The 1,148,985-nt window shown below is 40.8% G+C and overlaps 15 protein-coding genes, 4 long non-coding RNA genes, 1 other non-coding gene and 4 pseudogenes across 138 annotated transcripts; 12 read left to right on the top strand and 12 right to left on the bottom strand.

Moving 5' to 3' along the window:
- Positions 1–1,353: 1,353 nt before the first annotated feature.
- Positions 1,354–135,267, bottom strand: LOC146396946 (uncharacterized). 2 transcript variants are annotated; one of them, XR_014827561.1, is made up of 3 exons: positions 135,008–135,267; positions 29,798–30,005; positions 3,181–5,244 (listed from the first exon to the last, which is right to left on the bottom strand). It is a non-coding gene; the product is annotated as an uncharacterized LOC146396946 (long non-coding RNA). The 2 variants fall into 2 exon arrangements; XR_014827560.1 differs by lacking the exon at positions 135,008–135,267 and having other exon boundaries at positions 1,354–5,244; positions 29,798–31,329.
- An 80,227-nt stretch (positions 135,268–215,494) lies between these two features.
- On the top strand, positions 215,495–236,751 carry TMEM72 (transmembrane protein 72). Of its 3 annotated transcripts, XM_021072811.2 has the most exons (6): positions 215,666–215,876; positions 228,671–228,737; positions 230,650–230,786; positions 231,336–231,407; positions 232,930–233,069; positions 234,503–236,751. In XM_021072811.2, the coding sequence occupies exons 5-6, from the start codon at positions 233,009–233,011 to the stop codon at positions 234,979–234,981; spliced, it is 540 nt and encodes a 179-aa protein (XP_020928470.1). In that variant the 5' UTR covers positions 215,666–215,876; positions 228,671–228,737; positions 230,650–230,786; positions 231,336–231,407; positions 232,930–233,008; the 3' UTR covers positions 234,982–236,751. The 3 variants fall into 3 exon arrangements, with proteins under 3 accessions (XP_013838943.2, XP_020928469.1, XP_020928470.1); XM_013983489.3 differs by lacking the exon at positions 230,650–230,786 and having other exon boundaries at positions 215,495–215,876; XM_021072810.2 differs by lacking the exons at positions 230,650–230,786; positions 231,336–231,407 and having other exon boundaries at positions 215,495–215,876.
- A 10,254-nt stretch (positions 236,752–247,005) lies between these two features.
- Positions 247,006–282,052, top strand: RASSF4 (Ras association domain family member 4). 18 transcript variants are annotated; one of them, XM_084992584.1, is made up of 12 exons: positions 247,051–247,130; positions 256,523–256,616; positions 258,883–258,958; positions 260,195–260,294; positions 270,535–270,677; positions 272,073–272,164; positions 272,796–272,953; positions 277,149–277,220; positions 277,524–277,575; positions 278,217–278,338; positions 279,173–279,270; positions 280,540–282,051. In XM_084992584.1, the coding sequence occupies exons 4-12, from the start codon at positions 260,202–260,204 to the stop codon at positions 280,598–280,600; spliced, it is 891 nt and encodes a 296-aa protein (XP_084848710.1). In that variant the 5' UTR covers positions 247,051–247,130; positions 256,523–256,616; positions 258,883–258,958; positions 260,195–260,201; the 3' UTR covers positions 280,601–282,051.
- On the bottom strand, positions 265,311–266,788 carry DEPP1 (DEPP autophagy regulator 1). Its single transcript, XM_003359280.5, has 2 exons — positions 266,573–266,788; positions 265,311–265,996 (listed from the first exon to the last, which is right to left on the bottom strand). Exon 2 carries the CDS (start codon positions 265,967–265,969, stop codon positions 265,343–265,345), a length of 627 nt encoding a protein of 208 aa, XP_003359328.1. The 5' UTR covers positions 265,970–265,996; positions 266,573–266,788; the 3' UTR covers positions 265,311–265,342.
- Positions 282,053–288,733: 6,681 nt separating the features above from the next.
- On the top strand, positions 288,734–293,142 carry ZNF22 (zinc finger protein 22). Its single transcript, XM_003483520.5, has 2 exons — positions 288,734–288,780; positions 291,175–293,142. Exon 2 carries the CDS (start codon positions 291,264–291,266, stop codon positions 291,939–291,941), a length of 678 nt encoding a protein of 225 aa, XP_003483568.2. The 5' UTR covers positions 288,734–288,780; positions 291,175–291,263; the 3' UTR covers positions 291,942–293,142.
- Positions 293,143–293,307: 165 nt separating this feature from the next.
- Positions 293,308–336,170, top strand: LOC146396945 (olfactory receptor 6C75-like; annotated as a pseudogene). Its single transcript, XR_014827517.1, has 3 exons — positions 293,308–293,425; positions 294,996–295,088; positions 335,071–336,170. The product of XR_014827517.1 is annotated as an olfactory receptor 6C75-like (transcript).
- LOC100738962 (olfactory receptor 6S1-like) lies at positions 328,356–328,945 on the top strand (annotated as a pseudogene).
- A 14,266-nt stretch (positions 336,171–350,436) lies between the features above and the next one.
- LOC100152956 (olfactory receptor 6C74) lies at positions 350,437–426,944 on the bottom strand. 2 transcript variants are annotated; one of them, XM_021073091.2, is made up of 5 exons: positions 426,918–426,939; positions 390,868–390,963; positions 353,394–353,489; positions 352,861–352,939; positions 350,437–351,505 (listed from the first exon to the last, which is right to left on the bottom strand). In XM_021073091.2, the coding sequence occupies exon 5, from the start codon at positions 351,491–351,493 to the stop codon at positions 350,525–350,527; it is 969 nt and encodes a 322-aa protein (XP_020928750.2). In that variant the 5' UTR covers positions 351,494–351,505; positions 352,861–352,939; positions 353,394–353,489; positions 390,868–390,963; positions 426,918–426,939; the 3' UTR covers positions 350,437–350,524. The 2 variants fall into 2 exon arrangements, with proteins under 2 accessions (XP_020928750.2, XP_013838926.2); XM_013983472.3 differs by lacking the exon at positions 353,394–353,489 and having other exon boundaries at positions 426,918–426,944.
- On the top strand, positions 368,550–369,485 carry LOC110256707 (olfactory receptor 2AP1-like; annotated as a pseudogene).
- LOC110256706 (olfactory receptor 6C74-like) lies at positions 379,532–380,473 on the bottom strand (annotated as a pseudogene).
- OR13A1 (olfactory receptor family 13 subfamily A member 1) lies at positions 385,243–426,982 on the bottom strand. Its single transcript, XM_084996638.1, has 3 exons — positions 426,918–426,982; positions 390,868–390,963; positions 385,243–387,984 (listed from the first exon to the last, which is right to left on the bottom strand). Exon 3 carries the CDS (start codon positions 387,909–387,911, stop codon positions 386,985–386,987), a length of 927 nt encoding a protein of 308 aa, XP_084852764.1. The 5' UTR covers positions 387,912–387,984; positions 390,868–390,963; positions 426,918–426,982; the 3' UTR covers positions 385,243–386,984.
- Positions 426,983–427,069: 87 nt separating this feature from the next.
- On the top strand, positions 427,070–475,023 carry ALOX5 (arachidonate 5-lipoxygenase). The gene is made up of 14 exons (XM_021072736.2): positions 427,070–427,321; positions 434,334–434,532; positions 439,416–439,497; positions 452,222–452,344; positions 462,243–462,349; positions 464,317–464,489; positions 466,302–466,448; positions 469,013–469,216; positions 469,976–470,062; positions 471,972–472,150; positions 472,458–472,579; positions 472,858–472,958; positions 473,255–473,425; positions 474,386–475,023. The coding sequence occupies exons 1-14, from the start codon at positions 427,172–427,174 to the stop codon at positions 474,563–474,565; spliced, it is 2,025 nt and encodes a 674-aa protein (XP_020928395.2). The 5' UTR covers positions 427,070–427,171; the 3' UTR covers positions 474,566–475,023.
- Positions 467,543–609,681, bottom strand: MARCHF8 (membrane associated ring-CH-type finger 8). Of its 50 annotated transcripts, XM_084996537.1 has the most exons (12): positions 590,333–590,473; positions 573,158–573,339; positions 572,562–572,629; positions 570,888–570,973; positions 549,792–549,971; positions 503,699–503,749; positions 489,333–489,415; positions 488,768–489,105; positions 488,260–488,668; positions 486,645–486,825; positions 483,667–483,814; positions 479,443–483,080 (listed from the first exon to the last, which is right to left on the bottom strand). In XM_084996537.1, the coding sequence occupies exons 5-12, from the start codon at positions 549,891–549,893 to the stop codon at positions 482,776–482,778; spliced, it is 1,617 nt and encodes a 538-aa protein (XP_084852663.1). In that variant the 5' UTR covers positions 549,894–549,971; positions 570,888–570,973; positions 572,562–572,629; positions 573,158–573,339; positions 590,333–590,473; the 3' UTR covers positions 479,443–482,775. The 50 variants fall into 50 exon arrangements, 49 of the variants coding, with proteins under 49 accessions (XP_084852663.1, XP_020929468.2, XP_084852666.1 ...); XM_021073809.2 differs by lacking the exon at positions 570,888–570,973 and adding an exon at positions 487,474–487,614 and having other exon boundaries at positions 488,260–489,105; XM_084996540.1 differs by lacking the exon at positions 570,888–570,973.
- LOC146396944 (uncharacterized) lies at positions 499,545–504,265 on the top strand. The gene is made up of 2 exons (XR_014827566.1): positions 499,545–502,062; positions 503,644–504,265. It is a non-coding gene; the product is annotated as an uncharacterized LOC146396944 (long non-coding RNA).
- Positions 609,682–621,325: 11,644 nt separating the features above from the next.
- On the bottom strand, positions 621,326–691,789 carry ZFAND4 (zinc finger AN1-type containing 4). Of its 14 annotated transcripts, XR_014825495.1 has the most exons (12): positions 691,381–691,764; positions 681,982–682,282; positions 656,854–656,929; positions 655,892–655,959; positions 651,500–651,686; positions 645,128–645,275; positions 643,900–643,964; positions 634,204–634,758; positions 633,583–633,889; positions 632,489–632,543; positions 626,724–626,841; positions 625,389–625,743 (listed from the first exon to the last, which is right to left on the bottom strand). XR_014825495.1 is itself a non-coding variant. In XM_084992577.1 (11 exons), exons 2-11 carry the CDS (start codon positions 682,241–682,243, stop codon positions 625,608–625,610), a joined length of 2,274 nt encoding a protein of 757 aa, XP_084848703.1. In that variant the 5' UTR covers positions 682,244–682,282; positions 691,381–691,445; the 3' UTR covers positions 624,774–625,607. The 14 variants fall into 14 exon arrangements, 10 of the variants coding, with proteins under 10 accessions (XP_084848702.1, XP_084848697.1, XP_013838893.1 ...); XR_014825493.1 differs by lacking the exon at positions 643,900–643,964 and having other exon boundaries at positions 624,766–625,743; positions 691,658–691,764; XM_084992577.1 differs by having other exon boundaries at positions 624,774–625,743; positions 633,583–634,758; positions 643,917–643,964; positions 691,381–691,445.
- Positions 691,790–694,851: 3,062 nt separating this feature from the next.
- On the bottom strand, positions 694,852–753,548 carry LOC100522401 (WASH complex subunit 2A). 13 transcript variants are annotated; one of them, XM_084996503.1, is made up of 31 exons: positions 753,460–753,548; positions 753,249–753,371; positions 752,160–752,324; positions 743,699–743,761; positions 741,408–741,581; positions 739,534–739,627; positions 737,711–737,772; positions 736,439–736,486; positions 733,721–733,831; positions 733,074–733,161; positions 732,090–732,161; positions 730,988–731,106; positions 730,490–730,550; positions 729,391–729,450; positions 728,810–728,980; positions 726,899–727,026; positions 725,501–725,587; positions 721,560–721,661; positions 719,336–719,467; positions 717,351–717,517; positions 712,004–712,106; positions 707,934–708,089; positions 705,328–705,510; positions 703,120–703,248; positions 702,911–702,991; positions 702,219–702,341; positions 701,187–701,249; positions 700,618–700,830; positions 697,953–698,570; positions 696,981–697,158; positions 694,852–695,191 (listed from the first exon to the last, which is right to left on the bottom strand). In XM_084996503.1, exons 1-31 carry the CDS (start codon positions 753,460–753,462, stop codon positions 695,052–695,054), a joined length of 4,017 nt encoding a protein of 1,338 aa, XP_084852629.1. In that variant the 5' UTR covers positions 753,463–753,548; the 3' UTR covers positions 694,852–695,051. The 13 variants fall into 13 exon arrangements, 12 of the variants coding, with proteins under 12 accessions (XP_084852629.1, XP_003133159.3, XP_084852630.1 ...); XM_003133111.7 differs by having other exon boundaries at positions 730,490–730,547; XM_084996504.1 differs by having other exon boundaries at positions 737,711–737,769.
- Positions 753,549–756,946: 3,398 nt separating this feature from the next.
- LOC146396943 (uncharacterized) lies at positions 756,947–763,827 on the bottom strand. Its single transcript, XR_014827565.1, has 2 exons — positions 763,046–763,827; positions 756,947–762,093 (listed from the first exon to the last, which is right to left on the bottom strand). It is a non-coding gene; the product is annotated as an uncharacterized LOC146396943 (long non-coding RNA).
- Positions 763,828–795,506: 31,679 nt separating this feature from the next.
- Positions 795,507–804,736, top strand: MSMB (microseminoprotein beta; the record flags this gene model as incomplete). The annotated part of the gene is given in 4 exon segments (NM_213852.1): positions 795,507–795,544; positions 800,068–800,164; positions 801,807–801,912; positions 804,466–804,736. Coding segments are annotated over 4 exon segments (336 nt in total). The 3' UTR covers positions 804,596–804,736.
- A 1,918-nt stretch (positions 804,737–806,654) lies between these two features.
- NCOA4 (nuclear receptor coactivator 4) lies at positions 806,655–832,269 on the top strand. Of its 8 annotated transcripts, XM_084992921.1 has the most exons (11): positions 814,482–814,552; positions 814,713–814,923; positions 822,326–822,480; positions 823,978–824,118; positions 824,330–824,418; positions 825,134–825,242; positions 826,020–826,109; positions 826,915–827,058; positions 828,752–829,753; positions 830,248–830,388; positions 830,727–832,269. In XM_084992921.1, the coding sequence occupies exons 3-11, from the start codon at positions 822,340–822,342 to the stop codon at positions 830,730–830,732; spliced, it is 1,863 nt and encodes a 620-aa protein (XP_084849047.1). In that variant the 5' UTR covers positions 814,482–814,552; positions 814,713–814,923; positions 822,326–822,339; the 3' UTR covers positions 830,733–832,269.
- A 1,210-nt stretch (positions 832,270–833,479) lies between these two features.
- On the bottom strand, positions 833,480–856,848 carry LOC100157391 (mitochondrial import inner membrane translocase subunit Tim23). Of its 5 annotated transcripts, XM_005671220.4 has the most exons (8): positions 856,589–856,848; positions 854,294–854,352; positions 848,256–848,349; positions 847,970–848,054; positions 844,127–844,185; positions 842,303–842,413; positions 836,561–836,601; positions 833,480–833,992 (listed from the first exon to the last, which is right to left on the bottom strand). In XM_005671220.4, exons 1-8 carry the CDS (start codon positions 856,692–856,694, stop codon positions 833,975–833,977), a joined length of 573 nt encoding a protein of 190 aa, XP_005671277.1. In that variant the 5' UTR covers positions 856,695–856,848; the 3' UTR covers positions 833,480–833,974. The 5 variants fall into 5 exon arrangements, 3 of the variants coding, with proteins under 3 accessions (XP_005671277.1, XP_001926590.3, XP_084852777.1); XR_014827557.1 differs by lacking the exon at positions 836,561–836,601 and having other exon boundaries at positions 833,480–835,370; positions 840,111–842,413; XR_014827558.1 differs by lacking the exon at positions 836,561–836,601 and having other exon boundaries at positions 833,480–835,370; positions 842,078–842,413.
- On the bottom strand, positions 844,936–845,138 carry LOC146396942 (small nucleolar RNA SNORA74). Its single transcript, XR_014828599.1, has one exon. It is a non-coding gene; the product is annotated as a small nucleolar RNA SNORA74 (small nucleolar RNA).
- Positions 856,849–856,898: 50 nt separating the features above from the next.
- PARG (poly(ADP-ribose) glycohydrolase) lies at positions 856,899–999,430 on the top strand. 8 transcript variants are annotated; one of them, XM_005671222.4, is made up of 18 exons: positions 856,899–856,963; positions 863,036–863,102; positions 863,718–864,701; positions 865,605–865,788; positions 871,336–871,458; positions 871,591–871,674; positions 876,503–876,577; positions 917,351–917,443; positions 921,713–921,870; positions 932,180–932,259; positions 936,224–936,284; positions 941,854–941,929; positions 951,135–951,282; positions 969,973–970,051; positions 971,639–971,747; positions 981,837–981,942; positions 996,770–996,898; positions 998,372–999,430. In XM_005671222.4, the coding sequence occupies exons 2-18, from the start codon at positions 863,065–863,067 to the stop codon at positions 998,524–998,526; spliced, it is 2,682 nt and encodes an 893-aa protein (XP_005671279.3). In that variant the 5' UTR covers positions 856,899–856,963; positions 863,036–863,064; the 3' UTR covers positions 998,527–999,430. The 8 variants fall into 8 exon arrangements, 3 of the variants coding, with proteins under 3 accessions (XP_005671279.3, XP_005671278.3, XP_013838905.3); XM_005671221.4 differs by having other exon boundaries at positions 856,899–857,112; XM_013983451.3 differs by having other exon boundaries at positions 856,899–857,392.
- Positions 999,431–1,052,330: 52,900 nt separating this feature from the next.
- LOC146396941 (uncharacterized) lies at positions 1,052,331–1,094,116 on the bottom strand. Its single transcript, XR_014827563.1, has 3 exons — positions 1,093,907–1,094,116; positions 1,055,295–1,055,561; positions 1,052,331–1,053,887 (listed from the first exon to the last, which is right to left on the bottom strand). It is a non-coding gene; the product is annotated as an uncharacterized LOC146396941 (long non-coding RNA).
- A 6,796-nt stretch (positions 1,094,117–1,100,912) lies between these two features.
- OGDHL (oxoglutarate dehydrogenase L) lies at positions 1,100,913–1,129,101 on the top strand. 5 transcript variants are annotated; one of them, XM_084994611.1, is made up of 24 exons: positions 1,100,913–1,100,944; positions 1,104,760–1,104,964; positions 1,106,786–1,106,956; positions 1,111,061–1,111,163; positions 1,111,549–1,111,664; positions 1,111,810–1,111,964; positions 1,112,717–1,112,863; positions 1,114,551–1,114,641; positions 1,117,157–1,117,336; positions 1,117,463–1,117,591; positions 1,118,365–1,118,544; positions 1,118,815–1,118,967; positions 1,119,540–1,119,642; positions 1,120,186–1,120,314; positions 1,121,357–1,121,507; positions 1,122,598–1,122,725; positions 1,123,599–1,123,777; positions 1,125,579–1,125,650; positions 1,125,754–1,125,879; positions 1,125,990–1,126,062; positions 1,127,391–1,127,554; positions 1,127,729–1,127,883; positions 1,128,338–1,128,447; positions 1,128,656–1,129,101. In XM_084994611.1, the coding sequence occupies exons 2-24, from the start codon at positions 1,104,761–1,104,763 to the stop codon at positions 1,128,688–1,128,690; spliced, it is 3,054 nt and encodes a 1,017-aa protein (XP_084850737.1). In that variant the 5' UTR covers positions 1,100,913–1,100,944; position 1,104,760; the 3' UTR covers positions 1,128,691–1,129,101. The 5 variants fall into 5 exon arrangements, with proteins under 5 accessions (XP_084850737.1, XP_084850741.1, XP_084850736.1 ...); XM_084994615.1 differs by having other exon boundaries at positions 1,128,338–1,128,485; XM_084994610.1 differs by having other exon boundaries at positions 1,100,934–1,101,036.
- Positions 1,129,102–1,148,985: the final 19,884 nt, after the last annotated feature.

Genomic DNA, 1,148,985 nt, shown 5'->3' with positions numbered 1-1,148,985 from the left:
AGTGGCTTAGCAGACATATTTCTCTGTGAATTAGATTTTTTAAATTTAGATGTTTTTGTACTTATTGGCATACACATATGCCTGTTTTAATTAAAATTTAAATTAAATTAAATATTCATTTGCTTAGTCACACTTAATAGCCACATGTGATTAGTGGCTACCATATTGGAGAGAGTAGATATCAACTGTTTCCATCATCATAAGTTCTGTTGAGCAGCACTGGTAGAATATTCTTCCCTCAGATATTTTCACAGCTGGCCTTTTTTATCTCATTACATCTTAGCATACGTCTCCACCAGTAAAGGACTTTAATGACTCAGTTTGATACAGGCCCCCACACACCCACAATGTCATCGTTCTGTTTTCTTTTTTTATAATCCCATCACTTTCTGAAGGAATCTTATTTCTCTGCCTCCCTTTATTGTTGACTTATACCATCCACAGGAACAGAAACTTCTCTGATTTTTTACCACTGAATATTCAGAGTACAGAAAAGTGCCTCGGAGAGAGGAAGTGTTCAAAAGTTATAAATTAAGTGAAGTAGATTGAGGGCTAGGGGAACTCCATTAACAGCAAATTAAGATTTTACATTAAAAAGACATAAATTTGTACATAATAGTATCTTATCTTTTCAATCTCTAACATCTCTCTTTTTACTTGAAATAGTTTTCATTTGTGCCTTTTCATTCTCACTTACGTCTTATTAATCAGTCACACTAGAGGTTTGCTTATTTCGTTGGTTTCTTTCAAGAAAAAACAAATTTGACCTCATTGATGATCTCTATTGTATATTTGCTTTCTCTGTCATTAATGTCTGTTCTTACTTTATTTTTTCCTTTCTTCTGCCATCTTTGGGTTTACTCTGTTAATCTTATGCTAACTTTTTTCTTTTTTCTTTTAACTTAGCTCAATAATGTAAGCTTTTCTCCTTTCCAATATAAATAAAAATATTTAAATCTCATTTGATGTAATGTTTTAATTAAACTCTCTAAGTTTAGTTATGTTCTATTTTCAACTTTACTAAATTTTAAGTATTTTTTAAATAAATTTCCCTGTCTCCTTTGGTGCATGAGCTAGTTAGAGGAATATTTTGTTTATTTGTTTTTTTGTTTGTTTGTTTTGAATGGTTTCTTTATTATTGTTATTACAAAATATATGAGGCTGTTTTTAGTTACCTTACATCACGATGAACAAATTTTTTCTGCATGTTACAGTTTCTTTGGAATTTGTTGGGACCTGCTTTAAAGCTTGATACATGGTATATGTGTGTGTTTATATATACACATGCATATACATACTGTGTGTTCTGGAGCAGAATATTTGTTGTATAATTATTAGGTACAGGGTTCCATATGTGTTCATTAAATTTTTAATTTGGGATGTATTGTTGCTCTTCACCAGAAATGAGGTTGGTTCCTTTCCCTCATAGGAAAGGAAAAACACAAGGAAAAAGTTCTTTCTCTTCTAGCCTTGGGGTCTTCTTCTAGCTCCATCTGGTGGCAGAGTTTAATAGGGATTGGCTGGCAAAAAAGAAATGGATTCATCACAAAGCCGTGTATAGGAAGATAGGCTCTGAGCAGAGACAATGTCTTAATAACTGGCATACATACTACAGAATTAAGATTATGATTAACTTATTTATGTATAGTTGGTGTTCCAAAGCATTGCTGTAAATAGCGTCAAACCAGGAGTAATCCACAGTGGTGAGTAAAATCTCTAATCTGAATTTGTAAGAACAGAACCAGAGGGAAATGAAGGAGCAGTGATTCAATAATTCTTTTGAAAAGTTTAGTATTTCCCATGTCTTACCTTTTCAAATACTTCCGCCAGCCTATTTACATTTGAAAATTACTTATTATTCAGTGGTAAATGACCTTGGTTCAATGAAATTAATAGGATTTCCATGAGATGGAAGAGCCTCCAACACAGTTTGATTTATTCCTATGGTCCATTCCACTGTATCCTCACAATAATGCTTTTCAAACTTTATTGATGTCATTGATCATAGTTGTTTAAAGCCTAATGGAAAGGGACATGACCACACTTTGTAAACTATAACAAGGCTTGGTTCATTTACACTCTGGTGCGCCATGCTAACCATGTGGGGACTGCACAGAAGAAACAGAACCTGCCTTCAGGGGACTTATAATTTGACAAAAGAGGAAAGACAGGCAATGTTGACTGTAATAGAATTATTCCATCGCTTTTCAATGTACCATCACATTTCCACATTGCTTCAGCCCAAGATTTCAGAGTTTTCCAACTCTCCCCCTGGCTCACAGCCAGTCATCAGATAAAGCCTACTTTCACTACAGTGTCTTCAAGAATCCCCAGTCCTTTTCTCCAACACCCTTTATTGAACCTTATCAACCCAAGCTCCCCTCATTCCCCTGTCTGGCTTTCCTTTTCAGGTGTATCTCTCATGCTTTCCCACCCACACCCCCATGCTACCCATAGGCATTCCCTTGACCCTGTATCCTCCCCCTCTCCCCTCTACTAGTATGACCAGAGGAGGAAAAGATGATTATTCCTTTAGACGTCTTTTGGAAAAAAATATTTTTAGGAAAATAGTTCCATGGGCTCCTCCATTCCAAAGGGAGTTATCCTGATTACCTTATCCAGTATTAAAAGTTGGATGTCTAAAATGATTAAAATTATTTGAAAAAGTTCATTTTTTCATTCTCTGGGAAAAAATACTTAGTCTTTATCGCTCACAATTCATGAAGTAAATACCCATATATTTCACAAATGCTTCCTTGGAAACTTTGTATCATTTCCAAGAACACTTACATAATTTGAAGTGTCTAGTGCAAAATAAAAATGCAAGGCCATTTCTTTAAAAAGTTATTAAAAACTTCAAGATGGCAACAGCAGAGCATTCTGATTCCTAAGATCAAGGCACAGGTTATGTGCCCAAGAACCCAGCCCTGATCCTTCCTTTATGTTTGACTTTATTCCATGGGAATTCTAAGAAATATGAGCTAAGTGTAATGCTTAAACACATAAACTATATTACCTGAGGCCCTCGACATCTCTGACAGAGGCAGACAACCATCCTGATTAAGAGCATAGCACCAGGAAAAAGATTGTGTGCATCTGATCCTAATACCACCATTTCCTAGCTGGTTCAGATTCCTCTTCCGTAAATTTGGAATAACAATAGCCCACACTATGGGGTTCTTATAAGGATTTAATGATTAATACAGGTAACATGCTTAGGACCATTCCTAGGATATGGAATGCTCTAGAGAGGTTTAGGGCATTAAAATGAACTCTATCTTTAAAATGGTTTCTGATTTTACTTTTCGTCTGTAGTTAACTATTTTCAGTATGTAGCAACATTTTATTACAAAGCTTGGAAGTGTCAATTAGAAAGAAAAACATAGAAAATTGCAAAAGTAACACAAATTCCACATAAGATAATGGGATGAGGGCATAAATGACAAGAGACAAGCAAACCTTGATGCCAAGCCTAAAATAATTAGTTAACTGGTTGGTTGATTTCACTCTTAACTTTTTTAAAAAGCATTCACTTTTACCTACTGACTTCCAAGGAGCTGAAAAGGCATGATCAAGAGAACATTGTTCCAACTATTGCAGTAGGTTGTAATGCAACATCACAAGAAAAAGTAAGCAAATGCCACTTGGGATGTTCAAGGAAAATATCCCGATTCAGTCCTAGGTGAGAGTATGATGAAGAGAGTTGTGAAAGCAGAGAAGATGATGGTTAAGCCATCTTTAAAAAGATGAATTTATGTCTCCCAGGCAGATTCATTCAGGGTAAAGAGCATGTTCAAAAGATTGATGATTCCAAAGAATAAGACAGAGCCAGGATTCACCAGGAAGTTTGGTGTAGTAGGAGCTTAAGGTGTAGTTTAGGGGTGGACAGTGAGACATAGTAGATGCCTAACAAAGTGACTGCTTAAAAGGCAAAGAATTCTCCATGTATGAACATCATCATGACACACTGGGACCTTGTCCAGTTAATGTGATCCTGCTCTCCTCCTCTGCTCAACTGACCCAGGGACAGACACCATGTTGTTTGATTGATTTGATTTGATTTTTGCAATAGAGGAGAACCTTTTTGTGATGGACCCAGTACCAAAGATAATTTAGAATTGAAAGGCTGTTTTAATAACGTTTACTTTACTATGGCAACTAAATTCAGGAATCTATCCCTTGGTAGACTGTATATGATACTTTCAAAAATACCATACAGCTTAAACAAAAGTTTGGGTGTAGAATGGTAAGAAAGGGTCATTGTTTGGTATGTATTTACATTAGAGAAAGGTAAGTTTTTTTTTTTTTTCCATCAGCCATCAACTATTTGACTCTAAGTCTACAATGAGCATTCCACTTCAAAAAAAGTAAATCTATTTTAAAAAAGAAAAAGAAAAAGAAAAAAGAATGCATGGAAGAGATCCAATCTTCTTGCAAATGATGAATGATTTCTTGTATTGATTTCTACCCTTGTTCTCAACTCCCTGAGAGCTTCCACGCTGGATTCAGCACAGCACCACCCCGCCTTGGCCCCGCCAACTCAGTTTTCAGTGGACAATTTGATAAAAGCCTGCATTTTGAGTTTTGGCATGGTTTCCAGTCTACTTTGTGGTGATCTCTGTTGGTGGAATTTTGTCAGATACTGCTTTCAGAATCAAGCAGAACACCAGGCATCAGGGAAGAGAGGAAGTCATAGGGGATGTAGGTCCATGTAACATAGGTCATTTTGCATATCAATATCTGAGAGCATATGTCTTGGGTGAATTACGGGTGTCAAGTTCTTTTCAGTTTGGTCACCAAAGCCCTGTGGCAAAGTCAGTAATGCCAAGCCCTTACTGATGTCAGGTTTTATACTCCCTGGAAGCCACAGATTAGTTGGCAATTGCTGTTTCCTATCAGATCAATTCGGAGATTAGTTGGGAAAAGTCCACTTTGGGGTGACCTCATACCGGCCATGCCAAATACCTATGAGGTTAAATAGCTGTACAGATATCTGTCTTTATATACACAAGAGATAAGGATCCTATATATATAAATACAAATCCAGTTTTCAATTATCTTTGACAGAGTCATGGCATGGTTAGTAAATGTTACTTATGTTTGCATTTGGACTGTATTAGGTAGACTTCTGCATTTATGGGGCGGCAAAAGCCTGCATATGGTAGCCGACACTCACATCTGATCACTTGCTTTAGCACTTCTCAGGTCTGCAATCTAAAATTCTCTGTATTTCAATGTCTTCATCTGTAAAAAAAAAAAAAAGAGATACAACATTTATCCTCTATTTTATATGATATTTTGAAGGTTAAAGTCATTGAATGGAAAATTTAAATTTTAATGAAACCCTAATTATTTATTTTTTGTTTTCTTTTTTTAAAGTTTGTACTTTTATGTTCTATCTAAGGAATCTTTGCCTAACCCAAAAACAAAGATTTTTTTTTTCCTAGCTTTATTTCTAGAATTTTGCAGTTTTAGGTTTCATCTTTAGATCTATGGTCCATTTCAAATTGAATTCTGCAAGTGGTGCAAGAGAAGAATTAAAGTTTTTGTTTTGTTTCATTTGTTTTTTTCATAAGGTTGGTTACTTATAATAGCATCATTTGTTAAGAAATACTATTCTTTCTCAATTAATTACTTTGAATTTTTTGGTTGAAAATCAGTTGATGCTCTGTTCTGTTTTTATCAACCTACTTGTTCCGCTTATACCAATTCCACATTGTCTAGATTAGTTTATCTTTACAATAAGTCTTGAAATTAGGTAGTGTGTCCTCCAACTTGGCTCATTAAGACATTGTTAAGAAAATGAAAAGATAAGTCAAAGACTAGGAGAAAATATTTGCAAAGCAAACATGATAAAGTACTAGCTAGATCAGACAAACCCCCCCCCAAAACAAAAAAGCCCAAAAAAACAAAAAATCTCTTAAAACCCAGTAAGAAGACAAACAACTCAATTTGAAAAATGGAGAAGAGGAGTTCGTTTTGTGGCTCAGTGGTTAACGAACCTGACTAGTATCCATGAGGACTCGGAATCCATCCCTGGCATTGCTCAGTGGGTTAAGGATCCAGTGTTGCCTTGAGCTGTGGTGTAGGTCACAGACGTGGCTTGGATCTGGTGTTGCTGTGGCTGTGGCCTCCAGCCACAGCTCCAATTGGACCCCTAGCCTGGGAACCTCCATATGCCATGGGTGCAGCCTTAAAAAGACAAAATAAATAAATAAATAAATAATGGAGAAGAGATTTATACAGACACTTGGTGAAGTCTCCAGAGACACAAATGGCAGATAAGCATCTTATGAGATGTTATTATGAGACACTAGGGAACTGCAGTTTGAAGCCATAATAAGATACCTCTACATAGCTACCTGAATAGCTAAAATCAGAAATTCTGACAATACTAAGTGCTGTAAAGATACAGAGCAACTGGAACATTTATGTATTTTAGGTAGAATGAAAAATTATAAGGTATATTAGAAAACAATTTGGAAGTTTCTTATAAAGTTAAATACATACTTACTGTATAATCCACCAGTTCCACTCTTTGATATTTACCCAAGATAAATGAAAACAAATCTTACTCAAAGAACTGTATGCCAACATTCACAGCAACTTAATTCACAACCACCAAAAACTGTCAACATCACCATGTCTTACTACTGGTGAATGAAAAAGTGAATTGTGGTAGATTCATACCCAGAATAGTCCTCAGCAATAAAAAGGAATGGATTACTGATGCATGCAACAACATGGATGTGTCTCAAAAGCACTGGAAGAAGCTAGATGCAAAGTCCTCATACTGCATGATTTCTTTTTATCTTTAAAAATTTTTCTCATGGCTGCATTTATAGCATGTGAAAGTTCCTAGGCTAGGGGTCCAATTGTAGCTGCAGCTACTGGCCTATGCCACAGCCACAGCCACAGCAACGCCAGATCCTTAGCCCACTGAAAGAGGCCAGGAATCTAATCCATATCCTCATGAATACTAATCGGATTTCTAACCTGCTGAGCTACACAGGAACTCCCTGCATGATTTCTTCATGACTTTTTGGAAAAATTAAAACTACAGGGATTACAACTAGATTAATGGTGGCCAGGGGCTATGGGTGGGTGGGTAGGGATCAATTGCAAAAAGGCACAAGGGAGCTTTTGGAAACTATTCAATACTTCGATGATGGTAGTGATTACACAAAACTGTAAATACTGTCAAAACTTGTAGAACTATACCTAAAAAAGATTGATTTTCAGTATAAGTAAATTATACCTCAATAAATCTGATTTGAAAGAAATCATTAAGCAGTTGACCTGAATGCCCTACCACATGAAAGCACCTGTTCCAGTTTCAGACTTTCCACTCTCTCTTTGGAGAATGAAGGGCCTATGTGGCAAGTGTGACAGTGATCCTAGGCGAGGTTATATGCTCTCTACTCTCTGTGTTTTAAAGCTTTTGTTTTTACCTTACTAATAATATTTAGAGCACTTGCAAATATTACCTGTCTTATCTATCTATCCATTACCCATGGAATCATGATGGCTTGTAAATGGGGGAAACCACTTTGGAAAACAGTTTTTCATTAACCAATAAAGTTGAGTATTCTTTTACTTTCTAACCACAATTTGACTTGTTTACATATTCTTAAACATAACTTTCACACGAGATCTTCATAGCAGAGTCTTCCTCACAGAATTTCTGAAAACAATCCAAATGCTTATCAGCCGTAGAGTACATGAATAAACCCTGGTGTGTTTACATAATGAAATGTAAACAAATCTGAGAGATATGCTACAATATGAATAAACTTTGGCTATCAGCGATTAAAAATGAAAATAATCCTAGGAGGTTATGTACAGCATCATGCATTTTAATAAAGTGAAATGAAATGAAAAACAAAACATAATGTTAAGGAATGCTCAGGGATGGAATAAAGCTATAGACAAAGGAAATCACAGAAATGATGCACCAGCAGTGGCAGCAGCAGCAAGAGCCAGGGGGTGTGGACGCCTGCCTCCTGCTTTTCCTGATTCCCACCGCAGTGACACCAGCAGCACAGCCACTCCAGGCTCTGTCCTTTTTGCATTTGCTTCTCCAGCTTCATGATTAGAAATAGCCTCATGCAGTGTCTAATAACTACTTAACTCACTTTTCTCCTTGGATTACTCTATTTCTTCCACCATATTTGCAGCTTGTTTTCCCTATTAAAATTATATCCTCAGAAGCACCTAAGTAAATGTTTACCTTCTCAATTAGACATCCATTTTCTGGACTCCTCACAACAGATGTAAAAGATCTGTCAGGAAAATTCTGACTTAAAAAAAAAAAAAGCCACTGCAGAAAAGTGGGCTTTAAGTGATAAATAATTATTAGGCATCCAGAGAGTCGCAACACAGTGATAAACTATTCAAGAGTCAAGATGACATGAGAATTTTAAAGCATGTCTACACCAAGTAAAATACTCTCAGAATATGCAAAGCCAGTTTGGTAGAACTCCAGGGAGATTTGAAAATCATCAATATATTCAAAAGTATTTAAAATACTTTTCTCAGTTATAGATTTGTCAGGAATACAAAAATTAACAAGGATATTGAAAATTTAAACAACTCAAATTTGTATCCAACACTTAGAGAATATAGATTATTCTCAAGCAGACAAAGAACATTACAAAGTTTTATCAGGCTCTAGGTCATAAGGAAAGTTTAAATGGAAGTTCCCAATGTGGCTCAGCAGTAATGAACCTGAATAGTATCCATGAGGACTCAGGTTTGATTCCTTGCCTCTCTCAGTGGGTTTAGGATCCGGTGTTGCCCTGAGTTGTGGTATAGGTCACAGACGCAACTCGGATCCTGTGTTGCTGTGGCTGTTGCATAGGCTGCCAGCTACAGCTCTGATTCAACCCCTAGCCTGGAAACTTCCATATACCACAGGTGCAGCCCTAAAAAGAAAAAAAAAAGAAAACAATAAAATTCAGAACTTGTGTTATACAGTTCATATTTGTTCATTGTAATGACTAAGTTTGGCTTAAAACAAATATTTGAACTTAAAACCTTGTATATTTGGAAATTAAAAAACACTGCTAATATTTATGACTTAAGTAATAAGTCGTAAGGGAATAATAAGGGAAACTTAAAATCCCAAGGATTAGACAATAATATCAAAAACACTTTGACTAAAGCTATGAGGGAATTTTTTACCCACAAGTACTTACAAAAGAAAAAGAGAAAGGCTTAAAATTGAAAGCTGAAAATTACAAAATTAGGGAAAAGAAAACAGAGAGGTCCTCAAAAAAATATTATAGAGAAGATGATTATGGCCAAGTGTTGTGTTTCATAGATAAAACCAAACAAACAAACAAAAAAACTAAAAAACATACAAATATCTCCACTGAGACTGAAGGGAAAAAGAAAACTAAACCAAATAATATTTCAAATGTAAAATAAGACACTAATTACCTTAAACAGAGATTTAAAATACATGTCAACAATTTTAAAAAGAGAAAAATGAAAAAAATCATAAAAATATCTTACCAAAACTGACACTATAAGAAATAAAGGATAATAAAATTGAAGCAATAGTTATAACTTTTGATGAAGAAGAAAAAAAAATCTGTAGGCTTAAATAGTTTTACTAGTAAGTTCTACCAAGTTTTTCAGGTGCAAATTATCTCAATCTTTTATTCCAATAAAGGAAAAGAAAAAAAAAATTATCCTTAGCTATTTTAAAACCACAACCCTGACACTTTTAGGAAGTAAAGTTGTAGCATTGCTTCTTTACACATTAGTATAGATGAAAGAAGATTAAATAGAATATTAGAAAATTGAATCACACCATATAAAAAGGCAACCAACCAAGGTAAACCGGGCTTTATACTACTTGTGTGTAAACCACCTAATTTACCACATTAATAGATTTAAAAGTATATAGTCATTTCAGTAGATTAAGAAAAACCCTAAGATTTAATATATGTTCATGATTGTAAACTTTTAGCAAACTGCCAGTATAAAGGTACTTTTATAATCTAATAAAGGGTATCTGTAAAAATACTATGGCAAATGCTATACTGAATGAGGAAATACTGGAAATCTCATTATTCCTACTTCTCAGCATTCAAGTTGAATTTCTATAACAGTGTAACAGGGGCAGAATAATCAATTAAGTGCAGATGCATTACCAAGAAGAAAAAAACTAGTCATCAATTCCAGATGTGATCTTTATATGAATAAATCTAAAGAATATACAGATAAATTACTAGAAAAGATACACAAGCTTTATGTATTCATTTATGTTACTTATTATCTTGTATTTAAATTTTAAAATATCTATTGACCATCAAAAAATAATAGAGTCCAAACTTAAAAGACAATAACATTTAAAATGGTAAATTAGGGAACTTAATAATGATGCTACCAAGAGGCACGCAAGCTTCTACAGGAAGATTCAAGTGGCATGAAGAGATGTTAAAGACGGCCCAAATAAATGGAAAAATATACTCTGATCATAGATATAAAACAAATCATTATGATGTCAATTGTCTTTTAAGCCTATCTGTTGATTTCATGTAATTCAAACCCAAGTTCCAACAGGGTTTTTCTTAAAACCTGGTAAGTTTAACCTGAAGTGTATTTGGAAGAATGAAATTCCAAGAATAACCAGGATAGTTCAAAAGGAGAGCTGAGAGAGGAAACATCTAACCCACTATTAATCCTGTAATCATTAAGACAGTGTGGTACTGGCCCCAAAGTATATTATCAAAGAGAAAAAAGAAAGTGCTCAGAGAGCGATCAGCGTAAAGAACTTAGGTGTGTGGGTGATATAGTGTACCAGCTCAGTGGTGAAAAGAAAGGAATATTCAAAATGGTTATCCAACAAGTCCTAGCTATTGTCAGCTGGGCCTTTTATTTAATGGGGGTGGATTTTTTTCAAAGGTAATATTCATGATTAATTAGTTGAAACATATATGTTGTTTCTGAACAAATTCAAGTGTCAGCTTTGCAATTTGGTCACAGATAGACACAGAAAATATCTCTAAGGGATGACAAGGGAGCTGCAGCTGTTCAGGAGTTTTTGTTGCCAAACCCTTCCTTTTTTCCATTGTTAGGATTAATTTATGATTTTTTACTTTTTTATTGAAGTATAGTTGATTTGCAATGTTGTGTTAGTTTCTGGTGTGTACGTAGCAAAGCAATTCACTATATGTATACATGCACATGTATATACACACATATATTCTTTTCCAGATTATTTTCCCTTATAGGTTATTTCAAAGCATTTTATGGCAGGGTCCCGGGGGTGGGGCCACCCATTTCCATTTGTAGGAAAACATGCTCCTCCATGTAGCCCTTTCCAGGAAGCTATTTCTCTGGACAGAAAGTCCCCATCAAGTTTCCCAGGTGGGTCCTGCCTGCAGCATATCCTGTCCCTCCCCTACCAGCCCTATCCTGCTGTGGCATCAATTGGAAGGAGAAGCACCATGACTGCTGGCATGGAAGTTCACTTCTAACTTCTAGCTGAGCTCACCTTGCAAAAGATTCTGAAGTGATTGCCCTCCTCCTTGGGGACCAGAGAGGTTTACAACCACAACTGATGTCACAGAGCAGGAAGCATAATGGCACCCAGGTGCCCCTGCATTTAGTTCACTCTGTCAGTCATTCGATAAGTGTTCATTGAGTGTCACCACATTCTGTGCTCCAAATCTGGCAAATGGAGGGGTTAGGACATAAAACAGAACTTCACCAGCTCTCATTCATCAAACCGAGAAATGAAAAACCTATAGAATTTTTCATGGAAGCCACTGAAGGCACTGGGATTCTCCTTTTGCTAAACTCTCCTAACTCATGTAATCAGAGTGACCAGGGAGGGATGGGTGATGTGGGGCAGGAATACCACCGCCAAGAACACAAGTTCCATAGCCCTGAGTTACTACCTTCCACCAACCAGGGAAAGTCTAATCACTTTCCTCCTCCTTTTCCCTCAACTAGGATACACGAAGGGGCAGGAAGTACCAAGCCAAACTATCTTTTGATGCTCAGAAAAATTCTTTTCAGAGCTATTTATATGCATGTGTGCCTGTAGGTCTGGCTTTAATAAAAGCCTGTACAATAGCCAAACTATCAAAATGTTTTAAAACCCACAAGTATGTGGCTTACCTCCTAGAGTTTTTCATGTCACCAGTGATTGAGATGTTAGAATCACCCAGCTAATGTGAGAGACAGCCATGGTATGGCAGGGCAGGCCCTTGTCTTGGCATCAGAACACTGGGTGTTACTGAGCTTCCCAAATTCAGTGGTCCCATTATGGGCCCCCCAAACCCTGTGGTCACAAAAGCTCCCCCAAAAGGGCATTCCAGGGTGCTGAGCAGTCCACTCTATCCAGTACCATGTTCTTCAAAATGTAAATGCGCTTACCGATAGGGTAACACTCCCATCCACTGATTGGAATAAATTTAAGATACGGAAGTAGGTGGGAGAGGAACCCTCCTTTCTCACTCCCTCCCATGCATCTCCCTAGATGACTTTATGTCTTCTCGGCCACATCCACAGTCATCCTTTCTGTCTTACCCATCTCAGCTCATTGGTCTCAGTTCAGAACTAAAAGTCCCCTCCTCCCTCTCTCCCCCACCCTCTCCCTCCCTCCCTCCCTCCCTCCCTTCCTTCCTTCCTTCACAGTTCCATCTAGGATAACTAGTGTTTTTGCATTCTTAATAGCCAAGTAGCTGGGAGTAGTAATTGGAAGTGCTATAAGTGAGATTCCTTCTAACACATGTCCCAAGCTCTTGGAAGACCAGGCACTATAAAACCATTATTTCAAGTGGTAGCTCTGCCACTTGATTTCTCTGTACTTTTGGACAAATCATTCAGCTTTTCTAGGCCTCAGTTCCTTAATTTGTTAAGTGAGGTACTGTAATAATGGTCCATTGTCTTGTCATTGAAAGGGTTGAATAATAAAATAGATGTGTGTTTTTTTAAATCACAAAGTGATTGCATCTTAATTGAGTCTTATATTTCATTTCAATACCTTTTCTTGAATCTTCTAGTTTAAATTTGCAGAACACATATTTGCAAAAGGCCAGTGACTGCAATCTTTCATTCCAGCTTGAATGAATCTATGTCTACACATCAGCCCTGGGCCTCCCAGCTCAGCCTTGGCCTCCGCAGTGCTGGTGTGTCACTGGTGTGTCACAGTGATCAATGGATGGAGGAGACTGCACTGATCCTGGTGTGGAGGCAGGGAGCTCCGCCAAAGCCATCTGCTAGGAGAAGTCAGAGGCCACAGACAAGAAATGTGGTTTTAATTTTTTAAGCTAAGAAGTTTTATAAAGTAATTTTCCCCATTTTTTGATGTGATGCCTGAAGGAAAATAATAATAAAACAAAACTGGAGGAGGGAAGGTTATTCGCCAAATGACATTTCTCCTATTCTTTCTGCTTCTATTCCTCGAAAAAAGAAATTGAAACCTGCAGGGAAAGTGTTGGCAGGATACCAGACTTTCTTGTTTTACTCCTAATCACTGTGACAAGCAAATTTGTTTTTTGGAATATGAGAGGCTATGCCCACAACTGCACTGCTGTCTTAAGATAATGATGGTGACATTTATTAGGTGCTTACAGCATGCAGGCACCATGCAAAACACCTTGCCAGGATGATCGTGATTAATCTTTGTAACAATATTACGGGACTGGCACAAAATAAGGACACCCAGGCCCAGTGTGTAAGTGCTAGAGCCAAGGATGTGAACTTAGTCTCTCTCATTCCTGGATACATGTTCTAAAGCATGATGCTATCTTTCTGATTTGGAAATTTGGAAAAACAAGTTTACATCCTCAGATTAGAAGTTTGAAGTGCTCATCCCAGAACCACAGATACATGGAATTGGAAGCCTGCTTCCATTGCCCCAGTTCTTTTAAGATCATGATATTTGAAAATGGAAACCAAGGCAATGAAAACCCCCATGAATATTTTGTTTCAAAGAAGAAAAATAAGGTTTTTCTAAAGATCCAGTTGTAGCCCTTTCTTTGATGTTATCTTATTACTCGTCCTGATTTCTGAAGGAATGAACTAAGAATGAAAGTGTTTTGCTGAGGAGAGCATGTGTTAATGGTCTGAAATGTTGAAAGTCCAGGGAGGACCAGAAGTCCTTTTGCAAAAGAGTGACCTGGTGCTAAGCTGCCAGGTGCTAAGCTGCCATTCCACCTGGCCTGCCAATTCCTCGAGTCAACTTACAAAAAGGGGTGGCCCACAGCTGCCTGGCAAGGGATGTCCCAGTAAAGCATTTTCCTGGAAGCTCTCTCCACTGGTCTCCATTTAACCAACTTACAGATGGACAGTTTCCCTTCTCTGCATAGTAAATCCTGGCTGATGCCCACAGCAGATAAGTACTGTCCGACAGCAGCCTCTTTGCTCCCTCTTTATTCCTTGTCTCTGTTCCAGCCACAAATTCTGTGTGTGTTTTCCAAGAATCACTGTCTTTACTGCCACACTTCTTCCTCTTCTTCTTTTTTTTTTTTTGCCATTTTAGGGCCACACCTGTGGCATATGGAGGTTGGGGTGCAATTGGAGCTGTAGCCACTGGCCTACACCACAGCTAATGGCAACACAAGATCCTTAAACCACTGAGCGAGGCCAGGGATTGAACCTGCATGTTCATGGATACTAGTTGGGTTCATTAACTGCTGAGCCACAAAGGGAACTCCTGCCACACTTATTTACGCCAGTTGTACTTGTTATTTTAATTATTGACTTTAACATTTTATATATTGATGAAATATGTGAGTGATAAAGCACCTGTATGAAAATAATTATTTTTGTGAAAATTATCATATTTATCAAATCTAATACATTGTTGACTTTAAGGCAAATTACATTGTATGTATGCATGTATGTGTGTATGTATTTGTTTTTGGTTGTGACCACTGCATGTGAAAGTTTCTAGGCCAAAGATCAAACCCTCACCACAGCAAGGATCCAAGCAGCTGCAGTGACACTGTGCCACAAGGGAACACCCTATGTATAATTTAGAAAGAAAAAAATTAATAACAGTTAAACCATGCTCTACCATTGATTTTACACCCTTCCTATTTCAGAGAATTTCAAATGTGGGGGGAAATAACATGTTAGAATTATAAAATATGGTAACTCAAGGAAATTTGGAATAACTCTAGGAATAACAGACAATTGTGACCAAATGTACAGATGGCTATTCACAAACACTGTGACCCAGCAAAACTGGTAGGCATAAATCCAAGAGAAATTTTTATATTTATATATCAATGGTATAAGAATTTATTATAGAATTGGAACCAATATAATGTTCATAAGTATAAAAGAGGATGAACACAATTTGGAATAGTCACATAATGGAATATTACATAGGAGTCGAAATTGATAAACAACAACTAACACAAACCTTTGGAAGAAGCTAAAGATATAATATTAATGATCTACAAAATTAATCAGAGCATGATATTCTTCTTATGAAGTTAAAATTCATTCAAACAAAATAAACACATGTTTTGGCATATGTATTGATGTAACAAAACCAAATAAACAGGAAGTTAGACAAGAAGGACAGGATTTCAGAATGATGGTTGACTTGGTTAAAAAATAGAATCAGGAGTTCCCGTCATGGCTCAATGGTTAACGAATCTGACTGGGAACCATGAGGTTGCAGGTTCAATCCCTGGCCTCACTCAGTGGGTTAAGGATCCGGCATTGCCATGAGCTATGGTGTAGGTCACAGACGTGAATCGGATCCCACCTTGCTGTGGGTGTGGCATAGGCCAGTGGCTACAGCTCCAATTAGACCCCTAGCCTGGGAACCTCCATGTGCCACAGGTGCAGCCCTAGAAAGTAAAAAAGACAAAAAAAAAAAAAAAATAGAATCAATATACAAGCCAAGTGGATTTCTAAGCACCAGTATTTGATAATTATAATAAAAATATATGTTGTTTGTTATTAAGTTGTAGAATTTTTAAAAAAATATATTTTGTATGCAGTTCCTTGTTGGATATATGTGTTGCAAATATCTCCTCCTACTGTGAAAATTAATTTTAATAAACAAAATTTCATAAAGTTTAATAAAGACTGATTTATTTATTTATTTTTTTTGTCCATAGCATGCAGCAACTTCATGCAGGATTTCAGTTCCCAGACCAGAGGTTGATTCTGGGCCATAGAGGTGAAAAGGCCCACTCCTAACCACTAGGCCACCAGGGAAATTCTGATTTATTGTTTCTTTTCTTTTGTGGTCAGTGGTGTTTGTGTCATTTTTTAGGAAAAAACAAACAACAACAACAAAAAAATGCCAAGTTCTCAAACACATATTATTATGTTCTACTCAAATAGCTTTATTGTTTTATACTTCATATTTAGATCCAAAATCTATCAAAATTTATATGTGTGTTTGGTGAAAGAGTGGTCTAGTTTCATTATTTGTTTGCATATAGAGAGCCTATTGATCCAGCACCTTTTAATAAAAAGGCCATTGTTTTCTCCAACTAATTGCACTATCACTTTTTTCATAAATATATGCATTTGATTTTGCACTCTATTACACTTAACTAGGTTTGTCTTTCTTTGCACCAATAATGGATTTGCAATATCTCATGATATCTGATAGTGTAAGTTCTCCAATTTTACTTCTCTTCTTCAGGATCATTGTGTGTACTCCAGATTCTTGGCATTTTTGTATGAATTTTAGAATATAATGTTTGTGTGTATATATATGTACATTATATATTTTAGAGTTGTACATGTATACAGTTATAGAAAATATACATAATTTTTCAATTGTATATACACACATAATTTTTGAGGGAACTAACATCTTGAAATATTGACTCAACAATATATGATATATCCTTTTTTTTTCATTTAGGTAACTTCTGTTTCTTTAGTAAAATTTTAGTTTCAGTGTAGAAGTCCTCTTCAGTTTTTATTAGATTCATTCCTATTTACGTGATATTTTTGATGCTAATGTAATTTTTACATTTAATTTTTTACTTTTTTGTTGTTGGAATATGAAAAGGCAGTTGCTTTCTGTACATTAACCTTATCTCTAAAGAGCTTACTAAATTCACTTACTAATGCTGACAGTTTTTCTCTAAATTCTCTTGAAATTTCTAAGTAAACAAGATCATATTGTCTGATAATAATACAAGTTTTTTTTCTCCCTTTCCTATTCTTACAATTTTTATTTCTTTTCCTTGTTTCATTAACTGGTTAAGTATGATATTGAATAAGAGCAGGGTAGCAGACACTCCTGTCTTCTTCCTAATTGCAAGAATAAATGTCTCAGTATTTTATTATGAGTAAATCAGCTGAAGGTCTTTATCCGATTAAGCAAATTCAGAGTTCCAATTGTGGCTCAGTAGTAACGAATCTGTCTAGTATCCATGAGGATGAGGCTTTGATCCTTGGACTTGTTCAGTGGGTTAAAGATCCAGCATTGCTGTGAGCTGGAGTATAGGTCACAGACTTGGCTCAGATCTGGCGTTGCTGTAGCTGTGGTGTAGGCCAGCAGACACAGCTCCCCTAACCTGGAAACTTCCATATACTGTGGGTGTGGCCCTAAAAATACAGGACAATAAAAAAAGATCAAGCAAATTCTCATCTGTCTTTAACTTGGTAGGAGTTTTTATCATTAATTGATACTGAATTTTGACAAATGCCTTTTCTGCAACCATCAAGATGATCACATAATTTTTCTATTCTTCTGTTGAAGTCATAGATTATGTGGATAGATTTTATAATGAGAAACCAAGCTTGCATACTCAGAATACTTCACTTAGTTATAATGTACTATTATTTTTAGGTATTGTAGGATTTGATTTGCTAATATTTAATTAAGGACTTTTAAATCTATGCTTATGAAGTGATTGGTCTCTAGTTTTCCTATCTTATAATGTCCTTTCAGAATCAATATTATATTGACCTCATAAAAAGAATTAGGAAGAGTTCCTATCTGTTCCCTTCCTCCTCTATCCTATGGAAAAGTTTTGGGCAAGATGGTGATATATCTTCCTTCAGTACCTGAAGAATTTGTAGTTGAAGTTATCTGTTGCCAGTTTTCTTTGTGAAAATAAGGATTCAATTTTACATATATTGAAATATTCAGATTATATCTACAGGATCTGTAATAATGTACCATTTGTATTTTTTACATTGGTAACTCGGGTTTCTCTATATATGTATCAGATGTGCAAACTTTAACCTGTTTTATTAATCTTATATAGCTTTAATTTTGTTCACGGTTTTCGACAGTATGTTTGCTTTCAATTTTATTGACGTCTGCTCTTATATGTCTTACAGGCGTATCTTGTTTATCATGCTTTGCTTTATCGTGCTTCACCAATACTGTGTTTTTTACAAATTGAAGGTTTGTGGCAACTATGCCCTGAGCAAATCTAACGGCACCGTTTTTTCAACAGCATTTGCTCACTTTGTCTTTCTGTCACCTTTTGGTAATTCTTGCAATATTTCAAACTGTTCAGATTTGTCATGGTGATCTGTTCAGTGATCTTTGATGTTACTATTGTAATTGATGGGGATGCCACGAACTGGGCACAAGTAATAAATGTGCGAGTTCTGACTGCTCCACTGACCAGCTATCCCCCATTTCTCTCCTCCTTGGGCCTCCATATAACCCTGAGGCACAATAATATTGAAATTAAGTCAATCAATAACCTCACGATGGCTAAAAAGGCAAAAAAAAAAAAAAAGAGTTCCCATTGTGGCTCGCTTAGTATCCATGAGAATTCAGGTTCGATCCCTGGCCTTGTCCAGTGGGTTAAGGATCCAGCATTGCCATGAGCTGTGGTGTGGGTCACAGACTGGCTTGAATTCTGCATTTCTGTGTCTGTGGTATAGGCGCAAAGCTGCAGCTCCAACTTGACCCCTAGCCTGGGAACTTCCATATGCCACAGGTGTGCCCCTTAAAAAAAAAGCAAACAAATGAACAAAAAAACCTTAAGTATTCATGTGAAAGGAAGAGTCAGTTGATATAGCAAATTTCTTTTTCTTTTTCTTTTTGTCCTTTTTTTCTTTTCTGGGCTGCACCCGTGGCATATGGAGGTTTCCCAGGCTAGGGGTCTAACTGTCTAATTGGAGCTGTAGCCACTAACCTATGCCACAGTCACAGCAACGCCAGATCCGAGCCACATCTTCGACCTACACCACAGTTCATGGCAACACCGGATCCTTAACCCACTGAGCAAGGCCAGGATTGAATCCCCAACCTCATGGTTCCTAGTAGTATTCATTAACCACTGAGCCACGACAGAAAATCTGCATGTAGCAAATTTCACTGTTGTCTTATTTTAATAAACTGCCTCAGGATTTCCCTTTGTGGCTCAGCAGAAACGAATCTGACTGCTATCCTTGAGGACGCAGGTTTGATCCCTGGCCTCACTCGGTGGGTTAAGGATCTGACATTGCCATGAGCTGTGGTGTAGGTCACAGATGTGGCTCAGATCCCATGTTGCTGTGGCTGTGGCATAGGCCAGTGGCTACAGCTCCAATTGGACCCCTAGCTTGGGAACTTCCATATGCCATAGGTGCAGCCCTAAAAAAAGACAAAAAAGAAAGAAAGAAAGAAAAAAAAAAAAAAGAAAAAGAAAAGAAACTGCCTCAGTCATCTTAACCTTCATCAACCATTACCCTATCAGTCAGCAGCCATCAACACCAAGCACCAAGGCAATATCCTCCACCAACAAAAGCATTATGACTATCTGAATGCTCTGATGATGGTTAGCATTTTTTAGCAAAAAAATTTTTAAATTAAGGTATATACATTGTTTTTTTAAAAAAAAAAAAAACATAATGCTGTTGCACACTTAGTAGACTACCCCACTGTGTAAACATAACTTTTATAGGCACTGGGAAACCAAAAAATCTGTGTGATTCACTTTATTGCAATACCTACTTTTTTCGGTGCCTGGAACCAAACCTAAAATATCTCTACGGTATGCCTATATTTCTTTCCTCTTTATTTCCTGGAGCTTTCCTTGATGTGCTTACTTGCTTTGGGAAATAAAATCTTAAACACAGGAAAAGAAAAATCTTTTCCTCAACTGTTGCATAAACTCACAAAGAACACCAGGCTGTTTTTCTCTCCATGGTCTCCCAGTTAGACTTTACTTCTGTTTCTCTCTGTCTCTGTCTCTCTCTCCCTCCCTTCCTCCAACTCACATCAGGACTACAGATCATGGTTACACTGAAAATCCATGAGGGCCATAGCTATCCTTGTGTCCCCAATAATTAGCATGAATCTGGACATGTTATAAACTCTCAACAAGTATTTATTGAAAGATAAATACAGTTTCACAACTGTTTGCCAAAACCACCATGATTGCTGAGAAAAACAAGAGAAGAAATATATCAAAAGCAAACCAAAAAAAAGTATGATACAGATTCGTAAACCGCTGAGCCACATGGGAACTCCCCTCAAATTTTCAGTTTTAAATTCAGTCTCTTATTAACCACTCATTCTCAAGCAATCTTATTTATTCATCATTTTATTGATGAATGCAACATACCAAGTGTCAGAAACTCTGTTTGACACTGGTAGCCCAGTGGTGAGCCAAAGAAGACATGGTGACAGCTCTCATGGAACTTATAGTTTAATGGAGGATACAAACTTTAATCAAGTAATTAAGTGGAAATTACAGTTTGGATAAGTTCTCTGAAGGAGAAGGACTTAAGTGCTATAATACCCATAATAAAGCAAGTTGACCTAGATAAGAGCATTTGAGAAAGCTTCCTGCAGAATACCCAGCTCCAGTGGGTATGTTGGAATTAAGTAGAGGGAGGCAGGTGAGTGGTGGACAGAATTCTGCCTGTGTGTGGTACCACTTCCAAATCCCTAGTGGCTTTCTTCCATGTCTTGTACCTACACAGATTAAAATATTCAGTTGGAGGATGCCAGTGCTTTGTCCGCTCCAGCATCTCAATCCCTCATTTTCCTGGTCTCTCCATTAGTCTCTCATGACCTTGTTGAAAAGAGTCTGTACTAAGAAAGAGGCTTCTTCTCTAAGCCACCCTGCTGGTCTCCCTGACTTCACCACCCCTTTGCCTCAAGACATCTATTATATTAACTAAACACATTTGACTTTATACCTCTTTGGGTCTTAGTTTTCCTACTTATCACATGTGAGGTTTGTGTTCAGGGCACTGTATGGCTATTTTCTGTCCCAGCATCTCCTGAAAGGAGTTCCCTCAGTGGCTAGAAGGCAGTGCCATGTACACAGCAGCTTGCAGAGAAGGGAAGCATCACTGGCTCGATGCAGACCTACCATCCAAGCCCCTTGCCCTGTGTTGTTGGGGCTCCTCTGTGTCTACATTCCCACAGCCCCTGGTGGCAGCTCCTTCTTTTCTAGAGGTACAGGATGAATCAGGTGTCGACAGAAGTCTGCCAAGTATTTGCCCTTTTGGACAGTGGGAAATGAAAGGAGGCCCCTAGATGAAACCTACTAAACCAGGGGACAGACTGGAGCCAGGCTGAAGGAGTCAAACAAGGGAAGGGGTCAAAAGACCCTCCCCCTGGGGGGCCTAGGAAAGCACATCCAGGGCTGGTCTTGTCTCTCAGTTTCCAGGGTTTTCACCATCAATCCCTTGGTTAAAACACCACAGTACATGCGAAAACAAACAACACTGTTACTAGGTATCATTAGCCTACAACAAAAGCAAAGCAGCTACTGCTCTGTGTTAATTGATTCCAGAAGTCAAGCATGGCATGCCCTTATCCTAAGTATTTAGGCCTGAGGTCATAGGCAACTGGGAACACATTTTCTTCTTTTTGGAACAGTGGGATTTAGCCTAGGGGAAATGTTCCTAATTCCAGAAGGCACAAGGTCCTTCTCTCCCAGGTCCCTTTATATATCATCACCTCCCCCGCCCCATGGACATAGGGGCATGGTGCCCATTCCACTTCCCTTCCCCATGCTGATCTGCACTCCTTACCTTGCTCCTTTCCCTCTTTCTCTGTCCCTTTCCCTCTTCCTCTCTCTCAGCCACCCTCTTTATATATCTCTCCCTAATCCCGCCCATGCTTCCCACCATTTCTCAGACCTCATCTCTACAAGTCACCTCTACCTCACTTTCATTCCCATCCCATTTTGCTCATTATGCACGGATAAGTCTCAGTATATTATTGAGTGGTTTACGGTTTATGCATCTGTCTGCCTCACCAGACTTTGAGCTTCCCAAGGGCAGGAATCACACTGTATCTTTTTCAACAGCATATAGTGCAAGACCCAAAATGTAGTGGTCATCGATGAATATTTGTTGAGTTAAATCATTCTTACTCAACCCTTCAGTCTGGGAAATAGTTCAGGAGCAGCTGCTCTCTTATTATATAGATGATGTTTTGGAAAAGATTAGCCAACAGCCCTGTTCCTCTGTGTCTGGCTATAGGCTTTTTTTGATGCCCTGTCCCAACTATGGATGCAGAGCCTGAAGCTCGGGCCCAGCTCTGGCTTGGGTTAGAGCTTAGCTCCTTGAATGAGGCCCCTCTGAGGCTACCAGGCTCCCTCCCATGGCCTCTCCTCTTAAAGAGCATCTCGACAATGCTTCCAATGGGGTCACCCCAAACGTGACTCTGCAGATGGAATAGCCAGATCAGGAATTGAAGAGGGTCTGGGCTCCAGAGGAAATAGAGGAAATTGTTCTCCCAGGCTCTACAGGGAACCTTAGCTAAGGAGGAAAGAGCCCAAGTTCCATCTGTGCTCAAGCACCACAAGGCTGGAGTTTGGGGCTTGACAAGGGTGGGTGCAAAGATGGGATTATGGGAAGGGCCCTCAGGCAAGTTGTTGGTCCCCACTGGACTCCAGGGTCACCATATGCAAAAGAACAACCTTGCAACCTGAAATTCTAAGATTTTTAACCCAAGCAGTTTTATATCCAAATGTGGAGCTGAGATCATTTTTATCCTGACCTACTTATTCCAAGATGCTTTTTTTTTTAATGGACAGGAAGGCAAATCCAAAACAAATTCCCTCTGGGGCCAGTAGTCCGTGTTAGCAGAAGTGGGTGGGGGAGGTCTCTTTCTCTCTCCAACGTGTGGAAACCACAGAGTCTCTTGGTTTTTAGTCATGTTAAAATTCTTAGGGCTTGGAGTTCCCATTGTGGCGCAGTGGAAACGAATCCGACTAGGAACAATGAGGTTGTGGGTTCTCTCCCTGGCTTTGCTTAGTGTGTTAAGGATCCGGTGTTGCTGTGAGCTGTGGTGTAGGTCGCAGACATGGCTCAGATCCAGCGTTGATGTAGCTGTGGCGTAGGCCAGCAGCTGTAGCTCTGATTAGACCCCTAGCCTAGGAACCGCCACATGCCTCAAGTGTGGCCCTAAAAAAAAACAAAAACAAAACAACAACAACAACAACAACAACAAATAAACCAAAAAACTTTAGGGCTTAAGCCCATTTAGTTGTATTTGTGTTTTTTAAAAGTGGACACTTCCTGTTCTTTTGAAGGTTTATTTCCAAACATCCTGGATTTCTGATAGGCTCCCATAAAATATTGTGGAAAAGATTTATTAAAGCTCACAGAATTGATTTTCCAATGGTCATGCACATCTTGGCTTAAACTTCAAGGTGAGCAGGGTAGAAAGGAAAGTGTAATTAGAACCCACCTAAGCAAAAAAAATTTTTTTGGCCACCCTGAACTAAATGGAGTTCCCAAGCCAGAGATCATATCTGAGCCACAGTGGTGACCTAAACCACAGCTGCAGTAACATTGGATCTTTAACCTCCTGGCCTGGATTGAACCTGCAGTCCAGCACTCCCAAGACACCGCTGATCCCATTGTGCCAGAGCGGGAACTCCTAAGCAAAACTTTTAAGACCCTTATTTAAAAGATTTATTGTCTCCATAGCCATAAACATATTGACCCTGATGCATTCTTTACTTGTCTTTTTTCTGAAAACAAAAAGTTTAGAGAGCTTGTTCCCCATTCCAACCTTAACTGTTATGTAAGTTTTCAACCAATATTTACCAAGCACTTTCCCTGGGTGAGGTCTTCTGCCAGGTTCTAGGGATATAGAAATACTTAAGACATTTACAGAAAGGAGAGGAACAAAGCAGGAAGTTTTAAGAGGAAGGTTGAGACTGCAAGTTTTTCTGGGGGCGGGAGCCAGCATACAAGTCATAAGTCTTCCAAAGAGAACTCACGATGGCTCTTAAAACACAAAGGCAAAGGAGTAGGAGGTTGTCAGGTAGAAAAAGGAGTCAGCATCTGAAAAAAGGTACAGACCAGTGTCTTTGAGAATCCGAAATTGCCAGTATCTTGAGATAAGATTGAGCAGGTGGAGACAAGTGAGTGACAGGATGGGTAAGAAGAGAGTCAAAACATGACACCAAAAGAGTCAAACTAGGAAGTAATAAAAATTCCAGACTAAGTCATTAGTAACTGATCCTCTGGGCAATAGGGAGAAAAAACAGGTTTTTAAACAAATGACATGTTCCGACTTCACGGTAGAAAGATCTCTCCACAGCCGTGCAGGTGACAAGTGGGTAGATCAAACATTAGTCACAGAAGATCAGGTAGGAAGCAGTTGCAATCATGTGGGTTGGAGACAGTGAAGGTGGTGGCAATGGATAGGGAGAAAGAAACGTTTATGAATAAAGGTGCCCTGTTCCGGAAGGATGGAGAGTGAGGAGTGGAGACGACTCAACAATCACTCAAAGGCTTCCTCCAGATGATGACGTTTATGACTGTGATGATATCATGATGATAATGGCCAATGCTTATAGCATTTATTATGCACAAATAACAATTTTAAGCACATTATATCTGTGAATTCATTTGAGCCTCCCTAACCTGGTAAGTAGGTACTGTGCTCATCGTTCTTGTACAAATGAGGAAACTGAGACAGAGAGAGATTAAGTTGCCTAAGCTCACACAGGAATTGGTGGACCCAGAATTCAAACCCATGTAGTCTGGTTTCAGAAGCTACATCTTAGCCATTCACCAGACATTTGACTAAAGATGTACGTTACAACCTGAGGAGAAGAATATGAGTTCATCTTTGGACAGGTGAGGTCAAGGTGATTGTTCACACGGGAGGACATATGTAAGAGCTACTGGGAATTTTTTGGAGCCTCTGTGTTTGCAGAGCTGCCTTTGCACAGAAGCCCGGGATCCCCCAGAGAGGGAGCACAGTGTAGCTAAACCAGCCAGATTGCCACTCAGGCTTTGCCAGTGATGGTCAAACCACTTCATCTTTGACGTGACCATAATAGTACTAGTTTATGATACCATACAGAATAAATAAGACAACTCGTACATAGGCCCAAGGGTAGATGTGGCTTAATGAATATCTAAATCCTCTCCCAGGGATGTGGCACTTCACAAGAAGTTATCTACTATTTATGACTGCTCTGTAGTAAAGAGATGGATGGCCAGAATTCTCCTTAAGTCAGGAGAATACAGGAAGATGGTTTAGGGATTAAAAAAAAAGAAGAAATCTCAATTAAATAGAGTCAAGAGACAAGAAGAGGGAGCTCTCATGCCCTATAGAATAGCAGAGCCCATCGGAAGTAGACTCTTTTCCTGGCAAGGACTCAGCCAATGAAAAGCCATGGACTCTGTTTCCTACAATCCTCCCAGTTTCCTTTCCCCTCTGTAAAAGTGTTCTCCTTCCTTTGCCACTGGGGACTGGCATGTGGCTCACTATGTTGCAGACCCCACACTGCAGTTCTCTGGGGATCCCAAATAAACCCATCGCTGCTGGAGAAATAGCTGGCAGTCTATTTTGGGTCAACAGGAGCAACTTAAACCTTGCACTTCCTGTTCCATGGCAGCAGTACAGTGTCGGGGGTGGCCTGCTCTGTGACCAACCCATTTCCTGGCACCTACAGGTCACCTGCTTCTGCTTGCTTTCACCACTGGGCTCCAGGAACATAAAGACCACTCTGGAAAGGGAAAGGCCATTTCCACCAAGGAAGGAGAAAGGACAGAAAATATCCCAGGAAGAGCTGTTCATCAAATTTGGGTCAAGCAACCTGATGTCCTTCCTTGTTGATGTGGGCCATGAAGAAAGAAAAACCAAGTCAACTTCTATTAGCATAATGGGTGATTTTTAGATGAAACATAGCCTGACAGTGCAAATAAAGTGCTATCTCTTAAAATGCTGCAGATTTTGTTTTCAGAAATAGCCTTAGTTCTTATATCTAGGAGTCACACACTCAAGGATTTAGAGAATTGCAACTGAATGGAGGAAACAGCATTCCAAAATTGAGATGGAATGTCCGGTTCAAAGGGCTGGCCACTTAATTTAAAAGTAGCATTATTCAAGGTTGTTAAAGTGGAAGTTAAGGGGAGTTGAGCAGAGGATCCCCCCATCTGGGTAAGAGTCAGTCTGGGTAATGGCAGAGTTTCTGGGACTTGACCCCAGTGCATCAATTCCTGTTCTAAGTGCTCTGGCAGTCTCTGTCTTGACTGTGGTCCCTGGGACACAGTGTGACAGAGGTCTTTGTGAGTATTTCAGGGAATGGTCAGGCGAGGCTGCCTCCACTGATGCCTCCTCTTGGCTGGAGGCCAGCTGTAGAGGAAGGTGTGACTGTCTTCCTTGGAATTGCCTTCCAGGTGCTCTTGGGAGGAAACAAGAAACACTTACTCCTTTCCCTTTCTTCTCTAATCTTCTGGGATACACTTGGTGAGGCTCTAATTTTCATTCCTAGGAAGCAACATTGTATGCCCTTTTGGAATACATACAGGAGAGTTAAATGACTCCTTTAAAGTGTGTATTATTAATAATTACATGGTTAGAGCAATTCTAGTGTATTACTTTGCTAACATAATTTTAACAACACAGCAAGTATGTTTTCTTACAATGATGCTATCTTTTCATTAAGTTTTAGTATTCATTCCTGGCAATATTCAATTTATCTGTCAAAACTCATAACGCCCTCACCATCTCTAGGAAATCCCCCTGAGGTTGTTATCTAGGACACGTGGCCTTCTCCTCTTTGTTCTGACCACTTCATAGGCCTGATATCTGTGATGACTCTTGGTTTAAATGACGTTTTTCCTAGGCCACGAGCCCACTGAGAATGAGCAGAGCTTTAATCATCATAGCCTCGGGGCTGCCACAGTCATTAGCCCTCATTCTCTTTTCATTCTACCAGAACCGAGGGTTTAATCAAGTCCTGCAACTGGGTGCACTGTTGATGTTATCACAATAACCTTGGAGGCTGGTTCCTCAAACCCCCAATTCAATATCTGATTTTTTTTTAATTTAAGGTCTTTCATTTACGGGAAAATGAAGATTTTCCAACTTAAACAAATGTGTGGAGACCAGTGTCCAAGAAAATAGTTTATATTAAAAGCCTGGAAACGCTGGGCTGGCAAGACATACCAAGTGCAGCATTTGGAATGTGCTCCTGCTTCTAAAAGAGAAACCCTCCACATGCATGGGTGGTCCCTTCCACATGTAACAACTTAGGCTTTAAGATCTCCTGCAACATTTGGAGCCCTCTTTTAAAGGCACCGTAAAATGAATGCTTGGCCGGTACATTTCACGGGCCACTTGGGCAAGAGCCAATTGTCTGCCGTAAATGGATCCTGTTATTCCAGTGCATGTTGAGGGTCAACTGTCCCCCTAAGAACCCGCTCCAATCCCTGGCTAATGACTTCCCATCAAGCGGGTGGTAGGAAGAGATTTCTTTGGGAAGGTCCATCTTCCTAATTCTCAAGAAAGCCTGTATTCAGGAAGTCGTTACTTATCCCCAAAACATTTGTACTGGAATGCAATTACACTTAGCTCACTTGGCAGTAAATTTGATTTTGGCCAGAAAAGATGGGTTTCTATGGAGTTTCACTACTAATATTAGTACTGTTACTGCAACTCTAAGAAGAGTAATAATATGAATTACCCTGATAGGATGGCATACTGTGTGCCAGGCTCTGTGTATCTTAATAAGTAGGAGGAAGGTGTTTTTAATCACTTGGAGTTTATAGAGTGGGAAACTCAAGTTTAAAGATGTTAAGCATCTTAACAAGAGTCATGCAACTCGCAAGGGTGAGGTCTAGTGTTTGAGTCAGAACTATTTACTATGAATATCATACTTCTGTCTGTTATGCCACACTCCTTCCAAATACAGGGGACTTAGACATAGTCTGAGGGGTCCAGTGCTGCAAAGGTGTGAGTTCTAAACATCAGGGACTAAAACATCACATTCTGCCCCAGAGTTCTCACCTATGCCATCTGCCACTCATTAAACACATGATACTGTTCGTCATAAGAGAAATCGGACACAGAAGCACTCAACAAACATACTACTGGAAAAACAGCTTTTCTGACAGTGTGGAGGAATGTTATCTTTGTAGACAAAGGCTAAAATCATTTGAAAGGTAAAATGGTAATTTATCCCTTTTCCCACTGCTTTACAATTTATTACACACATTCATATCTGTAGGTAATATGGTAATATGAACCCCGATATCTAAATCCACCATATTCAGATTTCCGTAGAAAAGATTAGCAGGATATAAACATAGAAGTCTCCACCATTGGCAATAAAATGGTGTACTATCCACGTGTGGAAAACTTTCCTAGAAATAGAACGGATGTGTCTGGGTTGAAAAAGGCAGAGGACTGACTCCCATTTTCCACCTCTAAAAGAAGGTATCAGGGAATTACTAAAAAGAAAAAGGAATTGAGAGCAGCAAGAGGAGAAGGAGTAGACAAAAAAAAAAATGAAGAGCATTCTATTGGAACAAAAATTTATGCTGGTCAAAATTCTTGCAAATATAATGAGACATTGAAAAGAGTCTAGTTTTAACGGGAAAAAGTTCCCCAAGAGTTAGGAGAATCTATGCCTAGATAAATTGTCTACTTAAGTTGTGCAAGATAAATTGTCTACTATAAATTGTGCAAGAAATTTACATTTGTGAAAAAAACCTAAATTGCGAAAATAATGGAAGCAGGACACACTAGCTAACTGGAACGTGAATCCACATATACTGGAATTTGCACAGGAATTTCACAATAAATATTGGTAAAAAAGCATGAAGCTCATTTTTTTATTAACCGGAGCTCAATTTAAATAATTATATTTTGAAAGTTTATTAAATAGTTTTTAATTATTAAAAACAATATTCAGGCGTTCCCATTGTGGCTCAGCGGTAACAAACCCATCTAGTATCCATGAGGATGTGGGTTTGATTCCGGGCCCAGTTCAGTGGGTTAAGGATCCAGCATTGCTGCAAGCTGTGATGTAGGTCACAGATGCATTTCTGATCCCGCATTGCTGTGGCTGTGGTGTGGGCCATCAGCTACAGCTCCCATTTGACCCCTAGCCTGGGAACATCTATATGCCATGAGTGTGGCACTAAAAAAAAGAAAAAATAATAATAATAATAATAATAAATTATTATGTTAGCTATGTATAATGATAAATTTGAATTGTAATCTCTAGCTGGATATAAAGCTCTAACAGAAAAATACTAAAAGGGAAAAAAGAGCTCCAAAACAAATAATTTAGATATTTTATACAGTGTTTCAGAGCATAGAAAAGTAAATTGGGAGAAGGGTATACACTGCAAATCATATATACCAACAAAATCTTACAAAGATATCACAGACATCTAGAAAAAAACTAGGCAATCCTGTTTTTGAATCAATATGCAATATTCTTACTAGAACACTAGACCCAGAATCCGGCAGATAATTCAAAGAGGAATGAGTACTATGAAAGTCGTGCACGAGACCACATCATGCATTTGCCAAACCCCATTTCATTTTCACCTGTGACCCCAGTTACACTCCATTTCCCAGCCTCCCTTTCATCTTAGATGGAATCATGTGACCATTTCTTACCAATGGAATATGAGTGTGGTAGGGGGGTGTCACCAACCATAGGAGTGAGTGTCTTGTCCTTCAGGCTCTTTCCTCCCTGCCATTAGTCAGAGTCAGGGGATCCAGAAAAGACTTGAGGTCTCCACAGAAGATGGTGGCACCATTAACCAGGGAGCTTGGGCTCTTGGGTGACTGAGGGAAGCAGAGCCCTTCATCAACCAGCATTGGACTCATGCAAGAGAAGGAAATAAGACTTTATTGCATTAAACCACTCAGAATATGGAATTTTTATTACAGAAAGTAATTTACACTGACTAATAAGCATTTACCCCCACATTTTAAGGATGGCTTAATATAAAATTAATATTTTACAAACAGGAAGTTAAAAAGACAAATTCTATAATAGGTTTGAAGAATGTCAATAAGTTTGAAGAATTTTTTAAGATTTAATACCCATAACATTTAAAATTATTTTTAAAAATTTTAGAGAAACTATGAATAAATGGACACATTCCTTAATTTGGTAGCAAAAACTCACTTGAAAGCCATATTCAAACCAATTGTGCAACACAGTGGTATGATTTTAGAGATATTTCAATTAAAAACAATTTAACAGTGACTTAAATAATGTTCTAGCATTTCATATGGCAGGAAGCTTAAAGATTGTAATCATTGGAAAGGAGATGAATACGTCAATCACACATGCTGTAAACCTATAATAATTAACTTATGTATTTGAATTAATAATAAAATTCAGCCTGGCGGCTAAATACAAAACAAACATACAAAATTCCCCAGGGTTTTAATGCATCGTAAATAATAAGAAAAACCCTACAAAGAAAATCTACTGTAAAATACAAAAGAGAAGGAATGAAGAAGAGAGAAAGGACTTGGAATGAATATAAAGACATCTATATTTGAAATTTTAAAAACATTATTGAGTGACACAAAAGAAAAATAGACTCTGTTGAAAACTGTGACATGAATTACAGTTAAGAAAATGAAATATTAACATAATTTCTAAATCTTCTCAAAGAATATCCATAATTCTGCATCCTAAAAGCTTTTTCCTGAATATTAGAATTATTGCTGATTATAATTTCTTCTAAAGCTTTTTATATATCTTTTCCAAATGTTTCTTTACTGATGATGTCTTTTTATCAGAAAAATTATACTGAAAAAATAAAGCATTTAGAAAGAAAACTCATTCCAAGTAGATACAAAACTTTGGCAGGGGGGAAATACTATTCCTGACCCGGTCAAGTTAAGGGCTTCTGTTCTGATCTTACCACAGCCAAGCGACATTGTCCCAATGTTTCAGAAACCTCTCCTAGGCATGAGGGTGTTCCCCTCTTGGCTCCGGCCCAGGGATTTTGCTATTGATTTGTAGCCTTCAGGGGATGTTCACTTCTCTCTCTGATGGGAGGAGGTTCACTGCTCTGCTCTCTAAGAACACTGTGGATTCCAATATGTCCTTTTTTCTATGTGCATGGCTCCATCACACCCAGTCGTATTGCATCAGGCCAGGCTGTCTGCTGTTCTAGGAGATTCTCTTCACTTCATTAGAAGCAGAAGGGTTAAAAGGAGAGAAAAAGAAGCAGTTGGAACAGGGATTCTCTGCTTCTGCCTGAATCTCAGGACAATTTCACATTTGGCGGCAGAAGGATTCTGACTGCACTCTTTGGCCTAAATCAGCGTTTACTCTGAACACCCTAAATTTCTTTCAGAGGAGTGTTCCAAGATGAAGTATTCTGATTTCCGGGAAGAATCCTCCATGACCCTTAAACACACTTACCTTGCCATCAAGATTGGTATGTATTGGCCCTGAGAAGCATCCCAACAATAAGCAATGATTTCATTACGGGTTGAACACAGCCATGGTTTCAATTCTCAGCTACATTTCACCAAGTGAATTGCCTGGAATACTTTTAGTGCTCTGCTGAGATGAGATGACCCAAAACCAACTGGATTAGACATCAGAATAAATTCCATTGTGACTTACTATTATATTGTAATTAAGTTTTACTTGAATGTATGTCTTTGGCATGCTTATATACTTGTGTGGTGCTTTCATAGAATTAGAGGTCATTTTAGGAAGGCAGAGGGAATACAACTTCTGGTCCATCCTCCTCATTTTCCAAATGAGTTGACTGTGGCTTAGAGAGGTTAAGTAATTCTCCTAGAGTCACAGAGTGAATGACAAGCCCAACTCTATGACATCAAATTTCTGTCCCATTAGTGAGGAGGGGTGTTTGTAAGCCATGGGCAGCAGAAACATCATGGCCTACAGAGTCCTGAGGTTGTCGTAGACCCAGCCCCAAAGCAGGTTGTATATTCTCATCTTTGCTTGGCCTGAATGTAACCCTAGATGTGTTGCTCCCATTTTCCCGTGGATGTGACCAATCCAGGATCGTGTAGTTTCCCAGGCATGTGACCAGTGTCTTGAAGCCCTGGTCTCAGCTCTTCTTGTCCCTTTCAGCATGGTGCTTGCTTTAGTCTCTAATCTCTGTAAGCTACCCATTCAGCTTGGCTTGGACCCTCCTCTCTTTAGCTCCAGACTTGGGGGCTGGGCTCTAACTTGCTGCTAAATTTCAGGGGTAAGATTAAACCCCAGGCCTCCTAATTTTCCGAGCACAGTTACCTGCTTACACCGCACTCTTATCTTCAAAGACACTGGTTATAGAATTGAACCTCAGGCATGCGGATTTCCAGAGGCCAGTGCTTCATCAGTTAGAAAGAATTTTAAAACAGTCTCTTCCGATTGTTAATCTAGGGATTTATCTCCTCTTGCAGCTGAAAGTACAATTAAAGTAAAACATAGACTACTAGGTTAAGTTTCTTTGGATTCACAAAGAGGAAGACTGACAGAGCCTCACCAAGCAGCTTCTCAGGAAGGATCGGAACCCTGCAATACCAGGGACTCCAAGCTCCAGGACTGGGAGATGGACTTGGGGTCAATTTCAATCCCTGTACAGTCAGTCACAAAGCAGGATGAGGGTGGGCCCATCATAACAGCATCATCATTCCAGAGAACAGAGCCCACATAGTCCAGGTCTTGGGCTGGTAGAATTGGGGGTGCTCTAAGATGCCCTGCTCACCCTGCCCATGCACACACAGAGGAATTGGGAGCTGTCCGTGAAGACCTGGGAGGACCACCTCAGTGGGGAGCATCCAGCTGAGCAGGACTGGAAGGAGAGCTGGAGACCATTTAGGCCCCCATGACTCATCCCATGAACCTGAAATGTTCACCCACTGCTCACAGACACATTTCAGCGCCCTGCAGGGACTTGGAACTTTCTGCTTGAGTGCTCCTGACTCTGCTCTTCACTGGCTGTGCGATCCACCCCAGCCAGTCTTCTCGCTGGCCTCGGCACCTTTCAGTTCTTGCGCTGTTGCCTGAAATAACAACCTTAGGGCCTCCAGAGCCCTTTATTCAAATGCAAACAGCATAAGGAGGGTTATAATGTACCAAGACTTTGGCTGGAATCTTAAGTTGGAGTTACTTAAGACCATAAGGGTTTTGTGAAATGTATGGTGTGAGGAGAGGGTGCTGATGGAAAGCCCGGAAGATACACCTGGCAATTTTTCGGTGTGCTGGAGGGGAGGGAACATTGACACCAGGCTGATCACATTTGCAGATGCGTCAAAGTAGGGAGAGGAGGAGAAAGCAGTGGATAACAGAGCAGGATACATTGTAGGGTCCAAGGCTTGAATAGAGACTTTAAATATAAGATGATGAAACCCCAGCTGTTAGAAGGACCCCCCCCAACACAGAGATGTATGTCAAATATTATGGATGAGGCCTATACTGAGGACAAGGCCGATAAAACAACAAATTTCCACCTGTACTGGTCAGTCCTAGGTTTAGACTGATGTTAACCTCTACCCCTACCCCACCAAAAAAAAATCCAAACCCCCCAAACTGAGAGGTGCACAGAAAGGGGTCATGAAAAAAATGTATATGTTTAATGTTAAAAAAAAATATTCAGAAAACATTAACCAGATCACTGAACTATTGCTTCATGAAAGAATGGTTAGACCATAATTAGCCAGTGAACAACTAGTTTGTGTGCCACCCCTCCCCTACCCTGGTAGCCAGAAGTGGCTGAGGGACCCTGTTTCTCTCTCCCTTGGAGCCTTGGGATAGCTGTCTTGCCTCCAGACCATTGCTACCAAATCCGAAACCGAGATAGACCTCATCTGTCCTTATCTTTGAAGTAAGAAGAAAGAGCTAGGATCCAAGGAGAGATTCTTGGAGGGACAGATTTTGCTCAACACAAAGAGTAACGTTAAAAATAAAAGAACAATCAGAATTGCCCAACTACGGAATGAGTTTACTTTGTGAAATGGGAACCTTCTATCACTTTAATTTTCCAAGGAGAGGCTATTTAATCATTTGTTGGAGTGAATATGGTGTAGGTGGGACATTGAAATATGACCATTAAGGCTCCTTCCAGACTACAACACCTGTGATGAAAAAAAAAAAGAAAAGAAAATACAATCTGTACAATCTGCTGTAGTCCCTCCCACTCAGAGGGTCAGGTCTCTGGACCTCAGACAGGGAAGGACTCCAGATGTGTGGAGCTTATAGAAACAAGACTGTGGTCTCATCCAAAAAGACAACATAGTTGAACAAGTATCCCTGATGGACCCCATGCCCCTTACCCCATGCACCTTAAAGAAGATAAAGTCAAAATAAGGAAAGGAAGGTGACTCAGTATGTTCAGGATTCTTCTGAACAGTGAGGGTAATAATGCCATTAAATGAGAAGAAACTTGATTAAGATTAGCTGATGTTTGCATGTTTTTTCATTTACCAGAAGTTGGCTGAGCATTTAATCCTTGCAAGAAGCCTTAATGCAGATACCAATGGTGTCATAATTTGTAAATATCCAGAGTCAGTTGCTGGACACAGATCTGACTGATACTAGGGCACCTTCTAGTGGTAGGACCAGAGAGAGAAACACTGCAAAATCCTGATTCTAGAAGGAGCTGAAAATAATAGATAACTCAGCAGATGCCACATTTAGAAGAGTGGATTTGAAAGGTTGCCATGCCTGCCTCTTTCTGTCCTATAACCTACATTATTTGTTCAATCCCAACAACCTGAGGCAGCCTTGTGGGATTCACATCCCTGTCCTCAGTAAGCACTGAGGATCCATAGCAAGTGTGAGAAGTCAAAAGGATAGGTGGGGGAGGGGGGGAAGAGTTCCCGTTGTGGCACAGCAGAAACTAATCCAACTAGGAACCATGAGGTTGAAGGTTCGACCCCTGGCTTTGCTCAGTGGGTTAAGGATCCAGCGTTGCCTTGAGCAGTGGTGTAAGTCGCAGATGTGGCTCAGATCTGGCTTTGCTGTGGCTGTGGCATAGGCCAGCAGCTACAACTCCAATTTAACCCTTAGCCTGGGAACCTCTACATGCCGTAGGTGTGACCCTAAGAAGACAAAAAAAAAAAAAAAAAAAAGGACAGGTCAGGGAGTTCTTGTTATATCTCAGCAGGTTGAGAACCTGACATTGTATCCATGAGGATGTGGGTTTGATCCCTGGCCTCATTCAGTGGGTTAAGGATCCGGCATTGCTGCAAGTTACAGTGCAGGTCGAAGATGCTGCTTGGATCTGACATTGCTGTTGCATAGGCCTGTAGCTGCTGCTCTGAATTGACCCCTAGCCCAAGAACTTCCATATTCTGTGGGTTGAGCCCTAAAAAGAAAAGTAGAAAAAAAAGAGCAGGGGGGCATCTGGCCTGGTGATTATCCACACTGGCTACATGTGAACTTGACAGGGGTGAACTTTTGCAGCTATCCAGGTCAGGGCCTGGCCTACAGGGTGGTGTATTTTTTTTTTTGTCACTTTCCAGATATTTCTAAAGCACAGAACCACCACACACAAGCCCAGCCAGACCATGGAGGGCTTACTCCTTAGCTCCAGAGCCCTTTTCCTCACCTAAATCTCTAGAAGCTTCTAAATTTACATACAAAAGAGGAAGGAAGACGGCACCAACTGAGCAAATGAAATAAGGAAAGCCATATGATTTTAACATGTATTTTTAGCACTGTCTATTGCATCTTAAAAACCCAGGAAGACCCTTGTGCTTTACTGTTGGGGCCATTGTTCACTCACAGTCCTCTGATTAACAGAGTCTGTCTGGCTTGGGACCCTGAACTGGTCAGCAGAATTTAATTTCCTGTTGGTAAGATTAAAAAAAGTATTAAAAAGAAATAAAATGTCATGTTCTTTTTAATAATCTCACTGGATCTTCAAGGCCTCTGCATGTCCAATGCCTATTGCAAACTGATACTCTTATCACTTTGGAGAAACAAAGTTCCCCTAAAGGAATAAATTTTGGCAGGTTTGACCTTATTCTATTTTTCTACAAAATACAAGCTAAGAGGAAAATAAGTAGAAATGCCTGCAACAAGTTCAGAAGCCTAGACTCTGGTTTCCTAGGACTACATTCTGGTCATTTCTCTAGGAACTTACCCAAACCACAGGATCCCTTTGGACTCTCATCCTCTATAAAAGGAGGGGCAGCTGGAAAGAGATGCTGTCTGGACCTTCCAGCTTTGCCATCATCAGATCATGAATCATGGTGAGGAAGTTAGAGGAGTGAACAGGCACAATTCATAAGGCATGTTGCAAATGGGGGAAAACGCCACTGGACTTGGAGTCAAAATCATTTGTTCCTTACTGCTATGGCTCAGAAGTAAGGAACCCAACTGGTATCCATGAGGATGAGGGTTCAATCCCTGGCCTTGCTCAGTGGGTTAAGGATCTGACATTGCCATGAGCTGTGGTATAGGTTGCAGATGCAGCTTGGATTCCGTGTTGCTGTTGCTGTGGCGTTTGCTGGTGACTACAGCTCTGATTTGACCCCTAGCCTGGGAACTTCCATATGCCAAGGGTGCAGCCCTAAAAAGAAGAAAAAAAAAAATCGCTTGTTTCTGGCCCAGGCTAGATGACCTTGAGCAAATTTGGTTCTATTTTTGCATTAATTCAATCAGGTCCATAGCATTATGTGAAGATGTGACATGAACTACAAGATCTTTTGAAACGTGAATGAGGAGAGACTTGAAATTCCTTTAAGAAGTCCAAATTGCTTCCTGTGCCCCTGTGAGACTTTTTCTAGACTCATTGAATGTGAAGTTTGAGACAATGTCCTAGGCAGGTTTCTGTTCTAAGAGTAGACCTGGTGCTGCATTTCTGAAGACCTTCTATTTTGGGGGGGGGGGGACTTTTTTTCTACTATTCTCGATAATGCAAAATTTCACTTATCTGCTTCTTGAGAGTAGGCATGTGTGTGTGTCTGTGCATGCACACTTGAATGATCATGTGCTTATGTTCACACAGTCATCCCCAGAAAATCTGGGAAAGCGGACCACACCATAGGATGTGCAGGCCTGGGAATTTCATTTGCTCCAGCTCAAGGTCAGACCCAAGTCAAATTCACCCAATGTGCTGTACCATCCTCAAACTGGACTAGCATCAGTTTCCAGGTAAAGGTACTTAAAACTGAGTAATTCCCAATATGCTGCTTTTGGACCATCATGTTCTTAGTATAATGTAGGCAAGACCACATTCCTGTCACCAAGGGAGCAAGTTTCTCTTCCAAAGCATAGATATTCCCAGTGCCAATCCCTTTTGCTAATCTGGGCTCCTTTGATAAGTGCAAGGGAGTCACTTGTTTAATGAAGGTCACTTTAGACCAAGAGGCCAGGAGGAAGGTGCTTGAAAAGGGGCAGCAGAGCAACAAAAGTCAGCTGTTACCAAAGCAACCAAGAACTGAGCTCAGCCTGTAACTACACCTTGTAGCAACATCAGAGGACTTTACTGGCAATTAAGATGTTGCTAGAGAAACTTGTTTTCTCCCAACTTCTGTATATCCATGTGGCACTAATAGCCCCAAATGGTGGCTTGTCCAATGGAGGCCCTTCATCGCTGGTCCTAGAAAACTCAGGTCTTTATAGATTTATGAATCATGAAAATAGGGGCTAGAGTTTGTTCACAGGTTTCATTTTAATGTGTCTTTCCCTGAAACTGCCCACCATCAAGTTTCCTAGTTTTCCCTGTGTGAAAGAAGGTGCTACAGCTCAGGAGACTCTGGCACGAAGTGTGGGACCCATCTCTGCTTCCTCTATATCAGGAGATGGACTGTGCTATGCTCAGGTCCCCTGAGGCTACTGGATTGGGCGCTGTAGGGATTCTGCTGGGAAGCTCACCTTCTGAAGCCAATTTTCTTTCCAGAGTACACTGCTTGGGAAACAGCATAATTTGAAAAATGTGATCACTTTTAAACCTACTTGGGTTATCTTAGCCTTAACATAAAGATGATTTGTAAAACATCTGTGCTTCATATGGACAAAGCCAGGAAAAATAATCAGCTAGGAGCTATGTTCGTTTCACATCTGCAGCTAAAATGCTCTACTCTTATGGTCTCTCTTGGGAAGAATCCATCCACATGGCCACATGGGAGAGCTGAGTAAAATATGTTGCACCTTCTTTTCTATTATGCACTTTATTTTCACTAAGGTCCCATATACCTCATGGTTTATTGAATGTCCTCCGTATTTCCCCAAAGCAGGCAGCACTGTGGTATATTTTTTCTCTCCACAAAATAGATAAGGAAGCCGAGACACACAGACAGACAATTACCTTTCTCAACATGATTCAAGTGATCTGAGTTAAAAATCCCTATAGGCTCTCACTCTCAGAACAGTTGCTCCACTCACTTCAATGTTGAATATAATTATATCTCCATAATATCAAATGGTAGGAAACACGGATTCATATTATGTAATAAATCTATAGGTTTCCTAGCGAGGTAATGGCTCAGTAGTTATGAGTTAATGAGACTTTTCTTAAATTAATTCATGCAGAATCAACTTGATTACATGTATTAACCCTTGCAGTAAATATATAGGAAATGATTCTTTTTTCTTTTTTTTCTCTCTCATAGGGATGCATCCACACCAGATGGAAGTTCCCAGGCTAGGGCTCGAATCGGAGCTGTAGCGCCCAGGCTATGCCACAGCCATAGCAACACGGGATCTGAGCTGCATCTGCAACCTATACCACAGCTTGCAAAAACAAGGAATCCTTAGCCCACTGAGCGAGGTCAGGGATCAAACCCGCATCTTCATGGATACTAGTCAGTTTGTTACTGCTGAGCCATGTCAGGAACTCCAAATATTTTTTCAAAATAATTACAAAGTGCAGAATCAAGTTGTTTACCTGTTAGTTGTCTAGATGACAAAGTTCTAAGATACAGCCCTCGGGCCTTCACACACAATCAATTACCTATAATCTAAAGAACTTATTCTCATGTGGTAATACCCTTCCAAAAATTTTATTTACTTTTTTTCCTTCACGGAAAACTTTGAAGAATAAACGTTATCAATATCCAAATTGGCATTGAGCAACCATGAATATTTATTGAGCACTTCCTGTGCGCAGGATACTCTGCCCAATACTTTGTATTCATAACTTCCCTTCTTTCTCACGATAATCATATAGGTGAGGTGGAGAGAGTAGGGTTGCATTCAGGGAATAATTTTCATGAGATCTTAGAGCTACAAGAACCAGGGTTTGCCTCTAGATGCATACAATTTACCTTAATCTTTAGACCTGCACTTCCAATGTGATAGCTATGCCCCATGTCGCTATTTACATTCACTTTAAAAATTCAGTTCCTCAGTCACACTACCACATTTCAAGTGCTCAAAAACTACCCAAAGCCAATGGTGACTGTGTTAACAGTGCGGGTATAGACCTTCTCCAGCATTGCTGGCAGCTCTACCAGAAAGCCCTGAACTACAGTATACTCCCTTCCTTAGAGGCTACTGCAGTTTAAATAGAGACATCATCTGTCACCAAATTTCCTCACTTATACTTGGGGCGGGGGAGGGATTAGGAAGGGAGCTTTATTGTGTAAACTTTATAGAAATAAATACATTGGCCAAGTCCAATCTTCCCTAGTCTCTAAGACTAAAAACCACTCAACTGTTATATCCTCTATGATATTTTTCGAAATTCCCTTCACTCCCCAGAGGAGAGAAGAGGTGGGGGATGTGAACTCAAATGTACTGAGCTCCAGTATGGGCACACATGATCTCCTTTAATCTCTTCAATGGTATATATGAGAGTGTGTTATTATCCCCAATTTCCCCTTAGGAAAAGAATTCGAATTACTCACACACATTTCCAAATACAGCCTGAGCTTATAGCATATAAAGCATTAGCACTGCAAAGCCAAGGATTCTGAATCCTTTCCCTCTCTTCAGTGCACTCGCAGGTAATGTACAGTATATGAGACCTGCTCCCAGCTTTGCTAGTTAGAATTATGGGGAATAACTTCACTTTTTTCCCCCCTACCACGCAGGAAAGTATATTGAAACACTTATGAGCAGAAATAGCATTACTATAGGGCTAAATGTTCTAATAAATTGAAAAGGTGAATAATTTGTGAACTTTTGCATTTTCTGTGTAGTCTGGACTAGAAGCTTCAAACTTGAGTGCCAAGAGAGATTGTGAAGAAAAAGTAGATGAATAGAACAGACGGTTGTGGACCATTGGTTATAAGGACCAGCAGGGATAGCATCACCTGGGAACTTATCAGAAATGCAAATTATCAGGCTCTTTCCCTGGACTGTTGAATCAAAACTCTGGGGTGGATCCAGCAATCTATGTTTTAAAAAGCCCTGCAGGTAATTCTGATTCAAGCTATATTTTGAGTACCCTTGTTTTAAGCAGTAGGAGCTGGTAGTGTGATGAACAGAAAATGCACACCCCCTCTACTCCGCTCCAAGTGCTTCTATTGCTTTCATTGGAATGAAGGTCCAGTGTGGCCAGACCTTCCTGTGACTTGAATGTCACTGATGGGAGTGGAAGGGAGAGAAAGGCTACATGAATTAAAATGCTTATTGCAACCTGGAGGCTAATGTTACTGTGCTTTCTACTTTGGTACAATATTTTTAGTCAACTAAATGACATACAGATTAAATACTAAATTTTTACTTTCTCATTACCGCTAATATTTTGATGCATGCTGTCTTAATAGTATCACAGTAATTCTTGGTCTCCTTTAAAATTACTATACCTTAGCTTCTGTTTCAAAGTTACTTATTCTTAGTATGTTGTTTTCAGAACTCCAGTAGCACCCATCAGTTAATGAAATTGCAAATGGTATTGTTATAAGGTATAAAAATAGATCATATACTAACAACACTAAATATTTAATAAAATTATCAGTATTACTAGAATTTCTCACAGAAGTTCTGTGAGGTGCTGTCCTGAAAGAAAATGGTGGGACTTTCTGTTTATCAGCTAAAGTAGTACTGCATGAAAGGATAAAGTAAAACAGTTTGCTGTGTGTTTGGCGCCCCCTAGATTAGAAATTACTTAATTTTCTACTTTCATTAAAACTGGGTTTCTCAATGCCTTCAATTTTATACATAAATGATACTTTATTAATATTTTAAGTATTCAATGCCTTCAATTTTATACATAAATGATACTTTATTAATATTTTAAGTAGCTCTGTTTCAAATTGGCCTAATGTAATTGGACTACATAAGAGTTTTTCCTTTATAGAAATTGTATAAAGCTTTTCCAGTCTACAAAAAATAAAAAATAATAAAATAAATATTTACGTATTAACCACTCAGATTAATAAAACAAATGAACATATCATTGAAGCTTTTTGTGTACCCATCCTTGTTCTCATTTCTTCCCTTCTCCCAGAGGTAACCACTCTTCCAAATATGTAACTTATTTCTATTCTTCTTTCATGTTTTACCACATATATGTGTATATCTCCATAATGTATTGTCCTGTTTGGCATGTTCTAAAATATTTTGCTAGTGGAACTATTCTGTAGGTACATTTCTGAAACCTGCAATTTGACTCACTATTATGTTGGTGAGCACTATGGTTGTTGATAATTACATATCTAATTAATTTGTTTTCATTGTTGGAAAATGTTATATGAGAAAGAGTCCATACCAATTTAATTATAATTTTTTTGGCTGATGGGAATTATATCTGGCTCCATATTTGGGCTCTCAGAAATGTTGTGTTTTTATTGAGCATGTGTAAAGGTGTTTTTCCAAGTTACATAACCAGGAAAGGAATTGCTAAATTATAGGGAGCTGTAGATGATTCCTCTTGCTAATTAGATATTGTCGTATTATTTTTCAAGTGGTTATAACAATTTACATTCCTGCAGTAGGGCATGAGTTCCCCCTTTCCAATATTCATTTTCCAATATTCGGCATTGGCAAACTTTAAAATATTTTTGTTGATCTTGTAAATGTATAATGGTGGGCTTTTCTGAAACATGTTTATTATTTACATTTAATTGAGATATCTGGGAGCTAAACACAAATTTAGCCTCAGAAAAACTTTGTAATAAAATTACTTTGTTGCTTCTTTACTTAACATGATGGGAAAAACCTTATTCTCTATTTTTTAAAAACATGAATTCCTAGTTATAATACTGTTTGCACATTAATTCAAAATCTCCTACACAAAATAAACATTATCCATTTTATACTGAGTAAAGTAAATTGAATATATTTTATTTTTTAAATTATTTATTTATTTATTTTGCTTTTTAGAGCCACACGCTAGGGCATGGATGTTCCCAGGCTAGGGTTCCAATCAGAGCTACAGCTGCCAGCCTACACCACAGCCACAGTGACGCAGGATCTGAGCCACATCTATAACCTACTCCACTAGCTCATGGCAACGCTGGATCCTTAACGCACTGACCGAGGCCAGGGATCAAACTCACATCCTCATGGATCCTAGTCAGGTTCGTTAACCACTGAGCCATGAAGGGAACTCCTGAATATATTGTAAAATAGTTTAATTCTATAAATAGTTTCTTCTCTCCAGGTGATTTAAAAACTTACAAAGTCAAACACTGTAGTAAAGCAGAAAAGCTACATTCCTTTTAGGAAAGAAAGAGAAAAAACAGTTTATGCTCCCCTTATATAGCCCTTCCCAACCACTGTGATTTCAAAAGTTAGATAACCTTTTGGTAAATAGCCCCTTTTGCCTACTCCCTTTTCTTGAGGCACCAGAAAGGAAACTAGACATACTCTTAGCATATTCATCAGCAATTGCATGCCTCAGTATTTACACAAAGTATCCATACAAAAACTTGTGCATGAATGTTTACTTATAGCAGCTTTGTTCATAATTGCTGGAACCACAAAAATCACTTCATTAGGTTAATGGATAAGGTGTGGTACATCCAGAAAATGTACTATTATTCAGGACAAAAAAGAAATGATCTACCGAGCCATGAAAAAAGCATGGAATAAACTTAAATGCGTATTGCTAAGTGAATGAAGTCTACATACTGTATGATTATGACTATATGACACTCTGGAAAAGGTAAAACTATGCAGACAGTGAAAAAAAATTACTCATTGACGGGGGTTAGGGAAAGAAAAATTGGTGATGCACAGAGTTTTAAGGACAGTGAAAATACAATTTTTCATACTATAATGATGGATACATTTAATTATACGTTTGTCCAAATCCATTGAATGTACAACATCAAGAGTAAACTGAAATGTAAACTATAGACTTTGGGTGATTATGATGTGTCAGTGTACATCAGTTGTAACAAATATACCACTCTGTGGGGGATGTTTGTCATGTGAGAGGCTGTGCATGTGTGAGAGCAGAAAATCTATGTGAAATCTGTATACTGGCAAAAAACCTCTCATTTTTGCTGTGAAACTAAAATTTCTCTGAAATTAAAATTTTTTGATAAAAGAGACAAAATGAGGCACAAGCAATGTAAATGTGTTCAGATGAGAACAGAATGTATCAAGTGACATATGTTGAGAATTTTTATACAATAATTATTTAAATAGAAGAATAAATAAATAATGCACCACTGAAACAGTTTGTTAATTTTTAAAATTTTCTTAAAAAAATAACCACAGAAAGGTGAAGGAATTGCAGTAGAACTCATCTGGGAATCACTGGCCATGCCCAATAAGTGGCCTCTGACATAGGCAGAGAGCCACATTTTTCTGGGTGTTGAGAAGGGTCTTACAGATTCCCAGGAGTGGATCATGTTTTCCCACAGGTCTCTGAGGGTCTTTCCATTTTTTATCAATATTTTTATTTATTTTTCGTATCAGGTGAGTTCATCAAATCAGTCAATAATTCACTAATTATTCTATTTCAAATATTATTTTAAATAAATTTAATTTTTTCATGTCAGCTATTAAAATTTCCTTTAGCTTATTTTCTATAATTAATATTTCTTTATACATATCTTATTTATGGAGTTACTGTCATTATCTTTTCCTTTAATTCTTTAAACATCATTTTCCTTTATCTTTTAACATATGAGAACTGGAAGGCTTTGCCTGCCCAAAGCAACATCTGAGACCACACAGAATCAGTTTCTACTAATTGCTTTTCTTCCCCTTGAGTATGAGTCACACTTTCCTGTTTCTTTGTGTGTCACAGTTTTTTGCAGTTTTAGAAAAATAGAGAGTTGAGAAAATATATTGTCGCAAGTCTGGATTCTGAAATTCTTTGTCTTGAGAGGGTTTTGTTTGTTTGCTTTTTGTTAATTTGCCTAGACTTACCTCTGCGTCCCTGACTGTATGTGGCCACTGCTGGCTTCCTATGAGCTACACTAGCGTCTGAATAGCTCAGGGAATCTGCCAACAATGGAGAGGACTGTGTGTTCAAATGTAAGTCTATGCTCAAAATGTAAGGCTTCTACTCTCTGTCATGGATCTTCTCAGAGTGGTGGCGGGTGGCACATTCAAATTTCAGGCCATTCTCATGTCTGCTCTGGCTTTGGTTTTTCCCTGGGAACTTTCAGAGTTTCCAGGATGTGCATGGATGGTTCTCCTATCTTCCAATGATGAAAATGTATTTAATCCTTCTATGCCTCTCTAAGTTTCAAAGTATTACCCTTAAATTTCTAGCTGATCCACTCAGTATAAACAGACTAGAAACCTTTGGCTAGCAGAGCTATAGGGTTTCCCCAATTTTTTTTTTCCTACTTAGTTTTTTACTTTTACTGATACCATATAAGCCATGAGTTTTCACCCTCCACTCCAAATCATTAGCCACTCTTTGCGGCAAATTTACTAGTTTTCACGGCCAGTCCTGCCCAAGTGAAACTACTATAACTGCACTGGTGGTAGGAAGAATAGAAGAAGAGTCAGGCAAGTAGCCTCAGACTCCCCTAGTTTTTACCCAGTTTCAGCAGCTCTTCATGATTAAATACTCAATTTTTCTATTTGCTATTTGCTTTTGGTCAACCTGAAATACTTGTTTTTGATAATTTTGTTTAGTTTTAAATTTGGTTTTGTGGGGGAGAATGCTTGACATCCTCTTTACCATGAAGCTCCATCTGTTTACAGTTATCATATTGATAAATTTACTAAATTTTCTTAATGGTTTGTAATTTTGTGGATTTTTCAAAAAGAAATCCAGTCCTCTGTCACTTAGGTATTAAATATGACCTCTTGTATTTCTTCTAGTTTTTACATATTTTACTTTAATAATTTAAGTTTTAATTCATTTGGAATTGACTATTGTGCACTACATGGTATAGGTTTTAATTTATTTTTTCTTTATGGAGGAGTTGTTGTATGTTGGTGTTATCTCTGGGCCAAATCAACATGGTATCTATTTCACTAAAGTCTTTAGAAGCCTCTATAGCTGGTAGAATTCATTCTCTACCCTCTTTTCTTCTCTTTGGCTATTTTTGGCTATACACTCTTGCACATACACTTCAGAAGGAGTTTGTAAAATCTGTAATAAATCTTGTTGAGCTTGAGCTTTCTGATGAAATTGCATTATCTGTAGATTAATCTTAGGAGAATTTATGTTTTCATAATAAATATGTAGCTTTTTTTTTTTTTTTTTTTTTTTTTTTTTTTTTTTTTTTTTTTTTAGGGCCACTCCTTTAGCACATAGAAGTTCCTGGGCTAGAGGTCAAATCAGAGCTGCAGCTGCTGGCCTATGTTACAGCCATAACTACTGGATCTGAGCCACATCTGCAATCTACACCACAGCTTGTGGCCATGCCGGATCCTTAACCACTGAGCAAGGCCAAGGATCAAACCCACATCCTCATGGATATTATGCCAGGTTCTTAACATGTTAAACAAGGGAAACTCATTTAAATTTTGTATCAAATAAATACAGTGATCTCTAGATAGCTGGCACGTGTATAGCAAGATGCCGATAATAATGGCCATACACTTGTAATAACAATGTCCCTATATAGAATTTGGCTGACACATTTAAATATTTTTTTTATTTTTAAGTTTGTTTTCATCTTATTTTTATAGTGAGTAGGTGTCAAATTTAAAAGATAAGATAGTTATTTTTAAAAATGTGTTAGGGGATTTCCCATCGTGGCGCAGCAGAAACGAATCCGAGTAGGAACCATGAGGTTGAAGGTTCAATCCTTGGCCTCGCTCAGTGGGTTAAGGATCCAGCATTGCCATGAGCCATAGTGTAGGTCACAGATGTGGCTCAGATCCCACGTTGCTGTGGCTCTGGCATAGGCCAGCAGCTACAGCTCCAATTTGACCCCTAGCCTGGGAACCTCCATATGCCGCGAGTGAGGCCCTAAAAAGACAAAAAGCCAAAAAAAAAAAAAAAAAAAAGTGTTAGGAGTTCCCTTAGTGGCTCAGAGGTTAACGAACACTACTAGAATCCATGAGGATGCAGGTTCGATCTCTGGCCTCACTCAGTGGGTTAAGAATCCTGTGTTGCGGAGTTTCCGTCGTGGCGCAGTGGTTAACAAATCCGACTAGGAACCATGAGGTCGCGGGTTCGGTCCCTGCCCTTGCTCAGTGGGTTAACGATCCGGCGTTGCCGTGAGCTGTGGTGTAGGTTGCAGACTCGGCTCGGATCCCTCGTTGCTGTGGCTCTGGCGTAGGCCGGTGGCTACAGCTCCGATTGGACCCCTAGCCTGGGAATCTCCATATGCCGCAGGAGCGGCCCAAGAAATAGCAACAACAACAACAACAAAAAAGACAAAAGACAAAAAAAAAAAAAAAGAATCCTGTGTTGCCATGAGCTGTGGTATAGGTCACAAATGAGGCTCAGATCCTGGGTTGCTATGGCTGTGGCATAGGCTGGCAGCTGTGGCTCCAACTGGACTCCCAGTCTGGGAATTTCCATATGCCGTGGGTGCAGCCCTAAAAAGCAAAATAATAATAATAATAATAAATAAATAAATTTTTAAAATGTGTCAAGGAGAAAACAGCTTAGGAGGTAGGCTAAATCAGGATCGTTGACCTCTGTGTTGGGCGTAGAACATGTACGAGTGGTAAGTTCTTCTGCAAAGTGGCAATGTTCCCAGGCCAATAGGGTAGGCAGTTCAGTGGTCCTAATAAGTCAGTATTTTCTAATTAAAAAGAATTGGCTTCAAATGCTGATTCCCCCACTGATTTTTTTCCCTTTTTTCTTTTATTCTTCAATTTCCCAATAACCCGAGGTCAATAATCTCCAACCCTGGGATTTTTTGGTCAGTTTTAATGCAATGAAATAATGTAAATAAAAGTTAGTTTGCTTTTACTTAAACCCCCAATTCCATGCCCTTGGAAGCTAAATCTATCCCCACAATTTCTGCTGATGCCTTTAATTTAAACTTGTATGGTTCCCCTATGTTTTATTCCCATTGTGTTTTCTCTGTTTTGTCATCACATAAACCCAATTGCAACTTTTTGCAATTTTTTATGAATTTCCATGCAATTGAGTCATGATTAATTTTATAAAAATTTAGAAGGGGGTCAGAGTGCATTGTCTGCTGCCATTTCTGTTGATTCTCTAGTGTTTAAACTCTGCTCCAAACTCCAAACCACTGGGATTGGCCCAGAAACTCAATAGAACATGGTTGTCAACTAAACCAAACAAAACCAAAAAACAAGAAAAAAAAAAAAGGGGATTTCTCAGCAGAAACAAATCCGACAAGTATCCATGTGGATGCAGGTTCGATCCCTGGTCTGTCCCAGTGGGTGGGGGCTCCAGCATTGCCATGAGCTGTGGTGTAGTTCACAGACACAGCTTGGATCCAGTTTTGCTATGGCTGTGATGTAGGCTGGCAGCTGCAGCTCTGATTCGACCCCTAACTGGGAACTTCCATATGCCATGGGTGCAGTCCTAAAAAGCAAAAAAAAAAAAAAAAAAAAAAAAGAGGAAATCACCTTGGAAGGTGGCTGTCATTATGAAATGCCATATGTATACATTATGTGTGTGTGCCAATGTCTAGCAGTCAATGTCTAGACTCTAGTTCAGTAAAAGTTCGCTTTTTTCTTTCTTGTTGGGTCATCACCTTACAGCAATATGAGAATCAATTTTAAGAACACATCCTCGGGAGTTCCCATAATGGCTCAGTGGTTAACGAACACAACTATTATCCATGACAACACAGGTTTGATCCCTGGCCTTGCTCAGTGGGTTAAGGATCTGGTGTTGCTGTGAGCTGTGGTGTAGGTCACAGACACGGCTTGGATCCAGTGTTGCTGTGGCTGTGGCATTAGGCAGATGGCTACAGCTCCGATTTGACCCCTAGCCTGGGAACTTCTATAGGCCATGGGTTCGGTCCTAAAAAGACAAAAGAAGCAAAACAAACAAACAAAATCCTGGAGTTCCCTGATGACTTATTGGGTTAAGGATCTGGCATTGTCACTGCTGTGGCTCAGGTTCAATCCCTGGCCCAGAGAACTTCTGCTGCATGCGGTGGGTGCAGCCAAAAGAAAAAAAAAAAAAAGGAATCCATTTCCTTGTAAATGCCTCTTAGATAAGTTTCAAGGATCATGCTCTGGCCCCCTTTCTCTTTTCATACACCTCATTTTCATCCTTGTAGGGGCAGCTAATGGTAATATCTTAGTGTTGCAAAAGCATAAACACCTTCTCTGGCCATGCTTCGTTTCCCATTAGCCATCTTTCTCAGTCTCAGCTAGCATATACAGGAACTGAAAAGTGGAAACAGGATTTGGGGTTTACAGAACATAACTACATAGGATTGTATAGTCTTTGCCTCGCCAGCCCATCTGTTTACCATTAGCATCCTTTCAAATGAAGTTGTCTTGTTTTGTTCATAATGAACCTCTGTGGTTGGAACAAAGGTTTTTGTCTGTCATCATTCTAAAGAGTTTGCTCACCACGAGGACATCCCTCAGCATGTGTCAATGTTAACAGCCCTCGGGCTCACTTAGAACCCTTTCTGTGGTCTGATGGAGACCCAGGGCCTTGCATGCATCCATAGGCTTCTCTTGTTCAACTAGACTTAATGGCCAAGCCCTGACATCATCCATCTGAGAGTGGAGAGCTTCCCCTCCTTCCAGGACAAATGAAATCAGAAAATTATTCAAAGTTGCCAGACAACTACTTACTATGTTTATCTGCTTATCTACTGTGTCCCCATTTCTATGCAGTCATTGTTTATCATTTTTACAACAGATTTGTGAGATTGGTCTTAGTAGATGTCATTTACATAAGGCTGAAGAGATGGATGATTTGAGAGTTGGAAAAACTTGCTCAAAAATACACAGCTAATAAGTGATGGACTAATATTGAACCCCACTAGAGCTTGTTCTCTTTCACTCACCATGCTCCCAACTATGCAAATACTGTAAACAAGTGAGCATCTTCCACTATTTTCAGTGGAAGACTGAGGAAGGGAGAACACTCAAGCTCACAGAGCAAATCAGTGGGCATCCTGAGACGCAAGCCTGCAGGCTTATAGCAAGAGACTGTTATTTTCTGTATTGGTCAAGGAGGTTGGGAAAGGGTTTGAATTTTGATTCAAACCTCAGCATTTACAAGATGTTTGATTTGGGGCAAGTCATTTTGTTTGAGTGTCAAAATTCTTTCTTGAAAAATGAAAATAAAAATGAGAATTCCACATATGGACATGACTATCATCAGGCTCTAACTCTTTCCCCTTTATCAGAAGACAGATACTCATGGATTGTGAAAATGCCAACTGGCCCACATTGGACCTTGCTCACAGGGCAGAAATTCATCATTTAGTCGTTGGCAATGCAAATTCTCTTCAACCCCTTGGAAACCAGTGAGTAGAAACACATTGGATGCCTCATTAGTAGTGACTATGGAACTAGTAAATTGGGGTAGTTGGAAAAGGCCTGTAAGACAGAGAAGTTTCATCTTTCCTGCCAGCTTCTTTCAACTGCTGGTGGATGACTTTACTAAGGACTCCTCAGTCCTAGTAAGGGATCAGAAAGGGGAAAATGCAGTGACTGATTCATGACAATAGCCTCAGACATGGGAGTAGTAAAGGTGGTATTTGTCCTCCTTATTTGTTTTATTGATTTTAAACAATCTTGTTGCCATCTGGAGATTAGGAGGGTAAAATGACCTGCCCAAGATTCACACAGCTGCTAATAGGTGGCAGACCCACAGGGGCTTGACCACAAGGTATCTCTTCCAGGGATTCTTACAGAATCCTTGACAGGGGGTCAGGACTTCTTGGGATATGCCAAGATTCAACCCCAAACATCCACAGAGAGGTGGAGCCCACAAAACCTTGCAGGCTGTGTGGATGAGTCACGTTAGGTCAAGGCAGGTAGCAATCAAGGTGAGACTCCTGCACCCCACCTGTAACTCCCCCACTAGCTCTTTCCAAAAAAGTTTCAAAACTGTCAGTTCAGGTGTTCCAGTTGTGGCTCAGGGGAAACAAATCCAACTAGTATGCATGAGGATGTGAGTTTGATCCCTGGCCTCTCCCTGTGGGTTAAGGATCCAGCATTGCCATGAGCAGTGGTGTAGGTTACAGACATGGCTCAGATCCCGAGTTGCTGTGGCTATGGTGTAGGTGGGCAGCCGTAGCTCTGATTCAACCCCTAGTCTGGCAACTTCTGTATGCCATGGATGTGGCCCTAAAAGCAAAAAAGGAAAAGAAAGAAAAAAAAAAAAAAACCTATCAGTTTATCTGAATTAGTTTCTTCAAAAATGATAATTACTGCAGCCACTTTAAGCTTCACTGTTTGCTACTTTGTGTGGGTCATGCCAGGAGGAATGGACTGTTGTCTTGGGCTTCACCTCATGAGTTTTCTTTAAGCTCTCTGGCTTGATAAGTTTCCCCTTTAATCCTCTGACTGCTAAAAAGCCACCAGTTTCAACCATTGCTCTTTTATTGCTTTAACTGTATCATCCAGCAACTTATTTGGCATTAATATCTGCATCAGCTTGGATGTTTTTATAGTTCACTGGAAAAAAAGAAATAAGAAGAGAGCAAAGGAGAAAATAATTATGATGATGGTGATATTAATGGCTGCTGTTCATTATTCCAAGTCACTGAAATGCTCATTTTCTCATTTGTAAAATGATTGAAGTACTAGTGTATACTGCTCATAATGTTATCAGGACTAAATAAGACAGCATAAATAAAGCATAAGCACCTATGACTGATATATGGCAAGATCCCTCAAGTATTAAATAGCATAACTTTGTAGGCATCTTGACTAATAGTAATAAGATGATTCCTATGACATTCTCTTTAACACCCTCATTTCTATGCTGTGCTTGGTAACCCTACCTATGAGGCAGAGGGAGACAACCATAAGCACAATCCTTGGATGTGGAGGATGGGATAAGATGTATACATGCTGTTTTGTCCATTTTACATAGAAGGAAGCTGAGGCACTGATGGATGAGCTAAGGGGACAATGAGGCAACTGAGAATGCATCCTTGTACCACATGAAGAGACTTTCTTGCTGTGACCATGGTGGGAGAAGACTTGTGTCATCACTGGCTCTGGTCCTGAGGGAGTCTGGACCCATCTGAGGTCTCCCCTCATTGCATGCCTCCAGGCTGGGCACTGGCTGGCAGGACCGTGAAGCTCTGAGCACTCATTCTCCCCTCTGCTGTGCTAAATCCAGCCTCGCTTTTCGGAAACTCTCCTGCTGCTTCCTGAACAGATTCTTCTACCTGCTTCTAAATCCTACTTTTTAGCCCTATTGTCTAACAGTTTATAGGACCGGGGAAACACTGCTTCTAGGACCCGGTGGAAAGGCATGAGGGTGCAAGGAAAGATGCCAGAGAGGGGAGGGGCTAGGGTGAGTGCCTGCAGTCCAGAGAAGTGGACATTGCCTGACAACAGGGCCCCAAGCTGCAATGAGCCCCTGAGGTAAGCAGGGCCCTCTGTCGTCCCAACATCTGAGATGCCAGGTGCAGTGGCTTGACCTCCAGAGGGGAGAGCATCAGTGGGGGGGTGGGAGTGACATTTGATGAGCCCCCATATTAGGAATGACAGCAGAGAATAAGTGTGAGGGAAGCTCCAGAGTCACCTCTGAAGGACATTAGGAGCCTTCAGCCTGTGCTCAGGCCTGTTATTTTTTGCTGTTTCTATTAATGCCATTTAATAGTAAACCACTCAAGAATGAAAGTGCTATGAGAATATTTTCAGAAAAGGAAGGAAAATACAGCACAGGAGCCTCTACACACACACACACACACACACACACACACACACACACACACACACACACACACACACACACACACTTGCTGCTCCATCTGGACATACTTACCCAGCCTTTTGATTTAGTAGACTCTATAACTAAGAAAATGACCTTGATTCCAACTGCTGCAGGAAGGAAGGAAAGCTACTCAGGATGAAGGAAGTTACCTATTATCTCTTGCCTCTTGGCTCTTTGAGTGTCACTATGCCAACCCAAGTTGTGACAACAACTGCTTTGACATCCTGGCTGGCAGCCCCCGGTAACACAGCTGACTAGTGACACAGAGCCAGGACTGAGACAAGGGTCTGGAAGCATCCCTTCCCTTGAGACTGCAGTTAGCTGGGGTGTTTGCTAGGTTGAGTTCCAGAGCAACGTGAGTGGCAGGTTGGGTGCCATCCATCCAAGGAGCAGGAGGATCAGCCTGAGCCTAAATGGGGCCTGTAGAACTGGAGAACCCCCTTTTTGTTCTCTAATAAGGACTAACAAATATATTTATGGCTGGGACTGTGCTGGGGCTCATAATACGGTCAGTGGGCATAGGCAGAAACACCCCAGCTCTAGCCTACACCTGGAGTAGTCAAGCCTCCCAGGTTTGTTTCAGGTAGGTCTGCCTCTTTCAAGGAATTCAAGCTGCTTTACTCCAACCCTCACTGTTATGTTCCTCAATGGCCCCATATCCATAATACCCAATGTCCAAGTAGGAGACAAGCTTTTGAAAAAGAGCAGAAGAAATAGAAATAGGAGAAACATCAAGAAAGTGTGGGTCATCCTTTGTGGAAAAGAGGGCCGAAGTCCTCCGTGGAGGGAAGGAGGGGGACTTTGACTTTGACTGGAAAGTTATTGTGCGCCTGATACTTTCTGCTAGTTACATACTGATATCTGAGCAGCCCGACAGCCCACGGGGTGGGGGAGGGTGGCACTGCAAAGGTAGGAAAACCCTTCATGAAAACCCTGAGAAAGGAAAGCTTTAAGACATATGCAGGGATGCATGAGTCATCATAGTTGGCTGAAATTAATGAGGATGGGGCTAGACACGTAATTAATACCTTTACTGTCCAAGCAGAAAAGGAAATAACCTCCCATGACATCAACCTCAAGCCCCTACGCTAGACTGCCTGCTTTCGACAGGCTGTTGTTTCCTCCATCCTGTATCCCGGCAGCTCCAGTCCTCAGGAAGCACCCGGGCCAAAGCTGGGCTCTCTGGGAACCCTCATTTAAGGTCCTCTTTCTAATCCTCAGCCCCGCCACTAGACTCTGACAAGCACAAACACAAAGCAAATTTGAGACGTGTTTATCCTAGGTTTGGGGAGCCATATTCCCATCATAGCTCTCACTTCCTTGCCGTATCAGAGAGATTGTACTTTTACAGCCTGGCAGGTATTTATGGCACCTCTGTGCATTGATTAGGCTCAGATGGTTCTATTTTACCTTTCAAAAGATACATGAAGCCTTTGGTGTTTTTTTTTTTTTTTTTAATCCTTTAACCAGGAGACAAAGCAAACTGGAGAAAAAAAATGTGGTCCTGGAAAAAATCAAAGGATGTTCTCCAGCGTTGGGAAATGCCTTTCCTTTTGTGATTCAGTGAGCCCTGGGGGATGTCTCTTTATGGCAGCTCACTTCCAAAGAGTAAGGAAGGGGCTACAGGAGGAAACATGGATGAAGGACTTGACTTGTACCCAAGCCCATAAAAAGGCTGAAGGAAAAAGCTTACACCAGAAACATATAGATGGTGCTGCCCCGCCCTGCAGTGGAGAGCTTGGAAAGTCTACATCAAAGCCTGGCTCTCCAGTTCCCTGATTTATCCAGGGGGGATTGGCGGGATTAGTGGTCTGATCTGGGAAAGCTCACCTCTTTAAGGGTGCTGTAGAAACACAGTGGAAGACGTTTTGAGGATTATTGAGTCAAGGAAGAATAATAGTAATAATAGGGTAGTGGCAAGTATAGTAATAACTGTAAGTAATTGTTATTTGTTCTGCACCTGGCACTCTGATAAGCCTTTTAATCATGATCTATGTAAGCCACAATGATATTATGACTAGGTTAACATTACATTTACTGACTGGGCAGGAAAACTGAGAATTTGAGAAACCAGGGAGCTTGCTTAAAACATGAGTGATTTCAGCACCCACCTCAAGCCCAAAGCCCAAGATTCCCTACGTAACTGTGCTGTCAATCAGTGAAGAGCCACACTCCCTGCCTTTTCTTTTTTTTTTTTTCTTTTTTCTTTTTTTTTTTTTTGCAACTAGCAAAGCCAGAAGTGGAAACCAAGCCAGGTAAGTTCAGAGTTAGAGGCCTCAAGAACCAAACTGTACTGCTGCTGGTTAATTAATGCTGCTCATGAGGAGATAGGCAAAGCCTACTGTAAAGCTCTCACCAGGCCAGGATGTTGGTGGTGCTGCTGTGATGTGTATTGATGCCTGCTTGCCGACGGCACGCTGAACTCCTCTGGCTGTGCTTATGGCTAAACATTCTAGGAAGAGCTGCTCTGTCCTCTGGCCTCTGAAACTGTTCCAGGTCCTGCTTCTCACCCTTCACTTTGAACTCACTTTCTCCCCAGCCCCCATCCTGCTGCATCTGAGGCCAGACTCTCTCTCTATCTGGCCTCCTTCTGATGGCTGTCCTTCAACAGATTCTCTTTGGCTCTATCTGGAGGCAGTGTTCTCAGGATGGCATCTCTGCTGGAGGCTATAGCCCATCTCCTGCCTGAGGCTTCAAAACTCTCTGACCTTGCTTCACGGCATGGTTTCCAAGCACATCCTCCATGTACCTCATTGTGTCATGGCCCCTTGGTCTGCACCTTTGCACAGGGTCCCTTCTCCTCATGAAATGCTCTCTCTGGAAGAGTCTACCTTCTCTTGACTTAGTTTAAATTTGTTTTTGGTCTCGGCATCTGAACCTATGAACTGGCTTGCTATCCCTCCATGATTTCTCTCAGTGCCCTGCATTCACTCACACTGTCCATTTGTCAGATTCCACAGGTCACAGCATGACAATAAAGGAGTGGTTGGAGCCCTATGTGCAGAGTCCAGGTTTTAGTGACCCAAATCTTAGCATAGGCCTGGCACACAGTGGGTACTCAATTGATTGTTTCATGAATGAACAAATGATAAAAAAGGAGTGATTTTCACACTCTACCTAAGGCCTGAACCCCAAGATTCCCTTCTTAACTTTTCTGTCAATTAGAGCCACACTCCCTTTATCTGCAATCCTCACCTGAGTGAGTGTAAGGTGAGGCACAAAGATACGGCAGCCCCTGCCAGCAGACAGCCTGCTGCAGTCTGAAAAACAAGGAGTCCATGTGCATTGTCTGGAACCAGAGGCTTTTTAAAAAAGTTTTATTGAAATACTGTTGATTTATAATGTTGTGATAATTTCTGCAGTACGACAGAGTGATTCATTTACACATATATACATATCCATTCTTTTTCAGGTTCTCTTCACATAGAGGTTATCACAGAATGTTGAGTAGATATCCCTGTGCTCTACAGCAGGTCCCTGTTGACCATCCATTCCATATACAATAGCGTTCATAAGTAGAGGCTTTTTCTTTAACCTTTTATTTTGAAATAATTATAATATTACAGGAAGTTGCTAAGAATGTATAAGAAAATCCTGCATGCCCTTCACCTAGTTCTTCCAATAGCAGCATCCTGCATAATTACAGTACAATATCAAAGCCAGGAAATGAACATTGTAGAGACCATTAACCTTATTCAGGTTTTGGGTTTTTTTTTTTGTCTTTTTGTGTTTTTACGGCCTTACCCGCAGCTTATGGAGGTTCCCAGGCTAGGGGTCTAATTGGAGCTGTAGCTGCCAGCCTACGCCAGAGGCACAGCAACGCCAGATCCGAGCCATGTCTGTGACCTACACCACAGCTCATGGCAACGCCAGATCCTTAATCCACTGAGTGAGGCCAGGGATTGAACCCGCAACCTCATGGTTCCTAGTTGGATTCATTTCCACTGAGCCATGATGGGAACTCCCTTATTCAGATTTTTATCTGTTCTGCATGCTTTCATTTGTGTGTGTGCCTGAGTATTCTGTGCAATTTTACCACCTGTGCAGGTTAGCGTAACCACCACCCCCATTCAGAAGGGTTCCATCACCACAGTGCTTTTCTGTGTATCATTTCACTGTAGCCACTTTCATCCATCACTCCTGGCAACTAATTTATTCTCCATCTCTATAATTTTATTTTGAGAATGTTATATAAATGGAACCATGTAACATGTAAGCAATTGAAACTGGCTTTTATCATTTATCATTATTCCCTTGAGATCATCCAGGTCATTGCGTGTATCAATAGTGTTCTCGTTTTTATTGCTGAGTGGTACTCCACAGTGTGGATGGACCAAACTTTGTTTAACCTTTCACCCCACAAAGTGCATCTGGGTTGTTTCATTTTGGGGATAACAATAAAGCAGCTATAAACACACATGTACAGGTTCTTGTGTGACCATAAGAATTCTTTTCTTTGGGACTAAAAAAACCCAGGAGTACAATTTCTGGATCTTATGATAATTGCATGTTGACTGTTTTAAGAAACTGCCAAATGTTTTTCCGAGTGACTGCTCCAATTTTTTTTTTTAATTTTTCTAATTTTTTTGCTTTTTAAAGCTGTACCCACAGCAAATGGAGGTTCCCAGACTAGAGATCAAATTGGAGCTTCAGTTGCCAGCCTAGGCCACAGGCACAGCAACAGCAACATGGGATCCAATCCACCACAGCTCACGGCAATGCCAGATCCTTAACCCACTGGGCAAGGCCAGGGATCGAACCCACAACCTCATGGTTCCTAGTCGGATTTGTTTCCGCTGAGCCACTATGGGAACTCCATGACTGCACCATTTTACATTCCAACAAACACAGTGCACGTGATCCAGTATCTTCTCATCCTCTTAGCATTTGGCTATTGTCACTATGTATTATTTCAGCCATTCTGATAGGAGTGTAGTGATATCTAACTATGTTTTTAATTTATATTTTCCTAATGTCTAATGTTGCTGAACATAACTTCATGTACTTATTTGGTATCTGTATATCCTCTTCAGTGCAATGTCCATCCAAGTCTTTTGCCGATTTTCTAACTGGGTTTTATGTTTTTTGTTTTTGTTTTTGTTTTTTACATTGAATGTTGAGATTTCTTTATATTTTCTAAAAACTATATTTGGTCATATATGTTGCTGGCAAATATTTTCTCCCAGTCTTTTTTTTTTCATCCATATTCACAGGGTCTTTCATTGAACAAATTTTTTAGTTTTTTGATGATGTATGGTTTATCAATTTTTCCTTTTATGGGCCCTGCTTTTAATACCAAGTCTAAAAATTCTTCACCTGGCCTTACATCCAGAAGACTTTCTCCTAATTTTCTTTCCTAAAAGTTTAATAAGTTTACCTTCTACATTTAAGTCTACAATCTGCTTTGGGTTAATTTATGTAAAGGTTATGAGGTTTAGACTGAGATTCATTTTTTTGGTGATGGATGTACAGTTACACTAGCACCAATTATGGAAAAGGCTGTCTTTCCACCACTGAATTGCTTTGATATCTTTGTTAAAAATCAGTTGAGCTTATTTGTGTGGTTATTCCTAATCCTATCCTGTCCCTATGATCTCTTGTCTATCCCTCCACCAATATTGCATTATCTTGATTACTGTGTTGTTGTTGCTATTCTTCTTCTTCTTCTCCTTCCTCTTCCTCTTCCTCTTCTTCTTCTTCTTTTTATGGCTGCACCTGGGGCATAGGGGTCCGAGCCATATCTGTGACCTATTCTGCAGCTTGTAGCAACGCTGGATCCTTAACCCACTGAGCAAGGCCAGGGATTGAACAGGTATCCTCACAGACACTATGTTGGGTTCTTAACCCACTGAGCCACAAAGGGAACTCTAAGATAGTCTCCCACTAAAAGTTTTTTTTTCAAGAACATTGATGTTATTATGGGGCTTGTACCTTTCCATGTAAATTTTAGAATAAGATTCTCTACGTCTACAAGAAATATTCCTGAGACTCTGTTAGGAATTACATTAAACTTATACCTCAGTTTGATGTAGGGTTTTATTTTGTTGCATTTCCCTCCAGGATGATCTGCTACTACTTCATTCTGAGCTGGGGGTGAGCTGACCGTAGTGGCCCTGGATCCTGAAGGCAGCAGCCACACTTCCTTGTAACCCACCCACAGCATCTCTGGCCTGGCTAGAGTCTGCCCATGACCTGCATTTGGAGTGGTATTGCCTTATCTCTGCCTTATCACTCATAATCCTAGGCGAGGTGGGGTCTAAGCCTCCGTTTGTTTCTAGCTCCCCTTGGCAAGAATAAAACTTCTAACCCCTAAATATGGTGTGGAATCAACAAAGGCACCTGCTTTAAATGGGTCACTAGAACTCAGTGAGCAAGCAAATCAGTGCCACCATGACACAGTGACATTGAAAGAGCCCTTCTCTCCTTTATCTTGTCATGATTTAAGTCTTTCCCAGCCCTGTGTAAGCCTAGAGAACAAAATTATTCAGGTAATGCTGAGCTGTGAGATGATAACAAATTAACTCCTAACAGTCCCTGGCTTAATTTATTTCTTTGTTACTTCTAGAAAATTGCATGTGCATCTGGTGACCTCCTTTTCTATGGAGTGAAACCATCTGGAAATGTGATTGTGAAGCTTGCTGAGCAGGAAAGAGAGAGCTGGAAAGTGAAGCCCAGGCTTTATACTACCTCAGCTCTGAAACAGTATGCATCACTCTTGCTGTGGTTCATTGGCCGGATCTAGTCAAATGGCCCCAAACTAACTTCAAGAGTCAGGGAAATGCAATTGCTATGAACACTACACATCTCTGCCAATAACAACAAAGATTGAAATTCCTTTCACCTGGAGGTAAAATTGAGTTCGATGTAAAAGAAATGAAGTCAGGAGTTCCCAATTGTGATGCAGTGGAAATGAATCTGACTAGTATCCGTGAGAATGTGGGTTCCATCCCTGGCCTTGCTCAGTGGGTCATGGATCCAGTGTTGCAACAAGCTGTGGTGTAGGTCGCAGACCTGGTCGCAAATCCTGTGCTGCTGTGGCTGTGGCGTAGGCCATCAGCTTCAGCCCTGATTCACCCTGATTCAAGCTTGGGAACTTCCATATGCCCTAGGTGCTGCCCTAAAAAGAAAAAAAAAAGAAAGAAAATTTAAAAAATGAAGTAATCTGACAATTTCTATGTACTTTTTTTTTTGGTTTTCTGGAGTGATTTTTTTTTTTTAACCTATGTCAAATGTTGCAGACCGACCTGCTTTAAGCTGAAGCATGTGGATCATGCATCCTGAGTTTGTTTAATGCACATATCACACACAACATTCATTTCTCTGAGTCATGCTAACATTATTGCTTTGTCTTCTCTAAAATACTTCAAAGAGGGAGCAAGAGCCAAAAGAAGGATTAGCTCCACATAAAAGTCAGGTTTCAAGTGCTGACTGTCCTCAAGGAGGTGTAAATATCATACTGCAGGACAGCCAGCCTGCTGTCTGCTCTACTTCATTACCAATTGCGACTGATATCCAAGGATCAAAATCTGAACTGCTGTACATTAAATTCAGTCACTGGATTATGGCACAATAAATTAATACTTCTTCAAAAGCCTTAATGTATTCATTGAAGGGCAGGCCTGTGTCTTTAAAGAGCTGGGTAGAAACACAACAGTCAGCAATCTCAGGCAATTATTTCAGCAATGCTGTTGTTTTCATTATCACTGGAGTTGCCCTTACCTCAATTTACTGGGGATGCTTGTTTGGGCAAACAGGAAAAGACTGAGAGGAGAAATGAAACTTGCAAGATGATGTCCCCCTTGGCTAGAACTCAGAGGATGATAATCTGCACAACTACAGTGCCCATTATCTGGGCTGAGATATTCCAGAAGCAGAGATGGGTAAGTAGACAAACTCTAAGTTATTTCCAAATATCATGTCTAGTTTTTCTTAAATACCACTTGTTTGGAACATATCTGCTTTTCTTCCTTTCCTTGAACTTACTGTTTAGTATTAATATCTCTCAATGTCCAACCCAAAGTTTCTGACTTTGGCACTTGTCACTTTAACAGCTGAGGCAGGAGGGAAGCCCTTCTTGGCAATCCCACCCCTCCCTGTTATGGCAGCCTCTCCTTGGATGGGTTTACTTGAAGGTACATTGTGGGAGTGGCCGTAAGTTACCTGTCTTAAACAAACATGTATTTAATAATGAAGCGTGAGTGTCAGTTCTACACCCAACATGGGGTTTGCCTGGCACCCCTCAAACCTCCAGGGACATATAGGCAGGGAAGTGCCAGTGCCCTCTAGGCAGGAGGAAGCATCCTTTCTGGCACATTATAAACTCAACATGACAAATGACTGTGCCACAGGCCAGCTCTGAAGCTCAGTGTCTGGGTCTCAAAACCAGGTGATTGCATCATGAGAAACTGGAGTTTATGAACTTTTCAGCCAGGTTTCATCATGAATCTGCCATTGCTAGTTTATGTACAGGAGTTCTGAAATAGGTGGTATGTGTGTGTGTGCATGTGTGTACATGTGCATATACAGACATACATGTATGTGTGTGTTTATGCACATGCACATGTGCATCTTTCATGTGTGTGCATATGTGCACGCACATGCATCTGCATGTGCGTGCACATATATAAATGTTTATATGCACATGTGTGCATGCATGTATATGTACATATACATATAGCTTGTGTGTATTTGACACAAATCAAATGCTCTTTTGGTATATTTATGTATTTCCTTTATATTTAAAGGCCGGAAAGAGTATGTTTCCATCTTCTGTGCAGAAGGACTCCGTGGAACTTAGGAACATGTAACTCTGAAGCAAGCGAGTCTGATTGAGAAAGCATATTGCCCTCTTGTGATCAGTGCATTTTGACCTCAAGGGTACCACGTTCCACCAGTGATATATAAACTCCATGGGGCTCTGTCACATCCTTGGAGGCAATGCCCACATCCCCACTCTGGGGAAGGAGGCCACCCAGTGCAACAGGGATAGGGATGCCTTTTTTGGAGATCTGGAAATTGTTACTACATTTACATTGATTCTGTCCTCCTCTACAACTAACACATCGGAAGGAAAGCCATAAAAGGTAATCTCTGGATGCTTTCTCTTTGGAGTCCAAGACCCAGCTAGGGTCTGGGGTGGGATGGGAATAATCACGCCCAACTGTAGGATGAAGCAGTCCTAGAAGTAATTGGGCTCTGGGACTATATGGGAGTGAAGGGGTAGATAAATCTCACAGCACTCTTCCAATCTTAGGTTTCTGGAGACCAAAATATTCTTTTTCTTTGAATTACCTTGGCATAGTTGGTCTTTGCCATGGCAAACATCTGAGCCCCATTGTTTGTGCAATTTGGCCTGAAAATAGAGACCTCAGCACTTCTCAGCTCAGCTGTGTGTGAGTGCTGCTGCCCTGCATACCTCATTTCTTACTGGTCTTCATAAATTCTGCTGCTGTCAGCTCAGGTTTTGTTTGTGGGAGCTAACACTGCCAGTGGTCAGGAAGAACAGCGTGAGCCAAATTGTCCATCCGAATGTATTTAGCATCTAATGCTGAGATGTAAAGAAACCAAGAGAAAGGGGGGAAGGAAAATGAGATGCCCTGGTGGAAACCTGCTAAACATGGAGAACATTTGGCAGGAGAACCACAAATAAATCACCAGTGGTCTGCACCTCACAAGGAGATGCTTTGGTCCCTGGAAACCTTAGTGGGGGGTGAGTTACAGGGTGGAGAAGCCAGTCAGTTCTCAGGGAACGTGGTGAAAACACAGGCCTCCCCAGCGCCCTTACACAAACCTCCATTCTCTGCACCACTCACGTCAGCAATCCACAAATCTCTCATCCGCAAACTTGCTCCTGCACTGGAGAGTTAGAGGGGGGCACACAGGATTCCATGGACCCGGTCAGATGCTCCACAATTCTTCTGCTTGCCATGCTGCCTCCAGGACTGGCCAGTTCTAGAACACTTCTCCCTGAGTGCAGCGCATGCCACTGAGTCCAGAAACATATCATCTGTACTAGTAGGTTAGATGATTTCCACTTCTCCGGAAACACAGATAATCATTCTGCCTTGCATTTAATATAGAGATTGTAGCATTAATAATATTAGCTAATATTGATTCAGTTCTATAATGCTCACCCCATGTAACTGAATATAAATTGCTTTATTAAAAACTCTGACTTTTCTAGAACCTGTCTTTGAGGTTCTAAACAGACTGAGAAGTCTTAAATCTCCAGTGTGTAGCAGAGTTGATCTTGCATTAGGGTTGTTTCATGAGAACGTGAACAAAAGCTAGTGCTCTCCCAAAAAAATAACAGGACACCATATTTACCAGTAGCAATATTTAAAAAGTAAAAAATAAACAAGTGAGGAGTTCCCCTCATGGTTCCGTGGAAACAAATCTGACTAGTATCCATGAGGATGCAGGTGCGATCCCTGGCCTCACTCAGTGGGTTAAAGATCTAGCTTTGCTGTGAGCTGTGGTATAGGTCACAGATGCAGCTCAGATCTGGCATGGCTGTGGCTGCGGTGTAGGCTGGTGGCTATAGCTCCAATTCGAGCCCTAGCCTGGGAACCTCCGTATGCTGTGAGTGTGGCCCTAAAAAAACAAACAAATAAATACATAAATAAACAAATGAAATTAATGTGAATGTATTTTATTTGGCCCCAAATCTAAAATCTTATCATTTCAACACCAACTGATATAGAACTATCAACAGATATTTTACATTATTTTTTCTGTACTTTACACACTGTTTTTTGTTTTGTTCCCCTCTCCCTCAGGCATATGGAAGTTCCTGGACTAGGGATCAAATCCGAGTTTGAGCTGCAACCTATGGCACAGCTGCACCAATGCTGGATCCTTAACCCACAGCACCAGGCCAGAGATTAAACTGGCACCTCCACAGAGCCAAGCCACATTAACCCACTGAGTCACAGCAGGAACTCCTGCACTGTATTTTTTACACTTTGACTCAACTAGATTTAGACTGGTCACATTTCAAGGGTGGATAACATTTTACAATTTATGAAGATAACTACACTGGATATAGTATTCTAGATGGACAGTTTTATTTTTTCTTTCACTACACACAAAACAATGCTTCATTTTATTTTGACTTGTATGGTTTCTAACAAGAAATCTGCTGTTTTGTCTGTCCTACGGATATAATGTTTTCCTTCCATCAGGTTACTTTTAGGAAGTTGTCTTTAAACCTGGTTAAAACAATCTGGTTATAAAAGCTGTGATTTGATTATCGTGTGTCTTTTATGTGATTTTTCTTGTGTTTCTCTTGCTTAGTTGGGGTTCATTGACTTTATTGGACCTCTGGATTTAGAGTTTTCATCAAATCTGTAAAATGTTCTGTCATTTATATTTTCAAACATTTTTTTGTTTCTCCCTCTAAATCTTTCCCTTCTGGGATTCAAATTACACATGTTAGACCATTTTGTATTGACCATGGCTCATTCAATCTCTTTTATTATCAGTCTTTATATCCTCTGTGTGCTTACGTTTGTATTTTTTATTATTACTCTGTCTTCAGATCTACTTCTCTTTTATTGTGCAGTGTCAAATATGCAACTATTTCTACCCAGTGAAATTTTCATTTCAAGCATTGCATTTTTCATGCCTAGAATTTCCAGTTGGCTCTTTTTTCTGCCTCCCAAATGTCACATCATGAGCACGTTTTCTTTAAACCCTTGAGCATACTGAGCCTTTTTGTAATGCTTGCTTTATGTCTTTGCCTGCTAATTCCATTATCTCTGTTATCCTTTCTCAGTGAGGATAAATATTGATTATTTTTTCTTCTAATTATGAGTCACAGTTTTCTGTTCATACCCATGTATAGCAATTTTTTATTTGTTGTCAGACATTGTGAATTGTGTACCTTAGTTCTCCAGATTTTTTTGTATTTCTTTAATGACTGTCAATTTTTCCTGTAAGGCAGTTAAACTACTTATAGGGTAGCTTAATCCATTAAAGTCTTATTTTTTAGGCTTTCCTAGGACAGGGCTTGAGGAACTTAGTTTACTCAAGGAACAATTTAGTCCCATTACTAGGTGTTGATACTTCTGAGCTCTCTATTAAATAACCCATCTGTTCCACAAGATCTTTCCACTCTGGGTAGTGAAAAAATGGGGTGACTTCCAAGCTTTGTTCAAAATGTAGGAATTGTTTATCTTACAAGATCCCTATAATTATTCTTTTCTGGCAGTTGTTTTTCGCCTGGCCTCATAAAGTTTTGCCGTATACACGCTTAGATTGGTATTCAGCCAAAGATTCAACCCAGCTTTCTAGAGTTCTTTTGCTGTGTAACTCTTTCCTTTATGGTGTTTTGTTCAACAGCTTCTAGCTGATAGTCTTCCTGAACCATGACCTATGATTCATAAACTCAAGAGACCACTAGGCTCTGTTTGAGTTTCTCCTTCCTGTGCTGTGGTCTAGAACTTACTTCTAGGCAGAAGGCCAAGGTGATCATCAGGCTTACCTCCTTCATTTCTCTTTTCTCAGATGTCATAGTCTGGCACTGCCTACTGTTCAGTATCAAAAAGCAGATATCTCATATATTTTGCCCAGTTGTCCAGTTTTTCTTAAATGGCATAATTAATAAAAATCACTTCTTCATGGAGGAATGCAGAAGAATTTTTCTTTAACTCAAACCCCCTTTTAAATTTATTCTAGCAATATCAGTTAAATTATTACTTTGATAATATAATTAAAATATTATGCACATTAAAATAAATATACATATTAAAATAATATCATAATAATTTTTTTAAAGTGTGAATTTGAATACCAATTGCAATCATCTTGAGGCTCACTAGGGATGTAAATACCATACTTTGGGAAGCTCCATATGAAAAGTTTTTATAAGTTCTGAAGTTCCCATTATGGTGCAGCTGAAACAAATCCAGCTAGTATCCATGAGGATGTGTGTTCGATCCCTGGCCTTGCTCAGTGGGTTGGGGATCTGGCATTGATGTGAGCCTTGGTGTAGGTCACAGATGCAGCCTGGATCCCAAGTTGTTGTGGCTGTGGCATAGGCCAGCAGCTATAGGTCTGATTTGATCCCTAGCCTGGGAACTTCCATATGCCATGGGTGCAGCCCTAAAAAAAAAACCTTTTTAAGTTCTTAGAAAAAGTCAGCCTTTTACATAATAGGAGGTCCTAAATCAAAAGATGAGATAATCCCTGGATCATTTACTTGAGGGAAATAAGTTTAAGACCAAGAACCAAGAGAAGTGGGAGATGGGATCTGGCCTTTTTTATTTTCATCAAGGTGAAGATTAAGGTCTTTCTGAATCTGTTCCCTATTTTTATTATATCACTTAGGCCAGGTGATAGGGCATAAATCAAGACATGGGAGTTTCTATTCCAGTCATTTGGGATTAGCAGGTAGACCTGTCCTGTGATAGCAAGTGGCATGAACATAAATAGGATATGGTAGAACAATCCAAAAGGAAATTCTGTATTCCTCATGTGATCCAAATGTATCCCTTGGGTTTGTCCTTAGTGCTTTGGAAAGATTTTTGAATAAACCAACCTACCTTAGCTATTTTTAGAGGATCTGAAGTCTGAGCTTGTTCATGAGTGAAAAGACAGTGAGCTAGTTTCATGAATAAGAAAGGACCCCAATGATCAGGTGAGGCCAAGAGCTATAATTGGGGCTATGCAGTCACTTGTCCCTCCCCACTGGGATACTCCTTGTCCAACAAGACTTGAAACTTCTGAGTTAAATTATTAAGTAAGGCTTTCCTGTTATTAACAGTGCATTTGTGTTCTTACAGTGACTTGAGTCTCTTGATATAAGCATTTGTAAATATAGCATCAGCATGTGGGGGTGGAGTGAGAGAAAGTTAGCTTTGGACATTGAGGTTAAATGTAATGATTTAGAGGAAAAAAAAAAAAAAAAAAACAACGAACACCTAGCTCCCCAATGAGAAAAAAAGAAAAGAAAAGAAAAGAAAGGGTTTCAGAGGTGGGAGAAACATGTGAGTTCAAGTTAATCTTCACAAAAAACCCTCCCTAAATATTTTAAGCATAGGGGAGGTAGAATGATCAGCTAGTCAAGGTGTTGTGTAATTTACCTATATTCCTCCCCAAACCTGTTACTCGTTCATAAAATGGAAATAATGCATAGTTCCTTTGAGTTTACAAGGAGAAAATAAAATTGTGTGTGGGTTATAGAAAGTATCCAAAATGCTAATTTCCTTCATTTTTCCTGTCCAATGACAGGAAACTCTCAGCTCTCTGAGGGAACAGCTTTTATTTTAGGATATGGCATTAGTCTCTTCTTGCTGCCATAACAAATTACCACAAATCGAGGGACTTAGACAACAAAAATTTGTTATTTTATAGTTCTGTCGATCAGAGTCCTGTATGGTTCACACCTAACTATAATCAGAGGATGAGCGGGCTGCATTCTTTTCTGGAAGGAGAGTCACTTTTCTGCTTGTTCGGATTGTTGGAAGCATTCAGTCCTCATTCACGACTGAGGTCTCTATTTTCTTGCCTGGCTACAAGCTAAGAGCCATCCCTAACTTCTAGAAGTTGCTGTATTCCTTGGCTTGTGGTCACTTCCCTCCATCTTCAAAACCAAGAAGGCTATTGGGCTCAGTTCCTCCCATGGCCTCTCTGTGACCCACTCTTCTGCCTCTCTCCTCCACTTTTAAGGACTCGTTTGATTAAATTGAGCCCAGCCAGACAATGCAGAATAATCTTTCTTCCCATCTCCAGGTCCATAATCTTAATCACATCATCCAAGCCCCTGTTTCCTTGTAAGGTAAAATACCCAGGTTCCAGGGATTAGGCGTGAACACTCTTGGGAGGGACCTTATTCTTCTGACCCTAGACACTTCTCTTGAGAGTTTCTTCTACTGCTATGACTTGGATTTCTCGCAGTTCCTTTTGTTGCAAAGCAATGTTTTAAAAGCAAGAGAATGTCCAACACCATCTATTTTGTAACCTGTTGGCTCGTCTCTACATTATCAATATCCTTCTTGAAGCAATAAGTTTTATTTTCGGAAATGGGATATGTAATGGTGAGGAAGAGGATATTTATTGTGTTTTTTATTATGTCATGCATAATAACAAGCATCATGTGTGTTCATACATAACATACATAATCTAATTCAATCCTCATGACATCCCCATGAGACAAGGTCTAAATGTTCTTTTATGGAGGAGGAAACACCTTAAATATTTACTAAATGATAGTAGCTATTATGATGATGTTACATGAACTCTTAGAAAACAAGTAATTTTTAGAAACAATAAATTCTGAACAGCACCATTGATTTAGTTTTGTATCCCTAGCTGTATTTAAAAAAAGTTAGTCACAAAAGCCCTCAAATCTTCCAACAAATAGGAAATTTCTCAAGATTATACTGGCTTGCACTCTTTATCTGGCAGACATTAGAGCCTTTAGTCTGTTTCTTGTTCAGGGTTCTAACTCCTTCTGTCTTGTACTCTACTTCTTGGACCATTTCCTTTACTTTGAGATTTCTTTTTTTCTTTCTTTTTTTTTTTTTTTTTTTTGTCTTTTGTCTTTTTAGGGCCGCACCAGCAGCATATGGGGGTTCCCAGGCTAGGGGTCTAATCGGAGCTGTTGCTGCTGGCCTACATCAGAGCCACAGCAATGCCAGATCTGAGCTGTGTCTGCAACCTACACTACAGCTCACGGCAATGCTGGATCCTTAACCCACTGAGCAAGGCCAGGGATTGAACCCGAAACCTCATGGTTCCTAGTCAGATTCGTTTCCGCTGCACCACAATGGGAACTCCTACTTTGAGATTTCTAAGTTTGGGTTCATCTCTCAAGCTGCCTCTTTTGCTCCAGTAACCTCACCCAAATACTCTTTAGTTGTAAGTATTACAGAATTCTCTCTCTTCTCCTCTAACAGGAAATAATCATTAGCTTTTTGTTGCTTGAAAATCACCCTCTACTTAGATAATGCTGGACTTTCCTTCAAATCTCATACAATAATACATCCCAGATCTGCCTGCCATTTCATTTTACATCTTAGTGACAGCTTTTTTTTTGGCTTTTGGAGACCTTGGCTTGCAGCTTAAGGAGTGGAGTTTTGTTGGGTTTTTTTTGTTTTGTTTTGTTTAATTTAAATAATGTTTTCCCACCACTTGGGACAGCATTATTCAAAATAAAGATGTGCTGTAGAAATGAATTTTGTTATTACAGTGTAAGAGTAGTTGACATATCAAAGATGCTCCAAATCCACAGACAATTAGAAAATTCTAGAACCACTGGAGCAAAAACTTCCACATCTTCCACAGCCCAGTTGGTCTAGTGAAGGGTGTCAGAAGGTGCAGCCCAGAGCCAGTTTACTCATTTCTCTTTCCCCTGAAGCTTTCACCAGATACCTCATCTATTGCAAACTGAACTCTCCAAGCCAGAAATCACAGTCACCAGTCACCATGTCCTCCTTTAAAAGAGCTTATGGCTCCATAGCTGCCAAACTTAGTTCTTGGGCTGGAAGTGTTCTCATAAAGCCCTAGGGTGGTGGGTGGGGTGGGAAATGACAAATAGAGACAGTCTGATGGAAGTTATTGAGCTATTTGTGTGGTTCCTAAGGTACTACAATTGTCTAAGAATAGTTCAGCTTTAACTTTTATAAATTTTAAAAAATAGACAAAATATGATTTGAGCCATCCTAGGAATGGCCACAGCGACTCCCAGATTTGGTGCCTTAATTACTGTGATCTTTCCTCTCAGCCTGGACAGCTGAGGACCCCACATTGCATTGGAGAGATACAGTCATTTTCACCTATTTTTGAGCCACATCTACAGATGGCTTACATTGTGGTAATATTTGGACAATGACACTGTTCAAGATCTGAGTTTTGTGTATGAGATGGAAGATTAACTTATCCTTATATAATAGGAAAATTTTGCAACAGAGTATGTGAGGAACAGAAGTATGTTTTTTTCAAACATTAAAAGGAACAAAAGGTCTGCCCCAGGCAACAATTCATAGGAAGTCCACTGGTACAGAAGGAAAGATGTAAGAAACCACTATACCTGAGATTGCTGGCCATCCCATCAGAGGCAGAGAATGTCGCTGACTGTGGGAGAAGAGTCTGGGCCCAAGGAAGCCACAATCTCACTTACCTCTTCTTCTTCTTCTTCTTTTTCTTTTTCTTTCTTTTTTTTTTTTTTTTGTTGTTGTTATTGTTGTCTTTTTTTTTAGGGCCGCACTTGTGGCATATGGAGGTTCCCAGGCTAAAGTTCTCATCAGAGCTGTTCCTGCTGGCCTACACCAGAGCCACAGCAATGCCAGATCTGAGCTGTGTCTGTGACCTACACCACAGCTCACAGCAATGCTGGATCCTTAACCCACTGAGCAAGGCCAGGGATTGAACCCGCAACCTCATGGTTCCTAGTTGGATTCGTTTCCGCTGCACCACGATGGGAACTCTTCACTCACTTCTTAGTGGAAAGTCTGGGAGATGGAGGGATTCCTGAAGCACCAGGCTGAAGAAGGCAAGGGTCTTGTTGTCCTCACGTAGGAAAGCTCTCTGGCTCACCCAGACTGTCTAGACCAGGGGATTTCCTCTTGAATTTATTTGCCCAGATCCCTTTGACTCTTTCTTCTAACAAACAAATATAAAGATATATTCTTTGTTTTTATTGCCTGGAAAATGAAAAATCAAACAGGCAGTAGCTTAAAAATGCAGAGTGAATATCAAACCTGACGTAATTCTGTTCTTTTCAAATACGATTCTCTGGGACCTCAAAGAGTCTCCTGAGCCATTTTCCCACCATTAAGTGTAACCCATCTGATCTTGTTCACTGGTCTCTCCCAAGTTGGAACACAGTACTTAGCTACATGGTGGGCGCATGCTAAATATGAGAAGATCCAAGGGATTTATGGGAGTATTATTATTTTATGTAGTTAGGAAGATGGAACTGTGACTTAATGGTATGTTTAGAATGTATTGGCTTTTTTTTTTTTTTGTCTCTTTGTCTTTTTAGGGCCACACATGCAGCATATGGAGGTTCCCAGGCTAGGGGTCCAATCAGAGCCTAGCTGCCGGCCTATGCCAGGGCTACAGGAACATGGGATTCAAGCCATGTCTGTGACCTACACCACAGCTCACAGCAACGCTGGATCCTTAACCCACTGAGCAAGGCCAGGGATCAAACCCGCGTCCTCATGGATGCTAGTCAGGTTCATTGACCACTGAGCCATGATGGGAACTACTGGCTTTTTGGGGGGGGGGGGAGCGCACCTGCAGCATATATAAGTTCCCAGGCTAGGGATAGAATCAGAGCTACAGCTGCTGGCCTATGCCACAACCACGGCAATGTGGGATCCAAGCCTCTTCTGTGATCTCACTCCAATGCTAGATCCTTAACCCACTGAGTGTGGCCAGAGATCGAACCCACATCCTCATAAATACTAGTTAAGTTCATTACCGCTGAGCCACAGGAACTCCTAGCATTTACTGTTATTGAAAATAACTTGCATTCTAATGTTTCATTGGACATAGTAATAACAACTACTATTTAGTAAAAATTTAACATGTGCCATATATCTATATGTGTATGTATATGTGTGTGTGTGTGTGTGTGTGTGTGTGTGTATATCTTTGAACTTGACAATAATTCAGCAAAGTATGCCTTATTATCCTTATTTTACAAATGAGTAAGGAGTTTCTCAGGGAAGTCAGAGAATTGCCATGCAGAGGTGAAGCTAGATCTGTCAGTCTGGTCTGTGATTCTAAATGTGGTCACTTCTTTACCACACAGACATGGGGCACTACCGTAGGTTGGGGAACTCTCAAATCAAGTCCTTAGCTTGTGGCCTGAACATGTGAGTTAATTAGAGTTACTCCATCAGGGTACTCAGGGTTCTGATTCAGGAAACCAGTACTCTAAACCAAGCTCAGATAAGGTTGACTTCTCAAGATACCAGTTTATAATTTATGGAGGTGTTTCTAGGGATGTTTCTTAATAGAGGACCTCAAACACAAATATATAAATTTGAAAGAATTTTGAGCAATATTTCACATAGGTCTTAGTGAGGTCCAATCAAAGACCTATTAATTTCCGTCCTAGATAAGCAAGTATGTATGACTCGTGACTGAATCATTTCTCTTGAGTGTATGTTTCCCTGGAAAAGCGCAGCAGTTTTAAAACACACTAAAAATTATTTCTAAAATTGCCTCCAACAAGACCTTTGTCCTGTCTCCTTGACTCTGTTTGAGCTTATGACTGCTTCAAACAATAGGAATTGGAAGAAACACATTACATACCTTCTGTAGCTAGGGTATTCTGGGAACATTCAGTCTTGTAACCCTAAGCTGATGTGTAAGATGTCTGACCACCCTGAAACTACACACAGAGGAAGCCCAAATCACATGGAAAGGCCACATGAGGCCCACTCATCAATAGTCCCAGCTATTTCAAATCATCCCAGAGCTAGAACCAGAAAGGTCAGTGAAGAAACTTCGAGATAATTACAGCCGTCACTGCTAGCTTTTTTGTGGGCGGCGGGGTGGGGGGGGACTTCCCTTTACCTGTGGCTTGCAGAAATTCTTGGGCCAGGTATTGAACTGTGACCACAGCTGTATCCAGAGCCACAGAGCAGCAACACCAGATCCTTAAGTTGCTAAGCCATGAGGGAACTCTACCTACAGTCTTTTGAACCTACCCAACTGAAGTCCTAGACATGGTGGAACAGAGACAAGCCATTTCCACTATCCCCTGTCTGAATTCCTCTGATTGAACCAGATAAGTGCCTCTGGCCTTCTGCTTTCCCTGGTCTTTCCTAGTCAGGCACACAGCCTTAGATATATGCATAGTCTTCTATATCCCCAGGAATATGTTGGACCTTTTCAAAGTTCCATATGGTTGTCTTGTGCTCTAGCATTACCTCTTAAATTCCCAGCCTGGATCTAGTTTACCCCAATCCTATCACAGCCTTAGGCAGTTGCAATGTTGTAAGCAATTTGCTATTGTTTAACTATGGGGGTAGGTACCCTTCATTTCATTTCATCAAGCTCCGAGTTAAATTGCCTAACCCCACATTCTGAAAATTAAGATTTCCAATGGAACTGCAAACCATTCTCTGTGGATGGTACATTTAATGGACCTCCAGAAGCTGTCAGATCTCTCCATTGTTGGCAAAGCTACCAGCTTTGGTTCTTGTATCACTGAGCAGGGTAGGAAAGGGGATGGAAATAATTAAAATTAAAATGCCACAGACCTTGGAGTTCCCATTGTGGCGCAGCAGAAACAACTCCAACTAGGAACCATGAGGTTGCGAGTTCGATCCCTGGCCTCCCTCAGTGGGTTAAGGATCCAGCATTGTTGTGAGCTGTAGTGTAGGCCGGCAGCTACAGCTCTGATTCGACCCCTAGCCTGGGAACCTCTATATGCCATGGGTGTGGCCCTAAAAAGACAAAAAAAAAAAAAGTCACAGATCTTGCCACTTTACCCAGATTTGGTCATGACCCCATTGTCTTACCAAGGTGATGCTGGAAAGATGTTACCAGAATCTGGTTTCTTATTCACACAGCCAAAGAATGAACTTCACAAACACACAGGCAGAAAGCAAGCAAAGTCTTTATTACAGGAAAGCAAATAGCTCCCAGGGCTGCTGGGAGGGTGGAGAAGAGCTCCCTCTCTCTATTGTTCTGTAAGGGTTTTTAATCCATTAAAGATGGGGGGAACCAACATGGGGTCCAGAAAGATGTGATTTTCTCCCATGGGCCTTGCGCAATTATCTTTATCAGTCCTTGTCCAATAGGGGCCTCAGGGGTGGAAATGTCCCATAAGTTTCATGGTTTCTTTGCCTTTCTCTTCCCTTAGACTGAGTCACCATTCCTCTCATTCTTTTTCTATCAGTTGAGGGGTGGGTTAGAGATTAAGGTCCATGTGGGCGTAGATACACTTCCTATAATAAACAAGGCCTGTGGGGAAGGTACACTTCCTATAGTAAACAAGGCCAGTGGGGATATTCCTCTCTGGAGCCCTTAAACCACAAATGTTAATCAATGGCCATATCAAAGAATGCATGGAAGCCTATGCTCCTACACTGACTACCTGAGTTGTTATTCTGCCGAAAAGGTGCAGTAGTTTCCATTGGAAATGCAATTTTGAGCTCCATCTCTGGTTTTGGTTAACTGCCAGAGCTCTGAATTGGTTTGTTTTAGTTGTTTTACCCATATTTTCACTATTTTAGAGAGAATGATTTCACCTAGGCCCTCACTTCACCATTTAGGAAGCTGAGACCTCAATCACTTTTTAAAAGAAAGACATTTTTGGCCTATAATAGAAGTTCAATTTTTTAAATTAATTAATTTATTGACATCATAAAATTTTTCTATTATTTAAATAAAAATTTTAGGATGTGAAATCCATGTCATTACCAAGGAGAGAAAATAATACTATCAACAAACCTAGGTTAAAGGAAGGAGGTTTTTCCAAAATGATATTTTGAACTTCAGGAAAATTGGCTTTTTGCTAGGCTACTGAATGTCATCCATATTTGAATGATATGTAGTTTGAAAGAATAAGACACCATGGAGAACAGAGTTTAAATGACAAAGACCATCTCCTTGACTAAACTGGAGTCATGTTCCTCTGAGCCTTCTTCTGATTAGGCCTTTCCCTTGGGCCCACTTCCTCCAATGTAAGCAAGAACCCTGCTTAATCAGTTTGGTGAAACTCCTTCACCCTTGATATCACATCACCCTGGCTTGCCTAAAATCCTGTCAGGTCAGTTTAGCACAGAATTCCCTACCCTGCAGTAACTCCATCTCCTGACTCCCACCCCCACCCTGCTCCTTATTGTATTCATAGTTGAGTCTGATCTCTTTCCCTCTTACAACACTCCATTATTGTAGTCCCCCTCCTTAGGTAAAGTCTTTCTTGTCATCTTTAACAAGTGTCATGACACATTTTTTTCTTTGATAGGAATAGTCTGAAGAGTTATATACATCAGGCAATAGCTATACTTCACTGCTTTCTAGCTATTTCTGCGAAGAAAATTTGTTCTTTCTCCTGCCCACCTCTTATTCTGTCAATGCCTCATAAAATATGGATGTGAAACATAAATCTCCCCAGCCATTATGTGGTGATTCAGCAGAATAGGGAATATACTTAAACTGCAATTGGCCATCTCTGCCTTGACTCCAACAGTGGTTCACAGGCCTGGCACCACAAGCCATTTTCCCTTCTTAAATCCCTCTGGACAACCAATGGCAATGACAGTGTACAGTGCAAAAGATATTATGCAAAACAGATTAACTTCAAATTAGGCATTGGTGTGCCCATAGGTAGTATGAAAAGGAAATTATCCAGAAAGCAATTTGTATCTTTAATGAACTCCAGAATGTGTAATAAAGTCTGTGCATTAGCAAACTTCAATGCAAGGTTTTTGGAAAGAGTATATTCAGGAACATCAAAACAACTGGGCAGCTGGCTGAGAGTTCTTGAGGACTGCTTTAATGATTAAACAAGCACTCCCCATTCCTGCAGACAAGTTAACATACAACTGAACTCTATGTGTGAAAATCCTTCCCTCTTCCCTCCAGCCAAATCCATCTGAAGGACTATGGAAATATCCCCCAGAATATCTCCTTAGGGACAAAGGAAAAACATTTGTAAATGTTTTTCCACCACCCAAGTCATCTGAGACTCTCACTGGGGCTGCTTATAAGGGAAAAGAGAAGAGAACAATTATTCTCTCCAAGGCTAAGGAAAGAACATATCACAATGGGTGCCTTCTCTCCAATTCACTCCTGGAAATGTTAACTTTATGAAAAATGCTGCCAGATATCAACTCCTTTAAGAAAACATGGATGAGGCAGTGTTGCCATAAATTGTTCCACCAGCCTCCTTCCTTAATACGCACATACTCACATGCATACATACCCATGTGCGTGCATGTACACACATACACGCACATGGCAGACTAAACATGATGAAATGTATTGGTTAGTTTTCCCCAAAACTGTGATGTGATGTGGGGATTGGAAAGATGGTGTGGCTATCTCTTATTAAATATTAAAATATAAAAGAGAAACTATGGAATATCCTTGGACAAGAAAATAAAAGATCTTTGTTCAACATTTAGAGTGTCCAGTATGTAACTGGCAATGTGAAATTACAAAGGTAGGAGTTCCCATAGTGGCTCAGTGGGTTACCAACCCAACTAGTATCCATGAGGATGTGGGTTTGGTCCCTGGACTCAGTTAGTGGGTTAAAGACCCAGAATTTCCCTGAGCTGTGGTGTAGGTTGCAGATGTGGCTTGGATCTGGTGTTGCTGTGGCTGTGGTGTAGGCAGGCAGCTGCAGCTCCAATTCAACCCCTAGCTTGGGAACCTCCATTTGCCGCAGGTGCTGCCCTAAAAAGCCAAAAAAAAAAAAAAAAAAAAAAAAAGTGCTGCACTTTTAGGAATTTGTTATTTTAGTTGGGATAGAGGGACAAAGAAGGAAAATCTGTTAAACATCCAACTGATTGGAATACAAAAGCCAACAATCTCAAGGCCATAAAATGCTGCAAAACATGAAAACGTTTGGCAGACGTTCCATTCCTCTTCTTTTCATAATCAGTTCTGAACCTGGTACTAGCATCCTCCTACTGGCCACCTTCCCTGACCACTGGACTTTACCAGTAGGGCAAGGCTGTCAACCTCCTGTTTCATCTCTGTGTAAATAAGGACCGATATTTTGAGTTGTCTCTTTGTACTTAGATGAAGCTATGTGTCTGGCCAGAGAAGCAAATATTTTCTATTTATCAGTCTCATTGCATGAGGATCAAATAATTTAGACAGCATTGCTCTAGACAAAAAGCCCTAGTTTGGCAGTTCTAAAATAGTGAGAAAGAGCTGAGGTTTAACAACAGGGACCACAGACTTGCTCTGAGACTTTAGTTTTGGTCCACCAAGATCTTGTATGAGAAACTTCCTCTGTCTGCTTTGAATAAAGTCAACTCAAAGTACATCTACTCCAGAAAGCCTTGGCTTACCCTCACAGGAAGAATTAATAACCCCTTGAGGCCCCATCATAACCACTATGAAATACTATCATAACATACTATTACATACATCACCTTACATAATTTGTTATCCACAAATTTTAAAGCCCACAAAAGTAGGAATTTTTGTTTTACTCAGATCGGCATGATAATAAAAATAATGATAAAAACTTGTTTTTATTGAGTTCGTACTGTGTAGCTGCACAGTGAATTACCCGCATTTTCTGTGGCATATTTTATTTTCCAAAGATGGTCATGATGTGGTCCCTCATCCTACACATACTTTTGCAGTGTGCTATAGCCATGACCCCATTGAGAGGTGAGACCTAACTAACCTCCTCTTCTATCTAAACTGGTCTTAGGGACTCACTTGAAACCAGCCTATCGAGGCAGAATGGATGCCACACATCCCCTTAGCTGGCTCTGAAGACTTACAACTTCAGTCTTGGTCTCTTTAAATATTCCTATCAGGACACCCTCTCTTGGAATCTAACTTGCATTTGGTGAGAAGCCCAAGCCACATGGAGATTCCAAATGCAGGCATGTTAGTAGATAGTTGCACATTCTTTGAGTGATCCAAGTGTAGGTGCCAGAATGGAAAGCAAAGACACCTTCAGACTTTTCCAGCCCCAGGAGTTTAAGTCTCCCCTAAACATTGCCTACTGTGCCTTTTCTGAATTCCTAACCCACATTTCCCAAGAGCATAATAAATGATATTCATTTTATGCTGATATGTTTAGAGTGGATTTGTTACAAAGTAATAGATGACAAAACCCTTCACAGTGCTAGAAGGTAGGCACTATATGTCCCTCACATAGACATAAGTAAATTGAAGCTTTTAAAGGTTGATGAAAATAAGAATGACCAAAGATATTTTTTGAACCCTTCCATGTGTCAGGAACTTGATGTAGATCTCATTTAATGCACGTAAAGCTCTATGAAGTAGGTGATTTTTTTTAAATCTTACTTTAAATATGAGGGAATTGATCCTGAAAGAGACTAAATAACTGCTCCCAGAATACACAGTGGTTTATGAGAAGATCAGGATTTGAACCCAAAGAGATCTTTCCAGAGCTTGAGGTCTAAAACCATTATACCAAAAATGTATGCTACAATTAATTAGACAAATAAAAGTTGATGAGTAGTGGAGTTCCTGGCGTGGCACAGTGGAAACAAATCTGACTAGGAAACATAAAGTTGTGGGTGTGATCCCTGTCTCGATCATTGGGTTAAGGACCCGGCATTGCTGTGAGCCGTGGTGTAGGTCACAGATGTGGCTCGGATCTGGCATTGCTGTGGCTCTGGCATAGGCTGGCAGCAACAGCTCCGATTAGACCCCTAGCCTGGGAACCTCCATATGCCGCGGGTGTGGCCCTAAAAGGACAAAAGACAAAAAAAGAAAATGTTGATGAGTAGTATAGCATAGACAACAGCTTAGACCTCTCTGACTCTGTTAGCCATATGAGGCATGGTGATTGACACTTAAGAGAAAGGCGTTAATAAATCTGGACCTCGACATTGTAAAAAAAACTGAGAAACAAAAAGCTGATGACTGCAATTGTGATATTAGACGACAAATCTAATTAAAAAATGGTATTCTTGGAGTTTCTGTCATGGCTCAGCAGAAATGACTCCTATTAGGAACCATGAGGTGGTGGGTTTGATCCCTGGCCTTGCTCAGTGGGCTAAGGATCCGGCATTGCTGTGAACTGTGTTGTAGGTCACAGATGTGGCTCGGATCTGGTGTTGCTGTGGCTCGGGCATAGGCCGGCAGCAACAGCTCTGATTAGACCCCTAGCCTGAGAATCTCCATATGCGGCAGGTGCAGCCCTCAAAAGACAAAACACAAAAAAAATAAATAAATAAATAAATTTTTTTAATGGTTTTCTTGAGGACGAAAACAAATGAACAACAAAAACCAAATAACAAAAAAGAACAAAATGGCACAATTGTATATGCAAAAAGAAAGTCAAAAACAAAATCACCATTATTTTTTAACTGAAAAATAGAATTATCTCTTAAGCACAATTGAATTGACAAAAAGCAAAATTTTGCATATAAGATTAAATTAAAAAATCTCACTTGCATCCAGGAATTAAAATAGGTTACCACAGAGATGGTGATAACAACGAAAGCCACAGAATCCTTAAACCCTCCAATGAAAAAGCACGTTGCAGAAAACAATAGTTGTAAATACTCTGCTTTGAGGAGGAAATATCTTAACTAATCATATGGAATATACAGCCAAGCTTCTATTTTTATACATAAATTACCTAAAGATTTTATTTTATTTTATTTATTTTTTTTATTTGCTTTTTAGGCTGCACTTGCAGCATAGGGAAGTTCCCAGGCTAGGGGCCAAATTGGAGCTGCAGCTGCCAGCCTAAGCCATAGCCACAGCAATGCCAGATCAGAGCAACATCTGCAACATCAGAGCTTGATGTTTGATCCCTGGCCTCGCTCAGAGGGTTAAGGATCCGGCGTTGCCGTGAGCTGTGGTGTAGGTTGCAGACGCGGCTCAGATCTGGCGTTGTTGTGGCACTGGCGTAGGCTGGCGGCAGCAGCTCTGATTAGACTCCTAGACTGGGAACTTCCAAATGCTGTGGGTGCGGCCCCAAAAAGACAAAAAAAATTAAAAAAGTTAAAAATTAAAAAAAAAACTTTCTATTAAAACTCATGTTTGAAAAGTATCTTGCGATTTTATGGATATTGCATGGTTTCATCCAGATTTGCTTTAACTCCCATTGCGAAGTTTACTGGAGAATTGTTTGTAATTCTCAAGTTCTGTAAGCATAAAGTATATTTTTATTTTCATCTAGATTTTCTCTAAAGCCTCTATGAAAACTTACATTTGAGATGTATCTGACTTTTTATCCATGGATACTGTTTGGATGCATCTAGGTTTTCCCTAGCTCTGTGAAAACGACATGGAGAAGTAGGTCCATATATTTTGTTTATGGCTATGCCTTGACTACCCTCAGACTTTCTGTAGCTCTCTATAAAAATATACTTAGAAATATCTCATGGATACTGCTGTACTCATCTGGATACACTCTTACTCTCACTAGAAGTTAGAGAATCACATGTGAGTTTGCCTTACATAAACCCCTTTTCAATCTAGATTTTTAACTTTGCAAAAAAAAATGCATGAGAAATATCTGAGTTTTATTAATGGATATAGCTTTATTCTGTCTAGATTTGCACAGAGTCAGAGAAATTGAAATTCAAACCTGGAATTTCTGGTCCTTAAGAGAGTTTGTTTGTTGAAACACAAGATTAGAATATATTTAGTAGTTTATTAGCTTGAGATAGCATCTAAAGATTTAGACTTATGGTAGGTGAACCTCCATTTGTATGCTTGCTTTGGACTCCACAAATATTAAAGTGGGGCAAAGAAGCTAAGAAGAGAGGTAGAGGAACGTGGAGGGACTCTAATGCTCTTATTTTAGAGAGTGAGGAGTCACAAAATACTCTCCATTTTTAATGAGAAAAATTATGGATTTTTATATTTAAACCATTTGTTATAATAAAAATGATTAGCATTGGAACTGATCTTGCTATTATTAGTAGATTTGAAGGAGGAAGTTTGAGTAGTTGGATATGGTTCAAATAAGCAAATCCCGTATTTATAATAGCAGGAAATTAATTAATGTTGTAAAATTGACTAAATCAAGACAAAATGGTAGGAAGCATATTATTTAGAGAAATAGAAGAAAAGTTTAGAATATCTAAAAATAAATGCTTAAACGTTGTCTTTTATGAGTGGTATCAAGGGTGGAGAGGAGTGAAATAGAGACCTGTTGCTTTTCATTAAAATATAGTATATTTGATTTTTTAAAATCCACCAAAATAGCCTTTCAGGTTGATTTAGGTATTAAAATTAATGCATTAAATCCTGGAAGAATATGTTGAATATTGTTCTTATTTCAGAATGGGAAAGACTCTCTAAACATTAAATCAAAAATCACAGGTGGGAAATAAAGATGGGATTGGACCAAAAAACTGAAAATGCAAACGATACCTCAAGAAACAGTGATGATACATAAAGTATTATTAACATAGAATGATATTGTAAAATTCAATAAAATTATAGAATCTCAGAAGATAAATAAGTAAAGAACACGAACAATGTAATTAACAAAAATAAAAAATATTGTAAACCAAGAAGTGGAAATTAAAACTGCAGTATAATATTTCCTCATATCAAATTATCTGAGCTTTTATACAAAAAGATTGAAAATTTAAATTAATATGAATTTTTTGTAATGTGAATTGTAATTGTATGGTATGGTTTTAAAATGTCCACCTAACTCAACAGTATTTTTAGAAATTTTTCATAAGAAAGATCATTACTGAACACAGATATTTATATATGAGCTTTCTTTCCCATATGGTTTACAATAGTGAAATAGTATCAATTAAATTTTGTTTTTATTTATTTTATTGAAATATAGTTGATTTATAATGTTGTGTTAATTTCTACTATACAACAAAGTGATTCAGTTAGAAATATATATTTTTTTAAATTAGAGTATGATTGATTTACGTTTCTTCAATTTCTGTTGTACAGCAGAGAGACCCAATAACACACAATTCCCTGTGCTATGCAATAGGAGCCCATTGCCCATCCATTCCGAATGTTATGGTTTGTATCCACCAACCCCAAATTTGCCATCCATCCCACTCCCCTCCCCTCCTCCTGGCAATCACAAGTCTGCTCTCCATGTCCATGACCTGTTTCTGCTTTGTAGATTGTATCATCTGTGCCATATTTTAGATTCCACGTATAAGTGATATCACATGGTATTTGCTTTTCTCTTTCTGACTTACTTCACTTTGTATGAGACTATCTAGTTCCAGCCATATTGCCACAAATGACATTATTTTGTTCTTTTATATGGCTAAGTAGTAGTCCAGTGTGTATATGTACCACATCTTCTTCATCCATTCATCTGTTGCTGGACATTTAGGTTGTTTCCAGGCCTTGGCTATTGTGAATAGCACTGTGATGAACATAGGGGTCCATGTACTTTTTGAATGAACGTTTTATTCAGATATATGTCCTGGACTGGGATTGCTATACCCTATCGTAGTTCTCTATTTAGTTTTCTGAGGTACCTCCATACTGTTTTCCATAGTGGTTGTACCAATTTACATTCCCACCATCAGTGAAGGAGGATAACTTTTTCTCTATACCATCTCCAGCACTTGTTATTTGTTGGCTTATTGATGATGGCCATTCTGACCAGTGTGAGGTGTTACGTCGTAGTAGTTAAGACTGATTATTGTTCAGCCCATTGTAGGGAATGACATACCATACATATACATTCTTTTTCACACTCTTTTCCATTATGGGTTATTACAGGATACTGAACATAGTTCCCTGTGCTATACATTTAGGATCTTGATATTTATCCATTCTGTGTATAATAGTTCACATCTGCTAATCCCAATCTCCCAGTCCTTCCCTCCCTCCCCATCCCTTCTTCTTTGCTAACCACAAGTCTGTTCTCTATATTTGTGAGTCTGTTTCTATTTCATAGATATATTCATTTGTGTTGTATTTTAGATTCCACACATCAACAATGCTATATGAGATGTTGTCATGGATAATGTTTTTTAAATCTCTTGGCTGTATTTGTAGAAGTGGAATTTCTGTGTGTGATATTATGATGTATAAGAAATATGGATTTGCTCATCCAGAGGAGTAATACACAACTACCATGCACAACATATTGGGCATAATTGGTGTCATGGCCTTGCCTTGATGCAAAAGGTCTGAAGGGAACACATGGCTATGTGTGAGAAGGTATTAAAAGAGTGAGGAAAGTCATTTTATTGGAATGATCTTCATTGTACATAAGGAACAAAGTGCAAAATATTATGTATAATATCTATTTTGTTGTGAAAAAAATACACCTGAAAATCATGTGAAAGGTACTTATTTCAATTACCATACAATGAAATACATATAATAACAAAAGACAATATGAATCTAGTGTAAGTTATTTACTTTCCCTAAAACATTAACAAATCACATAATTAGGAAGACCCTCAGGTAGCATCTGAATATGTCTTTTCCTAAGTTCACCTCCCATGGCATGCCATTTCTCTTTCTGATTATAATCCATCCTGGTGCATTATGAAGCATAAAAAAAAAAAAAACCTGGTCTCTTCTTTAAATAAGAACTATAAAACCAGTTAAGAAAGCTTCAGATTGCCATTGTGCAGACCTACAATTTTCAAAATAAATACACTACATTCCTCAACCACAAATATATACAGGAAGAAATGTTATCTTTTAATGACCAAAAGAAGACTTTTCCCAGGGACAGAGTATATTACTTAAGAATACATTTTGGTGGATATATTTGATTATGAAAATGAGTCACTGGTCAGGTATTCATTTGTTTTCTATGCTGGAGATTGAGCAAGTTTCTGGTTATAAAACAGCAAACAAAAACGATGCAAGCTCTGTTTTAATGAAGAGTCTACTTTGAGAAATAAACATTAAGAAACAAACTATAATTGTCTATTGTGGGGAATCCCGTGAAGTCCCTGGATGGCTTTATTTGAATATGGTTCCAGGCAGAGAGTTTAGACTGATTATTGTTCTTTGTAATGAAAATATCTCTTTGGAGTCAAAGACAACCAAACTATGGACACAGAGATGGAAGTCTTAGGTCAGGCATGGTGCTTATAGTCATCAACATGGTGGGAGGCAAGGCCCAAAGGAAATAGATAACTGCTGAAAATTTCTCAGGAATATAAATGTCTGCAGGACTTTTAAGAACAAGCAGGTCTACTATTCAAGTCTGAGTTGATTAGTATACTTTTCTCAGTTATAACCCTTCACATACAATCTTCAGGTGTCAGCACTTTGGAGAATAACATGAGGTTGCTTCATCAGAATAACATCGTATGAAGCAACCTCATGTGAAAAGAGAACAGAAGTTGGAACTAAGGACCAGTTGTGAGAGGGAAAGTTGAGCAGCCCTGAGTACTCAGCCTAGAGAAGTTGGAAGAGACACCATAATGGTGTGTATGCTGGGGTTGTGGGGGAAGGGTGTTGATTTTGACCAGAGTCAGTAGGACACACAGAAAGACTAAGGCACCCATGAAATGTCCAAGCATGCTTATACAAAGCTAGAGGCCCTCTCCTTTTACTTTCAGCCAGGGTCTTCCTCACTGCCTCCCCTGGCGTGGTCTTACACTACTACTCACTCTTGGCATTTCAATTCCTTCCTATGTCATGGTAACAAGTGGGCTTATGTGTGCACTTTCCAGGCTATTTTGTGGCAACAGTTGGAGTTAGACTAATCCTTCTGTGTTTCGCTTGCTCTGCTCAGTAGAAGAGGCCCCATGATTTATCTTTCACATGTGTCTACTTGTTTCTAAAATACTGTGTGAAGTGAGACCGCCTGCATTATTAATAGTAATTTAATGTTAATTAATATTAATATTTCTCTGTATGCATCCATCGTTAATTCAATTTAACATTTTAATGCTTTTAGTTTCTTGTAAAGGTAATACGTTTTGGATTGTTTAATATTCTTCTCATGTTACAACTCTGCTTGTTTTCTTGAAATTGCTTCCCTCCTTGTCCCTTTGACTTCTCTTCTTCTATTTGTGTGTTTTCTGCATGAGATGGAGGAAGAGGGAGCTTTCAGATCACTTTCCAATTTCCCAAATATCTTACAGTTTCCTCTTTCTAATTTAGTCTGTTATTCCACAAGGTACACTATTTTAGTTTACTGTCTTTCTACATCCGCCCCTTACCAAGCAACCTAATGCGTTCCCCTCTTGTAAGACAACTGATTTTCCTGTTGCACAATACTCTCCAACACACAATAATGAACACTCTCAATTCCTCTCAACATTGTCTATTTAACATTCTTCCTCCATCACTTGCTATGATTTCTCAGCTTTTACTACATCTTCATAACTTTTAATTTATCTTTCTAACTTAATTAAAAAAAAAAAAAAAACAGCAACTCTGAGGTCCACACCCACTTCCAAACAAGATGGAGTAGGAAGAACTGGATTTATCCTCCACATAAAAGGAATTTTTTAAAAACAGAAAAATTATGGGAATTGGTCGTGTTTAGACACTGGACAACAGGCATCCTAGGGCAAAGGCTCTAAGTCTATAATTGCTGCAGATTGCCAAAAGGTTTAGATGCTAGAGGTTTTGAGCTGCAAAGGGGGAAGGAAAACCTCCAAAGAGCATGGCAGTCTCTGTAAGCCTAGGAGACCAAGCTGGGAGCTCTGGCTGACCAAGGTAGCTAGAGTCTGCAGGGAAGATGCTTCATAGAGAAGGCCCCAGAGATCCACAGAGGAACACTTGAGTCTTCAGCTAGAAATGATCAGATGACCCCATATGTATGAAAATGACTAGAGACCGGGGAGGTAAAACAATCCAGAGGAGCAGATAGAAAAACCTCTAGAACTCACACAGGACCCAGAATAATCCATGGTTCCCATCAGTCAAAGTAGAAAAACCTTGTAACAGATGAGGCAGTAAGTAAAATACTTCAAAGTAACAAGGCTAAATTAGCTCTAAACTAGAGACAAAACTAGGAAAACTTAAAGAAAATCTCTAAAGGATAAAACTGTTTCCATAGAACTTCAGTGCATTCTGGAACAAAGCTCAAGAATAGTTTTAATGAATTTCTTATTCTAAAAGAATTATAGATTCACCTGCATTTGTGAAAAAATAAGACAGAGAGAGCCCATGTACCCTTTATCCAATTCCACCTGATGGTGACATGTGGCAAAATTCTAGCACAATATGACAACCAGAATATTGACCTTGATAAAATCTACCAATCCTATACAGGTTTCCCCAGTATTACCTGTACTCATTCTTTCCATTTGTGTGTGTACTGAGTTCTGTGCAATTTTATCATTAAACATATGTTTGTGTACCCACAACAGTTTACATATAAAATAGTTACATCTCCACAAGGACCCCCTTGTGCCCCTTTTTATAAGCAAATCATTCTCCCTTCTGCAGTCCCTCTTCCCATCCCTAACTTCTGACAACCACAAATTTGTTCTCCATTTCTACAGTCTTATCATTTCAAATCATTATATAAATAGATTCTTACAATGTTTAACCAGTGGGATTGGCTTTTCTATTCAGCATAATTTCCTAGAGCTTCATCCAACTTGTAGCATGTATCCGCAGCCTGTGTGCGTCTGGGGGTGTGTGTGTGTGTGTGTGTGTGTCTGTGTGTGTACCTGCATGTTTGGGTCTTTTCCTTTAACTGATAAGCCCTGTTGAATGGTGCTGGACCACTGCTTTTCCTCTTGTGAATCAACTCATAGTTCAGCTGCTGTGTATATTTTCTATGTGTGTATTCTCTAATTTTTATTAATTCTAAGTTTTCATTAAATAAATTTGACTTTCTTTTCTGAAATTCAGGTTTTTCCTCACTTTGGGGGTAACTTTTTAAAGTTAGTATCATTTACTATGCATACCTGCTTATGGTCAAGTTTATAATATGCATTTAATACATATTTTCTTTTTCCCCATTTAGCGGTTCATCATACATATTTTAAATCAAGTTATTTTGTGAAGATATGAGTTCCAGAAAGGAAAGCTAACCTCAGAATAATTATCTGAACCTATTTAAAGCAGCCATAAAATAGTTTCCTTTTCTCATTCTCTCTCATTTTTGCTCCAACCTTTTTCTTTGAAAGTTAGGGATTACTAATTTTTTTAAATACTTAAAAAAAAGGTTATTTTTTCAAATATCTTAAATCCCATATATTTAAGATGTGTTCTTATATCAGTTTTGCAAAAGAAGTCATCATCTTACACAGTATTTGTTTTGTTTTGTTTTGTTTGCTGTTTAGGGCCACACCCACAGCATATGGAATTTCCCAGGCTAGGGGTCGAATTGGAGCTACAGCTGTGCCACAGCCATGGCAACATCAAATCCTTAACCCACGGATCGAGGCTAGGGATCGAACCCTTAACCTCATGGTTCCTAGTTGGATTTGTTTCCACTGTGGCATGATGGGAACATCACACAGTATTTTTAATCAAAAGCCAATCATTTCTTTTTAAAGGAAGATTGCAAAAACTTGTTTTGAGTCCTTTGCAGTTCTCATTGCTCTTTCTTTTTTTCTTTTCTTTTTCTTTTTTCTTTTTGCTATTTCTTGGGCCGCTCCAGAGGCATATGGAGGTTCCCAGGCTAGGGGTCCAATCAGAGCTGTAGCCACCGGCCTACACCAGAGCCACAGCAATGTGGGGTCCGAGCCGCGTCTGCAACCTACACCACAGCTCACGGCAACGCTGGATCGTTAACCCACTGAGCAAGGGCAGGGACTGAACCCGCAACCTCATGGTTCCTAGTCGGATTCGTCAACCACTGTGCCACGACTGGAACTCCTCATTGCTCTTTCTTATTGTTGAGTAGTAGTCTATGGTATGGATGTACCAATATATTTAAGCACTCCCCCACTGTAAGACATCTGTCTTGTTTCCAGTTTTGAGCTATTATGACTGAAGCTGCTATAAACATTCCTATAGAGATTTTTTGTGAGAACGTAAATTTTTCTTTCCCTGGGATAAAAGCCTAAGAGACAATTGCTGCTGAATTATATGATGACTGCACATTAATTTTATAAGAAACTGGCAAACTGGAGTTCCCGTCATGGCTCAGTGGTTAAAGAAACCAACTAGGATACATGAGGATGCAGGTTCGATCCCTGGCTTTGCTCAGTGGATTAAGGATCCAGCGTTGTGTGAGCTGTGATGTAGGTCGCAGATGCAGCTTGGATCCTGCTTGCTGTGGCTGTGGCGTAGGCTGGCAGCTATAGCTCTGATTGGACCCCTAGCCTGGGACCTTCCATATGCCACGGGTGAGGCCCTAAAAAGACAAAAGACAAAAAAAAAAAAAAAAAAGAGAGAAGAGAAAGAAGAGAAGAGAAAAGAGAAAAGAAATGAAATGAAAAGAAAAAACCTGACAAACCATTTTCCAAAACCACTTCACATCCCTCCAGCAATGAGTGGTGCAGATGCTCCTTATCCTTGTCAGCTTTTGGTGTGGTCACCACTTTTATTTTAGCCATTCTATATGTGATATCTCTCTGTGATTAATTGGCATATCCTTTATGGACAAATATGTTGAACCGCTTTTCATATGTTTTATATATGAATCTGCATATATAAGATTATTGAGTGAAATCCATTGTTCCGATCAGATTTATTGATTTATTTTAGTTTAATTTGAAAGTTCTTTATATATTCTAGATAATAGCCTTTTGTTGGATATGTGGTTAGGAAGTATTTTCTCCCATTCTATAGCTTGCCTTTTCATCTTAATATCAGGTTTTTGCAGAGCACAAGTCTTTGATGTTGATAACATCCTATTTTCATTTTTTTCTTTCATGGGTTGCACTTCTGATGTCAAGTCTAGTAACTCTTTCCCATCCCCAAATCCCAAAGATGTTCTCCTATAATTAACTCTAATTTAATAGATTCACCTTTTATATTTCATAGTTTCATCTTTTACATTTAAGTTTGTGATCTGAGTTAATTTTTATAAAAACATGAAGTTTAGGTCAACATTCATTTTCTTTTCCTGTGAATATTCAATTATGTCAGCAGCCTTTATTGAAAAGTTCATCCTTCCTGCATTGAACTGCTTTTTAATCTATCAAAAGTCAGTTGGGCACGTTTATGTGGGCCTTTTCTGAGTATCTGTATTCTGTTCTGTTGATCTATGTGTCTATCCCTCTGCTGATATTGTTGTCTTGATTACTAAAGCTACACAGGAAACCTTAATACCATGTTGACTAATTTCTCCACTTTATCATTATTTTTCAAAAGTATTTTTGCTTGGGGAGTTCCCGTCGTGGCTCAGTAGTTAACGAATCTGACTAGGAACCATGAGATTGCAGGTTTGATCCCTGGCCTTGCTCAGTGGGTTAAGGATCCGGCATTGATGTGAGCTGTGGTGTAGGTCTCAGGTGCGGCTCGGATCCCGTGTTGCTGTGGCTCTGGCGTAGGACCATTGGACCACTAGCCTAGGAACCTCCATGTGCTGCAGGAGCAGCCCTAGAAAAGGCAAAAAGACAAAAAAAAAAAAAAGTATTTTTGCTTAGAAGCACCTCTGCCTTAGCACATAAATTTTAGGATCAGTTTATCAATATCTACAGAATAGCTTGCTGTATTTTGATTAGGATTGCATTGACTCTTGATCTAAAAATCAACTGGAGAAGGAGTGATATCATAACGATATTTCATTTTCCAGTTCATGAACATGGAATAGTTTTCCCTTTATCTAGATTTTTAAAAAAATTTTTTAGTGTTTTATAGTCTTCTGCATACAGATTCTGTTCACTTTTTTTTAGAGGTACACTTCAGTCCTACATTTTTGTGCTATTGCATTGATTTTTTAAAATTCAAATTTAAATTCTTTGTTCTAGTAGACATAATTGAGTGTGAGATATTGTTTAATGCTTTTTCTGAGTTAATTAACATTATAATTGAGTGTGAGATATTGTTTAATGCTTTTTCTGAGTTAATTAACATTATGATTTTTTCTCTTAGGCTGGTGATACAGAGAATTATAGTGAATGAATTTGAGAGTTGAACCAGCTTTGTATACCTAGAATAAATTCCACTTGTTTGTGGTATTTACAGTTTTTATGTGGTATTTACAGTTTTTATGCATTGTTGTTATCTCATATGTTGAGAGATTTTTGTGTTCATGTTCATGAGACATATTTCCCTATAACTTCATATTTTGCAAAATCCTAACTTCTTTTAGGATTATGGTAATGCTCCTAAAATTAATTAGTAAAGGCTCATTCTTGATTATATTTTCTGAAAGAAATTATGAAGAATTGGAAACCATCAGGGACTGGTGATTTTGGGGGAAAATTTTTAGAAGTAATATGATTTATTTAATGGATTTAGGAATATTTGAGTTACCTACTTCCCCTTAAGTGAATTTTAGTAGTTAGTGAATTTTTAAGGAATCAGTCCACTTGATCTAAGTTTTGAAATTTGGGGGCATAGAATTGTTTTATAGTATTACTCTATTATTCTTTTATTGTCTATGGGATCTGGGGTGATGACCACTTTTCATTTCTAACTCTGGGCATTTATAACTTCTCTCATTTATTGTTGTTAGCCTGCCTAGAGCTCTTTCTATTTTTCTGATCATCTGAGAGACAGCATTTGTTTTTGTAATTGTCTCTATTGTTTTTCTGTTTTTAATTTCATTGATTTCTGCTCTAAATTTTCTTTTCTTCCTTCTACTTCTTTTAAACTTAAAAGCTTATTTTTTCTAAGTTCCTGAATTGGAAGATTAGTTTATTGATTTTAGATTTTTTTCCTCTTTTCTAACATATGCTTTTATTTATTTATTTATTTATTTGTCTTTTCTTTAGGATGGCATCTGTGGCATATGGAATTTCGCAGGCTAAGGGTCAAATCAGAACTGCAGCTGCTGGCCTACACCACAGCCACAGCAACACAGGATCTGAGCCACATCTTCAACCTAGACCACAGCTCATGGCAACATTGGACCCTTAACCCACTGAGCAAGGCCAGGAATCGAACCCACATCTTCTTGGGTACTAGTCAGATTTGTAACTGGCCGAGCCACAATGGGAACTCCCTGCTTTTAATACTATAAACTTCCCCTAAGAATTGCTTTAGCTGTATTCTATGAATTTTGATAAGCTGTGTTTCGTTTTTATTTAGCTCAAAATATGTTTAAATTTCTCTTAATACTTTTTCTTTTACCCATGAATTATTTAGAAAGATACTCTTTACTTTCTAAATATTTGGGGATTTTCTAGCTATCTTTCTTTTTTTTTTTTTTCAGAGTACTTCTTTTTTTTATAATTTTTTTTTATTTTCCCACTGTACAGCAAGGGGGTCAGGTTATCCTTACATGTATACATTACAATTACATTTTTCCCCCACCCTTTCTTCTGTTGCAACATGAGTATCTAGACATAATTCTCAATGCTACTCAGCAGGATCTCCTTGTAAATCTATTCTAAGTTGTGTCTGATAAGCCCAAGCTCCCGATCCCTCCCACTCCCTCCCCCTCCCATCAGGCAGCCACAAGTCTCTTCTCCAAGTCCATGAGAGACATGTGCACCCGCATGTTCATTGCAGCACTATTCACAATAGCCAGGACATGGAAACAACCCAAATGTCCATCGACAGATGATTGGATTCGGAAGATGTGGTATATATACACAATGGAATACTACTCAGCCATAAAAAAGAATGACACAATGCCATTTGCAGCAACATGGATGGAACTAGAGAATCTCATCCTGAGTGAAATGAGCCAGAAAGACAAATACAAATACCATATGATATCACTTATAACTGGAATCTAATATCCAGCACAAATGAAGATCTCCTCAGAAAAGAAAATCATGGACTATCTTTCTGTTTTTGATTTCTGGTTTAATACCATTGTGGCCTGAGTATATCCTTTGTATCATTTCTATTTTTTAAACATTTTAAGGTGTATTTTATGGCCCAGAATGTGATATGTTTTGGTGAATATCCTATGTGAGCTCAAGAAGATTATGTATTGTGCCATTGCTGGATGGATTCTATAATGACAAGATCAAGGTAATTGATAGTGCTTTTGAGGTCAACAATATCCTTACTGACCTTCTGCCTACTTGATATATCACTACTGAAAGGAGTATTGTTAGTCTCCAAATATGCAATAGATTTGTCTACTTTTCTGTCTGTATTTGCCTCATGTTCTGGCATTCTGCTGAGAGATATGCATACGCATTAAGGACTGTAACATCTTCTTAGAGATTTGGCTCCTTCATTATGTAATGCCCTTCTTTATCTTCCATAATTTGCCTTTTCTGGAAGACTGCTTTATCTGAAATTAATATAGATATTCTGTAATTCCACTGATCAGTTTTACCATGGTATATTTTCCTCTATCCCTTTACTTTCAACCTGTCTCTTCATACTGAAAGTGGGTTTCCCATAGCAATAAATATTTGGGTCTTATTTTTTCATCCACTCTGAAATCGCTCTCTTTTTTAAAAGATTTTTCCACTTAGACCATGTATTTTTAATGTGATATTAACTTTGGATTAATAGCAACAAATTGTATAATTGTTTTCTGCTCTTATTATTTGTTTTTCTAGCTCTTTTTCCCCATTTTTTTATCCTACTCTGGCTTTAATTGCACATTTTATGTGATTTTATTTTATCTCCACTCAACTATGAATTATACACTTCTATTTTTTTTTTCACAATTACCATGGAGTATCCCATATTCATTGTTAACTAATTTAAGTTTACCTTCAAATTACACTTTCTGTTTCATGTGCAGAAAATGCAGGTGATTCAGACTATTTCCAATTTTTCTCTCCTACATTATGACATTGCTATCATTCATTATTCATTGTTAGGGGCTAGGGGAAAAAGTGGGCATGAGGAGTGACTGTTAATGGATTTGGAGTATTTAAATATTTCTAATTAGATAGGAATGGTGGTTGCACAAACTTGTAAATATATTAAAACCACTGAATTGTACATTTTAAAAGGTTAAATAACATATTGCATTTTTAATATCTAAATTTTATTTCAGTAAACTGTTGTTAAAAATTTACATATTGTGTAATTCCATTTATGTAATATTTTGAAATGGAGAACAAATTAATGGTTGCAAGTTATTATGGGTAGGGAAAGAACAGAGGGGCATCTGACAGATGTGGTTATAAAAAGCCACAAGAAGGGTTCTTGTGGATTTCCTGTTGTGCTTCAGCAGAAACGAATCTGACTAGTATTCATGAGGATTCGAGTTCAATCCCTGGCCTCCCTCAGTGGGCCAGGTATCCAGTTTTGCCGATGAGCTGTGGTGTAGGCCACAGATGCAGCTCAGATCCTGCGTTGCTGTGACTGTGGCATAGGTTGGCAGCTGTAACTCTGATTAGACCCCTAGCCTGGGAACTTCCATATGTCGCAGGTGTTGCCCTAAAAAAAGAAAAAAAGAAGAAGTGTTCTTGTGATGATGGAACTGTCCAGAATCTTGACTGTGATACATAAAATTACACACCTGATAAAATTTCATACAACTAAATGTTATATAACACATGTACATACAAGCTGGAGAAATTCAAATAAGATCCGTGGGTTGTATCAATGTCAATAACCTAGTCGTTATATTGTACTATAATTTTGCAAGTCGTTTCCATTGGGGAAATAGTTTAAAGTTTACATGAAATCTCTATTATTTCTAATGACTGCATTTGAATTTACAGTTATCTCAAAAAACAACTTTAATTACAAAATCTATAGAGCAACCAAAATACCCTTTTAGATGAATAGATAAAATGTGGCACATCCAGAATATGGGATGTTACTTAGCACTAAAAACAACTGAGCTATAATGCCATAAATAGAAATGGAGGAATCTTAAAGGCATATTCCCAAGTAAAAGAAGCCAATCTGAAAAGCCGGCAGAGTGTACAATTCCAAATATATGACACTGTAAAAAAGGTAGAACTATGAAGGCAGTGAAAAGAAATTAGTGCTTGCCAGAGGCTAAGTGGAGAGAGAAAGATCAAATACATAGAGGATAGACGATTTTTAGGGCAGTGAAACTATTCTGTATGATCCTAGAAGGGTGGAAACATATCTTTGTACACTTGTCAAAACCCATAGAATGTAAAACACCAAGAGCAAACTCTAATGTAAACTATGGATTTTGGTTAATGATGTGTAAATGTTGGTCCATCAGTTATAATAAATGTATCACTTGGGTGCAGGGTATTGATGGTAAAAAAGACTGTTGTGTGTGTGTTGAGGGAGGGGGGAACTATGTGAGAACTCTCTGGACTTAATTCTCAATTTTACTATGAGCTTAAAACTGCTTTAAAACACAGAATCTATTAATGTTTTTAAAGAATAGAGAGAGCAAGGCTTTCTCTCACTCTCTCTCTCTCTCTTTTTTTAAGAGATACAACATAAGCTACCTTACTCAACCTTAATTCAATTTGCTGAATTAACCAATACTTCTCATTCTCTTTTTAAACACATTGATATATATTAATGTGTGTATGTGTGTGTAGAAAGCTTGGGACTAGTAAAATTTTCTTTAGCATAAATACGTATGTCTGCACTTTTTTTTTTTTTTTTTTTTTTGGCTTTTTAGTGCCACACCTGTGGCATATGGAGGTTCCCAGGTTAGGGGTCTAATTGAAGCTATGGCTATGCCTACGCCAGAGCCACAGCAATGCCAGCATCAAGCCACGTCTGTGACCTACATACACCACAGCTCATGGCAACGCTGGATCCTTAACCCACTGAGCGAGGTCAGGGATTGAACCTACAACCTCGTGGTTCCTAGTCAGATTCTTTTCTGCTGCGCCGCAATGGGAACTCCATGTTATGTCTGCACTTTTAAAAATTCTTTATATCACTTACATCTGTTATCATACTAAGATTGAATATAATGAAAATTATATATCATTATGAACAGAAAGTGCTGAATATAATGAATGTAATAAAGATAAGCTAGATATTTTATAAGAACCCCATAATTTAAAAACTGTTCTCAAATTGAGAATGAAAGAAAAGATTATGAAGTACTGGCATTTTTTTCATTTAAAAAAGTCTAACAAAATTCTGCACTTGGATTGTTTGGCAAAAGTTCTACTTTAGGAGTTCCTGTTGAGGCGCAACTGGATCGGTGGCTTCTTGGGAGTGCTGGGGCTCAGGTTTGATCCCCAGTCCAGGAAAGTGGGTTAAGGATCCAGCATTGCCACACTGGCAGCTTGGGTCGTGACTGTGGCTCAGATCTGATTTCTTGCCTGGGAACTCCATATGCCACATGGAAGCCAAAAACTGAAGAAAAAAAGTTCTATTTTCAATAACTGCAAATAATTATAGATATGATTTGTGTAAGAAAGGTAAAACACAACCTGGCCACTTCACACAATTGAAGTTGAAGTAGATGTCTTCTACTAACCAGTCCCAGTCATGCTAACTATGCACTTGATAACTCTTCTCGCAATTCAGCTACACGGAAAATGTAATTGTGCTGAAATGTAGATGTGCCATATCCACAGAGGGTGCATTTAGAAATCTGTCAAACTTACATAGAGCCATTGCTGAGAGAATCTAAAAAATGTCATATAAACTTTGGGTGATTTACAGTCTATAAATTATAGACCATTTTAGTATAGGGATCCCAAAAGAAAAAGGGACATCAAGCAGGGCATAAAATAATCATGGGACAAATCCTATGGGATTTGACCCCATCTCCAGCACACAATTTAAAGAGTTAGCAGACAAATATGTGTTGCTAACTCTGTGCTACAGCGCTGACAAATATTTTTCTATGCTTCAGTGCTGACATATATCTATTAGACATTTAGTCAGTGCCAAAAATTCCTTGAAATTTGGTCCTGTCCAAAACGTCCATGTGACATCTGGTCAAATTTCAAGAAGCTTTTGGTGTTGACCAAATGTCTCCATGGACATTTAGACAGGACCAAATTGTCCTGTAAATCTCAAGAACTTCTTGGCATGGACCAACTGTCTTACAGACATTTGGATAGGACCAAACTGTCCTGTAAGTATCAAGAAATTTTGGCATGAACCAAATGACTTATGGACATTTTGGATGGGACAAAATGGTCCTGCAAATATCAAAGATGTTTGGGCACAAACCAAATGTCTTAGGGACATTCTGGGCAAGACCAAATGTCCTGCAAGGAATTTGAAGATGAAATGTCATGTGCCTGTGTGTGCATACATATGGATGGGGCAAGCCATATGGAGGGGAGGAGAAAGTTTGATTTCATGGCTTTGTAACACTAAGCTATTTTAACAAAATCCATCTACATGTTACAGAGCCACAGAAAAATGATCCATTGTTCTTTTCAATGTGCTTTCCAAGGACAATTGGCGCTTCATCCACAACAGTAGGGCATGTTTTTAATGGGCTGGTAGAAAACAGCACTCATAGCCAAACATAGGGCCAATAGTATATTTGTCATGCAACTTGGCCTTGCAGTTGGAGTTGAAAGCTGCTGCTGTCAAAGGAAATGTTTAGATGACTCAGCCAAGAAGGTGGTTTATTGGTTTTGGCAGCAGACAACAGGTGAATATTTCATGGAGGAGAGAGGTTTTATACAATCTGAGAGAGATTGTTTATACAATCTGCCCAGCCATGGCCATGGTTATTTAGATTGATGAATTAGACAATATTTCATTTCTCATGAGCCTGACGACTTCTGTTGACGGGTTGATGTTGCCACTATTTGCTTAACATGATTGCAGTAAAGTTCTCACTTCACCAATATACACTCCAGCTCCCCTGAGGAGCAACATCTAGGGTTTAGGGCATCTGTATTAGACTAGCATCTCTAGTTATGTGCCAATTTGGCAGGAGTCTGCAAAAAATTCCTGCTGTACCTTTTTAATGAGCTTGGAAATCTAAATGGCTGCAGCAACTCTAGCTATAAAGAGAATTTTATCACAAGGGCTGGCCAGTGTGTGTGAGTGTATTATAGCATGGTGAATACCCACTCTCCAGGGATGCTGGACATATTGTATATGCCTGATAAGGAGGCCCTCGTCCACTCTGGTGGGAGAGACAGGTGGACCTATGTGACATGTTTACACTTATGGCAGGAAAAACATACACACAAACACAAAAACACATTAATGAGTCTGTCCAAGAAGCCATGTGGTACATTAAAAGGTATTTCCATAAAACATGGACCATCTGGACCCTGTTCTCACTATTTACTAGTGTTGTGACTTTGAATGTCTCTCCTTAGGAAATCCTGTTTTCAGCCTGCTATGGTAAGGGCTTTGGAGAGTTGGCCAAATTTGAAGCAAATTGCTTTCATCATAGAAAAGCATAATATCATCAGAAGAAAAACAGGTTTTTATTGGAGAAGGATTTAGTGAAATATCAGGTGACAGGAGGTATTTTTAAGTTGCAGAATGAAGGTAAGACTGAGGATGAGAATTACTCCTTTCTTTACTGGCTTTTAGCCAAGGGCACATCACTGAAACTTGCACATCACAGGCTCAGTCAGTGTCTGCATCAGGGAAACTGGAGCCACAGACTGCCTCCCCTTGACATGAGGGGCTAGCAGAGATCAACGAGTAAGGACACATTAAGATAAAGAGAAAATACTGAGCATGTACTATTTGTAGCATCAGAAGAATTTGTTCAGTTCAGCCCTTGGCAATTCCACATATCAATTTCCCTCTTTACTGGGACCGTCATATGGAAAAATGGTCATTCTAATAATATCAGTACTTCTAACAGCTCTACTTATTGTCTGCCAAGTGCTAAGCACAATGCCAAGCATCTAAATGCATTATCTCATTTAATTCTCACAACTCAGCAAAGACTGTGTCATCAACCACATTTTACCTTTTTTGAGGTAACTTAGGTTTAAGGCAGGAAAATAATGTGTAAGATCCCACAACTGACTTGGGTCAGAGCCTTAACTCCAGAACAGCTCTTTAAGAAGTGATAAAGCTGATCATAATATTTGTATTGAAAAAAAATTACCCCAAAGTAAGAAAAGTTTCCAAACTCTTGAATCAAACATTTTGATAGCTTCTAATATTCCATAACATGTCCCATTATCCCCACAGCTATCTCCCAGATGCCCCTGGGCAATGACCTGTGTCGTGTGGGATGAGGAGAGGTGGCACAGGCCAGGGGAGCATAGACTTATCTTACTCATTTTTTCTGTAAAGCATGGGTCTCTTGTGACATAAAAGGGGTACAATTTCTAATCCTAGTTTTAGAGGTTAAAAAGCTCAGGCTCAGAAAATTTTCTTTCAATATCACATCACTCCTTCTTTCCTAAACAGAGTCATCTGCCAATTTCTGTTCTCTGTGAAATAGTTTTATTTTGAGGGTTTAGAATAATACTGAGTCATCTAAAGGACCCCTGTTGACTCTTCTGCCCCACTGATCTGTTATCATTTTCGATGACACTTTCAAAGGATAACGTGCATTTTTAAGTGAACCAGATTAGTTTACTTACATTATTCATTTCCAGATTAGCTTAGTAATTTCTGTTATTTATTTTCAAACCGCTCTACTGCTCTATACTTTTTTCCTGAACTTTTGCTGTAAATGTCACCTCTTGGGACAGTTTTCTCATTGTTCAAGTTGTAAGGATGAAACTTCTTCTCTTTCTCAGACACTGGTCAGCCCCAGTCCCTCTCCCTGCCTGCTGAGGGTCATCTAGCCCTGCTCTTGCCGGTCCAGGTGACTCAGCCTAGATGTGAAAGCCTCCCCACCATGTGCTCTGTATGGTGATTGATACCATATACCATGCTCTATATGTGAGGCTACTATATCCTATATACATGCACATGTGGAAGACTGTTACCATGAAATGACCAATATTTACAGTCATAAATACAGTGTTTTGTGCACATGTGCATGTGTCATATCATGGCCATGGCTATCTTGCATGTACACACATGGGCCGTGCATACAGGTAAGGCTTGAACCACGGATCTAGGTCTTGGCTGAGTGTCTGTGACTGTCCCAGGACAGAAGAACATAGGAGGTCTAGGAAGAACCCCTGGGAGGCCATCTTCCTCCCTGCCTTCCTAGTGAGGCTGTCATGAGATTGTTTCTCAGCTCCTCCCAAGTTCTGATGAAGTGAGAAGCCTCCAATCTCCCTGCTCAAGGTAGAGCAGAATTTAAAGCCCCGCAACAAGGGGGTCCTAGCACTCAAGCTGCGGTCATATGGCCTTCTGTCGGGGTGTCACCCTGGGTAAGGGCCACAGGGAGCTGGCTCTTTTGGCTACTCTTCCTTCTGCTGTTTGTATGAGTAACAAACCACCTTTATCTAAAAATGTTTCATTGTTCCTTCACCAGTTGAACCTGTCAGGCCTTAGCCTTTGTCTTATGCTTGACTGTGTGTGTGTGTTTTGTGTGTGCATGTATGTGTGTTTTAAATAAAAAAGAGACACTGTCACACCTCATCCCTCTCCATGTTCAGTCCTTGTTCCTAAGGCTAATCTCTTTCATCTTTTCTGATTTTAATTTACCTCTTCATAAATTTAAAAACATGAAAATATTTCCATTTCTTGTTTCTCAGTGCTAGGCTAGTGTTCACAAGGAATGAGATGACTCAGCTCTCCTAATACGCCCTCTCTCCTTGCTCCAATGAGCCTTCTCCAAACTTCATTGCTTATTTATCAAATACTTACATAGCCCTTCCTATCGCCAGCCACTAAGTGCTTTATAAATATTAACTTACTCCATCTTTGTAACAGCCTTGAAGTAGACACTACTGCTAATTATATTTTACAGAGGAGAAAGGAAAGGTGCAAAGAGTTTAACCCATTTACTCAAGATAATAAATCATCAGTGCCAAAGCTGAGATTTGAACTTGACTAGCTGGCACCAGAATGTGGGCATGAGAAGTTCCCATCATGGCTCAGCGGAAATGAATCTGATTAGCATCCATGAGGACAAGGACATAGGTTCAATTCCTGGCCTTGCTCAGTGGATTAAGAATCCGGCATTGCCATGAGCTGTGGTGTAGGTTGCAGATGGGAATCTGGCATTGCTGTGGCTGTGGCTGGGAGCTACAGCTCCAATTCGTCCCCTAGCCTGGGAACCTCCTTTTGCCACAGGTGCAGCCCTAAAAAGACAAAAAAAAAAAAAAAAAAGAATGTGAGCTCGGAACCACTAGTCTATATTGCCTTTCTTTGTTGGTCTATCAGGTTGTTAATTTAAATGACTTATATGTATTTCTATTGCATGTTCTGGGTTTCCCTCACGAAAGATGAAAATATGTCCCTCTCTTTCTTCCTCTCTCATTTCTACTTTCTAACTTCTGCCAGTTTTATTTTTATATAGTCAGAGTTTTAATGGACTTGATCTGTTTTGTAATCATAATTGTGTTTTCCATACTTTGTGGTTGAATTCAAAAGTTTAAAAGTTAAGTAATGATATTTACATTGTTATAATGAAATATATTGTTCATTTCATGGTAAAGTGGCCTGCTAGAATTGTATCTCTGTATGGTCTCATGATATGATCCCTGGATAGAACATTTTCATAGCATTGAGATAAAATATATTTGGTTTTCTTATTCTGCATCAATTGCTTAAAATATGGCACGCTTGACTTTGTTTCTCATTTGGGCCACAGTTTTCAAGCTCTCTGTTTTTCTTGGAGTTTCCAGTTATCTATCTTGTTTTTCCCTTGTAAGAAGAATAATATATTCTTCAACATATCTTCAAGTTCATCCAAATCCTCAATTATATTTTCTATGGCAGGAAATACTCTATTTTTCCCCCAGAGAGGTCCTTTCTGGAGTTTTCTGATTTGCCGTTACAGTCTCAAAAGTTATTCTCTGCATAAGCGGCAGAGCTGTCATCCGAAGAATTTTATTTACTACATCTCTGGGTCTCCAGCCCATTTTCAAGATTCCATTTCTGTTTTTGCTTCTTTGTTTCTGGTGACCTATTTTGTTGGAATATATTCTCAAGCAGCACTAGCCACCAACTGTTTCCTCACTTCTTTCTGTGTGTGACTGCTGTTTGGATGTTTTCTCTCATGTTATCTGTCTTCTTGTCTTTTTTGTCCTACATCTTGAAGTTTAATTGACTTTGTCTTCCTTTTTTGGCATTTAAAAATTTTTTTTTGGTTTGAGATCATTGTAGATCCACACGCAGCTGTGAGTAACAATAGAGATCCTGTGTATGTATACTTTACCAAGTTTCTCCCAATGATGATAACTTGCATAATTATAGGACAATAGCCTAATCAGAAAATTGACATTAATAGAATCTGTCAACCTTACATACATTTCACCAGCTTGATACGTAGTCATTTGTTTATGTGTGTGTGCTAGTTCTACGCAGTTTTACTACATGTGCTGATTATATGACCATGACCACAGCTGACAAAGAACATTCCATCACAAGGTCCTTGGTACTATCATTTACAGCCACAGGCAGCTTCTTCTTCCTCCCCACTCAGTACTTAGCAACCACTAATCTCCTCTCCATCACTATACTTTTCAATATGTCATTTCAATAAATAATACAGTACTTAAAATGCTATGTAAATAGGACTATGTAGTGTGTAACCCATAATGCCCTTTTTTCGCTTAAGACCTAACCAAAGTATATGGATCAATAGTTCTTTTTTATTACTTTTTATTCCATGGTATGGATATACCTTTTTTAAAAAAACCATTCATTGAAGGGCATTTGATTATTTCCAATTTGGGATATTACTAACAAAATTTTTAAGGATATTTGAGGGCAGATTTTTGTATGTTTCCATTTCTTTGGGATAAATGCCTAAAAGGAAATTGCTAGGTCACATGGTAAGTGCATTTTTTACTTTCGTTAGAAACTTCCATATTCTTCTCTAGAGTGACCATAGCACTTTATAGCCCCACCAGCAACATATGAATGATCTGTTTTTTCCACATTTTTGTCAGCATTTGGTGTTGGTAATTTTTTTTTATTTTTTACTTTTATTTTTTACTTTTATTTATTTATTTATTTATTTATTTATTTATTTATTAGGGCTGCAACTGCTGCATATGTAAGTTCCCAGGCTAGGGTCAAATTGGAGCTGCAGCTTCCAGTCTATGCCACAGCCACAGCAATGCCAGATCCCAGCTGCATTTGTGACCTATACAACAGCTCATGGCAATGCTGTATCTTTAACTCACTGAGCAAAAATCATTTCATGCTCTTATTTTCCATCTGTATATTCTTTGCAGTAAGATATTAATTTTTATCTTTTCCCCATTTTCTAATTTGATTTTTTTTTCATTTTTACTAGTGAATTTTTGAGTTCTTAATGTATTCTAGATACAGGTCTGTTGGATATGTGGTTTGCAAATACTTTCTCCCAATTTTCAGCTTGTCTTTTCATTCTCTTAACAGAATCACAGAACAAAATATTTCAGTTTTGATGAGATCTAGTTTATCAATTTTTCCTTTTATGGATCATGCCTAATTTAAAAATTCTTCAGCCAGCCCTGTGACCACTCACCTGATGAAGGAGGCACATTTAGTGCTACTACTAATAAAGCATTATTAAAACATTTTACATATAAACCTGGGATGAATTTTAAGTTGATTTTGCATAAGACATGACGTTTGGGTCAAGGTAAATTTTATTTCATTTTTTTGCCCATAGATCCCTACTTGCTACTGCACCATTTATTCATTTATTGAAAAGATTTTCCTCCATTAAATTGCCTTTTCACATTGGTCAGAACTCAGGAATATTTATGTGGATCAATTTTGGGTTTTCTATTTGATTCTATTGATCTGTTTCACAGTGTGTCTTCAATCATGATTTTTGCTAGCCATTCATATCAGGTAGGTGTTATGGTTTCAAAGTCACTGACGTCACTGAGGCTCAGGGGGTTTCAGTTATGCGCCCTTGCCATTTGGCCAGTAATGAAGGGATATTCTGTCCTTATGTTTATCCCATGCTCATATTGCAGCCCACAAATGCCTATTGACCCCTGCAATTTCATGAAGGCCTCCCTTTAATAATGAGACAACACTTCCAAACTCATTTCACAAGCCCAGCATTACCGTGATACCAAAACCAGATAAGGACACTACAAGGAAAGAAAATTAGAGGCCAGTATCTCTTTGTGTACATAGATACAAAAATCCTCAGCAAAATACTAGCAGACTGAATTCAATAGCACATTGAAAAGATAACACACCATGGTGCAAGTATGGCTCAATGTACTATAAATCAGTAAATAGGATACATCACATTAACAAAATGCAGGATGAAAACCATGTGATCATCTTAATAGAGTCAGGAAAAAAAATGACGAAATTCAATATCCTTTCACAATAAAAACCCTCAGCCAATTAGGGATAGAAAAAAATTGTACTTCAACATTCTAAAGGCCACATAGGACAAACCCACAGCTAACATCATACTCAATGATAAAAAGTTTTTCCTCTGAGATCAGAAACAGGACAAGGATGCCCACTCTCATACTACATGGTCTGACATATGAGGAATCTAAAAAAGTCAAACTCATAAAACCAGAGCAGAGCGGGGGTGGGGGGCATCAGGGAAGGGAAGATGATGGTCAAAGGCTAGAAACTTCCATTTATAAGATGAATAATTTCTGGGGATCTATTGTAGCACATGGTGATTACAGGTAATAATGCTGGACCGTATACTTAAAATTTGTTTAAGAGATCTTTTTTTTAAATTGTTATGAAAGTACAGTTGATTTACAATGTTCCTTCAATTTTTGCTGTACAGCAAGATCATAAGTGTTCTCACCACACAAAAAAGTAATTATGTGTTAACTAGATGGTAATTATTTCGTAGTGTATATGTATATCCAATCATCACACTATACATCCTTAAAAAAAACACATTGTATAACCTAAATGTATACAATTACGTTTGTCAACAAAGCCGAGGAAAAATAAAGCTGGGGGAAAAATAATGAACTCACGACATGAAAATTGAACAGAAGAAACCAACAAGGAGACAAGGATAAGATCCCACAGTCAACTTTGAACACGAAACCACATAGGATTTCATGCGTTTGCACAGCTAGAGTTTGAACAGCTGCAGACACAGTTTTCTCAGTCTACTGCTGGTTATTCTTTGTTCTCAAAACCTATTCAGATATTTTGACTGAATCAGGATCTCAGCATTGCCATTTTAATGAATCTGATATCCAGGCTGCTGTTATAAACAAATGCCTGTCAGTAAGCACTTTAGAGGGGACAAGGCACAGTGTGTTCAGCCCAAGACCTTTTCTTAAGTTCCTGTGGAGAAGCTCTGGAATCAAGGAAACTGCTTCTGTGAGCTCGGGGTGCTATGTGGATAAGTCATCATGAACCACAATTACTTTAGTGATGATCAGTACTGACTATGCAGGCAGCTGGAAGGAAGAGATCCTCAGGCTGTGATTTATTTTCTGCAACATCTCTCTTGGTAAATTCTAAAAACAAAACATCAGCATTTTCACTGTAGGGAAGAACAGTGAACACATGAGAGCATTTTCTATTTCATTGCTCAATTCCAGTGGCAGTTGTTTTAAATCTTACTTTTCCACTGATTAATGTTATTTTCCATTTGGAAGTATTGGCTTAAATTTGTTCTCTTGATTAAACAGAAGACATGAAACCTGAACAATTTCTAAATTTCAAGCTTCAAAATTATTTTGTTACTAGACACAGAATCTAAAACCAAGAAACTTACTGTCAAGAAATGAAACCCTGTGTTTTACCTGAATTATAAATGGAAAAACTCCTACTGACTTACAGATTGTTTTAATCTAGACATTAGCCAGCGTTCTCTGGTTTATCTACACTTTTAAGTTTCTTGAAGCAGGACATATAAAATGAATGCTAGACATATATTATGCATTCTAACCTTGGAATGTTTGTAAATTTGTGCAAAATGAAAGCTTTACATGTTTTCTTTTGCAATCGGAAAAGGGCTAATATATGAACTGTTTAATGCTAGTTTAGTTAAGAATGATGTGGATATTACAATTCAGAAATTCCTGCAAGATTTTTTTCTTGAGTTGCCCGTTTCTGACTCACATCATGGGACCAGATGATTTCAAGCTGGGCAGGATGGTGAACCCACCCCCCACCACTATCATAAACAGCCAAACCATGAAGTGTAGCTCCGTATGACTTCTCAACCCTAGACAGGGATTTCACATGCCACTTTGAAATTTTCTGCAACTTTGATTTTACGATGAGAGATATATTCCAGATTTTAGGTTCAGAAGTAAACTTCCTTATAGATTTACAAAGAACATTGCCAAGAAACTGAGCTCTAATGAAATGTCCTCCTTAGGGGCCAGTCTTGCTTTGGGAAATGTCCACTGAAAGGATGCGCTCAGAGGAATTCAGACATCATTCTATCTCTGGATCCCATCCAACTTGTGTGCAGGCCCCTTTGGCACCAGTTGTATCCCGGCTTTCCCACAAGGCTCTGGAAGGGCTCCAGGAGCTCATTTAGGCTCTGCCTCTTCATATGGATTCAAGCACCAGAAAGGAATCATGGAGGAAACTGGTCTTGGGCACTAGAGTCACAGGAGAGCCTGGAGGAGGTATAAAACCACGTGCATTTGCTGTGGTTGAAGTAGCGATCTTGAAACCAGACCTGAGACAGAGACCTCACTCTGGATCCCAAGGAGGAAAGAGCCAGACTGTCAGCAGACTCTCAGGTGCTGGTATTCAGGGAACCCAAACTGCCAGTGTGCTCCACAAACTGAATGTCATTGCCAGGGAAAATGAGAAATAGAATATGTGCATCTTGTACACATAATATAAAAGAGACTTATGGAAAGATGGTATGATTGTTCTTCAAGAACCAGTGAGATGACATATGGAAGGCTACCTGAGTTCTAATTCCCCAACACCAGTCCATGGTAAAGACCCATAACAAGCCTCATATATCCGTGCCTCGTTTTTCCCATCTGTGCAAAGAAGACACTAGATAAAACAGTCCCTTATGTAACCTCTAATTCTTTCATTTATGTGGACTTGAGAACACTGGGAGAGAGTCACACTTCCAATACCCATTCTAATTACAAATCCTCAGCAATCCATAGATCACCCATAAATAGAAATGATGTAAGTGGTACAGAGGTATGACCAAAACATATATTCACTGTCCTTTCAAGGAAGGTAAATTGTAGCCCTTAAGCCTTTTCTGTCTTTGGCACATAAGCCTGATTTCACAAAATTAGCAATTACAAAACATAGGTTAAAATATGAGAACATAATAAAATGCAGTTAATAATTGGAAAACATGCAGTTACTACCCAATCAATAAAAAAGTTGAATACCCCAGAACGTGAGTAAAAGATTTGAACAAGAAAGTTAGCAAAGATGCAAATAGTCAATTAACAACTAAGTATTTAATTTTAATAGCTGTCACATAAATGCTAATTCTTTTTTTTTTTTTATTTTCCCACTGTACAGCAAGGGGGTCAGGTTATCCTTACATGTATACATTACAATTACATTTTTCCCCCACCCTTTCTTCTGTTGCAACATGAGTATCTAGAAGTTCTCAATGCTATTCAGCAGGATCTCCTTGTAAATCTATTCTAGGTTGTGTCTAATAAGCCCAAGCTCCCGATCCCTCCCACTCCCTCCCCCTCCCATCAGGCAGCCACAAGTCTTTTCTCCAAGTCCATGATTTTCTTTTCTGAGATGTTCATTTGTGCTGGATATTAGATTCCAGTTATAAGTGATATCATATGGTATTTGTCTTTGTCTTTCTGGCTCATTTCACTCAATATGAGGGTCTCTAGTTCCATCCATGTTGCTGCAAATGGCATGATGTCATTCTTTTTTATGGCTGAGTAGTATTCCATTGTGTACCACATCTTCCGAATCCAATCATCTGTCGATGGACATTTGGGTTGTTTCCATGTCCTGGCTATTGTGAATAGTGCTGCAATGAACATGCGGGTGCATGTGTCTCTTAAAATAGTATGTTCTTATGTTGCCCGTGAAATGAATCAGCCAAATACAGGTAGAACTTTAAATGAGTTCTGTTTTCAATTGCCAGAGAGAAATTAGGCAATATAAAGCAAGAACTTTAAATGTAGTTAGGTCTTTTGATTCAGAAATTCTGTTCCTCAAAATGTATTCTGAAGAAATAAGCGGAAGTATCCATAAAATTTATGTAGTAATGTTCATTGAAGAACCGTTTACAACAATAAAATGTTAAAAACAATTTAAATCATTAAATTTATTTTGACATATCCAAATGCTGTCATTAAACTTTTGATTTGAAGGTACTTGATAATATTGAAAATGCTGCAATGTAAAATGAAAACAGAAGGATATATATATAACATGATTCCAATTCTGTAATTATAGCCGGCCCTCCATAACCATAGGGGATTGGTTCCAGGACCCCTGCAGACACCAAAAACCACAGATGCTCACGTCCTTTATAGTATAAAGTGGCATGAAACAGTCAGCCTTCCCTATTCATGGGTTTCAGACTTACGAAGAGCCAACTGTATAAAAATAAAAGCTAATATGCAGTTTTATTTTGTTTTACTTTATTCTGTTTTTCCAAATTCTCAGCCATGAATATGAATTGCTTTTATCATCATAAAAATAAGCATGGCTTTAAAATGACTCAACAGTGAAAAATCCTTTGGTAATATCTACTTCATCTTTACATGCTCCAATTCTATGATTGAGCAATTCCACTCTTAGGCATATATGCTCAACAAAAATGTATCAAATGTTCACCAACTTTATATCCTAAAACATTTATAGCAGCACTATTTATAATATCCCAAAGCTGGAAACGGTCCCAATGGCCATTAGTGATAGAACAAATTGATAAATGGTGGTTTATTCCCATAACAGAGTACCATAAACAATAAGAATGAGTGATAGATGCACAGCTACACATGATGATGCAGAAGAGCCTCACCAATACTGTTAAATGAAATGAAAGGAACCAGACATTAAAAGCACATACTTTATAATTCCATGTAAAGTACGAAAACCAGCCTAATTAACTAAGTTGTTGGTTACTCTAGGGATGGGTTTGGGGAAGAGAATGCAAAGGGCTTCTGGGGCTGTCACTTTCAGTGTCTCGATCTGGGCGGGGGTTGGGGGGTATAATTTCTGAATATTCACCCAGATGTACATCTCTGTGCCCTTTCTGTATGTCTATTGCATTTCAATAAGGGGTTTAGGTATAGATCAATAAAATATTCAGCCAATACAATGGGAGAAGTGAGAAAGCTGGGAGGGAGAAGAAAGGAGCAAGATGAGAGCAGGCATGGGTGCCTGAGAGAATAATACTTTTACCAAGTGAAGGGGGGGTGGGGTAGGATGTAGGGTTGGGAAGTGGGGGGACCTGAACCCTCGTTACCCTGCACTTTGCACAAAAGCCTTGGCTAATGGCCCTGACCTCTCTGCTACGCTTCTCCTATAACTCACACCACTTTGTCGACACTCGTTTTACCCTTGCCGTTCCATTGACTGGCAAGACTTGTTTTCCCGACTCTGTACTTGACTCACTCCATTCAAGTCTTTGTTCAAGTATCACCTTCTCACTAACCACTTATTTAAAATAAATAACCTCTCTCCAACTTCACTCTCATCCACCAGTCCCTAATCTTGCTTTATTTGACCTCATAAGACTCATTGCTATTTGTAATCAAATTGTATACACAAAGAAGAAATAAAGATAGATACCGATATATAGGTTTAGATATAGATTTTTTTTTTTTTGCTCCACTAACATGTAAGATTCACAGTGACAGACACACTTTTTCTTATTCCTTTTTCTCTCCCTAATGCTTTCAATAGTTTCCAAAATATCAAAGTGCTCAGTAAATATATGTTAAAGGTATATTATTCCTTTGGGCCTCATTTCTCATACAATGTGGCCACACTTGCAAAGGTACTGATGTCATATAGATGAAAATACCCCTTCTTGGTGACTGCACTCTGTGCCTTGCTCTCCATGGCAGCCCAAAAGAATTCCAAGCAAAGAGTGAGGCCATGGTTGCAACTTCCCAAGATAATTGGAACCAGACTCAGCAAATGCACACACTAAAGTTAGGAAAGTAGTTGTTTGGAAAATGGTAGAGCCCTAAGTGCCTTGGTATTTTTGTTGAGCAATCTGAGCTGCTGGGTACATTTCATGCGAAGGGTCAGCATCATACTTTTCGAGAACTCCACTTGAGAAATAGTAGACGAACAGAGGTCAAGATAATTTGAGTCCATAAAGACCTCTCTAGTATGAGGGACTGGTGTAAAATGTTATGAAGTGTTCTCACAGGCTGGTGTGTAGTCAAGATTCAAAAATTCCCAGGGTGTCTGTTTCACATGTGATTTCCTTACTTCCATATTGAATTACAGCAGCTCAAAGGCAGCAGTCTGAGGTTGTCATTGCTGCCGAGGGAGCTCAACAGGTCTGTCCCAGTTCTGAGAGATTATGTATTTAACATTATCCTATATGTCAACTTGTGGCTCAAGTAACTACCTCGTTTAACCTGTATCACAATCTATCACAATTCACTGACTTAGGGCAGATTTTATGTGTTCCCTTTTGCAGATGTGGGAGCTGATGTTCACAAGTAGTGGATGTCCCTTGTTCATTTGCTACTGTCATCCCTATTAAGACAGTTGCCCCATGTGGCCAGATGCAATTTTGGGTCATCACCTGTTGAAATCAGAGGACTAGTAAATGATGCCATTGGACATCAAATCTTTTCATTTTAAGAAAACAATAAAATCTTTTATATTTAGCATGTTTTTCCTTTTCCTCTCCACTTGTTACTTCTACTTCATATCTGTTCCCTAGACTTTGTATATTTATATTTGGAGAATTCCTAGAGTTCCCCTGAGTCTGAATCATTTTTTTGTTTGTTTGTTTGTTTTTTAGGGCTGCACTCTTGGCGTATGGAAGTTCCCAGGCTCAGGGTCAAATCTGAGCTACAGCCAGCGGCCTACACCACAGCCATAGCAATTCAGGATCTGAGCTGCATCTACGACCTACACCACAGCTCATGGCAATGCTGGATTTCCAACCCACTGAGCAAGGCTAGGGATTGAACCCACATCCTCACGGATAGTAGTCGGTCTCATTACCACTGAGCCACAACGGGAACTTCCGAGTCTGGATCATTTTAAAACAAGACAAAACAGGACTGTGAAAGCAGATTTCACTTTTTAGTAAAATTTCAGCTTTATTCTTAGTAACTGTATCTGCATGCCATTTATTTTCATGGCTTTGCCAAAAAGCTGTGTGGCTAATAGCCTAGAGCTACCAAAGTTTCCCAAAATTGCCTAGAAGTTTCACCAGGTCCATGAATTTGGATAGTGTTTGATTTCATTGTGCTCCTCGACTGTGTCTATAGAGACTCATAATTTCCTTAAATGGTCAGTTCTTTCTTTTTGTCTTCTTTAACCCATAAATATCCCAACTGTGCAAAAAGGCTGAATTATCTAGCTATTCCTGATAAGAGGGCACTATAAGTCTCTCTTAGTTCATCCCATACCCTCTGTTATTCTTTGACTGCTTCAGACCTGCTGAGCTCTGGGCTGATATGATCTGTAGCTTATTTGTGGACCCATCAAGCTCTGAGATTACAAAACTCCCCATGAGTTGGTAGTCTCCGGAATACCAGCAGGAAGCCGTTGAATTTCGTCCTGCTGTCTGTCCTGAGCCCTATATCTGCTGCCCTACAAGAGCCTCTGCTTCCACGTTGTACAGACTTCACCTAACCTGTCTCCCCAGCTCTGATGCTTTGGTTTCCAGATTGGAATCATATTTCCCACTGATATTAGAATACACTCTTTACTTAGGAGATTATTTTACATGGTCTCCAATGTTGGCCTTCTCTGTATCGTGGACAAGTTCCCTCCGTGGTAGGTGAGATTATGGAAATATAACATTACCAGTCCATGGCCTATGTCCAGAGATTCCTGCTGCTGTAGCCTCGTTGTTTAGGACTCCTGAAACAGCAACATCACTCTGAACCATCATGCCCTCTTCAAAATTTTGATATGGGTAGAAGACAGACCTGCAGCCAGAAATGTTCTCTCAACCCCAGATGTGTTTACTCCAGTTTACCTCTCGAGCCCAGCAGGCCTCATGGATGGCCCTATATCTGTCATAGCAACTGCATCTTCCCCACTCTTCTGCTGCCTGTGGACACCCTATCTATCACAAAGCCCCATGCCAAACTCACCTCTTCTGGGATGCTGCTGGATCCTTGGCTGTTCTGACATTTTATAGTCTTTGAGCTGCAACTTTCTTATCCTTATATAGGGAATATTCTCTGTATGTGTGAATGTTCTCCTCATTCATACGCTTTGCATGATCATCCTACCTAAGAATAAGGACTCATTTTTATCCAGTGATGCTCTATGTTTGCCTCATCTTGGTTATTCCTGACTAATGCATTGAAGCTGCCTGCCTCATCTTCCAGTGGAAAGCAGTTAGAGAACATGGGATTAGTATAGAAAAGTCCTCACCCTGATTTAAAGTGGTGGTTTGAGGAGTTCCTGTCATGGTGCAGTGGAAACAAATCTGACTAGGAACCATGAGGTTGCGGGTTCAATCCCTGGCCTCACTTAGTGGGTTAAAGATCTGGCATTGCTGTGAGCTGTGGTGTAGGTCACAGACATGGCTCAGATCCCATGCTGCTGTGGCTGTGGTGTAGGCCATCAGCTGTAGCTCTGATTAGACCCCTAGCCTGGGAACTTCCATATGCCATGGGTGCAGCCCTAAAAAAACAATAAATATATAAATAAATAAAGTGGTGGTTTGAAAGTTTCAGGATGTTTTAGTGCAACCTTTGTAACAAATACCATGGATTGGATGGCTTAAACAACAAAGATTTACATCTCAGAGTTCTGGAGCCTAGGAAGTCCAAGATCAAAGCACTGACATATCTGGAATCTAGTGAGAACTGCTTCCTGGTTTGTAGATGGCCATCGTCTCCTTGTATCCTCACATGGTAGATAGGAGAGAGAGAGAGAGGTCCCATGTAGCCTCCTCTTTTGATAATGGCACTAATCCCATTCATGAGGACTACACCCTTATGTCTTCCAAAGGCCTGACTCCAATACCTTCACTTTGGTGATTGGGCTTCAACATATGAATCTGGGGGGAGATGGGAGTGAAGACATCCAGTCCCTGGCATATGACTTCTAAGCACTTGGATGTACTTCTGGGATATCACTATGCCCTAGCAAACCACATGGGGAGAAGACTGCCCATCAAGCCATGCAGTCAGGGTGTCTTGGGTGATGGTGCAGGAAGCATTTGACATATACTTTACTCTGCTTTCTATGACTCACTGGGTCCTGCAAATGCATAAATGTATTGTGTGTGGTCTCACAGCTACTATAGGACCCATAAGTAACTCTCACTATGATACTGTATGTGCAAAAATAGAGAAACTGGGGATATATTGGGGGCAGAGAGAGAAAAGGAACATTTATTCCAACTTGGAAGTTTGTGAATACTTTCTGGAAGAAATGACATTAGAAGTGAGGTTTCCCAGGATAATTACAAGTTAAACAGACAGAGAAAAGTGAGAGGGGCACTGTGAAAAGAAAAGTTTCCAGCTTTTTATGGGTTGAATTGTGTTGCCCAAAAAAAGATATGTTGGAGTCTTAACCTAGTACTCAGAATGACTGTATTTGGAGATAAGATCTTTACAGAAGTAATCAAGTTAAAATGAAGTCATAAGGAGGTTGGGATTAACATACACACACTGCTGTATATAAAATAGTTAACTAACAAGGACCTGTACCTGTGTGTATGGCACAAGACAATCTACTCAATACTCCATAATAACCTATATGGGGAAATAATCTGAAAAAGAATGGATATATGTATATGTATAGCTGATTCACTTTGCTATACACCTGAAACTAACACAACATTGTAAGTCAACTATACGCCAATAAAATTTTAAATAAATTCATAAATAAATAAAAATAAGGAGTTCCCGTCGTGGCGCAGTGGTTAACGAATCCGACTACGAACCATGAGGTCGCGGGTTTGATCCCTGGCTTTGCTCAGTGGGTTAACGATCCGGCGTTGCCGTGAGCTGTGGTGTAGGTTGCAGATGCGGCTCGGATCCCGCGTTGCTGTGGCTCTGGCGTAGGCCGGTGGCTACAGCTCCGATTCGTTGCTGTGGCTCTGGCGTAGGCCGGTGGCTACAGCTCCGATTCAACCCCTAGCGTGGGAACCTCCATATGCTGCGGGAGCGGCCCAAGAAATAGCAACAACAACAACAAAAAAAAAGACAAAAAAAAATAAAATTAAATTAAAAAATAAAATGAAGTCATTAGAGTGGGCTCTAAGCAGATATAGCTAGTGTCCTTATAAGAAGAGGAAATTGGACATAAAGAGCCATATAGGGAGAATCCACATGAACATGAAAATGGCCCTCTACCAGCCAAGGAGAGGGGCCTGAAACAGATTTCCACACAGCCCTTAGAAGGGAGCCACCCTGCCAGCACTTTGATTTCAGCACTCCAGCCTCTAGAAGTATGACACTACATTTCGGATTTTTAAGCCATTCAGTATGTGGTACCCTGCAAAATAATTTGCAGTGTGAGCCATTTGGAATGACTATCAAAAGTCAGGCACTGAATCCTAGATCCATCAGATTGACCAGGTCTTGTTTGTCCATCTTGTGCCTGTCAGCTTGTTCCCTGGACAGGCTCTGCTGCTCACCTACGCCACCTCAACCCACCTCACTTTGTCTGAGCCTCCTCTCATGGCTCTGCACTCCTGAGGCTGTGTCAGTCTTGCTTCAGGTGGCCTGTGCTCCCCACTGCCTGCCTGACTTGGCTTAGTTTTTATATCCCTACATGGACCCTATTTTGCCTCAGGCCCCTCCTTGGCTTGCTTGCTTGCTTGCTTGCTTGCTTGCTTGCTTTCTTTCTTTCTTTCTTTCTTTCTTTCCTTCTCTTTCTTGGGCCACACCTGCAGCATTTGGAGGTTCCCAGGCTAGGGGTCAAATCAGAGCTATAGCTTCCAGGCTACACCACAGCCACAGCAATGCCAGATCCAGCCATGTCTGCGACCTACACCACAGCTCACAGCAATGCCAGATCCTTAACCCACTGAGGGAGGCCAGGGATCAAACCAGCATCTTCATGGATACTAGTCAGGTTCATTACCTCTAAGCCACAGCAGAAACTCCCCCTTTTTTGTTGCCCCATGTTTTTTTCACTGCAGCTTCATATCTTTTTCCAGCACCCTCAAGCACACTGCATGGGATGGTGCAGACTGAGTACATGGGGAGAAGCCACTGACTAGAGCTGAAGAATTGGGGGACACTATCACTTACCACAGTCAGCATTCAATCATTACTAATCAGAGTTCTTTCCTCATTACCGTCATTGCTCCCTACTCCCATATACAGCAGCAGTGCTATGAAAAGCACTTTGCACCTTGTCCACAATATTCTGATGAAGAATCTTCAGTTTTTAAGCTTATGCCACGTGGCCAGATCTTGTTCTTGAAAAAGATGAGACATTCAGGATGCTGTTATCTGCATGGATTTTGGCCCATTAATCTGATATTTTTTATTATCTTTAGAAAGCTAGAAATGAATAAACAAACACATCTATTCCTACTTAGAGCTGGATGGTTGCTCTCTGTAAAAACAGCCCATCAGCAATCCTTCTTTTACTTTGAGGTACTTAGGAAGCAGCGAAGCATTTCTCCATCATTAAGTCAAACCACCTGATTCTCCCTGCTGGGTCTGAAGCCCAAGACAATAGGGGCTCCGAAGGGGAACTGCTCTTTTGCCCTAATGCTATGCTGGATCCTTCTCCACTGTGCACATCAACAATCCATCAACAGGGGACATAGTCAGTTGATGAAAAGAGTGGACTGAATGGATGCTACCCATTTAACTAAGTACAATGGTGGGAGTGTCCTTTGTGACTATGCGTGCTTCAATGAGATGGCCCATCCTCAAACTGAGATGCCTGTGGGCTTTCGTGACAAGAGGATACCTCTGACAGGCAACGTGTCCTTTGTTCTCCCTACCCCCTTCACTGACTCACCCAGGCTGTTATTCAAGTTCCTGACCCTAACACTTCTTACCCTTCTGTTTTCAGTCCTAGCCCCACTGGGTTTTTTGGCTGCTGATGTAGGTCTTCCAGGTTAGCCCCAAACCTCAGAAGTCTCTGGCCTTCCTGCTCTGCCACTAAGAATGGGACCCCAGCTGAGATGGCCTCTTTGGCCATGCCTGTCTCTAGGTGGAAGCTGACCAGTTGGCCACTTCCCTATGTTTCCCATTACTAAGGAAATGGGATTTGATTCCATGTGGGGTTTTTTTTTTTTTTTTGGCAACAGATTTTTGTACATCTTTTGAAAAGCTGTTTCTTTTATTTTTTATTTTTTTATAATTTTTATTTTTTCCATTATAGCTGATTTACAGTGTTCTGTCTATTTTCTACTGCACACAAGGTGACCCAGTCACACATACATGTATACATTATTTTTTCTCACATTATCATGCTCTACCACAATTGGCCAGACATAGTTCCCAGTGCTATACAGCAAGATCTCATTGCTTATCCATTCCAAAGGCAATAGTTTGCATCTATTAACCCCAAATTCCCAGTCCCTCCCACTCCCCCCTCCCTCTTGAAAACTTTGCTCTTTACACATTACATTTCCAATGAGACAAGTGATATAAGAATATACTTATGTGATACATCTCCACACCTAAACACAAACCCCCATCGGTGATTTAGTATGCATTTGTGTGAATTTTCATCTATGTTGTCCATTAGTCACATACAGCCCTTTAAATGTAAATGATTTTAAATTAAATGAAATTTCAAATTTAGCTCCTCAATGACAATTGTCACATGTCATGTGCTCAAAGCCACATGAGGCTACTGGCTGCCATATGAGACAGATTATAGGACATTTCCATCACCAGAACGCTCAATCAGATAGCACTGATCTATGGAAGTGTATGGCTCTGTGTTTATGTGATGTGTGCCTGTTTTTGTTCCACGTGAATTTACTGCACCATACATATTGTGTTGTAACATTTTTGTTACTAAATAATGTATCCTGCAGATCTTTTAATGCCACTACATGTACAGCTCCCACATCCTTTCAGCACTTGCCATTTCTATACTGATGGAGTTTAAATGGTTCCTTTTTGATTTTATTTTATGTTCACAATTACAAATGATGTTACAGTTAACATCCTTGTATACCCCTGTACCTGCCTTTTCATGAATCTAAGTGATTATTTTTCTAGGAGAGTTAACAAGAAGTAGAATTTCTAAGTCAAGGTGTATGTCCTTTTTTAGTTATTACAGTCTAAAAATTGCCCTTTAAAGCAGCTCTATCAATGTTCAATTACACTAAAACTATTCCCCTGTTATCACAAACTTTATCTAACTTTGGCAATTCAGCTATGCTCCTGGTTTTAAATGATACCATTATTCTTTTAAATGGACACTTCCATGTAGGAAAATGACTATCGGTCAATACAAATTGCTGGCAATTTGGATTTCCTTTACTGTAATAGCCACTTCAAATATCTTGATGGTTTTTGATTTGTATTTGGCTTTTACTGAATAAAAGAGGTCTTCATATATTTAATATTGGTCTTAAATATACTACATGTGTTATTAATATTTACTTATAATTTTTTTACCTTTGTAACATCTATTTTTTTAATTTTGCAATGTTTATACTTTTTTAATCTCTTAAAAATGTTTTTGATTTTACAGTTTTAAATGTTGGTGTCATTATATTTGTCAATCTTTATGGGTTTAGTATGCATTTTTATTTTAGGCCTTTCCTACTCCTAAGTCATAAACATCCTCTCCTCTAAAATTTTTTAGCTTTTAAAATTACTTTTGTTTTTTAATTCCATAACCCATCTGGAACTTATTTTTATGACTGGTATGTGAGGTAGTGCTCTAATTTTTTTCCCCACTTTCATAGCTAAAAGTTCCCACACAATTATATTAGATAGCCCATTTCTCTCTGTTGTTTTTATTTTTATTATCCTATATCAACTACCCACATATATGTGAAAATGCTTAGACTTTCTATTCTTGGTGTGTCTATTCTTGTGCATTGTTTTACATTCCTTGCTTTATATTAAATTATGAGAAGCAACAAGGAAAATGGTTGGTTATTTTCCTTTTTCAAATTGTCTTGGACATAGGAATCAGGATAAGAATTTCACATTCCATGAAAAATATGATAAAATTCTAATGGGTAGTGAATTGAAATGATAGATTTCTCCAAAAGGTATTGATGTATTTATAGTATTAAATTTTTCCATCAGTTAAAATGGTTTATCTCTTCATACATTTAGCTTTATTCATGAGCAACTATACTTTTATTTACAAAGAATTTTATTCATAAAGTTCTGGTTTTCCTTGCTAGAGCTATTCCTAGCCATTTTATGGGTTTTGTTGTCAATTGGAAACTAATTAAATTTATATGGTCTATTTCTTCATTGGTTACTACAGACATATTGAAATACTAATGTATTTTTTTCCTATTATATAGTGACCACAAGTGGGTCATTAGGACTAATGGCAAGTGTAGTCCCCACAGATTTTACCCATTGGTTCTAAACCATTGCATTCTAACTTGGGGCATGGTACCATAACGTGGTCATTGATTTACGGTAAATATTACACTTTGAAAGTGCCCCACTCTCACACTGAATTGTGTCCAAACTTATATCTCAGCTATGTTTCTAAGTGTTCTTTCTCTGCGTGCCGTGGAAGTGATTTCTGGAGAATGTAGTATGTGAAAGGACCCACTTAACCTTCAAGTAAGTGGCTTGCTTACCTGAAGTGATGTTGTTTGGAATCCCATGTAGGTGGGTCTAACACCCTAAGCCTCATATAGTCATGATGACCAAGACCTTGAAGGCAGAAAAGACAAACCAATACCCAGAATACATGTGAATCATGGTCAGGATGATGCTTTGTCCCTTCCAGGGTAGGGAGGCCTATATAATCAACTTACCACCTTGTGACTGCATAGTCTTCTCAATGGAAGGTGCTGGTGCCATATTGTGGGTTCAGTGTTAGTCTGTTACTGGCAGTTTGGCATTAGCTAGGTCAACCCTAGAAAATATGAGCCCATGCTTTGGGGCCAAATCCTCCAGCAACTCCATCCTTGCTACCATAGCAACTCTGCTCATGTGCCCATTGTGCCAGCGCTAGGGTTTCCAAAGGTGTAAACTGTCTGATCTCAGCTGGTTGAGTTATTCTCACCACTTGTCTATTTGTGCCTTATCTATTATGAGAGCTCTCGAGGGACATTAACATGTGATACAGAAGTCTTCACACTTTTCAACACCTGCAACAATGACATGGCCCTGGTGGGTTGATTACTGAAAATTCTGAAAATTTACTTTAACTCCTCTTCAAATGTTCCCACAGCATTAAACATTGTAAATAACCACCCCAATCTCAAGTGGAAAAATGCCCTATCTGGAGTTCTTCTACATCTCACCTAAAAACTCTGCAGTTATCTGTGCTTATGAAGAAGTAGAGGTGTCTTGAGAAGGCTCATTGAGTACTTTGGGCAATTTTAGAAGTACCAGACAGCATAAGATCCTGGACCAGAGAAGAAGCTAGAAGAGGTAAAGGATGGGAAGGCTTATGGGTTTCAGGACAAGCTTGTTCTAGGGTCCAGGGCTCTCAAGGATCTGAAGTAACAACTTCCCTGAAGTACTCTAAGATGAGGGTAATTTGACATGTCCATTGTAAACAGAACATTGTTTTCTGTTAAACTCTTTTCTACAAGCTGTTCTCCCAATAAAAGAAGAATTTGGGGCTAACCTGAGGTGTCGTTTGGCCAGAGATATGTTTTCTGGGTGGGAGTCAAGGGTGTTGAGAACATGCCAACCCTTGCTGCTTGGTTGAGCAGTTTCTTGTTTATGATGCCCAGTTGGCTGCTGAGATTAAAGCCAGGAAACATTTTTCCTATAGGCAAGGCTGGAAAACTCCCAAATAGATACTACTCAACTGAGCTGAACCACAGAAAGTGTGATTCTGTGATTGACACCTCCTACTAAAACCTCTTCCAAGGAGTGGATTAGGTTTTGAGAGTCTGCTAGTCTGAGGCTGGTGTTTCTGGGTCTTTGGGTAATCCTTTCCATGCCCACACCTGATTAATCTGACACAGTGGTTAACATGGCGGGAGGCTTGCTACAAGGAGGCAAAGAGGTCAGATCATGAAGATGGGCAAGTGAGATGAGGATCAGGGAAGAGAGCCCAGACCACCCACAGATAGTGTTCTCAGAGCCCTGGCCTCCGCATAGGTGAGAGATGCAGGGAAATTATGAACAAAAGAGCCTCAAATCACAGGTAAGGCACCAGAGTGGGATAAAGGGAGTGTATTAGAGTGAAACAGTTGTCTGGGAAGGTTGCGGACGGACCCACTATTCTGGCCCATCTCTGCCAAATTCCATTAGTGCCTTGGGCAGATGAACAGAAGGAGAAGAATTGGAACCACTAGAGGGCGAGGCAGTAGCTTGGAGGGGAAATATCATGGGCTGGGAATCAGAAGTTGGGGCAATCTGGGTCCCTCCCACCTCTGGCCAAGGGCTTTGGGTACAGGCCATTGACTCTTCTAAACTCTTACTTTAGAAGAATACCACTTGTCTGCCTACCCCATGAGCATGCTGTAAGCATCAATCAGCTCCCTGGGACTATAAGGGCCATACTGCAAATCTAATACATACATATAATGGAAAGCAGCTCCAGGGAGATCAGGAAACATCCCAAAGTTCTTTATTGGCCTTATCCTCTTCTGTCCCTCTGTTCCAAGTATTCATATGCACCCACACACACCCACACATACATACCACCTGTACACAATTTACCTGTGTTCCCTTTCAGTATGCACTAAATTTGACTATTTCAACGGATTCGTGTAAAAGTAAAAAACGCAAACGTTATGTCTCGTTGTGATTGCAAAATCAGTATGTGTAAATGTAGACATAAAGATAAGAGAGATGTTTTACAAAGTAAGAATGTAGTCAGAAGTAAACACTTAGGGCATGCAAAATTAAGAGAAATAATAGTGCCAAAAATGCATCCTAATTGAATACATGCAGCTCATTTCCAATTGGCAAAAGATGCCACAAATAAAAAGATGAGAGATAAAGCATGATTCTTCATTGAAATTGGATGTCACCCACAAAATCTGTTTCTCATATACTTACAAGCTATGATATGTTAATTTCTTGACATTCAGAAATTAATTGTCTACACATATGAAGACAATATGAGATGCTTATCATTTGAATCAATAATATTTTTCCTTTACTTCCTCCACTGTTCCTTCATGTCAGGCTTTGGACCGAAAGTTTCCTCTTAGTGCCAATTAAGACCAAAGAGAATATTTTCAAGAGCTAAATTAACAAAAATTTAAATGAAAATAGTTCTAAAGATAAGATAATCCTAAACCTTGCTAGCTGTAGTATAAATTGGCATAATCTTTCTGAAAAGTAATCTGAAATATCCAAGATCCTTAAACTCTCCGTTTCTTTTTAACATATTAATTCTACTTTTAGGAACCTAGAAGCTTAGACATGTAAACACTTTACATATCCACATGATTCAACATTCAGCAACACACTTAAACAATGAATTAGGTCTATATTTATTCAAAGAGAATGATGCCTGTGATCTTTTGATACGAGATAAAAGATATTTTTAAAAACCTGCAAATATTGAACTCCTTATACTATGTGTATATGTGTGGGTTTATGTTTGTAAGTACATTTCATTCCTGTGTATAAGCACAATGAAAGCAAGCTGGAAACATAAACAAAATCCCATTAACAAGGTGCTGAAATTGTAGATTATTCTGAAATTGTAGAATATTCCCTTATTTTGAAGGTTTCAATTTCTTGAGATCTCAGAATATTTATTATATTAATAATTGGAAATAATAAAGCTATTTTCATTTTGAAAGCACTTATTATTGAAAATTCAGAAAATAAATAAAAAGCACCATTCTAGAACTAAAATAGGGGTAACATCTATGTGTACGCTCTGTTTTTCACTCCCAATTTAGGTGGATTACAAATAAATGTGAATATACTGCAGATAGAAAGACAGACGCAGATACATATATGGGAATATATGATACTTGAATTTGAATTTTTTTTTAATTGGTACATAATAGTTCATCCAACTGATGTGACTGCCATTATTCATGCAAAGATTCTCTTATTATTAAATATTTAACTTGATTACTAATATTTTTGCTGCTATGCTAACACAATGATAGAGGCTTTGCCCATGGCTCCTTGCACTTTCTGGTTCATCCTTTTTTTTTTTTTTTTTTTTGTCTTTTTGCCTTTTCTAGGGCCGCTCCTGCAGCACATGGAGGTTCCCAGGCTAAGGGTCTAATCAGAGCTGTAGCCACTGGCCTATACCAGAGCCGTAGCCACTGGCCTATACCAGAGCCACAGCAACTCAGGATCTGAGCAGCGTCTGCGATCTACACCACAGCTCACAGCAACGCTGGATCCTTAACCCACTGAGCAAGGCCAGGGATCAAACCCGCAAGCTCATGGTTCCTAGTCAGACTCGTTAACCACTGAGCCACGACGGGAACTCCCCTGCTTAATCCTTTTGGATAAAATAATAGCAAAAAATTGATGAGCTGAAGTGCATGTACATTAAATTACATATTTACACTTACATACATTTGTACCTATAACATATAATCATATATAAATAAATAATTGATGAACTGAAGTGCATGCACATTTAAATATACGTATAAAACCATCAGTTATTTTACAGAACATGTGTGTCAGTTTATGGCCCCCGGTAGAACATGTTGAGAATAACAACAATAATAAGTGTAGTAAGATCAGTTAATGCTATATAGCATTTACTATGTGCCAGGGATTCTTCTAAGCATTTTGCATGCTGACTCTTTAATTCTGCCAAGAATACATTGAAGCTTTTATTAATCCCATTATACAGATGATAATACTGAGGCACAGAGAAGGTAAGTGACAGCCAACAACTAGATTTCAAACCCAGATGGCTCTGCTTGTATCAGCGCTCTGACCACTCTGCTCTAAGGCCTGTCACAGTGCAGACGCTGCCATTTCTGTTCCTTCTGTCCTCACTGTTGTTAACAATCTGTGTCGTCTTTTCTGACTTGACAAGTAAACAATATTTCATTATTTTCATTTATAATTTTTATTATAAAATAGGATAAATGCATTTTTATATCTCCACTGGTCACTTATACATGTCCTTTGCACATTATTTTTCCTATTAGAATCAAATAGATCCTATTTTTCCTATTAAAGTAGCATCACTTTCTATAAAACTCTTAGAGGAAAACATAGGCCAAACACTCTCCGAATTAAACCACAGCAATATCTTCTCAGATCCACCTCCTAGAGTAATGATGGTAAAAAAAAAATAAACAAGTGGGGAGTTCCCGTCGTGGTGCAGTGGAAACAAATCTGACTCGGAATCATGAGGTTGTGGGTTCAATCCGTGGCCTCGCTCAGTGGGTTAAGGATCTGGCGTTGCTGGGAGCTGTGGTGTAGGCTGGCAGCTACAGCTCTGATTAGACCCCTAGCCTGGGAACCTCCATATGCTGTGGGTATGGCCAAAAAAGACAAAAGACAAAATAAATAAATAAAATAAACAAATGAGACTTAATTAAACTTAAAAGTTTCCACACAGCAAAGGAAACCCTAAACAAAATGAAAAGACAACCCACTGAATGGGAGAAAATCTTTGCAAATGATGCGGCTGACAAGGGATTAATCTCCAAAATTTATAAACACTTTCTACAGCTCAATACCAAAAAAACAAACCCATCCAAAAATGCGTGGAAGATCTAAACAGATAATTCTCCAAAGAAGATATACAGATGGCCAAAAAACACATGAAAAGATGTTCAACATCACTAATTGTTAGAGAAATGTAAATCAAAACCACTATGAGGTACCACTGGCCAGAATGGATATCATCAAAAGTCTACAAACAATAAGTGCTACAGAGGGTGTGGAGAAAAGGGAACCCTATTACACTCTTGGTGGGAATGTAAATTGTTGCAACCTCTGTGGAAAACAGTATAGGGATTCCTCAGAAAACTAAAAATAGAATTACCTTTTGATCTAGCAATCCCACTCCTGGGCATCTATCCAGAGAAAACCATGATCTGAAAAGATACATGTAGTCCAATGTTCATTGTAGCACTATATACAATAGCCAAAACATGGAAACAACCTAAATGTCCATGGAGTGGATAAAGAAGATCTAGTACATATACACAATGGACTATCACTCAGCCATTAAAAGGAAAGAAATAACAGCATTTGCATCAACATGGATGGACCTAGAAATTATCATGCTAAGTGAAATCAGTATACAGTGAGACACCAACATCATATGCTATCACTTACATGTGGAATCTAAAAAAAAGGATGCAATGAACTTCTTTGCAGAGTGGATACTGACTTACAGGCTTTGAAAAACATGGTTTCCAAATGATACAGGTTAGGGGGTGGGGGATGCGCTGGAAGTTTGGGATGGAAATGCTATAATTTGGTTGTGATGATTGTTGTACAACTATAAATGTCATAAAAGTCATTGAGTAATAAAAAAATTAAGAAATGAAAAAATAAAGTAGTGTCACTGTAGATTAGAAGCAATAATACACTGTGTTTCTTGTATGCTGTATTTTTTGTCTCTTGGCTTGTTCTTTTAACACAGCATATACATACAGTGTATGTATGTATACATACATTCTATAGGAGACATACAGAATGTCTGTCTATTTCTATGTCTCCTATAGAAATTTCACTTTTTCATGTAGTCAAAGCTATCATTCTTTTCATTTATGATTTCTACTCAAATAATAGTCTATATTTTATTCTATACACATTTGATTCTAACATGTTTTAGAAATAGATTATTTTAATCTACCTGAAATATAGAGTGTGAGGCAGATCCTATTTTTCCCCAAGGGGCAAATTAGCTATCCCAAATATCATTTTATAAATTGAAGAAGTAAATTTTCCTGTAAACTGATTAAAAAGTAGCCAGAGGGTATGAGAATCCAACAAAAGGTAGAAATTGTACGGATGTGACCTCTTCTTTAAAATCTAGAAGTGAAAAGAAAAAACAAAGGAGTTCCCTTCGTGGCTCATCAGTTAACAAACCCGACTAGGATCCACAAGGATTCAGTTTTGAATCCTGGCCTTGCTCAGTGGGTTAAGGAGCCAGCATTGCCGTGAGCTGTGGTGTAGGTTGCAAATGCAGCTCAGATCCCACGATGCTGTTGCTGTGGTATAGGCTGGAAGCTGTAACTGCGATTTGACCCCCTAGCCTGGGAACTTCCATATGCCACGGGTGCAGCCCTAAAAAGCGGAAATAAATAAATAAATAAAATGAAATCTAGGAGCGGTGTAGCTGATTAAGAATCCAACTGCAGCAGCTCAGGTTGCTGAAGAGGTACGGGTTTGATCCCCAGCCCAGGGCCATGAGTTAAATTATCCAGCATTGCCACAGCTACAGAATAGACTGCAGTTTTGGAGTAAGTTGCATCTGTGGCTCGGATTTAATCCCTGGCCTGGCAACTTCCACATGCCACGGGGACAGCCATAAAATAAAATAAAATCTAAACCCCATCCTCCTAACAGTTCAAGGAAGACACGATCCAAAATAAGAAGTCTTGTAAATGACCCTGATCAGAAACTCCCCCTCCATGCCCTGAATCTTTCTTCTCCTTGGAACTTCGTCTAACTCCTGATACAACCCCCAGCCACTAGCACTCGCACATTCCCTCTACACTGCGCCTGGGACAACCCTTTAATTTTTTTGTCAACAGTCCCTTTCCTTTGTTCAGTTTGTATAGCATTTTATTTGAGAACCTATTAAAGATCAGAAAAGAATTTGTGGGCAGCATGAAATAGCATCCTTCTATGAGATGGGCCTCTCCTCAGATCTTGCCCATTCCTGTGTGGAGGCCTGGCACCCTGGTAGGTGGCCCTCTATCCTAAGGAACTAGTGTCATAGCCATGGTTTGGGCCTTGGCCATAGGGCCCAGTCCCTGAGGCAGCTTTCCTGTCCCCCTCCTTTGGCCTCACTGTAGGTATTCAAAAGACCAAGATGTGGGTCTCGTGTGTGAGGCTCTGCTTGGCAGAGGCTGGAGAACCTGCTGGGCTCCACATGGAGGAGATGCCACACTTCCCATAGGTGGAAGCCAGCCAGCAGGGGCCCTGGGTGACTTCCCAGACCCTCCTTGGTGGCATCACTTTCCACATTTATTTCCAACTTGATCTTCTATTCATTTCCCACATTCTTTACACATTTCTTTCATATTATTTTCCCCATTTTTGACCCATTTCTTTTTTTTTTTTCGACCCATTTCAATTCAAAATTTACAGCCCATTTGGTCTTATACCAGTATGTTTAGTCTGTCTGGACTCTTTATCATAGTTTGTGGGTGCCCAGGAACACCCTCACTAAGTGATCTGGAAGGTACAGGTGTTTTGGGGGGTTCCCGTTGTGGCTCAGTGGAAATAAATCTGACTAGCATCCATGAGGACGCAGGTTCGATCCCTGGCCTCTCTCAGCAGGTTAAGGATCCCATGGCTGTGAGATGTGGTGTAGGTTGCAGATGAGGCTCGGGTCCTGCATTGCTGTGGCTGTGATGTAGGTCAGCGGGTACAGCTCCGATTCAGCCCCTAGCCTGGGAACCTCCATATGTGGTGGGTGTAGTCCTAAAAAAAAGTACAGGTGTTTTTTAGAGCTAAGCCCCAGCATCCTAAGAAAAACCTTTCTCTTAAGAAAGGAATGAGACGAGCACAAGTGGCTTAATTAAATGTACTTTGTATACCAGGCATTTTAATATTTCATTTCATGATCATACTATTTATCTGAGGTAGATATTATCCCCACTTCACAGATAATGAAGACTGTGTCCAGAGAGGTTAGGTAACTTGTCTGTGATTATTCAACCTGAGTAGTGGAACAGGAATACAAACCATATGACCTTCTCTAAAGCCATTGTTCTTTCCATTATTCCACCTTGTCTCCTGAGTCTCAGCTGTAGGAACTTGTCTAGATTGCATTTGTGATGAAGAAGGGAATGGGGTTGATAAACACTAGCAGTTATTTCAAGGTAGCATGAAGCCTCATCTCTTTTTCCTTAATGAACAAGTTATTCTTTCAATTTTATTGGGCCATATATGGTTGTTTCATGTCTTTAGAGCTTTAGTGAGGGATTTAAGTCACCTCAATTTGAATTTTAAATGCAGGACTGTGCTTAAGTCCAATCCCCTTAAGGGAGATTGACAAGTAGGGAAGACTGATCCCTGCCCCAGGGAGCAGTAGAAGCAGTAGAAGGGCCCCTTCCTCCAGGGGGGCCAGAGTGAATTCAATTGGACATCAAAGGACCAACTCCATCCAGTCCAGGCTCTGCTACAAGAAGCCCTTCTAAATCCCAGGCTCTCTGAGCCTCAATATCCCTCTCAGTAAAATGGAGAGGGTTTGTCCATGTAGAGGACGACAAGAAGGTTTTCATTCCTGTGCCACTTCGGTGCACGTGGCCACAGCTCCCTAGAATGCTGTGTTGGGAAAAACTCTAAGGCTCCAAGGGAAGGGTTCTATAATAATGACAGAAGTCCACATGGTTTGGGCACAGAAGGTCAGAGTGCACGCATCTTCCGTTTCCTAGATCAGGACACAATTAAGATCCCTTTAGTTACAACATTTGTGGCCACATGTCTGCCCCTTGGGCCTTGTCTAACTTCAACAGACTCATAAATATTAAATCCACCTGGACCATGATGGATGCAGGAGATCATGGGACACGAACATAGGGAGACTGATGAGGTGGTCTTCGCTGAGGGGTGCAGGAAATTTAAAGGGAGAAATGCTTTCTGACCCCCTTCTCACCCTAAAGCCAAGTTGTAAGAACACATGTGTCTCAGGAAAGTCAAGTTTCTTCAGTGGCAAAAAAAAAAAAAAAAAAAAAATTGTAAAGCCTTGAGCTTTTACATTAAAACAGATCTTACAGAATAGAATAGAACATATTTACCTGTTTCTTTATGTCTTTTTTTTTTATGGCCACACCTGCAGCATATGGAATTCCCAGGCTAGGGGTGGAATTGGAGCTGTAGCTGCTGGCCTACACCACAACCACAGCAATGCAGGATCCAAGCTGTATCTGTGACCTACACCACAGCTCATGGCAGCGCCAGATCCTTGACCCACTGAGCAAGGCCAGGGATTGAACCCTCATGGATCCCAGTTGGGTTGGTTACCACTGAGCCATGTCGGGAACTCCTACATGATTTTTTTTTTTTTAAATAGGGCAGTATACTTCAGGGAAATTTAGTGCTTGCTCAATGTGCTCTGCTCCCAAAAGCCTACATGATCTCACTTCTCTTTTGCTATTTGTTTTCCATCAAAAACTTGGAAAGCACCTATAGGAAGAGTACCAGGAAAATGATGACCAAATAGTTCAATCAGGAAAAGAAAAACCAGTGGAGGACCCAGGAGCTTGTCTCAACTGGGGAAAAGCAAGACTTGGCACAAGAGCCAAGCTGTGACCTCAGAGAAAAGCCTGGGCCAGTGGGGCCTGTGGGACTTAGTAGCATGAACTCCATTGAGCAGCCTCCCTGAAATGGAGCCATTCTGTTGATGGGGGTGGCGGGGAAGAAACCTCTTTTTTCTTCCTCCTGCCTAAACTCATTGTTATTCATTAGCTATAATCCCATCTTCCAAATGGCCTTCAGGTCAATATATCCATTTGACAAGTATTTATTGAGTATCTACTCTGTACCAAACATGATGTAAATTCAGTAATCCATTTAATATCCATTTTGTCCACGACTGCCTCGATCCTGGCCTTCCTCTGTACATCCATCTTAGTAAATGTCACCATCAACACCCTGTGATCCAAGCCTGGGCATCATTCTCTTTCCCCATCTCAATCACTCTTTATCACCTAGTAAATCTCTAAGTCCTTCTATTTCAGGACCAACTCAGAATATAGCCAGAAAAAGCACTTGAGTTGTCTTTTCTCTGTGCTCTTGGAGCTAAACTCAGCCAGTCACAGCATCTGCTTCCTATTCTTAAAGTAGAAATCTGTGATACTTCCCCATGGGCTTGGCAAACATGCCATCCTTTTCCCAACTTTCTCCAGTGCCAAAAAGGCTGAGTTCCTGGGGGCAGGAGCAGTGGAGTGCAGCCCCTGTGAGCATGGCCAGCATTGCTGAGGCTACAGGGCAGGTGAAGACTAGGAGAAGCAGGTATGTCCATAGGGGTCACACCAGACCAGCTCTGGGTGTGATTCTGGCAGTTGTCTGGCTTAGCTTCCCGGATGCCTGCTCATTGCCTAAACACTGTTACGTGATCTTGCCAGGGATTCTCCAAATTATCCAGCAGTCTTTCCACAAATCCCTTTCCTTGATATGATCACCCAGGTCAGTTTCTGTTGCATACAAACAAGGATTTTTGTCTAAATGAGTACCAGCGTTCTGGGTATCATTTCCTTGGTAAAGAGAAAGAAGGGGACAGAACCACAGGTGATGCCTGGGGGTGTGGTCTTAGTGACAAGGACTGAAACAAACAAGGCACAGGCCAGGACTATGCAGCAGCAGGTGGAGCTAGACAGGGAAATGTGAAATCTGGACAAATGCTTAGGCTGAGCCAGAGAGCAAGGGTCTGACCCGAGGTGAGTCTCTAGAAGTCTTGTGGAATTGGGATGAGTAATGAGTGACCAGAGCAGTGGGTAGGTAGGCAGAAGCACTGAACCGAGGCACTGAGAGCAGAGTTAGGGCAGCCCAAGCATCCTATAGATGCTTCTGGGTCAAAATCATGGGATCAGAATCCAGTGGAGCTCCAATCACATCTTTCATTCCCTGTGACTTCCTTTGGTTCCTCTATGTCTGGACTCACCCTCCTTTGCTTCTCAGTCCTCAAGCTTCTGAATCTTCCACATACAAATTTAATCTCTCCCTGACCTGGTACAGTTATGCCAGTTTATGTGTCTTTTCAGTTGTCAGTCTCTGCCACTGGACTCCAAGTTGCAAGAGGAAAGAAGCCACATCTGGTTTGACTCACCACCACATCCCCAAGGCAAGCAAAAGTAGGCTACTTGTTAAATTATTATCTAAGAGAGGAAAACTCAGCAGTTACAATAATAATTAATAATCTAATTACAAATAATAATAACATAATAATAATTAATGTAGTCTTAACATTCTGTCCTCACAAGTCAATGACATAGTCATTATTGCTCCTATCTCACAGTTGAGAAATCTCATGCAGATAAGGTAATGCCATTGGCCCAAGGTCATATGACCTTGACCTAGGTCTATCCTCACTCGTGTTCTACAGTCTACTTCTTTGACTTTTGGGGAAGTCACTCTCCCTCTCATGTTCTAATCCATGGCCAAGGAAGTTAGGTTGAAACAGTAGGTAAGTCTGGTGTCAGGTGTTGCCCAAGGGCTTCTTTTGTTTGGCCAGCACATTGTTTTAGTCGAATTTGAATGCCTTTGGGCAAGCAAGAGCTCAACAATTTTCAAGCTGTTCACCCTACTCAACTCCATTTTTAATTGTCAGGGCTCAGTTCCAGCCTTAATATCATCATCATTGGAGTCTGTAAGATTATGAGCCTTGAATTCCTGGACCAACTGCCTCTGTACCCTAATTACATATGATTCCATGGACATTCTTGTCCCTCTTCCCCCCATTTCTTGATGAACCCAGGCTCTGCTAGGAGCCTGGCCCCAGATCCAAGAAGACAATGTCATAGTACTACTGGCTTCTCATCGTATCGGTATATCTAGGGGTTATATTGAGTAGTTTTAGGGTAAGCAAATAAAGATGTGAGACCTTCAGGAAAAAAAGACCCCTACAAAAATACCTCATATTATTCAGAGGAATTCAAACCATATGTTTCTGCTTCTTTTACTGATTCTTTTTACAAGTAAACCATTAAAATGCACTCCTCTAAGAGCTGTTTGATGTCCCAAGAGCTCCCAAACATTTTACAAGCTGTTTTCCTTAGAACCAAAGGATATGTTCAACTTACCCAAAAGATGTGGAAGGCACCCAAATCTGAAGGATTCTTTCCCAACCTTTGAATTAGATGCAATAAATTGCCTGCTTCTAACTCTCCATGATGGTTGAAATTTGTAACTGTCCTTGTGAAACCACTCTGACTTGGTTTCTGGGAGCATTAGAAAGAGTGTCCATGGAAGGAACTGAGAGTTTAGGAATATTGTGGTGTTTGTAAATGCGGCCTTTTCTGCTGCTCGATCCCTTTTTCTGAGCAGGAAGTTGCCTTGAAACAGGCAGAAAACAATTACAGCCCAACATTCATAACCTGCTCATCTCAAGGATCCCTCTCTCATATTTTCTTTTTCTGTTCTAACCAGCAGATAATAATCATCTTGCCTCACACAAGAGATTTAAGTTGGGCAGATAAAAAAGACCCATTCCATCTTCATCAGCCTGCCCTATCTTGTTGAAACTCAACTCATGACTTCAACTTGCTTGTGCAAAAAAGCTTATTTTTATCCCATCTCCACCTTCTGGGGCTTTTAACAGACATCTTTCCCTCTAGAGGTATTACTTTTTATTCTCAAAAAAAAAAAAAATTCAATAGCAGCTTCAACATCTCACTTTGTCTAGAGGTTTAGCCTTTGAAAATTCCCCATGAATTCTCTTTTTTATGTATTTTATTGAGTCATAATTGACATCTAACATTATATTAGTTTCAGGTGCACAACATAATGATTCCATATTTGTATATATTATGAAAGGATCGCCGTAAGTCTAGTTAACATCCGTCCACCACACACGATTACAAAATTTTTTTCTTGTGATGAGAACTTCTAAGGCCTACTCTCTTAGCAACTTTTAAATATGCAATATAGTATTATTAAATGTCATCACCATGCTATACATGACATCACCATGACATTTCTTTTATAAGAGGAACCCATGAATTCTCTTACTTAAGTCTTCCAATTTATTCTTACAATAGTCCTGGGCAACCTTCTCAGCATCCTACCATCCAGTGAAGATAAATGATGCTCCAGAGAAAAGTAAGGAAAAAACTGAAGCCTAGGTTCCTTGATTTAAAAATGACTGTATTAGGGAGTTCCCATCGTGGTGCTGTGGAAATGAATCCAACTAGTAACCATGAAGGTGCAGGTTTGATCCCCGGCCTCGCTCAGTGGGTTAAGGATCTGGCATTGCCCTGAGCTATGGTTTAGATTGCAGAGGCAGCTCGGCTCCCAAGTTGCTGTGGTTGTGATGTAGACGGGCAGCTATAGCTCTGATGTGACCCTTAGCCTGGGTCCACATGCCACGGGTGCAGCCCTAAAAAGCAAAATAAATAAATAAATAAATAAGACAGTATCTTCTATTTGGGGACTTTTCAAGCAGAAAATACTTAATAGAGCTCCACAACAAATCTACACCCATGACTCAAATCCACCCCCATGAATACCTGTGATTGATTCAGTTAATGAATGAGTGAATGTTTAGCCCCCTGGGGTGGGGGCTACCTGAGAGGTAGGAAGCCAGATAACTTATTTTAAGGTTGGCTCAATGGGAGAACTAGCCTTTCCAGTGAGTGTGTGAGAAACTCTAAGTCTGAAGGGAGAATACAAGTAAGGCTGAGCAGGTTCATTTTACTTTAAGAAAAAACAAATGAGTCAAATTAAGAAACTTCTAGAACTGCCTAATTATGTACAGCAAAAAAAAATACCCTTGGGCACCTGGTTCTTTTCACAGTGGAAGAGCTGTTTAGAGAAAAGTCAGTGCTTTGCACTAATTACTGGTTATCCAATCCTTTGCAAAATGCTCAATGTTTGCAGTGTCGGAGTGATTCAATGTGAAATATAGCTTCGGCCATGCTTTGGTACAGATGACAAAGAGCACGGGTGTTCTTTCTGGCTCCAGTGATAGTCCCACCCTCCTCTGCATCCATATCACAGGAAGAAAGTGACTTAGTGAACAAGTAAGCTTCAGGACCTTGCAGATCCAGGACTGGGTCCTTCTGAGCCCAGTAACGAGCAGTCAAGAGAATAGCACTGAGTCCTTTTACAAAAATTCCACCAGCTTCAGCTTAATATCCATTCATCCAGTCTAATGTCTCTTGACAAAGAAGGAGAAGTTTTACCGCAGGTGAGGAGTTCTGCTTTCTGTCTGTCATCCATCAAAATCGCCCTCTTAATCTTCAAGCATAGGCTCATACTTGGTCAGTTGTTCTCAAAGTTAGCAGAGAGAAGAATTACGGAGGTCTTGTTAAAGCACTGAGTGTTGGGTTTCTGACCCTGCAGAGTTTCTGACCCATCAGGGCTAGAGTGAGCCTGAGAACATGCATTACTAACAAGTTCCCAGTGATCCTGATGCTGCTTATCCAGGGACCACACTTTGAAAAGCTTCGATGTGGGCTTACCCTTTCACCTGTGTTCTTATTCCCATTCCTTTTGGCCTCCTTTGAGGAGAACATTGACCTTATCCTTACTTCCTCCCTGACTCAGCTTTGAGCACAAATGGGCATCTTCTATGTAAGGACCATCATTTATGTCCTTGACATTGACAAAAATATATGTAATAGGGCCCACATGGAGGTTGCTTGGTTCTCAAGCTTTTACCAACTGACAAAAAAGATTTGCCACATAGGTACTTTCCAAACCCCACTGTTACAGCCTCACTACCTTTCAGAATCGGTCAAAACACAGTTAAGCAAAGTCGATGGAGAAGTAAGAGACCCTTGTCCATCTATCTCTCCAGATACCACAAAAGATTAATTCCTGGCTTAAGCCAAACCAGCTGAGAGGCTCCACCTAACCCCACCTGGCCCCATGATATGCCCTCCTCCATGCAAGGCTCTGAGACACAGGTTTAGTGACCTGAGCATTGGGCTGGGCCATCGTGCTTACCTGGGGCCCTGTAGGAAACTGCCTCTAATAACACACCTGTGCACTGCAGGATATGGCCCATTACAATGCTGCAGTCTCATCACTGTACCACGAGGAATGTCTCGCATGATCTTTACCCAGAACAGCATCATGCTTTCCCTGGGCAAATGGCCCAATTCTGCCTCATGGACACTGCATCTCATAACTGGCTGTGACTGTCTCTTCTCTTTGGCCACTAGGTTCCTAGGTACCAGCTTTTTGGCCTTCTCTCAGGGGGAAGGCCCACAGAAGTAAACAAAAACACAAACCATGGCTCCTGTGTGGATAGAGGCTGCAAGGCCCACAGGAAGGTCAGGGAAAATGAATGCCTGATGTGCCAGAATCTCCAAGTGTCCATGGGTCAATTTCAACATGCCAGCTGTCCGTCTGAAGATTTTATTGTCATAGACCGTAACCTCAAAGATCACTTGGCCCTGTCCTCTAGGCTGTTGTCTAGACATTTGCTGGCTGGACTCTTCCATCCAACACAGAAACCAGCCCAAGGTTGCAGCTGAATGACATTTGAAAGTTGGGCACAACTTGTCTCAACCTGGGTGGCTTTGATTTTCAAAACTTTTGGAAGATAAATATGAATAAAAAGCATCATCTGTGTGATAGTCACCGAGAGGCTTTCAAGAGCCATGTCAGCCTTCAGAGTCACATCCAGGGAGGAAGGCAGTGGGCTGGGGCCTCTTCTTTCCTTCTCAACTCTCCTTCTGTAAAGGATACTTTGAGATCAACTGATCCTGGGAAGATTGCTCACTGCAAGGACACAGTCAGCTTTGGTTTCCCATGACATTCATGGACTCCTCTCTTCAAATATTTTTTCTTCTACTTCTCACCAGTGCCAAAACCTCTGATATATTCTATATTTTGATTTCTTTTTTCTGTTTTTTGTTTTTTTACATTGTACCCATGGCATGCAGAAGTTCCTGGGCCAGGGATCAAGCACGTGCCACATCAATGACCCAAGCGAAAGCAGTGACAATACTGGCTCCTTAACCCGTTGAGCCACCAGGGAACTCCTGATATATCCTTTTTTTAAAGGGAAGCTCTCTGCTCTGTGGAAAACTGGAGGTTGCAAATTGGTGTTCCTGAACCATCCTGAGTAGGCTGCCAAATCTCCTAGGCCTAGCAAAATTCATCAATGTCAGGCAAATCAGAGAGCCAGGATTCCCAATTAAGACTCCACATCTGAGAGCATCAAGGACTTTGGGAGCTCTCAGAAGCTCAAGCCAAAGATGAACCCCTAGCAATGGTCAAATTTTCCAAGGGGAACCCCATCTCCTGAAATGAGAGAAGAGTTAGAAGCTCAGTCAGTCAGCACAGAATTCATACTGACCTTGAGAAGGAATGGTGAGAATATATCCACCATGACTTTCTTAGCCACGTCCAGGCTCTGAGAGCCTATTTCATGCACTGTTTATTCAAGTCCTTTGCAACCAGAGGTTTATACTCCAAGTTAGGGCTTTTGAAAGCAAAATAACACAAGCTTTGGCCATCTCTTTCTCATCCCGTCTGTGCTCCTCTGAGCCTCATCCCCTGAAGTCATGTATCAGCAACCCATATTGATGCTAAAGTGGTTAATACTTAAACCAAGTCGAAAGATGGATACTGTCTCTGGTTTTAAAGACCTGCAGGATTCAGCCTTACATCCTGCCTGCCTGTCCCTAGGTCCCTAATCCCCAACCAAACCATGCAGCTCTTAATGAAATCTCTGGGCAGGGAAACACCATGTTTTAACTCTGAATTTTCTTGAGGGAAAGTGCCTTTCCCTATCGTCCCCTGTGAAGTCACCCAAACTTTCTTGCTTTTTTCCTAAGTTCCATCTTTCCAGCCTCTTAATTATCTCTGGGATCAGTCCCAAGAAGGTCTCTGGCTTCTCTAAATCTCTCCTAAAAGCCTTCCTTTTGTAATAAATGCAAGCGAGTTGACACATTCCTTGGACCAAGAAGTCTCTAGCTTTGCATGGCCTGCAATTTTTCAAAAATTAAAAAAAAAAATTAAAAAAAAAAAACAAACACGTCTTTGAGGAGTGAGTCAGAGGCATTAGAGTAACTCCCTGTGTAGTGGATTCTCTTCACAGGCTTGATACCTTGGCCCTGCTCTAGATATTTCTCATCCTGGGGAAAGGTCTGAAATGTTAATGCCTTGGGACCCTGCCACAGTTTACAAAAAGCACCTTTGCCTTCAAAAGCTTCTGTGTTAACCAAAGGTGATTAAAACCAGGTCCTTGCCAAGGGCATTCTTTCACAGTTCTGAACAAGTAAGGAAAAGCAGAGATGATTATCTGGCGAGCTCAGCCGAGATTTGCTCCTTTCTATAAAAATATACATGCTGACAAAACAACAGCTGTAGATTTACAATTTGTCTGATTTGATCACCTTTCAGCACAGGAAACTGGCTTGTATACTCCATTAGAGGGGCTGCTGTAGGGACTGTCATGGGAGACAAAGCCCAGGCTGGGACAAAACCAGAGATCAAGCTCTGATATCACCTGGACCATCACCTTCAAGATGCCGCTGGAATGTCCCATCCCCGCAGGCAGAAAGTTCCTGCAACCCTGTGGCTGACTCTTTCGCAGCACATTACAGGGTGTGCTGTGATGTGTGTCTGCTCACCTCACCCAGTAGTTGATGAGTTCCTTGTATTTCAGCAGGGAGTCCTTTAAAACCCTCCTGAATTGCTAAGAGCTTTTCCCTGGAAAACCAGGAGCACTTCCCTTCCTTTTAGAAACATCCAGACACAGCAGTGCTCATCCAGGCTAAACAATCACAGGCATAACTCCGAGATGTGACAGGTTCATTTCCAGAAAACAACGATAAAGCAAATATCACAGCAAAACAAGTCATACGAATTTTTCAGCCCCTCAGTAGCATAAATTGTATTTATACGATACTGTAATCTATTAAATGTGTAATAGCATGATGTCTAAAAAAAAGCATCCATACCTCAGTTAAAATATATTTTATCATTAAAAAATAAATGCTAACAAACATCTGAGCCCTTGGCAAGTCTTAATCTTTTTGCAATAGTAAAATCAAAGATCTCGGATCACAGATCACTACAGCAAATAAAAGTCAAAGTCATTACAGTCTCTTACAGCATAGTTAATGTACAATATTATGTTACAAGTATACAATACAGTGATTCATAATTTCTAAAGATTATATTCTAAAATATTGGCTACATTCTCCGTGTTGTACAATATATCCTCTTACCTCATTACAGTTTCTGATGAGGACTTCGTGACCAGCTGGCCCTTGCGCTCCACCTCAAGCCCTCATCCCGTTATCTCTCTTTATCACTTCCTACCGCTCTGCTGTTGCACACTTTGCACTAATCACCATGGTTTCCTGACCTCCCAGGAAGCTCCCAGCTCAGGGAGTTGGTGCTTGCTGTGTCCCCTACCAGGGACACTCTCTGCCCATCTCTCCGTAGGACTTCCTCCTCACCTCCTTCATTTCTTTGTTTAAATGCCACCTTCTCCAGGAGGACGTCTCAGAGCAAACTGTTTAAAGATTCAGCTCACTCTTGACATCTCCTTTCCCTGACTTAATTTTCTGCATAACTCAGATCACCCCTTGACATAATTTATATTTTCCTTATTAATTCTTTGTACTATATGTCCTCAAAGGAACATGCCGGACTGCATAAGAAAAGGAGTTTTGTCTGTGTGTTCACTGCTGTATTTTCACCCCACAGGATACACATTAACTCCTGTGGGCTAAAGATATATATAGAGAGATATATATACACATATATACATGTATACATATACATGGAAGGAAGGGAGGAAGGAGAATCAATGAGCAAATTTTCTTTCTTTCTTTCTTTTTGTCTTTTTAGGGCCATACCTGTGGCATATGGAGCTTCCAAGGCTAGGGATCAAATCAGAACTGTAGCCACTGACCTACACCATAGCCACAGCAAAGCAGAATCCGAGCCACCTCTGTGACCTACCCATAGCTCATGGCAATGCCGGATCCTTAACCCACTGAGAAAGGCCAGGGATCGACCTGCATGGTCATGGTTGCTAGTCAGATTTGTTAACTGCTGAGCCACAATGGGAACACCTGTCTTTTTAACGGCTGAGTAATATTCCTTCATATTCTTAATCCATTCATCTGTCGATGAACATCTAGGTTGTTTCCATGTCTTGGCTGTTGTGAATAGTGCTGCTATGAATATAGGGGTGCATGTATCTTTTTCAATGAAAGTTTTGTCTGAATATATGCCCATCAGTGGAATTGCTGGATCATATGGTAGCTCTATACTTAGTTTCCTGTGGTGGCCCCATTCTGTTTTCCATAGTGGTTGTACCAATTTACATTCCCACCAACAGTGGAGGAGGGTACCTTTTTCTCTACACTCTCTCCAGCATTTGTTATTTGTTGACTTGTTAATGATGGGCATTCTGACTGGTGTGACGTGGTACCTCATTGTAGTTTTGATTTGCATTTCTCTAATAATTAGTGATATTGAGCATTTTTTCATATGCCTGTTGTCCATCCATATGCCTTCTTTGGAGAAATATCTATTTAGTGTCTTCTGCCCATTTTTCAATTGAGTTGTTTGTTTTTTTGTTGTTGAATTACATAAGTTGTTTGCATATTTTGGAGATTAGGCCCTTGTCTGTCGCATCATTGGCAAAGATATTCTCCCATTCTGGGATACTTTTCTTAGTTAATCTAGGATTGCTGACAACAAATTCTCAAGAAGGGCATTGGGTGCAAAAAGGCTAAGCATGTGTTCAGAGTTAGATGGAATACACACCCAGCTAATGTTCAGACCCCTGCATCCTGACCTTACTTGAGTGAGTATTGGTCCTGGGAGGCATAGGTTTTCTGGGGGAGGTCATGCTGTTTAAGAAAAAAAATTTAAAAGTGCTACAAGTCTTTGCTTTTCTTCACCAACTGTGGCCAAAATCCAAGGGCCCTTTAGACAGGCAGCAGGAATGACAGACAAGTGCCAGGTGGAAACAATTAACCCAATGTCCTATCAGGCCAGGTGGCTCCAGGCCCAGACACTCCATCTCCATCCACCAAACATTATGATGGATAAAGAAGGCCAGTCCCCAAAAGACAGATATTTGAGAGTCTTTGAGATTCTAGGTCATGCCCTCATGTCACCTTTTAAAAAGAACCAGCTTGAGGCCAGAGGGCCTTCTTTGAAATTGTGTTCCCTGCTCAAAATGGACTCTCCAGGCTCCTATTGGGATGAGACCAGTGGGTTCATTTAGTATGGAGCAGAAGCAGGTGTTGATGGTGTGAGGTTTTAGTGCTGCCACTGCCTTAAATGATAGGAATTGTCATCACACCCAGAGAAGAGAGCTGTATTCAGATATCCCTAGCATCAATGTGAGCCGCTTCCTCTGCTTCCAGCCTCCACAACTTAGCTTTCCAATGCTCTTTGAGAGAGGCATAAGAATGGGACCTGCCCCAAAGAACTCATGGAGAAGCCACAGATGCTGTGCTTCTAGATGAAAACTGCCCCATGAACTCAAAATACTCACAGAGGATCAATAGAACTCAGCGCTTATTCGCTGTGGAACCCTCAAGATGAGAAGCCATTCCGAGTACAATGCCTAATAGAATATCCAAGTTAGAGAAACCAGGGAAGAGGAAGAGAAATAAAATTTTAGATCTAGATTCAACAAACTAAGGAAAGAAAACAATCACGACTAAGAACAAAAGTAGTAACACAATGGGAGAAATGAAATGCTCAGTATCTGTATTTGGAATCAAGGTGAACAGGCTGAATTTCCTTATCCAAATGTAGAGACATTCAGAGAGTATAACATTAAAATTGAGCAGTAAGTAAATCATCTAGAAAAAACCCAAACATTAAAAACAAAATAATGGAGGACTTCGACTTCCACAGTGACACAGTAAATATAATTTGTATTCCTCCTGCTGTGGATAGCTAAAATTCTGAACATTATAAGACAACTATAAGAAGATTGAAAAGTATAGTGTTCCTACTGTAGCACAGTGGGTAGAGCATCTGACTGCAGTGGCTCGGGTCGCTGTGGAGCTGCAAGTTCGATCCCTGGCCTTGTGCACTGGGTTAAAGGAAACAGCACAGCTGCTGTGGTCATGTAGGTCCCTGCTGCAGCTTGGATTCAGTCCCTGGCCCAAGAACTTCCATAGGCTGCGGATGCAGCCATTAAAATAAAGGAAGGGAGGAAGGAATGAAGGAAGGAAGAAGGAAGGAAGGAAGGAAGGAAAGATAGGAAGAGAGGAAGGAGGGAAGGAAATCTGAAAAGCAGAGAGAAAAGGCGGACTGGCTAAGTAACTCAGAAGCCAAATCATGATATGGTGGTGAGTTCCTTGGGTTTTCTTTCAGCTTTACATATGCCAGACTGGGTGCTAGAAAAGACAGCAAACTGAAAATACCAATAGGTACAGAAAACAAGGGCCTGCCTTTTTTATAGTCAGAGGGCCAGAATTGAGGGAGCACCACAAGACAGAAAAGTTTTTTCCAAAACCATTTTTCAAACACCAGAGAAAAAACTGCAGCCCACCTTCAACCCCACCTGCACAGGCTAAGTGGAGAGCCAGCACTTCCACTCTCACTGGGCCATAATAAGCACCCCCTCCGTCAGCCCTCCTCAAGATGGCAGCAAAGTAAATTAAGTAGGGAGCCTGGAATTTCATCCTGGATGAGCAATAATGAGTTCCTTCCCACTCCCCAGAGTCAGTGGACACCAACTCAGAGCCTGAAATTTAACACCCCCCACCAGCAGCAGGAATGAAGCACGCTTCCCACTCATGGCTAGGATGGTGTCAGAGGATGCATACAAAAACACAAGTTTCTTTTTCCTTATTCTTTCTTTCTTTTCTTTTTTCTTTCTTTTTTTTTTTTTTTTAGGGCCATACCTGCAGCACATGGAAGTTCCCAGGCTAGGGGTTGAATCAGAGTTGCAGCTGCCAGCCTATGCCACAGTCACAGCAACTCAGGATCTGAGCTGCATCTGCAACCTACACTACAGCTCAGGGCAATGCTGGATCCTTCACCCACTGAGCAAGGCCAGGGATCTAGCCCACATCCTCATGGCTACTAGTCAGGTTCGTTACCGCTGAGCCACTAGGGGAACGCCCAACACAAGATTAAATGAATATCCAGAGTCTCATAACATAATAGCTCAAGTGTCCAGGATTCAATTAAATAAATGATTAAATACTCAATTAAATATATATTCATAGACCTATATAGATATGTTTAAAAATATATTTGAAATGTTGGTTCTAGAATATTAATTGTATCAGGATGGCACGAATTCAGGTGACATTTCATTATAGAAAACAGAATAGAATCACTTTCTAGTTGTCCCTGTGCCCTCTGAGCAGTAGTTCCTGCGAAGTGACACTAGAGTTTTCCTACATGGACTTGGGAATGGAGAGATGTCCTAGGAAGAAGTGAGCACACCTTTCTACTGGGGCCAGTTGAGTGACACTGAACTTGACACTGAGAATTGCCTGTAAGTCATGACAGATTTTATTTTCCTGTATCTGGGGCCATGTCAGAGGCATACATGCTATACTTTAAATACCTCGAGGGCAGGCCAGGGGTGCATCCAAGCAGACAAATGGCTGGCTGGGTGCCCGTCTCCCCAAGGGGATTATTGGAACCTCTGGCTGAGTCCTCAGAGCCCGGTATCCCCTGAAGCCTAGAATCAGGCAGGGAAGGCCACCTTCCCAATCCCTGTATCAGTATAGGTTAGAGGTGATACAGAAACCAGAGACCAGAAGAAAGAAGCAGTTAAGATTGGCTCCTTTTTAATTATAAGTGAAAATCCGAGCATCTTTCCACAGACCCCTAAGAAGTAGGAAAACCCCCAGAAGCCTCCACTGACATAATTAATACTTTACTTAAAAGTTAATTGTCAATCAAAAGTTTTTATATCAAACCAAGTTCAATGAAAGGCAAATATCCTACAAAGAATCTATTGGGGTATTTTTTTGTTGTTTGTTTGTTAGTTTTGAGAGACTATAGTTAACCTAGAAAGCAGATGGCTGCCGAGCAAGAATGGAACCACCCTGGAGGGGGAAATGGGATATGAAATGTACTGCCAGAGGACTGGGAGTTTGTTTTCTAGAGCATAAACCACCAAGGCAATCAGAATCAGCCAGCCCCTCAGGAATCAGGAACTGGAGCATCTCATGGGACAAAAAGTAAGACAGCACCAGTAGAAGAATGTCCACTTAAAAGTCTGAATCCTCTATTTGTGTGATTATTCTTCAAGGGGTGTGTGTGTGTGTGTGCACGCGCATGTGCATGCGCACTGTATATATACACATATAATTTTGTGATTCATAGTTTTTTGATTTAATAGATTTTGACCATCCTCTCTTACGCACAGATAGCGATTAACTCATCCTGCCTCAACTGCAAGGAGAAATTAGGAGTTCACTGTTGGATCTAGTTGTTGGGTTGGTATTTCCTGGCTTATGGTATAGGTTAGAATCAGCTGAGTTTCTCTGCCCCCCTGCTCTCTGGGGCTCAGAGCCTACAGACACATCTTCCTCCTCCTCTACACATGAGCTGAGCAAAAGGGAGCTCCGTAGTCCATTAGTGGGGTCCCCAGCGCCCTCCCCTTCAGCCCTGATTTCTGCATGATCTGCACACTTCTAGCTCAACTGCTCTAAGTTGAGTGGTTTGCAGGCTCCCTTGGGATGCACACTCGGTACTGACACCCTCTCAGTATTGAGTCCTGGAAATCTAGAAATCACTGGCTCCAGTGTCATCAACCTCCTATCGTCCAAAACTTCCTTGATGTCTCAGGATTATTTATGGCATCATTTTCAGTCTTCCAACTGCTTCAAAGACTTTTTTCAACTTCTTCACTTGAAACATAAACACATGGACCCAACTGGCCATTGTAAGCCCAGAAAACATGCATTCTTAAAGCACCAGGAAAGACAGAAGAGCTTGTTCAAAGACTCAGACCCATGGAAGAGCACAATGTAGCTAGACGAACTTAAGAAGATGGGAATTCCAAAGAGCAGAGGATAATGGGTACATTTATTCAGTAAGTATTTCCAGAGTGCCTTCTGGATTCCAGGTTTATGCTAAATAGCAGAGGACAAAGTAAAAGGGACAGCCAGGTGCCAGAAGGTATAAGACTTTGGGAGACCAACATGACATTTATTCTATGGTGTTAGAATCTTCTGACGTGGCCCTTGTCACATAATGATTGATGTCCCTGACCAGACTCTGTAAGCACCACTGGGAGCCAGTGCCATGTTGGTCCAGTTTCACAGAGCAAGAGGGGCAAGCGCAGAGATGAAGCCCTTGGCCAGAATAAAGAGCTCAAATGAATGAGAAATTCCAGTAAAATTCTTTAAATTTTAATTTTTTTTTTTAATAGAATGTTGTCTTCCAGGAGTTCCCATCGTGGTTCAGCAGAAACGAATCCGACTAGCATCCACAAGGACGCAGGTTCAATCCCTGGCCTTGCTCAGTGGGTTAAGTATCTGGCATTGCTGTGGCTGTGGTGTAGGCTGGCAGCTACAAGCTCTGATTAGACCCCTAGCCTGGGAACCTCCATATGCTACAGGTGTGGCCCTAAAAGGACAAAAAAAAATAGTTGTCTTCCAATTTTTTTGAGATATTATTGACATAGAGCACTGTATAGGTGTAAGGTATATAGCACAATGACTTACATCATAAAATGATTACCACACTAAGTTTAGTGAACATCCATCGCCTCATACAGATACAAAATAAAAGGGAAAAAAATACGTTCCTTGTGATGAGAACTCAATTACTTTCAATAACTTTCAAGTATAATTTCAGCAGCATTTATTATATTAATTCTGCTGTACATTACATCCCTGGAATTTATTTATCTTAAAACTGGAAATTGGTGCACTTTGACCACCTTTGTCATCATACAAAGATATTACATTATTATTGAATATACTCCCCACTCTGAATATTTCATCCCTGTGATTCATCAGTAAAACTCAATTTTAAAATAAAGTTATCAGATCAGAAATCCAAACAGTGAGCACTTAAGAGCAAGGAGGTATATAAAATAAGAAAGTGCTGCACTCAGCACTTTTTTGGATGGGTGAGAGTTATGGCATTGTGCTTTTAGTGCCTGGGAAGGGTTATAAATAGCCAAGGGAAAGGGGTTTTCCCATACGCTCTTTTAAACACACACACACACACACACACACACACACACACACACACACACACACACTTTAGTACTCTTGATTTTTCAAATTTAAGAGGTCCAGTTCCAAAATTTAAACCAAATGTGTTACTCGGATGGAGACGTGGAGTTTGCCAAGTTTTCACCAGCGATGAGTTATACCCAAGGAGCCAAAAGTGTGAACATGCAGCTTCGGGACAGAAACCAGGAGTCTGAACTTTGATGGAGAGAGCGGGTCCCCCTCAGAGCCAAGCGCTGGAAGGACAGGCATGTGAGGAACGGTCCCCATGGAGGAGCCTTGCTTCACTAATTGGACAGAACATAGACATGGGATTATGAATAGCCTCCCTTCCTTGTGCGCCCAGGTAGCTCCTTCCATGGATGGGTCCAAGTTCCCTGCTGTGGGGAGAGGGAAAGTCAGGAGAGCCTTCTCGTTTCCCATCCAGCTGGTCTCTGGGACCTCAGAGGTGGGAGTTGGATCTGGAAGGACTTTACTTTACTTCTCCAAAGGAGGGTGCAGATGGCTAGGGTTGGAGACCGAGGTCCCTGGAAGAGAACAAGTAGTCAGCCATGGAAGCAAGGGGACTTGTCATAGTAGCCACCAAGACCCGCCTCCAGATTGGCCTTTTGTTCTCTTCCTATTGCCACTTGCCTTCCATGGCTGACCACTTGACAAGCTTCCAGGTGACTCCAGGCTGGCCTGAGACCCACTGATTCACAGAGCTCCCCAGTTGGAGAAAACATATAGGAGTAGGAGACCTAGTCAGAGGGAAGACCAGGTCAGGAATTTTCTTTCATTTTAGCCTAAAGCATAGGCAAGTAAAATCAGAATGTTCATTCAGGGTCCCCACCCAGGGGGTCCTCCTTTCCAATAAAAAATGTTCAAGCTGGGAGATGGTTCAGGATTCCACAGTCATGATATCTTTTACCTACACATGATTCATTCTTTTCCTGGAAATGATCGAAGGAAACATGCTTATAAAAATTGCTGCCACATGAACAAAACCAGGAGGAAGATTGGTGAAGAGATGTTCATTTCCTGCGCTCAGGTGCGGCTTTGTGTTGCTTAGAGGGTATTTTCAGCAAGATGAACAATAGAAATATAGATTTATCAATTCATTCATATATTTATTCTTCAATCAAATGCTATTTACTGAACATGTTGGACACTGAGGGCAAGGGAAGAGACAAAAATTAATGTAACAAATATATAATGAGTGCCTATTATGGGCCAGGCTCTGTGTTAGATGCTGAGGATCAGTGGTGAATAAGACTAACAAACTTCCTTCTCTCACAAAGCCTGCATTCTGTTGGGGAAGACAGACTGTGGACAAATGAATGCATAATCAAGCAAGATAATACAGTGACAGGGCAATGAGTGGATTACCTGGGAGAGGCTACTTTGGAAAGGATGAAATTTCCACTAACATCGGAAGATTAAGAAGGATGTAGTTACTGTGCACATGCCAGTCCCAAACCCCCAGTCCATATGGAATGATTGGCCAGCAGGGACCTGCTATACAGCACAGAGAACCCTACCCAGCACCCTGTGATGATCCATGTGGGAAAAGATTCTGAAACAGAATGGATATGTATATATGTATGATAGGGCTACTTTGTGTTACAGCAGAAATTATCACAACTTAGTAAATTAACTCTACTTCAAGTAAACTTAAAAAAAGAAGGGAGTCATCACATAAAGAGCCAGGATGAGTATTCACGCCTAGGGAAATCTCAATTGTGGGAAAGGCCAGAGTGTGCTCAGAGCACTGGTGGGAGCTGGCTGGGTCTCAAGCAAGGGAGAAGGATGCTGGGCTTGAGACTGGAAAGCAAGGAAGTGACAGGCATGTGGATCTATTGTAAGTGTGACAGGCAGTGTTCTAGAACTTTAAACAACGAAGAGATGGGATTGGATTGTTGTTGGCAAGGTCACTCTGCTGTTGAACTGTGAGTGGTGAAAGGAGGGAAATGAGAGAGAGAAGCTTAGGGGCCATTGTGGAGAAGGGGAGAAAAGGTGATGCTTTTCATTGGAGGGTCATGGTCAAAGTGGAGACACAAACGGGCATGAGGCATATATGGAACTGACCGTGGATTCTTTGTGGAAAGGGAGGTGAAAGAAGACCATTGAGCCAAACTCCTATGCCTTTGGATGGAGGAAATAATGATTGTAGTGACCCTTCCTGAGATGAGGATGCCAGCAGAAGGCTCAGGCTGGAAGGTTGGGAAGGAGGAATGCCAGTCCTGGCCCTGAAGGAGCTGAAACACTTTGGTGACAGGCATCCTTCATGGGTAGGTGTGAATGTGATATGTGTTCCATGTATGGAGGGGCTGTTGCTCATTGGTCTATACGTTTTAATTCCTTACTCCCACTCTGGTTCATCTGGGCTCCCACTAAAGGCTAGTGGTGCTTTATGCAGCCTAAGCAGTGACAGAGAGTACCAGATAGGGCTCTAAGATTCTGCTGTTCAGAGATCATGCTGTTCATCCTGGACTCATGAACATGGTCAAAGGGAACCTGGAGGAACAAAGTTTGCACTCGCTGGGAATTATGTATTTTCCCTTAATTTTCAGCAGTGAAGAAAGGACGCACATACTGCCTTCTTTAAGTTAGGTAACTTTTCTGAGAGAAGATGGTTCCATCCATGCCTCTTCTGGAAGATTAGGGTAGGAATTAAGAGGTGATGTTTCTGAGGCCCCACAGTCAATATGTGAACCTATCCAAAGTGCCAGGACTCTGTGGTGACTAGGCACCATATTTTACACAAAGCACAGTGTTTATAAGAGATTGTCAGGAAAAATTGCAAAGTTTACACATTTAATAAGGGTGGGATCTTGTTTGCTGATGCAAAGGGAAAAAGTAATAAATATTGTCAATATAACTAACATAGGATCACTACACTCCTTTTACACCCAAAGGCAGTTTGACTTAACGTATCCAAAATAATAAATAAATAAATAACAGTTCTGGCAACATAGAAGCCTTGCAGTCCTTCCTTCTCCATAGGTGCACTCCTGGGAGAACCAACACACAACTCCATAATGTGAAAATTGGGACATACTTGAAGGCTTTCATCCATAAAAAAATGTAAAATTGATTTCATCGTAGCCAGATGATGAAACTACTTGCACTTGAAATATTAATAATAAAGTTCACTTTAATAATAATTTTGAGTTTCCTGGTGGTGCAGCAGGTTAAGGATCCAGCATCATCTCTATAGCAGCACAAGTTTGATACTTGATTCAGGAACTTCTGAATGCTGTAGGGCTCAGCCAAAAAAAAATTTAATAAATAAATAAATTAAAATTATTTTAATAAAAATTGCAAGTATTGCAAGTATTGTAATTTGTATTTCCAAAAGTTAATTATTGTGTGTCATCACTTGAACTCCAGTCACACAAGGGGACTGCCTATGTTCCAGATAGTAAAGGTGAACCTGTATTTGTTACCTTACATCTGTACCCCAACTTTGGTGGACCTCTTGCAGGTTTAGCCAATAGCCATGCCTCTAAGGTTGATAAGGTTATGATGCTGTGGAGTAAAAAAGTATTGCAATAGCTAGAACAGATTTGGCAAAACAGGAACTTCCTGCTACAGGGATCAAACACTGTGTTAACTTGCACCAAATGGGGAAAATGCTATAATCTGTTCAATTACTGAAGCATAGCCCCACTCACGATGTAGTTTGGAATTCTAGGTCTACTGAGTTTTATGTTATTTATGGATTTATTCCTGCCAAAGAGACAATTTTCGACTTGAAATGTGATCCAGTGTTTGACTTTGGAACCAGTGCTCTAACGCAGCTTATTTCGTCCTCATGGCTATGCTATTAATGCTAGCTAGATTTAGGAATCTGAGGGACAAATGCAATCATGGGATGTTTAAAAAATGCAACTCTATTTCAAAACCAGTAGCCACTGATTCTCCATATTTTGCTTGGTGCCCAGATGGGGAGCACATGTTTACTGCCATGCAAGCTCCCAGGTTGCATGTTAATATGGGCACAAGCTTTGGTATTATGCCAGCCCTATCCTGGCAACCATTATTGGATGGATTATTTCCAGCAAAAACAATAGCTTCCCAAGTACTTCAAGTAAAGTACCCAATTAGGAACATAAATTTGCAATGGTTGATAGATTCTCAGCTTTTACGAAATAAACTAATCACCAATTCCAAGCTGCCTGAGAGGAAATCACCCCAGAATAATAAATCACAATCAGGAAATGATAAGCCATTATCAAGAGCAGTCCTTAAAAAGCATAGGAAATATGAGGCTAAAAAAGCTGCAAAACAGGAAGCAGGAAGTGACACGAACCAAGATTTGGCACCTACCCCTGCCCCACAGAGTACCCTGTGGAACACTTCATCTCAGTTAACATCTGAAGACCATGAGACAAATGAAAAATTCCAGATCCTAAAGAAGACCCAAAAGCAGTTAAACCTTGAAAAAACAAGCAGCAAATGAAACATGGCGAGAAAAATAATGACAGAGAAAATTTAAAAAGATACCACACTTCTCCAGGAGCTGGAAGATTTGGAATTGGTTACATTAAAAATTCGCCAAGGGTGAGTTGTTAGCATAAATCAGAGGGAACGCATCCTATGTGTTAAACCCTATAGTGCACTGAATGTTGTCTGGCCACTACATACCCACATGTACTGCTCAACTATAACACAACCAGTTATCCAAACTTCAGCAAATATGTGAAATTTATTCATAATGTCCACTAACTCAATACATTTCAAAACCTGGTATAGAAAAGAGATATGCGAATTGCTTAGTTAAGCTCAAGACAATGAAAGTCCAATCTGATCTTATTCAGTATGATTTGCCATATATGAATAAAGTCATTTTAAATTTAAATCAGCATAACCCATTAGATTGGTTAAAAGTAGTGCAAAACAGGCAAGGTGAACAAAAGTTTGTTTCTCTAACATTGGAATGAATATTAGTTTTCTCCTGAACTTGTCCTAACTCACTAAGTTGATCAGAATAAATTCAATAGAGTAAATTTGCAGAAAACTGAATTGCTTTAGAGTCCACTTCCTCTGGAAACCTTTAAAGATTTCATTTTTAAACCAAAACTTAGGCTTTACTTTACCCGATGAGGAACTACAGAAGAGCCTGAATATATGCATAGCTGTCACATCGCCTCACAAAAAGGAATTTAGGCAGTCTCTTTGGTGGCTGGGAATGGTCAGAGATGGAGCTGCACACAGAATTCTGATGTGAAGAGCCCCCCATTTATTTGTGCATATGTATTTCATGCCTCCCATGAGTTAAGGTTTGTCTAAACATGGTCAAGATATAATAAAAAGTTCCATGTGGAATCTGTCAGGAAGAACATTAATAATATAGGTTAAAGTTCCTAGCAGGTAAAAAAGAACTTAAAGAACTAAGAAACCAAGGCAAAAATGGAATCCAATTAAAGTAGTAGAACACAAGAGAATAAATGTGCCAAGAAAGGGACCCCAGAGAAACTGCTTTGAGAAACCAGTAGGAGGGGCTCCGCTCAGTTCCTGAGGGGTGGTGACACCTTCAGAGCGAGCCCTGGAAGCAGCGTTTTTTCCATCTAGGATTTCCTCGTGGTTTGGACACAGAGATGCGCTATAGAAGCAGGTTTCTGTGAAGCGTCCAGCCAGCAGAGGCAGAGAATGGCTGAAGTTTGTGGGGAGGGTACCACCGTCTGCCCAGTAGAATACTGGGTCTTCCCTGGTCTTTCTCCATCTTCAGTTTTGATCTTGAATACAAATTTGAGCTGTCTCCACAGTCGTCAGACACAGGATTTCTTTTGCAGACTTTATGTAGCTGAGAGCAATGCTTCTTCCCCCTGTGGGCGCAGGATGCTATCCTCAAACTTTATAACACAGGAAACAGGCTGTGCCGTGGAGAGCATGTTCCTGCTGCCATGCTCTTTATTGCTGCATTGATGATGACCAGGCAAACAGAATGCCACAAGGACAACTTCAGGCTGAGGTCACTGGGAAATAAAGGGTTACTCTGAACAGCAGCTCCTCGGTGCTGCTCTGCTCTGCTTGGAGAGGTGGGAATCCCTCCCAAAGGGAAAAGGTGATTCTCATGGATGAAATAAAGGCTCTAAAGGTGAAATCTCTTGCTGTTGCCCAAGGAGGGATAATAGAAATAAAAGGCTTAATTTTCTTCCTCTGTATCCTAGAATAACTCAGTCAAGCCAGCAATGGCACTGGTTTCCCGGCACAGAGCCTCTGATGAGGCGAGCCAGGCACCACGTGGAAAGCAAAGGGCAGCGTCTACTGAAGGGAAACAGGCCTTCCCTAGAGTCCTGGAGAAAGTGCTGGAATTCTTCCTTGTGCTGCTGTAGCCCTATGACCCACATCCTTTTCTTAATTCCTTGGCTGAAGAAACTGCGGGAAAAGCCTTCACTACCTTTAGCTCCTGGAAAACCATTTGAAGTCTGGTTCCTGTCATCTCTGCAGCTGTGGTCTTTCTCTGGGAGAACTTGATTGAACAGCATGACCAAGAGATTTATTCTCAGGAGGCCTGAAACCAGAGATAAAGGAAGGGCCTGGGAATGCAAAGGAGAATAAGAATCACATTGAACTCAAAAGTCACATTGAACTTATAGGTTCCATTTGTGGGAGGGGGAAAGAGGGAGGAGAGAGGAAAAAGAAGGTTGCTTCTGCCTTTGCTTCTGCTCCACTCCCGCTACCTAAGAAACCATACAGTGGTCCATTCTGCCAGACTGTTCATGGCCCAGGATATTGGTGGTGGTGTGGTAACCCAGGTATTGTCACTCATACTCTCTTAGAATCAACATCATACAATCCCAGGGCCTCGCTGGAATCTGCTCTCTATCCATTCTGTAATCAGCTGTCATTTTTATCACATACAGTTTACAAAGCCCTTTCACACTTGTTCACTCAAATCAGTTTACTGAGAGACAATCTGGGGAACCATGGAAGACCCTGGAGCTCTTACAGTGAACAAGACAGGGATGGTTTGAGTCCTCAGGGAGTTCCCAGCCTAGGGCAGAGACAGGCATGAAAAAAGTTTCTAAGTCAGTGATAGTGAAGTAATTATATGTTGTGATACATGTGATGAAAATAAAGAGAAACTGAGATGCAATATATGTTAATAATTACATAAGTGCAAATGGATGCAATTCTCAAATTAGAAGCAGAAGGGGAAATGAAAGTTAGTGCATTAAGCCCTGGATACAGTGTTTTCTTGGGAGAGGAAGAAATGTTTTGGAACAAGCCCTCTGTGCTGGTTGCACGTATTGAATAGGCTCACTTTAGGTTGACGGGATGGCCCACCACAACAGTGACATTAGTGACCTTCAGATGTCAGGATGTTTAGTCCCTTGTTCCAGGAAAAGACCCTACAGTCTCCACGCTGGCAGTGGAAGTCTAGGGATGGCTCTAAATCAATTAGCAACTAACTTAATTCTCCTTTTGCTGGCCCAGTTTTCTTGTGCCTGATGTTTCCAAATAGAAACAGAACCTCTTCCAATTTCTTTAGCAAAAGAAACCTCAAGTATCCTCTGTGTGGCAGAGGTGGCTATATAAATTGTGGCACCAAGTGCAAAATGAAAATGTGAGTCCCCTTCTTGAAAAAGCTGGAGAAATTTATTGTTAAATGTTCTTAAACATAAAGCTTTTCCTTTGTTCTATGATCTGAATTATTGCGAAATCATTTAAGATTATGGACTTAAGATTTTTAAACTGCTATTAATTGCTTTAAAAATCATTACCTATTTAGAATTAATAACTATGTCTTTATCCCAAGTCTTCCTTGGTCTAATTATCAATATATTTGCTTTATTTTGTTGGAATAGTTTTTCTGAAATTTCTAATAGGGCTTCTAGTTGGAAAATTTTCTGAGCTCTTAGAGGGCTTTAAAAAGCTATTTTTTACCTAGTATTTTTTTATTTTGCTTGGAATAGAATTCCAGTTCAGAATCACATGGCAACGATTTTGAAGATATTGCTCCACTGCTTTTAGAAATCCTCTCTTGCTTTTGAGAAATATGATTCTTTTTCCTTTGTGGAAAAAACTACATTCTCCTTTGTTTTCCTTTATTAGCCTTTAGGACCCTTTTTTTCTGAAATGTCACCATGTCTGTAACACTCGTCCTATCTATCACAGTGTCCTGTTTGGATGTGAGGACTCGTGTCTGCATTTCTGAAACTTCTGTCTTCTGTTATATTCCTCCCTTCAATTCTCTGTGTTGATTTTTTTCCCTCTTGCAAATTGAATTAGGCAGAATTTGGAACAATATGATAAACCTTCTCTGTCTCACAATGCTCCTTTAATACTTTCCATTTCTCTGTCTTTGGGGGTTATATTTTGGAAGAATTCTTTGTTGACATCTTCCAGTTTACAAATTCAATTTTCAGCTACATTTATTCTCCTCTTTAACCCACTTTTAAATTTCATTGATCTTATTTTCTGTCTTCCTAGATCTCTAGGAGTTTTGTATTAATTTATATAGAAAATACTTTCAGATTTCCCGTTGTGGCTCAGTGGGTTAAGAGCACAACAAAGCATCCATGAGGATGTGGGTTCAATCCCTGGCCTCAATTAGTGTGTTAAGGATCCAGTATTGCCACAAGCAGCGTCATAGGTCGCACATGTGGCTCGAATCCAGTGTTGCTGTGGCTGTGGTGTAAGCCAGCAGCTGCAGCTATGAAGCGACCCCTAGCCTGGGAATTTCCATATGTCTCAGATGCAGCCTTAAAAAGAAAAAATAATAAAAAAAAAGAAAGAAAATACTCATCCATTTTTGGAATATTATACATTATTGCTTAATTAATTATGCATATTCTAAAGAATGTCTTCCTTGATGCCTTAAACTTTGTTTCCTTATGCATTATTTTCTTCATGTAATTTGTAATTTCAATGTAATTTCAAAGTAATTTGACATGTTTCACAATGATGATTTTCTTCCATTGGTGTGTTTGGAGGTTCTTGGTCATCTGGCTTTTTTGCATTTGTTACCTGGCCAGTTGAATAGATAAACATATATTTCTTCTGCATTAGGTGTACCAGATAGATATAGATACATAGATGCAGACATAGATATAGATCAATAGATAATGAATGGCATCAGTCTTCCCAGAAAGACAGTCTATTCTGGTATTTAAGCATTTCATGTATTTTGGGTAGTAGACTAAGCAGCAATGCCACTTACTAACTCTCTAATTTTGAGTAAATTATTTGACTTCTCCAAGCCTCAACTTTTTAATCAGTCAAATGGGTATAGCACAAGAATAAGATGAGGATTAATTGTGACCTTGCAAATCCATATGCTAATGCCTGATACATAGTGAACAATAACACAAATATTAACTGCTGTTTTTGTTGGTTCAGATCAGGACCTGAGAGTGGAGAAATTGACTCCCAAAGAAATGAATTAGTTATGGTAGCCTTGGTAATGGGATGATGGTTCAGATATTATAAGGAAGAGGAAATGCTCAGTGTCCCATCATAGAAACCTGACACTCTGCCTCTGTCTCTTATCCTGAAAGGCCATCTGGGAGTAGCCCTGAGGATCCAGCAGCCCCACAGTATGGAGGAGAGCACACCAGGCTGGGCCTGGCAGGAGGAGGATCTGTAACCATTGGGTGTTGAGCTTTCCGCCGAGGATGGGAACCCACAGCACCCCTCGGGGTTTCCATCCTCCAGACCCATCTGTTCTGTGTTTTTATTTTGATTTCCACTGGTAGCTTTTGAGCACAGCTGAGCATCTTCTTTCCTCCCAAGAACCAAGCAAGGCAAACCGTAGCCAAAATCAGCAGCTGTCGGTTTGCTTAATAGGAAAAATATCTCCCAGAGCTGCCAAGGATACATGATAGAAGGGGATTGAAAAGGGCTGAGGTTCTTTTCCCAAGACATAAAGAAAATTTTAGTATAAAAAAGTCCCATGGCTCACTTCCACGTGGGAGACCCCTATGTCTTTTTCAAAGTCACTCTGCAGCCATTTGTGGTGGGCTGTGTTGGTCCATAAATATACCTGCAGTTGTTTCTGCCTGTCTGCGCTCTTTCCACAAGGCCCCAGAGCTCCTTGGAGCTTGATTCTCAGCATATCCTGATGGCAGGAGACCCCCTGCACCTAGCCAGGAGGACATCCCTTCCTAGACTATGAGTACAGACTTGGTGCTTGTCTGTGGGCATTGGATTTGCCCAAAGTGTGGAGGAGACAGTGTGAGAAGATGGACAGGGGACCTTGGAGTTTCATTTAACATTACCTGATAGCTGCCAATGGCTCAGTTACAGTCCTGGCAAATGAGAACCCAGGGCAGGGTAAGTCATTCCCCTTCCCACCCCATCCTCACATTCCAGCCCTGCCCTCTCCCCTGTTTTTAGCACCCCCACCCTGGACGATTTCATCAAGCCAATTGCCCCCACTGCCACCACTACCCACCCCACCCCCAACCCCTCACCCTCACTGCCTGGACCTTCCCTTCCCACTGAGCTGCCAAGAGGCTGACTGACTGTGAGTTGGGAGCAGACTTCCGTCTCTCCGTGTGCTGGTGTGCTGGAATAAGAGGATGAGTCCAGCTGAGACCTCCTTTTCTTAAGTATTTCCAGCCCAGCTGGTCTGGACAGAGCAGGTCTGCTTATAGGAGTGAATACCGCTAAGAAGGGAAGAGACAGCCTCTATCAACATCAACAAACCCCCTGGAGCTGAAACGTTGCCCTTCTAAGACCAGCTTTTACCCAAGACTAGCCTGGCCATGGGTCCAGAAAAGATCCTGAATCAGGGCTGAGAACGGAGCAACAGGTCTGAGCTATGTACCAGATCAGGCCAGCCTGAAAGATCATGGCCCTGCCTGGACGCTGCTTGCCAGAGGCCAGCCTGTTCCCAGCACAGTGCCGTGGGACTGTCCTCAGGGAATTAGGCTTTATCCAGGTCACTCTCCTCTTAGGGATGGGCTTTTCCTGAAGATGGTCAGTTTTGCATGGTGCCAGTGACTACTTAGGATTGTAGCTATCAGCTTCCCCTTGTTCCTCTGTCCAGGCATCTCCCCCCACTACGCCCCTGCTGCTTGCCATACCTGGACAGTTTTGTCAGTTGTCCAGACTGAACCTGAGTTTCCACTTGCTCTCAAGAGGCATAGAGCAGAGGGAAGACTGTTAGGGTCAGCTTTCTGTCCAAGCCCTGGCTTTGCACTTACCTTCTATGACCTTGGGCAAATCACCCAACCTCTCAGAGAACTGCCTTCCTCAGCAGTGAAACTGAAGAATGGAATGGAAACCCTCATGATGGACCATCTCCCTTGCCCCTCTCATTCCTTCTCTGGTGGGTTAGAGGAAAGGTGGCCCCTGAACCACTCGCTGGCAGTTTTCCAAGTCCTGGTATCCCAGCCAGGTGCCTGTTCTGGCCTGGCCCTCTGCTCCATCTGCTCTCAGCAGATAGCCCCTCAGTGTCAGGGCAGCTCCCCTCCTCTAAGGTACCTTCCTGATCCCATCTCCACAAGATCCAATTCGTCCAGCCTCTCCTGGTCTCCCAGCTGCAAAGAATCTCAACAGAACTTGCTGTCCAGGCTTGGACCTTCTTGTACCACCTCTGTTATGGTGTCCGCCCAACACTGGGGTGATTCCTGGCTGTGGGCTCTGCAAGGGCAGGGGCCTGGGAACACAGTCTTCTTCTCAGGAATGTCCATCTGTGTGTTTCACACCTAGTGGGTTGCTGGACAGAAAAGAGTTGGGAGACACACCATAAAGTCAGTAGCTTCATACTCCAACTTTCTACAAATTACCCAAACATTGCAGCAGAAAAACATCCTCAAAGCCACTCCTCCCGTTGCGTCTTCTAACTTGGAGAATGGCATCAATTTCTGCACAGCACCAAAGCTGGAAGCCCAGGCTTCATCACCCATCATCGCCTCTCCCTCACCCTCTCCATCCAATCAATCTCTACTCCTGCTACCTCTGATTCCTCCATGTCTCAGGTTTGTTATCGACTATCTCACCGCAGTCCCACGTTGGTTCAGGTTGATATCATCTCTTGTAGTCTTTTTAAAACACAAACCTGATCCTCACATTCCTGTACAAAATATCTTTCAATGTGTCTCCATTGCTCCCTGGTTGACAGCAAGCCCTTAATATGACTTCCAAGCCTTTGCACAATATGGCCATTCCTTGCCTCTCCAGCGTCATGCACACCTCTTCCCATTCTCCACCTCATGCCCAGACCCTAGAAAGCATTTTAGTCCAGTGATCAGAGCAGGTGTATCGCCCCACTGGGCCTTCACTAATGCTTTTGCCACAGTGTGTACCATCTCAAGCCAGCAGCGTCCTTCTCCCAATGTGAACAACTCCCCACCCCATGGGCCTCACCTCCAATATCACCTCTTCCAAGAATCCTTTCCTTCCTCTTCCCAACTTGGTTTATGTGTTTGCCCTCCCAACCTGTGGACTCCCATCCCTTGCTCTTGCAGTAATTGTGTTCCTGTGCAGAAACTGCTAGCGTTCTTGTCTGAAGAGCAAGAGCCATCAGATGACAGGGATGCTGTCAGTCCTTGTTAATGAAACCTTCCCTCACTGCTAGCCCACACATCACAGGACAAGTAGATAGTTGGAAACATCCTCTTTCTCTAGAACTTGTAAGAAAGGTGATTCCAGATTAAAGGAGAGCTAAATTCAACATCTGAACCTGGACCAGAAAAAGGGAACTGTGAGACAATTGGTGTAATCTGCACTAGGACTATAGATCAGAGCAGTGCCAGTTAACTTCCTGATTTTGATCATTGTGCTTGTGTTACATTAGACACTAGAATCTGGGAAATTTGGGCAAAAGGTACACAGCAATTCTTTGTACAATTTTTGCACACTTTTTGGTAAGTATAAAATTATATTAAAATGTAAGTTTACAAATGTAAAGCAAAGATTAACTGGAAAGAATGAGATCCAACATCAGGATTCTCCTGGAACTTGATTTTCTTAGTAAATTCAACATCAGTTTGGGGGGGTTGTTTTTTGTTTGTTTGCTTGCTTGTTTGCTTCTGCTTTTCTTTTTTGTATAACAAATAGAATTTACATGTTAAGGCATGGAGGATTCTTATTCCTGAGTATCCACATGAAAAGGCCGTAGATACTCATAATGCTGTGGTCTGAGTGTCAGGCCCAAAGAGGTTCAGCGACAGCAAACTAGTCTGTCAGTTACTGATGGCAAGCACCAACTCTAGTCCACTGGTCCAAGCACCCTTTGACTGGATGAAGGCAGGGCCAGTGATTCCACTGGCCTTGAGTGAACACTGGAGCTGCTTCCTATGGAGCCAGCCTAACTTTACATTGCCTGAGATGTTCATGGGAATGGGTTTCACACACAGGAAGGAAGACCAGGAAAGAGAAAGCCCCACACAGCATGTCTACGACCCAGCTCCCAACCCACTGTTCCAGCCCCTGCCTTTCATCCTCTGGCCAACCCAACGTGGGTCACCCTCGCCTTTGTCTTCAGGGCATGGATGAGACTGTCTGAGTCCACAGTGGAGCCTTCCCTTCAGATGTTAGGAGTGCAGAAAGGGCTGCAGGTGAAACTCCAGGCCTGGTTCTTCAGCTTGAGACTTAAAGCTGAGCAAACATCCCCTGCAGGCCATGGCCAGGCTCAGTCCCTCCATGAGCACAGCATGGCTCTGCCGCTCTCCTTCTGCGCTTCGAAGCCGTTGGAGATGTGCCATAGCCTCATGCTCCACAACTTTAGACTCACCCATGCTCGGAGGCGAGAGACCCAGCGTACCCACCCAAGCTCCTGAAGAAAGGGAGCCAGCCTCGGCTCGGGCACTCAGGGTGACAGGGTGACTGCTTTCTCCCATGACCCACCCCTGGGGTTGCTAAAATAGAATGCAATGAAATCTGTCCCCTGCAACTTCTACATACAGATCAAAGTTCTACCCTATGGTGACTACACAGAATTGGTTTGTTTTTTCTACCACATTGTAGCTCTTTAAACATCTGGAGACAGCAATTGTTGTTCCCCCAAGGCTTTTTTTTTTTTTTTTTTTTTTAGATTAGATAGCCCTTTTGGATTACAGTCTTTTAACTTGTCTCCATAAGACATGGTTTCTAGATTCCTCACAATGGTGATCACTGCCCCCTCCATTCATTCTCAAAGTTCTCCCTGTAATGCAACAGGCAGTGAAAACACAAGGTCCCAGACATGGTAGCCAGCACAGAGGACAGTGGGTTATCTATTCCATTGATCCACACTCCATTGCTCTCCTCATGCAATCCCAGTTTGCCTTTTTAGCCGTGTATGCGGATGCAGGCTCCCATTGAAGTTGTAAGACACCTAAACTCTTATGATGGAGCATGATAATGTGAGAAAATAGGATGTATACATGTATGTGTAACTGCGTCACTATGCTGTACCGTAGAAAAAAAATCATACTGGGGAAATAACAATTAAAAATAAATAAATAATTAATTAAAAAACAAAAAACGAAAAACAAGACACCCAAACTCCGAAACATTCACTACCTGATATTTATACAATTGATTTCTGAATGAAAACTATTTTATGTTATCACAATTAATTTTACCTCTGCAATGAACACAAATTTAACTTCTTCCCTTGGGCTTCCCCAAGGCCCCCCTAAAGAGAAGCGTTATGATAAGTCCAGGCACCCAGGCACGTTTGTCTGAGATGGGAGAACATACAAGAAGGCAAGGCATCAGCATGGCCCTGCTCACTGGATAAGTCCTCACCTATTCCTAGGTAAAACAAAGCAGAGAGGACCTCAAAGCACTGCAATGTGGAGATGAGGCCATAAGAAGCCAGAGAGGATGGGAGAGGACATAAGAGGCTCTGGAGGCAAGGGGCCACCCTGGATGCCAGAGCACATGGAAGCCAAGTGGGAGCCAGCAACCTGTGGGCCCAGAGGGGGCCCTGGGTGACAGGCCTCCTTCTCCACCTCCATTCACAGGAGCCAAGACAAAGGCTTCACACTGACTTGGCCCCTTCTAGAAGAAAGTGGAATAGAGAGATTGAATGTACACTTCACAGAGGATCTGACTTACTGCTCCTGAGAGAAATGCCGAACCTTTTCATCTTGATCCTATCCAGACTCCCAAAGGGGCATGCATTCATTTCAACGAAAGACAATAGCATCATCTCTGCTGTAGAACGGCCAGCCACAGCCTGCAGGAAGCAACTCCACTTAGGAAAGTGGCACCAAGAAAATACTTCCTGCAAAGACTAAGTTGATCCCTGACAAACACATCTCAGTGGCATAGCTCTGCTGCAGTGAACTGTCAAAAAGAAAGGCGATGTGTTGGATTTTCTTTCATCATTTAAAGGAAGTCCATAAAGTGGAGCAGTGGGATTTTACTAGCCAGTGCATCAGCAGCAAGGAACACAAGGTAACCTTGACCTCCTACAAGAGCCTGCAAATTTCAAAATGTCTGTGCAGATGAGGGGGGTCAGCTGTGGTCAAGCAGTTCCATAGTTAAACCATCCATGGATAAGATTGTTGCTAATCTAAGGTTCATGATAGGCAACTTCTGGGTGGTAATAACAATTGGGAGCCCTGTGGTCCCAGGAGGTATGTGCAGGCTCTTGACATGGCAGTCTTCATATCGGGTTGGCACAAAGCCATGAGATTTTTGACAGATATTTTACCCCACTGCTGGGTTGGAAGTTGTAGCAAATTGTTTCATTAAATTTGTTCATTTTCCCTCCTTCATCTTTTTAGATTTTGTTGTCATTTTGTACTATCCAAAGCATCTTAAACCATAAGCCTCAGTGTCCTGAGATTAATTATTACTTCACTAACAGGAAAATTCACAGTAAATTTAATATAAAACAGATGTATACTAATTAAAAATAAGCAGCTGTAGTAAAAGGTAGAACTTCCAAATCATTCTGAGAGGGAGAAAAAAAAACAGCCAAAATTTAAGAAATGATGCAAAATTAGAGAAGAGAATAAAGCAACAATAATAGTTAAGGAAGGATTTACTCTATGCCAACTGCTATTCTAAACACTATATGAGTTTTCTAGTGGCTCAAGGGGTTAAGGATCCAGTGTTGTCACTGCTCTGGCTCGGATCACTGCTGTGGTGCAGGTTTGATCCCTGGCCCAGGGAACTTACCTAGTCAAAAAAAAAAGGCATGTTAATATGAGAAAAACGAATGTGTACATGTATGTGTAACTGGGTCACCATGCTGTACAGTAGAAAAAAAATTGTACTGGGTAAATAACAATTTTTTAAAAATTTTTAAAAAGAAAACGAACAAAAAACCCAAAAACTTAAACGCTTTATAAATATTAAATCATTTGAATTTTCACAACTGCATGCGTAATGAATTTTAAAGAAGAAAAAACTTGGACTTAGAAAGAGTAAGTGACTCTCTCATGGCTTTAATAGACAGAATTTGAACCCAGACCCCACACCCTTTACTGCTGTACTTTGCTGCTTTGCCCTTGAAGCAGTCGATTAAATATAAGTAATAAAATTAGATTGCATACATAAGACCAAACATAACTGGTTATAATGACTATTATTAGGTAGATTTTCTCCCTCAGCTCAGGTCAGGGACGGCCACCCCCTGGCTGAGCTACTAACAGAAAAGTCCCCGCATCTGCCTCTTCTAGAGGAAGCATCTGTGCTGAGCGCTGAGTTCAAGGAGAACATCTGGCCTCCTTCCCTGAGAGAAGAAGGGTGGGGATGCATAACAATGGACCTGGTCCTGCATCTCCAGGAGACCAGGTCCTCAGAGGAAAGAGGAAACTGGCCATACTTTAATCATTAGGGAAAAGGGGGGGAGGACTTCCTCTATTGGAATATCCAAAGTTTTTTCTTCAATGTTAATTTAAAAGAGAGAGAGAGAGAGCCTCAATTAACCTACCTCCCCCGCCAAGGCAGCAAAAATGTAAATAGAAATGTTGACTGCTGTGACTGCTGTATAGCAAATTTAAAACTGAATATATCACAGAATGTCAGAGGCCAAAAAAAAAAAAAAAAAAAAAAAAAAAAAAGAATGGTACAGACCATCAGGTGCACCCACTCGTCTGACACCAGAAGCCTGAGTGGGAGAGAAGTTGTGACCCACAGTGATGCCATGAAGGTGAGCAGCAAGCCCAACTTGGCACCCAGCGAGGCTGGTGCTAACACAGCACCCTCTCCTTTCCGGGCAGAGCCATGTCTGCCACTGCGTGTGCAAAAGCAGAGCCCCCCAGGTCTGTGTGGAAGTTCCTTCCAGGGTCTGTGCTCTGAGAAAGCAATACTCCCAGAGTCAGACAGGCCCTGGCTCTCTGGCCAGAGGCCCATAGACCCAGGGAAAGCTGCCCAGGAGGCAGCACAGGAAGAAATGAAGAAAATAGGAAACCGGAGGGAGCCCCATCCTGATGCAACGGTGTCAGCTCAGGCCTGGGGGATCTTCTGGGCTTCAGGAGCAGAAGAGCAGGCCACCCCCAATGGAGCACAGGCTCTCTCCCTGCTGCCTGGCCCAGGAGCAGCCACTCTGTCGCTGGTCTAATGATCCTTTTACAAAATGAGTAGAATCTTCTAGGTGTAGTCAAATGAATTTCCCATCCCATCACTTACCAGTCTGGGCAAATAGCTTCATTCACGTGAACTTCCATTTCTCACCTCAGTCAACAAATGAGATTATTATTCAAGGAACAGTTATTTGAAGGCAGGTGTACAATTACTTGTACATCTGATTGTACAACATGAGACAGGTAGTGTTCCTTTACTACTGCAGTTCGTCTTACATGTATATAAAATGCATCTTGATTAAAGGGTAAGAGCCAAAGGTCTGGAAATACACCCACTCTAAGTTGTTGACATAGAGTCTGGGGAGGGAAGTCAGGTTAGAAGGATGGATGGAAATCAGAGCTTGGGTTCCATAATCAGACCAACAAAGGCCACTGTCTCTCCGGAAGAAGAAAGAGCTGACTGCTGTGACCTTGGGGCTTCAGGTGCCATGATTCCAGGTGAGTCTGAGATTCCTGTCTATAACCCTTTAGCTCCCCATGCTGCTCCACAGCCTTGCCGACAACACCAAGGGGAGTTTGAGCCTCAGGGAATATCTGTTCTTTCCCTGCACCTTGTCTTCACGGGAAAGATGGAGCTACTTTTAGCTGGGAAGGCCTTTTCCTCCGTGAGCTGAATACTAAGAGATGGGAGTCCAGCTAGATAAATAAACCACGTCCCTCAGCAGAGACCCTTGCTGTCTTCCATAGCCAAGAGAAGTTTCCCATCAACGGACAGCCGCGCTGGGCAGCTGAAAGGCCTCCTCATGTTTCAGGGTTTGGGGGAGGAGAACTATGGGGGACAAAGGATGCTCAGCCCTGGAACAATCCCAAACCCCCATTCCTCGCTGTGCTAAAACCATGTGAGGCCTGGGGATTCTTTTCTGCAGAGGAGAAGCATTTGTTCAGGGCCGGCTGCATCCTGGGAAACAATGGAGGGGGAGGCAAACGACCCATGTGGAAAACCTAAAAGGCTCTCAGGAGAGGCCACAGGGAGGCCAAGGCCTGGCCCTCTTACTAATGTGCGCCTGAGCCATGGGGGCCCGACGAACCTGGCTCAGAGGACAGCCATGGCTCCAGAGATGAGGCAATACAGCGTTTCTCTCACCCAGCTCTCTGCTGAAGGATAGGAGCTGTGAAGGGAGGGGTCAAGGGGATGCTCTGAAGTAGAGGGATGGCCAGATGCCTTTGCCACACGCCTATGGCATTGTCTCCTAAGACATTTGTACTATGCAGACGGGTGGCAGGACAGCCATTTAATGAGTCACCACCCAGGTTCTTGCAGTGATCTGCAAAGGCAACATGTCCCTGTCCAGGGCCAGGCAGGATGGTGCTGAGCCAGAGCCAGGAAGGAAGAAATTTCCAGGTTTTGTGAGGATTCAGAAGCCAAAACATCAGACATGCTGCCCCCAGAACTCTGATTGGTATTACTCATTTGGCAATATTAGGAAGAAGGGGCAGAAGTGAAATGGGAACCTTGGAATCATCAGAGAAAGGAAGGATGTATGACCAGAGCAAGGAGAGCCACCTACGCTCCTCTCTCATGTGTTTCAGGGTAGCTATGGGTCACCTTTCCCTCCTGGCTCAGCATACTCCAGCTGCAGAGGTTGTCTTTCAAAATTTCTGGTGAGTCAACCTCCTGCCTTGACCATCTTCAGGCCAGGCCAGCTCCATGTCCCCTGCTGCGGTGCAGTCTGTACTTCCCACTCCTGCAGGTGTCACACCCATCCCTCCCATCAGCTCTTTTATGCATGAAGACAGAGGGATTCATGCAGTCTTCACTAGGACAATGCCTGAGTCATGGGAGTCCCAGGAAATACCGGCTGAGTGGATTCATCTAAGCAAAAATCTAGGATAAGAATAACATTCTCATTTTTGCATAAATAAACTGAGGATCTGATTTTTTTTTCCCCTAATCCTAAGTGTAAGAATTAAAAGTTGGTCCCAGAGCTACTAAGTATCTTTAGTGTGCTGTATTCTCCTAAGTTAAGTAAAATCCAAAATTGGGAAGGTCTGCCTGGGCCATTTATTTTTAATTTTAAAAAAATATTTCTTACTGTAGTACAGATGCTGAACAATATTATATAAGTTATAGTTTTACAACATAGTGATTCACAAGTTTTATGTATGTGTTTATTTATTTATTTATTTTAATAGTGATTTTGATTTTTTTTCCCTTATAGCTGGTTTATAGTGTTCTGTCAATTTTCTACTATACAGCAAGGTGACCAGTTCACACATACATATATATACATTCTTTTTATCTCAATTTTTAAAGAGTATACTCCATTTGCAGTTATTCTGAAATATTGGCTATATTCTCTGTGTTGTACAATATCTCCTTGTAGCTTATTAATTTTATACATAACAGCTTGCACATCTTAATCCCCAACCTCTTCCCTCTTCCAGCTCCTGCCTCTCCCCCCTTCCAGCTCCCTGCTGGTAACCACTAGCTTGTTCCTGTACCTGTGAGTCTGTTTCCTTTTTGTTATATTCAATAGTTTGTTTTGTGTTTTAGATTCCACATATAAGTGATATCATCCAGTATTTTTGTTTCTCTGTCTGACTTGTTGCACTGAGCATAATGTCCTCCAAGTCCATCCGTGTTACTGCAAATGGAAAAAAATTTTTTTTTGCTGGAGCCATGGAAAGACAGACTGGAACAGGAAACATCTATCAGCCCAGATGTTTTTGGAAGGACACATGAAAAACTGGCATTCAGATGATGTCTAGGTAGGCAAAGAGGCCCTGGCAGACAGTGAAGAAAGGCAGGGGCATTTCAGACACAAGCAATGTGTCATCACTCAGTACAGTTTACTCTAGGAACAATGAGGTCCAAGGAAGCCACGACAGTCAGGTGGAAAAGGAGACTGATGCCAGGCTCTGCAGGGCCTCAAACGCATGCCAAAAAATGTGGACTTTGTATGGAAAATAGGACATGTTGTCTTTGCATTTGTATTTACCTTTGGGGGACTGCATTCCGTGTTTCAAGCTACCTGATAATCGGTGCATATTAAATGATAATTGATACGGACAATTTTGGACAAGATTACTCCACCTCCCCACTGATTTTCAGCTGGGTTCAGGTGGGTAGCAGATAATAGAATGTAGAAATATGGCAGAGATAATGGCCAAGATGTAGAGAGACTCTAACCCATGGAAGGGCTACTGATCAATTCATTGGAAGTCAATTTGCCAAAAACCAGTTTATAATATGTCAGATGAATATCTTAAATATAGTGAAATGTTCTGTTTCCCACAAAAAGGCCCTAAGAGAGATCTACGCCCTTGGCCACCAGAGTCTCCAGTCTTGTCACCCAACCAGATGTAAGAAATTTGAAGAAAAAACTGAAGTTACTCAATTCTCCATGGTCCTCTCTTTGCTCACCTTACAGCTCAGCCTCTCTGAACAGAAGGCTGACGTCATTCCTGTGGTATGTGCGTTTCAATCCTTTTTCCTGTCCTTTTCCATCTTCACTAAAACATCCTTCCCTTGGGTTTCTTTCTTTCTCATTCTCTTGCTCTCATTCTCAGTCTCCTGTTCACTCTTGCTCTTTCTTCCTATAAACAACAATATAAATGACCACTTAGCTGTAGCTGCATAGCGTATTCTTGGTCTTTATGGGGACAGCATGCTCCATAATGGATCGCCTTTGTGGAAAAGTGCAATCCCTGTAATTAGGAGCACTTTGACAGAGAACCCAGGCTCTATAACTCAGGGAATCACAAGCGTTTCTGCTCTGGCAAAGTTCAGTTTAATGCAAAAGAAACATGTGTTTCCTGTCCCTTATTCTAAATCGATTGAGCCATTCGTCTAATTTAAACACTCTGTAAATTACATACATCTTCCAAAGATAGGAGTGAGGTCGACATACTTGATATATGCTTTTTCATATGGCTTGAATCCATCACTGCCTTCCACAAGGCCCCTTAGCTTTATCCTGAGTGGATGGAGGCCCCATAATTCTCTGATCTACTCCATTTTCTCTGACACCCCTTAGGATCCTTGTTCAGACAATTTGGCCAAAGAATCACGGCTGACTTTCAGAAGGCATGGATTGAAGGCTAACCCGGCCCAGCATCCCTTCCTATCTTATATTTTATTAGCACAACAATCAAACCCTCTTCAATTTGTCTTCTCATTCTGTCCATTATTATAAGAGACTTGATGAGGGAAAAGTCAAGGAAAGTAGATTGGATATGGATGTTCTGACATGCAGTTATGCACCGTTTAGCACAACTGAATTTTAGAAGAAAAAAAAAAAAACCTCTTCTTTCAATTATTCAGTTTCACTGGCATCTGAGCCTTCAAGAAGAGTTAAGACTCTTCTAAATTCTCTTTGGATTTTAGCATCTCCAGCTGCAGGTTCCCTCGACTTCTCAGTTCTTGTTAAGGAAACTGTGGTCTAGCTATCACTGAGACTCCCTCCCATTATAAATCAGCGAAAATTCATTTCATTTTAGTTTTTTGTTTTCAGAGCTGATCTTTGTTCTCATGCCCATCCATTACACAATATATTAAAAGGATATACAAACTGGAAGAGAAATAAGAGCTCAGAGAATTCAAGCCCCTTATTTTATAAATACACTGAAAACAGGCAACTGATGTATAGATAGAACTAAAATTCTTGAATATTTGTTCCTTTTCTAGGTGTTAGAAAATATAATAAAATCACAAATAAGACAAGCCTATAATCACCACTACTATGTGGCACTGCACAGAGGTTTCAGCTAATGCAATAAGTCAAGAAAAATTAAAATGCAATTTTGAACTCAAGAGAGAAAACTTTATATTTGCATATTGAAAGGAATATATACCAAAAATACCAAGAAAAATAACTAAATGTTAAAATCATAATAGAATTCAATAAGGTGGATGATTCATAAGAATATCACACAGAAATCAAATTTTCAATTTAAAAAAATAGGAAAAAATATTTTTCAAAAATTCACAAGCCCAAAAGATCCCTAAATGTTACTATTAGAAATATATGTAGCACATATGGATAAAAATCATATATTACTAAATGACATAAAATACTGGATCCATGAAAGACAAATCATGTTCGTTTCTAGATGAGCATGCTGCACACTGTAAAATCATCAGTTCTACCAAATTCATTAGTAGGATTCAAAACACTCAAATCAAGATTTCCACAGAACATTTTATGAAACTTGACGAGCTGATTCCAAAGTTCCCCTAGAAGTTCCCATTGTGGCTCAATGGGTTAAGAATCCAATATTGTCACAAGCTGTGGTGTAGGTCGCAGATGCAGCTCAAATCCAGTGTTGCTGTGGCTGTGGCATACGCTTCAGCTTCAGCTGTGATTCGACTCCTGGCCATATGACACAGATGCAGCCACCAAAAAAAATAATAATAATAATTAAAAATTTAAAAATAAAATTACTTTAGAATAGAAAACATATAAGTAAAAACAATAAAATTTTGAGAAAGAACAGCTGTGAAGAAAGGCTTTTTGTTCCAGGTTTCAAAATATATTTTCAGGAGTTCCCGTCGTGGTGCAGTGGCTAACAAATCCGACTAGGAACCGTGAGGTTGCGGGTTCCATCCCTGCCCTTGCTCAGTGGGTTAAGGATCCGGTGTTGCCATGAGCTGTGGTGTAGGTCGCAGATGCAGCTCGGATCCCACATTGCTGTGGCTCTGGCATAGGCCGGTGCCTACAGCTCTGATTAGACCCCTGGCCTGGGAACCTCCATATGCCACAGGAGTGGCCCTAGAAAAGGCAAAAAGAAAAAAAAAAAAAGTATTTTCAAACAATGTTGATGAAGAAATTGTTAATTAACCAATAGAGCATAGAAACACTAGAAATGGATACATATATAGCGTATTATAAAAATAGTATATCAAACAGTGAGGGAAAGAATACCTTGCAATAAATTAAAAAAAAAACTTCTATACAAAGAATAATCAATTTGAAGAAAAAAATAAAGTGAATTCCCTCTGAATACTACATGCAAATGTGAATTCTAGTTTCAATAAGGGATAAACATAAAACTGTCAATGTGATAAAAACGTACTTATAAAAGATTATTTTTTATAAATTTTAATGGGAAGATCTTTCTTAACAAGGCACATACTCAAGGCATCATAAAGAAAAAGAATGAAATAATTTTGTTTCATAAAGTTTTAAAGTTCTGTATGACAAAATATCTTAAACAAAGATACCATAAACAAAAGGCAAGTGACAGAGTATCAGGCAGGGAAAAGTATTTGCAACATTATTATCAAATAATGTCTCCTAGTTAATTCCAGAATATACATAGAACTTCTGTGTTAATCAAGGATATACTTGGACTCTCCATTTATTCAGGTATTACCATATTCTTCAGTAAATGTAATTGCTACACTTATATGGATACATTTTTGTTAAATTTATTTTATTTTTAACTCCCTTTCAAAGTTTTCTCATTTCCAGGTCACTACCCTGATCTTGAAACTTCTATTGCCCCCGTAATCACGCTTTCTGTTATTATATCACATTAAATAAGGAATAAAGAACTCTAGTATAGGTTCAAGCAACATTCTCTTAGAATGGTGGGGGGAAGGACATAAAAACCATGTCGAAGGGAGTATTGAAATTGGTCATAAAAGAGCAGGACAGTTTTTGACCAGACGTATAAGAAAATGTGGAGATGGGAGAGAAGGAAGGTGATGATGATTGACACATGAAGGGACCAGCTTGGGTCCTGGTGCAGAAGGTACTGAGATGTGCAGAGCAGAACATAGTGGTGCCCTCACCCCAGGTGAAGGAACATTCAGGGATGGACCAGAGCTAAGAGTGCTTTCAGCACACACGACCTCTCTCCTTCTTTTCAGTTTCCTACATCCTAAGCCATAGAGTTTCTTTTTCACACACTCTTCCTCCCTCCAGGTTGACAACTCAGATCTCTGGGTGACTTGAGTAGATTAAAAAGTCTTGAACCAAACTTTCCTGTGCAGGAAGGCGCATTTCTGCTTTGTCTGTCCTCAGGTCTCATTGGCTTTACCTGGATGTGTGTGGGGGCTCTGCCTTTGTTTGATGTTTATTCTCCTGGACCAAAACATCTCTTGTCACTGCATATTAGGAATTAAGTTCTGTTTCCTCCATTTCACACTGATATGGCCTTGGACTCCACCAGCTGATTCTCCAGCCTTCCCATGGTCTCCTAGCTATCACATCTAGCACTGCTTTAGATATCTTCTCCTGGCCTTTCCAGTTGTGAGAACAGATGCTGCCTCTACAGGTGCATATTAACACTGCTCTCTCCAGAAACACAGGGTTGGACCTTCAAGTCCAGGTACATCAGCTCTTTTTAAACCTATTTTTAGCTCCATGAAGCCAAACTCCCTCAGAGCCCAGCACTAAATGTGACGTGTGGATGCTTCCCGTGCTTCTTCTCCTTTCTCCCAGAGAAAAGTGCTCTTAACAAATTGAGAATTCAAAGAAAGCTAACCAATCCATGTCCACAGACACTTAACACTGGCTTAATACTGGCTTATCCAGTAGCAAAGTGACCACTTTATATGGATAAAGAAACCACCTGCAGAGTTCCCATTGTGGCTCAGTGGTAACAAACCTGACTAGTATCCATGAGGATGTGAGTTCGATCCCTGGCCTTGCTCAGTGGGTTAAGTATCCAGCATTACTGTAATCTGTAGTATAGGTTGCAGATGCATCTTGGATCCCAAGTTGCTATGACTGTGACATAAGTCAGCAGTTGCAGCTTCAATTTGACCCCTAGCCTGGAAACTCCATATGCCGCAGGTGCTGCCCTAAAAAGCAAAAAAAAAAATAAAAAATAAAATAAAATAAAATAAAAAGGAAGGAAAGAAAGAAGAAGCAAGAAGAAGGAGAAGAAGGAGAAGGAGGAGGAGGAGGAGGATAAGGAGAAGAAGAAGAAGAAAAGAAAAAGAAAGAAGGAAGGAAGGAAGGAAGGAAGGAAGGAAGGAAGGAAAGAAAGAAAGGAAGGAAGAAAGAAAGGAAGAAGGAGAGAAAAAGAAAGAAAGAATCCACCCTCAGGAAAGCCACCTTTAAATAAAGAAGCTCATCTTGAACTCGCCACACCCTTCTGATTCCCAAGAAGTAGGAATGAATAGCATATGAGAATAGGAATAGCAGCCCCAGGAATTGGGGCAATCCAGGAGTCCCTCATTGGAAGATGGGACATTTCTGAGAAATGAGTAGACATCCTACTCAGCTTCTGTTTCAACTCCTCATGTATCTGGAAAACAGAATTTGAAAAATTAAAAGCAGCTTTCTTCAAACCTCTAACAGGTAGGGGTCTGGAAGATTCAGTTTCTGCCAATTAGATGGGCTTTCACCACACTTTAATTTGGAATAGAATTAGGTTAATTCTATAAATGAACTAAATACACCAATTAAAAAACTGAGACTGGCAGAGTTCATTAAAACACATGAATCAAGTATACAATGTCTACAAAAAACTCTCTTCAAATATAACAGTATAGACAGATTGAAAGCAGGATAATGGAAAAAGTTGTACCACACAAGCATTAATAGAAAAAGTCAGGAGCAACTATATTAATATCATATAAAGTAGATTTCTGAGCAAAAATAGTTGCCAGAAACAGAGAGACATTTTTTTTAATGATAAAAGAGTTGATCTACTAATAAAACAAAGTAATGCTAAGTGTTTATGCACCAAAAAACAGAGCTGCAAAATACGTAAACTAAAAAATGATAGAAAGGAATTATAACTGGAAACTCCAAAATCCCTTTTAAAATTGCTAAAATAACAAGATATAAAATGGCCAAGGACTCCATCAACCAATAGGAAATAATTGACATTCATAGAACACTTCGCTTAATCTTTTCAAGTGCTCACAGAACATATGCTAAGGTAGATACTACCTTAGGCTTTAAAAATGGCCTCAACAAATTTAAAAGAATTGAATAACAGAGAGTGTATTCTCTAACCACAATAAAATCAAACTAGAAAGCAATGACAGAAGGTTACCAAGAAAATCTCCAAATACTCAGAAACTAAACAGCACACTTCTAAATAATCATTTGAGTCAAAGAGCACATCTCAATGGAGATCAAAAATACACTGAACTAAAGGAAAACAAACATATGACATCAAAATCTGCATGACACAGCTAAAAGCAATGCTGAGAGGAAAACAGAGCACTAATGCATACATTAGAAAAGAGGAAAACTCTCAGTAATTTATGCTCCCTCGCCCCCTTAAGAACCTGGAAAAAGAAGAGCAAAATAAATCCAAAGAAATTTTTTGGAAATAATAAAGATCAGAAGTCAGCAAAACTGAAAACAGGAAACCAATGGGGAAATCAATGCTATAAAGAGCTTTGGGAAGATTGTGAAATTGACAAACCTGTAGCAAGATGGACAAATTAGAAGTTCCCATTATCATTCAATGAAGATGGACAAATTAGGAGTTCCCGTTGTCGTTCAATGGTAACAAATCCCACTAGTATCCATGAGAACGTGGGTTCAATCCCTGGACTCACTCAGTGGGTTAAAGATAGTGTTGCAGTGAGCTGTGGTGTAGCTCACAGATGTGGCTTGGATCTGTCATTGCTGTGACTGTGGCATAGGCCAGCAGCAGTAGCTTGGATACAACCCCTCGCCTGGGAATCTTTTTAGGGTGCGGCCCTAAAAAGAAAAAAGAAAAGAAGATAGACAAATTAGAGAGAAGACACAAATTTTTAATATCAGGATATTACTATAGACTCTTCAGACATTGAAAGGATAATTAAGACATGCTATGAACAACTCACACATAAATCTGAAAACTTAGATTAAATGGACCAATTCCATTAAAAGGACAAATTATCACAGCTTAGCCAATACAAATAAACAGTTTGAAGAGCCCATAAGTATAAAGGGAATTTAATTTATAATTTAAAAATCCCCCAAAAGAAATCATCAGGTCCACATGGTATCACAGGAGAATTTTGCCAAATGTTTAAGTAGCACTATTTCTATATATCTTTTCCAGAAAATAGAAGAGGAGGGAACACTTCACCAAAGTTAAAAACTTTTAAGAGAATGATAAGACAAATTACAGAGTGTGGGAATATATTCACAAACCATGTATTTAACAAAGGACTAATATTTGCAACATGTAAAGAAGCCTCAAAATGCAAGAGAAAAAATAAATTAATAATGATAATAATAATGTTTGAATTAGGAAACACACAAGAGACAAAGAGACATATTAATAAAGAGGATGTTCAGATAGTATATAAGTGGGTGAAATGATACTCAACATCATTAGCTTTTAGGGAAATGCAAGTTAAAAATACAATGAGATATCGCTATACACCTATTAGAATGGCTCAAAGAAAAAGCAGAATTACCACCAAATGCTGGCATGGATGCAGAGAAACTGGATCACTTGTACATTGTGGGTTGGAATGTAAAATAATACAGCCACTCTGGAGAAGGAGTTGGCAATTTCTTAAAAAACTAAATATGCAGCTACAATGTGACCCAATAATTATGGAGTTGAATTCATCTATTAAGGGCTGAAACCTGGAGCAATGAAGACTTCTGTTCACATAAAAACTTGTTCACAAATATTTACAGCAGCTTTATTTATTTACAGTTAAAAACTGGAAACAACCCAAATGTCCTTCAGCAGGTAAATGGCTAAATAAATTAGGTACATCTATACCATGGAGTACTACTCATTAATAAAAGAAACTAGCAATATATGCAACAAACTGGATGACTCTCCAAAGAATTATGAGGAGTGAAAAAATGCCAATCCAAAAAAGATAACATACATTTTTATTCCATTTATATAACAGTCTCATAACGAAAATACTATAGAGAATAGAATAATGGTTTCCAGGGCTAAAGGTGGGGGAAGAGGGAGTGGGCATGGCTATTAAAGAGCAACATAAGTCATCCATGTGCTGATGGAAATGCTATGTCTGGACTATATCAATCTTAGTATCCTGGGTGTGATATTGTACTATAGATTTATGGTATGGATGTACCACAGTTTGTTTCTCTACAGAAAAAAAACTGAGTAATATACACACTGTGTATTATTCCTTACAATTTCATGTGAACCTACAATTATCTCAGATTAAAAAATTTAATTAAAAAAAGAAAAATATTGCCTGTAGGCAAATGGAAACAGAACAGAATGAATTAATGAATAAAAATTCTGTTAATTCTTTCCACTACAAGTTTTCTTTCATGAACTCCTCAAAGTCTCTCCTGAATAGAGACTTTTAACTCTAACCAAATAATCTACTCCTTATCCTAAAGACGGAATAAAGATGGAGTTATCACCATCCAACTCAGTAAACTGCACAATCCATCCAATTCACCTCTTCCTTTGCCAAGGTTCAATCAATTTGTTACCTCATTTATTCTACACCAGCTTAAGACCTGAAGCAAGGAGGCTTTAGACATAATTATTTCACTGTTGATCACTCAAATAATCAAATTCAACTCCACAAAAACCTAACTGGAAACAAGACTGATCGTTTGGCAATGTTTTTTTGAAAACCTCTACCACAATATTGCCAAAATGAAAGCAGGAAGGAACAGACTCAACAGCTCAGTTTCCAAACTTAAACTCAATAAGTGTCCCTTTTGCTTTCACTTCTAATAGCTTGATCCAGGTTTTAGACAAACCGTAGATGTGGTAGATGTGCGCATAGGCACAGCCAACAGGAAAATGAGCTCCCTCCATCATCCTTCCCTAATGACAAGATTTACCATTGTGAGTCAGGAGTGGCCTTCAGAAACAGCTGCCCTGCAGGCTAATTATGCTTAGAAAGAGGAGTAAAACACTAACTAGTCTGAGAGTCACTGCTGCTCTGGGCAGACATTCCACACCCCTCTATTCAATGATTCGATAGACCCCACTACCTCTGCTTAAGGTACATTCTGTAGCCCATCTATCTTGTCAATCTCAGACAGATGCATAATGAGAAATCCTACTCAGGCTAGCCTGCTGATAAACCTATGCTTAAAACCCCAGACTGACACCATAACTTCCATACTCTATAGAGCTAAAGCCTTGATCCCCAACAAAATACTTTGCCAGACATTTGATTTAACTTTCTTTCCCTGGGAACCAACTTTAATCCACCCAGTGGCCCCCTAATGGCCAGTTTCCATCCAGAGGTAAGACAGTTCTCTATTTGTAAATGAATCCATCAAACTTTATAATTTCTGTAATTGAAAATTAGACCAGGCTGAGCCCACCATGTACTGAGTCACTGAGAAATAGGCATAGCAGGTACTAGAGTGCCATCCCTGCCAGGTCATAGGGTGTTTCCTGTCTTAGCACCACATGCTCCATTTGGTACCCCACCCAGCCACTGCTCTTCTCTGGGTTTCTGTTCTCTCTCTAATTTTGTATTTTAGTTTCCATTTGGCTGTGGCCCAAAATTTTCTGGCTGTCCAGGCCTCCTTTTCCTCATGAGCTGAAACCTGACTCCTTTACCTCCCAGCTACTGACAACTCAAGATGGTATCACTCACCTGACTTCGAGTTTTGCCAGTTCTCAAAGATCCAAGCTCATATTTCCAGAATGCCATGAAACAGAAGTAATTAATTTTTTCTGCAGTCACATAACCAGATCCATCCTCAAAAGGAGAGAGTAATCCCAATTCAGACTCATCTTGGACAATTCTGGACAACTGGGATATGCAATTCAATTTAATTCAATGACAATGTCTCGAGTTGTCATGTGTGTCTGGCCCTTTTCCAGTTTGGGAATTATAAAGATTAACATAACATAGTTCCTGCCCTCGCAAAACTTATTGCTAATTGGGAAAACACACACATAAACACAGATCTTGAGTCTCATACAGTAAATAATTTGACAAGCTGTGAATTTGTGGCCCATTTAGAGTAAAGCATGGATCCTCCCAGAGGAAGAACAGAGAAGGTGTGTATTGGGGGGAAGGGGCCTAGCAAGGGTGAGAGGGAGAAGGAGAGTCCCCAACACTAGAAAGGGCACATCAGGCAGAATTATGTAGCAACAGACCTCCGCTCACCCACTTGAAGCACCCCAGGAAGGAGGGGGTCTTCGCAGGGCACTGCCTGTGTGGCAGCCTCAGGGAGACTGGCTTCTCAGCCTCAGGAAAGAGCCCCGCACCCAAGCCTGGTATCAATGCCCAGTACTGTCTGCCCACAGGGAGGCAGATAAGAGCCCATGAGGTCATGGACAAGGAATCAAAGGCAGATCATTCACATGACAAACAAGAGCCCTCCCAGATGCCCCTTTGGAAATCAAGACCCCCATAAGCCTCCATAGAATTTGAGGGTGAGTGGAATAAACCCCAGCTGTGGAGATATGGGGTTTTCTACCAGCCCTAGCAGACACGGGGCTCAAAGCTGATTATAACTGACTTTGTAAAAATAAAGGACTATGACCATTGAGGGAGAGAGAGAGAATGTGTGTGTGTGTGTGTGTGTGTGTGTGTGTGTATGCACGCACAATGAGCAGTTTCTACAGTAATGAGCACAGAGTCCAGGAAAAATGTAGAGGCCAGCACATGACAGATGTGGAGTCTAGTGAAGTCTTCATGGAGAAACTGATGGGTAAACTGAGTCTTGAAGAATGGGTTGAAGGTTATCAGGTAAAGAGGGGACACAAAGGTGAACCCTGTGGAGGGTAGGAACTGGAGAAAAAGCTCGGCAGAGAGGCACCAGCAGATTCGCTGGTTTCTGTTTGCAAATAACCCATGATATCTGGCATATATTTGTGGGACCCATTCTGGCCCTCTGTTTCCTCTTCAGGAACTACTCCAGAACCGCAGCCAAGAGAGCATTTCTTTCTTTGTCATAACGTCAGCACTTCTAGTCTTTCATCACAGGACAGATGATATAACATTCAAACTGAAGGTGGCTTAGCAATAACTCAGTCCGAAGTTGTCCTTGTGCAGATGGGGAGACTGAAGGCCAGAGAAGGGAAATGACCTACCATTTGTCACACATCTAAATAGGAGTGGAGCTGAAATCGGAATCCAGGTCCCTTAATGGCCAATCCTGGCCTCACCGCTTAGCAGCTGCTTTGCATGATTTTTTGCCTTGCTCTATGTTAATGGGTCCCCAGGGGCCCCTCAGCATTATGTGGCGGGATCATTGCAAGAATATCACCCAAAGGGCTACAGACACCAGACATGGGCTTACAGCAGCTTCTTTCAGGTATCCGTGCCTGCCATGTTTGGAGTTCACACTGATGCAGAGAAATAGCTGGAAGTGAAACCAGAGCTCTCCTACTTCAGAGGATACAGGTGCCCGTATTCAGGGAAAGAGAAGCGTGCCTTCTTCAGCAACAGAAATCAGAACATGAAAGGCTCAGATTCTTAGAAGGTAATGAAAACCTTCTTGATAGAGAAGCTGGTAAAAGGGAGAAGAGGGACACATGAGCCCCATGGAGGTGTCCAGTTCCAGGGCCCAGATCAGGCAGAAGCTCTCAGTCAAGGGTAACTGCTGGCAGAGCTGGGAAAGACAGCTGGAGGACAGCTGAGGGAGGTTCCTTGCAGTTGGCCAGAGCCACTCTGGGAAGTCTTCGAAGAAAAGTGAGAAGTGGCTAGCTGGCATGTTGCCCACCAGAGAGTTTCAGCGATGGACCTTTCAGATACTCCCCAGCTCAGATCTTTCCTCACTGAACTAGCTTCCCAAACAGAGATGCTAGGCTGTGCTGCCATTTCTAGATGGTTACGATTTCCTGTTCTGCCCAGTGTGTAGATTCACTTGGAAGAGAGAGTGAAGTTTAGGAAGCAGGACTGGCAGCGCAGAGCTATAGGGGGAAGCCTGGCCCTCAGGTGCTGTCACACACCATGCCACGCCCATGACCTCTTCAGAGGTGGAAAGGGCTTGGAAAGTGAGATGGTATTGAACTATGTCCACAAATCCACAAACTCTTGACTCTTCTTGTCAAAAAGTGGAGTCTATTCTCCTTCCTCTTGGATGTGAGCCAGTCTTAGGACTGACTCCTAACAAATAGAAAACACCATACACCAGAAGTTACTTGAGAGACTAAATCCAAAAAGATGATGATATATCTTCTACTTGACTCCCTCCTGGTCTCTTCTTTCTCCCTCTCTCCCTCTCTTTTTCTCTCTCTCCCTCCTGGCTCTCCACCCCCTCTCTCCCCCTCTCTCTAAGGATGCTGGCACTAACAGTCAGCCACCATCTTTTTAGGAGGCCAGGCAGCCACATGCAAAAGCGACATGTGTCTGTGAGGGGGTGAGCCCTCCCACAGCGGCAGGCCTGGGCAGGTCCCCAGGTGGTGCTCAGTGGAGCTGAACTCACAGACTCAGGCCCCAATTGCAGATTCATGAGCAAATAAAATGTTGAATTAAGCTCCTAAGTTTGGGGGCTGCGTTATTAAATATCAACAGAGAACAAGACCAGAAAACATCCTGTTTGAACTTCTCATTTCAATATTTGGAAACTGAAGCCCCAGGGGTTAAGGCTTGGTCAAGTTTGCTCTGAGATGAGGTAGAGTTGCTATTCACACTCCAGTTTTTGGCTTCCCTGGCTAGTGCCACCCCCTCTGCCCCTCATGAGAATACGGGATGCGGGGGGGACGTCTGCATTTGCTGGCTGAGTCCTCCCAGGAGAAGTGGGAGACAGGGGAGGAGAAGCATCTCAGTCCCGGCAAGCCACCTCCCCCGAACAGCCTGTGCTCCTGGTACAGATGAGAGACAGTGGGCTGGGCCTGGCTCCCTGCCACCCAGCTTCTGGGACTTCCTTGTACAATATCTGGTTTGTGTAAAGGGCCCTAGATCCCCAGCAGGGGCTGGGGAGACAGAGGTGGCACCTCTTACCAGGTCTCTGTACACTGGGAGGCCGCCTCACACAGAGGTGGGGAGGGGAAAACTGTCCCCCAGCCCTGGAGTGCCTGCCCACATTGGGAGGAACCAAGCGGCAGGGGCTCTGCACTGGAGCCCAGAGCCAGGAGTTCATGGGGGTGGGGGGGGAAACAGCCATACAGCCTCATTCACATCCTCTGTCCAGGCGTTAAAGCAGCAGCCAGTTCCCTGCATAAAAAAAAATAAATGCCATCTTATAGGAGTTCCCTTCGTGGCTCAGCAGTTAACAAACCTGACTAGGATCCATGAGGATCCTTGGCCTTGCTCAGTGGGTTAAAGATCCGGCACTGCTGAGAGCTATGGTCACTAATACGGCTCGGATCCCACGTTGCCATGGCTGTGGCTGTGGCCAGCAGCTACAGCTCCGATTTGATCCCTAGCCTGGGAACCTCCAGATGCCACAGGTGCAGTACTAAAAAGGCAAAAAAAAAAAAAAAAAAAAAAAGGCATCTTATAGAAAGCTTGTCATGGGAAGGAAACAGTTCTGCGCTCCTAGCTGGATGCAGTGGGAACTCACTGGCTGCCAGGGATGGGGTGGAGTCCTTGAGGTAGCAGTCTCACAAAGCAGCAAAGAAGCTGGCCCTCTAGGAGCCAGAGGAAAGTCCCCCAGACCAGGCGGCCACTGTCTGTTTTTTATGCATCAACTATTATTTTCATCTTGCTGGTTGGCCTTCTGGCCTCAACCAGTCATTCAGCAAAAATGTGCTGAATAATTACTGTGAGCCCAGAACACCCCTGGGCACCAGTACCAGGAGGGTGAGGTTCCTTGAGGGGTGCTACCCTGTCCTTTCAGGACCCCCTAAGGAAAGTTGAAGGCACACACAGCCTGCTGAGCACCGAGCAATTCACCCTCTGATGCATGGCAGTTGCTTAAGCATCCAGCTCATGGTGCCACCACCCTGCTTCTGTGTGTCCACACAGGGTTATTAAGTACACATTCAGCCTCGTTACTCCAGGTCTGTACCTGTATCAGCACATCCCCGACCACCCATGGCTCCTCCCCAAATGCCAATTGCATATGAACGTTGGGCACTTGGGCATTGGTTGCCCACCTTTACACAGAGCTCATAAAGATCCAGGACAGAGGGGCAGGAGGGCCTACTCTAGGCTCTTCTTTGGCAGAACAAAGGGCTTCTGAAGGGCTCCATCAGAGGATGGACCAGGATGAGGCAGTGTCACACTTCTCCCGTTCCTTCCTCAGCTGTGCTTCTCAATTCATAGGACCGGACAGATTTGCTGCCTCCCCATGGCTCCAGTAGGCCCCCAAGGCCAGGGATGCTGGGGGTCAGTGTGGCCTCAGGGCATTATGTGCTGTTCACAGAGAGCAGGGCCTGCCCCAACCACAGGGAGTGAGGGTACCACTTGGTCTTCCAGGGAGCTAGCATCCCTAATGCTTCTGGTTGATAATTAAGTCAAGATGGTACCTTTCTAGGGAGCTGTCTTCCCGTAAGAAAGTATACTGTCATCAAATGGTGAGGGACAGCCTCCCTGGCTGGAGGTGGTGGGGAGGGAGTCCAAGAGCTGGATTTAGCCAATGCAGGCTCCTAATCTAAGCCTTCCCCAAGCCCAACAGGAGGAGCTGGGGCCAGGGGTGGGGGGGCAGTTGAGAGGTGGGGGTGGAGCCCAGCTTTCCTTAGAGTGAACTGCAGCCTGGAGCTCTGGATTCCTCAGTGAGGCCCCCAAACATGCTCTCCATGCTCACTGGCTCCCAGAGTTTGCCAGCAGCTTAGGGCGAGAGATAATAAGCAAACCCTCTTTCCAGCATGTTGAGACTTGCCATGGTTTAGCGTGTCTGGGAGACCAGTGGGTAGGGCTTACAGGCTGCCAGGGTGTGGGGCAACCTCCCCCATCCACCTCAAAAGCCCGGTTCATGAAATCATCAATTTTCTTTTATTCTGCTTTGTCACTTATCACATGAGCTTAAACTTATGGGACTATCATGGCAGTAAAGGAATTCAAGGCAGAGAGAATTGTACTAGCTGTTTCCTGTGTGGTCCCTGTCATTCACTCCAGAATTTTTTCCCAGGTGTCCCGGAATCCCACCACTCACAAAGGCAGGCTTTGAGGTGTGAGGCCCTGCTACCATATAAGGAAATCAAGGCCCCCCAAAAAAGCAGATAAGTCCCATATCAAAGTGAATGGCTTATCCATTCAAACCAATGACTCCAAAGTTATATTTTACCAGGACAGTATAGCCCACTTGGAGAATTAAAGGAAAAAAACATGGTTTTCTCTCACTCTCTCTCTCTCTCCACCTCTATCTTAGATTCCAAAAGCAGTAGCCAAAAGCACCGCACTCTTCTTCAGGGTCTGTCATCTTCCCTCAGATGTGTATTCTGGGGAAAAAAAAAAAAGCCAAGATCTGCACAGGCAAGAAGCTTCTAGAAAGGGGGAGAAGGTGGATCCTAGTGGCCCCATGGGTTTATCTACTGGGGGATAGTTTTCCTGCCTTGCTCACAGCATCCCAGAAAAGACAGGAGAGGGAATAGGTCACTTGCAGCCCCCTTCCCTGAATTGTAGTCCAAAAACCCTGCAATCAGCCCTGAGAGTAGAGAACATGGGAAGAAGCTGGCCAGCTCTCCACCCATGGGGCCAAACTTCTCCTGGGGGCCTGCAGGAAGGGAAGAGGAGGGAGAGAGGACACAGACAGCAGCTGCTGACACAATGGAGCCATTGAAGCTGATGGGGCAAAAGATGGTAGGGGCTGGGAAGAAGAGCATAGAGGGCAGGGCTGCCAAGAGAGCCTCCAGAGAGGGTCTGGGGTCCAAGGGGCCAGAAGGAAGGAGTTACACTCTGGGGGAGCAGGCCTCCTGACCTTTAAGTCTGCCCTCAGTGCCATGAAGTGGGGCAGGCTGGATAGCAAACAGCCCCCTGGGCTCAGGCTCAGGCCTGCATTTTATTATCTGCCCTGCCCCCAGAGGCATCAAATGCCCATTGTTCTCAGATCCCCCATGCTTGGCTGAAACATGTGCAGTAGCCACAGGGACAGTGCCAAAGGGACTGAGTGAAGACCTCTACTCCCTGTCCCCCTCCCCTACTCCTCCTTCCCTTCCCAGACCCCTTCTTCATTAGAACCTCAGATCATCAAGGCCCCCAGGAGCTGGAAACATCCCTCTCCTCTCCTCCCTGGAGCAAGCCTGCAGCCCTGAGAAAGAGCCTGGTCCACAGATGGGCATTGCTGCGAGGTCACCATGTGGTTCCCAAGAGTTCACCTCAGGCTTAGCATCTAATTTGCTGTGTGCCTCAGGTAAGCCCTGCTGTCTTCAGACCTGCAGGTCTGTCTCCTGTGGACTGAGGAGGCTGGAATGGATGAGCCCAGGACCAGCATTCACTCCTTCTAGCTGATTACTAGCAGTTGGTTGAACAGATCCTCTGGTGGAAGCAGGCTTGTGTTTTAACCTCCTAAACATCCTTCAAATCTGTACACTCCCTTCTTTACCCTCGCCCCCCAACCCCCGAACCCCAGCTGCCCTCCTCCCTGCCTGCCTGGACCACAGCAATATTCTCCAGACCTCCCATCCTAATCCTCTCCAATTTATTCACTTTAAAAAATTAAATTAAAAAAAAAAAACCTGATCGTATCACTCACCCCCTTAAAATCCCCTTTTAAAATTTCCCATTATTTTAAAGTAAAGACCCAAATCCTTCCCAGGGCCCCAGAGGCCTTACAAGGTTTAGTACCACCTCTCAAGCTTCTATTACCGTCTTCACTTTCCTTTTTTTTTTTTTCGCTTTTTTAGAGCCGCATCTGCAGTATATGGAGGTTCCCAGGCTAGGGGTTGAATCGGAGCTATAGCTGCCAGCCTACACCACAGCCACAGCAATGCCAGATCCAGCCATGTCTGTGACCTACACCACAGCTCACGGCAACACCAGATCCTTAACCCACTGAGCAAGGCCAGGGATCGAACCTTCATCTGCCTGGATCCTAGTCGGGTTCTTTAACTGACAAGCCACAAAGGGAACTCCATCCTTCTTCACTTTCTTTCCTCCCTTCACCCAATAAAGTCCCCAGGGTGAGGGGCCATGCTGGGTTTTGCACTTTAAACTATTTCCGGCTTGTGACTTCATCTTGAGTTCAACCAATAATATTACGTGAGTGAGTGGAAGAATGAATGAACGAATGAATGAATGAATGAGTACACACTCAAAGGAGGTAATTGTCTCTCTGGGAGGTAAAGAGGATGTTCCCCTTGCCCAAAGCACACCCTGTTAGTCTGATGCCTGAAGTTCCATTAAAAGCTGGAGTAGACACTTCCAACTCTAGAGGCTTTGTTTCAAGAGATCTGACATGTGTTTATAAGACATACATGGACCGGCTCATGCTGGAATGGCTTCCTTTCTTTGAGCAGCTGAAATGTGAAAAGCCTCTTATGTTTGGGGCTAACCCCCTAGAAGAGTCTGTGCTGTAGTTGAGGTGTGTGTGGAAACGCCCCTGCTCAGTCATTGACATGATCTGCACGGAACCAGGATCCTCCTAGAAACATTGGAGCTATTTGTCTGTCAATCTTTAGGTAACTACGTTACAAGGGAACAGAGTTCCCCTGGGGAAAGACAGTCGAAGGAGTTGCTGGAGCCAAGAAGACAGCAGCCCAGACGTCCTGGAGGGCTCACTGATGCTCCCTAGAGAGTAGAGGCCAGCCATCTACAGAGTGGGGTCTTCAAGAAGCCTCCTTCCCTGAGCATCACCAGGCAGCCACAGTCCTTTCCTGGCTCTATGGGAAAGCAGTTCTGTGGCCAAACTTTCAGGGACATTGTCAGATTGGTCAAGGCCAATGGGGGCTCTGCCAGTACCAGCTCTGGGCTGAAGATTCAAAGCCAGAATCCCAAGAACCCACTCTCCAAGGAAGAAAGAACAGTGGAGTCAGGAGAGGTGAGAACACGTTTGCTAAGCACCTCAAATGTGGGAGGAGGTATCTTTACATAGAGGAATCCATCTCCTCCTCTTCCCACCCACAGAGCAGGTGTGATTCTCCCACTTTGAGGACAGGAGGCCCAGATCCACAGACAGTCACTGAAGCCAAGTATCCTCTCACTGCTGCTTCCTGGTCCTTGGTAAACATCCGCCCAAAGGAAAAAATCCATGAGCCGGCAGATCTGGTCTCGTCTTGAAGCTAATGGTGTGGTCTCGGGGAATCACCTCCCCCATCTGAGATCCATCTCCTCCTCCATGAGAAGGGCAGTGCTTCCCCTCCCTGGGGCTGCTTTGGAGATCAAGTAAGCCCCATGCAAGGCTTACACACAGCAGGTACCAAGACACCAGGACAGGTCCATTATCCTCCACTACCTTCCTTTCTGGGCACCATTTAGCCCTTTACAAACAGATCTGTTAGACTAGATGCTCTGCTGGTCCCTTTTGATTCTGCTGTTCACGTGTCTGAAGAAAGACCCTGGGTCTGGCCAGGACTGCTTGTGGAAAGGTTGCCTGACAGCAGTCCTTGTGGACAAAGAAGAATCTTTATTCTGACGGACTCTTGATCCCTCACTCTGACTAAGCCCCTTGGTGCATGGGGAGCGGGGAGGTTGATAAAAAGAAAGGTCTTAAGGAATGCTGAGGATGGAAGAGAAGCCAAGTGTCTGGATTGTGTGACCCCAGGCTGCAGCGCTAGAATGACTCTCAAAACATTCTCCTTTATGAGGAAGTTGGAATGTGAGTCACACTCCGCGCGCTCCCCCAAGGGTTTCTTTGCAGGCAGGACTGCAGATTGTTCAGCTAATTAGCTAGCATTCTGAACTCAGCTTCAGTCCAGAGTAAGCCCTGGGCACAGGGCCCCCCAGGATGGATCCAAGGGGGCTACTGCCCCCTCTGGTCAAGACAGCAAGCTATGTAAGAGGGGAGGGAGGCGCCCAGGGTAAGGAAGGGAGCCTCCCAGTCCTTCAGGAGATCATGAATAAAAGGGCAAGTGGCCCAGCATTGTTCAGTTTACAAAGAAACTTCCATCTACAATGGTTGGCTTCTTAAAACAATCCTGTGAATCCAGCAGACCAAGACTGTGCTATCATTGCTTTACATATAAAGACACTGAGGCTCGGAGTTCCCGTCGTGGCTCAGTGGTTAACAAATCCGACTAGGAACCATGAGGTTTCAGGTTCGATCCCTGGCCTTGTTCAGTGGGTTAAGGATCCGGCATTGCTGTGAGCTGTGGTGTAGGTTGCAGATGCAGCTCAGATCCCGTGTTGCTGTGGCTCTGGCGTAGGCTGGTGGCTACAGCTCCGATTCAACCCCTGGCCTGGGAACCTCCATATGCCGCAGGAGTGGCCCAAGAAATGGTAAAAAGACAAAAAATAAAAATAAAAAAATAAAGACACTGAGGCTCAAGCAGTGCATGCAAATAATTTGCAGGGCAGCAGAGTAGGGGTGGGGAGGAGCTGAGACAGGCTGGCAGCTCCCCAGGCTGGTGCCATCCCCACTCTACCACATTGCTTTCTAGGGACATCATTAACTGTGCATTAGAGGTTATGGGTAGATCGTGGGGATTCTTCATGAGGTTTTTATAAAGTTACCATGGCTCCATTTGGCTTATAAACATCCCTGGAAACAATGGAGAGAGCCAAATGAGCTAGGAGGTAGAGATAATTGCACTGAGCTCACACCATGGTCTGCCGGGAGATGGCTGCAAACCCACTTCCCACAGGGGTTGACCAGCCAGCTAATAGACACTGAATGCAGCATGCATGCTATTAAGGTTTCTAGTGACTTCTGCTCCCTTTGTCCCTCTAGGGTCTGTATTTATGCCTGGAGAAAAGGCAGTGACATGAAAGAGCCCACTCCCAGATGTCAGAAAGGCTTTCTCTGCACTCAGCAGATGGCTTATTTAAGTTCCAGAACTTTCAACAAGAGGAACCAAGTGATATCAGTTCCTTAAACTGTCTACATAAAGCATGAGTTTATGGCACTTAACCATTTATATATATATCATCAAGGTCTAGAAAAACAATTTTTTTTTTTTTAATAAGCACAGTAACTGTCCCACCTTGTCATCACCGTGAATGTGGAGAGGGGAGAGCCAGACAACTACTGGTCGACCAAGCCCACTTGAAGCTGTAACCAGACCCTAGCCTGAGAAATTCTGTAAACATGTTTTTAAGCTCCATCGCACTTTGTATAAGTTACGCTGGAGAGTGAAAGGAAACCCATGTTTTCCACAGCTCGTGTCGTCTCTGGTGGGCCTGGCGCAGCTGCCTCTCAGCTCAGCCCCTCTTGCCCAAGGGCTCTGTCACCTACTGCCCTTGTCGGAGTGGTTCTGGGGCTGCGTCTCAAGCCACCATCCAAGAAGCAGAGTGGTGGGGCACCAGAGATTAAAACTGAGAAAGCACCAGGAGTGGGCACAAAAGCAGGAACAGGACAGGAGCCAAGAACAAGACCAGGGGAAAGAGCCACTGTGTTTCCGCAATAATACTGGACCTCTGCTGCCCCCTAGCAGACGCTGACGGTAGCACACCCTCTGCTGCAGGAGGCTGGAAGCCAAGAACTCCCTGAACAAAATGGGGCTCCTCTCAGACTCCGCCACTTTCTAGGGGATGGCCTTGGGAAGTTATTTAAAACAGCCCTGCAGAAGTTTCCTCATCTATCAAGTGGGGGTATATAGTCCTTACCTGTAAGATTAAGAGGCTTAAAATCCCAAGGTGGGGTAACTATAATGGAGCAGGACCCTCTGGGGCCTTCCCAGGACAGACCCTTTCCCCCACATCCTCTGCTCTAGCTCCTCTCTGAAGGACCTATGCTAGTACCTGATGCACCTTTCCTGAGTGGTTCTAGAGGTGCTAAATCCCCTGACAAATGGAAGAAATTGACTACTTGATGACCATGAGCACATAGCCCCCAGACCTACTGGAGCCTAAGGATTGATAGTGTCAACCCCTGTGACACTGCCCTGTCCCCTCAGTATCAACAATCAGAGAGTTGTGCACCAGCTCATCACATACCCTGGCCCTTCCCTCACCTTGCCTTTAAAAACGGTTTCCCGGAACCCATCAGGGAGTTCTGGTGTTTTGAGCACTAGCTGCCGTGGCCTCCGTGCTTGGTGCCCTGCAGTAAGTGCTGCACTTTCGTTCACAAGCTAGTGTCAGTAAATTGACTTTACTGCATGTGGGAGAAAGGGACCCAAGTTTGGTCCGTTAACAAGAGGGACCAGATATATACTCTACCTGAAAGAAGTGTGTGTGTGTTGGGGGGGGGAGTCTGAGAGAATATCTGAAATAACAGTTTTAAGACACAGCACATAGACATGAAGGACGGGGATTCTTGAGAGCAGATGATCCCTATCATTTCCCACCTCCGGGCCCAGAGAGTTTCCAGGCCACAGCAGAGAGGGAACCCTGGACAGTTCACAGACTCCATGAGTTGAGGAGCCAAAGCTGAGAGCCCAGAGAAACCAAGGCAGATGCAGAGTGCCTGAGGGAAAAGGGAGCTGCACAGAGAGAGGACCCCAGAACACTGCAAAGTGTCCACAGAGTACTGGTCCGCACAGGTGTGTGAGGAACTTAGCAAAGCCTGGGAAAGAGCCCCCTGACAACATCCCAGGGAAGCATCCCGGCATCCACACCGAAGCACAATAGTGTCTCTGCCCACCAGCCAGGCTGAGAATGTCACAAACCATGAGGCACCAGGTAAAGTCTTTCTTAAGGAGTTGGGGAATGACTACCCCTAGAATAAATGTAGCTCCAGTTCTCCCAAAAAAGGTTAAAGCACGTCTGAAAAGATCAAACTGTTTTTTTTTTCTTTTTTTTCTTTCTTTCTTTTTTTTTTTTTTTTTTTTGCTTTTTCAGAGCCGCACTCACAGCATATGGAAGTTCCCAGGCTAGGGGTCAAATCAAAGCTGCAGCTGCCAGCCTACACCATAGCCACAGCAACGCCAAATCCAAGCCACATCTGTGACCTACACCACAGCTCAGGGCAATGCTAATTCCTGAGCAAGGCCAGGATTCAAACCCACATCCTCATAGATCCTAGTTGGGTTTGTTAACTGCAGAGCCATGAAGGGAACTCTGGATCAAACTGTTTCTAAGTAGCTTAACTGTTTGTCCCAGAAAAGCTTAAAAATTTGTACAGGAAAACAAAAATATCCAGCACACACACAAAAAAGTGACAGAATATGGAATCTAATCTAAAAATGACCATATATGCACAGAGGCAGGGGAAAAAGACCCATTGTGGGAAGAAAACTGTCAGTGAACTGAGTGACAAAACCTGACATATCAAATTCAACAGGTTATGGACAAAGTAATACTTGGAGGGAAATTTATACCACTAAACTAGTTTAGAGGAGTCCCCTGGTGGCTCAGGGGGTTAAGGATCCAGGACTCTCACTGCTGTGCTGAGGGTTACTGCTCTGGCAAAGGTTCAATCCCTGGCACAGGGAACTTCCACATGCTGCTAGTGTGGCAAAAAGAAAGGAAGGAAGGAAGAAAGCAAGCAAGCAAATCAAACTCCAAGTAAGTAGATGAAAGGAAGTAATAAACACTAGTAAATCATTGGAATTAAAAAAAAAAATAGAAAAGAGAAACGTCAGGAGTTCCTGTTGTGGCTCAGCAGTAACGAACCCAAATAGTATCCATGAACATGATGTTTCGATCCCTGGCCCTGCTCAGTGGGTTTAGGATCTGGCATTGCTGTGAGCTCTGGTGTAGGTCTCAGGGATCCTGCATTGCTGTGGCTGTGGCATAGGCCAGCAGCTGTAGCTCCACTTCGACCCCTAGCCTGGGAACTTCCAAATGCAGTAGGTGTGACCCTGAAAAGCAAAAAAAAAAAAAAAAAAAAGGAGAGAGAGAAACATCAACGAAATTAAAACCTGTAGGGTTTTTTGGGAGGGGTGGGGGCAGGAGTAGAAACCAATAAAATTGAAAACCTCTAGTCAGACTGATCGCAAAAAAGAGAGAAGATTCAAATTACTAGTATCAGGAATGAGAGTTTTGACCTAATTGTAGACTTGACAGATGTTAAAAATAAAATAAGAAAATACTGTGAAAAATCCCAAGGCCAATATGTTCAAGTTAGATAAAATGGACAAATTCCTTGAAAGACAGTATTGATGCTTATATCATCAAGTGTAAACAGATGAAGTGAAAGAGCCTTGTGTCTATTTTTCTAAATGAATTTTTACTTCAAAGTCTTCTCACAAAGAAAATTGCAGGTCCAGATCGTTTTTTTACTTAATATTTAAAGAAAAACTAATACCAACTTTATATAAACTCTCCCAGAAAATTGTAAAGGAGGAAATAGTTCTCAACTCATTCTAAGAAGCCAGCATTATCCTGATAATAAAACCTGACAGAGATGTCACAAGAAAAGAAACCTACAGAGCAATGATATCCTAATGAATATGAAGGCAAAAAAAGAAAAAAAAGGAAAAGAAAAAAGAATTTGTAAGCTAAACAAAATTTTAGCAAATCATATCTAACAACATAAAAGCATAATCCATCATGACCTCCAGGAATGTAAGGTTAGTTTATGATTTGAAAAATTACTCAATGCCATTCACCATATTTGTAAATTTAATAAAGAAATACCATATAAGCATCTCAACAGACATAGAAAAAACATTTTCAAAAATCCAACTTCCATTCCTCATAATAACTCTAAGAAAGCCAGAAATTATAGGAATTTCCTTAATCCCATAAAGGATCTCTACGATAAATGTAGAGATATTACATGTATATTACGTTTAGTGGTAGAAGGCTAAATGCTTTCCCCCTAAGATCAACATCAAGACAAGTGTGTCCATTCTTACCACTTCCACTCAATGTTTTTCTGGAGGATCTGGTAAATGCAATAAGTCAAGAGAAAGAAATAAAAGGCATAAAAGGCATTGCATTACAATAATTCCAGGATTAACCAGAGCACAGTTACCTAGAACTCCCAGATGATAGAAATACTTTCTAGTATACCTCAACCGTTAGAAGTATCAAGCTGAAATAATAACAGCTCCCATTCATTGAATGCCTACCATAAACCTGACATAAACTGACACTTTGGATATGCTACCTAGAAACTTTATTAAAGCCATAAAAGGAAAAAAAAATCTTAGTACCCTTGTTTCACCAATGACGAAAATGTGACTCACAGGTGTTAAGTGACTTGCCCGGGGTCATTTAATAGGTCCTAATAGTGAGGATTCCAACTCATACCCATCTGGTTTTAAACTGTTCACTGAAAGCTAGAATTGTTTCAATAAAAGTGTTTCCATGGAATGACGTCAAATCAAATATGGTTTCTGCCAAATCTACCTGCAATATTTTAAGCTCCTAGTTAATATTTTAAGTCCTGGATTGCTATTAAGTTTCCTGCCTGTCCTAACTCCTCCTGAATAAAAGCAGCTGTCTGGAGTCTTGTATTGAGAAAGATTGTGCAACTGAGTTTGAGCTACATGAGAAAGATTGCAAACTGGATTCTAATGCTATTTGTTTTTCTTTTTTTTTTTTTTCCAGGTTATTATCTCGTTTTATTATTTTTTTATTTCATGATTTTTATTTTTTCCATTACAGTTGATTTACAGTGTTCTGTCAATTTCTACTGTACAGCAAAGTGACCTATATATATATATACATATATTCATTTTCTCACATTATCCTCCATTATGTTCCATTACAAGGGACTAGATATAGTTCCCCAGGCTATACAGCAGGATCTCATTGCTTATCCACTCCAAATGCAATTGTTTGCATCTATTAACCCAAGACTCCCACTTCATCCCACTCTCTCCCCCTTCCCTTGGCAACCACAAGTCTGTTCTCCAAGTCCATGAGTTTCTTTTCTGTGAAAAATTTCATTTGTGCCTTATATTAGATTCCAGATAAAAGAGATATCATATGGTATTTGTCTTTCTCTTCCTGATTTACTTCACTTACTATGAGAGTCTCTAGTTCCATCCATGTTGCTGCAAATAGCATTATTTTGTTCTTTTTTATGGCTGAGTAGTATTTCATTGTGTATATATACCACATCTTCTTAATCCATTCATCTGTCTATAGACATTTAGGTTGTTTCCATGTCTGGGCTATTGTGAATAGTGCTGCCATGGACATATGGGTGCATGTATCTTTTTCAATGAAAGTTTCTAATGCCTTTTGTATTTGTTGGGATTCTCCAGAGAAACAGAGATAATAGGATGAACAGATAAACAGGGAGAAAAAGAGATAGGAACATAAAAAAGAAGGGGAGGGGAAAGGGAGGGGAGGGGACAGGAGAAAGGAGAAGAGATTTTTAAAGAATTAGTTCCCATGATTATGGGCACTGACAAGTTCAAAATTTACAGGCAAGGTGGCAGACTGGGAATTCTGGCAGGAGTTGATGTTGCAGTCTTGTGTTCCAGGGCAGTTCAGAGGCAGGAGTCCATCCTCCCTAGGGGACCTCGGTCTTTCCTCTAAGTCTTTCAAGTGACTGGATGAGACTCACACACATTATGAAGAGTAATCTGATTCACCCAAAATCTACTGATTTAAGGAGTTCCCTGGTAGCTCAACAGGTAAAGGATCTGTTTTGTCACTGCTGCGGCTCAGGTCGCTGCATTGGTGCAGTTTCGACTTTGACCCAGGAATTTCTTCATGCCACAGGTGCAGCCAAAAAAGGAAAAAAGACAAAGGCTACTGATTTAAATCTTAAAATGACCTTCACAGCAACATCTAGACTAAGTTTTTGACCAAACAATTAAGCACCTTGGCTTATCCAAGTTGACACATAAAATTAACCATCTGATCTTTTTAAATATCAGAAAGACAGTGTTGTGTAGAGCAGTGGGTCTCAAACTTTAGCATATTTTGGAAACTCCTGGAGAGCTTGTGAAAACAGAGACTTAATCACTCTTCCACCCAAGTATTACATATTTTTACTCAGTTGGAGACAGACATTCAGACAGTCAGTGCTGTTGGAAGGGAAAAGGGCTGCTCTATAAGGTAGGAAGTTGCCTGTGAGTTGGGGGAGTCCAAGCTGGAGGGCACTTGGTGGGAATTTCCTAGAGAGGTTTCAGAGAGCAGATGGGGCACCTCCTCCCCTCTCACACTATGAAATTCTTCAAATCTCTAAATTCCAGCCTAGACTCCTGGCATGAAGCTTAAAAGAAAGAAAGAAACTTTAAAGAACTAGGAGAAGGTGCCATTGTTATTACAATTATTATGGATATCCATTGTTAAAAATAATAGCAACCATGCTCAGGCATCTTCCCTGCAGAAATCCAAAACCATGTCCTTAAAGCCATTTCAGGGTGTCAGTAAGTAAGTGAATGAACGAAGGAATGAACAAATAAATAAAAATCTACACTGTCAGCAAAACTATTCCAAGTTGGATTAATCTGGAACTGAATGTCACATTTAATTCTGCCAAGGCTTGGCAGGGCCCCAGGCATAGAGTGGTTTGCATTCCATCAAGCAAAGCAGCTTTGGGTGCTAAGGAACCAATAATCTCAGGGGCCCTACTAGGGTGGGCTAGAAGGTACTGTTCCTCTGGCTTGAGTGAGATAAGGGTCACTGGCCTGAGTCCCAAAGATAGCTAGCTCCCCACCCCCACTCTCAAACTGTCCCTGCTCATCCCATAGCCAACGTTACTACTAGAAACACCACCAGCTTCAGCAGCTAAACAAAACTACATTTATTCCCTGAGCAGCTGTGATTACCACTGTGCTATGCATGACCCAAAGATCAACCCTAACACTCAGTTCCTGCTTTCTGAGAACTAGCAGACATGGCCTTAACCTTGGAGCTAGAGGACCTGAGTTTAAGGCCAGGCTCTGCCCTCGGAGAGCTCTGTGATTTGGACAAGGCAACTCACTTCTCTGAACCTTTGTTTCCTCATGGGTAAATAAGGCTAAAATTCTTGGTGAGAGCCCTAGCCAGGAGTTATTATATGCAACTTCTCACACTGTTTGATACCCATGGGACATGCGGGCCAAAGAAAGCTTTGGACCCAGCTTGCATGGGTTTTATAATCTCTGTCACAAGGTAAAAAATACAGCATAAAGTGTTCATAATCTTTCCACTATCTCACCTTCAGCGGCTGAGGGGAAGCACAACCCTGAATCATTTGTGTTCCGCCGGGGACCAACACACTAGCTGTAAAAGGAGGAAAGCAGTCGTGAAAGGGGGACTGGCCAGAACTTTTAGGAGAGACTAGAGAAGGCTTGAGGCTTGAGAGAGGGGGTGCAGTGAAGGCTGTGTGACAAGGACTGCGACGAAATACTCCTGACGATTTTGTGAGACATTTTGCTGTGTTTTGCATTCCCCATCCATGAGCCCTCCAAAAGGCTTAAAGTCTCCTATTTCTTTAAAAGGCTTTTGGAGTTGAATCTGCACTTCTTTTGATTCATCACAGTGCTAAGACTAGACCTTCAGGCCAAGGCAAGCAGGCCCAGATAATTTTTGGTTGTATGGACTTCAGAGAAAGCTGAAAGCTGGGGTCGCTATGTACATCACATGTAGGCATAATAATAATTAAAACAATTTCTGACATTTCTACATATTCTATCATTTCCAAAATATTTTCGCATATTGGATGCAATTCCTCCTATGTGTTCAGCAGAGCAGAGACCTTGTTCTCTCCTCAGAGCTGGATATTGTACACAGAGATCACTTTTCCTAAATGGAGTAACTCTTAAGAGTTCCATGTTCAGGGAGTTCCCGTTGTGGCACAGTGGTTAACAAATCCGCCTAGGAACCATGAGGTTGCGGGTTCGATCCCTGGCCTTGCTCAGTGGGTTGAGGATCCGGCGTTGCCGTGAGCGTTGCCGTGAGCTGTGGTGTAGGTCGCAGACAAGGCTCGGATCCCGCGTTGCTGTGGCTCTGGCGTAGGCCAGTGGCTACAGCTCCAATTAGACCTTAGCCTGGGAACCTCCATATGCCGTGAGATCAGCCCAAGAAATGCCAAAATGACAAAAAAAAAAAAAAAAAAAAAAGTTCCATGTCCATTTAGAGGAGATAAGGGAAGCTAGGAGATGTTTTATTGATGGGAACATGGGAGAAAAGAATGAACTCTAACTTCAGGGCTGGCACCAAGTTCATGTTTGTGCAGTGACCATATGGACACAAATATTTATCTGTCTATACAGATTTATACACATGTATTTCAATTAACCAGATCCAGCCCGTCTTGCTAGCAGAGAGTGGTTTTGCCTCCTACAAGCTCTGCTCTTTCAGCAGCCAGGGATGATGGGTAAACATCGATGAATAAAAAGGATGGCACTAAGAAGAATGGTGGGCTTCACTATGTTCCTAGACACTAAGATGAAAAAAAAGCCATAATCAGAGTAGCCATATCTTCACAATGAGGTGAATGAGTTTGAGAAGAGGAGCATTTTGAATAACCAGGGTTTTTTTGCCACTTTAGAGAAAAGGCTTGGCCCCACCCCTGGTCCCCTGCCATGTTTGAGCCTCTGTAACTGGGACTTGTCACCATCTCCCTCCCAGCTCTCCAGGAAATGAAGTTCCTCTCATTACCTAAAGAAACTTTTTCCTTCTCCCACACATGTGTATGTATGTTGCATCCATATTTCAGCTCCAGGCCTGGCTCCATCCACAGCTGCCCAGTTTGTCTACAGTTGGCCCTTTGGTTTCTCAATGTACCCTGAGTGAGCACAATACCCAGGGCCAGTGTTTGTAAAAGCACTATGGTTATATAAGGGGAGAGAGGGAAAGATTTGGGACTATGAAACAGGATTGAAAATCAGCAGCATGGGCTGCAGGGTGTGGGCCCTTAAAATGTGGAGGAGAGTCTGGGTCTGCACCAATGGGCAGGAAGAGGAAGACAGGGCAGTGGGTCATGAGCCAAGGCCCTGGCCTAGAAATGAAACCTAAAACTGTACCTGTAGGAAGGTGGCCTCTCCTCCCAGCCAAGATGAGGCCTGAAAAACACACCCACTGTTGGTGGCCAGGTCTTATCGCTCCGTTAAATAAAGTAGAAGTAAAACAAGAGCAAAAGAATGAACCAGGCAGAACTTACTCCACACACTGGATGGACCCATGGACAGTGGGTGAGATAAAATACAAGCAATGACCTCCACGACCTCTGTGTCTGTGGAGATGCTGCCACAGTATGGGCTGGAGGAACACACAGCTCTGCTAGGTGATGGGCAACCCCCAGCTTCCCACGCCTGCAAAGTCCCTCTGTGTCCCCCACCCACCGATCGCTAGGGCCCCATGTCCACCCACTGCAGTTCATGGACATCTTCTGAGTGGAAAGGCTTTGCTCCTACTTGCTACCATCAGTGAGTAGATGACCATGAAGATCCTTGCTCTTCACTCCAGTCCCTAGAGCTGCGACTGTCCTGCATGGAGCAGAGACCTGGGGAGAAATGTCCCCATCAGCAGTGGGAGATGATGTTCTGTGTCACCAAGACCAGCTTCATTTTTATATTCAAAGGCACATGGAAAGCTAGTCCTTGGAAAGGATATTTCCAAAAGGAAGAAAAGCATGCAATTTTCTGATTAATCAGAGTAGTGGTCAAATCTGAGGATTCACTGACACCACACTAAGGCCTGAATTAGTGAGAGACAGGTCTTCTATTAGACTATGTCAAATAAAGTAACTAGGTCACTTTCAAATGTTTCTTTATTTGTAGAGCTGGGCCAAGAACTGGAAAATATCTAAAGGAAAAGTCAGATTCATCTGAACTTGCCATTTTCAAATGATCTAATGGCTCATTTATATTCAGCCTATGTTATAGGCTGCTGGCTTCTGATTAGGAGACGCGCAGAGAATTCCAAAGAACAAGGTCCCTTGTCTTTCCAAATGGTTATAGGATTTCCAGATGGCATAGCGAAGGGTATGACAAATGGAGGCTGGCCTGGGGGTGGAATAAAACAAGGGCACTTGAAAGCCAAAATGAGATGCCACACAGCAAGGTTTGAGTTAATAGTGGCAGAGGAAAACAAAACAACCCCTTGTGACCGTGCTGGGTTGAGAAAACAGCCAGGTCACAGGACCCATTCCTGCAGGCCCTAGAGCAATCAACAGCTGGGAAATGTGCTGAAACCTGGGAGGGAGCAGTCTGGTGACATTGAAAGGCCAGCTTGGGGGTGATAGGGACGCCCTCACCACTTTCTGTGGTGCAGCTGTGCCTACCCATGCAGAGAAGGGAGGTCTGGGAGGGAACCCAGGTGCACCTGAGTCCAGGGACAGTCACCTCCAGGCAGTCCCCTTGCCCAGCACAAACGCCCCCATGCCCAAGAAGCTGAGCTCTCTGCCTCCCACAGCCTCTTGGAATCTGTGCTCAGAGAGGCTGTGGGTGCAGGGCTATGGAGGAAAGCACATGTGCTGTGGGAGCAAACAGCCCTGCAACCAGGTCCCAGAGGTGCCACTGTCCAGCTGCATGCGTGTTGAGGAAGATCTCGATCTCTCTGAGTCTGATCATCCTCATCTGTGAGGAAGCACAGAGACACCCACTTTGCAGAGGACCTAGGACAGCCTAGTATTCAGTTGACTTGGCCATTTGCATCCTCTCCTATCCTTGGCTGCTCTTGAATCTCTGGCAGGTCTTGGGGCCCCTGCCACGCTGCAGCACTGATGACAGGTCTGTGGCTTGCTCCTCTTCACCTTGTGCCCACTGAAGCTCCAGGAGGGTGTCCTTTGAGAATCTCTTCCTATCTACACCTGAGGCCTCAAAGCCCCCACCTAAGAGGCCCCTCCCTGCAGCTCAAGGAATTTCCCCAAAAGCCACTTCCCACCTCCCTTCAAACCTCCTGCCACCTAGCTGGGTCTCCTGGGTTCTAGCCACTGTCTCCCACATCATAATTCTTCTCTTCTCTACTCTACTCCCTTCTTTCCTTCCTTTTGCATTTATCTCTTTGCCTTCTCTGTCTCCTCCCTCCCCTCCCTTCCTACTCCTCTTCCTTCCTCCCTCCTTCTCCCTCCCAGCCTCACTTCTTTCAGTTAATGACTGGTTGCATGGCTCTCCAGACCTCTGATTTCATTTCACTCCCAAAGACACTGCCCATCAGCTCATTCTCTTACTCCCAAATCCTTCACTCAGGGACCTGGAAATTCAGGCTTTCAGCCTTTTCTCCCTTCCCCCTGGACACTATCTGAAAATTGGCAACTATAGAGGACATTTGATTTCATTTGCAAAAGTCAACTGGGGAAGATGGGTTTATTCTCTTGAGTGAGACCCCAGACATCTGCCTGCTCCATGCCTGGCTCACCAGCGCTCCCTTCTGTCCCTGAGCAAACTCACATTCCTCCAACACATCCCCTTCTGTTTCAATTACTTCCTGTCCACACCTGAGACCTCAAAGCTTGCACCTAAAGAATAGGTCCCTGTAGCTTGTAAGCAAAGAACTCTCCCTGCATGAGCAAGATAAGGCAAGACACTAAGAAAAACGGGGAGCAAGGGACATGGGACATGGGGAGCCCTATCTGAGGCTATTCCAGCCATCATGATGAGAAATGATTAGTGCCTAAGCTGAAGCAGGAGCAGTGAGTGTGCCAAGAAGGGGATGGATGCAAGAGCATTTAAGAAGGCAGGGACTCTAGAACTGGGTGTAGAAGATGACCCCATCCCTGGGCTCCTGGTCAGGGTGTTAGATGGGAGGGGAGACGCCCTGACCTGTTTCGGGCACAGAAGAACAAATATATGGTGGTACACCTGCCGAGGACATCCAGGAAGCAGTGGATTGTATAGTTCTGGAAATCAACCCAAGAACGGATTGTTTCCCAAGGATGTTAAGGATGCTTGGTCTCCTGGAGAGAAGACACCTTCAGAGCTGAGGATGGAGGAGGGGCCAGAGTGAGTGCAGAAACCCAACCCGAGAGCAAAAGTCTGAAGGCCTGGCCTCCATCAGGCTCCTTGCTCCTCCCTGTCCTCAAAGGCAAGCCAGTGACAGCTCTGAGTGTCAGTCTCATTTTCTAATGGGTGGTGAAAAGAGATGATGTAAAGGGCCACTTCTTGCAAAAAATCCATGGAATTCAAAGTTCAACTTTGCCTGGTTTTCCATGTTAAGTGTTTATGCAGCTGTGCAGCCTCAATGCACCAGGAGCTCCTAGCTGCCCTCATGGACAGATAACAGGAAAGGTTGCCTTCACAGCTTAGTGCTGATACCCAGAAATCCTCGTGACAAAGTCAGCTTCAGTCTAAACTGCAGTGTACTCCAGGCTCAACAACTCAGGATGAGAGAAGAAATCTTAGACATTCTGGGAAGGCATCTCTTCTGAAAAAGATAAACCCAGCAAATAGTCTCAACAATGTTAATGGGTATTTTTATTGTGTATAAATGATAATGAGGCAAAAATCGTTTCTTTTCCAATTATTAGTATTTTAAAATGCACAAAACATCATGAAGCTCATAAAATGTCCCTAAGTACCACTCCATTGCCACTTAGTCCTGTTCATTGACGACACTTTTATTTCCATTAAAGTATTCTTCTAAGACTCCGTCTCCATGTTGTCTCCCTCAACTCGCAATTGGCAGTTTACATTGTTTGCTTCCCCTCCTTAGCTCTGTGACACATTCTAGAATTCAGTCTTTTTAAGGCCTGGCCTGAGAAGCTTGATGTATAGTATCTGGCCAATCCCTGGAGACGTCTGCTCACATCATGATTCTGCTGTTTTAGTACAAGGAGCAGCACACTCACATGGCTTTGTCACTTTTCAGTCCTAACTGACAGGTCCCTCTGTTTAAAGGATAACCTAGTTTGATGTGCCCACAGTAAACAGAGGGGCAGTGGCGGGTGGGTGGGGGGTCGCTAAGAGTCAGCCGGTGTGGTTTTTACTGAGGTCACATACATCCACTCCAGCATCAGATCTCTGATTCACTGACATCAAGAGGAGGTCCAACAATTCAAATCAATTCTGACACTGACTCCCCGGAACTAATGCAGATCCCAGGGGTTAAGGGCTCAGTCCCCTAAGATTGTCGCCACTTTAGATGCCAACTGCAAATGAAGTCCACAAACATGCCCTTCCACCTGACCAACTACAAATTCAGGGTTTCCATGACCCACCTTGGGTTTATAATTTGCTAGAAAGATACTCAAAACTGAGGAAAGCAACTCTACTTACAAGTAAAAGTTTATCCTAAAAGAGGCAAATGAACAGCCAAATGGAAGAGACACATAGGCAAGTTTGGGCTGGGGGATGGGCCTTGTTCCCAGTCCCTCTCTGGATGTGCCCCCCTCCCTGTACCTGGATGTGTTCACCAACTCAGAAACTCTGAGCCTCTTCATTTCAGAGTTTTATCCAAGTTATTTTTTTAATGTGGACACAATTGATTAAATCATGGCCATTGATGACTAAAGTGAATCTCCAAGCCCTTTTCTAGTCAAAGGTCAGAAGGCAAGGCTGAAATTTCTTATCCTCTATTCACATGGTTAGTTCTTTTGGCCACCAGCCCCCATCCTGAAGCTCCCTCTAAGAGCTGGCCAAGAATCAACTCCTTAGCATAAACTTGGGTGTGGTCAAAAGAGACTCATTAGGAATAATAAAAGACAATCCTATCACTCAGGAAATTCCAAGGGAATTTCAAGGAGCCTTGTTCCAGGAACCAGAGATAAGGATCTAAAGTCTATTTTTTATTATACCTCATAGCCTGAGCAGGGCTAGAATGCTGGCGGTGTCAGGTATCACCTGGCTGACAAAGCAAAGGCACTCACTCTGCGTGAGCATTGGGTTCCTGGTCTGTAAACAGCCCCAAGACATCTTCAAACCTAAAAGCAGGCTGTGAGCGTCTAGGAGGGTAGTGTCAAAATGCTAAACGAGTGTGAGTTAAAATTCTCCACTATGAGATTCTAGTTCACACCCACCAGTGTGGCTAAAATCAGAACAAGCCCACCAGCCCAAGCTCTCCTCCACAGCCAATGGAAGTATAGATTGCCTTATCCACTAAAGAGAACTGTTTCTATAAATACACATCCTACCCTCTGACTCAGCACTCAAATCCAGAAATGTGTTAGCCGATGGTTCAAAGGGGACCAAGATGTATTAAATGTGGTCCTGCCTCCCAGGAACTCAGAGAACAAAGGCTAGGGGCACATGGACACGAATGCAACACAAACTTCTGAGCCCTGTGTTGCAGTTACCCAGCAGCCCTGCACCGCAGCGTATCAGCTCTGGCGACAACACTGTGGCTGTATCGTACCAGCTCCAGCAGCTCTGTGGCTGCAGTGTATCAGCTCTTTTACCCGGCGAGAAACCAAGTGAGCACTAGAGAGTTGGAGAACTCAGGTTTATGACGTCGGCAGGCTCAGGGGAGGTCGATCTCCAGAGTCTGAGCCCTGAAGAAGGGTTTCACAAGGCTTTTATGGGCTACCTCTTCTGGGTCCATGCTTGGCTAGTTGGACCGGAGAGATGTCAGGCAAGGTAGTAGATGCAGAAACAAACTTACAGAAGCAGATGTGTGGGGGAGGGGTGGTTGGGGCAGTTGGCTAGACTTTGCTTAGTCATCATAGCTGGGGCCTCTCCTTTCTACATTTTTATTGGGACATTTTCTCCTACACCTGTGCTTAGCACTGATACCAGAAAGATGATACCAGAATCAGGGTTCTTGTTCACGGCAGTCAAAGAATGAATTCCAGGAACACGCAAGCAGCCAGCAAGCTAAGTCTTCATTAAAGAAAAGCAAATAGCTCCCAGGGCTGCTGGGAGGGGGGAGAAGAGCCCCCTTCTCTATTGTCCTATAGGGATTTTTATCTCTTAAATGTGCAGAGGGTACCAAGGGGGGATGTCCAGAAAGATATGGTTTTTCTCCCATTGGCCTTGCTCAATTACCTATATCAGTCTTTGTCCAATAGGGTTTTAGGGGTAGAAATGTCCTGTAAGTCTCATAGTTTCTTTGCCCTTTTCTTCCCATAAACTGAGTCACAGGGGATTAGGGATTAATATCTATCTGGGCATAGGTACTCCCCCTATGGTAAACAAGGCCCTTGAGGATGTTACTCCCTGAAGCCCTTAAGCCACAAATGTTAATCAATGAATGGGCCATATCGAAGAATGCATCGAAGTCCATTCTCCTACACTGACTACTTGAGATAATATTCTGCCTCAAAGGGACTCTATGGACCCCTGAGGATGGGACAACAACCCAAGGATCAGGCCAGTTCACACTTGAGCTAGCACAAGGAAAGTCACATTGTACCTCCCCCACCTCCCCCCAAGAGGAGGCTCTTTCCCATTTCAACTCCTTGCATTTGAAGTGAGTATCAGAGATGAAGGATGACTTTCCAAAGCCATCTGCACTGTGTTTTTCATAAATGAAAAGGATGCGTGGATTGAAGATTGAATATTAAAGATGTGAAGCTTTGAGTCTAACAGATTTTCCCATCCAGACTTTTCAGGGTGGTCTCCCCTACAGGTTCTCAGACTCTGAATATGCCTCTAGCACTCACTTCCAGCTGGATCCACATCACAGTATAGCTTTCCCAAGTGTGCACCAGCTCCATCTCATGAGATGAAGTGACTTCTATTCAGAGGATCTATTCAAGGTGAGCTCCTGGGCAGGTATGAAGGTCGCTGGCTTATTCTGACTCTATAGACAGCACAGCAATCCTCCAACACACTGAATTCCTAAGAGGATGTGGGGACGAGGGACAGACCTCTCCCTCCCTTGACCTTTCCTTCAATTCATTAACCTCCTTGGCCTCTTCCAACTTCCTGCACTCCCGGAAAACAGTGTACCCTGATGTGTACATCAATCACTTTGATGTGCTCAGGGCTTCTTTTGTTTGTTTGCTTTTTGTTTTTATTTTTAAGTGTTTCCAGTTACATGTCAGAGTCAACTCACGTAATCTTATGAGAGCCAATTATTAAAAGTTCAGGTATTTTAAGAGCTGGTTGTTAAAAAAAAAAAAAGCCATCATTTAAAATTAAATTATTTTCCAGTAATTATATAGTAAAATGTAAATATTCAAAACTCATCATGGTCTAATTAATTACATTTTACTCTTACTTCTACTTTTTTTTTTTTTTTAGGACTGAACCTGCTGCCTATGGGACTTCCCAGGCTAGGGGTCAAATTGGAGCCGTAGCCACTGGTCTACACCACAGCCACACCAATGCCGGATCTTAATCCGCTGAGCGGGGCCAGGGATTGAACCAGCATCCTCATGGATACTCGCCAGGTTCATTACCACTAAGCCACATTGGGAACTCCTCTTATCTCTACTTTTGAAGTCGTTTAGTGCCCATTGTATTTGCATGGAGGAAATACCCCATATCTCTCTTCCCAGCTCTGCAATTTAGTAACATAAAGTTAGTTGCTTGAAATCAGCAATGGTGGGGATATTTACACCGCAAATGCTACAAATAAGGGCTCTTGTCTTGGAAGGAGGTTGTTAAATATTTACTAGCCATCAAGCTATTGTCCCAGAGCCCCGTGTACTTGGCAGGAACGGATATTTACACTGAAGAGTGGTATGGTTCATTCTGTTTCTTAGAACAACCCCTGGCTTTAGTGTGGCATCTGGAATGGCAGCAGGAGGTGTTAAGAGGCAGGGAGATCATCTGGGAGTCAATGGCACACCTCAGAGGGTAAACAGGCAGCCCTGGAGTCAACACAGCCACAGTGGTTAAGAAGGAGGCAGACGAAAACAATGCCGGAAAGTAGGAACAGCAGGGTTTTATGCTGACCCAAGAAGGGCCGAAGGAAAACTTGAAGCAAAGTCGCGTCTGAGGTTTTGAGCCTAAATGATGGGTAGAATCTGATGTCATCAGCCAAGTTAGACGAATCAGAGGAAGGGCAAAAAAAAAAAATTTTTAAAGGAGTTCCCATTGTGGGAGTTGCCGTCATGGCACAGTGGTTAACGAATCCGCCTAGGAACCATGAGGTTGCGGGTTCAATCCCTGACCTTGCTCAGTGGGTTAAGGATCTGGCATTGCTGTGAGCTGTGGTGTAGGTTGCAGACACGGCTCGGATCCCTCGTTGCTGTGGCTCTGGCGTAGGCCAGTGGCTACAGCTCCGATTCGACCCCTAGCCTGGGAACCTCCATATGCCGCGGGAGCGGCCCAAAGAAATAGCAAAAAGACAAAAAAAAAAAAAAAAAAAAAATGAGTTCCCATTGTGGCTCAGCAGGTGACAATTCGATGTTACCATGAGCTGTGGCATAGGTCACAGATGTGGCTTGGATATGGCATTGCTGTGGCTGTGGCATAGGCCAGGAGCTACAGCTCCAATTCGACCCCTAGCCTGGGAACTTCCATATGCCACAGGTGCGTCCCTAAAAAGAAAAAAAAGAAGAGGAAGGAGATTAAACTGGGGACCAGGATGGTGAAAAGATGAGTTCCTTTGAGGTATTTTAAAACAGAAGTAAAAAAATAAATAAAAATAAAACAGAAGTAATGGGTGGTGCCCTTGACCGTGAACTCAGGGTGTCAACCAGGCAGAGAAAGGAGAAAAGATGTCCGTCTCGCTTGCTAGCAGATCGTCGGCCCTGCTAAGCATGTTTTCATCTTGCTTTACAATCTGGGTGTCAGAGCTGGAGGAATGTTTGTGAGTTTCAGGCCCTCTTACCTCATGGGACAGATGCGATCATAAAGAGGTAAACAGGCCTCAAAGCTGTCGCTCCCTGGCCAGCCCCACCACCGGACACATCCCAAAACAAAGGTGGGACAGGGGTCTGTTAGGGGGAGCTCTTACCTGTTCAGCAGGGGTGACCTGATTGCCATCAACCTTGGCAAGACAGGCCCTTGGGCTGGAGACAGGGCCGAAAGTGAATATAAAATGTCAGCCCCACGGAGCACCAGGTGGGGAGGAAGCCACTGCAGGGGCCTGAAGGTCGGCCTGGAGCCAGCCTTCACCTCCTTCCCCAGTGTGTCTGGGCCCTGGCTCTCCGCCACCCTAGGGGGACAGGGCGAGCTTCCACTCCAGCCCAGGCCTGGAAGGCAGAGCAGCCTGGGTCCAGCAGGAGCAGAGGAAGAGAAGAGGACACACCTGTCCAGGTACTGGGGTGTACCAGCAGGGTCCAAGGAGGGTGGGGAGGGAGACTCAGGAGAATTCCAGCCAGGGAAATGGGGGACTCCAGGGGGAGTGCTGCTGCTCAAAGAATGGTTCTCCTGCAGCCTTTTTTTTTTTTTTTTTTGTCTTTTCTAGGGCCACTCCTGCAGCATATGAAAGTTCCCAGACTAGGGGTCTAATCGGAGCTGTAACCACTGGCCTACGCCAGAGCCACAGCAACTCGGGATCCGAGCCGCATCTGTGACCTGCACCACAGCTCACGGCAACGCCGGATCCTTAACCCACTGAGCAAGGTCAGGGATCGAACTCACAACCTCATAGTTCCTAGTTGGATTTGTTAACCACTGCGCCACGATGGGAACTCCCTCCTGCAGCCTTTTATCTTGCTTTAGAGTGTGACATTTATGGGGTCCCTACTCGCCCATCTGAGACGAACACAGGGAGGCAGAGCCTGAAGGAGGCACGCATTCTGTGTCTGCTCCCTGCCAGCTCCAAGAGTGTCATCTGCGTCCTCATTTGGTATGTCTATTGCGTACCAGGCACCATTGTGGGCGCTGGGAATACTGGGGTGAGTGGCCCCACAAAGCCCCTGCCCTGAGGAACACACCTCCCAGGGGAGGGGAGCCGAGTAAGAAGGCATACAAAGAACTGAGGATTCGAAGATATGTTCCAGGAAAAAACAAGGAGAATAACACACCCTGAATGAGTTCCTCGAGCCTCGTTTACTAACCTATAAAATGGGAGTGGTGCCCCCCCCAGCAGGATCAGGGTGAAGCACAGGTAGGAGGGGTTGACGTCCACCACGGCCCTGGAGCAGAGTAATTGAGCCGAATTTGACCACTGGTGCTTTTGCTTTTTTTTTTAATTGTGTTAAAACTCGGACCTCTTAAAAGTAGAGTCTTAAGAATTTTTATCCTTTCATGTATAACATTTCACTTAGCTTCACCTAGAAGAGGAATCACTGGATCACGCAGTGTTTCTGTGTTTAGCTTTTTGAGGGACTACTCTTTTCCAAAGTGACTGCACCATTTTCCATCCCCACCAACAGTGCCCAAGGCTTCCAATTTCCCCACAGCCTGGCCAACACCCCTTAGTTTCTAATGTTTTAGTGATAGCCACTTGAATGGGTGTGAAGTGGTCCTTTGCTCTTTTATGTAATCACAATAAGCATTGTCAAAGTGCATCCTGCATCATGTTACTGACATGCCTACATTGTTCTGCACATCATTCATTTAGAAGACACATTGTTGCACTGGGTTGTATACACCGGCCTCTGCACTCTATATCTTAGAGGCAACTTATGGCATCATCAAAGATAATTCCAAATACTGAATCGTCTCTGCGTTTCTTTCCATAGAAAGAGAGGTGACAGGGACTGGCAGCCTGTCTGGGAAGTTTGGTCTTATGTCACAGTCAGATCCAGGATGTCTAAGAGCCAGCCCCAGCTCTCTCTCAGCACCCCTCACCCTGCCACTCCTGTGCATGCTAAACCCAGTGCCCAGGAGGACGGCAAGGCCAAGGGCAACTCACCCAGGCTTCACACTCATGTTTATGGGCCAATTGCTCTTTTTCAAAATAACTGGAACCAATGTGAGTGGATAAAGAACAGAGGAAATAAAAAGACTTTAAAACTGTCCCTGGCCAGACTGGCCTAGTCTATGATCCTCAAGCTCAAACAATAAATAACACATGTCCTGGAGCAGGACAGGCTCACAAGTGTAATTTATATCTCGAAATCCAAGCAAGCCCCAAACAGCAGCCAATCCTACAGATATAAATCGAGCTTGTTCATATGCTGACATTCTATGGTCTGGGGGGGGAGGGAAACGATGAGCAAGAATGTGCTTTCCTGGGTAAGAGTTACACACGGCCAGGTCTTGAACTCCCAGGGAGGAGCACTTCCAGGGGTTTTAGCAAGAGCTAAGCAGAGAAAGGGAGGGAAGATGTCCATGTCCCCGGCTACACATCATCTTCCCATTCAGCAAGTTTTCACCTGGTTTCACCAGCTCAGGATGTCCGAGCCAGGGGATGTTGATGGTCTTCAGACCCTCTCACCTCATCATACAGATGAGATCATTGAGGCCCAGGGTTCCTACGAGGTAAGCAGGGCCCAGCCCATCACCCCCAGGCCAGCCCCTGTGCCCTGACACACCCACTAAGATCTTTTAAGGGCTGCATCTGCCCTTCCTCAAATGGGCAACTTTGAGATCATTGTTGACAAATATTTTTTTTTTTTTTTTTTTGGCTGTGGCATGCAGCAGCTTAATGTGGGATCTCAGTTCTGAGACCAGGGATTGAACCCAGGCTGCAGCAGTGGAAGTGCTGTATCCTAACCACTGGTCCACCAGGGAATTCCTGACAAATCTGTTTAAAAACAAACTGACACTTGAGTCTCAGCCAGTTCTTTCAGCAAGAACAAAACATTTTCCATGACAATAGGTAGGCTCAAGAGCCCCTTAAGTGGAAGTATGAAATACATCATTATGCCCTTCTGGCCCCCTAAGGAGAAAAGTCAAATGCTGCTCATAAAGCAACCAGAAACTGAACTCCCCCTTTGAGGCATAATAAATTTCCTTGGAAAAAGGCAAGGCCAGCTCCCTAAAAGCACAGGCACACCCCAAGCTCCTGGGACCAGAGAAGTGGAGCAACCACCATGCCGAGGCCCTCTGCCACCCTGAGCATCACCTCTGCTCTGTGAGTCTCCTGTGTTTGGGGATCTCTTCCGGGTCTCCTATTGGGAGGCCCAACCCTTTCTTCTGTTGCAGGCTTCCTAGCTAGACAAAAACAAAAGTCAGTTTAACAGAGGACAAAGAAACATTCACCGAGCAATGACGGGTGCCAGGCTGGACTGGGGGCTTCGTGCCTAGAAATGAAAAGGTGAGGTCCCTTTCCACAGGTAGAAGTCCCTTTCCACAGGTAAAGGCCGGACTGAACCTGGAGACCACACACAGCTGGCAGAAACAGCTCCAGCCCCATAGCTCCAGGCCTCCAAGCCTGGCTTCCCTTAGTGGGATCGCCTGGGGAGTTCTGACATGTGCAAGGCCCAAGGTGGTCTCCTCGGGAGCTGGTCTAGAGCATAGAGGCGGTTTGCTCATCTTTCTGGTCACTTTGTTTCCCAGTTGATTTTAATGTGCAGTCAGAATTGAGAGCCACTGTTAGACCAGGGGTTCTCAACATTACCTGCCCATTAAAGGTACCTGAGGAAGGAGTTCCCCTGTGGCTCAGCAGGTTAAGGATCTGGCATTGTCACTGCAATGGCCTGGGTCACTGCTGTGGCTTGGGTTCTGTCCCTGGCCCAGGAGCTTATACATGCCATGGGCACAGCCAGAAATAAATAAATAAATAAATAAATAAATAAATAAATAAATATAAAAAGGAGCTTTAAAAAGGTATTGAGCCTGAGTCTCCCATTCCCATCTTCCCTGGTGTTCTGATTGGATTGGTCTGAGGTACAACCTGGGCATCAGGATTTGTAAAAGCTCCCAAGGTGATTCTTCTGTGCAGTCAAGTATTAAGACCCAATGTCTTAGGTGACTCCTAGGGAAAGAGAGTCTGTGTTACTCAGAAAAGTCCAAGGAACCCATCACCTGGGTGCTTAACCCAATAGGGTTGCACCCACCCCATTCTCCAGGGCCAAAATCTCTGATTTCACCAGCTTCTCAAACACCCTCCCACACAGAGATCCCTGCAGCCAGCACTGCAGAACTCAGGCTGGACTGTGTCCTGCATCAGAACTGCCTCTGAGGCTCTTTCCTGCATCCTGACTTCCTGAATCCCTATCTGAGCCATGAGCCCAGCTGACTTCCCAGAAGACCCTGCCGGAGGCTTTTCAGTTCCTTCCAGTCAATTTTCTGGGTTGTGTTTACCTTTGTAAGACATTAGCAGCCTGACTTCTGAGGCAGTCAAGTTTCCAGTCCTCCAGGGAGGCCCCAGAGTGACTGGGAAGCACTGGCAGCCTAAGAAACCCTTGCTGACCAAGCACAACACAGAGACAGTCCAGCCCAGGAGCACAGCAAAGCAGGAAAGGATGGCTGATCTAGAGTCAGGGATCTCATGAGAGTCACCCACAGGGCTTGTTAAACCCCAGATTGCTGAGCTCCACCCCCAGGGTTTCTAATTCAGCAGGTCTACAAGAGCAGGGGGTGGCAGGGTTGGGGGTGGGAGGGTAAGCATCTAACAGGTGCTGCTGATGCTGCTGGTCCAGAGAGCATCCTTTGAGAGCCACTAACCTGAAGGCTGCTGCCTTCTCCCTTTTTCACAATTGCAGGTCTTCCTCTAAGGATTCACTGAAAGGCTAAATAAAATACCCTAACGTATTGTTCCCAGTCTTCCGCAGAAAGTAAAATATGCAGGGGAAGCATCGACAGTGTAGCAGGCAGAATAATGGCCCATTGGGATGTGAATGACCAGTTGGGTGTTATTGGGTGAATGAACAGAAACAAAGGAGTAAAATATGATTTAGCACTTGTTGACTTAGGAAAAAAATTCACTGGCAGGATCCTCATTTTTCCTGATACAGCCTTGGTCATCTTTGTATAATTTAAACAAAAACAAACAAACAAAACAACTAAAATGTTCAGAGACACTATCACTAAAAGCACTGACCCAGAACATTAATCATAGTTTCTCCCTCTTCATTTCACCACAGCCCTGACATTTCAGGGCGAGTATAGTTTTCTGGAAAAGCATGGCCAGGACCCTTATGAAGGAGCCTGTGTTCTTTCTCCTGAGCCCCCCTTGGGGCTCTGATTGATGAGGAAAGCCCTTCCTCACAGCAACAGCCGGAGGAGACCCTGTCTATACTGACTCTATGCCTTTGACTAAAATATTGTTTCCTGTGCATGTTGGAGTCCACTCCTGGCAGCATTGTGGATTTAACCCCCTAAATGCTGCAAACCTGGATAGGTATTTCGCCTCACTGTATCCCCTGGGAGGACTGATGTCAGAGACCAGTTTCCAGAATCTGTGGTCTTCAAGAAGGCCAAGCCCACGGAATGCCTGAAAACTCCCACGGCCACACATCATAAATCTGTGTCTTGACAGATGGTCCCAGGAGCCCATGCTGCAGCGGCAGGGCCATCTGACCGTGAACGATGAGACTCGCTCAGCGAAGCAGGTGGTCCCCATGTCAGACCCCCACCAGGAATGGCAATCCCTCACTCTGTCAGTCCACTCTTTCAAGATGGATTAATTGAAATGAAGTTCAGGCTCTGAAGACCTCAGCCAGTGAGTCAGAAGGATCTGGAGTCCAATTGCCTCATTATAAACAGAAAAAAATAATGCCCAAGACACATGACCTGACCAAGCTCACACTGATCTTTAGAGGCAAGCCGGAATTTGCCCCCAGCGAACCTGGCCTGAAGACCAAGCTACCATCACCCTACCAGAACCAGGATGTCAAAATGACAGCTGCCAAAGTCGTTATGTGAGCTGCAGCGGGGACAGATCCAGGCAGCAGATCGCCCCCCTCTCTCCCATTTCAGAGCAGATATCTCACCCCACCCTTCACAGACCAATGCCTGGTGGACCCTGGGCACCTCTACCTCCCTGTGAGCTCAAGACTTGCAGGGAAATTGTTAACACAACCCCGTACACAGGCCATGTGCAGATTCCGAGTGCCCTCTGCTCTGTGAGGAAGCAAACACTGATTGCACTAAACTCAGAGAAGGAGGGAGAGATGAGGGGTATGGTCAGGCTATTCAAGATGGCTGTTCTCTTGCTCTCTCTACCAGTTCCTTCTTCACTTACACGTCTATGCCATCCCCTTAAATTATAGGGCTTAATTAGTAACTGCCTTTGAGCTTGTCCCCTGCCCCTGCAGCTGGTTTCCCTGATGAGCCAACCAGACATCAATTCCCCCTATAAATTGTAGCCTTCAACTCCCTCAGCTAGCAAAAATTGCTGCCATCTGCTATAGATGGTGGGAGTTGCTCCAGGACCTTTTGTTTAAGCCCCCCTTTCAAATAAACCATGATGTCTCTGTCACTGTTTCTGGTCTCTTTCTTTAGTCTCAAGGATTGGCAACCACAAGGCTTGCAGGCCTATAGGGTGCAGCCCAGCAAGGGGCAAAGATGAGGTTACCCGAAAATCTATCCACCTCTTTAGACTCGGGTATGTGGCTTTGCCTACTCCCTGTGCTTTGGCTAAATTGATCCTAAAGAACTGAAACATAAATAAAGGATCACCTTGAACAAGCCTCCTTCATTCATTTAAGCATCTACTATTCCTGTGTCCATAAATCTCTTTGGCTGGTGGGAGAGGCCAGCACTAATTTAAGGAATTCAAATACAATGTGACCAGTCCTGGGGGCCTGGGAGGAGAAGCAATTGACTGTGGAGGTCAAAAACAATTCCTCCCTCAAGGAGGTGCTAGTCCCTTGGGCTTTCATTGATGAGCTTAACGGTGATGAGGAGGAGGATAGATGATTGCGGAAGGAAATAAGATATTACAGAGAGAACAACATGAGGAAAGATAGTACGAATGTGTGTGTCTGATGGGCTGAGACTGAGACCCCAGACAGTGGAGAAAGAGAAGAAGGAAGGGCATAGACTAGAAACTGGAGAGAACACATGGGGCAACTTACAGAAGGTCTGGGATTCTAGGCTAAGGAATTCAGACTTTATTCTCTAGGCAGTGGAAAATCTTTGAAGGTATTAAGCAAGGTTGTAACTTGTGAAGATCTACAATCTCCACCAACAGGTCAAGCACAGGGCAGAGGGTTCGTTCAAGAAGGGTAAATTGGAGGCTGAAGACCAGGCTGTGGCAATTATCTGAGCAAGAAATAATGAGGGCTAAGCTCAAAGAGGGCTATGAGCAGCTGATAAGAGGAGGCACATGAGAAGCAAATATAATGTACAATTGGAAAAACTAGAGAAAGAGGGAGAGGGGTTATCAAAACGGATGTTGATGTTTCTAGTTTTGGTGACTAGCATAATAATGAGGCTAGTAGCCAGGATGTAAAGCTCAGGAAAAAAAAAAAAAAAAAGAACTGAGTGGAAATATTAAGTCAACTTGGGACAGAGTGAGTTAAACAACTAATAGACAGGTGGAAATTTAGCTCCTTAGCCAAGGAAAGGAGGTTCGGACCAGAGAGCCTCCCTGAGAATTGTTCTCTTACTAGTAACACTCAAGCCATGAACCTAGATAATATCCATAGATAGACTAGAGAGTGAATGAAATTTCTTTCAAGGGTTTTAAGTTCCCGTCGTGGCTCAGCAGAAACAAACCCGACTAGTAACCATGAGGACGAAGGTTCCATCCCTGGCCTTGCTCAGTGGGTTAAGGATCTGGCATTGCCGTAAGCTGTGGTATATGTCTCAGATGCAGCTTGGATTCCATAGTTACTGTGGATGTGGTGTAGGCTGGCAGCTGCAGCTCAGATTCGATCCCTAGCCTGGGAACTTCCATATGCCTCGAGTGCAGCCCCAAAAAAGGGTGGAGGGGGGTTCAAAGAATGTATTAGTTAACTCTTGCTGAGGAAAGTTTACTCTAAAACCTAGCAATTTGAAACAATAAAACACTCACGTGGTTGCTGTTGGCAGAAGCCTCAATATGTGGCTTCTCAGTTGGGTTCCTCAAGGCTTGGCAACTGACTTCCCCTGAGATAGAGAAAGTGACCAAGATAGTGTCTCTTATAACCTAACATCAGGCTGACACACTACCACTTCTGCCACATTCGGTCACACAGGCCAACCCTGGTCCAAAGTGGGAGGACACCACATGAAGCTGTGAAGACCAGCAGGGGAGATCATTGGAATCAACTGGAGGCTGCCAGCCACGGATCACCAAGGGCAACAGCACAGAAAGATGACTCAGTGAAGGACACATAGGAAACAGAAAGAACGTAAGCCCTAATTCAGGTAGGATGATTGCCAAGGGATAATGTCACAGGGAGATTTTCCAGAAGAAGTGAAAATTTAAAAATGTGTCAAATGCTAAAATATCCAAGAGATAGAGCTGAATGAGCACAGCAATTTGGCCATTGATCTGGTCATCAGTGGCATGTACCCACATAGAAGCCACATTTTAGCAGGCAAACAAGTGAATAGGAAACAAAGAAACAATGGGAGGGAGTGCTAAATTTAGACCACTTTCAAAAGTGGAGATAGTGAAGAAAGAAAAGATAGTATGTGGTTTGCAGAGGAAAGCATCATCTTGCAGGATAGCTTTGCTCTTGGCTGTGGATGAATAGATGAGAAAAATGGAGGGAAAAGTGGAAGACATGAGTTCAGGGTCCTGGGGGACATACAAGGACAGCGATTGAAAGCACAAGTGTGAGATTCTCCTACACTGTTGGTAAGAATGTAAGTTAGGGCAACCACTATGGAAAACAGTATAGCAGTTCTTCAAAAAACTAAAAATAAAATTGCCATATGATCCAGCAATCCTGCTCCTGGGCATGTTTTCAGACAAAACAGTGATTCAAAGGAATACAGGCATCCCAATATTCATTGCAGCATAATTCATGATAGCCAAGATACGGAAACAATCTAAATGTCCATTGACAAATGAATGGATTAAGAAGATATGGTACATATATACAATGGAATACTACTCAGCCATAAAATAGAACGGAATAATGTCATTTGCAGCAACATGGATGCAACTAGAGATGATCATACTAAGTGAAGTAAGTTAGAAAGAGAAAGACTAACATCATATGTATAATATCATAGAATATCACTTATATGTGGAATCTAAAATGAATCACAAATGAACCTATCTACAAACCGAAACAGACTCACAGACATGGAGAACAGACTTGTGGTTGCCAAGAAGGAGTGGGGGAGGGAATCTGATAGACTGGAAGTCTGGGGTTACTAGATGCAAACTATTACATTTAGAATGAATGGACAATAAGGTCCTACTGTATAACTATCCAGTTTCCTGGGATAAATCATAACAGAAAGAATTTGGGGCGGGGGGCTTTTGAGGGCTGCACCCGCGGCATATAGAGGTTCCCAGGCTAGAGGTCTGATTGGAGCTACAGCCGCCGGCCTATACCACAGCCACAGCAACACAGGATCTGAGCCACATCTGCGACCTACACCACAGCTCACGCAACACCAGATCCTTAACCCATTGGGAAAGGCCAGGGATTGAACCTGCAACCTCATGGTTCCTAGTCGGATTCATTTCCACTTCGCCACGACTCGAACTCCAATAATAGAAAGAAATTTTAAAGAGAATATGAGTGTGTGTGTATGTATAACTAAATCACTTTGCAGTACAGCAGAAATTATCACAGCCCTGTAAATTAACTACTTCAATAAAACATTTTAAAAAAGAAAAGAAAAGAAAAGAAAAGCACACGTGCCAGGATGAACCCCTATTCCTCCACTGGAGGGAAATGACAGGTGCAGCTAGGAGGAATGCAAGGTTTGAGGGGTGCAGATCTGAGGGTCTATTTCTTCTGCAGATACTGAAACGAGGGTTGGTGACAGGGCATCTGAAGAGGTCAAAGGCTTAGACCAGCTCCAGGGATTTGTCTTCTGGGCCAGGCACTTGCTTTGAGTTATGCCCGTGAACTTCCTAACTTTTTGCTGAAGCTTCCTCACCCCCGACAGATGAAGATTTGCATACACCCACATTTCATCTTTTCCTGACCTCTCATGCTCCCCAGGGCCATCCCAAGCATCTGGAATTTTTGTGCTGCTATTAATGGTGCACAATTTATGACTATTCTATATGCCGGGGAGTATCTGTGAAGCATCCATTTGTAGCAAAACACAGAAGCTCTAGACAAGACCCAGGGAGAGCTGTGGGCTGCCACTGGAGGTGTTTGTTCCCATGGACCGCTACCGGGAGGACAAGGCGGAGCTTCACCAAACCCACCACTGCCTCCCGGGATCCAGGAGCAGTGAGAAAACCAACACCCAGATTCCACCCAGTGCCCTCCTGGAAGATCTACCCCAGGGCTCCTGTGATGGTCTCCTCTCAAGGGGCAGTTTTGTGACAGAGTCACCTGTAAAAGCAGGGGTGGGGGCTGGGGGTAGGAGAGGGGGCTAAGCTGAGACCGCTGGACTCAAAGTCCCCTGATTTATGTTCTGTGTGAGCTTGAGCAAATACACTTAACTGAACCTGACTCTGCCGCCTCGTCTGTAAAATGTGAATAGTACTAATAATATATAGCACTTAGCGCAGCTCCTGGAATGCAGTTAATGTTGAGCAAATACTAGCTATGGTCATTGTCACCGATATCATCACTAGTTTTCATGGTGCTGTAGGCAGGGCTTAGGTTATTGTAAGTGTCTTGAGTCACCTGCCTCCCTATGCTCTGCAGCACACGGGGGCTCTGCTTGATGTCCCACCAAACAAAATAACATAGTAAGTAAAGCTCTGGATGAACCTGTCTTCTCAAAGAACAGCTACTCCTTTAACTTTGTTGTCCGTGATATCGGGGCCAGGCTCTGCCCATCGTGTGGGGTATTATGGGTTCAGTGGGTGAAATCCTGTGTTAACAAAACCTGCATAGGCTGGGCCACCATGCAGTTTACTTTGTTTACTGATAATATTAGCTCCCATTTCCTGACAGCTGCTCTAGACAGGTACTTTTGACATGGTAACTCTAACCCAGGAAGACGGCTCTTAAACCCATTTTACAGATAAGGAAGTTGAAAGAAGTTATGGAATGCCCCAGGCCACACAGTTGCTAAAGGCAGAGGTGAGCCTGGAGCCCATTCCCAACAACGCCCCTCACTGCTTCTCTTCTGGCCGGGTATCCAGGGCCCCAGGGCAGGTGGGTGGGAGAGGAACCAGGCAAGGTAGGAAACCCCAGCTCTCTTCCTTTGAATTCTAGGTGGTGTCCCCTGCCACTTCTCATAGCGCTTGTCTTGATTCTTTCAGGACGCATAGCCATCTAGAGGCACAGATACCAAGTCTGAATCATCCAGTTGGTGCTTATGAACTGCCCACAGTGTCACCTCCCCCTGCCCAGCATTCACGGGGACTCCAGGGAGCTCATTACCTCCCATGACCAACCATCCACCTATCAACCGGGGGGAAAGGTAGTTACCACACCTTCCCCTACTTGGAGCTTAAAGCTTCTCCCCATAACTTCCAGCCACTAGTGAAAGTTTAGACTCCAAGAATGCAATAGAAATTGAAACTCTGCTTTTTCTGCATGAGATCCAGGTTACCCCACTGTCTCGAGCAGTGGGGTCCCTAGCACTCTACTTCTTAGGCCTCAGTAATCTGAGACTCTCTTTTTGTTGTTCGGAGTACTTTTCCACATACTTTGTGCAGGTTCCTCAGCCCTCCCCAGTGCTCTGTCCTTCCTCCTGCCTTTCCCACTTCTCGGCCTTTCACAATCTCCCTGGGCAGTCCCCCAGTTTCCCCAGGAAATGCCCCCTTTCTTTTTCCTCTGGGCCCATTAGGACTGCATCAGATGATATACAGCAAAGTCAGCTGCAGTTATCCAAAAAGAATCAAGTCATGCTGTGGGACCAGCAGAGCTTCCCAAGATGCTCAGGGACTGCTGACCCCAGCCCCCAGCATCTCCACCTGTGGAATCAGTGTGAACCACAGAGACCCAAGTACCAGCACTGGGGGAGGAGCTGGACTAGTGTCAAGACCTGTCAAAACTGGTAAGTTTGGAAGTGAATGAACGCAGTCTTGCTGTTAAACACTCAGCGAACTTACAAAATAAATAATATGTCAGTTTTTCACAGAACTAGAACAAACAATCCAAAAATTTATATGGAACAACAAAAGACTCAGAATCGACAGAGCAATCCTGAGGAACAAAAACCAAGCAAGAGGCATAACTCTCCCAGACTTCAAGAAATGTTACAAAGCCACAGTCATCAAAACAGTGTGGTACTGGTATCAAAACAGACAGACAGACCAATGGAACAGAACAGAGAACCCAGAAATAAACCCTGACACATATGGTCAATTAATCTTTGACAAGGGAGGCAAGAACATAAAATGGGACAAAGAAAGTCTATTCAGCAAGCATTGCTGGGAAACCTGGACAGCTGCATGCAAAGCAATGAAACTAGAACACACCCTCACACCATGCACAAAAATAAACTCAAAATGGCTGAAAGACTTAAATATACAACAGGACACCATCAAACTCCTAGAAAAAAACATAGGCCAAACACTCTCTGACATCAACCTCATGAATATTTTCTCAGGTCAGTCTCCCAAAGCAATAGAAATTAGAGCAAAAATAAACCCATGGGACCTCATCAAACTGAAAAGCTTTTGCACAGCAAAGGAAACCCAAAAGAAAACAAAAAGACAACTTACAGAATGGGAGAAAATAGTTTCAAATGATGCAACTGACAAGGGCTTAATCTCTAGAATATATAAACAACTTATACAACCCAACAGCAAAAAAACCAATCAACCAATGGAAAAATGGGCAAAAGACCTGAATAGACTATTCTCCAAGGAAGATATACATGAAAAAATGCCCAACACCGCTGATTATAAGAGAAATGCAAATCAAAACTACCATGAGATACCACCTCACACCAGTCAGAATGCCCATCATTAATAAGTCCTCAAATAACAAGTGCTGGAGGGGCTGTGGAGAAAAGGGAACCCTCCTCCACTGTTGGTGGGAATGTAAACTGGTACAGCCACTATGGAGAACAGTCTGGAGATACTTTAGAAATCTATACATAGAACTTCCATATGACCCTGCAATCCCACTCTTGGGCATCTATCCAGACAAAACTCTACTTAAAAGAGACACATGCACCCGCATGTTCATTGCAGCCCTATTCACAATAGCCAGGACATGGAAACAACCCAAATGTCCATCAACAGAGGATTGGATTCGGAAGATGTGGTATATATACACAATGGAATACTACTCAGCCATAAAAAAGAATGACATCATGGAGTTCCCGTCGTGGCGCAGTGGTTAACGAATCCGACTAGGAACCATGAGGTTGCGGGTTCGGTCCCTGCCCTTGCTCAGTGGGTTAACGATCCGGCGTTGCCGTGAGCTGTGGTGTAGGTTGCAGACGCGGCTCAGATCCTGCGTTGCTGTGGCTCTGGCGTAGGCTGGCGGTCACAGCTCTGATTAGACCCCTAGCCTGGGAACCTCCATATGCTGCAGGAACAGCCCAAGAAATAGCAAAAAGACAAAAAAAAAAAAAAAAAAGAATGACATCATGCCATTTGCAGCAACATGGATGGAACTAGAGAATCTCATACTGAGTGAAATGAGTCAGAAAGACAAAGACAAATACCATATGATATCACTTATAACTGGAATCTAATATCCAGCACAAATGAACATCTCCACAGAAAAGAAAATCATGGACTTGGAGAATAGTCTTGTGGCTGCCTGACGGGAGAGGGTGGGAGCGGGAGGGATCGGGAGCTTGGGGTTATCAGATACAATTTAGAATAGATTTACAAGGAGATCCTGCTGAGTAGCATTGAGAACTATGTCTAGATACTCACATTGCAACAGAACAAAGGGTGGGGGAAAAAATGTATACATGTAAGAGTAACTTGATCCCCATGCTATAGAGCAGGAAAAAAATTAAAAATAAATAAAAATAAAAAATAAATAAAATAAAATAAACTTTACTCAAAAAAAAAAAAAAAACAGAAAGAAAGAAAGAAAGAAATAATATGTCAGGGAGGTCCCACTGCGGCACAGCAAAAACTAATCTGACTAGTATCCATGAGGATGCGTGTTTGATTCCTGGCCTCGCTCAGTGGGTCGGGACTCCAGCATTGCCCTGGCTGTGGTATAAGCTGGCAGCTGCAGCTTCAATTCAATCTCTGGCCTGGGAACTTCCATATGCCGCATGTGTGGTCGTAAGAAAGAAAAAAAAAAAGAAAAAATAAATAAATAAAATCAACAAACAAATAAATAAATAATACATCAAATCATACATTTTTAAACTTGACCTTTTTTATTTTTTATTTTTTTGTCTTTTCTAGGGCCGCACCCATGGCATATGGAGGTTCCCAGGCTAGGGGTCTAATCGGAGCTGTAGCTGCGGGCCTATGCCAGAGCCACAGCAACACGGGATCTGAGTCGCGTCTGTGACCTACACCATAGCTCACGATGACGCCAGATCCTCATGGCTACTGAGCGAGGCCAGGGATCGAACCCACAACCTCATGGTTCCTAGTCGGATTTGTTAACCTCTGAGCCACAAAGGGAATTGATCTTAAAAATCTTTAAGCCATTTATCTTAAAGATCATGTGAACACAGAGGCTCTTAAACTCATTCAAAGCAGGAAAGGGTGTGAAAAAATTAGTCTTTACGGAATGTTACAGAATCTTTATCAAGTTAATCAAATTAAAACAATTTAATAGAGAGAATATTTATTATATGAGGGTGTATGCACCTTCAACAAAGTAAAAAGCAAAACCGACTCTGCCTGTGTTCTCTATTATTTTATTTTATTTTTTTATGGCCACACATGGAGCATATGGAAGTTCCCAGCTGTGGGCCTATGCCACAGCCACAGCAACACTGGATCCAAGCCACATCTTTGAGCTACACCATGCTAATGCTGGATCCTTAATCCACTGAGAGGCCAGGGATTGAACCTGCATCCTCATGTACACTACATTGGGTTCTTAGCCCGCTGACCAAGACAGGAATTCCTGAGTTTTCTACTACCATTAGAATTTGGTTTGTTGTTTTTTTCCCCTACCTGGGTTGTTTTGTTGCCTATCCCATATGCGCAGAGGCATAAAAAAAATTTCAAAAAAATGCCTTGGAGGAAAACTGAAACTTGCTATACTTCATTCCCTTACATCAATCAGTAAGTTAATAATTAGTCAAAGCCCACCATTGTCCAATTTCAGAGGATGGACTTCTTGGAGCAGCTCTCAGAACTTGCTTTGAGAACCACCAATTCAGCCAAACACTCTCATTTGTTTTCTGCAAAAGTTACCAAGGCTCACACATGTCTTTGGGCTTCCCCAAGGTCACCCTGTTAATTATTGACATAGCAACTCCCCTCCCAAAGAATCATAGTCATTTCCCACATCACATGATAAGGATGAATGTCGTGGATAAAAAAAAGGTGTGTGGCACGGGCCTGAGCTAAGGATGTTTGGTCAGAGTCCAAATCTGCCACGGACTTGAAAGCTTTCTAATCCATCTATACACAGAAGAATAGACGCTTGGAACTTATTTCAAAAGTTGTTTCTGCTGGTGATTTAAAGACACAGCTCTCTCTCTCTCCCATAGACACACACAAACACACAAACATGCATGTACATGTCACCTCCAGATACTGACTCCCAGATCTTGAATGCCTGAGGTCATGGTGCCACTTTTTCTGGGCCTTTTTCTTGCCCAGTAAGGAAGGGCCTGGGCTGGTCCTTTGGCTGGCTCCCTCCTCCCAGCCAGAAACAGTTAATTGCCAGCTCTAGGCTGCCTCCAGCCCAGCCCTAATCGGCCTCATCTCAGGCGGTCGAGCTGAGGCCACAGCAGCTCCAGACCAGGCCCCGACTGCGCACAGCAGTGGGGGCGTTCTTCCAAGGTAATGATTAAGCTGAGCGCCTGGCAAGCCGGGAAGGTGAGCCCTATTCACACCTCGGCCAGGCTGAGGTGGCCTGGACTGGTTTGGGAAGGCAGGGCCCCAGGGCACCAGAGCCCGGTAGCCTCAGCCTCCCGCTGCACACGGGCGACCTGGAGCGTCTCAGGCCAGAGTTGCTGCTGCCTACCCCACTGGGACCCTGCCCTCGCGCCCAGCACTATGAAGCTGCAGGGATTCTGGGCTGGGCTGGAGTATACCTGTCGGCTCCTGGGTATCACCACTGCTGCAGGTAAGACCCCACCTCCCCTGTACACTGGATCCCACAGATAGGGCTCCCTAAGGGGTGGGAGCCAGCCAGCAAGGGATGGGAAGAAACTCCTGGCCACATCTTCCTTTCTTTCCCCAAACCCCATAGACATCACTCTTCAAGGCAGCAGCAGGTGCAATGGGAGTGAGCCTGGGGCAGGGATCCAGGGGCCTGGGGCTGAATCTCTTGGCAACCCAGCATCCATGTGGCCTCAGGAACCCTCAGCATCCTCATTGTGAAATGAGTTGAGGGTGTCTGATCCACCTTCTTGGGGGGTGTCGTGAGGTGGAGGTGGGAGCTGAAGATGAAAGTAACGTGAGAGTCAGATGCCTCACTGTGCAGTCACGGAAATTGTCAGTGGAGCACATCTTATTTTAATAAAACCACAGCCTCATTTCATGGCGAGAGAATTCCCAGCACACAGGGCAAGCTGAGCTAGAGGGCTGGCCAGGCTTCCCTTGAAGCAACCTAGGTCTGGGGGAAGAAACGGTTCCCTGTGCCAGTCTGTTCTTCCTCACCCAGCCTGATCCAGGGGCTGCTTGCTTGCCAGGAAGACAGATGGTTAGAGCAGAACCTTTGCACGTGTGACCCTGAGCTCTGCCTGCTCACTTCCCCAACTCAGACCTGACCCTTAGCCCCAGGAACCCCCTGTGGCCAGGATCTGTGCTGAGAAAGTGAACAGGCAGCATTCTGAGCCCTTAGCTCTGGGTTCCACTGTCACCTGGGGACAAGGAATAGAAACCCACTCTTACCAAGCCCTTGCCCCCCACTACACACAATCTTATGCATGGTTGTTGATGAATGGGAAATGGCCCCCAGCTCAGACTCAAACAGTGCTGGTCCCCACCCCACTATGTGACCTTGGGAAAGCCACCTGAGCCCTCTTGGGGCTGTGCTTTCTGATCTGTATGATAGAGATAATTGGACCAGCAGGTCAGGTGTTTTGGAAGCTTGAGGATGCATGAACTGAGCATGGCTAAGTGGAACTGAGGATGTGAACCTCTTAGGGGAAGCCCCCAGGACATGGTTCAGAACTCAGTGGGGATCTGTGTCTTTCCCAGGGTGCAGGGCCAGCCCCACTGCTGTGCTGCCAGTGGGCTCTTCTAGCACTGAGCCCTGAGTTGGCACAGGGAGGGCTGTTGTAGATGATCTAATCTCACCCCCTCCTGTTATGCGTCGGAGCATCTAAGTTCAAACAGAGACCATGACCTTGCCCAAGTTCATTCTATAGGTCAGAGGGACAGCTGGCTTGGAACTCTGGTCCCTCAAATTTTGAAAAGGCCAGGATTCTGGCCAAAGAGCTCCCTCTTCCCAGGATAGGAAGCCCCACCCAGTATGTACCAGGAAGGGTCTGGAATTGCTCTGCAAAGGACCCTGAGTTAACAAACGCATGGGAGAGCCAACACCAGCCTCTGTCAGAACCACCTTGTCACCTATACCTATTGGAATGAGCTCCAAATCCCCTAATCACCCATCCTGGGGATAGAGGGAAAGTTAACCCTAAGCAGGGTCTCTGTGCGTTGTGTTTGAGTCCTGTCTACCACTGTTGATCTTGACTCCACCCTGCCCTCCTCTAAACCTCGGTTTCCAAACATGTAAAACACACCCCTTACAGCTCTCGGAAATCACAGTGACACTTCCCCTCTCCTCACTCTGCCCAGAGGGCAGGCCTGGCTCCTGTCAGGAAGCTGTTTTAAGAGGTACATACACTTCTAATGGATTAGCTACAGACAGTTTAAAAGTCTGATTTATCTCAGCCAGTGGAGGGGTCTGCAGCCACACACACATACACACACACACCAGGCATGTTTGTACCACTCCTTTGAGCCACAACCCTTATTTCAGTGCAGAGGGCCACTGTTAATGCAGAGGTCTCTGGCTTGGTTTTGATATAGGATCCAGACTAAATATAGGCCATGAGTTGCCTTCTAATGGCCAGGATTTCCAATAATCATTTTTGGGCTTTCTAGAGTACAGGAGCGGGTGGGGAAGTTAAAAAGAGGGGCTTTAGTGATCTTGGGAAAATCTCGAGTTTCTTTCAGCATCACTGAACTTGCTGGCCTATTTCCAATGTGTAAGATTTGCAAATTCCTCATTCCCTTAAGCCTCTTTTTTTGTTGTTGTTGAAATCCTCCCGTTGAGAATTCCAGGCCTCATTTCCAGGGGTACTGCTGCTAGAGAGACTTGAGACAGAAGCTGTCACTTTACAGATGCCCCTGTGGGGAGGAGTGTGGGTTTTCTAGAAACTAGGAAAAGCAGGTGACCCAAGGTCACCCAGACTGTCACTTGCAGGGACCAGGCAGCTCTCGATCCAGCAACCCCTCCCTGGATCCCTTTCCCCTGATGGATCTAAGGCTGTGAACAGCTCTGAAGGCCCCCGGCCCCAGGGACATGCACCAGGATGGCAAGGCCCCATGGCTGTGGCCGAGGCCTACCCTACACATGTGTGGTTGGCTGAGCTCAACTCTTCCTCCCTATTCAGCCCCTTTAAATGAGAAGCAAGGAGGCAAGATTCCAACTGATGAAGGTCTAGTCCTGAGACCCTACTCTTAATCAACATGCCTTCCACCTAAATCAGGCCATGTCTTGGTGACCACAGGATTCAAAAAGCAAAACACAAAGAGGGTACCAAGGAGGCTGATTGAGGCGACCCTATCCAGTCGAGTGCCCCTCCCATTAGTCAGTCCTGACCATACAGAGCCTCAGGCAGGTGCGGTCATGGTGAGAGTGGACACGGTTAGACTGAAGGAAAGGGAGGATGACTAAACACTTCCTGCTTCTAAAGATACTGATGTTTTTTTGTCTGCACTATTATGGTTTTTCTTAACTGAATGAATGATTCTTTAAATTCTTTAGTACTTGACAAGTTTCAAAAGTCTCACACACATGATTTCTTAGAATCCCCCACGTAAGCTTTTTTTGTCTTTTCCCCTACTCCTATATTGCCCCCTTCCACCTTCCCTCTCCCCACTGGTAACAACTAGTTTGTTCTCTAAATTTATAAAGACACTGATACTTGATCCAACTCTCCCTTCTCCGTCTCTGAATGCCAAGCATGCTTTGACTGACACCATGATGACCATTTCCAGTCAAACCCCCTCCTGGACCTCATCTGGGGACAGACAAATCTACACACATTCCCAAAGGGAATTATCATGGAAGGACCTTCCATGGATTGGTCCAGAGGTACATGACTGACAACAGGCTGTAGAGTCATTATCTATAAAGTCATTATCTTGCTACAGCCCTGCCAGTATCTATGAGGGCCAAATGCTGAGTTAATCCTATTTTATAAATGAGAAAACTGAGTCTCAGAATGTTTAGGTAGCTTGGTAGAGGTTACACAGCCAGTAAACAGCATGTCTGCTTTTGGAGCTCCAGTTTGCCCACTCACAGGGTGGTGATGCAGTGAAACATCTAAGGGCTGTTGGCCCACAATTCTAAAGAGAAGGGATTCACAGCCAATGAGGAAATAAGCTAGGCTGGAGACAAAGCCATTTGAACCAAGTCCTGCTTGTCAAGCTAACATGTTCCTTCTTACAAATCAACTACTTTGGGTCAACCTGGGATCATTCAGGAGTTTTGTTCTAGGCTTTTGACCTATTAACATCCTCTGTACATAAAGGACAGAGCCGCATTCCTGATAGCCCCACTCCTTGCCACACTCCATTCAAATGGAGACTTGGTTTATTAATATTGACCAGGATAAAAGAAGCATTTAAACCCAGATGTTCTCATTATTTTTTAAAGAGTAGAGCAAATGCAAACTTTGATTTTAGCCTTATTCAAAGCCTTGAAAAAAAAAAAAAAAAAAAACAGCTAATGCTTCTGAGGTGATCATCTTGGGCTCTCTATGCTAATTTCCACCCTTCTTAAATGTATATCCCTGTGACCACCTCCTACAGTCTAAGGAAGCTTCATGTGCTCCAACATGAACAGGTGAGTTTATTACCCAAGCAAGACCACATTGTTTTCAGATCCTCTAAATGGATGGTGACTGTTTTCCAATATGATTGTCCCAACCAGCAAATGAAAAAATCCCCACCTCTGTTCCACCCTCCTACCACTGGAACATAATATAATTTGGTTTGTGCCTGTGTCCTCCTTCTTTGGTTTAAGACAAGAAATCTAGATAGATAATATACATAGCCAACTGCAGTTTATCCCAGAAACATAAGGTTGCTTTAATATTTGAAATTCAGTTTATGTAATTTACCATATTAACAAACTAAAAGAGAAAAAATATATATTATTATCTAAATGAATACAGAGAAATCACTTGACAAAATTCAACATTCTATAATGATAAAAATGATCATCAAACTGTTAACAGAAGGAAAGTTTCTCAACTTAACAGGACCACAAAAAACCTACAGCTAATTAAAAGTAAAAGACTGAATGCTTTTCTTCTAAAGTTAGTGACAAGACAAGAACGTCCACTCCCACTATTTCTACTCAACATTGTACTAGAGGTTCTAGCCAGTGCAACAAGGCAAGAAAAAGAAATAAAGTGCATACAGGTTGACAAGGAAGAAAAAAATGCTGTTCACAGATGGCATGGTCATCTGTGGAAAATCTGATGGGATCTGCCAGAAAAGCTACTAGAACTAATATAGAGTTTAGCAAGGATGCAAGACACCTATAAATAAGGTCACTATACCACAGTCAACTGTGTTTCTGTATGCTAGCAACAAATATTTAGAAGATGAAAAAAATTTTTTGTCTTTTCTAGGGCCACACCCATGGCATACGGAGGTTCCCAGGCTAGGGATCAAATCATAACTATAGCCGCTGGCCTACACCACAGCCACAGCAACATGGAATCCAAGCCACATCTGTGACCTACACCACAGTTCATGGCAACATGGGATCCCCAACCCACTGAGCAAGGCCAAGGATCAAACCCACAACCTCATGGTTCCTAGTCAGATTCGTTAACCACTGAGCCACGACAGGAATGCCAGAAGATGAAAAAATTTAAATACAATTCATAACAGCATCAAAAATTTGAAGTTCTAAGGGAAAATCTGGACCAAAAAATGTATTTTTTTAAAAAAAACCTGTACACTGGAAACTAAAATATACTGCCGACAGATAGTAAAGAAGACATAAGTAAACAGGGAAGTGCTTTTTATTCATAAGTCAGAAGACCCAATATTGTTAAGATGTCTATTCTCACCAAAATTTCTCTACAGTTTGAATGCAATCCCAAGTCCCTACAGGGTCTTTTCCTGAAATTGACAGGTTGACCATAAATTCCACCACCTGGAAATGCAAAGGTCTTAATATAACCAAAAAATAACTTTATAAGCAGAGAACAAAATTAGATTAACACTGTCTGACTTTAAGACATATTAAAAGCTATAGAAATCAAGACAATACAGTATTGATATAAGATAGATTAATAAAACAGAATAGGGTCTAACAATAGACCTAGATAGACATATACAAACAACGTTTGGCACAAGTACAAAGGTAATTTAGTGAGGAAAGGAGAATTTTTTCCAACACATGGTACTGAACAATGGAATATCCATTTACCAAAAAAATGAACTTCTGTCTATACTTTGTTTCATATATAAGAAAATGACTCAAAATGGTTAGACCTAAATATAAAACCTAAAACTATAAAACTTCTAGACAATAGGATAAGACCTTAGTGTTATGTTAGGCAAAGATGTTTTTAGATAGAATACCAAAAGTTCAATCCATAGAAGAACAAATTGATAAATTGCACACAATCAAAATTTTAAGTATCACTTTTCACAATATATTAAAAGAGTGAAAAAAACAGGTCAACAAAGAGACATGATGACAAATAAGCACGTGAAAAGATGTTTCACATCAATAGTCATTAGAGAAAAGAAATACAAGTCAAAACCGCAATGAGATATTACTACACATCTATTAAAATCACTACAATTAAAAAGACTCACCCTACCAAATGTTGAAGTGTTGGCAAGGATGTGGAATTCTCATACACTGCTGATGGGATGTGAGATGGTACATTCACTTTGGAAATAGTTTGGCAATTTCTTAAAAAATTACTATGCACCTACCACATGAGCCAGCCATTTTACTCCCAGGTATTCACCCAAGAGAAAAGAAAGCCTACATCTGTACAGAGATTGCACATGAATGTTCATAGCAACTTTATTTGTAACAGGCAAAACTAGAAACAACCCAGGTGCCAATCCACAGATAGATTATAAACTAACCAAGGTATATATATGTACACTACTCAGCAATAGAAAAGCATGAACTATTTATTGATACATGCTACAACCTGAGTAAATATAATAATTATGATAAATGAAAGTAGACAGCAAAAATAAAAAAGGAGTATGTATTGTATGATTCTACTTGTATAAATATGAAAATGCAAACTAACCTCTGGTGACAGAGAACAGGTGAGTGATTCCTTGGAACTAGATGGAAAGGTGGGAGAATAGTATTATTACAATTCTACAAGGATTACAAGGAATCGAGGAAACTTTCAGGGTAAAAAATTTGTTCATTATCTTTATCAGAGTGATGATTTCCCTGGTATGTGCCTATGTCAGTACTTAACCAAATTGCACACCTTAAAGATGTGCAAATTTTTGCATGTCAATTATACCTTGATAAAGCTATTTTCAATAGTGGATGTGTCAGTTATCTATTGCCAAAATAATGCTGTGTAACAACTGTAAAACCTTGGTGGCATACAACAGTAAGATTTTATTGTTCACACATCTGGGTGAGTTAGGCATCTCTGAAAATATTGGCTGGGTATACTCACCTCTCTGAGGGTCAGATAGATGTTGGTTTGTCTAGATTGGCCTTGGCTGGGATGATGAGATCCCTCATGCTCTAGCAGGCTGGCTTGGACGTGTGCCCATAATAATGGCAGAGGCACAAGAGAGCAGGCCAGTTCACAATCCCATTTTACATCCTTGCTGGCCTGGTACCTGACAACATCCTATAGCCCAAAGCAAGTCACATTGCTGAGCCTGGATTCAAGGGGTGGGGAAACAGACTTCTCCCTCTTTTTTTTTTTTTTAAGTTTTGTGGGTTTTTTTTTATGGTTTTTTTTACATATACCTTTTTTAAAAGTATAGTTTAAAAAAAACTATACTTTAGTGTAGTAGTTTCTTGAAGTATGGTTGATTAACAATGTTGTATTAGTTTAAGGTATAAAGCAAAGTGATTCAGTTTTATAAATATGAAATATGTGTGTGTGTGTGTGTGTATGTGTGTGTGTGTGTGTGTGTATGCCATGTCTGCAGCATGTGGAAGTTCCTAGGCCAGGGATTGAACATGCATCACAGCAGCAACCCAGGCCACTGCAGTGACAACACCGGATCCTTAACCTGCTGTGCCACAAGGGAACTCATATATATATATATATATATATACATACGTGTATATACACACACACACACACACATACACACGCATACATGTATATATATTTCAGATTCTTTTCCCTTATAGGTTATTACAAAATACTGAGTATAGTTCCCTGTGCTATACAGTAGGACCTTGTTAGTTATCTATTTTATACACACACACACATATATAGTGATATATAGTGGTGTGTTATATGACTCCCACACTCCTAATTTATCCCTCTCTCCTTTTCACTTTGGTAACCATAGGTTTATTTGTTTGACTTCTCTTTAGTGCAAGGGACTGCAAAGTCATATAACAAAAGGATACCAAGGGGATGAAGGTTTGGGGGCATCTCTGCAACCTACCACAGGGATTTCTACAAGCCAAGCTAAAATAGACCTCTTGGATGGTCCACTGTAGTCTATGGTAGAGGATGCAGTAGACAATGAGGACTCTCTCGCCTTCAGGAAATGCCCCCTAAACAGGCTTGTGGGGTGTTGGCGGGCACTGAGTGTCACGCTATAATCTAAAATCTGTTCTAGTTGAATATCTAGAATTTTCTTCTATAAAATCTTGGCCTTTTCTCATGGTGTCTCCAAACCCTGGCTCATGGGTATCAGCTGAATGGCTCTCAACACCCAGGTAACTTCCCTGCCATGCATAGTATCTGCCACAACTGCTCCTTAATTAAGGCTACAGCTACTAGCATATTGTCGCATTGGATTCTTAGCCACTGGTTCCAATATCTCTGTGTTCTTAGAAATGCTACAAATCTAGCTTTCATGTCTACAGTCGGCTGTGACCCCTTCTGCACCTAAACCATCCACAGACGTTGTCACCATCCCTCCTGAGATGTTCCTAGAGACACTAAGACCAGTAGGAGATATGCCATAGCTGAGGACGAAGAAGACCAATAAGTGCAATGTGAGGAGTTATGAGGTGCCCTCAGCAGCAGGGAGTACGACATTCTTACCCATCACCTCAGACATCCAGGGCCAAAACCACTGCCTGGCATGGAAAGCCACTTAGCGTGGCCTCTAGTGCCCTTTATGAAGTGTCCTAGGTTGCCACCAGCACACAACACTGAATGCAAGACAGGTGTCAAAACGCAACCTAGTGATGGAGTCAGAGCAGATAAACTACAGCCCACTGTGACATCATCCCTGAGGCAAAAGCAGCCCAGGCCAGAAACCAGGGGATATCCCTTTAGCCATTAGCATCGCAGACCGGCCCCATCCTCAGGAGCACACGGCCCCTCGCAGGCTGCATAAAGGGCCTCACATATGAGATGCTGAGGCAGATGGGGCTTTGGACAACTTACATCGCAAATGGGCCTGCAGGAGAGACCTGAGGCAGGTAAATCAATGAGCAATATCGGTACACAGCGAAGTGCTCTTCAGCAGCAATAAAATTTTTTTTAAAGAATGTATTAATGGAAGGAAAGGACAAGAATAAACCCTCCCCTTCCCCTGAGACTACTGATGGGAACGACCTGCCTCTCCTAATAATTCTATTAGCCGTCATCTACATTTGCACAGCACTCTATAATTTACCAAGACTGAGGCTCAGAGCCAGTTATACATGTTTTATGATCCCCATTTTCTGGAAGAGGAAGCAGGCAAGGGAGTTATCGTTTGTTTGAGAAGCCAGGACTCTGCTTTTCTGATCAAGGCTCACATTCTCTCTGCTGCAATGCCCATAGCTTTCGTCTGGGACACACTCTGGGACCAGAGCTTCAGGATGTTCAGAAAGATGCTTCAGGGTGTGTCTGGCCCAGGCCTGCATCACAAGTCCAGAACCTCTGATCCCTGCTAAGGCTGAGCTAGAACAAACAGCTCAGGAAGGCAACACAGAAGAAAGCCCCAGGCTCTGGGAGAAGAAAATACTGTGCTGTGGTTGGACGCAGCCCAAACAAGAGAGACAGAAATGAGAGGCGAGGGGATGAATGAAGAGGTCAGGCTTGTCCACAAGTGCTGGTTCTAACCAGACGCCAGAAAAAAAATGGTTCCCAGGAGCCTGTGAGGGGAAGTGAGAAGGAGAGGTGGGGCGGCTGGACTAGGGTGGGCCTGTGATACGGTTCTGATGGGCTGAGACAAGATGCAACGGGACCCTAAGGGTCAGATTAACAGGGAGGGTTGGAAGGACTCCAAGGCCACTTGAAGGGGTGTAAAAGTAGCACAGGCAGCTCTGCCCAGCGCCCCCAACCAGCTGCAGTGCAGAGAACAACGCTGCCAGGGTCAAGGCTGTTCATGGGGGCAATTCCTTCTTACAGAGAAGTTGTTATAATGAAGCCTTGATTCTGTGGCCATATATGGCATGACCCTCTGTGCTGCATTGTCAAACTGTCAGGTCCTCTGTCTCCGTGCCAGGGCTGCAGTGATATTTGCTGCGGTGAGTGGCAGATGTAGATTGGCCCATTTTGCTCAGCACTAGAGCCCTGTGAAACCACAGAAGGTGAGATGGAAGCACCGTCTAGGAATAGCTGCCAGGAGACACCATGGAGCCTGGGCAGGTGGCTGAGAGGCAGAAGCAGGCCTGTGGGTCCAGGCCAGAGGCAGATAAACAGATGCCCCGTGCAGACCTCCAGAAGCCAGCCTCAGCCTCGCATGGTCTGGCTCTGAGAATATGAGCCCCAGAGCTTGGAGGATCAAGCAGGTAACTACTTGGCCCCCATGTCGAAGGGCCTTCTGGCCTCCCATGAGAACCCTCTTACAGATCTCTGGGCCCAAAATTCACACTCCTTACTAAACCCTGGCTCTCCTCCTCCCACCCAAGGGCATCCTTCCATCCTTGGGCTTGCAGAATCCAGCATGTTTATTGCTGGCTGAGAGTTTTTGGGAGGGTGACCTCAATTCTCACGGAGCAAAATGAGCTAACTGGGGGCTGGGAAGATGCCCAGACCAGAGTTAGAGGAAGGAATTTGTATGTATGGGGGCCCTGACATCTGCCAGGCAAAAAGCCCTGTGTTTCAGACTCATTTTCTCCAAGACAAGCAACAATTCTAGGAGATATAAATAACTCTCCCCATTCCACAGATGGTAAACCCAACTCAGAAGTTAAGCATTTACCCACCATGACCCAGGTAATGACACGCAAAACTGGGATTCCAACCCTCTCTTTTTCCCTATTGATACTTTCATTTTTTTTTGAGTGCAAATCAGCAACACCTCTAGAATGTTTCCTGAAATGTCTCCATTTCAGTCAAAAGACATCAAAATACTTATCCAATTGCTAAAGGGGTACAACTCAGGCAAAAGGGCTGAGTTCCCAAGTCCCTTTCCTGCCACCTGCTGGCCATCCTCCCAGAAGCCCATGCAGATCTACAAAGACCACGGAGGTAAATGAAGCCTCTGCCTCACCCCAGAAGCAAATAATCAGAACCATCAGCCTTGAGCAGAAGACCCCTCCCCTAGGCTCTGGGTGGGAAGACATTTACCCTGGGCTGACACTTCACCGGGCTGGGCTGGTTTCTTGTACCAAAAATTGGTGATTTCATCAAACACTTGTGATGTATTTGACATTAATTAACTTACTGAATCCTCAGAGAGATTGACATAGCTATTAACTGGCCAATGTGAGCCTGAAAAGCAGGATAGTTTTGTTTTCCTTACACGTTCTGTGCCTCGGTTTCCCCTTCTGTAAAATGAGGGTAACGTAGTGCTTTCACTTAGGACTGTTATGATGATTAAGTAAGTTAATAAATGCTAAGTGCTGAGTACAGGACAGGACACACTGTGAAAACTAAATACATGAATATTTGCCTGCATAACACACACACACACACACACACAGGTAGACAGTGAAAACCAGGGAATGGCCCATGCCTGGAGCCAGAAGTCTCAAGTTGGTCTATAGGTCCTTTGCTTTCTAGCGTGTGTCCTTGGGAGGACGAGCCTCATTTTCATCCCTGTAAAACAGGGAGCATAGAACTCCTCTCCCTGTGTTGTGAGGCTGCTATGAGGAACCAGGATGGGGGAAACTATTGTGGGTGGGTAGACATGGGTGACCTTATATAGCCATTAAGTGCTCTACAGATTATGTTCACACTGCAGAGGGGCGTGAGGCTGTATAGCCCCCCTGACCCCTCACTTGGGACATGCCAACCGGCAGACAGAACCTGGAGGGAACAGAGGAACGGTGCCCTCCACCTGTACCACCCCCCCCAAGCACAGGCGGCACTGGAACCCCCATCCCTAAGAATACACAGCTCCCTTCCTTCCTAGACTGAAGAGCTCTGTCCTTCAGCATTTCTTCCTGAAGTGCATATACACCACCCCACGAAGTGAGGGTGGAGGTGCCAGAGCCTAAGTGAGGAAAACATTGTTTCCACAGCCAATAAAGGGCTCGGGTCTCCCGCACATGGGTGCTTACGCAGGGTCTCTGCCAGGGAAGGGACGAGGCATCAGACCCGGGGAAGTAACCCCCTGCAAGGCAGAGATGAAGGGCCACATGGGTCCAGCCCTACCATGGTCTTTGACTCTCAGGGAGGGAGACGAGATGAAGTCACAATTCAGCAGAAACCAGCGTGGGTCATCAGGGTGCAGAGAGAGGAATGGAGGGTGTGGGGGCTGTATTCAGTTAGGGCCAGAAAGAGGTCTGATTAATGGGTCACCGCAGTGGGAGGAGCATCTCGGGACACCTGCCTGCTGTCTATGGATATTCCCATCGACTGGTGGATGGGTGAGTGATGCTGTGCAAGGGAGGAAACAGCCAGGACCCAGCAGGTCTGCAAAGGCAGGGCCAAGATGGATTCACCTCAGACAAATGGAAGGTCAGGTATTTGAGCGCAAATGCCAACTGCCAAGAAAAGACAGGAGGAGAGATGAGGCTGAGCTGCATCATGTGTCCAAGAAAACCCCAGGGGCTTACTCAGCACCAGGTCCAAAGCGATGAGCCGAGAGTGTGTGATGTAGCTGCCAAGCCAGCAAATGAAAGAGAGGTCATGGAAAGAGCAAGGGAGCAGGCAGGGCAGCAGGTCCCACCCACAGCTGAGCCCAGACACACAGCACACCTGAGCCTATAGGACAGGGAGGGCCCTTGAAACCACCACACATGGAGGACAGCTGTGGAGCCCAGGGGTTGGTGACCTGTCCATATGGATGGTTTTGGGGGGCTCTTAGGGGTGGCAGCATGACCAGTATGAACAGAGAAGGATGGGCATCTGCTTCTGGGGAGGCTGAGGTTCTGCATGAAACCCCTCTGATTTCTAGACACCAATCCAGAAGGCTCCCTGCTCTCTTGCACCTTCTCAGGCACAGCTCCCTATGCCACGTGGAGAAGAGGCTACTCTGGCTCCTGGTCCCCAGGAGAGGGCTCTCTCCATGAACAAGGAGCCCTCCACAAGGCAGTGCCATGACTGGAGCACCTGGGCCCATTCTCCCCTCTGCTTCCTCCCTCTGCAGTGTTGATCGGCGTGGGCACTGAGACCTTCTTCCAGGGACAGTTCAAAAGCCTGGCTTTCTATCTGCTGTGAGTACGTGTGTATGTACCCTCCCTGCCTGCATGTTCTGCTCCAGTTCACCCCAAGTCCATCTGCTGAGACCCACCTGCAGCACCCCCGATCCCACATGAGCTCCATTTTATCCCAAAGGTATAAGGAATAGAGGGGGCTTCTGTAATATCCCCTTGTTTGGAAAGGACTGTAGTCAGACTATCCCATAAATCAATCAATTAGCATTCCATCCATCCACCTACCCATTCACTCATCCACCCACCTACCCACCCACCCATCCATCCACCAACCCACCCATCCATCCATTCACTCATCCATTTATCCATCCATCCATCCATCCATCCATCCACCCATCCACCCATCCATCCATCTATTTATCTCTCCAGTAATTTGTTTATTCAATAAACATTAAGCGAATTCTTGTTTTAGAGAGAAGGGAATCAGTTCAAAGGACTATATATTTGAGCTCCTCTACATGTTATGCACAGATAAATGTTTTATTTAAATTATGTCCTTTAACTTTGACAGCATTACAGGAAAAGTGCACATAGTGTTTTGCAGATAAAAAAAAAATTCAGAAAGAGTAAGCAGTTCAGCCCCCATCACCAAGTCCTTGAGCAGCAGGGATTCAGCCTTGAGATTCAGCCACCTAGGTCCCTTCAGTTTCTCTGCCACTGTCCTTTCATCTCTGCCTGCTGCCTCTGCAAATGCCCCCTAGTGGTGAAAGGATCACTGTTCAGTGGTATCCTGGAAGGGTAACCACCCAGCTTCTCAGCATCCTCACCCTGAGAGAGCCCCCGGGTCTGCCTGCAGGGTCACTGGGCTGTAGCCTCTCCCACACGTTCTCCTTTCTACATCCACTCTCATCACGGTGGCTTGGTCTATGTCCTACAGAGCCCTCTGCCTCAGGAAGCCTCCTCTGTTTGCTCCAGGGCTCACACTCACCATCTCCCAACCCTGCTTCGCCCTTCGGGTCCACCTCCACACCACTCCAACTTAACCCCTAGCCTGGGCGCAGCCCTAAAAAAAAAAGGAAAAGAAAAGAAAAAGGCAATGCCACTTGCTTATCAAAGCACACAGGCTCTGAGTCTGAGTGATGGTTCCAATCTTGCCACACTACAGATGAGCTGAGTGTCCATAAGCAAGGGGCTTGACCTCCCATGGCCGTTTCCTCAGCTGCAAGCTGAGGGTAATCATAGTGATTCAACAATGAAATTGTTATAAGGACTAAATGAATTCATAGTTACAAAGCCCTTAACATGTTTGGCACATATTCATCATATAAATGTTAGTGATTACCACTTAAAAGCTTAGGAGTCAGAGTTAAGCAGACCCTGAGAGGCAGAGAGAAAGTAGGAGACAGTAGAGATTAAGTACTAAATGGTCAGAGGGAGAAAGAGAGAAGTAACTAACATTGTCACACAGATAAGAGAGGGAGACCTCTGACAGGGCCCAGCCATGTGGCACCTAATAGCTTCATGGAGGGCTTTAAAAGGCATGCTAAAGGAGTTCCCACCGTGGTGCAGTGGAAACGAATCTGACTAGGAACCATGAGGTGGTGGGTTCGATTCCTGACCTCGCTCAGCGGGTTAAGGATCCGGCATTGCCGTGAGCTGTGGTGTAGGTCGCAGACATGGCTCGGATCTGGCCTTGCTGTAGCTGTGGCATAGGCCAGTGGCTACAGATCCAATTAGACCCCTAGCCTGGGAACCTCCATATGCTACGGTATAGCCCTAAAAAGACAAAAGACAAAAAAAAAAAAAAAAAAAAGAAAGAAAGAAAGAAAAAAAAGCATGCTAAGAAATTGTACAGGCCAATTCTATAGCCCAGTGAGGTCTGCCAATGAAAGATCCAGGTTCCAATCCCAAATATTCTGATACATCCAGTCTGCAGCTGGCCCAGGAATCTCTGCTTTTCCATATTCCCCAGGGGATTCTGATTGGAGGGTCCCTAGACCCTTGGAGCATGAGGAGACTGAAGCAGTCTGGATGGGGAGGACTCTGATCAGATTCAGAAGGAGCCTCGGGCAGCCTGGTGGTGACAGTGGAGGAGCAGGAGGCGAGGAGGTGAGGGCCAGGGAGTCAGGGAAGCCCGAACGGGAAGCTGGTGTAAGGGTTCAGGGGGCAGGCCCTGAGCTGAGCAATACAAGTGAGACCAGAAAGAATGGGAGTGATTCTAAGGCTATCGAAGGAACACAGTCAACCCTTCCTGGTGACTGTTGGGATGACAAGAAGGAAGGGGGTCAGGAATGGCTCCAGCTTTAAGGCTCAGACAACCAGGCAGTAAGTAGAAGGATGTGGCTGCCAGTGTCCATGCAGGGGTGCTAGGATCAAGGCAGTCTCCTCTGCTGGTCTGCAGCTCCCTTGCCCACCTCTGGGCCCCGGCCACCACCCCTATCCTCACTACCGAGTCCTGGCCCCACCCAGTGCAGGCCCTGGAATCCAGGCAGCTCTTGGAGGATGTTGGACAAGAGACAGGATTAGATAAAGAAACTCCTGGTCTGTAGTTCGGCTATGCACAGATGCCCAGGAGGCCAAGGTGCTGTGAGAAGACACTCAAAGGAAAGCAAAGGGAGGGTCAGTGGGTGTCACCTCCCTCACCTGTCTCCACCATAGGTTTATAGGAGCCGCCGTCTCTGTGATCGAAGGGGCCTACTTTGTGGCTCAGCTGCTGGCCATCTGCTTCCAGTAAGTAGCCTCCAGAGTGATCCCACCACTACCCCCAGCTCCAAGCACTCCCAGATGCCTCCACTCTGAGGCCACAGCCGAGGAGATGTTCTGTTCCCAAAGCAGCCATGAGCCTGTGTAGAGCCCCAGCCTGGATGTGGGCTCAGGCCTGTGGGGCTCAATGTCCCCAGTTCCCTTCTCCAAACCAGGGAGAGGATGAACACATCCATTTAGGACCTGACCCCACCCAGAATCCCCCTGCAGTGCCCATCCCCACCTTCCATAAACAGCCAGTCACTCAACCAGCCATCTGAGTCATCCACCAGGAGGTGGGGACCCAGCGGGAGGCCAGCTTGAAGCACACAGAGCTGGCCTTGAGAACTGATTCTGCCTTCTGCTGGGACCCAGGGACAAGCCAGGGTCACAGCTCCCACCCCACTCCACCCCTGCCCATTTTTGGGGCAGGAGGGCAGAGCTTGCAGAGTCTTGGGAGGCTACATGGGCCCTGAGGCCTCTACCTCTACCCAGTCATGCTCAATTCATGGAAGCTATCATCAAGGTGGCCGAAGGCTGGCCCTGGACCACAGTTCTCAGGACCTGGATGGTTGAGTCTCACATGGTCAGCAAAAGAGGCAAGCTTTAAACCCAGCTGTCCTAGCATCTTGCAAGGCCACTGGCTGCCTCCAAGGGCTACCAACCCTGAGGCAGAAGGCTTCCACCAGACTCTAGCAACCTCTCAGGAGCAGAGGAAGGAGGAGCCCTAGGGCCTACATGGGCTTTTTACCCTCTCCCTCCACTCCCAGCCAGGGGCTTGTCACAAAATAATGACCACTGGGGGGCAGCAATGAGCCACAGCAGCTGAACACTGGAGGAGGGCTATGCTACTGCAAAGCCAGCCTGGGGAAGGATGCAGTATGCAGAACCCCATTCTAGGCCACTTCAGAGGATGAAGGAGATGAATCTAAAGGCAAACACTTTCCTCCTCTGCATCCTGGAGGCAGCTCCCTGAGGAAACCAGCTCAGTATCAAGCCTCTGTCAGGCCCATGTGTGGTCCCTGTGTCCGGTTAACAGAGAAGCCCCTCTGGGCAGATGCCACCTTATGCCTAAGCAAGGCACCTTTGATCAGAGTGCAGCTGGATTCAAGACCTCTCAACCATGTGGTCAGGTCCTTTTTGCAGTGTACAACCCTCACAACTATCCCAGCCTTCTCTACTGCCCTGTGGACTTCCCAGTGTACCCTGAGTGTCCTAGTCTCCTTCCCACTGCCTCTGCAGTGACTTAAGAGCATTTACCTCCCTCTGCTCTAGACCAGAAAGACAGAGCTGAGCAGCCTTTCAGAAAATGTACAGGAGACCCTCAGGAGAGGCCTCAGGCAAGGCCCTTAACTGTGGAACCCATAGTAAGGACTTTAGCCCCTAGGGGCAGGGGGGAGAGACTATGGCCCCAATAAACCCAATCCCAGACTCCAATAGTTTTATAGATTGCTGGGACTTATCCAAATTGTTCGCTACTTCCTGCCAATCCTGGACTTCCTCTCCTCAGGTGTCAGCCAGGGTCCTTGGCCTACAGAGCAAAGGAGAAGGCTCACTGGCTGGGCTGCTTCCAGAGGTTTCTGGCCTACATGCTGCTGTCTGTGGCCTGCTTTCTCCACCCTGTCCTGGTCTGGCACGTGACCATCCCAGGTAAGAGTTCCAGGAGGTATGGGGTGGGGGCAAGCAGCACCCCCTGCAGGTAAGCTCTGAGCAGGGGGGGCTGAATCCCCCTCTCATGAGTCTGCAGTGACACTGGCTCCAGGGCAGCACTGGTCCCACTGCCTTCTCTGGCGTTGACCGTAGCGATGAAGAACTCATCATGTGGCAGGAAAGTCCCCCAAAACACGTCTTTCACATAGGTGTCCAGAGGCTGTACCCACAAAAGGAAAATGACTTTTTCTCCAATGCTTGCATGTGGGCTGAGCTTTTAGAGGGGCTGAGATGGTCACTTCTCCATCCAGACCCTTTTGTGCCTCCTCAGCTCCTACCCATTCAGGTCCAAACTCCTCAGCCTGGTGTGAATGGCACACCAAGATGGGCTCCCTGGCAACCCCACCCTCCTCTCTCACTCCACTGACCCTGCCAGTCAGCCCAGATTCTGATCTCAGAAGCCAGAACTTGATGCTTCCACCTCCTGAGTTTTAACAATGACCTTTGCCAGTGGGACCCTTCTCTTCCTCCTGCCCCCCCCAGCTGTGAAAACTGCACCCCTCCCCACGACCCATGTAAAAGGCCAGGAAGCCTACTGCCCATGGAGATGAGGTTGAAAGGCAGAGCCTCCTCTTCCTTCTAGCCATTTCTCTTAAGGTACCCCTCCCAGCCCTTCAGGACCATTCTGTGCAGCTGCCAGTGGACTCCTGAGCAGGACTCAGCACTGCCAAGGCCAGTGTGAGCCACCACCTCCCACTCTATATACAGCGTGAGATGTGTTAGGAGTCGCTGGCCCTGGCGGGCAGGACAGCTAAGTTCACCCCTTTCCTTGCACAGAGAGGGGCTCCCTGAAGGAGACAGAGGAGCCTCTGACCTGGAGGCTGCTTCGTGAGGGTCCAGGAGGGGAGCCAACACTGTGCCCAAAGAGATTTGCCACTTCTTCCATGTTTATTGGGCAGGGCGCAATAAAGGAGGATTCCCCCACTCCTGGGACTGGAAGGAAGCCCAGTTCAGCAGTTGGGGCCCGATATCCAACACAGCCTCCAGATCTGTTGAAGGCATTGCCGGTCCAGCCCCAACAAGCCACCCCTGAGAGGGAGTCTGGGCGTGGTGATGGGAGGACAAGCTGGCAGCACCTGGATTGGCTGTCACAAGAAGGGGGCCTAGGGCACAGGGTCTTCTGGCCAAAGGTCAGAATGAGGGCCCCAACACAGCATTGGCCCCATTGTCACCCCTTGGCCAGGTGTCAGCCCTGCCACATGAGCTTGATATGAGTGTGTGAGGACAAGTTAAGTGTGAGGGCTGGCACCCCGGGGGCCTGAATATGGTCACACAGGCATGCCACCCGTGGCCCTCTGGAACCATGGGTATGGATAGCCTCTGGTTTTTCTCCAGGACATGTCCAGGATCCTGACCTCCCAGATCTCTTCCAGGCTCTATGCTCATCATCACTGGCCTGGCCTACTTCCTGCTGAGCAAGCGGAAAAAGAGCAAAGCTGCCTCAGAGGTGCTGGCCCCGCCGGAGCTGTACACTGACCCCTCCAGCAGCGCCGTGAGCACCACTGGCTCTGGGGACACCGAGCAAACCTATACCTTCCACGGGGCCCTCAAAGAGGGGCCTGGCTCCCTCTTCATCCACATGAAGAGCATCCTGAAGGGGACCAGGAGGCCCAATGCCCTCCAGCACCCAGAGGCCCTGACAGAGCTGACGCTGGAGCCAGCTGACTCGCTGGCCAAGAAGAAGCAGGTACACTTTGAGGACAGCGTGGTCAGAATCATTCCAGCCCTGGCTGAAGGCCTGGAGGATGGGGACAGCGAGCCTGAGGAGACCACCTCTGACACCACCCCCATCATCCCTCCCCCCGAGGCCCCACCCTTCCTATCTTCCCTCTCGGGTGACAGCCTCTTCTGAGTTGCTCATTCCAGGCTAGGGATGCTCAGCCAGGGATCTGCATAGGTAGCCAGCCCTGCCTGGAATGTCCTGGTGTTCAGGGCCCTCCGGGGAGCTCAGGGTCTTCACAGGTCAGCTCTTCAAGGGGTGACCAGACACCCCAGAGGCAGCTGGGCTTCTGGGGCCATGGAGCGGCAGGGCGGTTCCTACAGAGTCCTTGAGGGTGGCACAAGTGGAGCTCATGCTGCCTTGAGCCCTCATGGGTTCCTCCCACACATGGAAAGGAGAAATCCTCGTGCTTTCCCGGAAAGAGACCATCACTCCCACTTCATACAAGGCTGCCTGAGCCCAGAATCTCCAGAGCTCCTCCTGCTCCTGACACAGGGCGCAGCACTCAGCAAGAACTCATGGCCCATCTCATCTCCATTGTAACATTTCAGCTCTGAAGGCCCAAGGATGCATGGCAACTCACGCATCTCAAAGGCAGGTGTTGACGATGGCCATAGGCCCCAAACTGGGACCAGGGAGGAGGGCTGGGAGCGAGGAGGAAAGGCAAGGCTGTGAGCCCTCAGAGTGGGAGCAGTGCCCAAGCAGTGGGCCACATTCTCTGCATGCTCTGGCACTGGCTCCAGGCAGCAGGAGTCACAGGGCCACTGGGGAAACAATGCAGCTCTGTGCTCACTGCAGGAAGAGCCAAGCCAGATGAGTGGTACTCATTCCAGAAGCATCGCTGAGAGTTCCCAGCATCCCTACCACAAGGGCTGTCGAGATTCCAAGTAGATGATGTAAACTAAAGATACTGAAAGCCAATAACAGTCTTCAGCTGGGAATGCCAACATCCAGGACAAGGCGCCTGCTGTATGCAGGGACCACAGAGGCGGTGCCATGGAGATTCAGACAGCACAGAGAAGTGGTTCTGCCATGCTGAGGGGATGGGTAGCAGAATAGGTGCTAAATATATGTTTGTTCAAAAGGGAAGGGAAGGAAGGAAGGAGGGGAAAGAGGGCAGATAGAAAAATGGGCAGATGACAGGCTAGCTCTGTCACAGGGCCACAGAAGTGACAGCCCAGAAATAACAAAGAAAGTTGAATCCGACATTCTTTAGTTAAAGGATTTGCAATATAGATTTCTTTAAAAAGTGAGTTTTGGTCCATGGGATAGTTGTAAGGCAGAGTAGACATTTTATTCTTTAGAGGCAATCTTAATGAATGAGCAATCTGCAAAACACTGTTACCTTGCTTTCCCGTTCATGTGTGTGAGCAACTCCGGGGTTCTGAAAAGCCTGTCTTAGACTACATGCCCAGGGAAAATCCAGTACTGAGTCTAAAGGTAGGCTGTATTGTTTTTTATTTCAGCATGAGCTTCTGGTAATTTTGTATTATAGTCTCTTAGGATAGTGATCTAGACAGTTGGGACCATCGGAACTGCAGAAGTACACTGACCTCTGCTGGGGCAGGTGCAAGAGCCCATGCAATGAAATGTTTATCACCTAATGGATATCGAAAGCCTTTGTGAGTCTTGAATCAAATTTCTCTTTCAAGAGAAGATGACAAGTAAATGGCCAAGGCCAGTGATGATTCATTTGTCCCTAAACAGCTGCTTCTGCCTGAGGCTGCACCTGATCCCGAGCGGGGGATGAGGGGCTACGAACCCACTATCACTTCAGTTTCCAGGAAACTTGGTGAGATATTTGCAGGTCCCAAGTCTCAGTTTCCTCTTTCTAAAATGGAACGAAATTTTTTTTTTCCTTTTCAACCAACAGTACCAGTAAACTTGGAGAAGAGGTCTCTAGGGGCAAGAGTGTTTTGTTTTTTTGTTTTTTTTTTTTTTTGCTATTTTTAGGGCTGCACTTGCAATATATGGAAGTTCCCAGGCTAAGGGTCAAATCAGAGCTGTAGCTGCCGGCCAATGCCACAGCCACATCAGATCCGAGCCACATCTGCGACCCACGCCACAGCTCACAGTAACACTGGATCCTTAACCCACTGATCGAGGCCAGGGATAAAACCCACAACCTCATGGTTCCTAGTTGGATTCATTTCTGCTGCACCACGACAGGAACTTCGGGGCAAGATTCCATTTAATTCAACAACTATTAACTATTCATTAATTATCACCTGGTGGGCCAAGCACCATGGAAGGTGCTGGGCTGACGGGGTGAGTCAGCCTTACTCTCCATAGATGGACCATATGTGTGGTTCCCATGAGGCAGATATAAGCCTTACAATGAAATTGCAAACAATGTGCCATGAGAGATGAATTCCAAGGGAACTCTAAGAAGGTAGATTTGTGTTGAGTTTCAAAAGAAAGGCTAGCATATTAGCAGGTACCTAATTGTCTATCCTGGGACAAGGGGAGCCATGGAAAAATCCATCCAAATATGATGTTTTCCATACACAACAGAGAAGATTTTTGTGCAGTAGAAAGGGCACAAAACAGAGTCCCATCAACGACAATGACAATAACAGTAGATAAAACTGAGCCCTGAGAAGAAGACAGGGGCATTCAGTGTTTTGCAGCTTCCATCTCCTCTAATGCTCACAGCCTTGGAGGCACAGTCTTTTTCAGCACATGCTACAAAATGGGAAATCACAGCGTGCAGAATGTAGTAACTTGCACATTGGCACGCAGCTAAAAGGTGGGAGAGCCAGTATTCATTCCAGGCTCCAGAGCCAAGATTCTTAATGCCACCAGGGGATCAAAGTCTTAGATCAGCCACAGACCTCATCAGCCTGCGGCCTTGACCACACCTCTTCCCCTGGGCCCTTCTTCCCCAGTGCTTTGAACGAGTAGAGTGTTGACCAGATGACCCTAAGATCCCTTCCATCTAAGTCATCTGAGACTAGTTTTTCTCAGGGGTACATGGAGAGGAAGAAAGGAAGAGAGAGGGGAGGTAGCTTAGGTGGGAGGAAGCAGACCAGCTCCCCACTGAGGTTTGTGTTTACCTCCTTTTTTACCCTTGTGTTTGCATGTCCAGGGCCAGTTTCTGCTATGAGCACCAAACCCTCCCACCCCAACACACAAAGAACCTGACCAGTGCCTGACAGCCAGTGCCAGGGGCCTGGGGCCTTTGGGATTTTCCCTAGTGGCTCATGCGCCTCAGCTCAGCATGGGACTTGTGCCAAGCCTCCCACCTAGCCTACCTCCAGGCCCAGGACAGAAACCCCTACCCCATGCAGGCAGGAAGTGGTCTCTTTGATACTTAGGAAGACAACATCAACACCCAGGCTCCTCTCTGCTTTCCTCCTGGAGGCCCAGGTCTCCTGCTGCACTGCTGCTCGCTGAACTCCAGACCCTGGGGCTTATATAAAGGGTTAGCAGAGACCAGCCAACACAACCTCCCAAAGGCTTCTTGCTTCCTTGGGCCCAGAGGCCCCTGGCAGCTAGCGGAGGCCTCTCTGGCCCCAGGCCCTCATGGGTCCTCTTTATTTTTCCATGGGCATTTTCAGTTCCCATTTCTCTGGCTTGGGCAGCTCCCTGTGCTCACAGCCAGTCCTCTTTTCTCCAGCCAGGGTCCTCTTCCCATTACCCAGAGCCTCCTGCATAGCATACATGGGGCTCAACAGAGGATACTGCTCCCCTGAACTTCGCTCCACCCGTTGCCCTGCCCCTCCCCCTTCAGACTCAGCTCACCAATCACAAGGCAGTGACTTTGCCCCATGGGATGGCTCAGCCTTGTCTTCTGGGATTCTGAAGTTAGAACAGATATTGCCAGGCTTCTTCCCAGGGGCACCATTGACCCCTTGCTTTCTAGCAGAGCCTGAATTTTCACAGCTGATCTACCTCCCTCCCCCCATCCCCACCTCCAGCCAGCCACGCACTTCACACCCTCAGGTACAGTGGGTTCAACCTCTGCAGCCCACCCATACCCTCCTTCTGGCCAACAAGAAGTGAAGGGAGATGGCCCAGCGCCTTCTGGGAAAGGTTTCCTTGCTATTAAAATGAGCCTCACTGGATCTCAGCCTTCCTTTGCTTCCACAGAATGTGGTCATGTCTGCTGAGAAATCTAGGAACCATTTGCAAATATTAGGGGGAACTGAACCATTGTGTTAAGATGAGGGCAGAGAGGGAAAGAACCCAAGTCCCCAGCAATGTCTTTGAGACACTGACTTAACCAACCATGAAATTACCCATTCCTGGGGCTTTTTTTTTTTTTTTTTTTTTTTTACAGTATGAGATAATAAAATCCCCTTTGCTTAGTTTTTTTTGTTCCTCACAAATGAAACATCCCATACCAGAGTGTAAGTAAGTTACCCACCCCATTTATCAGGTTTGCATAAAGAAAAGGTCAAATATCAACCCCAATTCTCATTTTACTCATGGACCAAATCAGGCCCTCTGTCTGTTTTGGTGAGTAAAGTTTGTGGGTTTTTTTTTTAATTTTTTATTATTTTTTTTTTCTTTTTATGGCCTCAACCATGGTATATGTAAGTTCCCAGGCTTGGGATTGAATCTGAGCCACAGCTATGACTTACAGGTGCAGCAACACCAGATACTTTAATCCACTGTGCCAGGCTGGGGATCGAACCCACACCTGTGCAGAGACTCAAGCCACTGCAGCCAGATTCTTAACCCACTGCACCACAGCAGGAACTCCAGTAAATAAAGTTTTATTGGAATACAGCCATGACATTCATTTACAGATGGTCTATGGCATTGTCCGGCTTGAGTAGTGCCAAGAGAGATGGTATGGTCTACAAGTAAGAAAATGTTTACTATCTGGCCAACTCCTAATTTAGATTCAGTAGGTCAATAGAGAAGCAAAAGTTCCTCCAAAATTGCCGCAGATTTTATTGGTACAATAAAACATGAAATCCCTGGGAAAGAAGGCCCTCTCACATCCTGAAGTGTCTTGAAATGCTGAGTACCAGGCCACACCTTGCCACAGAGTCTGTCCTAAGAGAGACAAGTGGGGGTCCAATTTGTTGGTCAAACTCACTAATTGTAATGGTTAATTTCATGTGTTAACTTGGCTAAGCTATGGTGCCCAGCTGTTTGGTCAAACACAGGCCTAGAATGTCGCTGTGAAGGTATTTTTTAAGATGTGATTAATATTTATTATCAGTAGATTTCAAGTAAAGCACATAACCTTCCATAATGTGGGTGGCTCTTGTGTAATCAGTTGGGGGCCATAAGAGCAAAGACTGAGATTTCTTAAAGAAGGAGCAATTCTGCTTCAAGATTGCAAAACAGAAACCCAGCCTGAGTTTCCACCCTGCTGGTCTGCAGATTTAAGACTCAAGCCTACTGCATTCACTCTTACTTGAATCTCCAGCCTGCTGGCCTGCCCAAAATATTTTGGGCCTATTGACCCACACAATCACATGAGCCACTGTCTTTAAAAAAACAAATAAAGGAGTTCCCGTCGTGGCGCAGTGGTTAACAAACCCGACTAGGAACCATGAGGTTGCGGATTCGATCCTTGCCCTTGCTCAGTGGGTTAACGATCTGGCGTTGCCATGAGCTGTGTTGTAGGTTGCAGACGCGGCTCGGATCCAGCGTTGCTGTGGCTCTGGCATAGGCCAGTGGCTACAGCTCCGATTCAACCACTAGCCTGGGAACCTCCATATGCCGTGAGAGCGGCCCAAGAAAATGGCAGAAAGACCAAAAAAAAAAAAAAAAAACAAATAAATATCTTTATCTACCCTTCTAATCTCAATAGGATTTATATGTATATATAATATGATATAATATAGCATGTATTTCCTATTGGTCTGTTTCTCTTGAGAACCCTGTTATACTAGTCATTCTAATTCTGTTCTAGTTGTAAGGTCAAAATCTTAATTGTTACAATGAGAGTTTTCAAAGGGAAAAGCCAGAAATGATTCCCAAATGGACACAATTTAGGAAGTTTGGCAATTCTATGGCATTATCCCTTCTTAAACACCCAGGTCCTTAATTCATAGTTACAAAGCTTAGGAAGGAAACTTGGGGATGGGTAGCCTTTGTCACACCAGGAGCTAAACAGAGGTGGCTTTGATGGCAGGTTCAGAGGTAAGGTCAACTCAGCTGAAATAGCTTTTTAAACCCAGGGTTAGCAGGTCAAGTCTGGCCTGCTTTTCCCTTCCCCACTGGGGATGTTTTACATTCCTCGGGAAGCTGCAGGCTTAGAAGAGGTAGAGGAGGCCTCTCTTCCCTCTAAGACACAGCAACAGCCACATTCTCTAGCTGGTGAGTCTCCCCAAAGTGCCTGAGGATGATCATTTTGAAATTAGCAGCCCAGGAACTGGACAAACAGCCCTTGTTTGTCAAACGCTCTGTGCTCTCTCAAGATTCCTTTCTTTTCCATCTGGAAGGTCTCCACTTCCTTTGGCTGCTTAATATCCTGTCTTGAGGGAAGGTCTCAATCACTTATTAGTTCTCAGCTTGAGTATCCATCAATATCTTGCTGTTCATGCAAATTCTGGCTCCTCAGGAACACCAGGCTCTGGAGGGAAATCCACATTTAAGACATTCTCCTTTAGGAAGCATTGTCCTATAAATCCTCCTGCCCTGGTACTGTTTCATGCCCAGCTACTATGTCCGATAAACACCCTTACTATTTGCTAATGAATCAAAATATTGAACAACATAAAATCATTTTCTATTATTAAAATTATAGTTACAATGAAAATGCAGTGTTTTCAGAAACCTCACATTGCCAGAGTTATTTTTGTCTTATTTTAAAGATGTTATCAACTCACAGCCATTACAATATCCATTCATAATAATTGACTTTCTAGCAACCCCACATTGTCAGCATCCTAAAAGGGTATGGCCATGTAGAACGTGGAAGGATATATGAAATGTGTCTAGGAATGGCTTGGAAAGGCAAAGAAAACCCAAGGAGTGGAAATTTGTCCCTTCCTTAGCATTCTGACTTGCACTATTGGGTAACCAACCATAAATCAAAAAGCGTATATGTCCAGTGTCAGGAAGATAGTGATGAGAGAGTGAAGAGAAAGATCTTCGACTCATCAACAAACCAGACCTGTTCATGTTCTCTGCCTGTAGTTGTTCATGCCACCCTTTTCCTCACATATTTTTGAAGCAGATCTGGGAATAACTGCATCCTTTTCTCACGACTAAGAAGAGGAAGGGTTTGAGATATGCAGTTACCTTTCCTCATAAGGAAGTAACAGCAGCAATCTTTAACTATATCACCTTTTAGAGCACGCTCTCACGACCTCTGAGAAAACTCTATGCCTAAACACATACTCGTTCTGCAACATGCAGAACAAAAGCTTTTCCAAAGCTGAATCTAAAGGACAAATAATGTGGTGTGTGCGTGTGCGAGTGCGTGTGTGTGCACGTGCACCCCCCCCCCCGCCTTTAGCAAGAAGGCACTTATGTGGCATACATCATTAAAATTAACATCCATTTGGAAACTAAATTCTTATTCCCAGCCTGCCTGTGGAATGGGCCTGTAGAACGGGCTGAAGTTATTATTTACATATTAACAAATGGAGTTAATGAAAACCATTTCACATAGGAAAGAAAAGTGGATCGTATGCAGATTGTTTGAGAAATCATCTGACAGCTTATGGCAAGTCCTGTTGCATATTAAGATCATGCAATGAGATGACCTCACTACTCAAGGATTCCACCAAAGTGAATAGTGCAAGAAGCATTCTCTAAGTGGCCTCTTCCTGCTGGTAGGCTTAATAATACGGAGCCAATTAAAAGCAAAGAAAAGCCATTTAGTTTGAACTGGATCTTATAGATTTCAATCAAGTGCAATCACCCAACTCTTTTCTAAGGAACATACATTTGGAATCTGCAGGCTTTTTGAAAAATCACCTTAAAAAATCGCTTATTCAGAATCTTATGTCAGAGAGAGTAAAGGGGGAAAATCATACAAAGCTATCCATAAAAGACCTTACAAAACTAACCATTAATTTTAATTCAAACTCTCCTTTACCATTCTAAAGGAATGGTTTTAAAAATAATCTTCATTATTAATATTACCTATGTTAAAACATATAAGCCTATTTTTCCTTTAAGACTCAGAGAAGTCTAAATTGCATCTCAACAGCATGTGATTATACCCAGGCATTTTCACGACTTGCCTCTTGAAGCACCTGAGGGAAGAAGGTAATTTCTCAGGCTTTTTAGAAAGGTGCCCAAAGCTTCAAGCAAAAGCCTAGCAGAGCCTGCCCCAGGGACACCCTTACCTGACGCAAGAAGTCACATGTGTTTGATCAGACTCAGGCTCCTTTACATTTCTGCACTTACAAATCAGATATAAATTTATTTTCTGTAGTTTTTCCTTGGCTAAAAATGTTGGATCATGGAGTTCCTGTCATGACGCAGTGGTTAACGAATCCGACTGGGAACCATGAGGTTGCGGGTTCGATCCCTGCCCTTGCTCAGTGGGTTAAGGATCTGGCATTGCTGTGAGCTGTAGTGTGGGTAGCAGACGTGACTCGGATCCCGCGTTGCTGTGGCTCTGGCATAGGCTGGTGGCTACAGCTCCGATTCGACCCCTGGCCTGGGAACTTTCATATGCCACGGGAGCGGCCCAGGAAAAGGCAGAAAGACAAAAATTAATTAATTAATTAATTAAGTAAAATTAATAAATAAAAATGTTGGATCATGAGTGCTTCCACTTGGCTTTTTATGGATCTTACAAGTCAGTCTGGACTATTTACAAAATAATGATTTTTCTAAAGATTTTCTGAGGCAGGAATGCTATAAAAAGTGAGACTGCAGAAAGATAACAGAATAATGCTCTGTGCCCTTAATGAATTCCCAAAGGCCTCCTACTGGGGTGATGCCCTGGGGAAAGAAGTCATGCAGAAACTTCTGAGTGGCCCTAGCTTCCCCGAGGCCTGTTTTTCTAATTTTTACACTCATTTCCTGGTGGCACAAACATGACCAGCAGAGCCACCAAGGGGCAAACCCAGATTCTGACTTTACTCCCTTTGTCCCTTTGGATGGGATAATAAACCTCCCTGTTTTCTTACCTAAATCTTGCAAAAAGGAAAAAAATCAATCTTACACCAAAAATTGATTAAACACCTGACTTTCCACACAGGGTCAATATCTGAGGAAGCAGATACAGTTTCCCTCCCTTAAGGAGCTCCTGATCAAGAAGTAAGAGACACAGCATGCCACAGAGTAGTATTTGTGGGCCAGTGACTGGCATTTTAGATAGTGGGCCAGGGAAGACCTCAAAGAAAAGGCAATTTATGAGTTAAACCTGAACCAGATGGAGTGAGTCCTGCAAACATTTGGAGGAAGAACATTCCAGACTGAGAGAACAGCATGTGCAAAGGCCCAGAGGTGGGAGTGGGCCTCGTATGTGGGGTAAAGAGTGGGATCAGAACAGAGACAAGAAGGGGAAGCAGGAGGAGATGCGGTCAGAGGAGCCGTTAAAATGGCAAGATCATCTAGAGAAAAAGCAAGCGAACCACAGCCCATGGACCACATGTGGTTTGCCATCTATTTGCTAATAGTTCTATTGGAACCTCAGCCATGCCCTTTGATTCACATGTTTTCTATGGATGCTTTCAATCTGCAACAGTAGAGCTAAGAAGCTGCAACACAGACCACTTAGCCCACAAAGCCTAAAATCCTTGATACCTGGCCCTTTATGGAAAAGACTTTCCAACCTCTGATTTAAACAAATAGGTTTTTTTTTTTCTCCATGGCAGGAAGTCTAGAGTAGGGTGGTGAAGCTTATGCAGCAGCTTCATAACATTAATGAAGACCCAGACTCCTTTTATCTTTGTGTTCCACCAGCTTTAGTATGTGGACATGTTGTGTTATAACCTTAAAATTGTTGCCAATGCTCTAGACATTACACATTACATCCACATTTGAGACAGACAGGCAGGGCAAAGTGGTATTCATTAGTTTCTTCTTTCGGGAGAGCAAAAGTTGTCTTCACTCTCCCTCAAATCTCCCCACCTCCAGCACACCTTTCCTCTCTTTGCTCAGAAGTAGGTCGTGTGACCCTTTCTAGTTTCAGAGGAAGCTGGAAAAGCCATGAAAAGGATTGTCATGATTGACTCAGATGCTTAGATGATGACTTTCAACCTTTTTTGATTGTGCCCCACAGTGGGAGATGCTTTTTATATCACAACCTAATATACATAACTGAAATATAATGCAAACAAAAGTTTCATGAGATACAACTTACACTTACTATGTGTTCTATATACTGATGTTTTCTATTTTAAAAAATACTAGTCAATTCACGCTCTAACTTAATTTCATGAAGTATAGTATGAAAAATACAAATTGTCGTGATTCATCACTAGGGGCTGGCACATTGCTGCTCCAAACAACTTGCCCACTCTTGCTCTCTCCCTCTCTGTCTCTCTCTCAACTTTACCTTTTCTTTTCCTTTCCTTCCTTCTTCTTTTTCTTTCTTGCAAAGAAGGGAATGGGTACTGGATTGGCAACTAATGGTATACACAAGACCCACTGTAAGTGAGCTCCAGGCCAAACATAGTTTCATTGAATACTGAAGGAAAAGGTGATTCTCTAGAGGTACGTGATGTTGGACACTTATGTTCCATGTAAAATGGGGGTAGTAATACCTACTCCCCAGGAATGTTGAAGGCATTGTGTGGGATCCCTGTCGTAAAGCACCTAGCAGAGTGCCTGACACACCACGAGAGTGCAGGATACATCAGACTTCCCAGAAGCCAATCATCATTCCAGGCTAGTTCTCACCCTGGAGATGGTATCAGTTAGATCAGCATTCTTGAGGGCTGGAGGACCCGGACCACAGGGGTGCCCTGAGCTGGCAGAGGATGATTCATTCTTCACAATTTCCTGCAAAGCCAGAGCTGAACGATCCATGGCCTGGTCACCTTTAGCTCCCTCATTTTTACAGGTGGGAAAACTGAGACCCAGAGCAACTGCGACATGAAAAGATCGTGCAGGAAGTAGATGGCAGAGCCCAATCTCTTTACTCCAAATCCAGCAGCGCTAACAATGATAAGCACAGCCTCTCTCAAGTGGGCTCCAAGGGCCCATAGACAAATCTAGGGCTAATTTTTGCCTATGTAGGCAGCTGCATTTTTCTAGAAGGTCCATATCAGACTCTAAAATGTCCACATGACTCAAAGGATTAGGAACTACATGAGTTCCCATTGTGGTGCAGCAGAAATAAATCTGACAAGTATTCATGAGGACTTTGTTTTGGTCCCTGGCCTTCCTCAGTGGGTTGGGGATCCAGCGTTGCCTTGAGCTGTGGTGTAGGTCTAAGACAGCCATACGCCACAGGTGTGGCCCTATAACAGCAAAAAAAAAAAAAAAAAAAAAAAAAAAAGGAACTACAGATTGAATGAAAAGTAAAATTATGAAAAATAAAATTATTTATGGGGGAAGGGAGGGGAAATCTGAGGTCAGTACTGGAAATAGTGATATAAAACAGAAATTGCAAATGTTTCCATCAGCCTCTTCCCCTTCCCTGTCGCCCCCACACCCCAGAATCACTGACCTATTCTGAGTTCCCCAAAAGGCCTGTGGTCTTCTGTCCTCTTTGCAAGCAAATCCTCCAGCAGGCCTTAACTGGGAGGTTATCTCCTTTCAACCATCATAGAATCTGATTTCTTAAAAGCGGTGGAGCTTCGAGAGGCCACGTCAAGCAAACAGTAGGATTGCACGCAGGTGGCCCTTGAGCAAAAACTAACATTGCTCCAGACGGATAACCTCCTCTCTCAAGACACACACTAGTAATTGCGAGGCCTGCACGACCTTTGTTGGAAATCCAAGGGTGTCATTTCCCCCAGGGTCCCTGGCCTTGGCCCGCCTATCAGACCCTCCCGACCGATCCGAGCTGCTTCCTCAGTGGGTCTCCGGGAATTCCCGGAGTGTACGCCCGAGGGGACACCCTGCAAAGCCTACACGCCCCAAACCTTCTGCCCGGCTCCTGAGGCACCGCCCGGAGCCCGCCCTCCTCTGTGTACCCTGAGCTGGGCGGGCTGGACAAGGAGACTTTACGCAATTGGCCTGCGCTGGGAGAGAGGCGGAGCGGGGCGGGAAGAGCCGGGGAGGGGCGGGACGGAAAGGAAACAATAGGGCAGCTCTATTGGCCGGCGCTGGCGAGGGGCGGGGAGGGGCGGGCCCGACTCCCCAAGCTGGAGAGAACAGGGCAGTAGGCGCTGCGGAGGCACCTCGGGTGACTGCGAGGCAAGGCACTGGCAGCGGCTTCTGGACAGCGCAATGAGTGGACGGTGAGTGATGCATGGGCAAGAGAGTTCGGGGCGTCCACAGAGCACCAACTTCCCCCCACCGCCTGAGCCCAGGACTTTCCCCAGCCAGGAGCTCTTAAGTCTGGGCACTTGTGCGCCTTGCCTGCCGCGTGCAAAATCCCCTCCTTCTGCCAGCCTGGAGCATTCCGGGCCACGGGCCCAATGCTGAGAGTGGGCACTGTGCCATGCACCTCCTCCAAGGAGAGGGCACGTTAGGAGCTAAATCCTGCGCAGTCTACATCTTTGCTCACCTTGCCTCTCATCTTAGCCAGTATCCTAGAAGCGTTGATCTGAGAATTAGGGGGAAAGACTCAGCGTCTCTGGCACAACTCAGATTTCATGGATGGAAGACCATGAACACCCAGATAATAGCAGAAAGAAGGCTTCAGTGTCGCTATTTATAGAACATTTGATTTATTCCCAGACCTGTGCTAAGAGCTTTAGCACAATATCACACCTACTTCTCATAGCCTTGATTATCCCTATTTTCAGATGAGAAAACCTGAGGCTTAAAATGTTACGGAATTGTCCACTTTTACCCAGATGAGTCAGCCTTGTAACCCAGGGCTTGTTGTGCCAGGTCTCATTCATTTTACCCACTGACTTCAGAGCTCACCCTGCCAGCCACCCTGCTCACCCCTGTGCTCCTGACTCTCAGTCCTGACTTCCCACTCAGAAGAAATGCTTCTGTTTTTATTAATCCGGCACAACCCTGGGGGAGGGAGGGCCTTCTCTCACTTGAGGATCAATGCCAGGACAGAGCCAGGGTTTCCTTAAAACACTATCTAGAGAGCTTTAGTAGTCCCACTTCGCAGAGGAATTAAATATGATCACAATAAATAAGGGATTCTGGAATTTGAGCCCAAGCAGATTGGACTCCAAATCCATGTACTTGCACTTGCAGAAAGGCCCTCATTGTCAGTGTCTGTAGTTGAACTGCTCATGGCAAGATCGAGATTTGTTTCCAGACGCCATGAGTATACAATAAAGACAACTACTAAATTGCTGACCTGCCTGCCTCCTGCTCCCCAGAGTAATTCCTTAGCCACTGCCATTTGGTGGGCATTGTTAGGGTGAAGGAGGGAAGAAGGAAGGCTTGGAAAAGGAGAGGAGAAAAAGGGAAGGAGAGAAGGGGAAGGGAGAGAAGAGAAGAAGAATGTCTTAAACTTAGGTCAAAAAAAAAAATGCTGGCTGGAAGTTGTAGTGAGTGTATTTCAAGTGTCAGAACATTTTCATTAGTTTTTGTCATTATCCTCTCTGTGTGTGGTGCCGGTGGTTCAAGACTTTACAGGAAAAGTGAGATTGAGGCCACGGATTAAAGTGTTGGTGTGAAAGTTGGGACGTGGAGCCATGTGAGACTCTAGTGAGTGGTCTGGAGGTTGACAACAGAGTGAAGGTCCTGGGTCCCCCTGGGTCAGGGTCAACTAGACAATGACCTATAACAATAGAACATGAACAGAACTCCAGCATGTGCTATAATTCAGATCCTGTAAATGCAAAGGCTCAAAGAGGAGACTCTGACTATAGGGTCTACCAGAAAGCACCCTGGTTTTGAGAATGAATTCAGCTAGATGCCCTGGCTCACGCATTCTCCTGCCAAGAACCATCATCCTCTCTGATTCCTACATTGTCATCTCCAGAGCCTCGCAGTCTCTCTGGAGCCCCTGACTCCCACCATGACAACTATTGGGAACTTCCGTTTACTGTGGGTGAATCCCATGTGAGTCCCATCTTACCTGTTTCCTCATTCACCTTTACAGCAATGATTCAAATCATGAGGAACCTGAGTTTCAGAGAGGAAAGGGACTTGCCTAAAGTCACATAGCTAAAGAATTCCAGAGCAGAGTTTTAAACTCAGATTCTTACAAAGCCCAGTGGTTATCCTATCACAGAATCCACTGAAGAAAATGTTGTCGAGTTGTTTTAAAGTAAATTAAATTCAAATGGGAAGTGGCTGCACTTCCCAAAGCTTCTGCACATTTTTCACTCTCGTTAAAGGGGAATTTGCAGTTTGCTCAGTCTCCTTTTCTGAGTGTCTGACCTCCTGTCCCAGATGCATTGCTGAGAGAGATTTGAAACGCCTTCTCCTTGTCCTGCCTGAACTTGAGGGGGAAGCATGATGAGGCTGTCATACAGCCCCATAGCTGCAGAGCTTGATGAGACCTGAAGAAACTCTAAACTGGCTGCCAGTACAATCCTGGGTAAACCGAGGCCCGAGAAAAGGCACAACGTGCTGGCATCACATGCAAAGTTGATACCCCAGAAAAGTTCACATCCAGACTTCTGTCTAGGATGCCCTTTGCCTCATCTCTCTTGCTGTGACACATTTCAGCAGTTCTTAACCTGGAACCTGGTGATCCAGGGGCACAGGAGCTGGGGCTTCCTGATCCCCCTGCAATGGTATGCAAATTCAGTGTGTGCACATGTGCACACTCACCCACACTCAGGCACTTTTTGGGGGCTGTATATGTTAAGCTTGCAAGAGACTCCAAAGGGCTCTGTGACCCAGAATATTGAGAGTGAACTGTGTCTCCCAGGAACTACCTCCAGCAGCTTCATGGGCACACAGGTCTGATGCAGTGTGTAGCACTGGCTGGGAGATAGGGAGAAGTGGGAGAGGGGGAGGGGCAGCCTTAGAGAGCACTAGTGCAGCCTGCAGCGGCTAGCACCTAGCATTCAGAGGGCCTTCCCCTCCAGCCCCTGGCGGTCAGAATATGGGCCAGTGGATATGGGCCAGTGGTCACTCTGAGTTCCTGTTTGGCTCAGGTACTCAGTATGGCTGAGAGGATTCCTGTTTCCCTAGATCCCCTCTTCCATAGGCAACATGCGAGCCCAGTCAGGAGGGAGACTCCCATGGGGCCACGGAGTGTGTGTGTGTGTGTGTGTGTGTGTGTGTGTGTGCACTTTCGCACGCAAGGGGAAGCAGGTGGATTGATAAGGCTTTCTTGCCCCAGGTTGCCAGGCCTTGAAAGCAAGGGCATAAACCAGAGATCTGGCTGCAGGGGTCTGAGCACAGCACTGGGTCTAGCTGGGGGCTCTCAGAAAGCTCGTGAGGAGGGCCAGCCTGCCTTGTGCAGAGGGCCAGGCTCTTCAGAGGAAGGGCGATGGTGTTAGGGAGGCCTGGGTGCTGGAATGGGCTCAGGCAGACGTTGATGGAAGCCCAGGACCTCAAGGGGTGGGGAAGATATATTAAAGGTCAGCTGCGGTCAGAGGGTGGACCTGGGGGAGGCAGTGAATGGAGGTGCCTAGTGGCTCTGCAGCAGCTTCTCCTGCTCTCCCTGGGCCACCATTACCTCCAACTAGGCTGTGTACAACGACTCCCTGGGCTTCCTGGCCACTCGGGCTGGGGTGTGGAGGGTGTGGCCAAGCCAGAGTAGCAATGGTGGAGGAGGGAGGACAGGCAAGGACAGCTTTGTGGAGGAGGGTGGGCATTGTGGTTGCTGGGTCACCACCCGCCACCCACATCCCAGCAGCTGGCTTTCTCGGCAGAAATGTGATGCTGAGGGGTGGCCTGTGTCCGACCAGATCCTCTCTCAGAAGCAGCTGATACTAGAAGGCTCTACAGCTTCTTCCCTGGCCGGGCTCCTGCCATTTGCCAGCTAACAGGTGCTAGGGAGGGCTTGTTCAAAGGTTCATTGTTTTCAGCGCCAACTTCCTGCTGGGCCTGGCTGGCATTTGAAAGTTGTAGCCAGGGGCAGCAGAGCAGGGAACTCTGGCTTCCCAGGAATGCATGGCAGTGTGGCCAGCACCTGCCCTCTCAAGTACCTCCTTCTAGTCAGAGCAGCCTGACCTGAGAGGCCCCCAGCTGTGCCCCACGCGCCCTGTCCTTTCTTTGGCTCCCCGTGTCACTTTCTTTACATATTGGACTTTAATCATGCCCAAATAAGAATATCAGAGTCATAATTTTCTAAGGTATTAAAACAGAGGCTACCATGCACTCAGATTTCATCATCCTGGGAACATTTTAATTGAGACATTGATACAGTTTACAATTTGCCAAGGGAGAACAGCGACCATACCATTTGCTGTTGCCATTATTTTATGAAAGAGAGGGCATTGCAGGGCTCAAAAGTAAGCAACACATCATCAAAAAAAAAGGCTTTCAAATGCAGATGATTTAGCTTGATGAAAACGTCACTTCATTGGCCCTCTTTTTCTGTTTTTGCTCTTAGCCGGTAGGAATTAGGCTATAGTAACAGCCTGAAGATCCACAGAGCTGTTTCTCCTGTGATAACCAGCTCCACTGGAAAGATGGGCCAAGCCTGGCAGTTATAAAGGCTTCATTGTTCTTTGTCCCAAATCAAAGGCCAGGGACAATGGCAAGGGCAGGCATCAGGACCACTGTCCTTATCAGAACCCTCCTCACTGCTGGCAGCACAGCTGCTGAAGTGAAAAGTGAAAACAATTCACTGCCTGATCACTGGGACAGGTAACCATGGCTGGCTTGCTGCCCTGGGGCCGCTCCTCTGGGGAACAAGGAGCCCTGGCTGCAGCCCCAGTCCTTTGGTTGGGGACAGAGCCTCCTCCAGCCAGGGAAGTAAGTGTGGAGGCCCGAGCTGTGTGCCCCAGGGCCTGGGGGAGGGGAGCAGACCCGGACAAAGAAGGCTGGACTCCACAGAGCCACAGGGCTTGGCCTGCCCAGCTGCATCTGTCACTGTGTGTTTGTAGACGGCGCCTGGGTGGCAGGCCAGCCCATCCTCTCCCCCACTCCCACTTCAACCAAAGCAGCCTCCCTTTAATCCATTTCTGTATTAAGCTTCTCCCTAGGGTTTTATTTAAAGAAAAGATGGTGCTTTTGACAGAAGGTAGAAAAACACTCCATTGGAGACTCATTAAGGGCCTGCCCAGTGCATGAGGAGAGTCCGTGTTTAAGGGGCAGTTTCCAGAACACGCTCCAAATGGAGAAAAATCTCCCTTGGCTTTTTTCCTGGAGTGTGTGGCTCCCTCTCTCCTTCAGATCACTCCTGCAAATTATCTCTAGGATGCCTTTTAGGTACACTGGCAGTTCACTTTGGATCTGGACGAGACACTGGCGTATCCAAATGAATGAAAACTGCCTCAACCTCCAGTCTAACAAAGGAGACACAAATGTAGGGTTGGCATTTGGAATGAGATTCTGTGAGGGACCCCAGAGCTGAGGTCTGGAACACAAGGAGATGGAGGTGTTGCCTACTTGGGGTAGGGGGATGAGGCATGTGAGAGCCAGAGACTGCCTGACTTGCTTCAGGCCACATGTATGATAGATATCAGAGGACACAGAACTGTGTGGTTCTCTTGGAAAAGAGACTGGCTTTTTATGGGGCAAAGGTTCTCACCCCAGGAGGCTCAGACCCAGCCCAGCAAATTAGAAGAGCCCCCTGTTTGTTGCCTCCCGCCTCTGTTGCTCAGTGACCTCCTTCCCTCATCCAGGACAGTGTACCCCATTTTCCGTCCCCACATTGCAAGCTGTTCGCCCTAGGGAGCCACCTTCTTCTCTCTCCTTTCACTTTGCTCTCTTCTCTGCAATCCGGGACACTCCTACAATGTCTCCCTCATTCTCTCCTCTGCACTGCCTCCCCCAGCTGATGTCACCCAACTCCAGCTGGAGACACTCAGCATGTCATGTCCTTCAAATGAGCAGTCTCTCTCAAGGGTAAAGTACTCCAGCAGGCTGGTATATTGAGCATCTCCCGTGTCACCCAGCATAGTGCTTTGCAAACAGTATTATCCAGAGCGTTAGGCAAAGCTGTGAATGGGACTCCTCCTGGCCACCCACCTCACCTTCAACTAAAGCAGCCTCCTTTAACCTGATTTGCATAAATAGTCCTTTGAAAAAAAGAGTTCTAAGGTTGAAACCTTTCTTAACCCATTGGAGATCAATATTCTCATTGTACAGATGAAAAAAAAGCAAGACTCAGAGGAATAGTCTTGCAACTGAAGCTATATGGGTCTTTAACAGCTCCCAGCCAAAAACAATATAAGAAGCAGTTTCTGTTATAACTAATCACTGCTCAATTATAGAGAATTCCACTTACAAGTGTCCCTGCCAAATAGAACAAAATGGGCATATTCCTCACAGACTGTGGGCAAATGAAAGTATTGTAAATTGAGTTACGTTATGAATCAGCAATGACATGTATGTATATATAAATATATATTTTATAATATGATGTGTGCATATCATATATAAATATATAGATGTGCATATTAATTGAATTATTGACTGCATTAGTCAGGATAGTCTAGGTTATGCTGTAGTGACAAATCCCTGAAACACAGCAGAGGTTTATTTCTCTTTCCCAGTCCATATCAGTTGTGGATTGGCAGAGGGCTATAGCGGGCAGAGGCACTCTGGGACTCAGGATAACCATCAAGAAGCTGTACTAACTGGGACATGTGGCTTTCTGGGTCACCACAGTAGAGAGCAGGTTAGCTGCAGGATCACGCACTGGCTCAAATGCGCTGCCTTGGGAGTGACACACAACACTGCTGTTTGTGGAGCTGGTCACAAGGCCCCAACACTGCAGGGGGCTGGGGAACGAGCTACCACGTGGTCATTCCAGGGGCAATAATTGTCTCCACCACAGTCATCCAAATTTAAACTGTGAAATATAGCCCATAAAAATCCCAATTTCTGTCTTCTCATGAAACACTGGAAGAGCTGCCCACCCAGAAAAGGAATGTGTTCCCAATTCCCTGTAGATGCCACTGGCCAGTGTCCCTCAGCTGAGTCACTTCCCTGGCCCCTGGAGACTTTTACATGATTTATCCCAGCTGTATAGACACAAATCTGGGAAAGCTGACTTTGGGGGACCTCATGAGGCTTCCTGTACTCATCCAATAACTTAACAGCCGTTTATGGACCTCCTGCAGTGTGCCAGGCATCCATGCTACAAACAAATGGTGAGGCAGCATAGCAACACCCCTGCCACACCATGCTCCTCTCCTCCTTGGAGAATCAGGAGGAGGGGGCTGCCCTGGCACATCGGGATATAGGACGAGGACAGGGCTATGTCCCGAGAGGGGCATGGTTGTAAGAGCTCAAAGGGAAGAAAAAACATAGACCCCACTAGAGGAATTGTGAGCAGCTCAAGAAGGCTGGATGGAGCTCAGAGCAGGAAGTGGGGAGGAGTGGGAGAGAAGCTGGCTACAGAGGAAGGCAAGAGAGAAAAACCACCCCCTGTTATTTCTGGGTAAATCCAGCCCTTCCCATAATGAGCTTGCTTCAAGCAAGACATACTTGAGTCATGGACCCACAGAAACAACCTTGACCGAGAAACCCAGCCTTGCCCTGGGCCAGAGCCAGCTTCTGCAACAGAAGCATTTGAGGAACTACCCAGGGAGGGAGCCTGGCAGATCTCTTTTTTTCCACAGGAGACCTGAGGTGCTGAGGAACTGAAACCCTATTTTGAAATAGGCCAAGAAAAAATGCAGCTGGAGGTCCCAGCCCCAGACCTCCATGGTGCCAGCACTCTGTGCCTTAAGGAGGTAGGGCTGGCTGCTGGCACAGTTGGGGGTCTGCCCTCTCTGCAGGCCACAGTTTGCCCCCCTCCAGATCAAGGCAGAAGGGAGGAAATTACAGTATGAATCTGATGTCACCAGGAAGCCCACCTCCCTCAAATCATTCCCCCCTTTCCACGCCAACCACGCTTCCACTGCCTCCAGCATCAAATGCTCATTCAGGGCTGATGATGAAGACAAAGGCTGGCTCATCTTGTCGAGTGGGTGGATCAAGCCAGCAGGGAGAGAGTGTGCTGGGCTAGTCAGAGTCAGCACCCAAGGTGCTCTGCAGTGACAGACTCTGCTCTGAGGTTATCGATTTGTCACCAGTAGGAGCTGACCTCACCCCCTCACCCCAACCCCAGTAGCACTGGCAGATACAAGTCAGGAAGATGTGATTGAGCCAGGTTTGTGTGAACAGATGTTGGGGTTTTGTGAAAGAGCCAAGTGAGCTCCATAGTGTGAAAGACATGCTGTGTGCCTGGTCTGTGCCACCTCTCCGTCTAACTTAACCTCTCTGATTCCTAGTTGCAGCTCAGGATAAGGAGGCAAGAGAAAGAGTAAGGGTCAAGTCTAGACTGTGTGTGTGTGTGTGTGTGTGTGTGGGTGAAGCTGTGGCTCAGTGCCTGATACACAGGATTTTTAAAAATTTTTTTTTATTATTCAATGAGTTTATTACATCTATAGTTGTACAATGATCATCACAATCCAATTTTATAGGATTTCTATCCCACAACCCCAGCGTGTCCCCCCACCCCCCGAACTGTCTCTTTTGGAAACCATAAGTTTTTCAAAGTTTGTGAGTCAGTATCTGTTCTGCAAAGAAGTTCATTGCTGGTACAGAGGAGTCTTGATGAAAGAGTGCTTGGCCAGAGTAGTGTGGAGAGAGGGGTAAGAGGCTTACTAAAGGTGCTAAGGGAGAGAAAAGTTCTAGGGGATTTACCCTCCATGAAAAAAACCCAGGAGCACTGAGAAGCTCCACAAAGCTATCAATGTTGTGAATGAGAATTGATAGAAATAGTTTCATGTGCGAATCCACAAAGAACCTTAGAAGATGGAGGTGACTCCATTATACAGGTAAGAAAATGAAGGGTCCGGGGGTTTAAGTCACTGTCCAAGATCAGTTTAGAGAAAAGGTTAAGAGAGCAGAATCTAGGGTCTAGATGCCTGTGTTCAAACAGTGACTGTGCTATTTACTCACTGGGAATCTTGGGCAAAATACTTTTGCCCCTGTTTCTCAAGTGTGAAGCAAGGATAGGATGATACTCATCTCCTAACCTTACTGTAAGGAATAAATAAGATAATTCATAGAATATGCTCAACAGTCTCCAGCATGAGTGAACTTGGTACCAATTAGCTCATCACTCGGGAAGCTGGCCCAGACATGCTCACTCTGAAGGTGGTGATGGGGTGGCCACCTCGGACTCAGTAGGAGTGGAGGAGAAGGGCCTGGGATGATTTGGGGGTCTAGGGGAGCAATCAAGGCAGAAACCTTGATTGTACCCAGAAAGTACATCATTCAAGGTGTACCTTCAAGGAAAGAGAGCATTTAAGCTGAAACAATCAGAAGATTGATCCAATTCCTAGGGATCATGAAGAGATTTTGCAAGGGGGGTTGATAGAGCAGTTCTGACCTTGCAGTCAGTGCTGACGCATGTGAATGTGGGATCCCATTAAGTCCTCTGGGACTGACCCTTATATCTCAGCCACCCTGAGCTTGTGGCCAGAGGAGGATTGAGGTAAAGGTTGGGGATAGAGCAATAGGGACTTGAGAGGCTGAGGAGGTGGGAGGCGAGGCTGAGACCTCTGGCCTCTGTACCAGTGCTCTAGGGCTGCACTGGCTGTCCCTCCTCCAGGCTTACCTGTCTGTGGGCCCTTCCTTGTCAACCCAGCAGGTGACTTCCAGGTCTGCAGACGAGAAGAGAAGATGAAGGAAGATTGTCCACCCAGTTCTCACGTGCCCATCAGCGACAGCAAGTCCATTCTGAAGTAAGCCATTGTGTGCAGAGAGGGGGTTCCGTGACCACGGCCCTGCTGTGGGCAGCCTTTATGGGAAGGGATTCTGGGCAGTTTTCATGGATAGGATGATGTGCCTGACCCAGGACAGTGATGGAGGCTCTTCTTTTTGAAAGCTTTCTCCTTGGAGATCAAAGATCAAGGTATAGGTTTGACTCCCGCCTCCTTGGGCCCCCAAAAGCAAGAAAGTGGGATATCCCCTGCTGTGAGATGGCGTTTAATTTATTTAAAAACTAGAGCAATACTAACACTCTTATTGCATTAAACAGATGGGGGGAGTGGACCCTCAAAACTGGTTTTGAGTTTTTATTGAAAAAGTATATTTTATTGACAATGATCATTGTGTTTATTTTTATTTATTCCCTGTCTCATCATAAACAAAAAAAGTTTGGAAAAATTTCCCAAATTCAATTCTGAACTAAAGGAAAGTCTCTTTTTCACCTTATATTGCTTTTTGAGTCTTGAGTCCAAATATTTTCTAAATTTGAGAGGCTTCTCTCTGCCATCCTGAAGACAAAGCAGCCTTCTTGAAATGGACTAGCTTTTTCTGAGGACCTGCCCCCTGGGGTTCTCCTACTAGAAATCTTGAGAAAACACAGTGCTCTCCACACCATCGTTTTTCTTATTTAAATTTGATAATAAGAACAATGTAACAATATTAAATGTCATTTTTAAAAATGCATAGTAACCATATGATTATATATCTAATCATATTATGATTATATTATCCATCCTGACAATTTTATATTCAGTGTTTACACATTTATAATCACGGTGAACATGCAATATTGAATCTTGCATTGTTAATGCCATTAAGTTGTAAATGGCTTCCCCTGTTGGTTATCATCATTCCACATCACACAGGGCTCACACCAGAGCACCAGAGCATGTTTTTCTCACCAAGGCCCTGGGTTGCTCAAGTGTGGGTGAAAGCGCTGCCTGAAATGTTTCTAGAGCAGCTCTGTCCAGTAGGGAAGCCTCCAACCCTGTGTGGCTGATGAACACATGACCTGTGGCTGGAGAGTTGTAGTGAATATGAAAGATGCTCCAGGTGGCAAACACTTCTTACAAAATAAAATAACGAATAAGATCTCATTAATAATTTTTACATAGATTACATGTTGACATGATAAGATTTTATTTGGGGGGGGCTCTATTATAGTTGATTTACATTGTTCTGTCAATTTCTGCTGTACAGCAAAGTGACCCAGTCATACACACACACACACACACACACACACACACACACATGCGCGCACGCACCCACACACACACACACATTCTTTATCTCACATTATCCTCCATCATGTTCCATCACAAGTGACTGGATATAGTTCCCTGCACTATACAGCAGGCTCGCATTGCTTATCCACTCCATATGCAATAGTTTGCATCTACTAATCCTGAAAAGATTTTAGGTATATGGGGTCAATAAAATGTGTTATTGGCACTAATTCTCCCTGTTTTGTTTTCCTTTGTAATATGGCTACTAGAAGATTTAAAATGGTGTGTGATGCTTGCATTTCATATCTCTTGGACGGCACTGCCCTACAGAGCCCAACTTGGGTGCAGGAAACTGTCCTCATCTTCTCTCTGCTCCACCTCAGCCAAGGCACAAGCTGTGGCTTTTCCTTTATTCTGGAGTCCCCTCCCTAGGGCCTTCCAGATCTTACTCGCAGGGCTGTCCCCTCCCTAGGGCCTTCCAGATCTTACTCACAGGGCTGTCGCCTTCATCCCTTGGTTACACGTCCAGAAATTCAGAATAGGGAAGAGGCAGGCACATCATGTGGTACTCCCACAACAGCCACCCCAGGAAGCAATGGGGGGAGAGGAAGCAAGAGTCATTAAAATGCCACTTACCCCAGCCCAAGTTATTTCCTCTGAGGAGGTTACTCATAAGTAAAGGACAAGGAGATTGTCAGGAACTCATATCTGTCATAGTGAATATGTGCGAACACTCTAGATGTGTAACGGTGTGACACAGTCCCTCTATGACTTTCACTGCCCTCTCGGTTCCACCCCGAGGCATTCCAGGAGTGCCTACCTGAGAAACTCCCTAGAAGACAAAAGGGCATGTGTCTAATGGCAAAGTCTAGTCTCTCAACTGATTCTGTGTGGGTGGCAGGATGTGTACATTATGCCCACTTTACAAATGAGAAAACTGAGGCCTGCAAGGCCAAATTCCTTCTCCGAGGCCCCGCCACAATCCAAGAGGACATGTGTGTCTTTACCTTTTTAGGTCGGAGCTCTTAAGCCTGCTGAAAACCTACAACTGCTACCATGAGGGCAGAAGCTTTCAGCTGAGACACAGAGAGGTAAGGCCCATGTCTCCTCAGCTTGTAGGGTCACTGTTTATCCTGGTTTGCTGAAGATACTCCTTGTTTATGCCTGTTAATCAAGGGTAATTCTTTTTTTTTTTTTTTTTTTTTTTTTTGATTTTTAGAGCTGCACCTGAGGCATTATGGAGGTTCCCAGACTAGGGGTCAAATTGGAGCTACAGCTGCTGGCCTACACCACAGCTACAGCAACACCAGTTCCAAGCCACGTTTGCAACCTGAACCACAGCTCGTGGCAACGCCGGATCCTTAACCCACTGAGTGATGCCAGGGATCAAACCTGCAACCTCATGGTTCCTAGTTGGATTCATTTCCGCTGCCCCACAATGGGAACTCCTCAAGAATAATTCTTAGAACCACCGCCTTTCCTCTCAGCAATGTCCCCATTTGGATAATGAATTGTAAATTCACCCATCCCCTGCCTTGGGGACCAGGTAACTAGTAGCTAGGATTTTTTTTTGAGGCACCTGCAAGGGGTGCTGAGCACCCCTGTGAGATCACAGAGCAGATGGAAATCACCTTGTGAGCCTTCTCCTTCCACCTGGGACTTTACCTGGGTAAAGGCTGGGACAATGGCATTTGAAACCTTTGAGACTACACGGCCCCGTCTTTCCTCTGCTGGTCCCACAGAAGCACAAATAAGGAACTCAGCCCAAGTTCATGGGGCAATCCAGGAGGGTTCATCAGCCAAGAGAAAAGCCTTGCAGTAGAGGAGAGCTCCCCAGAAGCTGCTCACAGGGCCAGGCAGGTCTGAATGTGAGAGGCAGGCTGGGCATGGAGCATGGAGAACATCAGAGAGCACAGGTCCCATTTGCAGGCCGCTGCTGCCTGTCAATCAAACCCAGGGCAGCTGTGCAGAAATGAGGCCTCCGTACACCTGGACCCTTTCTGATTTTTCAAAAGAAGCTAGATAACTGGAATTTCCCGTACCTCAAAACAGTATGTGGGCTAAACAAAACACATCTGTAAGCCAAACACAGCCCATGGGCTGGATTTCAGGGAGTGGCCAACAGGGCACAGGCTAGGGGAGCTGCTTACCAGGCAGATCTAGTGGAAGCTTGGTCTGGCCACCATCCAGAATTTCCAGACCTTTCACAGGAGACCCTGGTTGGGGCATTCAGGCATTTGAAAAGCCTAATGGGAAGTCTTATCATGATCAGGTTTTATTTGGGGGTTTCCATGTTGAGATCAGCTTGGTTCTTGGATTTTCTACAGCCCATCAATGTCTGACAAGAGCCAGCAGCCTTTGAGTTCCCCTTCTGCTATTGAACATGAGAATGGACAGTCCCTGGCAGCCCACAGAGACCTCATCCAGGTAGAGGCCACTCTGCTCACTAATCTCCCCTCCATTAGTTATTCAAACAGCCACCCATCCTTCTGTAATTACCAAACCAGAGGATGAGCACCCATGCTCTGGGGAGCAGGGGGCGTTTCCAGTCAGTGGCAGGAAGGTGGCCTCCATCAGCCCAGGCAGACCAGTGTCTGATAATCCAAGAGTCTGGATGGGAGGGAGGCTGCTGGTTCCTGGCCCAGGAAGTGCTGGGCTGCCTGAAAGACATGCAAAGGCACAAAAATATGCCTCCCCTTGACCTGCCCACCCAGCATGGAGCCTGACAGTTCGTTCCCCAGCCCCTCTGAATTTCTGCATGTTTTTTGCTCATGTTCTCCCCTCTGCAGAGCAGCTGAGACCTGTCTTATCCTTCCAGCTGACAGTAGGGCTCTGATCCTAGGCATCCTGTCTCTTTTCTTGAGTGATAAGCTGCTAGAACCAGACTGAGTGCCATTCTGGTTCCACATCCCTTGGCCAGTGCTGTGCAATACCAGTGCCTGAGTGTTGGATAACTATCCAGCAGGTGCAGGCCCCGGGGTCAGTTGGGAGGAGTCCTATGTGCTGGGCAGTTTTTATCTGTGCTGCTAAGTGGGGAGTTCAGCTCATTTCAGTTCCTATGTTGAAGGCACGGGCTGGGGTCTTCTGTTCCTCAGCTCTGGGCTTTTCAGGGATTGCTCTAAGACCATGTTGGTTCTCTACATCTGGTCCCCACATCAGCTGCTTCAGCATCACCTGCAAACTGGTTAGAACTGCAAATTCTTATCACCCTCCTTCTCCTAATCCTACTGAATCAGAAATTCCTCACCCTCCCAGCTGTGTTTTAACCAGTCCTCCAGGGGATTCTGATGAAGGCCAAGTATGAGAACAGCTAGTCTAAGAGCTTGACCTTGACACTTGGGATTCCCCAAAACAATTCCCTCTGTAAGAACAGCTAAGTGGGGAGAGGGACTGGGAAGTCCCAAACCTTCTGTGTGTGATGGGCCTGTCCACAAGGAGGAGTGGAGGACCAACAGGGAAGGGGTGTTCCTGACGGCCCCCCGTAGCAGGGAGTTAACATCCCACAGATAGGGATTTTCATCTTCCTAGCCCTAACAAAGGTGTGAGTGTCTGACTTGACCTCCTTGAAGCCAGAAAGTCACTTTCAGAAAAATTCTGTAGCTTTAACAGCCAAACTGTGTCAGCCTGAGGGAGCCTGTGTCTCTGGGAGGCTAGCCACCAGCCTGGGAGTCAGGGAGTTCCAATGCCAAAATGCATGAGTGGCTCCCAGGACATGGCGTCTCTGGACAACCCACCCACCACCCACCACCACCCAGCATCCGGGCCTCTGCAGTTCCTCAGATCTCTGACTTGTGGCCTTTGGGCCTGGGAGATGCAGTTCCTGGAATTTGCTGCGGGGCACCCCTGACAGGCCTCTCCCCAGCAAGGCAGGTCCTGAAGGCGGAGCAGACAGGAGGAATTTTGCCTCTGTTTTATTTGTTGCAGTACGAGAGCTTTGTGAGGGAGGGGAAACCATTTTCCAAACAAAGAAACTGAGACTCTTAAAAAGTCTCTGGTCCAAGAAGGCATGGCAGTTCATGAAAGTTGCTGGCCTGACTCCAAGGCCAGAGCAGAGATGTGGAGAATACAGTCAGATCCTCGCCAGCCTTACGCTCTGGAGGTCTGTGCAGGTCTCAACTGGGTATGACCACGAGCCTCAGGGACTCAGAGAGCTGTTTGTCACCCTTGATCCCCAAGCTAAGCATGGGGAGCTCAGCATCAAGGAGAGTATGCCCTCCCAGAACCACATGGGGCCCTGAAAGAGACCCCCCATTGTTGCTGGGCCTGCCGCGGAGCAACTTCAGCCTGACTGCTACACTTGGGGGCACCTTCTCATCCACAATCTCATCTAGGCTCCATAGAACTTGGAGAGATGATGTGTCAATGGCAGGGGCCACACCCCGAGGCAAGCGTTTCCCTGTGAACTTTCCCCCAGCTTCTAAAAGGCTGGGTGCAAGGGATTGCATTCAGGAGGCCAGAGCACTAGCTTCCTCCATTGGAAACTAGGCCTATGGGGTAATTTTGCTTGTTTTACAATGAGAAGTGTGAGCAACTGGGGGCCATCCATGTGTTTTAAAGATAGGGAAGCATTGGAGTTCCCGTCGTGGCGCAGTGGTTAACCTATACAACTAGGAACCATGAGGTTGCGGGTTCGATCCCTGGCCTTGCTCAGTGGGTTAAGGATCTGGCATTGCCGTGAGCTGTGGTGTAGGTTGCAGATGCAGCTCAGATCCCGCGTTGCTGTGGCTCTGACGTAGGCTGGTGGCTACAGCTCCAATTCGACCCCTAGCCTGGGAACCTCCATATGCCGCGAGAGTGGCCCTAGAAAACGCAAAAAAAAAAAAAAAAAAAAGATAGGGAAGCATTTTAACCGGGCAGGTGGATGACTCTAGAATAATGGACTACTCAGAAATGCTGGTGGGTGACTTTATCACTGTTGACTGAGCTAGAGGCAGTAGGACCCTGGTGTCCTGCTGTGTGGTTGTGGCCCCTCCTAAAGCCAAGCTCCCATCCCCCACACATGTTTGTGCTCAGCTCTTGGGGGGGGAGCAAATATCCCCCAGAGCCCGGCATGTACCACACCCAGTACCAGACCTCAGCCCCAGGCCCCCTGAGCTTCCCTCCGCCAAAGTCTCTGTCTCTCTGGGTGGAAAGTCAGGATCCGCTTCCTTCTTATAGTGACTTCCCTTTTTCTAAGGCCAGAAGGCAAGAATGACGGGGTTGACAGACCACTGACCCCGGGTGAGTGCTAGGCCTATGGATATGTTCCTCCCAGCCTGCCCTTGGGGGTGGGGGTGGGGAGTTGTGTCCCTTCCCAGTCTCAGAGGTGGCAGCAGAGAGTGAGACTGCTCCATAGGACCCCACCACAAGGACATTCTGCTGGCTGTTCTATCCTCGGGAGCTTGGGACACTGCCTGAAGCCCCCTTCCCCAAGCCCTTTACTTTTTTTTTTTTTTTTTTTTTTTAATTTGGCAACTTCTGAATGTGCCATTAGCTTCTTTCACAAGGGGGAGCCCAGGGACTGCATTGGCCCTGTCTGATCTCCCCAAATGCAGTAGCAGTGGGATTTCTGAGCCCAGGAGCCAACGGCATTCTAGTTTCGTGCTACTTTGCTGTGAAGCTGGCCCAATAAGCCCCGCACATCCAGTCATCAGCCAGGCACTCGATCAGGGGGTCAGCCCTCCTCGCCACCTCTTGATTGCTGTCTGGACACAGCCCACCCCGTACATATTTGCCAGAGTAGGTCAGGGACCCAGGGGTTTGAGCCATTCAGAGGCACAGCAGTTTATGACAGTTGGAAAATTTGTTTGCACTGCTTATAATTCCATCTCCAAGTTCATTTGTCCAGTTTCCCCACAACCACGGCAGGGAAGGAAGAACAGGCAGTACAGTCCTCATTTTACAGAGCAGGAAACTGAGTAAAGTGCTAGTCTGAAACTTTTTCTTTGAAATGTATGGTTTACATTCTGCCTGCCCACAAAACACACATAAAAGAGGACAGGTAACTGTGTGACTGTCCAAACTGATTTTTAAAATATTTTAAAATGAGAAAGAGAGAGAGAGGAAGTAAGAAAGGAAGAGAGAGAGGGAGGAAGGGAGGGGGAGAAGGTGGGAGGGAGGGAAGGACAAGTAGTTTGCTAGTCCACAGAGCAGGGAGGTGGCGGGAACCAGCCAGCTGTGAGCTTGGCCCCACCTCTGTTCTTCTCTCCTCTGTGGCTCCCCCCCAACTGGGGCAGCCCTGGAGACCAAGGCAACGCTTCTCAGGCCTGGTTCTTTCCAGAGTTCCCTGATGCCTCCCCTGCCTCCCTGAGGAAAGCGGTCTGCCTCTCCCCTATTGTTCACTCTCACCTCCGTGCTTGCCAGATGCCTCTGGGAACCGGAGTTGCCTGGATGTGGGGACCCAGGGCTGTGGGGCCCCTATGGGCACATGGAGTGAGGTCCTGGCCCCTGAACTTGCCCAAGATCATGGCACCCAGACACCACCCTGCACTTCACCCCACAGCTGAGATTCCCCTGGGTGGAGGCAGGTAAGAGTGGGAATGTGGGGACAGTGCCACCTCATCCAATCGTTTCGTCTTTTTTTTTTTTTTTTTTAGGGCCACACCCATGGCATATGGAAGTTCCCAGGCTAGGGGTTCAGCCGGAGCTGTAGATGCTGGCCTACACTAGAGCCACAGCAATGTGGGATCCGAGCCAAATCTGTGACCTACACCACAGCTCGCAGCAATGCCGGATCCTTAACCCATTGAGCAAGGCCAGGGATCAAACATGTATCCTCATGGATGCCAGTCGAGATCGTTAACCACTGAGCAACGATGGGAACTTCATGGTCCAATCATTTTGTACCCTGCAGCCTGAGCTGATGCAGGCTCTGTCTTGGCACTCAGTGGGGGGGAAGATGTTCCCAATGACACAACAGGACATGGGAGCTGGAGCCACTGAGTTACCTGCAGCTGCCCAAGTGACACGTGCCCTTGAAATGCAGCAGGCACGTTTGCTGAGACACCAGGTTTTCTCATGGGCCTCATGAGGACAGGAGTGCCCAGGGCCTCACTCAAAAACCACTGGGGGCTGAGGCCTTGGTTTCTCTCCCCCCATCTACCTCGTTCCCCCCTGCCCATGAAACAACCTCAGAGACAACAGCTACTCCCCACATGGGCTCATATCAGGCACGCCATGAGGTGTGTTTTAGCCCGTTTACTTGTCAGCAGAGCCTAGGAGGCAAATCCCATTAATTGTCCCCATTTTTACCCATGAGAAAACCCAGGAACAGAGATGTTAAGTCACTTGCCCAAGGTGATCAGCCAGCCGGCAAGGGACAGTGCAAATCACGCGAGCTAGGCTCTTATTCAGAGTAGGGATCTTACTAAGAGTTGCCAAAGCAGAGGGGCAGTTTCCTCCCAGAGACCTGCCAGGGGTAGTGCCCCACTCGGAGGGAAGGTGGGGAGGTGACCCAGACCTGTGTACTATTTACAGAAGCCTTTATTGGGGAGAGGTCAGAGTTCATGGATCACAGGGAGGTGCAAATAAAGAGTTCTGAGGATGCTGCTGCGGCGGGGACTTGTGGAGGAGGCTGCATCCCTGCCAGGTTGCACGGAAGCTGGGGAGCACTGGTGCCAGTTCCTCAGTGGTCTCTCCAGAGAGTGCTCTGGGGCCCTGGCCTCACACAGCCTCCCTTTGGGGCCCCCCTGGGCCTTGCCGCTGTTGGTTTCTTTACGCAGAGCCTGGGGGTCCGCAGGGAGTCCAGTCCTCCTTGGCAGGTCCCTTCTACTTGGCCGCTTTTCCTGAGACTCCCCAAAGAGCCAGTCCAGGGGGTCAGCTGGGCCGGCCCTGGGCAGCACAGGCTGCTGGCCGCTGAAGTGGGTGGTGATGTCCTGAAGGGACCCATCAGAGCGGCTCTTCTCGCAGGAACGGCCTGGTCGGTGGGGTCTACGAGGCCGGGCCCAGGCTGCAGCCTCGTCCAGCACTGAGGTGGGCTGTGCCAGCTGACAAATGGACCTCACGTAGTCATCCAGGCTGGGGGAGGCAGGGGGTTCCTCTCCGGGCCCCACAGGCAGCATCTCCTCTGAGGTCTCCCGAATTGTGGGCAGATGGGGCACAGAAAGCAAGAGCCGGGACCTCATGGCTCCTTGCCACGGGGAAACTGCAAACTGTTGGTTGACAGAGGAAAGGGGATGAGACACTGCCAATACCCTGACACCCCTCCTGGGTCCCCTCCCCCATCTGAGGCTCCCTGTGTGAATTGTATGCCTGAGAGCAGTTTCAAGTCTACAGATACAAGAAGAGGCTTGAACTCCTGGACTTTTCCTTCCCCCTGATATTACTTCAGGCTCTATCCTTACTGTTGGGTAAGAACCTGTACAAATAAGAGAACCAAGCCTAAGAGACTGGAGTCAGAGAAAACTTGGGTTTCAAACCAAGCTCTGTACTTTCTGACCTGGGGTCCTTCGGCCAAGTCAGCTCTCCAAGCCTCCACTCATCTGAAAAACAGGGTTATAAATACCCACTCTCCAGGGCGCTGGGAGGAACATACGGAAGGACACCTCATGTGAAATCCGTTTATGAATATAACACTCCTTTATGAATATAATTGTCATAGCCACTAGCTGCGTCCTGTTCTCTAACCTGCAGTGAGGCTGTGCACGTCCCAGGCTGAGAACAGCCCTTGAAGCCCCACAAAGCCTCTCTGTTTTACCTCAAACCGGAGGGCAGTAGCTCTCTCTTACCTGTAGCTGAGGGGGCCTGGGGGTAGCAGGGATGCTGGATGGGCAAAGGAGTCCGAGGAAAGGTCCCAGGAAGCTTGGGGCAAAGAGATCGGGGTCCAGCGGTTGGACCCTGTGTCCCTTGTCAGATCGCTGGCCGGAGGAAAACGAGGATGATGTACCACGGCCTCTGTCCCATGTACTGCTGTCCAGAGCGGAGTCCCTCCCAAGCTGTCTGGCGAACTTTGAGGCCTGGCAGTTGCTTTTATACCTTTCCACCAGCAATCAATTACTGTCACGAGGGCCAAAAATAGCAGGGCTCAGGAAGGCTCTCAGAGGAAAACAGCTTGGCAGGCGGGGCCTGGCCCAGCTGCCAGCTTGGAGCAAGTGTTTACGCCTGTGGGAGGTTCTGGGAATGTTTACTCTGCAGGGCCGGGGTGGGGCGGCCACAAGTCCTGGCCACTTCAGGCCACTGGGAGAGGCAGGGACTCCACTGGGCTCCCACAAGCAGCCCTAGGACCTGCCACCGCTGCCTAGAAATGTTTCCATTATATCTTCCACCAGCATCCTGCAACCCCAGGACACTGGCCCTGTGCTAGCTTAGATAGAGACCTGGGCCTGCACCTGCTAGAGGGCTTGCCAGACAGGGCAGTGCAAGGAGGTAGCCAAGGCCAGGCTTCCTGGGCCTTCTAGGAGTCAAGATGTGCCCACCTTCGTCTGGAACTAAGGACAGCCTGTGGAGTCCTGGTCTTGCCACTTCCCAGGGGTGGTGCTTTCAAATGAGAACTGGCAGCTTATTTGTTCCCCAGGTATCTAACTAGTATTCCTGTGTACCAGCGACTGTTCTATACGTAGCAGTGAACAAGTCATTGTGTCCCAGAGCTTAATTTTTAGTGCAGGAGAGCAGTAAGTACTTGGTGAATAGGTGCTGTAATGTTGGGCGTTGATTATGGCTGCAAAGAAAAGTCCAGCTGCACTGTGGTAGAGAGGTCAGGAGTGTGTTCGCTGAAAGGGGACATTGAGCAGAGAGCTGAGCAAATGAAGGCCGTGCCTTCCCAGCCAAGGGGGCAGCATGTGCAGAGCCACTGTGGAGAGTCTGCTGGGCATGCTCAGGGGACAGCCAGGGGCCACATGGTTGGCCCATGGTGGGGTGGGGTAGGCCAGTGGGTCTTGGCATGGACATTGGTTTTCTCTCTGAAGGTAATAGTAGGACTGCAGTGTTCCATTGAGGGTGCAAGAGTCTGGCTTCTGCTTCAAAGGATTGACTTAGCCGCTGCTCATGGGCTTTCAAGGGACAGCTAACAGGGAGACTGGGGAGCACCCAGGCCACTGCCAATGACTAGGGATGAGTGTGTCAGCACAGGAGGCTGCTGAGGATGAGGTGGGAAACCCTGGGGAAGCTCTTGTAAAGAGCCAGTACCAGTACTTCTCAGACAGGCCTCAGGCCATACTCCCATCATGGGCCCTCCTGGAAGACACCTGTCTTGTATCCACAGGCAGAGGACAGAAAGCAGTCATTGATACAACAGCCCAAGCCTGAGGTCTGATTGATGGATCCCAGGTGCTGAGCAAACAGGAGGACCTGACAGTCCCAAGTTCATGTATTCTGGATAGGGTATTCCTGATGGACTGAGGCATGGGGCCAGCCAGCTGGGAGATCAGGATTTCTGTTAAACGTGGCAGTTCCCACCTTCATGGCTCTTCTATCTGGAGGCTTCTGTAGAGCCTCTCTGGCTCTCTTAGGTTTTGTTAGCAATTAGCAAATTAGCCAGTAGGCTGAATTGAGGAGGGAAGTGTTGACGAGTGTATTAGAGCCCACAGTGATTTCCCAGCTTGTAGAAATCCCAGGTCTTGGGACCTGTGTTCTAGTCCTGCCTCTGCTGCCACATCCTTCCCCACCTGCCTGGGAAGGCTTCCCAGGGGCCTAGAGGTCCCTCTCCTCTATGCTGGGCTTCCTCTGATTTGATCCAAGAAGCTTCAGGCTGAGAGGACCTCCCCTCCATTCCAATGGGGTCAGACTGAAGGCTAACGGAGAGGTGGCGGGGGGGGGCTCGGACTGGGGGCACCTATGCTGCCTATGCAGGGGCACCAGCCTTGAGCCACTTCAGTCAAGCAAACCCCAGCACAGCTGAGCCCTGACCTCAGAGGCAGGAGCACAGCCTCAGCCCTTTGCTTCCTAGAGCAAGGCCCCTGTCTCCCTCTTCATGGCAAAGTCCCTAGAGCCTTCATTCTGCATCTTTGAAGGCCTGGCCTCAACATGTCCAGCCTTGCTGCTTCCACCCCAGCAGTGCCCCCTTCTCCTCCTCATGGACCCTGGTCTGCAGCTGTGTCTGCTTCATCTTCCTCCACAGAGAGTCCATTGTGGGGCTCATGTCCACGAATGAACATGCTAAGATGTTCCTGGTGGGAGAGAGGTTCTCTCCAGTAACATGTGGACATCTGACAAAGGCATCATCCAAAGTCAAGGCTAAAAATGAAGAACTGAATCCTGCTCTGGGTTTTCTTACCATCCCCACGGGACCTTTAACTCCAGTGGATCAGTCTCGTCTTTCCTTTCCAGGGAGGGTTAGTTACATATCTGTGCCTGTGTAGCATCTGTGGTTATCAAAAATAGCTCTGGGTTTTCTGTTGTTGTTTGTTTTTTTCTTTTAGCAAACAGTACAAGGCTATTCTAGGAACTTCGTGTATTTTTGATAACCTTGAGCAGAGGAGAGCTATTTTCTCTGTGGATAACAGCATGTTTTAGACTATTACAAACTAACCATGAAATCAGCACTGCAGGGGACCTCTGTGAGCACTGCCAGGGATATGAAGAAATTTTCCAGAAGGTCCCGATTCTTACGGGGTTTTCAGTGCCAGCAAGGAAAAAGAAATGGAATTGTGAATCTCAATTGCTGCTTGAGATAGCATAGGGAGAATAATGTTTTAAGTTCATTGCCTAAAGACTAGTATCAAAGATTAGGTGCTCACAGCTGGGAAGTCCTAAGCTCTGGGGAAGAGTGAGGCTGAGAGGGTTTCTGGCCACTGCTCTGAGGGTGCAGGCAAAGCTGCCTGGCCAGGCACACACATGGCAGTGACTAGGCTGGGCTCAGAGAGCCCAGAGTGTGTCCTGTGCAGAGGGGACCCTGAAATAAGTCAGAGAAACAGAAATCAAGGCCCTGAGGGGAACAAGTGGAAGCTGGCCAAGGGTGCCTCTGAAGGACACTGTCCCTTAGGACCTCAGGATTTGGCGGCAGGGGAATAGCTGTGCTATTTGCAGACCTGGGGAAATTAAGGCTGGTTTGGGACACAGGGTGGGAACAGTAGTAGATAGTCTAAGTGTGCCTACCAGTAGTGGGATGTGAGACTGGCCATGCCCCAGCTAGTGAGAAAAGCATGACTGGCCCTCAGGAAATAAGCCAGCTTGAAACTTTGGGGGTGGGTTCAGTCCACTAGTGGGAACAGTGTTGGGAAAGGGGTTAAGTTGAGACCCAGCCTTGAGGAGCAGCCTCCTCTGCTGTAGTGGGTGTGGCATCCAGTGCCCTTGAGATATTCCAGTAGAAGCCAGGGACCATGGCACCCCTGCCTGGGCACACTGATAGGTGGAGAGCGCCCCGTATTGCACTGGTGTCAGCATGGCTGTGCTTCCCCAGAATGTGTTTCTTTGCCGCTGTGTGGACGTGCCTGCCAGACATCAGCTGCGTTCCTGTGGGACACCTGACTCAGCTGCCTTGTCCCTGACCGTGCGGCCGAGCGGTGGAAGGGCACGCCTCAGGCTTCCTCTCGGCCTGTGGCCTCATGCCCTGGAGCACATAAAAGTTTGCAGGCCTTCCCCCAGAGGAGGACAGGACCCCAGGGTGTGTGTGGGTGGGGTGGCAGAGGGCACAAGGAGTCCCATGGAGGGGGGCTGAGTCCCCCCCACTGAGGGGGTTTTGGGGGAGGGTAGGCAGTGACCCCTGAGGGCGGCTCCTCTCAGGGAAAAGGCTGACCAGTGTGGGTCCCCACAGGAAGAAGGGGCTCTGATCATCGAGGGGCTCCTCAACATCTCCTGGGGACTGAGGCGGCCCATCCGGCTCCAGATACAGGATGACAGGGAGCGCGTGCATCTCTCCTCAGCCTCCTGGACACCCGGACGGTCCAGCTTCCACCCGTGAGTGCCAGGCTGGGGGGGGTGGAGCCAGGTGGTCTCCATGGCACCTGTCCAGCCCAAAAGTTCTGTTTGGAGTGTCAGGGGTAGGAGTTAACCTCCACTTCAGGGTGAAAGCTCAGTTCCCTTCGAAGACACTGGCATGGGTGTATAACCCAGCATCATTCCTGTCACCCCATGACTGCCTCAGCCCAGGGCCTCACCTGTCAACCCACAGCCTCACCCCCCGGGGTGGTCCTTCTCCAAGACGACCATGTCACCTCCCTCCTGGAGAACGTTGCATGTTCCCGTCACCTCCAGTTGTACTTCTCAAACATTCCTTGTCTGTAAGGGTTGGAGGGGGAGGGGGGAGGGTGTGTGTGTGGGGTCCCAACCTCCTCTGCGAGCTGAGCATCTCAGCATCCCCCCTTCCATCTTTAAAATACACACAAATTCAGCCTTCTACTGCTCTTCTTTTATTTCAATATCAGAATTTATTTTTATAAATTTATCAGAATTTAATATCAGGTTTATTTGAATATAAGAAGAATGGTTCCATCAGAATGAAATGATTTTCCATCTGTCTTATCATTAATGGACATCTGCCTCTTCCCACCCGCCAAAGAAGGACAGTTTTCTGCTGAGTTTTGCTTATACCTACACGTAATAAACCTTTCTAAGGGTCAGAAATTCGAAACGTGTTCCCTTTAACAAATTCAAGTAAAGTTGCTGCTCTGAGGGCCCTTAGCACGCTGATGCCTGGGAACATCCCCTGGTGTCCCTAAGGAATTTTGAGCTACGCAGACTTAGAGTATAGAGTTCAGTTGGGTTCTTTAGAGAGGCTGCCAGGGTGACACGTGTTACCCGCATCCCTGGTAAAAGTGGTCACACGAGCATTCATGGACCCTCGGCAGCCTCTCGGCATTGGCCCAGCTGCTCCACCTGCTCCTCCCAGGCTCCCAATCTGTGCAGCTTGTTCCCATCACATGTGTTCCTTCTCAGGCCCTGCACTGGCTCCCCTGGCTTGGAGTCCATGCTGCTCAGACGCCTGGAGATCGACCCCCTCAATGTTTCTGCCACCTGACTCCCCCAGGCCTGGGGGCATCCCGGAGAGGCTCCTCTGCACGTGGCCACAGATGCCAGCTGCCTCAGCCCAGTGCCTAGAAGCACACAGGCACTGTGTGTATTTCTGCATCCACACAGCAGAACCCAGCACGGGCCACTCAGGTCTGCAGGACAGACTCTCTCTCCTTCCAGCAGAAACTGTGACACTCCTCGGCTTTTCTTTTAATCTTTTACATTGACTTGGTGTGAAATCAGCCTCAACCCAGCCTGCCTGTGTCCTTCCAGAGGCAGCTGGCCTCTTGGCTACTTTTCCCCACTGACAGCCCTCTGAGCTCCCCAACTGTCTCATTTCAGAAAGGAGCCACCTCTTCAGGATGGCAAAGTCACTGCCCAGGAACCAAGTACCCAGGCTGAGCACACGGAGGAGAGTTCCAAAGACGGCTCAGGTCAGTGGGGCCCAGAGCCGCCCAGGACCCTGTCCTGCTGATCTGGGGCGGGAGAGAAGAGGTTGGCTCATGACCACTGACTCTGAAGATCAGCTTCATGGAGTAGCAAAGAGTGGCTTAACTTGCCTTCAGGAGCAGCCCTTGCCAAATCTCTCCCCAGCTCCTCACTCAGGGAAAAGGAAGTAGAGGCTTGCCAACATGCCGTAGCTTGCCTGAGTCCCTGCACTGTGCTGGGTTATAGGAAGGAGAAAGCGTCAGCTGAGGGCCACTAGGACCCCTTCCTCACACACTGGGATCCATAGCTGTGTGTCTGTCCTCTCAGCTCTTCCCTTACATTCAGTGAAGGGCTTGTCCCAGAGGGCAGGGCTGGGGCTGTCCACGTCCTGCCCTGGGTCCCCAGAGACAGAGGCCCAGAGGCTTATGGCCATGTGGCATGGTGACACAGGTTATCCTGTGCAGGATAACCATCTGCAAGGTGGGCACCCCTCCGGCTGGACCCCAGGCTCCATCACAGGGACAGCGTTCTCATTACCATCTGCTGCAGGCCAGTGCCCCCCACACGACACAACCACACGTGTCTGTCACCATTGCTCAACCCGGGCCTGACTCTCTCATCCATATCTCGCCACAGAGCCCCTGGAGGAGGATGAGGAGACCCCACAGCTGATGCGGACTAAGAGCGATGCAGCCTGTGTGATCCAGAGGAGGCCCAGGTGCCGCGCACCTGGTGAAGCCCAGAGGATCCGGAGACATCGGTTCTCCATCAATGGGCACTTTTACAACCACAAGGTGACGCCTCAGCTGGGCCTGTCTCCCGGGGGCCCTGAAGCCACAGCAACAGGGAACCAGCACCTAACACAGGTGCAGCTGCTGGGCCCTCAGCAGGTTGGGCCCCATGGTCAGGCCAGAAAACACAGTCATGCCCAAGTCCTGATGGATAAGTTGGCTCAGGAGAAGTGTCTTGCCCAAAGTCACACTGGAATGTTCCAGTTCATAACAAGTTCATGGCTTGTATTTTTCCCACCACACACTCATTGTCAATTCATTCTTCCAAGTTGCATGGATATTTGGAAAGTGATGCCAGATTCATCTTTAATAAGGCAGTTTTCGATGAGGTTTCCACCCAGCTTGGTTGACAGGTTCATGGGAACATCATGTCCCCTACTGTCATTTTCACTTGGGATATTAAGCCAACTAGGCTGAGGTGTGCCCAGGAGCATGTGTGTGCAGAGAACCCGCACAGCTCTGGATTCCCAGCACTTAGCCTTTTGTCCAAGTATGTACTGTACCGACCTCGTTTTCACTTGGGATGTTAAGCCCACTAGGCTGAGGTGTGCCCAGGAGCATGTGTCCCAGAGAACCCGCACAGCTCTGGATTCCCAGCACTTAGCCTTTTGTCCAAGTATGTATTGTACCGACCTCAGGAAAAAGATCTCCTTCCCCAGATGACATCATTCCATAAACAAACCAAACTGGAAAAGGAGAAGTTAATTGTTGCTATAAAAGGCACAAGTGGCAGTTTGGGCGAGGCCCTGGATGGAGTGTCCTATAACGGGGTCATATCCTGCAGCGCTGGGAAGTTGGAAGCCAAGGTTTCCAGGTTAGGCAGCTGCCCTTCATGATAGGTGATGACTCATGGGTGGGGGCGGGGGTGGTGGTGCTGGGCATAGGGAGGTCTCAGGGTCAGATCTGAAGAATAGCCACATAGGTTAGGTCTGCTGGGCACCATTCAAGCCTCTTTTGGGGTCCCCACACTCGCAGATGAAGAATTCAGCAAAGCAAGTAGAGGGACCCTGCTTTATTCTCAGGACTTACCTCCACTCCCTGCTAAGTTTGCAGTGGTGGTAATGAGTGCCAATAGGTTGTCCTTGCTGAGTCCAGGAAAATCCAGAACGATTTGAGAGGCGTTTCCTCAGGAGGGAGGGGGAGGCAGGGCTGAAGTTAAACAGAGATGAGAATGTCTAGATTAGCTAAAGGAGCCACCATCTGACTGGGGTGGTCTTTAAATCTTGTTCCAAGGGAGTTTAGTCTGTAAAGTGTTTTAAGTAAGCACTGCTTGCTGGTATTTGAATATATATTGATATGCTATTTTAAGGGATTATTCAAAAATTTAGAAGATTAGTTGCATGGGTTTAGGCTCTTTCGAGTTCTACATTCCTAAAAAAGGAGACGTTTGCACCATGACTGAAGATACTGAATAGTGGGGCTTATCATCAGTGCATTCACCCCTCCTCTAAGAGGGTCATTCATCTCTAAGAGATATGTTTGGCCCATTAAACCTTATGTTGGTCATTGCCAGTGCCAAGGGGACGTGGAGATATCTGAGCACTCTCTAGCCTTTGAAATGAACAATGAGGGTTTCATCACAGCCTTCAGATCCATTGGAGCCATTCTGCCAAGAATGGCCTCTTAGCCAGCCAGCTCAACACACTAGCCTATACCCTGGTCAGGGAAGCTTTTCCCCCAATCACAGATTTACCTGTTAAAAATGGATCCAGTCTTCCAGGCAAACTGAGTACCTTCCAGGATATGAACTAGAGTCTTAGGCATGTTGGACAGTTGATTCATGTCTCCTGGATGAGTAAGCGGCTCCCTCTTTTTCAATTTGCCCTACATCTATTCAGAATCAGTGTCCTTAGGCATTCCCATGTGGCTCAGCTGTAATGAATCCAACTAGTATCCATGAGGACGCAGGTTCAATTCCTGGCCTTACTCAATGGGTTAAGGGTCTGGCGTTGCCATGAGCTGTGGTGTAGGTGGCAGATGCAGCTCGGATCTGGCATTGCTGTGGCTGTGGTGTAGGCTGGCAGCTACAGCTTCCATTTGACCCCTAGCCTGGGAACTTCCATAAGCCACAGGTGTGGCCCTAAAATAAAAAAATTTTTAAAAAGACAAAAAAAAAAAAAAAAAAAGGAACAAGTATCCTTAGAAATCAGGTAACAAAGTCTTGAGACCCAAGCAACAATTAAAAAAAAAAAGAAATTCCTCGAATTGACTTCCTGGGATTGTTATTCTAGGTCTTATTTATTAGAACAGTGTGCTATTGCTTCACTCAATTATTTGCCAAAATTGTTCTTATTCACGGTAATGTTGGCTTGATTTCCAGACTGGGTGAAACTTGGTATCTGCTTTTACTGGTCTTCCCCAGCCTGTTGGATGCAAATGTGTTATTCGAGAGAGAAACTATAGTGGTTAGAGATGGGAAAACAGCCACAAGAACTTTGTTTCTACTTGGAGCTTGTTGGTAGCATCTTGAGAAAAGACTTCAGGCAAAAGAAACACTAATGATATCTTGTTGACATGACCTTTCTCCTAGAAATAGCCTGACTCCTCTATTCTGTATTTACTGGAAATTGAAAGCCCATTCTGACTTTCTGTATTGCCTACAGTCATTCTGCTTCTCAGCTGTGGAGAGGGCAGGTCTGGGTTGGAGTCTGACTCCGAAACTCCTGGGACAGCTGGGGACACTGAGTAAGCCCTTCATACACCCAAAGTTCCAGTTACATCCTGGGAAAATCAGAGCCAGGACCATACAGGAGGAATGTATGAATTGGAATTTGGTTTCAGAAAGCAAGGAGGAGCTTACCCACAGGGAAGTCAGACATGCAGGGAGGTCCCTGTGACACAGCAGTTAGGCATGGGGTTTGGAGAGGCTCTGCCCTTTCTAGATGGGTGATGCTGACAAGCTACTAAACCTCTCCAAGCCTTCATGTCCCTCCTAAGAAAAGGGGACTAGTGACGGGTACATTTCTAAGGGCTGTTGTGCAGATTAAATCAAATGTTATGCAGAGTTCCCATTGTGGCTCAGCGGATTAAGAACCTGATGTAGTCTCTGTGAGGATGCGGGTTCAATCCCTGACCTCACTCAGTGGATTAAGAATCTGGCGTTGCCATGAGCTGTGGTGTAGGTCACAGATGCAGCTCGGATCCCGCGTTGCTGTGGCTGTGGTGTAGGCTGGCAGCTACAGCTCTGATTCGACCCCTAGCCTGGGAACCTCCATGTGCTCTGGGTGCGGCCCTAAAAAGACAAAAAGAAAATAGGTTATATGTAAAGTGCTTAGCAGGTTTACTACTGGCTAGTGTTCATTGAGGACTCATTAAGCCTGAGGCAATGCCCTGGTTGAGTTCATGTACAATTTCACATAAACAAAGGCAAGATACCCACAAGAATGTCCTGGGCCCCCAAAACTGTGCGGAAGCCCTATGGCTGGATCCCAGGGTACTCGGGAGGGAACCATGCATCACATGGCCAGAACATAAGAGGAGCCACAGCCTAACCATGGCTGTGGGACATGCTGTAAGACAGTCCCTCTCAAAGGTCATTGTACAGAGAGCAAAGCAAGGCAATTTCCCTAAATCCAGATTTGAATCGAGGAGTCTGGCCTGGGGGGCCTGACACTACATGCCGTTGCACCTGGTCCTTTGCACTTTGAGTTGCACAATTTTTGAAAAGTTCCTCCTTCAGGCAGCAGTGTGGGAAATGGATTGAAAGGGCTTTGACAGGAAGGAAGAAAGTTGAGAAGCTGACTCAGTATAAATGGAGAGCCTCTGCTCAGGCACTGCTGGGAGAATGAAGAGGAGTGGACAGATTTGAGGGTTTTCAGCCTTCAAATCAGCTGACACTTGGTGATTTGATCAATTGAAAGAGTGAAGGAAATACTGGTTCCCCTGACTCCTTGTGAGTTACTTCCACAACTTTGGTTCCTAGAATCCAGAGAGCTGGCCCTTACAGCTTTGCAGGCACTTTTCTTAGCATCCTCTGTAAGGTGTGAGCTCTCACCCTTCCTTGTGGGTACCCAGATCTGGGCACACATTGTGTGTGGATCTGGACAAATGGATAAATGCAGGTGTTCCCAGAGCCCAGGTTCATCTGCTGCTCCAGCTCGCTCAGCACCCTCTGGTCGACAATGTACCCAAACCCTCAGGATGTTAGCCTCGTGGCCCCTCTGGCCTTACCCTGAACCTCCTCCCCGTTCTTGTACAGACCTCCGTGTTTACTCCAGCCTATGGGTCCATGACCAACGTGAGAGTCAACAGCACCATGACGACCTTGCAGGTGCTCACATTGCTGCTGAACAAGTTCCGAGTAAGCCTGGCCGCAAGCTCACGGCCTTGCCCCAGATGCTGGTGGTTTCCTGTTTTGTAGGGGAGGGGGCTGGCAAAAACCACGGATCCTGAACAAAGGACGAACAAGCTTTCCTCTGCTGAGCTGGTGTCTCTAGGAATTTAAGCAGAGAGAGGGGCATATCCCTGGGGATTTGTGTGTGTGGCACTGGTGGTGTGCTTACTGCCAGGGGTCCCTTTCCGGCTATTCTGTCTGGAAAAGCCATGGTCTGACTTCCTGTCACTGCCTGTGCAGGTGGAAAATGGCCCCAGTGAGTTCGCACTCTACATTGTTCACGAGTCTGGGGGTAAGTATTTGCCTTTGCTTCCCGATCATAAACACAGAGGTCTGTGTCCATTTAGCAAGCTTACTGACTGTGCTCCAGGGACGGGGGGGCAAGAGTGGGGTGCGCAGCTGGGTTGTGCAGCCTGCACAGGACCGGTGCCCTTCCCAGCCTTGGGACACAGTGTCCACATCACGAGTGCCCCTCCCAGATTCAAGTCCAAGCACATTCATCACCCCTTTCTGAATCCCACCAGAATCATCTCCAATGGGAAGCTGCCATCTCCAGTGGGTTTGGTCGGGAGAAGTGAGCATCCAGGTCTTCAAGGTGGATCTGAAGCCCCTTCCCCAGTGAGAACTGCTGCTGCAGAGCCTGTACCGTGTGTCCCTCTGTGCAGTGCTGGCATGGCTCAGATCTGATAACTGGGCAGTCTTGGACTCCCCAAGTCCGCTTCCCCATCCCCCACTCCTTTGGTCCCTGTTCCTCTCTGAACTGGACCTTCACTGAATGGCATGACCACACATCATCAGGGCCATGTTGATCACACAACATCTGGAAGTGTTGCTGGGCCCCCTGAACATCTTTCTTCTGTCATATTCCTGTCCTGGGACGAAGAGATGCAGTCCTGATACCCCATCAATTTTATCTACCATCTTTTTTTGCAGAGCGGACAAAATTAAAAGACAGTGAGTACCCTCTGATTTCCAGAATCCTGCATGGGCCATGTGAGAAGATTGCCAGGATATTCCTGATGGAAGCCGACTTGGGCGAGGAAGTCCCCCACGATGTGAGTGGGGGCTGAGGCTCAGGGAGGCCAACTCCTGAGAGAGGGGTTGAGGGACAGTATGGCAGACTCCTGGGGGTTCTTGAGGTGACCTGGGGCAGAGCCCTCATGGGCGATGCTTTCAGGCCCCCTGCAGCCATCCCGAAGGGCCAGGACAGTGTTGGTTCCAGCCCTTCTTTCTGTCAGCCATCACCAGATCCAATGGCTGGCTCAGAGGGAAAAAGAAGTTGGGTCTTAGAAAACCATGGCCTGGGCTTTTCCCCTGAGACAGGTAGAATCTGTTCCTTTCTTGGAGTGTGATTTGTTGTCATTACATTAAGGACACACAAGGGCTCCTTAATGAGGGCCTAACCAGGGCTGATGGAAGGGACCCGGTGGATGTCTGTCTCTGGACAGCCTGAGCCCTGGCTGGGCGATGAGTGCATTTCCAAATTCCCCTGGAAGAAAAGGCCTCTAGGGTGTGGACCTCAAGGAGCAGGCCATGACCCTGTATCCCTGGGGCCATTCACAGACCAGTGTAGTTTCATTCCATTGTTAGAAACAATAGCATTCCCACCATCTCCACCCCTGCCCCAGAGAACACCCAGTGTGACCAGCTCACTATTGAATGCTTTTCCTAAAATTCAGCTTAATCTTTCCTCCCAGGGAGCGTAGCTCCCTTTGAGGTAAGAATGGACCCCATCCTCAGAGCAGTGTTGGGGGTGGGAGGAGAGAGAGGCAACCGTTTCCTTGGATCTGAGACCTTGCTGAATCGGCCGCCATGGAAGCCACGAGGCAAAGGATACACATTTTAGGCTTCTAATTTAAAGCACGTTGAAATGTTCTTGGATTTTCTAGGTCGCTCAGTACATTAAGTTTGAAATGCCGGTGCTGGACAGTTTTGTTGAAAAATTAAAAGAAGAGGAGGAAAGAGAAATAATCAAACTGACCATGAAGTAAGCAGCACTGAAAGAGCCAGTTGTGGGTCTGAATGTCAGGGCGAGTCCATAGGGCAGAGCACCCAGGCCCGGGGCTGGGAGAGCCCCCTCTTCCAGGTGGGCCAGGTGCCCTTGCACAGCTCAGGGAGGCCTGCTAACCCTGGCTCCCCAGCACCACCCCCTGGCCCCTTGCTCCATACTGACACTGGGGCGACAGCCTGTTCAAGTGACGGGATGCAACCCAGACCACCCATCTAGCCTCAGCAACCTCACCAGCAAGGGATGGGCATAGGTTGCTGAAAACCAGGCAGGGGAGTCAGGCAGGAGCACGGGTGGGACCTGAACCAGGGTTGTGTGTTCGGCTGGTGACACTGTTTTGGAGGAACAACCAAAGAGGGGGCCTGCTTGGCACATACGTTTGGCCTGATCTGGGCCTTTCACACTAGCGAGAATTAGTTATGAGAACTACCTACACCAGCTGAGGTTTTCAGGTGCAGGGGACCAGTTCAATGGAAAGGTGAGCAGGTGTCACCTGCTGGCTCCTGGGGAGCCAGGGCCCAGCTGTGTGAGGTTAACCAGATTGCACATCCAGATAATCTGTCTCTCCCTCTGCAGATATCAGGGTCCCTCTTAGGAAGGGAAGGAGAGAGGCCTCTCACTGTGAGGGCCTGTGGTCGGGGGACTGGTTCACATTCTGGCTTCTGGCTGCAGGATTCTTAGAAAGCCACAGGCCCCCCAGGCTTCTGTCTGGGCAGTCAAGCCCCCTTCCGGCAGTCAACGGAGACCTCGATCAGAGGAAACAGTCCATGTGCAGTCAGCAGCATCACTGTAGCTGGAAAGATCCTGGGCGTCACCTGATCAGTCTATTCAGAGTACAGAGAGGAAATAGTGGCCCAAGATGAGCAAGGAGGCCACATCACATGATTGCAGAGCTAGGGCTTAAATACAGGCTTCCTGATCCCTGTGCTGCCATCCTGACTTCTCCAGCATACCCCTGTCCACTCCGGCATGGCCCTGTTCATACTGGAGAATCTTTGGAATAGAAATGGTGGCATTCTGCTTTGAAGCTTAACAGAGTCTGCTGCTGACTGTTCCTCAAAGCCAGTGGGCCTGCCAGATATGGGCCTGCCTCTTCCCTATCCTTGGCAGGGGAGAGATGGTGGCTGCTAATCAGCCAGTCAGGAGCAGTGGGTCCAGGGCCCAGCATCTGTGTGCTCCCTTGCTCTGTTCCCCGCTCCCTGTCCCTGCCAGCTATCAGTGAGTCCTCTTGTCTGTGTCTTCCTCCAGGTTCCAAGCCCTGCGTCTGACCATGCTCCAGCGCCTGGAGCAGCTGGTAGAAGCCAAGTAGCCCACCAGCGCCAGCCTCTCCCAGGAGCCAGTGCACCCTAAGTGCTGATGGCTGGGCCCTGATTGGTCACACCAGCTGAGGAGCGCAGCACCAGTGCTTCTACCTGTCCACCTGCCTGGGTACTGTGGGGCCCATGTTCCTGGCTCTTGGCCCCAAGGTGAACACTCACAGGGCCCAGACTCAAGCCTGAGGAGCCAGGAACTTGCTGGGTGGGGTCTGCATGTGAGACTACCCTGAGCTGTGAGCAGCCCTGAAGCTGTGACATGGGCCATTATGTAGTTGGATGGCCTGGCCAGTCCTGTTCACGCCACACCTCTCCTGTTTAGGAGAACAGAATGTGACATAGCTTCTGGGGATGGAGCTTCTGGGCACCATCTACTTTCTCAGTGCCCAGCCCAGGGCTTCTGAAGAACTGCCAGCCCTAATCCTCACCAAGCATGTGAACCACTGGACCCCTGTTTGCCCTCACCTCATGCTGCCACTCAGAAACTCTGCTGGGAAAAGAGAGGGCTGCCAGCAGGTGTGGTGTGCAATGCTCCCAACCATCACTTCACCAGGAATACCTGGCCCTCAAGCCTCCAGTGTCACTCCATGAGCCTCACATAGCCCAGCACCCTGGAGGCAGAGGTCAGACCAGGAATAAGGCCACCAGAAGCCCATCTTCTGTCTGCAGCACTCACTCAGAACTTCCTCAGCTAGACCTGAAGAAATTCTTGTGAGGAGCTAGCTGCAAGAAATGTGACAATTTGAACACATGGAGGAGGTGACTCCTATGGCACTGAAAGGCTGCTGCCCAGGTAGCTGAGAGTCCAGGAACTGTCCAGGAACTCTTGGGCAGTGGCTTGGGGAAGCCATGTTCGGCCCCATCGCTGATCTCCCTTAGACACCTGTGTGCCTCTTGTCCTCTCTGAGTGTGAATTGTCCCCTCTCAATACTCCCATCAAAGAGGTGCCTCAAGGAAAAATGTCTGTTCAAGGAGAAAGGGCTTTGAAATCCCTGGGGCCAGATACTGAACAATTTGGCTTTGCCAGCTGATGGAGAATTTCTGGAATGAATGATTTGGTCTTTGCAAAATTATGCAACAGTTTATATCAGTCATGTGAAGTGTTTATCCAAAACAGAGCAAGCTGGAGACCAAATTCTCCCACTGGGACCTGTGAATAGTGAATTTAAAGGGGAAAACTGTAAGGTCCCCAATATAGGGGAGATTCCATCCCAGCCTCCTGGGACATCTCCTCACCAGCACCCTCAGAGAGCAGAGCTTGGGAGCAGCTGTGCCATTTGAACCCACAGTTCAGGGTGAATTTCACACCATGACTGTCCCAACTGTCTTCACAGAGGCATGTGCAGAGATGGCCAGGGGAGGCCCCCCACAGTTTCTGTCTTCTCTGCTCTCCTTTGGAGGCATAGTTTCTTAGGTACTCAATAAAATTGTGCTGTATTGAACTGAAGGAATTAGGTTCAAGCTATTTTTTTTTAATTATGTGTGTCTACCCTGTCCCTCTGCTCTAACCTGTGCAACTCTTAACCTAGAGTATATGCAGCCATGTTTAGCAGAAGAGCCAAAGCTGAGGCACAGCCCTCTGCTCTTGACACTGACGTGACTCCTTATTTTCTATATACATCCTTGGGATTGGTGGGTGCATGTGAGCAGCCTGGACCATAGGCAGTAGAGTCACCCCGAATCCAGTGCAGAATCTCAGCATCAGGAGGACCTCAGAATCTTCCAGAGGAGCTCGCTTGGGATGGTGGCAGAGTCTAGGAAATGATAGAAAATGATGCAAACAGCCCTCTCTGGTAAAATAGTAAATAATTCCCCAGATGATATTTACAACCTCAGGTCAAAGATAACTGCTGTCCTTTGTTCAGGAGTAATTGAGCGACTGCCTTGTACCAGACCTGTGCTCAGACCCAGAGGGACGAAGACAGAGCCAAGGTGCACCCTAATTAGGAGAAGCAGACCACACATCCTGGAGGGTCAGGGGACCAGCACAGGGCAGAGAGGTGGTAAAGGACTTTGGAAAGAGGCCCAAGGCTGACCCTGACTTGGCTAAGATAGTGTGTGTGACATTCCAGCCTGAAGATGACTGCTAGCCCTGGAACACAACAGGGCCTGGCATGTAGGAAGCCATCAGATAAGGAAACCCTCTCTAAAAATTCCCCAGTTTGGGGTTTTTTGGTTGGGCTTTTTTTTTTTTTCTAGATATTACAATGTTACCTCATTTAAGGCCTGTCTTGATAAATGTCACTTGTGAAACAGAATTAGCAAAACTAACTTCTGAATAACATAGCTAAGAAATAACTAACAGGTTGTACAAAAAGGGGAAAATGTACAGGCATATCTCAGAGATATTGCAGGTTTGATTCCAGACCACTGTAGTAAAGCAAATAACACCATAAAGCAAGTCACACAAATTATGTGGTTTCCCAGTCACACAAATTATGAAGCTGGCATAGAAAAGTTAAGTTTATGCCATATTGTAGTCTAAGTATACAACAGCATTATGTCTCAAAAAAACAATTACATACCTTAATTTAAAAATACTTTATTCAGGGAGTTTCTATATGGCTCAGCAGGTTAAGGATTGTCATTGTCATTGTCACTGCAGTGGCTGGGGTTGCTGCTATGATATGCAGCCAAGGAATTTTTGTATGCCACAGGTGCAGCCAAAAAATATATAGTTTATTGATAAAAAATGCTAACCCACATCTGAGTCTTTAGCAAGTCTAACATCAATGATTATTGATCATAGATCACCACAATAATGTAATAATAATGAAATAATCATTATGTAATAATAATAATGTAGTAATAATGAAAGTCTTAAAATTGTGATGTTGACTGAGAAAAAACACAAAACCTAAAAGTTGCAAGTTATGTTTTATTCAGGAAACTTACTGAGGACTATCAGCTGAGAGATAGCCTCTTCTGTAGCTCTGAGGAACTGTTCCAAAGAGGTAAGGGAGGAGCCAAGATATATTGGAGTTATTGCTAAAAAACAAAGCAAAGCAAAAAATGTAGTTAAAGATTAAAAGATTACTGCAAATCACAAAAAAACCCCAGACATCTTACAGATTGTAGTGCTTTTTTATATATGGGAAGATGCAAGAGTCTGGCCTCATTGAAATTATTCCTTAAATATGCATCTTAACTATCTGGGGCCGGTATCTTGTTTTTCTCCCTCCTGAATTCTCCTCAAGGGTGCACTATCAGGTGGAGGAGGCTGCAGTGGCAGTGGTTGAGAGTGGATGACATTGTTTACTTAAATGTCAGGCAACATTTTTTTGCCCCCAATGAGAATTGCCAAAATGTGACACAGAGTCACAAAGTGAGCAAAGGTTCTTGCCCCATCCTTGCTTGATGCAGGGTTGCCACAAATCTTCGATTAAAAGCAGTAATAATAATGATGCAATGTCTTCATGTTGTGGCTCAGCGGAAACAATCCAACCAGGGACCATGAGGTTGAGGGTTCAATCCCTGGCCTCGCTCAGTGGGTAAAGGATCTGGTGTTGCCGTGAGCCGTGGTGTAGGTCACAGATGCAGCTCGGATCTGGCGTTGCTCTGGCTGTGGTGTAGGCCAGCGGCTACAGCTCTGATTCGACCCCTAGCCTTGGAACCTCCATGTGCTGTGGGTGCAGCCCTAAAAAGACAAAAAAAAAAAAAAAAAAATTTGTGAAGCACAATAAAGCAAAGCTCGACAAAATGAGGTGTATGCCTGTACACTTTTACAATCATCTTGGGAGTTACAAAATGTTTTTATCAACACCATCTGCTTTTCAGAAGCAATTTGAAAGGCTGCTAATTCAGTTCACCACGACACCACAATTTCAGTTTTTCTGTTCAGCTCTGTGGTTTCCTGCCAGTTTACATGGGAGTTCCAGGTTCCTCTCTCCACAGAGCTTAAGAGTATTTGTCATATATGCCTTCCCTCACTAGTATCTCAGGTAGTAAATGAATCCAAAGGTAAAATGAAGATTCTTGGGATAGAATGTTGTCTTCTAAGACAGGACTGCCTTCCAAGGTCAGGCCTCAGGAACCAGAGAAAATAATAAACACAGGATAAAAATCAACATGATTGCAATAGAAGAGCTGGACTCAGGAAAAAGAGTCATTTGTCCAGTGCAAATTACCAAAAGGAATTTAAAAAAAAAAAAAAAAAAAAGCTTGTTTTTCCCGTGGTGATAACCATATGCTACCTGCTTGGAATGTTTACTAAAAAATGGATGAAAGACCTTCCCACTATTAAAATAAAACCGTTCATTCACCCAGGATACATCTGGCCCCTTAGTGGTAGGGAAACAAAGCACAAGGCTTATCCTGTCAGATCAGGAGATTTGTGGAGAAGCTGGCAATACACCGGGTGCTCATGTGGGTGGGACACAAGTCCCCCACAGCTGCAAAGCAGCAGTGGAATATCCTGGTCAGATGGCCTGCTGGGCAGCAGCTGCCCTGCCCTTCAGTCCCTCAGCCATGATCAGGCAGGAAAGGCAGTCAGACTCAAGCCTTTCAGAAAGAAAAAGTGGCAAAAGCACGTGCTGTATTTAGGCCCCAGGAGCTGTGATTGTCTGGAAGAAAGCCAGCTGTTGACCGGCCCCTGGACTCCCAGCTTGAGGGTGGAGCTCTGCTCCCTCCTGGTTGGGCTTTTCACAGAGATGTTTTCTGCAAAGTCAGGAATGGGAATTCCCAGAGTTTCCTTTCCCAGAGATCCCAAAGGAAACAGAAAGCAAAGTCTCAGTCTTGGTGGACAGAACCATTGTTCAGGATCCCTTCCTGGGAAATAGACCACTCTTATTACTACACTTGGGTCACACTCCTTTTGCATTGTTGCCAAATGCAGACCCTGTTGAGACAGTGCCTTTTGGTGCGTGTGTCTGTTTGCAAGGGACTAGGGGTGCAAGGGACAAAGCCATATTAAAAGGAAGCTGTCTTGCCAAGGCTTTTCTCAGTCCAGAAGCCTCTTCTTCCTAAAACAAGGGCTTCAAATACAGGGATACACTGGTTCCGGGATGCACTGGCCCCTGCTGCGTACAGTTTCCCAGAAGAGCCCCAGCCATTGATGGACCTGGCCTCTCTTGACCCAGTTTTCCTAGAAAGATGTGCTGTTAGGAGAACATAGTGAATCTTCGCTGTCCTCACTGTCCATCCCTCCTACCCTCCTTTCTACTTTGTTTTGTAAATATCAAGTGTGACCAATTTCAATAATTTCATTTGCTTAAAAATAACCTGGAATTCCATTTGAGGATACTGCTAGATAGAAGTTAACAGCATTGGCTCTGGAGCCAAATTATTTGGCTTCAAATCCTGGCTCTGCCAGTTATGATGTGTGGCTTTATGCAAGTTATGTGCCTCCATTCTCTCATCTATATAATGAGGATTATAACAATTTCTATCTTTTCAGGTTGTGAAAGGGATATTAGTCAGCTTCGCTGTAGTAACAAATGACAACAAAAATAGTGGCTACAACGAGAATGTTTATTTCTCTGGCATGTTACATGTGATTACATGTGGCTGCAATGGGGCTTATGTGGCTTTGCTCCTCATGGCTTCTCATCCTGCACTGATGGCTGAAGGAGCAGCCTCTACTTGGAACACATGATTCTCGAGGCAGAAGGAAAGAACAGAATGGTGGCAGAAACACAGTAACCCAAAGATTCTTCTGGGATGTGCTGCACTTTGCATCCACACACTTGAAGTTGACCAATGCTGGTCACATGTAAAATCAACGTGAGTGGGATGAGCTATTGTTCATTAGGAGACAATGAAAGTCACAGGGCATTAAGCAGGGATATAAAATCCAAAAGGGTGGAGCAAATGCCCAGGAACAATTGTACCATAGGAATATTGACTGAGGTACCACCAGTGCTTCAAACAATGCCTGGGACATAATAAGCACTCAGTAAGTGTTGGCTATTATTATACTAACAAATAAATCGAGGGCCTAAAACCCTGCAAGTTTTCTCTCCCTCTCTTTTTTCCTGTTTCCTTTTATTCTTCCTCCTTCCCTCCACCGCATATCCTTTTCTATCTCTTGCCTCTCTCCATCCTTACCCCCAATTCTGCCAACTCTTGGCTACCTACAGCCCTTTATTTCCCAACTTTTATTTCTTCCTTTTTAAAGTTCACCTTACTTTATCCAATTCTGCACCTCTCTAATCTACACATCTCTGGGCCTTCTGCAGCTGGCCCAGTCGTTTTCAGGTGCAGGTAGAAAGGATAATCCACCTTTATGGGGAACATGAAGTTAGATTTAATTAGTGACTCTCTTACTAATAAAATAAATAAATTTTATAAACTAGTAAAATAAGTTTTTCTTATTACTTTAATGTACATAGAGTGAACAGTCCCAGCAGGTAATTTTTGTTTTAGAAACTCTTCCTAAACTGTCTTTGGCCATTCTCCCCTACACTCCCTCCTCCAGCCACCAGCATCAACCACTCGTAATAATAATTTAATAATAAAATAACAATGCCTCTTATTTCTTATATGTTAGGCATTGTGTGAAGTGCCTGGCATTATCTATTTTAATTTTTACAACAGTCCAGCTATCATCTAGATTATTGAATTGACATGCCTTGTCTGGGCCTTAGTCAGTTTCATGCTTTGCCATCTGCAGAGCAGAAAGCTCTAGCTGAGAGCTGAACCTCTAATCTAGTCCGACCTCTGCCATCAACTCTCTGTGTTACTTCAGGCAAGTTTCCCTCAGCCTCATTTTACTGTAAGGCAGATATGAAGGTCCTCCGTGCTTCATGAAACTCTAGTAAAGATGAATGACCAGAAAATAGATGTAAAAGCACTTCCTAAATAATGAGCATCTTACAAATTCATTCATTCAACAGATACTTGCTGAGAGCCTGCTACCTTCTGAGCACTGATACAACAAGGAACAAGAGATGGCTTTGTGTACCACTGTGAGGGCATGGGCTTTGCTCTAATACCATGGGAAGCCTTTGGTAGATTTTGAACAAAATGAATGACAAGATTTGACTTGAGTTTTAGGAGGATCACTCTGGGGCTGTGAGTAGACATAGAGAGACCAGTGAGAAAGCCAATGCAACAATCCAGACAGGTCATAACAGGAGCTTGGTGGAGGTTATAGCAGTGGAGATGCTGAAAGTGGCTCTATTCTGGATATATTTGGAAGACAGTACCAACAGAATTACAGATGGCTTGGATTTGGATTTGGGGTGAAAAGAGAAACAATGACATCAATATTTTTGACTTGAGTAACTGAAAAGATGGAGTCACCATCAACTGCTGGGTTGAAAACTGTTGAATGAACAGGTTAGGTGAATATCAGAAGTTCATCTGGGGCTTTGTTAGGTTTGGATGTTCATCACACATGCAAAAGACACCGAGTAATCAACTCGATATATAAGTCTAGAGTTCAACAGTATTTGCATCCCAAGGTTTGACTGGAGTTACCAGTTTGGGAGTCTTCAGCATATACAGATGGTATCTGAAGCCATTAGATTTGGAGTTCTGCAGGTGGAAGGAGGACACAGATCAGGTGAACTTGCACAGGTTGGTAGAGGTGGTTGGCTGTAACAGAACAGAATCAGGAGAGATCATTACTAAAGAGAAACAAGGCAGTGTGTTGAAAATCATGAGACTCTGGAGCCAAAAAGACGGGTACAGATCTTTGGCCATCAACTTACATAGTGTGAACGTGAGGCGATTTCTACTCTAAGCCTTGGCCTCCCTAACTGTAAGATGAGTACTCTCGTTCCTATCTTGTAGGGGTTTTTTTTGGTAAGAATTAAATAATTTGGCTCATGAAAAATATCAGAAATAGTTTAGGCTCTCCAAAAGTACCTCTATGTAATTAATAAGTGCTCCACATTTGTCGAAAGAATGGAGCCTCGGGGTCAGACCGGCTGGTGTTGCCTTTCAAAACCTTGACCACACGGGCTGCCACTCCCCCACCCTGTGGGTCGCTCCTCCATCACAAAGGGAGAAGACCACAAGTCTTGCGGTCCTGAGGGCCACAGGACGCCTTCCGAGGGGAAAACGAAATGGCAAAAAGAAAAGGGTTTCTTTTTTCCGGTGGGCCAGGCACCATAGAGGGTCGATCCGCCAAGTTCCTAGAGCGACCGCGAGGCACAGACAAACGGCGCGCTCGCACTTCCGGTGGCGCGAGGGACGCCGGGCGGGCGAGCGAGGGCCGCGGACGGCAGGCGCGGTGAGTGGCCCTGGGGTGCGCGGGCAGGTGCTCCGAGGCACCAGAGGCGCAAGCTGGGCGCGGCAGGGCGGCGCTCACCCGCCAACGGTGTGGCGAGCGCGGCTTTGGCCTCCGCTCCCGGGATGCCGCAAGGGCTCCGCGCGGCCCGCGGGGCGGAGGGAGTGGGGCGGGCCCGGCCTTGGAGAGGCGGTAGTTGGAGGCCTTAACTGTAGCCCCGGCGATTGGCGGGAGGAGGACAGGCCCGGGCTCCTGGCCGTAGTCCTTACGCCATCCATCAGGCGCCTGTCAGGATTAAACTTTGAACAAACGCTTGGGTAGCACAAGGCTTTTGTGAGAGCCTTGCAGATATTGACTCACTTAAACTTACAACGCCCTGATAATGTAGGGGTTTTATGGTCATCCCCATTTTATGTACTAGAAAGCAAGCACATTGCAGTTAGGCGTGTTCGCTTGGCTAACTGCCCCGTGTACTGATATTCACCGTAATACCCGCATCTACTATGGAATTACACTGAAGACCGGTCAGAGGGCTGGACTTCACGTTGGGAATTAAGACTGCAGGTCATTCTGCTGCTAAAAGTACAAGCTCTGGGCTCAAGCTGCTAGGGTGTGGGAACCTGGCCAGAGTATGCCTGCCTTTCCTTAGCAGTACAACGAAGATAATACCATAAACCTACTCCGTGAATTAAGTAAGATGGCATAGGGAATTCCCTGGTGGCTTAGCGATTACGGTTTCGGCTTTGTCACCGCTGTGGCTAGGTTTGATTCCTGGCCCAGGAACTTCCGCATGGCCGGGGCCAGGCCAGAAAAAAAAGATAATAGTGACTGGCACACAGCTATCTGTTAGTGTGATTTCCTCATCTGCAGTGTTCCAGATGTGTTAGTCTCTGAGTTTCCGACCGGAACTGATTTATATAGTATTTAAAAATCAATGTGTTTTTTTCAGTATGTACTTATCATTATAGCTGTTTTCGAATACCAATATCATGTACCTAACAGATATCTCTTTGTCATAGATGTCCTATAAATATTTACTAAAGTTAAGAAATGAGTACTGTTCTCTCTGTATTTTTGTGTAGTAGGCAGTTTGTTCTAATACCTGCCTTAATTACTGCAGATATAATTGTTAAATATCCAGTTAAAGTCTTAGCGCTGTCAGGCCTGGAGTCTCAATTTTACAGTAAGGTGAAGGAAAGGCAATAACAGTGATGTAATTTTTGTTTTCAATTATTTGCTTTATAAGCTTGTATGCAGAGACCCTGGGTAATTATTCCCATTTTACAGTCTACTTTCTGGCACAAAATGTGGAAAGTAATTCCAATAATTGTATTACCTTTGCAGTCCTAGGTTCTCCTACATTGTCACCTGTTTGGAGTTTGTGTTTGTTTTGTTTATGGCCATTATTTTAAATAACCTTATGTTAGTAAATGAAATTAATTATTTGAAATTTTAAATTTTTTGCAGCATTTGGGAATTTTTTAAATCCCATCCTAGTTTTACATATAAACTTATTTCTTCTCCTTTTCTTGTGTTCTGCATATCACCTTTTATTCTGTCCTCATAATACTATCAAGGTAAAAGTTTTTTTGAAATTTTTCTTTCTCCAGGAAAAAAAAATTCTTTGGTTCACATTTTCAAAGAACTGTCCTCTTTCTTGGATCATTGTAATCTAGAAGAAATAATAATGAAACATCTCTTCACTAATGTTTTCCTCATCCAGTATATATTAAATATATATATGTTTTCTCATCCATTCTTTATAGAATAGTTCCTACATTCAGGACAGTTTATGCTGCAGAGTTAGGACTAAGTTGTTTCTCTATAGTGAAAGTAGAATGGCTAAACAAATAAGAATAAAGAGAAATATTTAACAAAGCATGATTTGTCATTTCTTTCTACTTTGGACACCTTAATTAGTCACTAGTAAGTGAGTATAAGTCTAACATGGGAGTAAATATTAAAACATAATGATAATCTATTACCCAAATTTTGGTTGGCCTTCTTTTATTTATTTATTTGGCTTCATTAATTTTATTTCATTTGGTTGGCTCTATTTTATTTCATTAAGATATTGTCTCTACTTTTTAATGCTAGAGAATTATATACTCATTTTTTATTGCCCAATAAAAATTTTTATTTTGTAGTATCACTTTATTTTTATTCTGTCCCAACAGACAAAAACTCCAAAGGTAAATTTGGTGATATTTATTAAGTTTAAACTCTAAAATTATTAGAATTATTTTGTAAATATTTTTCCCCAGAATTGTCTTTGTTTTCATATGTATGAAATACATTTTAACTTAAAAATGGATGAAATTTTGATACGTTAGATGTATTAAAGTTGAATAATTAACAAATCATCTGCAATTTGTTTTTATTTTTTCTTTTACACAGACAGTTCTGAGCTGTGTAGCTCTAGGAAGTGAAACATTTGTTCAGAAGAAGAGAGTTGACTTTCCTAAGAATACATTTGGCTTTTCACCATGCGGTTTGGAAAACCTAAGGGAGGTATTTCTCGGAGCTCAAGCCAAGGAAAAGCCTATGAGAACCAGCACAAAACAGGCCAGCAGCGACAGAAATGGGGAGTGACTGTTCGGTTTGACTCTGGCTTGAGTAGACTGAGAAGAAGCTTGGACGAGAAGCCTTATAAATGTACTGAATGTGAAAAGAGTTTCAGTCAGAGCTCAACTCTTTTTCAACACCAGAAGATCCATACTGGAAAGAAATCCCATAAATGTGCAGATTGTGGAAAAAGTTTCTTTCAGAGTTCAAATCTGATTCAGCATCGACGGATCCATACTGGGGAAAAGCCCTATAAATGTGATGAGTGTGGAGAAAGGTTTAAACAGAGCTCAAATCTTATTCAGCACCAGAGAATCCATACTGGAGAAAAGCCCTATCAGTGTGATGAGTGTGGCCGATGTTTCAGCCAGAGTTCCCACCTCATTCAACATCAGAGAACCCACACAGGGGAGAAACCCTACCAGTGCGGTGAATGCGGCAAATGCTTCAGCCAGAGCTCTCATCTTAGGCAGCACATGAAGGTGCACAAAGAAGAGAAGCCACGTAAAACCCGGGGCAAAAATATTAGGGCGAAAGCTCACTTAGTATCATCTTGGAAAGCTGGTAAAGGAAGGAAGTCAGTGGCTCGTCTCCGCTAAGTAAAAAGGGCACTGCATCAACCCTCTTTTAAAAAAAATAAGAAGCATTTCTTTTAGAACTGGAGTATTTTATAATAGTGCACTTAAATACTATATCCTTTCCTAGCATGGGGACATTGGGGGGTTTAATGACATTGGGCTGAGAGAAATTACATTGCCTTCCTCATTTTTTATATAACCTGGAGTACAGAAAAACTGAAACTGTTTTGGGAGAATATAAGCTCCTTTATCTCATTTGAAATCACTTCCTGCATCATTTTGACAAAAACAGTGATGTTTTGGTAACACATGTAAAAGTGTAGGAATTCCAATGACTACTCAGTTCTAGGACTTTCCATGGAAAGAATAATTAAAAGGGAGAAGAAATTCCATTAGTTTTGGAGTTCTGCAGTAGATGAGATTTTGTTTGTCAAGTTTTGTAGCATATTAACCATTGGCTTGTAAGTATGACTCAAGATTCAACATATTAAAATGAATTCATGTTCACAAATCTTTAATCAACAAGGTCCGTTACTCTGTTAGCTTGCTTTTGTTTCTTCTGCTTATGGAGAGCTGTTAGAGGAGCAGAATGTCTCTGTTTTTCACTAAATTCTTAGTAAGAGATACTCTAGAAGCCAAAAGGAATTGAATTAGACCACAAGATTCCTAATACTCCTCTTTGTGATGGTATTACACTGTCACTTGTTTTCCAGAAGCTGGAATGGATTTTTTGTTAGTCCATCCCCATGCCTTTAACTTCTTTTGGCATTCTCTTGTGCTTTGACAGACTGATCTAGCCTTTTATATCTACAGGAATAAATAATTAAACCAAAATTATTTTTCCAAAACCACCTCAACATGCAAATTAAAAATCTACAATTTACATGCCTCCTTGCCTTCCCCTTTGAGAGCTTCAGATAGGCTTAATTATCTTAAATGTTTGCCAGTGACAAAAATGAAGTTTTTGAAGTGTCAATGCATTGAAATCTAAGTTTAACTTTTTCAGAGTTGTATCAATTATTTACAAAACCAAGCAAACAAGTTTCTTTCATCAGAACAGTGCCAAGTATCAAACATTCTGATTAGCCTTCAGCTCATGTTTTAATTTCTATTGAATGCTAACATTCTTCTGATTTTTTTTATATCTTTTATAATCATATCAATTCTTGCTGTATTAATGACAGTTATCCATAAAAATAAAAAAAGATTATTTTGCATACTACTATCTTCTGTTTTTTTTGTTTTTGTTTTTTTTCCCTGGGAAATTGTTTTAATGATGTAAGCAACATCTAAAGTCACAGTCTTTGGAAGAATCACTTGTTTTCCCTGTCTTTGATTGCCTCAAGCTTGAACTTTGCCTCCCTTATGGCATTGTATCTGAATGCAGAGTCATAGAAGATGGCCCTTTGACAGCCGTTTCATCCAATAGGATATCCACAGGCATGCCTTGGAGATAGTGTGCATTTGGTTCCAGACTTCTACAATAAAGCAAATATCACGATAAAGTGAGTCACACAAGTTTTTTGGTTTCACGGTGCATACATAGAAGTTATGTTTACACTATACTGTAGTTTGTTAACTGTAGTAGCATTATGTCTAAAAACAATACAATACCTTAATTTAAAATGCTTTATTGCTAAAGAATGCTAACCATATGAACCTTCGGTAAGTCATAGCAGTAAAAATCAAAGGTCAGTGATCACAGATCACTGTAACAAAATAATGAAAAAGTTTGAAATATTTCAAGAATTGCCAACATATGACACAGAGACATGAAGTGAACACATGTTATTGGAAAAAAGGCACCAAAGACTTGCTGGATGCAGGGTTGCCACAAACCTTCAATTTGTTGAAAAATTTAAAGGTTAGTTCAATTTTATTTTGACTGAGTCAATATTCTTGAGAGAAAAGGGTACCTATAAAGGGTGAGAACCATCAATTAAGTTTCTAGGGAAAATTTAAGTATTCGTATGAATATTTTGACAGGTAGTTGAAGTACCTCTTTAAAATAGAAATATATGACCACAAACAGTATTACTTTCCCATGTTAGGGAAAAGAAGCAAAGTATTCTTATTCTGTTGAGAAAATATACATTGGTTGAACATTGGCCATCTGTAAACTACTGGTAGAAAAGGTACAATTTTTAAAATACTAAAACATTGTATACTATGATTGCCATTCAAATTGGGAAAATTTAGCATCTGGTACAGGGAAGAAGGAAGAGATACGGAAAGGCATGACATTTGCACAAGGTTAGGGAGTAGAAACCCAAAAGTGTGTAGAGGCCAGGCAGCTAAAGTAAATTAAAAGAGGTGAGTGCTATCAAATGAAGTGTACATGCCCATCTAAAAGGGTAACCCTGACTCGATTTCAGCCAGTTATTGCCATACAGAGAGCCAGGCCAACATATGCGAGCTCTTGGTTTTTCAAGAGAAACTAGAAACCCAGATTTTAAAATTCATAACGCATCTTACCAGTTTGCCACACCTGAACTATTTCGAAGGCTCTGTGTGGGACTTTCTGTGTTGGAGGAGGAGGTGGCGGGGGGAGAATGAGGCTGGTATGGTGAGAGGCAGAGGTAGATGATGGAGCAGACAGAATAATCCGCTCAGGGAACAGCAGCAAGTGGCTGCTTTATTGAAAGTCCAGTTTTATCTACGTTGTGAGAGAGAAGGCTGGAATGGGCTTCCAGAAGAGCCTTAAATATCAACCTTAAGAGTGAAACAGTTTGATAAGATGGGATGCATGAAGGTTTTTAGAACATGGGTTAGAAGGTGGTGGAAGATCAATGAGAAATAATGACCAGCCCGAAGAAAAATCTCCCAGAAGGGACCCACTTAGCTAATTGAATCTAGAAACCTCCACTTCCTGCCTTGTGCCTCAAGTCTTACATCCTTTCATGCCTTGCCCCACATTTAATGACAGCAACTCCAGACTTCTATCTTTGCTTATTCTGCTTTGACCATTATCTATTCTGAAAGTTAGTCCTCCAGAAACTTTCCTTAGATGTTTGTCCTTTAAACTGAGTTGTAATGATCATGTTTCAATCTCTCATTCTCCCTCTCACCTACTAGGTAGTGAACTCCTGGCTTATAATAGTCCTTCAGTAGAAAGTTTTAATGAAGAAAGGCCAAGAAGGAAGTACAGAAGGAAGGTTAGAGAAAGAGGTAAGTTAGTTCTGGAAAGTTTCCAACCTTCTATAGCTGCCATGCCAACCTAGCTGGAGAGTCCCACCTAGAAGTTCTCTTCTTCCCTGCGTACCATCCCGATTTTGTTTTGTTTTTGTTTTTTTTTGTTTCTTTTTTTTGTTTTTGTTTGTTTGTTTGTTTTTTCCCTGTTATAACCAGATCTAGATCATTTTTAGGGCTTGGTGGACTTGAAAACACTTTGAAAAAAAAAAAATCAATTTTGTGACCAGGAAATTCCAGGTTCTCCAAAGGTCAGGTTTTGGGAACGATGTTAAGTTGGTAAGTTGGAGAGGCTTTTTCTCTGTGATTTGAAAGGGTCAAGGAGACCACTTGGTGTCACTGAGAGTCAAGAGAACTTTTATAATAGTCCAAGTAGGAAGAAATGTTTATAGTAGGACTTGGAGTGGGGAGGAAAAGGAGAAGCAGAAGTAAGAAATACTTTGTTAACTGTGTACAGACCTGGAGACACATCTAATTTGAAGTGGTAGCAAGATGATGGAGGTTTCCGGCCTAGGTGACTAGGAGGTTTGGAGAAGAAGATAATTAATTTGCTTTGGGAAATGCTGATCTTAAGACACTTGTGGGAGTATCTGGGTGAAAAAAGTATAACAGGAAATTGAATATCTGTGTCTGAATTGTAGAAGATGTTGAAGGAAATTAATATTTGCACATTTTGTGTCAGTGCTTTATATACATTAGATACTGTATCAGTCTGCTTGGGCTACCATAACAAGCTATCACAGACTTGGTGGCTTAAACAGCAGACATTTCTTTTCGCACACTTCTGGGGTCAGAAGTGCAAGGTCATGGTCCCAGCAGGGTTGATTTCCAGTGAGGAATCTCTTCCTAGCTTCCGGGCATCAGTCTTCTCACTGTGTCCTCACTTGGCCTTTCTCCTTGCACAGGGTGTGAAGGAGGGGAATAAATATCATTCATTGTCTGGTGTCTCTTCTTATAAGGACTTCTAAGTCCCATTGGATTAGGACTCCACTGTTGTGAACTCCTATAACTTTAATTCCCTCCTTAAAGGCACTGTCTATCATTATGGTAACATTGGGGGTTAGAGCTTCACCATATGAATTTTGGGAGGAAACAGTTCCATCCACAACAGGTATTATTCCCTTTGTCCAGATAAGGGGACAAACTCAAAGAATTCGAGTATTATTCAAGGTTAAATAAACAGGACCAAAAGGTCCATGATCTTTTGGATTCTTTTTTTTTTTTAATCTTGTTACCATATACTAAACTTTTTATAGCTATCAGAAACAAAGGTAATGACTCCATCCATCTTTGACTTCAAAGAGAGAGGAAACTTGCAGAAACTTGCAGAAACTTGCAGACAACAAGAATGAGTGTTGACTCTGCAGAGGTTTTGCTGGTTCGATCCTTGGCCTTGCTGAGTGGGTTAAGGATCTGGTGTTGCCATGTGCTGTGGTGTAGGCCACAGGTGTGGCTTGGATCTGGTGTGGCTGTGCTGTAGGCTGGCAGCTACAACTCCGATTCGACCCCTAGCTTGGGAACCTCCATATGCTGCAGGTGTGGCCCTAAAAAAACAAACAAAAAAACCCCCCAAAAAACAACTTTCATGATTCTTTTATGAGATGGTAATTTACATTTTTCTCCTTTGACCAATGTACTTGGTAATTTGTTGGAATAATTTCTGGACTAGATACCTACTTAGTAATGCCTTTATTATTATTGCTATTTGTTATCAGCATTATAATATCTGATAGTGCTTTATTCTGGGTTTTTACATCAATATATAGGAATTAGCTTTGCTGTAAGTTTTTTTATTATGTATAATCATTGTCATAAAATATGTTGCTATTGACTACTCCACATACTATTTTTCAGAAACGACCAAGATTGTAGTGGCTTGTGCAATGTGCCCCTCTGCCTTCTAATTTTTCAACAGACCTTTCAGGCACAGATTTTTAAAAATTCAGAAATATGAAATGTACACATTGATTTAAATGAAGCTTCTGAGAAGACTATCCTCCTCAGATCCTAGAGAACCGCCCAGTTGTATCTTTCTGTTCAAGGCAACCTGATTGGGTTTCCTGGCATATAAGAAGCCTCTCTATTCAGTGCAATTAAAAGGCTAAATATCCAAATCTGAGCAGATGAGGCAGAGAGGGGGCAATATGATGATTCAGGGACAGTCATGGAGAGAAGTCAGGGTTTAGTTAGAAGACCAAAACCATTCTATATATTCCAAATACGAAGAGTTTTAATATAGCCAATTTAACTTTGTCTCCCTTTGTTTTTTCATGTTTCCTTTTGTTTTTTTTTTTAGTCCACCAATTTCTAACCTTTTACAATATTTAGTTTTCTCTAGTAAAATAATCAGTTTAATTATCTTTTCCTCACTGGATACCTATGATACCTAGCATATTGGTATCATCCAAAAGCGTAAACCCTACTCTGTGGGTGAAGATGTGGAGAACCAGCCAAACTTATGCTTTATTGGTGGGGATGGAAAATGTTGGAACCCCTACAGAGGAGAACTTGGCAATATCCAGCATGTTTACCTATGCATTTGCTCTTTGGCCTGGAAATTATGCTTAGAGGAATTGATCCCCAAAATACAAAAAGTATAAAATAATGTACACATCACAGCACATTTTTATAGAAAATAACTTATTTCTTACTGTAAAATATAGAGCTTAAATGTAAACATACATATATCTGTTCAGTGATGAGTTTTATTTTTCGCCGCATAGCTATTTGTTTGAGCTGTAGTTGGACCACACTTGTCATTTGCAGGAGTCTGTTGGCCTCACAGCTATTTGTTTGAGCTGTAGTTGGACCACACTTGTCATTTGCAGGAGTCTGCTGGCCTCACTTTGTAGAGGACCTAGAAACATGTTTAGTAACTGCCCTTGAGGACATTAAGTATCACCACTTATGCAGATCAGATCCATAGGCTCAATCAGAAACATTGCAGCCTGATGAGGGTACTGTGTTGGCAAAGGAAATTTGATGTAGTTAGTCACCCAAGTCTTATTCAGGGATTCTGGGCTTTTTTATGTTTCTTTATGCTACCTAGGACTGTCACTAGATGGCAGCAAAGGAAATATAATGGAAACCAGCCTGTAGTTTATCTGTATTCAACTTGTCCTTTGAAAATACCACACTCAAAATGTTGAAAAATTTGAGCCTCTCTTTATAGTCAGCTGGGATTTAGTAAAATGTCTTTGAGGATGTAAGCATAATTTTTTAAATTGAGCACATTTTAGTCAGATTACCTGAAATGTCATGTCCATTTACCCTGTAACTTAGATATTAAATAATTTATAAGCCATAGGAATGTAAGTAAATCCCTTTCTTATCCTGGTAGAGCAATAAAAGAAATCATCTAAAGTGTGTGTTAAACAAATCATAGCTATTTTCTGTGCCCCACTCTTCCTTTTCTCTCCTCTACAGCCAACTCCTTGAAAGATTTGTCTATATCTCCCCCTTTCCTTACCTGGCATTCTTTCCTCAGTCCATTCCTTGATGAAAGGCCATCAGGCTTTCATCACCCTTCTGCTCAGAAACACTCTTTCCAAGGATTCTCCATGGAAATTTGTTCAGAACAAATGGCACAGGCCATTGAGAGGAAGGTTTGAAGGTAAGGCTATAACCCTTGGGGGATGGAACTCGAAGGCAGTTGAAGAGACTAATGCCAGAGCATTAGAGTTGGGAGAACAGTTTTCTTCCATTAGTTTGAACTTGTGATCTGTGCAACTGTTTGAATTTTTTAATCATGTGTGGGCATTATATTTACAATTAAAATATAAATGTAAAGCCAATTACATTCCTATAACAGGCAGAGATTGCTTTATCACCTTTGCCTGGTGGGTAAGAAGTCCTAAGTACATTGTATTTTATAAATTTACCATCTCATCTGGAACTTAATTTATCTAATCTTTTCTCGGTGCTTTTATTTTCCCCCCACTTCTAAAAAGCTGAATTATAATTACAAAGCTTTGTATGGGAACATCTTTGTTCAGTGGTTGGGTACATCTGAGGTGGGGAAAGGCTAGGGGTATTTAGAAAGAGGCCATGTGATGTAAAAGAAATACCTCTGAAGTGGAGTGATTAGTCCCTAGACCCAGTTCCACTATGTTATATCCATGTGGCCTCAGGCAATTCATTTTTCCTCTCTGGTCCTAAGTTTGTTCATTTATCAAATGGAGTCAGATTTTGATAATTAATCCAGTTGTTTCAATTATGATTCTATGCCTGCAAACTTCTGAAACCAGTTTTGGCCAACTAAAAAAAGAGAATTAAAGAAAGCTGGTTAGAGAAAGAGTTGAACTACTGGGCTTTAGGAAGGATGGTTAGCCAGGGAAGCCCCAGGAAGCTCAGGTTCATAGCTGGATCTTTAGGAGGCAGCCAGTGGAATTCTCAGCATTAGCCACCATCTTCCTGGTAGCCATGATGACAGGGCTCCTTCCTGTCTTTAATGTGTGTTTTGCAAGGAGGAGTAATGCCATTTCCAACAAGGAAAAGAGGAAGGGTAGGAAGAAGAGAAGAAAGGAGAGAAAAGGCATAAGAAAAGAAAAAAGAGTAGGAGTTCCCCCCATGGTATTGAGTTAAGAATCCAACTGCAGTGGCTGGGGTCACTGTGAAGGCATGGGTTCGATCCCTTGCCTGGTGCAGTGGGTTAAAGGATCTGGCATTGCTGAAGAAAGAGAGAAAGAAAGAGAAGGAAGGAAGGAGGAAAGAAGGAAAGAAAGAAAAAGGGAAAAGAGGGGGAGTTCCCATTGTGGCTCAGGAGGTTACAAACCTGGCTACTATCCATGAGGATGTGGGTTTGATGGCTTCTTTGCTCAGGGGGTTGAGGATCCAGCATTGCTGTGAGTTGAGGTGTAGGTTGCAGATGCAGCTCAAATCCCACATTGTGTGGTTGTGGCATAGGCCAGCAGCTGCAGCTCAAATTCAACCCCTAGCCTGGGAACTTCCATATGCTGCAGGTGCGGCTCTTAAAAAAAAAATAGGAAAAAAGAATAAAAGAATAGGACATATTCTTAAAACCTATAAATTATATCTGGAGACAGTTTCCAAATTTCCAAATTAATGACCTAACAGTAATTGAGGTAATAGAAACTGCAATGAACAGGTAACTTTTTTTTTCTTGTATCTCTTTGATTATTGTTTCCTGTCCAGTGTTCCTCTTTTCTTTGAAAACATCCTTGGTATTCTTTTTTTTTTTTTTTTTTTTTTTTGTCTTTTTAGCGCCACACCTGCAGCATATGGAAGTTCCTGTGGCATATGGAGGTTCCCAGGCTATGGGTCAAATCGGAGTTGTAGCTGCCAGCCTACACCACAGCCACAGCAACGTGGGATCCAAGCCATGTCTGCAACCTACACCACAGCTCATGGCAACGTCGGATCCTTAACCCACTGAGTGAGGCCAGGAATCGAACCTGTGTCCTCCTGGTTGCTAGTCAGTTTCGTTTCCACTGAGCCATGATGTGAACTCCCAGAACAAGCAACTTTCTGTTACTACTTTAAAAGAAACAATAATTTATCCTTGTGTATATATTTTTGTATTACATTTGTATCCATTCTTAAAAATACTACTAAATTTTCACATTTCACATAGGGTCTTCAAAGGGCTTCTGGTAAGTAAATCCTATCTACATAGAGGTAATAAAACTAAATTTATTTAAATTGTTTCTTCACACTTAATTGAGAAAAGTTCCTCATAGGCAGTTTTCCCTTAAAAGCTAATTTAAGTACTAGTTTTAAACTTATTCTTTGTGGCAAAATTAAAATATATTTTTCCAATTTTACCTTTCAGAATGCATATTTTTACTGTGAACGGTTTTGTTTTTTCTTTCCTATTTACTCCGATAATACATATGTATGTGTATATATGTGTGTTTGTGTGTGTGCTAAGCCTTTTTACTAACATATACTTAGGAAGTTTTCCCTTATATTAATATTCTGGTACTTATTGAAATAAACACAAATTTATTTCAATCCTATTATACTTATCTTTTTTGATACTGCAACTGCTGTTTTACCACATAATATTAACTCTTTTCTTTTAAATATTTTATAAACTCATAGCCCTTCACTGGCTTAACTTGTTCTAATTAAACATTATAATTCTGGTTTGTTTGTTTTTTAATCCTCCCTAGGGGAGCCCCTTCCCCTGACATCTTGAAAGCATCCTCCCTCTTTGTTATCCTAAGTCCAGACCAGACCCACTGTTTTGTTTTTTGTTTTGTTTTGTTTTGTTTTCCTAAGCTATGGGATCAATTGTCTTCCAAGAGGTCCTGGGTCGTTTTTGCTGTGAAGTCATTTTGGTGATACAAATCTAGTTACTCTGGTGCACATAAGAGTCACGAAGCTGGAAAAGGCATGCTTTTTAAGGTTATGTGGTCACACTGGTTGTCTTTTCTCTTGCAATTTCCTTTTTTTTTTTTTTTTTAAATGGCTGCACCTGTGGCATATGGAAGTTCCCGGGCTAGGGGTCCAATCAGAGCTGCAGCTGCCAGCCTACACCACAGCCTTAGCAATGCTGGTTCCAAGCCATATCTGCAACCCACACCACAGTTCACAGCAACACCGGATCCTTTAACTCACTGAACGAGGCCAGGGATCACACCCACATCCTCATGGATACTAGTCAGATTTTTAACCCTCTGAGCCACAGTGGGAATCTGCCTCTTTTGCAATTTAAAAAGGTACACAGCCAGAGCCTTCTCAACATAGGAGGTTTTATCCACTTCTGTGACTTTGTACTGTGTAGATACCATGCTGCTGCTCGCTTCAATGCAACTCTAAATATGTAGTCATTGCTCCAATTTGTATCATTTAATCAGTCAACACTGGTGATCACTGTACCAGTAGTGCCAGTATGGTGTTCACTGGGCCATAGGCCCTCCCTAGGAGCTCTCTCCAGAGTAGAAAAGTCAGCCATGAAACAAATTATTGCATAAGATAAGGATGTGTGCAAAATAGAGACCTTCACAGGCCATATCAGTGCACTAAGTGTGGAGAGGACCACCTCAGGTTGGTGAGCTAATGAAAGATTTGTCAGTACAGTTGGGGGAAAGGGAGGAGCAGAAGGCATGCCATTGTAGAAACGTGTACAAAGGCATAGAGGTGTAAAGGGGTAAAGGAGCATGAAGTATTTAGGTCAGTGAGGCTATTACTTGGTATATGCTAGGGAATGAAGGAGATGAGGATAAGGAGGTAGGGAAAGGAAAGCTCATGGAGAGACTTACGCTTGATGTCCTGAAGACAGTGTGGTACCATCAGAGGAGATAAGTAGGGGCAAAGCAGGACCAGATTTGCGTTTTTTTGATGGACTTTTCCTGGCAGCCATGTAGAAGAATGCCTCATGGATGTAACCTATAGAATGTTTCAAAGAGTCTTTTCAGTTTTTTTTTTCTTTTTCCACTTTCTGATCCTGAAGGTATGTTATTCCAAATGATACCACCTGATTCATAAATTTTGTATTCCCTTTCTGATATTGCAGGGGAAACCCTGGTTTATGCCTTTCCTTTTTGGAGTGGACCTTTTAAATATCCAAAGCCCCATAGCCAAGGCAAATCTTACATAGTGGATTAAAGGACTCTCTGACCTTCTAGCAGTATTTATTATCTTGATAATTAATTAATACTTACCTCACCTGGTTCCAGAATAAATTTATGGTAAGTTTCAAAAGTATACAAGAACAACAAGAGCAATAGAATGGTTGTGCTACATAGTAGTTGCTAGTAGTTTTGCCTAACCTCCCACAGTTAAGGATAAAAACCCACAATCTCACTAAAGCCTCGGAGTGATATAAATAATATTAGCAAATAAGGCTGAAATAAGGAAAATACAGCCCAGGCTTTACTTCATGGAATGCTCAGGCTTTAACTAATGGAACAAAGATTGGAGGCAAGCAAAACAGCAGAGTAGGAGGGTACAGAACTCACATCTCCCTAAAAACATAATCAAAAAATACATCTACATGTGGGATAATTCTCACGGATGGGATAATTCTCACTGAAAACTAAACCAGAAAATGACAAAAGACTCCTGTACAACCAATGCTGTAAGAAAGATCCTCATGGAATCATGTAGGAAGGGAAGAGAAGCAATCAGGTTGGGACAAGTGCCTCCTAGGAGGGGACTCGGAAAGGGAGATTACACAGGTGAAATCTTCCTTGGGGAATAAGTGGTTTGAGCCACAATGGGGCACCTCAGCCCTGAGATTCAACAGAGGGAAGACAAACTCACTTGGCTGGTTGGAGGGTCAGCGAAACTAGCAGGACTGTGAGAAGCCTGCCCTCTGCCCATGAGATATGTGTTCATACTTACTTGCTTCCAAAACAGGAAAAGAGGGTAGATTGAAAACTGCACCAGTAATTGACTAGTTTCCCGTGACCACCTGACATGTACACCAGCCTGAGCCAAGTGCATGTACCAGCCTCACCTGCTTCATGATACAGCTTCATACGAGGGTGAGGGTTCAGCTGCAAGACAGAGGTAGCTCAAACCTAAAGCAGTTAGTGAATTAGAAGCAACACTGACCATAGGCCCCAGCCAGACCACCACAGCCCACATCAGCCCCTCTTGCTGTAGCACAGCTCCCCTCAGATGTGAGGATGCTGGTGCTGGTAGGAGGGAATGGTGCTGGCTAGGATATGGCCCTCAGGGCTTTATCTCCAGGAATATGGGACCTGTCCCTACCTCCAGTAGGGTTGTTATATGTTACCAAATTAGACAAATTTCTAGAAACATACAATCTTCCAAAACTAAATCAGGAAGAAATAGACAATACGAACAAAGCAACCACTAGTAGTGAAAATGAATTTGTAATAAAAATTAAATTTTTAAATGTAATTTAAAAAAAACTCCCTTCACAGGGGAATTCTACCAAACATATAAAGAAGAACTAATACCTATACTCAAACTATTCCAAAACATTGAAAATGGAACACTCCAATTTATTATATGGGGCCACCACTATCCTGATACCAAAATCAGACAGACACTTCAAAAAAAATTACAGACCAACACCTCTGATGAATATAGATGCAAAAATCCTCAACGAAAAAATAGCAAATAGAATTAAACAATATATAAAAAGAATCACACACCATGATCAAGTGGGATTTATTCCAGGGATGCAAGGATGTTTTAATATTCTCAAATCAATCAGTGTAATATACCATATTAACCCACAGAAGGGTAAAAATCACATAACCTCAATAGACACAAAAATCATTTGACAAAATTCAACATCCATACATCATAAAAACTGTCATCAGAGTTGGTATAGAGTACGCATATCCCAACATAGTAAAGCCATGTATGATAAACCTAGAGCTAACATCATACTCATGGTGAAAAGCTGAAAGTTTATTCTCACCAATTCTATTTAACATAGTATTAGGAAGTCCCAGCTATAGCAATCAGACAAGAAAAAGGAATAAAAGGCATAGAAATTAAAAGGGAAGAAGAAAATTTATTATTTGCAGATGACATCATACTATATACAGAAAGTCTTAAATTCTCCAACAAAAAACTACAAGAACTAGTAAATTCAGTAAATCTTCAGGATACAAGATTAATATACAGAAATCTGTTTCTTTTCTATATACTAATGAACTATCGAAGAGAAATTAAGGGGAAAATCCCATGTAATCACATCAAAAAGAATAAAATACTTGTTAATAAACTCAACAAAAGAGGTTAAAGATCTATGCTCTTAAAAATATAAAACACTGATGAAGGAATATGAAAATGATACAAGGAAATTAAAAGAATTTGAAGAATTGATATTGTTAAAATGTCCATACTACCCAAAGCAATCAACACATTTAATGCAATCCCTATTAAAATACCCATGTTTTTTACAGAGCTAAAACAAATTACCCCTAAACCACAAAAGACCCTGAATTTCTAGAGCAATTTTGAGAAAAAAAAGAGAAGAACAAAGCTGGTTGTATCATGATCCCTGATTTCAGATTATACTACAAATCTGCGGTTATCAAAATAGCATGACACTGGTGCAAAATTACATGTGGATCTATGAAACACAATCCCAAGGCCAGAAATAAACCCAAGCATTAATGATCAATTAATCTACAGCAAAAAGGTAAGATTGTACAATGGAGAAAAGAGAGTCTCTTACATAAGTGGTGCTGGAAAAACTGGAACATTGACATGTAAAGGAATGAAATTAGAACACTGCCTTACACCATGTACAAAATATAAACTCAAAATGAATCAAAAACCATAAAACTCCTAGAAGAGAACATATGCAGAACACTCTGACATAGATTGTGGCAATATTTTTGGGGATCTGTTTCCTAAGGCAAAAGAAATAAAAGCAAATATAAACAAATGGGACCTAATTAAGCTTAAAGGCTTAAAGGAAAACTGAACAAAAAGACAACCTACTGAATGAGAGAAAATATTTACAAATGATATGATGAATGAGGGGTTAATATCTATATATATAAACAGTTCATACAACTCAGCATCGCAAAAACAAATAACCCCCTTAAAATGAGCAGAACATCTGAATAGACATTTTTCCAAAGAAGAAATGCAGGTGGCCAACAGTTACATGAAAAGATGCTCGGCATCACTAATCACCTTTCAGAATGACTATCACCAAAAAGACCACAAATAACAAATGCTGGAGAGGATGTGAAGAAAAGGAAACTCATGTACACTGTTGGTGAGAATGTGAACTGGTGAAGCCACTATGGTAAACAGTATAAAAGTTCCTCAAAAAACTAAAAATAGAACTACTATATGGTCTAGCAGTTGCACTCCCAGGTATATATACAAAGAAAGGAAAACTTCTAATTAAAAAGCTGCATGCACCCCAATGTTTATAGAAGCATTCTTTACAGAAGCTAAGATATGGAATCAAGCCAAACACCCATGATGAATGGATAAAGAAGATGTGGGTGTATTGGAATATTACTCAGCTATAAAAATTAATGAAATTTTGCCATTTGCAGCAATGTGAATGGACCTAGAGGGTATTGTGCTTAGTGAAATAAGTCATACAGAGAAAGACAAATACATATGTTATCACTTATATGTGCATTTAAAAAATAAAACAAATGTATATAACAAAACAAATAGACTTAGAAATATAGAGAAAAAACTAATGGTCACCAGGGGGGTGAGGGAAGAGGGTTTGGGCAAGGCTGGGTATGAGATTAAGAGATATAAACAACAAAGTTATATTGATCAGCACAGGGAAATATAGATTTAAGCTGCAAAATATTGAATCACTACGTTGTACACCCAAAGCTATTATTGTAAATCAACTATACTTCAATTTTAAGAAATATAACAAAGATCACCTAACAAAGGCATGAAAAAAGGCACCTAAAAAAGTTCTGTATTAGCTTTTTAGAGTTGCCATAATAAAGTACCACCAACTAGGTGACTATACTACACAAATATATTTTTTTCATATTTCTGGAGGCTAGATGTCTGAAATTAAGGTGTACACATGGCTATGTTCTCACTCTGAGAGCTCTGGGGGAGAATCTATTGCATGTCTTTCTTTTAGGTTCTGGTGTTGCTAGTAATCATTCATTGGTCTTCCTTGGCTTGAAGACATGTCACTCCAAACTTTGCATCCATCTTCACATGGACTTCTGCCTGTGTGTGTCTGTATCTGTATCTCTTCTCCTTTCATAAGGACACCAGTCATAATGGTTCAGGGGTCCACTTTGCTTCAACATGACCTCATCTTAACTAATTATACCTGCAATGACCCTATCTCCAAAGAAGGTCACATTCTGAGACTCTGAGAAGGACATGAACTTTTGAGGGAAACTAAATGAGTACAGGTTCTACCTCTCCATCCTGCTCCTTGACTCAAGATCACTGAGAAAACCAAGTACTAAAAATTTTTGTGACTTAAAGCAACATAGTTCTGTTGGTCAGAAGTCTGTATGGGCTCAACTGGGAGTTTTCTGCTTAGGGTCTCTTAAGACCAAAATCAAGTTATCATCCAGTCTGAGCTATTATATGGAGGATATGGAAAAGAATTTACTTCTAAGTCATTCAGGTTGTTGGCAAATAATGGAAAGGAAATTCTCTCCTGGAATTAAAAAGAAAAAACAAACTTACATTGGCTTGGGATACCATCAAAAGCAGAGCCTGAGTAAGAACAGGTAACTTACTGGAAGAAAATCCAGATGGTGGAAGGAAGGCCCCTGGGAGAATTGCTATGGAATGAATTTTTGCGTCCCCCCCGCCAATACATATAATAAAGCCTAATCTTCAATGTGGTGGTATTTGGAGGAAGAGCCTTAAGTCATAGTGTAGAGCCTTCGTGAATGAGATTAGTACTCTCATTAAAGAAACCTAAGATAGCTCTCTGGTCTTTTCCACCATGTTAGGATACAGAGAAATGACCATCTATGAACCAGGAAGTGGGTCCTCACCAAACACCAAATCTTTCAGAACATTGATTTTTAAATTCCCACTCCAGAACTGTGAGAAATAAATGTTTAAGCCACCCAGACTATGATGGTTTCTTATAGCAGCTCAATTAAACTGAAGATAAGACTGATGGAAGGAAGAAAGACTAAGGGAAACTAGAACTGGATCCCATGGGAACATTCAAAGAAGTGTGGAGTGTCTTTTCCAGTTGTCTGTCTGAGAGCAACCAGGAGAGGTCTTTCTCCATTGAAAGAGCTGCTGTCCAGGGAATTAAATCTACACACCACCACTTACAGATTGTGATGGGTGCCTGTGTGCTTGATAGTGGGCTTCAAAAATCCTTGATATCAGTCTTTCTTTGTGACCTATTTTTGCATCTATCTTTTCTTTCTAGCAATCAATGCTGCTAGAAATATATCAGTTTTATTAGTCTATCAAAAAGTTAACTTTGGCTTTGTTAAATTTTTCTATTTGCATTTTTTAAATTAAGACTTTCAGGTTCACACAGCAAAATTGAAGGGAATTTACAGATTGCCCATATATCCCCACATATGCACAGCCTCTTCTATTATCAACATCTCCCACCAGTGATAACAATGGTACATTTCTTACCACTGGTGCACCTACAATGACACATTAAAATCACCCAAAGTTCATAGTTATCATTACGGTTTACCCTTGGTGTTGTATATTCTATGACTTGGCACAAATGAATAAGAAAATGTATCATACAGATTATTTTCACTGCCCTAAGAATCCTCTGTGCTCCACCTATTTTTCCCTCCCTACTGTCAACCCCTGGAAATCACTGATCTTTTTACTGTCTCCATAATGTAGCCTTTTCCAGAACGTTATATAGTTGGAATCATGGGGTACATAGCCTTTTCAGATTGGCTTCTTTCTGAAATACTTAGTAATATTCATTTAAGGTTCTTCCTTGGCTTAGAGACTCATTTCATTTCTTTTTTCCTTTTTTTTCTTTTTCTTTTTTTGGCTGTACCTGCAGTACGTGGAAATTCCCAGGCCAGGAATTGAGCCTGCAGCACAGTAGTGACCCAGGCCACTGCAGGGACAACACTGGATCTTTAACTTGCTGTGCCACAAGTGAAATCTCACAACTCATTTTCAGTGCTGAATAATATTCCATCGTATGGATATACCACAATTTATTATCCATTCACCTATGAAAGGACATCTTGTTGCTTCCAAGTTTAGGCAGTTATGAATAAAGGTGCTATAAATACCTGCATGTAGGTTTTTGTGTAGACATGCTTTCAGTTTCTTTGGTAAATACTCAGGAGTATGATTGCTGAATTGTATAAGAGTGTTTAGTTTTGTAAGAAACTGTCTGACTGTCTTCAAGTGGCTGTGCCATTTGCACTCCCACTAACAATGTGTGAAAGCTTCTGTCACTCTACATCCTTGTCAGCATTTAATATTGTCAGTGTTCCCAGATTTTGGCCATCTAATAGGTGTTTAGTATATCTCATTGATGTTTTAATTTGCTTTTCTGTAATGATATATGATATAGAGCATCTTTTCATATACTTATTTGACATCAGTATATTTCCTTTAGTGAGCTAATATATTCAGGTCTTTGGCTCATTTTAAAACTGGATTGTTTTTGTATTGTTGAATTTTAAGAGCTCTTTGTATATTTTGTATATTTAGGTAGAAATCCTTTATCTGATGTGTCTTATACAAATATTTTCTCCCACTGTCTTCTCATTCTCTTACCTTTTCTATTGCAGGACATAAGTTTTTAATTTTAATGAAGTTCAGCTCATCAGTTACTTCTTTCATAGATTGTGCCTTTGGTGGTATATCTAAAAAGTCATCACCATACACAAAATGCATATTATTGTTTTCTCCTATGTTATCTTTTAGAAGTTTTATAGTTTGACATTCTACATTTAGTTCTATGGTCCATTTTGGGTTAATATTTGTGAAAGATGCTAAGTCTGTGTCTAGAGTCAGTTTCTTCAGTGTAGCTGTCTAGTTGTTTCAGCACTATTTGTTAAAAGACTGTCTTTGCTCCATTATATTGCCTTTGTTCTTTGTCAAGAGATTTGTTGACTATATTTATGTGGGTCTATTTATGACATTTTTATTCTTTTTCATACATCTATTTGTCTACTTTTTATCAATATTACCTGTCTTGATTGCTGTAACTTTACAGTAAGTCATGAAATTGCATAGTATTAGTCCTCCAACTTTAGTTTTCTCCTTTAATATTGTGCTGGCTTTTCTGGGCCCTTTATCTCTCCATGTAAACTTTAGAAGTAGTTTGTCAATATCTACAAAATGACCTGCTGGGATTTTGATTGAGATTGCATTTAATCTATAAATCAAATTGGGAATAACTGACATATTGACATTATTGAGTCTTTCATCCATGAACATGGAATATCTCTCCATTTATTTGTGTTTGATTGGAGTTTTGTAATTTTCCTCATAAAGATTTTGTACATATTTTGTTAGATTTATACATAAATTATCTTATTTGGGGAGGTGCTAATGTTAATGGTATTGCATTTTTAATTTCAAATTTCACTTGTTTATTGCTGGTATATAGTAAAGCAATTGACTTTTGTATGTTAACCTTGTATCCTGCAACCTTGCTGTAATTGCTTATTAGTTCCATAAGTTTTTTAGTTCATTTTTTTGGAACTTCTACATAGATGATAGTGTCATCTGTGAATAAAGAACATTTTATTTCTTTATTCCTAATCTGTATACCTTTAATTTCCTTTTCTTATTGCATTAGCTAGAACTTTCAGTACAATGTTGAAAGCAGTGGTAAGAAAAGACCTCCTCACCTTGTTCCTAATCTTAGTGGGAAAACTTAAAGTTTCTCATCATTAAGTATGACATCAGATATAGGGTTTTTTTTTGTAGGTATTCTTTTCCTAATTAAGGATGTCCCTCTCTAGTCCTGAATTACTAAGAGATTTCATCATGAATAAGTGTTGTATTTTGTTATATTTTCTCTGTATCTCTTGATATAATCATGTGGTTTTTGTTTTTTAGCCTGTTACAATGGATTACATTAATTTATTTCCAAATATATCTTATCTGGCTTTTCAAGTTGGCTTCATCAAGTTCTTTTAAATTATTTTTTCTACCACAGGCTGCAGCATCATACATGGAAGCAAAAGTTTCTAGGTGTTTTTTTAAATATTGAAATTAAAAATGAGTTCATTTCTTTCTAGTTGCAGAAACATTAGATACTATATTTGAGTGCTATCAGTGGCCATGTTTAACACTGCTCAGAGTAATTTCACAATAGGAAACAATGAAGCTAATACACAAATAGATATATGTATGAGATAGGGAGAAAATGTCCTGATTGCATTTGAGGTCTTTATTTCAATTTTTCCTGGGACCTGTTCTTCCCCTTTTTACATTTGGATATTAATTTATTTCTTGTATTTGTGAATTAATAATTTTTTTCTCATAAGCTATCTTTTGGTTGAGTGTGTGTCATTTTAAAATCAATCACCCTGATTAATACAAAGTTCTTCAGTTGTAACACATTTGCTTCCTTCCAACCTCATTCACTCCTTTCCCACAGAGGTGTGGGCTGGGGATGACCTATGTTATTGGTGAATTTTGAAGGAAAAACTGAGCAAGTGTGTCCCAATCCCCTTCTTTCCCCTTCTTAGAAGCGAGGTGCGCCACAGTTCTCTATTTCTCTAGCAGCAAGTTGTGTCCCCAACTTCAAAGCAGTGCATTAGAGAGCCCATTTGTCTGCACCCTGACCAGTACTGAATAATAATGCACGACTGAGACTTTGCCATTGCATAGAAAACATCTGGATCTTGCTCTTTATTTTTTAATTTTTAAAAAATTTTTAATCATTTTTATATTTTTTTTCTACTATACATCATGGTGACCAGTTACACATACATGTATACATTCTTTTTTCTCATATTACGTGTTCTATCATAAGTGACTAGACATAGTTCCCAGTGCTACACAGCAGGATACCATTGCTGATCCATACCAAAGGCAACATTCTGCATCTATTTACCCAAGCTCCCAGTCCCTCCTACTCCCTCCCCTTCCTCCTTGGCAACCACAAGTCTGTTCTCCAAGTCCATGATTTTCTTTTCTGAGGAAAGCTTCCTTTGTGCCATATATTAGATTCTAGACATAAGTAATATCATATGGTATTTGTCTTTCTTGTTCTGACTTACTTCACTCAGGATGAGAGTCTCTAGTTCCATCCATGTGGCTGCAAATGGCATTATTTTGTTCTTTTTTTATGGCCGAGTAGTATTCCATTGTGTATATATACCACATCTTCCTAATCCATTCATCTATTGATGTACATTTAGGTTTTTTCCATGTCTTGGCTATTGTGAACAGTGCTGCAATGCTCTTTTAAATGATTTAGAATGAGTTGGATTTTTCACATGTATATTATCACTTGAAATTCTTCCTTTGTTATCTTTGACCATATTTTTTTTTTACTACTTATATTCTACTTATGGACTTGGATGATCTTTTTATATGTTAATAATATTAATTCTTTCATATTAGTCTTTATATAGTCTCACATAGTTTTCATATACAGAGGTTAAAATTTTTGTATAGTTAAACCTATTATCTCACTATTTACTTCTCCTTCTTCACTTTGTGCTTAAGTTATTTGCCATGAAGAGATAAGTTACTGTGTAATAACCTATATGGAAAAATAATCTGAAAAGGAATGGATGTATGTATAGGTACAACTGGTTTGCTTTATTGTACATCTGAAACTGACACAACTTTGTAAGTCAACTACACTCTAATAAAATTTATTTTTTTTAAGAAGAGATAAGTTAAATAGTCACATTTTTCTTTGGTTTCATTGTTCATATTTATCTCTTTAATTCAACTAGAATTTATTTTGTGCTGTGTTGTGAACTGAGTAACCATTTTTGTAAATACGTCAAACACTAACACTTTTTGTCAAGCTATATTTACTATAAATTCACTAAATATCTAGAGTTTGTTTGGAGTCTACTTTTCTGTTCTATTAAACTATAAAAATTTTATTTGGAAACCTTAGCCAGATGATAAAGCCCATACCAGCTTTCAAAAGCACAGCCTTTATTTCAAAGATAAAGGGAATAAATATATGTTGGGCTTCTCTGTGGTTTCAAGCCACTTCACACGAGAGAGTTTTAGAAGCTAAGTCACTTGTGATACACACATGACAAGTGGTAGAGAGGTGTCCTTGTTGTCCTAATCCACATTCACTGCATCTTTCTCTATACAGACATAGGATCTCATAAAATTAACTTCAGTTGAGTTCTATTTACCTCACCTCATCACACTAACGTCAGGACATTTTCTCTATCTTTTATTCTTTTTAAAGGGTCATGACTTCTTAGTAGCCAGAGAGGTGGTGGAGAGAGATGGGAAGTGGGCTAAGAGAAATAAATGTTAGGTGAGGGTTGAAGAGGAAATCCCTTTAAGCACCACTCATCTCCAGTTAATCAACAATGAGAATTCTAATCCTGTGGACCAGGCTTTTGCATCATTAGTACAAAGGCATATGAGTCCCCAAGCAAGCAGTCTCCTGGGGCCTCCAATTCTCCTTGCATGCACTCACTCCAGCCTGTAGACTTTTCTCTTAGTTATAATAATTCCCTTGGAACTCATCTGTCTCTGATCTACTAGGGAACGTTTAACAAAGTCTCCTAGAGTTATCTATGGCCAGAAGTGGCCCCTGAAAACTTGCCCAGAGCCTCAAAGCTCCCTGGAAGCACTCACTCGGAGACCTGCTTCTGTGAGATAACAAAGTCCGCAGAGACAGGCAAATAATGACCAGACCCCAGGATCCCTGAAGACATGGCCAGGGTTCAGTCTCTGCCTCCAACATCCAGAGCTTCTTTTTGCCCTTACCCACACTTTCTAAAAGTAATTAATACTCAAGAGAAACGTCAACAGACTACTGAGCCAGAGTTCCAGGAGGTAGTCCTCAGGGTGTCTCTATTCTGGTCTGAGGAAGCACAGGCTTCTCTCCTAGACTATCGTATTTGTCTCTGCTATTTCCCTTGCTGCTTCTGCTGAGTGCTGTGCTGTGAGAAACAGCAAGTGCAAAGGATGATGTGTGAGGAATTGGAGTAGGAAAGCTGAGGTCCTGTTTTGGAAATCTCACAGTGTTTCTGCATTGCTATGTGTTTTAATATTCATAACTAATTTAAAAAATACATTTCCTATTTCTATAAGCTTTCATCCCTACAATGGCCGCAAGAAGTACACATCATGATCAACAACTTACTAGTGTGGAGTCTGTCCAGGATACAAATCTTTGCATGTAGGTTCTCATGCACTGGGCTTTAAGTTCTGTACAATGATATCCTAGGTGTGATTGTTGCATCATGTTCTAAATGTCACTGGGTACTGTCAGGTTCCATTCCATGAAATCCGTTAAGGTTGTAGCAATTCACACACCCACAGCTGAGGAGTGGGGCCTTTTCCTAATAACCTTTGCTTGAGCTTACTGTTTAATTCTCTTAAGTGTTCACCAATATAATAAAATATTATTTCACTATTATTTATTATTTTACTTTACATTTTTTTTTGATCACCAGTGTACTTCACATGCACATTCCCTCTTCTGAGAACTACCCCTTTATATTTTTTGTTGATTTTTCTGTTGGATTGTCTTTCTCTTAGGAGTGATCTGCATACTAAGGATACTAACCTTTATCTCTTAAGTATGATATAAATATTTTCTTCCAGTCTCCCAATCTATCATTGTATATATGTAATACTTTCAAAATTGTTAACCCTTCCTCTGTGGGAAATAACTTTATCAACTAGAGTATACCACTGTGTAGTTTCTTTAGCTTTTAGTATCACATATTTCATTCATATCAAAATTTCTTAGGTCAGCAACTTTTTCCCTTCAGTGAAGTTTCTACATACATTTGTATATAGTTAGTTCTTTAGTCGTATTCTCCATCCTATTCTGGGATACCCTGACCTCCTAGTGATTTTTAACTTGCCTATATCAACATTTATTCTTTATGCTGTAAAGTTCTATTGGATTTGACATATGCATGTCATGTACCTGCCCTTACCATATCATACAAAATGGTTTTTCCATGCTAAGAAATCCTCTGAGCTTTACTTAGTAAACTAATTCCTCCCATTTGTCCCCTGAACTCCTTGCAATCACTGATCTATTTATAATATTTATAGCTTTGTCTTATTTAGAATGGCATAAATTAGGAATCATACAATATGTAGCCTTTTCAGATGAGTTTCTTTAACTAAGTAATATGCACTTAAGATTTATCCATGTATTTTCATGGCTTGATAGCTCACTTTTTTATTCTTGAGTAGTGCACTGAATGGCTGTACCACAGTTTGTTTATACATTCGTGTATGTGAGGACATCTTGGTTGCTTTTATTTTTGGCAATATTGAATAAAGCTGCTATAAACAGCTTTATGTGCTGGCTTGTGTGTGGTTATAGATTTCAAATCATTAAACACTCAGGAATGCATGGAGTTCCCGTTGTGGCGCAGCAGAAACGAATCTGACTAGGAACCATGAGGTTGCGGGTTCAATCCCTGGCCCCGCTTAGTGGGTTAAGGATCTGGCGTTCGGTGAACTGTGGTGTAGATCACAGAAACGGCTCAGATCTGGCATGGCTGTGGCTGTGGCATAGGTCGGCAGCTGTAGCTCTGATTCGACCCCTAGCCTGGGAAGCTCCACATGCCCCAGGTGAGGCCCTGAAAAGCAAAAAAATAAATAAATCATTAAACACCCAGGAGTGCAATTGTTGAATTTTATGGTAATACTGTGAACTTTATAAAACACTGCCAAATTGTCTTCCAAAGGGCTCTATCCTTTTCCGTTCCCTGCATGATAGTTCCTGTTATTCTGCATCCTCACCAGTGATTAGTACTGTCAATTTATGGTTTAGTCCTTTTAAAAGATATATTGAGATAACTCATTGTTTTGTTAATTTTCATTCAGTAATAGCAAATAGTGTTGAACATCTTTTCACATTCCTATTTGCTGTCTGAAGATCTTCAGTGTGGTATTTTCAGATCTCTTGTCCATTTTTAATCAGGTTGTTTTCTTATTGTTGAGTTTTAAGAGTTCTTTGTATATTTTGGAAACTATATATAATGTATATTCTGCTGGTGTTCAGTAAAGCATTCTGTAATTGTCAATTTATCTATTTTGTTAATAGTGATATTCACTTCTTCCACATACTTGCTGACTTTCTCCTGGCGAAATCCATTACTGATAGAAGAGTGTTGAAATCAATTATACTTGTGGATTTGTTTATTTCTCCTTAATGCCATCCTTTTTATTCTATGCATTTTGAAACCTTCGTTAGGTATGCATACATACCTAAGAAATTTTGCATCTTCTTGGTGAACTAATAAGTTTATCATTATGTAATATTCCTCTTTATTCTTGGTAATTTTCTTTGCTTTGAGGTATAGTTCTTCTGATGTTAGTATATCTATTCCAGTATTATTTTGACTAGTGTTTTCATGCTATATAATTTTATATTCTTTTGCTTATAACCACCAAAATATTTGAAATTATTTTCCTGTAAACTACATATGGTTTGATCATATTTGTATGTTTTTTTAAAAAAATATAACAATCTCAGTCTTTTTCATTGTAGTAAAAAACAAAATTTACCATCTTAACCTTTTTAAGTGTACAGAAGTGTTGACTATACATACATTGATGTGTAAAAGATTTCTAGAATTTTTTCATCTTATAAATCCCAAACTCTATATCCATTAAAAAAAAAAATCCCCTTCCCTTCAGCTCCTGGCAACCATCATTCTACTTTCTCTTTCTAAGAAATCAACTACTCTAGATGCCTCATATAAGTGGACTCTTACAGTATTTGTCATGACAATGTCTTTTAATTGGTGAGTATTGGTCATTTCAACTTCAGGTAATTATCGATATACTTGGATTTGGGCCTACTATTTTATTATGTGATATGTGTTTTCTGTTTTTCCTTTGTTTACCCAAATCTGGTCTTCATTTGAATTATTTTAACATTTTTATTGCTCTAATTGACCAAATGTGGTTTTTAGTATATTCTCTTTGTATAGATTTTTGGGTGATTACTTTGAAAATTACAATTTGCACATTTAACTTTTCACAGTCTAGTTGAAATTAATACTCTAGCAGTTAGGTGGAAATTTGTCTTAAACCATATGTATCCCTTTACCCCCTTTATGTTATAGTTGTCTTACATATTACATCTATATACATTTTTTAAAAAACCTAGCATATGGTGTTATTTTTTGCTGTCAACCATCAAATATATTTTAAAGAACTCAAGGAGAATGGCCTACTCTATGTACCATAATATTTACCACTCCTCTCACTTACTATCCTGATGTTCTGTTTTCTTCTGGTTTCATTTCTCTTCTATCTGAAGAACTTCCCTTAACAATTCCTTTACAGTAGCTCTTCTGGCAACAAATTCTCTTAGTTTTCCTTCATCTAAAAACAGCTTCATTTCACCTGCCTTCTTAAGGTCCTTCTTATTAAATATTAAATTTCAAGCTGACAATTCTTATCTTTCAGGAATTGAAAAATATCACGCCATTTCCTTCTATAGTTTCTGGTTAGAAATTCAGTCAGACTGTGCATACCTTACAGGTACTGTGCCATTTTTTTCTGGTTGATTTCAAGATTTTTCTGTCTTTATTTTCAACAGTTTATTATAATTTGCCTGAGCATGGAATTTATTTGGGGTTATGCTGTTTAGGGTTCATTCAGGGTCTTTTATATTTTTATAAAAGTATAGTTGATTTACAATATTAGTCAATTTCTGTTGTATAGAAATGTGACTCAGTCATACATACATACATATATATATATACACACACATTCTTTTTTATATTATGTTCAGCTTCTTGAATCTATAGATTTCTGTGGTTTGCTAAACTTAAGAAAGTATTCAGACATTATATTTTGAACTATATTTTTCAGCACTGAACTCTTTATGATGTTTTTCTGGAACTCTAATGAAAAGAATGTTATGCCTTTTGTTAGTTTACCACAGGTTCTTGTGGCTCTGTTAATTTGTTTTAAATATTTTTACTCTTTATTTTCCAGGTTGGATAATTTATATTGATATATATATTTTTTCTTCTTTTGTAATGATTTTTATTTTTTTCCATTATAGCTCGTTTACACTGTTCTGTCAATTTTCTACTGTACAGTATGGTGACCCAGTTACACATACATGTATACATTCTTTTTCTCACATTATCATGCTCCATCATAAGTAAGTAGACATAGTTCTCAGTGCTACACAGCAGGATCTCATTGCTAATCCATTCCAAAGGCAATAGTCTGCATCTATTAATCCCAAACTCCCAATCCATCCTACTCCCTCCCCCTCCCCCTTGGCAACCATAAGTCTATTTTCCAAGTCTGTGATTTTCTTTTTCTGTGGAAAGGTTCATTTGTGCTGTATATTACATTCCAGATGTAAGTGATATCATATAGTATTTGTCTTTCTCTTTCTGACTTACTTCATTCAGTATGAGAGTCTCTAGTTCCATCCATGTTGCTGCAAATGGCATTATTTTGTTCTTTTTATGGCTGAGTAGTATTCCATTGTGTATATATATACCACTTCTTCCTAATGCAATCATCTGTTGATGGACATTTGGGTTGATTCCATGTCTTGGCTATTGTGAATAGTGCTGCAATGTGGGTGCATGTGTATTTTTCAAGGACAATTTTGTCCAGATATATGCCCAAGAGGGGGATTGCTGGGTCATATGGTAGTTCTATGTATAGTTTTCTAAGGTACCTCCATAGTGTTCTCTATAGTGGTTGTACCAGCTTACAGTCCCACCAACAGTGCAGGAGAGTTCCCTTTTCTCCACACCCTCTCCAGCATTTGTTATTTGTGGACTTATGAATGATGGCCATTCTGACTGGTGTGAGGTGGTGTCTCATGGTAGTTTTGATTTGCATTTCTCTAATAATCAGTGATGTTGAGCATTTTTTCATGTGTTTGCTGGCCATCTGTATATCTTCTTTGGAGAAATGTCTATTCAGGTCTTTTGCCCATTTTTCAGTTGGGTTGTTGGCTTTTTTTGCTGTTCAGTTGTATAAGTTGTTTGTATATTTTAGAGATTAAACCCTTGTCAGTTGCATCATTTGAAACTATTTTCTCCCATTCTGTAAGCTGTCTTTTTGTTCTCTTTTTGGTTTCCTTTGCTGTGCAAAATTTTGTCAGTTTGATTAGGTCCCTTTGGTTTATTTTTGCTTTTATTTCTGGTGCTTTGGGAGACTGACCTGAGAAAACATTTGTAAGGTTGATGTCAAAGAATGTTTTGCCTATGTTCTCTTCCAGGAGTTTGATGGTGTCTTGTCTTATATTTAAGTCTTTTGAGTTTATTTTTGTGCATGGTGTAAGGGTATGTTCCAGTTTCATTGATTTATATGTGGCTGTCCAGTTTTCCCAGCAATATTTGCTGAAAAGACTGTCTTTTTCCCATTTTATATTCTTGCCTCCTTTGTCAAAGATTAATTGACCACAGATGTCAGGGTTTATTTCTGCATTCTCTATTCTGTTCCATTGGTGTGTATGTCTGTTTTGGTACCAGTACCACACTGTCTTGATGACTGTGGCTTTGTAATATTGCCTGAAATCTGGGAGAGTTATACCTCCTGCTTGGTTTTTGTTCTTCAGAATTGTGTTGGCAATTGTGGGTCTTTTGTGGTTCCATATAAATTTTTGGATTGTTTGTTCTAGTTCTGTGAAAAATGTCATGGGTAATTTGATAGGAATTGCATTGAGTCTGTAGATTGCCTTGGGTGGTATGGCCATTTTTACAGTATTAATTTTTCCAACCCAGGAACATGGAATATCTTTCTGTTTCCTTACATCTTCTTTAATTTCCTTGATTAATGTTTTATAGTTCCCATCATGTAAGTCTTTCACCTCCTTGGTCAGGTGTATTCCCAGGTATTTGATTTTTGGGGGGTGCAATTTTAAAAGGTATTGTATTTTGGTATTCCTTTTCTAAGGTTACATTGTTAGTATACAGAAATGCGACTGATTTCTGAATGTGAATCTTACATCCTGCTATTTTACTGAATTTGTTGATCAGTTCAAGTAGTTTTGGGATTGAGTCCTTAGGGTTTTCTCTGTATAGTATCATGTCATCTGCATACAGTGACAGTTTTACCTTTTCTCTTCCTATTTGTATTATAGGTATTCCTATTATGTATACCTTTTATTTTTTTGTTTGTTTGTTTGTCTGCTGTGGCTAGGACTTCCAATACTATGTTGAATAGTATAGTCTTATGAGGTTTCCCTTATAATTAATGCTTTTCTTTTCTCTTGATGCCTTTAGAATCCTCTCTTTATCTTTAACTTTTGCCATTTTTATTATAATATGTCTTGGTGTGGGCCTGTTTGGGTTCAACTTGTTTGGGGTCCTCTGTGCTTCCTGTATCTTGATATCGGTATCCTTTAGATTTGGAAAGTTTTCAGACATAATTTCTTCAGATATATTTTCAATCCCCTTTTTCTTTTTCTTCTTCTGGAATTCCTATTATATGTAGATTGCCCAGCTTTATATTATCCCATAGGTCTCTTATATTGCTTTCATGTTTTTTCATTTGGTTTTCTGTCTGCTGTCCTGATTGGGTGATTTCCATTATTCTATCTTCCACATCATTAATTTGTTCCTCTGCCTTATTCATTCTGCTCTTTATTGCCTTTAGTTCAATTTGCATCTCTGCAAATGAATTTTCTAGTTTTTCTTGGTTCCTCCTTATATTTTCTAGTTCCTTTCTAAAGGAATCTGCATTACTGTTCATATCCTCTCTTAATTCCTTGATAGTCAGCCTTAATTCCTTCGGTATTTTCATTATCTCCCTTTTGAACTCAAAGTCTGTCAGACTACAGAGGTCTGTTTCATTGTTTGCTGCTTCAAATGAATTCTTCTGTTCTTTTAAATGAAAATGGTTCCTGAGCTTCTTTATCTTGCTTATATTTTCCTTTTTCTGTGAGTTTAGGGAAGCCAAACTGTAGTCTTGGAGGGCTATTTTTATGTAAGAGCACCCCTTTGTATTTTTTTGGGGAGGTACTATTTATTTTTGGTGTGGGAAGTTTGAATATTTGCTGTCTCTTTCTTTGGTCTGAGTAGGCTGTCATCTCCAGGATGCTCAGTGTGTTTTCAGAGAGAAAGAGGCAATGGGTAGGGCTAACAGTCAGTGCCTAGTCGTTGGGCTCTCAACAGCAGCAAGAACCTGCAGGAAGGTGGCACAGGCTACTCCTAGTTGCAGGGCCCTGGAAAGTGGTAATGAGCTCTAGGCAGATCTACAAGGTGACCAGAGCATTTGGCAGTAGCAGAAGCAGGATGCATGAGTTCCCAGGGGAGTGAGAGCAACAACAGCTTCTGTTTGATTGCAGTGCCCTCCTCTGAGATGATTGGAACCACAGGTGGTGCCTGTTCAGGGACCCCTAGTGACAGCGGGCCATGACCATCTCTAGAGTCAGTGATAACCATGGTGGTTTGCCCTTGCCACCTGTAGACCTTGCATGAAGCAACCTGTCTCACTTTGCCCACATAGGAAGTGCTGTACAGGCTGCTCCTAGTTGCAGAATCATGAGAAGTGACAGAGATCAGGCATGTGGATATTGCCTGGAGCATTTGGCAGTGGCAGCAGCAGGACAGATGTGTTCCCAGGGGTGTGAGAGCACCAACAGGTGGTGTTTGGTCAAAATGCCCTCCTCTGTGGTGCCCTTGAGGTGAATGGGGCTGCAAGTGTTGTCTGTTCATGGACCCCTAGTGGTGGCAAGCCACTCCCACCTCTGGAGCCAAAGATAACTGTGGTGGTTTGTTCCTGCCTCCTGTAGACCGTGCAAAAAGCACCTCCTCCTGCTTAAACTGCACAGGAGTTTCTGCAGAAGCTGCTCCTAGTTCCAGGTTCCCAGGAAGGGACAGTGATCAAGCGTCTGGGCACTGCTTTGGCAATGGCAGCAGCAGGACGGGTGTGCTCCCAGAGTGAGAGCAACAACAGGTGCTGTTCTGTTGCAATTTCTTTCTCTGTGGTGCCCTCTGAGGTGGTTGGGACTGCAGGTGATTTTTTTTTTCAGGTATCTCCAGTGGTGGTGGGCCACGCCCACCTCTGGAGTCAGAGATAATTGTGTTGGTTTGCCCCCGCCACCTGCAGACCACGCAAGAAGCACCCTGTTCCACTTAGCCCACGCGGGAGGTGATGCACCAGCTGATCCTAGTTGTAGGGTCTTGGGAAGGGACGGTGTCCAAGTGTCTAGGCATCTCCCAGAGCGTTTGGCAGTGGCAGCTGAGGGCAGGTGTGTTCCCAGGGGAGTGAGAGCAACAGTGTATGGTGCTTGGTTGCAGTACCCTCTTTTTTTCTTTTTTGCCAACCCCTGAGGTGACTGGGGTCACAGATGGAGCCCACTCACAGGCCCCAAGTGGTGGCAAGCCACACCTCCCTTTGGCCTCTGAGATGACCACCACAGTCTGTCCCTGTCACCTGTAGATCATGCAAGAGGCACCACATTGCACTTAGCCCCCTGATGCCTTAGCCCACACAAGAGGTGCCTGGCCACCGGCAGCCTGCACGAGAAGCAGCCAGTCTCCCCTAAATGAGCAAGAGGCTTCTCGCTACCTGTATTCTGCACCAGAGCCACCCTGTCCTCTGAGAGCCCATGGGCGTGCTCATGAACACTCTGATGCAGGGAGTTTCCTATGGCGGTCTGCCTCTCCTCCTCTCATGCTCCCCAACAATGATGCCTTGCCTCTCCTGTGGGCCAGACCTTCTCCCGGGTTCCCTCTGCTGTGGTGTTCCACTCCCCAGCCCCTAGTGTACAGCTCCCCTGCCTGTGGCGCACTGCTCCTTAGCCCCGTAGGCTGTCCCCACACAGCCAGCCCCAGACCTCTCCTCAGGACTGACCACCAGAGCCTAAGTCTCAGTGCCCAGTCCCTGCCTGAGCATCTCAGGCTGTGGTGTTTGGGCCAGTGGTTCAGATGATCTGTGTGGCTGTCACTCTGCTTTGCTGTTCTCAGCTGGAGCTGCTGCACTTTTCTCGGTGACTTTGAGGTCCCTCTGACTCAGCTGATCTTTCCACCAGTTAGGTGGCTACCCAGGAGGTGGGTTCATTTTCTCCTTCACAGCTCCCTTTCAGGAATGCTAGTCCCATCCTGATTCCTTTTCTCTCTCTTTTTTTCTTTTGTTCTACCCAGTTATGTCAAGAGTTTCTTGCCCTTTTTGGAGGTTTAAGTTCTTCTGCCAGCATTCAGTTGATGTTCTGTGCGAGTCATTTTACGTGTAGATGTGTTTTTTTGATGTGTTTGTGGGAGAAGGTATGCACGACCTCTTACTCCTCTGCCATCCTGCTCTGCCCCCAAATACCTATTGATATATTTTCAATTTCACTGACATTTTCAAATTCAGTTTTCAAAGTATTATGCTGATTAGGATCAGATCTAGTCATGAACAGTTTGGAAATAAATCTTGGAATTATTCATCAATTTAATGCAGCTTCTTTTCTGAGATTCCCTCTCATCATAATCTCCCCAGTATATTTCATTTCCCTGAAGTGCCTTTTTTAGGTTCCATATCCAGAAACATGGAACCTTAGTTACTCTTCTCTGCTACTAACTTTTGTGACTTCACCAATGTCTTGGACCAATAGGCAAGAGGACTAGAGGATAAAACACAGGGTAAATTTACCACTGATTTGGTGTTACTTTAAATTCTGGTCTTCTTTTAATCTTCCTGTTACTATCCACATTGCAAAGTCCTCTAATAGCTGTTCCGTCCATCCTGTTTCAGAGCTGCATTCAGTGGTAGAGACAGGGTGGAACATGTGTTCTCCAACTTATCTGTAACTGGTTCCTACAATTATTTACTTACTTTTTATTTCTTCATATCACTCACACCCAATCCTGACCTGCTAGTTTCTGAATACTTTTGGTCTTGACTCACTTTCCTTCTTCCCCAGTGCCTAGTACTCAGTCACTATGACATTAAATATCATTAATGCCCTTTATGCTGTAACTGCTTTGTCTAGCTTCACTTTGAGTTCAAAGGGCAGACTCACTGAGTTTTGGGACAGAAATGCCTGATAACTACTTTCCTGTATTAATTAATTAAAACAGCAGTGAGATAATGAAAGCAATATTTTATGATTGCCATAGGCATATATAAGTTTCACAGAAAACGCTTTTAAGTTGAACTAAACAATGGAAAGAGTACTCCCTAATGAATTAACTGCCTGCAAATTTATCCCCACTGGAATGACAGGCAAGCTAGGAAATAAATTTCTTCAATCTTTTTTTTTTTTTGTATTTTAGCCACCCCACAGTGTATGGAGTTCCTGGGCCACTGGGTCAGGGATCATATCTGAGCCACATTTGCAACCTACAACACAGCTGCAGCAGTGCCAGATCCTGTAACCCACTACGCCAGGCCGGGGACCTAACTTGTGTCCTGGTGCTTCAGAGATGCCACTGATCCTGTTGTTCCACAGTGGGAACTCCTATTGCTTTCTGTCTTAAGCTCAAGTAGACAGAGAATTTATTTTATTTTATTTTATTTTATTTTATTTTATTTTATTTTATTTTGTCTTTTCTAGGGCTGCACCCATGGTGTATGGAAGTTCCCAGGCTAGGGGCCTAATCAGAGCTGTAGCCACTGGCCTATGCCAGAGCCACAGCAATGTGGGCTCCAAGCCATGTCTGTAACCTACACCACAGTTCACAGCAACACCAGATCCTTAACCCACTGAGTGAGGCCAGGGATCGAATCCGCAACCTCATGGTGTCTAGTCAGATTCGTTAACCACTGAGCCATGATGGGAACTCCAGCCAGAGAATTTCTGTTTCTATTCTGGTGTTCAAGGATGACAAGCATCCCATGTAGCCCTGGAGAATTCCCTGAAAATCTTCTACCACAGTTACCACTAACTAGTTGTGCTCATGGCTCTCAAAGCCAGTTGGCGCACAAAGTAAGCAAATATAAATAAATAGGCTTCCCCTTTCCCATCTCTTGTGCCTCTTCATTCTTTCTATCCCCACTTCCTACAAACAGCTCAATTCTAATCAGCCCTCATTTAAGGCCTATTTCCCACTGTATTAATTTGCTCATACTCCACTTTGTTCCTAGATATAAAATAGCTTATAATTGCCTCAGCTTCATTTCTCCCACTGGTAATCTGGCCTATGCTACAACCACAGCAATGCCAGATCTGACCACATGGCAACGCCGGACCTTTATTTTTAAAGCTGCACCCACAGCATATGGAGGTTCCCAGGCTAGGGGTCTAATCAGAGCTGTAGCTGTTGGCCTATGCCAGAGCCAAGCAACACCACATCTGAGCCGTGACTGCGACCTATACCACAGCTCATGACAATGCTGGATCCTTAACCCACTGAGTGAGGCCAGGGATCAAACCCGCAACCTCATGGTTCCTAGTCGGATTTGTTTCCTCTGCACCACAATGGGAACTCCAACACTGGACCTTTAATCCACTGAGTGAGGCCAGGGACCCAACCTACATCCTGATGGATACTAGCTGGGTTCGTTACTGCTGAGCCACAATGGGAACTCCGACAAACATATTTTTAATGACCATAATTCACAAATATGGCATTATCCTCCTTTCCATGTATTACTTCAAAAACCCACTGAGACTTCCTGGCTGGTTTTTACATTTCTTAACATCACATACATTTTGATTCAGCCAAAAATTGGTTTTTGGCTGAGTAACACAATACAGTTATTTCAGTTTATAAATAATTTAAAATCTGAATCATTATGTCTTGTGATGGACATAAAACTATATGTGGCACTAGAATTTATAATTGAACAAAGTTTGTCCTTGTTTACAAAGCATTATTCTATATCACTATAATTTTCAAGGGAAATAAGGAAATGGTGATAAGCTAAACAAAACTTCTATTATAAGAAAAATTCTTCTTTCAGAGAACTTTTGAGCACATAGAGCATGTCCATGGCAATACTGAAATTGATCCTGGTGATCCTATATTGGCATTTCCATCTAAACATCATGAAAATAAAGAAAATGAAGGTATACATGTTTTTAAACACACTGCAATTCACTACCAATAGAAACACCAGCTTCTGGCAAAATCTGCTCTTTTAACCTCTGTGCTCTGGCTTCAATGTACACATCACATGTAGAAAGCTGTAGTCTGGACTTTTACCCAGAATCAACAACATTCACATTGGGATTTTAGAAACCCATGGGAAATTAAGTCATATAATTTCTTTGAAAAATCTTGGCAGAGAACACTGTGGAAATCTGGGAGCCATTGTTACCACAGTGGAAAGATAAACATAGGGTTGTGCCAGTAACTCTTATTCTCAACAGTGACCAATTAGCTGTCCCCAGGACACAAGCCCTGCCTTTACTTTCTGACCCTGTCCCTTCAGCTACTAATGAGGTTTGAAAGCCTGTGCTCCATGCTCACTGACTGGGTACATCCTGCTCAGTGACCAGAGACCTGTGAGAAAACTACCGCAGAAACCTCACACCTATATGTCTGGAGCTTCTTGTCATTGATGCAGTGGAACAAGGATGCTTCTGCACCATAGAAAGGTGAGGGTATAATGGGGAAATGTAGTGCAATAAAAGGTGTCTTGGAGCAGATGTGGTTCTACTTCAGCAGATGGAGCTTTGTCTCAGCAGCTTTCAGGGCTGGATTCAGAAGAAACTTCCTGCTCCCTTTAGGAGGTAGACAGCAGTGTTATATGTTAAGTGAACCATTACCCACTGGAGGAAGCAAAGCCAGAACTTTCATCAGAACTTTAAGTAGTCCCTGAGTCAACCTTTCATCCAGAACTGAGGCCAGTAAAATATGATTGTTTTATTCCATTCGCTCCCTTCCAGGTTTTCAGTGGTCAAGGCTGCCATGTAGCCTCATTGTGGTATGAAAAATCTGGAGCTGCAGAAACAGGGTTTTACCATCCGGGAACACTGAGAACATGGGATGCATCTTCACCCCACTTTGGAACAATAGACTGTGACAAATAAGTTTCCTTTCCCTCTCCTTTCCCCTTAGTATAGAGAAAGCTCTTGATTTCTTGGAAGAGAATGACTCTAAGAGGATGAAGCCCAGCCCCTCAGGAGGTGATTCGTATGTGCCTGTGTCAGGGACATTGGTAACTTTGAGAACCTGCTGCTGTAAGTGGAACAGAGCAGAGGTACCTACAGGTTGCCCTGGGGGCACTGCCACTCTAGGGTGAGCAGTTTGGTTTCATGAGCATCATTTCAGAGAACTTGGTCTGTGGCACTTCAGAAAAAAGGCTTACTACCCACTGGAGATTTTCAGCTTAGTATTGAGATGCTAGAGCCAAACGCCATCATAAGAGAGGTAAATTTATTGAGCAGTCTGAAGAGAATGTGCATTGAGCTTTGCTATAAAAGTGAATGTGTGAGTGCCATGTTCCCAGGTTACTTTCCTAAGTGTGCTAATCCTGCGAACCACTGTCACTCACCATTTCTCTTATTACATGCCAGCACAGAGACTTAAAAGGGCAGAGTAAATCCTAGAGTTACAACTTCTACCATGTTGTTGGGCAACTCCCAACACCCCTGGTCTCCAGTGTCTTCTGTAAAATGGTTACACCAAACTAGAACAACTCTAAGACCTGTGTCATTCCCTGGGTCACTAATTCATCAGTGATGTTAAATCAATGATAGAAAATTAAGATAAATAAAACTAAACTTTCACTTAAGGTTGAGAGAACATCACTATGAGATTTTTTTATATTTTAAGTATTTTCTCATAGCATTTGGAAATAGCAAGAGCTTTGAGTTCGGGCAGAAGCCCCAGCTATGTGACCTATCCTCTCTGAAACTTCTCTAAGCCTCAGATTTTCCTTGTGTAGGAGGGGTAGGGGCAACCTAACACTCATGATTATTGTGGAGGTTAATAGAAATACTGAATTTCTATTATGTGCATAATACCAAGCATTAGTAAAGTCTGCAACAAACGATGATGATGACAATGAATTTGTTGCACATTGTAAAAGGCACATTCAAAGGGACTATTATTCTACTACTGTTGAGTTCATAAATTGGTAAGATTGTGAGCACAATAAAATGTGTTATAACTATGCAAATCTCAATAGCTCTGCCTATTCCTCACACTATATTTAAGAATATTCTAAGGATTTCAATATTAAAATTAAACTTCGAGGAACATGTGGAAATCATTGATGTTATATGACAAGTGAATTACATGCCTTATTTTACTTAATTCTCACAAGTACATGAATGGGTAGATCCTGTTATCTTCTTTTTACACAGAGTGAAATGAATTTCACAAAGGTAAACTAACTCTTGAAAGATAACCTAAAAAATAAAAATAGGAGTTCCTGTCGTGTTGCAATGGAAACGAATCCAACTAGCCACGAGGTTGTGGGTTTGATCTCTGGCCTTGCTCAGTGGATTAAGGATCTTGCGTTGCCATGAGCTGTGTGTGGGTTGCAGACACAGCTTGGATTCTGTGTTGCTGTGGCTGTGGTATAGGCTGGCAGCTGTAGCTCTGATTAGACCCCTGGCCTGGGAACCTCCATATGCTGCAGGTGAGGCCTTAAAAAGAAAAAGAAAAAGAACCTACCTCTCAAGGATTAGAACTCAGTATTGAACTACTATTGAAGTCAGGTCCTTCTCATTCAGTAACCAACTGACTGGACCTCTTTGCTATCTGTGTAGGCCACCTTCTCCAGTGGGTAAATAGTTGATTTGTGCTCTTCTAAAGCTGTCGTGCTTACTGTGATGTCTTTATGGTAGGTTAAGATCCATAGATTATGATGCTATGGAAAGAGAAGATGATAGAAATGGAGAATGGGACAAATGTCCAAGAGTTCATCTTGGAGGGGTTTCCTACTGTACAGCATCTTGAAAAGGTCCTCTTCCTGATGCACCTGCTGGCATACCTGGCATCCATTGCAGGCAATACACTCATAGCCACCATTGCCTGAACTGACTCCCAGCTACAGACACCTATGTACTTTTTCCTCAGCATTTTCTCCTCCCTTGAGTGTTGTTTCACAAGAGCTATTATTCCTAAATTGCTGGTCATCTTTCTTTTAGGCAAGCAAATGATTTCCTTTGCTGCCTGTCTCACCCAGCCTTTGTCTTAGTATTTCTAGGAGTAGCAGTTTTTCCCCTCATAGCAGGGATGTCTCCAGACCAAGACTTGGCCATCTGCAAGCCTCTGCTTTACCCTACATTCATGAACTTGAAAACTTGCTTCCTCCTGTTCACAGCCTGCCATGCTTTGGGTATCACTCTCATTTCTGGTTTGCTGGTGAAGGTTTCCCATTTATCCTTCTGTGCCCCCCTTGTTATCCCTCACTTCTTCGGTGACCTCGGCGCCCTGATCCATCTCTTCTAATAACCTTCTCTGTCTCTTATTACCATTTTTGGCTTAAAGTTGAATTTCTCTTACAGAAGTATAGCTACCACCATTCTCTTATGGTTCCAATTGTATGGAATATCTTTGCATTCCTTCATTTTCAGCCTATGTGTGTCATTAAAGCTGAAGTGAGTCTCTTGTGGGCATATAGTTGAGTTTTGTATTATATCCATACAGCCAATCTGTCCTTTTTGATTGGAGAATTAAATACATCTATATTTAGAGTAATTATTGATATTAAGAACTTACTAGTGCTATTTTATTAATTGCTTTCTGGCTGTTTTTGTAGTTCCCTTGCTCTTCTTTTCCACTCTTGCTATCCTCCTTTCGTGAATTGGTGATTTTCTGTGGTCCTATGCTCTGATTCCTTTTTCTTTATCTTTTGTAAATCTACCATAGGATTTTGCTCTGTGGATACCATGTAGTTTACATAAAATACCTTATAGATGCAAAAGTTTATTTTATGCTGATAACAACTTATTTTTGTTGTTACTGATAACAACTTATTTTTGTTGTTATAACGTACTTTTATTACTCCTCCTTTTGTTTTATTGTGACTACCTCTGTTATGTATTTGTTAAATTATAGTAGCTATAATTATTTTTAATACTCTTTCCTTTAATTTATAGTTAAATGGTTAACACAGCATCATCTTTCAGTATTGGAGTTTTCTAAATTTGGCTATATAGCTACCTTTATATATGTGTTCTATATATTCACATTTTCTTTCATGTTATAGTAGACAATTTTTCATTTCACCTTGAAGTACTTTTTTGGATTTCTTGTAAGGCAGATCTAGCAGTGATAACCCCAGATTTTGTTTGTCTGAAATAGTATTTATACTTAATTTCTGAAGGATAATTTTTCTGGACAGAGAATTCTTGTCTGGTAACTTTTTCTTTCAGTATGTTGAATATATCTTCCCACTCTCTCTGTTCTGTAAGATGCCTGCCTAGAAATGCATGGATAGTGTATTGGAGTTCCTTTGTAGGTTATATATTTTTTCTCTTTCTCCTTTTGGATTTTCACTTTGTATTGATTTTTTACGGTTTTATCATGTGTCCTAGAGAGTATCATTTTGGATTAAAATGGGAAGATGTCTTATCTTCTTGAACCTGAATGTCCAACTCTTTCCTCAGGTTTGGGAAGTTCTCAGGCTTTATTTCTTTAAATTTTATGCCCCCTTCTACCTCTTTTCTCCTTCTGGAAGTCCATTGATTTGAATATTGGTTCTTTTGATGGTATCCTATAGATCACATAGTCTTTCTTTATTCCTTTCTCTTTTTTTATGGCTGTACCTGCAGCATATGGAAGTTCACGGGTTAGGGATCGAATTGGAGCTGCAGCTGCAGCCCCATGCCACAGCCACAGCCACACCTACCACCAATCTACCAAGCCACATCTACCACCAATGCCATAGCTTGCAGCAATGCCAGATACTTAAACCACTGAGCAAGGCCAGGGATCAAACTCGCCTTCTCACAGAGACAGTGTTGGGTCCTTAACATGCTGAACCACAAAGGGAACTCCTCTTTTTCTTTTTCACTCTTTTTTCTTTGTGTTCTTCCACTGGGTTACTTCAAAGTTCCTATCATCCAGCTTATACATTCTTTCTTCTGTTTGATCTATTATGTTGTTAATTGTTGCATTTTTCTTTTCATTCACTGAATTCTTTAGCTTCAAAATTTCTGTTTCTTTATGATTCCTCTTTGATAAATATCACTTGTTTATGTATTATTTTCCTTCTTCTGTTGAATTGTCTTTCCGTATTTTCTTGTATTTTATTGTTTCCTTAAAGCAGCAATTTTGAATTCTTTATTAAGTAAAGTATATATTTTCTTGTATTTCTGTTTGGTTATTGGGAGATTATTGTGATCTTTTTATGATGTTATGCTTCCTTGGTTTTTCATATTCCTTTGCTCTTTTTGCCTTTGAAGTAGCAGTTAAATCCTCTAATCTTTATTACTATTTTCTTGGTTTTATTGGTTTGCTATATATTTTAGGGCTTTCTATGATGTGTATGGATACACTTGCTCCATGCTTCTCATTCCCTCTTGTGACAGAATTCTTAAGCTTGTATGTCTTATCCTTTTTTTTTCTTTTTTGGCAGCCCTGAAAGTACATGGAAGTTCTCAGGCCAGGAATAAAATCCAAGCTGGAGCTGTGACCTGTGCCACAGCTGCAGCAACACCAGATCCTTAATCCACTGCACTAATTCAGGGCTTGAACCCATGCCTCCACAGAGACAAACCCATTAGCCCATTGTGCCAAAGTGGGACACAATATATATATCCCACAGTATATATGGGATCCTTATATATATTATCTTGATCCCACTCCAAATTCATTTATATTCATTTATATCTGGATCCACTTCCAAATTCATATATATATATTTGCTCCAACAGGACACTGGGTCTTCTCTGGAAATCTGGGCTTCCACAAAAGCTCTTTCATCCATGGATGTCTTCCTGGGTCATTGATCTCTAGGTGCTCTCTGTGATTGAGAAAGGCTAGATCCAGTTCAGAAGCTTGTACCAGTTCCACAGCTCATACCAGTGTTTGTCTACTACTCCTATCAGGACCCTTGGTATATGGTTCTGAATCCCATAATTGCCACAAAGACACTTTCAGTTATGAATGGATGCCAATATTTTCTTGTTGAAGAAGGGACCAACATGGGACATTTTATGCCATGATGATAACATCACCACTTAGTTCTCTCTGTGATTTGGGGAAGATTCTGCATTCTTTTGAAATATTCTACAAACATCAATGAGAAAAAGTTCATTCAAAATAACTGGGTTTCCTATAACCTTACTGATTCTGCTTGGTTGATTTATCAAATACTGAAAGAGGAGTGTAGGAGTCTCCAGCTATAATAGAGTGTTTCTCCTTGTACTTCTATCAGCTTTGCCTCATATGTTTTGACAGTCTCTTACATTAGATTAATAAACTTTTGGGATCAGACCTTCTCCAATGCTTATATTAAAACTGTCAAAAGTCACTGATAAAAAAAAAAAGTCAGTGATAGAGAAAGAATTTTATTTATTTATTTATTTATTGTCTTTTTGTCTTTTCTAGAAAGAATTTTAAAGGCAGTCAGGGGGAAAAGGCAGTAACCTATAAATGTATCTCCAGTAGGCTATTAGTATGTTTCCCATCAGAAATTGTACAGGCCATGAGAGAGTAAATGACATACTCAAAACATTGAAAGTTAAAACCTGTCAGACAAGAATGCTCTATCAAGCAAAGTTATTCTTCAGATATGAAGTATAAATAAAGGCCTTCCCAAACAAACAAAAGCTAAGGGAATTCAACACCATTAGAAACCTGCCTTACAAGGAAGGTTAAAAGGATATCATCTACACTAAACTTTGGGTAAGGTGATACATAGACAAACAGAATCTGAAATTCTGACATTTCAGAATCTTTGAAATTATATATATATATATAATGTATATCAGAATATATATTATATCTATATATCAGAATATGTTGTTAAACAATTATAGCATAAATATTAAAGATACAAAAGCATTAAAAATAACAATAGATATTTCAATTTGGTAATGAACTCATTAAAAATAGATAATTTGTGACAACAGAAACATGAAAAGGAAAGAGGAAAAGAATGGACCTGTATAAGTAAATGAAGATAAGATGCTATCAACAGGAAAAGGACTAATTTATCTCTAAGACATTTTATATCAACCTCATAGCAACCACAGAACAAAAATTAAGAGCAGAGGCATGAAATGTGAAAAAAAAAAGAGGTAAGTGAGAAAAATATCATAGCTACCAAACTGAAATGGCAGCAGAAACACAAGGAAAAACAAACAATGGACATACAATATAGTCTGAAAACAAAAGACAAAACTGAAATATTAAGTCCATATTACCACTACCCTAAATGTAAATTAACTTAATTTTCCAATCAAAAAACAGTGTGACTGGATGGATTACAGAAATAAGACCCAGTGATAGTTGTCTCCTGAAGACTCTTCTCAGCTCTAAAGTCAAATGGGCTTAAAGTGAAAGGATGGAAGATGATACTCCAGGCAAAGGACACCCAAAAGAAAGTAGTTCATACTCATATCAGACAAAGTGAACTTCAAGCCAAAGAATGTAACGACAAAGATTAATATTATATAATAATAAAGAGGACAATCCATGAAGATATAACATTATTAATATATATGAACATACTATAGGAGCACCAAAATATACATAGCAATTATTAATAGACCTACATGGAGAAATTGACAGCAAGCCAATAATAGTAGGAAAATTTAATGCCCCATTTACATCAATGGGTAGATAGATCATGCAGACAGTAAGTCAGCAGGGCAACATTAGCCTTAAGTGAAACACTTGATCAGAAATATATAGGACATCCTTAACAAGAGATTAATCTCTAAAAGTTATAAATACCTTCTGCAGCTGTGTACCACTATGAGGTACCACCTTACACCACCCAGAATGGCCATCATCCAAAAGTCTACAAACAATAAGTGCTGGAGAGGGTGTAGAGAAAAAGGAACACTAGTACACTGCTGGTGGGATTGTAAATTGGCACAACCACTGTGGAAAGCAGTATGGAGATTCCTCAGAAAACTAAACATAGAACTACCATTTGATCCAGCAATCCCACTCCTGGGCATCTATCCAGAGAAAACCATGACTCGCAAAGACACATGTACTCCGATGTTCATTGCAGCACTCTTTTCAATAGCCAAGACATGGAAACAACCTAAATGTCCATCAACAGAGGAGTGGATCAAGAAGATGTGGCACATATACATGATGGAATATTACTCCGTTATTAAAAGGAATGAAATAACAGCATTTTTAGCAACATGGATGGACCTAGAAATGATCATGCTAAGTGAAGTCAACCATGCAATGAGACACCAACATCAAATGCTATCACTGACATGTGGAATCTGAAAAAAGGACACAATGAACTTCTATATAGAACAGATACTGACTCAGGCTTTGAAAAACATCAGCAATAGATTTCTTCTGATTTAAAAATATTGTGTTACAGAGTTTAGAAAGAGCAAGGGCTTTCGATTTGGGAAGATCTAGTGAAGTCCCAGCTCTGCATTTCCCAGCTATGTGACCTAAGCCTTAATTCTCTTCAGTAGAAGAAAAAGTGGGGCAACCAAACATTCATTGCCATTGTGTCTTTTTGTCTTTTTGTTGTTGTTGTTGTTGTTGTTGCTATTTCTTGGGCCGCTCCCGCGGCATATGGAGGTTCCCAGGCAAGGGGTTGAATCGGAGCTGTAGCCACCGGCCTACGCCAGAGCCACAGCAACGCAGGATCCGAGCCCCATCTGCAACCTACACCACAGCTCACAGCAACGCCAGATCGTTAACCCACTGAGCAAGGGCAGGGACCGAACCCGCAACCTCATGGTTCCTAGTCGGATTCGTTAACCACTGCGCCACGACGGGAACTCCTCATTGCCATTGTGGAAAGAAATGGAAGTATTGAATTTAAGTGACCTGCATAGTACCAAGCATTAGTAAAGTTCTCAACAAACAATGGTGAAAATGAGGATGATGATTTGGCCCACAGAATTTGTTTCACATCTTTAAAAAGATACTCAAAACGAACGTTACTATCATTACTATTATGTTTGCTTATGAACTAATACCATTATAAAATGTAATATTGCATAAATATTCAAATTTCAATGACCATGTTATTGATTTACATATTATGCTATATTTAAGAGTGTACAAATGACCCTAATATTATATTAGACTTTGTGGAACACATGAAAAACATTATATCCCATGCCAAGTGAGTTACCTGCTTTATTTTACTTAATTCTCACAAGAATATGCATATAGATTCTATAATCTTTGTGTTACATTGGTAAAGTGACGCTCACGAAAGAACTATCTTTCCGAAGATAACCTGCCTCTCTGGGGTTAGGACTCAGTATTGAACTGGACTTAGACTCATGTCCTTCTGATTCAAGAACAAGCTGGCCGGACTACTTTTCTATCTGCCAGCCGCCTTTCAGGTAATCAAATAACTTGGTCATCTGCCCCCTAAAACCTTTGTGCTCACTGCAATGTCTTTATTGTAGATTAAGAGTAGCAAGTGATGCTGCTGTGGAAAGAGATCCCAATGGAAATGGAGAATGAGACAGCTGTCCAAGAGTTCAACTTGGAGGGGTTTCCTACTGTCCAACATCTGGGAAAGGTCCCCTTCTTTGTGTACCTGCTGGCATACCTGGCATCCACTGCAGGCAATGCACTCATAGTCACCATCACCTGTGATGACCCCCAGCTACAGACACCCAAGTATTTTTCCTCAGCATTTTCTCCTTCACTGAGTCCGGTGTTACAAGTGCGGCTGTTCCTAAATTGTTGGTCATCTTTCTTTTAGGCAAATAAACAATTTCCTTTCCTGCTTGTTTCACACAAGGCTTTGCCTTTTTATTTCTGGGAGTAGCAGGTTTCCCTCTCATAGCAGTAATGTCTCTGGATCGGTATGTGGCCATTTGCAAGCATCATCATTACACAACCGTCATGAACCTGAGGACTTGCTTCCTCCTGGTCATGGCTGGCTTTGCTTTGAGTTTCACTGTCATCACTGGTTTAATTGTGAAGGTTTCCCAGTTATCTTTCTGTGGCTGCCATGTCATTCCTTTCTCCCTCATTTCTTCTGTGACCTTGCCCCCTGATTCATCTCTCCTGTTCTGACACCAGATTTGTTGAAATGTTGGCCTTTGTCATTGCTTTGTGTGTCCTTTTGACATCCTTCTTCATAACCATCATTGTATACAGCAACATAGTGATCACAATCGTGCGTCTCCCATCCGCTAAGGAGTAACAGAAAGCTTTCTCCACCTGCTCCTCTCACTTCATTGTCCTCTCTCTGATGTATGGCAGCAGTGTCTTTATATATGTGAATCCAAAACAAGTGAACAGACTGGACTCCAACAGGAAGGCTGCCCTTGTAAACACTGTGGTGACCCCACTGCTGAACCGTATCATCTACACTCTTCGGAACAAGCAGTTTCACGAGGCTCTGAGGGAAACCATGCACAGAATGAAAATATTAAGATAGAAAAGCCACATGACCTGGGAGTGGAAGGCTTCAGAAAACGATGTGTTTTCATCCAACCAGTGTAGCAGTCCACAGCGTTCCTGGTAGAAAGACTGTGGCAGACCTCAGGTGACTTCCATTGACACATCTCCAGGAAAATGGAACTCTCAGGCCTCATTTACCTTGTTATGAGTAACTCTCTTCTCCCTACATATTACACATATTGACAACAATTGATTTTAATTGCAAAATCTTTGTTGCATCTTTGTTCTGATATAAACATCATTAGAAAGGAAGACTTATTCCACATTTTATGATTTCTTCTGAAGACTCAAGGCAATGGAATCTAAGTTATATGCTTGCTTATCTGATTCATATTACTAATAAAAATAATTTTTGAGGAGTTTCCATCATGGCTCAGCAGAAATGAATATGACTAATATCCATGAGGACTCAGGTTTGATCCTGGCCTCGCTCAGTAGATTAAGAATCCGGCGTTGCTATGAGCTCTGGTGTAGGTTACAGACGCAGCTGGGATCTGGCGTTGCTGTGGCTGCGGTGTAGGCTGTACATAGTGGTGGAAAGTGTGTGAAAAGAGATTGGAAAGTCCATAGTCAAAGTAGGAAAGTGGCTGTAGAGACTGTTATAGAAACTGGGAGAAAGAGGATGATGGCTGAGGGAAGTGGAGATAAGAATGGAATACAAAGGTAACAATAAAAGACTCTGCGTCATCTTACACTGGACAAGACTTAGGGTTTAAGCCTGGTGCTGCCTTCTACTTACCAACTGGTCAACTTCCAAGAATAGTTGTTACCTCATTCTTAAAATGTGGTGATCGAGCTAGACAACCTCTAGAAGTCACTTGAAAATGACTCTTGGGGATAGACAGCATCTAGGTACTGCAGGAACATGGAATGACATTCCACCCTGAGAGGTGAACTACTGAAAAGTATATGACAGTGATTGAGATTCATCAGCTATAGAACAAAGTCAAGGCATCCTGGTCGAACTACTGAAAAGAGTATGACTTTTCCCAAGGTTTTAATCAAAATTTGATTTTTTTTTTTTTTTTGGTCTTTTTAGGGCCACACCCGCTGCATATGGAGGTTCCCAGGCTAGGGGTCTAATCGGAGCTGTGGCCTCTGGCCTACACCACAACACAGCAACACGGGATCCTAGCCACGTCTGCAACCTATACCATAGCTCACGGCAACGCTGGATCCCACTGAGCGAGGCCAGAGATCAAACCCACAACCTCATGGTTCCTAGTCGGATTCGCTAACCACTGAGCCACGACGGGAACTCCCTCAAAATCTGATTATAATTCATTGTATGTAAACTCATCAGATATACTTTTTATTACCTTAATATAAACCTTTGTTGAAGGGTGAACTTGAAAAATAGAAAAGTGAAGTCCAGAAATCCAAAGCTGAATTTGTGAATCCAGTCTGATCATTATCAACCATATGTGGTACACAGTGAAAGACAAACCCTGATGTGGAGATTAATGCTCTAGATTCTGGTTGGTTGTTTATTTAAACAAATCCCCTAAGATAATGCAATGTCAAAGATACTTCCGATCATAATATTTTAAAAAACTTTTTGGAAGTATGACTGACATGCAAAAAGGTATAGATATTTAATGTATACAACTTGATGTGTTTGGAGATAAATATGCACCTGTGAAACCATCATCACTGTCAATGCCATAAACCTATTTATCACCTCCAAAAGTTTCTCTAGACCCACTGTTGTTTTATTTCCTTATATGGTAAAACCACTTAATATAAGACCTACCTTCCTACTAAAATTTTACGTAGACAATAGGGTATTCTAAACCATAGACCTTATGTTATACTGATCTACAGAGCTTATTTAATTTTATTACTGAAACCTTGTACCCTTGGATCAACACCTCCCTATTTCCCCTCACCCAGCCCCTGACAGCCAACATTCTCTGTCTCTATTTTTTATTAGATTCCACACATAAGTGAGATCATGCTATGTTTGTTTTTCTGTGTCTGATGCATTTTACTTAGAAAAAACGTCCTCCAGATACATCTATGTTGTTGCAAATGGCAGGATTTCCTTATTTTTAAATGCTGAATAATGTTCTATCAAATGCATATAATTTGTTCTTGACCTGTTCTTCTGTAGATAAACATTTAGGTGATTTCCATATCTTAGCTATTGTCAGTAATAGTGCAATAAACACAGGAGTGCAAATACATCTTTTGAGGTTCACATTTTAATTCCTTTCAGTATATACTCAGAAATGGGACTGCTGGATCATATGGTAATTCCACTTTGAAATTTTTGAGGAAATTGTCTTCTATAGTAGCTATCCTAATTTATAATTTAATTAACAATATACAAAAATCCTTTATCTCCACTTCCTTGCCAAAACTTATCTTTTTTAAAAAATAATAGCCATCCAAAGAGGTGTGATGTTTTGGGGTTTTTTTAATCACTATGGTTTTGATTTTCACTCCCCTTGGTGATATTTGCACTTTAGTTAGTGATGCTGAGTATCTTTTTAAGTACCTATTGGCCATTTATGTGCCTTCTTTGGGAAAATGTTTATTAAGTTTCTCTGCTCATTTTTTAAATTGGTTTTGCTTGGGGTTTTGTTTGGTTTGGTCATTTAGTTGTAGAGTTCTTTACATATTTTAGATATTAACCCCTTGTCAGATACATGATTTCCATGTATTTTCTTCTTCTATAAGTTACCTTTTCACTTTCTTAATTTTTTTCTTTTGCCATGCAGAAGCTTTTCAGTTTGACGTAGTCCCACTTATTTATTTTCGCCTTTGTCGCTCGGGCTTTTAATGTCTTTTCCAAAAAATCACTTCCAAGACCCAAATCAAGAGATTTTTGCTTTTATTTTCTTCTAGGAGTTTTATTATATTTTATATATGTATTTCAATCCATTTTGAGTTAAATTTTTATGGGTCGTGTAAGATAAAAGTTCAGTTTCATTTTTCTGCATGTGGTTACTCAATTTTCCCAACACCATTTATTGAAGAAACCTTCCTTTTACCGTTGAGCGTTCTTAGCTCCTTTGTCAAATATTTGTTGATAGAGGTTTATTTCTGGGCTTTCAATTACCTTTCATTGGTCTCTGTGTTTATTTTTATGGCAGTATCTTGCTGTTTTTGGTTAGTGGAATCATTTAATATAGTTTGAAATCAGGAAGTGTTGTGCCTCCAGCTTCATTCTCCTTTCTCAGGATTGCTTTGGTTATTCAGAGTCTTTTGCAGTGCCATACAAATTTTAGGATTGTTTTTTCTACTTCTGTGAGAAGTGCCACTGAAGTTTTTATAGCGATTTCATTGACTCTATAGATGACTATGGGTAGTATGGGCATTTTAGCAATATTAATATTTATGAATACAAGATATCTTTCCGTTTTGTGTGTGTGTGTCTTCTTCAGTTCCTTTCATTAAAGTCTTTTAGTTTTGAGTTCACTCTGGTTAGGTTAAATTTGTCTTAGTGTTTTTGGTTTTGATGCTATTGTGAATGATACTTTTTCCTTTATTTCTTTTTTAGATATTTCATTGTTAGCGTATAAGAAGAAACAGTTTTGTATGTTGATTTTACATACTGAAAATTTATGGAATTTGTTGATTTGGATGGGTTGAGTCTTTTGGATTTTTTATTGTTTGTTTATTTATCTTTTTAGGGCTGCACCCAGTGGCATATGGAAGTTCCCAAGCTAGGGGTCAAATCGGAGCTGTAGCTGCCAGGCTACACCACAGCCACAGCCACACCAGATCTGAGCCACATCTGCAACCTGCACCACAGCTATGGCAGTGCCAGATTCTTGACTCACTGAGGCCAGGGATCTAAACCACAGCCTCATGGATACTAGTCAGGTTCAGTACCACTGAGCCACAATGGGAACTCTGTGGATTTTTATATACAATCTTCTCACGTAAGATCATATCATCTGCAAATAAAAAACAGTGTTACTAACTCCTTTCCAATTTAGATGCCTTTTTCATTTTTTTATCTTGCCTGATTTGTCTAGTTAGGACATCTAGTCCCATATTTAATTATAAAGATGAGGGTGGGCACCTTTGTCTTGTTCCTGATCTTAAAGGAAAAACTCTCAGTCTTTTACCATTGAATATGATGTTGGCTATGGCTTGTATGGCCTTTATTATGCTGAATTAAGTTCCCGCTATACCCACCTTGAAGAGGGTTGTTGTCATGAAAGTATGTTATATTTTGTCAAATTCTCTTTCTACACATATTGAAATGATCATATAATTTTTACCTTTTTTTTTTTTTTTTGGTGTTCCCATTGTGGTGCTAAAGTCTATTTGATCCTTGTGTGTGATCCTTTTAGTGTGCTACTGAATTCATTTGGGAATCTTTTCTTGAGGATTTTTGCATCTGTGTTCATCATGGATATTGGTCTATAGGGTTTTTTTTTTCCTTGCTGTGCGTTTATTTTGCTTTGGTATCAGGGGAATGCTGGCCTCATAGAATGAGTTTGAGAGTGTGTAGTGTAATGGCCCGATAGTGAGCTTTTTTCTCATAAAGTAAGTACCTGACATTACACTTTTGATTGCTGAGGCATCCATTTCAAAGCACCCTTCTCTAATAAACAAGTTGCCAGCTGTGTGACACAGCTACTAATTAAACAACTAGATAAGGAAATGAGCAGTCCCCACTCATAAAGTTCCCCTATTTGAAAACCCGGGTGACTTAATTAACTGACCACTCGAGTGACCCTGATTTTCCTTTTCTGTGCCCTAATTTTTGCTCTTAAGTTTTAAATTCACAGATAAAACTGATTCCCTTTGCTGTAAACCTGAAGCTAATACAACACTGTAAACCAACTATACCCCAATAAAAATTTTAAAATAAAGAGTGAAACCATAGCTACCTCACCTTTGAACTCTAATAAAGGCAGACAATTGGAACATTTGCAAGTTCTCTCTCCCTCTCTCTCTCTCCATGGGATCTTCCTGTGTGGCCCTCGGGCATGCCAAATACCCTCCAGAATCTGTCACAAGTTTTGACTTTCCAAATTTCCCTCGTGGTTGTGCTGAGGTGCATCTTGTAATCATGATAAACACAAAGAGCAGTCCAGTGTAAGGTTGACTCTGGTTGGGAAATGTCTGTGCGGGCTCACCAGAAGCAGTATGGACCCACCAAGCACCCCAGGCATTCCTAGCAAATAGCATGACTGTTGATATGCTATGACCAATACAAAACAAAATGTTCCCTCCTCTTCATTTTTTTCAGAAGAGTTTCAGAAGGATTGGCATTAGTTGCTCCTTAAATTTTTTTGTAAAATTCACCAGTAAATCTATCTGGTCCTGAGCTTTTCTTTGCTGTTTTTTTTTTTTAATTATTACTAATTCAGTCTATTTACTCATTATTGGTCTGTTCATAATTTCTAATACTTCATGATTCAGTCTCAGTAGACTGTAAACCTTAGAAATTTATTTCTAATTCCAATTTTGTATTTTTCACTTCCACTGTATAGATACTGTATTTTTGTATCATCTTGATCCTGTATACTGAAACCCTGTTGAAATCATATTTCATAATAATATTTGTGTGGACACCTTAAAATTTTCTGTGTACGAGATTATGGTATCTGAAAGTAGAAATGATTTTCCTTATTCCTTCCCAGTCTGAATGACTTTATTTTTCTTGCCTAATTGCTTTTATCAGAATCTCTAGTACAATGTTAAATAGAAGTAGCTAGAGCAGACATCCTTGTCTTTGCTACAAATCTTAGGGAAGTAGCATATTCAGTCTTTCTATACTAATTATGCTATCTTGCGATTTTTAAATATAACTTCATCAAGTGGGGGAAGTTCATGTCTATCTTTGGTTTTACAAATATTTTTACCATGAGAGATTTCAGGTATGGTCAAGGGCCATCTTTGCATTTTTGAGATCATCATGCATTTTTGTCCATTATTCTGTAAATATGTTGCATTTTAATTTAATTTTTATTTTATATTGGAGTGGAGTCGATTTACAATGTTGTATTAGTTTCAGGTGTACAGCAAAGTGATTTGTTATACATGTACATTTATCCATTGTTATTCAGATTATTTTCCCATGTAGGCTATTACGGATATTGAGTAGCGTTCCCTGTGCTATACAGTAGGTCCTCGGTGAGTATATATTTTGCATATTGATATGATATATTACAATGATTGATTTTGTATGTTGAACTAAACTTGCATTTCTGGAATACCCCAGGTGATGATGGTATATTATCCTTTGTAATATGTTCCTGAATTTGGTTTGTTAGCATCTTATTTAGTATTCTTCTATTTTCATAAGAGATAAATTGGTGTATAACTCTTTCTGGGGTCTTGATATCAGGGTCATGCCCCATATAAAGAGTTGAGACTGTCTTTCCACATACATTTGGGGGTTTGTGAAAAGCTGGTATTAATTTTTCTTTAAATGTTTCAAGAACTCATTATTAAAGACATATTTTCATGGGCTTTTTTATTATCTAAATTATCTTTGACTCATCTGGCTCTCTTTGACTTAAGCAGATGTGATTTTAGCATCTCTTCGGCTTGATACTGCACTGTTCTCTTCACTATATCACTTTCCCTCTACCTGACAGGTGTTTCATGGAATCAACATGCAAATGATTTGTCCTCAAGCCCTTGTTTATGGGTCTCTTTCTGGGCTAATTCAAAGCATACATTGAATTTTCTTCCTCTACTTAGTTGGTTTCTTCATAAATTCACAACTTTTTTTCAGGTTTCAAAAATAGAGCTTTATTAAAAGAGGACGTACAGATGAACAAAAAGCACATGAAAAGATGTTCAACATCACTCATTATGAGAGAAAGGCAAATCAAAACTACTATGAGGTACCACCTTACACCGGTCAGAATGGCCATCATCAAAAAGTCTACAACAATAAGTGCTGGAGAGGGTGTGGAGAAAAGGGAACCCTCCTACACTGTTGGTGGGAGAGTAAATTGGTGCAACCACTGTGGAAAACAGTATGGGCATTCTTCAGAAAACTGAAAATAGAATTACCATTTGATCCAGCTCTCCCACTCCTGGGCATCTATCCAGAGAAAACCATGACTTGAAAAGATGCATGTATTCCAGTGTTCATTGCAGGACTATATACAATAACCAAGACATGGAAACAACCTAAATGTCCATCGACAGAGGAGTGGATAAAGAAGATGTTATCCATATACACAATGGAATACTACTCAGACATTAAAAGGAAAGAAGTAATGGTATTTGCAGCAACATGGATGGACCTAGAAATGATCATGCAAAGTGAAGTCAGTCAGACAATGAGACACCAACATCATATGCCATGGCTGACATGTAGAATCTAAAAAAAAGACAGACAGAACTTCTTTGCAGAACAGATACTGACTCACAGACTTTGAAAAACTTATGGTTTCCAAATGAGACAGGTTGGGATTTGGGATGGAAATGCTATAATTTGTTTGTGATGATTGTTGTACAACTGTAAATGTAATAAAATTCAATGAGTAATAAAAAACAGAGCTTTAGTGATTAATACGTGGTATAGTCATAAATTCACAACTTTTGCCTATGTAATACACATAGTAATAATATGAAGTTTCTTCTGTGAATCAATCTGTTACCTCAGTTTACATGGATTTCCATATGAGGAATCTCTCCCACAGCAACGTAAGTTTGATTTAAAAAGAGTTCGTCAAGGACTTCCTTTTCCACCAAGGTTTGTAACCCCATTTCCTTCATGTCATCCCTCTTTAATTGAAATACTGTCTTTCTCTTTCTGACTCACTTCACTTACTATGAGAGTCTCTAGTTCCATTCATGTTGCTGCAAATGGCATGATTTTGTTCTTTTATAGCTGAGTAATATTCCATTGTGTATATAAACCACATCTTCTTAATCGATTCATCTGTCCATAGGCATTTAGGTTGTTTCCATGTCTTGCTATTGTGAATAGAGCTGCAATGATTATACAGGTGCATGTAATTTTTTCAATGAAAGTTTTGTCTGGATGTATGCCCAAGACTGGGATTGCTGGGTCATACGGTAATACTATATTTCATTTACTGAGGTACCTCCATATTGTTTTCCATAGTTGTACCAATTTACATTCTCACCAACAGTGGAGGAGGGTTCCCTTTTCTCCACAGCCTCTCCAGCTTTTGTTACTTGTTAATTTGTTAATGATGGCCATTCTGACTGGTGTGAGGTGGAACTTAATAGTAGATTTCTCTAATAGATTTGCATTTCTCTAATAATCAGTGTTGTTGAGCATTTTTTCATGTGCTTATTGGTCATCTGTATATCTTCTTTGGAGAAATGTCTATTCAGGTCTTTTGCTCATTTTTCCATTGGGTTGTTGGCTTTTTTTGCTGTTGAGTTGTAAAAGTTGTCTGTATATTTTAGAGATTGAGCCCTTGTCAGTTGCATCATTTTCTCCCATTCTGTAGGTTGTCTTTTTGTATTTTTTTATGCTTTCCTTTGCTGTGCAAAACTTTGTCTGTTTGATTAGTTCCCGTTGGTTTATTTTTGCTTTTATTTCTGTTGCCTTGGGAGACTGACTTAAGAAAATATTTGAAGGGTTAATGTCAGAGAATTTTTTGCCTATGTTCTCTTCTAGGAGTTTGATGATCTCTTGTCTTACGTTTAAGTCTTTCAGCCATTTTGAGTTTATTTTGGTGCATGGTGTGAGGGTGTCTTCCAGTTTCATTGATTTACATGTGGCTGTCCAGTTTTCCCATCATCATTTACTGAACAGATGGTCTTTTTCCCATTTTATATTCTGGCCTCCTTTGTTGAAGATTAATTGGCCATAGGTATCTGGGTTTATTTCTGGGTTTTCTCTTCTGTTCCAGTGGGCTGTATGTCTGTTTTGGTACCAATACCACACTGCCTTCATGACTGTAGTTTTGTAATATTGCCTGAAGTCTGGGAGAGTTATGCCTCCTGCTTGGTTTTTGTTCCTCAGGATTGCTTTGGCAATTCTGGGTCTTTTGTGGTTATATATAAATTTGGGGATTGTTTGTTGAAGCTCTGTGAAAAATGTTATGGGTAATTTGATAGGGATTGCATTGAATCTGTGGATTGCTTTGGGTGATAGGGCCACTTTTACAATATTAAGTCAGAAAGAGAGACAAATACCATGTAATATCACTTATATCTGGAATCTAATATATGGCACAAACGAACCTTTCCACAGAATAGAAACTTATGGACTTGGAGAAGAGACTTGTGGTTGACATCAGGGAGGGGGAGGATGTGGGATGGACTGGGAGTTTGGGGTCCATAGATGCAAACTATTGCATTTGGAGTGGATAAGCAATGAGATCCTGCTGTATAGCACAGGGAGCTATATCTAGTCACTTGTGATGGAACCTGATGGCGGATAATGTGAGAAATGACCAGGTCACTTTTCTGTACAGTAGAAATTGACAGAATACTGTAAAAACCATAATGGAAAAATAAAAATCATAAAATTTAAAAAAAAATGCTTTCGACATAACACAACAAAGAAACAAGGAAACATTCTGGTAAAGGGGAAATAAGACTGTGGACTGTTTAAGGGCCATGGGGTTTGAGGAGCAACATGACAGTCTTTTCCCTGGGTTTCTTTATTGCCTTTTGTATATCCCTGACAGGGTTGCAGCAGGAACCTCCAACTTAGAATCGCCAACAGGTAGATTTTTTTTAATACTCCAAGGAAAAAAAGTCCATGACCTCTAGACAAAGGACTGAGAGAACAGTTGCCTAGTTACAGAAGAATTTTTGTCTGTACCAGCCCTACTCCAGCTAAACACCAGCAGAAAAAACCACACCTTTTTCTAGTGATTTCATTCGGGCTTAGCAGTTATTTGTATATCCACACACATTCATATTAAAAAAGAAAAATAAATAAACTCTAAGCAAGCTAGCAGCAAAGAGAAACCATCTCAACTTGACAAAGAGCATCTACAAAAAAGCTACAGGTGCATCATAGTTAATGCTAAAAGACTACGTGCTTCACCACTAACAGAGGGAACATGACAACTCTGGAAGTTCTAGCCACAGCAGTAAGGCAAGAAAAAGAAATAAAATGCATAAAGCCTGGAAATAAATAAATAAAACTTTCCCTATAGCAAATTATATGAGCATCTACATAGAAAACACCAAGCAGCCTACAGAAATATTCCTAGAATTAGTGATTTCAGCAAGGTCATAAGATGCACGAAAGAAAAACCACATTTTTATATACTAGCGATAAAGTTGTGGAAACCTGAGTTTAAAACACATTGCCATTTATAATAGCTCCAAAGGGAATGGATTAGCAGTGAGATCCTGCTGTGTAGCACTGGGAACTATGTCCAGTCACTTATGATGGAGCATGATAATGTGCAAAAATATAATGTGTACATGTATGTGTAACTGGGTCACCATACTGTGCAGTAGGAAAAAAAATTGTATTGGCGAAATAACTATTAAAATAATAATAATAAATAAATAAAATAGCTCCAAAGGAATATAAAATGGTACAGGCACTCTTGAAAACTGTTTGGCATTTCCTTATAAAATTAAACATGCACTCAGCTATAAAAAAGAATGAAATAATGCCATTTGCAGGACCACGGATGGACCTAAGGATTTTCACACTAAGTGAAATAAGTCAGACAGAGAAAGGCAAATATCATATGATATCACTTATATGTAGAATATAATAAAAGTGATTTTTTTTCGCTTTTGTTAGGGCCGCACCCACAGCATATGGAGGTTCCTAAGCTATGAAGTCTAATCAGAGCTATAGCTGCCAGCCTGTGCCACATCCAGAGCAACACCAGATCCAAGCTGTGTCTATGACCTACACCACAGCTCATGGCAATGCCAGATCCTTAACCCACTGAGGGAGGCCAGGGATAGAACCCACAACCTCATGGTTACTAGTTGGATTCATTTCTGCTGAGTCAGTTAATGGGAACTCCATACAAATGATTTTTAGAAAACTTATTTACAAAACAGAAACAGACTCATATATTTCAAAATCAAACTTAAAGTTACCAAAGGGGATACATGGGTAAGAGGGATGAATTAGGAGTTGAGGTTAACATAGACATTTTACTGTATATAAAATAGATAATAAACAAGGTCTACTGTCTAAATAGGGAAATCTACTCAATATTCTATAACATCCTATATGGGAAAAGAATCTGAGAAAGACCAGATATATGTAAATGTGTAACTGATTCACTTTTCTGCACACCTGAAGCTAACGCAACATTGTAAGTCAACCATACTCCAGTAAAAGTGTTTTAAAAATTTGATAAAGCATGCAACTAACATACAAGCCAGCAATGGCACTCTTGGGTGTTTATCCCAAGGAAATGAAAACACAAAACCTGCACATACATGAATATTCATACCAGCATTATTGGTAATAGCCAAATACTAGAGTCTACCCATTTGCCCTTTAACAGGTGAGTGGGTGAGTGGTCAAGCATACCCCATAATGTATACCATTCCATTGTACACTACTCAGCAATAAAAAGAAATGAAATATTGATACACAAATAGTTTAGATGAATCTCAAGGGAACTGTGCTGAGTAAGAAAATCTCAAAGGTTACATGCTGTACAATTCCTTTGTATAACAGTTTTGAAATAACAACATTTTAGAAACAGAGGACAGAATGACAGTTGTTCAAGGGGGGGGAGGGTTGAAGGGTGAGGTGAAGGTAGCTATAAAAAGGCAATCAGAGGGAACTTTGTGGTGATGGAACTGTCCAATATCCTGACTGTCATGGTAGATACATACACTAAGGGAAGCAAGTGATAAAAACTGTATAGAGGTAAACACACACACACAAGCACAAGGAAAATGGGAACGTGTGAAAAATATTGGTGGAGTGCATTAGTCAATATTCTAATTGTGATATTAAACTATACTTTGGTAAAATTATGTCATGAGAGGGAAAGAGGCAAAGTGTACTCAGATTTCCCTACTTCTTACAATTGCATGTGAATCTACAATTGTTTCAAAAAATTTTACATTAAAGAAAAAAAGTTTGAATGTTTCATAAAAAGTACATTCCTTGATGTTTTAAAAAATGGATGTGTGTATCTAACCTGAATTGAAAATAGTAACGTTGAATACTAAGGTGAATGCAAAGAAACTGATTTACTCATGAATTGCTAGCGGGAATGTAAAATGCTACAGCCATGCTAGAACAGTTTGTCAGATTCTTATAAAACTAAACAGACAGCCACCATACAATTCAGCAATTGCATTTGTAGGTATTTACCTAGAGATATAAAATCTTAAGTTCGTAGGACAATCGACACACAAAAGTTTAGAGAAGGTTTACTTGCAATAGCTGAAAAGTGGAAAAAGAATGTTAGCAAGATAGCACCATAGGAGAATTCTGACTCTCTCTCTTCCCACAGAGGCACATAATAAACAGCTACATGTGGAACAGTCCCTTCCAAAGGTATCCATAAACTAGCCATAACTAGGAGATATCCATAACCAAGAGAGACTCCTAAGTACCACGCAAGTGAGAAAGCGGCCACATCTAAATGGGTAGGAAAAGCTGAGATACAGTCTCATCATGAACCCCATCCCCAACACAGAACCTTACAAGCAGGAGGGAACCCCCAACGCCCAGTCTAAGAAGCTAAGGATTTGACCACACACAACCACAAATTATATGGTTGTAACCCAAGGGAGAGGCTCCTAACTCGCCTATTTCTTGTCACTGACAAGGCTCAGGATTTGCTAGTCTCACCAATACACTAAAATCAAGAGCCAGTATAAATGACCACTCAAGCACTTCCCACAGCTATTCCCCTTGGGTCAGTTTAGTGTGAGCAGGCAAACGTGCCAGCTCTCAGTTTCTCCCTGAAGATAGAAGGAACTGGACAACACTTTTAGCACCCCAACTTTTTCAGCTGCTGCTAGAGGAACGGGCTTCTAGCTTACCTCTCTCAGGGCAGAAATAACAGGGCTTGACACAATTTAGCCACTTGGGGCATACTAACAAACAACAAAGAAGTTTGGATGAGCACAAAGCTTTGGCTCCTTTTGGCTGATTGGTGACAACTAGTCTGGTTCACAAGGAGATTGGCAGAGGTGCCTCTTTTATCTAATACACAGAAGCCAACAAGGAGAACTCTCAAGAGTTCCCTACCTTTAGACCAGGTTCAAAAATTATCCGTCTAACTTCTACTTTGGAGAAAGGGCAGACATAGACATAGCTGTCCTTGGAAGACCACAAACCTCAGAACACCTTATAATCAAATCATTCCCAAACATAAACATCTAAATCACCCAGCACTTTTGACAGTCTAAAATTCTTCCTAATGAGATTATGCTTCAAATATAATTATTCCTCAGAACGAGCAAAAAAGGAAAATATGCATCCAAATCAGACATACTAAAAATCAAATGCACAATATGTACATGAGCTGTCAGATGTGACAGGACCTACTCCCCACTAACCAGTTTTCTTCTGGTGGGAATCGCTTCCCCAGTGAACCTGTAAACACAATAACTGACTCAATTTTAATCCACTTTTTGTTATTAGTGCACTCATTTTCCTTTTAAACTTTTCTAATGATGAGTTCTATCAGTTTTTGCTACATAAAATGTCAACTGGAATTTAGCGTAACCTGGAAGACACAGGTGGCTCATACACCTAAGGTCACACTAAAAGAGCCAATATCTCTTCCCTGGGAGGAGAGACTTTGCTACTGGGATCACTCACCATTGAGTGACCTATTGGGTCCAAGACTTGGCAACATCCATTACAGAAAAATAAATGCACAAGTTAAAAAGTTGTGCTTTTGTCTATGTTTCAAGAAAGAGTTAAAGAAAAGTTTATTAATAACACCTGATACAACCAGAAGATGATAAAGCCCATCTTAACCACCTGGAGTTTCACTGAGCTATGTACACACTAAAATCAGTAGACCCAAAGAAGAGCTAGTGAGCACACAGCTGATTCATCTACCTAAACAGCTTCAATTAATGAAACACCATTATTTTATACTATGACTTCACATAATTTTCAGAAACAGTTTGTTTTGTAACTTCAAACCTTTTTGAATGCATAATGGCAAATACGGTTTTCTATCTTTTTTCTGAGGTACTAGAAAATTCAAGCATAAGAATGTATCATGAACAGTCTTTATTACATCCGATATGCAGAATTTTTATTATTAGCTTGAAGACTTAGTATCCTATGACTTAGGGATTATAGGTGCTCCATAAATGTTGTTTGAATGAATTCTCACAAGACAAATAAGTAGAAAATCAAGAGGAAGGGATCATAAGCACAATATAGAGAACAAATGAAATTTTCAAATAGAGGTAGGTACTGAACTGCAAAATAAGACAGTACCCATCCAGCTGAAAGTTAGCGTAAGCTATATTACCAGATGTAGTGTTTCTATTGAGTAGATTTTTCCAATAGTGGGAAACTGAGATAGGAAGGCCAAGAAGATCCGTTTACCCTCCAAAGCTCTACTTTTGCAACCTCTTCCTGGACACCGTGTCTCGCAGAGCCTGGTGAACCTGCTTGTTCCGTAGAGTGTAGATGACAGGGTTCAGCAGCGGGGTCACCACCGTGTTCACAAGAGCAGCCTCTCTATTGGAGTCTAGCCTGTTCGTTTGCTTTGGTTTCAAGTATATAAAGACACAGCTGCCATACATCAGGAAGAAGACAATGAGATGAGATGAGCAGGTGGAGAAAGCTTTCTGTCGCTCCTTAGCTGAAGGGAGTCCCATGACTATAACTATTATGTTGCTGTACACAATGATGGTTATGAAGAGGGGTAGCAGAATGACAAATGAGGTAAGGGAGAAGAAGTATATTTCAACAGATCTGGTGTCAGAACAGGAGAGATGAATTAAAGAGCCAAGGTCACAGAAGAAATGGGAAATGACATTAGGGCCACAGAACCATAACTGGGAAACCTTGAGCATCAGACAAGTGAAGAAGATGAAGGACAAAGTATAGCAGAAGAAAACCAGAAGGAAACTAACCCTCAAGTTCATGATGGATGGATAGTGCAGAGGCTTGCAAATGGCCAGGTAACGATCCAAGGACATCACAGCCATGAGAAAGAAAATTACTGCTCCAAGAAATAAAAAGAGAAAGGCTTGTACGAGGCAAGCAGTAAAGGGAATTGTTTGCCTTCCTGAAAGAAAGATGGACAGCAGTTTAGGAATCACTGTGGTGATGAAACAGCATTCACAGAAGGAGAAAGTACTGAGTAAAATATACATTGGTGTTTGGAGGCGACGGTCTACCCAGGTGATGATGATTATCACCATGTTGCCTGTCATCGAGGCCAGGTATGCCAGCAGGTGCACCAGGAAGAGGAGGCTCCCTAGGTGCTGGACAGCAGGAAACCCCTCCAGAATGAATTCCTGGATTGTTGTCTCATTTTTCACCTCCATAGTTACCTCTCTTTCTCTGTCTGTGACCATTCTCTGCTTGATCTGTGAAGCAGAAAACACTGTCACCAGAGAATAAAGAATTTAAATGATGGCCACTATTTGAAAAAGCAAAAATATCACTTTCAGCTGTGATTCTGAGTGAGGAATCATTTAATGTTTTAAAAATGTTTTATTATAAATAGCATTTTCTTTAGTATTATCACATTATTATATTAATGATAATACTTATTAAATTGTAAAATTGAAAAATTATTTTTGGTAGTAATTTTTAATGTGCCACTTAACTTTTCTGGAAAATAATATCTTTAAATGCTAGTCCACAAGGTAAACAGTGCAAAATGAAAATGATTGTTTGCAGACAATGTACACAACCAGTAATTAATAATGAAGGCTGTCATCCCACAGAAAACACTTTTCATGGGTTCACAGTGTTAATTTCTATGCTTCAGGTATGACATGAAATTCAGGAAGTTCTTCTGTGCACTGACTTTAGCCCATTGGAAATAGAAACGGTGAAAGAGCAATTTTCTTTTTTTTTACTTTTTAAAGTTTTGTCGAAGTATAGTAGATTTACAATGTTGTGATCATTTCTGCTGTATAACAAGGTCATTTAGTTGCATAAGTGTGCTCATCCATTCTCTTCCAGATTCTTTTCCTACAGACATTATCACAGAATATTGGGTAGAGTTCTTTGTGTTATACACGTCCCCACTGGCCGCTCATTCCATGCACCAGAGTTGGCATATGCCTTTTCTTATTACTGTGTTCCAAACCAGTTTTTTTTTTTTTTCTGAAGTCCATTCAGCCTGAGTTCTTTTTTAAAGACCCTAGTCTGAGCAGTAAAGCTAGTATGTCATCATATCATAACCACCCAGCCTGTGGGTTTAAGAGAAACCGTATCTAACTATGGGGAAAATGGTTTCATGACTTGGTTGTTCAGGCTCAATGAAAAAACATTTAAAGCGTGAATCAGTGTCCCTCACACTCTACCAACCTAGCAGAATGGCAGTGTTTACTTCTGCTTTAGTCATAATCACCCTTCAACATTCCTTTTTCCGGAAATGTTTTTTTCATTGGAAGAGTTGAGTGTGACAGAATTAACCCTGTATTTCCACTGCAATCACCTGAAGAACATTCACTTTAAAAAATGTCAATGCCTAACTAAAAAGCAGATAAAATGGCACATAGTCTTTGGGAAAGGGGTCTGGGCATTGGTTGTAAATCAGTGCTCTGCTGAATAAGTAACCATAATTTAATTGGATTTTACTCAGTTCTTTGATTTGGCCAAAAACTATTATTTTATCCATGATCCACACTAAAAGCTTAAACATAACCAGTCACTGGTTAAAATATTTGACCTATTAGATTGCAAGTCAACCTCATGGGCAACTACTCACCAAGAAGCAGCTCAGGGGAAACAGGATTCTTTGGCAATGTGCTTCTCTTCTTAAAACAAACCAGGATCTTTCTCCTAGGCTAATGGGGAAAAAGTGGGAAAAACACTCATAACTCAGATATACCTTTCTTTTACCTACTAAAAAATGAATGGATGCTTCATGTCCTAAAGTATATTAAGGCTCCTCTTCCAAAAAAGACACCCATTTCCAAAGTTTGAAGGATTAATAGGCATACTTTCCCAGACCATAAAGGCAATTACAAACTGTCCCAAATATGCGCTAGCATTTCCTGATGTTACTACTTGGAACACCTGGACATGTTTTATGCTTCCTATGGTCCATCATGAACATCAAACTTGGTTGATTGTGCCTCCATCCCAGAAGAGAGTCAAAAAGAAGGGACAAAAAAGGTCAGTTGGTCCCTGTTGTGAGTCACTTTCCCATCAACGAGTTGCTCCCCACGGTTCAGAGTAGGTGAGGATCACTGAGGTCACAAGTGAGAATACATCCAAATGCCCTTATGATATACTTACCACAGGCTTATTTACCATCACCAGTGAGGTCACAGGATCCAAAAGGACAGACCTCTGGAACTTCCAGAATACATTAGAGGAGGATGAAAAAAGGAGCTGGAAATAAAATCACAGCAGAGTCCCAAAGGACATGTAATTGTTGCATATTTAGAAATGGGAAATTCCAGCTGACACCTAATTACCCTTTCACTGCATATGGTAACATGCCACTATCATTCTCTAAAGGCTACACAGTGTTCTGTGAAAATCTGCAAAGGTAGATCTGGCATAACTGCCCTAGAGTTGTAAAATTTGCAAAATCACAAATTACATATGTCAATAAAGACAGGTTTAAACCACAGAAGGTCTTTTTTACATTTAAATTGTCTTTGCTTTTGTTTCCTTCTTAACCCAGTGTTTTCTTTATTGAAGTATAATTTGCATTCTATTAAGGGCACCAAATTTAATTGTGGAGATCAATCATTTTTCATATGTAAACCACCATATTACCACTACCCAAATCTAACTATAAAACATTTCCATCTCATCATAAGTTTGCTCGTGCCCCTCCTGAGTCACTAGTCCACACCAAGAGAAACATCTATTTTGATTACTATCATCAAAATTTAATTCTGCCAGTTCTAGAAAATCTTTTCAATCAAACATAGCATGTGTTCCTTTTTCTGACCTTTTTTCTCGACATGTTTCTAGGAGTTATCCATGGTGTTTCATGTATTAGTGATTTATTCTTTTGTTTTGCTTTGTATTAGTCCATTATATATGTACACCACATTTTTTCATTCGTCCATCAAAGGTCATTTGTGTCCTTTCCAGGTCTGGGCTACTGAGAATAAACCTGCTATGAATAGTTCCGTACAAGTCCTTTTGAAGAGATAACATTCATTTCTCCTGAGTGTATAACTTAGACTGAACGTACTGAATTAATTATAGTATAAATTGCAAAGCAGTTTCCAAAACTGGGTTTAGGTTCTCATCAGTAGTGCCTGAGATTTAAGATGCTCCACTTTCTCACAAAATGCTTGGTCTTGAAAGTCTTTTTTTCTTTCAGTATAATTGATTTATAATATTGTTTTAGTTTCAAGTGTATACCATAATGATTCAGTATGCCATTGTAGGTTATTACAACATAATGGATATAATTCCCTGTGCTATACAGTATGTTCATGGTTGCTTATCTAGTTTATCTGTAGTAATTTGTATCTATTAATCCCATACCCTGAATTTGTCCCTGCTTCCCTCTCTACTTTGGTAACCACAAATTTGTTTTCTATGTCTGTGAATCTGTTTCTCTTTTGTATGTAAATTCATTTGTATTATTTTTTAGTATTGTTCTTTCTCTAAGTTATTTCATTAAGCATAATATTATCTAGGTCCATTCAAGTTGCTGCAAATGGCAGTATTTCATTCTTTTTTACAGCTAATATTCCATTGTATATATACCACATCTTAACTCATTCATTTGGTGATGGGTAATTGGGTTGCTCCTGCATCTTGATTATTGTTAATAGTGCTGTTATGAATATTGGGGTGCATGTACATATTCAAATTAGTGTTTGGGGGTGGTTTTTTTTTTTTTTTTTGGACAGTATATCCGGGAGTGGAATTGGTGGATCATATGGTTTTTTTATTTTTAGTTTTTTTTAAAGGAACCTCCATACTGTTTTCTATACTGGATGCACCTATTTATATTCTCACCAACAGTGTATAAGAGGTCCTTTTCTCCACATCCTCTCCAACATTTGTTTTTTGTAGATTTTTTGATGATAGCTATTCTGATTTATGTAAGGTGATACCTCATTATGGTTTTTATTTGCATTTCTCTAATAATTAATTAGTGATGTTGAGAATATTTTCAAGTGCCTGTTGGCCATCTGTATGTCTTCTTTGGAAAAATGTCTATTCAAGTCTTTTGCACATTTTTCTTTTTATTGCCATACCCATGGCATATGGAATTCCTAGGACCAGGGATTGAATCAGAGCTGCAGATGTGACCTATGCCACAGCTGCAGTGACACTGGATCCTTTAACCCACTCCACAGGGGCCAGGGATCAAACCCATGCTATGCAAGTAGAATTCTTAACTTACTGCATGACAGCAGGAATTCCCTTCTGCCCATTTTTTGATCAGATTATTTTTGATATTGTGATACTGAGTTGTATGAACTGTTATAAGTAGTCTGTTGCTGTTGTTGTTGTTGTTTATGGTCACACACCTGTGGAATATGGAAGTTCTTGGGCTAGGAGTTGAATCGGAGCTGCAGCTGCAGGCCTTTGCAGCTTGGGGCAACAATGGATCTGAGCTAAATATGCAATCTACAACACAGTTTGAGGCAACACCAGATCCTTCACCCACTGAATGGGGCTAGGAATCAAACCCACATCCTCACAGACTACATCAGGTCTTTAACCCACTAAGCTGCAACAGGAACTCCTTTGTTTGGTGGGGTTTTTTTAGTATTTAGGGTTTTTTATTGTTGTTTTTTGTGCCATTATGCTAAGTGAGGTAATCAGAGAAAAAGAAATACTGCATGATATAATTTATACTTGGACTCTAAGAAAACTGAACTCATTAAAACAGACTAAAATGGTGGTAACCAGGGCTGGGTGGTGGGCAAGTAGGAGAGATGTTATTTAAGAGTACAAATTTGCAAGTAGGAGATAAATAAGTCCAGGAGAGCTAATGTGCAGTATATTGATAGTAGACCACAATATTGTAAATATCAAACTTGCTAAGAAACTATATCATAATTCTTTCCACCAAAAACAAATAATTGTGACATGATAGAAGTCCTAGCTAATGCTACAATAGCAATTACTTGCAATCTATAAATGAATCCAATCAATATGTTGTACCTCTTAAACTTACATAGTGTTGTATGTCAAATATATCTCAATTTAAAAATGTTGGAGGCAATCTGGTTGGTTTATAGCAGTACCATATTTTGATTTTTTTTTTTTTATTTTCCCACTGTACAGCAAGGGGGTCAGGTTATCCTTACATGTATACATTACAGTTACATTTTTCCCCCACCCTTTCTTCTGTTGCAACATGAGTATCTAGACATAGTTCTCAATGCTATTCAGCAGGATCTCCTTGTAAATCTATTCTAAGTTGTGTCTGATAAGCCCAAGCTCCGATCCCTCCCACTCCCTCCCCCTCCCATCAGGCAGCCACAAGTCTCTTCTCCAAGTCCATGATTTTCTTTTCTGAGGAGATGTTCATTTGTGCTGGATATTAGATTCCAGTTATAAGTGATATCATATGGTATTTGTCTTTGTCTTTCTGGCTCATTTCACTCAGGATGAGAGTCTCTAGTTCCATCCATGTTGCTGCAAATGGCATGATGTCATCCTTTTTTATGGCCAAGTAGTATTCCATTCTGTATATATACTACATCTTCCGAATCCAATCATCTGTCGATGGACATTTGGGTTGTTTCCATGTCTTGGCTATTGTGAATAGTGCTGCAATGAACATGCGGGTGCATGTGTCTCTTTTAAGTAGAGTTTTGTCCGGATAGATGCCCAAGAGTGGTTTTATTTTGCATTTTCCTCATGACTACTTATATTGAGCACTTTTTAATATACTTGTTGAGAAATAGAAATTTTCTTTTGTGAAGTACCTGTTAAAGTCTTTTGCCCAGTTTCAATTGTCAGAGCTTTTTTGTTTTGTTTTACCCATAAGACTTCTTTATATACTCTGGATATTTGTCCAGGGCAGGACTGAGAATATTTTCTCTAAGTTTGTGGCTTGCTGTTTTACATTCTTTCCTTACTATGTCTTTGGATAGGTTGAGATTTTTCAATTTGAAGAATTCAACATATCAAGCTTTTTTCCTTTGGACCAGTTTTCCATATCCTGCCCAGGAAATATTTGACCTCCAAAGGTAACAGAAACATTTTCCCTTGTTTCCTTCAGAAGCATTTAATTTTGGCCTTCAAATTTAAAATATATAATCTGTTTCAGGAGTTCCCGTCGTGGCACAGTGGTTGACGAATCCGACTAGGAACCATGAGGTTGCGGGTTCGGTCCCTGCCCTTGCTCAGTGGGTTGAGGATCCGGCGTTGCCGAGAGCTGTGGTGTAGGTTGCAGACGTGGCTCGGATCCCGAGTTGCTGTGACTCTGGCGTAGGCCAGTGGCTACAGCTCTGATTCGACCCCTAGCCTGGGAACCTCCATATGCCACAGGAGCGGCCCAAAGAAATAGCAAAAAAAAGACCAAAAAATAAAAAATAAAATATATAATCTGTTTCAAATTAATGTTTGAGCATTATCTCAAGTGGAGGTTAATATTTCTATATGGATATCCAAGTGCTTTAGCAACATTTTGAAAAGACTTTTTCCTGAATTGAAGTATATGGGTGCTTCCAAACAGCTACCATAAATCCCATAATTGCTTCAAATACACTTTGGGATATTAGACCCCTTCTCTGGCTTTCAGTGGGAAGCCAGGGGAGACAGAAAAACAGGTAACTCCTGTCACAGCAGCAGCCCATCTAAAGTACCCAGGAGGTGATGCAGCCTTCCAAGCCAGTGGTTTCTATGGCAACAGCTTCTCCACACCCAGGCTCACATCTCATTCTTCCTCTTTTGTATCTTGAAGAAATTGGGAACACCCTTTACTGATTCTTTTAAAATGAGGAGGTCCAGCCAGTTTTTCACAGAACCCAACTAGTATTCCCTTTTCTTTCAGAAAGAGCAGGAAATGTGAGCTTCCGTTTTTCAAAGAGATTGAGGAGGGCAACAAAAATATTGTTCAGACAGAAATATCCAATGAAAGGAATCATAACATCATAATGTTGGTGGAAGCAGGAAGAATGGTTGTGAGAGGAAAATAGACTTCCACCATTTCCTTTCTTATTAACTGGCAATTTTCCCAAAAGACTGAGGAATGAGGAATACCAAAGTGTAATTCAGCTCTTTCTCACACACACACAAAATGTTCTTTTCACCTCTATACTCAGTGCACACATCACAAGTAGAAAATTTTAGTCTGAAATTGTACCTCAAATCACTAGCAACATTCAAATTTGGATTTTAGGGGCCCTTGGGAAATTAAGTCATATGATTTCTTTGAAAAATCTTGGCAGAGAACTGTGTGGGCATCTGAAAGCCAAGGTCCCCACACGCAATGGAAAGATAAATACAACCATTGTAGGAGTGATGCTTGTTCTCAACGGTGGCCAATTATCTGCACCCAGGGCACCAAACCTGCCTTTACTTTCTTGCCCTGTCCTTCCAGCTGCTAATGAGGTTTGAGAGCCTCTGCTCTCCATTCACTGGCTGGAGACATCCTGCATGGTGACTAAACACAACCTTATGGGGAAACTATCACAGAGGCCCCAGATGTGCATGTCAGGAGCATCTAGCCATTGATGTAGTCAAACAAGGAGGTTTTTCCCAAGGAAAGGCGAGCATAGAGTGGAGAAGGCCAGTGCAACAGAAGGTGTCTTGGAGCAGATGTGTCAGCACAATGGCTGTATTTCAGCAGCGAGCTTTTTCTTATCAGCTCCAAGGGCTAGACAGAGAAGCTGCCTGCTCCCATTACAGGAGGTGAACAGCAGTGTTGCATGAGGTGATCAATTATCCACTGAGGAGGGCAGAACCAGGCCTACTGTCAGAACCCTAAGTAGTCCCAGAGTCAAGTTCTGGCCAGGAATTGGGGGCAGTGAAATGTGGTTTTTTCCCTCAGTCTGCTCCTTTCTAGGGTTTCAGTGGTCAAGGCTCCATGAAGCTGTTTTGCAGCCTGAAAAATTCTGTGCTTTAGAAATAGGATTTGTCAGCCAGGGACATTGGGAACGTGGAATTCATATTCATCCCACTCTGTGATAAGAGGCTTTGACAAATGAGTTCCTTTTCCTCTGCTTTCCCCTCAGCCCAGAGAATGCACAAGATTTCTTGGCAGAATTTCTATGAGAGGAAGAAGCCCTGTCCTCCATGAGGTGACTCGTATGTGCCTAGGTCAGGGACAGTGATAACACGGAAGACCTACTGCTATAACTGGAACAGAATCAGAAACTCTTCCAGGCTGCCCTGAGGGCAGTGCCACTCATGGGTGAGCAGTTTGGTTGCATGAGCACTGCTTCAGGGAACTTGTCTCACAGCAGGTTGGTGAGAGAGGCACAAGCCATACTGCAGTCATTTGGCTTAACATTGAAATGTTAGAGTCCAACACCATCATCAGAAGAGTATTATATTGAGACTGAAGAGAGAAAGAGAATCCTCCTTTGATATGAGGATGTGCTGGTGCCATGTTCCCAGAACATCCTTCCTAGGTTAGCTAATCCTGTGAACTGCTGTCACTCCTCAGTTCAATTACATGCCAGCAGGAGCCTCAGAAGGGCAGAGTAAATCCTGGATTTACAACTTACACCATGTTGTTAAGCAACCCCCAATGTCTCTGGTCTCCAGTCTTCTATAAAATGTTTGTGCTGAAGAAGATCATTTCTAAGACCCATCTTTTTCATAGGTCAGTAATTAATCAATTATATTAATAGAATGATGGAAACATTAAGATGAATAAAGGTAAACTTGAACTTAAGTTTGAGAGATCATCAACAATATGTTTTTTCCTATTTTAAAATATTTTGTCACAACATTGCAATACAGAACAACAGAAGCTTTATATTCTGGCAGATCTAGCTAAAGTCTAGTCTATGTGACCTAAACTTTTGGACTCTCTAAGCTTTAATTTCTCCTTTTATAGAAGAAGGGGTAGGGGAAAACTAGCATTATTATCATGGAAATAAATAGAAATACTGAATTGTGGTGACCAGCAAAGTATCAGGCAATGGGGAAGTTTTCAACAAAAGATAGTAATTTGGACCATAAGTTTGTTGTATATTTTAAATTGGATATTCAAAAGGAGTGTTACTGGTATCTTCCACATGGTTTGACGGAACACTCCATACTGAGTCCTGAGCCACCAGAGAAGCAGTCAGGCTGGGGTGGAACAGAAGGACTGGAGCTCAACTTCTCTCATAAAAACAACAAATCTACAACCAAATGCTGAATAACCTTCAACCAAATGAACTGGAAACTTTCAAAAAGATATCCTACTTCAGAAGACAAAGAGGCCACATCAAGAGTTAGGAGGACCAATTATGTGATATAAACAACCCCATACCTCCCGTGTAGGAAGCCCACAGACTGGAAAGTAACTGTATCACAGAGACTCACCTACAGGAGTTCTGAGCCCCATGTCAAATCCCCACACCTAGAGATCTGGCATTGGAAAAAGAGTCCCTGGAGCATCTGGCATGGAAGGCCAGTGGGGCTTGTGTGCAGGAGCTCCATGGGACTGGGGGAAACAGAGACCTGATCCTTGAAAGGTGCACACAAACTTTCACATGCACTGGGTTCCAGGGCAAAGCATAGGAATCTGCATCAGACCCGACTGCAGTTCTTGGAGGATCTCCTGGGAAAACAGGGGCTGACTGTGGCTCGTTGTAGGGGAAAGACATTGGAGGCAAAGCTCTTGGGAATATTCATCAGCATGAGTTTCTCTGGAGGTGGCCATTTTGGGAAAATCTGGTCCCACCCATCAATGCTGAGAAGCCCCAGGCCAAACAATAATCCAGGTGGGATCAAAGCCCTTCCCATCAGTAAACAGGCTGCCTAAAGATCCCCCAGGCACACAGCCCCTCTAATCTCACCCAGAGACAAGACTCCACCCACCAGAGGGATAGGAATCAGCTCCACCCTACCAGAGGGCAGGCACCAGTCCTTCCTCCAGGAAGCCTACAACAAGCCCCCAGACCAACTTCAGCCACAAGGGGGGCAGATACCAGAAGTAAGAGAGGCTACAACTCCACTGTCTGCAAAAAGGACAACACAGCAAAAACCAATAAAAATGAAAAGACAGATAACTTTAACTCAGCTAAGGGATAAAGAAAAAAAACCAGAAAAACAGCTATGTGATCAGGATGTTATCAGCCTCCACAAAAAAGATTTAGACTGTTGATGCTGAAGATGATGCAAGACATTGGAGATAAATGGGAGGCAAAGATGGATAATTTACAGGAAACATTGAGCAAAGAGATACAAGATTTAAAACTTGAGCAAGCAGAGATGCAAAGTACAATAACTGAAATAAAAAATTCATTAGAAGCAACCAACAGCAGAATACAGGAGGCAGAAGAATGAATAAGTGAGGTGGAGGACAGACTAGTGGAAATCAATGATGTGGAATAGAAAAGAGAAAAAAATATTGAAAATAAATGAACAGAGTCTCATAAAACTCTGGGACAACATTAAACACACCAACATCCATATTATAGGGGTACCAGAAGAAGAGAGAAAGGGACAGAAAAATATTTGAAGAGATACTAGCTGAAAACTTTCCTAACATGGAAAATCACTCAAATCCAGGAAGCCCAACGAATACCATATAAAATAAACCCAAGGAGGAACACCCCAAGACACATATTAATCCAACTGACCAAAATTAAAGACAAAGAGAAAATCTTGAAAGAAGCTAGGGAAAAGAAACAAATAACATACAAGGGAACCCCGATATGGTTATTGGCAGATTTTTAAGCAGAAACTCTGCAGGACAGAAGGGAGTGGCATGATATACTTAACGTGATAAATGGAAAAAACCTCCAACCAAGATGACTTTACCCAGCAAGGCTCTCACTCAGATTTGAAGGAGAAATCAAAAGCTTCACAGATAAGCCAAAGCTAAGAGAATTCAGCAACAATAAACCAGCTTTACAACAAATACTAAAGAAACTTCTCTAGGCAGAAAAGAAAAGGCCACAACCAGAAACAAAAACACCACAAATGACAAGGCTCACTTGTAAAGGCATATATACAGTAAAGATAGGAAATCATCCATGCACAATTATGCTACCAAAATCAGAAATTGTGAGAAGAGGCAGGTACAAGTGCAGGATACTGGGATGCACTTGCAATTAAGACACCAACAACTTAAAATAATCATATATATATATATATATACACACACACACAAAATCCTATATCAAAACTTCAGGGCAACTGCAAATCAAAAATCTACAACTGATACACAAACAAATAAGAAAAATCAACTCAAATACAACACTAAAGATAGTCATCAAACCACAAGAGGAGAGAACAAGAGAACAAGGGAAGAAAAAAGAGCAATAAAAACAAATCCAAATCAGTTAATAAAATATCCATATGAACATACATATCAATAATTACCATAAATGTTAATGGACTCTATGTCCCAATGAAAAGATATAGACTGGCTGAATGGATACAAAAAAATAAGACCCATCAGAGTACATGTGTCTTTGTGAGTCATGGTTTTCTCTGGATAGATGCCCAGGAGTGGAACTGCTGGATCAAATGGTAGTTCTAGTTTTAGTTTTCTGAGGAATCTCCATACTGCTTTCCACAGTGGCTGCACCAATTTACAATCCCACCAGCAGTGTACTAGGGTTCCTTTTTCTCCACACCCTCTCTAGCACTTGTTTGTAGAATTATTGTTGATGCCCATTCTGGCTGGTGTAAGGTGGTACCTCATAGTAGTTTTGATTTGCCTTTCTCTCATAATGAGTGATGTTTAACATCTTTTCATGTGTTTTTTTGGCCATCTGTGTTTCTTCTTTGGAGAATTGTCTGTTTAGATCTTCTGCCCATTTTTTGATGGGGTTGTTGGTTTTTTTGGCATGGAGCTACAGGAGGTGTTTATAAATTTTGGAGATTAATCCCTTGTCAGTCGATTCACTTGCAAATATTTTCTCCCTTTCTGTGGGTTGTCTTTTCATTTTGTTTAGGGTTTCCTTTGCTGTGGAGAAACTTTTAAGTTACTCTAAGAGGTGTATCTGAGAAGATGTTGCTATCATTTATGTCAGAGAGTGTTTGACCTATGTTTTCCTCTAAGAGTTTTATAGTGCCTGGTCTTATATCTAGGTCTTTCATCCATTTTGAGTTTATTTTTGTGTGTGGTGTTAGGAAGTATTCTAGTTTCATTCTTTTCCATGCGGCTGTCCAGTTTTCCCAGCACCACTTATTGAACAAGCTGTCTTTTCTCTATTGTACATTTTTGTCTCCTTTGTCATGGATTAGTTGACTGTAGGTGCGTGGATTGAATTCTGGGCCTTATATCCTGTTCCACTGATCTATGTATCTGTTTTTGTGCCAGCATCATATGGTATTGATGATTGTTGCTTTGTAGTATATTCTGAAGTCCAGGAGCCTGATTCCTCCAGCTCCATTTTTCTTTTTTGGGATGTATTTGGCTATTCTGGGTCTCCGATGTTCATTGTAGCACTATTTTCAATAGCCAAGATGTGGAAAAAACCTAAATGTCCATCAACAGATGACTAGATCAAGAAGATGTTGTACATATATTCAATGCAATATTACTCAGCCATTAAAATGAACAAAATACCAGCATTTTTAGCAACATGGATGGACCTAGAAATTTCATGCTAAGTGAAGTCAGCCACACAATGAGACACCAACATCAAATACTTTCACTGGCATGTGGAATCTGAAAAAAGAACAGACTGAACTTTGCAGAACAGATGCTGACTCACAGACATTGAAAAACATATGATCTCTGGAGGAGACAGTTGGAGGGGTGGGGATGTGCTGGGGTTGTGGGATGGAAATCCTGTGAAACTGGATTGTGATGATCATTATACAATTACAGATGTGATAAATTCATTGAGTAAGAAAAAAATAAACAAACAAAAAAACCCAAAAAAAGGATCCAGTTAAAAAATTAATTAAATAAATAAATAAAAATAAGACCCATATATATGCTATCTTCAAAAGACCCACTTCACGTCTAGGGACACATACAAATTGAAAGTGAGAAGATGGAAGAAAATATTCCATGCAAACTGGAATCAAAGGAAAGCTGGAGTAGTGATACTCATACCAGACAAAATAGACCTTAAAATGAAGAATATTTTAAGAGACAAGGAAGGACACTACATAATGATCAAAAGATCAATCCAAGAAGAAGATATAACAGTTTTAAATATATATGCACCCAACATAGGGTCACCTTAATATATAAGGCAACTGCTAACAACCTTAAAAGGAGAAATTGACAATAACACAATAATAGTGAGGGGCTTTAACACCCCACACACAGCAATGGATAGGTCATCCAGACAGGAAATCAATAAGGAAACATGGCCCCAAATGAAGCTTTAGACCAGATGGACTTAATAGATATTTATGGGACATTCCATCCAAAGGGAGCAGAATACATATTCTCAAGTGCACATGGAACATTATCTAAGATTGAACACATTCTGGGCTACAAATCAAGCCTCACTAACTTTAAGAAAACTGAAATCATATCAAGCGTCTTTTCCAACCACAATGCTATATGACAGGAAATCAACAACACGAAAAAAACTGCAAAAAACTTTACAAACATGTGGAGACTAAACAACATGATGCTAAACAACCAATGGATCACTGAAGAAATTGAAAGGAAATTAAAAAATACCTAGAAGCAAACGACAACAAAGATATGACACTCCAAAAGCTATGAGATGCAGCAAAAGCAGTTCTAAGAGGAAAGTTTATAGTAATGCAAGCCCACCTCAGGAAACAAGAAAAAGCTCAAATAAACAAGCTAACTTCACATCTAAAGCAGCTCGAGAGAGAACAGACAAGACCTATAGTTAGTAGAAGGAAAGAAATCATAAAGATCAGAGCAGAAATCAATGAAATAGAAACAAAGAAAACCATAGAAAAGATCAATGAAACAAAAAGCTGGTTCTTTGAAAAGATCAACAAAATTGATAAACCCCTAGCCAGACTTATCAAGCAAAAAAGAGAGAGGACTCAAATCAGTCAAATTAGAAATGAAAAAAGGAGAAGTAACAATGGACATCACAGAAATACAAAGGATCATAAGAGACTACTATATGCAACTATATGCCAATAAAATGGAAAACCTAGGAGAAATGGACAAATTCTTAGAAAAGTACAATCTTCCAAGACTAAACCAAGATGAAATAGAAAAGATGAATAGACCCATCACAAGAACTGAAATTGAAATGGTGATTTAAAAATTTCCAACAAACAAAAGTCCAAGACCAGATGGCTTCACAGGCAAATTCTATCAAACATTTAGAGAAGAGCTAACACCTCTCCTTCTGAAACTATTCCAAAAAATTGCAGAGGAAGGGATACTCCCAAACTCATTCTATCAGGCTATCATCAGCCTGATACCAAAACCAGACAAAGATACCACAAAAAAAGAAAACTACAGGCCAATTTCACTGATGTGCATTGATGCAAACATCCTCACAAAATACTAGCAAACTGCATCCACAATACATGAAAAGGATTGATCATGAAAAGGATCATGATCAAGTGGGATTTCTCCCAGGGATGCAATGGTTCTTCAATATCCGCAAATCCATCAGTATGATACACCACATTAACAAACTGAAGAATCAAAACCATATGATCCTCTCAATAGATGCAAAAAAAAAAAAAGCCTTTGACAAAATCCAACACCCATTTCTGATAAAAACCCTTCAGAAAGGGGGCATAGAGGGAAGCTACCTCAACATAATAAAGGCCATATATGACAAACCCACAGTGAACATCATTCTCAATGGTGAAAAGCTGAAAGAATTCCCACTGAGATCAGGAACAAGACAAGGATGTCTGCTCTTGCCACTACTGTTCAACATAGTTTTGGAAGTCCTAGCCACAGCAATCAGAGAAGTAAAAGAAATAAAAGGAATTCAAATTGGAAAGGAAGAAGTAAAACTATCACTATTTTCAGATGACATGATACTATACCTAGAGAATCCTAGACTCTACCAGAAAACTGTTAGAGCTCATCAAAGAATTTGGCAAAGTCACAGGATACAAAATTCATACACAATAATCAACTGCATTTCTATATGTTAACAACAAAAGATCAGAAAGAGAAATTAGGGAAGCAATCCCATTTACCGTCATATTAAAAAGAAAAAAATACCTAGGAGTAAGCCTACCTAAAGAGACAGAAGACCTGTACTCTGAAAACTATAAGATGTTGATGAAAGAAATCAAAGACGATACAAACAGATGGAAAGATATACCATGCTCGTGGATTGGAAGAGTCAATATTATCAAAATGACCATTCTACCTAAAGCAATCTACAGATTCAATGCAATTCCTATCAAATTACCAAGGACATTTTTCACAGAACTAGAACGAAAGATTTTAAAGTTTGTTTGGAAGCACAAAAGATGCAGAATAGCCAAAGATACTGAAAGAGAAAAATGGAGCTGGAGGAATCAGGCTCCTGGACTTCAGAATATACTACAAAGCAACAATCATCAATACCATATGATGCTGGCACAAAAACAGATACATAGATCAGTGGAACAGGATATAAGGCCCAGAATTCAATCCACGCACCTACAGTCAACTAATCCATGACAAAGGAGACAAAAATGTACAATAGAGAAAAGACAGCTTGTTCAATAAGTGGTGCTGGGAAAACTGGACAGCCGCATGGAAAAGAATGAAACTAGAATACTTCCTAACACCACACACAAAAATAAACTCAAAATGGATGAAAGACCTAGATATAAGACCAGGCACTATAAAACTCTTAGAGGAAAACATAGGTCAAACACTCTCTGACATAAATGATAGCAACATCTTCTCAGATACACCTCTTAGAGTAACTTAAAAGTTTCTCCACAGCAAAGGAAACCCTAAACAAAATGAAAAGACAACCCACAGAAAGGGAGAAAATATTTGCAAGTGAATCGACTGACAAGGGATTAATCTCCAAAATTTATAAACACCTCCTGTAGCTCCATGCCAAAAAAACCAACAACCCCATCAAAAAATGGGCAGAAGATCTAAACAGACAATTCTCCAAAGAAGAAACACAGATGGCCAAAAAAACACATGAAAAGATGTTAAACATCACTCATTATGAGAGAAAGGCAAATCAAAACTACTATGAGGTACCACCTTACACCAGCCAGAATGGGCATCAACAATAATTCTACAAACAAGTGCTAGAGAGGGTGTGGAGAAAAAGGAACCCTAGTACACTGCTGGTGGGATTGTAAATTGGTGCAGCCACTGTGGAAAGCAGTATGGAGATTCCTCAGAAAACTAAAACTAGAACTACCATTTGATCCAGCAGTTCCACTCCTGGGCATCTATCCAGAGAAAACCATGACTCACAAAGACACATGTACTCCAATGTTCACTGCAGCACTATTTGCAATAGCCAAGACATGGAAACAACTTACATGTCCATCAACAGAGGAGTGGATAAAGAAGAGGTTGTCCATATACACAATGGAATATTACTCAGCCATTAAAAGGAACGAAATAATGGTATTTGCAGCAACATAGATGGACCTAGAAATTATCATGGTAAGTGAAGTCAGCCATACAATGAGACACCAACATCAAATGCTATCATTTACATGTGGAATCTGAAAAAAGGATAGACTGAACTCAAAGTCTGTGAGTCAGTATTTGCAGAACAAATACTGACTCACAGACTTTGAAAAAAAAAACTTATGGTTTCTAAATGAGACAGCGTGGGGGGTAGAGGGATGCATTGAGGGGTTGGAATGGAAATGCTATAAAATTTGTTTGTGATGATTGTTGTACAACTATAAATGTAATAAAATTCATTGAGTAATTAAAAAAACAAAAAAACAAAAGGAGTGTTACTACTATCACTCTTATGTTTGTTTATAAGCTGATAATATTGTAAACATACAAAATATTTCTAAAATATGCAAATGTAAACAACCCTGTCTACTGATTTGGCCATATTTAAGAGCATAAGAGCATATAAATGACCCTAATGATAAAATTGGACATTGAGGGACACAGGAAACACTGACATTACATGCCAAGTGAGATATGTGATTTGTCTTACTTAATTCTTATAAGAACCTGAACAAGTAAATTGTTTCATCTCCATTTAACAAAGGGTGAAAATGAAGCTCACAAAAGAACTAATATTCCAAAGATGACCCATCTCTCCATCTCTTCAATCGGGTCCTTCTGGTTTAAGAATCAGCTTGCTGGATCACGTTGCTACTTGCCCAGCTGCCCTTCTGGAGACAAATACTTGTTTTCATGCTTCTTTACAATTTTTTAGCTCCCTGTTATGTCTTTATGTTAGGTTAAGACCACTACGAGATACTGAGTGGAAAGAGTTGTCCATGCAAATGGGGAATGAGACAACTGTCCAAGAGTTCATCTTGGAAGGGTTTCCTTCTGTCCAGCATCTGGGAAAGGTCCTCTTCTTTGTGCACGTGCTGACATACCTGGCATCCACTGCAGGCATCCACTCATAGTCATCATCACCTATGCTGACTCCTGGCTACAGACACCTATGTATTTTTCCTCAGCATCTTCTCCTTCTTTGAGTGTGTTTCACAAGTGTTGTTATTCCTAAATTGCTGGTCATCTTTCTTTTAGGCAAACAAATGATTTCTTTTTCTGCCTGTTTCACACTAGCCTTTGTCTCTGTATTTCTGGGAGCAACAGGTTTCTTCTTCATAGCAGTAACGTCTCTGGATCAGTATGTGGCCATTCGCAAGCCTCTTCATTACACAACCATCATGAACCTGAGGACTTGCTTCCTCCTGGTCATGGCTGGCTTTGCTTTGAGCTTCACTGTCATCACTGGTTTAATTGTGAAGGTTTCCCAGTCATCTTTCTGTGGCTGCCATGTCATTCCTTTCTCCCTCATTTCTTCTGTGACCTTGCCCCCTGATTCATCTCTCCTGTTCTGACACCAGATTTGTTGAAATGTTGGCCTTTGTCATTGCTTTGTGTGTCCTTTTGACATCCTTCTTCATAACCATCATTGTATACAGCAACATAGTGATCACAATCGTGCGTCTCCCATCAGCTAAGGAGTAACAGAAAGCTTTCTCCACCTGCTCCTCTCACCTCATTGTCCTCTCTCTGATGTATGGCAGCAGTGTCTTTATATATGTGAATCCAAAACAAGTGAACAGACTGGAGTCCAACAGGGAAGCTGCCCTGTGAACATGGTAGTGACCCCACTGCTGAACTCTATAATCTATATTCTATGGAACAAGCAGGTTCACCAGAATGCAAGAATGAAAATATCAAGATAAAAAAGCCCCACGACCTTGGAGTGGAAAGCTTCAGAGAATCATCTGTCTACGTTCCAAAGCTCCCAGTAGAGAGTCTCTGGCAAACATCACTTGATCTCTTTGCTCATCTCCAGCAAAATAGACATCTCTGCGTTCTCAAGGCCACATTTATGTGGATGCATACATAAATGGTATGTATAATTATTTCTTGGTATGCATAACTATTTCTCCCTAAATCTACCACATATTGAGGATAATTGATGGTAATTGCAAAATCCTCATTGAATTTTTTATTCTTCCCTTTGTTATAAACAATATGCTTCAAATTTCCAAAATTTAGTCATTTTCTCCAGGGTAGAAATGTGTCTATTTTTTCTTCAGAAGAAATATCACAAAAAATTTTGACATTTTTTCTTTCATTTTTTATCCAAACTCCTAAGTTAGATAATCACAAATACATTTTATGAAATACATCCTACATCATGATTGAATCATCTTGAATGTCCTGTTACAGAGTTTACATCTCATTTCATTGACATAAATATCACATATGTGTTATAATTAGCTACATATTGTGTTCAATAGCTATGGATGTTGTATGAAAAAGATACTGGAAAAGCCGAGATCAAAGTGGGAAAGTGGGTACAGACACTGTTATAGAAATTGGGGAGTTCCCGTCGTGGTGCAGTGGTTAACGAATCCGACTAGGAACCATGAGGTTGTGGGTTCGGTCCCTGCCCTTGCTCAGTGGGTTAACGACCCGGCGTTGCCGTGAGCTGTGGTGTAGGTTGCAGACGCGGCTCGGATCCCGCGTTGCTGTGGCTCTGGCGTAGGCCAGCGGCTACAGCTCCAATTCGACCCCTAGCCTGGGAATCTCCATATGCCACGGGAGTGGCCCAAAGAAATAGCAAAAAAAAGACAAAAAAAAAAAAGAAAAGAAAAAAGAAAAAAAAAAAGAAATTGGGAGGAGAATGATGGCTTAGGGAAGTGGAAATGGAAGTGGACCAATAATAAACTCTGAATCAGTTTGCACTGGATAAGCCTGGGTCCATCTAAACCATCTACTAACTGGTCAACTTCCCAAATTCGTCAGGCACTTTATCCGTCAAATATGGATATTGCCAGATAATCTGTAGAGTCTACTAGAAAATGATATGAAGGTAGTAACAAGATGCTTTGGGAATGTGGAAATTATGTTCCACCCTGAACTACTGAAAAGGGCATTGGAGTAGTTTAGACCTAGTATTTTAGGAATAAATCATGATAAAAACTACCGGAAGAAAAAAGTGAAGCCTTCCCCACATTTTAATCAAGATTTGATAATTATTTATTTTACTTAAACTAAATAAATGCACTTTTTTTTACTTTGAGGTAGAAAATCATTGAAGGGTGAACTTGACGAATAGAAAAAATGAAGACCAGGAGTTCCCATTGTGGCACAGCAGAAACAAATCTGACTAGGAACCATGAGGTTGCAGGTTTGACCCCTCCCCTTGCTTAGTGGGTCAAGGATCCAGAGTTGCCATGGACTGTGGTGTAGGTCACAGATGCGGCTCAGATCTGGCATTGCTGTGTAGGCTGGCAGCTATAGCTCTGATTTGACCACTAGCCTGGGAACCTCTATAATGCCATAAAAAAAACAAAAAAATACAAAAAAAATAATAAATAATTTAAAAAGAAAAGAAAAGAAAAATGAAGACCAAAAATACCAAACTGAATTTATGAATCCAGGCTGGTCATTGCAGGCATAGGTGGTACCCAGTGAAGGACAAATATTGATATGAGGATTAAGACACTAGATTCTGAGGCTGTATTTAATTGAGACAAATCCCTGAGCTAATTTTGCTTCAAAGATAATTCCAATCATAATTTTTAAGCCATTACAATGAAGTATGATTGACATAAAAAAGCTGTAGATATTTAATGTATACAACTTGGTATGTTTGGAGATATACCTGTGGAGATACACAGACACACCTGTGAAGCCATCACCACTACAATGACATAAATCTATAATCTCTTAAAATTTTTTTCCCGCTGCTTTTGTTGTTTTTCTTCCTTATATGGTTAAAGCACTTAACATAAGATCTACCCTCTTAACAAATTTTTAAGTAGACATAGAATGTTGTTAATCATAGTGATTTTTTAGCACATTTTCATGTGTCTGTTGGCTATGTGTACATCTTCATAGGGAAATGTCTATTCAGTTCCATTGCCAATTTTTTAAATTTTTTGTCACTGAGTTGTATGAGTACTTTACATATTTTCAAAACTTCATAAAAAGGTGATTTTGGAAGACATAGGAAATTTCCATCTGGACAATATTTCAAGTTGATAAGCATTTGTGAAGCATCGATATATGAAATCACACAACACACTTTCATGTGCTTGAAGGTAAGATGGAAGAGGAATAGAAAAAAAAATGACCAAATTTTTCCTGTGGTTGGCCAGTGCTGGCAATGAGCTGTTAAAAGGGAATGTTTTGCATCTTCTTGCTTGCTCAGGCTTAAGGTCAAGCCAAAGCTGTGGAGCCCTTTAAGCGAAAGAAGCATAACTAAGGGCTTGTTCGAGTCAAGGCAGGTACAAGTCAGTGGACAAGTCAGTTCACAATGGGCAATTGTGAGCACTTGGACAACAGTCAAGCTTTTTGCTGTGGATTCATCTCAGGGAAGACTCAGAGATGAGAACTCCCTCAGTCTACCAATTCCCCATCAACACAGTTCTTTTAAGACAGATTTAGTGTAACAATGCCACCAGTTACTCCTAAGTATCTGCAGAAAAGATCCTCACACCACTGTGATCATAAATGGAAACTCAAGTGACCCTATGGCATATGTCAAGTCAATTTATCAATGATGATGCAACAGCAACTATGAGCAAACCGTAAAGACACTTAGACCTCATTAAGATAATCTAGAATACAATTGCATAGATGCCAAATGTACTACATATGTCTGAGGAAGTTCATTGGTTGTTGTAGGGAACATAAAATTGTCATATTAACAATGAATGAATTGTGAGTGAAAACTGTGCAATATGTGCTCTCGAAAGTGTACTACCTTGTCTTTATAATATCTTCAAAGGAAATTAATCATGATCACCCTAGGTATACAAAATACTACACAATACTATTGAGTAAAGGTACAGTTAAATGGTTTTCTTATGAATAAAACATCAGAAGAGAAAGTAAAAAAAAAAAATCCTATTTAAAAATCACATAAAAAATACCTAGGAATAAAATTACCCAAGGAGGTGAAAGACCAATATGCTGAAAACTATAAAAATTGATAAAGAAAACTGAAGATGATTTGAAGAAATAGAAAGCTTTCCCATGCTCTTGGATTGGAGAATTTAATACTATTAAAAAGCCATGCTACCCAAGGCAATGTACAGATTTTAATGAAATTACTATCGAAATACCCATGATGTTTTTAACAGAACTAGAATAAATAATCCTAAAATTTATATGAAACCACAAAAGGCTCAGAATGGCTAAAGTAGTCCCAAGGTAAAAGAACACAGTGGGAGTCATAACCCTTTCAGATTTCAGACTACTGCTATAAAGCTGCAGTAATCAAAACAGCATGGTATTGGCATAAAAACAGACATATATAGATCAGTGAAACAGAATAGAGAGCCCATAAATAAACCCACTCACCTATGATCAATTAACCTATGACAAAAGAGGCAAGAATTTAAAATTAAAAAAAAAAAAAAACACCATCTTTTCAACAAATGGTGCTGGGAAAGCTGGATAGCTACAGGTAAATCAGCGGAATTAGAATACTCCCTCACACAATATATAAAAATAAACTCATAATAGTTTAAAGACCTGAATATAAGATATGACACCATAAAACTCCTATAAAAGAACATAAGCAAAACATTCTAGGATGGAAATCACAGCAATATTTTCTTAGATCAGTCTCCCTAGACAAAATATAAAAGCAAAAATAAAGAAATGAGACCTAAATAAACTTAAAAAATTTGCACGGTAAAGGGAACCATCAACAAAACAAAAAGACATCTCATAAGATGGAAGAAAATACTTGCAAATGATAAGACTAAAAGGACTTAATATCCAAAATATACAAACAGCTCATACAACTCAATATTGAAAATATCAAACAAATCAGAAAGCATCCATAAGGTATAAATAGAAATTTTTCCAAAGAAGATATACATATGGCCAACAAGCCTAGGAAAAGATGTTCAAGACTGCTAATTATTAGAGAAATCCAAATTAAAACCACTATGATATATCGCACTGGTCAGAATGGCTATCATCAAAAAACCTACAAATAATAAATTCTGGAGAGGATATGGGGGAGAAGGAACCCTCCTAAACTGTTGGTAGGAAAGTAAATTAGTGTAGCCACTCTGGAAACCAGTACGGAGATTTCATAAAAACAAACAAACAAACAAACAAAACCCTAAAGATAGAGCTACCATAAGATCCAGCAATTCCACTCTTGGGCATATACCCAGGAAAAACAAAAACTCTAATTCAGAAAAATAAATGTACCCCAATGCTCATAGCAGCACTGTTTACAAGATCCAGGACATGGAAAAACCCAAAAGTTCCTAAACCAACAATTTGCTTAAGAAGATGTGGTATACACACACATACAATGGAATATTACTCAGCCACCATAAAAAAAGAATGAATTATTGCCATTTGCAGCAATGTGGATGGACCTAGAGATTATATTTAGTGAAGTAAATCAGACAGAGAAGGACAAATACTATTTGATATCACCTATATGTATAATGTAAAAATAATATAAATAAATCTTATACAAAATGGAAACAGACTCAGACATAGAAAATAAACTTACGGCTACCACAGGGTAAAGGGGAGGATATTTAATTAGGAGTGTGGGATTAACAAATACAAACTTCTATACATAAAACAGATAAGCAACAAGGATTTACTATATAGCATAGGGAATTATATTCCTAATCTTGTAATAACCTATAATGGAATATACTCTGCAAAATACTTTATCTCTATGCTATATAGTTGAAACTAATATATTATAAATCAATGATTCTTCAATTAAAAAAAATCCTTTAGGTATAAAATGTTTCCTGTGCAGCACAATCTTTGTATCTTATCTTACACATAGTAGTTTGTCTCTTATTCCCCTATCCCTGTATTGTCCCTGCCTGCTTCCCATTGGTAACCACTAGGTTGTTCTCTATATCTGTGAGTTTGTTTCTCTTCTGTTATATTCAATTGTTTGCTTTATTTTTCAGATTCCATACAACTGATATAAACGAAAACATTTATTTTTCACTCTAAATTTACCTCTATATCTCTGAAAATACCCTTTACTGTGGAGTTTATTCTTTGTATTACTACAGTCACACAAGATTTATTTTCCTTGATGTTTGCTTGGAATTTCTATTTTGTCTATATATTTAAGTATTATTCCGATAACCACTACATAGTTAGGGCTTCCTTTTCACCCAATGTGTTAGTAGCTCCCCCCGTTTTAATTTGAGTCTTTAGACCATTTACATTTTAAGTCATTATTGTAAAATTAGGTTTAATTCTATACCGTCTTGTTTTCTTCTATTTATCCTCTCTGCTATATACTCCTTATTTTGTCCTTTCCTTAATATGCCATTGTAATGGGCTCTCTTCTTTTTAAACAGCTTTACTGAAATATCATTGATATACAATAAATGGACATACTTAAAATGTACAGTTTGATAATTGTACATTTTGACATATTTAAACATTGTGATGCTTAAAATGTAGTTTGATAATTGTACATTTTGACATATTTAAACACTTGTGAAATAACCACCACAATGAACGAAATGAAAATATACATCAACCCAAAATTTTCCTACCAGCACATTGTGATGATTCCATCTTAGCTCCTTATTGGCTTCATAGCTATTATTCTTTGATTTTCATTTCAGTGGTTGCTTTAGGGTTTATACATACGTCTTAAGCTTATCATTGTCTAAATTCAAGTGATATTTTTCCACTTCATATATAATACAAGAAACTTATGACAGTGCACCTGCATTTTGACTCCTCAGCCTTTATGCTATTATTACCACACATCTTCCTTGCGCATATGTTATAAACCCCACAGTGCATTGTTACTGTTTTTGTGGAAAAAGAGTCAATTATCTTTCAAATAAATTTAAATAATTTTTAAAATATATACCTACTAGTGTAGTTACTACATTTGGTGATTTTCCTTTCTTTTCATAGATCCATATTTCTACCTGGATAATTCTAAGAGAATTTCCCTCTCTAGAAAGATTGACTTTACCAATTTTTTTTTTTTTTTTTTTGTCTTTTTGCTATTTCTTGGGCCGCTCCTGCGGCATATGGAGGTTCCCAGGCTAGGGGTCTAATCGGAGCTGTAGCCACTGACCTACACCAGGGCCACAGCAACACAGGATCCGAGCCGCGTCTGCAACCTACATCACAGCTCACGGCAACACCGGATCCCTAACCCACTGAGCAAGGCCAGGGATCGAACCCGCAACCTCATGGTTCCTAGTCAGATTCGTTAACCACTGCGCCATGACGGGAACTCCGACTTTACCAATTATTATTCTGCAGGTTTGCTGATGATCATCTTTTGTATGACCTCAAAAGTTTTAAAAATCTTTTTGCAGGTATAGAATTCTAGGTTGGCATATTTTTTTAAAGTCCTTTAAAAATATCATGCCATTGTAATCTCATTTACATATTTCCAAAACGAAACCTATGTTATCTTTATCTTTATTCCCTATATGCAACTGTCTTTTTTCATCTGGCTGCTTTTAAGATTTTCTCTTAGACACTTGTTTTTAGCAATTTGATTACTTTGTGCCTTGCTGTAGTTTTTTCCCTATCTCTTGAGTTGGGTTTTGCCAAGATTTTTAGTTCTGTTTTCATGAAATTTGGAAAAATCTTGGCCATTATTTCCTTAAAACTTTTTGTCATCCCTCCTTCACATATACACTTCTCCTTCAGAAATCTAATTGTGTCCGTGTGGAGTTGCTTGAAGTTGTCCCGTACTTCATTGATGCTCTTTTCAATTTAAATGAATTATTTTATTTTAAATTTAACTATAATTATATCCTCAAATTTGCTAACGTACGGTCTTCTATGTCCAATATTCTATTCATTCCATCTTGTAACATTTTCATTTGAGACACATTTTGAGACTCAAAGAAGGTACAGTTTCCTTTTTAAAAGCCACCTTATTATGATTGACATACAAAGAACTGTATATATTTAATATATACAGCTTGGTGAGATTGGAGATAAGTATGCATTCTTGAAACCATCATCACAATCAAGGCCATGAGTCTATATATCACCTCCAAAAATTTCTTCCAACCCCTTTATTTTTGCTTTCTTTTGTGGTAAGAACACAATGCAAGATCTTCCCTCTTATCAAAATTTTCACTACACAATATAGTATTGTAACAATAGGTCCTATGTTGTACAGTAGATCCAGAACTTACTCATCTTGCAGTACTGAAATTTGTATATTCGAACTGACATCTACTCCTTTCCAGCATACCCCAGCCTCTTTTAACCATTAGTACTCTCTGTTTTAATGAGTTTGAATATTTTAGATTTCTCATAAAAATGAGATCATGTAATATTTGTCTTTCTGGATCTGCTTGTTTCACTTAGTACAGTCCTCCAGGTTTATCCGTGTTGTCGCATATTTCAGGATTTCCTTCTTTTTTAAGGTTCAGTAATCTTCTACTAATGTACATAAACATATTTATTCCATTCATCCGTCGATGAACACTTAAGTTGTTCCTATATACTGACTATTATGAATAGTGTTGGGATGAACCTAGGAGTGCAGATATGTCTTCAATATTTGGACTTCAATTTTTGGGATACATACACAGAAGTGGGATATTTCGAGCATAGAGTTCCATTTTTAATTTTTAAATGAACCTCCAGACTATTTTCCACACTAGCTGCACCAGTTTACATCCTCATCAAAAGTTTACAATGGTTATCTTTTTGCCACATCCTTACCAACACTTATGTCTTTTGATTTATTTGATAATAGACATCCTAACAGGTGTAACACAATGTCTTACTGTGGTTTTGATTGGCAATTCCCCAATGATTAATGACATTGAGCAACTTTTCGTGGGTTTGTTGGCCATTTGTATGTCTTCTCTGGAAAAATGCCTATTTAGGTCCTTTACTCATTACTTTATTTGGGTTATTTGTTGGGTTTTGTCATTGATTTGCATGTATTCATTATATACTTGGGGTATCAACAGCTGCATGTGGGCCCCAATTAGGCACTGCCTCCTATCATTAGCCAGCACCACTAGGTTCACCTTAAGCTTGTCCCTCTCAGCTGTGCACTTGCATATCCCCAGCTCCCCCACCCTCTACTGCCATGTGCACTCACGTGAGAAGATCAACAATTGCACAGTTCATTAGTGGATCTGGGGAAAATCATTGCCAACACAATACCTCAAGCCAAAGGAATATCCTAAATGTGAGAAAAATAGAAGAGCCTGCACACCAAAAATACGGGAATCTTTATATATGCATAGGGTGGGTAAAAATATATTCTGAAAGCTGAGGAAATCTATTCTTCAAATTCTTACATAATCATGTGCCAAAAATCTGCTCAACACAGTATCTTATTATGCCTGCAGTCACAGAATAATATGGTCAGAACAAAGCCTGGTAGCTAATAGCCATATCAGACAAACTCCAGCTCCAGGGTTTCTCTCAGTGTTTTTCCCCAAATCTATCATTTCCTATCAAAATCTTGAATATTTAAATTACAGTTGTAATTATTTTATTAAAGTATCCTATCAACTTCTTTCTGCCATGCTCAAATTATATTTCTATTACAGCATGTGTCATGTGTCATGGTAGGTAGCAATAGCACTATTTTACATTATTTCTGGACACCCAGAGGTGGTTGTATCAAACCTCATTCCACAAATTAATATCCTTTTTTACAGATTTATTTGAAGAGACTTTACAGTCACATTTGACTTCTTTCCACATCTGACTCAATTACCCTCGATTTCTTTACATTTTCTGTAGTCAGGAAACAATCTTAACTACTCAATTCCCTGTTCCAGAACTTATAATGCCTTTTTCCCTGTGGTCCTTCTTCCTCAGGTCTTCAGTACTAAAATCAACCTGGAAAAGCAGTAAACCAATGAGAAGTTTCAATTTCAACTAGATATATATGTCTTCATCATAGTGGGAACTAGAATTGTAAAAATTTATGTTCCACTTGAATACAACATATTCAGCACTGAAAACAATTTTATTGAGTCATTTTAAATAATTTAATTAGTATCATGATAGTTATGTACACAAGTGTCCTTCAAAACTCAATATAGTGACCATGCCACATCTGTCCTAGAACCAATTTGATATTCTTAACATTTTGAAATTTATTCTTGCTTTTATCACAAGCAGACACTTGTGGGATACATCTTCCCAAATGAGATTCCATATGCATCAAATGGAATCATGTATATTGGGCTCTTCATTAAAATGTGTGGATGCTATTGATTTAAAACTAATGAAGAGGAGTTCCCATCATGGCGCAGTGGTTAACGAATCCGACTAGGAACCATAAGGTTGCAGGTTCGGTCCCTGCCCTTGCTCAGTGGGTTAACGATCCGGCGTTGCCGTGAGCTGTGGTGTAGGTTGCAGACGCGGCTCAGATCCCGTGTTGCTGTGGCTCTGGTGTAGGCTGGTGGCTACAGCTCCAATTAGACCCCTAGCCTGGGAATCTCCATATGCCACGGGAGTGGCCCAAGAAATAGCAAAAAGACAAAAAAATAAAATAAAAATAAAAAATAAAATAAAACTAATGAAGAGAAGATCCAAGAAGATTTTTCATCTCAGCACAAAGAACACTAGAGTCTTCAAATAGTGGGTTGTATTGGATTTTAAGACAAATTATCCTTATTCTAAGAATAAACAAGCAGAACCTCAAAGAGCATATTCAAAAGTCTATTTAGGAGATGCAAAAAATAGGAGGGAGATAGCATTGGATGGAGAAGGTTTATTTCCCCTCTGGGAGTCTGTGCTTCTATCTCTGTAACCTCACCCTGGACAGAGCATCCTTCACAGCCTGGTGGACCTGTTTATTCCACAGAGTGTAAATGACAGGATTCAGTGGCGGAGTCACCACCGTGTTCACAAGGGCAGCCTCCCTGTTGGAGTCCAGCCTGTTTGTTTGCTTTGGTTTCACATATATAAAGACACAACTGCCATACATCAGAGAAAGGACAATGAGATGAGATGAGCAGGTGGAGAAAGCTTTCTGTCGCTTCTTGGCTACAGGGAGATGCATGATTGTGACTATTATGTTACTATGTGCAAAGATGGCTGTAATTAGGGGTGTCAAAAGAACACACAAAGCAAGGTCAAAGGCCAACATTTCAATAGATCTGGTGTCATAACAAGAGAGATTAGTCAAGGGCCTCAAATCACAGAAGAAGTTAGGAATGACATGGGGGCCACAGAAGGATAACTGAGAAAGCATTTTAACTGGAACCACCATTTAGAGGAATCCCAAAACTAAGCAGGCAGTGACCAGGAGGAAACACATCCTTGGGTTCATGATAGTTATGTGAAACAGAGGTTTACAAATGGCCACGTACCGATCCAAGGACAGTACAGCCATAAGGAAGAAAACAGTTGCTCCCAAGAAAAGAAAGACAAAAACTTGTGTGAAGCAGGCAGCAAAGGAAATTGTTTGCCTCCCTGACAGAAAGATGGCCAGCAATTTAGGAATAACAGTGGTTATAAAACATCACTCTAAGAAGGAAAAACTGCTGAGGAAGAAGTACATAGGTGTCTGGAGGTGATGGTCAGTCCAGGTGATGGTGATTATGAGAATGTTTCCTGTGATGGAGGCCAGATACATCAGCAGATGCACCAAGAAGAGGACCTCCCCTAGGTGCTGGACAGCAGGGAATCCCTCAGGGATGAATTCCTGAACTGCGGTCCCATTTCTTCCATGCCCCATCATGGCCTTTCCATTTCTTCAATCAACCCTTGTTGAGCCATTTTGCAGAGGGTCATGACTGAAGAATGAAGAACCTTATTTTATTAAATATATAAAATAGTGTAGACATGGTGACTGGGTTTATTATTTTGAACATTATATTTCATGTATAGTTTTACTCATTACTAAGTAAAATGCATTTTTATCTTTAAATATATTTATGTAGATGCAGCCTAAAATCTTGGAGAAGAATTGTGCATGTGGCTACAAGTTTTGATAAAGTCATTTTAACAGTGTTAGGTGGCAGATGCGGCTCGAATCTGGTGTTGCTGTGGTTCTTGCGTAGGCTGGCAGCCACAGCTCTGATTAGACCCCTATATTCATTTTCCTATATAGTCTATTGCTGAGCAGAAAAGTCCTTCTTTCAGTTATATATCTGATCATGCAATATACTCCTGGTAAGACACCATTAATATCATGCATCTATAAGGTGAATATTGAAAAAGGAAAACTGTAGCCTTAAAATCACTGAACTGGTAGACAGAACAATAGAAATTACCCAGTATGAACAACAAAAATAAAATAACTTTAAAAAACTATATACAGCCACATGGACCTGTGGAACTATAACAAAAGATCTAACATTTGTGTCACTGGAATCTAAAAAAGTGGAGAAATGGAGTAGGCCATTTCATATACCAGCAATGAAGATGTGGACATTGAAACCAAAAGTACAATAGCACTTACAATCACTCTATAAAAATGGAAAATGCTTTAGCATGAATCTAACAAAACATGTACAGAACTTATATACTGAAAACCACCAAATGCTAGTGAAAAAGTAATATCTAAATAATAAAGAGATATACCATGTTCATGCATTTGAGAACTAGAAGGGGGAATTCAAAATTACAGAGCAAGAAGACATGGAGCTCACTTCCTCCCGTGAACACATCAAAAATACATGTGGAATATATGGAACAACTCTTAATGAAAATTAACTGCAAACTGGCAGAAGGACTCCTGTACAACCAAGACTCTAAGAGAGATATACATATAATTCGGTAGGAAAGGAAGAAAAGTGATTGGGTTGGGATGTGAGCATCTGAGGGGGATTCATAGGAAAAGGGGGGTTGTACCTGCAATGGGGAGTGAGCAAGTCAAGTGACTGGACATCCCAGTCCTGGGGTTCTCTGCAAAAGAGACAAACCCCTCAGCTGGTTGGAGGACCCCGGTGCCATATAGGAAGGCTAGAGAAGCCTGACTTCGCCCATGAGGAGTGTGTGATAATGACATGCCTCCAGATGCAAGTCATTCTGGCCACATGCCCCAGCCCAAGCTGAGGAAACACTCTGGCCCCAGTTACTCCAAGCACTGGATCTGGGGTGGCAAGAACCAGGGAATAGGCTTGACCTTGGTATACAGAGATGACCCAGTCCCAGAGTGGAGCCTGGGTGTGGTGACAATGGCCATTGCTGGCACTTAGGCTGGTAACCTTGTTCTCTATATCTGTGAGTCTGCTTTTATTTTTGTTTTATTATATTCACTAGTTTTTTTTATTATATTCACTAGTTTGTTTTTTATTATATTCACATTTGTTGTATTTTTTAGATTCCATTTGACATTCCACAAATATCATAGAGTATTTGTCTTTCTCTGTTTGACTCATTTCACTTAGCATAATGACCTCCAATTTCATCCATGTTGCTGCAAATGGCAAAATTTTGCTCTTTCATGGTTAAGTTTGTGTGTTTGTATGTGTGTGTTTGTATATATGTATACACTTAGGTTGCTTCTACATCTTGGTTATTGTAAATAACGGTGCTATCAACATTGGAGCACATGTATCTTTTCAAATTAGTGTTTTTGTTTTTTTCTAGATATATACCCATGAGTGGAATAGCTGAGTATGGTAGTTCTATTTTTATTGTTTGCAAAACTTCCATATTTTTTCCACACTGGCTACACCAATTAACATTTCCACCCTACAATGCAGGAGGGTTCCCTTTTCTCCACACCCTCACCAACATTTGCTATTTGTGTTCTTTTTAATGATGGCCATTCTGACTGGTATGAGGTGATATCTCACTGCAGTTTTGATTTGCATTTCCCTGATGATTAGCAATGTTGAGCATTTTTCCATGTGCCTGATAGCCATATAAATTTCCTCTTTGGAAAACTGTCTCTTCAGTTCTTCTTTCTTTTTAAAAAATTATATATATATATATATATATATATATATATATATATATATATATATATATATGGTGACTCAGTTACACATACATGTATACATTCTTTTTTCTCATATTATCATGCTCCATCATAAGTAAACAGACCTAGTTCCCAGTGCTACACAGCAGGATCTCAGCCATAAAAAAGAAGAAAATAATGCCATTTGCAGCAACATGGATGGAACTAGAGACTTTCATACCAAGTGAAGTAAGTCAGAAAGAGAAAGACAGATACCATATGATATCACTTATATCCAGGATCTAATATACGGCACAAATGAACCTTCCACAGAAAAGAAAATCATGGACTTGCAGAATAGACTTATGATTTCCAAGGGGGAGGGGGAAGGAGTGGGATAGAAGGGGAGCTTGGGATTAATACATGCAGACTATTGCTTTTGGAATGGCTTAGCAATGAGATTCTGCCCAATTTTTAATCAGGTTGTTTGATTTTTTGATGTTGAGTTGTATGAGATATTTACATATATTGGACATTAAACCATTATTGGTCATACCATTTGAAAATATTTTCTCCCATTCAATAAGTTGTATTTTGGGTTTTTTCTTTTTTGATGCTTTCTTTCACTGTGCAAAAGATCTTAAGTTTAATTAGGTTCTACTTGGGGGTTTTTTTGCTTCCATTTTCTTTACTTTAGGAGACAGTTCCAAAAAAAAAATATTGCTGGAATTTGTGTCAGAGTGTCCTACCTATGTTTTCTTCTAGGACTTTTACAGTATCCAGTCTTACATCCAGGTCTTTAATCCATTTTCAGTTTATTTTTGTATATGGTGTTAGAGAGTTTCTAATTTCATTCTTTTACATGGAGCTGTCCAGTTTTCCCAGCACTGCTTCTTTTTTTTTCATTCATTAAATATTTTTTAAGATTTTCATTTGTTCCATTATAGTTGATTTACAGTGTTCTGTCAATTTCTATTGTACAGTAAAGTGACCCAGTCATACATACCTTTTTTTCACATTATCCTCCATCATGTTCCATCACAAATGACTAGATACAGTTCCCTATGCTATACAGCAGAATATCATTTCTTATCCACTCCAAATGCAATAGTTTGCATCTATTAACCCAAATTCATTGATGAGTTCTAACCGTTTTCTGGTGCTGTCTTTAGGGTTTTCTAAGTATAGTATCATATCATCTGCAAAGAGTATTAATTTTACTTCTTCTTTTCCAATTTGGATTCCTTTTATTTCTTTTTCTTGGCTCCTCCTTATATTTTTCTAGTTCCTTTATAAAATAATCTGCATAATTGTTTATATCCACTCTTAAGTCCTTCATATTCACCCTTAATTCCTTCAGCATTTTCACTATCTCCTTTTTAAACTCAGTGTCTATTAGACTGCAGAGGTCTGTTTCATTGTTTGCTGCTTCAGGTGAATTCTCCTGTTGTTTTAACTGGGAACAGTTTCTGAGCTTCTTCATTTTGCTTAATTTTTTTTATTCTGTGAGTTTAGGGAAACCTGCTACTGTAGTATTGGACGGCTATTTTTTGCAAGAGCACCCCTTTGTATTTTGTAGGGGTTTACTACTTATTTTTGGCATGGGAGTTTGGATATTTGTTGTCTCCTTCCTCAGAGTGAACAGGCTGTTACCTCCTTAATAGGGTGCTCTGTGTGTTTCCAGGGAGAAGGAAGCAATGGGCAGGGCTAGTAGTCAGTGTCTAGTTGCTGGGCTCTTGACAGTAGCAAGGACCCACCGGAAGGTGGCGCAGGCTACTCCTGGTTGCAGGGCCTCAGACATATTTATTATTTTTTTTAGTGATATTTATTTTTTCCATTATAGTTGGTTTACAGTGTTCTATTAATTTTCTACTATACAGGAAAGCGACCCAGTCACACATACGTATATACATTATTTTTCTCACATTATCCTCCATCATGGTCCACTAGATATAGTTCCCAGTGCTAGACAGCAGAATCTCATTGTTTATCCATTCCAAATGCAATAGTTTGCATCTATTAACCCCAGATTCCCAGGCAGATTTAGATGGTGCTGGGAGCATTTGGCAGTGGCAGTGGCAGGGTGTGTGAGTTCCCAGGGGAGTGAGAGCAACAACAGGTGGTGTTTGGTCACAAAGCCCTCCTCTGTGGTGTCCTCTGAGGTGACTGGGGCTGCAAGTGGTGCCTGTTCATGGACCCCTAGTGGTGGCAGGCCACGCCCACCTTGAGTCAGAGATAACTGCCCCCTCCACCTGTAGACCACGCAGTTATGGTCAGTTAATCTGTGACAAAGAAGACAAGAATGTACAGTGCAGAAAAGACAGTTTCTTCAGGAAGTGGTACTGGGAGGAGAAGGATCAGGATGGCAGAGGAGTAAAACATGGTGCTCACCTTCTCCAACAAGCAACCCTGTACATCCACAACACCATTGCACCACACTCTGCAACACAGCCCTCCTCATGCCTTTTCCTTTTTATGTTCACCAGCATGGGTACTAGCGTCTTCTCAATTAGATTACCAGTATTCTAAAGATACAAATGAAGGCTCACATTCCTGTTTGTCAAATGAATAATGAATGCTCTCTTAAGCACTCAATATTTATCTAAGTATTTTTTTTTATTTTTTACTCCAATTAAAAATGTAGAAAATATAACAATTATAAGAAACCAAGATGAATAACACAATGTATGTTCTTCATGGCATGCTGAAAATCTACTAGTAATCGTATTGAGGCATTAATGGTCGTTTTCAAAGCCCTATTCACTGCAAAGTCTCTGAGACACTGAGGGCTTCAACATATCCTTTGGGTATCAGAATGCTATTAGAAGAGATTAGACTTGGTCCATACCAACCTATGCGCCAAAGCCACAGGCAGTCTATAGATGATCAAATTCTTGAATTTCATGTCCCAAATCATTGTGCTTCTGATGGATTACAATGAGAATATGGGATGAAGAACCATGGACAACCCATTCCTTTGAAATAAATACCAAATGCTACCCTCAGTTTCTATCTGCAGTGGTAAACAATATGCATTTTTCTTCAATCCCAAAGATTTGGTTCAACACTCACGACTAGCTTCTGTCATCTTTAGTGGGTCATGATAAAGAGAATAAATTTTTCAGTCCAGTTAGACATGGAGGATTTGTCCACTCAGTTGTTTTCTGAAACAATGGGAGGACAGCATTGCCTTCTTGAGGTGCTGAGTAATATTTAGAGCTAAATCATAGCAGTTGTCCCCACTCCAGGTGAACAAGGTAGGAAAGATATTCGTGATTTGAGAACAAAGTAAAGGAGGGGTAAGAAACCTCAGGCATTTTTCTAAATGCATAGGCAACACTTCAGGTTTTAAGGTTGCAATTTCTGCATTCAAAACAAAGTAGTTATTGCAGACATCACACTCATCAAACTGCATTCATTAAATACGTCCAGTTTGGAGGAGTTTCCATTGTGGTGCAGCAGGTTAAGAATCCGACTAGTATCCATGACAATGCAGGTTCAATCCCTGGCCTCACTCAGTGAGTTAAGGATCTGGCTTTGCCATGAGCTGTGGTGTAGGTGGCAGATGCGGCTTGGATCATGCGATGCTGTGGCTGTGGTGTGGGTTGGCAGCTACAGCTCTGATTTGGCCCCTAGCCTGGGAACTTCCATATGCTGGGGGTGTGGCCTCAAAAAGACAAAAAGAAAAAAAAATTGTGCAGTTTTTATATATCAGTTATACCTCAAAAAAGCTGTTAGAACAAACTATCTTAATAATACATTTTACCTTGAGTGTTAGTGATAAGAAAAGAGAAAGACAGAAACAACAGTTTTCATTAGAATCAGAAAATTTTTTTTGAAGGCTAACTGGCTCCAGAGGGAACATGAGGTGAGATAGAAGAGGGTTTCTTAGGGGCCAGTGGTCACCTTAAAGAAATTCTTCAGTCTGGCAATCCCCCAAGTGCTATAAAGTCCACATCTCCTGCTTAACTCTTTTCAGGCTCACACACCTAAATGCTAGATGTGGTTTCAGGATTTACAATCTGAATGTTATACAGACAAAAGAAAAAGAAAACAGAAAAACACTTCCATATAGCTGTAAGTCTAAAACTCAAGAAGCCTTCTCTTCTCCTAGAGAGCTTTGTTTCCCTGATAGCTTAGCATTGACATCACAATGGGGTCTCACAGGCTCACATCAGCCAGCCTCAGGGCACCATAATTCCAAACTCATCTTTTCTTCTGGGTAGAAGAGACAGGTTTACTTACCTTCCAGTCCAGAAACTTGCTCATCAGACCCTTCATAGAAAGGTCAATTCCCACTTAAACTGCAGTCTCCAAGAAGAGCTTCAAAAGACACAAATTAATGTCTGAAGAAGGGGAAAAGTTTCCTGAGGGCTGCTTTGACTTCCTGGTTTCTCAAAGTATAGATGAGGGGGTTGAGAGTAGGGCTCAATATGGTGTACAGCACACCAGCCAACTTGCTCTTCTCCGCACTGTAGCTGGAGACAGGGCTTATGTAGGCGTAGAAGACGGCAGTGTAATACATGCACACCACAATGAGGTGGGAAGAGCAGGTGGAAAAGGCTTTCTTCTTCCCCTCAGCAGTCCGCATCTTTAGGATGCTGGAGATGATGAACCCATAGGACACAATGGTCATCAGGAAGTTCAACATGCCATAAAAGGCATCAGCCAGGACAATCATGATGCTGTTCACATAGGTGGAGCTACAGGAGAGAAGTAACAGAGGAGGGACCTCACAGAAGAAATGGGTGATAATGTTGGGGCCACAGAATTTCAAGCGCAGCATCAGCCCTGTGTGGATAGCCGTGTTGAAAGCACAGAGCACCCACACACCTATGGCCAACATGCTGCAGAATGCCTTGCTCATTAAGGTGCTGTAATGCAGGGGGTGGCAGATGGCTGCATACCGGTCATAGGCCATGACTGTGAGGAGGAGCAGCTCCGAGGATGCAGCCCAGGTGAGGAAATAAAGCTGGGCCATGCAGCCACCATAGGAGATGGAGCTCTCCTCTGTAACTAGACCCTCCAGTGCTTTGGGCATGATGGAAGAGGTGCAGATAATGTCCATAGTAGCCAAGTTGAAGAGAAAAAAGTACATGGGGGTATGCAGCCCACGATTGAAGGTGATGCCCAAAATGATGAGGATATTACCTATGAGTGCTACAGAGTATAGGGAGAGGAAACAGCCGAATAGAAGCACACAGTATTCTGGGTGCTCTGAAAAGCCCTGCAGGATGAACTCTGTTACCAAAGTCTGGTTATTCATGGTCCTCAGGCTGAGAGGGGTTTCTGGGACTATCAGGTGATATCTCCACCCACAGCTTCATGTGATTTGGGGGCTAGAGAGAGAAACAAGAGGTGTCCTAAGGAAGGCTGCTACCATGTTTCCTTCACACCTGATGCCATGGCATTAGCGATATTATATAGATGTATTAGGACTCATTAATCAAGATAAATACACAAATATGACAACTGGCAAAGGATATGAACATTCAGTTCATAAAGGTAGGTACAAATGGCCAATTGAACTCATCAGGCATCATTCAACCACAAAGAAATGCGAGTTAAATCAACAACCCACTCTTTATCAGCCATGATTTGGTCAAGTTAGAAAAGCAGGGTATTGGCTAACATTAGAAAGGGTGCCATGATGTAAACCTTTTAAAAATCATATTCCATTTGAGCCAGAACTTTCATTTCTAAGAATTTATCCTAAGGGAACAATTAGAAGCATCTTCAAGTTGGCATCAAATTTAAAAGTAACCTATACTTTTTTTTTCTTTTTAGGGCCACACTTGTGGCATATGGAAGATGCCAGGCTAGGGGTCGAATCAGAGCTGCAGACATCCGCCTACGCCACAGCCACAGCAACAGCAACACAGGATCTGAGTCATGTCTGTGTCCTACACCACAGCTCACAGCAAAGCCAGATCCTTAACCCACTGAGTGAAACAGGGATCAAACCCACACTTATGGATACTACTTGGGTTAATAACCTGCTAAACCACAACGGGAACTCCAAAAGTAAGCTATACTCGTAAAGGTGAGTATATATGATGTATTGATATGATGTGTGCTTATCAAAATGATGCTTTAGAGGTGTTTTACTGATGTTTACGAAAATTAAAAACTAGTGTGTGTAACAGCATCTCATTTTGAGTTTTTAAAAAAAGCACGTTTGTATATGTACCTGTAAAAAAAAAAACACTGGTAAGTGATAGACTAGAATTTGAAGAGTGGGGGTGGACTATAGTCGATTTCATGTCCTTGTTTTTGCTGCTCTGTATTTTCTGATTTTTCCAATTAAAAGCCTTTCTAAAGGCAGATCTATCATGTAATTCTCCTTCTAATAATTCTTCCATTAGCTCCCATTGCTGACAGAACAAAGGCTCCCATCTGCTACTCATGGAATCCACCTCCTCTCCTGCCAATATCCTCCCACTCATCCTGCTCCTCAGAGCCAAAACTTCCACCACACCCAGAATGCATGAGCCATGCCAGGCTTTTGTGGCTTCATTCTTACATTCTATTCAACGAGGAATGTAATTCTCATGAACCAGGTTGATTATCAGCCTCCTACCCTTTTCTGACATCCCTTCCTTAAAGAGAAAGGAGCACTCTCTCCTTTGTGGCTTTTCAGGATACCGTACTGACTTCTATCCTAGAACTCACGACAAGTCACCTTGTGATCATGGTACCCAACTCTCTCCCTAAGGTTAGTATATTTGCCTCACTTCTCTTTCAGAATTCCTCTTTGGCACTTAGCCCCAGTGCCTGATATGGAATGGGTGGGCCCTCAAATATGTTTGCTGAAATAGCGCTAAAGAATAGTCTACTACAAATAAAAGCAGAGTCCTTTTCTATTCTCAAGTCAGTGTACGCATTCTGTATTGCTTAAGATGAAATCAGCATGGTGCCACATTTACTTTTTTCCTTCTTTTCAACTCTTTATTCATGAAAATAGTTAATTTAAGGTATATGCTCACATTCAACTTAGAATTCTGTGTTTTGTCAAACTTCAAAAAAAGTTAATTACCTCTCAAGCATTAAATGATTTAGTCAAAGTTCACCTAAAATTGGACCATATCACAACTCTGTAAGGTGAAGACTATTCTTGAATAGAAGAGCATAAAATTCCTCTGACTCAGAGCAATAACCTATGTTAGTGTAGAGTCTGTTCAAAGTGGATGCAAATGGTGGAGCTCCATCTATATTTTCCCTGCAACAACGTATCAGGTCAGCTAATCAGTTTGGTGGATGTAATAAATACAGTGTGCTTCAGCTTATTTCCTTTTTTATTTGGGACAACAATAATGAATATTACTTTTTCCCAGTTTGTGTGGGGGATCTGGAGATGTGATTTCCTCCTTTGTACTCTGCTTCTCACCCATCTGGTGAGTGATTCCTGTTTAAGTCTAGGCACTCCTATGAGGATGAAAAGCTGAGGCAGGCTGAAAAGGAAGAGAACAGATTTGCTCCCATGTATGTCTCCATCTAAGATTTCTGCATTTACCACTAATATCCTCCCTAGGATTCTAACCACTCTGACGCCTTTAGTTATCACTTTTAGTCACTCCACACACGGTATGAATTACAAACCAGAGACTCATATCACTGTGGCCATACCTAGGAGGAGACAGACATGTCCATCATTAAACACCAAGCAGGAGCAGCCCTATCATATACCATTACTGGAGCACCAAGAGTACCTATTATGAAGGAAACCTTAAACCTGGTCCTTCTCTTAGCTCAACTCCAGAGTGAGGATTTAAAATATTAAATGAACTATAACCCAAATGGAAGTTTTGAACAGATACTGAGCACAAGGAAGTTTCATCAAACCAATTCACATATTACCCCTCATATAACTACCCTCTCACTATAATTTTCAGGGCAGGTGGACATCTTCCCCATCCAGCTAATCAACAGGGAGGTTAGGCAGTCAAGACACCAAGACTCTCTCTGTAAGAATGACCTTGAAATCTCTGTTGGGCCTTAGCTGGTCATTTCTTCTTCTGAAAATAACACAGATCTTTCTTTCCCAAGGTTTGGGGAGCACTGGCGTTAAATTCTTAAGCATCACAAGACTATTACAAAGACGTGACAGGGAAAAAAACTTTCAGGTACCAATTGCCAAGTTTTAACACATTTATATTCAGACAACATGACTCCCCACATGCAAGATGATAGGACATTTAAACAGTAGTTATTTCCACACTTACCAGATCATTTGGCATTCAGATTTCAGAGGAAATGAAAAGGTGTCTTGGCTGATTTAATCACTTTAAAGAAACAGCATTCAGTGTCCTCAAAAATCCCTGAAATTAAAATGTTCATTTTATTGAGTTTTTCACACACACACAAATAGACTGAATTTTCTGTGGAAGACAATTTATTTTTAGTGAATTTTTGTCTTAGTTTCAATTTATTGGCCTTAATTTCACAAATGGAGAATTATTACTGTTTTAAGACATTGAATTAATAATGGATAAGTTGACTACTGCCACTACTTTCATCTCTGAAGGGGTCTGAAGATTTTCACAGACGCCATGTGATGAATCCAATGTCCTTCTATTATATGTGAAGATAAATATTCCTATTGAAAATATATTCCAAGAACAGAAAACTAAAAATCAGAAAATGCAAAAATCTAATATGTTCAGGTTTAAATACGAAAGATGGTTCGAAGATGACCCAGTCCAGCCTATTTATTGTAAAACTACAAAGGCATCTAAGTGACTTATCCTAGTCACAGTGAGTATTAGTGGCAAAGTTAATATCTAGTCCAGGGATTTGGGATTCCAGTCTGGAATTCCTTGCAGTGTAATTTGTTTGTTGCCTTATTGAATCTAACCTTATCAAATGTCAAAGCAAAAATCAAGAAAAAGAAAAATCAACCATTTCTATGAAATTTATTATGATTGAGGTGTGGAATGCAACCTTAAACACATAACCAGTTTTAGAATCCTATTTGCTCCATTATTTCATTTACAGATTAAACAGTAATAATACTCAGTGAGAAGCCCAAAAATGTTACTGACTCTGGGTCAGCTAAACAAAAAATATCAGTTCTTTTATACAGTTAATGATCCAGATTATGCAAACTTACAGTTTTGAGTAGGATGAACCACCTTCAGAGCTTAATTATCTTGGAGTTCCCGTTGTGGCTCAGTGGTTAACGAATCCAACTAGGAACCATGAGGTTGCAGGTTCCATCCCTGGCCTTTTTCAGTGGGTTAAGGATCTGGCATTGCTGTGAGCTGTGATGTAGGTCAAAGACGTGTCTCGGATCCCGCGTAGCTGTGGCTGTGATGTAGGCCAGCAGCTACAGCTCCGATTAGACCCCTAGCCTGGGAACCTCCATATGCCGCGAGAGCGGCCCAAGAAATGGCAAAAAGACAAAAAAAAAAAAAAACCTGTTAATTACCTTGAAAAAAATTCTTTCACTTTTGTGGATTTTAAGTATAGCCTCTCTTTCTCTGTATACCACAACTGAGGATGGAAACATAGTCACATTGGGGCAGTATGCATTGTAAGACAAAATCGATCTAGACAGGATGAAAGATTTCTTCCCCTATTTAAGCTGACCTTGGCAAGATTTTGTGATTCATTAGCAAAGTTTGTCACTGCCTGTAGAAGACACTTGGGAGAGATGTTCACAGCTATTACTCTAAGTGGACCCTGAAGGAGCAATTAAATCAGGTGTTTCTTTGCTGGGTACTTGGCTGTCACTGGTGTTCACACAGACCAATTCAGACTTCAGATCCAAAGGTACAGAAAGGGCTGTGAGCCTGAGCAGGGGCAGAATCAAACATGTCTCCCAGTTCATAGAATCTGGGGCACCACAGACTCATATTCTGGTGTTCAGAATAATGTGCTCACACATATAGACTGGGGAGAGGGTATGGGCGGGCAGCGAGCATTTCTAGTCTGACTCCTTGGGAGACTAGAGGCATGAAGCAAACATCCCCATGCTCCCTTGCATTAAACACCCCTACCAGCAGAGCTGGCCCCTCACTAGCCCTCACTCACACTTGGCTCCCTTACCAACCTCTCTTCACTTCCCCTATCCCCATATTCTCTCTCCCTATCCAAATTCCACCAGATCTAACTCTATGTCCTCTACCAAGAGGGAAATAATCACTCTTTGCTGGATCTTTGTCACATTCAGGAGTTCCCCCACCATGCTTCAGTAGTAATAATATAGGCTTTAGAGTCTTTCTAGACCCAGGGTCAAGTCCCAACCCTGAAGGCTACTGGTTGTGTGACTTTGAGCAAGTCTCTTAACCACTCCAGGACTTAATTATGATAATATAAGGCTTACAACAGTACCTAATACATGAAAAGGGTCTGACAATATTTTATGTTCTCTTTCTCCAATTTGGCACATATTTATGTATATATGTTCTTCTGTATTAGTTAGCAGTCAGAAAACAGGCTGGATGTCTATTACCTGCCATCCTATGAAAGTTCCCTGAATGTGACCAGCACTTAACACATAATTGTTGGTTAAGCGGCTGATTAGTTAGGTTGGAGAGTTAAGTGGGTTTATTATTAAAAGGCACTTTGAGAGTTCTAATTCTATACATACCATGATATACCTGGAACAAGCTCTAAACTAAATAGTTCACAAATGACTTTGAGATCTGATCCTGGTATAAGGGGCTATGTGAATTTGTCTCATAACCTCTCTGAGTTTAATCTATAGAATGAGAATAACTATATCTACTATCAAGATGTTTCTTTGAATTAAAAATATGATATATATGAAACCATTTTAGATATCATGTAAGTTGTTACTATGGATGAGTCATCAGTACAAACAGTTACACAGAAAAATTCTGGCTTGGCAGTATTAAGTCCAAGTAGGTGATCTTTTTTCCAACAAAAGAAAAGCTACATCAACAAAGAATTCCTTTCTTGTGACGTTACTGATATGTTACCATTCAGGAATAAATGTGTATTAGTTAGGTTAAGGGCTAAACTGCTATAATGAAGAAACCAAAGTGTGTGGTGACTTAATCTTTTCTCTTTCACTCAATAATTTGAAGGTATGCATAAGTGATGGAGTTGTTTCCAGATTGCTGGGGTAGTTTTGCTCCATTAAATCATTAAGAAACCCAGGTTTCTCCTAAATCAATATTTCTTGAAGCCCTAGGCTGTTATTCTCTTTGCCATAATGAAAGTTGCCGTAACCTCCGTATTTCAGCTTGTAGTCAAGAAGAGTCAGGAGGCTCAGGGAAAGCAATTTATGTTAAGCAAGTGAGGCAGATGTCCCACATATAATTTCTGCTCACATTCTACTGGCAAAAATTTAGTAACATTGCCTTATCAAACTGCAAAAGAAGCTAGAAAATGTAGCCAAGTTGGGAAGTCATATGTACGGAAAAAAGGGAGAATAACTTTTTGTAAAAAAAAATTAACAGTTGCCATAGATATGCAAGAGGAAACTAAAGATAGTAGATTTACAAATCAGACTAGCAGTCAGAATGAATTTTGTTACTCTCTAAAGAAAAATTCAAAAAAGGAAAGAGTAATGATTATTTATACAGAAAGAAGGGGAAAGGTGAAAGGAAGATGAAAGAAATAGAGAGGTAAAAGAGCAACACTGAAAGTTTTAACTTTCAGGAAATTAAGAAAATGAATGCAGGAGTTCTAATATGTTTATATAGTATCCAGAAAGAATTCCAGAGAGATGCGACTTTGAAACGTTAAGCACAACCCACAAAAGTTGCCATTTGATTGAGCAGAGTGCCTAGAAGAAGTGTGGCATGTATGACTAAGAGAGTAGGGTCCGTGCTATGACACAAAGCAGACAGGGAGGCTTTTTAGGGATGCACTCATGGCATATTGAGGTTCCCAGGCTGGGGTCAAATCAGACCTGCCTACCTGCCAACACCACGGGTGCAGAGCAATGTGAAATCCCCGACCCACTGATAGAGGCCAGGGATCAAACCTGCATTCTCATGGATACTAGTCAGATTCGTTTCCCCTGCACCACAATGGGAACTCCAGGGGAGGCTTTCTGATCAAGAATATACTTAGAAACCTATGCAAATTTAGTGATCTACAGAATGGCATGAGGAGTCCTGCCTGGGCAATACCCCTACCTAACCTCAGATAGGACCAGCTATTAACACAATACAATTATTGATTTTTGGTTGATTCCTCATTACCCAGCTGTAGCCCTGAGCACATTTCATACTCTTCAAATCCTTCCTCTTCTACTTTTCCTTCATACACAACTACTGTCCTTGCCTCACATCTTCCCGAGAAGAGGAATTCCATCCTATCGGAAATTCATCCCCATTTCAACGTTTCTAGATTTTTATCCACAATCTTTATTGAATCCTGTCCTCTGCGAAGGTTCTATGAGAAACCAGCAGAGAATCAAGGCAGACTTGTTTTTCCCTAGAACAAAATATTAAACATAATTATTTTTAAGATGTCCATATAATCATAATCTGCATACCAGACATGCAAAGAAGTAGGGAAATATACCCACAGTGAGGAAAATGAATCAAAACCAGTCCAGAAATGAGAAAAATGATAGAATTAGTAGACAAGGATATTAAACAGTTATAACTATATTCCATATGTCCAAGAAGCTAGATAAAACTATACTATATGGAGACAAAGAAGGTATTATTAAAAAGATTCAAATTGAATTTCTAGAGATATAAATTACAATGTCTGAAATTAAAAATATACTTAATGGAATTAGCAGCATGGGAGAGATCATAGGAAGAAAAGATCAGTGAATTGAAAAAAAATGGCAGTAAAGCCTTCCCAAATTAAGAATAGATGGAGAAAAAATAAGATTATTGCATCAGCGAGTTATAAAACAATTTCAAATACCCTAATATATATGACTTAACTCAAAAGTAAGTAAGGAGTGGAGTAGAACATAAAAATGTTTGAATTAATAATGGCTAAAATTTTTCCAAATTTAATTAAAGATATAAAGTCGCAGACCTAACAAGTTTAATAAACCCAAAGCAAAATAAACAATGACAAAATTACACCAAGACACACCAAAACATGTTTAAAACTAGTGATAGAACAATCTTAAATATAGCTAAGGTAAAAAAGACATTAAGTACAGAGATAAACATAAACACAGAATACTTTGTATAGAATTAATGCAAGCTAGAAGATAGTGGAGAAACATCTTTAAAGTACTGGAAGGAAAAAAATGTCAATGCAGAATTTTATATATCCAGTAAAAATACCTTTCAAAAATAAAAGTGAAAAATATTTCAGAACTATAAAAGAAAAGGAATCAGCCAGCAGATACACACAACAAGAAATGTTAAAGGAAATCTTTAAAGACAAGGAAAATTTTACCAGATGGAAAACTAGACTCACTGAAAGGAATGAAGATTACCAGAACTGACAACTCTGGGAATGAAAGTGATACTTTATTTCTTGTTATTTAAATTTCTTTAAAAGATACTACACTGGTTAAAGAAAAATAACAGTTTTGTGAGATTTACAACATATTTAAAAGTAAAACAAATGATGACAACGACACAAAAGCTACCTGGGAAGAAATGAAAGAATGTTACTGTAAAGTTCTCATACTATACATTAAACGGTATAATAGCACTTGGGATTCATTGTGATAAAGTGCAAACAAACGCATAAAATGAGAAAAACAGGAACAAAAGATGAGACAAAGAGAAAGCAAACAGAAAGATGGTAAATTTAAATCCAATCAACATTAAAACCTAGGACACTCTAAGTCAAGAATAGTGGATGTTCTGTTACTCAACTGGGGGCAGATTCACAGATGAAATAAAGATATAGCCTAGATTTGGGCCAACTAGTTCACAGGGGAGAACCAATACAAATATTTGACCTTGGAAACAGTCCCTTTCAAGGAACCACAATTTTATTAAATTCATTTGTAGAGGCATTTATAGCCCAGGGCATTGTCCAAAACAATACAGCTGGCGGCTTGCTGTGGACTTCCACAGCTGGGTGTGATCAGAGAAAGTCCTAACAGTATTATTGTCATCCCAGGGTTGCTGTGGGCATACTCAGTGCTGTGCTTTCCTGAGACTTAACTCTGTGGGGAGGAAACAGACTTCAATAATATGGTCCAGCCAGTCACTAAACAAACAAGCAAAGAGAAATAACAACCCTGGGGCAAGAGGAGCAGTATTCAGTGTGGATATATTATATATTATCTAAAATGTTCAGTTTCCAAGCAAAAATTACAAATTATACAAAGAAACAGGAAATTCAATGAAAAGGTCCAAGAGGAAATCAGAATATACCTTGAGACAAATAAAAATAAAAGCACAACTTTCCAAAATCTATAGAATGCAGCAAAAGCAATGCTAAAAGTCAAATTTATGGTGATACAAGCTTATCTCAAAAACCAAGAAAGGTCTTCAACAACCTGACATACCATTCAAAGAAATTAGAGAAAGAACAAACAAAGCAGAAGGAAGGAAATAAAAAATATCAGGGTGGAAAGAAATAAAATACAATAGAAAAGATTGATGAAACCAAGATCTGATTTTTTGCAAAGTTAAAATTGATAAACCTTTAGCCAGGTGCACCAACAGGAAAAGAGAGAAGACCCAAATACACAACATAAGAAATAAATGAGGAGAAATAATGACAAATACCACAGAATTATTTAAAAATCTTAAGAGACTACCACTAATGGTTATATGCCAACAAACTGAATAACCTGGAAGAAACAAAAAATCTCTAGAAATATACAACCTTCCAAAACTGAATCAAGAAGAAAAAGACAACTTGAACAGACCAATCACTAGCAGTGAAATTAAATTCATAATTTAAAAAACTCCCTGCAAACAAAAGTCCAGGACCAGACAGGGGAGTTCTATCAAACATATGAATAACAAATACCTCTCCTTCTCAAACTATTCCAAACAATTGAAGAGAACAGAACACTCCCCAATTCATTCACCATTACCTTGACACCAAAACCAGACAAAGTCACTACAAAAAGGGCAAATTATAGGACAGTTTCTTTGATGAAAAAGAGATGCAAAAATCCTCAACAAAACATTAGCTAACTGAATTCAAAAATATATAAAAAGGATCATACATCACAGCCAAGTAGGATTTATTCCAGAGTCACGAGGATGGTTCAATATTCTCAAATCAATATTATACAGCATATTAACAATAGGAAGGATAAAAATTCATGATCATCTCAATAGACACAGAAAAAGAATTTGACAAAATTCAACACCTATTCATGATAAAAATTCTCATCAAAGTGGTACAGAGGGAACATATCTCAAGATAATAAAGCCCATTTATGACAAACCCACAGCCAACATCATACTCAGTGGTGAAAAACTGAAAGCCTTTCCTTTAAAATCAGGAACAAAATAAGTATGCCCACTCTTGCCATTTATATTCAACACAGTACTAAAGTCCTAGTTACATCAGTAGACAAGAAAAAGAAGAAAAAAGGCATCCAAAATAGAAAACAAAAGGTAATACTCTAATTATTTGCAGATGACATGATATTTTACATAGAAAACCCTAAAGTCTCTCACTAACAAACTATTAGAACAAATGAACAGATTCAACAAAATTGCAGAATATAAAATTAATATACAGAAATCTGTAGAATTTCTGAACACTGTTAATGAACTGTCAGTAAAAGAAAGCATAAAATTTTTAATCACATCAAAAGAATAAAATACCTAGAAATAAACTTCACCAAGGAAGTCAAAGACTAATTACCTGAAAAAAAAAAAAAAACTGATGAAGGAAAATGAAGCTGATACACATAAATGGAAATATACCCTGTGCTTCTGGATTGGAAGAATTGACATTGTCAAAATGGTCATAACACATGAACAAGGAGGAAACCAAAAGAGAAACTAGGAAATATTCTTAACTGAATGAGTATGAATCAAATATATTAAATTGTGAAATGTAAATTCAAAGAAATGCATATAGCACTGAATGCACGTATTAATAAAAGAAGCTCTCAAAAAATTTATCTTAGACTCACTTTTTTAGAACTAACAAAAGGAGCTCATTAAACCCAAAGTGGGAGAAAAAAGGAAATATTCAAGCCAAGAGCAAATATCAATAAAATTAAAAACAAAAAATAGAGGACAATCTATTTAAAAAGACTTAATTTGAAAAAAAATCAATAAAATTGATAATCCTCCAGTCAATGTAATAATACTTTAGTCAATATAATTAGAGAGAAGACACAGATTACCAATATCAGGAATGAAAGAGGGATAGCACTACAGAGTCTAGAGATATTCAAAGGATAATAAAGAAATAGGGTGAAAATTTTATGCCAATAAATTTGGCAACTTAGATGAAAAGGATAAGCTCACTAAAAGATACAAACTTCCAAAGATCACTTAAGAAGAAATAGATAAGCTGAATATCCAATATATATTAAATTGAATTTGGAGATTAAAAAGTTTGCCACAGAAAACTCTTGACCCAGAAGTCCTCACTGATAACTTAAGGAAAAATAATGCCAATTCAATACAAACTCCTCTTGGAAATTCAATATGAGGAAATAGTTCCCAATTCATCATGCGAGAACAGCATAACCCTAGGGCCAAAATCAGACAAAGACATTACAAAAAAAAAAAAAAAATTATAGACCATTATCATTTATGACCGTAGATACAAAAAATCTGAAGTAAAAGTTTAGTCAGTCAAATCCCAACAACATATAAAAAGGATACTACATCATGACCAGGTGGGGTTTATTCCAGAAATGCACTCTAACATATGAGAATTAATCAGGCATTCCCTCATGGCACAGAGGGTTAAGGATCCAGTGTTGTCACTGCAGCAGTTCAGGTTACTGCTGTCACGCAGGTTGCATCCCTGCCCCAGGAACTTCCACATGTCATGAGTGCAGCCAAAAAAGAAAAAGAAAAAGAAAAAAAATTAATCAATGTTCACCATATAAACAAATTAAAAAAGAAAAACCATATGATTATTTCATAGAGGCAGAAAAAAATTGACATGATTCAACATACAATATCTATTGATGATGAAAACCCTCAGCAAACCAGGACTAGAAGGAGACATCCTCAATCTGGTAAAAGACTTCCACAAAAATCCTGCAGCCAATATCACACTTAACAGTGAAATACTGAATGCTTTCCTCTGAAGACCAGAAAAAAGACAAGGATATATGTGCTTTCACAGAAAACCTCACTGTATATGTAAACGATCTTATGAATTATTAAAAAAATGCTAAAACAGTGTTTAGGGGTATTGCAAGTACAAGATCAATATATAGAAACCAACTATATTTCTGTATGCTAGCATGAACAATTAGAAATTGAAATTAATCATTTTGTTCTAAATATATTAAGTACACAGAAATAAATCTGACAAAAGTCGTGCAATAGATAAACATCAAAAACTACAAAATACCAAAACCAGACAAAGATAACACCAAAAAAGAAAACTATAGGCCAATATCTTTGATGAATATAGACACAAAAATTCTCAGCAAAATTTTAGCAAACCGAATCCAACAACATACAAAAAGATCATACACCATAACCATGTGGGATTCATCCCAGGTTTATAAGGATGATACAACAAATGCAAATCAATCAACATCATACACCACATTAACAAAAGTCAAAAACCACATGATCATCTCAATAGATGCAGGAAAAGCATTTGACAAAGTCCAACATCCATTCATGAAAATAACTCTTACCAAAGTGAATATATAGGGAATATACATTAACATAATAAAAGTCATTTATGACAAACCCACAGCAAATATAACACTCAATGGAGAAAAGCTGAAAGCCTTCCTGCTAAAATCTGGAACAAGACAGGATACCCGCTATCACCACTTTTATTCAACATAGTATTGGAAGTCCTAGCCACAGCAATCAGACAAAAAAAAATTAAAGGTATCCAAATTGAAAGAGCAGAAGTAAAATCGTCACTGAATGCAGATGACATGATACTATACCTAGAAAACCCTAAGGACTTAACCCCAAAACTACTTGAACTGATCAACAAATTAAGCAAAGTAGCAGGATATAAGATTAACCTTCAGAAATCAGTTGCATTTCATTCTGTATGCTAATAACGAAATATTACAAAAGGAATACCAAAATACAATATCTTTTAAAATTGCACCCCAAAAAATCAAATACCTGGGAATACACCCGACCAAGGAGGTAAAGGACTTATATGCCAAGAACTATAAAACATTAATCAGGGAAATTAAAGAGGATTCAAAGAAATGGAAAGACAGTCCATGCTCCTGGTTTGGAAAAATTAATATCATAAAAATGGCCATACTACCCAAAGCAATCTACAGATTCAATGCAATCCCCATCAAATTACCCATGACATTTTTCACAGAACTAGAACAAACAATACAAAAATTTATGTGGAACCACAAAAGACCCAGAATTGCCAAAGCAATCTTGAGGAACAAAAACCAAGCAGAAGACATGACGCTCCCAGACTTCAGGCAATATTACAAAACCACAGTCATCAAGGTAGTGTGGTACTGGTACCAAAACAGACCAATGGAACAGAATAGAGAACCCAGAAATAAACCCAGATACCTACAGTCAATTAATCCTCGACAAAGGAGGCAAGAATATAAAATGGGAAAAAGACAATCTTTTCAGCAATTGTTGCTGGGAAAACTGGACAGCCACATGTAAATCAATGAAACTGGAACACACCCTCACACCATGCACAAAAACAAACTCAAAATGGCTGAAAGAATTAAACGTAAGACAAGAGATCATCAAACTCCTAGAAGAGAACACAGGGAAAACATTCTCTTATATCAACCTTACAAACGTCTTCTCAGGTCAATCTCACAAAGCAACAGAAATAAAAGCAAAAATAAACCAATGGGACCTAACCAAACTGAAAAGCTTTTGCACAGCAAAGGAAACCATAAAAAAAAAAAGCCAAAAGACAACTTACAAAATGGGAGAAAATAATATCAAATGATGCATCTGACAAGGGCTTAATCTCTAAAATATATAAAAAAAAAAACTTACACAACTCAACAGCAAAAAAGCCAACAACCCAATTGAAAAATGGGCAAAAGACCTGAATAGACATTTCTCCAAAGAAGATATACAGATGGCCAATAAACACATGAAGAAATGCTCAACATCCCTGATTATTAGAGAAATGCAAGTCAAAACTACTATGAGGTACCACCTCACACCAGTCAGAACGGCCATCAATAATAAGTCCACAAATAACATACAGCTTTACTTTAATAGCCAAACACTGGGGAAAAAACCTGAAATATTCATCACATGTGATATACTCATATGATTATATCAATACTGTTAATTATTAATTATATTAGTTATTAATTAATTATATTGGGTATATTAATTAGTTATATTACCTGATATAATTATTAATTATAGTAATTATGTTAATTGAAACTAACAGTGATATACAATTGCAAAGTTCTCAAAAAATAAGAATGAACAATTGATGTATGCAATAACATAGATGCATCTCAATGAACTAAACTGAGTGAAGAAAAGTCCAGACAAAAAATGGTAAATACTACATGATTCCACCTACGTAAACATTCCAGAAAATGTATACTAATCTACAGTAGCAGAAAGTAGATCAGTGGTTGCCTGGGGAAGGCGTGAGGAATGATTAGGAGAAGGCACGAGGAAACTTTTGAGCATGATGAATATGTTTGCTGATTATCTTGATTTGTGGTGATGGTTTCACATGTGCCCAAATTTTTCATATTGTACAGTTTAAATATGTGCATTTCATTGTATGTCAGTTATACTTCAATACAGCCGTTAAAATTTTATTTTTAACCAAAAAAAAACCCCTACCTGACAGAAAATTGCTGTCATCTAAGAAATGAATCAAAATAAAGGATTCAAAATGAAGAAGCTGTGGTTAAAAAAAAAATACTGATAGTAAGCATTGAATGCATTTAAACATAGAACTGTCACTAAGCAACTGTGGAATTTATGGTTACAGGGCAGACTAAACATAGTAATGTAAGATAAATGCGTAAAATTGAAATTACTGTGACAAGGGATTTTGACAGATATTGCCTAATTGCCAAACAAGGAAATGATTTCATAGCTATACCCATACTATTTTGGTATTTCATCTTTGCTAAGTGAAAAATATGTTCTTGTTTCATATTCGATTTCTTTAATTAGAGAGGTTGAACAGCTTTTCATATATATTAAATTTACATGGTTATTCTTTTCTCAATTATTTGAATGGGCTCTTGCTATATTAAGAAATGATTTCTTCATCTACCACACATTACAAATAATTTTTGTACCCTGTGTGTACATCTATGTGTGTGCCTATGTGTGCAGAAAGTTTGAATTTTTTATGTCGTCAAATTAACAAGTATTTCCTGTTGTGAGTTTTGGCTTTTCTGTCTTGCCAAGAAAAGCCTTCTTAACTCTAGAATGTTAAAAATATTTACTACTTTGACTTAGCAATTTTAAGGTCTAATATTTTATAACAAAAACTGTGAATCAATAGTTCCTCAAAAATTTAACATAGAATTATCATATGATTCAGCAACTCCACTTCTGGGTATATGCTCAAAAGAAGCAAAATCAGGCACTCAGATATTTGTACACCCATATTCACAGCAGCATTATTCACAATAGCCAAAAGCTGAAAGCATTCCAAGTGTTCACTGATGGATGAATGGATAAACATTTGGTGTATACATACAATGGAATATTATTCATCTTAAAAAGGAAGGTAATTCTGGCACATGTTCCAACATGGATAAACCTTAAAGACATTACACTTAGTGAAATAAGCCAGTCACAAAGGGAAAAATATTGTATAATTCCACCTATATGATGTACCTAGAGTAGCCAACTTCCTTGCCTTTAGAATGGAAAATTGTGGTTATCAAGTTCTGGAGGGAGAAGAGAATGGAGAGCTATTGTTTAATGGGTATAAAGTTTCAGATTTGAAAGATTAAAAAGTTCTGGAGATGGATGACCATTGGTTACACAACAATATGAATAAACTCAATGTGACACAACTACAAATGCACAACTACAAATGTAGTTGAATTGCACAACTACAAATGGTTATGATGATAAGGTTTATGTTATGTATATTTTACCACAATTTTTAAAAATCCCAATTCATCTAGAGAGTATTAAAATGGGAAGATTGTTCTAACCCATTTACTGAAAAAATAATCTTTTCACAAGTGCTTTGAATGCAGTGTTGATCTTACTTCAAATGCCCACAGTTATATTTAGACTCAATTCATGTGTGCCTATTTCTGCTTTCTTATCTGTTTTATTTATTATAGCTAAAAGATATGTTCTAATATAGCTGCCAAATTTTTTTTACTATTACCTTATCTTTACCCTATGTGAACTTTAAAAATCATCTTGTATAGTTTCAAAATTAATCTTAGTGGAGTTCCCATCATGGAGCAAAGGAAATGAATTCGACTAGGAACCATGAAGTTGTGGGTTCAATCCCTGGCCTGGCTTAGTGGGTTAAGGATCCGGCGTTGCCGTGAGCTGTGGTGTAGGTCGCAGATGTGGCTTGGATCCCACGTTGCTGTGGCTGTGACATAGGCCTAGACATATTTAAGTGTTAATTCTCCTCTCTAAGAGTTAGCCATGTCTTTCCATGTTAATGTCCTGTTTCATATATCTTAACAAATCAAAGGGTTTTGACATATAAATCTTGCACATGTATTACCAGGTATATTTCTAGTTATTTTATATTTTTTATGACTGCTATAAAGAGGTTTTTCTCTCCCATCACCATTGTTTAATTTTGCAAAATTTTATATTTCTTAATTCTTGTATTGTTTCTAATAGAAACAAGTTAAATATCTATTTATTTATGCTTATATTTCTCACAGTTTTGCCTTATGAAATTTGGTGTTATGTTATTTAGTATATTGCATTATTTAACTAAGGCTGCCATACAAAATACCATAGACTATGTAGCTTAAAGAACAGAAACCTATTTTCTCACAATTCTAAAGTCCAGGAAGTCCAAGATCAAATTAGTCAATTCCATTTGCTGATAAGGACTCTCTCTGACTTGCAGATGGTCACTTTCTCAGTGTGTCCTCCTGTGGCAAGAAAAGAAAGAGATAGGGGGAGAGAGAGAGAGAGAGAGCTTCCTCTTCTTATAAGGCCACAGTCCTATCGGATTAGAGCCCCACTCTTGTAACCTCATTGAACATTAATTATCCCTAAAAGACTTCATTGAGGGTTAGGGCTTCAACAAAAGAATTTAATGGCAGGCAAAGTGGGTATAGAGGGAACATTCCTGAATATAATCAAAGCCATTTATGATAAACCCACAGCAAATATAATACTCAATGGGGAAAAACTGAAAGCCTTCTCCCTCAAATCTGGAACAAGACAGGGACGCCCACTCTCACCACTGCTCTTCAACATAGTTTTGGAAGTCCTGGCCACAGCAATTAGACAAACAAAAGAAATAAAAGGCATCCATATAGGAAGAGAAGAGAGAAAACTGTCACTGTATGCAGATGACATGATACTATACCTAGAAAACCCTAAGGACCTAACCCCAAAACTACTTGAACTGATTAATAAATTCAGCAAAGTAGCAGGATATAAGATTAACATTCAGAAGTCAGTTGCATTTCTGTTACCAGCAATGAAACATTAGAAAAGGAATACAAAAATACGACACCTTTTAAAATTGTACCTCACAAAATCAAATACCTCGGAATACACCTGACCAAGGAGGTAAAGGACCTATATGCCGAGAGCTATAAAACTTTAATCAAAGAAATCAAAGAAGATGTAAAGAAATGGAAAGATATTCCATGTTCCTGGATTGGGAAAATCAATATTGTAAAAATGGCCATACTACCCAAAGCAATCTACAGATTCAATGCAATCCCTATCAAATTACCCATGATATTTTTCACAGAACTAGAACAAACAATCCAAACATTTATATGGAACCACAAAAGACCCAGAATCGCCAAAGCAATCCTGAGAAACAAAAACCAAGCAGGAGGCATAACTCTCCCAGACTTCAAGAAATACTACAAAGCCACAGTCATCAAAACAGTGTGGTACTGGTACCAAAACAGACAGCCAGACCAATGGAACAGAATAGAGAATCCGGAAATAAACCCTGACACCTATGGTCAATTACTCTTTGACAAGGGAGGCAAGGACATAAAATGGGAAAAAGAAAGTCTATTCAGCAAGCATTGCTGGGAAACCTGGACAGCTGCATGCAAAGCAATGAAACTAGAACACACCCTCACACCATGCACAAAAATAAACTCAAAATGGCTGAAAGACTTAAATATACGACAGGACACCATCAAACAGAGGCAAAACACTCTCTGACATCAACATTATGAATATTTTCTCAGGTCAGTCTCCCAAAGCAATAGAAACTAGAGCAAAAATAAACCCATGGGACCTCATCAAACTGAAAAGCTTTTGCACAGCAAAGGAAACCAAAAAGAAAACAAAAAGACAACTTACAGAATGGGAGAAAATAGTTTCAAATGATGCAACTGACAAGGGCTTAATCTCTAGAATATATAAACAACTTATACAACCCAACAGCAAAAAAACCAATCAATCAATGGAAAAATGGGCAAAAGACCTGAATAGACATTTCTCCAAAGAAGATATACAGATGGCCAGCAAACACATGAAGAAGTGCTCAACATCCCTGATTATTAGAGAAATGCAAGTCAAAACTACTATGAGGTACCACCTCACACCAGTCAGAACGGCCATCAATAATAAGTCCACAAATAACAAGTGCTGGAGGGGTTGTGGAGAAAAGGGAACCCTCCTGCACTGCTGGTGGGAATGTCAACTGGTACAGCCACTATGGAGAACAGTTTGGAGATACCTTAGAAATCTATACATAGAACTTCCATATGACCCCGCAATCCCACTCTTGGGCATCTATCCGGACAAAACTCTACTTAAAAGAGACACATGCACCCGCATGTGCATTGCAGCACTATTCACAATAGCCAGGACATGGAAACAACCCAAATGTCCATCGACAGATGACTGGATTCGGAAGATGTGGTATATATACACAATGGAATACTACTCAGCCATAAAAAAGAATGACATCATGCCATTTGCAGCAACATGGATGGAACTAGAGACCCTCATACTGAGTGAAATGAGCCAGAAAGACAAAGACAAATACCACATGATATCACTTATAACTGGAATCTAATATCCAACACAAATGAACATCTCCTCAGAAAAGAAAATCATGGACTTGGAAAACAGACTTGTGGTTGCCTGATGGGAGGGGGAGGAAGTGGGAGGGATCGGGAGCTTGGGCTTATCAGACACAACTTAGAATAGATTTACAAGGAGATCCTGCTGAATAGCATTGAGAACTATGTCGAGATATTCATGTTGCAACAGAAGAAAGGGTGGGGGAAAAAATGTAATTGTAATGTATACATGTAAGGATAACCTGACCCCCTTGCTGTACAGTGGGAAAAGAAAAAAAAAAAGAATTTAATGGCAGGGAGGAGACAAAATTTAGTCCATACATACATCGAAATTCTAAAAAGGTAGATCTTCAATGTTGATTATACTCCTTATAATTAAAAGGTCATAATATGCCAATTTTATGTTTTCCTATATTTTTATTACCTTCAATATGGGAATAATACTATTAGTCATAACATTAGGAGTAATATAGTAATTACTATGAAGTAAAACTAGTAAACCCAAAACTGAATTTTCAGAGGAAAAAGCATAAGACCAGTGCAAAAATTCCTTTCAGAATATTAAGGAAAAGAACATACTGTACAAAAGACATATTTAATATATTTTGAAAGAAGTTTTGGGTTTTTTTTCAAATGGCCCCACCTGTGGCATATGAAAGTTCCCAGGCCAGGGATTGAACATGCACTTCCACTGCGACCCAAGCCACTGCAATCGGATTCTTAACCCACTTAACCCACAGTGGGAACTCCAAAAGAAGTTTTATTCTAGGCACAAAGGAAGGTTTTTGACAAAAACTTTTAAGGAAAATATGAAACCACACATCGGAGATTATATTCAAGAGATCAAAGAAGGAATAATGAAACAATGTTACAAGAGAAAATAGGAGCTGACAAAAATAAGGAAAATTTTGTAATAAAAATAGAACCATGCAGATCCTAATTAAGAACAAATAAGGAGTATTGCCATTACAGAAAACTGAACAAGTGACATAAAGACCAATCTTGAAGAAAGTGCAAAGAATGTAGTTGATATTAACAAAGAAACGAAAGTTTTTAGAAAAGCGATTGACACAGGGAAGAAACAATGAACACTCAGCATGTGAATACTTGGTCGTTGATTGACTATAGCAGGCTGAGTGGGACAGGCAAAACATTAAGCTTACTTGTGTAGTTCTGGCTTGAGCTCCTGTGTATGAGTTGGTGACTTGTATTGAAATAGGGGGGAATGGAGAAACTGACTTGAGGACAAAGGTCACAAGTCTAATTTGAACATGTTGAGTTTGAGATGGCTAAGAGATAGCCAAGTAAAAATAACAAAGATATCACGTATACACACACCACAGGCAAAACACACTAATTAATACAAATGCAAAACCTTGACAAAATTAGCAAATAAAAGTTGTGGGGGGTTGGGGGGGGTGTCTTTTTAGGGCCGCACCCACAGCGTATGGAGGTTCCCAGGCTAGGGGTTGAATTTGAGCTGTAGCTGCCAGCCACAGCCACGGCCACAGCAACGCCAGACATATCAAATAAATTAAAAGCTGAATAAATTGTTGAGAGATTTGTTCTGAAAAAAAATTACCACTAGCTGAGATTAAAAGTGACTGTCTATTTGAGACTTGAAACAACACTTAAGTCCCCAATCTTCTGTGGACAAAAAAAAAAAAGGCTGAAAAAGCTGCTCAGCCCCAAGGAGGTCATATTTTCTAAGGAACGGAATGTTTAAACACCATTGCATGGTTCAATAAACTGCAGCCCATGTCATGAAAATGGAAGGGCCCTAAATAAGGGCTGTTCTTCAGCCTTAATGCCAGAATGAAGAAGACACAGAGCAGAGCTGAAGACAATCCACAGATGATATGCAGAGTGAGTGAGAAACCTTTCTTTTTGTGGGCTCCCGAGATTTGGGGATATTGTTATGTCAGTATAACCTAGAAAGTGCTGATAAACATCTTCAGCTGCTAGAGTTCATAAACGCCTGACTTTTTTTTTTTTTTTTTGGCCACACCTGCGGCACATGTAAGTTCCCAGGCCAGGGATCAAACCCACACCACTGAAACAACCCAGACCCCTGCAGTGACAATGCCAGATCCCTAACCCACTGCACCACAAGATAACTCCAACACAAGACTTCTTTTTTCAAAAAAGAAAACTCCCTTTTAGTGGCCTAATTTATTTTATTTATGTATTTATGTATTTATTTATTTATGTATTTATGTATTTATTTATTTTGGCTGCCCCTCAGCATATGGAGGTCCCTAGCCAGGAATCAGATCTGAGCCACAGTTGCAATCTAAGCTGCAGCAATTCTGGACCCCTAACCCACTATGCCGAGCCAGGGATCGAACCTAGCATCCAGTGCTCCCAGGGTGCCACACCATGTCTACAACCTACACCACAGCTCACAGCAATGCAGGATCTGACTCCACAAGCTGTTTCAAGTTCATCCTGAAGATTTTCTGGCCCATGACCTGAAATCAACCATTTCTCCAAAGAGCTCTGGGTCCTCTTAGTAAAATGGTGTCCTTCGCATTAAGAAATCTGGATTCAGACAATTTATGCCTGCAAGGTGCACTGAACATCTACAAATGGAGTCACAAGGCTGTTATAGTGACTTAGTATGTTCTGTAGTCAGCCTACTAGCTCATAAGTAAAATATAAGCATTTACTAGACAATATTAAATGAGAGGTGCCAAAATGCAGCATAACCAGAGGACAGAAGGGTTTGCCAGAAAACTAAAATCAAGATTTAAATAAGAAGCATATTCATTGATTCAATATTTATTAACCATCTACAAAGTACAAATCCCAATGCTGAAAACCCAGAGGGTGGTGATGGACTCAGCCTCTTCTCAAATGGCAGGAAGTCTCAAAGGTATTTCTGACACCTCCAAGAGGGATCTGGCTTAGTGAGTAAACTTTCTGGCCCATGGCACCCTAGATTCACCCGCCATGGTCTGTCCCTTTTGCCACCCCCACTTAAGGGATTACTGTTGAGGTAAAAACTGGGAAAGTTAGTCTCCCAAATCATGCACCTACCTCCTCCCTACTCACTCTGAAAGGGTTCTTTACTTTGCCACCAGCACAGCACTGCAGGGCTCTGGCCACACCAGCTTTCAAACACCAAAGATGTAAAGTGTTTGTTCCCAAAGCTGAATAAGGAGAAAGGTGTGCCCTTCTCTACTCCTATCTCAGGCTTCCCTCTCCCCAAGCAGGACCTGTGGCTCCAGACTTGGCCTTGGAGACGTGGTGTCTGGTGTGAAACACTACCGACCTACATTCCTGAACAGATGAGAAGATGAAGAAAAGCCATCATGGTCTCCTCATGGGACAGACTTACTGGGCAAGTCACTGCACCTTCCTGAGCTTCTCCTTTCCAACTGTCAGCTTAGAATAACAACTAAAACTCACCTCTCCTGCCCCTCAAAACCATCATGAGAAGCACAATGAAGTCCTGTTGCAAGAAAATTCTTTGTAGTTCATGAAGTGCTATGCCAATGTTAATTGATACTATTATCATTAGTCTCATGGTTTTAAAAAGTTCAAAATCTAAATCTACTCTTTGAAAGGAAAATATTCTTTTTCATTTATTTTGCAAATCATACGTCCCTTCTCACCACATATTCCATTAAGAGCTAGGGCCCTGTGGTTAGACTGCCAAGATTCAAATCCCAGCTCTACCGCCCACTAGCTATGTGACCTTGGGAATGCTATTTGGTCCCTCTTTACTTCAGTTTCCCCATTTGTAAAATGAGGGTCAGAATAGTATGTGCCCTAATGAGGTGCTCAGTACAATGTCTGGCAACATGCAGCTCCTAATAAAGTTTAGCTAACATCACACACATGATTGACATTTTCAAGTATTTTTTATCATAGAGGACCATTTTCCTTCTTTAAGATTTTTTTCACTCTAAGTGGCACTTTCTTGGACACTTATTGCATTCTCCCCATACTTGAGACAGACATACAATGCCATTCAAGAGATACTTGAACTCAGACTTCCTTCTCGGTAAAACTGAGTAATGATATTTACTCCCTAGGGGTGTTATAAAAATAAATGAGATAGAGTATGTAAAATTTCTTAGTGCAGAGTACCTACCTACATGTCACTAGTTCTTGTTGTGGAGATTACACCTGTGAAAGTAAAGAGAACTGGGAAAATCTTAGAGTGCACAGCCTTTCGTGGGAGATACACAATAAACAAGGAAAGATAGAAGACAATATCAGGTAAGTGCAATGAAGAAAGTTCATAAGGGTGTGAAGGGAGAACGAAAAGCCAGTGGCCCTTTCAGATGGCATTGGGGCAGGACTCTTTGAGGAAAGACAGAGACACTTAGACTTCTTGGAGTGAATTATTTCTCTTGTGTTTGTTCAACGGGAGCTCGTGGAGATAATCTCTTGTGATGATCTGATCTTGGGATGAAAAATATCAGATGTGTTTCAGCTTGGGTATGAGACAGGCTTTTTGAAAAGACATTAATCACAAATACAAGTGTATTTGAATCTTTTCCTTCATGGATCAAAAAGTATGTACTTCATCAAGAAGTTCCAAAGAAAAGAACGTTCATTAGCTTTGTTCTCCTAAGTAAAATATAAAGTGTTACAGAGCCACAGATAGTAAACCTAGGTTTTAGGAGAACATAAACCCAGGTAATGTAGTGTGGGGTGCTCCACCCCACTTCTTATGTAACAGCCTTGAGAGACAGGATCAATCAGCAAAAGTCTGATGTTATTCGGAAAAGCACAACAAGGGAGAAGGTGTGGGGAGGAGAGATACTGATCCAAAAGTTTCTGAGCTCTGATCACAGACTGAAAACTCTGCAATAGACATTTCATCATTATCATTTCAGCAGAATCATTACAAAGACACTCAGTCTTCTTAAGACTTAGTCTTATTCCTCTTATTCTTCCCGGACTGTAACAAATGGCAACTAAATAAACAATGGATCTGGAAGGAGCTGGTAACACCTACCCTGAGGGGAAGTCAGAGAGGACAACGAAGTCATCTGTCCTAAGACAGGGGTGGAGGGATGGGGTTATGGACAACTGATTTATTTTTCTTCCTTTTTCTAACTCCCCAATGAATGAGCATTTCTTTTTAGTGCTCATTGGCAGATGGTTTTTAATTCTGTTTAACTATGCAAATGGGCTAGGAGAAACTGACATGAACTATAAATGTTTGGAGGCAGACGAAAGAAAGTATGGTGCTACAAAACACCCTCCAGAGGAAAAGGACTGCTTAGAAGGACCCGTCCCAGTCACTTCCCCAGACAGCCAGGACATCAGGGCTGTGCTGTCCTATGGGAGAGGGACACTGGTCCTGCTTCAATGATGAATGCAATGGCTTCAGGGCTTCCTGTGAATATGCCACAACTTCCATTCCATGACTCAGGTCATCACATGACCAGCTAGAGGGGAAGTTAGAGCTATTCTCTTGAGTTTAGGCTCATGCAACCTGTCTGCTTCGCCAACCACAAAAACCATACTTTCCTAGCAATTGTCAGGCTCTTCAGTAACTCAACCTACCTAGGAACTATCTACAGTTTCTCTGTGCCCAGCATTGTGCTAGAAACCGAGACATGAATAAGATATTGTCTCTGCCTTCAGAATATGTTGGGAGAGATGGAGACAGAAACAAAATACTGATGGAAGAGACAGGCAATATGCCAAAATATGGCATGAGCAAAAGTTGTGGGAGCTCAGAAGAGGTGCAACTAACTCTGCCTGTGGAAGTCAAGGAGGACTCCAGGGAAGAAATAACATTTGTGTCAGTTTTTGGAGGAGGAGGTAGGAGACAGGGAAGAAGGATAGGAGTACTCCATACCAAGTGAAGGAAATAAGCCAGGATTTCATGGGGATGCAAAGATACAGAGTGGTTATTAAAGAACACAGTAGGTGAAGCATTGGGTGATGGTCAATTTTATGTGTCAGTGTGGCTAGATGTGATTGAAGCACCAAGTTATTCAATCAAACACTGATCTAGATATTTCCGTGAAGATGTTTAATTTAATTTTTTTTATTTTGTTTTTTAGGGCTGCACTCGCGGCATATATAGGTTTCCAGGCTAGGGGTCTAATCAGAGCTATGGCTGCCAGCCTATGCCACAGCCACAGCAGCACAGGATCCCAGCCACATCTGCAACCTACACCACAGCTCACAGCAATGCCAGATCTTTAACCACTGAGCGAGGCCAGGGATTGCACTCACACCTCATAGTTCCTAGTTGGATTCATTTCTGCTGTGCCACGATGGGAACTCTGAAGATATTTTAAATATGGGATTGATATCCATAATCACGTGACTTTATGTAAAAGAAATTATTCTGGATTATCTGGGTGGACCTGATTCAGTCAGTTGTAAAGCTTTAAGAACAGAAATGAGTTTTCCCAGAAGAAAAAGAAATTCCTCCTGTGGACAGCAGCATTAGCTGCCTGAGAGTTTCCGGCCTATCCTTCCTGATAGCCTGGACCCCAGATTTCAGATTTGCTTAACCAGCTCTCATAATCATATAAGCCAATCTTTGCAATAAATCTCTTCATATGTACACATATCCTTCTGGTTTTATTTCTCTGAAGGAACTTCTTCAGATACACATGGGAAGAGTAAAGGAGTGAGTATCTGAAGTATACTCACTGGATGAGAAATGGTGGTTTCTCATCACATCACTGGCCCTTCACTGGCCCTCATTGAGGGCAAGACGTGAAGGGCTAGCGTACAAAGTGAATGATTTATCCTAAAGGCAAATGATTCTTAAAATGTGTTCTCACCTGCACCATGGGCTTGGAGAATAGCAGTGAGGGGAGGGGATGAAAGAAGAAAAAAGCCAATCTATCAGCACGTCTATCCCCTACATTAGTAAACTTTATTTTCAGCTGGAGTATCTCTGCTTTTATCAGCTTCCTTACAGGATTTTATATTTTAAAAATGGGATTCACTCTTCAAGCACTAGGAAGAAATGACACAAAAAAAATTTCCAGAATCATGGCATGAGGAGCTTCTCAGACATCCTCCAGAGAGAAACAACTATAACTGATAAAAATTAAAAATAAAACAAAAAATATTAATGTGAGTGGAAATTGTCTTAAACATACACAGCAAATGAAGAAACATTTATCCAAGAAAATCTACTAATCTCAGTAAGAGTAGTGAGAGTCTGTGGCATTTACGCCTTGACTCACTTCCTCCTTCCCTTCTGTCCACAGTGAAACAGAAACTCAGCTCTGGGGATGTGCATCCAAGAAGATAGGGCTCCCTTGTTCCCCAGTTCCCAGTCTAGGTCTGTGGTTTTACCCTGGGAGGGGAAAAAACCTACTATTTCTCATCCATTTGGGCTCTACATTGCAGAAGCTCTATTCCAGGCAAGCTTGGCCAAAACGTCTGAAGCTCCTTTCTTCCACTCAATCTCCACTCTTAGGACACAAATTCTATCCAAGGAGCAGCAGGCTAAGAAGAATGGGCCCTGAAGCCCTCACCCCAGATTACTCATAGGGTAGAGATTCCATGCCAAGAGAGACAGTTCTATCCCAGAAGAGGCAGAAGAACAAGGGCTACTGCCTCACTCATAAATAAGGTTAAGGGAATTAATCTGAGAAAAGCATGCCACTGTCTCCAACTCAGGTGCAGAGCAGTGGCATGGAGGACCTGCCCACAGAGAGAGGCAAGACATAGGGAAAAAACCTCTGTGGTTCTCCAAGGGAACTGACTTTATTTGGAAGAGAGCATGGGCAAGTTTAACCCTAAGGATGCCATCAAAAACAGTGGAAATTTTGGTAGCAAGCAATCAAAAAGAGGATGGCAGCTTAATGACAGCAACAATCCAAACCATAAACAAATTAGAAATGTGCAACAGAAATCTAGGAAGGAAACAAAGGTTAAAACAAAGTTCAAACACAGGTTTCAAAGACTACTCTTGTAAAGGGTCCAAATTTCTTTAGGTCAGATTGTGGAGCAACTATGCCTCAGGGTACTGTCAAAAACAACGGCGCCATTAGCCAGTAATTAGTAAAGGCTAATAGTGGAGTGTGATGTCAAAAGAGGCAGAAAATTTAACAGACCACAGAAAGAGACAGCCAAAGAAAGCACTGCTAAAAACCTTGTCATCCCAGCTTGAGAATACACACGCCCAAGGATGTGGCCCTGAGGAGAGATATCAGAAGCCCCTTTACATTGCAAGTGAAATAGTCTTCACTACATGTTCCAGTCAAGTCAATAAAAAAATAAACAATCAAATGACAACTTGGCAGTGGGGGTCAGGGGAGGCAGGCAAAAATGAGTATCTAGAATTGCAAAAAAAAAAAAAAATTATCTATAACATCCAGTTCTGAACATGAAGAGAAATAGTAAAGTGTGACCCATACAGAAGAAAAATGGCAAGCAACAGAAACTGCCTTTGAAAGAGTCCAGATGTAAGACATAGCACAAAAATTTCGAAGCAACTATTTTAAATACATTCAAAAAGCTAAAAGAAACCATGTTTAAAGAGAAAAGGAAGGCGTGATGAAATGTCTTGTCAACTAGATAATATTAATAAAAACACAAATTCTGAAGTTAAAAAGTATTATAATCAAAAAAGAAATTTTACTAGAGGGGATCAGGAGTACTTGAGCTAGCAGAAGAAATAATCAAAGAACTTGAAGACAGACCAACAGAGATTGTAAAATTTTTGAAAGAAAAAGAAGAGATAATGAATAAAAGTGAACAGAATATTAGAGTAATATGGGAAATCATTAAGTATCCCTATATATACCAATGGGAGCATTAGAAGCAGAGGAGGAGAAATGTACAGGAAAAAATATTCAAAGAAGTCACACTGGTCAGAATGGCTAATACTAATAAGTCTAGAAATAACAAATACTGGAGAGGATGTGATGAAAGGGAATCCTCCTTCACTGTTTGTGGGGATGTAAATTGGTGCAATTATGGAAAGCAGTGTGGAGTTTCCTCGGAACACTAAATATAGAACTACCATATGATCCAGCAATTTCAATCCTGGGCATATATCTGGACAAAACTATAACTCAAAGATACATGCACCTGTGTGTTCACTGCAGCACTATTCACAATAGCTAAGACATGGAAACAACCTAAATGTCCGTCGACAGATGAATGGATTAAGAAGATGAGGTACATATACACAATGGAGTACTACTCAGCCGTAAAAAAGAACAAAATAATGCCACCTGTAGCAACTTGGATGTAAATAGAGATTCTCATACTAAGTGAAGTAAGTCAGAAAGAGAAAGTCAAATACTAAATGATATCACTTATATGTAGAATCTAAAATATGGCACAAATGAATGTATCTACAAAACAGAAACAGACTCACAAACATAGAGAACAGATCTGTGGTTGCCAAGGGAGCAGGGAGAGGGAGTGGGATGGACTAGGAGCTTAAGTTTAGTAGATGCAAACTATTACATTTAGAATGTATAAGCAATGAGGTCCTACTGTATAGCACGGGGAACTATATCCAATCTCCTGGGATAGACAATGATGGAAGATAATATAAGAAAAAGAATGTATATATGTGTATGACTGGGTCACTTTACTGTGTAGCAGAAATTAGCACAACACTGTAAATAAATTATACTTTAATAAAAAATTTTTAAAATATATTCGAAGAAGTAATGGCTAAAGATCACTAATTTGATGAAAAATATTAATGAAGTCCAAAAAGGATAAGCAAAAAGAAATCCACACTCAAAGATATCATGGTCAAAATGCTGAAAGGCAAAGAGAAAACAACTTATCACACACACAGAAACCTCAGTAGGGTAACAACTAACTTCTCACTAAAAACAAGATAGTCCAAGAAGCAATGGAATGGAAACTCAAAGTACTGGGGGGGAAAGAGTCAGCCAAGAATCTTACATCCATTTATCATGGTATTGGAAGCTCTAGCCAAAGTAATTAGGCAAAGAAAAGAAATAGAAGGCCTCCAAATGGAAAGGAAGAAGTAAAATTATCTTTCATCACAGATGACATGATCTTATGTGTAGAAACCCTAAAGATTCTAGACCCAAATTGTTAGAAAAAAATAAAAATAAACAAATTCATCAAAGTTGCAGGATAGAAAATCAACACACAAAAATCTGTTGCATGTCTATATACTAATAATAAACAATCTGAAAAGGGAATTAAGAAAGCAACTCCATTTACAACAGCATAAAAAAAAAATACCTTGGGAGTTCCCATTGTGGCTCACTGGGTTAAGAACCCAACTACTATCCATCAGATGCAGGTTTGCTCCCTGGCCTCACTCAGTGGTTTAAGGATCTGGCATTGCCATGAGTTGTGGTGTAGGGTCAGATGTGGCTCAGATCTGGCATTACTGTAGCTGTGGTATAGGCCAACAGCTGCAGCTCCAATTCAACCCCTAGGCAGAGAACTTCCATATGCTATGGGCATGGGCTTAAAAAGAAAATTTTTTAAATTTAAGAAAGAAAATAAAAGACTTTGGAATAAACTTCACCAAGGAGATAAAACATTTGTTAACAGAAAACTACAAAACATTGCTGAAAAAAATTAGAGACAAATAAATGAAAACACATCTCATGTTAATGACTGGAAGACTCAACATTGTTAAGGCGTCAATACTATCCAAAACAATGCATAGATTCAGTTCAATTACTATCAAAGTCCCAACATTTTTTTTTGCAGAAACAGAAAGTCCATCTTAAAATTCATATGGAATGGTAAGGGACCCTGAATAGCCAAATAATCTTGAAAAAGAAAAAGCTGGATGCATCGCACGTCCTAATTTTAAAACTTATTACAAAGGAATCAAAACAGTATGATACTGGCATAAATTAAACACTTATCTTACACTCTATAGAAAAGTTACATCAAAATGGATCAGAGACCAAAACTCAAGACCTAAAACTATAAAACTCTCATAAGAAAACAAGGGAAATTTTTCATGATATTGGATTTGACAAATGATTTCTTGAATATGACAACAAAAGCACAGGCAACAAAAGAAAATGATAAAGTAGACTTCACCAAAATTCAAAACTTTTGTGTATCAAGTAACACTGTTAACATAATGAAAAGACAATTCATAAAATGAGAGAAAATACTTACACATCATATATATGGTAAGGGATTAATATCCAGATTACATAAAGAACTCCTACAACTTAATAACTTAATTTTTGTTAATAACAAAAAATTAACAAAACATTTCAAAATTGAGCAAAGAACTTAAGTAGAATTTTCTCCCAAGAAGACATACCAATAGCCAACAAGCACATGAAAAGGTATTTAACACAACTAATCACTATCACCCCTCACCTATTAGAATGGCTATTATCAAAACAACATAAAATAACTGTGTTGGTGAGGATCTGGAGAAATCAGAATACTGTGCATTGCTGGTGGAAATGTAAAAAGGTGAAGCCACTGTGGAAAACAGTGGTGATTCCTCAAGAAAAACTAAATATATAATTTCCATATGATCCAGCAATTCTACTTCTGGGTATACACATCCCCCCAAAAAATCTGAAAGCAGGGATTTGAACACATATTTTACATCAGTGTTCATAGCAGCATTATTCATAATAGCTAAAAGGTGAAAACAACCCAAATGTTCATCATTAAGACATGTTTAATGAATGGATAAACAAAATGTGGTCAGAGAGAATCTTATTCAGCCTTAAAAAAGGAATGAACTTAATGAGCTACAAAATGTTGGACATTATGCTAAGTAAGAAAAAGGACAAATATTGTATGATTCACATATATGAGGTACCTAGAGTACCCCAAATTCATAAAGACAGAAAATAAATTGGTGATTGCCAGGGGTTATGGATGGGGGAATTGGAGAGTTACTTATTTTCACAGGTACGAAGTATCTGTTTGGTAAATTGAAAAAGTTCTGGAAATAGATGCAAAACATTATGAATGTACTTAAGGTCATTTTAGTATTTTAGGATTGTACTCCTAAAACTGGTACTAATTTTTCTATTATACATATTTTACCACAATAAAAAAACTCTTGTGAAATATGATTTCTAGAAAAATAGAAATTTAAAAATGATCATTTTGTTTTATGTACTTTACCGCAATAATAAAAAGAATCAAATGTCCAGCAAAACAACCTTTCAAAAATGAAGGTGAAATAAAGACAGCCCCATATTACCATAATTGAGAGAATTGGCTGCTAGTAAGCAACCTTAAAAGAATCACTAAAGGAAATCACTAAAGGGTGAAGCGAGTGACATCAGACAAATTTGAACCTACTCCTAAAAACAATGACCAGTAAATGTAATAACACAGGTTATTATAAAATACAATTCAATACAATTGTGTATTTGTTTCCTTTCTTCTCTTAACTGATTTAAAAGGCACATGACTTATATACATAATTATATCACTGGGTCTATAATATATAAAATGTAATGTGTTTTACATTTTACATTGTAAATCTTACAGTAACCACTAAGAAAATAACTCAAAATATTGCTCCCCCCAAAAAATTAAACGAATGTAAATGTTCCTCTAGAAAATACTTACTTAATTAAAAGAAATCAGTAATGGAGGAAGAAAGGGGGAATAAAAGACACAAAACTTATAGAAAATAAGGAGTGAAATTGCAGACATAAATCCAGCCCCCGACAGTAATAGTATTAAAAATAAATGGATTAAACAATCTAATCAAAAGGAAGAGATTTTCAAGCTAGTTAAAACCAAAAGCAAGGTCGGACTATATGCTTTCTACAAGAGGCACAATTTAGATTCAAAAATACAACAAATCAAAAAAAAAATCCAGCTTTGAAAGTACAAGGCTGGAAAGAGATACATAACATGTGAACAGTAACTACAAGAGAGCTATAGTGGTGATGTTAATATCAGACAAAATCAACTTTATGACAGAAAAAAAAGTAGTATTAAACAGGGACATTTTATAATGATTAAAAAGGATAATCCATCAGAAAGATGTAACAATTAGAAACATATGCACTTATATCTTAAAATACATAAAGCCAAAACTGAAAGAATTAAAGGAAGAAATAGATAATTCAATCCCTGGCAAAATTCTTAAAAAAAAAAATTTTCACAGAAATTTTTAAAAAACCTAAAATTCCTAGGGAACCATGAATAGCCAAAGCAATCTTGAGTAAAAAGAACAAAGATGGAGACACCATACTTCTGGATGTCAAATTATATTACAAACTACAGTAATCAAAACAGTATGGTACTGACATAAAACAGACACATAGACTGATGGAAGAGAATAAAGAGTTTCAGAAATAAACCCACATATATACAGTCAACTAAGCTATGAAAAGAGTGCAAAGAACACACAATGGGGAAGAACAGTCTCTTCAATAAATGCTACTGAGAAAGCTGGATATCTACAAGTAAAAGAATGAAACTGAATTGTTATACCATATGCAAAATCAACTCAAAATGGATTAGACTTAAATGTTAAGACCTGAAACCACAAAACTCTTAGGAGACAATACTGGCAAAAAACTCCCTGACATCAGTCTTGGCAGTGATTTCTGGGTATGACACCAAAAGCATAGGGTAAAAGGCAAAAATAAACAAGTGGGACTAGATCAAACTAAAGTTTCTGCACAGCAAAGCATACAATTAACAAAATGAAATGGCGATCTACTAAATGGGATAAAATATTTGCAAACCATATATCTGATAAGGAGTTAATCTTCAAATTATACAAGGAACAAAGAACTCATAGTACTCAGCAGCAACAAAAACAAAAACAAAACAAAACACCCAATTTAAAAATAGGCAAAGGAGTTCCCATTGTGGCTCAGCAGAAATGAATCTGACTAGTATCCATGAGGTTCAATCCCTGGTCTCGCTCAGTGGGTCAGGGATCCATTGTTTCCATAAGCTGTAGTGTAGGTCACAGATGCAGCTCCCTGCTGTGGCTGTGGCATAGGCTGGCAGCTACAGCTCCGATTCAACCCCTAACCTAGGAATTTCTATATGCCGTAGATGTGGTCCTAAAAAGCAAAAATAAAATAAAATAAAATAGGCAAATGTTCTGAATACATATTTTTTCCAAAGAATATAGACAAATAGCCAACAGGTACATGAAAAGGTGCTAAACATCGCTAATCATCAGAGAAATGCAAATCAAAACCACAATGAGATACCACCTCATATCTGTTAGGATGGCTATTATCAAAAGACAAGAGATCACAAGTGTTGGCCAGGATGGAGAGTAAAGGGAACTCTTGTACATTGCAGGTATGTAAATTGGTATAGCAACTATGGAAAACATTGTGGAGGTTCCTCAAAAAATTAGAAATAGAGCTTCCATATGATCCAGTAATCCCACGTCTGTGTGATTGCTTCCTTCATATTCCTGAAAAGAAATGCAATCAGGATCTTGAAGAGACACCTGCACACCAGTGTTCATTGCAGCATTGTTCACAATGGCAAGATATGGAAACAACTTAAGTTCTAATGGATAAATGAATTAAAAATGTATGATATATATGTGATACACACACACACACACACACACAGTGGAATACTATTCAGCCATAGAAAAGGAAACCCTGCCACTTGTGACAAGGTGAATAAACTTGAAGGATACTATGCTAAGTGAAATAAGTCAGACATAGAAAGCAAATACTGTATGATCTCACTTCTATACGGAATCTTAAAAAGTCAAACTCAAAACCAGAGGCGGGGTGGGGAAAATCAGAAGTTGGTCAAAGGGTATATAAGATGAATAAGTTCCTGAAGATCTAATGTGCAGTATGGTGACTATAGTTAATAATACTGTTTTGTATACTCGAAATTTACTAGCAGAGTAGATCTCAACTGCTATCACTACACCAAAGAAACTTTAAAACAATACCTATGTGAGGTGATAGATGTGTCAATTGAGTGGACTGTGGTAATCATGTCACAATGTATACATACACAAAAACCTCAGGTTGCACACCTTATATATATGCAGTTTTTGTCAGTTATGTCCTGATAAAGCTGGATATATAGACATATCTATAGCTTTCCTTCAAGAAAAAATAACAGATCCACCCCTTAGAGTATTGACAATAAAAAGAAAAATAAACAAATGGGACCTAATCAAACTGAAAAGTTTCTGCACAGCAAAGCAAACCCTAAACAACACTAAAAGACAACCCACAGAATGGGAGAAAATCTTTGCAAGTGAATCAATGGACAAGGGATTCATCTCCAAAATCTATAAACACCTTCTGCAGCTCCATACAAAAAAAACAAACAACCCTATCCAAAAATGGGCACAAGATCTAAACAGACAGTTCTCCAAAGAAGACATACAGATGGCCAAAAAACACATGAAAAGATGTTCAACATCACTCATTATTAGAGAAATGCACATCAAAACCACTCTGAGGTACCACCTTACACCAGCCAGAATGGCCAGCATCAAAAAGTCTACAAACAGTAAGTGCTGGAGAGGGTGTGGAGAAAAAGGAACACTAGTACACTATTGGTGGGATTGAAAATTGGTGCAACCACTGTGGAAAGCAGTATGGAGATTCCTCAGAAAACTAAACATAGAACTACCATTTGATCCAGCAATCCCACTCCTGGGCATCTATCCAGAGAAAACCATGACTCACAAAGACACATGTACTCCGATATAAATTGCAGCACTCTTCAATAGCCAAGACATGAAACAACCTAAATGTCCATCGACAGAGGAGTGGATCAAGAAGAGGTGGTACATATACACAATGGAATATTACTCAGCCATCAAAAAGAACGAAATACCAGCATTTTTAGCAACATGGATGGACCTAGAAACGATCATGCTAAGTGAAGTCAGCCATTCAATGAGACACCAACATCCAATGCTTTCACCGACATGTGGAATCTGAAAGAAGGGCAGACTGAACTTCTTTGCAGAACAGATGCTGACTCACAGACATTGAAAAACTTATGGTCTCCGGAGGAGACAGTTTGGGGGGTGGGGGGATGTGCTTGGGCTGTGGGATGGAAATCCTGTGAAATCAGATTGTTATGATCATTATACAAGTACAGATGTGATAAATTCATTTGAGTAATTTAAAAATAAATAAATAATATATATAAATAAAAACAGTAGATGAAAAATTTAAGGAAAAAATAATTAATAAAAGATAAAATAAATAAAAAATAACAAAATATTCAGGAATAAATTTAGCGAAATAAAGTGCAGTGAAAACTACAAAATATTAAAATAAATTAGAAAAGATTTAAATAAAGTCATATCCCACATCCCTTGTTTAAAAGACAATATCGTTAAGACATCAATATTCTCCAAATTGATCTACAGCTTTAAGAAGATCCCTATCAATGAGCATGTGGGTGCATGCCTTTTTTAAGGAAAGTTTTGTTGGGATATATGCCCAAGAGTGGGATTGCTGGGTCATATGGTAGTTCTATGTATAGATTTCTAAGGTACCTCCATACTGTTCTCCATAATGGTTGTACCAGCTTACATTCCCACCAACAGTGCAGGAGGCTTCCCTTTAACATACAGCAAAAATGAACCTTTCCACAGAAAAGAAAATCATGGACTTGGAGAATAGACTTGTGGTTGCCCGGGGGGAAGGGGAGACAGTGGGATGGACTGGGAGCTTGGGGTTAACGAATGCAAACTATTGCTTTTGGAATGGATTAAACAATGAGATCCTGCTGTGTAGCACTGAGAACTATGTCTAGATATTTAAGTCGGAGCATGATAATGGGAGAAAAAAGTATGTATACATGTATGTGTAACTGGGTCCCCATGCTGTACAATGGGAAAAAAAAATTGTGTTGGGGAAATAACAATAAAAAAAGAAATATACAAAGAGGTAAAAATCATGAGTGGAATAAAGCAGATAATAGGAAGATGTATATGAGAGATTTAACACACAAATAAGGGAACTCTAAAAAAAATAGAGAGAGAGAGCATGCGGTGTAGAAAAAAAGAGCAAAGAGGCAAAAAAAAAAAAAAAAATAAAAGATCCCTATCAAAATCCAAAATCCCAGATTACTGTTATTTTTTACAAAAATTGACAAGTTGATTCTATAATTTGTATGAAAATACAGTGGAGACAAAATAGCTAAAACATTCTTGCAAAATAAGGAACAAAGGCAGATTCATACTTTCAGATTTCAAAACTTACTATAAAGTTTCAATGATTGAAACAGTGTGGCACTGAAAAATGATACACATATTGGTCCATGAAATTAAAGTCAAAGTCCAAAAATAAACCCTTACATTTATGGTGAATTCACTTTTTACTAAGGTGCCAAGACAATTCAGTGTGGAAAGAATCTTCTTTTCAACAAATGGTTCCAGGACAACTAGACATTCACACCCAAAATAATGAACTTGTATCCCTATATCACAGCATCCATCAAAATTAGCAAAATGGATCATAGATCTAAATTAAGACTAAAATGATAAAATTCTTAGAAGAAAACATAGGAGTGAGTTTTTGTGACTTTAGCATAGGCAACAGTCTCTTAGACATGGTACTAAAATCACAAGCAACAAAAGAAAAAATATATGTAAACAGGGCTTACTCAAAATCAGAAATTTTGTTTCAAACATAACCATAAAAAAATTAAAAGACAACCCATCAAAGCAACAAAAAATCTGTAAATAATAGAATTGATCAGGGCCTTCTATCATAATAAAGATATAAATAAGCTAAATTTTTTAAAGATCTGAATATATATTTCTCAAAGATATACTAGTAGCCAGTAGCATGAGATAACATCATTAGCCACTAGGGAAGTGCAAATCAAAATGAGATACCCTTCATAAAGAATATAGTGTGTTGGCAAGAATATGGAGAAAATGGAACCTTACACATTGCTGATGAAAATGTAAAATGGTACAACCACTTTGGAAAACAAACCAGCATTTTCTCAAAATGCTAAACATAATTACCATATGATTCAGCAATTCCCTCCTGGTTATCTCCCCGAGAGAAAGGAAAACATGTCTACACAAAAATTTATACAGGAATGTTCAAAACATTGTTTTTCATAATAGCCCCAACTTAAATGTCCATCACCCAATGAATGGATAAACACATAAAAATGGAATATTATTCAGCAACAGAAAGGAATAAAGTACTGATACATGCAGCAACATGGATGAATCTGGGGGAAAAAAAAGTATACTAAGTAAAAGAAGCCAGTCACGAAGGTCACATATTGTATGATTCCATTCATATGAAATGTCCAGAACAGATAAATCTATAAAGGCAGAAAATAGATTAGTGTTTGCCCTGACTAGAAAGATGAGGGAGATAATGAGAAGTGACTGGTAATAGAGTGATGAAAATATTCTGAAATTGATTGTGGTGATGGCTTCACCACTCTGAATATTACTAAACACCCTTTATCTGTACACTTTAAATTATTGTATGGCATGGTGATTACATCTCAGCAAAGCTGTGAAAAAGAAGAAAGGAAGGAGAAAGAGGAAGGAGGGCACAACCGAAAGAAGAGCAAGTGATGATGGACTTGAAGGGAGTAGATGATCCCACCTACGTTAAAAAGAAATAAGCCTAGCTAGAGAATTGGAGGACAGGATGGGAGGACAAAATGTAGTTCCTTTCTTTAGGAAAACAATAACCGTTTTTTTCTTAGATTCAAAGGGCAATTCTATAGCCATCCTTCACACCCTCTCCAGGGTTTCCTGGAATACATATTTTGCCTGGATCCCACTTTTGTGCCATCTTCATCTACCCTATCTCAACTGTGTCCAGAGTCTTTCACGTGCTACACTTTGATTCCCAGAGAATCCCTCTGGTGTTGTCTTTTGATAAATAAAATCAGTCCCACTGAACTCTGCCCTCACTTCCCATCTGTAGAGAATGGCAGGTACTCTTTCTCTACCCAGAGTGGTGGTCCTGCCAGGCAGAGGAGGAAGCAGGATTTGCCACCAGAAGGAGCCCAGGTTTTCAAAACAGGTGACTTGACATACCCACCACCATCTCGCATGGAATTAACTTATTTTTAAATTTAGATCAATACATTACTGAATGTGCACCACAGTCAGACGCAGTTCCGGTAACGGAGAGGGAGTGGGGGAGGTATAGGCGAATATAGAAGATTTGGGGAACATGTCACAGCAGTTGGAAAGCTTACCGCCTGAGGGAAGCTTCCCTCTCGTGCACAAAGCCTTCCACCATCCCTCCCAGGCCTCTGCCCATCATCAGTTAGAAAACCCACCAATTACTCCACCAGGCAGCGGGGTTCCCAAGTACTGGCTGTAACTCCTGGAGCATCCTTCTGTGAACTCCACATCTTCTTCCCTAGGACTTCCTGCCATGCATGGGTCCACTCCCATGAGCCATCTCGGAACAAGTCTAATTCCTTTCCCCTCACACACCCAGCCTCCCAACCCTCAGGTTTCTTCAACTCCTCGCCTCTAGGAGCGCTCAGACCTCCTCCAGACAACCCTGTAGATCTCCAGACTCCAGTTTCCTCTTCCTGGCTTCCCTCTCTCTGGCTACCCTACCTGTCACTGACAATCTCCAGGCTTGAGCGTGGCTGGCATCTGACTCACCTCAGTGCCCACTGCCCTCAGCCTGGAGTGACATTCAGCCGAGTCTGCGGAAGAAGCCAATGCCCACGGAAGTCTCTAGGTCCCGGAGTACCAGCTCAGGTGTGGCCCCGTCCAAAAGCTTTCCTAACTCCCCAGGTGGGTTCTTCTTCCCGCTGCAGACTCCCAGAACACCCCTGCTCTAAGTAATCACAGAGCGGGTAACTTCCCCAAGCACGTGGCCTCCCACTCCCACTGGGAACTCAGTGGGAGCAGGGACTATGTCTGGTTTTCTAGGAGTCCTGGAGCCCTAATGTTTCATAGGAACCTGGCACCGAGGGAAGTCAGGGAAGCCGAGGCAGGAAGGAAGGGTGAAGAGTGAAAACAATAAATGAGAAACTGAGTGAATGAATGAATGAATGAACGGCGGGAGGAGGGGATAGCAGCTGAGGTGACCCCAGTCCCTTGACTGCTAAAAAGAAGCCAAGCGGAGGAGGTGAGAAGCAGAAATGGGTGACCCTTACCGATTTGGAGGTCCGGCCCGCGAGGTCAGAAGGGCAGGAGGGCGGGGCGGGGCCGGGGCGGGGGCAGAGGCACGGGGCGGGGGCGGGGGCAGAGGCACGGGGCGGGGGCGGGGCCCAGCGGGCGGGGGTTGCAGGGGCGCCCGACGAGCGGAGAGAGGAAGCAGCTGTGCTGCGCAGGCTAGGTGCTGTCGCGCGGACCGGCACGTCGAGGCTGCCAGTGCTCGCTGCGCACACGACCCTCGCTGCCCGCCGCTATGCCCTCCTATACCGTCACTGTGGCCACCGGCAGCCAGTGGTTTGCGGGCACCGACGACTATATCTACCTTAGCCTCGTGGGCTCCGCGGGCTGCAGCGAGAAGCACCTGCTGGACAAGCCTTTCTACAATGACTTCGAGCGCGGCGCGGTGAGGACGCGTGTCCCCGATGGGCTGGGCAGCTGGGGCCGAGTGCGGGCTTGTCCAGGAGCCGTCCGGGCAGCTGGGACCCAAGTTTGGGGAGGAGGTCTTCCTGGGTGAGGTCAGCAGGGCGCCGTGCCTCTCCCCTGGGAGTAGGAGACGGTGCAAGATTTGCTATCCGTTTTACCAGTGGGTTCCTCGAGCCTCTGAAAGGTCCCTTAACTGGGCAAGTGCTGTGAGCAGCGTTTCTTGTGCCCCACCTCATAGGGCTCCACGCATGGCACCTCGGAGTACCTCAGAATCTCAGGAGAACATGCAGATCTGGAAGTCCAGAGGCCTGAGTTCCATCTGGGCCTGACCTCTAGCTTACTCTCTCCCATCTCTGGGCCTCAGTTTCCCCAAATGTAAAGTGCAAGGGTTGGCTTCAGGTTGGTCCAGGAGCCCGGATGAGCCCAAACCCAGCTGGTGGCCCAGAGTGGCACTAGCTTATGTCTCCACACCTGGGCAGCTCACATTCTCAGGACAGGTTCCCAGAGGAATGCAGAGAAAAAGAACAAGACAACCCAGGCCAGGAGAAGTCTTTTGCAACCCCAGAGGTCGTCACTAGCTCCCAGCAGAGTGTACAGCAGGGAACACTTCCACCCAGGGTGTGAGGGCTCAGAGGAGAAGACCAAGGAGGGTTTTTCCACTCGCATCCTCACTAGAGACCCTGGAGCTGGGGGAGTTCAAGGAGCAAAGGGAGCCAGTGCTTACGGCACCTCTAGTCTGGGGTGCCAGAAGCTGTGAGCCCATGCACAGGTAGATTCATTCTGAAGTGGGCTCCTGATGCTGACCTGGACATGAATTTGAGCCCTGTGGCTTTTTCCATGAGCATGGCGGGTCATTTCCTCCCTGAGTGTTTAATGGGACGTGCCCAGTCCACTAGCATGACTATTGGGATAGTCCCAAAGCACTGCAGGTGCCCAGGAAATATCTGTTCCCTTCTGCTACCCTCAGCTCCTGAACTGGACCCCAAAAATTTAGACTTCAAAAGGCTGTCTTTTCACCACTTCCTTGATTATTAGTTTGAACCATAAGGAATTGCTCATAGTTGACTATTGTTGACAAACAAAATTGGCAATTCCATATGGTTCAACCAAATACTTGTTGGATAAAAATTTGGGAACGATGTTTTAGGTCTGCAGAGCCTAAAGTAAGCAAATAATAGTCTACTCCTCTTCCAGATTATAAACTAAGTGGGTTTGATTCCTACCCAACAGTCTCAGAACCTTGCTATAAACCAACCTGGCACTTGGCCAAGTTTAACACATTAAGCTGACTTCAGCTCCCTTCTAGAAGAGTTAGATGTTGAGTATAAGAACAAACTCCTATTGTTTGGTTTCCCCAACCAGGGAACTGGCCAGAGGATGGTGGTATAGGAAGGCTAATGAGTTATCCATTTGGGATGATGACACCCATTTCTGAAGCACCCACATTTATTATCCTTGTTTCATGGATTTCCCCCAACACTTCTGGCAGGGGGGGTAGACTCCTTCCCCTTTATAAGCAGTCCCCAGTGGGTCCATTCTCCACACACCACACACTTCATTGTGTTCACGCCAAGGTGTGTCTTCTTGGAGAGGAGACACTGTGCTTTGACCCATAACAGGGTCATTGGAAGAAGGGTGAAACCATCCCTCTGTACGTTATTTCCCCGCCCTAAGAATTCATTCAAATGACATTATAATTAAACACCTCAATGAGAGTTCCAGAAGCAAATTTCAGGAGAGATTTGCATGTCACATTTCCATTGAGGTAAGAGGCAGCAGGTAGGGAGGGGCTGCCACTGCAGAGGATTCATCTGACTCCTAAAGGCTCTTTGAAAAAATTAACTTTTGAGAAAGTTCCTGTTGATGCAGTTACTCCACACTTGGTCTTGCACAGCCCAGAGCTACTTCCTCATTCCAGCCAGTGTCTCTTTAAGTACAATCTGTCCCTTTTGCTTAAGGTAAAGGAGAAATCTTAGAGGAAATGCTTAGGGAGAAGATAAGGCTATCTCATTTTAGCCAAAAAGTTTTACAATTATTAATAGATAATAACAGCAATGTTAACAACAATAAAGACTATTTCTAAGCAACCAATTCAGTCATTTCCAGTTAACCACACTCCTCCTATGCAAAATTCAGTCCTATGATGGACAAGACTAATTTTTTTCTCAACAAATGGAGTCACACATCCCTGGTTATTTTCATCAGACTTCTGCAGAGTGATTTAGGACAAGACTGGGCATCAGAGATCTTCCTTGGTGAGATTCTCTTGTCAACCATCAAGCTGTCTGCTGGGAAAGCTCTGGCTGTGGGCCGACATAGCCCAGACACTAGCCCAAGTCTAGGCAAATTTAGCAAATTGATTTGTTTCTTTGATTCTATTGATTTAAAGTAATTCAAGTGAATGGGGTGACTTTCACAGATCTGAAGACATCTAGGAAATCTTACTTGACCTTTTTCATTCCCTGGCAGCACTTTTAGAAAAGCAAAGGGCAACAGAGTGATGTTTAATTTAGTGTCCTCAAATGTACTCAGTAAATGTGAACAAGTCTTAAAACTATCCTTACTTCTCAAATCTTTTCAGTCTTATAATGTATTCATGAAGAACATATTCTAGAATACTGCCTTCTCAGAAGTAAGAATTCTTCAGTAATCCTGAAGAATAAATATTTCCTTGTGAGTGTCACTCTCGCTATCCCCTACCTTCCCTCTCTGTCCCATCTCTTCCCTACATCCTGCCTCTTCTTCCTCCTCTACCTTCTGCCGTGCCCTACTGCCCACAATTCCCCAGTGCCCCCCGTTTCTCTCTTCTGTTTTGTCTGCAGGTTCCCCCAGCCACCCCCTGCTTCCTCAGTCTCCCTAACCATTGCCCTGGTCTCTCCCTTGTCCACCCCTTCATCATCTTCCTCTCTCTCTGCCCCTCAGCCCCCTCCTTTCCCCTGCCCGCCACCAGCCCCTCATTAGCCCTATCCGAGGTAGGCAGTCCAGGCTGGGCCACATCATGACTCTCCTCTGTCCTTGCCCCAACAGGGATCTGGGGCAGAGACATGTGAAACCTTTCTTTAAATGCTGAAATGAAGATCAAACAAAAACTGGCCAACTAACACTTTTCTGAACTAGTCAAAAGCTTTAAAGCCAAGTATCCAATAGAGTTGAGAGCAACCGTCAAAATCTGCAAATTGGAGCTTCTGAGAAATGAGGCTGGTGAATACCATGTTTTCCTGTCTCTCTCCAGCATCTGACCACTGCACCTCCCACCTCTATGCCAAGGAACTCCATGCTCCAGCCTCCTCCAATAGACAAATTCCCCACCTCTGTGCTCTCTTGTTCTCTGGATCCCAAATGCCCCACCCATCCCCTCTCCTCTCCACTCAACTCACCTCTGAAATCTTGCCAACTCTCAAGAGCTGCCTCAAATGCCATCTCACAGGAAGCTTTTCCATGTCCCCTGCCCCACCCCACGTTGCCCCTTCATACTCCATGCAGGAGTTGAACCAGGGCTCAAAGCCAAGACCCTGGCTCCCCATCCAAGGCTTTTCCCATAGAATGGCCATGGGGAGAGCAGTGAGAGCACCTCAGGCTGGGCCATCACCCAGGGGTAGGTTCTAATCGTGGAGCCACCAAGAACTCACTAGCATGGTAGCTGCCTGACCTCTCCAAGCCTCAGTTTCTATCTGTGAAATGAAATAATCATTCACTTAGCCAGGCACACGGGCTGTATTTATTGCGCCATCTATTATGCGCCATCTACTCCTGAGACTGTACATCGTGCAGGACGGACATGTGATGTTAATATGTCAAGGCAAATAGTCCACAGACCCAGCATCCATCCAGTGTACTGGCCCAGGGAGAGGGAGGAGGAAGGTCTTCACGCCCTGTAGCTCTTTGTGCCTTCCTGAGACCTGACTGCTGTTTGACACATGGGACCCTGAGGTCTTCTCAGAGACCCTTCTCTATCCTCTCTGACTTTCCAGCAGTGACTCCCTTGGATGCCAGAGCCACAGTCACCAGACTCTGTCCCTGAGACTGCCTGAATTAGGTGGGACTGAACTCCTCCGGCCCTGGTTTACCTCCTGTAGCATTGGGCCTGAAGCCAGGGCCAACCAGAGACACACTGGACTGGTGGGCGTGTCCCTCTGCCCCTACCAAAGACCATCAGATGGCAGATTGAATCCCTGTAAGTGTGTCCAGTGATTTCATCCCGAGTGAAACTCCAGGACCCTCTGCCAGGGACCTATAGCGACTGCTGGGAAAGAGGGACCTATAGTGGGTCCATTCTCCAGTGACTGCCTCCCAGGTGTGCACAGGGTGACTCTGTCCTCCCCTCCCTCAGAGAAGCTGCTCCATCTTCCAGCTGGACACCTGGCCCTTCCTCTGAGAATTGCCCAGTCCTAGAGAGACTCCCTGAGCCCCATCTCCTTCCCTCTATGGTCCAAGGTCCTGGGCTCCTCCCTCGCATGAGAGTGGCCACCGCAGAGGCTCATGGCCCCTGTTACTTAAGAATAGCCCTCCTCTTCTGCTTCACCTCAGCCTTCCTGACCTCAACCTCCCAGACACCTGCAGCCCCCTCCAGCCCTTCAGAGCCACTTCCCCTGGAGAAACCGCCCTGGGCTGGTCCCAGGCCCCACCATGCACTGACTTCTCTTTGCTCAGCCTGCACTGCCAGTAACAAAAACACCTTCTGTTCTTACTCGGCCTCAAAGCCCCTTCTCTATTCTCACAGAGATTACTTCCAGGTTTTGAGCCAAGATGTTTCTGCTTAGGTGCTCAGTTTCTTCCTCTCATCTCTACTTCTGGCTACTCAGTCTGGCGTGTGCAGTCAGGCATGGGGCCCACACCAGCTCAGGGCTGCTTGAGGCGATGTGGGGTCTGCTGACCCCCAGGAGTCAGGGAGGGAGGCCAGGTGGTTCTGATGCATTCAGCAGCTGGCAGCCTGAGCCCTTGGAGAAAGGGGCCCACTCAGACATAATGTTGTTTGGATTTCTCAAAAGTCCCCACGCTAAGCGTTATCTCCCCTTGATAGATGAAGAAACAGAGCCTCGGGGAGTGAAGCAGTTTGCACAGGCTTATAGTCTGTCACTTTGGAGCTGGGATGTGACCTCAAGGCCCCCTGAGGCTGGCCAACCTGCCCTGACACCCAGGCTTACCTCGCCTTCTGAATCTCATGGCCCTCAATGGGAATTTCTGTTTTGGCCCCACAGGAAGGCCATGATCTCTGCAGAGCCCCATGGCAGTGGGACCTGGAATGGGGTTGGACCACCCAGTCTCCACTCTGCTTCTCCAGATGGGCACTGAGCCTCTTGTTCCATCAAGATCTTCCTGTCCTGGCCCCCTGATGCTTCAGTTCAGGGCTCTCCCTTCTCCCCACCCCCTGGAAACCACCCACTAAGACCTATGTCCTTCCTTTCCTCCCCCTCCTCCCAGCTCCTCAGGTCATCCAACCCCTCACTGGGGCACTTCTCCCAACTCTGTACCCAGGCCCTGCCACTTTCTCCCCAGGGATCAGCACCCAGAGGTATGGACAGGCCCTCTGCCTGAGGTCCCATGGGCCCTGGGAATCAAGGCTCTCTGTAACCTCATCTGTGGCCCCTGCTCTCTCACAAGACATACTTTTGGAGGGCAAGGAAGCTTCTTTCACCTGCAGGATGGAGCATCTGGCAGAACAGATGTGCTTGCACACCTGTTAGGGACCTAGCACACAGGCTGGCTCCTCTGTCCGCAGAAACAGGTCCTCTCACTGAGGACCAAGGCCCTGACCACAGGGCACTAGGAGGAGACTTCTGCTTTCTGACCACATTTGTCTGGCATCTGTGGCAGCCAGGACAAGCAAGCTGCTCACTGTGCTCAGAGCCAAGTGGTTTGCTAAAAATGTCCAACTTCCCGCTTCTCTTATGAGGTCCTCCCAGGGGTCTCCTGGCTGCTTGGAGGGAGAGGGATGGAAATGGGGACACACGGAGTCATGTGCAGGAGGAACACCCTCCCCTCCACTTAGTTCACTAGTACACTGAGAACTCTAAGTTCTGCACCAAGGAAAAGTTCAAGGATGGCTGAAATCTGGCTTAGAAAGTGCCTTAGAGGGCCTGGAGTCCGGGGCTTCCCAAACCTCCTGGTCTTTGGAACCCCCAATGCAATGCTGAGCCCCTAAGCGGCAACATGTACATCATCCAGCAGCCATGGAGGGGCTGCCCAGCACTGCCACTGTGCCAGCCCATCTCCTGGGGACAGAAGCCCAGTAGCAGCCTGGGGAACAGCAGTGCACACGGCTGGAGGGGGCACCATCCAGCAGCAAGGCCAGCCTCACCCCAGCGCTGTGCCTTGGATGTAGTGGGACGGGCTCATCCAATTTTCTCAGCATCACTGTGGCTCCGTGAACCGCAGAGGCCCCGGGACAACTTGAATCTGTGCAACTTCACTTGTATCTGAGCCTCCTCATTTCCACTCAGCTATTTGCCCCACGGGGAATGAGAGAGAGGTGGAAAAGCCTGGAAGTGGAGTTCTAGCTCTGCCAACTCATAGTGGAAGTGGGTCTTAGCTTTAGGGTTTTCATCTGAGACACGGGTCATAACTTGCCTCTCCTCCCAGACTGTTGTGGGATCTGTAGCAGTGTCAGCAAGCCCTTTGAAGGCTGTAAAGGGCTGCCCCTGTGTTCAAGGGTCAGTTTGCCCCCCGTAGGGTAGCAAAGCCAGCAGCCTTGCTGCCCTCGATATGATGGGGCAGCTGCAGAGGCCCTTCTCGAGCTCACCTGCAGAGGGGACCCCTGCCTGGAGTCTCCACGTCCAGCCTCCAGCGTCCAGCCAGGGCCCAGTGCAGACAGGAGGAGATTCCTCTCTAAGCGGTGCCAACCCTGACTCACCAGACTTCTGTCTCCCAAAGGTAGAGCTGGGGAATTGGCCGTCTCTGTCCCCCAGGGTCCAGGGCATGGCTAAATGTAATGAGAGATGATTCACAGGCTCAGGAGCCCCCAGATGGTCTGATTTGGTTTTTCCCCTTCTCAGGTTGATTCTTACGATGTGACAGTGGATGAAGAACTGGGCGACATCCAGCTCATCAAAATCGAGAAGCGCAAGTACTGGCTTCATGATGACTGGTACTTAAAGTACATCACGCTGAAGACTCCCTGCGGGGACTACATCGAGTTCCCCTGCTACCGCTGGATCTCGGGCGAGGGCGAGATTGTCCTGAGAGATGGCCGAGGTGAGCAGCTCAGGCACCTTCTACTCCCCGTGAGCCAAGAGAGCTTTCAGGCTCTCCTTCCTCGAAGAGCAGTATTCACGGGAATAATAACAGTGCCATCTGTGGTTAAGCACCTGCTCTGTGTCTCATGTACCTGCAAGAGGTGTGACCGTCCTCCAAGTACTAAAAGCCCCAGGCTCAGAAGGTAGCACAACTGACCCCCAGCTCCATCCAGCCATGTCCCCTCTTTGCTACCATCCTTCAGGGGAGGTTATATCCTCTTTTTTGCCAGAGGGTAACTGGGGTCCCTAGTGACATGGGCCCCTGGATGGGCTGTTCTCCAGATGAGTTCTCAGTTCTCATCTTTCTCAGGTTACAGTAGAGCTTGGGCCCCCAGGACCCCATGCAGGCAGGGAAAGGAAGGAGTTGAGCAGGAGTGCTTGGGTGCCAGACTAGAGGGGCCAGGAGCAGGCCTGGTGTTCACGGTCACCAGTTATTAAACCTGAAGTCCCTTGGAGTTCCCATTGTGGCTCAGTGGTAACAAACCCAACTAGTATCCATGAGGACACAGGTTCAATCCCTGGCCTTGCTCAATGGATTAAGGATCTGACATTGCTACGAGCTGTACCATAAGTCACAGACATGGGTTGGATCTGGCGTTGCTGTGGCTGTGGCATAGGCAGGCAGCTACAGCTCTGATTCACCCCCTAGCCTGGGAACTTCCATGTGCCACAAGTGCGGCACCCCCCCAAAAAAAAAAAACCTGAAGTCCCACTTTTTGCTGAAAGAGAAAAGACCCTAAAAATCTGCCCTCTTAGGCAAGCCCCTCAAATGTGCAGACCCTCATCTGGCACTTCCTCGGGAGGCCGTTTTTCCTAAGGGACATGCAGCTGGCCAGGTTGGAGGAGGAGAGAGAAGCAGAGGTGGGGAGTCGTCTAAGGAGACTCTCCCCCTGAATGATCCCCACCCCTGCACATTAGCATCTATGAGCCAAACCCACACCTCGGCAAAATCCTGCCTTCCCTTAGTCACTGTCCTTCAGTTTGCTCACACTCGAAACCTGGAATGACGAGGAAGGGGCCAGCTGCTTCTTCCAGCCACACCATTTAACACCTCTTCATTGCCAAGGCATTTCCCATCACTAGTTTATTTGCTCTTCCCAGAACTTCAGCAGGATAGGTAAAACAAGAATGATTATTTTAGCTCAGAACACCTAGACCCAGGAGGAAAACGTTCTTCTCTACCTGGTGTTCTTAAACCCCAGGCCATGTCCCATTGTTTCTGACAAGGAGTTTAACTTGAGAAACAAAATTCCAAGAGTATCTCTGAACTAAATGATTGGGGCCAGAAGGATTTTTACCCCCTGTCCTCATGGCAGGGAAAAGATTACCAAAGTCACTCTGTCTTATAGTGGCCAGCATGCAAAAGGTTGCAGACAAGGCACTTCTCCTTTATGAAGATTGTGAAAACATGAGCCCCACTTCTCCCTCCTGCCCCTCCTCCCACCCAAGGTCTTGGTTGTGTTGTCCTTCTTCCCAGGCTTCCCTAAATCTCTGTCCAAGCCAAAAAGCATATGGCACATTCAGATTGGGATATTTAGAAAGTGTAACGAGTGTGCAGGGCCATTAGCACTGCTGGTCTTGGTGGGATGAGGGAGGGAAAGAAGGCCAGAATAATCCAGAGGGGAGTGTCCTAGAGCCAGAGCTGCCTTGGGAGGCACTGTGGACCTCCGCAGAGATGCAGACAGCTTGGGGAGACACTGCGGAGAGGGGCTGGGGAAGAAATGTCCCCTCCTCATTGCCCCCTGTCCTCCACTCTCTGGTCAGGGATCCCAGGGGCTCAGCCACCGTGAAGCCCATGCATGCATTGATCAGGGACCTTCAGGGACAAGACAAGGTGAAGGGTGGATCTGGAGGGACACAGGAAAGCCATCCAGCATGTTCCACGTATCGATTTCTGTGTAGCAATTCTAGTAGCTCTAAACAGTCTTGTTGCTTTGTTCATGATCTTAGGGGTCAGGAATTTGGGCAAGGCTCCCTGGGGCGGTTCCTCTGTGAGCCACGAGGCATTCACTGAGTGGGGAAGGACTGGAGGATTCACTTCTAAGGGGATTCTTTGCTCACGTGGCTGGCACCTTGGAGCTTTATGGTCTCTGTCTCTCTCCACTTGACATCTCATTCTTGAAGGCCTTAAGGTGTCCCCATGGAGCTTGGGCTTCTCACAGCTTGGTAATCTCAGGGTAGTTGCACATCTTCTGCCTGGCTTCAAAAGCAAGTATTCCTAGAGACAGAGGGTGGAGGATGCCAATTTCTTCGTGCCTGGCCCTGGAAACTGGCACCGTGTAACCTCACCAGATTTTATTCAGTCCTAGAGCCCACCTAGACTCAACAGGGACATAAATGGCCCTCTCAATGGAAGTAAGGTCAAAGAATTTGTGTGTGTCCATCTTTGGTCCACCACATGGCAAAATGACCAGTGCTTTGGACAACCTGGAAATGGGTGGGGGGCACAGCCAGCAAGGAATTCAGTCACTCACCACATGATAACTTTCTGAAATCTAACATTTCACCATGGCATCTGGAGTGACCATAAAAGTCAGAGGGCTGTCACTGTGGTGCCAACGATCCCAAGCATCTGTGTAAAGGGACAGCTTCTTTAAGGCCGTATCAGTCTTTTGGAATTTACCACCCTGAACTCTGCTGTTTCAGTCCAGTCCAGGCTTTATCACCTGTTGTATTCCCAGAAGTTCCATTAGCCAGTGGGCCAGGAAAAAGGACACTATAAGCCGTTCGAAACTTGGCATGTTACAACTCTACATATTCGGACTTACTCATACAGTGAAGTTGAATAGATTCAAGTCCTCAGAGCAAGGTGCCTGAGAAATAGGCAGGTTCTCTGAGGTGGATTAGAGATGACGAATGTGCCTCCTACAGCCAATGATAGCTGTTGTTACAATTAATATTCACCTTGCCTCCAGTGGCCTCCACACTCTCCTGCTGCTTGGCTTTACATCCCCTCCAGAGAAGCCAGCAGTATCCTATTGCTCTGTCCCTCTGGGCCCCAGGCAGAGGGGCCATGGACCAGAGGGCTCTGAGTGCACCTCAGAACTATTGGGTGCTGGTCTGCAATGAGGTACAGAGATTGAGACTACAGGTGTACAAACTTAGAGTAATTTACTAAAATTCTCCTGTGATTGCTGTACCTGATAAGAAAAACTAGGCTATTTAGGAATGTTTTTGGCTTTTTTTTTATTTCATTTTCCTAATAGTTAATTTTTAATAGTATTTTACAAAAATGTCAGGGGAGTTCCCTTTGTGGCTCAGGAGATTAAGAACTTGACTAGTATCCGGGTTCAATCCCTGGCCTCAGTGAGTGGGTTAAGGATCCAACATTGCTTTGAGCTGTGGTGTAGGCCACAGGTGTGGCCGGATCTGGCAGTTGCTGTGGCTGTGGTGTAGGCCGACAGCTGCAGCTCTGATTGGACCCCTAGCCTGGGAACTTACATATGCTGCAGGTGCAGCCCCCCCACAACAAAAAAAAGTCTGTCTCTAATGTAATGGAAGTTTTAAAAACCTGGCCCTTAACCACAGAGAGCTGGAGAAGCTCTATTATAGGCCCCCTTTCAGGAAATGCTCTAGAATCCTGCTAATCACAGCTCCATTGACTGTGTTTGCTGCATTTACCTCAAAAATAGTGTAAAGGGAATCATGGTCTGACCGTTCCTGCTCTAAAGGCTCTAAGAAGTGTGGTCCTGCCCTTAGCCACTTGTTCTACTACTGAAATGAGAGATGAGACACTTTGAAGTCTGGTTCAGAGGGAGGAAGAGGAAGCCCAGGTCCATCATGACCACAGGGACAGCAGTGGTAACTACTGTTCCCATTTACTGGGTACTTCCTAGTATCAAGCACAGTGTGAACTGCTTTATAGCAATCTCAAACTAAATCCCCACCATGGCCCTAGAAAGAGACATGGTTATCTCCATTTTACGTGGAAGGAGGCCAAGGCAACTTGCTCAAGGTCACACACCTTTAAGTGACACAGCCCAAGTCCAAATCCAAACCCAGGAACTTCTCTTCTAAAGCCCACACTCTAGGACCTGACAGACTGATTCAGAATTAAGCTTCATTCTAAACCCTCTGTGTCTGGACGGTGACAGCATCTGTATGTTGAATCTAAGTCACGTATTTCTCCAGGAAGCAACCAACTGGACTTAGAAAAACAAGAGCCATGAGTCTCTGCTGCTCTCTCAGGCAATATGACTTCTGCCAGTTCTATTCTGCAGGAGAAGTGCAGTAGTGAACTACTCTTAAGTGGCTTAAAGAGATCCACCAAAGATCAGGAAATGCTTTTCCGCTGGAGTGGAAAGACAGCTCTGCATCTGGGACCCCAGGATTCTTGGCAGGGGCAATGTCCTGGGAGGCTGAGGGGCAAGTTAGAGCCCCAACTGCAAATCCACAGGCAAGACAGAGATGGGTATGCACCATGCCTCCCAGAGAGAGGGGGAGAATCATTGGCCTGCCTCCAGAAAGTGTGGCAAGAACCAAGCCTGGTTTACATATCTGAATGAGGTTCTCAGAGCCCTGAGGTGCAGAGCTGAGTGAGCAGGCAGGAAGAAGAACTGGAGTTGTCTTTTATAAAGGGAGTTGGCTAAGAGCATAGGATTTGAGTCCTGTGTTGAAAATCCACTAATTAGGTGTGTGACCTTGAGCAAAGTTTAAAGGCAAATCTCTTCAATCCTCCCTGTGCCCCATTGCTTTGCCATAAAATGGGGGAATATTCTGAGGCTTAAAGGAGATGATGCCTGTGAAGCACTTGGCTCAGGCAGAGTATCTGAAGGAAACCTGAATACCGGATGTTGTTATTGTGTTTCCTAAACTCTTCTCACACGTGTCCTTTCCTCACAGCAAAGTTGGCCTGCGATGACCAGATTCACGTTCTCAAGCAGCACAGACGTAAAGAACTGGAAACACGGCAAAAACAGTATCGGTGAGTTATTTCATCAGAGCAAATGGCCACGGGGCCATGGTTTCTTCTGTCTCAGGGCATAACTCCGTCCACAGCTATGGATCATCACTGCTGGTAGTTGAGCACCAAGGCACCAGCTCCCTCCAGTGCCCCTCAGTCCCCAAGCTCCACATTATCACCACTCCAGGCAGAGCTGCCGATGGAATTATGAAAAACTTGGGGTCAACCATTCACAGAAATAGGGCATCAAAGCCTTGAATTTATCTTGGTGCTTTCCTACTTCCTGTTGCAGGGATTACCCCTCATTTTTTTTTATCTTCTTAAAATAATTCAGTTATAAACATGATACCTAATCTACAACAAAATTGATGTATCTTTAGCTAACAGACTAAGAAAAAAGAAGGACTCAAATTATTAAAATTAGAAATAAGATAGGGAACATCAGTACCAACCTCGGAGAAATTAAAATGAATGAAAGGGAATAGCACGAGCATCTGTACCAACCAGTTAGATGACTTAAATGAAACAAATTCCTTAGAAAGACAGAAACTGCCAAAACTGACTCAAGAAGAAATCATCTGAATAAACCAATCACAAGCAAAGAGATTGAATATTAATTTTAAATTAATTTCAAAGCTTCCTACAAAGTAGTTTTAGAGAAATTTTAAAACTTCATACAAAGAAAAGCCCAGGCCCATATGGCTTCACTGGTGAATTCTACCAAACATTTAAAAAACTAATACCAGGAGTTCCCGTCATGGCTCAGGGGTTAACGAATCCGACTAGGAACCATGAGGTTGCGGGTTTGATCCCTGGCCTTGCTCAGTGGGTTAAGGATCTGGCGTTGCCATGAACTGTGGTATAGGTTGCAGACATGGCTCGGATCCCGTGTTGCTGTGGCTCTGGTGTAGGTCAACGGCTAGAGATCCCATTAGACCCCTAGCCTGGGAACCTCCATATGCCATGGGAAGCAGCCCTAGAAAAGGCAAAAAGACAAAAAAAAAAAAAAAAAAACCTAATACCAATCCTGCATAAATGTATCCCCAAAAAATAGAAGCAGAGAGAACATGTCTCAACTCATTGTTTAAAACCAGTGTTATATCAAAACCAAAGAGGTCATAAGAAAACAAATTATCAATATCTCTTATGAATATAAATATAAATATTTTCAACAAAATACTAGCAAACAAAATCCAGCAGCACATAAAAGACATCATACAATATGACCAGGTGAAATTTACCCAGATATGCAAGGTTGGTTTAACATCCAAAAGTCAATTAATATAATATACCACGTCAATAAAGAAGTGAACATTGTGTCATCTCAGTAGGCACACTAGAAAGCATTTGGCAGAAGCCAACACCCTTTCATAAAAAAAAAAAGAAAAAAAATAGGAATTGAAGGGAACGTCCTCAACATGATAAAGTCATCTACAAAAAACTCACAGTTAACATCACACCTAATGGTGAAAGACAATATGCTTTCCTCCTAAGATCCAGGAACAAACTAATCATCTTTTGCCACTTTTACTCAACATCGTACTGGAGGTTCTAACCAGGGCAATTAGGCAAGAAGGGAAAAAAAGGCATCCATATTGAAGAACAATAAGCCATTTACAGATGACATGATCTTGAACATAGAAAACCCAAAGGAATTCATACACACAAAAAAATGGAACTAATAAACCAGCAAAGTTACAGCGTACATAATCAATACACAAAATTCAGTTGTTTTTCTGTATGTTTATGACCAATAATCTGAAAAGAAAATAAGAAAACAATTCCATTTACAATAGCATCAAAAGAAATAAAATGTTTATGAATAAATTTAAAGAAAGAGGAGTTCCCATAGTGGCTCAGCAGGTTAAGGACCTGCCATAGTCTCCATGAGGATGTGGGTCTGATCCCTGGCCTTACTCAGTGGGTTAAGGATCCAGCATTGCTGCAAGCCACAGTGTATGTCACAGATGTAGCTCGGACCCAGTGTTGCTGTGGCTGTGGCATAGGCCCCAGCTGTAGATCTGATTCGACCTCTAGCCTGGGGACTTCCATATGCAACAGGTGCGGCCATCAAAAAAAGGGAAAAAAATTTTTAACAAAAGAAGTTTAAGACTTGCACAATGAAAACTACAAAATATTGTTGAAAGTAATTTTAAAAGATCTAAATAAGATGGAAGACATCTAATGTTTACGAACCAAAGGACTTAGTTTAAATATAATACTTAAATATAATACTCCCCAAAGTGATGTACAGATTCAACACAATCCCCATCAAAATCCCAGCTGACTTTTTTGCAGAAATTGACAAGCTTATTCTAAAATTCATGTAGAAATACAAGGAACCCAGGGTCAAAACAATCTTGAAAGAAAAAAAAAAAACAAGTTGGATGTTTCATACTTCTCAGTATCCAAAGTACTGCACCACTGCAATAATCAAAGTAAGGTAGTATTGGCATAAGAAGAGAAATACAGATCAAAGAAATAAAATTGAAAGTCCAGAAATAAGCCCTTACACTTACAGTCAATTAATTTTCAAAGAGGTAGCAAGACCATTCAGTGAGGGAAAAAGTCTTCAACAAATGGCTTTGGTGCAACTGAATAGCCACATGCAAAAGAATGAATTTGTACCCTTACCTCACAACACATACATAAATTAATTTTAAATGGATTAAATACCTAAATGTAAGAGCTAAAACTTTGAAGAAAACGTGGGTAAACCTTCATGACCCCATGAAAGTTTGGGTCATGAATTTGGCAAAGGAATTTTAGATGTGACCATGGAAGCATAAGCAACAAAGGAAAAATAGACAAATTGATGTCATCCAATTTTAAAACTTTTGTGCTTCAAAAATACCATCCAGAAAGTGAAAAAAACAACCCACGGAATGGGATAAAACATTTGCAAATCATGATCCCTGATGATGGTCTTAGATCTAGAACATATGTAAAAACTATCACAGCTCAATAATAAAAGACAAATGATCTGATTTAAAAATGTGGCGAGGCGGGTTAAGATCTGGCATTGTTGCAGCTGTGGTGTAAGCCACAGCTGTGGCTCAGATTCAGTCCCTGGCCTGGGAATTTCCATATGCCGTGGGTGCAGCCAAAATACATACATACATACATACATAAACAAATAAACAAACAAATGAACAAGGGCCTGAATAGACATTTTTCCGAGGAAGATGTATAAATGACCAATAAGCACATGAAAAGATGTTCAGCATCATTCATCATAGCAACACCACAATGAGATATCACTTCACACTCACTAGGATGGCTAGAATCAAAAAGTCAAATAATCACAAGTGGTGGTGAGGATGTGGAGAAGTCAGAACCCTCTTACACTACTGGTGGGAATGTGAAATGGTACAGCTGCCTTGGAAAACAGTCTGATAGTTCCTCAGACAACTAAACAGAGAGTAACCATACAATCCAGTAATGCCATACCTAGGCATATACTCAAGAGAAATGAAAACCTATGTCCACACAAAAATACCTGAGCATGAATGTTATATTTTTAGCAGCATTACCCATAAAACACTCAAGAGGTGAACACAACCTCAATGTTTTTGAACTTATGGATGTCAGGGGTATATCTATATAACAGAATATATTTTGGCCATAAATAGGAATGAATACACACTTCTCCAGAGAAGATATTTGAATGCCCAATAAGCACGTGAAAAGATGCTCAAAACCATTAGTCATCAGGGAAATGCAAATTGGAAGTTCAATGAAATACCACTTTACAAACACTAAGATGGCTGGAATGTAAAAACAAGTAAACAGGGAACTGTATTCAATATTTTGTAATAAACTACAAAGGAAAAGACTCAGGAAAATAGACAGATAACAAGCTCTGTGAAGCATGTGGGAAAACCAGGACCGTCATACACTGCTGGTAGAATGTAAATTGATACAGCCACTTTGGAAAACAGTTTAGCATGTCTACTCCTAGTATCTACACAAGAGTAATGAAATCATATTTTATCCAAAAAAAACCTTGCATACAAATATTTATTAAAAACATTATTCATAAGAGCCAAAAGGTGGAAACAACCTAAATTCCATTAATTGATGAATAGATAAATAAAATGCCTTATATCAATACAATGGAATATTATTTGGAGCTAAAAAGGAATGAACTACAGATACATGATAAACCACGGATAAACCTCAAAAACATTATGCTAAATGCAAAGGTCATTTATAAAAGGCTACATGTTGTGTGATTCTATTTATACGAAATGTCCAGAACGGGCAAATCTATGAACACACATTAGTAGATTAGTGGTTGCTTAGGGCTGAAAATTGGAGATGGGGAATGCAGAGTGACTATTAATGGGTACAAAGTTTCCTTTGAGGATGAAGATATTCCAAAATTATAGTGACAGTTGCACAACGTTATAAATATACTAAAAATTTAATTTACGGAGTTCCCGTCGTGGCTCAGTGGTTAACGAATCCGACTAGGAACCATGAGGTTGTGGGTTCAATTCCTGGCCTTTCTCAGTGGGTTAAGGATCCAGCGTTGCCATGAGCTATGGTGTAGGTTGCAGATGCGGCTCATATCTGGCGGTGCTGTGGCTGTGGCGTAGGCCGGCGGCTACAGCTGTGATTAGACCCCTGGCCTGAGAACCTCCATATGCCACGGTTCGGCCCTAGAAGAGACAAAAAGACCAAAAAAAAAAAAAATTTACTTTTTGGATTCTTTTAAAGGGTGAATTTTCGGTATGTAAATACAGCTGTTTTTAAAAATGATACATGCTCTTGAAGTTCCCATAATGGCGTAGTGGTTAATGAATCCGACTAGGAACCATGAGTTTGCGGGTTCGGTCCCTGGCCTTGCTCAGTGGGTTAAGGATCCGGCACTGCCATGAACTGTGGTGTAGATTGCAGACACGGCTTGGATCCTGAGTTGCTATGGCTCTGGTGTAGGCCAACGGCTAGAGATCCCATTAGACCCCTAGCCTGGGAATCTCCATATGCCATGGGAAGCGGCCCTAGAAAAGGCAAAAAGACAAAAAAAAAAAAAAAAAGATACATGCTCTAGAGTGCTCATCTGGAAAAATGGTGGCCAGTGGGTTATACTCAGCCTGCCAATGTGTTTGATAGGTCATTGTGGAGTTCTGAGCAAAGAGAGCTTTTATTCTCCCAGTTTCCCCAGTCCAGTACCTGTCTGTCATCCATATCAAAGCTTCTCTCATTTCCTATTTTGGCCTTTGGAGACATTTGAGTTTGAAGCTCCTTCCAAGGGAAAGGCATGGAAGGCGTCATGCTAAACAGCCAGCCTGGACTGGGGAGGGGGTGTTTTGTGGGGAGAGATGATTGATACACTTTCCATATATCCCTCTACAGTTCAGTTCTTAAAAGGAACATGTAGGGAGTTCCCATCGTGGCTCAGCGGAAATGAAATCTGACTAGTATCCATAAGGACACGGGTTCAATCCCTGGTCTTGTTCAGTGGGTTAAGGGTCTGGCGTTGCCGTGAGCTGTGGTGTAGGTTGCAGATACAGCTCAGATCTGGCATTGCTGTGGCTGTGGCATAGGTCAGCGGCTATAGCTCCAATTCAACCCCAAGCCTAGGAGCCTCTGTATGCTGCATTTTCAGCCTCAAACAGACAAAAAAAAAAAAAAGAAAGAAAAAAAAAGTAACATGTAAAATATATCACGTATATTTTCAATCCAGTAAAGCAAGAGAAGGGTAATAATGTAGAAGCAGAAAAATACCTATAATTCTTCCATTTTCACTTTACTTATTTGAGGTTATACTGTACATTCAACTTGATAGCTTCCTTTTTTCCCTTAGAAGTGTAGCAGAATCATTTTCCCATATTTAAAAAATCTCATCACAAGCATTATTCTAGTTTTTACGTACTACTTCATTGTATAGATGCACCATACTTAAACAGCAGCCTGACCCGACATTTAGGAGTTTTCTAATTTTTTTTTTATTCTTAAAAACAATGTGAAAACATTTCCACTGAATTTTTGTGCATTGTTAAGTATTTCCTTGGGACAGATGCCCAGAAATGAATTACTAAATCAAATAGCAGAAGTTATTAGTATATATTGACAAACTTCCCTTCAAAAATCTTTAACCAGTTTTCATGATCAGTGTGTGGGAACCCATTTCACTAACACCTGCTTTAACTGGATAGTGTCTTTTATTTTTTAACTTTTCTAATTTGTAAAGGCATCTCTCATTTCTTAGCTCCTTATCCTCTCCTCCCCCAACTCTCAGGGACCCACTGCTGCCCAGTGGTTGAGAAATCCCCTCTCAGACTGCTGATTGTCCCAGCCCCAAAATCATCTTTAGCTCTCTCCCCCTTTCCTTCCAAAACTTAGCTTTCCATGAAACAGAGTAAAAAAATAAGAAACAGATCCAGGGAGTTTCCATTGCGGTTCAGCAGATTAAGAACCAGAGTAGTATCCTTGAGGCCCTAAAAAGCAAAAGAAGAGAAAGAAGAGAAAAGGAAGGAAGGAAGGAAGGAAGGAAGGAAGGGAGGGAGGGAGGGAGGGAGAGAAGGAGGGGAGGAAGATAGAAAGGAAGAAAGAAAGAAAGAAACAGATCCACACATGGATACTTAATAGATTACAGAGGCACTGAGGATGCGCAGTGTGGGGCTATTGGGCATCCATCCAAAACAAGCAGAAGGAGAAAAAGATGAGGGAATTGGACTCACATGTTATTCAGAAAACTCATTTCAGGTTGAATAGACTTAAGCCTTAAAGGCAAAACTATAAAACACAGATTCTTTTTCATGACCTCAAGGAAAAAAGATTTTTCCAACCAAACTCAAAATGCACTACCATAAGGGAAAAAATAGGCTTCTCATTCTCAAAGTGAGGGAGTTCTGTTCACAAAACACCACAGAGAGAGTGAGGAGACAGTTCACAGGCTGATGGACCAGAATTATTACTCATGATATAACAAGGACTCCTACAAATCTATAAGAAGACAATTGTCAATTCAGGAGAAAAATGGGCAATGCAGTCACTGCATAAAATATGAGCAGTGAGTGTACAAAAATGTGCTCATCCTAATTTGTAATCAGAGACATAAAAAGTAAGGTCACAATGGGAGTTCCCTGGTGGCCTAGCAGTTAAGGATTGGGCGTTGTCATTGCTGTGGCTTGGGTTTGACCTCTGGCCTGGAAACTTCCACATGTCTCAGGGTAAGCTCACAGTGAACTACTACTGCTGCTACATATGCACACGCACACACACAAGTACGCACACACCCCAAATGGGCAAAACTGAAACAATCCGACAATACCCAAGTGTAAAAGAAAGTGTGGAAAAGTGGGAGACTCATGCACTGCTGAAAGGGTATAAATTCACATAACCTCTGTAGAACCCAATCTTCCCAAATCTGATGAAACTGAAGCTACATTATGATCTATGATCCGCAAAGTCTGCTCCTAGATACAAGTCCCTGTGCAGGTGCACCTGGAGATATGTATACAGATGGTCGCGGCGGTATTATTTATGAGAGCCGAAAGTGGAAATCATCCAGTGTCCATCAATGGTAGATGGATAAAAAACTGATCATTCCGCCCTGCAAGTAAGAGCAGCAAACTTCTGGTACCCAGAGCAACATGGATGAACCTCACCAGCACAGTACTGAAGAACTTAAGCCAGACACATGTCTGGTCAGTCCACGAGGTTTGGAATTATATTGTTTAGGGAAACTGGTATAGCAGTGGTGCCATAAACAATATCAGGAAATCATGATCACAAAAGCGAGGTGATTGGGGGAGGTGGAATGGGCAGGGGTTTGAGGGTACTGGCAATGTTCTGATTTTTGATCTGGATGTTGGTTACACAGATGTTTTGTGCATTTTTATGCATGCATGAGTATGTGCATATATACATATACATATGTACATATTTATATATTCTATTTCATAATAAAAATTATAAATGAAATTTTTATGGTGTTAGCACCAGAGAGAATAAGCTGATTATACAGTGGGTAATGTGAAGGATCTATGAATTTGTGATTTATTGTAGAATATTTGTGAGTAAGCATCTCAGCTCAGGCACCTTATTGATGTTTTATTTTATTTTATTTTATTTTTTTGTCTTTTTGTTGTTGTTGCTATTTCTTGGGCCGCTCCCGCGGCATATGGAGGTTCCCAGGCTAGGGGTCCAATCAGAGCTGTAGCCACCGGCCTACGCCAGAGCCACAGCAACGCGGGACCCGAGCCGCGTCTGCGACCTACACCACAGCTCACAGCAACGCCGGATCGTTAACCCACTGAGCAAGGGCAGGACCGAACCCGCAACCTCATGGTTCCTAGTCGGATTCGTTAACCACTGCGCCACGACGGGAACTCCCTTATTGACGTTTTAGACCTTTGTGCTTGATGCAGTGCCCAAGGCATTGTCCAAGAGCTCTGCACCGCCCCTTCCCATCCTAAAGGGTTGGTGTTCATATGCCCCTTTCTCGACTTTCCTACCCCACTTCAGCCACCCGTGGCAAAGTCCCTCCAGTGAGCACTCTCTGTGCTGCTGGCCTTGGAAGGACGGAGTCCTAGATTGTGGTAATGTTAAACAGATTTCAGAGAATCAGGCTAGTTTGTTTCCTGTTAAGAGAGTGGACAGCGAGTCCTATCAGTTCTACTAATTCAGACTAAGACCTTAATGGCTGATAAATTAAATCAGCTCTGCAGGCATGTTGCCTTAACCCAGTATTTTCCAAAGTGTGCCCTGGATCATTGGTCCCAAAACTTTCTCTCCATAGTGAAGTTTGGGAAACTATATTGCATCCCCCCACTTAGAGGTTCCCAATGCACATAAACACTAAAGATTCGGAGAAGTTCTGGGGTAATGGACCCTGGTTTAAAAAAAAAAAAAAGGTTTTAATCCAGTGTTTCCCAAAAGAGCTTGACTCTTAACGTCCTGCAGAACGAGTGCTGTGTGCAGCCTTATCTGGGAAATACCCCTCCCCCAGAGAGAGGTTGGTTCAGTGGTGTGTTTGTTCTACAGAGATGGGGCTTTCAGCAGGGTTTAAGGAGATGGGGCAGGGGGTTTTCTGGTGAGATAAATCTAATTGCCATCTTTTCTTCCTCCTACTCATCTGTCCTTTTCAGACCTCTTCCTTTGCTTCCGTTCAGGAAACACTGAACTTGTCACGTCTGCATATTCTTCTAGTTCCTCTTTCACATGGACTCTCAGGCTTCCAGATCACAGCTTGGAAGTCAAGTCACAACTGAGAATAGTTTTCCGTATGTCAGAAGTTGACAAGCCCAGCTGGCTCTCACCACACAACCAGCCAGGGAAGGAAAAGGAGACCCTCACACAGATTGTAACCCAGTGCTCATGTCCGCTCACTGAGACTGCATATTCCTGTGTGGCGGGCACACACACACACACACACACATGATATGTGGTGTGATGGATTTTCATCTACATCATTTAATCTAATCATCTTTTGACTTGCTTTTTTCACTTGTTCTGTTTCGAAGAACAACCGGTTGACACAGATAAGTGTTGACCATTCATTGTAGCTTCTGTACAGCGCACTGTCGTGTGACCAACCGCTGTGCCCTCCCACTGCCCCCCTGGTGGACGTGTGGGCTGTCTTTACTTTCTGTCCATTACAAGCTGCCCAGCTGAGAGCCTCCTTACACGGCTGGTCTCCTGGTGCTCCCGTGAAAGAGGTACACTGGGAACATCCCGAGGAGTAGACATGCACGTTTGCAGACCACATGTTAAGTTTTCTAAATATCGCCGATTGTTTTCGAAAGGGGTCCTGCCAAGTTTCACCGTAGAAGCCATTCCTGAGTGGTTCTCTCCCCACACCATGGACCCACTTCACTCCTTGAGACATCTTCATTCCTGTTAATCTCATGTGTGTGCGTCATCTCACTGTTTCCCTCGCCCTTAAGTTGCCACATAGTTCTCACTTTGCATGAAGGTACCAGAGCTTATTCAGCCATTCTCCTATTGATGGACATTCAGCTTGTTTCCCATTTGTATATTGGGAACATATTTATATTGGGAAATACATTTTGGTGTATTTGGTTTTGGTATTAAAAACAGTGCTGCGATATTCACAATAGCCAGGACATGGAAACAACCCAAATGTCCATCGACAGATGATTGGATTCGGAAGAGGTGGTATATATACACAATGGAATACTACTCAGCCATAAAAAAGAATGACATCATGCCATTTGCAGCAACATGGATGGAACTAGAGACCCTCATACTGAGTGAAATGAGCCAGAAAGACAAAGACAAATACCATATGATATCACTTATAACTGGAATCTAATATCCAGCACAAATGAACATCTCCTCAGAAAAGAAAATCATGGACTTAGAGAAGAGACTTGTGGCTGCCTGATGGGAGGGGGAGGGAGTGGGAGGGATCGGGAGCTTGGGCTTATCAGACACAACCTAGAATAGATTTACAAGGAGATCCTGCTGAATAGCATTGAGAACTATGTCTAGATACTCATGTCACAACAGAAGAAAGGGTGGGGGAAAAAACTGTAACTGCAATGTATACATCTAAGGATAACCTGACCCCCTTGCTGCACAGTGGGAAAATAAAAAAAAAAAAAACAGTGCTGCAAGAAACAACTCTGTACAAACATCTTGATTACTCGTGCTTTAATTACTATCAGATTAATTTCCAGAACTCAAAGTCCTGGATCAACTAAGCATTTTTCATTTTAAGAAATACCGACAAAATTCCCTTCCCAAAATTTTATAGCAATTTTCAATCCCACCAATGGTATATGAAAATATCCTGTTACCCATACCTTCTCCAATATCTGATGACATTGATCTCGTAAATACCTGGCAGTCCAGGAGTTCCCATCGTGGTGCAAGGGAAACGAATCCGACTAGGAACCATGAGGTTACAGGTTCAAAATCTGGGCTCACTCAGTGGGTTAAGGATCTGGTGTTGCCATGAGCTGTGGTGTAGGTCACAGGGGCGGTTCAGATCTAGCGTTGCTGTGGCTGTGGTGTAGGCCGGCAGCTGTAGCTCCCATTCGACCTCTAGCCTGACAACCTCCAGATGCCGCAAGTGCGGCCTAAAAAGCCAAAAAAGAAAAGAAATACTGACAAAATTCCCTTCCCAAAATTTTATAGCAATTTTCAATCCCACTAATGGTATGTGAAAATATCCTGTTACCCATACCTTTGCTAATACCTGATGACATTGATCTTGTAACTACTTGGCAGTCCAAAAATCCTTAAGTGAGACCCTGTGGCTCACCACATGCCCCTGACTGCTGGTAAATGAAGCCTCTCTGCATTGCTTCTTCTTTGACTTGCCTATTTATGTGCTTTATTTTTCTGTGGATTTATTATTAACCTAAAGGATCTCTTTATATATTAGGATAGTATCCCTTTGTTATATGTATAGTGTGTATCATTTGTCTTCTGTTGCTTTTTTCACAGTTTTTACTTCTTTATTCTCTTAACTTACGTATTCTTTTTCCTCTGTGACTTTTGGGTTTCCTGCTTTGCTTAAGAAGTCCCTCCCCACCCCTGTGTTGCATAAATACTTGTATTTTTGTCTAATATTTCCATAATTTTGTTTTTAACTTTAAGCTTTTAATTCATGTGCTGTGTATTTTTATATGTGAAGTGTAGGGGTTAAATGCCCCTGGTATCATTCATTATAGAATAAGTTTCTTCCTACTGCTTTGGGATTTCACCCACAGCACAGAGAGCTGTCATAGGGCGGCAGCCACTTGCATGGGCTCTGAAGCCAGTGCCTGGGCTCAGCCTATACTTTCTGCCACTTACTCCTTGTCCTGTGCAAGTTGTTTATCTCTCTGTGCCTCAATTCCCTCATCTGTAAAATGAGGGAAATAATTGTACTACCTCATAGAGTTTTTTGATAGAAATATATAGTTAAACCATGAGCACACATTGGATAGTATTTGATAAGCTAGTTTTGTATTATATTCACATTGTCATTTTGGCTCTGTTTTTCTTAATCCACAGCCCAGTGCCATCTTTTGGTTATCAGAACTTTCTAATAAATCTTAATAGCTGTATTGTTATTTCACTATTCTTTTTAAAGTTTTCCATAATGAGATCTGCCTTGGGAGTTCCCTGATGGCCTAGCAGTTAAGGATTCGGTGTTGTCACTGGTGTGGCCCAGGTTTGATCCTTCACCCAGGAACTCCCATATGCCACAGATGAGGCCAAGAAAATAAAAATTGCTTTGAATTACATATAAATGTGTCCTGTATGGCATTTTAATGATAGTTCATCTTTCCACCCATTTAGATCTTGTGTGATATCCTTCAGTAGAATGTCTAGTTTTCTTCATGACATTCTTTCACTTTTCCTGTTACTTTATACCAAGGGAAACTGTGTTTTTACCATTCTAAGTGGGGTGTTTTTTCTGTTTATAAATGAATTGCTGGATAATGCCCTTGAATGTCACCTCAAATAAATGAGTTCTCTGATGCTCTCTGTATGCACCACTGCACACCGACCATTCGCCACCCCTCTGCTGTAAGCCCAGCCTTGGGTTTAGGGGACCTCAGACCTCCCATTGTGATGTTCAAGGCACAGCAAGCTGGGGGCTACCAGACCTTGGGAGGCATCCCCAGTACCTCACCAGGCACATGCTCAGCTATTGCAACGTGATGACTTGATGGCGGGCACATCCTTGGACCACACAGGCAGCTTTCTGCCTGAGGGGCTGACCCACAGGCCAGGCATTTAACCCGGTTTTCTTCTCCTTCTTTTTCATGCTTAGATGGATGGAGTGGAACCCTGGCTTCCCCTTGAGTATTGATGCCAAATGCCACAGGGATTTACCCCGAGATATCCAGTTTGATAGTGAGAAAGGAGTGGACTTTGTTCTGAACTACTCAAAAGCGTAAGTGTATGAAAACTCAAGGATGCTGGGCAGCCCCCGAGCTGCTGGGACCAGAGCACATCGTCAGGACCTGGGGCTGGGCAGTCAGCTCAGCAGAGCAACTCTTCCCAAATTGTTTGAGGGTGTCTTGGCCATAGCCTGGACCCTTAATGCACAATCACAGTGAGCCTGTATCTGAGCAGAATTACAACCTGGAGGACTCCAGACACCAGATGTAGCTATGTTTTCAGCCCAGAGTGGAGGTCTTTACTTGCAGCACCCCATCCCCACCCTCAGCTCGTCCCCTCTTGGGCCAATGCAGGTGTAGAGAGTAATAAGGCCAAGAGGCCTGTGTTGATGGCCCACATGCCTCCCCGTCCATCTGTCACAACTGCGCCAGGAGGTGGGCACAGTTCTTATTCCCATTCTGCAGTTGAGGAATCTGGGGAATGAGGAAATCAAATGTCTTACTCAGTAGCCCCTGATAATAAATGGCAGAGACCAGAGTTCTGTGCTCCTTCTTGGTGGTTGAATTATAGCACGGTTTTCAAAGACTACCTAGGTGCTTGTTACCAACCTGGAGCCCCAGCCACATCCTGCGGGCTAGTGGAGGGGCCTTTGACTGTGTACACTGACGCTTTGGGGAATTCTCACAATCATGCAAATCTGGAAAACCCTAAATCAGTGGTTCTACAACCTGACCAAGCCTTGGACTGCCCTGAGAAGCTTCATCACCTCCCAGTGACAGCCCCCTACTGCCACCTCTGCCAGGGTGAAGGTCTCCTGGGAGTGCCTGGCCTTGAGATGGTATAACCAGGAGGCAGACATATAGGGAAGCACGGGTCCAGTCAGTCTCTGTGGCAGCATTTGCTCAGGTGCACAGCTGCTCCCCTTAAGAAGGTGCCTCCTTTGGTCAAAGTTTCATAAAGGGTGGGAGGCTACACCCCCAGGATTTCCTGACATTTGAAGAGAACCCGCCACACACATACACACACACACACACACACACACACACACACACACACACACACAGCCTCACAATCAGACACCGCAGGAATCCCTTCACATCCGAGAGACCAGATGCCCTCGTCTCCCTGAGCTGCGTCTGAGTGAGACGGAGGAAGTAGGAAAAGCCTGACAGTTATCAAGCCTCTACTAAGTGCTAGGCTCTAGGTGGGGGTGCTTCTACATAGAACTGTCAGCTTTAACCTTCACAGCAACCCTGGGAAGTAGGTACTGTTCTTCACCATTTCCAGGTGAGTAAACTGAGGCTCCACTGGGTCCAAGTCAAGGAATTTGTCTGAGGTCATTTAGGCAAAAATGGGCAAAACCAGAATTTGAATCCAGGTCTGTTAGGGTCCAAAGCTGAGGATTTTTTTTTTCCTCTGCTACTATCGAGATCAAATGGAGAGAAAAATTAAAACCAATCACTGGATTAGTGATACAGCAGTACCCAGCAGCAGGCTCCTTGGAGACATCAGGGTGATTAAATGTCCCACTTCCCACCCAAGGATGGACATTGTTAAGTCAAAGGCACGTAGCTTTAGTAGAGAGAGCCCAGACCTGGATGGAACAAGCAGGACAGAAGGCCCTTGTGAAAGGGACAGTTTGGAGAAAAAAAGGATAATGATAGAGAAGCAGTGAGGTCAAAGGAGAAGATACTGCTTTGGGGAGTAGTGCCACCTCTGCTTAGCGATGGTGGAGGGATGGATAGTGGGTAGAAGGTGCTGGGAGGGCTAGACAGATGGTGAGTGGAGGTATAGCTGGATGGAGGAGAGATGGAGGATGGTGAGAAGTAGAGAAGAGACACAGCCCCTGCATTTGAGGAGGATGCAGCCTGAGCCAAGGGGACTGGACCTCAGGGAAGCATCCCAGAGAGTCCCTACCCCAGGAGATGAGGGGCCCATGGGAGAGGGCTCTGGGCTGGTGGAAGGTGAACCTGGGAGAGATGGCTAACCTCTCTGATCCTTGGTGTCTTTATCTGAAGAATGAGACCATAGCTCCCACTTGAGGTTGTGAGAATATTAAAGGACCATCTGTGTCAACCCTGCACAGAGTAGTTTCTTCCTAAATGCACCGTTAGTCCTCATCTATTTCTAGTAATGGGGTCAAGCCAGCCAGCACCCTCTTCTCCACCATCACCTACTGAGCCTCAGATATGCTCCTGCCCTCTGGGGCTCATAGAGGGACCATCACTCTGTCTGCTGTTATCTCATGGGGTCCAGGAGGGCTTCACGGCAGAAGGGCACATGGCCTGGCCTTGCAGCTGGTGGGACAGACAGGTGGAGGCCTGGAGAAGCAGAGCGAGGATGCTGTGGCAGAGAGGGCATCACACACAAAGGTTGGGTGTTGTGAAATGTCCTGGTCGCATCAAAAGAGCAGCAGCTGGAGTTCCCATCATGGTGCAGTGGAAGCAAATATGACTAATATCCATGAGGATGCAGGTTCGATCCCTGGCCTTGTGCAGTGGATTAAGGATCCAGCATTGTCATGAACTGTGGTGTAGGTCACAGACGTGGCTCAGATCTGGTGTTGCTCTGGCTGTGGTGTAGGCCAGCAGCTACAGCTCCGATGCAACCCCTAGCCTGGGAACTTCCATCTGCCACGGGTGTGGCCCTAAAAAGACCAAAAAAAGAAAAAAAAAAAAGGCAGCAGCTTATTTGCTTACTCACCACTCACTGTTTTCAGCCTGGAGCTTTGATTGCAGGAAGTTGGCAAGGCTGGCAAAGTTATGTCCTCTTCAAAGGAAAGTGAGAAAGAGCTCTTCCTTCCCAGTATAAGGGAACAGGGCAGAAATGTGACGGAGGTCTGGGATTGGTGACCAGCCTGGAGCAAAGACCAGGATGCTCAGACCATTACCCACCATGCACTCCTTATCAGAGGAGATTGGGTGGGGCAGCCCTTTGAAGGGTACCCTTCCCCTTGGGGTCTGAGCTTGCAGTGTTTGATAAGAAGCAAGGAGATGTGACAGAAATCAGAGCCGTGTTGCAGAAGCTTGACCTGGCAGCCTCTGAGAGTCAGATGAGCCAGCCCAGAGATGGGGAAGAGGCTGAGCAAAGACAGGGAATAGGAGAGCAGAGAGGACTGCAGGCATGGATGCACTAGGATCCAGCTGGATTTCAGGTCAAAACGGGGAGAGGCTGAGGGGAGAACCCCAGGCACCCTTGACATTGTGCATCTGGCTTGTAGGGAAAGTAGGGTGGCCATTAAAAAAGGAAAGCTGGAGGAGTTCCTCCTGTGGCACAGCAGGATCAGCGGCATCTCTTCAGCACCAAGGGTGCAGGTTCAATCCCCAGCCCAGCACAGTGGGTTAAAGGATCAAGTGTTGCTGCAGCTACGATGTAGGTCAAAACTGCAGCTCAGATCTGATCTCTGGCCCTGGCACTCCATATGCTTCGGGATGGCGAAAAATGGGGGAGAAAAAAGTTTGGGGGGTGATGAGACGAGTCCAGTCTTGGAGCAGATTGAGATTGAGAGCCTGTGACCAGTGGGACATGCAGGCTGGGGGTTTAGCGGAGGCTTCAGGGAGCGTTGAGGCCAATCAAGGGTGGGAGCCCCACAAGCAACAGGGGAGAGGGGGTTGAGAGCCGGATAGAGGCTTTGTTGCAGGGAAGGGGGAGGAGTGTGGTCTGAGGGCAGTAACTCCTCCCACCCCTGCTCCCAGCCCCACAGACCTGCCCCCCACTCCTGGTTTGAGGTCAGGCAAAATTACATAAGTGGCAGCTCCTTGAAAGGAGCAGGTGGTGAAGAGAAGGAAACAGCAGGGCCCCGAGTTGAAGGTCAGGAGGAAAGATGGGCTGACAGTGGATGGGGAAGGGTTCCCATGGAGGCAGAAAGAGAGCGAAGCAGTGTGGCAAGGTCTGGGGTGGGGCTCCCTAAGGCGGGGTGGGAACAAGAAGGAGTGAGATGAAGTCACGGGAACAGAGAAGCTGAGGGAGCCTATTCTCCTGACTTTGGAAGCCACAGCCACAAGGGTTTGCTGGAAGATGTCCCCACACCCTCTTACTGCCACCCCAGCTCAGAAACAAGTTGGTTCCCCAGCACCAAAGCACTCATAGGAATAGGATTCTCCCCTTTACTTCACAAGTGCTACCCTAGTCCTCTGATCTTCTTGGAAATTTTTACGGTCATCTCCTCCTTGTCCTATCTGTTCCCTGTCTGTATATCAATCATTTTTACCTCTAGTGAATTCTCTTATAAACTCAGAGGTATCCCATTGGAAAATAAATTTGTAGCGGGAAATGTAGGGGGAAAGAAGAGTCCCACCCAAAAGGCAGACAAACCTGGAGGTGTTTAATTATAGTCACCAAAGTAGCAGGTTTTTTTTTTTTTCATTTAAAATGGGTCATAAAATTATGTTAACACCAAGAGTTCCCATCGTGGTGCAGCAGAAACGAATCTGACTAGGACCCATGAGGACGCAGGTTTGATCCCTTGCCTCACTCAGTGGGTTAAGGATCTGGCGTTTCCATGAGCTGTGCTGTAGGTCAAAGATGCGGCTCAGATCTGGCATTACTATAGCTGGCATTATTAGAAATGCTGTGGCATAAGCAGGCAGCTACAGCTCGAATTCAGCTCCTAGATTGGGAACCTCCATATGCCATAGATGTGGCCCTAAAAAAACAAAAAACAACAACAACAACAAAGAAGATATGTTAACACCAATCATAAAGCAGTTTCCTTTAGAAGGGGTTTGTTCTGTAGTCAGATTAGTTTGGAAACCACTGCAATCCCTACAGCAGTGGTTCTCAAATTATAGCTTGCATCAGAATCTCCTGGAAGGCCTGTTAAAATCTGGACTTGTGGACCCACCCCCAGAGTTTCTGATTCAGGAGGTCTAGGATGGGCCTGAGAGTCTGCATTTCTAATAAAGTTCTGGGGGTGTTGATGCTGCTGGTCCATGAGGTTATACTTTCCTGGAAAGAAAAAAAATCAGTTGATCTATTAAAATTATAGCACCAAGTATCAATTCATCTCTAATTACCCTTTAAAAGCAAAAGGTCACCTTATTTAGAGCCTGGTCAGCTGCACTTGTTTCAAACTCTGCAAGAGTTATATAAGTTTTCAGACCCATGTCCTTCCTATGATACATGGCTGATGCTGCCTAGCTGCTAGAATTGCTGTGATTTAAATGAACTCATGTAGGCAGTGACCCTATGGTGAGGTCCAGCACACTGTGTGTGAGTTCCCTCTTGTTTCTCCATTCTATGTACTTGGGAGGACTTTCTCCTCATTCCAGAGCCCAAAGAAGGAGACTGGCCAGGGAGGTATCATCTCAGGCTCTGTCATTGCCTGTTTTCTGGCTTTTATGAGATTCTTCCACTCCCAAGGGATCTGGTCCAGAGGAGGCTGCCTGCAGCCAGTCCTTTGACAAATGCTTATTGAGCTCCTGGGGGTTGGGGACCTGAGATGAATCAAAAGTGGACCCTTGGTCCTGACTCCAAGAGGCTTACCATCTAGAGGGGACTAAGCTGTGGACAGCACATCACAATAGCATGTGGTAGATATTCCTTAAGAAAGGAGTACTGGGAACACTTGAGGCAGCGAGGAAGCTCTGAGGAGACAGCACCAGGAAAAAAGTTTTCTAAGAGAGAAGCCCAACTTGGGCCTTGAAGGATTCATTGGAGTTTACCATGGTGATTGGAGGAGCGGAGGGGATGGTATTTCAAGGCAGTGAGAATTCCAGGATTGAGGAGGACCAGAGTGGGGGCCTCTGCAGGGAAGTGGTACTGAGTCTGCCAATGCAGGGAACTGGGCAAGGATCTCAGCCTTTACGAGGGTGGAGGTGTAGGATCATGGGGGTTTGAAGCATGAGGTCCATGGGGCTCAGCATTTTAGTGTCAAGAAGAAGGGGGTTGGCTGTCAGATGCTTCAGAGAGATCAGGGGAGTTTAGAGCTGACTTTTTGGATAGAGCCACTAAGAAGTCACCAGTGCCCTGGGTGAGGACATGTGGAGGACAGGGGAGTACATAAAGAGGAACCTGTAGGTAAATACTCTTCTGTGAATTGAATGTGAAGGTATAAGGGGGATGAGTGAATTAGACAGAAGGACCTGGGGAAGCAGAGAGCAAAGGGCTGTGCTGTAGCCTGGATTATGAATTTGTCCTCTGGTCCGCCCAGAACACCACAGCCTAAGGCTGCAGACTTTACTATTAACAGTAAGTGATAATCATAGTACTAATCGCTAACATTTGTTGAACCCCTTTTACATACCAGTGCCTTCTCTATCTCATGTCAGCCCTGTGAGGCAGGGACAATCACTGTGCCCGTTTCATGGATGAGGACACTGAGGCACAGGAGGTGAGGGATTTGGCCAAGGCCAGGTGGCTAGGAAGAGGTTGGGCTGGGATCTTAGGCCAGGCCCTTAACACTCTTTGCTGACCTGCCTCCACTTCAGCTGCCCTCTCTGGCCTCGGCCTGACCTTGCATGTGGACTCCCAGCCCCACTCAGGACTCTTGTGTCCAGGCCCCAGCACAGGAACTGGGGCTCTGAGACCCCCTAGTGGTCTGATGGGGAAACAGCGCCTACCCTGTACCTGGCAGCCCTTCTGCACTGAAAGTCCCTGACAGAAAAAACCCAGAGCCAGCACCTAGCCTGCGTCCCGAGGCTCCCATCATTGAGCTGCTGCCTGTGGAACACTGAAACTCAGGCCAGAGATCACCAGAGGCCTTTCCCCTGAGCCTCCGCCTCTGGGCAGCTTGGTTTCCTCACCACTTCTGGATAACTCTGGCGAGTTTCCTCCAAGCCACCTGCTCTGCCTGGTACAAGGCCCGCCCTCCAGTAAGCCTTGCCACCCATGCCAAAGAGCAAAAGCATGAAATGGGAAATGGAGAAGCTGTAGGAAGAAGGAAAAGGGCTGGGGAAGCAGAGGAAACAGGGGCTCCCGCCTCTGCCAGCATAGGGCCAACAGCTAGTGCCCAGTCCAGGTCAGCCACTCCGTGTGGCTCTTGCCTGGCTGTGTTCTGTTTTTACCTGGCTGTGCCATTTCTTGACCATATAATTACCTGGCTATGTGACCTCAAAAAAAGCCAGGGGCCATCTCTGGCTACAGGTTCCCCTTTGTGTGATAACAGATCTTGAAGTCCCTACTATTCCAGGTGTCTTTAAGCAATATTTTGTATGTAGCAATATTTTGTCTCCAGATATAACTTGCAAATATGTTCCTCCTAACTCCACTTCTTCCGGGATCTGTGGTTTCCTCCGAGTACTGCCAGACCCCACCCTGTTTTTGGTGCCAACCTTCTGTTTTGAAGTCAAAGAGACTCAGCTGGGGGGACCGTGACCTACACGGGGCTGTGACTCACTCCCAGTTCCCCACAAGATGCCACGGGGTCCAGGACATCTTTGCAGACCATCTGGTGCTGGGCTTCCTCAGGGCTGGGAGGACCGTAGGCCTAGGAAGGCCTCTCTTCTCCCAGAAATAAGTCCTTTTCCACACCAGACACTGGAGGTCACAGTGAGGTTTAATCCTCCACCTTAACAAGGGTTTCTGTCCCAGGACATGCAGCCTACAGGGAAGGTAGAGGAGGAGGGCTGGGACACTGGGTGAAGAAGGAGCTGGCATGGCTGGTAGACACTTAGCTGGGAGGCCTGACTAGCAGTGGCGAGGCCGCAACAAATGTGTGTAAAACAAGCATGTGTGTAAAAGCTCTTTCCCACCCCCCCCCCCCCGCCAAGGGTCTAGGATAAAAGTGATGATGCTACCAGCCACAGATAGGATTATGCCAGGGTTTTTTCCAGCTCTGAGGTACTGAGCACCTACTGTGTGCAGTCACCACTGCCTAGGCTGTATTCCACCACATTCCAGGTAGCTGGTTCCTCCAGCTCGCAGAGGTTGCCAGCGTTGTGGTCCTAAGACCCTCCTCAAGAGCAGCATGGCTTCCAGGGACCCCTGGAAGCTGATACAAAGGAGAGAAGCATTTGCTAAATTGAGGCAGGACCCGAAGGGGAGTCTCCAGGTAGGCCCGTGTCATTTTCTACATCAGGTGCCTTTCCCATGCCTGGCTGGGGTGGAGGGGCCCCAGCGTCTCTAGCTTGTGAAACTGACAGTATTAACAGCCTGCACCTAGCCAGAACATAGATTGTAACTTGAATCCATGGCCAGGACTTGAACCCAGCCTAAACACAGATTAGGATTTTTATAGGTCTTAAAGGTTTTAAATTAGAATCACTCACCCAGTGTCTGGACTCACTGAGGTTCAGGTTCTTCATGTCTCCGTGCAGAAGGAATTCAGCAAGAGACAAAGTGATAGGCAAGAAATAGATTTATTAAGATAGGACCCTTGTGAGAGATGCAAGCAGGCAGGCACGGACGCTCTGCCCAGAGGATCCGGTGGGCTACAGTTTTATCATCCAAGGGGGGTGGGGGTTGGAAAAGCCCTCCTCTTGCTTTCTGGAAGTAGTAGCTCCTCCTTAGTATCTGGTAAGTATCTGCAGGAGGGTGGTTCTCAAACTGCTGCCCCTGGTCTGAATCTGAATGCAGGCCTCATCCCATCCCCCACCTAAGAACCTGAGGCAATTCTCAAGGCTCCACTAATCAAGCGAGCCTGCCTTGTTCTGATGGCTTTTTTGACCAATTTATTGACTTACAGCGATCTCCCAATGTCTCCTAAGTTTCCCTCGTTATCTGTGGTCCTATACTGGGACTTCTAAAAATACCTGTGTCTACTCCATCCCTATCAGGCCTATGCCGTTTTCTGCATCAGGTGCTTTTCCCATGCCTGGCAGGGCTGGAGGGAGCCCAGCATCTCCAGCTTGTGTGCTGAGTTCCCATCTTTGGTCAGTGGAGCTTGCTGCCTTTGTGCATGCTGACAGGTGGCACCCCTGGGATGCTGTACAAAGCCCTCTGTCCCTGTCAGCTTTGTACTTTATCTGCTGTCAGTGCTGCAGAGGGGGCATTACAGAGCCTAGCCTGGGGGAAGGGATAGCTTCATAAGATCAAAGGAGGAGTGGGGTTCACCAGGCAAGCCCTCCAGATACACTCACCCCATATGCTCAGGAGGAGAAGAAAGGGGGTAACAGAGGGAGGGAACCATGCATGCCAAGGCCCCCAAGTCAGGACCTACAAGAGACAGAGCTTGTAGGAAGCCTGAACCCTGGAGGAGAGGGCAACAGTTACTGGTGGGGGCAGAGGGGGGTGGGGGGGAACAAGATGACTGCTTGTCACTCTCAGCTGTGTGTGTCAGAGAGGGAAACTGAGGCAGGGCTGTCACAATAAGCACTGGCCAGAATTCCCCCACCTCCATCCCGCACCTTGCTAGGGTTATGGAGGGAAGCCAAGAAAGCCTCTTCCTGCCTTTTCTACCTTTCCCAGACCCATCCCATACCTGCCTCCTCCAGGAAGCCCCCAGGGTTGCCCAGGCCACTTAGATCTGACTCCTTATTGCCTGCAGCCTGCGTTTTGGATTTAGCAAGTTCCAGTCCTGAGTTATTTTGCTTTCTTGTGCGATGAGTATTTGGAAGCTGTGCCCTCCTCAGCACCAGGCACAGAGCCAGGGGTAGGCAGAAAGCAAATGAGGGATAAACCCCACTGAACCGCTCATCCTCCCAAATCCAGGAAACTCGGGAGAGCCCCTGCATAAGATACAGTACTCTGTCCCTGGAAGCTTGCATTGACTGGGTGCAGCAAAAAGTATGATGAATGAATGAATGAAGGCATGGACCAGGGCGTGCATGAAAGAGTACAGAGCACTGTGGACTGCCAAGAGCAGACAGCCAGCCTCTTTCTTAGGGAAGGTGCAAAAGGAAGAGCATGGTTGTGGGTGCCATTTTCTGTCCTGGTTCCACAAGGCCAGTCAGCTGCCCTCTTGGAGTTGCCCTGGGTTCAAGTCCCTGTGGCCCTGGGGGTGTCTAGAGACCCGGGTGTGAAGGGCCTTGGCCGGGGGAGGCGGAGGTCAGAGCACATGTCTCGGTCTGCAGGATGGAGAACCTGTTCATCAACCGCTTTATGCACATGTTCCAGTCTTCCTGGAGTGACTTTGCCGACTTTGAGAAAATCTTCGTCAAGATCAGCAACACTATCTCTGGTGAGTGTGCTTTGGGGGGCTCTCATGGTACTAGGGGAGCCTTGCCTGGGGAAGGGAAAGGGCTGCCCCCACCTGCTCCAGCACAGGGCACCCTGGCCCCCCAGGCCAGCACCGCCTTCGCCTACACCGTGCGCCCCACGGGTGGTCACCCTCAGAGCCAGAATGTTCTCCTCCTGGAACATTCAAGGCTGAGTACCCCCAAGCTCATGTCATCATCAAAAGTTTCCGAAGTATTAGAACTTTTTCTTTACATAAATCCATCATTTATGATGCTTCTGAACAGAGTGAAGGCAGAAGTTAGCTTGTTCTTTAAGCCTTTACATGAAAGCACCAATGGGTTCCTTTGGACTAGGGTGTGTTTGGTAGAGCAGCAGCATCATAGTCACAGAATGGCTCAGGGAGGACTGCACAGCAACAGAAAGGTTAGGAAACAGCACAGAAACAAGCACAGGGGAACTGCCTTCACAAACAACTGCAGAGTTGCCCCCTGCTCCCCTCCTTCTCCTTCATCCCGAAGCCCCTCCTTCCTTTCCTGCCTGGGCACAAGGACCTGGGTTCTTTTTTTTTTTTTTTTTTTTTTTTTCTATAGGTACAGTGTTGTGCAGCAGATTTCCAGAACTTATTCATCTTGCTTAACTGAAACTTCGCATTCATGGATTAGTAACTCCACAATCCCCTGCCCCAACCCCTAGCAACCTCCATGCTATGCTGCTTTCTGCTTCTGTGAATTCGACTAATTTAGACTCTTCATATTAAGTAGAGTATTATACATGTATTATGCATACAAATACATGCAGTATTTGTCCTTCTGTGACAGTCATCTCACTTAGCATAATGCCCTCCAGGTTCATCCATGGCATCATGTATTGCGGGATGTCCTTTTATAAGGCGGAATAGTTTTCCTTTGTATGTAAACACCGCATTAGCTTTATTCAGTCCTCTGTAGATGAGCATTTAGGTGGTTTCCGCATCTTGGCTGTTATGAATTGTGTTGCAGTGAAGGTGGGCGTGCAGATATCTCTTCAAGATCCTAATTATAATTCTTTGAGATAAAATTCCAGATGTGGGATTGCTGGATCACAGGGTAGTTCTATTTTTAATATTTTCTCTTCTCCTATTGCACATCCTGCATTCCCACCAGTAGTGCACAAGGGTTCCACCTTCTCCACAGACTCGCCAACACTTGCCCTTTTTTTTTCTTTTTCTTTTTAGGGCTGCACCCACAGCACATGGAAGTTCCCAGGCTAGGTGTTGAATCACAGCTACAGCTGCTGGCCTATGCGACAGCCACAACACCAGATCCTTGACTCACTGAGTGAGGCCAGGGGTCGAACCTGCATCCTTGTGGATACTAGTCAGATTTGTTTCCTCTGAGCCACAATGGGAACTCTTTTTTTTTTTTTTTTTTTTTTTTAATAATAGCTTCCTGACAGGTGTGAGGTGATACCTCCTATGGTTTTGACCTGCATTTCCCTGATGATTAGTGATGTTGAGCATTTTTTTCACATACTTGCTGGCCATCTGTATGTTTTCTTCAGAGAAATGTCTGTTAGAATCTTTTGCACATTTTTTAATCAAGTTATTGGTGGTTTTGCCATACAGTTCTAGAAGTTAACTTGTATATTTTGAAGATTAACCCCTTACCAGATATATGCTTTGCAAATATTGTCACCTATTCTGTAGGTTGTATTTTCACTCCGTTGATTGTTTCCTTTGCTGTGCAGAAGCTTTTGAGTTTGATGCAATCCCATCTGTCTATTTTTGCTTTTGTTCTTGAGAAAGGGGTTCCCCGCGAACCTTCTGAACCACCAAGGGTCTGAACTAGTGATCAAGCAGTTGGGCATGGTGGGCTGTCCAGTGAGCAACTGGGAGATGGGACCAAGCAAGGACTCTGGCTCTTGGCCAGCATCAGGAGGACCTCAATCTGGCTCAAAGCTCATGCTGAGCTGCACCTCTCTCCCCCATAGAGCGGGTTATGAATCATTGGCAGGAAGACTTCATGTTTGGCTACCAGTTCCTGAACGGCTGCAACCCCGTGTTGATCCAGCGCTGCACGAAGCTGCCCAAGAAGCTCCCGGTGACCACAGCCATGGTGGAGTGCAGCCTGGAGCGGCAGCTCACCCTGGAGCAGGAGGTTGAGGTAGGACCCACTTGGCTGAAGATGGTGGCCCAGGCCAGAGTCAGCTGAGATGTCCAGGTCGCAGTCTATCAGGCAGAAACCACTTCCGACCAGCCAATGCTCGCTGGTCCCTAGGCTGCTATCTCCAGGCTCATCTGCTCATCTGCCTAGCTGACAGCGAGATTTGGCTGCCCTCAGTGGTCTCTTCCTTTTCCTGAGCATTTAGGAAAACTGTCTCGTCCAACGCAGGTAGAGGAATTGAGAGTAATATTTTTCCATGATGCTCAGTTCAGAGAGCATAATATCCATATTTTCAATATCGATATCATAATTAAAAGAGCTCTCTCGAATGAGGGGCCTGCTGTGAGCCAGGCATCGTGAGAGATGTTTTACACCCTCCCTCTGCCCTGGCTGGCCAAGGGCACCATCCTCTCCTTCCCCAGACCTTGTCCCATATGCCTCGGACAGACTGCTGAGACACCTGCTCAGGCTGGTGTCAGACAACTGCCAGGGTCCTCCAGTCTGAAAAAGAGGAAGATGGTGGCCAGGCTTTAGGCCTCTCTGGTGTTTGGTCCCCCTCAGCCAAGGTTCCTGAAGCCCGGTGACAATGGCCACAGCGCGCCCTCTGTAGGTGGAATCGTGAACACCCAACTCACTTGAGGACCTGCTGACATGCCTCTACCACATTGTAGCCCAGGATCTGCTTCCCCAGCCTGACTGAAACCCCTGCCTCCATTACTTGCTTAAAACACAAAAGGGGAGTTCCCGTCGTGGCGCAGTGGTTAACGAATCCGACTAGGAACCATGAGGTTGTGGGTTCGGTCCCTGCCCTTGCTCAGTGGGTTAACAATCCGGCGTTGCCGTGAGCTGTGGTGTAGGTTGCAGATGCGGCTCGGATCCCGCGTTGCTGTGCCTCTGGCGTAGGCCGGTGGCTACAGCTCCGATTCGACCCCTAGCCTGGGAACCTCTATATGCCGCAGGAGCGGCCCAAGAAATAGCAACAACAACAACAACAACAACAACAAAACACAAAAGGCTTTAGAAGAAGCACCTCTTGTCCCCTCCATGAACTCTTTCAGCTGTGGCCTGAGCAGACCCAGCCCTGTGAAAGGAGCCCTCATGACGCTCAGGTTAGGCTCCATCAAGAGGACTCAAGTGTAGACTGGGAAAGGCTGCTTTCTACCTCCCCCAAATCCCAGGCACGTTTCTAGTTTATGTTGAAGTATATTTATAGAAAAGGGCACAAATCAGGATCAGGAGTGGCAGTAAATTCAGTGAATTTATACCAAGTGACTTTGTCATGCCACCAGCCTCAGACCAAGACACAGAACACACCACTCTGACAGTAGCCCCCCAACCCCTGCAGGTTCCCTCTTGCCCTTGTAAACATCCCTCACCCCTGAAGATCCACCTCTAAAGACCTCCCTTGGCCCTGAAGACCCCCTCCTGACCCTGTGGACACCTGCCCCTGTAGGCCCCACCCCTGCAGAACTTCCTACCTTCAAACCTGCTTATCTATTTCATCTAAACTCTGTGTTCTTTCTTCTTACACTATCATTCTGGGTAGTCTTTCAACATCTTTCATGAGGGTCAGGCAGACAGCAGGTTCAGCACTTGCGAAAGTGGCCACTTCCGTTCGTTCACCTTACTGAACCCCACCACCACCACCAACTTTGGAAACTGATATCCATCAGCTGTTGAGTCAGAGGATAGAGAACGCTAAGTTCTGAACTCCAGGGCCTGCAGAGCGGTCCGTCCCTCCCTCTGGGCCTGAATCTTGGGTCCATCTCTGGCTGAAACCGATTTGGACCTATTTCTTCCTGCCTCCTGCAGCAAGGGAACATTTTCATCGTGGACTTTGAGCTGCTGGATGGCATTGATGCCAATAAAACAGACCCCTGCACTCTGCAGTTCCTGGCCGCGCCGGTCTGCTTGCTGTACAAGAATCTGGCCAATAAGATTGTTCCCATCGCCATCCAGGTAGGCTGCCCAACCCTGTTCTCTTGCAGGGCGGCTCCACCCTCCGCAGCCAGGGGTAGGGGGGATTTCCTGGGTGGAGAGAATCTAGGGCTTTCTGGTGTTCCGACTGTGGCGCAATGGCGTCTGAGGAGCTCTGGAGCTCTGGAACGCAGGTTGGATCCCCGGCATGGCACAGTGGGTTCAAGATGCGGTGTTGCCGCAACTGCCATGTAGACCGAAACCGTGGCTTGGATCTGATCCCTGTCCCAGTAACTCCATATGCCCCGGGGCAGCCAAAAAAGAGAAAAAAAAAAAATTGGCCAGAAATAAACCCTATAAACTCTCAATACTGTTCTGTTGGTCTAAACCACTCTGAGCCTCAATTTCTCCCCAATGTGAAAAGGGAATGGCAAGGAATACCTGCTTTGCAGGGCCATAGTTAGGACTGAGATAGCACAAGTACAGCCCCTAGCGGGCAGCAGCAGGACTCCTCCTCCGTGAAGCACGCACCAGAGCAGAGTAGGCGTCCCACCTGCTGCGCAAGCAGTGTGGGTGGGGCCAGGCTGTCAGAGCAAAACAGCAAAGAGCAAACACTGGGAGGGGCGGAGCTGTGCATGGTGGAAACAGAAAGAGGAAGGGCGGGACAATAAGAGGGGAATGACACGGGCGGGGCGGGACAGTAGGAGGGGCAGCAATGGGGGAAGGGCTTGGGGGATGGGCACTAGGGGAGGGCCGTTGGGAGGGGCGGGGACAGTGAGACTAAAACGGGCTGGAGTGGTTTCAGTGCTCACAGAACTTTATAATTTTACGAGAAAACCTGTTAATCCAAATTTTTATGAGAAATGATTGATATTTAAAGATTGACAGCCAATTGCATTCGTAAACAAGAATATTGCGTAGGTCAGACTTCGCTCTTCTCCATGCGCTGCTCTGTCCTGGGTAAGCTCGAGCAGGCAGGAGCGGTCTGACCAGAGCCACTCTGTCCAGTGTGGGAGCTGGGGCCACCCATGGCTCTGGAGACCTTGAAATGTGGTTAGTCCCAACCAAGGTCTCTGTGAGTGCAAAGTACACGTCCGAATTTTGAAGACAGAATGAGAAAAAAAGAATGTCAAATATCCCATTAATAATTTTATTTCCATGTTGAAATGAGATATTGGGTAGATTACAACTACGTTATTAACATAAAGTTCACCTGTATCTTTTTACTTCTATTACGGTGGCTGCAACTGAGCAGGACCCTATGGGACCTTCCTGAGACAGATTCCCCGCGCCCCCCGCCCCGCCCCGTCCTCCGCCTCGTAAAACTGTCCTTGAGTTTACTAGCATATTAACATGTAAATAATGAGAAGCGTCCAGGTAAGAGCCTCCCGGGTCTCTCTGCTCCAGGTGAACACTGGGGGGCGCGCTGCTCAGCAGCGCGCACAGCGAGGGCCCCTGGCGGCCGCGTTTGGCAGCTCCGGGTCCGGCCACCAGCCGGCGTCCGCCGCGCCCCGGTGAGATCCGAAGCCGAGAGCGCGAGGGCTGCGCTGCTGCTCTGCGGCCCCCCTCGAGCCCGTGCTGGCTGGGGCGCTTTTTACCCCCATGGTGCTTCTTGTGAGTGGACCAGCCCTTTCTGGCACTGGCGGCCCCAGAAGCGAGCCGCCTGGCAGCACCCACAAGTGCTGAACTCCCAGAGCTTCTTCTCAGTCATCGCATCTTTCAGAGAAGGACACGATGCTGTGAGGTTGCGAGGCTGTGTGGGGCGCTGGGGGAGAGCCCCAGGAATGCAAGAGGCTGTTGTCATGGGCAAAGTTGGGACCAGGGACTGGTGGCCAGGGAGGGTCAAACATGATGGTACATCAGAGGACAGATTACGGAGTTTGGGCACCCTATTTTCTGGCATGAAGAGGTGACTGTTTTTAAAGAAGGGATTGACCTGACATGATTTGCATTTTAGAAAGAAAAATCACCTTGGCCTCAGTATAGAGTTGAACTGGGAAAGGGGAAGACAAGCCAGCCTCTACTATGGAGGCACCTGGCTGCAGGTCTGGGCTGGAGGACAGTGACCTGGGACACTGAGTCATGCCAACCCCAGAGTCCTAGGAACAGGAGGAGCTAACCAAGGGCAAGAAGGGAATTCGGGAGCACCAAGACAGAGCCTGGGGAACAGCAGCATTTCGGGGGAGAGCAGAGGAAGGCAAAGTTGGGAGACCCAAAAGCAGCAGCAGAGAATTGGGTGGAAGCAGCAAGGAGGGGCAGAGACCAGGATCAGATGGAGGACCTGCCTCAGCACCCCCTTCACACATGGCCTCCTTGCTGACACCTTCGTGCCGTTTCTTTCAATCCCCCTATAACTGTGAGGTAAGGAAACACTGTCCCCTTATTACAGATGGTGAACTCAGAGCTCAGAAAGGCTAAGCTGTCCAGGGTTCCACAGCTGATGCAGCTGGGATAGGAAATACCAATCCTGGGCCGCTGCCCTCCCCCACAATCCTCTTGTGATTCAAAGGTCACTGTTTAAGACATGTGGATTCTCCTGGAATTTCCTGAGAGGTCAGTCTCTCCCACAAAATACTGCGATGTGTTTTCTTTCTCCAATGCATCAGCTCAACCAGGTCCCAGGAGATGAGAACCCTATTTTCCTCCCTTCGGATGCAAAGTATGACTGGCTTCTGGCCAAAATCTGGGTCCGCTCCAGTGACTTCCACGTCCACCAGACCATCACTCACCTTCTGCGCACACATCTGGTGTCTGAGGTTTTTGGTATCGCCATGTACCGCCAGCTGCCTGCTGTGCACCCCATTTTCAAGGTACGGCAAGCTACTGCCTCACCTCGTTGTAGAGGGCACTGGATATGGAGGATGGGGCACAGGAGGGAGAGAGGAGGGGCACTGACATCCCCATGGGACTGTGGCTGGAGGTGGCCAGAAGAGACCCCTCAAGCGATGCTCAGGGGGCGGGGGGTGGGCAGGGAGGTTCCCCCGAAGAAGGAAGCAGCTCTGAGCCTCCTGGTTCCTGAGGGCCTGGGCCTGGGGGAGAGAGGGAGAGTTTGAGGAGTCAAATGAGTTCAGTGTAACCCTGTCTGATCCCAGGTGGCAGTCCCCACTGTCCCTGCCCTTGTTTCCTCCTGAATCCTACTGGCACTGACCACTGGGGTGACTGCAGGCTCAAATTACCCCTGTGTGCCTCCGTTTCCCCTTCTGTAAAACAGAGATCAAATAGTACACCTGCCTCCTAGGATTACCATCAGAGTTAAAATAGTTAAATTTGGAGAACATTAAACAGTGCCCACCACACAGTTACACTCCACGTAAGCGTAGACTGTTACCATTTTTATCATGATCATTATGGCCAAAAATCAAAGCTGCATCCCCCAGGCCTCCGGCAGCTGCTCAGCATTGAAGGTCAGCATGCCAACCTTTATCCTTCCCTGAGCCTTAGCATCATCCTTCCATAGTGGACCGGGGTGGGGGTGGTGCTGAGGGCCCCTGAGACCTCCAAGGAGATGCAGACCTGGTCAGGAGGCCCCAGCCAGGCCTCCTCTGAGGTCTTCTCTGTCCCTCCACCAGCTCCTGGTGGCACACGTGCGGTTCACCATCGCCATCAACACCAAGGCCCGGGAGCAGCTGATCTGCGAGTACGGCCTCTTTGACAAGGTCAGTGCCTCCTGCCCACCCACCTCAGTGCCTGGAAGAGCCCGGCCTGGCAGGCACCCATTTCGCAAAACCTTGGCAGATCCCACCCCGACCTGAGGTCCAGATTTCTTCTTGGGAGGCCAGCACCCTGAGCTCCGTTGGGGTGGAAGCCTGGGAAGGGTGGGAGGCTGGAGGCGCTCAAGTGGAGGTGCCCAGGCTCTCTGGCTGGTGTCTGCCCCTGATGCCCAGCTGCTGGACCAGCTCTCCATATCTGCTTCCAAGTACCACCGGCTTTTCCTCCTCGCCACCATTTCCCTGTCCCCTCCCCATCCTCTGGCATGAGAGTGTAGACCCTGCCTCCTGGCACCTGTTCCTCATCACTTAGACACTGGGACCTGCATCTCCCCTCCCACTCTGCCACCCGTCGCTCTGAGCACAGACTCCCACCCAGTGCCCTTTCAGGCTGTCAGCACTCTCAGTCCACTCTCCAGGCCTTGGGTCCCCACCTGCCCTTCACATCCTCTTAGGCAGCACCCCACCCTGTTGTGACTCCCCCCTCCCCAGGAGCCTTATGGAGCCTGGACCTTTCCGGCAGCCCTCACCCCAACTTTTCCCACCTCCCACAGTAAGCTGGCCAGATGATCACTAGGGTTGAGCCACTGTTTAGGTGGAAAATGACAAAACCCTTCTCAGATCAGCTGCAGCTGGAAAGAAGCTGTATCATTTCATCCACCTGAATGTATTAGGGTGTGGGAGCCTCAACTTGGAGCCTGATCCTAGCTCAGCACTTCCTTGGGCAATGCTGACCTGTGGCCTCTACCTCAGTACCTGGTGCTGGGCCCAGAGCCCTCAAGCTACCGCTGCCCACCAGTATGTCTCACGAGGACAGTGCAGCGGCTGGGGGCTCAGTGTCCCCAAATACAAGCCCACTGGGTGGCACTGTTCCTCTCTCTAAGACATGCTGTCTGGAGTGCCCTTGTGGCTCACCAGGTTAAGGATCCAATGTTGTCAAGTGCTGTGGCTGTGGTTGCAGCTGTGGCAGGGGATTGATCCCTGGCCCTGGCACTTCCCCATGCTGTGGGCACAGCCAAATAAAACCAAAACATGCTGGTCTCACTCTCCCAGGACAGCTCTGCACGCGCACGCACACACACACATGCACCCCGCCTTGAGAGCAGCCACAAAATGTTGTCACAACAAGCTCCAAGCTCAGGTTCCCACACAGTGACTGCCCTCTTCCATCCAAAGAGAAAGTATTGGAGAGCAAGTCTCTTGGTCCTGCTTAGGTCACATGCCCACTGTGGACCAGTGTCTGGCTCCCACCACCAAAAACCTCCTCTAAAGGTTCTTTCCCCAAGGGCCCAGCCACAGTGTGAATGCCTGCCTGAAAGCATGGATGCCTACAACTCAGGACCAGCCGGGATGAGGACAAGCACCCAGCCTTGTGTGTCTCTCCAGCCCTCACCTAAGCACACAGCAGGCCCCAACAGAGTAGTGTGGGTCCTGGGAGCAGTATCTGCCTCGGTCTTGTGCGCAAAGATCAAGTCCCTGAGCAAAGCTTAGACTCTGGGCAGCCTGTGCTCAGAACTAGGGCAGGCCTAAGGGCTACTCCCACCTTGGCCCCACCCTGCCACTATCCCTGAGGCCATGCTTCCAGGTTGGGAGCTTGCCCCTCCCCCCACCACTGCTCCCAGATTCTGCACCTCAGCCCCTCACATTGGAGCAGGCAGAAGCTCTTCCATGTAACCTCCTTGTTGGGCTGCTCTTAGCATTCTCTTTGTTAAATGTCACCGCCACTCTGCCTCTTGGGACATGGGTTTGCCTTCTGCCTGCCTGGTCACAGTTTCTCATGCTGAGCTTTAGGGCTATTAAGGCTGGAGAGGAGGAACAGGCCTCAGCTCACAGTGTTGTGGCTCCCCTCCCATTTAAGGCCAATGCCACAGGAGGTGGTGGGCACGTGCAGATGGTGCAGAGGGCCATGCAGGACCTGACCTATGCCTCCCTGTGCTTCCCTGAGAACATCAAGGCCCGGGGCATGGACAGCAAAGAAGACATTCCCACCTACTTCTACCGGGACGACGGGCTGCTGGTGTGGGAGGCCATCAAGAAGTGAGTGCCAGGGCTGTGGGACCCGCTCTGGGCAGAAAGAGGGGGGTGGTCCTATAGGAGGAGTGGGCGTGGCATTGATGGACCCAGCCCACCCCCTGGACAGCTGGGGCCTGGCTCCATTGTCAGGACACCCATAGAGGAGCAGGGGTATGCCTGAGCAGTGGGGGTTGGGAGTGGACCTGAGTCTGGACATTAAGGAGTAGGTGACAGGGTCACTGATGGGGCCCTGCCTCAGGGTCCAAGGGCACAGCTCTGCCGACCCCATCTGGGTCACACACTCCTACCTGGGCCTCTCCTCCCGGGCCAGGTTCACTGCTGAGGTGGTGGATATCTACTATGAGAGCGACAAGGTGGTGGAGGATGACCAGGAGCTGCAGGACTTCGTGAACGACGTTTACGTGTATGGCATGAGAGGCAAGAAGGCCTCAGGTGAGGACCTCCCCTCCCGTCTTCTGCTCTTCCCTGTGCCGCTAACTTTCTTGGGCAGTGGTGGCCTCCATCTCAGCACGTGGTGCTGGGCCCTGAGAGCCGGGATCAGAAACAGCAGGGACACCGGGCCAAGTGGCTGTTCCTCCCAGTGTAGGTTGCCCAGCCTGGGCCCTCCAGCACGCACGTGGGGGAACTCAGGGAGCTGGTTGGAGTGGGGTTGCGTGTCTGCCGGTCCCTTCCAACGTGAGGGCCTCAGCCAGCCTGTGGCTCTGCCTTAGGCTTCCCCAAGTCCATCAAGACCAAAGAGAAGCTGACTGAGTACCTGACCGTGGTGATCTTCACGGCCTCAGCCCAGCACGCGGCCGTGAACTTCGGCCAGGTGGGTGAGGGCAGGGCGAGCTCTGTGGGCGGGAATCACAGGGAACAACCTTAACTGCCTTTGAGGGCCCCCGGGGAGGTGGGGCACCCCTCTTCCTCCTCCAGACAGACAGGCAGGGGCGGAGAAAGGCCGGGCAGCCTCAGCGCCAGGAACCTAATCCGAGTTCCCCCGCGCTGGCCTGGGGGAAGGGGCGGGGCCGCTGGAGCGGGAGGAGGGGCTTGGGAGCAGACGCAGGAGACGGTGGTACAGCGCTGCGTTGCTGAGGCGCCCCCACGTGTCGGTGGCTGCCTCTGCAGTACGACTGGTGCTCCTGGATCCCCAATGCGCCCCCAACCATGCGTGCCCCGCCACCAACGGCCAAGGGTGTGGTCACCATCGAGCAGATCGTGGACACGCTGCCGGACCGTGGCCGCTCCTGCTGGCATCTGGGCGCCGTGTGGGCGCTGAGCCAGTTCCAGGACAACGAGGTGAGACTGGGTTGCCCTGGTTTAACCTATTTCTCAGCCTCAGGGCTTTGTGATTCAGGACACAGGCTGGGACTCCTGCTGGACAGGAAACCTGACGTGCAGGCTGGAGCGGCCCACAAGGTCCTCGGCCCGGCAGGAGTGCAGGGGCCAGGGCTGCCCTGTGACGCTCCCCACAAGGGCACACCCACCACCCCTGCCAGTGACCGAGCTCTTTCATGTGGGTTTCTTCCTGACACCCCAGAAGTGAGGACTAAGTTTCCTGGGCATCCCTTGCGACATTCCCAGGCACCTACGCCTTGCTGAACCCAATCCCAAAGCCACTCTCAGTAGACATAACCCCCATGGCTTTGGTTCAGAGCTGCTCAGAATGACTGGCCAGTTCAGCCAGCCCCAGGCTCATGGGCATTTGTTGGCATCTGCATAGTTTTGGGGCCTTTGCTAACGTGTTGGTCCCTCACCAACATCTTTGTATATGGGTTCTTGGCACATGTATTCAATAGGACTAGAGGGAATTACTTTGTCAAAGAATGTTGAGACGGGCGTTCCCGTCGTGGCTCAGTGGTTAACGAATCCTACTAGGAACCATGAGGTTGCAGGTTCAATCCCTGGCCTTGCTCAGTGGGTTAAGGATCCAGTGTTGCTGTGAGCTGCGGTGTAGGTTGCAGACGCAGCTTGGATCCTGCGTTGCTGTGGCCCTGGTGTAGGCCGGTGGCTACGGCTCTGATTCGACCCCTAGCCTGGGAACCTCCATATGCTGCGGGAGTGGCCCTAGAAAAGGCAAAAAGACAAAAAAAAAAAAAGAATGTTGAGACTGAATTGGCCTCTGCAAATGAAATCCGAAATCCCATCCATAGCACGGGATGTTTCTCCCGCCTTTCACAGCCCTGAGTGTGAAACAATTTCAGTTCCCTCGTCTCATGGTGGCTTAACCGGTCTCTCTGTGCTTGTCTGGGTCCTCAGCTGTTCCTGGGCATGTACCCAGAGGAGCATTTCACCGAGAAGCCTGTAAAGGAGGCCATGGCCCGATTCCGTAAGAACCTCGACGCCATCGTCAGCGTGATCGCCGAGCGCAACAAGGACAAGAAGCTGCCATACTACTACTTGTCCCCAGACCGGATTCCCAACAGCGTGGCCATCTGAGTGGCCGCCTGAGCCAGTCTCAATCCAGGGCAGCCCGCTGTTGGAGGCTGCTCTGAGCACCCTGACTTCAGCTCTCCAGGTGGGCGGGAAAGACCTTAGGATTCCTGGGGATTCCGCCTGCAGGCCCAGGGCTACTGGCTTCAAACCAAAGGCTTCCCAGGTTGGACCATGCTAGAGCTAAGCTTTGGTGTATTTCCCTGTTTGTTCCTCCATCTTTAGCGAATCCCATACTTTGATCAATGTGTGTAAACACTGCAGGGGCCTTTCCTACACAGAGCAGGACTATGTGGCTCCAGCCCAACACCCAGCTCAGCGCTTCCACAGGTAGCAAGAGCAGATCAGCATAACTGATAGACGTTTGTTCTTGCTGTAAACGGGATGATTATTTTCTGTCCTATTTATGTTCAGTCCAATTTCTTGCATATAGTAGGTGCCCAAATAAATTCTTGTTGAATGAATTAAGAATTGGTTGCCATAAAAATAAAGGAATCAAGGAGTTCCCTCTGTCGGTTAAGAATCTGACTGCAGCTGCTCAGGTCACTGATGAGGCGCTGGTTAGATCCTCGGCCTGGCGCAGTGGAGTAAAGGATCTGGTGTTGCCACAGCTGCCATGTAAGTCACAGCTGTACCTCAGATTCAGTCCCTGGCCCAAGAACTTCCATGTGCCGCAGGTGCAGCCATAAAAAATAAATTCATTAATTTAATTAAATAAAGGAGTTCTTTTAAAACAGGTTTCCTTCTACACACTACATTCCAGTCAATGCAAACAGCTCACAACCCCCGCAACACACACACACACACAAAGCCATATCCTTATGATCCCATCTAGGTAAAAGCCTCCCCAGACTGCTAGTCTGGATAAAGGGGGCTTTTCCCTCTTCTTTGCCCAGAAAGTTCCTATTTTTCCTTCAGAACACATCCCACGTGCCATCCTTAATCACCCAGACAGAGCTCCTCTCCGCTCCAGGCCTGTGTCCAAACCGCCTTTATCCTCCCCTGTGGTCTCTCCCAGGGATCCAGAGCCCCTGGCAGACAAGGAACCCACCTTACTTATTTCTGTGCCCTAGTGGTGGCCTAGGGCTGGCATAAGGTACCAGCCCTCTGCTCCCTCATTTTCTTCCTGGCCGGGCTCCTCACGGACAGATTCCTGGCATTGTCTTGGGAGCCGGGGACCATTTTCTCCTATGGCACAGGATCCAAGGTGACTTTAAAAAAAAAAAAAAAAGCGTTTTCTTTCCTCAGGCCCAAAAAGCAGAGCCAGCCCCAAGCTTGGGGATGGTGATCGTGTCTCCTGCTACACACATACCCAACCCACATCCCCAGCCCTTGGCTTCAGAATTGGGTCAGCAGGGTGCTATGGTAGCCCAGCCACCCCAGTCATCTGGTCATCTCCATTTTAGCCCCGGGGCCAACTTCCCATCAGCCTGATGCCCCCAGTGGTGAGGAGCAGTGAGTGAGTCCTTGGGACAAGCCAGGCCAGGCCCCTGCCCCTGAGCCCTCAGTACCCTCCTACCTCCTCGAGCAGCTGCACAGCCTGGAGGAAGGAGCGTTGGGTGGATCCTTTAAAAAGGGAAGTGCAGGAGTTCCTGTTGTGGCTCATCGGGTTAAGAACCGGACATAGTGTCCATGAGGATGTGGGTTCAATTCCTAGCCTCAATCAGTGAGTTAAGGATCCAGTGTTGCCACAAGTGTGGCGTGGGCTGGCAGCTGCAGCTCCAATTAGCCCCCAGCCCAGGAACTTACATATGCTGCACTAAAAAATCTTTTTTAGTTTAAAAAGGGAAGTAGAGTGACTTGTCAGCACTGCCTTGATCTCTAAAGCTCTCCTCGCAAGGGTGAGACAGGGAGATTCAGCCCTAGTCCACAGATGAGGGGACTGAAGCTCAGCCAAGAGAGGAATCCTTGGGAGCCATTGGCTGGAGGGGAGCTGGGCCTTCCAAGCCAAGCCGGTGCTCTTCTGCAATGCGTCTAGATGATCCAGCACCCGAGTACCTTTCATCTCCAGCACTTTTTTGTTTGTTTGTTTTTGTTTTTGTTTTTGCTTTTTTTAGGGCCACACCCACTGCATATGGAAGTTCCCAGACTAGGGGTCAAATCAGAGCTACAGCTGCTGGCCTACACCGCAGCCATAGAAACATGAGATCCGAGCTGCGTCTGCGACCTACACCAGAACTCATGGCAACACCAGATCCCCAACCCACTGAGCGAAGCCAGGGATCAAGACCACATCTTCATGGATACTATTAGGATTCATTTCTGCTGAGCCACAACAGGAACTCCCATCATCTCCAGCATTTTAACAGTCAACCTCAAGCGCCTTTGAAGGGGCCCGGCTTATACCAGCAGGCCTCTGCGGGGCAGGACTCCAACAGACAGAAGTTGGGCAGGTAGCTGCTAATTCAACACATGTCCTTCCTTGCCTCCTTTATCTTAAATGGTGGGATGAGCCCCGAGCCCAACCCCATCTCTTGGGCCTGGGTCTGGGCCTCTCTCAGCAGGGCAGAATCAGAGTGTGTGGGAGAATTAGAAATTGGCTGCATTTCCTCCTAGATACTCCAGAAACTGGCTGAGATCTCTTGAGAGTGGGTTGGGAGGAGAGCCCTGAGTCAGAGGGGTCTCGCAACACAAAGCAGCGCCCTCCCTGGGTCTCAGTTTCCCCACCATCCACAGGGGTCAGACTACAGTAGCTGTTCCTAGTGTTGAGTGTGGAGAAGAAACACAGACCACCTGGAAAATCTGATAAAGGCTGTGGGCATCCCCCAGGGGCTGTGACTGGGACACTCACACAGCCCTTGGGAGACCATATGCCTCCTATGGTGGAGAAAGAGCCCAGACCACATTTTCCAGATGACTAGGTTTTAATGGATCAGAAAAGTTTTTTTGCAAGAAAATCTGGAGGGACATTTGTGTTGCCAGGTTTTTGCTGGTATGAACCAACCAATCAACAAAAAGCACCCCTGCAAAGAACTACATTCTACTCTCGCCACCACTGCATCAAGAGTAAAGCAGGAGAGTAAGGATAACAGACAACTCGACTCTTTCTCACAAAAACCTACGTTGCCTTTCCTCATCTCCCTTGGTCCTCTGCAAACTGTCAGAACAATGCCAGGAGCCACCACCGGGCCGGCTCACCTCTGCGGAGAGCCTGGCACTGGGTATCTCAGAGAGACGGAAGCTGGACAAGCGGCCAAAGTGGAGCCTAGCTGGACCCCACAGGCCAGCGGACCTCCAGACTCCTACCCAACTCGGGGGGGGACACTGAGATGGCGCCAGCAGAGCCTGGACCCTGCTCCTGTCCTTTCGGCTCTGAGAGACAGCTTGGAGGCAGGGCAGACCAGGCAGCTTCCAGAGGCTGGGCCCACCACCCCAGAGGAACTCAGCTCAGGACAGTGTGCTCGCCCCCCTCTCCCTCTTACCCTCCTGAACTACCCTCCTCAGCCCTCTCCAGACCCAGTAGTGTAGACATGGCAGCAGGACTCCTGGTCCCTGCGGCATTTCTAAGCCTGGGAGAAAAGACAGATTCTGGAAAGGGGTCACTTCCACCTCTGACACCACAGGGGCTGTGCACCAACAATTCTAGGGTACTGTTCACGCAGGCAGTTGTTTCTATAAAAGGTCACATAAATAAATACCATCGGCTTTGCAGGCCATACGATCACTCCCAACCATTCACCTTTGCCATTGTAGCAGGAATAAGCTGAATGTGGTATGTCAATGAATGGGCAAGGCTGTGTGCCTGTAAGTGCATTTACAAAACAGGCTGGTCTGCAAGCAGCGGTCACCCCCAACCTAGAGGATTTGAAGTGCCCTTAGTGGTGTGCCACTTGGCAGCCCTCACCCCATCACCTTGTGGCAAGTGTCAAAGGGCAGAAAGGCCTGGGGCCAGTATTGTCTCAAGCCTGCCTGCAACAAGACCCATCTACTGGGTCCCCAAAGCAGAGGCTCCTCCCAGGCAGCCCCCAGCTCACATTCTTACAGAAGATTCCTCTTTCAGCTCCGCACTCCTCACCTCCAACCAATGGTTGACTGGTGGGCTCAGGGGGCGCGCTGACTTCCCTCCCTCCCACAAGCACACACCTGAGCAGATTCAGCTGCTCCGAATCACCTTCTCCTCCAGGAGCCGCTATAGCTCCACTCAGTTCCAGGGACCTCTGCTCCCAAGTCAGACAAGGAGGACGCTTGGCAAAACCTCTGGTTCAGTCCCTAGTGTCCTGGAAACCCGCTGTGATGACCTAACTTGTGGGTGGATTCTCCTGGCTCACCGAGGAGAGGCAGTATGTCGGGGCCGTCCTGGGCTCCCACCTTCCATCTCACGCATACAAGTTAAGCCAGATGCCCACCCTCAGCTCTCATAGCCCCAGGATGGTTTGCAGTCCTGAGACTGGAGGATCTATGGCCTGGCCATTACTCAGGGAAGCCCCGTCAGGACCCAGGAGATGCAGCCAGCCTAAGCTATCGCCAGCCATCCTGCCGGCCTTTCCTGGTTCCTTTCCCCCGCAGGGCTGTGGTTCAGTAAATATTTCAATAGACAAGACCGGTTAAACCATGGACCACTGCCATGTTCCTGCTGCCATGCACACCCTGACCTTGAGTTTGGCTTCTCTCAGGGTGGTGAGTCCAAGCAGAGTCTGGATGTTTGGAACAAGCACACCTGTGAGAACTTCAGCTTTCCCTCCCATGCCCACAGACCCTCCTGAACCCACTCCCGCCCTCTGCCCATCAGGGCCTGGGGGATCTGTCCTCGGGACAGACCGAGGCTGGATGATTTTCTTCCCCACTGTGCAAGCCGGAGGAACCCAGAAAGGAGCTCAGACCACTGGAGTAGCTGCCAATGTTCCCAGTCTCCTTGCAGGAAAACACTTTCATGGCAAAACGCCTTTTTAAAGAAATGTTTTATTGCTGTAGACACTTATGTGTATAGCACAAACAGAATTATTCAAGCAATAATACTGAGAAACAGTGAAGATACACAAAAGGATACAAAACTAGACATTTAATCACCTAGAAATTTTCTAAGTTAAGAAAAACTTCAAATGTGAGGTGCTTTTTAGAAACTACACCACACATGCCAGTGTAAATTTGGTCTTTATTAACAATCAACTTTCTATAAACATTGCATCTAAATAGGTGATGCGCTGCAAAACAAAGACAAATTCTTTTATCTCCTTATGCTTCAGTCTTTCCTTAGGAAGCTGAATATTTCAAATCAAGAGGAAAAGTATCTCAAAAGTGTATCTGCATGAGGCTAGATCCATAGCATGGTGGATCTTTACCCTGCTGGGCTCTACAGCTCTACAGCTGGGCCACCAGGCGGCAGGGGCAGCTTGAACCCTTTCAGGCATTACCTAAGGCTCTTGAACCACCCTGCTTGGGGCCAGTATGTCTGCAGCCAGGCAGGGTATACCCGCAGGTCTGGAAACTGGACCCATAACATTGAAAAGAGTGGACTGAAAAAGAAGAGACATTAGAGGCCTAAAGTAGGAAAAGACCTTCTTCAGTTTTCAGGAGAATCTTAAACAAACTCGGGCACAAGAGCCCTTCAGCTGAACTGTAATCTGAGGGGTGGCAGAGGCCAAATCAGAGATGGCTGGTTGGTGACACCCCAGAGCTGTTTCCCTCTCCTCCTGGCCTCCTCCTTCCCTTTCCACAAATACCAGCCCTCCTGACCCTCCCTGAGACCTGCAAGCTCATTCCACATTTCTACATGGTCCAGCCAAGTGCCAGCGTCCCACTAAAGCCAGGCGTAAAATGAGGAGAAAATGGGGAATAATCAATCCCGCAAAAAACCTAGAGGGCAAATTCACGCAGATTAAAGGAAGGCCTAGCAGAGCCTCAACCCCCGCTAGAGGACAGCACAGCACAACCTCACCAGGGCTTCGCACTTCCCTGTTAGTCCCTGTGCAGGAGAGATTAGCTCTGGAACTAAGTATGGGGTCAGAGGTGCTCCACAGCACCTTTGAGAAATGAGAAAGGCAAGGGAGTAGCCATGTACCATCCCAGGAAAGAAGAGAAGGTCACAGGACAGACTGTCCACAGGCAGACACTTTCAGGAGTTGTGCCAGAGGTGATGAGATGGTATAGGTTCTTCTTGAAAAGAGGTGAGGGTTTTCCGTGAGAGTCTGGCTGGGCATGGGATCAACACAACAGTCATGGTTATAAAGGCACCTCTGCCACAGGTGGCGCCAGCCACAGCGAGCGGGCAGCCCAGGAGCCAGCCGCACCCACGCACACTTTCCTCTCTACAGGAAGTCTCGGTGCTTTTCAAGCCCAGCATCAAGGGGTTCCGCTGGGGGGAAGAGGAAGGATTCCCACTTAAAAAATCTATCCGTCTTTCCCTGACCACTCATCCTCCGTGAGAAGTGGGCAGGGACAAGGGACCTTGCCTGGGCAGATCCCCCAGGTGGGGCTGACCTGGAATTGAGCTCTCCTGAGTGGACAGTCTGTAGCTGCTCGGTGTCCCCAGGCTCAGAAGGGGTGTAGCTAATTGCACTTTGGGGCACAGTGAGCACAGGCAAGGGCTGGATGTGGCCTGGGAGACGGACAGGGCACGCTGGCCTATTTCCAGGGATCAGCTGTGGCTGGACAGGACCTGCCTGGCCAGAGAAGCCATGGCAGGGTAAAGCCCTCCTCCAGAGCTTAGAGACCCTCCACCTGGCTTTCAAAACAAACCAGGGGGCTTCCACTCTGAAAGGCAAGGAATCATCTTGTGTTTGCTTCATCCTCTTAACAGGGCAGATGAAGCACCTGTGGCTCAGAGGACTGAGGGCTGGAGCCCCGAGCACCTCACCGCCTGGAGAGGAAGCACCCCCCACACTCATGTTATACTGCAGACCCCCGCCCACCGTCTTCCTGGAGTTGACTCATGTGCCTGGTAGGATGAAACTGGTCTTTAAAAACAGAATTTTTAGCATACTCGTTGAAGGGAAAAAGGCCATTCGATGGTAGTGATTTTGGTTTTGTGAAAAATGGTACAGGAGATAATCCCTGATGACAGAATGGACTGATGGCAGGGCCAGGGGCCCCAAAGTATCCTCTCTGTTCAGTCCAGTTAAGGCGATAATGGGCGGAGGTGTGACTGGGGCAGGAACACAGTGGACCCCAACAGTGTGCTGCTCACTTCTGGCCCGCGCCCTGGAGCCAGCCCCTCTGCCTCTCGGCCCTAGGCAGTGATCCACAGAATCTGCCAGGAGCAGGGGCTGGCCGAGTGGCAAGCACCCAGGAGCCCCAACCCGGGGGATGCAAGCTTACCCCTTCAGCGTGGAGCCAGCACAAACCAGAGAGATTTGTCTGTAAAGGAATAGTTTTTAAATATTCAGTTTTGTTCTAGTCACTCACTTCCTTGCCTTTCATTTAGATCTCATGAACCCTTCCTCTTCAGGGCTGACCAAAAAGGAATGTTCAGGGCAGGCCTATGACACAAAGACTAGGCATAAAACAGGCCATAGGCATTACGCTCAAGTTGCCCTTTAGTCTCCATTAATTCCCATGAAATGTTAATGAAAAAGCCTCAGATCTGTTTGTCCTGCTTTATAGTTACAAGTCCCTTGCAATGGACACGGAATGGATGTCATGTTTCTTAGCATATATAAGGCAAAAAGGGCTTCAGATCTATTACAATGTGAAAGAGATCATTGGGGTCATGAAGGGAAGGTTTCTACGTGAGATGTTCTCTTCTGTGTCAACCTCATGGGACACACTTATTACAAAATAAAGACTCTCTTTTTGTAAAGTGCTGTTTGCTTAGTGAATCGGCACACACAGAGCACCACAACCCCGTCCACTCAGGAAGTGTCAGTGGTGGCCTCCCAGGGCTCTCCTTAGTGAGGGGGTGGCCTCTCCTCACGGCCAGATGTGCCCAATACTCTGCTCCGGGGCCCAGGCGCCACCTGCTCCTGCTCCTCCCTTAGTTTGGTATCTTACTCGCTCACCCTGCTCACACTACAGGCCAGGACACAGCTAGCCTCCAGCACGGTGTCACAGGGTTCTCCACGTTCCCTTCCCGCAGCCATGCTGGCAGCCAGCCGTGCATGGCTGACGTGAGGGTTTTCCAGGAGAGTCACTAAGGAGGGTTTCAAAGAAGAGAAGCCATTAAAAATAGTCCCCTGCCCAGTCTATGCTATTAAAGTTCATAAGAAAAGGTACATGATTGGCAGTAAACAATATCCTTCAGCTGTCCATGGATGTCCAGGAGAACTACACCCTCCACACAGTCAGACGTGAACAATCTCTGCTCCAGTGTCTTCAGGTTCTGTGCAACAAGAAGAGTTTGTGTCGGAATGACAGATTCCACGTCCATCTTTATTTTCAAAGTTGGGCTCTGTTAGTGCAGATTTTTCAAAAATATTCTTTTTGCTTGTTTCTGGACAATTTTGAACATAGATTACTCTGTTATAAGCCTTGAGTCTCTTCCATAATTGTACATACACTTTGCACTGAACATACATAAAAAGAAGTCCACCAGTAAAGCCGATGGCCACAACCACCAATTTAGTCCAAAAGGGCCACTCTAGGATTCCTAGAAGGGAAAAAACCTGGTGAGCCTATTAGCAGACCGTATTTAAGATCTGAAGCAAATAAAACACAATTTCTAAACTTCCCATGTGAATTCTTAACAAATCCTGCTTCACTGGAGGGGCATGCAGGACAGTGTTTGCTCCCTTCATCCTGCTCTTCCAGGGGGCATCCTGGAGAGTCCCTGTCTCTAAGTTTGATCTCTACTGACTTAGGGTGTTTGTTTTTTTTTTTTAATTATTCCCCATGCTCTAGTTTATCTTACCCTATTATTTTATTTTTTTTTTTACTTTATTTTACTTTATTTGCTGTGCCCCTGGCTTGTGGAAGTTCTTGGGCCAGGGACCGAATCAGAGGACGGTAGTAACAATGCTGGGCCCTTAACCCTCTGAGCTACAAGGGAACTCCTCGACTGGGTTTTAAGAACTACTTAAAAGAAACATCCAAAAGGGATGTGTGGTGCCTCACAACGGACACCTCCCTCCAGAAGCCTAGACACTTGAGGTCTGACTTCAGAATCAATATGGAGTAATGCCCCAGTGCACTCCTCGGGGCCTCCGTGCTGGGTGCACCTTTCCTTCGGGACATACCTGTTGCCTGCCCCTGCTTGATCTCCTCAGCAGTGCGATCGATGAGCACATACAAGGACCAGACCACACAGGTGATGGCGATGACATGGAACGTCACTGAGCACATGATCCTCCGGCGCTCTCTGGCTGTCATCTGCAGCATCTCCCACTGGAAAGACAACAGGCAGAGCATGAGGCTCAGGTTCACGGATGTCAAGTGCTGGGATGGGATGAGGGGCTTTGTTGATGGGTAAGATCAGCTTCCTTCCTCCCTCCCCCTTTCCCAAACTAGATGAATTTCCCCAAACACCCAGAGTAGTTCTCTTTCAAACCACTTGGCTTCAACTAGGCACCAGGCTCTGGTATCCTGTCGACAGCCAACTGTCTATGTGATGAAAAGAAGCTGGGATCAAGATGAGCTATGAACAACCACCAGCAATCCCCTTGGCTGCTTATTTTCGCGAGCAGGCATTAAATGGCTTGATAAAAGATCACATGGTCCTGGTCCTGATGAGAACAGCATGTTGGCTCAGGACCCAGGTGGCACAGCTTAAGTTTCCCTGACTTGCTGACGGGCATGAGGGAGGGAAGAAGGAGGGTGATGACACCATGACACACTAGCAGATGGGTCACACTACATCGTGAAGGTGAAGGCGGAAGGCGCTCACTCTTTGATCCTCTGCTACTTTGGCAGCAACACCGTGAAATCGATGCTAAGGGTTCCTGGTACAAGCAGTCTGAGCCAGTCCCATCTCCTCTAGGAGCTCATTAATTTACTCCAAATAGCCAGATTTTCATTTACTGGTTTCCGAATTGGAAGAAAACACAAAAAAGGTAGAGAAAAAGAACAAGTATAAACACTGCATATCCCCTGACCAGCCCTACTACACACAGCCTTTCCAGATGGTTCAATGCAGGAGAGGCTGAAAGTAGAGCCTCATGGATTATCTATATTGCTCAAGGTGCCATAAGACTCATTTGAGAGATCAGTAGAGAGTGGCTACTCAATAAACTATAAGGCTTTTATGGGGCAAAGCATTTTTTATGTAGTCTGTCCCTGCCTTCTCTGGCATCTAGGTTGCTTTCTGCAATGGTGTGATACAGCAGCTTCATCTAGCTTCCCTCCTAAAATACTCCCCAGATTTTCTAAGATATGCTCAGTTTAAGCCTTTCCTACTTCCCTGAAATGCTTGTTTTTTTTTGTTTTTTTTTTTTTGTCTTTTTTTTTTTTACTATTTCTTTGGGCTGCTCCCACGGCATATGGAGGTTCCCAGGCTAGGGGTCGAATCGGAGCTGTAGCCACTGGCCCACGCCAGAGCCACAGCAACACGGGATCCGAGCCTTGTCTGCAAACTACACCACAGCTCACGGCAACGCCGGATCGTTAACCCACTGAGCAAGGGCAGGGACCGAACCCACAACCTCATGGTTCCTAGTCAGATTCGTTAATCACTGCGCCACGACGGGAACTCCCCCCCTTTTTTTTAAGGTGTGAAAGTTTTTTTTGTTGTTTTTTGTTTTTTTGTTTTGTTTTGTTTTTAGACACCCAGAGGGATATGGAGTTCCCAGACCAGGGATCAGATCCAGATCCAAGCCACAGTTGTGACCTATGCTGCAGCGACAGCAGATCCTTAACCCACTGTGCCAGGCCCGGGACTGAACCTGCGTCCCTGCACTCCAGAGATGCCGCTGATCCCACTGCACCACAGTGGGAACTGCTCGCACTAGCTTTTTAGTGAATGCTTTTCTCCAGAGGCAGTCTGAGTTTTCTAAACTCCTTTCACTTCCCCCCCAAATCCCACTGATCCTTCAAGAACTACTTTTACACCCAAACATTCTATGATGCTACCACCGCTCTGCTTCCCAGCACTTTAACCCACCCTGAGTGACTTCTTCTCTATGTGATACATGCAATCACCATGGAAGTTAGAAACGGCAATGTCCAGTGCCAGTACCTAATCACATGATTCCCCTTGCAATTATGTATTAAAGTTTTTAGATAAAACAAGTCTTTTCTTATTCCAAACAAAACACATTAAATAACCATGTTTATACAGGAGGGGCGTGCTGGACGAGGCTCTTCTCAGAGGAAGCAAGGACATGAGACCTGACTTGCATTTCATGTAATGCTTGTGATTTCTTTCTTTTCCCATCTGCTCCCACCTTCCCATCTAGCAAATACTGTCACAGGTACATAGAAATAAATGTACTATATTATGCTGTGCTCTGTGCTGGGGAGAGATACTAATTTCTACTCTGTGGTCCAAATTAGAGGCAGAGCATGAATAGTTCATACAAATAAATTTATTTTTTTAAATTTTAATTTAATTTTATTTTATTTGTCTTTTTAGGGCCACACATGCAGCATACTGAAGTTTCCAGGCTAGGGGTTGAAGTGGAGTTGTAGCCACTGGCCTACACCACAGTCACAGCCACACAAGATCTGAGCCATGTCTGCAACCTACACACAGCTCACAGCAACGCCAGATCCTCAACCCACTGAGCGAGGCCAGGGATCAGACCCGCGTCCTCATGGATACTAGTCATGTTCATTAAGTCTGAGCCATGACAGGAACTCCCAATACATGTAAATTTAAATGCTAAGATGTCACAAAACAGTCTGTAGTCAAGGGCCAAGTGACTGATACAGATGAGTAAGCAGTCTTGGTTTGTTTTTTTGTGTTGTTTTTGAGGCTTTTTGTTTGGCTGCTTTCCTAAAATTTTATAGCCACACACACTGCATATAGAAGTTCCCAGGCCACAGCTGCAGGCTGTGGATTGTTAAGGCACCGTGGCACATCAGGAACTCCCAAACAGTCTGCTTTTAAGGAAAAAGAAAACATTATGACTGAATGGTCAGAAAAGAGCTTCTTCATGAAAGGAGAGACTTGGAAATCAGTATCAGAAACATGAATGCACACACCGGCCCCCACTTCTTAAAGAAGTGAACACGAGCCGACTGTGGCTCCACTCGGTGGCAGGTGCTAACTCGCACATACCTTTCTCAGAGGCTTCTGCTTGGTCTCCATGATGAACTCGAACTTGCACAGCTCACAGCAGCGCGTGTCGGAGCTCTTGATCCACTGCTGCAGGCAGGCCTGGTGCACGAAATGGAGGCTCCCCGTGCAGTGGCATGGGGTGATCAGAGGGCTCTCATCATCCCCTTCACAGTGACAGATCCTGCGGTGGAAGGAAAGCCGGTTGTTACAAGGAAGGCCAATGACAGGGAAGACGACACTTCAGTGGAAGGTCAGCCTCCCAAGGAAAACTTCAGAAACAAATATCACGGGAGTGACTATAAGCACAAAAACACACAGAACACAAATGAAAACAACGACTACAAACTAAAAGTTTCTAGCTTACCGCGCCAACATGAAAAGTCGGGATGGCATTTGGCATCAGAGAGGAATAAATGGTATAACACATGATAAAGCAGCCATTTTTCGTAAGACTTTAAGAACTGCACTAAAAGATGAATTTAAGGCAACATGGAAGCATATTCTAGAACTTAACGATGTTAAAATAATCAGAGGTAAAATTTTGTAAAACAGAACCAGCACTCTACTTTTCCAAAATACCAGTGACTTGGAAAGATGATGAAATCTGCTTCTGTTAGCTCTAACCACTGACCTCACCTTCACAAACCACAACTACATACGTCTGTCCTCTGTCAGAGAGTAAACAGAACAACCACAATACCTCTCCTGAACCTGAAAAACCATTGTAAGATGCTGCAATTTCATTTCTTTTTTCAGGACCACTCGGCAGTGAGAATTTTGAATCTCATTCATTATTTTAAGGTACATGCAACAGGGTGTAACTACTAACCTCAAGGAACTTAACAGACTTTTAAGAAACAGAAGGGTCTCTTCCAGCAGCTGAAGAGCAGGTGGGGACACCTGGCCTGAAAAGAAGCTGGGATCTGGCCCAGGCCAGGCTCTCAGCTGTTTGTTTCTGTGAGAGGGGCTTCTGCTCCAATTGTAAAAGAAATGGTTAATAGCTGGCCCTGAAGAGGGGCCACAGGGGAAAGGTTGGAATGGGGAAGGCAGAAGAATGTGACAAAAGTGAATTCTGGAAGATCCTGGAGGTCTGACCAGGATGCTGCACTCAGGAAGATAAAGGTGGGAAAAGGATGTGGGCAGAGGTGGCTGCATCCAAGCTAAAAGGAAGGAAGGAGACGCTAGGAAGAGCTGCCCCCCCCCGCACCCCCCCCCCCCCCGCCATGCACAGCGTGTTGCAGGTGGAACAAGGGGTAAAAATGCAGCCGGGATACGCAGCCCATGCTCAACATCTAGATCATCAAGCTGGCAGACTGGAGATGCTATTTTCTTTCTTCCAATTTCTTTATGCAAAGGTTATATATTTTTGGTTGAGAAGAGTCAGCTTTGCCTTTAATATGTGTAGCTTCTTTCTCTTTTATCATCTGTGAAACTATTTTGTGACCCATGTCATAAAAATGTTATCAATACTCTCTTCTTCCGGAGAAAACCATTAATCTGTAATTGTCTACAACCGCCTACTTGTTTTCCTGAAACTTCACATATTAAAGCAAGACGAGGCCATGGAGGTGTGGGGAGCAGAGATGGCCAGGATGGTGGCTCTCGGCAAACCAACCTGCAAGCGTCCCCTGACGTGGACACAGGAGAGATGGGGGGGTACTTTTCAGACAGAGGGGAAGGACAGTCCAGGTCACTGTCCTTCTCCACTGAGCAGAGGGGCGCCCGCAGGACCTTGCTCTTCAGTTTTGCAGACATGCTGTCCTCAAAGACATCGTCATCGCCCATGTCGTCGGAGCAGAAGCCCGCACTCCCCGCCAGCCCGCTGGACGACTTGGCGGGGTGCAGGCCAGGGGCACAGCTCTGCAGCTCGTGGAACTGGTGCAGGCTGCTGGTGCTCGAACCGTGAGAGAGCGAGAGCAGGTACCGGAGCAGCCGCCGACTTCTGGATGCGGCCTCGCCATCCGCCTTCTCGTCTAGCAGCGGGATGTGTAAGCCCGCCTTGCCAGCGCCCACCTCTGACGCCACTGAACGGTTGGCAGAAAGGGATGAAACACATGAACGTTTGGAATTGCCAAAAGGTTTGTGATTCAGCTTTCTTTTCTCTTTCTGGTGGAACCTGTTACCTCTGAGACACGGGTCTTGAGGGAGCACCAGCTTCCCTTCAGAGCAAGTTCTCTCCACATAGTCAAAACTTTCCAAAGTGTCCTGGGCCTTCTCACCCACATCGTTTAGGGATTTTGAGAACTTCAGTGTCCTTCTGGCTTTGGTATTCTTAGCAGGCTTCAAGGCCTGGGCCCACTCTGAACCACAGGAATTTCTCTTTGACACCTGTACTGCATCTTGACAGACAACTGTCACAGTGAGCCCTTGCGTCAGAGAACTCTGGCATGGAGGAGCTTTCAAGACAACAGCAGACTGCACGGGACTGTGGTGACAACACTCAGAAAACACTGCACTGGAACTGCATGCAGAGAACAGTGGAATAAAAGCACAGAAAGTGAAAACAATTTTAAAAGAGAATAGACATCAAAGTGAAGAAGTAAGACTGGTAACTTGGTGAGTAAACAGCACAGAAAACCGGGTTGACTAATTAGAGCAGAGGCATATGGAAAATTGAGAACCTACAGACACAAATGCTTATTCCCAGGATGCACGTGAGCCACCGTAGCATCTGAAGCAGAGCATTACCTGCAGATGTCCTGATTGGAGGGCGTGACAGAGGTGCGAGAGAAGGCTGACACTGGAGCAGATGCCACCGAGGAACCCCCAGCCTGCAACAACACACCTCTGGTCAGTTTTCAGGAAAAAGCCAGGGGGACCGCGAACACCACCTCTTCTGAAAGGCAACAGGTCTGCACTTTCCCACCACTCAGGGAACAGCACGTATTAGGCCCCTACGAGCTGAGGTAAGAACCAGTCAAGCAGCACTCTTCTTTCCTCAGATGAAGGTAAAAGTGTAGCCAAGAAATATTTCAGACTCTGGAACAGCACCCCCAACATCCTATAGATTCCATGGTCATTTATTTTCTAAGCATTTAAATGTAATTCATACATGAAGTCAAGAAACCAAGCACTATGAGGTCCATGCACATGCAAAAGAAACATGAGGCACCTTCCCTGGCAGCCTCGCTTCCCCGCCCAGCACTCTTTAGGCTGGTACCTGGGATAATCCCATCAAGGCTGGCAGGAGGTGAGAGCCCTCCTCCCCCAGCACCTGGCGGCTGGTCCAGGAACCCTCATCACCCTGCCAGCACGCTTCATACTCAGGGGAGACACCTGAGCACAGGGCCACCAATCCATAGCTCCATCCTGGGCCCAGGACAGGGCTGAACACAGAACAGAGCAAGAGTTCTAAGCCCGGATTGTGTATTAAGAAAATAATCAAGCACGTGTAAATCTGAAAGAAAGTATAGCAAGAGGTCATGAGATAGAGCAGGGGCTCTGGGGAGTCATGCATAGGCCAAAAGTAGAAGACCTAGGAGAGGGAGGACGTACCAAGGTGGCAAAGAAGTAGAGGAGAGAACCAGGAATAGGGAGTGAAGCTGAGCTGAGGATGCAAAACCCACGGCTAGAGGGACCCCCCCCCCGCCCCCACCTCCCTCACCTCCTACTCTAGCCTCTGTGAGGATCTTGTTAGGTCTCATCAAGACAGTCTCCTGTGTTTCCATGGCCCTCAGAGCACCATGCGTGTTCTTCCCTCCTTGAGACAGACTGAGTGAGCATCTGTAGCCTCGACAGCCATGTGAAGACACTGCTGTGAGCCTGTTATCATCGAGAGCAAGCCAACATTATCTACCCCACCAGGCCCTCTCAAGTGACCCCTAGCCTGCTCCTTGATTCTGGAGAGCCCACTCTGGCCACCATTCCCTGGCTGAGGCTTAGCCCCCACTCTTGCTAAGTGCCACTCCAGGGGCGCACTCTCATCCTGGCACTCCAGCTGTGGGACCCCTGCCTTGCATCAGCCACCAAGACCACTTTCCCCGACTCCCCTCTGCAGCAAAACACAGCAGCCTGGGAAGAATCGGAACTGTACTGGGACTGAGGTGTGTAGACAGCTACTCTTGCTCCCCAACGTGGGGCCGAAACATCATTTAAATCCAACTCAGCGTAAAGAAACTTGATCCAAGAAGTTACACGTTATCATGCCCCATGTTATCTGCTAAAATCATGCAGCATTATTCAATGAGCACATCTTCTGAGCCACGTTTATTTTCTAAGTGAATGTGCATGCCACGTTTATTTTCTAAGTGAATGTGCATCTGAATACTGGGTATATTTTCTGTAAAAGTATTGCTAGTCAAAGTTCTTCAGAAGCTAAAGTTTATTTGGCAGCGGGGAGGAGGGGGGGGTGTTCCCATCATGGTGCAGCAGAAACAAATCTGACTAAAACCATGAGATTTCGGGTTCTATCCCTGGCCTAGCTCAGTGGGTTAAGGATCTGGCGTTGCCATGAGCTGTGGTGTAGGTCGTGGATGCAGCTCAGATCCTGTGCTGCTGTGGCTGTGGCATAGGCCAGCAGCTATAGCTGCGATTTGACCCCTAGCCTGGGAACCTCCACATGCTGCAGGTGTGGCCCTAAAAAGGAAAAAATAAAATAAAGTTTATTTGGGGACATTAAAATGACATCACCCAAATAACCCTGCACTACTTGATTACGATTCCTTCTAAAACAAAATGGGGGGGGGGGCAGCGTTGTGTCTCAACATTAGGCTGCTACATTCCCACAGCATGAGCCGCCCACCTCTGCTTTCTCCTATGTTTTCCTCCCGGGCAGCCGTCTTGGGCTCCTCTGTCTGCTCTCGCAAGGTGAGTACTCGGGCCAGTGTTCTGAGAGAAGGCAGGTCAATCACTGCAGGGAGGCAGGCTGCGGAGAGCCACTCATGTCCCCAGCTCTCTCTGCCTGCTCTCTCATACTCAGTCCTGACCGCACGCTGAGATGGAAAGCCTTCCTGAACTCCTTCTCCCTTCTTTAACATGTGAGGGCGACCAGCTCTGCTCAGCTTCCTTAGGCCAGACCAGCAGCCCGTCCTGAAGACCACAGGCTGGTCATGGTGTAGAGACATGAACAGTGTCACCATGCCTCCCCAAGTAGACCTGGGAGGAAGGGAGGACAGGAATGGAGGTGTACGTCCTTGTCCCCTCACTGCCGTGAGGTCAGCTCTCCTTGACTCCACGTTGCTGATTCACGTTCAGTGACTGGGAATGAATTACAGAAGGATGTGCCCTCCCCACACCAGGACTGGAAAAGCGCTCTGCTCCCCCAGAAGACAGGGCAACATCTAGTTATCTTCCTAGGACAGAAGCCCCTTGAAACCACGTGTACATTCCTGTATTCTGAAGGGAGAGCAAACTTTGGGGAAGGAAAGTGGGGTCTTCCCAGGGCCAGTGTCCTGAGAGGAGGCAGGGCTCAACGGGAAGCTGAAATCAAGATAAAACGGACTCCCACTCCTGTTCCAAACCTCAAGTATCTCATGTAGGAAAGGGAAGTCCAGGGTAACAGTCACATCAGCTCAGGCCCGTGATGGGGGCGAGGCTCAGCAGTAGGTGGGGGGAGCCTCAGAGCAGAACAAAACCTGCAGTCAGACGATCCACACACAGGACCTGTGACCCCTTTCCTGTGAGGTCCCCATCTCAGGTATGTCACAGGGACTCACACGGCCACGTCTGTACTTGCAGCAGACAGGTAGGCCTGCGGGACAGCGGCGACCCCAAGCCCCGCTGTGTTTATCCAGGCAACAGAAACAGTCTCAGCATCCTCTGTCTGTGCTCCTCCCTCACCTCATCCTCTCCAGTCCCACAAAGAACATCACAAGACACCCTCTACAGGTAACATCCAAGCCTCCCCGTACCAGTGAGAAAGACTCCCCTCTTATTAGATCATTAGGAAAGTTTTAAATCTACTTACTGTTGTTTTACATAAAAACAAATCAAGAAATGCCTTCTCCTGGCTCCTTCTTAACAGTAAGAAAAACACACTAAAATTCAGGGTCAGTCCGCAGGCAGAATGATCACCAAAGCACAGTGTCAGCAGAGCTTGACTTGTTGTTGGTATCAGGCTGGATAATACCTATCAACCCATCAACAAGGATTTAAAAGACTGGCCTGATCAGCGATGATGATAAACGAAGCCAAGAGCTTCAACCCAGTCCCAGGACCCAAGCAGGGAAGTCGAAGCAAGTCAAGGGGCTGGCAGTCCCCTCTCAGAGGCTCAGGGCACCTACAGCTCCCCAGCACCTCCTGAGAGCAGGGTGACTTGGGGCAGCCCCCCCACAGCTCCAGAGAACACCCTCTTCTTCCCCCGAGGGGCAGACCATGCACGACTCGACAGTTACTGATAAAAGGTCACAATGAGAAAACTCAAATGAGTTAAGAAAACTTAAGCCCCCTGTTCCTGAACCAACAAACAAGAGACATTCCGGTCACAAAAAGGAATGTAAACCAATCTCACTGCAAAAAAATTTTCATAAAAATCCCCTTTTCATAAGATGTTGTAATCATTATGCCAAAACAAACCTCTGAATCCTGTCTAGGCCTCAGTCCCCGCTGCTTTTCTTTCTTAAGAACCACACGTTTGTCTTGCTGTAATCAAGTCATTTGGCGGTTGCCTTTCCTATCAGACTTAGTGTTTTAAATGATCTTATCAAGGCTGCCAAAAAACATATAAGGAATAGGAAACTTTCCATACATCCTTGGTGGAAACTGGCATGCTCCCTTCCTCTGCTTCCTTTCAAGAGAACTTCCTACCATTGGGAGGGCTGTCATAACAGACTCATCAGCTGGAGTTCTCAGGCCGGGGCAGGAGTTAGCAATTTTACATTTCCTCCCCCCAGGATGCCCCTGGCACCTTCCCTACCCCGAACCTTCCCCACTTGCTTTTTGCTTCATTTCCTTCCCTTGCTCCCTCCACTACATTACTTCCCAACCTCCCCGCTTGGCCACTTCCTCCTTCTCTATTGCACCACTGGGCCTCTTTTCATTAACCAGCAAAGTTACTTTTAAAACATTTTACTCCCTAACTAAACAGAATTTGCCCATTTGATTACTATCAACAGGTGTAGGGCCACAAGAAATGGTATGGGTTTGTTTGCTTTCAGCCAGGAGGAACTTTTTTTAAGGGCTGCACCTGAAGCATATAGGGAAGTTCCCAGGTTAGAGGCTGAATCGGAGCTACAGCTGTCAGTCTATGCCACAGCCACAGCCATGTGGGATCTGAGCCACATCTGTGGCCTACACCACAGCCCACAGCAATGCTGGAGCCCCAACTCCAACTGAGCGAGGCCAGGGATCGAGCCCACCTTCTCAGGGATACTAGTTGGATTCGTTTCTGCTGTGCCACGACGGGAACGCCCAGCCAGGAGAACTTAAGGAAGGACTGGATAAGGAGAGCAAGATGCAAAGAGGGCTCGTGCTTACAACTGACCTTAAATTACAGTATATCAAGTCAATGACTTCATCAACAAATGGGAAATATAGATGGCTCTTAAAGTATGAGAAGAGGCTTAACCTCTCTCACAACGAGAAATACAAATTGAAACTCCCATAAGAAATACCATCATCAACAACAACAAAAAGAGTTTAAAAAAAAAAAATACCCATATTGGCAAAAGCATAGGATAACAGGCCTGTTCACACATTGCTGGTTGGGAAAGAAACCTGGTCAACCTCCCTCCTAAGATGGAGGTTTGGCAGTTTCCCTCAGAATTACAAATGCACATACACTTTGTCCCAGCAAGTCTTCTTTTGGGAATTCATCCTCACACATATGTACAAGGAGGTTTGGGAGCAAAGGGCTGGCATAACCTCACTGCCTATGGCTTGGATCTGACTGGGTCGATACTGGTACAACAGCAGAAAGGAACGCAAACTTTAAAAGAAGGCAAAGCTCGTTCTGCACAGTAATGGGTAATGGAGGGAGCAGAGAGGGGAGAGCCACGCTGTGCACGCTGGCACATGCAAAATATCTGTCAATGGCTCCCAACAGTGGTTTCCTGTGAAACACCGAAAGAGAGCAGGAGAGACACTCCGGGCAGGAGAGACTTTTCATGAAGACCGTTTCCAGCCTTACACCACTTAACCATGAACAGGTATTTCCTAAACACAAATTGCTTTTTTAAATAATGAGAGACTACAAGTCTCAGAAGTCAAAATAAAACTGTACAACCAACTGTAATGATTTTCCAACTCTGGGACATCTGGTAAAGAAACTGATTGCATGATCTACATTTTTAAAAAATGAAATAAAATAGATGTCAGAGTGCATCTGACATGATGATTAAGCCTTCTGGGGGATTTTTTACTTTCAGTTGTGTGTGTCAATGAACAGTTTCAATGTAAAAACTCTTTCTTACAAAGGATCGTGGCCAACATAATTTCAAGGTCATTGAACTCCCGCAGTTCTAAAAAAAAAAAAAAAAAAAAAAAATCACAGACCCTCCAAATCAAAATAAGCAAAAGAAAAAGAAAGCAGTTAAACCAAGAAAGAATGTTACACTGTCAGCATAGAGATTGTGGAAGTGAACAGCTACCGAGAGAGAGATCTTTTTCTCTACAAAGATGGCATTTCCCACCTGTATTCGATTTCTATTACTGTGCTAACAAATTATCACAAACTCAGCGGCTCAAAACCGCAAATGTATCCTCTGTCACACAGCCTGAGGGGACCCTGTGCTCAGGGTCTCCCTTCTTTGCAGAGGCTCTGGAGAAGAATATACTTCCACATTCATTCAGGTTGTTGGCAGAAGGCAGCTCCTAGCAGCTTTAGGACTGAGGCCCTGTTTACGTGCTGGTTGTCAGCCGTGGGCTCCCTTCATTTCCCAGGCATCCCTCCCCATCTTCAAGCCACCCTTGCTTCCAGTCTCTGCCACCAGCCAGAGAAAGCTCTGTGCCTTTAAGAACTCAGGTTCCATTCATACAAAGAACCTGTCAGCAATTTCTCTTCTTAGTCACAGGTTCTGGACGTTAGGGTCGGGGGCACTTTAGAAATTCTGTTTACCAGACCACCTTACCTCTATTTCCTCCTCAGGAGGTTACTAAATGCTACTGCCCTACCACACCCATCCAAGAGGTAGTGATCGGGTCCTTACTGCCAGCTCAGCAGGCTTGACTTCCCATAATAAAGCCAAATAGAGTCTCACTTGATATTTAGACATGGCAATGTACAGGCTGGAATTGGATTTCAACAAACTTTCTGCTTAGCACAGAAGTTCTTCTGTGGAAACAAATGCTTCATTATGAGAGATTCTGATTTCTAAAAATAAACACCCAATTGTATTCAACTTTAAAAATGATCTACAATTAAAGAAGGAGAGGCCAGTTCTGTGGCTGCGCTGATAAATACATGTTGACTCTTGATGAGGGGCCGTGCCAAGAACGAGTTTTCCCAATAGTAATTAATTAAGACTGACCATTAAAAAGTAAATATAGAATATATACAACATTGAATTCATGGAGGAGAGTGTACAATAAGGACTACTTAATTCTACAATGATTTCCATTATAAATGACTCTCAGCATTGCCTAGTGAGTAGTGCTAACACTGGTGGGTTTTCAGAGAGAATTGGAATTACATGAATAATAATAATCTCCAGCATAACAAGGGGCATATATCCATAGCACTGCTGGAGTAGGCAATGCTGAAGGGACTTTCTCGTGGCTCATCTTCCAAAGCTGAGCTTTAAGCTACTGTTGGGGATCTTGCAAATATAACTTGTTTTCAATAAATTACATTGAAGGCAATGATTTCTGAGCAAAGATGGCTTCACATTCCCAGAAACAACAAATATAACTTTAAAAAGACCCCAAATCATCAGAAATACTGTGATGAAAAGGGTAGGTATCTGAGCTATTTACCACTCAAAAGGACCCTTTATTACTGGTGACTTCGAGTATTTAACTTTTCAAATATATAATTGCGATATGTTTTTATTTCCAATAATTCTTCTTTGAGACAATTCTAAGATGGTGAAAGAAGCCCTGGCTTTTGACTCCCAAGGTCCTCAGTCTTTGTATGTTCTGGGGCCACTCCACTAAGCACACCACCTCCCAGAACATACTTCTTAGAGCAAGAATTTAATCATTTAAAAATCAGGTCAATAATCCACAGGGCTGTTACAAGGATCAAATAAAATCAGAGATGCATAAATGTGACAGACACCATTGCAGGAAGGCCTCTTCTGTGAAGAAGGCTTCCAGGTGGACCACAACTGCTAGGTGACCTGGGGCTTATCACCCCAATTATTCATTGTCCTTGTACCCTGTTCATTTCTTTCCTGGCACTTGTCAAGGCTTACAGAACCATATTAATGGAACAGTATGTTCATCTAGAAGCTGCTGCTATTTCACACGGCATAATGCTGGCACGCAGTGTTGCCATGCTGGTGTTCAATGCATACTTGTTGAATAAATAAAACAAGTACACCCTGGAGTATTTTGTGTCTCTATCAGTACATCTAAAACAGAGGTTCTGAAATTTCTTGGTCTCAAGATTCCTTTACACTCTAAAAATGATTGAGGCCCCCCCAAAGAGCTTGTGTTTTTATGGGTTACATCAACCACACATCAGAAAACTTGAAAAAATGAGACCACCCGTACACATTCCATTAGATTCAGAGAGAAGATGCCATCCCGCATGCCACTCAGTCTCCGGAAACACCACTCTACACTCATAAGAGAAGGAGAATAACAAAAGTCAATAATGTCTTGATTTTATTATGAAACTGGTTTTAAGCTTGTCCTTCTCCCCACCAAGAGATCCAGAACCAAACTTTGAAAACTGCTGGTCTAAAGCTTTAGACAAAAAATAAACTGTAACCAGTCAGATGAAAAAGAAATAAGAAAATACAATCAGTCCGTCTTTGCAAAGGGGGAGTCAAAGAACAAAACACTGATCACTGAGCTCCATCAGGTCCCAAAGTGGGGCTACGTGGTGGTGTTCATGACACATATAAAGCAGGCTGTCACCACTTGATGCCATTCAACTCTGCCAATTCATTCCCCTTGTTTCTGTTGCATGAAAGTAAGTATCTTGTCTTTGGGATAGTTGTTTTCTTGGGTATAAAGTAAAAAAGGCACATTAACTTCATACATAACCCATAGGTCTGAGTAACCTAATTCTGTCACTGGTTAACGACTCTATATTCAGAAAGAGAGAGAAGAAGACCTTGGTCTTGACAATCACATTGCTGAGTGTGGCCAGCAAGCCTCCATCCTCAGGCTGTATTTACATCTGACATATGACATTCTGCGCTCTCATTCCTATCTTATGGCAACATTAACTAGAAAATATTCAAGAGATCTAGGAGATTCAATGCTCAAATTCATTGATATTTGCTTGCGAAACAATAGAACAGCAATAATTTTAAGTGCTCATTAAATATGTCCAATCTGACTTCAACTCAGGAATATTTGATTAACCAGAGGCACATAATGCTCATAGTATCTGAATAAAATTATGCGGAGCTCTAAAACTTTTGCCAGGACTCAGCCTTCAGCTGGAGCTCTAAGCCTGCCTGGCTGCAAGGAGGAGGGTACCCACGCATCAGGCTTCATCGAGGATTTCTAGCTAGCCATTGCCATCTCCCTGTAGTAAGTGCTGCCAATTGTAAAAAGGCCCAAGAAATGGTATTACCTGGACCAATCGAATTCCCAGGCTTGAATGAGAATGCTTCCCTCTGGGTAAACTAACACCTTGTCTGTGTGCTGCCTCTTCTTGCACATAAGCCTCCCTTGTGAGGCATCAGCAGAGACTTGAGAAAGCCTAGCCCCTACAATGAGCCAGGCCTAGACAATTCCTTGTTTCTAAAAAAGTTCCAGTTGGATAGAGTGAGTTCAAACCTCCTCAGGGAATTCCAATCTACCTCTAAAGGGCTTTAGGCCAAAGTACAGTGGTCCTCCTGGAGTGGCCCAAACTAGCACAGCCCCAGGATTTACAGCCACCTTGCAATTGCGCAGCCATAAGAGCCATCACTCCTAGTGACTAAGGCTGCTAACATCTGCCATTCATTTCTACCTACCGTATTGGATTTCCCAAGGAGGTTACAAACCAGTTTCCTGCTACAGTTTAACCCCATCCTGGCCAGCTGCTTTTTACTTTTTATGTCCTGCTTTAGATTTCCCTCTCTAGCCATACTTTCCCTGAGCAGCCCTTCTAACTTCAGTTCCTCGTAATTCTGTACCTTGGCCCCTTGCCTTTTACCTTCATAATAATTCTGCCTGCAAGTATTTTATGGAGGCCTGCTTATTCCTCTCCTCTCTGTTTTGTTCAGCATTCAAAGCATAATGCGTGGCACACAGTTAAGTGTTGGACAAAATCTGAACTCAGGCAATACTCGTAAATGCTACACTTGTGTACATTCCAATTGAGGATACTTTATGCTGAGTGATGAGACAGGCTGCAGATGGGGGCATGGTGTTGGCACATGTCCCTGGAAAGGCAGTCACGTCACCTCATCCTAACACAGTGGGCCTTCTACAAGCAGCCTCCATGATCATCTGAGTTCACCTGAAGGCCATGTCAGCACCTTGATGCATTCCCATCACAAGCCCCATTGCCAAGTTGCCCTGGGAGTGATGGCCACCTGACAGTCAGAGGCTGCACATGATTCCTACAGCAGAGACCCCACCTCTGTTCCTTTCCCCCCTCTCTACCACATAGCCTCCCAAATCCCCTAGTCTGTCAGAGCTCTAGTTCACAAAGGGCAGAATCAGGGCCAGTAGTAGGTGACAGAATAAGAGTTTAGGTGACATACTGAAGAACATTTTTTAATAAGTTTTTTGGCTTTTTTGTTTGTTTGTTGTTTTTGGCCATGCCCATGGCACGCAGAAGTTCCTAGGCCAGGGAATGAATGTGCGCCACAGCAGCAACAATGCTGGATCCTTAACCCACTGAGCCACTGGGAATTCTTTTTTCTCTCTTTTTTTTTTTTTTGTCTTTCATCTTTTTAGGGCTGCACCTGTGGCATATGGAGGTTCCCAGGCTAGGGGTCCAACAGGAGCTGTAGCCACCGGCCTACACCAGAGCCACAGCAATGAGGGATCCAAGAGGAGTCTGTGACCTACACCACAGCTCACGGCAACGCCAGATCCTTAACCCACTGAGTGAGGCCAGGGATCAAACTCGCTTCCTCATGGATGCTAGTTGGGTTCCTTAACCACTGAGCCATGACGGGAACTCCCAGGGAATTCTTTTAAGTTTTTTCATAGAAGCATAATGCAGACCACAGGTGACTGACAGTATGAGTACAAACTAGCCTGAAACCCAGCCGTAGGCCGAGTCAACGGGAAAAGTCTCTTGACAAAGACAACAGAGATCTCAGATAGCATAAAACATGTCCATGCACTGACTTTTCTTTGTTATCTTCTACCTCACAGTTATGAAGCATATGCTTAAGCATGTCTGCTACACTTAAGATAAAAGTAGCCTCAAATAACAGGCTCATTTTATAAATGCTGTAAGAAACAAATGTATTCTCAAAAACAAGTTATCTTTCACAGCAGTTCTGCCCTCCCTTCTTCAGCCCTATTTAACTGTTTCATGCCTAACATAGTTATGGAGGCTTATTTTCTGCAACAAAAATTCATGTAGATGGGATCCCTGCAAAGTTAATTGTGTGAGCAAACAGGACTTCCAGTTACTGAGATTTTTCCTTTGATCTCAGTTAAGTGCAAAGGAACTTGCTGTAGAAATGCAAAAAGCCCAAATCATCTTTCTGCTCTGTGGCAGAAAGCTTTGAGGCTTTCACAGCTCCCTGTTCCTGAGTGTTAAAGCGTGGAGCTAAATTTTTTATGAAAATTCCAACCCTTCATAAAGGAAAGCTCCACATCAGTAGCCATGTTTGTTTTGCTCATCATTTTATGGCAGCACCTCGCTCAGTGCCCAGCACAGAGAACACACAATAAAAATGTGTGCAAGAAGGAAAAAGTCAGAGTTTTGATTAGATTTCTTCATTTTCGCCCCCAGGTTATATTTATTTTAAAGTATATAAGGCATATCTTGGAGATATTGTAGCTTCAGTTCCAAACCACTACGATAAAGCAAATACTGCAATAAAGCAAGTCAAAGTTTTGATTTTTTCCAATGCATATAAAAAGTATGTTTACACTATAATGTAGTGTATTAACTGTACAATAACATTATGAGTAAAAAAAAACCCACCTAAATACCTTAATTAAAAAATACCTTATTGTTTAAAAATGCTAATCACCATCTAAGCCTTCAGAAAGTTGTACTAATAACATCAAAGATCACTCATCACAAATCACCGTAACAAATATAATAACACTAATGAAAAAGTTTGAAATATTTAGAGAATCACCAAAATGTGACACAGTCACAAAGTGAGCAAATGCTGTTTGAAAAATGGCACTAATAGACTTGCTTGATGCAAGGTTTCCACAAACCTTCAATTTGTAAAAAATACAATATCTGCAAAGTACAATAAAGCGAAATACAAAAAAAGAATATCTGTAGTTCTGCCTTTGATCAGTAAAGAAATAATAATAGCTAAATCAGGAACTATCCTGACCCATAATGTGAGGAAAGAAATGTATATGTATGTATAACTGGGTCACCTTGTTGTACAGCAGAAATTGGCAGAACAAAAGTCAGTTTACTGACTCTCTGCAATGAAGAGGCTACCCCATGGATGCCTCTTTAAAAAAAAAAGATTCTTCTTTTTTCTTCTTTTTTATTTTTACTTTTTATGGCTGCACCTACAGCATATGGAAGTTCCTGGGCTAGGGATCGAATTGGAACTGCAGCTGCAGGCCTATGCCATAGCCATAGCAACATGGGATCCAAGCTGCATCTGTGACCTATGTGGCAGCTTGCAGCAATGCTGGATCCTTAACCCACTGAGGGAAACCAGGGATCAAACACACACCTTCATGGACACTACATCCAGTTCTTAACCCACTGAGCCACAACGGGAACTCCTACTGCATGCTTTTAAAATGTTTAAGTCAACCTAACCAGACAGGCTGTCTAGATCTACACCATCTTACTTTTCCCTATCCTTATATGTTGGACAGCTCCTTCAAAAAGTTGTAGGGCAAAACTGGCCATTTTACTCAGTCAGTAATGACCTACCACCATACAGTTCTATTGCTCCAGCATTCCTGGCTGAGGGAACACCAAAAGGAAAGAAACATGGGTTGGAACAGGAGAGAGTATTTGGTGAAAAGTATTTATTTACATGGGGTGGCTTAAGCCACTGGCTTGCATGCTGCTCTAGGAAAAAGGTTAGCAAAGAACCAAGAAGCACTCTGTAAATGGCCTTTAGGCACATTGAGCACAATAGACTTTTCTTTGTTTATAAAATGCAGTGGCAGAATGACATGATTAGATCACAAGGAACAGATTAATTAATGCTTTTTTTTTTTTTTTAAGGGCCCAAGACATATGGAAGTTTCCAGGCTAGGGGTAGTATCTGAGCCGCAGTGGCCAGCCTATGCCACAGCCACAGCAAAACCAGATCCAAGCCACATCTGCAACCTACACCATAGCTCATGGCAACGCCAGATCCTTAACCCAGTGAGGCCAGGAATCAAACCCTCATCTTCATGGATAATAGTGGTGTTCTTAACCTACTGAGCCACAATGGGAATTCCAATTAATGTCTTAAATGATTTTCTACATTCTACTTTTAATTTAAAAATATAATACAGAGTGATACAAAAAAATCTATAGTTTATAAATTAAAATGGCATATGTGACTGTTTATATTAGAGAACTTAGGAGGCCTGAGACAGCAGGACATGTTTTGTTACATTGTTCAGACTTTTCTGTCAGGATCTGACATAGACATCCAGAGAAAGTCTGTCTTTACAAGGAATCTTCATAGATACATTCACATGGACAAGAAGCTGGCAGAGCCCCTGTCTGGTCTAAGAGATGAGCAGTACATGAGAGTAAGCTCCTGACATGGGAGACAACATTTGCTGGCTCCAGAGTCACGCCTAGCAGCTGATGTGCTCCTGGAAGGCTACTCAAGTGACCACACCACAGGTGCATCAGGTGCTGATGGTTGAACATTTCATCTCCTTAGCCCTCCTTTTCCCAGCCACCTTCCAGCTGGTGGTGGCCTTGTGATCCAGTTCTGGCCAGTGAAATGTAAGCAGAAGTCAGGAAGCTGGGTAAGGTTTCTGGGAAGGACTTTGCCTTCCTGTTCAAAAAGGTCACTCTTAGCTGATAGATTCCCCCATCCTTCATCATTCTTCTTATTCCACCAAGGCCATGGCCATGGTGCTGGGAGGTCCAGTACTCACCTTGAGACCATGAGATATCAAACATGAGAATGACAACATGCTGAGGAAGGTGGCACAAAGGATAAAGAGCCTGGGTCTCCAGAAACATCTGTGAACAACTGTATCAGCCCTAAACCATCCACCTCTAGACATCTTGTCATCAGAACCACTTAAGTCTACAATTACTTAAGACTTAAGTCACCAGAGCTAGTTTTTTGGTACTATCAGTCAAATGCATTCCTAACTGAGGTGACGGATTCTCTGGTGACTCTCTGAGATTTCTTTTACCTGAAAATAAATGATTTCTCTTGGAAGAAATGGGGTTTTCACCTAGTCACACCCCTGCCTCACTAGAAAAGTATAACTGCCATATACTTTGTTACATGGTTCCAGAACTGATTAAAGAAACATTAAGGAGTTCCTGTCATGGCTGGAGTTCCCGTCGTGGCTCAGTGGTTAATGAATCCGACTGGGAACCATGAGGTTGCAGGTTCGATTCCTGGCCTTGCTCAGTGGGTTAAGGATCCGGCGTTGCTATGAGCTGTGGTGTAGGTTGCAGACTCGGCTCGAATACCGTGTTGCTGTGGCTCTGGTGTAGGCTGGCGGCTACAGCTCTGATTCAACCCCTAGCCTGGAAACCTCCATATGCTGCGGGAGCAGCCCTAGAAAAGGCAAAAAGACAGAAAAAAAAAAAAAAAGAAAAAAGAAACATTAAGATTTTATGTCTTTAAAAGGAAAGAGTGTAAATACATGCCAGGCATAAGAATACAAAAACTTCAAGCTGCAAAATAACATATTTCAGTGCACTTTACCTTAGAAATGTTACTTGAATGACTCATGGAATGTCCCAAAGTCTTCTCATTCTGCAAGAAAACCAAACAGGTGTTAATTATCAAGCTTTGATTAAAATGTGCAAACAAGTAATTAATCATAACAATCCTATTAACAAATCATTCCCTCAATTAGAATTTGCTGAGCACAAAATAATATGTACTGGGCCAGCTATTAGACACTGAAGAATTTGGCAAAGATGAATAAAACAATAGTCCTTGCCCTAAAGAAACTTTTTATTAACAAGAAACGAATAAGAACTTGGAATCAACTGTAAAAATAAGAGGACAATAAGTATCTTAAGAAGCATTCAAGGAATTCCTGTTGTGGCTCAGCGGGTTAAGACCCAACATAAGTGTCTGGGAGGATGCAGGTTGGATCCCTGGCCTCACTTAGTGGGTTAAGGACCCAGTGTTATCACAAGCTTCGGAGTAGGATGTGGATGTGGCTCAGATCCCACATTGCTATGGCTGTGACAAAGGCTGGCAGCTGCAGCTCTGATTCAACCCCTAGCCCAGGAATTTCCATGTGCCGTGGGTGTGGTTGTAAAAAGAAAAAAAAGAAGAAGAAGAAAAACTTGCCTGATTTAAATTAAAAAAAAAAAAAAGCATTCAAGTGGAGGTTCAGAGGCAAGAAGCTGCGTGTACAGTTTTATGTGAATGGTCCATGCTGTAACGGTAAGAAGGGGAAGAAGAAATAGGGATAGCAGACCATACCAGGCCATCTGGCTGGAACATTGCACAGCTCATACCTATTCCCTCAAGCCTGTTTCTCCTCCTGGATTAGAGAAATTTTAGAGTCCTGCTAGCCTCCTCCCCCTCATACCCCTTCACCTTCAAGTCACAAAGTCTTGTGTCAAATTCTTCCTTCCTAATGTCTCTCAATTTCAAATCCCATCACCAATTCTATTGTCAATGCCTTAGTTTAGGTTCTCTTCATTTCTTACTTGGAGTTCTTGAATAACTTCCTAACTGGTCTTTTTGCTTTTAAACCGACCTCCCCAATACATAGTTCTTATAGACCGAATTATGACCCCACCCCCAATTCATACATTGAATTCCTAACTCAGAATATGACTATATTTGGAGATGGGAGTCTTTAAAGAGGAAATTGTGTTCAAATGAGGCCATTAAACTGGACACTACTCCAGTATGAATGACGTCCTTATAAGAAGGAGAAATTAGGATACAGATATACACAGGGAGAAGATGCAAGGAGAAGATGGCTATCTACCCCACCAAGGGAAGAGGCCCTGGGGAAGAAACAAACCCTGTTGACACCTTGATCTTCAACCTCTAGCCTCAAGAACTGTGAGAAAGAAATTCCTGTTGTTTAAACCACCTAGTCTGTGTGTGGTACTTGTTATGGCAGCCCTAGCAAATGAATACAATAGTATTCACAGTATAACCTTCCAAAAAAAAGTGAATGTTTGGAGTTCCTGTTGTGGCTCAGCAGCAACGAGTCCAACTAGAATCCATGAGGATGTAGGTTTGATCCCTGGCCTTGCTCAGTGGGTCAAGGATCTGGCACTGCTCTAAGCTGTGGTGTAGGTTGCACACGTGACTCAGAGCTGGCATTGCTGTGGCTGTGGTGTGGGGTGGCAGCTGCAGCTAAAATTCAACCCCTAGCCTGGGAACCTCCATATACCACAGGCCCAGTCCTGAAAAGCAAAAATAAATACATAAATAATTTTAAAAGCGAATGTTCTCAAAGTAAATCTGTTTTTTTTTTTTGTTTTTTTTTTTTTTTGGTGGGGTTGCAGGGGAGGGATGCTCCCAAGGCACGTGGAAGTTCCCAGGCCAGGGACTAAACCTGAACCACTGTTGCAACCTGCTCCGCGGCTGCAGCAATGCCATATCCTTCCTAAATCTAATTCTAAATTTTAAGAATAATAAAGTAACTTTGCCTGAATTCACTGAGCCTTGCTCTAAATCAAGTGAGTTTTTTTTAAAAAAAAAAAAAAACTATTACAAATGAAAGAAATGATCTTACTCGTATTTTTAAAAATTATCTATTCTCTATTCAGTTCACATGCCGTGCAATAACCATGGGGAAAAAAAGTTTAGATGTAGGTAAAATTCTTTGGTCAACTGGAAGGAAGTACAAAGGATCATTTAAAAACTCCCTTGAGGGAAGTTCCCATTGTGGTGCACTGGAAACGAATCCAACTAATAACCACGAGATTGCGGGTTCTATCCCTGGCCTCACTCAGTGGGTTAAGGATCCAGCGTTGCCATGAACTGTGGTGCGGCTTGGATCTGGCGTTGCTGTGGCTCTGGCACAGGCTGGCAGCTGGAGCTCTGATTAGACCCCTAGTCTGGGAAACTCCATATGCCGCAGGTGCAGCCCTAAAATAAAATAAAATAAAAAAATAAAATCTCCTTTGAGGAAGAGTTAATTCCATTCCACCAAGGCTCTCCTTAAAGAAATCTCGCCATCAGAAAATTTTTTACTTTCTCCTTCCCCTCAATCCATCAAATCACAGACTGACTTGATGTCTGTACACCTGGCTTTGAACACTCAATATCACTAAAAGGATGATGAAGAACTGTTTCAAGATCTACCCAGTGTCCTGCCAGCCAGCAGCACATGTTTTGGCCATGTTCTTCCTTGTCTTTATAGCAATGTGTTTGTGCAATTTTGGAAATAATTTTATTATAGTCTCTCTTACTTTATAAATCTGAGTAGAAATAGAAATTCAAGTTTCTTAAATATGATACAATACAGATACTGCTATTAAGTTTAGTCTCATGGAATGTTTCTTGGTCTTAAGCATGTCAATTACACAGTTAGAATAGAAAAGAATAAAATTATAAAGTATGCTCAAGGTGTTAGCAATATATCACCAAAGACAGTTTCTGAAATACCAGGTATAATTAGGAATTGCATGCAATTATCTTATTCACTCACTGGGAAATGAGAGTCCCTCTGTCTATAGAAAAAGTGTATCTGTAATCATTCAAGTTCATTCATGGGTCAAGAACATACAAGCAAAAAGCACAAGGCACTGCTGTGAATCCAGGTTTAAAGGCTCATCTACTGACAATTTATTACTAAATTTTAATTTAGCCTACTAAACTAAAACAAAGATACCATATGCTTTGGATTATTTGTACAGGAAACCAATTATAACCACTATCAAATTACTATCTCACAAGAAATGGCCAGTTTAACACCATCTGGAGATCTATAGAGAAGTTGAGCACCAATAATTCATGTCCTAGACTTTTTTGACATTCATTATTCCATAGAGAATGGTCCTGAGGTGGAGAAAGGCCTAGCTGTTAAGCTAGGTAACATTATAAATCCAGACCGAGATCTAAAAGGTGTTCTTTAAACTTTTTGAACTTGAGAAATAAGTGTAATTACATAAGCCTTTATTGTGTCTTCCTTGTTAGAACAATTCAATATTTTAAATGGTAAAATCAAATAACTAGCCCCAGAAGATACAGATGTTTTAAAGCCTGAAACCTGTCAATATTTAATATTGCTTCTCTACTACTTGGTAAGAAAATTAACAATTCAGTTCCAATAAACCATGTTTTTGTTTTTGTTTTTCCTTAAACATTGCTACATTTATTTGGACTTACTAACAGGAAGCAAATCCCAGCATTCATTCAAATCAGCTACTCATTCATTCCATACTTATTTACTATGCAACTACCTTATGCAAACAACTGTATAAGGCATAGAAATATGGACAAAAATAAATCTAACTCCTAGGTCTGTGCCAGTGATGTTACCACAGAATTGCCTTGAAATCATGTTTTGATGAGGAACATACAACTAGGGAAAAGCTAAAGAATGACATTTAAAAAAACACATACATAAATTACATCAGGGTAGAGTGTAGTCGGAATGTCATGCTTCTGAATGAGAAGGAAAGTTTTATCAAACATCAATGTCAAGAACTGGAATGTGGTATAACAAAGAGAAAAAGAGCTTTATTCCAGTTTAAGCTGAAACTGAGCTTCAATGCCCAAGTGATAAAAACCTTAGCAAGTGATCTTCACACAGCCTCTAGTACGTTCAGTCACTGCCTTGTGGGTCCCACCGACCAGTAACCCTGTACCCTCCTTCCTCAGAGGGGGCAGGGAGATACCACACCCTCCTTTCCATGTTTCTTTGTGGGCTCTCTGTCTACATTACACAAAAGAGCTCCTCAGAACACAGCTCCATGCCCTTTTCTCATTTGTTGTCTCCCTTAGACCAGAGCTTGTAAAACATTGTGCATTTGAATCATTTAGGGATCTTGCTCAAATGCATATTGTTAGATCTAAGGGAGGTAGGCTGAGATTCTGTGTCTAATAAGCTCCCAGGTGACTCCCATGCTGCTGGTCCCCAGACCACACTTTAAGATGCAAGTGTGATTCCAAATCCTGGGCCAGAATAATCTATAAAGGCTATGACTCTTTTTTTCTTTTAAGTAAATCACCTACTGAAAAGTAAATTTCTATGAAAATGCGTCAGTGTGCTCACAATTAATACAAATAAATCAGTCAGGAAACAGATTAATAAATAGACTGAGAAAAATTGAGTCTGAGGGTGTTAGAAGTTTTGTTAATGTAAGAAGTTACTAAATCACAAAGATAAAGAGAAGATCTGCTGAAAAATATGGAACATTTCACAATTTAATCAGTCCTATCAGTTATGTGTGACAGAGCCAAGATGCAGAGCCTACAGAGACCACATAACCTGGAAGAAGCCAAGAATTAACAAGACAATGAGGCGAAATGTCTAAGCAAGTTTTTGGGAATCTGTACAAAGGAGTCAAAAAATACAACTCCATGTGGGAGTTTCTTAAAACTCTGACCACGACAAATCATTAAACTAAACAAATATGCAAACCAACAAACCTACGCGTAACAGATATTGCTAACTTACTACCCAATATCCAATGCTACCAACATCTCCAACTTTGTTCTGAGCAGCTACTGAAAGCTGAAAGTTCTCTTTCTCACATTATTTTGCAATTAAGGGTAAATACATAAGAAAGTTCTCTCTAAAGATATTACCCTTGAGTTTTTCTGGGAAAACATTTTCCTTTCCTGATACAGCCACTGCTCCTTTCTCCAGCATTCCTCCTGCCCTCATCTACCGTGGAATACAGATGCCATGCCAAGAGGTACAGTAATCATCTTGGGATCATGAGGAGAAAAAGTATACACCAGAAGTCTCCAACATTTTGGATTCAAGACTCCTTTACAATAGAAAAAAAATTATAAGGACTCCTATATCTATTGATATTTACCATATTAGAAATTAAAATGGACAATTTGAAATGCAGGAATCTCTTAATTCATTTAGAACTAACAGTGAAAACTCAGTTAAAATACATAATATTTCTATGAAAAAAAACTATTTTTCCAAACAACAAATAAATGAGCAGAGAAGCACGGTTTTACATTTTTATAAATCTTATTATTGTCTAATTAATAGAAGACAGCTGGATTCTCATAACTGCTTGTACATTCAATATCCTCTGATACGTTTTTTTGTTGTTGTTGTTGTTGGGTTTTTTTTGCCTTTTGTCTTTTTAGGGCCGCACCTGCGGCATATGGGGGCTCCCAGGCTAGGGGTCTAATGGGAGCTGTAGCCACTGGCCTATGCCAGAGCCACAACAACAACGCCAGATCCGAGCCGTGTCTGCAACCTACACCACAGCTCACGGCAATGCCAGATCCTTAACCCACTGAGCAAGGTGAGGGATCGAACCCACAACCTCATGGTTCCTAGCCAGATTCGCTTCCGCTGCGCCATGACGGGAACTCCATATGATATATTGTTTTGATTGACGTGATGAAGAAAATTTGGCTTTATATGGTTACATAGTTAGAAAAGGAATGTACATTGTAATAACCATGAGACAACTGTGGATATTATTCTTTGTACTACACAAAAACTCAACAATTACCTGGGATTTAGACTCTGAAATGATATTAATGAACTTATAATACTCCATTATAACCAACTGCCCCATCTTTCTTTGAAACACTCTTAAATAGGCATGACTTTATAACACCACACTTTGGCCATTTAGAAACTGTTGGCCCACCAAGTTATGCAAATTTCTAAGACTGACACATTTCATTATGTAATATCAAAAAACAAAAAACAAACAAACAAAAAAAACTGGAGTTCCTGTCATGGTGCAGTGGTTAACGAATCCAGACTAGGAACCATGAGGTTGTGGGTTTGATCCCTGGCCTTGCTCAGTGGGTTAAGGATCTGGCGTTGCCGTGAGCTATGGTGTAGGTCACAGATGCGGCTTGGATCTGACGTTGCTGTGGCTGGGGCGTAGGCTGGTGGCTACAGCTCTGAGTTGACCCCTAGCCTGGGAACCTCCATATGCCGTGGGAAGCGGCCCTAGAAAAGGCAAAAAAAACCCCAAAAACCCACACTCATTGCTATGACCCCATCAATTGCATCAGAAGAGTCTTTAATTATTGAAAAGCTACTAAGTTTACAGTGGTGGATACAAGTTTTCCAAAACTGTAATTTTTGCCTAGAAACCTCAAATTTGGCAATATAAAATGTAACCTGCTTTCCTTAAGGTGAAAGACTGGCTCATTTATTCGATTTTGAGAAAAGGTTTGTCAAATACCCAAGTCATAATAATTATAGTTTTTCAGTCATTCTTTCAACTAAAAATTATATTCCATTAAAAAAAGTAACTATTTCAGGTAGCAACTCAATCATACAAGTCTCTGCTCTGAAACAACTGTTATACTTTGGTGTGCAGTAGAAATGATTTATACAAGAGGTGCAAAGAAAGAATAACAGCTAACCTATAATGAGAATGGTCAATTAAAACTGGCATGCATTTTAGAATTAACATAAAAGGACATCAAAATATTATAACTGTTTTCTAAATGTTCAAAAAGTTAGATACAAGATGTAAAACACATATCAAACTTCCAAAGATAAGCACTGAAAAAGCTATGCAAAGATATAAAGTTATTAACACCATAAATAAAGCAAAAAGGAATTCTTAAAAAGTATCTGATGGCAAAAAAAGAGAGAAGAAAGAGGGGATGGGGTGTGTGGAGCTATTATAAATATGTTCACAGAACTCAAGGAAGACACACTTAAAGAGGCAAAGGAAGATATGATGATAATATCTTATCCAATAGACAACAGCAATAAAGAAACAGAGATTGCAAAAAATAAGATGGGAAATGTGGAAATGCAAGGTATAGTAACTGAAATGAAAAATTCATTACAAAAACTCACAGCAGATTTGAGCTGGCAGAGGAAAGAATCCATAAACTTGAAGATAAATAATAAGAGATTATGCAATCTGAAGAACAGAGATCAAAATAATAAAAAAATTAATGGAGCCTTACAGAAATGTGGAACAGATTAAGTACACCAACATATCCATAATGGGAGTACCAGAGGGAAAGGAGAGAAAGGATGAGAAAAAATATTCAGAGGAATAATAGTTGAAAACTCCTAATTTAATGGAAACATTAATGCACAACACCCAGGAGCTAAATTAAATTGTGGTAGGAAAAAGAAACAAAGGGATCCATATCTAGACACATCAAATTAACATGCTCAAAGTCAAAAACAAAGAGAACTCTTGAAAACAGCTGAAAGCAGTAAGAGAAAAATAATAATGTCTTATACAAGGGAACCCCCAAAAGATTAACAGCTGACTCTTCATCAGAAACCATGTATCAACTGTGTCTCTGCAGCACCAGGATGCAGGTTCAATCTCCGGTGTAGCACAGTGGGTTAAGGATCCAGCACTGCAGCAGCTGGTGTAGGTCACAACTGTGGCTCAGGTCTGAGCCCTAGCCTGGGAACTCCTTATGCTGTGGGGCAGCAAAAAAAATAAATAAATAAATAAAAAAGAAAAAGAAAGAAAGAAACCTTGGAGGCCAGAAAAAGACAGAGGAAGGACATATTTAAAAAACTAAAAGAAAAAGAATGGTAACCAAGAATATTATATCCAGGAAACCTATCTTCAATAAGAGAAAGCGAAATGAAGATATTCTCAGAAAAACGAAAACCCAGAGAATTTATTGCTAGTATATGTATTTCCTGTCCTTTCTTCCCTTAAACTGATTTTAAAAAGGATTATATAAAGATACACACACACTTATATAAAATGGCATTGTTGGACCATAACATTGAGAAATGAATATATTTGACAATAACAAACAAAGAAGTGGGTAGTTACCAAGCTCTATTGACAAAAGGAATTGATATGAGATGCCAACTCAAATCAATATAAATAAAGAGAATGAGAAATGGTAAATAACTTTAAAATATTAAGCTATAAATATGTACATGCTTTCCTTTCTTTTACTTCTTTAAAAGACAAAATTCTGTAAAGTAATAACTGCAGCAATGCACTGTTTGGTTTGTAACATATATAGATGTCATATGTATAAAAATATTAGCAAAGAAAGAGATGATGGAACAGAGGTACATAGGAGGAATAATTTTATGTTGTATTGAAATGAATATGAACCTGAATTAGATTCTGCTAAGAAAAAGAAAATAAGTATATTGTAAAGCCTGGAGCAAACACTAAGAAAGTAACTTTAAAAAATACACTTACTGTACAAGAAAGCAGTAACGGAGAAAATGAGGGGGAAAAGGCATAAGATATACAGAAAACAAACACTGAAATGGCAGATAAATAAATCATATTAATGGCATCAAATATTAACAATCCAGTCAAAAGGAAGAGGTGTCATAGCAGATAAAAACACAAAATGTATATATAACTCCTCACCATCTGGAAGAGGCACAGTTTAGATTCAAAATTACCAATAGGATTACAGTTAAAAGAAGATAAACTGCAAAGACAGCAACCATAAGAAAGCTGGAATGATTAGACCAAGACCAGACAAACAGACTTAAGAAAATGATACTAGAGATAGAGGGGCATTTATTACATACATCATGAAGATATAACAATTATAAGTAGACGTGCACCTCATAGGAAAGCCAAGAATTACATAAAGCAAAAACTGACTGAGTGAAAAACAAGGCAATTCAACAATACAGGCAGACTTCAACACTTACATTCAATAAGGGAGCGAACAACTATGTAGAAGACCAAAAGCAAACTTGACCTAACAGACATCGATAGTACACTAAACCCAACAAAAACAGAATACACATTCATCTAAAGTGCACATGGAACTTTCTCCAGGACAGCCTATATGTAGAGATCATAAAATAAGCCTCAATAAATTTAAAAGGACTGAAATATACAAAGTATGATTTTTGACAGCATAATTAGATATTAACAACAGGAAGAAATGAGTGAAATTCACACATATGTGGAAATTTAAACAATAAAATACGAAATAACCAATGGGTTAAAGAAGAACTCATGAAGATAATTAGAAAATTTGAGATTAATAGTAATAAAGCGTCAAAATACCAAGCTTATACAATTCAGAAAAAATAGTGCTTAGAGAGATGTCTATAGCTATAAATGCTAACAATAATGAAGAAGAAGAATCTAAAATAAATTACTTCCACAAAGTATCACTTGTAAGAAAAGAGAAAACTACACCTAAAGCAACAAAGGGAAAGAGTAGAGGAAATGTTAATAGAATAAGGAATAAAATTTGATAGAGAAAAATCAGCAAAACCAAAAGTTGGTTCTTGAACAGGATTTTTAAAAATCAACAAACCTTTAACTAGTTTCACCAAGTAAAAAAGGAAACAACTCAAATTACTAAAATCAGGAATAAAACAATAAGTCTTACCAACCTTACAGAAATATAAAAGATTGTAAGGGTATACCATGAACAATTCTATACCAAGAAATTAGATAACAGAAATAAAAAAGTAGAATTACTATAGAGACACAAACTACCAAAAATGACTCAAGAAGAGAGCCTGAATAAACCAGACTGAATTAGTAGTTTTAAAACTTCCCACAAAGAACAGACCAGGCCTAGATGGCATCACTGGTTAATTCCACCTAACATTTAAGGAAGAATAAATACCAATTCTTCATAAGTGCTTCCCCCCCAAAAAAAATAAATAAGAAGAGGAAACACTTTCCAAATTATTCTATGAGGCAGGTATTACTCAGGGTGTTGGGGGGGTGGGGGAGGGGACACACAGATATCACAATTGGAGTTCCCACTGTCGTGTGGATTAAGGATCTAGCATTGTCTCTGAGGTAGCACAAGTTTAATCCCTAGCCCAGTGCAGTAGGTTAAGGATATGGCATTGATGCAGTTGTGCCACAGGTTGCAGCTACAGCTCAGATTTGATCCCTGGCCCAGGAACTTCCATATGCCATGGGTGCAGACCTAAAAAAAGATAAGAAAAAAAAAAGATATCGAAATAGACAACTACATACCAATATTCTTTATGAATACAGACTCAAGAATTCTCAACAAAGTACAAGCAAACCAAATCCAGTAACAGATTAAAAAAAAAATTTCACCATGACTGAATGGGATTTATACCAAGAATGCAAGATTGGACTAATCACTGAAACTCAGTGAACAGCTGAAACTCATTAAGAGCAACAGAATCCAAACAAGACACTGAATTATATCTGACAAAATCCTAACACCTTTCCTGATAAAAACACCAACAGACTACGAATAGAAGAGGGCTTCCTCAGCCTGATAAAGTGCATCTACCAAAAAACCCAGTTAACATCACAATGATCAAAGGATTAATAGTTTCACAGTAAGGTTAGAAACAAGACAAGATGTCCATTCTTGCAACTTCTACTGAAAACTGTAGTGAGGTTTCTAGGCAAGGCAGTTAGGAAACAAAAGGGGAGGGGGGAAGACATCCATCTTGGAAAAGAAGAAGTAAAATCATATTTACAGATGACATGATCTTGTATATAGAAAATCATCAAAGACCTAAATAAATGGAACCACATCCTTTATTCTTGAATCAGAAGACTTAAAATTGTTAGGTTGGCAATACTCCCCATTTGATCTACAGACTCAAGGCAAACCCTACCAACATTCCCAGCTGACTCTTTTGAAACAACTAACAAACTGACCTTAACATTCATTACTTGGGACCCAGAATAGCCAGAATAATCTTGAAAAGAACAAAGTTACACTGACATCAAAACTGAGTACAAAGATATAGTAATCAAAACAGTGTGATAATGGCATAAAAATAAGCCAGTCAATGGAATAAAATTAAAAGTCCAGAAACAAGCCCTTACATTTATGGTTAACTAATTTTTAATAAAAGTGTTAAGTGGAAGAATAATAAGGTTGGCATAACTGGACATCCATGTGCAAAAAAATTAAGCTGGACCCCTCCTCACACCATACACAAAAATAATCCCCAAATGAATCACAGACCAAATATAAGAACTGAAACTATTTAACTCATAATAAAATACAAGAGTAAATCTTCATGACATTGGATTAAGCAAGGCCTTCTTATGTATGACACCAAAACAACAGTGATGAAACAAAAAATAGGTTAGTTTGATTTCACCAAAATTAAAAAGTTTTGTGCTTCAGAGTGTACCATCGAAAAATGAAAAGAAAACCCACAGAATGAGAGGAATATCTGCAAATTTTGTCTTTTACAAGGGACATATCTAGAATATATAAACAATGCTTATAAGAAAAGAAAATAATAATTATAAAGTGAGCAAAGGATCTGAATAGACATTACTCCTAAGAAGATACGCAAATGGCCGTTAAAATAATAGAGGGGAACTTCAACAAGATAAAGAACGTCTACAAAAAAGCCCTACAGGTCAACATTATATCTAATAATGGAAGATTGAATGCTTCCTCCCTAAGATTACAAACAAGGCAATATTGTCGGCTCTCACCATTCCTTTATTTTTCAATTTTAATTGGGATAAAATACACATAGCATAATATTTACTATCTTTATTTTTAAGTGTACAGTATTATTAAGCGTACTTATGTTGTGCAACCAATCTCCAAAATTTTTTCATCTTGCAAAGCTGAAACTCTATACACATTAAACCAAGTCCCCATTTCTGTCTCTCCAATGCTTAGCAACCACCATTCTATTCCATTTCTATGAATCTGACTAGTCTATTTCAGTTATTGTACTTTGCCATCTCTGCTTAAGTTTTAAATCTTGTATTTCTTTGCTCGGTGTTTGCTGTAAATTATCAATCTTTGCCTCCAGTTTATTTCCAATGTCTTGAATCATCTTTGCTATCATCGGTCTAAAGTCTTTTTCCTGGAGGCTGATAATATCCAGATCCTTTAGCTGTTTTTCTGGGGTTTTTTTCCTTGCTCCCTTATCTGATTTATAGTTGTCTGCCTTTTTATTTTGTATAGGTTTTTGGTGTGGTCTCCTTTTTGCAAACAATAGAGTTGTGGCCTCTCTTGCTTCTGATGTCTGCCCCCCTTGTGGCTGAAGTTGTATGGGGGCTTGCTATAGGCTTCCTGATGGGAGGGACTGGTGCCTGCCCACTGGTAGGTGGGGCTTTGTCTCTGGGTGAGATTAGAGGCTGGTGGCTGTGTGCCTGGGGGGTCTTTAGGCAGCCTGTTTACTGATGGGTGGGGCTGTGATCCCACCTGGATTATTATTTGGCCTGGGGCTTCTCAGCGCTGATGGATGGGGCCAGATATTCCCAAAATGGCCACCTCTAGAGGAATGCACAAGAATGATTATTCCAGAGAGCCTTGCCTCCAATGTCCTTCCCCACAGCAAGCCACAGTCAATCGGTATTCCCAGGAGATCCTCCAAGAACTGCAGTCAGGTCTGACCCAAATTTCTATGGAGTCTCTGCTTTGTCCTGGTACCCAAGTGCACATGAAAGCCTGTGTATATCTTTCAAGAATGGGGTCTCCATTTCCCCCAGTCCCATGGAGCTCCTGTGCACAAGTCCCACTGGCCTTCAATGCCAGATGCTCCAGGGGCACTTTATCCCAATGTCAGATCCCCAGGCGTGGGGACCTGACATGGGGCTCAGGATTCCTGCAGATGAGTCTCTGTGATACAGTTACTTTCCAGTCTGTTGGCTGCCCACCCAGCAGGTATGAGGTTGCTTATATCACATAACCACCCCTCCTACCATCTTGATGTAGCCTCCTCTTTGTCTTCTGGAATAGGATATCTGTCTTGAAAGTTTCCAGTCCATTTGGTTGAAGGTTGTTCAGCATTTGGTTATAATTTTGTTGTTTTTCCATTGGTCACTCTCCAAGAGGATCAACGTGAATTACTGTCACTTTTTCTCACCAGTTTTTTTTTTTTTTTTTTTTTTTTTTCCCCTGGGGCTCCAGTGGCTTCTCACTCTCTGGATCCAGCAGGCTGGGCCCTGGCCCTCTGTTCAGAGAACAGCTGTGGCAGCAAGACAGCCGGTGCTGTGGTGAGTCTTGACTTCCCCACAGCGGCTCCAGGAGGACTCACAGCCTGCAGCTCACAGGGCCAAGGCCAGACTTGAATCTGACTACTCTAGACACCACATTTTAAATGCAGTCATACAGTATTTTTCTTTTTATGACTGGCTTATTTTACTTAGCATAACATCCTCGAGGTTCATCCATGTTCTAACACCTATCAGAATTTCACTCCTTTTTAAAAAGACTGAATAAAATTCTACTCTATGTATATATTTTGTTTATCCAATCATCTGTCAATGGTCAGTTGTGTTGCTTCCATCTTTTTGGCCACCATGTTATGTACATGCGTGTTCAAACATCTCTTAAAGACTTTGCTTGCAATTCTTTTGGATTATATAACCAGAAGTGGAATTGCTAGATCATATGGTAACCATATCTTTAATTTTCTGAGAAAATGCCATACTATATTCCGTAGAGGCTGCACCATTTAACATTCCCACCGGAAGTGCACAAAGGTTCCAATTTCTCCACATACATACCAAAACTTTTTTTTTTTAGTAGCTATCCTGATGTGTGTGAAATGATATCTCATGGTGGTTTTGATTTCCATTTCTCTAATAATTAATGATGTTGAGTGCCTTTTCATATGCTTGTCAGCCATTGATATATCTTATCTAGAGAAATATCCATTCAAGTCCTTTGCCCATTATAATTAGATGATTTGTTTGCTACTGTTGAGCTATAGGAGTTCTTAATATTAACACCATATCATATGTGATTTGCAAATGTTTTCTCCCATTCCACAGGGGTTGCCTTTATACTCTGCTGATTGTATCCTTTTTTTTTTTTTTCCATGTTATGGTTGCACCTGCAGCACATGGAAATTCCCAGGCCAGAGGAGTGAACCAAGCCACAGCTGTGACCTACAGCTGCAGGTGCAGCAATGCCAGATCCTTTAACCCACTGAGCTAAGCTAGGGATCAAACCCAAACCTCAGCAGTTACCAGAGCCACTGCAGTTGGATTCTTAACCCACTCTGTCATAGCAGAAACTCCTACTGATTATATCCTTTCACAGATTTTTAATTTTGATGCAGTCTAGTTTATCTATTTTTACTTTTGTTGCCTGTGCTTTGATGTCATTTCTAAAAAATCATAGCCAAAACACCAACGTCATGAAGCTTCTCTTCCCATGTTTTCTTCTTAATTTATTATAGTTTATGTTTAGTTAGATCTTTTACATTTTGAATTAACTTTTATATATGGTGTAAGGTAAGGGTCTAATGTAATTCTTCCATATGTGGATACCTAATTTTCCCAACACTATTTGTTGAAAAGACTGTCCTTTCTGCATTGAACAGTCTTTACACTCTTACCAAAAATCATTTGACCATATATGCAAGGCTCTCTATTCTATTCCATTGGCCTAAATATCTGTCTAGATTATATAAACATCTGCTTATACCACATTGTTTTGATTACTGTAGTTTTGTAACAAGTTTTGAAATCAGGAAGTGTGAAAGTTCTAATTCTGTCCCTTTTCTTTCAATATTGTTATCATCATTCACTCAAGATTCCATATAAATTTTAGGATTAATTTTTCACTTTGGGAAATAGTGACCTCTTAACAATATTAAGTCCTCCAATCCATGAACACGAGATGTCTTTATATTTATCTACACCTTCTTTAATTTCCTTCAGCAGTGTTCTGTAGTTTTCAGCATACATAACATTCATCTCCTTAAGTTTATTCCTAAGTATTTTATTATTTTTTATGCTATTATAATGGTATTGCTTTCTTGATAACTTTTATGGGTTGTTCATTGTTAGTGTATAGAAATGCAACTGATTTTTGAAGACTATTTTTATATCATGTAACTTCTGAATTCGTGTATTCAAGCAGGTTTGCTGGTGGTTTGGGGGTAGAATCTTTAGGGTTTTCTACATATAAAATCATGTCATCTGTGAACAGAGATAATTTTACTTCTTTTTAATTTATTTTATTTCTTTTACTTCTTTTTTAATTTCTTTTATTTCTTTTACTCTCTCATTATTGAACAGTACCAAAAAAGCAGGCATCCTTGTCTCATTCATGATAATAAAGGAAAAGCTTTTAGTCTTTCACCATTGAGTATAATGTTAACCATGGGCTTTTCATATATAGCTTTTATTGGGCTGAGGCAGTTTCCCTCTCTTCCTAGTTTGCAATGTTTTTCACCATTCTTCCTCATCACAGGGCTAAAATGTTTAAGCCACTGCAATAAAAAAAAATAATAAAGGAAATAAAGAGCATCAAAATGAAAGAAACAAAACTATCTCTATTTGTAAATGACATGATTACCTATGTATAAGATCTCAAGGAATCAACAAAAATTCCTAGAACAAATGAGTTAAGCAAAGTCACAGGAAAAAAGATAAACACAGAAAAATTAAATGTATAGCTTCAATTCTAAAGTTTTAGCCACGGATCAAGAATAAACATAGAACTGCAAAATTCATCAGTTTATATCAAAGAGCTATTCTCTTTCCTGTGGGTGTGAGTTCTTAATTGATTTGAGCTTGGAACAGACACCCAAACAGAAAATACTAACAAACCAGATGATCTGTAGTCTCACCCATTAACCCATTTATAGAAAACACAAAGATTAGAAAGATGGTGAGACTATAAAACCAAATTTCTAATGGAGAACAATTTATCAGAGGTAAACAAATCTAGACAAATTTAGTAGGGAGCCAAAGTTCTCTCCCTTCCAAGCAGACCACAAGTTTCCCATCCAGGATATCTCAATAGAATAGAACCATGGTTTGAATAGGATAGCTCTAGGAGATGGCTCTCACTAGCCTAAAACACTTAGTGTTATACCTGCCTTCAACCACTCACTGCAGCAAAGTAGGGGCAGAACAGTGCTAGGAAACGGAAGTTTCCTGGCTTAGATAGTGGCTAAACCAGATGTCTGGCATTAGTTACCAGCCTATGCCACTGATTAGAAACAAACAAATGGTTAGCAACTTAACTGTAACAGAATTTTGCACCAGGAACTGGAGAGTTGCATGTAACATATCCTAATGTGTGGACTGAACAAATGGATTTAAGCAGTGACAGATAGGCAATCTCTTGTCACTGTGATTGTTTTAGACCAGTCAGCATCCACTGCTAGAACTGAGAGTGGGAAATTTTAGATTTCTGTTATTTTTTTTTTTTTAATGTTACCTTGGTCACTACTAATATTTGAATTCAGCATCTTCTAGGCCAGTGTTTTCAATTGAGGATTCACATCACTTACTAAGAAGTTTCATTAATATACAGAAAGTTTAGGACCTATTCCAGGCTCACTGAATCTCTTTACTTGACAGTCCTGATATATGCATATTGTATTCATGGTAATTAATGTCTTAGGATTATTTTATCTCAAGATTTTTTTTCTCTGTAAAGTTCATGCTCATTCATTTTTACAAATCATATATAATGTTCACTGCATTCCTTGAATATAGAATTTATTATGTTCATATTTTGAACATATTTATTATGTTCATATTTTGGGGGGATTGACTTAATCACTTTGTTCTGCCCATCGCAGAAACAACCAATGTTCCTGCCAGTTACATTTTTCGTGGAATAAACTCTCTCATTAAATATTTCATTTTAAAAATTATCACTATTAGAGTAAAGTACAGTCATTTTAAGCCTTTTGTCATCTATAGAGTATTTGTTTGTTTATTTTAGTCTGATGTTTCCCTGACAGCTCTTGCAATCAGCTAGAGGCTAGAGGGTTCAGTCAGAGGCCCAGGGAAAAGGACAATGCCAGGTTCTCTTGGGTACAAGCTTCTGATAGCATCATTAAATGAACTCTGAGACCATACCAGTGGACTAAATCATGATTTCTAGAACTCTTGTCAAGATCCACTGGAGTAAGAATTAAACAGGTTTAAATGAATTGATGAGGGAATACTGTTAGTTTTGTTTCGAACATTCTTGATATTGTTTGAATGTTCTAGTTTCTCAATATATAAGGAAGCCCTTTCTCTTTCCTTCAACTCACAATAATTTAGTAGACTCTGCTTCATAAACCTAAAGGAAACCCCTGTCAATGACATCATATTCTCACTGCCTGAGCCCTCCAGAGTGCAGAAACTCATATTGCATATTCTTATTTTCATAGCAATAAAGTCATTTGTATAGGTACAATAAGAATCTGTCCTGTTTCTCACTAGGACATAAATGGAAATACTGATTTTGCAACCAAGCTCACATTTGAGGATGGTGCTCATTCAATCAGATATGACCAGGCACATTTAAGGAACTTAGGTTGACTTTTCAGAGCCAAATGTGCAAAGCCTTCACGGGAAAACTGGCTTGCAAGGTTCCCAGCCTTAAGACAAGTGAGGAAAGCCATTTTCTTGGGGAAAATTAGGAATTCTTATAGATACTACAGGTGAAGTCTGATAGCAAGTTCTTGGATTGGCTTCCTAACCTTAGGACCACAAATAATGAAGCTTTAAAAAACCCAATCTGATATTCCTTATAAAAACTTCCAGCAAAGCAAACTTAAGAAGGTCCATAATCCAATAGCACTGATGGCCTCATAAGAAGGGAAAGAGAGAGATCTCTCTGTCTCCACACACATAATATTTTATTATGGCAACCCAAGCAAACTAATAAAGTCAGTAAAAAGGATTTAGAAAAATTATGCAACAATCTACATCTATCTCAAAAATAAAAGCAAAACCCAAGTAGTTTTAAGGACTAACAAAAATAGCACAAAATGTCATCTTATAGGAAGTTCAAATCTGAAATAAAATTTAGGGCACAGTTAATCATTATAATTTTAACTTGGAAAAAAATTACATTACAAAAGGGTGAAAAACCTACAAATTATAAAACTGTATTTCAAACAAATGGGCTAAGGCAATTTATTTAAAGTAATGCAAAATGCATTAATAGCTGTCTTCAGTCAAATAATACAAACCAAATTTATAATAGCGTGATTAGCTGCTTCATTTTTTGTTACAACTTTAATGTGGCAATAACAAAGTAACAAGCAACCAGAAAATCTGTTTAAGACTGTAACAGTTAACCATTTGTTCTTGGGTCATTCATCTATGTTCTGGACTTCAGTTCTGTCCTTTATCAAGGGGCTTGTGTGGGAGCAGGGAGGAGAGAGAAGTTAACAGAGATGACCCCTTTGGTTCCACTGAGCTCTCAAATGCGGTATTATCTATGGGGAATATGTTGCCCTGCTTAGTTCCACTCAGCACCACACATACTGCAGTCTTAAACTCACCTTAGAAGTTATGAATACATGCCTTTATAATTTCAAAAAGCCTTCTGACATAGATGGATAAATTAAATGCTTCTTAAAATGTTACATGTAACATGGCATGATTAAAATAATAATATTCTTAGTAATATATTGATTTCAAATACATTTTCCATTAAGTATTTTTCATATTCATTTTTTGAATATGAAGTAACATTATGCTAAAAAATTAAAGGTCTTTGTATACATTGTTGATTTTTTAAAAAACAATTATACAAAGAGTAAAATGAACAAACTTTAATTCTGACACTTTAAGACTCTTAAAATATCCCCCAAATACATAAATTCTCAAAGTTTGCTGAAAAAATCTTAATCAATACAATTCAGAACACACTTGTTATAAAAGTTATTATAGAAATTGTATTACCGTAAATACTTCCCGTTACTTTTGTAGTAGGACTATTCAATTTCTTTAGTATAGAACCTACTCATTCAGGGAACACATGTATTGACCACCTACTGTGTTCCAGGTACTGTTCTAGGCCCTTGGGAATGATGAGGGAACAAAACATAGATCCCCTTTTCTCCTGGAGCTTAAGAAAATGGTGCAGAAGAGTATTGGTCTTCTTTGGTTGTCTCAGAGTGTATGTGTTCAAGGCATGTTTGTTTCCTTAAGAGTTTCAAAACTATAAATCATACTTCATGATGGAATACATATATCCAATTTAGCCCAGATCCCCTGAGGCTGATTCTTTTCATCTTTACTGTTTTTGTCCCTCCATCTCAAGAGCATCTCTAGCCTCGGCAAAGTTAACAGAATGCATCCATACAAAATCTGACAGACATGCAAATGGCAACATTAGAATGTCCCTGCCAAATGAAATTAGAACTTACATGTCTGGCTTATTGGAGGGGGGGGAGTGGGAGAGGGAGGGGGAGAGAGACGGTGCATGCACATGCACACACAGAGTAAATAATACCAACAAACAGAACAAAGACCCTTTGTTACTGTTCCATCTTTTATGCATTTTCCATCTTATGAGAAGCTAAAAGATCTTCCCATAAAGAATGCTCCAGCAGAAGGAACCAAGGTGCCTTCTGAAAACAACACTTCCTCTAGAAAACGCTATGGAGCCTGCAGCTATGCTTATTCAAATTATAAGCCAAGCTGTCTTTCTCATGATTTTCCAAAGCCATAGTTCCATGATTTTAAATTATATGGTCAATATCATGTCAGTTGAAAAGACGTTTTTTACACTAAGAGTAAGAGACATCGTGAAAAAAGAATAGGCTTATAATTTATATTCTTAAATGCTTATTTGGTATAAGAATACTTTTTACAATTTTAAGGGACAGTTTTGTGAGAAGCAAAGGACATCCCTGAAAACAGAATTAAACTGCTAAGCTTCTCTGGTTGGGAGCCCCACGAGTGAGGCATCCTTGAGCAACTCTAGTTCTATGTAGCTTTGTTCCATAAGAGCTAGGGGCATCTCTAAGATCAATGAGAAATCCGGCTACTGCTAACAGGGCACTTTTCCTACCTGAAGCTTCATTTTCCGGCAAGAAGCATCAGGGAGTCCTCAGTGCAGCTGTCCCCCAGCAGCATGCTCCTGGGTTCTGCCTGCAAAGCAGAGCAGCTGCTGCCTTCCAGCACCCAGCAGAAGCACACCGTCGCTGGACTTGCAAGGGCTTGCTGGAACTCTCTGAATGCCACTCCCATGATCAAACTGGACTAACTACTTCCTCCAGCTGATTTCCTAGGAACTAGGTAGTGAATGAATAATTCATGACAAGTCCATTCCAGCAACCAGTTTCTGCTCTATGGTTCACTCCCCACAGCAATTTGCAATGTAAAGATTCTAAACCATACTTGCTGGCATGCCAGGAATGAAAGTTCAGTTTTCTAGTCAACTAAAGTAAATGTTAGTGGATCTGTTTGCTCTTCTTTCATGCTAACCTATCACCTGGACTTGAGAGACTTTTTTTTTTTAAGTAGAAAATGTCAATGATTAACCACAGATGTCTGAGAGAACAAAATAATTCTTTTTTTCTCCGTAGAACCTGTCCTACAATGTAGGTTCTGGCTGTAAGAAAAGCAGCTTGCCCTGAGATCAGCAAGTCAGTATTTACATTTAGCAAAAGACCAGTTCTTGCAAAGCACAGAAAATCATGACATGGTGGGGGAGGGAGGCTTTCAGTTATCACTGCCAGGAAACAAATTGCTTCAAAGGGGAATTTTCCTGGTCTCTCAGGCTATAAATAAATCTTTCATCTCATTGGTATTCTTCTGTGAAGAACATGAACAGTCATTTTCACCATTTGTCAATGCTTACACATTTCCAAATGAGTGCTGTCTAAAGTATTAAATCCTCTGCCACCAAAAACCTAATTCCAAGAGGAACTTGAACAAAAAACGGAAGGCCCATTCTTCTACCTCAGCTCTGCCTCCAGGAAGTCCAATACCACACCTACCATTTTCACCTGTTTCAATCTTTGCTTCTTTTTCTTCTTCACTCACGGAATATCTCAAGATAGTGCTCTGTCAGTAAGTTAATTTTTCAGCCATGACCATTCTGTTCCTAGCTGCTTCTAATCTGTTTGTTCTGCAAATTCGTTCTCTCTGAGTCTCCTTGGCCCCGTTTTCTTCCTTTTCCACCTCATTCTGTTATTTTATTATCATCGCCATTTCTAAGCCTATGTTCTATGAAACTTGGGTTTTTAATAGCTCAGGCAGGAATTCTCTTCTTTTTTGAAGGGAAATTATTATTTCTTGCAGAACAGACTGCATCTTTCTTCAGTGAGCACTGTGCCTTTCTCTCCACCTTGCTGTGTGTGCAGAGGCCTGTGTCTTCTCATTGGCTCAGGATGTTCTTCCCAGGATGTTCTATGTAGCATCTCTGTAGGTGCTACTGTGTAATCTAGGGGAACCCTTCCCCTCCCAGCTACATCCCAGCAGCTTTGCGCAGGTGTGCTATAAGGAGAGAGATTCGTGGAGAGTGTTAAAGGAAAAAGGGATCCAGCTCACCTGGGGCTAAGGCTTTAAGCAGCCTTACTGCTCTCTTCTCCAAGGGATATAGTCTCTCCTTCCCTGACATTCTGCAACTCCCTCCATCCTTGTGAGATTTCATTTCCATCACAGAGAGTCAGCCCAAGTTGTTCCTTGGGAATCATTCCCTTTCCTGCAAATTCACTACCCACCCCCACTCAGCCATGAGTGAGAGATAAGGGAGTTCTCAGTCACCTGGGGCTCACCATGTGCCCCTTCATCCACTCCCTGTTCTCCAGAAACCTGCTTTTGTCAGGTGTTCTGCTGACTCCCAGTTAACTGATGAAGATAATCAGCTCCGGGGTTTACCGTCATTCTGCCTTTCTTCTCTACGTCTTTCCCAGCCTGGACATACCAAAAGAATGATCTCCCGTTATCTTTTCTTTGTCACATGAGAGAAACATTCAGGGACAGCCAGCACTGCAGTACCCACCCACTCTCCTGCCACACACCTTAGGGATTTTACAGAATTTTGCTCACTGTTCTCTTCTCTCCTAGAGCCTCTGCACAGTGAGGGGTTAGGAATGCCTCTGAAGCCAAAACTCTCTGAATTTTTGGAAACTTTCATTTCTCTCACTGACCATCAGCTGTGTTCTTTGAATTTGCTGTTGGTATATTTTGGGTAGTTTTAATCCATTTGCTGTTCATATCATTAAGTCTAAAAGGAAGGATATTTTGAAATTTGGCTTTACTCTGTCATTTTAAAGCAGAGGTCACACCACTCAGAAAAAAAAGCAAGACACCTGATATGACCCACGTAAAAAATAAGTGTAACACAAAATACTGATGGCATAATAGACATCAAAAGAGTAGCATTATAACCAAAAGACTAGAGTGGATATTATAGGTTGCCTTCCCCTCTTCCTCCTCAATGGAGCCCCAGTTCCCTTCAGTATCTCCCTCTCCCCAGCTACCATGCATTTCAGGATGCTGACCTCACCCTTTGTTCCTAGAATGGGCTGACCAGCAAGAGCCCAATTCTGGCTCGGGAGGTGAGATCTGCTGAAGGCCCTGGGAAATACCCTCTTACCCTTAGAGCAACAAGCTTCTCTTCCTCTCTTCCTCCCACGCACAAGGTCATGTACAATTGTGAATGCTGACAACTACCTATAACATCAGCAGAACTCTGCCTTGAGATGAAGTAAACCCCATGAATGGTAAAGCAGAGAGAAAAAACCCAGGTCTTTGAGTATGCCTCTGTTATGCTAGATCAACCACCCCTGAAGCCCATCCTCCCTTTTACAAACATCTCCTATTAGAGAAGCTAGTAAAGCTTTTCATTATTTAATCAGTTTGGGCTGGTTGTTCTATTACTTGCAGCTGAAGACATCCTAACAGATGACATTTAGACTATTTACAATATCAAATCCTCTTGTGTTACAAAATATATTTTAAAAATTAACACAAAATTTCAAACTGATCATTAAGAATCAAGTGTGGCCGAACACACTCAAGAAAAAAAAATCAATCATGCTCCGAATTAAGAGAGACATAAAGATAAATCATCAAGTCCAACCACTCCAGGGCCACTGAATCCTTGTGAAACACTGCAGCTCCAGCTGCTTCTCCTCAACACTCCCTGTAACAAGAGAGCCATCCAGCTACCTCCTTCAGCAGCCAATTCTGTTTTTTTCTCCTGAAAAAATGTATCCTGATTGCTGTGAGGCTCATCATTTGGCCTGAGGCATCTACGAGAGTATTGGAGTTTAAGAGCAATTAAAAGGAGGTCAAACCTTTTAGCACAACAGTGGTAGTAGCAACAGAATGATGGCATGAACAAGGCACACCATGGACACCAATTTTTCCTAGAGTATCAGTTAGCTGGCAGCAGAATTGTGAATCAATTAGCATCTAACCAGGTTATTAAAACTCCTTTTTATGGACCACACACATGTACAATTCTATCCTGTGTTTTAGAGCTCCTTCCACTCCCCACTCTGGGAATGATAACATGTATACAGCCATCCCTCGGTATTCATGGTGGAGGGTTGGATCCAGGACCTAACAGATACCAAAATCCAGACGCTCAAGTTCCTTATATAAAACATAACCAACACACATCCTCCCATATATCTTAAAATCTCTGGAATTTTTCTATTTTGGCCACATCCATGGCATGCAGAAGTTCCTGAGCCAGGGAATGAACCCACACCACAGCAGTGTCAACACCAGATCTTTAATCCACTGAACAACCAGGGAAATCCTGGAATCTTTTTCCCAAATATTTTCCTTTAAAAAAAAAAAAAAAAAAAACTTTTATTGGCGTATAGTTGATTTACAACGTTGCATTAATTTCAGGTGTATAGCAAAGCTAATCAGTTATACATATACATATGTCCATTCTTTTTTCCCATATAGGATTTTACAGAACACTGAGTAGACCTCCCTGTGCTATATAGCAGGTGCTTGTTAGTTTTTCTATTTTATATACAGAAGTGTGCATGTGTTAATCCCACTCTCCCAATTTTCCCTTCCCCCTACGGTTTCCCCTTTGGTAATCCTAAATTTGATTTCAAAATCTGTGAGTTTGTTTCTGTTATATAAATTCTTTTGTATCATTTTTATTAATTCCACATAGAAGTGATATCATACATTTGTCTTTCTCTAACTTACTTCACTTAGTATGACAATCTCTAGGTCCATCTATGTTGCTGCAAATGACATTATTTCATTCTTTTTTATTTTTTAGGGCCACACCCACGGCATATGGAGGTTCTCAGGCTAGGGGTCCAAGCAGGGCTGTCACCATTGGCCTACACCACAATCACAGAAAAGCAGGATCCGAGCAGCATCTGCAAACTACACCACAGCTCAAGGCAAGGCCAGATCCTTAACCCACTGAGTGAGGCCAGGGATCGAACCTGCATCCTCATGGATGCTAGTCAGGTTCCTTTCCACGGAGCCATGATGGGAACTCCTACTTCATTCTTTTTACTCCACTGCACATATGTACCACATATTCTTTATCCAATCCTCTGTCAGTGGACATAGATTGCTTCCATGTCTTCGCTATTGTGAATAGTGCTGCAATGAACACTGGAGTGCGTGTATCTTTTTGAATTATAGTCTTGTCCAAATATATGCCCAGGAGTGGGATTGCTGGGTCATATTTTCCTGAAAATTTTAAAGTCAAAGTTGGTTGAATCCACAGATGTGGAACCCATGGATACAGAAGACTGACCGTGTGTTATAAAAAGACTGTATATTATAAAAGGAGTTATAGAAGGGCCTATAACTGTTGGAAGAAACTAAAATTTTACAAGGGATGATTTTGGAACATAGTCATTCACATTTTCCTGTATTTACCATGTGCTCCTAAATAGACTAAAGCTTGGGTGAGCACATCTTAAATATATAACACAGGCGACGGTTTCAACATTAACTCCATGACAAACCATCACAGAAGCATAGGGGATTGTTGGGTAATACATTAATTCTACATGATAAACTAATTCTAGAACTACCATATGACCCAGCAATCCCACTCTTGGGCATATATCCGGACAAAACTTTCCTTGAAAAAGACGCATGCACCCCCACATCCATTGCAGCACTATTCACAATAGCCAAGACATGGAATCAACCCAAATGTCCATCGACAGATGATTGGATTAGGAAGATGTGGTATATATACACAATGGAATAATACTCGGCCATAAAAAAGAATAAAATAATGCCATTTGCAGCAACATGGATGGAACCAGAGATTCCCATACTGAGTGAAGTCAGTCAGAAAGAGAAAGACAAATACCATATGATATCACTTATATCTGGAATCTAATATATAGCACAAGTGAAACTTTCCACAGAAAAGAGAGTCATGGATTTAGAGAACAGACTTGTGGTTGCCAAGGGGGAGGGAGTGGGATGGATTGGGAGCTTGGGGTTCATAGATACAAACTATTGCTTTTGGAATGGATTAGCAATGAGATCCTGCTGCATAGCACTGAGAACTATGTCTAGTCACTTATGATGGAGCATGATAATGGGAGAAAAATGAATGTATACATGTATGTGTAACTTGGTCACCATGTTGTACAGTAGAAAAAATAATAATGTATTGGGGAAATAATAAATAAAAAAATTTTAAAAACCCTAATTCTCCAATTTTAAGATCATCATCAACTTAGTCATCATTCTGTTTTTATATATTTTAAACCATAACTTAAATTTTTTTAGTTACCATTTTTTTGTTTTATTGAATCTCATTGTTTGTTCTTATTGTCTCTCAACCACTGTCACCTATTCTTTGAATCACATCCTCTTTTCAAATACCTCTGTGCTCTGAGTTTAAACTTCTCCATAACAGAACCATTCCTGAAGGCCTTAAAACCTAGAAGTGTATAGGTAAAGGTATTTCTCCAAAGAGTAGCCTCCTTGGCAATTAATACAACAGGTGATGGACTCAAATATACTCCAAGTGTCTCATAAAGAATTCTGATTATTTTTGGGTGTCTGAGTTGAAAGACCTGATTGTGGAGGGCCAAGCTTTCATAAGAATTATGATTCAGGGCAAGCCAGTGTTTGTCAAGCACGTCCTTCCAACTTTCATAAAAACGCTGCATCAAAGTTGGAACTGCCCCAGGGTACTTTTGATGCTATGATCACAGGGCCACATGAAATGTAGAAAAGAGAGCCCCAAGTGAGACAGAATCCAGAGTCTGCACCTGATTACACTGGTACTCTCCCCACTACTGGCATTCCAAACAAGACCTTGAAACTCTTGAGATACCTGCAATGACATATCCCTGAAGCAGCAGGAATTATAAAAGGAACGTATCAATAACCTGCCTGCCTGCAGTCAATACCCATTCACGGGTGGGTGGATGAATTCTCTGCCATTGCTTTGAAGACCCTTGACCTGATAAACTCTTGCTCCCATAATCTTGAAACCTGCTCCCTCAAATGTTGCCCAATACTCTGGACAAGATACTCAGTTTGCTCTGACCTTTACTATAAGCTTATCTTGGCATTTCAGGAGGACTGGACTTCCTCAGCTACTGACAGGTTGCCCAAGGGAGCACCCTGTGGGAACCTAGCCACATCATCTCTATATTGCCAGTTCTGGCCTGGCCTGCTGATCCCAGCTCAGCCATAAACCATGCTCTCAGACACTGGCAGTTTTCCACCTAGAGCCCTCTTCTTTAAATGCTACATTCCAGAGGATTTTTGAAGTTATCAGTGTCATATCATTGCTCTAGACCACAATGCTTCTAATAAAGCATGCAGCACACACTAATTAAAACGACTTAGCTTTAAAAACCACTGTACTTGTCAGAGACCTGGGGACCATGCCAATTTTATAACAGAAGCACTGAGAATCCCATAGCTATGGAAATGCTAATAGATATGTTGGCAGGAAGTTTGCACAAGAAAATCTTTACCAGATTTTTTTCTAACTGCCATCTTATACTTTAATGAGCTGCTCTTAAAAAGAAAATATAAAATATTTGAATAAGAATTACAAATACCATTCACAAAAGACTGAGTATGTCTTCATTCAAATAATCCTAACACCATCCTATATGCTCCAAGAGATTTCTGTTGATGAAGAAAATATCATCCGTCTCAGTAAGGAACTCATACTCTATTATAGGATATAAACAAGTAACAACTAACAGGTAATAACTACGTGGCAGAATTTTTTAAATGCTACATCAGAGGTAGAGATGCTATCTTCTCTTTCTCTCTTTTACATATCCACCTACTACCACTCATCCATACAGAAAGAGAACAGAGAGGAAGAATGGAGCCCCAAATGACCATATACATTAGAGAGACAGTTTACAAATAGCTTTTATGGACCTACCTAAATATAGGAAAAACATAGTTTTATAATAATAGCATTCTTAAACATTTAAGCAATCTTTGAATACTTAACACAGTAAACTATATATTTATTCTAAATTATAGCAGATTAAGTTCCCTCAATACTGGGGGAAAAAAAAATCAATGCTGAAGCGGTGTTGGCCAAGATAAAAAGTACGAATAAAGGTATATATAGTTTGGGCAAAGCAAAGTCAGACTAAAGATTCAGAACAGGACAAGAGTCTAAATTAGGTGTCAAGCAGGATTCAGGCCTGGGCCAGTCACCAGGTTACCAGAGGAACTCAGTCATGTGCTTTTGTTATGATCTAAAAACTGACATGAATTCCATTCCACCATATGAGAGAGGATGTGGAGCAGATACCAGGCCGAGATTACTAAAAACCTACTATAATTACTATGCTGCTAAAAATAAATCGGCCTGGCAGCAAGAATATAATTTCATTTTTTATTAATAAGAGGTAGAAAATATAAAATATTTTCTGAGGATTAATTGCAACTGGAAAATATTTTATGATATGATTCAATAAAAAGAGGCATTAACTACTTTGTTGAATGACACACATTTTAGGTCACAGATGCAGCTCGGATCCCGCATTGCTGTGGCTGTGGCATAGGCTGGCAGCTGCAGCTCTGATTCTACCCCTAGCCTGGGAACTTCCACATGTTGCAGGTGCAGCCCTAAAAAGCAAAAAGAAAAAGCTCTTCATTAGAGAACGGCATCATTTCAGAGGTGGAAGAGGTAAAGTCACTTTCATCTACCTATGCTTATAGTGTATCTGAATTCAGAACATGCAATCATAGGCCAACATACCCTAATCCGAAAGCCTCAGAAATACAGTTTGTACAAGACAGGAAAACATAAACCAACTAGGCAGGCATACAGTCATCTGGTTATTTATTAAAAGCTTTCCCCAAACCAGTAATTCTAATTGTCCCTTCATTTGATGGCCTGAGATTTTTATCTCTGAGGAAAATGCTGCAAAGTAAAATTAAGGGACATGTCTTTGTTCTTCAGGGTAGGAGAAGAGGTACTGGGAGAGGAGATGTGGGTGGAAAACTGGCAGGTGCAGTTTTAGGCTCAAGAGTACGTGGAAAAGGAGGACCTGAAAGCAGATCCCTTTAAGCCCACCCACACTTGTATGCCCTTTGGAAAGTCTGCACATGCCTCCCAGCCCTGAGTAAACCAGTTTGAGGACTATATTCTTTAATACATCAGAGAAGAAAGGTCAACAAGAGACTGAGAAAGCCACACATCTGAGAACACCTAAGGCACTGATATGTGACACAGGACTTGTGAAAACCTAAACAAAGGAAGTAGATCTCCTAAAATACAACACAAAGAAAACCTAGTCTAGTCAAACTTTCATTTTGAATATTCTGCTAATGTGATGGGTGAAAAAAACACCATTGATCAGAAATAACCACATTTTTAAAACAATTTGTTATTTCAACAACAACCAATGTTTGCATAATCCTGATATCATTAAAAATTTGGAATCAGATTTTGAAGTATTTGAATACCTATAAAGCATCTCACTAGAAAATTCACCCACTGGCCTTTGAATTGTTTATTATTGTTCACTGTTTTCTTTTTTTTTTTTCTTTTTTTTTTCTTTTGGTCTTTTTCTAGGGCCGCTTCCCACAGCATATGGAGGTTCCTGGGTTAGGGGTCTAATTGGAGCTGTAGCCGCTGGCCTATGCCAGAGCTACAGCAACTCAGGATCCGAGCCACGTCTGCGACCTACACCACAGCTCAGGGCAACGCCGGATCGTTAACCCACTGAGCAAGGGCAGGGATAGAACCCGCAACCTCATGGTTCCTAGTCAGATTCGTTAACCACTGTGCCACAACGGGAACTCCTGTTGTTTTTTTACTACAACCCTGGCTTTATCTCACATTTCACAGCAGAAGTCTTTTATTGCCCAAAACTTTTTATTTGAAAATTTAAAAGTCCACAGAATAGTTGAAAAAATAATACTCTATATCCTTCAATAAGATGCATCAACTGTCAAAAAAAATTGCCATGTTTGCTTTCTTACTCTCTCCCTCCTCCTTCCTCCTCCCCCTCCCACACACAAACTTTTTCTTTTCCTTGTTATTTTCTGGTTGAACCATTTGAAAGTAAGTTGCAGACATTATGCACATTACCCCTAAGTACTTCTGTATGTATGTTAAGAACAAGAACAAACTATTGCATTTGGAGTGGATAAGCAATGAGATCCTGCTGTATACCACAGGGAACTATATCTAGTCACTTATGATGGAACATGATGGAGGATAATGTGAGAAAAAGAATGTACGTATATGTGTGACTGGGTTCCTCTGCTGTACAGTAGAAATTGACAGAACACTGTAAACTAACAATAATGGAAAAATAAAAATCATTTTTAAAAAAGAACAAGAACATTCTCTTAATATAACCACAGTGCCGTTTTCACATCTAAGAAATTAGCCATAATTCTATAATTATCATCTAATATATAGACAATATTTAGATTTCCCAGTTGTCTCAAAAAACAAACAGTTTATATAAGCTGCTTATTTTTTCCTAGCAGGTTCCATCAAGGTTTACACATTGTATTTGGTCCTAATGCCTCTTCAGTCTCTTTAAACCTAAATTTGACCCTCTACAACTTTTCTGGTTTTCACAATAAATGCTTTTTTTAAGTAAGAGGTTCACAGATCAAATTTTCCTCAAAAAACTCTCTATTACCTTGAACTTTTGATGGAATAATTTTTTGAAAGGCAGTTTCAAAGTCTACCTGATAAAAGCTTCTGGTCTCTATGCCTGTGAGTTAGATTTGGGGTGACAACTGCTATCAGTGGGAGGTGTGGGAGGGCCACTAAGGCCCAGAAAGGAGGATGGTGACACTCAGTGAGTGGGCGCAAGAACCATTTCTGGCAAGCAGAGGCTCATCCAAGTCCAGAAAAATCCTAGGTCATATAGCTAGTCTGAAGAGAAGACCTTTGCTCTCAGGGAACAGACACTGATGAATCTTAGGATACAGTATGAATAACTTGAGTATGTCTTTCACAGTTTGGGTGGTGATTCCACTATAAGTGCTAATTACACAGCTAATAATACACAAGCATTATTAACCTTAATTCAAAAACCAAAGCCCAGAGTGAGGCTAAAGATATTATAAAGACTTTCTTGTAACTGTAACCACTACTAGTTATTCACACATAACCAGAATACTGTGAATTCAAAAGCAATCCCTTGATGTTTAAAGGCAGGCTTCTGACATGTGGTAAACTGAGTTCATTAGCAAACACAAAAAATGCACAAATATAGCATAAGGACAACCGAATGAAAGGAAGCGATATTTTATCACCTATGCAAAACCGGCACGGAAGAAAGATATAAAGTATTCCAAAACACAGCAAGCACCCAAAGGACCTATCAGCACGGGGTGTCTGTGAGATAAGGGGTGTCTGTGAGATGGTGACAACATGGTGACTCCTCTTCCTCAGTGTCCTGTCACACACCCCTATTTCTCCTCAGGCTATTCATTCCAACTGAAAACTTCATCTATTCCTAAGGCATCCTTTATTGTGACCAACTCTGAAATTTCTTTCTATCTCTAGCTTAGATAGATTTTTCTCTGGAGATCCAGACACAACTGAATTCTGCATACTTCCAGCTGGACCCCCACAAATACTTCACATTCGCACATCTGCCACCAAACTCACGATCTTTCCTCTAACCTGCCACCTCTCATCTGTCAAAGTGAATGATGTCAGCCTTTCCTTTAGGCCAGGCTTCACCTACTGAACCTCTACAATCCTTCAGCCACCAGCACTGTCATCGTTTCCACCTCCTGCCCAGCTCCTTGCGATGCACTCACTTCTCTCATGCCCAACACTACCTCCCTGGTTTACACACATCATCATCCAGACTGTTCAAAAACCTTCTAAGTGGGCTCTCCAACTCCCCTCTGCATGGTCACCTTACTAAAACAAGAGCCTCTACTGTGTAACTCCTGGCTCCTCCGTGCCCTCAGCACCAATGTGGCAGCTACTGCCCTCGCCTGCACACTTCAAGTTCCAGCATAGTGAGCTTTTTTCAGTACTTCCAACATATCATGTGTTCTCTTCCCCAGGAATTTTTGCCTTGGACCTTTGCCTCTGCCCTGAATGCTCTTCTCTGTCTTCATCTAACTCTCTCCTTACAGACTCATCTTTTGACATCTCTTCTTCCAGAAAACCTTCCCTGTTACCAAGAGACTGGATCAGGATTCTTCTCTGGACTATGGCACTTACCACATTGAACTGTGTAACTGTGTATTTTTCCCTGCCAGGAGCGCCCAGAGCAGGAAGAGAGGGGCTGAGGCAAGGAGACTGGTATGTGGACAGCTGCAACAGTAGAAATGGCGAGGTCCTGGACTCCAGTTGTGGCCTAGGGACTTACAGAAGCACACAGCTTGGGGGAAATTTAGGCAGCAAATGTTACACCACCTTTATGCTTGATGCCTAAAATGGAACCCACCATGTAATGGGTGCTTAATAAATATTTGCTCAAAGAGTGAATAAATTAACATAGACAAGATATAGACATAGGAAGCAAACAGAATGACACCTGAATCTGCCTCAGTATAGACCTAAGTGCTGCAGCAATGCAGACTGGGCGTGGTTCATTAAGAGGGACATTTGGCTTGAAAAGATAGTGGCTGGCTAAGCAGCTTGCAAAGAACAAGTAAGTGAGTATGGGTGTGGAGGCTGGGTCTGAACACCAATTCCACCATGGGCCAACCAGGGAACCTTGGGAAACTCATCCAATTTTTCTGTGCCTCCCCTATAAAAGGAGGATGACAACGAGAGTACTTATACCTCACAGTGCTCACATGAGGATCAAAAACAATTAATATTTGTAAAGTCCTTAGAAGAACAGTGCCTTGCACAGAATAAACATGATATAAGTATATGCTATATTAAATAAATAAAACAAACCCTTAGTGGTAGCTTCATCTATTTAGATACTACAATAATGGTTACATGTATGAGTTACCTTATGGCATAGCAGGTTAAGGATCTGGCATTGCCACTGCAGTGGCTTGGATAGCTGCTGTGGTGTGGGTTCGATCCCTGGCCTGGGAACTTATACATGCCATGGGTGTGGTCAAAAAATAAAATAAAATATTTTTTTTTTGGTCTTTTTGCCATTTCTTAGGCTGCTCCCGCGGCATATGGAGGTTCCCAGGCTAGGGGTCGAATCGGAGCTGTAGCTGCCAGCCTATGCCAGAGCCACAGCAACGCGGGATCTGAGCCGCATCTGCACCACAGCTCAGGGCAACGCCGGATCGTTAACCCACTGAGCAAGGGCAGGGATCGAATCCGCAACCTCATGGTTCCTAGTCAGATTCGTTAACCACTGCGCCATGACAGGAACTCCTAAAATAAATTTTTAAATGGCTCCATGTGAAGTGAATAATTAGTTAATGGACAATTGCATACCTCCACTTATTAGAGGGTGATATATCAGTTGTACTTACTAAAAACTGTGAAGAATTTTCCTATCTAGAGTTTCAGGTAATATTTAAAAGCAAGTTGTTTTTATACATAAATAATGCAATTTGCAGTATACTGGGGGAAATAAAAGAAACCTGAATTGTATGTTCATAGAGATAAAAGAAAAATGAAAAACAATGCAAAGACAGGAAACTATGAAAAAATGTATGAAATAAAAACATGTCAACAATAAAATCTCAATGGTGAGTCTAGACCCAGTCAAGGAGAGAGTTAGTGAATAGAAAGAGAATACTGAAGAAATCCCCCAGAGTGCTCTGCACAGAGATAAACAGGAAGTATGGCAGAAGACACAATGAGCTTTAGTCCCAGAAAGGGAATGAAAAAAATCAGAAAGAGGCAAGATTTGAGGAAATGATGGACGGAAAATTTTCAAAAGTGAAGAAAAGCCTGGGTCCTCAAATTTAAAAATTAAAAAGGCACACGTAAATCCCAGGAAGAAATCAGATAATCAGATAAACAAAAACAAAAGCATTAGTCACATCATGTATCAAAAAAGTTCCTGCTGCGATACATCAGGGAGGCCACCATCAGAGGATTCACTGCATCCTGTAACATGGCTCTTTTCTACCTCCCTGCTGGATCTACAGGATTCTTGCAGGCAGGATTCTTTCCAGTATATAATATACTGTTAATTCCTGCCTGATGTACAAGAAATGAAAGAATAAATATGTGGAGTATATTTATATTCATGTGAAACCATTTTTAAAGAAGAAACAAAATAACATGGAAAACATATCACACAAATTAAAGTATCCATGGACAAAGCATATCTTTTTGGACCTATTTCTTCATTTGTATAAAATAAAGGAGTCATCTCAATGACATCAAGTATAAAAGTTCACTAACAACTACTTATAAATGTTATGGCTATAGTATTATTTTTTGAAAACTCTACATTAAAAAACAAATTTGGCCAACATCAATTCATGATAAAAACTCTTACCAAAGTGGGTATAGAGGGAACATACCTTAACATAATAAAAGCCATTTATGACAAACCCACAGCAAATATAATACTCAATGGAGAAAAGCTGAAAGCCTTCCCACTAAAATCTGGAGTAAGACAGGATACCCACTATCACCACTTTTATTCAACATAGTATTGGAAGTCCTAGCCACAGCAATCAGACAAAAGAAATAAAAGGTATCCAAATTGATAGAAAAGAAGTAAAATTGTCACTGTATGCAGATGACATGATACTATATACAGAAAATCCTAAGGTCTCAACCCAAAAACTATTCAAACTGATCAACAAATTCAGCAGAGTAGCAGGATATAAGATTAACATTCAGAAATCGGTTGCATTTCTGGATACTAACAATGAAACATTAGAAAGGAATCCAAAAATATAATACCTTTTAAAATCGCACCCCAAAAAATCAAATACCTGGGAATAAATCTGACCAAGGAGGTGAAAGAATTATATGCTGAGAACTATAAAACATTAATCAAGGAAATTAAAGAGGATTCAAAGAAATAGAAAGATATTCCATGCTATTGGGTGGGAAAAATTAATATTGTAAAAATGGCCATACTACTCAAAGCAATCTACACATTCAATGCAATTCCTACCAAACTACCCATGACATTTTTAACAGAATGACAACAAACAATCCAAAAATGTATATGGAACAATCCTGAGGAACAAAAACCAAGCAGGAGGCATAACTCTCCCAGACTTAGGCAATATTACAAAGCCACAGTAATCAAAACAGTGTGGTACTGGTACCGAAACAAACATACAGACCAATGGAACAGAATAGAGAACCCAGAAATAAACCCAGACACCTACGGTCAATTAATCTTCAACAAAGAAGGCAAGAACAGTCTTTTCAGCAAGTGGTTCTGGGAAAACTGGACAAGCCACTTGTAAATCAATGAAAGTGGAACACACCCTCACACCATGCACAAAAATAAACTCAAAATGGCTGAAAGACTTAAATATAAGACAAGACACCATCAAACTCCTAGAAGAGAACACAGGGAAAACATTCTCTTATATCAACCTTACAAATGTTTTCTAAGGTCAATCTCACAAGGCAACAGAAATAAAAGCAAAAATAAACCAATGGGACCTAACCAAACTGACAAGCTTCTGCACAGCAAAGGAAACCATTTAAAAAAACCCAAAAAAGACGACTTACAGAATGGGAGAAAATAGTTTCAAATGATGCAACCTACAAGGGCTTAATCTCTAAAATATACAAACAACTTATACAACTCAACAGAAAAAAAGCCAACAATGTGATAACTCAATTGAAAAATGGGCAAATGACCTGAATAGACATTTCTCCAAAGAAGATATAAATATGGCCAACAAGCACATGAAAAAATGCTCAACATCACTGATTATTAGATAATGCAAATCTAAACTACAATGAGGTACCACCTCACACCAGTCAGAATGGCCATCATTAATAAGTCCACAAATAACAAATGCTAGAGAGGGTGTGGAGAAAAGGGAACCCTCCCACACTGTAGGTAGGAATGTAAATTGGTACAACCACTATGGAAAACAGTATGGAGGTACCTTAGAAAACTATATATAGAACTACTATATGACCCAGCAATCCCACTCTTGGGCATATATCCAAACAAAACTTTCCTTGAAAAAGACACATGCACCCACATATTCATTGCAGCACTATACACAATAGCCAGGACATGGAAACAACCCAAATACCCATCGACAGATGACTGGATTAAGATGTGGTAATATATACACAATGAAATACTACTCAGCCATAAAAAAGAACAAAATTATGCCATTTGCAGCAACATGGATGGAAGTAGAGACTCTCATACTAAATGAAGTAAGTCAGAAAGAGAAAGACAAATACCATACAATATCACATATATCTGAAATCTAATACACGCCACAAATAAACCTTTCCACAGAAAAGAAAATCATGGACATGGAAAACAGACTTGATGCCAAGGGGGTTGGGGAGGGAGTGGGATGGACTGGGAATCTCGGGTTAATAGATGTAAAATATTGCCTTTGGAATGGATAAGCAATGAGATCCTGGTGTATAGCACTGGAAAGTATCTCTAGTCACTTATGACGAAGCATGACAATGTGAAAAAAAAGAATGTATATATGTATGTGTGACTGGGTCACCATGCTGTACAGTAGAATATTGACAGAACACTGTAAACCAGGTATAATGGAAAAAAATCACTATAAAAAAAAACAAATTTGGGTAGTTTTCTTATTTTCTACTGGGTTACAGACCAAAAATCTAAAAATTATCTGCCTCTCGGTCATTTAATTCACAGGAAAACTAAGAAAATAGTGACAATCAACAAACCATAATCATTGAACCCTGCAATGGTACCAAGACAAACATATCTGTGTACTACTTTCACTTTATTGACACATAACACACAGAAGCCAACTGCTGGCACTTCCCTCGCATATACCCAAACTAGACTCTTGGTTTTACCTACATGACACGGACTCTTACCAAACTCTCAGCAGACCAACATCAGAGAGGTCAGCTAGAGTCATTCTGCACATCCTTCTATTTCCATATCCTATTAAATAAGAAGAATTACCAGTACAGGACTCATGTGAGAACCGGCTGGGAAAGGTAAGCTGCTAATACACAAAATAGCCAAAACCAATACTATTGGCTTTTGATGAAGAATATTTATTTATTTATTTATTTAGTCTTTTTGCCATTTCTTGGGCCGCTCCCGCGGCATATGGAGGTTCCCAGGCTAGGGGTCTAATCGGAGCTGTACCCGCCAGCCTACACCACAGCCACAGCAACTCGGGATCCGACAATGCGGGATCCAGGCCGCATCTGCGACCTACACCACAGCTCAGGGCAACGTTGGCTCGTTAACCCACTGAGCAAGGGCAGGGATCGAACCCGCAACCTCATGGTTCCTAGTCAGATTCATTAACCACTGCGCCACAACGGGAACTCCTTGATGAAGAATATTTAAAACGGCACTTGTTTTATCTGCATTTAAGCTTCAAAATCTCTGTGTGCACAAGAAAATGTACTGTTCAAACTGATCAACCTTTATTTATATCTGACAATACCACACTCTTTTCTATCACTTAAAAAACACTTAATCTTATTTCTTCACCCTCAAAGAAAACAAGCCCAACAAGGTAGAAAACAACCATTAGAAAAGAATTACTCATATTTGGTTCTTAAACTGCAAGCATGCTGCAACCTTCTGTTTGTACGTGAGCAAACCAGAGTAATTTCCAGCACATTACAGTGACAGACTTGATTACCAAACAGGAAAACATGCTTGGAAGCAGTTTCAAAAAAACACCACTCCAGGGACCAAAGAAAGGTAAACAGATGACAAAAGAAACCCTGGTTTCTAGGTATGAGAATATGAATCTCTTGGGGCTCTCATAAGGAAAGCAGGCAGATGATTTAAGAAGCCATACAAATGATCTCACAGAGGGTAACGCCCAACCAAAGGCAGTAATTTGGGACTGGTGCATTTTAAAGATGCATATTCATCTCTTCATCTAAACATATTTCTAGGAAGAAACTAGGCATGGTCTAAAAGAAAACAACCAGGATGTTGAGAGACTCAGCTCTGTAATACATGAAACAAGGGATACGGTGCAGAGTCAAATATGTTGCAGTTATGCTGATGGTTCCTAGAAGAAAAAGAGTAGGGCTGTCAATAAGAGAAAGGTACAGACAGTTTTTATACTGGATCTCAAATTCCTGGTAACTTAATAAAGGATAGACTGCCTTTGGAAGGAGTAAGCCAGCACCATGAGAGATGCCCTAACAGCTTCTTAAACCCCTTGCCTTAAATTAAAATTATGTTGTTGCTTACAGGAGACACAGAACTCTGTTAATAAACAGTGTAAAATGGACATTGTTCTGAGATGGAAAGTAATTTGTAAATACTATCAAATGAAATGTGTATTTCTAAACACTGATTTGATGGCCAAATACAAAATTACCTTTTAGGCTATTAAAAATGCATGCTAATAATCCTACATAAGTGCACAGAAGGACATTTTCAAATAGGCTTAGGGATAAGCAAAGATATCAAGTAATGGGGTAAGGGGACAGAAGAATATGAAAGAACACAACTTTTTTTAAATGGTGAAATTATTTGTATGAAAAAGAAAAGAGAACTTGAAAAAAATGAAGAAAAATCTCAAGATAATCAAATGGAAATATAGTCAAGATAGTATGCTAACATTTTCAAAGAATTTTAAAAAATACTACAGAGATACCCACCACTTGGTATCTTAAGTCAGTTTTATTTTTAAAGAAATTTTTAGAAGTTCAATTTGGATCTTATGATAAAAAAGTTGAACAGAGATATGAAAAGACCAAACTGAACTTCTAGAGATGAAAACTATACCATGTCTGAGATGAAAAGTACGCTAGGTGAACCTAACAGCAAATTAGACATTGAAAAAGAAAAGATTAATGAACTCATAAACATAGCAATTACAATTATGCAAAATAAAACACAGAAGCAAAAACAATTTAAAGAAATTAAAAACATAATATCTGACAACTTCAAGGCAGTTAAGGTTTATAATAGAGTCTCCAAAGAAGGGAGGTGACAGAAAAAAATATTTTTAAAATATTCCAAATTCAAAGAAAATTGTAACCCCACAGATCTACAAAGCTCAACAAACCCCAGACACAAGAAATGAGGAAAACAAAAAATAAAAAAAAAAAGAAAGCTGAAAGAAGTCATTATCAGTCAAGTCACAAAAGAAGAAACATTAAAAGAAATCTTTCACATTGAAGGCAAACAACAGATCGAAATACAGCTCCACTCATAGAGATGAAGAACAGCGGAAATGGTAGTTACATTTATAGGCAAACAGATAATTTCCTTATAATCTCCTTAAAAGGAAAAGTGTTTATGAGTTCTCTTGTGGCACAGCGGGTTAAGGATCCGGCATTGTCACTGCAGTGGCTTGGGTCACGGCAGTGGGGCAGGTTTGATCCCTGGGCTGGGAACTTCCACATGCCGCAGGTACAGCCAAAAAAAATGAAGAGTGTCTTAAAATGACAATATCGTATGCTGGAGGTTATAACATACATATGACAAAAATGTATGATAATAGGAGCATAAAGGTCAGAAGGGGAGAAATAGAAGTAAAGTTCTTGTAGTATCCTTAAAAGTAGTGTAAAATCACTTGAAAGCAGACTGGGACAAGTTAAAGATGTATACTGTGAATCTTAATAAAATAAAATAAAATTTTAAAAACACTGAAATAAAGAGTTACAAACCAATAAAGAAGGAAAACTTAAATATTAATTTTTTAAAGGGCAGAAAAGAGATGAAAAGGGAAAAATAAAACACACTAGACAAACTTAAACTAACCATATCAATAATCCGCTTAGATATAAATGGTCTAAACGGTCAAATAAAGAGATAAATTGTCAAACTCGATAAAAAAGACCCAACCATATATGTTGTTTACATGAAAAGCACTTTAAAGACACAAATAAGTTAAAAGTGGAAAGATGGAAAAGGTGATACCATACCAACACTAATCAAAAGAAAGCTATAGTGCCTATACTAGTCTCAAAGTAGATTTCAGAGCAAAGAATACCATCACCAGGGGTAAAGATAGTCATTTCTTAATGGTTAATTTATCAAGAAAACAAAACAATCCTAAATATTTATGCACCTAATAACAGAGCATCAACTACATGTAGCAAAATTGGTGTAACTCTAAAGAGAAATTCACACAGTAGGCAATTTAATCACTACTAATAGAACAACTGGACCACAAGGATAAAGGAGACTTAAAAAACACTATCAATCAATTTGACATGACTGACATTTATAGAATACTCCATCCAACAACAGTGGAATACATATTCTTCTAAAATATACATAGAACATAGAGACCTTATTCTGTACCATGAAACAAGTCTCCTTAAATTTAAAAGGATTCAAGTCATTTAAAATATGTTTTCAGACCAAAATGGAATGAAATTAGAAATAAATAAGAGCAAGATGTCTGGAAAGTCCAGAAATTTTTGAAATTAAATAACTCACTTAAAAATCACCCATAGATCAAAGAATAAATCCAAAGAGAGATTAGAAAGTATTTTTAACTAAATGAAAATGAAACTCAATATGGCAAAATTTGTGGAATGCCATGAAAGCAGAACTTGGGAAATTTATAATCACTAAATCCTATGACAGAAAACAAAAAGGATCTCAAATAAATAACCTTGGCTTCAACCTTAAAAATCTAGAAAATAGAAGAGCAAATTAAAATCAAAGGAAACAGAGGAAAAGAAATAATAAACATCAAAGCACAGGTGAAAGAAATAGAAGACAATGACAACAGAGAAAAATCTATGAAACCAAAAGAATTCTTTGAAAAGATCAGTAAAAGTGATAAACCTCTGGCCACATCAGTAAAAAGAAAGAGAGAGAGAAATCACCAGTATCAAAGTTGATCAAAACTCTCAGCAAACTAAAAACATAAGGGAACCTCAATATGTTGAAAAGTATTTACAAAAAACATAGAGCTAACATCATACGCAATGTTGAAAGAATGAACGTTCTCCCCATAAGATCACAAACACAAGGCTGTCTACTCTCGCCAATTACATTAAATACAGTTCTGAAGATTTTCACTAGAGCAGGAAAGAAGAAGGCATCCAAATAGAACAGAGCAGCATAAGATTATCTTTATTCACAGATGACAACTGCCTGTACAGAACATTTAATGGACTTGACTTTGCTACTAGCACTAATACATGAGTTTAACAAAATTTTAAGATACAAGATCAATATGCAAAAATCAATTTTACTTCTATGTGCTAGCAATGAATAATAGGAAATAAAAATTTTTTTTTTCCTTTTAGGGCTGCACCTGTGGCTTATGGAAGTTCCCAGGCTAGAGGTTGAATTGGAGCTGCAAGTACCAGCCTATGTCACAGCCACAGCAATGCAGGATCCAAGCTGCATCTGCAACCTACACAGTAGCATGCAGAAACACTGTATCCTTTAGTCCACTGAGCAAGGGATGGAACCCACATCCCCATGGATACCAGACAGGTTTTTAACTAGCTGAGCCACAACGGGAACTCCCAGGAAATTAAAATTAGAAAAGCAATATCATTTACAACAGCATCAAAATTACAAAGTAATTAGGGATAAATCTGACAAAAAGTCTGTGAAGACAGGAGTTCCCATCATGGCTCAGTGGTTAACGAATCCAACTAAGAACCATGAGGTTGTGGGTTTGATCCCTGGCCTTGATGCTCAGTGAGTTAATGATCCATCGTTGCCGTGAGCTGTGGTGTAGGTGTTCCTATGCCTTTGGCATAGGCTGGCAGCTGCAGCTCCGGATTCAACCCCTAGCCTGGGAACCTCCGTATGCTGCGAGAGCGGCCCAAGAAATGGCAAAAGGATTAAAAAAAAAAAAAAGTGTGTGAAGACATATACACGAAAATGATAATCATGTAACTTACAAAAATAGTTCAAAATAGATCACAAATATACATGTAAAAGCTAAACCATAAAACTTCTAGAAGAAAACACAGATATTATTTGCAACCTTGTGTTAGGCTAAGTTTTTTTGTTTGTTTGTTTGTTTGTTTTGTTTGTGTGTATGTGTGCATGTGTGTGTGTGTGTATGTGTCACAACTTCTCAAACTGTACACTTTATATATGTATTATTTATTGCATGTCAATTATTCCTTACGAAAACTATTTAAAAACAAGGTAAGGCATAACAAAACTAATCTTGAAAAATGTAAAGAGATGTATCAAACCACAAGACAGGAATAACTCCAGATATGAAATTAATCAAAGAGCAACCAGATGGCAACAGGTCAATTAAGAACTTTCTTGGACAGAGGAAGAAGTAAGATTCAGCAGCACCAAGTCAGCAAAATAGGGCAATTTGGAAAAGATCAATTCCAAAGAAACAAAGTACAGAACTCAGGGGAAGGAATCTGAGACAATACCACAGCCAAGAGAATATGGAAATTTAACCTCTAGCAGCAATTCCTGAGAGAACCAGAGTTTAGAGTTCATCAATAAAGGTAGACGAGGAGTTCCCATCGTGGTGCGGTGGTTAACAAATCTGACTAGGAAACATGAGGTTGCGGGTTCAATCCCTGGCCTTGTTCAGTGGGTTAAGGATCCAGAGTTGCCATGAGCTGTGGTGTAGGTTGCAGACATGGCTCGGATCCCGTGTTGCTGTGGCTCTGGCATAGGCTGGCAGCTACAGCTCCGATTAGACCCCTAGCCTGGGAACCTCTTGTGGTGTAGGTTGCAGACATGGCTCGGATCCCGTGTTGCTGTGGCTCTGGCATAGGCTGGCAGCTACAGCTCCGATTAGACCCCTAGCCTGGGAACCTCCATATGCCATGGGAGCAGCCCTAGAAAAGGCAAAAAGACAAAAAAATAAAATAAAATAAAATAAAGGTAGACGAAAAGATTTCAGAATTGAGAAAAGACTGAAAGGCTCAAAAATCCCCACAAGCACCAGAGAAAGCCACCAAGAACAAGAAGACATTAACAAATAACTCCCACACAATAAAAGAAAGTATTCTCCAAAAAAACTATAAAGAATATGTTTCTTTTGAAAGAATGCAAATTACCTCACATCAGGTTTCTAAATGCAGACCAGAGTCTAAGGCAATGATCAATACTTACAAATAAAATTCTAAGAAAAAAATATTCAACAATATTCAACAAATATTTACCAAGATCATAAGCCATAGTAGCAGAAATCCTTTTATGAATTGCAAAACATTCCTCTCACCTCCACAGTAGTCCCAAAATCACTAAAACTGAATTCATTAATTTATTCATCAACCGTACTGACCATTGTGTAAAAGTCACTAACTCTTAGAATTGTAGATATGGGCTCATACAATGGATGCTACAGAGAGAACTACACATCTGATAAGCATAGGTAAAACTGTATCAACATTAATAGTTGATAACTGTGTAAACTGCAATGTTCCTGTCTTCTCATAAGATTTAAAAGGAATAAAAACTGTTATTGTTGTAATGGACTGTCTCATGTTACCACCTTTTCAGTTCTGAGAACAGTGGATGATGGGGTGGAAGGAAGGGTGCCTTTGTATTGTTATTTTTCCTGTCTCTCCTTCTTTCCCACACACAGGAGGATCATAAATTGTACTAAAAGATTATGTTTTGAACTTACTGTGTTGGAGAAACTGGGTAAAGGAAAAAAGACTCCACTGGATGAAAATTTACCTTCTAAACAAATCCCCCCCCACTTTTATTTTCTGTCATCTTTTTAGGGTCGCACCTGTGGCATATGGAAGTTCCCAGGCTAGGGGTCAAACTGGAGCTGCAGCTGCCAGCTTACCTCAGCCACAGCAATGCCAGATCCAAGCCATGTCTGTGACCTACGCCCCAGCTTGCAGCAATGCCAGATCCTTAACCCACTGAAGGAGGCCAAGGATTGAACCCACATACTGATGGATATTAGGTGGGGTCTTAACCTGCTAAGCCATAACACGAACTCCCCAAACCAATCTTGATGCCACATTACAGACTCTGGATACCTACTACAATCATTTTCAGTGCTGTGCCAGATGCTGCCAAAACAATTATGGGGCTCATCAAATTCCTGTCTCAGCTACCCTTCCACTATCCTCTGCCTCATTCTGGCACCATGATTCCCAGAACTGTCATACTTGTCATCAGGTATTCAAACTATTCCCTACACTAAGGTGGGTCAGGATGGTTCTTCTTCCCAATACCAATCAAAACCCCAATTCTGTACAACAGCTAGATAATGCTACTTACTTAAACAATAAAGATCCATCAAACATACCAGTTTAGTAAGTATTTATTGAATATCTACCTATAACAAATCTGCAATAGAGTTTTATACAAAAGGATCTCTTGTTTTGACCTAAAATGTTGGACATCTTCCTCTCTCTATTCGAAACAAATATGTATATATATAAATCTCCATCATCCAGTACCCAAATTTGACAATGAATAGGGAACTTACAGCCTCAACTTGCTATCGGAAAGCACCCTAGAATAGGGAAATGTCCTAATTAGTGGTATTTAAAAATCCATTTGGACTAAGGATTACAAGAAAAGGCTATCAATTTAACTGAATTTTAAATCAAGACTATTAAATGAAAATTGACAGAATATGGGAAAGATATTTTAGCTATTCTCCTACGCTTAGCACGTTGAAAAAAACTAAAATACTGAAAATATGACATCCAGAAACTATCTACGCCACCACTGTTCTAGTTAGCATTTCAACCAATACTGGCCACACCTCTCCTAGGAGCTCAGCAAAATAGAAAGGGTACAGACTGACAATATAAGCAATATAAGCAATGGAAAAACACACACGCACTAAGAATACGGAGACCTTTTCACTTTACGTAGCCCCTTCTCATTTTCCCTATACTTTAAGAAATATGATCTTTTTTATTCTCCATGTAATAAATAGAAAGAATAGTGTCCCATCAACTATATAATACAACTTCAAACAAGACATCAATTCTTTTTTTTTTTTTTTCTTTTTAGGACTGCACCCACAGCATATGGAAGTTCCCACTCTAGGGGTCGAATCAGAGCTGTAGCCACTGGCCTACACCACAGCCATAGCAACACAAGATCCAAGCTTCATCTGTGACCTACACCACAGCTCACAGCAACCTTGGATCCTTAACCCACTGAGCGAAGCCAGGGATTGAACACGTGTCCTCATGGATATTAGTCGGGTTTGTTACCACTGAGCCACAATGGGAACACCAAGAGAGCAATTTTTAATTTAACAAGGGTTCTTTAGAGTCTTGGGCAAAAATTAAGTTTAACTACAAAATAGGAATGCTGTAAGAACAAATGAGCAAATGTTCGCAAAGCACACTGTAAAGGCAAGAAGGCAGCAGTGGTCATCTCTTATTCCTCCCTGTCCTTCTCCACAGCATCATCAAGTTCACTGGATTAATAACCTAAATATCTCTCTAACCCCGCTACGCATCCTAGACAAAGTCACCATCAGCTTTTCCCAAGGCCAGAAATCAGCAAACTATAGCCTCTATAGGTCAAATCTGGCCTGTCACTTGCTTTTGTGAATATAGTTTTACTGGGACACAGTCATGCTCATTCATTCATTGGAACACAGCCATGCCCATTCATTTTCATATTGTCTTTGGCTGTTTTCATGCTACAATGGCAGAGTTGAGGAGATGTGACTGACCCATAATATCTAAAATATTCATTAGCTGGCCTTTTATAGAAAAAGTTTGTCAAACCTGGCCAAAGTAGGCTATTAAATCCTCTTTATTAGTCTCCCTGCCACTCATTCAATTCACTCTCCAAACTGTAAGCTGGATGAAAGATTTAAGAAAACAAATCTGACCATTTATTCTTCTGCAAAGATAAGTCTAAACTCCCTAAGGCAACTCCTATAACTTTTCCAACCTCCCATCTTGCCACTACCCATTCCACCTTTATGTTCCAGTTATTCTAATATTCAAAATTAATATTTGAATTCTTCAAATTCACCTTGCTCTAAACTTTGGCCTTTGACTATGTCCAAGGAACACTCTTTCTCCCAGCTAACTCCAGGTCACCATTCAGGTTCTTCACATAAATGGCATTTTCTCTAGGAAGCCATTCCTGACCCCTTAGACTGGGTTAGGTGGTCCTGAACTTCTTCCATCACTGACCTTATTAGACTAAAATGTATACTTGTCAGACCAGATCAAACACCATGAGGGCAGAGAAAGTTTCCATGATGTTAAAACTATGACACCTTTGCAACAAGCAGAGACTAGTATATCTGAGGCATACATTTTTGTTTAAATGTATCTATCTTTTGCATCATATTTTGAGAACCCAAAGAGCGTCTTCTCAGTGATTCACCAGCAATAATCAGGTAGATTTAACTAATGAAGATAAATAAATCATGCCATAACCATGGGAGAGTAAGTTGACTGCAAAATCTGAAAACCTAGCAATCTACAAAAAGGCAACTTCTGGACAAAACTGTTTACAGTGCATGATTTTAACATACTGTCAGAGAAAACCTTCATCGTCAGAGCCTAGTCCAGACTGTCTTTAATGAAAAGAACAAAAATAATGAAACTAAAAAGGGTATTTCCCCAATACCTGCTCTTCCCTCTCCTTTTCTTTGGTCTTACTTCTGTAGACTCTAGAAGAGGTGGCATCCTGGGATGGAATGGCAGAGATCTGATGCAGTGGCATGCTCATCCCAACCTCCTGTCTGGTCTTCCTCTTTACGGAAGAAAGTCTCCAATGGTAGAGTCATTTTGGGCCATGAACTTCAAGCTGAGAGAGAGAAGGGAAAACAAGACATAGGTGAACTAAAATGCGTTTAAAATTTCCAACAGTGAGATTATCACTTTATATTTATATTCATATTTAAATAAGTTACAATGTCTAACATAAATACTTGGTCTTTAAAAATTACAGAAAGATGAATGCCTATTGGGGGAGACTTGTAATATTTCTCTGATGTAATAAGATGGGGACACCTGAAAGAGGCTAATGAATCAGGTACATGTATAATAAGATATTAATCTTATTAATCTCATTCTACATGGCTACCTAGGTTTTAAACATAGCAGCGTCATCCTTGTGGTGTCATTTTTATTATAAATGGCTACTTAGGTGTTAATCATAGCAGTGTCATTCTTTAAGAATATTTTTGAAGTCACACATTTTTTTTCTTGAACAAGCACTCATCCTGATAGAATAAGGAGGGATCCTTCTTTAAAACCACTGCTCTTGAGTCCGTAACATGGTAAGATTAAAAGTTAAAAGTCTAAAATAAATTTAAGGTGTCTATTATCCATGCTTAACCTTCTAAAAGTCCGGACTCTTTAGACCAGTTACCAGCAAACTTTTCCTGTAAAGAGCCAGAAGTAAATATTTTAGGCACTGTGGGCCATAATTGTTAGATCCACTTAATTTTGCCAGTGTAGCAGAAAATAGTCACGGTGACTGTGTAAATAAATGAGAACGGTTATGTTCCAATAAAACTTTACTTACAAAAGTACGTGGCAGACTAGATTTGGCCCATGGGCCTGGAGTTTGCTAACTTTGCCCTAAGAATATTCCGGGGAAGGTGAGGGGCATCACAGACATTTCTGGGACGATAAAAAGGCTGCCCCTGGGTTTAAAAAAAAAGTGTCTGAATAAGCTATGTTCATGATTCCAGCTACCTCTGCCTTTTTTTTTTTCTTGGTTTCCCCCTACATTCCTTCAAATTTTCTAGTAATTGGATTATGTATTCTATATCTCTCTCCCTCCACCTCCACTGAGATCTATCAAATTCTGTATACAAAACCAATTAAATATAAATTATTCAAATTATCCATAATGTTTAACAAGGTAATGTTTCATGCTACTTGAATTTTAACAAAGGGTGAAGGGTTGGAAGCCTTAATCCAAAAGAATGAATCTCCAGTTTAGGGTGTTTTGTTTATTAAATATTTATTGGAAGTGGGGCAAAAGATAGGGAGAGCAAACACGGCCTGACAAGCCCAAGTTCACGTTTGATGAGCAGCCATTTATTCCACTTCTCCCCTAACTGTGCTCTAAACCAAAGGTAGGTGTTTGTGTAGCTGATCCCACTGCTGACAGTATTACTAACCAAACTGTAGAGCAACAGGACTCACAAAATCGATTTCTTTCACATCATTCTGATCAACAAGCAACAGGATGGAACAAGAAAGTGGATGGGATCAACACACATGAGAAAATAAGCTAAAAGAATATTGTTTCTTAAAAGTCCAGTTTTTTTGGTTGTTGTTTGGTTTTTTTGTTTTTTTGTCTTTTTGTCCTTTTTGGGCTGCACCCACGGCATACGGAGGTTCCCAGGCTAGGGGTCTAATAGGAGCTGTAGCCACCGGCCAACGCCACAGCCATAGTAACGCCAGATCCGAGACACATCTGTGACCTACACCACAGCTCAAGGCAACACTGGATCCTTAATCCACTGAGCAAGGCCAGGGATCGAACCCACAACCTTGTGGTTCCTAGACGGATTCGTTTCCGCTGCACCATGATGGAAACTCCTCAAAAGTCCAGTTCTATAATAGATGGGTGATCACTGATAAGCAATAAAATAGGAAAACAGAGTGGTAACATTAGTATCTAGATATTATAATCAATGGTAAAGAAAATGTTAGTGTCTAGATATTATACATTACACAAGACAAGAGGCATTCACTTACTACTGTGAATAAACCCAGCTTATACTCTCTGGAAGATCACAATAATCAGTAGTGAGCCATTTTTTATCGCTAATGCATTAAAGTCCTCCGTCACAGATGACAAACACCATGTGGCCCTTTTAAATTAACCATGCCTAGAGCCCCACTATATAGCATGCCAATAACTGTCTTTGGTGCTTCTGGTATAATCAACATTATTACATCACTGGTATATGACCATGACAAGCCTGTGGAAAACTACGTATGTCACAGAAACACAAATGTGAGATGGTTTTAAATTTCATCACCAAGTGAAGGACCACTCTCCTTACAGCCATGTAAGCTACTCTTCTGATATGCACCCCTACTCCAGGTAACAGACCTGAAGGTTTGCCTGAAGCAATCCCTCTTCTATGCCAGACATATTTAGGATAAAAATGATAATTTAAAAAAATCAACTACAAAACAAATCATGCCACTTTTTGTGTGAAGGTTTATATGAAATGCATAAAGCAGGTACTACACTATTTTCTTTGCATAGTTACAAATATTGTTTTATATCAATTCATGTTTAATTAAGAGCAACAGTTAAACCTCTACACTATACCTGACAATCTAGGCATGAAGACTTCAATTCCACTAATGCTAACTTGCAAAATACAACACACCTAATATGAACATCCATATCTAGAAGACTGGACTGACAAAATTGGTTCCAAAATTGAGTATGGACATGAATACACCATGTTCATGGATCAGAAGCCTTACTATTGTTAAGATGGCAATTCTCCCCAAATTATTACTTATTGATAAGTAATTTCTTATTGATATCTAATTACTTATTGATAAGTTACTTATTGACAAGTAATTTCAATAAAAAACCTAGCTGACTTCTCTACAAAATTGGACAAGCTGACCCTAAAATTCACATGGACCCAGAACTCCCAAAACAATCCTGAAAAAGAACAAAGTCCAAGAACTCACACTTATTGATTTTAAAATTTAACTACAAAGGAATAGTAAGTAAACCAGTGTGGAACTGAGTTCAAGATGGCAGCATAGGAAGATCCTAAACTCACCTCCTCCCACGGACACAACAAATATACAGCTCCATAGGGAACAAATCCCTCAGAAAAGAACCTGAGAACTACCTGAAGACCCGTTCCACAACAACAACAGAAAAGGGCCACCTCGAGATGGGTAGGAAAGGTATTCTTTCACCAAAAACCCCACCCCTGATGCAGTGATCCACAATCAAGAGAAATCTCAACAAATTAATCAATGGACAAAGAAATAAATAAATAGAACTTCTCCCCAAAAAGCAAGGGGTTTGTACCTACACCAGGCACCATAACCCCCTGGGTCCTGCATCAGAGAAAAGAGCTCCCACAACATCTGGCTTTGAAAACCAGCAGGGCTTTTATTTAGGAGAAACAGAGGACTGAAGGGAAAGGAGACTCTGCTCTTAAAGGGCTTGTGTGACGAGCCATTCACCCCCAGGACTTTGTGTAAAGAACAAGAGTTTATAAAGAGCTTAGACCATATGTGAAGGAAATTCACTAACTAATCTTACGGCATGTGCCAGAGGGGCAGAAGTCAGCTGGGACTCTGAAGGGATGCACTGTTGGAAGATGCCATTTTTACAGGCTCCCTCTACCTTGCCGGCACTGGTAGGAACCATTTTTTCACTCTCATTCTAAGCTGCTAACAGCAGCCTGTGAGCACCCCTGCCCTCCCCTGGACACTGCTCAAGCCACAGTATCAACAGATGTGGCTGGCAAGAAGTCACACACCGCACTCCCCAATCCTACTCACATAACCCCCAGGGCCAACAGGCATGCACAGCCCACAGAAGGGGACACCCTTGAGCCCTTGAGTGCCAGGCTCAGGCTGATAGGAGGATTGTGTTTCTAGACCACACAGACTGAAACAAATGAAGAGGTAGTTCAAGAGACAACCAAGAACTAGGCAAAGTTAAACAGTGAGGTTCATCTCCCACACTGGGCTACCCCTTCAAGACAGGGAGAGATAACTGATTCACATGATACACAAAGAGTCAAGCAAAACGAGGAAATGAAGGAACATGTTCCAAATGAAGGAACAAGATAAAAACCACAGGAAATGGAGTAAGTAATTTACCTGATAAAGAGCTCAAAGTAATGATTATAAAATGATCACTGAGCTTGGGGGGAAAAGGGAAGAACTTAGAAATTCTACAGAGATAGAAAATATAACAAAGTTCCATACAGAGCACACAGAACTGAAAAATATAATAACGGAAGTGAAAAACACACAAGTGGGAACGAACAGCAGACTAATTGACAGAGAAGAAGAAATCAGTGACCTGGAAGGCATGGTATTGGAAATCTCCAAAAAGAAGAGCAAAAAGAAAAAAGGATTTTAAAAATTGAGGATGAGAGTTCCCACTGGACTCAGCAGTAGAGAAAACAACTAGTATCCATGAGGATGTGGGTTTGATCCCTAGTCTCACTCAATGGGTTAAGGATCTGGCAATACCATGAGCTGTGGTATAGGTTACAGATGCAGCTCAGATTCTGCATTGCTGTGGCTGTGGTGTAGGCTGCCAGCTGCAGCTCTAATTCCACCCCTAACCTGGGAACTTCCATATGCCACAAGTGCAGCCCCAAAAAGAAAAAAAAAAAGTAAGGATAGTTTAAGGGACCTGTGGGACAACATCAAGCATATTAACATCACATTATAAGGGTTCCAGGAGGAAAACAGAGAAAAGGGTGCAGAAAACATATTTGAAGAAATAATGAAAACATCCCTAAACTGGGGAGGGAAACAGAATCCTGATTCAGGAAGTACAGAGACCCAATCAACAGCAAGTTCATTAGTGATCGCCAAGGGCTAGGATAGCAATTTGGGGGTAGGGGTGGTGATGGCTAAAAGGGTTTCTTTTTAGGGTAATGAATATGTCCTAACATTTATTATGGTGGACTTCCCCCTATGGCTCAATGGGTTAAGAACCCAACATAATGTCCATGAGGATGCAGGTTCGCTGAGTGGGTTAAGGATCTGACATTGCCACAAGCTGCAGCAAAGGTTGCAGACAACTCAGATCTGGCTGTTGCAATAGGCTGGGGTGTAGGCCTGCAGCAGCAGCTCCAATTCAACCCCTAGCCTGCGAACTTCCATATGCTATAGGTGCAGCTGTAAAAATAAAAAATAATAAAATAATAAAATAAATTTATTATGGCGATGATTGCATAACTCTTAAATATACTAAAAGTGATAGAATTATACCCTTTAATGAGTGAATTGTAACGGATGTGAATTATATCTTTTTTTTTTTTTGTCTTTGTTGTTGTTGTTGTTGTTGTTGTTGTTGTTATTGTTGCTATTTCTTGGGCCGCTCCTGCGGCATATGGAGGTTCCCAGGCTAGGGGTCGAATCGGAGCTGTAGCCACCGGCCTACGCCAGAGGCACAGCAACGCGGGATCCGAGCCGCGTCTGCAACCTACACCACAGCTCACGGCAACGCCGGATCGTTAACCCACTGAGCAAGGGCAGGGACCGAACCCGCAACCTCATGGTTCTTAGTCGGATTCGTTAACCACTGCGCCACGACAGGAACTCCAGTGAATTATATCTTAATAAATCTGTTTAAAAGTATATATGGAAATAATTAATATGCATTAAGACAGATAAAATTTTATTTTTCCTTTGTGCTATCCCTAATGTATTTTATCCAGATGACAGCGACAGCCAGTTATCCTATTACTCTTCTAGTTTTAAGAAGGGTAACAGCAAGTGCATAAAATCAGTGATCAGAAACCTAAGTTCAAGTCTTAATGCTATTAAATACTAATTACATGATGTTGGGCAAACTGATGAATTTCAAAGGCTCTGTTTCTTCACCTGTAAGACAGAAAGGTAATAATCTCTACTTAGCTCACAGGGTTATTGCAAAGACCAAATAATATTATGTCCATGTACACAAATATAAGAGTTCTTACCATCAGCACATTTGCCAGCCTGCTTTGTCAAGGACCTGCAATGATACTTCTCACTACCTCACAAAGGCCAGTTTGTTAGCTTTTATCTTTCCAGTACTATTTTCTGTCCTTCTATAGCTCAGTCTGATATATACAACTGGGACCTCAAATCCTTTCTGACATTTACTTAGGACCTCTAACAGCATGACTCTGAGGGGATGCAAGGCTGACAATGCCATCCCTGTAAGGGGAGAGGTAGGAAGCCCAACTCAGAAGACGACCAGCATGGTTTAACAATCAAACTGTTCTATGTGCTTTCCAGATGGTCAAGATAAACGAAGGATTCTGCCCATTCCAGCAATGCTGGGGACAAATATAGAGGACAAAGCAGCAGCCGAGAAAGACACACAATGCCAGTGGCAGCCCCCCTGAGAGATGTTCACCCTGGGTCTGTGTGCCTCACTGAGTACCAGGCTCCAAAGGACCCTGCTCCTCCCCATTATGAGTTGTTGAATTGCAGTATCCTGACTGGCACTCATTAAATAAAAAACTTTAAGTTAAGCCTGTTTTTATCAGAAGAATGTTTCATATAGAAATGAGAAGACTATGAACAGCAGCTAGCAGACACAAAAAGAAAAAAAGCAATGCGAGTGAGAAGACCAATTGTAATACACAGCGCTGAATGATCCAGGCCAGCCTAGAACAGTGAACTTGGAGGGAGGAGAGAGACCATTTGAAAAGGAGGTCGTCAGGCCTTCCCTGGTTATCTGGCTGTGCATTCACAAGGCCAGACTGCAGAGAGGGCTGGGGATACCGGGAGGGGCTTGCCATGAGCACACTGAGCTTGACATGCCTGTGGGACAACCAACATATGCACACAGTGCACACAGGAGTCACAGGCATACTGTGACCCTGAAAACACAGGAATAAAATCTGCTTTCCAAGGAAAATCTGCAAAATCAATCATTTATGTCATGAGATGCTATAAGTAAATGAAAAAAAACCACAGCACCAATACAGGATTTTACAACCTTTTAGAAAAAAGCAATGGAAAATCCCTACTGTTAAAAAAAAAAAAAAAAAAAAAAAAAAAAAAAAAAACCATCACAACCTAAACTTAACATTACACTCATACAGCAAAACCCTTAGACACATTCTAATTAAACCAAAAAAAAAAAAAAATCATGTTACTGCTGCTATTATTCAATACACAGATTTCTTCTGTTAATATGATATGGCTTTAAAACAAAAATTTTACAGTACAGAGCTAAAATCCAAAGGAATTTTCCAAGAACTACTGGATTCAGTTAAAAACATAAAGGTCTATATAAAATTAGTAATGTATTCTAGTGTAAGAAAAAAGTATATAAACATATTAATGTCACCAGTATTCCTGTACACCAGCAAAACAACAAAACAAAATAAAAAGCTAAATGGAATAAAAGCTTCTTAAGAACTTTAATGTCAAACATTCAATGATCATAGAGTATATCTGAATACTATCTGGCATGTTCTCAAAGTTGAAGCAGGATATTTTACCTTTACAAAACGATTCTAAAATTGTGAATAAAAATAAATGAGATAATGAAATTGAATGCTGGAGGGAAAGCAATAGAGAGATGAGTCTTGTGAAATATCAAAACATTAACTAAAAAGCTAAAAAAAAAAAGGTTAAATTATACTTGATTAATTCTTTTCTTTCCTTTTTTTTTTTTTTAGGGCTGCACCCCCAGCATATATAGGTTTCCAGGCCAGGGGTCAAATCAGAGCTATAGCTGCCGGCCTACACCACAGCCACAGGCCAACATCAGATCCAAGCCACATCCGCAGCCTACACCACAGCTCACAGCAATGCCAGATCCCTAATCCAATGAGCGAGGCCAGGAATGGAACCAGCAACTTCATGGTTCCTAGTCAGATTCGTTTCTGCTGTGCCACGACAGGAACTCCAATACTTGGTTAATTCTATAGGGAGTTCCCATCATGGCTCAGCAGTAATGAACCCATGAGGATATAGGTTCAATCCCTGACCTTGCTCAGTGGGTTAAAGATCCAGCATTGCTGTGAGCTGTGGTGCAAGTCATAGACCCAGCTCGGATCTGGCGTTGTTGTGGCTGTGGCATAGGCTGGCAGCTGCAGTTCCAATTGGACCCTTAGCCTGGGAACTTCCATATGCTGCAGTTGTGGCCTTAAAAAAAAAAGCAACATTAAAAGGCAATAACTATTATTAAACAGCAAGGCACAGGTACAAAACTGAAAAGATAATCTAGAAACTGACAGAATTAAACAAAAAGTATAATAGCTGATAGAAGAAGAAGCCCCAAATTATAGGAAAGGGACAAGTTAGTAATAAAAATGTTAGGATAACTAGTTAAGAATTTGGAAGGGAAAATAATATTAATTAAAATACTTCATTCTTGGAAATAAATTCTGATGGATATAAAAGTTAAATGTGAAAAAAAACACATAAAATACATTTTAATATATTAAAGAACAAAGGGAGACTGACTTTCTAAGCTTAGAATTATAGGAAAATATCACACTGGGGAAAAATGACTATATAAATTAAAAGCAAAAATAAATGAATAGGCAAAAACAATCTAGGAAGTATCTGTAGTATATAGAACTGAAAGCTAATACCTTTTTTTTTAACCTGACCCCCTTGCTGTACAGTGGGAAAATAAAAAAAAAAAAAAAGAAGTTAATACAAATAGTTTTTTGTTGTTTTTTTCAGGGCTGCACCTGCAGCATATGGAAGTTGCCTGGCTAGGGGTCAAATCCGGAGCTGCAGCTGCCAGCCTATGCCACAGCCATAGGAACACCAGATCCAAGCCACATCTGTGACCTACACCACAGCTCATGGCAATGCCGGATCCCTAACCCATTGAACGGGGCCAAGGGTCAAACCCACATCCTCATGGATATTCATCAGGTTCATCACCACTGAGCCACAACAAGAAATCCAACAAATGTATTTTTAAAACATTAAAATCCCCACAGATGAACGAGTAGGGCTTAGGAACAGCTGCTTCACAAAAAAGGATATAGCATAGGTTCTTCCTGAACATTTTAATAATTAAAGAAAGGCAAAAGCTCAAGTTACCATATTTTCCCTTTAAAAACTCTGCAAAAGTATGGCAAAACCTATCACTGACCAATATGTGCTGAGCTTGTGTTCGCATGATCTTCCAGTGGTATCATAATTCCAGAATACCCATTAGGAAAAATATTGAGCAGGAGGACTGAAAAACTGTATAAGAGCTTATCTTTGAGAAGCTAAGCATGAGAAAACATGCAAAGATCTCTATGTTCCAAGATTTTTCAACATAACATTATTCACAACAAAGAAAACCCTTAATTTCCCCAAATTGGGGAAAAGCTAACTGTGGTGCTAATACAATCAAAGGAATACTACATGAGCATGAGAAGCAAGAGAAACATGGATGTGATAAAAAAGCACGTGATAATAATTACACACATTTTATAATTACCACTATAGTAATACATATGCAAGCAAAAAAATACTAATAAAAATCCGTTAAAAATGCTAACAAAAGTTTAATGGTGTGGCAATACAAATGACTTTTCATTTCTCTATTTTCTAAACCTTTAGTAACAATATAATACTTTTATAGTTTAAATATGTATTTTAAAGAGTTAAAAGCTCGTCATTCCTCATAGATTGGTAATAGAATTTTATATTACCAATGAACATACATAGCCATAAAAGGGCTCATTTTCTGTGAGGAATACATTTCTGAGGGCCTCACAGAAATCAAGCATAATTTTCCTACAGTAACAAAGTAGGATGCATTCTCAGGGCACCAAGGTTTTCAATCACTGTAGTATTTGTTTTATGTTCCTTTTTAATTTTTTTCAACAATTCCTCTAGGAGTTCCCATCATGGCTCAGTGGTTAATGAATCCGACTAGAAACCATGAAGTTGCAGGTTCGATCCCTGGCCTTGCTCAGTGGGTTAAGGATCTGGCACTGCCGTAAGCTGTGGTGTAGGTTGAAGACGCGGCTCGGATCCCACGTTGCTGTGGCTGAGGTGTAGGCCAGCGGCTACAGCTCCGATTAGCCTGGGAACATCCATATGCCGTGGGTGCGGCCCCAGAAAAGACAAAAAAAAAAAAAAAAAAAAAAATTCCTCTAATATTTCTGCAGAACCCTTTTCCTTAAAAAACAGCATAGTAGATCATGGGAATAGTCTTCCTTTCTTCATGATGTTTTATTACATCTAACTTTCATTTCAAAGTTACTGATTTTGGAGACTGCATTATTTCATATTTCACACACAGTAAGACTTCACTAATATTTCCATGTTACACTATTTCCAGTCTGCATATTCCCACAAAATGCAACTGCAATGAGATGGCCTTTACACACCCATAGAAATGGAGGCTCAGAACATGTCGTGCTAGGGAGCAGGAATATGACATTATAAAATGGCAGACAAGTTAGTTAGTTACTAATGGAGGTTAGTACTCATCCACAGTCAATAAATCTGAGCATCTTCCCAGCACTGAGAAGACTATTTGCTGCTTACACTGCTTTTTTCCAGTACATGTTTGTCCCTGTTGCTATGGCAAAAACGTATCTGTAGCAAGAAACATCATCTTTTACAGAACACAGAAAAGAATAATAAACATGGGTTATCAGAAAATTTTTTTTCTTTTAATAATGGTTATAAAAGAAACCTCTTGTTCCAAAACAGTGAAAGCCTTCTTTCCACTAGAAGAGAATAGATTGTTCTCTCTTCACAACAGATTTCCTTGTGTGAAGGAAGCCCCCATGGATCTGACCATGAGATCAGGCATTTCTGCTGTTTAAATGATATTTATTGTAAAAGTTGCTCAACTTCCTGCCACCAGTCATGTAAACTTGTCCATGGCCTCCAATCTGCTCATGAACTGTGTAAATTATATTATGCAGTTCAAAGGAAGAAGTGACTCCAGCTCTGGGAATGTACCTGCGCTCTTTGCCCTCCTCCTAACCTGGCTATTCCAGGGCCTCACTCTATCAGCTACCCTGCTACATTTTCATCTTCTTCCTAAAGGCTCCTTCACATCAACAAAGTAATACAATCAGTTTTCCAAGAAAAAAAAGCACAGAATAGGTAGTTTATGTCACTAGGTGCTATAAAAAATTATGAAGGTCCACACTGACAGAGAATTTCAAAGTGCCTTATGGGTAACACAAAAGTAAAAAGGCTTTCAATGCTACCATCTTCTTTCCATTGATAAACAAACTTTCTACAATATTTCTCACTTTTTTGGTTCCATAACTCAGTTTAATGCCATCTAACCTCTGCTCCCTCATGTCACAGAAACTGTTCTCATTTACTGATCAAAGAAGATCTCCAAATTAAAGGAACCAAAATCATACATACATACATACATACATACCAAAAAAAAAAACCCTAAGGGAAATAAAGATAACTTTCTAAACTTTTAGAAATTCTTTTAAATACAGCAATCCATGTCTTCTTAGACGCACAGCCAGAAAATAAATTTCCCATGCACTTTGTTAAAAGAAAACTGTTAGTAGATGTACTCCATCAAAATAAAGTACTAAAGCAAGGACGATGAAAACCTAGAATGCACAACTGTCATTATAACTGAGGAGAGGCACAAAGGATTGTAGCTAAGCAGCAGGCCTAGAGAACACGGGTACAGAGTGGTGCAGACATACGGAATACTTCCAGGGGCAGGTTCCCAGAACAAAAGAAGTCTCAACAGGGAAGATGAGTGACATAGTATCATGGACACCTTGGACGAACTATGGATGAGTATGCTAATGATCATACAAGTATGAGTACTAACCTCCATTAGTAATACAAAGTAACAACAACAAAACTACAGTAGACAGAAAACATAATCACTTGGCTCTAGAAAGGACAATCTTTCATTACTGATAAGAGTGTAATCATTATAATGATATAAATAACACTGTGATAAAACCAAATCAGGAGAATGGGGAGAAGACAGATGAGGTATAAAAGGAAGAGAAAATGTCTAATATTTATAAGTTAAGAAATAGTATAAGCAGATCATTTGAAAACATGGAGGCAAACAGATATAGCTGCCTCGTGGAGCAGGACAGGGCTATGGAGAATGGGAACAAAAGACTAATGTTTTTCATTACAAGACTTTGGGTACTATCATCTCCTATCCACAGTTCTAAAATTCAGAAAACTACCAAACAAAACAAAAGAAAACCCTCGTTTTTCTTTAATTATATTTAACATTAAAACCTAATTTTAGGAGTTCCCATCATGGCTCAGCAGAAACGAATCCGACTAGGAACCATGAGGTTGTGGGTTCAATCCCTGGCCTCGCTTGGTGGGTTAAGGATTCGGCGTTGCCATGAGCTGTGGTGTAGGTTGCAGATGCACCTCGGATCTGGCGTTGCTGTGGCTCTGGCATAGGCCTGCAGCAACAGCTCCGGTTAGACCCCAAGCCTAGGAACCTCTATATGCTGTGGGTACAACCCTAAGAAGCCAAAAAAGAAAAAAAAAAAAAAAACCAAAAACGAATTGTTTTTTCTTTTTTTTTTTTTCTTTTCCCACTGTACAGCAAGGGGGTCAGGTTATCCTTACATGTATACGTTACAGTTACAGTTTTTCCCCCACCCTTTCTTCTGTTGCAACATGAGTATCTAGACATAGTTCTCAATGCTACTCAGCAGGATCTCCTTGTAAATCTATTCTAAGTTGTGTCTGATAAGCCCAAGCTCCCGATCCCTCCCACTCCCTCCCCCTCCCATCAGGCAGCCACAAGTCTCTTCTCCAAGTCCATGATTTTCTTTTCTGAGGAGATGTTCATTTGTGCTGGATATTAGATTCCAGTTATAAGTGATATCATATGGTATTTGTCTTTGTCTTTCTGGCTCATTTCACTCAGGATGAGATTCTCTAGTTCCATCCATGTTGCTGCAAATGGCATGATGTCATTCTTTTTTATGGCTGAGTAGTATTCCATTGTGGATATATACTACATCTTCCAAATCCAATCATCTGTCGATGGACATTTGGGTTGTTTCCATGTCCTGGCTATTGTGAACAGTGCTGCAATGCACATGCGGGTGCATGTGTCTCTTTTAAGTAGAGTTTTGTCCGGATAGATGCCCAAGAGTGGGATTGCGGGGTCATATGGAAGTTCTATGTATAGATTTCTAAGGTATCTCCAAACTGTTCTCCATAGTGGCTGTACCAGTTTACATTCCCACCAGCAGTGCAGGAGGGTTCCCTTTTCTCCACAGCCCCTCCAGCACTTGTTATTTGTGGACTTAGGAATGATGGGCATTCTGACTGGTGTGAGGTGGTATCTCATGGTAGTTTTGATTTGCATTTGTCTTATGATCGGCGATGTTGAGCATTTTCTCATGTGTTTGTTGGCCATCTGTATGTCTCCTTTGGAGAAATGTCAATTCAGGTCTTTTGCCCATTTTCCATTCATTGATTGGTTTTTTTGCTGTTGGGTTGTATAAGCTGGTTGTATATTTTAGAGATTAAGCCCTTGTCAGTTGCATCGTCTGAAACTATTTTCTCCCATTCTGAAAGTTGTCTTTTTGTTTTCTTTTTGGTTTCCTTTGCTGTAGAAAAGCTTTTCAGTTTGATGAGGTCCCATGGGTTTATTTTTGCTCTAATTTCTATTGCTTTGGGAGACTGACCTGAGAAAATATTCATGATGTTGATGTCAGAGAGTGTTTTGCCTCTGTTTTCTTCTAGGAGTTTGATGGTGTCCTGTCGTATATTTAAGTCTTTCAGCCATTTGGAGTTTATTTTTGTGCATGGTGTGAGGGTGTGTTCTAGTTTCATTGCTTTGCATGCAGCTGTCCAGGTTTCCCAGCAATGCTTGCTGAATAGACTTTCTTTTTCCCACTTTATGTTCTTGCCTCCCTTGTCAAAGAGTAATTGACCATAGGTGTCAGGGTTTATTTCTGGGTTCTCTATTCTGTTCCATTGATCTGTCTGTCTGTCTGTTTTGGTACCAGTACCACACTGTTTTGATGACTGTGGCTTTGTAGTATTTCTTGAAGTCTGGGAGAGTTATGCCTCCTGCTTGGTTTTTGTTTCTCAGGATTGCTTTGGCGATTCTGGGTCTTTTGTTGTTCCATATAAATGTTTGGACCAAAAACTAATTTTATGTAAACTTTCTGAGGACCAAAACCTGACCTGAACTGATAGGAAGTTATTTATAGTTGCTTACTTAATGCAAGTTAGTGTAAATATTATACTTCAGTGCAGAAATATTAACATACATTAGGGGTATTACTCAATAATACACCTCATATACAGATCCCCTTTCTAAAATCTGAAAAATTTCTAAAATATATCTTACCTAAGAGTTTTAGATGAGAGAGGTTTGGGCCTGCATTTTATTTTTCAAAAAGCTATATGCACTTACTACATTTATTTTTTTTTAATTTTGAAAATATCTTGAAGAAATAAATGAAGATAAAAAGAGAATAACAGGAAGGAGACTTATGTGACCAGATGGAGCAATACCTATACCATATATTCTCCAGATGTGGCATTACATACCTGTGTTACTTTTTAGGTACTGAATAAGGAAATTCCCTGTCTCACCAAAAACCTTAAAAAGAGGTGTTCCCGTAGTGACTCAGCAGAAACAAATCTGACTAGTATCCGTGAGGACACAGGTTCAATCCCTGGCCTCACTCAATGGGTTAATGGCTTAAGGATCTGGCATTGCCGTGAGCTGTGGTGTAGGTCACAGACATGGCTCAGATCTGGTGTTGCTGGAGCTGTGGTGTAGGCCAGTAGCTACAGCTCTGATTCGACTCTTAGCCTGGGAACCTCCATATGCAGTGAGTGCAGCTCTAAAAAAAAAAAAAGAAAGAAAGAAAGAAAGAAAAGAAAAAAGATAAGAAAATTAAAAAGAAAAGGAGAAAACTTCCTTTGTCTCCTCCTTCATCTCCTGGGATTGTCCCATCCATCCTGCTTTTCTTAAAGCAGGACAGAGCTCTTCTATACCCCACAGCCCTTCTTTCTACACTCACCCTTGACATTTCTTCACTTCATCTCATCAAAATCTGGCTTCAGAATAGGAGGGTCAACAGCACTTTCCACACTGACATTTTCTGGCCCCATGTTATTTGACTTAATACATTTACTCTCTTCCTAGTCTTTATGTGTTCTCTTTTTAACTTACATGACACAACATTCTCCTAATTCTCCTTCTACTCCTTCACCTTTGCAGATCTGCGTCCTCTAGCCTGACATTAAATATCAAGATTCCTCAGAGTTCCATTTTGCCCTCTTCCCTTCTCCTTCTATGGCCCCTTTTCCTGAGTTAACTAACCCATAACTTTGGCTTTAATGACCATCTTTGTGCATTTTACTCAAAAAGATACTGATAAATCAGACTTGATCAAATTTAAGACTTTTGTGCTTTAAAAGACACCATTAAGAAAACTGAAGGAGTTCCTGTCGTGGCGCAGTGGTTAACAAATCCGACTAGGAACCATGAGGTTGTGGGTTCGGTCCCTGCCCTTGCTCAGTGGGTTAACGATACGGCGTTGCCATGAGCTGTGGTGTAGGTTGCAGACGCGGCTCGGATCCCGCGTTGCTGTGGCTCTGGCGTAGGCCGGTGGCTACAGCTCCAATTCAACCCCTAGCCTGGGAACCTCCATATGCCACGGGAGCAGCCCAAGAAATAGCAACAACAACAACAACAACAACAAAAAAGACAAAAAAAAAAAAAAGAAAACTGAAAAGATGGACTGAGAAAAAAAATCTAACAATCATGTATTTGATTGTTATTTGTATTATTTTGATTGTACTATTTATTCTAGACTTGTCTCTATAATACATAAAGAACTCCTACAATTGAAGAAAACAAACCACCAAATTTAAATATGGGCAAAAGATTTTAGCAAGTAAACTCATGAAATGATCTACAAAGTAAAATCACAATTGGATAATACTATATCCCCACTAGAATGACTATAATCAAAAAGACAGTCAATATGAATTGTAGGATGTGGAGAAACTAGAGCCCTTGTATACCACCAGAGAGAATGTGAAGTGGTATCGAAACCTTGGAAAACAGTTTGGCAGTTTCTTAATAAGTCAAACATAAATTTATCATATGACTCACCAATTCCACTCTTGGAAATTGATCCAAGAGAAATAAAGACATATGTCCTGTGTGGACACATATGAATGTTCACAGCAGCATTATTCATAACAGCCAAAAACTAGAGACATTCTAAATGTCCTTCAACTGATACATAGACAAAATGTGGGAAAGCCATACAATGAAACACTCTTCAGCAATTCAGAGAAACAAACCAATGATACGTACCACAACATGGATGAACCTCAAAAACATTATGAAAAGTGAAAAGAAGTCATACACAAAAGACTACAAACTGTATGATTCTGTTTTTTATGATATAACTTGAAAAGGCAAAAAAAATCTTAGAAACAGAAAGTTTATCAGTGGGATGGGGTAGGAGTGGGCATTAACTGAAAATGTGCATGAGGGGACTTTGGGGGGCCATGGAAATGTCCCAAAGTGGGTGCACCACTCTAAATTTACTAACCTCACTGAAGTACACACTTACAATAGGTGATTTTATGGTATCTAAATTATACCTCAAGGTGCTCGTTTTACATAACCTATAAGGCTTATGTGGTTTAACCCTTACTTATCTGTCCAATCTCATTTCGTACCACCCTCTCCCACAACAGTCCAGCAACGATAGTCTTCTTTCAGTCCCCTAAGACTTTGCAGCTCCTTCCTACCACAGGGCCATCATATATGCTGTTCCCTGCCTATTAACACTCTTCCTGTCCCTCATGATCAAATTAACATCTGACCATCCTCAGGAAATCCCACATTTACAGGCCTTTACAGTATCTATGAAGAACCTCTACTTCATTAACAATAGTCGCAATTAGAACTGTATATTTAATTATTTAATTGATGACTTTCTCTATTACTGGGCTGTAAGCTCTCCAAAGGCAAAGATCCTATCTCATTTTGCTCACCTTTGCATCTCCCCACTCTAGCCTAATGCTACCACAGAAAATCCATTTAATAAATACTGAATGAATCGATCTCAGACAGGAGCCAGAACTAGTTGGGAATTTCACTTGGAACTCAACCTATAACCAACACTCTTCACTGTCTCAAATGCTGATCAAGTAATATAGTGTAAATTTAGATATCTTTAGCAGATTGACTATATCAGAAGTCCAAAATTGTAATGGAATTCAAATACAATGAAATGTGATCCAAGTATCTTTAAGAATAATTCTAAAAGGCCACAACTGTAAGTTAAGAAGTGCTGATAAAAGCTCTTTTAAGACAGAGGAAAACTTAAACTTCATAAGTTACAAATGAGCAATTTCAATCTTTGAGTCAAAAATCTAACGAAGACTCCAGAGTCAAAGAAGGGCATAAGACATGCTGTCACACCAAAGGGTTATCACTTCAAAGCCTTATTCTCTCCACTCAACCAGGGAAGAGAGCTCTCTCACAAGCAACTCACATCTGGCCACTGTCTCATCTCCACTAAGCCAAGAGGTAGAAAGGCACAAACTTAACGTATCAAGACTATGAGAATTTTAGGGAAGATGGTAGAGTAACACCACAAGGTCTCCATACACCACTCACTGAAAAACAGTCTGAGACAAAGCTTTGTTTGACTTGGTCTGTTAACACTATATGCTTCAAGAATAATGAGCTTATTAAAAAAAATTAACAAAATGAATCTTAAAATTTAAATGCAATAGAATAAAGCAGTAACTACCAGAAAACATACACGCAATTACCAAAAGTGAAGGGAAAAAATCATAAAACACACAAAAGTATTCTAAAGGTTAAACAAAGTTTACTCAGAAACAAATTGAAGACTATGGTTTGTTAGTTTTGAAATCCCCTAGATAATTCAGAGTATGACTAGAGGTAATAAAGAGTAATATAAATGTTACATAAAAAACAAGTTAGCAATCCTAAAGATCACTAGAAAACAAAATACAAAGTATAAACAGTTTAAACATGATAAATCAAGAGAAATAAACTGAAAAGTATAGAAACACCACCTCTGAATAGTAATGCTGGAAAGAAAACACAACAGTTGAAAGCACCTGCAAATCTTAAGTGCTTTACATGCATTATTTCATTTGATTCTCATAGCACTGCCGAGGCTGAGAAACTGTTTTATCTCCGTTTCACACACAGCTTAGAAAAGGTAAGGAATTCCTGTGATGACCCAGCAGTAACAAACCCAACTAGTATCCATAAGAATGCGAGTTCAATCCGTGGCCTCACTTAGTAGGTCAGGGATCTGGCATTGCCATGAGATGTGGTGTAGGTCGCAGCCGCGGCTGGGATCCTGCGTTGCTGTGGCTGTGGCATAGGCCAGCAGCTGTAGCTCCAGTTCTACCCTAGCCTGGGAACTGCCATATGCTGCACCTGCAGCCCTAAAAAGAAAAAAAGAAAGAAAGGAAAAAAGAAAGAAAAGTTAAGTAACTTGCCCAAGGCTTCTTAGCCATATTTCACTAAATGTTAAGTAGCCCATGGCGACTTACAAAATGAACCTAAAATATGTAGGTTTTTTCCTTTTTTTCAAACCATGGTACTCAGAAAGACAAATCATAGTGTGTTGCTGCCTTTGCTATGGTAAAGAAGAGTTATTATGATCACCATGGATATAGACAATAATAAAGAATCCACATTTGGAGTTCCTGTTGTGGCTCGGTGGTTAACGAATCCAACTAGGAACCATGAGGTTGCGGGTTTGATACCTGGCCTTGCTCAGTGGGTTAAGGATCCGGCGTTGCTGTGAGCTGTAGTGTAGGTTGAAGATGTGGCTCAGACCCCGCCCGAGTTGCTGTGGCTGTGGTGTAGGCCGGTGGCTACAGCTCCAATTAGACCCCTAGCCTGGGAATCTCCACGTGCCGCAGGTGAGACCCTGGAAAAGACAAAAAAGAAAAAGAAAAAGAATCCACTTTTGAAGTATTAAATAGTAACATGCTTTCTGCTGTAATTTTGTCTACATGGAGTGACATTTGACCAAAGTAATGGGAATACGTTAAAAATTTGATTAAAAAAAAATTTAGATGCAAATCAAAACTACCATGAGATACCACCTCACACCAGTCAGAATGGCCATCATTAATAAATCCACAAATAACAAGTGCTGGAGGGGCTGTGGAGAAAAGGGAACCCTCCTGCACTGTTGGTGGGAATGTAAACTGGTACAGCCACTATGGAGAACAGTTTGGAGATACCTTAGAAATCTATACATAGAACTTCCATATGACCCTGCAATCCCACTCTTGGGCATCTATCCGGACAAAGCTCTACTTAAAAGAGACACATGCACCCGCATGTTCATTGCAGCACTATTCACAATAGCCAGGACATGGAAACAATCCAAATGTCCATCGACAGAGGATTGGATTCGGAAGATGTGGTATATATACACGATGGAATACTACTCAGCCATTAAAAAGGATGACATCATGCCATTTGCAGCAACATGGATGGAACTAGAGAATCTCATACTGAGTGAAATGAGCCAGAAAGACAAAGACAAATACCATATGACATCACTTATAACTGGAATCTAATATCCAGCACAAATGAACATCTCCTCAGAAAAGAAAATCAATCATGGACTTGGAGAAGAGACTTGTGGTTGCCTGATGGGAGGGGGAGGGAGTGGGAGGGATCGGGAGCTTGGGCTTATCAGTCACAACGTAGAATAGATTTACAAGGAGATCCCGCTGAATAGCATTGAGAACTATGTCTAGATACTCATGTTGCAACAGAAGAAATGGTGGGGGGAAAAACTGTAATTGTAATGTATACATGTAAGGATAACCTGACCCCCTTGCTGTACAGTGGGAAAATAAAATAAAATTTAATAAAAAAAAAAAAAAAAATAAAATGTGAAATCAATACAACACAAAAAAAAAAAAAAAAAAAAAAAAAAAAATTTAGAAATTTCAAGGCAGTAAGACATGCCTGAAATAGTTGGGTCCAATTTACAACATAGTTAACTTTATCATTTTGAATTGACTTGCAAATTTATATTATAAACCATATAAAATATTGCATTTTAAAAATTATAGTCCTTATTGTGGGACCAATATCTTGTTTTTTCAAGGTAGCCATGTGATGATGTAACTTTGGGGTGCTGTCACTTGGTACTCAAAGACACAAGTAAGTATGCTGTGTGGCTTAATTGTTTTGGAATTTCTATATTTCCATTGTTCCTTGTACCAGAGTACCTTAAAGCTGCATACTGAAACAGGAGTGCTCTATATGTTATAAATCTGTGAGACCTGAAATTAATAGCACATCTTGGGGCATCAAAAAAAAATAAAATAAAATTACAGTCCTTAAGCTATTATAACTATATGTTATATATATAACATATATAACATAACCTTAAACTATTGTAACTATATATAAGTAAATCCGTATCTTTAAACTATTCCAGTAGTTTCAAGGTCATTTTCTAACATGCAACCTCAAAGGCTAGAGCCAAGAAGAGAAGTGAGCTCCGTATTTGCCCAACAATGCTTCCTAATGGGAGGAGAATGAGCCCCTAAGGAAAACTGAGAGAGCCTGGGGCTCAAGTCTTGAGCCAAATGCAAGTGCCTGGCCAGGAGAATGCTGCCTACTGCAGGCCACTAGGTGGAATGGAGAATCTCAAGGAGCCGAGTAAACGTGAGGAGGGACAAGGCTGATGGCAAGTGAGTTAGAAGAGAATGTGGGGCACCTTGACTTCTGCACTGAATCAGGAAGACCTAAGTAGAACCACTCCACTATGTGTGTGTGAATTAGGTGATCTAGGAATGATTACGTGGGAAAGGGCCTGGATTATAATGTCTGAATTTTCCAGAAGATTCTGAAGCTGAGGAAAGTTAAGGAGGAATACCCAGGGGCACTCTTCAGGACAAATATGAGAATACTGAAAACACTAGTAGTTAACAAAAGGAAAAGAGGAGATTTGTTGGGGTTCTTTCACTTCTGAGAAAGGGAAGTGTAAGTCTAACAGACTTAAGAGATGGAAAATACCTTTTATGAAGTACAGAAATAGTCTACTTCTTCCAGTTCCTCCAAGTGCTCTTCAATGCTTGTCCTGCAGAGAACAGTATCTGATCCTTATAGATGAGGAAAGAGGGACAGAGGAAAAGTCAAGGCTGCAGCAGCCCAGAGCCCTTCCTGGGCAATCACCACACTGTAAGGAAGTGACCTACTTTAAATATTTCTGCTTCCTTTACTGAACAGTAGGGCTCCTTGAGGGGTCAGTCATGAAGCCAGGATTAGAATTACAGGGATAGATTCCAGCCATTCATGACAGGGTGTTTCTGTTTGGAAATGCTTACAAGCCCAAACTCAGTTGCTTAAACAGTAATGATTTCTATTTCTCACACTTTCACAGGTTGGCTGAGCAGGGTTCTGCTGCTCTTACCTGACTTACTTGTGCTGCACCATTGTGCCCAGGTCAGCTGGGGACTGGACTCAGTGAGGAAGGCTGGGCCTCCCTTTCCATGTGGCTTTCCTCACAGCCTTCTTCACACAATGGCAGCAGCATGCAGAGAGATCTGACCCACTGCACATCTGCCTCTGCTTGCATCACCTCTGCTGATGCCCCACCGACCCATTCAAGCCACAAGGTCAAGCCTGGTACCAAAGATGTGGAAACAGACTCTACCACTTGATAAGAGAAACAAGGAGACATTGCAAAGGGGCAGACACAGGGAGGTGATTCATTAGGGGCCACTGGGTGCCAATTTACCATCCATTGTTCTTGCTATTTTCCTCTCTGATAATAATTATTTTTATTGGTAGAGGTTTTTTATAATAAAGTGTTTTTATACCTATTTTATCTAAAAAAATTATGTTCTTTCATTTTAATGTGGGGGGAAGAAAGTTATTGAGCTCTATTTCTACTTCAGAATAAGGGATCCAAAAATATTTCAAGGCTTAAAGCCTAGAATTACTACTGGCAGCAATTCACATCGCTTGAAAATCTTACGATCCTTTACAAACACATAGATCTTTTGAAGCATCTTCATTAAATTGACCAAAGAAAACATTTTGGCCACATTTTATAACAGAAAAATCTAAGGCAGCTATATTTCAATTGAAATGTTTCCTGCAAAAGGAATTCTTGTCAGATCACACTATATAATGTAGCATATAATGCTGGTGGCACAGAGTGTCCTGCACCAGCCAGCTGTCATCCCATACTGGAGCAAGCATCTTCTCTACTCAATGCATTAGAGAAACCGGAGTGGGGCTTGCCTCACCATCCAAAAAATCTCTGTCCAGCCAGGACAAATCTTCCCAATGACCCCTGTCCACCCCATGGTCAACTCTATTCTTGTTCATTCTCATCTGCCCTCTTGGAATGCTTTCAACACTCGGCATACCAGGCCAAAACCTCCCTGGCCTTCAGAACACATCTCAAAACTTCCACTTTCTCAGAGCAAAGAAACAGCAAAACAAGCTCCACCACCCCTTTCTTACCATCCACAACACATACCCAATATTCTTTACGGTTTGACATTTAATTATATACAAAAACACCCCTTCGATATATGTGCTGGCTAATTTTATCTGTCCAGTTGAATAGGCCACAGTACTGAGATATTTGGTCAAACATTATTCTAGATGTTTCTATGAAGGTATATTTTTAGATGTGATTAACATTTAATTCAGCCGACTTTGTACAAAGGAAATTACCTTCCATAAGGTGGGTAGGCCTCATCCAATCATGTGAAGGCTTTAACAAAACAAACAAATAAAAAACCCTGGAAGAAGAGAGAATTCTGCCATCAAATTGCATTTGTTCTCAAACTCCAGATTCAACTCTTCTCTGGGTCCCCAGCCTGCCAGCCTACCCTGCAGTTTTTGGACTTGGCAGCCTCTACAATGACTTGAGCCAGTTTCTTAAAATCAATCAAAATCCCTCTCTGTTTATCTGTGAGTACACCACTGATTCTGTCTCTTTGGAGAACCCCAATACAATATACTATCTAGTTATAGATGATTCCCTACAGTGTAGAAAGCTTGGCCTATTTAAAAAGCTGAATTCTCTCTCTCTGGACTATTTCTTCAGCATTCCCTACGGTGTTACTAGATCATCATATATTTCTTTAGTACTCCCTATAGTGTTCTATATAGAGCAGGGGTGAAATATTTCTGGAATGTTGACTGGTGTTTCTTTATGACTAACCTTGAAGTCTTCCAGTTTCCTAACCTTTCTGTTCCACTGACTGTGATTTGCCTGGTAATGCATTAACAAAGCGTAAGTTGAAAGAAAGAAAAGCAACACTCACCTCATTTTCCTATGGATCAATCTCAAAGGTGCTTAAAGTCTACTAAAAATTTGGAACTTTAATACTATATTAATTTGCACACAGGTGGTAGAATGTAAAAATCTTAGGTTTACTGTTTGCTCTACGATCCTTTAAACCATTTTTGTTTGTTTGTTTGTTTTTCTCCCTCTAGACAGCACTTTCTAGTGGAAAAAAAAAAACAAAACTATAGTTAGAAAAAAATGTTTCGGTCAATCATCAAAACAGCAACCCAAAACTCTTACCCCAGGCTAGAGGTCAAATCAGAGCTGTAGCTGCTGGCCTACACCACAGTCAAGGCAATGCAGGAACCGAGCCTCATCTGTACCCTCACCAAAGCTCACAGCAACACCAGACCCTTAACCCACTGAGCTAGGCCAGATTTTGAACCTGTGTCCTCATGGATACTAGTCAGATTCGTTTCTGCTGAGCCATGACGGGAACTCCAACCCAAAACTTTTAATTTAAAAGTAATTTAAATGTAAATCAGGAAATAGCTATTTGTTTTTCAAGTCAGCTATCACTTCTTCAGAGATTTTTACCTCATTATAAATCCCTTCTCTTTAGGAAGATAAAAAATATCTGAATAAATTAACAAAGACATAAAATATCTGAACCAAATAAATGGACAAGCATATATTTTCATAGGGATAAGAAAGCCAACATGACCCAAACACTGAAATAGATCATCCAACATTTTCTAAGTATCTCTAAGTATCAGGGAGCTGGGAAATTTTAAAAGAGAACTGATGTGTTCCTTTCCCTTTCTAAAATGTGTGTGTGTGTGTGTGTGTGTGTGTGTGTGTGTGTGTGTGTGTGTGTGTATTTCCTTCCTAAAATATATTAGCTAATGCCCAGAACATACAGAATGCTCACATTCAGTAAGCTATTCTCAGAGATGTATATACATGTCTGCTCCCACCAGCTGAGTTATGAGCATCATCAGAAATTTGTATATACCTGTTAAAATAACCAGAATAGGCCCAACATGGAGTTGCTCATGCTAAACCCCATGTCAGGAAACCAAAACTTAACTAAGTTTCTGTGCTTGGCTCTCCCAGAAGAGGAAGACCAAGTTCAACCATCCAGCATTGCCTGCTTAACATAGCATTTCCACTCCAAAGCTTCCCTTTGCTCCACATAAGGAAAGTAACCTGCTTTAGCCAATCTGCAAACACCCAGTATAGCTTCCTTGTTCCTGCCCACTTTGGGCTATAAAAACCTCTCGCTTTGTATAATTAATTGGAGCTCCTTTCCATCTGCTAGACTGGATGATGCCCAATTCATGGATCACTGAATGAAAGTCTATTATATCAATAAATTGTCTATGAAAATGTTTTCTTTTAACATTCCCAAACCTGTTTATGTCCATTGTAGTTGTTATTACAACTGTATAATTTAATACTAAGTGAACTAATCACAAATGAAAAAAATGTGACTAGAAAAATAAGTTACTATTTCCATAAAAAGTAAGTTGAATACTTTGGAAATTATTCATCCATAAAGGCATATTATTTTCCTTAAAATTTTTTGACAAACTGGTTATAAGTAAAATAACTACAAAAGACTACAGAAAAACATTCTAAAAGACTTGAATTCTGTGCTCAGATTGCTTCAAAATCTTCTAAAGTCTCAATCTATTTTAAGGAAATTGAAGCTAGAAAATATAGAAGTTACTGTATAACTATAGTTAAAATGAGAACAATGATCCAGAACTCCAATCAGTGGACCCATACTCAAAGAAAAGACTCCAAACCTTGGTCAAAAGACTGGCCTCCTGAATTCCTCACTACCAGCAGAATAATTCATCAGTGGCAGTAACCTTGCATCTGAATGCTTCCTGAATACAAGTTAGTCTACTTAAAACTGAAATCTCCCTATAGGGTGACTAAAATTCAAAAATACACACACACTCACATACACATCCCAGGTATTCACTACAGCACTATTTGTAATGAGACTAAAGATGGCCAAAACGTCTATTAATATGGGCTTGGCTGAATAAACTACAGCATATTCACACAATGGAACATGTAGCTGCAAAAAGGCATAAAGAATGTCTCTATATACTTGTATTGAGTTATCTTGAGGAAACAATAGGAACAGCAAAAAGGAAAGAAAATTAAATATGGTGTTACCATTCATGTCAGATGGTGTTAGGAATCAGAAACAAACATGCACAAGTGTACATTCATGAAAACACACTTGCTTATATATTATAAATGAAATATGGGAAAGAGAGGAACAGGAGGAGGCAAGGATCAAAGCTAGACTTTTTTATTCTACCTTGTCCTGAAGACTTGGCCCTGGGACCATGTACACATTTTTTCTGTAATTATTAACAACAGCAGCAAAATCAAACAACCTTTTAATCCCTAAAATTTAAAAGCAAGTGAAAAAAACCTAAATATTTATTGAATTGGTGGTATAACCAAGTAAAAAGGAATTATTTCAAATAATTTAAAGCACCATTTCAAGTACCTCTCCAGAGGAAACTATCCTAAAAATAAAAAGAATGGGAGAAAAATGTTTTTTAATTTTTAAGCCATTTTCAATAATCATAGTGTTAGCATAATACTGATAAATAAATAATGGTATCAACAGTACTAGGAACCAAGATTTTTGTAAAACCAAATAAGTTCAGTAACATCCTCTATCCCTATATTTAAGTTTAGAAAACCAGCATGAAACCCATTAAGTGTTTTCTCTTACCGACAACATATTTCCCAGCTCTGTCCACTGGAAAAGCCGAGAAGCAACAACCAACCTGTGGTATCCATACTATAGTCTCCCACAACTTCATGCTAAAAGGAATCAGGCCTCGTTGAAGAAAGGGTTAACTCCAGAGGTACAGATAGAAATATATAAGCTGAGTGTGGACACTTTCTCATACCAGAAAGCTAGAATCCATCAAAGACATCATGTCAAAAAGACCCAGGAGCCAGCCAACCTGAGGGACAACTGGCCAAAGAAGGGACAATTTCATAATCAATAAAAAACCACTTGGTACTTAAGAAATAATCAAATATGTAAAATTCATGTGTTCATAATGATATTTTTAAAAATAAAGAAGAAATGATTGGCTATCTTTGAAGATATTAAGGACTTTCTAGGAGTTATAAATAAAGGAAAAGTATCACTTATTTAACCTGTTTTCCCTGTATGAAACATATCTCCAGGTAACTAAATAATTGACAAGGAGAAATTTCTCTATAGAAGTATTACAGCTAATAAATGAAGAGGAATGATGAAATAAGAATAGCAACATCTTGGAAACCCCGATTAAATAATCGATCTATGCAGATTATAAGTGGCCAATAATATCATAAAAGAAAAAAATCAGATATTATGTTGCTGGAAACCACTCTCTATGAAACATTCTTTTTTTAATGAAAAATACTTTCAAAATAAATTAACCTAAATCAAACCAAACCTATAAAACTAACAGTGGGATGGGAGGATGTACATGTTAAATGACACCACTGGGAGGCATACAGTGAAATTCATAGTTTGAGCAGCTCCACAAATAAGTAACAGGATTTACTCAGCAAAAATATTTCAAGAACAAAGAAAATAAATAAGAATGGGAAGCTATAGAATAAAAGATATTTATTAAAAAAAACACACCAACTGAAAGTACTGTATGGATGGATCATGCTTAAATTCTGATTCGAACAAAGCAACCCTGAAAAAAAAAGTATGAAGCAACTTTGAAGTGATAACAGTTCTGTGGTCAGTTCTAAGAAACAGCTCTTATCTTTCAGTGAAAGTACTGAAATATTTAGATAAAATATATAACTAGAATTTGCTTGAAATATGCAGTGGGAGAAGAAATACAAGGAAACAAAAGAGGCTGTGAGTAGATGCCAGCTGGGGGATGGATGTACAGTAGTTCATTATACTATTCCTCTACTTTTATATATATTTGAAAATTTCCATAATTAGGTTTTGAAAATTTGATGAATGACTGTAAGTCAAATGAGGCAGCACCAACCACAGATAGTAGTAGTCCTTTCGTGGCTGCACTCCATTAGAAGGTCACCATTCCACCCCATAACAATGATGGCAAGACTGCTGACAAGCACACAGTGTCCACCTAACAGATGCCTTAGAACAGGCAGTTACGAAAGCACTGTGCCAAGACTCATTCAATAGATTTTTAATTAAATATGTCTATTCAGGCCTATAAAATAATAATAATAATGACTTAGCTATAAATTTGATAACAATGAACTACCGTAGTATTAAGTGTTTAACAAATAAGAAAAAGAATCACTGATACTTTTCTGCCTGTTATTACAGTGTTAATTAACTTCGGTATTTCTATTTTAGAAAAATGAACCTTGACTAAATCACTACCTTTAAAAATCACTTACATACAAACACCAGTACTCTTCCAAAGCAGGACTTCCAACTGAGCCTGTACTGGAATCACTCCAGGAAAGATGAGGGAGATTTTGCACATGACTGAGGTTATTGGCAGGGTCAGACCTGCTAAAGGCCTGTTTACAAAAAAAGACCAGGGTAGGGCACGATTCATTCTTAAGTAAGACTCTGAGTTTAATCCAAAGAAAGCCACAGGGCATGAGAACACAGTGTGTGGCTTGGAGAATAACATGTTGTCTGTCATCCACACTACACTGCATAAAACAAGGGAGCTGTAAATAGAGTTAAAGACACTTCTCAAAAAGACTCTGTAGAACAATGAAAGCTCAAGGAATGGACAGCACAGGAAGCAGCAGCTGTTAGTCACAAACTGAGGGCACCATGGGTGATCGTGACATTGCAGAACTCCTACAAAAAGGCTGAGGAATTGACAACTGGGTAGCTCCAGAAGGACTGGAGGTTAAGGTAAGGTTAGAATTTGGAGGATAAAAGATAAGATAGTCAAGAAGTTATTAGAACCTCTTTCTGCTCACATGGCCAGGCGAATAAAATGTGCCACAAGGAAAACTAAGAACTGGTACTCTGAAGAGTGGATAATATTATCCAGGACAAAAATACACCCTACTTCCCGGCAGAATTCATATTCAAGTGGTCTCTTGAGGAAAATAACTTTAATTGGGGTCCTCTGGATTCTCACAGATCAAAAAGCTCATGATCAAGTAGTCTCTAGAGGAAAATAACTTTAATTGAGGTCCTCTAGACTCTCACAGATCAAAAAGCTCACGATCAAAATTGACCATATTTTACCATATACACAAAGAAATATTATTTCTATGAGTGACAGCAGAGAGAACCAACAACAGAAATATTTGAAGAGGTAAGAGCTGAGAATTTTCCAAAAAAAAAAAAAAGACAAACGATTTGAAGATAAAAGCAATACAGTATATAGCAACTAGTATAAATGAAAAACCAACAGCTAAACACATAGTAGTAAACTACAAAATAAAACCAAAGAAAAGATTTTAAAATAGAGAAAAAAGGACAGATTACAACTAGATGTGACTAGAGAATTCTTACCAGTAACAACAAATGCCAGAAGATAGCAGAATATTGTCTTCAAAGTACAGAGAAAATGTAACTGTCATCTAGCACTGCAGCCCAGAAAAACTGCATCTCAAGAATGAAAATGAAATAAAGACATTTTCAAGTAAAAAAATAACAGAGTTTATTACCAGCATACATCCAATAAAGAAAGTCAAAGACTATATCACAGAAAAGCTAAAAAAAAAAATCTCAGAAAGGAGATCTGTGACACCAGAAGAATGATATACAAGTATTGGTAAACATGCAAGTAAAAAAATGTAAAAGCATTTCTCATACTAAAAATAATAATTTGCAATTTGTGGCTTGAAACAAAGAAAATAGAAATCTGAAAAACCAAAGTGTTTAAGTGAGGGAGGAGAGGTCACTAGAATTAAAATATTTTAAAATCTTTGTACTTCTTGTAGGGCAATTAAGATATTGAAAACTTGGAGTTCCTGTTGAGGCTCAGCAGTAACAAACCTGACTAGTATTCATGAGGATACAGGTTCTATTTCCTGGCCTCACTCAGTGGGTTAAGGGCCGGGCATTGCCATAAGCTGTGGTGTAGACTACAGATACGGCTTGGATCTGGCATTGCCATGGCTGTGGCGTGGGCCAGCAGCGGCACCTCCAATTCAACCCCTCGCCTGGGAACTTCCATATGCCACAGGTGCACCCCTAAAAAGACCAAAAAAATGATATTGATAACTTTAGGTTTGTTAACTTTAAAGTCTATGGTAGTATCTCAAGAATAAACTATGAAAAAACTCCCAAATCAATACAGAGAGAAAACAGCATAATAAAAAAATAACTGCAAAAACCTAATATTTTTTTTAAAGAAGAGCAAACAGAAAAGAGGAAAAAAAGGTGCACAGAAAAGCACCAACAGCAAGTACAAGTGACAAGTATCACTGCAAATACATCAATAATCATAATATACATAAATTAATTTAAATTTCAGATTAAAAGACAGATTATCAGGTTATTTTATGAAATATAAACAGCTTCATAGCATCAATTATATACAAGACATACACAATAACACAAAACATCAAAAATAAAAGAATTAGAAATGTTGGTATTTCCATTGTGGCACAGTGGAAATGAATATGACTAGTATCCATGATGATGAGGATTTGATCCCTGGCCTTGCTCAGTGGGTTGGGGATCTGGCGTTGCCATGAGTTGTGGTGTAAGTCAAAAACGTGGCTTGGATCCCACACTGCTGTGGCTATAGCATTGGCCAGCAGCTCCAGACCAGACTGGACCCCTAGCCTGGGAACTTCCACATGCTATGGGTGCAGTCCTAAAAAGCAAAAAAAAAAAAAAAAAAAGTTGTCCACAGTAAGTGAGAGAAAGTTGAAAAAACATAGTCTTAATGAATGGACATCTCAACTGAAAAATAAAAACTATGAAATAAAACCAAAGAGAAATCCTAGAATGGAAAAGAATGAAAACTCAATGGATGATCTTAACATAGATTGGAGATGACAGAAGAGTTAGTGAACTGAAAAACAGACTAATATAAATTATCCAAGCTGAAAAGTGAAGGAAAAAAAGACTAGAAAAATGAGCACACTCTTACAAATCTTATATATTACAAGGTAATATCAAGCAGTATAAGACACATATAGAATTGGAGACCTAGATGGATAAGAGAGTGAAATTGGAGCAGAAAAAGTATCTGGACATACAATAGCCATAAACCTCCCAAATTTGATGAAAAATACTGACTTCTAAATCCAAGAAACTCAGTGAGCCTGAAGTAGGAGCAATATAAACAGAACTGCACCTGAGCATCATAAATTGCTGAAAATCAAAAATAAAGAGAAAAATCTTGAAAACACCTAGGAAGAAATAATAATGATAACAATGATAACAGCAACAGTATGAATGATTGCTTTTTATTAGAAAAAAAAGCCCAAAATGATGAAATACTGCTATGCTAGGAGAATTCCATATGCAGGAAAAATATCCTTCAAAAATTAAGTAAAATAAAGATGTTCCAATAAAAAATACAGAAATTCATCCCCAGAAAATGACACCTAATAAAAACTAGAATCTACAAAATGTAATGAAGGGTACCAGAAATGGTAAATATGTGGGTAAGCAAAGAACTATCTTTCATTAATTTCTTTAGAAGATTCTGGCTGCTTAATGCAGTAAGGGTAACACTGGGTCTTACAATGTAGGTTTATGTAAAACATATGACAACAGAAGCACAATGAATGTGGAGGTAATGGATTATATTTTTTCAAGGTGCTTATATTTCACAAAAATTGGTAAAAAAAAATTACTCTAAGAGTAGGACAGACTGGGATAAGGTAAGGATGCATGCTGCAATAGGAAATAAAATCACTAGAAAAATGTTACTAAATGGAATACTAAAAAATAATGAATAGATTAAGAGAGGAAAAGAGTAACAGAAAAAGAAAAAAATATCTAGACCCAACGTACAGTCAGTTCTCATTATGCAGTTATGTTCTATAATGTCGCCACAAATATGGAATTAGTGAATACGGAACCACTGCTCCTAGGAGAAACACAAAATTAGGTTCCTACAAGCCTCTGGTCATGACACTTTAGTCAACCATCATCAAAATTCTCAACAAAATCTTAGCCAACCGAATCCAACAACATATCAAAAAAATTATACACCATGACCAGGTAGGGTTCATCCCAGGTTCACAAGGATGGTTCAACATATGCAAATCAATCAACATCATACATCACACTAACAAAAGAAGAGTCAAAAATCATATGATCATCTCAATAGATGCAGAAAAAGCATTTGACAAAGGTCAACATCCATTCATGATCAAGACCCTCGCCAAAGTGGGTATAGAGGGAACATTCCTGAACATAATCAAAGCCATTTATGATAAACCCACAGCAAATATAATACTCAATGGGGAAAAACTGAAAGCCTTCTCCCTCAAATCTGGAACAAGACAGGGATGCCCACTCTCACCACTGCTCTTCAACATAGTTTTGGAAGTCCTAGCCACAGCAATTAGACAAACAAAAGAAATAAAAGGCATCCATATAGGAAGAGAAGAGATCAAACTGTCACTGTATGCAGATGACATGATACTATACCTAGAAAACCCTAAGGACTCAACCCCAAAACTCCTTGAACTGATTAATAAATTCAGCAAAGTGGCAGGATATAAGATTAACATTCAGAAGTCAGTTGCATTTCTGTATACCAGCAATGAAACATTAGAAAAGGAATACAAAAATACGATACCTTTTAAAATTGCACCTCACAAAATCAAATACCTCGGAATACACCTGACCAAAGAGGTAAAGGACCTATATGCCAAGAGCTATAAACTTTAATCAAAGAAATCAAAGAAGATGTAAAGAAATGGAAAGATATTCCATGTTCCTGGATTGGGAAAATCAATATCGTAAAAATGGCCATACTAACCAAAGCAATCTACAGATTCAATGCAATCCCTATCAAATGACCCATGACATTGTTCACAGAACTAGAACAAACAATCCAAACATTTATATGGAACAACAAAAGACCCAGAATCGCCAAAGCAATCCTGAGAAACAAAAACCAAGCAGGAGGCATAACTCTCCCAGACTGCAAGAAATACTACAAAGCCACAGTCATCAAAACAGTGTGGTACTGGTACCAAAACAGACAGACAGACAGATCAATGGAACAGAATAGAGAACCCAGAAATAAACCCTGACACCTATGGTCAATTACTCTTTGACAAGGGAGGCAAGAACATAAAGTGGGAAAAAGAAAGTCTATTCAGCAAGCATTGCTGGGAAACCTGGACAGCTGCATGCAAAGCAATGAAACTAGAACACACCCTCACACCATGCACAAAAATAAACTCCAAATGGCTGAAAGACTTAAATATACGACAGGACACCATCAAACTCCTAGAAGAAAACAGAGGCAAAACACTCTCTGACATCAACATCATGAATATTTTCTCAGGTCAGTCTCCCAAAGCAATAGAAATAAGAGCAAAAATAAACCCATGGGACCTCATCAAACTGAAAAGCTTTTGCACAGCAAAGGAAACCAAAAAGAAAACAAAAAGACAACTTTCAGAATGGGAGAAAATAGTTTCAGACGATGCAACTGACAAGGGCTTAATCTCTAAAATATACAACCAGCTTATACAACCCAACAGCAAAAAAACCAATCAATGAATGGAAAATGGGCAAAAGACCTGAATTGACATTTCTCCAAAGGAGACATACAGATGGCCAACAAACACATGAGAAAATGCTCAACATCGCCGATCATAAGACAAATGCAAATCAAAACTACCATGAGATACCACCTCACACCAGTCAGAATGCCCATCATTCATAAGTCCACAAATAACAAGTGCTGGAGGGGCTGTGGAGAAAAGGGATCCCTCCTGCACTGTTGGTGGGAATGTAAACTGGTACAGCCACTATGGAGAACAGTTTGGAGATACCTTAGAAATCTATACATAGAACTTCCATATGACCCCGCAATCCCACTCTTGGGCATCTATCCGGACAACACTCTACTTAAAAGAGACACATGCACCCGCATGTGCATTGCAGCACTATTCACAATAGCCAGGACATGGAAACAACCCAAATGTCCATCGACAGATGATTGGATTTGGAAGATGTAGTATATATCCACAATGGAATACTACTCAGCCATAAAAAAGAATGACATCATGCCATTTGCAGCAACATGGATGGAATTAGAGAATCTCATACTGAGTGAAATGAGCCAGAAAGACAAAGACAAATACCATATGATATCACTTATAACTGGAATCTAATATCCAGCACAAATGAACATCTCCTCAGAGAAGAAAATCATGGACTTGGAGAAGAGACTTGTGGCTGCCTGATGGGAGGGGGAGGGAGTGGGAGGGATCGGGAGCTTGGGCTTATCAGACACAACCTAGAATAGATTTACAAGGAGATCCTGCTGAATAGCATTGAGAACTATGTCTAGATACTCATGTTGCAACAGAACAAAGGGTGGGGGGGGAAAATGTAATGTATATATGTAAGGATAACTTGATCCCCTTGCTGTACAGTGGGAAAATAAAATAAAATAAAATTAAATTAAATTAAAAAATACATAACCCTGTTTTATGTTTTTCTGTTTAAAAACCTCTTATAGAGCAAACATATTTTGTTCATTCATTAACACTGAACTCAGGACCAAAGGCACTTTTTAACTCATGCCTGAAGGAAGATTTTCTAACATCTATTTTCTCCATAAGGCATGTTATAGCCTCCTTTACTTAGGAACACTAGACAGCACCTCGGTACTATGCTTATAGGCAATTTTAAACAGTGAAATAAATCGTCAATTAAAAAAAAAAAGCACAAAAATGTGAAATTCATGGCACTGAATAGATCACAAAAAGGACACAAAGTATGAGAAATGAAACAAGAAGGCAGAGTATGACTTATTCAACATCACTCAGAAGCCTGCATACTAGATGACTCAAAAATTTTACTACTCTGTACATGTCCATGAATGACTCTGAGAGCACTATGAGTACTGATTTGGGAATTACAAATAAATCTTAGCAAGAAGGCAAATTTATGGATATAGGACCCATGAATAATGAGAACCAACTGTGTATCAGTAAATATATTAAATAAAAAGGACTAAATATTCCAAGTAAAAGGTAGAGATTGTCAGAATGAGAGAAAGAAAAACAAAAACCAAGATTCAACCATATCATCCCTACAAGAGATACACTTTGAATATAAAGACGCAAATCTAAAGCAAGAGAATAGAGATATATCATACAAACACTAATTATAAGAGAAATACATTCCACAACTGATACGAGATGAAATTTTTAAAATATGAATAGCCATGTGTCTAGTAAATAAATTGAATTATTTAGCCTACCCTTTTCCAAAAGAAAACTCCAAGCTCAGATGATTTCACTGGTGAATTCTATCGAACACGTAAATTAGAATATAATTCCCAACTCATTTTAAATACTTTGCATAAACCTATTAGCAAAACCTTAAAAAAAAAAAAAGTATAACCCCCCCACCACCACAAACCATGAATATAGCTCATGAACCCAGATGAAAACATCCTTGGCAAACTAATGGAAAAATCAAAATCAGTAACTTGAAAAAGAGTAATATATCATGACCAAATGGGGTTTATTTCAGGAAGATAAAGTTGGATTAACATCTGAAAGTCAGTGTTATGTAACTTGCAACAGATGCAACAAAAGCATCTGACAAAAATCAACATCAATTCTGAGTTTTTAAAAAGAAGAAAAAAAAAAAAAACGAGTTCCCTTTGTGGCTCAGCAGTAACAAACCCGACTCGGATGCAGGTTTGATCCCTGGCTTCACTCAGTGGGTTAAGGATCCAGCGTTGCCATGAGCTGCAGTGTAGGTTGCATATGCAGCTCAGATCCTTCGTTGTTATGACTTTGGCGTAGGCCAGAAGCTATAGCTCTGATTTGACCCCTAGCCTGGGAACTTCCATATGCCGCTGGGGGGGGGGGTCCTCAAAAGAAACACACACACACACACACACACAAAACAAACCTCAGCACACCACAAACAAAGTAAATTTTCTCAATTTACTTAAACCTACAGTAAATAACACACTTGATGAAATCTTGAGGCTTTTCTCTTTTGATTGACAAGGCAAGAATGCCCACTCTTATCACTTCTATTCATCAACCAACAGAAGGCCCTAGTCAGTGTAATATGGCAAGGAAAAGAAATATAAGGCATAAGAATTGGAAAGGAAGGTATACAACTGTTTCTTTTCACAGAGTACATAATTGCCAACAAAGAAATTTCTAGGAAATCTAAATTAGTCCAGCCAGATTAATCTAAGTCACTTTAGCAAGGCTGCAGAATGCAAGATCATTATACAAAATCCAAATATATTTCTATATACTAGCAACAAAATGAAAATGAAATTTTAAAAATTTATCTTAATGTCAAAGAGTAGATTAAATATGAATAACCTTAAAGAAAGACATGAGTATCTCACGGTGAAAACTACAAAACCCTGTTAACAGAAATTAAATATCTAACTGCATGGAGACATACCTTGTTTGTAATCTGGAAAATTCAATACTATAAAGATATTGATTCTACCCAAATCAGAATTCCATTCATACACCTACCAGATGTTTTTGTAGAAATTGGCCATTTGATACCAAAGGTCTATGAAAATGCAAATGATCTAAAATAGTCAAAATAATCTTTAAAAAAAATTGAAGGACTTACACTTCGAGACTTACTATAAAGCCACAATAATCATCAAAGTATGATTTTGGCATAAGGACAAACAAATAGATCAGAGAGTCCAGGAAAAAGACTCACACTTATATGGTCAATTGATTTTTTTCAAAAAAAGCACCACAGCAATGCAATAGGGACTGGAAATGCTTTTCAAGAAAGGATGCTGGAGCAACTGGATGTCCATATAGGAAAAAAAAAATACTTCAAACCCTATCTGACATCATAAACAAAAAATAATTTGATATGACTAACAGATCTTTTTTAAAAATTGTTGACGCATTTATTCTGAGGAATAAAATACTGTACTAATTTCAAAATGAAAAAATAAGTTCCATGCTCCAATTTTTTTTTTTTTTTTGGCTTTTTCAGGGCCGCACCCACAGCATATGGAGGTTCCCAGGCTAGGGGTAAAATCAGAGCTGCAGCTGGTGGCCTACACCACAGCCACAGAAACGTGGGATCCAAGTCGCATCTGCAACCTACACCACAGCTCACGGCAACACCAGATCCTTAACCAACTAAGCGTGGCCAAGGATGGAACCCACTTCCTCATGGATACTAGTCGGGTTTGTCACCACTGAGCCACAATGGGGACTCCATGAATTTTATTTTTAATATGTTATTTTTCTAAGCCAGTTTCTAAGCATCAAATTTTCATGAGACAGTAAACTTCAAAAGTGTTAGCTCAGTACACATGGTAATTTTTTTCCTTCCACTTTTATTGAGATATAATTGATATAAAGTACTATGTAAGATTGAGATATACAGCATAATGATTTAACTTACATATATCATGAAATGATTACCATAATAAGTTTAGTGAACATCCATCATTTCATACAGATATATTAAAGAAATAGAAAAAATATATTTTCTCCTTGTGATGAGAACTCTTTGGATTTACTCACTTTATAACTTTTACATATAACCTCCAGGAGCGTTAATTATATCTACCATGCTGTACATTATATCCCAGGTGTTTATTTATCTTATAACTGAGTGTTTGTACCTTCTGACTCCTTTCATCCAATTTCCCCTCCCTGCCCTGCTCCCCTCCACACACCACCTCTGGTAACCACAAATCTCATCTCTTTTTCTATGAGTTTGTTTGTTTTGAAGTATAATTGACCTACAACACTGTGTTGGTTCCTGGTACACGACACAGTGATTCGATACTTCTATATGTTTCAAAATGATCACTATGGTAAACCTAGCTGTCATCTGTCAGCATACAAAGATAGTACACAATAATTATTTTCGCCACACTGTATATTTCCATGTGACTCATTTATTTTATAACTGAAAGCTTACACCTCTTAATTTTAACCTAAAAGCCAAAACTATACTCCTAAAAACACACACAGAATATCTTTACACCACGTACAAGCAAGATGCAAAAGCAAACAACAAAATTCAACATAAGGAGGGACATAATGACCCTTCATGCTGCTGGATTAATACGAAAGTCTGTTTTCAATAAACATAAGTAAAAAGTACAAACATATGTATGCATGTGCATGTGTGTATACACAGACAAACATATCTAAGATGTCCCATACAAAGGGAGTAGAAGTAATGACACACTAATTGCACCACCATGCACCCAGATCTCGATCCCCACTAATAGGAACAAGGCTCCCTGGAGAAAAGCTGATTTGTAGGCTAAGGCACACAAAATGAGCCTGGAGCACCTTGTTGCACAAGAAATCAAAAAAAAAAAAAAAAGCTCAAATGTGGAGTTCCTGCTGTGGTACAGTGGGTTAAGGGTAGGGCATTGTACTGTGGCAGCATGGGTTCAATACCCCAGTCTGGGGCAGTGGGTTAAGGATTCAGCATTGCTGCAGCTGTGGCATGGGACTGCAGCTAGGCTTCACTCCCTGGCTCGAGAACTTCCTTATGCTGTGGGTGCAGCCAAAAAAAATAGGCTCAAAGAATTACGGAGACATATAAAAAGGAGACAGAAGCCAGCCTGAAAGGGTTCACAGTGACCCCAAATCATGGGGCAATTTGAATATCAAAATAATTATTGTAATAAATTATAGGCCACTAAATAAAAAAATATTTATGAATAATTCAAATAAATAAATAAATTAGTGGAGGGAGGAAGAAAAGCTCTTCTTTATATCAGAACACCTACTAATAAATACAGACGTATGGAGTTGGAAAATCATCACTGGATGCTAAAACGTGTGGGTTTAAAGTTTAATGTGGAACAGGACATTTATATAGTGCTAATACTTATTAACTTCAAGAGGAAAATCTATATCTTGGCAGCAGAGAAATCTGGCAAAGAGCAACTTAACCAAGTATCCAATGTTATCACCAATATTGGAATGAACTAACATCAAGTGGCTCCAAATGTCTTACTCTGAGAACGATAAAAATCATCCTTCTGTTATTCTGTCTACAATGCATAAGCTGAATCTAGTCCTGAGGAAATTTCACACAAACACAAATTAAGGGATATTCTAGAAAAAAGGAAAAAAAAAAAAAACTGGTCTATAGTCTTCAAAAACGTCACTACTGGAGTTCCTGTTGTGGCTCAGTGGTAACAAACCTGACTAGTATCCACGAGGACGCAGGTTCGACCCCTGGCCTCACTCAGTGGGTTAAGGATCTGGCATTGCCGTAAGCTGTGGTGTAGGTTGCAGGCATGGCTCAGATCTGGCGTTGCTGTGGCTGTGCTAAAGACCAGCAGCTGCAGCTCCAATTCAACTCCAAAAGTCAAAAAAAGTCAATGTCAAGAGTGACAAAGACAGGTTGAGGAACTATACCAAATTAGAATAGACTAAAGAAACATGACAACTGAATTCAGTGTGGTTCTAGACTGGTCACTGGACAAAGAAAACAAAAGAGCAATAAAAGACACTATGGGGACAACTGCTGAAAATATAAATATGAACTGTGAATTAGATAGTAATACTGTATTAATTATTAAACTTCCTCACAGATAATTTTACTATGGTCATATAAGAGAATGCCCCAGTTCCTAGGAAATACACAACTCAGACTCAAATCAATCAGAAAAAAATGAATTTAATGATATATATGCATAGAGAGAGGGTGATAAAGCTAATGGGGTAAATTTATAATAATTGGTGAATCTTAGTAAAGGATGTGTGGTAATTCTTTGTGCTCTTATACCTTTTCCTTAAATCTTAAATGACATAAAAATAAAAAATCACACATAACGCAAAAGACATAATTGTAAAATTGGAAAGAAAGTGTTTTTGACAAACATGACAAACGAAAGGTCACTTCCTTCAATATATAAATAAACTGTATACAGGAATCAGAGAAAAAAGGCAGTAACACCCAAAGATATTAATGGGAAAAAAAACATGTACAGCCAGTTCACAAAAGAAACTAATGTACTTTTAAGGAAAAAGAAAAACAACTAAGAGCAAAAAATCAACTTCACTAATAACTTAAACAGGCAAAGAAAGATAACAATGAGATGTTCTCCACCTGTTAAATCAGTTATTTTCTTTTTTAAAATCACCCAACATTGGCAAGAATGCCCTGAAATGGCCACTAAACATCCTGCTAGCGGGAGTGTTTGTTAGAAACTTTCAGTAACACAGTTCAGCAACACAACCCAAGAACCTTAGAAATAACCATACCACCTCACCCAGTGACTAATTTATAACACCATCCTAAAGAAATCATCTGAGCCGGAGATTAAAATGTATGCCCAAAGTTATTCATCAAAGGATTAAATTATAAATTATTCATAGTGGTAAAGTTCTTTAAAATAAACTGTTATGTTAAACAATAAGGAAATGGTTAAAGATATAATCATAAAATGCAATATCCAGTCCTTAAGAGTTATTAAAAATGGTAAATGCTATGCAATAAATGTTAAAAAAAATAAAGCTTATTTTAAAAGGCATTCAGGATGACCTTGATTAAGTAAAAAATAAACAAGCAATAACGCCTAGAATAAAAGTGCTAATAACAAACACTGATCATTTGAAAATGAATAAAACAAGGACTATGAACATTTATTCGGTCTTGAGTTTATCTATGAGATCTCTCCTACCTTCACCACCTGCCCCCGCACAAGACAGAGCCACTGTTCCTTACATGGTGGTATCCTTTGCAATCACCTGTTTAACTATTTCAGTACTCTGAACATTTCCTGAGGGCATGGCACCATCCCTAATTGAACGCACTGAACACTTGGTTCTTTCACATTAATAAATTCTCCCACCTCATTTCATATACATAAAAAAATCATTGACTCTATCTAACTACTAAAGTCACTTCAAAAATGAAATCTAAATTGAATGTGGAAGTTCACCAAGACGCAGTTTCTCTTTTCTTTGCTTCTTTCAAATAAAAACATTAAGGAGAAAAGTGCTTTCTTTCAAAACCCCTGACTCCCAAGGCAGACAACAGGAAGACATCACATACCTGATTAGTGCTCTGTGCTAGGACCACCAGTGTCATTGTCCGCTCACATTTGTGTCAAAGAACATTTGCTTTTAGGTCTAATCATTAGCTGCTACCAAAAAAACACACCCGTCTTCATGTCACGGTGTTCAGCCACTACCCAGGGCCACACCTGACTCCAGCTCTGCCCTATTCCCCAGATTCCACCCTTCACTTGGCAACTTTCCACCTAATTAGCTGAGCAGAGCAGAGTCGGGGAGGAGGCCATGAGCAAGGCTGGCAACACAGAAAAACAAGACAGGAGTAGGATAACCACAACTATGGCACAGCGCTGGCTGAAAGGCATCCATAAGTCAGTGGTTCTCAACTGGAGTGACAGCCATCCAGGGGACTTTAGGCAACATCTTGGAGATACTGTTGGTTGCCATAATTGTCAGGATGTTCCTGGCATCTAGTGGGAAGAAGCCAAGGAAACTACCAAGCATCCTAAAATGCACCAGACAGCCCTCACAGCAAAGAATTATACAGACCCAAATGTCAACAGTGCTCAGGCTGAGGAAACTGCCATAAATTGAGTCATCCACCAATACTGCAGAGTCTAATTCCAACTCAGCAGGAATAGGACACAGTAAATAGAGGAGATCTGAGGTGATTTAGGAACTGAAAACACACACACACACACACACAAACACACACACACCCTCCTCAACCAGATGCTAAGGCTGGTAAGAAAATTACTTCCATGGTACAAAATTCTCCCACAGGATCTGGGAACAAGAATGTTACAACTTAATGAAAGTATTAAGAATGCCTTTTTTTTTCCCCAAGGGCTTGCTCTGCCATATATCATACATTTCTTCAAAGACTGCCTCCCAGCAGAGACTGTAAGATGATAATACTATCAAAATTGCCCAGACTGGTTAACATCTCCAGAGAAGTTGGCAATGTACCCACACAGTCAATGACAAATTTAGCTACATATCTCAAGGACCTAAGAACCCAAACTCACAGTTTCCAGCTTGGCTTAAAAGAAAAGTGGCAAAAAAATAAATAAATAAAAGTGGCAAGGACTCAAAGACCATTCAAAAAGAAGAAAATATAGTGCTTCTTTTTCCAGATGAATCATCAAAAACTAAAGACCTAAGAGAAGCCACATTTTCAAAACTGAGAACAAAAAGTATTCCATCTGCACTTAAACCAAAAAAAAAATTGTGGACAAAAAGGAATTTAGAATATGAATTGTCATTATTATAATTCAGTTACAGTTAGTGACCACTCTGCCACATTACAATCTGTTTTTGCTTGATTATTTTAATAATTTTATCATGCTAAAATTTCCACCCAGGGGAGGCCAGAAAGTTAGAAAAGACCTCTGGCACCATCCCTGGCTGAGACTTAAATAACTTCAGCCTGACCCTGATGCATCATTTGCCATTGAGTGTGAACTCGATCTTCGTCCTTTCAGTGTTAGGAAGCATCCAGCACTTAAGGTGATCCATTTCAATGTTGGACAGGAGTACTGTTAGAAATGTGTCCATTGTGCTGAAAAAAGAGCACCTCCTTTCCATCTACAGGCATTAGTTTTGCCCTCAATTACAATCGTGTGAAACAAACATAATTATTCTCAATGTATTAGCACTTAAAAGTTTCTGTAAAATTACCGTGACCTCACCACCCCAAACCTTTTTCTTCTCCAAGTTATAAAAGGTGCTCTTGGAGTTCCCATCATGGCACAGCAGAAACAAATCTGACTAGGAACCATGAGGTTGCAGGTTCAATCCCTGGCCTCGCTCAGTGGGTTAAGGATCTGGCATTGCTATGAGCTATGGTGTAACCCACAAACGCAGCTTGGATCTTATGTTGCTGTGGCTGTGGTGTAGGTTGGCAGCTGTAGCTCCAGTTCGACCCCTAGCCTGAGAACCTCCATATGCCACAGGTGCAGCCCTGAAAAAAAAAGCAAAAAATAAAATTAAATAAATAAAATAAAATGTACTCTCCTCATGAACTGTGTTATAACTAGCTCAATTATGATTCAGTGAGACAAAAAAACAAGAATGGAAGAATTAGAAGGCATCTGAGAGATGAACTAGTTCAAACTCAACTGTGTTTTTACAAATGAGTAAAATAAGGCAGAAGAGGATGAAGCAAGGCTGCATGCCAAAAGTTAAACAGCTCTTCAGGAAAGCTGGCAGCAGAACTTAGGTTTGCTAATCTAATCTCCTCAGAACTACATCAGGCTGTATTATGTGCTGCTACTAACAGAATTGACATTTTTTTAAGTTTTATGATAAAATAAAAAAGTATTTTCAGTCTTAAAAAGTTTAAAAAAAAACCTCACATCATCACAATCATCTTATGAAGTAGTATAACTATGGGCATGCACACTTCATGGATGAAGAAACCCAGGCCCAAGGTCATACAGTAAGCACTGAAGCAGGCTCCAGAGGCCATGTCCTTAACCACTATGCGACCTGGGCAAATAATTGAACATTACTAACATTACCACAACCGAATTCACAAACTTAAGACTTCCGGTGATTCTTTAAAATTTTGATGCTTTGATAGAGCTAATATAAAAGGTATCCTTCCTGAGAATATAAATTAATTTTTAATGAATCAAGATAAATTTAAAGATTTATAGTATGTAGCCTCCTGGCATAAAATAGATTATTTTAACTTAAAAATTAGGTTATAGTATTGAAGTAACATCTTCTATGTCAACTATGTAAAGAAATTCAACAAAAAGCAACTTAATTTTTCCGGGAGTAACACAGAAGCAACTCATTGTTGACATGGAGCTTTTTGAAAAACCTTAGCCAAGCACAGCTTCAGGATCTCAATCATTTCCCAAAAACCCTTCCACATAAGACTGTGTGCCATGAACAATATAACCACTAAGCAAATAAGATACTCAACCTGCCTAAATCACACAAACGTAACAAAATATTAAGTAGTAATAAAGGTGTAGACAGAATACTTAGGTTTAGTTCCTCTTCCATCAACACTTTATTAAGATGATAGTAAAAGAATTTTTTAAAAAGAAGCTTACTCTTCTGGGAAAATGGAGTAAATGTACTTTCCTCTATTTGTCTCACTAAGTTCAAGAAAAACTCTGGACATTATATATGTAACAGATATAAGACCCTGAAAGGCGGAAAGAAGGCAGCCCAGCTAGGGACCTCGGGATTCAAGGAATGACATGATGTTCAGTTCCGTGGGTTTTCTTTTTGCTTCTTATGGTGCAAACTTGGAGCTGAAGAATTAGCAAATCCAGAAATAAGTGTAAACCAAAAAAAAAAAAAAAAAAGGCTCAAGAAACCAAAGGGGTAGGAAAGGGTCAGTCTAGAAACACAAAGACAGACAGATAAGACAGACACACAATGAGACAACCTACTCCAGCCAAATGAGAAAAAACCTGTGGCCACACCCCTATTCACACCAGCAAGGACCAAGGGTAGACTAGGCATTCAGGCTCACCAAGATGTAACAAAGTGTCCCAACAGCTTCATCAGCAGGTATTACTGAAAGCTGAATATGTAGTTCAGACTTTGATCCCCACCTCTGCAGTGACTTGGTTCAAAAAAAAAAAAAAAGTCTCAGCAACGATATAAAGAGGAGCCAAAAGAAAATTTCAGAACTGAAAAATACAACTATAAAGATACAAAAACCACTACTTGGGTTCAGCAGAATGGTAGAAGCAGAAATAAACAAACCAACAGAAACTACCCAATCTGAATGACAGAAAAACAGACTGAAAAAGAAAAATGAACAGAGCCTCAGGGACCTGTGGAACTATAACTAAAGATTTAACATTCATGTCATAAGAGAGAGCTGAGCTGAAAAAATATTAAAATGATGGCTGAAAATTTCCAAATTTGGCAAAAGATGTATTTACAGACTCAAGATTCTGAGAAAATCCCAAATAGGATAAACTCAAAGAAATCCTCACCAGGACATGTAGTAGGCAAACCTCTAAACACTAAAGAAAAAAAAAATCTTGAAGGCAATGAGAGAGAAAGAACACTTATCTTTGGGGGAAAAAAATCACTTAAATGGCAGCAAATATTTCATCAGAAACAAGGGAGACCAGGAGAAAAGACACAACACCTTTCAAAACTGAAAGAACTGTCAACTCATTGGAGTTCCCTGGTAACTCAGTGGGTTAAAGATTCAGTGTTGTCACTGCTATGGCATTGCTGTGGCGTAGGTTTGATCCCTGACCTGGGAATTTCTGCATGGCACAGGCACTCCCTATCAAATTACCAATGGCATTTTTCACAGAACTAGAACAAAATATTTTAAAATTTGTTTGGAAACACAAAAGACCTCAAATAGCCAAAGCAATCCTGAGGAAGAAAAACAGAGCTGGATGAATCAGACTCCCTGACTTCAGACTACATTACAAAGCTACAGTCATCAACAGTATGGTACTGGCATAAAAACGGAAATATAGATCAATGGAACAGGATAGAAAGCCACAGAAATAAATGCAAGCACCTAAGGCCAATTAATCTATGACAAACGAGGCAAGAATACACAATAGAGAAAAGACAGTCCCTTCAATAAATGGTGCTTGGAAAATTGGACAGCTACATGCAAAAGAATGAAATCAGAACATTCTCTAAAACCATACACAAAACAAACTCAAAATGGATTAAAGACATAAATTTAAGACCAGATACTATAAAACTCTTAGAGGAAAACACAGGCCGAACACTCTCTGACACAAACCACAGCAATTATCTTCTCAGATCCACCTCCTAGAATAATGACAATAAGAACAAAAATAAAAAAATGGGACCTAATTAAGCTTAAAAGTTTCTGCACAGCAAAGGAAAACCTAAACAAAACAAAAAGACAACCCACAGAATGGGAGAAAATATTTTCAAATGAAGCAACTGACAAGGGATTAATCTCCAAAATATACCAATACCTCCTGCAGCTGAATATAAAAAAAAAAAAAGAACCCAACTTTAAAAAAAAAAAAAAAAGAGTGGAACATCTAAATAGACATTCTCCAAATAAGACATAAAGATGGCCAAAAAACACATGAAAAGATGTTCAACATCACTAATTATTAGAAAAATGCAACTCAAAACCACTATGAGGTACCACCTTACACCAGCCAGAATGCCCATCATCAAAAAGTCTACCAATAGTAGGTGCTGGTGAGCCTGTGGAGAAAAGGGAACCCTCTTACACAGTTGGTGGGAACGTACATTGGTGTAACCACTATGGAAAACAGTATGGAGGTTCCTCAAAAAACTAAAAACAGAACTACCATACAATCCAGGAATCCCACTCCTGGGCATCTATCCAGAGAAAACTATTAACTCAAAAAGATTCATACACTCCAATGTTCACTGCAGCACTATTTACAACATCCAAGACATGGAAGCAACCTAAATGTCCACTGACAGAAGAATAGATAACGAAGATGTGGTGCATATATACAATGGAATATTATTCAGCCATAAAAAAGAATGAAATCATGCCATTTGCAGCAACATGGATGGACCTAGAAGCTATCATGCTAAGTGAGGTTGGTCAGACAGTGAAAAGACATATTATATGATATCACTTGTATGTTGAATCTTAAAAAAAAGGATACATATTAAGGATCTGGCATTGTCGCTGCTAAGGCTCAGGTCTCTGCTATTGTGGCAGTTTTGATCCCTGGGTTTTGAGGTTTAAGGAAAGAAGCTATCTCCATAAGAGCAAACTGCAAGGTGAAGCAGCAAGTTGTAATGCAGAAGCTGCAGCAAGTTATCCAGAAAATCTGGCTAAAATAATTAATGAGGTGACTATACTAAACAGCAGATTTTCAATGAAAACAAAACAGGATGTTCTCTTGGAAGAAGGTGTCATTCAGGACTTTCAGAGCTAGAGAGAAGTCAATATCTGGCTTCAAGACTTCAATGGAAAGGCTCATTCTCTTACTAAGGACTAATGCAGCTGGTGACTAGAAATTGAAGACGTTACTCATTTTTCAAAGTCCTAAGGTCCCCTAAGAATTATGCTAAGTCTACTCTGCCTTTGCTCTATAAATGGAACAACAAAGCCTGGACGACAGCATATCTCTTTGTAACATGTTACTGAATATTTCAAGCTCACTGTTGAGACCAAATGCCCAGAAAAAAAAAGATTTCTTTCAAAATATTACTGCTCGTTGACAATGCACCTCGTTACCCAAGAGCTCTGAGGGAGATATCCAATGAGATTATTGTTATTTTCATGAGTATTAACACGTCCATTCTGCAGCTCATGAACCAAGAAGTAATTCTGACGTTCAAATCTTATTATTTAAGAAATACACCTCAGAAGGCTACAGCTGCCACAGATAGGGATTTCTCTGCTATATCTGGGCAAAATTTAAAACCTTCTGGCAAGGATTTTTATCACTCTAGATGTCGCTAAGAACATTCACGATTCATGAGAAGTTGTCCAATATCAAAACTAAGGGGAGTTTGGAAGTTGATTCTAACTCTCATGGCTGACTAAGAAGGGTTTAAGACTTCAGTGGAGGAAGTGACTGCAGATGTGGTAGAAATAGCAAGAGAAATAGAAGTGGAGCCTGAAAATGTGACTGGATTGCTGCAATCTCATGATAAAACATTAATGGATGAGGAGTTTCTTTTATGGATGAGCAAAGAAAGTGGCTTCTTGAGATGGAAACTACTACTGGTAAAGAAGCTGTAAAAGACTGTTGAAAGGACAACAAAGGCTTTAGAATGTAACATTCATTTTGTTGATAAAGCAATGGCAAGGTTTGAGAGGACTGACTCCAATTTTGAAAGAAGTTCTACTGTGGGTGAAATGCTATCAAACAGCACTGTATACTACCAAGAAATGGTTCAAGAAAGGAAGAGTCAAACAATATGGCAAACTTCATCGTTGTCTAATTTTTAGATACTGCCACAGCCACCCCAACCTTCAGAGACCTTCACCCTCATCAGTCAGCAGCCATCAACATCAAGGCAACACCCTTCACCAGCAAAAAGATTACGGTTCACTGAGGGCTCAGATGATAGTGAGCACATTTTAGCAATAGAGCATTTTTTAATTAAGGTATTATATTGGTTTTTTGGACATAATGTTATTACGCACTTAACAGATTACAGTATTTAAAAATGTAACTTTTATACACATTGGGAAACAAAAAAAAAATTGTATGACTTGCTTTATCTCAATATTAGCTTTATTCTGTTAGTCTGTAACTGAATCCACAATATCTCCAAAGTATGCCTGTACTTTGAACTGAAGACATGTTTGGATAGAGGGTTAGCATGCCCTATACGTGGGAAGAAGAATAAAGCAGTTTGGGGACCAGAATGGCCAATAGGAACAGGGTTGATGATACTTATCCCCTACAGAGTTCCCTCTTCCTGGGCAAATTAAAAGACTACATTTTCCAGCCTCCCTTGCAATTATGTTAGAGGCAATGTGACTGATTCCTGATCAATATAGTATGGGGATAGTAATGTCAGCCACTTCCAGGCCTGGACTTTAAAAACATTCATTGAGATCCTACAGCCATCTTCCACTGCCATCTTGGAGGCCAGATGGCACAGCTCACATGGAGTTACATCCAACCCATGTTAGACTTTACATGACAAAAATATTTTGTTGTTGCTATTACTGCTGTTGCCACGGCACAGCAGTGCCGGGTGCTTTCAAAATTTTTGGTGCATACAGAGCAGATTTGGGATTTGGCCTAAGATTCTATACTCCTAACAAGCATCAAAATGATACCAATGTGGATGGCCTAAGGAACACACTTTGAGGAGCAAGAGCCTTAAACCACCAAAAATACTGCACAGTGGGAGAACAGATGATTCTCTGGAGAAACCAAATGGCCCAGAGAAAAGGTATCCCACAGTGACTGAGCAGCAAGACTAAAGAATTCAGATTCACATCAAAGCAGGACGATAGAAGTCTTTAGGAGGAAAAATATCCAGAACAGTATAGAGATTGATAGAAAAGAAGATATTGTAGACTATATGATAGATAACCTGTTAAAATTAAGAATTTTTACATGAAAAGGCGTGTAGGTGAAAAAAATGAGGTAATTACCCTTCAAAAGATACGTAAGAAAGAAAATGTAGTCCCAGACTATAACTTGGCTGTATAGCTAAACAATAGTTAAGTGTTTACTGACTAAATACTGATTACTGATTTTAATAAAAATGGGGTTATAACCATAGTTGGAATGGAGACTAGGTAAATGAGATGTTTAAGATGCCCAAATTCTCAAAACAGGAAGGCAATGCATAATATTTAAAGTTGATAAATCAGGAGTTTCCATCATGGCGCAGCGGAAACAAATCCAACTAGGAACCATGAGGTTGTGGGTTTGATCCCTGGCCTCGATTAGTGGGTTAAGGATCTGGTGTTGCCATGAGCTGTGGTGTAGGTCACAGACGGGGCTCAGATGTGGCATTGCTGTGGCTGTGGCATAGGCCGGCAGCTGTAGCTCGGATTAGACCCTAGCCTGGGAACCTCCATATGCTATGAGTGTGGCCCTAAAAAGCAAATAAATAAAGTTGATAAATCAATAAACCAATAACAGTGGGATAAGCATGAAGTTTAAAAATATGGAGGTAACCCCCCCCCCCATTAGAAACAAGAAAACAGAAGTTGCCTTTATTTTTCAAAACAAGCCTTTATGTTAACTGGGTTTTTTTTAAACATCCAACTACTGGAGTTGCCGTTATGTGTCAGTAGTAAAGAACCCAACTAGTATCCATGAGGGTGTGGGTTCCATCCCTGGCCTCTCTCAGTGGGTTAATGATCCAGCATTGCCGTGAGCTGTGGTGTAAGTCGTAAATGAGGCTCAGAGCTAGCATTGCTGTGGCTGTGAGGTAGGCCAGCAGCTACAGCTCTGATTCAGCCCCTATCCTGGGAACCTCCATATGCCACAGGAGTGGCTCTAAAAGGACAAAAAAAAATATCCAACTATTAATTTGATAAAAATTTAAACATCAATTTTAAAACACAGAAAAAAAATGACAGATAATATGAGTGAGGGAATGGGGAAAAGGTAAATATTATTAGAGAAAATGAAAACTGAAATAAAAATTGGGACAACTGCCGCTAACCAATTTAAATGCCCTTTATCAGACAATTCCACTTTTAGGACTCTATACTATATGAACACCCCCACAAATGTTCAAAGACATATATACAAAAATGGTCACTACAACACTGTTAAAAAAGAGAAAAATCTGAGCACACAAAATATCCCCTAATAGCGGAAAAGCTGAACAAATTATGAATGAGTGTACCCAACTTATTTCAGCCTTGCAAGACCCAGAGCAGATAAGTCAGGCAAGCCTAACTCTCTTCTGCTCTAAAGAAATATGAGATAAAAATATGTGCTGTTTTAAGCCTCTAAATTTGTGGTAATTAGTTACAGATCAATTTAAAAAATACTTTTAGAAAAGTTGAAATGCATAACCAGCAGCTATGGTTAGGAATAACCATATATCCAGAGAAAATTTTGCCTGAGTGCATCAGAATTCACACCCAAAATGTTCACGTCATCACTGCTCATGTCAAAAAACAAAAAACAAAAAAAAAAACTAACAACCCAATAATTCAATCAGGAATACAAAGGTAAAATGGTGAATAGTCATATAACATAATATAATACAATGAAACATCAACAAACTACAGCCATACATAAAAATATGGATGAGCCTCAAGTCTCACATAGGACAAAAATAAGTGACAAAAGTACACACTTAGTATAATTCTAGTCATAAAGTTCAACAGAACACGGATAGAAAAAACACAGATATGGTAAAACTACTTAAAAAACAAAGAAATATTAAGCGTGAATCTTAGGTTAGCAGTTCTGTTTGTAGGGAAGTAAAAGAATGGGGTGAGAAGGGGTACCAAGGGCATCGAATGTAGTGTAAAGTTTTATTCTTAGCAGTGATTAAAGAGTAACATTATTTAGGGGAGTTCCTGTTGTGGCGCAGCAGAAATGAATCCGACTAGGAACCATGAGGTTTCGGGTTTGATCCCTGGCTTCGCTTAGTAGGTTGAGGATCCAGAGTTGCTGTGAGCTGTGGTGTAGGTTGCAGACGCGGCTCAGATCTGGTGTTGCTGTGGCTCTGGTATAGGCTGACAGCTGTAGCTCTGATTAAACTCCTAGCCTGGGAACCTCCATATGCCGTGTATGCGGCCCTGAAAAGACAGAAGACAGAAGACAAAAGACAAAAAAAAAAAAAGAGAGAGAGAGTACAGTATTTAAATTCTAAAGATATTTTATAATTATGTTTATTCAATATTTAGAAGATGAAAACATCTAGAAAAAAAAGCATCTACATGACCAAAAAAAAAAAAAAAAACCTACAAGACATACTCATTGAAAAAATAATTCAATAATATATAAAAGTCCAATCATTTTTTTAAATTTATTTTACTTTTTTGCTTTTTTAGGGCCGCACCCATGGCATGCAGAAGTTCCCAGGCTAGGGGTCTAATCAGAGCTACAGCTTCTGGCCTACACCACAGCACATGAGCACACTGGGTTCTTAACCCAATGAATGAGGCCAGGGATCAAACCCGCATCCTGACAGATCCTAGTCAGGTTTGTTACCACTGACCCATGACAGGAACTCCTCCAATCACTTTTTTAAAATCACCTAAAGTCCCACCATCTAGACAAGTCAGTAACAATATGCAGAACATGCTTCTGGGCATTTCATACACTTGTGTTTATACATTAAAGTATTTTAAATAAAATCAGTACATATACACCCATATAGGTACTTATTCTATAAATGCCGTCTAGACTCTTGCTTTTTTTAAATCAACTGTACTGAGTTACAATTTACACAAAATTCACCCAAGTGTAATGTTGGAAAAGTTCTGACAGAAGTCTATGTAGTGCAACAACTACCCAATCAAAATTCGGACAAAACAAAAAAAAAAAGTCCCTCTTGTGCCTCTATGGTCAATTTCCTTATCTCTGATCACAAACAATCACTTAATCTGCTTAATTATAGATTTATTTTGCTGGCTTAGGATCAATGTGAAAGGAATTATACAGTTCATATTTTTCTGTGTGAGGCTTTAGTTCAGCATAAAATTTACAGTTTATCAGTGGTTCCCTTTATACTGCTGAGTAGTACCTCATGGTATACTTGTTGACAGACGTTTGGGCTATTTCCAGCTTTGATCTCTAAACATTGAGATGTAAGTCATTCATGATGTTAAGTTTTTATCTTATAATCAGGGGTAGAATTGTTGAGTCATACAGGAGGTATGTATTTAAGTTAACAGAAAACTGACAAACTGTTTTCCAATATGCCAATATCATTATACACTCCTACTAGTAATTTATGTAAGTTCTGATTGCTCTACATCCTCGCCATTTGATATTGTCTGTCTTATCCACTTTAACCATTCCTGTAGGCAAACACTTGTTCCTAATTTTGATTGCATTTCATAAATGACCAAATGTGTTGAGAATTTTTAATGTGCCTCCTGGAAATTCAAATATCTTCTTCTGTGAACTGTATATCCATATTCTTTACCAATTTTTTTAATTTGAGGGGTGTCTGCCTTCTTATTCATTACAGAGGTCCTTTATATACACTGGACAAAGGTTCTTAGTCAGATATACGAATTACAAATATTTGCTCCCAATATGTAGCATGTCTTTCCTTTCTTAACAGTATCTTCTAAAGTACAAAGTTTGGAGTTCCCATCGTGGCGCAGTGGTTAACGAATCTGACTAGGAACCATGAGGTTGCGGGTTCGGTCCCTGCCCTTGCTCAGTGGGTTAACGATCCGGCGTTGCCGTGAGCTGTGGTGTTGGTTGCAGACGCGGCTCGGATCCCGAGTTGCTGTGTCTCTGGCATAGGCCGTGGCTACAGCTCCGATTCGACCCCTGGCCTGGGAACCTCCATATGCCGTGGGAGCGGCCCAAAGAAATAGCAAAAAAAGACAAAAAAAATAAAAAAATAAAGTACAGAAGTTTTAGAATTCCCTTGTGGTACAAGAGGTTAAGGATCTGGCATCATCACTCCTGTGGCTTGTATCACTGCTCTGGAGCAGATTCAATTCCTGACTTGGGAATTTCCACATGACATGGGTGCAGGCAAAAACAAATAAATAAAGTACAGAACTTTTTAATTTTTATTAGGTCTACCTTAACATTTAAAAGAATTTTATAGTTATTGGGGATTTTTTGTATCGTGTATAGAACCAAATGTTTTCCCCTCAGACTGGGAACAAAATATGGATGATTGCTTATCATTTCTATCATCATCTTGGACTTAAGGTCCTAGCCAATTCAATTAGGCGAAAAAAAGAAGAAAGATAAAAAGGAGGAAAGGAAGGCAAAGAATGCTGACTGGAAATGAATCAGTAAAACTGTCTTTATTAAATGATTGTATATGTAGAAAATCCTAAAAAAACTGACCAAAAGACTACTAAAAGTAGTAAGTGAATTTAGAAATGCTTTAAGATACAAAGGCGATTTACAAAACCAACTGCATTTCTATGCAGAAAATTACTTTTTTAATCTCATTTAGAATAACAAAAAAAAAAAACAGGAGTTCCCTGGTGGCCTTGGGGGTTAAGGATCTGATGCTGTCACAGCTGTGGCTCAGATCACTGCTGTGATATGGGTTTGATCCCTGGCCCAGGAACTTCTTCATGCCATGGGTATAGCCAAAAAAAAAACCCATAAAGGGGTTTTTAAGACATAAATTTGACAAAATATGTGTAGTACCTGTACATTAAAAAACTAAAATAACATGTTGCAAGAAATTAAAGAGTTAAATAAATAAAGAGCTATAACATTCATGGATTGGAAGGTTCAATATTAAGATAGTAGTTTTCTAAAAACTGATTTAGAGATTCAAAGCAATTAAAACTGAAATCCCAAGAAGTTTTTTGAAACTAACAAGCTGATTTTAAAATATTTATGAAAATATAAAAACCTAAAATATATGAAATAGTTTTGAAAACAAAGAACAGAGTAGAGGACTTATACTAACTAAATTCAAACCATACATAAAAACACAGTAAGAAAGATAGTAGGGGAGTTCCTGTCATGGCTCAGTAGAAACAAATCTGACTAGCATCCATGAGGACACAGGTTCGATTCCCGTCCTTGCTCAGTGAGTTAAAGATCCGGCATTGCCATGAGCTGTGGTGTAGGTTTGCAGAAACGGTTAGGATACTGTGTGTGTGGCTATGACTGTGGTGTAGGCCAGCAGCTACAGATCCGATCTGACCCCTAGCCTGGGAACCTCCACATGCGATGGGTGCGACCCTAAAATGACAAAAAAAAATAAAATAAAATAAAAGTAAAATAAAACAAAAAAAATTTTTTAAATAAAAAATAAAAAAAAACAAAGACAGCAGTTATTGACACATAGACAGACATAAAAATCAAAAGGAGTTAGAGCCCAAAAACAGACCACACACATCAGCAGATTTCCAAGAAAACCACCACAGTAATCCAATGGGCAAAGGACAGAGAAATCTAATAGGAAAAGGATAATCTTTTCAACAAATAATACTAAAACAACTGTGTATCCATAAAGGAAAAAAAATGAACCTAAACTTATACCTCACACCACACACCCCATTAACCCCTCCAAATAGGTCAAAATCTAAATATATGAGCTAAAACCACAAAACTTTTAGGAGAACATTTCCATGGTCTGTATTTTTCATACAATAATGTCTCAGACATCTTTGTATGTTAATAAATGTAAGTGCTTTGCTTTTTTTTTTTCTTTTTAGTGTTGCACCTGCAACAATGTAAGTTCCCAGGCTAGAAATCAAATCAGAACTACAGCTGCCAGCCTGTGCCATAGCCACAGCAATGTGGGATCTGAGCCACATCTGCAACCTACACCACAGCTCACAGCAACGCTAGATCCTTAACTCACTGAGCAAGGCCAGGAATCAAGCCTGCGTGCTCATGGATACTAGTCGGATTCATTTCTGCTGTGTCACAACAGGAACTCCCGTCCTTTCCATTTTTGAAAAAGTAAGAAAAATAAAAGGACAGAGAAAATAAAAAACTTTCAAAACATATCTTAATTTTTTAAAAATAAAGTTTCAAAACTCATTGTGAGTTCCTTATCCATGTAGTTATACAACCTTTCTTTGAATATATAAATATTCAAAGGAAAAGAACAAAAATTGTCTTTAACTTCCTCATATGGTTCCATTAAGAAAAGAATGCCTTCTAGGGATCTGCAGTTTTGCCTCAATAATCACTTTTTAGTGCCTTTGCTTAAGGCATAAATAATAAAATAAATTTGCTTAAGATATATTGATATTATCCATAAATTTCAAATATAAAAGTTACCAGAAGATCCTGACAATATAATAAATGCCATATGATCTGGAAATGGCCTGTCCTGGTTGATAAAGATGCAGAATGCAACCATAGAGATTATAAATTTTTATATTATCATAAAGCAAATTTACTATTCTAAACATAATCCCCACGGCAATTTAAACTATTATAAATATAATCCCCACAGCAATAATTTGGAAGATGGTTCAAAAATGTATTACTACCTGGAGTTCCCATCGTGGCTCAGCAGTTAACGAATCTGACTAGCATCCATGAGGACACAGGTTCAATCCTGGCCTTGCTCAGTAGGTTAAGATCCGGCATTGCTGTGAGCTATGGTATAGGTGGCAGATACAGCTTGGATCCTGCATTGCTGTGGCTGTGGTGTGGGTTGGCAGCTACAGCTCTGATTTGGCCCCTAGCCTGGGAACCTTCACATGCCTCGGGAGCGGCCCTAAAAAGCAAAAAAAAAAAAAAAAAATTTTATTACTACCTAGTCATGAATTGTGTTTAACAAAATGATGATGAAATAGGTATATATAAAATAGGTAGGTAACAAGGACCTACTGTATAGCAAAGGCGAATCTACTCAGTACTGTGTAATAACCTATATGGGGAAAGAATCTAAAAAGAAATGGATATATATATATATATATATAAGTGATTTGCTTTGCTGTGCAGATGAAACTAACACAACTTTGCAAGTCCACTATACTTCAATAAAAAATTTTTTAAATGAAGGCAAAATCAAGACCTGTTCAGGCATCAAAAAAGAGTCGGTTATAGTTTATTAATGTAACCATCACAGCTTTCCACAGCACCAGGATTAAAGGCAACACATAATGCAATACTGCTGCCCATGCATTAGTTATTGTGCATAACAAATTACTCCAGAACTCAGTGGTTTAAAACAATGAACATTTATTATCTCACAGCTACTATGGGTCAGGAATCTAGATACAGCTTACCTAGGTACCTCAGATTCATGATTTATCAAGCTAGCTGTAGGATCATCTGAAGGCCTGGCTCTGTGTACAAAGGGGGTTAGAGGGATTTGCCTCCAAGCTCACTCATGTGGCTATGGGCAACTCTTAGTCCCCTACCACATTGGCCTCTCCAAAGGACTGTTCACAGCATCTTTTTTTTGTTGTTAGTTTTTTCTTAATTTCCTTCCTTCTACCAATGGCTCCTTTTGAGGTATAAAAATCAATGGTTTCTGGCATTTTTCACAGAGTTGTGCGACATCACCACAATCAGTTTTAGCATATTTCATCATCCTACAAAGAAACCCAAACTATTAGATGTATCATTTTGCTCATTCTGAGCACTGGGGAGCACACAGACAGGACATCAACAGGAGCGCTCATACACTGCTGGTAGGAGAGTAAGTTAGCACAACTACATGGGAAAGCAATTTGGTGATATTTAGTACAACTGCACATATGCACAACTTACAAGCAGCAACTCCAAACCTAGGTGTTTACCCTCAGGGAAATCCTTACACTTGGAAAAAACCAGCACAGATGGAACCTTGGGGAAAAAACAGCATGGATGAAATACAATAACCTAATCCTAAGTGGAAAAAGTCACAGGAAAAAAATATACATAGCATGATTCCATTTACATCAACTGCATAAATATGCAAAAATAAACAATGTTTTAGAAGCATATATACATGTAAGGACTATCAAAAAAAGAAAAGAAATGGTAGATACAGAATTGAGTCTGGTGGTGACTTCTGAGAGGAAGGAAGTGGGAGTCCAATCCGGAAGGTTTCAATGATATGGTAAAGGTGTATTTTTTTAGCTTTACATATACAAATTATACATTTTTGTATGCATGACATATTTCATAGACATTTTTCCACTGACATCTGAAGTGCATCTAATAATAGATACACCCTGAAGTACTTCCATACTAAGATACTTAATGCAGATGAAGAGTGAATCAAAAACTACATGTAAACAATAGTATCAACTATTTTCAATCCAACCACGTGTATGCTTTGTAGAACTGAGCAGGTGGATTCCCCTGCCCTTTCTCGCTTCTTCCCACCTTTTTGTAAACCTGTCTTCCTCACCTTACCTTAACCACCATTACCTGGATTAAATACCACCTCCTTCAAGGAGTTCTGCCATACAATCTATCAACATGATGGGCACTGATCCTCCTCTCAATTTCCATAGCATTTGTATCACTTAAAGGCCCTCATCACATTATCCCTGGATTGCATGTGATCTAACTCCTCTATCAGAATAAGCACCCGAAGAACTAAAATAACACATCAACCTCATCAACCTGGCTCTTGGAAGGCACTCATTTTTTTGTTGTTGTAGACTGTTAAATGAATAAATTAATTAGAAAAGTCAGGAATTTCAGAGTGAGTTAAGCAATGAAACCAGATCAGGCCTAGTTTAAAAAAAAAAAAATTCCAAAAATGAGGAATTAAAAATTACACTCCCTGAAAAAGAATCTCAACATTGAAAATCTTCAAATTATAGCAAATATAAAACTGACAAATAGTTAAAATTAAAGGTTTATAGCATATATACCAGTCATTTCCATATTTTCATGCAGCCAAAGGCCTAAGAACATCCTAAAGGATTATTTACCACCAGAACAGTCCACCACTTTAGAAAATGCCTTGAGGTCAACCACAACTGAAGAATAAATAGGATTATAAAGTATCTTTTATAGAAAAAAATGGCATATGTCATTTGATGACCCAAATTTGTCACTTTTAATATTTTGGCAACTTTCTTTCCTTTCAGTTATTTAAATTGTTTACTACCAAAAGTATAAACCTAAACACTATGTGATTATAGCAGAAAAGGAACTGCCACATGGAAGGGAAAAAAAGAGACACAGTGAAACAGATCTATTCTTCAACAGCTAGATAATGCTACTGATAACAACCAAGGGGCCTTGACTGGCTGAATCAATTCACTCTTGTCTATGCATCTACAATATCTTCTTGAAGCTAATTTAAAGAAGACAAAACTTTTTGTTGGAGCTGGGGTTGCCAGATTTAGCAAACAGAAATACAGTAAGGCCAGTTAAACTTAAATTTCACATTAAGCAATGAATTTTTTAGTAAAGCGTGCCCTATGCAATACTTATACTAAAAAAAATGCATTCACTGTTTACTAAAATTCAGATTTAACTGAATGTTCTGTATTTTATCTGGCAACCCTACGGGAAGCCAAAATCAATCCAATTTCCTCACTTTGTAGCAGAAACTGAGACCCAAAGAAGGGAAGTGACTTGTCTAAACCTAAACCAAAGATCAAGGAAGTGGGTTGCTTTGAAAAGAGAAAACATATTCCACTAGGTTCACCTTGGGTTCCACTCCTGGTCCCTCCACCTCTGATTTTCACACCCCTCACAGAAGCACCAAGCAGACAAGCTGTCAGAGTACAGTTCCCCTCTTTTAATATCAAACTGTGAGTTTTCAGTAAACGTATCTACTCTAGTTTTTAAAAACAACAAATTAGGAAATTATGTATTTCTCTTAAAAAAAAAAAATTCTCCTGATAATCTTTTCGCCTACTCACCACCACCTCAGCTTCTGCTTATGTTCACTCACTACATGAAACTCTTTTTCTACCAAACCTAGATCTCTCACAATCCAAAAATACTCTTGCTCCAGGGTTTCAAAATCTGTAATATGTTCACATTAGTCCATGACTCTAACGATTTTAGTTCATATACTTTCCCATCTTTCCTAACTTTCAGAGGAAGCGCCCTAATGGATTCAGTTAGTCTCAAATAAAAGTCTTGCAAAAAGTCTTCCATTCCCATTCTGTGCCTGAGCCGCCAAACCAGCAGTCATGAGGTCTCACTTCGGCAAAATAAACTTACTTCCCTGGGACTAGGATGCAAGAAAAGAGGGAAAGAGTAAGGTCTCTCTAGGAAATTCTGGGGCCTTATTCCAGTATATATGCTTAATATACTACATGACATACAGTCAGACGGATAGAAAAATAATAACGGAAAAATTATAGAAAACTTCACATACACAAAGGATTCATCTCCCGGATCCCATCAAATTAACAAATACACAAAACATTCACTAGTTAACAGCACTTTCCAACCTGTGATCTCTGGGGTCCCTCAGGGGTAAGTACGAGCGGAGAAGGGGTGAGGAAGACAGGCAGATACAGGTTTTGGTTTTATCTTTTTGACAGATTTGGGCTTCTAATTAAGGTTTTGGCAAGAAGGTTCCGTTGTATTGTTTAAAGCCTTGGGGGCGGGTGGGGGGAGGGACAATAACATAAACCATTATGACTTTCTCTAAGTTTTCCATTAACAACTTCACCCCAATGAACAAGAATCCCAATCGTGTCAGCGGAAACACTGAAAGACAGACAGAAACTGAGCAATTAAAAAGTCAAAATATCTACCTATGCTTTCGCTCTGGCAGCTTCCCATGTATGCAAGTCTCTCTCAAGATCACACACGTCAGAAGGGGAAGGTCCTCACAAATCACCTAGTCCAGACTTTCATTTTTCAAATGTGGAAACTCAGGCCGAGGGGAGGGCTGACTAGCCCAAGATCTCACAGCCCCTCCGGTGCAGGACTTCAACTGGGATTCCACGCTGGCAGCTCCCGGCCCTCAGCGCCCGAGGGCTCCTGCGGCTCCGGCTCGGCCTGGCCCAAGGGCAGCCTTAGAGAGCCGGGGCGGAAGAACCCACGGCCCGGGGTCGCTATCGCTTTTCTGCCGCGGAAGGCAGTGCGGAGCCCGGGTCTGGGCAGCTGCCCTGATGGGCCCACCTGTCGCAGAAGGCACAGCCGGCAGCCACACCCCCTGCCGTGGCCGGGGGCTCGGCCGGCCTCCTTAGCGGCGGGCAGCGATTGCAGCGCGCCGCACCGGGAAAGCAGAACTGGAGGCCGCAGGAGTTACCTCAGGTGGGCTTTGAGCTCGCTGCGGGGTCGCCCCCGCCCGCCTGAAGCATGCGGGAGATGCGGACGCAGCAAGGCTGCAGCTGGGCCACCGCGACGCCTGTTTACACCCCTCCGCGGGAGGACGCCGACTGGCCCGTCACGTGATGCATACGTCACGAGCTCGGCCCGGGGAGGGCGGAGGCGTTGCTCGGCGACGATGGCGCTCCAGGGGCGGCGCTGATAGCAGCGGCTGGCTCCCTCTGTGCTCCGGCTTCGCAGTCTACGGTGCGAAGGTGACAACCTTGTCGCCCTGACCAACCTGAAGGAGGAGGAACGACTCCCGCCACCCTGGCCTCGTCCTTTAGTGACCCCTGAGCCGGACTGCCTGTTATTATTCGTGTTTTGGAAGGGGGAGGGAATTCGGTCTGGCTTATCTTGTTGAACTTGGAGAAAAAAATGGAAAATACTTCCTTTTTCAAAGCTTGCAGAGGAAGGGAGAGCCTTAAGAACACATTTGTTTGCGTCTGCTAAGATAGAGTGAAGGTCCACAGCCTACCTCTCCCAGCCCCCATCAAAGAAAGCGTGTGAGGAAAGCTTATGAAACTTACAATTTTTACTTTAAACTATATTTTAATTTTCATGATTAGCCTTTGTATGTGTAAATACAAACATATCTAAATAAATATTTGATTTGGCATTCAGCTTTTGTCCACATCAAACATTCCTGATTATGGCTCTGTCACTTTGTTTGTAGCAACTATTTCTACCAAGTCCAGTTTTCCTAGATCGAACTTTACCGACAATTTCTCCCATAATATTCATCATGAACTGCGTAAAAGATGAGTAGTTTGTATTATTTTTTACTAAATTCGTGAATGAATTGTGAGCAAATACCTTCAAATATTCCAGAATTGTTCTGTTGTCCAGGTGTGATCTATTTCATAAGCATGTTCCTCCATACAATTGTGATCACTTTGCATACTTACCTATTTGTAAACAAATTGACAAGGTCAAAACAGTGGACTCAAAATATCCTCCAGGAGAGTTCCCTGGTGGTCTAGTGATTGGGATGTTGCACTTTTACCCTTGCAGCCAGAGATCCCACATCAAGCTGCTGCAGGTAACAGCCAAGAAAAAAAATCCTCAAGGTCAATAGGACAAGGTCAAACATCATTTTCATTTCTTGAACACACCTAGAATGCAGCCCTGCAAAGAGTACAAAATATAGTGCTGAATCTTGTGCATATTCATCTTTTCTATGGAAAATAGGTTATAAGGCCTGTTTGACCTTTTCTTACTGCCTCTGGGAACAGATAGTTCATGAAGGCAGGAACGGTATCTTCCATTGGTACACTTTTATGCCTAGGAAGCATGTCTGGGAAGCAAAATAGATGGTTGATCTATGGACGTGGAATACTGCCATTCTATAGGAAGTGGCCAAGAACCTTTTGTAAATCCAGAGGGATCATAAGTTAGGCTGTACTCAGAAGCAATGCTAGGATGAGCCCTGTCTCACTCATTATTGTATAGACAATTTACTTAACACTTCTGAGCCTCTTTCTCCACCATCTATAATATCTACTGAACAGTTTTGAAGAGGAAATGAAATAATGCTTGCATAACACTTTGAAGTGCCCAACACAGTACAATAAGCAACTGGATAGAATACACTGGAATTCCAAGGGAACATACAAAGATATAAATTGGTCAGTGGATTAAAGCCACAGGATTGAATGAGATCACACAGAATATAACTTTCATTCATACTTTCTGACATCAACCCAGGATACAAAATATGTTTTCCATACTGACCAAATAAGTATATGTATATAATTAAAAGTTTCAAGAAGCAAATTTTCCCTTTCTCTTCTACCTTATTCTGTTCCATTTTTAAAAACTTCTGCTCCGGAGTTCCCGTCGTGGCGCAGTGGTTAACGAATCCGACTAGGAACCATGAGGTTGCGGGTTCGGTCCCTGCCCTTGCTCAGTGGGTTAACGATCCGGCGTTGCCGTGAGCTGTGGTGTAGGTTGCAGACGCGGCTCGGATCCCGCGTTGCTGTGGCTCTGGCGTAGGCCGGTGGCTACAGCTCCGATTGGACCCCTAGCCTGGGAACCTCCATATGCCGCAGGAGCGGCCCAAAGAAATAGCAAAAAAAAAAAAAAAAAAAACTTCTGCTCCTAGTTCATTTTTTTTTTTTTTTTTGACTGTATAATGGTGTAGCCTACAGTTTGAATGTCACTGACCTGGGAGATGAATTGCATAATTGCTGGTGGGATAAAAAAGGAGAGAGAGATCCAGAGGCTGGTCATGTGGCACTTGAGAGATTAGAAGCTCAGTAGAGGAAACTTAGGAGCAGCCAGAAGTAAGAGGAGAAACAAAACACAGGAGTCCTAAAGGCTAAGTGAAGAAAATGTTTCAGGGAGAAGGAAAGGCCTAAGTTCGTCATAGGTACTGAGAAGTTGAATAAAATGAGAATTGACGTTTGGATTTGGCAATTTGGAGATCATCGAGAGCTTGAGAACATGACCACGTGGTGGGGTAACAAGCCTGATTTTAGAGATAATAAATGGGGACAGCAAGTCGGTGTATTTCTTTTTTGCCATGAAGAGGAACAGGGGCATAGGACAACAGCAGGCAAGAGATGTGGGCATTAAGGTTTCTGTTTAAATATGTATAGGATAATAGAAATGGTTCAGTGATGAGGAAAGATCGATTTCAAAGAGAGTGACAACTGTAGAGAGAAAATCCTCATTCCCTGGAGGGATCATCTGTGGGTAAGTGAACATTGGGCGTGAGCTGGCAAGTACAAAAAGCTTGGTAGACTTTCTGCTTGATGCATGTGGAATTTCTTTTCCAATTGTTCATAGTTTAATAAAATAAGCAGAGAGTGAGGAGAAGGAGAGATGATGCTGGTGGTTTGGGAACGGGGGTGAAGATCATATAGCAGAGTGCTACATCCCCACCCCAGCCTGGTGCTTCCCCGCATGGAAGCTTGCTATCCCTTTCTGTTTCCTGGCTTACATCCTACATTTTTTTTTCTTTGTCTTTTCTGTCTTTTTAGGGCTGCACCCTCAGCATATGGAGGTTCCCAGGCTAGGAGTCTAATTGGAGCTGTTGCTGCCAGCCTACGCCACAGCCACAGCAACACCGGATCCCCAACCCACTGAGCGAGGCCAGGTATCGAACCCAAAACCCCATGGTTCCTAGTCAGATTCGTTTCCACTGTGCCATGACAGGAACTCTGACTCTTTTTTTTCTATATAATCACCAGAGTAAGTTTTCAAAACTTAAGTTCAATTGTGTAAGCCCCCATTATTTTCCCAATTCGGAATAAAATCCAAAGTTCTTGCCTGATAGGTCCTCCATGATGTAATCGTTTATTTCCTATCATCTTCTTCACTTGCTTTGCTCCAGCCACCAGGCTTCCCTGCTATTTCTTCACATCAGGCAGAGAACACTTTCCTCCGTTTCCTCACTTCCTTTGTGACTTTACTTAAATGTAACTTTCTCAGAGTGGCTGTCTTTGACCACCCTTTCTAAAATAACACTCGTATCTGTCACCCTACTCTGCTTGGCTTTTGTTCTTAGCACTTATTACCATCAGTGGCAGAAACATTTACAGCTCGTGTAATATCCATTCCGCACCCCCATAACAGTTGCAATTAGGTAGAACCATATGCCTAGCCCTGACAAATAGGCTGTGAGAAGGGTGCATCTATACTTGTAGGCAAAAGCATATAGAAGCCACCATGCAACCCTCCAGCTCGATCTTCCTCTGCTGCAGCAATTGTGAAAACCACATATTGCATTGGCAAAGCCACACAACGGAAACAGCCTGAATCACTGAGTCACCTCATCAGGCAGCTGCCCAGGGAAGTTGCCTGGCTCGCTGAATTTCACAAGGGTGAAGAATAAACTTTGTTGTGTTAAACCACTGAGCTTTAGGGGTACATATGTCACTCAAGACATAACATAGCATCTGTTATGGTCTGAATTAGGTCTCTTTAAAATTTCTATGTTTAGTCCTAAGTCCCAGTACCTCAGACCATTACTGTATTGAATGGTAACAGGGCCCTTGAAAAAGGTAATTAAGGTAAAATAAGGTCATCCAGGTGAGCTCTAATCCTTTATGGCTTGTGTCCTCATAGAAGAGATTAAGACATAAAGGGAAAACCACGTGAAGACACAGGGAGAAGACGGCTGCCTGGATAGGCCTCAAAGGAAACCAACTTGCAAAGCACCTTGATCTTAGACTTTAGCTTCAGGAACTGTGAGAAAATAAATTTGTTGTTTAAGCCACTCAGTCTATGGTGCTTTCTTATGGCAACCCCAGTAAACAAATATATCCCAACACCAATACTCCATCTGGCATATTTATATTTATTTTATATATATATTTTAGGGCTGCATCTGTGGCATATGGATGTTCCCAAGCTAGGAGGTCAAATTGGAGCTTCAGCTGCTGGCCTGCACCACAGCCACAGCAATGTGGGATCCGAGCTGCATCTGTGACCTGCACCACAGGTTACAGCAACGCCAGATCCTTACCCCACTGAGCGAGGCCAGGGATCGAACCCTTGTCTTCATGGATACTAGTCAGGTTCATTACTGCTAAGCCACAGGAACTCCTGGAATATTTATTTTTATTGTTTCCCTCCTCCAGAATGTAAACACACAATGAAAGCAGAGATGTTTATGTGTTTAGTAACACTACATCCACGGCATTTACCATAGCGCCTAACACCTAACAGATGCTTGACTAATATTTATCGAATGGCTGAATACTGTATGTAAATGAAATTTTTTTCAAAGAAAATCTTTCTGGGGCTCTACTCATTTTGCTAACTTTCCCTAATAGTTTTTAGATTCTTCTGAATTAAACTTCTTTTTTCTAATTTTACTGATTTACTTTTCTTCCTTAAGGTAATGATATAAATTTGGCTGAAATAGTGCAGGATAAGTGCAGTTTTGTTCAATTTTCAGTATTCACTTCCTTTTTCTGACTTCTATTTTCTCTTTTCCTTTGGTTCTCTGAGTTCTTTTCCCAAGTTTTAGATTAGTGACAGTTTATGTTTTTGTCTTTCTTGGTAACAGAGACATGTCTACCTTATTTCCAGAATAAAGAATATATCACTATTTTCTGGTAAAATATAGCTTTGATTGTTTTATGCAAATTTTAATAAGTACTATTTACAATTTATAAAGCAATATATTCTATGAATTTTAAATGTGTGAAGAATTTTTTAGTCTTCAATGAATGACAGCATTTTACAACACAGTAAATGCTGTGTTTAAAAGTGGTGTTTAAAATGTCTACTTTTTATATTTTACATGGATTTTCTTGCCTCCAAAGTGAACTTTTTAAAAAGGAAAAAAATACTTAAGAACTTATATTTAATACTTAAAAACATATATTTCCTACTATTTGTCCCATTTTACTATCTACAAAAATGTTAAATTCATCTTGCTTTTTACTGTTGACTAGACCTATTATGTCTACAACAAATATATTAAGGCATTTACTAGCTAGTCTATTCTACTTCTTTTGCACTGTTTTTAATAAACTATTTTTAGAATAGTTTGACTTACATAAAATTTGCAAAAAGAGGTCCCAGTTATCCCACACCCAATTTCTTCTCTTAATACTTTATACTAGTATGGTATAGACTGTGCTTTATTCAGATTTCTTTAGTTTTTACCTAACACCCCTTTTCTATTCCAAGATCCCACCCAAGACATCACATTATATTTAGTTATCACATCTCCTTAGGCTTCTCTTGGCTGTGACAGTTTCTCAGACTTTGTTATTGATGACCTTGACAGTATTGTGGAGGGTAAGTCAGGTGTTTTGCAGCATGTCCCTCAACTGGTAATTGTCCCATGAAAACTTCTCACAATAAAACAGGTGTTGTGGGTTTCTGACAGGAAGACTGCCGAAGTAAAGTGCCATTCTCACTACATCTTATCAAGGGCACATTCTATCAACATTGTTGTTGATACTGACTTTGACCACCTGGCTAAGGTGGTGTTCATCAGGTTTCTCTATTGTAAAGTCGCTCTTTCCCCCCCTTTCCGTGTTAGACTCTTGGAAAGAAGTCATTAAGCACAGTCCATAATTAAGGCACAGGGAGTTATGCCCTCCTCCTTGAGGAAGGACTATCTACATAATTCTTCTGCATAGGAGATAAGTCTCTTCTCCATCATTTTTTTTTTTTTTGGTCTTTTTGCCTTTTTTAGGGCTGCTCCCACCGCATATGGAGGTTCCCAGGTTAGGGGTCTAATTGGAGCTACAGCCACTGGCCTATGCCAGAGCCACAGCAACGTGGGATCCGAGCCGCGTCTGCGACCTACACCACAGCTCACGGCAACGCCGGGTCCTTAACCCACTGAGCAAGGCCAGGGATCAAACCCGCAACCTCATGGTTCCTAGTCGGATTCGTTAACCACTGCGCCACGACAGGAACTCCCTCTTCTCCATCATTTTAACATTAATTTATATAAGTGTAGACTCATGGATATTGGTGTTGTACTCTGAGTTATAACCCAATGTCACTATATTTCATTATGCAAATTGTTCCAGGTTTGGCCACTGGGAGCTCTTGCAGATGGCTGCTGTGTCCCTTTGACATACTCCATCACTATTGTAGGTTTTTGGTGTGGGTTCCTTTTTTTTTCTTTTCCCCAGCACTTCCTATTTTCTGGCACTACAAGAAATTTCGTATATTTCAATCCTAGAATCAACTATTTCTCCAAGGAAGTGTGGTATTGTCCTTCATAGTATGAGAAACCAAGATCTGAATGTTAGGTGTGCTCATTGCTAATAGGATGTTATTGCTTCTAGGCTCTTCAGCTAACACAGCAATGAAATAGATCCCTACAATTATTAGTAAGCAATAAAAAGAAATGAGCTAAAAGTTAAAAAGTGGCCATAATGGAAAAGCTAAACCTCGATCTCCCAGTTACCCTTTTGATAGGGTTCTGGTCAATTGAATGAAGGCCAAAGTCTCTAAGAAGGGCACCCCTTCCTGAAAAAAGAGGTAAAGCCCTACTAGGAAAAAAATCTTTATGAGAATATATATGTATACGTCTTTTTTCCTTCTCATAGGCCTCTCATTTTCCACTTTCCTAGATATTTATCATTTATTACTCTTTGAGAGGTTTTGACTTAAAGAGTACTGGACTAGATCAGGTGCTTCTGTTGAATATGTGCATAGCTCCACATACTTTTCCTTTATAATATTTATCAACTTATAATTAAATAATGGCATGGTTAGTTGTTTAAAGTCTGTCTGCATTACAATGTAAACTCCATCTGTCAAGTTCACCTAGATTCCAAACAACTAATTATAACTCCTTCACACGGAAGGCACTCAATAAATATTTGAATGAATGAGTTTCCAAAAGAGGATTACCTGATAAAGTACAATCATCAAGTACACATAAGTTAATACTTCCACCTTTATCCTTGGCCTCTACCTACCCTAATCAGTCACATTCTGACTTCATAGCCATGTACAAAATCACCAAATATTTGAAAAAAAATCAATAACACAAAAGAAAGAATTAACACTGGCAAACAATCCAAGCAAATGAACACTGGCAAACAATCCAAGAAGAAATTCAACTAAAAACAAAAGCTTCAGTTTCGAGAAATAAAGTTGACTAGGTTATTTGAGCTACTCCTCACACTGAAATTCTACACAAAATTTTTTAAAAATACATATTCTTAAAGAATCAAAGGGGAGTTCCCATTGTGGCTCAGTGGGTTAAGAACCTGACTAGTATCCATGAGGATGCAGGTTCAATCCCTGGCCTTGCTCAGTGGGTTAAGGATCCAGCACTGCTGCAAGCTGTGGCATAAGTCATAGATTCAGCATCAGTTCCAGTGTTGCTGTGGCTGTGGCACAGGCAGGAGCTGCAGCTGTGATTCAACCCTTAGCCTGGGAACTTCAATATGCCACAGTGCGACCCTAAATAAAAAGAAGAAGAAAAAAGAATCAACTGGCAAGCTTCTCAAGAATCACTGGGCTAAAATCTAACTGAAAGCATGCATCCAAAGAGATAAGCAAAGCACTGAAATCCTGGCTACACTAAGTGCATATGGGAAACCAGGCCTTCCAGGGCCAGAGACACAGAAGTCAAAGCTGAGTAACATTCAGGGGAGACCCTCTTCTGTACAAGGCTGGGACCTACTCCATGCCCCCACTCTTAAAGCTGCAAAGAAAGGTATCCTGAAGCTAGTGGAAAGGGAAGCTGAGTGGGGCAGGAACATGTGAGAAGTAAACAAACGTCAATCAAAATGGAATGACTAAAGGAGAGACAGTAAGTACTGATAAGAATGTCAAACAGAGGAGTACTCTCAATTATGAGTAGAGATACGTTGGAAAAATCTACTCTGAAAAATTCATTAGTATCATCTAATAGGTTGAACAAACACAATAATCATCCATGATCCAGCAATTCTACTCTTAGGTAGAATTAATAGACTCAAAAGAAATGTATATACCTGTGCTCCAAGAGACATGCACACAAATGTTCATAGCAGCATTGTATGTAGTACTGAAAGCTGGAAACAACCCAAATTCCATCAACAGTAGATGGAAGAATACATTGTGGCACAGTTATATAAAGAATACAATATCATGATAAAAATTACATGCGACACAAAGAAGTCTCACAAAAAGACACTGGATGAGGGAGTTCCCTCCTGGTGCAGTGGTTAATGAATCTGACTAGGAACCATGAAGTTGCAGGTTCAATCCCTGGCCCTGCTCAGTGGGTTATGGATCCAGAGTTGCCATGAGCTGTGGTGTAGGTCACAGATGCGGCTCGGATCCCACGTTGCTGTGGCTCTGGCATAGGCTGGCGGCTGTAGCTCCAATTAGACCCCTAGCCTGGGAACCTCCATATGCCATGGGAGCAGCCCTAGAAAAGGCAAAAAGACAAAAAAAAAAAAAAAAAAAAAAAAAAAGACACTGAATGAAAAAAGCCAGATAAACGCAAGCTACACAATGCCATTAAGTAAAGGTTTTTCTTTTTGTAAAGCAAAACTGCAAGTATACAGATTAGGTGGTAAAACAATTTTAAAATGCAAAAAAAAAAAAAAAAAAAATGGCTACCACAGCAAGGAAGGATCGTGGTTACCTTTAGAGAAGAGGGGGTCGTGATTGGGAAAGGGTAGGAGGCAGGAATGGGTTCCAGGGTGCTGGTAATATTTCTTAACCTGGGCAGTAGTTACACAGAGATTTGCTTTGTGATGTCACCAAGTTGTACATATTTTGTGTATATTTACTTTTCTGTATGTTTTAAAATTTTTAAATGGTTAAAAATGAAATAATCACAAATGAAGGATCTGTCTAGGGGACCAAACATCTAACAGAATTTCCATAATAAGAGAATAATGCAATGGAGAGGAGAGAGCAATGCTTTTTAGGGGGAAAAAAATCCCAAGCTATAGAAAATGTCGAGAGACTTCAGAACAAATAGACACACCAAATGTCAAGTAAAATGGATGAAAATGAAATTTCAAACATCCAAAAACTTAGACAGAACCTTTAAAGTCTCTAGAAGCAACCAACCAAACAAACAAACAAAAAAAAAGCCACCTTACTATCAAAGACATAAGTACCAGACTGGCATCAGAGTTCCATCAGCAACACTGCATATACAAGTCAGTGGCTTAATGCCTTCAACTTTTGAGGGCAAAAACTTCTAGACCCAACCAAACCACCAATCAATTGTGAGGGCACATAAAGGACAACTTCATACATACCAAGAAGGACTCAAAGTTTCTATCTCCTAGGCCTGCTATGGAATTTTGCTCAAGGCTCTTGAACCAGAGATGAAAAAGAAACATTGTTGTGGAAGTTTGTGAAGTTTGAATGGGGTCTTTAACACTGGAAGGTAACATTACAACAATCAATACTGATTTCCTTTTTCATAAGAGTTGGAAGTGGTATAGGAGAGTGTCCTTATTCAGAGGAAATACACACTGGAATATTTACCACAGGCTGGGCACCATGTCTACATGTTACTCTCAAATGGTTCATAAAAAGACTAATGATAATGGTTACAGACACTCAGAGTATAAATATGATGAAATATATATAGCTAAGTCATCCGAAAGGTCTACCAGTATTCTTTTTTTTTGCACTTATAACTTTTCTGTAAATTTGAAAATATTTCAAAATAAAAGATAATTAAAGCAGACTAAATTAGAACAGAAGGTAAAGGATTATGTGAAGAATGTCTTTCTCCAAAGAAGATATACAGATGGCCAGCAAACACATGAGAAAATGCTCAACATCGCCGATCATAAGACAAATGCAAATCAAAACTACCATGAGATACCACCTCACACCAGTCAGAATGCCCATCATTCCTAAGTCCACAAATAACAAGTGCTGGAGGGGCTGTGGAGAAAAGGGAACCCTCCTGCACTGTTGGTGGGAATGTAAACTGGTACAGCCACTATGGAGAACAGTTTGGAGATACCTTAGAAATCTATACATAGAACTTCCATATGACCCCGCAATCCCACTCTTGGGCATCTATCCGGACAACACTCTACTTAAAAGAGACGCATGCACCCTCATGTTCATTGCAGCACTATTCACAATAGCCAGGACATGGAAACAACCCAAATGTCCATCGACAGATGATTGGATTCAGAAGATGTGGTATATATACACAATGGAATACTACTCAGTCATAAAAAAGAATGACATCATGCCATTTGCAGCAACATGGATGGAACTAGAGACCCTCATACTGAGTGAAATCAGCCAGAAGGACAAAGACAAATACCATATGATATCACTTATAACTGGAATCTAATATCCAGCACAAATGAACATCTCCTCAGAAAAGAAAATCATGGACTTGGAGAAAAGACTTGTGGCTGCCTGATGGGAAGGGGGGGAGTGGGAGGGATCGGGAGCTTGGGCTTATCAGACACAACTTAGAATAGATTTACAAGAAGATCCTGCTGAATAGCATTGAGAACTTTGTCTAGATACTCATGTTGCAACAGAACAAAGGGTGGGGAAAAAATGTAATTGTAATGCATACATGTAAGGATAACTTGATCCCCTTGCTGTACAGTGGGAAAAAAAAAAGAATAATTCCCAATGAACTAATGATTAAGAATCTGATCATTCCCTCTCTCTCTTTTTTTTTTTTTTTTCTTTTTTGCCTTTTCTAGGGCTGCTTCCTGCGTAATATGGAGTTCCCAGGCTAGGGGTCTAATTGGAGCTGTAGCTTCTGGTCTGCGCCAGAGCCACAGCAACGAGGGATCTGAGCCACATCTGTGACCTACACCACAGCTCACGGCAACACCAGATCCTTAACCCACTGAGCAGGGCCAGGGATTGAACCCGCAACCTCATGGTTCCTAGTCAGATTCGTTAACCACTGCGCCACGATAGGAACTCCAGAATCTGATCATTCTTAATCTGATGATAAGAACAAGTACATTTACATGAAGAAAAAAGAAAAGCAATTGGAAACAAAAACAAAAAACCCTATGAGCTACATAAAAAAAGGGATAAAAATAAAACAGCATAATTTTGAGCAAAAGAAAGGAATTAAGGGAAAATGCATTTTATCTATATTTAGTGACACTGAATTGTGGAAAAGAAGATATCCTATCATACTATTTGGATCTTCAACAAATAATATTTCTATAATTGTAATATTTTAACCTACTGCCTTCAATTTTAAAATCAACTTAACAACAAGAGAAAAGGCCATAAGATCACTTAAAGCTGATAGATTAAAGAGAATTAGTACATTCTTAAAGTTTTTTCATTCATTCAACAAAACATTTAATGAGGGTTTACATGTAATGCTTGGGAACAAGGATGGATAGATGGACAGGAGGGCAACTCCTGTTCACAGACTTGTCATCTTGTGCAATTCAAAGGATCACACGAATGTCAAGATAATAATGTGCTAGATTTCATGAAGCCAAATTATAAGAGGAAGGGTACTGACTCAGACAGGGATACATCAGGGAAGGTTTCCTTCAGGAATTAATGAGAGTTGCCATCTGAAAAAAAAAAAAAAAAAAAAAAAAAAAAGAGTGGTTGTTAACAAGGAAAAAAAAAAGGCCCAGAAAACTAAAAGAAAATTAGTGTGGGCAAATCCCAGAAAGCATGGAAAAGGAGTACAATATGAGGCTGGAGAACAAGATGGGGGCCAGACCACAGAGGCCATGCCGGGAAGAAGGGTTAAGGATTTGGATCTTTACTCCAAGGACACAAGATGTCACTAATACATTCTGAGCATTGATACGATCAATTTTTTGTTCCACAAGCTCATTACAGTTGAAGTGTAGAAAATGGATTATGAAGGGGATAGAGATAATACAGGAGCCATTAGGAAGCTACTGCAATAGCTCAGGTGAAAGCTGACTAGGGTAACTGCAGAGGAGTGAGAAAACTTGACATAACTACTATAACTAAAAATAACTGACCATTATGAACCAAATGTTACCCGTCTCCTCCAAAATCATATGCTGAGGCCCTAACCCCCAATGTGTGGCCATATTTGGAGTGCGAAAATAATTCAGATTAAATGAGGTCATAAGAGTGAGGCCCTGATCCCATGGTATCAGTGTCCTCATAGGAGGAGACCTCAGAGTTCCGTGTGTGCACACTGAGGAATGGCCATTTCTTACACAGGGAGAAAGTAGCTCTCTGAAAGCCAGGAAGAGAGATCTCACCAGGACATTGATCTGGGACTTCTAGCCTCCAGAACTGTGAGAAAACTAATTCCTGTTGTTGAAGAATACCACCCAGTCTGTGGTATCTTGTGTTATGGCAGCATGAGCAGATTAATGCACTAAAAAAATGAGAAGTAAAGACTTGAGGTAGGAGTTCCCGTCATGGCTCAGTGGTTAACAAACCCAACTAGTATCCATAAGAATTCGGGTTCAATCCCTGGCCTCACACAGTGGGTTAAGGATCTGTCACTGCTGTGAGCTGTGGTGTAGGTGGCAGACAAGGCTCAGATCTGGCGTTGCTGTGGCTGTAGCATAGGCTGGCAGCCGTAGCTCTGATTCGACCCCTAGCCTGGGAGCCTCCATATGCTGTGGGTGTGGCCCTAAAGATGCAAAAGACAAAGAAAAAAAAAGACTTGAGGTAATGTGTTATGCTAAATTCCTTACATGTAGTAACAGAGTATCAAAAAATAACATCTATTTATATTGGCTAGTCTTATGATGGTATGTACCAGAAAAACTAAAGTAGAAGTTTTTAAAAGAGATTGGAGGTAGGTATATGGTGAAATTTTTACTTTCATTTTTCATCCTTACATAGCTTTTTAAAAACCATGTAATTTAGTTTCATCGGTCACTTTAAAAGTTTAACAAATTTAACATAATTTTCAAAGCAAAACAAGAACATAACTTTTTTCCTAAATTGCAGTCATTTGAATCTACTTTTATGATCTGTTATATATGTACCCTGGCTTGTCAATTTTCTATCAACTTTTTCAACCTGTATCAATTTATTTTCAACTTAAATTACATTTTTTCTGATACACATTAAAACATATAGTTACTTTAAAACATCCATCCATATACCACTTAAAATTATCTTATGTTCCAGGAGTGGTATAGGAGTCATAATTTGTAAAACATTGCTAGATACAAGACTGAATTACCTATCATGATGGCATAAAGCTGTATTAAACATATCAGAAAATTAAATCCTTTCTTTTTTATAATTAAATACCTCCACAATGATAAAATGTTAAAACATCTTAGTATTTTAAAATTCTCATGCTATGGGAGTTCCCTGTTGGCCTAATGGTTAAGATCTGGCATCATCACTGCTGTGGCATGGGTTCAATCCCTGGCCTGGGAACTTCAGCATGCCATGAAAGCAGTCCAAAAAAAAAAAAATCATTAAAAAAAAAAATTCCCTGGAGTTCCTGTTGTGGCACAACAGAAACAAATCCAACTAGGAACCATGAGGTTGCGGGTTTGATCCCTGGCCTTCCTCAGTGGGTTAAGGATCCAGTGTTGCCATGAGCTGTGGTGTAGGTCACAGACGCCGCTCAGATCTGGTGTTGCTGTGGCTCTGGCTTAGGCCGGCAGCAATAGCTCGGATTAGACCCCTAGCCTGCGAACCTCCATATGCCACAGGTGCAGCCCTAAAAGGACAAAAGACAAAAATAAAATAAGATCCCCTTATTTTAGTGAATTATTATTCACTGTAAATTATTAGTGAATTATTAAAATTCACTAAACTTGGAGTTCCCATGGTGGTACAGCGGAAATGAATCCAACTAGGAACCATGAGGTTGTGGGTTTGATCCCTGGCCTTGCTCTGTAGGTTAAGGATCCGGCATTGCCCTGAGCTGTGGTGTGGGTCGTAGACTCGGCTTGGATCTGGCGTTGCTGTGGCTGTGGCGAAGACCAGCAAGTGCAACTCCAATTAGACCCCTAGCCTGGGAACTTCCATATGCCAATATGCTGGGGGGGGGGTGGCTAAAAAGAAAAAGTATAGTGTACTATGCATATATCAAATATGTCCTAGATATCCATATTTACTTATAGAATAAATATATATTGGTGCATTTTTTCAGCAGCTAATCCATATAATAGCCAATCCATGTAACAGATTTTAAATGCCTAACACACAAGTTGTCTTGCTAAAGGGAGAAAAAACTGAACTACCCAACATAGATGAAAATATTTTTCATTAGCCTATATAGCCTCCCTTAAAAAGTATGCCAGCACCCCCTATTACTACTCCACTAATTTTTTGTCTTTCCCTCTTGTAAATGTATTCCCTTCTTGTTCTGAAGGAGAATGCCTTCGGAGAGATGAAGGCATTTTTCCCACTCAACATTTACTCTTACAGGAAGTAGAGGAAGGATAACAGGACTCTCCAGTTCATTCAGTCATGCATGGAGAAAGAGGCCCTGTGAAGCACCTAAATTGGCCTTCTGATACCCATGCAGATCCCACTTCGGTTGGGCTAGAGTTACAGAGTCTACTGGGGATGCCTGCCAGCTATTTTCCAGGGTTCAGCATCAACTAACCTGCCATAAAGCAAGTGGCCTCCCCTAAGCTGGAATGGTATATTAGCTACATCTGGGAAGCAGGGTCCTTCAACCCTAAAAAGAATACTTTTCTATTTTTTCCAAGTATAATACATTACTGATTTATTTAATTAAGTGGCTTTTTTAAGTATTTAGAAAGAAAAATTACTGTAAATAATCAAATAATATCATAATGGAACAGAATATTTATTTGAATTTCTTCTGGTAATAGCACTCAACATACAAGAAAAACAAACAAAGCTGTGAGATTTTTGTTTTAAATATAACCATGTTTCAAATATAACCATGTTTCAAATATAACCATTTTTCAAGGACTGAAAAGCTGTGTTCTGTATTTAATGGCAACAAGTAGGATATCTTCTATTGTAAAACTACCATTCAAAAAGTAGTATTTAAAAATATATACTACGATTAACATGATGTGTTTTATAGAATGGATATATATCTGAATGCCAATCTGAATATGGAAGAAACATATGTCAAAACTACACTGGAAAACCAAATGTTCTTTTTTATAAAAAGCTTGACATAAAAAGAAACTTGCCAATAAACGCAATAAACTTTCACATATGGGATTTTTTTTTTAATCCCCACCCACCCCACCCCCACAAAAAATTGTAGATTTGAGTAGAGCCATTACATGACAGCTCATTTCTGTATAATGTAAAAGCTGGTTACATGGTCAATGTTAACTTCCTAAAGTGCATCTTTTGAAGATTTGTCCAGTAAAATTGCAATATCAAATATAAAATACTTAACACAAGACATGCAATAACAAAGTTAAATCATTATAAAGATTTTTAAACTACTTTTAAAATTTGTGATTCACCAAAGAATAAAGATGTCAATTACAGCAGCCTTTTCATTTTCCAATGGTATGCATTATATGCTTTCATTATTTGGCAAATCTTTGGAGTCGAACAAAAATAATGCAGTCTAAACGATTTTTCTTCTGTCATTGTAATACGATTCCTCATGCAGAACAGTCATGCGCAGAGCAAGAGTTAGATTTTTGGAAGTTTTGGTGCATTAACCACAGGATTTGCCTCCTGTAAGTATCTCCTCCCTGCACTCTTATAATCATATGTGCAGCTGTGAGTTTCTGCATAGCGATGAGATGCACAGAAGTTGTTTCCACATCTAAAGCACAGAAAAAGTCTATGTGAATAGTCACATTTCTAAAAAAGCCTCATTTCTTTGGGAGACCAAAACTTGACTTTGGGTAGCCCAACAGGAGCCCTTTTGTTCTCTTTAGCAATTTCAGGGCTGACATTTCCCTTCTACTTATAAACAAGCACAAGCAACACCCTCCAAAAAAAAAAAAAAAAAAAAAAAAAGAACAATTATCCATGAATATGAACGTTAATAATAAAGAATCCCTTTTGGAATGAAACAGGGTATAGATCTTTATGAAGCAGTAGAATTACAAAAGCTAATAAATATGTCTCTCACGCCTCTTACATCTAGTAAACCTTGGAGAACTCTGAATTTTTGAGAAATTCAGTTTCATAAGAAAATCCTAAGGCCATGAAAGGATTGTGAAGTATTTCTAGCAACAAGATAAGTTGTTTCCATCTGAACAGAGTACACTCCAAAAAGAAGCAGCTTTGTTTTGATGCCTGGCCTTAACCTAAGGGCAGACACTGACCTTAAAACATATTAATCAGTGCTAATGAATAAAATAATTATGGGTAGAAAAATTCATTATCTGTATAAACATATTATTCATCCGTTTTAAAATAAAGATACCATATAATTGTAATTTATACAACATTAAATTTAGTCCTTTTTATTCAATTTAAAGTAGAATCTTGGAGGAGGGGTTCTTCTAAGCTACATTTAAAGAAAACCAAGTATATCTATTGTAAGACAAAGAAAGTACACTCTTCATTGGTTTATATCTCCCACTTTAAAGAGCAGGGGAGGATCTCTTGGGTCTGGAAACTCAGAGCTGTCTACTTGTTCTTTACTTCAGCCAATTAGGAGCTCATCTAAGGGCTGCTATTTGAATATCATCTTAAGGATGGTATGAATAGGCAATTTAAAGAATATTTTAGACTGTATCCCCATGCTGGGTCACCACAAAGAAAGCATCCCAGCTTTTCGGCTAGCCAACCTGCCTGCATTCGTAGCTAGTAGCCAGTCCAGTTTTCTTTCCACAAAGAAAACAATGCTTTGCTGTTTTCTTCTTTGTTTGAATAGGGGCTTTCACAGGTGGGAGGTGATGAGTACATTCTCCTGTTTAGAGAAAGGACACCTTGATTAACACAGACATGAAATTTTAAATGGGAAACACTATTAAGCAAAATGTAAAACACATTCCTGTCACCGCAGATCTTTATATCATAAAAAACTAATTTGGGCTTTATAGCTAAAACTATTTACGGAGTTTGCAAGTGAAGATGCACTGGAACTGTCATTTTCTTTAAGACGTTGTAGGTTTCTACTGACTGAGACATATTTTTAGGACTTAGGTTTTTGTACACACCACTTTTCTGATTATTTCTAAGGTCAATCAGTACATATAAAGTATACCAAACTTTGACAGAGAATCAAGAAAAATGTCTGGTTCAAAATGAAATTGATGAGGCTTCTGAGAAACAACATAATATATATTACAATCACCCTGTTCTTTTATACCAAGAAGGAGAACCAGAATATCATGATTACACAACAGAAACTAAAATCATCAAACCATGAGCAAGTTATTTATTCTTTCAAAACTTCAATTTGTTCATTTTAAAGATAACAACAACAAAAAGAGAACAGAACATGTATTTCCCCCCCCCCCCGTGTTTTCTAAGTATTTTAAGTCAACTCAGTTCTCAAATTTAAAAAGCAATTCTGGGGAGTTGCCATCGTGGCTCAGTGGTTAACGAATTCAACTAGGAGCCATGAGGTGGTGGGTTCAATCCCTGGCCTTGCTCAGTGGGTTAAGGATCTGGTGTTGCCGTGAGCTGTGGTGTAGGTCACAGACGCAGCTTGGATCTGGTGTTGCTGTGGCTGTGGTGTAGGCTGGCAGCTGCAGCTCGGACTGGACCCCCAGCCTGGGAACCTCCATATGCCGCGAGAGTGGCCCTAGAAAAGACAAAAAATAAATAAACAAATAAATAAAAATAAAATAAAAAGCAATTCTGAAAAATATAAATGTTATAATTATATAAAATATATTATCAAAAGTCACTAATGTGGTGTACTGCCAAATTTCACAGTACTACTTACTACCTTTTAAAAAATACTTGCTAAATTATATGCTATTGTAACAACTTGTTTTTTTGGCCTTAAAAATAAAAACACAACCCCATCAAAAAATGGGCACAAGATTTAAACAGACAGTTCTCCAAAGAAGACATACAGATGGCCAAAAAACACATGAAAAGATGTTCAACGTCACTCATTATTAGAGAAATGCACATCAAAACCACTCTGAGGTACCACCTTACACCAGCCAGAATGGCCAGCATCAAAAAGTCTACAAACAGTAAGTGCTGGAGAGGGTGTGGAGAAAAAGGAACCCTATTATACTGTTGGTAGGATTGTAAGTTGGTGTAACCACTGTGGAAAGCAGTATGGAGATTCCTCAGAAAACTAAACATAGAACTACCATTTGATCCAGCAATCCCACTCCTGGGCATCTATCCAGAGAAAACCACAACTCGCAAAGACACATGTACTCCAATGTTCATTGCAGCACTCTTTTCAATAGCCAAGACATGGAAACAACCTAAATGTCCATCGACAGAGGAGTGGATCAAGAAGAGGTGGTACATATACACAGTGGAATATGACTCAGCCATCAAAAAGAACGAAATACCAGCATTTTTAGCAACATGGATGGGCCTAGAAACTATCATGCTAAGTGAAGTCAGCCATACAATGAGACACCAACATCAAATGCTTTCACTGACACGTGGAATCTGAAAAAAGGACAGATGGAACTTCTTTGCAGAACAGACACTGACTCACAGACATTGAAAAACTTATGGTCTCCGGAGGAGACAGTTTGGGGGGTGGGGGGGATGTGCTTGGGCTGTGGGATGGAAATCCTGTGAAATTGGATTGTGATGATCATTATACAACCACAGATGTGATAAATTCATTGAGTAATAAAACTAAATAAATAAATAAACAAATAAATAAATAAAAGCACAGGTACTATTATGTAAGAAGTCATTAAACAAATTTCTTTAAATACTAAGTGAAATGCTTCTAGGACTAAGCAAAATTCCAATAAATTCCACTCATAGGCAGAGAGACTCAAAGTCACCATCCATAGTTGTTACAATAACAGTACAAGTACACAGTGCTTGGCAGCACCCAAAGTCCAAGAAGCAAGAGGCAAACTAAGAAAACAAAAACAAGGGGAAGGAGTGAGAAGAAAAATGGTAGCATGTCAATGGTACTACTTATTCTCCAGTACTGAAAAAGCTGTGGGAGGCCTGGGCTTAATGTTTATCTGGCAGCTGAAAGTCTCTGAAAATCCTTCAAAAGTTCAAAAAGTTGGAATTACAATTAATTGCACCATGCCTTTTGCCACAACCCAGACTGGACACGGGATATACAAGCCCAGCAATATTAATTATGCTTTATTACCAGTCTAAAATATATTCCAAGATCTTGCCCAAAAGTGAAAAACAATTTTGACCCAAACTGGAAATTAACTGTGTGACTCCTAATGGTGGCCAGGCACCAACTCAAGTTTAATAAGCACTTTCTTCTTCAAGTGCATTTAGAGTTATCTAGGACATTTCAGAAAGATGAGATACTTTCATCTTCTTAAGCAATAAAATAAGCATTTGCACAGGACACAGAGGAAAGACATGTACTACCGGATATCCTCTGAAGCTCATCTAACTGCAATTATTTGGAAATTCAGGTTTAGGATATTCTTCCTTCAACAACAGTAGAAACGTATGTTGACAAAATTTTAGCTCAGTATATCATATTTTCATTTTTCTCTTTCCTTAGGGGTAATGTTTTCCAAACTTTTTTTTAAATTCAAGAACTCTTGTGAATGTGCAGAGACAGAGAACACAGCAGTGCCAAGAATGAAGCAACACAGAAACATAACTGCAGTCGTCTTCTATGAGAATGGTTTCCTATATCCTTCTACACACCTGAGGAAAGGATTTATCAGTCATATACTCCAGCCTAGGAGCCAACCCTAATATATAGGTTCCTACTACCAACAGGAAAAATTCAAATTTCATGGACTGGCATTCAGGTCTGATATGTCCAGTATGATCCCTTTCTAACTTTCCAGAGTTATTTTCTGCCATTTGCCACATCATATCCACCCTGAATGATGCACCAGACCAATTCATATGTGGAATCTCTTTTTCTAAGATGCTCTACTCACCTGGACAACCTAGTAAAACTCTACTTATCCTATAAGAAAATACTATCAATCACCAACTCCTCTCTGAAGTCTTCTCTCAAATGTGTAATGAACATATGAATAAGGAAAAAGTCAGTAAGAGTATGCCAAAGTGAAGAAAAGGAAGAAAGTAGATATAAGTACAACATAAACTTCCAAGAGGCTGAGCTTTGCGCCAAAGAAAAATAATTATAACATTAAAAAATAGATACATGGAGTTCCCATTATGGCTCAGCGGGTTAAGAACATGACTAGTATTCAAGAGGATGCAAATTCCGTGCATGGAACTGGCTTTGCTTGGTGGGTTAAGGATTTGGTGTTGCACTGAGCTATGGTGTAGGTCACAGACGTGGCTCAGATCCTGTGTTGCTGTGACTGTGGCATAGCCTGGCAGCTGTAGCTCCAATTCAACCCTAGCCTGGGAACTTCCATATGCCACAAGTATAGCCTTAAAAAAAGAGAGAGAGACATTACAGTAATCAAAACAATGTGGTACTGGCATAAAGACAGACATATGGATCAATGGAAGACAACAGAGAACCCAGAAATAAACCCTGACATATATAATCAAATTAAGGAATTTTTGACAAGGGTGACAAGACCATTCACTGGGGAAAGGACAGTCTTTTTAACAAATGAAACTGGGAAAACTGGATATCCACATGGAAAAGAATGAAGTTGTACCTTTACATTATACCATATACAAAAATTATTCAAAATGTATCAAAGACCTAATGTAAGACCTAAAGCTATAAAATTCCTAGAAGAAAATATAGGGGAAAAAAGCTTCATGACACTGGGTTTGGCAACAATTTGAACATGACACCAAAGGCACAAGCAACAAAGAAAAAAATAGACAAATTGAACTTCATGAAAGTTAAAAACTATTTCATATCAAGACATTATCAACAGAGTAAAATGGCAACCTACAAAATGGGAGAAAATATTTGGAAATCATATATCTGATAAGGATTTAATATTCAGAACACACAGAGAACACCTAAAACTCAACAACAAAAATCTAAGCAGTCTGTTTCAAAAATGGGCAAAGGAGAGGTTCCCTGGTGATCTAGCAGGTTAAGGATGTGGTGTTGTCACTGCTGTGGCTTGGGTCACTGCTGTGAGTCGGGTTTGACCCCTGGACCCAGGAACTTCCACATGTTGCAGGTGTGGCCACCAAAAACAAAAAACAAAAAACAAACAAACAAACAAACAAAAAGGGCAAAGGATGTGAACAGACATTTCTCCTAAAAAGATATGCAAATAGTTAAGCACATTAAGAGAGATTCAACATCACTAATCATCAGGGTAATGCAAATTAAAACCATAATAAGATACCATCTCACACCTGTTAGAATGCCTGTAATCAAACACACACACATACACACACACAGACACACACACACACACACACACACACACACACAGAAAATAAGTGTTGGTGAGAATGTAGAGAAATTGGAAACTTTGTACACTGCTGGTTGGGGATGTGACATGGTACAGCTACCATGGAAAACAATATAGCAGTTCCTCAAAAAATTAAAAATAGAACCACCATATAATCCAGCAATTCTACTTCTGGGTATATATTCAAAAGAACTGAAATCAGAGTCTCAAAGAGATATTGTACACCAATGTTTGTAACAGCATTATTTTCAAGAGCTAAAATGTGGAAGCAACACAAGTCTCCATCCACAATTGGAAGGGTTAGCAAAATGATGTACATACACACAATAGAATACTTTTCAGCTTTAAAAACTTTAAAACTTTTTCAGCTTTAAAAAGTATAGGAATTTTGGAGTTCCCATTATAGCACAGCAGAAACAAACCACACTAGTTCCTTGAGGACCTGGGTTGGATCCCTGACCTCACTCAATGGGTCAAGGATCTGGCATTGTCCTGGCTGTGGCATAGGCCGGTAGCTATAGTTCTGATCCAGTTCATCAAATGGAGCTCTTATTACCATCCTTCATATTGGACCATGAGTATAAGAAATACCTTTCTAGGGTATTTCCTCAAAACTCATCCAGCACCCAACATGGCTCTAGCACGGCCATGGCTCTAGCACTGGGAGGGTTGCAAACTACATGTTAATTTTTGTTTCATCTTGTTTTTTCACATAGACCATATCTCTTCCCAGACAACAGAGACCTCATTTTCAATTTTTCCTTTACTCTTTAAATATGTCCTATGGTCAGTTTTCTCTCTCTCTCTCTCTCTTTTATTTTATTTTATTTTATTTTATTTTTTTGGCAGCACCAGTGGCATGCATAAGTTTCCAGGCCAGGGATCAAACCCAAACCACAACAGTGACAATGCAAGGCCACCAGGGAACTCCTACAGTCAGTTCTTATAATCACCTTAAGTGAAATGAGGTTTAGGGAGAGTTTACTCTGTATACACCACAGAAAATGTTCTTCTCATTTCTCTTTGAAAATTCAAATTCAAAGTATGCATAATGTTATGATCATTAGCCTTATATTGTTTTCAAAATTATTTGTAGCTTACCTACTCTTTTCCCTGTTGCTGTATTATTTCCATTCATTCCAGTACCACGGGTAGACTACAATTAAAACACAAAACATCTATAGAGGTAAGTTAATGGTGAACAGAAGAAAAGATCACCAAACATTAAATACTTCTACTTTATTTGGAAAATGATGTTGTTTTCATTTGGAATTATTTTATCTATTTTAATTAAATTAACTTGGAGCCTGATTTTCATATCCATCAATATTGTACTTATTCTTTATATTTAAGAGAGTAAAATTTGATGGCTCAAATAACATTCCTATTTGGGAAAATATTACTAAAAATAGCATTTAAAATATAAGATAAACTGTTTACACCAAATTATTTTCAAATTACAGTTCTCAATTTAGAATTAAAACATTGTTTAAAATTCAACTGTGTGGAGCTCCAGTCATGGCTTAGAGGAAACATATCTGCCTAGCACTCATGAGGATACAGGTTCTATCCCTGGCCTCACTCGTGGTATTAGGATCCGGCATTGCTTGGAGCTGTGGTGTAGGTCACAGATAAAGCTTGGACCTGGCATTGCTGTGGCTGTGGCGTAGGCCAGTAGCTACAGCTCCAATTCGATCCCTATCCTGCCACAGGTGCAGCCCTAAAAAGATTAAAAAAAAAATTCAACTATAAAAAAATGCTCTACAAGCTAGATAAACATCTTAAGAGGAGGTTATGAAAAGAATTCAACTTAATGGAGTTTCTGTCCTAGCACAGTGTAAACAAATCTGACTAGGAACCATGAGGTTGCCAGTTCCATCCTTGGCCTCGCTCAGTGGGTTAAGGATCTGGCGTTGCCATGAGCTATGGTGTAGGTTGCAGATGCTGCTTGGATCTGGCGTTGCTGTGGCTGTGGTGTAGGCCAGCAGCTATAGCTCCAATTAGACCCCTAGCCTGGGAACCTCCCAGGGTGTGGCCCTAAAAAGACAAAAGGGAAAAAAAAAAAGAAAAAGAAAAAAGAAAAAAATAAGAATTCAACTTTAGGCTTCCTTATTTGATATGTAAACAAAAAACAAACTTTATGTTGAATCACTGCAAGGATAGCTAGTAGAACATATTGAAAGACAAATACTTACTAGAAAAAATTCGGAAGGTTCTAACTGGGGAGAACTTTTCCTAAGGCTTTCTTCCTGAAAATGCTGGAGCTTTGTAGACAGCCCAGTTCCAGAGGTCCGAAGCCTGCCTGCCCCACGTGTGCTCTGTAAGCTGTCTCTGCTTGCGCTCCGGGCCAGTGACGCAAGAAAACCTATATTATTTACACAACCAACAGGCTCTTTGGAAGCCTTGTTAGCCATTTCTGTGATATCCCGAGCCTCAACTTTAGAAATAATATCAGATCTTTTCCCAGGTGAATCAACTTTAACAGCTCGAAAACGAGTAGTCCTAGAGAAAGAAGAATCAGTTATATTTCGAACATCCAATGACCGAAGCACATTTTGTGAAGCAGAAGACTGGAGGTTACCAGACTCAAAACATTTGGACCGTCTCTGTGGTTTCACCAGAGAATTATGGAGTGCCATTGGTGCAGAACAGCGAAGAGGTGATAAGAGTCTATTCTTGTGAGGACTTAATTCACGGTTGTTGAGAACTGTAGTCTCTACTGATTCACCACTCAACACTCTTGCAACATGTTTAAGATGCTGCTCTGTAGCTTTCAACCCTTTATCATCGTTAGTGAGTAAGAACTCTCGATTTACCTTGCGCGTGCCTTCTAAGCCACTGCTCTGTTCATCAGCATTTCCTTCTGTACATGAAGCAAATGAACCCACTTCAGGTAAAAGTGATTCTTCAGTTACACACTCTTCTGAAGTTGAAAATAAAACAGTGTCATCCTCATTATTAGGCGGAAAATTCCCTGAAAAGAGTTTTGTCCGCCTAGGCAGGGATAATCCAAGATGGGCAACGGAATCAGCAAGCTCTTTGTCACTTTCCGACTCTGTATGGCATATCTCAGGTGGTAGTTTGAAGCCACTATTGGAATGAGACAGTGTGTTACTCTCCCAGTTATCATCTTCCTTAAGAAAATCACTAGCAATAGAGGATATGGGTCTATCAGCAGGGGGCAGAGTTCCCAAACTTGAAATTGCATTGCTGGTTGAGTCATGTAGACATGCGTTTCTAGGAGAAGGCAAACAAGACTGCCCGATGTGGGGGAGAACCCTTAGCAATCTGTGGCGAGCAGCTGCCGTGGAACAACTTGAAGGTCGAGGAGCTATAGGTGGACGAGGTTTTACCTTGATGGCTTTCTTAGGCTAAAAGAAAAGAATAAATATATAATTCCTTTACACAGTCATTTTCTCTGCCCATTAACAAAAATTAATGAAGGAAGGGAGTTCTCATTGTGGCTCAGCGGTAATAAACCTGACTAGTATCCATGAAGATGTAGATTCGACCCCTGGCCTCATTTCAGTGGGTTAAGGATCCAGCATTGCCGTGAGCTGTGGTATAGGTGGCAGATGTGGCTCTGATGTGGCATTGCTGTGGCTATGGCATAGGCCGGCAGCTGCAGCTCTGATTCGACTCCTAGCCTGGAAACTCCCATATGTCACAGGTACAGCCCTAAAAAAGCAAAAAAGAAAAAAAAATTAATGAAGGAAGAAAGGGTTACTTATTATAACATATTGCTATTTGGATTATCTTAAATGTTACTAGGTACAGTATCATGTCATCTGCAAACAGCTTAAAAAGATTCAAATCTTAAGCTCATGATTGAGAATTTTACTACCTTCCTTCATTGCATACAATTTTCTGAGAATGTTAAAGAAAAATAACTTAGTTATATTTATTTACATCACTATTGATTATTTGTCAGAGTTTTGTTGAGAAGAAAACTGATTATATTAGATTTGACACTGTGATCTATTTTAGATCCCCAACAACTTTTCCTAGTAAGATGAGTAAAGTGTTTGGCTAGGTGGCAATTTCAGAAAAGAGTTAACAGGAGTTCCCATTGTGGCTCAGTGGAAGGGAATCTGAATAGTATCCATGAGGTTGCTGGTTCCATCCCTGGCCTCGTTCATTGGGTTAAGGAGCCAGCATTGCCATGAGCTGTGGTGTAGGCTGCAGATGTGCCTCAGATTCTGTGTTGCTATGGCTGTGGTATAGGGCAGTGGTTATAGCACTGATGCGACCCCTAGCCTGGGAACCTCCATAGGTCGTGTGTGTGGCCCTAAAAAAAAGCCAAAAAAAGAAAAAAAAAAATAGGCCTAAACTTGAAAAGACCTGTTTGTAAGGTTGGCCCTTGGTTGGCTTTTAGGAACCTACACTTCAAGAAAGTTCCCACAACCCTAACTGATAAGAGTGGTTCATTGTACCTGTTTGTGTAGGTTTATGGTTTATGCTAAATATCAACTTTCCTTCTGGGAGTCTGGAATTTTGGTACCTGTTTAGCAGTGGGTACCTACATGAAGAGCTCCTAATAAAACCTCTGAGCACAGAGCCTCTAGTGAGCTTTCCTGGTAGATAACATTCTGTATGTGCTAACACAAAGAAACTGACAAAGGAAGTAATTAAGCACATCCTATGAGACTTCACTGGGAAAGCTTGTGCCTCGTTTCCTCTGGACTTTACCCTATGCACCTTTCTCTATGCTGATTTTGCTTTGTACCCCTTTGCTATAATAAATATTAGCCATGAATACAATGATATGAGAAATAAGGAAGAATGCAGAGCAAGAGAGGGAGGGAAGAAGGAAGGGGGAGGGAGGGAGAGAAGGAAGAAGGGAAGTACGAAAAAAGGAAGGAAAAGTGCTATAGATAACCTAGGGCTGGACTTCCCATTTGGCTCAGTGGAAATGAATCTGACTAGTATCCATGAGGGTGCAGGTTCGATCCCTTGCCTCACTCAGTGGGATAAGGATCCAGTATTGCCATGAGCTGTGGTGTGGGTCACAGATGCAGCTCAGATCTGGTGTTGCTGTAGCTGTGGTGCAGCCCAGTGGCTACAGTTCTGATGCGATCCCCAGCCTAGGAACCTCCATATGCCTCAGGTGCAGCCCTAAAAAAAAAAAAAAAAAGACAAAAAAACCCTCACAAGCACTGGGAACTATGTGTATCACTTATGATGAAGCATGATAATGTATGTGTAACTGGGTCACCATGCTGTTCAGTAGAAAAAAAAATGTATTGGGGAAATAACTGTTAAAAAAATAATCATAACAAAAAAAGGGGGAAAAAGAAAAAAAATGTCTAATTAAAAATGTTGTTGGAAAAAAGTCTACTTGTAATAAAAACATTAAGAAATTAGTTTTTTTTAAAAAACCCACAAAAGAAAATACCCACGTGGTTATGAAAATACTGAAAAGAGGATTAAGATTTAATACTGAACACAGGCAGGTGACCTGAAGCTGCTCAGGCCCTGAGGAGGTAATTTGAAAAAGATACCACTTCTAGGGGAAGAAGGGGTAAGCTGGATGGAAAAGGCGCACCATTAAGAACTTGACAGTAAAGGTAAAAACAGGAGCAAAAAAATGAAAGGAACCTGCAGACACAAAAGAGAATCATAAATCAGGAAACACATTAACCCCAAATTACAAAAAAAAGTCAGAAAACAGAAAATGGCAGACCAAATCCATACAAAGTTATTATAAACATAAAGCATAAAATGAAAATCATATTTCAGCTGATGAAAATCTTCTCCAAAAACAACAAAGCAAACCACATAATAACACTCCAATTTGAATTAACATCCTTAAGTTAGTATTTTCAGATTTTTTCATATTATTTTATTTTTTTATGGCTATACCCACAGCCTATGAAAGTTCCCAGGCCAGAGACTGAATTCAAGCTGCAGCTGTGACCTATGTCACAGCAGCAGCAATGCTAGATTTTTAACCCACTGTGCTGGGCCAGGGGTTGAACCCATGCTGCCACAGAAACAATACAGGATCCTTAACCCTCTGCCACAGTTGGAACACCTCAGATATTTTTTTAAAAGCCACATCCCACCTAAAATCTAAAACTCAAGACAAATTCCTGCCAAAAATGTTTAACCTGCATCTAATTATGATTAAACAATAGGACAAATTCAAATTGAGGATAATCTACAAAACTGGCCTAGACTTTTAAAATATCTGACATAAAAATTTCCTTGAAAAAGACACACACACTGTTTGTTCATTGCAGCACTATTCACAATAGCCAAGACATGGAAACAACCTAAAAGTACATACATAGAGGAATGGACCAAGAAGATGTGGTATATATACACAATGTAATACTACTCAGCCATAAAAAAGAAAAAATCATGCCGTTTGCAGCAACATGGATGGAACTAGAGACTCTCATACTAAGTGAAGTCAGAAAGAGAAAGATAAATACCATATGATATCACTTATATCTGGAAGCTAATATATGGCACAAATGAACCTTTCCTACAGTAAAAAAACTCATGGACTTGGAGAACAGATTTGTGGTTGCCAAGGGGGAGGGGGGAGTGGGATGGATTGGGAATTTGGGGTTAATAGATGCAAACTATTGCCTTTGGAATGGATAAACAATGAGATCCTGCTGTATAGCACTGGGAACCATATCTAGTCACTTACAATGGAGCATGATAATGTGAGAAAAAAGAATGTATATGTGTATATGTGACTGGGTCACCTTGCTGTACAACAGAAAATCAACAGAACACTGTAAATCAACTATAATTGGAAAAAAATTAAAATCATTAAAAAAATAAAAATATCTGACATGAATATCCAAAAATATAACACATGATTCTTGACTGGATTCAAGATTGAAAACAGAACAGAAACCAAAATGAAACAAAATGCTATCAAACATATTATTGAGACATGGAGAAATATGAATATGGATAACAAAGTAAATCAATAATAAATTATATGTGTGATAACTGTTACATGGTTATACAGAAGGCTTGTGTTTTTGGAGACATATACTGAATTAAATATTTAGGAGGAAATGTCATGATACCTGCAACTAACTCCCAAACGGATCAGGTAAAAAAATAGGGAGAAAGAGCAAATGTGGAAAAATGTTAATTGGTCACTACAGGTGAAGTGTACATAGGTGTTCCTGGATATGTGTTATAACATTCAGGAAGGGTTGAAAATTTTTCAAAGTAAAAAACACAAAATAAGTAAGTTTTCAGATAAATGCTGAGAAACTTAATTCCCAGGAATTCTAAATGAAAAGAAACACTAAAAGATATGATTCAGATGGAAGGAAAATAATCCTTAAAAGGATCAAGTAATTGAAGGAAAGAATAAAGAGCAACAGAAAAAGTAAATATGTGGGTAAATAGTAATAGTTGAAATATAAAACAATTTGAGGGGTTAAATAGATGTAAATTTAAAATTCATGACAACAATGACACAAAAAGTATTTGTAAGTATATATGGAGTTAGTGTTCTAAGATTCTGGCATTAACAGGAAAGTAGCATTTTTATGGGCTATAAGTAGTCAAAAATGCACAAATAATCTCTAGAATAACCACTTGAAAGAATTAGTATAATAATGAATAACTGAGTAATGGAGGACAAAAATTGCGTAACAAAAAAATAGACTAAAAAAAAAAGACAAAGAGAAAAAGAAACATAAAACAGGTGGTTAAATAGAAAACAAATAGCAAGATGATAAAATCCACATACACTGGTAATTATACCAAATGTAACAGAATAAAAGACTTAAGCTTGTCAGTTTAGATAAAATAATAATAATAATAAAGAAAGCATATACTGATTATAAGAGACAAACCTTAATACAGGAACACAGAGACACTAAAAGTAATAGAATGTAAAGGACATATGATAGAAACATAAACCAAAAGGTAGCTAATTTAGCTATACTAATAATAGAAAAAGTAGCTCTTAAGACAAGTTCATTAAAAAGGATAAAGAACAACATTTTTATACTAATAAAAATAATTTTTATAATAATAAAAACAAGTAAGCTATAAGAATTCCTTGTATATCACACATATCTGCACTAGATCAAAAAAGAAAAAAAAAACCAACAACACCACAAAAAAAATCAGAAAGGAGACTGGAACAACACAATTAACAAATGTATCTAATTGATACACCCAGAATGCTATATAGAGTGACAGACTATACAGTCTTTCTAAGTGTATAAGTGGTATTTACCAATGTGTTTTGTTGCAAATGAAACCTCAACTAACTTCAAAGGCTTTAAAATCATTTAGAGTATGTTCTCTGATCACAGTGAAATTAAACTACAAATCAATAATTAAAAAGGTATATAATATTCCACATGTTTGGAAGCTAGAGTCCACTTCTAAATATAAGCGATGCATCAAAATATCATAAAGATTTAATACAATCCCTATCAAAGTCCCAATGGCATTTTTTTCAGAAATAGAATAATCCATCCTAAAATTCATAAGGGATCTCAAGGGAACCCCAAATAGGCAAAACAATATTGAAAAAGAAGAACAAAGTTGTAGGTCTCACACTTCCTGATTTCAAAACTTATTACAAAGCTACAGTAATTAAAACAGTGTGGTACTAGCATAAAGACATATATTGGCCAATGGAACAGAATGGACAGCCTCATATATATGACATTTAACAAGGTGTCAAGAACACCATAGGAAAAGAGTTTCTTCAACAAATGGAGTTGAGAAAATTGGATACCTACACACAAAAGAATGAAGTTGGATCCTTATCTTATACAAATATTAAAATGTACCAAAGACCTAAAACTATAAAATTCTTTTTTTTTTTTTGGTCTTTTTGTCTTTTTAGGGCTGCACCCATGACATATGGAGGTTACCAGGCTAGGGGTCCAATCAGAGCTGTAGCCGCTGGCCTATGCCAGAGCCACAGCAATGCAGGATCCAAGCCTCATCTGTGACCTATACCACAGCTCATGGCAACACTGGATCCTTAACCCACTGAGTGAGGCCAGGGATCAAACCCACGTCCTCATGGATGCTAGTTGGGTTCGTTAACCGCTGAGCCATGACAGGAACTCCATAAAACTACAAAATTCTTAAAATAAAGCACAGGAGGAAAAGCTTCGTGATATTGGATTTGGCAATGGTTTCTTGGTGTGACATCAAAAGCATGGGCAATAAAAGTAAAAATAAACTGGAATATATTAAAGTTTAAAACTTCTGTGTATCAAAGGATACTACAATCAGAATAGGCAACCTGCAGAATAGGAGAAAATATTTGCCAATCATATATCTCATGAGGGGTTAATATCCAGAACATATAAAGAACTCTTAGAGTTCCCATCGTGGCTCAGCGGTAACAAACCCAACTAGTAACCACGAGGATGTGGGTTTAATCCCTGGCCTTGCTCAGTGGGTTTAGGATCCAGTGTTGTTGTGAGCTGTAGTGCAGGTCACAGATGTGGCTCAGACCCTGCATTGCTGTGGCTGTGGTATAGGCCGCTAGCTGCAGCTCCAATTTGACCCCTAGCCTGGGAACTTCCACATGCCACAAGTGCAGCCCCAAAAAAGAAAAAAAAAAAAAAAAGACTCTTAAACCAACAATAACATGATTCAAAAATGGGCAGAACATTTCAATAGACATTTCTCCAAAGAAGATATACAAATGGCCAACTAGAATATGAAAAGATGCCCAACATCACTAATTATTAGGAAAATGCAAACCAAAACTACGAGTTATCACCTCATGTACATTAGGATTACTATTAAAAATAGCAAAATGACAAGTGTTGATGAGGATATGGAGAAATTGGAAGCCTTATACACCATTTGTGGGATTGTAAGATGGTGCAACTGCTATAAAAAACTGTACGTAGTTCCTCAAAAAATTAAAAATAGAATTAACATATGATCTTGAAATTCTGGGTAAATGTCCAAAGGAATTTAAAGTGGGGTCTCAAAGAGATATATGCATACCCACGTTCATAGCAGCATTATACACAATTGCCAAAAGGTAGAAGCAAAACAAGCTTCCATAAGCAGATGCATGGGTAAATAAAATGTTGTATATATATACCCAACCTTAAAAAGTTTGGAAATTGTGACATAAGCTACAACATGGATGAACCTTGAGGACACTGCTAAGTGAAATACATCACACAAAACAAATATTGTATGATTCCAATTATATGAGGTATTAAGAAAGTCAAACTCATAGAAAACAGAGAGTAGAACTGTGGTTGTCAGGAGCTAGGGGAATTGGGGAAATAGGAAGTTTAACGAGTATAGCGTTTCAGTTTGCAAGATGAAAAATTCTGGAGACTGGTAGCTCAACAGTGTAAATTTACTTAACACCACTGAACTGTACATACACTTAAAAATTATTAAGACAGTAAATTTTATATTCATTTATTTTACTACAATTAAAAATTTTAATTTTAATGTTAATTGTAGACTCTAGATGGTAGATTTGATTATTCACTGTAAAATTCTTTCAACTTTTCTGTATGTTAGAAAAGAAAGGAAAAATACAAACCAATTCCCCTGATGAATGAAAATCCTAAACAAAATATTAGCAAATTTAATCTAAAGCCATAAAAAGAAAAATTTGCCACAACCAAGTGATTCATTCTAAGAATGATTTCATAGCTAAAAAAATAATCTCATCACATTATCAGAATATTTTTATTTAGTGTAAAATAGTTTTTAATTTCCTATTAGATTTCTTTGATCCATCAGTTACTTAGAAGTGCATTATTTCCAAAATATTAGATTTTCTAGATATCTGTTATTGACTCCTAATTTTATCCATTGTAACAAGAGAGTATTTTTTGTAAAATTTGACCCTTTTAAATTTTATTGAGACTTGTTTAATAGCACACAATACAGTTTATCTTAAATATTATGGGTACACTTAAAAAGAATGTGTATTCTGCTGTTGGGGCATTCTTTAAATGTCAATAGGGACCCAGAGTGATATCTGATCAAGTCTTCTTATATGCCTCCTTTTTTAAAGTTTTATTGAAGTATATCCTTTCTGATTTTCTATTTTCCTATCAATTTTTGACAATGTGTGTATGGAAATTTAATATAACTATGGATATGTCTATTTCTCTTTGTAGCTTTTGCTGCATGAACTTTGAAGTTCTTCTATTAGGTACATAAATAGTGCAGAAAGAATTTTTTTTTTAATAGAGCTAGGTCAATCATATCCCATCTGAAATTATCTTCACCCTACTTTATATATTTTTTAAAGTTGTGGGATTTTTTCCTAAGATGGATTGCAAATCTAAATGAGAATAGAAAAATCATAAAGCTTTTGGAGAAAAACATAAGAGCATGTCTTCAAAACTCTGAGGCAGGAAATATTTAATTAAAAGTTACAGTAAGAAGTAATCATAAAAGGAAAACTACTAAATTGGAACATGTTTAAATAGAGGATATTCATTAAAAGAATAAGAAAATGAAAGTGCAAGCTGTTGAGTGTTAAAATACCTATAAATCATGTATCTGTCAAAGTATATATACTTGTATCCATAGTATATAAAAATGCCCTCAAGTCAGTAAGCAAAAGGCAGACAACCCAATTTTTAAAATTAGCAAAAGACTTGAACAAGCACTTGGCCAAAGTCAGTATCTTAAAAAAACCTGATATATTTAAACAGGTTTCACTGTTCACATTATATAAAGACTATTAGTACAAAAGTCAGCATCTTAATGGCCAATAAGTACATGGCAAGCTCAACATTACTCTTCATCAGAGAAACGTAAAACCACAGCACATCCAACAGAATGGATAGAATAAAAAAGACTGACAATGTCAAATGAGGAAGTTGCACAAACTGAAATTCTCCTGCTGCTGATGTGAGTGTAAACTGGTTCGGATACTTTGCCAAACTGTTTGGCAAAACAACTAAAGCTACATATATACCTACCCTATGACTCTACAAGTCCATTCCTAGCTACATGCCCCAAAGCAAAGAGTGCATATATTCACCAAAGACATTTATAAGAATGTTCAAAGCAGCTGTGTTGATGAAAGGCAAAAACTAGAAACAACCTGAATGTCAAAAGAAGAAGGAAGAAAGGAAGTACACAGGCATACCTCGCTTTATTGCACTTCACTTTATTGTGCTTGGCAGATATTGCGTTTTTTACAAATTGAAGGTCTGTGGCAACCCTGTGTTGAGCAAGTCTATACTGATGCCATTTTTCCAACAGCATTTGCTCACTTTGTGTCTCTGGATCACATTTTGGTAATTCTCTAAATATTTCAGACTCTTTCATTATTATTGTATTTGTTATGGTGACCTGTGATCAGTGATATTGATGTTAATATGACAACTCGCTAAAAGCTCCAATGATGGTTAGTTAGCTTTTTCAGCAATAAGTATTTTCAATTAAAATATGTACATTGTTTTTTAAACATAATGCTATTGCACACTTATTAGACTACAGTATAGTGTTAAACATAAATTGTATAGGCACTGGGAAACCAAAAAATTTGTGTGACTCACTTTATTGAGATACTCGCTTTATTGTGGTGGTCTGGAACCGAATCTGCAATATCTCCGAGGTATGCCTGTATAGTCATACAATGGATTAGTACAGAACGGTAAAAAAGAGAATGAATTGATACATGCAACAACATGGATGAATTGTAAAGGTATTATGTTGAGCCAAAGAAACCAGACCCAAAAAAGAGTATGTTCTATATGATATTATTTATATGAGTTCAAGAACAATAAAAAACTATAGTGACACATGTAAGAATAGTAGTTATTTCTGGGAGTTGGAAAGGACAGGTATTGACTGGGAAAGGAAACCTGGAGAGAAAGACAGGTCCTATTTTAATCTGAGTTATACCTATGTGACTGTATAAAAATGTAAAAATTCATCAAGCCAAAATTAAAGACTTGTGAATCTTATTTTACGTACATATTACATTTCTATAAGGAAAAAGGGATGAGCTATTAATAGAGAGAAAAGCAAAGTAATATACAGAGTGGTGATATATATATATATATATATATATATATAGGACTTATAACCAGAATATATAAAGACATCCAAGAAAATCAATAAGCAAAACATACACAACCCAATAAAAATGGGTAAAAGATTTCAATAGGTATTTTACAACAAAATATACAATACTCAATAAATACATAAAAGGCGCTTAACTTCATTAGTCAGAGAAATACAAATTAAAACCATAATGTAGTATCACTACACACTAACCAGAACGGTAAAAATAAAAAAGAAAGACCATACCAAATACTGGTAAGAATGCATGAAAACTGCATTCTCTCATTCACTATTGTACAGAATTCATTCAATTATCCTGGAATAACTTTGGAAAATTGACAATACCTAGTAGAGCTGAACACGCCTTATCAACACCCATATAGAAGAAATATCCATAACAAATATTATATAATAATAATAAATATTAACAGCATTTTAAAAAGTAACTATTGCAAAATCAAGGTTAGGCTATTATCCTTCCTAGTTCTGGAACTAGGAAATTTTTAAAAATCACGAATTATTTTGAGTGCAGCATTATCACATTAGATGCACTGCCGGCCTAAAAATTTATCATATTTAATATTTCAATAAATAACTGAGGCCAGAAACTTGAAATGGATAATATTTATAAACCTTTTTTCTCCCACAATTACCTACAGACTTCAATGCCATGAACCCCGCAGGGATAAACTAGAGAAAGACCTGGCTAAGCTTCACCTTTTTGCTGAGATTCATGTTCTCCATCTTAGCCTTCAGCAGCTTCATCTTATTCATAGTTATTGAATTTTCAATTATCTGTTGTCCAGAAGGAGAAGGCTCAATTTCCTCATCTTCATCAGCATGTAAATTATACACAGAACCACCACTGCAAAGAAAATGATAATTACTACTGAAATGTGCCTGAAACCTGCCCAATGACTAAGAACAGTCTATGTGTAATAGAAACTATAGATGCTAATGATAAAACAATAAATCTATACTGTCAATGTAAATTCAAGGCAAGTGTCTTTTAAAAATATATTTCTTATGAAAAAAATAAATGGAGATAAATATCATGACCTATCATTACTATTAATCTAGTACAGCCTCAGCTTTTCTGAAGTCAGTATAACAGAAGCGAATATCTTCTATATTTGGAAATGTAGCCATCCAGAGTAGCATAGATTTTAAAATGAAAAAAGACACCCTAGTCATCATACAAATTATAAACATGTAAAAGATTTCAATTACTGACCAATTACAATAACATTTATTCATACTTTAACATAATTATTATCCAGAGCCCCTTGTCTTTGCACAACTAATATAATAGCACTTATCACACTATCCTCATATTTATTCTCACATGTTTTTCCTACTTACTCCCCCATATGTAAGCAAGTTGAAAGCAGATATGAATATTAGTCTTTGGAGTTCCCATCGTGGTACAGTGGAAACAAATCCAACTAGGAACCATAAGTTTGTGGGTTCGATCCCTAGCCTCGCTCAGTGGGTTAAAGGATCTGGCATTGCCATGAGCTGTGGTGTATGTCACAGACAAGGCTCAGATGCCGTGTTGCTGTGGCTGTGGTGTAGGCTGGCAGCTATAGCTCTGATTAGGCCTGGGAACCTCCATATGCCGCAGGTGTGGCCCTAAAAAGACAAAAAAAAAAAAATTAGGCTTTATTCATTTTCAGTCTTAGCGCTTGGCACATATTTAAGAAATGTTTGCTGAACTGAATATAAACAATTAAAATTTCATTCAGCTTTTTTTCTCTTTTTTTGGCTGCATCTATGGTATACACAAGTTCTGAGGCTAAAGACAGAATCCATGCCACAGCAGAGACTTGAGCCACAGCAGTGACATCAGATGTTTAACCCTCTGAGCCACTAGGGAATCCCCATTTGGCTTTTTCAATAATGGAAAAATCAATGTTATACAAGCTCAGCATATTTTAAAAATGACTGAAATTATAAATAAAGCATATTAAGAACATGTATTAGTCACCATGTCCAGTTTACTATAGGTAAACTAAAGTATGTATCTATGATAAAGTAGTATGAGAATTAATAAGATTTCCTGTTCTATATGGTTATAAAAAATGGATTTTTTTTTCTTTTTAGGGCTACATGGGCAACATATGGAAGTTTCCAGGGGGGGTCAAATTGGAGCTGCAGCTGCTGGTCTATGCCACAGCCACAGCAATGCCAGACCTGAGCTGCATCTTTGACCTACACCATAGCTCATGGCAATACCCGATTGCCGACCCACTGATTGAGGCCAGGTATTGAATCCGTATCCTCATGGATACTGGCCAGATTCGTTTCCACTGTGCCACGACAGGAACTCGCTGATGACATTTTAAAATCATAGGTTAATTATATTGCACAGCAGCCATGGTTACCAGGAGGAAGAATGGTAGGAACTGGTCTCCATAACCAATACAGCCCCTAGTACTTGGCTCACGACTATCACTTCAATCTATTACAGATGCCTAGAGTACAATATGAAAACTGATACAAGGGACACAACACTAAACTAACACTGCTACCATCTACTAAATGTCTACGCTGCCAGACACTCTCCCCATATTATTTCTAATCCTCACAAAAACTATAGAAGGTGATATTATTAAGTGATTTTGTTCATGACAAGACAGCTAGTAAATAGTGCATGCAAGATTCAAATCCCCCCATCTGTCTGGGTCCAAAACCTATTTTTTTTTTTTTTGGTCTTTTTTGGACTGCACCTGCAGCATATGGAAGTTCCCAGAATAGGGGTCAAATCAGAGCTGTAGCTGCTGGCCTAAGCCACAGCCACAGCCACAGCCACACAGGATCCGAGACACATCTGTGATCTACACCACAGCTCACGGCAACGCTGGATCCTTAACCCACTGAGCAAGGCCAGGGATCGAACCCGAAACCTCATCATTCCTAGTCGGATTCGTTAACCACTGAGCCACAACAGGAACTTCCAAAACCTATTCTTTATGCTCTTTCTTATTGCTTACCCAGACACCAAACAACAGACTTACTGTGTCAATGCTTATGTATCCAAACAAGTGACAAAACCTAGAGTATGTGAAGGTTCTTGTCTTGAAGTTAACTGTACCTGAAAAGCGTTGAGTGAAGATTTCTGCCAGTTCACCCTTGAAATTGGAATGACTCAAGTATACTCTATTCTCGGTTACCTTAAAATATTTTAACTTCAAATACTTCTCTGTTATATCCAGTGACACTTTAAATTTACCCATATTGAATACTAAAGGAAGTTCCTGACTGAAACTTATCATAAAAAACAGCTCCTTTACTGTTTTCCCATAGAGAATTATGTGTGTGTGTCTTATTTTACTAGCCAATGTTTACCAAGGAACATGTTTACCAATTGTGAATTAATTAAACCATGTCTGATAACAGTAGCTAAAGAAATGTGTCCAAAGAAAATAAACTTCTTTAAAGACTACTTCTTCAGCAAGAACAATTACCAGAGGAGTTGTGAACACTGAAAGCAACATGAATAGTCAATTCAAAAAATAAGGCAAGTGATCTGCAGCAGTTTTCCTTGGCTTTTGATGGATCAACATGAGCCACTGATACTGTTCAGTTGTTTTTGTTTATTCAGGGCATCCATACCAAATTTGAAGTGACTGAAGAGCTAGCCCCTTTGTGGTTGTATAGTTTTCATGAAATGACTATGGGAAAGAATCTTTTCAAGTAAGTTCTAAAACATTAATTCAGTGTAACTTGAAGCAAAATCTGCTATATAATTGATGGAGTAAAAATATGTGTAGAACAGAAAAAAGCTTTATTGAACATATTTACAAAGCTAATGAAAATGCAAGGCATTTAAAGCTGTATCATTCATCAACAGGTATTCTGCAGTAAACATTTGAATCTATCAGTTATCACTGAACCAGTAGTATCAATGATAAACTTCATTTGTCTCACAGACTTAACCATCAGTTCAGTGCCATGGTGGTAGCAGTTTTATTGTGATTTTTTTAAACTTGGCACTGACATTGAATTTTTCTGATTGAGAAGAATCACTCAACCACTAATATCCAATGCTGAATGTCTTCGGAAATTAGTTTTTGCTGTGGACTTTATAATGTTCCTTAATGAATTCCACCTAAAATTACAAGGCAAAACAGTACATATAAGAGAAACTTACACTATAGAGTTGACTACTAGCATTATTGACAACTAGCATTATTTGAAATCACCCATAACAGCATGCTTTCAAAAGTTAAAAACAAAACAAGATCTCCATTTCTACACAAATCTGAAACAGACATACTTTCTGAACTCAAATTCTATTCCCAGCAGTGTTTTCCTACCTCTTTGAAAGTTAAAGGAAATTTCCACATTTCAAAATCGACTAAATGTGCACTGGGAAGCTCCATCTATCTTCAATTGGAGGTGATTAATCTACAACGTAATGATTTGCTAAAGGAAAACAGCAAGAGAAGACCAACAGAATTCTATAAATGCCTTCCAAGTGATGAATATGCTTAATTAAAATCATATATGCTCATGGACTACAGTACCTAACTGTGTGAAAAGAATTCCATACATAAAATCTCATTAGGGATCAATATTAACAGATAAACTTTTGCAGCTGATTCTACAAATTTGATAGGCAACACTAGATTCCAGTCCCAATTAAGTAAACTACTGCACCCACAAAAAAGAATTCTTCTCATTAGTTGACCTGAATCATACACACACACACAATCTTCTTACATTTTGAATTTTTCTGTAAAAATTCTGCGAAAATTTTTCTCTTGTATGTAAGTCTTACATGGTATCCTTGGTTTTATCTCTTGGCCTAAAAACCCTAAAATACTTACTCTTTAGCCATGTACAGAAAAAAATTGTGCCCATGTCGTAGAGTAACAAAGCCTCTCCTAGAAGAGGCAAGACATGGTATGACCAGAAAAAGTTTTCTGCTCCCCTTTATCATCCACCCTGTCTTTTGTCCAATTTGGGTAGGTGAATAGAAAAATCAAACAAAAATTACTTCAAGAGGAACATTAATATGGTTTTAATTAAAATACATGGTGACATTCAGATTATATCTCAAATACAAATAGAAGTGGAATGGGGAAAATTTGGGATAAATGGAGTAAAGGACATTTCAAGCAAAGGAAAAATGATGTTCAAAAAGATGACATAATAAAGGAGACCTGAAAAACAGGTTGTAAAGGGCCTTGCATGCTAAGCTTTAGGAAAGGAGAGCCAAAAGAGGATGTCCTAAGAAAGAAAACCGAAACAATAGTAAGCAGGCACATGGAGAAACTGGTATAAAGAATTCTGTTCATGGCGTAAGTGAAAGACATTGCATTAAAGCTGCAGCCCCCATTGCTCCCTCTTCTCTACTTCCAGCCCGTGCATTTAAGGCACATTTGCAGTGCTAACCAGAACCTGAAATATTAGAGCCAACAGTCAATGCCCATTTGTCACAGTCTGCTCTCTGGCCACAAAGAATGAGTATTATCTCTCTTCCACATAACACTCTGTGGTGGGCAGAGTTATAAAGGAATCCCCATGATTCCCAATTCCTGGAGCTCACATCCTGTGTATTCTCCCAGCCTTGAGTGTGGGTATGACCAATGACTTGATTCTATCCAACAGAACAAGAAAATAAAGGGATTTTTCAGATGTAATTTAGGCCCCAAATCAGCTGATTTAGAGTTAATCAAAAGGGCAGTTTCTACCCAATAGCCAGCAAAAAACCAGAGCCCTCAATCATACAAGCGTCAGGAAACAAATTATGCCAAAAACATGAATAAGCTTGAAAGTAGATTCTCTTCCCCAGTCAAACCTCCAGGTAAGGGTGTATCTTCGCTAACACTTTGACTGCAGCTCTGTAGGACCTCAAGTAGAGCAACTGGCTAATGTATGCCTTGACTTCTAACCACAAACATGGATCTCCAGATTACAAATTATTTTTTCTATGAATGGTATTGCCACTAGGTTTGTATACTGTGGAATTAAATTTAGTTACCTGCAATATTTTTCTTTCCTTTTTCTGCCTATCTATTCTTCTTTTAAAGTTGCTTTTTCTCAGAGGTTATCCCTAACTTCCCACCTTTCAAGCAAAATGAAACTTTTCCAGAGATGTTGATGTCTTTTTATAGTAACTGCCAACATTATATCATAGATACTATTTATAGCAGATTGCTTGCTCCATGAAGGGAGGGACAATAACCTTTGCTTAATGTAGAAACTGACTATAAAAGTTCAGTAAATGTTTAGTGACTTAAAGTGAAAGGAGGAAAGAATCACAGTAAGGCAGAGTGCACAGAAACATCAAAGGTTACCTTGTCCAATTTACTAATTGTTCTATTGCCTAGCTAAGTACCTTTTAAGTTGTTTCCTTCTGATTTTAGAATATAGCAAACCCTTCTCATTAACAGAGCAGGAAAACAGACTAGAGAAGTAAACAGATTTATTTACCTTTAAGCAGAAGAGTTAAATTTTGGAAAAAAAGAACAATTTTAGGTTTAACCCTTTCTATTATGCCACAGTTGTATAATAACATACTATTATAACAAGAAACTATAATCTAGTTTCATAAAGTGATAGAAATAAATCTTTTTATGAAAAATTCTACTCCATAAAGAAATTTTAGCTTTAGAAATTACGCATCAATTATATGAAGGATGATTTCAGAATTATCTAACTGGGGTGGGGTGAGGGAGAATGAATAAAATTTAGTTAGTCTTGTGAATATAATAAGATTATTTTGGAGTTCTTATCATGGTGCAGTGGAAACGAATCCAACTAGGAACCATGAGGGTGCGGGTTCGATCCCTGGCCTTGTTCAGCGGGTTAAGGATCCGGCGTTGTTGTGAGCTATGGTGTAGGTTGCAGACGCAGCTCAGATCCCGCGTTGCTGTGGCTGTGGTGCAGGCTGGCAGCAACAGGTCCAATGAGACCCCTAGCCTGGGAACCTCCATGTGCCATGGGTGCGGCCCTAAAAAGACAAAAAAAAAAAAAAAGAGAGAGAGAGATTATTTTGACAACACAAGGTAAATATAAGGTTTATGATGTGTCATACATTCTCCTTTTCTGAGAGAGACATGCAAATAAAAACCTACTTACCTTAAAGATTCAGATAATGGTGTTAAAGTGCCATCTCCCCTATCCACTACACGAAAGAAATTCAATTGATCTCCTTCTCGATATACCAAAAACGTAACTTGTTTGTTGCAGGAGGTCTTCTCCCAGCCCTCATCTCGACTGGAATCCATGTATTCAGCCATCTCCCTAAGTGGATCTTCCATAGGAACTACAAATAGAAAAATTGATAAACACGCTTTCAATTTATATTAAGTTTTATGCATCTTGGTACACTGGCAGGATATAATGTGCCCAATCTGAACAATCCTATGCCTACTACTATATATATATATATGTCCTTCAAATAAGTTTGTTTTTTTATAGTCAATGCAGCATTCCCTACGTTGTATTAATATGAAATAAATGAAATGATTATGTTGTTAAGTACAAAGACAGAGTTTAACCAAACACATGAGGTTTTTCGTGCACCACTAGAGTATATATTTGTTAATTCTATGACATAATTGTCTATGACTATTTTCTCTTTACACCTTCTGCTCCCTATATTTTCCAGTATTGGTTCCAACAAGCAATATACCACTTACTTTTTTGGGGGGGACCTACACACACAGTATGCAAAACTCCTGAGTCAGGCATCCAACCTGTGCCACCAGTAGTAACAACACTGGATCCTTAACCACTAGGCCAGCAGGGAACTTGTGGCATCAGTGCAGTGGCTTGGGGCACTGTTGTGGCATGGTTTGATACCTTGCCCAGTAACTTGCCAATCCATGGGAGAGGCTTTATATATTTATATTTATATTTATATTTATATTTATTTATTTTTGTCTTTTTAGGGCAGCACCCATGGCATATGGAGGTTCCCAGGCTAGGGGTCTAATCGGAGCTGTAGCTGCTGGCCTACACCACAGCCACAGCAATGCCAGAACCTTAACCCACTGAGCAAGGCCAGGGATCAAACCCACGTCCTCATGGATGCCCTCACTGAACCATGATGGGAACTCCCATATATATTTTTAATTTTTTATATATACATAATAAATAATATATATATATATCTGAATTTGGGATAGAATATGATGGAAAATAATATGAGAAAAAGAATGTATATGTATAAATGGGTCATTTTGCTGTACAGCAGAAATTGGCACAACCTTGTAAATCAACTATACTTTAATAAGAGAAAAAAGAAAAACAAAAACAAAACAAAAAAACAAATTAGGTCTCTCCAAAGACATTTTCATGTCAAGCTGCAGAAATATTTGCTCTCTTCTAAAAGAGGCAACAACTTCTCAAACTTCATAGCTTTTATTCAAGGAGATTATTTATTAACAGAATCATAATACTATAGTACACTTTAAAAATGTACAGCAAAAACAAAAATTAAACTCTAAAATAATGAGGTAAAAATATTAGTGATGTTCTCATATCCTAAACTGAATACCACCACTACTAAAACAAAAAGTTTTAGAAACAGAGCAAGATTTAGCTTGTTTTACAGAACTCCTTGGAGGTTTTGAGAGACTCCTTCATAGGCACAAAATGGGTAAATATTAAACATTTTTAAAACAAATTCTTGCCATTTTAAGTTAATGCTACACTTTCCACATTACATTAATAAAAAAGAGAAACAATGCTAGAGACATTATTAAAACCACATGAAAGTTTTATTTAAATCAACAGCGTGTGCCTTACTTAGGGAGCCAATGGTACTGAATATGTATATGTACCTATGAGTATGTATGCACACACCTTTTCCTAATAGAAAAATCATTTAGATTTCATCAGGTATAAAACGTGTGCACAGGAGTTCCTTTGCAGCACAGCAGTTTAAGGGTCTGGAGTTGTCATGGAAGTGGCTTGGGTCACTGCTATGGCTCGGGTTCAATCCCTGGCCCAAGAACTTCTATATGCCACAGGTGTGACTAAAAAAAAACTACATGCATAGTGTAGGATAAAACAGAGCTTTAGGAAGGAAAGTATTTTCTATGTTGTTTGGATAATGGTTAATTCAAAAACAATTTTAAAAGATAAATATTACTGGAATGCACATGTTAAAGGTATTTTCTAAACCATAATTTTCAAGTAAGACTAAAGAAATTTTAAAAAAATAAGCTTTCTTAAAAACAATATGGAGAAGTTCTAGACCTAGGTATAGTTTATCTTTTTCACAAAACAATTCAAGGATGTAAGGTAGAGAAGAGCAAGCTTTTAATTTTAAAAGTTGGTTAAAGGAAAAATTATTTAAAAATTAACTTAAAATATCAAAAGAGGAGTTCCTGCTGTGGCACAGTAGGTTAAGAAGTCAACTGCAGCACCTTGGTTTGCTGCAGAGGTGCAGGTTCGATCCCTGGCCTGGCTCAGTGGGTTAAAGGATCTGGTGTTGCCACATGCACACTATAGGTCACTCAGATTCAATACCTGGCCCAGGAACTTCCATATGTTGTGGGTACACCCATTAAAAAAAAAATCAAAAGGACAAGTTCCAGGTGCTGATTTTTCAATTTACAAACAAGACACATGAAGCTGTGGGAAAAAAAGCATTACAAAGCTTCAACTACCAAAGGGTATATATATAAAATATATACATATTTTAAAACTCAGAATCTATGATATTTACACTCTTCCTCAAAAATATAATTTTAGTCCCAGTAAGAAAAATAGATGTTCTGATTAAACACTCCTGTTTAAAGCCAACACTATACACAAATAACAAATTTTGGAAAATATAATACAAAGGAATTTATATGTCATTAAACATTACATAATTCTTTTTGTTTGTTTTTTTAGGGCTGCACCTGCAGCATATGTAAATTCTCAGACTAGGGGTCAAATCAGAGCTGTAGCTGCCGGCCTATACCCCAGCCACACCAGATCCAAGTCACATCTGTGACCTACACCACAGCTCACAGATCCTTAATCCAACGTGCAAGGCTAGGGATCGAACCTCCGTCCTCATGGATACTAGTCGGGTTCATTACCACTAAGACACAACTTTGGGAGCTCTAAACATTACATAATTCCATCTTATCATAATGGCTCAATAAACGGATTAGGATTCTTGCACAACCGTGAGAATCAGTGCCATAAACATCACCTTATATCACATGGGATCATTTCATAAGTCTAACTAGTAGAATGTCCCTGAGATTAAGAGTCTAGTTAATCAGCTCTAACATTATTATCTTTATTTATTCTAACTTACCCCAAACAGTTCAACAGTCAAAGTAACATATCTCACACAATCCTCTTGAAATAGCTAGGAAAAAGAGTGATAACCCTATTTTCTAATCAAAACTATGGAGTTGTGGAAGAAGTATAAGCCATCAGTGGTATCAATACTTGACCGTCAATTTTCTGGCTAGTGAATAATACAAAGACCTTCCCCAAAATGAGGCCCACAGAGCAGGACTGCTCTGAGAAATCTAAGGATGCCTCTGCTTTATGGCGATGCCTGAGACATAACTGATCCTGAACTAGGCACAAACATGAATTCCCAATTCTTCCCATGCTTAGAATTTTCTTGGTAATCAAGTCTCTGCTCACATCAACTTTTCCAAGGACCTTCCACAACTGTCCTCTTACTACCTTACTTCCACAGACATTGCCATGCTACCCTATTCCCTTCATAGCACTTACAACTGCTTAAAATAACATCAATTCTTTACTTGTTTTTTTGTGGGCACTGTCATGAAGCAGGAACTTTTTCTCCCATGAAATACTGCACTAAGCTTCTAGTAGGTACTCAAAATGTGTTTACTGAATGAATGAATAGACTCCCAGAGACCACCTACATTCTGAAAAAAAAAATGATTAAACAGGGCCATGATAATATTTATAAACCCAAATGCATCACAAACCAGGCAAAGAGGTATCTTTGGAATTTCCTATAACAATCATTATCCCAGGAGTTGAAGATTGAGTGGATTTTTTAAAAAAAGCAACAAGACCAATATGAATCTAAACACAATGATAACAGGTATTTGTACTATGTCCTTCCATTATCTTTCTCTATACCAGTGAGGTTTATATTTATTTTCTTAATTTATTTTTTGGCCACACTCATGGCATGTGGAAGTCCCAAGGCCAAAGATCAAACCTGCACCACAGCTGCAACTTGAACCACAGCAATGACAATGCCACATCCTTAACCTGCTGTGCAAACAGAGAACTCCAGGTTTATATTTAAATCTCTCTGGATTGAATTAGAAATCATGAGATTTTCTGGAAAATGAGCTCCCACCTCTGGCATTAGGCTTTAAAGAACAATGCCTAGAGAAACAAATGTGGTTCTTCTAAGCCAAATAACAGAAAGAGACCCTGAATAAAATCTGAGGCTATAAAAATATCACCTGGCTTGAAGATTATTACTGTCAAATTGCTTTAATATATATAATCTTAACATATGCCTACCTCTTCTAGTATTTATAGGTCCACCACGCATAGCCAATACCAGCTTCAAGGTACAACCTTCTGAAATGCTGTGGACAGTTAACACAAAAATAAACCACAACAGTCAAAATGTGTTCAGTGTTAAATATATACATAATTATGTGCTGGCTTATCAAGCATAGTGCATACCCTCTAAAATATAAAAAAGATATAGCAATGCACATAAACATAAAATGTTAACTTATTTACTTGTATAAATAATGAAAAAGTGAAGATGTTTTCATAAGCCTTAAATATGATATAACATCCCAGAATAAGAGCATGAAAAAGGACTTCTGTAATCATGTGGTTTAGCCTCTTCATTTCACATGTCAGGAAAAAGAGGCCCTAAGAAGAAAAGAAACTTGTTCAAGACCCAAAGTGTTAGAAATAGCAGATCTATTTAATAAAATAAAACAACAGAAAAATAGATCTACAAGATCTCTGACTCCCACTGCTCTCCCAGCTATTCCACATGGCCTCTGACCTTTTTGTTCTTAAGGACAGAGTGAACAATTACATGAGCAAGAAAAAAGGTTAGATAGTGTATCTGCAACCACTGGTACACACAGTGTCACTTAGGAAAAACAAAAGAGCAATAAACTCTTGTGGAAATAAAGAGTTTTCATGTAGCCAGGTGGGAATGGGTCAACAGTCAAAGAAAGGAGCAGAGAAGGCAAGATAAGAAGAAGATCCTTAAAAAGACAGGGATAAATACCTTGGCATGAATAATGAAAAAGTAAAACAAAAAATCAGAGGACAAGGACCAGGTGGTAGGGGTACTGAGCCAATACATCTTAAGTTTAGGATTTACACTGAAATTGAGGGATAAGAACTATTCAGAAGAAGAAAAGACATGATTCAAGGACTCAGAAGCAAAACACTAGCATATGAAGTCATAATTCTGAGCATCTATAAAACAGCTAATATGCAATTACACTCACTTGTAATCACTCAAGCAATAATCATCTTCCAGTTCCATGTTATTCCAAATTAAGTGCTGCTGACAGATGGGAATACCTTAGGGGAAGGTTATAAAAGAATGGTTAAAAATTCAATAGAATCTTTGAAAGAGTATGATACAAATTTATTTTATTAAAGAATGAACTAAGTTAAACATACTTCTAAATTGAATCTTGGATGCTTAGCAAAAATGTACAGAATAATAGGTAAGAGGCATGGCTAAAAGTAGATGTGGTTTTAATCCATTCACTAGAAAAGAAGAGTATGCTTTAGTAACTATCTGGCCTTGAAACAAAGTATAAGATTAGGAAGCCCTTTAAAAGACAAGATATTGGAGCTGACTAGCATCCATGAGGATGCAGGTTTCATCCCTGGCCTCACTCAGTTGCTGTGAACTGTGGTGTGGGTTGCAGACGTGGCTCGGATCCTGCGTTGCTGTGGCTGTGGCGTAGGCCAGCAGCTGCAGCTCGGATTCGACCCCTAGCCTGGGAACCTCCATATGCCATGGGAGCAGGCCTAAAAAGACAAAAAAAAAAAAAAAAAAAAAAAAAAAAGGACAAGATATCTTGTGCATAAGCAATGAGATCCTTCTGTATAGCACAGGGAAGTATATCTAGTTGCATGGTGATGGAACATGATGGAGGATAATGTGAGAAAAAGTATGTATCACTGGGTCACTTTGCTGTACAGCAGAAATTGATAGAACACTATAAATCAACTATAATGGAAAAAAATAAAAATCTTTTTAATAAAAAAGTGAAAGACAAGATGTCTTGAAATCATCCCAGGAGAGTTTCAGGTTTAAGGCCTAGAAAACAGTTCTAAATATGCCAAGGACAGACTTCATTCAGTGACATTCAGTGTTAAAAGTGCATTATGAGGAGTTCCCTCATGGCTTGGTGGGTTAAGCATACAGTGTTGTCACTGCTGTGGCTCTGGTTACAGCTATGGCACCGGGTCTACCCCTGGCCCAGGAACTTCCACATGCTGTGAGCACGGCCAAAAAAATTTAAACCTATCTTGTTAAAATATATTGTTTCCAAATCACGGTCCTTATAGAAAATGAAACGTTTATTTCAGTACCATTTAATTTTTTTAAAAACAGTATTTTATGAGTGAAGGACAAGCAAAATGGGTGAAGGGTGTTAAAATTTACAAACTCCCAGCTCTAAGGTAAGTCATGGGGATGTAAAGTACAACATAGAGACTACAGCGGAGAATACTGTGCTGTACACCTGAAAATTGCTAAGAGAGTAGATTTTAAAAGTTTTAATCATAAGAAAAAAAATTTGTGGAGTTTCTATTGTGGCTCAGTGGGTTAAGAACCCGACTAGTATTCATGAGGACAAAGGTTAGATCCCTGGACTTGCTCAGTGGGTTAAGGATCTTGTGTTGCCGCGAGCTATGGTGTAGGTGGCAGACATGGCTTGGATGTGGCGTTGCTGTAGCTGTGGTGTAGGCTGGCAGCTGCAGCTGATTCCTAGCCTGGGAACTTCCATGTGCTGCAGGAACGGCCTTAAAAAGAAAAAGAAAAAAATGTGTAACTATTTATGCTGATGGATGTTAACTATTAACTAGACATTGCACTAACCATTCTGCAGTATAGTTGTCCCTCAGGATCCAAGAGATACTGATTCCAGGTCCCCCTCAAAACCCAAAATCCTAGGATGCTCAAGTACGTTATATAAAATGGCATAGTATTTGCACATGACCTACACACATCCCCCTGTATGCTTTAAATCATCTCTAGATTACTTAATATACCTTAATGTAAACACTGTGTAAACAGTTGCCAGCATAATGTAAATTCAAGTTTTGCTTTCTGGAACTTTCTGGAATTTTTTCCACAATATTTTTTGATCCACATTTGTTTAAATTCTCAGATGCAAAACCTGAGGATATGAAGGTCCAATGACAGACACAAATATCAAACCCTTATGTCTGGAACTAATATAATGTCAGTTATATCTAAATAAAAATATACATGGAATATTTAATTTAGTTTACCGCCCTTAGGAGTTTGTATTCTAAAAGTCTGTTCCCAGAGTAACATGTCCACATGAAATGATGACTGTTTAAGGTGAGTTTATTTAGTGATTCAGATGGCATCTTTGATACCTCTTCTGAAAGGAAAGGTCAATGACCCTATAAATATAACCTTGCAGAAAATACAATTTCCCATACAAATACTATTAGAATTTCACTGTTAATCCATTCCAAAGGCAATAGTCTACATCTATTAACCCCAGGCTTCCAATCCATCCCACTCTCTCCCTCTACCCCTTGGCAACCACACGTCTATCCTCCAAGTCCATGATTTTCTTTTCTGTAGAAAGGCTCATTTGTGCCATATATTAGATTCCAGATATAAGTGATATATGGTATTTGTCTTTCTCTTTCTGACTTACTTCACTCAGTATGAGAGTCTCTAGTTCCATCCATGTCTCTAGTCACTTATGATGTAGCATGATAATGTGAGAAAAAAGAATGTAAACATGTATGCGTAACTGGGTCACCTTGCTGTACAGTAGAAAACTGATAGAACACTGTAAACCAGTTATAATGGAAAAAAATAAAAATCATTATATATAAAAAAATCATTAATCTTACCACCTCAATGTTCGAATGTAATTATAGTTCATCATTTCTTATTAACATACTTTTTTGTAAAGCCCAAACATTAATTTAAAAATAATTTGACCTTGGAGTTCCCATCGTGGTGCACCAGAAATGAATCCAACTAGGAACCATGAGGTTGCAGGTTCGACCCCTGGCCTCACTCAAGAGTTAAGGATCCGGCATTGCTGTGAGCCATGGTGGAGGTTGCAGACGTGGCTTGGATCTGGTGCTGCTGTGGCTATGGTGTAGGCCAGCAGCTGCAGCTTCAATTAGACCCCTAGCCTGGGAGGCTCCATATGCTACAGGTGAGGCCCTAAAAAGACAAAAGACAAAAAAAAAAAAAAATTGATCTTGAAAAAAAGCGTATTATGGGCAATTTTCAATGCTGAAAATTATGGCCTATAAGACAGTTTCTTTACATTTCTGTGACGATAAAGGAATATTAAGGCAGATCCTATACTCCAGCATAATTAAACTTTTTTCTCCAATTGCAGATTTGAATGCCCAAAGAAAATTTAGACCGCACTAGCCAGAGAGTGAGCATTATTTACTCAATAAAACATTTAATGAATACAAATACTGATGTATGAATAACCTTTTCAAATATCTCATATACTGCCTTCTTAAGTTACTTTTGTTTATGATACTATAAAATAAGCTGACCAGAGGAGTTCTCATCATGGCTCAGCAGAAACAAATCTGACTAGCATCCATGAGGATGCATGTTCCATCCCTGGCTTCGCTCAGTGGCTTAAGTATCCAAAATTGCTGTGAGCTATGGTGTAGGTCGCAGACACGGCTCAGATCTGGCCTTGCTGTGGCAGTGGTGTAGGCTGGCAGCTGTAGCTCCAATTTGACCCCTATCCTGGGAACCACCATATGTCTCAGGTGCGGCCCTAAAAAGACAAAAAAAAAAAAAGAAAACTTGACCAGAATAAAAGCAGTAAGCGCTATATGTGTTCTTGTTTATTATTGTAAACCTGGCACTGTTAAAATGTTTGACCTGTATTATCATCCTGTAACAAGGAGTTCCTGTCGTGGCTCAGTGGTTAACAAATCCAACTAGGAACCATGAAGTTATGGGTTCAGTCCCTGGCCTTGCTCAGTGGATTAAGGATCTGGTGTTGCTGTGAGCTGTGGTGTAGGTCGCAGATGAGGCTTGGATCTGGCATTGTTGTGACTGTGGTGTAGGTTGGCAACTATAGCTCCGATTAGACCCCTAGCCTGGGAACACCATATACCACAGATGCAGCCCTAGAAAAGGCAAAAAAAACAAAAAAACAAAACAAAACAAAAAAATTTCACTGCAACAACAATAATCTTCTGAACTAGGGATCACTTTCATGCTTATTTCACAGATAAAACTGAAGCACTGAGAGATGAAGTGACACACAGAGCATGTAGATTAGAGGTATAAAGCCCTAGCTGACTAACTCCAAAGACTGTATTCAATCTTTATGCTAATTAGTCTCTTATTCTAGGGTGGTCCTTTGCCTTTAAACCTCAGCTCTTATTTCTTATAAATATATCCAGGAAAATTAATCCCTATTAAGCAAATATGTCTTCTCAAAAGACAAACTGCATATACACAAATTTATATTCAGTGTTTATAAAACTTCTACAAATTAAAATATTTCTTCACTATAAAAATAATGACATGAAAAATAGATAACACAAAAATATATAAAAGAAAATTAAAACTGTAATCCTAAATCCAATAAAATCCATTTTCAACATTTGGAGTATATTCATTTTTAAAACTTATTTTTAATAAAATGGGAGCATACTTTGTTAGCTGTTTTATACACTGTTTTCACTTATACTGTATATTTTTTTCACATCAATAAATGAAAATACACATTGTATTTAAGGCTGGATGTTACTTCAATATATGTTTCTGTCATAATTTATTTACCCAGTTCCCTACTAAGATATATTTTCACCTTATTTTTTGTCACTACTATAAACAAAGCTGTAAAAAAAAAAAAAAAAGCTGTGACAAGTGATATATGAGTCCACTTGTACTTGAGAGAGAGTGTGTGTGTGTGTGTGTGTGTGTGTGTCTTAGTCTATTTGGGCTGCCACAACAAAATACCACAGACTGGGTGGCTTAAACAACAGAAATTTATTTTTTTCACAATGCTAGATAGAGTCTGGGAAGTCCAAAATCAAAGTGCCAGTTTCATTTTGAGGCCTCTTCTCTTGTAGATAGCTAAAACTTTCCTGTGTGCTCACATGACTTCTCTAGGTGTAGTCAAAGGGGAATTCCCTGGAGAGGGTGTGGAGATAAAGGAACCCTAGTACACTGTTGGTGCAATTGTAAATTGGTGCAACCACTGTGGAAAGCAGTATGGAGATTCCTCAGAAAACTAAACATAGAACTACCATTTGATCCAGCAATCCCACTCCTGGGCATCTATCCAGAGAAAACCACGACTCGCAAAGACACATGCACTCCAATGTTCACTGCAGCACTCTTTTCAATAGCCAAGACATGGAAACAACCTAAATGTCCATTGACAGAGGAGTAGATCCAGAAGAGGTGGTACATATACACAATGGAATATGACTGAGCCATCAAAAAGAACGAAATACCAGCATTTTTAGCAACATGGATGGGCCTATGCTAAGTGAAGTCAGTCATACAATGAGACACCAACATCAAATGCTTTCACTGACATGTGGAATCTGAAAAAAGGACAGATGGAACTTCTTTGCAGAACAGATGCTGACTCACAGACATTGAAAAACTTATGGTCTCCGGAGGAGACCGTTTGGGAGGTGGAGGGATCTGCTTGGGCTGTGGGATGGAAATCCTGTGAAATCAGATTGTTATGATCATTATACAACTACAGATGTGATAAATTCATTTGAGTAATAAAAAAATGAAAAAAAAGGGGGAATTCCCAGGTGTGTCTTCTTATAAGGGCGCTAATCCCATCAAGGGGTCCCACATTTACAACCTCATTTAACCCTACTAATGACTCAAACATGTTTCTTATGCCTTTTTTAGAATTTTCACACAGATAAGTGTTTGATAACATTAATATCTGCACTTAGAAAATAAACCATAATTAGTAGGACTTATGGATAATTAAAGACAATGGTGGAACCATAGGAAATATCTCCCTATATTTCCCCCAAAAACAATACACAAAAATAAAGATGGAAATGAATCTACATGGAAACTATGCCCTCAGCCATCATGACTTGAAGATAGAGAATATCCGAACTTCAAAATAACTGGGAACTAAAAGGGGTCTTACTCTATCCCAGGGTGGGAAATCTCGCATTCCTGCACCTGCAGGACTGATGAAGGAAATTTTGGAGACATTAGAGAGGGAAGCTAGTGATGAGCTCAATATAAAATCATTACAAGGAAGAAGAAGGAAATTCTAAGTCTGAAAAGTCTACAAAAAGGACTCAGGTATCCAAACAGTGACTACAAAGAAAGGACTTCACAAGCAATGTGAAGGAGCTTTTGCAGGAGGCAAAAAACAAAAGAGGAAGAGAATTCTTTAGTATTCAGTAGTCGGGGGAAAAGGAGAAAGGAGTAAAAACTTAAGATTCTTGTAAGACAAAAGAGAACCACAAAACTGGAGGACTTTACAACTGCCCCCAGTCCTTACCATCACCATCAAACAAAAATAAAATATCTACTAAAATATCTGGACATTGCTATACTGACAGAACACCATCAAACAGAATCTGTAAAACATCCTAGTACCACAAAAATCAACAAGAGAAAAAAAATAACAAATCCATACAGAGGTAATAGCAAAACTAAAAAACAAAATTCCACACCTATCAACCAAAGTAAATTTTACCCAGAAAAAAATAACCATGAAGTGGAAGAAAATTATAACGTCTCACCCCAGAGTTAAACATACTCAAGCATTTGAAGACATGAAAAAACACTCTGAATAAGAAATTCAAAAATTAAGAACAGAAAATTTCAAAAGGAAAGGGGAGGGAAATGAATGAAAAAGACTGCTGACAATACTCAGAAAATATATGGAGGAAAAAGAAAAAAACCACCTCAAAAATAAAGAATGAACTGCAAGATATCATGAGATAATAGATTCAAATACTTACTTAGTAAGGACAGTCCAGCAAACAACCAAGAGTATGAAAATGACATAAAGTAAGAAGAGGTCAGAAATGAAAGGCTGAGAAGGACGAATATTCATACTATCAAAGCTCCTAAAAAAAGAAAAAACAAAATAGTGGAACTAATACTTAGAACTACAATCCTAGAAAACTTCCAGAAATAGAAGACCTGAATCTACACATTGAAAGGATTAGGTAAATAGGATTATTAGCCCAGAATTTTTATGCCCAAGATATATCCTAGTAATAAAATGATTTGATTTCAATGACAAAAATAAAATTCTCAACAGCTACATGAAAAAAATCAAATAAATTATAAGGCAAAAGAATCAGATTTGACTTTACAAGAAAACAAACAATCTGATTTTTAAAATGAGCAAAGGACTTGAACAGACATTTCTTCAAAGAAGACATAAAGATGGCCAATAACAAATGAAAAGATGGTCAACACTACCAATCATCAGGTCAATGAAAAACAAACCACAATAAGATATCACACCCTGTATAGCACTTTTGATGGAACATGATGGAGGATAATGTGAGAAAAAGTGTACATGTATGTGTGACTGGGTCACTTTGCTATACAGTAGAAATTGACAGAACACTGTAAACCAACTATAATGGAGAAAAATCATTTAAAATAAAAGGATATCACAGCCACGAGCATGTCCACTATCAAACTCAGAATATAACAAGTGTTGGTGAGGATGTGGAGAAACTGGAAACTTGTGCCCCACTGGTGGGAATAAAAAATTGTGCAGCTATAATGGAAAACAGCAATGCAGGCTCCTCAAGATACTACAAATAGACTTATTACCATATGATCCAACAATTCCACTTCTGGGTATTTATTAAAAAGAAATCAGGATCTGGAAGAGATATTTGCATGCCCATGTTTATTGCATATTTACTTATAACAGCCAATATATGGAAGCAACCTAAATACTTACTGACAGATGAATGGATAAAGAAAATGTGCCACAAACATATAATGGAATATTATTCAATAGTAAAAGAAATCCTGCCACGTGCTACAACATGGATGAACCTTAAAAACACAGAGCTAGGAGTTCCTACTGTGGCGCAGCGGAAACGAATCCAACTAGGAACCATGAGGCTGTGGGTTTGATCACTGATTTTGCTCAGTGGGCTCAGGATCCAGCATTGCTATTAGCTGTGGTGTAAGTTGCAGACGCAACTCGGATCTGGCGTTGCTATGGCTCTGGTGTAGGCCGCTGGCTACAGCTCTGATAAGACCCCTAGCCTGGGAACCTCCATATGCCATGGGTGCAGCCCTAAAATGACAAAAGACAAAAAACAAAAAACAAACAAAACAAAACAAAAGCCCATAAAGCTAAGTTAACTAAGATAATCATGAAAAGACAGTGCATGATTCAACCTATATGAAGTATCTAAAGCAGTCAAACTCTTAGAAAGTAGAATGATGGTTTGCCAAAGCCTAAAAGAAGGGAGAAAAGCACAGTTGTTCAATAATAGAGAGCATCCCTATTGGAGATACAGAAAAAGTTCCCAACTCAAAAAGGCATTGCTCATAACTTGAAGACAGATAATTCTGCATACATGATTACTTTCTGGGGAATCTAATAAGAGGATGATCTTAATCCAACCAATATATTATGAGAATAACTTCAGCAAAAAGGTCAATGGTGGGCATTTTAAAACATAAAAATGTACATTTAAGAGTAAAAAAAAAAAGTGAGAATGGAACTTGTAGGGCTAATATAGAAACTTTTATGTGTTGTAAGAAAGTGAGAAAGGATTTTCAATTTGCCACATAAAATAACACCATAAAGAAAATATGTGGTAAAGAAAACTGATCAAGAAAGTTCTCTTTACAGAGCTATCCAAGATATATTATTAAGCATAAAAAGCAAAATACAAAAGATCATAATATGTTACCATTCATGTTAGAAAGAAGAGGATATATGAAATTATGCATGTATCTGCCCATTTGTGCAAAATAAAAACAGGGAGGATAAATCAGAAACTGATGAGATTGCACAGGGAACTATATCCAGTCTCTTGGGATAGACCATGATGGAAGATAATATAAGAAAGGCAATGTATATATACATATGACTGGGTCATTTTGCTACACAGCAGAAACTGGCATGACATTGTAAATAAACTATACTTTAATATTAAAAAAAATGAAAGAAACCAGTGAAATTGAATCAATTATTTATAACCTTCCAAAGCAAAAAGCCCTACGGCCAAATAGTTTCATTGGTGAATTCTACCAAATATTTAGAAAAGAAATTACATCAATTCTCTATTATTGCTTCCAGAAGATAGAAGCAAAGGAATATTTCCTAACACATTATATAAGGCCAGTATTTCCCTAATACCAAAAAACAGACAAAGATGTTATGAGAAAGAAAAACTACTGGAGTTCCCTGGTGGCCTAGCAGTTAAGGATCTGGCATTGTCACTACTGTGGCTTGGGTCACTGCCATGGCATGGGTTTGATCCCTAGCCTGGGAACTTCCACAGGCTGTGCTGAAACAAAGAAAAACACACACACAAAAAAGAGAGTAGAACTAAAAGACAATTACTTTCTAATAAAGAAAAGAAAGCTACAGACCAATATGTCACACGAACATAATGAAAAAAATCCTCAACAAAATATTAGCAAAACAAATCCAATAATTTATAAAAATAATCATATACCATGACCAGGATAGATGTATCCCAAGTATGCAATGCTCAATGATCATCCAAGAATCATCACTTCTTATACAACTCAAAAGCAAAAAAACCAACAACCCAATGGAAAAATGGGCAAAAGATCTGAATAGACATTTCTCCAAGGAAGATACACAGATGGCCAACAAGCACATGAAAAAATGCTCAACATCCCTGATTATTAGAGAAATGGAAGTCAAAACTACCATGAGATACCACCTCATACCAGTCAGAATGCCCATCATTAATAAGTCCACAAATAACAAGTGCTGGAGGGGCTGTGGAGAAAAGGGAACCTTCCTACACTGTTGGTGGGAATGTAAACTGGTACAACCACTATGGAAAACAATATGGAGTACCTCAGAAAACTAAATACAGAAGTACCATATGACCTAGCAATCCCACTCTTGGGCATATATCCAGACAAAACTTTCCTTAAAAAAGACACATGCACCCCTATGTTTACTGCAGCACTATTCACAATAGCCAAGACATGGAAACAACCTAAATGTCCATTAACAGATGAATGGGTTAAGAAGATGTGGTATATATACACAATGGAATACTACTCTGCCATAAAAAAGAACAAAATAATGCCATTTGTAGCAACATGGATGGAACTAGAGACTCTCATACTAAGTGAAGTAAGTCAGAAAGAGAAAGACAAATACCATATGATATCACTTATATCTGGAATCTAATATACGGCACAAAGGAACCTTTCCACAGAAAAGAAACTCATGGACTTGGAGAACAGACTTCTTGTTGGCAAGGGGGAAGGGGAGGGAGTGGGACAGATTGAGAATCTGGGGTTAATAGATGCAAACTATTGCATTTGAAATGGAAAAGGAATGAGATCCTATTGTATAGCACTGGGAACAATATCTAGTCACTTGTGATGGAGCATGCTGGAGGATCATGTGAGAAAAAAGAATGTATATATGTATGTGTGACTGTGTCACTGTGCTGTATAATAGAAAATTGACAGAACACTGTAAACCAACTATAATGAAAAAAATCATTAAAAAAAACAAAAATCATCACTTTACCAGGTTAAAGAAAAATCACATGATCATATCAATAGATGTAAAAACACATTAGACAAAATCCAACATTCATTCTTGATAAAAATTGCCAGCAACTTAGAAAGAGAGGGTATCTTCCTCAACTTGACTGAAAATGAGGGGATGGAGAAAGATATTCCATGCAAATAGAAATGGGGTAACAATATTTATACCAGCCAAAATTGATTTAAACAAAAACAAGTAACAAAAAAGATTATTGCTTAATCATAAAGAGATCAATATACAAAAAGATAATATTGTAAATATACATGCAGTCAACATAGGAACACCAAAGTACATAAAGTAAATATCAACCTCCATAAAGGGAGAAATTGACAGCAACACAATAATAGTAAGGAACTTTAACATCCCACTTACACCAACGGACAGATCACCCAGAAAGGAAATCAATAAGGAAACACAGGCCTTAAATGACATATTAGACTAGATTCACTTAATAGATCTATACAGACATTCCAATCAAAAGCAACAGAATACACATGCTAATCAAGTGTCCATGGAACATTCTCCAGGATAGATCACATAATAGGTCCCAAAAAAAAGTCTCAAAAAATTTTAAGAAAACTGAAATCATATCAAGTGTCTTTTTTCTGACTGCAACACTGAGATTAGAAGTCAACTACAAGGGGAAAAAAACTGAAAGAAAAACCCACAAACCCATGGAGGCTAAACAATATGCTACTAAACCACCAATGGATTATTGATGAAATCAAACAAGAAATAAAAAATATCTGGAGGCAAATGAAAACAAAAACACAACACAAAATCTGTGGTACAGAACAAAAGTAATTCTAAGAGGGATGTTTCTAGTGATATAAACCTACCTCAGAAAACAAGAAAAATATCAAATAAACAACCTAACCTTACACCTAAAGGAACTTAGAAGAACTAACAAAACCCAAATTTAGGTGAAAAAAAAAAAAAACATAAAGATCTGAGCAGAAATAAATGAAATAGAGGCTAAAAAAAATGAAAAAAAAATCAATGAAACTATGAGCTGGTTGTTGAAAAGAAACAAAACTGATAAATGTTAAGTCAAACTTGTCAAGAAAAAAAAGAGAAACGGCACAAATTAATGATAAATAAAAAGAAGTTACAACTGACACCGTAGAAACACAAATGATCACAAGAGGTTACTACAAACAATAATACGCTAATAAAATGAACAACCCAGAAGAAATGGACAAATTCCTAGAAACATATGAGCTCCCAAATTGGAACCAGGAAGAAATAGAACATATGCATAGACTAATTACCAGTTATGAAAGTGAATCAGTAATAACAATTTTTAAAAACCTCCCAACAAAAATCCAAGCTCAAACATCTTTACAAACGAATTCTATCAAACATTTAAGAGTTAACACCTATCATTCTCAAACTATTTCAAAGAACTGCAGAGTAAGGTACATGTCCAAACTTATTCTATGAGGCTAGAATCAACATGATACCAAACTCAGACAAAGATAACATGCAGAAAAGAAAATTATGGGTCAGTATCACTGATGAACATAGATGGAAAAAATCCTCACCAAAATATTAGCAAACTGAATTCCACAATACATTAAGAAGATTATACACCATGAAGAAGTGGGATTCATCCGAGAATGCAAAGATGGTTCAGGATCTGTAAATCAATGTGATACACTCTCACACCATATACAAAAAATAAACTCAAAAATGGCTTAAATACTTAAACATAAGACAAGACACCATCAAACTAGAAGAGAAAATAGGCAAAACAATCTCTGACATCAACTGTACAAATGTTTTCATAGGTCAGTCTCCCAAGACAATAGGAATAAAAACAAAAATAAATCAATGGGACATAATCAAACTTAGAAGCTTCTGTACAGTAAATAAAACTATTTTTAAAAAGAAAAGACAACCTACAGTATGGGAGAAAATAGTTGTAAAGGATGGAACAAACAGGACTTAATCTCTAAAATATACAAACAATTCATACAACTCAACAGAAAAAAAAAAACAATTAAAAAATGGGCAGAAGACCTAAATAGACATTTCTCCAAAGAAGACATAAAGATAGCCAAAAGGCACATGAAAAAATGCCCAACATCACTAATAATTTGAGAAACACAAATCAAAACTACAGTAAGGTACTACCTCACACTGGTCAGAATGGCCATCATTAATAAGGCTACAAATAACAAATGCTGGAGAAAAGGGAACTCTCCTACACTTTTGGGAATGTCAATTGGTACAACCACTATGGAAAACAGCATGGAGGTTCCTCAGAAAACTATCGAACTATCATATGATCCAGCAATCCCACTCCTGGGCACATATCCAGACAAAACTTTCATTCAAAAAGATATATGCACCCCTATGTTCACTGCAGCACTATTCACAATAGCCAAGATATGGAAACAACCTAAATGTCCATCAACAGATGAAATGGATTAAGAAAACGTGATACATATATACAATGGAATGCTACTCTGCCATAAAAAGGAACAAAATAATGCCATTTGCAGCAACATGGATAAAACCAGAGATTCTCATACTAAGTCAAAAAAAAAGACAAATACCATATGATATTACTTATATGCAGAATCTAAAATATGGAACAGATTAATCTATCTAAAGAATAGAAACAGACTCACAGACATGGAGAGCAGACTTGCGGTTGCCAATGGAGCAGGAGAGGGAGTGGGGTAGACTGAGAGTTTGGGGTTAGTAGATGCATACTATTATATTTAGAATGGAAAAGCAATGAGGTCCTAATGTATAGCACAGGGAACTATATCCAGCCACTTGTGACAGAATATGATAGAAGAGAATATGAGAAAAAGAATGTATATATGTATAACTGGGTCACTCTGCTGTGTAGCAGTAATTGACAGAACACTGTAAATCAAATATAATAATTTCTTTAAATGTGATACACCACATTAACAGACTGAAGAATAAAAATCATATGATCATCTCAATAGATGCAGAAAAGGCTTTTGACAATTTCAACATCCATTATGACAAAAACTCCCAATGAAGTAGGTATAGAGGGGACCTACCTAAATATAATAAAGACCATATATGAAAAGCCCCTAGATTACATCATACTGAAAGCATTTCCTCCAAGATTAGGAGTAAGACAAGGATCCCCAGTCTCACCACTTTCATTCAACATAGTCCTTAGCCATAGCAATCAGATCAGACAAAGAAATGAAAATAATCCTAATTGGAAACAAGTAAAATTATGATTGCAGATGACATGATATCATACATAGAAAATCATAAAGATGCCACCAAAAAACTACTAGAACTCATCAATGAAGTAAGTAAAGTTGCAGGATGTAAAATTAATAAACAGAAATAGGTTGTATTTCTAAACACTAACAACAAACTCTCAGAAAGAGAAATTAAGAAAACAGTCTCATTTACAATCACATCAAAAAGGAAAAATTGGGAATAAATCAAACAAGGGAGGTTAAAAACCACTATCAGAAAAATACAAGACACTGATGAGAGAAACTGAAGACTACACAGACAAATTGAAAGGTGCACCATGCTCTGGGATTAAAAGAATTAATACTGTTAAAATGACCACATTACCCAAGACAATCTACATATTCAGTGCATTCCCTATCAAAATACCAATGGCAGTTTTCACTGAACTATAAAAAATTATTCTAAAATTCTAGAAATACAAAAGGCCCCAAATAGCCAAAATAATCTTGAGAAAGAAGAACAGGGAGTTTCCTTCAAGGCTCAGCAGTTAACTAATTCCATAGGATCCATGAGGATGTGAGTTTGATCCCTGGCCTCACTCAGTGGGTTAAGGATCCAGTGTTGCTGTGAGCTGTGGTGTAGGTAGGTAACTGACATGGCTCAGATCCCGCATTGCTGTGGCTGTGGCATAGGCCCACAGCTGAAGCTCCAATTCGACCCCTAGCCTGGGAACTTCTATATGCTGCAGGTGCAGCCCTGAAAAGAAAAAAGAAAAAAAAACAAAGAGAAGAAAAACAAATTGGAGGTATCTTGTTCCCTATTTCAGACTATACTACAGGGCTACAATAATCAAAACAGAAGGGAGTTCCCGTCATAGCTCAGCAGAAATGAATCTGACTAGCATCCACGAGGATGCAGGTTCAATCCCTAGCCTTGTTCAGTGGGTAAAGGATCCGGGCATTGCTGTGAGCTGTGGTGTAGGTAACAGACGAGTCTTGGATCCTGAGTTGCTGTGGCTGTGGTGTAGGCCAGAGGCTATAGCTCTGGGAATTGGACCTAGCCTGGGAATTTCCATATGCCATGGGTGTGGCCCTAAAAAGACAAAAGACAAAAAATAAATAGAGTAGTATGGTACTGGCACAAAAACAGACACACAGATCAAAAGAACAGAATAGAGAGCCCCCAAATGAACTTGCACTTATATAGGCAATTAATCTATGATAAAGAGGCAAGAATATACAATGGGGAAAAGATAGCCTCTTCAATACTTGGGAAAACTGGATAACTATATACAAAAAGAAACAAACTGGACTACATTCTCACACCAAACATAAAAATATATTGAAAATGGACTAAAGACTTAACTGTGAGACCCCAACCATAAAACCAGGAGAAAAAGCTTTTGAAAATTTCAAAATTGTCAAAACACAGCCAATATGCTCTTTGACCTTAGTCTTAGTAATATTTTAGGGGGCATGTCTCTTCAGACAAGGGAAACAAAAGCAAAATTAAAAGGGACTACATCAAATTAAAAAGCTTTTGTCAGTGAAGGAAACTATCAACAAAATGGAAAGACTACTGAATGGAGGACAGTATTAACTGATATCAAAACCAGGCAAGACATAAGATAAAATCAATACCATCTTCATAAACAGAGACACAAATAGTCTAACACAAAGTTTTAACAAACGGAATTCAACAATATATATAAAAGATAATACAACATGAGCAAGTAAACTTAATTCTAGGGATGATGGTATAATATTTTTTTTTTAAATCGATGTACAGAGTTCCCAACATGGCTCTGTGGAAATGAATCTGACTAGTATCCATGAGACACAGGTTCGATCCCTGGCCTTGCTCAGTGGGTTAAGGATCCGGTGTTGCTGTGAGTTGTGATGTAGGTTGCAGATGTAGCTTGGATCTGGCATTGCTGTGGCTGTGGCACAGGCCAGAGGCTACAGCTCCAATTTGACCCCTAGCCTGGGAACCTCCACACACCGTGGGTAGTGTGGCCTTAAAAAAGACAAAAAAATATATATAACTGAATGTTTACAGGAAAATATAGAAAATTTTTACCTTAGACATCCATACCCATAAAAACTCTGACAGTATGGACTTCAGAAAAATGAACATTTCTGCTCTTCAAAAAACACTGTTAAATTAATAAAAATACAAGCCACAGTCTAGGAGAAAATCTCAGTGAAATGTGTATCTGATTGAAAATCTGTATTCAGAAAGAATAAAGAGTTCTCAAAACTCAACAAAAAGAAAAAAAAGATTTTTTTAAAATAAGTAAAAGAGTTGAACAGACATTTTGACAAAGAATATATAAAGGATGCCAAATAAGTTCACGAAGATGCTCAATATAACTAATTATTAGGGAAATACAAATTAAAACCACAATGAGATATCGCCACATGTCTATTAGTATGACTAAAAAAGACTAACCATACCAGGCATTAAGAAAAGATAATGGAGTCTCTAGTTCCATCCATGTTGCTGCGAATGGCATTATTTTGTTCTTTTTTATGGCTGAGTAGTATTCCATTGTGTATATATACCACTTCTTCCTAATCCAATCATCTGTCGATGGACATTTGGGTTGTTTCCATGTCTTGGCTATTGTGAATAGTGCTGCAATGAAAGTGGGGGTGCATGTGTCTTTTTTAAGGAAAGTTTTGTCTGGATATATGCCCAAGAGTGGGATTGCTGAGTCATATGGCAGTTCTACATATAGTTTTCTAAGGTACCTCCATACTGTTCTCCATAGTGGTGGTACAAGCTTACATTCCCTCAAACAGTGCAGGAGGATTCCCTTTTCTCCACACCCTCTCCAGCATTTGTTTACTTGTTGACTTGTTAATGATGGCCATTCTGACCAGTGTGAGGTGGAACTTAGTAGTAGTTTAGATTTGCATTTCTCTGATAATCAGGGATGTTGAGCATTTTTTCATGTGCTTGTTGGCCATCTGTGTATCTTCCTTGGAGAAATGTCTATTCAGATCTTTTGCCCATTTTTCCATTGGGTTGTTGGCTTTTTTGCTGTTGAGTTGCATAAGTTGTTTATTTTAGAGATTAAGCCCTTGTCAGAGAGACTCTTACACTGAGTGAAGTAAGTCAGAAAGATAAAAAAGACAAATACCATATGATATCATTTATATCTGGAATCTAATATGCGGCACAAACGAACCTTTCCACAGACCAGAAAATCATGGACTTGGAGAATAGACTTGTGGTTGCCAAGGGGGAGGGTGAGGGAGTGGGATGGATTGGAAGCCTGGGGTTAATAGATGCAGACTATTGCCTTTGGAACGGATTAGCAATGAGATCCTGCTGTGTAGCACTGAGAACTATGTCTAGTCACTTATGATGGAGCATGATAATGTGATAAAAAAGAATGTATACATGTATGTGTAACTGGATCACCATGCTGTACAGTAGAAAAAAAAATAATGTATTAGGGAAATAATAAATAAATAAAGTTGCTCCAGAGATTAAAAAAAAAAATGTGCAAAGGATCTGAATAGACATTTCTCCAAAGAAGCAAGAGGATGAAAACATGTCCAACAGCATTCTTCATTATGGAAATGCTAATCAAAACCACAATGAGATACCACTGCATACTAACTAGGATGGTTATAATCAAAAAGATAAAAAATAATAAGTGTAGGTGAGGATGTGGAGAATTTGGAAACCTCATACATTGCTGTGTGGAATATTAATATAGTCACTCTGGAAAAAATTTTAACACTCCTCAAAATGTTAAGCAAAGAATCACCATTTGTAAACCAACTATAATGGAAAAAATAAAAATTATTTTTTAAAAAAAGGAAAGAAAAAGATACAGAGAAAAATAATCTTCAAGGCTTCTCTCCAACTGCATCCTCTTCCCTCCACCCAGGGGTACCTATCATTGCAAATATGAGGTGAATTATTCCTCTGCTTTTTATTATTGGCTTACTTCAATATGTGATATTATTTCTTTGCCCCTTTATGCTATTTATATAAGTAAAATCATAGTATATATGTTCTTTCATTATTTTCTTTTTTATTCACCATTGTTTTTAATTTATCCATGTCATGTATGAAGCTATTATTTCATTAGTTTTCCATGTTGTAGACAATTCCATCAAATTTGATTCCACTACATGACACATATATTTACATATACCACAACTCATCCATTCTATTGTAGTCATTTGAGTTGTTGACATTACCAAAAAAACAAAAACTACTATGAACGTCCCTCTACATGACTTGCTCACATTTCACTTTAAAATGTTTCTTTTGGAAAATCATGGACTTGGAGAACAGACTTGTGGTTGCCAAGGGGGTGGGGGAGGGAGTGGGATGGATTGGGAGCTTGGGGTTAATAGATGCAAACTATTGCCTTTGGAATGGATTAGCAATGAGATCCTGCTCTATAGCACTGGTAACTATGTCTAGTCACTTATGATGGAGCATGATAATGTGAGAAAATAGAATGTGTAAATGTATGCGTAACTGGATCACCATGCTGTACAGTAGAAAAAAAATTGTATTGGGGAAATAATTTAAAAAATAAATTTAAAAAAAATTTAAAAAATAAAATGTTTCTTTTGCTGTTGTTGGGTTTTTGTGGGGGGGGGGTTCCTTTTTTTAGTGCCACACCCACAGCATATGGAAGTTCCCAAGCTAAGGGTCAAATGAGAGCTACAGCTGCCAGCCACAGCCACAGACACATGATATCCAAGCTGTGTTTGCAACCTACACCACAGCTCACAACACAGTATCCCCAACCCACTGAGTGAGGCCAGAGCTCTAACCCAAATCCTCATGGATACTAGTCAGATTCGTTTCTGCTGTGCCACAATGGGAACTCCCTAAAATGTATTTTACATAATGACTGTAATTAATGCAGAAACACCACCTTTCTTCAGTTAGTATTTTCCTGGTATTTCTTTTTCAATTTTTTTGCTTTCAACCTTTTGGGGTCCTTATTTTTTAGATTAGATCTCTTTTTTTGTTATTGTTGTTGTCTTTTTGCCTTTTCTAGGGCCGCTCCCCAAGGTTCCCAGGCTAGGGGTCTAACCGGAGCTGTAGCCACTGGCCTACACCACAGCCACAGCAATGCAGGATCCGAGCCGAGCCGTGTCTGCGACCTACACCACAGCTCACGGCAACGCCGGGTCCTTAACCCACTGAGCAAGGGCAGGGATTGAACCCGCAACCTCATGGTTCCTAGTTGGATTCGTTAACCACTGTGCCATGACGGGAACTCCTAGACTAGATCTCTTGCAAACAGTATTTCACATGGATTTTTTTTTTTTTTTTTTGTCTTTTTAGGGGCACACCTATGGCATATGGAGGTTCCCAGGCTAGGGGTTGAATTGGAGCTCCAGCTGCTGGCCTACACCACAGCCAGAGCAATGTGAGATCCAAGCTGCGTCTGCGACCTACAACACAGCTCATGGCAATGCTGGATCCTTAACCCACTGAGCAAGCCCAGGGATTGAACCTGTGCCCTCAGGGATGCTAGTCAGATTTGTTTCCACTGAGCCATGATGGGAACTCCATCGTAAGAATTTTTTTTAAACCAGTCTATCAATGGCGGTTTTTCAGAAAATTTTATCCACTTTACATTTGGGGACTACTGACATATTTCTATAAGTTTTACTTTTTTTTCCCTTTTTTAGGGCTGCACCCTCAGCATATGGAGGCTCCCAGGCTGGGGGTTGACTTGGAGCTACAGCTGGGGGCCTACACCACAGTCACAGCAACGCAGGATCCGAGCCGGGTCTGTGACCTACTCCACAGCTCATGACAATGCCAGATTCTTACCCCACTGATGAGCGGGGCTAGGGATCAAACCCGCAGCTCATGGTTACTAGTTGGATTCATTTTGGCTGCACCACAGTGGGAACTCCTCTAATTTTTACTCTTACTTTGTGCTTTCTAATTATTCTGATTTAACTATTGGCCTCCTTTAGCGTTAATTTAGACAGATGGAAGAAAGTGAGGCACTTATGTCATGTGTAAATTATATAACTATTTCTAATATGTAGCAATTAATTCAGAAATTTAAGTGATCATAATTTAAAAATGAAGTCAAAAGATAACATCTTTATCTTCCTCATGAATGATGCTTAGAACCTTACAATTCTCAATGCAAACAACTCTGACTAAATGTGTCACTGTTACCAGGATTTTAATTCAAGTTTTTCAAACCATCTTATATCATTGTTTTATTAAGTAAATATTGATTTAGATTTTACCCACAAATGTGCCATAAACTTCTTTTAGGGATCATCTGCCTTCTAAGATATATCATTCAGAAGTTCCTTTGGTAAAAGTCTGCTGTTATAAAATTCAAGTTTTATTTTGTTCTTTATTTTGTCCTTATCTTTGAGAGTTAAATTCAATTCTAGGTAGAGACTGTTATCTCACTCAGCACTGTGAAGATAACATTCCTTCCACTGTCTTCTGGTTTCTATATTATAGGTAAAAAGTCAATTGTTATGCCTAGATCTTGGTTTTTAACACAATATTTTTAAAAGGGGGGGAGGGGAACCAGTGCTCCTTGGAGAAATGGGAGAAATGGCTGATTCTAAGACAGGGCAAGAAATATACAAGATGATCCTAGAGCATCTTACAGTACCAGAAAGCAGGTGACAAAACAAAAAAAAACATGGTAGTTGTGGGATCTGGAGAACAAAGATTTATCTCTGAGTCAACCTCCCATTGTGCTTAGGTATACCTGAACATGTAATATCAATAACTTATCTCATCATTTTTTTCTTCCTGTTTATTCTACACCACACATGAATTGTGAAAGAATCCCAGGCTGTTTTAAAAGACAATCATTCACAAAAATACCATGTTTACCATAAATATTCCATTTACTCTATCTGTAATTGAATTAGTGATTAATAATAAAATGAAGTCTTTTTAATTCCCCTAAGTATGGAAATAAAGATATACTTCTAAAAAATTCAGGAGTCAAAGAAGACATAAGAAACCATAATGTGAAGTTTTAAAACACTAGGACTTTCAAAACACAGCAATAAGAAAAGAAACAACTTAATTTTTAAAAATGGGCAAAGACTAGCGTTCCCTAGTGGCCCAGCAGTTAAGGACTTGGCATTGTCTCTGCGTGGCTCACATTCAATCCTGGCCCAGGAACTTCCATGTGCCGCAGCTACAGTTAAAAAAATAAATTAATTAAAATAAAAATAATAAACAAAAAATTTAAATGGGAAAGACTGAATAGACACATTTCACCAAAGAGGACATAATCAATATACAAATAAAAATATGTTCAAAGTCATTAGTTAGGAAGATGCAAACTAAAACCACAATGAGCTATCACCAATATCTATTAGAATGGCAAAAGAAAAAAACAAAAATAACCCAGACAACAGCACGTTCTTATGATACAGAGCAACTAGAACTCTCAGACATTACTCACAGGGATACAAAATGGTACAGCCACTCTGGAAAATCATTTGGCAGTTTCTTATTAAATTAAATAAGCATTACACAACTCAGCAATTCCACTCCTAGGTATTTACCAGATGAAATAAAAACTTATGCACCCATAAAATACTGTACATGAAAGTTAAAATGGCTTTATTCATAATCACCAAAAACTGAAAACAACCCAAATGTCCTTCAATTTAGGAATTAATAAGTGTAGAATATCCATACAATGGAACAGTCATAAACAGAATAAGCTATTGATATATGGAACAATATGAATAAATATCAAATGCATGAAGTTTTATGTATAAATGAAAGGACGACTCAAAAGCTATATACTATTATATACAGTTATATGAACTTCTGAAAAAGGTAATATAAGGATGGAAACAGATAAGTGGATGTCAGGAGCCAAGTTTACAGGAAGAGGTTCACCACAAAGGCACAGGAGAATTTTAATGGGCAATAGAACTGTTCTAGATCTTGATTGTGGGGGTAGATAAATGACAGTAATGCTTGCCAATAATGATAGAACTATATACTAGTTATGGGTTGAATTGTGTTCCCCTAGGAGTTCATATGTTTAAGTCCTAACCCTTAGTACCTCAGCATCTGACCTCATTTGGAGATTAGGTCTTTACAAATACAATCAAGTTAAAATGAAGTCATTAGGGAGGGCCCTAATCCAACACAAGCTCAGGAACAGGAAAGACTGCCAGGAAACCACCAGAAGCTGGGCAAAAGGCACAGTACAGATTTTCTCTAGGAGCTCTCAGAAGGAACTAATAATGCCAACACCTTGATCTTGGACTTTCAGCCTCTAAAACTGTGAGATAATAAATTTTTGCTCTTTAAACCACTCAGTTTGGGGTGCTCTGTTATCGCAGTCCTAGAAAACAAAAAATTGTGAATTTTTACAATATGTAAATTATATCTTCATTTAAAAATGGAATAAAAGAGTTTGCTAGATCTTGAAGACAAATGAAAACATGTTCAATATCATTTGTCAGAATATTGGAAGTATATATAAATTACACAAGGTGATCAAATCTATATAATCTTATATACAACTGTGGTTGCAGAGGCCCTATTATAATTTCTTAAACAATAAAATAGGAATTCCTGCTGCGGCATACTGGGTTAAGAATCCAACTAAAGCAGCTTGGGTCACTGCAGAGATGTGGGTTTGATCCCCAGCTGGGTGCAGGGTGTTAAAGGATCTGGTGTTGTCACAGCTGAAGCATAGGTTGCAGCGGTGGCTCAGACTCAACCCCTGGCCAGGGAACCTCGAAATATGCCATAGATAAAGCCATGAAAAAATAAAATAAAATTAATATTTTTGGCAAAATGAACACTTAGAATTTAATAAAATTCAATTTGAGAAAAACCTTGTAGGATTTAGTTAACAGTTCTTAGAAAGAAATTTTAAATCATAAATGGTTACATTGAAAAGTAAGTTAAGGAGTTCTCTTATGGCTCAGAAGGTAAGAATCCGGTGTTACCATTGCTGTGGTTCCGGTTACAGCTGTAGTGGCTATAAAGAACCAATAGACAATAATTCCTTACATTTCTTGGCACATTTTTTCTTTCCAAATTCCACTGGACTAATTTTCCTATCCTCTGAGTACTATGTACTCTTCTTTGCAGACCAGTGCTCTAGGTGATGATAACCTCCAAAGAAAGCATTTGCCATCTCTACAAACTCAAGAGAGAGAAATTACATCTGCTTCCAAGGGCATAGCTCTTACATTCTTGGGTACTTATTACATTATCTCCACAGATTAAGCATTTTCCCTTGACAAAGACGACAGATGCTCTACTAAACACTTTTCATTTATTAATTCATTTAATCCCAAGAACAAATCTTTGAAATAGGTACTTTTTTTTTTTTTGTCTTTTTAGGGCCACACCCACAGCATATGGAGGTTCCCAGGCTAGGAGCTATAGCTGCAGGCCTACACCACAGCCAGAGCAATGCCAAATCTGAGCCACATTGCGATCTACACCATCGCTCACGGCAATGCGGGATCCTTAACCCACTGAGCAAGGCCAGGGATGGAACCTGCAACTTCATGCCTCCTAATTGGATTTGTTTCCCCTGTGCCATGAAGGGAACTCCTAAAATAGGTACTATTATTATTCCCATTTTAAGTTAGCACTGCTGAGGTAAACAGAAGTTATTTACTGAGTTGGTAATCTGAAATCAGGCAGTCTGGCTTCAGAGCTCCTGTCCCTTCAAGGCCCATTTAAAGTCCCCTTATAGATACTGCTCCTTTCTTGCTCATCAATCCTAATCTAGCCCACTCCTTTGATCTCTTCTCTACAGTCCCTTCCATCTATCCTCCTATTACCCACTACACTCTAGTTCCCAACTTCTCAAAAGTTAGCCAAAAGGAAAAGCAGTCTGGCAGACCAATCATTTCTCTGGAGGATTAAACTGAGCACAGTGTCACCTCTGCCTTCCTATCCTACCTACTCTACATCTTCCTAACCTGGAGATTCTTACCCATGTTATCCCCAAACATCTTCCAGGGTAGAAACAGAGATCACCTAGCAAAGGATTAAAACTGATTTAATTTTTCCTGAAGGATGCGTTTATGAAGTCTCCTGAAGAGAGAATGACCGTGCCTGTCCACGGGCTGCAAGAAGTTATAAGAAAGCATGGAGAATAGGAGGGAAAGAGGGATGAGGGCTATAAGGATGAGGAATGGGAATAGGAATTAAGATCTAGCGACCTTAAAAAAAATTAAAAGAAAAAAAAAGATCTAGTAACTACTAGTGGTAGGTGTTATGGACTGAACTGTGTCTCCCTCAAAATTTATAGCTTGAAATCCCAACCCCTAGTGTGTCGGTATTCAGAGATGGGGATTTGGGGAAATAATTAGGTTTAGACAATGACATGAGGGTGAGGCTCATGTATGGTGGGATCAGTACCCTTATAAAACACAGCCATGTGAGAACACGATGAGAAGGTGACTACATACAAATAAAAAAGGAGAACAAGGTCATCTCACCAAATCATTTGGGGGGACAAAAGCTTCATGTGCCATTAATGGATGTTCTAATGCGGTTATTGGACTCAGCTGGCCATTAACATCAACAGAAGTTAGTTTTTGGAGGAATAGCAAATACTCAGAAGCTCAGTTTCCAGGATCCTTGATTTTACAAAGACAAAAATATTCCAACTCCCCTCATCCTTCTCTAATTCTGAATTTAAACTGGGCTGGAAGGCAGCTTGTTTATATTGAAAATAAGTTTCAGCTGGCTCAAAAGGCAAAGATCCATTTATTCTTATAAGGCAATTTCATTTTATAGCCCTTACTAAATTTTAGCAACTATAAATGGCAAATACCTGTTTCAGAAATCTGCCAACTACAGAGAAAAAGACTAATTTTAACACAAAGTAATTTATAACACTCATCACAAATATACAAACCACAAGAGAGATATTACACAATATTCAGTACCCTTGCTATATTGAGGAAACCTCAAATTATGTAAATGAAAGCCAAAAACTTCTCAAAAGTCTCCACGTTAAAAAAGTATTCACAAAACATTGTAAAAAGTAAACAAGGTCACTAAAAGGGAATTCAATTATTACTTCCCACTAAAAACAATTACAAGATAGTTACGGCAGAATTTGCACATCATCATAACCTGTTGAAAAATTGTTTTAAAATATTATTCCAAACATTAACATAATGCTAGAGATTTTCTTCAAAAGAATCTGATAGAAAGGGAAAAGGGTGGGGGAAATGCAGGAATGGAAATAAGATAGTTCATGAATTGATAACTGTCGAAGCTGAGTAGGGGGCATATAGGGGTTTAATTCTAATTCCATATATGTTTAACATGTGTCCAACAGAAAAAATAAGCAGTTATTATATATACACTCTTGAGCAAATTTAATTCTCATATTCTAAAATAAAGAAAGACTAGTACCTTCCAATCTTTGAATTTTTGCTTTCACATAAATAATAGCTTCAAAGGGTGAAACTCTCAGCTCAAAACATGTTCCAGTCAATGTTTCAATGAAGAGCTCCATGGTATCATAGAAAGGAAGTTTGTAGTAAAATGGTCCCACATTATCTTCATTGAAGAATGGAGGATCTTTTCTGTTATCCATTATTTTGACTTTTCTAATTCCTCTGGAATATGTTGCAGGCAACTGTATTCCAGTTCTAGCCAAATCAGCTTTGAACATTGGTAATATATATCGTTGTTCATGTTTTGAGTATTGAACCTAAAAAACAAGAATAAATTTTTAACATGTCCATCTGAAAGTCTCATTCCTCCGTAAAGATTTTCTGAACACTGGCCCATACCAGTCTTCCAGACAGCACTGAATTCATTTTAGTGCTTATTATGTCTAATCCGAAACTTTTCACATTTGTCTCTGAAACCACTCTCCCAACTGGACTGTCAGATTATTAAGAACTGGTATATTTGCGATACTTTTCTGTATCTTACTGGAGCTCAGCACACACATATACCACATGCTCAACAATAAATTTTTTCTGTTGTTAGTGATATTCAAACGAATGAACTCAACATGCAGGTATGTACTTGCAAGGCTTTGAAAAAGTTATGTACATTCTTTCCTAAAACACGTAAATTATGTTTTAATATCCAAAGTTATGTTATAGCCACTGCACATTTGAGTCACGCCAAATAAAAAGAATAGCAATCACCTTTAATATGTTCCTTAAAGTAGGACTCAACTCACTAAACAATTCCAGGTTGTCTACCAATATAGCTGAGATGAGACTGAAGTTGGTGACAGACATTAGACATAATCTCTACACACAAACATACAATGGCTAATGAATATGAGTGGCAAACACAACCAACAGAAGTACTAAGATAAATTACAAGTGTATAATTAGGAGAATAGGAATAATCAAATTGATAAATTGCTACTAATCAGTGAAAACTCTATAAATGGGGACAGTCTTAAACTAAACAGACAAATGATGCATACACCTTCTTCCTGGAGAGGCAGGTAAATCTTTTTAATAGCTTTATTGAGATATAATTTACATAACATAAAATTCACCCATTTAAAGTTTAAACTTTACTAGCTTTTTTTTTTTTTTCCTTTTTTGGCTGTGTCTGTGGCATGTGGAAGTTCCCAGGCCATGTATCCAACCTGCACCACGGCAGCAACCCAAGCCACTGCGCTGACAGCGTGGGATCCTTAACTAGCTGTCCCACAAGAAAACACCATAAAATTTACTAATTTTTAGTATGTTCAGGAAATGGTATATAGTCATTCAAGGCCATTTTTAGAACATTTTCATCATCATCATAGTCATTTTTAGAACATTTTCATCAACCCAAAAAGGAACCCCATACTCTTTAGATACACATCTAAATTCTCCCATTCCCTTTCAGCCCTAGGCAATCACTAATCTACTTCCTGACCACAATTTTGCATTTTGTGGACAAGTCACATAAGTAGAATGATACAACATGTAATCTTTTGTAACTGGCTTCTTTCATTTAGCACGTTTTTTGGTTGTTTTGTGTTTTTTTTTGTTTTTTTTTTGTTTTTTTTTTTGTCTTTTTGCCTTTTCTAGGGCCGCTTCCTGAGGCATATGGAGGTTCCCAGGCTAGGGGTCCAATCAGAGCTGTAGATGCCAGCCTACGCCAGAGCCACAGCAATGCGGGATCCAAGCCGAATCTGCAACCTACACCACACCTCGCAGCAACACCAGATCCTTAACCCACTGAGCAAGGCCAGGGATCGAACCCACAGCCTCATGGTTCCCAATCGGATTCGTTAACCACTGCACCACGACGGGAACTCCCTCATTTAGCACGTTTTCAAAGTTCATCTACATTCTAGGGTGTATCATTATTTCATTCTTTTTCATCACTGAATGAAAATATCCACTGTATGAATTCTTCATGTTATTTATCCAGTCATCAGTTGATGAGCACTCTGGTTTGTTTCCATTTTTGGCTATTATGAATAATGCTATAAGAACATTCAATTACAAATTTGTGTATAGATGTATGTTTTCCTTTCTATTTCATATATATCTAGGAGTGGAACGGTTCTGTGGTAATCCCATGTTTAACAATCTGTGGGACTACGACACTATTTTCAAAAGTGGTCTGAACAATTTTACATTCCAACCAATAGTGAACAAGGGTTTGGATTTCTTCACCACCTTGCCAGTACGTCTTTTGATTAAAGCCATCCTACTGGGTACCAAGTAGTGTGTCACTGTAGTTGTGATTAGGTTTTTCTTAATGATTAAAGATGTTAAGGGAGTTTCCTTTGTGGCTCAGAGGTCAAGAAACCCGACTAGGATTCATGAGGATCCGGGTTTGATCCCTGGTTTCACTCAGTGAGTAAAAGATCTGGTGTTGCTGTGGCTGTGGTGTAGGCCAGCAGTTGCAGCTCTGATTCAACCCCTAGCCTGGGAACTTCCTCATGCTGAAGGTGCAGCGCCAAAAAAAAAGGCTTTTTAGGGCAGCACCCGAGGCATATGGAAGTTCCCAAGCTAGGGGTCAAATCGGAGCTGCAGCTGTTGGCCTATGCACAGCCATAGCAACATGAGATCCAAGCTGCATCTGTAACCTATACCACAGCTCATGACAACGCCAGATCCTTAACCCACTGAGCAAAGCCAGGGATTGAAACTGCATCCTCATAGATTCCAGTTGTGTTTGTAACCTGCTGAGCCACAACAGGAACTGCTGAGCATCTTTTTGTGTACTTATTGGCCATTTCTACACCTTCATTACAAAAATGACTATTCAGAAAGTCCATTCAGATCCTTTGGCCAATGAGTTAATTTTTCTAATGCTTTCCCAATACAAACCTTTTAACGGCTATGATTCACAAATATTTTTTCTAATTTTGTGGGTTGTCTTTTAATTTTCTTGATGGTGGGCCCTTGAAGCACAAAAATTTTCAATTTTAATGAAGCCCACTTTGGCTATTTTTCTTTTGTTGCTTATGCTTTTGGTGTTATATTTGTAAAGCTTTGACTAATTCAAGATAATGAACATTTACTTGTACATATTTTTGTACATATTGTGTAGTTTTTGCCCTTACATTTAGGTAGATAGTCTATTTTGAATTTATTTCTGTGGATATTGTGAAATAGTGACCCAGCTCTATTCTTTTGCAATTCTTTTATAATTTACTAAATTAACAGATGTCTCACCACCATTTGCTAGAAAGACTATTTTATCTCCACTGAATTGTCTTAGTGCTTCTGTTGAAACCGAGTGACCATAAATGTGAAGGTTTACTTCCAGTCCCTCAATTCTGTTCCACTTATCTATATGTCTATCCTATGCCAGTATGTCTTGTTAGCTTTGTAGTAAATTCTGAAATCAGGAAATGTAAGTCTTCTAATCTGTTTTTCTCTTTCAAGATTGTTGGCTACTCTGGGTCTTTTAAATTTCATTATGAATTATAGGATCAGTTTGTCTGTTTTGCAAAAGCACCAATTGGGATTTTGATAAAGATTATGTTGAGTCTGAAGATTAATTTGGAGAGTTACCATCTTGATAAAATTAAGTCTTCTAATCCATCAACATGTGATTGTCTTTCAGTTTTTATAACTTCTCTCATTGCTTTAAATAATATTTTATAGTTTTTAGATTAGAAGTTTGGGATTTAAAAATATATATATTCCTATGGATTTTGTTCTTTTTTATGCCACTATATATGAAATTTTTCTCAGTTTCATTGTCAGATTGTTCATTGCTAGTGTACAGAAATACAATTGATTTTAATATATTGGTCTTATACACTGGAACCCTGCTGAACTTCACTAGTTCTGCTGGATTTTTTAGTGAATTCCTTAGGATTATCCACAGATAAAATCATGTCATCAGCAAACTGAAATTTTTACTTCCTTTTTAATCTAGATGCCCTTTACCTCCTTTTCTTACCTAATCACCCTGCCTAGAATTTACAATACAAGGTTGAATAAAAGTGGTGAGAGCAAGCATTCTCGATGTTTTCCTAACTGTGGGGAAAAGCACTCAGTCTCTCACCATGAGGTATGATTTTAGCTGTGCGGTTTTCATAGATAATCAGATTGAGAATGTTCCCTTCTATCCTTACTTTGTTTAAGTGTCTTTTATTTTTTAATCATGGTGTTGGGTTTCATCAAATGCTTCTCTTCCCAGTGTCTAATGAAATGATAGTGGTTTTGGTCTCTTATTCTATTAATATGGTGTATTACAAAGACTGATTTTTTTAAATATGTTGAACCAACCTTGCATTATTGGGATATATATATTTTATATGTTATGTAATCCTGTATATATGTTGCTAGATTTGGTTTGTTAATACTTTTGAAAATTTTTTTATCCATAAAAGATAGTGATCTCATTTTCTTTATATGCCTTTGTCTGGCATAATATCAAGGTAATATCAATCTCATTAAATAAGGTGGGGAGTAATCCCCAAACGTAAGTAAATTCTTGAAAGTATTTCAGAGTGAGTAAAGCCTCAGAGTGGGAAAAGAATATTCCTAAGACTAGATACATGAACATGAACAGTAGGGAAGTGCAGGAGTCAAGAAGAAAAATGGGTAATACATTTTTTACTTTTTTTTTGCCAAAGGATTCGAGCTGAAGTCACTGCAATTTTCATAACAATGTGTTTAAAGGAGTTATTTTTGAATTGTGGTTTGACTAATAACCTACATCTCCATTGTACAGACATGATTTACACAGGCATCTAAAATATGGATTCTGGACAGACACCTGAAATCCAATGTATCCGAAACCAATTATCTTTCCTACAAACCCCTTCTGTCCTACAGTCTTCATCTCGGTAAACTGTGCCGCTATTAACATAGTCACTCAAGCTAGAAATCTAGGAACACTTTAGACTTTTCCTCCATCCCCAAGGTATCCAGAAGTGATCAAATCTAATAGTACAATTTAATATTTCTATAATCTGTCACACTCATTAGGATTAATTCACACAATCATTAGCTCTCAAATGAGCAATTATGATAGCCTAGATATAATCTTTGACTCCTGACATCACTCTTCTGATCCATTCTCTATGATGCTAACATTTTTTGTTAAAGAAGAAAGTTTAATGAAAAGTGGATTAGGACATCATATCACATAGGTCAGAAATTATTTTACTCTCAATTCTGTTCAAGGAGAGAGAGAGGTCACAAAAAGTTCTAAAATTATTTCATATTTGACTTTAGAATGTATTGCAAAGAAACCATAAATTCAGACTAAATGAGGAAAATAAATCTAAGTCTAAAGCCTGGAATTTTTTGCCTTTTAAACAGACTATTTTTTAGAGCAGTTTTAGGTTCACAGCAAAGTTGAGCAGCAAGTAGAGTTCCCAAACACTGCCTGCCTCCACACATACACAGCCTCTCCCAGAGTGGTATATTTATTACTGTTGACGAACCTACATGGACACATCATTATCACCCAAAGTCCATCGTTTACTTTAGGGTTCATTATTGGTGGTGTACATTCTACTGATATTCACAAATGAATAATAACATGTGCCCACCATTATAGTTATCACAGACTAGTTTTACTGCCCTACAAATCCGCTGTCCTTTGCCTATTCATTCCTCTGTACCCCCAATTCCTGGCAACTACTGATCTTTTTATCATCCCCACAGTTTTTTACAGAACGCCATATGGTTGGAATCATATATATATCATGTATATCACAAGCCTTTTCAGATTGGCTTCTTTCATTTAGTAATATGCATTTATATTTATTGCATATATTTTCATGGATTGATACAGCTCCTTTTTTTTTTTTGTCTTTTTAGGGCTGCACCCGCGGCTTATAGAGGTTTCCAGGCTAGGGGTTGAATTGGAGTTGTAGCTGCCAGTCTACACCTCAGCCACAGCAATGCCAGATCCAAGCTTCATCTGCCACCTACACCACAGCTCACAGCAATGCCAGATCCTTAACCTACTGACTGAGGCCAGGGATCAAACCCACGTCCTCAGGGATACTAGTCAGGTTTGTTAACCACTGAGCCATGATGGAAACTCCCAGCTCATTTCTTTAAAGCACTAAATAATATTCCAATGTCTGAATGTACCACAGTTTATCCATTCACCTACTGAAGAACACATCTTGGTTGATTATAAGTTTGGGCAATTATGAATAAAGCCACTATAAACATCCACATGCAGGTTTTTGTGTGGATGTGTTTTCAACTCCTTGGGGGTAAACGACAATGAGCAAAATTCCTGGATCTATAGTAAGAATATGTTCAGTTTTGTAAGAAACTGCAGAAGTGTTTTCCAAAGTAGTTGTTCTATTTTGCATTCCCACCAGCAATAAATAAAAGCTCTTATTGTTCCACATCCTTGCCAGCATTTGATGTTGTCAGTGTTCTGAGTTTTGACCATTCTAATGGGAATGCAGTAGAATCTTATTGTTTTAATTTGCATTTCCCTAATGTGGAACACAGTTAGTTATCTTTTCAAAACATAGAACTGATCATGTTATTTCTTAGCTCAACCACCCACAACGGCTTCCACTATCTACAGAATAAAATTCAGACTCATTAGAAAGGCTCCTAAAGTCATGCACCTCACCTTCCAGCCCCATTTTATTTATCACCTCTTCCTACAACATTTCTGGTGCTTCTATCCTCTGATAATTTGCACCTGTAGCTTCAGAACACATGAGCCTTTATGTCATTGCTCCTGCTTTGTGCTACGTAGGACCACCATTCCCACACTTAGCTATCAGGTGAGCACCTAATCATCTTTCAAGACTCAGCTCAAATAGCAACTATTCCACAAAGCCTTTTATGGCTATGCTCATTTGCACCCTGGCACCCATTATGCATTTAGCCATTACAATCAATTTCATTTTTTATATGGCTTTCTTTACTAAACTGTAAGCTCCTTAAGGAAGGGCAACATCTGATTACCATCCCATCACCTAGCACAGTATATACAGGTACTCATTAAAGGTTTGTTCAGTGAAAGAGTAAATAAATATTCTCTCTCAACTGATACTAGGAAGAAACTTGTGAGACAGGTTTGGGTATTACCCTTGTTTTAGAAATGAAGAAATGTTTAGTTATGCTACTAAAGTTGGTTTGGAAGAATGTTGGTTTCCCAATGGAACCATTTTATCATTCACTCCAAACTCCACCAAAGTTTACCGACTCATGACATACATGTACAGAGATCTTGGCTATGGTTAATTTTTATAACACTAATTGGAAGTATAATTAATTAAGTAGGGACCCTGAATTTCATTATGCGTCCTGAAGAGACGGCATCACAGGAAGAAAAGCTGTTACTGGCAGCACAGCTGCTCTGAGTGTTGTCATACTTTTTATCAAAATAATGATAACAAGGAGTTCCCATTGTGGCACAGCAGAAATGAATCCAACTAGTAACCATGAGGTTGTGGGTTCGAATCCAGCTAGCAACCATGAGGTTGTGGGTTCGATCGCTGGCCTTGCTCAGTGGGTTAAGGATCAGGTATTGCCATGAACTGTGGTGTAGGTCACAGATGTGGCTCGGTTCCCACGTTGCTGTGGCTGCAGCGTAGGCCAGCAGCTGTAGCTCCGATTTGACCCCTAGCCTGGGAACCTCCATATGCCATGGGTGTGGTCCCTTATGAAGCAAAAAATTTTTTTTTAATTATAATGATAACAAATATAATAACAAAGTAATGTGCTAACAGTTTTTCTAGTGATAGTGGTAAAAAACCGTACTTTTAAGTGAAAGACAAATAAGTGGCTGTATTGCTCAGGGTTTGTTTCTTAGATCTTTTTTTTTTGGCTGTGCCCACACATATGAAAGCTCCCAGGCCAGGGATCAAACCCATGCCACAGCAGCAACCCAAGCCACTACAGTGACAGAGCCAGATCCTTAACCCTCTGCTCCACAAAGGAACTACCCTCATATCTTTAATACATTGAAATACCTGTAGGAATAATGACTGTATGAAGTTAACCCTTAACTCCTTTTTCAATCATACTGAAATGACTGATTTTATAATATGGTTTTGGATAACATGTGGATTTTTAAGAACATACTTATCATGCTATAGTAAATAAGAATGTATTACAGAATTATCAATGTCTGGAATCCCTTAAAGGCAGCAGCATTCCAATCCACACAGTAAAAGATCTATGTGGATTCCAATTCCCGTAGTAAGAGGTCTGGGGTCAGGAATGCTGAAGTGAACGTTACAGAAATAAAGGCCTGGGTGATCAGTTCTGCCCAAGGAATTTAGAGACAGAAGTTATAAGTAGCACTTCTTTTACCTCAGTACTTTTCCATAGCAATACCCTGAACATTATAAACAAGTAGTGGCAGAAGGTAACATAAAGACAGATTTGCAAGTCCTTCATCAGTAATGAGAATGGATAAAGTAATCATGGGCTAAAAGAAAAAATAGCACAGCACCAATTGCAATGTAACATTCACCATAAATTTGGGCCCTAATTAATTGAGTAATTTCCAATATCCAAAAAGAAGCAAAACTGAAATGAATGCCTCTAGGAAATAATTATACCTCTCAGCAGGAGAAATTACTGTAACAGAGGACAAAAATAAAGATTTGAATTTTGATTAACCCATACTAGAGGACTAGATGATGGCAGAGAAGCAAATGGAAGTTCCATCAGATCAAAGACCTAGCCAGTATTAAAAATGGGGTCCATGGACAACTTCTGAAAGCTGTGTGTGATCAGTCTTGACTGAGCACATTATGGAACTCTATGATGTTGAAAAACAAGGGGCAATGAAGACTCAAAAACAGGATGGGAAATGATAGAAGGACAGCGAAAAACTAGAAGAGGAAGAGAAAAGGGAGAAGGCAGAGAAAAAAGTGCCTGCAGAATTTTTACCAATAATTAAAAAAAAAAAAAACACTAAAAGTAATGCCATCAAATACATTTCTAAATCAATTCCCCAAACATTTCTCTTATCTCTTCTGAAAAAGTTCTTAAAACACAACCACCAAAGATGAAAGGGAAGTTAAAGGCAGGTAACGCAATAATAGTGCTGAATCAGTAATTTCAATAACTTGGAATCAGCTTTATCCTCCATCCTAAAGAATATTAGCCATATACGAGGAGTTCTTATAAACTCTCCCCCCAACATAGAGTTATAGCATGTTATGCAGCCCTTAAAAATACTATCTTTTAATGAACTGTTTTTTATTAATGTCTGGAAATATCCCTAAGTTTTAAGTACAAGTTTCAGAACTATATCCACTACATCATGCATCTATACCCTAAACTGTGAAATCAATTTTCTACTGGGCCTGGGAAATCCTTCGGAGCCAACGCCTCCTCGAGCCTTCAATGTACAGACACTTGTAGAGGACGGAGTCACCTGCGCAGCCCGTGCTCCTCCAGGATAAACTCCAGCTACCCAGACGCAAGGGCCTGATCTGGAGGGCAGCGCTCAGGCTTCACGTCAGAAGCAGCGACTTGGAGAGCAGCACCTGCCGGGCGGGGCGGGGCACCCCGCGTCGCGCTCGTTGAGGGATCGAAAGTGGAGGCTGAAGGAGACCCGCCGCGCAGCTCTCGGGCAGCCGCGGCGGAGGGGGCACGGCCTGGAGGCTGGCGACGACAGCGCGGCCCTCCCCATCCCGCCCGCTTGCCCTCACCTGCTCTCGTCCACTCACTCGCCAGCCCGCAAGCCCATAGAGAGGTGCGGCCCCCGCGAGCTATGCCGCGGCGGGCACACACCAGCAACGCTTCGCAGCCGCGCCCCCGCCTCTTTGTGACACCACGTACCAATCGCTCGCTGGCGCTCACGTCACCCTCCAATCAGCAGGGGCGGGGGCGGGGCCCTGCTGCCCGACGCCGGCGGTTGCTCGGGAGCCGGGGCTCCCTCGGGGTTCGGTGGTGGTTGTCGGTTAGGAGAGGCCCGGATGTTAATCCTTTATTACCAGCAGTGGCCACCTAACTAGGGCCGGAGCGGGCGGGCTGGAGAACGGTAGCCCCGGCTTCTGGGAACGGTGGAGTTGGCCTCTGGCCGGAGGAGGTGTGGACAGTACCTTTCTTCCCTGCGACCAACCTAAGGCGCTCGACTGGAGGTGCTTGACGTGCTGGGGGATAGTCCCAGTCGATGGTCTTTTCAGAGCCAGTGCACTTCTGGTGCAGTCCGGGCCGGCCAGCTTTAAACAGAGCACCCTTCCTGCGCTTCACTGTCCCCTAACGTTTGTGGCCTCGCCTACCTCATCTGAAATATGAGGCCGTTGCCATGCCTGGTTGAAAGAAGAGCGAGAGCAAACAAGCTCTAGGTCTTACTCATTTATTCCTCATCCATTTGAAATTGAGTGGGTACCTCAGGCTGTTAAATCCCAGCGTCAGGTATGCCCAGCCACCTGTTTGGGGTTTTTTTTTTGGGGGGGGGGTTGTTTTTTGGGTTTGTTTGGTTTTTTTGGCTCCAGTTTCCAAGCTGTTCAACTTGGGTGTAACAAACACATAACACAAACCTTCCAGCCTGATAAGGAGCCTCGCTGCTTCTCTTTCTCTTCATTTCCCATGGGTATTCTAAATCCAAACCTTAAGGATTTTCCAACTCTGTTGTCCTACAATTTTACTAGGTGGATTACTCATCTGACCATGAACAGGAATCTCCCTGTCACTGCAGTTTTACTCATTTTTGTGACTTCAAGGAACCAATCTAGAATGAACCCCAGTACCTTATATCCATCGTTCTATCCTTTTCTGACTCTCCTCAGAGATTCCACCTACCAATTTTATCTCCACAATTCAACTAACTATTGAGCATAATCTGGGGCTTATGAGACCCTGGGTTTTCACTCAACTTCAGGCTCTCTCATCACTGGTTCCTTCTTAAACTGTAATACTGAATAGATGGAGTCCCCTGAGAACAGAGATATGACTATTATCATTGTATACTAAGCTCAAAAACAGTGCCTGTGATGAAGGAATCTTACTGAATTAAAGCCTTAATTTCTAAACCTGCCTCCCCTCTCAGGGAAAACTAAGAGGATGAGCTTTGGAGTCAAGGAGATGAGCTTAAAACCTTGGGTAGCTCTGTTACCTTGGTCCAAATCATTCATTCTCATCATCATCATGTGCCACTTTTCAAATGCCAGATAGTTAACAAGGATCTCTGCATATTCTCTTCATAATCCTGCAAGGGATTTTACTAAAACCCCTACTTGACAAAGGAGGAAATAAAAACTAAGAAAGGTAAAACAATTTGCCTACACTCTAAGTAGGAGAACCAGATTTAAATCTAGGTCTCATTACAAAAATCCAAACTTATTCCACTATTCCACTCTCCTTCCAGATTTTAGCGTTATCTGTGAAATTCCTATCTGCTAATAGAAACTGAATAACATAAAAAGTGAATGGTCGGAGTTCTTGTCACGGCACAGTGGAAACGAATTCAACTAGAAACCATGAGGGTTCGGGTTTGATCCCTGGCTTCGCTCAGTGGGTTAAGAATCCGGCATTGCTGTGAGCTGTGGTGTAGGTCACAGATGTGTCTCGGATCTGGTATTGCTGTGGCTCTGGCGTGGGCAGGGAGCAACAGCTCCAATTAGACCCCTAGCCTGGGAACCTCCATATGCTGCGGGTGCAGCCCTAAAAGTACAAAAGACAAAAAAAAGTGAATGGTCTACCATCAGACCAGTGAGTGTTCAGTTCCTTCCCCCTTTCAAGCCCCTCAAAATAGCAATTTGCACATTTTCTAACACTATTGTCTCCTGAATTCCCTGGAATCAATCCTAACGATGGATCAGCAGATTTGCTCCATCCAAAAGAAAAACATGTTTAACAAATGCTGAGTCTCATCCCACACTGGGCTCAGACTCAGAGCAGGAAGCTATACACAAGTAACCAAAGGAACAGAAGGAAGATGAATAAAAGAGACAAATGGAATAGGCAATTGGGTCATTCTCACAGCAGAGCAGGGCAAACAGCTGATCTGTGAGAGCTATTTAAAAATCTCTGAGTATGAGAAATTCCCAATTCAACCTTAAAAGTACTCAAGGAAGAAGTTAGTGTCTTCATAATGGGCAAAGCCACCTGGTTCAGCTTACAAGATTGTGCCATGGTTACAGATTGAATACTAATGGCACAGCACAGGAAAACAGACTAAAAGAGGGATCCGCCATCCACAATGGACAATAGCTATAGAACATTCCCACCAAGGCAGAGTTCCACGGAACAGTGCTGCTCTAGAAGCTGACATTTACGTCCTCGGCAATTCTCCCTACCATTACCTGGGTTCATTCTGCCTCTTTCACAAAATAATGCAAAGCTCAAGGAAGGGAAATGAATGCCTTAGGGCAAAGATCAGCAAGTTCTTTCTGCAAAGGGCCACAAAGAAAATATCTTAGACTTTGTGAGCCACCCAGTCTCTGACATAGCTACTCAGCTCTGGCATTGTAGGTAGGGTGAAAACAGCCATAAACAATAGGTAAATGAATGAGTATGGTTGCCTTCCAATAAAACTTTATTTTCAAAAACAGAAAGTAGAAGGCCACAGTTTGCCAAACCTTGCTTTAGTGGACATGTAGAGCCATTTTTAGAATTCAGTGGAATGAGAGGAAACCTTCTCTCCTACTGCAAAGACTCCTGAAGTACACAGTCTCTCACCCTCTTCCTCTATGGAGTGCCCAGGCTCTAAGTTAGAGCGCCCATCCAAGTAAGAAAGATGCCTGGTCATCTGTCTGGCACTTGCTACCTCTGGGAGTCCCTGCCCACCCATGACAGGCACAAATAGGTTTCTTCTCTAATAGACCCTAAACTATGGCCCTACCAAGGTTAATTAAATCAAAATATAGTTCAAAAAAAGGAAAAAACCCACAACCAAAAATAATAACAAAACACTGGGAAACATTTATTTTTGTTGTGCAGTATTAAGCATGATTAAAACCAGTACAGAAAAATACTAGGTATGTTGGATAAGATGTGACCTAGCTGTTTCAGTATTTGCTTTTTATAATTCAGTTAACAATAAGCACATAAGACAGCATCGTTAACTCAAGGATGTGGTTGAAGGCTACCCTGTATACTCTACTGGCCTCCAAAGGCGTTCAAAGGATCATCAAATATGTTGGACACCTTCTGTTCAGATCTTGGTTCAGGCACTGTCTGTGAAGATCGACTTTTTGGTTTGGTTGACTTAGCCTGGATACCAGAGGAGAAGATATCATCTTTAAAAAAGGAATTAAAAAAAAAAGGAAAAAAGAAAAGAAAAGAGAATTGTTGAATAGGCAAGAAAATGGGTGCTTTTAAGACACATCTACACAAACCACCAATGATTCAAGTCTGGTAACAGTGTGGGATACCCCAGAACACCAAGATAGAGCTAGCACTCTTAGATTCTGGTCCTGGCTCTGCTACTAAGTTTTATGATCACATAAAAGTTATAGTTTCTCTCTGAGCATAATTTTCACAGTTACAAAGCTGTGTGTGTGCACATGCAGGGGAGGAAAAGGGGGAGGGGGACAACTGTATCTGCAATCCAGGCCCTAGCTTTACCATCTGTGACATTATACTTATTTTTATACTCTTTTCCCACTGGATTTTAAAAGGAAAGGGCACTAAAAATAAGCAAAGGGAAATACAACACAGGTCACCCTCTTTCAGAATAAATGTAGCTATTTTAGGCATCACGATGCTAAGAATTTAAGTCTTTAGGACTGTATTTGTGTTTAGCGTTTCACTGACTCCTGTGTTCCATGTCTCATCTTACACAGCAATGTTACTAACCTAGGAATCTTCCTGCTGGGACTCTATTTTAAAGAGATTTTAGCATGTATACATAAAGATATGTCTACACAAATGTTAAAGACCATGGCATCATTTGTAATTAAAAAAAAAAAACACACACACAGAAACAATCTAGATCTCCCTCACCAGGCTAATGGCTAAATACAAAGCAATTGTACACAACTACTGAAAACAAAGAAGCAGATCTCTATGTGCTGACATAGGAGACACTGTGACTAAAAGGAAGAGCAGAACAGGCACATATAGTCTTACTTTGGAAAAAAATAAGTATATATTTAACATGTATGCAAACCTATATTACTACCACCATGTCTGAAAGGGGACACATCAAACTGTCAATAATAGTTACCTCCAGTGGTTGCTTTCCACTTTTGACATTTTCTGAATAGTATAAATCTATTGCAACATACATGTATTACTTTTTTTTCAAAGAAAAGTCTCTTCCTACCCTGTGGCGGGAAGCAGGTAGAGATAGAGCACACTTGCTTGGGGAGTAGCACCAGTGTAGCTTTGTGGCATCAGCTTTCTCCCAGTCAACCCCAAGGCCTAGACTAGAAGAGGGGAGGGGAGGGGAGGGAGGAGGTGTGCATGTGGCCTCAGGCCAAGTCCTATGTGCCAACACAGGACATATGAGAAGCTCTACATTTAGGGTTATGGCTTGCCCATTAGTAAAGCAGCTGTTACACCATGGAGGGAAAATGAGCATGTTTATAAACACAGATCTTTGGAGAGATACAAAGTCTGCATCATAGCCTGATTTCCTGTATATTCCTGCGCTCCTCCTGCACTGTCCCTCCATTTCTAAACCACTGATGCTCACTCCCCAGCAAGAACTACATTAGGCCGAGGGAGCCACCTCAGCCTGTTTTAGCATGTAGGGTAGTTTCTGTCCCTACTTTCATGGCATTACTGTTCAGATTTCTCCCAGATGATTGGTAAGGGGACACTAAGATAAAAGTTAAATTAGACTTAAAAGTCAAACTCTGGGCTCCTTCGAACTCCTTGACGTCTATCATAACAAAATCTTGTTTCACCAAAATGACCAGTCCATTTACTTATTCATCTTCGGTCTAACTCAGGATTACAGAGCAGGTCAAAGGAAACCCCTCTTGGGGAGCATTTTCCAGGAATGAGTTAAGACAAAGATAGCAGGAGAAATATCAAATCACTGAACGGTAATGAATACATCGTGTAGAAAACCAAACTTACCCATATCATCATCAAATATAGACTTAGCTTCCACCTTCTTTTTGGACTTTTCTTTTGGTTTTACAGTTAGGTCAGCAAAGATATCAATATTATCATCAAACAAGTTGGAGTCAAATGTTCTTTCCTTCTCTCTTATTTTTTGTGAAGGCTTAATTGCCTCTGTAGCAAATATATCATCCTTGTAAGCCAAAAAAAACAAGCGAAACAATTTTAATTTTCCCTATACTACACATACTAATTCCAACAAGTTACAGAAATGCAAACTTCCACAGTGTTCTGGAAGAGCCATGTGACCTGCCCCTCCTCCTAGGATGTGCTACTCCAGACCTCTGCCTGGCCCAGTCCTTCTCATTCTTCTAGTCCACACTCAAATGCAAGCTCTGCACAGAACCCTTCTCACCAGTCCTATGGGAAGGAGCACCTCCCGCCTCAACACATGGCTCTGCCCCACTGCCCTGGGTTGTCTTCTTTATGGCACTTAACCTTACCTGAAAAGGTCATTTATACACTGCCCTGGCTATACCAGATTCCCTTCCCTGAGAGCTCTGGTCCTAGTTCCCTGAGCCTCTAGTACCCAGATGCTCAATAAACATCTGCCCGGAGAGTGTCACTGATGGCCTTACTGCCTGTGTTAAGTCATCAGCTTCAGCCAGGGCCTGTTTCCCCCAGAACCAGAGGTTAAACACTCAAGCTGCAGAGATACTACTGTATGTATGATGACTGCAGCAACATCTTGATAAAAACCACAAAATGCAAGATTTGTACCAATGGTTATGGCCAGAAACAAAACAGAAGACCATTTTTGGATAAGTTTCAGTGTCACTAATAAGAGAACCTAATTACACCTACTAAGCGAGTAGATACCAGGCAGCAATAAAACAGGTTTACTGAAATCTATGGTTCAGAGGAGCCGATCACGTATTTTCCTTAACAAAGAACCAGGAACAAAAGTGTACTGTTATGTCCTATTACCTCAAAAATATCTTGTGCTTTTGAGGTAACATCCTGCTGACCATTGGATTTTGACTCATTCTTCTTGCCTTTCTGGTCTGTAAAGAGATCATCCTCATCTTCCAGGAGAGGGAAAGGATTTGCTTTTTTGGTTGGTTTTGGTTTAACGGACTGAAAGAGATCATCATTACTGCCTGCCTCACTGAGAGCAGGAAACATGGGGCTTCGTTCCTTACTTCCCCCTGCCAGGTTCGCCGGGCTATCCGCTGCCTTCGCCTTGGCTTTTCTTCTGCCCGTGGACTGAGATGTGACACCCTTGGAAAAGATATCTCCAGAATCAAAAAGGTCATCCTCGCGAGGCTGCCCCAGAGGTTTTGCAAAGGGGCTTCTGTCCACTCCAGGCACAGGACCACTTGCCCAAGTTGGAGCAGCAGCTGCCAAGGCCTCCTCAGAGCTGCCTTCTCTGCCTGCTGCTCCAGGCTGTGGCTGACGGCCACCTGGGGAAATGGCGCCAGATGCCAATTGTGTAATAAATCCTCTGGGGATACTCATGTCCTCAGCCTCACCAGACTCCTGGGCAGCCAACCGCCGAGCTGCACGTGTCTGTGGTCTGCGCTTCCCTCTCACTTTGACCCGGCTCTGCAATGGCAAAAAACCACATGCTGATCTGATCACTTTTAAAAGGAACTCGAAGCTAACAGCAAATAATCAGCTGTAAGGCTGTTTGGTCCACAATGACCAAGACATGATCTAACACAAAGGAGAGGTTATTTCTTAAAGATTTCAGAAGGTATTTAATAGCTCCTAGGACTCCAAGACTAAGTCACTCTTAATCCTTTACTGTTCCCTTTTTCTGGGGTCTTTTGAGGGTACTCTCAGTTCAATTTCATACAGAAATCGTCATCTGCTACTGGAACTCGGCAAAGTAGGCAGGTGGGTGCCCTGTATCCCCCAGCACTCCCTGGCCCCTACTCTGCCCTCAGTTTAAATTTGGGTATCTTTCAAAAAGAGAAAGAATCAAAGGACTGCTGGTTAGGGAGCTGGCCTAAAATCAGGCTCCAGGAAGACAGAGATATGACAATAAAGAGAGGTGATCTTTGGTGCTCTTTTTCTTCAGGTAAACAAACACTCAATCCAAATGTTAAATACTGCACATAAAAATTGTGGCTTAGGAATCAGAATTTTCAATTTAACCTCAAAACATGAGTCACTTATTATGTACAATGAATATTTGTAATATTCTCCAAAACATACCATGAAATAGTTTTAACAAGGCACATGTGGGAATTCCCATCATGGCAAAGCTATAATGAACCCAACTAGAATCTATGAGGACATGGCTTCAATCCATGGCCTTGCTCAGTGGGTTAAGGATTAAGCGTTGCTATGAGCTATTGTGTAGATGGAAGAAGTGGCTTGGATCCAGCACTGCTATGGCATAGGCTGGTAGCTGCAGCTCTGATTTGACCCCTAGCCTGGGAACTTCCACATTCCACAAGTGTGGCCCTAAAAAGACTAAAAAAAAAAAGAAGAAAAAGGCACATGCTACTTTGGACCAAGTACTTGACTTGTGTTTGCCTATTTCAAGAAAATTTCACAAATTATTTCACAAAGTAGCTAACTTAAACTTAACAAATAGATATATATATATTGGAGTTCCCGTTATGGCTCAGTGGTAAACGAATCCGACTAGGAACCATGAGGTTGTGGGTTTGATCCCTGGCCTCACTCAGTGGGTTAAGGATCCGGTGGTGCCATGAGCTGTGGTGTAGGTCGCAAATGTGGCTTGGATCCCATGTTGCTGTGGCTCTGGCGTAGGCCAGTGGCTAGAGCTCCGATTAGACCCCAAGCCTGGGAACCTCCATATGCTGCGGGTGCGGCCCTAGAAAAGACAAAAAGACAAAAAAAAAATAAAAATAAAAATAAATATATATATATAAAAACAAAAGGAGGAATGTTTTATTTTTCATAAGGAAAACAGGCAACACTTGAAATGAATGTATCTGCAGAGTATCCAAGTACTGCTGCTTACTCAGAGAACAACTAAGACCTTTCGGAGAAGAAAAACTGGACAGGAAAAAAGAGAACCAACTAAAATAAAAGCAAAACCTCAAGGAGTTCACAGTCCATCCAGCACAAGTCCACAGGAACAGTGTGACAGGACCGTCACTGCCATGGGACCTCAGGGAGGGAGCCCAGGACAGGGGCAGGAGGGGAAACAGCACAGAAGCTGTGAAGTTTGTGCAGAGCTGTCGATGAGGAAGAGCATTCCTGACAAGGAGGGAGCACAGGCTGATGGCAGCAGGTTCAGGAAACAGAGCCTGGTGTGACTGGATTTAGGCTGAAAGCTTTGGTTAGCACAGACTGTAAAAGGTTTTAGTTCCAAACCAAGGAGCTTGAACATCCTCCTTTGAGCAGTAAGAAGACAACAGAGGAAGCACACGGTTAAGGACATGATCCGCTGTCCTGTTTATAGTGTAGGAGAGCAGGAGAGCAGAATGTAAATGCAACAAGCACAGGCAGTGGGGGTGGACACAGAACTAGGGAGACGGAAGGAAAGACAAGGCACCTCCTTCAATTGAGGGACTGGAGTCAGCCTTGCGTAGGTAGGTGATAAACTTGGAAGAAACATACAAATTGTTCTGGTTTAAAAAAAAAAAAAAGCAGGCAAAGGTGGATGCATCACCTTGTTCGCACTGTGTAAGGTGTCTGCCTGAGCTGGAAGATCAAAACTCACGCCGGCCTCCCCACTCCCAGGAAGAGTGGGCATACTTTCCAGACTCTGGATCCTCCCGGGTTCAGATGAAGGAACACCCAGTTCTGGCAAAACAGGCTTCATCCCAGAAGTCTGGGAAGCTGCTGCAGGCAGCAAGGCTGCTGGGTTAATGGCTAAATTTGCCTATAAAGAAGAAAAATGAAACTTATTCTGTATGTTTTCTTAAACACAACAGTCTATTATTATTACTGCGACACATGATGAAAGACTCCGTGTACATAATGTATAATACAAGAGGAGAAAGAGAAATGCAGGGAAGTCTCCTGATCCAGTCTTAGAATTAAAACAGAAAGTTATACACCTGTGCCCACCACAGGGACCAAAGAAGAGATGCTACAGACGCAGCACACAAGAAGCAACAACTAGAGGGTGAGGAGGAGATGAGAAAATGCCTGGCAGCAGCTGACAAAAGGAAAACCCAAAAAAGTTCATAGATGCCACAAGGCAGGCAATGAAGATTCCAGACATGTTATAATTACTTGTATTTTCCAGATCCGAGAGGATGGCTCTTTGGTTTTAAATGGAGCGGGACCTGGTGAGTCCTGTGTGAAATTACATTCAGTTAAAAATCCATTGGGAAACTGAAAGAGAAGTGTCTCTTGGATTACTCTTGTCTATAAATAAATCTGTGCTGGAACAAGGCTGTCATTTTCTGTAATTCTATAATGGGAAAAGCATTCAAATCTCTCCCAGGGCCTCAAATCATTTCACTAACATTATTTCATTTGTGCCTCCTTATCCACTGTGTAAGTGGAAGGCTGTAAGACCACACAGGCAGTAACGGGAGACAGACCACAAGTAAGATTCCTAAGAACCGTACCCCAAACCTAACCAGCTAGCAAAATCACCCTGCTGGTTATCCCACAGCAAACATTACAGGGCACATGGAAACTCACCCACAACCTAATGCACTAGTTCTAGACGCAAAAGATGCTGAGACCTGAGTCACTGGAGATGTGCGAGTCCTAGTGCCTCATTTTCACAGCTCAGAACACTGAGGCCCCAGTGAGAAATCCAGGGACAGTTGTTAAGCCAGAACTAGAACTCAATGTCTAGGCCTGGTTTATTCTCAGGAGGAGGGCAGAGAGAAGACTGTTGCGGAAGGAGGCCTAATAGCAATGATGTCAAAAGACATAACACAGAGAGGGAAGCAAGAAATTGGATGTAATTTGTATTTAATTCTAATGGAATCCTACTCCAAGGTAGCCCAAAGGGAGAAATGGGGTTCTGGTGGAAAGAGTTCCAACCTACTTTAACTCAATCTTGGAATCAAATTTGTAGGCACTCCAGAAATCATAACGATAAATACACATTCGTAGAACTGGAATGTGAAGTGAGGAGAGGACAGATGAGCAGGAGTTAAGAAAAATACAGTAAATGAAGAGAGGTAGTCCTAATTGCTTTCCTCCTTAATTAAGAGAACTCTGACTGACCCTGGGTCTCCACAGTGAAGTTAATCTGTATTGGGATGCAAACGAGAGCTGAAAGCCCTTAAAGAGATCAGTCCTAACCTGAGATGTTTCCGATTTCCACATGCCTTTTTCTTTGATACCTTGAGAGGGTTCGGGATGTTTCTGGTTCTTGACAGAGGAAACAGAATGATCTTTTTTCACTACCTTCTTCTTTTCTGGTACCTTCAAAAGTAAAGAATACTCAAAGTTTGTTAAGTATCTTAGAAATTTTAAAGAAAAAAGTCATAATGCACACACACAAAAAAATCTGGCTCCTGAGTTTTAAAAATCATTTCTCAAATGAGGGCCAGATGAACAAATTCAAGGGCAGCATTTCAGAAATAGTATTCTAAAGGCTGTGACTTTCTCAGGCATCCTCTCTATGGTAACCAGAAAATAGAGAGTACTCACAAAATCTACTGGGGCTGGGGGGAAAGGGGAATGACACACACAGATTAACACTCAGATTTATAATTCTGTAATATTTAGTCATTGTATCATATGCACTGGTCTTTCAATGAACAACTTAAAAACCAATTAAGTCTGTAATACAGTAAGAGAGACTGGTGGGTTGATGCTTTAATGTTAGCTAGGAAAAATAAGAAAGGGACAACATGAACACCATCACCAGCACATTATTTGCTGTTCATTTACTATAAGCGAGCATGTTCCTCAATCGTATAACTGGACATTCATTTCCTTTCCCAGAAGGCTTCCCCTCACACCGAGTATTAAGAACAAATAGCTGATACCAAAGGATGTGACTTGGCAGAGCTGAAAAGATCATCTTCTTCATCATCCCCAAACAGGCTCCCACCACTTGGCTCTAACAACTAGAATAGACAAGACCCAAATTTAGTATACAAGACAAGAACAGTTTAGAAAGAGAGCCAGGTGGGCTGCAGAGACAATATTTAATACAATAACAAAGTCATGTCATGTAGAACCATGTGGAACTGACCTTGGTTTTTTTGGTGCCAGAGAAAAGGTCAACATCTGGGTCGTTGTCCTTCTGGAGCTTGTGACTGAAAAGGAGCTCTTCATCCTGAAAGACACCTGTGCTCTTGGGGCGGGAATCAGGATCAGGACTCTAGGAAAAAGATGGACGTTCATGTACTTTATAGATGCCAAGGGATTTATCTCAAGGAAATTACATAGCTGCAAAGATGGAACAACAGAAACATCCCCTATGGCTGTTTACAGTGCCTAAAAGGTGGACACAGCCTGAGCACCAAGCTGAAGGGGAATGACACATTCACCTAATAGAATACTATGGAGATAATAAAAATAGTGAAGAATTTAAAAACACATAATATACACATAATCTGGAAGGATCATCTTTCAACCATTGTGCAGTACCTGAACAGTTTTTTTAAAAACAATCCTTGGGAGTTCCCTGGTGGCCTAGTGGTTAAGAATTCGGTGTTGTCACTGCTGTGGCTAGGGTTCAATCCCAGGCCTGGGAACTTCTGTTATGTCACAAGAGTAGAAAAAAACAAAACAAACAAACAAACAAACAATCCTTAGTTCCATTGTGAGAACTAAGGAACTAGTTCTTAGTTCTTGTGTGTAATCAATGTGATTACACACAAAAATTAGTGTAACATAGCAACAAAGGTTCAAAGTTTAACAACCATAAAAATCATATACAGTAAGAGACTGGAAGAAAATATAGCAAATTATTCATAGTCACTATGTGCACCTCTCATTTATAACCAGGGCTATACTACTAGTATGATGAAATAAATTCATAAAACATTTGTTATAAAAATCAACATGGACTATATTCTCAGCCTGACTTACAAAAAGCACTGGTCATCTATGGTATGTCATCCATTTTCTTTTTTAATACCTCTATTGACATAAAATTTACATACCACAAAATTCACCCATTCCAGCTATTTAACTCAATGATTTATAGTATATTCAAGGAGTTGTGCAAATACCACCACAATCTAAGTTTAGAATATCTTCATCATCTCCAAAAGAACCTCCAAACCTACCAGTAGTCATGCTCCATCCCTGTCAACCCATGTCCCCAGACCCAAGAAACCACTGACCAACTTTCTATCTTATGGATTTTCCTATTCAGGACATTTCAAATAAATGAATTCATATAATAATGTGAGTTTTTTGGTCACTGGCTTCTTCATTCAACATGTTTTCAAGGCTGATCTATGTTGTAGCATCTAGCAGTCATTTATTCCTTTTAATGCCAAATAATATTCCACTGTATGTCTATGACACACTGTGTTTATCCATTTGTCAGCTGATGGCCATTTGAACTATTGCCATCTTTTGGCTACTATGATTATTATACCTGTTGGGAACATTATATTCAACTTACTGTATGAATAATGTTTCCATTTCTCTTAAAAAATATACCTAGGAGTGGAATTGCTAGGTTATGTGGTAACTCTTATATTTAAAAATTTGAGGAGTTCCCACTGTGGCACAGCAGGTTAAGGATCGGCATTGTCTCTGCAGTGGCATGGGTTCATTAATTGGTTCAGAGCAGTGGGTTGAGGATCCGGCATTACTGCAGCTGCAGTGTAGGTTGCAGCTGCAGCACAGATTTGATCCCTGGCCTGGGAACTTTCAGATGCCATGGGTGTGGCAAAAAAAAAAAGAATTTGAGGGACCACGAAATCAAAGTGGCTATACACCATATTATATTCCCAACAGCAAAGAATGAGGTTCCGGTTTCGCCATATCCTCACCAACACCTGGTAGTCAACAACAACTCATGGTGAGAATGTGGAGAAAATGGAACCCTCAATTCTTTAGTAACTCACATCACAGAACTGACACTATAAAATGAGATTTTTTTTTTTTTTTGTCTTTTGTCTTTTTTGTTGTTGTTGTTGTTGCTATTTCTTGGGCCGCTCCTGCGGCATATGGAGGTTCCCAAGCTAGGGGTTGAATCGGAGCTGTAGCCACCGGCCTACGCCAGAGCCACAGCAACGCGGGATCCGAGCCACGTCTGCAACCTACACCACAGTTCACGGCAACGCCGGATCGTTAACCCACTGAGCAAGGGCAGGGACCGAACCCGCAACCTCATGGTTCCTAGTCGGATTCGTTAACCACTGCGCCACGACGGGAACTCCTAAAATGAGATTTTTTTTTATCCTTCTCAAGACTTGAAACTTTACTGCTTTTTACTCACCTTTCCTACTTCTTTCTTTGGAGCTTGGAAGCTGTTTTGCTCTTCTGTTTTATCCTCTTCCTCATCAAATAAGCTAAGAACAGTTTTGGTTCTACTTTTAGTTCCTTTGTCCAATGGGGATGATGAAGAAAATAAATCAGAATGCTTGGCTGCTTCCTGAGTAGATACATTCAAAGGTCCTTCCTGAAAATGGAAATAATAGGAAAAAAAATTAGTAACATCCGGAAACACAAATTCTATTGTGGGGCCTCCCAAGCTCTTCATTAATTCAGTAACCATCACATCTGCACGTTTCAGGGCACAATGGCTAATCACACCTGCTCCCAGGTAGTAATACACTAAGAGCAATTTTTTTTTAATTTTGCTTTTTTCTTTTTACGACCATAGGTATGGAGTTCCCAGGCTAGGGGTCAAATTGGAGCTGCAGCTGAGGCCTATGCCACAGCCACAGCCACACCAGATCCAAGCTGCATCTGTGACTTATGCTATAGCTCGGGGCAATGCCAGATCCTTAGGCCACTGAGCAGCCAATGATCAAATCCCCATCCCTATAAGACCATGTCGGGTTCTTACCCCGCTGAGCCACAATGGGAATTCCCTGAGGTCAATTTTGATTGATCAATACAATGGAGAGTCTTATACAGATAATTCATAATCAAATATAATTTTTCAATCAGTTTAAAGCCCATTATCTTCCTACCAAGCTACACATGTATCTATTATAACCTTGATCCATATCAGGATTATATCACACCTATAAAAATTTCAAAGTCACAGATATTAATACAAATGACAATCACAGAGAATGAATCTTATATTTCCTAGTATTTAACTAACATGTAAGTCCCAAGGAGAAACCTAAATGACAAAATCAAACACTTTTTTTTTTTTTTTTTTTTTGTCTTTTTTGTCTTTTGTTGTTGTTGTTGTTGCTATCTCTTGGGCCGCTTCCGCGGCATATGGAGGTTCCCAGGCCAGGGGTTGAATCGGAGCTGTAGCCACTGGCCTACGCCAGAGCCACAGCAACGCGGGATCCGAGCCGCGTCTGCAACCTACACCACAGCTCACGGCAACGCCGGATCGTTAACCCACTGAGCAAGGGCAGGGACCGAACCGGCAACCTCATGGTTCCTAGTTGGATTCATTAACCACTGCGCCACGACGGGAACTCCAAAATCAAACACTTAAATTGTATTATGCCATTAGAAGAATCTCTAAAGTAATCTTAAAATGCTGCATTTATTCATTCAACAAGCACCATATTTCAGGCAAGATACCACTGATTGTATGATTTCTGTATGAACTGCCCCAAACAAACAAATCCTAATTTTGAAGTGGTTAAACTGTGAAAAAAAAAAATACGCTTCTTTAAAGAAAACATGTAACTTTAAAAGCACCTACCATGTCTGAGGTAACGTGCTAAGCACCAGATATAAGTGAGCAAAACGAATGCGGCCCTAAGCCTCAAGGAGTTTATGCTCAAGCAATAAGCAGTTAGGACTGAGGTGGGGCATGAGCCATGCCTGGAGTAATTCAGGGGCTACATCAACACAGAAAAGGTCCACATTCAAACAGTAGGATGTGAACATCACACAATGACTCAAGTATAGATAAAATGTATCACTGCAGCCCCAAGGAGGCTCAATAGTAAAAGCATAAGCAGCATTCTTCAGAGACCCTACAAGAGCAATTAAATCTAGATAGTTGAACACACAGAGTACGAGAAAAGTCAGAAAAAGAGAGAAGTTCACAGAGACTGAAGGTAATTGCTGATTGCCAGGTACAGCCAGCAGCCTTATCCACAGGCCTCCTGCAGGAGATGAGAGACCACACAGGAGAAGAAAGCTAATGTGTTAGAAGACAAATTCCACTTTATTCTGTAATTAACAGCCAACATCCACTAAATGGAAAAGGACAGTAAACTAAAATCTTCTTGGAAGTTCCCACTGTGGCTCAACAGTAACAACTAGTTACTCTAGCCTTGCTCAGTGGGCTAAAGGATCTGGCGTTGCCGTGAGCTGTGGCGTAGGTCGAAAATGCGGCTCAGATCCCAAGTTGCTGTGGCTGCAGCATAGACTGGCAGCTGTAGCTCCGATTCAACCCCTAGCCTGGGAACTTCCATATGCCTCAGGTATGGCCCTAAAAAGCGAAAAAAAAAAAAAAAATCTTCTTAAAGCTGTCATTTTAACTCAAGTATAGGTGGAGACCAGAAGAGAAGCCAGGGAAACAGACAAACTACAGAGAAGACAGCAAGTCAGAAAAAACAGACATGCACAGGAAACCAAAATGAAAAATAAGGTGAGACAGAGAAAGGCAAAACTGACATGGACACAATGACAATAAAGTAAAATGGGGAAAACGCACATCAATGTGTGTGCACATATGCCAAGAAAAGAGAGTGAAAGGCAAGAGCAACACTGAAGGTTTCCCTGAATGGTGGGAATCATACATTTGCTTCTTCGTACCTTTCAGTGTTGTTGAAATTTTCTACAAATGAACTGTTTATTTTCTCTGATAGAAAAATGTAAGTGTGTGTGTGCGTGTGTGGGTTTTACAAAAACACGTGAAAGACAAAAATAATAGAATATACAAGAAAAAATGTCCACCTTTTCTGACTCCTCAACCACATGAGTTCTCTCAACTTCTGAGGACTTCTTTGTGCTCTCAACATTCTTAGCCACAGGTTTCACTCCCAACTGTGCCTCCTTCTCCTCTTCATCGCTGAACAGCAAAGGTGGTACTTCAGAGACAGTTTCTTTTTTCTATCAAAAGAAGAGTAAATGACATCCTCAAAGACCAAAAAAAAAAAAAAAAAAAAAAAGTGTGACTCGCAAGCACGGCAATGTATAGAACAAGCCAAAAGCACAGTCCTCTTCAGGGCATTAGCTTAATGGTGGGGTCGGGAAAGACAAGCCAGCAGAGTGAAGGGGTACAGACAGTGAGAAGCTATAACCACCACTGTCTGAGACTAGCAGCCAGTTTCTGCCACCACACAGTCTGCACCTGTCTCCCCGTGGCTGTTAACTCCATGTGTGTACTGTCGCTTAGAGCCTAACCTCTGCCGCCTGGACAATCAGTCTCTCCTCCCTGCCTCCCTCCCCTTACATTTCAGCTACATGACACCATCCAGAGCTGTCTTGCTGAAATAAAACACCCAACAGATTACTTCACCACCTATCCAAACCTGTGCTGTTTGCTTTAAGAAAATGCCAAACTTGACCATCAACTGGGCATCTCTTTATGACCCTTCATCCACCTGCACCTCATCACCTTAAACCTACTGTAAACTTCCATACGGACGCTCGATCCTCACTGTCTGGAGAAGCAAATCCTCCTCGTCCTTCAAGCAAGGCCCAGCTCAGCTGTCATCCACAGAGGTTTTCCCGTTCTCTTCAGTCAGTAAGTATAAGTTGCTTTGTTGAGAAGAATATTTCTTTACCTAGCCTTTACTTAACTTTCTTCCTAATTTACATGAACAGCTATCACACATTTGTTTGTCCATTCATTTGAATGGATCATGCAGTATTTTTCCACAGCCAGTCGTGATGTTTTATGTCAAGTAAGTGTACAGCGCAGGTTTGCAAGCACTTTGCCCCATCTCTTATCTGTTCCTTTCCTGGAGGCAGGGATTTCAGAGATTAGGAAATTGAGGTTATGCGACTTGCCAGAATTATCCACATCCTTGAGGCTAGTGGCTTATCAAAAATTCTTGGAAAAAAAAAAACCCACCACTCTGTTATACTAACTAGACCAGATGCTATAAGGAAATAAGCTTTGAAGCAATATCTAAATCAAGTTAGGAAGACAAATTTGGAAAATTAAAGAAGAATATGACTACGATAGAAAAAAATATAAATAATAGGGTAGGAGATCTTTAGCTGTCAGAAAGAGGTTCTTAAAATGCATAAATTATCATTTGAACTTGAGATAAAAGATTGGAAACTCACAAAAGAGTTGCAGAAGAGCTAAAGAAAAACCAAAATGATCCAAGGTAAAAATTTTTGTGGAATGTGCTAGATTCACTGAAAACCACATATAATGTCAATGCATGTGAATAAGTGTGGAAAACAAATCTTAAGTATGGTGGACTGTATTCTCCCTTCATATAACTATGGTCCTCTAACCAAGGAAAATGCCACCCAAATTACTGATTTTAAATCTTCCTAAAGATAAGCTGACTCTTCATTTTCACTCAGAAATTAGTTTTCTTGTTAAGTTTACAACTGAGTCACATTTAACTTACCTTAAAGTATTCTAGGACCTCTAAACAAAAAATATTTTTTATATACTGTCACCTTAAAGGTGATCAAATTTCACAAGTGGTACAACTCAGGTGTGCAGGTTGTTCTGCTACTTAAGATGCGTATCTCTGACCTTTTATCCTATTTAACAATCATAATCACCACAGGTTCAAAGTTTTCCATTTCCAGACCCTCTAATTTATCCAGGGCAGAAGTTGTTATTTATAATTTACAAAGAAAAAGCACTCAGATCTCCTGATTCTTTTATCCATGGAGCCATTTTAGAGAGATGCAAGCACGGGTGAGTCAAAGAAAGGACTATGCACCTTTAGATTCAAAGAAAGGACTATGCACCCAGGGAGTCGCAGAGCCCAGGAAAGGCAGCACACTCACCTAGGGGCGCAAGCTTCTAGTACAAGTTGTGCACCTAGTGGGAATGTGGTGAGAGAAGAGTCCCTAAAGCAGTAACTGGCACAGGACTGGTCTGGGAAGCTTCCATAGGACAAATTAACACATTTACTGTCTGAAAATATAAAGAATATTTCCAGACAAAAAAAGACAACAACCTCCTCTGGATTATTCTAGGACAGAATGAATCACCAAGAAAGAACATGTGGTAAGGCGTTCCCATTGTGGCTCAACAGAAACGAACCTGACTAGTATCCATGAGGATATGGGTTTGATACTTGGTCTTACTCACTGGGTAAAGGACCTGGTATTGCTGAGAGCTATGGTGTAGGTTGCAGATGTGGCTCGGGTCTGGCATTTCTGTGGCTGTGGTGCAGGTAGGTAGCTATAGGTCTGATTAGACCGCTAGCCTGGAAACTTCCATATGCCTTAGGTGTGGCCCTAAAAAAAAAGATTGGCTAAATTTTTTAGCTTCCGTGATTGTGACAGTGATGCCATTTAAATTCAATTGCTGGGAAGAGTATTTAGACTAGATAGTCACCAACTGACTTTTTTCTTATCACATACTTTATAACTTTTAAAAAAATTTAACTATGGTTAAACACACACACACACACACACACACACACACACACACACACACATTTGGAGTCCCCGCCATGGAACAATGGTTTAAGAATCTGACTGCAGTGGCTCAGGTTGCCACAGAGGTATAGGTTTGACCCCTGGCCTGGCAGTGCAGTGGGTTAAAGGATCTGATGTTGTCACAGTTGTGGTGTAAGTCACAGCTGTGGTTCAGATTCAGTCCCTGGCCTAGGAACTTCCATATGCTGCAAGTACAACCATAAACACACACACACACACATAAAATTTACCACCTTAACCATTTATAAGTGTGTAATTCAGTAGTCTTAATTATATCCACATTTTTGTACAACCAATCTCCAGAAATTTTTCATCTTGCAAGACAAACTCTGTACCCATTATACATTTCCCCATCAGTGCCCATCCAGCCCCTGGTGACCACCACTCTATTGTTTCTATGAATTTGACTCTTCCAGGTACCCCATGTAAGTGGAATCATATAGTATTCATCTTTTGGTGACTGGCTTATCTTAATCAGCATTAATATCCTCAAGCTGGGAGTTCCCGTCGTGGCGCAGTGGTTAACGAATCCGACTAGGAACCGTGAGGTTGCGGGTTCGGTCCCTGCCCCTGCTCAGTGGGTTAACGATCCGGCGTTGCCGTGAGCTGTGGTGTAGGTTGCAGACATGGCTCGGATCCCGCGTTGCTGTGGCTCTGGCATAGGCCGGTGGCTACAGCTCCGATTCGACCCCTAGCCTGGGAACCTCCATATGCCGTGGGAGCGGCCCAAAGAAATAGCAAAAAGACAAAAAAAAAAAAAAAAAAAAAAAAAATCCTCAAGCTATATTCAGGCTGTAGCACATGTCAAAATTTCCTTCTTTTTTTTTTTTTGGACATACTCATGGCATGTAGAAGTTCCCAGGCCAGGAATCAAACCTGAGTCACAGCAGCCAAATCCCCAACTGCTAGGCCACCAGGGAACTCCCAGAATTTCCTTCCTTTTTACTGATTCACTATTAAATACAAACCAAGACCAAAGCATTAGTATTTGAAACACATGCTCCTGTAAGGAATGATGGTACATGAACTGGCCTGCTCTATTGTTAACAGAATTCCATGCCATGGGAGAGCTAAGTCCGGCAGTTCCTCCAGAAGAAGTATGGTAGCACCGTCATCTGCTCTCCCTGAGACTCAGACACCTACAGCTGACACTGACGGGGCTACATGGCACAAGTGAATCCTCTTCTCAGGCTTTGCATGTGTGCTTCATTTGTAAAATAACACCAACCAGAAGATCTCTTTCTACAACTAGGCAAACAAGTTTTTCCTTAAGACTTAGCTCAGCCTCCTAATTCAGGTTTTAGGATCTGATTGAGGGAAGCACCAATCTTCACGTAGCATCACCTCCAGGGTACTTCCTGGGCCTAAGAGGTTAAGAATACCTTTGTTGCAGCAGGAACAGATGGTGGAGGAGAGCCAAACAGAGAGCTTCCACTGTCACCGTCATCTTCAAAGAGGAGTGACACTCTTTGGGTCTTCTTTTGGCTATACAAACAAAAAAAGGCAAATTAAAGGCACAAGCAATTAAAAAATACAATATTCTTTCTAGGCCACACCTACAGGAACCCACCTACCACCAAAACACATCATCTGTTGACTTCACACAGTTGAAGGCAGCAAGAAAAACCTTTGAAGTAGGTATAATTTGTGTCTGGCAAGTCATCACCACTGTCCCTCATTCTTGTGTAGAAGTCCAGAGCCCTGCTTATCTTGTCCCTTTTCAGTTACTTTTCACTCACTGTAAGTGCACTAGCTGTTAGCTTTGCCAAGGCACACAACCCACTTAGCATTCTCTCTCACCATTTCCTATAGCAGGGGCAGAACCGGGGAGCACCCATGCCTATTTCCAGAGAGGTCAGGAAGGCGGCTGTAGAGACCGCAGGGCCAGGGCCTGTTTCAGGCTGTGACCTGTATCCTGGTGCCTCCTCAGCCACTTAACTGTGTCCTCCCCAACACCTCTCTGCTCTCCCACGCCTTCTCTTCAAACCCTAAACCCATCCCATTCCATCCCCTCCACACAGTCTCTTAAGAACCTGGGTTCACCTATCTCTTATCCCACACTGGGCAACCACAGTTGAAATCTAGACCCAGATCTCACCATCTTCTTCTCATCTGTCTTCACCTACCTCTTCCACCCAAGATTCTGCACTGGCTCCTAAGGAGAAGGTAGTCAGTCAATAAATGTCTACCAAAGGAAGTACCAATTGAGATGTAAGGAACAGAATCATAAAAGTGCAGAAACACAGGGAGGCCTAGCACTGGACAGGGGGAGTCTCAAATAGGAAGGATGCCAATTATGGAAGGGTCAAGTTTGGAGTCTACTATGTGACAAGGAATCACCCAATTAGCAGCATACTAGAGAACCATCAACATAATGGAAACTCCAAATTCAATATTAGCTAGATAAAACTAATAACTAGTTAGGTCATTTCAGTAAATTGCTCACCATATCCATCTACTTACATTAAACATAACTAGCAGAGGTACCAGGAAGGTCATGTATTATCATGTTTTTTTCTAGGTTTTATTATTAACAAGGCATAATACAAGGTTATTCATTAGTTTAACACTGGCTGTCTGCCTTTAAAATACCTAAGGAGCACTGACTAGGGAACTCAACCAACCAAATAGTTCCATGTACTTAACACACTGAAGGACAGTTAAAAATTAAGTCTACACCTTGAAGAAATTATGAAAGCAAAGAGCCAATTTGTTATGACAAAGTAAGGTAGTATCTAATATGCTTTTAAGGATATATGCCAATGAAAATTTACATAAATTATAGTCAAAATATATGACTATTGGTGTTGAATGATCATAAAGCATTACAAAAATAACTACACCAGGTGCCTAAAGAAACATGGCTTTCTTAACATTTTCTAAAAAACAAACAAACCCCCCCCCCCAACACACACACAAAAAAACCCTGATGCCAAATCCTCAAGTTATAAGCTAGAGAAAAGTTAGTTAGGTCTCTAGACACAGCTACACTCGAAAGGACAGTGAGTCCTTAACCTTGGACCTCATTCCACACCCTCGAAACTGCTGGTTCAACGTGGGCCTCCTGTGGAAATCTGTCCTCAGAAGAAAAATATGCAGCTCAGTGAGCTGGAGGATTTCTCATTATAAATAATGGGGTAAGTGTCTTGATTTATTAAAAGGTGCAGATGTCAAAAAACATTAAGATGGTCATAGTTTATGGCCCAAACCAGGACACTTTTGAGAGTGAAAGGGAAAATTAGTCATCATCATGCTGGAATGACAGGCACAGAGCAGGCCTGTCCAGGCCAGCCAGGATATTTGAATGCCCTGCTGACAAGGCAGTACTTCACAATGCTGTTAGGGTCACAAAGTTTCTGTTTCTGTTTTCAGAATGGGTTTTGAGTTATAATTTACATACCAGAAGAGTTACTCTTTCGTAGTGTACAGTTCGGTGGTTCTCAGTATATTCAGAGCTGTGCAATTCTCACCATAATCTAAATTCACAGTATTTCCATAACCTAATGTGAAAGCCATACCTGTTCATAATCACTGCCAATTCTCCTTTCCCCTCAGCCCCAGGCAAACACTCATGTACTTTCTGTCTCTATGGATTTATCGCTTTCCCACATTACACACAAATGGAATCATTCATGGGGTCTTCTATGACTGGCTTCTTTCAATTAACACAATATTTTCAGGGTTCATCTATACTGTAGCATGTATCAGTCTTTAGTTCTTCTCATTGTAAGAGTCCATGGTATGGCTATAACACAATTTGTTGATTCGTCTTCAGCTGATGGACTTTGAGGCTGTTTCCACTTTGGGGTTATTAAGTAACATTATGGTAAACATTCATGCACAAGTTTTTGGGTGGATGTGTTTTCATTTCTTTTATGCATATAACTAAAACTGAAATTGAGAGTTCCTGTCATGGCTCAGTAGTAATGAACTGATCCCTGGCCTCGCTCAGTGGATTAAGGATCTGGTGTTGCTGTGAGCTGTGGTATGGCTCGGATCTGGCATTGTAGTGGCTGTGGTGTAGGCCGGCAACTACAGCTCCAATTCAACCCAAGGTGGGAACTTCCATATGCCGAGAGTGCAGCCCTAAAAAAGACAAAAAAAAAAAAAAAAAAAAAAAAAAAAAAAAAAAAAAAAACCTCAAAAAACTAAAACTGAAATTGAGTCCTGTGGCAATTCTATGGTTAACTTTTTTTTTTTTTTTTTGTCTTTTTGCCTTTTCTAGGGCTGCTCCCGTGGCATATAGAGGTTCCAAGGCTAGGGGTCCAGTCAGAGCAGTAGCCACCGGACTACACCACAGCCACAGCAATGTGGGATCCGAGCTGTGTCTACAACCTACACCACAGCTCACGGCAATGCCGGATCCTTAACCCACTGAGCAAGGCCAGGGATCAAACCCGCAACCTCATGGTTCTTAGTCGGATTCGTTAAGCACTGAGCCACGACGGGAACTCCAATTCTATGGTTAACTTTTTATGGACCTGCTAGACTGTGTTCCAAAGTGGCTACACCATTTTACAGTCCTGCCAGCAATGTGTGAAGGCTCCAATTTCTCCACATCCTCTTGTACACTTGTTATCGTCTGTAAAAGCTTTTTGTGAGAATCTGATGAAAGCTTGCATTACTGAAAGTCAGATACTGTGTGTAGTTGGTACTGGGACCTACAAATGCTTCCTAACCTCTAAACTTGTAACCATATGTGTGGCAGGGGGCAAAGGGAGGGGTACCCATGTAAACAGATAATTTCTATACAAGGTAGAAAATGCTCATGTGAAAGGGGGGGGCAGTGGGTATTAAAGATGGAGCCATTTTTGCTCTAGCCTCTGATGCTATTTCTTCTTTTTCTCATCTGTCTGGGTTAGGGAAGCCCTCAAAAGAGAGAGCCTAAACTGAGTCTTGGAAGATGCTGGCCAGGCAACAAAGGAAGAGTGTCCCAGGAGACAGAAAGAGAGGGAGAGGAAAAAAAAATAAAGGAATGAAATGTTAATTCCCCTGCACTAAAGATGGTAAATTACATTTAGGTGCTTACAATGTACCAGTTATTATCTCACTTTTGGATTTCATTTAGTTCCTCTCAATGATCCTATGAGAGACGTACTCATCATTTCTGTTTAACAGAGAGAAACAGAGACTAGGCAACTTGTCTAAGGCTATTCAGAGAACAACTGGCAGAGCTAGAATTTAATAACAGGTATTGGGATTCCAGAACCTCTATTCTTAACCAGAGGCCCAAGATACATCCAGGGGCCAAGTCACAGGGCCAGAGTAGAAATGGTGACATCTGAAGAGATCACAGTATTCAGACAGAAATATGAGACACTTCTGAATCCATCAAACCACATCAACGCATCGATTGCATATATGTCCAATCAATTACCTCCTTTTTATTTTTTCGTCTTTTTAGGGCTGCACCTGTGGCATATGGAGGTTCCCAGGATAAGGGTCGAATCTGAGCTGCAGCTGCACAGCAACAGCAACAGCAACAGGGGATCTGAGCCGCATCTATGATCCACCATATAGTCCATGGCAATACCGGATCCTTAATCCACTGAGCAAGGCCAGGGATCGAACCCAGTCCTCATGGATACTAGTCAGGCTCGTTAACCGCGGAGCCATGACAGGAACTCCCAATTGCCTCTTTATGCTACTACCTTCAGTTAAAATTTCTGAGTAATCACTTAAGGATCTAAAGAACAAATATACACACACACACATACACATTTGCCAGGGAGTTTCTCTGAATTCACAGCTAATCTGGCAGCACATTACAATACAAACCACAGCCCATGCTCCCTCTACATAACCTGCTGCCTTTTAGTCGGAGCCTTAATGTGTAGGAGCATTTATTTTAGCTACGGGTTACCAGTTGTGATACAGCGCAACTCTGCAGAGAACCATCCTCCTAAAAAACTACAACAAACTGTACTTAAACCCCTAACAAAGAAAAATAATCTTTTAGGCTAAAAAAAAAAAGATAACTAGAGGAAATCAGATAAGGACCCACGAAGAAAAACATTTCCGAGGACCAGGGAGAATACTTGGCAAATGAAAATCAAAGACATTCTCATTTGCACAATTACCAGTTAATGAATGATCAGCATGCCACCTCCAGCAACTGACACCTTGCACCTGATATCACAAATGCTGAGGAAATTATTTCTTTTTTCTTTTCTTTCCTTTCTTTCTTTTTTCTTTTCTTTCTTTCTTTTTTTTTTTTTTTTGTCTTTTTGCCATTTCTTGGGCCACTCCCACGGCATATGGGATGTTCCCAGGCTAGGGGTCCAATCAGAGCTGTAGCCGCCGGCCTACACCAGAGCTACAGCAACGCGGGATCCGAGCCGCGTCTGCGACCTACACCACAGCTCACAGCAACGCCGGATCGTTAACCCACTGAGCAAGGGCAGGGATCGAACCCACAACCTCATGGTTCGTAGTCAGATTCGTTAACCACTGCGCCACAACGGGAACTCCCTCTTTTTTATTTCTAAATGGCCACAACCGCAGCATATGGAAGTTCACGAGCCAGGGACTGAATCGGAGCTGCAGCTACAGCTTTCACCCACTGTGCCAGGACTGGGGATCCTTCGACCCACGCATGCATCAGGATTGGGAATCAAACCTGCAACCTTCACAGCAAACCAAGCCCCCGAAGTCAGACTCTTAACCCACTGAAACACAGCAGGAACTTCCAAACGCTGATGAAATGATTTCTTATGATGACAGTCTCACCTGTTCTTAGCAATAGCAAACAGATCATCCTCATCCTCCTCCTCAAAGAGGCTGGTCTTCTTCACGGTCTTAACTTCTTGGTTCTGGGGGGCCACAGAGTCCCTAAGTTCTCCTTTAGACTTGTCAGTTGCTGAGTTGGTCTGTGAGACAGTAGTATTCCACTGGTCCTTAAAGTATAAAACATACATTAAAATCCTGTGGCAATTCAGATTAAGAAACCTGAGCAGTAAAAGAAAATTCACATTCCTTAAACTAAGTATATCACTTCTGAAGAAAGCTCATGTCCAGGACTTTACTGAACTCAAATCTAGATGGCTGGGTTCTTTGGCCTCACAGACCTTCTGCATCTTCCTCCCTCACCACCTGCCACAATGTTTCTCTATGACCCTACTCTGTGTTGGGACAGGGAACTAACTCAACTTCAGAGATCACAATTCATGACAGAGGGGGATGAGAAGGAGAAGGAACATTTTAAGTCAAGAACTCTCAACTTTGGAGGAGAATAACGCTGGAATTTAAATTTTTAAAAATCCCAAAGCAGACTGGGAAAAAAATGTATAAAAATCTCATGCAAGGTAAACAAGACAATGAAAACTGCTAGGGATCCTTTCACAACAAAATTCTGAATCTGGCCTTTAGGAAGCATTTAAGGAAACCTCACCTAGTTATTATGCTCACCCCCTCAAATCAGGAAAGCCTAAGCCCTTGCTTAAGTGGTCCTGTGGGTTCTGGAATCTAGAGCTTTGCAAACCAAAGTGAGGTCCACAAGCAGAAGCTTCCGTTACACAGAATCTCAGTTTCTACCCCCAACTTTCTCAATCAGAGCCTGCTTTTGTAACAGGATGCCAGGTGATTTCTTCACAGTTATGGTTTAAGAAGTGTTTGCCAAGAGCAGTGACATTTGACACTGACCACACACTGGGATCCCCAAAAGAGCTTTAGAAAATTCCAGTGACAGGCCATACCCCCAAAGCAATTAATTCAAAATCTCCAGTGGTAGAATCTGGTAGCAGTACTCTTTAAAGTTTTCCAGCTGGTTCCACTGGGCAGCCCAAGGTTGGGTCACTGTTATATATAATTTATCCATATACCTTATAACCTCATAACTTATCTATCTTGTTAAAAGAGGAAGGTTTTTAATGCTCACAGTTTTTAACATCATTATATTTAAAGTCTTTTTCTGTACAGCTAAATATGAATAGCAGCTTAATACAGTTTAACTGTATTCTCAACTAGTTCTGCTACTATGTATCTAGGCAGACAATGAAGACATTATGTTAAGACCATTATAGAAAAGGAGTTAAACCAGCTTAGGCTAGTCCTACCATATCTAGCCACACTTCTTTTTTTGGCTATGCCTACAGCATGCGGAAGTTCCCAGGCCAGGAATCAAATCCACAACACAGCAGCCACCCAAGCCACTGCAGTGACAAGGCTGGATCCTTAACCCACTGTGTCACAAGAGAAATCCTAGCTATAGTTATTAATTAATGAAATACAGAGAGCATTAACAATGTAAAATATGATCTAACTCATCTGCATAAGCATATATTACAATTTGAAGGCCATACTTATTTTATTCCTAAGCATTTTGGAAAGATTAATCTTTAATTTAATATATCATACTAAATATCCTTCTTCAAGAATAGAAAGACAGGAATTCCCATCGTGGTGCAGTGGTTAACAAATCCGACTAGGAACCACGAGGTTTCAGGTTCAATCCCTGGCCTCGCTCAGTGGGTTAAGGATCTGGTGTTGCCGTGAGCTGTGGTGTAGGTTGCAGATGCGGCTCGGATCCCGCTTTGCTGTGGCTGTGGCACAGGCCAGCAGAAAAAAAAAAAAAAAAAAAATAGAAAGACAGTCTTGTCAACATAGTCTTTCACTAGATTTAAAACAGGCAGAAAAGAAAATGTTTAAGACAGCCAAAACACTTAAATACATCAAACCATCTGCTATTCTTCTCTAGGAGATAACTTCTAACCCACCTCCTCATCGCTGCTAAACAATAAGGCAGATGCTTTCTTTTTGGAAGGCTCAGAGGGCTTTGCTTTCTCTTGGCTCTGAGTTAGTAGAGATGATGTCTGCTTCTTAGCAGTTGTAGCCCCAAAAAGATTATCCTAGAAAAACAAATGGCAAGAGATTATGACAACTTTGTACATACAAAACAAAAAACACATTCTCTCATGTCAAATTGTTAAAGAATAAGTCTCTAGTCAAGTGAAAAATATACATAACACTTTTTGGGGGGGCGGGGGAACACCACACAATGCTAGTAAATCCCACTTCTCTCTTATGTATAACCCTACAACAGCCAACAATCTTCTCTAACTGTATCCATCCACAGAAGGGAAACATACCACAGAATTCAAAGCCAGAACACCTGGCAGATGGGGAGTAATATGAGGACAAGGTCACATACATAGGAGGGAACCTAGCTCCATGCAGTCCCCCTGTCAGTGGGCCCTCTGTGATTATTAGGGACCCACAACCTTAGCTGGCCTGAAAGCAGTACAGCCCCCTGTGGCAGCCAGGAACCTGTACCATTCTTTCTATGAATTAGAACCCAGGGCAATGGATAAGAAGAAAATAGGGAGCTTTCTTCATTCTTTACATCTACAGACACCAGGGACAGAGGGAAGGAATGGCTTGTGTTTCTGGTTAATTATAAAAAGACAATACAAACTTAAGACATGGTTTACTAAATAAAATCACTGGCCTACTAAGAGCCAATTCTTATAGGTTCAATGGCATTTGTAAATTTTTGTATAGCTAAGCCCTCCAAAAGTACCCATTAAGATACTTTTTATTTAAATAAGAGGAACAAAACGGTCAAAAGGCCTGAACCCAAGCTAGAAAAAAAAACACTCTTAAAAACATACAACAGGGAGTTCCCGTCGTGGCGCAGTGGTTAACAAATCTGACTAGGAACCATGAGGTTGCAGGTTCGATCCCTGGCCTTGCTCAGTGGGTTAAGGATCTGGCGTTGCCATGGGCTGTGGTGTAGGTCGCAGATGCGGCTCGGATCCCACATTGCTGTGGCTCTGGTGTAGGCCGGTGGCTACGGCTCCGATTAGACCCCTAGCCTGGGAACCTCCATATGCTGCAGGAGTGGCCCAAGCAATGGCAAAAAAAAAACAAAAAACCACACACACACACAACAGGTGAATAGTCCTGAGGTGTAAAGATTCAATAAAGGAAGCCCTTAAGGAAAGTTTGGGCAGGTAGGAAAGGCCGTAAGAATAATGAACTGGCACTAACTGGGGAGACTAATGACAGAGATAACATTTACTATGTACTTACTACTTGCCAGGTGCTATGCTGAGGGCAGTGCATTAGTTGTTTTAGCTGTCACAATGACCCTATATACTACTAAGCCAGAGGAGATTCAGAAAAGTCAAGTTATTTGCCCAAGGTCCCTGATTTGCCTGTGGTACAACTAGGGAATCTAATGCCAAAGCCATTAGCTTAGCCACCACACAATACTGCATAAGGAGGAAGGTTTGGTTTGCCTTCCTTCTCATTTCTTTACTTTGCTTTCTTTCATTTAGGGTAGGAAAGAAAAGCAAGGTGATGGCACGACTGCCTTATCCCCTCAACTCCCATTTTATCCCAGACATTCCTATAGATCATTGGGGTCCATCCCTACAAGGTATTTCTTAAAGGCAGATTTTAAATATGAAATCTAGGGAGTTCCTGTTGTAGCTCAGCAGCTACAAACCTGACTATTATCCACGAGGATGCAGGTTTGATCCCCAGTCTTGCTCAGTGGGTTAAGGATCTGGTGTTGCCGTGAGCTGTGGTACAGGTCACAGATTCAGCTTTGGATGCCACATTGCTGTGGCTGTGGCATAGGCTGGCAGCTGCAGGTCCGATTCCATCCTTGGCCTGGGAACTTCCATATACCGCTGGTTAGGCCCTAAAAAAACACACACAAAAAAAAAAAAAGAAAAAAGAAAAGAAAAATCTTAAAGCTTTACACAGAGCTGGGTCAAGAAAATCTAAGGTCCTGCCCATTGCACAGCTAAGAGAAACTTAAGAAGAGAGTCAATGAAATAAAAACAATTGTTTTTGTTACGTAAGCCTCAGAGAGCTTGACTGTTTCCGTATCACTTTGTTCTAACTGTATGAGCCTCTGGTTAAAGCTACATCAGCACTGATTTTCTGCTAATCAAAGACTTGATTATCCTGTGATGCAGTAACAGTGTTTACCTCTTCATCTTCATCATCAAAAAGCGAGACTGAGGTGGGGAGTTTGCTAGGCAGGGGAGATGCATCTTTCGACTTATTCACACTTTGAGAAGAAAACAAATCCTGTCGGATCAAGATGAAAGTTGCTGGTTAACAAAATGTATTGGTTCTTAAAGCATCAGAGGTAAAACACTAAAGACTATGACATGGCTGCAGTGCTTCCAGATCTCTTTGTCAGACAGGGAAGCTGGCTGTCACAGTCCCTGAGGAACTTCCACACATCAGAATCTGTCCTCACTGTGTGCAGGCGAGAAGGAGAGACCCGCATGGAACTCCAAGTGGCCTCACTGGAACCTGGAGGTTTCGACACATCCACTTGGACGACTTAAGGCAGGAGGAAATTTTCCAATTTCCTATCTTGCTAAAAAAAATAAGAATAACTTCCTTTTTCTGTCCAAAGAGTCAGAGAGATTAAACAGATTTCATAATGGAAATAGAAGCTAGAGTCCCAAGTTACTGGATCTAAAATTCTGTTTTATTTAGTTACATCCCTCTTTTCCTCTAATAAGTATACGGTATTTTTCTTTTAAATAAAAACAAGTTCGGCGTTCCCATTGTGGTTGAGTGGAAACAAATCTGACTGGCATTCATGAGGACACAGGTTTGATTCCTGGGCTCACTCAGTGGGTCAAGGATCTGGTGTTGCCATGAGCTGTGGTGTAAGTCACAGACACAGCTTGGATCCGGCATTGCTGTGGCTGTGGTGCAGGTCAGTGGCTACAGCTCTGATTCGACCCCTAGCCTGGAACCTCCATATGCTGAAGAGTGCGGCCCTAAAAAAAAAAAGTTCAATTTTAATTTTATAACGTTTGATATTCTATACTTGAACTATAGCTTGGAAATGCTGCAAACTAGAGAAATATCTGGCAGATTGTGAAGAAATTTCCAAAATATTATAAAATGTCAGCCTATAATACAAAGAAAGCTCTGCAAATTGAGTTGCATGAATCAGAAACACTAAAAGAGGACAACTATTCCCTCAGGAAGAGAAACTTCAATACACAAGAGCCAGACAAATAGGACAAGAGCACAGGTCTAAGACCTCTCTGGATAATTTTTTTTTAGTATTATGGAATCAATATCTACTCAAATACAGAGCTAATGAGTCCATTAACTGAGAAGTTCTCTAAATCAGCCCGGTGGTTTTCCTCTGGGCCCCAGGAGTCCCACGGATCTGTTAAGATAGAAGGGGCCATAATGAGGGAGCTCCAGGCTTCTCATGCCTCTCCTGCATTTTACACACTGGCAAGATATTTAAAGAGAGGGCTCTGTTGAGAGTTCCCTTGTAGCCAAACAGGCTCAGGATCCAGTGTTGTCACTGCTGTGACAAGGATCACTGCCATGGCACAGGTTTGATCTTCGGTCTAAGAACTTCTGTATGCTGTGGGTATGCTCACCCCTCCCCCCAAAAAGTAAACCAAAACAAAGAACAAAAACAAATTTCAACATTGTTTTGGACCCTTGACTAATATATTCATTGGTGTTGGGAAAAAAGGCCCCATATGTCCCCAAAATGACTTCACAGGGCAAGCAATAGCTCCACACTTGAGATATAAGGGAAGGAGTAAAATGATCAATCCTTTTGATCCAAAGCTCTTCCCAGACTGCATTGTCTTACCTCTCTTTGCCTAAAAACCTCAACACGATCCATTGAAAAAATGTATGATGATGTACGTGGCTTTAAAACCTACCTGCAAATTCATTTACATTCTACATCAAGAAGTAGAGATTGTGTCCTCTGCCCTTGAACTCAGGAAGCCTTTGTGACTGCCTCAACCGACAGAATGTGGCAGAATAACAGCAGTGACTATTGAGGCTAGGTTGCAAAAAGCAGTACAGATATACCTCATTTTAGTGTGCTTTATAGATACTGGTTTTTTTTATAAACTGAAAGTCTGTGGCAATCTATCTCAAGCAAGTCTATCAATGCCATTTTTCCAACAGCATTTGCAGATTTTGTTTCTCTATCAAATTTTGGTCATTCTTGCAATATTTCAAATCTTCCACCAGCAAAAAAATTACGACTTGCTGAAAGCTCAGATGATGGTTAGCATTTTTTGGCAATAAAATATTTTTAATTAAGGTATGTACATTGTGTTTTTAGACAATGCTATTACACATTTAAGAAACTAGGGTATAGTATAAACATAACTTTTATGTACACTGAGAAACCAAAAAATTCACGTGACTCACTTCACTGAGATACTCATTTTACTGTGGTGTCTGAAACTAAGGCCACAGTATTTCTGAGATATGTCTGTATGGCCTCTGTGCAGCTCACTTGGGAATCTCACTTTGAAGCCTTGAGCCAACACAGAAGAAGTCCAGCTTCCCTGAAGTTGCCTTGCTGGGAATCGCAGAGGTAAACAGCGGTCTCCCAAAAGTCCCAGCTGATCAAGTCTTTCTGGCCCAGGCACCAGAAAGACTTGATCAGACACAAGAAAGACACAAGAGCAAGATGATTCTCAGCCCGGCTACCTTCAGGCTGGCACCACCTGAGAGATCCTAAGTGAAAAATACCCAGCTGAGCCCAATAAACTTCTAAAACCATAAGAGGTAACAAAACATACTGATATTTTAAGCCACTAAGTTTTGGATCATTTGTTTCAAGGTAATAAGTAACTGGAACTACTTTGGAGTCACTGAAATGGCTCACATTTGGTTTTTTCATGTAATCGACAACTCCTTGACAGCTTACCAGATGCCAAGCACTAATCGAGGTGTTAGGGACACAAGTAGGAAACAAAACGTCCTGCCCTCAAGAAGCCTACTCTAGTTGGGACAGAAACAATGAACAAGGAGATAGGAGGTATCACACAGCAATATATCCTGTGGGGACAATAAAACAGAAAAGGGGCTGAGGAGCACAGTGTGGTGCATGCTGGCGGGCTCACCATCATGCAGAGCGTCGTCTTGGGAGGCCTCACAGAGAACTGGAAAAAGAGAGGAAGCAAACCATCCATATTCTGGGAAGGGCATTCCCAGAGCAACAGGAGCCAATGCAAAGACCTCAACGTGCCGGTGTGCTTGACAACGAGCAGAGGGGATGGGAGGATAAGACCAGAGTGTGCAGCCCCAACACGCTGTACTTGGGTGTCCGGACTTTGGCTTAACTGGACTTTGCTTAATTCCTATCTTCTGTACATCAGCTGTTAATGAAATACATGCCTCAAAGTTTTATTTACATCAACAGGGCTCACTCTACTTCCAAAGACTTATATGTTCATCCTGGCTATGAGTGCAAAGTATCCACAAGAGCCTAACCCAGAGTTCACAATGTCTTGAAATGACATGTAAATTTCTGACATGCCTACATCTTTTTCTGCGAAGGGGAATGATTATTGCCCATTTCAAATTCTCTAATCGGTCTTCTATCCCCTAAAATCCTGGACTAAAACTGCCACTAAAAAAAATCAAGACCTGTGGGAGCAGAAAAAGCAGTGATGCTTACAAGAGCTGCTACTGCATCACTGAAAAAAGTGATACTAGGCAGGGGCCTGGAGGACTGAGGCTGCTTGCAAAGCAGTGCCAGCCCACAGGCTGTTACCAGTAACAAGGTCAAAGGCTGTGCCAGAACATGTAGCACTGCTTAGTGAGGCTGCTGACAGAGGAGGTATAGTGTGTTGATTTCTGTCTCATTACATTGTAGATCAATTAATAGCCTAAATTTGAACCTCTTGAATTTTCCTCCTAGGAGATGCACTGGATTCAAACCCAACAGCATAAGTATTGTGCACATGTACTTTCTAAAGACCACGTTTTTTCTCAAAAGATTATTTTCAAAGAAAGAACTAAACTACTTAAGAAGTCTTAACCGCTACTGATGAATTCCTGATTCAGAAATAATTTCCAATGTCATATCCATGAACTATTTCCCAGATCTAAGAGAAAGAATTCCTTACCTCAGAATCCTCCTCATCTGAAAATAAACCTTTGTGAGTCTTTGTTTCTGATGAGAGCTTGAGATTTTTGCTAGAAGGTAGGGTAACCTTAGTTGAAAAAAAAAAGAAAGTTAACACACCAGATACCTGGAAACAAGGGTTTACTGAATCATTCACTCAGAAGATGTCCTGAATCTCTGCTAGGACAAGGAGCCATACACCAGGGGAATAAAGACGTCAAGACCCTTGGACGTGTATCAAATTCATATAAAGAATTAACACAAGAGTTCCCATTGTGGCTCAGCAATTAACGAACCCAACTAGTATTCAGGAGGACGTGGGTCCAATCCCTGGCCTCGCTCAGTGGGTTAAGGATCTGGCAATCCCGAGTTGCTGTGGCTGTGGTGTAGGTCAGTGGCTGCAGCTCCAATTTGAGCTCTAGCCTGGGAACTTCCATATCCTGCGGGTGCAGCCCTAAAAAGACCAAAAAAAATTTTTTTATATAATAAAAAATAAATAAATAAGAATTAACACAAAAAGTATCATGAGAAAGAATTTAAAAATTGACATATGTTATGAAAGAGGGAAGAAACAGTTCTTTGATAAATTCTCAGGACAGAAAAGACCTGGACATAGGGGTTGCTATAAGCAATGACATTCTAAGTGGAGGAAACTGTGAGAGAAGAGAAAAAACATTAGAAGGCAGAGGGCACCTCTAGGGGATCAGAGTGGACAGACTGCCAGCTTCACACAGTGCACAAATGGACGTGTACAGATGGAACCAGCATGGGAGGGCAGACACCTAGGAGCCTGCCGGATTCTGAACACTGGCACCCATGTTTCATGGGACAACAGGAAGGTCATGGTTCCATGGGAGGACAGGACACAGATATGCTTTAGAGAGGATAGATCAAGCTGTGCAGGACAGGGAGGGAAGGGACAGCAGCCAGAAGAGCCAGACCAATGGGGATGAAGCCCAGTGGTCAAATACAGGTCAATTTCAACACCAAAAAAAATAATGATGTTACTGGATTATAACATGTTGACTAGAGAAGCCAGGATCCTATAGTTATACTAAAAAAGTGGGAAGCAGGAGGAGAGAGAGTGCTTCTATTCAGAAGAATGCCAGATAATAAACATAGGAGAAATGACAGCAGTAGTAAGACAGTCTTTTGCATCCCCAACATGGTATCTGTTTCAGGGAGGATCATCAACAGATGTTAAAAACCACTGAGCAAGGCAAAATCCAACAACTGCCAAATCTAGGCGGTAGTTTTTTGGGTGTTTGTTGTGATCTTTCAACCTTCTACACAAGTTCTTCACCACACACTTGAAAAGAAACAATACTTCCCTCTGGGTTCCAGAAGAATAAACAAGATGCCCCAAATCCACACTCCTATAGTCTTCCCTCCCACTCACCTTCTTTTCTGCTCTTGCTTTATTTTCATCTGTCTTATTCACAGTAGCTTCTGGCAAAGCCGCCACTTTTTCTTTGAACAGATCTCCTTCCTCATCATCAAAGATATTAGCAGTGGATTTGACTTTGTCTTTAGAAAGAGGTCACAGCATAAAATACATAAAAGTCAAAAATATCACCACAAAATTCAGAGTTTAAAATTTTTTCTCTCCAAAAGAATAAATAGGAAAAGTATCTTATTTCTCGATTAGTCAGGAAGAAATATCAAGTGGACTAGGCTGTAATTTTTCAAAGGACACAAGAGCTGCTCAAATGAAACAGGACAGTTTAACCATCTGGCTTACACCCTTATCCACGCAGCAGCATCTTATGCTTAGGGTAGTCCGGACTGGCATGAAAGGCAAAGCGAGACCCACAGAAAGAGTCAACTGCTCTAGGAATCTGAGAAGTGAGGGTTGGCTCCTGTTTTTAAAAAGTCAAACTTATGCAGAGGCATATAAAGGCAAATACTGAAACCTCACTCACAATTCCACCTGCCCACCCAAACAAGAAGGCCATCTAATCCCCCCAAAGGATACACTAACATATTAGCCCTAGTTATTCACAAAATACAACTATAAATGATAATACAATTTGAAAAATGTGTCTTACAATTTTCATTTCTCACTCAGTGTACCTAGGGTATCTTCCTATATCAACAAACAGAGGCCTCATTCTTTTTAACAGCCTCACAAGACTCCACTGAATGGAGGAACCAAAATTTGCCCTACTGATGAGTATTTGGGCAGATTCCAACCTTTGCTACCTTTGCTGTACTGAATGAGGTGTGTGTCAATGAAATGAGGGCACTGAGTCCCAGAAGAGCAGCAGGTGTCAAGAAAAATGGAAATCAACTGACTTGCGATTCCAAATTAATGATACCCACTAAGTGGGAGCCCTTCTAGGCCCTGAAAGGCGGTACTCCTTTTATTCACTGTCCTTTCAGTCGGCCTAGATGTGTCTTATGTGCTGAGTTTGCACTCTTTCTAAAATAGCCAGGCTGTCATTTCCCTCGTGTTTCTGCTGCTGTCCTTACTTTCACACCCACCGCTAGAAAGGCATCTAAGCCCAGACGCATCCTGGTCCACCTAGTCCTCAGGGGAAGAGCCCTCGGCTCAAGCTGCTGGAAGCTGTGTGCACCTCAGTGGCCTACTCTTCTTTTCTGGAAAAACCACCAGTGAACTCAGTCCTTTGCTACTCCAAATGCAGCCTACAAACCAGTAATCTCTGCCCATTAGGAAGCCTGTTAGAAATGCAGAATCACAGGCCCCAGGCCCTACCCCAAACCCACATCAGAATCTGCATTTTGCCAAGAGGCCTGGGAGCATCATCTACACATTAAAGAACAACGGATTCAGGGGAGTGACTTCATGAACAAACTGGATCAAAGTTGAGGGGAGAAAAAAGGAGAATGCCAAAGGGGCCAAAACCCTGACATATAAGAAAAGGTCAAGGTCACATGGGCTTTCTGGCACAGACAGGAGAAGCTGGGAACTAAACAGCTCACATGTGATGTTCTGCTCATATAGGTTACTGAGGACACTGGAAGAAAGTGTGATTTAAACTTTCTCTGTAAGTGAAAAGGTCAAAACTAGAATCTTGAGTGGATATCAGAGGGGAACAGACTTCTCCCTCTATAAGGGATATATACAATCCTAGTAATTAGTTTCCAAAGCAGAAAAGATCAGTCCATAAGATAGAGGCATCCAAGGCACCATAACCATGTAAGCAGAGACGCAACAACGCTAGGACAGGAACGCTTGGGGAGGGATTCTGGCACTTCAACAGATAAGGAACTAGAGGACCTTCATGTCTTTTTTCAGTCAACATTCTTTTTCTGACGAAATTCCCAGAAACAGAGGCTGAAGCAGTACCTGTCTTGGAAGGCTTGCTATGGGATGCTGCAAAAAAGTCATCATCGTCATCATCATCAAAGAGGCCAGAAGACGCTGGCAGGTACGAGCTTTTCCCTGGCGTGGGCTGCTCAGGCTTTGGAGGCTCCTTCAGGGATGGAGCAGAGGCAGTGCCAAACAAATCAGTGTCCCCTGTGGGCAGAGGGACAGGACAAACCATCTGTGAGCCAGTGTGGTGGGCTTCCTGACATTATAGGAGAAGAAAAAAAAAAAAAACCCAAAAAAACAGTACCACCACCAAGCACTCATAGTTTCAGTTCATCCACAAAACACATTAATAGGCCCCAACAACCTCCATCCTTTACTGATATCGAACATACCATAAAATAGAATCAACTGATCACTCAAACTAAAAAACATCTGAGGCCACTGATTTCTAAGAGAATATGAGTTAACACAGATAAGTGAGCTCTTTCTGTAAGCTGTTCCACGCCCTCTGAAGTTCTCCCTACTCTCTTCTCCAGGCAGCCCTTCAAAGATGACAATTTTAAAAACGACAAAACGATACCTAGACAGTTTTTAAAAACAAACACATACAATACCTAAAAATACAGAAACAGCTCCTGCTGGGATTTTCTTTCCAGGTTTGGAGGACGAAGAGGCTAAAATGTGAAAGAAAGAGATAAGCATTTCAACAAAGAAGATAACTTTCCTTGCTAAAAGCACTTTCCTAAAAAATGTGCGATGTAACACACAGCTAATAGGAGACAGTTTAATACACAGATTTTTCCTTTAAAAGTCACTTTAAAATTGCTCAGTATTGTCTTCTCTACCAATGTCACAACTTTTTTCTTGGTACTAAAACAATCTAGGCTGTGACCTCCATGGACTCTGGGCCAACAATAGCAGTAGGATTGGCTGGGGTGGCCAAGGAAGATGAAGAGCACAAACAGGGGAGGCAGGGGCAGAGCAACCAGGGCTCAACAGTTCTGACTCCACCCAGTCCAGTTTGATGAGAACAAGCAAGTAAAAAAGAACAGCAAAGTATCTAATGTCAGAGAAAAAAACGAAGACAATAACAGGAAAGCAGGAAACCAGGCAAGTCACAATGCCAGAAAGTGGAGAGCAGGGACCTCAAGACAATCAGGTCAGCCAACACTGTAACAAGTCCAAAATCTGACAACTTGTGGCCTGGGGAGACCAAGTTACTTAAAATAACTCACTCCCAATTCCCAAGAACTATTGCAGTCCTGATGGAATAAAATTTTTAAGTTTTTTCATGGCTTGAAGTGTGTGCTTTTTAGAAATGCCATAGATTATACTAGCGCACGCTGGGCTGGAGAATTATTGATCTTCAATTTATGTGCAGAATTTCAGAAATGTTTCTTTGAAACTAAACATGATTAAATTAAAATATCCTCAAAACTGCTGGAATGGTTCTCCTGCTGACTCTTTGTGAATTCTCTAAGGAAGAGACAAAATTGTGCCTTGGGTCTATAGATGATACTTTTTGTTTTTTCCAAGACATGAATTAGTGCAAACAAACTGCTTTTAACAAGACCAAGGCAAATACAACAGCTTCCTGCCTAACAGAGAAACGAGGCTTAGGAACAACTTCGGGTGTTCCATCTCCTGACAGGAAATAACCAGTTTTAGAAGTCTGTGTGTGGAGAAACACAGCCAGCTGCAATCTAAGCTCACCTTCATTAACAGGTGCTCGAGCTTCTCGATCCTGAGGGGCTTCTGTGAAGAGGTCACTCTGCTTGTAATAAAGCATGGAACATGGTTCAAAATAGCAGAGGAAAATGGAGCTGCATTTAAAGATTTCTAAAGAATAAGTACCTTGAAAAGATTACAGAGACATACGGCCTATGAAGACTATGACAAAATCAGAGCCTTAAATAATTTAATTCCTGTCCAGGAATTAAATACAAACATGGGCAAAGACAAAAGGTAAGAAATGATCACTTAACCAAATAAACTGTTCACTGTTAACGCACACACATCCTCTCCCCACTTAATAAAGAGCATCAGAATGCAGTAGTTCCTCACTTTGCGATTCAAAATCTCCTAAAATCTGAAAGTAAAAGCAACTTCCAACCAAGAAGCCACTCTTTTATTACTAAAAGAACAAAACATTTCTTCCTTGTGGACCCATGACACAGCTTTGGAGAGCTTCCTGGACTCCCACCGACTCACCTCCTCATCCTCATCATCAAAAAGTCCCTTTCCCCCGCTGAACAGGCCACCTCTAGACCCAAATGGTGAGAAGTCTTCATCCGTAAGCTTAGGGGGTGCAAATAAGTTATCTTCGTCGTCTAGCAAAAAGAAAGCAACGTTTTGCAGGAAAAGTTAAAGATGGATCTGGAACTCCAATTCCAGGGATCAGCCTTTACAAACCTCCAAAACGGACATGAAGTCTATCTAACTATATATAACAAGGACTATTTGAATGCCAACGGTCTGAAAACTTTCAGACAAAAACTTATTAAATAGTCTACTGAACCCCTTAAAATAAGGCTCTCTGGGTTCTCACCCTCAAATTATACATGTCTGCAGCAAGGTGAATTCTGCAGGCAATCTCCTTCATCAAAAAAATTTTTTGAAGGTAGTATATGGTTCAATTCCCACCCAAGCACTATCTGGGGGAAAGAAAGGCAGACTGAAGGGAGACCTGCAGATTGACAATCACACATGGGAATATAATGGATATTCCTGTTTAATGTGAAAGGGCCTGATATATTCTCGATTGAAAACAACTGTTAAGAGGTCTCTAGTTTCTATACTTTTGGAGAAATCTAGAAAGACAACTAATGATCCCTATAAAATCTAGTAATTCAAATCTCTCTCTTTTTTTTTTTTTTTTTTGTCTTGTTTGAGGGCCGCACCCCAAGCATATGGAAGGTCCCAGGCTAGGGGTCGAACTGGAGCTGCAGCTGATGGCCTATGCACAGCCACAGCAACACGGATCCAAGCCGAGTCTTTGACCTATACCACAGCTCACAGCATTGCCGGATCCTTAACCAACTGAGCAAGACCAGGGATCAGACCCACATCCTCAGGTACCACCCAGATTAGTTAACCAGGAACTCCTAGTAATTCAAACCTTTAAAGCATTTTTATTCCATATTCACTTCTCCCCACACCCCAAAAGTATGCTCTCAAATGCTCTCAGATAGTGAAGGGAGAGAGACTTCATCTGTCAGCATTTAAAAAGGCACTTTTGTGAATTATGTAAGTGATACTCCCATTGCCAAGTCAAGAGCCTCCAAAAACAAGAGAATTGAGGGGAAAGGCTTACCATCTGAGGGAGTTTTCCTTTCCTTCTTCTCTTTCGAGGTCTTCCGAGGTTTCGTTTCACCTGGGGATAAGGCTTAAAGAACAATTCACAGTTTTCACAACACCCTGTCTACCCTTACTATATTTACCTATAGGTTCTTTACACACAACTACCATGCTCACAACTCCTCAGCTGAGAGCAGGACACTCAACTCTGTACCTCAGCTCCACCTGAACACCCCACTCAGTGCTTGACCCACAGCGGACACTCACAAGTGCCTCTTTTTAAAGCAGAAGGCTTGGAGTTCCCGTCGTGGCGCAGTGGTTAACGAATCCGACTAGGAACCAGGAGGTTGCAGGTTCAGTCCCTGCCCTTGCTCAGTGGGTTAATGATCCAGCATTGCCATGAGCTGTGGTGTAGGTCGCAGATGCGGCTCGGATCCTGCGTTGCTGTGGCCCTGGCGTAGCCGAGGGGCTGCAGCTCTGATTTGATCCCTAGCCTGGGAACCTCCATATGCAGCGGGAGCGGCCCAAAGAAATAGCAAAAAGACAAAAAAAAAAAAAAAAAAGCAGAAAGTTTCAGCTTACACACCAGGGTCATGCCCCACCAGGATTGCACTTGCTGTAAGGATTTTTCTGGTATCTCTCCACCCTGTTAATTCAATCACTAGAATATAGTGTACGGTACATTTTTATCTAGTCAAAATAAAATTCAGGAGTAAACATGAAGCCAAGGATTCTCAATCGGGGGTCCCTGGTTCTCCATGGTATCCACCAAACCCCTGAAACTGCATAGATAGATGTGCATGTGTGCATTTTCTTGGGAAGGGTGGGGGGCAGTCCACAGTGTTCAGCTATCAAAGAGTCTACAAATCCAAAAAAGATTAAAAACTGTAATTTAAGCATCAGTAATTAAACAGAGAAACCCACCCTCAGTGAAGCCCAGCAGAGGGTCCTGCACTCTCCCACCACCCCGTTTGCTCATCTGGAGGTGGGAGTGACATACTTGTTTGCTCCTCTTCCATCCGGTTTGTGGCATCCCCTTTGATTCGGGCCGCCAGCTCATCAGCAAATGACGTAGGTCTACTTCTTTTCTACAAGCGGAAAAAAAAACACTCTTTCGTAAGTTTTTGTTGGGTAACAAATGAGTCCAATTTACTTTGGACACCTAACAAAATTATGGCAAATTATGTAAAGTTATATACACAATGGCAAAGAAACTGAACTGATAAGAAAATAGTTTAACTAAGGAAATGTGAGCACATGCACCCTATACAGATCACCTGAGAAACAGGATTCAGTGTTCCTTCAAAGGGAGATGCTCTTTATTTCCTTATTTTTTAAGGAAAAATACTCAGAAATCTAGATAAGAAAACTACCATAACATGCCTAGGGAAAGCAGAGGAGTATTAGCATCTTAAGATTTTGAATATATTTTGAATGATCTAACTTGTAAAATCTTAACATTTGGAGAAGAAAGGGGTACTTGTAAGGTAACTTGGGATGCTCAACCATTATTTCCAGAAGTGTAAATGAAATTACAAATATGATGCAAAATGAGACAGTTAGAAATATAAATGATAATAAAAGGAATGAGTCCCAGGTACCATTTCTAAAACTTTGTCAAGTGATAACAACTATAGTCTTTCTTACAGGTCTAGAATTTTCTTCGAGGTCCTCAATATCTTCCTCCTCCTTCTCAGAGTCAGCAAAAATGTCACAACCATCATCATCCTCTTCTTCATCACTCATTTGTGCAGTGTGCTAAGAGTACAAACCACCAGATTTAAACTATTAGATATGGTCATCAAGCTGAAAAAGAGATACTGCCACTTAACCTTTAGACTTCTCCTTCAAAATGGGAGCAAATAATGCACCAAAAGTTAAGAAGCAATACATGTGCTAGAATAAATGATACACAAGATTTATCTTCAGGACATTAGCAGAAGGTTGAAGTAGTAAAGATGCCCACCACTAGAGAAATGAATAGACTAAATAAGCATGGTCCTATCTTAATAACGGTACTAACAGTTAAAAGGAATAAGCTCGAACAACTGCATAGACACTCAAGACCAATCAAGTGACAAAACAGTGAATGATAAACCCAGATGATATCCTGACCACCCTCTGACACACATACTACAGCACTGCTGTGAACACAGACATATCTGTAAAAGCAAGATATGGTTTTGACGACAAAACCAGTTACTTCTGGAGAGCGTAAAAAGATGAGGATCGGATGCCTCAAACTTAGTCTTACCTGTTAAGTCTTACTTTGGGGGTGGGGGGAGTTAGGGCCACACGTGCAGCATATGGAAGTTCCAAGGCTAGGGGTCTAATAGGAGCTGCAGCAACAGCCTACACCACAGCCCACAGCAACTCTGGATCCTTAACCCACTGAGTAAGGCCAGGGATCAAACCTGAGTCTTCATGGATACTAGTTGGGCTTGTTACCGCTAAGCCACTGCCAGAACTCCTAAATTCTAATTTTTACAAAGGCAGCTACTGATATGTAAAAACTGCATAATTAAAAAAATTGTATCATTTAAATCAATAAACTATGCCAGGCATTATGCTAAAAGCACTTTTTAAACCAATCTTTTTTTTTTTTTTTTCCTTTTTAGGGCCACAGGTGCGGCATAGGTAAGTTCTAAGGCTAGGGGTCCAGTCAGAGCTGCAGCCACCAGCCTACACCACAGCCATAGTCACTTGGGATCCAAGCCTCGACTGCTACCTATACCACAGCTCACAGCAATGCCAGATACTTAACCCACTGAGCAAGGCCAGGGATCGAACCCTCATCCTCATGGATACTAGTCGGGTTTGTTACCACTTTTTAAACTCCCACTTTTTAAACTAATTTAATCCTTAGAACTCTGAGGTTAGTAGTGGCAAACAAAACAAGTATATCTTTAAAAATACAAATAAATGGTTCCTGGAGTTCCCATCGTGGAGCAGTGGTTAACGGATCCAACAAGGAACCATGACGTTGAGGGTTCAATCCCTGGCCTCGCTCAGTGCATTAAGTATCCGGCATTGCCGTGAGCTGTGGTGTAGGTGGAAGATGCGGCTCAGATCCCACGTTGCTGTGGTGGCTGTGGTGTAGGCTAGCGGCTACAGCTCCGATGAGACCCCTAGCCCGGGAAACTCCATATGCCACGGGAGCAGCCCTAGAAAAGGCAAAAAGACAAAAACAAAACAAAACAAAACACCAAATAAATGGTTCCAGCAATGCTTTTAATAACCTTATTGTATAATTTGAAAAAGTATTTGAATTTGTGGATCTTAACAATAAATTCCATGGAAATAAATACATTCCACAGAAACCAGTAAAAATTATAAAGACAAGCCACTTTTGTGAACACAACTGGGAAAATACAAGTACCAACCAAAAAGTACCAAATCCTTCATTTAATATTTGGAAATTTTTGTGAAAAAATATTTCCCAATTAGGAAAGTGAAACACAAACTGGTATGATCTCCACATACCACTGTACACATACACTAGGGTAGCAAAAATCGTAATCCCAGTGCTGATGAGAATGTGAGAAAATCATTACGCATGATCTGTTAACCTGCAACAGACATCAGACAAAAGTTCCAAGTAATTCTAATGCCAAAGGAAAGTTCACAAAAACAAAGGATGTTTATATATGAAAACAATGAATGAGGCATTATCTTAAAAATAAAAATTTGAAAATGTATATCCCATATACATTTAGAGACTACAACAGTATCATAAATGTACAATTAAAAAACACAGAAATTTGAAGTTCCCTCATGGCACAGCAGGTTAAGGATCTGGCACTGTTACTGCTTCGGCTCTGGTTAAGCTCTGGCATGGGTTCAATCACTGGCCCAGAAATTTCCACATACCAGATGCAAATTACAAAGACTATTTAAATGACAAACACTTGGGATATATTGATATAAAATAACAGAAAATAAACCATGCACATTATAAAAAGAATACGTCCTTAAAAGTATATACAAAAATTAAGACAACAGTACTAAGACACTAGAATGAGAAGATTTCCCTCTCTTGAGTGTTCCTTAACCTTACTGCTATATTACCTCAAAGGTGAATTCAAGTGAAAAGCTCAGTTTGGGTAACTGGGCCTTGTTTTAGAGACTCTGTTCGATTTTGTTTTCTACCTCTTTGTTTAAGAAAAATGAAGGTAAACTATGAAGCAAAATTGGGAAAAAAATATTCCAGGGATTAGTTAGCCTAAAAACATGACACACGTGAAGAAAACATGAATAAATCCTGAATTTCCTATAAATCATTCAAAAGTAATTTTTAGTATATATTTGGCATGTATGCCATGGTTTGATTAAAATTTAATAGTCACTTCAACATTTGAGCCTTACCTGGTTTTGATCATGGTCACTATGATTGGCAAAATCTTCATCTGACTCCTTTAAGGAAAAAAAAAAAAAAAAAAGGCTTCACTGTTAAAACAGGCTTTACTCAGAAGCACAGAAATAATTTTGGGTCTAAGTCTCTGGGGCAGCCAACACCGGTCTCCCCGTACCAACTACTAGTCACCTGAAGGTCACCTGAGGTATCAAGGTGCAGACAGGAGGCAATACTGCCAAGGGCTGTTCTAGTTAACATGTAATTTCTATGATTCATTTAAACCTAACAATTTGTTCATATGAATCTGCCCTATCACCTCTTACCTTTGGATTTAAAGTAAGAGTTGTACATTTAATTACGTAAATTATCAAAAGTTGGCTTGTGTGATTTTTGGACTCCATTCTCTATCTTCCCTCTAATTAAGACAATTACTTCAACAGGCTCAAGAACATTAGAATTTAATACCAGCAATTATGTAAAGAGTTGCTTCAATGCCTAGAAGTAAAGGATTCAGCTAATGACAAAGAGTTACAGCAAAGTTGTTTAAGAAAAGCGTATCTCCTGCTAGATTTTTTTGTTTGAAGACCTGGAGGAAGGAAGGCAGGAAAGGGAGACTGTGGAAATGGAGAGGGAGAAGGAGACAACAGTGCCTGCTTACAAAACTGTCTCCTTTTCAAAATCAACACTCAGAGGCTATCCTTCAAAGCATTCCTGCTCTTTGCAACAACTAATTATTTTGTGTAAAGGAACAACTCCAGCTACAACAGTGGTCAAGGCCCACAGACCCCAAGACCCTAGAGCAGGGAGTCAGCTCTGTGGGTTTAAAGATTCCAGAGGCAGCAGCCAAGCTCACATGTAAGTGGATGCTTTCAGCATTCTTCTGGTCTAAAAGGTTTTATAGTAAAAAAGCTTTAAATGCAGACTTTTTCCCCTAGAATTATTCAAAGACAAAACTTACTTAAAGACTGTATCTCAGCAGAGATTCCACCAAAATATTTAAGCTTGCCCCTCTTAAAATAATACTGGCAAGAAGAGAATTTCATGGAGCGGTGAGGAGGGAGAGTAATGGTAAAAGAGATTAAAGCAGTTTTTCTTGGTTTTCTATACAAGACAAAAAGGAACTCCCATCCCAAGGAAAAAACTTCAGAATATGGCTTCAATCCAGTGTTAAAAGATTTTTGTAAACAAATTGCCAATTTGCAAACATGCTATTTACTTTGGCCCACTAAACACACCCTAAGTTTCCTGCCCACCATGACCTGGACACACCAGAAAGCCCTTACCTCTTCTTCATTCTCTTCTTCACTGTCCGCAATACTACCACGATCGCTGCCTACTGAACCTTCTGGTTAGAAGATAAGGGTATCATCATTATTCACAAGAAAATGTCCTTAGTTCCATCTCAAGATCACACATCACTGTACATCAGCATCAGGAGATTTTTTTTTTTTTCTTTTTAGGGTCGCATGTGTAGCACATGGAAGTTCAAAGGCTAGGGGTCGAATGGGAGCTCAGCTGCCAGCCTATGGCACAGCCACAGCAACAGCAGACCCTTAACCCTCTGAGCGAGGCCAGGAGTTGAACCTGCATCCTCATGGACACCAGTTAGGTTTTAACCCGCTGAGCCACAATGGGAATGCAAGCATAAGAGATTTTGATAAAACCATCTATACACTTATACATCATCAAAGTACCTCCTCAGAAGATAATTAATAGTTCCAAAAAAAATTTTTTTAAAAAGCTGGTTTCTAGAGCTCCCGTCATGGCTCTGTGGTTAACAAATCTGACCATGAGGTTGAAGGTTCGATCCCTGGCCTTGCTCAGTGGGTTAAGGATCTGGCATTGCCATGAACTGTGGTGTAGGTTGCAGACGAGGCTTGGATCTTGCATTGCTGTGGTTGTGGTGTAGGCTGGCAGCTACAGCTCTGATTAGACCCCTAGCCTGGGAACCTCCATATGTCTCGAGTGTGGCCCCCAAAAAAAAGCTGGTTTCTACTCTTCAAGATGTCAAGGTTGTGAAAAGCAAAGAGAAACTGAGATATAATATCAGACTAAAACAAGACTAAACAGATTTTTAAAAATGAGTGATCCTGGATTGGATTCTGGACTACAGAAAAGACAAAAGACAGACAAAACTGGGACAGTTGGCAAAATCTGAATATGATGGAAGGTTAGCTAGCATTAAATCCAGTAAAATGTTCTACCTCTGATAATTAATTTTTGTTGCAGAAAAACTGTCAATTGGTGACTTTACTTCATATAAAAATTACATTGAAAGAAGGGGTTGAAAAGAACACTTGATTTGCAGATACTTGCCAAGCCACACAGGATTCAACCACTTCAATAATTATTTTTATTGATGAAGAGGACATACACATTAAAAGCTTCACATCAAAGCTTAACACATATGTCCAACACAGATGACAGATATGCAAGTGACTATGCAAAATATTCAACTATAAGAAAAAGTTCTTATTCTTACAAAATACACACAGAAATGCAGTCATCCGTAGAGGGATTGGTTCCAGGACCCACTTTCCCCAACACAGACACGCAGAGAGAGAGATACTAAAGTGGTGTGGTATACGTATACAATTTACACACACACCCTCCCAAATCCTTCTCCTATACACAACCTTAAATCATCTCCAGATTAGTTAAAACACCTCATACAATGCAAACAATATGTAAATAGTTGTAAATACAAGGTAAATTCTATGTAAGTAGTTGCCTGTGCATGGCAAATTTAAGTTCTGCTTTTGGAACTTTCTGGAATTTATTATTCCCAAATATTCTCAATCCAGGTTGGTTGAACATAGAGATGCAGAACCCCTGGATACAGAGGGCCAACTAAATTTAGAAATAAAAAGACATGACATCTGCATAATGTCTCCCAAATAGCTTCAGAAAAAAAAAATGTATATATAGAGAGAATGATAAAACAAATGTAGTGAAATGGTAACAAATGATAAACCTGGGCAAAGGGTATGTGGGAGTTCTTTGTACTAGTCTTAACGACTTTAATGTAAAGTTTGAAATTATTTTTAAATAAAAAATTAAGACATAAATGTTAAAAGCAACAAAAATAATTGATGCAAAAGAGTACCTTCACTAGAAAGCTCTCCAAGACCTACATCCTCCTGCTCCATGAACAGCTTTGACCCAATTAAATAAGGTAAAGGACGGTCAATGTATAGATCCTGTAAACAATGAAAGGGAATAAGCCATTAAATATTTAGGTTGAAAATAAAATTAGGTATTCCATTTGACAAAGGAAGGGAATTGAGAGGACTCCACACTTCATCAGTAAAGAAAGGCAGGATCACAGCACATAAAATGGGCTAGATGAAAAGAAACAGCACAGCAGCTGGGCAAATACATCCAGTCAACATAATGAACTAAAAGAATGTATCCAATAGGCTAATGAGAACCTACCCAGAAGAAATAAAAACAATCCAAAGAAGAGAAGAATAATATCCCCCAGAGGTTCACACAGTAGATTTTAGAGAAGCAAAGTTGGTAAAATAAGACCAGATAATAAAACAACAGAACAAAATGGAGACTGTGTAGATGAAAATACATGTTGGAGATCCTTCCATTTAAGTCCATCACACATGGTAAAAACTTAGGGTCAAAAAGCACAAGCACTCGAGGAGTCCCCGTACGAACCCTACTAGTGTCCATGAGGTTCAATCCCTGGCCTTGCTCAGTGGGCTAAGGATCCAGCACTTCTGTGAGCTGTGGTGTAGGTCATAGATGCAGCTCAGATCCCAAGTGGCTGTGGCATAGGCCAGCAGCTGTAGCACCGGTTTGACCCCTAGCCCGGGAACTTCTATATGCAGCAGGTGTGGCCTTAAAAAAAAAAAAAAAAAAAAAAAAAAAAAAAAAAAAAACCCACTCAATTCTGGGGAACCTCCCACATCTCCACTGCTAGGCCTGGACCTTTGGCCTTAATATCTCTTCTCTATAGAAAAGACCCTGGGAGCAGGGGGGAAACAATTCTGATTCTTCACAAAGGACAGAAAGTTTGGGAAGTTTAATGTAAAGGTTGAGAGCAACTAATTTAGTGCAAAGAAAAGAAAGTGCTAATTGGGCTAATTATTCACTGACTCAGAAGGGATTCCTAAGTCCTCTTGTCATAGAGAAAGTGGTGAGTGACATGGAAAGAGCAAGTAACATAGAAATGGCAATACATTTCCTAGGGTTTGCTGCTGACTTCTAAATCCCTTCAGTGAAAAAGCAAGCTGGCAAGTATACCGGCATTAAAAGATCAGCCTCAACTTGGTACTGCGCCATAAGCTCAAACTAAGAGAAGGGTGCAGCTGAATGAAAGACTAGAAGAGACCAGCATGTTCACAAGGCACGTGTGTGTCATAAGGACTCTCAAAATCAGTAAGGGGAACCTCCTGTGTTACTCCTGAGCGACCATGCATTGCCCAACTCGTTTCCTTTACCGAACTGGGAGAAATTATCAGTAAAGCTAAGCTATTAGTCTCTTCAGAGCAGCTTTACTCATATCGTCCAAAACCTGGGAACGACCCACATGTTTTTAACACTTCTCTGGTCTCTCCTAGTGCAAGTTATAGAAGGTCAGGTTCCCAATACTCTCTACCTCTCATAGCCTCCTCATCCTCCAAAATCCAACTCAAATCTCATTTCCACCCTGATTTCCCCAACGAGGAGTCACAGGACTTATGGTGATGCCTCTTAGAAATGCCTCCTCTTTCCCATCGTCTATTACTGCTAGAGTAAGCATCCTGAGAATAGGAACTATGCCCTGCATCTCTGTACTCCCCCAGCTTGGCATGCTAGTACTTAGTGAGTGCTCAATCAATGCTCAGGGACAGTGAGTTCTCTCTGACTGATGGAGTCAATATGAGTTGCTAAGTGACGTGCTCACTTCCTAAAGTGAAGTCCATGTAAAGTATGCCCAAGTAAAGCAGCCAAAACACAATAAATATTTCAACTGAATGTCTTTACCTTTGGCTCAAGGATTAATTCCACCCGCTCATTAGCATCATCTTCTTCAGAGTCTGAGTTTCCTGCTTTTATATCTAGTTGCTCAAATGCACTGTCCAACACTTGTAAACCGTAGTTCACAGCCTCCTGAACTTTAGGAATCAGATCTACTTCTTTCTGTTCCCGGGTCTTCTCCTACAAAAAAAATACTGTACAGTGAGACCTCCAGTATATTGATACCACCCTAACAAACACTAGGAATGTTCTCTAAAGCTTAGACTCTTGCTCAAAAAAAAAAAAAAAAAAAAAAGAAATGTAGTTAAAAATGTTAGATTCTTAACAAGTGAAAATATTAAATAAACAATTGAAAATGTTAAAAGTACAATTCTGCTGAATTCTTCAACACAGACTTCAGAGTATGTGTTAAACATCAAGTCTGTCTGTGCTTTGAACACACATCGAACTACATAAGGTCCTGGAGCTCCAGGTTCATCATCTACAAAAACAAAAGCACAACTACGGTGTGATGCTTCAGCTTTTACAGGGTATATCAAAGTCCCCTAACAAAGAATGGAACATTACAAGGCATCAAGTGACACGTCATCTCTCTGCTACTAGAGGAATGAAGGGCCTAGACCTTTAGCTTTACTGTGGCTGTATACTAATTACCCTGGTTAATGGGCCTTTGGACATTTGTAGGAGTTAAGACTTAGAAGAAAATACTCCAGCCAGAGATGTCATTTTTCGATTACAGTTTTAAAAAATAACTGGACAATTATGATTATTTTATAAATTTGTTTCAAACCAAGAGAGGATCAGCTTCGTCTCTAAGCTACTCTGTACATCACCCTAGAACACTACCCCCTGCCCCTACAAAACTCTGTAAACATCATCAACCTCTTGAAAATATTCCACAGGCCTTCATTTCCCACAACAGCTGCTCTCAACAACAGTCCCTCATATCCTCAACTGTGTCATCAGCTGTGATAATTTTTTTTAATTTAGTGTCATTTTTGCACCTCACAAATATTCAAGAAATCAATCCCTAATCAGAGGAAGGACCAAGCCATATAGTGTTATTTCTGATGGTCAAAAGGGAAAGCCTGATGAGTATTTTACATTTCTACCTCAAGTATGGAAATTTTTCTAATTTAGTTCTTTGGTTCTCACTGCATTTTTTTTTGTACTCTGGTATGAGGGGTTCTGAGTTAAATACCCAACATTGCACTAAGTGTGTAAAACATGCTTGTGAAATATAAAGTCGATTTTTAAAAAATAGTTCACTAAATAGCTATCATTTTAAAATTGAATGCTGATTTGGTATGACCCAGATCCTACCGCACTTAAATGGGTTACCAACTCATTAAGTACTTAATATTACTCAAAAAACAATTTTTTTTTAAGGCTGGGAATAGGCAGAATTTATTTGATTTCATATGTTACAAGTATAGTTACTTAAAAAGCACCAACTTTTTCAAGTGATTTATATTTCTGAATAAGTTAGAACTGACTCAGGGCTCTTCCCATAATAAACTCACTCACTGGACTCCACTGTGTTTTCCTGAGTGGGAAAAAAAAGGTATAATCTCCACCAGTGCTAGAAAGTCAAGAACCTCCTAACTATGCTTTGGCCTGTGGGGTGAGAACCCAGGGACAATGCTTATGCATCTGTAACACTGCTGCCCCTTGACACCTTAGCTGGTTTATGCAGTCCTCCAGCATCCACGCACCTCCTTTTCCTTCCTCTTGCCTGACCTCCAGTATCTTTCACTAGCTGAGTCCATAAAATACCAGGTACATCACCCAACTATGAACTGTGCTCCTGGCATTCTCACCTACTGAAATGGCCTTAAAATTTGGCTTCTCTTTCCTTAACCAGCTAACGTATCATCCTTGAAGCTGTCTTAGACACGTAAGCTTTTCCTCGTCTGAATTTCCAAAACAGTCAGCCCTCAAGGTATGAAAGGAGGAGGGGAGAGTGGAAGAAGAGGAACTGGAGAAAAGGAGAAAGAGACAGAGATCAATGAGGCCAGCAAATAAAATATTTATTATCTGGCCCCTTACAAAAAATCTCTGCACACCTCTGCTCTATTCTTAAGCCAGAATTCATAACTTAATCTATATTATTTCTTAATACACTAAATTTCAGAAACAAACTAAAGAGTTTGGTTGCTGGGCTGTCAGGAGTAGCCTTTCCCATTTGCCCAAGGTCCATGTCCTGCCCACCATCCCTCCATCAGCCATATTACAAATCTCCACCACTTTTCTTCTCTAAAAGGAGCCCAATAAAAGAGTGATTTAATGTAAGTTACCTGTTCTGCTTTTTCTGTCTCAGCCTTGAGTACTGGCTCCTCCACTTCTTCATCATAAACACGCTAAATATAGAAGAAAATTCAGTTTTAAATGGTCAAAACATCATTTGGAATCCATCACAATGTAAGAATTTGATATACAATTTTAAAAAGACAAAGACAGGGAAGGACTGATTATTCAACAAATGGCTGAGGCCACAGGTCAAGGACAAAAAAGCAAAGAACAGCAGTCAACTCACTAAAAATCAAATAAAAAAAAAAAGATACAAATGAGTAGGAAACATGGGGGGGGGGGAACTTTCAATCTCATTGTTGATCACAGTCACAAAAACACCAAGAAACCAGTATTCACACCTCTTTGTTTAATCTAATACTTAAAGCTGCCAGAGCAATGATACAGGTACTCCAGATGTGAGGCTACTGAGAATGTCAAGTGGTATAACTTACCTACCTACTAGGTAACAGGGCTTTAACATTTTGCACAATAGAAATGGTAAAGGTAAGTTATTTTTATCCCGTTGCTTAAAATGGTTGATAAATCTTTATTTTCCCTTTTATAAGAAAACAGACAGGCCAAGCCCTCCAGTGATTTGCCACAAGGCCAGGCATGTGACTGACACACACAGCTTGGGCAGGTGGGCTCTCATTTCCAAAACAGAACTATTGCTCGGGCAACTCATTGTGATTTTCTTTTTTAACTATTTGTCGTCATTTAAATTCCCAAGGTAGAATATTCTGCACTGCACTGTTTCATAGTTATAAACAGTGCAGTGATGAAAATGTTCTGGAATGAGATGTTGGTAATAGTTACAATACTTTGTGAATACGCTAAAACCTATTGACTTGTATACTTCTAAAAGGGAGAATTTTATGGTATGTGAATTGTATCTCAATTAAAATTAAAGAGTCAATATAAAGATATGCGTAAAAGAGATGTGTTTAAAAATCCTTACCTCCAACCTAACCCTCGGAATAACCAATTTAAGCATGGTGTGTGCTACTACTCTGTTTCCTGTGGCTCTTACACAAACACATATATAGACATATGCAATACTCAGAATTCTCCCACCATTCCTGCTTTTAAATAAAATGCCCTCATACCGTACACATTCCTGTGTCCCACTTTTTTGTTTCTTTTTTTTTTTTTGTCTTTTGTTCTTTTAGGGTTGCACCATGGCACATGGAGGTTCCCAGGCTAGGGGTCTAATCGGAGCTGTAGCTGCTGGCCTACGCCAGAGCCACAGCAACGCCAGATCTGAGCCATGCCTATGACCTACACCACAGCTCACAGCAACACTGGATCCTTAACCAACAGAGCGAGGGCAGGGATGGAACCCGCAACCTCATGGTTCCTAGTCGGATGCGTTTCCGCTGCACCACGACGGGAACTCCGTGTCCCACTTTTTCACTTGATATTCCCATAAACCACTTTCCAGGTCAATGTATATAGATTCAACTCAATCTTTTTAATATCTGCAAAATTTCTTATGGTATACACTTGACCATAATTAATTCAACAATTCCTATATTAGGGAACATTAAGGAGATTTCCCATTTTTACTATTGTAAACAAACTGCTGTAAACATATGCAACAATACTAAAATCTTAGGCCCTGGACTTTTATTTCTATAGGCTTCCCAAAAATAGGACTGACAAGTCAAATCTTTTTTAATCCTAATAGCTACTTCCAGATTACCGGCCACAAATGTGGAACAACTCACACTGTTACCACAACATATTCAAGTGCCCACTTCCTAGACAAGCTGTGAAACAATGTTTTCTACCTTTTAAAAATATCCGCCAATCTGATCAGTGCTGTTGTTATTTATTATTATTATTATTGTCTTTTTAGGGCCACTCCCTTGGCATATGGAGGTTTCCAGGCTAGGGGTCAAATCAGAGTTGTAGCTGCCGGCCTACACCACAACCACAGCAATGCAAGATCCAAGCCTCGTCTGCAACCTACACCACAGCTCACGGCAACACTGGATCCTTAACCCACTGAGCAAGGCCAGGGATTGAACCCGTGTCCGCATGGATAGTCAGGTTCATAAACAACTGAGCCAAGATGGGAACTCCTGATCAGTGCTGTTTTGAAATGTTTGTTATCTTCTAACGAGAATTCTACTTCTTGAAATGTAGTTACAGAAGAATTATCGTAAGTACAAACTAAGATATTCATGGCATCAGATTTATAGTAGAAAGTCACAAACATCAAATCTGTAATTCTGTGCAATTCCACTTAAGATTGTGATATGTACAGCAGATAAACATAATAAGAGAGCCAAGAGACAGACCCACAATTACATGTAAGCCTGATTTTATAGTCACAAAAACACACATGTTCACACACATGCATTCAGACACATAAGTCAGTAAGGAAAAGAACTATACAATAAAAGTTATCCATATGGAAAAAAACCAAATGAGACCCTACTTCATACTACATATATATGCACCCACAGATGTCTACACAGATATATACTCTCCAGGTAATAAGCATGAAAAAAACAGAGATACAAAGGAGACTACAAACAAAATATTTAGCGTTAAGGAAAAAAGTGGGAGTTGGTGCCTTTGAATATGGGAAACTATTAGAATATGTTAATGCAAAGTAGTGCATATTATTAGCATTTGTGGTTATTATCTGTCCTCTAGACATATGAAATATTTCATTTGAAAATTTGATATTGGGGGATTATTAAATAAACTATGATATAGTCACCTAGTGAAATAAAAACAATAAAAATTAAGTTCACGACATCTTACAGATGTGTTAAAATGATTATAAAATAATATGCTAACATTAAGAAAAATGCAGGTTGCAAACATATACATATAGAAAAGGTTAGTTTTATATATATGTACACGCACATTTTTTTAATTTGGGATCTTTTTTTATTTTTATACACATAATAAGATTTCACACCAAGAATAGTCATTTAAATAATACAAATTAACATTCATGAGAAATGTCAAAAAAATTCAACTAAAAAACCCACTTCTCAGAGTTCCCATTGCAGCTCAAGAGAAACGAACCCGACTAGTATCCATGAGGATGTGGGTTCGATCCCTTGCCTCTGCTCAGTGGGTTTAAGATCCATCATTGCTGTGAGCTGCAGTGTAGACCACAGACACGGCTTCAATCTGGTGTTGCTATGGCTATGGAACAGGCTGGCAGCTGCAGCTCCGATTCAACCTCAACCTTGGCAACTTTCATATGCCACACGTGCTGCCCTAAAAAACAAACAAAAAAACCCCTTCTTCCTGTGACCTGCAATCTCAACATCTTCAGAGCAGCAGAGAAGGGGGCTGGAGGAAGAGCAGCAGAGGGAGCATCTAAAACAAGTCTCTCCCAAAAGAAATGACTTAAATTTTACATTCCCTCTCCACACAGGATCCAAATGGTGACAGCATAATTTACATATATATATATATGTGTGTGTGTGTGTGTATATACATATATATAAATATATATATAAGATTAGATGATTATTTATATATATGCATAAAAGATTAGAAAGAATTATGCCAAAATGTTCAGTGGTTGGTTAACTTGGGGAGACGGAATTACAGTCGATTTTTTGTAGTTTTAAATTTTTTCACACTTTAATACTTTTTATATATGCTAATCTCTCCTACAATGAGTATTCAGTACTTTTATAACAAGAAAGGAAAAAACCTAAAGACCAATGTCTGCATGGGAAATGGACTTGAAATATACATGTCAAAATGTTAAGAGGCTCTCCTGTAACTTGTGAAATTTCAGATGCTTCTTTTTCCATACTTTAAAAGTTATTCTATAAAGACCAGAGATTTGGGGAGTAATTCTCAGAGGCAGGAACAACAAAAAAAAGGTAAATAAATCTTAAAATTGAGAATTTAAGTAGCTACCAAGGTCACTTCATACATTAAATGGTAAGACTATTTAACCTAAAAGGTTAAGCTTCACGATAAGGTCTGAATAGCACCAACACCCTACTTTTTCTCCTGCCTGTCATTAAAAAATACCTCACAAGACATCAGCAGCCTGCAGAAAGCCAGACATAATATCTACAAAACCAACCAGCAAATACATAAAACCCACTGGATCGTTCAAAGGTGGCCAGGACTATACACCTCAAGACCTCAATACAAAGCAGGTAATCAGTGCTAATTTCCTTCACCCTTACCAGGCTGAACTCACAACTTCCTGGGGTTTGTTTATTTATTTATTTATTTTAATCTTTTTAGGGCCTTGCCTTAGGCATATGGAGGTTTCCAGGCTAGAGGTCTAATAGGATCTGCAGCTGATGGGCCATGCCACAGCCACAGCCACGCTAGATCTGAGCCACGTCCTCGACCTACACCACAGCTCAAAGTGACGCCAGTTCCTTAACCCACTGAACAAGGGCAGGGATCAAACTCACATCCTCATATAGACTAGTCGGGTTCGCTATTGCTGAGCTGCAATTGTTTTTTTGATAATTTTAAAATCATGTAGCCATTCCCAGAATTGTTAAATACCTTTGATATTTCCCCTCAAAATATCTTTTCCTCATTTGGGGGAGATGAGGTAAGAGGTGAAGGTGGGGAATTGGAGAAAAAGCTGGACTCAGGGTTGAGACTTCTTACCAGATAATAGCCTGGTCCTTTTCACTTTTGTTACCCCTCACTAATTCATTCATATAGTCACTGAGTCCCTATATATCAGGCTCATGCTGCGCCCAAGGAATACAACACTGAACAAAAATATGGGGCTTGATTTAGTAGGGGAATCATATCAATAAATGTACAATAAATTACAATCATGGTGCTACTAAATAAAACATTAATAAGGTCACAATGTTTTAGGACAAAATTCCTAAATTAACAGACTAATGAAGCTTTAAGAATTATATTCCCTTTTGATAACATGCTGATGCACTGGCGACTGTTAATTAGCATTTCTCCTCCTTCATAGTCCTCCCTTGAGCCTTTACTAAAAGTACTAATTTCTCTTGCCATAGAAAGTCCTGATTGCTCTTCAGCTACAATAACTCTATAATGCAGTCTGAAACCTAGTAGCTGCCTCTGAGGTCAATTACTAAAAATCCAGAAACCTACCTGACTTTTTGTTTTGTTTTTTCCTTTTTTGGCCACCCCGAAGCATACGGGGTTCCTGGGATGGGAATCAGATCCGAGCCATAGTTGCAACCTAAGCCACAGCAGCAGCGATTCTGATCTTTAACCCACTGTGCCAGGCTGGGGATGGAATCTGCGTCCCAGACCACCCAAGACGCTACAGACTCCACTGCACCGCAGTGGGAACTCCAAAACCTACCTGACTTTAAGTATCTTTCCAATAAACTGCCATGAAACTAAAGGGCACCATTATTCAAGCCAGAATTATAATACATGAGTTTCAATGTTAGAGTTTGAAGAAAACACATGAAAAACCAAATTACTGCCAAATGTATTAACAGCATGTAGATTTTTTCAGAGTTTTATTGAGCATTAGCCATACTCTTATCGTCGTGCTCTACGATGGAAAGAACATGTAACACGTGGCATTACAGGGAGGTCTGGGAAGCAGTTAGATTTGGCAACAGGCACATCTAGAGGATAATTTAGCTACAGAATGGAAGAGGCACAAGAACTAAGAGGATGGAGAGATGGATGGAAAGCAGGAAATTCTAGAGGTGAGCAGAAACAAAGAACGACTATCAAAAAACAATAAAAAACAGAACCAATCACCCACAAAAACTAGATTATGAAAACTCAGAATCTAAAAAAACTTGGCCAGAAAAAAAGTGGAGGGAAAAAGAGAAGTAAGACCTTAAAGCTATAATGAAGAACAAGTTTATGATGCCCTTCACTCCCAAAGCATCAATCGGCTACCAATCCAGCACCAATGCAGCACAGGCACATCAAGCACAAAAGAAGTCCCCCAGTTCTATTCCTGGCCCAGTCCAGGGCTGCACACTGACTGCAGAGAAGAGCTGAGCAAGAAAGGTACAGAATGAGACCAACAAATATATTTAAAAGGACAGGAATAAGGCACGATGAAAAAGTGATGGAGCTGCATACACCAGTAAATGAGAGATGAGAGACCCATAAACTGCCTCTTCCAGTGTGAAAGATGCTCAGGACCAAGCATGGGCTTTCTGTGTAGATCACCAGAAAATGACTACAGATTTTACTAGAATATTTGCTACATTTTAAACTTACTGGCAAAGAGATATTTAAGACTTTTATTAAAATTTTTATTTTACACATAGCTTCTCCAAGCTATGGTAGTGGCATTTCAACCTGAACTACTAAGTATGTGCAAACATACTGCAACAAGATACCTGAATGACAATAGTCTTCTCTTAATAATCCTTAATCATGGTGTTTTTTTTTTTTGGGGGGGGGGGGGTCTTTTTAGCACCACCACTGCAGGACATGTAAGTTCCCAGGCTAGGGGTCAAATCAGAGTTGCAACTGCCGGTCTACACCACAGCCACAGCACCAAGGGATTGGAGCTGCGTCTGTGACACACACCACAGCTCATGGCAAACTGGATCTTCAACCCACTGAGCGAGGCCAGGGATTGAATCTGCATCCTCATGGATACTAGTCAGATTTGTTACCCCTGAGCCACAATGGGAACTAACCATGGGCTTTTTTATAATTTTCAAAATCTTTTTTGCAATTTTCAAAATCTTTTTTGCAATTTTCAAAATCTTTCTTGCAATTTTCAAAATCTTTTTTGTTATTTTGCATCTAACAGTCTCAGGAGGTAGCCTACATTAATATTCCTCTTTTCACAGATTAATTAATGCTGATACTCAGAAAGCTGGCCACCCTATGAGAAATACAAATCAGCTTAAATAAGATTCCTCTCATCCTCATCTGTTAACAATCTCCCCTTCAGTCACTAGGCTCCAGCCACACCTGCTTCCTTTCTATTCTGGAATTACACTATTATGGAAGATTTTGATTTTCTCTAAGGAGGGACTGTGTCTAATTTACCTGTATATTCCTAGAACCCAGCACCTAGAGAAATTCAATAAATAAATGGACAAAATCGCACATAGGTTAAAACTCAGCAATCTATTTAGAGTTTATTCCATAATAGGTTCAGCAGCAACATGGATGGACCTAGAGATTATCATACTCAGTGAAATAAGTCAGAGAAAGACAAGTACCATAGTATATCACTTACATGTGGAAGCATAAAAATGATACAAAAGAACCTATTTAAAAAAGAGAAACAAACTCAGATTTTAAAACCAATCTTACAGTTAATATAGGTAAAACAGTTAGAGGAAGGGGGGCATTGGGATGGTGGAAATAATACATACACTACAGTATAAAACAGATGATTAACAAGAACCTGCTGTAAAGCACAAGAAAATCTACCCAACAGCTCATAATTAACCTACATGGGAAAAAATAATGGATATATTTTTATGTATGACTAATTCACTTTGCTGTACACCTGAAGCTAATACAACATTGTAAATCAACTTTACACCAATAAAACTAAGTTTAAAAAAAAATTTTTTTTTGTCTTTTTAGGGTCACACCTACAGCATATGGAAGTTCCTGGGCTATGGGATGAATCAGAGCTACAGCTGCTGGCCTGCACCACAACCACAGCAACATGGGATCGGAGCTGCACCTGCAACCTACACCACAGCTCACGGCAAGGCCGGATCTTTAACCCACTAAGTGAGGCCAGGGATCAAACCCACATCTTCATGCATACTAGCTGAATTCATTCCTACTGTGCCACAATGGGAACTCCCTAAAAAGTTTTTTAAAAACTAAAAGAACGTTGGAGTTCCTGTTGCTCAGCAGTAATGAACCAGACAAGTATCCATGAGGTTTGATCCCTGACCTTGCTCAGTGGATTGAGGCTCTGTCATTCCCGTGAGCTGTGGTGTACATCGCAGATTCAGCTCAGATCCCACATTGCTGTGGCTGTGGTGCAGGTTGGCAGCTTATAGCTCCAATTAGACACCTAGCCTGGGAACTTCCATATGCCTTTGGTGCAGCCCTAAAAAGCGAAATAACAACAACAACATAGGTTCAGCCATCATAACAAAATGTTAGTTGGGAATATTCCAAGTAGACACACACACGACTTTACTATAACTTATCAATATTGGATACAATCAATAATACACTGGTGCCCAGAGGATCAGACCAGTTGTACAGCTCCGTACAGAGTATGCTCAATAACAAGGTTTGTTGGAGTGTCATGCAATTCTGCACAACACCGACTACTCCAAAACCAAAAACCGATGGAAACACTGGAATATGAGGAAATTTTATCATTAGGTTTTTTCAAAGGCTTAAAAAAATTTACTAATAAAAAAGGGGGTGAGGCATTAATTATAAAGAACCACTACTTCCACCAAAATTTAGTAGAGAACCTAATAATAGATCATGGAGTATTACAATGGCTCTTGCTCCTCCTAAAAGTAGTATTTATTTATAAATCTGACTCACGTTCTCAATGAACTGGGTATTAGACAGCATAAGGAAGTCATTGAAGACATTATGCAGGCGACAATCTGTGGCTTTAGTTTCCCGAATTAGTCCATCCACTTGTTTCTTGATTTCATGGGTCCTAGAGATAGTCTGCTGTGAGAATTCCTGTAGAAACTGTAGCAGCTATTTAAAAAATAAACATACAGTAGTATCAATATTATACGCATCTATTCTGCATATCAAAACAGGAAAGAACCCATTTCCTTTTGTGTGTGTGTGTTGGAATGTAAAAGGGATTCTGCTTTTGACAGCTTTATGACCAAGTAGCATCAAAAAACATTAAGAAAGTTCATCAGCCTTGAGCTGTGGTGTAGATGGCAGACGTGTCTCAGATCTGTCAGGGCTGTGGATGTGGAGTACCTAGGCCAGCAGCTACAGCTCGGATTCCACCCCAAGCCTGGGAACCTCCATATGCCGCGGGTGTGGCCCTTAAAAAAAAAAAAAAGAAAGAAAAAAGAAAGTTCATCAAAACAGCGGCAACGAGTCAACGGATACTTGCCATCTCATTTTGGGAGGAATTTTTAAGTCCTGTTTGGTTGTCATTCTACAGGGATTGCAAACGAAAGCCAAAACAACAAACCACTACTTTTATCCAAAAATCCTACTTCAAATGGGACTTTGGAATGACCATTTTCAGTTTACTGGGTGGGCCCTTAGCTAAAAAGTCTCACTCAAGGATATCCATATACTAGTTTTTCTACTGCCCCACTCAGTCCAGGTCCCAACATGGAATTGACGAAGTAATGCCATTGTAAGCCTGCGGAGCGGCGGAAGCCGATTTCCCAGCTCAGGATGGAGTTGGTTGCCGGTCTGGAAAACCCCAACGAGGAAAACAGCCGGGTGTCCAGGCCGCTGTCTGCTTGGGAGCGCTCAGAGGGCTAAGGACAACCGGCCCACCACCGCCCAAGTGCCTGGGGATTGCCGCCGGGGAGTTTTTGAGGGCAAGAAGAGATGTGTTAAGTCGATGTTTATGGGGAGTCCCATCCTCCCTCCCGCATCACCCCGGATGAGTCGCCCTCCCCTCCCGTCCCTGGGCCCGCCTCTCACGCCCGCGTCGGCCGCCAGCGACCAGCTTTGGCTGCTTCTGCGGATCTCTTCCACCGACCAGGGCCGCTCCCACACGGGCTCCGACGCCGGCGCCCGCTCCTGGTCGGGGGTGGTCTGGTTCATCTGCAGCGGGAAGGACGAGAAGAGGCGCTGAGCTCCGGGAGGGCAGAGGGGGCCGGGGCCCAACCCTCACCCAACCTGCCACTCTCACCATCCTCGCCGCGCAGCCTCACGGGCTCCAAGGGCCCGCAGGACGCACCCGCTGAGCCTGGAAGGTCTCTGGCAGCCGAACTTCTCAGTGGTGCCTCAGGCACGTGACTGTAGATCACATGACCCCGGCGCAGGTGACCTGCCCCTCATGTGACCGGCAGTGGATGGCTGCCGGACTGCCGGAAGGAAGGTGCAGAAGCCGGCTGGGGACACTAGACCTCTTCTAAGAGGCCTGTAGCCACATGGATGGACCTAGAAGTTATCATACTAAGTGAAGTAAGTCAGAAAGACACCTATCATATATCACTTAGATGTGATATATATATGACATAAATGAGCCTATCTATGAAACAGACTCACGTTCACAGAGAATTTGTGATTGCGGAGGGGGGTCCGGAAGGGATGGCTGGGGAGTTAGGGATTAGCAGATGGTGACTAATGTACGGAATGTGTAAAAAACAAACTTCTATTGTATAGCCCAGGGAACTATATTGAATATCCTGTGATAAACTTTAATAGAAAAAGAATATGAAAAAATGTGTGTATAACTGAATCACCGTTATACAGCAGAATTTGAAACATTGTAAAGCAAATATACTTGAATAAAGTAAATTTTTAAAAATCTATTTCACTAAAAGAAAAAAAGCCCTGCAGCCGGGCTATGGTGGCGGGAGCTGGAGAAAGGAAGGGTGCAGACGCCAGGGGGAGCTGAAGGGGTGCGTCCGACCGGTTGCATTTTAAGCTAGAGGGCAGTTGGCAGGGTGTGATCAGCCCGGAAACGCCTGGCAGCGAGGTATGTTTAGAGAGAAGGGCCAAAGGGAGAACCAGCCTAGGAGTTTTAAACGTTCCAGGCGGTGGGCAGAGGAAGAGCTCGCTGCTGCATCTCTTCCTTGCTGCATCTCTGCTGCCTGTCGCGGGGTCAGCGCACAGGCGCCCAGATTTACTGGATGGTGACTGTTTAAAATCCTTTACTCGCTAGCCAGTGCCCTCAGATTCAAGTTCAAACTCCTCATATAACAGGCAAACGCCCTTTAATATCTGATTCCTGCCTACGAATCCTTCTTCAACGTGCCCAGCTTCCCCACCAGCGTTCTGCGACCCCTCACACTTCCTTGAAGTTCCCTCTGCGGAGTCCCTCTTCCTCCAGACCAACTTACTTTTTAAAATGAAGATCCCTATTTCTTTCCATTCTTTTTCGGTTTTGTTTTTTTGTTTTCCTTTTTTGGCCACTCCACAGCATGTGGAGTTTCTAGGCCAGGGATCAGATCGAGTCGCAGTTGCGACCTAAGCGCAGCTCTGGCCACCTGGGATCCTCTGGCCATCCTGGGATCCTCTGCGGGGGGGGGGGGGGGGGGTTGTCAAACCTATGTCCCAGGGCTTCCAAGACGCCCATGCCACAGTCGGAACTCCATTTCTTTCCATTCTTATGTGCCCATGGGCAAGTTATTTTAATCCTTATGAGTTTTCCTCCTCAGTAAAAGGAAGTTACATGTTTTGCAGGAACTGTGGTAACATTTGTAAACAGCACAATGCCTACCATACTGTGAGCATTAAACATAGATTTTACCACTTCCTCAGTGGCCTCTGTTTATCAAACTCTTGAGCTTTCCATTGTTTTTGCCTCTGTCTCTCTAGTGAAGACTTCCCTAATTCCCAAGGATAATTTTAAATGCCCCCCTCAGTTATTTTCTAAGGGTTCACACAAATATTCACCATAGACTATCATAAGTGTATTGTAATTTACTTATCTATCCTTTTTAATAATAATGTCTAACATTTATGAAGCACTTATAATGTATCAACTGCTTTATATGTATTAATTCATTTAATTCTCACAATGACTCTGTGAGGTGGTTACTGTTATCCCCATATTTTACAGTGGAGGAAACTGAGGCACAAAGAGAATAACTTACTCAGGGTTGGACAACTGTAATGAAGCAGAGCCAGGAACCCACACCATTAGCCACTATGTTACACTATAGCTAGTCTTAGTTTCTTAAGAGAACTTCATTGTTGGTTTTTTGTTTGTTTGTTTGTTTGTTTTTGTGGGGTTTTTTTTTTAGCAGTGCCTGCAGCATATGCAAGTTCCTGGGTTAGAAATCAAACCTACACCACAGCAGTGACCCAAGCTTCTACAGTGATAATGCCAGATCCTTGACCCACTGCACCGCAAGAGTACTCCAGAACCTTATTTTTAAATTGCAGTCTACCAACCTCCTAGCCCTTCTCCAACATTCATTAAAAAATATATATGATTTGACCCCTAGCCTGGGAACTTCCATATGGCACCGGTGCGGCCCTAAAAAAAAAAAAAAAAAAAAAAAAAGGCAAAAAAAAAAAAGTGGGTGGGAGTTCTTATCGTGGCCCAGAGGTAATGAACCTGACTAGTATCTGTGAGGATGCAGGTTCAATCCCTGGCCTAACTCAATGGGTTAAGGATCTGGTGTTGCTCTGATCTGTGGTGTAGGTCACAGATGCAGCTTTGATCCAGCATTGCTGTGGCTGTGGCGTTGGCCGGCAACTATAGCTCCAATTCAACCCCTAGCCTGGGAACTTCCTCCATGTACTGTTGGTGCAACCCTAAAAAGACAAAGAAAAAAACGTTTTGTTTTGTTTTTGTTTTTAGTAAATCAAACCACTTTAAAATTTGGTTGGCAAAATTAAGATGAGCCGGTTACCAAATACATCTTACCTAACATCATCATGGGCAGCGTCAGTGGCCATGTGGATGACTCTGGGCTCAGTGTTGTTAAGATTAACAACCTTAATCTACATGCCTATTCTCAAAGCTGGAATTACCCTGGATTACCCACACCCTGGACCCTGTCAGCTGAAAGTTTCTGACTTCTAACTCTGAACTGTAATAGAGCAGCCTCCTCTTAAATTTTCAAGTCTCTCTCATTCCCTGGTCTGTTTTCTGCCAACCCAAGCATCATTTTCTCAGTGCCCCTCCTCTTCATTTCACCCTCTTTCCTTACCTGTTTTGCTGGAGCCCATATTAACCTTCAACTTCTTTTGACAGCCCTTTAATATCCTCACCTTATATTTCTGACACATAGTTTCTACTAGTTCCTAGTTGTGAATCACTCCAGCTGTGCCTTTTCTCCTTTCCTGAACCTATCTTACTGAAGGAAATCACTACAGTTTCATATTCTGCAAATTTAGCTGGAACCTCAGCACTGATTGGCAGCCCTTTACTTATAATTGATTTATATACTTATCCTTGAATATCTCCCTTCCATAACTTTACCACCCTGTTCAAACTATCCACCCCACTTGCCTCTGCTGAAGAAAATAGACTTCTACTTCTCACCTCAATTTAAAATATTTCTGTGGAGTTCCCATCGTGGCGCAGCAGAAATTAATCTGACCAGGAACCATGAGGTTGTGGGTTCGATCCCTGGCTTTGTTCAGTGGGTTAAGGATCCGGGATTGCTGTGAGCTGTGGTGTAGGTCACAGGCGCGGCTCAGATCTGGCGTTGCTGTGGCTCTGGCGTAGGCCAGGGGCAACAGCTCTGATTTGACCCCTATCCTGGGAACCTCCATATGCTGCGGGTTCAGTCCTAAAAAGACAAAAAAGTAATTAACTAATTAATTAAATATTTCTGTGTCTACACCTTCCATATCTCATACAGTTCTTTCTTTGCACACAACATAATTCGATTCGTGAACTCAAACGAAACAGTTTTGGGGAAAGATTTTGCAGAGCTCATAGAACTTAAGGAAAGCCAAACAAACGCTGATCTTGGGAAGAGCATAAAGCAGAAGTACTTAGGACAGTCTCCTTTGAGCTACTGTCATCAGAAGGACTCAGTTCCAATCATTTTCCTTCTTGTGTTTCTCCTCTGAAGTATCACATTCCTGAGACAAATAGAATCTCATTAGTTTCCCTATGGTCATATTCCCACTCTAATTTGCTTTTCTTCCAAGACCGCAGAGAATGGAGAGAAGCAGGCCCCAAACAAAAACGTGGGACTGTTGCCGAAAGCAGGAAGAAGGGATGCTAGGCAAACAAAAACAGGCTGCTGCCTCAGCTCCTTTCTTCCAGTCTCTGGAGAAGTTGTTCCCCCTTTTGCCCAGGGCCAGTGACCACCATGTTCTTGATTGAGCCTTTCCTACTTCCCTTAGGATAGTGCTGCCTTGAACTCCCCTCCCTGTGAGTTCAGTCTTACTCTCTTCACTCTTCATTTCTTCTATAGACCTTTTCAAATGTTTTTGTGTCATTCTTTGTATTGATCTTTTTTGCATTTTAAAGAGATCTAGCCCTGCTATAACCATGCCTGAGAATTCAGATAAATTCCTACCACAGTAGCCATCCTCTTGCTACCCTTATGTGATTAAAACCAGTGAAAGTCCTAGAGAATTTTTCCTGCCAGATATGTGTGAAGTCAACTAAATCAGGGAGATCTCAGGCCCAGAGCCTTAATCTGAGCTTCTCAAACTTAGTGTTCCTAGGTGTCCCCCAGAGATCTTGTTAAAATGCAGATTCTAAATGAATAAGTCTGAGATGAGGCCTGAGACACTGCACTTATGACAAGCTCCCAAGTGATTCCCAGGCTCCTGAAACTAAATGTTATTGGGTGAAAGAGCCAGGCTAAAAGTTCCCTGATGAGAGTACAGCTCAATGGTGCCAGCCTTGACAGCCAGTGTGTCTCTACGTCATATTCAAAGTGATTAAGAAAGAGCTGTCACAGGGGAGAGAGGCCAGAACTTGCTTCTGGAGGCCCCCATGGAGGCAGGGAACTGGACCCCAGAAATTATGTAGTGAATCCTTGATAGGAGTTGGGTGTATTGGGGCCAAACTCCCTGGGTGGTAATGAAAGAAAAGTGCTTAGGCTTAGAAACTGAAATGGCCCTCTTTTGGACTGTTGGCTTAGGGAGACCCAGACCTAGCATGACTCCCCACAGTTTCCTTGTAGCATCCTGGGTAAACACACCACAGGGGATAAGGTGAAGGGTCTGCCCAGACATCAGCCCAGTCACCAAGCCAGTGCTAGCTCAGGGAATCAAGCATTAATAAGGACAATACACCAACCACTTCCAGGTTCTAACAATCAAGTAATCAGTCAACCACTGCATTAGGAACTTCAAAGGAAAGAAATAGAGGGATGGAAAGAACCAGTGGTACAATACTATAAAAATTCAATATTGTAAATTCCAAATGGATCCTGCAGATTATAATGAACAGCTGGGGTTTCATAGTATTCAGAAAGTTCTGAGGGCTATAGTGGTCAGAGAGAGGAAGAAAGGAAACACATTGGACTTTGCAATGTGGAATTTTGATAATCAGAAAGAATTGTTTTTGATGTTGTATAACTATTTTCCTTTTACAACATCATCATGTTAGAAGAACTCTAATCAAGTTTTCCCAGATTGCTAAACAGATTTATAAGCAATTGATTTGAAATAAGAGAGAAATTTAAAATAGCAAAATGGATCAACCCGAGGCTGATTCGGAGGACTTCCGACCATATTTGCCAAAGTGGCAACTTTCATTTCCAAAGTGGAGGAGGTCCCTCCTTTTCTTGATGTACCTCTTTTACATAAGATCTGGAAAGTGGATAGCTCAAGGGAGGTCATAGAAAAGTTTTAATAGTCTAGAAGCTATAGTGTTCATTGTGTCCCTGAAACCTGAAGTATAATTCTTCTAGCCTGCTTACATAAAAGACCTCTTTCCAGCACACATACAGACACGCAGAGCTTCGCTTAGCAGAGTGCTAGTAACCTACTTATGCAAGAGTGGGTCGCACCCATCCTTAGTCCTCAGCTGGATATGGCAGCCCCCTTTCCTTCTTTAAGATTTCAGTATCTGGTGAGTACTGTGGGGTGGAAGGGAGGGAGAGGAGAAGTCATAGATCCTATTGTGCAGAAGTTGATGAACCACTTGTGCCTATGCAACCCATTGTCTGAATGCCTAGCTAGTCTCCATTAGCAAATCTGCCATCGATGCAAAGACAAGCACATCCAGAGGAAAAAGAACTATAAACAGACTCATTCCATAAGAAATTTGCAAATAATTTCTTTGAGAATAAAATCAGACTTTACAAATAAGACTAAACCCCTTGCATCTACCCTACCCCAAACACTCCCCCCAAACCAACACACACCACTCATTCCTCTCTACATTTCATCTCCTCAGAGGTGATCTTAACTATGAGTCTGATGTTTAAGCTTTCAGAGCTTTTCCTAGGTGTTTATGTACCTATCTATCTATCTATCCACCATATTTATGTTTTTACACATATAAACCAATTCTGTACTTTTCATTCTACAAATTTCTAAATATTCACAGTATGCTTATCCACATAATAGCAAAAGAATCTAAATTATGCTTTTTAACTACTGCAAAGTATTTGTAATATGAACATGCTATTTTAGTCATTCTCCCACGTATGGACATTTAGGTATTCAATACCTCACTGTTACAAGCAGTGCTGCTAGAATATCCTTGACTATACTTCCTTGTATATCTATGCAAATGTTTTGGTCTTGATAGACATGCTAAATTGCTCTCCAAACGATGCCAATGTACATGCTCAGTGGTGGGTTATGAGGATAACTGTTTGCCCAGTTACTTAACTAACACATGATATTATCAAAATTAAAAATATTTGGAGTTCCCTTTGTGGCTTAGCAGTTAACAACCCAACCAAGACCCATGAGGATGTGGGTTCAATCCCTGGCCTCACTCAGTGGGTTAAGGATCCAGTGTTGCTCCTGTGATGTAGGTTGCAGACACAGCTTGAATCCCGAGTTGCTGTGGCTGTGATGTAGGCCTGTGGCTGTAGCTCTGATTTGACCCCTAGCCTGGGAACCTCTGTATGCTGCAGGTGCGGCCCTAAAAAGCAATAAATAAATAAGTAAATTAAAATGTTTGCCAATCTGATCAGTAAAAATGGCATCTCAATGCTATTTATTTTTATTTCCTTGATAACTGATTGAGCATCTTAAACTTATCACAATTTTAATTTTCCTTTAATGGTGTTTTCATACAAATCTCCCATTTTTTATTCACCTAAATCTTTTTTCCTATTGCACATTTAGTCTACGGCCATACCACCCTGAATGCACCCTATCTCGCCTATTGCACATTTATTATAGTCAATCATTTGTGTGCATTTAATCTTATTATCTTACTTTGTGTTAAAAGGCTCTTTTTCCTTTTTCTCCCCATTCCTGGTTTATCTCAAGTTGATTGGATTTTCTTAGTTCCATCATTTTTCCTCCATTAGTTTGGAATTTATGCATTCCATTCCTATTTTTCTAAGGGTTCCTCTTGATTTTTTATATCCACGCATCAGGTTACACTTGCCTAACAAAATCTAAAAGTAATCGGTATGTATATATTTTTACCAACTCCCCTGTTGATGTCATCCAGAATTCTAGTTCTAAATTGTTGTTTTAAATATTTTGGGATATCTTTTGAGTTTTTTCTTTTCAATAACTTGAGCTTTAATTTTCAGAATCTCTAATTGGTTCTTTTTCATAATTCTTTGGTTTTATTTTGCCACATTGTTGAATATATTAAATGGACTTATTTTAATTGATTATGTATAAGAGCTTCCATTTGCTTATTTTGTTACCTCTCTTTCATGGTAGTGGCATTCCTCAATCACTGAGACTTTTTTATTGTACACTAATTTTCTGGTTTAGATTTCTCCCACTTGACTCAGAAATCAGCAGAATTCCTATGTAGACATAAACTTCGGTTACCTGGGACTTTGGCTTCTCCTGTGGTTGCCTATCAATTTTTTTCTTTTGGGAGGCCTCAGTGTTTGTTTCTGTACTTTCAGGCACCACCCCCTTCATGATTTCAAGCCCAGGCATGAAGTCTAGTCATTTATTTCCTTTATCTGTTTATCATTTATAGGGATTCAGCACAGAGGGGAGTAAATTTAAGACTAGTTTTATTTCATCATCTTAAATCCCTAAGTTACACTTTTAAGCTATCTCACCAAAAGTTTTGTTCTTTACTTAGGAGAGTAGAGAGTATCAGACATGGACTCAGATTAGGGGTGTGTGTGTGTGTGCATGCAATGCTGTAACATTTGAACTTGTTTTTATAATGTATTGCAATAATGTTTTAGTATCAGTACACTAAATAATTCATTTTAATTTGTAATAAGTCAGTCTCAGTCTGGAATCTCCCGTTTTTTAAAATGGAACATTAATGTGTATAAGAGGTGCTTATATAAGAGTAGCTGACAAAGAATTCTAAATCTCGTGATAATCTGCTTGTTTTTTGATGTGAATGTTGTTGCGAGGCCCAACCTAATATACAATTCACAGAGCCGGTTCCCATAGCCGCCTCCTTGTCTCTCAGTACAGTCTGCAATGACAAGAATAGGGACTGTGTCCTCTGAGTCCTGAGTTTAGTGTGTAAACCACGGGTCAGATTCCACTAGAAAATATCTTCTTTGCCTTGGCTGTAAATCTTAAGTCCTTTGCCAAAGGACTTTTAGATAGTAACATGATGCTTCAAAAAGAGATGCACTGGAGTTTGCATCAAGCCTCAGTGGTAAGGAACCTGACCAGTATCCATGAGGATGAGGGTTTGACACCTGGGCTAGTTTAATGAGTTAAGGACCTGGCATTGCTGTGAGCTGTGATGTAGGTCGAAGACAAGGCTTGGATCCTGAGTTGCTGTGGCTGTGGTGTAGGCCTGAAGCTGCAGCTCCGATCTGACCCCTAACATGGGAACTTCCACATGCCACTAGTGTGGCCCTAAAAAGAAAAAAGAGAGAGAGAGAGAGAGAGAGAGAGAGAGAGAGAGAGAGAGAGAGAGATGTACTTCCCTTGTATGCTGGGACTGGCTCTATAGTTTTCTTCAATGAATTTTTTCTCTTTCAAAATTAAGAAAAGATTTTAGGGATTTTGTCTTGTTGAATGTAAGAAATAGATGTCATTTTATGAGTCTTTGTCTAAGTTTTGAAGAGGAGTTTTTTTTTGATTTTTTTGCATGTAATCAGTATATAACATTTTATTAGTTTCAGATATATAACAATGAATATATAAAATATTTTTGTATTTTGCAAAATGATCACCACAGTGGAGTTCCCATTGTGGCTCGGCGAAAACCAATCCGACTAGGAACCATGAGGTTGCAGTTCGATCCCTGGCCTCACTCAGTGGTTCAAGGATCTGGCATTGCAGTGAGCTATGCTATAGGTCCCAGACAAGGCTCGTATCTGGCTGTGGCTGTGGCATAGGCTGGTGGCTACAGCTCCGATTAGACCCCTAGCCTGGGAACCTCCATATGCCGTGGGTGCAACCCTAAAAAGATAAAAAGACCACAGTAAGTCTACTTATCATCCATCACCATACATAGTTGCAAATATTTTTCCTTGTGATGAGAACATTTAAGATTTACTCTCTTGGCAACTTTCAAATGTAAAGTAAGGTGGGTTTTTTTGTTGTTGTTGTTTTGGTTTGGCTTTTTTGTTTGTTTGTTTTTTGTCCTTCTAGGGCTGCACCAGTGGGCATATGGAAATTCCCAGACTAGGGGGGTCTAATCTGAGCTAAAACTGCTGGCAGCACAGCCACAGCAACTCAGAATCCAAGCCCAGTCTTCGACCTACATACACCACAGCCACAGCAATGCTGGATCCTTAACTCTCTAAGGGGTCAAACCCAAATCCTCATGGATACTAGTTAGATTCATTTCCGCTGCACCACAACGGGAACTACCAAGTATTATTCGTTACAGTCACCATGCTGTACGTTACATCCTGTGACTTATTTGTTTTATAACTGGAAGTCTGTACCTTTTGACCTCCTTCACCCATTTCTCACACTCCCCACCCTCCGTATCTGGCAACCAGCAGTCTGTTTATTTTGAAAAGGAGAGTTATTTGTTTAGTTTGGGTTTTGTTTTTATATTTCACATTTAAGTGACATCATATGATATTTCTTTTCCTGGAGAGGAATCTTTATAACCTGTTCTGACAAAATGGAAATAAAAAACATCCGCATTTCTGTATCTGTCTTTTTTTGTTGTTGTCTTGTTTCCTTTTATCTCTTTCTTGATCTGTGGATACTGTACCATCTTTATCTCCTTGTTCTTATCTTCTCCTTTTCCACCTGGTCCAAATTCTCATCTCTTTAGACTTTTTTTTTCTTATTTTCTGACCATGTGTGAACCAGAAAAATAATTATAGAAAATGATTTGTGGAAAAAAAATAAAGATAATTTAAAATTTTGTTTTAATGGAAAAGAATAAAAATCATTAAAAAAATTTTAAAATAAAATAAAAAAAGATTTGTTGTTTTAGCTAATATAAATGTATTATCCCTCTTTTCATTGCCAATCCAATGAATTAGAATTTTTACTATTCCTTCACTGTAAAAAAACAAAAACAGAAACAAAAAAACAGCACTCTGCCAAAACTAACAGAATTCTTCCCTACAAATTTTTATTGGATTATAATATACCTACAGAAAATAGTACCTTTTTAGCTATACAGCTCAATTAATTTTCACAAATGGAACAAAGCCGTATAACTGTACTTAGATCAAGAAACAGAACAAACACCCCAAGAGCCCCTCTTCTGTCACCATCCAACTCTACCAAGACTTCTAATGACATAGATTGATTCTAGCTATTTTTGTGCTTTATATCAATGGAATGGAATGTCCTAGTTTCAGTTCCCTTAGGAGTTGACCCTGAGACAAGGACTTTAGAGCACGTAGTTTACTGGGGAGGTGGAGTGAACACTAGGCAGGGAGTGAGGAAGGGAGACCGAGGAGGGAAGGCAGCAGTCCACAAAGGGCATATTAAGAATCACATTATTGGGCGTTCCCGTCGTGGTACAGTGGAAACGAATCTGACTAGGAACCATGAGGTTTTGCTTCGATCCCTGGCCTCACCCAGTGAGTTAAGGATCCGGCGTTGCCGTGAGCTGTGGTGTAGGTTGCAGACGCAACTCGGATCTGGCGTTGCTATGGCTGTAGCGTAGGCCAGCAGCAACAGCTCTGATTAGACCCCTAGCCTGGGAACCTACATATACTGCAGGTGTGGCCCTAAAAAGACAAAAAAAAAAAAAAAAAAAAAAAGAATCACGGTATCACAGTGGGTGACTGGAGCCTACTCCTTTGGGAAATCTCTGGAAAGTGCTGCAAAACACACTTCTCAGAATTATCTCACTCCGGGGGGAGGAAAGACCTGGCATATTCTTATAGCCAATTACCTGTCTCTCTAATGTCTTTTCCTGCTCCAGCATTCCACCCAGGATCTCCCATGGCATTCAGTTGTTGTGTCTCTTTAGTCTCCTTTAATCTGAGATAGTTTCTGCAGCTTGTTTTCTTTTTCTTTTTTCTTTCTTTTTCCTTTCATGACCTTGTTGGTTTTGGAGAGTACTGGCCATTTTGTAGAATGTCCCTATTCTGTAAAATTTAGGTTTGTCCACAGTACTTCTAATTTTAAAGTGAAGAAACTGAAGCACAGAGAGGGTAAATAACTTTCTCAAGGTCACACAGCTCACAAATAACAGAGCCAGGGCTTGAATCCAGACCAACTGGCTCTTGGGTGCTGGTTCTTAACAACTAACCAATGGTGAATTCTTAGACTGCTTAACTAAACTATTTTATGTTACAAAGAGATAATACTGTTCCTATCTGGAAAAAAAAGTTTTTATTGTTTTCACTTACATTAGAAAAGTAATAAATATTGATAAATTGACTAGTGTTTGTTAAGAACTCAAACAGTGCACAGTTATGTGCTGCATACTTGAGTACAAGAGAAATCATGAGCTTTAGCAGTAATCCACCATCTAATAAATGATTGAGTGATCTAAATTCACAATATATTGTGATGCATAATGCTACAAAGTCAGTTTATTTTAGAATTAATGCTTTATATACCCTAATAATTCATTATTTTAATAATATAGTATATGTAAAAATAAAAACTACATGCAAAAGTTTCATTAATGGGGAGAACAAGATTTTGGGGGCCTCAGTTTTCTCATCTGAAAAAAAGGACAGGAATCCCTATTTCACAGTTATATGCAATTAATGAGATAATAGATGCAGGACTTTTGACACTAAAAACCTCACAAAATTGTTGAAAGAAAAACAAGTAAATTGAAACATATCCTATGTTGTTGGAATGGAAGACTTAATATTGTTAAGATAACAGTACTACCCAAAGCATTCTACAGATTCATGTAATCCCTAGCAAAATTGCAATGATTTTTTTTTTTTTTTTTTTTTTAGAAATAGAAAAACGCATTTCCTATCCATGGACTCTCAAGGATAGGAAAAATAATCTTTAAAAAAAAAGGCAAAATAATCTTTAAAAAGAAGGACAAAGTTGGAGGGCTCACACCTATTGATTTCAAAGCTTACCAGAAAGCTACAGAAATCAAAACAGTATGGTATGAGCATAAGGACGGATACCTAGACTGATAGAATAGGATGGAGAGCCCAGAAATGAATCTTCACATATATGGTCAAATGATTTTTGACAAGGGCGTCCAGACCATTCAATGGAAAAAGGACAATTTTTCAGTATTGGGAAAACTACCATCGGTGTTAGGAAAATTGTATATCCACATCCAAAAGAATGAAGCGGGGCCCTTACTTTAAGCCACATACAAAAATTAACTTAAAATGGACCAAAGACTTTTACATATGACTCTGGCTCTGTCCCTGCCATAGCTTTGTTCCTTTAGAAAAGGCTTCTGCTGGGGGCCCTCTCCCATGGATACAGTGCTCCCTGAATTCTGGAAATGGGTCTCACCGCTTACTCCTGAGGCCTAGGGGTGAGAAATCCGCCCTGTTACTGGCAGTCTCTGGGAACATTGTCTCCTGTAACCTGTGTACACCTTTGTAAACAGTCACCTTGCTAAATGTCATACCACAAGTGTGCAATCTATTGTGAGTGAGTAAGAGGACATACTGGCATGGGAAAAAGAAACAGCTTCTCTTATACGCCAGATACGTTAGTTTTGCATTTTATCTTATCCTCACAAAAACCTGGTGATGAAAATTCTATCACCTCTATTTTCCAAGAGATTAAACAGTTTCTCTAGATCCCCAAATAGTGAAGAGTTGCGATTTAAACCTGGATCTTCCTAAAAACAAAACCCATATTCTTTCCCTTGTAAGAGCTGAAGGTGTTATGCAAAATTCACTTCCATCTGTGTTGCAGAATTCTTATACATTACATAACTCATATCTGCCATGTAAAGTTCCACATAGAAATTTGCTTTGTAAATTTTATTTATTTATTTATTGTCTTTTTTTGGGGGGGTGTGCACCTGCGGCACATGGAGATTCCCAGGCTAGGAGTCAAATCAGAGCTGTAGCCACAAGGACTCCAGATCCGAGCCGCCTCTTCTTCCTGTACCATGGCTCATGACAATGCCAGATCCTTAACCCACTGAGCAAGGCCAGGTATTAAACCTGCATCCTCATAGATACCAATCAGATTCATTTCTGCTGAGCCACGATGGTAACTCCCTGTTTTGTAAATTTTAGATTTAATTTTTTAATTAATTGTTTAAATTGTTATTTAAAAATTTTAGAAATCCAGGAGGAAAAATATATATCTGTTAAGAATCTGGAATGCATCTCTCTTTCTGAGGAGAACTATGTAACTTGCTTTGTTTTTAACCTCCCTGGAAACCAAGTTCTAATTTTAGGTATTAATGGCCCTCTCACTCCCATGAACTCTTCTCTTATTTCCTTATCTCGATTTGCCATTTCTATTTGATTAGATTAATTGTATGACCTTTGTTTAAGGTTCCTTTAGAATCCCTGTGGGGAAAAGTATGAAATTAATCATATATTTCAATTAGCTTTGCCCAGTTTTTCGCTGATGACCCTGACATCTTAAGGATGGCACTAAGAGGGTCAAAATTGGGTGTAGGCCACTGCCGGGCATGAGCCAGTACCAGGGTAACCGTCTCTATGTCAGGAAATCATCAGAGCTATCATTCTTTACAAACTCTTTCTATTGTTAATATGAACTTCAACTACCGTGAGCCAGTGATTAATTAAGGAAGAACCAATATGTACATACCGTGTTTCAAATCTAAAATAGAAATATAAACATGCAGTGATGCATCTAAGGAATTTCCTTCTTCTTTCATCAAATCCTGTTTGCCCAATGTATCTCATGGGAAAGCTGCCATACAGATAAGAAGTCCCTGGAAGCCCCAAAGTTAGTATTGTGGCTGACACGTTTGAGAAGAGGCCAGCAATCTCATGCCACCATCCAGATATGTTCTAGCTGAAAGATAGTGGAAGTTTGTATGTGGGAATTGCAAGCACAAATTTCTCTTTCTATTGAGTCAGTTTCTTTCAACAATACCAATCCATCCCTTGAAGTCAAAGCACGGTGTCAATTTCTGGCTCCAAAATTCCACGGAATCTGACATCTGAAAAGGCAAAACATTTCTTTTCCTGAAGTGTAGTTGATTTACAATGTTATGTTAATTTCTTTTTTCTTTCTTTCTTTTTCTTCTTTTTTTTTTTTTTTTTTTTTTTGCCTTTTCTAGGGCCACTCCCATGGCATATGGAGGTTCCCAGACTAGGGGTCTAATCTGAGCTGTAGCTACTGGCCTATGCCACAGTCACAGGAATGTGGGATCCGAGCTGTGTCTACAACCTACACCACAGCTCACGGCAACGCCAGGTCCTTAACCCACTGAGCAAGGCCAGGGATTGAACCCGCAAACTCATGGTTCCTAGTTGGATTCATTAACCACTGCGCCACGATGGGAACTCCAAATGTTATGTTAATTTCTGATGTACGACAAAGTGATTCAGTTTTACACACACACACACAAACTGTTTTTTATATTCTTTTCCATTGCGGTTTATCACAGGATATTGAATGTCATTCTCTTTGCTGTACAGTAGGACCTTGCTATTTATCCATTCTGTATATAACAGTTTGCATCTGCTAATCCCAAACTGCCACTCCATCTCTCCCCTACCCCCTTGGCAACCACAAGTCTATTGTCCATATCTTTAAGTCTGTTTCATAGATAAGTTCATTTGTGTCATATTTTAGATTCCATATACGAGTGATATCATATGATTATCTTTCTCTTTCTGACTTACTTCACTTAGTAGTTTAATCTCCAGTTCCATTCATGTTGCTACAAATGGCATTATTTCATTCTTTTTGTGGCTGAGTAATATCCCAGTTCTTTATCCATTCATCTATCAGTGGACATTTAGGTTGTTTTCATGTCTTGACTATTGTGAATAGTGCTTCCATGAACATAGGGGTGCATGTATCTTTTTGAATTATAGTTTTGTCTAGGTATATGCCCAGGAGTGGAATTGCTGAGTCATATGGTGCAGTTCTATATTTAGTTTTCTGAGGTACCTCCATATGGTTTTCCATAGTGGTTGTACCAATTGACATCCCCACCAACAGTGTAGGAGGGTTCCCTTTTCTCCACACTCTCTCCAGCATTTGTTATTTGCAGATTTTTTAATGATGGCCATTCTGGCCAATGTGAGGTGGTAGTTCATTGTAGTTTTTATTTGCATTTCTCTAATAATTAGCAATGTCGAGTATCTTTTCATAAACACTTTTCTTTCAATACTGTGCTTGTGTGTGTGTGTGTGTGTGTGTGTGTGTGTGTGTGTGTGTGTGTTTCAAAGAGATTTGTCTGTAACTGGAACTTAATTGACCCAAAGAGCAAAAAGTAGAAGCTGCCAACCTGCATAGGAAGAATCCACCACAGCTACGGAGGAGCTCAAGGGTGGGCCGAAGGGATGTGGAACAGGCATTGATTACATCTGCAACAATTTAAGAAAAAAATTGTCGACCAAGGAACAATGCTTCTGGGGTCTTGCAAAAACTTGGGTGGAGGCCTATGGTGGACAAAGAGTTGTACTGTCCATTATACCTTCCACTCCCCTCTTCCCCTTACTCCCACCTACTCACCCCCATCCCCCTCATCAAAGAAGAACTTGCTGCTGGGCTGCATGGAATGTGATCAGTAGGTGGTCCTCCAGCTATCAGATCCTTCAAGGTCCTTGGTCTTTTAGGGTGACCATGGGTCACCCAAGGTTGCTGTCTTCCCAGAAGCCTCATCCAGCAAGGAGATGAAGCAGAGTCCAATCATTCCAGTCTGAAGTAGACACTCTGATGGGCATTGGTCTGTCTGGAGTGCCCTCTGGTAAGCTACGGCTTTGCTTCTGCCCTCTCTGCTTTTGTCCCCTTCCCTTCGCAGCGATTAATACCACACATCTAATAAATATCGCACATCTCAAACTCCATCTAAGTGACTGCTTTTGGAGAACTCAGCTCTTAACAAAACCCACCATATTCCTCTCCCTACCGTTACACAGAGCACAAGGGAAACTTTTCCCCCAGAAAGACCTGCCTTCCCAGAGTCACTTGTATTCTTCAAGACCAGGCACTTGGATAAATCACACTCTAAGTTAGCAAATACCACTGCTCTTTGGCTTCTTTTAATTATAGACTCAGCCGTTAGCCCTGATGGTCCTAGGCGATTATGGGCCAGCCCCTCAGTGCAGTAAGTCCTCTCTCCTGGAAACAGGGCACATTTATAAGAACTAGACTCTTCTCCAATTATTGCTGGAAACCTAGCCCCAATTTAAAAAATGTTCCTGGTATTGGTTGCTGACAGAGATCCCATGAGGCACAAGGCATGGAATATAAACACAGTCATGCTTTTCTCATCCTGCTCACTCTGAACTCATTGTACCAAATTGGAGCACAGTCCAGAAAGTTTGCTTAGCACCTGTAATGCTCTAAAAATACATACTCAATATAATTGCAATATGATTTTTTTTCTTTTTGCAGTATGATTCTGATTGAACAAACATCAGGGCCAATGGCACTTGTTTCTGGATATTAGAACTCTGTTAAGACTCAAGTCTGCCCCCTCACTAGCCATGTGACCTAGAGTTATGCGACTTAGTCTCTAAGAATTTGTTTCCCCATCTGTAATATGGGGGTTGTGATGCTTGGCTAACATATCTGTGATGAGGTTGAAATGACACAATGTATTTGAATTCCTGGTACAGATCCTAATACATTGTATTTGAATTCCTGGTACAGATTCTAACACGTAGGCATTCCACTAAGGGTAGTTATTGTGATCCTGATAGTTACTGTTACCAGGATACCTCCTTAACAGTCATTACCTTTTTTAAGTCTTCAATGACTAAGAGAATACCAGCATAGCTGGGTTCACAAAATCTTGGGAAGTTCCACTGGCCTGGTGATGTCCATCAGCTTCATGGTGAAGCAGAAGCAACTCACACAGGAAAGTTCACTAAGGCTCATATAAGAATCTCTATCCAGGGAGTTCCCTCTCTCACTATGAAAGGGCAGTCTATTTCAGTTAAATTGAATTTAAGTGCTTTCATCGAAAAGGGTTCTTCATAGAGTTGCTGTCGTGGCTCAGTGGTTAACGAATCCGACTAGGAACCATGAGGTTGCCGGTTCTGTCCCTGCCCTTGCTCAGTGGGTTAACGATCCGGCGTTGCCGTGAACTGTGGTGTAGGTTGCAGACGCAGCTCAGATCCCGCGTTGCTGTGGCTCTGGCGTAGGCCGGTGGCTACAGCTCTGATTCAACCCCTAGCCTGGGAACCTCCATATGCCGCAGGAGCGGCCCAAGAAATAGCAAAAAGACCAAAAATAAATAAATAAGGCCAGAAATTTCATTAAAAAAAAGAATCTCTATCCATATCTTAATATCTTAATCTTACATCTTAATCTTTCATCATCTTGACATTCCATAAATAAGCAGTTGAGACTATTATCAACAGAGGCAGAAAAAAGGGCATTTGATCATTTTCTTCTTGGCTCGTCTCTTCATCTTATAGATACTCATCATTTCGGGGTTTTCAGAACTTGCTAGTTAGTTTTCTAACAGTTTTCCAAGGCTCTAAGTGTTTAAGACTTCAAGTAGGTTTTTTTATGCCACTTAAAAAAAATCCACATGCCTTTTCCCTAACTTTGAATATAGCTAAAACAAGTAATTCCCTTTATATACATCCTGATGGGCAAGCTAAAGAACCACAGCTGTAATTATTTAAAGAGGTTGTAGGAGTTCCTGATGTGGCTCAGTGGTAACGAATCCGACTAGTATCCGTGAGGAAATGGGTTTGATCCCTGGCCTATGCTCAGTGGGTTAAGGATCCAGTGTTGCCACGAGCCGTGGTATAGGTCAGATGCGGCTTGGGTCCCACGTTGCTGTGGCTGTGGCTGTGGCGTAGGATATTCTGGGAATTCTGGGAATTCCTATCCTGGGAATTCCATATGCCTTGGGTGTGGCCCTAAAAAGACCAAAAAGTAAAAATAAAGAGGCTCTAAACCAAAGAGGGCTCTAGTGCCCCAAGACACAAGGGGATGTAGGCCAAGAGAGGAGGATGTAGCCCACAGATGGGGATCATTAGGGAATTTTATGAGAACAAAGGGCCCAGGCTCAATCAAACAAACGGCTTATAAATGCTCCCCACCCTAGACATTATGAGCCCTTAGAGAATTGGAGAACCAGGACACAGACAAGGCCTGGCAGGAGACAGAAGACTCTGACACTTAGGAGACCCAGTGTTGCTTGTGTCAATCCCATTTTAGCATCTGTTTTTTTAAAATATGTTCACCAGTTCCTTCCTAATCATTCCTATTTTGCTAAGTGTTCCCCATCTGACAGAGCAATAGAAATGTAGTGGACAATATGTTTGGTAGTATTCTTTCCTTCCCAAGTTTTTTTTTAATTTTGAAAAATATCGAATGTATATCATCTAGATTCCCTAGTTAACATTTTGCCACAATTACTTTGTGTCTCTGTCTTTTTTTTTTTTGGAAGCAATTTGATGCAGGTATCACATCACTTTATCCCCAGATACTTCCATTTGTATCTCCCAAGAACAAGGATATTCTACAACATAACTATAATATAGTTATCATACTCAGGAAATTCAATATTGATAAAATATGATTACTAAACATACTGTATTGTCTATATTCACAACTGCCTAATTGTCCCAAGCCTTTTTTTTTTTTTTTTTTGCTTTTTATGGCCATGCCTGTGACATATGGAAGTTTGCCGGCTAGGGGTCAAATACAAGCTTCGGCTGCCAACCTATGCCACAGCCACAGCAATGCCAGATCCAAGTCATGTCTGGGACCTATATACCACAGCTCATGGCAACCTCAGATACTTAACCCTTAACCCACTGAGTGAGGCCAGGGATTGAACCCGCATCCTCATGGATACTAGTGTTTGTAACCCACGGAGTCACAACAGGAACTCCCTGTCTCAATTCTTTCTTTCTTTCTTTTTTTTTTTCTTTTTTTTTTTTTTTGGTCTTTTTAGGGTCGCATTCACGGCATATGGAAGTTCCCAGGCTAGGTGTCGGAATTGGAGCTGTGGCTGCCAGCCTACACCACAGCCACAACAATGCAGAATCTGAGCCACATCTGCAGACTACACCACAGCTCATGGCCACACCGGGTCCTTAAACCACTGAGCGAGGCTCGGGATTGAACCTGCATTGTTATGGATGCTAGTCAGATTCGTTTCCCCTGAGCCACAATGGGAACTCCCCCAATTCTATATAATGATTTTTCCCTAATTTTGTTTTTTTTTTTTTTTTTTTTTTTTTTTTTTTTTAAATTAAATTTTATTTTCCCACTGTACAGCAAGGGGGTCAGGTTATCCTTACATGTATAAATTACAATTACAGTTTTTCCCCCACCATTTCTTCTGTTGCAACATGAGTATCTAGACATAGTTCTCAATGCTATTCAGCGGGATCTCCTTGTAAATCTATTCTACGTTGTGACTGATAAGCCCAAGCTCCCGATCCCTCCCACTCCCTCCCCCTCCCATCAGGCAACCACAAGTCTCTTCTCCAAGTCCATGATTGATTTTCTTTTCTGAGGAGATGTTCATTTGTGCTGGATATTAGATTCCAGTTATAAGTGATGTCATATGGTATTTGTCTTTGTCTTTCTGGCTCATTTCACTCAGTATGAGATTCTCTAGTTCCATCCATGTTGCTGCAAATGGCATGATGTCATCCTTTTTTATGGCTGAGTAGTATTCCATCGTGTATATATACCACATCTTCCGAATCCAATCCTCTGTCGATGGACATTTGGATTGTTTCCATGTCCTGGCTATTGTGAATAGTGCTGCAATGAACATGCGGGTGCATGTGTCTCTTTTAAGTAGAGCTTTGTCCGGATAGATGCCCAAGAGTGGGATTGCAGGGTCATATGGAAGTTCTATGTATAGATTTCTAAGGTATCTCCAAACTGTTCTCCATAGTGGCTGTACCAGTTTACATTCCCACCAACAGTGCAGGAGGGTTCCCTTTTCTCCACAGCCCCTCCAGCACTTGTTATTTGTGGATTTATTAATGATGGCCATTCTGACTGGTGTGAGGTGGTATCTCATGGTAGTTTTGATTTGCATTTCTCTTATAATCAGCGATGTTGAGCATTTTTTCATGTGTTTGTTGGCCATCTGTATATCTTCCTTGGAGAAATGTCTATTCAGGTCTTTTGCCCATTTTTCCATTGATTGATTGGTTTTTTTGCTGTTGAGTTGTATAAGTTGCTTGTATATTCTAGAGATTAAGCCCTTGTCAGTTGCATCATTTGAAACTATTTTCTCCCATTCTGTAAGTTGTCTTTTTGTTTTCTTTTTGGTTTCCTTTGCTGTGCAAAAGCTTTTCAGTTTGATGAGGTCCCATGGGTTTATTTTTGCTCTAGTTTCTATTGCTTTGGGAGACTGACCTGAGAAAATATTCATGATGTTGATGTCAGAGAGTGTTTTGCCTATGTTTTCTTCTAGGAGTTTGATGGTGTCCTGTCGTATATTTAAGTCTTTCAGCCATTTGGAGTTTATTTTTGTGCATGGTGTGAGGGTGTGTTCTAGTTTCATTGCTTTGCATACAGCTGTCCAGGTTTCCCAGCAATGCTTGCTGAATAGACTTTCCTTTTCCCATTTGATGTTCTTGCCTCCCTTGTCAAAGATTAATTGACCATAGGTGTCAGGGTTAATTTCCAGATTCTCTATTCTGTTCCATTGGTCTGTCTGTCTGTTTTGATACCAGTACCACACTGTTTTGATGACTGTGGCTTTGTAGTATTTCTTGAAGTCTGGGAGAGTGATGCCTCCTGCTTGGTTTTTGTTTCTCAGGATTGCTTTGGCGATTCTGGGTCTTTTGTTGTTCCATATAAATGTTTGGATTGTTTGTTCTAGTTCTGTGAAAAATGTCATGGGTAATTTGATAGGGATTGCATTGAATCTGTAGATTGCTTTGGGTAGGATGGCCATTTTCACAATATTGATTTTTCCAATCCATGAACATTTTCCCTAATTTTGGATACAGTCAGGGATCAAATATTGCATTTCTGTGTCATGCTTCCTAATAGTGATTTGTTTGGCTTCCAGCCTGAGAACTGAACCATGTATATTGCCTGAAGACAACTGCATCTCATATTCACTGCAATTCCCCACATTGGTCTCTGGAATCAACGATCACCCTGTTTCTTCAAGCCAAACCCAAAGCCTTCTTTGTACTTTATCACCACCACTCCCACTCATAGCCAATCAAGGAAAGCCCCCAAAGCCCAGGATCCTCTGTAGCTGTTCCTTGGGACTTTATTCACTTCATGCCCACCCTGCTCCAGTTCCACAATTGTATCAGCTCCCAATCTTGGATTGCATCTGAGTTTAGGACCAGTTTTAAGGCCCTTGAACTTGGTGTGATACTCAGTTTCCTTGTCTTTGGCCATTGGCAAAACTCAGATTTTCTGCCCTGACTTTTCCCTCATTTGTTCATTCCAAATGTTAAGTTGAATCCCATTAAGTTGAACCTGCTATTTTTGTAGGTTAAAGACAAATATTTCATGTCATTCAACATTAAAAATTATTCTTGGGTAACTCAAATACCTAGGGACCCAAAAGCTGGCACAAGACACCTTGGCCTGCACTGCAACAAGATTGGTTCCCAACTTAGTATACAGTTTGTTTCAACTTTGTTTTTCCAAATGTCCAATTATTTTATTATACTCCTTTTGTAACCCTGATAAATCCCTTTTTGTTCTTTTTCAGAATTATTTGGGTTACTAATGCTTGTTTCTTTTCCCAAATGAACATTAGAATCATCTAGTACCAAAAATATCCTGTAGCTGTTTTAAACATAGATTTATAGATCAGCTTAGGAAGAACTTACATCTTCATGGTTTTGGAATGTTCCTATTCAAGAAGAGAACATGCCTTCCCATTTATTCAAGTTATCTTTTTATCCCTTGGTAGAATTACTTCTTAATAAAAACTTTATTGAGATATAATTCAAATACCACAAAATAAACTGTACAGTTCACTGGTTTTTATTATACTCAGAGTTGCCCAACTATCACCACAATCAATTTTACAACTATTCAACCCTCAAAGACAAACTCCATACCCCTCAGCTACCACTCCTCTAACCTCCATTCTCCCACCTCCTAGCAACACTAACTGTTTTCAGTCTCTATGATTTTACTTATTCTAGATATTTCATATAATAGAATCATATAATGTATGGCCTTTTGTGACTGGCTTCTTTTCAATAAGTATGTTTTGAGGGTTCAGCTTTGTTACATGGATCAGTACCCCATTCTTTTTTATTGCGTGATTAAATTTTCTTGAATGGATATGCCACTTCTTTTTTTTTATCCATTCAACAGTTGATGGACATCGGAATTGTTTCTGCTTTTTAGCTATTAAGAATTATGCTGCTGGGAGTTCCCATTGTGGTGCAGTGGAAACAAATCCAACTAGTATCTATGAGAATGCGGGTTTGATCTCTGGCCTCACTCAGTGGGTCAGGGATCTGGAGTTGCTGTGAGCTATGGTGTAGTTTGCAGACACAGTTTGGATCCCAAGTTGCTGTGGCTGTGGTGTAGGCTGGCAGCTGTAGCTCTGATTCGATCCCTAGCCTGGGAAAATTTGTTTAGAAATATTTGTTTGAGTATCTATTTTCAATTTTTGTCTTTTTCCTTTTCTAGGGCCGCACCCACAGCACATGGAGGTTCCCAGGCTAGGGGTTGAAACGGAGCTGTTGCCGCCAGCCTGCACCAAGCCACAACAAATCAGGATCAGAGCCGAGTCTGCAACCTACACCACAGCTCATGGCAACGCCAGATCCTTAACCCACTGAGCGAGGCCAGGGATCAAACCCACAACCTCATGGGTCCTAGTCGGAATCGTTAACCACTGAGCCACTACAGGAACTCCCTATTTTCAATTGTTTTGATTATGTACCTAGGAGTGGTATTGCTGGGTAATATAATAACTCTATATTTGACACTTTGAGGAACTATTGAGCTGTTTTCCAAAGCAGCTACACCATTTTATTTTCCCAGTAGCCATGTATGAGGGCTCAAGCTTTTCTGCATTCTTATCAACAGGTGTTTTCTGTCTTTCTGATTTAGCCATCCTAGCGGGTGAGAAATGGTATCTCATTGTGGCTTTGATTTGCATTCACCTGATGACTCCTGATGTTGAGCATCTTTTCATGTGCTCATTGGCCAGTTGCATGTCCTCTTTGAAATGTCCAAGTTATTTGCTCACTTCAAAGTGAGTTATTTGGATTTTTACTGCTGAGTTGTTGATACAAGTCCCTTAATAAATAGATTATTTACAAATATTTTCTCCCATTCTGTGGGCTGTCTTTTCACTTTCTTGATGGTATCATTTGAAATACAAAATTTTAAATTTTGATGAAGTCTAATTTGGCTATTTTTTCTTTTGCCTCATGTTCTTAGTCATATCTAAGAGGAACTGCCACCCAGTTCCTGTATTTCCTCATCTATGGCCAAGTTTGCTATTATCTGTCTTTTTTTTTTTTTGTCTTTCTGATTATAGCTCTCCTAGTGGTTGTGAAGTGGTATCTTACTGTGATTTTGATTTGCATTTCCCTAACAACTAATGATGTTGAGCATCTTTTTATGTGCATAACCATTAAGAGGACACTTTTAAAACTTTTTATTTTGACATAGTTTCACATTTACAGAGAAGTTACAGAATAGCTCAAAAAAGTCCTGATACCCTCCACCCGTATTCACCCCAACTCTTAACATTTGATCCCACCTGTGTTATCACTTCTCCTTCTGTCCCTGTCTCTTTCTACATACACACACATGCACAAGCACACAATTTTTTGTTTTTTTGTTTTTTAGGGCTGCACCCATTGCATATGGAAGTTCCCAGGCTAGGGGGTGAAGCAGAGCTACAGCTGCCAGCCTGCACCACACACCTCATGGCAATGCCAGATCCCCAACCCACTGAGTGTGGCCAGGGATCAAACCCACATCCTCATAGATACTAGTTGGGTTTGTTTCTGCTGGGCCACAACGGGAACTTCTGCACACAATTTTTTGGGGAAGAAACTGAGAGTAATTTGCTTAATATGCCTCTTTATCCATGAGCGGCTGTGTGCATTTCCTGAGAACAAGGACTCTTTCTTAAATATCACCTCGGTACATTTATCAAAATTAGGAAATGTAACATTGAGAAAACAATGTTATCTAACCCACAGTCCATATTTGAACTTTAACAGTTGTCCCAGTATGCTAGATTCAAGTCCAAGATCAACAATTGCATTTAGTTGTCGTGTTTCTTTAGTTGCCTTTAATCTGAAACAGCTCTTCAGCCTTTCTTCATCTTTCATGGCCTTGATATTTTTGAAGGGTATGGGCCAGTTATTTTGTAGAATAGGTTTGTCTGATAACTCCTTGTGATTAAATCAAGTTAAGCATTTTTGGCAGGAACTCCACAAAAGAACATCCTAGGTTATCATAGCAAGAAGCTCATTTTTATCCCATCATTGGCACTTAACTTTGACTACTTGGTTGAGGTGTTATCATTTAGTCTGTATTGAAAATTAATTTTCCTTTTGTAATTAATAAGTAATTTTTAGATGATAGAATATTCTGTCCTTTAGTAAACTTCCATTCACTGCTTTCATCATCCTATGTCTTTTTAAATAGGCAGGGTTTTTGGGTTTGTTTGTTTTTTTTTTTTTGTCTTTCGTCCTTTTTTGGGCTGCACCCATATGGAGGTTCCCAGGCTAGGGGTCCAATCGGAGCTTCAGCTGCTGGCCTACGCCAGAGCCACAGCAATGCCAGATCTGAGCTGCATCCTCAACCTACACCATAGCTCACGGCAACACCAGATCCCCGACCCACTGAGCGAGGCCAGGGATCAAACCTGCAGCCTCATGGTTCCTAGTCAGATTCATTTCCGCTGTGCCACGACAGGAACTCCTAAATAGGCAGTTTTGAGGTATAATTTACATACAGTAAAATTTACCTGTTTTAAATATCCAGTTGGATGAGTTTGACAAATGTACAGAATCATGTAACCACCACCATAATACAAATGTAGATTATTTCCATCGCTCCAAAAAGGCTGAAAGGAGGCCCTTCTTAACTATGTGGGACAACAGACATCAACCTAGACATGTCCAACTCTAGTCTTAAGGAAATTTGAATCTCTTTCTGAACCAGGCTTGGCCTTCAAGATCATTGTTTTGGTAGGAACTTGAAACAGAAGCCAACATTGAGTCCCAGAACAGAACAACAACCACTTAGTACAAGGTGGCTTCCACCTCCTCCCTGACTCAGCAGGTGGGAAGCCTCCAGGCAATAGGACTTACAAGGCACAAAAACCCATCCAGAAATATTTCCCAAAGTGTCCATCTGCATACTCAGAGTTCTGCTTGTGCTTCACATGAGGCTCTTGCAAGCCTGATGGCCTTTCAGAGGGCCCCGGGTACTTTCAGATGCGCGCCCTCACTACTCCAGAAGCTCAGGAGACACAGCAGCAGCTTGTGCTGCCCCTGCTGCTGTCACTGTGCCAAGGTGTGGGGATATTCTGAGACCTCTCTTGCTCTCCTAGGGCCTCAAGAAAAGTGAACACAGCTCTCCTTTCCTAATTCAAGACCCTCCCCCTTTATTTGGGGGTCTCTGTCTCCTAAACCCTCTCCTCTGCTGCCCACCTAAGGTGGAGTAATGAGTAGGACACAGAAGTCCCTTTCAGGGGCCCATATCTATCCATATCTGTATATCCTTATCAGACTCAGTCTATGTCCTCACCAACTCTTTTCCCTCAGGCCTATGGGATCTTCATCCTAGTCTGGGTAAGTGTTTGTTAGGTTTTGGGGTGGGGGTTGGGGGGGTTGGTTTTGGTTTTGTGTTTTTGCACTTACCGCATATGGAAGTTCCCAGGCTAGGGGTAGGCCTCTACCACAGCAATGCGGGATCCGAGCCACGTCTGTGACCTACACCACAGCTCTTAGCAACGCTGGATCCTTAACCCACTGAGTGAGGCCAGGGATGGAACCCACATCCTTATAGATCCTAGTCGGGTTCGTTAATCACTGAGCCATGAAGGGAACCCCTGTTAGGCATTTTCCATGCCTAACTTTCAAGCTAAGAATTCAATTTGTTGATGCCCCTAAAGCCTTTGTCTCCTAAAGCTGTTGTCTCTGCCATGAGCCATAAAAGCCATTTTGAAATTAAAAATTGAACATTGACTCACTTCTCACTTCTTTTTGAATTGCTGCAGGAAGCCCTGGGCCCCAGACCTATGAGGTCATACTATCCAGGGTGGGGACCTAGGAATCTGTGTTTTTGAAGTCACTTGGGTGATTCTTTTGCACCCTAAAGTTTGAAGACAATGGTTTGGTCCTACCTCCTCACTTTATAAGTGGGAAAACTGAAAGCAGATTGATGGCTGCTGATGCTTTCCTTATGTTTCTGTTATATCCCTTAACATAAAATAATTCTTTTCCCCAAACTGAGAGTTATCCAAGAAAAGCCACATACTAAGGATCTCAGTAATCCCAGGACTTAGTCCCAGGCTTGGTTTGTGATCAAAGCTTAGTAAATACTTGCAGGATGTCACAGTCAATTGACCACCTATGTGGCGATTATTTCTGAACTCTCAATTCTATTTCATTGATCTATATGTCTGTCCTTATGCCACTACCACATTGTCTTGATCACTGTGGCTCTATCATGACAGACTCTCTCCTTGACCAAATTTTAGTCAGCTACCTCTGAGTCCTCTTCTCAGCTAGGCTCCAGCCTTGACCTATGAAAACTGCAGGCTCTCAGCACGAACGGTTTTGCCCACCCCCATGCCAAGAGACTTGAACAAACACTAGCATAGTTTCTGACAGATCAAGTCTGCATCCCTGGAACGACCCTGGTCTCCATTCCTCCCTGAGAAAACTTAGTGCTGCCAAAAGAATTTACTCTTTGTTCCAGTCAATACCTGACTCTAGACCTTGACCTCCTTTTTCTTAGAGCATTTACTTTAGAAAACTTGCGATTGTAAATCCTTTCTCTGTCTCTTTGAGATGTATCTTCTGTAGCCCAGGATGTATTTCTTAAGGGGCTGGGGAGGTATCTATCCCTTTGAAATGTAATTATCAGGAAGAATGGGGCCTCTGTCTCCCAGTCTTTGGGGAGGGTAGGAACCTGACTCCCTGAAGCATCAGTTGGTACAAAAATTCACCTACAGAGGCTCTGGCCTCCCCATTGGCTGCAGGGCAGATTGGTTGTTGCAGCCAGAAGTTAACTCCGGAATTAACTCCAACCTGTGTGGATTTTGACCAATGGGAGAGAAGAGATGGGAGGAAGCCAGCAGATAAGTTACTTATCCTCCTCTAAGCCCTCTGTCCTCAACACTTCCAAGACGCAATACTTCTGTACAAATTCTGAAGATGTCCCACAAGGCAGAAAAATCAGGTTCATTTGTAGAAAAGCAGTGGCCAGCTCATTACTTCCCTCCCTCCTTCCCTGCCTCACTTTCATTTCCCCTCACTCTTCGTTCCCTGGAATTACATTCCCAGCAAAATTTTAACATGACAGTTTTTATTCTGCTTTCTAAAGAACCCAGGCAGACAGAGCCTTAGAAATTACCTAGGAGTGAGGTCACAACTCAGAACTTCTCATGTGGGATTTCACCCACAGCCATATTTTATTTATCCTGAGAGATATTTTTAAACAATTGTATCTTGGCCATTTTTTAACAATCGGGAGACCTCACATAAAATCTGGATTTCCTGCTTGTCTGGCATAACTGAGATCTTAAAACAATCGGCTATCGTGTAGTTATGCTGGCCCTTTGCTTATAGGTTACTGACACTCACTGGACCAGCATGAAGCCCATTCCCCTCTGTCTTCCCAAACTTCCTTATTGACACCCAAATGGGTAGCAGCAGCCATTTATCACTACACACACCCGGTTCCCTCTTATTTGTTACATATATGTCTCCATCAAAATTGAGATAAAGCAACACATACTGGAGGTGATAACAAATTTCATGAGAAATGAGAGAGAGCAAATTTACTTGGAGAAGTAAAGGCCCTTCTTACTTTATGTTTAAACACCACACCCACTTCACTAGGATACATTACCTGACTTGCCCCTGAAGCACTTGAACTTGCCACCCCTAGAGGGGCTGACTCCCTCAGTTGCCAAAGAGGGATCTGGGACCTGGGGGAGGGTAATCAAATTGCCCAGGAGCATATATTGAATTAGCAGTACCCTCCTTTTCTCCTTTGCCTCCATGGCAAAAATTAGTTAACCATATCTGAGAGGCACTGATTTTTCTAGGGAATGTCTATAAGGAAGTGTGAGTTGAAAAAGTAGAAATGAAAACATGTGGGCTGTTAACCCTGGTATGAATTACTAGGCTGGTTAGCATCTGTTGGAACTTTCTGATGCCAAAGATGATAAGAGGGTCAAACTCCTTGTCAAGGGAGGAGGAAGAGAAAGGAGGAGGGCAGTGGTCTCCCCTGGCCTTAAGGCCCCATCCAGGTGGCAGCTGCCATCCTGCTGCTCCTGCTTGATGGTACTTTGTGCTTTTTCCTAACTCCAGCTGCTTCAGACCCTTCAGGCAGGTGTGGTAGGAATAGAGCATCTGGCCGTAAAAGGAGCGCAAACCTTGAGTCAGCAGGCCTCGGTTCAAATTTTGCCTCTTTCTCACCATCTGAAAACCCCAGATTTCTCCATCTCTCTAAACCTAAATCATACCACCAGTAAAGTATGAGTGAGAATGCCTGTTTTGTAGTGTTGCAGTGGAAACTCAATGAGGTAGTACATGTAAGCAGTTATAAGAGGCTCCATATTCTGGCTCCTTCTCTGCTCCTACCTTTTAGCCCTCAGTCCTCAGTTGGTTCTTCAAGGTACTGCTCATAGTGAGACTGTGAAGGTTGCTTGCTGGTTCTGGGGGCCACATTTACTTGGCAGGTGCTCTGTGTATGACAAGAGAGCATCAGTGCTGGCAATACTGGTGGGCATCAGTTCAGGTGTACTGGAGGATCAATGGCCACGGCCCTGAGACCCCTAAGTGCCTCCGCTTACCATGCTGAGTATCCTGGCCCCTCCACACCTCACCAGATACAGACGTATCAGAAGAGGTAACAGCTGACACAGCAGGGTCCCTTGGACTGACTGCTGACAACCGTATTGGTGGGTCAGTGGTTGAGTCATGCTGTTTGTTCAATGTTTCGAATGCTATCCCAGAAAGAAGGAACAAACTCTCTGTCCACAGAGCCTTATTGTCATTGCCTTATCTTCAAAAAAGGCCAAGAATCAGCTTTACAAAGGATGCTGTCTTTAGACGGCCCCTGTCAAGGTCAGGGAGGTGGTGGTTCCTGGGTTCTTTGCACAATCTCTCTAAGCTGTAAACACACGATCTTGACCAAATAGTCTTTAATCCACTTGACAAAAGAAACTTCTAAGCCTCCTTGGGGAGGCCTGGGTCTCCCCTTTCTCGGGAACAATACCTTGTTTTTGTTTCTCAGGTATTTTGTTTCTCCATAGTTCATCCCAGACATGTTTGCTTTAGCTCTCTTTTTTTTTGTTTTTTAGGGGCGCACCCAAGGCATATAGAAGTTGCCAGGCTAGGGGTCAAATCAGAGCTGTGCTACAGCCACAGCAACACAGGATCTGAGCAGAGTCTGCCACCTACACCACAGCACACCACAACACTGGATCCCCAACCCACTGATGGAGGCCATGGATCAAACCCTCACCCTCATGGATACTAGTGGGATTCTGTGCCACAACAGGAACTCCAGCTCCATCTCTTTTTCCAGTATTTTATCCATTATTTTCTCATTCCTCTAGATAAATATTCCAATTGTCCTGCAGGAAAAAAAAAAGAGAGAGAGAGAGAGAAAGAGATTATTCATAGGCACTCTCCCTGGTCCCTGGCTTGTCAGCTTCGAGCACATTCTTTCAACACCTACCCAGGGTAGACTTGGCTCCTGGTATTTACAGTGTTCCTGGGTGACCCAGGAAACCCACACCTGTGACACTCTTGATGCCCTATTGGTGGCTTCACCGTGTCACTATGAGCTTCCTTTGGACTGCCGAATCTCTGTCACACTGCCACCTTGCCCAGTGTTAAAAGTTTCATTCTACAGCATCCCTGATATTACAAAAGACCCTCTGCTGCATCTTTTGGCATATGGCAGTGAATTTGTCTTATTGTATGGAAATACTCATTCACATAAATTTATATATGGACTGTCGTTGGCCTACATCTTTCTGTTTTTTGGAGAGTGAAAACTCGGTCACAAAGCCTGACATAGTCTGAACCCCTAAATCCAGAAACTAGTTCATCGCTGGACTGAACATTTGAACCCAAAATATTGCCTACGTTCATACTGACACTTCTGACAGTATCCTGGCTAAAGCAAAAACTGGTCCTGTTGTGGGGTATCGGACTCTAAAGTGAAAAACTGACAGAGGGGCTGTGTGGGCTCCTGGGGAGGATGGGCTCTGCAGTAAGGATCACACTTACCCTGGCTGGGAACTCGGCAGTTGTCACATGCTGGATACTTTTCCACCTGCCCCTTCATGCCCACCTTTCACCAGAAAGCCTGGAAGAAGTTTCTGGGAAGGAGGGTGGCGGCTGAATGGAATACAGGTGGCAGGTCTGGCACAGAAAAGAGACTCAGGAAGTTCCTTTGTGGCTCAGTAGTAATGAGCCCGATTAGTATCCATGAGGATGCTGGTTCAATCCCTGGCCTCGCTCAGTGGGTTAAGGATCTGGCATTGCCATGAACTGTGGTGTAGGTCACAGACGTGGCTTGGATCCTGCATTGCTGTGGCTGTGGTATAGGCCACAGCTGCAGCTCCAAGTGGACCCCTAGCCTGGGAACTTCCATATGCTGTGGGTACGGCCCAAAAAAGAAAAGAGATTCAAAGGGAAAGGACTAGGAAAAGGTGCAGGTCAGTGTGTAGGGCTAGGTGGGGCAGTTCTCACATCTGTTACCTGTGAGATAAGAAGTGAAATTATCTTCTGGGTGTGAAGGAGGCATAAGTGGGTGGAGGTTTAAGAGAAATCATAACACTTTGAAGAGGCTCTAGAGAAGGGTAAGAGAATGACAGATGGAAGACAAGTAATGACCTTGAAGTCTGGTGACTGGGGGTTCCCTGATCCTGGACACCTACCCTGCAGCAGCCTCAGCAGAGGACTGTGGCTCTATGGATGCTAAGCAGCCCTGTGGGGCAGAGCTGGGGTGGGGACTTGTAAGGCTGATCCCCAGGTGTGGCTAGGGTGGGCACAGTGGAAGGGCAGGGGTGGGGATCTCACACTAGCTGACATCTCATTTGAATCCACCCCCTTTGTATGGCAAACTGCAGTCAGATGAGGTCATACCTCTGACCACAGTAACCCAAATTCCCAAAAACAGCAACTTAGAAGATATAAAAATGTGGCTGAGTCCCAATGGGAAATGTGCCTTGACCATTTTTGTCTGGCTCTATAGGCTCCTTGAAAAATTATCTGCGGGAGCAGTGTCTACCATGAAGAAACCATGACAAAGCCTGGTTTCCAAAGGCCATCTTAAAACAGCCTGCTAGATTTTAGGTGGTGATAGGGGACAACGTATTTTCCCAGTACCACCTGCTCAATCAAGAGTCGTCAGGACTGCACTTCTACTGGCAAAGCAGTGTTTCCCATTATAAAGATGGCGCAGCCCAAGATGTTAAAAAAAAACTAGACCAACAGTTGTCCACCAGGAACTCCTGAGCTATAATTCTTTGCTATGATTATAGCAGGAAAAGCCCAGTTTATAGAGTGTTTTATATTTATTCCTTGCCAACTGTTAATTCCCTGAGTCTTCATCATCACCCTGGGGGATAAGCAGACTGTTCCTATTAATTTTATATTTCAGATGGACCAGCAGTGACCCACTTTCATTCCTTTTTAAAAAATTTTATGGCCACACCTGTGGCATATGGAATTTCGTGGAATTGAATCTGAGCCGCAGCTGCAACCTACGCTGCAGCTGCAGCAACTCTGGACCTTTAACTCACTGTATAGGGCCAGGGATTGATCTGCACCTCTGCAGTCAGACTCTTGGCCCACCGTGCCACAGCAGAAACTCCCCACTTTCAGGGAGTGGCTCAGTGGAAACGAGCCCGACTATTATCCATGAGGATTCAAGTTCGATACTTGGCCTCGCTCAGTGGTTTAGGGATCCAGTGTTGCCGAGAGGTGTGGTGCAGGACACGGATGTGGCTTGGATCTGACGTGACTGAGGCTGTGATGTAGGCCAGCAGCTGCAGCTCTGATTTGACCCCTAGCCAGGGAACTTCCATGTGCCACAGGTGTGGCCCTAAAAATCAAAAAGAAAAAAAAGGAAAAGAAACCCCCCATTTTTATTCATTATGTGTCCTTTGCCCCACTCCCTGAGACTATAGACATTCCCCTCTGACAAGGTATGGAATTCTACAATTCACTAACTAGTTACTGGAATCCACCAGTCTCAGTCCTAATCTGTAAAAATCAGAGGATACAATCCCTGGGGGATACCTAACGTTCTGAGATGCTGCTGATTATAAATGATGTTTAACAAATATAATATGGTTTGTTACAGTGAAACATGTTAAAGGCTCACTTGTAAAATCAACTTGACAAAAGCAAGGATACACATAAAGAGTCAGCAATGTGTTCTTTTCTTTCTTGCTTGCTGCACCCACTCACCCCTCACACTTAGAGCATGGGGAACTTCCGACTGAAACCACAGCAGTGACAATGCCATATCCTTAACCAGCTGCACCATGAGGGAATACCAAATGTTATTTTCAAAGCCCACAGCTGCAGACCACATAATGGGAAGGGCACATTCCCAGTGAAGTGTGGCTTTGTGCCTGTGGCTCGTGGAACCATCCTCAGTGTGAAGGCAGATGGGACATTCCAGAGACAGAACTGAGCAGGGCATTGCTGACACTTCCCAGAGTAGAGGAAGCTTTGCCATTAGACTCCCATGGGAGTGCTTGGTGGCACCAGTCATTATTCAAAATACTGACATGTGCCTGTGGGCCATCTGTATGTCTTTGGCAAAATGTCTATTCAGATCCTCTGCCTATTTTTAATCAGATTGTTTGGTTTTTTGTTATTGAGTTGCTTGAGATCTTCGTATATTTTGGATATTAACTCATAGGATATATTGTTTGCAAATATCTTCTCCCATTCAGTAGGTTGCCCTTTTGTTTTGTTGATGGTTTCTTTCACTGTGCAAAATCTTCCAGAGAAGACATACAGATGGCGAGTAGACACATGAAAAAGTGCTCAACTAATTTTTAGGGAAGCACGAAAATCACAGTGAGATATCACTTCACACCTGTCAGAATGGCTTCATAAAGACAACCAATAAGGACCATTGGTGAGGATGTAGAAGAAAGAAAACCTTTGTGCACTGTTGATGGGAATGCAAATTGGTGTAGCCGCTTCCACTTGGAAAACAGTGTGAAGCTTCCTCAACAGATTTGAAATAGATCTACCATACAACCCAGTAATTCCACTTCTGAGTATATACCTGAAGAAAATGAAAACGCTAACCATACAATCCAGCAATTCCACTTCTGAGTATATACCTGAAGAAAACAAAACAAAACAAAACAAAACACTAACACTATATCCATTGCAGCATTACTTATTCATTTATTTATTTTTGTCTTTTTAATGCCACACCCACAGCATATGGAAGTTCCCAGGCTATGAGTCTAATCAGAGCTGTAGCTGCCACCTACACTACAGCCACAGCAACTCAGGATCCAAGCTACAACTGTGACCTACACAAAAGCTCCTGGCAATGCCAGATCCTTAACCCACTGAGTGAGGCCAGGGATCAAACCCACATCCTCATGGATACTAGTCAGATTTGTTACCACTGAGCCATGACAGGAACTCCCATTGCAGCATTATTTATAATAGCCAAGATATGGAAGCAACCTAAGTGTTCATTGATAGATGAATGAATAAAGAAGATGCGGTATATGTATGCAATGGAATATTACTTAGCCATAAACAGGCATGAAATCTTGTCATTTTCAACAACATGGATGGATCTAGAGGTTGTTATGTATGTGAAATAACTCATAGAGAGAAAGACAAATACCGTATAATTTCACTTATAGGTGGACCCTAAAAAGCAAAACAAATGAATGAGGAAAAGTAAAACAGAAATTTCCTGGTGGCATAACGGGTTAAGGATCCAGCATCATCACCACTGTGGCTTGATTTGCCACTCTGGCATGAATTCTATCCCTGGCCCAGGAACTTAGACATGCTATGGATGTGGAAAGAAAGAAAGAGAAAGAAAGAAAGAAAGAAAGAAAGAAAGAAAGAAAGAAAGGAAGGAAGGAAGGAAGGAAGAAAAAGAAAGAAAGAAAGAAAGAAAGAAAGAAAGAAAGAAAGAAAGAAAGAAAGAAAGAAAGAAAGAAAGAAAGAAAGAAAGAAAAAAGAAAGAAAAAGAAAATAGACCCATGGATACAGAAAAAAGACCAGTGGTTGCCAGAGGGGAGGGGGATAGGGGCTTGGGTGAAATAAATGAAAGGGATTAAGAAGTACAAACTTCCATCCTCAAAAAACTAAACATAGAACTACCATATGATCCAACAATCTCTCTCCTGGGTGTCTATCCAGAGAAAACCATCATTTGAAAATATATATGCACCTCAGTATTCATTGAAGCACAATTTACAGTAGTTAAGACCTGGAAGCAACCTAAATGTCTATTGACACAGGGAATGGATAAAGAAGATGCAGTACATATATACAATGGAATATTACTCAGCCATGAAAAAGAATGAAATGGTGCCATTTGCAACAACATGGATGGACCTAGAAACTATCATACTAAGTGAAGTTAGTAAGACAGTGAAAGACAAACATCTTATGATATCACTTATAGGTGGAATCTAGAAAAAAAAAAGAGGACACAAATGAACTTATTTGCAGAGCAGAAATAGACTTACAGACTTTGAAAAACTTATGGTTACCAAAGGGGATAGGTGGTGTGGAGTGGGAGGGATGGGCTGGAGATTTGGGATTGGCATGTGCACAGTGAGGTATATGTCCAACTGAGACATGCTGTATAGTAGAGAACTCTATCCAATATTCTGTGATAATCTATTTGGGAAAAGAATCTGAAAGAGAATGGATATGTGTACATGTATGACTAAATCACTTTGTCGTACAGTAGAAATCATCACAATCTTGTAAATCAACTATATTTCAATAAAACTTAAAAAAAGAAGTACATGACAGAACACTGTGAACCACCTATAAAAGAAAAAATAAAAATCATTAAAAAAAAAGTAGTACAAACTTCCAGTTATAAAGTAATAAACCAGAGGGATTTAATATACAACATAAGATATGGTCAGTAAAACTATAATAACTGTATGGAGACAGATGGTTACTAGACATAATGTAGTGATCATTTTATAATGTTAAATCACTGTCGTACATCTGAAACTAACATAATATAGTACACCAACTATACTTCAGTAAGAAAAAAGATACCACCACCCACTATCTGGCATTGGATTGAACACCTTAGACACATTTCTCATTTTTTTTTTTCAGGCCAATCCTTTGAGATGGAGATTACCATCCCTATTTAACATATGTAAAAATAAGGATCAGAGATGTTAAGAAATTTGCCTGAGACTACTCAGGTATTTGGGGCAGGAGTTGGGTTAGAACCTCCTTCTGTCTTAGTCTGTAGAGTGAATCTCCTTGCTCTGATTCTGCACTCACTCAGCTCCACAGGCTATGTAGTTTCTAAAGGAAGAGACTGTGGCAGTGAGATACAGGAGAGAGGAGCGAGTGAAGGTTGGGAGCCAGCAGATCTGAGTTCCAATCCAGATACTCCTATTTATAAGCATGGGACAGTGAGAGGATCTTCCACCCTCATCTGCAGAGTGGGAATATTTCAAGACCTCACAGGGAAACCCCTGTGACTGTGGGTTGCTGGAGTGCTGCCACAGGGCCACCTCCATACATGTATTTCCTTTTCCCTTTCATGCTGCCCAGTATGATAAAGGGAGCTTGCTAGGTCAACACTATACATGGGCTTCTTTAGAGTTTGCTACAGCCCTGTGGTTTCACAGATGAGAATAAGCAGTGGTTTTACCCATATACCCAGATTTCTCTGCCAAGCATTACAGCCTAAAACACTGCAACCTCACCAGGACATGAGTCACTGTAAAAACCTGTCTGCCAAGCAAACCAGCTTCCCCAGAGTCCTTTGCCTTTTCCTTTTTAACTACAGCAAGATTTAAAAACCTTTTTTTAAAAGATTTTTTCCTATTGTCGTTGATTAACAATATTCTTTCAATTTCTGCTATATAGCATAAAATCTTTTTTATTGAAGTATAGCTGATTTACAGTGTTGTATTACTTTTGCTGTATAGCAAAGTGATTCAGTTATATATATATATCTACACATTCTTTTCAAATATTCTTTTAAATTATGGTTTATCATAGGACATTAAATATAGTTCTCTGTGCTATGTAGTAGAACAATTTTGCTTTTCCCCTCTGAGTATAATAGCTTACATCTGCTACTCTCATCCCTCTCCCAACGCTCTTCCCCTTGGCAACCACGAGTCTATTCTCCTTGTCTGTGAGTCTATTTCTGTTTTGTAGATAGGTTCTTTTCTGCAATATTTTAGATTCCACATATAAATGATATCATATGGTATTTATTTTTCTGAGTTACTTGACTTAGTATGAGAATCTCTAGTTGCATCCATGTTGCTGAAAATGGCATCGTTTCATTCTTTTTTATGGCTGAGTAGTATCCCATTGTATATATGTACCACATTTTCTTTATGCATTCATGTCTCAGTGGACATTTAGGTTGTTTCCATGTCTTGGCTATTATAAGGAGTGCTACAGTGAACACAGAGGTGCACATATCTTTTTGAGTTATAGTTTTGTTTGGATATATGCCAAGGAGTGGGATTGCTGGATCATATGGCAGCTCTATCCTTAGTTTTCTGAGGAATCTCAATATTGTTTTCCATATTGGCTGTCCCAGTTTACATTCCCACCAATAGTGTAAGGGGGTTCTCTTTCTCTTGCTGTTTCTAGTTAACTGTAGCAATGTTAAATACACTGGCACAAAACTCCTTGTCTTGAAAGTCCATTTCAAAGGAATATTTTCTCTCTGGATAGCTGGAGCCTGGGATAACATGACAAATGCCTCAGAGGCCAATGATGACTAGAGGAAGAGGCCGGCACAGAATGCACACACTCTTGGAGAGCAGTGGAGAATACACGTGCCCCTCACCAAGCATTTATTATGCAAGCTGGTCTGACACAACACAGAGCAGAAGCTTCCCATCCTGTCAGGGACAGATTAATCTGCATGTGGTTGTTCTATCTGCAGAGCCCAGGATCCTAAGTGATACTAAGTTTCAAGCACTAGGAGACTTGTGCCACTCCTTTCAAGGATGTTCCTCAGGATCATAATCCAGGCAGCCTAGTTGAAATTTTTTCTCTTTGATCGATCTGTTATATTTGTTTCATTTTTTTTATCATTTCACTTTTATGAGGAAAGGTATGGAACAAATTTGTAAAATCTTTTGAAAGTGGTATGAATCCTGGACATCTCCTACTACACCAGATAGACATACAGACACACACACACACACACACACACACACACACAGGAATGGAAAATATACTGAGGACCTTTATAAAAGTCATCTAGTAGATATTGTCAATTGTGAAGACAATAGACAATGTTACTTTGGACAAGTGGCAAAGCCAGAGTGAGATGTCATGTGTGTGGGGGTGCCTCTATTTACCCCACTCTGCTTCAAAGGTATTATGGGTGGAAAAGACCTAAAAAGCCAGGTGGAATGGTGTTATGGGAACAGGACACACCAAAAAGTACATATAAAAACTGTGAAATCAGAATAAAGTCTATAGTTTAGTTTTAGCATTGTACCTGTGCCAATTCCTTGGGTTTAAAAACGTTCCATGGTTATTTAAGATGTTATCGATGGCAGAAGCTAACTGATGATACACAGGAACTCTCTGTACTATTTTTGCAAATTTATGAGTCTTAAATTATTTAAAGATAAATTTTTTTTGGCTGTAGCATGCAGTGGCTGGACATGGGATCTCAGTTCCCAGACCAGGGACTGAACTTGGGCCACAGCAGTGAAACAGTGAAAACGCCAAGTCCTAACCACTAGACCATCCAGGGAACTCCCCAAGATAAAAGTTTTTTTTTTTTTTCCCAATGGGCATGGGGCTCAAAGCATGAAAACTCATATTTTGTAGCAGCATGATTAGTAAGTTAAAAATTTAGAAGCAACAGCCATCTCATGGATACGAGACTGGTTATCTTACAGCCAGAAGGTAGGATATTTGGAAGGTATTAAATATACTAGTACTAAGAGGAGTTTCTATGGTGTCTCAGCAGATTAAGGATCTGGCATTGCCACTGCTATGGCATGAGTTCGATCACTGGCCCAAGAACTTGTGCAAACTGTCGGAACAGCAAAAAAAAAAAAAAAAAAAAAAAAAGAGAGAGAGAGAGAGAGAATAGAGCCTTTTTTCAAGAGGAAAAAGCAAAATGAAGAGTGTGTGCAAGACACTGAACAGTGTTCCAAAAAGTTTTTGCACAGACTCGTGTACATATAGACTATCTCTAGAAAGATGGATATTTAAGCAATTTGTAATTGCCAGAAGTTCTAACAAGAGGAACTGAGAGACTGGCAAACAAGTAGAAGAGAGGCTTTTTAAAAAATGTGTTTATCATATACATGATTACCTACTTAAAAGTAAAATGTTCTGAAATGTGGTGTGCCCCAGGAGTCCTCATACATAAATAAAGGCAGGAACTGTGTAAATACTTTTTTTTTTTTTTGTCTTTTTATGGCCGCACCCATGGCGATGGAGGTTCCCAGGCTAGGGGTCTAATTGTAGCTGTTGCCCCCCAGTCTACACCACAGCCACAGCAACGCCAGATCCGAGCAGCATCTGAGACCTACATCTCAGCTCACCGCAACACTGGATCTGTAACCCACTGATCAAGGCCAGAGGTTGAGCCTGCGTCCTCATGGATACTGGTCAGATTCATTTCCACTGAGCCCCAACTGGAACTCCATAAATACTTGATAGATCTAAGTAAAAGCTTAAAATCTCTACATGTCAAAAGTATATCAATTTAAAGGTAAAAATAGAAGTCAAGTAAATTTCTCATTCCTTGGTTCAATCTTCAGTGTTCTAACTATGAAAAAGTGAGGAAAATATTCATAATTGTGACAGTTGAAAATTAATATTTTTAATGTATTAAAAGCTTATTACTCATCCAGAAGAAAAATGTAAACACCATACAAACTAACAAAAAACAGGGGAAAGAACAAATGAACAGGTTATTCACAAAAGAAATACAGTTGGCCAATAAATATACAAAAAATGTCCAGTCTTGCCAATCATCAAAGAAAAGTAATTTTTTTTTTAATTTTCCGACTGTACAGCAAGGGGGTCAGGTTATCCTTACATGTATACATTGCAATTACAGTTTTTCCCCCACCCTTTCTTCTGTTGCAACATGAGTATCTAGACATAGTTCTCAATGCTATTCAGCAGGATCTCTTTGTAAATCTATTCTAGGTTGTGTCTGATAAGCCCAAGCTCCCGATCCCTCCCACTCCCTCTCCCTCCCATCAGGCAGCCACAAGTCTCTTCTCCAAGTCTGTGATTTTCTTTTCTGAGGAGATGTTCATTTGTGCTGGATATTAGATTCCAGTTATAAGTGATATCATATGGTATTTGTCTTTGTCTTTCTGGCTCATTTCACTCATTATGAGATTCTCTAGTTCCATCCATGTTGCTGCAAATGGCATTATGTCATCCTTTTTTATGGCTGAGTAGTATTCCATTGTGTATATACACCACATCTTCCGAATCCAATCATCTGTCGATGGACATTTGGATTGTTTCCATGTCCTGGCTATTGTGAATACGGCTGCAATGAACATGCGGGTGCATGTGTCTCTTTTAAGTAGAGCTTTGTCCGGATAGATGCCCAAGAGTGGGATTGCAGGGTCATATGGAAGTTCTATGTATAGATTTCTAAGGTATCTCCAAACTGTTCTCCATAGTGGCTGTACCAGTTTACATTCCCACCAGCAGTGCAGGAGGGTTCCCTTTTCTCCACAGCCCCTCCAGCACTTGTTATTTGTGGATTTATTAATGATGGCCATTCTGACTGGTGTGAGGTGATATCTCATGGTAGTTTTGATTTGCAAAAGAAAAGTAAATTAAAACAAAGTAACATTTCCGACCTTTCAAGTAAGCAAATGGTGAAATAATAATACTTCTAACCCAGAATTTCTACCTCTACGAATATACCCCAAGGAAATTAGCCCCTGTGGGGAAAATATTATCTAAAGGATGAAATTCCTGGTTTGATGTTCCTCTTTAAAAAAAAAAAAAAAAGCGTCAGAAACAACAGTGTTGAACAAGAGGAGATGGATCAAATAAATAGATCCTAGCCATTCTGTGGAATAAAACATAGATATTAAAATAGTAATCCTGGGAGTTCCCATTGTGGTTCAGTGAGTTAAGACCCAAGCTAGTATCCCTGAGGATGCGGGTTCCATCCCTGGCCTCACTCAGTGGGTTAAGGATATGGCATTGCCACAGCTGCAGCGTAGGTCGAAGATGTGTCTGAGATCAGATGTTGCTGTAGCTGTGTCATGGGGCCGGCAGCTGCAGATCTGACTGGACCCCTAGCCTGGGACCTTCCATACTCTACAGAAGGCAGGGGGGTGTCTTAAAAAAATAAAAATAAATAAAATAGTGATCAGACCTATATTTGTTGATACACAGAGATGGTCATAGCATTGCCAAATGAGAAAAACAGATTATATAACGACATTTAACCTACATTCAACCTTACATACAGTGTTCCATCTTGGGGAAAAGTACTTATGATTTTTGCCTCTCCCAAATGAAAGCATATCATATTTCTCCTAAATGAAAACAAAGCTCTGAAAGGAAATTCTCCAAAATGCTGATAGTGGCTCTCTTTGTATAGGACAACCACAGAATTTTTTCTTTTGATTTTTTGTGTTCTCTTTTTTCTATCGTGTGTGTGTGTGTGTGTGTGTGTGTGTGTGTGTGTAAAATAAATAAATAAATAAATAGAGAAATAAGGTCAGTTTAGCTTGTAAAGATGAAAGTTGAAATAGGATCAAACAATGAAAATCACTGCAGGGTGCTGAGTCCTCATGGCACGGAGAGTGACTTTGGACATTCCTGCTTTCTCAGAATAGACCCTGAGAGCACCTCCTGGGTTGACCTTTGAACTGTTCTTATGCCTTCTCCAAGCCCAGCTTCACCACCAGCCTGTGTGACTGGCATCCCTGAGCTTCTATTTCTTTGTGTGTGAAAGCAAATGAAATAACATGCCCTGTGCCTAGCCACCCACCCAGCACAAGGGAAGGCTCAGGAAAAGGGAGTTCTCTTCCTCTACTCTTTCATGTCAAGGGCAAATGCATATCAGGGTTGGGAACAGCCAAGGGTAAACATATAATTTGGGTGGAGATCTGATTTATGAATAACTCATAAATCATCTGAAACTGTACTTTCCTGTTGATAGTCAACCCTCTGTAAACACTGAGTGTGTCCTTGGCATGTTATCTTTCCTAAGGATGCCAAACGTGTGGTTGCTGTCTCCTATATAAGGTCGGCGTGACTTTCCCTGGATGCACATGCCTGAAAGGACTCCCGCTCATCACAATGGTAGGTAACTGGTTTCATACATAAAGCCTAGAAAAGGGGGGGAAAGGATATCTATTTTTTATATTTTTAAATTTTAATATGTTGTGAGACTGTTTTCTCTTGGATACTATTTAAGGGTAAATGTGACCTGGCCATAAATCTTCTTTATTGCAAGGTAGCATGAGAGTCTGAGAGGTTGGAAACATCTTCATGAATTTAGCACGATTTCTATTTTCTAAAGTTAAAAAAAATGCAAAACAGAAAAAATCAAAGCTGCTATTTCTTCCACTGATTTGGGGATTCAATTGGCTTTCATCTGTGTCTCTAATTCTTGGGTGTTGAGTAAGTGATTGGTGAAATTAAATATAATTTCAGAGCTACAGCACTGCTTCATTTTACAGATGAGGAAATTGAGCCTGGGGAGGGCAAGAGTGTGGCACAGGGGTCTTACCATGAGCCTGTGGGGGAACTGAGATGTGAGTTTCCAAACTTGGCTTCACTAGAAATCATCTGGGGATCTTTAAAAAAAATATTGATACCTGACTTCCATCCCAGATAACCTGATTTAATTGGCCTGCAGTGAGGCCTGAGAGTCAAGGTTTTTCAAAGCTTCCCAGATTATTTTCATGTTCAGCAAAATTGGGAACCATCACTCTATGCTCTTTTCTTTGTACCATGTTGTATTAAGAAAAAAACTTTGCATCAAAATCTATAAAAACTCATCTAGGCCTCCTCTCTGTCTTCAATTCAAATGATCTTTTTAGAAATATCTTTTCCTAGAGTCAGTAAAAGGGAAGGAGCTGGGCTATTCTTAGGGTGCAAAAGAAGAGGAAGGAAGTGGCCAATGGGCAGGAGCAGAGTGAGGTTGGAGGGTTCCTTGGGCCATGCCTCAGTAACTGTCTTGAGACAGAATTAGAAATAGTAGGAAAATGGTGGAATCTCTTCCCTGTTCCACTCAGACTCCTTGCTTCAGTCTCCGAGAGAGCTTTTTAAACTATAGCCTCCCCTGCCCAGCCTACGACCGCCTGAACATGCCTGACTCTTGATCATACAGGGCACGACTCTTCAAGGAGCAGCAGCTTACCTAAAGGGACACAATTTCTAGGGGAACAACCAGCCTGCTTCATCCGAAGACCTGGCACGAAACCATACCATGTAGAAAATATAACAGATATTGGCCTCCTGGCTGCTGTGCCCACACATACCAGGGGCTCATATTTACTGAAGACAGGAAAGAAAGCAAAGACCACCCCTCTCTGCTCGGGGATGGTCCTCAGACCAGTAGCATTGGTATTGTCAGGGAGCTTGCTAGGAAGAGGACTCTTAAATCCCTCTGAAGCATAATCTCCATTTTATTTAACAAGATCTCCCAGGGATTCATGTGCTCATTAAAGCAGCACTACTTTTGATCATTTTTCTGGTGCTTCTCACCCAGAGCACTTGGTAAAGATTCATAAGCCCTGACTCTATGCTTCTTCAATGAGCCTGAGACTGAAGGACCCTTATTAGCAACCCTGGTGATTCTGATGCCCACCCAGGTGGAGCAACCTCACTTTTCACTTTTTTAAGGGGAAGGAAATTGAGGGGGAGAGCGAGAGAGGAAGGGAGAGAAAGAAAGGGGGAGGAAGGGGCAAAGAGAGTGAAAGAGCGAGAGCAAGATCACCAGGGGCAGGCTATTTGTGAGACAGCGTCAGTGGGTTAATCTCAATACTAAACAATTTGTTCTCCCCTTGTCACCATATTTGGACTCCATCCCCTCAGTCATTCAATCCAGGTCTCTTCTCAGAACTTTGGGAGATCTGGGAATTCTGCATCCCTCACTCACCCTGGGCTGCAGCCCTGGCTCAGGCCCATAGATAGATGTCTCTGTTCTGAGACTCAGTGAAACAAGACCTCCAAAATTCCTTTCATCACCACTGCCTCGTCTGAGCCTCCTCTCTAGAGGAATGGAGCAGAAATAATTGTCAACAGGCATGCATTTTTTTTTATAAAAAAAATTTCAGGTTTCCATAATGATCTTAAGCTGAAGATTATGGATTATGGAAAAAATGAAGCAGAAAGAGCAGTGCCGCTTCAAGTTCTGGTGTGAGCTAAATGTATGGAAGTTTTCTTGTAAGAATTGATTTATTTCTTTTGGTTATAAAACAAATGCATTTCATTGTAGACAATTTAGAAGTAAGAGGAAAAGTCCAAAGAAAGTTGTCTTTATCTCTCAGCCCAAAAATGACTTGTTAAAATGTGGTACAAAAAACCTTCGGTCTCTCTGTGTATCTGTTTACATTATAGTAATCAGTCTAAGCAAACTGTTTTATAACCTATTATTCACTTCATGATACATAGTGATCACTTGTTCATGTCATTTCATTTTTTTCTTACTTCCTCAGTTGACCAGTTTCTTTTCTGAAATGCAGTGGTCTCAACCAGTCCTGTTCCTGAGCATTTTGATTATTTCCATTTCCCCGCAGCAGTGAGCATTCTTCAGGAGAAGTCTGTCTCCTTCTCTATGACATTCTTTTTAGAATCAGGTCAGATGTGACAAGGTGAAGGCAAAAGGTGTAAATGGTTTTGAGAATTCAGATATACACTATCAAATTGCTTTCCGTAAAAATCGGTCCAACATGAACCATCCTTGTACATTTTATTTCCCATATATGTCTCTATTTCCCTTTGGGTTTAAGAAATTAAATAATTATTCTTGCCATCCCATTATGATTCTACTTTATCTACATCATTACATTTCATGTGTTATCAGTCAGTTGAACTTTCTCACATATTTATTCATTATTTCTATTCAGGTATGTACACTTATGTGTCAGCTGCCACTTTATTTCCTTTGCTATTGACAAAGATGTTTCTCTTCTTCCCACTGATGTGTAGAAACTTTGTTTATTGATGCATTTCTCCAAATTTGGTAATTGCTTTTTAATTTTGTTTATGGCTTACGATGTTTGCATGTTCAAATCTATTTCTTTTCCTTTTCTGCTTAGAATATGCTATTTACCTAAGTTCTGATTAGCTTATGATCTTATTGTAAAAATGTAGCCTTTGAATCTTTTCAGAATTAATTTTGGTGTTTTTTAATTTTGTCTTTTTGTCTTTTTCTAGGGCTGCCCCCATGGCATATGGAGGTTCCCAGGCTAGGGGTCAAATGGGAGCTGTAGCTGCCAGCCTACACCACAGCCACAGCAATGCGGGATCCGAGCCACGGCTGCGACCTACACCACAGCTTGCAGCTACGCTGGAGCCTTAACCCACTGAGCAAGGCCAGGGATCGAACCTGCGTCTTCATGGATCCTAGTCAGGCTCGTTAACTGCTTAGCCATGAAGGGAACTCCCAAAATTAATTTTAACATGGGAACTAAAGTAGGAAATTAACTTTGTTTCATCCCCAGATAGTTCACCACTTATTCTAATATTCTATTCTATTCCATTTATTTATTTATTTGTCTTTTTGCTTTTTCCAGGGCTGCTTCCCGCGGCATATGGAGGTTCCCAGGCTAGGGGTCTAGTCAGAGCTGTAGCCATTGGCCCATGCCAGAACCACAGCAACGGGGGATCCGAGACACGTCTGCGACCCACACCACAGCTCACGGCAACACCGGATCCTTAACCCACTTAGCAAGGCCAGGGATCGAACCCACAACGTCATGGTTACTAGTCAGATTTGTTAACCACTGAGCCACAACGGGAACTCCCTAATATTCTATTTATTGAATAATCATCCTGTATAGGTTTCAAAAACTAAGTTTATTTTCTAATTAATTTTTATGTATTTTTAAATAAAATTTTTTTCTTGAGTTTTCTATTTTGTTCACTATATTTGTCTTTCTGTTCTTGTGTCAGTAACACACTACTTCAAAGTAGCATCATTTCATAATTAATTTTAGACATCTTACAGAATAAGAACCTTTGCCCCATCTTCTTTTTAAAAAGGTTCTTGGAAATCTCCACCTTAGAGTTTACTTGTTTGTTTGCTTAGCTTGCTCATCTCAAAATGATAAGAGCAATTCGATGCTTTTCTTTGTCCAACAGATCCAGTATCAGCCTAGATGAGCTGATACGTTCATGCAGTCATCCTACCTTTATCATCTGGAAAATGAAGTTCTTACTCTCATGGTCTATAAGAACCAAGGAACACAATTAACTCCAGCAAGTCTCCTAGTGCATTTTGTCTCCTTATGTTTGTCAATGTTTTATTATCCTCCTGAAACTTTTTTCATTTCCTCATTTCTGACCTTTAAATTATACATACTCTGCAAATCAGCTGAAAATCTTCTGTTCCCAAAGGTTTCTTGAACTTCCTCTTTAATAAAGTAGCACACTGACGTTGTTGCTCTATGACTTTTAACTCACATTTTGTTTTTCTCTAGTTTATCTTAGTAACTTGTATAGATCTTGTTTCTCTGCAAGATTACCGGACAGTAAAAGGTTCACCTTCAAGCCACATGTCAGAGCCCAGCAGGGACCTCCACAGAGGACATTCAGTCAATGATTATCGATTGAATTCATTCATTCTCCTTCCTTGACCCCTTTTTACATTGCAGAAATCTCTTCTGGGCACCCTCGTGGTCTTAGCCACCTTTGTGACTTTATGCAACTCCCAGTGCTATTTCATACCTAATCAGAGCTTAAAACCTAATGGTAAGTCCAGGCTTTTTCAGTGTTTATTATTTTATTGCATCTTGGTAGATGCAACCTGTTGGTAGATGAATGCCTTTGTTTTTTTGGTCATGCCTCCAGCATGCTGAAGTTCCTGGGCCGGGGATCGCACCACAGCAGTGACCCACACCACTGCAGTGTCAACTCCAGATCCTTAACCCACTAGACTACCAGGGAACTCAATGAATGCCCTTAAATCTATATGAGAGAAAGGGTTGGGACAGATACACAAATGGAGTAAAACAAAGGACTTCAACTTACCATTTATATAAGTGGTTCTAGCTGTATGAGTTACTTGGAGAGCTTTTGAAACTTGCCGGTGCCGAGGTCCCATTCCAGACCAGGTAAATCAGAATCTCTAGGGTAGAAGCTATGCATCTAAAAGATTCTTGATTGACTCCTACTTGAAACTAGAGTTAAGAAGCATTGATTATTTCAGTACTTCTCAAACTCTAAATGTGCATACTAACACTCTGGAAATCTTATTAAAATAAGGATTCTGATTCTGTGGGCCTGGAGTGAGAGTCTTCATGTCACACTGCCTAGGGAGGTGCTAATGTTGCCGGTTCCTCAAGGACACTTCGACTACCACAGATCTAGAGCAATGGTTCTCTGATTCGAACCAGCTGGGGGAATTTTTTTAGAAATAGCAGCCTGGGCTTCATACCCAGAATTTTTTTTTTTTCTTTTTTGGCCATCCCGTGGCATTAAGTTCCCATGCTAGGGCTCAGATCTGAGCTGCAGTTTTGACCTACGCCATAGCTGCAGGAATGATCTTTAACCCACTGTACCAGGCTGAGGATCAAACCTCGGTCCCAGTGCTCCAGAGACACCACCTACCTGGTTGCACCATAGCAGGAACTCCCCATACCCAGAGATTCTAATTTCATTGTTTGGGGTTGGGACTCAGGCATAGATTTTTTTAAAAAAAGCCCAGGGTATCTCACATGTGCACTTGGGGTTGACAACAAAAGCAAAGGAAAGAAGAGAAATAAGATATTAATCCAGAGATAATCCAGGAGGGAAAAAAAAATCACCCTAAATGCCCCTAGACTCATAATAGCTATTTGATTTAAGAGAGAAGGGCTTATTTTTTTCTTGAAATATTTGTTTTGAAACAAAATCCTGGGTGGTTTTAAGCTTGCTGTAAGAAAAAATGATCAGATGATCACTGGCGTGAGCTGAACAGTACTAGAATGTAGTCATGAGTGAATATAGGAGCACTTTTTTTTCTTTTATGGCCGCACCTGTAGCATTATGGAAGTTCTCAGACTAGGGTTCGAATCAGAGTTGCAGCTGCTGACCTACACCACAACCCTAGCAACGTTGGATCCAAGTTGTATCTGAGACCTACACCACAGCTTGCCATACCATGGGCTCCTTAACCCACCGAGCGAGGCCAGAGATCGAACCCATATCCTCACAGACACTATGGTGGGTTCTTAACCTGCTGAGCCACATTGGGAACTCCGTGAGCACTTTTCTTAGACGCCTTTAAAATTGTTGAGATTCTCCCTCTCTGGGAGGGGTGCAGAAGGCAGGGGCTGGTCCCATTGTCCCTCAAGATTTGTTCTGGTTGCATGACTTTGGGACCCCACTGATGATGCTACATGTATTATTTTAGAATGCCAGGATCTTAAAGGAGTCTCACACCCGCTGAACTCTGTGTGGAAGACTAAAGACTGTGAGGAGTGTACTTGTGGCCAAGATGCGATCAGCTGTTGCAACACGTAAGTCTCGAGCCAGCAGGGCCAAGAGGGGGAGGCAGCTGCTTTTGGGCCACCGTCTAAGGGACAGCTATGCCCTCTTTCAAAATTCCATCCTGAACAGGCTTTAGTTTTCATTCCTATTTCTTTATCTTCTTTTAAAAAAAATTGTGGTGGAATTCCCCTTGTGGCACAGTGGAAATGAATCTGACTAGTAACCATGGGGTCTTAGGTTCTATCACTGGCCTCACTCAGTGGGTTAAGGATCTGGCCTTCTGTGAGCTATGGTGTAGGTCGGCACTTGTATCTCCAATTTGACCCCTAGCTTGGGAACCTCCATATGCTGTGGGTGCAGCCCTAAAAAGAATCCCCCATTATATAGAATTAAGCACTTTATCCATTTTTAAAAGTAAAGTTCCAGTGGTATTAAGTACATTCACCAGTTTGTGCAACCATCTCCACTATCCATTTCCAAAACTGTTTCCTCTTCCCAATCTAAAACTCCATGTCCATTAAACAACTCTCCATCTCCTTCTCCCACCAGGCCCTGGCAACCACCATTCTACTCTCTGTCTCTATGAATTTGACAACCCCAGTGGAATTGTACAATATTTGTCCTTTTATGACTGGTATCAGGAAGAAAAAAAACTTTCCTCTTCCCTTCTAGGTTCTTCTAGGTAATTAGATGTTTACCCTGACATATACATGCAGCCACTTAGGTACAATTTATCTCTGGCAATAACTCTTTTCTGGGAAGAATCCTCAATTTAAATTCTTACTAGATAGTGGGCTGGTGGGCAGTAATTTCTTTTAAATCTGCAGGCTGTCTATTGCTTGTAGCTCAAAATAATGCTCATGCAAAAGTGGCACATTTTAGGGAGACTCATTCTGAATCCTCAGACTGGTATATTTCAGTATAATGTCCTCAAGGATCATCCAAGTTATAGCATGTCTCAGAATTTCCCTCCTTTTAAAGACTGAATAACATTTCATTTCACCGAATATATATACATATTTACGGTGAAATATGGTATACATATTACTGTGTATATATGTATGTATATAGTGAAATACTATGTGTATATATATATATATAGTAAAACATTATTTTTGGAAATTTAGAGGATATGTAAATATGTATACACACACAGTGAAACATTTTTTGAAAATATACATTCATTGAAACACTATTCAGGAGTTACTGTCATGGCTCAGTGGAAATGAATCTGACTAGCATCCATGAGGACGCGGGTTCAATCCCTGGCCTTGCTCAGTGGGTTGAGGATCTGGTGTTGCCACAAACCGTGATGTAGGTCACAGATGCAGTTCGGATCCCGGGTTGCTATGGCTCTGGCGTCGGCCTGCGCTACAGCTCAGATTCAACCCCTAGCCTGGGAACCTTCATATGCTGCAGGTGTGGCCCTAAAAAGATAAAGAAAAAAAATTGATGCCTTCTCAATGCCAGCTATATGTCTCTTGAGCCTGGGACAGTAACTGACTCCTAGTTGGGGCCCAAAGAGCCCCTTCCCTCTTTCCTGTCATGTTTCCTTTCCTGCTTAGCACACTGCTCCACGCAGAGGAAATGTGCACATTTTCTGTACTGCTCAGAGCTGCCAGTTTCTTTCCCTCATAATTTCCTCATCACCTACCAAGTTTTTCTCATAATTTGTTTTTAACAATAGCCAAATACATTTTTTGGTTAAATTTTCTATGGGAGAATTTCTTAACCCATTGTACTCTCTTGGGGACACTGTTCAGATCTCAAGCTGCCCAGTGGCAATTGAGCCTGAGACTGGTGGCCCAGGTTGCTCTAGCCACCCACCCCAAGTACCCTGGGAAAGCTTCTTCCAGTCCTCCCTTTGGGATGAGGATTGAAAAGTCCTCTTTTGTTAAAGTAATCGAGGGTCACCTTTTGGAAGGAAGCATTTGTCACAAAGGGCCTTGGGATGGCTGTTCAGTGTATACTTTGGGGATGGACAATTTAATCTGGGTTTTATGGATGAGTTTCAGGGGGAAAGTGGAGCCGTAAAATTGTTTGCAGCCTTGAATGTGTGGGTTTATTTTCCTGGGGAGCTCGTTTTCAGTCTTCATCAGCTTCTCCTTGGGCTCTGTGGTCCCTACCTGGAGTGACTGAGCACATAAGGTCCCTATCTGGAGCTGAGCCAGCTCCTTCATGTCAGGGTTGGGACAACCAATTCTGTCCCATATTTAAGCAGTAGTACTGTTGGCTACCTCTTGAGCAGGGAAAGTAAGAAGAGTCAGGCTGGAGCAAGCTGCCTGGCCTCAGAGGAGCTCAGACCTACTTCTGGGCCTGTCAGAACTTGCCACAGTCCTGTGTGTGCAGGGGTGGAATATAGCAATAATGTCTGGGAGGTCTGTGTTCATAGCCCTGGTTATCTGTATTTGGATGCAGGGTCCTGAAGGTGGTACCTTGGGGTGCCAGTCAAGGGGTGACCTTTAGTTGGTGGGGGGCATTCCAGGGACCTAGACTGTGGGCTGCTTCCAGCACAGAGCTGGCCCTGGGAAGGCTGGGCATCCTATTCCTTCTAACAGTTCTTATTCTTGTCTCAATGACAGTGCTGCCATACCTACGGGTTATGACACAAATAAGTGTCAGAAAATCTTGAACAAGAAGACCTGCACCTATACAGTGGTGGAAAAGAAGGACCCAGGAAAGACCTGTGATGTCACTGGATGGGTATTATAATGTGTTTCTAGTGGGCCCAGAGCTCTCAGCCTGAGAGGGCCCAAGTTCTCCCATGCCAGGCCTCATTCTCCTATGGCCTCTAACTGTCTATGATTGTACAACCCTACCTATTAGTAAAAAATTCTTGAGCAAACACTTGAATATGTCTGTACTTTTAATTTATAAATTATGTATGCATTTATATAACACACCTTTAAAGCATGCAAACATTTTAAAGGAGACAAAAATAAATGTGAATGAAAGATATAACATCTTCCCTCCACGCCAGTAGATCACTGAGCATCCCCTACTCAGAGGGCTGCTGTTACTTCTCTCGCTTCTGATATATCTTCACTCTGATGCCCCAGCATCCCATTATTTGGTGAACAATTCAAAAAAATGGGTCTTTGAGATGAAATCAGATCCTTTATTTTCTTTGAGGTTTTCTTTTTTACCCTTCCTTTTTGTTCTTCAGAGAGTGTCCTCCTTGCTGTGTCCCTCATATACATCTGTGTTTGCCTGAGGTTAGAGCAGGACAACCTGGAAGAAGTGCCTCCAAGAGCACATACAGCCCAATGGGGTGTTAAAAAGCCAGGGATCTTGCCTTGTGGATGGGAAACGGCTTGCAGGCAGAGCTCTGTAATGGTTTTTAAAATTTAGGGAGTTAAAACAGTGACAACGCTGATCATCTCGTGCTCTTTCTGTGTTAGAGAACGTTTGTTCACTGAAGAGGTCTTTACTAAGTGCCTGGCAGTGCTTTGGGCCTGGGGATACAGTACTGAACCAGAGAGACCAGGTCTCTGCTCTCCTGAAGCTTAGAGTTGTGTGTGTGTGTGTATGTGACAGATCACAAACAAGCAAACAGTTCTCTGTTGGACAATCTGTGGGCAATCGGTAAAGAGATTTTACTTCCCCTCTGCCCGATAACCCTACCTATGCAAACATGCTATGTGGGCTAGTTGAACAATCTAGGCATATCCTGGATTTTGGTCACCCTAAGATAATAAAAATGCACCTTTGGCGTTTCCGTCATGGCTCAGTGGTAACAAACCTGACTATTGTCCATGAGGTTCGATTCCTGGCCTCGCTCAGTGGGTTAAGGATCCATTGTGGCCATGAGCTGTGGTGTGGGTCGCAGATGCGGCTCAGATCCTGCGTTGCTGTGGCTGTGATGTAGGCCCGCAGCTGCAGCTCTGATTCAACCCTTAGCCTGGGAACTTCCACATGCCACAAGTGTGGTCCTAGAAAGCAAAAAAAAAAAAAAAAAAAAAAGTCGCCTTGTTCCAGAATCTGCATTTGAATTGAAGAAGGAATGAGGAACAGGAGCTTTAAAAGTATGCTATGCCTATGACTGCCCTTTTAGCGTGTGCATCTAAACCTATGTTTCCTATTGCTTTTTGCTGAGAGAGCCTTGCCCGCTGATGTTCTTGGGTGAGAGGCTGCACTTTTATGATCATCTCCTTCACAAATCCTACTCAGATGGTCTTTCACCTTGCTGGGTAGCACTTAGTTAGTAATGGGAACCTCTGTCAAAACTGGGACAGAAAGGTTCTTATTTTAATATCTGGTCACTACATATATATAACCATTTTAACCATTTTTACGTATACAGTTGAGTGGTACTAAGTACATTCGAATTGCTGTGTGACTATCCATACCCAGAACTTCCCATCATCCCAAGCTAAAAGTCTGTACCCATTAAACAATAATTCCTCTTCCCCAAGCCTGTGGCAACTACTATTTTGTCTCTATAACTATGACTATTCTAAGTACCTCATATAAACGGAATCATCTATTTGTCCTTTTGTTTCTGACATTTACTTCTGCATATGTACGTTAAGGCTAAAAAAATATCTACATCGTGAGGACATTTGGTGTGAGAGAATCACTCAGGATAGTCCTCCTAACAGCTTGCCTTCACAAACGTTTCTCTCCTTTAATCTTATTCTTTGGGGCCCAGGAAAATGTATGCGCCTACCCCCTGCGCCCTGTGGAGGGCAGGCAAGGACCTTGGGCAGACCCTAGTAGAGATCTCGCGAGACTGTCAAATTTGTGATAAGAGACTTGAGAAGAAGGTTGTGTTCTCGCGAGAACTCTGCCTTTCAGACCTTGGCTCGTGTTGGGCCGCGTCTCAGTCCGCCAAGGTCTCCTCGGATCGCCGGGAGCCGCGCTCAGAGGTGGTAAGAACCGGAGGGGGGCTCCGGGGCGAGCTTGCCTCCTACCGCTCTCACGTGGCGGGTCGGTTTGGGGAGCCATGACTGCTTGTTGGACCAGCCCGGCCCTGTCTGGGCCTACCTTTAAAGGCTGGCCTCTCCTTAGACCCGCCCGACCCGGGGGCCACGTCTTCTTGCCTGCCCGCCGGCCAGGGCCTGTTCTCTCCCCGGCCCTCGCCTCTCTTGGCCCGAGGACCACTTCTTTCTCCCTTCCCGGCCCCGGCCTGTCCTCCGCCTCTTCGGCCTTAGACAAGCTGGCCTGGGGACCACCTCCCCCTGCTTGTCCGCCCGCCTTCCCCCCCGCGCCCCGGGTGTGACAGCTTCAGGTTTTTGCTGGCTCTCGCCTGGGTCTCTTGGAGAGGGGAGAGGCCCATTTTCCAGAACATAGCCTGTTGGGTGGGAGCTCAAAGAAGATAATATTTTTTTCGGCCCTCTACCTGCCAACACAGTGTTTTACTGTAAGGTGAATGTAATTCGCCCAACAATACCAAGAGGTAGCTTGATTACCTCCTTTTTATAGCTGAGAAGAGCGAGGCTTGCCAGTTCCACCAACAGTCACTTATAGTGTGCCTATATGTTCAGGATGTTGAGGATATGGCAATGAAAAAAGAGTGGGCACAGACCTTATTCTCATGGAAATAAATTCTTGTAGCAGAAACAATATTCATAAATAGTCTTAAGTGCCACATGATACAACATGGGATGATGCGATCAAGAATGGCCAAAGGCAGAGAGCTGCAGGCTATTTGACCCACAAAGGCAGAGCTTTTTTCGCCTTTTTGTGTTTTTTTTTTTTTTCCTAATCAGGGTAAGGTTCCCCATCGCGTAACTGTTTCCACCGCCCACCTGATAATACGGACATATGGTTGTAGGGACTGTTGAGCCTTACTGGGTTAGGATGGGGCAGGAAATCATAATTGGTTCATTTCTGCAAAAATGTCTTGGTGTGACATTTCTGAACTTTAAAAAACCTCGGAGCCTTTGAGGAAGACTCACCCAAATGGAGGTGAGGGTGTGGTGCATGTGCCTTCAGGCAAGTTACTTGGTTGCTCTTTCAAAGTTTGCTAGCTTGCAGATTTGTTAAGTAGGTATGATGATATATGTAAAGGCTAGCACAGTAACATTTCTTACATTTTATTTCTCCTTCCCCTTTCTCTATGGAACTTTTGTGAAAATGATCTAAAGTTTTATGATACTGTATTTTGTGTCTAAATAAACTTCTACAGTTACATTACAGGTATTTCAAAAGTGGAGAAGTATGGTAAGCTATGTAGGGAAAGGAAGATGTGATTCTCAAAGAGGGAGAAGAGTTCTTATTTTAGAATTACATAAGGCTCCCTGCCTCACCCCCATTTTATTAAGATTAAGTCAGTTTAGCTGTGCCAGAATCTCAGAAACCTGTGGAGGGGCTTCATAAAACTGCACAGGCTATTCTGATAACACGTTCCTCCACCCCAGCTTCTTAGCTAGTGTTGTATGATAATTTCCCTTGTAGAGTAAGTGTTAGCATACTGGAGGGCAGTCAGAACCAGTCATTGTTGCAGAAGGACTTCTAAATCTGTCTCTTATTTCAAAGTTTCCTTTTTTTTCTTAGTTTTTGGTGAATCAGTGGCACAAATTTTCCTCTAGATGCTTATATCCTCAGGGACTATCACAGTATGAGGCACTCAGTAAATATTTGTTGAATGAATGCCTAAAATCTTAGTACTTAAATGATCCCTTCAACAAACATAGTGTGGTTGGAGACTTTAGACTCAAATCTAGGATTAAATCTTGCTTCTTTTACTTGGAAGCCTGTGACTCTAAGTAATATATCTAACCTTGTCAAGCCGTAGTTTCTTTGTTTTTAAAATTGTGATGGATAATGTATAAGTACCTTAAAGTTTTGTGAGGACTAAATGAGATAATGTGTAAAAATAAAAGTTTTGGCACATAGATATATTAAATACTTCCTGAATTCATTTTTCCAACAAATATTTACTGAACACCACTGTATAAAAATGAATACAAAGAGGAATTCCTTGTGTGGCTCAGCAGTTAACAAACCCCATTAGCATCCATGAGGACTCGGGTTTGATCCCTGGCCTCACTCAGTGGGTTAAGGATCTGCTGTTGCCGTGAGCTGTGGTATAGGTTGCAGACGCAGCTTGGATCCTGAGTTGCTGTGGCTGTGATGTAGGCCGGCTGCTACAGCTCCGACCGGTCCCCAGTCTGGGAACCTCCCCATATGCTGCGGGTGCAGCCCTAAAAAGACAAAAAAATTAAAAGGCCAAAAAATAAAAATAAAAATGAACAAAAAGAGAAAGTCCAACTTGTGTGGAACATACCTTCCAGTGTGTTTTCTGAAGTGCGTTTAGAAAAATAGATAGTTTCTACATGTCTGATTGTGAAAAATACTATGAAGGTAGTTAAAAAATATATTAAGGGGGAATATGTGGAAGGAAGACTTATTTCATATGGGATAGTGAAGAAGATTACTCTAAGGATGAGAAGGAGAGTGCACCATATCTGGAGGAAAATGCCAGGGCCATGAGGCATCATTGGTATGTTGGAGGAGCAGCAAAGAGGCCATTGTGACTGGACTGAGTGAGCATAGGAGAGGAGGAGTGGGCAGCAGTAATGAAGTTTCTGCAGGAACACTGGAGAGAGATGAGGGTGACTTATTTCACTGATGAACTACCTAAAATGTCTTGCTTTATTATCATACCCCATTCTCTTATCAAAAGTAATGAAAATAGCTAATATCTATATCTCTTACTGTGTGTCAGGCACTATTGTAAGTGGTTTGCATATATTAATCTTTGACTCTTTCCAGAAAACTATACTCAGACTCAGAGAACAAGAACTTGTCACTATGCAGGATACACAGTGGAATGTACTACTGGAATGGAGAGCACTTTCTCAGTGTTACTGAAGTCAGTGAACTCTGTCCCTGGATACAAACTGGTTAGGTTGCAAGTCTAAAGTGATTATAATAAGAGACCAACCAGCATATATGTATTAGGTTAAGTTCAGTTAACTGAAGGAACTGTAGATTCTAGATTCTATGGGAGTTTTATTACTTTTTTTTTTTTTTTTTGGTCTTTTTTTTGGGGGCTGCACCCTCGGCATATGGAAGTTCCCATGCTAAGGGTCGAATCAGAGCTGTAGCTGCTGGCCTACACCACAGCCACAGCAACTCCAGAACCTAGCTGTGTCTGCAACCTACACCACAGCTCATGGCAACACCGGATCCTTAACCTACTGAGCCAGGTCATAGATTGAACCTGCGTCCTTCCTCGTGGATATTAGTCAGATTCGTTTCTCCTGAGCCAGGACGGGGAACCTTAGTTTTATTACTCTTAATGCTACTTTTTTGGTCCTCTTAAAACTTTATTCTGGGTTTTCATTTTGGCTTTGTTTTCAGTATTTGTGTGTCTAAGTACACTATTGCAACATAGAAGACAGGAACAAGCAGATGGCCTAGGCTGATAGGGGACCAAGCTGACCACTTTTGCTCTGATGAATTGCTTTAATAGTGTTTCTATACTTGTCAGTTAGAGGAGCTGCCATATAGTCCTTCTCAGCTTGTCCTCTTTGCTTGTTAAATTGTAACATTATAGTCAAGTTTACAAACTTTCCACCTTGCCTATAATACCTCAGATCCTGGGGTGTCATCCTCACTCTTTGAACTAGATAGAGTCACTGGCAAGTAAACAGAAAGTTATTCTGAGGGTGTTCATTTTACTTAGCTTCTGATACGAACGCTTCATTCTAACTCTCTTAGCCATTCTTATCCTAAGTCATCATCCCTGATTTTGCTTGGCTTCATTATGCAGTAGAATCAAGATGTTCTTTGAGGCTAGGAGTATGTTTGGGGGGCACTTTTCTCTTTTTGGCCATGCCTGTGACATGCACAAGTTCCTGGACTAGGTGTTGAACCCACAGCACAGCAGTAAATAGCCACAGCAGTGACAGCACCAGCTCTTTAACCCTCTGAGCCACCAGGGAACTCCCTGGGGGCACTTTTGAGGCCAAATAGTCCTCTTATCTAGCATTGCCTCGAGTGCTCTACAAACGTGAAGATTTGTTCAGTGAAGGAGTGAGTAACTGGAAAAATAGATTAAAAGGTTTTTATTGTGGGTTGATCAAAGACAAGAAGTATTTTCATACTTGGGTAATTAAAAATTTCATAAGAATATGATCTTGGGGATATTTTGAGTTTCATTTTGGCTTTATTATTAGTCCCCTAGGCTTTAGAGGAGGGGAAATATTTTATCACTTGCTTACTCCTATGGGGGAAAACTACAAGATGCTTACCATATAAAGTCAAGAATAAAATATTATTACTGTGGTGGTAGATAAATAACATGTTTATGTAACCTTGGCTGTATTATGAAGAAGTGTCAAGTTGAAGATAAGGCATAGCCCAAGTTATGAAAGCCTACCAGACTTCTGTAATGTCAGCTGGAATTTCTGTGGTACTGCAAACTCTGAGGGAAAAAAAATCCAGACTTGGCTGTAAATACAGTTAATGTTTCCCTTTTAACTCACAAATCAGCTGCTGTTTGTGAATCTGTATCGATGAGCTTTGATGGGTCTGGCTTCAGGAAAGACACTATCTCAATGCCTGTCCTGGAATGGTAGTTTCAGTAGCAATATCCTTGCTAGCTTTATCTTTGAAAGAAAACTATAAGTTACAGTTAATGTTAGAAACATTTCCACCTCTGAAAAACCTTTCTGAATTAATGCAGACCTTAGTGGAACATCAAGTTGATTACTTACATTTGAAGCAGAACCATACTATCCTTATTGTGGCTGGTCTGAACTTGAGCATTCATTTATCATTTATTCATCCATCCATTTATCAAACACATATTAAGCCTCTGGTGAGTTGAGGGCTACAGCACTGCACAGCTCCAGGGATGCCATTCTCTTTATGTCAGTTCAGTAGAGTGCATAGAATGTCAAGGAGGTTGGTAGTTCCAAGATACCTGTACCTGTTTGTTGAGCACTAGGGTGTACATAGGCAAATAATGCATGGTTGGTTCTCTCTGGGACCTCTCAGGCTAAGGAGGCAGACATGTAAAGTGAGGGTAACATATGTTATACACGTATGCTGGAAACTTATACAGATTACAGTGAGGCCAGAGGAGGCAGCAGCTAACTCTATTTGCCCAAAGTATTGAGGAGTGAGATGCTTGGTCAGGAAAGGCTTAATAATGTGGTGACTTAAGCATCGGTGGAAAAGCAGACAGGTGGGGAGAAGGGAAGGAACTGGCATTGCTGGCAGAGAGAGCTGGGAAAGCCAAGGTGGACATGGCGAACCAGCCTGGACTATGCATGGAACAGCTGTCCAGAAGATCACGGTATGGGGTTGCTCTGAGGAAATAGCAAGAGAGCAGGCTGAAGCCAGAAGCCAGACAACTTTATTTTTTTTTTTAATTTTTTTATTTTTTTGTCTTTTATTGCCATTTCTTAGGCCACTCCTGCGGCATAAGGAGGTTCCCAGGCTAAGGGTTTAATCGGAGCTGTAGCTGCCAGCCTACGCCAGAGCCACAGCAATGTGGGATCCGAGCTGCATCGGTGACCTACACAGCTCACGGCAACGCTGGATCGTTAACCCACTGAGCAAGGGCAGGGATCGAACCCGCAACCTCATTGTTCCTAGTCGGATTCGTTAACCCCTGCGCCATGACGAGAACTCTGTAGACAACTTTATTTATTAAAGAAATTTATTTGGACTTGTAGACAGGTGGGGAGACACTGGAGAATTGTAGTTTATGCTGTCTTTAGATGAGATGATCTACTAATCTACTAGGAAATGGATGATTCTCTTGTTTTGAGATAGCATAGAAATCTTTTTTTTTTTTTTTTTTTTTTTGTCTTTTTGCTATTTCTTGGGCCGCTCCCGTGGCATATGGAGGTTCCCAGGCTAGGGGTCTAATCGGGGCTGTAGCCACCGGCCTACACCACATCCACAGCAGTGCGGGATCCGAGCTGCGTCTGCAACCTACACCACAGCTCACGGCAACGCCGGATCGTTAACCCACTGAGCAAGGGCAGGGACCGAACCTGCAACCTCATGGTTCCTAGTCGGATTCGTTAACCACTGCACCACGACGGGAACTCCAGCACAGAAATCTTGAAGCAGAAGAGAGGTAAAATGCCATATGACTTTTTCCCTCTTTAGAAACTAAACTTTTCATAAAATTGTAAGGGCAAATAATGGAACTTAAGGGAGTAAAGAAGTGCCTGCAAAGTGGTCTGAATGCAGAATTCTTCTAGATTTTTATGATTTTTTCCCCTTTCCAGTCTTTTTATGTTTATACATTATTTAATAAATCATGTCATTATAGTAACAGCTAAAGCTGTCATAAACTGACGGAATAACACTGAATCTCAGTAACTGTATAAATTAGTTCAAGTGAAGGAGAGCTGGAGCATTTAGCGTGCTGTGGCACTGGTCAGGATCCTTTAGAGAGGACATAGAGACCACTGGTTATATATAGGTGATGGTCAACAAAGTTCTTTCTCAGTTTACATTGTGACTATTTTGTTGGAACATATGAAAGAGAGATGACAGTTCTTGACATTAATTATGTTTTTATAGACAGAATTCCTTCTTTCTAGCCATTGACAAAATACAAAGGGCCATCAGAATTTAACTTTCATCATTCAGAGATGTCTAGCTTTTTTTGTATCTTCATGAAGTATGTTATCCAATGAAAATATATTGAATTAAGAGAGACATTATTTTCTCATTTTCGGTGGTGAATATCTGAAAAGGGATCCCAGAAACTGTGCATCACAGTTAAAACAGGAGCTTCCATTTCAGATTCATCTGAACTCTGAGGAATGCTTAATTCAGGGTGATGGTCTTTAGTGTCTGGTGGCCTTTGCTTTTGTCAAGTGGTTTTGCTTTGCTCTCACTGTTTATGAAAATAGCTTCATGTGCATAGACAAGAGCAAGTATTTTATGTTAAAAATTGATTTAAAGGGAATAACAATGCTATGTAGAGTTTGTCTTCTGGCCTGATTGGATATATAGGCTATAAGGATTATTTTTGGAGAAAAGAGCGTCAGACTAGTAGTATCATGAGCATGCTAATCATCAGACAGGAAGTACTGTGTGCCAGGCACTAAGCATTTTTTAATATATATACATATAATTCTCATTGAGTTGGGTCCATTATTATTGTCCTCATTTTACAGATGGGGAAACTGAGGCATAGGTTGGTTAAGGCATTTGCCTAAGGTTACACAGTATCTAAATGGCAGAGCCAGGTTTTGTACCTAAACAGTTTAGCTCCAGAGTCAATTCTCTTAACTACTATGTATTACTGTCTCTCCGCGTAGGTAGGACTTTCCTGTTCATTACTGGTGCTAGTATTCCCAGCATCTAGAATAGAGCTTGACATCTGGTTGGGTGCTCAGTCAACCTATTGAATGAAAAGCATCCATGAGTGTTAAAAAAAGCACTGGACCGAGGTCATGTTGGGAGTGTGTTTGAGAGAGAGAGAGAGAGAGAAACAGGGAGACACTGGGGTACAGGTTGAGGTGTGTCACTACAAAAGCCACGGGCTGAACCCCAGCTGGGCTAAACCCCAGCTAGGCTGACAGTGGTAATCTTGAAGAGTCACGAGCTACTGGCAGGTACATTCCAGTAATAACTCCAGAAGCCTCCCATCTGACCGACATTTATTTCTCTATAGTGATTAGCGGCAAAATCCTTCAAGGTGTCTTGATGATTTGGGGTGTGGATACAGGCTAATCGCTGGAGCAGGTGGGTCGAGAAGCGGCTGGAGAGAAGCCCTGGGCATGGGTCAGGACTTGGCGAGCCGGCTTCGCCCTGAGCAGTGGGGCGGGGATGGTGGCGTCCTGCCCAGAACTCAAGCGGCGTTGGAGCCTTGTCGGAGCTTTGCTGAAGTTTGGGGGTCCTCTAGGTGCGGGAAGGGTCCAGTGGGCGGCCCGAGTGGGCGGAGCCTTCAGCTCCATTCTGCTGCCGACATGCGCGCTCCCTCCTGCCCGTGGGCCGCTGCCAGACGTGCCGGCTGGGTGGGGCGCCTCTTACAGGTTGGGGCACCTCACCCACTGCTGAATAAAACAGCCTCCTGCTTGCCCGGCAGCTCGCGCGGTGGGGACCTGGCCTACGAGGTAAGTCTGGCAGCCGGGGCCACAGAGGGACCTCGGGGTGGGCTCTTCTTGACCGGCCAGGAATGGGCCTGGGCTGTGTGCGTACTAGTCAAGCCTTGCAGGTGCCCGCTTCGAAGAGGAGCGGCAACCCGCAGCTGCAGCTTCCAGACAGGACCCGGTCGGGTCTTCTTAGGGCGGCTGTGCTCTTAGAAAGTTCGGGGAACCTGGAAAGTCACATGAATCACTGTTGCTTTTTAATTAGAAATGTCTTACTTGGCATTAGATTGTAATGACCAATTTTGTGGTTAGTTTTCAGTTATTGCTTCAGAAGGCTGATGTGCTAGGATTGATTGCTCATAGTTAACATGGATGAAGGTAGACATATCTGAGTGCCGTAAGGTCTGAAATGTTAAAACGGTCCTAAAATATGCTATCGTGAATTTATTATTACCTCATTTTTGTTTGTTTCTTCAGGCATTAACCTTTATTTACGTGGCTTTTAAGACATTACAGGAGTTCCCGTCGTGGCTCAGAAGAAACGAATCTGATTAGCATCCATGAGGATGCAGGTTCGATCCCTGGCCTCGCTCAGTGGGTTAAGGATCTGGTGTTGCAGTGAGCTGTGGTGTAGGTCAGACGAGGCTCAGATCCTGCGTTGCTTTGTCTGTGGCACAGGCTGGCAGCTACAGCTCCAGTTATACCCCTTGCTTGGGAACCTCCATATGCCGCAAGGGTGGCCCTAAAAAACAAAGCAAAACAAAAACCCAAAACCAACATTACAGAGAATCAGATCCTAAATTTCAGAAACTACTTATTAAAGAATTAAAGGGCTAGGGTAAGATACACATAACCTTTGAATTAATGAATTTTGATATAAAAACAACCTTTTATTTTTTTGAACTGAGAATAAGTAGAAAGAACCTGCCAAGTAAAGAAATGCCTCAAATGAAATTGCAGACTATTATTCTATAATTTATAATTTTTTTCCCTGAAAATGTGTACAAATGATCTTATACATATTGTTTCATCAGAGATAACCAAATTGGTAGTTGTATTTCAAACTTAGAAATTCATAGACCATAAGTTTCCTACGATTTTTTTTTCTTTTTTCTTTTTAAGGGCTTGGTCTTCTAGCAGTGAATTAGATGCTAGGAAAATAAGTAAAAAGTGGATATCTGTTTTGGAGGGGAAGGCCCGGTGGGAAGGGGGAGGAACAGTGTGACTGGAAGGAACAGAAATGACTTGCAGGAGTTCCCGTCGTGGCTCATCGAAGCTGACTAGGATCCATGAGGACGCGGCCCCGGCCTCACTCGGTGGGTTAAGGATCTGGTGTGGCTGTGAACTATGGTGTAGGTCGCAGATGCAGCTTGGATCTGGCATTGCTCTGGCTGTGGCATAGGCTGGCAGGTGTAGCTCCAATTGGACCCCTAGCCTGGGAATCCATATGCCGTGGGTGTGGTACTAAAAAGCAAAAAAAAAAAAGAAGAAGTGGCATGTAGTCTTAGCCTCATTCGGAGGGACGAATGGAATGCAGAGTGGTTGTGATAAGATGTGAGATCAGAACCCAGGGCTCTTGTGCCTATCCTTCATACTTGGAAGTGTTTTGGTTATTCTGAGCCTATCATGACATGCAAGAATACTGTTTATTTTTGTTAGCATTATCTAAGGAAGAAGGTTCTGAAAAATTGTTATAATTTATTGAGAACTGTGAGAATGGACTGAGATTCCTAATGAAAGTTGTTCTGATAGTAACCCATTAGAATGTTAGTTTTGGAGTTCCCGTCGTGGCACAGTGGTTAACGAATCCGATTAGGAACCATGAGGTTGCGGGTTCGGTCCCTGCCCTTGCTCAGTGGGTTAATGATCCGGCGTTGCCGTGAGCTGTGGTGTAGGTTGCAGACGCGGCTCAGATCCCACGTTGCTGTGGCTCTGGCCTGGGCCAGTGGCTACAGCTCTGATTGGACCCCTAACCTGGGAACCTCCATACGCCGCGGGAGCTGCCCAAGAAATAGCCAAAAAAAAAAAAGAGTAGAATGTTAGTTTTAATCTCTAGTGTTCACAAATAAAAATAATTTATGGATGATAATAAACTAAAGGAAGAAGAAGCTGGTCAGAGGGAGAGAATTCAGGACTAGATCCTAAGAGTCCTAGTTCTAAAGACAAATCTACCTTTTATGGCTATGGCCCTTTAGATGGTCATTTAAAGTATCTAGGCCTTTGTGGTTTCTTTTATAAAAATGAGAGTAGTCTCTAAAGAGATCATTATGGTTTTTTCCAACTTTAAATTGTGGTTTAAATTGTGTTGGTCACAAGAGAGTTACAGCTCTTAGGAAATTTTTAAACTTGTGATAAGTACTTAGCTTCGTTTGTGACTTCGTTGCTCAATTCTGGTTCCATGATCTTTGGATTTCATAACTAGGTTTGTGCAAAGCATTGTGCAAAAGGGGCATATATAGTTTATAGAACTCTTCTTCAAGGAGAGCTCCAGGTTTCCCTGGAGCTTTATTTATTTGTTTGAAGGATCTGTGTGTTTCCCTCTTGATTTCTTACCTCCCCCAAAACCTAGGACAGGGATCCTAGGGGCAGGGAAGTTTTAGAAAGCACTTAGACATTTAACTTGTCTCAAAAAAAAAAAAAAAAATCATGTGTAAGGCACCCTAATTTTGAAGGTGGTAAAGCAGTAGTTCGGATTATAAAGGTAAAAGAAAAAGACATTTTTAGTAGTCTTTCATTGATTTGAATTTTAGAATTAGAGCTGAAATCCAGTCTTTTCACTGGTAAGAAAACAGGCAAAAAATGTATATACTTGGTGTATATTAGAGGGTTTAGACTATTGAGTTTTTGCCATGAAAACAACTTGCCTTTTGCTATGTTAAATAGTGAGAGTGTAGATGGGGAGCTAGTTTATTATTAAATATCCTTCCCCCTAAGTCTATGAAGTAGGTATTGTTATCTTCATCTATAATTAGGACATTAGGTTCAAAAAGGGTAAATGATCCGAAGTTATAGCATTGATTAATGGCTGTATGAGTCTAAGCCAGGGCGTCCTCACTTCAAAGCCTTTTCTAGCGTCAGTACTGTTTTCTGTAGTCCAAAGGTTGAAGTTCCTTAGGTCCCCATAACTCAGCTAAACCTAAGAACAAAAACAGCAAAAGCCTTAAAAAATGTGGTGTATACGAGGCTGGGTTAAGTGATTATAGGCAGATGTTGTCTCTCTTTAACTTCACTGCAGCACTTAGTAGCTACTGTCATTGTCTCTGTTTTTTTTTCCCAGAGGATATTGAGGTCCAAAAAGGTTAAGTGTCTAGCTCCTGTGTCTCAAGTTTGCAAATAAAGCCAGAATTCTGGTTTTGTAGACCTCAGAGTAATCTTTTAACCCTCATGCTCGTTACACTGGTTGTCTAACCTGAAACAAATGGTAAATTGTTGAAATTGCCCATGTGAGCTAGATAACTTATTTGAGTCTCTTTGGATGTGACATTTTATAAAACTAGCTCAGGCTTCACTTTATGGTGGTTTGAATTCACCTGTGTGGAGGAATTCTTGGTTTCAGCTCGGAGGGCTTCCTCCTCACTGAAGGCAGACCTTTGCACAGCTCCTTTCTTGGAATCTAGGCTTATGGAAGCTGACTGCCCCTTGACTGCTCCACACAGCAGGGGCAGCAAAGGGACAGGCATCCCAGGACTGGCATAAAGAAATTAAATAGGTTCTTTTTTCTTTTTTTCACTGTTAAAGTTTTATTGAAATGTAGTTGATTTACAGTTGATTTACAGTGTTGTGATAATTTCTGCTGTACAACAAATTAATTCAGTTATACAGGAACACACATCCATTCTCTTTCAAATTCTTTTTGAAACAGGTTTTTCTTAGTGGCTAACAAATGGGCTCTAAAGACCCTTATTCTAATAAGATGCCTATTTCATTTTAATTTGAAAACAAAGGATAAATACGTAGGGTAAAAAATCCATTTTGTAACTTTTAAATCTCCTACCTTCTTTTCTCAGCTGATAAGGGGAAAATCCAATTTATGTACTTTTGTCATATTCTGTTCTTGTTAGGCAATTGTATAGTACTTGTGATTGACTTGAGAAGACTTACTTCTGTAAGTTAGTACCATGGGCATTTGAATTTGTCTTCCACATGATCTAGAGCTCTAGGGCTTTTGACATTGTGAAGCAGCATTTTGTTTAATTTTACTGATTAAATTTTCCTCTGAGCTAGGCATTGTGGCATTCCATATAAATCCTTAGGTGAGGACCTACGGGTGGAAAATTGGGCACTGGTAAAAGTTGCTAATACATTTGAAAAACAGCTAAACGTGCTTTGCACATAGCTAATTTAAGTGCAAAATGAAGTAATTTCTGGTAATGAGGTGATACTCCACTCTCGGAATATGAGTCAGCTTTTCACTCATGTTATGCAGGTATTTTTCAAAGTTCCAACAACGTGCACCAAGTGTACACTAATGGGTGCTTAAAACAAGGCAGCTTACAGTGTAAAAAAGTATCAGATAGCTACATTTGGTGTTTTTTAAGAGTTGGCAAAAATCTCCAAGGGGATTCCTATTGAATTGGGTTCATGAAGCCCTTCTGTTTTAGAGATGAAAATGGGCAAACAGACTGTGGCAACAAAATAGCAAGAGGAAGTCAGAAAATTTCCTGAATCTTTCAGTTCTTTATAGGATCTCTAGTTCCTGAATAAGATGCTCAAAAGAAAGCCTACTGGGCTTCTTCCTCCCATTGTTTTATTTCTGAGGGTGGGGAATTGCACTATGTTTGGCCCTTTCCAGCTTTTAGCTAGCCACCTGACCCTAAACTTTGGATTGAAGATGCAGTATAGGCCCAGGTTCCCTGTGTCTCAGATGAGCAGTCAGCCATTTGGAGCAGACTGGGTAGACTGCTCTTCAGCTGAAAGGGGCTTTGCTTCTCTGAGAAGGTCATTGCCTTCAGGATGGTTAGGAAGTTCATTTATATGAACACAGATGACTTCTGTTAATCCTCCCCTACTCCTTTTGGGTAATTCTGAACAAGTCTAATTCTATTTGACAGGTCTCCACATACTCCAGGATGGTAATCTTGTCCTCCCAGAGACTACTTCTATCTGGACTAAACAGTCTCCCTTCCTGGAGCAATTTTTCATGGTTTCGAGGCTTTTTCCTTTTTTGTAAATGATTCTCTTTAAAGGTGGTGGTTCAGAAATTTCTGAATTAGTCTAATAAACATAGAACAGATTAGTCCTGTGGCAAATGCTGTTCTTTTGGTAAATGGAAATAGTAAGTTGTTTTCACTTGAGATCCAGCATATTGTTAACTCATATAGAGCTTTCAGTTAAAAATCTCCATCTTTTTTTTTTTTTTTTTTTTTTTTTTTTTTGTCTTTTCAGGGCCGCACCTGTGGCACATGGAGGTTCCTAGGCTAGGGGTTCAATCGGAGCTATAGCTGCTGGCCTACACCATAGCCACAGCAATGCGGTGTCTGAGCCACGTCTGCGACCTACACCACAGCTCACAGCAATGCCAGATCCTTAACCCACTGAGCGAGGCCAGGGATCGAACCTGCAACCTCATGGTTCTTAGTCAGGTTCATTTCCACTGCACCATGATGGGAACCCCAAAATCTCCATCCTTTTAAACAAAGTTATTCTCTTTCATTTTGTCTTTCCCCATTTAAGTTAAAAAAATCGGAGTTCCCATCGTGGCGCAGTGGTTAACGAATCCGACTAGGAACCATGAAGTTGCGGGTTCGGTCCCTGCCCTTGCTCAGTGGGTTAACGATCCGGTGTTGCCGTGAGCTGTGGTGTAGGTTGCAGACGCGGCTCGGATCCTGCGTTGCTGTGCCTCTAGCGTAGGCCGGTGGCTACAGCTCCGATTCAACCTCTAGCCTGGGAACCTCCATATGCTGCCCTCCATATGCCGCGGGAGCGGCCCAAGAAATAGCAACAACAAAAGACAAAAGACCAAAAAAAAAAAAAAAAAAAAATCTACTTTTGTTTTATAAGATTTATCAGCTATGTAGAGATTGTTTTGAAATCTATTTTTGTTACAGCCCATGTTATCTCTAACTTTAATGTCTGCCTTTTATGTTTTGATCCAAGCAGTTATGGAAAACAGTTGAGTAATTGGGGAAAACAGGGGCATACTCTAAAAACAGACTGGCTTCAACCCATTATCTTTGAGTACTTTCTAAAAAATAATCTTACTCAATTTAGTTGTCCTTCTGTTTTGCCCATGTTCACTTTGTCCACAAAGGTAGTATACAACCTTGTCCCAGGTCTTGCTATCTGTCCAGATATGGTGTGTCTACAGGATTACATTGACTGGCCAGTTTAGTAAAACTATGCAAGAAGGAGATAATTTTGGTGTCCCAAGGCTTAGTGAAACCTTGCTAGGCTACAGTGATCACTGCTTTCTTTTTCTATTTAGAAACCATCTCTGATTCTAGATCTATCCAGGATAGACACCAAACTACTCTTCAGTAGTTTTTGTCAAGCTTTGCGTCATTGCTTTTCTGACAGTTTTCTGTCCCAGTCTCATTATATTTTGGACTATGTGGTCTTCTTTCTATTTCTCTTTCTCCTCACTCGTAAACCTAAGCTTATTAGAAAACCCTCTGTAGTTCCCCATAATTTCGGTAAGTACTTCCCTTATATCAGAATCCTATGAAATTATTTTGTTAGATTTGCATTCTTGAAAGCTTCCTAGCTATGAAGGCAAGTCTAAGTTGTTCCTAAATTTTTTAAAAAAGGAGTTCTTTTATGGCATGCAGTGTGTTAGGGACCCGGCTTTGGCACTGCAGCAGCTTGGGTTGCTCTGGTGGCCCAGGTTCCATCGCTGGCCTGAGAATACCACATCCTGTGGGTGTGGCCAGAAAAAAACAAACAAAAAGGCAAAGGGGAGAAATGAAAAATAAATTTAATCCTCTCAATAAATTTAGGTAAATGCCAGCTCTAAACAGTGTTCTGAACTCTATTTGTTGGGTTATTGCTTTGAAACTTTTTTTTAAAGTAATTATGAGTCCTTCTAGACCTTTTAGTCTTTAGCTCTAAATCTATAAAATAAGAACACATGTCCCCTATGTCTTTATGTATATAAGTAGAAACTTACATCCTAGTGTTCTGTTAACATTTTGGAGGCTATATGTCATATCAGTTCAGGAAAATTTAGTGTATTTTTTCAGAAATAATCTATTCCACATGTAAAGTGTTACTAAAGTAGATGCATAATATTTTTGGGCAGGAAAACAGTGGTGGGTGGGAAGAGGAGGTAATATTTATTAAGAGTGTACTATGTGCCAGGTACTATGTTGAAAGTAATCTAAGTAGTTAATACCTGGGAGTTGGTTGGAATGATCATTTGGGGGATAATTGCAAGATGATTTATGCTTGTAATTATGGTGCAATTTGGGTTTTTTTTTTTCTTTTGAAGGAACAGTGAACAGAATGAGTACCTCACAGGACCAGAATGGCTGCTCCAGTAATAAAGAACCTCTTTTGAGGTGTTGTGATGCACGGAGGGACTTGGAGCTTGCTATTGGTGGAGTTCTTCGGGCTGAACAGCAAATTAAAGATAACTTGCGAGAGGTGTGACGTGTGTGCTTTTCTCTTCTCTTGTCTGAACTCTTAGGACAGGGCTGGTTAGAGCATGCCCAAGGGATTGGCTTCTCTAAACCAGAAACTTTCTTTTTTTTTTTTTTTTGTCTTTTTGCCTTTCCTAGTGCCACTCCCATGGCATGTAGAGGCTTCCCAGGCTAGGGGTCTAATCGGAGCTGTAGCTGCCGGCCTATGCCAGAGCCATAGCCACCGCCACACAGGATCCCAGTCGCATCTGCAACCTACATCACAGCTCACGGCAATGCCGGATCCTTAACCCACTGAGCAAGGCCAGGGATCAAACCCACAACCTCATGGTTCCTAGTCAGATTCGTTAACCACTGCGCCACGACGGAACTCCTAAACCAGAAACTTTCACTCGATGCCTTATATGGTTTGCCTGAATTGTTGGTGCCTTTGATTCCAAAGGGAAAGTAAAAACACATGTTAGAAGAATATGCAAACTCTTGTACCACTTTAGAGAATTCAGTTTAGCATGCATTTTTTATTGCTTCTCTGTGTGGTCCGTCTGCCAAGCACTGCCATCAATTAAAAAGTAACCGTGAATGAGCTCAGCTCATTGAAGTGCTCAGTTGTGTTGTTGACGCATAAAGCATGGCACTTCAGCATGCCCCCTACCATCTTTAACTTGGTATTGGCATGGTTTTGGTGGTGGCCTGGTTTTGTAAATGACTTAATTGTTAGAGCAAGCCAGAATGAAGTCTGTTCCTTCCATTGGCCTAGTAGCCTTCTGTTGGCGAGTGGTTAGACCAGGTATTACATGCCTTTGAGATAGAGCTTTATAGAAAAGATGTTTTAAAATATGGTTTCTTATTTGGATTCTTGTGGATAATTTTAGCTGGTATGATTTTATTAGGATTTTTATATATATCCCTCTTTTGAAGCACTGTGTATGTTTCCAGTAACATTTAGTTTATATCTTTACGTAAACTGTCTACTCTAATGGTGTTCTGGCTGTTACGTGCAGTGGCACATCTCTTTATTAAGTTGGCCTACTGTAAACGTAATGCTCATTTGTAGGGTGAGAAAAAGAAATAAGGGCTAGCTGTTCAGTTAATGTTCTTGTCTTATTTCACTAATGAATTTGTAAAACTGAAGGGGATCAGTATTATATGACATATCCTTGTATTTTCTATTGATTACTTTAGGACATCCCCAAATAAACCTGATCCACTATTGGTATTGAAAGGGGATTTTAGAGCTTAGATATGCTTTTATGGCTGAAATTCTTAAACTGGGTCCATGGGAATTTGGTGGTTCCATAGATGGGCTTTGGGACAGTCAACCCGGAAATTATAGGCAAAATTTTTAATGTACTCAATTTTTCTGGGGAGACACTCCATAGATGTCGTTGGATAATCAAAAAGATTTGTGACCCCCAGAAGTTTAAGAACCTTACCATTCTGTGAGAAATACCATTCCTTGAGTTTGTAACACTAGTGAAGCTAACATATATGTCTTTTCTAGGTCAAAGCCCAGATTCACAGCTGCATAAGTCGTCACCTGGAATGCCTTCGAAGCCGTGAAGTGTGGCTGTATGAGCAGGTGGATCTCATCTATCAGCTTAAAGAGGAAACGCTTCAGCAGCAGGCCCAACAGCTCTACTGGGTAAGGTGACTGCAGGCTATGTTTGAGGTTGTGATGCACAGAGGGACTTGGTTTGAATATAGTTTCTGGTTTCCAGAGATTGTCTTTTTTGTAATGCAGCATTAATATAAATCAGATAAAAATTTAATCTCAAGTGATGTTTGCTATTTAACTTGGATACACTTGTTGCTTTTAGTATCATTGTGGCTAGATGGTTTCATTTTTCTTATAGTTACTGGGCCAGTTCAATTGTCTTATTCATCAGCTGGAGTGTACCCAAAACAAAGATCTAGCCAATCAAGTCTCCGTGTGCCTGGAGAGGTAAAGACCCTTTTGGCTTGTTTTGTCTTTTGGCTCTTTGACTTTGGCATATTGAAAAAGTCATTTGGGGCATTCTCTTGTGCTGCAGTGGGTTAAGGATCTGGTGTTGCCACTGTAGCAACTTGGGTTGGTCCCTGGCCTGGGAACTTCCACATGCTGCAGGTGGGGCCAAAAAAAAAAAAAAAAAGAGTCATCTCATAACTCACTGCATGTCTTGGATTTAACTTGACTTCTCTATTCCTGTGATAAGCTCATCCTGCTTTATATATTTATTTTATTTTATTTTATTTTTTTTTTTGTCTTTTTGGTGTTTCTTGGGCCGCTCCCGCGGCATATGGAGGTTCCCAGGCTAGGGGTCGAATCGGAGCTGTAGCCACCAGCCTACACCACATCCACAGCAATGCGGGATCCGAGCTGCGTCTGCAACCTACACCACAGCTCATGGCAACGCCGGATCGTTAACCCACTGAGCAAGGGCAGGGACCGAACCCACAGCCTCGTGGTTTCTAGTCGGATTCGTTAACCACTGTGCCACGACGGGAACTCCCTGCTTTATATATTTAATGTCATAGTAGGTGGTGCATGGTTAAGTCATCTACCTTTGGTTGAGTTTAAAAAGTATAATCATTTCACATAACTCACAATTTGGTTTTATTTTGGATGAATTTGAAATGGATATTTAAAATAGAAAGGTTTTGTGTATTTTTTTCTCCAGACTGGGCGGTTTGACCCTCAAACCTGAAGATTCGACTGTCCTGCTTTTTGAAACTGACACAACTGCTCTACGCCAGGCCATCACCACATTTGGGTCCCTCAAGACCATCGTGAGTAATGTTCATCTCAGAAGGTTCATAGTGAGCTGCTCAGGTCTGTGGCCTCAGAGATAGTCTTAAAAATACCACGTTTTCAGTATGAATAGTGGCTTTCTTGAGAGTTGATAAACTTCAGAAATTTCATCTTGTGATTAAGTCGATATAGCATTAGACTGGTAGTTCTTGGAATATGGTATTGACTCATTGATAGTCCCTAGAATTTACCTTTATCTCTTCAAATACATTTATATATTTCTTTAAAATTTATGTCCTGGGAGTTCCCTTCGTGGTTCAGTGGTTAACAAACCCGACTAGGATCCACGAGGATGTGGTTCAATCCCTGGCCTCACTTAGTGGGTTGGGGATCCGGCATTTCCATGAGCTGTGATATAGGTTGCAGATGCGGCTCGGAGCCATCATTGCCGTGGTGTAGGCCAGCAGCTGTAGCACCAATTCAACCCCTAGCCTGGGAACTTCCATATGCTGTGGGTGTAGCCCTAAAGAGCAAAAAAAAAAAAAAAAGATTTATGTCTTCAATGATCTTTAATATAGAGAGTCAAACATGATTTCATATAGATCTTGTTAAAAGTAGTAATACTACCAATTCTGGTGAAGATTTCTTACAAGAAGATAGTTGTAATAGAGAATTCTCTCATTTAATAACTACCTCATAGGTCACTGAATGTAGTGGAAAGAATATTCTAGTGAAATGGCAACACTCTGTTTAGTACTTTTGAAATTTAGAGATTATACATTAGTAAACATGATTAATTTGCTTTTATCTTATAGCAAATTCCTGAGCACCTGATGGCTCATGCTAGTTCATCAAATATCGGGCCCTTCCTGGAGAAAAGAGGCTATATCCCATTTCCAGAGCAGGTAAAAGGTCATTTTATTTCTGGTGACTGAGTTATTACTTGGCTTATTTTTTAAGTTTTTTTTTTTTTCTTTTACAGTCATACCTGCAACACATGGAAGTTCCCAGGCTAGAGGTCAAATCGGAGCTGCAGCTGCTGGCCTACACTACAGCCATAGCAACATGGGACCTGAGCCACATCTGCAACCTTTGAACCTTTGCTGCAGTTTGTGGCAATGCCAGATCCTTAACCCTCTGAGTGAGGCCAGGGATTAATTCTGCATCCTCATGGACACTATGTTGGGTTCTTAACCCACTGAGCCACAAGGAGGAATCTCTGAGGGTTTTAATTGTATCACTTTTTTATTTTTTTGCTGTTTATTTGTTAAAAAAAAAAAGCACTAATGGTAATGAGTTAATGCAATTAAATATTTCTCTTGAGACTGAATGTCAGAAATTTAAAGGTTTTAGAAACATTGAGTAAGAAAATAATTGTTATCAATTAGTTGTTCATAAGAAATTACCATTAGCTCATTCCTTGGGTTGGTTCTCCCTTAGGAATCCTTTTTTTTATCGTTCATGAGATGATTTACTTCTGAAGACAGTGTGAATATAGGATCCTAGATATTTTGAATTGAGAAGAATTTTGGAGATCAGCTACACTCCTTGTTTTGTAATTGTGTTAATGGAGGCTTAGGGAAGTCATGTGACTTAGGCAGAGTCAGGACCAAACCAAGTTTAGAGAGTTTGGGTCTCCTGCTTTTCTGTTGAATTTTCTACTGCATTCGACATTGCCTTGTTAAGCAGAAAATATTATGTAATTAGCAGAAGTTAGCATCCAGCACTGCAGTTGTCCCTCTCAGCGAATGGCTCCTTGGAAGCAAACCTGCCAGTGGTCGCCAGGCTCCTTACATACCCAGCACCAACCTCCAGGACTGGCTTACCCAAAAACAGACCTTGGAAAATAGTCAGGTATGTTGCTGACTTTATTGTTTTTGAGAGAGATGTAGTAGTAGATAGTCTTAGTTATTAACTGATAGTATATATCCTTGTTTAGTTCTTAGTTCTAGACTGGGAAACAATTTGTTTTTTTTTATTTTTTATTTTTGCTTTTTAGGGTACCACCTGAGGCATATGGAAGTTCCCAGGCTAGGGGTCGAATTGGAGTTGGAGCTGCTGGCCTATACCACAGCCATAGCAACGCAGATCCAAGCTGTGTCTCTGACCTACACCGCAGCTTACAGCAATGCTGTGACCCCTGACCCACTAAGTGAGGCCAGGGATCGAACCTGCATCCTTATGGATGCCAGCCAGATTCGTTTCCACTGCGCCACAATGGGAACTCCTGGGAAACATTTTTTTTTTTTTTTTTTTTTTTTTTTTTGGTCTTTTTAGGGTCACATCCGTGGCATATGGAAGTTCCCAGGCTAGGGGTTGAGTTGGAGCTACAGCTTCTGGCCTACACCACAGCTCACAGTAATGCTGGATCCTTAACCCACTGAGCAAGGCCAGGGATCAAACCTGCATCCTCATGGATGCTAGTCAGATTCATTTCTGCTGAGTGATGAGGGAACTTCTGGAAACATATTTTAATAACTCTTTATTACAGTGACACCTCTTCGCTATAGATAAAAAAAGCTTAGGAAAGAAACTAAAGAAATATAAGCCCATAATCCCACATGCAGAGACAAACCGCTTTAATGTTTTCTTTATGCATACATATACTTTAAACAAATCATTCTGTAAATCTTGTTTGGCTAGTAGATTTTTTTTACTAATAGAGCATGAATACGTCATTTAATTTCTTCCATAAAATCCTTCACAATATCATTGTTTGGCTTTAAACTCATTTTTCTGAATATAAATAAATTTCATCTACACATTCAGGACCTAATAATTTATGTACATTCTTGACTGGTTCTTTAGAAGTAATTTCCTAGAAATTGCATTCCTAGATTATAGGTCTGTAGACCCTTTAAGGCATTTGATATATACTGTCAATTTAGCTTTCCAGGAAGGTGGTAGCAATTTATATCCCTACTAGCAGAGTACCAAAGATAGATGCCTCCCTGAAACTTCTCTTAGTAGTGACAGCCATTTACAAGCTTCTTTTTTTCTCTGATTTCACACGCAAAAAAATTTTACTTCTTGAGTTTCTTAGATTATTAAGGAGGTGGAGTATTTTTCGTATTTATTAGCCTTCTTTGATGACTTGTCTAATCACACCTTTTGCTCATTTTTGTCTTTCTTATTCATAAAGGCACATTATGTAGAATTGCTACAAATGCTTTCTCCTAGTTTGTCTTGCTTTTTTTTTTTTTTTTTTTTTTTTTTTTTTTGACTGCTCTCATGGCATGTGGAAGTTTCCAGGCCAGGGACTGAACCCATGCCACAGCAGCGACCCAGGCTACTGCAGTGATAACACTAAATCCTTAACCTCCTGTGCCACAAGAGAACTCCAGCGTTGCTTTTTTCAAAAACTGCAGAAAATTAAGTTTTTAATGAACTTGTATGTATTTTAAAATCTCAATAGAGAAATCCTTTGTCTCTTGGCTTTGTATACCTAAATTTAGAAACATTAGGAAGTGTGGTAAATATGCAAGTAGAACTCTTACAATTGAATCATAAATAATCTGGTGAACTAATATTTGTACTTCTTGTGTAGACTTCTGCCAGAGCCTGCAATTTCTTCAATAATGTCTGGGGTAACCTAAAGGGCTTAGAAAACTGGCTCCACAAGGGTCAGCAACAAGAAGTTTCTGAAAAACCAAGTTATGAAAAGTGCAACAGCTCTCCTACTACCAGTTCTTACTCCATTGAAACTGAAAAGGTTGGAGATCTAGAGCTTCTTGACCAAGATGAGATGGACCTCTCTGATTGGCTGATGACTCCCCAGGAATCACATAAGCTGGAGAAGCCTAGGAATGGCAGCTATGAAACCAGTGAGAAGTTTAAGCTCTTGTTCCAGGTGTTCCAGGAGTCCTATAGTGTGAATGATTGGCTTGTCAAGCCTGATTCCTGTACCAGTTGTCAAGGTAACCAGCCCAAAGGTGTGGAGATTGAAAACCTGGGCAATCTGAAATGCCTGAATGACCACTTGGAGGCCAAGAAGCCCTTGTCCACTCCTAGTGTGATTACTGAGGATTGGCTTGTCCAGAACCGTCAAGACCCATATAAAGTAGAGGAGGTCTGCAAAGCTAATGAGCCCTGTACAAGCTTTGCAGAGTGTGTGTGTGATGAAAATTGTGAGAAGGAAGCTCTGTGTAAATGGCTTCTGAAGAAAGAAGGAAAGGATAAAAATGGTATGCCTGTGGAACCAAAACCTGAGCCTGAGAAACATAAAGATTCCCTGAATATGTGGCTCTGTCAATCCAGAAAAGAGGCAACAGAACAAGTTAAGTCATCAAAGGCAATGGCTTCTAGAATTGCTGATTCCTTCCAAATCATCAAGAACAGTCCCTTGTCAGAGTGGCTTATCACCCCCTCAGGCAAAGAAGGATGTTCCAAGGAAGTGCCTAGTACCCAGGACAGAGCTGGGAAACAAAAGCTTCCAACTTCGTGGTGTCCCTTTAACACAGCTGACTGGGTCTTGCCAGGAAAGAAGACAGGAAACCTTAGCCAGTTATCCTCAGGAGAAGACAAGTGGATACTTCGAAAGAAGGCTAAGGTGAGCAGAAGACATTGAAATAGCACCATTTGAAATGTATTTAGTGCACACAATAGTCACTTTCTTAATCCTAAACTTTGCAAATGGGCCAGATCCTTACATAAGTTAAATGTGGCTCAAGTATTAATTTTGGTGCCATGTTGGCAACAGAATGATTGTTCATACAATAATCTTATGATTATTTAGACTTAAAATTTTTGTGCATTTTCTAGGTTCCAAATCCCCATCCTTCAGGAAAGGAAAAACTTTTTTTTTTTGTTTCTTACATATCCTTTATTAGTTTTTTAAAAAGGAAAGAAAAGACTTTGGCCTCTTTTATTACTATGTAAAGAAAAGATTAAGTGTAGAGAAAACAGTTGTCACCTTTGTTCTTATTCAGAATGCTCAACATTTACATTATTCTTTTTAGACACTATGCTATTTGGAAGCTAAATTGTTGGTCTCATGCCTCCTCCCAGTTGTCAGGTACCAACCCATCTTTTGTCTTCTTGCAGGAAGTATTACTTAATTCACCCCTACGGGAAGAACATAACTTTCCCCCAGAACGTTATGGCCTCCCAGCAGTTTGTGATCTCTTTGCCTGTATGCAACTTAAAGTTGATAAAGAAAAGTGGTTGTATCGAACTCCTCTACAGGTGGGTATAAGCCACTAGTGCAAATATTACAATTTTAGCTTATATTGTCTTACATATGAATTCATACTTTGCCCATTGAACTGTATTCCTGTTAATGGTTTGTACATTGGGTGAGGGTGGCAAAGGAGAGCTTAAAAATTCCATGAAGCGCTTGAACTTGCTTCATGAAGTAACTTGGATATATTTGAAAGCTACCTGTCAAGATGATGTAGCTGTCAGGAGAATTTTTGGAGCATGTGTACATTCTAGTAGGTTATTGAGAACTGAGAGCTTTAAGGTGGAGAGAAACTTGCTTTTTATTCTACATTGACTTTTTATATTTGGGCTTTTCTTTACAGATGTGAAGGAACAGAGTTAAGAGTCAAGCAAATTTTCTGCAGAGTATCACAAATCCATGAGCTGAGTGACTGCGGCTTGCCAAATCATTGTGTTTCTGGGTCTGACGTAGTTCCTTTCCTGCCTAATTTTGAACTAGTGAAGAGAAATCAATCATTAGATTATGAGTTACTGTGTGGAAAAAAAAAAGGCTGTTGATGCTGAGGTGATTCAGTTTCTTCTTACAGAAATGTTAATTTACCCTTCCACTAGAAACAAAGCATCTTAATGGATAGGTCTTTTTCATAAGCCTTCATGGCTCCTTAGATTGGGTTGTTACTCTGAAGTACATTAAAACACTGTAGTTTTAAAAATGAAATAGTTCTATAATCAAGGTGTGTTGATGTATTTTAAAGTTAGTAAACTTGCCTAACCTTTTGACTGCCCTTTGGATGCTTCCCTTCCTGTAGGTTTTCTTCTATTAATGGTGAATTCTTCTGTTTAATTAGTACAATATATTTCATCCAAATAATTCACCTTGCCAATATAGTGATTTTTTATTAAACGTGTATTAATTAATGGCAATTTTTGACATTAATTACAAAACACTTGCGCTTACATGCCAGATTCTACCATTATTTTTATTCTTTTGAAAGCAACTCAGTTATTGCAAGTTGTCTTTATTCCCTTCTCTAAATATTACTAAAGTATCTTGAGAACTCTGTCACAAGGGCTCCATATTACTTGAAGGCTATATTCTGACTTTTCCTAGCCTCTTTCAAAATATTCTAAAGAACTACAGGCAAGAGTCCCAGTGCTGACAAATCAGAAAGCAAAAGGCAAGACATGTAAATGTAGTACTTGAACTAATCACTATCCTCAGTGTTATTGGTGCATCCTGTGTAAATGGAAGCTGAATTTGTTACCTGGTGCTTTTAATTAGGCATAAATTAAGTCTTCACTGCAAGAATAGAATACCTATACCTCTAAAGTACAACGCAGTGACATTTTAGTGAATAGGCTGTTTTGAACACTTGTGCCTTGGGGTGTTTATTGAAGCTTTATGAAAACTATTGGTACTTCCTTAGTATCTTTAAAGTTATAACCATGCTTTAAAGAGTTTCTCTGTAGGAGAGAAATGGCACATATACAATGTTTTAATATTCTGAGACATTTTAGCTGCTTTCCAGGCTATTAAATTATTAAGCCATTCAGCTTGCCAATATGTTATTGGAAATAGAAGTTTGTGATGTCATCCAGAAAGCCCTTTTAGGGAAACTGCAGTCCCAGTGTCATTACCATAGAACTTCATTAGAAATCTTGAACCATAGCTGAAACAAACATATTTTTTCAGTTCCCCCAGATACCATTTAGAACTTTAAAGGTGGTGGGTAAAAACTTAAGGAATCTTTTACATTATTTTAGGTTGCAGGAAACTTTGTAGATTTTAAGGTTTAACACATTGTGTATCTCTAATTTACATTAATCACTATGCTAATGAGTACATAAAACATTCTTTTGCATTGATGCATTTTGTACCACCCTCCATTAAAAGCATTATAGCCATATAGTTGTCACGTGTATTTGTAAAACACAACAGTATATAAATGTAACATCCTTTGGTTAGGAGTACAGCTTAGAAACACTTGAACATAAAAAAAAACTTATATTCACTTACAGTATCAGTGTATTTATGTATCTTGAACTTCTGTTTCCAGTTCTTCTCTTGCAAATTCTTCACACCCACTTATATTTATTTTTTGGCTGCACCTGCAGCATGTGGAAGTTCCTAGGCTAGGGGCCGAACTCATGCCATGGCAGCAACCTGAGCTGCTGCATTGACAACACTGGACTCCTCAACCCACTGTGCCGCAAGAGAATGGCTTTTACTTTTTAATCTGCTCTGTCACAGGTAAAATATATTAACTGCTTCTTTTCCTTTATTTTTAAACTAGAAGACTTCAGCTAAGGTTCAGTGCTTTTCTGCCAAATTCTTACTAGATGCATCAAAAAAGGCCCTACTGTACTTTTCTAATCACAAGAGCCACCAGTTGTTTAGTGATTATGTGTGTAATCTGCAGTGCAGTCTTGCTGATTACATTCACAGATGAGAAAACAAACTCAGGAATTAAGTTAACTTGTCCTTTCTTTAGCTTTCCCAAGCCTTAAGAACAGCTCTTGTCCCATTATTTCTTTTTCTAATTACCCCCAGTGATGAGTTAATGCATATAGAATTAATCATGACTGTTGGACAGACTGTTCTAGCACAGTACACTAATGATATAATGGTTAATCCAAAATATCTTGTTTTTTTTTTTTTTGTCTTTGTGCCTTTTTCTAGGGCCACTTCCGTGGCATTAGGAGATTCCCACGCTAGGGGTCCAATTGGAGCCGAAGCCACTGGTCTACACCAGAGCCACAGCAACGCGGGATCCAAGCCCCGTCTGCGACCTACACCACAGCTCACGGCAACACCAGATCCTTAACCCATTGAGCAAGGCCAGGGATCGAACCCACAACCTCATGGTTCCTAGTCGGATTCGTTAACCACTGTGCCACAACGGGAACTCCAATCCAAGGTGGTTTAGTGTCAACTCTGTTGAAGAAGAATTTTAACCTAGATGCTAATGATGTTAGTAGCCCTTCATTTCATCAGAGATTTTCATGTGTTTTAGCCTAGTGGAGCAGAAACAAATGCCAAGAGCAACTCTAACTAGAAAGATAGTTTTAAATGGAGACGCAAAGATAGTTTTAAATGCTGTGTTGGAGTTAGGACTTTGGTTCTATTTTCACCCTTTATTGGGAATACAGGGCAGTATTACAGTCTTGGATCATTAAATGAATACATGTGGTGATACAGTATTGACAACAAGATGACCTGAATTCTGGGAGTAAGTGGTTTTCCAAGGAGTAGTAGAGAAAAGAGGTGCAAGATCTTCTTCAAAGGAGAAGAGAACCACATTACTCAGCTGCCAGAGGGTTTTGGCTTCAACTCATTCATGGCTGGAAGGAGTGCCAATCCTGGTCAGCTATCCATGATCTTCATCCCAGCAAATTGGAGTCTCCAATTTCTCAAACTAATTGTAGATAGAAGAGTGAATGACTCCAGACTGATTTATAAATTGGTCTGGATGACTACTAAAGTGTCCTCCATTCATAAACTAGCAGAATCTTCAGAGTGACTGTTGCAGTAAGGAGCCTTTCATGTGCTCCCAATTATTATATAGTGCATAGAGGCTCGTAAGTGTTAGTCCTGCTAGACCACCTCGTGCTACCCCTCGAAGACCACCTGGAAAAGAAAACAATAAAATAAGCCTTGTATTGCATACTGTACTAGCATCAAAGGGTTAAACAAAACTATCATAAAACTGAGACATACCGTTCATGTTCATAAAGATTCCAGCCCAAAGAGAATAAAATTTATTTTCACATTTACAACCTTCCCCCCTACCTTTAATTTCATAATTTGTACCAATTATCAGCATAATTTCTTGGTTTTTCTTAATCTGATTTGATCTTAGAACACTTGGACAAGATCTTACGCTTATTATTGAAGTCCCAACCAGATCAATAATCCCTGCTAAGCAGATCAATAGTTTCCTACTAGTCATAGCTGGCACTCATAATTGATTTAAGGCTGTAATGTAAACATGGTGACACCCTCTTTGGAAACAGCATTAATAGCCTTTGGACTCTGCACAGGTCTTTTAAATATTAACTTTGAAGATTCAAGACAAAGTGGTAATAAAATGGCTATAAACAAGTTGAGTTAGGCGCTGATGAAGCACTAAGTCATCCATCCCCTACTCCTACACTGATAATGTCAGACAATCAACTAATAAGCAATGAGGCCTCAGCATCACCATACTAGTTGAAAAACATTCAAGGATGAGACTGAACTATTTTTGTATATCAAAGAAATAATTCATGTGGAAAAAGATTAGCAATAAATATTTCATTTAAAATGCAGAAACAAAAATGTTTCAATTAGTCCCTTTAGTCTAATAAGAGAAATTGGAGGTACCCAAAGAAGCTTTTAAAAAGTACTTTAACTTCTCTTAAAGTTTCACCAAAGGAGGGATCACAGACTTGAGGCAGCCTATATCATACCTAGGGAATGTTTGTTCCAGGTCATGTATTCAGAAGGCAAAGTTCCAGTGTTTATACCTTATTAGAGGCCCTTTAGCTAAGAACCAGTAAATTCTGTGAAATTCAGTGACGCTGCAGTTTGAACACTTCAGACCAGCCATGTCAGCAATGAATGTCCTGCCAGATGGCTTCAGAAGATAGATTAAAGGACTACTCCCTTAGGCTCTCTAGCCTGAAGACTTAAGATAGCTGACCTGCTTAGGCTTCCACTATGAAGTGCTCTAGTTATCTCTCTTAAACAGACCCAAACAGAAACTGCAGGAATCATCTATAAAATAGTTGTCGAATATGTAGGAGGGGGATCAGAAACATAAAATTAATCAGAGTAAATGGGTGATATGTCCTTGAAGTCCACATCATCTCTTTATATCTTGCCACATTTAGGACTAGGCATGATAGTTGAATTTGCAGCTGTATTCATTGTGGTTGAAAAATTATAAGTAATGCATACTTAACCTGCTAACTTAAAACAATCTGCTTGGAGTTCCCGTTGTAGCACAGTGGTTAAAAGAATCCGACTAGGAACCATGAGGTTGCAGGTTCGGTCCCTGCCCTTGCTCAGTGGGTTAACGATCTGGCATTGCCATGAGCTGTGGTGTAGGCCACAGACGCGGCTCGGATCTCGCGTTGCTGTGGCTCTGGCGTAGGCCGGTGGCTACAGCTCCGATTGGACCCCTAGCCTGGGAACCTCCATATGCCACGGGAGTGGCCCAAGAAATGGCAAAAAGACAAAAAAAAAAAAAAAGAAATCTGCCTGGCTTAATAAAGATCTACCTTGTTTCTTTGAATAGTAAGTCCCTAAAAAGTTGTAGGGGCTGAAAGTGAACTATAATTAGACCAAATTCCTAAAAATGGAAAAACATGAAGCCCAGAAGAGTAAATGCTAACTAAGGTATCCTCAACAGCATCACCATGGCCCAGACCTACACCCTGAGTGTTAAGGAGGTTTCTTTAAGCAGGTTACAAAAATAAATAACATTTTCCAGTGTGAAATCAACACAAAACAAAGCAAAAGTGACCTCACTGCTGCTAATTAGAAAAATGACAGAGGGCAAGTAATTGAAAGCAAAATAATTTTGCAGACACTGTTTCCTGAGACCAAACATTCAACTTGAGACTTAACTCCCCCGGACCTTTAGTTGATTACAGATCCACAGGACTCTGAATTCTGCCCACTGGTTTGGAATTAGCTGCAAATTGTTCCTTTCGTTGGCCCTTTGCTTTGACTATCCCAAGAACATGTTCCTACTTTGCTCTTTCAGAAGGATTTTCACATTACTTCCCATCTAGCAAGTGAAAAACCTCCCTGGCATAGGCACTAGAGGTAGCAATGAAATTGGGAGCTATAAGGATTTAAGTAAGATCTTTAGGACATCACTGGCATATGTATCTCCTAGAAAGCTTTCTACTTTCTGACCAAAATAAAACTCAGTTCAGATCAATTAAGTTACTTCTTTGAAGGCTAGAAAAAAGTTGTTTCTAATAAGAAGACACCGAACATATGCAGTGTTTGATTTTCTAATAAGCACAGTAATCATGACTTAAGGTTAGCCTTTTATTTGGTTTTAGTTTTAATTCTTTTCATTATTTTCAGGGTTTTCCAACTAGCTGATGTGTTGAAAGTTTGAGGGCCTTGGCTTCAGGCCTTCTGTAATGAAACAACTTTTGACCAACTAAGTACAGGAAGTTAATTAACAAATATACTTACTCTGAACACAAGAGTACCCAAATAAGGCCAATGGTTAAACTCTATAAAGCAAAACAAACATGAGACTTGTGGGTATCACAGTCTTCTCTACCATCTTTTGGATTCTTACTCAATTCTTCCAGAAAGAGCAAATATCACCTCTTCTAAACAGGAAAATGAGGCCCACAATATTCAAGGGCCTTGTTTGCAGGTTATAGAACTGGTTAGTGGCAGTGCTAACACACTAAACTGACAATTACTTGAGAAGGGGCATCAGTACATTTCTCCTGAAATGGCCAGAAAGTAACTATTTTAGGCTTTGAAGGTGCAAAGGCTATGTAGGTACTTATATAACCATTTAATAGATGTTAACTATTTAAAAATCTAAAACATTCTTGGTCCACAGACAGTGGACAGAGAGGCATCTGCCCATTGCTTTAGAGGAACAACCTTACCTACACACTGAGATGGCTACAAATTCCATTCAAGAAATTTCTGCACTATTAATTTTTTTCGTTAACCCATTAAATAATAATTCCCTTCTACCCTCCCAATCTAATGCCTAATTTTTATTATGTTCATACATCTTTGCCCACTTTAATTTTTATCAAAGTAGTCCATAAACATAATTTTAAAAGATAGCACTCAAAGGCTTTAGTGATACACAACAGTCTGTTGTACTCATCATCCTCATGCTAATTCCAGGCCCCAAAAGCAACCACTTTGCTTTGTACTGGCATGTTTCTAAATAACATAATTCTCTTGTTATTTCTTGATGTTGCAATCCTAAATAGTGACTTAATTTCCTACTAGGAAAAATGCGTCAAGCCTTAAGAATTTTACAAAATGTGCTTATAGCAGAAAGCTTGCATAGGTTATCTCATTTACAAATCTATGAAGGGAATAGTCACACTTGTTTTATAGACAAAGAACCTGAAATTCAGACAAGCTACTCTCCTGTTTACACATCTATTTAGGGATCTACTGCTAATTAAACCCAGTATGACTCCAAAGCCCATTGTTTTTTCCACATACCAAATTGCTTCCAGGATAAAGGAGTTTCTTGAAAAGGGTACTAACAGCTGAGTTAGGCCTTAAGGATGGACTGGATTTCAACTTGATCTGTTTGGTCAAATGACACATGTGGAAGAAAAGACTGGAAAGATGGGTTACGATTAGAACATGGAGGACTACAGTGAGAAGTTTGAATTTCGATTTAAAAGGCAGCATGTCATCATCAAAGGCTTCTGAGTGGGAGTATTAAAATGGGGATGGTGAGAGAAAAGTAGACATCAAAGGTGATTAGGTCACTAGAAGCATGCTTCCCACTTGTTTTTTCCTTCTTAGCTCTGTAATAGAGTGGCAACAGTATGTGTGACTCTGAATAGCACAGCAGCCAGCTAGCTCTCCTAGGTTTCCCTCACCACTGCCCATCCAGCCCTTTGCAAACCCCACTGCTTCTCTGCAAGACCAAACTCACTAAAAATATCTCAGTTGTTTTTGACACCACACTATTTTGTCCTTTTAGGACTAGTCTTATGGTGACTGTTTATCTGCAGGTGGTAAGGAGTGTCCTAGACTCCTTTGAGAACCGTATCAAAATTTTAGAGGATTTGGAATCCTTGACTTGAGACATCTCCTGGTATAAACTTTGTATTCAGAAGGGTGAAAGTTTAACTCTTTGGAAGTTACAACAAACAATTTAAGGCTTAGAAAGTAAGTGGAAATACTACAGTCCTTAGACTTAAAAAAAAAGAAAAGAGATGCTGCACCCAAGGCATGCAGAAGTTCCTGGCCCAGGGATTGAACCCTCACCATAGCAGGTGTGGTGGCCTGAGCCACCAGAGATGCTGGATCCTTATGCTACAGTGGCAACTCTTAGTAAGAATTAATCAAAGTCCAAATAAGCCCAATCTTCACAGTGGAGAATGAAGCTATATCATCTATATGATTTGGTCCCTTACCACTTTCATGACTCCAGATTCTAATACTCTCCTGTTACCCTTTAACTCCCATTTCAGGGCCTTTGTTCTTGTTGCTACTTACCTAAATCCTCCCTCAAGACATCCACCTCACATGTCCCTCCCTCATCTTTCCATCTTTGTTCAAATATCACCTTCTCCTGGAAGGGTGTCTTAAACACCTTGGTACAAACAGTTTTGCATGTATGCCTTAGTGTGCTGTAGGATAAACTGCTGAAAATTAGATGACTTAAGCAAGGATTTACATATTTAAAATATTAACAACTAATGCCAAATTGCTCTTCAAAGTAAAATTGCTTACCTTTGCCAAAAGTAAGTGTCACCTTCCATCACTTTTTAAAAACCAGATGATAGGAAAAAATTATCTTAAATGTTTCATTTTGCTTTTTCCTGGTTGCTGATAAGCAACATCTATTGTTTAGCATTCACTTCTCTTTCTTCCTGAAGGGCTTTGTCATATCCTTACACCATTTTTTACTGGGGTGTTGGTTTTAGTGATTTGTCCAAATGTCAGTTAGCTCTTTGGAAGAATGTTGATACTAGTAACAGAAATCAAGAAGTCATCAGGAGGCTGTTTGTAGCATATGAAATTTAATTTTGAAGGCCAGTATTCATTAATAAGTACTACCTTTTAACAATAACCTAGATGATAACTGCTTGATTTGAAGAACTGGATTTATCTTCTTACTTTTATTTAGTTTGTTTTTATAAGGTGACTTTCTTATGGAAGGCACAGGATTAACAGGTTAGGAATTTTGTGCAGGGGGAAAGGGGCCTTTTGTTTTCTGAGGCCTTATTTCCTGAAGATAAGTGATCAGGCCTCTTCAATATTGCTAAACATATGTATGAATGAGAGCAAAACTACAGCTGTTTTTATTCTGGTAGAATACTGGTCATTAGATTTTCACAGGACACAGGAAACCTGTGACATTTTATACCTACTGAAAAATATTTACATACTTCATTAAATAAAGCATTAAGTCTGAACTAAAACCATATGATTAGAATTATTCCATTATCCTCTTTTTGGTCTGACAATTAGCCACCTTCTCATGTATTTCTCCTTAGTTTTTCTTTCTACAAGAGTACCTCCCAAACCTAAACTGAGTCATACTGCTTTCATTCTAAACTCCTCGCTTTAATAATAATTAAGAAAACTCTTCTTCTTTTTTGTCTTTTCTAGGGCTGCACCCGCAGCATATGGAGGTTCCCAGGCTGGGGTCCAATCGGAGCTGTAGCCGCCAGCCTACGCCAGAGCCACAGCAATGAGGGATGTGAGCCACATCTGTGACCTACACCACAGCTCACGGCAACGCCGGATCCTTAACCCACTGAGCAAGGCCAGGGATTAAACCCGCAATCTCATGGTTCCTAGTCGGATTCGTTAACCACTGAGCCACAACGGGAACTCCCACCCCAAAATTCTTATTTTAGAAGAGTTCATTGGAGATTGGAAAAATTTTAGGTCAGCAAGAATTAACCATTCCTTAAATGTTAACTTCCTTCCTTAAATGGCTTATGCTAACTCTAAACTAAGAGTGCCTAAATTCTTTTCCAAATCCTTGAATCTTGAGGTTTTATATGTATACTCCTGCCATACAAAGTTCATAATTCTGTGCTCTGTCTTAAGTAGAGCCTAAACCACAAATCAAGAAAAGACACTGATGCCTGTGTTAGAGTGATTCTGATGAGCTGAGTGAAACTGGTCAGCCAGGAACGAGGAACCAATGTTGGAATTCTGGGTCAGCAGATTATTTGCCTCTTCTTTGTTCCACAATTGCAAAGGAAACTGAAATCACTCATTACCTGATATAGAATTAATAGGTATTTTATTTGCTTTCTCTTTTCTGAGTCCAAAGCCTTCTCTTCCATAATTTATGCTGGGGGTGGGGTCCCAGGCTGTATTAAAAATATTATTCCAACAAGAAGACCTTGACACAGAAAACTAGGTTCCCATTTCTTTTGATAACACCAAGTATTCATAAAACTATGCGTAATATGTCTTAGATAATTCAGTATATTCTTGTGTTCAGGGCTGCCCTTAACACAGGAAGTGCGTAATGGCTTACCTTGAGTAAGAAAACAAGGATTGATGGGGACTGAGCTGGAGCGTCAGTACCCATCCACTGGGGCAGCAGCCACCCTGACTCAGCTCCAGCCATTTGCCACCATGCATAATGTGAGCTTAGTTATCTTCCATTTCTTCAAAAGAAGCTGAAATTTCAAGTTTTTGTGTGAAATCTGTTTTAAAAATCTTAATTTGGCCCGTAATAAAGTTTGGGCCAACTAAACTCTTGCTGGCTGAGTGCTACTCTTGTGGTGCCAACCTAAGATTTTAAATGCCTTTGTCTGACCCTAAAGCTTTTCTATGCTAAAGTAACATTTTCATGGACATAAAAGGTATTTATTCTCTTATCTAACCAGGAGCTGTTATGTGTATAAATATACACACATGTTGCAAAAAACATTGTGAACTCCTAGGGATAAAATTCCAAATGTGATTCACTTTCAGTATAAAAAAAGCCTCTTATTCTCAGACATATCAGGAAATTTTGGATTTTATAATCCTGTTGAGACTTCTCTCTTATTTCTATGCAAGAAGAAATATTACCTGATATGTGTGATAGAGGAATTATATAACAACAAAATTACTCAATCAAATGTCTAAAGTATATTAAAGCAATCGAAGAAATAGAATTACTTTTCAGAAGCTCGAGTATAGAACATATATAGGGTAGGCAATTTAGAAGAGAAATATGATGAAAAATTTAGGACTGTCACTAGTTATATAACTTTTTGAAAAACATCATTTTAATACTGTGCTCATCTATAAATATGGGGTGTGATGCTGATCATAGCTTTATATGAAACAAGTTATATTAAGTACTTACTGCTGAGACTATAATCATACCTCAATGAATGTTAATTTCTTTTCTATCTTACAGAAGAATTTGATATTTGATCTTCATCCAGGTAATTCTGATTCAACTCTTAGGGTTTTGATTTTTTTTCTTCAAAATTAAACAGTATTTAGACTGTTTAAACAGTATTTAGACTACCCACGTTCATAATGACAGATGAATGGATAAACAAAATGTGATACGTACAATGGGGTATTTTTCAGTCTTAAAAAGGAAAGAAATTCTGACACAATCTACAACATGGATAAACCTTGAGGGCAATATGCTAAATGAAATAAGCCAGTCACAAAAAGAAAAATACGACATGATTCCACTTACATGAGATACCTAAAGTAGTTAAAATTCAGAGACAGAAAGCTGAATGGTGGTTGCCAGGGGCTACAGAAGGGGGAAATGCAGATTTGTTGTTTAATGGGTTCAGAGTTTCAGTTTTGCAAGATAAAGATGCTGGAAATTAGTTGTACAACAATGTAAATATATTTAACATTACTTGTATTTCACAAAAAATTAAAAAGCAAAAAAACAAAACTCCAAACCATAAGATGTCAAAGAACACTATACACTATACTATTTAAAAAAGGATAAAATTTCCTTTTAGGAGTTCCTGTTGAGGCTCAGTGATTAACAAATCCAACTAGGGTTTGATCCCTGGACTTGTACAGTGGGTTGAGGATCCAGTGTTGCTGTGGCTGTGGTGTAGGCCCACAGCTACAGCTCCAATTTAACCCCAAGCCTGGGAACTTCCATATGCCTCGGGTGTGGCCCTACAAAAGAGGAAAAAAAATTTTTTCTTTTAAAACTGGATAAAAAGCATACTTCAACTGTCCTAAAAGACAGCCCCACCATTCAATAGTACCTACCTGTACATTTATATAACATGCCTGTCATGGTTCCAGCTGCTACTGTGTTAAGGTCATCTTCTGCACCTCTTGTTTTCTCAATGATGACACCAAATGCACTATAGAGCAAAGCTGCAAGGGAAATGGAACTGATCAGTAATTAAAAAGTGAACTGAAAGTTAGTGTGGCAATTATATTTAGATAAATGTTTCTATGAATACCACTCTTTAAGATAGATAAACACTGATCACAACAAATTAGGTGACCTTCAAGAAGGGACTGATCCAGAAAGAGAAATTCCGTATTGGGAATCGTACATACTCACAAGACCAAAAACAAGAAGAGCTCTATTCACTAGTATGAAAGGCAGGTATGTGTATTTAGATTCTGGATATGCAAAAAAAGTGGAAAGATTTAGAAGAAACTTATATTAGTGATTTATGGAAAGTACCGCTGGGGAGTCCCAGGGAAAATGTCTTTAGTTTTCACTTCCACTTTATTCATGACACTTTGGATTTAGAAACAAATCCAAAACACATGCATTTCTATTGTAAGAAAAACATAACTTCAAGAAAAGTGAGATGTGATTATTGCGCATGTAAAAACCCTAACACTAGTACTATTTAGATTTAATGAGCTCTTCCCAAACCACTATTCTCCTACACCTGTAAAGATTCCTACTTGCCATGAATGCATTAACCTTTTTCCTTACTCTTTCTCAAATTACACCAAACCCAGCCTTACAACTCCTCTGTTGTGATGTTTTTAATACTTCTATAAAGGCTCTTCTTCCCACTTCAACTTATTTAATTGAAACTAGAGCAGAACACTGATTAATCACAGAACAAGGGAAACATCCCAGTCCGCCCAGAATTGAGGGTTTTCTGGAACAGGGACTTGAAGTGGTAAAACTGAGAAAGTCCTGGGCAGCCCATGATGATTAATTCTGCCAGGTACATAAGCAAATCACACAGGTACAAAGGAGTGTTACTGTGTGCTATGAAGGTGCACTATGGGCATGGGATATGGAAGCAGCCATTTACTAGAATTCCAAACGTGGATCCTATTTTGTAGTTATGAAAACTTACTGCTTCCAAAGCCCATGACAAGGCTAGGACCTTAGTTTGCACAGAGGCTTTTCCTACCTTTTTAAAGAAATGCTCACATCTCCCCTTACCTAATCTGCCACACTTAAAAGATTTTCAGACTTTCGGATAAAGAAAACTTTGGATTATGGCATAAGTGACATAAGTAGGCTTTTTATAAGTCATGAGTAATCAAGAGTCAGTCATTCATAAACAATGTAGTACAAAAGCTTTTGGTCCTAAGTCCTACTAAATTATCCCTTGCTTAGAATTGCAAATGTCTTTGATATCTACAAAAGCCCTAATTGCAACTCTGGCAATTAAGTCTGGGAAATCTAATTAGGTAAAAAGAATGATGAATAGGCTATTAGGAAAACATATCAAGAGGGTGGATTAATCTATCTTATCTTACCACAGGACCTTGAACTCTTCCTAACACACAAAACACTGGCCTCAGACCTAAATTATCTGCATTTCATTTAGTTAAATCATGATTTTATTTGGTGTTTTGCTTGGATAGAAGAGTATGTGGTGTTAAAACATCAGAAATGGAATTCTCAAAGGCACTGGCACCCAGGATTATTTTGTTATATAGAGTTTATGCGTCTTTTCCTAAGCAGTAATACCCATTCACCCTACAGTGTTGATTTAAACCTAATTTTTAACAACCCATGACCAGAATTTTGGTTGGTCAAACTGTTCATGATACATGTACTTTCTTTGCATTAATGATTTATAATCAAGTAAAACATCTACTTACCCAGAGAACCTAGAGTATTAGCCCAAAGTGCCCCTTGTCTAGTCACCATATTCAAAATCCTACCAGGGCAGAAAAAGAAAGAATCTGTATTTAGAATCATTATCTCTCTAGTATTAGAAAAGCCATAATTATAGCACCTTAAAATGTATAAATGCGATACTCAGTTTTCTTTTCTTTTTTCTGCTTTCTAGGGCTGTACCCAAGGTATGTGGAAGTTCCCAGGCATGGTTCAAATCGGAGCTACAGGTGTTGGCCTATGCCACAGCCATAGCAATGCAGGATCCGCACGTCTGCAACCTACACCACAGCTCAAGGCCACGCTGGATACTTAATCTGCTGAGCATGGCCCGGGTTCGAACCCAGATCCTCATGGATCCTAGTCGGGTTCGTTAACTGCTGAGCCACGAAGGGAACTCCCCTGCAATACTCAAAGTTTTCTTAATTTTAAAACTTAGCACCTCCTTAGAATTCAGTAAGGATAGCTTCTACTTTATATAAATATAAATGAAGGTTAGATTACAAACTCCAATATTTTTGGTCAACAAGCAAAGAAAATTCTAAGTCTTAGATATACAAAAGATTTGAATGACAGCCTGGAATATATTTTAGTTTACAGAAACTTATTTTTTTTTTTAAAGGACATTAGACAAACTAGCTTACAATTAAGTTTCTTGGGAGGAGCAAATACTTAGGATACTAAGTAGAATCAAAGTGTGGAATATTATAGACTATAAAATAAAATAAAAGACAAATACTCAAGGAGGAGGAGAGAGGCATTTAACTAGAATGAGTGAAGAGAGTACACTCACTCTGTCTGCTCCCAGACTAGAACTAAGCAGCCAAATTGAATGCTTAGCACACTCTCAGGGAAGCATAGCTCTGCCCTCACCAGTGCCAGACATCACCAGAACAGTGATGCAGGTAACTGGAGGAAGAAGACAGAACATTCCTCTCCCAGCAGTGTAACACCGTCATAGGAATGGTTCTGTCCTGACAGCTGACTACTGCTGGAAATTACACAACTACAATAACAGACGAGTGACACAGGTAATTGGAGAAAGAAGACAGAACATTTCTCTCCCACAGTGTAAAACTGTCATAGGAATGGTTCTGCCCTGATAGCTGACTACTGCTGGAAATTATAGAATTATAATAGCAGACAGCAAAATAACTCATATTTAACTTTAATTAAAGCCCTCATTTAAATTAATGCTCAACAGTAACAAAAATTGGTCTTACTTCTAAACAATCATTTTTTAAAAGATGTAATGATTAGGAATTTCTGTCATGGTGCAGTGGAAATGAATCTGACTAGGAACCAAGAGGTTGCAGGTTCGATCCTTGGCCTTGCTCAGTGGGTTAAGGATCTGGCATTGCCATGAGCTGTGGTGTAGGTCACAGACGCAGCTCGGATCTGGCGTTGGCTGGCAGCTATAGCTCTGATTAGACCCATATCCTGAGGACCTCCATATGCCGAGGGTGTAGCCCTAAAAAGCAAAAAAAAAGATGTAATGATTATAAATATGTTACATATTAATGAATCTAATTGTTATATATTAACTAATACATTAAGTTCAGCTCATTGTTCTTTCATTTGCAGCAAGCTTTAACTGGGCCCTTACCTACTCCCCATTTTAGTCATCTCTCAATAACTCTTAAAGGCAAAAAGCAGAAAAATTTACCTAAGATCCCAAAGCAGTAAGTAATGAAACTAAGTTTTGAAACTATATAGATTGGTCTGGCCCAAAACCCTGTTATCTTTTTTTTAGAATGTGGTCTCCTTATTTGAAAGATTATACTAAAAATGTTAAAGACTTTAAAAATATGACTTCCAAATGCAAACCAGGAGTTCCCGTTGTGGTGCAGTGGTTAACGAATCCCACTAGGAACCATGAGGTTGCGGGTTCGATCCCTGCCCTTGCTCAGTGGGTTAAGGATCCGGCGTTGCTGTGAGCTGTGGTGTAGGTTGCAGACATGGCTCGCATCCCTCATTGCTGTGGCTCTGGCGTAGGCTGGCAGTTACAGCTCCGATTAGACCCCTAGCCTGGGAACCTCCATATGCCCCGGGAATGGCCCTAGAAAAGGCAAAAAGACAAAAAAAAAAAAAAAAAAAAAAAAACTAGGATGGTTTTAAGAAACAAAGGTTATATTTTCTAAGAGACTTTCCACTTTCAAACTGGTATTTAATAATATGACTCTCAGAATATGTTTCAGAATAATATGGAAGGGAAGGAGACAAGACACAACTGATCCTGGTTGATGGTTGTTGAGCCTGGGTTATAGTTCAGAGGTGTTCACTGTACTATTCTACTTTTGCATATTTTCAAATGACACCAAAAAAAGGGGGATTAAAGAACAAACACTAAGAATATAAATAAAAAAGCAAACATTAAGAACAGGAGTTCCCATCGTGGCACAGCGCAAACGAATCCAACTTAGAACCATGAGGTTGCGGGTTTGATCCCTGGCCTCACTCAGTGGGTCAAGGATCCGGCATTGCTGTGAGCTGTGGTGTAGGTCGCAGATGCGGCTTGGATCTGGTGTTGCTGTTGACTCTGGTGTAGGCCAGCAGCTGTGGCTCCGATTGGACCCCAGCCTGGGAACCTCCACATGCTGCAAGTGCGGCTCTAAAAAGCAAAAAGAATATAAATATGAAAACAAAGATCTGGGCTTGTAAAGCAAGGGTGATGATTCACACAGCCACAGGAATACGAAAAACCCAGAGGCCTTTAGGTTTCCCAAGGCCTAATTCTAGTGCACCTGCTGCCATCTGCTGGCTAAGCAACAACATGTAAGTAAAATGAAGTTTAAAGTGTCCTAAAACATGAGCCATATAAGAACACATACTGTGTGATTCCTCTCATATAAAGTATAAAAACATGCAAAACTAAAAACACATTATTTAGGGGATAGCAACAGGAATTAGTTATAATTATTTCTTGAGCTGGCTGAAGATACATAACTATAAACACCTTCTGACCTTAACTGCACTTTTTCTTCTCTGCAATGTTCAATTTCTAAAGAGAAGACTGTTTTATTGCTTTTGGAACTACCTCTAAGTTCTGGGAAATTCATTTAAATTTTCTGCACCTTTGCATTTCAAAAATGGAAAGTGAAGACAATGAGAAGCTCCAGTCAAATGACAGCAGATTTAGCAAATACTCTAATGTACTTATTTCTTCACTTACTATGGCCTATGGTTTTGCACAACCCAGAAAAATCCAAATAATGTACTAATAATTCAACAATTTGAAAAGCATGTAATTTGGGCCTGCAAAATGGAACAGATATTGCTGAGAAGTTGGGCTGGTGCAGTACAGCTGACTGAGGGACACTGACTCAAAAATCACTTTAATTTTTTAAAATATTTTGGTTTTTTTTAGGGTCTCATGTACTGCATATGGAAGTTCCCAGTCTAGGGGTTAAATCAGAGCCATAGCTGCTGGCCTACACCACAGCCACAGAAATACCAGCCAGATCCGAGCTGTGTCTGTGACCTACACCAGAGCTCGTGGCAATGCCAGATCCTTAACCCACTGAGTGAGACCAGGGATTGAACCCTCGTCCTCAAGGATACTAGCTGGGTTTGTTACGGCTGAGCCAGGATGGGAACTCCAAAAATCACTCCTTTTAAAAGCTTAGACTCAAGTTACCTCATTCCTAAACTTCTTTTATTTTGAATAAGAGAAACACACACACACACACACACACATACGACAACAAAGTATGTACACACACAGCAATACTCTAAACATTTGTAATCTCAAGGTTGTGTTCATCAAACCAACAAAGTAGAGATTAATATTTAAACATCACTACATCAGACGATTACATGAGACTTACTGTACGTTTCTTGGTTTGGACCAGGCCATGTTCTGGGTTTCCTTCAATCCTAGCCGTAGGCCATTTACAGCCCCAAATGCAGCCCCTGGCAAATCATAATAACAATTCATAGAAATAATCAGCTTTATATTAAAGAACAACTACTAAATTTTTTTCATTTTTATTTAACAATAAGAAAAATATAAAAAAAATTTAAAAAAAAATCCTGAAACCAGTATTCTAATTGCCTTTTTAGGCACCTTTGATTATTTGGATTGAAGACACTTAAACATATATAAATACCAACCTGTCATACAACATCCTCCAATGGTAAAGAAGGCCAGTTCAAATCTGCCCCGGGTTTTATTAGCTCCAGTTGGCAAAATAAACTCATCTGTGTCCTAAAGAGATAATAATGAAAACTGAGTTGAGCTCCCCTCAAGACATAGTACTTGCAAAGCATTTACTTTTTCAAAGCAGTTTTTCACAGAAGGTAAAACCGTAAATTAACTAAAACTCAACTATACTTAGTCAAACAAAAATAAAAACTCTGCAACAAAAGCAACATGTAAATCAGAGTTAAATACATTACACAACATATATACTTATGGCTCATTAGTTCTTAGGAGAGAGTCTCATACAGAACTTTGCACTTCAATGTAAGTTTGAAAGATTGTAGGTAATCTGCCTTAATGATAAATTTGAAGAAACAGTGCAAGAGAGTTTAGGAAGGACCTTCCTAGAGAAAGGTAAACTGAAAGCTATGCAGAGGACCATTCTGGAAGGAGAAAATAACTTTCATCTGTAGCTACTATTTATGATGCACTATTTCACTATACATTAGACTAAATGATCATTAAAAAACGGGCAGAAACTACAAAAGCCCAACAGTTTGGAGCACTTTTGTAAGGGCAAAATCACCTCCTTCATAATTCTTAACTGTTTTGAGGGCATATATTCCTTTGATAGTCTTAGAAAGGTTTAGCCCCTCCTTCCAATAAATGTATACACAAAATTTGATATGAACTTCTTGAAGGTCACTAAAGAAATCCTAGGTTGAGAAGAGCACAATAGGAATGATTTTGTAATATAATACACTTTCATGAAGAACAAATAATTTTTGCCAAGCTTTCCATACAAAAGTGGTTAAAATAAATCCCTGAAGGATAACACACACCCTTAGCAAAAAACACTAACGATTAAACATCTCTTTGGTAAATACTGACCATCAGTAAATGCATTCTTAATAGGCATCTATACTAATCACAAAGAAATGGCCTTTTGGGCAATAATAAGCAAAATCTGAATCAATCTCATGTCACAGTATATTTACTATACATAGATTTGTAAATTTGGGGTGCCTCCTGACTTTTCAATTAATGACTTAGTTTTAAATTGTGCTTCTTGTTTGAGGTTTTTAGGAATGCTATATTTAATATGATGCGGTAAATAATTATCCTTCCATCCAGAAATGGATCATTAATTATGAATAGGCAATTAAAAAAAAGATGGTCATGATCAAATTAGTCTACATGAGAGTATGTCATCACCTACTCATTCTTCAGCTGGGGGGATCAACCATAGTAAAAGCAAATGTACATCAATTCACACACACAATCACTGGAAAACAAAGTGACGGATTTCTTGTTATTAGGGTTTAACATTTTTTAAACAATAAAAATATGCTTTCATATGACAAAACTTCACAAAGATTTGAGAGAAGGGACCCTGGCTAAATGGCATTAATTTGGGGGTGGGACAGAAAATAACCCATAAGAGTTCCCACTGTGGCACAGTGGAAATGAATCCGACTAGTATGCATGAGGTTGTGGGTTTGGTCCCTGGCCTTGCTCAGTGGATTGAGGATCCAGTGTTGCCATGAGCTGTGGTGTAGGTTGCAGACATGGCTTAGATCCTGTGTTGCTGTGGCTGTGGCATGGGCTGGCAGCTGTAGGTCTGATTTGACCCTTAGCCTGGGAATTTCCATATGCCAAGCGTGCGGCCCTAAAAAGGAGAAAAAAAAACAAAAAACAAAAAACATGAAACCCACAGAATTAAGGACCCTGGTTTCTTTAAACTATGATTAACAGCTACAGTGTTACAGAAAAAAATTCCATAAGCCAAATTTAAAAATGCAAGAAATAAGCACCTAACAGTTGATGTCAAAGTAAATCAATACGATTCATGTTGGGAAGATATATCGAAAAGTTCATGTTAATCTTTTTCTGCTGACACTGTAGGACACTAGTGTCAGTAAAATACTATCAGTACCACTGCTGGCTAACACAGAAAAGGAATGAACCCAAGAAAGGGCATCATCGAACCTGAGAAAAGTCAGAAGGCTTTTATATTTCAACTGGATGACACTATGGATGTTGGAAATATTTAGCTTCTCTTTTTTTGTATACTGGGTGTTCATGTAGGCTAACAAGAGGAAGATTAGATACTTCATATAATTTTAAACGTTTCAGTGAGGAGGCAAAAGTAGTGGCAATACAAAAACAACAGCAAGAGAAATCACGAACAATGCCTCAGATAGCAGTTGTTGCCAAAAATCACTACATGATGTATAAAAAGGTACTATTTAAAATGTCTCCATCCTTCAAAAGTATGGAAAAATGGTTCACAAAATGCATTTTTTATTCAGGTATATATAGGCTTCCTATAGTTATTCGCAATAAAATAGATGACACATATCTCCTAACAATGAGATAGAGAAAACTTTTTTTTTTTTTTTTTTAATGGCTGTACCTGTGGCATATGGAAGAAGTTCCAGAACTAGGGGTCAAATCAAAGCAGCAACTGCAGGCCTACAACACAGCCACATCAGATCTGAGCAGCATTTGCAAACTATACCACACCCTGCAGCAATGCCAGATTCTTAACCCATGGAGTAAGGCCAGGGAGACCACACTGGGTCCTTAACCTGCTGAGCCGCAACAGAAACGCCCAAGAAAAATTTTCAACTCTGAATTCTCTTTAGCATTCAAGAGGAAGTAGCTGCTGTGTTTGTGATTAAGCAAGAAATTACAATTTTTAAAGTTATAAAACTTTCTTTTTTATGTCTAAACTCATTAAGTCCCACCTGGCAATGCAGGTCACAAAGTTAACATATATACATATTGATATATTTTATATTATATATATGTATATATTCTTTAAGGGCCACATCTGTGGCATATGGAAGTTCCCAGGCTAGGGGTTGAATTAGGGCTGCAGCTGCTGGCTTATGCCACAGCCACAGCAACTCGGGATCCGAGCCACATCTGCAACTTACCCCACAGCTCATGGCAACCCTGGATCCTTAACCCACTAAGCAAGGCTGCGGATTGAACCTGTGTCCTCATGGATACTAGTCAGGTTCATTACCCCTGAGCCATAAGGAAAACTCCGAGTTACTATATTTTAAAATGGAGCTATAGTACAACCTTAAAATTGGATTCAACATTTAAGCAAGTGATTAGTTTTGAAATTTTGAGCAATCAATGAACATAGTGTTAGATAACATTTTGCAAATTTTCTACAAAAATAACCAAGTTTTAAACTGGCAAGGTCCTAATCGCTACCTTGTTTCTATTTAAATATCTGCTTGAACAAGAAATGCAGTAATTGTCAGATTAATGTTAGTGATTAAACTTTGAAAGAAAACGTTCCAACCATTACTCTTTGAAAAAACAAAAGCTGACTTACCAATACATAATTTATAATTCACCTATTTAAAGTGTACAAGTCAACGATTTTCAGTATATTCAGAATTGTACAACGAAGATCACAATCAATTTTAGAGCATTCCATTACCCCCAGAAGATTCCCATACTCATTAGCAGCCATTCCCCATTCATCCCCAACCCTGGGCTAATCCACTTGTCTCTTTATAGTTGATGATTCTGGAGATTTCATACACAATGTGTGGTCTCTTATGACTAGCTTTTTGCACACAGCAAGTTTTCAAGGTTCACCCATGCTGAGCCATGTATTATCTTTGCATTCTTTTTTATTGCTAAATAATATTTCATTGTATATGGATAAGTCACATTATGTTTTCTATTTATCCGATGAATGACATGAGTTGTGTCTACTTTTTGGCTATTATGAATAATGGTGATGAGGGCATTCATGTATAATTTGTTGTGTGGACACATTTTCAAATTTCTTGGATATATTATCTATGGGTGGAATTACACCGGGTCATATGCTAACTATATTTTTAATATCTTGAGGAACTGTCAGAGTATTTCCAAAGCAGCTGTATCATTTTATATTCTACCAGCAGTGTATGATGTAGGTCCAATTTCTCTAAATCCTCACCAACATTTGTTATGTGTTTCTAAGTATAGCTCTCCTAGTAGGTGTGAAGTCGTATCTCACTGTGGTTTTGTGATGCGCATTTCTCTAATTTGTGATACTGAAATCTTTCATGGATTATTGGACATCTGTGCATCTTCTTGGAGAATTGTCTATTCACATCCTTTACCCACAGATCAAACCCACATCCTCATGAATACTAGTTGGATTCTAAACCTGCTGAGCCAGAAGCAGACTCCTTTTGCCCATTTTTAATATGGCCTGCTTAAGTGCACATAAGACATTTCCCGGGATAGACCATATGTATAAGCCACAAATTAAGTCTCAAAAGATTTAACAGAAGACAGACTTAAAAATTCACAAATTCCTGGAAATTAAAAACACTTTCTTAAACAATCAATGGATCAAGGAAGAAATCACAAGGGAAATTAAAAAATACTTCCGGAGTTCCCGTTGTGGCGCAGTGGTTAACGAATCCGACTAGGAACCATGAGGTTGCGGGTTCGATCCCTGCCCTTGCTCAGTGGGTTAACGATCCGGCGTTGCCGTGAGCTGTGGTGTAGGTTGCAGACGCGGCTCGGATCCCGCGTTGCTGTGGCTCTGGTGTAGGCCAGTGGCTACGGCTCCGATTGGACCCCTAGCCTGGGAACCTCCATATGCCGCGGGAGCGGCCCAAGAAACAGCAAAAAGACAAAAAAAATAAATAAATAAAATAAAAATAAAATAAAATATTAAAAAAAAAGTACCTATTAAAAAAATACTTTAGAAGAATTCCTGATGTGGCACAGTGGGTTTAAGGAGCTGTAGCAGCTGTGGTGTAGGCTGCAGCTGCTGCTCAGATTCTATCCCTGGAAAAGAACATCAACCCAGTAAAAAGGCAACCCACAAAATGGGGGGAAATGCTTGCAAATCACATATCTGATAAGGCATAAATAATTCAAATATATAGAGAACTCCTAAAATTCAACAACAAAAATCAAATGAACTGATTCAAAATCAGACAAAGGACTTGAAGAGACACTTCTCCAAAGATTATACAAATGGCCAACAAGCACATGAAAAGATGTTCAACGTCAATAACCATTGGGGAAATGCAAATCAAAACCACAAGTCACCACCTCACACCCATTAGAATAGCTATTATCTAAAAACCCAGATAATAACAAACGGGAGAAACTAAAACCCATGTGCATTGTTGGCGGGAAAGTAAAATGGTACAGCTGTTGCAGAAAACAATACTATGGCAGTTCCTCAGCAAATCAAAAATACAATTACCATATATGATCCAGCAATTCCACTTTTGGATATATAATAGAAAGAATTAAAAGGAGGGTCTGAAAGAAATATTTGTACATCAGTGTTCATAACAGCACTATTCACAGTAGTTAAAACATGGAAGCAATCCAAGTGTCCATGGACAGATAAATAGATAAGCAAAATGGAATATTATTCAATGGAATACTATTCAGCCTTAAAAAGGAAGGAGATTCTGATACATACAATACAGAGGACATTATGCTGAATGAACTAAACTAGTCACATAAAAATAAATACTGTATGATTCCTCGTATTTGAGGTATTGAGTATTTAAATACCAGACACAGAAAGCAGAAGAGTGGGTGCCAGGAGGTAGGGGGGACGGAAAAAGGAATTACTGTTTTAATAGGTATAGCGTTTCAGTTTTATAAGATGGAAAGCATGGCGGTGGTAGGTGATAATGGTTGTACACTATTAGGAATTCATTAAATACCACCATACAGTTAAAGGTGGCAAATTTTGTTAGTGTATCTTATCACAATTTTAAAAAATGGAAAAAAAAAGACAAACCCCCCAAATCCTTTAATCAAGTAGTGTCAGGAAGAGAGGCAAACCAAATCCCCTGAGTTTATAAGGAAAAAAAGGTGAATGGAGACCAGAGACTTGGTGTCTCCAGAGGCACCAGGTACAGAAGTAAACGTTAAGTACTTGGGGTTATTTTTTTAAATGCATAGTTAAAGGACCAATCTAGGAAAATCATAAAAGGACTAGTCTAAATCTTACCTGCACAAGATATCGTGGATCCACATTTAAATAAGGAGACAGAGGATTCATACCAGTTACTAGAGAGAAAACAAAACATTACATGGCAATAAAAATTTTAAAAGTTATTTCATTTAGTGTTAATTCTGCTCTCGATTATTCACATGTTTTGCAGTTTTGAGTTATAAGTCCAATGAATGTAAATTTTTCTCCCACTTTCCTAGTCTTATCCTCCCTGTCTGGTAGTTTATGGGCTGCCTCTCTTGGGGCCCTTAATTTTGCACTTGTGTCTCAGGTTCTCATATTGGCAGTAACATGGATCAAATAATCAAAGTAGCGGGAAGCAAAGGCCAGGTCAATTATAAAACTATTTCTTTCTACTTTACTGCAAAAATGTTCAACAACTATACAGGGTGTAAAATAAGATTGACAAGAAACCAATTTCATAAGAAAAACATCATTTGCCTCATACGCTCTGTATAAATATTTAAAGGCAGTTCCTTCAGATCTTAGTGTTGACAGTTGCTGACAGGACTGATTTACAGGATACAGAATTCGTAGGTCTTCACCACAGGGATGGGGGTCATGGCAAAAGAAAATGGGACCTCTGAGAGGCCCAGACTTGAATTCCACTAACTTTGAAGATAGACAAATCAGGGAAAATCAACTTTCTCATGTTTAAAATTTAAACTTTGGATCCTCCTGCATCTCAGCTGATTGTTCACAAATCTACCCATTACCCAGGACTCTACTCATTATCCAGAATCGACTGCAAGTCTTATTAGTTGTATAAACAATACCTATCCCGAACTGTGTTCCTTACCATCTTTATTGCTACCATCCTGATCTAAGCACTAAGGCTCACATCCTAACCATCTCCTACCTAACTAGACTCCTTAAAAGGCTTAATAAACAGCACATTGGCTGCCATTCCTTGCCCTTCTAAATCTCATTATCTTCTATCACACCACCTTCTACACCATTGTGTAGACACAATGGCTTAATGGTTTGTTTCCTTCAACACTTACCCTTCCCCACATTTGTACTGTATTCAGGTCACAGCTCAAAAGCCAACACCCCTGAGTTGCTTTCCCTGATCTGTTCTTAAAAGGCTTCCAGTTCCTACCATCTCAAGATCCTGCTTTATTGCCTTCAGACACTTAGTGATAAGTGTGTCACTGAAACATTTTTGTTACCTGGCTCACTTCAATAGGATGTAAGGTCCACAAAAACAGCAATCATCTTTTTAAATTTAACTGTCTTAGTTCTGCACCCAGAAAAATCCATCTACAGTACTCAATAAATGGTATTGACTCCATCTTTTAATTTACCTTCAAATTTCAATTAATGTAACAATGGTTTTTCACATTAAAGCAGAGCCCTTTGTGCTCCAAATGCGGAGCTCCTGTGACTTATTATACACAAACTCCCTACAGTTCTGTTCTATAAGTTATCATATACAAACTACGCCCTAAATTCAGTTTTGATACAGGTCACACTAGGAACTTCTAAGCGTGTTTAAAAAAAAAAAAAGCTTTTTTGGTTTCTGAGCATAAAAGACCTAAAGAAGTAGTACGAAAATTCTCAAAAGAGAAAATAGTTTTATAAAACGCTTATCCTCCACCAACTTCCTATTTTTAGGTCCAAGTTCTAGTCATCCAGTTGAATACCCAGTTAGATAATTTCAAAGATCTAGAATACACATTCTTTGTACTGAGGAGCGCACAGGCAGGGCATTCGTGCTTCCAGCACCCTCGATTGTACGTATTTCCCTTCCTAAAATTCATATTGGCTTCTTTCTTGTCTATAAATTACCTTTAAAATTCAGCTCTCTTCCGTGTTCCCCTAGTTGTCTCGAATCATGTTTCTTTCTCCCCTGTATGCACTGAGTGGCCCTGACGGCTACTGTGTGGTTTTAGAATATGCGACTTTGAGCTAAAAAGTTATCTATGAACTCGATATTTGGAATGCATTTACTTGCAGAAGGGGGTTTTCTTTTTCACCTAGAGCCAAGCACAAGGCCCAATATACAGGAATGTGCGAGAGGAAAGAGAAGGCAGAAAGCTTGAATATAAAAGGAAGAAAACATGCAGCATCTCCTGGTTGACATGATCCAGGACAACCACAGAAACCTTCTCCGGATCTATGGCTCCAAAAATTCGTTCGATGTCGAAAGAGCGGCCCCGGAGATACACCAACCCCACGATTGCTACTGAAGCTTGTGACCGCTAGCAAAAAAAGGACAGGGCACGCCGCAGGTTTGGCATGGTGGCAAGAACCAGTCAGAAATGTTCGTAAGCTAGGCCCGATACTTACGCGGGACTCCCGCCAGATCCGCGTGCGAGTAGCCAGCTCCGCCGGCTCCGAAAAAGCCGGCCAATCCCCCTGTGGTTTTGTTGCCGCTTCCTCCACCGCCCTCCATGGTACTGCAGCAAACTACCGGTCTGCTTCTCCCCGCTGCCTCAGGCCGGGATCGTCCGCTCGGCCGTTGCTCCTCTGTAACAGCGGGTGAAACCCGCGTTACCACCACCTCCTTCACACGCTGACCTTCCGGGCGCCGGCAGCACCTAAACCTCACATTTCCGCTTTGCGACAGCGTACGTCCCGGAAACCGGAAGCGCCTGACGGCAGCTTTCCGGTGGTGGGAAAGTGAACGGAGCAAGAAAATCAAAGCGGCGCATCCTGAGGCAGGTGGGGTGCCTGTGGAAGAGGGAAGGCAGGCGACTGGATAGGGCCTGGCTCGGGAGGCCTACGGAACAGCAGCTGCAGACGCAGGCAGCAGCAGAGAGGGCATGGTGCCGGGAGGCGCCGAGAAGGAGGCGCAGTCCGTCCCTCTCCGGGTTAGTGAATGAGGCTCTCCGCCCTGGCTGGCCCGGGGACTGTTCGCTGCGGGTCCCAGCATGAGTGCGGGCCCCGGCTGTGAGCCCTGCACCAAGCGACCCCGCTGGGGTGCCGCTGCAACTTCTCCGCCGGCCGCCTCGGACGCCCGGAGCTTCCCCAGCAGGCAGAGGCGCGTCCTCGATTCCAAGGACGCTCCCGTGCAGTTCAGGGTCCCGCCGTCCTCGTCAGGCTGCGTCTCGGGGCGGGCGGGACCGCACAGAGGCAGCGCCACCTCGCTTGGTACGTGGGGAAATAAAGCTCTTTGTCCTTCGCCTTGGCCCAAAGCTCTTCTTGGTCTCCGAGGACCCAGGGACTACAGCCCCCCATTTTCTGGTCTTGTATGCATCACTCTGAACGCTGAGGTCCCCTTGCTGAGCCATCAAGGCCACTAGTCGGGGAATGGGGCCCCATTTTCCCCGTGGCGATTGGTGGTGTGAGAACCCCTGACAAGCAGTCACTCAGCATGGGAAGCGGCGAGAGACTCCACCTGTTTGCTTTCCTTGGGTTTAATTGGAATTGCCTTGGTCGTTAAGGAGGTTTAATCTTTTACCTGAAGCTTCAGTCTCTAGATATAAAGAAAGTTACAAAGAAAGTCACAGCTGTCCTCAGTTTTAATTCTCAGTCTCTGGGTGGAGAGCCCTTAGTCTTACCTGGCTTTACACCCGTCTTTGACATACAGTGGTGAACAAAGGTAACTTGGTCTGTTTTCAGACCCTAAAATCTATCAGAAGAGGTAGACAATGGCAGAGGTAAATATAATAAAGGGTAATGGATGTTCCAGTATATGAGACAGATAGTTAGGATAAGACGTCAGATGTGCCTGATCTAGTTTGAAGGTCAAAGATAATCTCCTAGCCAGAAGGTGAGGATCTTATTCTGAGGACTGAAGAGTGATGAGTTATTTAGATGAAGAGGAAGTTAAGGAAGTGATCCCACAGTGCAGCTGATGTAGGTTGTCCAGAGAGCAGTGAGAGATGGGATTGCAAAGAAGTAGACAAAGATCAGATCATATTGGGCAATGCTAAGAGGTTTGAGCTTTATCCTGATTGGACTTGATTGGAGATATATATGTATCAAAAATACATATAGTTTATTAAAATGTATATATTTTAAAGGTCCTTCCCTGGTATGTGGAAAATGAAGAATAGATTGAAAGGGAGCAGAAGTGCGGGCACAAGACTAGTTAAGGAGTTACTCTAGATAGGAGATCATGATGGTTTATACTTGGTTTCAGACTGTAGGAAAGATGAAGAGTGGATGGATTCTGGAGAGAATGGGATACGTGGGTTTGTACCCCAGGAAATATTTCTGTGATGGAAATATAGGTTTTGGAGTTCTTGGCATAAACATGATAGTTGATGCCATGGAAGTAGGTTAGATCATATAAAGCATGTAGTGAAAATAAAGGCGACCTAGAAAAGAAACTCTAGAAACACTGTCATTTAAGAGTGGACTGAGAGGGTCCCTTGTGGTGCAGCAGGTTAAAGATTTGGCATTGCTGCAGTTGTGGCATAGGCTGTAACTGTGGTGCCGGCTGCAACTGTGGTGCCAGTTTGATCCTAGGCCCAGGAACTTCCTCATAATGTGGGTGCTGCCAGGAAAAAAAAAAGAAGCAGCCAAAGAAGTAGGAGGGAAACCTGGCTTTGATTGTGTCATGCAGGGATGAGAATATTTCAAGGAGAATGCACTGGTCAGTAGTGTAAGAGGCTGGGGGAATTCCCATAGTGGCTCAGTGGTTAATGAACCCACCTAGCATCCATGAAGGCATGGGTTCGATCCCTGGCCTCGCTCAGTGGTCTTTGGATTTTTCTGACTGCAAACCATAGTATATTTCACCTGGTACACAGAGTAAGAAATACATGTATATATACACACACACGTACATGTGTACATATATACATATATATAGGCAAATATTTACAGCAAACAAGTGTTTCATAAAATAATGCTTATCTTTACTATGTATGATGCATTCTCATGTTGTCTGTATTATTTTATTAACAAATGTTGGTCATTTGTAGTTTGTAAAACACCAGGTTAGAGAAAGTCAGGGCTGTAGACAATGAGACCAGTTGCAAGAAACAAACGCAGTTGCCCAGTGAGTGATATACTTGTTCTTTTAATGTTGGTGCTGTTTTGAAGATGAGGAAGGGATGGGTTTCAGATGTTGATTGCAGAGGATTTATTAAAGGAGATAGGAGGGAAGGGGAACTGAAAGTGACCTCAGAGATTGTATCAGACTTCTGTGATAGGCTAATTTGTGGTTCTGTTAACTTTATTTGCATATAAATGAGGAGAGGTGAGTGGGAGAGGATGGAGGCAGTCAATCCTCACTGATTGGATCTTTATATTCTGCAGAAGAGGAACTGAATTAATACTTGGGCTGTACTTGTGCATATGTATAAATGTTTTTTGTATACCTGGCACAGTACACCAATAAACAAAATGTTCGAAATCTAAATTTGTATCAAAATTTGTTGTTTGAAATTTTGAAATTCTTTTACGAACTTGGTGTTTAAATTTTTTATACTTGGTGTTAAAATTTTTATACTAGTTATCCTAGGAGGAGAAGTAAGTGAGATAGGGAAATGGATATTTATTAAATATCTTTACATTTTGTATTAATTTAGCTTCCTGGTCATATTTCTTATACTGATTGAAATGTGCACATCTATGGAACTCAGCATACTTTTCACATTCCAATGGGGAATAGTTTATCCAGTTGTGTTGCTTATAGGAGCTCCCTTTTTGCCAGTTTTAACTACCTAGAGTTTTGCTCCCGACTCCAAGGATGGTCCAGGTGTAGGTCTGTGGTGGGTGGAAGACTGGAGCTGGCTTGTCCCCTAACCACCTCATCATTCTTTCAGTCTCAGTGCTGTCGAAAGCATTTTCAAACCTCTTTCGTCATCTCAAAACGCTCCTGTTGTCTATTGCCCTTTGATGTTATCACACCCTTTCTTCCCATGCCTTATCTTGATGCTGCTGGAGGAAAGAGGCTTTTTGTGAAGGCAGGGTGTTCCTTTAAAGGCAGGTGAATTTTTCTGCATTTTGTACCTTTTGCCTGTATATCCTGCACCTAATTGAATGATTTACTCTTTGAAATACACAAGGTTACTGAGTGAGGTTACTGATAAGATTATGGGTAACTGGTGCGAAGTCAGAGTAAAGTTGGAGAACTACTGATCCTCATGAAAAGAGAATTTGGGTGGAAATGTTGGAAGAAAATACACTTGTTTAGTTTCTGCTTTGTCAGCCTGGATGCTTGATATTTTTTCTTATTGATCTACGTTAGCCTTTGGAAATAGGTATTGTTAACCCTATTTTATAGGTGAGGAAATGAAGGTGCAAATAAATGAAGTACATGATTGAGCAGAGATCTCAGTTTAAGATTTTTGTCTGTCTCCAGGTCTTGTATCTATTTCATCACCTACTACTGCCTCCCTTTTTGTTTGCTGCGATTTTATCTAGTTAAAGGAAAGAAATTCTCTGGAACCTAGGAAGCATCATTTTATGATTACTTCAGGAATAAGAGTATAAGGAATAACTGAAACAGTCCTGTGATGTGTTATGAAAGAAACCTTTAGAAGCTGGAAGTCATGATATTGAAAAGAGAAGAGGCAGTCCTTTTTCTGGGGTCCTCAGAGGGACCGAGGACTGTTTAATTGTCAGGAAATATCGCTTTCTTTCCTCTTGCTTCTTCTCCTTCACCTTGTTCTCAGGCTTCAGGAGTTATAACAGGAAGCCTAAAGCTAGAGAGAGAACACATTCTCAGTTCAGAGCTGCAAGAGAGAGCCTTCGCCATCAATTGCACTGGAAAATTCTTCATAGTTTTTTACAAAGTGATGCTGCATGCACTCCTCAGGTTCTGTAGACTTATCATTGTGCTGCACTTCCTGTGTGTTATAGGAACCTAGTCATTGCATACCATTTAATCTTTATGTTTATGGAAGAAGGTATTTAGAATTTTACACTGACCCCCAAAATGAATTTTTTGTCTCATTGCTGGTTTGTACTGGTTGTATAGAGGATTTTCTGTATTTACTATGTTTGATAAAATGAAATCAGAGGAGATGGAGCCTTAGAAAAGGTCTCAGAATTGAGTGGTTCGGCCTCATACAGAAGTAAGAAGAGACTCAAAGAATTGTGACTGAAACTAATTTTTTTTTTTTTTTTTTTTTTTTGTCTTTTTGCCTTTTCTAGGGCTGCTCCCGTGGCATATGGAGGTTCCCAGGCTAGGGGTCTAATTGGAGCTGTAGCCACTGGCCTACGCCAGAGCCACAGCAACGCGGGATCTGAGCCGTGTCTGTGACCTACACCACAGCTCATGGCAATGCTGGATCCTTAACCCACTGAGCAAGGCCAGGGATCGAACCCACAACCTCATGGTTCCTAGTCAGATTCGTTAACCACTGAGCCACGATGGGAACTCCATAATTTTTTTTGTGAACCCCGATTTGCTGTAGAAGTACTAACTTAATGAAATCACCAAAATAGTGGAGTTCCCTGGTGGCACAGCAGATTAAGGATCCGGCATTGTCATTTCAGATTGCTGCTGATTGCTGCTGTGGTGCAAGTTCCATTCCTACCTAGCTGGGAACGTCACATGCTGAAGCCGTGGCAAATAAAATAAAATAAAATAAAATTGCTAAAATGGTGGTGTTTAACAAGAAATATCAAATAGATATTTGTGATAGAAATAATTTAAAAATGCTAATCAAAGATTTTTACTAAAGTGTTAGTATGTTGTGGAAAGTGTAAATCATACGGCACTCAAATACAGTGATAAATAAATTGTTGATTTTCATATGTTTGGAATAGCATCTGGTTTGCTCATGTTATGGTGTTTGAGGGGATATAGGTAAGTAAAAAGAATCTATGACCCAAGGTGCCTGGATTCTTACATTGCAATTTAGACAGTGGTTGAGAATGTTCAAAATTTTATGTTTTCTTATACTAAAATGTTATATACATGTACTCTGTATGCAATACATTAAGTTTTGAAACTATGCTTAAATATCTAATGTTTATATAAATCACATCTTGCATTTGTTTATATTGCCCTCTACTGAGCCATCAATCCTATTTTTGCAACTATCTGCTAGTCATTTCCATCTAGTTATCTCTCCAGCATTTCATATTTAGTGTGTTAAGAGTTGACCTAATCATATTTCTCCCCTAAATCCAATTCTCTTATATTCTAGATTTCTGTTTAATGCTGTCATCATGTTTCAGGTCTCTCAAGCTTAAAGCTTAGTATCACCTTTAACTTCTATCATTGTAAAGTCTGTAGTGATTCTGACTTGTCAAGTTTTACTCTCTATTCTAACAAGGACTAGTTTTGGTCCTTGGCCAGTAGTTCTCCAACCTTGCTAATCATCAGAATCACTTTTTGAAAAAAATAGATTCCAGCTCCCCTCATGGCTCCATCATCACGTATAGATTTTGATTCAGTAGATGTAGATGTGGTCCTCGGATCCATTTGTTATTGGCCTCCTGAAGATTCATGGTTTGGGAACTATTGACCTAGACTATTAGCCTCCTCCGAACCACGTCTGCAGTCTACACCACTACTTACTACAATGCCTTGATCCTTAACCCACTGAGTGAGGCCAAGGATTGAACCCGCATCCTCATGGAAGCTAGTTGGGTTCCTTACCGCTGAGCCAGAATGGGAACTCTCCTGTACCAACTTTTTAGAGGCTGGTCTCTTTCTGATACACGCCAAATGTATTTATATTTATGTTCTTGTTTGATTGTTGAAGGAGTGATCAATCTTTGGTTTACAACCTAGTATAGTGCCTTAGGTATATGTATGCTGCTATATGTATTTTCTCTTTGAGGGCATGCATCGTATACATTATTATTATTATTTTTTTTTTACAGTTTTCAAGCAAAAGACTATTACCAGTTGGATGGACACTAAAGGAATCAAGACAGCTGAATCAGAAAGGTATACATGCCTATATAGATAAATGAATAATATGACATATACATATTTTATTGTGCTTCATGCCATATTCTGTCCTTCTTGCTTTCCTGTTTATCTTTACTTACTTTGATTCATTCTTTCGGTTTATAAATAATAATTTTTTAGAGTCTCCTATGTGCCAGAGGTGGTTCAGTATACTTGAGATACAGAGATGAAAGACGAAGTCTCTGTCTTTAAGGTGCTTATGGTGTAGTAGTGTTGACAGACACCGATACCCATGATTGTTACAACATGGTGTGGTAAATGCAGCAATAAAGGTATAAACAAGGTACAGTGGTGGATAGCATATAGAACAATCAGCTTTACCTTTGCAGGAAAGACTGCATAGGAGGTGAGTGGAGTTTAACACTGCACTCTGGCAGGTAATAGCCAGGCAGACAAATGGGGAAAAGACATTACAGTCAAATGTGCACAGACATGGAGTCATGAAAGAGCATGCTGTGTGCTCAAATAATCACAAGCAGTTTAGTCATTGCTATGACATTGTAGGAGTGGGTTCTGATAAGTGTTTTTTTTTTTTTTTTTGCATCATAAGTTCTTTCTGTGGTATCATTAATTCTTTCTATTCTCTTGTAGTTTGCATAGTAAAGAAAACAACAATACAAAAGAAGAATCCATGATGAGTTCTGTACAAAAAGATAGCTTTTATCAACGTAACATGGAAAAATTAGAAAATGTTTCTCAGCTAAGTTTTGATAAATCATCAGTTGAAAAAAGTACACAATATTTGAACCAGCATCAGACTGCAGCTGTGTGTAAGTGGCAAAATGAAGGGAAACACACAGAGCGGCTTTCGGAAAGCGAACCTCCAACAGTAACTCTGGTACCCGAGCAGTTCAGTAATGCTAATGTTGATCAGTCACCCCAAAATGATGATCACAGTGACACAAATAGTGAGGAAGGTAGAGATAATCAACAATTTTTGACACCTGTAAAGCTTGCAAATGCAAAGCAGACAACTGAAGGTGAACAGGCCAGAGAAGTCAGAAGTCACCGGAAGTGCAGCAAGGCTTGCCATCCGGCAGAGGACTGTGCAGGGTGTCAGCAGGAAGAGGTAGACGTGGTGCCAGAGAGCCCCTTGTCAGATATTGCCTCTGAAGATATTGGTACCGGACTGAAAAATGCCAACAAACTGAGTAGACAAGAAAGTAGCCTAGGAAATTCTCCTCCATTTGAGAAAGAAAGTGAACCTGAGTCGCCAATGGATGTGGATAATTCCAAAAATAGTTGTCAGGACTCAGAAGCAGATGAAGAGACAAGTCCAGGTTTTGATGAACAAGAAGACTGTTCCTCCCAAACTGCAAATAAACCTTCAAGGTTTCAAGCAAAAGAAGCTGACACTGATTTGAGGAAACGGTCCTCTGCTAAGGGAGGAGAGATTCGACTACATTTCCAGTTTGAAGGTGGAGAGAGTCGTGCTGGAATAAATGACTTAAATGTCAGATTACTTGGAAGTACTTCTAGCCTAAATGTTGAATGCAGAAATTCCAAACAACATGGAAAAAAGGATTCTAAAATCACAGATCATTTCATGAGAGTACCCAAAGCAGAGGACAAAAGGTAATTTTTTCCATCAAGAGTATCTCCAATAGTGTAATGTGTTTTAAAATTTTGTAAAGTGGGGGTTAACAGAGTTAGGGTTTACACTGAAGCAAAGAAAGAGTTGTGTTTCTTATGAATTTTTTTATGCTATTAAACCTAGACTCAAAATTTTAAATTCTAAAAAGCCCAAAAGACAGAAAACAAAAGGTAAATAATTATTGTTAACCAGATTTTAGGTTTATGAACTTCCTTCTGAAATTGATGGGAATTACTAGGACATAAATACATTGATGCTAACTCCTGTTTTCTCAGGCCATTGTATATGCGTTTTCCTTAATGCTCTGATGTTGCAGGCAGGTGGTAGTGTACTCACTTCACAAATGAGGAAATCTAGATTTAGGCTAGACAGTTCACTAATACTATGTAACTCTTGGATAGTAAAGCTGGGATTTAAATCCATTACAAAAAAATGTAAAAGGTATATTTATGCATTTATCCCATATGATATCTTAAAGCCTACTCCGTAATTTTTGTGATCTTTTGGCAAGCATAGTTCACTTCATTGAAAATTACTGTCTGGAATCCTGAGAAGTAGCTGATACTTTGAACCGTGACTCATTTGGCAGTGTCCATATTCTTCATGGTCTCTTTCTTCAGAAGGTGATTTTTGTGTGTTGGAAATTCCTTCCACAGACCATTGAAAATAAACTCTTGGATTTTACTGTAAGCCTTGTAAGGTTTTTTTGTTCTGTTTTGTTTTGTATTGTTTTTTTTTGTTTGTTTTTTTCCTAAATACCCAGGAGAAAGCAAGTTTGGCACATTTTAAACAATAACATTCTGGGTAAGTTTTTTTTATTTGTGTATCCAAGTACATTTAAACAGTAAGTGGTTTGTGACCAAATACATTTGTTTTGACCTTAGAAAAGAACAATGTGAAATCAAACATCAAAGAACAGAAAGGAAGATCCCTAAATACATTCCGCCTCACCTTTCTCCAGATAAGAAATGGCTTGGAACTCCTATTGAGGAGATGAGAAGAATGCCAAGGTGTGGGACTCGGCTGCCTCTCCTGAGACCATCTGCCAATCACACAGTGACTGTTCGGGTAGGCATTACCTCTTACCTATACAGAGAGAAGGTACTAAGTCTTAATTTATTGTGATACTTATTAATGTGAAAAACAAAGGCATAGAAAGTGCTTCTCTTTTCTGTGGATATAAAGTACTGAGAAGTCTACAGGGAGTTCCCGTCGTGGTGCAGTGGTTAACGAATCCGACTAGGAACCATGAGGTTGCGGGTTTGTACCTGCCCTTGCTCGGTGGGTTAATGATCCGGCGTTGCCGTGAGCTGTGGTGTGGGTTGCAGACGCGGCTCGGATCCTGCGTTGCTGTGGCTCTGGAGTAGGCCGGTGGCTACAGCTCCGATTCAACCCCTAGCCTGGGAACCTCCATATGCCGCGGGAGCGGCCCAAGAAATAGCAACAACAACAAGACAAAAGACAAAAAAAAAAAAAAAGAAGTCTACAGAATGGAAACCTATAACCATGGCTTACTTAATACGGTACTTAACAAATCCTTAAGATGAATATTGTCAGCTGATGAGAAAATTGAATTTTTCTGTATTTTTAAGAAAATTTATTGGATTTAAAAAATTTCAATTGACAGTATTTATTGAGTACCTACTACATATTAGGTACTAAAATTCAAAGTTGTAAATGGTTCAGTATCCTCAAATCATTCTCTAGTTTTACCCTCTTTTCTGAGCTTTAGATTCTTCTAGACAGCTCAGTCACTGTCCCACAGGTATCTCATACTCTACATTTCTAAACCAACCTCATTTTAAAAAGTTGGCAGCCATCACCATAAGCTAATTTTAGATGATTTTTGTCACTTTTTGAGTAGTTTCAAATAGTCATCTCATTTATTAGTTTCTGTATTAGATTTCACAGGGACTACCTAAAATCCCTTTTCTTGTATTACTTAGTCTAATGTAATTAAATATTTTGAAGTACAAAATTTGTTAGTGTGGTTAGGTAGCAGCAACACTGAGTAGGGTGGTGGAGTTTGAGCTGAGAGAAGATGAGCAGAAATTACTGAGGTGAAGTTAGTAAGGCAAGGGAATTCCCCACCAATATATAACCTGTATGGGAAAAGGCTGTGTAGTTAAAAGTGATTTGTTTTTAGAAATGAAAAAAAAAAATTGATTTGCTCGAGCCAAGATTGTGGATGGAAGTGGTGGAAGAAAAAACTTGAAAAGTGGATCGGGTCCATATCATAGAGGGATTCAGGTGCCAGGAACTGGACTTGAGTCTGTAGGAACTGGAGATCATTAAAATGTCTGTCAAACAATAGTTATAGAGCAGGATTGATCAGACCAGCTATATGTAAGGAAAATTGAAATGAGGATACATTGGAAACGGGGAAAGGTGATATATATATTTATATAAGAATAAATATAAATATATATACACACATATATAAATATAAATATATATATATAAGTATATATATACACACACACATACAGTTTTTTGGGTTTTTTTGGCCGTGCTTGTGGCGTTGGAAGTTCCTGGGCCAGCGAATGAACCCGTGCCACAGTAGCAACCCAACCTGCTGCAGTGACAACACTGGATCCTTAACCTGCTGCGCCACAAGGGAACCCCTGAATTATGTTTTTAACAATGAAGAACCTTTAATAAAAGAATGAGTGAACTCAAATTTTAATGCTTAATACCATATTTTAACCAGCAGACTCTACTAAGAGAACTTATTTTTGGGCAGACCGTACCATCAAGATTCTCTTGCCACTGCACTGCTGTTTGACCAAAGAATGTTCTTAAACATCAAAAAAAAGTTATCATTTGCAGCTCTTTAGGTGTGTGAATGTGATTGTCCTAATTCCAGATAAGAGATATAAACAAATAGTGGGTTGGTTTTTTTTTTTTTTTTTTTTTTTCTTTCCCCTACTCACTGCATATGGAATTCCTGGGCCTGGGATTGAATCCAAGCTGCAACTGTGACTTGCTCGACAGCTGCAGCAATGCTAGATCCTTAACTCACTGCCACAGGGGGAATTCCAAATTAAATAGTAGGTTGATGTAAATTTTAGCTGTCATCTCTAACTCCCAATTTCAAATTTTATATTTCTTAAAACAGCCTCACTACCATTTATTGATGTTAGAATAAGTAAAATTATTGTAAAAATTACATTTATGAAAATATTTGTTTGATTTTGTTTTGTTTTGTTTTAGGGCCACACCCATAGCACATGGAGGTTCCCAGGCCAGGTGTCTAATCGGAGCTACAGCTGCCGGCCACAGCAACAGCCGCACTGGATCTGAGTTGCGTCTGCAACCTGTACCACAGCTCACGGCAATGCCAGATCCTTAACCCACTGAGTGAAGCCATGGGTTGAACCCGAAACCTCATGGTTCCTATTCAGATTGGTTTCTACTGTGCCACAATGGGAATTCCTGTTTAATTTAAATATAAGATTTCATAGGAAAAAAAGTTCTGCTAATTACAAAGGTTTGAAAATGACTGAAGTAGGGTAGTAACTGGGAATAAAAAGGAGAAAATAAATGTTTGCACTATTTTGAGGTGAAATTGATAGGACATGGTGAATTCTTAAGTATGGGTAAAAAGGTAAAAGGAAGCATCGATAATGTCTCTAAAATTAAGAAAAGACTTAGATGGCTGTCAAGATGTTAATGGTAAAGATTTAGAGAAAAGATTGGTGGAGGTAAGTTATATTTTGACTCTTCTGCTTCTTCTCTCTTGTTGCCCACAAAGAAAACCTAAAACATCTAAGCCATCATTACCTAATCTCTGTAATCACTGTTTACTTATTTGTTAGCTATCCAGTGACCCATGAATTTATAAATGTTTAAGTAGTGTGAGGTCATTGGGAAAGAAAAAAAAGCAACTGTTTTGTGAAAGTATGTACCTCAGGGTGTTCCCATTGTGGCTCAGTGCATTATGAACCCCACTAGTATCCATGAGGATTCGAGTTTGATCCCTGGCCTTGCTTAGTGGGTTAAGGATCTGGTGTTGCTATGAGCTGTGGTATAAGTCGCAGATGCAGCTTGGATCCCGCATTGCTGTGGCTGTGGTTTAGTCTTCAACTTCAGTTATGATTCGACCCCTAGCCTGGGAAATCTCCATATGTTGTGGGTATGGCCCTGGAAAAAAAAAAAAAAGCATATACCTCAGAAAACCCAGTCTCTTATTGGTTCTTTTCCCAGAGTTTAACTGTTTTTTTTCCTATATTCTTTTTCCTGAATATGGTGATATATGTATAATTAATAGTTATTACATGAATAGTCCTTATATTTCTAAAATGACAGACGTTAATAGTTACAGAATTTGATTAAAATAAAGCTGGTATTTAGCATTAGAAATGTAAGGTAATCTGATGCTGAGTATGTGGCCCTAAAAAGACCAAAAAAAAAAAAAAAAAAGAAAAGTGCAAGGTAATCTGAAATTGTAGGACATGATAGTGCTTGAACTATCTGTAAACGTGTTACACACATGTGCATACCCACACATTTAGACAGGCGGACACACAATACATATTCTTGTATATGCGTTCCCTTATGTGTGAAGCCATACTGGTACTTGTTTGGTCACCTCAGATTATATGCAACATCTTTACAGAATCACCTTTGGGGGTTCCCATGTGGAGGTGAAAATACTTTTGGCATAGTTGATGACTCAGTCACTTTTGACTCTTGACCATTCTTTTGGCAAGGAATATTCTCATTCTTTGGCTTCCTTGATACCATATAATCCCAATTTTCTTCCTATCTTCTTAGTCATTTCTTAGGTTCCTTTTAGCTATTTTTCATTAAATGTTGTTGGAGTTCACCCAGGCTTTTTCATAGCTCCTCTTTTCTTCTTCTATCTCTGGGTAGTCCTAACACACTCTCATGGTTTTAATGGTCATCTGTATAGATGGCCTACAAATTTATTTCTCCTGGGTTGCAAGCTTTTTATGAAGCTGCCTTTTTGAGAGTCTTTTGTTCCTTTTTTGAAGAACGGTCTTCCTTCCACCTTTTCCTAGTTACCTTTTTTTAACCTTTGGAGTTGAGCTCAATTGCTGTTTCCTCAAATAGCCTTCTCTAAGCTCACCAGATAAGTTATAGAAATGTTCTTATAACACTATGAACCTCTAGTTCATAGCATCCTACAGTTGAAATTTTATATGTATTTAGGTGATTATTTGATGATCTATAGTGAAGTTGATTCATACTATAGCATGGGTGAACCTTGAAAACATTGTGCTTGAGTGGGAGGCCAGACACACAGTCACATATTATATGATTCCATGTATATGAAATGTCCAGATTAGGCAAAATGTTAAATTTTGTGGATTTTTTGGTTTGTCTTGTGGTTTGGGGAAGTTTGGTTTTCTTTCTTTCTTTTTTTTTTTTGGCTGCTGTGTGCAGCAGGTTGATGTGGCATCTCTGTTGTGGGATTTAACTCAGGCTGCATTGGTGAAAGCACCAAATCCTAACCTCTAGACAACCAGGAAACTCCCTTTGCTGTTTTAAAATTTCTTCTTCCTCAAACGTTTACTTAGTGTTTATTATAAGTGACATATATGTGTGTGTGTATGTATGCATATATATACATACATGTGTGTGTGTATATATAGTCACACACACACACGTATGTATATTTACATATATAGTTCATCCTTGAACAACTTGAAGGTTAGGGATGCTGACCCTTGAAAATCTAAGTATAACTTTACAGTTGGCCTCCCATCTCCAAATTTCAGTATTTACACGTTCCGTCAACCACTGAATGTGTAGTGTTATCGCTTCTCGGCCTTTTGGCTAAGATCAAGTGAATGTGTAGTGTTATAGTATGTATTTATTGAAAAAGATCCTTGTATAAGTGGACCCATGCAGTTCAAACCCATACTGTTCAGTGGTCTACTGTACATATGAATTCAGGTAGACATATTAAAAACACACGTCAGGCTCTGTTGTAAGTATTCAAAATACAAAGTTAAAGTAATCATTATTCTCAAGAAATTTAGAATCTAGTGGGGGAAGGGGAGAAAGTGTGATAATGATCTAATAAAACAAGAGGAAATAAACTTACTGCCTATTAGAAAATTTTTAAAGACTTCTTAGAGGAAATGAAAATTGAGCTAAATCCTGAAGGTTAGAATAGACGCTTAATCAGATAGTGTTTTGGGTAAGAGAGGATGTTAAAAACTGGGAACATCATTTGGAATTGAAGTAGGCAGAGTGGAGCCGTTATAGGATTAGAAGCTTGGGGATACTTTAGAAAGATAGTATTATTCCCAAGTGGGGATAAAAGGCTTTATGGGGGATGAATGTGTCTGGGAGCAGTTGGAGTTAGGAAGAGGGATAGAAAGCCGTTGGCAGAAATTCACGCAAGAAATTAGAGGCCCAGAGGGCTGGATGGGATGAAGATAGAATGCATAGGACATGGTGACTTGGAAACTGATTAATTTCGAGTAAGGAGTGGGAACAACTGTAAAGGGCTTATGAGATTTCTTGCCTAGGTGCTGGTCTGTATTTTATAGCAGTTGCTTCGGTTGCTTTGTTTGGATTATTTTGTGGAAGATTTGCCTAGTTTTTATGCACTTATAGTTTTCTTGTTTACCTCTATTTCAGGTAGATCTTTTGCGAGCAGGAGAAGTTCCTAAACCTTTTCCAACACATTTTAAAGATTTGTGGGACAACAAGCATGTTAAGATGCCTTGTTCAGAGCAAAACTTATACCCAGTGGAAGATGAGGTGAGAATAAAACTGATGTTCTTTTAATTCTTTTAGTCTCTGAAAAATATTTTAATACTTGCTGTTGGATTCCTGATTCTATAATGTAAAAAATCTGGGAGTAGTTTCCTCATGTTTTCCTTTTCCTTAAAGAATGGTGAGCGAACTGCAGGGAGCCGGTGGGAGCTCATTCAAACTGCACTTCTCAACAAATTCACTCGACCCCAAAACCTGAAGGTATGTTTTTTTGCTTTTCTTGTTTTTTTTACATGTAGTTCTTATGGATGGGCCCTGGTCTCCTTCCTCAGAGACATTTTTTGATCTTTAATAGACATATAAATAACAGCATTATTTACATGCGAAGTACCTGCTTCCTGAGGAACTCTCTTTAGAGACATTCTTGGGTTTCCACTCCATCACTGAGAAATGAGTAGAAGAATTGGGAGTTGTAAATGACTTGCCCGGAGCCACGCAGAATAATTTGGAGAACCAGGAATAAGACCTCTGTTTCTTGATTCCCCCATGCAATTTCCTTCAGTCCTAGCTTCTCTTTTATTTTTGTTTTAGAATGAGCATACTTCTGAGATGTCTTTAAAAGTAAATTAGGGAAGAATTATGACTTCAGCAGTATTTGCCCAAAGGGAAGCTGGTTTCCTAATGATTAAAGTATACATTAAACATTCTGTTTTTTATTGCTCTTTATGTAGCTTCTAGCAGTTTCATAATTTATTTATTAATCTTATTTTTTGGCAAGATTTTGATTTCTTAAAAAAAATTGAGATTGTAGGGACAACCATTAGATTTTTTTTTCTAATATTTAAAATATGAGTGAATAAATGTTTATCTTTGGTAATATAGCCTTATGTAAACTTTTAAAGTTTTTGTAACTGTCAACTAACAGATTTTTTTTATACTTCTGAGAGAATGTGTTTCATTTTCTTTGAGAAACTAAATTTGTCATGTATAGTTTCTCAGGTTTTTATACTGTTTTCCTATTTATACTTACAAATTATTCTTTAAAAAGAGCTTTTCTGCAGCTCTTTTTTCATAACATGGAAAACATTGCTATGTTGTCCCATAATGTATTTTGAAAATTTCATTTCTTGGGACAGTATTTCTCAATTTTGAAGTACACCCCTTGAATAGGAGAAATTCTCAGGGTTTGCCAGATTTTACTTATTTTTAATATAATGTTAGTTACATATGTACAGACATAAAACTAAATATAAACTATAATTATCCAGCATGTCAATTTGATTTTTTTCCATTTTAAATTATGAACCATTGTTTGAGTTATGTTCATTATCACAATGAAAGCAATTTGTAATCAATATTCCTTTTTTGTACAGAAGTTTTTAAACCACTGATCTAAGCCCCATAATACTATGCTGAGAAACATTTAAAAAATTCTGTATAAAGGAAAAATTTTCCTTTTTTATTTTTTTATTTTTTGCATTCACGGCATATGGGGTTACCAGGCTATGAGTCAAATTGGAACTATAGCTGCCGGATCCAAGCTGTGTCTGCGACCTACACCACAGATCATAGCAATGCCGGATCCTTAACCCCCTGAGTGGGTCCAGGGATCGAACCACAACCTCATGGTTCTTAGTTGGATTCATTTCCTCTGCACCACAACGGGAACTTCCTCTTCTTTTTTTTATTTACTACTTTTCTTACTAATCACAAACAGTGGATGTTGGTAGAGGCAAAGGTGGGATTTCCATGCACAACATCTGCTTGCAGGTAAATGATAGTGACCACTTTGGTCCAGGTTCTTTAGAATTTGACATTCCTATACTGCAGTGTATCTTAGGATGGCTCAATCTTTCCACCATCTTTATCTACTTAAAGTACCAGGAGTTCCCATCATGGCTCAATGGGTTAAAAACCTGATAGTATCTGTGAGGATGTTGGTTCAATCCCTGACCTCGCTCAGTGGGTTAAGGATCTAGTGCTGCCATGAACTGTGGTGTAGGTCATAGATGCAGCTTAGATCCCTTGTTGCTGTGGCCTAGGCTGGCATCTGCAGCTCCAATTCAGCCCGTAGCCTGGAAACTTCCATATGCTATGGGTGTGGCCCTTAAAAAAAAAAAAAAAAAAAAGGTACCAGCTTTCATTCCTACATGTGTTGTTTTTATGGGCCTTTGTGTTCATTCCAAAATTATAATTATAAATGCACAAACACAAGCAGGCCGCCAAAGAATACTATCCATACTCCATTTGAGAAATATTGTCTTAGGGCCTTTATGACCTTAAAAACAAAATTATTTAAGGATTTTCATATTTTTTTCTTTAAGTGCAAACACAAAATAATCATTGCTATTCACCTCTTTTAGCAATTCCATGGTGCTCCATGATTACTTTAGGAAGGGGTAATTGCTGTAATCCGAATTTCCCTTTCTCGTTTATTTTATGGTAGATTCAACAAAATAGAATAACCCATCGAGATTTTCTTCTATCTGCTTATGGTAATTGTTTCCTTTGCTGAAAGAACAGTATGAGAGGAAGGGGGAATCATTAAATCCCTCTTATTGAATATAGTAATCTTTTTGTTTTTATGGCATTCGATGTTGAATTAAAAGGGATTAGAAATGTTTAAGTTTTAAAAGGCAGTATCTTCAACAGTTGATTTACATTGTAATATTTCTATAATGTGTCTACTGATTTGCAAAGAATGGGCTTCTTTATGCTTTAACTAATTGTGCTTATTATGAATTATGAATTAAATAAACCTCATTCAGTAGTTGATAGCTCATATAGAGTAGCATCCAGGTTTTCTAGTGATAGTGATAAGTCTATGTCATGGTAGACTGCTTCTGAGATTTGAAGACTGAAGTAAGAGTAAATATTAGTTACAGGTTAAAGCTAATTCTAAAGCCTCATTAAAGAATTAGAGTGTAAATGCTACTTAAAATGTTTTTCTTTGCTAACTTTGAGGAATAATCTACGTGTAAGAAAGTGCATCCTTTTAAAGAACGCAATTTGATAAGGTTTGACATTTGCGTATACACCTGAACCCCCCACTACAATCAGGGTACCGACTATTCCTGTCACACACACCTCTTACTTTTTGGCAGTCAATTTCCTCATTCTGTACTGGCCTCTGGCACGTATTGATCTGCTTTTAGTTTACGTTTTACATGAATAGACTTTCATAGAATGTATGCTAGTGTGTCTGACTTCTCTCACTTCCATGGAGACTTTTGAGTTTCATCTGTGTTGTTGAGTGTATCACTTGTTTTTTCCAGTGTATGCATTGTTTGTCCATTCACCTGTTATGAACATTGCTGTTTAATATTTTGTGTGAGGTCTTGAAATCAGATACCAGTAATGAGGGGAAAAAAAATCCTTAAAATCTTTTCTTTCTTAATGGGAAATTTTGTATTATGGCTGTGAGAGAAAAATAAAAGCTTTTTCTTACCAGGTTATTTTATGGTTGGTGCATTTTCTTTTCTCTTTTGAAGAAACTTGGGTATTTTCTGATTTCAAGTAAATAATATACATTTCATTGGTTCATTTTTTAACCTAGATGCTTGAAGATAATTTTTGAGGAAACTCTTTGGTAGAGGGTTAGTTTTTAAAAACGTCTTCAATGATGAAATTTAGAAGGTTGATAGTAATAATTCAACACAGTGTTTTTCAGTCTTAATATGACTTCAGTAAAATTTCTCAGTATGTATTATGATTAAAATATTTTCTTATAATTTCTTTCTCTTTATTACTTTATTAATTTAAATATATTATACAACATAATAAAAAATAAAATGTAAAAGAATGAGATAAAATATAATTATAAATAGTAGTTCTTGGAGTTCCTGCTGTGGTGCAGCAGAAACGAATCCACCTAGTATCCATGAGGATTGTGGGTTCAATCCCTGGTCTAGCTCAGTGAGTTAAGGATCAGGCACTGCAGTGAGCTGTGGTGTAGGTTGCAGATGTGACTCGTATCCAGCATTGCTATGGCTGTGGTGTAGGCTGGCAGCTACAGCTCGAATTCAACCCCTAGCCTGGGAACTTTCATATGCCATGGATGCAGCCCTAAGAAGCAAAAATAAATGAATAAATAGTAGTTCTTTCTGCATAACAAATGGCTTGTCTTATGCATTCTCCACTAACCAAGTAGAAAGTAATGCCTCTTCATGTAGTTAAACATTACCCCAGTAGATGGCGCACTAGTTTAACTTTTTACAAAAATATGTGATTTACGTGCCCTTCCGGAGTGTGGGGGGAGACAACCATTTATATATAGCTTATAAACATAGTGATAATAAAGGGAAAAAAAACTATTTTAGGCCTTAGGTTGGTGCGTCTCAGTCCTTTTTCCATTTATTGCCCTCTTCCCCATGGAGCCTTTTTAGATACTTTTTTCCTGATTTACTGTCCTCACGAAATTATAATCCTAATACACAGAATATCTGTATATATAGTGTGACCCTATTGAGGGCCAAAAGTCAGTATAATATTTACTTTTTTAAAATCTCTCCAAATCCAATATTTGTTTGCTTGGATTATATCACCTCTGCCTAGAATGCATGTTTTAGAGCATGTTTATTTATGTATTACTTGACTTTTCTAATCTCATTTTTTTCTTAAGTGAATAGTAAATTAGTATGCATTCTGTTTGTTCATGACTACTGATGTGGAATAGCAAATGGTAGGAGGAGACTTTTCCAACATTAAGAAGAATATTGGAGGAGTTTCCATCATGGCTCAGTGGTTAATGAATCCGACTAGGAACAATGAAGTTGCGGGTGTGATCCCTGGCCTTGCTCAGTGGGTTAAAGACCCGCGTTCCCATGAGCTGTGGTGTAGGTCACAGACGCAGCTCGGATCTGGCATTGCTGTGGCTCTGGTGTAGGCTGGCAGCTACAGCTGCAATTAGACCCCTAGCCTGGGGGAACCTCCATATGCCGTGGGAAAGCCCTAGAAAAGGCAAAAAAACAAAAAAAAAACAACAAAAAAAAGAAGAATATTGGAAATAGTTTATATTAGAAGTAGACAGGCTCTTCATGGATAATTCACTTGACTAGATCATGAAGTTTTGTTTATGTTTTTTCCATAGGATGCTATTCTGAAATACAATGTGGCATATTCTAAGAAATGGGACTTTACAGCTCTGGTTGATTTCTGGGATAAGGTAAAAGTATGCTTATTTCTTTAACTATGAAACTAATATGACAACTCTGATGGAAAAGCTTGAGAAAAATACCCATAATTCTGTCACACTGACACAGTTATCATCTTTTATTTTGGTGAGAAGTTTTCCTGTCATTTTATATGCATGTTTTAGGATCTAATTTTGATTTTTGCTTTATTCTGTCATAACAAGTTTTTTCTCTTGTACCATTTTCAGTATTATCAGATGGCTACATAATATCTCATGACTAGATTTGAGAATTTGATGAGTCATATATTCTCAAATATCTAGGTTGCATCCAGTTTTACTCTGTTCTCAATTTCGCTGCCGTAGCATCTTTGTATATATGTGTGTATAAGTATATATGTGTGTATAAACGTGTATATGTATATATGTGTTTTTCCAAATTCAGTATTTTTTTTAGGTGATTCCCAGAAGTTAGATGGCTAGGTCAAAGGCACAAAGCTTTTATGGCCCTGGACTTAAGCTGTAAAATCATTTTTCTACAGGGCATTGTTGCATTTAGCATGCTATCAGCAATGGGTAAGAATACTGCTTTCATAGTACTGTTCAAGAGTGGGAATCATCCGTTTAGAAAAACTGGCAGTATACCTTTTTATTTTTAAAAACATTTTATTTTGAAATAATGATTAGATTCACAAGAAATTGCAAAGAAATGTATAAGGAAGGTCCCATCAACTCTTCATCCCATCTTCCCCAATATTGATTGGTTAAATGAATATAATTCAATATCAAAAGCAGGAAATTGACACAAGACTGTGTTTGGATTTTACCAGTTCATATCTGTAGTTATTTGTGTGCACAATTATATAATTGTTGTTTCATATAACCACCACTGCAATCAAGATGCAGGACTATTCCATCACCACAATGCTCATTTGTACTGCCCATTATAGCCACATCAACTCCTTCCTAACTTCTGACAACCACTGATCTGTTGTCCATCTGCATAATTTTGTTATTCGAAAAGGTTATAGTTTGTAACCTTTTCAAATTGCCTTTTCCATATTCCTCTTGAATCCACCAGTATTTGATTCCTTTTTATTGCTAAGTAGTATTCTGTGATATAGATGTATAATAATGTGTTTAATCATAGATGCATTTTGGGACATTTGGGTTGTTTCCAGTTTTGGGGTGTTAAAACTAAAGCTGCTATGAACTTTCACCTGTATTTTTTTTTTTTTTTGCATAAACGTAAGAGAAATTCCTGAGAGTGCGACTGTTAAATTGTTTGATAAGTGTATTTTTAGTTTTAGAAGAAACTGCCAGTATGCTTTTGCTAGGTAAGTAAGCCCCCCCAGGAAAGATACTTTCATATTCAATCTATTTAAAAAATTTTTTTGGAGTTCTCTTATGGTGCAGTGGGTTAGGGATCTGGTGTTATTACTGTGGTGGCTTGGGTCCCTGCTGTGGTATGGTTTGTCCCTGGCCTTGGAATTTCCACTTGTCGAGGATGTGGCCAAAAAGGAATTTCTTTTGTAATTTGATTTTTCAGCCCTCCATTTTAGTTATCCATCTTATATATGTTTTGTTAATAATAGAAACAAAGTAATTTTTGAAGTGGAAATATTTGAAATAGTTTCAATATTACACAATTTTAACTTAATAGAGAATAATTATTGAACTTGAAAAATGTCCAATTTTTTTTCTTTATTAGAGTCTTCTTTAGCTTTTTTTTTTTTTTTCAGATAAATAACTCTGTGAGATAAGTTGATAATTGTTATTTCTATCATAAATGAGTAGTTAAAACTCTCTTGGCCCAAGTGATATAGTTTGGCCCCGGTAGGACTTTGTAACCCAGTCAGTGTTTTTTCCACTATTGCCTGCAATCACAATCTTACGTCCATCTGCACACACCCTCCCTTCCTACTTGCTGCTCATTTTCTCTGTAACAAGAGACTGATATTTCCCCTTACTCCACTTTTCTCTGTTGGAATTCTGTCTCTCCAGACATAATCTTCCTCTCTGCTCCTTCCAAAATGATATGTCACCTTTCTTTGAATGGCAATTTTTAAAATTTATCTGGCAGCCATCCCTCTGTTTGCCTTGCTTTTTTCTTGACAAAATGTTGACATCTTCTGATACATCAAAAGTATCTTTGGGCAGACTATCTTTCTTACCTTTGGGTTTCCTGTAGCATCTGTGTAATGCCTTCTTTAGCATGAGTGCCCTGGTAAGTAACTATGAGCTGAATTTCAACAGAAGAAAACCAATATGACCACCTGATCATGGTTACCAAGGTCAGGAGAATATTATCTAAAAATAACAGTTCGACTTAATAAAAATTGTTGCATTTCTGATTCTTTCTCTCCCTGCCCATGCACACCTCCAAATTTAATAGATTCTTCCTTCTCTGAGCATTTTTAGCTAAGGCTGTTTCGGTGTTTTCATTAGTTCATTTGCTATGATGATGCTGTACTGAGCATCTGTCTGTCCTCGAGGACTGCTGGTGGTGATCTAAAAGAGAGTTGTTGGTTAATTACATGGTCAGAAATAAAACATTAAGATTATTGTGAATCCTTATTTGGATTACAAAGAAGGAAGAGCCTAAAAATGTGAAAAATGTAATAGACAGTGGTATAAATAATACTACTACTCCCTTTTTTCCAGAAATGTTTTATTTCACAAAGTATTAGTGAGGCAGCATGATGTAAGCAGTAGCTTGCAGGTTTATCACGTATCTGAATCCAGGAGAGTTTATTAAAACAGATTGCTTCCCACTATCCTCTCGAAAGTTTCTGATTCAGTGGGTCTGAGATAAAACCTGAGACTTTGCATTTCTAATAGGCTCCTAGATTGTGTTGCTGTTACTGGTTCAGAGAATGTGCTTTGAGAACTTCTAGTGGAGAAAAGAGCATAGAATTAATCAGAAATGAGAATCATGAGTTCTTTGCCTCAACTCTCTATAACCTTGGGTAAGGCACCTGACCTCAGCATTAGGTAAAATTAAAATCGACAAAATAACCACTTTATCCATCTTTTTTTTTTTTTTTTTTGTCTTTTTAGGGCCACACCTGTGGCATTTGTAAGTTCCCAGGCTAGGGGTCAAATTGGAACTGTAGCTGCCGGCCTGTGCCACAGCCACAGCAATACAGTATCTGAACCGCCTCTGTGACCTACACCACAGCTCATGGCAACGCCAGATCCTTACGTCTTTGAGTGAGGCCCTGGATCGAACCTGCGTCCTCATGGATGCTAGTCAGAGTCATTTCCGCTGAGCCACAATGGGAACTCCCCACTTTATCCATCTTAATGGCATGTTTTAAGGATCTAACTAACCAGTGTATCTTAAATCACTTTTAAAATTCTGGAGTAATAATCAATATGTTGCTACTTTCTTACCTCTGAAAACAGTTTGTTTTGCCTCTTAAAAAAATTATTTTCCATCATTAACCTATCTGAATTATAGAAAACTTGGAAAATATAGGAAATAAGACAATAAAAATTACTCATGATTTTGCTACCTGGAACAATCACTCTTAACATTTAAAAAAGGTAATTCTAGACAATTAGGTCCTATTTTATAGCACAGGGAACTATGTTCAATATCCTAGAATAAACTATAATGGAAAAGAATAAGAAAAAGAATATATGTATATATATGCATATATGTATACGTATGTGTGTGTATATATATATATATAGCTGAGTCTCTTTGCTATACACCAGAAGCTAACACTGCATTGTAAATCAACTATAGATCAATTTAAAAAAAAACAAAAAATTTAAGAAAACTAAAAAAAAAAAAGAAAACCCCAAAACCCCTAAAAATGTAGTTCTAGCCACTTACACATATTGAATGTGTATTTTTAAAAGTGTTACTTTTTTTTTTTTTTTTTTGTCTTTTTATAGCTGCTTCCAGGACATATGGAGATTCCCAGGCTAGGGGTCAATCAGAGCTGTAGCTGCTAGCATACGCCACAGCCACAACAACGTAGGATCCAAGCTATGTCTGCGACCTACACTGCAGCCCATGGCAATACCAAATCCTTAACTCACTGAGCCAGGCCAGGGATCGAACCTGCGTCCTCATGGATACTATCAGATTCATTTCTGCTGAGCCATCATGGAAACTCCAAGTGTTACTATTTTATAATGAATATGAATATTCATATCCTGGCGCCTGAATATTTTGTGTCATTGTTATTTCCTCAGATTAGTTTCCTAGGAATATATTATTGGATCAGAAGGTATGTCGGTTTTGAGGCCTTTGATACAAGTTGCCAACATACCTTCCTAGTATGTTGTGCCAGTTTTCAGTAGGGTGTGTTAGTCCTACATCTCAGGTTGTCCTCAGTGTATTTACTTTCCAAGTGTGGTAATACATAAAGCACGCTGTACAGAGTCATCTGCAGAGTCAGGGCCTCATTTGTTTAAGTTTGTTGCTAAGAAAGTATGCCTAGCAGATATAAATCCTCTTGGAAAAGCAAATTGTGGCTAGAATAAAGTAATTTTCTAGCATCTATAGTTTGGGATATGAGAGTTCTCCAATTTAAATGACATTAATTCTCAGACTGAATAAGTACTTTTACTAACAAAATGTGGGATTTATAATAACAATTATAAATTTGAAATTACTTGCTTTCACAGGTTGAGATAATTTTTCTCCTGGGTATATCCTCCATATACTACATTTTTTCACAGACCTGAAGAAATGTGTTTAGCACATTTATTAGCATTTATTGAAGATGTGTACTAGAAAGAATATATTATTAAATTTAATCCTCAGATACTCTTGTGAAGTGTAGGTAGCAATTCATTTTACAGGAGAAAATAGATTTAGAGAGGTTAAGTAACTTGTTCAACATTATACAGATATTAAATGAATGAATCTAGATCTGAGCACAAAATAGGTATAGTCATTGAATACATGAAGGACTGTTAGGCTCCAGAGTCTGTATTCTTTTTATTGTAGTGATGCTTATCCTTTAAAAAACAATGAACCCTTTTATATAAGGCATTGTTCTATGAAAGGTAGATAATTGATTGACTGTCTTATCCTCAGAGCACAGAGGCCACTGGACAGGTCCATAGATGACTATAATAATTAAGCAACATTCTATAAAAAATGTTGTAGTAGAGTTTAGTGGGTCATGGAAGGGCAAAAGAGTTTTGTGTTAGTGGGCACATGTTATAGAGGACTAGTATTTGAGTGGTAAAGTGTAAAATGTATAGAGGAAAAATAGTTAAAGGAAATACATGACACAAATATCCTGTTAAATGAACTGACTTCTTTCACTTAGCATAATGTTTGCAAGGTATATCCATGTTGTGGCACGTAACAATACTTTGTACCTTTTTAGTACAAAAATGCTATGTAGTATTCCACTGTATGAAAATACCACATGTTGTGTTTCTATTCATCAGTAGATGAAAATTTGAGTTGTTTCCACTTTTTTGCTGTTGTCAGTAATGTTTCTATTAACGTTCATGGACAGATTTTTGTGTAGGCATATGTTTTCAGTTTTCATTGGTATATATACCTGGGAACTGCTGGGTTATGTGGGAACTCTTTGCTTAATATTTTACAGACCATCACACTGTTTTCCAAAGTGGCTGGATCACTTGACAGCCTACCAGCAATGCATAAGGGTTCCAGTTTCTCCTCTTCCTCACTTACTGGTGTGTGTCCTTTGGCTTTTAGCCATTTCACTTGGTTTGAAGTCGTAGCTCATTGTGGTTTGATTTGTATTTCTTTAATGGCTAATGATGTTGAGCATCTTATGTGCTTATTTGCCATTTGCTTTTGAGAAGTATCTATTCAAATCTTTTGCCCTTTTAAAAAACTGGGTTGCGTGTCTTTTTGTTGTTGACTTGTGTGTGTCAATTTTTGCGACCACTGCTGGATCCTTTAACCCACTGCATTAGGCCAGGGATCAAACCCATACCTCCACCATGACCTGAGCTGCTTAACCCTCTGTGTCACAGCAGGAACTCCCCAGCAACCATTCTATCCCTATTGAATTATCTTGGCACCCTTTAGAAACCAGTTGACCATATGAAGTTCCTGCTGCGACGGAGCAGAATCAGTGATGTGTCTGCAGCACCAGGACGCAGGTTTAGTCCCTGGCTGGGCACAGTGGGTTAGAGTATTCAGCCATTGTAGTATAGGTTGACACTACAGCTGGGATCTGACCCCTGGCCCAGGAAGTCCATGTACCATGGGGCATCCAAAAAAGAAAAAAGAAAGAAAGAAAAAAAAATTGACCATAAATGTGAGAGTTTATTTCTGGCCTCTCAATGCTATTCTGTTGATCTGTGTCTGACTTATGTTATCACCACACAGTCTTATTTACTATAGCTTTGTAGTAAATTTTTATTTTTTTAAATTTTTTTATTTTTTTGGGACTGCACCTGCAGCATGCGGCAGTTCCTGGGCCATGGATCAAACCCAAGCCACAGCGGTGACCCAAGCTGCTACAGCGACAATGCCCGGATCCTTAACCCACTGCACCAAAGCAGAGAATTCTACTTTGTAGTAAGTTTTATTTTATTTTATTTTTTAATTTTTTTTGCCTTTTTAGGGCCATACCTACAGCACATGGAGATTTCCAGGCTACTGGTTGAATTGGGACTGTAGCCACTGACCTACAATGCAGCCACAGCAATGCCAGATCTGAACCAGTCTGTGACTTACACTACAGCTCATGGCAATGCCAGATCCTTAACCCACTGAGCGAGGCCAGGAATTGAGCCTGCATTCTTGTGTATCCTAGTCAGATTCTTTTTGCTGAGCCACAATGGGAACTCCATGTAGTAAGTTAAATTGGGAAGTATGAGTCCTCCAGCTTCGTTCTTTTTCTCATTTGTTTTGGCAATTTTTTTTTTTTTCATTTCCATGGGAATTTTAGGGTCAGCTTATTAACTTCTAAAAAGTGTTAGCCGTGAAGGGCAATTTTTATAATCATATTAATAGAATCCAAACTACTTGTGTATCTTGAGTTAGGACCAATAATTTCAGGGTTACCTTATCGAGCTTTTGAACAATACCATGATTAAATGCAGGCATAAAGAAATGGATGCTTAGAATTCCTGTTGTGGCTCAGCGATAATGAACCTGACTAGTATCTGTGAGGATTTGAGTTCGATCCCTGGTCTCTGTTTAGTGGGTTAAGGATCTAGTGTTGCCATGAGCTGGTATAGGTCACAGATGTGGCTCAGATCTGACTTAGCTGTGGCTGTGCTTTATGGCTATATTGAAATATCTTTGTATCTAGGTGTCTTTTACTCTTAAAGAAATGTAATTTTTGATGAAATGAAAAGTTGACCAAACTGATAAAATCTTCCTTGTCACTTAAGTCATATCATATAGATAATCTGTTTGCATTTTGTAATTTTCTTGCCTTAAACTGGATGCAGTTGTTGATTTTGGTAAGAAGTAATGTTAAATTTGATGCCCTTTGATGGCAATAAAACATGCCACTGGTTAAAATCCCTCTGTCACCTTGCAATGAGATAGAGTAGTCAGTTTTTTCCTTCTTCTTAATCAGTCTACTCAGACAGGACCTTGTTTCCCCTTTATCTGGTGACCTTGCCCAGAAGCGTTCCTGTATGAGTAATGTATAACAAATTTTGGTCTGTTAAGTGTAGATCATAAATATAAGGTGATTACCAAGGTGCTGATGATAGTTTTACAGTTCTCTAGAGAGAAGAGTCATTGCATTTTTGACCTTCTGATTTTTATTTACTTTGTAAACATACAGGAGGGTTGGAGGAGTCCTCATAATTGTAGCAAATGTTCTTTTCTCGTTTTTTTCAAGTCTCTAATTTTTGTTGTTCTATCTAGATATAAAAGTACATTTAAAATATTTTGTCTTATATTCTAAAGCTATGTTACGTAGCTTTATTACTTCTAGTCTTAATGGTTATATAATAGTCAACCCAATTGATATATCATTTGCTCAGCCATTCCTGAGTTAGAGATTTAAGGAAATCTCTTTGTGTAAAGCAGGTCTAGAGAGTTAAGGATGTTCTTCCCTGTGACTGTTTGTTATTCTGTTGTTGTCACTGTACTTGCCAATAAACCTTAGATGCTTGATACAGTTGTGTTTTTCTGTCCTTCACATCTCTTACTATAGAACCACCCCTCACGGCCCACAGGGATAACATTGCCCAGATTGCAGGGATTGGTGAGAAGTAAGTATTAGACATACCTGTGAGTAGGATTGGAGGCAGAAAAGGAGATCTTTAGTGCAAGGGAAATAGTTGTTTGGCTAGGTTTCAAACTATAAATGAATTATATTAGCTTTGCATTACCTGTGTCCACATTTGCAAGGACGAGTGCATCTTTAAAAAGGCTCTTAAATGTTGCTTATTAACAATATTAGGAAATCCTTTACTTAAGTGTCACACCCAACTCTTTATGGCTTGTTTTTTTAAGGAAAAAAAAATTTTAATTTAAATTTAGCATCATATCACTTTCAGTATTTTATAGTTAAGTTTATGTTGGGGCTATTAATATTTATCTCCTTAAAACCTTGCTTTGGCTAATTTTCTAATAGATTTTGTAACCCACACTACCTTAGAACAGGAGGTGTTAAATATCAACAGTCACTTAGTATGATTCCATGTTATAGTTATTACCTAAATGCTAGTGTCGAGTGCAAAAAATAAGAGACCCAGAATCCTGGTAATCCTGCTACGGTGAACATCTTTATTTAGGATGGAAATGATGCATATTGCCTAAGCTTTTTATGTTTTGTCAGAGCCCAGCAAAGATCATGGAGATCAATCTGTTATTTTGTAATTACAGTTAAATATTTAGGTACTACTGGGTCGAAATGGCCGTTATTTAGTGTTTTTTGCATCGTGAATGCTAATATTGGTCTTCCTTACTGCCAGCTGTTGGAAATGCTAGGAACAAATAATCTGTGTTTTATGGCCCTCCTGTGTGGTGTTCCACAAAATTAAATTCAAACACTTCTATAATTTGTATTCTAAATGGATCGATATCCTTATTGCTGGCATTTTTCACAGGAAAGTTTAACAAGATGTCCCATATATTAGGAAAAGTTCTCTATTAATGCATTTTAGAAGTATTTTAAATACTTTCATTTTACAACACCCGTGGCACTATTGCTTTTCATTCTCATGAATTAACTTGTGAAATTTACATAGCACATTAAGGCCAGAGTGATTGAAGAGGGGTCTGAGGGTGAGGTATGTTTAAGAGAGGTTACTTCTGTTTCTTGATCCTGGCTTCTATTTCTGGACTTGGATGGTAGCTAAAAATGGATGTTTGCCTTATAATTATTCGGTATACCATGCATGTATATTTTGTGTACTTTTTGAATATGTATTTCTCAGTATAAATGTCAATTCAATATAAAGAGCATTAAATTTGAAAATTGATTTCTATAGTAAATTTTTTCAGCAAATGGGTTAGTTGTTGAAAAGAACCCTAATGTTTGTTTGTTTGTTTATTTTTGCTTTTTAGGGCTGCACCTGCTGCATGTGGAGTTTCCCAGGCTAGGGGTCAAATCAGAGCTACAACTGCTGGCCCACGCCACAGCCACAGCAACGCAGGACCCCAGTCGCATCTGTTATTACGCCACAGCTCATGGCAATGCCAGATCCTTAACCCACTGAGAGAGGCCAGGGATTGAACCCGCAACCTCATGGTTCCTAGTCAGATTCATTTCTGCTCCACCACAATGGGAACTCCAGAAACGTAAAGTTTGTAATAACTGTTTCATCTTCCTTCCCTTTTTTTTTTTTTTTTGGTCTGGGATAGAAAAGATAGGAATGAATAGGCCTCTTATTTCCTCACTTCTGTTAGTTTATCCATAAGGCTGCCGTAAATAACAAAATGAGAGGTTTTTGTTTGTTTGTATACATCTGTGGCTGCTAAAAGTGGAGAATGAGAAATAGGACCTTGAAAAATTAAAAAAATGGAAATATTTAGACTTTAAATTGAAAAGTTTTGTTGCTGTGTTTAGGCTAGTAATAAATTCCTCATAGAAGTCACAATTAAAAAAAAATAAAAACAGCTCGAAGTTTATACCTCGTCATACATACACAGTAAATTCTTTTTTTTTTTTTTTTCTTTTTTTTTTCTTTTCTAGGGCCACACCTGCAGCATATGGAGGTTCCCAGGCTAGGGGTCCAATCGGATCTGTAGCCTCTGGCCTACACCAGAGCCACAGCAACGCAGGTCCTTAACCCACTGAGCAAGGCCAGGGATTGAACCTGAAACCTCATGGTTCCCAGTCAGATTCATTAACCACTGAGCCATGATGGGAATTCCCACAGTAAATTCTTTATTGCAATTTAGTAATTGTGCATCTTTTGCCTTTGCCATATTTATTAAAATATTGAGGATGTATTCTCCCATCTGCTTGTGCCCTATGACTTGTCAGAGAAAGGCTGTATAAAGTCCCTTTCCCTATAAATAAGAGTGTATAAATATATCAGTAACGAACTTGCATTCTTGCTTATGTATTACTTAATTTTATTTTTTTTTAATTTATTTATTTATTTATTTTTTTTGGTCTTTTTTGCTATTTCTTGGGCTGCTCCCGTGGCATATGGAGTTCCCCAGGCTAGAGGTCGAATTGGAGCTGTAGCCGCCAGCCTATGCCAGAGCCACAGCAACGTGGGATCCGAGCCGTGTCTGCAACCTACACCACAGCTCACGGCAACACCGGATTGTTAACCCACTGAGCAAGGGCCGGGACCGAACCCGCAACCTAATGGTTCCTAGTCGGATTTGTTAACCACTGCGCCACAATGGGAACTCCTGTATTACTTAATTTTAAAAGATAAATGGGGAGTCCCTGTCGTGGCTCAGTGGAAACAAATCCGATAGTATCGATGAGGATGCAGGTTTGATCCCTGGCCTTGCTCAGGGGGTTAAGGATCCAGCATTGCCATGAGCTGTGGTGTAGGTCACAGATGTGGCTCGGGTCTAGTGTTGCTGTGGCTGGGTTGTAGGCCAGCGGTTACAGCTCTGATTGGACCCCTAGCCTGGGACTCTCCATATTGCTGTGGGTGCGGTTCTAAAAAAAAAGATTAACGGGTTCTTAATGAGGTTCGAAAGACACGTGCTAAGTGGAACAAATTATTATGCCTAAGACATCTTTTCCTTCAGAGTTCTTTATGTATCGTTTTTGTTTGTTTGTTTGTTTGTTTTTTAATGGCTTCACCTACCACATTTGGAAGTTCCAGGACAGGGATTTAATCTGAGCCACAGCTGCAACCTACTCCTCAGCTGTAGCAATGCCAGATCCTTTAACCCACTGCACTGGGCCAGGGTTCGAACCCACACCTCCATAGTGATCGGAGCCACTGCAGTCAGATTCTTAACCCACTGAATTACAGTGGGAAATCCTGTGTAGTTTTAAACTTAAAAAACAGGTACATCAGAACTCATTGTCCCTCAGATTAAGGTGTGTACTGTTATACTCATGTTTAAAATAACATTTTTGAACTTGTGACCTTGGGAAACCTTGAAAATAATCATTGTTGATAGAACAAAAGTAGAAACTTAGAGAAAACAGATGTAAGCTTGTGTTAAAATGGATTACCAAAAAGTCACCTCACACATATAAAGAAAGTTTTGACTCATACCTTTAATTATGGGATAAAAAGTTATAATATATTGAAGTTATTAGACAGAAATCATAGCGTAAATCAGATGTCATTAAATAGCATAAAATACAATAGTTGTATGTTTATGTGTCACTTGGGCATAATATGTGCATTCACATGTAAGTGGAATCTTTTCAGATTTCCCTGCTTTCTGGTATGTGACATACTACTATGGGCAGCTTATCTAATAATAATTGTAATTGAATGTCCTTAGCCCTTTTTTGTATATTAAAAGTTTTAGAACGAAAATATTAGAGGACTTTTTTCCTTCTCTATTCTCTCGCACTCTCCGACCCCCTGACCTGATGGCAACAGAGTTGCTATAAACATTTCATGGAACATTAGTGTTTTTTAGTGTTTTTTTAAACTAGTTTTGGAAAAACTGACCTAAGACAACAGGTTGTTAACTACTGTTTCGTATCAGAACAAATTTCTTTAACCAATAACCAGTAAAGTTTGTGGCCTTTCACAATAGCCTTTTTTTTTTTTTTTTTTTTCCGTAATGCAAAAATGTTTCAGAATATATACAAACACATTACTCCTTAGCTTCCAATTCCAAATTGAATTCTTCATAGCTAATCTATTTTCTGGACCTTTTTTCAGAGCTTAAAAGATTTAAAGTGTCCTTGTTATATTTGTCATAAAGAGCCTGTAGCAAATTCCTAATCAAATGAAAGCAGCCTTGAATGTTTCACAAGACTACAGCTAATGTCTTTATCCCTCTAGCTTTCAAACCTCTGATTTGGAGTTCAGTGGAAATTTAGCCTTTTTGGACTTCTTCCCTTAGTCTCTAGAATCAATAAAGTCTGCATTGCTTTACAGCTTGACTTGATTTAATTCATGAGAACTGTAGGAGCCAAAAGAGAGCTAATCACAGTCAACAAAATGTGGAACTTTAGACTTATGTGAAATATGTGGACTTTTCTCTCAGTTGTTGCATTGGAGCATATATTGAGGGTTTCACTCATGATTTATTTTAGAGCACATTTCATAGAATTAATTGCTCACTTGGAAGTAGGCACCTTGCTTTATAAAATTGCTGAGTTATTATGGATAATCAGTCATAGTTGAGCCTTCCATGCAGTAGATCATTGATGAAATTAGAGTTGTTATTGTGTGTTTGTGAAACACTGTGTTGTTTTATGTGTGTGGAGGGCAAGGAGGATGGAAATTATAGACATCCAAAAGTGAAAATTTATTTAGTAGAATTCCTCCTGTATTCTAATAATGAAATTAGTCTAGTGTATTAATGCCTAACCTTACTTACTTGGTTCAAATAGCAATGGAAGCCATTATTTTTAAATGTTGCTGTGGCATTGATTTCATTATTCAGAAATCTACTCTGTTGGAGGGGTGACAATATACTTTCATGTTCTAATCTCTCATGATTTATATTGCCATCACCTAGCTCTGAGGTGTTTTTCTCTTTATTCTTTTTTTTTTTTTCAACACAATTTGATATGATGCCTTGATTTTAATTCCTGCTAGATTAATTTACATTTGGTCATCTTATGCTCCTACTCATTAAAAATGAAATCTGTATTCCTTTTGGTTAAGCCTCTAATGACACTTTTATCCACTTGTGAGGTCTCATACTTAACACCAGAAGGATTTTTGTAGTATATATTATCTCAAGATAAAAAATAAGGAAATAAAAACAGTGTAAGTCCGTTTTTCAAACTCATATACTGTTTCCGTGTGTAGCCTACATAAACAATGTAGTAAACTTGGAGCAAAGACTAAATAGGTCCATTGTTCTCATGATCCAGAGAGTGGTGTACCATTAGTGCCATGGTAGCTATATAGTGGCTGCATCTCCTAAGGACTGAGCCAACATTTCTATGTTTTACTTTTGGTACAAATTATGAAAAATACTTATCCATGATTTACTGCTAAGGTAGTGACAGGTAATGATTAACTACATGCAGGCAGGCAGATTCTAAACTGTCTGAGTGATTATTATTTACAAGTTAAAGTTACTAAAGTTGTTCCTTGTTGCCTCAGATGCTCTTTGATAACACGAAAAGCACTATAAAAAGACATTTTCTGCAAAGAAGAACTATTTCTAATATAGTGAGATATGAAGTACTTTCAAATAAATTCCAAAGTTATGTTATTGGTCTGATCCACCTCAGCCCTGGGAAGCCCAGCTCAGAGATAAACAAGGTGTCTTAGTCCATTCATGCTGTTGTAACAGAATAGACTGGATGGTTGATTTATTTCAGTTCTGGAGACTGGCAAGTCCAAGATCAAGGTGTTGACAGATTCAGTGTCTGGTGAGGACCTGCTATTTGATTCACAGATGTCTGCCTTCTTGCTGTGTCCTCACATGGTAAAAGGAGCAAGAGAGCTCTCTGAGGTCTCTTTTATAAGGGCACTAATTCTATTTATGATGGCTTCACCTTAATGGTCTAATCACCTCCAAAGGCCCCACTTTCAAATACTACCACATTGGAGGAATAAGTTTCAGCATGTGAATTTTGTGGGCAGAGGGGTGGGGGGGACACAAACATCGTCTTGTAGAACTAGGGCTTCTTCTTCACATTGAGAGTGGAATGTTAAAAGTACTTATTGTTGCAACTCACTGGGTTTAAGCAGCCTTTTCCTCCATAGTTGACTTTTGTCTGCCTTTTAAGCCTTTCCTTTTTACTGGCCTACTGTTTAAAGTGCAGACTACTTCCCCTTTGATTCAGGTGAAAACTCTTATCTATTCCAGGCTTAGCCCTATTTCTTCCCAGAGTTACCTAGTCTACAAGGCCCTCCTTGTAGGTGATCTCTATATTTGATACCTACTTGATTGTCTGCGGTAGAGACAGTGGTGGTGCTTATTATTGAGAACTTTACTATGTATTTAGTACAGTGTAAGCAGTATGTTTTATCTCATTTGATTCTTATAAACACTCCGCTAGATAGACACTATAGTTTACAAATGAACAACTGAAAGTTTAAATAGTTCAAGTGATGAAGCCAGGATTTCAGCTCAGATGCCTCTCACTCCAGAGTCCTACTCTTACTTATTGTACTTTGTTGTGGTAGTTCTCATCTATGAGTGATCCTGCTTCCTAGGGATCCTTTGGCACTGCCTGGGGACATTTTGGTTCTCACAACTGGGAGGGAGGTGCTTGCTACTGTGGGTAGAGGGCATGGATACCACTAAACATCCTATAAGAACAGGATGACACTCCTTGTGACAAAAAAATTATCCAACCCAAAAATCAAGAAATGCTACTCTCCTTCAGTGGTCCTCAAGACGTAATCTCTCAACAGCAGCAGCATTACCTGGGAACTTGTTAGAAAAGTAAATTCTCCTGCCCTACCCTAGACCTATTGAATTAGAAAATTTGGAGGTGAGGCCTAGTCCTCTGTGTTTTCACAAACCTCCAGATAATTCTGGTATAGGCCAAAGTTTGAGAACCATTGTTCTACCCTGCCATCTTGTTCAGACCTCTCCTTGAATAGTACTTGTCCCTCAATTTTTTGCCTTAGCTAAAGGAGCTTTTCCTATTGGCAGTTTTTCCTTCTCAAGTAGAATTTGCTGGAATGAAGAGGAGGGGTTATTTTTCTCCTCAGCTCACGCTGCTGATTCCTGTCCATTGTTGAATTGTTAAGGCCTGATCTAGATATGTGAAAACCCAGCTGAAACTTGTACAGTTGGGCTGAAGTGGGTCTCATCTTTTATCTGTGTCCTGTGGTGAATGCCTTCAGAGCTAGCCTTTGACTTAGCACCTAGAGAGGAAAGGAGTCAGTCAAACATTAGGTCAGCTGGAAATGGTTCGAATAAGGAGCAGAATCATCATAGAAAACAACTAACTAAAGCTGGGGAGGCCTGATAGGTTCAAAGATTTGAATTATAGATAGGAAAAAGCAGAGCTTAGGAAAATCCTCTGCAAAAAGGTGGCTTTGAGGAGCACTGGCTTAGAGTGGGCACCTACCAGTACCCATAGCCTTTGTTCCGTTGATTCCTTTGCTTTCTGTTCATATCCTCTCTTCCCATTCTTGGCTGCTTATCTTTGGCACATCTTTTCGTCTCAACCCTATTGTGTAACATCAACTTGGGCAACTTAGGTTGGTAATCATGTTGACCTGTGTACTAGTCTGACTCAGGTCTGTGTGTGAAGACCTTCTACTTCATTATCTATGATCACAAATTGGATCTGGTTCTGTCTTGGGCCAATTCCTTCTCTAACATCATTAGTTCTGAATTTTTCTCCTGCCATGCCCTCCTAGTTTTCTACTCACTTATTCCTATAGCACTCTGTTTTTAAGGCTGCTGCTTCCATCCCTTTTCTTTCTGGGCCACTGTTTTCCAGGGTGTGCTGTTCCCATACTTTTAAATAAGGGGTTGAATGGTTAAGTTATTATGCTGCATATTATATCCTCCTCCTAGTTCTGAGGAGTCTTACAGTAAAGAACTTGCCTAGTTTTGGTTAACTGAACATTTTTAACAAACTTACTTATAAACAGAACCCCTTTCTGAGTAACAGCTTATGATGTCTCTTGTAGCTGCTATTCCATGGAATGCATCTTGCAAAACATTGGCTGTCTCCTGCCTTCCTATCTTTCTCTGCCCAGCCTGGTAACTGTACAGTTGACCTTTAAACTGTGCAGTTCCACTTATATATGGATTTTCTTTTTCCTTTTACAGCTGCACCTGCAGCATATGGAATTTCCCAGGCCAGGGGTTGAATCCAAGCTGCAGCTGCTGACCTGCACCACAGCCACGGCAGCACCAGATCCTCCATCTGTGACCTACACTGCAGCTTGTGGCAACACCGGATTCTTAACCAACTGAGCGAGGCCAGGGATTGAACCTGCGTCCTCATGGAGGCTATGTCTGGTTCTAAACCTGTTAAACCACAATGGAAACTCCTGGATTTTTTTCCACAGTGAATACTACAGTACTGTGTGATCCACAGTTGGTTGAATCTGAAGAAATTAGTAGTGAGGTCTGAGGAGAAAAATGACTCCTCTTTATTCTAACAAGTCCCACTTAAGGAAAAACTGCCAATAGGAAAAGTTCTTTCAGTCAGGGTACAAAAGTTGAGGGACAGGTACTATTCTGGAACCATAGATATGGAGGAACCATGGGTTATATATAGTGTCAGGTATATATTATTTGTAGGTTTTTGGCAGTGGAAGGTTGGTGCCCCTAACTCCCATGTTCTTCAAGAGTCAGCTGTTGTTTTCTTTTTCTAAACTAGTTCCTCCTTGACCTTTGGTATTTGCTAGTTTCCAGCTCTGGTAGCATCCAGTTACCTGTTTTCTTTGTTCTTAGCAAATAGAGGGTTATATTGAAAAAAAAAAAAATGTAAGGGAGGGAAAGTGGAAGGCAGGAAATAAATCATGAATCTTATTGATAGGCCCTAATTAGAGTTCATGTTATTGAACCTTAACTTGGCCTTTGGTTCTTTGTCCCATCTTTTATGTATATCCTCATTACTCTGTGGTTCTGAATCTTTTTGTTGTTTTCTGATCATCACCCATATTCTACTGTCCATCTGCTCCTACTTCACATCTCATTGAGAGATTTGAGACCGTCTAAAAGGTAGATTCTTTCATTTACTTATTTTAGGTTTTCAGAATTCTTCAGTTTTTTCTTGTTATTCGAAGGAAAAGCTAGTTTTATTCCATTCCTCAAACTCAGCGTGTCCAAAACAAATATACTTTAGGAAACGTATGTCACCATATCTTTTTTGGCCTCATCCTTCCCCTGATGGCTGGTTAATGCTTACTGGTCTTTTGGTGTTCAGTGTAGCTGTCACTTCTGTTACTGACTTGTTACTTTTCCATCTTCTGTACTCTTCCTTGATGGAGGCCGTGATTTATTCTTTGTTATGTTCCAGTCACTTAACATAGTGCCAAGAGCTTTACCACTTAATGCTGGGCACACTCAAATCTTTATCTTCAGCTCCTTCTCTCTGTCAGCTTCTTATATTACACAGTAATTTTACTTCCTAAGTACTTCTTGAGGCTCACCTCCTTTTCTATTATACTTGTCTAATCCATGCTGTCATCCTGCCTCAGATGGTATTTTGCAACAGCCATTCAGCTGACCTACATGTTCAGTGGAGCTCCCTTCAAATCCATCTTTTTGCAGTTCACACACAGAGAGGTATCTGAAGCATATATCTAAAAACCCTATGTGGCACCTCATCTATTTTCAGTTCTGTTGAGTTATGTTTATGGTATTCCATGGCCTTGCTTCTGCCCATTTCTCCAGCATTATTTCTTGCCACTTTCCTGCTCCAAATCTGATACTTTGATGACTCTGAATTGCTTATGGTTTTCTGGCATGATGTTGGCTTGCGCTTAATCCACCCTTCCAGACTTAGCTCAGTCTTTATCTCCTCTGGAAACTCTTTTTTTTTTTTTTTTTTTAATTTTTTTTTTTTTTTTGTCTTTTTTTGTTGTTGTTGTTGCTATTTTTTGGGCCGCTGCTGCGGCATATGGAGGTTCCCAGGCTAGGGGTTGAATCGGAGCTGTAGCCACCGGCCTACGCCAGAGCCACAGCAACGCGGGATCCGAGCCGCATCTGCAACCTACACCACAGCTCACGGCAACGCTGGATCGTTAACCCACTGAGCAAGGGCAGGGACCGAACCCGCAACCTCATGGTTCCTAGTCGGATTCGTTAACCACTGCGCCACGACGGGAACTCCTGGAAACTCTTTTCTGTTCTCCCAGCATCTACTAAAAACTCCTGTCTGTGCTCACAGTAGTAACCTATGCATACGTCCATGCCCTTGCCACATAATGCATGGTCTGTCTGTAAAACATCTGCATTCTTCATGAGGCTGAATTTCTCTACGCTGTGTTTTTTTGCTTATGGTGCTCAGTAAATGTTTCTTGAAATAACTTATAAGGATATTTAAAGAGAGTAGATCAGAACACAGAAATGTGGGTCTTAAGCCACAATCGTTACTGAAAGATTTAGGAATTATTTGCATAAAGGGGTAGGTGATCATTTGAGATTGACAGTTGGTACAGAGAAAAGGTGAGTTGTATACATAACGCTTATGGCTGATTATATGGCGTTTTTACCCTAAAAAGTGTAACATAAGAGAATGTATAAGAGAACAGAGACGTCACATTGTTTACTTTTGTATTTATCTCCCAAAGTGCTGAATATGATGTCCTGGGCAAAGTGGATACTCAACATATGCTTGAACTAAATGTCAACGTACTGCTATCAGTATACATATAACTAACCTGAGTTAACTATAAAATAGAAGGTGGACCTTCATTTTTTTTCTTGGATTCTTGAACTCAGTTAATCCACAGTTCAGGGGACCATTTACTTTTTTATTCTTTATACATAAGAACAGAGTGAATGTCCCAGATGATGAGTTGAATCTGTTTTATTTGATTTGTAATCTGTTTTATTTGATGTAGCTAAATGCTATAGCAGTTGTCATGTCTTCAGTTTTATATAGTCTATAAGGCAAAAATTATTTCAAAAGGAATATCTGACCATTTTCACATTCATCTGTATTTTCAAATGAATTGCAGTTATCAAAAAGTATCCCAATGCAATAGAATAAAATTAGACATGTTAAAAAATTTCCAGGAGTTCTGCTGTAGTACATTGGGCTAAGAATCCAACAGCGGTGGCTCTGGTTGCTGTGGAGGCATGTGTTCAATCTCTGGCCTAGTGCAGTGGGATCCAGCATTGCCACAGCTGCAGCTTGGATTCAGTACCTGGCTCAGGAACTTCTATATGCTGCAGGTGCAGCCATTTGAAAAAAAAAAAATCTCAAATCTCAAAAAAGTGCAGGTTTAGTCATGTATTTGCACCATTCAGCTGTGTATATGCCTGGGAATCTTAGAATTTTCCTTGGATTGCTCTGGCAACTATTTCATTGGATTGGAGTAGCAAGTAAGACTAGATCTATATTGTCCAAACAGTAGCCAATAGCCATATATGGCTATTTAAGTGGAAATTAATTAAAGTGAAATAAAATTTGGAATGCGGTTGCTCAGTCACACAGGCCACATATCAAATGCTCAGTTAACAAATGTGGCTGGCAGATACCATCTTGGACGGCATAGAAAGTTCTCTTCAACCTTGGACTAGGTCATCTCAGGTTTTTTCTGCATCTGACGTCTTGCTGGTCCTGTTACCTAGAAGTTGCTGCTGGTCAGATCTTCTCACAGGGAACTTCAGATATTTCTAAACATCTTTGATCACATTTCGAATTATTTTTAGATTGGATATTACTCGAAGTAATTAAGTTGCCAAGTAGAACTTGGTCAATTTTTTAAAATATATTTTCATTAAATGGCATTTGTTTTAACTACTAATACATTTGTAGTTTTTTTTCTCCAAAAGGTCTGCCACCAGGTGGTGCCCTCAAGCCTTTTGGGAAAATTATGTTTGTTTCAGCCTATTAATAAGAGTGATATTCAGACTATAATATTGATTATTAATTCATACTAGATAATTTAGGAATTAAGCATCATAATAGGTTATGCATGCATCTGCATAACCTATTATGATTGTTGTGGCAAATTATTTTCCTGGTGGCGTGAGTGTGAGAAGCTATCATTGAACTATCTTAAAAATTAGTTAAAAGTAAAAATAAGTAATTTTAAAGTATTTCTTATAGTTTAAAAATATTATATATAAAACTATTACCTGTAGTGAAAGAATGAAGTTATCGTTCTCTTGTATTTCTTAGACAAATTAAGTCCATTTTGCTTCTAGGGCTACAAAACTTTACATTAACCATTAGCTGTTTCTCTGAAATCTTGTCATATTGAGTTTGGTTGCCTGTCTGTAAAAGAGGATACTAGTGTGAGTGTATGGTATTGAAAATAATTGTTGACTTGTATGTAAGAGCATTGTGGTTTGGTGGTATTTGTTAAAGTGATTGATGGCTATGGCCATGGTAGTATACAGTAATAGAAGTGAAAGATGAGAAAGACCTACCAGAGAATCTTTTGCTGGTCTGGGATTATTCCCTGAAGAATAATCATTTACCGTAACAGTATGGAGAAGTAAATTCTTATTAGAGTCAGAAAATAATGAGGGAGTGTTATCATAGTTTTCTCCTTTCTAAGGCAAGAATGTATGTTTTATTTATTAGTAGTAGAAAAGAGATTGTGCTGTTTAGAGAAGAGCTTCCTTCATGTTTCATAAACCAATACAATTTTATTCTTCACATTTAATCTAATGAAATTTGTATAGGAAATAGGTTTTTCTGTGTTTTTTTTTTTTTTGTCTTTCTTTGGGCCGTACCCATGGCATATGGAAGTTTCCAGGCTAGGGGTCAAATTGGAGCTGTATCTGCCAGCCCCAGCCACAGCCACAGCAACATGGGATCCAAGCCATGTCTGCCACCTACACCATAGGTCACAGCAATGCTGGATCCTTAACCCACTGAGCGATGCCAGGGATTGAACCTGTGTCCTCATGGATACCAGTCAGGTTCGTTACCATGACTGAAAGTCCAGTGTGACTGTTTTTTTTTTTTTTTTTTGCTTTTTAGGTCCACACCCGCAGCACATGGAGGTTCCCAGGCTAGCGATCGAATTGGAGCTACAGCTGCCAGCCTACACCACAGCCACAGCAATGCCAGATCCTTAACCCATTGAGCGAGGCCAAGGATCAAACCCGCAACCTTATGGTTCCTAGTGGGATTTGTTTCCTCTGCGCTATGACAGGAACTCCTGGTGTTAACTGTTTTTGATGAGAAGCACATTTTGTTTTAAGAACTAGGTGAGGGTATTCTTCATAAAGTGATTGTGTTCCAGATTACTTGTTAATTATTTGGGTTTTGGAGTACATGATGGTGAAATTTCCACATCCATCTACAAAAGCTTGTGAATTTCAAGCCCTGATGGCTTGTTTCCTGAAGTGAGAATCTAGTGCAGTTCTATCCTGAGAAACAGAACAGGGATTGGGAGAAACTGGAAATGGAGTGCTGATGAGGACCTGCAGCCAGTTTTTTTTTTTTTTTTTTTTTTTTGATAATTATTTTTATTTTCATTTTTTATTTTTATTTTTTTACAGAATAAAATACATACATTTACACACAGTTACATTCACACAGATTATTATAACATGGATCTTAAGAAACAGATTAAGTGACTCCCACTGGAGAAGTGGAATGGAAAATATGCTGAGACAAATAGGATATTTATTCTATACTTTATCCCAATTTTATGGCTTTCATCTTTACTAAGTTTTATCTATTACATTTCAATTTTTCTTTAAAAATTAACATTATATTAAATTGTTATATTATGCAACTAAAATTTATAAAGAAGAAAGCCTTATATACCATTAAATATTTTATATAGCATAGTAAAAAGAATAACAACAAAAATAATACACCCTCTGAAAATAAGTAAAATATAAAATGCATAAGTTGGTTAAAAAACAGTGTAACTATATAAATATGTCCTCATAATTTGTTCCATCTCATTGATTCTTCAATAAAGGCATTACACCATTCTAGGTGATGTGATAAACAAGACATTATAGACTTTACATTGTACTATGGAGAGAAATGGTTATTAATAATACAGTTGTAGAACTGTATTATTTAATTGTACAGTGGCATTATTTAATTGTAATTATCATAAATTCTTTGATGGAGAGGAAATCAGAATCAGATCTAAGAAGACTTCAGCATTCTGAGAATGATGTCAAATGACCCCCTTCATGGTGGATTATGCACTTATTTACTATGAGAATATTTCTTCTCCAGAGATTCCTTGTTTGTGTATCAATTGTAGATTTTTGGTTTGCAGTTATTCTGAAGTTTTGATGTAAGAGTCTATATGTATATGAGATTGTTTTAAGTTGTTGTTTTCTTAATTGCAAGTTCATCTCTGGTGTCCCACATTTGTACCCACCTCTTCTCATGATTTCTGATTTTGATGGTATAATTGTGCATGGATGATTTTGTATCTTTACTGTATATATACCTTTATTGGTGAGCCTTGTCATTTGTGAAATTTTTGTTTCTTGTTGCTGATCTTTTCATCTCTTCTTGTTTAAGTTTTATATCTTGTATCTCTTTGGTTAGTGTTTCTTGTAAGTTATCCATCTTTGCCTCCAGTTTATTTCCAATGTCTTGCATCATCTTCAGCATTGACAGTCTAAAGTCTTTTTCCTGGAGGCTGAGAATCTCCTCATTGCTTAGCTGATTTTCTGGGGTTTTTCCTTTCTCCCTCATCTGAGTTATAGTTCTCTATCTTTTCATTTTTATAGGTTTTTGGTGTGGTGACCTTTTTATAGATAATAGAGCTGTAGCCTCTCTTACTTCTGGTGTCTGACCCCTTGTGGCTGAATTTGGTGTGGGGGGGCTTGCTATAGGCTTCCTGATGGTAGGGGCTGATGCCTGCCCACTGGTAGGTGGAGCCGAATCTAATCCCTCTGGTGGGTGGGGCTTAGTCTCTGGATGAGATTAGGGGCTGCTGTGTGCCTGAGGGGTCTTTAGGCAGCCTGTTTACTGAGGGGTGGGGCTGTGATCCCACCTGGATTGTTTTTTGCCCTGGGGCTTCTGAGGCTGACTGAAGTCAGGGGCCAGATTTTCCCAAAATGGCCACCTCCAGAGAAAGGCAACTGCTGAATATTTCTGAGAGTTTTGCCTTCAATGTCCTTCCCTCACAACAAGCCACATTCACCCCTGTTTTCCCATGATGTCCTCCAAGAATTGCAGTCAGGTTTGGCCTAGGTTCCTGTGGAGACTTTGCTTTGCCCTGGGACCTAGTGCACATGAAAGTCTGTGTGCGCCTTTTAAGAATGGGGTCTCTGTTTCCCCCAGTCCTGTGGAGCTCCTGTGCACAAGCCCCGCTGGCCTTCAATGCCAGATGCTCCAGGGGCTCTTTCTCCCAGTGACAGATCACGCATGTGAGGGTTTGATGTGGGGCTCAGAACTCTCACTCCTGTAGGTGAGTCTCTGTGAGCCAGTTAGTTTTCAGGCTGTGGAGCTTCCCACCCGGGAGGTATGGGGTTGTTTATATCATGAAATCACCCCTCCTACCTGTGGATGTGGCCTCTTCTTTTTATTCTGGAGTAGGGTATGGGTTTCCAGTCCATTTGGGTGGAGATTGCTCAGCCTTTAGTTGTGAATTTTGTTGTTTTTAGGAGAGAAGTTGAGCTCCAGTCCTTCTATTCCCGCCATCTTAATCCCGTCTCTCTCACTTCAGTTTTATCTTCATTTCCTCTCCCTCTGCTAGCTAATAAGAGTTTGGCTGTAGGATTGGAGATTAAGGACAAAAGGAGAGTCTAAAGTTTAGCACTCCTTTTCTCCTACTGGCAATCATTGATGGAGAGGGAAAGGAAGTATCTATAGCAGCCTGCTTTATCCCGTATTAAACAACTGTCAAGTTAATTTATGACAAATACTGATTTTTAGTAAAAGTTACAGGACAATTTACTTACATTTTTACATTTTTAAAAGTTAAACTGTAGTTGATTTACAATATTATACCAATTTCTGCTGTACAGCAAAGTGACCCATTCATACATATAGTCTTTTTCTAATATTATCTTCCATCATGTTCTGTCCCAAGAGGTCAGATATAGTTCCCTGTGCTATACAGTAGGACTTTTTGTTTATCCATTCTAAGTAATAGTTTGTATCTACTAACCCTGAACCTCCATTCCATTCCACTCCCTTCCTCCTCCCACTTGGTGCCCATAAGTCTGTTTGCTGTATCTGTGAGTCTGTTTCTATTCTGCAGAAAGGTACATTTGTGCCATATATTAATTTCCAGATGTAAGTGATATCATATGGTATTTGTCTTTCTCTTTCTGACTTAGTATGAGAATCTCTAGTTCCATCCATGTTGCTGCAAATGGCATTATTTTCTTCTTTTTTATGGCTGAATAGTATTCCATTGTACATATGCACCGCATCTTCTTAGTCCATTCATCTGTCAGTGGACATTTAGGTAGTTTACATGTCTTGGCTGTTGTGAATAGTGCTTCAGTGAATATAGGGGTGCAGGTATCTTTTTCAGTGGAAGTTTTGTCCAGACATATATTCCGGAGTAGGATTGCTGAATCATATTGTAGTTCTATGTTTAGTTTTCTGAGGAACCTCCATGCTGTTTTCTATAATGGTTGTATCAATTGACATTCCTACCAACAGTGTAGAAAGGTTCCCTTTTTTCCACACCCTCTCCAGAATTTGTTATTTGTAGAATTATTATTACCTGATGGCCATTTTGACTGGTGTGAGGTGGTATTTCATTGTAGTTTTGACTTGCATTTTTCTAATAATTAGTGATGTTGAGCATCTTTTCATGTGCCTCCTGGCCCTCTGTATGCAGGACAGATACTTTAAAGGCTCTTTGGGGAGTTCTCTGGTGGCTCGGTGGGGTAAGGATCTGGTATTGTCACTTTGTCACTGCTGTGGCATGGGTTTGATCCCTAGCCTTGGGACTTCCACTTGTCATGAGTGCCGCCCAAAAAAAAGGCTCTTTTGTATTATCCTTTAAAAAAATCATTTAAAATGTTTATAATGAACTGTGATTTTTAATCACTGCTTCTCAGAATTGAGTCATAGCATTTTGAAAATTACCTAGAAAGCTCTTAAGAGCTGTTTGAAGAAGACAACCAAACGAAACAGCAATGGCGAAACAGGGTAGCTTCTCAACACAATCTTTTTCCCTGAGTCACAACTGCTGACCCCTGTTAGCACTCAGCCTTTCATATCTCGTTGCCCTTTGCTACCACATTCATTTTGTACCTCTTTTGTTGTCATAAGATAAAATTTGGAGGCAGTCTTATTTAAACCCACAAATTAGCTCACTATTATATGAAACTCTTACACTGGCTATTTCCTGAAAACCAATTGGATTTTATCAAAATTTAGAGAACATTTTATTGAAGCCATAATTGTCATGGGTGATACACATGAGAGATCACCCTGTAGTGGGCCTGTCAGACTTGCATGAGCTTTCAGAAATTAAGGGGAATGAGTGAGTTTGTTTTCTTGTAAGCTGTCACATTCTTCAAAGTGTCAGCCTGAAGCGTGCACAAATAAATGCTAAAAGCATTCACCTTCTCCAGTTAATGTTTTACCCTTACATAATTTAGTTCTATAATTATTTTCTTTCTTTAACGTTTAATTTTTGTAGTCTAAAAACGTGCCCGAAGCATAGGTGGATCTGAAAGATCTTAGTAATTGACTTATGTTCTTTCTTTTTAATTTTTAAAATGTGAATCTGTCTCTTGGACTTGGGAAGCTCTGGAAGCAACTCCAGGACATTTTTAAGGTATAATATAGAAAGCTTAGTCATATGTAATTTAAATTTACTTTTTTAAAAAACAAAAGCAAAAATTCTGGTATTTGTCCTAAGCAGTAGAGATTCTGATAGGCAGTAGAGAGAAAGAAGGGGAAGAGCTTTGTAAAATTATCTACCTGTGAAAGAAAGTGTCAGTTAATTTAACAAATATTTTTATTGAGAAAATTACATACAAATATGTTCTAGGTATAGTGAATTAATATAAATCTTATCTTAAAGGAACTTCTAATAAGCACTGCAATGCATATCCACACAATAACTACAACATAAAGCAGGAAAACTTAAGTATCTTGTAAAAAACACACAGATAAGTTACAGAGGGAAAGTTACCTTCTAGCTGGTGAGTGGATTTAGACTGAAGCAGTGTGTTGTCATAGCAAGACCTTAAAAGATTAGGTAAGTTTTAAAGTTGAATAGGAAAGATAATCCAGGCATAGTGCAGATTATATTTGTTGTAAGCACAGGTAGGTGCTACAGAAGAGTATACTGCTGAAATGCCTAGTATGTAAAATGCACAGAAGGGTGTGTGTGTGTGTATGCGTGTGTGTTTGTGAGAGAGAGAGAGAGGGAGAGAGACAGAGAGAGCATGCACTAAGTAAGACTAGACAAGCATCTAGGGCCAGATAGCTTGGTTATTAATTCAAGGAGTTTGTACTGTACTGAAAAGGCAGCAAAAAGCCCCTGAAAAGCTTTTAAGTGGAACAGGGGCCTACTTGGCCAGAAAGTGAAAGTGGGCTCACGGCAGGGCAGCATTTAGATTCTTGTCGTAATCTTGGTGAGATTGAATGAGGGGCTGAGTCAGAGCAGTTTAGTAGTGATTAAGAGGAGGTCATGAATATGTGAGCTCCTGCTGGATCAGTCGGTAGGACTCCACAGTTAATTGATGTGGGGGTGTTGAAAGAAGGAGGAGGTTCCAGAAAGGTCCTGAATTACTGGCCCATTAGATAATAATACTTTGCATTTATGTATATGGGGCTTTAGAATTCATAAAATACTGTTATATCTGAGCCTTCATAACTCTGAAAATTAAGCAGTCCTTATTGTGGATGAGGAAATAAAAATTTGGGGATTTTTCCATGTTAATACAAAGAATAAATGTAGATCTCGGCCTATAACTGTATTCTACCATTTCATTTTCTTGCCCATTACTCCATTCTCTGAAATATCCTTCTCAGTGAACCTGGGAAGAAAAGTCCTGGCATCTAGTCCCAACATATGCCACTAACTTTGAATATGGGAAATTGACTTTACCTTCTTGAAGTTTTAGTTTCTCCAGATGTCCTCATGCTTTCTGTCTTGCAGGGATACTTTCAGGATAAAATGTAATTTTTGTTTTTTATTTATTTAAAAACATTTTTTATAGTTGATTTACAATGTTTTGTCAATTTCTGCCATACAATAAAGTGACCCAGTTACACATACATATACATTCTTTTTCTCACATTATCCTCCATCATGTTCCATCACAAGTGATTAGATATAGTTCCTTGTGCTATATGGCAGGATATTATTGCTTATCCACTCCAAATGCAATAGTTTGCATCTATTAACCCCAAATTTCCAGTCCATCCCATTCCCTTCCACCTCCCCCTTGGCAACCACAAGTCTGTTCTCCATGTCCATGAGTTTGTTTCTTTTCTGTAGATAGGTTCATTTGTGCCATTATTAGATTCCAGATATAAGTGATATCATATGGATTTGTCTTTCTTTTTCTGACTTACTTAGTATGAGAGTCTCTCTCTAGTTCCATCCATGTTACTGCAAATGGCATTATTTTGTGTTTTTTTTTAATGGCTGAGTAGTATTCCATTGTGTATATGTACCATATCTTCTTAATCCATTTATCTGTCTATGGACATTTAGGTTGTTTCCATGTCTTGGGTGTTGTGAATAGTGCTGTAATGAATATAGGGGTGCATGTGTCTTTTTCAGTGAAAATTTTTGTCTGGATATATGCCCAGGAGTGGGATTGCTGGATCATATGGTAGTTCTGTATATAGTTTTCTGAGGAACCACCATACTTTTTTCCCTAGTGGTTGTACTAATTGACATTCCCACCAGGGGCGCAGAGGGGTTCCCTTTTTTCCACACCCTCTCCGGCATTTGTTATTTACTGATGATGGCCATTTTGACTGGTGTTAGGTGGTATCTCATTGTAGTTTTGATTTGTTTTTCTCTAATAATTAGTGATCTTTAGCGTTTTTTCATGTGCCTGTTGGCCATCAGTATGTCTTCTTTGAAGAAATGTCCTACTCAGGTCTTCTGCCCTTTTTTCAATTGCGTTGTTTGTCTTTTTTTGCTGTTGAGTTGTAGGAGTTGTTTGTGTATTTTGAAGATTAAGCCCTTGTCAGTTGCATCCTTTGCAACTATTTCCTCCCATTCCATATGTTGTCTTTTTGGTTTTTCTTTTTAATTGTTCCTTTGCTGTGCAAAAGCTTTTAAGTTTGATTAGGTCCTTTTGGTTTATTTTTGTTTTTGTTTCTATTGCTTTAGGAGACTGACCTAAGAAAACATTTGTATGGTTAATATCAGACAATGTTTTGCCTGTGTTCTCCTCTAGGAGTTTTATGGTATCTTGTCTTATGTTGACATCTTTGAGCCATTTTGAGTTTATTTTTGTGCATAGTGTTCTAGTTTCATTGATGTACATGCGCTGTCCAGTTTTCCCAGCACCACTTGCTGAAGTGATTGTTTTTTTCCCCCATTTTATATTCCTGCCCTCCTTCTCAAAGATTAATTGACTATAGGTGTCTGGGCTTATTTCTGGGCTCTCTGTTCTGTTCCATTGGTCTGTATGTCTTTTTTTATACTAGTACCACACTGTCTTGATAACTGTAGCTTTGTAATATTGTCTGAAGTCTTGGAGAGGTATATTTCCTGCTTGATTTTTGTTCCTCAGGATTGCTTTGACAATTCTGGGTCTTTTATGGTTCTATATAAGTTTTCAGACTGTTTGTTCTAGTTCTGTGAAAAACATTATGGGTAAATTGATATGGATCACATTGAATCTGTAGATTGCTTTGAGTCATGTGGCCATTTTAATGATACTAATTCTTACAATCCAAGAGCATAGAATATTTTTCCATTCATTTGAATTCTCTTTTATTTCCTTGATTTCCTTGGTGCCTGTTCATGGATCCCTAATGGTGGCAGGCCATGCCCATTTCTGGAGTCTGCGATAACTGCAGAGGTTTTCCCCCACTGCCTATAGACCACGCAAGAAGAGCCCACCATACTTAGCCTGTGCAGGAGGTGCTGCCACCCGTAACCCGTGTAAGAGGGGCTGTTGCCTGTAGACTGTGCAAGAGGCACTTCGCTGCCAGTAGCCCTGCCCTCTGAGAGTCTGCATGTAGGCAGAGAAAGATATTCCTATGGCGATATGCCCCTCCTTTTCTTGCCTTGTCCAACAATTGTGCTTTGCTTCTCCTGCATGCCCAGACCTCCTCCTAGGCTGTGGCATTCCACTCCCCAGCTGTGGCACACTGCTCCCTAGCTCCTGCAGGCTGTCTGCATACTGCCAACCCTAGTTCTGTCTCTGGAACTGACCTCCAGAGCCTGAGTCCCAGAGCCCAGCCCCATCCTCAGTGTCTCGGTCTGTGGTGTCTGGGGGCAGTGGTACTGATAGTCTTTGCAGCTCTCCCTTTGCTTTGCCCTTCTCAGTCCAGCTGCTGTGCTTTTTTTCTGCAGCTTTGAGGTTCCTCCATCTTGGCTGATCTCCCTGTCAGTTAGGTGGCTTCCCAGGGTGTGGGTTCCTGTCCTCTTTCACAGCTCTATCTCAGGAGTGGTGGTTAGTCCTGATTCCTTTCTCTCTCTTTTTTTTTTCCCCCCCTTTTGTTCTATCCAGTTATTTTGAGGGTTTCTTGCTCTTTTTGGAGGTTTAAGGTCTTCTGTCAGAATTTAGAAGATGTTCTGTGCAAATTGTTCTACACATAGATAGTTTTTTTTTTTTTGATGTATTTGTGGGAGAAGATGAGCACCGCGTCTTACTCCTCCGTCTTCTTGATCCTGCCATGTAATTTTTGAATAATAAAGTTATGTTGCTTTTCTTCAAAAAAGTTACCAAAACTAAATAATAATGAGTACTAAATATTTTGGTTGGAACTAAAATAAAAGGTGTATAAAATTCAATTTTTTGAGTTCCAGTCATGGCTGAGCAGGTTAAGAACCCAACTAGTATACCTGAGGATGTGGGTTTGATCTCTGTCCTCTCTCAGTGGGTTAAGGATCTGGCATTGCTGTGAGCTGTGGTGTAGGTAACAGACTTTGTTCAGATCCTGTGTTACCGTGGCTGTGGCATAGGCTAGCAGCTGCAGCTCTGATTCGACTCCTACCCTGGGAACTTCCATAGGCTGCAGTTTGCCCCCACCCCAAAAAAAAATTTCTTGTTTTTGCAATATCACAGATTAAAGGAGGAGAGGAGAAAAGCATGTAAATAAAGAATTATGATGAACCATAATGTGTGCTATACTATAGATATGTGCCTGTGACTCTCGAGTCCCAAAGAAGGAGCTATTAGGAAGGTCAGGGAAGGCTTCATGGAGAGATGTGAACTAAGTCTTGACACATAATTAGTGGTTTAACTGCAAAAAAGTTACCAAAACTGATTAAATAATAAGGAAAAGGTTAAACAAGGCAGAGAGTGTAGTATGCAATCATCATTGTCATAACAGTAACTACTGTTTGTTGAAAGCTTCTAAAAGCCACGGAATTCCAAGGATTGCTGGTTGGCATTAGAAGCTAGGAGAGGCAAAGAAAGATTCTTTCTGAGAGTCTTTAGAGGGAACATGATCCTGTTAGAACCTTGATATTTGAATTCTAGCTTCCAGGATCATGAGAGAATAAATTTTTGTTGTACTAAGCCACACAGTTTGTGGTACTTTGTTACAGCAGCCCAAGGAAACTGATATGATGTGATGCTGGCATAAGAATCAAATTGATCAATGGAAAATCCAGAAAACCCAGAAATAGACTCTTGCTTACACAATTGCCTGATTTTCAACAAAGGTGCTAAAGCAATCCAGTGGGAGAAAGAAACATCTTTCAGCAAGTGGTGCTGGGAAAACTGGTTATCCATATGGTAATAACAAAAATGAACTTGAACTCTGTGTGCAGCATACACAGGAAATAACTAAATGTACAAGCTAAAACTATGAAATTTCTAGAAGAAAGTGTATTTGTGAGTTGGGATAGATAAAGATTTTTTAGGACACAGAAAACATCAACCATAGAAGAAAAATATTAATTCTTACCATTAAAAGACATTAAAAAAATGAATATACTAGCTAAAGAAAATAACTTGCAAAACCTTTATCTGACAGAGGACTTGTGTTTAGAATATATAAAGAACTCAAATTTAAAAATAAAAAGCACTTCCTTAAAAAAACCTAACAAAGGGATTTCCCCTCGTGGAGCAACGGAAATGAATTGCAGCCATGAGGTTGCAGGTTCCACCCCTGGCCTCACTTAGTGGGTTAAGGATCTGGCATTGCTGTGAGCTGTGGTGTAGGTCGCAGATACAGTTTGGATCCTGTGTTGCTGTGGCTGTGGCATAGGCCGGCAGCTGTAGCTCTGATTTGACCCCTAGCCTGGGAACCTCCATATGCTGTGGGTGTGGCCCTAAAAAAACAAAATAAAAAAACCTTGGCAGGTTAAGGATCTGGCATTGTCCTTGCTGTGGTTGCAGCCCTAAAAAGCAAAATTAAAAAAAAAAACAAACACCTAACAAGGAGTTCCCTGGTGACTCAGATTAAGGATCTGGCATTGTCCTTTCTATGGCTTGGGTAACTGCTGTGGAGTGGGTTTGATCCCTGGTCCAGGAACTTAACTTCCATGTGCTGCAAGTGCAGACAAAAAGGGAAAAAAACACAACCTCCCCCCCCAAAACCAAAACCCTCCCCCAAACCAAAAACCAAAAGAGTTTAAAATACAAGTCACAAGAAAGATATGCAAATGTCCGATTAGCACATTAAAAAATGCTGAATATCATTTGTCATTGGGGAAATGCCAGTTAAAGCTAGAATGACATATTAGTGCATAGATACTAGGAAGGCTAAAACTAAAATGAACAAATGTATCTAAAGATAAAGAGCAACTGGAACTCTCATACTTTGTTGATGGGTATGTAAATGGTACTGCTGTGTTGGACAAAGTCTAGCAGTTCTTTAGGAAACTAAACATATACCTACTCTATGACCAATTACTTCATTCCTTTCTGTACCTACCCAAAAGAAATTAAAATATGTGCACATAAAAATCCTGTGTTTTAGGAGAATATTTATAGCTGCTTTACTTATAGCCAAAAACTTAGAAATAACCCATTCGTCTAGGAGAATGAATAAACAAATTGTGGTATAATTATACAGTAGAATAAAATAATAAAAGTGGACATAGTCACTGATACACACAACATAGATGCCTCTCAAAAGCACAGTGCTGAGCAAAAAAAAAGCTTTCCAGAGGACAGTACATGTCATGTTTCCAATATATGTTTTACAAGAGGCAAAACTTATCTATAGCAGAAAAAAACTTATAACAGTGGTAGTCTCTCAGGTGTGGGAAAGCTGCTTGGGAAGGGACACGAGGGAACTTTCTAGGGTGATAGTAATATCCTTTATCTTGATAGGGGTTTAGATTAGGCAGCTGTATGCATTTGTAAAATTTCATTGAATGGTGAACTAAAGTTTATTTCATTGCATGTAAATTTTACCTCAAAATGAAAAAACAGAAACAAATATTAAATGATATTTATATGCAAGCTGAAGGGATCAAGGGTGAAATGTGCTGATGCATTAGAAAGTGGATTGATGGATGGATAGATATATGACAAAAATATGTAGTAGGATATTAATTGTAGAAACTAGTGAGCAATGACTGGGGTGTGCTAGGGGCCGAGGGTGGAACCTGAGCCTCCTTAACTACCTGAGCCGCTACAATGGGATTCTTAGCCCACTGTGCCACAGCAGGAGCTCCTTGAGTACTTTCTTATCAGCACTGAATATAAATTGACAGAACTAATGTTTCTTAGTATTAGAGCACAGTTCACAGATGTAGTTTTAGTTGGGGAGCATATATCAAAAACTTAAAAAGCCTATATTTTTTGATATAGCATTTTCACTTATAGAGATATTCAAATGGTTGCAGAAAGATGTATGTATAAGGACATTCATTGCCGTGGTGGTTTTTAAGAGTGGAAAACTGGCAACCACCTATAAATCTGTCATAAGAGAATTAGGGAAACAAGTTACAGTGTGTCCAAATAGTGTAATAATAATCAACTATTGAAAATAGCAATATAATATTATATTTATTTATATAGAAAAACGTCCACTATGTGAATGAAAACAAAATATAAACTGGAAGGATATATGCGAGAATGTTAGCAGTGTATATCTTGATAGTAGGTTTGTGGGTGGTACTTATTTTCTTTTTATGTTAATTTTCTACAGTGAAAGTACATGACTTAAAAAAAATCTTGTTTCTGGTGATGTTTTATTAAGCTATACAGCAAAGTGTAAAATTCTTTTGTCTAGTGAAAAAAATATACAAAAATTGTTAGAGCAATGTAATTTTAAGTGATTTTTTTTTCTGTGTGAGAAAAAATACCCAAATGTAACAGTGCTTAAACGGCTATAGTAACTTCAGGATCATAGGTTATGAATTTTTCCTTCTTTTTTGTGTATACTTTGGGATGATATACCTTTTTATATTAAAAGTAGTTTAATAAAATTTAACATTCTAGGCCTTTTATATAAACTTTTTTGAAAATTTTCATTAAGGAAGAGTATTAGTAACTTTAAGAATTTTTATAGGATCTACCTAGGTTTACACCAGTAGATAAAATGGAGTGACTTGAGGTGTTTATTATATTTGTTAATTTGTGACTAATTGCTTTTAAAAAGCTGTTTCTGGAGTTCCCATTGTGGTGCAGGAGAAACAAATCCAACTAGTAACGATGAGGTTGCGGATTCGATCTCTGGCCTTACTTAGTGGGTTACAGATCCGGCATTGCCGTGAGCTGTGGTGTAGGTCCCAGACGCAGCTCAGATCCTGAGTGACTGTGGCTGAGGTGTAGGCTGGCCGCTGAAGCTCTGACTGGATCCCTAGCCTGGGAACCTTCATATGCTGAGGGTATGGCCCTAAAAAGCAAAAACAAACAAAAAACCAAAAAACTGTTTCCTCCGACGACTGTGTGAAAGAATAGATCTATGGAAATTTTCTCAATTAAAATAACAGTTTTCTGGTTTTACCAGCTACAGATTTCACTCATTCAAAATTCAGTAGTCAGTATTTATGTAGTACTTTCTGTGTGCCATACTTAGTCAAGTATGAATATTTCTTAGTATTAGAGCATAGTCCACAGATGTAGTTTTAGTTGATCAAGCATTCTAAGAAAGAAGAAATAAGTAACAATCTCTTTTCTATATGTATGCTTCTGGATATTTGTATCATTCATAATGTTCTGACATTTGACAAATTCAGCTACTCTACTTTAATAGTTTATTCATATTTCCATCTGCTAAGGAAGAAAAATGGATTTTCCATAAGTCACTATGAATGCAGTTGCAATAATTGCTATCCTTCAAGGTGAGGGCAGATGTATTGGGGGGATCACAAAAGGAACATACTTTCTACTTTGAGATTCATGAGGTCAGTGATGTCTGTGATTGTTTACAGTTCTGTCATCAGTTCTGGCAGAGCGTCTGGCATATAATAGATACTCATACATTTGTTTACTGGCCAGTCGAATGGATGAACAGATCTATAGTCTAAAGAGAGGAAATGGGTAAAATAGCATTATATTTTTGAAAATCTTTGTATCAATTCTGAATGAAACATATTCCTAATCAACTTTTGGGACTAGAATAAAAGAACAGTATTTATACACACACACACACACACACACACACACACACACACAAATATTGCCATATATAATTATCTATACAGACTATCCAGTAGAGGGCAGGGCTCTGCTTGTGGGAAAACTGAATGCTTTCCTTTTTATCATCATGTAAGTGTTTAATTTCCCTATAGTCATCATCATCATTACTATTGTAAATAAATTATATTTTATAAGTAAATATTTTAAATTTAAAGTTCTTGCCTTCCTTGAAGTTAAGCAATGATTTACATTTTAAAAAATTTTTTTACTTTTAGATCTTTATTCCATTTTGATTTCATTTTTGTGTTTGGAGTGTTAAAGAATATTTTAATTTCATTTTTTTATATAGGGAAAAGATTCTGAAAAGGAGTGGATATATGTATATGTATGACTGATTTACTTTGCTATATACCTGAAACTAACACAACTTTGTAAATCAACTTTATTCCAATAAAATTTTAAAAAATATTTAGGTTAATTCCTGTCCTAATAAAAAAAAATTATTACTAATATCTTGGTTTGCATTGTATAGATTTATGAATTATGCAGATTAATAAATAAATAATTTGTAAAAGTTAAGATTTGCACAAAGATACTAATAATATATGAGAGGTCATAAGGTCATGCTAGTTTTTTAAATTATGCATTTCATCTCCAACAGTAGTTGGGTTGGTAATGTTCTCAAGTGACATTTTTTAATGTTCTCATTTGTGTTTTCAAAACAGCATTAGACAGGGGTTTGAAGTGTTGACGCTTGTGAAGAAGTCCAGTGCAATAATGCTTCATCAGATAAATGTGATATTTTAAAGCTGTGACAGCTGCTACTCGTATATCATTTTTAAAAGACAAGGACAGGTACCCAAAGGAGAAGAAGCTGTCAGCCTTTGTAGACACTTAAGGTTAAATGTCTTTAGGTTAAAAATGTTTGGACAGACACTTCTCCTTGTCTCTCCTGCTAAATATGGCTGAAAACCTGGACACTACAAAAGGATAAAAAGACTCTGAAAAGTGGAGAAAAGACTGACCAGCTAGGGTCTGTGAGAAATTGTGGCACCAGGGTGGTATCAACAAATCCTTGGTAGGGAGCCTAAACTTTCACACTCCCACCCAGAGGTATCAAGATGCCTCTCCCCTTCTCTGCCCTAGGATTTGACAAAGGCAGTAGAGAACCAGACTTTCCATTCCTGACTGATAGTAATGAGGTGGCTATCTCTTCCTCTCTTGCAGAAGGCCTGCTAAAACAAGATTTAAATAAGATCTGAGATCTCATAACATAATATCCAGAATACCCAGGTTTCGATTAAAAAAAATCCATTAAGAAATAGGAAAGTCTCAACTGAAATGGGAAAATTAATCAATAGACACTAACCAACCCTGCGATAACACAGAATTATCTAACAAGGATTTTAAAGCAGCCATCACCAAAAGGCTTCAATAAGCAATTATAAACTTACTTGAAACAAATGAAAAAATAGATAGTCCTAACAAAGAAATAGGAGCTAAAAAGAACCAAATAAAAATTTTATAACTGAAGAATATAGTACCTGATTTAAAAAAAAATGGAATTGATGGGCTTAGTGGACAGTGGGAATGGCTGAGGAATTGATGGGCTTAGTGGACAGTGGGAATGGCTGAGGAAAGAATTGGTGAACTTGAAAAAGAACAAAAGAGGAATTCCCATAGTGGCGCAGTGGTTAACGAATCCGACTAGGAACCATGAGGTTTTGGGTTCGATCCCTGGCCTTGCTCAGTGGGTCAAGGATCTGGCATTGCTGTGAGCTGTGGTGTATGTCGCAAATGCTGTTCCGATCCCACGTTGCTGTGGCAGTGGTGTAGGCCGGTGGCTGCAGCTTCAATTAGACCCCTAGCCTGGGAACCTCCATATGCTAGGATGCAGCCCTAGAGAAGACAAAAAACAAACAAACAAAAATGTCTAAAGGAATTTCTTGAAAGAGAAAGGAATGATAAAATATTGAAGCTTGGAACATCAGCAAAGAAGAAAGAATGACAGAAAGATTTAAAATATTGTAAATGTAGTAGTCTTTTCTTCTGGAGTATTCTAAATTGTGTTTGACATTTTCTCTCACTCTTTTCAAAAATTGAAGCACTATCAAATGTGGTTCTTAATGTGGGGAGATACTAAAAAAAATTATAATGGAGGCAGGTTAAGGACCTTAAAGAAAGGTAAAATGTCTGTACTTCACTAGAACATGTAAACTGTTGACACCGGGAAATAGTGATAGTTAATATATAATGAAATGCCTAGAGCAGCCAATGGAAAAACATGTTCAAAGAGATATGTTCAGAAACACTTTAGATAAATTAAAATGGAATTATAAAATATGTTTCACGTAACCCCTGGGAATGAAGGAAGAGAAAACAGACGAAAGAAAATTGAAAATGAAATAAATATGTCCTAACGTATCAACAATTAAATATAAATGGTGAGAAGTTCCCATTGCGGCCCAGCAGGTTACGAACCTGAGTAGTATCCACAAGGATGCGAGATCAATCCCTGGCCTCATTCGGTGGGTTAAGGATCTGTCGTTGCCCTAAGCTGTGATGTAGGTCACCTGCTTGGATCCTGTGTGGCTGTGGCTGTGGCTGTGGTGTAGTCTGGCAGCTGCAGCTCCGATTCAACCCCAGCCTGTGAACTTCCATATGCCGCAGGTGTGGCCCTAAAAAGAAAGAAAAAAAAAAAAAAAAAAAGGAACTGATGAAAATTCACTAATTAAAAGACGAATTTACAGAGTAGATTTTTAGAAATGACACACTGTTATTTCAGACGTAATAATACAGGCATGTTGAAAGTAAAAGGCAGCTTAGTTTGTAATAGCTAGAAACTGGAAACAACCAAAATGTCCCTCAGTAGTAAATAGTTAAACAAAGTATAGCATGTTCATACTGTGGCATACTACTCAGCAATAGGAATTAACTTAAATAAATCTCAAGGGCACTACACAGGGTGAAAAAAATCAATCTTATAAGGACACATCCATATGATTCCATTTGTATAACATGACAAAATTACAGAGATAGATGACAGATTGGTGCTTGCTAGGGCTTAGGTCTCTCTTAGAGATGGTTGGAAGAAGGAAAATGTGACTGTAAATTTAGTAGCACAAGGGAGATTTTTGTTATAGTGGAACACTTCTGTATCTTGAATTTGGTGGCTTCACAAACATACAGGTGATAAAATGGCATAGAACAATTATATATATATATGCATACATACGTACATACATACACTGTACCAATATTATTTTCCTTGTTTTGATATTTTGCTATAATTATGTGAAATGTAACCATTAAGAGACACTGGGTGAAGGGTAAACTAGACCTCCCTATTATGTTTGTAACTTTCTGTGAATCTGTGATTATTTCAAAATAAAATGTTTTAAAAAACAAGGCAAATTATGAGTAAGAAAAATCTGAATTTCTTCAATAAGTGCATTAATATATTTTATGCATTTTCATAGGAAAGGAAGTATCTTTAATGTATACATTATAATTCTAAAATAGTAGAATGCCTTCTGTGTATGATTTTTGTAAATTTAGTTTAGTTTTGGCCATGCCCACAACACGTGGAAGTTCCCAGGCCATTATCAAACCTGCACCACAGCAGTGACCTGAGCCTCTACAGTGACAATGGCAGATCCTTAACCTGCTGCTCCACAAGGGAACTCTCTAGTTTTTCTTTTCATTAATGTTAAAGAGTCTTATAATGAAGAGACTTTGAATCCTTTAGCTTTTTTTTTGAGGGCTGCACCTGCTGCATATGTAAATTCCCAGGCCAGCAGTTGAATCAGAGCTGCAGCTGCCAGCCTGCATCACAGCCATAGCAGTCTGGGATCCAGGCCACATCTGCGACCTACACCACAGCTCACAGCAATGCTGGATCCTTAACCCACTGAATTAGGCCAGGGATCGAACCGGCATCCTCTTGGGTACTAGTCAGGTTCGTAACCTGCTGAGCCACAAAGAGTACTCCCAGCTTTTTTTTTTCTTTTTTTTAATGTGTTAACTTCCCATCATAGATATTAGGATTTAGCTATTGTTTATTTAATCCCATCACCATTAACACAGCCTTATTTCTTTTCTTTTCTTTTCTTTTTTTTTTTTTTTTTTTTTTTTTGTCTTTTTAGGGCCGAACCCAAAGCGTATGGAAGTTCCCAGGCTAGGGGTTGAATCAGAGCCGCAGCTTCCAGCTTACACCACAGCCACAGCGACATCAGATCTGAGCCACGTCTGGGACCTGCAACACAGCTCACGGCAACATCCGGTCCTTAACCCACTGAATGAGGCCAGGGATTGAACTTGCATCCTCATGGATAATAGTCAGGGTTCGTTACCAATGAGCCACAGCAGGAACTCCAACAAAGCCTTATTTCTGTTTTCCCACTTTTCCACTATAGAGTTGTCATGTTCATTTCATCTGGCTTTCTAGTAGGATGGTAAAAACACTTTATGTCTGAGATATGATTCCTTTTCCTCTGTTGTACAGCTTTTTGTCTTCCTCAGAGTTAATCATTGTCTTGTGTTGTTCACTTGCTTAGTTTTCTATATACCTATGATTAATTGAATCTAAGACTCTCTGAATTGCAAATATATTTATTTTCATTCTGAATATCAGTTTTCTCATCATCCTAAAGAGGGAGATAGGCATAGATTTGGGTTTTAGAGCTGTGGTACACAGAAAATTCTTAGTGTTAGAACTTTCCTATAAAATCAGAGTGAATGTAAATTATTTTTGTTACTTTTTCTATTTACACACATACCTTGTCCAGCTGTAGATGGACAATTGAATGCTCTTTTGTTTCAGCTTAGAGTCTTACCCTCATCAATCCCAAACATTGGTCGCGTAGAGAAGTGGGGAGAGCCATGGAGTAGAGGCCAGAACACTTGGGTTCTAGTTCTAATTTAGGTGCTAATTGACATTTTCAATCTAGGATAATCAGGTAACCTCCTTGGCCTCAGTTTTCTTTTCTCTGTAATAATGACAGGATCAGACTGGATTATAACTGAGACCTCATCTGTCTAGGTCAGACGTGATTTCAGATAGATACATGATTTATTTTAATCCTGGCTATATATGTAGTATCTCTAAATGAAGCGTGTTTTCATTTTAGTATTTTAAAAGAAATGCCCTGACGTTTAGACAGAAATTGGATTAAAAGGACTAAAGTAATTTCTAAAGCATTGAAGAGATGGGAAATTACAAAAGACAGAAATGGGCCATGAGTGTTGTCTTTATTGTACTTCAAGTATGATATGGGAATCATGGTGTTTAACTTCATAAAGATTCCTAGAAAAGGATAATTCTAAGGTCACCAGAAACCTTACTGTTTACTACCCACTATGTTAGATTTGACACACATAATATGCTTTGAAATAATTAGCATGGATTTTATGGTGATTTCTTTAAATTACAGACTATAGAAGTTCCTGTTGTGGCTCAGTGGATTACAAACCCAACTAGTATCCCTGAGGATGTGGGTTTGATCCCTGGCCTCAATGTGGCTGTAGTATATAGGCCAGCAGCTCGGCTCCCTAGCCTGGAAACTTCTGTATGCTGTGGGTATGGCCTTAAAAAAGCAAATACATACATACATACATACATACATACATACATACACATACATACATACAAGACTATAGAAGTTGGAAGGCTTCTGAGAGAGTTCTTGGTGGTCTAATAGTTTTAATTGATGTAGCAGGGCAGAATGTACTATTTTCATTTGCAAGTGTTTTAATTAAATGTGAATGTAATATGAGTGATATTTCATATTGGGGATATTTGATTAATTTTCAGAGGGTGCTAAGGTGATTTATATACAGTTGGAAATGAATTTGTAAGTTCCTTACTGCACTTGTTGGTGTACCTTTACATGTGTTTGATGCTGATAATATGCCTTCTTATGGGACCCCATGAAAAGGCAAATGTGTAACTTAACTTTAATAACAGTTGTTTGTTCATTGGTTATTATTCACTGATACCATATTTTATTGGTTTTCAGGTACTCGAAGAAGCAGAAGCTGAACATTTGTATCAGTCCATTTTGCCTGATATGGTGAAAATTGCACTCTGTCTGCCAAATATTTGCACCCAGGTTGGTGGAAATAACTTCTTCCTCAGTAGCTTTCTTGAGACTCACAATTGATTTTGTTTAAATTCTAATGGCCAACGTCAAAGAGAGAGAAGAGGAAGATGGGAAACAGTTTTTGCCAGAGTATGATGAATTTGCTATACTAAGGAAAAGGTTAGAGGCTACAGAGAACACTAAAAGAGGACATTAAAAATGCATCATTCAATTTCTGAGCTTCAGTTTACAGTGTTGATATTTGCTTATTCAGACCTCTTTTTTCTTTTTGTTTAAATAGTCTCTAACTTTCAAAAAAGGATAGTCATGATTTCAAAACATACAAATGGATTTAGAACATCTTATGTTCAAAATGGCTTAATAGCTACTCTTTCTGCCCCTCTTACTCCAAGTGGTGTATTGTATAACAAATAAGCTTGTGATATGTTCTTAACTTTTGGAAATAGGTGTCTGGTATTATTTTATTTTGTTTGGTTTATATTAATTATTTTTTGTTACATAACAAATTACCTCAAAATATAGTGATTTAAAACAAGTAACCTTTATTATTTCAGTTTCTGTCAGGAATTCGCTAGCAGTTTAGCTGACTGGTTCTAGCTCAGGATCTCTTGTGCTTGCAGTCAGGGTGTTGGCTAGGGCTGCAGTCATCTCAAGGTTTGACTTATGCTGGAGGAGCCACTTCTAAGCTGACTGCTGGTAGAAGGCCTCAATTCCTTGCCATGGGGCTCTCTATGTGCTGATGGGGTGTCCTCATGGCATGGTTGCCCACTTCCCCAGAAGAAGCCACCTAAGGAGAGAGCAAGGACAAGGCAATCCCTCTTTGGACCTAGTTTCTGAAGGCACATACTGTTACTTTCACTATTTTTCTCTTCAGAGGAATTTAGTCACTAAATCTAGCTCATACTCAAGGAAAGGATAATTAGAGTCTGTCTTTCAGAGTGGGGACCATCAAAGATCTTGTAGATGTATTTTCAAACAATTATAAGAGGGTGTTGTCTATTCTTTCTTCCTGTGTTGCTCACAACAGTAGCTTGAATTTGCCTTTATCTTTTATTTCTAGGGCAGCCCCCTGGCTGCATGGATGCTAACCAGATTTCTGTTAACACTGTTGCTCTGCAGGGATCCTAGGGACATATTGTGTGGAGCAATTTCTGAATGTGTAAGATAATCCCATATATTGCAATCTATCATTGGACACCCCAGAAACCACAAGCATAATCATTGGGGCAACAGAAAACCATGTCTAAATGCCTGGGTCTGAATGTTGAGAACCACTGAATGTTTTTCAGTGTGCCATATTTCTCATCATGCCATTCCAGTTTTTTGTAACTAATTTTACCTCATTAGTGCATTGTGTCTGAAATAAATTTTTCTATTAGGCAGAGAAGATATATTTTAAAATTCATTTTCTTTATTTATGTTGAAAGTTATTTGCTTGCTTGTGTTTCATGTTCATTCTTTTTTCTTTTTCTCCTTGCTTTTTTTCTTACCTAATAAACTCGCTCACTACCTCTTAGGCTCTGCCGTTTACTTCCCTTGTGAAGTCTTTCCTGCCTCTTCCAGCTGAAGTTAATCATTCCTATAGCACTTAAATCATGCTTAGCACATTATTTTGTAATTAGTGTCTTTATGTATATGCTCCCACTAGATTATATTCTCCCTGAAGGGAAATCATTTTTCTGTCCCCAGGTCTAGCATAATGGTTAAGTGCTTTTTAAATTCAGTATGTAGTGTATAATGGACAGAATAAAGCCATTAGACACAAATCACTTTTTCCTCTTTTCTTCCAATCATCCTTTGGAGGGGTTTCCATATTGGTTTTTTTGTGTGGTTTTTTCTTTTTTTTTTTTTTTTTATCTGTGACAATGCCAAATCCTTAACCAGTAAGCCACCAGGGAACTCCACCATATTGTATTTAATGAGATATGTATTCAGAAACACCTAAGTTTGTAATCCATAACAAATCAGTTGGTGGAACCAAAATCAGACTGGTGGTTCCTCATCTTTTTTACCTGGCTTCAAACAACTTTGTTCTTCCATTAGGGCATTAATGGAGAAAACATTTTAACTTTGTCCTCTGTCCTCTACTAAAAAGTAAATCTCAGAGTTCCTGCTGTGGTGCAGGTGGGTCGGTGGTGTCTTAAGAGCATTGGAGCACAGGTTCCATCCCCTGCCTGGAACAGTGGGTTAAGGATCTGGCGCAAATTACATATGTCATGGGGTGGCCAAAAATGAAAAGGAAAAAATAAGTAAATCTCTGCTGTGTAAGTTAATATTTCAATTTGTTATCAAAATATATTTTTGGCATGTTAAATTGCGTATGATATTATTTAGTAATTTATCATATTAATATTCTCTAGGCCAAAGCTAAAACGTAAGTTTTATTTATTTATTTATTTGTCTTTTTGCCTTTTCTAGGGCCGCTCCCGCTGCACATGGAGGTTCCCAGGCTAGGGGTCTATCGGAGCTGTACCTGCTGGCCTACACCAGAGCCCCAGCAACGTGGAATCTGAGCCGCGTCTGCAACCTACACCACAGCTCACAGCAGTGCCAGATCCTTAACCCACTGAGCAACGCCAGGGATCAAACCCACAACCTCATGGTTCCTAGTCGGATTCGTTAACTACTGAGCCACAACGGTAACTCCTAAAACCTAAATTTTAGATTTATAAAAAGGAAATTACAGGAAACAAATTTTGGACATGAACTTTTTGAAAGATCTTTTTGTTCATATTTTACTAATTTTATGTGCTGTCTTATTTTACCTAGCCGAGGGCTCACTGATAAGATTTACTTCCTTTAGTTTTCCCCAAGTAAGTTTTCAGGCATTTAAGTCTAAAATCATTTTTTGTGGATAACCTTGTAAATGGTAGTTAAAAACTCATTTCTTACTAAAACCATGGAGCAGTTTTCTCTAAGCCTTTGACACATTGTCACCTTTTATAAATTCATTGCTGGGTTGTAAATAAATGTATAGGAAGGAAAATGAAGTTCAGTATGCACTCTCTATTGCCTCTTTCTCTGAACTTGTGATTAGCTAAGACCTAAAAGGGGAGAGAGAATTTTGGATACCCTAGTGAAAATAAATTCTTGACATTTCTCTTGTTTGTTTACTTTTGTATTTCACAAGAGAGATAGTTGAACTGCAAGCTTATTAGCCTTGTCCTTTTTTAGCAAACTCTTATTCTAGCAATGATGTACATTTTCTGTTACTTAGAAGTTAATTTTTACGACATGGCAGTTTTGATTTGTCTTACCTGCCTCTCCTCAGTTATGTTTGAGTGCTGATTCTTGAGATGTGATCAGAACAGTTCTCTATGTGTACTGTTTTGAGATTAATGCAGATATCCAGGATTCTTAGTTCTGGGTCTTATGGAAGGGAGAAGGAAAAACATCTCTAAATACTATGTTGAAGCATTTTGAAACAACAGCTCATACTTAAACTGACAGTTGGTCTTTGGCTTTCCCGTTATGCCCTTAAAAACATGTAGTTTAAACATTTAATATAGAGTAAAATTCACTGAACACAGTACTCAAGTCTTGTGGATTATACCAAGAGTAAAAGGTTAGTCAATTTGGGTTTGGTACAACTTGAAGACATTTCAGACATAAAAACTTTGAGGGAAGACTGTACTGCATCTTCCTTGACCTGAAATGATTATGTAGGAAATGCCTATATTCTTACAAGTTTATACCTAAATAAATCAGTATACATATGCTCCATTAATTGCTATAATAAAATTAGATTGCATCTTATAAGTTGTCAATGTGAAGTGTGATTCAGAATTAGAAGAAAAAGACTTATTTATTGAATTATTTTCCTCAGATCATTTTATTTAGGGCTGAAATGGAAAAATTTCTCTGTCCAATATAATAATCTCTAATATAAGTGAGAACAAATTTAGCATTTGCAATCAGGAGTAAATTCCATGTTTTTCTGTTCCATCCTTTGTTTTAATTTTTCATTACATGGGTAATGTGTTTTTATTTCTTACTTGCTAAAGGAATCTTGTTTTTCACTAATGCAAGTAATGTGTTGTGTTCTCCTCACTTTCATTAGTATTGATTAGAAATCTGCACTTTGTCAAACAAGTAGATATTTCTAGTCATCCTTGATGAACTGCCCTTGACTTCAACAGCACTGGTGATTTAAGGATTCAAGAATGGCCTGAAATTATTCCTACCTTAATTTAGCAAATGCAATTTGGTGCCTCTGCTTTTGAAATTGCTAAACTAATTATTGCTCCTCTTGTCTGTATTTTTTGTTTCCTCTATCAGCCAATACCACTCCTGAAACAGAAGATGAATCATTCCATCACAATGTCACAGGAACAGATTGCCAGTCTTTTAGCTAATGCTTTCTTCTGCACATTTCCACGGCGAAATGCTAAGATGAAATCAGAGTATTCTAGTTACCCAGATATTAACTTCAATCGGTATGTTTTCAGAAAATACCTTTTTAACAGTAAAATAGAGAAGGTTGGAATTGAGTGATTTGCCAAGCATTTTATGTATAATTATCCAGTTTAATCTTTATAATACAGTGAGTCAAGTGATATTTTTGCCATTTTGCAGGCAAGATAATTAAAGTTCATAGAGGTTACAGAACTTGCTTAGAGTCCAAGACTCAGTAAGTCACAGAGCTGAGGTTTAATCTCAGTTGTCTTATTCCAAGATCCATGTTCTTTTCCACCCTGTCGGGTTGTCCTCCTCCTTTGAGTGCCTTGGATTTCTTATTTCTCTTCCGTGTGCTTATTTATTCACAGGATGTTTGTTGTACATTATATTCTTTGAATGCTGAGGTAATGTTAAAGCTGTAGTACAAGTCCTCCTTTCAGTAAAGTGTGAGTTTAGAGTCATGAGACTGACTGTCTTGAGACCTAAAAAATATACTTGTTAAGATAAAAAGCAAAAATGAAAGTTGACTTTAACTTTTTATAGACATGATTAATTTCTTAATGTAATATTTTTGAAAGGAAGGCAGAATAATGTTTAAATTATTGACAAAAGTAATATATTGTGAAGGAATTGATGAAGTTTCAGATTCTAGCCATTTTCCCCAATTACTATTTTCTTCATCATTTACACAAACAAAAATGTTGTAAAATCTTCTTGAAAAATGAGTATCATTTTTTCCCTTCACTCTAACCCTCCGCCTTCACCCCTAATCTTTATTTTTCATCTGAGATTATCTTTATGGTATCTGTAAATAGAATGTGAGTTTTCTTCCCTAATGTTAGGGGTGTAGCTACAGAAAATTGTGGTACTGTTTGCTCCTCTTTCCCAGTAAACTATGTATAATGTCCTCCTCCATTACTTCCCTCTAATCCCCATCTCCTGCCTCTGAGGGATTGGGTAATGTGGACAGAGTGCAGAAGAAGAGATGAGGTCATGGAGCAAAATCACACTTTTGTTTGCCATTCTGTTTTTGTCTTCAAAGTTGATTGGTGTGGTAATGCCATTTATTTCAGTTTACTTTTTTAATATTGTTTCTTTAAAGACTATTTCAGGAGTTCCCATCGTGGCTCATTGGTAACAAACCAGACTAGTATTCATGAGGACGTGGGTTTGATCCCTGGTTTTGCTCAGTGGGTTAAGAATCCAGTGTTGCTTGTGGTATAGATTGCAAACGGTGCTCAGATCCAGCATCGCTGTGGCTGTGGTGTAGGCTGGCAGCTGTTAACATTACTTTGTTACCATACTATGTATCATGCTATGGTAGCCATACTAAGTAACCGTAGTAAATTATTAAAACCAGGAGACCAACAATGATGTAATATGGTTAACTAAATTACATACTTTATTTGAATTCTAGCAGTTTTTCTACTGTATTTTTCTGTTCTAGAATCCTCCAAGTCTCCCACATTGCATTTATAGTAGTCCTCTCTTATATGTGGCTTACTTTCCATGGTTTCACTTACCTACAATGAACCAAAGTCTGAAAATATTAAATGGAAAATTACAGAAATAAACAATTCATAAATTTTAAATTGCACACCATTCTGAGAAGCATAATGGAATCTTGCACATCCTGCTTCCTGCCGTCCAAGACATGGATCATCCCTTTGTCCAGCATATCCCTCCTGTTAGTCATTTAATTTAGTAGCTATCTGGATTATCAGATAACTGTTGAAGTATTGAAGTGCTGGTGTTCAAGTAACCTTTTTTTACTTAATAATGGCCCTAAAGCACATGAGTAGTGATGCTGACAATTTGGATATGCCAAAGAAAATCTGTAAAGTGCTTCTTTTAACTGAAAAGGTAAAAGTTCTCAAGTTAATAAGGAAAGAAAAAAAATATGCTGAGGTTGCTGAGACCTACAGTAAGGACAAATGTTCTCTCCATGGAATTGTGAAGAAGGAAAGAAATTTGTGCTAGTTTTGCTCTTACATCTCAAACAGCACTAGTTATGGCCATAGTATATGATCAGTTAAGATGGAATAGGATATTTTGGGAGAGAAAGAGAACACATTTACGTGATTTCTTTTTTTGGCTGTTCCCGCAGCATGTAGAAGTTCCTGGGCCAGGGATCGAACCCATGCCACAGCGGTGGCCTGCTGCAGTGACAACGCGGGATCCTCAACCTTAATGTGCCACAAGAGAATTGTTATGGTTGTTCTACTTCATTATTAATTATTGTTGTTAATCTCTTGCTGTGCCTCATTTATAAATTAAACTTTATCATAGGTATATATGTATAGGTAAAAACATAGTATGCATAGGGTTCCCTACCAATAAAGCTTTCAGACATCGACTAGAAAGTCTTTGATTTTCTACAGGTAAGGGTGGGAACTGCTTTGATTTTCTGAGTCTCCTCTACCCTGTTCTTTAGTTTTCCCTTTTCTTTCATGACTTTGACACTTTTGAAGACTACTCATCAGTTATTGTAGTATGTTCTTCAGTCTGGGTTTGACTGACATTTTCTTCACAAATAGAGTGAGATCATTGCATTTTTGGCAGGAATACCAGAGAACTGATATTGTGTCCTTCTCTGTGCATCGCATCAGTGGGCTCCTGATGTTGATACGTCTCATTACTGGTGATCAGTTGGCTAAGGTGGTATCTATGGAGTTTTCCCACTGTACAGTTGCTTACTTTTTCTTTGGGATTAATAAATATCTTGGGAGTGATTTGTTGACCCTATGCAAATGTTTGGCTTATGTTTCTCCTCACTAATTTTAGCATCCATTTAGCTGGATCTTGTCTGTAACAGTTATTACTATAGTGTTTGCCTATTGTGATTTTTCCATTTCCGTCTACATGTATTGCTTAGAATTCTCTTGTAAAGAAGAGCTATCCCTTCTTTCACATTTTAAAATATCTGAACAGACTTACGGATATTTATTTATTTATTTTATTTTTTAGTGTTTTCTTACTTTTTGGCATCACAGATATTTCAGACTCATATTTTCCATGACCCATCTGTGGGATCTGTCATTTTCTCAAGGAACCTTGGTTCTCCTTTTATTGGAGAATGATATTTACAGACCAAGATCCAGGTGACAGATGTACTCATTGTTACTAGAGTAGAGATGCTCTACTGCCCACCCAACTTTGTTACCATTGCTTATTTAATCTTTTCAGTGGAACAGAGATCTTATTTGTTCTATTCTTTGTTGTTTTCACAAAATCTCATGCATTGCAGGCCTTCAGTAAATCCCAAATGAAAATAAATTTTATAGATGAAACATTTGATGAAGTAAGTGACTGGTTAGTAGTGGTAGAGTGCTACTAGGACTATAACTTAGTTTCCTTGATCTCAGTCTATGGTCTTTTACTTTTCAAACTGAATCATATTCTTAGGAATTATGAGTTTTTACTTTTGATTTCTTTAGTATTTGGGACTGTATTAAGAGAAAACAAAGCATTGGTATCTGCAATTGCAGTTAAAGCACTTGTTTACTAAATGTATTTTTTTTTTTGCCTGTTTGAAAAATTATTAAAGAATTTTCTTACAAGTAGACTCACTGGTAGTTAAGAGCTGTGCATCTCTCACAGATTTTGTCTTTTAATATAGAAAAGGAAATAGTCAAATTTTGTATGTAAGTAAAGAAGTGGGAATTTAATTTTGTACAAATATAATTATCTGTTTTCATGAAGATTATTAGTATATTAATAGTAAGGATTCTTTAAAGATTAAGTAGCCTATTTATTTGGAATAAATGTACAATGAGCTCTAGGATTTGCCAGAGATGCTATAAATTATAAAATCTTTGTCCAGAATTCTGAAGACAATTCCAGTGGTTCTAGGGTTGTTATTTTGGTTTTGGTTATGAGTAGCTCTAATTAATAGTACTTTAGAGTTAGCATTTCAATGAGCACTTATAATTTGTTTCTGAAGAATGAATAATCTGCTAGTAAATGTATCTTGATGGTCCCTAAGATAAACTTTCGATGTCTTAGTTATAAGCTTTCTCAGAAGATTCTTTGTTTTAATTGTAGTCTTTAAAAAGTTTTATTTTTTAACAAGAACAGCATTATTTTACTAAGTTAAGGTTGTATCAGAAAGCCTCTTCTTTTAAAAAGTTATTTTTAAAACTCTACTGGAGTTCCTGTTGTGGCTCAGTGGTTAACAAATCAGACTAGGAACCATGAGGTTGCAGGTTCGATCCCTGGCCTCACTCAATGGGTTAAGGATCCAGCGTTACCATGAGCTGTGGTGTAGGTCACAGATGCCGCTCAGATCCTGCATTGCCATGGCTGTGGCGTAGGCCGGCGGCTACAGCTCCAATTAGACCCCTAGCCTGGGAACCTCCTATGCCACAGGTACAGCCCTAGAAAAGACAGAAATAAATAAATAAATAAATAAATAAATAAACTCTATTAAGAGTATTTTCAAACATAACTAAAAGATAAAGAGAACAGTATAGTGAACCCAAATTTTAGTCAACCAACTTTAGCACTTAACTTTATTTACTTACTTATATATCTTTATTTTTTGTGCTCTTTTTTCACCTATCCAACCTCACTTTCTTTTTTCCTAGAATATTTTAAAGCAAATTCTAGACATTCAGTTTTACTTATTAAGAATTCAGTATTTAAACTCTTCACAGATAAATTTTGTGCTATAACCAAACTGTAGCCCTTTCCTCAGAAAAACTTAAGGCGCTCTATGGATAACTATACATATACATTCCCTACCAGGTAAAACAAGAAAAAGCACAAGAAAGGGAACAGAGGTTAATAAGCATGATTATAGTATAGGCTTTTTAAAGGAATAAAAAATTGTATATAGATTATGTTCTTGGAATTCCCATTGTGGCTCAGTGAGTTAAGAACCTGACATTGTGTCCTTGAGAATGTAGTTCCAACCATGGCCTTGATGATTGGGTTAAGAATCTAGCGTTGCAATAAGCTGCAGCACAGTTTACAGATATGGTTTGGATCCCACGTTGCTGTGGCTGTGGCTTAGGCCAGCAGCTGCAGCTTCAATTTGACCTCTAGCCTGGGAATTTCCATATGCCAGAGGTCCAGCCTTAAAAATAAGTAAATAAGTAAATAAATAAAAGATTACGATCCCAAATGTGTTAAAATACCCGTTTCTGTTACTATACTCTATGTTCATATCTGTACATATAGATGTATGAGCATGAAAAGTAGACTGACAAAAAAAATGAATCAAAATATAATTACCCTTGGGTGGTGAGATAGATATTTGACACTTTCTTTATCTCTTTCTGCATATTTTCAGATTGCTTTTATAATGATCATATAATCAGAAGAAAAATAGGTTACATAAAACAATCAATTATCAGAAGTGGAGCAGAAGACAAAGTTAATAAAAAGAGTAGACAGTTTTTGTGATTTGATTTTTTTTTTTTTTTGACTTTTTATGGCTGCACCATCGGGATATGGAAGTTCCCAGACTAGAGGTCAAATCCGAGCTGTAGCTGTGACCTACACCACAGCTCATGTCAATGCCAGATCCTTAACTCACTGAGTGAGGCCAAGGGTTGAACCCACATCATTGTGGATACTAGTCAGGTTCATTACTGCTGAGCTACAACGGGAACTCTGAAGTTTGATTTTGAGAGTGGAATCCCGCAGAGATTTTGAGCCTTTCCAAAATAATTATTACGGGTAGCTTCTTCCTTTTTTAATTATAGCCCTGTAAACTCTGATTCATTACCTTTCCCTCACTCTCAGTTGACCATTCAGCATGTAAAAGAAACACAAGTCCACAGTGTCCTCTGACAGCTGGGCACCTGCAAAACTGACGGCCTTCTTAACAGTAAAATCGACTACAGTTTTGGGATGACTGACAGAAGTCAAGAAGACTTGAGAAACCTTGGCCTTTGTGACTTCCTATTTCCTGCTGCCAATGACCAGAATTTATATTAATTTTAATATATGTTTTATTTTTAAAGCATCTTTATTTTTCAACTAGACTTATCACAGGAGAAAGCTGGTGGCAACATCCTGTTTATCTTTTTCATTGTGCATTGTCATTTATCCTGAAGACTGAGCTGGTTGGCTCTGAGGGTCAGCCTGTTAGGCTTGATGGGAAAAGAGGCTGAAACATTTTTCTTAATGAAGGGAATATGGATTAGAATCGTGTATGCATTTTTTGTAAATGAGTGTTGATTTTTTAGCCGATGACTTTCTATCCCAGGTACCTCTGCTGACTCAGCATTATCTGAAATTTTTTTTGCATAAGATATCTTTATAACAGTAGCTAATATTTATTAAGTACCTGCCGTATCCCAGTCACTGGGCTATTTTTTTTCACCTAATCTTCAAATCAGTCTTTATAAATTAAGTATTATTGTTTTGCCATTTTTCAGATGAAGAGATGACGACTTAGGAGGGTAGTTTATTTCACCAAGTTAACTAGTATAATTGGGGTTCAAACTCAAGGTATAGTCAGCCTCTAGAAGCTATGTCCCTTAACCATTTTGCTATACAGCCCCTTTTTGAATGAATCAGATTAATACTTTTTACCTCATAGCTTGCTAGAAATTATGGCTATCCTTAGAAATAATCCTTGATATGTAAGAATTATTTCCAGGCCAGAGTAACCATGTGGGATTTAAGCTTGTGCTATCCCAGTAGCATTTTTACCAAGTAAGAGTTCAAGTATGTCTGTTGAAGATTTGAAACCAGGCATGCTCTTGTCTTCCTGGCTGTGGATGCTCTTTTGGTCACCAGAACATTGAAAATTGATTAAAGCAGGTAAAGCCTGTTGTAGTCTCCACAGTTGTTTTGGAGGACTCCTCAGCAGTCAGGATGTCTGCACTTGCCTCTCAGTGAGATGATATGTGTTTTAATAAACCTAAAACAGCAAACAACAGCAACAACAAAATGATTTGTTATCATCACTACTGTCTATTGACAGCTCCCTTTGATTCTGTCTCTGAGTTTTTAGTAGGGGAGCTTCTATACTAAGAGGTTCAATGAGAGTAATTGACCTGTCGTAGAAATGGGACCTGTAGTAGAAATGGGACACTGGCTTCTGTTCACACTCACTGCTCTTTCATCATGTTTCACTTCCTCTCAAGAGCAAAATGCTCTGACTATGCTTCAGAAATGAAAAACAACCTAAAGTTCCCCTTATTCATGTGGTTTATGATAGATCAAGTACCTAATTTGATGAGCCATTTGGTAAGCTGATTATGGAGCATTTTATTGTTGTGTTTTCTTTTTTGCATAGTTGCTGTTTATGATAATAGTTTCTTCCAGTTGGGAGTTGTGCGTGTGAGTGTGTTTAGTCTCAAAAGACTAGCTAGTTGATTGAATAAGAAAAATGGTAAGAGTATGTGGTGGGAGGCTGACGTCAATAAATTGAATAAGTCTTCCCTTTTTTATTTATTGTTGTGTTCTTCCAGCCCTGCTTAGTTATGTTAAATGCCCCTGACCTTTTCCCCTGCTTGCCTTTCAGGGCCTAAACATTCTTATAAAGGCTTCCAATGTGATTAGCATTGATGCTTCTGAGATTGCTTAGAAACTGATGGTCAGAGATTAATTGTGGGTTGCAGCAGTGGTCAGCCCAGGAGGCTTTTACATCTGTCTCTTCTGGATTGAAAATGCTGCAGAGGCCATATGGCACAGTGCTTCACAGAAAAGCCAAGAACGACTTTCTGGCTGGGTTCCGGATTATCATTTGCTTCCATTTTAAAGAGGAGGTTATAGTGCTTTGGGTTTGATTTACTGTATACTAATAGGATTAATCCTTAACTTGAAATCACATGGGAGTGTGTGTGTGTGTGTGTGTGTGTGTGTGTGTGTGTGTCTAGAATCCAATTCCAGTAATGTAATCAATATTCCATTCAGGGAAAGATTTTATTAAACTTTGCTTCTCTTTATATTTATGGAAAGAAAAACACCAGTTAACAAGTACCTAACCCTTGATTGACTTATTCCCTTGAAAATAAGTTTTGTTTAGGACAAAAATAAGGTTGCCCAATCACTTTTTTTGTTTGCTTTCTTTAATAATCTCTAATTATCATTCAGTTAAATGCCAAAATGTCTTTTCTACCTGTGGAAGGGTTACTGTGGCCTAGTTTATGTGCACGTTTGCACGCCCACCTGCCAACTCAACATATGACTTCAAATATATATAGAAATCTAAATTTAAAAAATGGTGTTGAGTTAAAAAATTGAATTGTACTTGATTATGATGAGAAGGCCTCTCTCTGAGTCTCTGTCTCTTTCTGTGTTTATCTCGCTGAATTTCTGTCTCTCATACCCTCCCTTTGTCAAACTTCTGTCTCTTTCTTCTCTCTCTGCCTTGTCAGCCCCATCTTTCTGTTTCTTTCCTTTCTTGGGCTCTATCCTCATTTCCTTTGTTTATCTATATCCTCCCTGCCAAATGCTGTCCTTCAGATAGTACATCACTTTTGTTCACTCATGCAGATTACCTGCACTTTTATGTTATTTTCTCTTGCTTCCATACCAGGATAATTCATATTATTTAGGTAGCTATACATAGTACTTTAAAATTTTATAACAGTGAAATCTGAGAATTGGTACAGGGGTTTTAAACCTTCTTCATCTTCCCTGATTTTCTACCTCCATGCTGTGTTCTAGACTCCACACCACATGCATTTCTCCTTCAGGGAGACAGGAAAGCTTATTTGGTTACACAGTGGTTTGAAATTAGACTTGGAGCAAAGAAGATAGAGAATAAATTGAGATTCTGCTTGCTTTGGACCTATAAGATTTGGACTTGCAAAACAAATTGTAGTACTCATTTGTAGTGGGTGACAATAACAGCCATATGACCTTTCCAGGAGAGTCCATTAATTGCTAAGGCAATAAATCTATAGTCCCAGGAGGCTCCTCAGGTTAATAATTTCTTATCATGGTTATGAAATATGTGAAGTTTTATGTGATTTCCTAAGCAGCTGACCACATATTGATGCTAGGAATGCTTTTTTGTTTGGGGGAATTGTTTCTCAAGGGCAATAGCCATTTTCACTCACTATGCAACACTTCTATGGAAGAGGAACTTTTTTTCCTTAATTGAATTGTATGTACATCAATTCATCTCTAAAAAAACGTGATAGCTGTCTTTACATTCATCCTGCTTCCCTCTACTAAGTAGTAAACCTAGAAAGTGATTTTGCAATAGATCCCAAGGTATTCGTTTAGTAAATCGTATTTATTCGATTTCAGATTTGGTTAAAATACTTTCTGACATTAGCATTCTTTTCAGGAAATAAGTATTCCTATAAATTGTTTTCTCAGAAATTGACCCAGAATAGATAATTTCAGATCATTGAAAACAGGATCATTTGAAATCTACATTTCCTTCCCTTTTATTAATTCATTTCAGTTATTCAATAGGATTTTGTCATAGAATTAACTTTTCCTTCTCTGCATAGTTACATAAGCTTGATTTTCTAATCATGAAATTTTTACTCATTTTGGCTCTTATTAAAGTGAACTTCTACTTGAAGTTTTCTGGTTTTAAAGCCAAAGTATACGACTAGAGGCAGATGACTAATATTTCATTATTTATAGCCACAGAATTTCTTTATAATTTTTAAATGCCTTTGTAAAGCTAGATCTTGTGCCCAAAAGCATGCTTTTGTGTTAGAAATCTTTTAGCGAACTACTTACTCAGGTCATATGCTTCCAAAGCTCTGCTTTTCTTTCCTCAGGATAAATTGCATTATGTGTTACCAAGAACAATGCCACATCATTTCAAAGAAAACTAAATTAAGTAGTGCAAGTCCAGGTTGCTGGAAACTACATGACATAGGGTAGGCACTGTTTTGGTTACCATGCAAAGGGTATGTTTGCTTAATTACCAAGGATTCATCAGTCTCCCAATATCTTGTCATACCTGCTTGTTGTTGTCATTGTCACCCCCTCCCGCCACCAAACAATCACGGGGATTTTTGCAGATACCATTTTGTTCAGTCATTTAACTACCTAGTAATATTATGAATTGTAAATAGTATTTGCCATTGGGAAAATGATTGAGCGTTAACTCACTGGCCTAATTGACTTTGGGGGACCAGATGGTGCCTTCTCCCTGGAGGAAGATAGATTAGAGGAACGTGGCTGTTAAAGAGTGCCATCTGACTTGAACAACTTTGAAGAAGCCTGGTTCTAGTTGGTTTTAGTCCTCTCCAGATGCTGTTTGAATGCAAACAGTTTCTCAGTTTTCTATCATTACAGAATTGCCTCCTGGAAGAATTACTTCTTTTATTTCTTGGTAGTAGTATAGATTTAGGTTTTTATGAATCCTTAAAACATCTTAAATCATCCTTACCCTCTTTTATTTTTTGTCTCTTTCAGGTTGTTTGAAGGACGTTCATCAAGGAAACCAGAGAAGCTTAAAACTCTCTTCTGCTACTTTAGAAGAGTCACAGAGAAAAGTACATTGTTTTCATTCTTCTTGTAATTTTTATCATTGATGGGGGCAGTTTAGATCAAGTGACAAGTCAAAAATGTTTTGTGTTCAAAGTACACTTTCCTACCAAACCACATTAAAAAACAGTAATAATTCAGTATTATAATGTAGTTTTATGCACAAGTTGTGTGTATATATAAAGGTGTGCTATGAATACGCGTGGGTTTTGAATACTGAAATTAGACCAGCGTAATATACTTTAATGGATTTTCATGAATAAAAACAGTAAATTAATACTTTTAAAAGAAAGTATTTTGACCAGGAAATACATTTAGACTATTCTTTATATAAGGAAGCATTAACTACTACAGTTTATTTTCAGAGGTTAATGAATTAATTGTCTTCCTCTCCATCTCTCTCTTTGTGCTTCCTTTACGCCCTTGCAGTGTTTATAGAACAGTGTTTGCACTTAGTGTTTATATGTCTGTCTTTCTCTGTTGGATCCTGACTATCTTGCTTTCCCAGAAGCTAATCATAGTACCTGAGACAGTAGTAGTAAATGTCTAACCAACACTGGTAGTGATCAGCTAATAACAAATTGGTGTTTCTACTCTTATCCTAGAATCTGGGTGACCATGGACAAGTTTCTTAATATCTCTAAGCCTCAGTTTCTTTATCTGTAAAATAAAAGAATAATGATAATATACCTCATAGAGTAGTTATAAATATTAAATGAGAAATTACATCTTAATAAATGTTAGCTATTATAGTCTTTCCTGCAAGTCAATTATAAAGGAAACCAGAACATCTCAAAAGTTTGCTTTTGCTAAGTAGAGCAGGTTGACTCTGGTCAAGTGAAATGAGTTCATTTCAATTCTAGTTGTCCATATTGTGGGATTATCTTAAAATTCATCACTGAACTATTCAAATCCTTTTTTTCATACCTTTCCCTTGGTAAGGACTCTCACATTATAGCATACTTGGCAGTTTTTTTCCCTTTTGAAATTATTGCTCTTGGACATTGTTCAAATTTGGGGGAAAGAAATCAATTTTCCAGATTTTGGTATTTAAGGGAAAAATTATAGACTTCTTTGGTAGAGTTATTTATTTCTTAGCTTATGGATTTTTAGTTTTGTACTCTGTACAGAATGAAATAGTAAGGAAAATGAAGGCTCACTAGGGCTTAAAATCAAATTAGAATTTGTAATAATTTGTTTGAAAGATGAGTATATTTTTTGCTATTCTATTAATGAATTCCATTACTATTTCTAAGTAATTCAGAATTCACTTTGCTGTCCTTGAAGTGAAATGATGCATTTCTGCTCTGAATTCCAACTCGCCTTTCTAAATTTTAGAATTTTAAATACTTTGAGGGAAAAAGCTAAACAAAATTTTTTTAGCCAGGAATTTATAAATCCTTATAAGTATTGGGAATTAGTCAGGCTGAAAGATATAAATTATAATTAGACGTTTTATTTTTTTTCCTTTTTCATTGTACATGGTTCTTTGTAGAAATATAGTAAGACATACTATATAGATTTTTAGGATGTAAAGCTACAGGCTTAAAGAGGCAACACTAAGTAGAATAGAAAGTAGTTTGAAATTTAATAATTACTTTATGTAGGAGTTCTGGAGTCTACTGAATAGAAACCATAGAAACCTATTTAAAGTACCATATTTCTAGGACTTGATAGATGGTAAGAAGTGCAATTATGTTAAGGACCACTACAAGAAGGAAAAAAACACTCAGGAAGGGAAGTTATAGGTGATCTCTCTTACGAAAGTAGAACACCAGAGATCTGGATACTCTTAGTGGGAGATTAACTTGGTTGTGCAGAAAAGGGACAGCAAAGAAACTGTAAGTGTCAGTCTAGGTAGAGAGGACACCCAAAAACATCTTCTCTGAGAATTTGAACCACAAGCCCCAAGGCTGGGGTCTGAGGTCGTATCACCATTGTGATCTGCAGAAGCTTGCAATAGAAGACTTAATTCAGACATCTCAGGTTGGTGGTTTTCCCATATGGTGGCAGAAGCAGATGCACATCTTCTCTGGAAAAATTCAACTTTAATATAGACCCATAGTAATGGTTAGATACCCTTTGACTATGTAAGACATATCCTAGTTTCAGAAACTTAATACATGAGAAATGTACCTTTTAGAATTGATAAAGTATAATTCCATCAGGAAATTTTCAATGTTATAAAAATCTATGTGTTATATTTGTAGTAAGGATCTTGAGACATTTTAAAGAGCTTTCTGAATTATTTTCTTTTTTTCCTTTTTTTGGTTTTTAGGGCCACACCCCCAGTGTATGGATATTCCCAAGCTAGGGGTCAGTCGGAGTCGCAGCTGCTGGCCACAGCCACAGCAGTGCAGGATCCCAGCTATGTCTGTGACCTACACCACAGCTCATGGCCTTAACCCACTGAGCAAGGCCAGGGATTGAACCCGCATCCTCATAGATGCTAGTCAGATTCATTTCCACTGAGCCACTATGAAACTTCCTCTGAATTATTTTCAATATGATTTTAGATAAAATGACCTTATAGATGGAGTGTGTAAAAACTGATGCCTCATATGCAGTATATATTTTGATTTATTAAGGAAAATATCTGATTAACCAAAATAACATATTGTGGTATGAAAAATGCCTCTTTATGGAAGAAAGGCAGGCATGCTCTTGATATATTTTTGTTATTAACTACATCTACAGAGCCATGTTCTTCCGCCTTTTCTCTTGCTTTGCCAGAAATATTCATTTTTTAATTTTTCTTGGTCTCTCCTCGTATATGTGAGAGATATTTAGTATTCTTACTTTTCTACTACACTACTGAATGATGATACAGACATTAATTTCCAATTAACAATAGAATCGCTTCTCTAGTGTTTGAATTATTCTATTTCTTACTTGTGAGTTTTAACTATGCTAGTTGTCTTAAAGAATATTTTGTAACCCATGTTAACAAAATAACTACTCCGTGTGATTTTTGAGCTGTTATTGCTTGTGACTGAGAGCAGGGAAATGTGGAATCATCCAAAGGCATGAAATGATTGCCAAGCTTTCATTGAAACTCTACCAGCATTATCACTAATAGTTCCTGACACATGTCTCTACTAAGAGCTTTTTTTTTTTCTTTTTTTTTTTTTTTAAACAGAAGAAAACAGAAATGGCCTGGTCTTTTTAGTTTGTTCTTTGATTTGAATCACACGAATTACTTTTGCTCTGCTGATTTATTTGTTGATTTTGCCACTAGTAGTAAAAAAAAAAGGGGGGGGGAGGACCTTATCCTCTAAAATTTACCACATCTTAATCCTCTCATACCTATTGCTCCTTGAAAACTATGTCATCATTATTCTCTAACCTCTTAGAACACAGTAATTCCTCCTTCTGGCTAAGGCAACTTATAAATAGAGCAGTTGCATATAGTCTAACCCCTGAATTTAGCTGTATCGACCTCAAAGGGCATGCCAACAATTTTCTTTTTTAATCTTCGACATACTATTTTATTATAAAATACATAAATATGTATATATTCACCAGTCTTTAGGAGTAGAGTTTTTCCTTGAGAAGGAGTCTACAGATTAAAAATTCAGTTTGTCTTTGTTCTATGAGCTATATCCATTATACATCCTTTTTTCCCCCGAGGATTTTTTTTTTTTTTTTTTTTTTTTTTTTTTTAGTATATTCAGTTTAAAAAACTTAACCAAAAAGTACCAGCACTCATATTCTACTCTCGTGCTCTTACCTGTATAGTTTTGTGTTTTTTGGGGGGGTTGTAGAGGGGAGGCGTACTGGTTTATAGAAAGAGTTCCTACTTGTAAGGATAATGTTATTTTAAATCAATCCTGTGTTGTATTCCAACAGTAGATTTGATATTTCCTGATTAATTTTATAGCCATTGTTAGAGCCATTCTTTTACTGAATGGATATAATCTTTTCAAACTCAAAACTTATCTTGGATATATGTCTCTTCTATTGCTTTTGTAGAACCTACTGGGTTGGTGACATTTACAAGACAGAGTCTTGAAGATTTTCCAGAGTGGGAAAGGTAATAATAATGTAAATAATCCTAGAATCTAGAATTAGAAAGACTCTTTCACTATAAGAGGATTCTATTTTACAGACCCTTGAAAGATGGTTTCTCAAGCTCTTAATTGCCCTAATACTAAGGAGTTTCTTCTTAAGCTGATCATTTTGATAACTCATTGTTAGAAGAGACATGCCTTTTGAATCAGTCTGTAACTCTTTCATGTCTGCTCTTTTGCTTTTAGTTTTGTCATCTCAAACAAAGTCCTGTTTAGAATTAAGGAGTTTTAATATTAAACAGAATAGCAGTATTTAACATGACTCCTTACCCTCATTTTTTTGGTTAGTTTTTGCATTTTATGGCTTTTCCTGCTAAAGAAAAAGATTGGGAAGTTTTTGTTTTTTTAAATTAAACTGAAATGTAAATCATTTACTAATATGTAAATGTAATTACCTAGAATTTATCTGAATGATGAGAGTTTTGAAGTTTGGCTGACCACATATACTATTGGCAGTTTTGTAGAAGTTGCTAATTTACTAGGGTTTTTTCTTATTACTTATCTGCAGATACTCAGGGGAATAATAGTCAATCTGAGTTTATTCAGATTTGTAATCAGATTTGTAAGTTCTCTAGTGCCCTGAAGTAGTTAGCACACTTTCTAACCTGGAGCAAAATCCCCAAAGCACTTGAAGAATGGATCTACTTTTTCAGTGCCTATGAGGACATGATTAAACATATTAAATGTGTATTTTGGGTGTGCATTCATATTAACCAGTGCCTCTTCATTTTCACTTTCTAATAATTTTCATTGTAGTTTATAATTGTTTTGTTTGGAATTAGCAATGAAAGGGACTCTCTCTTAAAGGAATTAACTTGAGAAGGCACATACGCTTAGGGGGCTTTCCTGTGTTTTTATCCACCAAAACTAACTTACTTTAGGAGGCTGACTGCATGGTTGAGCTGATTATTAGCAGAGAGAAGTGGATAAGAGATTATACAAAGCACTAAAACCAAGCACTAAAACCAAGTTGAGTCGTAAAGGAAGAGAAACATGTACAGCATTTTAGAGTCTTGGCACATAAGAATTGAAAGGGACCCCAGGAAATCATCTTATCCAGCTACCAACTAAAAATAATCAACTCTGTAATACCTGTAATAGATGGAGACTAGACAGCGTCAGTGATGGGAACCTCGCTACAGTCTCTCCCATTGTCAGCTGCTTGTGTTATTATCTAATACTTTCATTCCCTAAAAAAGTTTGTCTTTCATAAATCTCCCACCTCACCAAATCCCATTCCTGGTTCTTCCTTCTGGAACTACAATAAATAAACTAATTTTCTTTATCGTTTGCCCTCCCCCCCAATGCCATCAAGTATCTTAATGCTTTCTTGATCCACCTCCAACAGTGCACACAGGTACTTTTTTTTTTTTTTGGTCTTTTTGCCTTTTCTAGGGCCACTCCCATGCATATGGAGTTCCCAGGCTAGGGGTCTAATTGGAGCTGTAGCCGCCGGCCTACACCACAGCCACTGCAACTCAGGATCGGAGCCTCGTCTGCAACCTGCACCACAGCTCATGGCAACTCCCGATCCTTAACCCCCGAGCAAGGCCAGGGATCGAACCGCAACCTCATGGTTCCTAGTCGGATTCAGTAGCCACTGAACCACGCCGGGAACTCCACACAGGTACATTTTAAACTACTCATTTCTTCTGTTTCACATAAAATATGGATAGTAAACCCCTTAATTCTGCTCTTGACGTACCCTAAGCCATTGGTTCCTCTTAAAATATGGTACCTAAAACTAAAAATAAAAGCTTACTAAGTTATCTGCTCAGACCAGAGTACAGAGGGTTGCTTTTCTTAGCTCTGCTATTGGTCTCTAATAGGAATACAGATGTTTTGTTCATGTCATTTTGGTATAGATCTTATAGATCATTCAGAGGAATTGTCCATCTCCCAGATTCCACAGAACCAGAAACATGTGTTCACTTAAAGAGAGAGGATGAAGAAGAGATGAGAATTGTTGGTGTTCCCAAGAGTAAGGGACTAAATGGGTGCCAGGAAGTTAGAGGTTTTTCTCAGTTCCTAGTTTCTGGCATTGTAGTTATCCCTGTTATTATCAGAGAGCCAGAATATCTGTCTTTGATTCCTGGGGCAGTGGTATAAAGAAATTGCTAGGGCCAGAAGGGGAGACATATTAGGAAGTCAGTGGATGCTTATTAAAAAGAAAGTTTCTGGAGTTACTGTTGCAGCCCACTGGGTTGAGAACCTGACATAGTCTCCATGAGGATGTAGGTTTGACTTCTTGCCTCACTCAGTGGGTTAAGGATCTGGTGTTGCCACAAGTTTTGGCATAGGTCGCAGATGCTGCTCGGATCTGGTGTTGTGGCTGTGGTGTAGGTCTGCAGACTGCAGCTCCAAATCAACCCCTAGCCTGGGAACTTCCATATGCTGCGGGTGCGACTTTAAAAAAACAAACAAACAAACAAAAACTTGGTGTTCTCTTGTAGCATAGTGGGTTAAGGAGCTGGCGTCATCACTGCAGTGTCTTGGGTCAGTGCTCTGATGCAGGTTCAATCCCTGGTCCCTGGCCCAGAAACTTCCACATGCAGCAGGTGTGGCCAAAAATAGTTTCTAGCAATTTCATAATTTTATTGAGCAAAGTACTTTTAAGTTGATAACTACAGTCATGGGAAATAGTTGACAGCAGATGAGATTTCTGGATCATTCTTTATCTTTTCAGTAATATCCTCATACGTGATCTCCCTTGGAATAAAAAAGGTAGGAAAGTAGGACCCCCAAAAAATGGAGGTTTAAAAAAAAAATCAAACTTATGGTATTAACATTCTCTAAGAGATTTGGAAAATAATTTTTCTAAGAGTATAGTTTACTTGTTAAGAGCCTGAAACATTGACCTGGACTTTCTGGGTTCAAATATTTGTTGCTTCATTTATTAGTCTTGGGCAGTTACTTAAACGCTTTCTGTGCTTTGTTTCATCTGTACAAGAAGATAGCAATACAAGAAGATAGCAATAGGGACGTGAAGATTTAATGAGTTAATGCAAATGAATCTTTTAGAACAGAACCTGTACTGAATTACCTTCTGAGTTTGAGCTGTCAGTCCTTTGGACTAGAGCTTTACCTGAAATGTACTTGGACTCATTGTTGCAAAAGCATATAAGCAAATTCTAATACGTAAATAGTGCTTCCCAACTAGATTGTCTTTTTTTTCTTAGATATAGTTGTTTTTAAAAACATGTAATTCCCCTCCCTCCAAAAAATTTGTACCACTCTATGTTAGAGGTTTATCTGTTACATTCTGTTGCATTCTATTATAATTTATATTTTTTATTCAGTAAGTAATCAGGGGGAAAATCTCCTAAGGAAAAATATTGTCATCATCTGCTAGTAATAAAATTGAATTTTTTTTAACACAATGTAAGCTAGGTAAACAGTGTAGGGCAGGTCAGCCCTCTTAGGGTCCCTGACTAGGTGTGAAAATTAAACTGATGAGACAGACTAACAAGAGAAAAGCATACAGATTTACTTTATATTAGTTTTACATGGCACAGGAGCCTTTATGAGGAAATGCAGACCCAAAGAAATAGATCTATGTACTTTCATGCTAGGTTTGATGATGAATAGATAGTTGTGGAGGAATGATGTGTAAGAATATGAGATAATTGTAGTAAACTGGGGAAACAGCAATGGCTGTTTGCTAGAATTCTTCTTGGCCTCTCTTTGTCTTCAGAGATAAGAATATTCCTTTCCTCCAGGTATAGGGAAGGCCCCTCATGTGAGGGTTTTATGGCTTGTTTCTGGTAAGATGGGCAAGAAGAAGAGGATGTCAGAGTGACCTTCTGCTTCTGCCATTTTTTCAAACTTCGTCAGCTTAAAATGTTGAGTAAGCCAAGATGCCAGATTTGGGAGTGGCATGTCTGAACCCCAAACACCTCTGTGACCATGGTTTATGAAAAAAGAGAAAATAATTGTGACTTACAGGTATCAGGCTTATCTATCAATTTTATTAATATAAAAATACCAGAGATCAGAATTTCTGTGGCATGTATTTTCATCAAGACAACTCCCCCGCCACACACATTGTTTCCAAATAAGTGAAAATAGAGTCCCTCTGAGAATCATATTGTCAGAATTTTCTGTATTTTTCCTTAGGTTGCCAACTCTAGCATAATAACATTTCATAGATTTTGATTTTTAGAAATATTTTGAGAAGTTTTTCAACTTCTAAAGAGGAGAAACTTTCCTCATACACAGTTGATGGGAATGTAAACCGGTACAGCCACTATGGAAAACGTATGGAGGTGTCTCAAAAAACTAAAAATAGAATTCCATATGGCTCAGCAGTTCCATTCCTGAGTGTATATCTGAAAAGAAAATAAAAACACTAATTTGAAAAGATACATGTACTTCAGTATTCATAGGAGCATTATTTACAATAGCCAGATAATGGAAGCAACCTAAGTGTCCATCAACAGATAATGGGTAAAGAAGATGTGGTGTGTGTGTGTATGGTTATATATAGTTTATTTGTATATATATATATGTATTTATGTATATAGTTTAGATACGTATGTATGTATGTATGTATACATGCAGTTATATAGTTATATATGTGTGTATATATAGTTATAGTTATATATATGATGGAATACAGCCTAGCCATAAAAAAGAATGAAATTTTATTTTGTCATTTGCAGCAACATGGATGGACTTGGAGGCCATTATGTTAAGTGAAATAACAGTATATTCAGTAGTTTTTAGATTTCACATGTAAGTGATACAGAGAAAGACAAATACTGTATGATATTTATATGTTTGTGGAATCTAAAAAATACGAGAGGGAGTGGCGCAGTGGTTAACGAATCCAACTAGGAACCATGAGGTTGCGGGTTCGGTCCCTGCCCTTGCTCAGTGGATTAACGATCCAGCGTTGCCGTGAGCTGTGGTGTAGGTTGCAGACGCGGCTCGGATCCTGCGTTGCTGTGGCTCTGGCGTAGGCTGGCAGCTACAGTTCTGATTAGACCCCTAGCCTGGGAACCTCCATATGCCGCGAGAGCGGCCCAAGAAATGGCAAAAAGACAAAAATAAATAAATAAATAAATAAATAAAAAATACAAGAGACTATATACGAAAAAGGAATATAAAAAAATAAGAATATAAGAGAAAAAGTAGACTCACAGATAAAGGCAATAAACTAGTGGTTACTAGTGGGAAGGTGGGGGAAGGGCAGGGGAGGTAGGGGAGTGGAAGATGCAAGCTGTTGGGTATAAGACAGGCTCAAGGATGTACTGTATAACCCGAGGGATATAGCCAATATTTTGTATTAACCGTAAATGGAAAGAAGCCTTTTAAAATTTTACTAAATTTTAAAAAATATATATTTGAGTAAGAACTGAGGGAGACTGTCCCAAGATTATTAAAAGAGAAGCCATCCTCTTTTAAAATCATTTGGGTGATTTTGGGTAGTTTCAGTTTTACTTTTATAGATAATCCATATTTTCATATTTTTCTGTAGTGAAATACTTATCATTGAATATATAAATACAGGAATATCTTTTTAAATCGTAGGTGTGAAAAACCTCTGACTCGGTTGCATGTCACTTATGAAGGTACCATAGAAGGAAATGGTCAAGGCATGCTACAGGTAGGTAAATCATAGAACCGTGGTGCTGGTGAGGTAGAGCAGTAGGGGTGGACTTTCTCTTGTCAAGCTGCTGACGGCAAAGGAAATTTGAAAAGCTGTTTATTTATTTTCTAAACTGATTTAATGCAAAGAAGCATGATGGCAGAATGGAGGAAAACACCAAACAGATCATCTTGACAGCCTTGGTAATACTGTTATTTGCCAATATACATTCTCTGTTTCTTACATGTGCCTCTTTAAAAAGCCTTTGACAGAAAATCCCAAGATCTGGACAACATCAGGCCTCTTGGTTCAGACATAGATCGTAGATTGACAGTGGAGGAAGTTCTCAGGCTATGGTCTTGACAAGCTGTCACTAGGCAGTTTTGTTCTTTTGCTTTAAAGGCTCTTGCTCTGCCCTAAATAATGACTGGTTTGAAATGTTTTTCTGCCACCAACCTTGTTTAGGTCTAGGAGGCAGACATCTAAAACTGATTGATAAGAAAGTCCTCTCTCCCATATGTAATAGTTTTAGGTGCATGAACCAGCTATCCTTGCTGTCTCTTCCCTGTTTTAGAGCAGCTCATTTTGCCAGTCTCTCAATCCTTGTTATCAATCTGTGTTATTGCCATTACCTAAAAAAAAAAAAAAAAGTTTGGAAAAAGAAGTTAACAAATAAAACACTCTGTGTATCTAGCTTTAAATTGTTAACACCTAAGCTGAATACATGCTTTTCTTTTGCTTTATGGTGATCTTTTTATTTTTGTTATGATTTTGTCTGGCATTTTTTATGTTATTTGAATTCTAAATCTTAATATTTCTCTGATTTATCTCTGTTCCCAATCCAGTCCAATAGACACTCTTTAAAAAAAAAATTTATTGAAAGTTAGTTGATTTACAGCGTTGTGTTTCAAGTGTACAGCAGAATGATTCAGCTTTATTTATATATATATAAGTACATGAACAACATATATTTTTTCTTTTTCAGATTCCTTTTTTCCTTATGGATTATTACAAAATATTAAATATAGTTCCCTAGAGAGATCTTTCTAAAAAATCACTGATCAGAGACAACATCTTAGTGTTTTGTGTTCTTATTTATAAGAGTACCATAATCCTAATTTTCTTTGAATGAAGCTTGTATACCACCTCATTTATACTGGGAATAGCTGATTTTTCTCCTTAGATGCTTATTAGATGCTTTATAAGATTAGAAGCTAAATAGTTGCCTGATTTGTTTGAATAACTTAATTTTTGTTATAAAATGACTGATTTGCATTTGCCTAGTTATTGTATACTTGTTCTAAGTGCCTAGGTTCTTTTTAAAGTGGATTTGTATTTAGACATATTTGTAGTTAAAATCTTCAAAGAAGCAAACTATATATGTATATATAAAGACAAATACGTATATGTATATTTCTCTTTTTAGGGCCACACACATGGCATATGGAAGTTCCCAGCCTAGATGGTCAAATCCGAGCTGTACCTGCTGGCCTACGCCACAGCCACAGCAATGCCAGATCCTTAACCCACTGAGCAAGGTCAGGGATCGAACCTGCATCCTCATGGATATTAGTCAGGTTTGTTACCACTGAGCCACCATGGGAACTCACATATTTTGTTTAAATCACCTTTTCCCAATGATTAAGATTATCATCAGAAATATTTAGGGTAGCTGAATTAATATTTGTCCTGTACTTAAATTTTTCTAAGTTTGTATTTAATAAGTCCCTTTTATTTAAAACTAATTTTGATATGAGTTTAAAATTTGTTTCAAATGACTATCACTTTTACCCCCACATTTCCATCTTGACAACATTGTCTTGGATTAACTGAGGAAGTCTTAATACACATGAAATAAAGCTACTGCTAGTTAGCACCATGGGAATGCTGACCTTTCATTATAATACAATTCAACAAGGGATTGTTTAACAACATTGAAGGTTGAGATTCTCTCTGCTTCCCTGGAATATATTATAGATGAAATGTGAAACCTCAGTAGATTGAAAAACTACAATAAAGGCTTCTACTTATTTTTCTCCCTACCCATGCCATGTATCCCCAGGAGATCAGGGAATATTGTATTGCAGTGCTACAAAGCTCCTTGTATAGCATGTAAATTACATTATGCTGAATGGCAATAACAAAACCTCTCTAAGGAGAGTTATCATTTCTCTCTTTTCATCAAGTTATAATTCAGAAACTGAGTAAGCTGAACAAGTAGCTTTAAAGTGAGTTGGAAAATAACTGGCTAAAAATCAAGCACTCATATGCTTGTTTTCATGTGCTGGAACGGGTTTCTCACCTGTAATAGAGAGTCTTTTATTGAGAACTTTTTTTTAAGTAGTAGAAACTTGGATTTTCTATAAGACCTCTGTTTTCAGGGGCATATTGAGTTTAGTGTATATGTTTCTATGGATACCTTTCGAGTAGTAAATGTTGACCTTTTATTCAAAGAACAAACAATAGCATGCACATAGGATGTATTTCATTTATCATTTCCAAGTAGTACATAGATTAGATAGACCTTATCTTTTAAATTTAGTTATGTATCTTGTTCCAGTAACAATTAAGTTTAGCTGATCTCAGATCTTTGTTTCTCATTTGTATTCAGAATACCATGATTCTTAGCCAGTTTCTTAGTTTTCAAGAGCTGTCCATTTTATTTCTTTGCCGGGTCACTGTTCTCCTTCACTTTCTTTCCCACTGACCTATTGGAGACCTTAGTAATGCTTGTGTAAACTATTCAGTATTTACCTAACCAGCCCTTCCACCTTTACTTTTCCAATTCATTTTTTAAACTCAAGTCTGAATTATCTTCTCAAAATACAGATGCATTTGTTATTTTTCTTCTTAGAATCGATCCCAGAACCTTTAGAATTAAGTAGAAATTTCCTGGACCCCAGACCAGCTCATTTCCAACTTTAGCCCTCCACATACTGTGCATTGCAGACAGACATGAGAATCTCTCCTCATATAGCTCTTTACATTTGGTTTTTTCCTATGTCTTTGTGCAGCTAATCTCCCAGCCTAAATGTTAGTAAAACCTAAACTGAATGCCCAAACTCTTGTAACACTTCCCTGTCTTCCACATGCTCCAGTTTTAGTTAATTGTATTATTTGGTAAGTATCAAATACATACTAATAGGTTTTTTAATAATCACCTATCATTTCTACTTATATGCCTGACTCCAGTGTACATTGTAAATGCTGTGAAACCAGGAACCCAATCTTATTCATCTTTTTAAAAAAATTGTTGTTATTATAGTTGATTTACAGTGTTCTGTCAGTTTCTGCTATACAGCAAAGTGATCCAGTTAAACACACACACATGCACGCACGCACGCGCGCGCGCGCACACACACACACACATTCTTTTTCTCACATTATCCTCCATCATGTATCATCACAAGTGATTAGAAATAGTTCCCTGTTCTATACAGCAGGATCTCATTGGTTATCCGCTCCAGATGCTATAGTTTGTATCTTTAACCCCAAACTCCCAGTCCATCCCACTCCTTTCTCTTCCCCTTTGGCAGCCACAAGTCTGTTCTCCATGTCCATGAGTTTGTTTTGTTTTTGTTTTGATTTTTTGTAGATAGGTTCATTGTGCTGTATTTTAGATTCCACATATAAGTGATGATACCATATGGTATTTGTCTTTCTCTTTCTGACTTAGTTCAGTTAGTATGAGAGTCTCTAGTTCCATCCACGTTGCTGCAATTGGCACTTTGTTCTTTTCTATGGCTGAGTAGTATTCCATTGTATATATGTACTACATCTTCTTAATCCATTTATCTGTCGATGGACATTTGTTTTCCAGGTCTTGGCTATTGCGAATAGTGCTGCAGTGAACGTAGGGGTGCATATATCTTTTTCCTTGAAAGTTTTGTCTAGAGAAATGCCCAGGAGTGGTATTGGTGGATCATATGGTAGTTCTATATTTAGTCTTCTGAGGAACCTCCATGCCGTTTTCTGTAGTGGTTATACCAATTGACATTCTCACCAACAGTGTAGGAGGGTTCCCTTTTCTCCACACCCTCTCCAGCATTTGTTATTTGTAGGATTATTACTGATGGCCATTCTGACTGGTGTGAAGTGATTTCTCCTCATAGTATTGATTTGCATTTTTCTAATAATTAGTGATGTTGAGCATCTTTTCGTGTGACTATTGGCCATCTGTATGCAGGACACATACTTTAAAGACTCTTTGGGGAGTTCTCTGGTGGCTCACTGGGCTAAGAATCTGCTGTTGTCACTTTGTCACTGTTGTGACAGTATTTTTCACTATCTCCTTTTTGAACTTGATGTGTGTTAGACTGCAGAGTTCTATTTCATTGTTTGCTCCTTCAGGGAAATTCTCCTGTTCTTTTAACTGGGAATGATTCCTCATCTTCATTCTGCTTATATTTTTCTTATTCTGTGAGTTTAGGGAAACCAACTACTGTAGTCCTGGAGGGCTGTTTATATGTGAGAGTGCCCCTGGGTATTTTGTAAAGGCTTACTATTTATTTTTGGTGTGAGGGTTTGGAAACTTGCTTCCTGTTTCTTCAGTACATGCAGACTGTTATCCCCTTGGAGAGGGTGCTGCATGTGCTTCCAGGGAGATGAAGGCGACAGGTAGGGGTGGTAGCCAGTGCCTTATTGCTGGACCCTTGACAGTTGCAAAGATGGCGGGGAGCTGGGCTTGGGCTACTTCTAGTTGCATGGCTCTGGGAGGTGGCAGTGACCCTCAGGCAGGTGTATGTGGCATTGGGGCCATTTGGCAGTGGCAGCAGCAGGGTGTGTGAGTTCCCATGAGTGGTGCATGGTTGCAGTGCCCTCCTCTGTGCTGTCCTCCAAAGTGATTGGGACCACAGGTGGTGCATGTTCATGGACCTCTAGTGGTGGTGGGCCAGCCCACCTCTGGAGTCTGAAATGACTGTGGCGGTTTGCCCCCACCACCTGTAGATTCTATAGGAGGTGCCCTGTCATGCTTAGCCTTTGCATGAGGCCCCCACAAGAAGGACCCATAGCCCATGCAACAGGCGCCTCACCAACTGTAGCCCTGCCATCGAGAGTCCATGCATGCTCAGAGAAAGATATTCCTATGGCGGTCCGCCCCTCCTCCTCACCCTCCCCAGCAGTGGCGCCTTGCTTCTCCTGTGGGCCCAGACCTCCTTCCGGATTCCTGGGCTGTGCTACTTTGCTATCCAGCCCTTGGCATACTACTCTCTAGCCTCTCAGGCTGTCTCCTCACAGCCAACCCTAGTCCTTTCCCCAGGACTGACTCCCTGAGCCTGAATCTCAATGTCCAGCCCTACTCTGAGCGTCTCAGACTATAGTGTCCCTGGAGGTGGTACCAACGGTTTGTGCACCTCTCTCTGCTTTCTCCTCCTCAGTCCAACTGATGCTCTTTTCCCTGAGCCTTTGAGATCCCACCTTCTCTGCTAATCTCCCCGTCAGTTAGGTGGCTTCCCAGGGTGTGGGTTCCTTCCCTCTTTCACAGCTCCCTCTCAGTGCTAGTCCCATCCTGATTCCTTTTTTTCCTCTCTCTCTTTTTTTTTCCCTTTTGTTCTACCCAGTTATGTGGAGGGTTTCTTGCCCTTTTTGGAGGTTTAAGGTTTTCTGCCAAGGTCCAGAAAATGTTTTGTGTGCATCGTTATGCATGTAGATGGTTTGTTTTGATGTGTTTCTGGGAGAAGGTGAGCACCTTATCTTACTCCTCAGCCATCTTGATCCTGCCTCTCTTATTCGTCCTTATATTCCATGGCACAGCACAGTATTTCATCCATATTTATTGAATTGAACAGTTTAAGGTATAAATCACCCAATGCACCAATATTTAGTAAATAACTAATTCTAATCAGAGGATTAACTTAACCAAAATTATTTTTCTTTATCAGCTAGAGGTACTTTGTTTTTTAGTGTTGCTTTATTATGCTAGAATATAAACTGAAATATATATGATTCACTGTGGGAACTCATTTCAGGAACTTGTACAGTCATATTTTTCAGTATAATATTTCCTAAGTTCCTTTATAGTGAGAGACTACTTTATCTTCTATTGATTTTTGTCTTTTAACATGTTTTTATATATCAAAAGATGCATATTCTTGTTTTACTCCTTTGTACAATAGGCTTCACATTATCATTTTTATTTCATAATTTTTTTAGATTACACAAACAAGTTTTAAGAAACCTTACATTTGACAATAGACTGAAAGTATATGTGAAATAATAGTATATATACATATTATATAATCCTACAGGAAATATATATATAGAATATATGTGTTTACATAAATATATATAATACATATAAGGAAGACTCATACACACCCACACCCACCCACCCACATGTGTGTGTTTGTGTGTGTGGGTGGGTGGGTGTGTATATATCTTTGCATCCTGTTCTTAGCGCAGAGCTCGTAAAAGCTTTGTTATCTCCTAAGCGGTAAGAGCACTAGGAGCATCTTTTGTTCTATTGTTTGGTCTTTGACTCCATTCCTGACTCAGAGCTCCTAAATCCCTTGGAATTTCCTGGGCGATAGAGTGTCTTTTTTTCCTAAAGATGCAACTCTTGGTGGGCTCCCGGGTAACTTCAGAATGGGAGCTGGTCATCATGATTAGAAGTTTGGAACTTTCTATCCCACATCCCATCCTCTGAGAAAAGGAGAGGGACTGGAGAGTCAGTTAATAATCAATCATGTAAATGTGATGAAGCTTCCATAAAAATTTTGGAAGTATAGGAGTTTTGAGAGCTTTGGAGTTGATGAATATGTGGAGGTGCTGGGAGAGTAACTTGCCTGGAAAGGCCATGGAACTCTGTGCCGCTTCTCACATACCTTACATTTGTGTATCTCTACATCTGTCTGTTCATCTGTATCCTTTATTATACCATTTTTAATAAATCAGAAAATGTAAATTATTACCTAAGTTCTATGAGCCTATTCTAGGAAATAAAACGTGGGAAGGGGGTCATGGGAACCCCTATATATAGCCATTCACCTAGAAGTTCAGGTGACAGCCTGGGACTTGAGGCTGGCATTGGAACTGGGCAGTCTTGTGGGACTGAATCCTCAGCCTGCGGGATTTGATGCTAACTCTAGGGAGGTAGTGTCAGAACTGAAATTGATTGTTGAACATCCAGCTGGTATCTCAGAATTGCTTCGTGTGTGCATCTGGTGTCCGAGGTGTTGTTAGTGTGGCAGTAGTGTGAGAGTAAAGAAGAGACACAGAGGTATGTTTTTTCTCTACAGTATAGAAGCCTTTCTTACATTATGTACTAAATTCTAGGGTTTTTTTGGTGTATGACTATGTATGTACACAAGTTGTGTGTATGTATGTAATCTAACTCTTCAAGTAACATAATCTAAGACAAAATCAGAAACCATTTCTTACGTATCATCCCATAGAGCCTAGCATACTGTTGGACACATGGGAGTGCATAGTAGGTTTAAGACAAAAAAAAAATAATCCTTACAAGTTGTGTTTGCTGTCTCTTGAGGAATGTATACTGCGTCTATATTAATAGGAGCTTGGGGATCCCATCATAGTACTCCATAGAAAACTTACATATAGTTTTAAACTGAATTGGAAATATTAATTTATTGAATCTTTGTTGTTAAACTAGGTTTTTTTGTCTTCATTTTTTTCCTTTGGTATATTTTAAAAAATAGTCTGTAGTGTTTATGCAGTTTGGGGATTGTGACTGAATTTATTTATTTATGTATTATATATATATATTTATTACATATTTTTATTTTTTTGTTTAGGGTCACACCTGTGGCATATGGAGTTTACCAGGCTAGGGATTGAATTGGAACTGCAGACACTGGCCTACACCACAGCCACAGCAATGCCAGATTCGAGCCGCATCTGCAACCTACACCACAGCTCATGGCAGCACAACGCCAGGAATCAAACCTGCATCCTTGTGGATGCTAGTCAGATTCATTTCCACTGAGCCATGACAGGAATTCCTGAATTTAGAAAGGAGAAATTTTCATCCCTTTATCCTTTCACAGGAGCTAAATGTTTCCAAAAAACAAAAGTTAATTACTACACTTTTCAAATCTTAAGAACAAGTGTTTACTCTATTATATAAGAAAGGTACAGGCTATGTACCTTGGAGATATCACGGGTTCGGTTCCAGGCTGCTGTAATAAAGTGAGTCACATGAAGTTTTTGGTTTCCCAGTGCGTCTAAGTTATTTTTACACTATACTGTAGTCTTTTAAATGTGCAATAAGATTGTGTCTAAAAAATGTACATACCTTAATTAAAAAGTACTTTATTACCAGAATTGCCAACCATCATCTGAGCCTTCAGCAAATCATAATCTTTTTGGTGGTAGAAGATTTGAAATATTACAAGAATTACCAAAATGTGACACAGAGGCACAAAGTGAACAAATACTGTTGGAGAAATGGCACCAATATCTTTGCTTGATGCAGGGTTGCCATAAACCTTCAATTTGTAAAAAACAAACAAACAAAAAACCCCTGCAGTATCTACATAATAAAGCAAAGCACAGTAAAATGTTATGCCTGTATAATTATATTAAAGTCATATGAAGTATGTAAATGGAAGTTGAGTGGTAAATGGTGGAGAAACTATCTTGAAACCTTTCAAGGTAAAACCTCCCTTGGAGTTCCCGTCATGGCTCAGTGGTTAACGAATCCAAGGAACCATGAGGTTGCGGGTTCGATCCCTGGCCTTGCTCAGTGGGTTGAGGATCCGGTGTTGCCGTGAGCTGAGCTGTAGGTTGCAGACGCAGCTCGGATCCCACGTTGCTGTGGCTCTGGCGTAGGCTGGTGGCTACAGCTCCGATTGGACCCCTAGCCTGGGAACCTCCATATGCCATGGGAGCGGACCTAGAAAAGGCAAAAAGAAAAGAAAAAAAAAAAAAAAGATAAAACCTCCCTTGATTTGTGGCCCTTCGAACACAAATAAGATTTATAACAGGAGTCCATATGATTACATTGAGGCTTTTTTCTAAAAGTTCTATTTTTCAGATTCCTTCTAAGGTTTTGGAATCCAAAGAAATACTCAGAGATGTTAGTTAGCTGAAGTGAAGTAGAAAGGTTGCAACCATAATTTATCCTCCTTGAGAAGATGACTAATTTGGAGATTGATTTATATGGAAAAGGCAAGGAAGAGTAGAGTTTAGAGGGAGAGCACTTCTTTATCATATATGTAGGTATTTTAAATCATCGTTTAACCCGTCAAATTTTCTCAAATAGGTGGATTTTGCAAACCGTTTTGTTGGAGGTGGTGTAACCAGTGCAGGACTTGTGCAAGAAGAAATCCGCTTTTTAATCAACCCTGAGTTGATTGTTTCACGACTCTTCACTGAGGTGCTGGATCACAATGAATGTCTTATCATCACAGGTTAGTTTGGGAAGTCTGGACAATAGGGTAGTGTTGCCCATCCGTAACTATCTATCCACGAAGACTAGAGGCCACCCACATAATACTTTTCTCTACCACTGGCGTTAGTCCCAATATTTTTATTCACTAATTTATACTTTTTTTAAAGATATTTGTTTTGTTGTTGTTATTATTTTTTGCCACACCTGTGGCATGTGGAAGATCCCAGGTCAGGGATCAAACCAGTGTGACAGCAGTGACAATGCTGAATCCTTAAACTGGTGAGCCACCAGGGAACGCCTGTTTTTTTTTAAATTGTTAGTTTTATTTTCCTAATTTTGAGTAAGATATTTGATCCCCACTTTTTCTTTTTTGGTATCTTTATCTGAAGAACAAGGGTAAAAATGACTAATTTACTCTCCAGTTGAAATTTAATGACATAGTACCTTTAAAAAGTAGTAATATGTCTGAGTATTTATCCTATTATTATTCCTCCATTATATTTCCAAAGTGATCTGTTGTATTTCATTATGAACACACTATGTACATATAAAAAATACAGATACAGTGTTTAAAAGAGTCAGTTACAACAGTGAGCTTTATAGAAGGGAAATAAATCAGTAACCTGTGTTTATTCCAATTTCTAATCCTAAGAGAAAAAGTGTGACTATCTTAATGCCTCTCCTTGATTTAAGTTAATATGGGAGGAGGAGAGAGGGAAACATTGTCAAATTTATACTTCAGGTGTATTATCAAATTTACAGTTTTTTTTTAAGTTTCTTTAAATCGTGATATCACTATGTCATAGTATTTTCTTGTGTATAAGCTACAAAACAGTTAATGATTAACTCATAACTCTTGGGAAACTCTTAGCCACTGTAGGCAAATTAAGCCTTTTATTTGGGTACTTAGAACATTCCCACATAAAAGTGTAATTAGCCATCAAGTACTGATGCTTTTTTCTTTCTACAAAAGAGAATTTCTTGATTCCTCTTTGAATCTTTTGCCACTTGAGCTTAGTAGAAGAGAGTAAACATTCAACTGGGTTGGAGAACTTGGTTGATTGTTACTCTCAAAGATTACAGTGGGTCAGAAACTATCTCCTATTAGTTATATCAAATGTATAACTCAACTAATCTGTCTTGAAAGAGGTACTTGACAGAACTAAGACTCTGAGGTTTAGTCTTGAAGACACACTTTTTGCTTCAGAAATGTTTGTAGACAACCTTCAGGAGAGAATCTAAATGTTTTCCCTTATGTTTTGATTTCAGGATTCCTTCTGTGTCTTTCAGCCATTTGATTATGATGTGTATAGGTGTGCATCTCTTTGACTTTATCCTATTTGGGTTCTTTGGGCATCTTGAATGTTTAGATAAATACGGTAAATTTTAGGCCATTATTTCTTCATGTGTTCCTTCTGTTCCTTTGTCTTCTTTCTGTCTGGGACTCAGGTTATGCATATGTTGGTGCATCTGCTGATGTCTCATTGGTTTCTGAAGCTCTGTTCATTCTTCATCCTTCATTCTTATCTGTTTCTTAGACTTGATAATTTCAATTGACTTATCTTCAAGTTGACTTATTCTTTTTTCTGCTTGATCTCATTTGATTTTTGATCTCTCCAGTGAAATTTTTATTTCAGTTATACTTTTAAACTCCAGAATTTTTATTTGATTCCTTTAAAAAATAATTTCTTTCTCTTTATTGAGATTCTCTGTTCATGAGGCATTATTCTCATGCTTTCATTTAGTTCCGTAGACATAATTTCCTTTAGTTTTTTGAACATGTTAAAACAGCTGATTTAAAGTCTTTGTTTAGGAGTTCCAGTTGTAGCTCAATGGTAACAAACCTGACTGGTATCCAAGAAGTTGTGGGCCTCACTCAATGGATTAAGGATCCAGCATTGCCATAAGCTGTGGTATAGGCTGCAGACGTGGCTTGGATCCTGTGTTGTTGTGGCTGTGGCATAGGTCAGCAGCTGTAGCTCTCATTCAACCCCTAGTCTGGGAATTTCCATACACTGCAGGTGCGGCCCTAAAAAGCAAAAAACAAAACAAAATAGAAACAAATAAAATCTTTGTTTAGAAAATTCAACATCTAGGCTGCTCGGGAACAGTTACTAATGGGTACCTTTTTCATTTGAGTATGGGCCCTATTTTCTCATTTCTTTGCATGTCTAAATTTTTGTTGAAAATTGGACATTTTTAATGTGGCAGCTCTTGTTGTCAGATTTTCTCCTTTCCCCATAGTTTGTTTTTGTTGCTTTTTGTTGTTGTTTGTTTAGTGATTTTCCTAATCTAATTCTGTAAAGTCTATGTTCCTTTTCATTTGTGGTCACTAAAGTTTGCTGGATTAGATTACTGGTCAGCTGATGATTGGACAGAGATTTCCTTGTCACTCAGTCTTTGCCAAAAGGCTCTGTGTGCATGCTGGGGCTCACCTTCAACACTCCACCAGGCAGTTGACCCTTCCTGCTTGCATAGTGCCTCAAGATCAGAGAAAGGGGCGAGTTTAGTACTTTCTCAGGTCTTTCTTGAGCCTGTGTACAGTCTTGAGCATGTGTATAGACCTCTAGGTTCCTGGGGATACTTGCAACTTAAGGACTTCTTATTCTTCAGCTTTTTCTTTTAAATCTTTTGGTTAGCCTATTTATTCCAACTGTAGTCTATTGCCACACTGTTTAAAAATTGAGTGTAACTGCTTTCAACAAACACCCCTGGGAATTAGGACACTGGACAAAGTCCATGTCCAAATAAAGACAGCCTTGTAAGTGAGGTCTTTCAGAAAATGACCAGACAGGTCAAATGATGACAGTTCTCTGAGAATCAGCCTTTGAAAGAGATTCAGACCTCTTCTGCCTCCTCTAGTGGTTACTAGGCTGCTGATTTTCACTGTGATTACAGGCTGTTGGTTTTTAAGGCTACTGTGGAGCTTGGGAAAGTGGAATAGGAGTAGAGCAAGTTAAAACACCACACAGCTCACTGGTTTGTTTTTTGTTTTGCTTTTTGCCCATATTCAGCCAATTTTTCTTTAACATCCCTAAGACTGCTGCAAGCCTTTGGTTAATTCCCGCAGTTCAGAAAAAGATGATTGTCACAAATTTTGCCAGTGTTCTCATTATTTTTATCCAGCAGAGAATTATCTGAGGTTTTTACTCCATTGTTTTTCAGATGTGCCCTTATCTTTTATAAGCACTTGTGGGTAAAACGGCTTTCAGAAAGTTATTTCCCACCTTCTATGTAAATATATATGATATTTATATTAGACATATTAATAAGATATATGTGATATATCTTAGGTATATTTATAAGATGTAAGATATTTCTTATAATGTCCTTGTGATTCTGCCATTTTGGTAAGATAAGGCAAAAATAAAAAATTTTGATTGTCTGAGTTTATGTAAGAAGTTAGTATGGAACTTCAGCAAAGAAATTTCTTCTCTATAGATATTTGAAGTTCTGAAGTACTTCATCCAGAATTCTGAGGTTGTGATCCAAACTGTACTGAAACAGAAAGAGAAAATCATTTTACCAATTCACATATTGGAAATGTATCTATATTTGTTGTTTATTATGTATGCAGTTAGGAAGGATACAATTAGAAGTTACTGGGGGAGAAAACAGTGTAAGGAATTATAGAGCAAAAATTAAACTGTCACTGTTGGACAAATGAATACTTTGAATATTGTTTTAGAGTGCTGAGGGTCTGGAATGTGACTGTCTTCAGAATTTGGGTGTATTGAATAATACTTTGGAAGATTTTTAATTTTTAACATTTAAGCTAGATTTGAACTGAAGACCAGAACAAAATATCCCATCATTTTTTAAAGATGAATTTACATCCTTTAAATTTAAAAGTTGGTAGGATGCTAGCCATTTTATACTCAAAGCTGATTTGTTTCATTTGCTTCATCTCTGTTATACTACAGAAGTACTCTCTTGTCATCTCCCTTTAATGTTTCTGTAAATAAAGATGTAGTTTTCCTGGGAGAAAGGAAACATTAGATTTTTTTTTTCTTTTTTAAGGCTAGTTTGTCCCCAATCTAAAAAAACATCATCACTCTGGAGTTATTTCTGGTCTCTAGCTTACCTGCAGCCATTGTAAAATAGATGGAAAATTGCAGATCCATGACTCACCTTCACATCTGTAATTACCTCAGGCTAAGGACACCCGTGGTGACTTTTAACTCAGCATTTTCCCCCCATATCCACTTAACTCTATTATAGTGCCTCCTAATTAATATCTGTGATGTGATGTTCCCTTAATGGAAATGGCCATTTCATCATCTATTTGATGTTGGATTTCTGCCATCTCCCTTCTTAGGAGACTCTTAAGTATGCACTGCAATCTATCTACTTGATCAATTCCATTCCTGAATGATTCATCCAGGCTCAGTGAGCTAATGGCTGTGACTCTGCTGCCTGAATCTGTAGAAGAGTTTGAGAAATTGGAAATAAATTAAATTTGTCATCATTGTGGGGCATCTGGTTGGTATCAGACTTTTAAATGAATATGAAACAGGTCATACAAACAGGCAAATACTTTTATCCAGACAGTGTTATCCCTCTGTTTATTGCAATCCTCCCTGTAGCAGTCATGAATTAAGATCTTTCAGTAAATATAAATAGAGGGAAAGAATCAAAACTCCAGCCTTCCTCTTTTTTTCCCCTCTCTCATGTTCCTCTACAACATCCAGTAAATAGCTTCAGTACCAAAAGGTGTTACTATGGCTCTGAGAGGTTGTTTTGTTGTTTCTGTGTGGTAAGAACACAGAGCAGATGGCTAGACATGAAACTTTGCAGAATCTTGGTACATGTAATATAAAACCTGCCCACTGGTGACTCAAATCATCCCACGTACCATAGAGCCTTATATCTTTTGTGATTGTCAGCAAAACTGATAGAAAGGATAAAAGTGGACACCACTGCTTATATTACCGGTAATTTTTATATAGTGATAACACTAGAAGTGCCCATCACTACAAAAACCGCTTAGTGCTAATAACTAAATGATACTAGTTCATTGGAAAAGTTCCAAATTCATTTGGAGTTTGGCTCCTCTTAGTTTTTGTTCATCATGGAAATAAAAGGCAAGATTGTTCTTTCTGCTGCATAATCACCAAATCACCACTGTTTTAATGATTCTAAGAAAAGCGTGGTAGATAATTTTTGTAAATCTTTCCCGACACAACCCACTAGTAAAGTAGAATTTTTTTTATCTCCAAATATAAGCTTTCATTACTACTAAAAGAAAATAAGAATTTTTCATACTACTAAATCTAAGAACTCATAAAATTATAATGAACTCTTAAAAATTTTTAATATGTTCCCTATAGTTAAAAAATTTTTTTAATTTATTTTTCTTTTTCACTGCTGTACCTGCAGCATATGAAAGTTCCCAGGCTGAAGGTCAAATCAGAGGTGCAGCTATAGACCTACTCCCCAGCCGCATCAGCGCTGGATCTGAGCTGCATCTGCCATTTACCCAGCAACTTGTGGCAATGCCAGATCCTTAACCTGCTGAGTAAGACCAGGGATCAAACCCATATCCTCATGGACACTACGTTGGGTTCTTAACCCACTGAGCCACAATGGGAACTCTGGGTTCCTTATAGTTTTTGACGTGAATGAGAGTTTGTCTTTGATTATGAAGTCTTAAGGCTATCCCTAGAGAACACTATCACAAAGTTCTTTGTCTCCTGTCTCTTCTTTGTTGTTATCATTGTCTACCGTTGTTTTTTCATAAAAGTTTATGAATAAATTTGAATTTAAAACAAGCTAAGGGCATTTTTTTGAGAACAAACAATGTAATTTTAAAAGATGTTTATTTAGGAAACTTTGGATTTTCTTTAGAACAAAAGCATTTGTATGTACATTTTTCATTTCCCTGAAGAAGATAAATCTAATCTTGTTTCTCTTAGAAAACTAACCATCCTAACTTGAAACTGTGATATGATCATTGATATTTTATATTTTTAATCACTTTTCAAAAGATAGATTTTTCAAAAAATAAAACAGTTTTCATAGTTGAGATCAGAGTAAGCAGTATTATTATTTTAATAAATGGGAAAAATGAGGATTATCTACTACAAGGCAAAAAACCAAAGAACAAAATTGTTCCTGGCTGTCTTTATTCCCACTCGGGCCAGTATACCAGGTTTCTCTCATGTATTTTTGGTTTCTCTACCCCCATATAAAGTTAAGTCTGATGGTAAAAATACTAACTGCTTTATGGTTTTGAGTGTTTTTAAATTCATTTTATTTGGATTTCCAGGTAATTCTTTGAGGTAAACAATAAAAGAATTATTGACAAGCTTAAATTTTAAATGTTGAAATGAAGTCCAGTGAGATTTGGTTACTTCAAGATTCACTTTTGATTCCTTGTGTCACTAAACTTCAGTGTGGTGCTCTTTTTATTCTGCCACACTCTCTTTATAAATACATTTTTTAATATATATTGATTACATAACACCTTAAGATTAAGTATTCCTGGACTCATTATTTAAACCTCCCTTTATACAGTGTTCTTCTGGTTTTGCTTGTTAATTGTGTTTGTGCAGCAAGTACTTAATTGCTTCTATATTCTGTATTCTTGCATTATAGGATGCTAATATAGACACATTAAAGATTTTTAATCCCTGCCTTTAAGAATCTGTCACTTGAGTGAAGGAGTCAGATTACATTTTTTAACAGCTTTATTGAGATATAATTGACATATAATAAACTTACATATTTAAAGTATACAATTAGGTAAGTTTTGACATAAGGCTATACACATGAAACTATCTTTTTTTGCCTATGTTTTAATTATGTTTGTTTTCTTGAGTTTCAAAAGTGCTTTGTGTATTGTGGAGAAAAGTCTTTTATCAGCTATATAAAGTATATCTTTTCATTATGTTAACCGTGACTGTTGAAGAACAGAAGTTTCTAATTATGGTTTTGTTTTTTTCTATTTTGATTACTGTAGCTTTAAAATAATTCTTGAAATCAGGCAGTGTGAGCCCCCTGACTTGTTCTTCTGCAGAGCTGTTTTGGTGAATTTTAGAATCAATCTGTCAGTATCTACGAAAAAGCTTGCTAGAATTTTAATTAAGACTTATTTGAATTTATAGATCAATTTGGGAAGAATTAACATCTTAACACTATTTAGTTTTTGACACATGAAATGAAATATCTTCAGGTTTATTTAGGTCCTATTTAATTTCTCCCAGTGATATTATATATTTTTTCTTATATTTTTAAAAAAATTTCTCAGGAGTTCCCGTCGTGGCGCAGTGGTTAACGAATCTGACTAGGAACCATGAGGCTGTGGGTTCGATCTCTGGCCTTGCTCAGTGGGTTAACGATCTGGCCTTGCCGTGAGCTGTAGTGTAGGTCGCAGACGCGGCTCAGATCCTGCGTTGCTGTGGCTCTGGTGTAGGCTGGTGGCTACGGCTCCGATTGGACCCCTAGCCTGGGAACCTCCATATGCCGTGGGAGCGGCACAAGAAATAGCAAAAAGACAAAAAAAAAAAAAAAAAATTCTCAGATTTATGTCTAAGTATTTCATGTTTTTGTTATTGTAAACTTTTTTTTTTTTTTTTTTGTCTTTTTGCCTTTTCTAGGGCTGCCCCCATGGCATGTGGAGGTTCCCAGGCTAGGGGTCCAATCGGAGCCGTAGCCGCCGGCCTACGCCAGAGCCACAGCAACGCAGGATCTGAGCCGCGTCTGTGACCCACACTACAGCTCAGGACAATGCCAGATCCTTAACCCACTGAGCAAGGCCAGAGATCAAACCCGCAACCTCATGGTCCCTAGTCAGATTCCTTAACCACTGCGCCACAACGGGAACTCCGTCAATGTATTTTTTTAAATTTCAGGTTTTGATTGTTCATTGATAGTGTGGAAATATATTTGATTTGCAGATTATAGTTTAATATATTACATGCTCTACTGATGCTTTGTGCAGAATATTGCTGAACACAGAGAAGGAGCCACCAACTCTACTTACAGTGTCAAGGAAGGCTGGCATGAAAAATGACATTAATTTTGTAGTTAATTTTGGAATTCCCGTCATGGTGCAGCGGAAATGAATCTGACTAGGAACCATGAGGTTGTGGGTTCAATCCCTGTCCTCGCTCAGTGGGTTAAGGATTCGGCGTTGCTGTGAGCTGTGGTGTGGGTTCCAGACACAGCTCGAATCTGGTGTTGCTATGGCTCTGGCGTAGACCGGAAGCAACAGCTCCGATTAGAACTCTAGCCTGGGAACCTCTATGCCGCAGGTGCGGCCCTAAAAAGACACACACACACACACACAAAATTGTAGTTAATTTATTGATTTGTAGCTGAGTATTTTACCCAAAGTTCTAGATGAATTGGTGGAAATTAATTAAAGTATAAATTATCTTAAGTTTTTGAAAAATTATTTTTAAGAAGCAGTGCACTGAGAAATAGACTAGAAACTCTAGTATTGTAATTAATCTGTAATTATATATTTTACAAACCTCGAAACTAAATGTAACTCCACATTTCTGCTGTATTTAGTACCTGACACTACTTTAAGGAAGGATTTTCCCTTCTTCCTCATTTATATGTATTTGTTAATATTTTCATAGACACATGAATTATTTTATTCAATGGTTTAATCTATTACTGTCCATCCAACATTTTTTTTGACGCTAAATTGTCCCGCATTTGGTCAGTGGAACCCCTTCAAATTAGCTACTGTGTCCCTTTGATATTTACCTTCTTTCACTAATGTCCTTCCTTCTTTTTTTGGCTGAAAAGATGTTCTAGGCTCATCTTGTATATTCCCTACCCCTGCTCTGGAATCCACCTATTTTTCAAGGAGCCTTGGATTTTAGTTAAAGTAGTTTTTATTTATTTTTTATTTTTTTATTTTTTTGTCTTTTTTTTTGCCATATCTTGGGCCACTCCTGCGGCATATGGAGATTCCCAGCCTAGGGGTCCAATCGGAGCTGTAGCCGCCAGAGCCACAGCAACGCTGGATCCGAGCCGCGTCTGCAACCTACACCACAGCTCACGGCAACGCCGGATCATTAACCCACTGAGCAAGGCCAGGGATCGAACCCGCAACCTCATGGTTCCTAGTCGGATTCGCCAACCACTGCACCACGACGGGAACTCCTAAAGTAGTTTTTAGAAATCAAGAGTGGAATACTTGGTGTGCTTATTGCTATTGAGGGTGTCTCAAGTGTCTTATCAGTCATCTGTATGTCTTCTTTGGAAAAATGTCTGTTCAAATCCTCTGCCCACTCTTAAGTTGTTTTGTTTGTATTTTTGATGCTGAGTCATATGAGTTCTTTGAATAATAACCCTTTGTTGGATATATTATTTGCAAATATCTTTTCTTATTCACTGTTTCCTTTTGTTGATGGTTTCCTTTACAGTAACAAAGCATTTTGGTTTATTTTTGTTTTTATTTCTCTTGTCTGAATAGACAGATATAAAAAAATATTACTAAGACTGATGTCAAAGAGCATACTGCCTATGTTTTCTTTTAGAATTTTCATGGTTTCAAGTCTTAGGTTTAGGTCTTTAATCCATTTTGAATTTATTTTTGTAAGCGTTGTGCGAAAGTGGTCTAGTTTAATGCCTTTTCCCCATTGTATGCTCTTTGTCATAGATTAATAGACCATATAAATTTATTTCTGAGCTCTCTATTCTCTTTCATTGATCTGCATGTCTTTTTTTTGTATCTGTACCATACTATCTTATAGATTGTAGCATTATAATATAATATGAAATCAAGGAGCATGATTCATCCAGCTTTGTCCTTCTTTCTCAAATTGCTTTGGCTATTCAGGGTCCCTTCTGTCTCCATACAAATTTTAGAGTTATTTCTTCTAGTTCTGTGAAAAATGCCTTCAATATTTTATTTTTTATTTTTTTATTTTTTGGTCTTTTTTTTTTTTTTTTTTTGCAATTTCTAGGGCTGCTCTCGCAGCATATGGAGGTTCCCAAGCTAGGTGTCGAATTGGATCCATAGCCACCGGCTTACACCAGAGCCACAGCAATGCGGGATCTGAGCCACGTCTGCAACCTACACCACAGCTCACAGTAATGCCGAATCCTTAACCCTGAGCAAGGCCAGGGACCGAACCCACAACCTCATGGTTCCTAGTCGGATTCGTTAACCACTGTGCCACGACGGGAACTCCTGCCTTTGGTATTTTAATAGCAATCACATTGAATCTGTGGTTTGCCTTGGATAGTATGGCCATTTTAATATATTAATTCTTGCAATCCTTGAGCACGATTTATCTTTCCATGTTTCTGTTGTCTTGAATTTCTTTCATTAGTGACTTAGAATTATCCTAGTACAAGCTTTTACCCTTTTGGTTATATTTATTCCTGGGTATTTTATTCTTTTTGAGGCAGTTGTAAATGGATTGTTTCTTGAGTTTCTCTTTCTGATAGTTTGTTATTAGTGTATAGAAACACAATAGATTTCTATATATTGATTTTGTATTCTGAAACTTTACTAAATTCATTTATTCTAATTTTTTTTTGGTGGAGGGTTTAGGATTTTCTATATATAGTATTATATCATCTGTGTACAGTGACAGTTTTACTTCTTCCTTTCCAATTTGGATTTCCTTTCTTTTCTTTTTCTTGACTGACTGCTGTGGCTAGGACTGATTATATTATGTTGAATAGAAGTAATGAGTGAGCATTCTTGTGTTGTTCCTGATCTTAGAGGAAATACTTTTATCTTTTTGACATTGACTATGATGGTGACTATGGGTTTCTCATATATAGCCTTTATTATGTTGAGGTGTGTTCCCTCTATGCTCTCTTTGTTGAGAGTTTTTGTCAAATGGATGTTGAATTTTGTGAAAAGCTAAATCTATTGAGATGATCATACTGTTTTTATTCAATTAGTTAGATGTTTTGTCATTTGGATTGATTTTCCTTGCATCCCTGGAATAAATCCCACTTGATTGTGTATGATCCTTTTGATGTCAAATTTGTTTTGCTAATATATTTTGTTGAGGATTTTTAAATCAATGTTCATTAGTGATATTTGCCTGTAATCAATCTTTCTTTCTTTCTTTCTCTCTTTCTTTCTTTCTTTCTTTCTTTCTTTCTTTCTTTCTTTCTTTCTTTCTTTCTTTCTTTCTTTCTTTCTTTCTTTCTTCTTTCTTCTGGTGGTATCTTTGTCTAGTTTTGGTATCAAGGTGATACTGGCCATAAAGAGTAAGTTCAGAAATGTTTCTTCCTTTTCAAATTTTTGGAATATTTTGAGAAGGATAGGTGTTAACTCTTCCTTAAATGTTTTACAGAGTCATCTGTGAAGTCATCTGATCTTGGACTGTTTTTATTAGGAGGTTTTTTAAATTACAGGTTCAATTTCATTATGGCAATATGTTTGTTCATATTTTCTGAGAATTCATCTATTTCTTCTATATTGTCCTTTTTATTGGCATATAATTGTTCATAGTAATCTCAAAATCCTTGGCATTTTTGTAGAGGTGACTGTAACTTCTCTTTCATTTTTGATTTTATCAAGTTGGGCCCTCTATCAGTTTTTTCCTTCATTACTCTGGCTAAAGGTTTATCAGTGTTTATCTTTTCAAAAAAGCTGCTTTTAGCTTTGTGATATTTTCTGTTGTTTTTTAGTCTCTATTTCATTTATTTCCCCTTTTATTTTTATTATTTCCTTACTTCTACTAATTTTGGAATTTGTTTATTCTTTTTCTAGTTCCTTTAGGTATAAGGTCAGATTGTTTATTTGAGATTTTTCTTGTTTCCCGAGGTAGGCTTATATCACTATAAACTTTCCTCTTAGAAATGCTTTTGCTGTGTCCCACGGATTTTGGATTGGGTGTTTCCATTTCGTTGGTCTCCAGGTATTTTTTTATTTCCTCTTTGATTTCTTTAGTTACCCACTCATCTTTTAGTAGCATGTTGTTTAGGCTCCATGTGTTTATGTTTTCTGCAGTTTTTTTCCTTGTAGTTGATTTCTAGTTTCATACTCTTTTCTTCAGAAAAGCTGCTTGATACTATTTCAGTCATCTTAAATTTTTTGAGGCTTGTTTTGTAGCCCAACATATGATCTATCTGGGAGAATATCCTATGTCTCTTGAAAACAATATGTATTCTCTTGCTTTTGGGTGAATTGTTCTGTACATATCTTTTTTTTTTTTTTTTTTTTGCTTTTTAAGGCTGCACCCACAGCACATGGAGGTTCCCAGGCTAGCGGTCCAATTGGAGCTATAGCTGTCAGCTACACCACAGCCACAGAAATGCAGGATCCAAGCTGCATCTCCACCCTACACCACAGCTCATGGCAATGCCAGATCCTCAACCCACTGAGCAAGGCCAGGGATTGAACCATCAACCCCATGGTTCCTAGTCAGATTCATTTCTGCTGTACCACAGTGGGTACTCCTGTTCTGTATATATCTATTAATTTAATATAGTGTTTTGTTTAAGGCAATGCTTTTTTATTGATTTTCTGTCTGGATGATCTGTTCATCGATGTAAGTAGGGTGTTAAAGTCCCCTACTCTTATTATATTACTATCAGTTTCTACCTTTATGTTTGTTAATATTCTTTATGTATTTAGGTGCACCTATGGTAGTTGCATGTGCATTTATACTTGTTTTATCTTCTTACTAGGTTCATTCCTTTATCATTATATGATGTCCCTCTATTGTTACAGTTTTCATTTTAAAATTTATTTTGTCTGATATGAATATCACTAACCCAGCTTTCTTTTCATTACCATTTGTGTGGAATGCTTTTGGCATCCCCTGACTTTCAGTCTGTGTATATTTTTAGATCTTAAGTGATCCTATAGTCAGCATTTATGTGGGTCTTATTTTTGTATCCATTCAGCCACTCTGTCTTTGGAATATAACACTAATTCACTTACATTTAACTATTGACAGGTATGTACTTATTTTCATTTTGTTAATTGTTTCCTGGTGGTTCTTATAGCTTTTTGGTTTTTTTTCTTCTTTTGACCTATTCTCTTCTGATTTGATGATTCTCTTTACTGTTATGCATATATTCCTTCATCATCAATTGACTTTAAATAATGAAGATTATCCTAGATAATCTGGATGGGTCTGATTCAGTTCATTGAAAGATCTTACAGGCAGAGTTAAGGCTTCCCTGAAAAAGAAGAAAAAAATTCCTTCTGTGAATCTAGCCTCAGCCTCTGTCCTTTGGACTTACTTAGTCAGCCTCCACACCTTCACAAGCTAAATCCTTGCAATAAATCCCTCTCTATATATCTCTTCCTGGCTCTGTTTCTCTTACTGAATATGACAAATACAGTACTCTTATGAATAAAGCTGCCATGTGCATTCTTGTATGCAGTTTTGGGGATATGCATTTTCAACTTCTGTTGGGTAAATACCTAGAAGTGGAATTTCTGTGTCAAAGGGTAGATGTAGATTTAATTTTATAAGAAATTGCCAAACTGTTTTCCAAAATTGTGCATTTTATGTGCTACCAGCAATATATAAGAATTCTACTTGTTGTATATACTCGTTAACACTTAGTATTGTCATTCTTCCTTTTTTTTTTTTTTTTTTTTTTTTGTCTTTTTAGGGCTGTACCTGCAGCATATGGAAATTTCCAGGCTAGGGGTTGAATTGGAGCTGCAGCTTCCAGCCTACACCACAGCCACAGCAATGCCAGATCCAAGCTGCATCTGTGACCTACACCACAGCTCACAGCAACGCTGGATCCTTAACCCACTGAAGGAGGCCAGAGATCAAACCCACATCCTCATGGGTACTATTCTGGTTCATTACCACTGAGCCACAATGGGGACTCCCAGTATTGTCATTCTTTTTGATTTTAGCCATTCTTTTGATATATAGTGGTATCTCAGATTTTCATTTGCATTTCTGGGATGACTAGTGATGTTGACAAGTATTTCATGTACTTTATCTTCGGTTGTTTAATGTTCCCTATGAAACTTATGTTCAAGGCATTTGCCCACTTATCTAAATTTGTTTATATTTTTATTGTTAACTCGTAAAGGAAGTCTTCAAATATTCTGAACATAAATCTTCATTTAGATACAGTCATCTCTTTGTATCCATGGGGGAATTGTTCTGGGAGTTCCCCTTGGATACCAAAATTCACAGTTACTCAAGTCCCTTATAGTGGGCCCTTTAAATCTGCAAGTTCCGTATTTATGGATAATATATGTTTCCACCCATGATTGGTTGAGTCCATGTATGTGGAACTCTTTGGATATGACTATTTTTTTCTGAATATTTCTTGCACATTTTCCTGAAGTTGCTTTAATATTGATCTGTTATTTTTAAAAGTTTATTAAGTATATTGCTTTCTTTATTATGTCTAAGAAATCTTTACCTGCACCCACTGTCATAAAGCCATACTTCTTTATTTCCTTCTGTAAGTCTAGTAGTTTTAGGTTTTATGAGTATGTCTGTGGTCTAAAATAATTTTTATTTGTTGTATGAAGTTTACATGGTTTTTTTTATATATCAGTATCTACTTGTTCCACAACATTTATTGGATGGACTACCCTTCCCCAGTGGACAATTTTACTAGTACCTTTGTTGAAAGACAATTGGCTATTCAAAGTGTGGATTTACCTAGGAATTCTGTTTAGACCCATTGATTGTAGTCTTTCCTTAGACTACAACCAAGTAAATTTTTAAAATTTTATTTATTTATTTATTTGCTTTTTTAGGGCCACACCCGTGGCATATGGAGGTTCCCAGGCTAGGGGTCCAATTGGAGCTATAGCTGCCAGCCTATGCCCCAGCAACATGCGATTTGAGCTGCGTCTGTGACCTACACCACAGTTCATGGCAACACCAGATCCTTAACCCACTGAGTGAGGCCAGGGATCGAACCCACAATCTCATGTTCCTAGTCAAATTCGTTTCCTCTTCTCCACAATGGGAACTCCACCAAGTAAATTTTTTTAACTCGATGTATTTTATTATATTTATAATTGTGCAGCCATCATCACAACCCAATTTTACAGCATTTCCATCCCAAACACCCCAGCCCATCCCCCACCCCAACCTGTCTCCTTTGGTGACCACAAGTTTTTCAAAGTCTGTGAGTCAGTTTCTCTTCTGCAAAGCGGTTCATTGTATCCTTTTTTTAGATTCCACATACAAGTAATAGTATATGACATTTGTGTTTCACAGTCTGACTTCACTCAGCATGATAATCTAGATCCATCCATGTTGTTGCAAATGCCATTATTTTATTCCTTTATATGGCTGAGTAATACTGCATTATATATATGTACCATATCTTCTTTATCCATTCCTCTGTTAATGGACATTTAGATTGCCTCCATGTCTTAGCTATTATATATAGTGATGCAGTGAACACTGGGGTACATGTACATGATTTTCTCTGGATAGATGCCCAGGAGTGAGATTGCTGGGGATCGTAGGGTAATTCTATTTTATGTCTTTTGAGGAATCTCCATACTGTTTTCCATAGTGGTTGTACCAATTTACATTCCCACCAATAATGTAAGAGGGTTCGCTTTTCTCCACACCCTCTCTAGCACTTATTGTTTGTAGACTTTTTGATGTTGGCCATTCTGGCTGGTGTAAGGCGGTACCCCAAATCAGAGTTTTGATTTGCATTTCTCTAATAATTAGTGATGTTGAACATCTTTTCATGTGTTTTGTGTGTGTGTGTGTGTGTGTGTTTTATGGTTGCATTCATGGCACATGGAAGTTTCCAGGCTAGGGGTTGAATCAGAGCTACAGGTGCTAGCCTGCACCACAGTGACAGCAATGTGGGATCTGAGGTGTGTCTGCAACCTACACCACAGCTTATAGGAACACCGGATCCTTAACCCAGTAAGCGAGGCCAGGGATTGAACCCACATCTTCATGGATACTAGTTGGATTTGTTACTGCTGAGCCACAATGGGAACTCCTTGTATGTCTTCTTTGGAGAATTGTCTTTTTAGGTCTTCTGCCCATTTTTGATGAGGTTGCTTGTTTTTTTGGTATTGAGCTGCAGGAGTTTATGCATTTTGGAAAGTAATCCCTTGTCAGTTACTTTATTTGCAAATGCTTTCTCCCTTTTAAGTTTGATTAGGTCCTATTCGTTTATTTTTGTTTTTATTGTCATTCCTCATGGAAGTGGATCTAAGAAGATAATTGCTGTGGCTTATGTCAGAGAGTGTTCTGTCTGTGTTTTCCTCTGAGAGTTTTATAGTATCTGGTCTTCTATTTAGGTCTTTTATCCATTTTGAGTTTATAGTTGTGTAGTGTTAGGGAGTGTTCTAATTTCATTCTTTTCCAAGTAGCTGCCCAGTTTTGCAGCATCACTTATTGAAGGGACTGTCTTTTCTCCTTTCTGTTTTCTTGCCTCCTTTGTCATAGATTAGTTAACTGTGGGTGTGTGGGTTATATTCTGGGCTTTCTGTCCTGTTCCACTACTCGATATTTCTGTTTTTGTGCCAGTACTGTACTGTTTCGATGACCATAGCTTTGTGGTATAGTCTGAAGTCAGGGAGCCTGATTCCTTCAGCTCCATTTTTCTTTCTTAGGATGGCTTTGGCTATTCTGGGTCTTTTATGCTTCCAAACAAACTTTAAAATAATTGTTAACTTTCTTTTCTTCCTTCCTTCCTACCTCCCTCCCCCCCCCCCTTCTTTCTCTCTTTCTTTCTTTCTTATTCCTTAGGGTTTGTTAAATAATCACGATATCTGCTCTCAGGGACTGCTTTACTTTCTTCATGAGTTATTTCTTTTGTCTCATTGCAGTGGCTAGGACCTTCACTACAGTGTTGAATAGAAGTGATGAGCATGGTAGTCCTGGTCTTCTTTCTCGTCTTGGGTGGAATGTCTTCACTGCTGTGCATGAAGTTAGTTTAAGTTTTTGTGTAGTGATTCTTAATCAGATTGAGGAAGTTTCTTTTCATTCTGTTTTGCTGAGTTTTTATTGGGTGATGGTTATTGATTTTATCTTTTCTGCAACTTTTTTATGTGGAGATCTTTAATCTGTCAGTTTGATCAGTTTCATTAATTGATTTTTCAAATGTTAAATCAAAACAAAAGCATAATTTTTATGTCTTTCTGATGAATTAACCCTTTTATCATTATGAAGTGTTCCTCTTTATCTTTCATATAATACTCCAACTTGAATTCTGTTTTGTAGTATTAATATAACTGCTCCCACTTTCTTATGATTATTGTTTTCATATTTGTTTCTTTTAATTTTTAGGTTACTCTTTCTTTCCTTACTTTTTGTCGCAACCCAGACTGTTGGTTCTGTGGAATTTTTCAAGATCTGAATTTTGCTGATTACATCTTCTCGGTGGCATTTAACATGTTCCTCTGTTCCCTCTCTATAAACTTGATTAGTTAAATATAGAGGCCATAGTGATCTTGACTAGAACATTTATTGTTCTTCATGTACAAAAGCTTTAGAGTTGTTTAAGCAAACATGCAAGAAGTTAACCTGATCCCAAGATGAAATTAATTTGATTTTAGATAAAGAACTTACACAGTTTATATGTAGCATGATTTGATATTATCTTTTTATTAAATATGTTCTCTACTTTTATAAATTTATATTTTCTAAGTGCTGTGTATTCTATAGTCCTTTCCCCCTGAATATTGAGTGTTTGTCATAAATATTTTCAGTATTGGACCTTTATTGTATGAGTAATCATTTATTAACAAATAGTAGTTCAACTACCTGAAAGAGTTAGTCTGCTTGTATTTTATTTACTGGCAAAAGTAGGGCAGTTGTACAGCCAAGCCTTGAACAACATGAGGGTCAGGGGTGTCCATGTTCCGTGCAGTTGAGAATCATATAACTTATAGTTGGCCTTATGAATATGCATTTCCTTCATATATGGGGTCTGCATCTGTGGATTCAACCACCTGTGGATTGTGTAGTACTGTAATATTTACTATTGAAAAAAATCTGTAGTGTAAGGGAATCCATTCAATTTAAACTTAACCATGTGGTTCAAGAGTCAACTGTGTGTACTAAAAATATCATTGTTCATAGTTCTCAATGTTGTCTTCTTTTTTTATATGTATCTGAAATGTCTTATCTTGCTCAAGGTTTTTAGCTTTTAATTTTACTGTTTTGTTGATTCTTATACAATCAAGTAATTATTGAGTTGACCCTAGGAATTGGAATACGCTATATTTATTTATATAGTAAAATACTTTTGACATCATCCCTTTTGATATGTCCAGGTCCCATGAAATAGAAATCTGTGTTATGTGCCAAGCTTGGTACATGTTCTCATCAGATGAACATTAATTGTGCTTTTTTCCCTCCCAGGCTTCTCATGCATAACATCCTGGTTTCATAAAAGCCCTTTGAAGTACCTTACCTGTTGATAGGCAAATCCTAGATTTAATTTTAATGATATTTTTCTTAGGAAGTGTTTTATGTAAAATATCTTTTCTCAACAATACAAACTAAATGATACCATTAAATTACTGACATTGAAGACAGTGAACTTTTATAAAATAGTCTTTATGTGCTCCTCATGGAAAAAAATGAATATGATAGAGTGTATTTTATTTTCTGTGTTAATTGGGACATTCATTCGCTGTATGATAAACAGTGGCTCTTGGAGGCATCATTTATTTCTTTATGGGAACTAATATGTCATTCAGGCCAGGGGTGTTTTGTTTGTTTATTATCGAAGGCTCTTTGGAAGGTAGTTTTTCAGAAATCTTTTCTGAAAAATAATAGTGGCAGATTATTTATTTCAGGTACTGAACAGTACAGCGAATACACAGGCTATGCTGAAACATATCGTTGGGCCCGGAGCCATGAAGATAGGAGTGAAAGGTGAGTTCATTTCCGACTATAGTATCACATGGCCAAAAGCTAAGGAATGTGGGCTTGACCCTGGTTCACTCTTTTTCCCATCTCTTCTTTTTTTTTTTTTTTTTAACTAGCGTAGTTGATTTGCAATATTGTGCCAGTTTCTGCTGTACAGCAGAGTGACTTAGTCATACATGTAATACATGTTAGAAATTTGTTAGAAATTTAATTTTTTAAAAAAATTCAGTAGTACAAGTTCATTAGGAATTAAAACAGTATTACTGTCTCCTTATACCAAAGGGGAGAACAGAGAAAGAGATGCCAAATGGCTAAACTAAGAACAAGAAAGGCACAGTGCTCTGTGGGTATTTCAGTTGCTAATTGTAACCAGTCAGTGGAAGTTAATTTCTGAGGCCATTCTTATTTAGAATAGATTCTAATCAGAGTTTAAAGCCTTTGAACAGCTTATTTAGTTACCTTTAACTTCTATGAGATTAAGTAGGGGAGGCCTCTGTTGGGATCGTTTGTCTAATGCCTCAAAACAGTTGACAGCAGAACCTATGGTGAACTTTGCTGCTACTATCTCCTGTTTCTTACTGATATGTATTTTTATGCTTTTACAATTTTGCTTTCGCATCAAATTAGTTTACCAGAGATAAATTTTACAGAAAATGTGTGTTTGTGTGTGGTGTGTGTGTGTGTGTGTGTTAATGCAAAAGAGCCATTGTAACCGAAATAATCGGCTATTGCCCATGTAGCCGTACAACTTATTTTTTGTAATATCTCAAGTCCAGGTCCTTAGTCTCTTTCTTTGTTTTGGTTAAAATGTGTGGTTGCAATAGTTATCTATGTGGATGTTTAATTTCTGATACTTAAACAGGGTAACATGAAAGCTTCTATTGCTATTCTTTAGTGTGAAAACTTGACTGGCATATCAATATATGCACATTTATAAAGAGGTGAAATATTTGGAATTTCATATTTCTAAAAAATCACCATCTTATCCAGGCCTTCCTCTTTCCATCGGCAAAGTGTTATTGTTTGCTTCGCTCTCTCTTTTTAAAAATAGCTTTGCACAATCAGCAATTGAGCACAGTAGGTAGAATTTTGTACTGAATTATTTCCCCTGCCTTTTTCTTTTCTTTTCTTTCTTTTTTTTTTTTAAACAGAACTTGATTTCTTGGGATTAGTACTTGGACAATATATGGCGATATTATAAACTCACTGACTTAGAGCAGGTCTTTCAAAACAAAGGAGGAATGAGCTCTTGTCAAGATACAAATGCTGTGTTGTCAGAATTAGAAGAAAACAAAGAACTAAATTCCTTTTGCACCCCCACCCCAAAATCTATTAGCCTCAGAGACTCACTGTAAATGATGTATCTGTTTATAATACCTTCTATTTATTGTGTCTAAATAATTTTTCATTTTACTGTTTAATGCCTGGCAGCCTTGAAATCTTAAAATAAAATGGTGTTTTCTGCCCTCCTGATTTTCTGAGCTCACTAGCCACTGGTTTGTTTGTTTGTTTTTAATATTTTAACCCTGTGAGGGTTTTATTTTGTGAGTGCTTCTCCCTGTTCTTCATCTTCCCCTCTTTGTCCTGCCCCAGGGACGATTGGCAGCGACGAGGCACTGAAATTGTTGCCATTGACGCCCTTCACTTCAGACGCTACCTCGACCAGTTCGTGCCTGAGAAAATCAGACGCGAGCTTAACAAGGCCAGTAACCTTATTTCTTACTTCATCTGGCAGCTATCATCTATTTACTGCCATTTTATTAATGCTGAAATTAATGCTTTCTGGTAATTCTTGCTGTGTCAGTATGTCTGCCCACAGCTCTCCTGATTTAATGGGTCTGTCAGCTTGTACAGGATGTACTTTCCATTTTGCAATTGTTTGATTACTGATGCCAGATAGACTGTTGCTTGATATTAAGCCCTACACATGCATTTATCTCATCAAGTACTTTTAGCTGCTTTGGAACACTATCATCGTACAACCATATATAAATGAATGAATCCTGCAGGTTTTTTTCAGACCTACCCAGTGACATTTTCTCTACAAGGTATGCTGTTAGGATTAAAAGAGATAAGTCATAAATGTCTAATGAGTATTTTTCTATTACAGGTAAGATTCACATGTAAATTATTTTAATTGGTAATTTGACGTATTTATCATAGCATCTGTGGTTTTCTGTGCTGCTTAGTTTTGTCTCCAATAATCATTTTCTTTTTTTCTTTTTATTGTATTGCAGGAATATTAAAATGAGCCAGACCTATTGTTAGTTCAAATTTTTACTACTGTTAACCATGATAAATAAACTCATTCAACAGAATGCTGATTCTATCTATTCTCTAGACAGAGAAGGCCTCACCAAAATAGTTGACATTTTCTTTAGTTCCTCAAATTACTTTCACAGCTGAGAAGATTGACCCAATTCTAAAAAGCATTGTTTAATTCCTATGAGTAGGATTTGATTTTGAAATTCTTTATTAAGATAATGAGTTGTGTAGTTTTGCATGGTTTACGTAGGGATTGCATATACCAATCCCTACGTAAAGTTGTTAATGACATCAGGCTGGGGGCACCATTGTAAGAGGGTTGAGAGTGCCTTGGGTTGGCATGCGTGGCATTCAGCATATCATCCTCACATCTTCTCCCTGCCTCTTACCACAGGAATGGCCTCTCTGTGGTGCTCTGTTTATCCCAGCTCAACCACCTTCCCTTTTCATATTGTTAGTAAAAGAGCCAAATGATCCAGGAAGGCTTTTACTACACTTAAAACTTGGTAGATATTTTGAATATAATTACACTTATTATCTTACATCATAATGTACTTGAGAATCTAATTTACTGTTGAACATTTATATAAATATGATTTATATATAATTTATTAGGTTATTTTAATGTTCTCAAAGGAATCTCATAAAGTTTGAAGAGCAAATGCACGATTTTCCAAAGTTGAATTTATATGTTTTACATTTAAAAAAAAATAATTCCTCAGAAAAGCTATCCAAAAAGATTGTTCTTTAATATATCAGCAGTTATAATCTCTCTCTTTTATCTGACTTATGATACCTAGGAATGTCTTTTATTATGTTAGGTACCTTTTAAATGCGAACCTGCTTTCACTATTCTAAGCTCTTGCCTTAAAACACTTGTCTCCTTGGAGTTCCCGTAGTAGCTCAGTGGTTAACGAATCCGACTAGGAACCATGAGGTTGCGGGTTCGATCCCTGGCCTTGCTCAGTGGGTTAAGAATCTGGTGTTGCCCTGAGCTGTGGTGTAGGTTGCAGACACGCCTCGGATCCTGCTTTGCTGTGGCTCTGGCATAAGCCAGTGGCTACAGCTCCGACTGGACCCCTAGCCTGGGTACCTCCATATCCCGCAGGAGCGGCCCAAGAAATAGCAAAAAGACAAAAAGACAAAAAAAAAAAAACCACTTGTCTCCAAGCACTGGTGTTTTTATTATATAGCATATCAAATAGAATAAGAAGATTTGTCTTTAGCTTTTCCTCAGATGTTATTTATTAAACACATGTACATGAATCTGTTACATGGTCTTTGATACTAGAAGACATTTATATAAACAGTAGGTGTAGGTCTCTCCCCCACCCCACCCACCACTCACTATTCATATGTTGAAGCCCTAACCCCAGTAGGTCAGAATGTATAGAAATGTGATTAAGTTAAAATGATGCCAGGGAGGGCCCTAATCCAATCTAAAAATATCCTTATAAGAGAGGAGATTAGGGCATTCCAAAAAATACCAGGGGTGCATGTCCACAAAATAAAGATCATGTGAGGGCATAGCATGAAAGTGACCATCTGCAAACCAAGAAGAGAGGTCTCAGAAGAAACCAAACATGCTGACACCTTGATCTTGAACTTAAAGTGAGAAAATTAATGTCTGTTGTTTAAGTCACTCGGTCTGTGGTATTTTGTTATAGCAGAGAAGTATATGAAAAGTTTGGAGGGAAGTATATGAAAAGTTTGGAGAAGTGTATGAAAAGGAAATGTATTTAATCATTATCATACATTAACACATTTAAAAGTACCCTTTATTTAAAATGGATAACATCTGTATTCACACAGATACTTTCTTGAAGGAGCTAAATCATTCACTTTTAGAAATTATCTACAAATATGATCTTTAAGAAAGATAATCCTGGACATAAATAAATGTTTTCTTTTTTAATTCCGCATGACTAATTGATGTTCTCTACATTTACTTGTATAGCACTAACCTTCAGTTTCCCATCCTCAAAGACATCAGAAATTTTAAAGATGTGAAGCCTTGGCATATGTTAATAGGTTAAGTTAGTTGTAAGTATTACTAACACTGAAAAACATTTATTTATACAGTGTAGAATCCTTATGGGACACACTTTATAGGAAAAAAAGGCACTTTTTTTTTTTTTTTGGCTACACTCATGGCATGCAGAAGTTCCTGGGCCTGCGCTCAAACGCGAGTCACAGCAGTGACAACACCAAATCCTTAACCACTAGGCCACCAGAGAACATCTTAAGTAAACTGGCAACAGAAGTTTTATTTCATTCAAGTCAGTCAGTGCCCAGCACACTGCCTTGCTTATGGGAACTTGGTAAAAATAGTTATTAAATGAATTAGTCAATGATTAAATAAACTTCTTATATATTACTAATGCAGTTTTTAACATAAACTTTTTAGATATAAACACATTATCTCAAGTCACTAAAAATGTCACAAATTGATGGATATTTCCTAAATGTTCTTCAGGTGCCAAATAAAACCCAGTAAGTCCAGTGTCAATTCAAGTGCAGAACAGATGACACCATATGAAGCAGATGGATGGATTTTTAATGTATAGTAATCCACTTCTCTGTTTTTAACCTGCCATAATTTCTGTCAGTATGCAATCAAGTCTAGTTTGTATTTCATTAAAGATTCTTTTCAGTCAAATGCAAGTAGTTTTTTTTTTTTTTTTTTAAGGCTGCATTTGCAGCATATGGAAGGCTAGGGGTCAAATCAGAGCTGTAGCTGCCAGCCACAGCAATGTAGGATCTGAGTCACATCTGCAACCTACACCACAGCCCACAGCAATGCTGGATCCTTAGCCCACTGAGCAAGGCCACGGATTCAACCCACATCCTCATGGATACTAGTTGGGTTAGTAACCTGCTGAGCCAAAACAGGAACTCCAGAAATTTTTAAAAATTATACAAATGACAAGAGTAAGAGTAATTGCTGGTGTTAAATATTTCCTATTTATGCTAGGCAATCTACCTATCACTTTAAATGTGATGTCTGATTTAATCCTAACCAGCTAGGGAGGTGTAGATATGATATTTATCTCTAATTTAGGAACAGCGAACTGAGCCTCAGGATGTTGAATACTTGCCCCAGGTCACATAGGCAGTGACAAAACCAGGACTTGAATCCAGGCTCCCCTGCCTTCAAATTTACTTTTTAAAAGTGTAACTCTTTACACATATGTTTATATATTTATAGAGATTACTATACGTAGATCTATCTTTCTAGACTTCTCACCTGTTTAATTCTTAAATTATTAAGACTCTTCCCTGCATTTGGTTTACACATCATCTCCTATAAGGAAATATGCCTGTGTAACCTCTCCTCTTCCAGGTATAATCCTGTACTTTGTGCAGACTGCTAGTCTTTTTCTGTTTGATGTACTTTTTCAAAGAAATTTTTAGGATTTTCTTCCCAAACTATTCATTGAATTCCTATGAGACATGGAAAATGTTCCTTCCATCAACACATGGGCTGACATTGAAAAAAAAACACCTAGTTCAGGGCCTGGCACATGGGGTGGCATATGATAAATGCTGTTTCATTCACTACTATATTCCAAAACATTTGCTCTTCTAATTCTTTCATTGAAAAAGAAAAAAAGCAGTAAATGAGCTTGGAGAGAACAGTACATTAAATGTTCTACATCTCTCTGTGTTTTGTAAACTTAGGTTTAAAGCAGAAGTCTACGTTAAATCACTTTAGAGATGGCTTGTACAGTGCTACTTTTTTTGTATGCCAGAGAGAAAGTAACCAGGAATAGAAAAACTCAATTTTTCCAAATGAAGTGATAGAGCAGTTTTCACCATCAGAATTGAGTATGGATCTCTGAACTCTAGGGGGCTGTTTCCTACTTTCAGGCATTACTCATGAGATAATAATTGAAAAAACAATCCCACAATGTACTTTATTACCTCCAGAAACAGTGGGGTGCATCCAGCCTTCACCTATCCCAATGGACCCACATGACCTGTAAGTAGAGTTGTTTTTTGTAAGGAAGAATCAGTCTCCTTTTATCTAACTGATACTGTGACGCAATGTTTAATCCTGTGAGAGATCAGCTGGGTGACATTCTAGAGGAGAATTATCTTTGAGTTGGAAAGATTTACGACTCCAGCTTGCAAAAGTGGCAGAAAGCTTAGCAAGGGGAGAAGGAAATCATCTGTGAAAGTTGTATTTGGCCATGTTAGATTCATTCAGGTAAGATTAAATACTGAATATATTTCACGGAGTCTTCCAGATGAGAAATTTAACAAAGCGAAGAGACCACCCAGGCAGGAAATCGCCAACATTTACCTTTTAAAAATTGATTTATTTTGTTGTTGTTATCACTAAATTTGGAAGGGAGTTGTTATTAAGTCAGAGCTTGATTAACAAAACCAGTATTTGCTGCTGATACTTCAAAGATGTTCAACTGATCATTTATAGTCTTTTCTTGAAGTGTCACTTTACTTTTTAAGAATATTACTTCAAAATGTATCATTTTTAGTGATTTTTCCTTTAAGTTGTTCAGTCTATAGAATCAGAATAACCAAAGAGATATCTAAATAATCTTTGATTTCACACATGGGGAAACTAAGGCATGCACAGTGCTTTCGTTTTGTCTTAAGTCTTAAAAAAGCAAAATCGATTTACTGATGTTATAATTAAAGACAAACTACCATAATTTTACCTTTCAAATAATTTATTTTTGTAGTTTTTTCCACATTAATATTTAGTTTCATATAATTGTGTTTAGGAGTTCCCTCATGGCCTAGCTATTAAGGATTTGGCATTGTCCCTGCTGGGTTTGATCTCTGGCCTGGGAACTTCTGCATGCCACTGGCACAGTAAAAAAAAAAAAAAAAATGTGTTCAGGAGTTCCCATCGTGGCGGAGTGGTTAACGAATCTGACTAGGAACCATGAGGTTGTAGTTTCGATCCCTGACCTTACTCAGTGGGTTAAGGATCTGGCACTGCCGTGAGCTGTGGTGTAGGTCGCAGATGCAGCTCGGATCCTGCGTTGCTGTGGCTCTGGTGTAGGCTGGCAGCTACAGCTCCGATCAGACCCCTAGCCTCAGAACCTCCATATGCCACTGGTACAGCCTTAGAAAAGGCAAAAAGACAAAAAAAAAAAGTGTTCAAAAGTTACCTATACTGTGTTGTTGTGGCTGTGGCATAGGCTGGCAGCTGTAGCTCCAATTTGTCCCCTAGCCTGGAAACTTCCATATGCCACGAGCACAGCCCTAAAAAAAGAGTATTTTTCATACTTTCTAATAATCTTCATAATCATATGTTTAATGGTCATAAAATTGGTTGGATTACTATTCTAGGCCTTGGCAACGGTTTTTGAACTAATAGGTGGTCCAGAATCTTTCTCTATTATGTATAATGTAGTAAACATCTTTTTATAGTTGTTATTTAACCAAATAAAATAAATTTTAAGAGTTCCTGCTATGGCAACAGTGGATTAAGAATCTGACTGCAGTTGCTCAGGTCACTTCAGAGGCACAGGTTTGACGCCTCGGCCCAGGCCCAGTGCAGTGGGTTAAAGTAGCTGGCGTTGCAGCAGCCCTCCAGCATGGGTTGCAGCTGCAGCTTGGATTCAATCCCTGGCCTGGGAACTTCCATATCCTGCATGTGCAGCCATTAAAAAAAAAAAAGAAGAAGAAGAAATTTTAAAAAGAGGAAATCTATAAAATTGTTGTTACTGAATCTAAGGATAATTTTGACTCTTAATTAATACTCTTCTCTTCCAAAAGATTCTTAAAGAACTTTTTATATTATGTTTGTTTTTAAGAAATCAGGATATTCTAAAACATCAGAAAATCATTATCAATACCAACTATGTATTAATTTAAGTTAGACCAGTATGGTAGATTTGTTTCATATAAACAACTCTTTAGGAACAGTAATTGTGAAATTATTAATCTAGCAAACAGCATGATGTGCTTACATTATAATGAAGTACATAGTTTAATTATATCTACTTAGGCGTGCTAAAATTGGTATTGAAACCTGAGATGTTCTTAAATGTGTGTGTTCATGCACACATGTGCATGGGTGTCTGTACAAACTATTCCCCTGAATGCCATCTATTTCCTAGGCCCAGAACTAGATTTATACAGCTGTTTTCTTTGTTTCCCTTTTCACTTTCTTGCCTTCCTTCCTACATCTCTATTTTTACCACTTCTCAGTTGGGCTCTAGGTTTTAACTAGATAACAGTGTTTTCCTCCTGTCTCTGGCTTCTCAAGGCTCACCTTTTAAACCTTCAGGACTCCGAAATTACCTTTATCCTCCCTTTCTTCTTTCCTTCTCATCAAAACTCATTCTGAGATATGAGTGTTTATTGGTATCTTCTACTTACTGTCCTAAGGTATGAATGCTTCTTCTTTTTCCCTTTTTAAAGTTATTTATTAGTAAAAATAAATAACTGTCATAGGTGAATGTCAAGTCAGGATGTAACTAAATGGGTTTCTTTTACTCTTACAGCTCTGATTAATCTTCTCAAGTGCTCTGGCTCTGGGTGGGGGAAAATTTATTGCCATCAAGTGGCTCTTGAGAATTCCTAGTATTTTCCCTATGAAGTAAGAACTTGACAACTCTTTTGAGGTCTCTGATCTTATCTGATCTTTGTTTCTTACTAAAGAGGCTCAATTGCTACCCTGATTAGTGGCTCTGCCCTGGTCTCTTGCATGTGAGGGATCCCTTTCCTTATTGGAGAAGGGAGAGAAACACGAGTTGTCCCTATAAAGGGGACTCTGAGGACCTTAGTGCTTCTCTCTTATTTCTTATCTTGGAAATGGTTGGTTTAAACTGAATAAATGAATTTTTTTTTGTAAAAATAGCCAAAATATGGAAGCAGTCCAGGTGTGCTGCCCAGCCAAATGGATAATATACAATCAATATATAACCAAGCAATATTACTCAGCTATAAAAAAAGGATGAAATTCTGCCTTTTGTGGCAATGTAGATGGGCTTAGAGAATATTATGCTTAGTGAAATAAGTTGGACAGAGACAAATACTTTATGATACTACTTATATGTGGAATTTTAAAAATAAAACAAACAAATGCATATGCAAGACAGAAAACAAACTAGTGGTTACCAAAGAGAGAGGGGAGGACAGAGGGGCAAATTAGGGGTATGGGATTAAGAGATACAAACTACTATGTATAAAATAGATAAACAACAAGGTTATATAATGCAGGGAATGATAACTTTTAATTTTAATCTATAAAAATACTGAGTCATTATGCTATACCACTGAAACTAGTATTGTAGATCAACTATACTTCAGTTTTAGAGTTTTGTATTTAATCATTTATAGTTATTGTTATAGCTAACTACATAAGTGTTTTATATCATTTAATTTCTTTCTGAGTACCTTTTAAAAGTTTTGATTTTATTTCATCAAAACACCAAACGCAGTTAATTTCAGTGGTATAGTTTTGGGTTTTGTTATAGCTGTTTTTAAGACACATTTTAAAAAAGATAAAATTGGTTAATACTCATTTAGTAAAATTGGTTAGATTTTGCTTCTAATAGAAATATTTCAAATTCTCTGTCATTAGGCTTTAGTTTCACTAAGCTATTTTTGCTCATTAAAGAAAAGTTAGTCTAGAAGTTCCCTTCGTGGCATAGTGGTTAACAAATCTGACTAGGAACAATGAGGTTGCAGGTTTGATCCCTGACCTTGCTCAGTGGGTTAAGGATCCAGCGTTGCCGTGAGCTGTGGTGTAGGTCACAGACGTGGCTTGGATCCCGCGTTGCCGTGGCTGTGGCTGTGGCCGGCGGCTACAGCTCCGATTGGACCCCTAGCCTGGGAACCTCCATATGCCGCGGGAGCAGCCCTAGAAAAAGACAGGAAAAAAAAGAACAGTTAGTTCAGATATGCAGAGGCAGCAGTGTAGATGAGACTAAAACCATTCTGAAGGTATAAAACAGAGACAACATAAACTGGCAGGCTAAGAAATCTTCCTCTTCGTCTAGACATGTTTGGAGAATTTGACAGGAAACCAAGTGGCAAAGTTATGTCTATTCTGAGAGAAAATCTGTTTTCCCCCTTGTTGGATAAAGGCAGAGACGCTATATCTTTCAAGAACCTGCTCAAAAAAATTGAGCTCTTTGATAGTTTTGACCTGAAAGAGATTTTCAGAAGCTCTATGCATCTGATTATACAGGTAATTTGTGAGTTCTAGTGTAAGCTCTGTACCACTGCGTTGAATAATGGTCTGGTACCAACTTATAATTAATATCTGTCAGGATTTACAGCCTAGGAGGGGGTGGAAGGAATAGCCTTGTTAATCCATCCAGACAGTATGTAAAATAAATTTTAATACCTTGGAGCAACTTCGGAGAGCAATTTACTGTATTTCTATGTGTGAGTTTCATAGAAGCATCTTTCTTTATCCTTGGTTTTTCTCTGAGAACATTTGTCACAGATCATTCTTTTTATTTTATTTATGATTATACACAACCTATATTTTAGGCTTTGTTTGGTACTTGAGAAAGCCCATGGGAGATTTGCTTTGCTATTGTATTAAACCTCTTAATATAGTCTGATAGTTTCAGAAAACTAAGAACCCTTAGGAGGCAGAAAGACCAACGAGCCTGACAGCAAAGAAAAAGAAATCAGAAACTCTGGGAACTGCAGTCCTCTCATATAAAATGAGCTGTTCATTTAATTAATACTTAGCTTGCATGCTCAGGATATATTATACTTTCTCAGGTTACTGGCAAATTTTAAAATACTCTAGGAGTTTCTGCTATGGCATAGTGGATTAAGGATCCTGCGTTGTCTCTTTGTCAGCTCACCTTCAATCCCTGGCCCAGGAACTTGGCATGTGCTGTGGCTGCGGCCAAAGAAGTAATAAAATAAAATAAAATATTCTAGCTTAAAATAGAGCTATGAAACAAGAGAATCTTGGAGCCGGAAGGGATCTTAAAGGTTATTTTGTAACTAGGTATTGGAATCCCTTTTACATGTAGTTGCTTGCTCATTTTATATATAGTTGCATAAGCATTTCAGTGGTAGGAAATACATTTAAAAACTAATCACAGTTATAAATCTAGTCCTAATAATTCAGAGAGGGAGAGAGTGCTGAGAAAGCATGATAGAAATAACTCTTTACCTTAATGAAAAAAAAAGGTAATAAAATTTTTCGAATAAAAGTGTTTTAAACATCTTTCTTCCCTTTAATCCTTTGTAGTTTGTAATTGGGATCCCATCAATTCCTGAAAAATCTCTGATATTTCCGTTTATATTTATTTGAACTGGAAAAAGAAACTGAGACCTGTATTGGTTTAAGGGCTTTGATTTGCCCAGCATCAAAAGAAATTTATATTATAATTGATCATTTCTTACTCTCTTCCTTGTATAATCTCAGGATTTTCTTTTTTTCTCTCACTTTGGCCTCTGGGAAAAAAAGAGAGATAACATAAGCTTGATAATGGGTATTGATCCTAGCACATCAGTCAAAAATACTATTAGTATCTAGTCACTCACATGCTTTGATATTTCTTTCATCCTACAGGCTTACTGTGGATTTCTTCGTCCTGGAGTTTCTTCAGAGAATCTTTCTGCAGTGGCAACTGGAAACTGGGGCTGTGGTGCCTTTGGGGGCGATGCCAGATTAAAAGGTGAGTAAAGCAGTTGTTATAAGAAGGATAATAGTATTTGACTAAGGAGAATGGTTAAATTCTTGAAACTGGATTTCTAATGTCCTGTCTTAAGAAGAGACCACAAAGATCTAAAGGAAAAGAATATTCGACACCATCCTTTTTTTTTCCCACATTATGTATAAAGGAGTTCTTATTTTTATTTACTATTTTGCTGCAGAGGTCACTTATCTCTTTGACTTATCAGACCCAGTATCTAGTTGAACAGAGAGAGGAAAGAGGCCACAATGACCTTGAAGTTAAAAACCAAAGCACCCACATAAGTGCATTCCTTCACAGAACTGATTTTTATGGACAGAGCCATTTCACTGACTGACTCATTCACATACCAAACTTATGGGGCATCTGCCATGCTCGAGGCATTGTGGTAGGCCCTGATAATACAAAGGTGAATAAGATGTGGTCCCTGCTTTGGAATTTACAGTCTAGCAGATGAGAGAGGGGCATAGACAAATGAGCACGTGGTAATGAGTACTTTAATAGAGGTACATGGTGTGTGGGAGTAGAGCTTGAGAGAGCTGCATGAATGGCACAGATAAGGAGCATTTGGGTATTCAAGGATAAACATTTTTTTGCACTTTATTGTTTATGGTAGAAAAATGACAGACCTATCAACAAAGTTATTGGTCATTTATCATATTATGGCATTTGCTTTGCTCTAAGGAGTGTCGGTTATAGAAAAGAGTATTATTACTTAGCATGGTTACTATTCTGTGTCAACCCAACTGGTCTGACATGGGCTGGGTGTGCTACAGTATAATCCTGACACTAACTCCCTGGAGTTAGTGCAGACTCTACAGGAAGGGCACAGATCCTCCTGAGGACCACCGCTCCTTCAGACTGTAGCTGCAAGTGTGGAGTGGGAGTGTTGCCTAGGCCACTGCACTTCTGATCAACTGGCTACCATCTTGGGAGGGTTCTATAATCCCCCTCAGGTTTGATAATTCAGTAGAATAATTCACAGGTGCTATTAACAGTTGTATTACAGAAGATACACATAGGTTGAGATTGGAAGGGAATACAGAGCTTCCATGAAGGACCTGTCCCTTTGGTGTCTAAAGTTCTTATTGAGGCTTCATTACATAGGCACCATTGATTAAATCATTGGTCATATCCTTAAGCTCCATTTTCAGTCCTCCCTCTTCCTGGAGGTCTGTGGCTAAAAGTCCAATCCTGAAGCTGTCTAGGGCTCACTAGGAGTCACTTCATTAGCATAACAAATACTCTATCATTCTGGAAATTCCCAGAATTTTGAAGCTCCTCCTAGGAACCCAGGAAAAAGACCAAATTCTTTGTTTATACTACAGTTATCAAACTAACAAGAAAACAAAGCAAACATAAAACAGCCAACTGGCCTTGGTAGCCAAACTTGATAGATAAAATCCTCAAATCTTTCTCCTTGGGAATAGAACAGTTGAGTCTGTCATAATTTTTTTATTTTTATTTTATTTTATTTTTGTCTTTTGTCCTTTTAGGGCCGCACCCGCGGCATATGGAGGTTCCCAGGCTAGGGGTCTAATCAGAGCTGTTGCTGCCCTGCCAGCCTACACCAGAGCCACAGCAACACCAGATCCGAGCCACGTCTGCGACTTAGACCACAGCTCACGGCAACGCAGGATCCTTAACCCACTGCGTGAAGCTGGTGATCAAACCCACAACCACGTGGTTCCTAGTTGGATTCATTTCCTCTGCACCACGACAGGAACTCCATGTCATAATTTATGAGTCTGATTTTTTTTATTTTTTTTTTGGTAAAAATGACACATTTTATTATTACTTTTTTAAATCCAGAAAAATATCATGAAGTTTGTAAAAAAATCACCAGGATTTACTGTTAATGTTTTGGTGACCATCCTTTCAGACATTTTTCTATCCAATCTGTGTAACCATTTGACATTAATAAAATCACACTATATGTTCTATGCTCTGACCTTTTTAAAAATCCTACAGTCTCAGTCTCTTGTATGAACCTATATGCGATAATTTATTTCACAAATTTTCCATTCATGGACAGTTGTTTTATTTTTTTCATATTATAAGCAATACTGTAGTATATAATATGCTATACATAATTATTTTCTTGGGGCTAATTCCTAGAAGTGAAATTAATGATTCAAAGGACATATAGACTTTGTATTTTGATACTTAATTGCAAATTGTTCTTCTCAAAGACAGTATCAGTTTACAGTGTCTTCCTTACAAAAGCAACTTCAGCGAGATAGGGTTTTGTCAGTCTTTTTAATTTCTCTGAGGTTCAACAGTTTTTGAGTTTATTAATCATTTTTGTTTGTTTTTTGCGAATTGCATGTTCATGTTTTCTTGTCCATTTAGCTCTTGGGGAGTAGACTGGATTTTTCATTGGCGGGTAATAACTCTTTATATATTAAGAAATATTAATGATCTGTCATATTTACTCAGTTTTTTTTCATTTATTTCAGCCTTTTGACAATAGTCATAGGGAGTTAATTTTTGTTTACCTTCTTGTGTCATGCTTGGAAAAATCTTCCCCATTCCTTTATTTTAAAGACTTCCGCCCACATTTTCTTTATATTCAAAGCCCAAAAACTGCATGTTGTTAGTTTCAGCATTTGAATGTGTATAGAAGAAAGAATTTCTCGGTTTTATTTTATGAAATTCTTTATCATCCTGAATTTGTCTGAGGAAACCTGTTTTTCACTTTGGGCTTATTGATCTTATGACAGACACTTTTTTTCTGTTTTTCTCTTAAGTAAAATAAATGAGTAGATTCATATCATCAATCCAGAAACAAGGTCTGCTATAAGCCTTGGTCATTTCTGATGGACAATTTGGGAAGCTTTATAAATGTGTTCGTTTTGTTTCTTTTCCTTATGACATAAAAGCCTTTCAGACTACAGCTTTGCTTGCTCTGGTGACTCTCAAGGGTAGTATTCCAAAGTTTTCATTGTGTGATTTATTAATTATCAAGATTAAACTGTGGAGTGACTTTTTGACAACCATTCACTTGAATAACCACTAAACAAAATTATAAATACTTATAATGTCTTTTAGCAGGGGATCGTTTACTAAAACTGACCCTGAAAAGGAAGAAATTTTGGTACCTCTGTGTAATGAAATATTATGCAGGCATTGACTGTTGCAGAAGTATAACTTCTGGCATGTTTTTTGAATACTGCCAAATGGGGGGAAACATACAGTATATGCAGTATAAATCATATTTTAAAAGAAATTATGAATGTAAAATATAAAGATTTGAGATTCTTTATGCTTATCTGTTTATATGCAAAGGTTAACTATGGTTGTATCTTGGTGAGAAATAGATATATTCTATATTTTCTTTTTAATCTGTATTTCTCTGTTTTGATCACATATTGTTTTGCTCTCAAAAGTTTTACTGACATAATTGACAAACAGCACTGTATAAGTTTTAAATGTATAAGATAATGATTTGACCTGTATATATTATGAAACGAGTATCATAATAAGTTTACTGAACATTCATCATCTCATATAGATAGATTAAAATTTCCCTTGTGATGAGAATTCAGGATTACTCCCTAACACCTTTCATTTATAATGTACAGCAGTGTTAATTATCTTTATAATGTTTACATTCCTAGTACTTATAGACGTTTTTCCCTTTGACCACCTACATCTAATCCCTTCCCCAGTCCCTTGCCTCTGGGCAGCCAGAAATCTGATCATGTTTTTCTGTGAGTTTGTTAAGTATAATTGACCTATAAAACTGTGTTAGTTCCTGGTGTACAACATAGTGATTCGATATTTTTATATATTTCTTTTTTCTTTTTTTTTTTTTTGTCTGTTTGCCTTTTCTAGGGCCACTCTCACGTGGCATGTGGAGGTTCCCAGGCTAGGGGTCTACTGGAGCTGTAGCCGCCGGCCTACGCCAGAGCCACAGCAACGCCAGATTCGAGCCGAGTCTACGACCTACCCCACAGCTCACTGCAATGCCAGATCCTTAACCCACTGAGCAAGGCCAGGGATCGAACCTGAAATCTCATGGTTCCTAGTCAGATTCATTAACCACTGCGCCACAATGGGAACTCCAGTATTTCTATATGTTTCTAAATGATCACCATGATAGGTTTGTCTTCTGTCCGTATACAAAGATATTACCTAATTATTGGCTGTATTCCCTACACTGTATATTTTTTCTCCTTTTATTTTTTATTGAAGTATAGTTGATTTACAATGTTATGTTAGTTTCTGATGTATAGCAAAGTGATTCAGTTTGTAGAATGTATATGTGTGTGTGTATACACATATTTATATATATATATATATATATATATATGTTTTTGTTTTCTTTTTCTTTTTTTTTTTTCTGTTTGTTTGTTTGTTTGTTTGTTTGGTTTTTAGGGCCATACCCATGGTATATGGAGGTTCCAGGGCTAGGGGTCAAATTGGAGCTACAGCTGCCGGCCTACACCACAGCCACAGCAGTGCTGGATCTGAGCCACATCTGTGACCTACACCACAGCTCACGGCAATACCGGATCGTTAACCCACTGAGCGAGGCCAGGTATCAAACCCCCATCCTCATGGTTACTAGTATGATTTGTTTCCAATGCACCACATGGGAACTCCTTTATCTGTTATGTATATAATAGTTTGTATATGCTAATCCCAAACTCTTAATTTGTCCATTCCCTACCCCTTTCCTTTCATAATCATAATTTTTCTGTGAGTCTGTTTGTTTTGTGAATAAGTTAATTTGTGTCATATTTTAGATCCCACATGTAAGTGATATCATGTGGTTTTTGTCATTCTGTGACTTATTTCACTTAGTAGGATAATCTCTAGGTCCATCCATGTTGTAGCAAATGGCATTATTTCACTCTTCTTTATGACTAATATTCCATTCTCTGTGTGTGTGAGTACACCACATTGTCTTTATCCATTGATCTGTTAATGGATGGACATTTAGGTTGTCTCCATGTCTTGGCTATTGTCAGTAGTGCTGCTATGAATGTTGGGATACATGTTATCTTTTCAAATTATAGTTTTGTCCAGGTATATGCCCGGGAGTGACATTGCTGGATCATATGGCAGCTCCATCTTTAGTTTTTTGAGGAACCTCCACAGTGGCTACACCAATTTGTATTCCCACCAACAGTCCGACACTGTACATTTCACACCTGTGACTCATTTATTTTGCAACTGCAAGTTCGTACCTCTTCTCTGTTACCTCCTCCACCCTCACCTCCAGCCATCTGGCAACCACCTGTTTGTTCTCTGCATCCATGATTCTTTTTCTGTTTGATATGTTTGTTCATTTTTTTGGTCTTTTTTAGTTTCCACATATGAGTGAAATCATACAGTATTTGTCTTTGTCTGACTTATTTCATTTAGCATAACACCCTCTAGATACATCCATGTCGCAAAAGGTAAGATTTCATTCTTTTTTTTTTTTTTTTGTCTTTTTAGGGGCGCACTGCGACATATGGAGGTTCCCAGGCTAGGGATCAATTGGAGCTACAGCTGCCAGTCTATGCCTGTACAGCAACGCCATATGCAAGCTGCATCTGCGACTTACACCACAGCTGATGGCAACGCCACATCCTTAACCCACTGAGTAAGGCCAGGGATCTAACCTCTGTCCTCATGGATACTGGTCGGGTTTGCTAACCACTGAGCCACAATGGGAACTCCAAGATTTCACTCTTTTTTTTGTGGCTGTGTTGTCCTCTTCTATAGGCCCAGTGCCTAGAATGGGACCTTGTATGATAGCACATTCAAATTGTCTGGATGAATGGAATGGTATTTTTTTTTTAATTTTAAGCATTTATTTGATCAAAAATCAATTGGAATTGGGCAGCATCAGACTGGAAGTGGTTAGGAGCTCTCTGCCCACAGGAGCCAGAAGAAAGGCTTACAGAGGGAGAGTCGGAAGCAAGTTATTTGATTGGCTGTAGCTTAAAGCCTGGTTGGCTGTTTGTGGTTGGTTCCATAGGTTTCTATTTCAAATCTAGGCATACAGGCTTAGAGTTTGGTTGCTATACATAGACCACTATAGCATTAGTGCCAACTCAGTCCAATAGCCTCCTCGTTTAATGTAACAGGAAAATTTTTCTTCAGAAGTTTTCTTGTTGTCAGTTTTATGTTTGAGAGGCATCAGTCTTCAGGAAAGAATCACTTTTATGCTAATCGTGGTCTAGCACACCTGTGGAAACTACAAGGTATGTCTTTTTTTAAAGAATTATTATACTTAATTTACAATATTCTGTCAATTTCTGCTGTACAGCAAAGTGTCCCAATTATACATATATGAACATTCTTTTTCTCACATTATCCTTCATCGGGTTTCATCACAAGTGATTAGATATGGTTCCATGTGCTATACAACAGGACCTCATTGCTTATCTACTCCAAATGCTATAGTTTGTGTCTACTAACCCCAAACTCCCAATCCATCCCACTCTCTTCCCCTCCCCCTTGGCAACCACAAGTCTGTTCTCCATGTCCGTGCATTTGTTTCTTTTCTGTAGATAGGTTCATTTGTGTCATATATTAGATTCCATATATTAATACCATATCATATGGTATTTGTCTTTCTTTCTCTGACTCAGTTCAGTTAGTATGAGAGTCTCTAGTTCCATCCATGTTGCTGCAAATGGCATTATTGTTCTTTTTTATGGCTCAATAGTATTCCATTCTGTATATGTACCATATCTTCTTAATCCATTCATCTGTTGATGGACATTTGACTTGTTTCCATGTCTTCACTATTGTGAATAGTCCTGCAATGAACATAGGGGTGCATGTATCTTTTTCCTTGAAAGTTTTGTCTAGAGAGATGCCCAGGAGTGGTATTGGTGGATCATATGGTAGTTCTATATTTAGTTTTCTCAGAAACCTCCATACTGTTTTCCATAGTGGTTGTACCATTTGACAATCCAACCAGGGGATGCAGGAGGGTTTCCTTTTCTCCACACCCTCTCGAGCATTTGCTATTTGTAGACTCACCAATGATGGCCATTCTGACCATTGTGAAATGGTATCTCATTGCAGTTTTGATTTGTGTTTCTCTGATAATTGGCAATGCTGAGCATTATTTCATGTGCCTATTGGCCATCTCTATGTCCTCTTTGGAGAAATGTCTATTCAGGATTTTTGCCCACTTTTCAATTGGGTTATTTGTTTTTTGTTGTTGAGTTGTATGAGTTATTTATATATTTTGAAGATTAAGCCCTTGTCAGTTGCATCATTTGCAACTATTTTCTCCCATTCAGTAGGTTGCCTTTTTTTTTTTTTTTCCTAATCTTTTCCTTTGCTGTGCAAAAAACTTGTGAGTTTGACTAGGTCCCATTAGTTTATTTGTTTTCATTTCTATTGCTTTGGGAGACTGACTTAAGAAAATATTTGTACAGTTTATGTCAGACAGTGTTTTGCCTGTGTTCTCTTCTAGGAGTTTGATAGTGTCTTGTCTTATGTTTAAGTGTTTAAGCCATTTTGAGTTTATTTTTGTGCATGGTGTGAGGGTGTGTTCTAGTTTCATCGATTTACATGCAGCTGTCCAGTTTTCCCAACATCAGCTACCAAAGAGACTGTCCTTTTCCCATTTTATATTCTTGCCTCCTTTCTCAAAGATTAATTGACTGTAGGTGTCTGGGTTTATTTCTGGGTTTGCTGTTCCGTTCTCTGTTCTGTTCCATTGGTCTGTCTGTATGCTTTTATACCAGTACCAAACTGTCTTGATTACTGTAGCTTTGTAATATGTCTGAAAGTCTTGGAGAGTTGTGCCCCCTACTTGGTTTTTGTTTCTCAGGATTGCTTTGGCAATTCTGGGTCTTTTATAGTTCCATATAAATTTTTGGACTGTTTGTTCTAGTTCTGTTAAAAATGTCATGGATAATTTGTAGGGATTGCATTGAATCTGTAGACTGCTTTGGGTAGTATGACTGTTTTAATAATATTAATTCTTCCAGTCCAGGAGCATGGGATATCTTTCCATTTCTTTGAATCCTCTTTAATTTCCTTGATCAGTGTTTTATAGTTCCCAGCATGTAAGTCTTTCACCTCCTTGGTCAGGTTTATTCCTAGTTATTTAATTTTTTGGGGTGTGATTTTAAAATGTATTTTTGTATTTCTTTTCTAATATTTCACTGTTAGTATACAGAAATGCAACAAATTTCTAAATGTTATCCCACTACTTTGCTGAATTTGATGATCAGTTCTGTAGTTTTTCTGTGGAGTCCTTAGGGTTTTTCTATATATATTTTTATGTCATCTGCTCTTCTCTCTTGCAGTTTAGATACATTTTATTTCTTTTGTTTGTCTGATTGCTGTGGCTAGGACTTCCAATACTACACTGAGTAAAAGTGGTGAGAGTGGGCATCCTTGTCTTTTTCCAGATTTAGCGGGAAGGCTTATAGCTTTTCTCCATTGAGTATTATACTGGCTGTGAGTTTTTCATAAATGGCTTTGATTATGTTATGTTCTCTCTCTGCTCACTTTCGTAAGTTTTTATCATGATTGGATGTTGGATTTTTGTCAAATGCTTTTTCTGCATCTTACTGAGATGATCATTTGGATTTTGACTTTTTTAGGGCTACACCTCTGTCATATGGAAGTTCCCAGGTTAGGAGTCAAGTATGTGCTGTAACCTCTGGCCTATACCACAGCCACAGTCTGAGCCACGTCTGCGACCTACACCACAGCTCACAGCAACACCAGATCCTTAACCCACTGAGCCAGCCCAGAGTCAAAACTGCATCCTCATGTATACCAGTCGCATTTGTTTCTTCTGAGTCACGAAGGAAACTCCAATTTTTTCTTTTCTTTAGTTAGTGCAGTGGATGACCTTGATTGATTTGCGTATGTTGAACCATGCTTGTGAGTCTGGGATGAATCTCACTTGGTCATGATATACGACCTTTTTTTATGTTCTTGGATTCAGTTGGCTAAAATTTTGTTGAAAATTTCTCTGTCTATATTCATCAAAGATACTGGCCTATAATTTTCCTTTTTGGTAGTATCTTGGTCTGGTTTTGGTATGGGTGATGGTGGCTTCATAGAATGTCTTTGGGATTATTTCTTCTTCAACCCTTTGGAAAAATTTAAGAAGGATGGATATGGGTGATTCTTTGTATGTTTGGTAGAATTTGCCTATGAAGCCATCTGGTCATGGACTTTTATTTGTAGGGAGCGTTTTTGTTACGTACTCATTTCTAGTTATCAGTATGTTCAATTGATTTGTTTCTTCTTGGTTTAAGTTTGGCAGGCTGTATGTCTGTAGACAGTTGTCCATTTCTTCCAGGTTGTCAAATTCGTTGTCATATTATTCTCTTGTGGTTTTTTGTATTTCTTTATGATTGCCTTCCTTATTCTGACTTTAGGTTTTGTTTCTTCTTTTCCTAATTTTTTTAGGTGGTGTGTTAAGTTGTCAATTTCAGATTTTTCTCTTTTTTTGAGGAAGGAAATATGAACTTTCCTCAAAGAACTGCTTTTGTGGCATCCCATACATTTTGAATGGTTGTGTTTTCATTATCATTTGTCTTGAGGTATTTTTTAATTTCCCTTTTGGTTTCCTTATTGACCCATTGGTTTTTTAGTAGCATGCTGTTTAGTCTCCATATAGTCATTTTCTTCTTATTTCTTTTCCTGTGGTTGATTTCTAGTTTAGTGCCATTGTGGTCAAAGAAGATGCCTGAAATAATATCTATACTCTTAAATTTGTTGAGGTTAGTTTTGTGCTCCAGTATGTAGTCAGTCCTAGAGAATGTTTCATATGCACTTGAAAACTTGTGCTATTTTCCTCAAAAACCATATAGTTTTAATTATTGTTATTAGTACTGTTAGACTTGTTGAGTGCATTCTATGTTGTACTAAGTGCTTTCCTTAATGCATTAGCCTACTAGTTATGAAGTATTCTTATCTTTGTAGATGATGTAACTGAGATATAGAAAGATAAATAGCTTGCGAGCAGTAGCTCCAATTTGACCCCTAGCCTGGGAATATCCATATGCCACAGGTGCGGCCCTAAAAAGCAGGGGGGGAAAAAAAGTCCCAGAAGAGTGAGCCCTTTGGGGCTGGCAACTGCTTGAGCTTTCAGAATAATCAGGGCATGAGCTCACAAAACACTTTGTGTTTCATTAGGGGGACATAACTAGTACTTCCAGATCTACAATATATTAGCCTCCTTGCCAGTATACATTTAAATAAATGTAAGGAAACAATGAGGAAATCATTCTGATGGGCATATGGTAAATTTATGTGGAGGAGAGCAGGGGGACGTGGCATGGCAGCCTTACAACATAGTGGGTGAGGGAGAGCCCTGGGTCAGACCACTAGGTTTGAATTTCAGCTCCACTACTTTCTGGCCCTGTGACCTTAGAGAGTTTATATAATCTTTTGGTGCCTATATTTCCTGATTTCCAAAATGGAGATAATATTTATTCAGTGTTTGTAAGGATTAAGTAAATTAATCCTTGAGAATCTTGAGTTCATCCTTAAAAAGCTGCTAGGACCATTCTGCAAAATAGAGCTGTTAGCAGCTATTTTTAATATCACATGCTGATGGCCTCAGATTATACCAGGGTATAAGTATCTATCATTTTACTCATTTTTTGTTTCATTTGTTACAAGAGGACACTATAAATTTTTTTATATTATTCATATTTATTTGAAATTTTTTCATAGCTTAACATTGATGCCAAAAAGAAAATTAAAACCAAGCTCCCTGCAGGTTAATTTAAGTGATTATTTTGGCACCTAGTTGTGCTTGAAGTTGGAATTTGATGCTTTTATATCATACTTGGAGTCAGTCCACACACCCTATTAGATTTGTGATTTATTCTCCTCTAACTTGTGATGCAAGAAGAGTTCACTTAAATCGTGAGACACAGTTGTCTAAATTTGTGAAGATCTTGGGGATAGTGAAGTCTGGAGACAGTTCTGTTTAAAATAATCTTTTGTTGGTAATTATTGATGTTTTTAAGGTCAAGATTAATTTGTATTTCTGAAAATTTCATTTGTGTATAGTCTAATATTCAATGCAAGGAGAAAAATTATAATAGAGATGATGGAATTCTACACTCGGAAAGAGTCTGTAGGGGTCACCTGAGTCACTTCGTCACTGCATAGATGGGAAAAATTCAGGCAAGAGAATCAAGTGGTATGGCCAGAGTCATAAAGCTAGACTGCAAAAGGGTGAGCCCTGAGCTCAGGTCTTTGGTCTCCAGTTCCAGGTTGTATGACACATGATTTTGTAATCATGTGTACCCCAACAGAAACAGATATGAATTGGTTCTCTTATTATCCAGGCTGTTTTTGGTAGATCTGTCAAACTTAGATCTATGAGATGAAGCAGAGAAACAAAATGGTCTGTGAAGCATTTTTTTTTTTTTTTTTTTTTTTTTTTTTGTCTTTTTAGCTATTTCTTGGGCCGCTCCCGCAGCATATGGAGGTTCCCAGGCTAGGGGTCGAATTGGAGATGCAGCCACTGGCCTACACCAGAGCCACAGCAACGCAAGATCCGAGCCGTGTCTGCAGCCTACACCACAGCTCACGGCAACGCTGAATCATTAACCCACTGAGCAAGGGCAGGGACCGAACCCGCAACCTCATGGTTCCTAGTCGGATTCGTTAACCACTGCGCCACAACCACAACGGGAACTCCCTGTGAAGAATTTTTAAAATAAACTCTGTAGGGAGTTGTATTTTAAATGTTTTTATTAACGTTTTATTTTCACAAATGGCAAATGACTAGCGATGTTATTTATGTTTGTAAGAAGGAAATAGGACTAAAAGGACTTTTCTTTGGTCTCTCTCTTAAATGGGAAATACTTAAAGCCAAAATTCATTCATACTTAAAGAAACAGTACCTCTTGGTAGAGGAAGATGATGATTCATTAGTTTCCATTTTTATATGTAGTTTAGGTTAATTAGGAACCTTTTAAAATTGAGTGTACTGAAGCTTTAATGTATGCATAAGTTGGTTGAGCAGTTTTAATTAAAACATCTCTATTCTGAGATCAGTTTACTTTCAACATTCCAAGATTAATGAGGCGTAGTCATGGTACCTCACATGAGTATGTTGTGGGTACTCAATAAATATTAGCTTGGAAATTAGGAAATAGTTGGTATTTTAGTATCCCATATGGTATTATAATGTCTTATATGCTTTCCCATGTCTTGGGGATACTTAGCTATTTCAGATTTTCTAGTTAATTTCAAATTTACAAAATTAAACACCTCTGTGTGTATTTATATATATGCATGCATCCTATGTACATACATGTGATTTTCTTCTGAAACAGTGGAGCTTAAGTTACACATATCTCTTTTTCCTAAATACTTCACTGTGTTTTCGCTTTTCTCTTATGTAAACACATCACTGATACTAAATTCATAAATGTTAATTTTTTTTCCTTCCATTTTTGACTGCCCCGCAGCACATGCAGTTCCCAGGCCAGTGATCAGATCCAAGCTGCAATCATTACCTAAGCTACAACTGCAGCAATGCCAGATCCTATGCTCAACTGGGGCCTGAACCTGCAACCCAGCATTCCATGATACTGCTGATCCCACTGAGCCGCAGTGGGAACTCCTTAATATTTTTATCTACTCATCTATGATCCAATTTTGTCAGATGCCCTAATCAAACCCTCAGTAGCCTTTCTGTCCTCAGCTTCAGGTATTGTGTTGTCAAGTCTTATAGCCTCCTTTTGAATCCAGAATATTTCCATAGCCTTTCTTTGACACAGTGGAAGAATACAACATTCCTTGAGTTTACCTGCTGTTTTCTCATAATTAGATTGAGATTATTATTTTTTTTTTTTTTCCATTTTAGGGCCACACCTGAGGCATACGGAAGTTCCCAGGCTAGAGGTGGAATCAGCTGCAGCTGCCAGCCTGTGCCACAGCAACAGCAATGCCAGATCCGAGCTGCATCTTTGACCTACATCACAGCTCACAGCAACTGCGGATCCTTAACCTACTGAGTGAGGCCAGGGATCAAACCCACATCCTCATGGATACTAGTTGGATTCGTTTTCACTGAGGCACAACGGGAACTCCTGAGATTATACATTCTTGATCAGAGCACCACATAGGTGATAAGGTCTGGAGGCACTTGGCCCCATTGGTAATGTTAATTTTTGATCACCAGTCAAGATGTTATCTGATTTTTCCACTGTGTAGATAGAGTTTTTCCCCTCCCTTGTAGTTAATAATAATAATTGGTCTGTGGGAATTTGAGACAAAATTTCCCTTATTAACTTTTGCCTGACCTAGTCTTTACCATGATGGTTGCAGAAAGAGGATTACCTTGTTCTAGCACTCCCTCCAGACTTAGAGTTAGTCTCTGGCTTTCTCACATGAGCAAAAGCCCTTCTTTCTTGCCTGTACTTATTATGTAGTATCATTTTGGACTCAGGAATTTATAATTTTTCAATGGCTCATTTATTTATTATTATACATAATATTTTGTTGCTTAGCTTGTCTAGATGTGGCTAGTTGGGAGCTCCTTCATACTGGTTTCTATGTCCTTGGGACAAGCACCCATCAATTTTCCCATTCTTGAGCACTTCTTTATTATCTGGTATAATAAAACATTCTCAGTTTGTCTTGTACCTATCCTGTTGCGGCCATAGAATGATGTATTTCTTTTAGGAATCCAGCTCCTTTTAGAAGGAATGAGAAACCAACATCTGGGCACTAGGTATGCTTATTGCTACTGAGATGTCTTCTTTGGGGTAATTTAAAATAGTTTGGGAATTGCTTTACCTGTACTACTGTGGGAAGCAAATCTAATAAAAAGACTCTGGGATTTGTTTGCGATTCTTTCCTCCTTGCCTAGGACTGAGGGCATATTACTCAAATACTGTGTTCATAAAATAAGTTACTTGGATTAGTTCTTACTTTTATCCTTTGCTTTTTCCTTTCCTTATAGGACTACTCTTTTAAAATTAGGCTCATTTGTTTTAGTTTGCTTTTTATTATAGATTCCTTCCTATTCCCATTCTTTCATTAACATCATTTCAAAAATCAAAACTATATTTATCTTCCATGTTTTAGTTTGATTCCTACCTCCCCTTTTATGAAGGAAGATGTGTAACTAGCAAAAGGACATTTATTATACCTGCTTTTGAAAATAAATTTTGTCTATTGAGGTTAAGACTATGTAGGAACTTAATTTGTGGAAATATACTCCAGGCTCAGTGATTTGTAACTTTGATTCCTGGAGACAGTGATTCTCAGTGATTTTCCCATTCCAGCACACCAGAGATAGTGTATGTGCTTCATGCTGTAGTGATTGGGTAGAGGTGGGAGAGCAGGAGGGATGAGGGTGTTTGCTCTAACCCATTCGAGAATGCTTGCATCCTGCAGGGTTAATGAGAACAGTAGAACCTCCCAAGTATATTGATCAGGGAAAGTCACAGAGACTCCTTTGATACCAAAAACCAATGGCTATGTAAAAGATAAAATAATTAAGTCAAGCCAGCAAACAAAAATTTTAGTTCTAGGTTAATTGAAAAAAAAAAAATACTTTAGTGCCTTGGCTCTCCTGCCTCAAATGCACCTTCCTTTGTCTTCCTGCAAACATGTCTATGTGGGAATTCCATGGCTTAATGATATTCTCAGCAGCTTGTCTGAAAAGTCACACAACTGGATGATTTATACTCATCCTGTATTTGCTACTTCTAATAACGTGTATATTAAGTGTATAAATCTTTAATCCAGGATAAAGCTATGGCACACCAATGATAATTTAGCTGTTAGAAAGAACTAAAGGTATCTTACTGGAAAGTGTCATAATATAGCTGTTTTTTTCTCTTTGCTACAGCCTTAATACAGATACTGGCAGCTGCTGCAGCTGAGCGAGATGTGGTTTATTTCACCTTTGGGGACTCAGAATTGATGAGAGACATTTACAGCATGCACACTTTCCTTACTGAAAGGAAACTGACCGTTGGTGAGTAGGGAACAGTCTTGACACTTGGTATCTAGATGGATTGTACACCGTTCAGGAGGAGCACTTGTTAAATCTGGATAGATCATAGTGGATAAGAAAAATTCAAAGTGTGACTTTGGGGGGTGGTGGGGACAAGGTCTTAGAAGGGCAACATTCGCAGGATTTTTTTTCTGGTGAAGTTTCATCCTCCATTTTGAATTGAGTATGTTAGCTTATTAAGGCCAAGAAGTTGGAGTTTATGTCCATTTTTACTTTTGTGCATACAGAAGACTGAAAGAGGGGAAGATATTAGGGGATAAGTTCAAATCTAAGAGGCCTCTGAGTAATGTTTATTAGACATGACAACATGCCCCATCTACCATGTTTCAGCTGGACTGAAAGGCCTTGCTATCATGGGAGTTAAATGTAAAATTAGAGTTGCCATGAACTCCCAAAATGATCCATGGATGATGTACTATGTATAGCCTGTTTTAATTATGAGCTTAGTAGCTTAGTAGGTAATTTCTTTAAGGTTTTTTAAAATGTTTATATCAGGAAAGCCTTCTAGGCTTATGAAATTCATGCTCTCCAGAGTTCCCGTTGTTCCTCAGCAGAAATGAACCCAACTAGTACCCATGAGGATGTGGGTTTGATCCCTGGCCCTGCTCAGTGGGTTAAGGGTCTGGTATTGCTATGGCTGTGGTGTAGGCTAGCAGCTGCAGCTCCAATTCGACACCTAGCCCAGGAACTTCCATATGCTGCACCTGGGCCCAAAGCAAAAAAAGAAAAATTCATACTCTTTTTCAAAAGCCAAATTTGAACATGTGGTTTTTTGGTGGGGTTTGTTTGTTTACTGTCTTTTAGGGCCACACCCACAACACGTGGAGGTTCCCAGGCGAGGAGTCCAGTTGGATCTGTAGCCAGAGGTCTATGCCACAGCCACAGTAGCAACACAGTATCTGAGCTGTGTCTGTGACCTGCATCACAGCTCACGGCAATGCCGAATCTTTAACCCACTGAGCAAGGCCAGGGATCAAACCCATGTCCTCATGGATGCTAGTCGGGTTTGTTAACCACTGAGCCATTATGGGAACTCTGAACATGTTATTTAGATTAAGATAAAACTAGAATGTTTGGGGGAGTTCCCATCATGGTGCAGTGGTTAACGAATCCAACTGGGAACCATGAGGTTGTGGGTTTGATCCCTGGCCTTGCTCAGTGGGTTGAGGATCCAGCATTGCCATGAGCTGGTGTAGGTTGCAGATGTGGCTCAGATTCTGCGTTGCTGTGGCTCTGGCGTAAGCCGGTGGCTACAGCTCCAATTAGACCCCTAGCTTGGGAACCTCCATGTGTCGCAGGAACAGTCCTAGAAAAGGCAAAAAGCCAAAAAAAAAAAAAGAAAAAGAAAAAAAAAAAAACACTAGAATGTTTGGTAGCAGTTTTATTCATCTTCACACCTTGATGTATAAATTGGTCTGGCTTTCTACTCTTCAGGAGAAGTGTATAAGCTGCTGCTACGATATTATAATGAAGAGTGCAGAAACTGTTCCACCCCTGGACCAGACATCAAGCTTTATCCATTCATATACCATGCTGTTGAGTTCTGTGCAGAAACCACCAACCAGCCAGGACAAAGGACTGGAGCCTGAGGAGCCAAGTGACTAGAACCTCCTTGCACCTTTCACCAGAAACATCTTTTTTGAACTGTCAGCTGTAACATACAAAATGACTTATGTGTATATAATCCACATCTCTAAGCAAGGATGCAGTCTCTTTCACATATATGCAGTTGTCAGTTTGTTCATCCAAACCCCCTCCATCCTGACTTACATTGATTCAGATATATCGTTTTTGATTTCTCTGTCTTCATTTTTCAATTTTTCTTTTGCCCATCAGATTTCTTGTGAAATTTTATGAACGGTTGTGCTCAGCCTGTTAGGTCTTTTTTTCATGCCTATATATTATAAAACTTGCCTCTGCAGCCAGCAGATGCCAGTGATACCAGGGGAGAAGTTGAAATCCTAGAATCTGTGTAACTGGGTCTGCTAAAGGTCTCCTTGTGAACCTTCCCCCACCCCTTGTTATAGTGCATTGATGGAGTTTTTGATTTTTGAAAATTTAAGAGTTGGGATTTTTTTCATATATGTTATATAATGTAGATCTCCTAGGTTAAAACAGTTTTGTATTTAAGACAGAATTTCCAGAAAGTTATTTTAAGACATCACCTTTACCTGGAATGATCTGTCCCCTTTTCCTCTGGTCATTACTGATGCTGTTTTTGGAGACTGATCAAGATGGAAGGAAATGTAGAATAAAAGAGTTTCCCAAATGGTGTTTGAAAAACAAACAAGATTTAAGAGACTTGAAGGATCTTTTGATTCTTGGGGTGTTTGTTTTTTTTTTTTTTTCTTTTTGGATTATTGTTTGTTCCTTGGTGCTTGAGGCATATCTTATAACCAAAGTTTAGGAACTGGGAACTTCATGGTGATTTGTACATACTGAGGCTTGTCTGGTGTTCAAAGATTATATAATTAATAAATTTTCCTTAACAAATCATTTGTCAGAAACATATCATCTATATTTTATACATATATGTTCTTAAAGTGTGTCTATATCCAAATATGTTCTAAATAAAACTGGAATTGTCAGAAATGATTAGGTTTAGGCTTTATGGGGGGGTAGTTCTGCTTAAAATTCTTTATTTACAATTATGTTCATTTAAAACTGGCAACAAATAATGACACTTGGAAGTTGAAGTAAAAGTCAATGCCAGTTACATTTGAGAGTAATCACAAAAGCCTTATTTAGATTTCTAAAGTGATTCTAAACCACATTGTTGAAGTTCTAGTTTATAGTCAACTTTTAGGAAAAGATATTTGCGATCAATTCTTTTTTTTTTTCTTATTAGGGCCACACCTGTGACATATGAAAGTTCCCAGGCTAGAGGTCACATCAGAGCTGCAACTGCCGGCCTACACCACAGCCAGGCCAGATCCGAGCTGCGTCTGCAAGCTATACCACAACTCACTGCAACGCCGGATCTTTAACCCACTGAGCGATGCCAGGGATCGAACCCGCGTCCTCGTGGATGCTAGTTGGGTTCCTTACCACTGAGCCACAAGAAGAACTCCAAATTCTAATATTAATAGGCTCTTAAGTAGATTGTCCAAACTCCTGATATCAGTACAGGCAGGGAAAAACACGGGGCCTTGGCGAACATCTGTAACTGGTTTGTTTTTTTGTTTTTTTTAAATTTGTTTTCTGCCTTTTCTAGGTCTGCTCCCATGGCACATGGAGGTTCCCAGGCTAGGGGTCGAATCAGGGCTGTAGCCACCAGCCTACACCAGAGCCACAGCAATGCAGGATCAGAGGCACATCTCTGACCTACACCCACAGCTCACGGCAACACTGGATCCTTAACCCACTGAGCAAGGCCAGGGATCGAACCTGCAACCTCATGGTTCCTAGTCGGATTCGTTAACCACTGAGCCACAACAGGAAATCCCATCTATACCTTTATATAGAGATTGAGACGTTAATGGAATTTGGCACCTCAAGTCGGCCACTTGTCACTGAGGAAGTTCTTTACCATAGTAACTGAGATTTTAAAATCTGAGTCCAACATGTCTGACTTTACCTCTACTGGTACTAAAGTCTTCTCTTTCCTTCCCCACCCATTCTATGCTTTGGTTAAGCAGTCATGGTATATTTCATTTCTTTTTATCTCCATATTCTTTCCCTCTTATCCAGACCCAAGACTAAGGGAACAGTTCTTTCAAACACTTCATGAATAGTTTAGGAGGTTTATGTGGTACAGAAATCCTTAAATCCAGGTAGTAAGAGCACTCAGCCCAATATTACTGAACACAGAATCCAAGAATCAGCTCTTAGTGTTGAACACGGTTAGTGACCAGACTGCCTTTACTCACTGTTGACGGGTTTTCAAGAATAAAAACTGCTTACCCCTTTGTCCCAGAACATTCTTGAATTGGGACAGTTTAATCAGATTGGAATGTATAGCAAGGCCTAATGTCCAGGAAGGTGGAGAAAACATGATTCCTTTGTTCTTAAAGGCCCTCTGTAAAAAAACGGGGAAAAATCAGACATTAATATTTGTATCTATTTTAAGACATTTAACAGCACCTTTCTGTTCTCTTTCATTTGGGGTGTGTTGTTTTATTTCATGTTGTTTACCCTTCCCTTCTTTTATCTATTGAGGTATGAAAGGATATGTTTAGAATTCTTAGGGTTTTTTGTTTTTTTAACCCTCAGGACTTGGAAGTTCCCAGGACAGGGACTGAATCTGAGCCACACTGAGATGTCTAGGCTGCAACCACACACCAGATCCTTTAACTCACTGCGCCAGGCTGGGGATTGAACCTCTGCTGACACAGATAACCTGGATCATTAACCCACTGCCCCACAGTGGGAACTCCCTTAGGTTTTTAATATAACTCACTTGCTTTTCACTTTCTACTTAGGTCACTCAAATGTACAATAAGTTTCAGGAAGCAATGTGGAGTAATGGAAAGGGCATGAGATTTTAAATCAGACATGCTGGGTTCAAATGCTAGAAATATCTCTAGCTAATATTTAACTTTCTTTAAATAAATTGCTGAGCTTTAATACATTTAGAAAATGTGCTGATAAAAAATATAAAGCAATGAGGAGTTCTGGTCATGGTGCAGCAGAAATTAATCCGACTAGGAACTGTGAGGTTTCGGGTTCAATCCCTGGCCTCATTCAGTGGGTTAAGGATCCGGTGTTGCTGTGAACTGTGGTGTAGGTCTCAGATGCGGCTCGGATCTGTCATTGCTGTGGCTCTGGCATAGGCCAGCGGCTACAGCTCCGATTAGACCCCGAGCCTGGGAACCTCCATATGCTGCTGGTGCGGCCCTAAAAGGACAAAAGACAAAAGAATATAGAGAGAGTGCGCGTGCGTGCGAGCGAGAGAGCAATGAACATAGGGTCTGGCACATTGTTGGTCCTTAATGCCACTATAATATTATAGTTGACCAGGAAACATTCTTGGGGCACCTACTATATATTAAGGACTTAATATATATACTATATATTAAGTTGCTTTATATGTTTTAGCCCACTTTTCCAGTGGGCTAACATATGCCCAGAAGTTAAGGAATACCATCTCAAACACCAGTTAATTATGAAAAGAGAGTGACTTTGTCATCTGGCAAAGGTCTGACACTCTTGTTCTCTACCAGGTTCCTAGTGTAGCTTATTCTTCATCATTAATGACTAGTTATCAGTGGGGTATATTAAATGGTCTCCGAATTATCTCTTTTCTTGCTGGCTGAAGTGACATTAGAGGCAGGCAGATCAGTATTTAAAGGGAGACTGAAAGGAAGATGTAACCAAGCTCCAAGACTGTTATGTCAGCTACTTAACCAATATATATTGCTTTGGCAACCAAACACTGAGTCATCCCGCTCCCAAGAATACGATGGAGCAAAGACTTCATTGGATTATAGTCTTAAAACCTTCAACAGGAAGAGAAGCAGTTGCATAGATAGTTACCTGTTTTCTTCCATCTTCCCCAGCTCTGTGTGGCTGCATGGATTCACAGCTTTTCTCTGATGTAGGGATGAAATGAATCCTAGTATATCCACTTTAAAGACAAGCAGAGATTTAGAGGGCCTGTACTTCTCTCAGCCCTGTGGATCCATGCCAATCCTTTGTCTGGAGGGAAGGGAAAGACTGGCCATTCCTGGAACTTCCTGGAAATTGTGCTCAGAATATTTCATCCTATCCTTTGGGGACTGAAGTGGGTCCTAAGGGGATACTTACTAGAACAAACGGCCAAAATCCACTGATCCACTGCTGCCCTTGGTGGCCACTTCAGAGTCCCCTTAGGCCCTCAACAGATTCACACAGATTTACTGAGCCCTTAGAGCAGGTTTCCCAAACAAGACAACCAAAACTGTTCATTTGATGACAGGTTTTATTTTTCCTATTTACACATAGGGTTAACATGTCATGATTTTGAACTTGAGGATAAGGAGAGGTCTGTGCTAATGTTTACATGATTTTTCTAGGAAGAAAGTAAAATTCTGATTCCCCTATCACCACCTCTTTAATATACATGCTCTCACTTTAAAAATCTGTAGTATGTCTTAGGCATTGGATTCAAGTTTTGCATGTAGATTTGTTATTACACATTAGGTGTTAGGCATGTAGAGATGGTCACTAGCATGAGGTACTTTCCAGAGGTAAAGAGAATTCTGGCTACATTTTTCTTTCTTGCCAGGTTCCTGAGGTCATGTTTCCTGGTGTTCATTCCCTTTTCCTAGTTTCCATCTTCCCTCAACAGAGTTTGAATCAGGGAAGATGTTTGGAAGGTTCTGAGGACCACTGTCCTTCCATTCATTCATTTATTATTTACGGACACTTACGAGTGCCTTCTCTAGGCAACCACTGACTCTCTGGTCAGGGATGCAAAGATGAATGACTTGGCCTGTGCACTCAGCTCTAAACTGAGGCACAGGGATGGGTAAGTGATATAAAACCCTACAAACAGCATTTTCTTCTCACTACCTTATTCCAATTCAACCTAGAAACGTCATTTGAATTTTTATGCTAACAATTTTGAAACCCGAATAGACACCTGCACCATGTTAATTCACTGGAATGTTGAACTCCCTCATACAACTTTCTCTGTTGGAGAGATGTATAAACAAATAGCCTAACTTGTGATATTAAGAATGCCTTTTCTTAATATAGGAGCTGACATTCAGTTCCTTGCCATCTTGACTCCTGCAATATTGAGTGCCTGCCATCTCAGTTCCACTGGTTCTTGGACTCTGAGAAAGTAGCACTAGAGGCTAAGGAGTAGATTTCCTAATGGAAATGTTACTTTTCCCTATAGTGAGTCCAAGCAGGGCAGGGAGGTCAAGTTTCTTTTATTTCATCTGGAATTATATCACCACAGTCTGAATACTATACATTTTATAGGTGAAAAATTAGCTTATACTTGGTATCAGTTTAAAAGACTTTTGATATCAAAATATTTCAAAATATGGGAACCTTTGGGGATACAATAATAAAGGGGTCCTTGGTGGTAAAACGATGGAGACCATCATGTCAGAAGACTGCGTCTTCTATCAAGGTTTGTAAACCTAAAAAGTTGGTCATTAAACGTCAGTATTTGCAGAAGAATATCTTCACCGTAGAATTGATAATATCCTCAAAAATATACCCTGATCTGCTCTCAAACATGCCTGAAGCATCTTCATAATTTTGACCTCAGAGTATTTTATTCATTTGTTCCACGGATGTCATATCATTCATTGTAAAATGAACATTTCTTTTCACATTGTAGCATCTGAAAACCAAATACTTCTAAAAGTAAAAAAAATTGATGGATGTCATAATTTACATTGCAGTATTTTTTAATGGTACATAAAATAAAGGTATATTTATAACCTCTGAGAGCTCCTATGGTGGCTCAGCAGGTTAAGAACCCAAGACCGTATCCATGAGGATGCAGGTTCAATCCCTAGCCTTGCTCAGAGGGATAAGGATCTGGCAATGATGCAGACTGTGGCGTAGGCCTCCTGCAGCTGCAGCTCTGATTCAACCCCTTGCCTGAGAACTTCCATAGGCCACAAATACAACCATGATAAAAAAAAACAAAACAAAAAACTATGGCATCTTATATTTGAGGAAACATGGTAATTAGAGTGCCAACCATACACCAGTTAGTTTTAAGCTCTGAAGCTGTAATTGTGACCAAGATAGACTGGGTCCTTGTTACCCAAGGTTATATTGTGGTAGAGAGCACTAACAAGATCCTGTAATATGATTTAGACTGGGTGGTCCGGAAATGTCTTTTAAGGAGAATTTCAGTCATATGCAAAAATAAAGTAGGAGTTCCCCTTTGGCTCAGTGGGCTAAGGATCTGGTGCTGTCCCCGCTGTGGCTCTGCTTACAGCTGTGACACAGGTTCAATCTCTGGCTCCAGATCTTCTGTGTGCCACAGGTGCAGCCAAAAAATAAAGTAGGGTATTAAATCTCCACATATGTATATATCGCCCATCTCCAACAATTACCAATTGATAGCTAATGTCACTTGCTCTATATTCCTACCTATTACTCACCCCAACTGTTCTGAAGTTCATTCCAACAATATATTTTATCTGTAAACTAATGTCTCTAGGAGACATTAGCACAATCTCTCTCTTTCTCTCCCTATCTCAACACCCATATACTAAAATCATAGAAAAAGACTTCTTATTCCAAAAGATGGAGTAGAGAGATTTACCTATCCTTCCTGCTAAGTATAGCTATAAACCCTAAACATGACATATAAAACAAACTTAAGACTCTAAGAGGGGAAAGAGAGAAGGCAGATTGGCAGGGGAATTCTGGGAACCAAGGAATAATACCATGATCAGTTTCCTGGATAGTCTTATTGCTCATACATCCTATAGGGATTACTGAAGAAGACAACCACCCAGAAATTCTGAGTACAGAGAAGAAAGGTCCCAAAAAAGACTGCTCTCTTTAAGCAAAGGACTAGGAAAGTGGCAGCCTATAAAACAAAACATTTTTGGGGGGGGGGAGGGAGGCTATGCCCCCCAGCATGCAGAAGTTCTGGGGCCTGGGATCAAACCTAAGCCACAAGAGTGACAATGCCAAATCCTTAAACACTAGGCCATCATGGAACATCCAAAAATCTTAAATTTTTTTGGTGTTATTTCCCCAACACAATATTTTTCCGCTGTACAGCATGGTGACCCAGTTACACATACATGTACACATTTTTTTTCTCCCATTATCATGCTCTGTTGTAAGCATCTAGACATAGTTCCCAGTGCTACACAGCAGGATCTCATTGCAAATCCATTCCAAGAGCAATAGTTTGCATCTGTTAACCCCAAGCTCCCAACCCATCCCACTGCCTCCCCCTCCTACTTGGCAACCACAAGTCTATTCTCCAAGTCCATGATTTTCTTTTCTGTGTAAAGGTTCATTTGTGCCTTATATTAGATTCCAGTTATAAGTGATATCATATGGTATTTGTCTTTGTCTTTCTGGCTCATTTCACTCAGTATGAGATTCTCTAGGTCCATCCATGTTGCTGCAAATGGCATTATGCCATTCTTTTTTATGGCCGAGTAGTATTCCATTGTGTATCTATACCACATCTCCCTAATCCAATCATCTGTTGATGGACATTTGGGTTGTTTCCATGTCCTGGCTATTGTGAATAGTGCTACAATGCACATGCGGGTGCATGTGTCTCTTTTAAGTAGAGTTTTGTCTGGATATATGCCCAAGAGTGGGATTGCGGGGTCATATGGAAGTTCTAAGTATAGATTTCTAAGGTATCTCCAAACTGTTCTCCGTAGTGGTTGTACAAGCTTACATTCCCACCAAAGGTTCAGGAGGGTTCTCTTGTCTCCACACCCCCTCCAGCATTTGTTATTTGTGGACTTATGAATGATGGCCATTCTGACTGGTATGAGGTGGTATGTCATGTTAGTTTTGATTTGCATTTCTCTAATAATCAGTGATGTTGAGCATACTTTCATGTGCTTGTTGGCCATCTGTATATCTTCCGTGGAGAAATGTCAGTTCAGGTCTTTTGCCCATTTCCCATCGGGTTGTTGGGTTTTTTGCTGAGTTGTATAAGCTGGTTGTATATTTTAGAGATTAAGCCCTTGTCAGCTGCATCGTCTGAAACTATTTTCTCCCATTCTGTAAGTTGTTGTCTTTTTGTTTTCTTTTTGGTTTCCTTTGCTGTAGAAAAGCTTGTCAGTTTGATTAGGTCCCATTGGTTTATTTTTGCTTTCATTTCTGTTGCTTTGGGAGACTGACCTGAGAAAACATTTGTAAGGTTGATGTCAAGAGAATGCTTTGCCTATGTTCTCTTCCAGGAGTTTGGTGGTGTCTTGTCTTGTATCGAGGTCTTTCAGCCATTTTGAGTTTATTTTTGTGCATGGTGTGAAGGTGTATTCTAGTTTCATTGATTTGCATGTAGCTGTCCAGGTTTCCCAGCAATTCTTGCTGAAAAGACTGTCTTTCCCCATTTTATGTTCTTGCCTCCTTTGTAAGGATTAATTGACCACAGGCATCGGGCTTTATTTCTGGGTTCTCTATTCCGTTCCATTTGTCTGTATGTCTGTTTTGGTACCAGTACCACACTGTCTTGATGACTGTGGCTCTGTAATATTACTTGAGGTCTGGGAGACTTATGCCTCCTGCTTGGTTTTTCTTGCTCAGGATTGCTTTGGCAATTGTGGGTCTTTTGTGGTTCCATATGAATTTTTGGATTGTTTGTTCTACCTCTGTGAAAAATGTTGTGGGTAATTTGATAGGGATTGCACTGAACCTGTAGATTGCTTTGGGTGGTATGGCCATCTTTACAATATTGACTTTTCCAACCTAGAAGCATGGAATATCTTTCCATTTCTTTACATCTTCTTTAATTTCCCTGATTAATGTTTTATAGTTCTCAGCATATAAGCCTTTTACCTCCTTGGTCAGGTGTATTCCCAGGTATTTGATTTTTTGGGGTGTAATTTTAAAAGGTATTGTATTTTTGTATTTCTTTTCTAAAGTTTCATTATTAGTATACAGAAATGCGACTGATTCCTGAATGTTAATTTTATATCCTGCTACTTTGCTGAATTTGTTGATCAGTTCAAGCAGTTTTTCGGTTGAGTCCTTAGGGGGTTTTTTTATAAGTAGTATCATGTCATCTGCATACAGTGACAGTTTTACCTCTTCTCTTCCTATTTGGATGCCTTTTATTTCTTTTGTCTGATTGCTGTGGCTAGGATTTCCAAAACTATGTGGAAAACAGTGGTGAGAGCGAGTGTCCTTGTCTTGTTCCAGATTTTAGTGGGAAGGCTTTCAGCTTTTCTGCACTGAGTATTATATTTGCTGTTAGTTTGTCATAAATGGCTTTGATTATGTTAAGGAATATTCCCTCTATAACCACTTTGGTGAGAGTTTTCATCATGAATGGATGTTGGACTCTGTCATATGCTTTTCTCTGCATCTATTGAGATGATCATGTGGTTTTTGACTTTTCTTTTGTTAATGTGGTGTATGATGTTGATTGATTTGCATATGTTGAACCATCCTTGTGAACCTGGGATGAATCCCACCTGGTTGTGGTGTACGATCTTTTTTTATGTGTTGTTGGATTCAGCTGGCTAAAATTTTGTTGAGAATTTTTGCGTCTATATTCATCAAAGATATTGGCCTATAGTTTTCTTTTTTGGTGGCATCTTTATCTGGTTTTGGAATTAGGGTGATGGTGGCGTCACAGAATGTCCTTGGGAGTGTTCCTTCTCCTTCGGCCTTTTGAAAAAGCTTAAGAAGGATGGGCATCAGTTCCTTTTTGTCTGTTTGGTAGAATTCACCTGTGAAGCCATCTGTTCCTGGACTTTTACTTGTAGGGAGTGTTTTTTATGACACAGTCAATTTTATTTTTAGTGATTGGTCTGTTCAGTTGATCTATTTCTTCTTGACTCAGTTTTGGCAGGCTGTAAGTCTCTAGAAAGGTGTCCATTTCTTCTAGGTTGTCAAATTTGTTAGCATACAATTGTTCATAGTATTCTCTCATGGTTTTTGTATTTCTGTGGTATCAGTTGTGACTTCTCCCTTTTCACTTCTTATTTTATTTGGGGTATTTCTCTCCTCTTCTTGGTGATTCTAGCCAGAGGTTTGTCAATTTTGTTTATCTTTTCAAAGAAGCAGCTCTTGTTTGAGTGATTTTTTCTATTATTTTTTGAATCTCTATTTTATTGATTTCCTCTTTGATCTTTATGATTTCCTTCTTTCTGCTGAATTTTGGTTTTGTTTGTTCTTCCTTTTCTAATTCATTTAGGTGGTGGGTTAGGTTGTCAATTTGAGATCTTTCTTCTTTTTTGAGGAAGGCCTGTATTGCTATGAATTTCCCTGAGCACTGCTTAGATTCTGAGTGGTTGTGTCTTCATTATCATTTGTCTCAAGGTGTTTTTTAATTTCCTTCTTGATTACCTCATTGACCCATTGGTTTTTTAGTAGCATGTTGTTCAGTCTCCATGTAGTAAGTTTTTTCTCATTTCTTCTCCTGTGGTTGATTTCTAGTTTCATGCCAGTGGTCAGAGAAGATATTTGAAATAATTTCTACACTCTTAAATTTGTTGAGGTTAGCTTTGTGCCCCAGGATGTGATCAATTCTTGAGAATGTTCCATGTACACTTAAGAATGTACATTCTGATTTTTTTGGATGTAATGTCCTGAAAATGTCGATTAAGTCTAGCTTTTCTATCGAGTCCTTTAGGATCTCTGTTGCCTTATTTATTTTCTGTCTAGAGGATCTGTCCATTGATGTGAGTGGGTTGTTAAAGTCTCCTACTATGATTGTATTCCCATCAATTTCTCCTTTTATGTCTATTAGTATTTTTGGGTGCTCCTAAATTAGGGGCATATATAATAATGATTGTAATATCCTTTTCTTTTTTTTGTCTTTTTGCCATTTCTTGGGCTGCTCCATGGCATATGGAGGTTCCCAGGCTAGGGGTCCAATCGGAGCTGTAGCCACCAGCCTACACCAGAGCCACAGCAATGCAGGATCCAAGCCATGTCTGCAACCTACACCACAGCTCATGGCAACGCTGGATCCTTAACCCACTGAGTGAGGCCTGGGATCACACCCACAACATCATGGTTCCTAGTCCACTGAGCCACAATGGGAAATCCTGTAATATCCTCTTCTTCTTGACACCATTAAATAGTGTCCTTCTTTGTTTTTCTTTATGGCCTTTGTTTTAAAGTATATTTTGTATGATATGAGTATTGCAACTCCTACTTTCCTGTCTTGTCCATTGGCATGAAATATCTTTTCCCATCCCCTCACTTTCAATCTATGTGTGTCCTTTGCTCTAAGGTGAGTTTCTTGTAGACAGCAGATTGAATGTTCTTGCTTTTTTATCCAATCTGCCACTCTCTTGTCTTTTGATTGGAGATTTCAGTCCATTGACATTTAAGGTGATTATTGATAGATATGTATTTATTGCCATTTTAAACTTTGTTTTCCAGTTGATTCTATGTTTCTCTTTTCTTCTTTTGGTTGGACAGTTTCCATTTATTTTATGCTTGAGTGCTTTTTTCAGTTTTTGTGAATGTAATGTTTGCTTTTGATTTGTGGTTTCCCTGTTTTTTAAGCATGTTAACCCCTTCCTATATCTGCTTGCTTTAGCCTGATAATCATATAGGCTCAAACACATCATTAAAATTAAGAAAAGAATCTGTATTTTCCCACTTTCCTGCCCCACAGTGTATGATTTTGATTTTTTTTTCCAAAATCTTCATGTTTAAATCTGTATGCTGGCTTATTTAATTGATTGCTTTCCAAATGTGGTTTCCTCCATCCTAATTCTTTTTTTAAAATTTATAGAAGCCCTTTCATTATTTCTTTTAGAATGGGTTTAGTATTCCTGTACACTTTTAGTTTTGTTTGTTGGAGAAATTATTTCCCCTTCTATTTTAAATGATATTCTTGCTGGATAGTATTCTAGGTTGCAAATTTTTTTCCTTTCAGCACTTTCAATATATCTTGCCACTCCCTTTTGGCCTGTAGTGTTTCTGTAGAGAAATCAGCTGATAGCGTTATGGGGGTTCCCTTATAATTCATGCTTTGCTTTTCTCTTGCTGCCTTTAGAATCCTTTAACTTTGGCCATTTTTATTATAGTATGTCTTGGTGTGGGCCTGTTTGGGTTCAACTTGTTTGGGGCCCTCTGTGCTTCCTGTATCTTGATATCAGTATCCTTTAGATTTGGAAAGTTTTCAGCTATAATTTTTTCAAATATATTTTCAACCCCCTTTTCTTCTTTTCCTTCTGGAATTCCTATTATGCATAGATTGACCAGCTTTATATTATCCCATAGGTCTCTTATATTGCTTTCATGTTTTTTCATTCGGTTTTCTGTCTGCTGTTCTTATTGGGTGACTTCCATTATTCTATCTTCCACATAACTAATTTGTTCCTCTGCATTATTCATTCTGGTCTTTATTGCCTTTAGCTCAGTTTGTATCTCTGCAGATGAATTTTCTAGTTTTTCTTGGCTCCTCCGTATATTTTCTAGTTCCTTCCTTAAAGGAGTCTGCATTACTGTTCATATCCTTTCTTAATTCCTTCAGTATTTTCATTGTCTCCCTTTTGAACTCAATGTCTTTCAGACTGCAAGGCCCTGTTTCATTATTGACTGCTTTAGGTGAATTCTCCTGTTCCTTTAACTGAGAATTGTTTCTGAGTTTCTTCATCTTGCTTGTGTTTTTCTTTTTCTGTGACTTTCGGGAAGCCAAACTGTAGTCTTGCAAGGCTACTTGTATGCAAGAATACCCCTTTGTATTTTTGGGGGGGTTACTATTTATTTTTGGTGTAGGAGTTTGAACGTTTGCTGTCTCTTTCTTCAGTGTGAGCAAGCTGTTATTCTCAGGATGCTCAGTGTATCTTCAGGGACAAGGAGACAATGGGTAGGGACAGCAGTTAGTGCCTGGTCATTGGGCTCTCAACAGCAGCAAGAACCTGCAGGAAGGTGGCACAGGATGCTCCTAGTTGCAGGGCCCTGGGAAGTGGTAATAAGCTCTAGGCAAATCTTAAGTTGACCACAGCATTTGGCAGAAGCAGCAACAGGGTACCTGAGTTCCCAGGGGAGTAAGAGCAACAACAGCTTGTGTTTGATTGCAATGCCATCCTCAGAGGTGACTGGAACTGCAGGTGGTGCCTGTTCAGTGAATCCTAGTGGGAGCAGGCCATGACCATCTCTACAGTCAATGGTACTTATGGTGGTCTGCCCCCACCACCTGCAGACCATGCATGAAGAAACCCATCTCACTTAGCCCTCACAGGAAGTGCTGTACAGGATGCTCTTAGTTGCAGGATCCTGAGAAGTGACAGAGATCAGGCATGTGGGTACTGCCCAGAATGTTTGGCAGTGGCAGCAGCAGGGCAGGTGTGTTCAAGCACCAACAGGTGGTGTTCAGTCACAATGCCCTCCTCTGTGGTGCCCTTGAGGTGACTGGGTCTGCAAGTGGTGTCTGTTCACAGACCCCTAATGGTGGCAATCCACTCCCACCTCTGGAGCCAGAGTTAATTGCGGTGGTTTGCCCCTGCCCACTGTAGACAATGCAAGAAGCACCTCATCCTACTTAGCTCCCACAGGAGGTGCTGCAGAAGCTGCTCCTAATTGCAGGTTCCTGGGAAGGGACAGTGATCAAGCATCCGGGCACTGCCCAGAGTGTTTGGCAGTGGCAGCAGCAGGGCGAGTGTGCTCCCAGGGGAGTGAGAGCAGCAACAGGTGGTGTTCTGTCACAATGTCCTTCCCTGTGGTGCCCTCTGAGGTGGTTGGAGCTGCAAGTGATTTTTGCTCAGGTATCCCCAGTGGTGGTGGGCCATGCCCACCTCTGGAATCAGGGCTAACTGCGGTAGTTTGCCCCCACCACCTGCAGACCATGCAAGAAGCACCCTGTCCCCCTTAGCCCATGAAGGAGGTGTTGCACCAGCTGCTCTTAGTTGTGGGGTCTTGGGAAGGGACAGTGATCAAGTGTCTAGGTGCCACCCAGAGTGTTTGGCAGTGGCAGCTGCAGGGCAGGTGTGTTCCCAGGGGGGGGCAAGAGCAATAGCGTATGGTGCTTGGTTGCAGTGCCCTGTTTTCTTTTTTGCAAACCCCTGAGGTGACTGGGGTTGCAGGTAGGGCCCATTCACAGGCCCCCTGTGGTGGCAAGCCACACCTCCCTCTGGCCTCTGAGACAACCATTTCTGGATCATGCAAGAGACACCACGTCGCACTTAGCCCCCTGTTGCCCTTGGCCCACACAAGAGGTGCCTGGCCACCTGTAGACTGCACAAGGAGCACCAAATCTTCCCCGAACAAGCAAGAGGCTCCTCGCCACCTACAGCCTGCACCAGAGCCACCCTGCCCTCTGAGAGCCTGCAGGCAAGCTCATGTTCTGGTGCAGGGAGTTTCCTATGATGGTCTGCCGCTCCTCCTCTTGCCTTCCCCAACAATGGCGCCTTGCCTCTCCTGTGGTCTGGACCTTCTCCTGGGTTCCTTCTGCTGTGGCGTTCCCCTCCTCAGCCAGTGGTGTACCACTCCCTCACCTGAGGCACACTGGTCTTTAGCCCCTCAGGCTGTCCCCACACAGCCAGCCCCAGTCCTCTCCCTGGTACTGACCTCTGGAGCCTGAGTCTCAGCACCCAGCTCTGCCCAAGCATCTCAGGTTGTGGTGTCCAGGCCAGTGGTGCAGATGATCTGTGAAGCTCTCACTCTGCCTTGCTCTTCTCAGTCCAGCTGCTGTGCTTTCCTTGGCGACTTTGAGGTCCTGCTGACTTGGCTGATCCTTCCATCAGGTGGCTTCCCAGGACGTGGGTTCCTTTTCCCCTTCACTGCTCCCTCTTGGGAATGCTAGTCCCGTTGATTCCTTTTTTCTCTTTTTCTTTTGTTCTACCCAGTTATGTCAAGGGTTTCTTGCCCTTTTTGGAGGTTTAAGTTCTTCTGCCAGCATTCAGTTATGTTCTTTGTGAGTCATTGTACATGTAGATGTGGGGTTTTTTTTTATGTGTTTGTGGGAGAAGGTGAATGTGAACTCTTACTCCTCTGCCATCATGCTCCGCCTCCCAGAAAACTTTTATGTAATAAATTCTCTACTCAAACCAAACACCACAAAAAAAAACCAAAACAAACATAAAGAAAAAGAAAACTAAGGCCCCTCCTGCTCTCCAACACAAGCAAAGATAATGTGTAGAACCTAGACATCAATCTTTCCCAGGTTATATAAAGTGCTCCAATAGGTAAAGTGATAAAGAAGTTCTTTCCCCAAGGCAGTGTGAGTGGACAACACATGCAAACACTGGACTTCAACCTCCACTTGGGCTAACAAGGCTCCATCTCCCTTTCCTATTAGGTGCCCTTCCTTTTAGGCAGTGTCAGGGGAACCCTGACTGACAGTCAGCACCTTCTACCACTTGTCCACAGAATAGAGACCATCTGTTAACTTTTCTCCATCATCCTGCACTGTCAATGGAGAATACATGAAGAGGAGTATCAGAGTACTCCCCTTCCTAGCTAGGATTATATCAGCATAATCTACACTGCAGTCTTAACTCCAGCTTCTACCTAGCAGTGACAAGGAGTGCTCCCCTCTATATGTCAACTAAGGCAGAAAGGGGAACCTGAACTTCCATCTCCACCTGGCTATAATGAAGCAATATTTTTCTCCCCAACTGCATCAGTACATGAAGCCAGCTAAAACAGGTATCAGAGGAGGCCTGCTAAAATAAGATTTAAGGAGGTCCAGAATCTCCATAATATCCAAAATATTTGACTTTCAACAAAAAAATCAGTTATACCAAGAACCAAGAAGATCTCAACTTGAACGACAAAAGAAAACAGATAGCAATACTGAGATGATCACGAATGTTAGAACTTTGTGACAAGGGTTTAAAAGCAGCCATCAGTTTTATTGTGGTGCAGTGGGTTAAGGACCTGGCATTGTCACTCTGTGGCTCAGATCACTTCTGTGGTGTGGGTTTAATCCTTGGCTTAGAAACCTTCACATGCTGTGGGTGCAGCCAAAAAATAAATAAATAAAATCAGCCATCATAAAAATGCTTCAACAAGCAATTATGAACCCTTTTGAAATAAATGAAAAATAAAGTTTCAGCAAGGAAGCAGAAAGTCTCAACGAAGAAGTAGAAGATATAAGAAAAGCCAAATGGAAAATTCAGAACTGAAAAAAAAAAATACAATAATTGAAAAAAAATGTAAAACTCCATGAATGAGCTCAACAACAGAACAGAGAGAACAGAGGAAAAAAAAATCACTGAACTTGAAGATGGAACCACAGAAATTAGGAAATTTGAACAGGGAGAAAAGAGAATGAAAAATAATAACAAATACAGCCTCAGGAACACTTGAAACTTTTGCCTTTTTAGGGCCACACTGGCGGGCTGAAACTATTAACAAATGATATAATGTTCATGTCATTTGAGTTCCAGAAGAAAGGAGAAATAAGGTGGGAGCTGAAAAAAGTATTCAAAAATTAATTTCTAAAAATTTTCCAAATTTTTCACAATACATAAACCTATAAATTCAAAAAGCTTAGTGAACTCCAAGCAAAGTAAACCAAAAATATCTACACCAAAATGCATTGTAGTCAAACTTCTGAAACCAAAGGGAAAAAAATTATTGAAAACAGTGAGAAGTGACATCTTACCTGTAAGATACACAAAATTCAAATTGCAATTGGTTTCTCATCAGGAACAATGAAGTCCAGAAGGAAGTGGCACAATACTTTCCAAGTTCTAAAAGAAGAGCTGCCAATGCAGAATAACATATCCAGAAAAAATGTGCTTCAGGGATGAAGGGGGGAAATCAAGACATTCTCAGACAAAGGAAAACTAAGAGAATTTATTTCCAACAGACCTGCCCTAAAAGAGAGACTAAAAGAAGTTCTTGAAACAGAAAGGAAATGATGAAAGAAGGAATCTTGGAATACCAGGGAAAAACAGAAAGAGTAAATAATGCACATAAATACAATAACTTTACTTGAGTTCCTAAATTATGTTTGTTGATGCAAAAATTACAGCTGTCTATTGAGGTTTTCAATGTATGCAGAGGAAATAATTATGAATGGCAGGGTAAAAAGGCATAAAGAGAGTTAAGGTTTTTAATATTTCACTCAAACTGTTAACTGTTGACACCAGTAGACAGTGATAGGTTATATATTTTTAATCTAATACCTAGAGAAACCACCCTGAAAGCTATAGAAAGAGGTATAACTCAAAAATGCTAGCGATCAAAATGGAATTTTTCTAATGTTCAATTAACCCACAGATAGGCAGGAGAAAAATGGAAAAACATTAAACACAGAAAAAAGGCATTAAATTAGAAAGCCAGAGATTGGAGACTGCATAAAAATGTGAGCCAATTAGATGAACTATGTGCTGTCTGTAAGAAATTCAATTCAAATATAATGATAAAATTAGCTGAAAGTGAAAGAATGGAATAAAATATACCACTTGAAACATTAATCAAAAGAAAGCAGGAGTGGCTATATTAATATTAAGTAAAGTTGACTTTAGAGCAAGAAAATTGGGAAAGAGAGGGGTTTTTCAAAGTGATGAAGGTATCAGCCCAGTAAGAAGTCAGCTATCTTAAATTTTTATGCATAAAGCAAGAGGGATGTAATATATGTGAAGCAAAAACTGAGAGAAATGAAGGAAAACAGAAGAACATTTAAAATTACAGTTAATGACTTCAATACTCACCTCTCAACAACTGATAGAACAATTTGATAAAAACTCACAAAGGATGTAGAACTCCATAACATCATCTCTAAAACCAACATGGTTTAAACACTTACAGAACAGTCCATTGAACAGCAGAATGAACAAACTTTCATTGTTCATATAATCCAGGGAATAGATGCCAAGATAGACATTCCTAGGCCATAAGCCAAACCTCAACAAATTTAAAAGAACTGAAATGATATAAAACGTGTCCTCTGGTCACAAAGGAATCAATGAGAAATCAATAACAGAAAGATAATTTTCCAATTGCTTAATATTAAACAATACACTTCATTTATTTTACTGTTATTTCCCCAACACAATATTTTTCCGCTGTACAGCATGGTGACCCAGTTACACATACATGTACACATTTTTTTTCTCCCATTATCATGCTCTGTTGTAAGCATCTAGACATAGTTCCCAGTGCTACACAGCAGGATCTCATTGCAAATCCATTCCAAGAGCAATAGTTTGCATCTGTTAACCCCAAGCTCCCAACCCATCCCACTGCCTCCCCCTCCTACTTGGCAACCACAAGTCTATTCTCCAAGTCCATGATTTTCTTTTCTGTGTAAAGGTTCATTTGTGCCTTATATTAGATTCCAGTTATAAGTGATATCATATGGTATTTGTCTTTGTCTTTCTGGCTCATTTCACTCAGTATGAGATTCTCTAGGTCCATCCATGTTGCTGCAAATGGCATTATGCCATTCTTTTTTATGGCCGAGTAGTATTCCATTGTGTATCTATACCACATCTCCCTAATCCAATCATCTGTTGATGGACATTTGGGTTGTTTCCATGTCCTGGCTATTGTGAATAGTGCTACAATGCACATGCGGGTGCATGTGTCTCTTTTAAGTAGAGTTTTGTCTGGATATATGCCCAAGAGTGGGATTGCGGGGTCATATGGAAGTTCTAAGTATAGATTTCTAAGGTATCTCCAAACTGTTCTCCGTAGTGGTTGTACAAGCTTACATTCCCACCAAAGGTTCAGGAGGGTTCTCTTGTCTCCACACCCCCTCCAGCATTTGTTATTTGTGGACTTATGAATGATGGCCATTCTGACTGGTGTGAGGTGGTATGTCATGTTAGTTTTGATTTGCATTTCTCTAATAATCAGTGATGTTGAGCATACTTTCATGTGCTTGTTGGCCATCTGTATATCTTCCGTGGAGAAATGTCAGTTCAGGTCTTTTGCCCATTTCCCATCGGGTTGTTGGGTTTTTTGCTGAGTTGTATAAGCTGGTTGTATATTTTAGAGATTAAGCCCTTGTCAGCTGCATCGTCTGAAACTATTTTCTCCCATTCTGTAAGTTGTTGTCTTTTTGTTTTCTTTTTGGTTTCCTTTGCTGTAGAAAAGCTTGTCAGTTTGATTAGGTCCCATTGGTTTATTTTTGCTTTCATTTCTGTTGCTTTGGGAGACTGACCTGAGAAAACATTTGTAAGGTTGATGTCAAGAGAATGCTTTGCCTATGTTCTCTTCCAGGAGTTTGGTGGTGTCTTGTCTTGTTGTATCGAGGTCTTTCAGCCATTTTGAGTTTATTTTTGTGCATGGTGTGAAGGTGTATTCTAGTTTCATTGATTTGCATGTAGCTGTCCAGGTTTCCCAGCAATTCTTGCTGAAAAGACTGTCTTTCCCCATTTTATGTTCTTGCCTCCTTTGTAAGGATTAATTGACCACAGGCATCGGGCTTTATTTCTGGGTTCTCTATTCCGTTCCATTTGTCTGTATGTCTGTTTTGGTACCAGTACCACACTGTCTTGATGACTGTGGCTCTGTAATATTACTTGAGGTCTGGGAGACTTATGCCTCCTGCTTGGTTTTTCTTGCTCAGGATTGTTTTGGCAATTGTGGGTCTTTTGTGGTTCCATATGAATTTTTGGATTGTTTGTTCTACCTCTGTGAAAAATGTTGTGGGTAATTTGATAGGGATTGCACTGAACCTGTAGATTGCTTTGGGTGGTATGGCCATCTTTACAATATTGACTTTTCCAACCTAGAAGCATGGAATATCTTTCCATTTCTTTACATCTTCTTCTTCTTCTTCTTTTTTTTTTTTTTTTTTTTTTTTTTTTTGGTCTTTTTGCTATTTCTTTGGGCCGATCCCACGGCATATGGAGGTTCCCAAGCTAGGGGTCCAATCGGAGCCATAGCCACCAGCCTACTCCAGAGCCACAGCAATGCGGGATCCGAGCCACGTCTGCAACCTACACCACAGCTCACGGCAACGCCGGATCGTTAACCCACTGAGCAAGGGCAGGGACCGAGCCCGCAACCTCATGGTTCCTAGTCAGATTCGTTAACCACCGCGCCATGACGGGAATTCCTGCATCTTCTTTAATTTCCCTGATTAATGTTTTATAGTTCTCAGCATATAAGCCTTTTACCTCCTTGGTCAGATGTATTCCCAGGTATTTGATTTTTTGGGGTGTAATTTTAAAAGGTATTGTATTTTTGTATTTCTTTTCTAAAGTTTCATTGTTAGTATACAGAAATGCGACTGATTCCTGAATGTTAATCTTATATCCTGCTACTCTGCTGAATTTGTTGATCAGTTCAAGCAGTTTTTCGGTTGTGTCCTTAGGGGTTTTTTTATAAGTAGTATCATGTCATCTGCATACAGTGACAGTTTTACCTCTTCTCTTCCTATTTGGATGCCTTTTATTTCTTTTGTTTGTCTGATTGCTGTGGCTAGGACTTCCAATACTATGTGGAAAAGCAGTGGTGAGAGCGAGTGTCCTTATTTTGTTCCAGATTTTAGTGGGAAGGCTTTCAGCTTTTCTGCACTGAGTATTATATTTGCTGTTAGTTTGTCATAAATGGCTTTGATTATGTTAAAGAATGTTCCCTCTATACCCACTTTTGTAAGACTTTTTTTATCAAGAATGGACGTTGGACTCTGTCATATGCTTTTCTCTGCATCTGTTGAGATGATCATGTGGTTTTTTACTTTTCTTTTGTTAATGTGGTGTATGATGATTGATTTGCATATGTTGAACCATCCTTGTGAACCGGGATGAATCCCACCTGGTCATGGTATAAAAAGGAAAAGAAATGAGAAACAACTTACTACATGGAGACTAAACAACATACTACTAAAAAACCAATGGGTCAATGAGGAAATCAAAAAGGAAATTAAAAAATACCTCGAGACAAATGATAATGAAGACACAACCAGTCAAAATCTATGGGATGCCACAAAAGCAGTGCTCAGAGAGAAGTTCATAGCAATACACACCTTCCTCAAAAAAGTAGAAAGATCTCACTTTGCCAACTTAACCCATTACCTAAATGAATTAGAAAAAGTAGAGCCAACAAAACCAAAAGTCAGCAGAAGGAAGAAATTGTAAAGATCAAAAAAATAAAATAGATATTTTAAAAACAATAGGAAAAAATCACTCAAACCAAGAGCTGATTCTTTGAAAAGATAAACAAAATTGACAAAATTCTGGCTAGACTCACCAGAAGAGGAGCAAAAAACCCCAAATAAAGTAAATAAGAGAGAAGTGAAAAAGGAGAAATCACAATAGATACTGAAGAACATATCATAATACTATGAACAGTTATATGCCAACAAATTTGACAACCTAGAAGAAATTGATGTCTTTCTAGTGACTTACAGCCTGCAAGAAATGAATCAAGAAGAAACAGATCAACTGAACAGACTGATCACTAGAAATGAAATTGACTATGTCATAAAAAACACTCCCTACAAATCAAAATCCAGGACCAGATGGCTTCAGAGGCGAATTCTACCAAACGTACAAAGAGGGATCTGGGATCTGGTGCCCATCCTCCTTAACCTTTTTCAAAAGGTTGAAGAAGAAGCAACACTCCCAAAGACATTCTGTAATGCCACCATCACCCTAATTCCAAAACCAGACAATGACACCACCAAAAAAGAAAACTACTGGCCAATATCTTTGATGAATAAAGATGCAAAAATTCTCAACAAAATTTTAGCCAACTGAATCCAACAACATATCAACAATACACTTCTAAATAGCTCAAGTGTTAAGTTCTCAAGGGAAAATTTAAAATATATGTTGAACTAAATGAAAAAGATAATAAAAATTTGTGGGCTACAACTAAAGCTAAAAGGGAATTTTATGATACTGAATGCATATATTAGGAAACAGGAATACCATTTAAAGTAGAAGGAGAAATAAAGAATTTCTCCAACAAACTAAAAGAACACAGTAATACTAAACCCAACAAATACTGAAAGGTCTCCTCTAAATAGGAAAAAAGTAAGAAGATATAGAACGGAGGAAATCAATATTGGAAAGTAATCACTTAAATAAGCCAGTATACATATTTAAAAGGGAAAAAAAATCTATTGTAAAAGTGGTGACAAACACAAAGAACAGCAAAAGGATAAACATGAAGATATTAAAAAAGGACATCAAAATCATAAAATGTGGGGACAGAGAATAACAAAATCTTGATCTTTTTTTCCAGAATGTGTTTGAGCCTATATGACTATCAGGCTAAAGCAAGCAGATAAAGGAAGGGGTTAATATACTTGAAAAACAGCACAACCACAAATCAAAACCAAACAGTGCATTAACAAATACTAACAAAAAAAAAAAAAAAAAAAAGAAGCATTAAAAAAAAAGAGGAAATCATCCAACCAAAACCAGAAAGGAACTAAGGAGAAACATGGAATGAGCTCGAAAATAGAATTTAAAAATGGCAATAAATACATATATAACAATAATTACCTGAAATGTCAATGGACTGAATGCTCCAATCAAGAGACACAGAGCAGCAGACTGGATAAAAAAAAACAAGAGCCTACAATATGATGCCTAGAAGAGACTCATCTTAAGGCAAAGGACACATTTAAACTGAATGTGAAGGGATGGAAAAAGAAATTTCTCATGAATGGAAACGACAGGAAAGCAGGAATTGCAACACTAATATCAGACAAAATACACTTTAAAACCAAGGCCATAAAGAGGCAGTTCCTGTCATGGCTCAGTGGTTAATGAGCCTGACCAATATCCATGAGGATTCAGGTTCAATCCTTGGCCTTGCTTAATGGGTTAAGGATCCAGCACTGCTGTGAGCTGTGGTGTAGGTCACAAACATGGCTTGGATCTGGCATAGCTGTGGCTTTAGTGTAGGCTGGCCTCTCTAGCTCCAATTCAACCCCTAGCCTAGGAACCTGCATATGCCGTGGGTGTGTCCCTAAAAAGACAAAATAATAGTAATAATGATAAAATAAAACCAAGGCCATAAAGAAAGATAAATAAGGACACTAGTTAATGATTAAAGGATCAATTCAAGAAGATGACATTATACTTGTCAATATACATGCCCCATACAGGATTACCCAAATACATACAACAAATACGGACATAAAAGGAGAAATTGATGGCAATACAATAATAATATGAGACTTTAATACCCCATTCACATGGGGACAGATCCTTTAGAGAGAAAATCAATAAGGTAACAGAGATCCTAAAATGACACAATAGAAAAGTTAGACTTGGAGTTCCTGTCGTGGCGCAGTGGTTAACGAATCTGACTAGGAACCATGAGGTTGCGGGTTTGGTCCCTGCCCTTGCTCAGTGGGTTAACGATCCGGTGTTGCTGTGAGCTGTGGTGTAGATTGCAGATGTGGCTTGGATCCCGTGTTGCTGTGGCTGTGGCGTAGGCCGGTGGCTGCAGCTCTGATTGGACCCCTAGCCTGGGAACCTCCAGGAGTGGCCCAAAGAAATAGCAAAAAGACAAAAAAAGAAAAAAAAAAAAAGAAAAGTTAGACTTAATTGATATTGTCAGGACATTACATTCCCCCCCCACCCCGCAAAAAAAAGCAGAATATACATTCTTATCATGTGCACATGGAACATTCTCAAGGACAGACCACATGCTGGGGCACAAAACTAACCTCAACAACAGTATAGGAGTTCCCAAGGTGGCTCAGTGGTAATGAATCCAACTAGTATACATGAGGATGCAGATTTGATTCCCAGCCTCACTCAATGGGTTAAGGATCTGGTGTTGCCAAAAGCTGTGCTGAAGGTTGCAGATGCAGTTCACATCTGGGGCTGTGGCATAGGCAGGCAGCTACAGCCTTGATTAGATCCTTAGCCTGGGAACATTCATATGCCACATGTACAGCCCTAAAAAGCACAAAGGAAAAAAAAAAAGAAAAAATTAAGAATACAGAAATCATTTCAAGCATTTTCTCTGAATACAATGGCATGAAACTAGAAATCAACCACAGGAAAAGAAATGAGAATAAAATTTACTACGTGGAGACTAAACAATATACTACTGAAAAACTAATGTGTCAATCAGGAAATCAAAAGGGAAATTAAAAAATACCTGGAGACAAATGACAATGAAAGCACAAGCATTCAGTGTCTGTGGGATGCCACAAAAGCAATGCTTAGAGGGACGTTCATAGCAGTACAGGCCTTCCTCAAAAATGAAGAAAAATCTCGGGTGGGATTAAGATGGCAGAATAGAAGGACTGGAGCTCAACTTCTCTCCTAAAAACAACAAAATTCACAACTAAAGACTGAGCAATCTCCACCCAAATGAACCAGAAACCTTAAAAAAGATATCCTACTCCAGAAAACAAAGAGGAGGCTACATCAAGAGGTAGGAGGGGCAATTACACAATATAAACAACCCCATACCTCCCAGTTGGGAAGCCCCACAAACTGGAAACTAACTGGTTCACAGAGACTCACCTACAGAAGTGAGAGTTCTGAGCCCCACATCAAACTCCCACCTGTGGGGATCTGGCACTGGGAGAAAGAGCCCCTGGAGCATTGAAGGCCAGTGGGGCTTGCGTGCGGGAGCTCCACGGGACTGGGGGAAATGGAGACCTCATTCTTAAAAGGCACACACAGGGGCTCACGTGCACTGGGTCCCAGGGCAAAGCAAGGTCTCCATAGGAATCTGAGTCATACCTGACTACAGTTCCTAGAGGACATCCTGGGAAAACAGGAGTGAATGTGGCTGGTTGTGATGGAAGGTCATTGAAAGCAAAGCTCTCAGGAATATTCAGCAGTGCCTTTCTCTGGAGGTGGCCATTTTGGGAAAATCTGGCCCCTCACTTCAGTCAGCCTCAGAAGCCCCAGGGCAAACAACAATCCAGGTGGGATCACAGCCCCGCCCCTCAGTAAGCAGGCGGCCTAAAGACCCCCCAGGCACTCAGCCACCTCTAATCTCACCCAGAGACAAAGCCCCACCCACCACAGGGATAGGAATCAGCTCCACCTACCAGGGGGCAGGCATCAGCCCCTCCCATCAAGAAGCCTACAGCAAGCCCCCCATTCCAACTTCAGCCACAGGGGGGCAGACACCAGAAGTAAGAGAGGCTACAACTCTATTATCTGTAAAAAGGTCACCACACCAAAAACCTATAAAAATGAAAAGACAGAGAACTATAACTCAGATGAGGGAGAAAGGAAAAACCCCAGAAAATCAGCTAAGCAATGAGAAGATTCTCAGCCTCCAGGAAAAAGACTTTAGACTGTTGATGCTGAAGATGATGCAAGACATTGGAAAGAAACTGGAGGCAAAGATGGATAACTTACAGGAAACACTGACCAAAGAGATACAAGGTATAAAACTGAAACAAGAAGAGATGCAAAATACAATAACTGAAATAAAAACTTCACTAGAAGCAGCTAACAGCAGAATATGGGAGGCAGAAGAACGCATAAGTGAGGTGGAGGAGAAAATAGTGGAAATTACGGATGCAGAACAGAAAAGAGAAAAGCGATTGAAAACAAATGAAGAGAGTCTCAGAGAACTCTGGGACAACGTTAAATGCACCAACATGCGTATTGTAGGGGTGCCAGAAGGACAAGAGAGAGAGAAGGGAAAGGGAAAAATATTCCAAGAGATAATAGCCAAAAACTTCCCTAACATGGGAAAGGAACCACTCATTCAAATCCAGGAAGCACAATGAGTACCATATAAAATAAACCCAAGGAGGAATACACCAAGACACACATTAATCAAACTGACCAAAATTAAAGACAAAATCTTGAACGCAGCTAGGGAAAAGAAACAAACAACATACAAGGGAACCCCAATAAGGTTATCGGCAGATTTTTCAGCAGAAACTCTGCAGGCCAGAAGAGAGTGGCATGATATACTTAACGTGATGAAAGGAGAAAACCTCCAACCAAGATGACTCTACCCAGCAAGGCTCTCATTCAGACTTGAAGGAGAAATCAAAACCTTCACAGAGAAGCAAAAGCTAAGAGAACTCAGCACCACGAAACCAGCCTTACAACAAATACTAAAGGAACTTCTCTAGGCAGAACAGAAGAGACAGCAACAGGAAACAAAAATACCACAAATGACAAGGCTCACCCGTAAAGGTATATATACAGGAAAGATACGAAATCATCCATGCACAGTTATGCCACCAAAATCAGAAATCATGACAAGAGGAGGGTACAAATGCAGGACACTGGAGAGGCACTTGCAATTAAGAGAACAACAACTTAAAACAACCTCATATACATATAGACTCATATCAAAACTTTAGAATAACTGCACACCAAAAATCTACAACTGATACACAAACAAGGACAAATCAACTCAAATACAACACTAAAGATAGTCATCAAACCAGAAGAGGAGAGAACAAGAAAAGAAGGGAGGAAGAAAGAGCAACAAAAACAAATCCAAAGCAATTCATAAAATGGCAGTAAGAACATACATATCAATAATTGTATGTTCCTTAAATGTGAATGGACGAAACGCCCCAACCAAAGGACATAGACTGGCTGAATGGATCCAAAAACAAGACCCATATACATGCTGTCTTCAAGAGACCCACTTCACTTCTAGGGACATATACAAATTGAAAGTGAGAGGATGGAAGAAAATATTTCATGCAAACGGAGATCAAAAGAAAGCTGGAGTGGCAATACTCATATCAGACAAAATAGACTTTAAAATGAAGACTATCTTAAGGGACAAAGAAGGTCACTACATAATGATCAAAGGATCAATCCAAGAAGAAGATACAGCAATTTTAAATATCTACGCACCCAACATAGGTTCACCACAACACATAAGGCAACTGCTAACAACCTTAAAAGGACAAATCAACAAGAACACAATCATAGTGACGGACTTTAACACCCCACTTAACAGCAATGGACAGATCATCCAGACAGAAAATCAATAAGGAAACACAGGCCCTGAATGAGGCATTAAACCAGACGGACTTCACAGACATTGAGAGGACATTCCATCCAAAAGCAACAGGATACACATTCTTCTCAAGTGCACATGGAACATTCTCTAAGATTGAGCACATCCTGGGCTACAAATCCAACCTCGGTGACTTTCAGAAAACTGATATCATATCAATCGTCTTTTCCAACCACAACGCTATACGATAGGAAATCAACAACAGGAAAAAAACTGCAAAAAACACAAACACGTGGAGACTCAACAACATGCTGCTAAACAACCAAAGGATTACTGAAGAAATCAAAGAGGAAATTAAAAAATGCCTAGAAGCAAATGACAACAAAGATATGCCATTCCAAAACCTATGGGATGCAGCAAAAGCTGTTCTAAGAGGAAAGTTTACAGCAATACAAGCCCACCTCAGGAAACAAGAAAAAGCCCAAATAAACAAGCTAACTTTACATCTAAAGCAGCTCGAGAGAGAAGAACAGACAAGACCTAAAGTTAGGAGAAGGAAAGAAATCATAAAGATCAGAACAGGAATCAATAAAATAGAAACCAAGAAAACCATAGAAAAGATCAATGAAACGAAAAGCTGGTTCTTTGAAAAGATCAACAAAATTGACAAACCCCTAGCCAGACTTATCAAGCAAAAAAGAGAGAGGACTCAGATCAATCAAATTAGAAATGAAAAAGGAGAGGTAACAACAGACATCACAGAAATACAAAGGATCATAAGATACTACTATATGCAACTATACGCCAATAAAACGGAAAACCTAGAAGAAATGGACAAATTCTTAAAAAAAGTACAATCTTCCAAGACTAAACCTAGATGAAAATAGAAAGGATGAATGGACCAGTCACAAGAACTGAAATTGAAATTGTGATTAAAAAACTTCTAACAGGGGGAGTTCCCGTCGTGGCGCAGTGGTTAACGAATCCGACTAGGAACCATGAGGTTGCAAGTTTGATCCCTGCCCTTGCTCAGTGGGTTAACGATCCGGCATTGACATGAGCTGTGGTGTAGGTTGCAGACGCAGCTCGGATCCTGCGTTGCTCTGGCTCTGGCGTAGGCTGGCAGCTACAGGTCCAATAAGACCGCTAGCCTGGGAACCTCCATATGCCGTGGGAGCGGCCCAAGAAATGGCCAAAAGACAAAAAAAAAAAAAAAAGTCTAACAAACCAAAGTCCAGGACCAGACGGCTCGACAGGAGAATTCTATTAAACATTTAGAGAAGAGTTAATACCTATCCTTCTGAAACTATTTCAAAAAACTGCAGAGGAAGGGATACTCCCAAACTCATTCTATCAGGCCACCATCACCCTGATACCAAAACCACACAAAGATACCACAAAAAAAGAAAACTACAGGCCAATGTCACTGATGAACATCAATGCAAAAATCCTCAACAAAACACTAGCAAACCGCACCCAACAATACATCAAAAGGATTGTACAACATGATCAAGTGGGATTTATCCCAAGGATGCAAGGGTTCTTCAATATCTGCAGATCCATCAGTGTGATACACAACATTAACAAATTGAAGAATAAAAACCATATGATCTTCTCAATAGATGCAGTAAAATCCTTTGAAAAAATCCAACACCCATTTCTGATAAAATCCCTCCAGAAAGTGGGCATAGAGGGAACCTACCTCAACATGATAAAGGCCATATATGTCAAACCCACAGCTCACATCATTCTCAATGGTGAAAAGCTGAAAGAATTCCCGCTGAGATCAGGAACAGGACAAGGATGTCTGCTCTCGCCACTATTCTTCAACATAGTTTTGGAAGTCTTAGCCACAGCAATCAGAGAAGTAAAAGAGATAAAAGGAATCCAAATTGGAAAGGAAGAAGTAAAACTACCACTATTTGCAGATGACATGATACGGTACCTAGAAAATCCTAAAGACTCTACCAGAAAACTCTCAGAGCTCATCCATGAATTTGGCAAAGTCGCAGGATACAAAATTAACACACAGAAATCGATGGCATTTCTATACACTAACAATGGAAGAGCAGAAAGAGAAATTAGGGAAGCAATCCCGTTTACCATCACATCCAAAAGAATAAAACACCTAGGAGTAAAGCTACCTAAAGAGACAAAAGACCTGTACTCTGAAAACTATAAGACACTGATGAAAGAAATCAAAGATGACACAAATAGGTGGAAAGATATACCGTGTTCATGGATTGGAAGAGTTAATATTATCAAAATGACTATACTACCTAAGGCAATCTACAGATTCAATGCAATCCCTATCAAATTACCAAGGACATTTTTCACAGAACTCAAGCAAAATATTTTAAAGTTTGTTTGGAAGTACAAAAGACCCAGAATAGCCAGAGACATCCTGAAAAAGAAAAATGGAGCTGGGGGATCAGGTTCCTGGAGTTCAGATTATACTACAAAGCAACAGTCATCAAAACTATATGGTACTGGCACAAAGACAGAAATATACATCAGTGGAACAGGATAGAAAGCCCAGAATTAAACCCACGCACCCACAGCCAACTCATCTATGACAAAGGAGGCAAGAATATACAATGGAGAAAGGACAGCTTTTTCAATAAGTGGTGCTGGGAAAACCTGGACAGCCACATGGAAAAGAATGAAATTAGAACACTCCCTAACACCATACACAAAAATAAACTCAAAATGGATTAAACACCTAGATATAAGACCAGATACTATCAAACTCTTAGAGGAAAACATAAGCCAAACGCTCTCTGACATAAAGGACCGCAACATCTTCTCAGATCCACCTCTTAGAGTATTGACAATAAAAACAAAAATAAACAATTGGGACCTAGTCAAACTTCAAAGTTTCTGCACAGCAAAGGAAACCCTAAACAACACTAAAAGACAACCCACAGAATGGGAGAAAATATTTGCAAGTGAATCAATGGACAAGGGATTCATCTCCAAAATTTATAAACACCTTCCTCAGTTCCATACCAAAAAAACAAACAACACCATCAAAAAACGGGCAAAAGATCTAAACAGACAGTTCTCCAATGAAGACATACAGATGGCCGAGAAACTCATGAAAAGATGTTCAACGTCACTCATTATTAGAGAAATGCAAATCAAAACCACTCTGAGGTACCACCTTACACCAGCCAGAATGGCCATCCTCAAAAAGTCTACAAACAATAAGTGCTGGAGAGGGTGTGGAGAAACAGGAACCCCGGTACACCGCTGGTGGGATTGTAAATTGGTGCAACCACTGTGGAAAGCAGTAGGGAGATGCCTCAGAAAACTAAAAATAGAACTACCATTTGATCCAGCAATCCCACTCCTGGGCACCTATCCAGAGAAAACCATTACTCACAAAGATACATGTACTCTGACGTTCATTGCAGCACTCTTCAATAGCCAAGACTTGGAAACAACCTAAATGTCCATCGACAGAGGAGCAGATCAAGAAGATGTGGTACATATACACGATGGAATATTACTCAGCCATTAAAATGAATGAAAATGCAGCATCTTTAGCAACATGGATGGACCTAGAAATTATCATGCTAAGTGAAGTCAGCCATACAATGAGACACCAACATCAAATGCTTTCACTGACATGTGGAATCTGAAAAAAGGACAGACTGAGCTTCTTTGCAGAAGAGATACTGACTCACAGACATTGAAAAACTTATGGTCTCCAGAGGAGACAATTTGGGGGGTAGGGGAGATGTTCTTCGGTTGTGGGATGGAAATCCTGTGAATTTGGTTTGTGATGATCATTTACAACTGCAGATGTGATAAATTCATTTTAGTAATTAGAAAAAGAAGAAGAAGAAAAATCTCAAATCAGTAACTTAACCTATCACCTCAAGGAAAGAGAGAAACAAACAAAACCTAAGTTGGGAGAAGGAAGGAGATCATAAAGATCAGAAAGGAAATCAATAAAATAGAAATTTAAAAAACATTAGAAAAAAAATCAATAAGACCAGAGCTGGTTTTTTGAAAGGGTAAAAAAAAGAGACAAACCTCTGGCCAGACTTACCAAGAAGAGGAGCAAAAGAACTTAAACAAAATAAAAAATGAAAAAGGAGAAATGTCAAGAGATACTGCAGAAATACAAAAAACCACAAGAAAATTCTATGAACAATTATATGCCAACAAATTTGACAACCTCTAAAAAAAGGACAACTTTATGGAGATATACAGCCCACGAAAACTGAATCAAGAAAGAGATCAACTAGACTGATCACTAGAAATGAAATTGAATATGTAATAAAATCACTCCCTACAAATAAAAATCCAGGTCCAGATGGCTTCACAGGCAAATTTTACCAAACACACAAAGAATTTATATGCATCCTTCTTAAACTTTTCCAAAAGGTTGAAGAAGGAGCATTCGCAAAGACGTTCTATGAAGACATCACCGTAATGCTAAAGCCAAAGATACCACCAAAAAAGAAAAGTATAGGCCAATATCTTTGATGAATATAGATGTAAAAATTCTCAACCAATCTTAGCCAACAGAATCCAACAATATATAAAAAAGACCATACACCATGACCAAGTAGGATTCATTCCAACTTCACAAGAATGGGTCAACACATGCAAATCAATCGACGTCATACACCACATTAATAAAAGAAAACCACAGGATCATCTCATATATGCAGAAAAAGCATTTGACAAAATCCAACATCCATTCATGATAAACAGGTGGGTATAGAGGGGACACAACATAATCAAAGCCATTTATGACAAATCCATAGCCATATAATACTCAACAGAGAAAAGCTATAAGCCTTCCCACTAAAATATGGAACAAGACAAGGATGACCACTGTCACCACTTTTATTCAACATAGTACTGGACGTTCTAGCCACATAAATCAGAGAAACAAAAGAAAGAAAAGGTATCCAAATTGAAAGAGAAGAAAAGTTATCCAAAATATGGAACAAGACAAGGATGACCACTGTCACCACTTTTATTCAACATAGTATTGGAAGTTCTAACCACATAAATCAGAGAAACAAAAGAAAAGTTATCCAAACTGTCACTGTATGGCGATGACATGATACTATATATAGAAAACCTTAAGGGCTCCACACAAAAATTCCTCTAAATAATCAATGAACTCAGGAAAGTAGTAGGATACAAGATTAACATTTGGAAATCAGTTGCCTTTCTGTATACTAAAAATGAAATATTAGAAAAGGAATAAAAAAGTGCAATACATTTTGAAATCACACCACAAAAAATCAAATACCTAGGAATAAACCTGACCAAAGAGATGAAAGACTTACATGCTGAGAACTATAAAACATTAATCAAGGAAACTGAAGAAGATTCAAAGCAATGGAAAGATATCCCTTGCTCTGGGATTGGAAGAGTATCATTAAAATGGCCATACTGCCCAAAGCAATCTACAGATTTAATGCAATCCCTATCAAATTACCCATGACATTTTTCACAGAACTAGAATAAACCAAAAATTTCTATGGAACCATAAAAGACCCAGAATTGCCAAAGCAATCCTGAGGAACAAAAACCACGTAGGAGGCATAACTCTCCCAGACTTTAGGCAATATTACAGAGACAGAATAATCAGGACAGTGTGGTACTGGTACCAAAACAGACATTCAGACCAATGGAACAAAAGAGAACCCAGAAATAAACCCAGACACCTCTAGTCAATTACTCTTCAATAAAGGAGGCAAGAATATAAAATGGGAAAAGGACAGTCTCTTCAGCACATGGTGCTGGGAAAACTGAATGGCTGCATGTAAATCAATGAAACTAGAACATACCCTCACACCATGCACAAAAATAAACTCAAAACGGCTTAAAGACTTAATATTAAGACAAGATACCATAAAGCTCCTAGGAGAGAACATAGGCAAAACATTTTCTGACATCAACCATACAAAGGTTTTCTTAGGTCAGTTTCCCAAGGCAAAAGAAATAAAAACAAACAAAAACCAATGGTATCTAATAAAACTTACAAGCTTTTTCACAGCAAAGAAAACCATAAAAAACAAAAAGAAAACCTACAGAATGGGAGAAAACAGTTGCAGATGATGCAACCAGCAAGGCTTAATTGCTAAAATATCCAAACTCAACAGCAAAAAAACAAACAATACAATTGAAAAATGGGCAGAAGACCTGAATAGACATCTCTCCAAAGAAGACGTATAGATGGCCAATAGGCACATGAAATAATGCTCAACATCACTGATTATTAGAGAAATGCAAATCAAAACTACAATGAGATACCACCTCAAACCAGTCAGAATGGCTATCACTAATAAGTCTACAAATAACAAATGCTGGAGAGGGTGTGGAAAAAAGGGCACTCTCCTACACTGTTGGTGGGGATGTCAACTGGTACAACCTCTATGGAAAACAGTATGGAGGTACCTCAGAAAACAAAATATAGAACTACACCATATGACTCAGCAATCCCACTACTGGCCATATATCCAGACAAAACTTTCAATGAAAAAGATATATGCACCCCTATGTTCATTGCAGCACTATTTGAAATAGCCAAGACTTGGAAACAACCTAAATGTCCATCAACAGATGAATGGATTAAGAAAATGTGGTACATATACACAATAGAATACTACTCAGCCATAAAAAAGAACAAATTAATGCCATTTGCAGCAACATGGATGGAACTAGAGATTCTCATACTAAGTGAAGTAGGTCAGAAAGAAAAAGACAAATACCACATAATATCACATATCTGGAGGGTAATATATAACACATATGAACCTTTCTACAGAAGAGAAACACATGGACCTGGAGAAGACTTGTAGTTGCCAAATGGGAGAGGGAGGGAGTGGGATGGACTGGAAGTTTGGGGTTAGTAGGTGCAAACTATTGCATTTGGAGTGGATAAGCAATGACATCCTGCTGTATATCACAGGGAACTGCATCTAGTCACTTGTGATGAAGCATGATAGAGGATAATGTGAGACAAAGAATGTATGTATATCTGTAACTAGGCCACTTTTGCTGTATGGCAGAAATTGACAGAATATTATAAACCAACTATAATAAAAAATCTTTTGGAGCTCCTGTCGTGGCTCAGTGATAAGCAAACCCGACTAGTAACCATGAGGTTGCAGGTTCGATCCCTGGCCTCGCTCAGTGGGTTGGGGATCCAGTGTTGCCGTGAGCTGTGATGTAGGTTGCAGACAAGGCTCGGATCCCGCATTGCTGTTGCTGCGGCGGAGGCTGACAGCTACAGCTCTGATTAGATCCCTAGCCTGGGAGCCTCCATGTGCTGCAGGTGCAGCCCATTCATATTTTTAAAAAATTTTTAAGGAAATTTTAAAAAATTTTTAAAAATTAAAAAAAAATTTTTTTAAGAGAACAGAGTCTATCTCCCAATTCTGAAAAGCTTAAGTATTATAAATAATCAGCACCTATGCTATTATCGCCATTATAGTTATCACCAGTTGTATATTGGACCAAGTTGAACCCTGGGATTATACAAATTGTACACAACTGTCTTAGTGTTCTACAAATCTTTTAGGGCAATATTCTTGGTTTTTATTGAAAGTGACTAGGACATGCAGGTATGTAAAAATCTTCCTTTACAAGTAGTATAAACACATTATTTTGCTCGTAATAATTAATCTGAAAAGAAAAAATAAAACAGAAAATATCTCAAATAAATCTAAGCTCAAAAAACTATTAGAAAAAGGCAAAATAAACTCAAGCAGAATTCAAAAATTAATAAGTTGAAATGAGTAATAGAAAAAAAATCGAGAAACAGAAATGTAACAGAAAGCTGGTTCTTTGAAATGGTCAGTCATATTGATAAGCCCCTCAGAAAACTGAAAAATGTAGAAAATACTCAAATTACTCATATAAGAGTGAAATTAGGGATAATACCATAGACCACGCAGACATTAAAAAGATGGAATACCACCAAAAACTCTTACACATATATTTGACATATGATCATATGGAACAATTCCTCGAAAAATACAAACTAGTAGAACTCACCAAATATAAAATGTATATAATTTGAATAACCATATAACTTTCATGGAAATTACATATGTAATTTTATAACTCTCACAAAGCAATGTTCACACCCACATGGTTTCATTAAATAATTCTACTAGATTTTTAAAGAGTTAACATGTCCATACAATCTCTTTCTGAAAACAGAAGAGGAGAGAAGAGTTCCCAATTTATTTTATTACCTCAATACCAAAATAAGACAAGACAGTAAAAACATAAACATAACTATAGACCAATTATGTCTCTTGATTAGGGACAGAAAAATACTTAACAAAATAGTAGCAGATAGAATTCAGCAATATAGTAAAAAATTATTCACCATAACCAAGTAGGATTTATCCCAGATATTCAGTGGTTTCAGTTCATGTAATCTATCATATCAATAGGCTAAAGAAGAAAAGTCATATGATCATATCAATAGATGCAGGAAAAAACATTTGATAAAATTCAAGACACTCATGATAAACATTCTCAGCAAACCAAGAATACAGGGAATTTCCTCAACTTGATGCACAAAAAAAATCTACAAAAATCTACAGTTAACATTGCACTTAATGTTTAGAAACTATATCCTTTCTTGCTAAATCAAGAACTAAGGCAAGAATCTCTCACCAATTCTGTTCCATACTATATTGGAAGTTCTAGCTAATGTAGTATGACAGTAAAAGGTATATAGATGGGTTGGGAAGGAAGAAATAAAACTGATTTTGTTCCTGATTACATGATTACGGATGTAGAAAATCCCAAAGTAATGACCAAAAAAACCCTGGAACTAGTAAAATATTAAGGTTTCAGGATACAAGGTTAATATACAAGTCAATTGCTTTGCTATATGCCAGAAATAAACAACTGGAATATGAAATTTAAAACACAGGGAGTTCCCATCATGGCTCAGTGGTTAACAAATCCAACTAGGAACCAAGAGGTTGTGGGTTCGATCCCTGGCCTTGTTCGGTGGGTTAAGGATCCAGCATTGCTGTGAGCTGTAGTGTAGGTCGCAGACGTGGCTCAGATCCTGTGTTGCTGTGGCTCTGGCGTAGGCTGGCAGCTGCAGCTCCGATCAGACCCCTAGCCTGGGAATTTCCATATGCCGTAGGTGTGGCCCTAGAAAAAGACAAAAAATAAAATAAAATTTAAATTTAAAAAAATTACAATGTCATTTATATTAGCACCCCCAAAATAAAATATTTGGGTATAACTGTCATGAAATATGTACAAGATCTGAGGAAAACCATGAAACTGATGAAACAAATCAAGATGACCTAAATGAGTGGAGACATAGTCCACGTTCATGGATAGGAAGACTCAATATTGTTAAGACAGTACAACTTGATTCATAGATTCAATTCAATCTCAGTCAAAATCAGCAAGTTATTTTTGGACATTGACAAACTCTAAAGTTTATACAGAAAAGCGAAAGACCCAGAATAGCCAACACAACACTGACCAAGAACATCAGTAGATTTATATTACCTGACTTCAAGTTTATAAAATATAGTAATCAAGGCAGGATGATACTGGCAAAAAAATAGACAAACAGATCAATGGAACATAATAGAGAGCCCAGGGATAGAATCATATAAATACAGTCAATTGATCTCTGGCAAAAGAGCAAAGGTAATTTAATGGAGAAAAGATAGCCTTTTCAACATATTCCAAACTCGACATCCACAAGCAAAAAAATTAAGTACACCTTTCACAAAAATTAGCTAAACATAGATCATAAACTAAATGTAAAGCACAAACTAAAAAAATTTCTTAAATATAACAGAAGCCAAAATCTAGGCAATTTGAGCTTGGTGATAGATTTTTTTAGATACAACACTGAAAGTATCACCCATGAAAGAAAAAATAAGATAAATAAATTATCCTCTGCAAAAGACACTATTGGAAAATGAAAAAATAAGCCACAGAATGGGAGAAAATATGTACAACTCACACATTTGATAAAAGACTTATACACTTCAAAATGTATGAAGAACTCTTAAAACTCAACAATAAGAAAACAATCCAATTTAAAAATATAAAGAGGAGTTCCCACTGTGGCTCAGTGGAAATGAATCTGACTAGCATCCTTGAGGGGACAGGTTCAATCCCTGGCTTCACTCAGTGGTTTAAGGATCTAGCATTGCTGTAAGCTGTGGTATAGGTGGCTTGGATCTGATGTGGCTGTGGCCAGCAGCTACAGCTGCACGGATGCGGCCCTAAACACACACACACACACACACACACACACACACACACATACCTGCTACCTGTAATTAGAATGGCTAAAATCCACAGCACTAATACCAAAGACTATGGAAATACAGGGAACTCTCACTCACTGCTGGTAGGAATGCAAAATAGTACAACCACTTTAGAAGACAGTTTGGCAGCTTCTTAGAAAGGTAAACATAGGAGTTCCCGTCGTGGCGCAGTGGTTAACAAATCCGACTAGGAACAATGAGGTTGTGGGTTGGGTCCCTGGCCTTGCTCAATGGGTTAACGATCTGGCGTTGCTGTGAGCTGTGGTGTAGGTTGCAGATGCAGCTCAGATCCCACGTTGCTGTGGCTCTGGCGTAGGCTGGTGGCTACAGCTCCGACTGGACCCCTAGCCTGGGAACCTCCATATGCCGCGGCAGCAGCCCAAGAAATAGCAAAAAGACAAAAAAAAAAAAAAAAAAAAAGAAAGAAAGGTAAACATAGTCTTACCATATGATCCATCAATCACATTCCTACATATTTACACAAATGAGATGAAAACTAATGTTCACAGAAACTTCTGCACATGAATGTGTATAGCAGCTTCATTTACAACTGCCAAAACTAGAAGCAAACGAGAGGTCCTTCAACTGGTGAATAGACAGACCAAAGAAATCCACACATTAGCATATTATTCAGTGATAAAAATAAGTGAACTATCAAACCAAAAAAAAAAAAAAAAAGGAAGAACCTTAATTGCTAAGTAAAAGCCAGTCTGAAAAGGCTATATATCATTTGCTTCTAGCTATATAACTTTTGGAAAAGGTAAAACTATAGAGATAGTAAAAAGATCAGTGCTTGCTAGGAGTTTAGAGCGGGGAAGAGGTGAAGGGAGTGTTGAAAAGGTGGAGCACAGGATAATGCTTTAGGGTGATGAGACTATATGAAAATGTAATGTTGGATACATGATGTTATGTACTTATGAAAACCCACAGAACTGTACAATATAGAGTGAACACTAAAGTGAACTAGGGACTTTAATAAGTACCAATATGGATCCGTCAATTATTAATGAACCAAACTAAGACAAAAAGTTCAAAAGAGGGCAAACTCTGGGGAAGAGGGAGTTTATGGGTACTATGAACACTGCTCAAATTTTTGTAAATCTAAAATTTCTCTAAAAAATAAGTTCTCTTTTGAGAGAGAGAGAAAGAGAAAGAGAATAGTATGCGTTGATTGTGGGGCCAGACTTTGCATGGCTTTGAGTTGCATTGAACATTTTACTAAGAACAGTGGGGTACCATTGATAGGACCCAAGTGCCCAGTGTCAAAGTTTATGGTTGAACACCTGCTATTTCCAGGCCTCTTGATGATGATGAAGGTCTTGAGACTTTTTCACTAGTTTATTGAAAAAAGAAATTCTCTGTACCTTCATGTATCTATATGAACTTACCAACTCCTCCTCCCTTTTTTTAAACAGTAAGCCTAAATTCAACATTCACTCCATATATAGGAGTTTTAGAGTTTACCATACTTTGAGGACATGAAAGGGCCCAGAGAATTCTATTTATAGCAGTAAGGTGGAATAATGATTTTTTAAAAAACAAATATAATGTAGATATAACATAACTTTATGACATTTTTGTTCTTGAAATGTCCCACCTCCCTTTTGTCTCCCCCCAGACGAGTTAAAACTAAATCTAGCAATAGTAATTGGTAAACAAGTAAGAGAGAAACGGCTGTCCAGAGGGCAGGTGCCAATAATTGCATGATGATTTGCATTACTAAATGTGGGCCAATAAAGAAGTAAAAAATCACGAGGCAGGTTAGAAAAAGTATCCACTAAAACCAAAAGAAATGGAAAATAAACTTGGTCAAATGATGAATTAGACACAGTTGAAGAGAAGGTTTGAGACTGGCAGCTATATCTGAAGAAACTACTCAAAGTGAGATTTAGAAAGGCAACTCAATGGATAAAAATTAAATGAGATGGTGCATTATGAAAGCCTTCATTAATCTGTCTTTTGGTTCAACAGTGTTATATGGAAGTCACATTCTGGACAGTCATATTCTGTCCAGCCTTAGCCTCCAGAGTACCTCTGAGCCAGCCCATGCCTCTGAATCCAGCTAATGCTGTTTTTCGTGGCCAGTGCCTTGTCTCCAGCAAGAGCTTCCAGATCCTTCAGAATTATTCGTATCAGGCCAAGGCCCATGACTATTCACTATGTGGCCAACCTGTTTTTATGAATCTCTAACACGACTCTTTAGGGCTATTTTAATTGCAACGTGTCCCTCTAAAAGGTTTATGCCACTTCTGAAAGTTGATAAGGGCACAAAATGCCTCCTTGCAAAACCAGTGTAGTGACAGTGCGTTCTTTGAAGATAAGCAGAAGTTGTCTCAAGATAAGTCAGGTTATACCTTGGATGTCTTGGAGGCTTTCATGGCTCTAGAGAAGAACTGAAGCTGGCTCTAAGAGTTCTGCATCCTCTGGGCTCTGCCAGCACAGCCCCTCATTTCTGTGACTTCCAAAAGCACTACTTCCTAAAGCAGCAAGTAAAACTCATCAAGAAGATGGGCTTCCACCTAAACAACCTCTACAGGCCAGGCTTGGGTAGTACCTCTTTTAAAGACTCACAGTCAAGCATGATTAGAAGCCTCCTGAATTCAGTGGCCTCAAGGGGCATTCCTATAGTCTCCTGGCTTCAGAGACTCCACCTCACATGAACTTTTGCTCCCAACCTGAGGGCAAATGCTTTTTCACTCCTCAGACTTTTCAAGCTGTGAACTAGGTGGCTACAGCTCTGATTTGACCCATAGCCTGGGAACCTCCATGTGCCACAGGAGCAGCCCGAGAAATCGCAAACAAACAAAAACAACAACAACAAAAAAAAGACCAAAAAAAAAAGATTTTTTTACATGGAAAAAGTTTACATTTAAAATAATTAAGTGGAAGACAGATTGAAGTCTAAAGCAGGTCTGATAATAGTTCCAGAAAAAAATAGGTAAAGTGAGGCAAAGGCAATATTTGAAAAGCATTTTCTAGGAATGGTGAAATACATTCCTAAACACATCAGAGTAAAACTGAGAAAGAGCAGAGACTAAAAGCAAATCTTAAAAGCAAATCTTAAAAGAGTGATATCATATTTAAAAAATAAATGATGTAAGAATGTTATTAAAATTATATTATTATAAAAATAAGTTCTGGTATATTGTGCTTTGATTTTTATTGACTTCAAATTATAATTATATAATAAATTATAATGAGTAAGATATATTACTAAATAAAAATTCATGAAATAATATCTTTTAATGCTGGAAGAATAATTGTTAACCAAGTTGACCATCTTTCAAGAATGAAAATAAAGATATTTTCAGGTAAAACAAAAATTAAGTGTTGATTTGTATCAAGTGTTTACTAAAGCAAAAATCTCAAAGGATATACTTTAGAAAGAGGGATGAAGAAATAGAGTGGGATCAAGATGGTGAAGGAATAAAACGTGGTGCTCATCTTCTTCCACAAAAACATTAAAAAAAAATGGAGTTCCCTCAAGGCTCAGCAGTTAACGAATCTGACTAGCATCCATGAGGACACAGGTTTGCTCCCCGGCCTTGATCAGTGGGTTAAGGATCTGGCGTTGCCATGAGCTGTGGTGTAGGTCACAGACGTGGCTCAGATCCTGCATTGCTATGGCTGTAGTGTAGGCCAGAGGCTACAGCTCCAATTCACCCCCTAGCCTGGGAACCTCTATATGCTGCAGGAGCAGCCCTAAAAAGCAAACAAACAAACAAACAAACAAACAAAACAAACAAACAAACAAAAAAACCCCAAAAAACCAAAACATCTACATGTAGAACGATTCACACAGAACATTTACTGAAGGCTGGAAGAAGACCTTAGATCTCCAGAAAGGGCAAGAAACTCTCCACATAACTGTGTAGAACAAAAGGGAAAGAGAAAGAGAGAGAAGAATAAAAGGGATTCAGGACAGGACTAGCACACCTGAGAGGGAACTGTGAAAAAGGAAATAATCTGTACCCTTGGAGGCCATCTAACTGACAGGGAGATCAGCCAGGACAGGAGGGGACCCTCAAAGCCTTAGAGAAAAGCACAGCTGCTGGACTGAGGAGGGCAAAGCAGAGAGAGAGCTGCACAGACCACTGTACTGAGGTACCATTGCCCCAGATGGCACAGCCTGAGACACTTGGGCAGGGACCAGGTGCTGAGACTCAGTCTCTGGAGGTCAGTTCCAGGGAGAGGACTAGGGTTGGCTGTGTGGAGACAGCCTGAGGGGCTAGGGAGCAGGCTGAGGGGTTGAGTACCACAGCCAAGGAAGCATGGGAGGAGGCCTGGGCCTGCAGAAGTGGGGAGCCACTGTTGGGGAGGGTGAGAGGAGGAGGGGTGGGACACCATAGGAATATCTTTCTCTGTGCACACCAGGGCTCTCAGAAAGTGGGCACCTCTTGCATGGGCTATAGGTGGTAGGTGAAACCATGGCAGCCACCTCAGACTCCAGAGGTGGGTGCTGCCTGCCACCACTAAAAGGATCCTGTGAACAAACATCACCTGTAGGCCCAGTCACCTCAGGGGTTGCTGCCAAGTAGGGCACTCAAACTGAGTGCCACCTGTTGCCCTCACTCCTCTGGGAATGCATGCACCCTGCCATTGCTGCTGCCAAAGGCTCTGGGCACTGCCTCCAACTCCTGGAGGATCACTGCCACTGCCCAGGGTACTGCAACCAGGAGCAGCCTGCGCCCCCACCTCCCCACTGTCAAGGGCCCAGCCACCAGGCACTGGCTATGGGTCTTCCCATTGCCTCCATCTCCCTAGAAGCATGCACAGGCCATACACAAGCACACCCCCATATACACACTGAGGAAAGAGATAGCAAGCATCCGAATGAAAAGCAGCCCTCATGCCAAAAAAATAGGAAGCCCTCCAAGGCTACCCAGAGATGCTCTCATATATAAACAGCCCTCCAAGACCTGTAGATAGTTGTTTTCCCTAATATCACAGAATAAGAAAAATATAAGAAAAATGAAGCAGCTCAGGAACCATTCCCAGTTAAAAGAACAGAATAATTTCCTTGAAGGAGCAAACAATGAAATATAGCTCTTCAGTCTAACAGGCACTGAGTTCAAAAAGAAGACAGTGAAAATTCTGAAGGAATCAAGAGCAATTATTAAGAGTAAAGCAGATTACTTTAGAAAAGAAATAGAAACTATAAGGAAGAGCCAAGAAAAATTAGAAAATTAATTTGCAGAGATGCAAGCTGACATAAAAGCTGTTGAAGAGCTTGATGAATATGCAGGGGAATGAATAATTGAATTGTAAGATAGAATAATGGAAATCACCCAATCAGGATAACAGACAGAAAATCAAACAAAAAAAACATGAAAGCAATATAAGGGATCTATGGGATAATATATAATCAGGCCAAGGGATTATAGAAGAAGGAAAAAAAAAGGACCAAAAATATATTTGAAGAAATTATGGCTGAAAACTTTCCAAATCTAAAGGAAACAGATATTAAGATATAGGAAGTACATGGAGTTCCCACTGTTGCTCAGCAGCAAGAAACCTGACTAGTATCCATGAATGTGGGTTTGATCCCTCGCCCCACTCAGTGGGTTAAGGATCTGGCATTACCATGAGCTGTGGGTGTAGGTCACAGACATGGCTTGGATCTGGCATAGCTGTGGCTGTGGTGTAGGCTGACAGCTGCAGCTCTGACTCGAGCCCTAGCCTGGGAACCTCCTTATGCCGCCCATGCAGCCCTGAAAGAAAGAAAGAAAAGAAAAAAAGAGAAAGGAACCACAGAGGGCCCCAAACAAGTTGAACCCAGACCCACACAAGGACATATTATAATAAAGATGGCAAAAGTTAAAGAGAGGATTCTAAAGGCATCACTAAAATCAGAAGGTTTAATTATAAGGGAACTCCCATAAGGCTATCAGCTGATTTTGCTATAGGCCAGAAGAGAGTGGCAAGATATATTCACAGTTTGAAAAGGGAAAAAATTTCCTTAGAATACTCTACTGAGCAAGACTTATCACTTAGACTAGAAGAAGTAAAGAATTTCTCCAACAAACAAAATTAAGAGAATACAGCAATACTAAACCGGCTCCACTAAATACTGAAAAGGGCTCCACTAAGTAGAAAAAAAGTAAGAAGATATAGGATGGCAGAAATGAATATCGGAAAGTAATCATTTAAATAAGCCAGTATACAGATCTAAAAGGAAAAAAAAAATCTATCTGTAAAAGTGATGATAAGCATAAGGAACAGCAAAAGGATAAACACGAAGATATATAAAATGATGCCAAAATAATAAAATGTGGGGAAGGAAAGTAAAATCTGGACTCTTTTCTTTTTTTTTTTTTTTGTCTTTTTGTCTTTTCTAGGGCCATACCCACGGCATATGGAGGTTCCCAGACTAGGGGTCTAATTGAAGCTGTAGCCGCCGGCCTACACCAGAGCCACAGTGACACGGGATCCAAGCTCCATCTGCGACCTACACCACAGCTCACAGAAACCCTGGATCCATAACCCACTTAATGAGGCCAGGGATTGTACTCACAACCTCATGGTTCCTAGTTGGATTTGTTAACCACTGAGCCATGACAGGAACTCCCCTCTCTCTCTTTTTTTTTTTTTTAAATTGTGTTTGAGCCTATAAGACTATCAGGCTAAAGCAAGCAGATATAGAAAGGGTTTAACATACTTGAAAAACAGGGCAACCACAAACAAAAAACAAACACATTAACAAATACTAAAAAGAAGAGGACACAAGCATAAAATAAAAGGACACCATCCTACCAAAACAAGAAAGGAACTAAGGAGAAACATAGAATTAACTGGAAAATAAGGTTTAAAATGGCAATAAATACATATTTATCAATAATTACCACAAATGTCAATGGACTGAATGCTTCAATCATATTACACAGAGTGGCAGACTGGATAAAAAAACAAGAGACTGTAAGAGACTGATCCCTATAAGAGACTCATTTTAGGGCAAAGGACACATATAAATTGAAAGTGAGGATGGAAAAAGATATTTCATGCAAATGGAAAAGACAGGAAAGCAGGATTTGTAAGATTCATATCAGACAAAACAGACTTTAAAACCAATGCCATAAAAGACACTATTTAATGATAAATTATCATTTCAAGATGTTACAATTATTGATATATATACCCCTAATATAGGAGCACCCAAATACATACAACAAATACTAATAGACATAAAAGCAGAAATTGATGGCAAAACAATAAGAGTTAAAGACTGCTTATATCAAAGGACAGATCCTCTAGACAGAAAATCAGTAAGGCAACAGAGACCCTAATGACACAGTAGAAAAGTTAGACTTAATTGATATTTTTAGGATTTTACATCCAAAAAACCCCACAGAATATATACCCTTTTCAAGTGCACATGAAACATTCTCTATGATCAACCACATACTGGGTCACAAAACTGAACTCAACAAATTTAAGAGTATAAAAATTATTCCAAGCAAGAAACTAGAAATCAGCCACAAGAAAAGAAATGAGAAAAATGACTACATGGAGACTAAAGAAGATGCTACTAAAAAAAACAAAAACAAAAACAAAAAAACCCAAAAAACAAAAAAACCAAATGGGTCAAGAGGAAATCAAAAGGGAAATTGGAAGTTCCCATTGTGGCTTAGCAGTAATGAACCCAATTAGTATCCATGAGGATGCAGGTTCAATCCCTGACCCTGCTCAGGGGCTAAGGATCCAGCATTGCTGTGAGGTGTGGTGTAGGTCACAGATGCAGTTCGGATCTGGCATTGCTGTGGCTGTGGAGTGGGCTGGCAGCTCTTGCTCCAATTCAACCCCTAGCCTGGGAACTTCCATATGCCACGGGTGCAGCCTAAAAAGAAAAGAAAAGAGGGGAAATTAAAACATACTTTGAGAAAAACGACAATGAAAACACAACCACTGAAAGTCTATGAGATACCCCAAGCAGCTCTTAGAGGGAAGTTCATAGCAATACAGGCCTTCCTAAAAAAAAAAAAAAAAAAAGAAAAGAAAAAAGAAAAAAATCTCCAACCAACAATCTAACCTACCACCTAAAAGAATTAGAAAAAGAAGAAAAAACAAAACCTAAAGTCAGCAAAAAGGAAGGAAATCATAAAGATCAGAAAGGAAATCAATAAAGTATTAAAAATTAAAAAAACAATAGAAAATATCAATAAAATCAAGAGCTGGTTCTTTACAAGGGTAAACAAAATTGTCAAACAAAATTGTCAAACCCCTTCCAGACTCACCAGGAAGAAGAGAGAGAACCCAAATAAAATAAAAATGAAAAAGGAGAAATCTCAATAGATACTACAGAAATACCAAAAAAAAAAAAAAAAAAAAAAGAGCATACTGCGGACAATTGTATGCCAACAAACTTGACAACTCAGAAGAAATATCTCTATAACTTCCTAGAGACAAACGGCCCACCAAAACTGAATCAAGAAGAAATAGATAAGTTGAACCGACCGATCACAAGAAATGAAATTAAATATGAAAAAAACACCCTCTATAAAAGTCCGGCACCAGATGGCTTCACATGCAAATTCTACCAAACATAAAAAGAACTTATACCCATGCTTCTTAAACTTTTCCAAAAGGTTGAAGAAGGAACACTCTCAAAGGCACTCTATGAAGCCATCATCACCCTAATACCAAAACCAAAAACACTAGCAAAAAAAATCATAGGCCAATATCTTTGATGAATATAGACACATAAATTCTCAACAAAATTTTATCCAACTGAGTAAGTTTCTGTTGCAGCTCAGCAGTACAAGCTGGACTAGTATCCATAAGGATGCGGGTTGGATCCCTGGCCTTGCACAGTGGGTTAAGGATCTCGCATTGTCATGATCTGTGGTGTAAATCGCAGATATGGCTCAGATCCCAAGTTGCTGTGGCAGTGGCATAGACCAGCAGCTGTAGCTCTAATTCAGTCCCTAGCCAGGGAACTTCTATATGCTGCAGGTAAAGCCCTGAAAATTCAAAAAAAAAAAAATTTAGACAATGGAATCCAACAACACATAAAAAAGACCATATACTATGACCAAGTGGGAGTCATCCCACATTCACAAGGACGGTTCAACATACACAAATCAATCAACGTCATACACCACATTAACAAAAGAAAAGTCAAAAACCATGTGATTAGGAGTTCCCGTCGTGGCGTAGTGGTTAACGAATCCGACTAGGAACCATGAGGTGCGGGTTCCATCCCTGCCCTTGCTCAGTGGGTTAACAATCCGGCGTTGCCCTGAGCTGTGGTGTAGGTTGCAGATGCGGCTCGGATCCTGCGTTGCTGTGGCTCTGGCGTAGGCTGGCAGCTACAGCTCCTGATTTGACCCCTAGCCTGGGAACCTCCATATGCCGCGGGAGCGGCCCAAGAAATGGCAAAAAGACAAAAAAACAAAAGCAAACAAACAAACAAAAAAAACCCATGTGATCACCTCAACAGATGCAGAAAAAGCAAAAGACAAAGTCAAACATCCATTCATGATAAAAAATCTTACCCAAGTGGGCATAGAGGGAACATACCTTAACATAATCAAAGTCATTTATGAAAAACCCACAGCCAAAACAATGCTGAACAGAGAAAAGCTGAAAGCCTTCCCACTAAAATCTGGAACAACACAAGGATATGCACTCTCACCACTTTTATTCAACACAGTATTGAAAGTCTTAGCCCCAGCAATCAGACAAACAAAAGAAATAAAATGTATCCAAATTGGAAAAGAAGAGGTAAAACTGTCACTCTATGCAGATAACTTGACGCTCTATATAGAAAACCCAGAGTTCCCCTTGGTGGCTAGACAGAAACGAACCTGACTAATATCCATGAGAATGCAGGTTCAATTTTTGGCCTCGCTATGTGGGTTAGGACCCAGCATTACCCTGAGCTGTAGTGTAGGTCACAAACATGGCTCAGATCTGGCATTGCTCTGGCTGTGGTATAGGCCAGAAGCTACAGGTCCAATTTGACCCCTAGCCTGGGAACCTCCATATGCTGCAGGTGCAGCTCTAAAAAGACAAAAAAAAAAAAAAAAAAAAAAAAAAGAAAAGGAAAAAAAAGAAAAGAAAACCCTAAGGACTCCACACAAAAATTATGTGAACTGATCAATGAATTCAGCAAAGTAGCAGGATACAAGATTAATATTCAGAAATCTGTTGCATTTCTGTATACTAACAATGAAATATTAGAAAATATAAAAATGTAATACCTTTTAAAATCACACCCCAAAAATTAAATACCTAGGAATAAACCTGATCAAGGAGGTCAGAGATGCATATGCTAAGAACTATAAAACATTAACTGAGGAGCTCATAGAGGATTTAAGAAATGGAAAGATACTCCATGTTCCTGGATTGGAAGAATTAACATCGTTAAAATGGCCATGCTACCCAAAGCAACCTACAGATTTAATGCAATCCCTATCAAATTACCCATGACATTTTTCACAGAACTGAAACAATCCAAAAATTTATATGGAAACATAAAAGACCCAGATTTGCCAAAGCAGTCCTAAGCAACAACAACAACAAAAAACAAGCAGGAGGCATAACTCTTCAAGACTTCAGACAATATTACAAAGCTACATAATCAAGACAGTTTGGTACTGGAACAAAAACAGACATACAGACCAATGGAACAGAACAGAGAACCCATAAATAAACCCAGACACCTATGGCCAATTAATCTTTGAGAAAGAAGGCAAGAATATAAAATGGGAAAAAGACCTTCTCTTAGCAAGTAGTGCTGGGAAAACTGGGTGGCTGCATGTAAACCAATGAAACTAAAACACACCCTCACACCATGCACAAAAATAAATTCAAAATTGCTTAAAGACATGATACTATAAAACTCCTAGAAAAGAACATAGGCAAAACATTTTCTGACATCATCAACTGTACAAATGTTTTGTTGGTTCAGTCTCCCAGGGAAATAGAAATAAAAGCAAAAAGAATAAATGGGACATAATCAAACTTGCAAAGGAAACAGCAGAGGAAAACACTAAACAAAATGAAAAGACAACCTATGGAATGGGAGAAAATAATTGAAAATGATGCATCTGACAAGGACTTAATCTCCAGAAAATATACAAACTCATACAACTCAACAGAAGAAAAACAACCCAATCAAAAAATGTGCAGAAGACCTAAGTAGACATTTCTCCAAAGAAGACACACCTATGGCCAGTACGCACGTGAAAAAAATGCTTAACAGCACTAGTTATTAGAGAAATGCAAATCAAAACTACAGTGAGGTACCACCTCACACCAGTCAGAATGGCCATCATTAACAAGTCAACAAATAACAAATGCTGGAGAGGGTGTGGAGAGAAAAGGGAACCCTCCTACACTGTTGGCGGGAATGTACTTTGGTAAAACCACTATGGGAAACAGTATGGAGGTTCCTCAGAAAATGAAATGTTGAACTACCATAAGATCCAGCGATCCTACTCCTGGACAAAACTTTCATTCAAAAAGATACATGCTCCCCTATGTTCATTGCGGCACTATTCACAATAGCCAAGACATGGAAACAACCTAAATGTCCATTGACAGGTGACTGCATTTAGATGATATGGTACATATACACAATGGAATACTACTCAGCCATAAAAAATAACAAAATAATGCCATCTGCAGCAACATGGATGGAACTAGAGTCTCATACTAAGTGAAATAAATCAGAAAGAGACAAATATCACATGATTATCAACTTAAATGTGGAATATAAAATTTGTCACAGGAATTCCCATCACGGCTCAGCAGGTTAAGAACCTGACTAGTATCCATGAGGATGTGGGTTTGATCCCTGGGCTTGCTAAGTGGGTTAAGTATCTGGCATTGCCACGAGCTATGGTCCAGGTCTCAGTTACAGCTCAGATCCTTCATTGCTGTAGCTGTGGCACAGGCTGGTAGCTGCAGCTCCGACTCGACCTTAGCCTAGGAATTTCCATGCGTTACAAGTGTGGCCCTAAAAAAGAAAATACATGCATGTATACATACTTACATAAAAAAAAATGGCACAGACAAACCTATCTAAGAACAGAAACAGACTCAGTCTTGGAAAACAGATTTGTGGTTGCCAGGGGTAGGGGGAAGTAGTGGAATGGACTGGGAATTTGGGGTTAGCAGATGCAAACTATTGCATTTAGAATGGATAAGCAATGAGGTCCTTCTTGGGATAGACCACAATGGAAGATAATAAGAGAAAAATAACGTCTCTCTCTCTCTTTATATATATATTTATTTACATATATATACATGTATATATATATATAGACTAGGTCACTGTGCTGTATAGCAGAAAATGATGAAACATTGTAAGTCAACTATAGTAAAAATTAGAAATAAAATAGAAATGTGTATATACATACAATTTAAAGTACACAAAAAACATTACTGCCTAATTCATGAAGTTAAAAATAAGAACAAAAGTAAAATGATGGGTAAAAAAGCATGGAATTTTGAAGGGAAATTATTAGAAATAATGTTTTGGCATCCTAATATTTATCAAGTAGAGATAGAAGTCTTTTTTTTTTTATTATAGTTGACTTACAGCGTTGTGCCAATTTGTACTGTACGGCAAAGTGACCCAGTCATACATATATAAACATTCCCTTTCTTACATTCTTTTCTATCATGGTCTATCCCAAGAGACTGGATATAGTTCCCTGTGCTATACAGTAGGACCTCATTGCTAGCGCATTCTAAGTGTAATAGTTTGTATCCACTAACCCCAAACTCCCAATCCATCCCACTTCTGCCTGGCTTCCCCCTGGCAACCACGAGTCCATCCTCTATGTGAGTCTGTATCTATTTTGTATATAAGTTCATTTGTGCTATATTTTAGATTCCACATGTAAGTGTTATCACATGGTATTTGTCTTGGTCTTTCTGACTTACTTTGTGTATGATGAGAATCTTTAGTTCCATCCATGTTGCTGCAGATGGCATTATTTTGTTTTTATGGCTGAGTATTCCATTGTGTATATGTACAACATTTAGGTTGTTTCCATGTCTTGGCTATTGTGAATAGTGCCGCAATGAACATAGGGGAGCATGTATCTTTTTGAATGAAAGTTTTGTCCAGGAGTAGGATCACTGGATCTTATGGTAGTTCAACATTTCATTTTCTGAGGAACCTCCATACTGTTTCCCATAGTGGTTTTACCAAAGTACATTCCCGCCAACAGTGTAGGAGGGTTCCCTTTTCTCTCCACACCCTCTCCAGCATTTGTTATTTGTTGACTTGTTAATGATGGCCATTCTGACTGGTGTGAGGTGGTACCTCACTGTAGTTTTGATTTGCATTTCTCTAATAACTAGTGCTGTTAAGCATTTTTTTTCACGTGCGTACTGGCCATAGGTGTGTCTTCTTTGGAGAAATGTCTACTTAGGTCTTCCGCACATTTTTTGATTGAGCTATGTTTTTCTATTGAGTTGTACGAGTTGTTTGTATATTTTCTGGAGATTAAGTCCTTGTCAGATGCATCATTTTCAATTATTTTCTCCCATTCCATAGGTTGTCTTTTTTTTTTCCAATGGTTTCCTCTGCTGTGCAAAAGCTTGTAAGTTTGATTATGTCTAGTTTGTTTATTTTTGTTTTTATTTCTATTGCCTTGGAAGACAGGTATTGTTAAATATAAATGGTTAATATTGATGATAAAAATTTCATGAGTAATGATGCAAATAATAAAAATAGGAATGGGAATGTGCATATATTCTAAATGATTAGCAGTCCTAAAGAACCAATAGGTCACAAAAGAAATCAAACAATCATAAAATACTTTGGGATGAATAAAAATCAAGACACAATATACAGAAACTTATGAGACACAGCTAGAACAGAGTTTAGAAACAAATTTATATCTGTAAATGCCTACATAAGGAAAAAGAATGCTCTTAATCAGTAACTCAAACATCCACTCTAAGACACTGGAAAAAGTAGAACAAATTAAACCTACAAATAGAAGAGAGGAAACAATAAGGATTAAAACAGGAAGAGAAAATGAAACAAAGAGGAAATCAATGACACAAATATTTGGCTCTTTGGAAAGTTCAGCATAATTGACTTAACCTTTTGCTAGTTGGTTTTTGGTTTTTTTGTTTTGTTTTGTTTTGTGCTCTTTTTGGCTGCACCCACAGCAGGTAGAAGTTCCTGGGTCAGGGAATGAACCCACACCATAGCAGTGGCCCAAGTGGCTGCAGTGATAATGCTGGATACTTACATCTGCTGTGCTATGAGAGCTCCTCCTTTAGCTAATTTGACAAAGAAGAAAAGAATCAAATTACTAGAATCACAGTTTGGGACATTACTACCAATCTTACAGATGTAAAAAAGAATTTAACGAAATACGATGAACACTTATTTGCCAGCAAATTAACTAACTCAGGTGTAATGGACAAATTTGTGGGAAGACCCAACTTATTGAAACTGACTCAAGAAGAAACATACAATCAGAATAGACCTATAATGAGTTAAAAAACTGAATACATAATTTTTTAAAATTCATCTCACAGATAAGCCTAGGCTCAGGTGGCTTCACCGCTGAATTCTACCAAATATTCAAAGATTCAATACCAACCAATTCTTCACAAAATCTTCCAAAAACAGAAAAGAGGCAGTGACACTTCACCAACTTTCTGAGAAAAGTATTACCCCAATACTGAAACTAGGCAAAGATGGTACAAGAAAACTTCAGACCATACTCTCTTTTGAACATGTAAGCAAAAATCCTCTAGAATACACTAGCCATTCAAATTCAGCAAATATATAAAATAAGTTATACACCTTGGAAAAGTAGGATTTACCACAGGAATGCAAGGTTGGGTTAATGCCTGAAAATCAATTAATGTAATATATTAACAGAATAAAATCACCTTATAATCTCAATATATGCAGAAAAAGCAGATGACAAAATCCAACATCCTTTTATCATTGAAAGTACTCCAAAATAAATGAAAAAAAAGTGGAAAAGCTTCCAATGTTCATAGATCAAAATACTTAATATTTTTAAGACAGCAATACTCCCCAAAGTGATCTATAGATCAATGCAACCCCTATCAGAACCCCAGATGACTTCTTTATGTAAATTGATGAGCAGACTCCAAAATTCACAGGGATTGCAAAGGAACTAGAATAGCCAAAAATACTCCTGAAAATAGAGAATAAAGTATGAGAACTCACATTTCCCATTTTCAAAACTAGTACCAGCACAGATATATCAATCAACATAACAGATTGGCAGTCTAGAAGTAAACTCATACATCTATGGTCAACTGATATTCTGTGAGGTGGCCAACACCACTCAGTGGGGATAGAATAGTATTTTCAACAATCACAATGGAGTAACTGGATTGTCACATGCAAAAGAATAAAAAAAGCACCTTACCTCACACCACTTATACTGTCACCTGATTTTCAACAAAGTTGTCTGAAAAATCTAGTGGAGAAAGCAAAGTGTTTTCAACAAATATTATTGGGATAACTGAATATCCATATGGACAAAATACATCCATCAATCCTTACCTTCAGAATAAATTTTAACTTAAGATGGATCATAGACCTAAACATAAAAGTTAAAATCGTAAAGCTTTTAAAAGAAAACATAGAATATTTTCATAACTCAAATGTAGGCAAAATTTCCTAGGCAGGTCAGGAAATATTAAGCATCATAGATAAAATGAATTAATTAGGCTATCAAAATTAAAACTTTATGCTCTTCAAAAGATACATATAAAAATTGAATAGGTAAGCCACAAACTAGGGATAAATGCTTGCAAACCTATAACTGACAAAGGAATGGTATAAAAAATGCATGTAAAATTGATGTAGAATAAACTCCAAGATACTTTCATGTGTGTGCATCCCTGAATATTTAATATTTCTTTTGGTTGTTTCTCAAACAGATACAGATATTCACACATTAAGTCTGCTTTTGTGGCTTGTTTCTTTCATTCAACATCATGTTTGTGCAAACAGATACAGAGTCAGAAACACACAGTTTTATTTAAGACTATAAAGAAAAGTGAGAAAGTAATTCCCATAAAAGCTAGAATAGCTGGTACTTGTATGTGTGGGAGAATCCTTTGGGGAGCTAGAAGCATTGACCCAAGTAGTAGTAGCATGAATGTTTGCTGACAAATACTCATCTGTGCTTAAGACTTGGTAAAAGAGTAAGGGGAAAAGAAAGGCAAGGAAGGAGGAAGGAAGGGAGAAAGGAGGAATGAAGGAGAACTTTAAAAAACAGTAACAGCCTATTGAAATATAATTTATATACCATAAAATTCACCAGTTTTAAGTGTACAGTTCAATCATTTTTAGTATAGCTCCAGATGCATGCAAACATCACTACAATCTGATTTTAGAACATTTCCACCACCCCAAAAGATATTTCATGACCATGTACTCACCATTCTTACCTCCATCGTCTTGTCTCTAGTTCTGTGCCTTTTCTGGACATTTCATATCAATGAAATCATACAGTATGTAGTCTCTGTGTCTGGTTTGTTTTACTGTGCATAATATATTTGAGGTTCATCCATGATATAGCATGCATAGTACTTATTTCCATTTCGAAGATCAATAGCATGCCACTGTATGGATATACCATACCATATTTTGTTTCTCATCAGTTGGTGGACATTTGGGTTGTTTCCATTATTCGGCTATTATAAATCATGCTACAGTGAACACTGACACTCAATTCTTTATATAAACATATATTTTTATTTCTCTTGGAGGATTGTTCTAGGCAAGAATTCCAGGGTCACATGGCAGCTCTATGATTAATATTCTGAGGAACTGATTTGCAGAGTGGCTGCACCATTTTACAATCCTATCAGCAATATACAAAGATTTCAATTCTCCAAAGTCCCACCAAAAATTGTTAATACCTTGCTTTTTTATAATAGCCATGCTAGTGTTTGTGAGGCAGTATTTTGCTGTGGTTTTGACTTGCAATTCTCTAATGACTCATGTTGAACATCATCTTATTTGCTTTTATGTATCATTCATATATATTTTTTAGAGAAAGATCTGTTCAAATCTTTTGCCCAACAGTTTCCATCCCTGGCCCAGGAACTTCCACACGCCATGGGCATAGCCAAGAAAAATATGAAAATCATACAACAAAGAAAAGATATGTGCTTACATCTAAAGATAATTAGTAATTACACTGGATTAATTTTATAATTTGTTAATATATTTTATTACTAACAAAACTAAGTTCCCTGTGGAGACTGGCAATTATTTTTTCTGCTATATTATTTAAATATTTTATATGCATAAAAGTATCAAAATCTATGACATGCTAGGAGAGTTCTATCATTTTCAATATGTACTATTTCCTGTGGTCCTTCTGTTGCTCTGTCTCTAATCCTTAAATAAGTAGGCCATAATTATGCAAACCAGAATAAATCCTTTGAATGGTAAAACAAAAACAAAAACAAATCTTTTGCCCATTTTTTTTTTTGCCACACCCACAGCACACAGAAGTTCCTGGGCCAGGGACTGAATTCGAGTTTCAGCTGCAACCTTCACCACACCTGCATCAATGCCAGATCCTTTAACCCACGGCACTGGGCTGGGGATCAAACCTGAGCCTCTGCAGCAACTCAAGTCACTGCAGCCAGGTTCTTAACCCACTGCACCATAGCGAGAACTCCTTAAATTGTTTTTTTCTAAGTCTTTTTATTATTTGAAACGTAACTCTCTCATTGGTTATATATTTGTGTAAATATTTTCTCCCAGCCTATGGGATGTCTCTTCTATTTCTTGCTGTATTGAAGTGCAAAATTTTTAATTTTTGGTTAAATTCAATTCATCAGGCTTTATTCATTTGTGCTTTTGGTGCTGTATATAAGAAATAACTGCTTATCCCAAGATCACAAAGACTTATTCTTATGCTTTCTTCTAAGGGTTTTTATAGTTTTATCACTTACATTTAGGTCTATGATTCATTTTGAGTTAAGTTTTACATTTGGTGCGAGGCAGGGAATCCAAATTCATTTTCTTGTCTTTTGATTTCCAACTGCCCCAGCATCAAGTGTTGCAAAGTATGGAAGAGTTTTAAGCAGATCAAAAAACCTTTGGGATAATTGTAGGTTATCCTACAAATGTAAGTTATCCCATAGTTATTGCAAACTTCAGGCTGATTTAAAATACACTTACAGGGAGTTCTTGTCATGGCACAGAGGAAATGAATCCGACTAGTAACCATGAGGTTGCAGGTTCGATCCCTGGCCTCACTCAGTGGGTTAAGGATCTGGCATTGCCATGAGCTGTGGTGTACACTGCAGACGCGACTCAGATCCTGCAGAAATGTTGAAAGGCAAAAACCTTCTAAACCCAGCAACACATCTTGGCTCTAAACCCAGCAACACATCTTGGCTCTGCAAAGCTTTCCCTAACCTTTCTGTATCTCATCCCATTACTCCTTTAGGAGTCTTTATAGCAAGTATTATCTGAATACTATTTAAGCTGGTAAAACCTTTCTCTCTCTTTCCAATTATTTTCCTATTGTCACTAACATCAAACAAACCAATCCCTTTCACCTAACTCTTTACTTGCTTCTCTCTCCTGCTAGAGAGAGGACCTGTGAGCCTCCTTGTGTCTCTTCTAGGATTTAGATGTACAGCATCTTTAACAAATGATAGACTCTCACTGATCTATGATTACTGGAGTCTCAAGGAATCACATGGATCTACAGATCTGCATGGATGTGAAATATTTATCTGTACAATGGAGACATGAACACTGTGTTCTGGAAAAACTACAAACTAAGACATCTAAACAGTTTACCCTAAGTGCATTTATAAGCTGGATGTATAGAACCTATGCTTGTTAAAGTACATCAGTATTATATATGCTTACATAATTTGAAAATTTTATATAATTTAACCCTCACTGCTCAATTATCTGTTTTACCTAGGTGGACTTTGTTCTGCTGTTTTGGTGAATTTTCTGAAGGTTAGACCAACTTGCAGCAAACCTGCAGGGTCTTCAAGACCTGTGAGCGCCCATGCAGTCCATTCCAGGAAGTTGGGGGTAGAAGGCTGCAGTCAACAATAAGTCTGACCTAGACTAGACCTGAAATCAGCTCTGCACATCCTGGATAAGGGGTCATACCAAACACCTTCATGGACCCCAGGTTCCTCTTTTGAAACTGGAGCTAAGGATAGCTATTTTGGAGGGCCAGGACCGAATTAGAGGGAGCACTGTAAAGCATTCATCATACTGCCAGCATCTGTGGCACAGGTGGGTGCTGGTACTAGAAGCTTTCACTTTTTTTGCACTTCTACACATTGTAGCATGATTTAGTCCTACCTGCTAATGCTCTGCTTTTTACTCCTCACACCTTATATCCTCCAGTTAACAGTCTTAATAAGGTACCTTCAGATGCCAAGACAAGTTTATCTGTAAAAGTTGGAGATGTCTGAATTATCCAGGCAAGATCTGACGCACTGTCTTTTTTGTTGTTGTTGTTATCTTTTTGCCTTTTCTAGGGCCACTCCTGCAGCATATGGAGGTTCCCAGGTTAGGGGTCTAATCGGAGCTGTAGCCACCAGCCTACAGCAAAGCCACAGCAATGCCAGATCAGAGCTGTGTCTGCAACCTACACCACAGCTCACGGCAATGCCAGATCCTTAACCCACTGAATAAGGCCAGGGACTGAACCAGCAACCTCATGGTTCCTAGTCAGATTTATTAACCACTGAGCCACGACGGGAACTCCCTGATGCACTGTCTTATTTCACACACACACACGCACAGAGAGAGAGAGAGAGAGAGAGAGAGAGAGAGAGAGAGAGAGAGAGAGAGAGAGAGAGAGAACCACTTAAGAAATCAATAATTATAATAGCAGAAGGGGACAAATATTTTCTGTCACTTTTAAAAGCCCTGTGGATTTCACTGGCTCATCGTTGAAAAGATCCAGCATCTGGAAGACAAAAGAAGAAATAGACCTGCATGGGCATGGTAATCACTCCAAGAGCCAGGTACCTGGGCAATGATTCAACATCTGATTGGTCTGGTAGGCTGATCAACTGTCTTTATCAGGATACCAGACTGGTGTTCTTGAGTTAGAACTGAGTTTCAGCTATAGCTGAGTATCTGCTTTGGCTTTTCATGGGGTTGTTTTAAAGATTACACAGTGGCTATTTTGTCTCTACAACAAATTACTTTCTAGTCCCTTTGTACTATGTTTTGGTTTAATATCATTTCGAGGAATTGATAATTTCCTTGCCATTACTGCCTTCGGGAAAAAAAAATGCCCCAAGATGGAAATTTTCTTTTCTGTTTCCTTCCAAATTCATGGAAACTTCCATCCTCTGTGAGTAAACTGGAGGACACAGGTCTGCTCCCAAAACATATTTCCCCTGTGAACAAGGTCATCTGTAGCACTAATGGGTACTGAACACCTGCTACTGATGAAACATCAGTATGGTGCCTGGAGAATGTCCTCTCTCTTACTCGATTTCCATCCTTAGGAAACAAAGAAACATAAGTTCCTTAATATAGCAGAGAAATATCTTCAATATCAGATTCCAGCCTATGTTTCCAGTTCAACTCCCCCTCTGTCTGCTACCTTTTCATCCTACCCCTTCCTCTACTAGGAATCTCCTTCCACCTCTTTTCAAATCAGTAATTTCCTACTCATTTTTTGAGGATTCAGCCCAAATGTAACTTCCTCTGAGAAGCCTTCCCTGACCTCCTCAGTTAGTCAGTTCTTCTCTCCCTAACCCCGTAATATACAGAGCCCCTAACCACATAGATCAGTGCTTCTAAAATGTTTGGGTTCCTGTTAAAATGCAGATGCCAATTCTGGAGCCAAGGACTGAGCATTTCTCACAAACTCTCAGGTCAGGTGATGCTGATGCTGCTGGTCCACGGCAACACTCCAAGTGGTAAAAACAGAGTTCACAGCACAGGTTTTGGTGCTTATGTGTGTATCTGTCTCCTCATTCTGCTTCAGCAGGACAGCAACTGACTGTGTTATCTGAGTGCCCAGTAATGAGCACAGAGCCAACTGAAAAAGTCTGAATATTTGTTGAATGAGTACTCCACTGTCATCCTTGCTGACATCGGCTTTCCCTCCTCCATCTATACAACTACTTTACAGATTTTCATGCTACTGTCTTTTCTTTTGGACAGGTCTTTCATGTTTGGTGTTCTTTATTTTTAAGGCAGACACAGGCTGTTGGTTGCTTTTTTAACTCAAACAAAACAGATACTTAAAGAGAAAAGACACAGCCCCCCTGCTCTGGCTGGCTTTATTAAGTTGAGGGGGTTGGCAGCTTTTTTCACTCAGAGCCTTCAAGATTCCAGTGTCCTGTTTACATGCTCAATTTTCACTTGGCATGCTCTGCGACTTGTGTCATCGCAGAATGAGTGTGGCTCAGATCCAATATATGTGGGACTTGAATTGCATCCTATCAGATTCCAGTTAACAGATATTTAATTTATTCTATTTATTTTTTTCCATGGTGTGCAGCAACTTGATGTGAAGTCTCAGTTCCCAGATTAGGGATTGAACCTGGGCCACAGAAGTGAAAGCACCAAGTCCTAACCACTAGACCACAAGGAAACTCCCAGGTACCATCATTTTAAATGTTGTACTCTGAGGATGATGGGAAAAGGATACTGTTTGGCCCTTATCGATCCAATCCCAGGGCAGTCTTGGGTTCCCTTTGCATGATAAGCAGTTAAGAGTTAAAAAGGGTGTAATTTTTCACCCCAGGTCACACCCCAAGCCATCATCTTTTTCTTTTTTCTCTGGCTTGCTCTTTTTTTTTTTTCTTTACATGCACAGCTTTGTAGTCTAGTATGTACAATGGGAACACAAGTAAAACCAAATTGTATCATAAAGTGATACAACAACATATACAAAAAGAAACAAAAAGATCTGCAGTGAACATTTGAGTTGATACAGTTCTGCACCACTTTCAAATATTAACCAGCCATAGGATATCCACCCAGAAAGAAGCATGCGAGGATCATACAATTCCTGTTATCAAGTAGGGAGTTTGGGCCAGAGAAACTAGGCAGAGAGAGCATCCGAGACAGAATCAGAAACCAGGACCTCAATAACTCCTCTAATGCATCTGAAAGCCCTTGTTCCTGAACTTGGTACTAAGGGCCAGCACCCTGCAAAACACTTCTGGTATCTGGGGGACTCTGGGCCCATTCTGGCCTCTGCGAGCTAATTTTTCTTTTTTCCCTGGTTTAGGATCCAGGTGCCTCATTACTCTAGACTTCCAATTGTTCTTTTTCCTCTTGACTCATCTTAGGCCATCATTAATATCTCCTCTTCTCAGGCCCTGGGCCCAGCAATTTCTACCACATATGGCTTATCATGCTGGGTTCTAATTTCCTGTTTGCTTACTTGTCTTCAATGTACAGACTGTAAACCTCTTGAGGGCAGGGATCATGTCATGTTCACTGTCCCCAGCACACTGCCTATCACACAGGAGCGTCTCAGTGAAGTGAGAATCAACTGGTCAGAAAAAGAAGAACCTCAGTGCATTCAGCTGGCATTCACATTCTGCATGAGAACTCTGACATTCGCTGACTAATGTCTGGCTGCTGGCTTGGCCCTGCCCTTTGGAGAAGGATGCTATGAAGGTTCCAACCCAGAGGCTAGTTTGTTAAGCCCTGTTTCCCTCTTTGGTGCTCCTCCATGATGACTCATGTATCCTGTAAATTGCTGTTAGTGTTCAGACACAGATAAGCTACAATAGCCTCAGAAATAGCAAAGAAAACTGTGATTCACCTAAGCGAAAGCCATCATACATCTGCCACCCATTCATCAGAAAAGTGGTCAGATCCTAATGACTAAAAATAGTATAAGATCACTGTTCACCTTTATTCTACTACCTAGGCATAACAAATACTTTGCATCATGTTTCATCCCACAGTTTATATGCTAAAAATTATAACTTCACCAGGATGACTCAGTGACAGACCTGGGGCTTAGAATTAAGTCCTCAGGCACCACCTTCATCATGACTTTTCTCCTATGATAAAGCAAAAAGGCACTGACAAATTCTGGTAAAGGACTGGGCCTCCAAAAGTTTGGAAATGATGAGTTCAGCATATTCTTAACTGCCAAGGAATTAAGAGCACAGATCCTCAGCCAGAGATTTGTTTCTTCAGCTGTGCCCCCAACAGGGGGATTATCCACCTCCAACCACAGCCTAGTCCCTCTTTGAGTTGGAATCTGGTCTATGATATCACATTGAAAGGGTGACAAGCTGAAGAGAATAAATAGAGCCATTTGTGAATGCTTAATAGCAATAAAAGGTTAAAAAATGTGTAATGCTCTGCAGTTCCCTGGTGGCCTAGCAGCCAAGGATCCAGAGTTGTCACTGCTATGGCGTGGGTTTGATCCCTGGAACAGGAACTTCTGCATGCTGTGGCCATGGTAAAAAAAAATGCATACTAAAAACATGATGTTAACTTTCCTAAAGTGACATGGACTGTGAATCACACTAGGCATGTATTCCTGCAATCTTTCACAAAAGTCAGAGTAAAGAATACTCTCCAGCAGTGCTTGGGAGAAAAAAAAGTGCCTCTTGAGAAAAAAGAAAAGCTATTCCCAAAGATTTGAATTCTTGACATATGGTCAAGATAGTTTTCATTTAATCTATTTAATAATCAATAGTTAAGCCACAGTTGCCTAGACAAGATGGTGGAAAAGAAGGACCTTGACCTCACCTCCTCTCATAAGCACACAAAAATCACAGATAACTGCTAAACAACTATTGATAAAAATGAATGAAACCTAACAAAAGAGAGATTCTACACTCAAAGACATGAAGAAATCACGACAAGACACTGGGAGGGTCATAGTCACAATACAGTCAAATCCCATACCCCCAAGGTGGGTGGCCTACAAATTAGAAGATAATTATATTGCAGAAGTTCTCCCACAGGAGTGAGAATTTTGGGCCCCATATCAGGCTCACCAGGCTAGGGCTCTGGCATTGGGAGGACAAACCCGTAGAGCATTTGGTTTTGAAGGCCATCAGAGCTCGAGTGCAGGAGCTCCACAGCACTAAGGGAAATAGACTCCACTCCTGGAGGGTGCACACAAGGTCTCATGTGCACCAGGACCTAGGGCAAATGCAGTGACTTCATAGAACCTGAGCCAATCAATGTGCTGGTCTTGGAGGGTCTTTGGGGGAGGTAGGGGACAGTTGTGGCAGTGGTCTCAAGGACTTTTCATTGCTGTGAGTTCTGCGCCAACATTACGGCACCAAGACCTGGCACCACCCAACAGCCTATAGCTCCAAGTGCTGGAACACCTCAGGCAAAAAAAAAAAAAAAAAAAAAAAAAAAAAAAAAAAAAAAAGCCAAGAACACAGCCCCACTCATCAGCAGTCAGGCTGCCTAAAGTCTTCCTAAGCCCACAGCCACCTCAAAACACATCCCTTGACATGGACATGCCCAGCAGAGGATCAAGACTCAGCCATACACACCCAATGGTCAGGCACTGGTCTCCCCACCAAGAAACCTGCAGAAGCCTCTAAACCACTCTTGTGCACCAGGGGGCAGACAACGGAAGAAAACTACAATCTTGCCTCTTGAGGAACTGGGTTCTCAAACACAGATCAGAATCTACCTTGGGACCAGCTGGTCCCTGGCCCTTGGGTGATGAGAAGGGAGTGTACGGCTTGGACCCTTAGGACATGCATGCCCTAGAGCTAGCCACTTCTTCAAGATCAAGAAGCATAACTAACCTTCCGCATATATAAAAATGCAAAAAGAAACTTAGATAAAACGTGACAGCAGAGGAATATGTTCCAGACAAAGGAATAAGTTAAAACTTCAGAAAGAAAAGTGAGGTGGAGACAGGCAATCTACCCAAGAAAGACTTTAATGATCGAAAAGATGATCCAAGAATTTGGAAATAATGGATGCACAAAGGAGAGAGTTAGAAGAGATTTTAAACAGAGTTAGAAAATATGAAGAACAATCAGAACTGAATGAATAACTGGATTGGAAAACACACTTGAAGCAATCAATGGTAGAATAAATGAGGCAGAAGAATGAATAAGTGACCTGCAAGACAGATTGGTGGAAATCACTGCTATAGAATAGAATAAATAAGGAATGAAAAGAAATGAGAACAGTTTAAGAGACCTCTGAGACAACATCAGATGCACCATCCACATTATAGGTGTCCCAAAAGGAGATGGGAGAGAGAGAGAGAAAGTGCCTGAGGAAATATTTGAAGAGATAATAGCTGAAAACTTCCCTAACATGGGAAAGGAAACAGTGAACTATATCCAGGAAAAACAGAGAGACCCGTACAGGATTAACTGATGGAGAAACACCCTAAAACACATAGTACTGTAATTGACAAATATTAAACATAAATAGAAAATATTAAAAGCAATAAGGGGAAAACAACAAATAATATACAAGGGATTCCTCGTAAGGTCATGAGCTGGTTTTTCAGCAGAAACTCTGCAGGCCAGAAGTGTGTGGTATGATACATTTAAAGTGATAAAAGGGATAAACCTACAACAAAAAATACTCTACCCAGCAAGGCTCTTGTTCAGATTTGACAGAGAAAGCAAAGCTTTACAGACCAAAAAAAGGCTAAAGGAATTCAGCACCACCAAGACAGCTTTACAAGAAAGGTTAAAGGAAATCCTCCAGACAAGAAAGGAAAGGCTACAACTAGAAACAAGAAAAGTATGAAATGGGAAAGCTTACTGGTAAAGGCAAATGTATGGTAAAGTTAGAAAATCATCCACAGATATGACATTAAAACCACTAATCATGAAAGGAGGAGTACAAATGCAAAATATTTAGATACATTTGAAATTAGGAGATCAGCAACTTAAAAACAATTGTGTGTGTGTGTGTGTGTGTGTGTGTGAGTGAGTGAGAGAAATTTCTATTTCAAAAACAGTAACTGTAATTGCAAACCAAAAATATATAATAGATGTGCACACACACAAAAAAGGAATCCAAATACTAAGTCAAATCACAAGAAAACAAAAAAGGACAAAAAAGACCTATAAAAACAAACTGAAAACAATGAACAAAATGATAATAGGAAATACATATTGCTAATTACGTTAAATGTAAACAGATTAAATGCTCCAGACACCCAATACCATATGATATGACTTATTTGTGTAATTAAAATATGGCACAAATGACCTTATCTACAAACAGAAACAAATCACAGCCAAGGAGAGCAAACTTGTGGTTGTCAGGGTTGGGGTGTGGAAACAGTATGGATAAGGAGTTTGAGGTTGCAGTATGCAAACTACCACATTTGGAATGTATGTAAACTGTTACATTTGGGATGGATGGGCAATGGGGGCCTACTGTGTAGGGAACTGTGTATGATTGGGTGACTTTGCTGTACAAAAGAAATTGAAGAAACATTGTAAATCAACTATAATAAAAGTATTTTTAACCCATTTTATGTTCTTGCCTCCCTTGTCAAAGATTAATTGACCACAGGTGTCAGGGTTTATTTCTGGGTTCTCTATTCTGTTCCATTGTTCTGTCTGTCTGTTTTGATACCAGTACCACACTGTTTTGATGACTGTGGCTTTGTAATATTTCTTGAAGTCTGGGAGAGTTATGCTTCCTGCTTGGTTTTTGTTTCTCAGGATTGATTTGGCAATTCTGGGTCTTTTGTTGTTCCATATAAATTTTTGGATTGTTTGTTCTACTTCTGTGAAAAATGTCGTGGGTAATTTGTTAGGGATTGCATTTTGCTTTGGGTAGTATGGCCATTTTTACAATATTGATTTTTCCAATCCAGGAACATGGAATATCTTTCCATTTCTTTACATCTTCTTTAATTAAAGTTTTATAGTTCTCAGCATATAAGTTCTTTACCTCCTTGGTCAGGTGTATTCTGAGGTATTTGGCTTTTTGAGGTGCAATTTTAAAAGGTATTGGGAAAAAGAAAGTCTATTCATCAAGCATTGCTGGGAAACCTGGACAACTGCATGCAAAGCAATGAAACTAGAACACACCCTCACACCATGCACAAAAATAAACTCCAAATGGCTGAAAGACTTAAATATAAGACAAGACACCATCAAACTCCTAGAAGAGAACATAGGCAAAACACTCTCTGACATCAACCTCATGAATATTTTCTCAGGTCAGTCTCCCAAAGCAATAGAAGTAAGAGCAAAAATAAACCAATGGGACCTAATCAAACTGAAAAGCTTTTGCACAGCAAAGGAAACCAAAAAGAAAACAAAAAGACAACTTACAGAATGGGAGAAAATAGTTTCAAATGATGCAACTGACAAGGGCTTAATCTCTAGAATATAAAAGCAACTTATACAACTCAACAGCAAAAAAGCCAATCAACCAAAGGAAAAATGGGTGAAAGATCTGAATTGACATTTCTCCAAGGAAGATATACAGATGGCCAACAAGCACATGAAAATATGCTTAACATCGCTAATTATAAGAGAAATGCAAATCAAAACTAACATGAGATGCCACCTCACACAAGTCAGAATGGCCATCATTAATAAGTCCACAAATAACAAGTACTGGAGGGGGTGTGGAGAAAAGGGAACCTTCCTCACTGTTGGTGGGAATGTAAACTGGTACAGCCACTATGGAGAACAGTTTGGAGATACCTTAGAAATCTATACTTAGAACTTCCATATGACCCCGCAATCCCACTCTTGGGCATATATCCAGACAAAACTCTACTTAAAAGAGACACATGCACCCGCATGTGCATTGCAGCACTATTCACAATAGCTAGGACGTGGAAACAACCCAAACGTCCATCAACAGATGATTGGATTCGGAAGATGTGGTATAGATACACAATGGAATACTACTCAGCCATAAAAAAGAATGACATAATGCCATTTGCAGCAACATGGATGGAACTAGAGACTCTCATATCGAGTGAAATAAGTCAGAAAGCCAAAGACAAATACCATATGATATCACTTATAACTGGAATCTAATACCCAGCACAAATGAACATTTCCACAGAAAAGAAAATCATGGACTTGGAGAATAGACTTGTGGCTGCCCGACAGGAGAGGGAGGGAATGGGAGGGTTCAGGAGCTTGGGGTTATCAGATACAACTTGGAATAGATTTACAAGGAGATCCTGCTGAGTAGCATTGAGAACTATGTCTAGATACTCATATTGCAACAGAGCAAATGGTGCGGGAAAAAATGTATACATGTAAGAGTAACTTGATCCCCATGCTGTACAGCGGGGAAAAAAAGTATTTTTAAAATTAAAAAAATATATATATATTTGGAACCAAAAACAAAGTAAAATAAAATAAATGCTCCAACCAAAAGACATAGCTGAGGGGGAAGAAGATGGAAGAGGAGTTGGACGTGAGGCTCACCTACTCCCACAAATGCATTGAAAATCCATCTACATGTAGAATTATTCACACAGAAAATTTGCTAAGTGCTGACAAAAGACCTCAGCATTCTGACAGTGTAAGAAAACTTTCATGAAACTGAGTAAGACAAAAAGAAGAAAAAGAGATAAAATGAGAAAGGAAGCAGGACAGAACCTCCCTAGGAGGGAGCTGGAGAAAGGAAGAGCTCCTGCAGCCTGGGAAGTCTCCCTATCAGGAAGGTGATCAGCCAAGATGGGAGGAACTTTAAAGTATTGGAGGAGAACACAGCAATTGGTGTGAAGCAGTTAAAACGGAAAGAGTGCTCCACAACTTGTCAGTGTACTGCCCTTCACCTCCCAAACACATGCTGGTGTGGGAAGGGGTTGTTAACTGAAACTCTGGATATCAGACTCAGAGAGAGAGAGAGCTGGCGCTGGCTACATGGGGAAAAACTGGGATTGGCTGACGGAGACAGCCTGGAGGGACTGGAGTATAGAGCAACCACATTTGAGGATATAAGCTGAGGAAGCCTCGTTGGGCTTGGAGGCTAGGTGCCTTTGCTTGGGGGTCGGATCCACCACTACAGCCTATTCCCTATGCATGCTCTCAGGGTGCAGAGCACCAAATGCTCCAGCTCCAGGAACCACCCTGGAGAAGCTGCTGACTAGCAACAACTAGGGAGCAGCCCCCGCCCTTAGAACTACAGCGAATGGGGAGTGGACAAGCTCTGTGACTTCTGCCACTGGCCAAGCAGGGGAATGTGGAAGTGTCATACATTTCCAGGCTGGCCTCAGGAGCCATGAATGGCCCAGCAGGCAGGCAAAGTGACTGTGGAAAGAGTGCAAACAGCCCAGAGAGCCACAAACTTCCCAGTGGGTAGGCGCCGCGACTGCAAAAGCAGTGCAAATGGCCCTGAGAGCTGCGTGTGGACCGAGAGGCAGGTGGAATGATCTTGGAAATAGTACAAGCTCTGTAATCCCTGCCAGCAGCTGGGCAGGGGACTGTGGAAGCAGCGTACATTGCACAGCTGGCCAAAGGAACCACAAGAGGCCTGCTGGTGCACATTCTGTTCCATGATGGCTATAGAGTGCACCCCTCCCACTGGCCTGGCAGGGGGAAGGACTACAGCAATGGTTCATGTCCTACGGCTACAGAGAGAGCCTTTTAGCAACAGTTGGGGAGCAGACCCTGCCTTTGGTACTACAGAGACTGCTCCCTAGAGTGGTCAAATAAAGGGCAGAACTACAGAACAGCACCTGCCCCCAAAGATACAGAGAGCAGTCCTGAGAGCCTCCCCAGCAAAGGGAGGGATAATAGGAGTAGCTGCTGACATTGTCAGGTAGAGAAAATGGCCCTGAGAGCTACCTGGTGGTGGGAGGAACTGCAAGAGCCACTGCTGTCCCTGCCACTGCAAAAACAATCCCATGAACCATGAACCACTTCCACCTCTCTCTTGGACTCCATTTCTAGCAGCTGCCTGGCTCCAGGAGCGGTAGTGTGATAAACTGGTGTTCCCACACATACTCTGGGTACATGTGAGACACTACCACCCTTGAGAACTCCAGGACTGAGTGCCAGCTGCTGCGTCTACAGGCTTGCTATCAAGGGGATGATAAACATAGTAAGTTAGACAATATGAGATGACAAAGAAATAGCATTCAGACAAAGGAACATAACAAACACACAAAAACAGCTAAATGAAGAGATAAGCAATCTACCTGAAAAGAATTCAGAGTGATAGTAAAGATGACCCAAGATATCAGAAAAAGAATTGAGACACAGATCCAGAAGTTAAGCAATAACTGACAAAAGGCTACAGGATTTAAAGAATAAGCAAACTAACATGAATAGTACAATGTCTGAAATGAAAAATACACTAGAAGGAATCAATAGCAGGATAACAGAGGCAGAAGTATGAATAAGTGAGGCGGAATACAGAGTGGTGGAAATCACTGCCAGAGAAAAAATAAAGAAAAAGGAATGAAAATAACTGAAGAGAGTCTAAGAGACCTCTGGGACAACATTAAACATACTAACATTCACATCATAGGGATTCCAGAAGGAGGGGAGAGAGAGAAAGGGTCAGTGAAAACATTTGAAGGGGTTATAGCTAAAAACATCTCTAATATAGGGCAGGAAACACTCAAGTTGAGGAAGCATAGAGAATCCCATAGAGGATAAACCCAAGGAGAAACACAGCAGGGCACATACTAATCAAACTGACAAAAATTAAATAAAAAGAAAAAATATCAAAAGCCAGAAAGGAAAAGCAACAAATAAAATACAAAGGAACCCCTATAAGGATAACAGTTTAATTTTTAGCAGAAACTCTTCAAGCTAAAGGGAGTGACAAGACATATTTATGGTGATGAAGGAGAGGAACCTAGAACCAAGAATATTCTACCCAGCAAGGCCCTCATTCAGATTTGATGAAGAGATCAAAAGCTTTTCAGACAAGCAAAAGATAAGAGAATTAAGCACCTCCAAACCAGCTCTGCAACAACTACTAAAGGAACTTCTCTAGGCAGGAAAGAAAAAGCCACAATTAGAAACAAACAAACAAAAAATTACAAATGAGAAAGCCTGGTGGTAAAGACAAAGACAATATAAAGGTACAAAATCACCCACTGACAAATATGATATCAAAACTAGCAGGTGTTAATGAGTAAATAATGAGTGCTCCATAAGTACAAATTGCTGTGCAATTGTTAAATAATCTCATGGTGTAAAACTCCGCAGAAATCATTTTTTTTAAAGCACCTCAATGACACAGATGGTTAGAAAGCTGCTTAGACAGATCTGCTTGTGCAGTTCTCAGAGCTCCTCTGGTCTCTGACTTTCCTGAGTTTTGTTTGTTCAAGTCTTCTTGAGATTCTGTTCCTCTAGTAAATTATTGTTCTCCTCCTTAAGCCAGCCAGTGCTGGTTTCTGCTACTAGTAAACAAAAAAGATTTTACTAATGCAATAAACCAGTGTAGATTTTCCTAAAAAACAAAACAAAGCTAGCCAAGCATGAAAAGAGGAGAGGACAAATGTGGAACATTGAAAATGCATTTGAAAATTAAGAAATCAACAACCAAAACAGATTCTGTACATATATAGATGGTTATGACAAAATCCAGTGGGAACCATAAAACCAAATTATAATGGACAAACACATTAAAAAAGAAAAAGCAATCCAAACTCAACACTAAAGATAGCCAGTAAGTCAGAAGAGAAGATAACAAAAGAGGAAGATAAGGAAAAATACCCAAAATAACAATCCAAAACAATTTTTTAAATGGCAATAAGTATATACTTATCCATAATTACATTAAATGTATATGGATTAAATGCTCCAACCAAAAGACACAAACGGGATGAAGAGATACAAAAACAAGATACAGAGAGATAGATAACATACACAGACATGCTGTTTACAAGAGACCAACTTCAGACATAAGGACACATAAAGACTAAAAGTGAGGGGATGGAAGAAGGTATTATATGCAAATGGTAAGCAAAGGAAAGCAGTAGTATCAATAGTCATATTATACAAAATAGACTTTAAAATAAAGGTTACAAGAGAAAAACTATAATACATAATGATCAAGGGATCAATCCAAGAAGATGATGTAACAATTATAAAATATATGCACCCAACATAGGGGCACCACAATATATAAGGCAAATGCTAACAGCCATAAAAGGAGAGACTGACAGCAATACAATAATATGGAGGACTTTAACACCCCACTTACATCAATGGACAGATCACCAGACAGAAAATCAACAAGGAAACACAGGACTTAAGTGACAGCCTAGACCAGATAGACTTAACTGATATTTATAGAACACTCCAGCCCAAAGCAGCAGAATATACATTCTTCTAAAGTGCACATGAAATATTCTTCAGGATAGATCACATCTTGGAACACAGATCAAATCTTGGAAAATTTTAAAAATTTGAAATTTCAAACATTTTCTCTGACCACATGCTATGAGACTAGAAATCAACTACGAAAAAAAAAAAAAAGCAGAAAAACATGAACTCCTGGAAGCTAAACAATATGCTACTAAACAACCAATGGATCATTGAATAAATCAAAAAAAGGAAATGAAAAGATACTTAAAGACAAATTACAACAAAGAATAACAATCTTCAACAAAACAGACTGGAAATTATCAAAGAAGATATCCTACTCCAGAAGACAAAGAGGAGGCCACATCAAGACAATAGGAGGGGTGATTACATGGTATAGGTGACCACATACCTGTCGGATGGGCACTCTACAGACTGGAAAGTAACTATATCACAGAGGCTCACACAAAGGAGTAAGTTCTGAGCCCCACATCAGATTCCCATGCTTGGGGATGTGTCACTGGGAGGAGGAGCCCCTGGAACATTTGACATTGAGGGCCAGCAGGGCTTGTGCACGAGAGCTCCAAAGGACTGGGGGAAATGGAAACTGATCTTTTGAAAGGCATACACAGGCTTTCATGTGCACTGGGTCCCAGGGCAAAGCAGAGATTCCATAAGAATCTTGGTCAGACCTACCAGTGGTTCTTGGAGAATCTCCTGGAAAAACAGTGGGTGACTGTGGCTCATTGAGGGGAAGGACATTGGAGGCAAAGGTCTCAGTAATGATCATGAGCAAGAAATCCTCTAGAGCTGGCCATTTTGGAAAAATCTGGTCCCACCCGTCAGGGCTAAGAAGTCACAGACCCAACAACAAACTGGGTGGGAACACAGACCTACACATCAGCAGACAGGCTGCCCAAAGACCCACAAGGCACACAGCTGCTTCTAATCACACACAGAGACAAGCCCCAACAACCAGAGGGATAAAAATCAGCTCTACCTACCAGTGGGCAGGCACCAGTCCCTCCTATCAGGAAGACTGCAGCAAGCCCACTTACCAACTTCAGCCACAAGCAGGGCAGAAAATTAGAAGCAAGAGAGGCTACAATCCTACTGTCTGAAAAAAGGAGATGACACCAAAAATCTATACAAAATGAAAAGGCAGAGAATTATGATTCAGACAAGGGAAAGAGAAAAAAAAACCCAGAAAATCAGCTAAGTGATCTGGAGATTACTAACCTCCTTGAAAAAGACTTTAGATTAATGATAGTAAAGATGATTCAAGACATTGAAAATAAACTGGAGGAAAAGGCTGATAAATTACAAGAAACACCGAGAAAAAAAAAAGGTTATAGGATTAAGCAAGCAAAGGAGTTTCCACTGCAGCTTGGCATGTTATGAACCCAACTTCCATGAGGACGTGTGTTCAATCCCTGGCCTCACTGAGTGAGTTAAGGATCCAGTACTGCTGTGAGCTATGGTGTATGTCACAGACGCAGCCTGTATCCCATGTTGCTGTGACTATGGCATGAGCTGGCAGCTGCATCTCTGATTGGACCCCTAGACTGGGACTGTCCATATGCCACGGATGCAAAAAAAAAAAAAAAAAAAAAAAAGATTAAGCAAGCAGAGATGCAAAATACAATAATTGAAATAAAAAATTCACTAGAAGGAACCAACAGCAGAATACAGGAGGCAGAATGAATAAGCGACATGTAAGACCAGATGCAAAGAGAAAAGAGGAAAATACTGAAAAGAAATGAAGACAGTCTAAGAGAACTCTTGGATAATGTTAAATGCATCAACATCTGTATTATAGGAGAGCCAGAAGGAGAAGAAAGAAAAAGGGCCAGAGAAAATATTTGAAGAGATAATAGCCAAAAACTTCCCTAACATGAAAAAGGGATCACTCACTCAAATCCAGGAAACACAACAAGTACCATATAAAATAAACCCAAGGAGAAACATCTCAAGACACATATTAAACTGACCAAAATTAAGGACAAAGAGGAAATACTGAAAGCAGCTAGGTAAAATAAACAAATAGCATAAAAGGGAACCACAAAAAGGTTATCAGATGATTTTTCAGCAAAAACTCTGCAGGCCAAAAGGAAGTGGCATGATATACTTAAAGCGATGAAAGGAAAAAACCTCCAAGATTACTCTCCCAAGCAAGACTCTCATTCAAATTTGAAAGAGAAATCAAAAGCTTTAAAGACAAGCAAAAGCTAAGAGAATTCAGCACCACTAAACCAACTTTACAACAAATACTAAAGGAATTTCTCTAGGTGGAAACTAGATGCAAAAATATTACAAATGACAAGCATCACTGGCAAAGGCATACATATAGCAAAGGTAGGAAATCATCAATGCAGAAAGATGCTACCAAAATCAGAAATAGTGAGAGGAGGAGGATACAAATGCAGGATACTGGAGATGTACTTGCAATAAGAGACCAACAACCTAAAACAATCTTGTATATGTATAGACTTCTGTATCAAAACTTGAGGGTAACTGCAAACAAAAATCTACAATAGATAAACACAAATAAGAAACAGCAATCCAAACACAAGACTAAAGATAGCCATCAAACCACAGAGAAGAAAAGAAAAGGGAAGAAAAAAATATCAACAAAACACAAATCTAAAACAATAAAAAATGGCAATAAGAACATACACATCAGTAATTACCTTAAATGTAAATGGACTAAATGCCCCAACTAAAGATACAGACTAGCAGAGTGGTTACAAAAACAATACTGTATGTATATTCTGCCTTCAAGAGACCCACTCAGTTCTAGGGAAACATACAAATTGAAAGGGAGACAATGGAAGAAAATATTCCAAGCAAATATAAATCAAAAGAAAGCTGTAGTAGCAAGGAGTTCCCTTCATGGCTCAGCAGTTAACAAACCCGACTAGGATGCATGAGAAAAGGCGGGTTCAATCACTAGCCTTGTTCAGTGGGTTAAAGATCCGGTGTTGCCATGAGATATGGTGTAGGTCGCAGATGCAACTCAGATCCCATGCTGCTATGGCTGTGGCTGTGGTGTAGGCCAGAAGTTGTATCTCTGATTCAACCCCTAGCCGAGGAACATCCATGTGCCACCAGATGCAGCCCTAAAAAAGGCAAAAAAAGGAAAAAGAAAAGAAAAAAGAAAGAAAGAAAACTGGAGTAACAATACTCATATCAGACAAAACAGACCTCAAGATAAATAATATTAAGACAGGAGTTCCCGTTGTGGCTCAGTGGTTAACGAATCCGACAAGGAACCATGAGGTCGCGGGTTCGGTCCCTGCCCTTGCTCAGTGGGTTAAAGATCCGGCGTTGCCGTGAGCTGTGGTGTAGGTTGCAGACGTGGCTCGGATCCTGCGTTGCTGTGGCTCTGGCGTAGGCCTGTGGCTACAGCTCCGATATGCCGTGGGAACCTCCATATGCCGTGGGAGCGGCCCAAGAAATAGCAAAAAGACAAAAAAAAAAAAAAACAGTAAAACAAAAAATAATATTAAGACACAGGGGGAGGAGAGGGGATTAAGATGGCGGAATAGAAGGACTAGAGCTCAACTTCTCTCCTAAAAACAACAATATTCACAACTAAAGGCTGAGGAATCTTCGACCAAGTGGACCAGAAACCTTAAAAAAGATATCCTGCTCCATAAAACAAAGAGGAGGCCACATCAAGAGGTAGGAGGGGCAAATACATGATACAAACAACCCCATACCTCCCAGGTGGGAAGCCCCACAGATGAAACTAACTGGTTCACAGAGACTCAGTACAGGAGTGAGAGTTCTGAGCCCCACATCAAACTCCCACCTGTGGGGATCTGGCAGTGGGAGAAAGAGCCCCTGGAGCATCTAGCATTGAAGGCCAGTGGGGCTTGTGTGCAGGAGCTCCATGGGACTGGGGGAAATGGAGAGAAGATTCTCAGCCTCCAGGAAAAAGACTTTAGACTGTTGATGCTGAAGATGATGCAAGACATTGGAAAGAAACTGGAGGCAAAGATGGATAACTTACAGGAAACACTGAGCAAAGAGATACAAGATATAAAACTTAAACAAGAAGAGATGCAAAATACAATAACTGAAATAAAAACTTCACTAGAAGCAGCTAACAGCAGAATACAGGAGGCAGAAGAACGCATAAGTGAGGTGGAGGAGAGTAGTGGAAATTACGGATGCAGAACAGAAAAGAGAAAAGCGATTGAAAACAAATGAAGAGAGTCTCAGAGAACTCTGGGACAACGTTAAATGCACCAACATGCGTATTGTAGGGGTGCCAGAAGGACAAGAGAGAGAGAAGGGGAAGGGAAAAATATTCCAAGAGATAATAGCCAAAAACTTCCCTAACATGGGAAAGGAACCACTCATTCAAATCCAGGAAGCACAATGAGTACCATATAAAATAAACCCAGGGAGGAATACACCAAGACACATATTAATCAAACTGACCAAAATCTTGAACGCAGCTAGGGAAAAGAAACAAACAACATACAAGGGAACCCCAATAAGGTTATCAGCAGATTTTTCAGCAGAAACTCTGCAGGCCAGAAGGGAGTGGCATGATATACTTAACGTGATGAAAGGAGAAAACCTCCAACCAAGATGACTCTACCCAGCAAGGCTCTCATTCAGACTTGAAGGAGAAATCAAAACCTTCACAGAGAAGCAAAAGCTAAGAGAACTCAGCACCACGAAACCAGCCTTACAACAAATACTAAAGGAACTTCTCTAGGCAGAACAGAAGAGACAGCAACAGGAAACAAAAATACCACAAATGACAAGGCTCACCCGTAAAGGTATATATACAGGAAAGATACGAAATCATCCATGCACAGTTATGCCACCAAAATCAGAAATCATGACAAGAGGAGGGTACAAATGCAGGACACTGGAGAGGCACTTGCAATTAAGAGAACAACAACTTAAAACAATCTCATATACATATAGACTCATATCAAAACTTTAGAATAACTGCACACCAAAAATCTACAACTGATACACAAACAAGGACAAATCAACTCAAATACAACACTAAAGATAGTCATCAAACCAGAAGAGGAGAGAACAAGAAAAGAAGGGAGGAAGAAAGAGCAACAAAAACAAATCCAAAGCAATTCATAAAATGGCAGTAAGAACATACATATCAATAATTACCTTAAATGTGAATGGACGAAACGCCCCAACCAAAGGACATAGACTGGCTGAATGGATCCAAAAACAAGACCCATATACATGCTGTCTTCAAGAGACCCACTTCACTTCTAGGGACATATACAAATTGAAAGTGAGAGGATGGAAGAAAATATTTCATGCAAACGGAGATCAAAAGAAAGCTGGAGTGGCAATACTCATATCAGACAAAATAGACTTTAAAATGAAGACTATCTTAAGGGACAAAGAAGGTCACTACATAATGATCAAAGGATCAATCCAAAAAGAAGATACAGCAATTTTAAATATCTACGCACCCAACATAGGTTCACCACAACACATAAGGCAATTGCTAACAACCTTAAAAGGACAAATCAACAAGAACACAATCATAGTGACGGACTTTAACACCCCACTTACAGCAATGGACAGATCATCCAGACAGAAAATCAATAAGGAAACACAGGCCCTGAATGAGGCATTAAACCAGACGGACTTCACAGACATTGAGAGGACATTCCATCCAAAAGCAACAGGATACACATTCTTCTCAAATGCACATGGAACATTCTCTAAGATTGAGCACATCCTGGGCTACAAATCCAACCTCGGTGACTTTAAGAAAACTGATATCATATCAAGCGTCTTTTCCAACCACAACGCTATACGATAGGAAATCAACAACAGGAAAAAAACTGCAAAAAACACAAACACGTGGAGACTCAACAACATGCTGCTAAACAACCAAAGGATTACTGAAGAAATCAAAGAGGAAATTAAAAAATGCCTAGAAGCAAATGACAACAAAGATATGCCATTCCAAAACCTATGGGATGCAGCAAAAGCTGTTCTAAGAGGAAAGTTTACAGCAATACAAGCCCACCTCAGGAAACAAGAAAAAGCCCAAATAAACAAGCTAACTTTACATCTAAAGCAGCTCGAGAGAGAAGAACAGACAAGACCTAAAGTTAGGAGAAGGAAAGAAATCATAAAGATCAGAACAGGAATCAATAAAATAGAAACCAAGAAAACCATAGAAAAGATCAATGAAACGAAAAGCTGGTTCTTTGAAAAGATCAACAAAATTGACAAACCCCTAGCCAGACTTATCAAGCAAAAAAGAGAGAGGACTCAGATCAATCAAATTAGAAATGAAAAAGGAGAGGTAACAACAGACATCACAGAAATACAAAGGATCATAAGATACTACTATATGCAACTATACGCCAATAAAACGGAAAACCTAGAAGAAATGGACAAATTCTTAGAAAAGTACAATCTTCCAAGACTAAACCTAGATGAAATAGAAAGGATGAATGGACCAGTCACAAGAACTGAAATTGAAATTGTGATTAAAAAACTTCTAACAGGGGGAGTTCCCGTCGTGGCGCAGTGGTTAACGAATCCGACTAGGAACCATGAGGTTGCAAGTTTGATCCCTGCCCTTGCTCAGTGGGTTAACGATCCGGCATTGACATGAGCTGTGGTGTAGGTTGCAGACGCAGCTCGGATCCTGCGTTGCTCTGGCTCTGGCGTAGGCTGGCAGCTTCAGCTCCAATAAGACCGCTAGCCTGGGAACCTCCATATGCCGTGGGAGCGGCCCAAGAAATGGCAAAAAGACAAAAAAAAAAAAAAAAAAAAAAAAAAAAAAGTCTAACAAACCAAAGTCCAGGACCAGACGGCTCGACAGGAGAATTCTATTAAACATTTAGAGAAGAGTTAATACCTATCCTTCTGAAACTATTTCAAAGAACTGCAGTGGAAGGGATACTCCCAAACTCATTCTATCAGGCCACCATCACCCTGATACCAAAACCACACAAAGATACCACAAAAAAAGAAAACTACAGGCCAATGTCACTGATGAACATCAATGCAAAAATCCTCAACAAAACACTAGCAAACCGCACCCAACAATACATCAAAAGGATTGTACAACATGATCAAGTGGGATTTATCCCAGGGATGCAAGGGTTCTTCAATATCTGCAGATCCATCAGTGTGATACACCACATTAACAAATTGAAGAATAAAAACCATATGATCTTCTCAATAGATGCAGTAAAAGCCTTTGACAAAATCCAACACCCATTTCTGATAAAATCCCTCCAGAAAGTGGGCATAGAGGGAACCTACCTCAACATGATAAAGGCCATATATGTCAAACCCACAGCTCACATCATTCTCAATGGTGAAAAGCTGAAAGAATTCCCACTGAGATCAGGAACAGGACAAGGATGTCTGCTCTCGCCACTATTCTTCAACATAGTTTTGGAAGTCTTAGCCACAGCAATCAGAGAAGTAAAAGAGATAAAAGGAATCCAAATTGGAAAGGAAGAAGTAAAACTACCACTATTTGCAGATGACATGATACGGTACCTAGAGAATCCTAAAGACTCTACCAGAAAACTGTCAGAGCTCATCCATGAATTTGGCAAAGTCGCAGGATACAAAATTAACACACAGAAATCGATGGCATTTCTATACACTAACAATGGAAGAGCAGAAAGAGAAATTAGGGAAGCAATCCCGTTTACCATCACATCCAAAAGAATAAAACACCTAGGAGTAAACCTACCTAAAGAGACAAAAACCTGTACTCTGAAAACTATAAGACACTGATGAAAGAAATCAAAGATGACACAAATAGATGGAAAGATAGACCGTGTTCATGGATTGGAAGAGTTAATATTATCAAAATGACTATACTACCTAAGGCAATCTACAGATTCAATGCAATCCCTATCAAATTACCAAGGACATTTTTCACAGAACTCAAGCAAAATATTTTAAAGTTTGTTTGGAAGTACAAAAGACCCAGAATAGCCAGAGACATCCTGAAAAAGAAAAATGGAGCTGGGGGATCAGGTTCCTGGACTTCAGATTATACTACAAAGCAACAGTCATCAAAACTATATGGTACTGGCACAAAGACAGAAATATACATCAGTGGAACAGGATAGAAAGCCCAGAATTAAACCCACGCACCTACAGCCAACTCATCTATGACAAAGGAGGCAAGAATATACAATGGAGAAAGGACAGCTTGTTCAATAAGTGGTGCTGGGAAAAACTGGACAGCCACATGGAAAGGAATGAAATTAGAACACTCCCTAACACCATACACAAAAATAAACTCAAAATGGATTAAACACCTAGATATAAGACCAGATACTATCAAACTCTTAGAGGAAAAAAAGGCCAAACGCTCTCTGACATAAAGGACAGCAACATCTTCTCAGATCTACCTCTTAGAGTATTGACCATAAAAACAAAAACAAATGGGATCTAATCAAACTTGAAAGTTTCTGCACAGTAACAAAATGAAAAGATAACCCACAAAATGGGAGAAAATATTTGCAAGTGAATCAATGGACAAGGGATTCATCTCCAAAATCTATAAACACCTTCCTCAGTTCCATACCAAAAAAACAAACAACACCATCAAAAAACAGGCAAAAGATCTAAACAGACAGTTCTCAAATGAAGACATACAGATGGCCGAGAAGCTCATGAAAAGATGTTCAACATCACTCATTATTAGAGAAATGCAAATCAAAACCACTATGAGGTACCACCTTACACCAGCCAGAATGGCCATCCTCAAAAAGTCCAGAAACAATAAGTGCTGGAGAGGGTGTGGAGAAAAAGGAACCCCTGTACACCACTGGTGGGAATGTAAATTGGTGCAACCCCTCTGGAAAACAGTATGGAGATGCCTCAGAAAACTAAAAATAGAACTACCATTGGATCCAGCAATCCCACTCCAGGGCACCTATCCAGAGAAAACCATGACTCACAAAGATACATGTACTCCGATGTTCCTTTCAGCACTATTTACAATGGCCAAGACATGGAAACAACCTAAATGTCCATAAACAGAGGAGTGGATCAAGAAGATGTGGTACATATACACAATGAAATATTACTCAGCCATTAAAATGAATGAAAATGCAGCATCTTTAGCAACATGGATGGACCTAGAAATTATCATGCTAAGTGAAGTCAGCCATACAATGAGACACCAACATCAAATGCTTTCACTGACATGTGGAATCTGAAAAAAGGACAGACTGAACTTTGCAGAACAGATACTGACTCACAGACATTGAAAAACTTATGGTCTCCAGAGGAGACAGTTTGGGGGTAGGGGGGGTGTGCTTGGGTTATGGGATGGAAATCCTATATAACTGGACTGCTATGATCATTGTACAACTACAAATGTAATAAATTCATTGAGTAATAAAAAAATTTAAAAAAAGAGAGAGTCAGCACTTTGGAAACATCCTGAGTGGTTTCCTTACTCACTGAGAGTAATAATAAACTCTTCCTTCTGGCCATCAAAAAACAAAAGATAAATAATGTTATAAGAGACAAAGAAGGACATTACATAATGATAAAAGGATCAATCCAAGAAGAAGATATCAAAACTGTAAATATATATGCACCCAACATAGGATCACCTCAATATATAAGGTAACTGCTAATAACTAAAAGGAAAAACTGACAGTAACACAATAATAGTGGGTCACTTTAACACCCAACTTATAGCAATGGACAGATCATCCAGACAGAAAATCAACAAGGAAACAAAGGCCTTAAATGAAGCACTAGACCAGATGGCCTTAACAGATATTTATAGAATATTCCATCCAAAAGCAACAGAATACACATTCTTCTCATGGACACATGGAATATTCTCTAGGATACATCACATTTTGGGCCACAAATCAAGCCTGGGTAAATTTAAGAAAATTGAAATAATATGAAGCATCTTTTCCAACCACAATATTATATGACTGGAAATCAAAAACTGCCAAAAAAAAAACCATGGAGACTAAACAATATACTAATAAATAATGGATCACTGAAGAAATCATAGAGGAAATTAAAAAATAACTATAAGCAAATGACAACAAACACACAATAATCAAAAATTTACTGGATGCAGCAAAAGCAGTCCTAAGGGGGAAGTTTATAGAAATACCAGCCTACCTCAGGAAACGAGAAAAATCTCAAAAAACCTAACTATGCACCAAATGTAACTAAAGAAAGAACAGACAAAACCCAAAGTTAGCTAAAGAAAGAAAATCATGAAGATCAGAGCATAAATAAATGAAATAGAAACAAAACCACAGGGAAAAAAATCAATGAAACTAAAACTGGTTTGTTAAAAAGAGCCACAAAATTAATAAACCTTTAGCCAGACTCATCAAGAAAATAGGGAAATGGCTCAAAGCAATATAATTAGCAATGAAAAGGGAGAAATTATAACCCACACATATTATTTTTAAGTTTGTTTGGAAGCACAAAAGACCCAGAATAGCCAAAGACATCCTGAATTAGAAAAATGCAGCTGGAGGAATCAGGCTCCCAGACTTCAGACTGTACTACATAGCTATAGTCATCAAAATAGTACAGTACTGGCACAAAACTAGAAATATAGATCAGTGGAACAGGACAGAAAGCCCAGAATTAAACCCACGCACCTACGTTCAACTAACCCATGACAAAGGAGGTGAGAAGACACAATGGAGAAAAGACAGTCCCTTCAGTAAGTGGTGCTGGGAAACTGGACTGCTAAATGTAAAAGAATGAAATTAGAATGCTCCCTAACACCACACACAAGAATAAACTCAAGTAGAAGACTGGATACTATAAAATTCTCAGAGCAAAACATAGGCTGAACACTCTCTGACAAACCAAAGCAATATTTTCTCAGATCCACCTCCAAGAGGAATGACAATAAAAACAAAAACAAACAAATAGGACCTAATTAAACTTAAAAGGTGTGGCACAGCAAAGGAAACCCTAAACAAAATGAAAAGACAACCCACAGAATGCGAGAAAGCATTTGCAAATAAAGTATAACTCTCCAAAACACATAAACAACCTCCCGCATCTCTAAATATCATAAAAACAAACAACCATCAAAAAAAAATTGGAGGATCTAAACAGAAAATTCTCCAAAAAAGACACACAGGTGGCCAAAAAATACATGAAAAGATGTTTGACATCACTCATTATTAGAGAAATGCAAATCAAAACTACTATGAGGTACCACCTTACACCACCCAGAATGGCCATCATCAAAAAGTCTACAAACAATAAGCACTGGAGAGGGTGTGGAGAAAAAGGAACCCTATGACACTGTTTGTGGGAATGTAAATTGGTGCAACCTCTGTGGAAAGCAGTATGGAGATGCCTCAGAAAACTAAAAATAGAACTACCATTGGATCCAGCAATCCCACTCCTAGGCAAATAACAGGACAAAACTACAATTCAAAAAGACACATGCACTGCAGCACTATTCACAATAGCCAGGCTATGAAAACAACCCTAATGTCCATCAACAGAGGAACAGATTAAGAAGATGTGGTACATATATATAGTGGAATACAACTCAGCCATAAAAATAACAAAATATTGCCATTTGCAGCACCATTGATGCAACTAGAGAATGTCATACTAAGTGAAGTCAGAAAGAAAAAGACAAATACCATATGATATCACTTATTTGTGTAAAGTATGTCACAAATCACCCTGCCTACCAAAAATAAACAGATCATGGACATGGAGAGTACACTTGTGGCTGCCAAGGGGTGAGAGGCAAAGAAGTGGGATGGATGGGGAGTTTGGAATTGGTAGATGCAAATTATTACATTTAGAATGGATAAGCAATGAGGTCCTATTGTATAGCATGGGGAATTATATCCAATCTCTTAGGGTAGAACATAAGACAGTATTGAAAAAAAAAGTATTACTGGGTCACTACACTAGAGCAGAAAATGACAAAACACTGTAAAGCAACTATACTCTAATAAATAAATAAATGTGTGTGTGTATATATATATATGCTATAGACTGGCTGAATGGATACAAAAAAAGACTTGTGTATATGGTGTCTACAAGAGACTCACTTCAGATTTAGAGACACATACAGACTGAAAATCCGAGGGTGGAAAAGGTTTTCCAAGCAGACTGAAATCAAAAGAAATCAAAAGAAAGCTGAAGTAGCAATACTTAAATCAGACAAAATAGACTTTCAAATAAAGAGTGTAGGAGCAAATTGAGATGGCAGAGGAGTAAGATGTGGAGCTCACCTTCTCCCACAAACACATCAAAAAAAAAACTACATGTAGAAAAATCCACACAGAACATCTACTGAATGCTGGCAGAAGACCTTGAACCTCCCAAAAGGGCAAGAAACCCTCCACATAACTGGGTCAAACAAACAGAAAAAAAAGAGAGAGAAAAGGAATCAGGACAGGACTAGTACTCCTGAGTGGGATCTGTGAAAGAGGAAAGGAATCTACACCCTGGGAATCCACCTAATTGATGGGGAGATCAGCTGAGATGAAGGGACCTCAAAGCCTCAGAGAAAAGCACAGCAGCTGGACTGAGAAGGGCAAAGGAGAGTGAGAGGTGCACAGACCATCTGCACCACTGCCCCAGACACCACAGCCTGAGATGCTTGGATGGGGGTTGGGCACTGAGACTCAGGCTCCAGAGGTCAGTTCTGGGGAGAAGTCTAGTGTTGGCTGTGGGGAGACAGCCTGAAGGACTAGGAAGCATTATGCCATGGGCTGGGGAATGGAATGCCACAACCAAGGGAACCCAGGAGGAGGTCTGGGCTCACAGGAGAAGGGCAGAGGAGGAGAGGTGGACCACCACAGGAATCTCTTTTCCTGTGCTTGCGTGGACTCTCAGAGGGTGGGGTGCCTCTATTGCATGCCACCAGTGGCAAGGTGCCACTTGCTTGGGCTACAGGAGACTGGGTGCCTCTTGTGTAGGCTTCATGTGGCCAGGCATCTCTTGTGTGGCCTAAGGGCAGTGGATGGGCTAAGTGCAATGCAGCACCTCTTGCATGATCTACAGGGAGTCAGGACAAATCACAACAGTCATCTCAGATACCAAAGGGGGTTGTGGCCCCTACCACTAAGGGCCTGTGAACAGGCACCACCTGTAGCCCCAGTCACTTCAGAGGTGGGCAGAGGGTGCTGAGCACCACCTATTGTTGCTCTTACACCCCTGGGAACACACCCACCCTTCTGCTGCCACTGCCAGATGCTCCAGGTGTTGCCTACACATGTCTGCTCACTGTCCCTTCACAGGGCCCTGCAACTAGGAGCAACCTGTGCCACCTTCCCACGGGTCCTTGCAACTGTCAAAAGCTCAGCAACCAGGGACTAGCTACTAGCCTGCCCATTGCTTCCATATCCCTGGAAGCACATGCAGCACCCTAAGAAATAAAAAATAAGCCCTAACAAAATACCCAGGGGGACTAACACACATAAACAGCCCTCCAAGATGACAGTAGTTGTTTTCCATAAACTCACAGAATAAGAAAAATATAAACAAAATGAAGAAGCACAGGAATCATTCCCAGTTAAAGGAACAGAAGAATGCCCCCGAAGGAGCAAACAATGAAACAGAACCCTGCATTCTAACAGACACCAAGTTCAAAAAAGGAGATAATGAAAATACTGAAGGAATTAAGAGTGAATATGAAGGAATTAAGAGCGGATATGAACAGTAACGCAGATTACTTTAGAAAGGAACTAGGAGTTCCACTTGTGGCACAGTGGAAACAAATCAGACTAGGAACCATGAGGTTGTGGGTTCGATCCCTGGCCTCGCTCAGGGGGTTAAAGATCTGGCGTTGCCATGAGCTGTGGTGTAGGTCACAGATGTGGCATGGATCCTGCATTGCTGTGGCATAGGCCAGCAGCTATAGCTCCAATTGGACCCGTAACCTGGGAACTTCCATATGGTCCGGGTGCAGCCCTAAAAAAACATAATAAATGAATAAATAATAAATAAAAATTAAAAATCTTTTTTTTAAAAAAGAAAGGAATTAGAAAATATAAGGAGGAGCCACGAAAAAATAGTAAATTCATTTGCAGAGACACAAGCTGAGTTAAGGGCAGTGAAGAATGAGTAATGCAGAGGAACAAATTAGTGACTTGGAAGATAGAATAATGGAAATCACCCAATCAGAACAGCAGACAGAAAACCAAATGAGAAAACATGAAAGCAATATAAGAGACCTCTGGCACAATACAAAGTGGGCCAATCTACGCATAGTAGGGATTCCAGAAGGTGAAGAAAAAGAAAAGGGGATTGAAAATATATTTGAAGAAATTAGGGCTGAAAACTTTCCGAATCTAAAGGAAACACATATCAAGATACAGGACGCAAAGAGGGCCCAAAACAAGTTGAAACAAAACAGGCCCACACCAAGATATAGTATAATAAATACAGCAAAAGTCAAAGACAAAGAGAGGATTCTAAAGGCAGCAAGAGAAAAACAAATTTTGAGAGAAACCCCATAAGGCTATCAGCTGATTCATCTATAGAAACACTACAGGCCAGAAGAGAATGGTGAGATATATTCAAATTTCAAAGGGAAAAAATCTGCAGCCTAGAATACCCTAACCAGCACGAATATCATTTAAAATGAGAATAAGATCTTCTCCAACAAACAAAAACTAAAAGAGTACAGCAATACTAAAACCATTCTAAAAGAAATGCTAAAAGGGCTCCTCTAAATAAAAAAGAAGTAAGAAGAAATAAGATGGAGAAAATCACAATGGGAAAGCAAACCAATTGAATAAGCCAGTATACAGATCTAAAAGGCAAAAAACAAACAACCCTTTTGAAAAGTGACAATAAACACAAGGAACAGCAAAAGGACAAAGTTGAAGACGTTAAAAAAAAAGAACTTAAAATTCATAAAATATGGGGAAGGGAAGTAATGAAATCTAAACACTATATATGACTATCAGGCTAAAGCAAGCAGATATAGGAAGGGGTTAACACACTTGAAAAACAGGGCAACCACAAATCAAACCCAAACATTACATTCACAAAAACTAAAAAGAAGAGGACACAAGCATAAAATGAAAGGAAATCATCCAACCCCCAAAAAGAAAGAAACAAAGAAGAAACATAGAATCAACTGGGAAATAAATGGCAATAAATACATATTATCAATAATTACCTTAAATGTCAATGGATTGAATGTTCCAATCAAAAGTGGAGATCAGATAAAAAATCAAGAACCTACAATATGCTGCTTACAAGAGACTCACCTGATGGCAAAGGACACATAAACTTAAAGTGATGGGGTGTAAAAAGATATTTCATGCAAATGGAAGAGACAGGAAAGCAGGAGCTGCAATACTCATATCATACAAAATAGACTTTAAAATGTAGGCCATAAAGAAAGATGCTATTTAATGATAAAAGGATCCATTCAAGAAAAGGATATTATAATCATTAATATATACCTCCTAACACAGAAGCACCGAAATACATACAAATACCAACAGACATAAAAGGAGAAATCGATGGGAATACAATAATAGTAAGAGACTTTAACACCCCACTCACCTCAATGGACAGATCCTCTAGACAGAAAATCCATAAGGCAATAGAGATCCTAATGACACAATAGACTTAATTGACATTTTCAGGACATTGCGCCCAAAGAAATCAGAATACACATTCTTTTCAGGTTCACACAGAACATTCTCAAGGACTGACTACATACTAGGGCAGAAAACTAACCCCAACAAATTTAAGAGTATAAAAATTATTTTAAGTATCTTCTCTGACCACAATGGCATGAAATTAGAAATCAATCTCAGGAAAAGAAATGAGAAAAAACTGACTACATGGAGACTAAACAAAATGCTACTAAAAAAAACCAATGGGTCACTGAGGAAATCAAAACAGAAATTAAAAAATACCTCGAGACAAATGATGATGAAAACACAACTATTCAAACTATGGGATGCCACAAAAACAGTGCTTAGAGGGAAGTTCATAGTGATACAGGCCTTCCTCAAAAAAGAAAAAAAAAATCTTAAATTGACAACTTAACCCACCACCTAAAATAACTTAAAAAAGAACAAACAAAACCTAAAGTCAGCAGGAGGAAGGAAATCATAAAGATCAGAGAGAAAAATCAATAAAATAGAGATTTGAAAAAGAGTAGAAAAAAATCAGTAAAACCAAGAACTGGTTCTTTGAAAGGATAAACAAAGAACATTGACAAACATCTGTCCAGACTCACCAAGAAGAGGAGAGAAAAAACTTAAATAAACTAAATAGGAAATAAAAAAGGAAAATCTCAATGGATACAACAGAAACACACACACACACAAAAACCATAAAAGAATACTACAATTACATGCCAACAAATTTGACAACATAGAAGAAACAGATAACTTTCTAGAGACTTATAGCCCACCAAAATTGAATCAAGAAGAAACATATCAATTGAACAGACCAATCACTAGAAATGATATTGAATATGTAATAAAAACACTGCCCACAAACAAAAGTCCAGGACCAAATGGCTTCACGAGCGAATTCTACCAAACATACAAATAACCATCTATACTCACCCTTCTTAAACTTTTCCATAAGGTTAAGAAGAAATAATCCCAAATAATCCCCATTCTACGAAGCCACCATAATACCAAAACCAGACAAAGATACTACCAAAAGGAAAATTGATGAATATAGATGCAAAATTCTCAATGAAATTTTAGCCAACCAAATCCAACAACATATAAAAAAGATCATACACTATGACCAAGTGGGATTCATCCCAAGTTCACAAGGATGGTTCAATATATACAAATCAATCAACATCATAAACCACATTAACAAAAAAAAGTCAAAAACCACATAATCATCTCAACAGATGCAGAAAAAGTGTTTGACAAAATCCAACATCCATTTATGATAAAAACTCTTACCAAAGTGGGTATAGAGGGAACATACCTTAACATAATAAAAGCCATTTATGACAATCCACAGCCAATATAATACTCAAATGGAGAAAAGCTGAAAGCCTTTGTGCTAAACTCTGGAATAAGACAAGGATGCCCACTCTCACCATTTTTATTCAATATGTATTGGAAGTCCTAGCCACAGCAATCCACAAATGAAAGAAATAAAAGGTGTTCAAATTGGAAAAGAAAGGGTAAAATTATCACTCTATGCAGATGACATGATACTCTATACTGAAAACCCTAAGGACTCCACACAAAAACTACTTGAACTGATCAATGAATTCAGAAAAGTAGAGGCTACAAGATTAACATTCAGAAATCGGTTGCATTTCTGTATACTAGCAATGAGGTATTAGAAAATAAAAAAATACAATACCTTTTAAAATCACACCCGCCAAAAATTAAATACCTAGGAATAAACATGACCAAGGAGGTGAAAGACTGACATGCTGAGAACTATAAAACATTGATCAAGGAAATTACAGAGGATTCAGAGAAATGGTAAGAAGTTCCATGCTCCTGGATTGGAAGAATCAATACTATTAAAATGGCCATACTACCCAAAGCAATGTACAGATTCAGTGTGATCCCTATCAAATCACCCATGACATTTTTCAGAGAACTAGAACAAACAATCCAAAAATTTATATGGAAACATAAAAGACCCAGAATTGCCCAAGCAGTCCTGAAGAAAAAAAAAAAAAAAAGCAGGAGGCATAACTCCCCAAGACTTCAGACAATATTACAAAGCTAGAGTAATCAAGACAGTGTGGTACTGGTACCAAAACAGACATACAGACCAATGGAACAGAACAGAGAAACCAGAAACAAACCCAGACACCTCCGGTCAATTACTCTTCAATAAAGGAGGCAAGAGGAGTTCCCATCGTGACGCAGTGGTTAACAAATCTGACTAGGAACCATGAGGTTGCAGGTTCAATCCCTGCCCTTGCTCAGTGGGTTAAGGATCCGGCATTGCCGTGAGCTGTGGTGTAGTTTGCAGACGCGGCTCGGATCCTGCATTGCTGTGGCTCTGGCATAGGCCAGCGGCTACAGCTCCAATTGGACCCCTAGCCTGGGAACCTCCATGTGCCACAGGAGGGGCCCTAGAAAAGGCAAACAAACAAACAAACAAAAAAAAACCCAAAAAAACAAACAAAAAAAGGGAGGCAAGAATATAAAATTGGGAAAAGACAGACTTTTAAGCATTTCCCAGTGCTGGGAAAACTGGATGAATGCATGTAAATCAATGAAACTAAAAGACACCCTCACACCATGCACAAAAATAAACTGAAAATGGCTTAAAGACAAATATAAGACATGGCACGATAAAACTCCTCAAAGACAACACAGGCAAAGCATTGTCTGACATCAACCTTACAAATGTTTTCTTAGGTCAGTCTCCCAAGGCAATAGAAATAAAAAACACAAATAAACCAATGGGACCTAATAAAACTTACAAGCTTTTGCACAGCAAAGGAAACCAAAAAAAAACCAAAACAAAATAAACAAAAACACAACCTATGGGAGAAAATAGTTTCAAACGATGCAACTGACAAAGGCTTACTTTCTAAAATATACACACATCTTATACAACTCCACAACAACAACAAAAAAAACCAACAACTCAATTCAAAAATGGACAGAAGTCCTGAATAGACATTTCTCCAAAAACAATATGCATATGGCCAACAGGCACATGAAAAAATGCTCAACATCACTAATTATTAGAGAAATGCAAATCAAAACTACTATGATGGCATCCGTCAGAATGGCCATCATTAACAAGTCTACAAATAACAAATGCTGGAGAGGGTGTGAAGAAAAGGGAACCCTCCTACACTGTTGGTGGGGATGTAAACTGGTACAACTACTATGGAAAACAGTATGGAAGTACCTCAGAAAACTAAATACAGCCAAGTCATGGAAACAACCCAAATGTCCATTGACAGATGAATGGATTAAGATATGGTACATATACACAATGGAGTACTACTCAGCCATAAAAAAGAAGGAAATAATGCCATTTGCAGCAACATGGATGGAACTAGAGACTCTCATACTAAGTGAAGTAGGTCAGAAAGAAAAAGACAAATACCATACGATATCACATATCTGGAGAGTAATATATAACACATATGAACCTTTCTACAGAAAAACAAACTCATGGACTCGGAGAACAGACTTGTGGTTTCAAGGCGGACAGGGAGGGAGTGGGATGGACTGGGAGTTTGGGGTTAGCAGATGCAAACTATTGCATTAGAAATGGATAAGCAATGAGATTCTGCTGTATACCACAGGGAACTATATCTAGTCACTTGTGATCCAACATGATGGATAATGTGAGAAAAAGAATGTGTGTGTGTATATGTATATATATATGTGTGTATATATATATATATATATAATGTTTGTATGACTGGGTCACTTTGCTGTACAGCAGAAATTGATAGATAAATGTAAATCAACTATAATAAAAAAATAAAAACCTAAAAAAAAGGATGTTACAAGAGACAAAAAGGACACAACATAATAATCAAGGGATAAATTTCAGAAGATCTAACAATTGTAAATATATATGCATCCAACATAGGAGCACCTCAATAGATAAAGCAAATGTTAACAGACATAAAAGGAGAAATTGGCAGTAACACAATAATAGTGGGGAACTTTAACACCCCCACATCAATGGATGGATCATCTAAACAAAATCAATATAGAAACACAGGCCTTAAGTGACACATCAGACCAAATGGATTTAATTGATATTTATTTTTTTATTTTATTTTTTTTTCGTCTTTTGTCTTTTTGTCTTTTGTTGTTGTTGTTGTTGCTATTTCTTGGGCCGCTCCCGCAGCATATGGAGGTTCCCAGGCTAGGGGTTGAATCGGAGCTGTAGCCACCGGCCTACGCCAGAGCCACAGCAACGCAGGATCCGAGCTGCATCTGTAACCTACACCACAGCTCACGGCAACGCCGGATCATTAACCCACTGAGCAAGGGCAGGGACCGAACCCACAACCTCATGGTTCCTAGTTGGATTCGTTAACCACTGCGCCACGACCGGGAACTCCTAATTGATATTTATAGAGCATTCCATGCACAAGCAGCAGAATACACATTCTTTTCAAGTGCAGATGGAACATTCTCCAAGAAAGAACACATGCTGAGCCACAAAGCAAGCCTTGATTAATTTAAGAAAACTGAAATTATAACAAGCATCTTTCTTTCTTTCTTTTTTTTTAATTGCCTTTTCTAGGGCCACTCCCACGGCATATGGAGGTTCCCAGGCTGGGGGTCCAATTGGAGCTGTAGCTGCCGGCCTACACCAGAGCCACAGCAACATGGGATCCGAGCCGTGTCTGCAAACTACACCACAGCTCACGGCTGCCCTGGATCCTTAACCAACTGAGCAAGGGCAGGGATCGAACCTGCAGCCTCATGGTTCCTAGTCAGATTCGTTAACCACTGCGCCAAGATGGGAACTCCCTTTATTCTTTTTTTTTTTTTCAAGCATCTTTCTTGCCCACAACACTATGAGAGTAGAAATCAATTACAGGAAAAAAAATCTGTGAAAACCACAAATATGTGGCAGAACAATATGCTACTAAACAACCAATGGGTCACTGAAGAAACTAAAAAATGTCTAGAGACATATGAAAATGAAAACACAATGATCCAAAACCTATGGGACACAGCAAAAGCAGTTCTAAGAAAGAAGTTTATAGCAATACAATCTTATCTCAGGAAACAAGAAAAAACTCAAATAAACAACCTAACCTTAAGCCTAAAGCAAGTAGACAAAGAACAAACAAAACCCAAAGTTAGTAAAAGAAATCATAAAGACCAGAGCAGAAATAAATAAAATAGAGACCAAAAAAAAAAAAGTATAAATGATCAGTGAAACTAAAAGCTGGTTCTTTGAAAAAGTAAAAAAAAAAAAAAAAAAAAAAAAAAAAAAGATTAAAGTTTAGCCAGACTCAAGATAAAAAGAGAGGGGGCGCAAATCAATAAAATCAGAAATAAAGAAGTTACAGCTGACACCATAGAAATACAAAGGACCTTAAGAGACTACTACAGACAACTATACACCAGGAAAATGAACAATTTCTTAGGTATACTCTCCCAAGATTGAACCAGGAAGAAATAGAATATAGGAACAGCCCAAGTACTGAAAATTGAATCAGTAATTTAAAATCTCCCAACAAACATAAATCCAGGACCAGATGGCTTCACAGGTAATTGTACCAACCATTTAGAGAAGAGTTAACACCTATTCTTCTGAAACTATTCCCAAAAAAAACTGCAGAAGGAAAACTCCCAAACTCATTCTATCAGTCTGCTATTACCCTGATACCAAAACCAGACAAAGATATTATTTAAAAAAAGAAAACTATAGGACAATGGGACAATATCACTGATGAACATAAACACAAAAATCCTAAACAAAATATTAGCAAACTGACTTCAACAATACATTAAAAGGATCATACACCAGGATCAAGTGGAATTTATCCCAGGGCTACAAGGACTTTTCAATGTCCACAAATCAATGTCACATACCACATTAACAAATTGAAGAATAAAAGCCATATGATCATCTCAGTAGATGCGGAAAAATCATTTGATAAAGTTCAACATCCATTTATAAAAAAACTCCAGGAGTTCCCGTCGTGGCGCAGTGGTTAACGAATCCGACTAGGAACCATGAGGTTGCGGGTTCGGTCCCTGCCCTTGCTCAGTGAGTTAATGATCTGGCGTTGCCGTGAGCTGTGGTGTAGGTTGCAGACGCGGCTCGGATTCTGCGTTGCTGTGGCTCTGGCGTAGGCCGGTGGCTACAGCTCCGATTCAACCCCTAGCCTGGGAACCTCCATATGCCGCGGGAGCGGCCCAAGAAATAGCAACAACAATAACAACAACAACAACAACAACAACAACAAAAGACAAAAAAAAAAAAAAAAAAACTCCAGAGGATGGGCATGGAGGGAACTTACCTCAACAAAATAAGGGCCATGTATGACAAGTCCACAGCTAACATCATACTCAATGTGAAAAGCTGAAAGTATTTAAGATTAGGAATAAAACAAAAATGCCCATTCTTGTCACTTTTATTTAACTTAGTTTTGGAAGTCTCAGCCTCAGCAATCAGAGAAGGAAAAGAAAAGGAATCCAAATTGGAAAAGAAGTAGTAAAACTGTCAATATTTGCAGATGACATTATACTATATACAGAAAATCCTAAGGACACTACCAGAAAACTACTAGAGCTTATCAATGAATTTGGAAAAGCTGCAGGATACAAAATACAGAGAGTTTTGTGCATTTCTACACACTAATATTTCAAGATCAGAAAGAGAAAGTAAAGAAACAATCCCATTTACCATCCCATCACAAAGAATAAAATACCTAGAAATAGAGGTGGAGTTCCTGCTGCAGCACAATGGAATCAGTGCAATGGGATCAGTCGCATCTCCATAGTGCCAGGACACAGGTTAGATCCCCAGCCTGGCACAATGCATTAAAGGATCTGGAGTTAATGCTCAGATCTGATCCCAGGCCTAGGAACTCCATATGCTGCAGGATGGCCAAAAAAAGAGAACAAAAATACCTAAGAATTTATCTACATAAGGAGACACAAGACTTGTACTCCAAAAACTAGAAGACACTGATGAAAGTAATCAAAGCTGACAGAGATGGGAAGATATACCATGTTCTTGGATTGGAAGAATAAATATTGTTAAAATGACTATGCTACAAAAGGAAATTTACAAATTCAATGTGATCCCTATCAAATTATCAATGGTTAGAGTTCCTGTCATGGCCCAGGAGTTAACCCATGAGGACATGGGTTTGATCCCTGGCCTTGCTCAGTGGGTTAAGGACCAGGTGTCCCTGTGAGCTGTGGTGCAGGTCACAGACATGGTTTGGATCCCGCATTGCTGTGGCTCTGGCATAGGCTGGTGGCTACAGCTCCAATTCAACCCCTAGCCTGGGAACCTCCGTATGCTGTGGGTGTGGCCCTAAAAACACCAAAAAAAAAAATATATATATATATATATATATATATATATATATAAAACCAGTGGCATTTTTCACAGAACTAGAACCAAAAAAAAATGTTTAATTTGTACGGAAACACAAAAGATCTGAATTGCCAAAGCAATCTTGAGCAAGGAGGAGTCAGGCTCCCTGACTTCAGACTATGCTACAAGACTACAGTCATCAAAACAGTATGGAACTGGCACAATAATAGATATATAAATCAATAGAACAGGATAGAGGAGTTCCCACTATGGATCAGTGGAAATGAATCTGACTAGCATCCATGAGGAGGCAGGTTCAATCCCTGGCCTTGCTCAGTGGGTTAAGCTCCAGCATTGCCTCGAGCTGTGGTGTAGGCTGCAGACAAGGCTTGGATCCCACATTGCTGTGGTGTAGGCTGGCAGCTACAGCTCCAATTCAACCCCTAGCCTGGGAACCTCCATAGGCCACAGGTGTGGCCCTAAAAAGACAAAAAAAAAAAAATAGAACAGGATAGAAAGCCAAGAAATAAAGCCATGAACCTATTGTCAATTAATCTATGACAAAGGAGGCAAGAGTATACAATAGAGAAAAGACACTCTCTTCAATAACTGATGCTGGAAAAACAAGATAGTTAAAAGAATGAAACTAGAACATTCTCTTATACCATCCACAAAATCTCAAAATGAATTAAAGACCTAAATGTAAGCCTGGATATTATAAAACTCCTAGAGGAAAACAGGCGGAACACATGGAGAACAGTATGGAGGTTCCTCAAAAAAACAAAAATGAAGTCATCATATGATCCTGCAATCTCACTCCTGGGCATATATCTGGAGAAAACCATAATTCGAAAAGATACATGCAACTCGATGTTCATAGTATCACTATTCACAGTAGTCAAGCAACATAAATGTCCACTGAGTGATGAATGGATACATATGTGTGTGTGTGTGAATATACATGCACAATAGAATATTACTCAGCCACGCAAAGAATGAAATAATGCCATTTGCGGCAACATGGATGGATGCAGAGATTAAGGCAATAAGTGAAGTTAAGTCGAAGACAAATATTATGATATCACTTATATGTGAAATCAAAAAAAAAGATACAAATGAACTTATTTACAAAGCAGAAATAGGTCCACAGACATAGAGAACAAACTTATGGTTACCAAAGGAGAAAGGTGGGGAAAAGTGATAAATTAGGATTTTGGAATTAACATATACACACTACTATATACAAAAGATAACCAACAAGGACCTACTATATAGCACATGGAATAATACTCAATATTTTATAATAACCTATAAAAGAATCTGAAAAAATATCTTTACTGTACACCTGAAACAAGCACAACATTATAAATCAATTATTTTTCAATTAAAAAAAAGTTAAGACACCAAGTTGGTCCCCTTTAAGCATCCTTTCTGTTTACAGCCTAATTGTTCTTAAGGAAAAAAGCTGAAGGATTCGGGATGTTACAGGGAGCAGTGCTTCTCAAGTTGAATGTTCCTATCACCTGGGAATTCTTGTTAAATACAGATTCTGATTCAGTAGGTCTGGGGTAGGCCTGCTAACAAGCTTCCAGGTGATGCCCATACTCCTGGTTTGTAAACCTCAACCTGAAGAGCAAGGACACAAGAATGGAGCCCAGTTCCTAGATGTTGAACACTTGTGCTCCTGGGTCTCTAAGCTCAAAACATAAGGCCTGTTCCTAAGATTTTTTTAAAGGTCAAGAGAGCCCTTCTTACTGTGATTCAGTGTGAATAATGACAAATATCTCCTTCCCCCTCCTGGGTAAACCACTATGAATACACTGCAAATTCTTCTTCTCCCTCTTCTTCTCCTTGATGGATTTTAAATAATAAGACAATGTCTCTATCTAACCATGTGTCAATAGCTCAGTTAGTTCTTCCTTCTGAAATCAACATGACTGCAACCAAAAATGGCACTGATTATTCCCTAAGGAAGGCCCACTTGTTTCGTATAATACAGGAGACTATACCAATCTTATTAACCAAGCTCAGCCCACACTTCCTCCTTGCTTCTACTGGAAGTTAATTATACTGCTGTAGTTTCTAAGTTACTGTTCTTATAATTGCCCAAATCTTTTCCAGGAAAAAAGAAAAAAAAAAAAAAACCAAAACATTAATGAGGGTTTGGAAGCCAGGTTTCTTCTGTTATAATGCAAAAGGCAAGTAAACCAATTGGCATTTGAGCTCATAATTTGTAGGTTCAGTGGAGTTTAGGGGTCAGGAATTAAGCTAAACCTGGCAGGACAGGATTGGGGTGACTTAATTAACACTGTGATGTTTAAGGTGACCTGGGAGAGTTTGTTACATAGTAGGAAATGGCTGAGAGATATTCTTAACTGAGAAGTGACTTTGCAAGCTGCAAACACAAGTGTGTTAGAAGTCTGAAAACTATTTATGATAGGAAGGAAAACTCTAAATAAATTCAACTAAGTGGTTGAGTTTAAGTGAAAAGATATGAATATTTTTCCTCATAATTTTTTGCACTTTCAAACTTTTCTATAATGAGGATTTATTGACATTGCCATTAAAAAAAAGAAAAAAAAAAAAAGAAAGAAATCCTGACTCTAAAAAGCCACTCAGTGAAGACTGCCTGTCTTTTGTCTGTTTTGCTAACCATTTCGGTATTAGTTCTTTTTTTATTCTTTAGGTTTCTCTGTTTCTCCTTTCCTGCACATTCAGAGTTGAGGGCTCTAAGACCGTGCTGAGAGGGACCTATACATTCTGAAACCACCATGAAAGGGGGAGCTGCTGCTTGGGTCTCTCCCTCCATTGAGCTTATATTAGTTCCCCAAGAGTAACGAGGAAAACACAATCCTCTTAAGCCTCAGGGAATATTATGGCCCAACCCTGCATGAGGCAAGACCTCCTAAGAGGTGTTAACCAGTTCCCTGAGAGGGCACACCTCCAGGAGCTTGGAATGCACGCTTGACTCTTCCTCCCTCCATCACAGCCCACTGCCCCCAGCCCAGGTGATCCCACTCCCATAATTCCCTGCCAGCTGTTGCTCTTCCCCAGGCCCCTCTGGTGCAACTGCAGTTCACACGGTTCTTACCGATTCTCTCCTTGATTAGAGGGATTTCTCCTTGCTTCTGCCTTGTTTCTTACCAGTCCTCCACCATCTTCCAGAATCATTTTCCTCTAAAACAAAATCTGAAGAGGCTCCTCAGAACTTTGAGTCCTCAAATGTCAGTAAAACCTTACAGGTGGTTCCCCTGCGCTGGTCTGATGTCTCCACTCTGACTCCTGCTCTGCAGCACTAGATGCTGGGCCACGGAGAACTACCCCCAACCATCTCCCCAGACCTGCCCAACCCTTGTTTGTCCTCCAAACCTTTGCCCACAACACTCCCCTTTAAGCCAACACTCTTTCCTTGTCCAGGAGGCACTCCCTGATAGTTCTGTCAACCGAGTCCCCAAGGTGGCAAACTTGACTGTCTGGGCCTGCCTGGGAGGGACCCACCCCCTTTCCCAAGCGCTCACCTGTGTGTGGGATTTCAAGCGGCCCTGTCTCCATTTTACAGGAAACAGAGTCCCGGCTTTCTTACAGCGCTGGCGTGTCCCACCCCCCATTTTAGGGGCCTGGACTGGATTTCCCAGGACACTCCCTGATAAAGTTCATCAGGGGTGGGCGCAGGCCTGCGGTCCAGGCACCCATTTCGACAGAGGAGAAGCGCCTTCCTCCTGCCCCAACTTCCAAACATGCGGCGCCCTCCAGCTCGGAGCGTGGGGGGCGTGAGGCGTGCGGCGGGAGGTGGGCGGGGCGGGGGGGGAGTGCCCTGTACCCTGGGCCCTGCCCAAGAGAAGCGAAGTTGATTAGCTGAGAGCTAGGGGCCAGGCGGTGCCCGGACTCAGAGCCTCCGTAGAGCGTCTTTCTCCCGCGGGGCAAGCTCGGTGGAGGCGGAGTGGGGAGGGGAAAGAGGCGGACACAGAAATGAGAGGAGGGGTCTTTTTCCAACCAGTTGTTGGGTCTTCCCCTGGGCGCACTGAGGAGCGTCACCGCCGGGGGGCGGGGGGGCCCGAGGACGGCCCCCAGCCACGCCCCCCTGGCCGGTGGGGCTCTGTCTCAGGTCCCTCCCGCTCATCTCTGGTGTGGCTGTGTCCCTGGATCGGTCCCTCCACACACACGTGGGGAAGGGATGTCTGGCCCCAACCTACCTTTGCAGCCTCCCCTCCCTTCTCTACCTTCTCCAAAATTTGCGCTTCAGGAAACGACCCCGCATCCTTTAAACAACCAGACAAGTTGGCCGCCCCGGCGCTCTCCCTCCTGCTGCTTCTGCCTGCTCACTGAGTCCACCCAATGTGAAACTCTTACTATTGGTTCAGGGCCCCAACCCAAAGGCCCTCTTACCTTCCCACCCCACCCCCACCCCACGAGGGACTCCCAGAACTCCTGGTTCCACCAGAGGCCCACTAGAGACCAGCACGCAAGCGATGCCCATGAGCTCATCCGTGGTTCACCCGCTGGATGCCTGCCATGGAAGGCTACACCCCGAGTGGCTAGAAAGGAGAACGCCCCCAGTGCAGTGGTGGTGGTGATGAGTGAGTGGCTGGGAGCCCAGCTGCCAGCACAGGCTCTGCACGCCCCTGGACCCTCCAGGCGGGGGTCTGTCACAGGCCCTTGCTGAAAAGGACACAGAGGAGCAGAAGCTCATCAGAGCTGGAGAGTTGGGGGGACGGTGGGGCAGAGGGGCCTGAGGGGCAGCTGTCTGTGAGGTGACTAACAAGAATGCCTGAGCCATGCACAGCCACAGGTGCCAGAGCCTGAAGGGACAGCAACGCCTGAAACGTCTCTTTGATTCCAATAACCAGGCTGTGATCTCCCTGGGAGCTTGCTCTAGGAGATGGAAGGCCTCTGATGATGCAGGGGGTTGGGGCCTGAACTTTCATCTACATCTTGCTGCTCCAATCAGAAGCCCAAATCACCCCAGTCTCCATGCTGGCTCCACTAGCCCTGGGGGGAGTGGCTGGAGGAGGAGCTGGTGTTAATGCAGAGGCTTGGCAGTGGGTCCATCTTCCCAGGATGAAAACTCTGACCTGTCCTCTGGAGGTTGGTGGCCAAGGCCCAGTGCCGGGGGCAAGTGAGGTCTATGAGAGGCAGCTGTGATTGTAGGGAGCTTGTCAAGAGTACTTCTGGAGGAATTCCCACCCTGGCTCAGTGGTTAATGAATCCGACTAGGAACCAAGAGATGGCGGGGGTTTTTTTTTTCTTCTTAGGGCTATACCCACAGCATATGGAGGTTCCCAAGCTAGGGGCCTAATTGGAGCTGTAGCCACCGGCCCACCCCAGAGCCACAGCAACGTGGGATCCGAGCTGCGACCGTGACCTGCACCACAGCTCAGGCAATGCCAGATCCTTAACCCACTGAGCGAGACCAGGGATCGAACCTGCAACCTCATGGTTCCTAGTCGTATTCGTTTCCATTGTGCCATAACAGGAACTCCAAAGATGTTTATTTTTAAAGTGAGAATAAAGTCTGCCCCAAAGCTAATAGTATTTGCCTCTGGGTGATGATATGTCCTTTTGAGACCTTTCCTCAAAATAATAATACAATGAGATAGGAGAAGAAAAGAACAAAAGAAATCTATTCATCAACAGTAAACAGACTTTAGCAGGGAGCTGTCTGAGAGGGTAAAATGAGGCCATCCCTCCCTTACCTGGGGTTAGAAGGAGCCCTGACCCAGGTGAAGCTGGACCTGAAGGGAAATCCTGGAGTCCCAAGTGGTTTGAATTTAAAAAATGGAGCCTCCAATTTCTCTTCTCTGTAGACAGGTTGTTACTTAGAATTTAAATAATAATATGGCTCTATTTTTTAATTCTTCCTCTGTCTTCACATGGTCCTACCTCTGTATGCAAAAATGTTTGTGTCTAAATGTCTCTTTGAATAAGTCCTACCCTAACAAGTTCATTTTAACTTAATTACCACTCCAAAGGCCTTATCTCAAAATATGACTACATCCTGAGTACTGCAGTTTTAGTATTTCAGCATAGGAATATGGTGGTGGGAGACACAATTCAGCCCATGACAAGCATTAATTACCACATGGCTAAAGGATCTATAAACAAAGTTAAAAGACAAGTGACTGGGAGAAACAAATATTTTCAGCATTTATGACATACCAAAGTATTCTTATGCAGAATATATACAGCATTTGGCAAATCAATAAGAAAAATGAAAACAACCCAATACAAAAAAACAGCAAAGAATATGAATAGAAATTCACAGAAAAGGAATGCAAAATAAACATATAAAAAGATTCTCAACTGCATTTATCAGTTTTATACAAAGTAAAATAATGAGTTTTTTCATCTATCAGATTGGCATAAATTAAAAAGATTGATAATAACAAGTCTTGGTGATGATATAAGAAATTGAGAACTCTTAAATGTTAATGGGGACACATATATTGGAATGGTCTTACTGAAGGAAAAAACTATTAAATTTTAAAATATCCATTTCCATTAACCCAGCATTAAACTTCTAGGAATCAGTGTTACCAAAATAGTTGTGTATGTGCTAAGGGATATATGTAGAAGAACTTTTTTTTTGTCCTGTAAATGTCTGTAAAATGTGGGAGAAGTTAAATATAATCATTATACATTATAGAGTATACCCATTAAGAAGAATGAAGTGATCCTCCCTGTAATGAGATTAAAGATCTTCATGACAAGAGAATAAAGGAAGCAAATTGCAGAACTATATATCTAGTGGATGCACCTTATGTTTTTATGAATCTGTATTTGCACAAATAGACTTAGATGAATACATAGACAGTTTTGTAAAGATGTTCACCTAGCTGTGGCCAGTATTTATACCTGGAGGGAATCAAAAGTGAAGCTGGGGCAGGTGGAAGGGAGAGTTTCACATTTTGCTCTGTATCCACATTATTATTTAAATTCTAAGTAAACAACCAGAATAAAAACAAACTTGCATGCCTGTTCTGTCAGGAGGGAGGGGGGCGGGGAGAGGGAGAGAGAGGAGAAAAGGAAGGTTTCTGCTTCTGAAACCTTTGCAGGGCCCATAGCAGTGCCTCAGGTCTTCTCAGTCTTCTGAGAATCACAGCCATCCTGATCGGAGCCTTGACTGCTCCAAATGTTTGCTTTAATCAATGTAACTAGCAGAGCATCAATTAGGTAGGAAGGCTCATACTGCAGCTGCTGGTGTTCTTGGCTCCCCTGCCCCGCCCCTTCAGTGACTCAGCTTCCCTCCTTGGTGTGAGTCTTTCTCCATGGCCCTGTGTTTCCTTTCACCACTCTGAAGACCACCGTGGGCAAATGGAAGTCTGAAGCCTGTTGACTTGCTATGGTTTTGTTCTGCCTGTTATTATATGTCATAATCTTCATTTTTCTTAAGTGGACTCCAACATGTAAACTTTTCTGTCATTCTCCTCAGCCTGCATCTCCTGTTTTCCAGCTCATTGAGGGGTTTCACTGTCCTCCCAGTCCCTAAAACCAGAAATCTGTGAAATCTGTGTTTCCATTGCCCCCACCATTCATGCCTGGTCAACCATTAAATACTATGGAGTTGACTCCTAAATTTCTCTGTCCCTCTTTCTCTAACTCTACTGCCAGTGTGTTATTGCCTCTCACCTGGATATATTTTTGCTCTCATCTTATGCTAGTCCATCTTCCCTCTAGTTTCCAGAGAAATATATCTAAAAAGCAAATCTGACCATGTCCTTCACAGCTTAAAATGTTGCTGATATCCAACATCTAACTGAATAGAATTCAAACCCCTTAACATGGTACACAAAGCCTAGTCCCACCTGGCCTAAGCCACTAGCCTCCTTCATGCCTCCAGGCAGTTCCCATTCCCCTAGCCCTTCATGCAACTCTGCCTTTATATACCGTGCTTTCCTGCTGGAGGTCTTCCATGTACATGTGTTGATTTTTTTCTTCTCCAGGATCCATCCCTATTTCCTGTGGTACCATCCTCCCATGAACCATCTTCCTTGCTTCTCAATCCATGTGTGTTTCAGGTGGTTACTCCAGGTCCCCCTTTCCTCCATTCAAGCCAAGCCAGATCATTTAGCTTCTCTTTTCTTGGAATTTGAATTTGGAATATCATAAGAGCTTTGAGGAGTCAGTCTGTTTCTGGCTCAGCCCTGCTTCCTGAGATTAATTTTTCAATTAATTTCAACCTTTCTATCAACTCCTTTTTGGCTTAAGCCAGTCAGGTAAGTTTCTGGTGCCTTTAATCAAAGAATTCCCAATGAACCTAGCCTTTCTAAACCAGACGAACTCTTACTTCTCCTTCAGGATCCAAGTTAAATGTCTGTTTACTTATTCATTTATTCCTTCAACAAATATTACTGAAAACATGCTACAAACTGGACACTATGCTAAGTGATGTATATACGATCGTAAACAGGTATGGTCCTTGGTCATATGGACCTTAATATATCTCCAAATAAACAACTTTTTTGGTTGGAGAACTTTAGGAGCAGGGTGGAATTAAGTAGCAGAATTTCTCCCTTCTGGCAACCTATCTGTATTGGTATGGGCAATCAATTATTTCGCATCTACATCCCTCAATCTCCCTTTCCCTGGGCAACTATATTAATGTGTTTGAGAATGTGCATTCTTGTGAAATATATGTAGCAGTCTTGTGGGCACATGCTTCTAATTAACACCAAGAGTGTTACATTACATATTTATTTTGGTCTTCTAACTTTCTTCATTAAGCATGGTAGCATACATGGAATATTTGAGATGCAATAATAGGACTTAGAAGAAAATGTTCAGATTTTGGCTTTTACTTTGAGTGAAATGGGAAGTCATTTGTGGGTTTTGAGCAGAAGGGCAAGAGGATTTGAATTGGTGTTCTGCAAGGAAAACTCTACTTGTTGAGATTCAGGGGTGCAAGTGAGGAAGCCAGGAGGCCAGATAGGGGGAGAGTTGATGGTGGTGTGAACCACAAATATATATGTTCCCATGGAACTCTTGTATATAGACATGAAAAAAATCAAAAGAAATGCAGCAGGAAACCCCCTAATCTAACAAACATTGTGAGATACAAATCATTGATAATCAAGAAACATAGATTAAAACAAGTGTATGACACTGCATCCGTTATCTTGGCACAAATTATACTGCCAGGCACTGCCAAGTGCCAAGAAGATTTCAAAATTCTCTTGCACTGTTTATGGAAATGTAGGATCAAGATGCAAGATACAGGAATTCCCGTCGTGGCGCAGTGGTTAGCGAATCCGACGAGGAACCATGAGGTTGCGGGTTCGGTCCCTGCCCTTGCTCAGTGGGTTAACGATCCGGCGTTGCCGTGAGCTGTGGTATAGGTTGCAGACGCGGCTCGGATCCTGCGTTGCTGTGGCTCTGGCGTAGGCCGGTGGCTACAGCTCTGATTCGACCCCTAGCCTGGGAACCTCCATATGCCGCAGGAGCGGCCCAAGAAATAGCAAAAAAAAAAAAAAAAAAGACAAAAAAAAAAATGCAAGATACACTGCTGAGTCAAGTATATATGTACCCATGACCCAGCAATTCAGCTCTGCTATATATTCCAGAGCAATTCGGCTCTGTTATATATTCCACATAGGTTCTTAAAGGAATGTGTGGGAAGATAGTCATTATGGCATCGTTTGTAGCAACAAGGATGTGAAGGCAGCCTAGGTCTCCATAATTTGGACAATGGATGTGTAAAATATGTATCAAGTTTTGTGATAAGCACTTAAAATGCATTTTCTCTTCTTTACTTCAAAACAGCCCTGACGGTGGGACTTTTGATAGTATTCCATTTTACAGATGATAACGGAAACATACACACATACACACAAACGGCTGCTTATTTTCTGGTTTACTCTTCTTAGTGTTTGGATGAGGACATTGGGGTTCAGGGGCTCAGGCGTGCCAAGTCTTCCTAGACCCTTGGGGTCGTCTTGCCCTGCGGTCTGAGGGATCTTCGCTCTTTCGGACTCAGGCAACCTCATGCCTGAGCCGTCAGCACCGCGGACAGCGCCACCGGGGAAGGGCGGGGCGGGGCGTCCACAGAGACGTCACCACGCGCGGAGTCTCCCGGGCGCGCGCACCTCGGGCACGCGCTCGTTAGCTGCCCGCGCCGCCGAGTCACGTGACATAGGTAATTGGCACTGCGAGCCGCGCACCGCTTGTTCTCCGCCCCTTGACCCGCAGCCTCCGGACCGCGCTGCCGCGCCGACCCCCGCCGGCCCGGTGAGCGCGGCGGCCCCTCCCCTCTGGGTCCCTGCGCCTCCTCTTCTCCCGCTGTCTCGCGTGCTCCCCCTGTTCCAGTCTCTCGGGTCCTGGGGTGCTGCAGCCCGCACCTTGGAGCCGGGCCGCGGGAGGCGGGCGGGGTAGTGAGCGTGACCTTGGCTCCGCCTTCGGCTAGCCATGGCTTCCCCAAAGACCCCCAGCCCTTCGCCCGCACCTGCGAGTGCAGTGTTTTGCAGAAAAGAGCGACACTCTAACGGTGGGGTTTCAGCCCAAAGACTACAGACTGTCCACACTGCCTTTCGTGGCTTGGGGAAGGGCCTGCTGCCCTTTCACCCTCTTAAAGAGCCGGGCTGCGGAGAGTCGCGCTGGGGATGGGGAGGCGTTAGAGATTTGTGCCTGTTGGGACACGCAGGCAGCGTCGAAGTCTCTGGACCTCCTGGGCCGTGGGTGGGGCAGGCCCCTTAAAGAAGGTTTTAACCACGGTTTCTGCGCACAGATGGGGAAACTGAGGCCCTGAGAGAGGCAAGACTGTCCTGTGGTAGCAGCCAATTTGTGATGTTTCTCCCTCCGCCAAGAAAATGGGGGGGGGGTGACACTGAGGTCCCAGCAGGGTGCAATGGTGCCCCTCCACTAAGGGCCCAAGCCTGCCCCTGCAGCCCCTGCCGCCCCTCCCCACATATCCTGTAGCGTCTTGGAACAGGCTCCCTTTTACTTTTGTACTTTTTCCACCCCTGGGCTTTAGCTTAGGCCCTCCATCCCTGCCAGAGAAATCAGCACATCACCTCACTACCTTACTTCCTATCTCCGTCTCTTGAGGCCTTCTCTTGGGTCCAGTAAACTAGAGTTGGGGTTTATTCCTGAGAAAAGCCCACCTAATTCCCAGAGTATGGGGCCAGAGTAGGCTTACAGGAGTATGAGTCCAGGTTCTGCTGCTGCCCAGCCTCAGGGTCTTGGGGAGCATCTGTTAACTGATCTCTACAATGTGTTGCAGAGCAGTCTTCACCAGGGCAGCTCAGATAGGGCCTTGTGTGTGGGAGGCTTAGTGGCCAGGGATGTCTGCAGTTGTTATGCTTCTGAGGGTGGGGGTTGGGATGGTACTGACCTTGTCCCTTGAGACGAAACCTGCCTGTTAGTCCACAGGGGGCTGGACTGGACAGGGTGTATGTAGGGTGCCTGACCCGGTCTGTTCCTTTTTCACCTTTGTGGGCAGGACCTGGCAGCGCTGGCTGGGGCCTTGGCTCCAGGTCCTGAGGTTGACGCAGTCCTTGAGCCCTGCTAGGATTGGGGCAGGAGTGGCTGACTAGCTGCTCTCCTGTCAGGCCAAGTGAAGGCCACACCAGTGTCCAGTGGCTGCCCAGATCTTTCAGTGTTTGTAAAACACAGTGTTCCAGCACCGGGTCAGGAAGGACACAACCAGGCTTGTCACTGCCCCCTGAGCCGTCCTATTACCCTGTGAGGGTAGGGGGTGGGTACCAGCTTTGAGAGCAGCTCTGGCAGCAGCCCTTGGAAGGAGCATTGCCAATTAAGAGAAACCTGGGTTTATATCATGACTCTGCAGTGAAGAGGGCACAGGCTTCAGAACTGCACAGAACCCCATCACTCACCAGCTTCATCTTTCTGTGCCTCAGTTTCCCTGTTTGTAAAATGAGGCTCATCTGAGTGCCCATCCCTTGAGATTGTTGAAAGGGTTAAATGAGCACAGTGCCTGCCCCAGAATCAGTGCTCATGAACTGTGCTCTGATTTCTATTCCCACAGTGGATGGTCTTGGTGTCTGGTTTCTTTTGCCTTAGAATGGGGAGGATAGAGCCTCCCTGTTGGGTTAAATGCTTCCGATGTTCCAGGCCAGTAGCTCCTGAGCCTATGGCCATCTGGGCCAGGGCAGCAGCCCCCTATTTGTGCGGGCCTCAGGGATGGTCAGAAGTCAAAACAGGGTGAGGAGCCTAGCCCTCTGATCCCAGGAGCCAGACTTGAGCCCCCATCCAGCTCCTGGAGAGGTGCTACTCCAGGGAGAGCCACCCACCAGCAGCCCTCACTGTAGGGCCTGGCATCACTGGCTGGAAGGGTTGGACATACAGCCCAAAGTTTTGGGGGCTAAGCATGTGGAAAGGAAGTATGGGACACTTGGGGCTCAGGTTCCAGCTGAACCCACTTCCTTCCTCCCTGCAGTGGCATATATTTTTATTTTTATTTAATTAATTAATTAATTAATTAATTTTGTCTTTTTGCCATTTCTTGGGCCGCTCCCGCGGCATATGGAGGTTCCCAGGCTAGGGGTCTAATTGGAGCTGTAGCCACTGGCCTACACCAGAGCCACAGCAACCAGGATCCGAGCCGCGTCTGTGACCTACACCACAGCTCACGGCAATGCCAGATTGTTAACCCACTGAGCAAGGGCAGGGACTGAACCCACAACCTCATGGTTCCTAGTCGGATTCGTTAACCACTGCGCCACGACAGGAACGCCTATATTTTGATTTTTAATTTTCCTCTGTTTAGACTTGCTGCTGGTTGCCCTAAGGTGCCCACTGTCCCTCACTTGAGACATTCCCCTTCCCTTTGCCTCGTGTGAGTTTGGAGGGAAAGGGAGGAGGCAGACTAGGACCCCTGCCCTACCTTGGGGTCTGGCCCTTTATAGAATAGAAGGTCCAGCCAGCTGGTTCTGGTGACTTGGTTGGGCTGGTGGTAGTGGTGGTGGGGTGTCCTGTTGGCTGGGCACACCTGACCCCAAGGGCATTGACTCAGGGCCAGGTTCAGGCAGGAAGGCACATTTTTTGGGACTGAGTTGTGCAAAGAGAAGTAGGGTCTTCTGCCTGCATGGCCCTTGGTGGGTTGGCTCCAGAGCTGCATCCCACTCACAAGCTGGGATTCTCTGGGCAGAAGGGCATTAGCGAGTATTCAGGGGGAGCTGTTTTGTGTCCAGGCAGTGCTGGAGTGGAAGAGGGGGCTCTGCTCACCTTGTTGGGGGTGGCGTGGAGGAACAGAGTTTCTAACAGGAGGCTTTTTTCTTAGAACTCTGTCCTTGGGGAGGAAGAAAGAAGCCCCCCCCCACGCACACACACTCCTGAAAGCCTGTTATTCAGGCATTTTCCCTGAGAAAGAGCAGGTGGCATAGTGGGGATAAGATGAGCTCCAGGCTTCCCACCTGTATGTAGCCCCTGAGCCATTAGCTGTCCTGAGTGATGCTTGTTCTGAGCATAAGCTCTGGGCAGGTTATAGGAGCCAGAGAGGGCATGTGCATCCGGGAGCTCGGCTAGTCATGGGACCTGGCCCTGGTCTGCCCTCCATTGTTCCCCAGTGCCCTTCCCTTCTTTGAGCCTCAGTCTTCCCTGATGTGATGTGGGGTCATTGAATCTCCAGCCTTCTGGCCTGGGAGGGCCCTCTGGGATGATGTATCAGCCAGGAGAAATCCCTGGTCATTTTTGGTCAAAGTGACTGAAAACCCAGCAGTGCCACGGGCCTCGTGATAGTGCATCTCAGCCAGACGCCTTTGTGGCCTTTTCCTGATGGGGCATGGCACACGCAGCCCCTGGGGGACTCCTGAGTTCCAGGGTGGCCAGGCATGATGGCCAGCTGTCCTACTCACCTCTGTCCCGTCACTCCCTAACCCAGCGCCATGTGCCCAGTAGGCCCAATGAGTGTCATTTGAGTGGATGCATGGCTGCCAGAGCCTCCTTCCATCCCAGACCTGTCTTTTATGCCTTTCCCTCATTGCCTGTGTCCAGAATGAATCAGGTGCGGCTGCTGCCTTCCCGGCTTGGGGCACAGGCCTCGAGGCTTCTGGCCCCACATGGTGTCCAGAGGTTCAGCTGGTGCAGCAGGTCATCTGGGCCACCGGCCACCTTCCCAAGCAGCAGAGTTGGAGGTGGCTCCAGTTACATGGAGGAGATGTACTTCGCCTGGTTGGAAAACCCCCAGAGTGTCCACAAGGTCGGCACCCCTATCCTGCCCTCTGTGTGGGAGGGAAGCTCCTGGGACTGGGCTGCAGAGGTGGGAGTGGGGAGAAGCAGCTTGCCTGCTGTGTGATCCTGGCAGGTTACCTTCCCTCTCAAGCCCTCTGTCATCTTTGTTTGTGAAAGAGCCTGGTTCTCATATTGGGTGAAGAAAGTCCATTGCTTTCCTGTTGTTGGACCAGCCAGTGGGTGGTAGTCTGGCTTGAGAAGCCCTGATAATGTCCGTTGTCATGCTGTGCTGTCTCCAGATGGCCCCTTGTTGTGTAGTTAGGAGCATAAGTGTTTATTTATGTACTGAGCTGACAAAATAAATACCCACTGATGGTATAAAAACAAAACAAAACAAAAAACAAACAAAAAACACCAGATGCCAGAATGACAGGTGAAAAGTGAAACTATCCTCCCCACCTTTCACTCACTCTCTTCAGAGGAAAGTAATACGGTCACATGGTCCAAAACCAAAAAGTATGAATTTCTGCAGTGAAAAGGATCCCTCCCAATCCATTCCCTATCTGCTCAGCTTCCCCTTGTCTGTCCCCAGTCCATTCTTAGTTTCTTCTGTATCCATCCAGAGAGTTTCTTTAGGTAAACTTATTGCAAACATAACTCCGCATTCCCACCCTTTACACAAAAACAACATGTAACATCCACTGTTTTGCCCCAGGCTTTTTTCACTCAGTGTCTGTTGCCAAGATTTTCCATGTCAGTCTGTCAAGAGCCTCATTGTTATTTTTCCCAGCTGCATAGTATGACACTGTCTGGATGGACGTGCCACATACACCCCCAGGACAGGCATCTGGCTCATTTCCAGTCTTGGGCTATCCTGACCAGTGCTGTAGTGCGTCATCTTTTGAACTTTCATCACCTTGCACTTGTGCAGCTGACTGTAGGATAAATTCCCCAAAGGGGAATAATTGAGTCAGAGGGCATCTCTGTATATGATTTTGATGGGTATTGCCAAATTGCTTTCCACAGGGCTTGTACCACCTTATTCCGCCACCAGTACTGTATGAGGGGGCACAGAGGAAAGCACTTTTGTGTGTATTTTGCTAGAACATGGAGATGCTGGTACATGTGCACATCTGCTTTTTGCTTCTGCACAAAAAGTAGCAAACCATACATCCTTTTCTGTTTTGTTCATGTTAAAACATATCTTGATGATATTCCACATCCGCAATAGTAAATGCACTGTAGTTTTTGTTTTTAAAGACTGTAATCTTCCAGAATCTAAATTTATTGTCATTTACTTAACCAGTTTCCTATTGATCACCATTTAGATTATTTTTACATTGTCGTTTTTACTTTCCTGCAGGGAACATCCTCAGTGTACATGTAGGCACACCTGTCCAGTTATATCTGTAGAATAAATTACTAGCAGTGGAATTTCTGGTTCAAAAGATATGCACATAAATAAATAAAAACCAAAAGCAAACAAAAAACAAAACAAAAGATACGTGCATTGCAAATGTTGAGGACCTGCCTGCCAAATTGCCCTCCGCAAAGGCTGCCTCCAACCCATGGTACATGAGGACATGTTCCCCCCAGGAGCAGAAGCCTCTTTCATACCTGAAGCCCCTCGGTCACAACTTATAACCTATCCCCCCGCGCCCTCTGCTAAGCTGGGTCCTAAAGAGATCTGGGGTCTGGGTGGCCAGCCTGGACTGGTTAAGGTGTTTTCTCAGCCGGATCCTGGAAAGACCCTGATAGCTATGATGATGGAGGACCCAAGCCCCCTTGGTTCCCCCCTCCTCTACCCCAGGCCCTGACCTGGCTGTTTTCTTGCTTCTGCCCTGCCCAGTCCTGGGACAGCTTCTTCCGGAAAGCCAGTGAGGAAGCCTCTTATGGCCTGGCTCAGCCCCGGCCCCCTTCTGTCGTCCCTGAGAGCAGGCCAGCAGCATCTGGCCGGACCAAGACCAGCAAGCTGGTGGAGGATCACCTGGCAGTGCAGTCCCTGATCCGGGCCTACCAGGTGAGCGGCTGGGAGGGTGCAGGCTCCCAGGTCATAACCAGGTGCTGATGGCGAGAAGGGCCCTTCTCTGAGTTCTGTGTTGGTGACTCTTGCCCCTCCTGCTGCTCTTTGTCACATTACTGTTCACATCACTTGCTGTCTCCCTGTCTTATTTTGTATGGACTGGTTTGTTTGTGGTCTTCCTTATGGAGTGTTGTCTGTCTCCCACGCTGCTATGCCCCAGTACCTAGAGGAGTCTTTAGTGTATGATCCATGTCAGTGAGTGTTGAATGAAAGGTGAGTAGATTGACCCTTGTTAATGTCTGTTTTCTCTTCTTGACTGAACATCCCAAGCGGACAGGGGCTGATATCCAGCAGGTGCTTAATTAGTGTTTGTGGCAGGAACAAATAGTTCAGTAAGCGGCTCCCCCTTCTACTAGCCGCTCTGTCCTGGAGACTTAGGCACTCCCTGCTGGGTCCCCAAGCTGGGCCTCTGCTCTGTCAGAGCCCCTGATGACATTCCCAAATTCCTCATCTTGACCAGACAGGACTAATTGGAGGGCTGCTCTGGGTGTGCAGGCCATAAAAATGTAATCATTTGAGATCTCCCTGGGAATCAGTGACAGAAGGTATTTCCTAAGAGAAACTTGTCTTGAAGACGTGCAGAAAGAAGGGTGAGGGCATTCTGGGCCCTTGGCGGAGACTCCGTGGGAAGGTGCAGCAAGCTGCTGCAGATGCTCAGGGGAGAGGGAGGACTTAGCGAATGGAAACAGCACCTTGCCTCTGAGTGAGGCGCTCTGTGTGAGATGGCAGCGCCCTCCTGGTGCACCAGCTGTGCCAAGGGGAAGAGGGAAGGAGCCCAGGACTGGCTCCCTTGCTGGCCTCGAGACCCATGGATCATGGCCCACCTGCGAGCAAATAGCAGTGGTTGTCATGTTTTTCTTGTCTGGCTGAAAGAGGCAGAAAGTGATCTAACCATTGACTTTGAAAATGAAGAACAGGGAATGTAAAACTCGGTATGAAATACAAGGTAACACTCAAGAGTGCAGCCGGAGGGGCTGATCTTCTAAGCACAGATCCCGGCTCAGCAGTGGCCAAGCATTAGGGTCCTTCTAGCAGAATGAGCTCCAGATTTAGGCCTGTTCCTCTGGTATTGCGTGGTAAGAATCTACCCAGCGGGGAGTTCCTGTTGTGGCTCAGCTGAAACGAACATGACTGGCATCGATGAAGGTGCAGGTTTGATCCCTGGCCTTGCTCAGTTGGTTAAGGATCTGGCGTTGCTGTGAGCTGTGGTGTAGGCCGGCAGCTGCAGCTCCAATTGGACCCCTAGCCTAGGAACCTCCATATGCTGCTGGTGCTCCTCTAAAATAAAAAGAAAAAAAAAATTTTTTTTTTTTAATTTAAAAAAGTATCTACCCGGCGGTATGCCTGGTGTTGAACACTCACCAGGTAGGCTGCAGCCCTTCACAGGCCATGTGGGGGCTGAGCTCCGGTTCGACTCATCTGCACACAGTCATGAAGGAAAACCCCAAGCTGCTTCTTATGGATGTTTGCAAACATGTAAAAGGTAGAAAAATTGTGTCGTGAATCCCTGTGCCGTCAGTACAGGACCAGTTCTGATTCACCTGTTTACCTACCTCCAGCTCCTTCCAGAGGCCACTGATCATTTTGAAGCAAATCCTAGACATCATATCTTTAAATTCATTGAACATTTCAGCATGTATTTCCAGAGATAATGCCTCTTTTAAAAAATATGCAAATATACCGTGATAGTTAGCACACCTAAAAATAATAACAATCCTTAAGGTCATCATTACCCGGTTGGTATTCACGTTTGTGTGTCTATCTTAGGATTTCTTTTTACTGCTTGTTTGAATCAACATTCAAATAAAGCCACATGTTGTGATAAGTTGACATGGATCTTAAGTCTCTTGTACTCTATTCTGTGGTTTCCTCTTGATTTCTTACTGTGTTCCTTGCCGCGTGTATGTGTGTGTGTGTGTGTGTGTGTAAGAAACCAGTTTGTTTGCCCTATAGTTTTCTTGAGTCTGGATTTTGCTGATTGCATCCCTCATGATGTCACTTCCTCTGTCCCTTCATCCCATGTAATTTCTACAAATTGGTGGTTAGATATAGATACTGATCCAATATAGATTTGATTTTTTTGTTGCCCAATCAGCTTCCTGTGGTGATGGGCACTTCAACAGTTAGCTGCTATGGATAATTGTTTCCTGGACACATTAAGTCATTAAGAGTGGTAAAAATGGTGCTATTCTAATTCTGTCTTTGTTTATTACTTGAAGTACTTCCATCAGGAGAAACTTCCCTTTGTCAACTCCATTTATCCTGAAGTACAGACTCTTATAGGGAAGGCAGGATCAATGCTTGATTTCTCCTTTTCTTGATGGATTTTTAAAATTACGACATGGTTCCGTAGCATCTTCCAAAGATACTTTTTGGTTTTTCTTCTTTTCTTAGTATGATATGAATGCATGAGTTTAAACATATTGGATGTTTCAGTCTGCTGCATATATTATCCTTATTGTTGCTCAAAATGTGTCCTTATTCCCAGCGCCTGTGGTGTCCGAGCACCCCTTTGCTATCTGGTAGGACAAGATGCTTTGAGCTCATGCTATACATTTCTGACAAGCCAGTTCTCCAGGGAGTGAGGGAGTGCTCACTGCTGTTGGTTTGGTCATGACCTCTGGGCTCTTTTGATGGTTAGAACTAGAGATACGTATTTTTTTAAAAGATTTTTTAAGCTTTATGGGTTTATACTGAATCTTCTGTATATGTCAGCAGGACTTAGGGCTTGTCCATCAACCCCATCAATCTTATGTCACTGTCTCCTTTTAAAGATGCCAAAAATAGAGGTTCTCAAAGATAGCAATATAATGACATATTTGATTTTCCCATGATCTGCACATGACAATTTTAGAATACAATTCTAATACTACCACTGCTGATTGATAATAGAAATGAATTTATGGTCTTTTTATTCCTGTAGTTCTCTTTGTCTTTGGGGAATATTCTGTTAAGTCAGTGGGAATAGTTCCTCCCTATGTAGTTATGCTCCCAAATGGATGCATTAATTCATTGTTTTATCTTAATTTCAATTTTTAAAACTTAATTTTGTTTTATATGGATATAAAATATTTGTAAGATTCCAAAGTCAATCTTCAAGGCAAGATGTATTCTTAAAAGTCTAGCTTCTAGGCCTGCCACTCTGCCTTATTTCAGTCTTTCCTTATAGGTAATATTTTTTCTTATTTTACTGTTTTCCTATTTTATTTTATTTTTGTCTTTTTGCCTTTTCTAGGGCCGCTTCCTGCAGCATATGGAGGTTCCCAGGCTAGGGGTCTATTCGGAGCTGTAGCCACCAGCCTACGCCAGAGCCATAGCAATGCAGGATCCGAGCTGCGTCTGCAACCTACACCACAGCTCACAGCAACGCTGGAGCCTTAACCCACTGAGCGAGGCTAGGGATTGAACCTGCAACCTTATGGTTCCTAGTTGGATTCGTTAACCACTGTGCCACGATGGGAACTCCTCTATTTTATTATATTTTCTTCTAATGCATATATTTGTTTATAGATATGTATGTCTACCAATACATGCAAATGCATACATTTACTTCTATCGCCCCTTCCTTAGATAACGGGTATTTGACCACACACACACACACCATTTTCTATAATTTGCTTTCTTGCTTAACAATACTTTGTGGAGACGAAACCTTAGCAGCCAACAAGAATTTTCTTTCTTCCTCTTAGCAGCTCTATAGTATCCACTATGTGGATTTCCTGTGTGCACATGCCAGGATCCTGTTGATGGATATCTGGGAAGTTTCTAGAATTTTATGATTACTAATAGTACGGTAGTAACTACTTTTGTATATTCATTCTTTCCTGTTTTTGACAGCTGCATGTTGTACTTTTAAACAGAGTTGAGCTTTTGCCATTTCAATGACTATGGTGGGGCCTCACAGGTGACTAACTATTCAGGGGCTGGGTGCTGGAGAAATTCTGAAGTGGGAAGTGAGGGGCCAGGGCCCAGAATTTTGGTCTTGGTGAGGGTCTGTCCAGCTGTGTTCTAGCCCTGCCCTGATCTTTCCCTCTTCTCCAGATCCGAGGCCACCATGTGGCCCAACTGGACCCCCTGGGCATTCTGGATGCAGACCTGGATTCCTTTGTGCCCTCAGACTTAATCACAACCATTGATAAATTGGGTGAGAATCTGGTACCCTTTTCTATTGCCCTGGCAATGAATGCTAGACTCAGCTGGTACCTGTGGCCAGTGCAGGACTCTGAGACGGAGGTGCCGCTGAGTCATGGGTTTCAGCAAGTAGCCTGGAGGCTTTCTTCTGATCCTGGCCCATCTTCTCGGTGTCCCTACCAGGGCTGTCTCCCCATCTTCCCTAGCTGGTGCATCCTGCTCAGTAAGCTTGAGGCTCCTGTCCAGGCCCACCCTTGTGGTGTGCCCTGCAGAGAGAGGGCCCTTGAGCTTTAGGCTGGACCTGTTGGGAGGTCGGGGGGTACTGCTGGGCCCCACCTGGGCCTGACCTCCCTCTTCTCACCTCTGCTGCCTGGGCTCTGCCGTGTTTGCCTCCTCAGCCTTCTATGACCTGCAGGAGGCTGACCTGGATAAGGAGTTCCAGCTGCCCACAACTACTTTTATTGGAGGCTCTGAGCACACCCTTTCTCTGCGAGAGATCATTCGGCGCCTGGAGGTGAGCATGGGCAGGGGGTCGGACACAGCTGATGGAGTTCTCTGGGTACCTCAGAGGGGAGGGAGGGTGCTGCCTTTTCTGGTCCAGATGTCAGGGCATTTGGTCCTCTTTGTAGCTCCTCGTAGAGTGTCCCATGTCCCCCCAGAGCACATACTGCCAGCACATTGGTCTGGAGTTCATGTTCATCAATGACGTGGAACAGTGCCAGTGGATTCGGCAGAAGTTTGAGACCCCTGGTGTGATGCAGTTCTCCAGTGAGGAAAAGCGGACCCTGCTGGCCCGGCTGGTGCGCTCCATGAGGTCAGGCCCCCAGCACTGCCCCGGGCAGCCTGAGTGGCTGGGGGGGCCTGGTCCAAGGCTGTACGAGAGGTCCCAGGTCCTGTCTAAGAAACTAGGAGGGTGCCTGGCAGGGGAAGGCAAAGCTGGATAGGCCCCATCCCTGACTCAGGGAGGTCCTTAGGAGGAGCATGGGTCCCAGGGCTCTGGCAGAGCCAGGCAGGTGAATGGAGATGGGGCTCAGGAGAACAGCACAGGAAGCAAGGGCGGAAGTGACAGAGAGTGGCTGTGGGGATGTTTGGGCAGAAAGCTGTCCCCGCGTGGAGTGCGTGTGGCAGTGCCTCCCTGCCTGTGGGATGCTGCCTGGCTCTGCCTCTGACCTTCTCTGAAGCTGGTCCTACCTGGTGCAGTTGCTGGATGCAGAGTGGATCCTGAGTGGGCTCAAATTTGAGTTGAGGTGTGAGGAGGTCTTTGGGGCATGGTTGGAGAGCCCCAGGGCCTATGAGCCAGGAACAGGGAGTGGCTAGTTGGAGCAGTTTGACAGAACGGGAGAGGGAGGGAGAGCGGTCACTGAGAATGGGTGCAAGCAGAGGTCTCAGCCTCTCTCCGACCTAAGCTCCTTGCTGGTAGGGGCATCGTGGCATCCGTGCCAGATCCTGGACCATGCAGAGGGAGGTGACTTTGCAGCTTCCTCTGTGCTGGCATCCTGCTCTGAGCTCTCATGAGCCGCCCCTGAAGCCCAGCCCCTCCATCCTTGCCCTTCTCTCCCCAAGCAGATTTGAAGACTTTCTGGCCCGGAAATGGTCCTCAGAGAAGCGGTTTGGCCTGGAGGGCTGTGAGGTCATGATTCCTGCCCTCAAGACCATCATCGACAAATCCAGTGAGATGGGGATCGAGAATGTCATCCTGGGGATGCCCCACAGGTGGGCCCCTCCCCCTCTCAGCCTTGCACGTACGCCTCCAGGCACAGCAAGCTGAGGTGGATGGATGGGAGGCCTTGAAAATCAGAGCAGGGGTATTGGTGGGGCCTGGGGTAGAGGCACAGTGGTCTAGAAAGTTCTCAGAGTCCCTGGGCCTGGCCTGCCCATCACAGAAAGAGCCAAGCATGCTGCCAGAGCCATGTGGAGCCAGGCTCTCAGATTCAGTTTCTCTGTCATCTTGTTGCCACCATCCTAGGAGTGTCGAGATTTCAGAAGAGGGTATGTCGTTCTTCTTGAGGTTCCTGTAGGCAAGGAGGTGTGGAGGGGCATGGCCCAGGGAAGGGAGGGCAGAGCCTGGGCAGGGGCCCCAGGCTGGCATCCCCTGGTAGGAGGGGTCTGGAGGTAAGCTGAGGGTCTCTTTCCCTGGCTGCAGGCTGCGCACAGGTTTCCTGGTGACCTTGGTAAAGATTTGAAAGGCTAGCTTGGCAACTGGGCAGTTACCTCCCATCTGGAGCTAATGAGGAAGACAGCCAGAGGGGCCAGGGGCCCTGCTGAACGGGCTGTAATAGGATATGCTGAGCAGTCTGGGGCACAGAGCCCCAATATTTCCTGTGTCTGTTTCTAGCTGCACACAGGTTAGCCAGCCCCAGACTGCGTCAGCACCCGGGGTGTCCAGGGGTGGTTTTAGGAGGGTCCCATCCTGTAAGCTGGCCTCTCAGGACCGGGGGGCTTGCCTCACAGGCTCTGGGCTCTGAGGGGCTCAGAAATGCCCCGTGTCTGGTCAGAGAGTCAGGTAGGGCTGGCCCTGTGCTGAGGCAGCATGGGCACACGTGGCTTCAGTAGGACTGCTGGAGAGGACGCTGCTGGGCCGTGGTGCTGCTGGGTAGGGTCTTGGCCCAAGGAGGCTCTGGAGCCGAGGGCTACTCTCAGACCTCCATGCTGGGGGAGGGGCCTCTGAGGTGGGAAGGCTTTGCCCAGGGGCTGAGGGCATACACTCCCGTGGCCCACAGAACAGGAGAGAGGCCTGCTGGAAGAGGGCTGCCCTTCTGTCACAGGCTCAGGCAGGGCTGAAGGTTGGGTCAGGGTGTGCGCAGGCCTGGGGCTGGCATCTGCTGGTGGGCTGTGAGAGCAGATTCTGAGTCAACGCCCTGTGCTTCCATCAAGCTGGTGTCCACCCCTGAATAAAGTGTCCCTTGATGGGAAGTTCAGGCTGGACTGGAGAGTCCCTGGTCCTTGGCTTCTTCCCCCCCACCACTCCTCAGACCTCACCTCCTCTGGACAGATTTTCTGGACTTCTGATCTTAGGGGCAGTCCAGACCCTGCTTCCTTCTCCTGCTGCTGGGCTGGGGTGGGGACCTGTGCTGCATCAGCAGATTGGGCTCAAGGTGCTAGCGTGGGCTCAGCTTGGGGTCAGGGGGTTGTTGGGGGGAGTGGACACCCTGCCGTGAGGCTGGGTGGGTCCTTCTCACCATGGCCTCCTGAGTCTGAGATGTGCTGGGGTGTCTGCCTGCCCAGGGGGAGCTGGCTGGCCAGAACCACTCACATGCCTTGTAGACTGAGACAGGGTGAGGGGGGGGGCCCCATGCTGATTCTGATAGGTCCCTGTTGGGCAGGGAGCATGGTTCTGCTGGGGCCTGTTGAGGGAGGTGGGCTCTGTGCCAGGTGAGAGCCCTACCCTCTCCGGCTCCAGGGGCAGGCTGAATGTGCTGGCCAACGTCATCCGCAAGGACCTGGAGCAGATCTTCTGCCAGTTTGACCCTAAGCTGGAGGCGGCAGACGAGGTGGGTGCCAACTCCAGGCCCCAGAGCCCCTGGAGAGCTGGGTATTTGGGCGGTGGGCTGGAGAAGGCCTGGACCAGGCTCAGATAGACCTTGAGGTGGGCAGACATGCAGAAGAGTGGGAGAGAGGCTGGGGCAGTTGATGTGAAGCCCCTAAGGTATTTTGGAGCAAGTACTATGATCTCTGACAGCTGGGAGAGCCCTCAGGTAACCTGGGCTAAGCTCCCTGTTTCCAGCCAGGGAAGCTGAGGCCCAGAGAGGCACAGGGAAGTGCCTGAAGTTACTTACTTCAGCTCATGTGCCTGTGCCTCTGTGCCCAGAGTCCTCTCCACCAGCCTGGAAGGGCTGCCTCATTTATGTGTTTGCCTTTGGGAGGTCAGGATGGCTTCCTGGGCCCACTGATGAGCAGAAGAAACATTTTTCTGCCTAACCCCCCTTCTTGGCACATCTACAGGTCATGCATGCCTCACACCCCGCACTCTGCCTGTGCTGGGCCTTCAGCCCCAATGGCCTTCCTCTCTCCTCTCCTCTCTGCCTCTTTCGCAGCACTGTTTTGGTGGCTTTCCTGGTCCTCCAGGCCGTGAGCCTATCGCTGTCTCCTCTGTGCCTTCTTTGCCTGCAGCATCATCTCTGCTCAGGCCCTCTCCATCCTGTGTGTGTGTGTGTGTGTGTGTGTGTGTGTGTGTGTGTGTGTGTGTGTACGCATGTGCGTGCGCGTGCGTGCACGCGCCTGTGCATGTTTCCCTTCCAGGCTGGTAGAGGAGTGAGGGCAAGGGCCTCATCCCCAAAGGCCCCCCGCCCCCCGGCGCCCACCCGTCCCTAGCACCCGGCACAGGTGCACAATTTGTTAAAATGAATCATATTAATTGACTGCTCCCAAGTCATCCAGCCTGTTAGACCCAAGACAGGACAAGAAACCACATCTGCCAGCTCTGAGCCCAGAATCTTCACACCATTGTGTTCATTTTGCTTAAGCACCTTCACCTTTCTGAGCCTCAGTTTTCTCTTCTATAAAATGGGGATAAAAGCTCCTGCCCCAAGAGTGATTGTGAGGAATCAGAGATGTCATATGTGAAAACTGTAAAACCTGGCCAAAGGACAGGGTAAAATTTTTTACTTGAAAAACATGAGCATTGTTTGAAGAAAAGACTGTACAGTGAGAGTAAGTTTCCCTTATGAGACTGCTTTCCTGCTCCTCCACAGGCTCTGTTGTGGTCAGGTTTTGTGCTAAGGTGTGTACCTTCAGAAATGCTCCACACAGTGCAAACACACGTATGTGTCCAGTGCAGCCTTATTTGTAAAAGGCCGGGGGAGCTGCTGGGCACCTTGCTGTTTTCACTTAATGAGCTGTCACTGTTTCACACCCGCCTGTCTGGTTTCTGCTGTCCTGTTGATGGGCATTGGGTGGTGGATGAGTGTCTTTGCATGTATGTGTAAATTTTATTTATTTTATTTATTTTTTTATTTTATTTATTGATTTATTTATTGGTTTTTTTTGGTTTAGTTTTTGTTTTTCATGAGTGCATTTTTAGATGGTGGTTGAGAAATGCAATGGCTAAGTGGATAGGACTTAATTACCCTCCAGAGAGCTTGCAGACCCACCCACTGGGGGTTCAAGCATCCCAGGGCCCCAGCTTCCCTTACTCTATTGAAACTTTCCATCTTGCCAGTGTGACAGGTCCAAAAGTGACTGCATTTGAACATATTTCCTGTGATGAATTTGAGTACTCTTTTCACATGTTTTTAATCCTTGTGTATCTTTTTCTATAAATTCCTCTTCCTAGCTTTTGCTCAGTTTTCCATGGGGTTTTTTGGGCTTTATCTTATTGATTTGTAAAATCACTTTATATATTGAAGGAGTTAGCCCTTTGCCTGCATTTGTCTGATAAGTATTTTTCTCAGTTTGATTTTTTTCCCCCTGACACTGCACATGGCTCTTCTTCCCTCTTGGCAAATATTAGATTTTTGCTCTCTTATACTTTACAGCTTCTGAGGTTTGTACATTCTTTGGAAAGGCCCTTCCCGATGCCAAGATCATAAAATGTATCATGTTTTCTCTGGATACCATGGCTTTGTTTGTTGTGTGTACGTTTTTGGTTACTTTAGGATAAGGAGTTAGGTAGGGGTCCCGCTCTAGTGTTTGTCCAGAGCCCTGGCCGGTGGTCTCAATGCCAGTTAAGAGCTGTCCATTTCTCTGCTTTCAGTGCTGCGGGCTGGCTCCTCCCTACCCCTCCCCTGCTCTGCCATCATCAGTGCAGAGAGGATGTTTGTTGGTGACATGGAGGGGCTCTGATGAGGGAGTGGCTGGTCCAGCCTTCTAGCCAGAGGAACCCACTTGCCTTTCTTAGGCTGGCCTGGAGGGCAAGGAGGGCATTGTGCCAGGATGGGGGGAGATCGAATCAGGGACGGCACAGCCTTCCCTAGAGAAGAATCCAAGGGATGTCCCAGCCCCCACTGTGGCTTGCATGTCTGGGAAGGATTGGGGGACCGGTTCATCACAGCCTACCTCACCCCTCAGGGCTCTGGAGATGTCAAATACCACCTCGGCATGTACCACGAGAGGATCAACCGGGTCACAAACAGGAACATCACTCTGTCACTCGTGGCCAACCCATCCCATCTGGAAGCTGTGGACCCGGTGGTGCAGGGAAAGACAAAGGCAGAGCAGTTCTACCGCGGGGACGCCCAGGGCAAGAAAGTGAGCTTGCCCGGGCCCTGAGGACCTGGGTTCTGAATCTCTGCAGTACAGGGCTTCAGGGGCCAGGGCTGGGCTGCACAGGCTGGGGCACGGGGAGCTCCTTCTGGTTGACATCCTGCCCTGCAGGTCATGTCCATCCTGGTCCATGGGGATGCCGCCTTCGCCGGCCAGGGCGTAGTCTACGAGACCTTCCATCTGAGCGACCTGCCCTCTTACACCACCAACGGCACTGTGCACGTCGTTGTCAACAACCAGGTGAGGGCCTGGGCTTCTTGCTGGGCCCTGTCAGTGTTGTCCATCCCTGTGATGCAGGCAGCACTTTGAGGGCAAGAATGAGAGGGTTCTGCTTCTAACCCCACTGCTCTGCCACTAACCTGAGTGTGACTTGAGGAATATGCCTGATTTCTCAGCCTTGGCGTCCTGGTCTGTGAAATTGAGAGGTGTATGCAATCTATCTGTGTGTCTCTGTGTTTCTCTCTCTGTCCCTCCCTCTGCCCCTGCTCCCCCCTCCCAATGTATATGTATATGAGAAAGCTGGAAGGACAGAGAAAGATGGCTATAACCAGTACCTAGCACAGAGGCTGGACATGTAACTAGATGCTGTCTTCAGTTCCATGTGACCCAGTTAGTCTTAGAATACAACTCTGATGGCCTTTGCTTTTAAGGCAGCTCTGGTTAATGGCAGCTCTTCTTCTGAGCCTGTAAAGCCCTGGGTTAACTGCCTTATTCGCATATTAAATCATTTAATCTTTACAGGATGACCTTGTGAGGTAGAAATTTAAAGAGCCCTTTTAATAGATGAAACGGGAGCTTTGGGAGTTTGGGTACCTGGCCTCAGATTGTAGCTAGCCACTAGTGGGGCTGAGCTTTACCCCAGCTTGTTACCCCGTCATGTCCCCTCCTACCCCCCTCACCTTCTAGGCACACCTGATGGACCTGGAGGCAAAATACCCCTCCCCCAGCCCCTGGCCCTCAGGTCTTCCAGGTGATGCTGCCCATCTAGCTCTCAGTGGCTCCTGCTTCTGCAGATTGGCTTCACCACAGACCCCCGGATGGCCCGCTCTTCCCCATACCCCACCGATGTGGCCCGCGTGGTCAACGCACCCATCTTCCACGTGAACGCAGACGACCCAGAGGCCGTGATATACGTGTGCAGCGTGGCAGCTGAGTGGAGGAACACTTTCAATAAAGACGTCGTGGTGGATCTGGTGGGTGTGGGGGCGGAGGTGGGGGCGCTTGGCCTGTCCCTGCTGTGCTGAACTCACAGGTCCCCAGCATCTCCAGCATTCGGGGCTGGATGGCAGGTTTAGTATCGCTGAGCACAGTCTCTGCCAAGGCCTGGGCATGGGGTGTACAGTGATGGGTAGAAGGGGCTTTCGAGATCTCCAGGAGTATGTCCTGTCAGATGTGCCCCAGTTGTACAGCGTCTGTGCCAACCACACCACCTGGGTGCGTGGACCCGCCTCCTGTCCCTGCAGGTCTGTTATCGCAGGCGTGGCCACAACGAGATGGATGAGCCCATGTTCACACAGCCACTCATGTACAAGCAGATCCACAGACAGGTGCCTGTGCTGAAGAAGTATGCAGACAAGCTCATCGCTGAGGGCACAGTCACCCTGCAGGAATTCGAGGTGGGCCTTGCCAGCTCCTGGGAGCAGCCTTGCTGGAGCAGAGACCCTGAGGTGGTTGCTGATGTTACCAGCCCAGTGCTGGGCACCGGTGATTTAAAGAAGTAGCCAATATGGTCCTTGTCCCCAGAAGCCCACAGTTATCAAGGGGGAAGAGGACCTAAGGCATTTGCAGTCTGGTGGGATACAGTGACTGCTGGGATGCAGTGGAAGCCCATCCTTAGGCAGGAGTCCAAGAAGGCTTCCTGTAGGAGGTGGCCCTGAGTCAGGTTTGTCCCCATAGTTATCTATGGATGAGTTAGTCCTCCTGCTTTCAGGAAGCTCTGAGAACAAGGACTGTGAGTCTTTCCCAGGTCCCTTTGAGTCCCCTTGCTGAGTGGGATCCCCTGAACTCTTTCCAAGACCTCCTTGAACTCAGATTTTTGACCTCTGGCCTTAAGGCCCCCATAGACCAGTGGGCAGAGAGTTCCTCTAGAACGTGGTGAGAGGAACCAGGGCTTATGAGTCTGGGTTGACCCAGCCTTTGGCAGCCTAGAGCACTGCTACCTCAATCCATACCTTCACCCTGGTTTCAGGAAGAAATCGCCAAATATGACCGGATCTGTGAGGAGGCATATGGCCGGTCCAAGGATAAAAAGATCCTGCATATCAAACACTGGCTGGATTCCCCCTGGCCTGGTGAGCGAGCAGCGTGTGGCTAAGAGTGATACGCCTGGGCCTTGGGCTCTGGCACTGGGACCAGGACTGGAGTGGCCCTGGCCGAGGGCGGTCACTGCACAGCCCAGAGATTATGGGCTCTGTCCCCGAGGCCCCGAGTCTTGCATGTGGGGCTGATGCCTGCAGGTGGTGGGGGGTGGAGGAGAGGGAGAGAATGTCACCCTCAAAGCATATGTGATCAGCTGCACCCTGGAAAGGGAGGGCTGGGCGGTAGACAGCAGAGTGGAGAGGTCCCTGCAGGAGGTATCTGCTCCCTGGGGTGGAACTAGATGGCCGTGACCCTGGGCCCAGGGAGGGACATTGCAGGCAACCACAAGAGGATGTTGGGTAGGTGTAGGATCAGGAGCTGTGGCTGTCAGCTGTCACACATCCTGAGGATGGGCTCAGGGTTTGTGTGCCATTGGGGTTAAAGAAGAAGTGGGCCCCTGAGTCCTGGGGAGACAGGCTGACCAGGGGCGCCGAGGCTCTACCACCGCCTAAGAGTCACCGTCTCTGCCCCTTCAGGCTTCTTCAATGTGGACGGTGAGCCCAAGAGCATGACATGCCCAGCCACGGGCATTCCTGAGGATGTGCTGACCCACATTGGTGAAGTGGCCAGCTCTGTGCCCCTGGAAGACTTTAAGATCCACACAGGTGAGGTCACTGTGCAGGCCCCAGCATGGGCCGCTGTCCAGACATTGTGTTTTGGGGGAGAAGGCATCAGGGGACAGGGAGGCCTGGACCATGTCCCTCCTAGGTCGCAGGTGGGTCAACTGAGTCTCAGAGCCTCCTTTGTGCCCCATGAGGGGCCTGTGACAACAGCTCTTCTCAAGGCTAATGGATGTGGATGCCATGCTCTCAGCTGGGTGTCGGTGACCAGGCTTCTGTGGGACACCTTGGATGTCCCCGGTGCCTTTGCTGGGGGCATCCCTGAATCAGGCAGAAGCGGAGCAGGGAAGGAAGCACTTATCATGGAGGGAACAGCTGGGCCTAGAATATTGGGGGACAGGAGTGCTGGGCTGGATGAATGACAGAGGCAGCCCTGGGCCAGCAGATGGTCCCTGGCTGTGTTTCTTGGCTGTGGCTATTGTGGCTTCCACTCAGGCAGCCTGAAGGGCCCCTGTGGTGGCAGTGGGGGCCCCGTGTACCCTCTGAGAAGCCTGTAGGTGTTCCTAGAAGATTTCCTGCACGTGTGCACAGAGGCCCAGATGTCCCAGAGCAGTGGCTCTGTACAGTCATGGGGGTCTGTGCGGGTGTAGGGCCGACGGGAGCCCATCAAACGTGGGTGCCTGGCTCGGATCCAAGCACCTTTGTAGGGGTATGACCATGAGTGAATAGCTTCCCCATCTGAGCCTCAGTCTTCTCATCTGTAGGTCAGGGAACGTTGATACCTCCCCGGTGGGCTGTGTCAGTACATGTGGCTTGTGCATGTGGCCGATACTGGCCCAGGGGTCCCTGTTCCTTCCTGCCAGGAGGGAGGCTGGTGGGAATGCGGGCTCAGGCCAGCCTGGCATATCAGAGGGGTAGTGGTGCAGGAGGAGGGGCTCCCAGCACTGGTTCCCCGCATCTTGCCAGGGCCCTGTTCTGTGGGAGGAGTGCATATATACTCACCTGGCCTAGGGCCCTGGGGCTTCAGCCAGCCCAGAAGGGGTGGCTAAGCCCCTGCACCCCTCAGCCTGGCCCTTCCCCCCCTCAGGCCTCTCTCGGATCCTGCGGGGCCGTGAGGACATGACCAGGAAGAGGACAGTGGACTGGGCGCTCGCGGAATACATGGCCTTCGGCTCCCTGCTCAAGGAGGGCATCCACGTGCGGCTCAGTGGGCAGGACGTGGAGAGGGGCACGTTCAGGTGAGGGTGGGGGCTCTGGGCCCCAGGCCCTGTGGGCCTTAGCTTTGTCCCGTTGAGCCCTTGGGGGAGCAGAGAGCTCAGCTGTGCTTGGCATCTCGCAGACTCAGCCCAGGGGCTCTGGAGTGGAGTGGCCCTTTCTTCTCTTCCCAGACCTTGTCTGGGGAGCCAAGGAAAGCTCTTGTCTGGCTGAGGTATTGGCAGATAACTGCATCAGCACCCCAACCCCCACCCTTGAGCCAAGCCCTATGCAGGCTGCTGGGCCTCCCGTCTGCCCCCAGGGCACGAGCATGCAGAGCTGGCTGCTTGGCCCAAGCTGTGGGTTGAGGTCAAGCCTTGAGGTATCTACAGTCCTCAAGATCCTTTTTTCCCCTTTTGTGAGCTGTTGTCAAGCCAGGTCCCTGCTATCATCTTGCCATTGAGTTCTGAGTTTAGATGAAGGACTTCACACTTGTCCGCTGTCTTCATCACGTTTCCTCTGTTTGGGGCCCTGGATGTTTGGGATCCTTACTCAGTTTTTGCCATGTTAGTGATTCATGGAGGTGTGGCCTCCAGGATTCACTGGAGTCCCCCATCACTGCTGGCCCTGCTCCAGCCAGGGCACAGGGGGGTCACTCCACTGCACCCCGAGCTGCATGTCAGTCCTCACAAGGCTTGGGGTTCAGCCAGGGGACCCCCCCCCTTGCTGCAGTTCCTGCCTTCTGTGAACCTGGGCAGGGCAGGTGAGGTGGTAAAGGGACTAGCAGGATGGGCAGGGGGATGATGCCCCCTGAGGGTGGCCTTCTGGGTCTCCACCTAGCATCTGGGTGTCAGCAAAGCAGGTTTCTTTAGGTGAGAAGCTGAGACTCTCGTGTCTTTGCTCCAGGCCGCCCAAGGTGTGTTTGAGGCTTCCTGGAGGAGGGACCAGTTCGTTTTGGCTTTGACGGCCTTCTTGGTGTCCCCATCCTGTGGGACTCTGCAGAGATGGGGGCTTGTCTGCCTCCTGCTGCACAGCCCACCTGCTCAGTCCTGCCTTTAACCCCTGCCCTGTCTGTCTCTCTCCAGTCACCGGCACCACGTGACTTTAACCCCTGCCCTGTCTGTCTCTCTCCAGTCACCGGCACCACGTTCTCCATGACCAGGAAGTTGACCGGAGGACGTGTGTCCCGATGAACCACCTCTGGCCTGACCAGGCCCCCTACACCGTGTGCAACAGCTCCCTCTCGGAGTACGGAGTCCTGGGTGGGTCAGAACTCTGCCTGCAGGTCAGGCCCTGAGACCCCAGGGACCAGACAGGGGCTTGCACTTCAGGGTGTCTCGTCTATTGTTTTGTCCCTGGGCTGGGCCAGGGCCTGGGAAGGATCCTAGCAAAGCCCTGAGGCCATGTGGGAGGTGAGGTCCTATCCCATGTGGTTCTGCAGAGAGCCCTTAGTTAGGGGGCACTCTTCCCTGGGTGGGGACTCTGGACACCAGAGCCCGTCCCTAGGTACTAGTGGCCCAGACAGAAAACCCTGTAGAGTCCACTGTGGGATGCTTTCACTGACTGACCCTGAGCCTGACCTGGCCACCTCCATGTCCCTGACCCCTGTCTTGCCCTCTCTGTGCCACCATACCCAGCAGTGCTGTCTCAAGGTCCCCTTCCTAGGCTCTGGGCTCCCCAGACTACCCACTGTACTCTCTGTCAGCTGGACCTTTAGCTGGCCTGCCTCCTCCCTCTCTGCCTCCTCCCAGAAGCAGGAACCCCCAGAGACTGGCCACCTCTTCAGGGGAGTTGCCTGTGGGCCTGTTCCTACCACTTCTCGGCAGCCCTGCACATATTTTGGGGGGTTCCTTGGCAGATGGCCCTCCTGCTTCCTCAGGGTATCTTTGGACTTGGCTCCTGGTCTGGATAAGGCTGGAGCTGGCCCTGTGTGAGGTCAGGGCTAAGGGTGGCATCTTTGGGCATGCTGTCAGCTAGGGATATCCTGACCTCTGGGCTCCAAGGGCTCCCCGGGCTCTCCTGGCTGCTGTGAGGATGGGTGGGGGAGGGAGGGTTCTTGAAGGGCTGGTCTGATTGGAGCTGCCACCCCTCAGTGACAATATGTGCCAGGCTCTACCTCAGTGTCTTCTGTTTAGGCTTCGAGCTGGGCTATGCCATGGCCAGCCCCAACGCCCTGGTCCTCTGGGAGGCGCAGTTTGGTGACTTCCACAACACAGCCCAGTGCATCATCGACCAGTTCATCAGCACAGGCCAGGCCAAGTGGGTGCGGCACAACGGCATCGTGCTGCTGCTGCCCCACGGCATGGAGGGCATGGTGAGAGCCCCCGGGGCGGGCAGGGGGCTCTGGCCAGCCTGGGAGAGGGGGACCCTTGGCCACTTGCAAGGTTAAGGGGAACTGTGCATCTTCTACTCTGCTGAACCACATGGGTCTTTAGGGTGGGGCCTGCATGGGTCTGTGTTACCACCACTGAGGGTGATAACACTGCTGTTCTAGCAATAGATGGAACGGATGTGTCTGAGTACTTGCTTTGTGCCAGACTCTGTTTAAAACTCTCTCTGAATGGTATTCTGTCATGGCTCAGCGGAAACGAATCTGACTAGCATCCATGAGGACACAGGTTTGATCCCTGGCCTCACTCAGTGGGTTAAGGATCTGACGTTGCCATGAGCTGTGGTGTAGATCGCAGACATGGCTTGGATCTGGTGTTGCTGTGGCTGTGGTGTAGGCTGGCAGCTTTAGCTCCAATTTGAACCCTAGCCTGGGAACCTCCATTTACCGCGAGTGAGGCCCTAAAAAGAAAGAAAGAAGGAGAGAAAGAGAAAGAAAGAAAGAAAGACCCTCTCTGTGTATTAACTCCTCCAATTCTGCTAACAGCTTAAGGAGGTAGGTCCTATTCCCACGCTGCAGATGAGGAAACTGAGGCACAGAGAGGCGGAGTAGCTTGCCCAAGGTCACGCAGCTAGTAACTGGAATTTTAACCTATGTGGTACAATTGCCTGTCCTCTGGTCCCCTCCTGAGAGACCTGCCTGTGCAGCCATGTGTGGGGAGGATGTGCAGGTCAGCGGGGGATGGGGAGGGAGGAGCAGAGCATCACAAGAGAGATGCCACCCCAGTGGGTGTGTGCAGTCTGACCAGGCGGGGGTGGGCGGGGCTGTGCCAGCTGCAAGGGCTGCATGGAGCCTGGTGGGCTTGGCCACTGCCTGGATGCACTGGGTGTCCCTGAGTGTCCCGCTCAGCTTGGACTGATCATTGGATCGGGGATTGATCGGTACTGCCCAGAGCCAGGTTTCATTGTGCTTAGCCCTTTACACACCGTGTGTAATCCTGTGGTGTCCTTATAGCTGGACCAGGCGGTCAGATCTGTTCCCATTTTACCTGTGAGGAGAGAAGTCATGGGATGGCCCAGGGTCTCCCAGTTGTAAAGGTGGCTGGCTTCGAACCAGGTGGAGCTTGAGCCAGGCTGGGTGGGGATGGTTGGGCACCAGGTCCTGGCTGGTACCTGTGGCGCTGGATCCTTGGGGCCTAGGAAGGGGTGGGTATCCCGCCCCATGGGAGCCAGCCTGGAGGACAGTGTGGGTTGTCCTGCTGCTCTGGTGGAACAAAGCAGCTGCGTGGGCAAGGGTAGGAGTATGAGTCAGACCTGGGTTCAAATCTGCTGCTTTTTGGCTGAGTGACCTTGAAGTTGTTTCTTAATCTCTGCCCCTCACCGTCTTCATCCATATCACACATGCTTTCAAGATGAGAGGACAATGTGATGGGGTCCTTAGAACTGTGGTCTAGGCACATGGCAGGCACTTAGTAAATGGTCACTGCTGTAGGTCACATGTTCTAGAGAAAGAGCATCTGACCTTAGGTTTTTGCCTTCTACCTGCTCCCCCAACCCCATGTTCATGTACTGACTCTGGCCAGATGCGCCCATCCCTGCCTCGCCCCCCACAGAATATCCTCTCCACTCTTGTCCCACATTCCTGGTTCTTTCCTGTGGTTCAGACTCCAGAGTAAGGGCATCTCCTCCTAGACTCACCCCTGAGCCCTGGGCATCCTGTCCTGTGTGACAGATCCCCAACCCCCCTGAACTCTGGCCAGCCTGGCCCATCTGGCATTTGTTTCCAGGGCCCGGAGCACTCGTCGGCGAGGCCTGAGAGGTTCCTGCAGATGAGCAATGATGACTCGGATGCCTACCCCGTGAGTGTTTCCCCAGGACAGGGCCTCACGCTGCTGTGCCTGGCAAGGCCAGGGTGTGGGTGCCACAGGTGGGCCCCCTCCCAGCCGCACCCTGTCCCTCCAGGCATTCACCCAGGACTTCGAGGTGAGGCAGCTCTATGACTGCAACTGGATTGTGGTCAACTGCTCCACGCCGGCCAACTACTTCCACGTGCTGCGCCGGCAGATCCTGCTGCCCTTCCGCAAGCCGGTGAGTCGCCCACTCTGCTCATCACCCTGAAAGTGCAGGGACCAAGTGCAGGGAGCCTTGGCGGTGGGGTCGAGGGGTAGCCGCCAGCTGGGCACCTGTTTCCCTTCCAGCTGATCATCTTCACACCTAAATCTCTGCTGAGGCACCCAGAGGCCAAGTCCAGCTTTGACCAAATGGTATCAGGTGTGTTCCCTGGGCGTGTTGGGGAGGTGGCGGATGGGCAGGTGCTGGTGGCCCATGGTGTGGCCTCTGCTCCTGGGACTCTTCCATCCTCACCTGTATAAAGCTCTGTCAGCCCTGCAACAGGTCCTGGCACAGTCCCTGCCAGCAACTGGGTTGGGAGGTTGGCACCGCGGCCAGCTGGCTGGGCCTCCTTGGGTCACTTGGGCTGAGAACCAGGGCCAGAGGAGTGTGGTAGGGTTCCCCAGCCTCCCAGCAGGGCTAGCTTGGCTGCATCGGAAGAGCCTAGAGGCAGGAGGCCTGGTGGAAGTCTGCCTAGTTTGCAGGGACACCAAGTACCAGTCATTCATAGTTTTCACTTGTAAGCCAAATAGGCATTTTTGGCCCTGAGGTCCTGGCACCCCCTGCAAGAGCACTCAGTCTCATTTCCCTAGGTGTTGGAGGTCAGATAAAGCATCCAAAGGATCAGGTCTTGGAATTGAGATGTGACCCATAGAGAATCAAGGAGGAGCAAGTGTAGGGCCTTGAGACTTAACAGAGCAGAGCTCTCTGGGAAAATGGTCCTGGGCTGTAGGTGGGGGGGCAGGGGTTGGCCGGGAGAAGCTCAGTGGTGCAGACAGGTAGTGTTTTCACAGGTGTGTGTGGCCATCCTCTCAGAGGTGGCAGGGGACTGAGCCAGCATTTCAGAGCTCTGCCCTTGGGGCTGGACAGCTGGGGCTGAGCGCCTGGTACTGGCAGCCAGTGACCCTCTCTGCCTCGATATCCTTACCCGGGATGCAAGGACCCTACAGTAGCTTCCTCAGAGGTTTCTGTAGTTTTTAGTCTGGCACATGGCATGAGCACAGGAAGGAAAAATGGATACGATGTGGAGATGGCAGCTTGGCTCTGGGGCTGAGGGAGGGAGGAATGTGCAGGGTGCACCTTCCAGCTTGGGAATTGGGTAGGTTGAGTGTGCTTGGGAGGCAGGCATGGTTGGGTGGGGAGCAGGTTTGGGACAGACAGTGATGCTGTCAGATGTGGATGCATCCGTCTAGGGGCTCTCCCCATCATCCCCCGCCCCCACCCATCACCTTAAATGTTGATGTTCACAGGGCTCTGCCCTTGGCTCCAGCTGCTATCTCCACCCCTCTTCCTGTGACATCTCAATGTGTCCTCTGTCCCCTGCTTCTCTGTCTGGCTTAAGAGGTTCCTGCTGCAGCCACAGATCTAAATCTGGGGCTTGTCTCAGTGGCCAGGAGAGCCTGGAGGTGTCAGGGATATGGACCTAATTCCCAAGCTGCTTTGGCTCCTCTGGGAGCTGATGCCCCTGCCATGCCCTGTTGGTGCCCCAGGGACCAGCTTTCAGCGGGTGATTCCTGAGGATGGGGCTGCGGTACGGGCTCCTGAGCAGGTGCAACGGCTCATCTTCTGCACGGGAAAGGTGTACTACGACCTGGTGAAGGAGCGGAGCAACCAGGGCCTGGATGAGCAGGTGGCCATCACACGCCTTGAGCAGGTGCGCCCAGGCCCCTCACCTGGTCGGGGTGACGTGCAAGGTCCAATTGCCAGTCCCCAGCTCTGGCCAGGCCAGGGGCCAATGAGGAGAGCTGTGGCTGCTGTCCTGGGGGCCTGGCCGTGACCATGCCCTGCCTTTCCTGGCTACCCTCTCCTTTCTTCCTGCCTGCCCCAGATCTCTCCATTCCCCTTTGACCTGATCAAGCAAGAGGCAGAGAAGTACCCAGGCGCTGAGCTGGTGTGGTGCCAGGAGGAGCATAAGAACATGGGCTACTACGACTACATCAGCCCACGCTTCATGACCATCCTGGGCCGGGCAAGGCCCATATGGTACAAGGCTGGGTGTCGGCAGGGGTTGAGGGGGGCACCTTCTCACGTCTGCAAGGGCTGAGGCTCTGGGGGCTTGAGGCCCCATTTTCTGTGTGATCTGAAACTGGCCACAGCCCTTCTCTGGGCTGCCCTGGAAACCCAGGAGTTGGGCCCCATAGTCCCTGCTGGCCCTGTTACTGTTGGTGACAGGTCAGCTTCCCCATCAGGGAGCCTCTTAAGTACCACCTTACAGAGAGTAAACCTTTGTGTTTGTTCTGCAGCCAGAGCTGAACTAGAAAAGTATCCTGCAGGTCTCAGATCTCCTACCTTTGATCTTAGGCCAGTGACTTAGCCTCTTGGAACCTCAGGCTCTTCATTTCTGCAGCTGGATGATGATAAGGATAAGACCCAATACAGTCCTGGCCAGGCCCACCCCGCCCTCCCCAACCCCCTTAACTGGTCTCTCTTCCTCCAGGTATGTTGGCCGAGACCCAGCAGCTGCACCGGCCACGGGAAACAGGAACACTCACCTGGTGTCTCTGAAGAAGTTTCTGGATACTGCCTTCAATCTCCAGGCCTTTGACGGCAAGACATTTTAGAGGCCGCCCGGGTCTTACTGTAGGGTTGGTTGAGGACACTGGGGACATTGGGGGCTGGCTGGCTGGCTCTTCCACCCAGGAGAGGGGCTGTCAGAGGCCCCAAGGAAAAACATACCCATGCAATGATTGAGGCCAAAGGGCAGGTGCCACTGGCTTTGTTATTATGTCACCTTGAGCCTTTGTGTTTATTTCAGAATCTTTTAGGGCTGAGAAAGCCAGAGAGGCCTGATAGATGGGCTCTAGTTCGGAGTGTTTCCCCAGCTGCCCCAGTCTCTCTGGAGTTTTCGAGTGGCTTCTTCGTCTGTGTCTGTGCTCATGACTGTAGACAGCCAGCCTCCCGGGAGCCCAGGTCTCTGGTCTCTCTCTCCCAGCCTGGAAGATTGGGCTGCCGCTCATCCTGTCCTTGTTCATCTGTGGATTCAAGAAATGTTCTCTTTTGTGTTCTTAGAAATAGAGATTTTTAGCAATAACAACCAGGTGAAGCAAAACCATGCCCGGTGATTTATACGTGCTCTGGGTTATGCGGCGTGTCATAACGAGATATGCCAGCTTCTGTGTGAAATGCAGCTACAGCTCACGTGTACCAAAGTAGAAAACCAAATAACAGAGAAATAATAATAAAAAAAATGCTTAAGAGAGACTTGCTGCAGTCAGTTCCTGTTGTAAAGTTGGGGGAAGAGGCAGATGGTTTAGAGAATGGGGAGAAAGAAAGTCTGAACGTAGGGGATAAAATACCTGCCTCGGGTGAGCAGGTTTTCCTTTGAGCACCAGGCGATGTTTGCAGATCTGTTGGCATCTCCACTCTTTAGCCTTTTGTTGCTTTTGCTTCCCTGAAATGATGCTGGGGAAGCAGCAGCATGGGAGGGATGTTTTGCTTTCTACAAATCATTTATTCATGAATCCTCTTCTCAGAGCACTTCCTCTGTGCTAGCCTCTGGGACCGAGGGTGAAGGAAGCTTGTGTCCTGAAGCCCAGCAGGGGAGATGTGGGAACAATTTCCACTTGGCCCTCCACAGCCGTGGGTTCCACATCCACGGAGTCAACCAACTTGGATCAAAAATACTTGGGAAGGGAGTTCCCTTAGTGGCACAGCAGAAATGAATCTGACTAGAATCCATGAGGATGTGGGTTCAATCCCTGGCCTCGCTCAGTGGGTTCAGGACCCGGCATTGCAGGTCGAAGACGCGGCTTGGATCCCACATTGCTGTGGCTGTGGCGTAGGCCGGCAGCTTTAGCTCTGATTCGAACCCTAGCCTGGAATCCTCCATTATGCCACAGGGGTGGCTCTAAAAAGCAAATAAATAAGTAAATTAAATGAAAATAAAAATTAAAAATATGTGGGAAAAAATTCTAGAAAGTTCAATAAAGCAAAACTTGAATGTGTCACAACTCTTTACATGGCATTTACACTGTCTTTACAACTATTTCCTGGCATTTATGCTGTATTAGGGATTATAAACTGAAGATGAGTTAAAGTGTGCGGGAGGATGTGTGTAGGGTTATGTGCAAACACTATGACATTTTATACGAGGGGCCTGAGCAACTGTGGAGTTTGGTATCTCTGGGGAGGTCCTGGAACCAATCTCCCATGGATGCTGAGGGACACCTGTAATGCACTGGACTTATCGGTTGGGTTGAAGGTAAGTGCAGAGGGTTGTGGGAGTCAGGGAAGGCTTCCTGGAGGAGATGGTGTTTGAAGGAAGAAGAATCTTACAGGAGAGATGAGCCTTTTATGGAGCAGGCACAGAGATACTGGTCATGGGATTGGGGTGAGACAACCTGAAAAAAAAAAAAAATCAGCCTGAAGTTGGAGAACAGTGTTAAGTTCCATTCCCTGAAATACAGCTTATTGGGGGTACCTGCTGAATTGCACTGCAGGAGCCTTCTAAGTGACATAAAGTAAAAATAATTGCAGCTGCCAATTATGGTTGTCTGTTTTGTCCTGGGCCCTCTGCTAGGCGTTTTGTACACGTTACTAAATGTTCTTTAACTTTCACCATGGCTTTGCCTGCTGGGAGTATGCTTATTTTATAGATGAAGAAATCAGAGTTCACATGAAGTTGCAAATAATTTCATGTGAACCTAGAAGTTGAGGGGCACTTGCCAAGTGGACCTGGCCTCTTCCTGTAAGACTACACTGCTTTCCTTGGGAAATACGCTCTTACCATGTCGTATTCCTGACCCAGTGGAGATTTAGCAGTTTGGGGTCTTCCTGTGGTTGGGCTGTGGCAGGGGGCAGGGATGCATCCTATGAGGCACCTGGGCTGGCAAGGAGCCCTCCTGCCTTGGAGTTGGATGGTGGGCAGACCCTGCCCCACCCCCCAGCCCTACCCCTTCCTCACTCTCAGTATAGGGAGGCTGCAGACACGCTGGTGGGGACCAACTGCTGAGGTCGCCAAACTGAAGAAAACCACCCATGTGAAAAGAGGGCTCCAAACTCTACAGAGAACTGATATTTGGGTAGTAAAATGGAGCTTGTGGAACAAAGGCTTTAAATGAACTGTACTAACTTCGGAGGGCAAGAAAGATCTTGTTCCTATGAACAATAATAGACAATTAAAAAAACAATCAGATAGAAAATACCAAATATCATCAAAACAAAAACCTCAATAGATGGGCTGAATAGTATGCAACTGAGACCCAAGGTAATAAATTTGGATGCAATTGAGACCCAAGATAATAAATTTGGAGAAAGTTTTGTTGATACGTAACACAGTGTTGTTAATTATAGTCACCATATTGTATTCCCTTTATTCCATCTCCAAACATGCCGATAATCCCATCCAATGACAGAGCATGTATTTTTCAGTTGTAGAACTACCGTTTTTTTCTTAAGAGTTTTCGTATTTCTCCTGAGTTTTCACATCAGCCATTATATCCATCTTTCCCTATAAGTTTGTTAACATATATGTAATGGTTCTTTATAGTCTTATTGCTGTTTCATCAGAGATGGAGACTTATGTCACTACCACTGCATTCAAGATAGAGGACTATTTCACCACCATAAATACCTCCCTCATGCTACACATTTATAGTCATAACTCCCTGCCCTACCACCATTAATCTCCTGGCAACCCCCGGCAACCATGAATATCCTTCCCAACTCCACAGTTTTGTCATTTTGAGATTATTATATAAGTGGACTCACACAGTGTGGCACCTTCTGAGGTTGGCTTTTTTATTCAGCAGATCGCCCTTAGAGGAAGGACTTTGTAATCAGCAAAAGCTGGGCAACCCTGCCTTGACCACTAATTGTATAGGCTTTTTGGCTTTAAAGTGGAGTTTCCAGCTTACCTGGGACTTCCAAATTTTCTCTTAAGGAGCAACTTCTATAAATGTTGTATTTGTTTTTAAACTTTCTTTGCTTTATTTATTTATTAATTTTGGCCACCCCAAAGCATATGGAGTTCCTGGGCCTAGATTCAGATCAGAGCCGCAGTTGGGACCAACTGTGCAGCTGTGGCAACGCCAGATCCTTTAACCTACTGTGGCAGACCAGGGATTGAACCTGCATCCTGGCACTGAAGAGACTGTCCATCCCATTGGGCCAGCGGGAACTCCTAAAAGTTGTATGTTTGAAGCTTAAAGTCTCTGAAAAAGTGTAGTCTATGACATTTGAGACATTCCATGGCTCAAAGTTCACTCCAACTTACAAATCTCCCTCCAAATCTCCACCTGCGGAACAGGGCTTTCTTGTATTCAACTCCCTATGGCCCAAAGGTCCTGAAAGGCTGGGGAGTTAGAGGAATCGGTGGAAATGGGGCTCCAGGGGCAGAAACGACAGCAGAGTCCCTCCACCCTCTGAGTGCTTGCAGCAGCCCGAAGTTCCCCGTTGTTAGATTCCACAAGACACCATATGGAGACTCAGTGAGAAAAACACACTAAAGGGGACCTGGTTCCCCACACCAACGCCAGCTGGAAGATCACATCTGCCACCTATGTGGAATCTTCCGCTCCTCTGAAACAGCAGAAAGAAAGGGACTTCCTCCAGTAAGAAAGTAAAGTCCTCCTTCTATTAGTAGAGCCACATCCACAGAGTTCCCTGGCTCCACCCCCGCCCCGCCCCGCCCCGTGTCTCAGCTGAGTCCACTTTAGGGCGGGCACGGTGAGCCCTCCAGCGTGGTGGTTCAGGTAAAGACTTGGGAATCAAATGGGTATATATTTCATCCTGCTGTAACGTTTAGGGTTCTTTATAATTCTTTTAAAAATCATGAAATATTTAAAATTAATAGAAAAGTTAGGAGAATAGCCATCAGCATACCCATCAACTACTTAGAGTTATATCAAATCCTAACATCTTATGTGTGCTTTATGTATTTTTAAAACAAACCTGACAAATACAGTTGAAACATCTTATTTTTCTTTGTCATTGTGAGTTTTAGGAGTGGTTTATAAATTATGGAATCTAATCCGGCCAGTTCTATGTGTTACAAATATCCTTTTCCAAATTGTAGCTTATTTTTCCAGTTTATTTCCTCTATCTTTTGTTGAATAAACATTTTAAAATTTTCTTTTAATTCATTTATCTTGCGCTGGTTTGGAAACCATAGATATTTTTATTCATTTTGGTATGCGTTTTTTTGTTAAAAAAAAAAAAAAGGAAAAAAGACGAGTTATTTGGTATTTCTAACCTCCTAAACAAAGGAGCTTGTGAAAATTACACATTGAATAGCTATCATTTTGGTTTTCTTATCTAAAAACAATATTGTTAAAGTACATTATTTTAATATAAGCATATCAATGTTTTTATTACTATGTTTTGTTTGTTTGTTTGTTTGTCTTTTAGGACTGCGCCCATGACATATGGAAGTTCTCAGGCTAGGGTTTGAATCGAAGCTGTAGCTGCTGGCCTACACCATAGCCACAGCCAAGCCAGATACTTAACCCACTGAGCAAGGCCAGGGATCGAACCTGCGTCCTCATGGATACTAGTTGTGTTTGTTTCTGTTGTGTCACGGTGGGAACTCCTCAAAACTGCTTTTTCAAACTTCTCTTAATTTCTTCATCTATATCTTATGTCATGAGTGAGTTCCTCAGTACCATATTTTACTTTGTTATTGTTCTCCTCAACTATTCTGTCTCTTCTTTTTTTTTTTTTTCTTTTTGGCTGTGCCTGTAGTATATGGAAGTTGTTCCTGCAACAGAGATCACACCTGCACCACAGCAGTGACCTGGGCCACTGCCATGACAGTGCCAGATCCTTAACTTGCTGCACCACAAGGGAATTCCCCATATATCTTTTTTTTTTCAGCTAACTATGTCTTAGGGTGCTTCTTTTTAAACATTTAATCTGTCACTGTTAAGTATTTGGAGAAATGGGCTGTGCTGAGGTAGGAAGATTTCTTAAAGAATGTCTTAAGAGTTCTTTCATTGCAGCCACAGAAGTGACCTCTGGAATTTGTACGCAGGAAGACTGGGAGAGAACTCATGGGGTGGAGGGATGAGACTGGAATGGGTCTGGGGATCCAGGCAGTAGTACTATATGGTTCCAAAGATGAATTCTTAGATTTCTAAACATGTGAAGTCATTTTGTCATGATCCTTAAGAGTTAAATTCCAGGAAAGACTATCTGATTGACATTTTGGGGGCCATCCATATCTTTCTTGGAAATTTGACTGACAGCCTACTCAAGACTCTGTGCCATGAATGGAGGAGGAACCCGAAAATAAAACTGGTATGTGGGTTCCAGAAGATGGGAATATGGACCTTGGGTAGAACTAACTATAGACGCCCACTCTACTTACTCTGCCACTAAGTAGTTGTGAGGTTTTGTTTTTTTTTTTTTTTTTTTGCCTTTTGTCTTTTTATGGCCATACCTGTGGCATATGGAGGTTCCCAGGCAAGGGGTCTAATTGGATCTGTAGCTGCCAGCCTATTCTGGAGCCACAGCAATGCCAGATTTGAGCCACGTTTGCGACCTACATCACAGCTCATGGCAACGCCGGATCCTTAACCCACTGAGCGAGGCCGGGGATCGAACCTGCAACCTCTTGGTTCCTAGTCAGATTAGTTTCTGCTGCACCACAACAGGAACTCCAAAGTAGTCATGAGAATAATAACAGCTGAAATTTATCAAGTCCTTACTATGTGCCAGTCACTGATCTTGGTCTCTTCCACCTAATAACACCTCTAACTCACTGTACACCACGAGGCATGTATTACTTTCATGCTACCAATTAAGATGTTAAGGCTCAGAGAGTAACTTTCCTAAGGTCACGTAGTTGGGATTCACCTCCATGTGGTTGGGGTCTAGTGACCTTATTCTGAGCCCCTGAGCCACTCTTACCTCTGGACTTAGGTGCTTCTTTATGAGGTTGGTTGGGAACTAAGTGAAGCATCAGAGCACCTGATGCAGCAGTCAGTCCATGGTGGTTGTCCAGTGTCTAACCAGGTTGATCAGTGTGGGTCCAGTTGGGGCCTGTTGGGTTTTTGTGGGAGAAGAGGTGATGTGAGTTGCTTTTTCTTTGCATACCCAAGGAAACTTTCATAATAAGAGGAATTCTCAAAAATTGGAGGCCAGGGTTGAACCGTGTTAGAAAGGAGCTGCCTCCCATGCTGTTTGTCACCTCTCTTTCCAGCTGAAGTGCAAAGTGAAAATACTCTGCAGTCATTTCCTTCTCAGAGCTGCTGGACCCAAAAGAAAGGCCAAAGAAAAAGATGCTGCTGCTTTACTGCAGGAGATCTTAAAAAGCAAACCTCATCTTTTTCCTGATGGGAAAAGTAATACATATGCTTTGAGTAACAATGAGACACTCAGGATAATGATAAGGCATAATAATCCTGCATTTATTGACAGCTTCACGGTGTGCCAGGATCTGGGTTCCGCTCCTTCTAAACTTTTGTTTTTATCCTCATAATAATCCCATGAAGGAAAGTGTTTACCACCCCCATTTTATAGATGGGAAAACTGAGAATCACGATGTGGAGTAATTGCTCCGTCACACAAATGCTGAGAGGGAGGCTAGCATTCACCCCCCCGACTCTGAATTTCCACCCTGAACTGTGCATGTTATGTTGCTGACTAAGAAAACATCCATCTTCCCCCACTCCCCTATGTCCCCATTCAATAAAGTGACACATATACTTCCATTTGACCAACCTTCAAAGCATTTTCTCAGACATGCATGTGCCCAAGATGGTTGTGTGCAGGAAATGGATTGGGGGTGGTCACGTTTGGGGGGATCTTATAGCTTGTAGAATTGTGTGCTTTGACCAACACAGGTGCCATCCAGACTGCATCTCTACACGCCAGGGCAGGCATCACTCATGTTCTGAGCAAATCAACCTGCCTGGGAAATAGCAACAATCCCAGTGACAATCTCAACGAGTTGGGAGATGGAGTGATTTTCCCAAACATTGCAATCATTTTTCTCAGGAAAATCTCCACAACATATATTCCTCTTTCCTTGCCAAAAGCTGCAACGTGTTCAGACACCTCCTGCATGTCTGAGGAAGTGAGTTCTGCAGTGTTCTAGGCCACCTCCACTGCTCTCTAGCTTCTCCATCAGCACGCGGCTTGGCCATGCTATTTTCTTAACTTCATCTGGGTCATGAAGGCAGAATGGGCTTGAGTCCTGACTTGTGGCCAGGGGCAAGTTGCTTCACTCTCAGAAACAGTTTTGAAAGATCCAGATAGCAGGCTTGGTAGTTGGCAGATTCATTAACATAGAGCAAGGCATAGTTTCCTAGCTCAGAACAGCTAACCCAGTGAAGCCTGCAGCCAGCAGCCCATTTTTTTTTTTTTTTTTTTTTTTTGGCCTGGAATTGAGACAAAGGGGAGGCATTTGCTGCCTGGGGAGAAAACTGGAAAGTGTTTGCTTCTGCCAGGAGGGTGGAGGCAGAGCCCCAGGGAAACAGGGAGGTGGTGGGGGGTGGGGGGTGGTCAGGGGGAGGCCATGCAGACCAACACGAGGAAGACTGAAATCCCTTGCTGTGGACTATGTGATAGAAGCCCTTCCTCCCTCTCTAGAAGCTTCCATAAATTCCACATTGTGCATCTCCGTCTCTAGGCTGGTGAGTTTATTTGGAGGTGCCCTAATGGGAAGATGAGGTGAGGGCCAACAGTCAGCTCCTGCAGGGGTGAGTGGTGTGTAACTCAGGTCCCAGATCGTTGCAGGGGTTCCTGGGGATGCCTCAGCCCCCACAGGCCCTCTGGCTGCTCTCATCAGTGGCTGGTTTAACCTTGCTGAGCACCCCTGTTATGTCTGGTGGCTGACCTAGTGAAAAAATATTTTGGTTCCAGGTGATAGGAAACCTAAATCACACCAGCCTAAGAAAAGCCAATTGCTGTCGCCTGGAGGCAGGGAGGCAGGGGGATGGGGAGGGGTGTCATGCTCTGATTAGCTGGAGGAAGAGTTTCAGCTGCAATGGAGCAGAGTGTGGCATCTCAGTTAAACCAAGAGTAGGGGAGAGGAGCCCTAAAATGATGGGGCTGTTTTTGGAGGAAGGTGGAAAGGAGGTGCAGAGGTGAACAGCCACTGCCTGCCTCCATGGCCAAAAGAGAGAGACAGGTTTTATCTGTTCCATGCACCCGGGTCTCAAGAACCTGGGAACTGGGTCACTTTGCTGTACAGCAGAAATGGACACAACATTGTAAATTACTGTTCTTAATTTAAAAAAAAATTAAAAAAGGAAAGAAACTGGGGAGACAGTTTTCTCCAGCAGGTCAACTGATCCCCCAAGGGAGATGCCAAGAAATTGTCAGCAACACTTTGTACTAAGCATGTGTCTCCAAGGCATTTAAATATTTTCCATCATGCTTATTAAGCGAGAATGCCACACTGCCCCTTCAGCAAGGGGTGATGTCTGGATCTGAGCTTTCCGTTGTTGATCAACGTGTCGTTGAGGCCTCATTGGGTGACGCTTGATGTGCCAGGCTCTGCAGCAGGAGGCACAAAGATGTAAAGATGAAATGGATGCTACTTTGAGGAGCTCCCTGACCCTCTCAGGAAACAGATACATGTAGATACAAGGTGCCTGGCATTATTCAGGACCTATGGAGAATGAAGGCTGCAGGAGACTAGAGGAGGCCACCCACAGGATGAGTAAAGATGATGCCAAGAAGAGCCATTTGAGTTGAGCAGCATTTACCAGGTGAAATATAACAGGAGGGCAAAGGCCTTTAGACCTGAAGGGCCTGGTCTGGTCACTGAGGGCTGTGGAGTGGACAGCAGGCAAGTGGAGGGTTGAATGGGGCCCACATCATAAAGGGTCTCTGATCCCCAGCTGAAGACTTTAGGCTTTATCCTGAAGCCATGTAAGTGTGTCTCAGTCAGGGTTCACAGCTGTGAACCACAGAACTGACTCAGGCTGAGGGAGGTTCAAAAGGAGATGTGGGAAGAGAAACCAGGCAGCTCAAACAATTGCCAGGAAGGTTGGGAAAGCTGGCTGGGTTAAAAAACAGGGACAAGGGCTCTGAAGCCAGAGGAACAGCCCAAGTCACACAACCAACAGGCCTGGGAGGATCCTGTGGTTGTAGCTACTGAAATGGTAGCCTGTGCCACTAGCCTTAGCAGATGCTGGATACTGTGGTTGGCATGATTGCCTTGGCTGCCACCAGAAACTGGATGTAGCTGCCATAGCTGGAGCCATAGAACACATTTTCCATTCTCTTCATCTTGGGCCAAGAGCTCTAGAGTCAAAGTCTAGGAAAGGTGCATGCAATGGACCACGTGTGGATTCCTTGCCCATGTCAACACTCGGCTTCTGCCATAGCCCATAATGTGGGGAGGTCCCTGAGCATAGCATGATGATGGACAGCCAAACATGACAACAAACGCACAGGATGATGGACAGCAAAAAAATAAAAACAAATACACAGGGACGATACAGGGTCCAATTTAATTTTAGAAAGATTATTTTAGCAGCAATGCAGAGAGTGATTTTCAGGAGATAATAGAGACAGAATAACAAGAATCCAGTGAAATAGTCTAGGCAAGAGATGTTGAAATTCCAACAAGGGTAGAGTCACTGGCGTTGTTGAGGAAAGGGCAGATTAGCAGTATTTCAGAAGTAGAAACAAGAGAAGATGGTAAAAGAATAAGTAGCTGTCCCCATGTTCTCAAATTGAGTAAGTAGGTTGTCGATCATAACTTGGATTAACATGGGGAATACAGCCAGAGAAACAGAGTCAGGGAGGAGATGTGTTTGGTTTACTGCAGGTTGTCCATAGGACCTCCAGTTGGAGATGTTCAGAAGATGTGGGACAACTATTGCTTTCTTTTTTTTTTCTTTTTTCTTTTTTTGGCTACTCAGCTTCTATTTGTTCTGGAAACAGATCATTTATTTTCCTTTTGGGAAACTAGTCTCTTTTCCACACATGGTCTTTTTGGTTCCTATGGGATTTTCTCCCTCTTTTCCATTTCAGAAATGAGAATATCTTCCAGGACTGACCAACAGTGATAAATGCAGAAATGGATCCATGACCCAACCCAAGCCAATGAAAGTCAGGCCCTGGAACTTATGCTAGAACAGTTGGGAAGGTAAAGTTTTCTTCCTACTAGGGTTGCTAAGCCAGTGATAGGTCAACCTTGAGCAGCTGGTCATCTTGTCACTACTTGGGGTCATCTTGCATGAGAATGAAGTCAACACAAGAAACCAGTTCCAAGAGATGGAGACAGAATCTGCTGTCATTGATTGAGCGCTTGATCCAGCCAGGCCTGAAGCTGTACATGCAGTTTTTGGTTAGACCAACCAACAAGCTTCCTATTTTCTCAAGGCAGTGTAGTTGGCTTAAACCATTTGAAGATGAAAATTTCCAGACTAGACCATTGGGATCTGGCAACCAGCACTTAGCAAAGAAATCAAGACTGAAGAAAGATGTGGGAAAGTTAAAGCTGTGGCCACAAAACGCACGGGGAGAAGAGGACCCTTGACAGAAGCATGGGATGAGCCAATATGTGGGTGCTGGTACAGAAATACATTTGGAAATACTGCTAGGAGTTCCCATTGTGGCTTAGTGGAAACGAATCCGACTAGGAAACATGAGGTTGCGTGTTCATCCCTCGCTCAGTGGATTAAGGATCTGGCATTGTGGTGAGCTGTGGTGTAGGTCGCAGATGTGGCTCGGATCTGGTGCTGCTGTGGCTGTGGCACAGCCAGCAGCTGTAGTTCTGATTAGACCTATAGCTTGGGAACCTCCATATGCCGTGGGTGAGGCCCTAAAAAAAAAACAAAAAAAAACTTCTAAATACTTTCACAGTTACATGTAAATAAAGAAATAACCAAATGAGCGAACTGGGACTCTTTGAATAAAGTCCTAATGTTTGCAGCAAGTTGAGAAAAGTTTTAAGACAGTTAAAATACACAGGGCTAGTTTTGTTTCTGCTGTTTATTTCTATAGAAAACCACTGAGATACTATTAGATATTTCAGAAACATTTTTCAAAATAAGGAAAAAGAGATGTTTCTCTAAGTTCCCAGGAAGTACACACTACTCAAATGCCATTGGGCCACCTGGAATTAGTGCCACTCCCTGCTTGCTTCAGAAAAGTACAGTAATCAATGAGTAGTTTGGGATATTTTTCCATTGTGAATTTGGTCTTTAGTTCATTTAACTCATTTAACCCCTTTCCCCAGCGATGCTGAACTCCTAATGAATATTTAAATGACTGGAACATTTTAAAGACAAGAATCAGTCAATCCTTGGAACCTGATCACCAGCTGCTCTGAGCCTTCTTTGGTGTTATTTAGGCTCTTACTTAATTTTGGTGAACTCTGAAATTTTTTGCACAAGCCTGGTTTATTTTATATGAACACTTTAACCGCATTATTGTTGTCATCCGTTGCTGTTGAAGTAGACTCCCAGAAGGTCAGTTTGGGGAAAATCACAAAAATAGCTTGAGTCTCATTCCAGCCAAGGGAGGGGGTGGCGCTGGAATGCTTGGGCTTGGGGTCCCATGGGTGAGGGCTCAGCACCCAGGCTCAGCCACCTCTCATCTGTGTGAAAGAGCCTGGTTGAGTCCCTTGCCTCCTCTGAGACTCGGTCTTCCCAACCAGTAAGAGAAAATACTGTTCAGGGCTGTATAAGGATCATCTGAAGATGAGATGGAATTAGGTATGTCATAAGGTCAGAACAGTGTATGGCACTTAGCAAGGGCTCGATAATTGACAGATGTCAGTAAAGGAACTCAGTTATTTTTTTTTTTCTATTTATAGCCGCACCTGCTGCATATGAAGGTTCCCAGGCTAGGGGTCAAATTGGAGCTACAGCTGCTGGCCTACACCACAGCCATGGCAATGCCAGACCTGAGCAGCATCTGTGACCTATGCCACAGCTTGCTGCAACTCTGGATCCTTAACCTGAGTAAAGTCAGGGATTGAACTCGCATCCTCATGAACACTGTGTCGGGCCCTTAACCTGCTGACACACAATGGGAACTCTGGAGTTCAATTTTTGCCTTTTCTTATTTTTTGTATATTAATAAAATAGCAATTGCTCATTTAAAAAATCAAACAACATAGAAGCATATAAATTAGAAGAGGAGGGAGTTCCCATCATGGCTCAGTGGAAATAAATCTGACTAGCATCCATGAGAATACAGGTTTGATCCCTGACCTTGCTCTGTGGGTTAAGGATCTGGTGTTGCTGTGGTGTAGGTCACAGACGCGGCTCAGATCTGCTGTTGCTATGACTGTGGTGTAGGCTGGCAGCTACAGCTCCGATTCAGCCCCTGGCCCGGAAACCTCCATATGCCACGAGTGCAGCCCTAAAAAGACAAAAATAAATAAATAAATAAATAAATAAATAAATAATTAGAAGGGGTGGTTTCTCTCTTATTTTTGGCCTTATTCTCAGGTAACCCTGGGCAAGATTCCTGACATATTTTTACCTATGCCAGTGTGTATACACACACCATGCAATTGTTCATATGTATATGATGTGACATCTTTAAAAAACTAGCACCTATGGAGATATGTATGTATATAGTATCTCATTCTTTTTTAAAGATGTTCAAATAGTTTGGAGGGAGGAGGAACTTTTTTGGGGGTGACGGTTTTATAGATATATAATTTACATGTCATACAATTCTCTCAAATAAATTATACAACTCAGCGGTTTTTCAGTATAGTCACTGGCTTGTATAGACATTACCACAATCAGCTACAGGATATTTTCATCATATCCAGAAATACCTCATTCTCTGTCACCCCCTCAACCTTTCACCCACACTCCCGGCCTGATGCAACCACCAGCCTACTTTCTATCTCTCTCTATTTGCTTGTTTGGACATTTCCTACACATGGGCATTTTATAAAGTGTATTTTAAAATTGGCTTACTTCACATAGCATGTTTTCAAGGTTCTTCCATGTTGTAGCATGTATCAGTATTTCATGCCTTTTTATGGCCGAACGATATTTCATTTATGGATATACCACATTTTGTTTATCCAATCATCAGCTAATGGGCATTTAGGTTTGTTTTCAACTTTTGGCCTTTATAAATAAATGCTACGAATATTTGCATGCAGCTTTTTGTGTCAACATATGTCTTCATATCTTTCAGGAGCGGAATTTCACGTGATTCTATGTTTTACTTTTTAAGGAACTGTCAGACTATTTTCCAAAGCAGCTGCACCACTTTACATTCCTACCAACAGAGGATAAGGGTTCTGATTTCTCTATATCCTCATGAACAATCGTTGACTTTGTGATAATAGCCATCCTAATGCGCGTGAATGATTTCTCAGCCTGCTTCTGACTGCCTTTTCCCTGATGGCCTATGATGCTCCACACCTATGATGTGCTTGTGTCGGCCATTTGCACATCTTTTTTAGAGAAATGTCTGCTCAGATCCTCTGTCCATTTTAAAATTTGGTTATTTGTTTTTTTATTATTGAAGGAAATATTTTATTAAGAATTCTATATGTTATTTGTTTTTTTATTATTGAAGGAAATATTTTATTAAGAATTCTATATGTTATTTGTTTATTATTGAAGGAAATATTTTATTAAGAATTCTATATGTAGTCTAGATACAAGTTCTTTCACAGTTATATGATTAAAAGTTTTTTCCCCTCCCATTTCTATAGGTTGTCTTTTATTTTTTTATTTTTTATTTTTTAGTCTTTTTGCTATTTCTTTGGGCCGCTCCCGCGGCATATGGAGGTTCCCAGGCTAGGGGTCGAATCGGAGCTGTAGCCACTGGCCAACACCAGAGCCACAGCAACGCAGGATCCGAGCTGCGTCTGCAACCTACACCACAGCTCACAGCAATGTCGGATCGTCAACCCACTGAGCAAGGGCAGGGATCGAACCCGCAACCTCATGGTTCCTAGTCGGATTCGTTAACCACTGCGCCACGATGGGAACTCCCTATAGGTTGTCTTTTAACTTTCTTGATGCTATGCTTTGAAGGACAAAAGTTTTTCAATTTGATGAAGTCTAATCATCATCAAATGATGTCTAATAATTATTTTTTTTCTTCAGTAGCTCGTGCTTTTGGTGTCATATCTAAGAAACCATTGCCTTATCCAGGGTCATGAGGATTTACTTTGTGTTTTCTTCTAAGAGAAGAAAGTTTTGGCTCTTACCTACAGGTCTTTCATCCCTTTTGAATTATTTTTGGATACAGCTGAAGTCAGGATCAAACCTCACTCTTTTGCATGTGCCGTCCCACTATTTCTTGAAGTAACTGACTTTGGGGGCTTTCTCCACATACTAAATTCTCTTTTTAGTCCAGGGTGGTGTCTTTCAGTTGATACGTGTTTCTCATGCCTTCAACAGTTCTCTGCTCTGTTAGGATTTAGTTTCTCTCAATCTAAACCCAGCTGCTTCATTTCTTTAAATGTTATTTTTGAATAGGTAACATATAAATTTAAATACAAATTTAAAAGATAAAAGTGTGTCGAGTGAAGCAGTCTTCCTCTCACTGTTGTCCCTCTGCTACCCTAAGCCTCCCTGTCCAGGTACCTAGTTCCTGTTTCTTGGTATTTTATGCAGAGTCAGTGTAAATACATATGTTCTTTTTTTTCCTCCACCAATTGTAACAGTATGTACATTCTTTGGAACCATGATTTTCATGCTTTTTTTTGACTTAAACATCTTTTTTGATCTTTATTTCTTAATATTTTATCTTTATTTTATTGGAATATAGTTGACTTGCAAAGTTGTGCTAATTTCAGTCATATGGCAAAGTAAATCAGTTATACATATACATAGATCTGTTCCTTTTTGGATTCTCATCCCACATAGGTTATTACACAGTATTGAGTAAATTTATCTGTGCTATATGGTAGGTCTCTATTACCAGTCTATTTTATATATGGAGTACATATGTACACACTACTAAATATATCCCAGTAATTGTTCTGTAACAGTGCTCCAAAAATCCTTCTACATCTTTTTACAGAATGCACAGGCTTCCATTGTATGAATGAACTATGGTTCATTTAACCAATCTCTTGTTAATGGATACGGGGCAGCTTCTAATCTTTTCTTATTACAAGCCAGACCGTAATGAATTTTCGTACATGTAGAAGTTTACATGCAAAGATGTGTATCTTTAGGATAAGAGGAATATGTGAATCGAAAGATATATGCTTTAAATTTTTGACAAATATTGCCAGATTCCTTTGCAGACATTTTATCAACTTATACTGCTGTTCAGCAATGCATGGGTGTCTATTTCCCACATCCTTGCCAACATAGAATGCTCTCTCATTTTTTGATTTAGTATCTCAGTTTCAATTTGCACTGATCTTATTATGAGTGAGGTTAAACATCTTTTCCTCTGTTTAAGGACCATTTATATTTCCTCTTCTGTGAATTGTCTCTCCATGTTCTTTGCCTTTTTTTCTGTTGGGTTGTTAATCTCTTTCTTATTGATTTCTGGAAACGCTGTCTAGATTAAAGATATGAGTTGAAAATGCTTTTCTATATCTGCATTTTTACTTTTGATGTTATTTGCATTTTTTAAAAACCCCGCAAAATTGTTTTTGTTCTTATTGCATTAGAGTTAAATTTATTCATTTGCTCATCTATGGCTTTGGGTTTTGAGTCATACTTAGGTCTTCTTCACTCCAAGTTTGTAAAAAATTTCAAGTTTGAGATTTTATTTACTACATGTAAATATTTGGTCCATTGGGACTTTATTCTAAGATAAGCTTAGAGGGGAATCCAACTTTTTCTCCAGGTAGCTATCCAGTGGTCTAATGACTTTTTTTCTCTTTTTCTGTTTGCACCCACAGTATGCAGAAGTTCTCTGGCCAGGGACTGAACCCACACCACAGCAATAACCAGAGCCAATGCAGTGGCAACATCAGATCCTTAACCAGCTGAGCCACCAGGGAACTCCTAACGACATTTTTAGAAGGAGCACTCTTCTTGATTTGAAAACCCTTTTATCAAACCCTACATTCCCCTGCTTTCAATTCAGATTTCTATTCAATTTTTTTACTACAATAGCTTGTTTCTATTTCAATATAAACTTTATAATCAATTTCCCTAAAAGACTCTGTTAACATTTTAATTGGGCTAACATTACATTTTTAGATTAACTTAGGAGAGTTGATATTTTGAAATGAGCCTGCCTGAGTATCTAGGAGGAGGAAGGAAATACTGAGAGAAAGGCTTTTAAACTACCTAGAAACGTTCTCAGACCTACAACACTCCGCTTGTCACAAGACCCGGCACCATAAGCCTTCGGTGATGACTGACCCCCTTTAATACATATAGGAGAGGTCCTGTGAGCATCTGATTGTGCCAGCATATGGCTGAGGCCTCTAATAGCCCCCATGAGCTGTTCTTCCCATCTTCTTTGGTAATAGGGTGTTTTAGTGCATGTTGCTGCTTGACCAAACATCTCCATCTCCTTGTCCCTTTGGTAGTGAGGTTTGGTCATGTAAATGGAGGATCATGAGGGGTTCTGAGAATTTTTCTTAAAGGGAAGGGGCAATGCACAGGCTTCCATTGTATGAATGAACTGTCTTGCCCCGTCCTCGTTCTGGCTGCCTGCAACACAAACGTGATGGCTACGACTCCATAGCCATCATGGACCAGGAGGCTCATGCTAAGATGGTGGAGTTGGAGCTCTGGTGACTGAGAGAGGCCACAGTCTGGATACAGTCTGGAGTCCAGAGACACAGAACCAAAAGGAGATCTATATCTATATCTATATCTATATCTATATCTATATCTATATCTATATCTATATCTATCTGTGTCTATATTTACATCTATACCTGCATCTATATCTGTTTGTGTATTTATATACGGAGAGATTGATTTATTCTAAGAAATTGGCTTATGTGATTATGGAGGCTAAGTCCCGTGACTGCAGGCTGGAGACCCAGGAGAGCCAGTGGTAGAGTTGCCGTCTGAGTAGAGGAGAAGACAGATGTCTTGGCTCAGGTCATGCAGAGAGAGTGAATTCTCCCTTACCCTGACTTTTGTTCCATTGAGGCCCTAGACTGAGGCCCACCCGAATCAGGGAGGGCAATCTGGGTCACTCAATCGAATGATTCAAGTATTAATTTCATGCAGAAACACCCTCATAAACACACCCAGAGTCATGTTGAAGCAAATATCTGGGCATCCCGTGTTAAGGTGACACATGAAATTTCATCAAAACTTCCCCTGTTTAACTGGTTTCAAACACTATGCATGTTTTTTTTGTGTGTGTGTGCTTTTCTTTAATATGCTGCCAGACTTGATCCCACTCACCCAGAGCACACGGACAAAGAGCAGAGTCTTCACTGATGAGCTCAGCATGCAGAGGAGCGAAGAGAACAGCAAGCCAGCATCTTCTGCGTGGAAAGCCACATGTCAGAAGCCCCTGGAGGCTGTGGCTGGTGCTATAGGCAGGAGTGAGGTGGCGGCAGGGAAGTCTTCCAGGAGGGCTTATAGGTGAGTGGGACCCTGAAAGCTGAGGAGGAGCTCGTCTGCCAGGGAACCCAACACGAGCATTCCAGGGAGTAAAAACAGCACAAGAAAAGCAGCAAAAAGGGAGGCATGGTTTGCGTGGAGGAACTGTGAGAAGTTTGAGGTGAGCAGATTGCCTTGGGTGTAGGATAAGGTCTAGGTCAGTGGTAGGACTTAAAAGGCATGAAAAACCGTAACAAATCTGGGGACCAACTTGTACCATAATAGTTACCGTTGCTCAGAAATACACACCTAAGCTTAAAATCAATGTCAAAAAAGAAGCACTTAATAAAAAATCATAGCCATGGTTCTCAGCCTAGGTTTCCCGGTTCAAAACATACTTAGATCAGTAACAATGGTTTACTTAGCCGTAGGCTTGCTTCCCTAGGGAGGGGCAATATAGCATCTCAATCTACAGAAGGTGTATGCAGGACGAACAGAGCCAAAATTTGATCCTCGAGGAGGTGTGCCCGCCCTGCCACTCATGGCCGGAACCTACTCACTCTGCCAAGTGGGAATACCTGCACTGGTTTTTATCCAAAGTAAAAGACCTTATCATGTAAAGGTGGGGCTTTATGAAAAAGATACATATAGAAAGGCACATAATTTTTATATGTGTAGCCCAAATGCTACCTGGGTCTTCTTGGCTCACGAGTACAAAGAGAAAGATGAGCAATAGAAGTCCAAGTTTGTTCAGAAGTGTCTTCCAGCGTGGATGAGGACAAGTCCAGATCCTTCTCATCTGGACAGGAGTGGTGGGGGAGGGGCACCATGGGCGTGATAAAAAAAAAAAAAAAAAAAAAACCTAGATGAAAAAAGCTTAAAGCCCAAATTACTTTAAAAAACTGAGATAGTGCTATGCTTCTAATTTTATTCTTTTTTTTTTTTGGCTTTTTTTTTTAGGGCCACCCCCGCGGCATATGGAGGTTCCCAGGCTAGGGGTGGAATGGGAGCTGCAGCTGCTGTCCTACACCACAGCCACAGCAATGCAGGATCTGAGCCGAGTCTATGACATATACCACAGTTCACGGCAACGCTGGATGCTTAACCCACTAAGCAAGGCCAGGGATCGAACCTGCAACCTCATGGTTCCTAGTCAGATTCCTTTCCTCTGCGCCATGAGGGGAACTCCTTCTAATTTTATTCTGAAAAGACACTTTCTTTACACGTTTCAATAAGAAAGAAATGGATTTGACATCTTACAAAACTTAAATGTGATTTCATTAAGTGGCATTTAAAAAGCATTAAAAGGCATCCAAATGTCTAGCTTGTTGAAGCATGGAGTACTTTTTGCCTTCAACTGGGAGCAAGCCACTTTTCCTGTTTCTCTGCAGGGAGATGTATGATTAAGAAGATGTAAGACAGAGGGAGGCGGAGGAGAAGAATGAGAGCACATTTCTTTATTCCAAAAAGTGATTACTTTGTTTCCAAAGAGAGAGCCCTTCTTAATCAATGACATAGAAGGGCTAGGATATATAGACAGATGACCTCCATGCTAAATTCTTGATTTTATCTTAAATATTTATTTGAAAAGTAACCCTCCTACTCTGGACACACACACACACACACACACACACACACACACGCAAAGTGAAAATCAATATTATCACTGAAAACATTTATAAAAAGGAAGAAATGATAGTCCTGCAGACCCCCTCCCTCCACCCACCCCACCTACCTTGCCAAGCCTACCACCCAGATATAATGCTGTGACTTTTTCCAGTAATGCTGATTCACACATCACGTAACTCTGATCTACACTGGATCCCTGGACACAGGCACCTCCCAGAAGCATTCTGTGCTTGGTTTTTCCTTAGACTTGTGTGCAGTCTCACCTTACCAAACCATTTTGCTCTAGTCTTGGGAGTAAGGAGAGCAGGTTGCGTGCAGGGGTGCTGCTCCAAGGGCACAATACAAGCCAGGGTGGAGGGTGCGTGGGAGAAGGCGAGGTAGCTGCAGGCTGGACCCCTTGCACCAGTTAACATCAGAGTTGTGGAGCCTGAGGAGCTGAAGTTACCATAGTGAATGCAGATGGAATGCCTGCAATTTTATTTCCCTGCAGAAAAAGTTTTGGTAGTGAAAGTAGAAATCACCATTCAAGCAGGAAGAAATATCCTGATTAGAGATAGAATGCTTAGACAAGTCAGCAAATGTTTTAGTTACATGGCAAGAGGCTCAACATAAAATGTTAAGTTTTTTAAAAAGATATTTAAGTGGGTACATATGGGATGATCCCACATTGGTGAAATCCATTTCTGTATGTCTAGTTCTTTATGAACATTCAAACATAAATCAAAGAAGCCCTAATTGGAATAAATCAAAATATTATCAAATCTATACTTTAGCCTTACTTGTATTTTTTTTTCATTTTACTGTAATGAAAGTTTATTTCTTTTGATCATGAGATGTTTATTCGAAAATAAATAATAATTTAAAATGGTCTTTGAGAAGAAGGGATAAATCCAGGGTTACTAAAGACGTGTGAAAATAGGCACTAGACGCCAGGAGGAAGACTTGTTTTTAGCCTTAGGTTCTCAGTAAAGATGATCAAATATTTCCAAGGTCCTAAGTGATTAATAACCTCTGAATGAAGCTTGGACTGAAAATGAAAATTATATCCCCTATTTCATCATGTGCGAGAAGGAACCTGTACAAGGGATTTCAT

This window comes from Sus scrofa, chromosome 14 (genome assembly GCF_054392235.1).
Source record: "Sus scrofa isolate SSC_HxYL_T2T_F1_AM1 chromosome 14, Sscrofa_HxYL_maternal_Yorkshire_Landrace_v2.0, whole genome shotgun sequence".
Lineage (NCBI taxonomy): Eukaryota > Metazoa > Chordata > Mammalia > Artiodactyla > Suidae > Sus > Sus scrofa.
This window is presented reverse-complemented; position numbering and strand designations above follow the sequence as displayed.

Excerpts from the sequence above, each read along its gene's own strand:
- TMEM72 (XM_013983489.3), top strand. The coding sequence starts at position 215,594 with ATGATTAAGCTGAGCGCCTGGCAAGCCGGGAAGGTGAGCCCTATTCAC. Across the intron at positions 215,877-228,670 it reads GGGTATCACCACTGCTGCAG|TGTTGATCGGCGTGGGCACT; the intron begins GTAAGACCCCAC and ends CTCCCTCTGCAG. Across the intron at positions 233,070-234,502 it reads CTGGCACGTGACCATCCCAG|GCTCTATGCTCATCATCACT; the intron begins GTAAGAGTTCCA and ends GATCTCTTCCAG.
- RASSF4 (XM_084992582.1), top strand. The coding sequence starts at position 260,202 with ATGTCTGACAAGAGCCAGCAGCCTTTGAGTTCCCCTTCTGCTATTGAA. Across the intron at positions 277,576-278,216 it reads CATTGTTCACGAGTCTGGGG|AGCGGACAAAATTAAAAGAC; the intron begins GTAAGTATTTGC and ends CTTTTTTTGCAG. Across the intron at positions 278,339-279,172 it reads GCGAGGAAGTCCCCCACGAT|GTCGCTCAGTACATTAAGTT; the intron begins GTGAGTGGGGGC and ends TGGATTTTCTAG.
- DEPP1 (XM_003359280.5), bottom strand. The coding sequence starts at position 265,969 with ATGAGGTCCCGGCTCTTGCTTTCTGTGCCCCATCTGCCCACAATTCGG.
- ZNF22 (XM_003483520.5), top strand. The coding sequence starts at position 291,264 with ATGCGGTTTGGAAAACCTAAGGGAGGTATTTCTCGGAGCTCAAGCCAA.
- OR13A1 (XM_084996638.1), bottom strand. The coding sequence starts at position 387,911 with ATGAATAACCAGACTTTGGTAACAGAGTTCATCCTGCAGGGCTTTTCA.
- LOC100152956 (XM_013983472.3), bottom strand. Across the intron at positions 351,506-352,860 it reads TTCCCCTGAGCTGCTTCTTG|ATCAAGCAGAGAATGGTCAC; the intron begins GTGAGTAGTTGC and ends TCTGCTTCACAG.
- ALOX5 (XM_021072736.2), top strand. The coding sequence starts at position 427,172 with ATGCCCTCCTATACCGTCACTGTGGCCACCGGCAGCCAGTGGTTTGCG. Across the intron at positions 462,350-464,316 it reads GATCAGCAACACTATCTCTG|AGCGGGTTATGAATCATTGG; the intron begins GTGAGTGTGCTT and ends TCTCCCCCATAG. Across the intron at positions 470,063-471,971 it reads AGTACGGCCTCTTTGACAAG|GCCAATGCCACAGGAGGTGG; the intron begins GTCAGTGCCTCC and ends CTCCCATTTAAG.
- MARCHF8 (XM_013983459.3), bottom strand. The coding sequence starts at position 549,893 with ATGAGCATGCCACTGCATCAGATCTCTGCCATTCCATCCCAGGATGCC. Across the intron at positions 489,106-489,332 it reads TCCAATCAGGACATCTGCAG|TTCCAGTGCAGTGTTTTCTG; the intron begins GTAATGCTCTGC and ends CTCTGCATGCAG. Across the intron at positions 486,826-487,473 it reads AGTCTGTTAAGTTCCTTGAG|GATCTGTCACTGTGAAGGGG; the intron begins GTTAGTAGTTAC and ends CTTCCACCGCAG.
- ZFAND4 (XM_084992577.1), bottom strand. The coding sequence starts at position 682,243 with ATGTTCAAAGCTGATTTGGCTAGAACTGGAATACAGTTGCCTGCAACA. Across the intron at positions 651,687-655,891 it reads ACCTATAAATACTAGAAGAG|TTCCTATGGAAGATCCACTT; the intron begins GTAGGCATATGT and ends TTCTATTTGTAG. Across the intron at positions 632,544-633,582 it reads AACCTTCCGAATTTTTTCTA|TCTACCCGTGGTACTGGAAT; the intron begins GTAAGTATTTGT and ends TTTTAATTGTAG.
- LOC100522401 (XM_084996503.1), bottom strand. Across the intron at positions 701,250-702,218 it reads GGAAATCGGAAACATCTCAG|GACTCACCAGGTCCCGCTCC; the intron begins GTTAGGACTGAT and ends AATTTCACACAG. Across the intron at positions 695,192-696,980 it reads TATATTTGATGATGATATGG|ATGATATCTTCTCCTCTGGT; the intron begins GTAAGTTTGGTT and ends CCTTTTTTAAAG.
- NCOA4 (XM_005671216.4), top strand. The coding sequence starts at position 822,340 with ATGAGTACCTCACAGGACCAGAATGGCTGCTCCAGTAATAAAGAACCT. Across the intron at positions 822,481-823,977 it reads TTAAAGATAACTTGCGAGAG|GTCAAAGCCCAGATTCACAG; the intron begins GTGTGACGTGTG and ends TGTCTTTTCTAG. Across the intron at positions 824,119-824,329 it reads AGGCCCAACAGCTCTACTGG|TTACTGGGCCAGTTCAATTG; the intron begins GTAAGGTGACTG and ends TTTTTCTTATAG.
- LOC100157391 (XM_001926555.7), bottom strand. The coding sequence starts at position 856,694 with ATGGAGGGCGGTGGAGGAAGCGGCAACAAAACCACAGGGGGATTGGCC. Across the intron at positions 842,414-844,126 it reads TAATACTCTAGGTTCTCTGG|CTTTGCTCTATAGTGCATTT; the intron begins GTAAGTAGATGT and ends TTTCCCTTGCAG. Across the intron at positions 833,993-842,302 it reads CATGTTATATAAATGTACAG|GTGGTCTTCGAGGGGTAGCA; the intron begins GTAGGTACTATT and ends TTTCTTTTCCAG.
- PARG (XM_013983451.3), top strand. The coding sequence starts at position 857,173 with ATGAGTGCGGGCCCCGGCTGTGAGCCCTGCACCAAGCGACCCCGCTGG. Across the intron at positions 864,702-865,604 it reads CCCAAAGCAGAGGACAAAAG|AAAAGAACAATGTGAAATCA; the intron begins GTAATTTTTTCC and ends TTTTGACCTTAG. Across the intron at positions 917,444-921,712 it reads TGCCAAATATTTGCACCCAG|CCAATACCACTCCTGAAACA; the intron begins GTTGGTGGAAAT and ends TTCCTCTATCAG.
- OGDHL (XM_084994611.1), top strand. The coding sequence starts at position 1,104,761 with ATGAATCAGGTGCGGCTGCTGCCTTCCCGGCTTGGGGCACAGGCCTCG. Across the intron at positions 1,118,968-1,119,539 it reads TCACCCTGCAGGAATTCGAG|GAAGAAATCGCCAAATATGA; the intron begins GTGGGCCTTGCC and ends CCCTGGTTTCAG. Across the intron at positions 1,120,315-1,121,356 it reads AGACTTTAAGATCCACACAG|GCCTCTCTCGGATCCTGCGG; the intron begins GTGAGGTCACTG and ends TCCCCCCCTCAG.